This window comes from Gopherus evgoodei, chromosome 10 (assembly GCF_007399415.2).
Source record: "Gopherus evgoodei ecotype Sinaloan lineage chromosome 10, rGopEvg1_v1.p, whole genome shotgun sequence".
Classification (NCBI taxonomy): domain Eukaryota; kingdom Metazoa; phylum Chordata; order Testudines; family Testudinidae; genus Gopherus; species Gopherus evgoodei.
The window spans coordinates 75,391,671-76,502,980 of NC_044331.1; the positions used below are offsets into that span (position 1 = coordinate 75,391,671).

The 1,111,310-nt window shown below is 42.1% G+C and overlaps 6 protein-coding genes across 6 annotated transcripts; 2 read left to right on the top strand and 4 right to left on the bottom strand.

The window, feature by feature from the left end:
* Positions 1–498: 498 nt before the first annotated feature.
* On the bottom strand, positions 499–71,661 carry GNA12 (G protein subunit alpha 12). Its single transcript, XM_030578427.1, has 4 exons — positions 71,295–71,661; positions 52,653–52,868; positions 2,649–2,699; positions 499–1,521 (listed from the first exon to the last, which is right to left on the bottom strand). Exons 1-4 carry the CDS (start codon positions 71,607–71,609, stop codon positions 952–954), a joined length of 1,152 nt encoding a protein of 383 aa, XP_030434287.1. The 5' UTR covers positions 71,610–71,661; the 3' UTR covers positions 499–951.
* A 27,678-nt stretch (positions 71,662–99,339) lies between these two features.
* On the bottom strand, positions 99,340–171,005 carry CARD11 (caspase recruitment domain family member 11). The gene is made up of 24 exons (XM_030578689.1): positions 170,619–171,005; positions 136,844–137,056; positions 136,027–136,164; positions 134,847–135,172; positions 134,176–134,355; positions 132,074–132,226; positions 131,476–131,601; positions 130,768–130,962; positions 129,926–130,105; positions 129,002–129,053; positions 127,727–127,842; positions 125,509–125,612; positions 120,434–120,486; positions 119,294–119,426; positions 118,480–118,681; positions 113,019–113,145; positions 111,798–112,038; positions 111,257–111,353; positions 110,060–110,149; positions 108,332–108,464; positions 107,574–107,753; positions 104,971–105,095; positions 103,981–104,096; positions 99,340–103,453 (listed from the first exon to the last, which is right to left on the bottom strand). The coding sequence occupies exons 1-24, from the start codon at positions 170,629–170,631 to the stop codon at positions 103,249–103,251; spliced, it is 3,498 nt and encodes a 1,165-aa protein (XP_030434549.1). The 5' UTR covers positions 170,632–171,005; the 3' UTR covers positions 99,340–103,248.
* A 109,478-nt stretch (positions 171,006–280,483) lies between these two features.
* Positions 280,484–937,876, top strand: SDK1 (sidekick cell adhesion molecule 1). Its single transcript, XM_030578466.1, is given in 47 exon segments — positions 280,484–280,519; positions 281,041–282,443; positions 520,236–520,298; positions 520,301–520,394; positions 536,875–536,981; positions 541,527–541,674; positions 666,061–666,194; positions 737,107–737,218; positions 738,239–738,429; positions 752,644–752,727; positions 758,260–758,454; positions 759,629–759,745; positions 760,019–760,186; positions 762,662–762,764; positions 764,393–764,569; positions 774,531–774,667; positions 785,406–785,553; positions 786,431–786,571; positions 791,711–791,892; positions 802,995–803,110; positions 804,709–804,901; positions 807,701–807,799; positions 814,132–814,323; positions 815,889–816,010; positions 828,025–828,134; positions 830,992–831,142; positions 833,450–833,687; positions 839,609–839,724; positions 840,566–840,755; positions 843,456–843,554; positions 853,093–853,287; positions 857,478–857,679; positions 862,339–862,442; positions 863,651–863,721; positions 870,605–870,740; positions 872,395–872,454; positions 874,461–874,562; positions 896,457–896,572; positions 898,007–898,193; positions 899,734–899,871; positions 905,044–905,205; positions 906,442–906,567; positions 917,713–917,877; positions 920,387–920,524; positions 922,404–922,524; positions 922,913–923,042; positions 933,525–937,876. Coding segments are annotated over 46 exon segments (6,828 nt in total). The 5' UTR covers positions 280,484–280,519; positions 281,041–281,968; the 3' UTR covers positions 933,798–937,876.
* Positions 937,877–965,510: 27,634 nt separating this feature from the next.
* On the top strand, positions 965,511–998,633 carry LOC115659049 (cytochrome P450 3A24-like). The gene is made up of 13 exons (XM_030578773.1): positions 965,511–965,881; positions 968,970–969,063; positions 971,062–971,114; positions 981,501–981,600; positions 982,146–982,259; positions 984,427–984,515; positions 985,454–985,602; positions 986,217–986,344; positions 987,330–987,417; positions 989,471–989,631; positions 990,305–990,531; positions 992,597–992,759; positions 997,119–998,633. Exons 1-13 carry the CDS (start codon positions 965,811–965,813, stop codon positions 997,212–997,214), a joined length of 1,533 nt encoding a protein of 510 aa, XP_030434633.1. The 5' UTR covers positions 965,511–965,810; the 3' UTR covers positions 997,215–998,633.
* Positions 998,634–1,015,701: 17,068 nt separating this feature from the next.
* LOC115658633 (cytochrome P450 3A9-like) lies at positions 1,015,702–1,035,323 on the bottom strand. The gene is made up of 13 exons (XM_030577872.1): positions 1,035,253–1,035,323; positions 1,030,962–1,031,055; positions 1,029,614–1,029,666; positions 1,027,454–1,027,553; positions 1,026,953–1,027,066; positions 1,026,548–1,026,636; positions 1,025,946–1,026,094; positions 1,023,011–1,023,138; positions 1,022,257–1,022,317; positions 1,020,875–1,021,035; positions 1,019,766–1,019,992; positions 1,017,642–1,017,804; positions 1,015,702–1,016,137 (listed from the first exon to the last, which is right to left on the bottom strand). Exons 1-13 carry the CDS (start codon positions 1,035,321–1,035,323, stop codon positions 1,016,045–1,016,047), a joined length of 1,503 nt encoding a protein of 500 aa, XP_030433732.1. The 3' UTR covers positions 1,015,702–1,016,044.
* A 5,491-nt stretch (positions 1,035,324–1,040,814) lies between these two features.
* LOC115659131 (cytochrome P450 3A9-like) lies at positions 1,040,815–1,061,285 on the bottom strand. Its single transcript, XM_030578965.1, has 13 exons — positions 1,061,128–1,061,285; positions 1,055,302–1,055,395; positions 1,054,748–1,054,800; positions 1,052,564–1,052,663; positions 1,051,870–1,051,983; positions 1,051,474–1,051,562; positions 1,050,346–1,050,494; positions 1,049,401–1,049,528; positions 1,048,524–1,048,611; positions 1,046,676–1,046,836; positions 1,045,291–1,045,517; positions 1,044,057–1,044,219; positions 1,040,815–1,041,707 (listed from the first exon to the last, which is right to left on the bottom strand). Exons 1-13 carry the CDS (start codon positions 1,061,196–1,061,198, stop codon positions 1,041,609–1,041,611), a joined length of 1,536 nt encoding a protein of 511 aa, XP_030434825.1. The 5' UTR covers positions 1,061,199–1,061,285; the 3' UTR covers positions 1,040,815–1,041,608.
* Between the last annotated feature and the right edge of the window lie 50,025 nt (positions 1,061,286–1,111,310).

Here is a 1,111,310-nt window from a genome sequence, read left to right on the forward strand (position 1 = left end):
ACATTTGGAGACAGAAAGCCCTGTTATTTGAGAGACTGGAGCTTCACAAATACTGCCAACTGCAGGTGTGAAAACAGTGACGAATTTCCGTAAATGACACCTCACTAGAGCACCCACTATGTGCAGATATGTGGTCAGATGTTCTAGTACGTGCCTCAAGCTGTATTACTGTGGAAGTCAGTTTCCCATGATGTAAGACACTGTATATGTATATGTAGTGCAAAACAAAATCTTGTCCACATCAGCCAGGCCTTAATTTTCTCCTCCATATGACTTTGGAATGGCAGGACAGATGACTCATATAGCCTGGTGGGTTTCACTTATAGTTCCACTGCATTTCATTTATAGTCCTAGACTTGCGTGTCTCAAGAGACTGATGCAAGACTTCAGACAAGAGTTGTGCATCCACACTGATAAGTGGACTCCAGATCCTTGGCAAACACTGCACATGCAAGCAAGATCTGGTTACATATTTAAAGATTACATGTGGAATTGTGGTTAATATATTGCCATTTATTCTCTAGTACAACTACCAACCTCATTATAATTTACATTAGTTTGACTGGTTAACTCAGCACCTCCAAACTACAGAGAAAGGCAGTCTGTACAGTTACTGTCCTTGCAAAACAACAGTTTTCACTAAAAGTCTTCCTTACATAGTTTGTCATTTAGATTTTTCTAAGATAGGAAGGTGATTGTGTTATTCAACATTTCAAACTAGGCGTCAAACCCTACAACGGCCACTTTTTTCAGTAGTGTTACTCGTCCAAATGATTCAGTAGCTAACATCAATGTTTGACTCCTCCTGCCTCCATGACTGGCTAGTTTCAGCATTCCTGAGCCAAGTGAATAGCATGGGTCCTAAAACCACATGCAAGAGCCAAAAAGATAAAATAAAAGCTTTGACTTATAACCTCGGGTAGATTTCAACACGACAAGGGGTGCTTTTCTTCACTGCAACATAATATCCTTCAGATTCTCTTGAAGGATTGTGTCCTTCACTGCATGAAACACAAAGCGGATATTTTCAGTATCTATGGCAGTTGTGAAATGATGGAAGAGTGGCTTACTGCGGTTCCGCCGCTTTCTGTCAAAACACTGCACCAAGTAACGCTGAACATCATCTAGCCTGTGAGGATCACCCTTGAAGTCTGAGAAATACTTCTTAATGCTGACTGTCTTTACCTTCTCTACAAGGAGATCCATTTTGTTCAGGAAAAGGATGATAGAAACATTAAAGAAGAGCTTGTTATTGACTATTGTCTCAAAGATGTTCATGGACTCCACCAGTCTGTTTGTGCGTCTGTCTTCCATGAGAACCTGGTCGTATTCACTGGAGGAAACCATGAACAAAATAGAAGTTATCCCATCAAAGCACTGGAACCACTTCTGACGCTGAGACCTCTGTCCACCCACATCCACCATCTTGAAAGGGATTTTTTTAATGATGAAATCATGCTCGACGATTCCCTTGGTGGCTTTTCTGGCCAACAAAATATCTTGTTTGCTGGGGAAATAATTCTGTAAGAGAAAGGAGAATAGTGTCAAATTGCCTCACATCTTCCTTTAAAATATGCATCAGCTGGCATTTTAAAAACAAAATGTATCATATCTCAGTGCAATGATAGTTGTGGGGAGCTATGATGTTCCAGTTCTAGGAACTCAAGGTGACATCCGATACTGAGTGACCAAGTGAAGGACTTATTATACCTGATCAAAATTAATGGACTTGTCGACCAATGGATTATACACTGAAAATTTGCTGTTGAAAGATGGAGGAACGTGATGGAGCATGTGAAAGTTTATGTATAGGTCCAGTACTTTCCTTCAAAGTTTCATCCCTTCTATATATTTAAGTTCAGTTCTTCCTTTCCAGGTTGGAAACCACTTTACTATTAGGATATTCTTGCCCATGGAACTATTAATTTGTGTTAATTAATGCAAGTCTCCATAATGCCATTGAAATTATCTTTTAAACCTATTTTTTAAAAAGCTTGGTACATTTACTACTATTACTACTACAACAACATCTTGCAAGCTTTAGTTACTGCATCCTTCCACAGTAGGTATGTGCTGACTGCTACCACAAGTTTAACTTTGTTATAAGTACTAGCAGTCTCACTGCTACCTATGGGTACAACAGTGAAATGGATGAAATTCTTCTCTCTCTTTCTCTGCTCAGGAAGATGAGCAGCACTACATCCCCATCTCATCTTTTCTCTCTCTTTTGCAAGAACTCAAGTTGTTTTCCTCATTACTGTGACCCTTACAGGTGGTAGCAGCTCAATGGACAATTTCTTGTCAAATTCACACTGCTGCACAGGGCAATTGTGAATAGATCAGCACAGGAAGTGGATGTGGTCCAAAAATGGTGAGAGAGAAGAGGAAGATGCGGATTTTGTTTTTGTTCATGCAACTTTTCATTATATTCCTGTTTATTTGTCAATACAAAGGGTTAGTAAAATATTCAGACATATCAAGTTGCATAAGCCAAAGTTTAACACATTTCGGGGGAGGGGGAGCGCGGTTTTCTTGATTATAATATTTGGAACTTATGTTTACTAGTTTTAAATCAGGGATATTAAAGTATCTGCAAGAATGCCCTTCCTAACTTTAACCCCTGTGGACTATAAATAGTTATATCTCACCAGCTGGCCAATCCGATCCAGGTTATCCAGGAAGTATTTCACCGATTCACCCTGTTGAAAAGGAGAGAGATGCTTCTTAAATCTTGTTTCTAGGCTAGCAAATCAAGCAGGTTATTGAATGAAAGCCTTTTTTGCCTATTTGCTTTTACACACACAAAACTGATGTCTGGACTGGATCCTGGTGTTATTAGAGGCTGTAATGAGAAGAGCATTGTATAGTTTACTTTGAAACAAACTGTCGGTAAGAATATTGGAGCAGCTTTAACATAAGCCTAAAACAGTGCAGCACTTCCTGTAGAATGCCTGTGGAAAAAACCAGACCAATGCAAACTACTTGGACAGCAATAAAGAAAGTTTACAGCAATAGGTTTGTGCAGTAAGTGCTCAAAATTCACGCACTGAACATCAGCTGCTGCTAGAGCCAGCTCATGCTTTGTCTTAATGCACTGGGTCCTCTTCTGTATGTAGAATACAGCTTAAATATCACTGGATAACAGCACAGTGGACTACATTTACTGGAAGCCAATGCATTTTTGTCTTAAAACTCATGGCAGAGAACAGAAGCACATCCTACACATCAGTTGGCAATTTTTGAAGTAGCGAAAGGTTTAAGCAATCTGGGACTTGTCTCCTTAGTGAAAATTTCACACTACAAACAGGAGGCCAAAGTTAAGCGCATTGTCACTGGTTATCCCTGATGTTGGACACTGGTTCCGAACAAGACCAGCAAATGCTCACTATCTTTCTGCAAGAAACTCAACTGACTGGTTAGAAGCATGCAGTGCAACAATGAAAGACTCAGCAGCTGAAACAGAGAACACTCGCACCACATTCAAAAAAATCTGCATACATGGCTGATGAATGCCCCGATGCAAATAGGCATCAAATATTAAGTCACTGCCTATGTTATCCTGATGTCAGTGATAGGCCAGGAGATGCATTTCCAGATGTTCAGGCTACAGTAGGTACATTGGCTGCATGTGTGACAACCCCCATCTTAGAATTAAATGCTTGTAAACTGGACTCCAAACAGATGGCACAAGCATTTGATGGAGCTTCAAACTCCTCTGGAAGACATAGTGGGATACAAGCTTTGCTCAGAGAAAAGTGTAACCCTAATCTCTCCTATACACATTGGAGAGGCCATCTTAACTTCAGTACCTGGAAAGATAAGCAATCAATTAGCAAACACCTAGAAGATAAGGTGATAAGAACAAATTGTGTCAAACCAACCTAATAGCTTTCTTTGACTGGGTAACAAGCCTCGTGGGTAGGAGGGGGAGGCGGTAGAGGTGGTATATTTTGACTTTAGTAAGGCTTTTGATACTGTCTCGCATGACCTTCTCTTAAACCAGCGGTGAGCAAACTTTTTGGCCCGAGGGCCACATCGGGGTTGCGCAACTGTATGGAGGCCCGGGTAGGGAAGGCTGTGACTCCCCAAACAGCCTGGACTCCGCCCCCTATCCACTCCCCTCAGAAGCCCCAACCCATCCAACAGCCCCTGCTCCTTGTTCCCTGACCACCCCCTCCTGGGACCCCTACTCTCTATCCAACCCCCTGCTCCCTGTCCCCTGGCTGCCCAACTCCTATCCACACCCCCCACCCTCTGACAGGCCCCTGGGACTCCCGCCCCCTATCCAACCGCCCTCTGCTCCTCGTCACCTGACCACCCCCCCAAAACCCTCTGCCCCTAATTGCCCCCCCAGGATCCCACCCCCTTATTCAACCCCCCCCGCTCTCCATCCCCGACTGCCCTCCCAACCCCTATCCACATCCCCATTCCCTGACAGACCCCCCGGGACTCCCACTCCCAACCTTCCCAATTCTCTATCCCCTGACCGCCCCCCTCAGAACCTCCGCCCCATCCAACCGCCCCATCCTCCCTGACTGCCCCCCTAGAACGCCCGTGCTCCCTGCCCCCTTACCAGCAGCAGCTCACAACCACGACACCCAGCCAGAGCCAGCTGCGCTCCCCATGCTGCCCAGCAGGAGCAGCAGGCCAAAGCTCAGCCTGCACAGTGGCATGGGGGGACAGCGGGGGAGAGGCCGGGGACAAGGCTCCCTGTCCAGGAGCTCAGGGGCCAGGCAGGACGGTCTCGAAGGCTTTATTTTGGCCATGTCTCTGTCCTAAACCAGCTAGGGAAATGCATCCTAGGCCTGGTCTACACTACGCGCTTAAACTGATTTTAGCAGCGTTAAACCGATTTAACGCTGTACCCGTCCACACTACGAGGCCCTTTATATCGATATAAAGGGCTCTTTAAATCGGTTTCTGTACTCCTCCCCAAAGAGAGGAGTAGTGCTAAAATCGGTATTACCATATTGGATTAGGGTTAGTGTGGCCGCAAATCGACGGTATTGGCCTCCGGGCGGTAACCCACAGGTCACCACTGTGACCGCTCTGGACAGCAATCTGAACTCGGATGCAGTGGCCAGGTAAACAGGAAAAGCCCCGCAAACTTTTGAATTACATTTCCTGTTTGCCCAGCATGGAACTCTGATCAGCACGGGTGGCCATGCTGTCCCAAATCCAAAAAGAGCTCCAGCATGGACTGTGCGGGAGATACTGGATCTGATCACTGTATGGGGAGATAAATCTGTTCTATCAGAGCTCCGTTACAGAAGACGAAATGCCAAAGCATTTGAAAAAAATCTCCAGGCTACACAGTGCTGCGTGACAAGCGTAAACAGAAAGCCAAAAAATCAAATGGATGCTCATGGAGCGAGGGAGGGGGTACTGAAGACTCCAGCTATCCCACAGTCCCCAGCAGTCTCCGAAAAGTACTTGCATTTTTGGCTGAGCTCCCAGTGCCTGTAGGTTCAAACACATTGTCCAGCGTGGTTCAGGGTATAGCTCGTCAATTTACTCCCTCCCTTCACCACGTGAAAGAAAAGGGAAAAATCGTTTCTTGACTTTTTTCAGTGTCACCCTATGTCTACTGAATGCTGGTGGTAGACGCGATGCTGCAGAAGTGAAGAGCAGTATCCGCTCCTCTCCCCTCTCTGGTGGCAGACGGCACAATATGACTGCTATTCGTTGTCACCATTATCCCGTGAGTGCTCCTGGCCTGCCTCAGGTGAGGTCGGCCGGGGGCATCTGGGTAAAAATAGGAATGATTCCTGGTCATTCCCAGTAGATGGGACAGAACAGCTGGTAACCGTCCTCATAATAGCAACTGGGGGCTGAGCTCCATCAGCCCCCTCCCTTTCCTGTGTAAAGAGAAGATTCTGTACTGCCTGGACTAGCATAGCAGCGAGATGCTGGGCTCCTCTCCCCCGCACCGCTTAATGTCCTGCCTGGACTGTCATAGCAATGGGAGGCTGCCTCCCCCTCATTTTATCTCACTAACAAGTCACTGTTTCTTATTCCTGCATTCTTTATAACTTCATGACACAAATGGGGGGGACACGGCCACGGTAGCCCAGGAAGTTTCGGGGAGGAGAGAAGCAATGGGTGGGGTTGTTGCAGGGGCACCCCCCGTGAATGACATGTAGCTCATCATTTCTGCAGGATCTGACACGGAGCAGCTGTGCTCTCTGATACACTGGTTCTCTAGCACACTTGCCCCATATTCTAGGCAGGACTGACTATTTTTGGAAACCATAAAGGAGGGATTGACTCGGGGAGTCATTCCCAGTTTTGTCTTTGCGCCCCCAGCCGATCTCAGCCAGGGGCACCCATGATAGCAGCAGACAGTACAGAAGAGGAGATAATCGTCATCTCATTGCCAGTTTACACCAGCAGCAGATGGTACAGAATGACTGATAACCGTCTCTGCTATCATGCAAAAGCAAATGAATGCTGCTGTGTAGCACTGGAGTATCGCCTCTGTCCGCGGCATCCAGTACACATACGGTGACTGTAAAAAAAAAAAAAAAAAAAAAAAAAAAAAAAAAAAAAAAAAAAAAAAAAAAGCTGAACGGGCTCCATGGTTGCTGTGCTATGGCATCTGCCAAGGCAATCCAGGGAAAAAGGGCGCAAAATGATTGTCTGCCGTTGCTTTCCCGGAGGAAGGAATGACTGACGACATTTACCCAGAACCACTCGCGACAATTATTTTTGCCTCATCAGCCACTGGGCTCTCAACCCAGAATTCTAAGGGGCGGGGGAGACTGCGGGAACTATGGGATAACTACAGAATAGCTACCCACAGTGCAACGCTCCGGAAATCGACGCTAGCCTCGGACCATGGACGCACACCGCCGAATTAATGTGTTTAGTGTGGCCGCGTGCACTCGACTTTATACAATCTGTTTTATACAATCTGTTTTATAAAAACGGTTTATGTAAAATCGGAATAATCCCGTAGTGTAGACGTACCCCTAGAGGGAGCTACTATGAGGCAAGTGCATAACTGGTTGGAAACCATTCCCAGAGAGTAGTTATCAGTGGTTCACATACAGGTTGGAAGGGCATATTGAATGGATACTCAAGGGCTTCGTCCTGTATCCAGTTCTGTTAATTAGCTGCATCAATGATTTAGATAATAGCACAGAGAGTGCACTTATAAAGTTTGTGTCAATATCAAACTGGGAGGGGTTGCAAGTGCTTTGGAGGATAGGATTAAAATTCAAAATGATCTGGACAGTGTGCTCTGGTGCCCGGGCGGCGCAGCCACAGCCTGCTCTGCAGCTGCAGCTGCTTTGGAGGCCAAGGGGAGAGCAGTGTGGCCAGAAGTGGAGAGACGCCGGCCCTGCCTCTTCCCTTCTGTCCCTGCTGACTGTGCTGCCTCTCCTTGCTCCCTCGGGGGAGGGAGGGAGAGAGAAGGGCTGTGTCCCATCTCTCCTCGTCTATACCCCTTCATAAGCCAACCCCCGTCTCTGGTGCTTCCTTTTTTTACTAAAAAAATTCGGCTTATGAACGAGTATATATGGTAAATAGGATGAAATTCAATAAGGACAAAGACAAAGTACTCCATTTAGGAAGGAACAATCAGTTACACGCATACAAAATGAGAAATGACTATCTAGGAAGGAGTACTGCATAAAGGTCATCTGGGGGTCAGTGGATCACAAGCTAAATATGAGTCAACAGTGTAATACTGTTGGGGAGAGGGGAAGCAAACATCATTTTGGGATGTATTAGCAGGAGTGTTGTAAGCAACACGTGACAAGTAATTCTTCCATTGTACTCCACACCGATATGGCCTCAACTGGAGTATTGTGTCCAGTTACGGGGCACTACATTTCAGAAAAAAAAGTGAACAAATTGCACAAAGCCGAGAGGGGGAGCAACAAAAAATGATTAGAGGTCTAGAAAACATGACCAATGAGGAAAGATTGAAAAAATTGGGGTTTGTTTAATCTGAAGAAAGGACAGAGGGAACATAACAGTTTTCAAGTACATAAAAGGTTATTACAAGGAGGAGGGAGAAAAACTGTTCTTGTTAACCTCTGAGGACAGGACAAGTAGCAATGGGCCTAAATTGCAGCAAACAGTTCAGGTTGGACAATAGAAAAACCTCCCAGCAGTCAGGGTAGTAAGCATTGGCTAAATTGCCAAGGGAGGTTGTGGAATCTCTGGCAATAGGAGGTTTTTAAGAGCAGGTTAGACAATCACCTGTTGAGGATGGTCTAGAAGGTAATACTTAGTCCTGCCTTGAGTCCCAGGGACTGGACTAGAAGAACTCTCAAGGTCCCTTCCACTCCTACGATTCTATGATCTACTCAACTAGCAGTAGCATGAGTTGCAGAATCTTCAAGAGACATTTAAAAAGCCATACACAATGTCTGTTATATCTTTTCAACAAGAATCCAAAAAGACTGGAAAAAATGGAAGAGGCTCTGGGACTGATGTGCATATTAGTCCAACCTGGGAAAACCCACTGGCTTTCTGATGAGTGATCCTTGGCTGTTATCTTAAAATTACTGCAACTAGTATTACTGGCTTTGGAAAGTATCTACCGAGATGGGATGAATCTAAGTAGCGAGGCTGGTGGGCTACTTTTGCTACCACATGTAGAGAAGACAGTCGCTATTCTCTCTCTTGTAAGCTCTACTGCTGAAACCACTTGGGTCATTAAACAATGCCATTCAGGCATCTGCTACAACAGTAGCAGATCTTCGTCCAGCAATAGAAGCTACCCTTGGATCAGAGATATCCATTGAAAATGTACTGTAAGAAGCTAAGTCTTCAGTCCAGAAGTTGGTTAATGAAGACTCTTCTACTGAATCCTTAAAGTGAAGAAGACAAGCAATGCTTGATAAAGTTAGCTGGAGAAAGAGACAGACTTGAGTCTTACAAATTTACAGTAGCAACTTCTGGAGTCTACTCAACATCTATGTAGCTTTTGCAGATGTCTGTCTTACAAAACACCAACAGTTGAGTGAACTGAGGCTCTACCAGCAATGGGATCAGGACAAAATAGAGAATTTGAACACAAAGTGGAATGTCATGACGAATGAAAGCAGCAAAGAATCCTGTGGCACCTTATAGACTAACAGACGTTTTGGAGCATGAGCTTTCGTGGGTGAATACCCACTTCGTCAGATGCATGTAGTGGAAATTTCCAGGGGCAGGTATATATATGCAGGCAAGCTAGAGATAATGAGGTAGTTCAATCAGGGAGGATGAGGCCCTGTTCTAGCAGTTGAGGTGTGAAAACCAAGCGAGGAGAAACTGGTTTTGTAATTGGCAAGCCATTCACAGTCTTTGTTTAATCCTGAGCTGATAGTGTCAAATTTGCAGATGAACTGAATCTCAGCAGTTTCTCTTTGAAGTCTGGTCCTGAAGTTTTTTTGCTGCAGGATGGCCACCTTAAGGTCTGCTATAGTGTGGCCAGGGAGGTTGAAGTGTTCTCCTACAGGTTTTTGTATATTGCCATTCCGAATATCCGATTTGTGTCCGTTTATCCTTTTCTGCAGTGACTGTCCAGTTTGGCCAATGTACATAGCAGAGGGGCATAGCTGGCATATGATGGCGTATATTACATTGGTGGACATGCAGGTGAATGAACCGGTGATGGTGTGGCTGATCTGGTCCACTGCTATCTGCATACTACACAGACCACAGTGAGAGATTATGCCATACTCTATCAAAGAAACTGAGGAACCACCTGATCAGCATCCTATACAGCAAACAGGAAAACATCAAAAAAGAGCTCTCCAATCTGGAGACTCATTAATAACCAAAATTCCATACAAATGGACTTCACTAAAATAAGACAGGAGATCCACATTACTCACTTCACCTCTCTACAAAGGAAAAAGGACTGTAAGTTGTCTAAACTCCTACTTGCCACATGGGGCCACAACCGTGGTACCCCCAACCCACCCAGCAATATCGTCAATCTATCCAACTACACACTCAGCCCAGAAGAAAAGTCTGTCCTGTCTCGGGGACTCTTTCTGCCCTGCCACCCCCACCAACATGATACAGTTCTGCGGCAATCTGGAAGCCTACTTTCGCCATCTCCGACTCAAAGAATACTTTCAGGACAACACTGAACAGCTCACTGATACATAGGTACCCTCCCACCAACAGCACAAGAAGAACTCCTCCACATGGACTCCTCCTGAGGGTCGAAATGACAGTCTGGACCTATACATTGAATGCTTCCGCCGACGTGCACAGGCAGAAATTGTAGAAAAACAACATTGCTTGCCTCATAACCTAAGTCGTGCAGAATGCAATGCCATCCACAGCCTCAGAAACCACCCAGACATTATCATCAAAGAGGCTGATAAAGGAGGTGTTGTTGTCATCATGAACAGGTCTGACTACGAAAAGGCGGCTGCCAGACAACTCTCCAACACCAAATTCTACAGGCCACTTCCCTCAGATCCCACTGAGGAATACACTAAGAAACTGCAACATCTACTCAGGACACTCCCTACACTAACACCGGAACAAATCAACATACCCTTAGAGCCCCAATCAGGGTTATTCTATCTACTACCCAAGATCCACAAACCCGGAAATCCTGGACGCCCCATCATCTCGGGCATTGGCACTCTCACTGAAGAACTGTCTGGATATATGGACTCTCTACTCAGACCCTATGCCACCAGCACTCCCAGCTATCCTCGTGACACCACTGATTTCCTGAGGAAACTACAATGCATTGGTGATCTTCCAGAAACCACCATCCTAGCCACCATGGATGTAGAGGCTCTCTACACGAACATCCCACACACAGATGGAATACAAGCTGTCAGGAACAGTATCCCTGATGATGCCACAGCACAACTGGCTGCTGAGCTCTGTGCCTTTATCCTCACACACAACTATTTCAAATTTGATGACAATATATATCTCCAGATCAGTGGCACCGCTATGGGCACCCGCATGGCCCCACAATATGCCAATATTTCTATGGCTGACCTGGAACAATGCTTCCTCAGCTCTCGTCCACTCATGCCCCTTCTCTACCTACGCTACATTGATGACATCATCATCATCTGGACCCATGGGAAGGACACTCTGGAAAAATTCCACCACGATTTCAACAGCTTCCACCCCACCATCAACCTCAGTCTGGACCAATCTACATGGGAGGTCCACTTCCTAGACACCACGGTGCAAATAAGTGATGGTCACATTAACACCACCCTATACCGAAAACCTACCGACCGCTATGCTTACCTTCATGCCTCCTGCTTCCATCCCGGGCACATCACACGATCCATTGTCTACAGCCAAGCACTGAGGTATAACCACATCTGCTCTAATCCCTCAAACAGAGACCAACACCTACAAAATCTCCACCAAGCATTCTGAAAACTACAATACCTGCACGAGGAAATAAGGAAACAGATCAACAGAGCCAGACGTGTACCCAGAAGCCTCCTACTGCAAGACAAACCCAAGAAAGAAACCAACAGGACTCCATTGGCCATCACATACAGTCCCCAGCTAAAACCCCTCCAACGCATCATCAGGGATCTACAACCCATCCTGGACAATGATCCCACACTTTCACAAGCCTTGGGTGGCAGGCCAGTCCTCGCCCACAGGCAACCTGCCAACTTGAAACATATTCTCACCAGTAACTGCACACCGCACCATAGTAACTCTAGCTCAGGAACCAATCCATGCAACAAACCTCGATGCCAACTCTGCCCACATATCTACACCAGCAACACCATCACAGGACCTAACCAGATCAGCCACACCATCACCGGTTCATTCACCTGCACGTCCACCAACGTAATATACGCCATCATATGCCAGCAATGTCCCTCTGCTATGTACATCAGCAAACCTGGACACTAGCTGCGAAAAAGGATAAACGGACACAAATCAGATATTCGGAATGGCAATATACAAAAACCCTGTAGGAGAACACTTCAACCTCCCTGGCCACACTATAGCAGACCTTAAGGTGGCCATCCTGCAGCAAAAAAACTTCAGGACCAGACTTCAAAGAGAAACTGCTGAGTTTCAGTTCATCTGCAAATTTGACACTATCAGCTCAGGATTAAACAAAGACTATGAATGGCTTGCCAATTACAGAACCAGTTTTTCCTCCCTTGGTTTTCACACGTCAACTGCTAGAACAGGGCCTCGTCCTCCTTGATTGAACTACCTCATTATCTCTAGCTTGCCTGCATATATATATCAGTTTCCACTACATGCATCTGATGAAGTGGGTATTCACCCACGAAAGCTCATGCTCCAAAACGTCTGTTAGTCTATAAGGTGCCACAGGATTCTTTGCTGCTTTTACAGATCCAGACTAACACGGCTACCCCTCTGATACATGACGAATAAACAAAGATTTGACTTCAACTTTTTTATTTTTTATGACCGCTCGTGGCTTGATCTGATCTTTGTGTTGTGTCCTGGTATAAAAGAACTAGGAATTCATCTCTTGCTACTCCCAGTCACGACAGCTACAGGTGTGCGTTTGTTTTTGTCATTGACTAGAATTGTGTGTTCCAAAAGAAATCACCTTCTGCCTGATCTTGTGAATGAATAATGAGCATATCAATTCAAGGACTGGAAGTACAGGACACATGAGAAGCCACCAAAGATTAACGCACTGCATTCAACAAGCTCATTAACAGAGTTATGCAAAATTACAACAAGATATCAGGAAGGATGTAGATGTAGTTTCACAGAAGGCCTGAATAGCCAACTGTAATTCACATGATGATTTTAAAACATAGTTAAATCTAATAAAATGGTTGTGAAAATTTTTTCAGTTTTTACTATGGTGCCATACAGCCTACCTTCACCCTCACAGTCTCATCCCTCGGCCTTTACCGCACCCCCGTAAATTTGAACACATCCCCTAATTTCAATTCTTGGGGAAAGTAATGCCTGCAAGTGAAAGTTTAGACTGGCAGAGTCTTGAAGAATTTGCTGGGAAGGCAAACAGGCTGATGTGTCAGGAAGCTGACACACAGCTTAGCAGGAGAGCTTTGCTGCTGCTAAGGCAGAGGAGTAATACAGTGGCTCAGAATTCTGGGCATCATGAACAGGACGTCACACTAATGAATGGAGATCATGGAGCTCTGACTCGTCATTTTCCATCTTCAAGTAAAATAGGAAGAGTTTGTTTCATAAGGGATCCAGCGCCTACACACTAAAATGCAAATAGTCACTACTTGTAAGTGATTCTGAAGGATTTATAGATGGATGGTAGGGAGAAACTATTTTTCCAGGACACATTTTCCAAACAATTGCTAAAATAAGAGCTTCTTCCTTGCAGTCATGAATTTTCAGAAGGTGAGTGTAATATCCTGCATTTTCTGGCACTCTTAAAAAGACTGTCTTGTCAAGGCAGGATAGGTTTGTGAAGAAGAAATCTCACAGACTCCAAGAATAAAACTCTTCCTGTACAGCATTAGTCATATGGGGGAGTGGGAAGGGGCACTCAAGAGAGAAAGGTCACTGAACTAAAAGCGTACCTTTCCCCATATCCCTTATCCTTCATGTCTCTAGATGTGGTACAGACTAAAAGTGGGCTGTATCTGACAACTTGTTCTTTTCTTCAATTACTCTGTATGCACATCCTCCCACGCTCAGAACAGGAAACAGCTGTGTGCATGTAAACTGCTGGAATACATAAGTAAGTTTACCTGATTTACTGCTTGTGCCTCCCCATATCCCCTGCCTTACACTGATTATTTTGTTAAGTGTATACTACAGTTTTAAAGTCAAAACAAGGCTGAAGAATAGGGCAGTGTATTTAACAAAGCTTTCTTCAGTGATTTAGTGGAAACAGAATAATCTTTAGCCTTTTTTTTTTTTTTTTTTTAAAACAGAGCTTTTCCAAAGCCCTATAATTAAGAAACGCAATTCATTGCTTTTTAAGGGGGTAAGCAATGATTTTAAGCAAAACATTCTCTATGATAAATCCCAATAAGGAAGGTGGCCACACTAGAGGGTTGAAGCAGATGCAAAGAACACAGAGAGAAATGAACAATCCAACGAGTTCTGAATATTCTCCCCTAGAAAGGAATGGAAAGAAACTAAGTGCTTAGCACAAACTACATGACCTCAAGGTAAAAACACCTCATAGCATTTAAAATGTCCACAAAAACCTAAGAAAGGAGACAGTTTCTACCAGAATAATTTGTCTCATCAGCTTGCCAACAAAATAATTTAAAAAAAAAAAGCTTTCTGCCTAACACACAACAGGACCCAAATAGAAATCTGAACTAACCCCATCAGTTTCACACTCCTGCAATGTAAAGTTACTGCAACATAAAAATGGAGGCCAACAAATGGTCCAGTGTTTCGGGCACTAGCCTGGCACTGAGCAGCATGGGTACAATTCCCTGTTTTATCAGACTTCCTGTGTGACAGGAAGTCAGTGTGTGACAGGAAGTCAGCATGTCACTGAGTCTGTGCCTCAGTTTGCCATCTGTAAAATGGGGACACAGCATTCCCCTACGTCACAGGAGTGTTGTGAGAATAAATGCATTAACATTTTGATGTGTTCAGATACTGTAGTAATTGGGGCCATATAAATACCTTATACAGAAAATTCAAAGCTGTATGTAACAGGTGCCAAAGTAGCTTTTAAGTCTGAAACAGCATCCATTGTACCAAGTTATCTGCTCACCCTATCTTGGAATTAAACTACTTCTCCTGCAGCTATTAGCAGCTATGAAATTTAAAATACAGACAGGAACAAGTGTTCCAAATCATTTCATCATGTATGTCAACAGTCATCTCCTATCAAGAAGAGCTATCCACTTCAGGAAAGACATCTCTTCCAACAATACCTCAACCCTGGGTTCTCTCCAGAGATACCAATACAACAGAGTGTTTGGATATGAAAGAAGGCAATCAAGGTCTCTGAAGGCAAGAGACCAGGTCAGGTATGTTGTGTGCAAAACAAAAAAGATCCAAATCTATATACAGTTAGATATGTTTGGCTGTTATGTGGCTGCACTGTTGGTCCACTTGGTCTGTAACAGGTTCTAACGCATTACCACAGTCCAACCTCCACATATTCTTGACTTTGCATACAGCTTAAGAAATTAAACAATGGACTTCAGCTCTTTATAGCATTAAGGCCATGTTGGATGACCACTCTAAAGCATTAATCTATCCATTCTCTCAAATTCCATTTCACTGAGTGCTAATATGCAACTTTAGAAAAAGCACGTATGTCAGAGCCTCATTGAGTAATTGCTATGAAAAATGCCAGAGAAGCTGAATAGTTGGAGGAAAGAGGGTCAGAAAGGAGTGTTGCAATAAAGAATATGCTCTGTACAATTTTCTTGGCTCCAAGAAAAATCCCACAAACCAGAGGAAAGACAGTAACAATTAGATTAAAAAGTGAGGCCATGCTAAGACAATTTACACTAAAGGCTGCAACCTTCAGAGGTCATTTTTTTAAAAATGTAGCTTCCTAAACATTCTAGAGCAGTGGCTCTCAACCTTTCCAAACTACTGTTCCCCTTTCAGGAGTCTGATTTGTCTTGTGTACCCCCAGGTTTCACTTCACTTAAATACTTGCTTAGAAAAATCGGACAAAAAATGCAAAAAAAGTGACAAGCACACTATTACTGAAAAATTGCCGACTTTCTCATTTTTATCATATAATACTGACACAGGTTGAACCCCCCTCTTGGGGTGCCACCTGATGTGCTGCAGTCCCAGTGAGCCTGCCCTTTCCACTAGACTAGGTTTCCTCACTCTGTTCTTGCTATGCTAGACTCTCAAGCCTTCTCCAGCACACACACAGGCACGGCCACACCTAGCTGCAGGCACAGCCTGAAATCAGCTGTGTGTGGGAGGACTTAGCTAGGGGAATGGCCAGCACTCATATGCACACCTCCTTTGGGTATAAACCCAAAATAATATGGTCTTGCGTTGTATCGAAAGATCTGCACAGCGTAAGCTCATAAAAATTCACCCTCTCCCTCAAAGTGGAGAGAGCTATGCACTGCTTTCTCCCCTGCTCCCTACCAGATATGAATTGCACACACTGGGTTTTGAAATAAATAAGAAATTTAACAACTACAAAAGGTAAATTTTAAAGTGATAAGGAACAGCAAACAGAACAAAGCAGATTACTAAGCAAACACTGTATAACAAAACACGCAATCTAAGCTTAATTCACTAAAGAAACAGGATACAAAATGTAATTTCTCACCCTAAATGTTGTCTTACGCAGGTTGCAGAGTTTCTGCAGCTTACAGTTCCAGTTATTTCTCTTTGCAGACTGGATCTGTGTCTCTGTCTGGACTCAGCCCTTCCCTTTCCCTCAACTTTCGTTCCTTCTTGGACTGGGAGGCAACGAAGAAGAGTCCTGATTGACTTACTTCCCAGCCTTAAACAGAATTTACATAAGCTGGGAAATCTTTTGTTTTCCAGTATGACACCCCCACTTAATGGAAAAACACTGAAAGTCCAGGATGGGGTGTAGTATCATTTGACCCGATCACCTAACTCTGTAGTGTCAAAGCAGCAACCCCTGTATCTTCCAAGTCTTACTGTTCTTCCTAATGGCCCATTGAGGCTGATACCTACCAGACAGTAGGCAATCTTCCAAATACACACATGGTTGTAATGGTTACACAGTCAAAGAAATGATACATGCATACAAATTGTATAAACACATTCAGTAGATTATAACCTTTCCAATGATATCTCACATGACCCATCTTGCATAAAACATATTAGCTATGCCATACTCATATCATAATATTTCTATGAAGAATATGGGGTGCAGCATCACAATAATTATAAAATAAATCAATTGGAATATAAATATTGTTCTTACATTTTAGTGGATAGTATATACAGCAGTATAAACAAGTCATTGTCTGTATGAAATTTTAGTTTGTACTGACTTCGCTAGTGCTTTTTATGTGACCTTTTGTAAAACAAGGCAAATATCTAGATGAGCTGATGTACCCCCAGAAGAACTCTGGGTATTTGCATCCCTGGCTAAGAACCAATTGTTCTAGACTTCCTAATATTTGGGTACATGAAACATTCTGAAACTGCATATGGCAAAACAGACACTGAAATCATTAGCTCACATTTTACTCAAGGTTATACCTAACTGATACCATGGTATCGAACACCTTCAACAACTAATTTTGAAAAAAAAAAAATTGAGATATAGATATATAAAAATATTCTCAAAATAGTTTCCCCTGAAAACAGATGAGACCATACACAAAAGTTTTCCTGCATTGTTTCAGTAACATCAACTGTTCGTAAGGAAAAAGTGATCATGCACTTCTGACTCTTTAGTTAAAATAGGTGAAACGTCTTCAATGTGTTTAACTCCTGAAATACTGCATTACTGATTTAGAATTAAGATCTTAACATTATATTCACAGTAAATAGTTAAATGCTTAACTCTTTTGTTCTACTTTAGCTGGCACTGTAATTGTGGCCTATGGAAGTAACAGCTAGTAGCCTCAGTGAATTAAAGTGCAACTCTAATGCGAATATAGTTTTATAGCAAACCCTGTGCTCCTTTTTCACCAACACATTTAGCATTAATCTGTGTTGCTCGAAAGCTTGTCTTTTTCACCAACAGAAGTTGGTCCAATAAGAGATGTTACCTCACCCACCTTCTCATGTGAAGATCACCACCACAAACATTTAGAACTAGGCAGTTATGTTAATGCTTGTGCAGCTCAAGATTCTTTATCTATGACAACGCTGCTACAAATCAGATAATCCTGGTGAAGAAAAATATGGAGGTAAGTCATACTGTCCAAGTCCTGCCCTGACTCCATTTCATTTATTTAAAATAAAAATCACACCTCAGTTTTTACTTGTTTTGCATTACTAGGCAACTCTTGGTTAATGCTGAAGTGTTGAACATAATGGCTTCTTAGAGTAAGTCTTCCTTAACTCCTACTTTACCACATGAGAGTTATCACAAACACTTGGATGACTCATTCCAGCCCTGCAAATTTCTTCTCCCTTTGCAATGCATATCCTCTAACAGCTTTGCCAACTGGAATCAAGTGAAGGAATAGGAGATGCTGTTCCCATTGTTCAGCAGCACGATGAGTCACTGCACATCTGGGAAATGCAGAAATGCAAAGAGCAGGCCTGAAATGAGCCACAAGTCCAAGTGTTCAACAACACTTCCGGTTTTACAAGTTTGCTCTTTACAGATTTTGTGAACTGTAAGTTTGTGCTGTTTTCTAGAACTGCAGTGAGCTCAAAGGGTGATCTGCAGAAGAAAAGGAAGATGGGCCCAAGTGGCCAAGCCTTTCCACTCCTTCATGATGTAATCAAGGAGTCCGGAAACATCCCTCTCCATCCCCCTAGAAGTTTTTTTAAATTTTAAAACTAAAAATCCCAGGCCAGACAAGACCAGAAGACTCTATGGTAACTGGACAAGTGAAATTACATCACAAGACACTGAAAGCCAAAGAATTTAGAAGGAAAGTTTAAAAAAAGTGAATTTAAACAGGTCATTTCATATTTTGTGAACATCAATTTAAAACCAATGCCAAATGAACACCCCCCCCAAAGAATATTCCAGCAAAACCGTAACACTAGATTTACATCACTGATAGTTCTTAGAGTAGGAGGCAAGAAGAAAACAAACTTGGCAAGACATCCCACAAACTTTTCAGGCCTTCTATATACAGCAAACGTACAACCCATTTTTAAAAGATCCTTTGCAGGTCACTTAACAGTCCCATAAAAGCTTCATACTAAAAAGATTTACTAGAGGAGAAAGATAAAAAGTATTAACTTACCACTTGAAGTCTTGGCCAGAAATTCAAAGTAACGCTGGGTTGCTTAGATCAATTATAACGAAATATCAGAACTGTCTACACTATCTAAAAATATAGGCTCATTTCAACAGCTATTTTTGAAAGACAAAGTCCTACTGAACTCTGCTCTGAACCAAGAGGACTCAAAACGGGACCCTCTGTTCTATATTTTCTGTTTTCCTTTGCTTGTCCCAAGGCCCCTTTGACACAAAATTAATTTAGCCCTTCCTGATAATTCTGTCTCTGTGAAGCCTAGCTGCTAAATTTAGATGGGACAATTTAAGGTAGATCCCTCAGTCTTTGCCTGGCTCAGATAAAAAACATTAAGCCATAGACGTACTGTAAGGAAGATAATAACCGCGACAGACTCCCTCAAATCATAGCAAAATGTTCTTTTCATCATCAATTCTTTCTTGAGACAGGCTGGATGACAGGGAGAGATACACTCTTAGACTTCAGCAATCACTTAAAAGCTCAAGATGGATTAGCAATACAATGATCAGAATATAGTAGTGATGTTTATATCACACCTTCCATTCAGAGGGAACCCAGTGTTTTGTCATATATTAAGGGGAAAGGAAGGACAGAGTCAGCTATCACAGCCAGCACAAATGACGAAAACTAGTACAACTCAAAAACAAATGAGACTCAGCCTCCAAGAAGTGCATAGATTTCTACACATATGTACCAGACTTCATATTTGGCTAAAACGAAGGTGGAAAGAAGCTGCTCTATTAGACCGTTTGGCCGAGCCTTCCTGGGATAATCTGTTACAAGCTGCACAGTATGTGAGGGCCCAGCTTTGGGGAAAGGTGCCATTTGTCTACTGTTTAAGTTTGTTTAAAGAAATTCACTGAGAGAAAAAACAGGTATGTATATATATAAAAAGCAGATAACTGAAATACTAGCATTTCATGAGGTATGAATATTGAGAAGTCCATTCCACCATAATTCCCTGCAATCTCTCTGTTGAAGCTATGAAGATGGATGTTATAAGTGAGATGTGTTATAGAAGCAGGTATCCAACCTGGCCAGGTGGCCCACTCACTATACCACAGTGGAAACACGGGTTGGTAAACAACCATGCGTATGTCTACACAGCAATGTAAGCCTAAGGTTAGTGGGACTTGAGTTAGCTGACCTGTGTCAGGGAACCCTGGGCTTAAGCATTTAAATTGCATTTTAACCAGTTCCCATGCTCGAACCTAGGGCTCTTGTGTCCACATAAGAGTGGACAGACCCGTCAAAGTTACCCTATCCCAGAGTGCCTGGCATGCCCCTCCCCCACGTCAACACTCAGCCCAGTGGTGGGCAACCTGCAGCCCATCAGGGCAATCGGCTGGAAGGCCACCAGACAGTTTGTTTACATTTGCACAGATGTCCGCAGCTCCCAGTGGCTGCAGTTCGCCATTCCAATGGGAGCTGCAGGAAGTGGTGGGGCCACAGGGACATGCTGGCCACTGCTTTCCATAGCTTCCACTGGCCAGGAACAGTGAACCGCAGCCACAGAGAGCTGCAGGTGGCCGTGCAAATGTAAACAAACAGTCTGGCAGCCCGCCAGTGGATTACCCTGATGGGCTACAGGTTGCTCACAACTACTCTAGCCCTACAAGTGTGCTGCACTGTGGGAAAACTCTGCAGCCAACCCTGTTTCCTAACAGTGAAGGTGCTAATGAGGGGATTCAGGTGCCCGTAAGGAGCACAAATACATAAACTACACAATTAGCTCCTTTGGTGGCTGTAGGTTGTGAAAGCTTTATACTGAACTACCATCTAACCTGAGAATTGGGATGTGCATCTCTAGGCTGAGTTACAATGGCACGAAAATGCCCATGTGCACCTGCTCTGAGGTTAATTAGGACATCAGTCTCCAGGGCTGTCAAATTATTAAAATGAAACTTTGCGATTCTTAACTTTTAAAATGGGATGTTCGATGAAAGTGATTTTGCTCATTTGTTTTTATTCATTTTTGGCTGTTTGAAGTTGGACAGTTTCAGAGGAAAAACACCCCACCCTCCTTCACACACCCACACCCAGCCTGGCTGAAGTGCAGCTCCAGGGGTTGGGGTGTAGTGTGCTCCAGCACCCCTCGGGATCCCTTATCCCTGCCCTTGCCACACCCCAGGCGACAGGGATAAGGGATCCCCAAGAGGAACAAGGGACAGGATGGTGTGGGATCAAGCAGTTGCCTTGCAGGGAGGTAGAGGGGCTTTGGGCTGGGGGTCATCCTCCCCAGGCCATGCTAAGCCAGCAGCTTTACTGCTTCCACTCCCTGTAGCGCAGCTGCTCAGTCTCCGCTCTGCTCCCCCAAGGCTACCTATGCAAGGTGCACCAAAATCTGGCACTGCTCTTGTGACCAGGTAGCAGCTCTCTTTGCAAAAAACTTCTTCTAATCAGTCTCCATCAAAAACCCTTGAGGCTCTCTGACAGTGTGCTTGCAGACAAGTGTGCAGATGGCAATGTGTTAACCTTGAACTGAGCTGCTGCCATTTGCAAAGGGAGGTGTGGCTTCCGTCTGCAATAGACTGCACCACAGATTGTTGGCATAGAGGACTAAGGAAATTTCCCCAAGGAACTTTGGGATACATCCTAAAGAATTCCAGAACCCAAGTCAAGCTAGAACTACATGCACATAGGAAAGCACTAGAGTTCAGACCGTAGGTCTCTGCTTAATACAGGCTGGGATCCTCTAGCCCTGCAGGGTCTTGGGATCCTAGTTAACACAACTGGTGTGTGAGCACAAGGGAGTTAGGCTTGAGCCCAGGCTCAATTCCAGGCTTACACTGCTGTGCAGACATACCCAAAGAGACTAGTGCCTACAAACTATGAAGACAGTGCTTGAGTGGGTGGGCCCCTTTAATAGGGAATTGGGATTGACAGCACAACACTGCTCTTCCTACTTCCCTATTTCAGTGACCTAAAATTCAAGGCCTATGCAACACTGCCTGTAGCTTAGCATCCTACCACAATAACCCACTTAGGCTCTGAATGCTAACATGCAGCCATGCCTTCAGCCTGTCCTCTTGAACCACCACCCAACTTAGAGGGGAAAAAATAACCAACTAACAGATGTCAGCAGAAACCCCTCATGAGCAGCAATTGTCAAGCTGCTTTCAACTGAATACGTCATATGGACAGTACCAACCAAAGCAGAACATTTACCATTGTGTAGTCACACTGATAATACTCCTGGGAACTATGAAAAACTTTACTACCAACATTTCACATAAAGCAATAGTATAAATATGGTTTGTTTTGAATGAAAATTAATGGAATCTACATTACCTCTTCCCCTGCAAGATAGCTAAAGTGAAGATGTTTATATATGTTAACAGTTCCCCCAAAAGATGCCAAAGTAACTAAACATGCATCTGAAATGTTTAAGCCCATTCTGTATCTTATGTCTCTGCTTCAGTGCATTCCAACTCCTGTCTGTGCACTGGGATTTATTGGCACTCAGCTTATCAACCAATATATAATTAGGAGGTGCAAATTAACCATTTTGCCTCATTTAAGCCATACAGCATTATAGCTGCATCAGATCTTCCCCAATACCATTTAGATTTCCTCCTTAACTGCCGACTGAGTTATTGGCTCCCATCCACGTCTCCAGTGCTTATCCAAGTTGCTGCTATCTGCACCCTGCAAATACCGATTACAAAAAAGTTTACTAAGAGTTTCCAAATTCTTACCAAAAAAAGGCAGCACACACACCACATCCCCTTTCCACTGTGTAAGGGCCGACAAAGCTACCAAGCTTCAGCACCTGCAAAATCTTAGAAATTCGTCGTCATTTGCCAGCTCGGTACAAACAGGCTATGCAAAATCCTGTTCATGCTAGATAAGCACAAGGGCTCTCTGCAGATTTACCACGGCTGCACCTTAGCAGACTTATCAAATATTTCACAATAGGGTTCAACGTCAGTCACTTTTTAGTTTTGCAGTGTACAGGTTAACTATTGGGGATGTGATGTTTGAGATATTGGCAATAGTGATCAGTTGCAGACAAGACAAGATAGCGCACCAACTGTATTGTGGGGGTCAGTGGGTCATACCATGCCCTATAATTAAGGTCTAGAGCCATAAGTAGCCTTGACAAGAGACTATCCCCACATATATATCACCTCTCAAATGATTTCATACGTTCCACAAAGCTCCTATGAATTGGGGTTTATCTCCCATTTTACCAATGGGTAAACCGAGAAAAGTAAATTAGCTTACCTAGGTCACAGTCTAAGAGTCAAGAAAATAATCTGAAGTCTCATTCCTAATACTCTGTTTTAACTGCTAAACCACAATTTTTTATTCACACTGGAACCCTTCCTACTAGAACAGCCCTTTCCTCAGAAGTAAAAGTGGGAAGAGGTGCCAGTTTTGTGTACTGATGTCTTAACTAATTCAGTCCTACATGGAGACGAAAGCTAGTTCCAGCACAATACCCAGCTGTGAACAACTCTTTCTTCAAACAAGAATGCAAAAGCAACCTCTTACCAAACAGAGGCTGGAAAGTTGGCATTGCTGCAGGAGCAGAATTAACATGTTTTAGATATCTTAACTGTGCATTTACACACATTCACATTTGAGTCCCAAATATAAATCTTACTTCAACATCCTGGGTTTTAATAGTAGTTTGGTAACTACAACTTGGTAGTACAATACTGACAAAGCTAGTGATATGTTCTCTCAACCCTCACTGTAACTTGGAAGTTATGGTTGAAATTCAGTTAATTTTCATTTTCAGTTTTTAGGGCATGAGAAACTAAATGGTTGACTGCTATAGATCATTGCTAGATAGATGATGTGAAGTAATCTGTTTGGTTTAGACTTTATCTAGAGAAAGCATTTTCTGAACAATTAAATATTTCATAATGCTGGTCAAAAGCTGTCAGTGAAGAGGCCATGCTTCAACAAATCCTAGCTGCTCCTATCCTAAATCTTCAAGGAGACTGAGCACCTCTAAGATCACATATTGTAAGGTAGTTACCAACAATGCTATTTAAGCAAACTACATTTGAATTGGATCTTTTCACTAAGAGTTAACAGCAGGAACAGGGTATTGAAACTGGCCAGTCTCCACAGCAGTGGATGACCATGTGTCCGACTATAAAAGCTCCTTTTCAACAGGGGCAGGGCATATTACTAAGCACATAACCCAGTCCATCTGTCTCACAAATATGCAGATTCCTGACTGTGCCTTAAAAGTGCTGCCACCTCCACACACTAAGCCATTTTCTTGCCAGGAGCAAACACCAACAAAATAGCTTTGCCACTATCTCAGCTGCCACTGTCTACAAGCAGGAAATTAAAGGTGCGTGTTTTATTTATAATCAAGAGGGGTGGGGATCCTGGCTACTTAACAGAGTTTAACAAGCCATTTACATTAAGAATTTGGCATATGCAGCTGTCTTTAGGCCATGCAAATTTCACAGTACAGGAAAAAGCTGCTCTAGTACTATTTCGTATAGTCTTTCTGCAACATGAAGTACTCAACTTGAGGGAATCCTTTAGATTTAAAATGTCTAAAAACAAAACAACTCTCACACCAAGTCATTAGTTCAGCTTCAGCGAAGTGACCAAAAATTGTCATCATCCAATGCCTTCCATGAAATGAGTTAATGGCATCAGCCTGCAGGCAGGAGTCTAAATTGGCTTTTTGGAAGTCAGACACAAAAGGAGGAGCATGGACACTCAACAACCCCAGGAAAACCTGAGCTGCTTCCCATGCTGCCTTTCAGCCATGCTTAGAGTGAGGTCTGCATAGCCATTTCCTTTGATGTTCCTGTTTGGAGTTCACTAGGTGAATTCATTCAAGTGGATCAAGTCAGCACATCTTCCCACACTGAGGCCTAGTCTGCACTGGAGGGGAGAGGACGGGGAGAGAAGAGGGGAAAACCGATCTAAGTTATGCAACTTCAGCTACATGAATAACGTAGCTGAAGTTGACGGACTTAGATCTACTTACCATGGTGTCTGCACTGCGGTAACAATCGATGGCTTACGCTCTCTCGTTGACTCCGCCTGCACCTCTCGCCCTGGTGGAGTACAAGCGTCGACAGAAGAGCACTCGGCAGTCAATTTATCACGTCTAGACTAGATGCGATACATTGACTCCTGCTGGATCAATCGCTGCCTGTCGATCCAGCGGGTAATGTAGACAAGCCCTTAATAACCTTAAAAAACTTAGATGAATGTTTAGGACAGGGTGGCCATTAGTTAGAGGAGGAAACTTCATACCAGATGAACAATCTTAATATCCTGTACCCTACTTTAGGTGTGTATCAAAAGAATGGAGGACTCCCACCATTTTCTTAAAAATATACCCTCTGCATGTATGCAAAAAGTAGAATCAGCTTTTTACCATTTGACTCAAAAAAGATTAAAAAAATATTAAGCGGTTCATATGCAGATACAAATGAAAGCAGAAAAATGTTGTTAGAATGCTGGGCTCCTTTACATTAATCATCAATTACCCTCCTCAAGCCATACAAAGAAAAATCCCCAGATGAAAAGCATTTGTCAGAAATATTCATTAGTCTTGAATTTGTGTACACACAAACTGTAACAGATTTAAGTAAACCAGTTACTGGCACAAGATAAACAGATATAATTGGTTTTAAAGAGATAATGTGTCCACACAAGAATTGCACATGTCTAATTAAACTAGTATAAAAAAAATCACACACTAGTAATACTAGTGTAATTGTTTAGAGTGGGCCTTACTTGGTCCATAAGACTGCTCTCTTGAAGGGTCAACTTGAATGTTTTTAATTCATGATTCTAGTATTCTAAAATGTACTAATTCTGATGAGTTCCCACTGAACTGTACATCTTGATGCATTTTCTTTAATCCCCTTTTAGAAACAAAGGTTTTCTGCTCCACTATTTATATTTAGAAAGACTTTTATGCAATCCTGAAACCAACATGACTTCACACCAACATGAGGCCCACTCCTTCTCTGTACATATTGCTGCCTGCTGCCTCTTGAATTTCAGCACTGCTGCTACTGGTTAACACTATTGCTCAGACTGGAAGAAAGGTATGTACCATTAACACATAAAAGGCTATCATATGCACAAAGCAAGCCCATAATGGAGATAAGCTATTTGTAGTCTTTACTCTCTTATTTGCAGAGGTTACATTAAAGAGAAGTACAGTATTTTCAAGTTAATGTGTTCCCTCCTCCCTTCCTTGCTCACAGCAAATAGGAAAAGATGACAGACATCTTGTAAGTATGACAGCAGCACAGGAATTCAGCAACATGTTAATTATTCCAGTTCTAAAATGTTATTTCTGTATTTTGAAATCTCATCCTGCAGCATTCTGCATAACACCAGATTTACTCCATGTGCATTTTTACTCAAACTGCATTTTTACTCAAGCTTGTAGGTAGTTCATCTAGCTACTTATTTTCCCGCATCCCCAAGCCTTCTGTTGACTAGCAGTTAACAAGAATTATTTTAACACCACAGACAGTTTTGGGTGTGAGGAGACTACATATCCGGTGTGTGTGTGGGAGAGGTGAAATTGTTTTGGACACACTAATGCCTCATTACTGTATCCAACATCAGCAGCGCGCCTAGTTCATCCACTCAACCTGGTACAGACTAGAGGCCTAGTCATAAGTATCCCATTAAAAGATTCCTTCCTGTTGCCCTGCCAACTATCTGAGCAAACACATTGTCTGCAATTGCCGTAAGAACCCTTTTTCGGAAGCACTGGAGGTTCTCTGTGGATTTGAGCCGTACATGCCAACCCAACTTTTGATTCTAAATGACCCTGACAAACAGCCAACTAAGCACAGAGAGGGAGCAATTGAAAGCAGCAACTTTGCTGCAGCTAAAATAAAAACACCCCAAATCTGACTCAGAGGGTGTATCCTAGACCTAGGTTAATGATTGGCGAGTAAGTCTGAATTATTCCTAATGGACAGCTGCCAAGCAAAAATGGGCAACTCCACCTACTGCTTCAGAAATTTGTGAAAGCAATTAATTGCTTTCACAGAGTATCAAGAACCATGCATAATAAGGTTATGAAAGGAAACCCGATCCCATACTTTAGGTTCCAGTTTTTAGCCATTGCATACAAAGTCTACACACTTTTGTGCCTCCAGATGAGGGATAGCTCAGTGGTTTGAGCATTGGCCTGCTCAACCCAGGATTGTGAGTTCAATCCTTGAGGGGGCCATTTAAGAATCTGGGGAAAAATCAGTACTCGGTCCTGCTAGTGAAGGCAGGGGGCTTCCAGTTCCCTTTCAAGGTCCCTTCCAGTTCTAGGAGATAGGATATCTCCATTAATAATTATTATTTATTATGATACTCTAAAGATAGATGAATTTAAGATAGAAAAGAGGGTCTTAATATAGACTGCTCTCAACTTGGAGATCAAACAAATCACAGCAACAAAGCTTACTAATCAGTTTCCCTTTCGAACTGTTTCATTAGGCAAAGGGATGTGAAATAAATATCCAGGGTCAACTCTCTTCCTTATGGACTGAGAAACAGTTAACAGCAGCCATGAGAGAAGTTTGAGCTTGGACCTTTCCATGGCAGAAGGCCAGATGGCAAATTAAATGCTTTCAAATTACTTGCAACGTGCACATCCCTGAGTATTTCACACAATCTTATCTAGTCTACCTCTACACCAATGCAATCATATTCCCCCAGTATTTTCTCTTATCCAGTTTTTAAAGAATACCATCAATTTAAAGAAACATGGCTGAATGTTTCACTACATTTATCATTCATGCCTACAGTTACTATAACAAAGACTGGAGAGAAGTCTCTCACTTTGTAGCTATAAGAGCATTTTTTTAAAGCGAGTTTTACTGCATTCCTTGTATATTCCATTTCCCTTGTTTGTATAAGAGAAAAATTCTGTCATTAAAAAGTGATGCTATTGTGAAGCCAAAATCTTAGGGGCAGGTGCACTATCTGAAGCCCATTAGATTTTGAGTTGGACATTCCACTTATATTTTTCTTTGTTAACTGCACTCTTAGTCCTATTTACGCTCAGTTGTACTATCCTAAAGAATTCATCTCCTTCAGTATTTACACCATTCAAATACTTTTTAAAAAGTTTTCAAACATGTCTAAGCCTCATTGACTGTCTGTGAAACTTAGGCACCTAAGTCACTTTTGAAAGTTTTACCCTATATCCCTTCATCCCCCTCAATTAATCACTTGGCCAACCTATACAGAGTTTCATTTTCAATCTTTTCAGATGAAAATCCCTGTGGCACGGTAAGCTTTCGACTGTTCTTCAATCTATTTTGTGTCTATTTGACAATGGTATCTACAGCTAACTACTGTAATCCCAGTAGTGTCTCACTAGTTGTAGAAAGGAACCCCACCTCTCTTTGCATATACAACCCAACTGGTCAGTTTATATTACAAGAGTTGACTTATTTTGAAAACTGCTATCATGCTTGCTTCTCCAATAACTCCTCCAGATATCAGAATTTCACCACATTTGCTAGCCACTATACTTGATACTATGAGATGTACATCACCCAGTCCTGATTTTCATTTATTCCTTACTTATGCTTTGATTAGTATTAAGTCTCAATTTGGTTGGGGGGAGGGGGAGGGGGAGGAAGAGAATGGCTTTACATTTTCCCCCTCAAAAGCCTCAAGTGATTTGAAACAGACTTCTGTGGTTCCCTGTTCACAATTTCTCGTTTTCTTTTTACTGCGATATCTAGGCAGTCCCTTGAAAACCATGTTGTAATCAGTGACACTGATTATGGTGTCCAAGGGCTTAGTCATCCTTCTTCCATTGCACACGATGTTCAAGTTTGTTGCTTTTTAAAAAAAGTTTCCAACACTTGCTTCCTTGAAACTTAATACTATTGATGATTTAAACCATTTCTTTAGTATGCAGAATTCAAGTAACTTGATCAAGCTTTCCTATTTTTTAGTTTGAAAATTATTTCTTCATCATGATTCAGGACTGTTCTTCTACATACACTCACACCCCTGCCCCACCACTCCACAAAATTCATGCACTCAAAACCCTGAAGGGAATTGTTGCTAGGAAAGAAAGTACAGATTATTTACAACTGTTTCAGTTTCAGCCCATCAGGTACTGAAGCAAGTGCTGTAGTAGCACCTTTATGTTCAGGTAGTAAATTAATTCAGACAGTGAATTCTGGTCACAACAGCAAGGGCGTGTCAGATTATTTCAGTTCTATAGTGAACGGACTAATCACTCAAACACACTACCATGAACTCCTGTTCATTAAAAAAGGAATTATGAATGGAACAATATTTACAAATTACATCCAATCAAAAAGCTTCTGTGTTATTTATTCTGAGACTCATTTGCTTTACATGTATCAAACGCTGCAAAAAAGAAAGACTTAGAACAAGATTGGAGAAGGGAACTTTGAGAATAGATGAAATATGAATACAGCCCCATCTGTTTCTTTAACCAAGCTGGTGAAAGTCTTAGCAGTTCACTATTTTAAGCTAGAAATACATCGGAAAAATATATACCATTAAAACTCAATTTATTCAATCTGAGATTTTACTGAATTATTTTCCAAGAAGAATTAAGTGAGTATCATGAAAAGTGAGCGGAATGAAGAGGCTTTGGGGGTGGAATGGGGGAGCAGACGTTCTTAGGACAAACAGCAATGGTTTGTTTGGGAGCGAAGCCAAGTGAAGCACAAGTCCACCACAGTCTGAACTGCAGGAATCTGTGTTGTACACAGAGGAGACATTTGAAAGGTGTCAATAAATTACTTCTCAAAGCAACATGTTTTCCACCTTCTCAAACAGAAAGTCTTGCATGATGTTTCCAAGAGCTTTTTTTCAAAATGCTAAGTAAATAGAGTGACTTAAGTTTACTTCACATAGCCTCTTTTCTTTAAGCATAGCTGAAAAACTAGTAGGAAGCAAAGAAGAGATTTTGCCCCATTTCTACCTTTATACTAGTGAATATTCCCCAAGTTACTTTCTCTCCTTTTTGGGATGTCAACTAATAGCCTGTGGAGTTTAGTATACTCCTTAGAGAATAGTGACATCTTAGCAGTTCTGCTCTCTCCGCTGGGTTTAATAATCATCTGGACAACTTGTAACAGCATGGAAACATCTCAAAATATTTTTGGCAGAAAAATTATACCCATTCTCATCACCATTTTAAAGAGAAAACCCTAACTCTCAAAAAAAATGATGAGATTACAAGCCATCTGCCAAGTTTCCTCTATGTCCAGGAGTTGAGGCAGCGAACCAGTCTGGGACAGCAGGAGTCCAAAACCCCCTTACCATTGAATACCATGAGGCAAGAGCCCTGAACCACAAGCTCCCATGACTCTATTCCAGAAACTTCAGTTTCTCCAAGAGGTAGACTGGGGGGAGTGAAATCAGCAAAGCCTTTACGACTGAGTGCATCCTCACAGTACCGATACAGACACTACCTGAATGTACTGAAATTATGACTTAACTGACAAAGAGACTTCATGGGATAAGTTTCATCGCTGGAATATTGGTATAGCAGGGCATCGCTTGCTGAGGAAGGACAGGCAGAAGAAAAAGGGAGGATTTGTTGCATTATACATTAAGAACAAACATACTGCTGAGGTCCAGTAAGTGGTGAGGCAGACCATGTGGAGTCCAGTAGAGAATATTTGGGTAACAGAAGTGAGTAAAAAATAGGGGATCTCCTACATACCACCAACTCAGGAAGAGGAGATGGAGGCACTTCTAGCACAAACAATAGAAAAACCCAAAAAACAAAAGACCTGCTAGTAACGGGGGGCTAAATACCCAGATATCTGTTGGGAAAATATTATGACAAAACACAAAATAGTTCTTGAAATGTATTAAGACAACTTTTTGTTTCAGAAAGTGGAGGAAGTAATCAGGAGGACATTTTAGACTTGATACTGACCAACAGGGAGAAATTGATAGTGAAACTGAAGTTGGAAGGCAATTTAGATGAAGTGATCATGAACTGACAGATTTCATGATTCTAAGGAGAGAAAAGAGCGAGAGCAGCATGATTGGGACAATGGACTTCAAAAAATAAAGCATCAGATAAGGTCCCGAGGGAAGAAAATCTAAGGGAAAAGTTGCTCAGCCAGGACAGCTGGCAGTTTCTCAAGGAGACAATATTAAAGGAACAACTGCAAACGATCTCCATGTGAAGGAAAAGTAAGAAGAAGAACAAGAGGCTGATATGGCTTCACCAGGAGCTTTTTAGTGACATGAAAGTCAAAAAGGAATCTTACAAAAAGTGGAAACATGGACAAATTGCTGAGGAATACAAAAGAATAGCACAAGCATGTAGGGACAAAATCAGAAAGGCTAAGGCACAAAATGAGCAACGCCTAGCAAGGATCATAAAAGGGGATAAGAGGTTCTTTAAATACATTAGGAACAAGAAACAGATGAAGGAAAGTGTCCTCTACTTAGCAGGGAAGGAGAGCTAATGACTGGGGACATGAAGGCAGCTGAGGTTTTTTAAAACACCAGAAAATATTAATGGAAGTGTTTGAAAGACACAAAAGGTAATGGTCTCTCTCTACTTCACACTGGTGGGGCCTCTGCTGGAATACTATTTTCACATCTGGGTGCTACGCTTTATGAAGATGTGAACAAATTTGAGTCCAGACAGGCAACACCAAAGTGATAAAAAAAAGTTTAGGAAAAATCTGACCTATGAGGAAAAAAATTGGCCATGTTTAGTCTTGAGAAAAGAAAATGATAGGGGACCTGATATGTTAAGGACTGTTACAAAGGGAACGGTGATGAATTGTTCTCCATGTCCACTGAAGGTTGGACAAGTAGTAACACAGCAAGGAGATTTAGGTTAGATATTACGAAAATGTTTCCAACTATAAGGGCAGTTAATAGGCTTCCAAAGGAGGTTGTGGAATCCATATCACTGGAGCTTTTTAAGAACAGATTGGACAAACACCTATTGGGGTGGTCTAGGTTTACTTGGTTCTGCAGGGGACTGGGCATGATGCCCTCTTGAGGTCCCTCTAGCCCTATGATTCGATTAGCTACTTATTTCACCACTGTAATGGGGAGAGGAAGGGATTTGAGAAAAGGTGAGGGCTTGTCTACACTGGCACTTTACAGTACTGCAACTTTCTCGCTTAGAAGTGTGAAAAAAACACCCCCCTGAGCAATGCAAGTTTCAGCACTGTAAAGTGCCAGTGTAGACAGTGCACCAGCGCTGGGAGCTATTCCTCTCAGGGAGGTGGGTTTTTTAAGATCGCTGGGAGAGAGTTCTCCCAGCGCTGCCACAGCAACGCTTTAACGTTGCCAGTGAAGATGTGCCCTGAGAAAAGGGATTTGTGGATGGCAAAGGCAGTAACTGTCTTGAGTGAGATGTGGTGGGGGTATTAAGATGAGGCTGGATTGAATGCTGGGGTGGAGTGGGAGTTATTTCTATCATGCAGCAGAGCATATATATATTCGAGTGTAACAACGGGGGGGGCGGTTAGTGAGAATGATATCGGTAACAGAAATTGTACAGAAAGATCAGTTTGATAGCTGGCAGAAACACAATAGATGAAACTAGGAAAATGATTAACGTTTCACTCCCACTTGCGTAGTGTCTGTAAAGATTATAAACTCTTTAGGACAGGGCCTGTCTTGTGTCTGAAGCACGTAGCACACTTTCAGTGCAGTCAGTCATCACTGACGTTGCCCTGACCCTTTTAAGTGTTTCAAACATCCGTTCTCGTTAGAAAATAAGCATTTACAAACTGATATGCTAGTTAGTAATAAAAACTTAAGTATTTGTATGAGAGATCCTTATTGTTTACGAGTTTGTTTACATCTAACGCTTATTCATTTCGTCTTTCTAGCCTACGTCAGGCTCACCTTTTCAAAGGAGCCCATGCGAGTTCAATACCCAAAACCCATTAAAATTCAGTGGGATTTTGACACCTAGCTCCTTTGAAAACTCCCAGCCTTAACTCAGTCAAGATTATAGCAGAATAGCTCCACTATGATCCTGGTGTACACTAAGGTTTATGTTTAAAGGCTGACTTTTGCATGCTCTGAAGTCCACATGGTTATTCGGATTGCATAGACACTTGCTGTAACTCACGGAGTGGCAGTTAGCGCTAGTGATCAAAATTTGGAGTCATTTTGACCAACGGGTTCCCAAGATACAGTTTTTCTTAAAAGGCTGGAAATTCTGGGATTTTTTTGTGCAGAATTAGTGATCAAACTATAGCTCTGACCCTGGACAAAATGTCTTAATCACTAGATATTTACCTCAGCTAGTGCACGGCACCTGCTAACTTTGGAGGAGAAAAACTGAAAACAGTATTCAAAAATAGTTTAGCTTCAGCCCAAGCCCAAATGCCTATACTGCAATTTTTAGCCCTGCAGCCCAAGTCTCACGAGCCTGAGTCAGCTGACCCAAACTCAGAACCACAGGTATTTTATTGCAGTATAGATTCACCTTAAGAGTCACAGGACCCATGTAGCTTTGAGGGAATGCTATGGCCATCAAATCTAGGCACCAGCCAGGCACTACAAGTTTAAATTGAACTCAGGGGAGAAATCTGAAATTTAAAAAGGAGGCAACTTGCCAGACTGTGCATTTATCATAAGGTTCGTTTTTTTGGGGTGAGGTGGGGGGGAATAAGATTTTATAACAGAAGATTCAGAAGGCATTCAAACTAAACGTGAAAACAACAAATAAATGCAAATGTTTTCTGGGAGGACAGTGAGAATTAGGAAGCAGAGGACATGTGACAATAACAGGAGGAGAGGGGTTTGGGACTGCAATAAGGAGAGGTGGATAAATGCAGGTGGGTGACAGAGGAGGAGAGGGGGTTGAGGTTAAAAGGTAGGTGCAAGGCATGTGGAAAGAATTGGGCTAGGGAACCTGTCAGTCCCACATTCTCTCCTCTCATGTGTATACCATGATCTTGAGAGGAGGGGGCAAAGTCCCTCTCCCTACCCCTTTGTGTGAGCTGGAAATGCCTGTCCCTCTTGAGGGTCTGAGCCCCTCTTGCTGTTACATCTCAGTTAAACCAGGATTTGGGAGGGCATGCCCCTCTAGGGATGTCAACCTCCCAGCCCCATCTTGTGGGATGGGGGTCTTGTCCCACTAGGGAGGGTGTGAGCCCCTCTCCCTACCTCCCTTGTGAGCTAGTATCTGGGGAAACCCTGAATGTCTGGACTGGGAGCTGAGAAAAGATCTTCTGGGAGCAGGCACCAAGCACACATTGCTGAGACTGGCACGAGGAGTTGAGAACGGGCATGCTTTATGCATATTACAGGGTCTCCAGCACTGAAAATGGGAACACCTATTGACATGAATGGAGCAGTTCACACTTCTCAGAGCGATTGTTTCAGGCTGTATTCATCTCCACCAAGGTGATCTCATTCAGCTAGGAACACTGAGATGAATGGACCCCTTCTCACCTCTGAGCCTTCTATACTGCAGATGGACATGCAGAGCCTCTTCACTCCAATATGTCTGTACCCTTCCTAAAAAAAAAGGTCTCCTTTCTAAAAGGCAATTTTCCTAGCACATCATAATCCTGAAACGGCCTGCATGGTGGGGCTCCCTGAGCTGTGGACACAGGAAGCTGGTCCTAGGACTTGCAGGCTTCCAATTCTAGGGCAGGGAACCTGATAGCCCAGAAAGCTCCAACTCCAGCGAGGAGCCTAGCAACCCCAAGAGCACCAGCAGGTTCTTGCCATGGAGCTGTGGACCTGGAACACCTTCAGGTTTCAGTGAAAGTTTAGTGGAATCTGCAATATATAACATACATAAGAACAGCCGTACCGGGTCAGACCAAAGGTCCATCTAGCCCAGTATCTGTCTACCGACAGTGGCCAATGCCAGGTGCCCCAGAGGGAGTGAACCTAACAGGCAATGATCAAGTGATCTCTCTCCTGCCATCCATCTCCATCCTCTGACAAACAGAGTCTAGGGACACCATTCCTTACCCATCATGGCTAATAGCCATTTATGGACTTAACCACCACGAATTTATCCAGTTCCCTTTTAAACGCTATTATAGTCCTAGCCTTCACAACCTCCTCAGGTAAGGAGTTCCACAAGTTGACTGTGCGCTGTGTGAAGAAGAACTTCCTTTTATTTGTTTTAAACCTGCTGCCTATTAATAGATATAGGCAAACATTTTCCCTTAATGAATTGGCATTTTCCAAGGAAACTGTTTGTTAAGAACATTTCTCAACCAACACCCAGTCAAGAATTTCTCTCTGTTTAAAGGTTGACTAAGTGTTCTATAATCTGCATAGTTAGTTACTCAAAATGGGGATATGTTGTAGGGTTAGTGATCCAAATTTTGGGTAATTTGGAGAAAATATTTCCAAGATATGTCTCCCCTACAAAAAACTTTTCCTAAAGTTCACAGATTCTATGAACTTTTGGGAGGCGCACCTGACTTCTAATGGCTTAATGGAACAAGGGGAGAGTGAGCTGCAAGTGGTAGGGCAGGGGTGAGAGTATAGAAAGACACCACGTGCTTGAATTTACTGTCATGACCACATAATAAAACTGTCAACTTTTTGGACTTATACCATGTCTGGATTCTCTCACCAGCCCTATTAGCAACTACACACAGACATTATCCCCGTTCCATGATAACAAAGTTTGTTTGTGGGCAGGGGGCACTTAGGAATCACATATCAACAGTGTTTCATTGTAGAGAAAAAGAGTGGACTGTTACTCAGAAAACCTGGGCTCTATTTGTCACCCAGGTCACCTTGCAGGCCAGTGGCAGAGTCAAGTCACTTCATCTCTTTGTGCTTCAGTTTCTCCAGCTGTACAATGGGGATAATGATGTTTTGCTTCTTGGTAAAAGTCTTTCATACTTACAGATTCAAAGTGCTACAGAAGAGCTAAGTAGCATTCTAGTTACCTGGCCGTTGTTGCATCTCAACTGGAAGCCTACATACATACACCACCTCCATGATACTAACTCCTACTAAAAACAGTTGTCTTACTGCTAAAAAACAAAAACAAAAAATGCATGACAAAAGCCTCCATTAACACAGAATTAAGGTTGCCCAATGGTATTTCATATTATTCCAGAACATCGAGTTTAGCACACTTCAAAAACGTTGGAAAAGCAGGGAATACAGAGTGAACGTATACCACCTTAACTCCACCCCCACGCTCCCACTTGCCTTTGCACTGTCCAAAACAGGAGTTACCTACACCTGTTCTATACTCAGGCAGTTAAGCTACTTCACTGTAAAATTTAGCAGCTGTGGTATTTTTTCCTCTCTCCATCATCCCAATGCGCATGATGCTATCCAACATTACACTTTCATTTACGCTTCATTAAACTTCAGACCACACTCAGCACCCAGCCTAACTGCTGACAATCCCTAAGGTAAGACAACCCAGTGCCCACTACTGTCACAACATGGCCCTGTAAAGAAGTATACTCTCAAGGTACATAATGTACTACTTTCCTTTGATCATACACACAGGGGTCAGGGAGAGGGTCTCTCTCTCACACACACACACACACACACACACACACACACACACACACACACACACACACACACAGCTCAAGGGGTAGTTAAGTTTGAATCTCATGCTTTTCTAAAGTTTAAGGTTTGCTGAACTTGATGTTCCAGACGGGCATGAGATGCCAGTGGGCAACCTTAACTCTGCTAAAGGAATGTGTCAGGGAATACTTTTTTTCCTTCCAAAGCAGCTTTCGGTAGTTTACACTCATAGCACCATCACTCTCTCAGAACAAGAGCTCTTGTGAAGGGATTAAAATTTTAGAAGCTCTTACAAGGGTCTTTGAAATGAAAGGAGGCAGGAGGCTTAGTTTTCAAGCCACTGTAAGCCTCTGTAGCTCCCTCCAACAATTCAGCTTGAAGAAAAAGTAACCTACCACTCAACCCACTCCCTCCCCATAGCTAACAACCAACATCCAGAGCCTGAGCCTTGCCAGTATCACTCCTCTGGCACCCAGATCAGCCTCCCACTGACAGGGCTGAACCTCAAATCCCCATGCTTGACAGCAAGTGACCATTTACAAGAGAATGCGAATTTACCACAGTTAAGTGTATGGAATCAGTGTACAGATGACAAGCCCTCAACTCACAAGCTTGGAACTTTTTGGAATGCAACTGTGGGGCTGGGTTTGACTACAATTCCAGCCACCATTCCGTTCTGTTCACTAAAATCTAGAGCTTTGTCCATATGCTGATAATAGCTACTTCATTCGGTGTATAGCTGATGTACAATCAGTCTTTGAAACTTGCCCACAAATTATATGCAGTCATTCTTCAGTAGCCAAAACAGGTGTTATTCAGGGAAACATGGTACTAAAGTCTTAGAATCCATGAAATGGCAAAAGACCATGTAATTACAAACAAGATTTGGACAATAAAGCCTGCCAAAGAATTAAAACATTTTTGAAGCAGAGATACTCTGTGCTATTTTATGTGCATACAGCAAGATTAATTGAGAGTAGGAATTACTGTAGCAAAACTGACACCACAAAGTTATGTATCCAGTTAAAAATGAATCAGATTAACTGTATAGGCCCTTTGAAAGTTAATCGCAACACAATTACATGAATGGAATAGGAGCACATTAAACAGGAAAATGCTTTTCATAAGTTGGAGTAAATTAGTTTTGTTTGTTTGGTAATCTGAAAGATGAAGGCCAGACAAATGAAGTAATACTTATGTAACTAAAGGAACAGTGAAGGTGAACTGCTTTAAGGGAACTCGTTTCACAAATCAGAGGGTCCTGCAGAACTATATCCGGGAGCACTGAAAATGTTTTGAGAACCCATGAAGTGGAAGCAGCAAAAGATAATGAACTAAAATTGCTAACAGTGCTTCGAGCCTGACATCTTCACCTTGCAGCCTGGTTTATTTGAAAGTAGGGGGGGAGGAAACAACCCCCCCCCCCCCAAACAAACAATACAGCACTGATGAACCATATTCTATAAGTGCCTTTTGATCCTCATGTGAGGATAAGATTAAAATGAGGTGTTTAACAGCCATATCTTTGTATAATGGAGGTGTTACACATGTCTGGATCAAGTTAGTAGTACCTCTGCTCATATTAAACTCTGGGGGAATTCTGCACCACTGCACAATGCAGAATTTTACAGAAATAATTTTGTGCGCACATTATCCTTTTTTCTCCCCCACAAAAATGGACTGCAAAGACGTTGGCTGACACTAGGGGCTGCTGGACCCAGCAGAGTCCAGCTCACAAATAGAAGCCAAGGTCAGGGAGTGGGGGAGGAAACTGGAGGGTTCCCAGCAGCTGCAGTTACTAGCACACCCTGAAGGATGGAGGGGGCAGTGTGCAGGAATCGCCATGCAAGCCCGGGATCCAGCATCAGGCTGTTTCTCCCTCTGGATCCCTGGACAGCATAGGGTGTGAGTGTCTGGGTCGGGGGGAGGCTCACAGCTGGCGTCTGGGGTGGGGTAGGGGATGTAAGTGTCTGTGCTCGGGTTTGTCTGCAGCTGAGCTCTGGGGGTAGAGGGCAGAGAAACAGGTACTGGGTTGTCGTAGGGATTTCTAACTCTTTACTCCCGGGGGAATTTGCGCGTGTGTCTGTACTGTTACAGACATACTAGTTGACAGGTATTTTGAAATAAATTACCTAAATAATTGAAACTGGCGTGATTATATAATGTTATTTTGACAAAATTTGCAGAATTTTAAAATCTTGTGCACAGAATTTAATTTTTTGGCACGGAATTCTCCCAGGACTAATATTAAGCATGTATTGGTACCTCATGTTATCAAGCATGGAGAAATGCCAAAAACTGAGGCAAACAGGAGAAGAAATTCCAACACGACACTAAGCTGCAACACACCTGCATCAATGAAAAGTCTAATCAGGAGCAGATTTAGTGCAACTTCTTTATAATCTTCTGATCTATTTCTGATCAGTAGTAGTTTAAGAGGATATTAAGTTTTAAAAAACAAGACTGAAGTTTCTGCCATAAAGAAAACTCTTGAAAGAATTCAAAATAGAAGATACCTATGAGTTCTGGAAACATTTTCCATTCCTGACACTGAGCGCCAATACTGATGTACTTGTATGCTGTTTTGTGTGTTCACTGATTTTGTTCGCCACAACCATTTCAGCAGCATTTCTATGATTATCACTTCACACGAGAATGATGCAAGAACATAATAGTAACACTTTCATATTAGTGAGCCCAAGTAATTCAGCTTTTTCAGGACACAGATTTCCTGTTGGTGTCTGATCAGCACAGGTCTCTTAACGTGAAAAAAAATAGGATTGTTTAAGCCTCTAACAAGCGCAGTTAATCCCCATGTTGGAATCAAGTGGGAGGTTTACACAAAGTGCCTAGGGATTTAGGCACCAACTTGCACTGAAATTAAATGGGAATTGTACATCCACCTCCCTTAGGCACACAAATCCCATCTTAAAATTTTAAGATACTTTGTTTGACCTCCAGGACAAAAGAATACATTCCTGAAACTGGGGTGTCTCTCAAAATTATTTCAACAAGAGATTTGAAAATGAAGATCTATTTTAATTACTTTCTAAACATGGACACCAAACAGCTTAATCAAGAGCCAGCTGGGTTGGATTTAGATCTGTGCAGATCTGAGTTTTCTTGCACACTAAAGAGAAGATTACACTAGTGGATTTTAGCCACAGTTGGGTAGTGGCTCAGAGAGGCTGTTCACTAAAGTTTCCTCCCTTGTTTCTCACAGCATATGCCAGCATTTCTTGATGGGAATGCAAAGATTAATTACAGCTGGACCTACTCTGAACAAATCCATATACTCAATAAAATCTTGCAAGATTTACGGTAGGACTAATTTATGTTTTTGTCTTAAATACTTAAATTGTTACTGTAGCTTAGTTTTATGCATAATAAAATTAGAGCTTTTTGCTACAATTGGAGAATGTAGTCTCAGGAATTACGATCCCAAGTTAATTCTTCATTCTAAAAAAATCTAAGATTTCATGCCTCAGCAGAAGTGTTTGTTGTAAGGGAATATGCACTGGTAAACGTGAAAGACTGCAGCCACATGAAAAAGAAATAGCAAGGACTGGTTCAGAATCTACGCTAGAAAGCTATACAGGGGTTCAGGTAATTCTGAAAGTCAAATGTCACTCAACATGAGCTGCAAAGGCAAACAAATGAATCCTGGATAAGGACTGGTAATGTACATATGAGTAGGAAGGATCTGATGACAGGAAGTATTTTCAGAGCAAAGTACAGCCATCAGTATGCAAGATGCAAATTATGCTCACAAATTCTGAACATGGAATCAGGATCAAATTACTTTCCACGCTGAACATACCAAACTCAAAATGAATACTCACTTGCATTTGAAGAGCCAGAGGCAGACACTCCTAAAGAATTTATTTAGTGTTATAAATATGATGCTTTTTACTTACCTCCAAGACCATGCTGTTTGAACAGAACCAGACAAGATCTAAACCGGAGCAATTTGGAAGTTGCAAGCAGCAAACATTAATAAAAATGCCTGGAACAGATGTGTTTTGTAGTCCTAAAATATGGTCCCTGCCCTGAGGAGTTTACAATTTAGACAGAATACAGATGAAGGATTGGGGAAGGGAGGGGCAAATACAATATAGAAAACCAAAGCAGTCCATTGGCACAGGTTCTCATACCATATTTTATTTAAACACGAGCTATCCCCAGCACCCTCTCTAGCCTCCTCCACGTCCATACCTGTTCCTTACTAGCAGCTCATGTTTATCATACAGAAACATGTTCCTTTTACTCTTTGCCTCATCCTGCCAAACCCCATGCTAACTGCACTTCATCGAGCTGTTGCTATAAACCTAGACTGGAAGTTCTCTGGGACAAGAAAGATCTTTGTTCACAAAGAACTTAGTACAGTTAGCTTTTAACCCTCAATTAGTTGGAGTGTAATTTAAAACATTGGAGAAAGGACACTGTAACACAACCATTCTCCAATGTCTTAAATTATAGATAGAACAGCCAAGCAGAAGATAACCCTGAAGTAGAGCAAAGGGTAGAAACATGTCACTTTGTCGTCCCTATTCTACCTACCAGAGGAGGCATCTCACAATTGCTCTGTTCGTGGAGCAGCTTTTGTTGTACGTGCTCCAGCTTGGGAGAAGAAAGAAGCCTCCCCCCATGAGGGAAAGATATTGCACCAGTGTTTCGTAATCTACATGGACTTCCAATTGATTTCCAGTAAAAGATTATTTTTCTCTTTGAATACCTAAATGGTTTGAGTCTTACCTACCTTAGAAGCAGGGTTTCTCCTCATGATGTTCCACAGCATTTATGGTCCAGTGAGATGCTCAAGCTAAGAGTTCCTTTGTTTAAATGACAAGGGGATACTAAGCAGAAATTTCTTAAAAGTGGCAAGGGAGTCCTCAACTTTGGAGATCACTCCCTTGCAATCCTGAGCTTGGATTTTGGTGACCTTCAAGACATGTTGCAAGGCCTGTTTAAGGCATTTTTTGAGGTCGTAGAGTAAATGCTGGTAGGGCTTTGGAGTAGGCTACTTGGGGAGGTTTCTGTTGGTGTTGGGTCAGTTTGTTGATCTCATTTAGTGACTTTTAATCCTGTAAATGTACATAGGATTGCACACCATAGTAATACAATGCTAAAACCATGCAAAGTTGATATATATCCAGTAATTTGTACAGAATTTTGCAGTTTTGTTTTGCATGGTGTCAGCCCTCAAGTTTTAAGCTTTCAAAAAGATATTGCAAGTACAATACTTTAGGGGACAGAACACCCAAAACCAGGGTTTTAAGTCTTGGTTCTGTCATTTAATTGCTTGTGGCTTTGCGCATCTCACATTATTCCAGGATCAAGCAGAGAAGAAAAGTATCACTTCTCTCAAGGTCCACCCTCAAGATCCAGTCACCTGTGATGTCAAAGCAAGATGTTATTTAGCTTGTTTGGATCTTAATATGCAAAAGTGGAGGAACTGGAATGTTTTGATCAGCAGTTAAATGGTTAAGTGCTCACATTTAACTTCAACATTAATGCCCCTTCAAATGAACAGGGGCAGTTTACATCATTGAAAACTATTGTTTCAGAGCTGTCTGCATACACTACTATATTATATTAACAGCAGATACACAATCTTAAAATTATTTTTCCAGCCATGTGAGGCAGAGACAAATTGAAGTGCAAGTTTAGGTTCTGGAGCACAAGATGCAACCATCAGCACATAGGGCTGCTAAGAGACACCTTACACAGAACTTTACAAATATTACTAACTGCAAAACATCATGGCCAGTGAGTGACAAGAATGTTTCGGGCTAGTAGCCCTGTGCTCAACCACTAGCTTACGCTGCTTGTAGGGACACCATGGACTTCCACATTGATACTAAAGTGTGGTGTTAGATAGAAATATAAATGATGTTGTGCAAAGCTTCCCCATGATGCTGCAATTTCACAGAAATTTTGCAAACTTGAAAAATCCTGGAAATTTTTAAAATAGTTTTGCAATGAATATTGTGTGAAGAAAAGGTTCTCTCTGGAGCAGGCACCTTGTTTAAATTATGCTCAAGATGAAGTAATAAGTAGTTTTGTTATTTCTTCTGTATATATCTTTATCAGAAGCCTCCAGGGACACAATTGATGTAATATGTAAGAGGGACTGGACTGAAAAGAGGTCAAAGTTACAGAACAAGCAACATTTGCAGCCTCTTATGTAAGTTTATGATTGAGCAGTGGTTTGGAGAACAGCGGTCTACCTGTGACATTTGTTTTATGAACTACTGTACAACAGAGCTAATTTGGAACTTCAATTTCCCGAAGAGCAAATCCACAATAAGTATATAGAGTTGACGTTAGATACACAATTCCTTTTCACCATGATTGTATATTATAGTTATACTATTTCACCTAAGAAGAAGAGAGCAAAATGCTATTTGAGTCATGCGCTTATGTCTAAAATGTAAAACCACTGAGGGTCTGAGATGGAGTTACAGCTTTCAATCCATGTTTCACCTTGAGTACTGGAGAGACTGCTACATCATGTTACACAGAGCATGTCTACACAGCAACAAAATACCCTTGGCAGGCCCATATCAGCTAACGGGGCTCAGAGCTATAAAACAGCAGGGTAGATGTTCGGGTTGGGCTGGAGCCTGAGCCCTGGGGACCTGCGCGCAGTCAAAGCCTGAATAGCCACCCTGCAATTTTATAGCCCCACAGCTTAAATTAACTGACGTCGGCCAGTCATGGGTGTTTTACTTCAGTGCAGACAAACCAATACAATGTTTGTATAAAACAGTGTATACTACTGAGTTTTCAGATACTAAAAAAGCACCATAAAATTCCATTAGCCTTCATGTGAAGATGCTATATATGTGTCTTTTCAGCAAGTAAATGAAGTGAACCCTTTCAGGAGATAGTGTTCCAAACACAGGAGTCCCATACAAAGAAAGGGAATATCAAAGGAACCTATAAAAACAGTTTTTAAGTATTTTCTTGAGCTTCTACCACAAACTCCACCTCCCCCCCCAAAAAAAAAAGACTTCAGGGGTTCTAGATCATTTATAGCTATCTGCACAAGGAACTGCATGGAACACTCCCATCAGTGGTAGTGGAACATGAGCACAGCAAGAAGTTTCCTCCTACCTCTGCAACCCCCACAACCCCTCCATGCATGCCTCTCGTGGATTGCTGCTTCATATAAAAGCTCATATTTGGTGCTCTCTCATAGGTTCCAAGGTCAGAACAGACACTGTAATCATCTAGTCTGCATTCCTGTAGAACTCCCCCAAAATAATTTCTAGAGCATCTCTTCCCAATTTAAAACTTGCCAATAATAGAAAAATTCACCACAATCCTTGATAAATTATTCCAATGGTTAATTACCCTCACTATCAAAAATTTACACCTCCTTTGCAGGCTGAATTGGTCTAGTTTCAACTTCAGCCAGGTTATACCTTTCTCTGCTAGACTGAAGAGCCAAAATGTTTGTTCCCCATGAAGGTACTTACAGATTGTAATCAAGTCACCTCTTAAAACCTTGTTCGTTAAGTTAAATAAACTGAGCTCCTTAAATCTATCAAGGCAGATTTTCTAATCTTTAAAAGGGCTGGGATAAAATTCACATTTATACTGACAAACAGTGGTCTCTCTTCTTTGCTTAACAAGTCCTATTAGGGCACCTGTGTTAAGGACTGTATCCATTGTTATGGAGCAACACCAAAATACAGATAGCTAATTTAGCTGAGCTATGCTCACACATCAATTTTTGTGTGCACCAGTTTTGGGTAAGAAGTCCCCCTCCCAGACACACTAAAGTGAATAGCAAGTGAGTGCACAAGAAATAGCTTTTGCAAATTCTATCCCCTGTTGTATGGGTGCAAGACCTGCTGGATAAAAAAAGAGGAATCTGCTGCCAATCTTACTTTCAGAGAATTGGAGAAAGAGGGTTGAGCCTATGCCATCTCACTGCTGCCAAAGAGAATTGCCATGATTTCCCCCTCTCACACACCGAGTATATCCAGTGTAGGAAGAGGTGAGAGTAAATCTACCACACTTTCTTGCATCCATAGGACAGCTACTATTCTTGCACTGCGTTTCCCTAGGGCCTTTTTGACACAGAATGGAGCCTTCAGCTGGACAGGTGGTCACCAAGAACTCAGTCTGATGGACTTGGGAACCAGTGCTGTTCCAAGAGGGTGCAGTCATGGCTGCAACACCTAAGCCCTACAACCCTGAGATGTTGGTACATATGGTACTCCTGTTTACACAAGAGCACTTGGAATTGCACCCAAGCCTCAGATTCTTTGCTTCCATGTATTAGAGACAAGCAACCAATGATTCTGTAATAACAAGCTCCTTGTGGAAGTAACCATGCAAATCAAGTACTCTGTCTCCACCTGCTGGCAGGGAGGAATGTAATCCAAGTATCTGAGGTAGCACAGAAGACCTCAGAAAGAATAAGAGCTACAGGGTATCTATAATGTAGTGATAAAATGTATTCCTTTCAAAAATACAGACAGAAAATATGGGGGGAGAAGAGAGTCACACACTGATTACAAAAGTATTCTTATTCCTGTAGCTAAAAAAATGAGGACAGCGACCTGACAATGTAACCAAATACACAATGAAGCTTTTGTCCCAAAACTACTCGCTTGCATACAAGGAACAGAGGAACTTGGGAGGGGAAGAGGAAGGGGGGGCGGGATGTGAAGAGAGTGAAATTGGTTAGCCTGATTTAGGAGAGAGACACTGAAGCAAAGAAAATACTGCTATTGTGGAATCCACCCACTCAGTTCTAAGAGGCTCAAATACCCAGACAGGGATTTACAGGCAGCACTTGAATGCATTGTGTATGAAACAGAAAGCGTTGATAAACGCCTAGAGGCAGCTCCCCTGGTCTAAGTGAAGAAAATTTCAGATATTAGGTTATGGTCAAATAGCCATTTTAATTCAACAAGCTTTCCAGTGCTAAACCAATCATTAAGTTTAGCACTACAAAGGAAGGCACCTATAGAGTCGATATTTTTTAGCTATGGGTAGTCAATCCATGCATCACTTTTTTATATTATTATATTATATATACACACAGAGTTCAAAAGCAGAACTACTGCTATAATATGGTTTGGTAGACGGGTACATTGCATAATGACTATACAAAATGTTACTACACCGAGCTTAAGTTTAAAACAAAAGGAGTTTAGTGTTAAATTGATTGGAAGACCACCCTGAAGATATTTTACAGCGTTAAGCAAGCATCCCTAAGGCCTGGTTTATACCCAGTTGTACCAGTTAGGTGTTAAATAGTTAAATTAAACTGGTACAAGAGATTGTACAGGCACTTGTTTCAGTTAAGATTAAAAATCAGGCTTATTTCAGTTTAAATCAGTAATTGGTTTAAAAAGAACTAAGGAGCAAAACTTCTACGTGGATAATTCTATTTAACCAAGTCAGTTTAAAGTCACACTTTTCATAGATTCATAGACTCTAGGACTGGAAGGGACCTTGAGAGGTCATCAAATCCAGTCCCCTGCCCTCATGGCAGGACCAAATACTGTCTAGACCATCCCTGATAGACATTTATCTAACCTACTCTTAAATATCTCCAGAGATGGAGATTCCACAACCTCCCTAGGCAATTTATTCCAGTGTTTAACTACCCTGACAGTTAGGAACTTTTTCCTAATGTCCAACCTAAATCTCCCTTGCTGCAGTTTAAGCCCATTGCTTCTTGTTCTATCATTAGAGGCTAAGGTGAACAAGTTTTCTCCCTCCTCCTGATGACACCCTTTTAGATACCGGAAAACTGCTATCATGTCCCCTCTCAGTCTTCTCTTTTCCAAACTAAATAAACCCAATTCTTTCAGACTTTCATAGGTCATGTTCTCAAGACCTTTAATCATTCTTGTTGCTCTTCTCTGGACCCTCTCCAATTTCTCCACATCTTTCTTGAAATGTGGTGCCCAGAACTGGACACAATACTCCAGCTGAGGCCTAACCAGCGCAGAGTAAAGCGGAAGAATGACTTCTCGTGTCTTGTTTACAACATACCTGTTAATGCATCCCAGAATCACGTTTGCTTTTTTTTTGCAACAGTATCACACTGTTCACTCATATTTAGCTTGTGGTCCACTATGACCCCTAGATCTCTTTCTGCCATACTCCTTCCCAGACAGTCTCTTCTCATTCTGTATGTGTGAAACTGATTGTTCCTCCCTAAGTGGAGCACTTCGCATTTGTCTTTATTGAACTTCATCCGGTTTACCTCAGACCATTTCTCCAATTTGTCCAGATCATTTTGAATTATGACCCTGTCCTCCAAAGCAGTTGCAATCCCTCCCAGTTTGGTATCGTCTGCAAACTTAATAAGCGTACTTTCTACGCCAACATCTAAGTCGTTGATGAAGATATTGAACAGAGCCGGTCCCAAAACAGATCCCTGCGGAACCCCACTTGTTATACCTTTCCAGCAGGATTGGGAGCCATTAATAACTACTCTCCGAGTACGGTTATCCAGCCAGGTATGCACCAACCTTATAGTAGCCCCATCTAAATTGTATTTGCCTAGTTTATCGATAAGGATATCATGCGAGACCATATCAAATGCCTTACTAAAGTCTAGGTATACCACATCCACAGCTTCTCCCTTATCCACAAGACTTGTTATCCTATTAAAGAAAGCTATCAGATTGGTTTGACAGGATTTGTTCTTTACAAATCCATGCTGGCTATTCCCTATCACCTTACCACCTTCTAAGTGTTTGCAGATGATTTCTTTAATTACTTGCTCCATTATCTTCCCTGGCACAGAAGTTAGACTAACTGGTCTGTAGTTTCCTGGGTTGTTTTTATTTCCTTTTTTATAGATGGGCACTATATTTGCCCTTTTCCAGTCTTCTGGAATCTCTCTTGTCTCCCATGACTTTCCAAAGATAATAGCTAGAGGCTCAGATACCTCCTCTATTAACTCCTTGAGTATTCTAGGATGCATTTCATCAGGCCCTGGTGACTTGCAGGCATCTAACTTTTCTCAGTGATTTTTAACTTGCTCTTTTTTTAATTTTATCTTCTAAACCTACCCCCTTCCTATAAGCATTCACTATGTTAGACATTCCTTCAGACTTCTCAGTGAAGACCGAAACAAAGAAGTCATTAAGCATCTCTGCCATTTCCAAGTTTCCTGTTACTGTTTCTCCCTCCTCACTGAGCAATGGGCCTACTCTGTCCTTGGTCTTCCTCTTGCTTCTAATGTATTGATAAAAAGTCTTCTTGTTTCCCTTTATTCCCATAGCTAGTTTGAGCTCATTTTGTGCCTCTGCCTTTCTAATCTTGCCCCTGCATTCCTGTGTTGTTTGCCTATATTCATCCTTTGTAATCTGACCTAGTTTCCATTTTTCATATGACTCCTTTTTATTTTATAGGTTAGGTCATGCAAGATCTCGTGGTTAAGCCAAGGTGGTCTTTTGCCATATTTTCTATCTTTCTTACCCATCGGAATAGCTTGCTTTTGGGCCCTTAAACCAACCTTTAGTTAAACCAATTCAGTTTCTCATATATACACAAGACCTATAAATCAACAGAGACATGTTAAATCTGGTTTACATCTATTTAGACAAGTTTAAGTGCCCACGTAGGGATTTAACCAAACCAGTGCACAGGTGTGAACAAGATCTAAACCAGTATCTACAATATGGGGTTATAAATAAGCCTTCCACTTTATAGCATTTGCTTGTTGAAAAATTGTGGGTGTTCAACATAAAAAAGCCAGACCACAAGCTACTCCCAATCTCCATGACCTCAGCCATCAGCCTTTTGCTACATCGTAATGAGATTAGGCATGGCATGAATAGCCCTAAAAGCCAACAAGAGGTGAAGCAGAACCATTCCATTTATTAAGCAGCAAGATTATTTTTGAAAGGTCTTGTCTAGTAATGTGTCAGTCTGAAAACTAATACCTATGCCCTCAAGAATATTTTAATTCCATGTACCACATATAGTAGAACCCCAGAGTTATGAACACCTCAGGAACAGAAGCTGTTCCTAACTCTGAACAAAATGTTGTGGTTGTTCTTTCAAAAGTTTACAACAGAACATTTACTTAATGCAGCTTTGAAACTTTACTGTGCAAAAGAAAACAAAATGTTGCTATCACCATCTTAATTTAAATGAAACAAGCACAGTAACAGTTTCCTCACCTTGTCAGATCTTTATTTTAAGTATTTTATGTTTAAACACAGCACTGTACTGTATTTGCTTCCCCTCACTCCCTATCTCTGCTGCTGCCTGATTGCATACTACCAGTTCCAAATGAGGTATGTAGTTGACCAGTCAGTTCATAATTCTAAGTTCCTACCGTACACTTATGAAGCTTTAATGCAATAAACTATAATTCTCTTGTATTTAAGGCATCATTCCGATCGTATCTGTGTGCCAGATCATGCATTATACAGTAGTTGATAACTCTGAATTGCTGTCTTCTTTCTTAAATTATGTTATTCACAGCAGGCTGCATTACAAGTAGTATCCTGTACTGCTATAGGTTACATCTATGCCTTTGCATATAAAATATAACCAAGTAATAGTTCTGGGGCCCATAACAGTTCTGTTTCCCTTAGAATCCATATAATCTATTTCTACATAACTAATTTAAGTAATGGTTACATTAGAACAGAGGTTTCCAAACCCCGTGGGGTGCACTGATGAGTTTATTGGAGGACAGAAGGACCTGATAGGTCAGCACTAAAGGGCTGGCAGTCTGGAGGGGGCTCTGTCTGAGCGGTCTTGGCTGAAGAGACAAAGCTCCCTGCCCATCTCTTTCCTCCATTTCTGCAGCCACCAACCAGCAGTCACTCTCCTTTGCTGGGAAGGCCAGAGGGGACTCAGAACTACAGGCCAAAAGCTACACCCCAGGAGTACTGATACTCCTGCCTGACATAGCCCCCTGCTCACCCCAGCCCTTCAGCGTGCAGAGTCCTGTCCCCTTGCTTTTCTGGACAGAGTCTGCACAGGGAAGGCAGACAGGACCACAGTGAAGGACCAGGATCAGGATGGCGCAGCGTCCAGCGGGTGGGGAGGGGGGCAGTACTCCACTCCCCTCTTGACCATAGCCCTGGTAATTTTCCCTGCAAAGGGGGTGGGGAAGGGTAGGGAGGAGGACAGGCAGGGAACCAGGACCCAAGAGCTGAGATCCCTGACCACTGCAGGGAGCAGAGCACTTCCTTAGCTCCCAGCGGTGAATACCCCCATGGAACCTCCTATGGGTACTGGGCACCCCTCCCTCTCCCTTCCCATGCATGGGACATGACTGAACGGAGGAGCTCAGCAAAAAGAGTTTGGGAATCTCTGCATTAGATGTTACAAATACTACTGAATTCAACATAAAGGTGGAAATCTGGCGTCTTTAGCATGCATCTCTGCCTTCCATTTGTTTAAAGCTTGTAGCTGAAGTTCAAAAACACAAATGCAAAAGCAGCCTTAATTTATAGTCTTGGAAAACTTCTTGTATCAAGGAACTAGTCTTTCCAAAATAATATAATTTCATTGCTATTCAGTGATGTGGAGGGAGCATCTGACCTATGTAACAGTTCTCCACTCTGCCACATGCCCCTTCCCCAGCAATATACTTTAGTCACAGTGTAATAGTCAAAGGTTGTTTTTCCTGTAACTAACAGCTTCAGCCACTTACAACGGGTGAGTATCCAACCCCATTATCACAGCTCAAGTGGTCATAAAGCATTTAGATCTAAGCAGTCTCAGTTATTTAGGGTTAGCGAGTATAAGAAAATAATTTACAGAGTTAGGTTGGCAAGCCGGACACCTGCATAAAAGACTTCAATCTGCAAATTAAAGGATGTTTAGGTATGCTGAAAACATACAAGATTAATTCGTAAATTGTTAAAATACTTAGGAAATATTTATCCTAAATAAATTTCCAAAGACTATTAGTTGTGGTGCTGAGGTATATTGGCAAGGGTTTGGTTGTTTGTGTGGGTTATTGTTGTTTTGTTTTAAATAAAACCCCTTGTGGCATTACCACACACAGTGAAATAGAATATACAGCCTTTTCTTTGAGGAATGCAAAAAACTTACTAAATTGAAAAAGCTCTCTAGCTATTTTAAAAGAGTCACTCCTGATCTGAGAATTTTTAAGTCATGTTTCAGCAAAAGCACAATTTTACAGTTAAAGTTAAAATTTCTGGAAAAGGGATATAATATAACTACTGACAATCTTAAATGTAATGGCACAAAAATCAGAGCTTTAACAATCTGGCATGGACCCTTACTACTAAAAGACACAGCTAAACAGAAATGTTTGTTTTAATCTTGTTATAAAATATTCCATTAATTCCAGTTATTCCTTTTAGGGCCAAAAAAGGAAGACACAGCAATGCTGTAATTCCTGCCCTTAAACTTCAAGCACATTCCATTTCAAGAACTTCAGAGTTTATTTATGCAATTAGTTTTCAGAAACGCTTTTCCAGAGTCAGGCAACAATGAGAATATAAAGAATGGCATATTATATTTTAGGAAGTTATTGAAATTAAGCCAAAAACTTGACTCCTTAGAAAAAGAGCAGCCACTTTGCTTCCTTGTATGAAAGTACTAACAAAAACATTGCAGATTGGGCTTCTGTGAGCACAAGAGCATAGTGCAAGGGAAGACAGAATAATTTCTGATATAGGCAAAGAATATGTTTTAGTGTTATGCCTAGTCTAGGTAAATTATTAGTGTTACATTACTGTCAGCTGCATGACATTACAATATCTGTTACTTTTACACGTCAATGCCTAGGATGTAAAAGAACTAAGATTATTTTGGACTGCCTATTTCCTCCTTAACTATGAACTGACAGTGTGGGGGTGGAAATCTGCACAAGTAACAGCTTCCCATTCCAGACCTTAAAAGTACACAAACTAATCTCAAATCTGGAGAATTACAATCCCTACCGGATGGAAGAGAGAGGCTCTTAAAACCTAACATTTTAAGATGTCTCGGATCACAGCAGCACCCAGAAGGGAGTCTTTAGAGAACTTGTTCATTTCCAATTTTTATGTTTGCTTAAATCTAAAACTCTGCACTTGACTTTGCTTCTCTCCCTGTCCTGTCAGCCTCAAACACTATGGTTGCTCAGAGGGGGGAGAAGGGAGATGGAATGGCATTTCTTCTCCTGTCTGAGGAGAGGGGTAATACTGAGAGTGTAATATAGGAAGGGGAGGCCCCAACTTGGAATTCACTGCTACAGAGCTCACCTTTGCATCTGGCAATTCTCACATAAGAAGTTACATTCTCCATCACACAGAATTAAATTCCTTTCTTTGAACACAATGTTATTTATAGCAGCAAAGCAAGCAAAACACTAATTAGAATAAAAGTCCCTCTTTTGCCCAATTTTAGGAAGTCACATCTCTTTTCAATGAAAAAAAGAAGTGTTTTATGTGAAGTTACAGAGCGAGAAACATGGAAGATAACATATAAGCAGAGAAGCTAAGCCACTTCAGTGACTGATCAGATTTTAAATATCATACCACTGTTTGAACCCAAATAGGTAGTCAAATCTTGAGGTTAGCGACAACCAAAAAACCCCAAATCAACCAAAAGACACTATAGTCCCTCAACAGCCACCTCATTATTTGGGGCTGGGAGGGGAAAGGGGAGAAGTGGAGTGGAGAAGACAAGACAGGGGAATAAAGGGTGTCATCAACTGCTCCAACAGGCATAAAATAAATAAATATTATATATAATGTTCATTCATATCGAAGACAAAAATGTTCAATATCAGAAGTGCGTTCTTATCATACCTGCATTTTATATTATGCAATGAGTTTTGTGCTGAACTCTAGAAGTCTGTTTTAAAAGGAAAACGGGAAAAAAGACTTATTTTTAGGCTGACATCCAAATGCTGCCTCAAGTGCAACTTGCAGATATAAAAAAGGAAAGGAAAAAAAAAAATCCAAGAACAGCTTGGAAAGGGATCACATTAACTTCAAAAGATTTGATCTGCAAATAGCAGTAGCCTGCCAGCATCAATATAATACAAGTTGGCAAAACTGGACAAATATAAAAAAAGTGTGCATTAATCAGTGGCCTACTATGATTAGCTCAACTGAGCAACTCAGGTTTTTGGGTTTTTTTTGTTCAATCATTTCCTGCCTTTTTTTAGTTCCTCTTGTTCTCCCAGTCTATCCAGTCTTGTCCACTTATTTCACTTTTTCTCGTAGTTTTTTTCAGTGTGGCTCCACTTACTACTCATTCCTGCTGCTATAGAATGCTCAGATTTATAGCATTGCTACAGCTTGCTTGTAGTATGGCCACACACCAGATTTAGCAATCTGTTCTTAAACTGGATTCAGACTGAACCCCCCCCCCCGTTTACAACTCTTCAATCACCATACAGTTGACTACACTTACCAGCTGATACTCACTCCGACGGCTAAAAGCTTCCTTGATCCCAGAATCCCTCCATAGTCCACTCAGTGCAGGTACATACAACTGGAATGTGGCAGGCTCTATAGACACTCCAGCTTTGTTTTCAAAAGCCATCAAAAACATTCCATGCTTCTCGTTCTCCGTGTACTGCCAAGGAATCCTTAGTTTGTCCCGTGCATCAACGAGAACCTTGCAGCCCTACAGAATGATTCAGATAAAACAGAGTCAGTGATCAAAAAAGGAAAGTATAAAGGAACTCAAACTTAAAAGTACATGAACCTTACAGTGGCACAAGTCAGTAGTCCTGTGGGAGGACAATTCAGAAGGGGATCCAAAATATGCTCCATTGCAAGGAGAAAATGTATGAAGGAACAAAAACTTGCCTTGTTTAAGCAACATAATTGCTATATATCTGGTGGGGGATGGGGAGAAACACTTTTACAATGACATGGTCAGACAGCAAAGTATAAAAATGAAGACCTACATCAAATGTATACTCGAATATTTTCTGTTTAGCAACTTAGAAGCAACTCCCACCCCATCACTGTATTATCCAAACATCTAGTGAAGCAGACACATAGTGTTAAATATTGACATCGCTTTTCACCTGTCCTTAGCAGTTGGATACTGACATCAGTTATGTCACATCCTACCCCTGAGAAAGTTAAACTAACTCAACCCCACAAAAGGCAGTTTTAATGATGATTAATTGAAAGATTTGGTAGGATTGAAAAGCTGAAATAATTTTGGTTGCACACACCTGAAAGTCCTTCAATTCAACAGTGACTCCTATCCCTCAACCCAAATTATTTTTTCCCCTAAAGTACTGCAGAGACCTGCAGGTCTATTGCACTTATTAGCCATGACCTGAAATACACAATGTATTGTAAGAGCTACCAGAAAAGTCTGCTGGAATATGAAACTGGCTTAAAAAGGAGGAGGTGGGAGCACTGTGGAGGTTATTTAATAGATGGAGTGTTTTACAAAGTTTTCTTGATACAGAACCTGGGGGAATACTTAGGTAACTCTGACGGTTGCCATGTAAAATGAAACAGGAAGTTACCAAAACACATCATTGTCAGCTGGGTATGTCAAACATGGAGAGCTGGCCACACTTCCCCTCAAAGCTTAGAAAGGAGTTATTCAGCATGGAAGCCAAAAACTGTTTTAGAAAGGGCATACAGCATATTCTATTGAAGTAAACTAGACTGATTTACAGATCATGGTCTCCATGCCCAAGAACACCTTTTTTTTTTTAATTTGACATAGTGAAGACTCATGGGACATGTCTATGTGTTTACCACATAGCCTTAAAGAACCAGAGCCATTTTGCTCAGTCATGTAGTTGGAGTTCACATTAGAAGTTGGCAATTTTAATTAAATTTTAATTTTAAATTGTCATTGACAATTTTTAGTGGACTCCTAGAGGTGTTCATGTTGCTGTGAAACAGAGCTTTGAAACTAGCAGTGTGGGTTCCAACATAATACCATGCCATTTTCTAGTGAACTTTAAGTTAAATAGCTTAGATCCTATTGTAAATTTGCTCTGTTCTCAAGACACTTTTTCCACCAAGATGGCTGTCTCCGGCCAGTTTGTAGGCAGAACAAGACATTTCAGAGTATTTGTAACAAATATTTCATATTATTCTGTGCATTTTCATACTGCAAGGCTGGGCAAAACAGGCACACTTTGTTCCCTAACAGAAAACTTCCTTTTAACTTGCCACATTCACAGAAAGGGCTTTTTGGTGAGTAAATTGCCACCTTCTGATTTCATTTTTCTAACAATCAGATTTTGGGGGAAGGGAAGGAAGATATCTAGCTCTCTAACCAAATAGTTCTTGACAATACAGACTAGACCAAGTCAATCTTCATGGTTTGAAGTTTTACACAAGGTTTTTATTTCATGCTGAATGCACAATAAAATATATCTTTCGGATTTAAACTTCAACACCCATTAAAGCACATCCATATTCAAGACTTCCATAGACATCTAGTTCTTAAAAGCAGAAGCAATTATCAACTACAAGGTTTGGTTTTATATGAGCTAACTGATTCATTGGTACAACATTTGACATTTGTTGTAGGCCAATTTAAAAATGAAACTGTTTTGTTCAGAGGCTTGAGGGTTTTTTTTTTTTTTTTTTCTTTTAATACACACAGCACTGAAGTCTTTTTTTCAGCAGCTTTCAGCCCAAACTTCTAGACCAAGAGTCTGAAGCTTTTTGTTTAGGACATTTGACAAAACATTTTGTTTAAAACAAACATGCAATCTTGAATTACTTAACAAGTCTGCAATTAATATTAGAATATAGATATAAATACCGCATCTGCGCCAGTCACTTAAAAGCACATAGCAAGGATATTGGTGTTAAAAAAAATTGGAGAAGGACAGAGTTGAGAGTCATTAAACAGCACTGAGTGCCACAGAAAGTACTTCAGAAACCATTACATAGTAATGTTCTTACTAGTGCGACTTCCCAAATAAACAATTAATCTTGAACAATGTTCATTTTAAAACGTAATCCTCCAGACTCTGTTCAAAGAACACGTTTTCCTGACACCAAGCACAGAGTACAATTCACCATTTATGTCCTCAAAATGAGGTACTAAAGATACGCATTTTGGATTTTGATTTTTTGGACTGACCCAAAGCTGAAAAGCCTGTTCTCATTTCCAAATAGTTAATTCACCCCCTCACGGATCCAAGTCTAAATCTGTTACTGTATGTGAAGCTCTCACCATAACTAAGAAGGAAGACAACAGAATATACAAGGCTATCTTTCAGAATTGCACAGACTCCACACGTTCTTTAAAACTCATCTTTACACAAAAGTACCACTCTGGGAGGAATTCAAAGTCACTCCTTTTTTTCCCTCCCCAGAACTGCTTTTGTACTGACCAGTGGAAAACTGCTATTTTTGGACTTAACGTCAAGGTTGTGTTTTATTGCCTATCAATATACAGAGCAATGTTTGGGGGTTGTTTTTGTTTTTTTAAAAGAGGAATGGTTATTTGGGCTGTTCTCCAGGGAAGCTATCCAAAATACAATCACATCATTTGTTGCCATTTCTATCTTCCATGTCTCTTAAGTTTGGTTGCAAATATGCATGCAGTGTTCCAGCCCATACAAGCCAGCTCTGACCTTTCACCGGCTCAGGCTCCAGCTCTCCAGAACCATCTCATTCAGCCATTTACTGTCTAGCTTCGCTAACTTACAATTTTAAAACGGTTTCAGGCTTTACCCATCTCATTGCTTCAGCATTTCCTTAAGACTCTCTCCAATGAATAGCTAAGTGATGTTACAACAGCTGCTTACAAGATAATGGAATTCCCATCAACATCATAACTTTAAAAAAATACTAAATTTTGGATATATGTTTTATTGCCATACAATGGTCAGCTCTGATTTTTCCTGCTTCCACATATACAAAAATACCAAGGGAGTGGAGTTTATTCTTGTTATGTTTCCCCATCTGTTTGGAAAACAACCTGACAGCTGATGTGGAGATGTTTTGCAACTGTCTGCCTATATGAATAACGTAGCTGGAGTCGACATACCTTAGGTCGAGTTACTGCAAGGTCTACACTACAGGGAGGGGGAGGGGGAAGGTGTCTCAATGGGAGAGTTTCTCCCATTGGACTTACCTTACTCTTCTCATCGGGGGTAGAGTATATGGGTCGACTGGAGCATGATCTGCTGTTGATTTGGCAGGTCTTCACTAGACCCGCTAAATCGACCACCGGTGGATTGATCTCAGAGTGTCAATCCTGGCTGTAGTGTAGACATAGCCTTTGTTAGGATAGAAGCTTTACACTGATGGTTATAAACTTGAGCTCATTTTAGATCAAGCAATAGGCTGCTCAGACACTTAATACAAATAGTCAGCCAAGATTATAAGACTACTGTCAAGATGGACAGAGAAGTAACACCTAGTCACTGCAATCCTATCACTTCTACAACTTTTTTCCTCCACAAAGATGGAATTTCAGAAGCAGATATAGGACAAATGCAACATAAGAGAAAAGGCAGATTTTCTCTGTATGGCACAGCAGGCCACGCCCTTTTAAAATATCTTCCCCTTCTCTCCCCAGTTCCAATGTGGTACTAGCATTAGGAGTTGTTCAGAGAACTGCTTGCCTCTAGCTACCTAATCATCTGCCACTGATGAAAAAGGCAGACTAAACTGCAATTAAAATGAACAATTAAATCATATCTTGACCTGGATACTCTCTTTGATCTATATATTCACTCACTATGCAATAAGTGAAGATTAAGATTTAGGACAAAGCAAGATCCCAACAAGAGGGAATCCAATCCCAAGATTTCTCCATCTCCCTAGAGAAACAAGTACGAAGATGGGAGTGAATGGGAAAAGAAGGACTAAGATTTTCCCATCAACTGGAAGTTACTCAAGTAAAGTGATGCCCCAGGTTAAGTCTCATGGAGCACCAGGTGGCCACTTCAGAGAAGTCAAAAATTATAAGTAATATTTTTACCTCTCCTCTCTTAGGACCCTGTTGCTCCTTGAACAATTACAACTGGAAAGTAACCAGTAGTACAAATTTTCACAAAGGATGAAAGCACATTTCCCTCCCATCTCAAGGATTTTAAAAAAGACCCACCAAGAGAAATACTGCAGAACCTTTAGTCCAAAGGTCATAGCAGATGACCACCACATGTAATTTATACCACTTGGTGAAGGAACTTTGTACTTTTACACCCAGGAAGAAGCCATGTGCCTCACTGAGTGAACCCTCCCTGAAATGGGAGATATTTATCAACTGCATATGGGCTTGAACAACTGAGTCATCTGGAAAGAGTGAATATGATTAATTTATACCACTTTAGGTCCCCCATATAATCCTAAAAATGGATAAAATGGATCAAATGATTAATTTTGCCTAACCAGAATCTGAATGCTCAGGCTACACCTAAAGTGCACAACTGTTCCTGAGTATGGAAGGGCTTAGAACATACAGAAGGAAAACAGGCTGACTTACATAAAACCTCCTAATTTTTTGCGAGGCAGAAATACTGGTGCAAGTCAGAGACACACTGCATTTGGACAAAACCTCACATAAGGATCCCACTTGGATCAAGATCCCAAAACTGAACTCTCCTGAACAATCTAATGGCCAACAGAAAAGTTACTTTAATAGGAAATATATATAGGGCTATGTTTTGTCAGGCCACCTCTGACTATCCCATTAAAAATAAAATCAAGCCATTCTTTCCAGACTCCTAATAAAGACTCTTCAGGGAGACAGCTTGAAGAAAACGGGAAGTGCCAGGATGTAGGAAAGGAAAAAGAGGACTAGAAGAAAAAGGCTGCAAAGATTTAACTTGTACCTTCAAGAAGCTAGGCTTTTGACCCAATCAATATCTTGATGGAACTCCAGTGTCTTTCCTGGATGTGAGACAAATGGGATGCTACTACACTCCATCAATGACTCTGAATTGCCAACACAATGCCTGCATATCTTACACTTGAGAACCTCCTGATGTTTCAAAAAAGGCATTTTTCATCTATTTTTATGGCTTAAGTATATTAAAATCAAACGTTTAACAGGTGTGTTTGCATTTCATAAATTGCACAGACTTTTAGATATTGAGATGATATCATTGCCTTGAAGACGCTGCAATCTAACAAAGAACTAAGAATTTCTATTGGATCCAGTCAGTCTGTTTTTCTATAACTTCATTGCTTAGTTTGTTTTACTATTTCCGTACAAAGCCTTGTGAAAGGAGCTACCTTTAGATTTAGTCATTCACAAGGGGATGCAAGAACTCCCAGTTGGTCCCCAAAAGTGTTAGTGAGGAAGTAGCAATTGGCATCCATCCAGTTACATAAATATCTTGCTGGGGGCTTGTACTGGTATACCCATACATCAGAGGAGAATTAGGAGGCAAAAAGATGTTTTCCAGTATCAATGCGGTGGGTCAGCATTACCACAGAAAGTTACAATTCCCTATTTTCAAGCTCAGAAGCAAGCAAGTCACAAAGTTTGTCTTCCCAAATGTAAGGAGAGATCTCATTTATACATTTTTGTTCATTTGACTGCTATGTCTGAGAGAATATAGATTTGCTGTACTCCAAAATACTTATGAGAAGTGGCTTTTTACCAGATTAAAACTCTCAAGATTTTACAACTTACCCAAGTGATAAAGTTTTAAAAATTCTTACATAACCTGGCCCTCTCAACTCAATAAAGTTCAAGATAAGGAACACAGAAAATAAACTATACGAAATCCTCACCACTCTGGAATGCATCAAAATATCATATAACACTGTCCTTTGCCAAGGCAATCATAGCGTGATCCCTTGTCTGTCTTTTCCAGATCTTCAATGGCTGAGCTTTCAAGAGCCCTCCAAGATGCTGATACCTCTGCCATCACCCTCAGCAATAACATTCCACTTCTTTCTTGCTTTGGAGAGTTTAGTTTGTGTTCTTGTCATGGTGCTATCCCTTAAAGCAGAGGTTCTCAACCAGCAGTATACATACCTCTAGGGGTACACAGAGGTCTTCCAGGGGATGTGTCAACTCATCCTAGATATTAACCTAGTTTTACAACAGGCTACACTAGCACTAGCAAAGTCTGCACAAACTAAAATTTCATACAATGACTTGTTTATACTGCTCTATATACTATATCAGCGATTCTCAACCTGGGGCCACAATTTCTTTTATAATTATACGGTAAACATGAGAAAGTAAGCAAGTTTTCAGGCAAGCATAACGTGCTGAGACTTTTGGATTTTTATGTTTGATCCTGTAAGCGAGTAGTTTTTAAGTGAGATGAAATGTAGAGTACACAAGCCAAATCAGCCTCCTCAAAGGGGTACAGTAGTCTGTAAAGGTTGAGAACCACTGCCTTCAAGAAGCCAATAGGCAACTCCAAATAAACAAAGTCTAAAAAATATATATAACTGATTGAATGCATAGACAACTTTTGATCATCTGAACCCTAGTAAACCCAGTTTTTAGTACAGTCAGTGTGAGAAAACATTGCCTTATTAATGCAAATACTGTACTTGAAGAAGTCAGAAGATATGGGATACAGTGAAATAATATTATTTTCAGTCATTTACTTCGAGCCTAATTAGAAATCTTATCGGGAGCTCAACCGCTGAAGTAGAGAAATACTGGTACACCCTTTCGCTCAGTGCCTGTCTACACTTGAAACACTACAGCAGCATAGCTGTGCCACTGCAGTGGTTCAGTGCAGACACTACCTACACTGATTGGAAGAGTTCTCCTGCTGGCACAGGTAATCCCCCCCCTCCCCTCCTGAGAGGCAGTAGCTTGGTCAAAAGAAGAATTAGACTACAACATACAAAATATGAATGCCCTGGAGGCTGCTGCCTATGGGCTTTATTTTAAAAAGCCTTTTTTGGTCATTTGCCATAGATACTACCTTTAACTAGTCCTGTGATATCTAGTTTGATTTTTCCAGCTACAGTACTAACCTGAGCCAAAAAGGCATGTTTTGTAACATTTTAGTTATACTCATAACAGCTAAAATTTCATTATTAGTATTGGTATTACAGTAACACACAGAAGGCCGAAATCAGGACTGTATCTTGCCTATTGTCATGCATAACAGTTCACCTACAAAAATCCAAATTCACATGAGATGGTGCCTGTCCATAAATCATGAAAAAGTTTCATTATTTCGCTATGACAATTAGCATGGAAAAAAGGATTATTTCTACTTGCAAAGCAAGTTCCCTCTCTCAGAACAGATGAGTTTTTTGTAACTGATCACATTTCTTTAGAAAATAGAGCAAAAAATGTTTACTTAAAAAAGTAATTAGTTAATTCGGTAGAAAGGAAAGACAGTTACACTGTTTTCAGATAAACTATTGAAGTGTTTTAGCTAACAGACACCTTCTATATAAAAAGTTAATTCTTAGCTGTAACAGAGGAAAAAAATCTTCGTGTTTAAGACAATTGTGTACTCCACTGGGTGAAGTCTCATTATCCCAAAAGATCACATACCTTGCTGAAGACAGCCCTACAGATAGACTGTGATATTAAAGGTGAGGGAGGCAGAGGTAAGTACTAAAAAGGAAAAAACCATTTTTGGTAACCACCAGCTCATGTCTGTGAAGTCAGCATGGACATGGGAAGAAACCAAACAACGCAAGTACCACCAGCCTGATGGGTCTACTCAAGCACCTAAGTCTACTAACATGAAATATTACTCAGAGTTCTACATAAATGAACATTACTAAAGTTTGCGCTAGCTGACCTAGGAATTGTCTTAAGGAGCCACTTCAAATGCATTTCAGTTCCCTTGTAATTAGCAACATGATTCATGATTCCCTACTTTGCAACGGATAGGCAACAGAATGTAAGCAAGCTACATGTGAAGCAGTGGAGCAATAACCTTTTCCAGGCTTTTAGCCATTAAAAAACATTGTCAGACCTCATACAAAAAACTGTAGATGGCCAATAGTTTATACTACACCATTTAAGAAAGCATATTCTACATTCAGGAACTGATGTGACAGATGAATGAAGTTCTGCCAACTCTTGTGATTTCATTGAGACTCTAGCCATGTTTCTTTTTAAAAAACCTGTCTCATGAAAACACGAAGAAAGGTTGCCAAATCATGAGTTTTCACTCATTCAAAATGGCCAACATCTCCTATTGCTATGAATGGGGCTGAAGCCAGGAAGATGGCTGCCATTTCATTACAGTCCATCTGCATGTGGCAATGAAACTGCCACAACCTACTGTTTTTTCAATGAGACTGAAGTCACGCCCATGTGCAAAATGGCTGCAACTCTATGGTTCAGTGGCCTAGACAGGACACAGGGACTGTGAGAAGCAGCAGAGACACTGTACAAAGTAGACGGGGAGAATGAGGAAGACCAGGAGGCAAATTAAGGGGCTACAGTGGAATGAGGTGTGGAAATGAGTGAAGCGGGGTCCGGAGGAGTGTGGGAGGGTGGGACTGCTACCCATCTTTGGCAGAGAAGATGGAGAGAGGAGGGAAGTAGGGAAGTGTGCCTTCTTACAAAAGACTAAACCAATTCCATAGTCTGTACAGTAATATCACTGATATGACTAAGTGTTTATATGTTTATCTGTAACTCGTCAACCCTAAACGTAATAAGTTTATGTATGAGTCTGAATCATGATGCATTAAGTCAGTGGCTCTCAAACTATTTACCATCCAGCCCTTCTTTTATCAAAGGGAATCAAGTAGGAGGGGAGAGTAACAGGAAATGGACAGCAGTTCCCTTATCTTGGAGTGTGGGGGTGGGTAGGGTGAGCATAAGTGGAGTCTCCATCTGAGCAGTCAGGGAGAGGTGTGTATTTTAGGAGTGACTTTGCAACCTAACACTATCACAAATGCATTGGTAGGGGAGTAGAAGGCAGTTAAAAAGTCAAGACAGACTAAAAAAAAAATTGTTTTTAAAATCTCATTATTTTTGTTCTCTTGATATTGACAATACTGTGACTGTGAGCAACATCATCATCATCATCGTATGCAATGTTGTTGTAGCCATGTTAGTCCCAGGATATTAGACACAAGGCGGGTGAACTAATCACTTTTATTGGACCAACTTCTGTTGACAAACAGAGAGGAGCTTTTGTTCTTGCATAGAGTTGTACTTCTTCAGACCCAAAGAAGAGCTTTAGCTTGAAAGCTTCTCTCTCTCTCTCTCACTAACAGAAGATGGTCCCATAAAAGATATTACCTCACCCACCTTATCTCAGCAAAATCACTCACTGAAACACTGGACCTTACCCACGAAGAACTGCTGTAGTTTTCAGACTAGACTCATTTTCCCCATGCTGTATTATACTGAAAACTAATAAAGTGTTTGCTAAAGAGTATTTTGTAACAAATGAAGAATTTTTGATAATTTAGTGTTCTGAAGCAGTTGCTTGAATTCCTGTATTCACTCAGTTAAAATTCACAAGCTTTTTCCACAGAACACACTAATGGCATGTTTAAAATACAGCCATCTCGTTTAACGGAGTGTTTGAATCAGAAAGGGATAGACAATACCATTAACTTCAATTTTTATATATCTAAAATTTAGCCAAATAGATGTTTTACTCTTGATTGCTTATAGAAAAAGTAGTCGTTTGAGGATGAAGTATTACAGTCTGCTAGAGAATGGAAGTGTTGCTCAGTACAAGAGATATATCCCAAAATGCCAGAAAGATCTTTTGAGTCTTAACTCGCCATCAACATGAAACTTACGTCAAGTACTGTAGCTTATTTGCATGGTGGAACGATATATGTAAATACTTAATCCAGTGCTACCCAGGTGAGAGCAGGGTAAACAGTAAAGATGACTACTCTTCCAGACTGCGAGCCCAAATAAAATATATGAACAAAGGAAAGTGTCATTTACTTAGTCCACAGGAACATAAACATTAAGAAACATTTGGATTAGCTGCGGAATCTCTGTATTTGTAGCAGCAGTGACGTCTTCTTGTCTGCAAACTGTGAAAAGACTTCTGGTCTCCAAAGAAATCCAATGAGATGCAGCAGAACAAAAACTTCATGCCACAAATGAAGCTTGCAACTAGAGTTCAAGGTAGAGTAACCGCTGAACCCAGAGGTGCAGATTGGTACAAACCCTTTGAGAACTTTCAGAATTAAGATAGTAGTTTTTTCGTTTAATTTGGATCTTTACAGATCAAGTGCTATGAACTTATGACTGACCTCTAGCTCATAACTGGCTAATTCAGGGATCCCCAACGCGGTGCCCATGGGGGCATCTAAATGTGCCCGCGTCCTGGCTGGCGATCGAGCATCCACCAAAATGCCGCCAAAATTCGGCAGCATTTCGGCAGTGACACCTCTGGATGATGCTGCTTGCCACCAACAAGCAACATCATCCAGAGGCGTCGCTATGCTCTACCACCACCACAGTCCTTCATCTGGCGCCCGCCAGACGAAAATGTTGGGGACCACCGGGCTAATACGTTGAAAATTGCTGAAGCAGCTTCTAGTGCTCTGAATTTGATGTGTTGATTCTGATCTATGAAGTGGACTCAGACCACCCCTCCCCTCACACTGTACTGGCATAGTTTCAATCAACAGAGGTGGACACAGTGTTACCATCTCTCATGATTTTGTCAAGAGTCTCATAGTTACTGGTTTCTTTTAAATCCCCAGCTCCTGGACTCAAGGGAATGTGTGATGATTCCAGCCTTCATTCTTAAAGAAAAAGTAAGTTTCTAGCTCTGTGGATGTGAAAAAAGCTTCAAAGTGTGACCCTAGTGAACTCTAAAGGCTCAAAAAGCAGAAGGCAAATAAACACACCACATCTATTATTTTTTAGATGATCTAACGATTTTAAAGCCAATCATGATTTTTTTGGTGAGCCTGACTCATGATTTTTGAACATTTTGGGTTGGCAATATTGTCAACCTGAACTCCTCTTGATCTGAAAGGGAGGGGAACTGCTGGTGGAGCCCCCTCAGCTCTAGAACAAAGTCTCTCCTTCCCCCACTCCAAGATAGCCCAGGTCTGTTGACCTTTAGAGCACAATGCCAGGTATTTCTATTTGCATGGAATGATGCAAACATAGGCTCATGAGATGAAACAGATTTGCTAACAAGTAAAAGAGCTGTGGCTCTTTAATTTTGTTTCTGTAATTTACAGAAGGGGTGCTTAAGAGTCTGTATAGACACTCCTTATTTAGACATACAAACCTCCCCTCCCCGAGAAAACCAACAAATGAATTATCCTATGCACAGGAGGCCCCTGGATCTCAAGCTCATACTCACTATGCTAACAGCAGCAACTCCAACCATCACTCAAGCATATTTCAATGACTAGAGAATGTTTGAACTGTAATTGGGTATAGGGGTGATTTCTTCACCTTCTACATTCCCAAGTGGTTTAAAAAAATTATATGTGAGGCTTAGACTGGAAAATGTCAAGGTTTGTGTCTTTACTCTCCAAAGACTAATCATGTTCTGTGAGATTGGTGAACCCATATGAGTTAACTGAATGCTATTTTGGATCAAGAGTGAATATTTATCAAAGAAATAACCATCAATAGTAACTGTTGATGGTATTCATTATCCTGTCAGCCATGATGTAGTCAGTTACATTGACCACTTTCCTTCTGACCCAAACAAGAAACTATCCAGATCTACTTAGGGCTGATGGAATGTGGGATTTATTACAGTAATTTTGCATTGTGCAATTTATTAAGTGTCTTATTGATTCTATTCCAAGTGAATTGCAGAGGGTACCCAGAAACAAATTTCAACAACAATGGCCCTTTACAATTAAGTCAGGAGTAAAGGTGGCAGTGATGCCGGTAGTTTTATTACAAAACAATCTATATCTTGAAGACATATTAAGAATGGACGGAAGGTAACAGTCATTAAGTACCAATTCAATCATACAATGTAAGGTCTAATTAATTACAAAGCCATGTGTATACTTCTAAGGGCTGACATAGTTCTATTACAACACTTATCTACTGAATTTTCTTTAATTACAAAGTCGGCTTTAATGTAAGAAAATTCAATAGATAAGTCTGCTGTAACATAACCACACCAGCTCTTAGAGGTGTGCAGCTGCCATGATCAAGAAGAAAATGATATTGTCCTGTGACAGACTAATGAAGAATCAACCATACTTACTACAAATCAAAAAAACACTAATCAAGAATCAATACCCAGAATATTTTACCTGTACAGTGAAAGACTATTGAAGGTCATGTATTGCTAATCCCTCACAAGTTTCTGAATTCAAATATGCAAACCCAAAACATTGTGGGTCAAGACCAATTTATACAGCAGCTTGTGGAATTCCCAGTAATGACATGACATTTCTCCCTGGATTCTCAAACTAATAGAAGGGTTATGGTTTTTCTGCATTATTATAAAGAGCCAAGTGTGTCCAAGGAGAACAATCAGCTTGCTCACATAAGTGCAATTCACAACTGAATTCAATAGTATTCTCCAACTCCACCCTTTCTATTGCCTCATAAAATGTGTCTGATTCAGACAAACCTCTGATCAAGCACAAACCTTTTCGCTTGTGCAGCCATAATGAGAGTGCACATCTGTACAGCATCCTGGAACTTTTCTATTCAAAGTCCACAACTTAAGTTATGGACTGGAGTGTCTAGCAACAGTTTCTCTGAAGTCCCTACTCAAATATGAACTTTTCAGTCACTCTCAAATAATTCAGGTTGTGAACTAAAAAAAAAAATCACTCAATGCTCCTCACAGTTTTAATTGGTTTAGTCCATTTCAGTATGGACATTAATTTGAAATAGCTCCACAGATTACACTTTACGCTTTTTTTAAAGCTGAATGTAACTGTTAGATTTCTGTTCGAAGTAATCACACATGCTGGCACAGGCACTGCTTTGGTGTTAGTGCGTAATTTTAATTGTTTTCTCATGCAGTGAAGCCTGGCTCATTTCCATTTTTGTGGTGCTCTATTTTAAAAGTAAAAAACAAATAGAAAATAGCAACAAACGTATACAAGGAACATCAGAGTTATGACTCACCAGGTCACAGTACAGCCAGAGGTCCCTAAACCTTCATTAATTGTAGTCAGGAGGAGCAAGAATGGGAGCACTTATTTTATGTTTGAAGAGCAGTTATTCAGTTTGTTCTTTGACACTCAGGCCATGTCTACATCTAAAATTTTGCAGCGCTGGTTGTTACAGCTGTATTAGTACAGCTGTATAGGGCCAGCGCTGCAGAGTGGCCACACTTACAGCAACCAGCGCTGCAAGTGGTGTTAGATGTGGCCACACTGCAGCGCTGTTGGGCGGCTTCAAGGGGGGTTCCAGGACGAGAGAGCAAACCGGGAAAGGAAACCAGCTTCGCCGCGGTTTGCTCTCTCGGTCCCGGAGCCAGCCAGCAAACCGCAGGGAAGGAGACCTGCTTGCTCGGGGTTCCGGGACCGAGAGAGCAAACCGGGAACGCCGCGGTTTGCTCTCTCGGTCCCGGAGCCAGCCAGCAAACCGCAGGGAAGGAGACCTGCTTGCTCGGGGTTCCGGGACCGAGAGAGCAAACCGGGAACGCCGCGGTTTGCTCTCTCGGTCCCGGAGCCAGCCAGCAAACCGCAGGGAAGGAGACCTGCTTGCTCGGGGTTCCGGGACCGAGAGAGCAAACCGCGGCGAAGCTGGTTTCCTTTCCCGATTTGCTCTCTCGGTCCCGGAACCCCGAGCAAGCAGGTCTCCTTCCCTGCGGTTTGCTGGCTGGCTCCGGGACCGAGAGAGCAAACCGCGGCGTTCCCGGTTTGCTCTCTCGGTCCCGGAACCCCGAGCAAGCAGGTCTCCTTCCCTGCGGTTTGCTGGCTGGCTCCGGGACCGAGAGAGCAAACCGCGGCGTTCCCGGTTTGCTCTCTCGGTCCCGGAACCCCGAGCAAGCAGGTCTCCTTCCCTGCGGTTTGCTGGGTGGCTCCGGGACCGAGAGAGCAAACCGCGGCGAAGCTGGTCTCCTTTCCCGGTTTGCTCTCTCGGTCCCGGAACCCCGAGCAAGCAGGTCTCCTTCCCTGCGGTTTGCTGGGTGGCTCCGGGACCGAGAGAGCAAACCGGGAAAGGAAACCAGCTTGATTACCAGAGGCTTCCTCCTTCCACGGAGGTCAAGAAAAGCGCTGGTAACTGTCTACATTGGATTACCAGCGCTGGATCACCAGCGCTGGATCCTCTACACCCGAGACAAAACGGGAGTACGGCCAGCGCTGCAAACAGGGAGTTGCAGCGCTGGTGGTGCCCTGCAGATGTGTACACCTTCAAAGTTGCAGCGCTGTAACTCCCTCACCAGCGCTGCAACTTTCTGATGTAGACAAGCCCTCAGATGGGAAGGCTAACAAACATTTTTACAGAATAGCAGCAACAATTAACCAGATCTGAAACTTGCAACATGCGAAGACTTCCTCTGTCTCTCCATACATTTGAGATTCTTCAAAAAGAGAAAAAACAAAACAAAACACACACACACACCACAGCAGTTACTCCTGTACTATCCATTTTCCACTTCCAGGTGGGTGTGCTGAAGTAATGGAGTCTGTGTATTCAAAAGCAGAACATTAACACTACTGCTTTTCACTTCAATCATCAAAAAGTTTCAAAGTTACTTTGAAACTTAGCCTTGATTAACAAGCAAAACCCTAGTTAACCAGTGATTATTTACTTTAAACCGAAGCAAGACTAATGTATTTGAAGATTGCCCCACAATGCCAGAAAAAGCTAGCAAGGCTCTGAACCATCACCTGTACTATATGGAAAAGTAAATTTTGGATCACAGGTTTACTTATTTCAGCATTTTGTTTTTAAACCGTGACCTCCCACAAGGAGGAGATGTCTAAGAACCATGCATTCATGCTTAATTTGCAACAAGATACAGGAAAAGTAAGAGGCTGTGGAGTCAGAAAGGAAGAAGTGGGAGTTTTAGTAATAAAGGAAAAAAACAGTTGACATCAGAGTCAATATGACAAACTAACTGCACCAACTCAAGCCATTTTATTTAATCCATATACAATGACCAAGTACCACTTCCAGAGGCACCTTAGAAAAAACGCAATGCAAACCATCAAGAGGGCATAATCTATTCTCTATCAGAGAGAAACTTAATCATATTGGGGAATAAAAGGTGACCTTTTAATCCTAGATATTTACACTCCATTTCTAGCAGAGATCCCAAAACTCTAGAAGCTTTAACAGAACTGCTCTTTGATAATGCAGACGAGTAGCGTGGAAAGAGGAGCTAAAATGCAGTTCAACTGTCAGCAATAGGGTCAAGCAGAATTAATTTTTTATAATAATAAAAATGTTTAAATTCTGGAGCACAAGACCCCAGGGATGAGGGGTTCAGGGTGTGGGAGGGGGGCTCAAGGCTGGAGCAGAAGGTTGGGGTTTGTGGGGATGAGGGCTCTGGGGTGGGGCTGCGGATGAGGGGTTCAGGGTACAGGAGGGAGCTCAAGGCTGCGGCAGAGGGTTGGGGTGCAGACTCTAGGGTGGGGCCAGAGCTGAGTGGTTTGGGGTGCAGGCTGCCTACCGGGCTGTACCGGGGAGAGGACTCCCCCAACTACTCTCTCACTGCAGCAGCTCGGGGCTGAGGGAGGGGCACCTCTCCCCACCATAGGAGGTCTGAACTGGGGCTGGCCAGGAAGGGCACCTCTCCCCACTGCAGCCATGAGCCCCTGCGCAGGGCTTAACAGGCAGCTCCATGGCCATGTAGCTTAGAGGGAACTTAGGTTTGAACATATTAGCCACTGAAAATAAGTTTGTTCTACGATACTGTATTTCGACTCCACCTATTAAACCCAGGTTGAAATTACAGGCAGCTCCCCAACATCCATGGAGAAGAATGAACTATTTTGAAAGGCAAGAGTACACCTACTTTTTGTCAGCTGCGATCACTAAAAACTCAGACAGATGCAGTCTACTTGTCGAGGAGAGGGGCAAGATAAAGTTATTATAACCAGGGTTTCTCTCACAGTTCTGTCCCACTTCTTTTTCTCCCCTCACACATTCCACTGCTCTTTACCATCATTTTAATTCAGTTTAAGGTAGCACCAAAATAAACAAACTAATCCAAGATTCACACTGCTCACTTTTGGGTATACTTGAAACCTAGTGATACTCTTCTCTTTCCTCCCTTTTCGCCCATTCTGGAATACCAGGGGGAAAAAGAGAGAAGCAAGTTGTTAAGCTATGGATTTTGTGGCCTGAGCTCTCCTTGTGTATTATATGTGCCCACTTCTTTCTCCTGCAGTGGAATATAAAGCCAACCCACAGCACTTGCCACCACAGGGAACTCCTTTTTTCCTTCCCTTGCTACTACCCATTTTCAGTGACGTGACTCATGCTTCTTAAAAGCAATTCAGGTAGTGGAATTAAGCTACGAATGGTCTTCCCATTCAGTTTGGATGGACGGGGAAGCTTCTGAAGGAGATCCTGACTGCAAGAGTCACTTATTTGACTCGTGCTTAAAGAGAGCGCTGTTATAAAAAGGTTATCCTTGGAAGCACATCTTATGACGTAGAAGCAATTTTCCTTATCTCAGATGGTGCACAGACCCCTTCCTTGATTTCTGCAGGAAATCCCACACCAACTACAAGTTTCCTCACAAGTATGGGTTCATGAAGAAGTGAGGAAAGTCCTATACAGATACATAAAAAAGGTAGGCAGGGACCCTTCCTCAGAGGGGAACAAGCTTTCTTGGTAGCCCTGCATTTGTATGGAGAATATAAGAAACAGCCTCGGTACACACCATGTATCTATTTTTCTGTGCACAAGGGCTCCTTGTATTCCCTTGATGACCAGCTTTTATGCACCTGTAGGATTGTTTTAAAACTGTGGTTCTCTACCAGGAATCTGTGCCTCCCCCCGGGGGGGGAGGGGGCACAAGCAGGTTTCAGGACATCTGCCAACAGGGCTAGTATTAGATTCGTTAGTGCCCAGAGCAGAAAGCTGAAGTCCCACTATGTGGGACTGCAGCCCGGGGCCCTGAACCCTTCCACCTGGGGCTGAAGCCAAAGCCTGAGCAATGTAGTTTTGTGTTGCCCCCTATGCTGTGGGGCCCCAAGCAACTGCCCTCCTTGATACCCCCTAACACCAGCCCAGGTTTTTATATGCAGAAAACAGTTGTGGCACAGTTGGGCCAGGAAATTTTTATAGCATGTTGGGGAAGGCCTCAAAGAAAAAGGTTGAGAACCCCTGTTCTAAAAGATGACTACCACCTGGTTATTATGCAGAGTACCTAAAGCCCCCAGGCAGAAGATGTGGGCAGTCAATTTCCCTAAGCTCTCTACACACTGAGGATGTTCTTGTACATCATGGCCCTGAACTCCAGCAACCATTCTACCCTCTCACCAGGAAGTCATCATGCCATAAGCCCCCAAGCACTAGGGGCTCTGCAATAAAGATGTAAGCTTTGACTGAAGGTCCAACCTCTCTCCCAGTGTCCCAATCGGAGTGCTCTCAATCTTGAGGCTATCACTCAATGGCCTCAACAGATTCTTGGGCAATCTCCTAGATACATCTCCACAAGTCTTTGGCATTAAGATTCTCCCTATTCTCTTTAAAATGTTCCCCAAATTATAGCTTTGAACTCCTGTAATCTATGCACCAATACAGGGGACCTCCCCCTCATCTTCAGGGTCATCCTCTAGGAAAGGATCCTCAACACCCACTCCTCAGGGTGGAGATCCCCTTCTCCTTCACCTTCTTCCAAGTATGGGGTTGCCCAACTCCCCTGAGGGTGTTCTCATCATGGTTTCCCAGAACATACCTATCTCCCCTTCTTCTCTGGGTCTTTGAATTTTCTCCGTGGGTGCCTGGGCCCTTTGAAAACACCCTCTTGGGTGATAATCCAGAAACCCAGGAGGCCCTGTACTCCAACTCACCTTTAGGCGACCCTCGTTCATGGCACGGCACCCCCGTACCGACAGGAGCCCCGAAAGGCTGTGCCTGCTGCCAGATGGCGGCCCAGAGCTCCACCAGCCCAGTAACTCTTTGTCCTGCATGGGGTCCCCTCCAACCTTGTCCCCACCCCCGTGGGGGCGGTTCTCAGGTGGGCCCGAATTCCAGCTGCTGTTGCACCCCGTTTTCCGGGGCAGAGTGAACCCCCCGCCCCGGCTCCAGCCCGAGGCTCGCCCCTACCTTGACCACGTTCTCGTAGATGATGGCCCGGAACTCCAGCAGCGCCTTCTGGTCGAACTCGCGGCCGTGGATGATCCGCATCTGCTTGAGGAAGGTGGACTTGCCGCTCTCGCCGGCGCCCAGCAGCAGGATCTTGACCAGGCGGCGCACGGCCCGCCGCTCCCGGGCCAGCATCGCGTCGATCTCCCGGCTCCGCCGCCGCGCCTCCCGCTCCGAGTCCCGGCTCCGCTCCTTGCCCTCCCGCCGCGGCTCCCCGCGGCTGGTGGCTTCGGCCGGCAGCAGGCAGCGGCTCAGGGTCCGCACCACCCCGGCCATGGCTGCTGGGGAAGGGGACGGGATCGTCGCTCACAGCCCCGGGGACCCCACCAGCGCCCCTAGCACCGGGCGGAGCCGGCCAGACGCTCGGAGCAGCCGCACTGGGGGGGCTACGGGCCGGGACCGCCCATTCCCCCGCTCCGCGAGGCGGCGGGGGGACGCTGCAAGGGGAGGGGTGTGGCCCGGGGAGCCGCCGGCCTGGCGGGCAGGGGGAGCCGGAGGGGCGCGGCCCGGACCGGGGAGGGGCTGGTGCCGCGGCGCCCCTCAGCCCGGGGGAACGGTTCAGAAGTCTGAGGAGAACGAGACGCGGCCCCGCGGCAGCTCGGGGCGGGGAGGGAGCGGGCAGGCCCCTCGGTTACTAGCCTGGCTGGCACCTACAGAGCGCTGTCCGTGACTGCGGGGGCGGGTCTTCAGTCCGCCCATCCTACGCCTCATTGGCCAATGGGGTGTCAATCAACGTAGCCCGCGATCCGACTGGGCGCGCGGCATTAAGGGAGAGTGGGCGGGGGAAGGCAGGAGGAGGGGAAAAGGGGAGGAGCTCCCACGGCGGGGGAGGGGAAGAGGAGGAGCTCCAAGAGGGGAGGCGGGGTAAAGGGCGGAAGCGCCAATAAGAGAGGAGACATTGGGACAAAGGGGCGGAGTCCCTAAGGAGGCGGAGCAAAGAGGCGGAGCCTTAAGAAGGGCGTGGTCGAGGGGAGGTGGAGTTGTTGGCCCAGGGAAAAGGGAGGAGGTGTTAGGGGAGGGGAAAGAAGGCTGGTATTATCCTGTCTGTCCCAGTGTCTGGCTTTCACGGATGTTCTCATCATTGGTGGGGAAAGACTGGTGCTAAAAAATTCCCAGCCAGATATGTTGCTTCTCCCTCCCTGATTCTTGAGCCCGGAGTTGTTGGTTGAGAGCTGGAGTTGCCAATGAGTTTGGAATAAAGTCAAATCAGAGATATAGTTAACACTGCAGTAGAAACTTCCCTTACAAAGATTATTAAGAAAACAGTGTCAGGATGGGTGTACTGAAAGACGCTGGCGAGCTTCTAATTATTGGAACTACCCGAGGGCTTGTTCCTACACAGAGCAGCTGAGGAGTATTGCTAACATATGCACCAGGTATTCAGTGATGAGCTAAGAGGAACTGGACAGTGCATTAGGCCCTGATTTAGCAGCCCTAATGAACAAATTCCTATTGTCTTTAATTCATGCAAGATTAGTCCCTCAATGAGAGAAGGGCTACATCACCGCCAAGTCAAAAGTTATTTGTTTAGTCAAAATGTTGTAATCATTACAGACAACAAATCTTCAGGCAAATTTTTAATAGTTGCATCTTTAAACTGCCACTTAGAATCATAAGCGGGTTCCTGAAACTGCAAATTTGACAAAGTGACCTATACATCAGGAAAAGATAATGCTGTAGAATATATGTTCAACTGTCTGATGATAAACCACTCTGCAAAGTGTAGAGTAGCAGACGCTCATGTACTTTTTATTATTTCTCAGGCTACTCCTCAGGCCCTAATAATGGAAGAAATTCCAATTGAAACAGCATGATTGTGACTTTCTTGTTGTAGTACTAGGGTACGTCTACACTACAGGATAAATTCGAATTAGCTAAAATCGATTTTATAAAACAGATATTATTGTGCGCGTCCACACTAGGCACATTAATTTGGTGGTGTGTGTCCGTGGTCCGAGGCTAGCGTCGATTTCTGGAGCGGTGCATTGTGGGTAGCTACTGTAAAAGAATGAGGCCAATAACATCGATTTGCGTCCACACCCTAAATCGATATAGTAATAACGATTTTAGTGTTACTCCTCTCATTTTGTAGGAGTACAGAAATAGATTTAAAGAGCCCTTTAAATCTATATAAAGAGCAATGTAGTGTGGACTGGTGCAGCGTTAAATCGATTTAACGCTGTTAAAATAGGTTTAACAGCGCAGTGTGGACCAGGCCCTAGTTACAGTTCTTTTATATTTCAAGACAAAGACTCTAAAATAGAGTTAAGGTTAGGAGTACAGAGCAGTAACAATGGTTTAAAAATATATAGTTACATTATAGTTATTTCCAAAAACATGCATTACTAACCCAAGAAATGCAGAGTTAAGGTTACACTTAAAAGAAATTCAAACATGTTAATGTACAGAAATGCACAGGCAAAACACCCAGTGAACACTAAGTGCCCTGTATTGACACCAGGCACTAACCATACAATTATGATTAAAGCATTTTAGTGTTTGTCATCCCAGATTAGAGGAGACAGAGTTTTTTCATCTTTTTTCTCTTCACAGTGCCACTACAGAAGCAGGTTAAGGTTTTTGCTTGCTTTAACTATGAATTTCCATACACGAGTTAAAACAAAACAAATTGTAACCAGCAGTTAAGACCCCAGTGTGACAGACTCAGACCAGTGGGGTACAGCAGTCTGGTAGAGGGCAAATATACTGGTCACTGGGTGAATAGTTTTCTGTTCCCTGAGTGACCAGAGCAGGGGCTGCACTAGAGTAGTCAGGAACTTGCTAGGACCAATTAAGGCAGACAGGTTGATTAGATCACCTGCAGCCAATCAAGGCAGGCTAATCAGGGCACCTGGGTTTAAAAAGGAGCTCACTCCAGTCAGGTGTGGGGAAGCTAGAGGAGAGGAAGTGCGTGTGAGGAGCTGGGAGCAAAAGGCACAAGGAGCTGAGTGAGAGGCTGTGCTGCTGGAGGACTAAGAAGTACAAGCATTATCAGACACCAGGAGGAAGGTCCTGTGGTGACGATAAAGAAGGTGTTTGGAGGAGGCCATGGGGGAATAGCCCAGGGAGTTGTAGCTGTCATGCAGCTGTTACTGAAGGCACTATAGACAGCTGCAATCCACAGGGCCCTGGGCTGGAACCCGGAGTAGAGGGCGGGCCTGGGTTCCCCCCAAACCTCCCAACTCCTGATCAGACGCAGGAGGAGTTGATCCAGACTGTGGGAAAGATCACTGAAGTGAGCAAATCTGCCAATAAATGCAGGACCCACCAAGGTAGAGGAGGAACTTTGTCACAACTGGTGTCAGGAGTGGGATCTGGTGTGCACAGCGTGGCAGAAAGAGGGTTTATTTTTTTCACCACAATAGATGACTTGGTACAGGCACTGATACAAGCTATGGCAGCCCAGCAGGAGGCTACCTGTGTCCACGCAGCTGCCCAACAGGAGGCAGTGCGGCTGCAGCAAGAGACTAATCACCTGCTGATGGACCAGGCTTCTCAAGACCGAGCTATGTTGCGGGAACTGGTAAACCAGGTAAAGACCCTTACAGAGCTGAACCGCGGTCATGATGGGATGCAGATCATATGGGGCAGCCATTGGCTGCAGAAAATGACGCAGGAGGATGATGTAGAGACATACCTTCTGGCCTGTGAGAGGACATTCCTACGGGAGGCCTGGCCTCAAGATCAGTGATCTGGCATCCTTGCCCCATTCCTGTGCAGGGAGGCCCAGAAGGCTTACTATGATCTGCCTGAAAAGGCTGCAGCAGACTACCCCCAGCTGAAAGCAGAGATCCTGGCCAGATCTAGGGTAATGACTACAATGCAGGCCCAGCGGCATCACGAGTGGAGGTACCAGGAAAACAAAACCCCATGGTCCCAATTGTATGACCTCATCCATCTCGCAAGAAAGTGGTTGTGAACGGAGTCCGGAAGAGATACTAGAGGTTCTGGTCATCGACCAATACATGAGGGGACTACTGCCAGACCTTCATGCCTGGGTAAGCCAGAATGAACCCTCCACCTATGATGAGGTTGTTGCACTGGTAGAGAAGCAAAGGATGGCGAGGGAGCTGACCCAACCAGTTAAGGAAGAAGCACCCCGGGTTAAACTAGCAGCACTAAGCCCTAAAGTTCGGGTGACTGGGCCACCAGGAGAGCCCAGGTGGAAAAAGAGAGGGGCTGAAGGCCCACCAGAAGCTTCAAAGAGTCAGAACACTGAGGGGGAAGAAGATTGTGATGTTAGAGTGCTCAAACCAAGAGACCGGGGAATGCCTAGGGCCCCATATAGATATTATGCCTGCGGGGAGTGGGGACATATAGCTGCACAGTGTCCCAATGCAGAGGAGCCTATGCAGTGTAACCTGGGGAACTGGGCAGACCCATGCTCCCTAATCCACCTTGTGGGGGGTCTCACTAACCCCACATATGTACACTAGGCCAGTAAGGCTAAATGGGTTAGAGACCACGGCACTGGTTGATTCGGGGAGTGCTATCACGCTAGTCTCGGGGAAGCTCGTGAAGTGTAGTCAGCTGCTGTGGGCTAAGCATACAGGGATAACATGTTTCCCTGGGACAGTAGGTTATTACCCCACCATCCCAGTAAAAATTGAGATTCAGGGGAACACTACTGAGGTAGCAGCAGGTGTAGTCCCTAAACTCCCATACCCGGTGCTCATAGGAAGGGACTTTCCAGGGTTTGGAGACTTACTCCCAGTAGGAGAATTAGACACAGAGGGGAACTCTGAAGGTAGTGAGGCATCCACAGTAGACTGTCAACCCCCAGTCTTCTCTGAAATATCCCCAGATTTATTTTCCATACCCAGACAGGGTAGAAAGTTGAAAAGGGAAAGGAGGGCAGCTAAGGCCTTAGGAACCCGAATACTGACTCAAAGCCAGAGGGTCGCTCTCGTAGGTAGGTGTACCCGAGCAGCTGAAAAGGAGGCCACCCAGGAGGGAGAAGCACCCAAGTCTGATCCCCACCCTAACGCTTCTGAACCAGTAGAGGCAACAGAGACTGGGCCCCTAGTTCTTGGGCAGATTAGCCCCAGGAGAGGAAATTTTGGATGGGACCAGGCTGAAGACCCAAGATACAACAACATTAGGAAGGAGGTGACTGAAATAGATGGGGTCCCCATGGAAGAGAAAACCCAGGGACCAGGACCCTACTTCATAATGAAGAAAAATCTTATACCGGGTTGCACCAGTACAGGGGCAGAAGGTACAGCAGATCCTAGTACCTCAAAAACACCAGAACATTGTATTAAGTCTTGCTCATAGTCATCTTTTTGGGGGCCATTTGAGGGTAGAGAAGAACCTGGCATGAATCCCACGATGGTTCTTCCGGCCCAGAGTACATGAAGAAGTGTGGAGGTACTGTGTGTCCTGCCCGGAGTGTCAGCTGCACAGTCTCTGTCCCCACCTGAGGGCACCTTTAGTACCCTTTCCCATCATAGAGGTACCCTTTGAGCCAATAGCCATGGACCTAGTGGGACCCCTGGAGAAGATGACTTGGGGCCACCAATATATACTTGTTGTTTTGGACTATGCTACTCGCTACCCAGAAGCCGTCCCCCTGCGGAACACAGCCTCTAAAACGATAGCCCAAGAGCTGGTGGGGATCTCTGCCCGAGTGGGGCTACCAAAGGAGATATTAACAGACCAAGGAACCCCATTTATGTCAAAGCTAATGAAGGACCTCTGTACACTGCTTCATATACATTGCCTGAGAACTTCAGTCTACCATCCGCAGACTGATGGATTGGTAGAAAGATTTAATTGAACCCTCAAGGATATGATACGGAAGGTGGTAAATTGGGACAGGAAGGATTGGGACACCCTACTACCCTATCTTATGTTCACGGAGGTACTTCAGGCCTCAACTGGGTTTTCCCCCTTTGAGTTATTATTCGGGAATCACCCCCGTGGCATACTAGATATCGCCAAAGAGATCTGAGAAGAGGAACCCAATGAGGGGAGAAATATAATAGAACATGTATTACAGATGCGAGACCGGATAGCCCGTGTCACCTCTATTGTACAGGAACATTTGGAAAAGGCACAGGAGGCCCAGAGAACCCATTACAATCACCAGGTAAAAGTCCGACAGTTCCAACCAGGGGATCGGGTGATGGTGTTGGTACCCACGGCAGAAAGCAAGCTTCTGGCCCAATGGCAGGGACCCTATGAGGTGGTTGAACCCGTGGGGGAAGTAACCTACAAGGTGCGGCAGCCAGGACGCTGAAAACAAGAACAGATTTATCACATCAACCTTCTGAAACCCTGGCATGCACAAGAGGCGTGCATAACTGTCAAAAAAAAAACCTAACCCAGGAAAACAAGCCTTCCCAACAGGTAAGAGTGTCTCTCGATTTAACACCAGACCAGAAGAATGAGGTGTCTGAGATGATCTTCCGGAATCAAGATGTGTTCTCAACAAAACCAGGTCAAACAACCGAGACATATCACCACATCGTCATGAACCCTAGAGCCAGAATAACAATGAAGCCCTATTGGGTGCCAGCGGCCAAAAGGGAGGAAATAAAAGCAGAAGTAAAAAAAAGGCTGGAGTTGGGGATCATTGAAGAATCCCACAGTTAATGGTCCAGCCCAATCGTGCTGGTGCCCAAACTTGATGGCACCACAAGGTTTTGCAATGACTTCTGGCAACTAAATGAAGTACCCCAGTTCGACGTGTACCCCATACCTTGCATAGATGAGCTAGTGGACCGTCTGGGTAATGCCCGGTATTTGACTACTCTAGACTTGATAAAAGGGTACTGGCAGATTCCCCTTGCGGAAGACGCAAAGGAAAAGACTGCATTCTCTACACCAGAGAGTCTTTCAATATACTGTCCTCTCTTTTGGACTACATGGGGCCCCAGCTACTTTCCAGCGCCTCATGGACAAGCTTTACGCCCACATAACAGTTATGCTGCTGCCTACTTGGACGATGTGGTCATTCATACCCCAGACTGGGAAGCTCACCTAAAGAAGGTGGAGGCAGTCCTTGATACCTTCAGGCAAGCTGGCCTTACCGCAAATCCTGCCAAGTGCGCTGTAGGGTTCACGGAAGCCAAATATCTTGGCTACATTGTGGGAAAAGGTCTGGTAAAATCCCAAGTGAACAAGTTGGAGGCCATACAAAATTGGCCCCAACCACATCGCAAGAAACAAGTCCGGGCATTCATAGGTGTAGTGTGGTATTACTGATGATTTATCCCCATTTTGCCATAAGGGCAAGCGCCCTGACAGACCTAGTGAAAGCCCATGGACCTGATCTGGTGAGATGGTCTGAAGCAGCAGAGGAAGCATTCACAGACCTACGGACTGCCCTCTGCAGTAACCCTGTACTGATAGCCCCTGATTTCACCAAGGAATTTATCCTGCAGACAGATGCGTCGGAAGTAGGGTTGGGGGCCGTTCTATCACAGATTGTCGGGGAAGAGGAACACCCAATTCTCTGCCTCAGTAGGAAAATCCTTCCGAGGGAAAAAAAATATGCAGTGGTGGAGAGTGCCTCGCAGTAAAATGGGCCATGAAAGCATTGCGCTACTACTTGCTCGGGCGCAGATTTGTCCTAGTGACCGACCATGTCCCTCTTCAATGGATGCAGCGGAACAAGGAGAAGAACACAAGAGTGACCAGGTGGTTCTTATCCCTCCAACCTTTCCAGTTCTGTGTGCAACACAGAGCAGGGAGCCATCACGGTAATGCCGATGGCTTGTCACGTGTCCACTGTCTGGCATCCCAGGCTGCCCAACCCCTTGGTGTGGAGCAGGGGGGAGGGATGTGACAGACCCAAACCAGTGTGGTACAGGAGTCTGGTACAGGGCAAATATACTGGTAACTAGGCGAGTAGTTTTCTGTTCCCTGAGTGACCAGAGCAGGGGCTGCACTAGAGTAATCAGGAACCTACTAGAACCAATTAAGGCAGACAGGCTGATTAGATCACCTGCAGCCAATCAAGGCAGGCTAATCATGGCACCTGGGTTTAAAAAGGAGCTCACTCCAGTCAGGGAGGGAGGAGCTAGAGGAGAGGAAGTGCATGTGAGGAGCTGGGAGCAAGAGGTACAAGGAGCTGAGAGTGAGAGGCTGTGCTGCTGGAGGACTAAGGAGTACAAGCGTTATCAGACACCAGGAGGAAGGTCCTGTGGTGAGGATAAAGAAGGTGTTTGGAGGAGGCCATGGGGAAGTAGCCCAGGGAGTTGTAGCTGTCATGCAGCTGTTACAGGAGGTACTATAGGCAGCTGCAATCCACAGGGCCCTGGGCTGGAACCCGGAGTAGAGGGCGGGCCCGGGTTCCCCCCAAACCTCCCAACTCCTGATCAGACACAGGAGGAGTTGATCCAGACTGTGGGGAAGATCACTGAGGTGAGCAAATCTGCCAGTAAGCGCAGGACCCCCCAAGGTAGAGGAGGAACTTTGTCACACCAGCTATCTCCAACAAGTCAGTCCCCCAAAATCTCCCCTCTTACAGAACCATCAGTCTCTATCAATCACCCTCCTCTACCCAAAATGAGAGCAGAGAAATAGTAGTACCATGATGATCAGCACTTTATTTTGGACTAAGAGAGGAATAGATTGCAAAACAGAGAGCCTCTCTGAAGAATGCTCCACCACTGGTCCCCACTCTTTCAAATCAAGGGGTTCCAGCTCAAACATTTCCTCCAATAGCACCTATGGCAGCATAAAACAAAGAGAGAAGCTATCTCCCAAGTAGGCAGGTCCAAATATGTTTAGAGTTGAGTTGTATAGGTCAAGATCAACAATTTAAATTCCCGTGGAAAGCAGTAATCAGCAAATGGAGATCATGGAGCACTGGTGTCATATTCTCACACCAACAAGCAGACTTCAGTTTAAGTTTTCAGATTGACTTCAGGGGTAGCTCTATGTACAGCACATTGCAGTAATCCAGCACTGAGGTGACAAAGGCATGGATTATACCGGTCTGTCGCATCTTATATGCATTTAACATGTGCGATTTCAGCTTTACATGGTCGGCAAAACAAAAAAAAAGAGAAAAAAATAACAGTTTAAAATACTGTACCTGTAGTGCGGGCGATTCTGCCTGCCATTCAACTCAATGTAATTTTGACTATATGCAGTTTTCGCTTTACGCACTAACTGTGGAACGGAACCCCCGGGAAAGATGAGACTTGCCTGTAGTAGCAAGAGCCACATTTGAACAAATCTGTCACACTCTCCTGGCCAAGCACTGGTGGAAAAAAGCATTCCTGGAACTGTTGCTTGTGATTGCCTGACAACAGCCGGGGATCCAATACCCTCTGGCTGCAAACTCAAGCAATAAACACCCTCAATTCAAGACAGAGAGAGAGATCTCCATATCTTGTTGCTTCTCCCTTGTCTCTTGTCCCCCTCTCAGTTATTGAATGCACAGGTGTACAAGGAACAACTAAAAACGACCTCATCCTTTCTGGACGTGTACTGACTGAACATTAACCATACATCATGCTCATGGACTCATAGACTTTAAGGTCAGAAGGGACAATTATGATCATCTAGTCTGACCTCCTGCACAACGCAGGCCACAGAATGTCACCTACCCACTCCTGTATCAAACTTATGTCTGAGCCACTGAAGTCCTCAAATCATGGTTTAAAGACTTCAAGGTGCAGAGAATCTTCCAGCAAGGGTCTGGAGAGTGCCAGGCAAAAGAGGAACATTGCTGCTCAGACTTGCTTCTCTTTTTGACGAAACGTGGCCCGTTCTCATGGGCAGACTTTCCACTTTGCCCTTTTCCAGGGGTCCCTGGTGTAGAACAGTGTTGGTGTGTGAGGCCAGACAGCACTATGCCTGTGACTGGAAACCAGGTGCAAGACTACAGCAAGGCAACCACTCAGAGAAGAGAGGATTCTCTTTGTTCTACAAGTTTTAGAAGGTTGGGAAGAGCCAGGAGGGAGAGGAATTGCTTAGACTGGCTCATGGTGCAGAAAAAGGAGCAACAATATGGAACTGTGTAGGGCAACATTTAGACAAGCAGGAAAAAATGTCCTAATAGTGGGGTTGGAAGCTGGATGGTTTGAGTCTCCCAGTGAAAGTAGGTGGAAGACCCACTACTTGGGTCATTTAAAACTAGACTTGGACAAAGAGCCTAATACAACAGGGCATTAGGCAGCATTGGCAGGAGCGCCAGCAGCCTTTTTGGCGCCCTAGGCAGCGGAAGGTCCCGTCCCCAAAATGGCGCCCCTGACAGAGGCAGCGGAAGGTCCTGCCCCCGAAATACCACCGACAACCATGGCGGCGGAACATCCAGCCGCCACGGTCACTGCCCCCCAAATGTTACACCCTAGGCGATCACCTAGGTCGCTTAATAGGTTGCGCTGGCCCTGAGCATTGGCAGAGGATGGACTAAATTACCTCAGAAACAAATCTTCTCCATCTCTAATTTCTGTGAGCCAATTTCTGCCTCTGGATCCCTGTGTAACGCCTATTGATTTCAAGGGGAGCACAGTTCAAAACAAACCCTTTAAGCCTTAGTCAGTGCAGTGACTTAGGTACTGAAAGATTCAGGAGCTGCAGAGCATATCAGTTTGTCACAAACTGTCTTCTTCTCACTATTGCAGGACCTAATTTGGGGGTTTTGTCTTCCAGGATCTTTTCTCTTTATAGGGGTTAAGATGCAGCATTGGCTATCTCCAAGGCCTCGACGCCGCTAATATATTACATGTAATTCACCAATTTAGCCACCAGATGTCACCATTGTCCCACAAAGAAACGAGTCAAACGAGTAAGATGGGGGGAAATCCTATGGCCTTTCAGAGCAGCTGAGCACCCAGGTGTCACGCCAGCTGACATCAGTGAGATGTGCAGGTGCCCAGCACTTGTGAAAATCAGGCCTGAAGTGACTATGAAGTGAGCAGCCTGGTACTTTCTCATTAGCTCCAGAACCCTCCTTTAGTATAACACCGACACCACTTCCTCTCTGCACTCCAGGCTACTTCAGGGATTCAAGGAATTGAGAGAGTTCAGACAAGTACCAAGCTTAATTTCCCTGGATACTGTGGTCAGAAAACAAAACAGCAGCTAGAGATCCTCAGCTCCCATTATTGGATCCACATTAAGCACGCTCACTTGCGGGTTGAAGTGGCTTGTCCATTTATCCTTCCATCCAGCAGAAGGAAAAGGTCCACCCCCGCTCAGCACTGTGACTGTTCATCCAATCATCCCTAAGCTAGTCTCTCTGCAGTGCAGAATGAAGTTTGATCACCATTGCAAAGCTGCTACAATACCGCTTCTGTCATCACCATGAGAGGGTGGGAAAGAACCTCGCTATGACTGGGCAGTGCTAGTGTAGCCACCTATTGACACCTTTGCTAATTTTGTGTGTGTGTGCAGCACAATTAAGTGTGAACACCCAAAGAAAACACGTTGTAAGCAACATAGTGTGCTCAGTCTGCCACTACGCCTCAAATACACCACACTCCCCATTTCCTGGACCCCTGCCTATCGCCCCACCCTTGACTCCCTATCATCCCTCTCCCCCATCTTTCCATTGAGGAGACATCAAAACCACAACCAGTTGCATGAGTAAATTAAATACAATGTGGGGACCATAATACTGAGTCTTGTCTATCAATTTCATTCTCTCACTCCCTCTTTGTCTTCCTCCACCCAGGGGCAGCTCCAGGCACCAGGGAGGAAGCATGTACCTGGGGCAGCACATGCTAAGGGGTGGCATTCCAGTCCATCCTTGGGATGGCATAGTCCGGGTGCCCTTTTTATTTTTGTGCTTCGGCAATGTGAGCTTTTTTTTTTGTTTTTTTTGCTTGGGGTGGCAAAAATGGTAGAGCCGGCCCTGCCTCCACTTCCCAGTTTCATCCTTTCTTTATCTCTATTCCATTTCCACTTGTTCCTTCTCTATTTGTTCCTTTAATTATTATTGTTCTTTGTGTCATTTTCCTCCTCCTTCTGGGGTGAAGAGCTAGCTGAGAAGTTGGGCATATTTCTTACCTGCCTGTCTCTCAGTTGCTGGCAGCGTAAGAAAGAGGAAAACATAGAGTGAAAGATGTGTGGGAGAGGAGAAATAGGGGCAAGGTGGAGTAACAGTCTCTCCATTTCCCTCACTGGCTATCAGCAGTTGAATTCTGAACAAAAATATGTTTCTTGGGGAGCTGTTGGGTGATGTTGCAGGGTGGCTTGCCCCTTTAGGGCTGGAGGCCTGGTGCCAGCCAACCCTAAATACTGAAGGAACTGCTCCAGTCCACCTGTGCTGTGCGTGGAGAGGGCCTGATGGAGGATAGCTGATTCCCCTATAAAAGAACATAAAAATGGCCATGCTGCGTCAGACCAATTGTCCATCTAGTTCAGTATCCTGTCTTATGACAGTGACCAATGCCAGAGGATTCAAAGGGAATGAACAGAACAGGGCAATCATCTAGTGATCCATCCACTGTCATCCAATCCCAGCATCTGGCAGTCAGAGCCCTAGGAAATCCCAGAGCGTGGGGTTGCATCCCTGACCATCTTGATGAATGACCATTGAAGACCTGTCCTCCATGAATATATCTAGTTCTTTTTAAAATCCAGTTATAATTTTGGTCCTCACATCTCCTGGCAATGAGTTCGGCATGTTGACTGTGTGCTTTGTGAAAAAGTACTTCCATGCATTTGTTTTAAACCTGCCTATTAAGGCAGCAGGAAGCTTTGAATAGACGGTAGAGAGGATGGAAAGACTCTTGCAGTGAAGACCCTGAAACCAGGGGAAGTTGCCCTACCCAAGAGGACTGGGAGTAGGCTGCTAAGACAGGAGGAACACCCTTCTACCAGAGCCTGAAGGCTGAGGTCAATCCAGGTAAAAACTGAACCTTGGTGAACCAAGACTCTGTGCTTGGAAGAAGGACTGGGAGATCCCTACCAAAGTGGGGGAGGGATATTGAACTGGGAATGCAGCTTGGAGGGCCAATGTGAGTAAAGAATAAATAAACTGGATCCCACAAAGGAAGTGCTCTAATTACCTTCTGAACTGTGCTGTTGATTTATTGCTGCAGAGTGACCTCTGGTCATGAGTGGGTGCTAGGAGGCAGCTGACTCACTACAGGTGGAATGCTGTGGATTGGAGGTTGTGAAGCAGTTGGGAGCTCAGCTGAATGAGGAAGAAGGTAGTAAGCTTGAACCCCAACATCTCTGTTTTACTCTTCCAAGTTGACCCACTGCACCTAGAATGCCCAGAAGAGGACACAGTCTCATTGGAGAGCATAGGCATAAGGTAACTGAAATGAGGAAGGGTGGCACCATGGTCCTGCCTACCTCCAAAGTATCTACCAAGTGGTCCAGACACAGAGGGGGGCAAGTGCTGCAATTCTTGAAAGAAGGCAAAGCTGTCACTTCTGGCTAAGCCAGAATTTCTCATGGGGAACTCCATGGATAGCACAACCCCTCCATACCCATTCTGTCCTCTAGCGTTACAGAATTATCTGGTGGCACCATCACTTCAGTTAAGAGCTTTGTGAACAGAATCAAAATTAGTAAGTGCTACTTTCATCACACATTGGACACTTACCCATGCTGAGGACATTGATTAACAAGAACATGACATTGCGATCACGGTTGTACCTGCCAGGTTTTATAGAACTGGGAATCTTGAGAGGAGGAAATGACAAAATATGTAGTAATGGAATCCCTGTTGATAAATCACCTGAGTTGTTCTTTCTAACCAGTGGGTTAGGCAATTAAACTGAGTCAGATTACCAGGCTACTATTACTTTAGAGCAAAAGCAGTCCTTGTTTCTCTTAGCTTAGTTAAAGATGCCATAGAATTGCTTACTATGCATTTAGATGGCAAAGATGAGATTTGAAGCAGATTTATGATCTGCGCTGCACTCCCTTTACTTCTCTTACACTGTGGTGATCCTGACGATTACTGCCCAGATGAGGAGGTGTTCAGTTTCCAGGTACACTTCAAACATGTAACTAATCTGGTGGATTTGTAATATAAAAAGGCCAGGCTCCTGTTCCAGTTGCCGTGTTGCCAGTGGTTTTTATGTGAATCTCTTGACAGCTCTCTCTCTGTGTATTCTTGATAGCTGAATAAAAAGAAAATGGTTAGACAAATTAAACAATGAAATTTATGAGGAGGAATCAGAAGAAAGTTGTTTAAATAGAGAGGATGCTTTCTAAAGATCTCAGCAATGGGACCAGAGGCTCCCAGTATGGTAATTCAGGCTTCTGGTACTGGAATCTTGGCTGGATAGTCTCCACGTCTGATCATCCCTACCACAACTGGCTTTTTTCTTTCAGGGCCCAGTCCTAGTACCTGTAATCCCCAATGAAATCAATGTAAATTGATGTCATTCAGCATCCCCAGGATATGACTCTTAATTATGAATTTGGCTCCCAGATCCTGCCTTTTTTCCATTTCACTTTACTTTCCCCCATAGTGGAGCCTGGGAATATTCAAACCCCTATCCCACACAATTGGCGGTAATATGGGATCTGAAGTTACCCAAGATGTAATGGGCTGCAGATTCATAATTAAGGACTTCATTGAGCCTTTGGGGGCAGGGGAAGAGACATTTGAAACAGGACTGGACAAAGCACAAGAGAACAGGCAACAATCCTGCATTGGCCACAGTGGACTGGATGGCCAGATAGCCCAAAAGCGCGTTCCATCTCTGTGTGATTTCAGTACATTTCTATGTTTAGTAATTCCTTCTCTCCTCTTTCTTTTGTTACGTTCACAAACACAGAGTCAGTTCTTGCTCTGTGTAATTTATTCCCAGCATGCGTTATGCTGCGGATGGCACACCCACCACTAAACAGCAGAGGAGCTTGAGACAGGCCTGAAGGGACAAAGCAAGTCTGTTTCTTTTATAAAATTTGTAGCAGAGGGATTTTTTGTGTGTGTTCTTTGTAGCACTCATTTTCTGTCCCCTAGGGGATGAAATAGGAATAAAAGAAATATGTAAGTTGTGACTCTTTACCCAATTAATCTTAATTCGCAGACAATTTGGCAGCAGCCTGTTCTTTCGCTGCAGCGCCAGTGTCACTCAATGAACTAGTAAATTTTCAAAACACTAAACCTCCTATCAGTCTCCAAATTATTAGTAGTTGAAAGAAGCTGATATTTTTTAATCGAACTTGTGGTTTTCCCATGGAATTTCTGCAACATGATAGTATTGTGTACACCAGCAAATGTCCTGATGAATATAAGGGTTGGCCTTGAGAGCTCACAAGGCCTAGGTTCTGAGTATAGGGATATCTTGAGAGCATCCAGGGACTGTGACTTGTGGTTCTGAGTGCAGGACTGTGTCTTGAGAGTACAGGGACTGAACCACCAAGCTGTGCCGGGAAGATATGTTGCCTTTGGGGTCCAAGCATGGGCCTCTCTGAATGTGTGGTTATGTCCTGAGGAAACACAGGGACTAGCTCTTATGTTCGGCCTGGGAGGATGGGTCTTGGAAGCAACAGGGACTGCAATCTGAGAACGATCGTATGTCCTGGGAAACACACATAGCGGTGGGCTTGTGGCTTATGAGCATGGGAAGTGCAGCCCTAAGTAGTCCTGTTGGTTCACACTTGTCCATGGGACGTCTACATTATAAAAACAACTGCTCGGTAATAAAATGAGAAATGGGGAGAAAAGCAACATGGAAAAATGACACACACAAGCCAGGGAAAATGGAGCACCCTGAGAACAGGATTCATCACAATCACTGCTAAACTATGCCTGTTTTTTTCTGCAGTGTTTTTTAAAATGACTTATTTAGTGATGCAGAGCCAAATAGCTCTATGGATAATATTGAGCTCCCCAAACCACTAGGAAATTAGCAAGGCTTAATATAATTATGTGCATGACCTGCTAGTGAAGCTCAAATATAAAGGAAAAAACAGATGGTTCTCTTTGGTTATTCTCTCAGATTCAAACAAGAACTCTGGTAGTTGCTTAAAAAAAAGAAGCCTGGTGCTAACTGTAAAAAGGTTACAATGATGTCATTTTCATTAATCTATTGCAGAACTGTCCAGTGACCTCACAAATTCAGGGTCACTCACTTGCATGTCACCTACTTCTTAACACCTACACGTTAGGAAGAATGAAACACTGGCCCCAGTGTTTGCATGAGGTCATTGATGGGCTGGTATGTTGGAGGTCCAGCCTGGGTGTGAAGTTTGGTATTCTGCTCACTCTGCCTGGGTTTGTTTCAGAGAACAGACAGAGCAACTGGAGTATGAAGTTTGGTGGTATTTGAGTTGCCACTGAGTGAGACCCTCTCTGAGAAGAATCTGAGCTCTTTTTCAAGGAACTCCTGGCTCCCCTCCCCTAGTTTATGGTGTGAAATCTGCGCACATAATTTTGCACTGAAAATTGCAAGTGGAGAACCTTCTCTTTCCACGTCTACACAATATTTTAAGGGTATAAAAACAGCAGTACTTACAGTAAGTGTTTGCCACTTGAAAGAACGTGCCACTGCCAGACAGGATGCATGTGTCGATGCATAGGGGTGACCCTCATTTCTTCACTTTATAGATGTGCATCTAACATAGATTTAAAATGCTAGCCACCAGTGCTTGAGAGTCTATTTGCTCCTGTGAAATGTTTATTTGTTGTCTCCTGGATGAGGTGATTACCCACCTCCTCTAGTCTTCTGCAGAGGTTTCTGTGGAAAGGAGACACTTATTAACAGAAAAGTATATTTCTAGAACAAAAGTGCAGTGCTTAGATATTCCTTCAAGTACTGACCTGGCATAATGTTGCTTAGCTGGTGAACAGTTAGGAGGTCACAGACAATCACATGCACACAGACAAGAGACTACCACCTAATTTAGGATTTACTGGTCTCTCATGATGAGGATGTGGGGACTGTGTAATTTAAAGAAATGGTAGTGAATGCTGCAGAAGCTGGCCAGCAAGAAGGCAGAAGAAAGCTGGCAGAAAGTTAACCAGAGCAGTGATCAGCATTTCACTGAGATGATATGTTTGAGTCCACACAGAGGAGATTAAGTATCCCATCCCCTTAATGCAGAAAGGGATAAATAAATCAAGCTTCACTGCAAGCAGGGTGGCAGGGAGTTAGTTAATAACGGAAAAACATATTTAAATTCACAAAGGAAAAGAAATGAGTGAGAAAGTAAACTGGAATAAACAGAAAACGGTTTGAAGAGCATCTGGGGAACAGAGACTGGGAATATGACAGGCACCCTCAAGCTACTCAACAGCAGGGGTCTGCAGCCCCTATGGATTCACAAACCAGGTACTGTGTGATCTAGCCAGCTGAGTTAAGAACAGAAACCCTGTAGCAAAGTGGTATTGCTCTGCATTGCCACACAGAAGCCTAAACTTTTTATGTGCTGTCCAGTTCTCACTCTCACCAGACAAACCGGGTTCTGTTGTAAACTAACAAGATTTTAAAAATAAAAAGTTGCAAATAAAGATTCAATTAAAACTTGGGGATAAACTCGCTCAGTTAAATCTTGACAGGTGCTGAGCACAAAGCTCTGACTTCAATGGCTAGATTGTGCAGAAGCTGACCTCTGGGTTTTACCCACAGGGCAGAATGTGGCTGGTTTTGCTACCAGAACAAACAGGCAAACTAAGAGAATTGATAACTCAGTGTGCACCACTTAGTGGCAGTGTTAGAGGGGCAGCCACAGGTCGGAGTACAGTGGTGAAGCACCTCCCCGAGTCACTCAAGTATGAAAACTAATGAATGAGCTGTCACTGGAGTTATGCTAACTTATGCCAACTGAACATCTGGCCCTGGGTTTATATACATCTGCCCAGTGATACAGAGCACCCTGCATGGGTAAATATTCTTCTGGATGAAATCTGACTTGACTAGCCAAGTGTCTGTTGTTCTACCACCCTCTAGTGTTTGGCCTACAAGGAGACTATACACCCTAATGCTAGTGACAGCTTATTGATGGTGGTTATCTTTTTACCTCAGTGGCTCTCAAGCTTTCCAGAGTACCGTACCCCTTTCAAGAGTCTGATTTGTTTTGTGTACCCCCAAGTTTCACCTCACTTAAAAACAACTTGCTTACAAAATCAGTCATAAAAATACAAAAATGTCACAGCCACACTTTTCAGAGTTGCAGCCGTGTTAGTCTGTATCTGCAAAAAGAACAGGAGTACTTGCGGCACCTTAGAGACTAACAAATTTGAGCATAAACTTTAGTGGATTACAGCTCACTTCAGCCACACTATTACCTAAGAATTGCTGACTTTCCCATTTTTACCATATTATTATAAAAGAAATCAATTGGAATATCAATATTGTACTTACATTTCAGTGTATAGTATATACAGCAGTATAAACAAGTCATTGTCGCTATGAAATTTTAGTTTGTACTGACTTTGCTAGTGCTTTTTATGTAGCCTGTTGTAGAACTAGGCAATATCTAGATAGCCAATGCACCCCCTGGAAGACTTCTGCATACCCCCAGGGGTACATATAGCCCTGGTTAAGAACAACTGTTTTACCTCAAGTGATAAAAGCCTGTGTTTTGGGAGCAGAAAATTGTGAGTACCAGGCCCCGGACAGCGTGTGTGCAGGATAACTGGTCACTGCTGTGTCTCTATGTAGTACTATGTCATCATCCAGTGGCACATGAGCATGAGAGAACAGATCTAGGTTTTCCCTCCCCATCCATTATTACAGGAGCACAGCTGTGCAGCAGCAGAGCAAGAGCACAGCTGTGGGTGGAATGGTGCAAGAGGAAAGTGAGAGTGCTGCCTTGCAGCAACTAACTCAGAGCTCTTATTTATGTTCCAAGTCACTGCTCCTTGATTCCAAAGGCATTTCAGCCTCTGACTGTGAAGCAGAACAATGCACTGTTCCTGTTAACGTCCCCCCCCCCACTCTCCATCCCCGCTGTTGTCAGAATGCAGGGATTAGATGCTGAATAATGCAGTCCCTGCTCAAACCTCCAGCTTTAACTTAATCTCTGGACATTGCTGCTCTGGTGTGCTGGAACAATTTGTATAGTGGGGGTGCTGAGACTCACTGAACCAACCTGTAAGCCCTGTATAGGATGGAAACAACTTCAAGCCTGGGGGTGTGATAGCACCCCCCACCTGCACCCCTAGTTCCAGCACCTATGTTGCTACTGCCATAAATTTGTGAGGAAAGTGCAGTTGATGCCGCTGGAGAATAAGAGCTGGTGAGTCCAATTGAATTACAAGTCTGGGAGGCAGCTGGGATCCCCCTGTGCAGCACTATTAGTGGGCTAGTCAGGGACTGACTTGAATGGAACTGAGGTATCATTATAACTTAGGCTGGAAGAGGAACAGGTGACACAGAGGGGGAGTTGGGTATGGCTGGCAGGACAGGATAGAACAAGGAACTCAAAATAACCCAAACCACAGTGCCTCTGACAGGAGAGAGTAAGATGACAGCGTCTTTGATAAATCTGGAATGTTTTAGCAAATGGCTGCAATGCAGTGAGGATCCAAGGAAATCATTCCACGTAAGGGTCAGATGACAGAGACAAGGCAGATGACACAAGTCACAAGATGGAAGTATTTCCCTTTGATTCACCACAGCCCATTGATAATATTTTCAGGGTATGTCTATACTACCCGCTGGATTGGCGGGCAGCAATCATTCCAGTGGGGGTCAATTTATTGTGTCTAGCCTAGAAGCGATAAATGGACCCCCCGAGTGCTCTCCCGTCGACTCCTGTACTCCACCACTGTGAGAAGCACAGGTGGAGTTGACGGGGGAACGGTAGCAGTCAAGGTGAGTAGGTCTAAGTACGTCGACTTCAGCTATGTTATTCACACAGCTGAAGTTGCATAACTTAGATCGATTCTCCTGCCCCCTCCCCATGTAGACCAGGTCTCAGTCTAATCTGCAACATTGAGATTTTTCTAGGCTGTTGCAAAAGGGGCATAAGACCCTTTGGGGTCACGTGAGGTAGATATGATGCATAAGGGCTGCAACTAAACACTGCCTCTATCACTATGAAAACGTCTGGAGAAATATGATGGTGCTCAGAAGAAGGAGAGGGGCTCAAAGGTCTCCAAAGCCATCATAGTCCATCATTCCGGAATCCAATCACCAGGATGTCATGAATAGATAGTATTGACATTCTCATCCGATAATCATGTTCAGCTTGTTTTATGAGTATCCAGTTTTGGTATTATATGGATATTTACTGGCAGCAAAAAAAATAAAATAAACTAACTAAATAAACAAAAAAGCAGACAGTGCTAAATATCAGTTGAAACAGGGTGAGGTATGGTTTTGTGGCATTCCCAATCTTGGAACATCCCCCCCTTTGGTTCAATATTCTTTGTAATACCACACTAGGGAATAGAGTTGGGCTCACAGTCAGGCCTGTGGTGATTAGGGACAGGGAGATGTGGAGTTCATACCAAAGACATGGAGATGAGAAGATCTAGGGAGCAGTAAAGCGTTGGTTTATAGCCAGGAACACATGATGGATAATTAAGAGGAAGTTACAGTGGTGTTTACCGCAGAGGCTGTCAGAGGTGGGGCTCACAGCTGGACGTCTGCAGCTCAGGGATGATTAGAGTGATATGGGACACACAGCAGAGGGGATGAGACTGGGGACTGGCAGCAGGAGGCACAGGAATCAGACAGAGTTCAGAGGAGGCGGTGAAAAGTGCCTGGCTTCTTGGCTTTACGGACATTTTATACAGAAAGTAAATCAATATTGCCTCACTCTAGTGCACTTGTATCTTATGGCTGTGTTACAAGGTGATCAGGGCTTGAGCATGTCTCATCTGAACTGAAAACAGCTTAACCCAAAGAGATTTTTTTTCTGTAAAACACATGGAGTGTTCTATTACCCCATCACCTCTTGGCATGACCCAATATTTTATCCTACATCGCTGGAGTTAGGAGGGAGAAAAATCATATCCTATGACTAAAATGGGGATTCACTGTCATTCAGGGCATTTTAAAAGGATGTTACTACAACGGGGGCATTAAAATGGGATTTAATATACAACAGCTGGAAATCAAAGATAAGGGGGGTTTCTATGAGACAGAACATTATAAAAATAAACAGCTAACACTAGGGCTTTGACCACTTAGATTTGTCACGCCATTAATTCACATACATATGCACTCCTGTGCACACACGTCTGCATGCCCATTGCTTCTGGAAACTGAAGTTAACCCCTTTCACCACTAGAGGAAGATAGAATTCTTTTAAAAAATCAGTAACATCTTTTGTTGGCATAAATGCTCCAAAGAAAGAAAGGAGAGGAAAAATCTTGAAAACCTTTGCAGATGCTTCTGATCCAAGCTAACTGCAGTACATCCTGGGCCCTAATAACAATAATAATAAAGTATGAATGAACCAGAGCCAAATTTACAAAGATATGCAATGCTTTGACCAATACTGCTCAACTGAATCTTATCCAGACTTCTGTACTTGGTCCTGGTTAAATCTGTTACTAATGTCTAAGTACCTTACCTCCTCCCATCGCTCACAAGCCTGTGCTTGCAAAAATACATTTACGATATCAACTCCTCAAATGCTTGTTTCCTAACCCTGGGAGTGCGACTTCACGTGTGACCAATATTGGCTTGATCGATGGGATCATCTCAGTTTCCACTGACTGTGGCCTGGTGGGCCATTGTGCAATCACTCAATTACCTCTCCTACTGCTCCAGAAAACTGGTGAGAAAACAGTTATTTGCTGTAGCCCAAGGACCTCAGCCACAAGAGGTGAAGGGACCATCATAAAAATTCTGTCACCCCCCTCAGATGCTATGGGACAGCAGACTACTATATGCATGTGGTATTGAGAGGTAGCTAGGGCAGTCCAGCTCAGCATCTCCAGCTTCAAAAAACAAAGGCTTCTGCCAGTGGAGATAAAGGAGCTATCTGCTAGCTGAGCAAGTAGAGGAAGAATGGTTATCTCTGATCAATTCTGCCACACTCTATCAGAAGGTAGTGGTGACACACTCCTTCCCCTCCCCAATCAGTACAAAACAGCATCTGAACAAGATAAAGCATGTGATAAGAAAGAAATTCCTGTCTGAAGGAGACTCACATTTCCAGTAACAGCAAAGAACCACCCATGGAAACTTTCAACACAGCTGAATAGCTGTGGTTTCTGTTATGAACTTTATTAATGAAACGGTGCTAAAGGCCTTTGTGACCTGGCAGCTGCCCCCTCACTCCTGACCTGGGCTAATTATAAAATACAAGTAGAAAAACAACTTTCTCTCTTTCATCTATTTTCATCACCTCCCTCCACAACTGCCTTTCACACCCATGACTGCAACCAACCTTGGGCTTCCTGTTGTATTCCTTGAATAAGGCAATTGCCCAATAAGTGCAACCAGAGGCTCAGATGGTTGAAAATCCCTAGTGTGAAATCCTGATCTCCAGTAAAACCAATGGAAGTTTTGCCGTTGACTTCAGTATGGCCTGGATTTCACCCCTGGTATCTGGGGACCCTAGGTTAACCACTACTTTATTTATGGGGTTGAGATGTCTATTGAGGGCCATTTGTAAGGCCTGTTGCAGCCTCCATCCTCCCTTTATTGATCCAAATATCAACTTCAATGAGAACCTTTCACTGACCACTTCACACCAGCACCAGCTCCAATCTTTTAGATCTGCCCTGCTCTGATAGACTAGACAACAGGGAGGAAATCTGCAAAATTTGCTCCATTCTGGTTTGAAGATCAAAGTCAAATTGCCATGAATGGTGATTTGGGAGATTAATGGAGATCCAGGGAGGAAGAAGATCGAGTGTATTTCATCACCAGCACAGTCTTCATTCTTTCCACTGCAAGACAAAAGCCGCACCATGAAGCTGCCAAACGATCCTTGCCCAGTAAACCAACGCTTTACTGCTACACAAAATGTAACCATGCAAGTCCTACAAATCTCCTCAGTTTATTCCCCCACCTGCTGCAACCCTGTCCAATAGAGACATAACTTCTTGAGTTCTGGTTTTCAGAGCACCCATGGAGCTCATTGATTTCAGCAGGACTTGTAAATACTCAGCAGCTCTGAAAACCAGGACTTCTCTATGTCTCAGTCGAACTCCATTTCTATAACAACTCCACTCTTTCTGTCCCTTAGTAGAGAAGATGTTGAGCCCTGGCTATTGGAGAACTAGCTGTTCTTACTGCCATAGTAGGAATGGCAGGTGCTAAAAATAGGAATTAAAATAGGTGCCCACCACACATTGCAGTTCAATCTGTTTTGAGGCACACAAAGTAAATAATAATAATAAACTATGATGGGAAAATCAATCAGTACAAATGAAGCACCGTCCACGCTGTATTCCAGGCTTCTCTATCTCACTGTTAATGCTTTGATTAATGAACAGCAATCTGACAATGAGGGGAGCAGCTCAGCACCAGCGTGTAGAGAAGCAGCAGTGCTACAATGGCAGAGTTCAGACTAACCAGCATGAGGTTGTCTTTGGAAAAAGGCTCATTTATTCCAGGCGTCTAGACAGAAAAAGACCATGAGCACAGAAGGGCAGGCGCATTCCAGGGCAGAGCTCACCGGGAGCAATGCTGGTAGGAGCCATTTGGTTTTCAGTTATGTGTTATACCTGAATATTTAGAGGCACGTTCTGATCCACCTAAATAGAACTGTGCCCCACTAGCAGCCCCATAGAGGGACCTGAGAACAGGAATCAGAATCTGGCCCTTACTACTGTATTTAATCATAAATTTACATCGGTGTGAAGAACTCAGGCTAGGTCAGAGAAGGGACTCAGCTTAATTTCTTCTGGACCATATTTAAGACCAGTTTGAATGAGGTGCAAATCAATGAAGTTATGTCCACTTGCACCAGGAATGAATTGGGCTCTTTTCTCCTCTTTCTTTTACCTTATTTTGCTTAATTGTGAATTTTTCTTCACTTTTTACAACTTGGCTTTGTTTTCTTCCTTCCCGTACATTCTGGTCTTCTCGGAGCACAGTGTTGGGACTAGGTCTTTGTATGTTCTGGCCTTCTCTGCGCACTGTGCTGGGACTTAGCCCTTGTGCATTCTGGCCGTCTTTGAGTGTCACGCCAGGAACTGGCTTCCTGCACGTGTGGGCCTTTTCTGAATGCCGCACCAGGATAGCAGCCCTGTGAGTTCTGGCTCTACATGGGCTCTGGTGGGACTTACATGTACTTCCGTGGGCATTTCCTCACTGTTTTACTAGAGCCATAATAAGTGAAATTGCTGCGGGCAGTGCTGGCAATTCCTTTTTGTTTCTCTAGACCCCTTTGTTGGCAAAATGAACAGACTTGTAGAGCATGTCTCTCCTGAGAGTGCAGGGAGCAGCGTGCTTAGTGAGGTACTTATAAGAGGAATATTTATGGTGACTTTAGCTCAGAGAGGAAAGAACATTCTCCAGGGGATCAGAGGTACCTGCCCCTTCCCATCAAGAAATGCTTTCACAGTCTACTTGTCAGCTCTGCAGTTAATGACAAGAGAGGCTAATGGGAGAGGGTACAAGACAGACGTCATCCTGGTCCTAGATTGTGGTCTGAATTCTTCCCCTCTCTTGTTCTGCATTTTCCCGTCTCTTCACCTTCTCCTGAAGCTGCTTACCCCGTGCAGATTGAAATAGCAACTTCACATGACGCAGGACACTCCTGACCAAAGCTGACAGGTTTTGGTGCAAAAATGGGAAACTAACTCTTTTAGCCCTTTAGTCTGGGGCCCTGCCCCGTGATGAACTACGTAGGTTGAACTAACCCACACATCCTTCCTGATAACCTCCAACCTGTTGTCTGCTATTTACGTACTAGCTGATTCTGGTGCTGCAGTTACTTTGCTAGCCGGCTTGTCCTGTCTTGTTATTCTGCCCAGGCCTGATCTGCAGCCTAGGATTTTCTATACGAAAGTACCACCTCTCCATCTCTCATGATGTCTGTAGTTTGGAATAAAATCAATACTGCTGTTTGTTGCTAAATTGACAAACGGCTTTTGATGCTAATATCTGATGAAGCAGTCGGGCTGGTATAGATATTTACGCTCAAAACAGTTTTTCTATCACTCATCATTTGTTTTTAAAGGGTCTTTTTTTCCCCAGTGACTAATGGCACATTTAACCCCCAAGAATCTGCTTGTGATCTGAACATCAGAGGGTTGCTGCAGCGGAGGAACAGAAAGAGACAGCGGGGGAGGGAAGGGGAGTGTGTGAAACAGGACTCATGCAGGAGCTTCCTGTTGTTCTAAACTTGGCTTACGGGTAAGGTTTTCAAGTCAAACTAGAAACCTCACCTGATAGGGCTGCTGCCACTCATATGCTAGATACGAGTATCAGAATTGGCCTGTGTCTTCATTCAGAGCCTTGAGCCTATTTCAGTGTATCACTCTATATATCTATGTGACTCAGCATTGTCCTGTGGCTAGGGCACAAGTCTAGCAGTCAAGAGACCTGGGCTCTATTCTTGGCTCTGCCATTGACCTGTTGTTTGACCTTGGGCAAGTCCCTTCACTTTGCTGTACCTCTGTTTTTCCCATCTGTACAATGCGGATAGCAATACCTTCATTTATAAAGCATTTTGAGTTCTACAGAGAGAAATCCTAAGAGCTAAGTGTTATTGTTCATCTTGGAAACTCAGGGGTGGGGGCCTGGGGCCAGAAGAGATTTCCCTAGAAAGACTCAGGGGACAGTCCCTGAGTGCAGAAGAAAGCATCGAGTGGAAGGGTCAAGGATGATCCCTGAAGGCTAACGGTAACTTTGCAGAGAGATTGAGCGCTATCTCCAGAAGCATAGGAAAACTCTGTGTGCCTTGCAGGATTCTATGAGCAGCAGCATTGCAGTGGCTGAATTAGATTATCTGTTCAGGAAAGGGACAGACAGAATGGCCACACTGGTTCCATAGTGTGGGAACTACAGATCTCTGCCAATAGAATTACTATTCCAGACTGAGATGTCTCCACCAGATACTCTGTTAACATGTGGCTAAATGGCCATTTAGCAGCAAGGGCAAAATAACCCGATTTGTTTCACTTGTTGCAAAAATCACACTGGGATTCAGATCTTCCAGCCTGAAAGATCCACAGTAGATTTCCCCACCCACCTTCCCACCTTTCCTTGTGTGGATAAATCTGATAAAGCCAGTTCTCTTCTGTGATTATTGTTGTTGATTACCCCTCCCCCATTTTAATCATTTGGTGTCGCAGATCGTCGCACAGGATAGCTCTACAATGAAGGACCCTAGGGCAATACAAGTGCACTGCAGGCCCTGAATAGATGCATTTATAAATGGGCTGGCCCACAAGAACTTTGATAACTGGACAAGGCAGTTGAAATGGGAAAAACGAACTTGTAAGAGAAGAACCAAGCATTTAGTGGCTGGCAGTTTTCTTGTACATTTTAATTTTGTTCAGTGGGTAGAACAATATAAACAGTGCTACATTAAAACAGAAACTGCAATGCTGCACCTTGTCTTACAGGCCCTGTAACAAGACTGTTCTGATGTGTGTGCACATGTAACTCACCCTCTGATTTACAGGGGGACTAGATGTACAGAGCAGACCCATCGGGGCAATGATCACTGAATAGAAATTGCAAGTGATCTGGGTTCTAAGAATGCTATTTCTCAGAGCTGCAAGTCTCTTAGCACACTTAAAAGGGGGAGTAGTGAACCAGCCATAAATGCAATCAGTAGGTCTAACAGTATGGCTAGATTAAATCCTAGTGCTCCAGCTCATTCAGCATTAAACACAGATGCAAAATCCTAGATTGTTGCTGCCTTGCGGCCCCAGAGTCATCATGAGATAGAGTAATTACTGCTGCTTAAAAACCCCAATTTTACGCAGCCATTTGGCATGTTCTAATCCTCCTGAGAGCACTGGGTTTACACGCAAATTCTGAATCCCACAGCACTGAATTCAGTCTGCCTGGATACAGCATTCTGATTTCAGCACTTGGTCACTGCAAGAGTCCTCCAACCTCAGGCCATGAAAATGGTTCAGCATAAACGAACACAAATATATAAGTGACATACAGACATTTCTATAATAACTGCAGCTGACCTCCATCTAAACTTTGTAGGGAGGAATCTGCTTTGTGTATGCTCTCCCTCCCTGGCAAATTGTGCTACCATTGCTGTCCGCTGCTGCAGAACAATTGACAGGTTAGCCTCCAGCCAGCATGCTGATGCAAAAGAAAATCAAATACTGTGTAATAAAGTTTGCATGAAATTCTTACATGCAACAATTCCCCACTGTGCTGACCTGTATGATACTGACTTATACAATAAAGCATAATTTAAGAGTTGGGCAAAGCAGAATGGAAAGTTGTATTTAGTTTGCTTTTCTTTATTATCATAAATACTGCCCCAATCTGATGACTGTACGCCAGTATTAACGTTACTTTAAAGTTATATAAATAAACTTTAATACCCCACTCATGACTTACTGGTACTTTATCAAAAATATAGTACACAAAGTTTGTTTTACTAGAGCTGTGTGGGAGCCAGAATTTTTGTGTGGGGGAAATTCCATTATTTTTGAGATATGTTTTCAGTCTAAATTGTAGCAAAACATAGAATTTCAAGCAGCAAAGAGTCCTGTGGCACCTTAGAGACTAACATATGTTTGGAGCACGAGCTGCATGTACGTGCATGCATCCGACGAAGTGGGAAAGCTCATGCTCCAAAACGTCTGTTAGTCTATAAGGTGCCACAGGACTCTTTGCTGCTTTTACAGATCCAGACTAACACAGCTACCCCTCTGATACTTGAGAGAATTTCAAAATTTCCTGTGAAATTAAATTTTTGAAAATGTTTTGTTTTGGGTCAATTGAAACATTTCAACTTAAAAAAATGAACATAAAAATGTCAAAACCAAAAATCAAAACATTCCATTCTGAAAATGTCAAAATGGAATGTTTCAACATTATCAAAAGGCTTCATTTTGATGTGATGACATTTCATCAAAATTATCTTCCTTCTGTGGAATGTTTCCATTTTCCACTTCTTGGTGGAAAAACATATCATTGGAAAATTTTCAGCCAGCTCTTCTTATTGCAATTACTTAAGGGTAAAGAAATAGATTTTCCAACAGTTCATTTTTAAAAAAAGATTTTTATTTCCTGGTTCTGTAAGTGTTCTTACAAAATAAATAGCTCATCAAGTGACAAGGCAATTACCTTGGATGTTGGAAATCTCACCTTTTCAACTTAAGATTTTTGAAGAAAATTGAGACATTTTCCAGCTTCCAATTACAAACCTTCAGCAACTTGTATTTTAAGAGTTTGATGTAAACTTTGCTTACTTACTAAAGGTTATACAAATTAGATGCATCTTCAGTAGAGATGGCCTTGAGCCAAATCTCCAGATTCAAACCCTGGATTCCAGTTTGAATGTGGTATTGCAGCTTGAATGTTTCTTTAATGGACCGTTTTATTGATATTATTTACTTGTATTGTGGTAGCACCTAGAAGGCCCAAAATTGGACCAGGACCCCCATTGTGCTAGGGGCTGTACAAATGAAGAATAAAGAGACACTCCTTGAGCTAAAGAGTGAACACCCTGACATTTGGGAAAGCTTGGATTCTAATCTGGATTTCAACCCCCCACACCCAGGAGAGTTCAGACTGGGATTTTTGGCCCATCTTTATTCTACAATAAATTAAACCAATTTCCAATTAGTTGTCTGGTGGGCAATTTGCTTAGTTATTGCTCCTAACCCCTTACAAACTCTGAATAAATGTTGTCTGCAACCCAAGGATGATTAACAGATTGGCTGTGCTCAGAAGAATGTCTGGGTGACTGAGGGAGGTGGGGTTGGTAATTTAAAAAGATACATCACAAATAAGAACTAGGTGAATCAAAAACCTGGAACTGAGCCCCAGCTCCAAAGGTGGATCTCAAATCTATTTTTGGAACAGGCGGAGTCTGAACACAGATGCTGAACACCCTCAAATTTGGAAAAACACATATTTGTTTGCATATGTATAGATACCACAGGTTAGTTTGCCCCATTACAGAGAGGTGACACTTGGATCAGGATCCAGATCCTCAGCTGGTGTATGTTGTCACAGATAACTCCACAGACTTCAATGAGGCTATGGCAATGTACACCAGCTGTGGCTCTGCCCCTTGAGTTCACATCTGGGGATCAGATGGGGAACAAAACTTCCAGCCCATCTCCAATAATTCAGCCTGGAAAAATGGATGAGGATTCCACATACTATACAGATTGCCAGACACCTGTGTAAAGGAATTGGGCATACTAGAACTGGGAGTTCTGCTTGCTGAGCTAGGGATGACTCCACTAGTTCACACCAGCAGACACTCACAATTCCTTACAGTATCAACGGCCTTGGAAATCACAGTAGGTGCGTTAAGATGCATCGCTTCCATGGAGTCACTCCTTTTACAAAAATAATTAGTTCTATCATCTCATCTAACCTCAGTCTCTATTGCCACCTTCCCATTGTCTCTGCATAAAGACGGTTCAACACTAAACCCTGTGGTCTCAGGATATGACAAATACCTGGAAAATGCCACTCTGACATGTAGCCCTCCTAAATGATGTTGCCTTCAGCTCTTGTAAGTGACAAATGCCCTCTAGAGAATCATGCAATGTGCTGAGTACACCAGTTGGTTGTTACTCCCTGCCACAGAATGGTTGCATGTCATTACATATGCATACTATAATCTGTAAAGAACTTTGGGATTACAAACTACTAGTAGTGGTATAATCTCTCTACTCCCCTACACTGCAAAAGAGGGCAGATTCCCAGCATATGGAGTAGGACAGACAACTAACTATTCTCAGAGAAATACTTACTATGAACAGCTTTTCAAACATTAATGATGTGATGGGCACAGTAGAAGGGAATGAGAGGGAAAATAGGCAATGATTTCTATTAGGTACCATAAGAAAAAAATAATAAAGTACACCACTGCATGTGTAGGCACAGTCTGGCAAGCTGACCAGGACAGAAAAAAGTGCATCACCGTGGAGAGGCACCCAGCACACATGAACATCAGAGACACCTCCCAAGGATAATGCAGTCACTCATCTAGCAACTGTGACAGTGCCAGATGTTTTGCTTGGGCTCTGTGTGCCTTTTTATTACCAGCTGCTGCATGCTGGCCTGAAGCACTGAAACCAGGGACTCTGGATGAGCACAGGGGCAACAACAACTTTCAGTGTAGAATCCATCTAAAAAGGGAGGTGAATGGGGAGGCACGGATGACTCAAGGGAAAAGGAATGTACAGCCACAGGTCACTGTTTCATTTATTCCAGGTCAGTAGTGGGGCACATCATTCTTACTGGAAGGCTGCTGTGAAAATTAATTTGGTGGTTTCAATCCAGTGCCTAGTGTACAGGCGTAACATTTTCAGAAGCACATAAGTGACAAAGGAGCTTACGTCCCACTGACTGTCAACAGAAGCAGGGCTTTGAAAATGGGGCCTACGTTCCTAAGTAATGTAGACACTTTTGAAAATTTTACCCCAGATGTCTACAGCCAAGTGTGATACTCATTGGCTTCCATGCTGGCAATCATGGCAGAGGCCAAGGACCAAATTGGTCACTGAAACTGAACTTCCCCTAGAGGAAGAATTTCTCCTAGAGGAAGAATTTTCCCAATCATCCTCTAAAAATGGTCCCTCCTATTCAGAGCGGGCATGTTGGCAGATGGCAGTGCTGGGGAAGCATGTAGGTCTCTGGGGTAAATGCAGACATCCAGTTTCCAGGAGTGTTAGTCCTGCATCAGAATTCTTCTTCTTTCTTGCCACTTCCCTACTGGGAGTCAGCAACTTTTACAGCCTTCTTCCAAAACTCACGACTGTATGCCTGGCTGTCATGCAGATTGCTCTCTCTGAGGTCTAGAGATATTTGGTCTATGTACCAAGTCTTTGGTCTCCCCTTTTGTCCTCTTCTGTCTACAATCATTGCAAGAGCCATTCTACCGATATAGCTCTCAGGTCTCCATACTGACATAACCTAACCTTCCTCAACTTGTCTTCAGTTGCGGCAACCCACATAAGGCCCCTTACAACCTCATTACATTTCCTATCATGGAGCATCCAACCATTTGACAATCTCAACATCTTCATTTCCATGGCGGAGAGCATACTGATTTCCTTTCTTGTGGCTGGCCAAGTCTCTGTTCCATAGATTAAGATGGGTTGAGTTATAGTTTTATATACTCTACTTTTTAACTATATTGGCATCTTTTTGAAATTCAGGATTGAAGTAGTGGGACTAGTAAAATGACAGTAACGGGGATCAACAAAGTGCAGTGTGGGCCCATTTGGAAAGGTTTGATTTGCCATTGGAGAGCTGGGAGTTTGCTTTGTTGAGGGTGCCACAACTAGGCAGGCTCCTGCAAATTGCTAAACAGAAGGGAGGTTTAAAAATAAAGGGAAAATAAATTGTCATTTTCATTAATGTCAGGAACAAGGGTTATTTCCTTTCCTTCCCACATGACTGCACATACATGTACACACGGGGCTGTGTAGCTGCGGAGGGTATCAGTTGCAGTGTTTCTGTTGCTACTGGGCACCTTGCAGCTTCGTTAATGGAACATACTCAGCTTCTCACTTTGGACTGGGCGTGGGGTGCTCCATAGGTTCCATGTCCTTCAGCCTGACCCTGATCCTTTTTCTCCCTATAGATTTCACTACTCTGGTCACATCAGGAGACTAATGAGGTCCATCTTTATACATAATAAATTACCTCAAGCTCTCTCTCGAGATCTTTGGCCTTCTCATGTGTTAAACAGCTGCCGACTCTGAATGGGGGATCCGACACTATGCCGGTAGCAGCGTTCTCATCCATGTCCTAGCTACCTAGCATCTGGGACACTCACTGTTAAACACACAGCTCTGATTTCATTAGACACACAAATTCTGCCAGCAGCAAGAGTCCTCAGCCAGGAAAGATGAAACAGGAGCGGCCGGCACTGCATCAGAGAATTCTGAAAGCCTCAGCTCCACTTTACGGTGTCCTTTCATAGCCACTGAGCTCCATTTTATTTGCTGCTATTTTTATAGCTGATCTTCGTCTATCCAGATGGTTTTACGCTGCTCTTCCCCAATCTTCTCCTTGATTATTCGGATGAGATCCTCAATACTGCTCCACATATCTGCCTCTAGGGGGGCATAAAGGCATGGTAGTGTCTCCAGTTCTTTTTCCTTCTGGCGACACATGCGTAGGAACTCCTCCTCAGTCTCTGGCTTTGGCAACAGCTTCCTGCATCAGATGACCAAGCCGAAAATAAGCAAAAACAGGGTTGTGTTTAAAGTGAATCCCTACAATCTCCCTCTCTCCCAGCAAGAGTTGATGTAAAGGAGGGTGTAGGACAGCTGGAATGTGACAGCTACTCCGGTCATATCCTCTCCCACCAAAACTGACATGGAGAATGGTCAAGGAGTGCTCGTTGTAGGGAGATTATCACTACTCCTGACCCAATCTTTCCCAGTAGGGAATGGCACAGGAGCACTCAGTTTGGAGGAGCGCTCAGATAGTCCAGTCCAATGCCGTCCTCCTGCAACAAACATTGCCGTCAGGAGTGGTGACAGAGTGCTGGATTTGGGGCAACTCATAGATACTCCAGGGGTCATATTTCCGGCGAGGAGCAATGGGAGGAAACAGAGCCATACTGAAGTACTAGATTAGCAAGAAGCAGCTCCCCAGCTCCCATGATAAAGTCATTGGACTATAGTGTTATTCAGTGACAAAGACACAATAGCATATGTTTGAAAGATTTGATATGTTACCTGAACCTTTTGATGTTTTTCTCTGAGACTCTGATAAAGAGAATAATGGGATATATCTTGGCTTTGATTAAATCCTTTGTGCAGCATATTCCAGCTTCCAGCAGACAATGCTTATTCTAAAAACATAAAGTCATAACAGGGTCATGAGGGAACATCCACAGCTAGTATCTTACACTAATATCTTGTGAGACAGACAGACATATCTCAGCAGGGTCAGGTGAATTGCTCTTCATTCATCAGACCTGATGTAAAACCTTTACATCAAATGTACATTTCAGGTCCAAAATCCACAACTAGCCTATCAGACAAAAGCTCATTTTAGTACTCAGTATGAGAGCTCTCCTTTTGCAAAGGTTTAAAAATGAGTGACCCGACCTAAAGGTAATGAACAAGCTAAAATACTATAAACAAAAAATAAAGTCAGACATATATTATATAGTCACATGCATGGGTGTGGTCTTTGATCAAAGAGAACATATACTGTAATTACTTCTGAAAAACAACCAACTACTCACTTTAATCCTTCTTTTTTTCTCCACTGTGTAACAAATACACTGTATTTGAAGCTCTCTCTCTGTCTTACAAATGTTATCTTTATACTGCATATCACTGTCTCTCTCTGTATCCCAGTTTATCCTTTTCCTTGTCTAGCTACCCGTCTCTCTCTTTTGCATTCACACACAGACTAGGGAAGAGTGGGTAGGAAATGAAAGGGTATTTCACTCTATCAAGGTAGGCCATCACAGAGAGAGAGTGCAAATGTAAAAGGATATGGCTAAGGATCAAAAAGAAAGGAAAAATAACTGCACAAAGCTAAAGCTCTTTGGGGAAAGATAAATAGAAATCTGGGAACAGGATGTGAAAGGGAGAAAAAAGAAGCTACTCTGAAAACATAAGCCCTTAATGTGGCAGTTAACTGACCACTTTTTTTATGAAAAGCAACCAGCTCTGTAGACTGCCTAAATACTGGCTACATTCCACAACCCTCACCTTGGCAGTGACGGCCTCAATATTGGCAGGTACAATGCATTCATAGGTGTTTGGATTCTTCTCTCTGGAAAAGATGATAGTCTCCGTCCTTTGCTTCCTTAGGAACTCTTCCTTTGTCATAATATCTGGAGAGGGAAGGGGATGAAAGGAAGGTTAGTAGGTTCACATAATATGTGCACCTAGGAAAATGTCCCGCAGGAATTCAGAGAGGATGCTGACGGTACAGGGAAAGAAGACCATGAGTCTTCCTGAGTGCTGGTCTCATTTCATTCATTTAATTGAACTGAAGCCTCAAATATGGCCTGCGCCAGTGAATTTCTGAGCAATCACCACAACACAATCAATGCACCCAATTACAACAATATGATATAGTAAAAACTATACCAACACCTAAAATCAAAGAGCGACTATGTTCCACAGCACCAAATCACAAGGCTGGATAGTAGCTGAGACAGCATTTCACACAGCATTAGGTTACTATATCACCACATCATTACTGGTGTTGCTAAGGGGTCCCGGCCCATTGTACTAGGTCTTGGACAACCATATAGCAGAGAGATGGTTCCTCCTCTGAAGAGCTTACCCAGCTCTTGTACTCACACTAAATAAACACTGCAAACCAAACTCAACAGCACGGTACAGAGCCTAGGAATCTGAAAATCAATCTGACTAGCAACAGACCAATTTCACTATGCAAGGTGTGTGAAATACAGAATAGTAAACAAACCATACAAATGGCAGAGTAAATTAGACTCTTAAAATTACTGTATTTATATCAGTCTAAGTTGTTCATAATAACAGAGACCAGGGTACTGGAATTTCAGAACAGATGGTTTTTAACTTAAGAGTCTCTCTTCATGAAATAGTTGTGATGATCTGGGAAATCTGTTTGTATAATTTATTATTATTGTGTTGGATTATGAATTCTTTGTTGGTAACTTTACCAAGCTGCAAACTCCATTTTGACTTCTCTGTGACCTCTTTACCTCCGTGTTGGACTGAAATTCGAATGGGTATTGATACAGGGCTGACAACATTGGGTCATTAACTCAGATGGTCTTCTGTTCAAACATAAAGATCCTAGACAACTGACTGGTTCCAAACCAGGAAAATTGGTTTGTCAGGGGAGAGATCACCTGGCAATGAAGTCACCCGATAAGGGTCTGGGGTCATCAGAACAGGCTGATCGAGGAGTCACCTGACTGAAGAACTGAAAAGCTATGAAAGGGCTCACAGGGAGACACACATAAAGTGTGGGCAGGAGAGGGGAAGAGGATGGACTGGCCAGCCAAAGCTGGCATGGGTGTGCAGGGAGAGAAGGCTCCATGTTTCAGAACACAAACCATGCACTGCAATGGAAGGATGCTGGATGGCCTCAAAGGACTCTGACTCCAGCCCACAGAATGCTCCAGAATGGTGGAGAAACTAAGGCAGTGCAATGCACTTAGGGTTTCTTATTTGTGTATAGGGATGCGGGTCTCCTGCTATTAAGAAAGAGCAATAATGTGTTAGAATCCTGTGTGACGTCTTTATGTGCTATGTGCCACACCTTACCATGCGCCTCTCAGAGGAAACCCAGAAGCCTCAAAACTGCAGGTGGAGTTCTGAAAGAGGGTGTGTTTAAGCTATGGCAGGAGTTTGAGGGTGCATTTTGATTAGTTGCTGTGGAGTGCTTGCAACTTAAGCTGTTGCATCCCTGCTGTATTACTCAGAAGCACTTGAGCTTCAGCCCAAGACCCCACCAATGGGCTAGCTAGCCCAAGCCTACAGCACCAATTAATTCAAGCTAGAGATTTGCGTGCGTGGACGGGAATTGAGTTAGTGGTCACAGTCAAGTTATAACCCGAGATAACTGTGCTGTGAAGACACATCCTGAGGGGCCAGCACTGGTTCTAGGGACCGGGCTGTGCAGTCTAAGCTCTCAGGAGGGGTGCCAGATTAAGATCTGTACTCTGAAGGCATGTTAGGGATCCTAAACCAGGGGAGTGACTGTACTCTGTTCATAGTCTGCAGGCTTAAAACAGAAGGGATTCAGCACCTGGATCCTCATAGCTGTCTGGTGAGTAGAAGAGAGGTGGCACTTAATTGGAGCTATGACAATAGTGTATCCCAGAGCAATCACGGTACAGGATATTGCTTTGAGTGGTAAACAGTTAACAAGAAAGAGTTTCACTCAAAAACCCAGTCTTTGGAGAAGATCAAATGCAAGATTTTCATGCCCTGGACTGGAAAGAAACCTATCATTGGTTGGAAGGAAGATATTCATCATTATAGCAACAGCTAGACACAAGCTGATGGAAATGTCCCACTATCTAGAGTTAAACACATTAGTACTGACTAAGAACACTCACAACATGCCAGTCTCTGGAGTGTATCATGGCAACTATAGAACTACACATGTACAATGTTCACAGACACAGCACCTCAGGACCATCGATATCTCAGACACATTTAGAATGTTTTTACAAATTGTCACGTTGCAGGATGCAGAGCTATGCTGTTTGGTGACATGGCAGCAGGAGTCCCCAGCAGCTGGCGTTTGTATGCCTACAGTAAAAAGGCTTGCTAAATTTAATACGTACTGCAATCTTTTACACATTTACCTGGCTTGCACATGTTGAATTCCAAGGCACCTCCAGAATTGAGAAGCTTCTGCACCAAGGTCTTTGCAAGCATAGTGGGAGAGAAGAGGACCGGGCGCCTGCGGTCACAGTGGATTGGTCGCACCAAACTATAGGGGATCAGACTTAGGCTCTTATTGATTTCACTTTCTGAATCCAAATCTGAGTAAAGAGGAGACCATTTACAATCTAGTTTGTTCTTAACCAGTACTAGCAGAAGGATGTAGAAGAATCACATATACATTAGAGAAGGGAATTGCATGTTTGGTCATCTTATCCATCCCTCCACCCAGAGCAGTACTTCCCCTACAGTATATTCTCCAGTGCAATGTCTGGTCTAGTTTTAAATGACTCAAGCAATAGCCCCTCGTCATTGTCCTTGGGAGACTATTTCACAGCTAAATAGACCACTCAGTTTGACATTTTTCCTGATTAACAGCTTAAATTTTCCTTTGTTTAACTCTAATTCATTACTTGGAGTTATATCTCGTTGGAGGAAGAACAGGAGAGAACCTAGGAACAGTTGTCAACAAAATAGGAAGTTTCAGGCCAATGGACTTGTTTTCAAGAGCTATCATCCCCCGGCCTCTCCAGAAAATTCCAAGGACTGAGTCACAGGCACAACATAAAAATTAGATATGGAAAAGGCCTAGGATCTGATTGTGCACTGCCTTCCACTTGTGTAGTCATTTAACCTATGCAAGTGGGTGTAAAATCCTGTTGTGCTGTTATGTCCTTACCTTCCAGTTTATCAGGCAACAGCTTCATTGCTTCAGAAGAGGTCCGGGCCAGACTGGAGGAATAACCAGTGACAATGCGGACTCGCTCACTGCTGTTCATACGTTTGTATTTGTTTTCAGACCTGCTAACAAACTGAAAGAGCAAACAAAGAGGCTTGACCCTCACCCATTCTATGGAATTATATTCTTTATTCTTCCACATATTTGTTTGCTTTCCATTATCTACCAGATTTGAATTACCTCTGTGTCTAGCAAAAACAAGGCTACAGGTTCACCAACTCTTCCACAGAGCTGCTGACTGAATTCCAGAGCTATTTTAAACAACGTAGATCTGACCTTCCGCTTTTGTTATTCCCTTGTGGAATTCTTTTCCTCTTGTTCTCTCTACTTATGAGTCATGTTCAATTTCTTTCTCAAAACCCTCCGGCATCAACAGAGTTACTACAGATGGACTCACTGGGGACAGGAGCGGCGCCAGGGTTTTTGGCGCCCTAGGGGCAGGGCCGGCTAGCCGGTCCCGCGGCTCCCGTGGGCCTCTCACAGGCGTTCCTGCGGATGGTCTGCTGGTCCCGTGGCTCTGGTGGACCTGCCGCAGGCGTGCCTGTGGATGCTCCACCGGAGCCGCGGGACCAGTGGACCCTCCGCAGGCACGCCTGCGGGAGGTCCACCAGAGCAGTCTGCCGCCCTCCCAAATCCTGGTGCCCTAGGCGACCTCCTAGGTCGCCTAAATGGAAGCATCGGCCCTGACTGGGGAGTAGCATGCCCACTACAAATGTTAGCACAGCAGTTCCAGAGACTACCCATTTCTGTACCCTTACCTTATTGCACCCACCAACATTTAGTTTGTCAGCACTCAACATTTTTTTCCTATAGCAGAATTAAACACTCAACAAAATGCTTCTTTCATACACCATCCACCCAAATATTCACTCCCCCACCTGTGCATTCGCTAACCTTCCCAACCACACCCTTGGGGATTTATGTTAATAATGTGCTCTTCAGTCTAGCAGAGAAAGGCGTAACATGGTCCAATGGTTGGAAACTGAAGCTAGATAAATGCAGACTAGAAATAAGGTGCAAATATTTAAGTGAGAGTAATTAACCATTGGAACAATTTACCAAGGGTCATGGTGGAGTCTCCATCACTGACAATTTTTAAATGAAGATTGGATGTTTTTCTAAAAGATCTGCTCTCGGAATTGTCTGGGGGAAGTTCAATGACCTGTGTTATACAGGAGTTCATACTAGATAATGGCAAAGGTCTCATCTTGGAATCTATGAATCATACCATTCACCCACCCATTTGCCATCCTCTTCATGATATCTGGCCCTGCAATTAAAAAAAACTATTCTCTTCTGGGATTTCATTCTCCTAAGTACCAAGAGAGTTAGTCTGGCCAAGATAATTTATTGTCATGCTTCAGATAAGGTCCATTTTAGCCCTTCAGGGCAGGGCTGTATGATATACTCAGATTGTATTAATAATGGAGATGAGAGTATTAAAAGCTAAAGGTCCCGCATGACAGGGACAGTTAGAAAGTATAAATCAATCAGATTTCTCATATGTTAAAGCTCTTTGTGACAATCATAAGCACTTGTACAATGTCTCCAGCATGGGAAGTTAGACTCTGAGCGAACATGATAGCTGAGAATGTCACAAAGAGATGTCTGACTCCAGTGAAAAATCATGCTCTGATGTTTTGTAGAGGAGAATTTTAACTTTATTACCTGTAAAATTTGTCCCAAAAGGAAGCTTGCGCGGGAGAGGCGAGGGCTGGCTTTGGGGTCATTCTGTGGGTCCTCTGGCTGCAGTGTATTCTGATAAGAATTATACAGGAAAAGATCAATCTCAGTAAATCGTAGCATCCAAAAACCAAAACAGGTCTTGAGCAGCTATTCGGCTATTTACAGTTAAGGAGATTGCAACTCGTTAGCATTCATACCCATTACAAAGTTAAGGAGTGTTCTGTGCAAACCACAGACCTAGCACTGCATAGGCTGAGAAACTCTGCTCCTGTTACTACTTCCCCACATGCCACTCTTCAGAGGAAGTTTTGTGACTGTGTCTGCACTAGAGATTTGACCAGAGGCCACCTGTGCAGTGACTAGTTTACTGTGGGATGGCAGGGCTATTTGCATCCAGTCATGCATTTATGCCAGTGATTGCCATCTACCCTGACAATTGATCAGAGGAGACTGGAGGACCATCTGGTGCTTTACCTTGTTTGAAGTCTAATCCAAATGGTGATTGTAGCATCTCTGCATTATTGGAAGCATTCTTATGTGTGGTCCCAAAGCGTGTTAAAAGAGTGCTAGGTGCACACATGGTGGCTAATATAGCAGAAAACTAATGTACTAATGTACAGAATAGGAACTCTTGGGGCTAAAGGAATAGACTTAACCCAGTATCATTGTGAGTAGGGGGGAAAGTCTGAAGACCTGATGCACAGACGGTACAGTAATCCCACTTCTCTACATGGAATATACTTTTGGAGAAGACAGATTCTTTGGGCCCTGGGACAAAGAGAATTCTAAGGGTTAGATGCTTGTTCAAGACAGGAGAGAAAAAATTCTGATTATTAGCTCTAAGGACACAGCTTCTTCCCATGTACGATAGGGAAAGACCTTTGGAAGGTTAGAGGTGTGGAAGACTTAAAGAGAATAGAGGCCAAGTAGAGTGGATATTAAACATGTGGTGACTTCTCCCTGTCAGCATCAGGAGTTAAAATTATACTGGAGCTAGAATTTGAGCAGGGAACACTGTGGGTAAAAGGAATGGAGACACAAGACAGTTACCCACAGAGTGGACCAAAGGAAGCTTCCAGAGAGTGATTCACAACAGGAATGTAAGGTAAAGATGAAGTAGTGAGCAATATAGAGTGCTAGAGCAATTGGTGTGGAAAGACCTGGGCTGTGGAGACCTACCCGGAGTGCTCGAAGAGTGTTGGATGAACTTTCCGTCTCATCCCTGCTGCCTCTGTGCATCAACCGCTGTAGCTTCACCAGAAAGAGTTGTTGGGCTCTGCATGAAACAATGAACATGTGGATCAAGAAGATGCATTTGAGATCATCTAGAGAAAGAGTGGATGCAATCAATGGTCAGTGTTTGGGAAAAGACTAAAGAGAACAGCAATGAGGAATGGATGAATTACACAGTGAAGACACGGAACAAAATAGTCAGCAGGACTGTGGTACACAGCTGACGAAAAGGGGGTCTCCACTGTACATCTTCCGATCCTGCTCTCTGAGAAACCCACAGTCTCCTAATAAAATCTGGGGTCTCCCCCTCAAAACCCTTATGCTCACATGCTTATGCTTATGTTGCAACCAAACACCCATCCTGACCACCAACCCTGAGAGTTGCACCTCCTCCCATTATAGCAGGTACTGATTTACACAACAGTGCTCATATAGTTGCTGCTCACGGTCATGGTCACTGTCCTATTTCAGCCTGCATTATGCTCACCTGCTGTAGCTGGGGATGGTCCCTGTTTCCAGATTCCTGTCAGTGAAAGGGTCAACTCTGGCACACAGCCACTCACACTTCCCCTGGTACATGGTGTCAAGAATATGCACTATCTCATCACACTTCACCGACAGGGAGCAGCAGTCCAGCTGGCTAGAGATGTTCAGATTCAGACGGATGTGAAATGAGTCTCCTGACGTGATCAATCCTTCATCCAGTTCCGAAAGCAGTTTCCTGTAACCTGCAGCAACAAAGGAAGGAGCCAAGCATGGTCAATCTGTGGCCAAATGCTGCTGTATTCCTAGCTTTCTCTGAGTAGGCACTGTTCACTGCACTGAAATCCTAGTTTAAATTGACAGGGCACTTCTGAGAGGAAATTCATCCTGATAGAGTGATAGTTGGAATGGTTTGGGAGCAGCTCACGCTGCAGGTATCACAGTCCATAAGAGATTCCTGTTGTAAGGATACATTGAGGCAACATCATTTCAGGTAGGTTTTATACAAATCATCCATAAAACAGTGAATTTCCCAACAAAGACACAGGCTGAAAAGCTTAAGCTGTTATACTTCATCCTGCAAGTATAACATGAGTTCTACCAGGTGGTCTAATGGCAGGCTATTCGCTTTATTAACAGCTGTAACTGGCACTCCCACAATCTGTAACATGCTTTATCTGCAGCCAAGTGGTGCTCAAAAAAGGGTGATGTTCTTTTCTGCTTAAACATCAAAGGAAAATCAAAGAAATCACTTCCAACATGACCTATACAACTGAATTCCCCTGACTAGGATAAAGAAGGGGGCAACAAAGCTACACAAGTAAAAAATAGGTTTGGGAATGTAATTTTTAATCCAAAATACCAAATTATTGCTACAAGCCATGATCATCAAAACCAAACTCCATTCATCATGCACACTCTTCAGCCATTAAAGATAAGATAAAACTGCAACAGGAATAAATAAGGTAAACTCCAAAGTGTAACTGTTAAATCAGACTTCAGAGGTGCAAAAGAAAATGTAGCACACCATGTTACATCACAGAAAATAGTGCACAAAAATCATCTGGCACACTGTGATTATTGTCTCCAATGACCCATGCAGTAAACTCTCCAGACTCTTGGAATGACAGATGTATGGGCTATGTCTGCTTTCAGTTACACTGGTGTAAATCTTGCCTTTACTAGAATTTCGGCAATCTGTGATGAGCTAAACTTTAGGTCTTACCTTCATGGTTTGGTTTATACTGGAGTGTTACTGGTCCACTGCACCTCTGAATTGTCCAGTGAGCTTCTTCCTTTGTGCAGGTATCCAAGGGAACGCTCTGATTTTCCCCTTTGATGCAGCCTTCCAGCTAGATGAAAGAGATACTCTTAGCTGTGAGCTCAGTGTGTGAGACAATTATGCCATCCATTACATTCTGTAGTTTCTTTCTAGATTAAACAACCTGCCTATTTTTGCTAGCAATGCAATTACATTTAAATGATTTGTCTGTAGCTTCTTTTCTCTCCTCTGGAAATTCTAGAAGTTGACGGAACTGTAACTCCATGATAATCCATGTTTCCCCAGTAGGAGTCACTACTGGGAATGGTATAGGGATGGTGGCTTTAGGGTAAGCCAGCAGCTATTCCTTTCCTGGCTTCTCCTATCAAGAGCAGCAATAGGGAAGGGCGTAGGAATGCTGGTGGTGGGGGGAAGCTCATAGTATGTCCAGTTCCTGCAGGAATCATAGTAGGGAATGGTGCACAAGCCATGGGGCTGAACAAAAACACAGAGCTACCACAATGACAGTTTCTCCAGGCAGAAGTGGCTACTGGGTATAACAGTTTTAAGGATAACAGCTCATAGACTCGTAGACATTAAGGTCAGAAGGGACCATCATGATTATCTAGTCTGACCTGCTGCACATTGCAGGCTGTAGAACCCCACCCACCCACTCCTGATATAGACTCCTAGCCTCTGGTTGAGTTACTGGAAGTCCTCAAATCATGATTTAAAGACTTCAAGTTACAGAGAATTCACCATTTACACTAGTTTAAACCTGCAAGTGATGTGCGCTCCATGCTGCAGAAGTCAGCGAACCCCCCTCACTACTCCCCCCCACCCCAGATCTCTGCCAAGCTGACCTGAGGGAAAATACCTTCCTGACCCATAATACAGTGATCATTTAGAACCTGAGCATGTGAGCAAGACCCACCAGGCAGATACCTGGGAAAGAATTCTCTGTAGTAACTCAGAGCCCTCCCCATCTATTGTCCCATCTCCAGCCATTGGGGATTTTTGCTACTGGCAGTTGCAGATGGGCCGCATACCATTGTAGGCAGGCCCATCATACCATTACCTCCTTATCAAGCTCAGTCTTGAAGCCAGTTAGGTTTTTTACCTCCACTGCTTCCCTTGGTAGGTTTTTCCACAACTTCATTCGTCTGATGGTAAGAAACCTTCACCTAATTTCGAGCCTATACTTGTTGATGGCCATTTTATATCCATTTGTTCTTGTGTTCACATTGGCACTTAACTTAAATAACTCCTCTCCTTCCCTGGCATGTATCCCTCTGATGTATTCCTAGAGAACAATCAGCCTTCTCTTGGTTAGGCTAAACAAGCCAAGCTCTTTGAGTCTCTTCTCATAAGGTAGGTTTTCCATTCCTCAGATCCTCCTAGTAAGCCTGTTCCAGTTTGCATTCATCTTTCTTAAACATGGAATATCAAATGTGATATTCTATACCTTGGGGAAATGTCCTGTAACCTCCATAGTCCTCATTTTTATATGTTTGTGATCTTACATATAAAGCATGCCTTGTAAGGTATCAGGGGAAAGGTTATGATCTGCTGAAAGTCATTTCTCTATCCATATAAGCGTATCATTAATGCATATGAAGTTGTGAGAATTGTGTTGTATGGTTGTCACTAAAACATTCTGTAAGTTAGGGAATCAGCCAGATATTAGCTCCTCAGATGCAACAGCAAGGAAAGTAACCAAACACCCAATCAACTCATCAACAACCATTGTCCAGCAAGGGAGCTACAATTCAATGACTCAACTGCACACCATGGGAATTGCTCAATCTTGCCTAGAGACTCAGTAATGCCCACCAGACATGCCTGGACTTGTCTGTTCCCCCAGCACATGGGACTGAGGTTATAAAACAGAATAGAGCAGGCCCATGCTTTGCCTTTCTCCTGCCCCCAACTATGTTGCCAGCAACCAAGACACTTGGAAGAAGACTGAAGACTCCAGGAGAGGAGACTGGCCCAGATTCAAGGGAAAATCAGTATATTAAGGACTGCAATATCCAGTGGGGAGAGAAAAACTGCTTAGTCTAGTTGTTCCCCAGTCTAACAGGGTAGAGAGTTTAGACTGTGTGCTTATATTTTGTTTCTTTTGGTAACTAACTCTGACTTTTTGCCTATCACTTATAGTCACTTAAAATCTATCTTTTGTGTAACTGTTTATCTTTACCAGTGAGTTTACCAATACATTTACCAGTGAGTTTACCAATACATTTGTTTAACTGTTTATCTTTACCAGTGAGTTTGCCTGAAGTGTGTGGTAAATTTGCTCAGGTTTTATACAAAGGCTAGTGTATATCCACTTTCCATTGATGAAGTGGTGAACCAATTAATACACTTGCACTGCTCATCTTGAGCAGTGCAAAACCATATATTCCTGAGGTACAGTGCTGGGAGCTGGGGGGATTTGACTCCGGTGCCTTTCTCTGTGTGATTCATGAGTGGCTCTGGGAGCATTCATGCAATCTAGCTAGGTGTTGGGTCTCCACATGTGGTTGTGCTGAGTGATGATAGCCCCTGGAGGGATTTGCTGCTGGTCACTAGCAAGGCATTGTGAGAGGCAACCCAGGGCTGGAGAGAGATCAGGGGGAACAGTGGTCCCATGGTCACAAGCTGCACCCCGGGGATCCCATCACATCCAGAATTGCACACAGTATTCCAGATGAGGTTTCACCAGTGCCTGGTGTAATGGTACTGACACTCCCTGTCTCTTCTGGAAATACCTCGCCTGATGCATCCTAGGACAACATTTTTCATGGATGCAACACATTGACAGCTCATAGTCATCCTGTGATCAACCAGTACACCCAGATCTTTCTCCTCCTCTGTCTCTTCCAACTGAAAAGTCCCCAGCTTATAGCAAAAATTCTTGTTCTTAGTCCCTAAACACATGATCTTGCACTTTGCACTATTAAATTGCATCCCATTTCTATTACTCCAGTTTACAAGGTCATCCAGATCTCCTTATATGATATTCCGGTCTTCCTCTGTATTGGCTATGCCTCCTAAATTGGTATCATCTGCAAATTTTATTAGCACACTCTCACTTGTGTCAAGATCAGTAATAAAACTGTTAAGTAAGATTGGTCCCAAGATCGACCTTGAGGAACTCCACTAATAACTTCCCTCCAGCCTGACAGTATGACATGTTGTTGTCTCCCCTTTAACCAGTTCCTTATCCAACTCTCATATTAATCCCCATCTTCTCCAATTTACCTAATAATTTTCCATGTGGAACTGTATCAAATGCTTTATTGAAATCCAGATAGATTAGATCTACTGCATTTCTTTTGTCTAGAAAGTCAGTTATCTTCTCAAAGAAGGAGATCAGGTTGGTCTGGTAAGATCTACATTTTGTAAAACCATGTTGTATTTTATCCTGATTACCATTCACCTCTATAACCTTAACTACTTTCTCTTTCAAAATTTGTTCGAAGACCTTGCATACAATTGAGGTCACACTAACAGGCCTGTAGTTTCCTGGATTACTTCCCCCCGCTTTTTAAAAAAATAGGAATTATATTAGCCATTCCTTTCTCCATTTCTGTGTTCATTCTTACTTGATTTTCCTTCCTCTTAATGTTAAAATCAGACATGGAGATTACATGAGCTTCTCCCAACCAACTCCTCCCGAGTTCCTAGTTTACAGCTCTTTTAATGAGTTGTGCCAACCTCCATCCCAGAAATCTATTTCCCCTCCTACTCAGGTGTAGTCCATCCCATGAGAATGGTCTTCTGTCCAAGAATGACTCCCAATGGTCAAACATCCCAAAGTCCTCCTTACAGCACCACTGCTTGAGCCATCTGTTGATCATCATAACTTTGTCTCGCCTTCATTCTTCTCCTCTAGGGACAGGCAAAATCCCTTTGATCATCACATGAGCCTCCATTTCCTTATATGTTCCAGTGAGAATCTAGCTGTGTCATTTGTTCCCAAATGAAGGATAATCAGTGGATTCTTTTCTGCTTCCATTAGGATCCTCTTTAGCCTGAAATCCACATCCCATATCTCAGCTTCTGGCAGACAGCACACCCTTCTGTCCTCTGGTTCAGCTCTGGTGACGGCCAGTCTGTTCTTTTAAGTAGGGAGTCCCCAAACATGTAGACCTGCCTTTTCCTGGTAATGGTGTGATTCTCCGGTCTTCCTCCTGTTCTTTCTGGCTGCGAGTCTTCTTTTCTTCTATTCTCCCTTACAATCTTCTGCAAGTCATCCTGCATCCTGCTGGGCTCTGAACTCTGGCTATCTCCATTGACTCTTCCCCTCTTCTTGTAGGACTAGCCACTCTTCTCTTCTTCCTTGCCCTCCCTGCTTCAGCGACCACCTGCTGTGCCCCTTCTTCGTTTTCCAACTCAGCAAACCTGTTCCTGAGCTCTATTTCTCCTTCACCAGCCAGTCTTTTCCTCAGCCTGGTTCTTGTGGTCACATGCTTCCACTGATCACTCTCCTCACCCATCAGGCTCTGCTCTGAGTCCTTTCAGTCCAGCTTGCCTCTGCAAGTCTTGACTTTTCCCTTCAGCCTCCTCTTGCCTTTGCTCCATCATCTGCTCAAATCCCCCTCAAAACTCCACCATACTTCACCCACATCTCCATGCTTCAGATCTTCTCTTCCATCAGCTCTATCAAGTGGAACTTCATAGAAACAATTTTTTTTTCAGGTACCCGCTGTAGGATCATGTACATTCCACAGCTTCCACATCTGGTCATCTTCATTGTCTCTTCCATGGCTTGGGTCACTACCACTGCTGCCTCTGTACCTGCCATAGCTTTCCTGCCTACATTCCTGTCAAGGAAAAAACAAACAAACAAACACACACACAAAGACCCAAACACACAAACACCAGATCAAAATCAGAAGACCACACATCCCTACCCTTATACTCCCTTTACAAACTCCCACTCAAACTCCCCTGTTTACAGCTCTGTTTGCTGCACCTGTGCTGCTGGCTGACTGTCTGGCTGCCTAATCAGGGCTCTGTTTCTCTCCCAGCACACTGCCTCCAACCAGCCTCTACAAACTGAACAAGAGAGAACAAACAAACAAGTAAACACACAAGACAGAGGTGACAGGGAAAGCTCACAGCCACTCCTGTGCTAGTCTTTTCCAAGGGGTATCATTATAAGGAAGGGTGTAAAAGGAGGGAGCAGTCACTCCTGTCCCAGCTTCTTCCAGCTGGAGTCATTGTAAGCTGTAAATGTGCAGGTGTCTGGGAAGCCCACAAATACCCCCACTTCCAGACACGCTCAGCAGGATTCCCGATTGGATCTAAAGATGTAGGAATATTGGCTGCAGAGATGCTCATGTTTTGTCATTACTAGATAATTGAAAGAAGAAAAAAGAAATAAAGGGGATTAGTGCAATAAGCACACACTGTTTGTTGTTTGTTTAATGCTCACCAGAAGCAGCTGATGTCCCTCCCGGAGGCCTGCTTTCTCTGCTAGGGATCCCAGCTTGACAGAGCTGATGAAACTTCCTTTGTCATTTCCCCCCAGCAGAGTGATTTCTGAGTTGAGGCTGTCTCCATTCAGTGTGATGCGCTGGATAGTGTGGCAAGAGTTCTTAATGCGACCAACAGATGTCACAGAAGGACGGAAAGGTCTGTGTTCATGAAACAAATCAACAGCTTAGACAATACAGTTCTAGTCTGGGACCAAAATAGAAATTCTCCACTCAGGACAAACGTGGGGAGGGAGCAGGGCATGCAAATGAGAGTTCTACATTTATCAAGCACTAGGATCTAATGACCCCCGAGAAATCTGTCCTTTCTGCTACAATATTACGTAAGTTATACTAGAGAGCAGCATCTGGGCACCTCCTAAATGCTGAAACAAGACTGACCAGCCTCAGATGCGTAATGGCACAGTGTCTAGTAACCAGCAGCAGTGAGACAACAAGGTCACTAGGATGAAGCTGCTTTTTTCAGATCACTTTCCTGATTTTTCTCAGATAGTCATGATAGTCAATCACAGCCTCAGTTTGAAGGATAAATGGTCCCAACATAACATGTCATGTTGCTGCACTGTGACACGAGGGCAAAAGGAAACGAACTGCCCATGCAACATTGTGGTATCACCGGGTCACACGATATCCTATCTGCTGATATTCATGAAGTGATCTAATATCTTGCATTTAAAGATGGCAACCCTGCCCTGGGTAGCCTTTCTACCCCCAGATCAGCCTTGGACAAATAAAACAGCATCCCCAAAATACCTTTCCAGAGAGAACTTCCTAAAAATGGAGCTGACGTGCTCAAGGTCATAGGCTTCCATGCCTTCAGACTGGTGAGAGGATGAGGAGGAGTGCACTGAGGGGGCTCCATGGGAGTATCTGTCATGACTGTCATCTGAAAAAGATCACAAAAATCAGAAAGAATTCCAGATGTCATGAGGAAACAGAGATTGGGGAAAGGTGCAAACGTAGCTGATCCCAGGGCAAGCCTGGGGCAGGGTGATGGGGGAGAGACATATTATTTTGATTGAGAGCAGGGAATGGGATCCACCAGCCCTGGAGGCAGGAATGAAAATCCCCCTCATCCAAAGTCTATTCGGTCACTCTCAGCTTCATATTTCTGTCATGCTGACTATTAAACCTGGAACGGTCACCTAGTCCTCACCAGCCAAATGCCCTCCCTCTCCTCCAAATCAAATCCCTCCCTAACACCACTTCTTCAAGCATTAGCTCCTCCCTCCTTCTAATCATTAATCACCACCTTGCTTTTCCTCTTCTGAACCGCGAACCTGGGCTTTTGCTTGTGCTTCTGTGTCCCATCTTATTTATTAATTTATTACAGTCCCTGGATTTGGCAGAACCCAGCACAGAGCTTCGGCTCATTCCCACTTCTCACCTACTGGGGTCTACTCCATATGAAAAAAAGAAAATCTTGCGTGGATTGATCTGGTCTTAATTGTTACACTTTCCAAAAGGTGTGAGGGTGGGAGTCCTTTATATCCCTGCTGAGGTTCTACCTGCGTTAATGGAGGTCAGTGAATGTGAGGCATTCCTCTCCTATCCCAGTTCTGCCTGTGATAATGGAAAACGAGTGCATATCATGTATCCTCCTTCCTCCAAACCTGTGTAACACCAACATATCCCAGGAGCAAACCTCAGGAGCTAAATGCATGAACCTCTACTGCATGAGCTAAAAGCCACATGGCTGTTAGCTAAGGCTTTAGCAGACTCATTAATCTCTCTCTAAGTGGTCTCGGTGTCATTAGATGGGACAGAACACCACACTCAGGAGGTATTACACCTTTATGTGATCATAGGGGTTTGTGGATAGTATCTGAATCTGGTGAGTTAAGGAAGCATGATCATGGCTCATAGCTAAGGTTACGGACTCCCCTTACTTACCATCTAGTTCCAAAGTATCATAGCAAAAGCTGTCATTTTCCTCCTCAGTCAGGCTGGAATTAAAAAACAAAGAGAGAGAGAAATTTTCACTTTTCAAAATTCAGCAGGTATCGGTAGGCTCTAACAATGACAGAGGGAAGCTCTGTGATGGAGGAAGGTGTTGGAGGTGGCAGGTGAAACAGCAGGACAGCGCCAACAGACCAAGCTTTACAGATGTGGCACAGGGAAGAAACAGGAAGGCTGCATAGGAAACATTATCTAGAGAGGCCTGTGGAGGAGAGAGAGGCGTGGGAAGCAGCAGGAAGTTTCAGAAGGAAGAAGTGTTAACAGAGAGGTAATGAAGGTTCTGACAGGTGGAAGGAAACTGTGGTCTCTGGTGGTCTGAACTGGTTGATCTGCACTTACTATTTCAGTTCTTCTTTTGAACACTTTGATACAGTGCATGCATAATACCTGCTTCAGACTGCAAAGTGCTTTATTCCACACTAGGTCCAAAATGTAAGGGAAGGACTTCAAGTAGAGCAATACAAATGATTTATTTTGGTTATACCTTTGAAGTGCACTTGCAGTATTATCACAGCTGCACAGGTCTTTCTGAGGGACCTTTGACAATGGAATGTCTGGTGAAAACAGAGGAATGTCTGGGTGTACCCGCTATGTGCAGAACCTCCAACTCCACAACCATCGTCCCAATCCAAATCCCGTTGAAATCAGTAAGATACATCGCTTCAGTGGAAGTTGGATCAGGCACCATGACAAAATACTAGCGGATTCAGGTCTTGCTGACATCTTTACTAAAAATAAAAATAAGGGTCCAGGTTGTGATTCCCTTACAGTTACCAAACAGCACCTTCCTCCACAATAGGTGACTTCACAGGGACTTCTGGAGGAGGGAGTAAGATGCTGCTCATCATGAAGAAGATCAGCCAAGATTAAAAACAATGCAGCTTCCGTCTCTGGTGTTGACTCTGACTTGCAGCCTCGCTGCTGGAAAAAACACAGGCCCAGCACATGGTCGTATCAGTCACTCCGAGACCTGGCAAACTGGTACCGGCATTGGGCTATTTAGGGGATTTCATTAGTTGCCGTTTTGGAAATAGGCTGTCCTTATTAGACAGAAGGAAAAGGAGAGGATAGAAAAGAGAAGAAATAAGGTGGGAAAGGAAAAGGACACACAGGAGATGACCAAGTCTCACACCAAGCTTGTATTTGGCATTAGCTGGAGCCAGTGGAGATGGTGATGTTATCTGGTCCCTCTCTGTTGGCCCACTTAAGACATCTTTCAGGATAGGATGATAAAGGTCAAGGGTCTCAGGAAACGGGGGGGAGGTAGCCATGATGGTGAGGCTATCTCCTGTCTTTTAATCAGCGAGCTTTATGGTAGCCAGCTTACCCCGCCACCCCCAAAGTCTCTTAAGGACCCCAAAAGGGAATGATGGGAGGAATAGCCCATCCCCTCATTATTCTATCCACCAATTAGGCCTAATTTCCAACACATCAACTTTGGTTCATTAATTTCCAGTCGTACACTTCTCTTGTTTACCAGGCATGATCTTAACAGTCCTTGAACTATATTAGAAGGCTCTTTTGTTTAGACTAATTCAGTCTGTCTCCCTATTGCATCTTTTCTCCCCAACATTTGTTATTATAGGTTATTGTGACATTTTATGAACTTTCGTTCACTTTTTGCCATTGAACTCACAATTAAGGTAAATGTGTAGGCCCAGTTATTACAACTGTATCCAGCCAGCTGAGTGATCCAATTGGCTAAATATCTAGAGCAGCTTGGTTATGGCAAATGCTGCAGTTAAGACTGCAAATTGGTTTAAATGATAACCCCCCATTCTTGCCTTTGAGGCTGACATTTTCTCCACTAGATCCAAGGTGAAAAGGGAATTTTTGCAGAACGTTTGGGGAAAATCAGTTCAACTCATTTTAAATTATGTGATGCTGCAGGGGCAAACAGACCCAACCATGTTCCCCACTATCATAAATTGCCTCAATTCATTTTCACACAGATAACTCAAAAATAGCTGAATGGTGAAACCTGAAACGTAGCATGTAAATAGTTTTTGAGTATGTCCATGAAATGAACAAGTTTGAAAAAAGCTTGGCAGGCTAATCACAAAGTTGTAAGCTATTGAAAAATTATTTCTGAGCATGCTCCAGGGACATTTATGAAGACTTTTGACTCAGCAGAAAAAGGCTACACCTCTGCTCTGCTGGACACTATGCACATCTGTCTTGCCAGACAGAAACAGGACGTGCTGCTGGAACAGCGTGCATGAAGGAAATGTGAGAGTCTCTCTCTCTCTCTCTCTCTCACACACACACACACACACAGCTCCAAAAAACAAACAAACAAACCAACCAACAAACAGCAGCAAAAAAACCCCCCCAGCACCTTAACATCTGGAACTGGAGACAGTCATGGGTCCAAAGGTTTGCAAACATGGCAATACCATGATTTTTAAGATGGCATTATAGTTTTCACTGCACTCTGCAAATTTTAAGTTTTCATTTGAAAAAACTAAGACAAATTTTCAAAAATGGCCACTGATTGTGGGTGCCCAGGTTGAGATACATTGGTTCTGATTTTAACAGGTGCTGCACCCTCTGCTCCTAGTGACTTCAAATGCACAAGGGCTCTGCTCCTCTGAAAACTAGAGCCAAGCTGTCTCAGCCTGGGTATCCAAAACTGGAGCAGCCCAACGCAGTGGCCTAAACGTCTCTCTTTTTCACATGCTGACACACAGCCAACACTTTGTACACAGATGGACTGCTCTCTCCTCTTAGCTCAGCCATGCTGAAAACGGTCTCAAAGAGATGTGAACTCTGCTTCCTCTTCCACCCCATTTGCCTCAATGAGGTGTGAACTTCAGAACCTCTTTGGGACCATTTCTGTGTTAATGTTACCAAAGCACAGTCTATTGCCTATTCTCTCTCCTTTGCCTTTACAAAAACAGTGATCACATGCAACCCTCTGGCCCCACAACAGCACAACTTAAAGAGGGCACAGTTAAACCAAAGAGAGTCAGGAAATGTGAAAAATTAAGTACCTACGGCAACATGTTGTACATTTTACAGTAAATATGCAATGAAACAACCAAAAATGTAATATACTAGGTCTGAAGAAGAAAAATAGAACTAAAAATGCTACTTTTGTGCAATGTACCAAAGTTAATATTTTAGAAAGAACCTTAACTTCTGTATTTCCCCCTTTTTAAAATTTCCACTGATTTTAGGAGTGCTGGATGAGTTGGGATTACTAGTTAACATGAAGAAATGGATTGCAGTAACTATTTAATAGCCAAAGGAGTTCTTTTGAGAAAATGGAAATCTGCAATTCCTCCCTCACACACAGACTGGCTTAGTGAGCTCTCTGCTACTGCATTAATGGAAAAAATGACTCTGTCTAATAGAAAAGCTTGGAAAAAATTGGTCACACATGAAACTATTGCATTCGTTAGCAGTTCAATAAATATTAGCCCCCAGTACTCACAGGTTATGTTCTCACTTATTTATCTAGATAGTCATTTAAAAATTAATGCCTGCATAACCTCTATGGGTTCAGGTTTGTGTTGGTTGGTTGGTTGGTTTCTCCCAGGTTTTACAAATAATAAACACTGAATTGTGTTATTTATATGGTATTTCCATGTTGTGCATGCATTGATATATGTTTTGTTTCGTTATATGTTTATATTTTATATAAAAATAATAAAAATAAAGTTTAAACAAATTTCCACAGTGTGTCCTGAACACCAGTGTTTTGCATTTCCTCATAAAAGACCAATATTTGATGTGACAAAAATAGTAGCAGTTGGGGTGCTACAATCCAATACAAACACATATCAAGGTCAGATCCCAGGACTTCTGCTTTCTTTTTTTTAAAAGGAAGTTTGAACTTAAACTGCACATCAGCAGTATCTGTACTATTTGTAATGAATATGGTGCAGGCTTCTGTGTGTTTGGTTAGGATGGAGGTACTTCCTATGGAGTTTAATTAAAGGAACCAAGAAGGACTGGTAAAACAATGACACAGATAAGGTTTGTTGGGGAATACCCCCATACCTGGCTCCATCCAGACTGGAATGGATTACTCTTCCCAAGGTTAAAGCCTGGAATCAAGGGGGACCCTCCCCTCAAAGACCTTAGAAAAAGGCAGAGGGTTGGGGGAGCTAGGAGAGGCTGCTCACAGTGTGTCAGTGAAAAGCTATCAGGCTAGCAAACACAGTAGAAACTGCAGCACGGTCAGTCTGTTCCCCACTGCCAGAGATGGAGAGAGCTGGGCTGAGGGGAATTTACAAAGATGTAATGATAACCATGCATAAGCAGGCCATTCGTCTGGTTTTAAACCAGACAGTCCTGCTTTTCTAAGTCGTTGTCCCCCGGCCAGTAGTGAGACTAAATCACACATCATTTTGTCTGGTATCAGACGAGAGAAGCCATAATGAAGAGTGCACTGCTCTGCCTCTGCCAGTGTGATGTCGCATGCACTGTGTCAGAGCAGTCACGCCAGCAGGAGCAGGATGGCACACTTTTCAAAACGGCACCCCCATGCGGTGTGACCTGGCCTGCACCACGCACATGAGGTCACAACAAGAGGGGTACGGTCATGCCAGCGAGAGCAGGCCCGTGCTGTTCCCAGAAATACCAGAATGTCCTCTACTCCAGGAATGTGTGAGTGGCCATCCTACCCATGGCGTGTAGGGGCTTTTTATTGTTTTAATCTTGGGTTCGATGCACTTCGCACCTTTGAAAAAGGAATAAAGAAAGCTTTGTTCTGATGATGCTGTTTCTGTATCACCGCAGACATATGCTTGTCACAGGCTCCCCAAGGGAAATTCTTACAGAGACCAAAACCAAGCTGGGCTTGTGTCACTAACATGGCAGGGAGTCATGCATCCCGTTTGAGTCTGGCTGGACCATGGGGTTCCACCCAGAATGAGGTGTGGGAAGCCAGGCCAGCCACCTGAGGGGTGCCCTTGGGAAGGACTAAAAGGGGTAGGAGGCACAGTTAGTTCTCTAGGCTTAACAGCGTTTTCTATCCATCTTTCACCAACACAGATACCCACCTGCAATGCGGAGCGTCTTCTTTGCACCGTCGGACTATTGAGTCATTTCCTGGAGGTTCTGGAGTGGTGGACATGATACTGTGGTTGCGATTTCTCAGGGTTTGCTTTTATTTTAAAAAGAAAGAAAGAAAATCCATGTTAAGTGTCCTATGCATTTCTCATTTGAAAAGTCATCAGTGTTGGTGCTTTACTGCTAGTCTATATCTAACATGGACTAGGACAAACTCATTCCATGGTCACAGGGTCCCATGCACAGGAGCACATGTCTGTATGTTCCAACTGCTCTCTGTGTGTGTGTGCGCGCACATATTGGGTGTAGACATGATATGGTCTTATGTGACAATGCAAGTGGCTGATTCACTGCAGAGTTTTAGCTTTAACTTTGTTAAGTGGGACATATGTTGCATTGTGAATACATGTACCAGAGGATATAAAAAAAGAAGGAAAATACATGTCTGCTCATTCTAAATAAACTAATAACACCAGTTCATAAAGTATTCTAAACTGCACTGTAATCAAGACAGCGTAATTCATCAGTGCATCTGACTAACAGTCCAAAGGGTATCCCTATAAAGGCAGCCGAGCTTATTATGAGTGGCAGAGGGTCCCGCACTGGCTAGTGTAGGCTATAGTTTTTAATTTCCTGGGGGCAGCATTTCTTACAGTACTCCGGCAAAGGTGTTTTGTTCTTCATCAGATCTTTTATCAACACTCTGCAAAATCATTCTCTCTAACTATCCCTGCTGTGCCAGTGCTCACATTGTGTATAATGGCATGTCTGTCTTGGGAGATTATGGGGCTACTGCAGAAACGGATTGGTTAGTGTGTGCAGAAATTACCAGCTGCTAGCTGTGCCCCTTCTCTGACCCATCGCTGCTTATGGACATGAAGGGCATGAGAAACTCCAATACAATTTCAAATGTTCCACTAAAATCAATTACAAAGCAGTCTTTGAAGAAACGCCTCCACCTCCTACACTGAGGGCTTGTCTACATCAGAAAGTTGCAGCGCTGGTGAGGGAGTTACAGCGCTGCAACTTTGAGAGTGTCCACATCTGCAGGGCATCACCAGCGCTGCAACTCCCTGTTTGCAGCGCTGGCCGTACTCCCGTTTTGTCTCGGGTGTAGAGGATCCAGCGCTGGTGATCCAGCGCTGGTAATGCAATGTAGACACTCACCAGCGCTTTTCTTGACCTCCGTGGAAGGAGGAAGCCTCTGGTAATCAAGCTGGTTTCCTTTCCCGGTTTGCTCTCTCGGTCCCGGAGCCAGCCAGCAAACCGCAGGGAAGGAGACCTGCTTGCTCGGGGTTCCGGGACCGAGAGAGCAAACCGGGAACGCCGCGGTTTGCTCTCTCGGTCCCGGAGCCAGCCAGCAAACCGCGGGGAAGGAGACCTGCTTGCTCGGGGTTCCGGGACCGAGAGAGCAAACCGGGAACGCCGCGGTTTGCTCTCTCGGTCCCGGAGCCAGCCAGCAAACCGCGGGGAAGGAGACCTGCTTGCTCGGGGTTCCGGGACCGAGAGAGCAAACCGCGGCGAAGCTGGTTTCCTTTCCCGGTTTGCTCTCTCGGTCCCGGAACCCCGAGCAAGCAGGTCTCCTTCCCCGCGGTTTGCTGGCTGGCTCCGGGACCGAGAGAGCAAACCGCGGCGTTCCCGGTTTGCTCTCTCGGTCCCGGAACCCCGAGCAAGCAGGTCTCCTTCCCCGCGGTTTGCTGGCTGGCTCCGGGACCGAGAGAGCAAACCGCGGCGTTCCCGGTTTGCTCTCTCGGTCCCGGAACCCCCCTTGAAGCCGCCCAACAGCGCTGCAGTGTGGCCACATCTAACACCACTTGCAGCGCTGGTTGCTGTAAGTGTGGCCACTCTGCAGCGCTGGCCCTATACAGCTGTACTAATACAGCTGTAACAACCAGCGCTGCAAAATTTTAGATGTAGACATGGCCTGAGTGTTAAATGGAGAGATGAGATATGGAGAGGCTGTAAATACCCTGTGAAGTCCTGTTGAAATATATTTAAATAAACATAAGCCAGTTATGTGATTTTGGGAAAGGTTAATAACATGGTTCTAATAAAATGCCGGTAAAAAGGATTAGGGAGCTCGTCACAGGGCCCTGAGTTTGATCGCAGCTGGGCTGCTAGTGCAGAACTAGTGCTGGGTTGTGGGAGCTCTGAATCACATTATAGGGAAGGTCACAGACAAACATGGGGCACCCGAAGGCTCCTTACAATTTTGCCAACTTCACAGCTGCTGACTGAATTATTGATGGAAACAGGATTGGAGGAACTGGTGTCTGTGCGGCTGCTGCTGGCATCAGCCCCATCTTCATCCTGTGCTCTGACTGCTGTGCTCACAAATGACAGAGACAAAGGCAAAGGCAGAGAGGGAGACAGACAGCAGAGATATTTATATTAGATCCTCTTTAGTATAAACTCTTCCTCACATTTCCAACAACATGTAGGATTTTCCACCCATTCGGGTTTATCTTCTGTCTGCCCCTTCGTTCTCTTTACTGAATGGGAGATTGAGGAAGCTCTCCTTTGCCTTCTGATTCCATCACTCTTTCCTGTTGGGAGATGTGCTAAAGCAGGAATGTGCACACTTCTGGGGAGCCCCTCATTCAACTCCCTCTTTAAAACACGTTTCTCCTATGAGATTCATGAACATTAATCCACCAATTAAAGAAATGTCTTATTTATATAAAAACTTGAATGAGCTGGAGCTGGTCATCTGCTCCATGGGAGATTAATCCATCTGCTTATTTAACATACTATGTGTCTGAACTCTACTGATTGTCTGCTTAACATGTAGGCATGGAGCAGTGACAATCTCTTCTTCTACCTTCTACCATTCTACTCAGTACAATGCTGAGCATGCCGCCTGCACATAACAAATAATGCACATATTCTCTGCTCAAACCATTTCTTTTTGTTAAGTGTCTGTTAGTTAAATGCAGGGCACTAGGAAATTTCAGACAGCCAAGATGCACATGATAATTTGGTGAGATTACAGCTAACTGATGGATATGTACAAATAAATATCAACAGGGGATTAGAGTTAAAAATGGACTCCAGCTTGCCAACAGATAAGGGGACTGTTTAGATGACCCAGTAGATTGGGGCCCTTCCTACTCAAAGATTCCATCAATATTCAGAAGCAGGAGAATGGTGTGATGATCTTTAAAGTAGGTCTAATTTTGTCCCTTTAAAAATTATAATCAGATAGCAGATGCCAGTTAAAAGTAGCTAGAAAGCTGAGACCGTCTATGCGACAGGATAAAACAGTCTATAGAGTGACCATGGATGGAAAGAATGATCAGACAGCCTCTCGTCAATTTGAAATGACGATTAACATCATTTAGTGCAAAAGAAGACTGCTGCTTGGGTCTCTCGGGTTTAGTTCTGAGCTCGCCCTGTTGGCGTGTTTGTTAGAACAAATTGACGCAGATGGACTAGGTGAGACAGACCGAGACAGGCAATAGGGATGCTGGTGCTCTCTCTGACCTTGAAAATCTGATGGTTTGCTTGTATTGATGGGGGATTTAGCTCGTGGTAGCTGAAAGAAAGAAGACAGAAATCAAGCCAACTCAGGATATGTGTCACATTCACTGTAAAACAGACACCTCCCTTCCTTCCCCTCTGTCACACTGCAGAGCCTATGTGCCCTCATCAAACAGGGCCTGGAGAAGATTTATTTAAACACCAAATGCACTGCAGTTCCCATATTCTGCAAAGGGAATGACAAAAGCTGAAGTTGGTCTCTTGTGACTGGTTTAAACAGGCTGCTCATACAAGAAGCCTCCCTTTGCCAGGTAAAAAGAAAAAATGGACTTCTACTGCTCCTGGCAATAAAGACAGCTGGGGCTCAGAAAGGTTAGGAAAGGCAAAGAGAATTCAGATGGGGACACAGAGAAAGAGCAGCTCAGACATTCTATACCAATTTCAGATGGTAGGTTTTTACAATTCATGAATGCAATGGCAGCCACAGGCAGCCCAGTAGTCAGGGAAGTCAAGGACCTCAGTCATGCTGCCACTTATATTTGAATGGGTAGGACATGCTTCATGTAATTCTGAATTAGCCAGCTAATTTTGCTCATTTCTTCCGACTGTTCCTTCCAGACGATGCCAGCTTTCCCATCAGAGCTGCATTTTGCATCAGCCATTCCACACATACTGGGCTCAGGGCATTAAACCAATTTTCAAGATGTACTTTTTTCACTACTATTAAGGAGGCCAAGATCCATTTTATTGAAGCCACGGTGAGAATATAAATGAGCAGCACGAGTATGGAGAGCAAAGAGCAGGAGGAAAAGGGGGCAGCAATTATCCCGCGAAACCTGATTGCTTCCCCCCTATCCCCAAAGCCTGACTGTATCTCCTCCATAACCCATCTGAACAACACAATTCTGGCCTCAGATTGGGACACACCTGAATTCCCTTCAGGTTCATTCTTCTCTTAAGTCGAGACTGATCAAGGAGGAAGAATTTATTGTCTTCTGCTGACTCTTCAGAAGTGGAGGAGTCATCTGCTTCCTGACCATTGGCTTTGGGGTCAGGAGTACCAAAGGTCTGGGAAATAATGGTAACTGGCAGATTCCTTGGTAAACTCTAGAGATAAAAGAAAGATTTTAGTGACCTTTTGCTGAAGGCTATTGCCAAAAGCTTAGCACCACTTCTGTGGCCTCCTTCTAGTACATCTGGCGGGGCTGCCTGTGGATCGAGTGAGGCCTGCATTCTCAGTTGTCATGGTGTTCAGGCCACATACCTGTAGTTCAAATGGTTCAGCCGCTGTCTGTTGACCAAATAGATTGTGGTTCAGGTCTCAAACTAGAGACTGAAACGGAAATTCACAGAAATTTCTGTTCATCTTTAGCATTAGTTCATGGCCCATAACCAGTTTACCTATTTGCAAACTTCATTAGAACTCGCTCTTCAGAAAGAGTTGTTAGGAGTTTCCTTCCCCAGTATGCAAGCAATCCATCCTCTACATTTCCTCCTCTTCCATTTAGTGTCAAGGCTTAGCAGAAGTGAACTGCCAGTCTCTGAGAGACTATGTAGGTGGCAGAGACAAGTTCCACCCCTTAGCCCTGGAGGGCTTCTCACACCATTGAAGTTGAATGGAAAAGAAACTTCCCTCATCTGCTTTTTTCAGTCTAGCATTGCTGCTCACAGAGGGAATAAAAATAAAATCCCATCTTCTTCTACGTCATGCTGTAACTGAGACAGAGCCGTGAAGAGAGGAGAGCAGAGCTAGCTCTCCCTGCGCCTACCTGGTCATGACAGTTCTCCTTAGAGAGTCGTCGGAGTTTGCACTCCAGGTTAACAATGCAAGCCTCCTTCCGGACTGCCTCGATCCGAAGTTCATCGTTCTTCTCCTCCAGCTCCCGGATCTGCTTCCTGTACTTGTCCTTCTCAATCAGGCACTGTGAGTACTGAGTCTGTGCCTCATCTCGGGAACGAAATGCCTGCAGAGGAAGGAAAACACTGCTTACCCATGTGCACCACATGGCTTCTCATCATAATTTAGATTGCACAGTCTTTGGGACAGGGACTGTCTCTTAATGGGTGTTTGTACAGCTCCTAGCACAATGTTTGGGACCTCTGTGCACTATAGTATTAATGAAGATGATGATGGCTGACAACTTTTAGTTGGCAGCAAATGTTGCAGAGTGCTAACCAAAAACCTTGACACTAATAAGCAGCCTACTGTGTTGCCATTAAAGAGTCAGCACCCACTGGGAGCTGCCACAGAACCTCAAAGAATCTCCCTATGCTTAGACTAGTAGATAACAGCAGTACTGCAAATGCCACTATCTAGCAAGTGTTTACTTTTTTTATACCAACCATTATATGTAACAAATATAGTGACACTTTGGGTCCAATTACCTTCAATTCCTAGAGGTGGCTTCCAACAGAAACAGAAGAAAGAGAAGATCCAATTTTTTACTGTTACTTCCCCCACTTCAAATGTGACATACCTGGTCTCGCTCCTTCTCCACCTCCTCAAGCTGTATCATCACAGTGGTCATACGGTGCTTGTACATCTCACAGTCTTTCCCCAGAGTTGAGCACTTTAATTCCAGGTCTTCTTTCTCCTCAAGATACTGCAAAGGACACAAAGTAATCAATAAAAGCATACATCAAAGTAATTGGGAGGGCTACCCTGCTGCACGGAAGAGATTCCTGTTCACCTCCAGGGGCGCACTAACCTATTCATTTGCTTACATAAGACGTAGACACATATGGCTAGAGTGTAGCTCCATGCTGAAAAGGCATGGCTGTGAGGAAGCTCAGACTGCTGCAGTCCAAGCTGATGCTGATGGGGCCTTGTAAATTACTCCCACAGCAGTGAATGTTGTCTATATGAAAAATAATTGGTTTGAAGGAATTGCACCTGACCGGTCTGGATGACCCTAGACAGATTCATGTGAACAGTTTAGGATGGGAAGTGAGGACCGAACCAAATTGCTACTGCACTTCTCCATCAGCAATCACCTGCAGGTATCACTGGCCATCGCAATCAGAGATCCCTCAAAGAGATCTGATCCCACTCTTTCAGTCCTGTCTTTCTCTCACCTTGTCTCTCAGATCCTCCACATGACGGATCTCCTCCTGGAGATAAAAAATCTTGTTGACCAGCTCCTGGCGGTCCTCTAGCGCCTCCTTACGGTCATGCTCCAAGATATCCAAGATGGCTTTGTCTGAATCTGGCAAGCTACGTTTGCCAGCCTGAGGGGACAAGGTTTAAAGATATAGCACAGGAGGAGAGAGAAAGAGAGAAACAAAGGGGTGCGGAGAAGAAAGACACAGACAGACAGTAGAAGGAAAAGAAGAGAAAATGAGATTGCAGTCGGACAGTAGGAAAAGGGCGGGATATTTGTTAATGTTTTGAAAGCTGAACAAAGCCCAGCTCACTGTCAGAATGGCTATGGAGAAGGGGTTATTTTTATTGGATCTGATATAATTTGATACATTTTGGATGCAGTAACAATGAGCAGCCGCTCCTTTGCTCCAGGCCCTGCATTCAAAACCTCTCTCTATTAATCAGCCCACTGAGCACAGAGTTTGCCCTTTGCCAAGGAACAGAGGCCAAGAAAACATGCAGAGGAATTTTTAAAGCATGCAAACTTTGCATGACTATGCTTAATGAATATTAGACACATGCCTAGAGCCACCAATGCCCTTGCCTAGAACTAATACTTCATTTTCTACAATGTCCAGAAACTTTCTTTTCCCCTTTAGGAATTAAAATTAACAAGATGACTGTGGGAGAAATAAATTGCATCCAAAAATAACCACAGAAACCAGGAATCAAAGACAAAAAATTTAAGCAAGAAAATGCAAATTTATTTTAAAAATACTTATACTAAGTTGGAAAGTCCACTGACATTTTGATTACTGAATAAAATAAGTATTTCTAAAATAAATTGGCTTTTTGTTATGTTGAGAGAGTTTTGTTCCCGTTTTCAGGTAGCTATTTTTTGGTGATTATTTCATTATTTCCTTAATAATCAGCATGTTAATTTTTTAACAGCATACGGGTCTTCAGATTAGACTATGTCTCAAAGTAAGCTTAGATATTACACCTTTTTTAAGATTTGAGCTTCACCTTGTAGAAAACTAAGACCTGCTCTATACTAGGAAATTAGGTTGGTATAACTACTTCGCTCCCACACCGCTGAGCGACGCAGTTAAACTGACCTAATCCCCTGTGGAAACTGAGCTAGGTCGACGGGAGAATTCTCCCATCGATCTACCTGCTGCCTCCCTGGAAGGTGGAGTGCCTACATAGCATAGGTAGTGTCTTCCATGAAGCACTATAGTGGCATAGTGGTTTATGGGTAGGCAAGCCCTAAAACTTTTTAGGCACTGCCAGAGAGGCTACAGTAGTGCTCTAGCATAAGAATGAGTTGAGAATCTTTACAAGGTGTCATTCGAAAAAGGAAAGTCTGTTCCTGCAAGGCTGCTGCGCACTCTCATGTTGAGATAGATCCTGGGGTCTGGCCAAGCCCTGCTTAGCACATCACCTGAAAAGGGGGGCTAAGGTGGCTGTGCCCTCCTTTATGCCCTTCCCTTACCCCAAACCTGGAGCTGGCCACCCTTGGTGAAGCCCCCAGTGCAAGTTAGAGAAGTTTTCTGCAATAACCTACAAGGAGGTCGTCTCAGTACCTTGTGACTTCTGGAGCGCAGAAACATTCTGACCAGGCCTCCTTTTTCCAGTCAAATCCCTTACTCCAGCCTGGGTGATGACATAGGACTGGCTATGCAGACCCTACACCAGGAGAATCTAGGGGAGCTAGCTAAAGTGGTTTTGCACTGGTGAGCTGGGGCAAAACAATTCCAGCAGAGCCAGGATTTGGCTCATTGATTTCAATAGGAATCGAGAGGGCTCAGCTCTTCATAGCAGACACTCAGCACCTTGCAGGATCCAGCCCTGCATTTGCATCTGGCTTTACTAGATTAAGAATTCTTTTTGCTTGTGCATCTGTTTTATATGGGGTAATCTGTAGAAAGTTGGGGGCTGTACAACCTTTTGGTTTTTGCAAACTTTGTGATTGGGTTCATTGCAATTTTGGGGGCACAGCTTCCCCCCACGTTTCCCTCCAGTATAATGGGGGCGTGTACTGATTTCAAGGCAGAGAGTAAGAGGACAGGGCGTAATTCCTCCTCTGGCTTACCTGAATGATAGATTGTAACTCTTGGATTTTGGTCTTCATGATCTCATTCTCCCGCTCCAATTCCAGAACCTGTTCCTTCTTGGGTCGGTTTTCAATGTCATTCTTCAGCTTCAGTGACTGGTTCCTCTCCAGCTTGCATTCCTCCTCCATCTTATTCAACCGATGCTTCAGCTGGTCAATCTAGGACACCCCAGGAACCAATGAAATGCAGAAAGAGACACAGAAGAAAAAAAGATTATCCAAAATACATCAAGCCCCTGTATATGCTTCTCTAAAGACACCCTCACCTCTAGTTGAGTGCACAAAAAACAGGGACTTCATGCTCTTGGGGTGGTTAATTCCCAACAGCTCAATACAGTGCTAGCATGGTATGCTGGAACCCTTGGATAATCCACCATGAAATCTTAGTGCATACTTGGGTAACTGCTCCAAGATATTATTGATGATGAAAAAAACAATGTTTTTCCTTTCTCCATATGCTGGGAAGTCCCATCCTTCACAGGGAATCTTACACTAATACACATCATCTCAGCATAACATTTCATTATGCTGTGAGGCTCTAACCTGGATAAGCAAAGCAAGTACAAATTCTACATACCTTTAGCATAATTGCCACAGTTCATGCTCCCTCTGTGTTTTATACCCAAACCAATCCAGAGCATCTCTTTTACCTCTAGCTGGAGGTCCCGGCTCCTCATCACAGCCATGTTCTTCTCTTCGCTCAGCTGGGCGTATCTCATGGCCAGGTTGTAGTTCTCATCCTTCACCTTGATCAGCTCGTCATTGTAGTTGTTTCTTTCCTCCTTCATCTTGTTGTATCTCTCCTGGAAGGTCAGCAACTCTATATTGTTCAGTTTCAGCTGCTTCCTGTCATCCTCCAGCTGGCGGGACTTGGCCAAGAGTTCACAGCGCTGCACATCCTTTGTCTTCACCTGCTGCTGTAGCTTAATGATTTCATTCATTAGGAAATGGGTGAGACCCTCATGTCCCTCCTCCACTGAAAAGAATCAAGCGGTCCATCAGCTCCAAGGTCCCTGGCACTGCTCTGGAGCAGGTTAATAATGTGGGTTCAGGCAAAGTTGAGACAGCGCAGGTGGGGAACAAACAAATGCACACACACGCGCACGCACACACACACACACTGAAATATACAGGCACAGTCAAACTCTCTAGCAGACACACAAATACCATACATAGACAGTACAATCATACATATATGCACCCCATCATATATAGAGTCACTATATACAGACACATACGTATACTTATATTCATTCATGTACATGTTCAGAGTACACACAGACAGCATATACAGCTGCATATGTACACTCAAACTCATCTACTCAGTCTTCACACACATTCTCATACACAGGCATATATACTACAATGGTGAATACACACATATTCCTGCACCTGTTTTTGGAGTTGGTGGAGCAGGTTCATGTACACCCACTGGACCTGATTCTGACCTCAGTTACCCTGGTGCAAATCCAGAGTACCTCTGTCTATTTCAACAGAGCTACCCCAGACTCACAGCAGTGTAACTGAGATGAGATTCTGGTCCCTAATGTCTTTCCGTGAGGCATCTTGTAGTGACTGCCATTCTAGAAATGGAGGCAGACTGGGTAGCACTGCTAGTGAAGCTCTTCAGCTTCACTCCAACAACCAGGGGTGTAGCTTTCACCAACAGCTTAGTCAATGCTAGGCTGTACCAGACCAGAGAGTGAGAAGTGGGAATGAGCTACTACCCATCACTACGCCTCATTAACACGTCTCATCTGAAAAAAAAAATCAGTCTTATCTCGTGTCTTGACTCCAGGCCTTATTTCCTCAGGGTCTGATCCTACTCACCGACAATGGTAGAAAATCTCCGTGTGGGCTCCTTCCCTGTCACCAGTTTGTAGAGTTCAGGATAGTAAAACTCCAGGCTCTCTAAGAAAACGACATAGCCCCTTTGCCCCTTGGTATGAAGGATGTCCAGCAGCCGGCCTACAGGCAACCCAAAAATCGTGCAATGAGAGCGGACACAGGACTACTGAGAACAGGATAATCAGATATTGTAACCCTGAAGCCAACCCCGCTTCAGATTTAACAGTCGCTGGCACATAAATACACTGTGGAAAAGCCAATCTTGTCACACAGCACGCAGCTGATCTCATGAAGCTATGCCACGTATTCTCCATGTTTGTGTGGGCTGTTACTCTGAAGGAATGGGGTAGGGAAGGTAGCATTTGGATTTGAGCCTTCAAAAGACAGTGGTATTCAACACAGCCATGCTGTACAGTACTGAAACGCCAGAATTGCAAACCTTTCCACCAAAAGTGATGCTCAGATCAAAGGGGTGCTGATGACCAGCCCCAATTGACAGAGATATCTGGGCACCAGGCGTGAAAGAGCAGTGGTTGCTGCCTATCATAACTGAAATGTACTGGCAAATGTAGGAATAAAAACTTGGTGAGCATCATCCTGTACAACACAGACTTGGCCACAGTCACTATTACCAAACAGCTCTTCATTTTCGTGAACATCCAATTTTTCCCAAAAAGCTAAATTAAAGGGAACAGAGAGCCTTTCATAGATTTTAATTCAATGCTGGGGTCAGGTCAACCCAACCCTGGCAATGCAGCACATAAACTGGTGCAGTCTTGGCTGTTCAGGAAAGAATTACCTGCTCGGTTAATTTTGGAGAGCAGCATATGTGAGTTGAGCACCTCATCCTCATCTTGCTCGTCAATGACTTTACACTGACGCAGATATGGGGTCAACTTGGCTGGATTGATGTACCGGCTCAGCATGTGCCGATTGCACTCTACATTCTCCCACAGGGCTTCCTCCTCATCTTTCAGCATCTCTAGGCAGTCATCCATTTCTGGCTCTGCTCCTTAGCAAGAGAAACAAATCAGCAAATAAATACGAAGCACACCGACTCAGGAGGGTTTCAATCCTGTTTACCATTCTGAGCTGCCCTGTCACATGCGGTGAACTCGGCTGCAGCTCTCAGGAATGTTGATATTGCCCTATATTAAAACTGTTTGTGCTGAAGTGCAACCTGTCTTCAGCTCATCTGAGAAGTGACAGCTTAGAGAGGTTCTAGCTAGACTGTGAATGATTGCTTATTGCTCAAGCGATGATTCTGCAGCCCAGTTAACTCTATGATGGTCCCTAAAAGTCAGAGAATTCCTCTTCTGAATGGTTACTGTGCTGCAGGATGTGTAATGGAAGAAAGGGGTCTGAATTTGCAGTGCTCAGCAGCACAAAGATATGCAGTCACTAAACTACTATAGAGCATTACTCTCTCTCCTCCCACACAGGTTTATCTCAGCTTTACAGATGCGTGGTTTGAGCATTGGCCTACTAAACCTAGGATTATGAGTTCATTCCTTGAGAGGGCCATCTAAGGATCTGGGGCAAAAATCTGCCTGGGGATTGGCCCTGCTTTGAGTAGAGAGTTGGACTAGATGACCTCCTGAGGTCCCTTCCAACCCTGATACTCTATATGAGCATGTACTCTTTCAGGTGTATGTGCAATGTGCAGCTATACGTGTAAGTGAATGCATCTGAATTTCCAAAAGTAGATGTATGCATGTACAGTACATGGTGGATGTCTGTGAATCAATGCCTGGGCATGAACGTAAGTACCTGTGTGCATACTGGTGTCTGTCTGTGTGTGTATGAGTGGGTTTAAATGTGAGGGACACCATCGGAGCATGAAAATATTCTTGACTCATGCAAAATGTGGTCATGTAATATTTGAGCTGTTGCTAAACAGTCTCCTGCCAACTTTTTCTTGGTGACCAGCTCACCCGGGAAGGTTTCAGGGCAGGCAACAATTAGGTGAGAAAACATGTAGCGAAGTAAGTCAACACACAACAAAAGAAATCTCCCAGGCATCAGATAGGAACACTAGGTACACTGAATTTTAAATGTTTCTATAATGCACAATAAGCTTAGCAATCAAGTCAGAGTTAGCTATTCTCGCTGGCTGGACTCAGCCTGTCTTCAAGATGTTTATCAGCAGCCTCCTATTATTATATCACAGTAGTGCCTGGGAGAGCCCAACCTAGACTGCAGACCAGGGGCGGCCCTACTTCAAGCAATCCCCAAAGCACCCTGTCAAGCCCTGAAACTCCACCAGGGACAAAAGGAGGCTAGGGGCTCAACCCAGGAGGCTTCCTTAAGTCAAATATTGAAGCTTTTAAAAGGATGTGATCTAAAAACAATGTGCTGTTCTCCAGGTCTGAGAACAGAGTTCTGCTTTATGAGACTTCTCTTAGTAACTGAGTTTTAATCAGTAACTAATTAGCTCAACAGCAATAAACTATTTTCCTTGGGCCAGAAGAGTTCTCTTCAATGTGTTATGGCTTCCTCAGTCTCCAGTTTCAGCAACTGCAAAACTGCCTGGCAAATACTGGGCTGAGCCAGCCTCTAGATCTATGAAGCCTGGGGCTGAAAACACTTTCAAATTTGGGGGAACTAGAAATTTGATGCCTTGTCTATGTGAGGAAGATTTTTCTGAATATGTTTTACTGCTAGAACTAATGCAGAATAACTATAGTGAAGGAGTCTGTACATTGCTTTGTTGATGCCATCCGTGGTCACTTGGGTGCCTTTGGCAGTTGTTTCAGTGCTGTCCGAGGCCTTCCTCCCCATGCTGGGGTTTGGTGGTGATCTCCCTTGCAAAAATCCAATCCAGCTCCTCATAGCATGAGCAGATAGTGGGGTCATTACCAGAGGTCCTGTTCTTGTCTCTTGCCAGAGCTCCTTTGTTTTGTAGCAGCACTGGCCTGATGTCCCAGAACTACCCTTTCTCCTCCATTTGTTTCTCCTTGCATCTAGCAGCAAAGAATCCTGTGGCACCTTATAGACTAACAGACGTTTTGGAGCATGAGCTTTCGTGGGTGAATACCCACTTCCTCAGATGCATTCCTTGCATCTAGTGATTGCTGTTCAGATGGGCCTGGATGATCTATTCTTGCCAGAGGACAAGGAAGTCCAGACCTGCCAGCTCAGAGCACGAGGAAGCACAGGGCATGGCTGCTATATTGGGTATGAAGCACCAGGTCTGTGAACTCACCCCAGCAGGAATTGCCAAGGAATGCACTTGCCTGAGTGCCGGCATTTAAAAGAAAAGATAACATCCAGTGAAAACGACCCCAAAGCGGTAAAGGGCACGCAAGAGGAGACACAATCCAGATGTGAAGCTATGCAGTTTCGACAGCAGTGGGAGAACTGCCAGAAGCGAAACAGTTCATCCAAAATACAGACATGTCCACAGGAACCTTACACTGAAAAACTCATTCTGTAATAGTGGTAGTTCACTTCCAAAGCAGAATAATAAGTGTGGGATAATAAGTCTGGCATCAGCCAGAGAATTAAAAAAAAAAAAAAGTGTGTGTGTGTGTGTGTGTGTGCACGGTAGTTCCGTCCCCTCCCTCTCCCTCAAAAACCCCGACAGTTATTCTACGCACACAAGGCCTAAGAGTATCTTAGCTTCCATTCTTTTAAAGCTAAATGTCAAACCCTTTTCCTTGAGAGGATGGACCAAATGTGGACCAAAGCTTGGACCTAAAGATCACAGAGAAATTAAAAATCACCCTTATATCCACCTAGGGCTAGTCTTTTGCATCCAAAAGCCTAGTGCCCCAGATCCTTTGATTTTTGATAGGTTCTCAATAAGCTCAGAGCTGGGCCTCAAGGGGAGCAATATAAACTCTCCTCTGGAGTTCACAACACCCCAGAATCTCTTCTAGCCTGCTCTGCGGAATCAGGAACTGTTACATTCTTTGCCAGCGTTCCCTTGGGACATCACTGAGGGATCTCTCCATGAGATGATTCAAAGAGCAGAGTTCAGTCAGCAACACCACTCTATTGCAGAAACATTTTCATAGGAATTTAAAAAAAAAACCCATCAAGATCCCCCACATTTAGGAATATAAGAACTTCATTATAAAACAAGGATTTACTACACAAGCACAAGCCATCAAAAAAATCCTAGAGGAGTGGTCCTCTGTCTCCATTCAAGAGCCTTTTGCCTCTTTCTTTACATCTCTCACCTTTGAAGTCCAGCATGACAAACGCCCTTGACTCCTCTCAGAGCTGCTGTTTGGTCTATTAGAGGGGCTTTAGAGAGTAAAATACAGCACTCTCTTTCCTTCAGGAGCTCAAGGTTTTGCCATTGCGGGATTCCTTGGGTCTGATTCTGTTCTTATTTACAAGAGTGTGAGCCTGGAGTAACTCCATTGTCTTCCATAGAATTACTCCAGCTGTTCACTGGAAAAACTGAAGGTGATTCTATGACAGCACCAAATGTCTATTTTACTTACTGTTTAACCTAATACTCTATAATGAATTAAATACTAGTGAGAGGCTGGAGCCTTGGTGCTCTGGTCAGGAAACAGAGGAGGTCAACTGAGGTCCAGTGAAAACTAACAAATTCACTGCATTAGTGACTAAGCATTTTAAATGGAGAAGAGACTTCCAGCAGCACACACTTCCTGCATGTCTGAAGTGCATTATTCCTTGCCTCTACCCTTCCTTCCTCTGACACCTTTGCAGAAAAGCTGTTTTCACTTAAAATAAAAACCAATTAAAAATGACAGATTTCAATGTGCTTGAAACGTGTAAAAATATGTAACCATTTATTGCATCTGATCTTTCTAAGCATTCTCTAGCATCCGATTCCAGCACGTCTTGAGTTGTAACCTGACACCTTCAGAGACTATTAAGTACCATGGAAACACTTTGGCATCCATCACAAATCACAGGTGCAAATACACAAACTTGGGCTGACTTGAACCGTGATTTGGCCATAAAGAAATAAGACTGCTCACAGCAGTTCAGGAATTGCTCTCCCGCTGTTCCTTTCAGTGTTTAGTATACAAGATATTCTTTAACAGTAGGAAATCTTAATCCAATAATAACCTCCAGCTAGTCCTAACTATTTCAAAGGTCTTCGTGGATTCAGAAGAATAAAAGAGAGAATCTCGGGGACTGGCCTTCTCCTGGCTGTTTCACACAAATGCACCTTCCTATGTATTTGCTATTTTTTTCTTTTTGTTATAATTTTTGACTGAACGAATCACCTCACAGTTAAAGCTCTTTTCTGGTCTCTCTCAGCCTTCATACTTTCATATGCCAGGGACTGCTCTCCACTGATCAAGGGAAAAAACCTCCCAGGCTTCAGAGCTAAGGTTCCATAAAGCACTCATCTCCAGGTCAGATCGAAAGCTTCATTTTTAGACAGATAAAATTCTTGGGGTTTATTATTATTCTAACAACATCCAGTGAACGAGTTTAGCTTTGACTCTTGGGGTCTCTTGGTTAGGTGGAAGTCCAAAGGCAGGACATGCAAGGAGCTTCTCTTAGGAGCAACAAGAACAGCAAGGGAAAAATCCTGGGGATGGAGGAGTTGTTATTCTGCAATTCAAGCGAGCATTGATAAAATGTTGTGGAAAAGCTCCCACAGCCAGACTTCTATTCAACGCCATGATGTTAATCCCTCCAGCCCCTTAACAGTTTCTATTACCCCTTCCTCTGAATTCTTGCCACTCTATCAATCCTGAGATAACCAGAACCAAACCCTGCTCTCTAGAACAGGGTGGGAGCACAGTGTTCAGCAATCTCTGTGGATCACTTGGTTGCTCCTTCGTGAGACATGAAAAAACACAGGGTGCCGTGCAAGTGAGGAGGAAGAGGAGGAGGAGGAGGAAGTTTATTCTGGAAGTGGTGAATTATCTGGGTCCCTTGCACTTCCGCATTTTGTTCACAGATGCTCATAGTGTGGTGGCAGTTAAAAAGAAACCACAACACAGAAAATTCTCATGTTAACTACACGTTAATATTCAAATGGGGGTGGGCTGGGGCGGTGGGCTAGTGTTTGATGCTAAATAGATGAAATAAAAGCAAGGTTTTGAATAATATTTATTCAATAATAAAAAAGAAAAGGGTTACATAAGAAAGATAACATTTTAAAGCTGGAACCTGCAAGCTGTGTGTCTATTATCATCAGCAACGCTTTGAGTGTATGCTGTAGCTCATTCTCTTCCTTTGTATGTTTCTCTAGCACACAAGGGACAGGAAGTGCCTTCCAACCATGTGTTTGTAGAGCACCTAATACAATAAATCATAATTAAGGCTGCAAGTTTGCCATGGAGGTCACAGAAGTCACAGATTCCGTGACTTTCCTCAGGACCTCAGTGACTTCTGCAGCGGCCAGTGTGACTGGCCCGGGGGCTGCCTGAGCAGCTCAGGAAGCTCTTGGGTCAGCCACACTGGCTCCTGCTGGGGCAGTCTCAGGTCAATGTGCCCCCCCCCCAGCAGCAGGAGTTTGGGTGTGGGAGGGGGCTCAGGGCTGGGGGTTGGGGCACAGGAGAGGGTGAGGGATGTGGGTAGCACTTACTTTTGGAGCGGGGGGTCTCCAGAAGCAGCTAGTATGTCCAGCTCCTAGGCAGAGATGTAGCCAGGGGCTCTGGGTGCTGCCTGTGCCTGCAGGCACAACCCCTGCAGCTCCCATTGGCCACCAACACAGCTCACGGCCAATGGGAGCTGCGGAGCTGGAGCTCGGAGTGAATGCAGTGTGAGGAGCTGGCTGGCTGCACCTAGACCTAGGAGCTGAGGGACAAGGATGTCAGTGCTTCTGTGGAGGCATAGAGCCAGGTAGGGAGCCTGCCAACCCCCCAGCACCAGCAGGGTCCTGCACCACGTGCCACTACCCACACCTCCCAGCGCCCATGGCAGCCCCCAGTCCGCCCCACCAGCACCCGTGGCAGCCCCCTGTCTACCCCCCCAGGACCCACAGTGCCCCTAGTCCACCCTCCCCAGCACCCGCAGTGCCCCCCGGTAACCTCCCCCTCGAGTATCCATGGCACCCTCAGTCCTCTCCCCCACCCCCAAGATTTTGTCAGGGGTATATATTACAAGTCATGGACAGGTCACGGGCCATGAATTTTTCTTTATTGCCTGTGACCTGTCCATGATTTTTACTAAAAATACCCTAGACAAAAACATAGCCTTAATCATTAGAATAATGGGAGCAGAGAGCTTTTTTTCATAAGCCCTCTCTTTGGATAGATGCAGCTTTGCAGTATCACAGCAACATGGAACAAAAACAACAACAAAACAAGGAGAAGATTTAGTGCTATTTTTCCTCCTAAAGGAAAATCAGAGTGTGAAGTGTGATAGGGAAATCACTTCTTTTGCTTAAAGAACCAGGAAATGTGGTTTTATTCTTGGCTCTGCCACAAGTTTTTCATAAAGCCTGGGTAGGTCATTGAAGGCCAAATTTTCAAAAGTGGCCTCTGAATTGTGGGTGCTGAACTTTAGACACCCACAGTCTAATTTCAGAGGTGCTGAGCACTGATTCTGGCTGGAGTTCTGGGTGTTCTGCACTACTGAAAATCAGGCCCATGGATTCAGATACCTACCGGTAACTTTGGGAACCACATTTGAAAAGTTTGTCCAGACAGGTGTCTAAATATGGATACTCTAAAGGAGAGAACCCTAAAATCAGAGGCTGCTTTTGAAAATTTGAACCTTAGTCTCTTTGTGTTGCAGTGTCTCCAACTGATAATCAGGATAGCAATAAATACCAACATCACAAGGCAGGATTCATTAGTAACTGCAAAGCTCTTTGAAATCCCAGGATGGTAGGTATTAGGGAAGTATTAATTATTATTACTACTGTCTGGAGTCCGAGATGTCGCCGTTGAAAGCAGGCTCAGCAAAATGCGGTGGGTGGGACATGTGGCCCGACTCAGTGACAACCGATGGACTGCAGCTATATCTGAGTGGTATCCGTGAGAAATGAAATGGTCATGCGGTTGGCCTCCAAAGAGGTGGGATGATTTCCTAACAAGGAGATATGGACAAGCATGAAGAAGGATGGCCAGAGCTAGAGAAGATTGGAAGACGTGTTGTGATCGGCTCAGTCTTAACTGATGAAGGACCAACAGTCTATGCAGTCTACGCATTATTACTTCAGATTCTGAAATCCTCAAAGCATATTTCTAGGAGGCTGAGAGCATTGCTGGATAATCAGGGTTGAAAATAGCTATGTTTCTGCTTTATATAGTTTGGGTGGACACTGAAACAACCATTTCAATCAGCACTCCCTCTCTCTATCTATAAGAGAGTCAACCAGCTTGCAAAATGCCCCAGCATCAGCAAAATGTAGAAGATATAAAATGACAGACCCATAAAAAATAGAATAGAAAGTTTTAAACACAGTATAGTTTTCAATTAGCATAAATATCTTCTATCTGCTTCTTTTACTGAGTCAAATAACTTACAGCGGGAAAGAGACCATTACTAGATTTTCAGGGGATCAGTGAGGTAAAGCTGAGTCCTTGTCATAAGGCATGTCCCCATCCCAATCAGGAGAAGGCTAACGAGCTTCTCTGGGCTCAAATGGTACCAAATTGGCACACCTGCCAAGCGTGCTCCAGCCGAAGGAAGCAAGCTTAAAAAAGAAAGCTTGTCACAGGAAGAAGTAGCAGCCAGGAGGAAAGCTGCTGTGTCTCAGAAGTAGCTGACTCTTGCAACAGAGAAGCTGAGAGGGAAACAGCTGACAAGCCACTGCTGCCTACAGGGACTTACTAGATCCAGGACAACCTGATAACTGCAGGGCAGGGGTGGAAGGTAAACCCTGACCCAGATCCATCTGTGCCAGACTGCCATATACAAATCAGACCTTTTATCAGGGAACTCAGAGGCTGAATGTCCCCTTAAGCAGGAGATCCCCATAGCGCCAGAGAGTTTGGAGTAAAGTTCCGAAATGGGGAAAGGACTCTGGAAGTGGAGGAGACTCAAACTGCCTGAGTGTGACCCAAAGGAGAGACCCAGCCTATCCCAGTCCTCACTGAGGACAGTTGAGAGGCACACTCATACATCACTTGATTTCACTTGCAGTTCACAAGAGTTACCCGTTATTCAGTTTGCCTCTTGGCTCACAAGGAAACCAATTATCATTTTCAGTACACATCAGTGAAGAGAGGCAGAGACAATCCAAACCAAACACCTGAACTGTGGTTCAGAATGCTCTGCCAGCAAACCCAACTCACTTCTGGCAAAAGGAGAGAGAAAGAATTCCTCTTCACTCTTCATACTTATTATCACTTCCTCAAGAGATTCAGACCTAGGAGAATAAAAAGGAGAAATCTACAAAGTTGTCCCTATATTAAAATATTAAAATAGTGGAATAAATCCCTGGAGATTAGTTCCTAGTCAGGAGTTCTAAACAGGAGAGAACAACTGGAATGAACCTCCGAAAGGTTCTACTTTCCCAACTAATAGAACCACATAAAATTCCATTCCACCAAAAGTGAAAGACTCATGCCTGGACGAAGCAAGGATCAATTATTATCATTATTGCGTCGTGCTCAGGAGCGGCTTTGCACCTCACAGTTTAGAAAAGATGACATGCATCCAAGACAGAATGCTGGCAATTGTTCTGCAAGCCAGGAGAATCTTGCTTAATATCTGAACAGTTCACACTCTTGCTTATTCCATTTAGTTTTACTTGAAGTTGCATGGGGATTCCCAGCCCTAGCTTTAATCTATTTTGTGGAAGGGCAAATTGCTCCTTTACTGAGAATGCTGGTTTGTCCTATGAGATGTTGCTGTGGAGGTCATGTGTTCTCCTAATCAGTGCAATAACGTTGCAGTGACTTCAGTCCGGTACAAGATTAAGATCCATGTTTTCTGCAGTTCTCTCCATATGGTAAGATATCTGAGGTGCAGGGCAAACCTACTGTGCATTCCTCAAGTCCATTAGCGTTAGCCCTTCAGAATTCTTATCAAGTTCTTATACAGGAAGGAAAATGACTAATTTTGTCTGAATAACAAAACCCACAACAGATTGTGATAGCCCAGACAGGCAGCATCCAATCAGATTTGCCTGCACAACATCTATTACGAATAATACAAACACAGAAAATGGAAAAAACCCTCCTTCGCAAACAGAGTGGTAGCGACACTTAGGCTTTTTTGCCACCCTTTCTGTGTGTATTCTCTTCTATGCAGATACTTATATCTCGCCCACCACCATAGCACTAGTTGCTAATCATTTTGAAAAGCATCTGTGAGTGACTTAGGAATCTACATCCCATTTTGAATGCTGTGAGGCTATGTCTGCACTTAAAATGCTACACCAGCATAGATGCAGCTGTGCCACTGTAGTGCTTCAGGGTACACACTCACTACAGTGGTGAGAGGGGTTCTCCTATCACTGTAGTTAATCCATGTCCCAGAGAGGTGGCTAGGCTGTAGCTCGCAATAGCTAGGCTGACAGAAGAGTTCTTCCATTGACCTAGTACTGTCTACACCAGGATTAGATCTGTGGATTTTTCACACCCTGAGACACAGCTTTGCCAATGTAAATCTTCAGTGGAGACCAGCCCTAAGACAATGAGACTTGGGCTCCTAAGTGTCTACATCATTTTTGAAAGTGGGATTTAACGTAGGCTCTTCTGAAAGTGTTATCCATGGCATTTCGCAATACATACTAAGAGAAAACGGAATGATTAACACTGTGATCAGGACAGACAACTTGACAAGTGTTACTCCTGGGGGAATTCTGCGCTACTGCACAATGCAGAATTTTGCAGAAATTAATGTGCGCATAGAATTTCCCTTTTTCCCCACAGAAATGGGCTCCAGCGATGTTGGCTGCCATTAGGGCCAGTGCAGAGCCCAGCTCGCAAATAGAAGACAAGGCCTGGGGAACTGGAGGGTTCCCAGCAACTGCAGTTCCCAGCACACCCTGAAGGACGGATGGGGCAGTGCATAGGAATCTCCGTGCAAGCCTGGGACCCAGCATCAGGCAGTTTCTCCCTCTGGCTTCTTGGCCTCTGTGGGGATAGAGGATAAGAGTGTCTGGGCTGGGAGAGGGGGTGTGAGTGTCTGGGGTGGGTCCATGGCTGGGCTGGGGTGTGCATGAGCATTTGGGCTGGGGCTGGGGTGGGGGCATAGCTGGGCTGGGCTGGGAGGGCAGGTAGGTTTGAGCGTCTGGGCTGGGAGAGCCGCTATAGCGGGGAGGGAGTGTGAGTGTCTGGCTCCCCGGTTGGGCTCTGCGGGGAAGGGGACAGAGAAAAAGGAACTGGGTTGTTGTAGGTGTTTCTTTAACTCTCTACTCCTGGGGGAATTTTTGCGTGTGTCTGTATTGTTACAGACATACTTGCTGACAGTATTTTGAAATAAATTACCAAAATAATTGAAACTGGTGTGATTATATATTGAAATTTTGACAAATAAAATTTTCAGAATTTTGCATAATTTTAAAAATTTGTGCCGAATTTTTAAAGTGCAGTATTCCTCCAGGAGTGTCTGAAGACATACATCTGAATTTACAGATGTGGGCATCTTCACAGGGCATCTTAGTGCGTATGTAGCTGCTTTATACACACACATTAGGTGCCAATCTAACATCCAAAATGTAGGATTTCAATGCTTCATTTATACCTCCATTGTTTAAAACGGTGCCTCCAGTGACAGCTCTCCTGTAACAGAAGGACGGGAAACAGGAGGAAAGAGAGATGGAGAAAAACAGAAAAGAGAAAGAGGGATAAAAAAAAGATAGAAAGGAGGAAGAAGGAGGAGGAAAGGTGAGAGAGAGGGGAATGCAGAGAGAAACAAAGAGGAGACACAAGAGAGATGGGGATGAAAGTAAGAAGGGTTGTAGTAAAAATGGTGAGAGGTGAGAAGCAACTGGGGAGACACAGGAAGTGTAAGATTGGGAGGTCCAGAGCCAGATCTTGGCATGCTAAAGATTAGTGTTAGTTCAGAGCATGCAAATCAAGTTAATGGCACAATAATTTTAATAATTTACCACAAGAATTTAGTGCATGCATTTAAAAGGATTTGAGAAGCAGCAAGCAGAGAGATGAAAGCTTGACACTTAGTAAGTACTTTAATTTACAGGTCCTCCACGCTACTGTGCATGATGATGAGGACAATGACAATGAGGGTGATATTGTAATACAAACATGTTTAAAGACTGGACTTTTTTGTTTGAATGCAGCATTTATCTGCTGACACAGACACTCTCTTTACTCATGTGTGGGGAAAGCAGAGGTATAAAAAGAAGCTGTTGTCCTTGGGTAGTACATAGGTCATGAGATACTTGATCTAGGGAATGTTGTTGAGATTACGGAAAGCCCATTGCCAGGCTTCATACTTGTTTTTAGTGGTGATGAACAGTCTGTTTTTACAACTGGCATCAGGATTCCAACTAGGCTAAGAGGAGGAAGAGTTACAAGTGAAGAGGAAGAGGACAACAAGATGCTAGGTACAGGAAGGTCAGGTTGCCAGCCTTTCAACTCAGGAGATCTGGGTTCAAAATTCACTTTGGCCATCAGTGCAAATGAGTCTGGTGATCTTAGCTTAGGTCTTATAGTTAAGGCTAAGATTTTGTCTCACATATTTTTAGTAAAAATCACGGACAGGTCACGGGCAATAAAGAAAAATTCACAGAAGCCTGTCAGATATCTGTGACTTTTACTAAAAATATGCATCACAAAATGTGGAGCTGCAGGGTCCCCACACCATCCCAGAGGTCCCCAGCTTGGAGCTGTGGAGTCACCCCACTGCCCATGGCTCCCAGCTTGGGGAACCCCAGTGGCCTCTGGTGGCTTGAAGATCTGGGGCACCCCCGCCACCCGTGGGGAGCTGCATGGCACCCGCCTGCGGTGGCTGGGAGCTCCCAGGGGCCCCGCTGTCCATGGCAGCCAGGAGCTATGGGGCACCCCCATCACCCATAGTGGCTGGGAGTTGTGGGGCACCCCTGCCCCCCGCAGCAGCTGGGAGTTGCTGGGTACCCCCGCAGTGGTTGGGAGTTGTGGGGCACCCCCACCGTCCACTGCGGCTGGGAGCTGGGCCCGCCACAGTTTCCAACAGCCATGGGCTATGGGGAGGACTCTGCAGCTTCCAGGCGCCACAGGCTCAAGTCCCAGAGGTCTCCATGACAAAATCGTTGCCTTACTTATCATATATATCTCTGTGTGTGTTCGTCTCCATCATAAAACTAGCACATAACTCTGGTACGTGAGCCTTGGCTCATGATAAAGTTGAACTGACAGCTGTGTGGGAACCAAGATTGGGATAGAGGGTCATTCCCACATTAGCAAAAGCTCCCACTGCCCTTGCATGCATTATAGCTGGTTCTCTTTACTGCTATTAGCAGCTCCCTTTTATGAGTACAAATAGATAAATATTAAGAGAGAATGAAATGTAATTGTACCACATAAAATTATCATAGGTGTTATTTACTTAAGTTTTGGCTTATTGTAAACCCATGTGTTACATGGGTTAGAAAATGCGTTCACAAAATTCAAACTTGCAACGTTTCTCTCATCCAGTGAGGTCAATGGGATTCTTGTTGAAAGTACAGTATTCTGTCATTTCCAAACAACCAGTTCATGACACGGAATGTCTCAGAGTCAGGACCAGATTGTCTCATTTACCAGGAAGTGCCCAAATTCAGCAAGAAATGAGCACAAACTCATGTGACATTCCAAGGAGCAGAAAGGCCAAAATTTTCATCTGTTACGTTCATGTCATTCCACTGTCTCCATCTTGGCCCAGATAAATTCACGAATAATACTTTACTCAAAAGACTGTATGAGATCCAATATCACGATACTGTTAGGAATGGACTGTCACACTCCTGCTCACAAATGAGAATACTATACTGTGGCTAGACAAAATACAAGAGATAAGAGATATGAACAAGTCACAAGCTGACTGACAGTTTCAGAAGACAGATGGATCTTAGCAGACCAACTACTCCCAACACATAAGACAATACAAGACACGAAACCTCACCACTAAAATAAAATATCACAATACAACAATTCTGCCTTTCATGGGAATATGACAGCTGTTTCAAGCATCTCAAGTGTACTATACACAGGTATAATGATTTCACACCTAGCTCTCTATATCGAATCAATCATTTGTACGTTTACCAGCTAACTATTTACCACTGAGTTTGTCATCCCAAAACCTGCTCAGCATCTACAGCCAATGATTGTTAACATCTGTGTACCACTTCTTGAACCTCAGATATATAGTATTCCGCTACCTACTTATTCAATTTTGTATCTCCCTATAATTATGCCTTTGAAATGCCAACAGTTGTAATGTAAAGACCACTCTTTGGTGCACCATCCAACTTACTAGTCCAGTTGCTCACACCTTTCTTTCTCAGATCTGCCTGAAGAATGAAGCAAATGTCATACATAATACAGGCATCAGGTGTCTTTCCAAGCCAGAATCAGTGGGTCAAATGATGGGACATGCTACTGCATTACAACTTAGCAGAGGGTGTGCTAGCCTCTGGGGGAACGTACTTACTCAACTGGTGATAGGCTCCATTCTCAGCCATAAAGATCCTTGGAAATGCGCCTGGATGGGCAGTGCCAATGTTCCTAAGACTCCCTTTGTGGTACCCCTAGCTTAAAGCTGGAAGTATAGTGCTGTGAGCTCTTCCCCGCCAGCAGAGCACAAAAACACACGTAGAAATCTGGATGTCACTTGGGAAGGAAAATTACCCAACAGATAAAATGCAACACTGCTGAGGAAGTACAAAGTCCTACTACGAGTGAGAAGCAGCTCCTGGCAGGCTACCTACTGTTCTGCTGGTTAGTAAGCTATGCCTTTCATATAGAAGTGGCTGAACCTTTTAAATAAGTTTCATCTAGTAAATCTGGCTTCCCTTTGTTGCCCCTTCTGATCCCCTCTCCTTCCTCTTGCTCTCTGTCCTGCCTCTTCACTTGCTGCCGCAGCGGGACTGTGTGACATAGCTCCGGAAGCGCACACCCACCATCCTCTCAGAAACGCTGTGTCTATATATAGCAGGGGAAGAGGTGTTGGGGGCTGCCTCACTTCCCCATTTCTTCTGAACAGAGGCTGTGAGTGACTTTAAAACATGACACCTCTGTAGAGGGAAATCGAAGAGGAAGTATCTCATCGCGATAGAGAGCTCTGCTCTGGATGTGATGGGGGAGAGAGGTATTACTTGAAAACAGCCTTCTCTTCCGCAGACATTACAACAGAGGTGCGTCTTCAGCAACATGTGCATCAGTGAAAGGGTGGGGAAAACAAAGACGGAATGCACAAGACCATTCCCAGCCTGGAAGAATGTTCCCCTGAGACAGCCTATTAGGGCAGCAGCATGATGAGCCCCACTGTAATAAATTCCTGACTGCTCAACAGGTGGGACTGTACTTTGTTCCTGTAAGTAACGTTCTCCATGAATCATTATCGCACTGCCAGGGAAAAGGAATAACAACAATATGCAGGACTTCTAGAACAGGTTCTACCATCAAACATTACTGTTTGTGCTGTGCAAACAGTCTTTAGTTAAACAAATACCTTTGCGCTGCTTTACCCTGAAACTGTACCCATTGCTTCAGCTAAGGAGAATAAGATGAGGTACAAACTCCAGTATGGAAAAGTTGTTCCTAGCAGGACTAGCAAAACATGGCATGAGATGGAATTTCACTTTTGCCACAGAAGAGGCCAGTTGGTTCAATTCATCACTGGTGAAGAGTGGAGAAGCCAAGAACTGAACGAGTCAGAAATCTAACCACCATCTTCTTCTAAGAGAAGTGGTCATCATGGGGAGCAGTACGGGGAAACCAAGGATGAAGGAGTACTATTGACTGAATTCCCCTCTTTCAGCATGGGAAAGGAGCAGTTAGGAACTGCCAGATCAGATCAGAACAGTGTTCCATCTAACATGGATATCCTGTTTCTGAAAGTGGCCAGTACCAGTAAAACACTCTTTCTGGACAATACTCTAAAAACATGATGGGGGGGTGGAAGAATCCCAATCCCAGGCATTTAGGGAGACATTTTTTTAAAGGCACAAAGTGCAGACACCTAAATCCCACTGAAAGTCAATGGAAATTAGGTACCAGACAAGAGTATCATTTGGGCCTTTGAAAATTTCCCCTTTTGTATTTGGTTTCTCTCCTGAAATATGAGGAACAACAATCCTTACCCATGTTTCTTCTAGCTAGTGGAACTGCAGGGATTGCGGGTACAAGTTATACACCTTGCTATCTCATATCACCCACTACCAATGGTTGATTATGTTTTATGCAAAAGAGCTATTCACTTTCATTAAACATGTTGCCTTTGAGATCCATCGGTGGTCACCTTTTTCTTGTAATATGAGAATGGGTAAATAATTCCCACACTTGAGGATTGAATTCTTTCAGCTCTCAGCTCTACTCAAGAGCCTTAGAACTAGATTTTTTATTTTCTTTCAACAAGCGCAGAACCCACAATCAAAGTCATATTTTGCAAATAGCTCACCTGCCATGTAAGCAGCAAAACAATGGCTGGAGTGACCTAAGGACCCCTTGGTGTCAATTGGCAGAGGACATCAGGGATGCATAGGAGTTTACAGGGATCGCCTGGGACTGACGTCTACAAAATAGTGCACCAAAGGGTGGGATCTGAGGTCTCTACCAACATCTAGTAACGTACTGGTCGTCTTAATCATTGCAAGATGTATGTATGGATATTTAAGCAGCTACGTGTCTACACTAAAAACAATATTCTTAAAGTATGTGAGTTATAAGACAGCTCCCCAGAAGATGACAAGCAGGTTTGCATCAGGCAAGGGTGAGGCAACCATATGTCCTGTTTTTAAAGGGACAGTCACTTTTTTGGTACTTTTTCTTATATAGACGCCTATTACCTCCCCCATCTATAACGGAACCAAGTTAGGTTCCCATTCCCCTCCCATTTTTTCACAGTTGCTATCTGGTAACCCTAGGCAGAGCATAGTAGATCTTTCTCTCTCTGGCTAATCATTGTGTGACTTACAGTTAAAGTCTTGGCTGGGAAATGCAGCAAATACTTTAGATGGGCTAAACTTCACCAGACAGGAGAGTATATGGGTAATTCAGTCTTGTGTATCATGTTATTTTACATGTAACCTTTTGTTTCCAATACTTCGACTTGCTACTTCTCAAATCTCTAAGCTTTGTTAACTTAACTCTTACTTGTTTTCACTTCAACCATATTTAAGTGCTGTGTGTTAAACAGAGCAGTGATCTGAAGGAAAACTGGTAAACTGGTGCACAATGCTTCTTTGGGAGCAGCTAATCTGTGAATACTGAGAGTGTTCAGTGGAACAGGCGCTGGACACTCCAGGATGGATGCTCAGAGGGCTCAGGGGTTGGAGTGTGCTGATCACTAACCTGCAGGCGGAATGTGGGGCCTGCACATGTCTGGAGGGGAATGCTTGTGCTGCTGGTGGAGTTGGGGAGCTGACTCCTGGTAGGCACAGACAAGAGTTCCTCATGCTAATGGCAGGTGGTGGTGGGGAGTTCCTCACAACCCTAAATGCCTTCAGGAAATATCGCAGCTCGACTTTTGAAAGACCTATCCCCGATGGTGAGAAAATCTGGTCCTATGTGTCACAATGGGAGGGAGCTAATGGGTACTAAGCCCTTCAGAAAATCTGGCCCTTATTTAGATGCCTAAATTGGCTGAGCTCTTTGAAAATCTCGGTTCAGTTACAGATGCTGAGCGCTTGAAAATCTGTCCCTTAAAGCCTTCTTCAGATGTTAGCTTTGCATGAATAGGATGCGGCTATAGAGCACTTCTTGCATACAAAGTTTGCTTGGAGTAGTAGTTTATAGTTCTGGTTTGATGACACTGTATAAACTCTCCATTACTACAGAAAAACTACAAATTCCAAGAGGAAGAGACTTGGTACCATAAATCAATGCTTATGCATGGTAATATTTAATCCTTGGGAACCCAAGAAATAGACATTCTACTGGAGAGTACATGGTGGTAATCACTGTCAATGGACCAGTCTAAAGTGTTTTTCAACATATTATCTCCCATCACAAACAAACCTTTTGAGAGTTAGATTAGTATTTACACCTTGAACCCTTCAAAAAAAAATCAAAAAGGTTCTTTCCCATCTCCTCAGCAACACTGCTTTCTGAGAAGAGCAAACAGAATTGTTTTTCTTATATTCAAAAATGAATATAGAGTAATAACTACATGGGGTTTTAGATTAGACTCTCCTTCCATCATTATTTGTTCTGTTTATCCTCCTTGTGAAAGCTGGGAAGTTTCATCTTTGCAGACTCTCTACTGCTGACTCAGCTGCCTGAGCCAAAATGCAAAAAAAAAAAAAAAAATTGAAATGACTATTTAAAAAAAGGTCCAATGATTTTATTTTCTCATCATAAATATGAAATTTAATTAGCAGCTCACTGCTAATGAAGCCACCATGGAAAATGAGACCGAGGTGACAGGCAAGCATAAAACACAACTGTTATGTAGCAGCCAGTTTAACTCCTGCTTTTCCCTGCCAGAACTTCAGCTCTTTTAAGGCTGTTGTGCCACGTTTTTCTTTGTTGGGAAGGATTCTCTTTCCTTATGGTAGCAATCACTCCAGTGTGAAACAGCAACATACAAAGTGCAAAAGAACAACAGAAGAGGAGCACTGGGGGACTTACCAGAGTTTTGCAAAATATACAGAAACCTACTGTCCCTCACAGGAGTCTTCAGCCCACATCCAGGCATTTGTGGGCTGTGCACCCTTGCCTCTGAGCTTACCATGTTTCTAGCTCCCTTAGCTCCAGAGGGAAAGGAGGTTGTATGAAGAGGTAGGGTTCCAGAACTCGGGCCCCAGCCTGAGCCTGAATGTCTACACTGCGATCGCCTGAGCCAGCTGACATGGGTCGGCTGCAGTGAAGACATACGCTAAGAGCAAGGGGCTTGTTCCTGGGAGTGTGTGGACGTGTGTTATTGCGCCAGCTCCTCTGATGCGGCTTCTGAGCAGCAGGAGACAGAAGTTCTTGCAACTGGGTCTGTGTATCAGTCTGTAAGGGGGAAGGAGTGTGCCAGGTTCCTGCACAACCACATAGCCACAGCTGCCTGAGGTAAGTACAGAGCAAAGATGCACAGGTCCTTTTTGACCTGGCGGAGGATCACAAGTTGCCAAAAAAACCCAAACAATCCTGTACAGAGTCATCGCTGAAAAGCGGGGAAGCACTGTGGGAGAACACTGGGAGAGCTGCCTGAACTAGTGCAACCACAAAACCTGCACTTCCTACCTATTCTAGCAGCAAAATGGTTGGGAATGAATTGGTGAGGATGGCAATGTTCACAGTAGCTGCCCGGGCTAGTGCAAGTGAAACGATTTCTGGACTATTTTGGAAGCATTTGGAGCAATTCTGTGGGTGGGCAAGAGCACTGCTGGTACTTGAACTAGTGCTGTAAATGACAATCTTTTCTCATTGTTGTATGCAATGTTGTTGTAAACATGTTGGTCCCAGGATACGAGAGAGACAAGGTGGGTGAGGTAATATCTTTTACTGGGCTAACTTCTGTTGGTGCAAGAGAGAGTCAAAAGCTTGTCTCTCTCTCACCAACAGAAGCTGGTCCAATCAAAGATATTACCTCATCCACCTTCGTCTCGCTAATATTTTCTAAAGTAGATGGGCCTTAACAGCACTGGCCCTGGTTACTATTTAATTCTTCTGGCTTCATTGCTGAGACTTCAGGGCAGGTCTTAAAATCCTGAAAGATGCCGGCATGAGGTTGCCTACAAACAGTTTGCCTACCAATGTGACATACCCAGAGGCAGTTCTTCTGGTCAGTAATGGAAAACAGTGGCTATGAGCAGCATTCCACCCAGTGTGGAATTGCTACAGAGGTGGCTTGGGGCTGCTGAGGATTTTCCAGATGAAACAGGATCTTCTTGTCCTCAGCATGGCCTAAAGGCAGGGAGTTTACATCTCTGATGTTTGTTTAGAAAAGTAAGAGCTTTGTAATGCTGGCTCAGGAAAGTGCCAGGTGCTGGTACCTGACTGCTGGTAAAGCCTCTCAGATCAAATCAAAGCACTTTACAAACATCATTTAACTCTCACAACACCTCCATGGGGCACATAAGGATCATTATGTGCACTTTACATGTGGGTAGACAGAGGAACACTCTGAATTGGCAACAGAGCCAGGAATGCACCCAGAAATTCTGATGCCCAACTGCCCTGCTCTAATCACTGCACTGCCCTCCATTTCTCAGATTTTTTCCCCAGCTGAGATTGCAGGCCCAGTTTATACCCTGATGAAGAACAGTGAACAACAGCTCAGTTTCTGGGTTCTATTCTCACCCTCCTCCCTGCAGACTGTAGCTGAAGCTGGATCTGAGCAGGTGAAAAATAAAGAAACTACTTACCCTATTTTGGCATCCTGGCTACTTCTATTTCCTATAATTAACCCTGTCTGTTTCTGTAGCCTACCTGTTCAGAATTATTTCTTACCAGCTGTGGACGTTGGGGGAGAGAGGACTGGAAGAGTGATAACACATCAGGAATAATGAAAATGGAGTTAGCAAAGATAGAGGTGACTTTTCAGGTTTCCACTCACCATCGGTGATTAATATGAAGCTTTTTACATGCTAATGTTTCCCTGCCTTCTGCCAGTAATAAATAACCAATATGCTTTAATACCTAGTTATTATTCATCCCTTTCAGATATTTGGATTTTGATTCTTTGCTGCAGCTCAATCACATTGAATTTCTTTAACAGGGACAGCTCCATTAAGGCGCCTCTCCAAGGACATCCTGGCAGGGCTGGTGACAGTAATGGAAAACATGGCGCATAAAAGAGAGGAAAACTACAACACAAAATATTACTAGCCATTGGGAAAATAAGGGGAAACTCAAAGATACACAAAGCTACATTTAAAGTAATGTTAGGGATGTGACACAAGCCAATAAAATGAGAAAATGGACAATTACGCCTGACACTCCATTCTCAACTTCTTCTTTAATGTCTGGGCACTACAACAAATACGTTATGCTACTTAATCAGCATTTGACATCCTTACAATACCTTGATATAATGTGGTGAGTTAAGAATGCAATGGAACTATTAACTATGAATTTCCTTGGGATTTTTTTTAAAACTCATCTGTCACAACTTTAACTTTCGGTTGTTAACTTGTTTTGTCTTTTCAGAGGGGTTTTTTTTTTTTAAGAGGAAACAAAGGGTAAAATTTTCAAAAGCACTTGAGTGACTTAGAAATCTAAATCCCATTTTCAAAATGTTAGTTGCTTAACTCCCATTGGGATTCTTATTAAAATAAACAGGACTTTAGGGTTACCATATTTCAGATCTCCAAAAAGAGGACTCTGCGGGGGAGGGGAGGCAGGGATCTAGAGGAGGGTACATTTGGGGGAGCTGGAGGTGATACCTGCAGCAGGAGTACTCACTGGAGGTGGGGCGGGACAGCGTTGCTCCCTGTCCTGGTGACACAAGTCCAGGATGCAGCAACAGCTGTCAATTAGAGCCTCTCTGTGAGCCCACTCCCCAGGGCTAGGAGCCAGGGCCTGGGTGGGCCGGATTCGACAGCTGTGGCTGCAGAGGAATGGCCCAATCAGCTGTCAATGCAGGGAAGGGACCCATCTGGAAGCAGACCAACTGGGGCTCTTTCTGAGCTGCAGCATCTGGCTCTGAAAAGTCCTGGACACTGCCTGTTATTTGAAAAATCCTCCTAGACAAAGGATGGAGGATCAAAAAAGAGGCAATGTCCAGGAAAAAACAGGCTTATAACTTAGGTGCTTTTGAATTTTTTATCCCAAATAACATTCATAATCATAAAAAAGCTGATCAGAGCACACTCATTTCTAGGATACATGCTCTGCAGTAATTTGCCAACATACCTGTCATAACATTTTTCCCAGATCTGGACCTTAGCGTCCAAAATATGGGTGTTAGCATGAAAACCTCCAAGCTTAGTTACCAGCTTGGACCTGGTAAAGCTGCCACCAGCCAGGGATCTATACAGTGCCCGGCACACTGTGGTCTCCCCAAAACCTTCCCTGGGGGACCCTCAGACTCAGATTCCTTGACTCTCACAACAAAGGGGAATAAATCATTTCCCTTCCTCCCCTCCAGGTGTTCCCTCCCTGGGTTCCTGGAGAGATATACAGAAGCAAGCTCCATGAATCTAAACAGAGGGACTCCACCGTCCCTGTTTCCAGTCCTGGAAACACAAGTACTTCCCCCCTCACCCAGAGGGTATGCAAAGTCAGGTTAGTAAATCTAACACAAAGAGATTTTCCCCCGACTTCTTCCTCCCACCAATTCCCTAGTGAGCTGCAGACTCAATTCCCTGGAGTCCCCACTAAAGAAAAACTCCAACAGGTCTTAAAAAGAAAGCTTTACATAAAAAAGAAAGAAAAGGACATAAAAATGGTCTCTCTGTATTAAGGTGACAAATACAGGGTCATTTGCTTAAAAGAAAAAAATGAATAAACAGCCTTATCCAAAAAAGAATACAAAAAACATTCCAGCAACTACACACATGTAAATACAAAAGAAAACAATATAAACCTTACTGTCTTACTATCTTGTACTTACATCTTGGAAACAGAAGATTAGAAAGCCAGGAGACAGAAAGATCACTCTCAGAGCTGAGAGGGTCAGACCCAAGACAAAGAACAAAGAACTCACATCCAAACTTCCCTCCACCCAGATTTGAAAAAGTCTTGTTTCCTGATTGGTCCTCTGGTCAGGTGTTTCAGGTTACTCCTTTCCAGTTGAAAGAGACATTAACCCTTAGCTATCTGTTTATGACAATACCCCAATCCTAACTGGCAAAACATCCACTATACCAGTGCTGAGGAGACCTTGGGAAAATTCAAATTAAATTTGGCAACTTCAGATATCGATAAGAGTATGCTTATAAAATTTTCAGAGGACACTAAACAGGGAGAGAGGGAGAGGGGAAGGGTTGCAAACACTTTGGAGGACAGGATTAGAATTCAAAATGACCTTGACAAATTTGAGAACTGGTCTGAATTCAACAAGATGAAATTCAGTAAAGACAAGTGCAAAGTGTCTTCTATATGCATGGAAGAAATCAAAAACAATACTATTGATGAAAAAAAGTGATTCAAAAGAAATGAGCAACAACTGTCTGATTACAGTCCTCTCACAAGTGTATAAAGTCTTCACCCGCATCATACTCAATTGGATTAAGCGGGATCTTGAAATGCACAAAAGCAGAGAACAAGCTGGTTTCCGCTCAGGGTATGTGAAAATTGATCACATCCACTCAGTTCAGCAGCTCACTGAAAAATGCAAGGAATACAAAGTACCATTGTGTATTGCATTTGTCAACTATAAAAAGACATTCGACTCAGTAGAGATCAATGCTGTACTCAACGCACTCAATGAAATCGGAATCAACCCGAGATACATCGACCTGCTGGAAGAAATTAACCACAACTGCTTGACAGAAATAACATTATTTAACGTCCCCTGCATTATTACTGTAAGCAGAGAAATCAGACAAGGCGACATAATCTCATTGAAGCTGTTTGCAGCAGTACTGGAGTCACTGTTCAAGAAACTGAACTGGGAAGAAGGAACCAGAACTGATGAACAGTTAATGCATCTCCCCTTTGCCGATAACTGTGTAATACTGGCAAAGGACACAGCAGAAATTACAGCAATGTGACAGGGCACCTTCCCCGCATTGGCCTCAGAGGGTTAAAACCTGGCTAGGGAGGCTGAGCGGCAAACAGCTAATTAGGGCAGTGGCGTTGACTTGCGTTCGTGGAGAGACAGACAAGGACAAGCTGGACAAAGGTGACAAATGCAAACTACTTCACTTAAGAAGGAGAAATCAAAATGCGCAACTACAAAATAGGGAATACTGTTGAAAGGATCTAGGGTTATAGTGGATCACAAGTTGAATAAGAGTCAACAATGTGATACAGGTGTAAGGCTAATATCATTCTGGGATGCATTACCAGTAGTGTCATAGGTAAGAGACGGGAGGTAATTGTCTTGCTCTACTCAGCACTGGTACATAGCTGGAGCACCAGTGCCAAGGCCAGGCACCAGGTGGCCTCAGCTGGAGCACTATGTCCAATACTGGGCACCACACTTCAGGAAAGACGTGGAGAGTCCAGAGGAGAGCAACAAAAATGATAAAAGATTTAGAAAACCTGACCTCTAAGGAACAGTTTAAAAAACTGGGCATTTTTAGTCTTGGGAAAAGATGACGAGAGGCGAGCGAGAAGACGAGGACCTGATAACAGTCTTCCAGTATGTTAAGGGCTGTTAGAAAGAGGATGGTAATCAATTGTTCTCCATGTCCACTAAGGTAGGACAAGAAGTAATGGGCTTAATCTGCAACAAGGGAGATTTAGGTTAAATATTAGGGAAAACTTTGTAACTCTGAAGGTAGTTAAGTTCTGAAATAGGCTTCCAAAGGAGGTTGTGGAATCCCCATCATTGGAGGTTTTTAAACACGAGTTGGACGAACACCTGTCAGGGATGGTCTAGGTTCACTTGGTCCTGCCTCAGCACAGGGGCCTGGACATGATGACTCCTAGCCCTACGTTTCTGTGATTCTATCAGTATTCACAAATTCAACTTTTTCTTCTGCTCATAAATCAATAATGGGCCCATTAAAAACAAAGTTCAGCTATATATGAAATTCAGGCAGGTGGAACCTAGATATCAGAAAAAGAAAGAGAAACAAAGAATGTTTACAATTTGTCAACTTCTATCCAAAATGAAATTCTGCCCCTTGCTTGCCTCCAATAGCCAATGTTTCAAATGTAGGCCCAAGGATGCCATATAGGGCCGGTGACACCTGTAATTTAACAGGCTCAAATGCTATTTTTTCTGATGTTGTCCCTGGTGAAATAGCTTCAGGCTGACACACTATCAGGTTGTGACTTAGCATCAATGTCATGATGATGCAACTTTGAGTCACTGTGGCTTCCACATTATAGGAAAAAGGTCAGAACCTTTCTGACAACTTGCCAGCCCCCAAAGTGATGGTTAAAATTACCAGCATTTCTGCCCAGCCCTTCAGCAACGAATATCATTTTCTGATTGCTTTCTTGAAGCGGAGAGTTCAATCTATCCTCAACAATAATGTATACAAAAGGCCAACATATTCTCACACCTGTGCAACACCCCTGAATTCACTGACATTGCATGTCCATAACTGTCAGCAGCACTTAACCAGGAGGCTCCTACTGTCATTAGCCCCAGTAAGCACAGGGGAGTCATACAAACACCAACATGTACAACAACACTCCACTTGGAGATGTCTCAGAAGTCCCATCCTCCCTTCTGACCATAGAGTTTCAAGTAAAAAGAAACTGATTCAGTGTTTCCAGCCCTACAGGAAACATAAGGCTCCTTCATTTCTTCTAACAATCAAAGTAGAAGAAAAAAAAAAGTACACTCTTTCTGACTTGAGACAGGAGTTTAAATACTTTGCATTTCACATTGCATCAACATCTCTCATAGTAAAGGCTGCAAAAAGAAGCACAACTCTCTCAGGTCACCAGTGAAATGAGTTTGATAATCTCAACAAAGTGGATGTTTGGGTATACTACAAAGCCACTAGAGATTGATGGAACTGCAATTCTTTGTTCAGGAGAAGCCAATAAATAGGAGCTGCAGTGTGGGACCGAGATCTGGAATGGAAGAGTTCGTTCTTGTTCCCGACTAAGGTGCAGTGGTAGAGTTTTGGAAGAACCCATAGAGTGCTGCAAGAAGAAAGTAAATAATCCTATTTAAAACACACCCACACACACACACACACACACACACACACAGAGTAAAGCGACTTCAGGTGTTTTCCCCGTTTACTTATGCTCAGGATTCAGATTGCACAGAGGGAAATATTTTAAGAGTTTCTTCATTGTTATTTTTAATCTTTATGGAAATGGCTCTTCTGTTTAGGTGTAGAAACAATATCCGGAAGCCCATTAAACAAACCCATAGCCATTAACCAATCTAGCATTGCACATACTGATATTTGTTACAATGATCATTATGTAGAAGTATTTTATGTATCGCATATAAATTTTTCAGAATTAGTTTATAAACATATGTCCACATACACACATACTCACAAAACAAAAGGGAAACAATCTGTTAACTGCTAATGGCATCCATGAACATACTACCACCATATAGCCTATTCCGGCATTCACATAGAAAATATCCTATTTTATCCACGTTAATGAGGAAAACTTAATCACCAATGAAGGGATCCAATCCAGCGCCCACGGAGGTCAATGGGAGTCTTCCCACTGACTTCCATGAGATTTGGATCAGGTCCAAAGATTGTTTTTCTAACACTGATAAGGAACCTTCCTGCTTACAGTTGGCATGGCTACTTCCACCTTTTCATGTTCTCTGTATGTATAAATATCTTCTTTCTCTGTGTTCCATTCTATGCATCCAAAGAAGTGGGCTGTAGCCCACAAAAGCTTATGCTCAAATAAATTTGTTAGTCTCTAAGGTGCCACAAGTACTCCTGTTCTTTTTGCTTCATGCTTATGAATTTTCTCACAATTTTACCCAATTTACTTTAAAATGTTACTGTTTAAGAGGGCTCACAGAATAGCATGATATGCGTGCAAAGAGAGAGTATATCTGACTATGCCAAAACAGACTTTAGACATCAGAATCCAAGCATCTGTCATCGCTATACCTATTTACTTTACACAGAGATTCAGTCACTGAAGAAACAAGTACTAAGCCTTCAGTATTTATACAGAACTATGTATATTTACATTTAATTTGGCATTTCTGAGAGACTTCCAGGGATGTTTGACACATTCCTCTTTCCTGTTGAGTTGCTACACAGACTCATCGCAGCTGATAACATTGGAAAGCAATGCCACATACAGCAGTGAAAGCAGATGAGGCCTAGTGGGGCTTTTACAAGAACTATCCCTCTGCTACACTTGCACAGGAACTACATACATTATGCCCAGCTGTTAATAGTGCTATTCGTTCTTTACTTTCATGAGCTTTGCAAAATGTACTAGGGTTTTTTGTATAAAAATGTAAGAGCCCTATCTGCCAGTGATTTTAAATGCAAAACTCCCCACTGATTTCAGTAGATAGTTTTGCATGTGGACTGACGGCAGGATATGGCCTCACTAAATTTAGTCTCTTCTGGAAGCCAAATATTTGGCAGGAGAATGTGGAGGGGAAGAGAGGTCTAGATTTAAAATAAAATCTGAAAACCACTTGTAACTTTAACTGAAGCCATTGTGACAATCCTCCAGAAAGAAGTACTTCACCGACTACATTTAGGACATGTCATATGTGAAATGGGTATCACCCAGTTCTGCCAAAGCTGCAATTTAAATAGACTGACGTTGTTTTCCCTTTTTGTCTGCAAGGGGCAAAAGTGAGGGGGGGCAAGAGGAGAGAAAAAAGTGGCTGAGGAAGCTAGAACAGACACGCTTTTTATTACCTTGTTGGATCTGTGCCACAGATAGCAATCATATAACTCTTACAGCGACCGTTATAACTCCTGAGCCCTTGAACAAATCACAAGCAGAAAGGTTACTCTCCTGAAAATATTCACCTCCATTAAAACTACCGACCCAGCCAGGAGGGTGAAGGCAGCATTTCTGAGGAAATGTTGGGGTGGGGGACATGGAGGCTGTTTGACGTGCACACTTGTAAAAATCCATCTGTACTGAAAATACACTTATTCTTTTTCTTTTTCCCTTTTTTAAAAATACAGGCACTGTACAATAGAGGCACTGTAGCCTCAGCAATGAGGGCAGCATTCTATGAGCCCAAGCCAGCTTCTGCAGAAGTCGGTGGGCAAAGCTCCTAAGGGTGAAATCTTGGCTCCTCCGACATCAATGGCGAAACTCCCACTGACTTCAGTGAGGCCAGGATCTGACTCTTAGTGACTAGAGTGCGAGGTCTTTGGGCGGGGGCTTTTTGTTCTGTGTACGTACAGCACCCAGCACAATGGAGTCCTGCTCCAAGACTGGGGCTCCTAGCAGGGTGGATGGCTGATTTAAGTAACCAAGTGTAAAGCCTTGATTTAAATAACTGATTTCCATTTGCACTTCAGTTATTTTTCAAAAGAAAGGCGCATTCTCATGGGCTGATATAACCATTAAAACATATTGATTTACAACTAATTAGAGCATTTATACTAGATTTGGTACATCTTTTTGCTATCTAGGACAGTACACTATAACTATATATATATTTATTTCAGCAATTATATAGTTTCATATTTTCAGATTCTTATGAACTGTACATTTTTAATATGTTAGAAAATGGTAAATTGTATATTGCTTAATTACTATTATTGTGCCGCATTTATAAAGCTTGACCTCAAAAGTTAGAATTAGAGGGAAAAGATCTTTCTTAATATAGAAAAGCAGCCTTTAAACTCAAAGTTCTTGATAAAGGCTCCTGGATTCAGCATATTTATTTTTTATTTAAATGTTTTAAGAGATTATAATAAATTTAGCCCTTAACATTGTGACAGGGTTGGATCACAGAAAACCCCTTGGGAACTGCCAACTGATGTGCTGGGACTACCCCAAGCCTGTTCTCCTTGCCAGCTTGGGACTCCAGAACCGTGCTTTGTTTGAGCCAGACATGCTTGCCTGCTGCAAACACAGACCCTGGTCTGAAACACGTCCCCCCGACAGCCCCAGGCTTCACTGAAAACAGCTTAAGAAGTGCTCCTGTCTCCAGCACTCAGATCCCCAGCTCCCAATTGGGTCCAACCCCCAAATAAATCCATTTTACCCTGTATAAAGCTTATACAGGGTAAACTCATAAATTGTTTACCCTCTATAACACTGATAGAGAGAGATGCACGGCTGTTTGCTCCCCCAGGTATTAATACATACTCTGGGTTAATTAATAAGTAAAAAGTGATTTTTATTGAATACAAAAAGTAGGATTTAAGTGGTTCCAAGTAATAACAGACAGAACAAAGTGAATTACCAAGCAAAATAAAATAAAACATGCAAATCTATGCCTAACACAGTAAGAAAGCAGAATACAGATAAAATCTCACCCTCAGAGATGTTTCAATAAGCTTCTATCACAGACTGGACGCCTTCCTAGTCTGGACACAATCCTTTCCCCTGGTACAGCCCTTGTTCCAGCTCAGGTGGTAGCTAGGGGATTTATTATGCTTGCAGTCCCCTTTGTTCTGTTCTACCTCCTTACATATCTTTTGCACAAGCCAGGAATCCTTTGTCCCTCTCTGCGTTCCCACCCCCTCCTTCTAAATGGAAAAGCACCAGGTTGGAGATGGATTTCGGTTCAGGTGACATGATCACATGTCACTGTAAAACTCCAAGCCCTCATTCCTCCCAGCCTGACTCACAGGAAGGCCTGCAAATAAACAGAGCCATCCACAGTCAATTGTCCTGGTTGATGGGAGCCATCAAGATTCCAATCTACCATTAGTGGCCCACACTTTGCATAACTACAATAGGACCTCAGAGTTATATTTCATATTTCTAGTTTCTGATAAAAGAGTGATTCATTTATACAAACAGAATAACCACACTCAGCAGATTATAAGCTTTGTAATGATACCTTACAAGAAACCTTTTGCATGAAGCATATTTCAGTTGCACCATATTCACGCTCATTAGCATATTTTCAAGAAATCATATAGAGTACAATGTGACAAATATATTTTGTATTCAATTCATATTTCATTTTAAACAGGTTTATTTTTAAAAGAAAAAATATGTAAATAAGAACCATAAAATGTTTTTAATTTTTTTTAACAGACTATAATCCACCATAACCATAATGCTATAATAATACAAATACTAAATAATAATTTCAGTGGTGAAAGATCAGATCCTATGGTGTTGACTGCAGTGCATCAACATGGATGTTATTTACTAAGAGAGATGTAATGGGTCAACTACCACTCTCATTTATGACCATGCAACCCTAGTGAATGTTGTGGCTCCACCAGGAGTGCCCAAAACCAGAGGGAATGTCCACATTTCACACACCAGTTTGAACCAGAGCAAAAATAGACATGTGGCAGCCTTTATAAATGGGCTTAGTTTTTTCTTGCTCACTCCATTATTTACAAGTTTGTTCAGACTTTTGACAGTCAATGTTTTCCAGTTGGAAAGTGGTCATCTGTGAAGGCTCCTGCATGTATCAAAACAAATGTTTACAACTGGAGTGCAGGGCAAACAACGATGATTGCCAGGGAAAAGTCAAATGGAGAACTTTATTAAAAGCTGACCCGAGTATCTTTCTAGTAACTGTTTGATTTATGGAAACACTTTTTGTCAGTTTCTGATGTGTTTTCATAAATTCATCAAAACTCTTGACATTGGAGCATGGAGCATTAAATTCTGGGGGTGAAATTCTCCTCTCTGTTACACTGTGGCAAGCCTACTTACATTAATAGAGTCGCACAGGCAAAACCATGGAGAATTTGGCCCAAGGTTTATGTTAAAACCAATAAAGGGCTTGATCTTACATTCCTTGCATAAGGAGTCAGGATTGGGCTCAAAATATGCTAAAAGTCTGTTAAAGCAAACATTCAAGACAGATTTTTATTATAAACAGTACACTGGAAATAGCACAGGTTTGCTGTTTTTGCAGCATTGGAGATTGTCTGCAGAGGGGGCTGGCAGACTCTTGAAGCTTTCACATAATGGCTTGGAAGCTCGTCCCATAAAACATGAGGTTCCAAAGGGATGAATTTACACATAATTCAGAGAAAATAAGGTCTGGTCTACACTACAGATCTAAATCAGTATAACTATGTCACCCCAGAGTGTCGTAATAAACGTCTTCTGTCAATACAGCTACCGCATCTCGGGCAGGCAGAGGAACTGTGCCAATGGGCGAGCTCTCTCCCGTCGGCATAGAGTGTCTTCATTCAAGTGCTATCGCAGTGCAGCTGCACTGATGCAGCATGTGAAGTCTAGACCTGCCCTAAGTGTTTAAAAAACTGTTATTGGCTTTTTAACGGGAGTCATAATTTGCCCAAAGAGCAAAATGAAGAATCAGAGAAAAACTGTCTAAAACCCTCATTTTTGTAAGTGGTCCGAATTGCTGCTGCTTTCCCTTGGCTCTAAACAGGCAACAGCTTTTGGTCACTAAAGTTAAATTTGTTGGGAGAGTTTGTTCAATGAAGGGTCCAAATTTAGTTGCTGGAAATCAGAATGGCGATAAATTGACAGAGGTGCATGGATGGAGACTGTACTGTTTCCACACACGTTATAAGGTTCGTTATTCACTTAGTCAGGGCCATCTCTTACTGGAGACAGTGACGTGAAAATGTCTTGGAGTCAAAGACTGATGTCCCGATTCTTCATTCTGGAGTAACTGTTCTCAGTCCAGTGGAAGGGAAGGCAAAGTGGTGTTAACCTTTAGACCTATATTGGAGCAGACTGGGGTAAACCTAGGGGCTATGAACTGAACAGCCAAGACATTGTTGCCCTGGGGGGAAATTTTCAAATGCCAGTTATTATTAGGTGTCCCAGCCTGCAGCTTGGTGCAGTGAGAGGGAAATTGTGAAAAAGAAGGTCTGATTACCTATGGCAATTGTACTGTAGTCCCACAATCCTTGCAGGATGACATAATGAAAAGGTACACGAGACATGCCAGGGCCTCACAAAATGTCAGGTGTGGGGCCCAGCACACAAAAGAACCTACAACACAAGATGGAATCATGCAGAATGACTAAAATGGTGTAACTGAAAGCAAGGGGCAGGGGAGTGCCCTGTGAATGGGACAGTGGAGGGATAAAAGGGGGAGCAAGGGAGCTATTATGACTGGGGAAGGGCAGGGCGCTGGCTCCAGCCTGGGAAGAGGCTTCGTAGTAGTTCCAGTGGCTGTTCCTCTGTGGTTGGTGCCCAGTGCCCCCTGAGCTCCCACACACACTTTTTAGTTACTGGCCCCCTGCCACCCTGCTCAGGTGCTGGTGCCCTGTCCTATCCCCCACCCCAGCATCTGATGCATGTGTTCCTGCCCCTCCCCAACGCTGCACATCTCCACCAGGACAGTGGCTAGTGTCTGAAAGATAGGCCCAGGCTGAGCTGGGGAGTCCTACCTGCTCCCCGGTGGCCAGCCTGATCTTGTGCACCTTGGTGGCCACTCTAGCCCTTCCTTCTGGTCCCCCTCTTGTCTCCATGAGATAGTGTGGGGGTGGAAAACATTGGGGGGCAGAATGATAGAGCCACACCCCAAATATTTTCACTGTAGGGGCACTAATCACCCCCCAGTGCCCCTGACTCAAAGTACTTTTCATGCCCACAAAACTAGCCAACAGACCATGAGAAATAATAACACTAGAGCTGGGGGAAAAAAAGCAATCGACTATCTGGGAGCCTGTGATAATATTCTCGATTTGTAGAAATTCTATTTCTCAATAGGCCCACAAGTTAACAGTGACAGAAAAATTAGAATGCTGCTGTTTCAGCATTCGGGAAGGAATGGTCACTGACAAAAGGCCATAGATGGCCAACTCTTGGGATGCTATCACATTTCAAGCATGCTATTTGCAGGCCTTCCTGCCCCTCCCCCTGCAATCTACAAGGGGAAAGACCATCTGAGAGAGCAGGACAGATTGCTAGAAGAATTCCAGAACACAAAAACCCCTTGTTAGTTGTGCTGGGATACGAGGCAATTCCCTTGCTTTACTAAGAAATCTGAAATCAGAACAACACTGCCAGTCCTGGAAGTAAATCTTCATCTTAAATGGCCCTGATTTAAGGATGTGAGGCTGAGAGATGTCAAATCTAAGTCTCAGACCTTCCTTTCAAGTGTCACAATCCAGTCCAAAATGTATCCAAACTTAAACCAGGACACAATATCACCCTATTACCCCAATATCCTACATGCTTGAGACAGATCAAAATTCTCAGTACAGAAGAAACAGGTAGCCTCTTCAGCTGTTTCTAACCTCTGCTGAATGGTTGTGAGGTTCTGGTAGCAATCACACCATAGTCTTAGTGGAGAGACACACACTTATCAGAGTCTACATCTTTGGGATTTGATAATCCAAGACAATCACCAGGACAACCTGGTCCTGAGCAGAAGCTCTGCAATCAGGCAGAGGGAACAGTGTAATTGTTTTCTCTATTTCAATTAAGTTCCTTGTCCAGTTTTTGAAGCACATATCTTGTTCTGTGATTCTTGATCATTCTCCAAGGACACTTTGGACCAAACTATTCCTTTTCTCTGCCCACCCCCACTCCCACTGCTCTGCTCCTATACCTGCAATGGAAAGGGAAAGCACAGATATGGCAGCACTTCCTCCAAATTTCCTGCAGGCACCACTGGGGGGACGCAAAGGCAGGGAGGCAACAGAGAACTGGATCCCCCAGGTGGGCTCCAGTCCAGTATGGCAAAACTGGGGGAGAAGAGACAATAGGAACATGGGGGGAGCAGGAAGAAACCTGGGACAGACAGGGATACAGGGGGAAGGGCTGGGCCAGAACTTGGGGAGCAATGGGAGGACAGAAAAACTGGGGGGAGGGGTGAGAGAGAAACTGTTGGAAGAGGAGAACACTTGCAGCAGGAGAGAATGGCTCCTTTTCAGAGGAGCCCGTATATATGTGCAAATGTGCATGGAGAGGAAGCTATGTGTTATAAAGGGAGATGCAAGGAGGCTGTGTGTGTGACAGACAGTCAGTGTGGGGAAGGGTGAGGCTGTTCATTGTGTATTAGTGAGAATGATGGAATAAATGTGCATAGGCATGTGTGTGTGTGATTGAGAAAGAGAGATGGGGGATTTTACGGGGATTGGGAATCTTTTGAAACAAATCATCCAAGTGTGGACAGATGCAAAGGGAGACAGCATGTGTATGGAAGGGTAATTCTGAAGTAAAGCAAGAGCAGGCAGCCCGATGTGTGAGAGAGATTTTAGGGAGAGGAAGTGGAGAGAGACTAGAGGAGGGAAGAACAGAGAGATGGGGAAGGGGAACAGGACAGAAAAGAACAAAGTAATGGAGGGAGAAGAGAGAGAAATTAATAACTTGGGGGAAGAGGTGCAGCCCACTGCACAGGCTTAAAAAAGAGGAAGACGATTGAGGAGGATGAAAGGAAAAATAGGAACAGTTGTCATACAATAAAGAAATTATGCTGTATGGAAAATAGATGTTAAAAGATGGCAGAAAAGATAATAGAAGATATATCAGGGTCAAAGAACACAGAGTGGAAGAAATGAGAAGTACAGCTGTAAAGCAAGAAAACATTCAAAGTGGTTTTATTACTTAGAGGAAGCATAAATCCTCAAACGAGTTTTACAGAAAGGGGTGGGATGGACCGTACTGTGGGTGAGAAGAGAAACTTCCCTCGCACCAGCCCTGGTCAATCAATCTCCTTTCCTCTTCCCTGCCCCACAATTCTTCCTCCTGACCCCGAAAATATTTTGGTATGTGCTTGTACCTATGAATGCAACCTGGGCCTCATGTATCTGTGCATGCAAAGTGGAGCTAGACCTGCTGAGGGTGAGAAAGGAGCTAGCAGAAAGACTATCAAAGAAGTCTCCTCGGATGGGGGGAGGCATGAAACTGGAAACTGCAGTGATCAGAACCAAGTGCCATCCCAGCCGACAGTGGTGTGGAGTTGGTCTGGCAGGTGGCTGTTGTTCTTACCTTGGGCGCTCATGAGTGACCAGGCTCACTTGCTGTCCTGCTGCTGGGTGAAATTCACTAGGTCATCTCCATGCACTTGTAAATATCCCTCTGCAGGAGCCCTAGAGAGGTGAACCGTGCTCTGCATCTGCTGGGATGGAAGGGAACGGCAAGGGCCACAGCCCTGCAGGTAGCCAAGAGTCTAGGGAGAAGAGGGATCTGGAATACAGGATGCAAGTGCACCAGTGTCAGAACGAGCAAGTGGCAAGACAGAAAGAAAGAAAAACTGTGTCACAGGCTGGGAGGGGCGGAGAAGGAAAATGCAAAAACCTGACAGGAAACCAGACTCTATTAATCTGCAAAAGGTGAAAAAAAAACCCAACCAAGAGCACCCTCTGCTCCGCAGTACAGGGACTGCTTGCAAAGGCTTCTGGACGCAGGTGGAAGCAGAGCCCGGAGGTGCACACTGCAAGCAAACTTCAGCCTCTAAACCAGAAAGGCATTGGGCAGCCCAGCAGCAGCACAACCACAGACTACAGCGTCGGGTGGAAGTATCAGATTGCCTCCCTGCCTCTTATGAGTCTGCCTGCATCACCAGGGCTCAGAGTCTGCACAATCTGTTCCCCTTTGCTGCCAAGGCAGACATGGCAAACACACGTTACAGTACTGCTCCTTTCCCAGCACAAGGCACTAGCCCTTTCCTGCCCACAGCCCACGCCAGCCAGAGAGGGGAAGGGAGAGGATGAATGGACACTGCAACCTACAGTGAAAAACAAAAAGTTTCAAGAGCAGCAGTTTCAGGCAGAGTTTGGGGGTTTCCAGCCTTTCCAAGTTTCAGAGGCTTCACCAGGAGACATCTGTGTTATTGACTGATTGTTCATTTTGTTGTTTTTAAACAAAGGGAGGAGGGATTTAAATTCTATTATTTTATTTTTAAAATAACATTTTACATGTTTTATCAAGGAGGAGAAAAATCTCGGTTGACTTCACTATGTAGCAGGGCTTTGACTTGCAGAACCTCTGCAGGCTTGATGCTGGGCTGCTGGCTCAGGGCCATACGTGGGCAAATCCCCATATATTGGCATTTCTTCACCTTCCAAAGTGTGGAAAGAGGCCTCTTACCAGCGGCACAGCCATGCGGAGTAAGGGGACATGTCCCCTCCATTTCCCCTCCCTTGCTGCTCTGCTGGCCCAATATTCCCAGCACCACCCTTCCTGCCATTGCTGACATCAACCCCTAGGAATGACCACACACAAGGGCTCACATCTCTCTCCAGCCCTACATCCTCTGGGTCACTGTTATGCAGGGGCCAGCACAGCCTCCAGGGGGAAGAGAATGCAACAGACACTGTACTGCCACAAGCAGGGGGAGCCATAGGGCTGGACCCACCCTGAAGCTTCATCAGGAATAAGCACCAGGAGTTAAGTGGGAGTAAAGAGACAGATGAAGAGGAGACTGAGTGTGTGGTAGGGTGACCGGATGTCCCAATTTTATAGGGACAGTCCCAATTTTTGGGGCTTTTTTTTATATAGGCTCCTCTTACACACACCCACACCCTGTGTCCCGATTTTTTACATTTACTGTCTGGTCACCCTAGTGTGTGGATAAGGGAGCCACCGTGTGTGTGCCTCAGAGTAATTTGGGGCGGGGGTGAAGAGGCATGTGTGTGTGTGTGTGTGTGTGTGTGTGTATTTGCTGGGGAGGAAACAGGAGAGTGTGACAGAAGCTAGACTAGTGGAGAAATTAGAGAGACTGGAAATGGGGAACAGAGAGAGAGAGAGAAGGGAGCGAGGAAGAGAACGCTACACCGGAAAAGAATGAGGAAGGGGAGAGAAGGAAAAAGGAACAGTTGATATGCTATAAAGAAAAATACAGCTGACAGAAAAACAAATGAAAAAAGCCAATGGAAAAATACGGAGAACAGTAAAGGAAGTGAGAGGGCAAAGTGAAAAGAATGAATGCAAGGCAGAAAATGTAAGTCTCAAAAAGTTGTATTACTGAACAGAAAACTTAAATCCCTAATGAAAGTGTTTTTTAAAAAGGAACAGAATGTGCTGTGCTGGCTGAACTACATTTTCTTAGCGAAGCAAAATGGCTAGGACCAGCCTCCCTCACCTCCCCGTCCTTGACTTTAATTCTTCCTCTTGGTTTCCCCACTTTATGTCCACAGGGCCTCTTGCCTTGATGGCTAGGGAGCAATTGCAAAAGCTTCACCAAGGGGAAGGAACCGATGAGGGCTCAAAACTGAAGGGGAATCCAGTTTCCTGTGAAAATGCTGTAATTACTTTAACAAATAGAACAAGAACCCAAAGACCAAAGGTTACTGGAGTTCCTCATTTCCAGAAGAGAGCTGCAGTACGGTACAACACACAGCCCAGTACACCCCTCATTACCTCCTTCTCTTTCAGTTTTTAAATGAGGGCCATCTTTTATCAGACCTCTCACAAAAATTTCCTTTTCGGCCTGTGGTGAAATCTCTGTACTGTGTGTGCGCATTTACAGAGAGGATTGGTGGGAGACCAAGGAATGCTCCTCAGCTCCATGCTTCCTGAGCAGGAAGAAGCCAGTGAAAGAGGACTTTGGGGGCGGAAGCATGAATTGCCCCCGCAATGTTTAGGCACTTGTTCAAAGTTCCAAAGGCCTCAGAGCCGGAGGAGGCCATGACCCAACTATTTTTAAGCAGTGGTCCTGTTCTACATCAGTACAGCTGCTATTGGAGCGGTCCAGAGTGTCGCTCTGGCTGCGTGTCACAACGCCATTGAAGTTGACCCAGCTGCCCTTTCCTACGGACGGAGGGGCAGCCGAGCCTAGTGGTGTTGCATCCCGGTGCATGGGGAATCTGCCAAGAACTTGTCTCCTGGTGGCACTGGCTCATGTGCTGGTGACTGAATTACAGTCAATTAGTACCGACATGGGGAACAAATGCTTTATAATGGACTCTTCAGTCTAGCAGAGAAAGGTACAACATAATGCAATGACTGGAAGTTGAAGCTAGACAAATTCAGACTGGAAACAACATGTAAATTGTTAAAAGTGAGAGTAACTAACCATTGGAACAACTTCCCAAGGGTCATGATGGATGCTCTGTCATTGACAATTTTTTTGGATGTTTTTCTAAGAGAGATGCTAGGAATTATTTTGGGGACATTCTATGGTCTGTGTTCTATAGGACGTCAGACTATATGGTCACAATGGTCCATTCTGGCCATGGAATCTATGAAGGAGGGAGGGGAGGTTTCCTGGCCTAGGGAGAGCTGGCCTCTCACTGGTGGGGGGAATGGGGGGAACTGGGCTTTGCTCTGCCCCCTCCCCAAATATCTGAATTGGTGCTACTGGCAGAAGCGCCATTTAAACACTGCATTATAAGAGGTTCTGCAGCTTTTGGGGAAGTGTGGCCAAAAGGCTGGGGCAAAGGAAGGAAGGAAACAGAAGGATATTTTTGAGAAAACAAGTACAGTACTAAGTTCTGTTTTATGCTTTCTACTCTTTTCACAGAGGAAGCTGATATGCAGATACACCAGGGGAACCATTTGCAGCACAACCACTGCGACTAGCTATGCCTGTAGCTCTCACTTCTACACGTATACAGGCAGATTTCCCAAAGATATTTTACATAAATACCAAGCCACAGTTCCTTTACAACACAGTTCCTTCACAACCCTTCCCCGACTCCCAGAGGGGAAATTGATTGGAAATAGGGCATAAGGGAATTAGGATCTGTTCCTGGTTTGTACACTTGAAACTTCAAAGCGCTGCTTTGAAGTGTGAGCGTGGTCGCAGCGCCAGTGTGTCGCAGCGCCAGTGTGGTCACTGCACATATTCCACATCCTGATGGGGTTTAGCTTGCAGCGCTGGGAGCCATGCTCCCAGCGCTGTGGCACTGTTTACACTGGCGCTTTACAGCGCTGTATCTTGCAGCGCTCAGGAGTGTGTTTTTTTCACACCCCTGAGCGAGAAAGTTGCAGCGCTGTAAAGCGCCAGTGTAGCCAAGGCCTTAAAGAAAGGCCTAGCATTCACTGGGTTAAGAGGGGGTCTTACAGACTGGTTAATTATCTGCTGGGGCTTTAGTAACCCTAAGGACCTGCCACGATTTAAAATTATCCTAATAATAAAATGGAAGCCCCATACACTGAGATTAGCTCGGTATGATCCAGCCCTTAGACACAAGGTCACACTCAGTCCCAATTTCTTTCATAAGAACTTCTTTTTACCATTGATCTCGATTTTCAGTGTAATGGAAAAGGCTCTTGAGCAAGCGGTATTTTCCCCCTGCAACTTCTTGGCCCAGATTCAGTCAGCCTGGTACAGGAAAGTGTAAATTGCATCTCTCTGACGAGAAGGGATCTGGCATTGGAAGAGGAAATTCACCAAAAGGGAATATAGGAGCTGTGTCCACTCCCACTCTTCATCAGGACATCTATAAGGGAGGAGGAGGTCGAGTTTCCTCTGGTGGCTCCATAGAAATCTTGCCAATGGAAGCTGGTGAATGAGTGCATCCTTCAGCTGCCCTGTCCATTACACTCCCGACCAGCTCCACCTACTTTTGGGGCTTTGCTCATGTGCTGCAGTATCCCAGTGTACCTTCCTTCCCTGTAGCACATTATCCATTGGGAGCCTTGTATCTGAGTTTACACCTTCAGAAACCAGCATAACCTGGAGGTGAATCTAGCTCATTTGGTCTACCAGGGTGGCCAAGCAATAGAGTGGATTTAGCACATTAACAGAGTCCTTCTTCGGGTTGCTGGACTTGCTTTGTATGCATCCTTCCCAATAATGCTTCCAAAACATAAACTAGAACTCTTGTGGTCTCTAGGCAACCATCCTCTCTTTGACTAGACCATAGGAGCTGTGCAAAGTCTCTCTCTCCACTGGAGAAACCTCTTTGCACAACTTCCCCTGTTCCTCTCTTTCCATAGCAATTGGATCACTGGCACCCAGGAAGGCATTCTGTAATCCAGCAATAACGCTGCTAGATGTCTTTGGATATTCCCATGCTGGAGAGGCTGACCAGAATCAGCCGTGGGATGCAGAGGAACACTAAACTGTCCAGCTCTTAAATTGTCATTCCTGTGATTCTCTTCCTTCTTCCCAGACAGTAATCCCAGCCCATGCAAAGACTGCCCTTAACTCCTAGAAAATCTTTCCTTATCAGCATAATAGTTCTGAAAGTCCCTGTATACAAGAAATGCATTTCACAAGCTATTGATCTGAGAATTAATATAATGCATTTGTCCTGGAGGCCAAAGCTCTGTGGTACTGTATATGTGGTTTACATAACTCCTTTACAGCATAGAAACAGAACTATTGAATACTTTTTGTGACAGAGATGTCAATTTCCTGCAATACTCTTGAAAGGCCTTTTTGTATTATATTATGTATTATTGTGGGCCAGGACTGTGTGTGTCCTCTTTAGCGGGGATATGTGATAGAGGTGAGACCAAGGAGTTCAAAAGACTATACTGAAATTGTGCCTGAGAAGTATTGACTTTTGCAACAATAAGTGTTAAGTGGATTTCCTGGGAAAATCCCTAGAAAGAGGTTAATAGAAATTCCCCAAATCCAGTTACACAAAACCCAGCCTTTTGAAGCAATGCCTACAGAGGGTAATTGTCTGCTGATGATCTGTTACAGAAGGCCAAGATCAAAGGTATAAAGAATTAGATCTGCCCAGATGTTGTTCTGGATCTAAGACAGATATGAACTTTAACCATGGGGAAAACCCAATTCTGGGTTTTGAATGACTGAAACCTACCAGAGCCCTAGGTTGGAGTTGGGGATGGCCTTTAACAACTTTTCAGCATGTCTGTAGGCTCTTTTATTGTCTTAATATGTTTTATCTGTAATGCTTTTACTGTAAGAATAAATGTGCTTGCTTAGAAGAAGCTGTGTAATAACTTGTAACTGTAGGCAATATACTGGTCATAGTCCTAGGCCTTTTTAGGCTGTCTGGCTTGTGGGGCTATCACAATGTAAGTCAGGGAGCTGGGCATCCTTAAAATCACTGGTCAGGAGGGAGAGAGACATAGGTCTCCACCCTAGAGAGGTGATGGTTGGGAGCCAGAAGTCTAAAGTGGGTGCCCTTGGTAGACCATAGAGAGGGAATCCAGGCATATTTTAATATTATTAGTGTTTTTAATTATCTTAGATCAGTGGTTTTCAACCTGTGGTCCGTGGACTTCTGGGGGGTCTGCAGACTATGTCTAAGATTTCCAAAGGGGTCTGCGCCTCTGTTAGAATTTTTTTTAGGAGTCCACAAATGTAAAAAGGATTAAAACCAACTCTTCAGAACATCCTTCTTAATTAGAGATATTCATAATTTATTATGTCCCTCTGAGGGTTGACTCAGATGTATTTCCCCATCCATTTCACCGCCCTGCAGACAAGTAGCTGTTAAGCCTTCAGCTCTAACATCAGAAATACCCCTTGATCTTAAAAAGCAATGTGCAGGTGGATTTTTGTAACACCTATGGGGATAATGGTTTAAATCCAGCAGGAAAATGTTCCCATCTGTAGGCTTATGATACACATTCAAATAGTGTTTCAATTGCTTGCACTATGAAATATTGTGCTAGTGAGGCATATATCATAGAGGCAACAGATAGTATAAATTTTTCTGTCATATGACTGTGCAGGATTTTATGTATTTTTGCACAAAATTTGTAGCCTTTAGTGACTGGCACAGTATTATTGGGTCTAGTAGTATGTGCCTGTTGTTAGCACATTCACCCTTGTTCTATAAGGTGTTGGGTTCAAATCCCACTCCAGGATTTTGGTGCGTATCTATTAAGACCTCACATTACAGTAATGATGGTTGGCGACTAGCGATGTAAAAGGTTAACTGGTTAACTAGTAAGCATTAGGCTTACCATTAACCAACCTTAACTGTTAACCCCAGTGGCCCTGCACCAGCCAGAGAGACCTCAGCCCTGGCCGCGTTGGGCAGGCGGGAACCCCAGCCACGCGGGATGCCTGGAGTAACCCCAGGCCAACTGAAGCTACCTCGTTTAATGGTTAACCAATATAATTTTAATCATTTAACTGGTTAACTTTTTAAACTGATATTTACATCCCTAGTGGCAATGTATCAGAAGAGCAACTCTCAACTGAAATGGTGAACTTGGATCTATTTTGCCTGCCACGGGGGCTGTATAGGTGAAGATTTAAGATACTATGGCACTCTTTCCAAAAGAATACAGGTTTATTTAATGTCTGACTCTAGGCTTACAGCCCCTCGCTGCTACACAGACATTAGTTACTAATGCTGTCATAAACAGATAGCTAAGGGTTAATGTCTCTTTCACCTGAAGCACCTGACGAGGACCAATCAGGAAACCGAATTTTTTTCAACTCTGGGTGGAGGGAAGTTTGTGTCTGAGTCTTTGTCTGTCTGCCTGCTTTTTCTGAGCTTTGGAGAAGTAGTTTCTGCTTTCTAATCTTCTGTTTCTAAGTGTAAGGACAAAGAGATCAGATAGTAAGTTATATGGTTTCTTTTCTTTGGTATTTGCATGAATATAAGTGCTGGAGTGCTTTGATTTGTATTCTTTTTGAATAAGGCTGTTTATTCAATATTCTTTTAAGCAATTGACCCTGTATTTTGTCACCTTAATACAGAGAGACCATTTGTATGTATTTTTTCTTTCTTTTTTATATAAAGCTTTCTTTTAAGACCTGTTGGAGTTTTCTTTTCTGGGAAATTTCAGAGAAATTGAGTCTGTACTCACCAGGGAATTGGTGGGAGGAAGAAATCAGGGGGAGATCTATGTGTGTTGGATTTGCTAGCCTGATTTTGCATTCCCTCTGGGTGAAGAGGAAAGTGCTTTTGTTTCCAGGACTGGGAACGGAGAGGGGGAGTCACTCTGTTTGGATTCACAGAGCTTGTGTCTGTGTATCTCTCCAGGAGCACCTGGAGGGAGGAAGGGAAAAAGGATTATTTCCCTTTGTTGTGAGACTCAAGGGATTTGGGTCTTGGGGTCCCCAGGGAAGGTTTTTCAGGGGGACCAGAGTGCCCCAAAACACTCTAATTTTTTGGGTGGTGGCAGCAAGTACCAGGTCCAAGCTGGTAACTAAGCTTGGAGGTTTTCATGCTAACCCCCATATTTTGGACGCTAAGGTCCAAATCTGGGACTAAGGTTTGACAAATGCTATTTCTGTGTGGCTGCACTATTGGCTTTAATTATACTTTCTATAGGGCTTCAAATCCACAGATCTTTGTTTTACAGATCAAAAATTTTTCCTCACAGCAACCTTGCGAGATAAGTATCCATATCCCTATTTTACAGATGACTCTACATAGGGAGGTTAGGAGTCTTGCCCACTCACCCAGGAAGTCTGTAGTGAAGGCAGGAGACGGACTTAGGACTCACAGTAAGAATTGATCAAAAATACCAATTTTTTGGTCTTCAAAATTTCCCATGAATATATTTGGTGAAAAATGAAAAAAAAATTAAAACAAAAAACCAAAAAACTTCTGGTTTCCAAAAAAATATTTTTGTTTACCCCCATCCACATACCGGTCTTGTAAACCAAAAATATTGTCCAAAACCTGAAAACATCCAGTTTCCGTTTTTCACTGAAAAACCTGAAAACGTCATTGTTGTTGAAGAGCCATTTGTTGTTGAAAAAATGTTTCCACTAAAGCTCTGGTCAGCTCTATTCCCTGTCCGATGTCTTAAGCACAATGCCATCCTTCTGCCTATGCGGTGACTGCACTGCCAATATGTACTCTACGGGATTAAGCTGGGAAGAATGTTAGGACACCGGGAGTGAGAAGGCCACTCTATCAAAATTAAAACCGAGCAGCACTTGAGCTTGGCAGGCTGCTACTTCTTGTTCCTTTATGTTAAAGTGAAAATTTTGCAATCTTTTTCACAGGTCAACATTTATTTTCATTAGTAATTTGCCTGTATTTTTAATGGAAACAAATTGAAAACACCTGCACAGTCTTAATGATTGTGAGTTATTCTTAGTTTTTGCTCTTTTTAATTCCATAAAGCTTGCATAAAAGGTCAGGAGGAAGCAAATCTTTGCTAAGTGGGATCAGTGCACAGAGGGATCTACTACATCACAGACAGAGTAATAAAATAATAATAATAATAATAATTAACAAATGGTGCAGTGCCTGAAGCAAGGTGAAAATAGTAATTTGAACAGGGCTGGGGGATAAATGTAACAAAAATAGCAGCTTCTCCTAATTTAGGGAGAGGCATGATCACAGTACTGGTAAGAATTCTGCAGCCCTAATCCTGGCTCTCACACTGACTCCCTCAGTGAGTTTGACCAAGTCACTTAATCAATCTGTGGTTTCAGTTTCCTTATCTGTAAAATGGTCATAATATTTACCATAAGTGCTTTGAAGATACATAAAGTTAGAGATGTGCCAAAACCTGAACCTCAAATCCAAACCCCTTCAAGTTCTATAGGGAGGCAGGATTCAGTTTAAAATCCCGGTTCTGAGCTCCCCTCTGCCCCATGGTGTTAGTTCCAGTTTGGGTCTGAAATGAGAAGATACTTGTTTTCTGGGCCCGTTCAGCTGCAAATACAACAGCTGTTTTTATAAGAAATCTCTTGAGATCAGCTGATCTTACAAAATTTCTTATGTCAAATGGCAAAATCCCCAAAGAGCTTGAAAGTTTTCACTTGCTCCTGAATTGGACCCTAGTCGTTTACCTTAATTTAGCCTCCAACCTGAACTATAGTCTAAATCTATTTTGCATTTATAAGCAATAACATTTTTGTAAGATAGGTAGCAGGGAAGTGACTCAGAGATAACTATTAATAGCATACCCAGGTAAAACCTTCTACAAATGCATCTTCAATGCAACTATGTGAGTAAGTTTGGGGAGCAAATGTGACATAACTCTATGGCAAACTGGAAAAAAAATCCTGTTATTCCAAAAGTGGAATGCCATAGGAGTCTACCTAGAAAGCTGAAAATAAGTGCTATCTGAGGAAGACAGGAGCTGATGCAATTGTAAAGTTAAAATACAAGTAGATCCAGCTGGCTATCAATTACTGTTTGAAAAAATAATTGCGTTTCAGGTTTACTTATATCCTGTCAGATTTAGACTCCCCTTGAATATCAACATTGTAAACATGTTTCTCTTTGTCTATAAATACAAGGGCTGAACTTCAGAGTTACAATGCGAAAATATCCCTTGTGGAAAGGAAAACCAATGAAGAGAGGGATATGCAGTAGAAGTTGCATTAAGGTTGTTTGAATTTCCCTCATCAAGGCGGAGGGTGATGCATTCATTTTGGTCACTGATTGAGATATTCTTGGGATGTTCCTGCTACTTTCCTTTTCTATTTGTGGGTGTTTCAAAGCATTAAACTCTTTTTTTCCACCCCAGGAAGTTTGAAGTAAGCACTGTAGCCCCCAGCGTCAGTACACTATGCATCAAGTGGACTGCCAGGCTATTTTCTGAGCCGAACCACCTGTACTCAGTGCTGTAGCCCCAAATGTCACATGTAACTATGTCATATCCCAGGGCAAAGGAAAGCCTTCAGTCTGACTCTTACTGTTATAGCACTGTCATAGGAAATCAGCAGAAAAACAAGACTAATCAAAAATTTGTCACTTAACTTCAAGGGTGAAATATGTAGATCCCTGCTTGTCCAGGACTAAAAACTGCAAAGAGGACCTGAAGGTGAAATTCAATGCCATTGGAAAGAAACTGAATCCCTATAGTGGTCTGTAGTGGCCCCTCCCTGTCAGGCTCAGAGGAAGGCCATTCTGCTTCCTGCATCAGGCAGAAAAACCACTATTAATGACCAGTGTATAGGCCCTGGCCCTCTGGTGGAGGCAAGGCAGACAGCAAACATACTCTGCGGCTCTGACCCTCAGGGTGAGGCAGAACAACAAGCAGCCTTTAGCTTCAGCCTTCTGGCTGTGGCACTCCACCAACAAGGTACAGGCCTTCTAACCTAGGGTAAATAGGCCACCATCCCAGGGATGGGGTTGGTGGCAAGGTCCTGGCCCAGGGCCGTAACAGTGGCAGGTGGTCCCACCAAAACATGCTGACTCATTTCCCGGCAGAACAGCTGGACTAACGTCTGGTTCCCCTGGCCTACTTCCAACTGCCCTCTGTTGGCATGGCTCCGTAGTCTGAGAGTCCTCAGGCTCTTCTGGGTAAATGGTGGACAGCAGTCCCAGCAGCTCCTCTCCGCATTCAGTCCTCTGGGGATAGGGTGCTACAGGGTTCAGCAGCAGGACCACAGTCCTGCACTGGGCTAGAGATGTAGACCTACTTCCCTGGCTTCCATCCAACTGAACTGAAGAGCCTGCCTCTTATACTTCCTGTCCCGCCGCTCTGCTTCCGGTACGGGGGCAAGGCTGGCTTGGCTCCAGCCAAGTGGAACCTCCCTGTCAGGCTCAGAGGGAAACCACTCTGCCTCACTACAGTCCTACAACTAAGGAAATAAATTAGTTGTTTGGAGAAAGTAAAAAACAAAGGAAGGAGAAGCTGGTCTGTGTTTTGTTTAAATCGATCCTACAGCTGACAAAACTCCAAGACACTGAAGTAAAAATGATCCAATATACACAGCTGATGCATGGGAGGCAAGAGCAAAGACAATATTAAAAAACTAAATGGAAGAGCCTGGCTTTGAAAATTCTGGACACAGGATATGAATACAGGAATTAACTTTAAGAAACCCTGTAATGGAGTAACATGCCCATAAACAGAATTTAAATGGTAAAGCAAAGGAAAGATGTTACATGTGCTGAAAACAAGCAGAATCTATTATCTTCCACTTATTAACCCTATTCCTCACTTGTAAAGAAACCATTGCAGGAAGAGGGACTGGAAGCAGCTAGACTGCAGGGCAAATGTAAAGGGAAGATACACTTCGTTTAGAAACTGGAGTCTGCAGAAAAAAATTCGGATGGGTTAGTAACTTGAAGGCAGTTGATGAGAGGTTATCAGGGTCCAGAGACCAGTTTTCAGACCTTTGGACTATGACATGAACATTTTGTTATAACTGTTATTTCTCTTTATGGGCTCATTAAAATACGACACGATTCAGGTAACAAGTTACAGGGTATTCAGAAGCCAGTTTAGATGGAGTATGTTTGATTGTTCTATGACTTGTTGCTTGTGAAAGATTTTATCATATTTGGTTCTATTTGTCCTTTTAAGGCTCTGATGTTCAGTTTTTAACTGTGCGCCCCCCAAGGGAATGAAACTTAACCGTACGTCGGGAGGAAATCTCAAATTGCTTATAAATACCACTTACATTTCACTCACTATTATACTTACATGTGATTAAACATGTCTGTAAAATTATATGGCTGCTATTTATTAACCCATAAATGTAATACCTAGTTTTACTTATGTTCTTTTGTTTTACATTTTTCATAGTCCTCTTTGAAACAATGGTACTGAGAGGTAGAAGGTAGGCTCCCTCTATGCATGACATGTTGATGAAATTAAATAGTTTTGTGTATTTTATATATACATATAATTTCCATCAAGCCTGGTCCCAATGCTTTTTACACACACTACACATTGTGGGCCAGATTCTGATCTCCATTATATACTGTAAATCCATTGTCACTAGGTATGGCCAAGTGGCTAAAGCAATGGACAGGGACTCAGGAGACCTGCCACTGGTTTGCTGGGTGACCTTCGACAACTAACTTCCCTTCCCTGACCCTCAGTTTCTCCATCTGTAAAATGGAGGTGATGATACTGAGATCTTTTGCGAAGTGTTTTGAGATTTAGAGATTACAATAATGAGGCCTGGTTTTTAATCTATGGAGTTACTTCAGATTTACACTGTGTAACAGGTCAGAATATGTAGCACAATACGTAACTGAAATCTAAATGTATACAAAGACTGAGCACATGTGTTTTTTGTGTTCACTATATAACTCCAAGTTCCCATTATGATGATGATTTATTACAGTAGTTCCCAGAGGCCCTTATCAGAGCTGGCTAGGCACTGCACAAATTAAGTCCCCAGTTCAGCAATTTATAATGCACAGGAAGACTGCTGTGCCCCATGTGGCTCCCTGCCGGCACAGTGGTCTGCCTGCACATTGTACATTGCAGGTTTGGGATCAAAAAGGTGGACACTGTCCCTTCACCTACAAGCTTAATTTCAAAAACAGAATTTGTGCCTAAATTTAGGGTAATCTTTAATGAAGCTCAAATGTTCTGTGGAAAACATACAATCGCACAATATAGTTATTTCTGAAAGACAACCATTACACATCTATAATTGTATAGGTCATGTAGCTCTCGGGAGCTGCTCAGCAATCTTCAAGATCAAGTTCCTAATGAGTACAATACAGTGCATCTTGGGAAATTATTTCGTCTTTGTCCAAGATGAAATAGCTTTTTCTCAGTATTTTATTTTAGTGATTACAGCTCTGTTGCATCTTGGTTAGCACTACCCTTGAAGGCCATTCTGAACTAAACTTTAGCATCATGTGGTTGGCCACCTATTTGGTGGTAATACCCTCTGAGAGGATATTCCTTTCCAGCTGCACTGGCTTCCTCTTCTCTTTCAACTGAAATTCAAGATGTTTGAGGAAAAACCTGTGTCGTTTGTATCCTGGCTACTCACGAGACCATCTTTCTACTATACATTGGCCTTAGAGTTGAGGTCATTCAAGGCATGCACAGCTAACTGTTCCAAGAGTGAATCAGCAAATGGTACTGGTGCGATGTTCTCAACAATAAGTTCTGTTCTCTGGAATTTGCTTCTCTGCTTCCCAGAGCCTGAGCACGTTGACCTTTAGACCCAAGGCAACGGGTGTCCCTTGGCACATGCTTTTACTTGTGAACAGTTGTATGGGGGAGTCTTACATTTCTTAGGCTTTTGGCTTTCATTAAAACTGTGTTGAGAAATGAGTGCATTTTATAAATTAAATACATATGTTGAATATGGAAATTCATTTGAAAGAAAGTTAATTACGAGGAATGAACAGGTGGTTGCCTGGGGCAGCTTAATTTAACTGTGTATTTTGAAAGTGGCCGTGGGCCTGGAGGGGACTATATTTTCCAACTGTATTAGGGCAAAAATGTGCTTAAAGCTTGAGAATCCAAGGAGCCCAGGAACTGGTGCTCAGCTCTCTTTCATAGGAACACATAGCTGGAACACTCCATTGGACAAACCATAAAGTCTTCTCATTCTATGACAGTTTGGGCACTGTGAAGACATGGAGAGTGGGAAGGATTTATTTACAAGGAAATAAAAAGGTCTGCATTTTTAATGAGCTGGGAACCATTACATTGATGCCAACTTCAGTCCTGACTGCCAGAGACACGAGTGAGACAGATGGCAAAACTGTGATCAGCTTTGGAAACAAAAACAAACTACCACCCAAATCCTGCAAAGACACCAGTAGATGCCCTCTCACTGGACCCCTAAAACAAACAGTGGTTTAGTTTATGGCTTTATTTGAATCTGGTTTTGTCCGGCAAGATGTTTCTGAACAGCTCTGTAATATGTGACTGAATTTCTTGAACATTTGTAATTTAGTTCAAATTGCTACTCACCAAAGGAGCTCTGCACACTAAAACAAACAAGATTCATACTTATATTCAAGTGTACTGCAATACAAGCAAAAATAACTTAGGTAAATAAGATCCTACTGTCACAGTGAGCATGCAAGCATAAACTATTCTGTACAAAGAAAAATAATCCAGAAACAGCAAGTACCCAGTAATAAAGAGGAAGACTACAGGTTTTATTTTTACTTTCATGCAGCAGAAAAATAAAGAGAGGCAAGGAGGGTGGAGTCATTCTCACTGGGGTACAATTCAATCCAATTTATTTTTGCATCCTTCATACAGACATTTAACAAAATGCATTACAGCTGATCACTTGTACTTGTATGTAGAGACTGTAAAGTATGCAGGTCACCATGTATTATACAGGCAGCATCTGCAGACACAATAGCAGTAATGAACAAGGGTACAAAGGATAAAGCTATGCCTACTCTTAAACCTCTACAGCACTGCTGTAGCTGCAGTGCTTCAGTGTAGCCACTCACGACAGCGATGGGAGGGATTCTCCTGTCACTGTAGTTAATCCACCTCCCCGAGACACGGTAGCTAGGTCAACAGAATAATTCTTCCATTGACGTAGTGCTGTCTACACTGAGGGTTAGGTTGTCCTAACTACGTTGCTCGGGATGTAGATTTTTCGCACCCCTGAGTGACATCGCTAGATCAATTTAACTTTTTGGTGTAGACCTGGCCTTAGTTTAATGGAAAATATCTGAACAAGGGGAAACAAAGAGGCTCCAGAAGCAGTCTGGCTTTGAAGATTTTATCAGAGAGGAATAGGAGCCAGGGGCCATGCAGAAAAGAGAGCACTGGGGATGGAATTAGACAGGAGTCAGAAAGTCAGTAACAAACAAGAACATTCAAGGTGATGAGGGAAGTGTGAGAGAAGAAACCACTGCCCACTGTGTAGAGACAGAGGTGGGGCATGCAAAGAAATCTTGTACATAAAATACCTATGGGTCGGGCTGGAGAACAGGTGGAGATAGAGAGGCATGAGAGGCTGAAGCTCAATTCCTAGAGAACAGTAAGGGGAAGACTTTCCACCAATTGCTAGAAATGGACAAGGAGTTAATATTTCTGAAGATGAGAGTGTGATGCTGTTTCCAGCAACAGGAGATGGGCAATAACCGTAAGTAAGTACTCTGTGCCTCCATTAAGCCTTTGATTTGAGAGTCGCAAAGCATTTTGACTCTAAATAAACTTCACCCTGTGGGGCAGGTAGGTAACAATTATTCTCCTCTCGTCATAGCTGGGTAAAGTGGGGACACTGATAAGAACAAAATTTGCAAAAGGCTGCATGGGAGAAAACTGATCTGGGTTCCAATACAAGGGCACAAGTTGGAAAGGGGCAGGTAGGGAGTTTTCAAAGATTGTGTTAGATCACAGCCAAGTTCCCTGAGCATTCTAGGACTAGTGTTCTCCAGGTGAGTCCTGATTCCCAGCCCCTCCTCTGACCACTAGACAACACTTCTTTGATCTTCTCAGAGAACAGGCCCAAGTTCCAAACTGTTATTGTGTAAGAACACAACGACCCTAACTGAGTCCTTAACATGTGTCATTAACAGATAATTACAGTCATACACAGAAAGAAATGAAGTCAGGAAAAAGAGTTTGACAGAGCAGTGATCAGCCTAGGATTAGATACACAGTAGCATAGGATTAGCTACACAGTGGGGGATCTGGAGGCAAGTAGTTAGCATTGTAGAACTGGGAGATGTCAGAAGCAAACGATATGTCAGAATCAAACTAAACTCCTATGTTAGGTTTCTGGCACTGGGGGCAAATATAGCAGTGGAGGCAGTTTTGCTGGGAGCACATTTATTGCTATTCAGAAGGATTTCAGTTTGGGATGTGTTAAGCCAAATAATCAGAAGATATCAATTGAGGGGCAGGTCCCCAGGAAAAATCCATATGAAAGGTGTCTGGATTAACAACCTAACCCAAAGTGCACTAATTACAAACAGAAAGAGGGGCTGAGATGAAACTCCTGGGATTTCTTTAGGGGCTACATATCTGGGATCAACTAAACCATTCTGGGCTTGGCATATTTATGGAGTGCACACACGAATGCACACACAAGCACTGAACAGCTTGAAATGGGGATCAGCTAGCAAAAAAAAAAAAAGTATAACTATGTGGACAGAGAAATAAAAAACAATGAGGCAGTGATCTCACAATAGGCTTTTTTCCTGATCCTAAAAGCTACCCTAGTCTAGGAACAGACCTGAGACACTGATTTGAGAAAGCCAAGGCCCATGTTCAGGGCTTATCCTGAAGATAACAGATTCTACCTCAGGAAAGAAAGAATTAAATGAATTTCTCTTCATACGCTCGGATGACTGAGCGAGAAAACAGAGAGGACAATGGTTGCCATTTTGTCTCAAAGAAAGCGCCTCAGTGATACTGACCTACGTGTGTAGGAAAATGGGGACATGACACTTTGTGCCGAGAGACATGAAGCACAGGAATACAAAATACAGAGACCGCTCTGCAATGCCCCTATAAGACAAGGCACAGTTGATACCTATTTGCCATATAGTTGTGCCTTGACTTTTCATCAGCAGGGGTGACCACTGCTGACACCCCATCAAGCTCAGAAACAGAACTAGGACTATAGCAAGTAAGTAAAGGATTAGTAATGATGAATTAACAAGGAAAGAGAGTGAGAAGAAAGACTCAGAAGACATTCACAGTGCTTTCGGCTGCAGTTTTCTCTTTGCTGAGTCTAGTCCAAAGTGACAGCCCTGGCCGGAAGCTAAAACAGAAGTGTTCAAAGGGGTGGAGAAGTGGATTTCACTTTTATTTTTTGCTGAATGGAAAAGTGTCACTTTTCATTTTATTTTTATAGTTGCCTGAGACCATTGCAGCTCACCCCATATTGGCTGTCTCTGCCCTGGAGAAAGTGGATGACATCTGAGAATGTAGTAACTGTGAGGTTTACCGGCCCATTACATGGTACCTTATGAAAACTACCACAGGCTTATCTATAACATTTGAGCTTTATGTCAGCTAGATGAATCAGTGAACTGGGGGCGTGGCTACATTTCTTTATATAAATCTCAATAATTTTACAATAAAGAAGCTGGAGTACAATGTCTGCTCTGACGGGTCTAATAGGAAACTCTGATCACCACAGAAGACAGCTGAGGAACTCAGTGCCCTTGAAAAAAGAGGCATGGGAAGAAGAAAGAGGAATCAGGGGTGTAGAGGAGAGCAGACCAACTTTATTGTTGGAGTCCAGAATATACAGTTTTGACAGCTCAGAATGTCTCCATATGCTGGGGGTGGGGTGGGGAGGAGATACAGTAATATAGTAAGAAAGGACTTACTAATTATTTCTGGCAGAACCCCAAGGCAAAGTTGGGGCACTGGAACAGTCAAATAATTCTTTTTGATTGCAGACAGATCTTAGATTGACCCACTGCAGATCATTTGATGGAGGAGACACCTTTGGGGATAATGGCACCTCTCTTCCTCCATTGATTCTCTAGTGCTCCTAGGGGAGAGGAAAGGGGGCAATGCCTGGCCCTACTGCTTGCTAGGTTGTGAGTGAAAGTTAATTAATTCTGTCATGGTGCAAATAAAGAGAAAAGAAAAACAGGAAGAAGTAGTGTTGGCAGCTGCCCTGTGCAAATGAACTTTATCAGGGCTGCATTCACAGAGACTATATGATTAAAGTAGAAGCTAAATCTCTCGCTCTGAAGCTCTCTCTAATTGAGACGAAACAACTGTCCTAGACAGTCACCTGGGGAAAGTACAATTATAGTTAGGATAGTACAAAAACACAATTAACATTTTAGTCCTTGATCCTGCAAAGACTTAGGCAAATGTTTAACTTTTCACACTGTGAACAATCCCAGTGAAGTCAGTGAGCTGCTCAGAGTAGGTGGAGTTAAGGCCAGGCATAAGTCTTTGCAGGACAGGCACCTTAGTTCGGATTTTTAATGCCATGTTACTCCATGAAGGTGGCAGATAGACATGAAGGGCTTTAAAAAACACAAGTTTTTTATAGTCAAGATTCAAGAACCCTCATAAGCCAGGCTGATTAACACTGGTTCCTCCCTGATGACACCTGAAGAGAGGTTAACATTCTTGCTATATGACAGGACTAAAAGCAGTACTGGGAGACAGATCTCTCCGCTGGAAAAAGGGAATGGAGTGTCATGTCTCAAAACAGGAGCATAAGGAACAAGGGCCAAATTCTCAACGTATTTACACAAGTGTAAATCCAGAGTTATTTCACTGGCTTCACTGTAGTTGCTCCATATTCACATTGGTGTTTTTGAGATCAGAACCTGGCCTCAAACAAGCACTCACTCTGCTGTGGATCATTTCCAGCACCAGGCTTCACCTGCGTGAAACAACTCAAGGGCAGCTCAGGACCACGGTTGCCAACTTTCACGCAGTAAATAAGCACCCCGACTTTCACAATAAATCAATCCCATTTCAAAACAAGGCCAAAACTAGCCAATCCTTAAGAACCCCAGCACTCTATGGCAGAGGTTCTCAAACTGTGGTCTGCGGATAGTTCCCTCTAAGGTGCGTGCTGGGCAGCCGCCCATGAGAGAATGAAGGCCCACCCATCTAATTAGTGGAGCCTCGCAGGTGTGGCTCTACTAATTAGGTGCCTGGACCCTGGAAAAGATGTGCAGGTAAGGTGAGGTGGTGGCCTTGGGGGGAATAGGGGGTAGGTGGGAAGGGGCAGTGGGGTGAGAAGGCGGGTTGGGGACATTTGGGATGTGCAGGGCTGCAGTGGCCAGAGAAAGAGGTGACTTTCCCAAGCTCCAGGGCTGTGGCTGCTGGGGAGAGATGGCCCTCCTTCCCAGCCTCAGCTCTGTGGCTGCTCTGGCAGGGGAGATAACCCCCCTCCTTTCCAGCCCCAGCTCGGGGCTGCTGCGGTAGGGGAGATCCCCCCCTCCTTTCCAGCCCCAGCTCGGGGCTGCTGCGGTAGGGGAGATCCCCCCCTCCTTTCCAGCCCCAGCTCGAGGCTGCTGCAGCAGGGGAGAAAGGGCACATCCATTGCATTAGAAAGGTAAGACTACTAATATTAAAATATGAGTTGTGTGCTTTTATTTGTAGAACCAAAAAACATTAATAATTATTAAGGTTTTTTTAATACAGTGCTTTTATCCAAAGCGCTTTACAATAGTTAGCTAATGGTACAAACAACATTTGGGAAGATTATTAAGTGGTCCACTGAGACCCTCAGCAATTTTCAAGTGGTCTGTGAAAAAAACCTTTGATAACCACTGATATTTGTGACTAGATCCCCCAGTGTGCAGTCTGGGACTGTGGTGGGTCTGCTGCGCACCCCTGAGTCTCTCCCCCCATTGTCCCGCTTGCCGGGAGCTGATCAAAAAGAAAGAAAGCAACAAGCTACAAGAAACAAGCCACAAGCCAAAAACTAGCCAACAAGCAACTCATATGCCAATTAAGACAAAAATAAGCCCAATTTCTGTGTTGTTTGTCACGGGTTTGGCATGTCTGCTCAGGACAGAATGAAGGACAAAGAACCTACAGAATGCATTTGTGCAGGTCTGAAATTCCATCTAACAGAGGGTATTGCTATACATACACACACAAATGGCAGCAAGTTATTACCCATGCAACTGATGTAGAAGAAAGGAGATATTTTTTCATGCGGAAAAAATAGGTGAAAAACAAAACTCTTTCATGCTGCGTTTGTAATGGTAGCTCCCTGTTTTGCACTGCCACAAAGTTCTGTTAAAAACAAACAAACAAACAAAAAAACAGCTACCAGGTATCTTACATTATTTCCCCGTGGATGTAGCGCAGATCATTTCAGACATTCGCTTTTTATTCAGCAAGTTAATGATTTCAAATACCTTAACAGCACAAAAAACAAACAGAACAGAAACCTTAGACTGAAAGTTTTAAAAGTCTGATTTAAACTTATACAAATCAGAGTCAGAAGCAAGGCTTTCAGGCTAGAGAGAACTCTAAGATAGTGAAACATACCTGTTCATTTTCCAGCTTTGTTTTAAATGAAATTATTGACTCTTTCACTTTAAAAAAAATAGTTGAGTTTAAACAAAGACTTTCTCCCTATAGGGTGTCTCACCCTCTTATCTGTAGAGTCCTGCAAATCCATGGATATCTACTTTATATCCACAGATACCTGCATCTGCGGATCATTTTTGCAGATCGAATGCAGGCACAAATTCTGTATCTGTGCAGGGCTCTACTTACCTAATCCTGCAATGTGGACAGAGGACCAAGTATTTCAGTTCCCACTTGAAACCACGTGGAAGGGGAGGACTTACCTTTAAAATATCCAAGGTATCCTTAACCTGAAAAGCTTGACATATGCTCCCCTCTGTGAGGCAGAGTTGGTGGTCCAGGACGACAGGGGAGTCACTTGTTCAATACACAGAGCCTGAGAATGTGAGTTATGAAGGTTCAAAACCAAAGACCTTAGGCTACCCACATGCAGTATACAACTGTCTCTGTTCTCTCTCTCCTACTAGTAGCAGGCAGCAAAGCTGTCTTAGAAGGGTGTCTTGGTGGTATTGGTTCCTCCCTACAAGCTGCACCCATGTGACCCTGACTCCTTCTGCATTCCCCAGGTCAATCCCTTTTCTCAGGTGCTTCCTATTACACATGGATGTGGATGGGTAGGGATGGTGACAGCTATATTGTGGGAAGGAAAATTCTGCATGGTCATCTTCCCCACCAGACTGCACAATGGAGGGAAACAAAGTACCCAGATTACTGCATTTGAAACTGCAATATTTCTCCATCACTGGAGATTTTTAAGAGCAGGTTAGACAAGCACCTGTCAGGGATGGTCTAGATAATACATAGCCCTGCCATAAGGGCAGGGGACTGGACTAGATGACCTCTCAAGGTCCCTTCCAGTCCTACAGTTCTATGATTCCCATAGCCACAAGCACAATCAAGCCAGTAGAATTTCACAAACTCTCACTTAACTACTCCAAAAAACCCTATTTATTGTTATAAAAACACCTTGGTCATTTCCCACTTCAGGAAGGATGTGACAGATGAGAGCTCTAGCACGGTCTCTTATGACAATGGCTGTTACTTTTACAAAATATGCTGCAGCACATTTATTAGTGTGCTGTGAAGTATTATAAATAATTAAAACTAAACCAGACTAGTCAGAAATAAACAAATAACGCTCATTTTGCAATGCAGCATCCCTGATCTATTTTTTATTGTGTTCACTTATAGCACTTGCTAATTCACAAAATTCAGTAATCCACGATGGGTCTCCCAGTCATTAGCGAGGTTCTGCTACACAGGATTATGTTTTCACTACAGGCTCAGCTAGGAGAAACAGATGAGGAAAAAAAGCTTTATTCAGAAACATATCTTCAAAAATAAGTATCGGATACCCAAAATTACCAACCAAGTTAATTGCTTCTTGGATAAATGTTCTATTTTCTTTTGCACCATTCTGAAAGCCTCTCATTAAGGATCTTATCTTCTTTTATCTGCGACCATTGTGCTTCTGGGTATTGCAGTACATAAAGGCACATAATATCATGTAGAATCACATTCTAATAATCACACATATTATTAAATACAACCACAGCAATATCTACACTTCGTGGGAATGAGACTGCTTAATCCTGAATATCCTGGCTTCTCCTGATTTTCAATGTATTTGTTTGTGAGAAATATAATTAATGTTGCATCTTTTTAAAGTTTTGTTTCACAGGTTTTTTGTTGTGTCATTGTCTGTTTCACTGATATATTTTGCAAGACAGCTGTGCCCAAGCCTGGGAGAGAATAAATATGCATATTGCTTCTGTGATGTTGCCAGTGATACGGAGTCACGCTGACAGAAAAAACCCTTGCTTTTTCTGCTTTGTTTCATTTTTGTACAAAGCAGATTCTGTTTGGATGCTTAGGCAAATTCAGGGGCAAATTCTCTCATTACCAGTACCTGTGTAACCCTACTGAAATCGATAAGGTTGCACAGGTGTAAGTGAGGTTAAACATTTGGCCCTCAATCCTTTTTAAACAGGAATATACCAAGTACAAATATACTAATTGGAACAAAAGTAAATGTACCATATGTAAATAACTAAGTATGCATGACCAGATGTGGTCCTGGAGTCATTTCAGACCCTTCAAACTCCATTCATAGCGTAGCCAGCACCTTATTGTGGCTCACCCTCTGCCAGAAGTTACACCTTTCATGGGAACAGCTCACTGGGATTCTTTTGCTAGAAAAACACCCAAGCAAACTGGAAAGAGTCTGAAGTCCATGTGTGAAATGTAAAGTGCCAATTTCCTCTCAAGCTTCTTCTGTTTTTCTGCCAAAAGGTTCCAAAGCTGTTGCATGTATTTTTAATGCTGTATATTGAATTAATTCATTTAACTAATTCACACTGTCTAAATATGAATTATCCTACAAGAATTCTCATCTACCCTTAGTGAGATGTCTCAGGCTCATTTATTAAGGGTCAGTAGTTTTACTGCACATAATTTCCACTGATAGCATTTTTTTAAAGCCTTGCTGAACTTTCTCTGAGATGAGCTATTCCTTCATGCCACTCAAACAGGATAAATCCCTTCAGACACTAGGGATGGGAGTGGTCCGGTAACAAGAGCAGGGGAGAGGGAGTCAGGACTCCTGGGTTCCATAGGTGCTGACACCTGTGGGTGCTCCGGGGCTGGAGCACCCAAGGGGAAAAATTAGTGGGTGCTCTCCATCCACCAGCAGCCAAGCTCCCTCCTCTCCCGCCCACCCCACCTTCTCCTCCCCCCGACTGCACCACATCCCTGCGCCTCCACCTACCTCCCAGCGTTTCCTGCCCAACTGCCAAACAGCTGGGGAGGAGCAGGAACATGGCATATTCAGGGGAGGAGGTAGTGAAGAGGCGGGGCTGGGGCGGGTATTTGGTGAAGGAGTTGGAATAGGGACAGGGAGGGGGCGGAGTTGGGCTGGGGACTATAGGGAAGGGGTTGGAGTGAGGGTGGAGAAGGGGTGGAAAGAGGTGGGGCAAGGGCATGGTCTCCTGGAAGGGGTGGAGAGGGGCAGAGCCGGGAGGTCGAGTACCCAGGGAAAAGTGGGGAAGTCGGTGCCTATGCTGGGTTCTAGTTCCAAATCTGCAATTAGCTTGCTATGTGATCTCAAGTCACTCCTCCGGGCCTCAGTTTATCTATCTGTAAAATGACAGTAAACACTTAGGTATATCACAGGCCTTCTATGAGAATTAGTGGTCCCAATCTTGCAATTGTTGTATTGTCATACTCTTACCAAAGTCAGTGGCAGCTTTGCCAGCATTAGGCTGCAGGGCTGGGCACATAGGTCCCACCTGCAAACAAACACTCACTAACCTGCATAGTGTCAAGTATCAGAGGGGTGGCTGTGTTAGTCTGGATCTGTAAAAAGCAACAGAGAGTCCTGTGGCACCTTATAGACTAACAGACGTATTGGAGCATGGGCTTTCGTGGGTGAATACCCACTTCGTCGGATACATGTAGTGGAAATATCCAGAGGCAGGTATAAATATGCAGGCCATAATCAGTCTGGAGATAATGAGGTTAGTTCAATCAGGGAGGTAGTAACCACTACATCCAAGAGTACACATTCAGAGCATCAGGCCTATCATCTGGAAAATATATTGAGATCCTTGGATGAAAAGGCACTGTGGAAGAGATCTAGCCTTCACCTCCGTAACTGCAAAGGCTCCACATAGCGGAACCAGTGTGCTCTGCTGTGCAATGGAAAGTGATAAATGTCGGGGTTGTGCAAAGGAGATGCACTCCCATTATGCAGTATGGAGCTTGGTGATGTGCAGGAGGGAGGGACTGAACACTCATGGGGCTTAGTCAGCAAAATGTAAGCAGAATGGGGGATGTGGATCATCCTGTCCTATCTCACAGTGGGAGACAACAGGCCTACTCCAGCCATTGGGCTAGCAAATTCTTCATGGAATAGCTGACAAGCTGGTCTGCATCTTGCAGGAACAATTCCTTCCTCCCCTCTCCACACCTAGTACCTGATGATCTAGCTCCCACTGATCTCAACAGAAGGAATCCCAATGGCTTCAATAGGAGTAGGAGCACATAGCTAGTACTTGTGGCATGAACTGAGCTCTGGGGTTGAGCCTGTACACAATTATTATTCCAATCTGATCATCTTTATGCAAGTCCGGGATTTATTTTATTCTTATGAGCCATTACTTATCAGAGCAGGCAGTGCAGAAATTAAGGACCAAATACCATTACTGCTGCCCTATAGTGCACGTTCATACGGCTGCAAATGTACAAAATGTCAGCTTATATCAAGTAAATGGAAGATGTTTCCAGGCCTGATGGAGCATTGCAGTTATTTAATTTGTAAAAATGACCTTTCCCAATAATTATGTTTCTGGTGCCGTGCTTTCAGTATTCAACAGTTTGTTTTTCAAACTATTCCTTACAGAGTTTTAAACATCTACAAATAATGAACACCAAACATTTAACACAGCTACAGAGCTCGAGCTCTAAACACAGACAATAGTTTTTAAATGTGCTAGCTTTTTATGCTCAATTTTTACACAACCTCCAGCAGCGAAGGCATCTATTTCTTACAAATGAAACAGCTCTGATATCTATTTCAAGACAATTAATATTAGTGACTCAAATACTGAGACTCAGACCGCTCAAATGTCCTTTATTTTGAGGGATGTCACTCCGTTTTAGTCCCAGAGTTCTCTGCATTCGTTTGTGTGCCCACACTTTTAGTGTTGAAATTTTTTTCCTCAGAAAGAATCATGAAATTAAGATTACATAAAGAGCTATTTACACTAGATGAATGAATCCCAGAATTGTAAGTTTCCTCCACATGTAAATTTTTTGTCTCTCTCACTTTAGAGTCTTTGTCATACACTGTATTCAAGTTGGGAGACTGAGAGGTATGCTGATGTGATGGTCATCTTCTAGACCAAAACACCATGGCTTGAACTGGGAGCATTCCGAACTAAGTACACGAGTCTTCGGAGCTTGAGATAAAGATCTAGGCTCTCTGGGCAAGACTGTGACAGATTCTAATCCTCTGTGCATCAGGCACAGTGAAGAACACATCACATGCATTGAACAGTGGATTACATACTTCCCAGGGACAGACGAAGTCCATCTTGAGGATCTGAGTCCCACTGCAGTGGAAATCCCAGATAAGCATTTATGTGATGACCACCATATTGGCCAACACCATAGACTGAAGCAGGGATCGCTAGAGCTATTTGCATAAATCACTATATCTTGAACTAAAGAACCAGACTCCCAAGCTAAGAGCTGTAATGGACCCATTGGGCACAGAAAAGTGACACATAATACATCCTTTCATGTATTTATACCTGCTCCCGTATTTTCCATTCCATGCATCTGATGAAGTGGGTTTTAGCCCATGAAAGCTTATGCCCAAATAAATGTTAGTCTCTAAGGTGCCACAAGGACTCCTCCTTGTTTTTACTGACTAGTGAGTTAAACTCTGACTTTGGTTCAGTCAGCCATTCTTGTTATCGGAGCTTAACAACCCATACCAGTAATAGCAGTATAGAAACCCACAAATGCATTACAGTGTCCACTCTTCTTTGCTAAAGACACACCGTTTTAACTTTTTTTCACTCTATTCTTCCTAATACTCTGTTAGAATACTAGAAAAAAATCCCACTTACACAGTGGTGAGATTTCCTTTGACAAACAGAAGTGGATCAGATCATCAGAACATGTACGTTCTCATATCTCCATTAAAGTCAATGGACTTCTACAATGGTCAGTTTAAACCCGACGAGAATCTGGCCATAATGAGATTTTTTTCTTATGCATTTGTAATGCTGGTTGAAATTAACACTTTTTTTTCTTTGTTTGCTCATTGCAATAATAAATTAGGACAGCAGAATGTGCACAATGGGCCTTTCATCTATGTCCTAAATAAATATTAGCTTTTCAAAAAAAGTTTCTCTGGATTGTAGTGATTGATTAGAAATCATGGAGCATTTTGGAGCAGATTATCATATTTTAAAAATCAAATATGGGGCCTAATCTGCTAGACAGTGTCTCTAACTCAGAGCCCCTTCACATGTCAGAAGACTTATCAAATTAAAAGTTAAAAGAAAAAGAAAGAAAGAAAGAAAGAAAGAAAGAAAGAAAGAAAGAAAGAAAGAAAGAAAGAAAGAAAGAAAGAAAGAGGGGTCACACATCAGCTGTACAATCACAGCTAAAATAAATCACAGTTAATCTCAAAGTGTTTCAGAGACATCTGCAGGCTCCCTTCCTGGGAGGCCTCAGCAGTATTCTTCAATTATAAAGGATCTCATAACTGGAGGTATTCAGCAAGCTGCTGGGTATAATTTATCCTGTTCTAATTTATTAGATTTGTCTCTATATCACTTTTCTTATTTTAACAAAGAGGTTTTTAAACAAATAGAACTAAAGGTAGATTTAATTTATTTCGCCCAGTAAAAGAATCCTTGAGAAAACCAATTCTCATTTACAAGGATATCCTGGCAGGTTGGAAGCCCCATTATTACACTACTGTACCTTTACATCCAGGTTCATGTGACATATGGCACCATTTTTCCTCCACGATTTCAGAAAACTATGTTTAACCAGCATTAAAGGTCTAACTTAAATTGAAAAAAGTCAGGAAAAACAAAGGTATTGCTGACAGTCTCTTTAACTTGTCCTATTATAGATAGAAAAAGCAAAACGAGTGGGTAAAGAGCAATAACGCAGAATTCCCTAGCTTTTGTCAATTCACATCAAACCCTATATGCTATTTAAACAGAGGGCATTTTCTCTTTCCAGTGAATGGGGATCTATCCATGTACTCTCATGGACTATTAAGTTTCTGGGATGTTAGGTCCAGTCTTGCAGTCTTTACAAAGATAAAACTCTCAGAGACGTTAACAGGCATTTTGCCTGCATGAGAACTAAGGCCCTGATTCAGGAAAGTATCCTTGATTAAGGATGCAGTTAAGCACATGCTTAAGTTCCATTGAAGTTGACAGAATTTAAATATTTGTTTAAAGTTAAGCACGCTTTCCTAAATCTCAATCTAAGGACTGCAGAACAGGGCAGTGGGACTGTCATTACAAACTCACTATCAGTATTGGGTACCATCAAGCGTGTATTTCTGCAGCCATATGATCAGTTAAGTTTATGTTATACCTTGCATCTCCCCACCTGCATTGTCTGCTAATTCATTGCCACTGGCACTATTTCTGAGCAGCTTCCATTTCATTTAACCAAAAGAATCTTCCAAGAAAGGTATTTTCTTCTTTCCTCCCACATGTTTAATTTCCGAACCCAAAATTACACTGATCAAAGATCCAGAATGGGTAATATTTAGCGCTGAACCAGTGACAGATTTAAAATCCCATGAGGGATAGAAATATGTACTTCATTTCAATAGGGAGATGGGAATCCCCATGTTCCAGTGGCATAATGATTTTGTTTTTAAGGGGTTTTAATTGTATTCCAGTTTTTCTATTATTCTGAGGCCTGGTAGATGGTAACTAAGGAAACGTGGCTACACAGGTGTAAGGATATAAAAATAATGCCAGTGTGAGCCAATGCAACTCTAAGAATAATTTAAAATAAACCTCTACAATAAAATGAGGCACAAATAGAACACATGAATCTGACAAAGTGGGTATTCACTAACGAAAGCTCATGCTCCAATACGTCTGTTAGTCTATAAGGTGCCACAGGACTCTTTGCTGCTTATGCTAGTGAATGATGATATAAAAACATTTGGCTGGGTGACCTGGTTGTATTCTGGGGAGGAATCCTACTTCTGTGGTCCAGGTTGTGTCACTACAGTTGATCTCTTGACACTCCTCTGCTACAGTAACTTTGCTTCTGGCCTTTTACCATGCAGCACCAAGGAGCCAGAAATTATGCCCTACAGAGTAGAGGCAGTGGTGGGAAAGTTAGTCTAACACACGGTTTCTCAAACTTAATTGCCCGACGACCCCCTTCGGACAACAAAAAATTACTATACGATCTGAGGAAGAGGGACTGAAGCCTGAGCCCTGCCACCCTGGAGTGGGGCCGAAGCCAAAGCTTGAGGACTTCAGCTGTCACTGGGGGAGCTGTAACCTGAGCTCCGCCGCCCAGGGCTGAAACCGAAACCTGCCACCTGCCACCCAAGGATGAAGCACTCAGGCTTCAGCTTCAGCCCTGGGCTGCAGCAAGTCTAAACAGCAGCCATGGTGACCTCATTAAAGTGGGGTCATGACCCACTTTGGGATCTTGACCCACAGTTTGAGAACTGCTGGTCTAACAAACTAAGTACATTCAGGCTCCAATGCTACCCCCACCTCCATGTCCACTTGATTGTAGATCCTGGACCAGGCTCAACAGGTGTAATGCCCACAGTGGGCTAGGGGGCAGTCCAGAGCAGCAGTCAAGTGTGTGAGGGTGGTCCGATAGCCAGCAGGTCAATCCATATCAGAGGCAGTCCGGGGCAATGATCAGAGTTCTCACAGGGGTCAGTAGCCAGAAGACCCAATCCAAGAAGCTGGGTCAGCAGTTAGAGAGATGAAGTTAGGCGAGGCAGCAAGACAGGGGCAGGTGAGGCAACAGGACAAGGCACTCTAGGCAGCAAGCAATGGGCTGTTGCTCAGACAACTTCCTCTTCCTATTGGGCCCTTTATATAGTGTGAGTACCCAATGAGTGCGCTACCTGTTCATCCAATTAGGGACATGGGGAGTGGCTGCTGTGAATCTGTGGCCTTTAGTGCCAAGGCTATTGGTCAGGGGCAGCATTGCAGGGACAGCAGCTCAGGATGTCTTCCTCCCCAAGTTGTGACTATGGTGCAGTATCACCTATAATAACTCACCGCGTTGACATCTGCCTATGAAAAAGAGAGAGAGACCCGAATAACTCATACGTGGTTCCCTCCACTTGTGAGAAATGCAGCCTTGTGTCAGGTTTTCAGGATTTATTGGGCTTCAGAACTGCCTCCAAACTCAAGCCTTTTGGCACTTGATGCAGCCATGGTGGTTTCAGCCCTAAGGGCAGGGGTTGAGCATGGGCAATGTGACAATGCAGGTGAATCTCTGCCTACCATGTGTACTGCTTAGATGAGCTCCAAGAAGCTGGGGAGAGAAGCCATCAGGGTCTCTGGAACCACAATTACACAGATTCTACTGCAAAGCTGCACTCCAGGCCCCAGGGTTCCATCATATTGACTCCCACGTAGTTCCATACACAAAGACTTTGGGCAAAGTAGAATACAAATGTGTAAAAGTTAATAAAACAACTCAAAACCTCTCAGCCACACTTATCAGTCATGGTACATTTCATTTCAGACTTGTAGCAACTGTTGCTATGAAGGTACATATTTGCCTCTACAGTCACCAGACCTTGACCTTCTAACTAACAAAATAAGGATCCAAACCTGCAATCCCTTACGTGACTGGTTGACTTCAACAGGGCTATTTACATGGGAAAAGGTTTTCCGGGTTGGGCTTAGCTTGACATAAGGCATGGCCCTACTTTCCCCTTGTTTTAAATCTAAATTTGTATTATCTATTTTCACTGGCTTTTAAATTATTTTCAATAATTATTAGCTCTGCTGCCTCAGACAGCTTTTCATTTTAATGTTATTGTAAAGCAGTGGCCTTGGTATGATAAAGCTCTATAAAAGCTTGTTATTTTGGTTAGCAAATAAACCCAAGCATGGAGTGATATTTAATTCTTCTGCTTCTGCTTCATATAATGCTCTGTTGAGAAAACCACTGCAGAAAAGAAAAAATAGCTGTGAGGCATACTATTCAATATAAAAAATACGTGTGCCCGTAATAAATGACCAGCAGCTGTGAATTACGGGGCTATAATTCCATCAAGATGTTCTGATGACATCATAAACCATGGGAGAGAAGTTCAAGTAGATTGTGCAATCAGCAGAACTCAGAGCAGGAATTATAGCCCTCTAATTCACAATTGGTCTGCTTTATATTTTACATAATACACGGATATGAGTCCCTGGGGTCCTGCCTCCCCCAGAGTCCTGGATTATGACATTTCTCCCCGCCCTCGTACTCTTTGATAGCTCCTGCTGAGGCATCCCCAACTATAAACTCCATCCCCAGTTTCTGTTTCTGCCTGCTTTCCACCAAAGTCCCCAATTATTATCACTATCAATTCCCCCATTAAAAAAAATGCAAGCAACCCCTATAGCTGCCCTCCCCCAAAAACATTCGGTTTCTGAGGCTGCCTCTTTCCAAGAGTACCCCTAACCGGGCTATATTCTGCTATCATGACACCAGTGAAAACTTGAGGAACACCACTGAAGTCAGTGGAAATACCCTGGATGTAACTAAAAACAAACTGGTTCACTGCCTCCAAACAAGCCTACCCCATGCCTACGACGGTAATCCTTTTAGTGCCACTTCAACCTACCTCTCATTCAGTGCAATTTATCCTGTCTCTCCAGCATCAGATCCTTGATAGGCACCAGACTGCCTGACCTTGACTGCTCATGGCTCTTCTTCAAACACTGTTGGAGAGTTCTCACAGGTGCGGTTTTGTAATTTATGAGTGCAACACCACACCGATGAATGTTGATTTGAGTGCATGCTGTCACACCCACGATTACGGGGGCTTTTTCCAGGAACTGTAGTGTGCAGAGTACTGCAATCAATATATCATAGTTCATCCACATACCGAATACCCTGCCTCAACCCCCTCCCTCCGACACTATTTTAGAGAACATTATGGTTGCAAAGCTAGACACCCAACAATCAGAAAATTACAAGGTTAAGGATGTCCATGAAACTTTAGCTTAGCCACTCAACTTCCAATAGAGCTTAGTGGGAATTGGGTGGAGAACTTCCTTAGGACTTGTTTATGTGGGGGCACTCAGGAAAGTTAATTCAAATTAACTAAAGATGTGACTTTAATGTAGATGAGTTGAACTGCATTAAATCCCTGTATGGACACACTCAATAAGAATTAAAGTTGCCTTAATTTGGTTTATCTTAATTCATTTAACTTCCAAAGTGAATTAGGAATCCAATTCTTACCTGTGAATTTTCATTCTAGGCTGTTCCATAGCAGACAATTTTCACAGTGGGGCACTCCCCATTTCATGACAATCAGAGACAGTCCAGATCTTTCCTTTGAGCCCGAGTTTAGGATTGCCCCTCAGGAAGAACTCTTCAGAACAATAGCTTCCAATACTAGCTATATAAGGTTTCACAGGTGCTATTCAATTCCAATCACTTACAGCAGAGCCTTGACATGAAATTTAGGGATTCCTCAGAGGAACACCCTCTTCCCTTTCAAACTACTTAACCATCGAGGAGTAGCAAGAAAGAAACAAAAACTGTGAACATAATGCAATCCTCTGAGTGAGGGTCAGAGTGCTTGATGTGGCAGTATCCTGGAATGAAAATTCACAAGTCAGAATCTTCCCTTTCTCAGTCCTCTCCATGCCACGAAATTTCCTTCACACTGGGATGTAGAAAACAGTGTTATTCCTAGGGAGAGAGGATGATTCAGTCTACTCATGTAGAAATGAAAAGGCACCTGATGGTTCCTGGAGAACCCGGTTTCATAACACCTTTCTACCAAATATTGCATCAGCAGCTGTGAAGACATCAGTTCTATAGGGTTTGAGAAAGTACGGAGGAAAGGCCCTCTAGCAGTCTTACAGACCTCCTCATAAGATGCATGTGAGGTCTCTGCTCACAAGACTGCTGCACTTTTCACAGAATGCATTGTACTCAGTGTGTCGTACCTGAGGTTTTGAATGCCTCTGCCATATACACCTTTATTCCTTTGTAGACTGTTTCCATCTAGCTTCAATCCAAATGGCAATAATACCTCTTATTATATGAGAAAGATTGTGGTGACGTTGGAGAGGGAGGCTGGGCTAGTTCACAGAACTACAATGTTTGACAGAATGTGTAACCAAGGTTTCATAAAGAGCATACCAAGTTCCAAGTTTGGCAAGGCGGTGATGAGTAGACAAACTACTTGCAGTGAGAAAAAGACAAGAACTACCAACATTGATGGTGTAAGGTAACTTTATTAGGACTTATGTGGCCCACAGATGTAACTCATGACATGTGTCTGCACATAGGGCCAATGAAAGTGGTAGCTCTTAGTTATGGGTTGTGTGCTAGTGACTAGATGGGTTTCTTATTGTGTAATATGCCTGCAGTCCCTGACCCGTCCTTCCAAAAGTTGATGGCCTTGAGCCCCATGGGTAGGCCATCTTGTAAAAATGCAAAACCGTCCTTTGCTTCAGCAGACTTTGCCTTTATGTGTATCACCAACATCTAGAGAGACTCCATTTGTGAATTTCCTCCAAAATGCTAGGAGGGTGTTTATCACCTTCTTAGAATGAGTGACTATAGTTCCCTCCTCTCAGGTCCCCAGCTGACAACTTAGGCAGCGCTAGATATTGGTGCAGGATAGGTTCCTGTTGTACTATGTTTTGTATGGGTGTATTAGGAGCTTGAGAGGAAGTTCCAATTACATCTGAATAAGGTGCGAGAATCAAGATCTGAGGATTAATGAGAAGATGATTATAGTCATAGTGGCCTGTTCCTTTACAATCCTCTTTACCATATTTATGCTCACTGGTTGCAGGGAGGAAAGCATAAAGGAAATCTTTAGCCCACTGAGTTAAAGATAAAGCTATGTGACAAAGTGACCACAGCATCCACTTTTGAGCATCTCTTCCTCACATAGTGCTTCCTTTGTTTTTTCTAACTGAGTTCTGATGCAAATCGGTCCCATCACTAGGCTTCCGGCCCGGGCAGTGATGCACCGAAAGGCTAGCTGATCAGACTACATTACCTCGGTTCTAAGTATGTCTTGCTGAGCCAGCTCACCCTGACATTACTTCCTGGTGTAGAATCCTGAAGAATAAATAGAGCTTCAGCCTAGGACATGAACAAGGCTACTTTCTCTAAGCAGTGCTGAAGGTTTGCTGCCTTCATAGTAGTTGTATGCACATTATGCTTAAGAATCATCTGCTGAAAACAGAGGAGTGAGTTTGGGGGCCATAGTATGAGACAGGTTATACTACCATCTCCTCCTTGGGTCACAACCTCCTCAGAATCACATCGGACTCCAGATATGTTCCCTCTATATGGGGTCTAGTCCCTGCCCTGATCAAACAACATCAAACAACATTAAGAATGAAGTCACTATTGGATTCTAGTGACTATCTTCTTTACGAGAGAGGCCACAGCAGGCTTAACCTTAGGCAGAATAATGAAGATATTTTAGTACATTTAGGTACAGGAAGTCCTTGATAGTGAATTCCCACTCCAACTTAAAAATCAACCTTCAAAATCCAAGTGAAGAAGAATTACACAGCTCTTCAACTTTTCCTGGTTGGTGGGTTGTACATGCAGCGCTTCATTTTCTGAAAACATAAGATGTCCACTCATGCTTAATTCTGGGAAACTTAGTTGAGAGCCTGAGGTATCTCACTCAGAGCCCCAGCTTGTGAGAGCTCTTGTTCTCTTCAGAGGAGTTAGAGGAAACACTCTCTCATGAGAAGTATTAAGACTTTGTGCTGCTCCTTAAGGAGCTAATTGTGAGCAATATCCTTCACCAGTCCCTGAGCCAAACCCCTGCAAGAAAGGAGAAGGACTCCTGTGACGGTGACAGTGTGCTACTAAACAGATTGAGAGTCTGCAGGCACGCATCCTGTATGTCTCCCTAAAGAAAATAGTAGCCACTTTATGGCCTTCTGTGGGACCCTTAGAGGCTAGAAGGGGAGACGAGGTGGGGCCATCTCCCAGGAAGGGCGATCTGAATCACTTCACCCCATGCTGCCTGCTATGGAGTCTCAACTGAGCAGGGCTCAACCACACAGAATGAGGAATGGACCCAATGGAGACAAAGGATTCATTGGTATCAGCAAGGTTGTAGGAGCTGGCATCTGCTGTAACAGGTGAGGTTTTGCAAGTAGAACAGCTTGTGGGAAGGGGGAATGAAGCCTTCTCAACCATCTCAGATGAGATCTTGCCTACATGCTGGCTTCGAGCAGGAATTTCTTCCTCCTAGTTGCTATGGGACAACCTTGCTTTCCCCTAATAGTAAGTGCAAGAGAAACTTTCCTGCTTCTTCCACAAGCTGTGGAAATTGGGCTCCCATGCTTAGAGGAAAGCTGGGGGGGGGGGGTTGGAAAACTTCTCCCCAGTTCCATGCCACTGATTCTGGCTTTGTCTTGCTCAACAACATCAGTGTGGATCTTGCCCACACACTAGATGGGAGATGGGTCCCAGTGTGTCCAGTTCAACTGTCTCAGGATGGATAGTGCCCATTGTCACACACACAGTGCTCAGTAAAGCACCCTCTTTTGGACACTCACCAGGCTGCTGTGTTGGCTCCCAGTCCACGGAACTCACATGCTTTAAGCTTTCCTGGCTCTCAGCAGGCTACAGCCCTCCTCTTGGCCCCCTGGTACGTTTCCTGGGCACAGGCGCTCTTGTCTGTTACCCTTTCATGGAAATGGAACCACACAGACCAGATGTCCTCAGCTCCCAGGACTAGCGATGGCCCTCCCTATAGATTCCCTTGTAAGTTAAGCACACCCTCTCTCAGAACATTCACTATGAGGGTGCTATGGATTTAAAGTTTAACCCTTCTGGGGCACGTGATAGTGAAAGCAAACATACATTAAAGGCTTGTCTACATGAACATTGAGTTCGTGGCAAGCTGGAGTTTGCAATCTACCCTGCACAACTCTGTCCATGTGCACCCTGCTAATGTGTGCTAACAATTCATGAGTATACTTTAATACACTCCTGTTTCATAGAATCATAGAAGATTAGGGTTGGAAGAGACTTCAGGAGGTCATCTAGTCCAGCCCCCTGCTCAAAGCAGGACCAACCCTAACTAAATCATCCCAGCCAGGGGTTTGTCAAGCCAGGCCTTAAAAACCTCTAAGAATGGAGATTCCACCACCTCCCTAGGTAACCCATTCCAGTGCTTCACCAGCCTCCTAGTGAAATAGTTTTTCCTAATATCCAACCTAGACCTCTCCCACTGCAACTTGAGACCATTGCTCCTTGTTCCGTCACCTGCCACCACTGAGAACAGCCTAGTTCCATCCTCTTTGGAACCCCCCTTCAGGTAGTTGAAAACTATCAAATTCCCCCTCACTCTTCTCTTCTGCAGACTAAATAAGCTCAGTTTCCCCAGTCTCTTCTCATCAATCATGTGCTCCAGCCACCTAGTCATTTTCATTGCCCTCTGCTGGACTCTGTCCACTTTGTCCACATCCTTTGGGGGGCCCAAAACTGGATGCAATACTCCAGATGTAGCCTCAGCAGTGCCGAATAGAGGGGAATAATCACTTCCCTTGATTGCTGGCAATGCTCCTACTAATGCAGCCCAGTATACCGTTAGCCTTCTTGGCAACAAGGGCACACTGCTGACTCATATCCAGCTTCTCATCTACTATAATCCCCAGGTCCTCTTCTGCAGAACTGCTGCTTAGCTAGTCCATTCCCAGCTTGTAGCAGTGCATGGGATTCCTCCATCCTAAGTGCAGGACTCTGCACTTGTCCTTGTCAAACCTCATCAGATTTCTTTTAGCCCAATCTTCCAATTTGTCTAGGTCACTCGGGACCCTCTCCTTACCCTTCAGTGTATCTACCTCTCCCCCGTTTAGTGTCAGACACGAACTTGCTGAGGGTGCAATCCATCCCTTCATCCAGATCACTAATGAAGACGAACAAAAACAGCGCCAGGACAGATCTTTGGGGCACTCTGCTTGAAACTGGCTGCCAAGTAGACATCGAGTCATTGATCACTACCCATTGAGCCCAACGATGTAGCCAGCTTTCTATCCACCTTATAGTACTTATAGTTTCAAAGCAGGGTAGATCAAAGCGCACTAACTAACAGTTAGGGTCCATGAAGACCATTGGTGCATTACAAGCTAGCATGGGGCAGATTCACAATCTAGCTTTCTGTGACCTAAATGTTTGCATAGGCAAGCCCAAATACATTTTTGCATGAGACATGAAAACAAATTCTCTCTTTCTATCTAAGTAAAGAGCACCCAAAATCTAGGCAAAATAATGAATATATCTATATGCATTTACCTGCCTCAGTTTCCTCACCCCCCTGCATCTGACGAAGTGGGTATTCACCCATGAAAGCTCATGCTCCAAAATGTCTGTTAGTCTATAAGGTGCCACAGGACTCTTTGCTGCTTTTACAGGTCCAGACTAACATGGCTACCCCTCTGATACTTCACCCCCCTGGAGCGCTCTTTGGCAGTAGGCTAGAATCCTCAATCCCCCTCTCCTGCCCACAGTTTCTCCTCTGAATCATGGAGTTTCCCTCTAAGTCAACTAGCCTCCCTCTTCTTTGGCTGGTCCCAGAGTTAAACAGAGCACCTCCCTTACAAAAGCATGCCCATCTCTTCCTCTCACCTACCCAATTCTTTCTGTGTCTCTGAGATTCCCTTGAGTTTATATTCCTCCCTACCAAAATCTGGTTTCTTTGCCCTGTGTTTGAGGATTTTCCTCTCTCCCACCCCTCTCCCTGCAGACAAAGTTGGTTGAGCTGATCTCCCAAGCTTTCAGCCAACCCATTGTCCAAGGGTGTGTCCAACTGACTAAGGAATGATTAAGGTTTAATGAACTACCCTCGTAGCTGGTCTGGAAGAGTCATGCTAGAGCTCTGACAGCAGATGGCTGACTCCACGTCCACTGAGGTATTCCATGATTCAATCATTCCATAACATCCACCAGAATTCATAAGCTGTACTTAGACCAGGGGTTCTCAAACTTCATTGTATCACAACCCCCTTCTGACAACAAAAATACTACACAACCCCAGGAGGGGGACCAAAGCCTGAGCCCGCCCGAGTCCTGCCATCCCGAGTCGGAAGGCCTATAACCTGAACCTTGTTATCCAGGGCTGAAGACCTCAGGCTTCGGCCCTGGGCAGTGGGGCTCTCGGTTTGGCTTCAGCCCTGGGTCCAAGCAAGTCTAACACCAGCCCTGGTGACCCCATTAAAAGGGTCACAACCTACTTTGGGGTCCGACCCACAGTTTGAGAACCACTAACTTAGACAGATTACCCAGATTGTCACACCCAGAGACTGGCTGGTAGCTGGTTTCACTGCAGCCTGCTTAGCTGTCTCAGCATGGACATTGCCCCCTGTGTAATAATAATAAAATAACACTAATAATACCTAGCTCTTATATAATGCTTTTCAACCATAGATCTCAAAGTGATTTACCAAGGAGGTCAGTATCACTATCCCCATTTTACAGATGGGGAACCTGAGGCACAGACATGGAAATGACTTTCCAAAGGTCATTCAGCAAGCCAGTGACACAATAAAAATGCCTACGTAGACCTCCTTATAAGCCGTGCTTTTTTATTTGCTGCAGCTAAGTGAGGGGTGCTTAAAAAATAAGTAAGTACTGTTAAGCCTGTAACAATAGTCACTGGAGGCAGTGGATAGTGACCTGGCCATGTGACATGGGGCATTAAACTTTTACCTCTGGTCCACATCAGGTGACTTGGGCCAGGAAATAAAGAGCAGTCTGTTGCCAGCAGACCTGAATACAAAGCCCTATCTCCAGCAGCTCTGGATTGTAACTGGGGGAGGCAAAACATACTGTATCCCTCATACAGAGCCACCAGCCTACGAGTAAATTCCAGCAAACCACTAACTCCACAAGAATCAATGAAAACCAGAGGCCAGGCTGTAGCTATATAAGATCAGAATTTCTTTAGCACTTGTCCTATATACAGACACACACTGTTAATTCCACACCAAAAGCTGTTATCACCCCTCAAGCAGCATGTCAGAAGTGCTAAGCCAGTGAACACCATCTTTTTCTTTGTCTCAGTCATCATCCTTCCCTTCCCCACCTCCAGCCCTTACAGAAAAAGCAGCGACTAGTCCACCCCATGAAACCACACTGAAGGCCTTTTCAGTCACTATTTATGGACCCAGACTGGTCGTTTTTGCATATTTCATCTTTAAAGCCCCCACACCAAATTCTGAATAAAAACCTAAAAAAGACTAATATGCACCAAAGGCAGAACCAAAAAAGGAAATCACTTTCCAACAAAAGGGCCTAGGAAAAAATACGTACACTCTCTCTAAATTCCCTGTCCCCACCACATGCAGGTTTGCTTTGACATCTTTAATCATTTTCTTTATATACTATTCTTTAATGAGTGATGCTCAAGGAAATATAATACCTTTGAGAAAAGCACGTGCAGGATTTTAACAGGAGGGCATAGAAGAATGGGAGGAAAAGGAAGGGCTGCATTTGTGTGTATTTAGGGAAAGATCAAACACTGGGAAGACTCAGTAAAAGGGACTGGGGCATAGGCGGTCTTACCTAGCAGTCACAGCTGGGTGGAGGTCTGCCTACCAGGGACAGAAGTCACTGGGCCAGAGTTAGAGGAATTGTGAGACTTGGTTCCGTAAACAAGAGCCAGAGTTAGAGACCAGAGACAGCATCAGGTTTGAATCAAGAGGCAGGAATTGGGGTCCAAGTCAGGCTGGTGTCAGAAACCAGAGATCAGGGGATGAGGCAAAGTCCAACATACTAACAGGTCAAGGTCTGTATGGTTGCCCAGACAACTTCCGGGGGCAACCCCTGGGGTTAAGTAGGGGCAATGGGCAAATTAGAGGGAGGCAAGATAATGTCATTCTGGGTCTTGCAGGCAGTACTTCCTGCGGTGTCTATTCTCCACAGTGCTCCTCTTGTACCACTAGCCAGTACTTCCCTTACTCCCTAGAAAGCTGCTCTTCTACCGCTAGAACATGTGGCACTTCTGTCACACGTGGACTGCTGAGCCCACGTCTAATTAGGCTTCACTGCTGGCCACTTGTAAAGAGAGAGTTAGGCCCAGAGGGAAAGATTCAAAGCTAAGATGGAGAAGGTTACAGAAGCTTTTACACAAAGTGTGAGAGGATGCCTGACAATACTTAAGGAAAACATCCCTCCAGTTGTCATCATAGGCAGCCTAGAGCCCTTTGAATCCCGGCAGCAGCTGAGATTTAAAGGGCTCTGGGCTCCCCGCCGCTGCGGGCAGCTCAGAGCCCTTTGAATCCTGGCAGTGGCTGAGATTTAAAGGGCTCAGGGCTCCCCATCGCTGCAGGCAGCCCAGAGCCCTTTGAATCCCAGTCACGGCTCTGGCGGCAGGGCTGGGACCAGGATTTAAAGGGCTCAGGGCTCCCCGTGGCTGCAAGCAGCCCAGAGCCCTTTGAATCTCACCCCAGCTCCAAAGGCCGGGCTGGGGCTGGGATTTAAAGGATTTGGGCTCCCCTCAGCGGCAGGAGCTCTGGGCCCTTTAAATCCCTGCCCTAGCCCCACAAAGCTCCGGTTCCCCCAGCTGCCGGAGCCCTGGGCCCTTTAATTTGCCCCTGAGGGCTCCCAGCCACCTCTTCAGCTGGGAGCCCCTGGTTGATTTAAAATAAAGTATCATCTCCCCACTCCCAACCTTCCTTTTTAGCCCACAGCTGTTTTGGTGGGGCGGTGCTGGGGAAAGAGGGTTTGTTTCTGCAGGGCTGGGTGATGCTGGGGTGGGGTGTTTCCACAGGGCCCTGAGGTGTTGTGGGGGGGGCGTCTGCACGGGGCCGGGGGGTTTTGGCCCTCAGCTGTTTTCTTTGGAGTAACGTGGCCCTCGCCGCTTTACGAGTTGTGCAGGCCTGCTTCAAACCCAGTCTTGCTTCCTCTTCCCCTCAGCTCCGTCAGTAGCCTTCAGATCTTACCTTTGTAGTCCCCCTGCTGTTCTAACCATAGTCTCTCAAGCCGTTCTGTCAACACACCAAGGTACTAACCTGCAGGACCTAAGTAATTTCAGCCCTGGGTTAATCCTAAACAATCTAAATCCTGCAGTAATAGTGTATGTGATATAGTTCTGTGAGATCAGGTAATTTCCTCCCTGAGTTTATAATACATTTCAGTGATGTGCTTTACTCTGTCGCAGAGGCTCACAGCAGTAAGGAAAGAGGAGAGGGAGCCAACAAGATGGAAACTTTTGAAATCCAATGACAGCTCTTTTGTGCTTATTGATCCTTCCTTTAGTTAAGCCTGTAACCCTTTCTCCATGTTGTTCACACAGCAGATGGATAAGGCTGAGAAGTCAGATTCCATGTGGTTCCACTGAGAGCAGAAGCATTACAGAGACTATAAACGGGAATTAGGAAAATTATCACTTTCCAGATTGATTTTTATAAAGTATTTTAATATTTTAAAGAATTCCTTCTAAATGTTTTAAGAGCTTTAAATTAGAAGCTGTAACCTGATCATAAATTAAAAACCAACCTTTACCAGTGAAGAGCAGTGCAAAGTTATTTATATGTTTATAATTTATTTCCATTCCCCACCAAGATTTCTCTGGAGACTCTGATTCTCATTTCCAAGAGAATTCTAAAAGAGAATGCAGCATTCATGCTATATCTTCCACTACACCTAATATAAGTACCTGCAACACTCATCATTTGTCCTCATGCACAAACAACCATCCAAAGAACATGAAATTTTAAATACCAATAAATATTCTGATGTCCACACAAGCAGAGCATCTAATTTCCACATCAGAACTCAGATAAGTAGGAATACAGGCATATATTCATATCCAAAAGGAATTTCAGTTGGTGAAACATCTCAAGAGAAGAGCTCTAGGCGGGTGCAGGAGCAGTGTTAATGCAGGTTTCCCTCTACAGCTGCAAATGAAGCTCAGACTCACAGTCGTGCAAACAAGGTAAGATTGAGTTCTGTATTTTTATATCATTTGTATTACATCTCTCATCTGAGTCGGGCACCCATTGTGCTAGTTATAGTACAGACATACAGAAAAAGATTGCTGAACATGGGCAAGACTGGGAGGATGCTGATACGGAATAAAAACAAGCTGATGAACTTGCCTCCTCTTTGATACACCCTACTATTGATGGCACCTTCTCTCAGACTGTTAAATAATTTCACAACCTTGGGATTTGCTTCAGGCTTCTCAATGCTAATAGGTGTCCCTATAGCCATTGCAACAAAACAAACCCACTTCCATCTATGATTGGCTAGAAAACTGAGCCCCATCCAACTGGCCACAGTGTTCCACACATTTCTATTCTGTAAGTCTCATGTCTGTAACTTGTTCTATATAGGAATGAAGACACCCACCCTGAGTAAAGTCCAACTAGTACAAAACATAGCAGCTCACCTACTCGGCAACATAACTCACAATTAACACATCTCCCCAGTACTCTACTCTCTGTGCTGTCTTTCTATTTACTGCAGAGTGCAAGTTAAGATCTCTGTCCCTATATTCAAAGTTCTCCATTGGTTTTGCCTTAGCTATCTGAGAAACCGTTTCCTCTGTAATTATGACCTCTCGTAACAGCTACAGTCCACTGGAACAATGAAACTGTCACTGAACACAAGAAAGCTTGTAAGAACAGGAGGCAGACTTTTCACAGAAGCTAGATCTACACTCTGGAACTCATTGCCACCAGAAATGAGAATGACCATGGAACTCACCACATTCAGAACTAAATGCATTTTTTTTTAAACTTAGCTTCCTCTCAGTTTCTGCACTCACATGAGACACAATACCCCACTCATTCCCGAACTCCAGAAGCAAACACCATTTTATGTAACCCTACTTAATCCCACCAATGCATTTGTATACCTTTTTTTGAGTTCTATAACACAGTTGCTCATAATTAAACTTTCTAATTAGATAATATGATTAGATTAAACAAACATAGTTTATAACACACAACCCTCTCACAAAAAACCTCCACCATGCTAGGTGCTCAGATATTGTGGTGATGGGGCCCATAAAAACAAAGAGTCAGACAGACAGCAGTTAGAATTACTAGAGACATCATTTTGATCATGCCATAAGAGCTGCAAGAAAATTACAGTCATTACTTTGCACACTACAAAATATTTAGAAGGCCTCACATTTAAACATTACTTTATTTCATTAAAAAAAAGTCTCCCTACTTTGTTCCATGTAAATTAAAAGGTAGATGATTCATCAATTATCATCTTGGTTCCACAAGTTATTTCATGGCAGGCCATGGCTGCCAAACCTACAGCTCTAAAGCGCCACCTAATGGCCTTAGAGTCAAGTACATATTTACGACACTCGCATAGCAAATAAAACCTGGAAGGAGACCAGCCACATTGTTTTGGGATTTTCTTGCATTTTTATAAAGGATTTATCCAAACGCCTGGCATGTCATTAGTAATTCTGAAGGTCTGTAGGGGAATAATTCCTCAGTGGCTCCTTAAAACTGTTTGATAAACAAGCATTTTGAGTATGATAATGAGGTTAAAGCCACAGAAGAATTACATTATAATTAGAGCGGTTACAAGCTGCTGAAAACTTTGTTACTCAAGTTGCCTTTGTTTAGTTACAGTCTGACTGCCAATGACTGCAACTTCATATGCTCAGCCCTGCTAAATTAATCTGAGTTATTTCTTTTATTTATTAAGATATTTGCACAAGGCAGGATCAATGTAGCTGATATAATCTACTTAGCAATGTTTTCAAGGTAGGTTTGTGCCTTAAAAAGCATAATGAAAATACATGCATACATACATACTGGAGCCATGGGATAACATTAAAAACTGATATAATTCACAGAAACTACATGAGAAAATAATAATTATATTACAAAAGAAATATCACAGTAGCATACACTAATGCACTTAGCTGTCAAACAAACAGGGTTCTTTAAAATGATTTGAGTATTGAAAAGCACTATAAAGAAATAAGACAGATAAACAGATACACTTTATTTTATGTAACATCTATCATACTGCAGATCACAAACTACTTTATAACCCTTTACAAAAGCAGGTATTACAAATGTGGGGGAAGAGCTACAGGTTAAGTAAATGACTTACATTTCGTTACGTACTTAGTAACCAAACACTGAAATACAAAGGAGGTAGTAGGTCTGGAATTTGCACATACTTTGCAAATCAAGACACCATTGGATCAGTGCCAGTTTACTATCATTTGAGGACCTGGTTACCCTTCAGTAAACAGGTTCAATGGAAGATTCAGAAAATAAAGATGTTTGGGCGGGATTAAATGGATTTTTATCACCAACACATCCCACTATGTGGAATTTGATGGCAAGAGGTTCCCCCCAAACTATATTTATTTCAAATATTACAAAATACACATGTACATAATACTTTCCCTTTGTTTCCAATAACATATCTAAATGTAAGCAAAAGTGGCCCTATACCTACACAATAATGGCAAATGAATACAAAACCATATAGTAATTTTAAGCCTGTTATTTATTTTGAAATAATTAATAGTTGTTTCCCATTTCCTTTCAAACAGCTCTGAGTTCTGTGTTGCTCTTGCTGAGACTTGCTTCATTATCAAGTTTAGGTTGAGCCATTCAGGCTCTGGGTCCTGTCGAGTTAGTACATGCCATCAGAATTGCTTTTTTTTGGCTAGCGTTAACAGTAACAGAACAATTATATCTGTTTTATGGAGTTGCAACACTTCAGTAATATCTATTACTGATATTACTGTTGTGATAACTGAGCCTACAAATTTATTCTAATCATGAGTTCAACTTAAAAAAGTATGTTAAAGTTCATAAGATGTCACACTAGTCTATAAGAACAAATGTTGATGAGAAAAGGTATGAAAAGGTGACAGTAAAACTGAATTAATTTAAAGAAAAAGACCTACTAAGGTAACTCAAGGACTGTGTGAGGTCCAGAAATCAGTGAACCAAAAATGACGTGTAAGAAACGAGGCCTTATTAGTGGACAAAATAATAAAGAGATGGGCTATTCTATCCCTCATTCTCTTTTTAGGCCCTTAAAGAAAGGGACCTGGGGGACGGGGGGAGAGAATAAGAACAGATGGAAGCTACTGAAGCAAGCTCCACTATCGTGGCTGCCACCCCCACCACCTGCTGGGATCCCAGGCCTTTGTCATCTTGGTCCTAAGGGATGTCTTGAGCAGATCCATCCAGAGAGAGGAACCCAGATAACATCATTACCTCTTCCGGTTCCAACTGAATCCCAAACACCAGCTGGGATGAAATGGGATCTGACTTTAACAACAACAGCTCCAGCCCATCTCAACTAACTTCTTCTCTTTTCCCAAAAGAGACAGTTATCATCTCTGATACAATCTAAGGCCTGGTCTACACTGCAGGGGGGATCGATCTAAGTTACGGAACTTCAGAAGTTGACATACCTAGATCGTCTTACCGTGGCGTCTTCGCCGTGGTGAGTTGACTGCTGCCGCTCCCCTGTTGACTCCGCCTGCGCCTCTCACAGTGGCAGAGTACAGGAGTCGTTGGGAGAGCTCTCGGGGATTGATTTATTGCATCTAGACTAGACGCAATAAATCGACCCCTGCTGGATTGTTTGCTGCCCGCTGATCCGGCGGGTAATGTAAACATACCCTAAGAAACTGTCAAACAAGAGGCTTTTCCTTTCTCTGCAGCTAAGGGGAAAGGGTTGTTGTTCAAATGAAAGTTGTATATAATACTTACATTTCAAAATTTTTAGCTGTTTTTACTTCTTTTCTTCATCTTTAATAAAAGGTTAAAGGGATTTTTAATGATGTGTTTGTCACAGTACTAAGCAGCCTGAGGTCTCTGTATACTAAAGCCTGAACCTTGCTTAACATTGTTTAATGGTGGACAGTGTCTGGGTTATGTTAACACCTTTGGCTCATTTATTCCATCTAATTTAATACAACAATTGTGGTATTTTAGAAACACACATTTCTATGGTGAGCATTAGGCTTATATCACTGACACAAACACAGTAACACTGCATGCTTAAGCATTTGCATTCCCACACATGGTAGTGACTTCTGATAGAATGGAACTCCATGTATAGTGAAGTAGGAAGAACATTCTAAATTCCATGCATTTAATTCCAGATCTAGTGACCCTCTTCTGCTTGTTGTGAAGTTCTTTTGTGGAGAAGAAAATGACAATTATAAGAGGTTTCATTTTGCTTGGAAGGAGATAGATGATCTTACTTTGTGCGGCATTTGAAAGAGATGCAAAACCAAACTAAACTGATTCTGTGAACACCTAATGAGATATGGTCCAAGCTCTTTTATTTGCTTAAGGATGCCTGTTAACTCATTACTGATTAATGTTTTATGCCCTTCCATACTGATATTCCAAATGGGAGCCACATAAGCCAGGTCCTCATGTGTGGCTGAGGAATGCATAGAGCAGGGGATACAAAGGTGATTTTAAGCCATGTTCACATTCTCTTTATACTGATCCAGTTGTGCACCAGAAGACTCTCCTATCATAAATCAGAACAGCCTTAAGACTACTCCATCCCCTACATAGGCAACAAGGGATATAGGGGACACTGCTAGCTTTCTACCACTAGAGGATTTACCCTGCACTGGAGTGATAATCTCAGGGACAGCTTTTCTGGGTCTAGGGCGGTACTTTGCCATTATCACAGCAAAAACCAGCCATAATAGGGAAGAATTTAGGCCACATATCTTAGGTTCTGTAGTAGGGCAACTGCCCCACTCCTGGAGAACAGGGCTTAAAAGCAGCCAAGCTAGCCAGACTGGGGAAGCAGCCACGGCTGGGGCCAGCCCAGTCAGGGCCCAGCTAGCCCTGATAAGATGGCTGGAGGGCCAGGGGCCAGAGGAGTCTCACTGCAGCCCTAGAGTGGGAAGAGCTAGCTGCCTGGGAGTAAGGTACCTGAAGCAGAGCAGTGTTGGGGAAAAAGGCAAGGGGAGCTCCAGTCTGGTAAACGCTCCCAGGCTGCAGGCCTTGTTGAAGGCCTACAAAGGTTCTGGGTTTGCAGAGGCTGCAGCCTTGGCTTAGGCAGAGGCAGTTGGACTGACCCCCTTGCCAGTGATGAGTGGCCTTTTACAGACTGCAGTTTGCCCCAGTGAGAGGAGGCTAGATGATGACTGGCAGTAGCCACTGAGGCAAGGTGGGTGTAGAGGGAGGGAATTCCCCTGGGAGGGGGGACCCAGAGTGGGGGTACTGCAGCGGCAGAACTCCAAGGTAAAGGGCACTGGGGTCCGGGAGGGACACAGGGCCAGTGGCAGGCGAGACACCGGCCTGCAGAGGATGCTCCATATGCTGGAAAAGAGCTAATTCCCAGAAGACCAGCAGGAGGCACTGTGCCACTGAGACTCGACTTCACTACATGTTCCTTTACAGAGGATGGGACTGCAGTGTGGTCTCCAACACAGGATCTCTCCTACAAAGTCTTTAAGCACAAGGACCGTGCCACACTAACAGAACTAGAGACGCAAGGATGTAAGCTAACGAAGACTTAATTCCCTTCTTTTGCTGGCTGTTGATCTTTGCCACAAAGACGGAGCTGGCACAATGTGAGTCAAACCATGCTGCAGGCTGCACTAATTGATGGGACCACAGGGATAAGGAAAGAATGAGCTGGTCCAGAACCACAGCCAGATGACAGGGTTGGCCTTAGACAGAGGGAATTCAGCAGAGCATTTGTTGACACTTTGGCTTTGGTGTTTGTTTTCCCCATTTCACCACATTAACACTCTGGAGGTTTTGCACTGATTCACGCTATCCCTTCTCCAACATTAGCATCCAGGGGTTGCAAGGTCCCCTGCCAAGCCAGATAATCACAAGGTCCCCTGGTGCCCCTTGCTGTCTTTGCAGGGGAAGCTTGGGGCCTCACAAATTGTAAGCCAAGCTCTGTTGAAAGACAAATAAGGGTATGTCTCTATCATAAATGGAGCATGTAATTGCAGCACATGTAAACACACTCAAGTTAGCTATGAAGCTATGGCAGCATGGCTTTCAGTGCGAGCTAGCCACCTGAGTCCAAGGGAGGCTTGTACATCCTGCACTAAATCCCATGCTGCTAAATCTTCACTGCTATCAAAGTACCTGAGCTTGGATATGTCCACATATGCTACAATCAGACACCCGACTGCCATACAGATGTATCCTAAAAGGCAGAAAATTCCCAAAAAGGATTGAACAGCTCAAGCTAGATGCGTTTCTGAAGAGATGCAGTATAAAAACCAACAACAAGGTATATGCATATGTATTGTTGCTACCTCATTACCGGTCAGTGCTGGTGCTACAGTCATGTACACTAAGCCTTCAAGTGTCTGCAGTTTATCTAAGTATTATGCTCAACCTGCCTTGTATTGTGTCACTGGTATATTTTGCTAACAAGTGGAAGATGCATTCGTTACACCCCTAATTACAGCAGGAATTGACCAAAATGCTCAATTTTAGTGGAGAGTAATTTCCACTGCAGGTGTCTGAAATTAGCAGAGAATGAATCTATGATGTTTGCAGACCCAACCTTTTGAACTTATTATTTGGAAATAAACCTCCTGAATATACAGCTCCCTCTTAATGTGTGTGTGCAACTTTCCACTGTAATTCTGCATAAATATTTTAAATAAATCAATAATGGTTTCCTCCAGTGACAGAACATAAATGAAATTTGTAGGGAAAAGAAAAAATATTTTTAGTGAAATCTGTTGAAAACTGCATGAGGTTTGCATGGAAAATTCTTCTCACCACTCCCCCTCCTGTTTCCTATAATCATAAATAATTCACCACCAAAATCCCCATCCTGAGCAGGAACTGAACAAATGAAATAAAACACAAGATCTGCAGATATCTATGCACTTTGCAAAAGGCGTAAAAAAAAAATTCTACTTAAACTAGGTTTTCACTTGTTGGGGAAACTTGCATATAGATAGAATTGTGCTTGAGAGGCTGAGATTTGATTCCCTTATCAGGCTTGGTAAGTTGGCCAACATGAAGCAGAGTTTTAGCAGTGAGCTCCTGTATTTCAAACTTGTGGGGAAGGAAAAATAATCGCACGACAGTTCCAATTCCTGGTAAACATATGTTACTAAAACAGGTGAATAATTCAAATATCACATATTTGCCAAGGTAGGAGACTGGACCATGCTTTCTGCTGTCAACTACAAGAAGCTGCTAGAGCTTCCTTGCGTCTGTTTCATCATGCTCCAAAGATCTTGAAGGCAAAGAACATTGTTACTGGATAATCCAGTTTTAGATCAGTGGAATACGATTTGTAATTGTAGGAGGATGTTGTATAATTTCATGCTACTGGTGTCAACATCATTCATCCCCTCCTCCCTCTCTCCCCCGCAGTTCAAACATCATTTCCAGTACAAGGAACTCAGCCATCTAGACAGAGTACTGTTTCAGAACGTGAGCCTGTTGAGGCCGCTGCTCCTGCAGTGACTTCTCTCTGGTCTCTAGGGATTAAGCTGAGAATTACAGTTTGATAGTGGGATAGTGTCTTCTCAAAGCAATAATAAATAATAACAACCATCAAAGTGTGAACTTGTTTAACTCTTTCTAGTTCTCATTACAGGTCGACAATTATAGCACTGGCTGGAAACATGTACTGTGTGACAGGCACCGTCTTGGCCCTGTCACAGCATTGTATTCTCCCCTCACTGAAGCTGGTGTAAATCAGGAATTAAAGTCAATGGAATTACATTAGCGCTGAAGTAACTTGGAGGAGAATCAAGCCCAGAGTTAGGCCAGAGTGCATTAATCCTGACCTGCAGTTGCCTCTTTTAATCTACTAATGGGTGATACTGAAAGGAAAGAGTCAATAGAGATGGATAAGAAAGGAAAGGCAGAAAGAATATGACAATACAAGGAAGGGAAGAGCTGTAGAAAGAGAGAAAGTTAAAGGCGAAGGGCATTTTATCAGAAACAACACCTTTGATTGCTCACATTGAGGGTAATGAATTTAGAGAATCCAACTCAGGCCAGGTGTCTGGAAGTGGGACAAGTGATAAGAACCACCTGAGCTGGAAAATGCATTTGAAAATAATAGATGGAAAGGGCAAAGCATGTTGCATTTCTTGTGGCACAAAAATTCTCCCTGACGGAATCATTTTTCTTCTCAGAAGGATCCATGGATTTAGCCCACAGCCCCAGAATTAGGATTCAAGCCTCGCAGCACATCCATTTGTTCCTCTTCTCCCCACCCTCCACCATTTACCTGTGAATTAACTGCAAAGACAGCATATGCTCAGCAGGCCTTCCCAATGGAACCTGCTCCAACCACTACTTGTCACAGCCCAGACCTCAAGTCCTGGGTTTTAACCACCTTTATTTCAGTTTCCTAATCTAAAACTTCTAAATTACCTCTAAAGCATTGCTACTGCCCCCGATAACCTCTTCTGGTCACTCCATTCCTAACGAGCAACTCCCTTGCTGTTCTACTCTCAGGTCTCTCCTGAGCTATTACTGCCAGGCACACTCAGTACCTTGGGCTAGATTCCCAACTGGTATAAACTGACATAACTCCACTCAAACAATGAAGCTATGTGGATTTACATCAGCAGATGTTGTTTCTGATGTCAAAATGCTTCCCAAGGGCAAATTCATCATCCTGTGACTTAATCCAGACATGAACCTAGGTTGCCATAGATGTATGCATTAAGCCACACCTCCTCTACTCCTAAACACTGGTATAAACTCAAAGATCATTTCCCTCAGCATGTGCATTGTGCTTTGGCATAATTTACCAACAAGTTAGGGAGGAAAAAAAGAACTGGAGTTCAGATCACTAAATTATTCTGCTGTTGACCCTACTTGTCCCAAAACAGCCTGTATGGTGAAGGACTCGTGTGTGTGTATTGTACTGGAGACAGTCTTTATTGATTCATCTACACTTTTGTGGTGCCATGTTTATCATGTGGTTTGGTATTATCTGTACAGAGGACCCCGAATCATACTATATCCATGTTATCCAATTGTGAGACAACTGCATGAAAACTAGGGCTGTAGCAAGGTTCCATCACACAGTTACAACATGGTTTTGTCCCATCTACACAGGCAAGACGAAATCACATTATGACACTATGAGGGGGCTATCATGTTATAATACTGTAGCTGTCCTGCTAAGTGGTTGCAGATGTTGGAGACATGCAGGTTGGTTTCCCATTGCAGAAGAAATCAGTGTCATGGAGTCATTTTTTAAAGCATGACTTGTTTTATTTATATTATATACATCGGTTCTTGAACAGAGGTGGTCACAAATGGTATGCAGAAAACCCATCTTTAAGAAATCTCAGCCCAACATCAATGCCCGGTTTTTAGGGAGCAACTCTTATTAATTATTTGCCATAAAAATTGACTAGCTAGAGAAATGAAGGCACATAACAAACTCTCTTGATATTGGCAACAGCTCCTCCCAAAAGAAACAACAACACAAAACAATCAAGAATATAGCATATCTTCAAAGACTCAACACTACCTGTTAACTATACCATCTGATGAGCAAAAATCCAATTTTTGTGGCGCAACCTGGTCTTTTGTAGGTGATGAGAGGAAAATGATGTCATCAAAGGGGAAATATCTCAGCATTGTGAAAGATTTATATGGGCAAATTCTGCAATTATTAAAGGCACCTCCAGGCAACCCAATTAAATTCAATGGGGTACATGAGTATAACTCAAGATAGAATGTAACCGGCAATTCATAATCTATTCTGTATTCTGCTGGAGTCTGCAGCTGTGTTGTGCTGATATTTAGCTGTTCTATTATGAGCTTCTTACTTTGATATGAATAAATACATTGATGACAGAAAGCCTGGGCAAAGTTAAACTCAGGGGGACTGCAAAAGGGTTTTTTGTTTGTTTATTTTTAAAAATTACCTCAAATCTATTCAGTGGTTTTATTTTGGGGACCAGGATTTTTTTAAGGGATACAGAAGAACTTGCAGAAAATATCAGCTGGCTATCTTACTTTCTGAGTTATTTTTTTCAAGCAGTTTGTTGCAGGATAATTAAATACACCTCAAACTAATTAATTCTGTCTCTGCGGAAGCAGAAGTGAGAGAATTTGCCAGTGAAACAAAATAAAACAATTGTAAAAGAAGATTATGGATGTCATCGGGTTATGTTACAGCACTGATCTTTGGGAGAGAATACCAGTAACCCACCCCTCCATCCCAATGTTTGTAGAGGAGAGGGTACACTGATGACCATCTCCTTAAGTCCTGAGATAGCAGGATCACAGAGTGTAGCAATTCATTCAACACATACACACGCCATCAACTAACTGTATATATGCAGCTTGGGACAGCAAGTCACAACATTCAGCCTCGAACCATGGGTCTATACTGGACCAGGTACGACTGCAGCTGCACTTAATTTACATAGGATATTTTTACTGTTCTAAAAGCCCAGTGCAAAGTGTCCAGTTGACATCAGTGAAAAAATATATGCTAGCATGGTAAAGCCACTATAATGCTTTGGTGTTATTGACTATGGCTGTGTGATATACTGTCAGCAAAATTGAAGGTCTGAATGAACATGGAGACTTGGTGCTCACTGGGTTGCATTTGTAAAGGGGGTGCCTACCCTCAAGTCCATTGACACAGCAATGGATATGCTCCAAAGTCCACTGAAGTCAAAGAAAGACTCTCAATGGGATTTGAACCAGGCCCAGTTTGGGGAAATCCAGGAGGACTAATTCCCTTTTTGCTTCACCAAAAGGTAGCCCTGCCAGGTCGAGTTTAGGATTCAGTTGATGAAGCAGGGTTAGGGGAACTCAGGACCGAATACACATAAGAACTAATTTCTGTTTCATCCCAGGACAAGGTGATCCACCAGATGGGAGCTGGGGTACAAAGATGGAACACTATGGGGGAAAAACAATGCTGAATGCTGGGAGACCGAATGGCCTTCTCATCCTAGGAGTCATATCAGGTGAGTGGTGCAGTGCACTGATAGAGAAGTTTTGTGAAAGCCCTTGGTTGATTTTGCTTGAAAATTCCCTGAACATCTGCTTTCTTCATGTACCCTTGTAAAAGTGATCTTCAGCACAACGACAACAGCGGCTTTTGATACATTGGCATCCTGTTTCTCTTCATCGTTATTGTGAAGCTTTACTGGTGAGGCAGTGCAGTTATTTTCAGTCTTCAGCACTAGGTAAGGTGCGAAGCTCCCCTTTTCTATCCTCTCTCCTTGTTTATCAACAAGCGAGAACCAGCTTGTGCTGGAAATGGCTGATCCAAAGGAGAATTTTCATCTCTCCTAACATTCCAAGCCACTATAGCTAACTTCTCTCAACAATCAGACAGCTCTGTTGCTGCTGTATTGTTTGCATTTAGGGCTCAGTCCTGCAAAATGCTGAGTACTCCCAACTCCCACTCAGCACCATAGAGAAGTATTCAGCACATTGCAAGGTCAAACCCACAGAAAGCAATACAATATAAACTCACCCTGTCCAAGCCCTGAAATCTGACCACAAACCCTGTGTAAAAGAGCCACTGCCCTACCCACCACCTCATATTTCTGCAAACCCTTTGCTGCTTAAACAACAACAATAATCTCATCCCTGAACCTTCTTCTAGCCAAGCCATTGGGCCAAGTGAATATAAAACTTTAAAGATAAAGAAGTAAGCAAGCTCTCATTTGCAATTTTTTCCCAGTCTCCCAAGGAGACTGGAGACAGAGTTACAAATTCTCAGAATATTTAACTGCAATCAAGGGATTACCCTCCATCATCCTATAATGAAGAGAACAGGTTAGTAGCTGTCACTGCCATCTCTAAATAGAATACTATATAATTATGGGTTGTTAATGCACATCCCTACCACGGCGTATCTGTAACCTAACACAATAACAGCAGTTATGTTTCACAAGACACTTTGCTTTCTTGTAGTCCTTACAAGATTTTAGTATCAGAGGGTAGCCGTGTTAGTCTGGATCTGTAAAAGCAGCAAAGAATCCTGTGGCACCTTATAGACTAACAGACGTTTTGGAGCATGAGCTTTCGTGGGTGAATACCCACTTCCTCAGATGAATGTAATGGAAATATCCAGGGGCAGGTATATATATATATGTGTGCTAGCAAGCAAGCTAGAGATAACGAGGTCAGTTCAATCAGGGAGGATGAGGCCCTGTTCTAGCAGTTGAGGTGTGAAAACCAAGAGAGGAGAAACTGGTTCTGTAATTGGCAAGCCATTCACAGTCTTTGTTCAATCCTGAGCTGATGGTGTCAAATTTGCAGATGAACTGAAGCTCAGCAGTTTCTCTTTGAAGTCTGGTCCTGAAGTTTTTTTGCTGCAGGATGGCCACCTTAAGGTCTGCTATAGTGTGGCCAGGGAGGTTGAAGTGCTCTCCTACAGGTTTTTGTATATTGCCATTCCTAATGTCTGATTTGTGTCCATTTATCCTTTTCCGTAGAGACTGTCCAGTTTGGCCGATGTACATAGCAGAGGGGCACTGCTGGCATATGATGGCGTATATTACATTGGTGGATGTGCAGGTGAATGAACCAGTGATGGTGTGGCTGATCTGGTTAGGTCCTGTGATGGTGTCGCTGGTGTAGATATGTGGGCAGAGTTGGCATCGAGGTTTGCTGCATGGATTGGTTCCTGAGCTAGAGTTATTATGGTGTGGTGTGCAGTTACTGGTGAGAATATGTTTCAGGTTGGCAGGTTGTCTGTGGGCAAGGATTGGCCTGCCATCCAAGGCCTGTGAAAGTGTGGGATCATTGTCCAGGATGGGTTGTAGATCCTTGATGATGCGTTGGAGGGGTTTTAGCTGGGGGCTGTATGTGATGGACAGTGGAGTCCTGTTGCTTTCTCTCTTGGGTTTGTCTTGCAGTAGGAGGCTTCTGGGTACACGTCTGGCTCTGTTGATCTGTTTCCTTATTTCCTCATGCGGGTATTGTAGTTTTGAGAATGCTTGGTGGAGATTTTGTAGGTGTTGGTCTCTGTCTGAGGGGTTAGAGCAGATGTGGTTGTACCTCAGTGCTTGGCTGTAGACAATGGATCGTGTGATGTGCCCGGGATGGAAGCTGGAGGCATGAAGGTAGGCATAGCGGTCGGTGGGTTTTCGATATAGGGTGGTGTTAATGTGACCATCACTTATTTGCACCGTGGTGTCAAGAAAGTGGACCTCCCGTGTAGATTGGTCCAGGCTGAGGTTGATGGTGGGGTGGAAGCTGTTGAAATCATGGTGGAATTTTTCCAGAGTCTCCTTCCCATGGGTCCAGATGATGAAGATGTCATCAATGTAGCGTAGATAGAGAAGGGGTGTGAGTGGACGAGAGCTGAGGAAGCGTTGTTCCAAGTCGGCCATGAAGATATTGGCATATTGTGGGGCCATGCGGGTGCCCATAGCAGTGCCACTGATCTGGAGATATATATTGTCATCAAATTTGAAATAGTTGTGTGTAAGCATAAAGGCACAGAGCTCAGCAGCCAGTTGTGTTGTGGCATCATCAGGGATAGTGTTCCTGACAGCTTGTATTCCATCTGTGTGTGGGATGTTTGTGTAGAGAGCCTCTACATCCATGGTGGCTAGGATGGTGTTTTCTGGGAGGTCACCAATGCATTGTAGTTTCCTCAGGAAATCAGCGGTGTCGCGGAGATAGCTGGGAGTGCTGGTGGCATAGGGTCTGAGTAGAGAGTCCATATATCCAGACAGTCCTTCAGTGAGAGTGCCAATGCCCGAGATGATGAGGCGTCCAGGATTTCCGGGTTTGTGGATCTTGGGTAGTAGATAGAATAACCCTGGTCGGATCTTGGGTAGTAGATAGAATAACCCTGGTCGGGATTACTAAAGTCCATTTAGTTCTAAAATGGTTTAGTAATCACAGTATTTATGGGGCGTGGGGGAGGAGGAGGAGGAGGGTAAATCTTTTTCTTCTTTTTTTATTTTTTTTTACCACACAGTTCTCACCACTTTTCTGACATGCAAGAACAGCCTGGGGGAAGCCAGTCTTTAGCAAAGCAGCCAGCAAGCAATTTATTTATGGTAAGAACAGGGGTGTAGTTACCAAAAAAAGGCACATCTCACTTCACGGGCGTGTGCGATTACAAAGAAGTGACAGAATGATGGCCAGGGGCTGGCCTTTAATAACCCTTTTCCCTTCCAAGCACCCTAATCTTTTTCTCCGTATAATACTCTGACCACATACACCTTTCCTTTCCTTTCTTCTTTGCAATGTTAACAAGGGAGAGGTGTCAGCTGACTCTTGTTTATTTGTGCCTTACTCTCTGGCTCCTCTGCAGAAGAACTCCCAACATAAGGGATTTGGGGTGGAAAGGGACATCTGCCATGGTCTGTAACCTGAGGGTTCCCCCACTCAGCCAATGAGATGCCTAGTCAAAGGCCAAATGCTGATCTTGCTTGCCCAGTGCAATCCCAGTGACTTCAATATGGTAGCACAGGCTGCAAGCGAGTGTGATTTTTTGGCCCACAGTGGGAAATAATTGGACATATGTAGGAGTTTCCCATGTTGCATGGACCTAAAACAGCTTGAGCCCAATTGCCCTACAGAGCATAAAAAAGATAATATTCATTATCTTAGGGGCATTCAGTTGAACCCTCCTACCCCCCCCCCAAGTAATGTTCAATAGCCCTTTTCACTGCATGTCCCAGTAATGAGGGATGAGTTGAAGCTGCCGTAAGTTCCTTTCTATTATTACAGTTCTTAAGACAAGAAGAGGCAAGAGCCAGCACTAATGAGATTCCCATAGGGGTCTTTCCATACCAATAAGGCAAAGTGTCCATTGGCTGCAGCAAAATGAACATTGCTGGCACAGCATTTGCACTGGCCTAGGTGGGTAGGGCATGATGCAAGCAACTTGTCATAGGTGACGGCATGGTTTGCCCCACAGTAAAATGGGTGTTAATTACAGAGAGGCAGCATGAGCGAGTAGAGAGTGGCTGCCAGGTCCAGCTGGTCAATTTTTGTAGTTTTTTTTTGGGACAAAACTTGCCCTTTTGTGCAAACTGAAAAGTTTCATGGAAACATATTGTTTTCAACAAAAATGTAAATTAAGGTGATTTTTATAGTCTAGGATGGAGTTTCTGGTCAAAACAAGAGACTGAGACCCCTGAATAGTCATTAGCCAATTGATCGGAGCACTTGCCTAGGATGTGGGGACCCAAGTTCGTGTTGCTGCTCCATACGAGGCAGAGCAGGACTTGAACGTGTGCATGTGTACATATAATTCTTGTCTTCTTTCCAGCCCTAGCACTACAAAGCCAATGATGGAATTGCAGCGCCACTGTGCTACGGCCTACAAGAATACTGCATAATATATCAGAGTCTGGACTACAGTGTTCCCTTTGTTCCTTTTCCCAAGGCCCTCCTCCTGAACCTGACCCATGGAAAGATGAGAAAAACCAGCTGCCCTACACTGTGTGAGCAAGTTAAAACTGCTGGCAGCAGCTTTAACTTGCAGCCTCTGTATGCACTGTTTTACATGTAGTCACAAGCATGGACCCCACACCATGGCATCCTGCTTTCGTTTGGCAGAGTGTCCCCCTTCCTAACCAACTTGTCTCTCATACGTACAAGTTCCAAGAATAGCTGTGGCCTCCCTCACCAGTCCCGGGTTTACAATGTCTCCATAGAGCCTCCATAGAGCCTCCAGTGTCTCCATAGAGCCGGGCCCATGCTCAGAAAGGCCCCCAGCCTGCTCCACTTGCACTGTGCCCCAAGACCCTGCTGGCTCCCCCCGCCCACCACTTGCTCTTCTCGGCCTGCCCGCCTGCTGCCTCTTCGACCCCACCCCCCGCTCCTCCCTGCCCCCTGGCCGGACCCCTGTGCACCTCCGGCTCCAGGCAGTCTCTGCTTCCCGCCACCTGTCTCCCTGGTGCTGAGCCGCCTGAGAGTGGTGAAGAAGTCTGGCCAGTCTCAGCCAAGGTTGGGGTGTGGGGGAAGGGGACAGTGTGAGGGGGGCTTGGCTGGGCCCCTCCAGGGGAAGTGCGTCTTGAGGGAGCCCAGCCGGGGCAGGCCTTGGCCTGGCTGATCACACCACTCCGGAGGGACTGGAGCAATTCCCTGCCCCGGGACCAGCTCTGACTGCACTGCTGGCTCCGCCTGGAAGACACAGTCGCCTCCCAGCAGGACCAGTGAGTGGGGCCGGGATGCAGGGCATGAGGGAGTGGGTTTCTTGCGGCGAGGGTGGGGCGGGAGATGTATATGTTGGGGCACTAAGGAGTGGGGGTTCTGTGGGAGGTTCTGGGCAGTTGTGGCGGGGCTGTGGGCAGGGGAGTGCTGGACAGAGATGGTACTGTCCAGGGCACTATGCATTTGTGTGGAGCAGGCTGGCGGGGGCGCTGGGCTTAGTAGGTCTGGGCGGGGGCTCTGGCCATAGGGAGTCAGGAAGATGTTGGGTGGGCGGGGCTGTGTGGCGTGGCACGGGCCTGCCCCCCGAGGGGAAGGGGCACGCTGGCAGCACAGGGCCGGGCGGGCCACTGTATGTCTGGCAACTGCTGGTTTGTAAACAGTGCCCTCCCACTGGGCTGGATGGAGCTAGGCCACCCCTGCCATACCATGCCTCATTGCCCCTGGCTGGCCCCTCGCTCTGGGGATTGACCTCCATGCACCATGCTCCATTGCCTCCAGTGGAGCCCACAAATAAGTTTGGTGCCGGGCCCACAAAAAGGTTAATCTGACACTGTCCCTCACCCTTCTGCTGAAGGAACAAAGGGTGTATCTTACATACTTGCCTAAATCGGGGGGATCAGCTATAGGTATTCTGTGAGCAGATACCCTGACTTCAATGGGAGATAGACGACTTATGCTAGGGGATGAATGTAGTCCAGAGTTTTATCTGTAGTTTATTTCAAGGGAGGGTCTTCACTGCAAGGAAATGCACTTCCCATATATATTCTCTTTCCTCCCCCAGCTGCCACTCACACTCTACAAACGCTCCTGGCTTCACATGAATCTCTTAGCAGCATACTAATTAAATATTTCAAATGGTTTTATCCATGGTTAAGCAAAGATAAAATTTTAATGATTTAATTAACAAGCTCCAGGAAAAAAATAATAATGAAGAAAGGCGGGTGCAACTGTTCTGGGCTTTCAGGGTCTCTCTTTCATGTTGCATTAGAATTGCAGGAAGATGCAACACTTGACAACCATTCTCCTACTGCGCTCTGCAGCGGAGACCCCAGCCCAGGCCTTTGGGGAGATTGTGTTGTAGTGAGTTATGCCAGCTCTCAGCTGTGTGTCAAGAAGGGCATCTCCTTAGCACAAGGCGGCAATTATCCTGTAGGGGGAAAACAAATCAGCTCTCATTTGGCCCATTAGCCTTGAACTGAAGTGGAAAAGCCTGATGCAATTTTCCAAAGGATAAACTGAAAACAGGTTCTTTTTAACATCTCCTCAAGATTTTTATATTTTTCTTTATGGTTCACTGCTTTACCCTCCCAGGCTTCTGCGTTCAGGGCTTATTAAAGGAAATTCCAGTTGTTCTGTGTTACATGTTTTGGAGGAAAAAACTAATTATCTTGTTTGAATAATTTACTTATTATAATTTGGATATTTTTCTTCTGCTTTCTTCTCCGTCTCAGATTAGTCTCTCTATGAAAATTGCTGCACAGGTATTACTGACACAGATCACGATACAAAGGCTGTCTGAGTCTGCCTCTGGGATACAGCCATTCCAATCAACCCTTTCTGCTTCCCCTCCCCAACCACGGAGAAGTCAGTTATATTTTTCTTCATAACATGCACTGTGCTCTAATATGCATATTGAATACGAAAGGCAGGCTAGGAAGGAGGAGGAGGGGCAGAGAGTCTGGATTGTTCACTCGTTAGAAAGTGTCCCCTGTTCAGAGATGTTAAATATGCCAACAGGCAATCTTACCCCTTGGTAGAAGGACAAATGGTGTGCTTAGCTACTGCCTTAAGAATTAGAGAGGAGACCCGAGCACAAGGAGGGCACAGAGAACATGCATTTTACAGCAATTAGAATTTAGCCCATTGTAATTTATACATTTATTTAATCATTGTTTTAGTTCAGAAAATGTGCAGTTGGCAGAGATCTCATTCTGTCAGATGCCACAAAACCTGCTCTAGAAAGACCAAGGCTTTGTTCACAACTGGTTATTGGAAAAAGTGGTTGCTATGCAGTCAGTCAAAGAAATGTGATATCTATAGCTCATTATAGTCATTCTTGTCAGTCAGACTCCCCAGTAAGAAGGCATAGCTGGTTCTATGGGAGAGAGAGTGGAACATGGTACTCATTTGTTCTACACTGTATTTTACTGAATCCACTCTAGTCTATTCTGGTTCTTATACAATGCTCAGGCATAGTCTACACCTAAAAATTAGACCGACCCAGCTAACACCATTAAGTGGGGTGAAAAATTTTGTACCCTGTGCAACAGTTAGGTTTATCTGACCTGCACTGTGGACACGATTAGGTCAGCGGAAGAACTCTTCCATCAGCCAAGATGCTGCCTCTTGAAGAGATGGATTACCGACACGGATAGAAAAAACCCTTCTACTATGCCACTACAGTTGCACAACTGCAGTGCTCTAGCTGTGCTAGGCCTGGTCTACACTAAGTGTTTAAACCGATTTTAGCAGTGTTAAACCGATTTAACTGCGCACCCGTCCACACTACGAGGCCCTTTATATCGATATAAAGGGCTCTTTAAACCGGTTTTTGTACTCCTCCCCAACGAGAGGAGTAGCGCTAAAATCGCTATTACCATATCGGATTAGGGTTAGTGTGTCCGCAAATTGACGGGATTGGCCTCCGGGCGGTATCCCACGGGGCACCACTGTGACTGCTCTGGACAGCAATCTGAATTCGGATGCACTGGCCAGGTAAACAGGAAAAGCCCCGCAAACTTTTGAATTACATTTCCTGTTTGCCCAGCATGGAGCTCTGATCAGTACGGATGGCCATGCTGTCCCAAATCCAAGAAGAGCTCCAGCATGGACCGTACGGGAGATACTGGATCTGATCGCTGTATGGGGAGACAAATCTGTTCTATCAGAGCTCCATTACTGAAGACGAAATGCCAAAGTGTTTGAAAAAAATCTCCAGGCTACACAGTGCTGCGTGACAAGTGTAACGGAAAGCCAAAGAATCAAATGGACGCTCATGGAGGGAGGGAGGGGGTACTGAGGACTCCAGCTATCCCACAGTCCACAGCAGTCTCCAAAAACTATTTGCATTCTTGGCTGAGTTCCCAGTGCCTGTAGGTTCAAGCACACTGTCCAGCGTGGTTCAGGGTATAGCTCATCAATTTAATCCCTCCCCCACCACGTGAAAGAAGAGGGAAATAAATCGTTTCTTGACTTTTTTCAGTGTCACCCTATGTCTACTGAATGCTGGTGGCAGACGTGATGCTGCAGCAGTGAAGAGCAGTATCCGCTCCTCTCCCCTCCCTGGTGGCAGACGGTACAATATGACTGCTATCCGTCGTCACCATTAGCCCGTGAGTGCTCCTGGCTTGCCTCAGGTGAGGTTGGCCGGGGGCATCTGGGTAAAAATAGGAATGATTCCTCGTCATTCCCAGTAGATGGGACAGAACGGCTGGTAACTGTCCTCATCATAGCAACTGGGGGCTGAGCTCCATCAGCCCCCTCCCTTTCCTGTGTAAAGAGAAGATTCTGTACTGCCTGGACTAGCATAGCAGCGAGATGCTGGGCTCCTCTCCCCCGCACCGCTTAATGTCCTGCCTGGAGTGTCATAGCACGGGGAGGCTGCCTCCCCCTCATTTTATCTCACTAACAAGTCACTGTTTCTTATTCCGGCATTCTTTATAACTTCATGACACAAATGGGGGGGACACTGCCACGGTAGCCGAGGAAGGTTTGGGGAGGAGGGAAGCAACGGGTGGGGTTGTTGCAGGGGCACCCCCCGTGAATGGCATGTAGCTCATCATTTCTGCGGGATCTGACACGGAGCAGCTGTGCTCTCTGATACACTCGTTCTCTAGCACACTTGCCCCATATTCTAGGCAGGACTGACTCTATTTTTAGAAATCATAAAGGAGGGATTGACTCGGGGAGTCATTCCCAGTTTTGCCTTTGCGCCCCCGGCTGACCTCAGCCAGGGGCACCCATGATAGCAGCACACAGTACAGAATGACAGATAACCATCATCTTACTGCTAATTTACAATGGCAGCAGACGGTACAGAACGACTGATAACCATCTTTGCTATCATGCAAAAGCAAAAGAATGCTGCTGTGTAGCTCTGCAGTAACGCCTCTGTTAGCGGCATCCAGTACACATACGGTGACAGTAAAAAAAAGCTGAACGGGCTCCATGGTTGCCGTGCTATGGCATCTGCCAGGGCAATCCAGGGAAAAAGGGCGCGAAATGATTGTCTGCCATTGTTTTCCCGGAGGAAGGAATGACTGACAACATTTACCCAGAACCACCCGCGACAATAATTTTTGTTTGCCCCATTAGGCACTGGGATCTCAACCCAGAATTCCAAGGGGCAGGGGAGACTGTGGGAACTATGGGATAGCTATGGAATAGCTACCCACAGTGCAACACTTCGGAAATCGACGCTAGCCTCGGACCATGGATGCACACCGCCGAATTATTGTGCTTTGTGTGGCCACGTGCACTCGACTTTACACGATCTGTTTTACAAAACCGGTTTATGTAAAATCGGAATAATCCCGTAGTGTAGACGTACCCCTAGTGTAGTGAATGTAGTGTAGACATGGCCTCAGAACCATGATATCTGGGCACCACCTGTGCCTTTAGTCTGCAAGTCCTTTGGAGCAGGGATTCTATTCACCCTACTGTAAACCACCGGATACAATGAATAGTACTATATAAATGATTAACAATAGAACAGTGATAATATGGGTGTGTGAGGAGTCTGGAAAGATGAGAAGAGCACAGGGAGCACCTGTAGAATTTATCTGAATGTAGAGAGAGGTTGGAGGTCAGTACTACAAGTTCTACTTAAAATTCAAGCTTCTGGTTTTTGTCTTCAGAAGCAAACTGGGTGATATGTGTATGTCCTAAAGTTCCTTTTTCCTGCACTTCTTATACTGCTCCCTGTCTATGAACCGCATGCTTTTCAACACCACTCTTTTCCCCTCCAGAGAAATGACAAGAAGAAATAAGGTGCACATATCAAAAGTCTTGCAAACCATATTATTCTGTTCCACTTCAGCTGATATTTTCCAGTTAGTCTGTTTTGTCCAGCCTTCCCCTGCCCAAGAGTCAAAGGTTTTGATGTTCTGGAGTTAATGAAATTATGCTGATTTACACTAGCTGAGTATCTGGCTTGTCATTTTTAAATATTAAGGAAATTAGAATCATTACTTATATTCCCAATATTTAGACTGGATAAGATGACAGAAGATCTTCAGGCCGCACCAGACCCTTGTCGTCCGTTACATTTTTGCTGATCTTTCTCCAATACTTAACAGATCCACAACATCCCTGTCATTCCTAAGGAGCCTCTGTCTTTTCCCCCTACTTTAAATAACAGAAGTCGTGGCTATAATTTTTGCCTGAGAGAGACTAGGTGGGGTTTCCTTTGGAGACCCTCAGTATTAACCCTTAATCATCTGGAAGGCATGTCCTCCCCGACAAAGGATAGGTGCACAATCTCAGCATTGACCCTTACCCCTACTGACCTGGGAACTGCAATACAGGGATGGGGAATCAAAGTATATCTGTCTTCCTAAGGATTTTCTATAGTGCCTATCACTGTAACATCTAATTACTACCACGGAGCATGGTACAGCACTGCCACCTTATTTCATTGATGTTTACAATGGATTGAAGCTTGTGATATAGACAGGCACACACTAGCCATTTGTGGCCTGTTTTTCAGAGGTTCCTAGTGTGACAGATTGACAATTTCCTGCAATATCTCTGAATTAAGTTAAACCTTATTAAATGAGGGTTTATACCTTTGGGTACATTATATAAAAACTGCAATTGTGTATATGTTATTGTGGCATTGTATGTATTTTCTCTAATAGGGATGGGGATGCTAATATATTTCCTCTGTTATCAGCCCTTTGGAGCCACCCCCTGGAAGGTGCACATATCCTTGTTCAAACTGGATTCTCCAGGGACCAATAGACAAAGAAAGGGTTTTGGATAAATATCCTGTTTTTAAACGGGCTCAAGTCCTTCTTCCTGATCCAGAAAATGGACAGGACCCTAGGTCCACAGAGAGCCCCAACCCTTAGGTTAGGGTTGAAAGGACTGGGCATACTGAAGTCCCATACGACTGAGTTCTGAGCTGAATCTAGGATGAAGTGGTAGCCACAAGGAATCTCCCTTGGGTGGGGATTTGAAGGAGCACTCCTGCCAGAATCCATGTTAGGGTTGCGGTTAACTCTAGTAAATGTATTAGCATGTGTGTAGGTTCTTTGATAGTTTCAAATAAGTTTTCTCTGTAATGCTTTTTATCTTAAGAATAAAATAAACTTGAATAGAAAGAACTGTGCAGTACTTAAAACTGTAGCAATTACACATGTTGACCATCTCTGAAGAGAAAGCAAGCATGTGTCCTTGGGCAACTTGTTTGTGCTGCGAATAACACAGTGAAGGTAGGAAACTGTACAGCCTGATAATGCCTTGGTCAGAAGGGAGAGAGATGCATATCTCCACCCCTGAGAGGTTTGGGTGCCCTTGCTGGACCACTGAGGGGAAACACAGGTACAGTAGCTCTGAGACAACTAGCACCCAAAGATCTTACTGAAGCAAATGGGCAGGGGTGGCTCCAGGCATCAGCACACCAAGCGCGTGCCTGGGGCGACAAGCCACAGGGGGTACTCTGCCGGTCAGCAGACTGCCTTCGGCAGCATGCCTGCAGACGGTTCGCTGGTCCTGTGGCTTCGGCAGACCTCCTGCAGGCGTGCCGCTGAATCTGCGGGACCGGGGACCTCCCGCAGCAAGCCGCCGAAGGCAGCCTGCCTGCTGTGCTTGGGGCGGCAAAATACCTAGAGCCACTCCTGCAAATGGGTGTTCTCCGCAGAGGAGTTGATGAACAGAGTTGGCAAGAGAGGAAAGAGGAGCCACAGAGATACAAAATATTTGGGATCTGTGCATTTTCTCTGGCTTTCCATATGAGTTAAAACACTGATTATTTTCAGTCCTTTTGAAAATGAAAAAATCTTAAATGACAGGTGAGATTGACACTAATGAGAACATGGCAAAGGCATGGAAGCTCCACGCTAGAATTACTAACTAATTTGCTGCATAGGCATGGCCTATTTTTAAGAACTAAGCTGGACAGAAGCAAACCATCAAAGTTCAACAATATTCTTAAAAACGTCTAGCAGAGATTCTCAGAATGGTGTTGCTTTAGTAAAACATCTATCGGGATTTCCATTAAAATCCCTGCTTAATTCAACTGTAAAAATTCGCTTGGGACTGAGACTTGTAATTTAAATTCTTAGCCCTGGAGTAAATTTTTACTTTACACATTTTGAATATAAATTTGGCAATGTTTCATTTAGAGGAGAACAAAATGGTCTCCTAGAAGTTTACCTGTTACAGAAGTTGGGAAGAGATGGGGGATTTGCACATTTGAACCGTCAGAAAAATCCCATTACCACCCTGGCTGACTTGTGCACGTGCATGATGCCTGACATGAGGAATGAATCCATAGGTTACTAGATATTCTACAGCTGTGTCAAGAAATATGGAATGAGTAAGAACATTTAATAAGCAAACCCTATGAATAAAACTATATTTGAGCACTTTGATGAGCTCAACTAAGAAATTTTAGAACATTTCCAGTGAATCAAGGTCTTGATCTTTATCTTCAAGGCACTTACTGGTCTGAACATGGGACACTGAAAAGATCACCTAAAATCTCCAGGATGAGGACTGTGGTCAGCAACTCCACTCCTCTGGAACAGTGGAGATTTATGGTGCCAATGTAAAGCTTATTTGTGCAGGACACAGAGCTTTCTCAGGGGCTGGTCTAAGATTGTGACATGAACTCCTGCAGGGAGTAAGAACCGCCATAATCACCACCAATATTTAATTCTAACTGGGCCTTTGCTAATAAAAACACATGACATGTCATACATTAAATTAAAAAAATCAAATATTCAAAAATATTGTTTAGTAAATCCACAAATGATTTTCCCCGAGGCAAGGCTGAGAAAAAGAACGAACAACCGTACCTGACAGAGGGTAGTTATATCAGTTAGTGGACTTTTAGAAGGTGCTTAGATACCGTGATGATGGATGTAGGACAAGAACATTAATAGAAAAGAACCTAGTCATCCCTAACTGATTGGAAAAGCAATACTCTCGTCCCTTATTCTTAGCACTTTTCTGATCTCTCTCTGGGTGAAGTGGTTACAGAGTGAGCTGCACCACTGTCCCGTCTCTGAGGGCAGCCCCCTCTCCCAGCCCCCACACTAGCCCAGGTGACAAGCCCCAAGCTTTCACTTCTCTCAGGGTGGACTCACATGGTTCTCCACTCAGACCCAGTCCTGACTTACAGACCCCTGTGTACTAATGACCACCACCTCAGCATGCCTGACTTAGGTTCAGTACCTATAACTCTGCTCTCCGGGGCTTGTGACCAGCGGCATATACACAGGCTCTTTGATTTTTCATTTTAACCGATAAATACAGATAAAACATGCTAATACATACCCCCTCCTGCACCCCAAACCCCTCATCCCTGGCCCAACTCCAGAGCCCACATCCCGAGCCAGAACCCTCATCCCCCTCCCATACCCCAACTGCCTGCCCTAGCCCAGTGAAAGTGAGTGAGGGGAGGGGAGAGTGAGTGATGGAGGGAGGGGGCATGGAGTGAGCAGGGCGGGGCCTCAGCTAAGGGGCAGGAGCAGGGGCAAGTCATGGTATTTGGTTTTGTGCGATTAGAGAGTTGGCAACCTTACTTTGAGGGTGTCAACAAGGGTGATCCAGTTGGTATAGTATACTCAGATTTTCAGAAAGCCTTTAACAAGGTCCCTCAACAAAGGCTCTTAAGCAAACCAAGCAGTCATGGGATAACAGGGAAGGTCCTCTCATAGACCAGTAACTGGTTAAAAGACAGAAAACAAATGATAGGAATAAATGGTCAAATCTTCACAATGGAGAGAAGTAAACAGTGGGATCCTCTGACGCCAAGGACCTGTACTGGGACCCGTGCTGTTCAACATATTCATTATTTCTTTGGAAAAGGGAGAGAATAATGTAGTGGCGAGGTTTGCAGATGATACAAAATTACTCAAGATAGTTAAATCCAAAGCTGATGGCAAAGAATTATAGATCTCACAAAACTGGGTAACTGGGCAACAAAATGGCAGATGAAATTCAACACTGATAAGTGCAAAGTAATGCACAATGGAAAAAAAAATCCCAAATATACATCTATAGTGATGGGTTCTAAATTACCTGTTACCAATCAAGAAAGAGATCTTGGAGTCATTGGGATAGTTCTCTGAAAACTTCAAGAGTAATAGAATGTTAGGAACTATTAAGAAAGGGATAGAAAATAAGACAGAAAATATCATAATGTCACTATATAAATGCCTGGTGTGCCCACACCTTGAATACTGTGTCCAGTTTAGTCACTCCTTCTCAAAAAGGATATAGTGGAACTGGAGAAAGTTCAGAGAAGGGCAACAAGGAATGATTCAGGTTATGAAATGGCTTGCATATGAGGAGAGGATAAAGAGATTAGGGCTGTTTTGCTTAGAAAAGAGTGTGGTGTGGAGAAACTGAACATAGAAAAGCATTATTTACCCTTTCCCACAATACAAAAAGCAGGGTGAAATTACTAGGCAACACCCAATGAAATTAATAGGCAGCAAGTTTAAATATAAACAAGAAGAAATACTTTTCCACATAATATACAATTAACCTGTAAAACTCATTGCCATGGGATGTTGTGATGGCCAAAAGTATACCTGGATTTAAAAAAATAACTAGATAAGTTCATGGAGGATAGGTCGATTAATGGCTATTAGCTAAAATAGTCAGGGATGCAACACCCTGTGTGGGGCAACCCTAAACATCTGACTGACAGAAGCTGAGAGGGGAAAACAGGGATGGATCCACAGGCACCGACTCCGTGGGTGCTGTGGGGCTGGAGCACCCACGAAGAAACATAGTGTGTGCTGAGCACTCATCGCAGCTTCCCTATTAGCCTCCCCCCCAGCGCCTCCCATGCACTGGCGGGCCCCACCAATCAGCGCCTCCACCTCCTTCCCATGATCAGCTGTTTTGCGGCATGTAGGAGGCTCTGAGGGGTGATGTGGGAGGAGTGGGGACAGGGCAGGCTCGGGGGAGGTGGTAGAATGGGGTGCAATGAGGCAGGGCAGGAAGGGACGGAAAGAGGCGGTGCAGGGGTGTGGCCTTGGGGGAAGGAGTGGAGTCAGGGTGGGACCTGTGGGCAGAGCACATTGGAAAGTTGGTGTGGATCTCTCAAAAACTGCCCTGTTCACTCCCCTGGAAACTCTGGTGCTGGCCACTGCTGGAGACAGGATACTGGGAGAGATGGACCGTTGCTTTGACCCAGTACGGCAGTTCTTATTAATTTCCTCCTTTTTTTTCCCTAATAGCCTCTTTTGACTTAATTCCCTATATTCAGGAAACTTCCTTTACAGCTGTTGGACAATGGTATAACTCATGCAGTTGACTTCATTAACACAGAACAGGCCTATGTCCTCCTCCCCACTCCCTCAATCAATTTTATCTTCATTTCTCTATTGGACTATACTGATTACTTTAGAATTTAAAAATGACAAGATCTAAAAAGAATTTAAAATACAAAATTTAAGGTTGCATGAAGGATAATTGTGTCTGAGTTACCACCTGACTTTTGTCAAATGCTCAACAATTACTCCCATAATATCTGGAAAGTGGTTTACACAGAAGCAGATCAGAAATTGGATACTGGATATCACAATGGCTGAACATATGATTAGCCAATGCTAAATTCAAGATAATTTTTTTCACTTTCTTCTTCTGTAGAAATTGCTTTATTGGAGATTTAGTTAAAACAGATTACAAAAAAAAACGTGTGAAGAGAGAGAATGGAATATTCCTTTGAAAATCCCTTGAGGAAGTCAGAAGGTACCTTTTCATATATACACACTTTTTTCTCTTTCAGTCTGTGTAAGTGGATTTTAATTTTACTGCAGTGACTGTCTATCATTGCTCTCAAAACATTCTGGGAGCAGCATGAGGCAACACAAAACGGGAAATGACATAGTCTTGGATATAAGACAAGTGTATGGTTGCCAGGTGCCTAGTTTTCAACTGGAAAGTCTGATCAAAAAGGGGCCTGCTGGTGTCCAGTCAGATGTACTGACTGGATACCAAAAGTCCAGTTACCGTGGGGCGAGGAGAGGCACCAGTCATTAACTCACACCAGTCCCTGCTCAGCTGGGGCTGCCTCCTACCTGCAGGCAGGCTCCTTGTCAGGCTGCAGCAACTCCTCTCCCAGTCCTGGAGCAGAAGGAACCCATTGAGGTGGAGATGATCCAGAAAGGAACTGGGGGAGAGGAGCAAATAAAGGATGTGGGACCTTGGGAGTGGAAGAGGTGGAGCAGAGGCGGGGCCTTGGGGGAAGAGGTGGGAAAGGGGCAGGGCCTCAGGGGTCCAGTTACCAGCAATTAGGAGGGTGGCAACCGTAAACATGTGGCTGCATAGTGCTGAAGGTGCCAGAATCCTGGATATATGGTATAGGCCCACAAACTTCTGGAAATTTGTTCAGGATGTTAGGCACATATTCACAAGATGCCAGAGACACCATGGTCCTGCATACATAGCATAGGCACACGTTCCAGACATGCCAATATTCATATGTCCACAAAACAAAAATGTGTAATAAATCCTGAATAGCAGCTGTGCCCATTCATCATACAAACAGCATGCATGTGTTTTTCCACCATCCAGGAATCTCATCGATAATCCTACAGACATTGGCTACACTCACACTTTACAGCGCTGCAACTGGGGTGTGAAAAAACACCCCCCCTGAGCGCTGCAAGATACAGCGCTGTAAAGCCTCAGTGTAATCAGGGCAGCAGCGCTGGGAGTGCGGCTCCCAGCGCTGCACACTACACTTGCAAGGGATGTGGTTTACATGCAGCGCTGGGAGAGCTCTCTCCCAGCGCTGCCGCTCTGACTACACTCACACTTCAAAGCGCTGCCGGGGCAGCGCTTTGAAATTCCAAATGTAGCCATACCCACATGTTTTCCATTTCCCCTCCAGTATTATCATTTCTGCCAAGCTGCTCTGTCACCATAGAGCCTAATTGTAAAATGATTAAACAAAGAAGAAAAGGACAAACATGCCAGGCTTGATTTTGACTAGTTCCTATTTCTTATTCAGTGACTTGGTTTTGTAGATTTTAAGTTTGGGATCTCTGAACCATGGTCCTGATAAACTGTTTATTGTAATTACTCCTGTCTTGAAACCTTGCTAACCTTATTAAAAGGAGACATGCTATTTGGTTAATGTGTGGGTTCTTCTTGCCCCAAGTGGGGGAAATTAAGGCAAGGACACAGCTTTTCTGGTGATCCCTCAAGCAACCTCCTCTGAAAAAGCCCTGAAGGTCAATACATTCAGGCTGGAATGGACCCAGAAAAGTGAATTCTATAATTGAGTGTCTTCCATGGAGAAAGTTCTGGCCTCAGCTTCCACAGGAATACATCTAGGGACCATCAATCAATTAATCCATCTCGGACTATTTCAAATGCCAGGGTAAGACATGAGGAAAGAAGTGGTTTCTAAGTTACCAGGACCCACACCATTACAGACATTATACTGTAGATCAGGGGTAGGCAACCTGTGTGAAGGCAGCACATGTGCTGATTTTCAATGGGACTCACACTGCCCGGGTCCTGACCACCAGTCTGGGGGGTTCTGCATTTTAATTTAATTTTAAATGAAGCTTCTTAAACATTTTAAAAACCTTATTTACTTTACATACAACAATAGTTTAGTTATATCTTATAGAAAGAGGCCTTCTAAAAATGTTAAACTGTATTAACTGGCACGCAAAACCTTAAATTAGAGTGAAAAAATGAAGACTCAGCACACCACTTCTGAAAGGTTGCTGACCCCTGCTGCAGATCCAGATCAAGATCTCGAATTGTACCCAAAGATTAAATGGATGCCAGGACAATCTACAGAGAACAGGGATAACTTGGTCCGTTAAGTATCAGGGGGTTGCTGTATCCACAAAAACAACAAGGAGTCCGGTGGCACCTTAAAGACTAACAGATTTATTTGGGCACAAGCTTTCAGGGTAAAAAACCTCACTTCTTCAGATGCATGGAGTGAAAGTTACAGATGCAGGCATTATATAATATAAAGACACATGAAGAGAAGGGAGTACACCTCACAAGTGGAGAACCAGTATTGACAGGGCCTATTTGATCAGAGTGGATGTGGTCCATTCCAAATAATAGATATGTGGAGATATACTTATCTCATAGAGCTGGAAGGGACCCTGAAATGTCATCAAGTCCAGCCCCCTGCCTTCACTAACAGGACCAAGTACTGATTTTTGCCCCAGATCCCTAAGTGGTTCCCTCTAGAATCAAACTCATAACCCTGGGTTTAACAGGCCAATGCTCAAACCACTGAGCTATCCCTTCCCTAGCTGAGGAGATCCATTAGTAAGTAGCAAGTAGCATTCTGTGATCTTCAGGTATAGCCCACTATAAGGTACACTGCAGAAATCCATTCTGCAAGTGATAAAGCTATGATAATTACTGTGAGGTCTCTGGGGACTGTGATTATTGAAAGGTAGAGGAACCAAATGAAATTCAAGGAAAACAGGTAATATTTCAAATTCTGAACACTTAAAGTTTCCTCTGCTTAAATTAGTAAATATTTTACTTAAAGATTTATACAGGAAATTAAATTTTCCTATAAAAAGTTACTGTGCCAAATCTTGGAAGTAAATTAAGTCATTAAAGTGTGAAAGTCTTTTTTACATTAAAATCTCAATGCAGCCTTAACTACAGATTCCCTGCCAATGCCTATAAAATATCTAATGTTACAAAACATTGGCCAAGATTTTCCAAAATGGGTGCCTAAAGTTAGACTCCTAAATCCTTTTTGCCTGAAAGCTAGTAGGCACTCACTTTTGAAATCAGGCCACTTACGTGCCTAAATATAGACTTAGCCATTAAGTAAATAATCATCAAAAGCCTCCCCCCTGCTATCAAGATAAGTATTCATATTATCTGAGGTAGCAATATATCTTAAGCACCTATAAGTTTTGTTTCCAGAGGCCAATATCCCCAGGTGTGTTTGACACTTAATCCATCACTCTGCAAGTGCTGTGAGATGCTTGGATGAGAGGCACTAAAGATGTGTTTCCAGGATCTTTTTCAGAACTCTGCGAATATTTAAAAACCATGGGAGCTAAAAGGAAGGTGGGAGGACCCCTGCAAAGCCCCTTCTTCCTTTATATGATTTACAACACATTCGCTCCAAAGGAAATATAAGCAATTCCTGTTATATACACTGTCAAGCAGAATTCTGCCAACCGGAGCTCTTTTCCCTCTACCTATTCTCTCTTCTATTTTGTTTTTCTCTGCACTCTCTTCCCTTTAATGGTAAGGAAGGCAGATCTACTATAAGATGTGTACTCTTTACAGAAAATAACATACCAGCACCTCACTTCTAGTTTATAGGACTATTTTACTTTATTAGTCATATGCTTGTTTCTTATATAACTATCTTACACTTTTTTTTTTAAGATAGCATATGCTGAAAAAAGAAAGGAAAGTGTATGTTAAGTCTGGGGTAACCAAAATGGGATGAAATAATTAGGCAATCTTCCAGCAAAGTCACAATAAAGGAAGGCACTAGCTTTTGTTGCATATTTGATCTGTCCAGAGCTTTTTTGTATATCATGACATCTGGTTTCAGCGTTGGTGCTCAATTAGTGAATAATGAAGACTGTCTCATTAACTCTATTAAATAAACAAACCAAATGTTCTAGTGACTACAAAGGTTGCAGCTAGAGGGGTTGCTTCTCACTGTAAAAAGCATGGCTGATTTGAAAAGGTCCAGTTAGCAGGTCTCAGGATACTCAGCTTTCAGCATACAATGAAATTGGAGCTGAACTTCTGCATAAACAAAAACTCCAATGCACTGTTGCTCTCATGCTGATGGAAACTTAGTCACTGGAGAAGCAGGAAATAAAATACAGTGGGAGGGGGAAGCAGACAAAAAAAGCTTTTCTCTCCACATATTTTCATTTGCAGATTGACTTTAGAGCCTATTGAGTGGTTTTTTATTTACTTTCAGACAAAACCTTGGCTTCAAGTTTTCCCTCTGCAGCTTTAACTTCACTCACTGAGAATATATATTGCTAATTCTGCATAAAGAAAAAAATGCCTCTTCTGAATTTTGTTTATTTTTAGTTTTTTAAAAAAAACAATGGGGCAGCAGAGAGGCAGAACATTGCAGGGAGACCCAAGTGGAACACATGAAACTGTTCAAGCTTTCATGCCGGAGTCTTGCTTAAGAAGAGGGAGAAGCAGGGAAGCAGGCTGAATTCCTTCATACATTAAAACAGCCCACTGCCAAAAGGAAAGCAAAGAAATTATGCAACACTTAAATGCTGGTATAAATCAGACGAAAATCCTCTGACCTGAATGGAGTTACGCTAGGCAAAAGTGTTGTAGAGACAGCAGAATAATGCCCAACATGTTGCAAAAACAGTTTTCCGCTACAATACACAGAGGCCGAAGCCACCTACACTTCCGTTTTAATATTCACAGTACATACTAACACAAAACCCCTCTCCCAGGTGCACAATGTGGGATGGACAGGAGCAGGAATTCCATTCCACTTGAGATAAAAGGTCTCATTCCTTGTTGGCCAGGTGTTTGATAGTGCAGCGCTTTAAGCTGCAGCTGTATTGCAACACATTAAAGCCACATCCATCCTATTCATCATAGTGATCTCCCTGTCACCAAACTCACCTCCTCTCCTGATGAAGGCAAGAGATCTTTCAAGCAACAGGCCTCTGACAAGCTGTAGTTCGTCCTATTTTATCTTTCCTGTCTCATTTCGGACTGGTCTCTGCTTACCTACACTGACAGAGTTGCCATTTCTCTGAAGGGGTGGAAATAGGACAGAAAAGCCATGTTGGCTTCATATACACACACACCATATAAAGGCACTCAGGCATACATCTAGAAACACACTACGTAAAGAGGATGGTGGGAAGTGAGAGATATGAAATTGACAAAGTCATCATGCAACTGGTCTCCACACCTTTTGTAATGTGGTATAATGGCAATAAACATAACGATCTGCCAATACGTTGCTTCCTGTTCTGTACTGGGTTCCTATAAGACACGGGAGAAGAAATGAGGAAATCTCCAACAGTCCTCCTTAGCACAGAACACATATGGTACCATATAGCTGCACTGTAATAATACAGTCTCCCACCATGATAACCTCTGCCTGTAGCTACTTCTCCAATACTAATATTTCCTAAGATCTCTGAATAGTGGATGATCAAAAACCAATGCTAAAATGGAACTGGAAGGACATATGTAAAGGAAAAATGGCCATGAACAGTAAGTCACAGCTGTTGGCAGGAACATCCATGCTACATAGGACATGAAGGGACACGGGGAATATGTTGGCAGCCCTTAGGAAATGAGGAACACTCACTGTATATGGTACGTTTCCAAGTCAGGTGTCGCTGACTAAGACAGCACTAAATACACGGATCCTCAGATGGAAGGTGCAATAAAGTGCAAAGTATCATTATCACGATTCTGCCAGCTGTGCAAACACAGGGAACCATCTGCCACTGTTATAATATAGTACATAGGAGATCTAGGACAGCAACAGGCTTAAAAACATGATCTTCCTAAGCAGATGAGACTGGCTTGGGTCCTAGCCTCACTGACAATAGATCTGTGGGTTAGGACACATGCTCCTATGTCTTTCCCAACAGAACACCTGCACTTAGGGTCTTAGACTAATGGGTTTTGCGGCTATACCTCTAATGCTCTCAGACACCGCATGCAGTACATGGATCTCTGGGGATGACAACACTCCAACATAGCTTTGCGGTGGATGTTGGCTTTCTTCACAGTTTCCACCATAAAGGAGACTGTGTGCACAACAAGAGAAAAAATAGCAATAGTGTTTTTGTGGCCTAATAGTATCTGACCTAAAAATCTTGTATTGCTTTGTTTCTGTTTTGCTAACACTGCATTGCAATGTACATCATGTCAAACTATATCACATTAAAGTATGCCATACTCTTACAGTACCTAATACACTGTGTCACTTACTATAACAAATGTACATTACTTCAGACTGACGATTCACTATCAGTGCATATGTGAGAGATCAAAACCTCAGCTCATGAGGAATGAATGCAGCTCAGTAACATGCAGAAAACAGGAGCTGGGGTAGTTTCTATTACTTATAGCTATTATTCTGTGTCAGTAATGCTGTCTTGCAGAGGTTATTGCAAACACTCACTATTTATTCTTGTAAACAGACTAACCACTTGTGCAACATATTGGAAACTCTACATTATCAGGAAAGAGAGAATGCTAAACCAAAAAGATTAAATCATACTTTCACATTGTGAATACTTAGCACTGATATGGTGCCTTACATTTCCAAAGCACTGTATAAACATTAATTCTCAAGAATGACTTATTTTTAAAAACAAAAATAGTAACATCTCAGTGATATCTTGTGTCCCAGTATTAAACTGTGGATGCTGCAAATGATGTATTTAAGTACATATATTAATCCATAAAATTGTACAATTATGGAATACAGTCCACTTAAATGCAAATTGCTTATATACATAGCAGGCACCCACTCTAAATCTTTCTCTCATGAGCCACGTTGATTCCCCTCCATAAATTGTGTATAATGTTTATGTAAATAACCCAGTTAAGTGCTTACCTAATTGTGTCATAAGTTGCCTTCCACTATACACTGTATATATATAGGTAGAATGTGAAAATGTAGCACTTGCATGAAAAAAGCATCACATGGACTGTCAATTCATCAGTGTTACTGTGACATATTATGAAAATCAACCTGTGGAACTCATCGCCATAAGAAATCACATGCCAAGAAGTTAGTAGAATTCAAAGAAAGGATCAGACATTTATAAAGGTAAAGAGATCACCCACAATTACATTACATAGGATAAAAATTATAAGGGATATACAGCCTCACGCGTCATGGCATAAACAAACGATTAACTGCTGGGAAGACTTTTTCTTACAAACTATTCCTTAAATGTTTGTTAAGGACTTTCTTGCACCCTCCTCTGAAGTATCTTGCACTGGGAACTGTCAGATATAAGATACTGGTCCAGTTGGACCACTGGTTTTGATTCATTATGGTAAGTCCTATATCCAAAAGAGCAACTATCAATGCTTTTATAACATTCACTGTGAAAGCCAGAATCAATCAAAATCAAGTCCAATACAGTAACAACTTTGATGTTTTTTTAAAACGAATGTACAATAACAATGACAGTGTTAATAGTTTAATTGATTTTTTAATTTGAAATGTTTGTATTAAATGTGACACATGGGTACTGTGGTTTAATTTTTTTTTTAATCTTTGCTTCTTAAAAATTCAGTAACCATGTTACAACAGTGTTGTATTTATTAAGGAGTTATTAAGTGCTTATTAGCATAGTGTATACTTTTGAGCTACATGTATACTTTAACAACAACAACTAAAAATCTATGCCTTTTGGTATCTTTTCAAGCATGAAACTGCCTTATTTAGATGAAGGCATACTTTGCATATGAACAGATTACTATAATGGCTCAAGAACTATGCAGATAAGAGTGCTCTGTATATACACAAGAACAAAAAAGAGTGTTCCTCTTCTCATGTTCATATACTGTATGGCATTTTCCATTAAACTGTATTCTCTTGATGTCTGTCTCTCTCTCGCCTCCCCCCCACAAAAGCACATACATGCATTTTTCAAACTATAAACTTTGTTCACCTGCAATGTCAAGTTATAAGTGATAGCCACTGGAAGCTAACTGCTGAGAATTTCTTTATATGCATTGAAAAAACAACATAGTTTCTTGGCTACATACTAAGGCTTTAATTAAATCATAGGGTTCTGCTGACATTTATAACTTGCTCCAGCTTTTATGATTTCAGCACAGCACCATTTTTGAAAGACAGACTAGTGTTCAACTATAAAACATGTATTATTCTAAACATACAAAAGCTGCACGGTTGTATCCACATGAGCATTAACCCAAAGGAGAGCTGTTCTTTCTGGTGAGAATTACTGATGCTATTCACCAGGATGAAACATGTTTCTTTGGGGGTGAGGGAGGAGGCAAACCTGCCTTATACTTAAAGGAAAAACATAATTGAAACCAGACCAAAAATGTTTCAGATCAAAGGTTACCTTTCTCTTATTACTATTGCAAGATCTTGTACTTTGTACTGTAAGGAAAGGGTGTCTGGGTTCTAATAAGTCTTGTAACATGAGCTAGCAGAACCCTTCCATAGGGCAGTGTTTTCATGTGATATATTTCATTGTCATAAGCAGCATACAATTATAGTTAGAAAAACCATAAGCTTGAAAAAGCTCAGGGAAAGCTTAAAGAAAGCCAATGGAAAAGAATTAGGCCACCAGGGGAAAAAATCTCCGATAATGAAAATTAGAGGAGATAATGACAATAAGGAGAAGAAGAAAGAGATGTTATTTCTTAACTGTGCTTTGGATTTTTTTTCTCTAAGTCCCCAATTATCCTGAGTTTAGCAAGAGAGATGTGATGTGTAATGCATATAACTGCAGCCTCTCTCACAGCGCTATATGTTTCTAGAAGACACACATTTGTTTTTGTTCCTGCTAAGTCGGCAAAAGCCATGATATTTTGGGAGGGAGGGAACAGAGACAAATAACTCGCAATTAAGAGGGAATGGAGGAGAGAGTTCACTTGCATTAATTCACATTCACAACCACCTTAAAGCTTGAGCCAGAATCATTCCTCTCATCTTTATTATTGTTGCTCTTTTTCTGTTGCCAGTGTCCCATTCTGATGCCAACATAGTCCCTCTGACAAATGGCAAAAGGCATTGGAGCCTTGGAGGTCAGCTTCCCCGTGGAGAAGAAATCAGTGATGTAAATTCTGGATATATTATAAGTGTAACTCGCTTTATTTGAACACATATACCAGTCCTGAAATGAAATGGTCAATCAGCAAGCAAGGCTATCCCTCCCAGAAATCTCAGCCCAACACCAATGCCCCGTTTCCAGGGAGCTACTCTCTCATAAGAAGTGACTTTAACAAGATCCTCTTTTCTCAAATTGCCTCGCTACAAAAAATCTTGTGTTACATAACCCAAAAATAAGAGCAACTCAGCATGTCTTCCTAAGGGTCAAAACTTGCTCGGACAGTAAGAAATATAACTTGAGATACTGTGTAACAGGTCCATCTGGGGACACCTACCATTACATTATTTGCATGATGCCTGGCACTGACCACTGTTACTACAGGGCCCTTATGAAAGAAATGGGGTTTAAAGAGAATCTTGAAGGAAGAGAATGGTGGCCCCTGTCACCACCAGTTTCTTTACACTTCATCACAAACGAGTGGAAGATTTTTCCACTGACACCTACCAGGCTATTACCATAATGTTCAATGCTTCCATGAGTAACCTCTAGTGAGAGTTTTTTAAGTTTTTCTTATGTCAACAACTCTGCTTAGTCTTTTAACAGCTTGAGATGAAAAGGATGGCACTTGGCACGGTTCAATAATTTCACTGGTTTTCCTATTTGGGAATTAGCACTGACACCCTACTGCTCTTCAGGGGAATTTTTTCCAGGTCAGTTCCCAAGTAACACTTCAGCGGCAGCAGAATCTCTCTCTCTCACTGGTCTTAGACTATTACAATAGAATTTGTAAGGCCTAGAGAAGAGGGACTCATTGTAGTGGTTGTGGCCACCAATGTTTTTTAGAAAACGTGCTTGCGTGAGAGTTTGATTTTTCATCCGGCTAGTAACCCAAAAGAATGGCAGAGGAGGGATGAATATGGGGATTATTGCAAAGAAACTCCAATAAATAAACTGAAACATAACTAAAAAAGCAGGCTTATTGGATGTGGCTAGGATTGTGAATGGGGCAGTGGGAACCACATCACCATCCTAGAGAAACAATCACAAAGGAGAAAGCACACTGAGCCAAATTCTATACTCAGCCCCCTCCATCTCTGTTGACTTTCAGGGAATTGCACAGTTGTAACAAGAACCATAATTTGACCCTTTGACAGGCAATGGGAATCAGACAATCTAGTTAATTTTTGGAGAGGTATATACTCAGAAAGCCAACATAGGGTCCAGATGTAAACTTTTCTCTGAATCCAAAACCAGCCACAGTACCCCTCCTCCAGCTGAATATTTCACAAAATCTACACAAGTAGAATGAGTTTGTACCTAAGTAAAGACAAATCTGATATTAAATACTTTGAGCCCAATTCTCTAGTGCCTTGCACCTTGTGTAGTCATTTATACCTGTGCCAAGTGGAGGGTAGTGGAGACTCTTATTTTACATCTTGCTCATCTGTAAATAGCATTTCTGAAGTGCCTCTGTCTTCTTTAGAAATCCTTCATTTTATATATGTCCCTGCACCTGTACATAAGATATGCTTTTGTCACTCATTTAAATGAATCCTGTTTTGGAGGAGCAGATTTGGTAGATGAAAGTCCCACCTGTACTTTGCATACTCTGGATCTTAAAGACATAACACTATTGTATGTCACACGTTCATCTTTCTGCACTGAAGCTCTTTCAGCTTTAATCCTAATGCATTATCTCCCCTTTTTGCTTTGCTTTACTATATTTGGTTTTTGTGTAAGCATATGTTTTAACTTTCAGTCAGGCCACCTCAGAAGCAAGTCAAAATGTGCTGCTTATATTCTAACCTAATGCCAGCTGATTTCATGCGGGCTGGCTATTAGCCAGTTTCCTAATGGATTTTTCTGTGTTTTGCATGAACAGAGGTCACAGGCTGAAATCCTGGAGAACCCAGCAACATATTTCCATAAATGCTTGATAATCTAAATCCAAAGTAACTGAACAACTATTTCTCCCTCTGCTTCCCCAAGATAATTAAGATGAGCTGCCTGACCTTGCTTTCCATTCCAAGTTTCCATCTGGAATGGGTCAAAGATAGGATTTCCTCAGTGGAGAGAGCCACCCTATTGCACGCCCTTCCTGGTTATTTGCAGTGCACCACAATTCCTGAGTTACTAACTTCAGATCCACGAAAAAAACTGTTTCCGTCAACTAATCTTTATTGATTTCATCCTTCCTTTTTACCACTTTTTTTTTTAAGTCTTATCTTTTTGTCCATTTTTTTGTTTGCAAGAATGGCTGATCTTTTAGGGGGGGAACCATTGAGTCTGGATTGTATATAAATATTATTTGAGTTTGTACCAGCAATCCTGATGCTACAAAGGGATGTCACAAAATTGATAAATATAAATTCCATCACATAGATGGACTCCAGCCACAGCAAAAAGTGTTATGAAAGAGAAGAATGAGATACCATATATCTTTTATACATCAGTGTAGGAAGATTCATGGTTCTCTCTTCTACAAGGTGTCCAAGCCTAATAGATAACTTGAGACTTCCTACTTTGCAAAGGGCACTAGAATATCAAGAGACTCTTTCAGTGCATGAGAAAACTGGACAATGAGGTCAAAAAGAGGCAACTTGTCAGTCTTTTTGAGCAACTACTCTCCCCATCAACACTATCTACTTGTTTCTCAGATAAATACAGAAAGCCAGATTCTGCCTGAATTGTACAAATGCAAGCCCCATCACATTTTTGTTGTTGGTCGTTTGAAATCTGTGGGATAGCTGAGATAAATGAGATTAGAATTAAGTCCTGAAAAATATTTAACTATGTAATGTACTAGCCCAGTTAACAGTTTCAGGTTTGTTCTTCTACAGTATGGAGTGGTTCCCCCCTACCCACATTTAGCCATTTAAACTCTGAACACTACTTTCCTAGGCTTAGCCCCAACTACAAATCAGCCCTGAGGAACTCCCATCTTGTCAGTTCTAGAGATTGCCACTTTTTCAGTCATCAGATTTCACCACTCCAAAAAAATGGTGGTTGCAAACATCAGATTCTGACCAGAGGAACAAGTGAATCATTTCATTTGAGTTTGATGCCAACATCACTTCTTGCAAGGAGGACTTTGTACAATGAGCAAACACCACTTCTTTTCCCTCTTGCTTCAATTGGACTAGTGGGTGGGAAGAGTGGTATTTGCTCACTGTACAAAAAGCCCAAGTGTGTCATTCCTATGAAATGCCTGAATTTCATCAGTGTGTGCAATGGAAGAATCCTGCATCACAAGGCCAAAGCATTCAATCAGTCAGCATTCTGTTGTTTTCCTATTGATCCTTTTTAAACAGGGAGAAAATGTTCAACCTTAAAGTTCCTGCACATCTTCCCCTATTCCTTTGTAATGAAATCACCCAAAGATATAAATGATTGTTCTAAATAAAGCTCACCTTGCTGTAGCAAGACACGTCTGCTCATGTAGGTGACTGTCAGCCAAAATAAATAAACCACCAATAAAAGTCATTTTAATAAAATTAATTATTCCCATCTCAGCTAAGAGAGACAGGTGCACTGTCACTTTTACTTCGCCCCGACTCGGCAGAGGAGTGTGACAAAAGCTGGGAGTGTTCACCTGTACTGGGAATGACCCTAGCTTGTAATCAGTCCCTCCCATTCATAAGCATCAAATTTACACACGCAAAACAAGTGAAAACAGTTAAGGGATTCTTTAGGTTTATGTACTAGGCAGCCACACCTCTAGGTATCTACTTAGTAGGCAATACAGCAAAGCATACTAATGGAACTTTTAGTGCAGGGTAGCAGGGTCCACAAAGACATGTGTAGTGCATGGCAAGCTGGAGCGCAATGGATTTACACCTTAGCTTGCTGTACACTAGATCTGCATGTCGACAAACCCTTAATAAAGAATTTGAGAAACCAAAGGAGATAATTAAAGCCCCAATCCTGAGATACAATGTCAGAAAGTACAAAATTAAGTTGTCCACAGAAACCTCCAAGGAGCACACCAGCAAAGTCCTCTGACAGCAGTGTGGTCAAAGCTAGAGACCAGTGGCTCACGTGTCACAGGTACTAACAAAAACTGAGTGTCAATATGCTCAAATAGAAAAAGAGGCTTTGGCTGTGCCCGATAGGTGTAAAAAGTTTCATGTCTTTATTTATGGAAGCCTGTGTTAACTGAACCTGACCACAAACCATTTATTGCCATTGCTGGAAGGGACATGGCAAACACCCCCCTCAGAATACAGATTTTTTTTTTCAGCTACAAATGCGTGATTTGCAAATTAAATACAATTCTGGAAGAAAGTTGGTGGTTCCAGACACATGCTCTAGGGCATTTGACGAAAGTGCAATGGAGAAAAGTCCAGAGCTAGATTTTACTCGTCAATCTGATTTTAAAAAATTGTCCAACCTCATCCTACTTGATAGGATATTTTCTAAAGGCACCAGGTTGGAGATTCCTCCTAAAGTGTTACATAAAAATATGACTACTTGAACATTATTTAGTTATAAGTATTTGTAACTGTGATATATTAATGTTGTTGGTTTTTTTAAAGTATTATTAGTATTAAATTTTCAGCCGGAAAGGAAAGATGTGGTATTAGAGACAATGCCTTTAAGGGCTGAGATTCCCATATAAGAACCTAGCTGAGGTGCTGCAGAATTTCATATTGTTGTTATGCAGACATTTGGCATTGATCACAGAATAAAGCAAAGCTCTTGCAAGCATCTTGAACTCCACAGTCAAGTCACATACACACCAATCTTTTCACAGAATGGACAGTGGGATCCTGAGTTGTAGGGCCCTTCAAATCTGCAGATATCCACTTTAAATCTGCAGACCATTTTTGTGATTGCGGCTCAGATGCGGATACAAATTTTGTATCTGTACAGGGGTCTACTGAGTTGAGATCCTGAGGTCTGAACTCCAGTAGTGTTGAGCACTCACAGCTGCAATTGAAGTCTATGGGAGGCTTGCTTTGAACATATAAAGTGCTATATAATGCTAAATACCCTGAAAAATCAGTTTCTGGTCTCAAATTGCGTACATAAAATTAGTGGATACTTTTGATCTCAATCTCTCTGTGTCTCAGTTCCCCACCTGTAAAATGGGAATAACACCTCCTCATTTCACAGAGGTGTGGTAAAAATAAATTCATTAGTATCTGTGAAGCACTCAGCTACTATTATGATGAGCACCACAGAAAAACTCACAAGGAAATTAGTAACCTGTCATCAAAGTGGGGTTTGAATAATGTGCAGTAAATAAGGCATGGGACCACACATCGAACAATGAAAAGAAAAAAGTATATTGAACAGAAGCTTAAGTGAGCATTGTCCATCCTGTGCACTGAATTAGGTTGGGGTCTCATATAAAAAATAGTATGTGATCATGTAATTAAAGACAGTAAAGGCTATATTTTGTAAATCAGTGGGCATATTTACAGTTCTATATATGGATGATTACTAATTATATAGACTCTGGTTAAGATTGAATTTCATTGTACACCTAAAACAGGGATTCAACCTCTTCGCTATGTATGAAAAATAAAGTGTATCCTCCCCAAACTTACAGCACTTACCATGAGTTCAGAATGAATTCTGAGAATTTACAAGTAAAAGTATTAATTATTTTATAAATTAAAACTAATTAAAAACTGAGCCCTATATTAAGACAGAGTTTAGGTTCAGAGTACATATCAGTGACTTAAAGGTAAAACAAACAAAACCACAGGCACATTGTAATTATCTCAAAACCCAACATTACAAATCTTAGCATTAACCACAGTCTAAGAGGTTAAATTTAAAAGAAATCCAAACACGTCAAGGTTTGGAAAAGCATAGTTAAGGCACCCACCTTTCATTCTGCTCTATAGTGACACTCTGAGTTTGAGGGAAGAATGTTAGAAAATAATCAAATGCAATTTAATCTAGGGCTATAAACATGAAAATGTCTCAATCATAATTGTATAGCTGTTGCATGGTGTCACTACACAAGCAAGTTAAGGTTGTTTGGGTACCTTCACTCTGCATTTTCATACCTTAACATATTTGGTTTTCTTTCAAGTGTATCCTTAATCTGAATTTTACAGGTTTGTAATGGTTGGTTTTGGGATAACTACAACGTCACATCTAAAAAAAATAAAATCTTTGATCCTCACTTGCCTCTCCAACTACCACCTCATTTCTCTTTCTCTCTTTTGTTTTTAAGTGCACAGAATGTGCTGATTACAAGTGCCGTCTGGAGTTCCACTCTTCCAGTTCCATCTGTAGACCCTTTCCACTCCAGCTTCTGCCCCTTCCGTTCCTCTGAAGCTGCTCTTGCTGACGTCTCTAATGTACTGTTCCTAGCGAAAGTGCCAAACCAGTACTCCATCCTCAGCTTTCTTGACCTGTGAACTGCCTTTGACAAAGCTGAACATGCTCTTCTTGAAATCTTGCCCTCCCTTGGCTTCCAAGACTATGCTGTCTCCTAGGTCTCCTGCTTCCCCTTCAGTTGCTCCTTCAGTGAGTCCTTTGGAGGAGCCTCCTAATCTGCCCTTCAACTTTCTGTGGGGGCCCCACAGGGCTTTGTCCTTGGTCCCTTTCTCTTCTCCCTCTATACCCTATATCTGGGTAATCTCATCTGCTATTCCAAATTCAGCTACCATCTTTGCTGATGACTCAGAGATCTACCTCTCTCTCTACTCCAGACCTGTCTTCTTCTGTCCAAACAAAAATCTTGACCTGTCCCTCTTACATGTCCTTGTCGATGTCAAGCCACCAACTCAAGCTAAACATGGATACAGCAGAGCCCTTAATCTTCCCCTGCCCCACAAGCCTTTCCACTACCTCCTTTCTGGATCATGGTGGACAACACCACTATCCTGCTTATCACACAGGCCTATAACCTGGGCATCATCTATGACTTGGACTTTTCTTGAGGCATTCCCATCCAGGGTATATCTAAATCTTGCCAATTCTTTTTGCATTACATCTCTAAGATACAGCATTTTCTATTTACCCACACAACTAAAACTCTCCTCTAAGATCTCATCATCTCGATTACTGCAACACCCTTCTCTCTGGCTTTGACAAACGTATTCTTCCTCTGCTCTCCAAATGCTGCTGCAAAGATAACATTCCTAGCTCATCATTTTGACCATGTCATAGCCAAGATGGTGAAGGATGCAATCCCCTGCTCTGGGTGTCCTTAAACCTTCAGCTGCTCAAAGCTGAGACTAGACAACAGGGGATGGATCTCTTGATAAACTGCCCTGTTCTGTTCATTCCCTCTTTACCACCTGGCACCAGCCACTGCCAGAAGACAGGATACTGGGGGGGTAGATGGACCATGGCTCTGACCCAGTATGGCCATTTTTATGTCACTCATCTCTTTGAATCCCTCCACTGGCTCCCCTTTCTCTGTGGCATCAACCTTTAAGCTGTTTGTATTCATTTCAAGCAGAGGTGCACTAGGCAGGACAGCTAGGAATCTAGGCTCCTTCCTTGGTCTCTGACCGCTGCTGGCTGGCTTAATGGTAGAGCCCCTTCCCTGCTGGCGTAAAGCAGGAGCGGCTGGGCTGAATTTGAGTGGTGTGGACCCTGCGCACCAGGTCACAATACTACTGCTACATGGACAGCCAGGCCAAATATGAGTGGTATTGCAACTCGATATACCTGCCTGGCTCTCTCTACTTTTGCAGTCTTTCCAGCGAACATGGACACCAGACACTCCCAGTCCCTAGGGAAAAACAGAACAGGAGGCACCTGGAAACCCTGATCCCTAGGAGGGTGAGAGGACTGGATACAGGCTTTTGGTGCTTCCTGGGGATGCAGAGATGCAGGAGGAGGATGGGGTCTGGGTTCCAGGTTCCCAGAATTGCCTGGCACCTGGTAGGGATGGTGCTCTTCAGCCTTACTACTTTTCTGGGTATGAGCTCAGGGCTGGGTATGGAGTGAGGAGACCAGGGGCGGGGTGTGGGGCAGTGTCAGGGGAAGAGCATAAGGCAGGATGAGGGACAGCAGGAGAGGAATGTGTGTAGAGCTGGATGAATGGGGGAAAATGTGGAACTAGGTGCATGGGCAATGTGGGGGAAGAACCTGGGTCTGGTTGTGGAGGCAGCAGGCAGGAGCGTACGGAGTTAGGTCCAGAGTGGAGAGCATGGGTCTGGGCGCAAAGATAGCGTGAAGTGCTCAGGGCTGGCGAAGGTGGAGTAACAAGGGGAGAGCTTGCGGCCAGATATGGAGGTAGCAGGGGGAACATAAGGGACTGGCTGCATGGCAGTGGAGGGAGAACTCTTGGCCTCCTCCTCAGGAAAATTCTGCTTCTGCCCTTGCTTTCAAGGCCCTTCACAGTTAATCTCTACTCTACCTAGCAACAGTCAGTTGTTACTGTGCTCTCCGTGCTTGCCTCCAATTCAGCAGTCATGCCTAGTGATGAAAGCAAGAGTTCAGCCTCCTGGTTAGAGCTGGGTCCAGGAAACGAGTCACAGGTCAGTACTCAAGGAACAGAAGCCAAATGCCAGAGCTAGAGGAGGTAAATCAGAATCATAAGCCAGAGCTAGGGGACAGAGCCAGAAGTCTGAAGCCAGAAGGGAGCAGGGTCTGGAGCGGAGCAGAGCAGGAGGGGGACTGGAAGCAAGCTGGAGCGGGTACAGGGACTAGAACAAGGGCAAGTGCAGCTGTGGGTATGGTATGCATTGAGCACCCACTGAACTGCTGTGGGGGCCAGGCTTATAAACAGGACTTCTGAACCAGCAGGGCTGTGGCCATTCAGAGTTTTAAGGCAGTGCAGCTGGGCTCATTAGCAGTCTAGCAGCACAGTTATTCGGGGAGCAGGCCAGCAGCTGTCCCTAGTTGGTCCCGTCCCTGAAATCCTAGATGCCAGCCTCCACCGCCCTTGTTACATTTTCAAACTGTTGTGCTTTCTCCCATCTTGCCCCACTTGCATGGCAGATGCTTCCCATAAGCATTCACAAAACCATATCATTATTCACCTTCAAATTCCCCCTCAGAATTCTTCTTTGCCATGATGCCTACCAAAAATTTGACGACAATTAGGCTGCTACTGTGCAGCCTTTCATGTTGACCAATATTTGCCATTGTTTACTTATACTCCGTCTGTCTGTCTATATCCATTTTCTGTCTTATGCTTAGATTGTAATCTACTGGGGGAAAGGACAGTCTTTTTGTTCTGTCTTTGTATAGCACATAGCATAATGGGTCCTGGTATAAAACTAAGGCTTCTAGGGGCAATGATAATAGAAATAATAAAATAAATAACAACCACCATGTTTTTTACCCTTAAGGTTACTGATATGGACTCTCAATCTTAACTTCATTTTAACTTAGTTTTTTGTCTGGAAATATACAGATTTGCTGTGTTATCATAATGGTATATTGAAGGTGACAGCTACATATTAGTGGTGGAGGAGTTTAGCCATACAGCAAGTTATATATGGGTAAGAAAAGAACATAATGCTCTAGACAAGGCTTTGTTGCTGAATAGATTAATCTCCTTCTGCACAAAAGTACAATTTTTTTTAACATCATAACATTCCAAGAGAGAATTGGAGCATATACTATTCGATTTTGCAAAACTGTTGAATTGTGCACTTGAGATGGTAAATATGGACAGCATGATAAACAGACTGTTTTTATTCCAGAAAAATATTTTGTGTTGTTCTTTGTCATACGATGCATATAAATAGCTGCCCTGGGGCAGGACCCCACTGCAATCAAGTTGTCAAGTTTAACACAGATATGCTATAGAAGTATCTTTAATAAATAAATTACGGAGTGTGGCTACTTGCAAAGTAGGATACTTGCTATTTCACAGGCAGTTCAGGGATTTTTTATCTGTGCAATAGCAGGTTGCCATAAGACATTTTCATCACCTGCAGGATAAACAAACCCAAATTCCCCACCCTCAGTCTCTTTCCCATCTATGTTCTCACATTTCAGCACACTAGTGAGGACATGTGCCTTGTCAAATTGTTGGGCTAAAGCACTGGGTTCAAACAGATCTTAGAATACAATTTACGGTTTACTTCATGCTGCTGCCTGTTTTAATATTTGGAGATTTCAGAAAAGCTTGAGGGGAACGAACATCCAACTTAGCATGACATAAAAGTATTATTTCCCTATCTGCTAGCATTTGCTCCCTCTTAATACATTTGCATCACAAAGGATAAACAATAGAATTTAAAGAGAAATACTCTGTTAATTATTTGATGTGCATTATTCTGTTCTGCCTAATCTGATGTGAAGTACTGGGCACATCAGAAGTGCTAGAAGAAATATTTTTGTTCCTTGTTGTAACTTTTGGGCAACAAATATACAGTGGGATTCTATTTGTCTGGATAAACCACAGAAAAATGAAGGTATGATCAACAGTTAAATTGTGTAATATCAGCAAGAAATTCACAACAGTGGGTATTTTGTTCTCATCACTTCTACAGTTGGGGAAACTAGTGACAGTAATTAGCAGTAAGTTTGGATTGCAGAGCAAGGGATGAAGGAAATAATGTCAGCACATCTGTCTTTTTCACAGGTACAAGGAAAGCAGAACAGATGCTCAGCTAGGCTACTTCGTCCAGTTGGCTTCATGGACAGCACTGGTATAGTCTTGACAGAGCTTTCAGTCATTTGGATGTTGTTATGGGAACTGCAAAATTAGAGTCAAATTGGAGGCGCTGATAAAAGAAAAGAAAAAATTGCTGTTTCTCTTCAAACATGTTTTGGTTGCTTACCATATGCTTGAAACAATAAAAATCAATGGGTAGCAGAAATATTAAGAGCATTTAGTCAGTGTCATGGATTATGGTCCAGGTTTTATATTTGATAAGATGGTTGAAAGAAAGAATAATATAACATCTTATTTTCTCTTCTGTGCTAACTTGTGGAAACATGCCATAATTTTGAGTCTGTGCAGAAATTCAGTACTGATCAAATATTCTGCTTTTGCTTTCACTTGTCACTCAAACTAGCATAATATATGTCCAAACCTTATAATTTATTATACCCTAACGATCCTTGCCCACTTTTAATATTTTTTTTCAGAATAGTCCTACTGATTTCAGTAGAACTGGTCAGGAGTAAGGCACCACTCATAATGATAACAGTATCAGAATCATGTCCTTGGGTGGATGGAAGGGAGGAAGGAGAATAAAGAGAAGCTAAGCCTTTTACTTTGCTGTATAGCCCCCTCAAAAACACCAGAAAATCTTATCCTGAAGGCTGCTGCAATCTGTACTATGCAAATGAGTGCCCTACAAAAAGCTAATTACAGAAAGCTATACCAGAAGACAAAGTCAATACACTGTTTAATTTAACAGTTCTCTAATACTGTCATCAACACACCAGAGTTCATGCTTTGTAACTAACTGCTCCAGAACTAAAGAATTATTTACCTAATCATATTCATATTCATCCACTTCTGTGTAAAGTTTTTCAGCTGAAGTTTTATAGTGTGGCATGATTTTAAATGGAAGGAACATAATGGGGTTAACATAGTTGAGTGCCAATACATAACAGCCTTTTAACAGAGACATTTGTAATGAAAGAAAAGTGCAACTGAAGAACAAAAAATCCTATAATTTGGATAGCAGTTAAGAGACTCTTATTGACGTGAAATTCTGCACTAAAATACAGGTAGAAAGCACGTGAACAGAAAACAGCAGTGGAATTTGTCTTTATGGAGAGCAACTTGTATGGAAAATAAATAACTAAGGGCCAGATTGTACCACCCTTACTCAGGATGAGTAATACCTCACTCCACTAAGTGTAACTGATTTCAATGGGACCACTTGCAGGGTGACATACGACTGCATGTGAGCAAGAATAGCAGAATCTGTCCCTAAACACGGTATTGACTGTAAAATATTCTAACACATTGTGACATATTTCCCATGGGATGAAAGCTTTCTGATTTCTGTACGACTGTGGATATGTGTACAAGCTTTACATTTTAGTTAATTTTATGTCTGATTAACACAAAAAAATTACAAAAACATATTTTATAATTAACGTTTTTTGTCATTAGAGGCACCCTGCAAAGAGACTTTGCACACATATCCAATTTCATTTATAAACAGCATATTAAGTAATTTTAAATCATTTGGAAAAAAACCTCAAAAAACGTACAGAATTCAATTACAGAACTTATTCATGCCAATGTTTAAAAAAAACAACCCTAAATAATTCTCCAATAGAAATCACTGACCCATTCTTGAAAAGTAAATCCAAGAAATACAATTTGTCTCTAGGTTTTTGATAAGATTTTAATCATTTAAAACTTTGCTGGTCCCCAGTAAGTAAGGCTCCAAGACAGTTTTGATCCATTGATGAGTTCTATCTAATACGTTCCCTAAGGTACAGTTTCCCTAATCTATTAGACATTTACAGCCTTTCAGAATGTGCTGCCTAGATGCTCTATCACACTAATGTAGTGCTCTCTTTTCACTATATTTGACCTTGAAACTACTAAGTAGTTTACTATAACCTCCCTTAAAGGGCCTTTGTGATGTATTGCCACCAGATATCATACTGGACTTCCAAGACTTGCATATATCCTTCTAAGAAACAATGGGATTTTTCACCCTGGACCAGATCATTGGTCCATCAAAATTCAGTATCTTGCCCCTGACCAATACCTAATGCTTCAGAGAAAGTCAAAACAAAAAATCCCTTCCCATGATACATCTAGCTAATTATGCAACACAACTAATGGAAGGAAAAATATCCCTGCCCATCTGTCTTTTGTTCTATGGTTTCTACATAGTGCCTAATACAGCAAAATCTTAGCATTGACTTCCGTTGTGATCACTTACCACCCGCAGCCATAGATGCAATTTCTCTTCTCCTAACATATATGATTACAAATATTAGTGGTCATAAATTATCCTTCCCTTATTTGTCCCTCAGCAGCTTTCAAAAGAGCACCTACATACAACTTCACTCATGTAAAGAACTGAAATACATTAGGCATCATTGTAAACTCACCTTTCAATGACCTTTGTAAGTTTATGCCTCATAGTAAGCTTCCAGGAATAAGAGTTGTTTGTACATTAATATTCACCCGCATAAACCCTTTGTTCCAAATAATTTAACTATACTTAGCTATGTAGAAAGACATTGAACTGCATTGACCACAAGGAGAGCTTTGCTCTCATCTTTCTTTTTCAGAACTGCTCTCCACTCAAGTGCTTATTAGCCAGCCTGTGCTACCATGACGCCAAAATGCAAATAAGATTAAAAGAATCCATTTCCTCCACCTCTTAACTGTGCTGCTCTTAAGGAAAAAGATTTCAATGTACATAAAAGAAAATCTAAAATTGGAACCATTCAAAATGGTCTTTATTATGAAAATGCTGTATCTGCAGTGTTGAGTAACAACATGGGATGTATTGTTTGGTTGGCTTTCTAGGTGGTTTATGGTCAACTATATTCTAGTAATTTTCCAAGGATGTTTTTAATTATTTGTTACTAAGATAAAGAACCACAAGTGACTGTAAACCTGCACAACTTGTCACAGAGATGATCCAACATATGTGAGTAAAGAACAATGTCTCCTGATATACCACCAAATTCTGCTCTGAATGACATTGGTTTAAATCTCGAGTAACTCCTCTGAAATTAAATCCTGCAGAGATTTACATACATACTTAATTTTAATTTTCTGAGTAGTCCCATTGGACTATATGGGATTCCTCTGGCACTTAAAGTTAAGCATGTGTGTCAAGAGCAGAGCTTTATTCTGGATTTACACCAGTGTAACCAAGTAGAATTTGTCTCAAAATTACTTAGGAATGGCCTAACAGCTCCAAGTATCTACAACTGTTCGATGAAAACTCTTACTGATTACATGCAAGTCTCTGAGACAAACATCCATAACAGGAGTCAGACTTCATCAAAATACTCCAATGTTTAAAGCTATTTGCTTGGGCCAAAAAAAGATGCATTTTATATAAAATTAATTTTGAGTGAATGAAAACTCTCTGAACATATGGTTTTTAGTTTTGCCAACATTCAATGCCAATTTATTTTTTATTAATCTAAGCTTATAAGATGTCTGAGCCACTCCGTGAATCCTCTTCTTTTGAGAGGCTAAAAATGGAGTGTCTCTGGAAACAAAAGTAGGATGGTGTCTTTGATCAGAGGATGCCACATTAGGAATCGCTCTGCAAATCTGCTTTTGTCAAATGTCAGAACTAAAAAAGGAAACTGCAAAATATTTATTTATTTACATTTTTAAAGCTCTACTTGTTTTGGATTTTTCTTAGACAATTTAAATTTAAATTTCTTCCTTCGCCAATTTAGTTCTTACCTTGGCTATTAACATGTTCCCCCACTCCCTACATTTCTGTTGACACTTGGAATTAATATGTCTTTGTTTACTTTGCTTGTTACCCATCTTCACTGCTCTCTGAGCCCAACTGCAGTAGGTGCTGAATGCTGTCTATTCCCATTAACTTCTATGGGAATTGAAGGTACTCAGCATCTGACAGTACTGCGTGAAATTCTGGCCCCAATGATGTCAATGGCAAAACTCCAATTGATAGGGTCACGATTTCACCCCAGGTTAACTAATTGCTCCTTATATGTCTTGATCCTTCCTGTACCAAAGCTTGAAGAGGGAGCATAAACACTATTTTTATGTAGGCCAACATACAAACATTGGATTTTGAAAAATCTCTTTCAGTAGGAAGGAACAGATTATGTTTACACTTTTAATGTATAGAATTTTTATAAACAAACAACAAATTATGATACATTTCACAACTCCCAAAGCATGCACTCTGCATACTTAATTACATATGTAAGTGTGCATCAAGACTGGATTTAGTAAGCAACATAAATAATATCTTGAAGAAAGGGAGTATATCTATAATCTATTTCATAAATTTTAGGTCACTGTTTACTGCTGGGGAAAACAAAAAGAGAGAGGAAAAAAGATGTCTGTGATAAAAATAAACCTGCTTATTACAGGAAGAAAAAACAGATAAACTGAAGTAGGTAAATATTAGCCACAGAAACAAGTCAATGTACCATTAAAAGTCTGACTTTTATAACTTTATTTTCTCCTTTGGTATGGTAACAGAGTCTACCCGGTTTAGTGAACATTCACTAATAATACAAGAGTCAGTAGGCTGTATTCCTTCATTTAAAAACAATATTTTAACTGTTGTACTGCTGCTTTACAAAATACCTGCACATCAGGCAAAGAACAACTCCTGGACTACTTGATGTATTACAGTGAGTATGTCATAAGATTATAATTTGATTAAAGGGAACACTGGAACATCAAGGGAATGCTGCAGGAGTGGGGAAGCAGCAGCAAAACATTTTATGTGATGAGAAATAGCACATATAAGAAAGGAGTATTATATAGAACACAAGCATTATATTTCCACTTTGATTTGGGCTGCTTTTGGGTGCACACAGTTTGTTTCTGCTAGTCTGTACAGCATGGTGAAATCTCTGCATAGACTCTCTTCTCCACATCTCTGTAAAGCAGAAGCAAATATCCCTTGGGGGTATGTGGACATTTAAAACATAATGCAGAGCCTCAGAACCAGCTCTTAGCGGACTGCTGGCTTCATGCTAAGCAGTCCATGATGGGAGTCTCCAACACAAGCATTTCAGCAATGACTTAAGAACAACTGCCCTTTTTCTCCACCACCCACTCTTATTCCTGACTACTCAAATGTATTATAGGTCTTGTTTAAAACACCCAACAAAATAAATGCCCATACATGAATCATGTTGCTATGCCACCACTTTCAGCTAACAGCAGTTTAGAAGTCTGGTCACTGAGTAGCCCAGCCCACACCTCCATACTGTGATTCTCAGGGGATTACTGTGTCCATAAAGTGCTACAGGAGAATCATTTTCATCTTGTACTGGTAGATTTGCTCTTTCTCTGCATCTTTACCATAGATACTCTGTTGTTATGGTTTGTTGCAAGACTGAATATAGACTCATAGATTTTAAGGTGAGAAGGGACCATCACAGAATCATAGGATTGGAATGGACCTCGAGAGATTATCTAGCCCAGTTCCTGGACTCATGGAAGGACTAAGTATTATCTGACCATCCCTGACAGGTATTTGTCTAGTCTTCTATTAAAAATCTTCAATGATGGAGATTCTACAACCTCCCTAGAAAATTTATTCCAGCACTTAACCGCCCTGATACTTAGGAAGTTTTTCCTAATGTCCAACTTAAACTGCTCTTGCTGCAATTTAAGCCCATTGCTTCTTGTCCTAACCTCAGAGGATAAGGAGAACAATTTTTCTCCTTCCTCCTTGAACCAACCTTTTATGTACTTGAAAACTGTTATGTCCTCTCTCAGTCTTCTCTTCTCCAGACTGAACAAACCCAACTTTTTCAATCTTCCCTCATAGGTCATGTTTTCTAGACCTTTAATCATTTTTTTGTTGCTCTTCTCTGGACTCTCTCCAATCTGTTCATGTCTCTCCTGAAATGTGGTACCAGAACTGGACACAACTTTCTAGTTGAGGCCTAATCACTGTGGAGTAATGGAAGAATTACTTCTTGTGTCTTGCTTACAACACTCCTGCTAATACATCCCAGAATGATGTTTGCTTTTTTTTTTTTTTGCCACACGGCAATCATGATTTTATACAATCATGATAATCTAGTCTGACATCCTGCACACTGCAGGCCACAGAACCTCAGCCATCCACTCCTGAAATAGAACCCTAACCTCTGCATGAGTTACTGAAGTCTTCAAATAATGATTTAAAGAATTCAAGTTACAGAGAATCCACCATTTACACTAGATTAAACCTGCAAGTGACCTGTGCCCCATGCTGCTGAGGAAAGAAACCCCGCCCCGCCCCACACAACTGGGAAAGAATTATCGGTAGTAACTCAGAGCCCTCTCTATCCAGTGTCCCATCACCAGCCATTGGAAATATTTGCTACTAGCAGTTCCAGATTGGCTACATGGCATTGTAAGCACTCAGGATACTATTCCCTCCATAAACTTATCAAGCTCAGTCTTGAAGCCAGTCAGTTTTTTAATTTAATTTTAAATCAAAAAGGGACAATTATGATCCTCTAGTCCAGTGGTTTTCAATCTGTGGTCTGTGGGCCCCTGGGGATACACAGAGATCTTCCAGGGGGTACATCAACTTATCTAGATATTTGCTTAGTTTTACAACAGGCTATATAAAAACTACTAGTGAAGTCAGAACAAACAAATTTCATACAATGACTTGTTTATATACTGCACACTAAGATGTAAGTACAATATTTATATTCCAATTGATTTTATTTTATAATTATATGTTAAAAATGAGAAAGTCAGCATTTTTTTCAGTAATAGCGTGGCTGTGACACTTCTGTATTTTTCTGTCTGATTTTGTACGCAAGTAGTTTTTAAGTGAGGTGAAACTTGGGGGTACACAAGACAAACAGACTCCTGAAAGGGGTACAGTAGTTTGGAAAGGTTGAGAGCCACTGGTCTAATGGGTTTGCAAAAGGTTGTTGTTACCATAGAAAAGAGGTTTTCAACCTGTGATTTGTGAACTCTGGAGGTCCGCTGACTATGTCTAAGATTTCCATAGGGGTGTGTACCGCCATTTGAAATATTTTAGGGGTCCACAAAAAAAAACAGGTTGAAAACCACAGATCTAGCCTGGTATGCTGCATCACACAGGTCAAAGAACCTCACCCAATAATTTCTGCATCAAATTCATAATTTCTGTTACAATTATAGCATGTCTTTTAGAAAGGCATGAGGTCTTGATTTAAAGACTTCAGATGATGGAGAATTTGTAAACTGTTCCAATAGTTAATTAACCTCACTGCTAAAAACTTGTACCTTGTTTGTTGTCTGAATTTGTCTAGCTTCAACTTGCAATCATTTTTTCTCATTATATCTTTTCCTACTAGATTAAAGAGCCACTCACTATCACAAATCTCTTCCCTACATATGTGCGTGAATAACACTGAGCTGAGAATGGGTCCCCATGAGACCCCATTAGAAACACCTCCAACGGATGATGATTCACCATTTACGATTACTTTATAAAATGTATCATTCAACCAAATGTATGATTTCATTAAAAATTATTAATTTGTTGGACAAGATAATTTAAAAATTAATAATGTTAATTGGCATTGATTAAGCTACCATCTCTTAATTCTTTACTAATTGCACCCCCATATCAGCCTTTTCATAATTTTTCCTGAATAGATGTTAGGTTAACCAGCCTATGGCTATCTGGGACATTGTAACTTTTTAAAATACTGCTTTCGCATTACCTTTTTTCTAGTCCTCTGGAATTTCTCCTGTCTTCCAAGCTTGTTAAAATTAACATTAATGGTTCATAAAGCTTCTTGGACAATTCTTTTAATATTCTTGGATGTAAATTATCCAGCCCTGCAATTTTAAAAGTGTTTAACTTCCTCCTTAGTTGCTGTAAGGTTTACCTTAATTATGCAGAGTGGTATGTTTTAAATGAGCTTATGTTCATAAAGCAGCAACTGCCAAAAGCTTCATACAGTTATCCCTCCTAATGCAGTTTCTGCTCAGAAAATGCCATGGAGTCTTTCCATGCCATAGTAAGTTAGCTAGACAGAATCGTACTGCCATCCTATTAGATATCAATAGGCAAAACTGCAAGACCTAGGGCCATACTGTACTTCTCAAATGCCTTTCATTACAAACCCATATTTACATTCATCATATGAAAACTGGGCGTTCTCTCATTTTTATTACTGTGAATTACTGACATCAGAAATGTTGACTCATGCAACAGAGGTTACCAAAAAGCTGAGTTATGTGAAAGGAATGAATCTCACATGGTTCCTTGAACTATTATTTTTCTTGCATACTTTATCGGGGTCATCTGTCTTTCACTGTATCCTATATTCAGACTTTGGTATGTTAAAAGAATATGCCTGTCATCTATTTTAAATACAAAATATTGTATTAATTTCAATGGAATACAAGGGCGCAAAGAGTTAAAGGTGTTAACGCAACCCTGTAACTGTCCAACACTAAACAATTTTAAATAAGGTTCAGGGGCTAGTATAGAGAGACCTCAGCCTGCTTAGTACTGTGGCAAACACATCAGTGAAAATCTTTTAAACCTTTTATTAAAGATACAGAAAGAGGGAAGAACAGTTAAGCTTTGAAATATAAAGTATCAGTAGGCTTTTCATTTAACATAGCTTGTTCCTTCCTTTTGGCTGGAGAGAGTTTTAGAAAGACATCCCCACTGTCTGGCAGTCTCTATGGTCTAAAGATGGTAATAACGTCCTTTGGAGGAAAGAGGAAGTCAGTTGAGACTGGCTGGAGCTGTTGTTGTTGCTATTGTTGTTAAATCTGATCCCGTTCTCCAGAAGAGAAACAAGACAATCACTCAAAAAAGTGGGAGAGAAACAGCAAAGATAGAAAGTTGAGCTTCTGTTTTGGGTGTTGACATTCATTTGCAACTTCATGCTGAAGAAACACAGGCATGGCATGCAGTCTATTAGCCACTCCAACACCTAGCAAATATGTACCAGCATACAGCAGTTTAAAATTATCGCTTTAACTGCCTCTTTCTGGTCACAGGCTTACAGCAGCATTGCAAAATATACAGTCATGGCCAGCTAAGCCAGAATCTGATTAAACAGAAGGCAAAGAAGGATAAGAAAAGATAGAAGTAAGCTGGGGAAGGAAAAGAACACATAGGAAGTGGGGGGAGGAAGAGTGTGTGTGTGTGCGCGTGAGACTGAGAGAGAGAGAGAGAGAGAGATATCCTAGATTGTGTTTGGGATTTAACTGAAGCCAGTGGAGGTGACAATGTCATCTGGGTCCTTCTCTCTGGCCAAATCTGGTCAAGACATCTTTTTTGGATCAGCATGATGAAGGGCCAATGGTATTATGGTAGATCCTAGGAGACGGGCCCGGGGGGTAGTGGAGATGATGGCAGCCAAGATGGTGAAGCTCATCCTTCCTGTTCTCCCATATTTCAGTCAACAACTGTTTCTGGCAGACAGCTTCTTCTTATTGATTCCCCCCCCCCCCCCCGCTCCCAAAGAGTAGCTAGAGACATAAAGGGTAACAAGGAAAACATTCTACAAATACATTAGAAGCAAGAGAAAGACAAGGACAGGGTAGGCCCATTACTCAATAAACAGAGAAAGACAATAACAGAAGTGCCAAATGCCTTTTTTGTTTCAGTTTCATCAAAAAAGTTAATAGCTATTGGATGTCTAACATAATGGGGTAGATCTATAGGGAAAGAACAAGTTAAAAATTACTTAGACAAGTCAGATGTTATCAGGTCAGCAGGGGCTGATGAAATACATCCTAGAATGCTCAAGGAGCTGACTGAGAAGATACCTGAGCCACTAGCAATTATCTTTGAAAACTCATGGAAGACAGGAGAGACTCCAGAGGACTGGAAGAGCGCAAATATAGTACCAATCTTTACAAAGGGAAATAAGGACAACCTGGGGAATTACGACCAGTCTCTTAACTTCAATTCTCGGAAAGATAATGGAGTAAATAATCAAGCAATCAATTTGCAATACTTAGAAGATAATAAGGAGATAAGTAACAGTCAACATGGATATGTCAAGAACAAATCATGTCAAATCAACCTAATAGCTTTCTAAGACTTTGACACTGTCTTACATGACCTTCTCATAAGGACACTAGAGAATAGAGGCTAGATGGAGCTACTATAAAGCAGGGTTTAGCTGATCGCCATATTTGGGGTCGGGAAGGAATTTTTCCTCCAGGGCAGATTGGCAGGGGCCCTGGAGGTTTTTCGCCTTCCTCTGCAGCGTGGGGCATGGGTCGCTTGCTGGTGGATTCTCTGCAGTTTGAGGTCTTCAACCAGTTTTGAGGATTTCAGTAACTCAGTCCTGGGTTAGGGGTTGTTATAAAAGTGGATGAGTAGGGTTCTGTGGCCTGCCTTGTGCAGGAAGTCAGACTAGATGATCATATTGGTCCCTTCTGACCTATGAGTCTATGAGGTGCATAACTGAAAAAACGTTCCCAGGGAGTAGTTATCAGTGGTTCACAGAGAAGCTAGAAGGGCATATCAAGTGGGGTCCCATGGTAGAGTTGCCAACTTTCTAACAGCACAAAACCAAATACCCTTGCCCTGCCCCTTCTCTGAGGCCCCTTCTCCGAGGCCCTGCCCTGCACTCACTCCATCCCCTCTCCCTCTGTCGCTTGCTCTCCCCCATCCTCACTCAATTTCACAGGGCTGGGGCAGGAGATTGGGGTGTGGAAGGAGGTGAGGGCTCCAAGGTGGGGCCAGAAATGAGGGATTCAGGGTGCAGTAGGGGGCTCCAGGCTGGGGCAGGGAGTTTAAATGTGGGAGGGGATGTGGGCTCTGGCTGGGGGTGCGGACTCTGGGAGGGAGTTAAGGTGTAGGAGGGGGTTCTGCCTGGGGTAGGGATGTGGGAGAATGTTTTGGGTGCGGGCTCCAGCCAAGTGTTGCATACCTCAGGCGGCTCCCAGAAGTAGCCAGCATGTCTGATACCTAGATGGAAGGGCCAGAGGGCTTTGAATGCTTCCTGCACCCACAGATGCCACACCCATAGCTCCCATTGGCTGGGAACCACGGCCAATGGGAGCTGTGGAGCCGGCACTCGGGAGGGGGCAATGTGTGGAGCCCCCCCGGCTGCCCCTGCATGTAGGAGCTTGACACGCCAGCTGCTTCCGGAGCAGTAGGGAGCCTGCCTTAGCCCTTCTGTGCCACTGACCAGACTTTTAGTGACCTGGTCAGAAACGCTGACTGGAGCTGTCAGGATCCCTTCTTGAACGGGTGTTCCAGTAGAAAGCCGGACATCTGGCAACCCTATCTATGTGGGGATTAGTCTTGGGTCCAGTTCTATTCACAATCTTCATAAGTGATTTAGATAATGGCATAGAGAGTACATTTATGAAGTTTGTGGACAATACCAAGCTCAGAAGGATTGTAAGTGCTTTGGATGACAGGACTAACATTCAAAATGATCTGAACAAACTGGAGAAATGGTTGGAAGCAAATAGGATGAAATTCAATAAGGACAAATACAAAGTATTCCACTTAGGAAGGAATAATCAATTGCACACATCAGAAATGGGAAATGACTGTCTAGGAAGGAGTAGGAAGGCATCTGGCGGCTATCGTGAATCACAAGCTAAATGTGAGTGTAACACTGTTGCAAAAAAAAGCAATCATCATTAGCAAGAAGTTGTAAGCAAGAGAGAAGTAATTCTTCTGTTCTACTCCGCACTGAGAAGGCCTCAGCTGGAGTATTGTGTCCCGTTCTGGGTGCCACATTTCAGGGAAGATGTGAATAACTGGCAAAGTCCAGAAGAGACTTAGGAGGAAATATTGACTGAAAAGAAATGAATAGTGATTAATTGCAGTTTTAGTCGCACTGTTAAACAGTAGAATACCAATTGAAATGTATTAAATATTTTTGGATGTTTTTCTACATGTTCAAATATATTGATTTCAATAGCCACACAGAATACAAAGTGTACAGTGTCACTTTACATTATTTTTATTACAAATATTTGCACTGTAAAAATTACAAAAAAGAAATAGTATTTTTCAATTCACATCATACAAGTACTGTAGTGCGATCTCTTTATTGTGAAAGTGCAACTTACAAATGTGGATTTTTGTTGTTACATATCTGCACTCAAAAACACAACAATGTAAAACTTTAGAGCCTACAAGTACACTCAGTCCTACTTCTGATTCAGCCAATCACTCAAACAAGTTTGTTTACATTTGCAGGCGATAATGCTGCCCTCGTCTTATTTACATTGTCACCTGAAAGTGAGAATGCGTATTGACATGACACTTTTGTATCCGGTATTGCAAGGTATTTATGTGCCAGATATGCTAAACATTTATATGCCACATCGTGCTTCGGCCACCATTCCAAAGAACATGCTTCCATTCTCATGACACTCGTTAAAAAAATAATGTGTTAATTACTTAGTGACTGAACTCCTTGGGGGAGAATAGCATGTTTCCTGCTCTGTTTTACCTGCATTATTCCATCTATTTCATGTTATAGCAGTCTTGGCTGATGAACCAGGATGTTTGTTTTAAGAACACTTTTACTGCAAATTTGACAAAATGCAAAGAAGATACCAATGTGAGATTTCTAAAGACAGCTACAGCACTCCATCCAAAGTTTAAGAATCTGAAGTACCTTCCAAAATCAGAGAGACACGAGGTGTGGAGCATGCTTTCGAAAATCTTAAAAGAGCAACACTCTGATGCAGAAACTACAGAACCCGAACCACCAAAAAAGAACATCAACCTTCTGCAGGTGGCATCTGATTCAGATGATAAAAATGAACATGCATCTGTCTGCACTGCTTTGGATTGCTATCAAACAGAACCTATCATCAGCATGAATGCATGTCCTCTAAAATGATTGAAGTATGAAGGGATATATGAATCTTTAGCACATATGGCATGTAAATATCTTGTCATGCCAGCTACAACAGTGCCATCTGAATGCCTTTTTCTCACTTTCAGGTGACATTGTAAACAAGAAGTGGACAGCATTATCTCCTGCAAATGTAAACAAACTTGTTTGTCTGAATGATTGGCCGAAGAGAAAATAGGACTGAGTGGACTTGTAGGCTCTAAAGTTTTACATTGTTTTATTTTTGAATGCAGTTATTTGTTTGTACATAATTCTACATTTGTAAGCTCAACTTTCATGATAAAGACACTGCACTACAGTATTTGTAATAGGTGAATTGAAAAATACTATTTATTTTGTTTTTTATAGTGCAAATATTTGTACATTTTGTATTGTGTTGTAACTGAAATCAATATATTTGAAAATGTAGAGAACATCCAAAAATATTTAAAGAAATGGTATTCTATTAGTATTTAACAGTGCAATTAATCATGTGATTAATCATGATTAATTTTTTTAATCGCTTGACAGCCCTACTCCCTATCTGTCAGGGTGGTTAAGCACTGGAACAAATTGCCTAGGGAAGTTGTGGAATCTCACTCATTGGACATTTTAAAGAACAGATTAGACAAATACCTGTCAGGAATGGTCTCGTTATAATGTAATCCTACCTTGGGTGCAGGGGACTAGACTGGATGAGTTATTGAGGTCCCTTCCAGTCCTACACTTCTGTGATTCTATTTTCTTTTAAGGACCCTAAAACAGAGTGATGGGTGAAACAGGTTATCTTCCACATTTGTTTGTTTACCAATTATGCCTAATTTCTGGCACACCAATTTTAGCTGACTTATTTCCAGTCCCACACTTTTCTGGTCTATTAGGCATGATCTTAACACAGTCCTTGAATTACATCAGCAGGGTTTCTTTTTGTTTGGATTTATTCAGTCTGTCTCCTTTTTGCCCCTTTACCCCACATTAACATTTACTGTGACAGGTTATTGTGACATTTTATAAACATTCACTCAATTAGGTTAAATTTGTAGGCCCAATTATTACAAGAAAACATTTCAAATTACTTTACTTACTTCTTTAAGGATTCATTTTTATTTTTTTACTGCAATATTCCCTTCCTTTCCTCTGCCTTAGCATTGCTGCAATTGCAACATTCTGCCAGTTGGTTAAGTTAATTACAGTTGAGTATCGCTATGGCTTTTTCAAGGAATATGTATTCCAGATCATGTTTACTACAGAAAGGTGACAGTCTGAATTTGAATCAAATGTGCACTGCCTGATGAACGTTATTACACATTTAAATAAATTTCTACAACTTACCTAAAGAATGTGCAGGAACAGCCCATGGGACCACTTGGAAAATCTTTATAATTAGCTACTTTTAAAAAGATGAAAATGGATACGGACAAGTCAGAATTTCTGTTACTGGGAAATATTCTTCCCTTCCAAAGCACGCAACTGCCTTATTGATCTTGATTTAAAGGCTATACTTATTGATACTCTTGAAATGGGAACCATATAAATGTACAAAGCCTGACTTGCTATTTAAACTACTTTTCTGTATGTACAAGCAGAATACGAATAGCAATAACTAATCAGGTGAGCAAAATTATTTTTAGGGTTCTTCTTACTCTGACCCTGGGCCTAACTTGACTACATTGAAAGATACAGTCTATTTGCTGTTGATCACCTTCAAATGAATAACTCCATGAAGAGGGAAAGAATCATGGGACTCAGAAGAGCAAGGCTTGAAAAGCAGAGGTGCGCTAATTAGATGCCAGATGAATAATGGAGAGTCAGTACAGAGAAGAGGTTGGTTGATGTACATAAGGATGCAGCCAAGGAGAACAGTGGCAACAATTAAATTATTTTGGCTGCTAAGGATAAGAACCTGTTGGTGAAGATCCTCAGCACCAACTGCCTGGAAAAAAATATACTAAATGATTTTAATATTGTGCAGTCACCCCAGAACTTGGAAAAAGCAGCTAGCACACTGGCTTATCTGATTTAATCCTGTCTTCATCTCCCTTGAGTCATGCAATCTAGTTCAGCTTTTGTTTTGGCCACCTAGAGTTATGAGAATTAAGCTTGATGCCTAAACTTGAGCCATCAGTAAATTTGGAAAATTCTTGTATATGCAAGTATATGCACGAACAAAAGATTAGCAACCAATAGAATATCATAAAAAGATAAGCAACACTCTAAATACAGGTAAAAACTCTGCTGAAATCAACATAATGGCAAATTCCATTGGATTTGAATTTTAGTCTAAATCACTACTAATGAATGCCTTTTTATATCCTTCCAAAAGAAAAATAATTTACAGTCAGGTCAGGAAGCCTATACTGTAATCACTATAAACACCTATGTGTGTTTAGAAACTTACGCTCTCATTTCATGATCCATTTATTGTTCAAGTCCTCATAATAATTGTTTTCATCCTTCTCTCTGTTGTATCTTTATTACCTTGTATTAAACTTGATTTTTTTTTAATTATTCCATTATAATCATGTCAACCAATTTTAAAAATGCAGTCTTGTAATAATGGAATCAATGTATTTATTTCTGTGCATTTTTCAACTTAATTATAGTAACTCAAGTATATTCTAAATTTATTTTAAATTATGTTTTCTTTGTATATATTTAATATTTTTTCTTTAAAGAAAAATACTGATAATGTAACCACATATCATCAAAATTCAACAGGTATAGATAAAATACCTATGAACAGAACATATGTATATCATACATTTTGAAACAAGTCTTGTATTTAATAAAAATATTATCATTTGTACCTCTATAGTGCTTTTCAAAACACTTCAGAAACATTAGCTGAGCCCTGACAACACCCTTGCAAGGAAGTTAAGTGATATACAGGGATTATTTCTTCCATCATTAAAATGCAGCCCTCTTTGGGGCAAAATGCAGCACTTAACAGTGCAAATGAACACTCTATAACAGTTTAGGTCAGGAAATTAAGAAAACTATGATCATCTGAAACCGCACTGGAATTAAGGTAGGAAGAATATAATTTCTGAGCTGCATTTCTGCCAGAATACTGAGGTCACCTCTCCTCATATAGAAACTGCCATGAAATCTTTAATTATTACAAGTGGTCGAGACTTCTGTTTGGTGTCTCACCTTAAAGACAGAACCTCCAGCAGTAGCACACTCATAATATTATGCTCAGGCATTGGTTCATTAATGACTCGGGGGGCAGATGTACTGAATCACCAGCACCTCTCCTTGCAGTCCTAGGTGTTCCTTGGAGGTCTCTCATCTGTCATGACCCTGGTTAGGTTGACATATTACTAGAATTCAGTACGAAGTGGTATAACTGCAGGTTTAAATGCAATTTGTTAGCAGCTTTCTCTTTTGTACGTATGTTCAATTTTTACTTGCATTTTAATCTTGATCAATAAGTAGATTCAGAGACTTGCAGGCAGATGCAAAAGGAAGATCAACACTTAAGGAATTTAATATAATGGAAGAGTTATGGTATAAAGGTTTGGTACAACCTATGCATTTTGTCTGTGTCTATAGTACTTATGGACAATCCCAGCCATTGCTCAACTCGCTCAGGTCACCTTTGTCTGGGGCATCCTCTGAATCATGAAAGGTAATCATTGCTGCCCGTTGCTGGATGTCCAGACCGACTGGTGTTTGAAGACTGCAGACTTGTTAAAATAAGATCTCTCTCTACGTTTTATCCAAACTCGTCTGGAGTAAAATCATTACAGCTCCTGTGGTCTTCCTCCTGGAGGCTCCAAGAATGTTTTCAAACATTTACATTTCAAAAACGCAGAACCTGTTGTCTTGATCCTTTGTGTTACTCCGCTAACTCTCTACTCCATAAAACACAGCAGGGAAACGTGGCCAGGTCATTGTAAATTTCTTCTGACAGTAAAATGGGATGGCCTTGTGTTACATTGGCATAATGCAGAAGATGGGGGTAACTCAGAAGCTACATTTACCCTTTTCTAGAGACTGTACAGATACTGTCCAAATCTGCTCATCTGGCTTTTTAATATATTAAACATAGCTATGTTAAGCACTATGAGGACAGGTCTTAAACTCATAAAAGCCATGAAACGTGGAGTTCAGTCAGTCTGCTCACTCTGCCCTTAACTCTTACCGCTGTGTCTTAGTATTGTAGCTCTACTGTTCTCAGATTCCTATATCTTGGCACGATGGTATTACGAAGTAAGTGAAAAACTTTTAACTCTGAAGTTGCTGGCATTTTTGAACTTAAGTTCAAATGCCATCCAGCATCTGAGCCTATCTTCTATGTTTAACTGCTTTTTAGTAAATTAAAACCAAACAGAAAAAAAACACAAGACTGTTACTGTGTTTGTGTAAGAGGCATTATAACTCATATAATATTAAGTTATTTAATCCCTCAGAATTCTATCTGAATTCTTATTGTTATTCCTGAGCTGTCTTCTTTGCAGAAGACACTTCCAGAAGTGTGGTGAGGTCATTGTATAATGCTTCTCATGGGATTCCCAGCTATGTAATGTGATATTTTTTATTCTCCTCCAATCTTTATTATTGAGGTAGGAGCAGATTTACATCATTAAAGCAGAGCAGCTGGCTAGTGACCCTTGGGACTACCCCCTTGTTTAGGAAGATTTCAGACCCTCCAATAGTCTACTATATTCAGACTGATTTATTGGGTTGCAAAGCCATCCTGTTTTTAAAATAAGTTATTTTTCAATCACATATCTGTTGTTTTGTAAAGCTTTGTCTCTCAGGAAGACTATTCATAGTAGTATAAAATCTTTTGGAACAACCATATAGTTAAGTTAATGCAATTGTTTTTCCTAGTGATGAATTTTCACCGTAATTTTAGATTAAAGCAAAATCCAAGTCTAAGAATGAACTCCAGGACTCAGGAAGCTTGGAATTCTTATTGTCACCACTGTACAGACACATGTTGTATACACAGAAGGGTTCTCTACATCAGAAACTTGAATTGCTCTATAGCTTAGCAGTTTATTCAAGATGGAGCAAGGAAGACCTGGATGAAGATCATAGAGCAAGATATGATGCTCAAGTACAAGAGGATAAATAGTGTTCTTGAGAGTCTGAATATTAACACCTATGCTGCTGATGCCACTTCTTTGTTCTATGGTATTACCTGTCAATGTAGAAGTGTCTTTCCTCTTATCTTTCAAAGCTATTGCTGTTTTTTTCTTTACCAACTATATTTTCTGAGCACAGTAAAACATCAAAGAAAACATCTTCGTGGAAAATACTATATGCTGATGTCAATTTAGTAAGAAATGCCTTTTCTGGAAAAATGTATGAAAGACAAAATGACTAAGTTTACTTACAGACTAACACAAGCAACCAAATCAGTGATTTCCTGGCTAGAAAACTAGAATTTGGTGTGATTTCCAACCTTGCAATTCAGTATTATCCATCAGTGAATGGGATAGCTTTAGGAAAGTAAGATAGGGTACATTTGTTGAAAACAAATATAATCAGGCATATTTGAGATACTCCCTCCACAGGAGTCTGACTGGCTGACAAAAGTCACAAGTGTAGCAGTATTCGGTATAATTATATGAGTCACGGCAAATTAACTATTTGTGACAAAATTATAACATTTTTGTTAATGTCAGAACTAAAATTACAACAAATACACCCAACCCATATGAGTAACATAAAGATTCAAGTTGTCAATTTGTTGCATGGCTATTTGTTCCCCTCTTTTCTTTCCTACCAAACCAAGAACTGTGTTGTTTATCTTTAGTTAGTTTCCTCTATAGTGTGGTTTTATGATCCTTCTTTTTTAGCTTAAGAGCTGTCCTCAGAGAGCTGGCATCTCTTGGGGTAGGTGAGTTTTCTACTCCTTCCTCCACCTGTTTTCTGCCCTCTGTTCCTAATGTTTCTCTCTGTTTTCATCACGTATATAAATAAAATGATACAATATTCTACAATGATGTTACAAAATTATATAGCTTACAGTATAATTGGTATCATGTTTGCATTTTAGTTATTTTTAAATTACAGGAACTGCATATTTATCATATTTTCTCCACCATCTGCCTGTCTTTTACACCATTGGCTCCATCTCCTTGTCTTCTATGCTTCCCCCCATCCCCACTGGTTTGCCTTCATAAGTCTCTAATAGTTGTCTTGGTTTTACATGGGAGAGCTGTTCTACTGCCTTTCCTGCCACTGGGTCAGCACTTTGCTCCTCACTCATAATGTACATTAGGGAGAGTGGAGAGCAAGAGTGGAACAGCATCATGGAAACAGCAAAAGCAATATTATCAACATCCAGGCAGCCATCTCACATTGCAACACTTTAAAAAAAAAAACTTCTCCAAAACAACAGAGTTGCATTTTACAGGTCTTGTGTTTAAGGCTCAAAATGGTACAGTATTGTCTTCAATTGTCTTAGCTTAATACAATTTAAAAGCACTTGTTAAGATGCAGGCTAACATCTTTGAAGTCAGGCTGGTGTGTAGTAGCCTAAGTTCCACCCAGCTCAGCTAGCAGGTCTCCAAACATGTTATTCTGTGTCTCAGCAAGCCAGATAAGAGGGTCCTTCAATTGCGTTAAGCTAACATGATTGAAGAAAATACCATTTTTGCCCTTCAGGAGACTAAAGGCACTTTACCAGGTCAAAAAAAAGTAATCAAACACACACTGCCTCCCTACTGAAAATACACAGGGGAATAATTTTAAAGAGGCATTATCAGGTTGAAGAGATTTAAAAAAAAAAGCAGGTGTCTTTATTTGTTACTAAATATTAAAATTAAAATGTTTTAAAACTGATTTACTTTTATTTAGATGGTGTATTTTTTTTTATTTCACTCAACTTCATAGGCTTGGATGATGAAAATTGACTAGTTTAGTTTAATTTTCCTATTTTTATACACCAGCACAATCCTGTGGGTTTGAGACGACTATAAATGAATTTTCCTTGGAATGAAACATGGCTTCAGTGAAAACAAAATAATGGAAACAAACATATTACTGCTAGGTTTTCTATAACTCATCTTTTATAAAGCCTTAATTTGGGGCCTAAACTGCCTGATGATTATTTTAACAACCGCTACTTCTTCAGTACTGATAACCACCTTCAACTTCACTATAACTTAAATAATAGAGTACCTGAGCCTTTCTTCCTACATGCAGGGATGTCATTTCAGGAAAAAAAAAGAATTGGAGTGTGTGGCAAAGTTGCATCAGCATACAAAACATTATATATCATATTATATCCTCCAAAGTCCAGGGGGGGGGGGAACCAAAAAGTGGAGAATATACACCTCTGTCATGGGGCAGCTGCCCTATAGCAAATGACACCCACTGATTTCAAACTGATCTTAAAATCTGAAACTGAACTTCCAAACTTGTCAGGCAGATCTACAGCCATAATACTGCTTTGCGGTAATTAAAAACCCAATTAAGTGTGTTATGCATTTCCAGTTAGAGTAAATTAGACCTCCACCCCACCTTCAAACAACTAGTTTTAAAATAGTTTCTCCCCACTGCAGTGAATTGTTGATAGCTCAACAAAAATTATAAACACAGTTGTACCCCTGAGACCAGTTCTCTACACAGTTTAAAACAGACTTGGCTCAGCTTATAGTATAGTGTACTGAAAACAGACCTTAGGGATGGACGAGTATAAGAGTGGAGTCCTGAGTTCTATAATTATTCACCTGTTTCATAGCAGTGAGGGAAAATGTACTGGGATAGAATGCATCATGCATCTGGTTGTTAATAAGGTTGGGGCTGAAATACAGCTTGTTTTTTGGTTACTAGGGAGAGGTTACAGAGCATTGGGGTAGCCTAGATCTCCTGTTAGGATATGCAACACAGTGGGATATTGATATTAGATACTGAAGTGGAAAGGGTTCATCTGTAGGGGCAGAGACATACTATGCACTAATTCAACGATGGAATCAGAAAAAAACTGGGGAAAAGCTGGGATATATAATGCATCTATTAGATAATAAGGGGAAGAGCAAAAGAATGTGCAGGGCACTGGGTATCATGATATTGACTGGGGGCGTTATAGCCACCCATTAGTTACTGAATAAGTAAAAACGTGCACATGTGACTATTAGATATCAATGAACCTGTTACACATTAGAGAGTGGAAGGGCTACAGATATTTTGCACTTGTTGGATACTATGTGGGAAGGAGATTGCACAGGTGTGGGGCTGACAGATGACATGCTCGTTTGTGAGGTGGGGTAGGAGACTTTCCTTTTTATTATGCAAGAAAACAGGGCAAAGTGGAAGAACTGGCTTAATTTAAATGCCTCTGATTTCTTTGCCAAAGCTTCATGCCCTTCCTTAATACAGAAACATCTTACATTTGACGTGACAGCTTCCTGTGTTCTCCTGGTGAATCCAACGCAACAGCTATCTTGCCACGATATTAAAAAGAAAAGGTTGGGCGCAAACCTAGTTGAAACATTTGCTGGTATATCAAAGAAAACAAAGCTCAAGAACTTTGCAGCGCTGTTAGCCCTTGCAGGCTGAGCTAAAGCACCACACAAAGAGAGAAGGGGGAGGGCGTTAATTTGTACCTCTAGGCTCCCTGGCTTTCGTCAACCCCCTCCTTTTGCTCGCTGCTGCCAAAAATTAATAGCTGCAGGGGATGCACAGAGAGTGATTCTTGGCCCGCAGCTACAGCAGTCGCACCCATTCTTTGCTGGGCGTGCCTGCCCTTCCACCCTTTCTGCTGCAGAGGCTGGCTTGCAAACCTAGGGGGCGCAGCGAGCGCGACGACCAGGGGAGACGTTCCACCGGGCTACCGCGCGCGGCCGTTAAACAACGCCCCACCCCCTCCCCATTCCTTTCCCTCTCCCCCCCCCCCCCACGTCTTCTGTCCAATCAGTCGGCTGGCTGGAGGCGGTGCCTCGGAAAGGGTCGGGGGAGGGAGGGAACAGAACGGGTGGGATGGAAGGTTGGGACGGTGAGCGTTCCATGCGGCTGCTGGCAGCTCCGGCGCTCCTTGCCAACTAGTGTGTGAGGGGGAGGGAGCTGGGCTCCCTCCTCCCCCCCCCCGCGCCTGTACAGAACGGGCGGGCAAACCTGTGTGAATACACCCAACCCCCGCACATCGTCTGCCTCTGACAGCGCCCCCCCCCAGTTCTCTCGCTTGGCCCCGGGAGGGATGTTTCCTCACACAGCCCCAGCCCTGCTAGGTGTAGGTCAGGGGATGAGGGGAATGGGACGGGAGGGCTGTGTGTGAGTCAGACTGGGGAGATGGGGGTATTTATGGTTGGATGGGAGGGGAGGAGAGAGGGGAAGTGAATGTGGATTGAGTAAGGGGTGGGACAGGAGGGAGGCAAGGGGGTAGGGACCAGGAGAGGAGTGTCTGGACTCAGTAAAGTGGGGGTGGGGTTGTGAAGTGTGGGCGATAGGGGTAGGGTTGAATACCAGGTGATACAGAGCGAGAGGTGAGGAAAGTTCAGGCTCAGTCTTGTGGCGGGCAAGGAGGGAGCTGGCAGGATTTTTGTTTGATCCCTTTCCCTCCTTGGTGATTTGTTTTACTTTTGGTTCTGATTCGCTTTTCCCTATTTGTATTTTAACAATCAGGACAAAAACTGAGGAGGAAAAACCTCTAAAAAACTTTCCCCCGCTCTCTTTAAGGGGCGAGGGCACCAATTCCCGCTTTGTTCAAATGTTAAACCTTTAGCGTTTACTTTGTTTTGTTTTATTGTGTAGGGGTTTCTTGCTGCTCCGATAGCGCTTTTCCTCTCGTGTTTGCAGCTTCTCTGAGGGAGAGACACACAGGAAGAACCAGGAGCCCTGGACTGCACAAACAAGGAACGTAGGAGGAGTCCACATAAGCAAAAGGACTGGAAGGATTTCACCTTGTTGCTGCTTGTTTCAGGCGATTTTCCGTCCTCCTCCTTGAAACGCCTCAGCAGAGGGTTTCTTTGTTGCTTTCGCTACCGACCAGAAGCAAATTCTTTGCATGTTTTTGGAGGTGGTTTTTACTGCGGTTCCCTTGCAAGAAACAGAGCAGCACCTTCCTGCTAGGAGGGAAATCTGATCAACTGAGGTTTCCCCCACCTCCGGCTGAGTGTGAGAGTTCGAGTGACACCCCTACTGGCCTGTAGCTGACTTCAAATCTAACTGGAATCACAGCTAGGGCTGCTAAATCTACCTGGTCAAGGACCCTTCAAACCCTCATATTGATGACAGATTTGTAGCCAAAGGAAAATCGGATTAATATAATTGTGGAGCTCTGGGGAGATATCTTGAGCCTACTCTGTCTGCATGGCTAATCTGGCAATCGTCTGAAATAAATCTTTAGTTCAAGGAGTAGTGCGATATTTTCCCTTGGTTTTAGGTTTATTTTCTACTCATACAAGCATTTAACACTTCTGTAGCAGGGGTTTAACGGGGAATGGGACACATACGGAAAACTAACCTGCTCCATAACAATCACAAGTGGGAATAGTTTCCGTCATCTTTGCGGTATGAAAGGTGTTCTCTGGATTGTCTGCTGGTGGCTCTCTAAATGGATCAATCTCTCTCTCTGGTTTTGCTAGCGATGTGATGAAGGATCCAGATTTATTGGAATACTAACGCCAATAAACTTACTCTCTCAGCGTTGAAGGCATTGGATGTGACAGTGCAAAGAAACATGTGTTTCACATTTCTGCCTGGTTGTTTTGGTGCAATCAATACCTCCACAAGATACATTGATTTAGATGGCGATTATAACACAGTCATGCACACGGCGTGCTGCCTTCGGGTTGCATGCAAAGTGAGCACAAATCACCGAGTCCTCCGCTCCTGTAAACCGCGGGTTTCTGTTCCCCCCAGACTTCAGGATGAAGGCAAAGGGCGATGTCCTCAACCCACCAAAGAGAAACCGGCCTCGGGGTGTGGAGTGATCAACGGCCAAAGAGCTGACAAAAGTGTCATCAGGCAGTCGGATCGACTGGGGATCCGTGAAGAAACAATAGTGGGAAGAAAGGTGGATCGAGAAATTATTGCACGAAGGAATAGCTGGAAAGACCGGATGATGATAAAGTTAAACTTCTGTTTCTTCTTCTGTCGCGGATGGTGGGCGTTTCTGTTGATTCAGCTCCACATGTTGCAAGCACTGGCACAAGGTAGGACTCAGACATTTTTGTTCAGAGAAATGCTGCATCTGCCTTTTAAGAGGCAGAAATCCTGTTCGGGCATGGATATAGCCCTTTGCTTTAATCCCATAGAGAACAAACTTCAGAAACCGTAATTAACAATGGATTTAATATATACATAGTATTTTATTTATAAACAGCCCATTCTTTATAGGAACAAGCGTTTACCCCTTTACCTAATTCTCTTAGCTTTCTATCCCGTTTCGACCCCCCTATATAAGTATCAATAGCTATATCGGGACCTCGCTGTTAATCCTCACACAACCTTTCCATTTTATTTAATTGGAGATAAGCATACATTTCTGTTATTCCTTAATTGGAGATAAACCTACATTTCTGTTATTTCTTAGGCAGCAGAAGAGTTAACTTCTGTGTGAGTTTTAAAAAAAAATCATTGTGCACCGACATAAACTGTCAAGAGAAACGGACTCATAAACCCACCGACTAAAACTAAATCAGACATGTAAACACATTTTTTTTAAAAATAGTAGTACCAGTGTATGTGAACTTCGAGTCGAGTCTTGTTCATTCCTTAGATTGTTTAAAAAAAAATAAGTGACACAAAACTGCAATTGATTCGTATCTGAGTATTTTCAGATCAGAGATCCTAGAGGTTAAATGAGTCTCCTGTAAACGAATAGTCACAGTCGACCAATCGATTTCAAATATCAAGTGGCAATCACTTTCCATCCAAATTTATGTCTTAAAAAAATAGCCGAATGCAGGGTAATTCTTAATAATCCTTTGACAGAGTAAACAATAAGTGGTAGGCTATGGCATTATGGTTGACTGAGCAAAATGACATGCTGAACAAATGCAGCTTTCACTTTCTTTGTTGTTTTGTGTTTTATTGCTGAGTGTATTGTGTGTGCTCCACTAGCGTATTCATTTCTATAGTGTGGGATGACGAGCCAGTGATTAAAACTCGGAAATTAATAATCTCATAAAAGGGGGAATGAGTTCTGCAAACAAATCTTTAAAATAAAGTATTCTCTATGTTTTGATTAATCCTGTATTTAATAGATGTTTACCAACTTCATTTTTAAAGTGTAAACCAGTATATCCTGATTTCGTCAACTAGCCTTTTACAAATAAAATCAATGCAGTTTGCTTATCTTTGAACTATTTGTGTGGATGCTCACTAGCTCTTTAGTTTTTGTGCATAGGGGAGAACTCTACAGCTAAAGTTTAATAACTGGATAGTCTGTATGTTGAAGGAGAGGGCTATGAAACCAAGAATGCTGTAATCTGTCTACTCAGCCTTTACTATTGCACCCTTTCAAACATTTTCAGTGGCAAGGTATGGCGTAGTTCTAATCTACTGTTTAATAGTGAACTCCACCCTCATAAATCTGTCTCTTTTTCAAAGTTTTGTTTATGCTGTCATTCCTATTCCCAAACTACTTGTGCTGAGGCCTGCAAACCTTAACAGAGGCTATTGTTATAGTAAAACAGAATGTACTTACATCTAGTTAATGTAATCCTCTGCAAATTATAATTCACATTTCTTCTCTTTTTCTGTATCCTTGATTGGCATCTACCAATGTGACCTTTTATTTTGAAAGGCAAATATTTTAAAATGTCTATTTAAACTGGACTTCTTGAGATTAGCAGTGGAGCCTGTTTTACATGTAGATCCCTGAATCAATTAAATTGACTCATTAAAAAATATTTTCTGTGAATAGTAAAAGTAACCTTCATCTTGCAGTAAAAACTATGCACATATATTTGTGCAACACTTAATATACTGAAACAATATTTCTTTTAGTGCCTATTTCAGAGCTTACTAAGCACATTAAAAATGCATCTTTATTGAATTTGTTTGGGATTTGTACAAAGTCTAGTGTTACAAACTATCCTAAACTTTAAAAAAGTTATAACACAATCAGTTTCTTAAATGCGTAGGCAAAGCAATAATTAAACAAGCAATAGGCCTGCAAGGGGGCAGAAAGATAAACTACTTTCTCCTTCAGTAGAAAAGCACTTGTGCAACTACATGGGGATAGGGTTTAGTAACTATTAGTCAATGAAGTATGACCAATTCATTCAATGAGGTACCAATAAAGGGTGGGCTTCAGGAAGGAACCTGGGCATTGCAATGCTGAGTGTCCAGGCCCCTAATTTTTAGATGCCAAGAAAATAACAACACTACTGTGATCCACAAAGCTGAGTTAGGTGCCTTGGTTCCCTGTACAGTAAAATGGGGAGAGATAAGCACCTTAGAATGCAATCCACAAAAGCCAGCATGCCAGATAGGACCTGCTTAGAGTAGCCAATGGGAGATGGTGGTGAGAGTGGTGTGTGCTAAGTCCCATCCTTCTGTTGGAGATAGGTGCTTGAGGCTGGGCTGCTTAGCAATCCATGAATTGGAATCAGGCTCCTAAGGTGATTCTTGTGAAAATGAGTTAAGCACCAGCCTCACGCCATACAAGATGGCTGGAGGAGGAGGTGCTGCTGGTGCTGCCATCCTTCTTATAACTTGTAGCCCATGGTTAGAGCACTCATCTGGGATGCAGGAGATCTATTTTAAGTTCCTCCCTCTCCGCCAAAGGGGAAGAAAAGATGTGAACCGGGGCCTCATCGCTCAGGAGAGTGCTCTAACCACTGAGCTATGGGATATTCTGATGTAGGGTTCCCTCAGTGTCTCCTGCTAAAGCTGTTTCAGTAGGGATGAATTATGATGCAGGGGAACTGGACCTAGGGTCACCCCCATTCCAGATGAGTGTCCTAATCACTGGAGTACCGAATCCATCTCACATTCTCTTTCTCTCTCTGGCTCAGTGACTGTTGAGGCATTGATTTACAGTGGAACCGTCACTGGGCCAAAGAGAGAGAGTGTGTGAGAATGATTCTATAGTCCAGTGGTTAGGGCACCCATCTGGGTGCTGAGCAACCCTGTGTCTAGTCCCCATGCTCTGATCACTCTTGTTATTTAGCCACAGTGGGACAGCTTGAACTAGAGAGACTGAGGAAGCCCCACATTGGTATATCCCATTGCCCACAGTAGTAGTCCCTTTAAAATATGATGTAATAAAAAACAGTACCAGTCTTAATGCAATGCACTTCAAACAGGTTGCCATAAATGTTAAATTCAGTGACAGGTTGCTGTTCTCAATGCTTTCTGAATTGTATGATATATCCATCATTTTTATATCAAATTGAAAATTCACATTGTAGAAGATATATGTCAGTTTATGATAAAAGCTCATGTATCTTGAAAATGAAAGTTCTGGTACAGCTACACTGGGTTTCTAATGGAATGATGAGTTGGTCATATGGACAAGAGTATTACATCGCACTCTAATCTTTTTATCTGATCAAAATAAAAGACAACATTCTAAATGTGAAGCCTATGGCTGTTAGGTTCTGAAGTCTTCACAAATGACTGTTCCAGCACTTTTAAAATTAAACCAGGTACGTTGAAATGCACTATCAGTTTGGTTCCCAATAAACTGAATGGAAAAGATCGAGACTAAGTATTTAATATTTTCAAATAAACGATAAAGTATTTTTGTGGTTTTAACTAGTTAGAGTACTGGCCACAACTGGATGATCTATATAGAACAAAGGATTCATAGATGAGACATACAAATAGAACATTTTGACAATACACTTTGCTCAAAGTTTTCATTGCAATTTTTTTAGGCTGTGTTAGAGGAGATGTAAGCATTTATATTCATTAGCTGTTCAACCTTCATTGATAGCTAACTGTGATACTGGCTTATTGTGGCGTATTTTTATTTTAAAATGAATCCAGTGCTTATAAAAGATACAAGGACTGAAAGTACTGGAAAGTAAAGTCTTCCCTTCAACTTGCAGTATTAGTGCAAGCCTTCCTTCATTGGTTCACCAATGAGCTTGAATTTGTTTGGTTAGACAAGGATGAGAGGGTAATTTAAAATTTCTGTGCCTATTCAGTCCTTGGTCTTTCTGCTGAGCCTGCCAACCATAATGCTTGTGGTGGTTTTTGACAGGTTTGCCCATTAGGAATGAACTAGTTAGCACCAAATTATCATAGGCCATAAAATAGCCATAAGAAGGTCATTTGTAACCACTGTTAGTCACTGTTTAGGAATTTCAGGTTCAGATTAGCAGATAAATGATGAAAGGCTTCAGATCACATTAACAACCCCCTAAATTAACTAGTGCTCCTGCAGGTAGCTACTGTATTTAAAACAAAGGTCCTGATCCAGCAGATTACTCTCCTTGGGTGGATCCCTGTGACTATGCAGAGCCCCACTGATTGAACAGAGCTCATTACAGGATTTAGCTATTAGAGTTTAATAGTGACATGTCTACTAGAGGATTTGAATTACTGTTTGTTTAAATATGTTGGAGTTGCTAAAGGCTGAGATACATTTTGGGGTGTGACTTTAAATACTAATAACAAATGATCTCACTTTTTATTAAGGATTGAATGAATACTTTTAAAAATTGGACTGTAATTGGGGCAATTTTGAAAAAGATAAAACCACTGCAAAGCTCTAAGCATCTTTTAACAAGAAAAACAGTATCTTAATTTTTAAGGAACGAGAGGCTTATCTGATTCTTAGTTTAACAGAGATGAAAGTGTAATTTTTCATGCCACTTGATCACATTTATAATTTAAAATTGTATAAGAAGCTGAATCCTTATTTAAAGTGGCATTAATATCCATTATGCTTTTGATAGAACCAGTGTAATGGATGGTTGAGGAATGTATTTTCATGGGGTATGGTTTTTGTTAAAGCAGCTTTGTAATCTGGTGGGATTTGTAAACGTGTTAAGTGCAAGAAACTTGTGAAATAAATTGTACACTGCATTTGATACAAAAAGTGGATGAGGAACTTGCAAAGAATACTTAGCAAATTATGTCAAGAGATAAATAGTTGTTGTGTAAGGGGAAAGACAGGCACGCCGATGAGAGGATGAACTTATTGGAGAGCAGAAGGTATGGCAAGTTAAATGTTAGGAGAGGTATTTTTAGTCTTATAACAGCCTTATGCCATTTGTCAGAGGGCCATCAGATCACAATACATTTTCCTTCTGTGTTCCCTTTTCTTAGTATAGCATTTATGTTAGTTTTCAAATGTGTGAATTCCTCTTCCTGTGCATTTAAATAGATTTATTAAAATGGATTCATTTGTATACTTTGCTAAAAAACTTAAATCTAATATTCTAAGCATCATATATATTTGCTAATTTATTCATATTTTGAGTGAAGTGCCGCAGACAAATTAATGAGAGAAGACTTTAACGGTAGTGTGAGAGAGGATGAAGAGAGTGTATGTAAGCCACATGATAGATATTGGTCGTGTTGCACGATGCACCACTGGAAGGCGGATGACATAAGAAACCATATGGAATCGTGTGATAATAGGGGTTTATACTCATGCCATTGTTCCATAAACTGCATTTGTAGGGCCAGGTCATCAACCCCCACTAAAATCAACATGCACTACTGTAGTGGTGCAAAGTGACTGTGAAGATGTCCTAAAGGAGAAGCTGAGGATTCGTACATTTTTAGGATAATTGTCAGATGTCTCTTGTATCATCATCAGTGCAGAGGGCATGGTAGGTCCAGCAAAGGGCTGAGAGAGTAGAGTATGATGCTCTTGACTGCTCTCGGACCACTGGAAAATAGGGGACTGTTCTAGCTGGTGTAAGTTCAAACAGTCTCATGGCCTGATTCACCTCTGTGTTACTGTTTTATGCTGATGTCCCTGGTTTCAGTGAAGTTCAGTTACAGTGGTGTAAAATTGGAGTGATGCAGTATTGAATCAAATTCTTTAGGAAAGTTTGAACCAAATGTATTCAGATGACTTTGTGATAAGAATGTTGAAAAAAAAACCAAATGTTTTTTGCTTTAAAATGCCCTATTTAATGAACTTATCATAAAACTTCAAATTCAACATACAAGAAAATTATTCCTCTTGTTTTCCCTTCCTCACCTATTGATGATATTCAAAGGAAACCAGCAAGGCTTGTGGCTTTTCTTCTTAACCAAACACCTACTGTAAGATTTTGGGAATCGACTGTGAAGTTAGTTTTGGGGGTTCCCCAAACCTTATCACGCAACTGCCTTACAAAGTTGCGATGTCTGTATCTTCATATCATGCCCTTGGTTCAGTGTCTGATGGTTCTGCCTTGTTTTTTTTTTTCTTTCTCTTGTGCATTGAGTAGTTGGGACTGTTGATGGTAGTGGGGGAGGGGGAAAGGTAGAAGGGGAAAGGTGGAGATGTCTCCCCTTGCATCAGATGCATTCATGTGAGTAAAATTCTTCCCTGGTCTTCCCCAAGTTGTGCTGGAAGCTGCTCAACTGAAGAGAAGGAATTTGCAAAAATCCAAACATCCTAACGGTTTTGTTTTTACTGGTATGGCAGATGCACAACATAACTGAGAACCCATGTCCACAGGCTTCTTTGGCTCCATAGGCTAGCCTTTGGAGGTTCTGTTAAGGACTGTGACTAACTCACAAGTTTCAGCAATAATCTGACAAATGTTTGCTTACATTTGAGGATTGGGTGACAAAAAACTCTAGAAACTTAAAAAAAAAATCTAATCTTGTTACAAAACAACGAAAGTGTTCCAAAATTAGGGAAAACTCATGACTTCAAGCTGCTTGAGCTTTTGTGGCTATCAGTTTTTCAAATGTTGCCATTCTTGGGAGTGCATTTCTAGAACACATGTTCTGATCAAATGTGGGAGGACTTCAATGCATTTGGCAGTTTTGTATTTCAGCTATAGCTAAAATATAAACTGACTATATTGTAGTTTTAGGCCCTACTCCTCTAATGACCTTAGTGTCAATGGAGTCCCACTGAAGTTAGAGATTCTATAGGGGCTCTGGTATCTGCCTAGCTAGAGCTCGTTGCAAGAATATGGAAAAATTAACTATTTCAAAATAGTTTAAGGAGCAGATTGATGCTAAGGTTGCCCATAAAACCTTAATTTGCTCCCCTAGTGTTTGCATTTTTGACAGTCTTTAGTTACCTGGTCGCTGTGTTGGGGTCCCTGGGGTGCAACCTGGACTGTGGGACCACTGAGCCCTCTGGCCCATCAACCTGGGCTGCCTCTCACACTGTGATGCTGTTGGCAAGCTACAGATCTCTGGCAGGTACTGCACTTACACAGAAAGAGACACACCCAACTGAGTTACATGAATGATCTCTCTGCCATTCATGAACCAACAATAGAAAGGATCCAGCCAATTGCCCCTTGCTCCCATTCCTTGAATTCCAGAACTGTACCTTCTTGCACTGGTCAGAAACATGGCCCCTATACTATCTTGCACTGGTCAGAAACATGGGCAGTGTAAGTACATTACCGAGTCCACTCCTCCTTGATGTGGAGAGGACACACCAGCCTTTGTAAACTGAGCTGAGATTTGCAAGCACTTCAACCAAAACAAACTGTTTTAGATATAATATAAAATACATTTATTTATATGTAGATAAATATAAAAACAGATTTATTAACTACAGAAAGATTTTAAGTGATAAGTAGCAAGCCTAGAGATCACAGTTGGTTACTTAAGAAATAAAAATAAATCCGCGGTATAAGTTTTACAAACTATATAGGATTTGAATCAAGCAGTGTCTCACCCTGACAGATGGTACAATCAGGTCACAGATCCCCAGTGCATAGGCTGGAGCTGCCTTCCAGCCCAGGATCACCTTCCCCCAGTTCAAAGTCTTTATTCTTCAGACGTGTTTCTTTCCAGGTGTTGAGTTGTGTGGTAAACTGAGGCCAAGGATGATGTCCATTCCTCGCTTTTATAGTTTCTTCCAACTTGTTGGAAAGATCTTTTGCTATGACATGAGTCAAACAGTGTCCATTGTATATGTGCTCCCTCTGAGACATCTTCTTTCTATACAGTTTCTGGGATGGTGGATTCTTTCCTTGATGTGTGTTAATGAGTCATTAACTGCTGTCTGGTTACTCCATTGTTGTACCTAAAAGGCTGATTGTGGGTGTTCTCAACCTCACAACATATTTCAGTAACAAACACATAACAAAACTTCATAACTTCAAATACAATGATAGCACATACAGTCCAACAGAATATTAATGTTCACCATATGAGGACTTTTAAAATGATACCTCACAAGGTATACTTTGTACAAAACATATCATAATTATATGACAGTGGTGAATATGGAGGTTCCAGGATGCTACTTTGAGGTTCAGAGTGTCACAGTCACATAATATTTTTCTTCCAAACAGGACTTCTGTCTCCTTTAGTGCACAGAATGGATGGTGCTCATTTAATGGGAAGCTATTCAATACACTGTTTTCTCCTCAGTGTCCAAGTGTAGCCCTATGTGTTATTTATTGCATTGTACTCAGACAGAATTCTCTCATGGACTTTTCTGCGATACTCTTCACTATAGTATCTGAGTGCTTTACAAATATTTGTTTATTTTCACAACACCCCGGTGAGCTGAGGGAATATTATCTCCATTTTATAGATGAAGAATTGAGGCGGAAAGAGATTGAGGTAAAAATTATCCACTAATTTTGGGTATTCAATTTGAGAACCAGAACCTGCTTTTTCAGACTATTTACCTTTATAGAACACTCCATAGATTCAAAGCGGAGCTCTCATTGACTTCAGTTGTAGGTGCTCTCATCACTTTTGCAAATCAAGCCATAGGGCTTGGCTACACTTGCAGGTGTGCAGCGCTGGGAGTTACAGCTGTCTTCGTAAAGCTGTGTAGGGAAAGCGCTGCAGTGTGGCCACACTGACAGCTACCAGCGCTGCAGTGTGGTCACATTTGCAGCATTTGCAGTGCTGTTGGGAGTGGTGCATTATGGGCAGCTATCCCACAGAGCACCTCGTTCCATTTTGATGCTGTGGGTTGTGGGAAGGGGACGAAAGGGTGCAGGTCATTCTGCTTCCTGTCCCAACGCCCCGTGATGCATCGCTTCACATCCCAGCAGTCCCTGTTTTTCCGTCCACGTTTTGGCGCCATTGTGACTCTCCCAGTGGTTTCTGTGCAGTGCGATTTCTGTGGGAAATGGAGCCCGAACTGCTGAGGAATATGCTGACGAGTCTCGCCAGCACATCACGTTTGGCAGTTGAGTTATTCCTTAAGCTCCACAGTGATGAGGAGTCCGATGATAGCGAGTCGCCTGATGCATACGACACGACATTGCTCGTGGCATTCACAGAAAAGCTCAACACCGTGGAACACCGCTTTTGGGCTCGGGAAACAAGCACTGAGTGGTGGGATCACATCGTCATGGAAGTCTGGGATGATGAGCAGTGGCTGCAGAACTTTCGGATGAGAAAAGCCACTTTCATGGGACTGTGTGCTGAGCTCGCCTCCACCCTGCGGCACAAGGACACGAGATTGAGATCTGCCCTGCTGGTGGAGAAGCGGGTGGCTATTGCAATCTGGAAGCTGGCAACTCCAGACAGCTACTGATCGGTCGGGAACCAGTTTGGAGTGGGAAAGTCGACCGTTGGGATCGTTTTGATGCAAGTTTGCAGGGCCATTAATTGCATCCTGCTAAGAAGAACCATGACTCTGGGGAACGTGCAGGACATTGTGGATGGCTTTGCACAAATGGGTTTCCCTAACTGTGGAGGGGTGATAGATGGGACGCATATTCCTATTCTGGCACCACCCCACCTAGCATCCGAGTACATTAATCGGAAGGAGTATTTCTCTATGGTTCTTCAGGCACTTGTGGATCACCGTGGGCGTTTCATTTACATTAACATAGACTGGCCTGGAAAGGTGCATGATGCACGCATCTTTCGGAACACTGGCCTGTTCCGGAAGCTGCAGGCAGGGACTTTTTTCCCAGATCGGAAGATCACAGTAGGGGACGTTGAAATGCCCATTGTGATCCTTGGAGACCCCGCTTACCCGTTAATGCCTTGGCTCATGAAACTGTATACAGAAAAGCTTGACAGGAGCAAGGACCGGTTCAACTACAGGCTGAGCCGGTGCCGAATGACTGTGGAGTGTGCTTTTGGCCGTTTAAAAGGACGCTGGCGATCTCTGTATGGGAAGCTAGACATGGGGGAAAGCAGCATCCCTGCGGTTATATCCACGTGCTGTACCCTTCATAATATTTGTGAAGGGAAGGGTGAAACATTCAGTCAGCAATGGGCCTCCAAGGTTCAATACTTGTAAGCTGAATTTGCACAGCCAGAGAGCAGGGCTACTAGAGAGGCCCAACACAGGGCTTCAAGGATTAGGGATGCCTTGAGGGAGGAATTTGAGGCTGAAAACCAACAGTAATGTTTGGTGCCTTGCACAAGAGTGAAGTGCAGTGGTACAATGTTAGTACGAATCTGTTTTTCCTAAAATGATTTTCAGTGCCTGTTTCTTTCCTGGGCTACAGTATCTTTGACTTTCTGCAATAATAAAGACTGTTTTCAAAGCCAAGAATTCATTTATTGAAAAGAAAATAACTTTTTTGACAGACACAACATTTTGGGAACCTAAAAGGGCAGGGGGGTGCGGTAGGGAACTGTACAGTCACAGGTTTGAATATGTCCTGTCTGGAGTGCTGTGCAATGACTGCTGCACTTCAGGATGCCTATACTGCATGGTGATGGGGGTTGAGTGGAGAGGGTAAGGGTCGTAGTTCTCAAGGCTGGTTGGTGAATGTACAGGTGTTGGAGGCAGCTAGTGGAGGTAAGAACCTGGATGCTGGGGAAGGGGGTTTGGAGCTGACATTGGGGCACAAGGGAAAGAGGTTTGGGATGGGGGGGGCCGGCGCGGTAGTACTCTGCCTGCATGGCTACGAGCGCCTGGATAGAGTCCGCTTGGCTTATCAGCTGCTTTGTGCCTTTCTTCCTGGCTGCTGCTTTTCTCTGGTGGATCCTGCTTTCCTTTTCTCTCCAGTCCTGCAGTTTTTTATTCTCTCTGCCAGAGTGATCCATAACTGCTTGCAGCAGGTCGTCTTCGCTCTTTCACGGCTTCTTCCACTGGTTTTGGAGTCTTTGAGCTGTTGATAACACGGGCAGCCAAGAAAAAGTCTCTTGTGGAAAGGCAAAAAAGGCAATAGTTAACAGAGGCAGCATTGTTTATATCTCAGACAGTTATTCCCACACAGTGAAGGAGTTTACAGTCTTCACTTTAGCATAATTTTCCCATACCAAAGAGAGCACACATAACCCACAGGAGCCCCGAAATGGTGAGTAAGGGGGACTGATTGCTTCAGGGCTGTGCAGGGGTTTCTGTGCGTTGGGGAAAGCAAACAGCTGCACGGGGCACCTACACTGAACACTCTCCCAACATTTTCCACAGGAGTTGATCCTGGAAGATATCTCGCTACTGCGGGTCACCTGGGAAGAGCGGGAGGGTCTTCTACAGCAATGCTGATTCTGCCCTGGCCCCTATGTAGCTTGCCTGTGTGCAGCAATGGTCCCCCCACCCCTCGCAGCACAGCACAGGTGTTAGCCTGACTGGGACAAGGACCACAGTGGCTCTCCCTATAAACTTGCACAAGTGCATTGCCCACGCTCTGGCTGAAACTTTTGAAGAGATTACTGAGGCCGATTACCGTGACGTGATAGAACACATCAATGGGCTGTTCCACATCTAGGCATGCATGCATGCAGCCCTAACCCTCCCTCCTCTCCTGAAACATTTCCATCCTGAAAATACAAGCTGCTTACTGGGAACCCGCTCCTCTGCTTGTCCTTCACCAAGTACTAGCTGCTGCGACTGGCTACCTTCCTCCTGGCTTGAAAAGAGCTCCTGGCTGCATGCCTCCTGGGACTCCGAGGTGTCTCTCCCCACCCCAGTACCCTCACTCTCGATTTCCTTCTCCCCCCCTCCTCTGTATCCATCGTGGTCCTCAGATTGGCAGTGGGGTCACCCCCAAGTATCACGTCCAGCTCCTTGTAAAAACGGCAGGTCGTGGGGGCAGCGCCGGAGTGACAGTTTCCCTTGCGGGCTTTGCAATAGCCACTCCACAGCTCCTTCACTTTAACCCTGCACTGCACCACGTCCCAGTCATGGCCCCTTTCTAGCATGGCCCTTGATATCTGCCTATAGGTATTGTAATTCCTACAGCTGGAGCGCAGCTGTGACGGCACAGCTTCCTCCCCCCAAACACTTATGAGGTCCAGCAACTCGCCATTGCTCCATGCTGGGGCTCGTTTGACGTGTGGAGGCATGGTCACCTGGAAAGATTCACTGATTGCACTCCACACCTGGCTGAGCAAACAGGAAAGGGATTTTTAAAATTCCTGGGGCATTTAAAGAGCGGGTCACCTGAGGCCAGGGGCAGTAGAGTTCAAACTGATGAGCAGAGTGGCTGAGCAGGCATTCTGGGATACCTCCAAATACCTCTGGAGGCCAATAACAGCGCTTTTGGTGGCCACGCTGGCGGAGCAGCGCTGCATCACCCCAGCACTGCAATCGTTATTCCCCAGGCAGAAGTGGAGTACATGCAGCGCTGTAGTCAGGGAGATACAGCGCTGTATGTGCCTTGCAAGTATGGACGGTGAGTAAGTTGCAGCGCTGTAAAGCCACCACCAGTGCTGCAACTCTCCAGTGTAGCCAAGGCTTCAGAGTGTCAAGTCAGATACCCTAAAAATGAGGAACACAAATAATGACCACTTGTGAAAAGTTTGGTTTAAGTAACTTGATTAGCATAATACAGAAACTCTAAAACACAAGCAGGAATAGAATACAGTTATCCAGGGCAGCATTCATCTGCCTTAACCATGAGACTATCTTTTCTCTTCGTGCAATCCCCTGCTTCATTGACTTTATCCCTTTATAACTTCTGCAACAAATGAAGCAGGAATCTATAGTCTCCTTCACCACGCAGTGTTGATTTATTCCTCAGTGAATGAGGCAGGGCCCTTATGGAAAAATTGGACTGTGATCTTGCAAATAAAGACTGTTATAATGCATATATAAAATGGGGGGTGGGGAATTAGGATTGCACAGGCAACCTTAATTCTGATATATCCTAACTTTTTAAACACTTGATTTTGCAGTCTTAGTAATGTTGTTTTAACTTAGGTTTATGTGTTTAATTTCCTAGGTTTTTAAGAAGGCACACTGAACACTCCCCACCAAAATTCTGTGCCACAGTGCAGGCATGTACACTCTCTTAGGGTCAGCTGTGGTGCATCTGAGGAGACCGGCCTCAGTTTTCCTCCAGCCAGAGTATAAACAAACCTCAAATAAGCGTTCAGGTATTCTAGACCACCTTCCCCACAGAATTTATTTAACAGAAAGTCCAATACAAAGCCTCAACTTCCTGGCTGAGAGATTCAGTAAGACCCAGTCTGTCCCCCAGCTGAGTCCATTACTTACCTCCTCTCTGGATCTTCATCAGGTTTCTCTCCTGATTAGTTCAGGCTCCCTTGCTCTAGGAGTACAGCTTCTACTTAGTTCAAGCTCTCTAGGAGCTCCCCTTCTCAAAAACTTTCTTTCTTCTCATGGGTCTCCTCATAAGCCTTTATTTAATTAGCTTCCTTATTTAATTAAATCAGTCATACATCTTAGCAGTTAACTAGGAGATTAATTGGGTTGGCTGAATCCCCCTTTGAAGGATGTCAGAGGTGGGTTTGGCTTCTGACCCCTTCACAGGACCCTATGTCATTATGTCACGTGACATCATATTGGTAGCCACATGGTTCAGCAGGATTGGAATCTTTAGATCCTCCACACAGACCTGTCACTTGAGCTAATGGAGAAACTGATAGCAGTAGGTCACTGGTGGATTGTCATCTTCAGCATGGATCAGCACTAGCATGGTATGGGACACTTCATCAGTGGATTTCACAGATATTTTCAGATGGCAGAGGAATAGTGAAAGTCAGGAATCTTGGGTTTCATTCCAGGCCCTGGAGTGGAGTATGCTCTGGTACACACAAACTCTTCTACCCATTTCTCCCAAGCATGGTCCCTTTTGCTCCATGTGACTCCAATTTACATATCCAGCAAGTCCCTCGTGACATCTTGTTTCAGTCTCTGTTTCCCCACCTATCTCTGTCCCTGTCTCTTTGCTCAGTTGCTCCTTGTCCTCAGTTTCCTTGCCTAGACTTTCCCAGTCTCATCCTCTCAGCCAGCTCAACATCCAATCTATTTCTCCCCTAGTCTGGCCTCCATTAACCCCTCCCTGCTCACATTCCTCATTCCCATTGGCTCCTTGTCCAATCTCAGTGTCCCATTCCCCTATCCCCTTCTTCCCTGGCTCTTTATTCCAGTCTTCTTCCCCTGCTAGTCCTAGTTCTCCTGCCCTGCAACCTGGCACTTGAAATGCCCATTGTGATCCTTGGAGACCCCGCTTACCCGTTAATGCCTTGGCTCATGAAACTGTATACAGAAAAGCTTGACAGGAGCAAGGACCGGTTCAACTACAGGCTGAGCCGGTGCCGAATGACTGTGGAGTGTGCTTTTGGCCGTTTAAAAGGACGCTGGCGATCTCTGTATGGGAAGCTAGACATGGGGGAAAGCAGCATCCCTGCGGTTATATCCGCGTGCTGTACCCTTCATAATATTTGTGAAGGGAAGGGTGAAACATTCAGTCAGCAATGGGCCTCCAAGGTTCAATACTTGTAAGCTGAATTTGCACAGCTCACCTCAGATCTGATTTTCCTCCTTCCCTCACTTCCTTCCCCCTATTCACTGTCTCTCAGGCCCAGTCTCCTTGCCTAGCAAGTTCCAGTCTGCCTGGCTCCACCTTATCCCCCGTTCCCCTTGTCCCAGTATACTCCCTCAACCATCCACCTCCCCCCACCCCAGTCCAACTCTTGTTCCCTCTACATCTGAATCAGGCAACTTTCTCCTCTATGCTGCCTGGACCCAGCATGGGATCACTGAGCCCCAGCATGATGCTCAATTCAAACCAGGTGGATATTTGCATTCTTCTTTCTGTCTCGCCTGACTTCGCTAGTGCTTTTTATGTAGCCTGTTGATAAACTAGTCAAGTATTTAGATAAGTTGATGTATCCCCTGGAAGATCTCTGCATACCCCCACGGTTAGATATACCCTTGATCGAGAACCATTGTCCTAAGACAGTGTTGCACTGGGGCTATGCTTATCATTTTGTCTAGAGGAGGTATCCAGACATAATGATCCAGACATTATGTGAGGGGGCGTACAGTTCTTTTAGGAACCCTAGAGGGTTCTGTGGCTACAATGTGTTCCAATCCAGCGGTTCTATTAAGGAGAAGACCTTACTAAACCAGAAAATGACATGGTATTTTTTTGAATTAAATTCCAGCATGGATATTCCGAGTCCTACCTTGGAAAGCTTCTCTCATATGAGGTAATTGGGTGAGATGAGAATCTTAGAAAGAAACTGGACTGTTTTAATGCTGGGTGGAGAAAGGGTTTGTTTTCTTGAAGCTGGGGCAGGCTGCTCTGAAAATGGATTTGGCTTGTTTATATTGCATGTGTGTGATGGAGTCTTTTAAAAAAATATGAATATACAGATTTTTACTATAAATTTACATCATATTTCTGAGCACTTCACATATTGTTACCAGAAACTCACAAAGGTGGTTATAAAATAAAGAGATTAAAGAAAAAATGTTTTTACGGCATGTTATGTATAGACAGTTGTATGTTCCCCCATCTAGTGAATTAGTCAGTTTCTCATTGTATGAGTTTTTCACTCAGTAACAGGGGATGGAGACAAACACTTTAAATGCACCACAGTGTGATATTACAACTGCAAAAATGATCAGGAGTAATATCTGGAATTGCTTTTAACTAACTTTTTTTTTAATTGACTAGATTGCCAGCTTGAAATACCCCTTTAATCACTAATAAGGGAAATGTGGCCATTGACTCTTATTGGTTACGTTTATAATTGTACATATTATCCCACATAAAACCCCAGAGAGTACCATGGGACTCTTGCAAAGTTTCTCCTTAGCTTTGCTGAAGCTCTTATCACTAATTAGTTCAAGCAGTTGATTTAATAGTCATTCAGTAGCATAAGATACTTTCCTTCCTATGGTCATAGTGCCCTAGGGCAGTGTCTCTCAACCTTTCCAGACTACTGTAAACCTTTCAGGAGTCTGATTTTTCTTGCGTTCCCCAACTTTCACCTCACTTAAGAATTACTTGCTTACAAAATCAGACATAAAAATTAGGGCTATTGATTAATCACAATTAACTCATGCAATTCACTAAAAACATTAATAGTGATTAAAAAAATTAATCTAAATTAATCACAGTTTTAATCGCACTGTTAAACAATAGAATAACAATTGAAATATATTAAATATTTTTGGATTTTTTTCTACGTTTTCTAATATATTAATGTCAATTACAACACAGAATACAAAGTGTACACTGCTCACTTTATATTATTTTTTATTACAAATATTTGCACTGTAAAAATGATAAAAGAAATAGTGTTTTTCAATTCACCTCATAAAAGTACTGAAGTGTAATCTTGTTATCATGAAAGTGCAACTTACAAATGTCATTTTTGTTACATAACTGTACTCATAAACAAAACAATGCAAAACTTTGGAGCCTACAAGTCTACTCAGTCCTACTTGTTCAGCCAATTGCTCAGACAAACAAGTTTGTTTACATTTATGGGAGATAATACTGTCCACTTCTTATTTATTATGTAACCAGAAAGTGAGAACTGGCGTTTGCATGGGACTTTTGTAGCCAGCATTGCAAGGTGTTTATGTGCCAGATATGCTAAACATATGTATGCCCCTTCATGCTTCGGCCACCATTCCAGAGAACATGCTTCCATGCTGATGACGCTTGTTAAATAAATAACGCGTTAATTAAATTTGTGACTGAACGCTTTGGGGGAGAATTGTATGTCTCCAGCTGATTTACCTGCATTCTGCCATATATTCCATGTTATAGTAGTCTTGGATGATGACTCAGCACCTGTTGTTCATTTTAAGAACACCTTCACTGCAGATTTGACAAAACGCAAAGATACCAATATGAGATTTCTAAAGATAGCTACAGCACTCTACCCCAGGTTTACAAACCTGAAGTGCTTTGAGAGGGACGACGTGTGGAGCATGCTTTCGGAAGTCTTAAAAGAGCAACACTCCAATGCTAAACAACAGAACGCAAACCACCAAAAAAGAAAATCAACCTTCTGCTGGTGGCATCTGACTCAGAGGATGAAAAATGAAGATAGCATCAGTTTGCAATGCTTTGGATTGTTATCAAGCAGAGCCTGTCACCAGCATGGATGCATGTCTTCTAAAATCGTGGTTGAAGCATGAAGGGACAGATGAATCTTTAGCACATCTGGCATGTAAATATCCTTGACACTGGCTACAACAGTGCCATGTGAATGCCTTTTTCTCACTTTCAGGTGACATTGTGAACAAGAAGTGGACAGCATTATCTCCTGCAAATGTAAACAAACTTGTTTTTCTGAGCAATTGGCTGAACAGAAAATAGGACTGAGTGGACTTGTAGGCTCTAAAGTTTTACATTGTTTTATTTTTGAATGCAGTTTTATTTTTTGTACGTTCATGATAAAGAGATTGTACTACAGTACTTGTATTAGGTGAATTGAAAAATACTATTTATTTTGGTTTTTATAGTGCAAATATTTGTAATAAAAATAAATATAAAGTGAGCCCTGTACACTTTGTATTCTGTGTTGTAATTGAAATCAATATATTTGAAAATGTAGAAAACATCCAAAAATATTTAAAGAAATGGTATTCTATTATTGTTTAAAATGCGATTAATTGCACTATTAATTTTTTTAATCGCTCGACAGCCCTAATAAAAATCCTAATGTGACACAGCACACTATTACTGAAAAAATGCTTACTTTCTCATTTTTACCATATTATTATGAAATAAATCAATTGGAATATAAATATTGTACTTTTACATTTCTGTGTATAGTATATAGAGTAGTAGAAACAAGTCATTGCCTATATGAAATTTTAGTTTGTACTGACTTTGCTAGTGATTTGTATGTAGCCTGTTGTAAAACTAGGCAAATGTTTAGATAAGGTGATGTACCCCTAGGAGACCTCTGCATACCCTCAGGAGTAAATGTAGCCTTGGTTGGGAACCACTGCCCTAGGGTGCTGCCAAGCATTTCTTAAGTTGGAGGCTTGAAGTATCTAGCTATGTTTATGTGTAGATACTCTATTGTTAATTAATTGGTTAGCAATGTGTGTTTTATTAAATAGCTGTTACAATAAAATATTTTGTCCTAAATAGAGCTTCCATATTCTTTTGCTGATCTATGGTTTGAGCTGTCAAATGCTCCATTCTTGGAACTCTAATTGACTTCAGTGGGAATTAGTGCACAGAACCTTGCAGGATTGACCCCACTGGGCTATACAGTTGGGAGGGAAAGAGCTTCTCTTTTAGTGTGCTTTTTACCTTTATTTCTCAACCAGTACTTTATTCCATTAAAGCTCCCCTTGCTATTGCAAGACCTCTCTGCATTATTATTTGGCTTCTCACAATGGTGTTGTGTACTGTATTTTATGTATTACTATTCTCATTTCAGAGGCATTATTTTACACTGTTTTGCTATAAAAATAGAAAACACCGTTTAATGTTACTAGGCTATTTTTCATTCCATACTTTGTTGCCAATCCTGTGGCTTACCTGTGTGTTGCCAAACAGGTACAGAAATATATTTTGCCCATGAGATTCAATGTTAACAGCCTGCTCACTAATATTTAAGTATAGGTTTAGGTTTTCAAAAGTGTGCAGTGTTTGTAAAACTCCCATTGACTTCAGTGGGAACAGAGTTAGTCCAACATTGTGCTTCTGAAAATCCCACCTTTTATGTTGCACAAATGATTGTATGTGTTGATATAATGTAGTACCCTTTGGCAGTTCAGCTCTACTGCAATCTTATTTTTCAAAATTAAAATGATTGAAATACAGAGTGAACATTCATAATACATTTGGAAGTTTAAGTGACTAGTTGATCAACTAAATCCTAAAAAAAAAAAAAAGTCTTGAATGGACGTACTTGAATGTACTTTTGTGCATGAGGGTGGAATTCTGTCAACACATGTTCATTTAATTTTCAGCTATGTCTCAGGGCTGCATTTGCCCTTTTGGGGAGATTTTCCTCCTCAGCTCTGCTTCATTTCTGAAGTGTTTGCAATGGTTGGTGCATTTTTCTAGTAAGGACAAGGCCCTAAATTACAAGGTGTAGTGGGGAAAGACCTACCAATCGGGATAGGCTAGCACCTAAAAGCCTTTATGAATTCACCTTTTATTTCCTCAGATGCCAAGTAAGGCTGGTCCATCCAACTTCCACATTTTATTGGTCAATATTTTAAGGCATCCATGACATACATTTGCACTGTGCAAACTTTACTAATATTCAAAATTAAGTTTGTCACCCTGGTTTAAAGTCCCTTCTTCCTGGCTATCAGACATGGAAACAACTCGTTAGGATATTCTGTGCAGATTCCAGTTAGAGAATGACTATCTGTTATCTGAAGCGGGGCTGTTATTGTGCTGGAAGACCAGGTTCACAACAGATAATCGGAAAGATTGTTACATGATGAATTATCCCAGATGGTGTTTTTCAAAAATGTCAGATAATGCTGAGAGGCAAAAGATCAAAAGCAGTAATTTCTGTCCTACACCTTCTATCAAGTCATTTTTAAATAAGTTAGATTTTTTCTTTTTTTAAAAGAGAGTAGTAAGAGTTGCAGTATTTTTTTGTGGCATTATGAATGCATTTCATTGAAACAATAGGCATGCCACACACCTGTTTTTTAGAAGTGGTATATCACAAAATACTGTAATTGTCTCTTACATTGTCTTTTTAAAAAAATATTTCCTAGCACACTCGGTGTATTTAAAATAGTTAGGAAAATGATTGCAGTTTACTTTTATCAAAGGTTCATCCTGAAATCCTGACAGGAAGATTTGATCCTGCTCAGTTTATGGGGCAGTCTTTAAAACTGCCAATCATAAGCTCAGCCTCTGGAAGAACTAATCCATTAATTCACTGTGAGAAGTTCTGCCCATGTAGAATCATTTGAAATTTCTGGTTTGTTTTTTATTACTGTAGTGCCCTTATCCATCTGGTTACCTCCTTTAACACCAGTCTACTTATGGATTTTGTTGGACAGGCCTGGGTTCATCTGGATCCTGACTCCCATGTCGCACCTTCCTTGCAGAGTCACCAGGGCAGGTTGGAAGGAAAATTGTAACCACAGGGTAACCTTCACTTATTTGCCAGATAGTTGGATACTCCCAAGAAATAACACACACACAATATATATATTCAAAAGAGTAATTATATTAAACAGGAAGTAAATATAACATGACAGGGTAAAACACTGCTCTCAAGGTCACCAGTGCTTCAATAGAAGATTCTGCCTGGATAGCCGCTCCCATCTGAGGCCTGGTCTACACTACGCGTTTATACCGAATTTAGCAGCGTTAAACCGATTTAACCCTGCACCCGTCCACACAACGAGGCCTTTTATATCGATATAAAGGGCTCTTTAAACTGGTTTCTGTACTCCTCCCCAACGAGAGAAGTAGCGCTGAAATCGGTATTGCCATGTCGGATTAGGGTTAGTGTGGCTGCAAATCGACGGTATTGGCCTCTGGGCAGTATCCTACAGTGCACCATTGTGACCGCTCTGGAAAGCAATCTGAACTCGGATGCACTGGCCAGGTAGACAGGAAAAGCCCCGCGAACTTTTGAATTTCATTTCCTGTTTGCCCAGCGTGGAGCCCTGATCAGCACGGGTGGCCATGCAGTCCCAAATCCAAAAAAAGCTCCAGCATGGACCGTGCGGGAGATACTGGATCTGATCTCTGTATGGGGAGACAAATCTGTTCTATCAGAGCTCCGTTACAGAAGACGAAATGACAAAGCATTTGAAAAAATCTCCAGGCTATGATAGACAGAGGCCACAGCAGGGACTCAGCACAGTGCTGTGTGACAAGCGTAAAGGAACGCCAAAGAATCAAATGGATGCTCATGGAGGGAGGGAGGGAGGACTGAGGACTCCAGCTGTCCCACAGTCCCCGCAGTCTCCGAAAAGCATTTGCATTCTTGGCTGAGCTCCCAATGCCTGTAGGGTCAAAAACATTGTCCTGGGTGGTTCAGGGTATATCTCGTCAGTTCACCACCCCTTCCCCCCTACCCCCGTGAAAGAAAAGGGAAAAAAATCGTTTCTTGCCATTTTTCAATGTCACTGTATATCTACTGCATGCTGCTGGTAGACGCGGTGCTGCGGCGCTGAACAGCAGCATCCCCTCCCCTTCCTTTCCTGATGGCAGACGGTACAAAATGGTGGAAAACCGTCATCATCCTGTGAGTGCTCCTGGCTGGCCTCGGTGAGGTCGGCCGGGGGCGCCTGGGTAAAAATGGGAATGACTCCCTGTCGTTCCTGGCAGATGATACAAAATGCTGGGTAACCGTCCTCATCATAGCAGCTGGAGCCTTAGCTCCATCAGCCCCCCCCCCCTTTCGTGTCTAAAGAAAAGATTCTGCACTCCCTGGACTATCATAGCAGCTGGAGGCTGCCTCCCCCTCATTTTATCTCGCTAAAAAGTCAGTGTTTCTTATTTCTGCATTCTTTATTACTTCATCACACAAATGGAGGGACACTGCCACGGTAGCCCAGGAGGAGTGTGGGAGGAGGAAAGCAACGGGTGGGGTTGTTGCAGGGGCACCCCCTAGAATGGCATGCAGCTCATCATTTCTGCGGGATCTCTGGCGCTCTGACCCGGAGCGGCTGTGCTTTCTGGCTATCTGGTAGACTTGCCCCATATTCTAGGCAGGACTGACTCTATTTTTAGACAAAACATAAAGAAGGGAATGACCTGGGGAGTCATTCCCATTTTTGTCCATGTGCCCCTGGCCGACCTCAGCGAGGCCAGCCAGGAGCACCCATGACAGCAGCAGACAGTACAAAATGATTGATAACCGTCATCGCCACTTTCCAATTGCAAACGGTACGAAATGATTGATAACCGTCATCTCATCGCCAATTTACAATGGCAGATGGTGCAATAGGGATGGTAACCATCTCTACTACCTTGCAAAGGCAAATGAATGCTGCTGTGTAGCACTGCAGTACGGCCTCTGTCAGCAGCATCCAGTACACATACAGTGACAGTGACAAAAGGCAAAACAGGCTCCATGGTTGCCATGCTATGGCGTCTGCCAGGGCAATCCAGGGAAAAAGGGTGCAAAATGATTGTTTGCCGTTGCTTTCACGGAGGAAGGATTGAGTGACGACATTTACCCAGAATCACCCGCGACACTGTTTTTGCACCATCATGCATTGGGATCTCAACCCAGAATTCCAATGGGTGGGGGAGACTGCGGGAACTATAGGATAGCTGCAGGATAGCTATCCACAATGCAACGCTCCAGAAATCGACGCTAGCCTCGGTACATGGACGCACACCACTGAATTAATGTGCTTAGTGTGGCTGCATGCACTCGACTTTATACAATCTGTTTTACAAAACCGGTTTATGTAAAATCGAAATAATCCCATAGTGTAGACATACCCTTAAGCCTCTTGAGGTTTGGATGCTAGTACTCAGAACTGATCCTGTTTTCATACCAAAGTTTAACTCCAGGTTCTGGAGAGCACAATAAATTGTCCTTCCATTCTTCTTCCTAGCTCCAGTGCAAAGAGAAATTGTGGCATATTTTGCACATCTGCAGAGCTCTCCAAACATATATTCACCATGCAGCTCAGTTCAGAAAGACAAATGTTTTGTTTGTGCTTCTTTATTTGTGTCAAAGGGAAAGAAGTTTTCAAAATCATCCATTTTTAGGTGGCTGAGTTATTGTATGCTTTTCACATATACTTTTTGAATTGTAACTTCATCTTCCAGTATCAGAACTCACTCTCTCAGAACTGTGGCAACTTCATGAGCAGGAAGATCATATGCCTCATATGAGGAAATCTGTAAAGCTGCCATTTAGTCATATGTTCTTCAAATTCAGCTAGCTGGACATCACTCATTGACTGACATTGTCCTCTGTAGATGGGTGATCCTCAATGTAGTAACCCAGTAACTGTCAGGAAAGGGCTGTTGACTTTTGTATCTATACGTAACTGTAGATAGTTGCCCTTCCTCCACTCCAGTGGACTCTGCTGTGAAAATTCCACTGTCATGAATCTGTGGATATTTTTATGAATAAGAATAGGAAAATTTTCTCTGCTTTACTTGAAAATTTACTATTTTAGAGTAACAAGGTCCACAAATCCACCCCACCGTGAATGGGCTGTTACTTGGGGAAAGATGTGGGATTATTAATTGGTACTCAAGAGTTTGTTTTTTCATTCAATTTGTTGCTCTGCAGGAGGATTGTTCTGTTTAGTCATAATTTTTCCTCACCCATATAAAATGAATAGTTTTCCTAAGCTATGGAAATGTCTTAACTGGCAGTTTGTCAGAGGTGGAGCCATACCTCCCCTGTCACTGATTGATAGGTTTAGTCTGCCTCCAAGGCTTTATGGAGTAGAGACCCAATGTATTATTCCAAGAAAGGAAATTCCCAGGTGAGAAATGGATGTTTTCTTAAAGTGTTGTTACCTGACAATTTTATTTTAAGTTCTCCTCTGCTAGTCTTGATACTTACAGGATTTAATATTGATTTTTATTTTATTATAATGAAAGTTATTTAATTGTTCACATATTTATAAATGTACTGTTTTCAAAACCTCAGCTAAGGATTCTATGTCAGGAAGTGCAGAAGGATGTCAAATTCAAAAGTTCAAGTGCTGGGCAGTTTGGTATTAAAGGCACTCTGTGAATATAACATAACAAAGAAAAGGTGGGTTTTCATTCCTATCTCAGCTTCCTTATGAACTTATAAACAGCACCAGCTCCTAGCACAGGTAGTCTTTGAAGGCCTGTCTGCACTCCACTGTCCAGCGTACATGCCGGGGGCTGTCCTTTGTTAGGAACTCTGTCAGGGGGCCGCAACTGAGGCAAAATTGAGGACGAAATGGTGGTAATAGCCTGCTAGCCCTAGAGACTGCTACACCTTTTCTTTGTTGTCAGTGGCAGGTAGGCCGCAGAGCTGGACCTTTCATACTAGGAGGCATACTTGGCCCTACCCTAGGGTGTATCTGAGATAGGTGGTCTCCTGCCACCTGATCCTACACTTCTTAGGATTGGCCATCAGCCCAGTGGTGTTGAGGGCTCTAAGGATGGCTGCAATCTTGTTAAGATGGTCCTCCTAGTGGCTCCTGTCCCAAGCCCCACCCCCACCCATGGCCCTGGCCACAGATCCACCTCTAGCCTGGGCCCCCAGCCATCGCTCTGCTCCCTTTGCTGCAGCCCCGCCTACAGCCTTGTCCCCTAGTTGTGGCTCTACTTCTGGCCCCAACCCTGCCCAAGCTGCAGCCCCAGCCTCGGCCCCCTTACCTCTGTCTGCACCCCCACCCCTGGAGTCGTGGCCCTGCTCCCAGCCCTGGCTCCTGGGGTGGGGGGTGAGGGGCACAAACAAGGGTAAAGGGAGGCGTGATGTGAAAAGTTTGGGTACCACTGGTCTATATACTCTGGCCCTGTGGGCAGGACACAGCAACAAGCAGTCTGTGACCACAGCCTTAGGCCTCAGGTGAGTTGGTCACTGGCCCCAGGTGTGGGCAGCTGGTGAGAGGGTTTAGGAGGTTCTTGCCTCCTGCACCACTTCACTGGGTCCCAGTTGAGGGCTCTAACCAGGGGCGGCTCCAGGCACCAGCGCTCCAAGCACATGCCTGGGGCGGCAAGCCACGGGGGGCGCTCTGCTGGTCTCTGCTAGGGCGGCAGGCAAGGTGCCTTCAGCGGCTTGCCTGCAGAGGGTCCACTGGTCCCGTGGCTTTGGTGGTCCTCCTGCAGGCATGCCTGTGGAGGGTCCGCTGGTCCTGCGGGGCCAGCAGACCCTCCGTGCTTGGGGCGGCAAAATGTCTAGAGCCGCCCCTGGCCCTAACAGTGGCAGGTAGTCCCACCACTGGGTCAGCAGAGGAACAATCAAAACATGATGCCTTGCTTCCCAGCAGCTTAAGTGGATCAGTGTTGGGTTCCTCTGGGCTACTTCCTACAGCGATGTTGCTCCGCTGGCAGCTGTCTCTCTCTCGCTGTTCTGTAGATTGCTGGCATTGGCTCTAGCAACTCCTTGCCGCCCTCAGCCTCCTCTGTTGGCAGGACACTGTGCAGCTTAGCGACTGATCTGGGATCCTGCAGAGGGCTTGAGATGTCCGCCTCCTTCCCTGGCCCAACAGCAGCTGAGCTGTAGGTCCCTCTCTTTATACTTCCTGTCCTGCCCCTGTGCTTCCAGTGTGGGTGGCGGGGTGGGTTTGGCTGTGCCCACGATGAAGGCATGTAATGGTCCCTCCCTCTCTGATCCAGAAGGAGGCCACTCTGCCTCACTACAAAAGGATTGCCAGTCAGTCTGGATTAATACAGTCCAGTCATAAAGGAATTGCTGAGTAATAAATGATCAGGTAAGAAATCATCCTATTTGATACATGCCCTGCAGGTTTTGTAGAATTTAGCCCAAAGCGTTCATTCTGTATATTTGTACTGTACATTTTTTAAATTTCCTAACATTCAAATGAGCAAGTGCATATCTTTTAGGAACTTTTTGTGTTTTTTCAAGCTGTTATTGTCATAGCACTCCCTGAATAAACCAGCTCTTGTATGAATGTGCACTATTGTGGAATAAGCGTTGGCTGTCCTTTGCTTTGTATTAATGGTGTACTTGTGGTGTGTTTACTTGAAAATCATTGCAGCATGAAGTGAATAGGCATCAGTGCTTTGGTAAATTATGGCATACTCCACAATCTTTATTCCCCATCTGTCAGTGAGTGTTGGGGCTGGGTACAGCTAGCCCATTCAGTTATCAGTTGCGTTGAATATTGAGTTAATATAACACCAAAGTCTATACATACAGGAGAACTGTTCTGTGTCACCCATCAATGCATGACAAAGTGGATTAATTCCCAGCTTGCAAAGGCAGTAGGTATTATATCATTAGGGAAAGGAAAAGCAATTTTCTACTTTGCAAAGTGATGTTACTTTTATTATTTTTGTAGACAAATTATTACTTATATGTAAGAGAGAAGCTGTGGATTAACTTATTTTTATAGCTATTTTTGGTCTCTTACATAATTCAGTTTTTGTTTCAAAATGATATTTTAAAATCTCTGACTGGCTTTTTAGTATTCTTGCTACACAGGTTGATTTTTCACATATCTTGAGGGATGTTTCTTGTCATTTGGGGTCAGGTTAAATAATTGTCTCTCTTTTGGCCTTTTTTGTCATCTGGCTGTTCAGAAGGATGGCCTTCAGGGTGCAGTGTAAGATGGGAAATGCTGTTCCAGCAGCAATAGCTTAACATTCATTTCCCCCCAAACACTTGTCACTTGACACAAGTAGAACTGAGAGAAGCAACAGAGGAACTGTCTGAAGCAGTGCTTTGAGCAAGGAAGAAAGAAAATACCCTGAAAGCGGAGTTAAGATGCAGAAAATGGCATTTGTAACCTTCAGATGTGTGCATAGTGTGTTCTCTTAATGCAGGCCTTCTAATATGTCAGTTTTCATAATATTCATTTTGAAGTCCCCCTTTTTCTTCATTTTTACGGTTTGCTTGTTCCCAATTCGTTGTCTGATTTAACTTTTCAGAACTTCCACTGTGTTAAGATCCTTCTGATAGTTACTATGTTGAAACTTCTAACCTCTGCATTGATGATTATTAGTACTTTCTTGAAGGATTGCTTATGCAGTGCTTAATTGGATTCTAGACACATCAAATTTCCAAATATAGTAGATGTTTATTTCAGTCAATCATAATAAACTTGTTTTAAACTGATCTCTCCAAAATTCAGCTATTTCTTTTTTTTCTTTATTAGATGTCCATTTTGTAGAATGTGAAAAATTGCACCGTGGTTTGATAATTTTAGCTTCCCATTTGGACCATAATAACAATTAGTCTAAACATGTGCATATTCCCCCTGCTTCTTTGTTAGGTGTCTGAAACGCAGTGGAAGGAGTGACACTTGAAGTAATCAGCTGAAAAATTGTGACCGTCATAAACAATAAGATGTTACTCAGAAACCAAATGATATATCATAGTTTGGATTATTTTTCATTTTCATTGAAGATAGGTACATTAATGTATTCTTTTGTATTATATGTCATGGAGTAATGTGGGAAAAAGTCAAAACTATTTTTGTAATCTACATTTATGTAGTGCTAGGTTTCATATTCATAAGCATATTTTAAATTTGTTAATGCATCTAAAGGAGGTTTCATTTTAGGTTATTTAGGGCAGAGGCAAAAGCATCGCTGTGCAACTCGTGTTACTAGGTCACAGAAAATAATTAAATAAATTACTTTATCAGAACCAAAGTCCTTTTTTGTATTTAGCCACTAGGAGTTATTCTAGTTGCCATATCTTTAGAATTGAAAGGGATTTTTCTTGTCCTGTTTAAATTCTGGGCTCACTGTTGTGCTTAGACCACAGGTGGATGGATGGCCGTGAACCTCATTCATTGACACATCTCCAGAGGTAACATGTAGAACATTTAAAACAATATGTTACTAAACTCCTTGAATCCAGATTTTAATTATGTGGTCTGACATCATACCACAAGTTATCACTCAAGTTAAAAAAAATTGAAAGCAATGCTATGAACGTTAAAGAGCAGTTATTCTGAGATTCTGCTGCCACTAATCCCAGTGAGTGAATACTCCCTTGTGCTTTGTTGCTGGTCAACATTTCAGCAAATTTTACAGAAAGAGCATAACTTTGCCATCTACAAGTATACATAGAAGCCCTGTGTTGGTGGTCCTCCCTCTTCAGCATATTCATTACTTGTGGAGGATGCTGTAGGAACATGTAGAAATGTGGACCTTTCCGCTTCTACGAGTTGCCATAAAAATAGAACTTCTTTCTTTCTAGGTTCAGTTGGGAAGATTGAAGAGCTAGTGGTCCTTTTATGTTAACAATTGTTTATGTACCATTCCATGTTTTCTCTGAATTGTAGATCAGCTTTATCCATTTTTTGCCTCTGGCGCATCTTTGAATACGAAAGGATGTTACACTTTCAATAAATTAATCTGTTTTTAAAGTTCTATTGCCTTGGGAGGCTGGATCCAATTATTCTGCTTGTGCTTAGAACACCCTTAATATTAACTTTGTAGGTCCAGCCGTGCATCAGCGATGAACTACAATGCTAAAATGAAAACCCAGAAAGATATACTGAATGTTCCCACTAATCAGACACTTTTAACTTTACTTTTATGTTCTTTTTCACTCTTCTGTGAAATCTTTAACACATCAGCACTTCCTGTTTGTTAATGGCAACCTAGCATTCATCCACAGTATCACTGATACCTGATGTATCAAGTAACCTAAGGTAGTCAAGCCTTAAATTTAGCATGCTTGGTCTCAGGGGAGAGCTGAATAATTTAAGAAAGTTTCAGCTTTAAGCACAAATTTTAAAAAGACGTTGCTGTGACGGTTTGGATCACAGAAACCCCCTGGGAGCTGCCACCTGATGTGCTACGACTACCTCTGCTCCTGTTTTCCCTGCCAGCTCAGGACTCCAGCACCCTGTCTTGCTGAGCCAGACACTCCTATCTGTTCCAACAAAGACCCAGGGTCTGAATTATTTGCCCCAAAACTTCAGGTTTACCTGAAAGCAGCTCACAGAAGTGTACTTGTCTTTAACACTCAGATGCCCAATTCCCAATGGGATCTCAACCCAAATCATAGAATAAATCTGTTTTACTCTGTATAAAGCTTATACAGGGTAAACTCATACATTGTTCGCCCTCTATAACACTGATAGAAAGATATGCACGGCTGTTTGCTCCCCCAGGTATGAATACATACTCTGAGTCAATTAATAAGTAAAAGGTGATTTTATTAAATACACAAAGTAGGATTTAAGTGGTTCCAAGTAGTAACAAACAGAACAAAGTAAGTCATCAAGCAAAATAAAATAAAATACGTAAATCTATGTCTAATCAAACTGAATACAGATAATCTCACCCTCAGAGATACTTCAGTAAGTTTTTTCCTCAGACTGGACACCTTCCAGGCCTGGGCACAATTCTTTCCCCTGGTACATCTCTTGTCCCAGCTCAGGTGGTAGCTAGGGGATTCTTCATGGCGGCTCCTCTCCTCTTTGTTCTGTTCCACTCCTTTATATATCTTTTGCATAAGGCGGGAATCCTTTGTCCCTCTCTGGGTTTCCACCCCCTCCTTCTCAATGGAAAGACACCAGGTTAAAGATGGATTCCAGTTCAGGTGACATGATCACATGTCACTGCAAGACTTCATTGCCCACTTGCCAGCACACAGGTATACAGGAAAACTTACAGGTAAAACACACGCATCTGCAGACAGTTGTCCTGGTTAATGGGAGTCATCAAGATTCCAAACCACCACTAATGGCCCACTCTTTGCATAATTACAATAGACCCTCAGAGTTTATTTCATATTTCTAGTTTCAGGTACAAGAGTGGTACATTTATACAAATAGAATGATCACACTCAGTAGGTAATAAGCTTTGAAATGATTCCTTACAAGAGACCTTTTGCCTGAAGCATATTCCAGTTAGATTATATTCACTCATTATCAAATTTTTATAAAATCATATAGACTGCAACATCACAGTTGCATTAATATTATTTGGCATAACATTGCTTTTTCTGCTGAAATACTTCTATAGTTAAAAAGATAGGTGATCAATCATTTTTATTTGATTTCTGCTGATAATTTCTTGTGTGGATCATTAATTCCTGCATCCCCTCCACAAAAAAATAAAAATAAAGCTTAATGGAAAAAATGATACTGAACAGAGAAATAAATAAAATAAATTCACTTTCCTTTCTTTTATAAAAGTAAAATACAAAAATCCCATTCCTGCTTTTTAAAATTATTATTATGAGCAGCAAACATTGTTTTCCTCATTAACAATTTACCTGGCAGTTGGCATTTAAATGCCCAGTGGAGCTACTCATCAAGCCTAAACCTGTCTCAGGTCCCAGCACTGTCATGACAACAGGCTGTGAATCATTGAACATAGGGCTATACCTATACAGCTGATGTTGATTGTGTATTTACACAATTTGCAGTGTCAATAATATGGATTTAGGACTTCCAGTTATTTAAAGGGACATTACAAATTTTTATAAAAAAGGATTATGAGCATTCAGTTTCAGAACAAGTTTGTTGACAAAATAGCATAATTTTAAACAAAGAAAAGGGTGTTCAAAGATTTGAAATAGAGATCTTATGAATTTCTAAATTACTAAACAACAGTTTAGGAAAAAATGGAATAGATTATCTTAGTTTTTTAGCTAAGGACATTGTTTTAAAATAATTGCACAAGACAAAAAGCCTATATCAGGGTTTCTGAAACAGGAGTCACCGTTTCTGTAGGGAAAGCCCCTAGCGGATCGGACCGGTTTGTTTACCTGCCGAGACCACAGGTCTGGCCAATCGCAGTTTCCACTGGCCACGGATTGCTGCTCTAGGCCAATCGGAGCTGCTGGAAGTGGTGCGGGCTGAAGGATGTACGGTCCGTCACTTCCAGCAGCTCCCATTGGCCGGAGCAGCGATCCGTAGCCAGGGCCAGACCTGCGGACTCAACAGGTAAACAAACCATCCCGTCAGGGGCTTTCCCTGTGCAAGCAGTGACTCTCATTTGAGAAACCCTGCTGTACAACATGGCAGTCTGATCTTCCCTAAATATTGACACGAAGTACTACAGACTGGATGCTTTCGCTTCTGCTGATGTGGGTTTAATCCTTCTCAATTTAGTGCATTCCATGCATTTTCTGGTGTCTTAGTTTACTTCCCTTTCTGGGATCGCTATTCAGACCTCCATTAACTTTGAACAACAAGAATACTAAAGATGCAGAAACATTTTACCATGCAGTTGGATTTCTGTATTTGATTATTCCAATTTATTTCAGAACTACTTATCTGAGGATAGGCCAATAATTCATTTTTTAGGATAAGTTAAAATATAAGGCTTAGTTTTCTTAGGCTGAAGTTCAGCTGCATTCTCCTTACTCCTTAGTAGCTAAGCTTAACATTTTTTGTTGTTGAGACTGAAAGTTATTCAAGTTTACAGGCAGGTTATAAAGAGTATATATTCTGCCATATTATAGGATGTAGCTCTGGGAATACCATATTAACTAGTATCAGCAACTCTTCAAAGGAAGGGCCAGCAGAGGACACCAATGCTTTTTTATTGGTTATTTGCTGCTCAGTGCATGGATGAACTCCAAAGTGCAATCTGTCAATTCTGAAATTCAAAAGTCAATTATAAAGTAATATATTAAAAATATAAATGCACCTCCTATCTTTTTTTGACAATGAGGCCTTATAAATTATCTAAATAAATTTATTTGATTTAGTTGAAGTATAATCTTTCTTTTAATAATCTTAGTTGCAGTATAACCTGTCTTTTCATAATACAGAAAGGATGCAGGAGGCCTAGTTTCAGACATTTCAAAGGACCACAGAATCGCTTTACCCTTTACATTGAGTATAGTTTTTAGGTTAATATTTATAGGGTATGCAAAAACTGTACCACGGACATTTTAAAATATTTTTCAGTTTGTAAACATACACAGTAAAGTGCTCGTATCAGGCTGTGGATCTCCTGCCAACACTTAAAATTACAAATCTATAATGCATATCCCAATCAGCTTCACTCCTTTACAAAAATCTAGCATTTTTAAATAAGACAAACCCACATCCCTTCGCATGTGAACCCTAACCCTCCCCAAAAGTCAGATAGACTTTGCAGCATGCCCAAAGGTCAGCAGATAGTGGGGAAATGAATCCCAAACTCAGGCGGTCCTCAAGGAGAATACCCTACCAGCCCCCTCTTATATTATAGTATTGTTTTTTCAGTAATAGCTTGTGTTGATGGACTTTCCAGTTGATGTCAGGAGAGTGTAGGAAGACTTATGCCACAAAACTTCTCACTTTATTGAAAAAAATTCCAACACATTTATTGAACACTAACTTCCTGTTGCCTGTGCTTGGCAAAGGAGAGAATTACTAGTATGCAGTCAAAATCCATAGAGCAAAGATTATATTGTTTTACTGGTGCTTTGCATTTTTTACTTCAAATTCCTATGCATAAGGTTTTTTTGTCTTTTGCATTTTTACTAAATATATTCTGCCACCACTGAAATTGTTTCAGAAGCTTACACAAAGTACAGCTTCTCAGTTGCATACCATGTTCCAATTTCCTATGTCTTTTCCCAGAAGCTCTACTGCTGCAATACCATTGAACAATTTTAAGCAAAATGATAAAATGTATTTTCTTCCAAAATTTGGGAACTCTCATTCTAATTAAGAAATTTTAAAGCAATATACTTATGCATTTCATTAATTAGGAACAATATAGTGTAACTTATGCAGAAAAGTATGAAAAACAAACTTATTTAACATTCAGCATCTATGGATTCAGGATGCCATATGTATACAAATTTCCTCTTTCTTTTTGCAGTATATATTATGTTCATTTTAATAGAAATAAACAGTAGTTTTCTTTTGCTGCAGCCTTCTCACCTGAAGCTGTGTTTTCTCTTTACCTTGAGATTTAGTATTTTTTCTTATAAATTCCCTATGTTTTCTCCACTGGCCTTTTAAAGAAAATATTGATAATATTAAAGAGAAGTACAATGTGTTCTTTCTTTCAGCTGTCAGGCTACTTTATTATACCCAGTTTGAGCACAGCCTGGCATTCTCTAAAGTGAGGAATTCATCTTAAATATCTGAAAGTATGTTGTAATATTTCACTTAGCAACAACACAGTTAAGATTCTGTTGATGTTGCCACCACAATGCCGCCTTTTTGGTGTTAAAGATACTACCTAAGCTGTTATATGTTATTTGAATTTGACCTACAGGATACCAAGTCTACATCTTTAAATTTCCATTTGTTGCAGTGTAAACCCAACTACTACCTGTACACTCCAACGCCAAGGCTGGAAAGTGAACTGACAACAGCATAGTAACAAGCTTTATGACAGAATGTCACGTTAAATTTTGTTGTTTGTTAGCCATATGGTTTTGTAATGAGATATTCATCTCTGTACCTTAAGACTATTTCGGTTCTGACCATTTAAAAATACATTTCACACTGGTGAATAGATATATATTAAAAGGTATACACTGAGATTCAGGTAACTGAAAGAGTTATCATGCTGTTCAGACCAATTAGTGTTTTTCAAAAGCACTTAAATGGTAGTGGCCCCACAATGTTTTCAGTTTCTATCCCACTGAATTCCCTTTTTTGAAAACCTTCTCTGTATTTGACTGACATATTAGGTGATACCATGGTGACAGGTACATTAGAAATACTCAAGATAGATACTGTATATAATTATTGCAAACACCAGTGAGGGCAGATAAAATATAAAAACGGAGATAGCTGAGAAATGGAGTAGAAAATTCACAGATTCCAATGCCAGAAGGGACCATTGCGATCATCTAGTCTGACATCTCGTAAAACACAGGTCAGAGACATTCCCAAAATAATTCCTAGACCATATCTTTTAGAAAGGCATCCAATTTTAATTTAAAAATCCACCATAAATTTTGGTAAATTCTTCCAATGATTAACTACCTTCACTGTCAGAAATTTAAACTTTAATTCCAGTCTGATTTGTCTAGCTTCAACCTACAGCCGTTGGATTGTGTTATACTTTTCTCCACTAGATTGAAGAGCCTATTATTAAATATTTGTTCCTATGTAGATACTTACAGACTGTAATCACGTTATCCCTTAACTTTGTCTTTGTTAAACTAAATAGATTGAACTCTTTGGGTATGTCTACACTGGAATGAAACACCTATGACTGGTCTGTGTCAGCTGACTTGGGCATATGAGACTAGATTGCAGTGCTATAAAATTGCAGTGTAGACGTCTGGGCTCAAGCTGGAGCCTGGGCTCTGGAACCTGCGAGGGGTAGGGTCTTGAGCCTGGATGTCTACCATTGCAGCTTTATAGTCTCACAGCCCAAGTCCTAGTCAGCTGATACAGGCCAGCAGTGGGTGTTTAATTGCAGCATAGACATACTCTTTCAGTCTGTCACTGTGCATATTTTCTAATCCTTTAATTATTCTTATGGATCTTCTCAGAATGCTCTCCAATTTATTAACATTCTTGAATTGTGGGTAACAGAACTGGAAACTGTATTCTAGTAGTCGTCACACCAGTGCCATATGTAGAAGTAAAATAATTCTCTACTCCTCAAGATTCTCCTGGTTATGCATCCCAGGATTGCATTAACCCTTTCGGCCACAGCATCACATTGGGAGCTCATGTTCAGCCTATTATTCATCATGAGCCCTCGTATGAGATTCGGCATGGAAAAATGCAAGCTAATACAGTTGGGCAAAATAGTTTGAAAATTAGATATTTAGTAGCATGGAAGTATTTGGGAACTGTAGATTGCAATAAACTAGCAATATGATAAGGTAGTAAAAATACCCAACCACCCAAAACCCATACACTTTGTCAAAGATCAGGATGTGCTATTCCTTTTCTGTTAAATACTGGTAAGATCACACCTTGAATTCAGTGTACATGTCTGCATCTTACTACCACAAAGATTGACTAACTGGGGGATATTCAGAGAAAAGAAATAAAAATAATTTAAGAGCTGAAGGGACTGATCTATGTGTAACAGAAGAGTTAAATATATTTTAAAGTATTAAAATATATACTGATTAAGGCAGAGGGAGGGATGAGTGAATATAAATACACAGTAATTAGGAGAATGCACAAGTAAAGAGGGACAACAATTCTCTAGGGTGACCTAATGGTTTGTAATGAAAAATATTCAGACAAAACTGAGTAAAGGAAAGTTTAAGTAATCACTTTGTAATAGTGAAGTCTATGTTTCATAGATGTATCATTGTCCCAAGAACAGTAGTGGAAGTCCCTCCCTTGAATAATATAAAACTAGACTGGACAAAGCACTTGAATCTATGGTAGAGAAATATCCTGCATTGGTAGGAAACTGACAAGTTGATTGACTCTCTTCCATCTCTAATAACTATTCACTCATTTAAAATTAAAACTTGTAAATGTATTTTTGTAAGTTTCCAGGTTGCTGCCTCTTTTGCACACACACAAGCCATTTGATAGCTTCTCCCTACTGTTCATTAAAATGTTTCATGTAAACTAATTGTGTAGTTCAAAGAATGTCACCAGACTTTTTGGACTAACGACCTTTCTAATCCATGTGGTGTCCTTGACTAGGGTTCAGATATATAGGCTTAAATCACTTTTACTAAGTAAATTAACCCAAACTAAAATCCTTAGAAAACAGGAGAGAGATTCCCAGAACACTCTGTTTTTGTCTTTCTTGATTGATTGTTTTCTTCCAACCAGTCTGCTTAGATAGCAAAAGGATTCATAGAAAAAAGGATTTATCATCTTATAAATTCTTTTCTGAGAGGCCTATATTACTACAGATGTCTGCCCTACAGTTCAGAGATTTTTTTAATTTTTGTTTTGTTTTTAAGACTGAACTTAAATCTTGATGCATGGAAGATCTCAAATAGAGAGATGGATGATGTGACATTTCTCACTTCCATTTGATCGATCATCAACGGAAAGTGAAAATGGTCACAACTTTCAATCGTAAAGACTGTCTTGAGGGAAGGGTGGATAGTCAGTCTGTAGTTGTGTAATCATATTTCCAGAAAGGATAAAGGAGAGACATATTTTTCTTTACAGACTCACAATTGGACAATATTTACTGTGCTGTCTTAGACTAATTAACATTAGTTAACAGAAAATGTTTACCTGGAGACTGATTGCAAATATAGGGGCTGGAGCACTGATTGATTGCAGCTGACAGAGATATATATCTGACAGAAAGTAGGGAGAAAGTGAGTAGACCGCAAGAGAAGCAGTGTGAGTTTAGCCCTGGGAGGAAGCCAAAATAAAGAGTTTCTTTTTAATAGAGTACTTGCTGTCCTCTGGTGTCCATGCCTCATTGAGGCAGGACAGCTTGTGTGCTTTAACGATCCCCAAAGTCTGTATCGGCGAGGGCTTTTTGCTCTTGGCAGGTTCAACCATGCCAGACTCATCTGTGGGGGAGTGGCCAGACCAAACAGATGCTCTGGTCCTCCAGGTTGGGGGTTTGGCACAGGGCTAACAATCCTATCCCATAAAAAACAAGATATGTAACGGAAACAGTGGTGAAGAACTCAACCATTACTGTTTGTGATGGCCTTCAGCAGATTTATGAGAGCCAGACTGAAAAGGAAATACAATATCACCCTGATTCAATGCTATGCTCTGACAAATGACAGTGATGAATAAGCAAAGGACAAATTCTACCTTACATTACAGATGGAGTTAGAGTATCATGCCACAACCTAACTATCATCATGCCAAGGTCACAGACAACACCAGAGCAATGGGAAGACATAGGTGTGGCACCATGAATGAAAACAGAGAGAGGCTTGTTGATTTCTGCAATATGAACAATCTAGTTATTGGCAAAACCCTATTTCAGCATTGTGAAATTCACAAGCTGACATGGTGTTCTCTAAATGGCAGAGACAAGAACCAGATTGTCCATATGATGATCAATGGCAAATGGTGACGTTCATTGACAGATGTGAAAGTGAGAAGGGGAGCAGATGTTGGCAGTGACCACTGCCTGGTGATAGCCTCCATCAAGCTAAAACTGAGAAGTGAAATAGACATGTTGTTAACAAGCTAAAGTTTCCTGAAATACAGAAAGCCTTTGTTCTGCAGTTAAAGAACAGGTTTCAGGCACTTGAAGACCTTGATGAAAAGGAGGGGAATGCAGATGAGGAGATCAACAAGAAGTGGGACAAAGTAACAACAATCTGTAAACAGAGCAGTGAAGCTTGTCTAGGCTACCAGGAGAAAAGAATAAAGGAGTGGATTACACCCAATACCATAGAAACCAGATGAGCCCTGAAGAAAAAAGTTTTAGATAAAATCCCAGAAGCTAAAAGACAAATACCACGAGCAATGTAGCAAGGCACACTAGGAGGTTAAACACCTTGTGAGAGCATGCCAACAACATTATATTGATAATCTGGCAACACAAGCAGAGGATACAGCTGCTCATGAAGAACAAGGAACCATCTACAAAATGACGTGGTTTATCAGTGGTAAACGGCAGACACAAACAAACACTCTCATCAGAGACAAATAAGGCCATCTACTGACAACAGAAAAAGAACAAGAAATGCACTGGACAGAGCATTTCAAAGAATTGCTGAACAGCGAGCCACCTAAAGAGGAAGCAAACATCCGGAAGGCAGAAGATCTTGATATCAACACAATACCTCAACTAAGGAAGAGATCATTCAAACCGTCAAATCCTTAAAAAATGGGAAAGCTCCTGGCAAGGATAACTTGAATGCAGAATTGTTAAAGATAAATCATGAGTTAGCAGCATCTATCCTGGTCCCTCTATTTACATCAGTCTGGGAAAGGGAAAAGGTGCCAGATGAGTAGACCAATTTGGTAATAGTGAAGATACCAATGAAAGGAACTCTCAGTGTTTGTAATAACTGGTGTGGTATCTGTACCAAGCAAGGTACTGCATAAGATCATAGTCCAGAGTATATCAGAGGCGGTTGATAGTGTTCTCAGAAAAGAGCAAGCTGGCTTTCGGAAAGGGTGTGAATGCACAGACCAGATCTTCACTCTATGAAACATAATAGAATAACGCTTAGAATGGCAATGGCAACTCTACATAAACTTCATAGACTTTGAGAAGGCTTTTGATAACATTCACAGGACCAGCCTATGGTGTATTCTGTGGGCATATGTAATCCCTATCCGTATAATCAACATCATTAAAAGCTTCTATTCCAACTTTACATGCAATGTTGATCACAGTGAGCTCAGGTTTGAAATAAAAACAGGAGTACATCTGCACGTCTGCAGGCCTCTTCAACACTGCCATCAACTGGGTAATGCGACGTACAGGAGAAGACATGCCAAGAGGCATTCAATGAACACCCTTCTGATCCCTTGAAGACCTGGACTTCACAGATGATCTTGCTCTCCTATCACATACCCAACTCCATATACAAGAAAAAACAACTTGACTCAACACATTCGGCCCGCAAATTGGACTGAAAATTAACCGCAATAAGACAGATATCATGACCTTTAATATTGTCTCACCATCACCAGTACAGATAGAGGATCATGTTCTCACGAATGTAGAAACATTCACATACTTGGGTAGCACCATCAGCCAGGATGGTGGAACAAGCCAAGACATCCGGAAATGAATCAATAAAGCCAGAAACACCATCAGGACCTTAAATACAGTCTGGAAATAATCAAAATACAACACCAAAACCAAACTCAAGATTTATCAGAGCTCTGTACTTTCAACATTATTTTATAGTGAAGAATGCTGGGGAATGAGAAGGTATGACATGTCTTCATTCTATACAGCCTGCCTCAGAAAAATCCTCTGTATCTTCTGGCCCAGAAAAATCTCAAACCAAGACCTAGTCACACAGTGCAGCCAAGGAGATATGAGCACCATCATTACCAGAAGGTGCTGGAGATGGATCGGTCATGTGCTTCAGATAGAAACTGATTCCAGCACTGGAATAGTATGAAGAAGGACACCTGAAAGCAAGCAAAAATGAAGCTGCCTGAAAAAAACATGGCGAAGAGCTGTGGAAGCTGAGCTGAAAAACCTGGGGCATGGCTGGGAAACCATTGAAAGATCTGCCAGAAACAGACAGGAGTGGAGGAGCTTTGTTGCTGCCCTAAATACCAGAGGCATAATGGAAACATCATGATGATGATGACTTGCTGAACAAGGAAACTGCATCCTGATGTTTATTTTTACTGTGTTCAAGGAAATAAGACTTTGTGCACATTCTTTGTAAATAAACAGGATTTAACCAAAGAAATAACTGGCTCATTTGTTTCTCCTTCTAATGGAAAAAACCTAGAAAGACCCAGAATATTGGCTCATTACTTGAACCAAAGAACAACACTAAAAAAAGACTCCAACAGAACAAATGTACCTTCCTCACAAGGAAACAGTCTTGGTGTTGCTTTGCAAATATCCTGTTCTCCTCTAGCAGACATTCTGTCTGATGACATGGCTTCTGACTGTGGAAATAGATATAACATAAGTAGATATAACATGTCAGATTCTGTTATAAAGATTTTTCAATCAGTAAGAAAAGACATGACTAGTTCCAATCACTCAAACAAGTGGAAAAGGTTTGCAGTCTTCTGCTGTCCTAAAATTCACAATCTTTGCACGTGACTTCTATTAACTGTCTCATCCATGTTCTTCCAGACTGGTATACAAACACTGGAGCCCATTTGACTGATGTATTACTTTCCATGCAAATACAAATTATTAAGCACTACCTATTGCTAAATTGCACTGAAGTGAGAACAAATCTGATATCCCAGAGTACTGAAGTGGGACCTAGTTTCCACACACCCTTTCAATACCTTGATATCTTATGAACCAAGATTAATGTTTAAAAATTATTTTCTTTCTAGCAGTTATGTAAGCCATGAATGTAGGAGAATTTTATGTTGAAGAATCACTCTCCTCTCTCCACCTCGCTCCAGATGCTGAAGGATGCAGATCTGGAGGGAATACCAGAACTGCGGCCTAAAGTCCTATTTTCACACCTGTGTTGAATTTGTATTCAGAATCAAATATAAAGGAGACCTAATAAGAGTTTTAAGGTTGTTAAGCTTTGGTTTCATGTACATGAGTATAGTGATATTCTTTCAAATCAGAAACAGGAAGTGTGTGTGTGTGTGTGTGTGTGTGTGTGTGTGTGTGTGTGTGTGTGTGTAGATTATTTGAGGGATTTGTCACACAGCAATGTACAATTAAATATATTCTCTTGTTATACTGCTTTTGAAGTTCTCACAACTATTCACCCTGCTATCTGTTTAGGAATTTTGACCAGATTTGATAAATCCAAGTTTTTTAGACCATAATAAAACACTGTATTCATATGCAGTACTATCTACTGCTTTTAAATCATTTTCAGCTACTTTTCTGATTCTGACTGTCAGTTTTGTAGCAAAAGCATCAGTTTCTCAGGTCTATAAATAATGCTAATCTTGACAGGAAGTAATTGATTAAAAAGAAGTTATCCCAGCACAATCAGAACCATGATCCCGATTTGCCACTGTGAAATTCCAGTTTCAGTGGTATAAAACTGGGTTTATGCAGATAAATCAAGGCCTTTGTTATTATAGACATACCCAGCAGAGACTGTAGAACTACTCTGACCTCTCCTGCTAGTGCAAGAATGTGTTCCAGTATTGCAATATCACTTGTCTATAAGGCAGTAGAAAATGGAAAATAACTAGTAATCTTTGTGACTAAAATAACTTAAATAAATAACTACTTGAAGTGAGAAACTTATTTTACAGTTATTTAATTGTGCAGTTAGTAAGAGAAAAAAAGATTGACATCTAAAATATGTCTGAAAGAATTAATTACATAACATGTTTAAAAATTTACCTGAGACTAGAATTTACTGAAAACCATCCCATAATGTATTAATGCTTAAAATATTTCTGGAATAATAATTATACAGTGAATTTTTTATTAAAATATATTTTTATAATTTGTTCTTAGGGAGTAAGTATTGATAGCAATACTGGTTGTGCTAGTTTTTTTTGTTGTATAGTAGCAATTAAGCAAACTGGAACAATGACATTAATCCAGACATTTAAATGCAATTGTTGTTTTTGAAGGAGTTTAATAATTTGACCGGTTTTGAGCTACTGAAAATAGTATGCAACTAGAAATAAAGATAAATTTCAGGGCTTAAAACTGTAACCAAAGTTTTAACATTTTGGCCTGATTTTTAAATTGTCATAAAAGTAAATCTTGAATGTATGGGTACGGTGAGATGTTTATTTTCCAACATGATAATTATCAGGCAAGGACTGTATTCCAGACAACTTGGCAGATGGTGCTCTCTTAAATATGGGTTGAGTCAACAAAGAGACAGCTACACAAACGTTAACCCTTAAGGGATAGAACAAGCTCGGTCTTGCCCCTCCCCCCCCCCCCCCGCCCATTCTCCCCTCCCCCCTCCACTAGCTTGTTTTGAAGAGAATATTGAAATGGTAATTTTGGTCTAATTATTGAAAAATACTGCACTTAAAAATAATTATCAGTGCATTCCTTTCCAAGTTCTCAAAACTCTCTCAAAAAACAGTGTACTTTGGAAGCTAGTATTTAACATGTAGTTGCATAGATGAGATGTGAAAAATGCAGTCTTTGCCTCAGGTCAAGTATATATCAATTGCAACATCATGAAGATGCTGACATACACTTAACAGAAATGGTTCATAACTTGTAGTACAATTTACTTGTGCAGGAGAAGAAAATTAAGTTTACTTAAGAAGTCTTGCTATAATTTTATGTTAGAATTATTTGACTTTTAAATGCGCTATCAGGATCAAAAGCTTTGTCTGTTGCCTAGAAAGCTATTTGTAGTAATGACATAAAAACAAAGTTATCCTTGACTGACAGAGCAAGAAACATCCCACTTTGAGAAGTCTTTGGTCTTTAAGAAATGCTCAGCATACTGAATATTGAATTCTCCAGTGTCCATCTATGCCATCCCTGTCAAGTGAGTTTTGTCATTCTTTTCTCAGTGGGCGAAGACAAGGAAACAGTTTAATATTACTCTCTATTTTGAGGGAGCTTCCTCCTTGCCATACTCCAGTTGTTCTTGTTTCCATATGGTGAAAAAGCTTTCCTGACTTGAGTATCTTAGCTTACTAAGAAAGGTAGATGTACTTTGTTCTGTGTGCGGTTTTTAGCTTTAGATTAATTAACTTAAATTTTGTTTGCTCCTTTAATGGAACTTAAGTAAGCTTTCAAAAGTGCTAGACATTTCACAGAAAAAAGAATATCCACCATTCCTGGTTATAAGCTTACAGTCTAAATTTGACATGACAAAAATACTGGTGATTATAAACAGACAAAAAAGGGAGAATTGGCAGATGGACAAAGGTTTAAATAATAAGATAATACTATTATTTAGTAAGGCATTTATACTTCTCAATGGTTCTGTCTGTTACACCAGTCTGTGAATTCTTTTTACATCCTCTTCATAGGTGACATGGTGTGAGTGAGTTTTTAGTGCTGATTTGATCGAGGTGAGGGAGCTGTCTTGGTGGACCGCATTTGGAAGGGGCTTTAATGCTTGAGGGCAGCATAGAAGAGGCATGACATGGGAATAGGATACAGAAACAGGGCATCATGGTTGGCTTCACTGCTGAAATGGAAAGGACTTGAGTGTCTCTCTCTCTCGCTCTCTTTCTCTTATATAGCATCTGCAGAGCAACATTCTATAGATGCAGTTGTAGGTCCATTTCAAGGCCCCTCTATGATGTTGTAGATATGATCCAATTCACCTTTGAATCCATATTTGGGGCAATGCATTATGATATGTTTGATGGATTGGATGTTCTCACCTTAGTTGCACAAAGGGAAGTCTTTGATTTTTCATGTGTGCATCAAGTAGCTGCATCTTCCATGGTTTGTTCAGATGCAGTTCAATGTGGTGCAAAGTCTGCATGGCAGGTTGAAACTGAGAGAGCAGCTTGTTGAGTCAGTAATAATGTGCTTGTTTGGAATGACAGATGAGGTCCAGACACTTTGCCATTCCCAGGCTGGATGCAGAGGCATGAGGTAGTCACCTGTGGTCCACAGTGGTTTTTCTGATTTGAAGCATTGTTGGGGTATGCTATCCATAACCTGCCAAATGGGAAGTTCAAGAAAGTAGCCTCTAAAGTGAAGGCTCATGTCAACATTAGTCAAAAGTCAGTGGGAACAAGCTGGGGATCAACTGCATGGGTGCTACCAACATGCCTTGGGCCTGATGTACTCAGTTGCAGAGTACTGTGCACGGGTATGGACAAGAAGCTGCCATCCCAGCTTGTGGATAGGGAGAGGAATCAGACCATGCAAATCATCACAGGAATTTTAAAATCAACATCTCTACCATAGCTTTCTGTATTAGCAAACATTGAACCTCTAGCTATCTGCTGAGATATAGCCATAGCACAGGAACTTAAATGTGCCAAAAACTACCACCCATCCATCTCCCTCCACCCCAAACTGGAGCATGGTGCAACAGATAAGAAAACAAGGACAGAGGTACATAGGAGTTCACTAAAAACAGGAGGATCCTGTTTTCTATCATCAGGAAGTGTCTCAACCTTATTTTACATATGTAATGTCCTCATTCTAATCTAGTGTCTCTACTGGTGGGGGTACCCCAGAGATGTCTCACATACTCTGGTCTATGTTATCAGTGGTTTCCTAACTTAATTGGTTTTGCATCATACTATTTTAACATCATGTTATTTATCAGCTAGAATATTTCTTTTTATTCTGATCAAAGAAATAAGTCAGAATCTCTTAGTGTGATGCTTGGACTTTGGTGATAAAGACAGTAATTTCTGGACATGTTACAAGATAACCCTGAGGCTGGAGAAGGGAGTAATGTGTGTGATAGTTGAAGTCCATTGATAAAGGCAGTCATCATATTAAAAATACACCTGTACCCCAGTAGAACGCGACCCAATATAGCATGAATTCGGATATAACACAGTAAAGCAGCGGGAAGCCCCGGGCCCTTTAAAGAGCCACTCGAGCCCTGCTGCTTTACCGCATTATATCTGAATTTGTGTGGAGCCCTGGGCTCTTTAAATCAGCGCCTGAGCCTGGCTGCCAGAGCTCCGTCGGTGATTTAAAGGGCCCGGGGCTCTGGCCGCTGTGTGGAGCTCCAGGCCCTTTAAATCCCTACCTGAGCCCTGCTGCCAGAACTCCAGTGGTGATTTAAAGGGACCAGGGCTCCCCATAGCAGCTGGAGCACTGGGCCCTTTAAATACCTGCCGGGGCTCTGGCAGCCAGGCTTGGGGAGTGATTTAAAGGGCCAGAGGCTCCAGCTGCTGTGGGGAGCCCCGGGCCCTTTAAATCCCTGCCCGAGCCCTGCTGCCAGAGCTCCGGCAGTGATGTAAAGGGCCCAGGGCTTCCTGCAGCGGCTGGAGCATCGGGCCCCTTAAATCACCTCCAGGGAAGCCGGTCCAGTCTGGCATGGCGTACCGGACCAAACCCAATATAATGTGGTCTCACCTATAAGGTGGTGAGATTTTTTGGCTCCTGAGGACCGCGTTATATCAAGGTAGAGGTGTCATACCGTTTCTGATGCTTACGTGTAAGTGTCTTATGGGGGAGACAGCAACTGAGTTTATAAACTGCTTTAATAAGACTGACACAATCTGCAGAAGAGTTTCAGTTTAAAAAAAATAAAATAAAAGTTAAATTTTTCCTTCGTGCAGTTAAACCAGTATTAATAAATGAGTTGGAAACTAGTTAACTTTTTCTTTCATAAGGTTGTCCCACTGCTTGCATAACGAACAGCATTACTTTTTAGCAATAAAGCCTCCTCCAGGACACAGGCCTAGAAATGTCAGTTGTAAAGTTTGTAATTACATTTCACAATTTATTGTTAGTGAAAATGAGATCATCCATTGATCTGTTCTAGATAGGGATTTAACAACACCTTGGGCTGATAGAGAACTGATAAAGAAGAAATTTGTAAAGCAGCAAACAATTTGGATTTTTATTTGTGGAGACACTTGGGAAACTGTACACATTTAAAACAATTAAATGAAATGAGACCCAATGTCCCAGAAAACCAGCTACTCTAATAAAGTAAATAAATAAATAATCCAGCTGTTGCAGCTTTCTGATCAGTTAGGGAAGATAGAGTACCTATCCTAACCTGAAGGTATCAGAAGCATAAGTATAAGAAGGTTGTCACTAGTCATCCTTTCAGTTGGCTATTATAATTTCTTTCTCTGAACTCCCTTCATCTCTTATCTTTCCTCTCCTGCTCTGTCCAAGAATGTAGTGCTGGAATTGCTCTCTGTCCTTGAAGCCCTTCACTGGCTTTCTCTCTTACTGAAGCAAGCTAAAACTCCTCGCCTTGACCTTCAAATCAGTTCATAATTTCTGATTAGGCTTCCACTGCTTCCCTTGGGAGACTATTCTACAGTTTAATTAATAGAGCTAATTATAAGGAAGTTCTCTTGTTGCTTATCTTAACTTTTCCATTTCTTAATTTCATCCCATGAACTCTTATTATTCTACTTCTATCTATTTGGTGTTGTCAGATGCTTGTAGATGGTTATCATATCCTCCCACCCAGTAATAAATTAGCTAAGATTTGCTTATTTAATTCTCTTAATTATAAAACAATCCTCACAATCCCCTCACCATTTTTTGTCACTCTTTTTTGACCTTGCTCAAATTTGTATCTTTGTATCTTTCCCAGATCTGAATGCAATATTGCAGGCCCTGTGCCTTGGTTCGCTCATCTGTAAAATGGAGAATGTAGCAAAGTGAAGATTCACTGGTGCAGCACCTCCTGCTGGTCATCTGGGAATTGGCTCTTGTCCATCCCAGAGCATCCTCTGCAGGCTGGAGCCTCCCTCCTGGACCCCGGTGCCCTTTTACCTCAGGGTTCTACCCCCAGCAGTACCCCCTTACTCTGGGTTTCCCCTCCCAGGGGAACCCCCAACCCTCTAAAACCAGCTTGCCTCAGTGGCTATTGCCAGTCATCATCCAGCCCTCTTTCCCTGGGGCAGACTGCAGTCTGTAATGGCCGCTTGCACTGGCAAGGGGTAGGACCAGCTGCCTCTGCCTATTCCCAGGCTGCACCTCTGTAACCTCAGTACCTTCTTTAGGCCTTGCACAAGGCCTGCAGCCTGGGGAGTTGCCAGGCTGGAGCTCCCCAGCTCCTCTTGCCTTTCCCCCAGCACTGCTCTATCTCTGGTACCCTGCTTCCAGGCAGTTAGGCCCTTCTCTCTCCAGTGCTAGAGAGACTCCTCTGTCCCCTGGCCCCACAGCCCTCTTATCAGGGCCAGCTGGGCCCTGATTGAGCTGGCCACACCTGTGATCAGCCACTCCTCAGCTGCTCTTACTGCTTTCCTCAGCCACAGCCCTCCGCAGGGCTGCTTTTAACCCCTGTTCTGTGGGAGTGGGGCAACCGCCCCACTACAGGGATAATGACAATGATCTCCTTTGTAAAGTGCTTTGAGATATAAAGATGAAAAAGCACTATCTAGGATTATGTATTACTAATGTATTCTAGGTGTGATCCCACCTGAGTCATATACAACAGCAATCGGGAACCTTTGGCACGTGGCCTGCCAGGGTAAGCACCCTGGTGGGCCGGGCCAGTTTGTTTACCTGCAGCGTCCGCAGGTTCAGCTGAGCGCGGCTCCCACTGGCTGCAGTTCGCCACTCCAGGCCAATGGGGGCGGCGGGAAGTGGCTGCCAGCACATCCCTCGGCCCGCACTGCTTCCCGCAGCCCCCAATGGCCTGGGATGGTGAACCGTGGCCAGAGGGAGCCACGATTGGCTGAACCTACGGACACCTCAGGTAAACAAACCGGCCCTGCCCGCCAGGGTGTTTACCCTGGCAGGCCACATGCCAAAGGTTGCCGATCCCTGATATAGAGGAACTTCCCTTAGTACTCTGACATCGTATTTCAGTTCATGCAGCCCGCATGTTTTTTGTTTTGTTCTGTTTTTTGAAGTGCTGTTTTATTTTTCCTATTGACTGTCACCCTCAGGTCACTTTCAACATTTGTACTTCCCAGATTTCTTTCTTCTACTGAACATTTTTGTATTTGGCATTTTCCCCAAATTGTACTAACTTACATTTTGTCAAGATGGATCTCATATGTGCTGCCTATATTTCCAACTTCTCTAAAGCCATGATCCAACAAAGTGCTTAAGCTTGTGCTTAACTTTAAAATACACTAACTTCAAAGGAACTACTCATATGATTAAAAGTGAACTATGTGATTGAGAATATTGTTTGACTGAGGACAAGATCTCTTTGTTTTATTATTATGGAGCAGTACACCACCGCAGTTCAGATTGCATCCATTCTATTATCCATTTTAAAACAGAGGATCAATTTCAAATACCTATTGTACTTTGTGAACTGCTTGTATTTTCTAGGACATTTTGAAGAAAATCCTTTGTTATAAATAGAACTATTTCAAAGAGCACCATATGACCAATTTTTAAAAGAGGCTAATGTTTTTTTCAGACTCTTTTAAAAATGTACTAGAGCTGTATGAGGTATTAAATGCATATAATGTTTTTCTACAAGAAGTTGGGAAGAATGTTTTTTAAAAGATACAACATGTTTTGTATAAATAAATAAGGTTAAAAAGTTATTATTTTGAATATCAACATAACTTGTGTTGACACAATGTGACTGATAACTTAAAAGTATGAGGACCTCATAGGTGTTATGTTGACACAAGGATAGAGGGTTTAGGATGAAACAGTGTATCAGACATACTGTTTGGTATGTTTCGAAAAGACTTCAGAAGATATGATTGTGACCACCATGCAATGATCTGATCCCAACACAGCACCTCCTTGAGGTGTTGCAGAGGATTTGCATGAACTCCCTCGGGTCCAGTTACTCCAGCAGGGGCATTCCCTAGAACTCTGGTAATGATGGATTCTAAGATGTCTGGCCAAGCCCTTCTGGATAATTCTACCCCTTTTAAAATTCCAGGGAAAAAATAAAGTGCTCAGTAGCAGCAACAGTAAATAAACAAAGGAAAAAAACATACCAAGAGTCACAGCCAGGATACTAATTGCCCTTCCTGCAGAGGGGCCATAGTCCACTAGTTCTCTAGCAAAAAAATATAGATTACAGTCTCATCACTTCATCCTAGGAGACCTGCATTCCTTTTAGGCAATGGCATGGTCTCTGCTTGGTACCAGGCTTCTTCCTGGGAGCTGAGAAGCTCAGCAATCTGCTCCCCTCTCAGAGGGACTCTCTACTGAGCTATCTCTCCTCCTTTTAAACTCCTACTCCATTCCTGCATGACTTGCAGGTGCAGTGGGGCAGGACTACTCCATCCCAGAGCAATTCCTTAATTCCTGTACACCCCATCACACCACCCTAACACAGTGTCTCTTTATCCCCCTGTAGGAGTCTGCTTCTGCCTTTAGCTAATGAATCTGGTCCTTTAGCTCATGCCCCAGAGACACATGCTTTTAGATTCAGATGGCCCAGATTAAATCCTTGCAGACGTGTATGGAAATTTTATTTTTTTATGGACCTTGGATATTGGAATGATCTTCCCTTGCTGGCATACTTTGTAAGCATGCAGTAAAGCAATTAGGTTTTTGTGTTGCCACTAGAGTGGGAACAATTTGTAATTATGCCCCCATTCAGGTCTCTAGATTTAAAACCATGAACCTTTATTGTTTGAGCTGAAATACCAGGTCCATTAACTCAAAGACAGTATCAGACTCATAAAACTCAATAGATGATGTAGCTGTTACAGGGGAACAAAGCTAAACTCTGTTAGCATGGATTACACAATATTTTCTGTAGCAAAAGTGGCTCGGGGCATTTTGGAATAACCATTACATTACTATGGTGGAGTACAAAATAGGGTCAATGTATTATTTGTTGACAAAGTTTTGTTCATGTATTAGCAAGCATGATTGGTGTCATTCATTGTTAGTTCTGAGCATCAGGGAGTTTGGTCTCTCCCATTGGAGCCTGTGCCTCCATTCCTCTGTCCCACCTCTGTTTGATTCTCCTCCAAACCCAGATTCCAACCTCTTTCACCCCAAACTCTGCTTCCTCCTGATGTGAACAAAAAGATACCTAGTTTGTGTTAATGTAGTCCTACAGTGCTAAGATAGCAGGCTCTACACAGAACAGTTAGAGAGAAATACTTCAGAGCACTCTACAAATCACACCCCCATAGTCTGGACTGCAGGGCCATGTAGACAAACATAAAAACAGCAAGCACTCATGTGAGTATAAGGTTTTACTGCCTTGGAAAATTCTTCTGAGGAATGCTGCTAAAGTTAAAGGCTGTTTTATGACTGGAATAGTCCAGCTTAAAGTAAGTACTGGAAAAAATGCCACTTCTCATTCCAAGTGTCCGCTAGTCCATGGAAATTAGAACCTTGACCATGATGACTGAAGGGAGTTCTTAGAATTATCAGTGCTGGCCAACTAGGGCCTGCTCTCAACATGCTCTATTTAGAACATTCTGCCTTATTGTGTGGGCAGACAAAGCACTTCATCTGATACCCAGCTTTTCCTTCGAGAGAATTTTCAGATTTCTCTGCTTTCAATTTTCCCCATAATTTCTAACTGTTATTGAGCCACAACACAACACAATCTGTCAGGACAGACTAGAAAAATTAACTGAAAATGAAAATTCCTAAATTGGGCAGATCAAGAAGATTCCACTGTGATAAATGAAGTAAACCCTCATAATGTTGTATAAATAGGCTAAATTCCTAGAGCTCAGATTTACACAGAAGGAAAACTTACAGGAGAGACAGAATTTTCTTACTCTGTCCTGTGTCCTCAAATGTTAATGGTCCAAGTATTGCTGTTTCTGAGCAAGAGTTGACCTCTTAAAAGGCAGCTACTTGAAAAATTTTTCCAGTGAAAATATCTTGCAGAGAAGCTAGACACATCAAAAAACACCCACTGGACTAAGTGAAAATATTAATTCTAATAGCACTTCTATTGCACTTGCATCACGGTCCTTATTACTCCTTTCTGAAGTTTTATACAATGCATCCAACATTCAGCATGAGGAAGAGGACATTGTACTAAGATTTTCCTTGGCTAAACAATCTGTCCTCAAAGAATATGGTCATAATATCCTTTCTTCTGCAATATCATGCTATATTGTCTAAAAATAAAGATATTCAGAAAGCTGCCTCGCCCCGAATAAGGAATCTGAATTCTGAATTTTACATTTTCTACTCTCTTCTGACAAGTCTTTTGGAATCTACTCAATCAGGAACAAGTGGTAAAACTCCATCAAAAAGTAAAAATAGAAATAAAAAGTATTATTTTTTTCTGTTTCTTTGGATATCGGTTTAAATGGAGCATTCAGTACATAGTAATTATGCCCAAACTGCAGTACAGGATAAGTAAACACATAATTAATATCCATGTACACTCTCTTCCCAAAGCGCACAAATATTTTGCGGAAAAAATCAAACAGGCTTTTGAGAAGTTAAATTCAAGAGAGGTATCAGCTCTCATTCTAGAATTTCTTAAGATGGCATGGTTATAGGCTTGAGACATTGCACATATGGCAACACTTAGTATTCTTGGTCAATGAGGAATTCCATCCTCACATTATAAGATTAATTTATGCTGTTAATTTACACTATCTTCATCTAAAACTTCTAGACACCATCAAGCTCTAAAAATAAATACAAGTGGAGAACAGCCCAAAGTAAGGGATATTGTATCCTGGGGGATACAGTACTTGATCAAAAATTCATTAGAGTTTACTTAAACTCTGTTTTAAATGAAAAAAATTAATTGGAGTATGGGACAGTGAGCAGAAGATCAGATTTAAATTGAATCTTTTTTGTATTAAGGTATTTAGTTTTATTTTAGCACTAGTTAAATGAAAATTGAAGTTCTAAAATAGTTTAAAGATACATACAGATCTAATAGGCTGGTCTAATAAAGTGTAATAAACAAATTATGAAATTCACTGTAATACCTAGCAGTTACAGATGCATGGTAATATGAAGCTGTTCAGTTGCAATCCATCTGAAACATATTTTTTATTAAGGGATATATATAAAATATGGGCTTTGTGACTGATTATTTATGCAATTTGTTTCCAAATGAATACACTTTATAAACTACAGCTTATGCAGTACGGAGTATAACTTTACATTGACTCAAGAACCTCGGAGGTAATATTATTCGCTACATTACATTACTATTGATAGTATGTCACATAAAAAGGACCTTTAGGATAGAGCCTAAAGAATGTTTTTAGAACATTTAAATTTTCTTTAAATCCTTAAAACCTTTAAATTTAAAAACAATATTAGTGGCTTTTATGAACTCAAATATTTGTTTTCTCTCATTCTTGATAACTAAATTGTTATATGTTTGTGAACATGAAAATCTTTACTGTGGGTTAAAAATTTTGCTGTGAAGGACTGCTGCTCATGCCCAAAGTATAATCAGTCTTTTAAAGGAAGGACTCCAAATCTGCTTCTGAAGGAATCAATGGATATATTTTTTAAATCAAATTGTTCTTGTTTTTACCATAATTCTGTGGTTAATTAGAGAGAGCATTCACTGTGGGGATAGTTCGCACTCCTTTTGCTTAGCAGTAATCCTGCCTGTTAGCATGTGGGGAAAAAAAAAAACAAAAAAGGAAGTGAAAATCATGGTATTGTAAATATCATTTGCATATGGATTATGCATTTTTGTTGTTAAATGGTTAAAGAGACGAAAAAATGTGAAAGGTAAGTTCTACTTATACATATAAGATAGCTAACAGCAATCAAGACATGAAATGATGTAGGAAAACTGAAAGATTGTAAGGCAAAAACTAAGTTTAGGTTTTAGAGCCCATCAACAAAACACTTCATAGTGTATCTACAGAAAGAGAACGTTCTTGGTTTAATTTGAAGTGTAGTAGGATTATTAGAAATGAACTGTATCATATGAGATCATAAATTTCTTTATGAATTGGTACCATATGTCAGCCTGTCAATTTGCAAATATTTACAGAATGAATATATCTAATAGACACATCTCATTACAGCTTCTATTTTGATTATCAAAAAACCCATGTAACAATAAATGGGTAAGAAACAGAATGATGTAGTTTCAGTTGCAATTGCAACCTAAACAGCCCCAAATCATATTTTTTAAAGCTTTTTATTAATTCTTCATTATATTATGTGAGGTGAAAGAGATGGCAGGTTACATGGAATGAAGGAATAAGAATTCATACAGGAGAAGGATTCTGTCATGAGAGCAAGTGTTGTATATTGGTTTGAAGTGTTATATTGTTCAGTTTAAAATTACGTTTTATTTTTGTGGACCAGGAAAATAGCATTTCTTTGTACTGTACTTTATTTAATATTATCACCAAATCTTACTACTCAAAACAAGATTATACAATCTGAGCTAAATTGTGTAATTTATGCACTGCCCTCCACTGTGAGCAGTAAAGAGCTTCCAGGATGGATTGTGCCTCATAATAACTTCCAATAGTTCCAGCGAATTCAAGGGGGGCAGGCATGCTACATCCACCCTTAGGCTGATGCAACATGCTCCTCTCTCCATGTCTTACTGGAGTAGTTTGCTCCTTCAGAGACACGTAAGAAGGAGCAGTCTCTGGATTCCTCTTATTACGGGGAATGTGATTTCCCCTAGTCCTTGCGCAGCAGGCACAAAGCTGATGGAACCACTACTGTACTTGCATTCCCATCTCAGCACACTTGCATAAGGCTCAGGTATAACCTTAACCCTCAGTGTTTTGGCTTAACAACTGGAGAACGTTCTTTGTCAGAAAGCTCTTCAGATGGAAGCATTGCATCTTAAGTTAGCTTTTTTTAATTGTTTTCATAGTTGGTGCATTAACATTTCCTGATGATTTCCTCCTGTACTTTTACTGCACCAGTTAGGGAAAGCTTTCTATCCCATTGACAGACCAGAAGCCTGCTACAGGCATATGCACAATTAAGGTATTATGTGTTTCTAAAAAATAGAGCTGTCTGGTGGGAGTCCTGGAAAGCTACTGGTGAATCTCTTGGCAAATAACTACCTGAGACACTTAATTGATAAGCAAATAATTTCCCAATAGCAAAATTCTATCTTTTTCATTTATCTTCAGTGAACTAATGTATAAAAATAATCTAATTTCAATAAAAATATAAACAAATGACACAACAAAGAAAAATGTAATGAGTCTGATCCTTGACTGACTTTCACTTTGTGTAGTTATTTACCCCTGTGAAAAGTGAGTTCACTACCCGTGCAAATTAAAGGACAGTTCTTGTCAGTTTTATAGTCATAAGTGTAGGTGACTATGCTAGTTGCAGGGCAATGGAGGATCAGGCCCAGTAAAACTACATTTTTGTTGTTGCTATTTTGTTTCAGCTTGGTACAGCTTAATATGGTTGAAGGACTGAAGTCCAGTTCTCCAAAAGTTAAAGGAGGCTGTCGCATTCCACAGTGCAGTCCAGATCAGTGAGGAGTTGTGTCACCACCTGCCTTGCAAACTTAGGTACCTCACAATGCTTTGCTGTTGTAGCTCCCAACCTGGGTCATTTACAAAGAGCCAAACAGCATGAAGGCCACATCCTGAGTATCTGTATATAGCTGCAGTCCTGGTACAGCAACTCTGACCCCAGCAGCCTATCAGCAATACATCAGCAACTTTCCAGCATCCAGTAGCCTTTGTTACTACTTGCAAACTGACCCTAACACACTCCCAGTCCCAGATTTTCCCCAAATTTGTTCTGAACTGTCCAGCGTTTTGGACAGTTCACATATGATAGGTCTGTTGCCGTGTAAGGGGTCAATATCCAACAGCATTCTCCTTTAAATGGAGTTACCGATTAGCTTACTTTAAACACAAGACAATTAATTTTGATTAAAAAATAAAGCAAACATCATTCTTGGATATATTAGCAGGGATGTTGTAAGCAAGACATGAGAAGTAATTCTTCTGCTCTACTCCATGCTGATTAGGCCTCAACTGGAGTATTGTGTCCAGTTCTAGGCGCCACATTTCAGCAAAGTTGTGGACAAATTGGAGAAAGTCCAGAGAAGAGCAACAAAAATGACTATAAATCTAGAAAACATGACGTATGAGGAAAGACTGAAAAAAATGGATTTGTTTATTCTGGAGAAGAGAAGACTGAGGGGGGACATGATAACAGTTGTCAAGTACATAAAAGATTGTTACAAGGAGAATGGTGAAAAATTGTTCTCCTTATCCTCTGAGGATATGTCAAGAAGCAATGGGCTTAAATTGCAACAAAGGCAGTTTAGGTTGGATATTAGGAAAAACTTCCTTACTGCCAGGGTGGTTAAGCACTGGAATAAATTACCTAGGGAGGTTGTGGAATCTCCATCATTGGAGATTTTTAAGAGCAGGTTAGAAAGTCACCTGTCAGGAATGGTCTAGATCAGGCCTGCACAACTCGTAAAGCGGTGAGTGTCATATTACTCCAAAGAAAAGAGCTGAGGGCCAAAACCCTGTGGCTCCCTCGAACCCCCCGCACCCTGCTGAACCCCCCCCATGCACCACCCAGCTCGCCCCCCGAAACACAACTCCCCTCAGCTCAGCCCGCCTCACAGAAACAAACCCTCCTTCATCAGCACCACCCCACCAAAACAGCAGTATTGAACCTTGGTAATATGTTATAGCGGGCCCCTAAAGTAGTATAATTTAGGTAAAAGAGAAATGTCTTTTTGCTAGAAGTAGAATAAGATCTTCCACCCCCTACTTTGTAATCAATTGCCCTGTTGAATGAATGAGGTGTGAATGAGGAAGGCAGGCACCTCCAAATCCTTGGAGAGGGGATGGGAGCCAGACCAGATCAGTAGAACAAGTTGACTTGCCGTTCGCCGCCTCAGCCCCCTCCCCCACCGCCGGCTCACCTGCCTGCCCCGCCACTGCCTGCACGCTGGCCTCCTCAGTCCCTCCTCCCCCGCCACTGCCCACCTGTTTGTCTTCTCAGCCCCCCCCCCACCTGTCGCTTACCTACTTACCCCCCGTGGGCCGCACAGTGAGCCCACGCGGGCTGCATGCAGCCCCCGGGCCGCATGTTGTGCAGGCCTGGTCTAGATAAATACTTAGTCCTGCCATGAGTGCAGGGGACTGGAGTAGATGACCTCTTGAGGTCCCTTCCAGTCTTATGAATCTATGATTCTGTGTGCTAACATCATACAGGAGGAATACATAACTTTGCATATAACATTGCTACACATATTTCACCATGATATTATTGAATAGTGAGTTGTTAGTTTTCAAATGATACCTCACAAGGCATATTTTGTACACAGGTTATTACAATAGTGTGTAGGGTGTGAATACAGGGGTGCATTCAGTCACAGGGGTTTTTTTTAGCAATTCCAATGGCATGGTTGTCAATTCATCTTGAACCGAATTGTTGGAGGAGCAGTAAAAATTTCTGTCATACACTTTGGGACAGAGAATGTCATTCACTATATGTTTGAGGTCTCTAGGAAGTATGGGAATATAAATGAATAATGATAATGGTAGTCACTTTTTTGTGCGATGTTATACAGAGATAAATACTTAAGATTTTTGAAACTGATAGGAGTGGAAAGAGTGTTTGTTATGCATTCTTTTCTTTGTCCTGACATAAAGACTGTGTATTGGTTTACAGATGGTAACTGGAATAGAGACTGCAAAAATCCAGTCCAGCTACTGAGTTCCTCTAGTGGATATGCATACAATTTGTTGGATTAGTATCATATGGAGTAAATAGACTTATTTTTATTTTTAATCATATAGCTCTTTGTATCTTCAAAATGTTGTACAAATATTAATTAATTAAAGATTAATTTTATGGATTGCTTCAGTACTTTCATATTTATATCTAAATGCTTGAGAAATATAAATATATTTTAGAGGAAAGGCAGATAGTAGAAGATGGTGGGCTTTTCAAATATTTTTCTCATCCTTTTCCCCCAAAATTAATTTAGCACTTTTAATTTCCATCCATGTCATGCTTAATTTCACCACATTCTGACTCCTTCACTCTAATCTCACAGGTTAGATCATTTCTCCAGTAGTCTCCAGAATAGCAATTTTTTGCCTGGATTTAAAAAACAAAAGCCTTTAAGAAATACGTTTTCTGGCACTGTCCCTGCAGAACTCAGAAGTTTTGGAAAGTAAAAAATAATTACTTTTCTTTCCTTACCTTTTTGTAGACCTTTTGGACTTCAATCACAACTAGAGTAGTCATTAGATATTAGCAGGGCTGTGTGTATTGTTATAGCTTGGGATAACCCCAATAAAACTTGGAGGGTGGGTCTAGCTACCACTATTCATTTAACATATTTGTAATAAGCTATTAAGCTCCTTTATGCAAACTTTTTCTCTTGTACCCCCACCCCTTACCAGTAATAGATTATGTCTGCCAAAAGAGTGGGCTGCATTCGGGAGCTAGGAGAGAGGGCTGTGGTCAGCAGACAGGAGAGCGGGCTGCATTCGGGAGCCAGGAGAGAGGGCCGTGAGCAGGAGCCAGGAGCAAGATTGGGTGACACTCCCTCCCTACCCCACAGTTTGAGGACCACTGCCTTTATGGAACCAGGTAGCTGAAACAGTAGGGGCATCCAGCCAAAACACAGGCACATGTGACCAAAACAAAGGCATGTGTGAGTGTCCTCAGGAATTTGAACTACATGGGCACAAAGGCATCCCTGGGGATTGTTTTAGGAGAGGGGGGTTGTCTATAAGAGGAGCAGGAAAAAGACCCATAGTAGAAGAGAAAAAATAAAGCACCAGACACAGAAGCTTTGGTAATGTGACCCTAAGAAAAGCTAAGAGAACTTTTGGTTTAAGTGCTGACTGACAGAGGCTTGGAGCTATGAACAAATAAACTATCTGCTGATGTTTGATTCCTCCTGTGTTCAAGGAAACAGGACTTTGTACATCAAAGAAATAACTGATTCTACCATCAAATCTTCTCATAATGGAAACAATCCACAGGTCCCACATCTTGGCTAACTGCCTTAGTCAAAAATGGGTAGTAGTTTTTTGTAGCACTCTGGACTTAAACACAGTTGAGACACACTCATTTCTGTGATTTAGGGCATGTCTATACTTATGGCTAGATCAGTGCAGCACTGTTGATTTAGTGAGCCTGGTGAAGACCTGCTAAGTCGATGGCAGAGTGCTCTCCTGTTGACTTCTGTACTCCAGCTTTCCGAGAAGAGTAAGGTAAGTCAGCGGGAAAGCTGCTCTCATCGACACAGTGCAGTTTGGTCGGTGTCTAAAGTCATGTTGACTTCAGTTACGTAATTTACAGCTTTAGTGTAGATTAGCCCTTAGTAGTGTTAAATTCTGTGTACATTTTAACTGGTTGCAAAATCATGCCATACTGTGTGATTTAATGAAATAAATCTAATAATGGGCCACATTTTAATATATGTTTAACACTCTCTCAAATATTTGCACTGTGAAGGTGGCAAACACACTAATATTTTCACAGTCTCTTCTAATTTGTAACAGAGAAGTATTACCTGCCATTTATGGGCTGCAAATAGCTACCGTTAGCACTTCACATTCCAGATTTATGGATTTTCAAAAAGCTCAGTTTATCTGTATATTCCTGAAAAAGATAACAATGACCATATACCAGGTGTGAACAAAGGCAGGGGAAAACACACGAAACCGGTTTACCCGATAGGAGAGTGTGTGTGCGTGTGTGTAATATATACACTAGGGGTAGTCACAAAAAAAAAAAAGAAAAGGCAACAATCTTAAAGCAGCAAATAGTACAGGATAAAATACAAATGAATTGACAGGAAATATGTGAAAGAGGAAAACATGACAGGCTAGCATGTTGTAGTGGAAAAGTATGTAATTAGAGTGGGAATCAAGGAAAAGTAAATGTTCCTTTTAAAACACCAAACTTCTTTGAACTTTGAAAAATAGTATGTAATAAAATATAGTTATAAAATTAAATACAAAGAAAAAAATCTATAAAATAGAAACAAATTGCACCCAGAAGTTAAAGGAAATGGCATTTTAAAGTAATATGCCAAGGAATTAAAAAAAAAAAAAAAGGCATTGTGCCCATTTTTGCTGCTTTATGATGTATTAAGGTCGGAAAGGTGTGGTAGGTTAGGATTTATAATTTTACTTTTTCTACATGGTTCTTAAACTTTGAAATAACAGGAATGTTATATATACTTTTTCCCTGATTTTGTTGGTGGACCAGTAGGAGAAACAAGATATGTTTATGACACCTTAACTGATATGCTTAGGCTGTTTATATATTTTACAAAGGCTTCATTGATTCACAGTGATAGTAACTGAAGTTAAAGAGGTACTAATCAAACAAACACGTGGAAACTGACAAAATCACTTCCCCTTTAATCACCTTAATTTTCACTCTTACTTGTGCTCTTATCATGTCATTATATTATCTCTTATCATAATCATAATGTAAAGAAAACTTTTAGACTTTCTTTTATTCATGATGAAAAAGGATCCAAGCTCAGTTTGTTTATTTTAAATTTGTAGGTTACTTTAATAATTAAAGATGTCAAAACTTAAAGGTACTAGTTTTAGTATGGGGATGCTTCCTACGCTCATCTTTTGCTGCAGTAAAAGGAGGTGTGTAGCAAGCATTGCATATGAATTTGTCAGTCAAAAGTTGGGGGGTCTTTGAACTGTTTAATTACAAAGTATAACCCAACATATATCTGTTGACTAGTGGGGAAAGCAGGATATGTAGGAAAGTGAAGAAGCACAAGATGGCAGCACAAGGTGGCCACACTGACTCTGAGCACTAGGCAATACACCCTAGCCGAACCAGGAAGCCATACTGTCTCAGGCCATTAGGTCCCACAGCCCTGTGGGAAGGGGTTGTCACCCTGACTCTGGCCCTTGGGCTCCACAACCTTGGTTGAGAGAATGGCCATAGTGACTTCAACCCCTAGGTCACACTACCCCAAGACAAAGAGTGGTCATAAGGAAGCGACTGTGGGGAAATAATTACCACACCCCGTCCCAAGAGGGGATGGGGAGCACTTGCCGTGTGACAAATTGGTGGAGAATGTGGGCAACATCCAGAGCTGCTGAGAGGTTCACTGGGAGGAAGAGCTGTGACAGCCTCCCTTTTCTTTCTTTTCTGCTGTGGTTGGTTGTGGTTTTTTTTTTTTTTTTTTTTTTTTTTTTTTGGTGATTGTTCCAATGTAACTTAGGAAGACGGAAGCTGAGAGAGTCCTAAAACAGCTGCTGGATAGCCAGCAACATCATTTACAGTTACTACAACAACTGGTGGTTCAGCAACAGCAGCAATTGGCCCAGCAGCAGCAATTGCTGTGGGAGATGTCGGCTTTGCACCAGGCCCAACAAGAGTGCCTGATGCAATGAATGGTGACAGTATTGCAGCCTGCTCCCCTGCTAGACCCCCATGTTGGTGGAGCCAGGAGCAGTCTAATAGGACTCCCCATCCAACTGACTGAGATGTGGCCCGGCGACTGAGATGTGGCCCGGCGATGACCCTGATGCCTTCCTAGTAACATTTGAGACGATTGCCACCTCTGCTAGATGGCTGGGGGAGCAATGGGCCACCTTGCTGGCTCCATATTTGACTGGCTCAGCACAGGTGGCTTACTGCAATATGGACCCCCAGGATGCATTGGAATATCGAAAGGTCAAGATGGCCATCCTCAACCAGACAGGCGTCAACCCTGAGACATACCGACAATGATTTTGGTGGGACTAATACCCCCTGGCTAGGCCAAGGGCTGTGACCCAAAAACTCTGGGATTACTGCTGACGCTGGCTGGAGCCAGAGGAGCTGGTGGGGCCCAGGTGGTGAAGGCAGTGATGTTGGAGCAGTTTATGCAGATTTTCCCCACGAGAGGAAAAGAACGGGTGAAGCAACATCGACAGACAGAAGCAGTCTCCTTCATGGAGGACTACCTGATGCTGAGAGGTCAGAGGCATGAGGGTGAAGGACCAAGAATCCTGAGGACCCAGGCCAACAGCTAGAACAAGTTGTCTGTCGACATGAGCCAGGGAACTGAACTATCAACCTGGTCCATTTAAGGCAGAGAGAACACTGATTAGATGGCAACCAGTCAACCAGCCACCGGATTGGGGGAAGAGTGGCTTGCAGGTAGGAGGCAAATGGGGCTCCAGAGCTGCTGGAGGAAATGGCCCAAGGAAAATGTTTGAGTGTGGACAGGAAGGATATTTCCATTACAACTGCCCATTCATGGACTGCAGTTATGGCTAAGTGCTGATGGTGGGTTCCAGAGCAAGAAGAAAAGGCCCAACCAAGCTACTGGTAACCCTGAAGGTACTCCGGTGGCAGCCATAGTTGACTCAAGCTGTAGCCAGATGTTGGTGCGAGCCAATCTGGTAGAGTCCCCCAAACCTGTAGGGGATCCTATCCTCATGCAATGTGTCCATGGGAATATACGATCGTACCATGCTGCTTGGGTACAGTTGTTGGATGGACACCAAGTGGAGGTGTTCTGGGCTGGGTTGGCCCCAATATTAGCCTACCTGGTGATCTTGGGGTGAGACTGACGAGGGTTCTGCAAGATTGTCCAAGACTGGAGTTGTCGAGCACCAGAGAAAGACAGAACATGTCCAATGAAAAGGGGGCGTGTGGCCCAAGGGAGGTCAGGGAACTTGGAGAGAGACTCTTCTCTTAAACACAGTACCTCCCTACAACCTGCTCCAAAAGCAGGACCAGCAGGAGTGACAGATCCTGACTGCCTAGACAGGAGGGAATTTCATGAGAGAGCAACGAGAGGACCAGACCCTAAACTGTGCCTGGGAACAAGTGGTGGTCCCTGATCCAGATGGGGAGGCCAAACAATGAATGCCACAGGGACCCCAGTTTGAGGTACGCAAGGATTGCCATTACCGCATAATCAGGGAGCCCCACACCCAAGAAGACCTGGGCAGTTGGTAGTCCCACAGAAGTACTGGAGAGGCCTGTTATAGTTAGGCCACTCAGTGCTCTGGGCAGCACTTAGGCAGGGAGAAGACCCTACAGTGGGTGGCACAAGAGTTCTTTTGGCCCAGCACGGAACTTTTGCGAAGCCCGCCTGGACCCCGTTTGTAGCACTCCCTGTGGTTGGGGTTCCATTTGAAAGAATCAGCCTAGATCTCATAGGACCCTTGGAAAAAAGCAGCTCTGGGTGTCAGTATATACAGGTGCTGTTGGATTATGTGACTAGATGTCCAGAGGCTGTCCCACTACGGAATACCATGGCCCCTACCATAGCAGCTGAACTTCTAAAAATCTTCTCCTGGGTGGGGAAACCTATGGAGATTCTGACTAACCAAGGAACCAACATCTCATCCAAACTGATGTCGGAGTTGTGCTGGTTGTTGAATATCTGAGCACTTAAGACTGTATAACACCCGCAGACGAATGGCTTGGTGGAAAGGTTTAATGAAATGTTGAAATCCATGCTAAAGAAATTCATAGAAGATGGCCCGTGACACTGGGACAAGCTACTACCGGCCTTATTGTTCGCTGTCTGGGAGGTTCCCCAGGTCACCACAGGCTTTTCACCTTTCGAGCTGCTTTATGGGAGATGGATCCCTGGGGGGGATCCTCCATCTCCTGAAGGAGATCTGGGAAGAGCCTGGGTCACCTACAACTACACGAATGACTCCAGAAGTTGGAAGCATTTGCCCGAGTGAATCTACTGCAAGTGCAACAGACCTAAACCCACCAATACAACTGAGGGGCAAGGCTGAGCACTTCTGAACCTGGGGATAGTTTCCTGTTCCTGCTACCTTTGGCCAAATCCAAGCTGCTCGCTAAATGGCAGGGCACTTTTGAGGTGGTTCGACAGGTAGGGCTAGTGGATTGTGAGGTGTGCAAGGGTTAACTCTACTCTCTGGGCCAAGGAGGCCACAATCCCACAGTCCTGCAGGGCATGCTGCAGCTGGAGACTAGGTATAAAAGGGAGCAGCCCAGCTCATTCAGACTGATCACTGAAGAGAAAGTATGCACGTTGAAAGCTGCAGCCCAGGAACCACAGAATCCCCAGATGGCAGAAGCCAGGGATGCCGAGACTCCGAAGGACACCCATGGAGGGGTGGAGCTGTTGTGAGCCGCACTGACAGAGGACCGGAGAGACCCTGGAGACGCCAGGACCATGGCATCAGGAACCAGGTAGGAAGTAGCTCGGGGAGACTGGCTGTGGTGCTGAGTGGGGTCTGCATGTTTTGGGCGGATTCCCCGCTGACACAGTGGAGGCCATACTTGCCACTGACAGGGCCCTGAGATGGTACCTGGTGGAGAAGGGAGGGCCTGGGTACCCCTACCTGGCTGCCACCCACCCCAGGGTGACGGGCCACTCCCCTGACAGGCCACAGGGTCACACGCCCCAAGGAAGGGGCAGTTATACTGACTCTGGCCACTAGGCTGTGCAGCCCTGAGAGAGGGCAACCTTATTGACTCTGGCCGCTAGGCCTGAGCAGCCCTGACAGAGGGAAGCCCTCCTGACTTTTGCTACTAGGCCATGCTGCCTTGCTGAGTCAGGTGGCCACAGTGACTCTGACTGCTAGGTGATATACCCTAGCGGAACCGGGAAGCCTTATTGACTCGGGCCATTAGGTCCTACTGGTCTGTGGGGAGGGGCCATCACCCTGACTCTGGCCATTGAGCCACACAACTTTGGGAGAGAGAACTGTCATGTTGACTTTTACCACTAGGCCACACTACCCCAAGACAAAGGGTTGTTTGTAAGGCTGTGACTGTGGGGAAACAATTATCCCACCCTGACCCAAGAGGGGACGGGGCTCACTTTCCCTGTGATACTGCCTTATTAGATATGCACCTGCTAAGTGGAGACTGCAGGAAACCTAGAATACTTCTAATTTAAGGAGCGCATTTTGTCTCTAGAAAATAGGGGCCAGATTGTGTACTGGACTACACTTTTGTAAAACTGGTGTAATTCCATTGAAATCATGAAGTTACACTGGCCTAGAACTCCTGGAAAACAGAGGGGAATGTGGACTTACTTGTCTGTCTCACTCTAGCCAGGGGCGGCTCTAGGGATTTTGCCACCCCAAGCATGGCAGGCAGGCTGCCTTTGATGGCTTGCCTGCGGAGGGTCCGCTGGTTCCGCGGCTTCGGCGGGAGGTCCTGCGGGAGGTCCGCCGAAGCAGCGGGACCAGCGGGCCCTCCGCAGGCAAGCCGCCGGAGGCAGTCTGCCTGCCGCCCTCGCGGCACTGGCAGAGCGCCCCCCTGTGGCTTGCCGCCCCAAGCACGTGCTTGGTGTGCTGGGGCCTGGAGCCGCCCCTGACTCTAGCAATCTGCAATCTAGCAATTTTGCCATTATCGAGAAAGTTTGCTTGGAAGAGGGCAGAGGTACGTCTGACTAGCAGAATGTAGTGTGACAAAGTTCCTCCTCTACCTTGGTGGGTCCTGCACCTATTGGCAGATTTACTCACCTCAGTGATCTTCCCCACAGTCTGGATCAACTCCTCCTGTGTCTGATCAGGAGTTGGGAGGTTTGGGGGGAACCCGGGCTCGCTCTCTACTCCGGGTTCCAGCCCAGGGCCCTGTGGATTGCAGCTGTCTATAGTACCTCTTGTAACAGCTGCATGACAGTTACAACTCCCTGGGCTACTTCCCCATGGCCTCCTCCAAACACCTTCTTTATCCTCACCACAGGACCTTCCTCCTGGTGTCTTGTACTCCGTAGTCCTCCAGCAGCACAGCCTCTCACTCTCAGCTCCTTATGCCTCTTGCTCCCAGCTCCTCACACGCACTTCCTCTCCTCCAGCTCCTCCCTCCCTGACTGGAGTGAGCTCCTTTTTTAAACCCAGGTGCCTTGATTAGCCTGCCTTGATTGGCTGCAGGTGATCTAATCAGTCTATCTGCCTCAGTTGGTTCTAGCAGGTTCCTGATTACTCTAGTGCAGCCCCTGCTCTGGTCACTCAGGGAACAGAAAACTACTCATCCAGTTACCAGTATATTTGCCCTCTACCAGACTCCTGTACCCCACTGGTCTCGGTCTGTCACATATCCCTCCCCCCTGCTCAACACCAAGGGGTTGGGCAGCTTGGGAAGCCAGACAGTGCACACGTGACAAGCCATCTGCATTACCATGATGGCTCCCTGCTCTGTGTTGCACATGGAACTGGAAAGGTTGAATGGATAAGAACCACCTGGTCACCCTCGTGTTCTCCTTGTTCTGCTACATCCATTGAAGAGGAGCATGGTTGGTCACGAGGACAAATCTGCGCCCAAGCAAGTAGTAGCGCAATGCTTCCGTGGCCCATTTTACAGTGAGACAATCTCTCTCCACCACTACATATTTTTGTTCCCTCAGAAGGAGATTCCTACTGAGGTAGAGAATTGGGTGTTCCTCCTCCTCGACCATCTATGATAGAAAGGCCCCAAAGCCTACTTCTGATGCATCTGTCTGCAGGATAAATTCCTTGGTGAAATCAGGGGCTATCAGTACGGGGTTACTGCAGACAGCAGTCCGTAGGTCTGTGAATGCTTCCTCTGCTGCATCAGACCATCTCACCAGATCAAGTCTGCTGTCTTTCACTAGATCTGTCAGGGGACTTGCTCTTGTGGCAAAGTTGGGGATAGATTGTCAGTAATACCCCACTACACCTAGGAATGCCCAAACTTGTTTCTTGCAACGTGGCAGGGGCCAATTTAGAATGGCATCCAACTTGTTCACTTGGGGTTTTACCAGACCTTTTCCCACAATGTAAACAAGATATTTGGCCTCTGTAAACCCTACAGCGCACTTGGCAGGGTTTGCTGTAAGGCCAGCTTGCCTGAAGATATCAAGGATTGCCTCCACCTTCTCTAGGTGGGTTTCCCAATCTGGGTATGAATGATCACATCGTCCAAGTAGGCAGCAGCATAACTGTAATACGGGCATAATAGATGTCCATGAGGCACTGGAAAGTAGCTGGGGCCCCCATGTAGTCCAAAAGGGAGGACACTATATTGAAAAAGTCCCTCTGATATAGAGAACGCAGTTGTTACCTTTGCGTCTCCGTGAGGGGAATCTGCCAATACCCCTTTGTCAATTCTAGAGTAGTCAAATACTGGGCATTATCCAGATGGTCCACTAGCTCATCTATGTGAGGTATAGGGTATGCGTCAAAATGGGATACTTCGTTTAGTCACCGGAAGTCATTGCAAAACCTTGTGGTGCCATCTGGTTTGGACAGCAGCACAATTGGGCTGGACCACTGACTGTGGGATTCTTCAATGATCCCCAACTCCAGAATTTTTTTTTCTGCTTTTATTTCCTCCTTTTGGCCGCTGGCACCTGATAGGGCCTCATGGTTATTCTGACCCCAGGGTTTGTGATGATGTGGTGATATGTCTCAGTTGTTCAGCCCGGTTTTGTTGAGAACACATCTTGGTTCTGGAAGATCATCTCAGATACCTCATTCTTCTGGTCTGATGTTAAATCGGGAGACACTCTAACCTGTTTGGAAGGCTTGTTTTCCTGGGTTAGGTCTATTTGGATAGTTATGCACGCCTCTTGTGCATGCCAGGATTTCAGAAGGTTGATGTGATAAATCTATTTTTGTTTTCAGTGTCCTGGCTGCCGCACCTTGTAGGTTACTTCCCCATGAGTTCAACCATCTCCTAGGGTCCCTGCCATTGGGCCAGAAGCTTGCTTTCTGCTGTGGGTACCAACACCATCACCCGATCCCCTGGTTGGAACTGTTGGACTTTTGCCTGGCGATTGTAATGGGTTCTCTGGGCCTTCTATGCCTTTTCCAAATGTTCCCGTACAATAGGGGTGACACGGGCTATCCGGTCTCGCATCTGTATTACATATTCTATTATATTTCTCCCCTCATTGGGTTCCTCTTCCCAAATCTCTTTGGCGATATCTAGTATGCCACGGGGGTGACGTCCGTATAATAACTTGAATGGGGAAAACCCAGTTGAGGCCTGAGGTACCTCCGGGATAGCAAACATAAGTTAGGGCATTAGGATGTCCCAGTCCTTCCGTCCCGACTTACCGTCCTCCTTATCATGCCTTGAGAGTTCGATTAAACTTTCTACCAACCCATCAGTCTGTGGATGGTAAACTGAAGTTCTCAGAGTATGTATATGGAGCAGTGTACAGAGGTCCTTCATTAGCTTTGACATAAATGGGGTTCCTCGGTCTGTTAATATCTCCTTTGGTAGCCCCACTCGGGCAAAGATCCCCACCAGCTCTTTGGCTATCGTTTTAGAGGCTGTGTTCCGCAGGGGGACAGCTTCTGGGTAGTGAGTAGAATAGTCCAAAACAACAAGTTTATATTGGTGGCCCCGAGCCGTCTTCTCCAGGGGTCCCACTAGGTCCATGGCTATTCACTCAAAGGGGACCTCTACGATGGGAAGGGGTACTAAAGGTGCCCTCAGGTGGGGACGGGGACTGTGCAGCTGACACTCCGGGCAGGATGCACAGTACCTTCGCACTTCTTCATGTACTCTGGGCCAGAAGAACTGTCATAGGATTCATGCCAGAGTCTTCTCTACCCCCAAGTGCCCCCCAAAAAGATGACTACGTGCAAGACTTAATACAGCATTCTGTTGTTTTTGAGGTACTAAGATCTGCTGTACCTTCTGCCCCTGTACTGATGCAACTCGGTACAAGAGATTCTTCTTCATTATGAAGTAGGGTCCTGGTCCCTGTGTTCTCCTTTCCACGGGGACCCCATCTATTTCAGTCACCTCTTTCTAATGTTGTTGTACCTTGGGTCTTCAGCCTGGTCCCGTCCAAGATTTCCTCTTCCGGGGCTAATCTGCCCAAGATCTAGGGGCACCAGTCTCTGTTGCCTCCACTGGTTCAGAAGCGTTAGGGTGGGGGTCAGACTCAGGAGCTTCTCCCTCCTGGGTGGCCTCCTTTTCAGCTGCCCGGGTCCGCCTACCTACGAGAGCCACCCTTTGGCTTTGGGCCAGTATTTGAGTTCCCAAGGCCTTAGCTGCCCTCCTTTCCCTTTTCGACTTTCTACCATGTCTGGGAATGGAAAATAAATCTGGGGATATTTCAGAGAAGACTAGGGGTTGACAATCTACTGTGGATGCCTCACTAACTTCAGGATTCCCCTCTTTCTACAATCCTCCTATTGGGAGTAAGTCTCCAAACCGTGGGAAGTCCCCCCCTATGAGCACCGTGGTATGGGAGTTTAGGGACTACACCTGCTGCTACCTCAGTAGTGTTCCCCTGAATCTCAATTTTTACTGGGATGGTGGTTAATAACCTACTGTCCAATGGACGCATGTTATTCCTGTACGCTTAGCCCACAGCAGCTGACTACACTTCACAAGCTTCCCTGAGACAAGTGTGATAGCACTCCCCGAATCAACTAGTGCTGTGGTCTCTTCCCCATTTAGCTTTACTGGTCTGGTGTACATATGTGGGGTTAGTGAGACCCCACAAGGTGGATTAGGGAGCATGGGTCTGCCCAGTTCCCCAGGTTACACTGCATAGACTCCTCAGCATTTGGGACACTGTGCAGCTATATGTCCCCACTCCCCGCAGGCATAACCATCTCTATGGGGCCTTAGGCATTCCCCGGTCTCTTGGTTTGGGCAGTCTAACCTCTCGATCCTCTTCTCTCTCAGTGCTCTGATTCTTTGTGGCTTCTGGTGAGCCTTCAGCCCCTCTCTTTTTCCACCTGGGCTCTCCTGGTGGCCCAGTCACTCAAGCTCTAGGGCTTAGTGCTGCTAGTTTAACCCAGGGTGCCTCCTCCTTAACTGGTCCGGTCAGCTCCCTCGCCGTCCTTCGCCCTTCTACCAGTGCAACAACCTCATCATAGGTGGAGGGTTCGTTCTGGCTTACCCAGGCACGAAGGTCTGGCGGTAGTCCCCTCAGTATCGGTCAATGACCAGAACCTCTAGTATCTCTTCTGGACTCCAGGGACTCCGTTCGCAACCACTTTCTGTGCGAGATGAGAAGTATTACAATTGGTGACGCGGGGTTTTATTTCCTGGTACCTCCACTTGTGATACCGCTCGGTCCGCACTGCAGTTGTTACCCCAGATCTGGCCAGGATCTCTGCTTCAGCTGGGGGTAGTCTGCTGCAGCCTTTTCAGGCAGATTATAGTAAGCCTTCTGGGCCTCCCCATACAGGAATGGGGCAAGGATGCAGACCACTGATCTTGAGGCCAGCCTCCCGTAGGGCTGTCCTCTCCAAGGCCAGAAGGTATGCTCTACATCATCCTCCTGGGTCATTTCTGCAGCCAATGCATGGCCTATATGATCTGCGTCCTCTCATGGCCGCGGTTCAGCTCTGTAAGAGTCTTTACCTGGTTCACCAGTTCTCGCAACATAGCTCGGTCTTGAGAAGCCTGGTCCATCAGCAGGCGATTAGTCTCTTGCTGCAGCCATACTGCCTCCTGTTGGGCAGCTGCCTGGACACGGGTAGCCTCCTGCTGGGCTGCTGTAGCTTGTATCAATGCCCGTACTAAGTCATCCATTGTGGTGGGGAAAAAAAAACCCTCTACTTTTTCTTTTTTAAATCACCCTCCTTCTTCTGCCGCGCTGTGCACACCAGATACCACTCCTGACACCAGTTGTGACAAAGTTCCTCCTCTACCTTGGTGGGTCCCGTGCTTATTGTCAGATTTGCTCACCTCAGAGATCTTCCGCACAGTCTGGATCAACTCCTCGTGTGTCTGATCAGGAGTTGGGAGGTTTGGGGGGAACTCGGGCTCGCTCTCTACTCCGGGTTCCAGCCCAGGGCCCTGTGGATTGCAGCTGTCTATAGTGCCTCTTGTAACAGTTGCATGATAGTTACAACTCCCTGGGCTACTTCCCCATGGCCTCATCCAAACACCTTCATCATCCTCACCACAGGACCTTCCTCCTGGTGTCTGATAACACTTGTACTCCGTAGTCCTCCAGCAGCACAGCCTCTCACTCCTCAGCTCCTTGTGTCTCTTGCTCCCAGCTCCTCACACGCACTTCCTCTCCTCTAGCTCCTCCCTCCTGACTGGAGTGAGCTTCTTTTTAAACCAGGTGCCCTGATTAGGCTGCCTTGATTGGCTGCAGGTGTTCTAATCAGCCTGTCTGCCTTAATTGGTTCCAGCAGGTTCCTGATTACTCCAGTGCAGCCCCTGCTCTAGTCATCAGGAACAGAAAACTACTCAGCACAGTGACTAGTATATTTGCCCTTGTCCTGGTATAATTCCCCAATCTGAACCTTAGAGTCCAAAAGATGGGGTATCAGCATGAATTCCTCTAAGCTTAATTACCAGCTTAGATTTGATAGGCTGCCACCACCCAAAAAATATAGTGTTTTGGGGCACTCTGGTCCCCCCAAAAACCTTCCCTGGGGACCCCAAGACCCAAATTCCTTGAGTCTTACAACAACGGGGAATAAACCATTTCCCCTCCCCCTCCTTTCTTCCTCCCAGATCTTTTCCACCCTGGGTACACTAGGAGATCACGTGATTCAAGCTCCTTGAATCACAAGACAGAGAAATCAAGTTTCTCTCCGCCTCCCAGGCTTTCCCTCCCTGGGCTATCCTGGAGAGAGAGACAGATTCAAGCTCCGTGAATCTAAAACAAAGGGATTCCACCTTTCCCCCTCCCTTCTCTTTTCCCTGTCTCCTACAACTTTCCCTGGGAGTACAGACTCAATTCCCTTGAGGCCTCAACAAGGGGAAAAAAATCAATCAGGTTTTTAAAAGCAAAACTTTTTAATAAAAGAAGAAAAAGTAAAAGTTGTCTGTAATTTAGATGGTAAATGTTACAGGGTCTTTTAGCTTATAGACACTAGAGAGGAGCCTTCCCCCCAGCACAAATACCTATTAAAATCATTCCAGCAAATACACATTTGCAAATAAAGAAAACAATCAAAAAGACTAAACCGCCCTTCTACTGTTACTTACTATTGAATAGAAAATTAGAGAGCCTGTAGGTACGTCTGGTTACCCTCTCAGAACCCAGAGAGAACAACAGACAAAGAAAGAACATACAAACAAAGACTTCCCTCCACCAAGATTTTAAAGTATCTTGTCTTCCTGATTGGTCCTCTGGTCAGGTGTTCCAGGTTCACTGTTTGTTAACCCTTTACAGGTGAAAGAGACATTAACCCTTCAACTATCTGTTTATGACAGCCCTCTACCTGACTCCCGTACCACACTGGCCTGGGTCTGTCACAGTAAGATTAATTACCTTAACCCTCTAGGTCAACAGTATAAGCAAACAGTATTCAGAATAAGGTCTTTAACCTTTCCATATACATTAGACCATTTAATTTTTTAGAATCAGAAATCAATTATTTAAAAAATGAGTAATTTGAACAATGTTTGATTGCTAAATGTATTATTGCCAAGGGAATTATCTTTTTAATTATGATTTGGAGTTTGGTATTTAACTCCTGATTCATCTGCTTAATGAAAAGTAGTTGTTCTAATTGTGCTGTATTTTTCACATGGTGATGAGAAGGGACCAAGTTCTCAACAAAATATAATAGAAAAAGTAATATCTAATATGTGTTTTGTGGGTTTATGAGAATGCCGAACTGATACTGGTTTTTATTTTGAACATTCTGAAAAAATAATAATCAAATATAATACATGTTATTCTATCGTATATTTTTCTATCTAGTATTTGGCTTCTAATTCAGCTTTGTACGAATGCTACAATTAAACGTTTGGTATGTCTCTGAATTCCCTGAGTAGCTCAAAAATTGGTATTCAGAAAACTGTTGAGTATGCAACTTCATACTTTTTATTCAGAAGATTTGGCTGCCAACAGTTGCACTTTTATTTTTCCTTCAAGCAAAATAAAAATTCCCAATAGTAAATCATTGAACCTTCCTCTAAGATTAGTTGCAAGTCTCTGTATGTAGTTAGTAGTTTAAGTTTAGTGTTAATAAACCCTGTAAAAAAAAAGACCATAAAAGTTTAAATTAATTGCTGCTGGGGTATAAAAAAGGACAATTATTCCAGTGAGATTGCCCCCTCTCCCCTTAGCTCTAACTGAAGGATGTACTCCCAGAAGGTTTAGATTTTATAAGAGTTCTTGAGAAAGCAGCCCCTAAGTATGGGAGGCAGAATCTCCATTTGTTTGTTTAGTGCTGCTGCTGTGGTGTGTGTGTGTTTTGTGTGTGTGTGTGTGTGTGCGCGCGCGCACTCCCTGGTTAAGTTCAGGTGAGGTGGCTGCTGTACTGCAACCTGTTTCTGCTGCCTTCCATCCAGCTGACTGACAATGCCATTTTCACAACATTTCTAGCTTAGACAGCGTGAAACTTGATAAAGTTCAAATCCACTTCTCTTCTTGGTAGCGCATGATAGCTGTTAATTTAGTTTGCCTAAGTAATTCCTGATGTCATAGCCCAGCATGTATGCATGCAACAATTGAACTCAGTCAGGTTTTAGTTTACATTTTTCTCTCCCATTCATCTCATTTTAACAAGTAGTGACATCTTTAACCATTGAATCACCCTTTTTATGTCATAGGAGAAGTCAAAATCTACGTAGCCCTAATCATATTTATCTATTAAATATTGACATATTGTTCTATATGAGGGCCGGCTCCAGCTTTTTTGCTGCCCCAAGTGGTGAAGAGGAGGAAAAAAAAAAGAGCCACGATCAGCGGCTTCATTCTTCTTCGGCAGCAATTTGACAGCCAGTCCTTCCCTCCGAGAGGGACTGAGGGACTTGCCGCCGAAGACCCAGATGTGCTGCCCCTTTCCATTGGCCGCCCCAAGCACCTGCTTCTTGCACTGATGCCTGGAGCGGGCCCTGTTCTTATCAATGTTTTCTGACCGGGGGATCCTGTTCTTCTTTAAAACATAGTTGGAGACAGTACCATTGCTTCCCACTTCTCCTGCAGTTACTACCTCATTCTGTTCAATCACAGACAGTTTTAAAAAATGTTGTTGCCTCTGCTATTTAGAAAAATCTGATCAACTTTTGCACAATTGATCAGGGATCATTTAAGACCAAGGTTTGCTTCTTGGTACACAATCCCAATCTTATATACTCTTCTCCCCCCCCCCCCCCGCGCAATCTGGCTTCGCCTTCTGATTTCTAGTCATTACACTTCACGAGTTAGACATTAAAACTTATTCTAGTATATAGCTCTAGATGCTCAAGAAGGAGAGTAGTAAGAAGGTAGGAGTGTGATGAAGGGAAGGAATATTATAATTCTCTCTCAAGTTCGCTGCCACTGATCCTCAGCTGCTGGGTTGAGCCCTTTCATGGCAATGTCAGGAGGTAAGTATAGCAATTAGTCATCCTGAACCACAGAGTGAAACAGACTGCCTAACACCTGTCTGCTCCACATTTTCTGCTCCCCAGCAGGAGTGCGTAGCACTTCTGTGCTGTTGCTTTTAGAAAAAGAAACTCTCTTTCTACTTTTTTTAATCCATTTTTTAAAAATAAATCTTCTCTTTCTTCACTCCATTCAGCAGCATGCAGAGCTGTCATGTTTTGCAGTATCTTTAAGAGCAGTAAGTTTTCAGAATTGTAGAAAGTAGGGAAAGAACAGCCAGGTGTAAGACATCTCTCTCTCAGTTCTTAAAGTCCAAGAATTCTTCTTGGATTCAACCTAACACTATCTATATCGGGGGATTTTTCACATCCGTCAGAGATGTAACTGTGCTGATGTAACTTTTCAGTGAGACCAGCCCTTAGAAAGTAACAGGATAAAACCATGAGTATTCTACAAATATTCCACTTAGGGCATGTCTCCATGGGGACACTTAGGAAAGTTAAGGCAAATTAACTAAAGGTGTGAAATGAAAATCCATTAGTTAAAGCCCATTAGACCCCTGCATGTTCATTTAGAAGTAAAGTGGCCTTACGCCTGGTCTACACCTAAAGTTTAGGTCAACCTAGCTATATCGCTCAGGGGTGTGAGAAATTCACAACCTTGAGAGATATAGTTAAGCTAACCTAAGCCCCAGTATAGACAGTGCTAGGTCAAAGGAAGAATTCTTCTGTTGACTTAGCTACTGCCACTTGGACAGATGGATTTAGTACAGTGACTGAAGAATCACTCCAATCACTGTATTGCTATAGCTGTGCCACTGCTGCTTTTCTCGTGTAGACATACGCTAAATTCACACTAGCTTAATCCCCTAAACTAAAGCCTCTCTACTTCCACATAAGTGTCCACACTGGAGTTTAATGTGCTTTAACTAATGCACGTTAACGTCACACTTCTAGTTAATTCATTTTAACTTTCCTGAGTGTCTGTCAGACCTGCCCGTAGAAGCTGAATTTTGTATGTCAAGCTGTTACAGCTGAACCATTCAAGCCACTAGTGGACACTGAATATACAGATGAATGGTTAATGTCTTCAGGACTTGGAGTCCATTTACTACCTTAGCTTACCTAAAAGTCAAATCAAATATTAATTTCAAATGTGGCAAAGACTAAATTAAAGAGAGGAAATTTTACTAACTGTTTCTATGAATGTTTGAGGATTTTAATTATGAAAACTCAACTGTGATTGATTGTTGAATGGAAATTACCAGGAAGTTGTTATCAAGCTGTGACAAAAATGCTTTAAAGTCATACACAAAACACAATTACATTCCTCAAATGAAACAATAACATGCATTGTAAAAGCAAAATAATTTGAACTATTTTTAATGCTGAATAATGCATGATGAAATTTGAGTTATTTAAATAAATCAAAATGTGTGTTCTTTCTCTTAATTGAACTTTTTCCCCTCCACTTTGTTTGTTCTTTAAATACAGAAGTTAAAAGTCTCAAAATTTAGAGGTATAGTCACCTCACCAGTTCATAGATTTATGCTAGACCAGGGGTTGGCAACCTTTCAGAAGTGGTGTGCCGAGTCTTCATTTATTCACTCTATTTAAGGTTTCGTGTGCCAGTAAAACATTTTAATGTTTTTAGAAGGTCTCTCTGTAAGTCTATAATATATACAAACTATTGTTGTATGTAAAGAAAATAATTTTTTAAATTGTTTAAGAAGCTTCATTTAAAATTAAATTAAAATGCTGTGCCACCTGGACCAGTGGCCAGGACCTGGGCAGTGTGAGTGCCACTGAAAATCAGCTCGTGTGCTGTCTTGGCACGTGTGCCATATGTTGCTACCCCTGTGCTAGACAGACCTAGAAATTAACAAGTAAATCCATATATAACTTGTTCATTCTTCAGTGAAAATGTTGCTGTTCTTATACCAGTATCTTTGAAACAATTTTAGTTGAGTAACAAGGATTTAAACTACCTAATTGTTTATGGTAGAATGATAAAATGTAATCCATTAATTGTATGCTTTCATATTTTTTTATTTTATTGTTAGTTTTATAAATGCATCTATCAGAGTCCCAGAGTGAGTTTACAAAGAAACTATTTTAAAAAAAACAGCTATTTGTTAAATAAGTGTGACTAGTATTTTTTTTTAAAAAGAACTCTCACAAACATGTCCCTTTTTGTCTATAATAAGACCATGTACTGAAACAGATGTACTCACAGAAAGGAGGGAGTGAAGGATGGGGAAAATAATTTTGGTCATCCTAATTAAACCAAACTGTTTTTTTTCACAATTCAGGAAAGAGGCAACAATCTTATATTAAGCAATGCATGCTGGAAATATTTACACTTTGTCCTGGACAACTATACAGAGCATATTCATAATATAACAGGCATTCCACTTGACTAATTGGAATGAGAGGTGAGAGCATAATGGAGAATATTTATAAGGGTATTTTCCTCTATATAGCTTAAAAAAATCTGACAATTTTGGCAATCTGGTAAATTCCAAAGGAAAAAGATTTTTCTTTTCAGAAGTGGTTTTTATGAAGTAGGGGTAAAGTAATACCTGGGGTAGGGATGATTTAGCAATATTTACAGAGGGGAGAAATCACCCCACCCTCACTTCATTTGGTGTCAGAATCTTTTTCTGGAAGCTCCCATGAACTCCATACCCTGTCGAGCACATCTTTGTACCCACTCACCCCAGCTCAGGAAACAGCCTGAATAAAAAGGCAAGGCTTACATTGTATTACTGAAGAACAGCACATTTGGTCTCTGTCTATGACTTACAAATTTCACAGTTGAAAATGTATCTTCGTTTATATAAATATAAAACCTTATCAGTGAAATGTGTTTTATTTAGATATTTAAAACATGTTTATAGTTACAAATAGAAAACTGAAGGAGCAGCGCAGAGATGTAGTAGGGGATCCCGGGGGACAGGCTTCTGACAGTTTGTAGTAGGGCTAAGCTTCCAACTCATCAAACTGTTTAAGCATGCATATATGTAAGACCATCTTATTAAATAAAAAACTTAAGCATGGGCTGAACTATACACATGTGCTTCAGTCCTATTGAAGTCAGTGGAGCTAAAACACATGGTTGAGAGGTTTGCTTAATAGGGATGGGCTTAAAACACATTCAGTGTTCAGTATTTGCAGAATTGGAGCCCAGGAGAGGAGCTTCAGTCTTTTTTACCTTAAGGAGGTTATGACCCTAATAGCATCCTAGTGCCAAACAGCAAGGGGCTCACTGGTATCTGGTAATGAGTTTCAGCTGGCCTGAACAATTCAGTATGCCCCAATTCACTATGGTTATAATCTGTATTTAAAAGGTGTCATGTCATTGCAAAACTAATAATTCACTGATTATTAATATTCTTGCATGATGTATGTACATAGTATGTATTGAGAATTATGGCTATACACTGGAATTATGACTAAAATATGTTTAAGCCAGCCATGTCAGGGAGTGTTGGTAAATAGGTGTACCCTAGACAAAGAATGTATTTGCTTCTCTGACCAGCTCAATCATCAGGCAGAGTCAATGAAGGTCTATATACATATTAGGTAAACAAAGCTATCAAGCTACCAAGTAGGGGAGCAGACAGCCTGGTGTCTACTCTCCAGCTGGGAAGAGAAACTTTATCTGGGCTATCAAGACAGGAGGCAGAACCTCTAGTAATAAGCAATTGACTCCACTGATTGTATACAATATTACTGTATTATAAAAGTATAACAAGTGAGGTGTTTTATGAAAGACTGACACACTGGTTATGAATATCACCATAAAAATGTGTTAACTTTATATAAATAATTATGGATGCTCATTGATATTAGGCTTTACAGTCTATGTTCAAACAAAGGGAGAAACCAATCTGTTGCAGACAGGAACATCACAGCTGTTTACTTGTTTTCTATGTTATTAACCATGGTGGAACTGAAACAATGGAAGCCCTATTTACATACAGGAGGATGGGAAGCCTGCAGGAAGGGAAAACAAGATGAGAACATCCTGCCTCTTGAAAGAAGTTCATTGAACTTTGAAAGATATAAGACAGAGGCATCCATAACTAGAGATACGAACACCAGAGCTCTTGCAAGCTAAGAAAGATGGAGCCTTCAAACAAATGAAGGATTGAAGGCTCTGGAAACTGAACATAGGTGAGAAACCATCTTTAACAAAGCCTGTACCTTGTTAGATTAAGTTTTAGACTTTAGATGCGTGTTTTCACTTTTATTTTCTTATAATTCTTTCTAACTTTATTCCTTTACATGAGATCATTTAACTTATGTCCTAATTGTTAATCACTTGTTTTATTTTTACTATAAGCCAATTCAGTGCTGTGTTTTGAAGGGAAGGGTGTATTTATCCCAGTTAAGTTAATAAGCTGTAATGTAGTGGTGTCTTTTTAGAGGAGCTATGAACTTAATTATTTATCTGAGTGGTTCAGAAGAGGGCTGTCCATTTCAGGGCACATGTTTTTGGGAAAATTCAGGACTGAGACTGTGTTGGGGTCGCTTTGCTTGTGGTAACCAAAGCTGGTGGAAGCCAGAGTGGGACTGTGGGGCTGCAAACAGGCTGTGGGGGTCAGAGAGGCTGAACCAGGGCTATGTAGCATGGCAGAGAGTATCCCAGGTTGGGAGCTGAAGTAGCAAAAGCATTGTAGGGCACCCTGGGTTGCAGGCAAATGATGACACCACACTTATTGGTCTGTATTGCAGCCAGAATATAACAGAGGTGCATACGAGGGGAATGCTTCTGCTAACGTTAATAAGCTGTTTGGGACAGGAACCATCTTTTTGTTCTGTGCTTCTTAAGTGCCTAACATAATGTAATCCTGGCCCATGGCTCAGAGTTCTAGGAGCAATAGTAATACAAATAATACAAATATTACAAATTACAAATTACAAATTAATACAAATATTAATAAATAACGAGAGAAATTTCTTTCTTGCAGACTTCCGAGGAGCTAGGAGTAAAGTTCTGGTAGTGCGTACTTTCTTGTAGCCCATCCAGTGAAGCATTGAATCATTTAAATACTTGTATTCCAAGGTTTTCCTTTTGAATCACCAAAAAACAATTTATAATTCTTAACTCATAAACCAACAGTTTTTAAAATAAATTCTCAGAAAATTAATTTTTTTCTAAAAGAGTAAGTGACTCTAATGTGAATACTGTTGTTCATATATTATTCAAAAATAAGAAATTGATTTAGATCCTGATTTTCCACTGCTTTGCACCTTTCCACTGCTATTTTTGAAATGTAGAGAATTTTAAGATTTAGTAGATTATAATTAAAAAATAAATTATACTACTTTAAACAGGAATTATTTCAGGATAGTTCTATGGCCTCTATTATACAGGAAGTCAGAGCAGATGTTTGCAATGGTCCCTTCTGGCCTTAGAAACTATTAACTTATACTTTATCCATAGGTTTCTCTTACATAATATCTAAATTGAAATCAACATAGTTGAAAACAACTTTTAAGAGAACATGTTTTGAGCAAATATTATGTTACTTAAAGTTATCCATCAAGCCCAGCAGAAGTTTAACTAAAATTGACTAATAATTTTTGTTATTTAATTAGGCTATACCAGAGGTTGATTACCATTTTTGGGGGTTCTGGGCCAGAGGAAGTGGGGGTCCCCCCACCCCTTCTGCCTGCAATCCCCCCCAAGCCTCCTCCTGGCACTGCTGCCGGGGAAATGGGGTCGGGGTGCAGGAGCTTGCTCTGCTCTGCCCACCCAGCACTCCTGCAGTAGTAAAAAAACGAAAGTAATATATGTGGTAAGATTTTAGTTTTTGTTTATGTTAACAGTATAACCACTGGAACACAAGTAATGAAATATTAAGAGCCTCGCTAGTGATTTTGAAGGTTCGCTGGGCTGGAAGCCAACTCATTCTTGTCAATGTTCTTACATGACTACAGTCAATTACTGCAGCGTTCAACAACTGCAGACCTGGTAAATGGTCCAAATCTGGCCAGTGGTACGTTATGTGATTCTTTTAAATGTTGTTATAATTGGTATTTTAATAAATGTGTTTTGATTGGACAAGAATGTAAAAGCTGTTTTGGAGTATTTTAGAAGACACGAGTTTACTGTGGTTTGACTTCCTAACCTTGTTTTCCAAGAGTAATAAAACTGAGCTTTCAGTGTGTACAGTGAATAAATGTTTAAAAATAACCAAATAAACTTCAAAGAGGTATTGTGTTGTATGTATATTAGAAATAATGGGTGTGCATATTAACTTTAGGCATGTGTTTAAATCCATACCTATTTAGCAAAGCACTTAAGTGCTTTGCTGAATCAAGGCGTTATTTAGGAGAAGTCACAGTGAAGAACAACACACCATAGCATAGAGGTGGTTAATGGGAGTGGGTTCAAAATAATGACTTGGCCTTGCTGAAGCATGTCTTAGGTATGGATGTGGTCAAATATATTAAAGAAACTATCTGATAACAATTCTTACCTCCTGGATCTTTTGGAAGAAATAAAATATACTTTGAAATTTTGTAGCAAGAAATGTTGGACATTATGAATTTTAATTTCTCTAAAAACCAGGCCTAGAACCCTTTGTATTAGTCCTAGGAAATCTTGTTGTTCACAGCATATTCATTATGCAAAATGAAATTTGACTTTTAAACTTCTTACAGAAGGAGGGGGAAAAAAATCACACAGTGTGGTCTGAATTTCAGTGACTAGAATATAGAGAATGGTTGCAAATTGGATGCAGCACCAGAGTGAATCCAAGCCTATGTTCAAATTCATCTGTAACCCACAGAATACTTGGTTTCAGGGGCGGCTCCAGGCACCAGCACGCCAAGCATGTGCTTGGGGCAGCAAACAACTGGGGGCGCTCTGCCAGTCGCCGCGAGGGCAGCAGGCAGGCTGCCTTCGGCGGAGGGTCTGCTGGTCCCGTGGCTTTGGCGGACCTCCCGCAGGATGCTTGGGGTGGCAAAATGCCTAGAGCTGCCCCTGATTGGTTTAATATCTAATGTATTTTTCCTGTTGAATAGACTTTGAACATTAAAATCTCTTTGTTTTAAAATGATCTTGATATTCTTTCCCCCTATTTATTTAGCCACTTTATTTAAAAACAAAAAACAAAAAACTTTGAACAAGTAGTTTTATAGTGATGTTTCCAATCAGTAAAAGTGAAGGTTACAAATATTTTCATTGGTTAACTTAAGGTTTTGAATTACAGCATGATTTCCTCTGTATTTCCCTAGTGTGTTTTTAAGCAACAATATATGTGTTCTTCTCTTCATAGTATTAAAATAATTAATTCCAGGAACTTCTAAAATACATGTTCAATTTACTTCTTCTACCATTGGTTTTGTACGCTCATCTGACTAAGAATTATCCTTTGGAGATGATGTTGGAGGAGCTACTGTTTTGCTGAGATTTGTTCAAATCTTCTGTTCTTCCAAGCAGTCATGACGATATTTAAATTGGTCTGTAATCTTTAAATTACTAAACCACTTTTATCCTGTGTATGAACATATAGACCTTATTGTAAACATTCTGGAAAATAATATAAATCAATCTAATCTGATTTTCCAATATGGGGAGCAAATTCTGTTGCCAAGAGATTTCCATGCTTGTCCCCTCAAGCTCCTAGTAAAAAGGGCAATATAATCTGCAGGAAGAAGAATTAACACCTTTTGAGGAAGGACTAAGAAATTCATCAAGATTTCAATTTTTTTCCAAGGAGCATAGTAGAAATATCATCTTGAAAAGTGTAAGGTATGCGGAAACATACTGTACCAGTATAGACTAGAGATAATAGTTTTCAGTGCAGGTAAGTTGAAGTGTTTTATCAAGAAATGAGAAAAATGCCTGAAATACTAGAGGTGTGAATGACCCCAGATCCTAGTAGAGAGCCCTCTCTCAACCACTCACTGGATTTCTGTGAGGGAACCCAGCTGCAGGGTTGGGGGCATAGGCTACAGAGGAGAGAGAGAGAGAGAGAAAGCAGAGAGAAAGAGAAAGCAGCGCCATGGCCTCACCATTTTTTCACTGGGCTGTACCTGAGTGGTGCTGCAATTCTGTGTACAAGGTTGCAGCACCTCTCACTCAGATGTGTCCTGGCTGCCCCTCCATTGTGACAGATGAAGCTGGGCCAAGCCTGAGTGGCACTAGAACCCCATGCAGTGGATCATAATGCCACTACTCAGATTTGGAGGCAGTGTATATAGGGGCTTATGGGCCATGAAGGCTGGGGGTAGGGAGTCTCAGGCTGCTGGCAGAGGCACCTGAGATGAACAGATGATTAAGCTTTCTTGGTTCTTGTTTGTAGATTTTTCAATATAGCTTATTCAGTCATCTCTCTTATATTTTTGTAAAACAGAGTCTAAGATGAAAGATAGTATTTTCACCTTTGGGTCATCTTTGGATTATGGAAAAAGAAAGCAAGATCAATAATTTTTTTTTACATAGAGTGAAAGAGACCTTCTGATTGAAATACACCTATAATCTTTTAAGTGTGTGAACCAAATAAATAAATAAATAAATAAAAACCAACAGTTTGTTTTCTCATCTGTCACTATTAAATATATTCTGACTTCTGTTAAAAATAGAAACATTCACTGTCTTTAAGAGATAGAAAGTTGTACTGTTTCACTGTAAGTTAAACGGGGTCTAACAGGTTGAGGATATCCCTTCAAAAAGATGTAAATGGAAAACAAATGTGACTTTTTGTATTGAAGTTCCTGAATTAATGTTTGCTGTACTCTGTCCAATTCTGAATTATGGATGGATGGCCACAAGTGTATTTTATATTTGTTTAACTGCAATTTTCTTTAAATGCCCTTTTGGTACCTAGTTATTTATTCTCTATATATTTTTGCATTGCTAGTCTGTCAGTGGGAGGGATTTTTTCCTGTGAAAACATACTTATTATGAATTTGGAATAGGGTAATATTGGACTTAGTACTTAGATCTGTAAGGAGAATTACTGCAAATCTTGTATTATGCTTGTATCTTTATAGATAATATGACAGAAGAAAGATGTTTCTGTGGCATCTGACATTTAGTTTGATTCAAAGACTCCTTTAAAAAAATATAGACTGTATCATTTCAAAATTGTATTTTTTTTTCTTTTATAGTCTGGTCCAGTATTCCTAACGACAAACTACTTTTGTAACCCATCTGCCGCTTGTAAATATCAGGAGCAAAGACCAGGTTCACTCTGATGTTTGAGTCCCTTTTAAAATAGATCAGTGGTTCTGAAACTTCATTGCATCACAACCCCCTTCTGGCAACAAAAATTACTACATGACCCCAGGAGTGGGTACCAAAGCCTCAGCCTGCCTGAGCCCTGCCGCCCTGGGTGGGGGGCCAAAGCCAAAGCTCAAGCCTCACCATCCCATCTGGGACGACGGTGTGGGAGGAATGCAAAGCCAAAGCCCAGGGCTTCAGCCCGTAACCTGAGCCCCACTGTCCAGGTCTGAAGCCGAAACCTGAGCCTTGCAGCCCAGGGCTAAGCCCTTGGGTTTCAACTTTGGGCCCAAGTGGTGGGCCTCGGGCTTCAGCCTCTGGCCCCAGCAAGTCTAACACCAGCCATGGCAACCCCTTTAAAACAGGGTCAATACCCACAGTTTGAGAACCACTGAAATAGATAATATGTCTGGCTTGAGCTTCTCTCTACAGCCCTATTCATACTTCTGGTTCCAGGGAGAAAAAATAAATAGTCACCTTTAACAGTATTTATCTTCCCCTCTTGCAGGCATGCACAGGAGTCTTGGTAATGGGAGGAGAACTAATTTTATTTTGGGAGAGAAAGCAAACTAATTGGTATATGGTCCAGTCCCCCCCCCCCCAAACTCTGTGTCCAAGCAAAAGCTTATCTAGGCTTCACCCACACGTCCTGTCCAACTTAGTCTCAGTCACGTAGGCTTAGGGTTCCATTCAGCTAGTCCCCTAAGTTATAGATTTGCTTCAGCCTGCCATTGTTCAGCTTGGTTTTTTCTGGCACCGAGCTCCCATCTGGTTTGCTATTGCCATTCCATCAGGTTGGCTTGGGTCCATAAGTGCTTGCTCCCACCTGGTATCTGGAAGAGTCCAAAATGCTCAGGCTGAGCCCCTCTTTTCGGAGCCAAGAATGAGACCCTAGAAGGAATCCCATATTCTCTCTCTGTCCACCTTGGGCCTATACCCGATCTAGTCCCCATAATTTCCAGATCAGAAATCCTCATTGAATAATTCCCCATGAATTTATACATTTGCATTCACTTTATTAAACTTGTGCTTACATATCTTATTTAACACAGTTTATGAGGGTAGAATATGGGGAAACTGTGTATGGTACAGACTTGGGCACTTTATGGAACTCCTCTGAAGCACATCTAAATTATATCTATCAACAGTTAGAAAGACTACCCATTTTTCCCTTTTTACCTATTGGGGGAGCCAGAGATCTGACTATACAAATAACCTTGTCAGTTGGTATGAAAACATCATCAATCCTCTCATTTCATTTATAGAGGGAGCCAAAGAGTTGTTTCCACAAGTCTGCCAGCCTTGGTGCTTACACTTTCCTTTGCTGCTTCTGATGCAGAACAGCACAGGAACAGGATTTAGTTCTCTCTCTTTTGAAGAAACTGACAGGACTCTTCTGCCTACAGGGAGTGACACAGACAGTGTGCATATCACTTTCTTTCTACAAGGGACATTCTAAATTTATCTTTTCTGCAATTAAGCCATTTCTCTGTGGGTACACATTAAAAATAAGTAGTTTTCAAAGTGTAGTATGTAAAACATGTATTGGTGGTCTGTGAAGAGCTGGCCAGGCATTTGGTATTAATTCTCTTTGTTTCCATCTTTTAAATTATATACAATTAAAATATTTCCAATATAAGCAATTGTTGTAGTTGCTGCAGGGATAATCTACACTCATGAATAGGAGGGGAAGTAGTCCATGGAAAATCTGTCTATAAGAATCAGAACGTACAAGGAAAAAGTTTGAAAACTCCTGATCTAATTGCTTTTAAGGCTCTATATGTAGGAGGAAATACTCTGCTCCACATCTGTGATGGCCCATCTCTTCCAAAAGCACAAAATGTCAATAAACTGCCTGGAAAGAAACAGGAAGTTCCAGGTGCACCCAGCCAAAGCATAGCGATCTTGAGATCGGAAGCTTTATCTTTTTAATTTTTTTTATTTTGTTTGATCAATATGAGCAGTCCCCTCAAGCACTACCACCTTCTACTCCCATCTCTTCAGACACTACTTAAACAGACAAGGAACCTATGGAAGGTCCTGCAGAAAACTTGAGGCAACCAACACTACAAAAACTTAGAGTTAAGTCATCTCTACTGCAACTTTCAAACAGGCCTCTTTCAAAACTGTCAAAGCTACTGACATCAGAGAAATAACGTATGTCCCCCCATGCCTCCTCTTGTACCTTCATGGTTCTGTGTCAGGCATACCTTTTTTTAGACAGCAGCAGTTTCTTCCCACAGATATATTGCTCCATGAGGAGGCAAACAGGTATCTTTTCAGTGCCTGGCTTTCCACTATCTCCACTTTCCCCTTCAGACTGGAGTGTCATTTCAGAGAACAGTTTTCATGGTATTACCCTTTTGGACCTCCCAGTTTTGAACCCTTTGGACAGCCTCTCCAACCTCCCTGCACCTCCAGAGGATAACCAGGAAACTTTTCAACCTTTCAGAGACCCTTCCAGACCATAAACTCCGACTAACTTACTGCTCAGAGACCTAGACCAAGATCTCTCCTAGTTAAAGGTTAAAAAAAGGTCTTCCTCCTCTTTCTGTCTTCACAAGGTGAAGTAGAAATGGAAGTTGCCTACTGCACAATCTTCCCCATCTTCAGATGGAGAGAATCCAAGTTCTAAGACTGTAATAAGGAAAAAGAAAATTGTCCATATCTGTAGAGGCTTCTGAACTCCATCCTAAATCCAAAAGACAGAAGCTTTACAATATTAGGACACAGGTAGTCCATTTTAGGAAAAAAAGATGTCCATCAAAAATAGAGGAAGTGGAAACAGTGCTCCTATGTTTGTAAAAGTGCATGAGGAGGAAACCAGTTTGTGTAAGATTAGAAGCCACTATAGTAATATATCTCAGTGACTAGATGTGTGCATGCAGCAGGCTGATGGCACAGGAAGTAAATGGCATGCTCAGATGATCACAAATCAGCATTCAGTCGAACTCTTTCTCAACTTTCAAGCATATGAACAGACAATCTAGGGGAACTGATCCTCAATAAATACTACTTTGTTACTCTTCTGATCTTCCAGTATTGGGAAACATAGACGTGATGGGAACTAGTTTCTACTAAGAAGTTCCTAAGTCTGCAACAGGGGTTCAGAATACAAAGCAGAGGGCAATTTGAGAATAAAAAAGTCTTCATCAGAGTATTGCTTGATCCTAAATATGTATGCTGTTGAAGCAAAAATTTGGTCTCGTAAAATGATATAAGGGGAAAATGTTCCTTTGTCCAATTAAATGGAAATTATTATAAATTCTGTTTGAAATGTTAACAGTGGTGTAGTGAACAAAGGAGGGCTTGCAAGGGAAGATGTGAAGTGTCCTATTCCAAAACCAAAATCCTGTTTAATAAAACAAAATCCCATTTAATATACAATTCCTGGATTTAATTATTAATTGAATATTAAATTGTGAGGGATAAAAGTAGAAGAGGCTCTTGTAGTACTTGCCTTATCAAAAGCTTGCAAAATGTGTACATGGGATTGGCCCATTGAACCTGAAAATAAAGTTTTAAACAAAAAGATTTCAAAATGGTTAGCTAGATTAGTATTTACTTTACACTAGTGGTGGGCAACCTGCGGCCCGTCAGGATAATCTGATTGAGACATTTTGCTGACAACCATCTGCAGGCACAGCCCCCTGCATCTTCCAGTGGCTGCGGGTTCACCGTTTCTGGCCAATGGGAGCTGTGGGAATGGCAGGCTGCAGGGACGTGCTGGCCACCATTTCCTAGGGTCAGTCCTAGGGCCATTTTTGTTCAATATCTTCATTAATGATCTGGAAGATGGCATGGACTGCACTCTCAGCAAGTTTGCAGATGACACTAAACTGGGAGGATATGCTGGAGAGTAGGGATAGGATACAGAGGGACCTAGACAAATTAGAGGATTGAGACAAAAGAAACCTGATGAGGTTCAACAAGGACAAGTGCAGAGTCCTGCACTTAGGACGGAAGAATCCCATGCACTGCTACAGACTAGGGACCGAGTGGCTAGGCAGCAGTTCTGCAGAAAAGGACCTAGGGGTTACAGTGGATGAGAAGCTGGATATGAGTTGACAGTATGCCCTTGTTGCCAAGAAGGCTAATGACATTTTGGGATGTATAAGTAGGGGCATTGCTAGCAGATCGAGGGATGTGATCATTCCCCTGTATTTGGCATTGGTGAGGCCTCATCTGGAGTACTGTGTCCAGCTTTGGGCCTCACACTAAAAGAAGGATGTGGAAAAATTGGAAAGAGTCCAGCAGACGTCAACAAAAATGATTAGGGGGCTGGAGCCCATGACTTATGAGGAGAGGCTGAGGGAACTGGGATTATTTATTCTGCAGAAGAGAAGAATGAGGGGGGATTTGATCGCAGCCTTCAACTACCTGAAAGGAGGCTCCACAGAGGATGGATCTAGACTTTTCTCAGTGGTACCAGATGACAGAACAAGGAGTAATGGTCTCAAGTTACAGTAGGGGAGGTTTAGGTTGGCTATTAGGAAAAACATTTTCACTGGGAGGGTGGTGAAGTACTGGAATGGGTTACCTAGGGAGGTGGTGGAATCTCCTTCGTTAGAGGTTTTTAAGGTCAGGCTTGACAAAGCCCTGGCTGGGATGATTTAGTTGGGAATTGGTCCTGCTTTGAGCAGAGGGTTGGACTAGATGACCTCCTGAGGTCCTTTCCAACCCTGATATTCTATGATTCTATGAATGGCGAACCGCAGCCACTGGGAGCTGCGAGGGGCTGTGCCTACGAATGGTCAATGTCAGCAAACTGTCTTGCGGCCTGCAATCAGATTACCCTGATGGGCCACAGGTAGCCCACCACTGCTTTACACACTTTGATGGATTGTTGGGAGCATGGTTCTGGAAGGTTTTACAGCTGAAGTGGTTTCAACACCCTTCTGTTCTGCTTTCTGCATTTTTGTTTAGATCTCATTAGTTCTTTTTAGAGCAGTAAACATTTTCCTGGAGGCAGAGAATAATTCTTATATGGAGAGGTGTTAATGAATCCCTTCTGTGCATGTGTGTGTGTGTGTGTTTGTTTTATTACAAGTTTTGACAGCCTAGTGCTTATCTGGAGTTTTCTCAGTCTGGTAGTTCTGTTGGTTTAAAATAATAGCTTGATTTTGGGATATGTTTTTATCTTTTACACTGCCTATTATGTGGGTTGAGAATGTGCAAGGTTATAGTAAATTATTGTTCATGTTAAGAGAAATACAATGCTATATTTTGTTGTTCATTTCACATAAATAAGTTCATGATGCTATTGTGACTTATAAGCAACTGCCATGGAAAAAACTGACACCGCCAAGACTCATGACAAGTTATCTTTCAAGTACTTTGTTTTCTACCTTTATGTTATTTATTATCCTTACTGAAATAAGAGAATACACCAAGGCTATTTGGTAAATATTGATTTTTCTGACCCCCCCTCAGCCCCTTTAATCTCTTATCTTCACCAATACCTATGTTAATGCACTACTTAGTGAACTGACAGCAGAGCTATAACTAAAGCCTGATTCGTAAGTGATCTGCTGAACACTTGTTATATGTTATCAGAATGTTCTCTTTGTATTGGAACTATTCTTGATCAGCAAACTTGTTGCTCAATAGCCACAACTAAAAAATCAAGTAGAACCTGATTTTCAGAAGTGCTGAGCAATTACAGTTCCAGATAAATTCCATAGAATCTATTGGTACTCACCACCTCTGAAAATCAGACTGTTGGTTTCCAGCATGGCTTCATCCCATCCTAACTTTACCTAGCTGAAGAGTGGTTGGGGAGCTACTTTCTATGGTATCATTGCCCTGTAAATCCATGGGGATTTTCTAGGGTACATTAATGCTGATATTTTTCTATCTAGGGGCATGACTCGAACTTCAGATAGGAAAATATCCTTATTCTATTTAAGCAAATAAAGAAAACATGGAGGTGGGAATATTATCAACACCATAAAAAAAACAACAACCCTGTAAGGAAGATTCTGCCTGGGCAACAAAATTGCAGATGAAATTCAGTGTTGATAAATGCAAAGTAATGCGCATTGGAAAACAACTATACATATAAAGTGATGGGGTCTAAATTAGCTGTTACCACTCAAGAAAGAGATCTTGGAGTCATTGTGGATAGTTCTCTGAAAACATCCACTCAATGTGCAGCAGCAGTTAAAAAAGTGAACAGAATGTCATATTATCTCTGTATAAATCCATGGTATGCCCATCTTGAAAACTGCGGGCAAATGTAGTCATCCCATCTCAAAAAGATATATTGGACTTGGAAAAGGTTCAGAAAAGGGCAACAAAAACGATTAGGAGTATGGAACAGCTTCCATATAAAGAGAGATTAATGACTGGGACTTTTCAGCTTGGAAAATAGCGGAGTAAGGGGAGATATGATAGAGATCTATAAAATCATGACTGGTGTGGAGAAAGTAAATAAGGGAAGTGTTATTTACTCATAACTAGGGCCCTATCAAATTCATGGTCCATTATGGTCAATTTCATGGCCATAGGATTTGAACATTGGTAAATTTCATGTTTTCAGATGTTTAAATCTGAAATTTCAGGGTGTCATAAACATGGGGGTCCTGACCCAAAAAGGGATTGTGAGGAGGGGTGTTGCAAACCTGCTGTGGGGGGGGGGGGGTCATGGGATTGCCACTTCACTTATTTGATGCCTTCAGAGCTGGAGCACAGCATTTCCTGCAGCTGCAGGAGGTTCCCAGAGGTGGAGATGGGTCTGATCTCCTGTCATAAACAGATAGCTAAGGGTTAATGTCTCTTTCACCTATAAAAGGGTTAACAAACAGTGACTTGAAACACCTGACCAGAGGACCAATCAGGAAACAAGACTTTTTCAAATCTGGGTGGAGGGAAGTTTTGGGTGAGAGTCCTTTATTCTTGGTCTGTTCTCTTTCTCGGCTCTGAGAGTGCTCTCTCTATCTCCAGGCTTTCTAATCTTCTGTTTCCCAGTTATAAGTACATGGATAGTAGGACAATAGGTTTATATTGGTTTTTTTGTATTTACATGTGTGTAGTTGCTGGAATGTTTTAAATTGTATTCTTTTTGGATAAGGCTGTTTGTTCATTTTTTCTTTTAAGAAATTGACCCTGTATATTGTCACCTTGATACAGAGACCATTTTATGTCTTTTTCTTTCTTTTTATATAAAGCTTTCTTTTTAAGACCTGTGGATTTTTTTTTTAGTGGGGGCTCAAGGGGATTGAGTCTGCAGCTCACCAGGGAATTGGTGGGAAGAAGAAGACAGAGGGGAAGAGAAAATCTCTTTGTGTTAGATTTACTAAGCCTGAATTTGCATACCCTCTGGGTGAGGGGAGAGAAATATTTGATTTCTCGGTGTGGTGTTTCAAGGACTTGAAGCAGGGAATTTCCTAGAGTACCCAGGGCGGGGAAATCTGGGAGGAGGTAAAGAGGGTGGAATCCCTTTGTTTAGATTCACGGAGCTTGAATCTGTATATCTCTCCAGGAACCCAGGGAGGGAACACCTGGAGGGGAGGAGGGGGAAGGGAAATGTTTTATTCCCTTTTGTTGTGAAACTCAAGAAATCTGAGTCTTGGGGTTCCCCAGGGAAGGGTTTGGGGAGACCAGAGTGACTCAGACACTGGAATTCTCTGACTGGTGGCAGCGATATCAGATCCAAGCTGGTAATTAAGTTTGGAGGTTTCATGCTAGCTTCTCATGTTCTGAACTCTAAGGTTCAGATCTGAGCAGGAAAGTTATAACATCTCCCTCCCATCCCCCTGAGCAGTTGTGCAGGGGATGGACAAGTCTTGTCCCTCCCCAGCCCAGCCAGAGCTAGGAACCCCCTTTGTTCCCAGCAGCACAGGGAAAAACAGACTCAGATCCACAATCTCCTCCAGCTGCTGGAACTTCTGGGGCTGCTGCCAGTCCCAGAGTGTCCTGCAGCAGGAGGAGGCACTTGGAGATGGGTCTGGTCTCCTCCCCTCCATGCCTCCTCCCCCGGAGAGCTGCAAAAGGATCTCTCAAAACTTGACTGGGTGATTGGGCTAAAAAATGACAGATGAAATTCAGTGTTGAAAAATGCAAAGTAATGCACATCGGAAAACACAATACCAGCTATACATATAAAATGATGGGATCTAAATTAGCTGTTACCACTCAAGAAAGAGATGTTGGAGTCATTTTGGATAGTTCTCTGAAAACATCCACTCAATGTGCAGCGGCAGTTAAAAAAGCGAACAGAATGTCATATTGTCTCACAAAATTGGGGTTGGGATGTGGGAGGAGGTGAGGGCTGTGGTTGAGGATGAGGAGTTTGGGGTGTAGGAAGTTGCTCTGGGCTGGGACCAAGGGGTTTGGAGGGCTGGAGGGGGATCAGGGCTGGTGTGCAGGAAAGAGTGTGGGCTCCAGCTGGGGGTGTGGGCTCTGGGGTGGGGCTGGGGATGAGGGGTTTGGGGTGCCAGGAGGATGCTCTGAGCTGGGGTAGGGACACGGGGAGATGCTCAGGGGTGCAGGCTCTGGGCGACACTTACCTCAAGCAGCTCCCGGAAGCAGTGCATGTCCCTTCTTCGGCTCCTACATGGAGGTATGACTAGGGGGCTCTGCACACTGCCCCATCCGAAGGCACTGCACCTGCAGCTCCCATTGGAGAACTGGAGGGGACCATTGGAGTGGGGCCTCTGGAGCTCACAGGAGCCAGAGAGGGGCCATCCCGCTCCTTCCAGGAGCCGCATGGAGTGGCCCTTGACTCTGCTCCCCAGCTGGAGCACCGGAGAGGGGCAAGCCCCAAATCCCGCTCCCCAGCGGGAGCTCGAGGGCCACCTTAAAACGGCTGGCAAGCCGTAGTTTGCCAACCCCTGCTTTAGATAATCACTTAATCTTCTCTTTTTGAATATGTTGAGGAGTCTTCCCTTACTTTCTTTTGGAAATATTTCCCGTTAGCAGTTACATTAGCCAGGAGTCTTAGGGCTTGTCGGTGGATGTGATTTGCAGAGCTCTTTAATTGGTTATGCTCTAACTGCCCCCTTTGGAGCCTACTGGTGTGAACTAAAAGGCATCTAACCTTAACGTGAATTAGGTACCTTTTAGTTTGCCCGAGCAGGGTCTATGCAGTTAGAGTGCAGTACATTAGAGCACTTGATATATTACATGTCTCTAATTTGTTTTGTTAGTGCTGTGTAGACAACACTTCAGTAAGTTTGGGGACTGTATTCACCTGGAATGCTTATGTGCAATTTTTTGGGTGATTTCAGGCCTGAAGCAGAATCTGGTTCATAAATTTGTTTTTTCACTTGAACTAATCTATTTGCTTTCTGTGTATGCCAAGCCCCTCAACAACTAGGAGAATCCGTTGCACACCTTAGATATTGTGTGGTAATTGACATTGTTTGCAGACCATATCCAGGAAGAAAATTGGATACAATTTCAGAAATAGTTGGGTGATCTAAGAAGGGGCACAAGTCATCCATATTCGCTGTTTTCACACAGATAAATTCAGTAGTTTGTCTGGCTTGCAAATTGTTCATAAAATATTGCTCTCCTTCTGCGATGGCTTGCTCAGACAGGCACATGGCTATTTCTTGTGCAGAACAGCACAGTGCTTCATTCCAGTAAATTTGCTCTATGACTATGTGGTCTTCAGTGTATTCTTTTATCCATCACTTTAAAATAGATGCTGGTTTTTTTCTTGATTCAGTTTTCTTGATGCTTTAAATTTCCCTGCCATTTGTAGAGATCATGAAGCAACAGGTTCTCACCAGGGAGTATGATAAAATGTACTTACCTACCCAGCTGTAATTTTTTCTTCTCTGTAGTGGACACCTGGTGTTCCATGAGACCCCGGCCTCACAAAATCTTCCATTAAATGCCTGTTGGAGAGGAAATATCTCTCTTTCCTTTTTCACTCTTTATGGAGCGTTCCTACAGAGAGAAGGAGAACTCTTAGATTTCCCTCATATTGGAACCAGAGTTTGCAAGTCTTCATTTCCATTTTTATATAATAAATGAATAAGTAGATAAAAGATAAAATTTCCTGCCTACATTTGGCTAATTTTTTAACGTTTGCTTATAGAATTTATATAGTTTGTTTTCTTAGCTTGGGTAATTGGTTAGGGAGTTAGAGAGGCAGTCACTTCTCTGAACAGCAGTTGGTAGAGCTAATACATTGTGAAGCTAGAGAGAGAGGTGTTTAAAAAACAAAAACCAACCACTAAACTTCCGCCTCCCCACAATAAGAAGAGCTTCCTTTTGAAAGATGAGGAGGAATAACCCTGTTGTAATGGATGATGGAGTACCAGGTGAGTGCTTCAGAGGAGGAAAAGTTATGGATGGGCAAACAATTGTTATTATTTTTGAATAAGAGATTCTTCAGTGTGTTCTCAATCCTTTTCAGGATGAAGGTTTGTATAACTAAGTAAATACATAAAAACCATATGTAGAGATATATAAAATTATTCCTTTTGGGAAGTAGTAATTTGTGCATGCACAGTTAATTGAAAGTAGAGTTTGATGTATATATCTAATCTGAGGTCAATTATAGTTTGGGTATGGTCTTTTCATTTGGCTCACAGTCATCTCTATAGTTCCTTAATTTGAAAGGACTATTTTTGCATTTATTCATTATTTTATAACCCTCTGTATGTGGTTAGTGGTTGTTAAGGCTGCAAGTCCATGACTTTCTGTGACCTTCATGACTTCTGCAGCGGCTGATGGTGGCTCCGGGGCTGCCTGAGCCAGGCAGCCCCTTGGCCAGCAGCAGCAGTTTGGGTGTGTGGGAGGAGGCTCAGGGCAGGGGAGGTGTTTACCTCGGGGTGGAGGACTCCCCGGCTCCCACTGTCATGGCCCCGCAGCTCCTAGGTGGAGAGGCCAGGGAGTTCTGCTTGCTGCCTGTGCTCGCAAGCCCCAACCGCACAGCTCTCATTGACTGCAGTTCCCAGCCAATGGGAGCTGCCGGTGCTTGTGGCAGGAGCAGCGCTGGAGCCCCCTGGCTCCTCTGCCACCTAGGAGCTGCAGGGACACATGGAGCTGAGTAGGGAGCCCCACCAGCCCTGCCAAACCTCCCCCCAGCACCAGCAGGGGTCCTGGGCCACCTCTGTCAGCATCCGCAGCACCCCACTCAAGCTTTACTTAAGGGTATATAGTAAAAGTCATGGACAGGTCACGGGCCATGAATTTTTGTTTACTGCCTGTGACTTGTCCATGACTTTTACTAAAAAAACCCGTGACTAAAATGTAGCTGTAGTGTTTGTTGATCACTGCTTGCTACTTTGAGTTATGCTTTCTATTTAGAGTAGTGAATCCTTCGTAAGAGAAAAGCAAAGTTTGATTTCATATATGTAATGATCCATTGTTCAAGACAGCCTCTCTCTGAGTTTACCTAGTATTTATTTACTTATTTATATTTATACAACATATTAAAAGGACTCCGCTCCTAGGAATCCCTGCCATAAATTATATATAAAAAAAGTTAAATCATCTGCAGAACACCAAACTCCATTCCCACAAATCTGATTTCCCTCAGAATTCCACCTTGTAGTTTACCCTGAAGATCAATAGATTTGGGGTTTTCAGCTCAAGTGGGGGATCTGTTCTGTAGAGATTTGGCTTAACTGGGATTTCTGTCAAGTCAGGATAAGAGGAAAAGTCAAATGGAGCTAAAAATGTCACAGAATGTCATCAACATAATGCTTATGTTTATTTAATCAGTTTAAATGATAATTGTCCTATTTGTTGCATCTTTTCACCTTTGGAAGTACTCCTCTGAGAGAATCATGGTTGATTGAGCCATCAGGAAGAGCTTTCAGTTCCAGTTTGACACACAAATGAAGGAGGAACTCTGCTTTACCTCCATTTATTTGACTGGACGGACATGCTTTATAATCTCTGTCCAGAGTAGTCGATCCATATTGGGAAAAATGAAAATTACAGGAAAACCCCCCTACCTTTGTCTTTCTAATAATTCACTTTTAATTAAACAAACGGATGGTTTTTAATAGAGTGGGAAGTAGTTGCTAGTTCTTTATTAAGTAGCTCAATAACTTTGTAGTATTTCATCTAAATCAGTGGGTCTCAGGAAACTTTTTTACTGGTGACCCCTTTCACTCAGCAAACCTCTGAGTGCGACCTCCCAAATAAATTAAACACACTTTTTAATATATTTAACACCATTATAAATGTGGGAGGCAAGCAGGGTTTGGGGTGGAGGTTGGCAGCTTGTGACCCCCTGAGGGGTCCCGACCCCCAGTTTGAGAACCCCTGATCTAAATGTTCTTATTTTACATCTAGTATTTGTGTTTCAAAATTCCTAAATTGTTATCTGTCTGCAGTGCCAGATCTTTTATTTTTGTGTTTGAAGTAATAATTACACTTTTTGTGTCTCAGGACCCTTGCTGGATATTGGCATCATTGAATCTGTGGTAGTGTATATCAAAATGCACCTTTTCTTTAATAAGAAACATATTAAGCTTTTTTATTTTAAGAACAATAATTTCTGACTACTCTAATATAACCTGACTGAAAATACATCAAGTGCCATTCAGTCTTTACACCTTGTTTTTACTGAATAATGTAATTACAGAATTTCACTGGAAAATGAAGTTATTTATTTTTATTGTTTTTATACAGGATTTTATGTCTTTCTTTTCATAGTTACTCTAATAGAAAATTGAAAGATAAGTGTCTCTTGGGGTTCTTATTGTGGGATTACCTCTTTTTAAAAATGGATGATCTAAAAATCTTATAACCTGTACACATTTGTGTGACCCCAGAGCAATTCTCAACATTCTGTTGATTGTACTGATAGTCTTATTAGCTGTATTGCTCCTGAATTTTTAAGGGGGTGTGATATTTAGAAAGTTAAGGGAAACTCTGAACTGATTAATAATGTCATCATTCAAATATAAGTTTCAGAATATGGCATGGATTATTACTGGGTAAGTTTAGATGGTGAAGAAAGAGAGGGATTTGTAGCACTAGCTAAAATCAGACATAGTATGCATCTACATTATACTAATTTTGCCTGTATAGTTTTTCTGAAATGTTATAGTACCATTGCTGTCACCTCATTTGCAGTCACACCTAAGTAGGATATTGTGTGATTGCGTTTAGGATCATGGCTAAGCAATTGTATTAGATAATGTGGTGGCTTTGTAATGTGGACAAAGGAATAGCAGGAGATCACTTACACCCTTTCACTTGTTTTAGGATGGAATTTGAATCCAGCTTCTTAGAGGTAAAAAGCAAGTGCATGAAATTGTGCTATCTGTGGTAACATCCTTGAGTCCTGAGCATGATGCAGGGCTCCCTAAAACCTTTCATATGTATCAAGAAATGTCTTCTTTATATAATTTAATAAAAACTAGCTTCCAAAATTCTTGGGTGAAGAGTAGAAATTATCTTTGTATATTTAATCAAATTCATCTTAAAGGTAACCAGAAAATATTGTTTTAAATTACTTTACTGTAGTGTTATGTACTGAACACCAAACAAAAATATGAGGGGCCTTCAGAGCATAGGTTATTATTAAGGAAAATTCTCTGCATCTACAGCATACTGGTTTGGAATGATTTCAAGGGCCTCTCATTAGTTCCTTTTTCTGTAACATTTTGTGTCCCATTGTTCTTCTGCCTGCCACAGTAACACGCTAAACAATCAGCTCTTAGGGAGGAACTTTCTTCAAAATTTAACCAGAAAATAACTGGCTAAAGGAACTGTAAATATGCTTTTATTAATATGCACAGCTAGTGATTAGAGCGCCACTGTCAAGTCTGGCAGACAATTCTAAAACCTTCTTATTTGGTCTTGGCTCTAGAGTTGCAGGTCCACAAACTGGTGGTGTGACACATTCTGGCCTAGCCATCAACGAACTTAAATCATTTATTCTCAAAAGCTGGCTAGATTGTCGGGCTCAATGGGTAGTGATCAATAACTCCATATCTAGTTGGCAGCCGGTATCAAACAGAGTGCCCCAAGGGTCAGTCCTGGGGCCGGTTTTGTTCAATGTCTTTATTAATGATCTGGAGGATGGTGTGGATTGCACCCTCAGCAAGTTTGCAGATGACATTAAACTGGGAGGAGTGGTAGATACGCTGGAGGGTAGGGATCGTGTACAGAGGGACCAAGACAAATTAGAGGATTGGGCCTAAAGGAATCTGATGAGGTTCAGTAAGGACAAGTGCAGAGTCCTGCACTTAGGAAGGAAGAATCCCATGCACTGCTACAGACTAGGGACCAAGTGGCTAGGCAGCAGTTCTGCAGAAAAGGACCTAGGGATTACAGTGGACGAGAAGCTGGATATGGGTCAACAGTGTACCCTTGTTGCCAAGAAGGCTAATGACATTTTGGGATGTATAAGTAGGAGCATTGTCAGCAGATCAAGGGATATGATCATTCCCCTGTATTTGGCATTGGTGAGGCTTCATCTGGAGTACTGTGTGCAGTTTTGGGCCCCACACTACAAGAAGGATGTGGAAAAATTAGGAAGAGTCCAGGAGAGGGCAACAAAAATGATTAGGGGCTGGAGCACATGATGGGATTATTTATTCTGCAGAAGAGAAGAATGAAGGGGGATTGATAGCTGCTTTCAACTACCTGAAAGGGGGTTCCAAAGAGGATCTACACTGTTCTCAGTGGTACCAGATGATAGAACAAGGAGTTATGGTCTCAAGTTACAGTAGAGGAGGTTTAGGTTGGCTATTAGGAAAAACATTTTCACTAGGAGGGTGGTGAAGCACTGGAATGAGTTACCTAGGGAGGTGGTGGAATCTCCTTCTTTAGAAGTCTTTAAGGTCAGGCTTGACAAAGCCCTGGCTGGGATGATTTAGGTTGGATTAGGTCCTGCTTTGAGCAGGGGGTTGGACTAGATGATTCAAAATGTAAGACTTCCTATTTTGAGCCTACTGAGTCATTTGTGTGCATCGTAATAGATAATTCCTCTGTAGCAATCTACAGAGTTTTTTGCAGGGATGAACTCATGCAGCTCCATTGATGGCCTACCAAGCCACTGCAAATATATCTTGGGCCGTGTCTATGCTACAGGGGAAATTTGATCTAAGCTATGCAATTTGAGTTATGTGAATAGTGTAACTCAAATCGATGTAGCTTAGACCTAGTTACCGTATGGTCCACACGACATGATGTTGATGGGAAACGCTCTTCACTAGACCCGCTAAATCAACCACAGATGCATCAATTGCCACTCATCAATCCCCTAGTAAGTGTAGACAAGCCCTTGGTGTATGTGGAGGTAGTGCAGGCTAATAATTCTGTAAGGGAGAATGTTAGACTCTAATTTAGTGGAACGATAAAATGAAAATTATGAAGCCAATTACATCCATGAGTTATCATCAGTGAATTTAAGGTGCGGAACTTAATGCTGGATTTTAAAAAAAAGAGGATCCTTTTATAAAGAAAACAAAAAAGTTAGAGTCACTTTTGTGCTGATAGTTCCTGTTTTATTGTCCCTCTTTGAGATATATAGCACATAACCCTTCCATTATGTAATTAATATAAAACCTAATATATATGAAATTCTTCTTTAAAAGGGCAGTTTTGCTGTGCTTTTTATGTGGAGGGAAAAAGAAACAAAGCCTTGTAATGGTCTATGGCAACTGTTGCTAGGTGCATTTGGAGACTTTACGTGAACCCCAGATCTACAGTATATGTATAATGTACATTTTTAATGTCAAATACTGTTTTCTTCTGAAGATTACTCTCAAATAAAATTGCCTACAAGTAACAAAAACAGCACTTCCTTGGAATCATTTTCTGGGATTAACTGTATATATCACTATATCTTGTGGGATTGTGGAAGTCAGAATTCACCTACTAATTCACAAATGTAGCAAAGCAGTAATGTCAAGCCATTAAGTGCATGGGTTCTGGGCCTCTTTTAGTCTGCAACTCCAGATCTACCTATGTTCTCCCCCCTCACACACACCCCAGTCATCTGATTCCAGTCCATAAATTAGAGTAGCCTCAGTTTATATTTTGAAGATTATTTTTGTAGCTAGGAGTCTAGAAACATTTATTTTTAAATGAAAGCTTTAGAATCTATAGAATATACCTCAACTCTCAGAAGACAATTTTGGATTCACCAGAGGGTTGAGTCACTGATTGGGGCCTGAAATATTTTCTAGCAACTGTAGTCCTTACTACTGTGAATAATCCCTATCTATAGCAACATCAGGTGAGAGTATCTGTAACAGCATAGCACCGACCTCTCATGAGCATCCCTTCTGGTCAGGTATGTCTGCAGTCTTTAAACAGTCCTGAGCCTGTTATCAGGCTATACCCCCAGAGCTTTCTCCCTGGAGGCAATGGTTTGCTCTCTTGGTCTGTTCTGGCTCCAGGTGGGCCTCTTAACAGTTCAATTCCCCTTCCAGGGTTTTATCACTGTTCAATTATAGGCTACTTCGCACAGGGCCTATGGGGGGACCTGAGCCCACCCACTACTCCAGGTCCCAGCCCAGGGACCCTAAGAATAGTAGCCACATGCCACTATGTCCCTTTAACAAAACTGCTTTCAGTTCCCTGAGCCACTTCTCCACATCCCCAGCCTTCACTAATGCTTCACCCTTAGGTCAGGGCTTTTCTGTGTTCAGGCCCAACAGCCTGCCAGGAGCTCTTTTTCATTTCCCAAGTCCCTGCCAGCACTGAGCTGTCCAAGGTGCTGCCATTCCTTTTGGCCAGCTCAGAGCACAAACTGCACCCCTCTAGCTCCAGCAAGGAACTACCTGTCTCTGGTTCTGAAGCTCTTTTTATAAGGCCCTCCTGGGCCCTGATTGGCTGTTCTCTGCAGCCTCTCTGATTCGCTAGCCCTTTGCAGCCTCTCTAGCCTGCTTGGAACTCTTAGCTCCACTGTTCCTTTCCTGGGATGGGTGTGGCAGGACCCCATGGCCTCCAGCAGGGGGCTTCTGGACCTACTCCACCCCATCATAGCATCTTAAATATTCTTCTGGAAATATCTGATTAGTTTTCTGAAAAGAATACTGATAGGAGTTAATCAACTTGTCATGATGGAATAATTCCTTATAAAAATGAACAAAAATTAGACACTAAATAACAGTTGGTACACAACTAGGATGCGCTTCATGTGGAGACATAGCTGCAATCACTATAGACAATTTTTTTTGACAGATAAGCTATGTGCTTAAGAAGTTAAATGTTCTGCTAAGACTTTGGAAAACAAATTGCAATGTGCAGTGCTGCATTCAAATAGAAGACACAAACAACATTAGCTGCACCATATAGGTCTGTTTGCTAAGATTCTTACAGCCATTGTGTAGTATATGCAAAGCTGATTAACTGTATGCCAAACACCCTTGAGTTTTGACACAAACATTAATTTATTTCTTTTAGTGAAAACAGTTCAACTAGTGTTTTAATTTAGAAATTTACATTTCCTTTTCCCCTCTCTTGCATTAAGATGGTCTTCTGTTATCTTTTTCTTCTCACTGACTAAATTGCCAGGCCTGCCCATCATTTGTTTTAAAATAGCAGTAGGAGCTACTTGCTATACTGTCCTCTTATTTTATGATGTCCAAACCGTGAAGCTTTGATGCAGTTATATAGGGTTGTCACTTTTATGCTCAGCAGCATGTGTTTTCAGTAGTAAAAGTCTCCTTTGCACTAACGTGGACAGTAGTGCAGTACATTGAAAATGACAAACTAGAACTTTTAAAATAATAGTTTAATGCCGTATTGCCTCAGGTATATATGACAGGTCATATGACAGAATGATACTGATACAAACAAGAGTTATGGAAGCTTCAAGGTGTATGAATTTGTTCTTGTAATAAGCCATGTCCTTTTATGGTTGAAGCTGGAGAGACTTTATCCTCAGGGCCGTGAGTTGATCCCCCACATGGGACTTAAACCTAGTTCTGTCGAGACTCATGGGTCCTCCCTTTGAACCACTAGCATCGTGCTCCCTTTTGCTTCTCTGTTGGAAGGTCACCTTCTTGGTGGCAGCCAGCTCAGACAGAAGGGTCTCTGAAATTAAGGCCCTTATGTTGGAACTGCCTTACATGGTGTTCTTCAAGGACAAGGTCCAACTGCATCTCTGCCCAGCCTTCCTGTGAAAGGTCGTGTCACAGTTCCATAGCAACCAGTCATGTTTCCGAAGCCTCACAAGAACTCTGAGGAACAGAGTCTTTATTCATTGGATGTTAGGTGTGCCCTCACCTTCTGTATTTAGAGGACTAAACTCTACCACAAATCCACACAACTCTTCATAACAATAGCAGGAAAGATGAGAGGGCTACCTGTGTTAGCCCAGAGGATCTCGTCCTGGAGAACTGCTTGTATTGAGGCTTGCTACAAGCAGGTGAATGTCTCGCCACTAGCCATCTTAACCGTTCACAAGCGCCCAAGCTTTATCAGCAATGTTCCTCACACAGGTTCCAATCCAGGACATCTGCAGGGTTGCAGCCTGATCATCGGTATATATCTTTGCATTTCACTATGCTATCACCTAGCAGGTCTGAGATGACACCAGATTCGGGAGAGTGATGTTACAGTCAGCATGTCCATGAACTCCAAGCCCACTTTCTGGTGTACTGCTTGTGAGTCACCTCACATGGAATGGACATAAGCAAGCACTCGAAGAAGAAAAACAGTTACTACCTTTCATACCTGTTGTTCTTCAAAATGTGTTGCTCATGTCCATTTCATGACCCACCCTCCTACCCCTCTCTTGGAGTTAACTGGCAAGATGGAACTGAGCGGTTGCATGGCCAGTGGCACCCCTTATACCAGTGCATAAGCACTTGGCACCAGAGGGTGCTAAAGCCAGCCTGACAGATACCACTGAGGGAAAATCTCTGGCAGTGGTGCATGCAGAGCACATGCACCTAACATGGAATGGATATGAGCAAAACATCTTGAAGAACAACAGTTACAAAAGGTTAGTAACAATTTTTTTTCATCTGCAACTAGCAGGTGGAGTCAGGAAAATAAATCAGCAATTTCAAAAGGTGTAGAGACACAGTACTGAAACAATTACCATCATTTAGACTAAAGAAGCAAACACAGCCATTTTGTTGATAACACTGACTTTTGAGCTCAATTTAGCATTCTCTCTTGTCCTCACTTGAAGGAAGACAAAATTCCATGCTAAACCACACCTGTTTAGAATACTAGATATGCATAGGGAGGGTCAATTAAGAGCAATAGGTTCATATTAGGAGAATTAAAAATTAAATGTAAGAAAGCTAATCTTGCCATTGTTGTGAAATGATGCACAGATCAAGACAAAAACCGTAACTCATGGAAAGTACCCTGAGGACATGCAGATCTGGACTGTTAGCCCCCACACAAGTGCAGCTGTAGGAATTTTTAACATGTTCCTCCATGTCCTCTGGAAATTGTATAATAACCAGGTAGAGAGCTGTCAGTCCAACACAGAGAGCATTTGAAGTGCTAAGGCCCACCTAGCGCCCTTGGAACATAAGTAAATTATTATAATAGTTGTCTGCTTGGGTCCTTATTAAGAGATTTCCACCCTTTACCTGAAATTGCTTATAGACTTTGGAGCTTCAGGCAGGTTTTGGTGAAGAATTATACTGCCAGTGTTGGTTCAAAAATGCTCTACTACTGATGTAAAACTGTTGCCAACAAAGTACCAGGGCAGCTTGGATAGAAACATGACTCTGATCTTGAGAAAACAAATTCAGGTCCTAAAACTGTTTTGCTGAACCCTCTTGATATGTCCACAATCTGTTGGGCAGCAAAGTAGGGCATAGCTAAGCTTCTGGATACATGAGCAGAGAAGGAGTTGCTGAACAATATTAGTGGGGAGGTAAGAGGAGAAAACCTCTGATGCTAAGAGAATATGTCCCAAGTGCTCTATTCCATTTTAAAAGAAGAATATTTTCTGAACTGGAAAGCGTAAGCAGGAGCCATTTGTTGTTGCTGTTGGTCTGCATAACCACTTCAATCATTAACAGCAGCTGTGGATTTCCAGATGGGTGTGGGCCAAGCTAGAAGAAGAGGAAGAAAATAAGCAGGAATAAATAAAAGGAAACTTGTTTGGCAGGGTAAAAATTCCCTTACAAAAGACAGTCCCACAGGTAGCAGAAGAGGAAACATTTGCCCTTCTCCACAGAGGCAAACACACTGATGAGGACACAATTAGTTCAGCAAATATACTATCAGGAGGAACTTTTTACCTCCAAAAAGGAATTATGCTTCAATTTTGCAAATATTCATAAGTTATAGGTCCAGTCCAGAAAAATGGATCTGTACAGGAGAAAGTTGTTTCCTGGACCCTTCTGTGGTTAAATAATTATGTCTAGTAAATCTAATAATAAACTTTCTTGAACTTCTCAAGCTAAAGTACAGCTGTGCAAGTCCTCTTGCTAGGGAAAGGTTATAGCACTGGATTGACCTGTCAAGTAGAAGAGCAAAATCCATAAATCCAAGTTACTGTAAGAAAATTGCAGAAATCTGATTTACAGGTAGGATTTTTTTTTCTTAATAAAAAAAAAGCCTTTACCGTATTGTGTGTGGGGAGCAAGTGGCATTTTAAAAAAGGTTCTCTTTAATATTTTTTTTTAGCTAAAAATATCATATATGGCTTTTCTAAACCTTGCTCAGCAATCTCCATTCATGTTTGATAACTTAGTAGTGTGAGCTCATAAACTCTGATGCTGGCAAGGAAGCTTCTCATTAATTCAATAGGTATTTTTATTAAGCAAATGAGAACCTTATGAACTGTTTTTCATTTTGTGATGAAGCTTTTCCCTCCGGCAAGTTCTGAGGGTTATTTCTTATACTGAGTTTGCTGCATATGTGTTTTTAAATACTAAGCCTTTGATCGACACAAGTTATGTGGGTGTACAGCTGCCAAAATTAGTGCATTGCCTACCTCTTGCTCCCCTGGCTTATATACTGTCTGCCTTGATAGCACCAAGGAAAGATTCAACTACCAGATAAGCAGGTGAAAAACGACAGTTAAATGTGCTTTGGTTAGTTGAAGGGACACTTGTGATGTATACTCACTGAGTTAGATCTCAGAGAGAAAGAAATATCTTAATGGTTACAGCTACCTGTTGCGTGCTGCATGATATATGTGAGGCAAAGGGAGAAAAGTTGCAACTAGGCTGGAGGACGTAGGTGGAGCAGCTGTCTGCTGAAATTCCAACATGGAGCTTTCAAGCTACAGGAAGTCTTGAAAGACCACTTTTATGGTCAGCTTGTGCTTGTCTGCACTCTGGCCCTGAAGGTTTGTGGGCTGTTAGAAATTGTGTAGTGCTTGCTGTATGTTTATGCATATAACACTATCTTATAATGAACCTATGAACTATTCTATTTTGCTATACATTTATAACTATTGCACTCATTCACTGAAATTATGAATTATGTAGTGCTTACTCTTTATTTACACATATGACAGTATTTTCTTGAACCTATGAGTTCTGTGGTGCTGAACACATAGAAATACTGGATGCATAGAGTACTGCTATACATTCTGCAGTATGTGTGGTGAACTAAGAAAGATGAATTTATTTTCAAAAACTGAATTTTATTGACTGTCAAAAAAGCAGTGAAAAAAACAGTGTACAAATAAAACAGGACAATGCAATACAAACTTCCAATTTAAATGAACTGAACATTCTGTGGATGTGGAGTGGACACCCCTCAAGCTCACAATGGTAGCAACAACAAATAAAACTGACAGATGTATCATTGTATTTACAGTCATAACGGAATGTGAAAAATAAGTATCAAAACTCCCTTCCCCCATTCCCACTACATTTTAAAATAAACCTCTGCACAGCACCACTCTCCAGCCCCAGCCATAGTGAGTATTGCCTGTGAAGGGGTTGGGGGCAGGGGGAGAGAGAGAGAGAGAGGGCATTACAATTTGTAGTTGCATGAAACAATTTGATCCTTATTTTCATGGGTACAAGTATACGGCAATGGCACTGGAAAAATGGCACTATTTTCCACAGGGGGTGGTGATTTTAGCTGATATCTCTCACTCCTGAGGATCCCAAAGGCACAAAGAATGCAGCTGCTGCTGGCCTCCTGAAGCCACCCAGGCTTATGCCACTAGACTGTTTACTGCAATGGTGCCAGCTGAAGTTATCATGAACTGGCATGAGAAAGTGCCCTGCTGCAGAGGAAGTAAGGTGGTAATCCCTAGACATCTTTGGGAGAGGATTGCAGAATACCTCTGTGAAAGTTTATTGAGATCTCTCAGGAAGATACAAGGGACATCCCTATGTATATCAACAAACTGTTCCGCATGTCCCTTCTCCTCTCCTCTCCCCCCTCATACCATAGGGGAATGAAAAACAAATAACATCTCTACCTGTTTTTATAGCACTACCTCTTCTCATACAAATAAAAAAAATGAAAAGTTGATGTATGTGTCTTTGGTGACTTGGAATGAGCCTGGTGCTGTCTTTACATTTAAACATTGCAAGGGAAAGATTCATGCACACACCTGAGGTTCCCTCCCCTGCATCGGGCTTGTCCATTGCTTGGCTGATGGGGCTAGTTAGACTGCAGGAGAGTCTCGAGCAGGTCCTAGCTTGTGACTTAGCTGGATTCCCCTTCCACCCCTTTGCCACATTTTCCTGCTCCTGCTCCACCTTTTCCTCGTATTTATTCATAGCAGGGTTCTGTGTCTTGGTCTCCACTCAGGAATCCACAGTGGTCTGTCGGGTGCTATTGGTATCTCTGCTGAGTATGGTTTGCAGGTCATCGTAAAAACAGCAGGTTTGAAGCTCAGAACCAGATCAACCTGTGGGCCTCCTTGGCCTTGTGGTATGCCTACTGTAGTTCCTTCATTTTCATGCGGCATTGCTGCTCATTCCTGGCCAGAGTGTTCATACATTGGTGTCTAAAATTTGGCACCTAAATCTAGGTGCCTTTGTCTAAGTAAATGACTGGATTTTCAGAGGTGGTGTGCTCCCAAAGCTTGTGTTGTGAAAATCTGAAAAACAGCAGCCTTGCATTACTGCAGCCACTAACACACATGCTTCACTTTGACTTCAGTGGGACTACTGGTATGGGTAAAATAAAGCATACGTGTTTGAAGGATTTGGATTATATTTTATTTTCTAAATATGGATTAAGTTGCCTGACTTCAGGCACCCACATTTGAAAATTTTGGCTGAGCTTCCATCAATCTGTATTATAATTTTGTTGGAGCTGCATTTTCTTTGGCTTAAGATAAAAGGTGCTAATTTAACTGTAAAAAGTCTGGTAATAGACCAGATTGTTGGTAGTTTTACAAATAATTGAATATGGTACCCTCCTCAACTAGCGTTTTATACTATCTGTAGGAAAAATGATAGATCCCCAAAGAGATCCTGCCAGACATTGTGATTCATAGCAGAGGTGTATTCTGCTGTGCTACTTTTCTAATAAAGAATTTTGCCACTGACCATTTGCAGTCTGTAGAGTCATAGCTTGTCATTAATACTTGTAATTTGCAGAGAATACTGAATAAAACCATTAGATTTTAGGAATTTTCTTATACCACATATAAGATTTCTATATAGTCATCATCAGCATTTCTTTTCAATACATAAGTCAGGAAAAGATTAAATCAGTATGCTGAACAGATTGAAGCGATCTGAGAAATTTCACGTGTCATTTCCCTTCAACTTAGCAAACTACATTTATTATCAAATAAAGAGCTCTAATATTACTTTATGTAACTATACAGGAAAAATTGGTTGTCTTAGATTAGTTTCTGTCAAAAAAAGTGTGCACATTTTTGCTTGAGGAAGGAACTATGGGCGTCACATGTGTTTATTAAAAATGAAGATGACTCCTGTGGTGATAGCAAATGACAGACTTAATAACACTACCTTCTTTAAAGTTACCATTTTAACTCTAAATAGCAGAGGCTTTGGAGAAGCGACAAGCTCCAGCTCTTTCCTTGAAGTAATTTTCAAGAGGATGTTTGCTACCTGCAGTTTCATAGTTACAGTTGTTTCTTTCTCACATATATAAGAAACAGATCCGCGTGCTATAAATGCACTCAAGTTTAACTTTTGTTTTCTGTAAACTAACACAGTTGCATTACCTGTTAGAGGAGTAAAATAATTTAATGAATGAAAAAGCTACCATGTTTCCAAAAAATTTCCATATTCAGCTGTTTTGTGGGAGATTCTTCAAAAACATTGGAATCATTTATTAAGCAACTAAATGCTTATTGGGGCAGGAACCTTGTCATTTGATGTTTTCATAAAGCAGTATGCACACCAAAAATACTTCAGGAATAATATTAATCTTTAAAAAATAAATAATTCCTGTGTAAATTAAAAAAACTGAGGATGTTTAATGGTAACATTCTATTGCTAAAAAGCTTAATAATAAGGTAATTCTTCCTGAACGGTGCTAAATAGAATTTTTCAGTAGGTTTTTGAATGTCAGTATATGTCCTATATTTTGTTCTTTCTTTACTAGAAAAGCTTAGTCAAAATGTTAGATAAAATTTTTTTTTTAATTTATTTTCAGTTTTGATTGAAAGGGAATAATACAGTGAGTGACAGGTCGCTGTGTTGTTGGTATTTGCTTTATTTTTATGACCCTAAGCCTATGATACAGACATATAGCCCAAATACTCTAATATATCTTGGTGAATCCCCTTGCTGAGAAGGACTATAACTGCTCTCAAACGGCTTTCAGTAAATGTCTGAGGAAGTGTTTTAATCGAATCTTAGTCACTCTAATTACAATTAATAATAAATCAATTGCTCAAGGAAAGGTAAGGTTTAGCTGACTTGTCAATCATTCCTTTTTAGCATATGTTAATCAGATTACCAACCACTTTTGCAGCAAATAAAAAGTAGTTTATGGTAGGAATGCATTTTATCACCTGCAGAAAGTGTGATGCAGCTGCCTTTCTAAAGCCCAAATCTTTGCCAGAATGTAAAGGAACATGGTTCGTTGAGATGTTTCTACCACTTAAAAGTTCGAACATGAGCATGGTTTTGTCTGCACTTCTGCAATAATTACATATTAACCCTAGTCTGCTCTCTGTAACTTCTTCCTATAAAACTTAAGAGGTATGTCAGTTTCAGTGATCAGGCCCTAATCATAATATATGCTGAAGGGCCTATAAAAATGTAGGGCTCCCCACATTTTGGGATCCAAAACTACAAACTCTCTTTCAACATACCTGAGGAAGCTTGGTGCTGTATATTTCCAAAGAAGACGCCATTGTTGCCATTACATCATTTTCCCTTTAAAGTATATTTTTAAAGCATCTTTCTTTTTGGTAGATCCAAGCCTCATTTAGCTTTAATTCTCTGAGGCTTCCTGTGCTCTTGCTCTTCATTGTGCTCATTTACCAGTTTGGCGTTAGTAGGAAGGACAAGGAAGCTCAGGTCTTCTAGGTCGGGGTCTTCCTATGTTAGTATGTGTTTTATTAGTGTTTATCCTGGGACTGATGAAAAGACACTTTTTTGGGATGGCTCTATTCTCAGCATAGTTTGTAATATTATTTACTGGGAATGAGCTGTGATTTACTGGGAAGTGGGAGTTTAATACTAACTACCTGTTTGAGCAATTTTTAGCCTGCAGAAAACAAATAATTACTTGTTTTAAACCTACCCTCCTCATCCCAAAGGATATGGATCCCTCATGCACATTTGAAAGTGGTTATTTACTGCTGTTATGTTCCTCCGTGGTGAGGAAAACTGATTGGAATCTTGGTGACATTTACAGACTTGAGAGCAATTATTCAGACTTTTATTACTAACAAAAACAAACAAAAAAAAGTTCCTACAAAGAGCACATTACTAGTGTGATCTCAGAATAAAGAATTTATCAAATAAAAATAATTGTAATGTTACTGATTAAAGTTATGCTGGGAGGTAGTTGCTTCTTTTGTACTTACTGTACAATACATCAAAGTTACTTTGTGGTAAATACTTTCCTTGTGAGGAAAAAAGTTCAATATAGCTTTGTATTACAAAGGCATAATTTAATTCTAGTTGTAATCATCAAGTTAAAATCAATACCACTTTTCTAGAGCACTTCATATGTAAGCATATTCTTAAATACAATGGTATAATCAATAATCAAATGGACACTTTGTTTTTAATAATTAACTTTATCTAGTAATTTTTCAAAAGACCCTATACTAGCATATACCATACAATCAAGCTCTTTCAGCTCGTTCTATTTACAGCTGGAGACAAACTTAGACAGGACGAAATTACTTTCTGGATAGATATCTTTTTTCATTCGCCCTCCCTGATTTTAATTGTCATCCTGGGAATGAGTGTTCAAAAGGTTAAGGCCTAGCTACTTTGTAACAATCAAGTCAACAGTATTTTTTTAAAAAATCAACTTGTTAACAGATCTGGAACTTTCAGGTATCATGTAACTGTTCTGGTAAAAATATTGTTTGCAGTGTAGTTGAAGCTATGTTGATTCCAAGATATTAGAAAGATAAGATGAATGAGGTAATATTTTTATTGGACCAACTTCTGTTGGTGAAAGAGACAGAAGATGGTCCAATAAAAGATATTAACTCACCTACCTTCTCTAACTGTTATAAATATAACATTTAATTTAATTTAAACATATAAATAAACAAATAAATTCTCTGGTATTCTACGACAAAACCAGAGAGTGCAGTGGGTATGGAGGACTGCTTCCTTCCACTCCACTCCTTCCCTGTATATCCATTCAGTGACCAGCCCAATCAGTCTAACTACTCTCCAGTTCTAGCAAACACTGGTAGCAGTACTTTTTACTTTCATGTTTACAGAGAAGTAGCTTAATACTCTACAAAGGTAAATAATAGCATCATTAGCGATAATAAAAAGTGGGGGTATGGTGTGCAATGCAAGGCTGTTACATGCTAATTTGTTAGTAGGTAGATTCCTATATTCATACCTGGCCTGGCAAAATAGCTGAGATCTTGAGTCTCTTCCACCATTTTAAAAGGACACAGCGGCAAGGAAGTGACCCCCAGGCTATGGTCAGAATACTTTTCTAAATGCATTCACCTGTGTAAACATAATGATATAAGATATTTCTTTAAATATTTTTCTTTATAAGATCATCACTGGACTTAGCAGATGAGCTTGATTTTAAATGAAACAGACAGGACATATTTATTTATTTGATGCATAGCCTTTTCTGTGACACTTACCACTGTGGACTCTTAGTGCCTCACAACTGTTGATGAATTTATCATTTCATCACCATTGTAGGGTGTGAAAGTATTATTTTCATTTTACAGATGGGGAACTGAGGCACAGTTGGATTAAGTGATTTGCCCAAGGTCACTCAGGAAGTCTGTATCAGATCTGGAAATGGAACCCAAATCTTAAGGAATACTTAAAGGCAACAACGCAGAGTTTTACTTTTCTTTTGAAAACAGAAATAAGTTTTTTCTGTTTCTGAAGAACTGGTTCCTCATATTGACAAGTTTCCTTCAGCAGAGTCAAAACTAAAACCTTATTTCCCTTGCCTTGTTTTCTCTAACAGTATTGTCCAAGTTCAAAGTCTTTAAGTTTAGTAAAAAAACAATTATCTAAAACAAAATTTTTCCCAGAATGATAGCTCTTAGAAATGTCAAGAGAATGGCTGGTGTTGTTTTGTTTCAAAGAAACATTCACTAAGGGCTAAATTCTGCCACCCTGGCTTATGTTGAGTAGCATCTTGCTATGTGAGTAGAGGTGTATTCTATGTATGCTTAGTAATGAATCTGATTTCTTAGCCTCCATTTGAGAGACCTACTGATATAAAATAACCCTATAACCCCACCCACCAAAAGCAACAACAACAACAAAAAAACAAAAAACCCAAAACCATAAACAAAACATGAGACCAGACTTGGTCTTCTTTAAAAGCAAGGAAAACTATATAATCTGATAAAGTGTTGGGAGCCCAGTCTAATTATCTCATTTCCTCTTGTTTCTAAGAAGAGTGGAGGACAAGAGGTATAGCACTCCAGGAGAGCTCGCTGGATGAGATATATGCAGTGAATCTGTTTGCTTCTGCTTTCTTCTCTAGTAGCAGACTTTACTGTTGCCAGAAAAAAAAGATCAGTCAATTTGGCAATCTCTCACACTCACCTCAAACCAGGTTGTAGTGGTCCTTGCAAAAAAGCCCCATTTCCTCTCACCTGCTGATGGCAATGTGCAGAGGAGTAGAGGAGGGGACAGAGACAAGAAGTGGGCCAATGTAAGCAGTAGTATGAGAAATGGAGCTAGCCTGCTGATTTCCTCAGGGCACAACTCCCTCTCATGGTAGTATTAGTGTGAGACGATGATTTTCCTTCGGACACATCCTCGATCCTGGACATGTGTTGGGAAGAGATGGGGCAGAACAGCTACTTCTCACATTCCTTCTCGATCCTTGCTGCTGCCGAAGTTTGAAATAAATACAACTTCCCCTTTGCTTATGCACTGAAGAAGAGGAGAGATGTAGACATGTTTGTGACAATTTGAGGAATGTCTCTGTCCAATTATGAATTCCATTTGTTATTATGAGAACTATTTACGTAGCAAGGAAAGAGAGACCAGAACCAGAAGACTAAGCTGAAGAAGTGGGGAGAGCATGCACAAACCACTGGGAAGGCCTGAGAGGTTCAGCACTGATCTCAGCATTGGGGTCAATTGGACTACAAATTACCATATCCAAAACTGGAAGTCTGGCCTGAGAGCCCAGAACGAGAGAGAGGGTCTGAAGACTACTCAGGCCCAGTTGGTATATAGCAGTGGTAAGTAACCTGTGGTCCACATGCGGCCCATCAGGGTAATCTGATTGTGGGCCACGAGACATTTTGCTGACATTGACCGTCTGCAGCTCCCAGTGGCCGCGGTTCACCGTCCTGGCCAATGGGAGCTGCGGGAAGCGTTCCCAGCCACTGGGAGCTGCAGGGAGCTATGCCTGCAGATAGTCAATGTCAGAAAAATGTCTCGCAGCCCACAATCAGATTACCCTGATGGGCCACATGCGGCCCACTGGCCGCAGATTGCCCACTACTGGTATATAGGATATAGGATTCAAAGATTGGATCCAACACGGTAGACCTGTGACCATCCAGTAGGACTGAATCAGCCAGGGCTATATCAAAGAGTCCTTCCTTTAAAACAAACGAACGAACAAAAAACCCCATACGTACAACACCAGGAAGGCAAATATCAGATATTTTGTAGTGTAAAATTCTGCTGTAGTCTACCATACTGTGTGAAAGCCACTTGAAAAATCTGCTTATCCATATCTATACTTCAGGATGATTTGATAATTGATTTGGAGTTTTATAAACAGAGAGCTTGACTGACAAACCATTCAGTAAGGTTGGGATCAACTTTCCGTGTTTTCAGTGATTCACACTGAGATGGGTAAGACATCAGTGAAAAAAATACCAGTAGCAGTATAACTGTACTTTGGACTCAAAAATTCTGGTTTTATTTTTGTCTGCTTTGAATTCTAACCAGTTTTTCAATACTCTGACTCTGCCAAGTCAAACAAAATATAAAAGAATGACTATCCAAGAAAATATTAATCTCTGAATGGCAGGCTCTAGAGACAACCATCTAGTGCAAACATGCAGGGGAAAACTCTTGCCATTCCAACTTAACAAAGTAAAAAAAAAATCCTTGGGAGTGCTCCTCAGTGCTTAGCTGATAAGCAGATGTGATCATAAATTTTGAGAACAAACTCGACAGCATCATCTTACTTATCAATCACATGTCTGACAGTGTTGTGGATTATGGGAGCAATGTAACTGGCTTTGAATAAGATACCACAGAAGTCTGACATTTCAAAATGTTGCTAGAGTCACTATTAAACAGACCTCCTTTTTAAAAAAAGTAACATTCAGGGTGAGAAAATGACCAAAGTATTTAACTGTTTTAAATTTTAGCTATTTTCAGTCCCTGAAGGATTTTCCCTCTTTTCTCCCTGCTTACAGGAAGATTTGCTGTCTTGCTGCTCATGTGGTTTCTAATGTTATCATCAGGGAGCTGGGCCAGAAGAAGCATTAAGGGGGTAACATACTGCTAATGAAAGAGCAGTCTAAGTAGTACAATGAAGGGTGTCTTGTACCAATGGCATCTAGAGCAAGAACAGTGGGTCCATCTGCTTTTCACTTCACCGAGATACTGTCAGGCAGTAAGCCAGTGTGATAAAGAGAAAATAGGGTAGTGTAATTCTTTACATCTCTATATTTTACTCTCATTAGACCTAGAAATAATTATAATGTTTAGCTAGGTACTTTTCATCTTAATGTCCTTTACAAACATTAAATAATCTAATAGCTATGATTAAACTTTCACTTGATAAAGTTATTCATGTTTGGAAACAAATAACTAATTTCTTATACAGCAAGGAGCTTACCTAATAGAATAGTGATTTGGAAATATCAACTACAAAAAAGTTTGTAAATAAAGATGAAGAACTAGCAGAGGACACCTGAAATCATTCTTGGTTATTGATGGTGATGGTTGTCCTGCAGGCAGTACAAAGAACTGCAACCTATTCATTTTGTGTCTGTACACTAATATCAAGATAAACAATTACTAGGCAAATTTCTATTTCCTATTCAAGAATGCCCCAGGAGATTTGTAAGGGATGCTTAACAGAAGCAGTGCTTTCAGCACAAATTTCTACTCTTCAGACTCTCAGCTGCTCCAGCTGTATTCATGTAAATACTAATTTTGGTCTTTGCATCACTGAGAAAAAGGGGAATATACTTATTTCTTCCTTTTGGTAGCATATTAGTAACATTACAACTTGTAGAGGCCATATTCAGAGCAGTGATATCTTGGTGGTTTCATCCCTTCAAAACTTCGCAGTTTTAAGAAACTTGGACTAGAGTACATTGAATCCTACTCAGACTCTGGTGTATCTGGTATTTACTGATACAGTATATACACTGTAGTGAGAGTATTATATATATCTGAAATCTTGCACTATTTGTCATTTCAAAATGGAAGGGATTCAGTTAGTTTAGTATCTGGACAGCCAGTGGCAGTTAAGTGTTTCTTGACTCCCCTCTTGATCTCCTTGCCTTAGGGAATCAGTTTTCTCCAGGAGTTGTATCTCTCACAGAAAGTAGCTCATAATGAGAAAATGGCTCCAAATTAAGGAACATTTAAGCTGAAAAGTAAAACAAATACTGTACTGAGCACTGTGCAAGAAGACAGCTACTGATCTGGAAAAGAAGCAAGTAAGTCTGTCAGATAAATGTAAAACCTCCATACTTGCCCTTGGGCCTTAAAGATGTGGTTCCACAAACAAGCAAATCAGGGCTGTAAAACTAAAGCCTGTTCTTGGGTTAAGTGGTGTGACTTTAAAAACTAGTGAGTGAAGAATCTAGTGTTAGATGATTTTGGGATACAGTAAATAATTTGTTATCCCTAACCTGTCTGGTCCCAGTGTACCATTTCAAATAATGTTTTTTTTAAAAGATGGTTATACTGCATATTCCACACACAGAAATATGTCCTGGTTGATGGAGAACAGTAAATTATTTAAAGGGGGACTATTAGCCTCTGACTTGACAGGTGTAAATTGTGAAGTGATTTTCATCAACCAAAAAGTGATAATTAATCAGCTGAATATGTAGAGCATCCCTAGAGCCCTATGAAGCCACTAGATGGTTTAAAGCAGAGAGCTAGGTTTGACTGGCAAGATTTTTGGCTAAAGAGTTTTTAATATTTAAACATGATTCATCAAACTCTAAAAAGCTTTCAGAGGCTTTAGTGCTAAAAGAGAACACTGAAATAACTGGTAATAATGCAGTTACGTAAAGCCCTTAATTCAATCTCATTGGGAAAATTTCCCTTCTAGAATATCCAAAATAAATTGTTCAAGGACAAATTTTTCAGTTCTGTGAAAACCCATTTTACCGTTGGCCAGCACATCCTATGGACTGCTGAGCCTATCTAGGATTTCTTCCTTATTATATGCTCCCCCCTCATTATATATAGTTTGGCAATGTATTACTTAAGGGATTACTATGTAGATACCATTTTTTCTAAACTGGCATACAGAGGGTGTAAAATAAAATTTTACTTGTTAACTGACTTGCTGCATTGGCAGTGTGCCATTTCAGAATGACGTTGCTTGTAAAGAATCTCAGTATAGGTATTACATGTTGAGCTAGTTTCTTATAGTACTTACCTCCTTTCTCTGGTGGTTTCCATTACCATGACAAGTTTCAAGTATTGCTAATAGCTTGTTGAAGCTTTTATTGGAGAATGAGAAAAACTCTGGAAGTCTAATCTGAGGAAAATATTCTTTTAGGAGGTTTCTGCTAGAGAATGCTAACTGTCCCCTTTAGTAAACAGGATGCTGTTGCCTGTGCAAATTGAGAATGTACTGCTGTCCATTAGTCCTGAAGGGAGACGTACCTGGAACAGGAACACAATTAACAAAAAAGATCTCCATGAAATGATCAGGACACACAGGCAAATGAATGACAGACTCAGAGATGGATTTAAGTAGCAGGCCACAACTTCATGAATTTAACTCTGGGATGGGGTGTGATATCCCCACCCTTCAATCTTACATACCAGGCATCTGACTGGGTCCACTGTCGAGTGACAGGGCTCCCACCATATTACTAATTATTCAAGTTAGACCCTTCTTGGCCTATCCCATCTCACTTCTGAATCCTCTCACCCTCCCCAAAGGTAGAGGTTGCAACAAGCTAAACAGTCTTACCTTTCCTTATATTAAACTTTCAAGTCCTAGTCTTTTCATTATGATGCAAGGAATGCAAGAACCCTCTGGATCTGAGACAGTTTGGCCCAATGGGAAAAATTCCTTCTTGATCACAAAACTTGTGATCAGTCACTACCACAGCATCCTGAAAAACACATCTCCTGTACTCCCACAAAGGTGAATGAGGGAGAGTGGGGCAGCTAATGGGTCACAATTCTTTTGAAAAGCCCAAGAAGGGTTTAAATAGAAGGATGAGGAGTCAGGGGCCTTTCTGGCCAATGGAAGACTGTGGACCCAAGGAGGAGAAATCCAGCTTCTCTCTCCCAAACCTTGCACTCTCCTCCCTCACACCCTTTCTGGGCACTCTGTCTTATCCCTTCTGACCTGACTAACAACCTTTCCCATTGAGAAGTCAAAACTCCAAGAAAAGTAGATCTAAGAATTCTGGAAAATTGCAATATCCTCATTTGTAATTGAGTCCAAGTCAGTTTGATGAAAGATACCAAAATACTGTCATTACAGGCAGTGACAATAGTTTACTCTCTATTTCATATTCCTGTAATGACAATTCAGATCACTATAATGGGTAGACACATCTGTATGAAGGGAGTGCCGTACCTTTTCAAGTTTTCATAAAGGATTGTGATCTGAATAGATGTCAGCCTGAAGGGACAGAAGGGTTTGTGACCCGCGGTAGAAGGAGAATACTCATGGAAACAATGAAGAACCCCCACTGAGTTCCCAGAGAACAAAAGGCAGAAAGACTGGCTTCCTAAGAATTCACTCATCTCATTGGAGAATAAAATATTATTAAATGGAAACATGGGAGACTTCATTCATAACCAGTCAGAAGAGTAGAAGTATAATTCTGAATCAGGAGATAATTATATTGAGGTGAGCACAAATTAATATGTTATCAGACTTATGAGTTTAAGATATCAGACTGATTATACTCAGTCATTTAATCTAGTTAAAAGGGTGGATACTAGGAAAGTTTGAAAGATCTAGAATAATTGACCTCTCTTAGGTACAGAAGAGGAACCAGAATGTTCAGATGTTAAATGTGTTATCTCAGAACTGGTCCAATTACCTGATTTTTTCACATATTTTTCCCCCAATTAAAAAAACCAAACAACTTCCCTAATAAACGTAGTCCCCAAGTGGCCTCAAAGATCTGGTACTGAAATCTACCATTTAAACAGGAAATTCTGGACTAAGGCACAGTATTTATCCAGACATCATTAAACTGAACCTGGTTATTGATAAAGTCAGCATTCATTTTCCTCAATGGACAACGCCTGCAGCATGATCCATACCCAATTTACCTCGGTGTGACATTGGATAGGTCATTAATGTACTGCAACCACTTGAGGAAGATGGCAGCCGAAGTCAACACTTGGAACAACCTGCTCAGAAAATTGGTTGGTTCAACCTGGGTTGCATATGTGTGGACACTCAGAATATCAGGCCTTGCCCTCTGCTATTCAACAGTAGAGTACTGTGCTCCTGTCTGGTGTCGCTTCTCTCACATGAGGCTGGTCAATGTAGAGCTTAACAATGCTGTGAGTATTGTTACCAGGATTTTACAGGCAACTCCATTGCCACGGCTACCAATACTTAGGGCTAGTCTACACTAGAACTGCTAAATTGCTGCCGTGGCAGTGCTTTAATGTGACTTGTGTGGTTGCGGCACAGTGCTGGGAGAGAACACCTCAATGAGGGGCGTAGCTCCCAGCGCTGGGGCACTGTTTACACTGGCGTTTTACTGTGCTGCAACTTGTTGCACTCGGGGGTGTTTTTTCACACCCGAGCCAGAAAGTTGCAGTGCTGTTAATTGCCAGTGTAGACAAGCCCTTAGTAACATAACACCACCCTATATTCACCGTGAGAAGGCTTCTGTCATGCTTCTGGCCAAGATCCATGAGAATAGCTCTGTCATGCTGCTGGCCAAGATCCATGAGAATAGCGACCTGCCTTTGTATGCAGACCTCTTCAACACTCGCCAGCTCTCCTGTCTTCTAGGTGCCCTTTATGGTCATTTATGCCACCAGAGGACATGACGGTGGAATCTGCTTGGTTCAATCAGCGGTCAGCAGCAACAGTTGTTAATCACTCTCTTGTCACTGACCCAAATATCTGTCCACTGGGTTTTGATCTGCCAGGGCAGCTGTGGTTATCTCTGAACTGGTTTCAAACAGGACAGGGCAATTGTATGGCCAATCTCTTTAAATGGGGTTTTCTAATGACCTGTGATGCAGTTGCAATCAACTTCAAACTATGTCTCATATCCTTGACTGACTTACTTTGAAGCAGCCTCTCCACCTGGCTGATGATGACACCATTAAATGGCTGGGCACATTGCACATACACTGATATATGAGAAAGGATACTGCAATTCTGTTACATTAATGTAAGTAAAACCCTAACTAAAATTATTCTGGAGTCTGCACACTGGGTGGATGTATTGAAAAAGAGATGAATCCAACAAAGCAGAAGATTTCATAGAAATTAGTTTTTACTGAGGATGGACTTACTTCTTAGGGCTTAGTGTTAATCTGTTAGGAGTGCAGTGTGGTGCTTCGGGAGTTCACCCAGACTAGTAAGGGGCTCTGTCACTACCTGCCCTGTAACCCTCACACAATGGCCTCACTTTGACTTCTACCAGCCTGTTTACTCCTTGCAGGGAGACACCAACAGCCCTTCCAGTCCTGAAACTCCCCCAAACAATCTCCCCTGCAGCGTCCAGACTATCTTGCTATATCCTCACAGAAGTAATTGTTTTCTGCCACCAAAGAGACAGAATACATATTAGACCAGTGATTCTCAAAGCCGGTCTTCTGCTTGTTCAGGAAAAGCCCCTAACGGGCCGGGCCAGTTTGTTTACCTGCTGTATCCGCAGGTTTGGAGGATCGTGGCTCCCACTGGCTGTTCACTGCTCCAGGCCAATGGGGGCTGCGGGAAGAGTCGCAGGCCGAGGGATGTTCTGGCTGCTGCTTCCCACAGCCCCCATTGGCCTGGAGTGGCAAACGGCGGCCTGTAGGAGCCACGATTGGCCGAACCTGCAGACACAGCAGGTAAACAAAGTGGCCCAGCCCGCCAGGGGCTTTCCCTGAACAAGCAGCAGACCGGCTTTGAGAACCACTGTACTAGACTGTTCATTTATCTGAAGGCCCACACTTCAGTTTAATACACAGAACTGAGATTTTTTTTAATATAGTTACAAGTAAAACAAAACAAAACAAAACACGGTTTCTAGTGACTAGAACGTCAGCAAGTTACAATCATTGTCTAAGCAGGTTTATCACCTACAGTCAGTTCCCAGAGACTTCAACCCTGTTGCCTGAAGCATTCACCTTTCTCAGTTTACAAGAGCTCTGGTCTGTTGTGTCCCCCAGGTGATGGATGCCAAAATGGCTTTTTGCCTTTGCTTGTATTTCTGCAAAACCTATTTCTTCTGTTTCAAGAACTAGGAAGGCTTTCTGGGAGTGCAAGCTGCATCTGCCATCATAATAATTAAAACTGAAGTTTCTCCCGTCCCGCTTGTCTAGTGTGATGGCTTTATTTACCTTTTATGTAGATGTACTTTTCATTGTCCTCTGAGGTGTTACCTGGCTCACTTAACATGGGATACACGGGAAAATAGGCAAAACAAATTTCCTTTGGCTAGGCTCGATTTATGCACTGCTTGCAAAACACCTTTTAAGACTTTATTTCCAGGGCACCTCTATGATTCATTATACACTGCCTGTACATATATTACACAATAATATTCATGACCAGTGAGTTACTGGATTGCATATGATACCTTACATGATACCTTTTAGATACAGATTATGACAACACTATGTTTGGACAATGAGTGTGCCAGGCCTGATGTGATTTATGGCATGGTGTGCACCCTGCCAATTGGTATTGAGGGTCTTCCTGGGTCACATGCAGGTATCTCTATTGAAAGTATAATTGCACTTGACAATTACATTAGCCATTGATACATCCACATAGTAAAAGATATCTAAAAGCATCAAATGGACTAAAACCCTCACAAATTAGAAAATGTTTAATTTGGGCACTGAATTTGGTTCTTTAGGCTATTATGAGTCAACCCTTTGAACTTTTGAAGTTAATTTGAATATATTTTCCATTTAAATTGCTTTTATTCATTGCAGTAACATCAGGCAGGATAATTTACAGATCAGAGGGGTTGGTTCTTTAGAAGGTCAGTGCTATCTTTTTCAACAGTATAAAATAATTCTAGGACTCTCACCTTAATTTATTCTTAAAATATTTGAAAGAGCACAACAGCTAGTATTGACTTCCTTCTGTCATACTTATGTGAGGAGAAATTATGGCATAGACTAGTTACTAGGGTGGTGAAGGTGCACATCAAAAGGACAACTGAATTTAGAAAGATGTGTGCTCTTTTAGCAACATTTCATCCTAATGTCAAAGGTAATAATGTGTCAAGATCATTTATTTCCAGCTGGAACAGGGATGTATTTTCAAAGCATAAACCTCTAAGGGACTGTCTTCACCCCATGGTAAAAGAATTCAGTCAACTAGAACTATAGCATTATCTTGGGCAGATAACCTTATGTACTTTTAATGTAAATATGCAGAAATACTATTTGATCTAATATTCATACTTGTGATACTTTTAGTAAACTGGATTGGTTCTACAAGCCTCAGTTAATGCAATATTTATAAGAGGTGTTCTACACACTGCAGTAACTCAGTTAAAAGCAATTAAGATGGAGATACTTTATCATGCTTCCTTTTATTTCCTTACTTTCTGTGGTTAGAGGCTCATTATGACTCTCTCCCCATTTAGTTCCAATGACTGTATCACAGAAATGTAGAGAAGTAGTGGCACACAGTAGATATGAATTGGATCCTGCTTGCTGGCAGAATAGAAAAATGTTGCTATCATATCAGCAGTACATTTTCTCCCAGTTTAGAAATAAGAAATAGTGTGCTGCAAAGATAATGACAACTTGAAAAATAGTTTTAGTATAAACTGATTAAATTTTTGTAGCTATTTGGCACCTGTATTTCAAATTCAAGCATAATTTAAGTACAATAGTTGATAGGTGTCATGCATGCTAACAAAATTTTGATACTCTGTATATTTTCTATTTTGTAATTCACTCTACAGAAAATGAGATCTGTTTTTGTCACAAAAAGGGATGATGACTAGTTACACAAAAACTGGTATTAGCTGGATATGAAGTTTAATTTATTTTATAGCTGGCATGTAGAAGTGTTGTACTAGACCAGTACTTACATGCCCTTAATGCCATCATACAACATCGACCAGACGAAAACTAATTTTATTGTGTTGCTCTGGGTAACCTTGAAGATACCAACTTTGTATTTGTCAGTGAATAATTTTACCCTCATTTTAAAGCTCCATTTCATAAAGCTCTTGTACCACTCAGCTAGTGTTAGTCAGAATTATATAAATCCACATAATGAAATGCAAACAAATGACTTCAAATTGCATTAGTACCACAAGAAGTATTAACTATCCATAAGGCTTATAGATAACATTTGTAAACTGAAAAGGATTAGCATCAAAATATGGGCGTAGAGCTGTTGTTCATTAAAATAGCATTAGTTTATAATCTAAGATAAAAAATATCAGGTTGGAAGATATAATTCTATACATAAAAATTAGCTCACATTGGAGTCCTATCAACTGAAAAGTTTACTTCCTGAGAAGTATCAGAGGGTAGCCGTGTTAGTCTGGATCTGTAAAAGCAGCAAAGAATCCTGTGGCACCTTATAGACTAACAGACGTTTTGGAGCATGAGCTTTTGTGGGTGAATACCCACTTCCTCAGATGCATGTAATGGAAATATCCAGGGGCAGGTATATATATGTGTGCTAGCAAGCAAGCTAGAGATAACGAGGTCAGTTCAATCAGGGAGGATGAGGCCCTGTTCTAGCAGTTGAGGTGTGAAAACCAAGAGAGGAGAAACTGGTTCTGTAATTGGCAAGCCATTCACAGTCTTTGTTCAATCCTGAGAAGCTTTACCAATCATACTGTTAGAGTTATGATACCTGTTTCAGACCTCTGAAATCACAAACTTGACTTCTTCATTCAATCTGCCCTCTTGCAAGTCAAAGAATACATCAGTCCTAGAGGGATTCCTTTAATTTTGAGAAAATAAATTTGTAAATATTCTGATCTGTGATAAGTTCTTTGTGATAAAGCTCCTCCTCTACCTTGGTGGTTCCTGCGCTTATTGGTGGATTTTGCTTACCTCAGAGATTCACAGTAGCCCTCAGTTTGGCCACTTATGTGGCTCAAATCTGCTGTTCACTCAGATAACCTTATTACTAGCCAGTTTGGGGAAAAAAGAGTAAGAACAATCCCCGCAGTTTCTGCTGATCCACCATGTGGGTTGGGAAACAGCCCAAAGACCTTCCCCTCTGATGGAACCTCCTGTGTTGGATCAGGAGTTGGGAGGTTTGGGGAGAACCCAGGCCCGCCCTCTACCTCGGGTTCCAACCCTGTGGACGGTAGCTATCTAGAGTGCCTTCTGGAACAGCTGCACAACAGCTACAATTCCCTGGGCTACTTCCCCATGGCTTCCTCCCAACACCTTCTTTGTCCTCACCACAAGACCTTCCTCCTGATGTCTGTTAACACTCGTACTCCTCAGTCCTCCAGCACCATGTCCTCTCACTCCCAGCTCCTTAGCGCACACCTCACTAACTGGAGTGAGAGCCTTTTAAAACCAAGTGTCCTGATTAGTCTTAATTAATTCTAACAGCTTCCCAATTGGCTACTGGTGTCCTAATTAGCCTGCCTGCCTTCCTTAATTAGTTCTAGAAAGTTCCTGAGTGTTCTGGAATAGTCCCTGTTATCCTACCCAGGGAAAAGAGACCTGCTTAATCTGGAACTAATGTATCTACCCTCTGCCACTGTCTTGTAGCCATCTGGCATGACCGTGTCGCATTTTACAATACCGATAGATATAGTCATAGTTTTAATTATTTTGGGTTTTTTTTGGAAAATACGCTAGTCTAAAGAAACTGTACAAAAATTCTTTTTCAGAGTTTTGTATTTTAGTCATATTTGGTCAGAAATTGGATTGGAAGGTAAATTATTCCCAAACTTGCACAGAAACTAAAAACTGATTAGGAACTGCTGTTATCTTCCCATAATTCTTAATAATGAGTCTAAACTTCTCAGCCAGACTAATTAAAAATAAACAATTATGGGAAGCCTGTTGCCAAAGATGGGCTGTTAGGCTCTACTGTGTAGAAAGCCATCACAAGACCTGTGTCCCATTTAAATTCCATATTTTAAAGTCTTAAGTTGTGCATAGGACATGTTGTGTCTTTGCCCAGGAGAAAATTTCAGCCATAGGTCCAAGTTCATAAAGGTACTGAAACACATGCCTAACTTTAAATATATGAGTAGTTTATCCTTACAGTTAGGTATATGATAACTTGATGAATAAGGCCCTTGGTGAGAAACACACTTCAGGAAGACTAACTTAATAAAATACATACATTTTAAATTTGCTTCAGGAGATGAATGCTAGAACTGTTAACTTGTAGGAGATTTGATTTAATCATCATCATGCCAAATCCCAAAGGGATGTGGGCTGTTTGCATATTGAGTGCCACCTGGATTGATCTCTGGTTAGGTCCTAAAGGTGATCTGGCTGGATATCCATTGTATGCTCATCACGAGCATTCTTTATCGTACCACTGAAGCATTCGGCACCCATGTGATCAATGGGCATGTAGTAGCATTCCTTGGTAAATATGCTTTTGAATTCTTTTATCTTCCACTCTGATAATATGTCCATACCAAGAAAGCTGCCAAAACTGAACCCATGCGGATGGAGGTGGTTGCTGAGGTCAGCTTCAAATATCCTTATTTCTGATCCTGTCCTGCCTCTTAATGTGGAACAGCTGATGTAGACCGCGAGAACAGAAACATCAGTCAAGTATTCTTCAGCATTCTTAAGTGCCACATTTAACTTCAATACAATAAAGTTGATATAGTCATAGTTCTACAGATTCATAGCTTTGTGGCAAGCTTGATGTCATGATGTCCCCACAGAGTTTGGTGAAGGACCTTAAAAATGGCAGCAGCTGCTGCTATGTGAATATTCACCTATTTTGAGGATTTTCCAGCACTGTCTGTGATGTTGCCCGAGCATTTGAAAGTTGCTGCCTCTTCAGTGTTCTGTCTGGAGGGGTTAATGCTGAGCTGATTTTAGTTTTGACTTGGAGGATGCTTGATGAAAATGTCCAAGGATTTAGTTTTATCCAGGTTAATAAACAGGCAGTGCATGCTGCTACTTGTCTGACCAGACCAGCCATCAGCTGCAGTGATTCACCAAACTGAGTCAGCAACCCAACATCATCAGTGTATTCCAGATTTTGAAGCAGAATAGTGTTTTGAAGCAGTGTCACGGACAGCTGCCTCCTCAAGCTTATCCATCATACAATCAATGCCATTATTGAACAATGATAGTGACAGAATGCAGCCTGGCTGATCTCCCATGGAGACAGAAAACCTTGCCATGTTTCTGCCATTGATGCAAACACAGCTTTCTCTTCTGGTATAGAGCTCTTCTATCAATAACATTCTCTTCTTAGCGATTCTGAGTTGCCTTATCAGATCCCACAAACGTACTTGCTGTGCTGATCAAAGCCCTGATGGAAGTCTTTAAAAAGTGCTGTGCATGGTTTATTGAATTCAGCTATCTTTTCAAAAAGTTGATGCAAGGTAGAGATCTAGTCAGCAGTGGAACTACCAGATCTAAAGCTGTTCTGATTATCCAGCCAGTGCCATGAAGTCTGCCTGTTGATTCAAGACATTAACAGGGAAGTGAAGACTTTTCCTTGGGGCCGACAACAGTGTAATACCTCTCTAGTTGCTATATTCAGCCTTATCACCAATTTGATTTAGCTGAATGATTAATCTGGCCAACTGTCATAGAAGTTGCCTAAGGAAGAAGAAAGACTAAAAGGAACAGCATGCTGTATCCATAATTTCATTGACTATGCAAAACTGTACAGATAAAAGTCAGTTGTGGAAATAAACTCACTTCAGCCTCAATGAATAACTGAGAATATGAGAATGAGAATAACTAGTTAAATATCATACTGAATTTCTGAGGGCTTGTCTACATGATGGTGGCATAATGTGCATTACAGGGGTGTGATTTCTATAGCACACTAATGTGTCCATGTAGATGTTGCTGCTGTGCACTATGGGTATGTTTACACAGTGAAGAAAAAGCCATGGCTGGCCCATGCCAGCCAACTTGAGCTAGCAGGGCTTGGATTGTGGGCTGTTCCATTGCTGTGTAGACTTCCGAGCTTGGGCTGGAGACTGAGCTCTGGGACTCTCCAATTTCATAGGTTCCTAGAGCCCGGGATCCAGCCTGAGCCTGGAAGTCTACACAGAAATGAAACAGCCCCACAGCCTGAGCCTGTCGAGCCCAAGTCGACTGGCATGGGCCAGCTGCAAGTTTACAGTTGCTGTGTAGACATACCCTAAATGTTCCTAGTGCACTTTAGCGTAGTGCTGCTTGAAACAGTACTTGTTAAAGTGCATTGGGGAACTTTTAGCATGCACCAACAGGGCAATGCATAAAACATTAGGGCTCTTTAGAAATCACATCCCCATCGTGTGCATTACCTCACCACGTAGGCAAGCCCTTAGGAACCACATTTGGAGAAAAAATGTCATTATCATTTGTTTATATGAAAGGGGCTTGGGGGCAGAACTCTGATCTTATTTAAACAATGGATTAAGCTATTATTTGATCCTGGACACTCAGTCTGATACTGTATATAGAGCCCTACCAAATTCACAGTCCATTTTGGTCAATTTCACGGTCATAGGATTTTAAAAATAATACATTTAATGATTTCAGCTATTTAAATCTGAATTTTCACAGTGTTGTAATTGTAGGAGCCCTGACCCAAAAAGGAGTTGTAGGGGGGGTTGCGGTACTGCTACCCTTCCTTCTGCACAACTGCTAAATAACCTTGTGATCCCATTGCAACTCCCTTTTGGGTCAGGACCCCCAATTTAAGAAACACTGGTCTCCCCCATGAAATCTGTATAGTAAAGGGTAAAGGACACACAAGACCAGACTTCATGGTCTGTGATGCATTTTTCATAAATTTGGTAGGGTCCTACCTATATGCCACTATATTGATTAAGTCCTGTATGATTACCCACAGGACCTAGTACAATGTACCAATCAGGGAATTGCAGCAACTGTCTCAGTGAGAATGTCCAGCCTTTAGGACGAGCACCAAGGCATCACCCTTGCAAGCTGCTGTGCATGCAAAATAGCTTGCAGGATCAAGGCTTTGCATATAGTAACAGTGTGGAACTACTAGAGAGTTCACGTACAGTGACTGCTCACTTAAAGTCTTCCCGGTTAACGTTGTTTCGTTGTTACGTTGTTACGTTGCTGATCAATTAGGGAACATGCTCATTTAAAGTTGTGTAATGTTCCCTTCTAATGTCGTTTGGCAGTCGTTTGCTTTGTCTACTGCTTGCAGGATGAGCAGCCCCTTGCAGCTAGCTGGTGGGGGCTTGGAACCAGGGTGGACCGGAAACCCCTCTATCAGCTCCCCCTATCAGCTATCCTCTCCCCTAAGTTCCCAGTGCAGCAGCTGCCCAGCAGGCTAGAAATTGCTGCTGTCCTTCCTCCCACTGCCATGTGCTGCTTCTGCCCCTCTGCCTTGGAGCTGCTCCCCGAGATTCCTGCTTGCTGTGCAGGGGGGAGGGAAGGAAGAGTTGGGCTAATGTCAGGGTGCGCCCCAACCCCTTGCTCCTGCACCCTGGTTATGCCATCTTCCATAGTGCAGGGAGGATACACCAGGGCTCAGGACAGAGGGAGCTTGCAGCAGCTGTGGTCTCAGCAAGCTGATCTAATTAACAAGGCAGTGTACTTAAAGGGGAAATGTGCATATCTCCCTCCATTCCTGCTGCCTTTTAGAAGTGAGAGAGTTAACCCTGGAGGGCTCAGCCAATTGCTAGTTCATCATTTAGCAGTAAGGGAAATATCCCACCCTCTGACTCTTCCACCTCAACCAAGCTTCACAATCATCATTATTAAATTGTTTGTTTAAAACTTATACTGTGTATGTGTGTATAAATATATAAAATATAGTCCTTTGTCTGATGAAAAAAATTTCACTGGAACCTAACCCCCTCATTTACATTAATTCTTATGGGGAAATTGGATTCTCTTAACACTGTTTCACGTAAAGTCGCATTTTTCAGGAATATTACAATGTTAAGTGAGGAGTTACTGTATACAGGATAAAAAATGCTGTTATTTTTGGAGATGGTACCAAAAACATAGATTAAGCAGCTGCTCTTCTATCTTTCTGTAGGCTTTACTGTGTGAAAAAGGAGGCTGTGTTGCTTTTCTAGTGAAAGATGTAGGTGACTGATAAAGAAAACACTTATTTTAAATGTTCAAAGCTGTAGAAACTGGAATAGCTTCTGAGAATTTAACCTCAGAATATGAAAAGTAACTATAATATTTTATAAAGATTACCCTTTCCTTCCTTGCATGACTGTTCATTTAGTTTGATAAAAATTGTTTAAATAAGTTTTGTTGTTAATCTTACTCTGTATATTTTATAGACAATAAAAATGATTGTATATTTTCCTTAATCATTCATTTTATTTCCTCATCAATCATTTTTTTCTGGCAAATTGGTTCAGTGTAATTTAACCAAAGCACAACCAGAAAAATATACAGTACTTATCAGAATAGCTAAAAAAGAATTATTTTTGCACTTTGTGTTGTTATATTTTCCCAGCATAAGCAGCTGGATAAAAGAAACAAAACAATATTTAACCCTAATGTGCTCTCAGTTTCAAACCTCTACTGAAATTTCTAATTTGAATGGGCAAAAATACCTTTGGACCAATGCATTTTAAGAATTATATGGGGTCAACAACATCCAGGATTCTTTGCAACTGTAAGCTGTTTGGATATTTAGGATATATTTTTCCTTAATAAAAACATATTTTAAAATAAGAAGCAAACTCCTCATTGTAAACCTCAACTGTAGTACGAAGCCAGCAACACTAATAACATATTATACTGTAGATGCTTTCTGCTTTATGGATGAGAGTGCCTCTGTGTGCACAGAACAGATTCAAAATAAAGTTAGCTTCAAGTCACAGTTGTGGGAAATAAGATTAGCATGACTGGCTTTCAAATTTCTTCTCAAAATGTTCATAAATGTATGTAAGGAAGACAATCTAGATTGTATTGGGCAGCTGGATGTGATTATAACTTTTATTTAAAAAAACCAGAACAATCAAGAGCATGACTTTTGTTTGACACTAGTCAACATTAATTGTCTAGTGCCTTTCAAGGAAACTCTTCTACATACTTTTTTTCTTCTCTGGAAAGCAACATGTTGTAAAATTTCCCTTTCTCACAGGCTGAAAGTAGGTTTCTCAGGGCTTTATTTAATACTCTAGAATGTGGAACTCAGGGTGGTGCTCTCCAAGTTCAAACAGACTAGATAAAGTCACCTCAGTCAATCCCATGGTTTGATGTCCCCAAGGCCGGCTCCAGTTTTTCTGTCGCCCCAACTGGCAAAAACAAACAAACAAACAAAAACGAGCGGCTGCACTTCGGCAGCAGCTCAACCACACTGCTTCGGTGGCAATTTGGTGGCGGCTCAAAGAGGAAGAGAGGAATGAGGGATATACCGCCAAATTTCTGCAGAACACCCAGATGTGCCACGCCTTTGAATTGGCCACCCTAAGCACCGGCTTGCTAAGCTCGTGCCTGGAGCCGGCCCTGGATGTCCCCTCGATTTCGTGATTTGCAGTGTAGATGTATGTAGTTCCTACTATCTTGTTCCCATTCTTGATCTGCTCAAAGCACTCCCTCTGCCCATCAAACTTCTTTTTGAGCTACTATACTTCATGATATTGTCCTCCAGCCTATTGTGAGTTCATTCCAAAAATATATTCCTGTGTTCAGCTTCACCAGGAGATTACCCCTGATATCTTTTAAATTCAATCATAGGAATCATAAGGGAAAAAAGTCTGCATTACGTAAATGTCAGAAAAGCACTTAGCTTCCTTTGTTGCACAGTCTCTCAATCTATTCAGTCTTTTCTATTTAGTACTCAGGCAAAGTGATTTATAAGTTGAAATATGAGTGGAATACTTCTGAGATGGAATGAGAATGGAAAAGCCCAAAGTCATTTATTTCTCTTGTTTTTATTGAATATAATTTCTTTTTATCTGAGTTCTTCGCTGTGTTAAAACTACAAATACTTAATCATCCAATTATTGCACCTGGGTTGTGTTGCCATTGTTGAAATTTGGCTTTCCAGTGAGCAAGTCATTCAGCAAGGAGAGGGCAACTGAGCAGACCAAGTACTTGGAATGGGTAATGAGATAAAGACAATCATTTGTGGAGTTTATTTTATAGATGGTGTGACAATGAAATAGATTGATTCACAATCTTCTTGGAAATAAACTTTGTGATTCAGCTCCTGGAGTGTATATTGTATATATCAACTAATTTTAATTAGGATATACTGTTAATTTAATGTTTTTCTGTATTCCGCTGTTAGCTCCTAAAGTAATAGAAGATCAAATTAATCATCTGGCTTCATACAGTGAATGTAGAACCAAGTGGGCTTGTTCCTCTCAAAACCTACAGAGTCCATCTTTTACATTTGCCTGTGTTGTAGAGGAGTAGTGTAGTTATCAGGTTTTGCCTAAGAAAAGGCTTAGACAAAAGTCACTGTTTTTCCAGTTCTTCGGTGAGTCTTCTACCAGCATGAGACATAATGGATCCATTTGTCAGGTCTGGAAGATCTGTGCCTGACACAGGACTGGAGAGGAAGAGTGGGGAACATTGCTGTATGACACCTTTGTGCCTCTCTAGTATTGGTGTTACCCAGGAGCTGTTTGGGTCTCCATCACAAATTAGAACAGACTCAGGACTGCTTTAACTTACAGCTGGCTGTAATTGCTTTCCAGGAGCTGGGGTTCAGTGACATTCTGGCCATGTTCCCTTGCCGCACAAGCTACACCTTTGACAATTTAGGACAGTTTTGAGTCTTCTTTGCACTGCTCGAATGGCACAACGCAGATTTAATGAGATGCTATGATATGACTCTGATTGATATTTGGTATGAGTTTAGACTGCCTTCAGATATGGAAGTATTTTAAGGTGCTATTTTTATGTAGTCTGATTTACTGGAACTTACTTCTGATTCCGATCCCAGAGGTGCTTTTAAGGGTAGGATCTGAAACCTAGTTGTAATCAGGTTCAGTAATCATCCCTGATGGACAACACTCTTAGGACACCAGCTGCAGAATTCATGATACTGCTTCTCCAGCCAGTGCAATCGTTATTTTAAGTTCTGCATTGATTAATCTAATTTATCAATACATTTACTATTAATTTTTCCTTTAATTCTAGATTCTCTGTTTTCTCTAATAACTCAGATGGGGAGCAGCAAGACTGCGGTCAGTAAGCTTCCTTTCTGCAAGTGTAAGATAGAATTCAAAAGGTTTAAGGGATAAATTCCTCATTTATAAGGAATGGCGATGTTATACCAGAGAATTGGTGTAGTTATGTTCTCATGATAGTAGAATGCTACAGTTTGGAGCCTAAGTTTCAGAGTTACAGTTGCTGATATCATCCAAGCTACAAATAAGGGATGTTAATATGTAGATTGAAAGAAGTGGACCTGAGAAAATAATATTTTTCACTGGTAGACTTACTAGATAGTGGAAACAAAAAAGTGAGGTGAGAAGGACTGCTTTTCCCTCTTTTTGTCTATATCAGGGGTTCTCAAACTTAATTGCACCATGACCTCCTTCTGATAACAAAAATTATTACATAACCCCAGGAGGGGGGACTGAAGCCTGAGCCTGCCCAAGTCCCACTGCCCCGGGCGGGGGGCCAGAGTCCAAGCGCTTCAGCCCCAGGCAGGTGGCCTGTAACTTGAGCCCCATCACCCAAGGCTGAAGCCTTCAGGCTTCGACACGAGGCGGTTGGGCTCGGTCGGGCTTTGGCTCTAGTGACCTCATTAAAACAGGGTTGCGACGCACTTTGGGGTCCCAACCCGCAGTTTGAGAACCCCTGGTCTATATTATGAAGAGTGGTCTGTCTAAAGGGGAAATGTTGAACAATACTGCTTATTTTCTTTTATGAGTTACTCTTAATTCAAGAATCCTGCCTTTCACCTCATGACTATAATACTGTCCTTACGCAAATAGGATTGGCAGATGCTCTTCTGGTTTTCCTAGTTTGGTAGCTGTGAGAATGAATCACATTTCTGTTGTTTCTGTTAATACTGATACATAGTACACACATATTTTTGTCATTTTTCCAAGGTTGATCATACTTACATAGAATCTCATCTTCTGACTAGTGATTACATATCTTCTCCAAAATTATTTCTTTTGTAGTTCCATTGGAAATTACTTAGGGACTATATAATGTGTCAGAAATCTAGTTGTCCCTTTAGGTTGCTGATTGTTGATGGTATTTTTTTAAATGATCTGTTAACTGATTTTTTAAAGACATTTTACATACCAAAGAAGCTATGTTAGTATGTGTAGAGCAATACAGTATGTTGCTTTCACTAGTAGAAGATAGTAATAAGTTATCATAGTAAACCTGAACTGAAGTGAGTCAAAGTTCACGGCACTTATGAATTGTAAAGAATGCCAGTAACAACAAAAGATGAGCACAAATTGTTAGAAGTTAAAAATAAAAATAAAACTAGTTTATTGTAAGAACTCTCATTTGTCTTAGTGGGTGAAATTTAGGTTTTGTACAGTAAAAAAAAAATCCTTTCAGAAAAGAATCTGGCATGGCAATGAAGTGAAGATGAACCTGTAGACATAGTTGTCAGGACTCTAATATATTATTTCAGCATCTCAATTAAAAATAAATATATACTGAAGCTATATATTCCTGTCCCTGCAGCTCGGGCCAAAGGTTCATGCCCACTTCAAAGCTGTATATAGCTTATTATTGAAATTTTTTGCATAATAAATATTATACTGCTAATAAACAATGACATGGGTCATATGGAAGAACCAAAACTTTGTGAAAGTTCTCATATTTTATAAAATTAAATTTTAGATAATCCTCTGCAAAAACATTATTAAGTGAATGGATAAGAATGACAATATGGAAAAGTGTTTACCAAATTATAATTTGCAGACTGCCAGTGATCTGTGGATCTTTTGCTGGTGCTCTACAGTGAGTTGGCAGGTTATATGGTGCTGACGCTCCTCCTTGTGTGCAGCTGCTAAACAGCATTTTAAAAGCTCAAATAGATTCCTAATATTGTTTACACATTTAAGCAGTTGCTACATTCTTATTTATTTGTATTAAGGTTGTGCATAGTAGCGAGGGCCCCAATGTACAAACATGTAACTAAGAGACAGTCCTTGGTTCCAGTCATAGGAACGTTATTCAGTTGCCAACACAAGGGAAGGTAATGTATAAGGCGCTTGCTCTGTTAAGACAGGATACAAACAGAAAATGCTTGAGGGATAGGATAGGAGAATTCACTCTAGCTAATCATGTGGGATCCATTTTCTGGACCCGAATAGTAGATTTTTCATTCTCTGGTTATCATGGTTTGTTTAGGGCTCTGTGAAGTCCTACAGCACATCATGGAGAGTGAGTGGAAGCAGATAATAGAAAGATCATATGTCTAATCTTAGACCCTATGAACTGTCAAAAATGATAGAAAGATTGGCATGTATTCCCAAAACATAAAAAATATAAGAGCATTAAATTGGGTTACATTTGGATGCAGGGGGGAACTGGCATCCTAGAAAGGATAAATGCCTTTACATTCCAATGAAGGGCAAATAGAGAGTTTCTTAAATATCTGGAATTTTTTTGTGTTAGGGAGTGGTCCAGTTCTCAGTTACAAACTGTATATGCATTTCAAAACAGGGAGCCTCTGAGGGTTTTGTTAGGAATTACAGAAGACAGAAATTGAATCAGCCAGTAAATCTTTCCCTTAAGAAAGGTGATGAAGTGATTTAATACCCAGTTAGTTTAATAAGACTTAATCTGATTCACCTTTATCCCTTGCAGACATCCCCACGAGTGTTGTCATTACTGTATACCAGTTTTATGGTGGTTTTGTTAAATTAGTTTGGTTACAGTTGGGACTTAAAATTTTACATACTATCTGCATCATACGTATAAAAGATTTCACTTCTGAGTATTGTAACTGAGGAACATTTTACTTCCTCCAGATAATTCAGAATGGACAGTGATCATGTCTCTCTCAAATTGTTGTTAGATGTAGAACTCATGCGTCTGGCTCTTCAGCTCTGAAGAAAAGTTAGAGAAAACAGAAAATGAGGGTTTTACAGCAGATACTTCTGTGATGGGTTCCCCCGGGGTGCCACCTGTAACTGGGGTACCACTGAGCTCCCCTGACCTTCCAGCCTGGGTTCCTTTTACACTGTACTGCTGTGACCAGCCTGCACTTTCACCAGCACGCATACAGGTAGGGACACAACCAACTACACCCAGTTACATGCAGACGCTGTGAGCAGCCCTGGATGGGAAGGCTTCAGCTAGGGAACTTCCCAGCTACACAGGCATGCACCCTGTCTGGAGTGTAAACCCAAAATTATATCATCTCACGCTGCACAGGGAACTGTACAGCATAAGCTCATGAAATTTGCCCCTACCTCAATGTGGAGAAGAATACACAACACCTTTCTGCCCCGAGTTATGACTCTCACACACCGGTTTAGACAAAAGTAAAACAAATTAAAACAAATTTATTAATTACAAAAGATGTTTAAGTGATTATAAGGGATAGCAAACAGATCAAAGCAGATTACCTAGCAAATAAACAAAAACACAAAAAAAGCTTAATATATTAAATAGATTGGATATGAATATCAGATCCTCAACCTAAGTGATGATACAAGCAGGCTGCAGATTCTTAAGGGGCAAGCTTCACTTGTCTACAGCTTGGGATCCCCAGGTGTTCCTTTCACAAGCTAAAAATCTCTTTAGCCTGGGTCCAGCACTTACCCCAGTTCAGTCTTTATTCCTCAGATGTTTCCAGGAGTCTCTTTGGGTGGGGAGTCAGTGAAGAACCAAGATGATGTCACTCCCCTGCCTCATATAGCTTTAGCATATGGTGGGTACCCTTTGTTTCAAAGCTTGGTTCCCATGCCAGACAGTGGAAAGATACTGATATCCCAAGATGGAGTCCAGCACCAGGTGACCTGGTCACATGTTCCTGCAGTGTTCCAGCAGCCATGACTCGGAGGCTGTCTGTGTCCTCAGGAAGGCCCCCAGGTGGGAGATAAGCTTCTTCTCAGGCTTGTTGTTTTCTCTAATGGCCCTTCCCCACCCAGCTTTTCAGAATGAAAACATCTTGTCTAGTGGGCATTCCCCAGGTGTAAACACATTTATAATACAGATGCATAGTCAAATATTCCTAACTTCAGATACTAAAATGATATATGCATGCAAATAGGATAATCATATTCAGAAAATCATAACCTTTTCATTGATATCTCACATGATCTATCTTCCATAAAATACTTCATAACTATGTCATAATCATATCATATCATAATGAAGAATATGGGGTGCAGTGTCACAACTTCTGTTACAGATATTTGCTGCACTCTTGGGGCTGATGACATTTCATGAATAGGCAGACAGATTGACAGGTAAAGGGTGTTCACAGCAGTTGGTACTGTAAATACAGTGTATCTGAGTCTTCTGGACAAAGCCTGCTGTGTGCTGCCTACATTGCTTTTGTATGAATTGTTCAGTTAGTGGTTATTTCAAAGTTGGGTGATAATGCTATTTGCAGGACTGGCTCTAGCAGGCACCAGCAAACCAAGCTCCTGCTTGGGGAGGCACAGTCCAGGGGCAGCATTCCGGATGGTTTTTTTTTTTTGCTTCGGCAGTTGCGCTCTTGGAGGTTTATTTATTTATTTATTTATTTATTTTGCTTGGGGCAGCAAAAAACCGAGAGCCTATTTGCATACTCAACAAGTCAGAAATAGGTTAAAATTCACAATCTCCAGATCTGCTAAAACCAAGGAAATAGGAGTGATGGAAAAAATGATAAACTTACTGAATTTTTTTTGGTATTTTTAAGAACAATGGCAGTTTTGGTTCTTCCTATTAAACAATAATGTATGGTTTTGTTGAAAGCTAAGAAAAGTTTTATCTGTGGGAGGACTTTGGAGAGGCAGTTTAGTTTTAAGAAATTCTCATGGGATTTGGTACTGAGAAACGGGAATTCAGAGTAAATACTGAAGTTTGTGTAATAAAAAGCAACTGGAAAGAGTATTTTCAAGCAGCTTTACTATTTTATCTTTAATTCTGCATATTAATGACTTAAGCTCTGTTGATTGGACTTTCACTTCATGGTCTGCAGCAACAGCAGCAGAAGCATATCCCCTAATTTTACAACAAAAATATCTAGCTTTGGGGATAGTTAATGGACCAAATTCTTTATCCCAATAACCCACTGGAAATGCTAGGGATATACAGGCCTAAACGAGGGCAGAATTTGGCCCGGTTTTCATATAGAAGGTAAGGGCTTAAATGTTTCTTGGTGGACACCAATTTATGCCCTTTTTAGTGTTATTAATCAATCTGGCTCTTTTCCTAGGTACTGATATATATATATTATAATTCCAGTTTTGAAGGAGGGTGATAAAATTGAACATTCATGTTATGGACCCATTAGCCTTATTGATGTCCCAACTAAATTCTATGCAAGGTTTTTGCTGACCAAACTATTGCAGTAAGAGGATGAAGTTTGTTATTTTTGTGAAGAACAGATTGGCTTCGGGTTTTCTCATTCTGTTATTGATCAGTGTTTTGTATTGTCTCCCTTGGTCAATAAATATGTAAATATACCGAAATCAAAAGCTGTATGCTGGGTTTGCTCACCTTTGGGCAGCCTTTGATTCCTCACATGTGAATCTTGTTAGCTGCAAGATACTTGAAGCAAGGATTAAAAATGAGTCTGAAGTAAGTTTGAATTTTCTTATAAGAATCCTTCACTTCTCTACTATCTCTCAGGACAGACAATGTAGGGCAGAACTGAGATTTAGCTATCCCTTCTTCTTTGAGTAGCGTCCCAAAGAGTGCTTCACTGTAGGTGTCTCTGCACCCCTGCACCTCTAATTGGAAATTTCAGGTAGCAGTGTCCATTCTGTTGTGCATTTGGTTGTTGTGGTATTAGAATCTTGTTGTGGCTATGGCAGTTGATGTAGATTATTAGGGGATAGCCCAGCCAGTTTTGGCTGGTTTTTGGTTAGTTCAGTATGTGGCAATAAATGGCTGCTTTTAAGGTTTACAGCTCTCTGTGTCTCCAGTGATTTCTTCCTAAAACTTTTGCCCCCAAGGATACAACATCATGGCAACAAGAAGGGAATTCCTGTGCTGCCCCAGCAACAGAAGTAAGTAGAAGTCAAGGAACAACAAAAACCAAAAGTACTTTTTGCTGTTGGAAGGGGGTGAGAACTAACTTGTTTGCAGTAACTGTGCAAACCGAAACTAAAAGCATGGGTACACTTATGGGGCCGCTGGAACCTTCTGAGGAGACTGTAATGCAATGTCACATGTCGGTTGAGCGTTTTGAGCTTTTTGTTATTGCAAATGATATTACAGAAGAGAAGAAGGTGTCAATGATCTTAAGTGTTGTAGGGCCTAAGACTTACTCCCTGCTATGCAGCTTACTATACTCTGTTAAGCCAGAGACCAAACCTTACAGTGGCTTTGTGGAAATCCTGGGGTCCCATTTTTCTCTAAAACCATTGGTAACACTGGTCTACAATTTTTGAGAAGTCATCTGCTTCAGAGATAAAATGTGATATTTATTATGTATTTTGATGTGCTGAATTCAAATACGACAATTAAAACAACTGATTGGCTACTGTTTCTAAGATATTTAAGTTTTTACATTTTATGTCTATGTATATTGTATAGATAGTAGAGTTTTAATCATAAATTGTAAACCCAGGTCTTTTCATGTGTTTATGGTTGCTTTACTTGATAATATTTCACCTGTCCTGTTTATGTAACACTTTAAAAATCAGCAAAAGGGTTATATAAATAAAATTTATTATGAAACAAAAGGCAAAAAACTATTATGTACATAGTTTAGTCCTATTCAGTGTCCACTCGGCGCTTCTTGGCTTGTCTCTTGTATTCATTAAATGGAGCATCTCTTGTCACTGTCCAGCAATAGTCTGCAAGCATTGATGGGCTCCATTTGCCCTGATAGCCTGCCAGGAGATTCCACTGCTGTAATCTGGAGCCCAACAACTCTGCCTTACTCTTGAGTAGTTCCAAATCCCTGACAAGGTCATTCAGTTCGCCTTGTGTTATGAGGTGTGGTTCAGAGGAGGAGGATGGGAGAAAATGTGGGTCCTGTGACATTGATGGTTCAGGACCAGAAGTTTCATCCTCTTCCTCTTCCTTGTCTGACTCAAGTGAGAATGATTCTGGTGCATCAGGAACCGGCAGTCCTTCTCTGTGGGGTACTGGGCGTATAGCTGATGGAATGTTTGGACAATGCACAGTCCACTTTTTCTTCTTTGACACACCTTTCCCAACTGGAGGCAACATGCAGAAGTAACAATTGCTGGTATGATCTGTTGGCTCTCTCCAAATCATTGGCACTGCAAAAGGCATAGATTTCCTTTTCCTGTTCAACCACTGGCAAAGATTTGTTGCACAAGTGTTGCAGCATATGTGTGAGGCCCACCTCTTGTCCTGATCTCCAATTTTGCAGCCAAAATAAAGGTGATAGGCTTTCTTAACCATAATGGTTGTACTGCGCTTTTGTGATGCAAAAGTCACTTCAGCACAAACATAGCAGAAGTTATCTGCACTGTTCACACAAGTATGAGGCATCTCTGCTCACTTTGGCTAAACAGAAATGTTTCCCTTTGCAAAATCAAACACTGACAAATAAGAGAGCACAACACTGTATGATTTCTAGAGCTGATATAGGGCAATTTGTTCAGCAGAGTGATGTAAGCTTCGTTATGATTGCATCATCCATGACTTCTAGGAATAACAAGATGCAATTCATATCATGTATGACACAATACCAGCTTCAGATTGCATCATTCATTGTTTTGCCCAAAAAGCAAGTACTGTCCAAACCCAGTCATAGATTTATTCATAGATCCAGTCAAAGATGTATTTTAGTCATTTCTGGTTTAAATTGAGATCCCTGCCCTTTATAACTCACTTATCCTCCGCCATTCCCAAGTCAAGGGTCATATATACTGACCCAATAGCATATCTTGAAAACTAGAGCCAATCAACAATTTTAAGCATCATTTTCGTTCTCAGTGACCCAGAATTAGTAAAGTTGGACTACATTTATTTCAGAAGCATTTTGGCTGTAGAGCAGTCTAATTGCTGAAAGATATAGGTTCCACAAAAGAGACCAAAAAGAAGACAAAACAGTTGTACAATTTGTAGCAATTCTGAAAAACACCTTGCAGAACACTGTGAATTTAAGGAGTTATTAAATGATGCCTTATGTGACAGGTTAGTGTGTGGCCTGCACAGTGAAGCTATACGGAAGCGCCTGTTGACAGAGGCTCAGCTTACTTTATAGAAGGCTGCTGATGTTGCGGTCTCCATGGAATTGGCTACAAAGGAGGCGCAAAGGAGGTTAGTTCAGTGTGTGGCAATAAATGGCTGCTTTTAAGGTTTACAGCTCTCTGTGTCTCAAGTGATTTCTTCCTAAAACTGTTGCCCCCAACAATACAACACATTCAATCCACACATTTGCTCTCACTTACGCTATACTATCGTGTATTTAGGTGTAACACTCTGAGTACCTTTCCCAGACCCAAATAAGAGCTCTGTGTAGCTGGAAAGCTTGTCTCTCTCTCTCACCAACAGAAGTTGGTCCAATAAAAGTTATTAATTCACCCACCTTGTCTCTCTAATATCTTGGGGCAGGGTGTAGACTGTGAGGCCTCCAGCAGGGAGCCTCAAAGGAGCTGTTACACCCTGTCACAGCTTCTTAGTATATCCATGTAATATTCCCCTACCTGAATGAACAGTTAGATCACAAGGGGTTATTAAATGAAACCAGAAAAGGTAAAACAATGGCCTAAGGTAAAAAGCATTCCCTCAAACAATAGCCAGGTTTATAGCTCTGAAGATGGACTCCTCAGGTTCCAGGGCTGTCTGGTCAAGGCTGAGAAGAGAGAGATCAAAGGACACTGATCTGTTGAAAGGTGCCCTTGGGAGAAAGACAGGAGGAAAGGGTCAGCAGGCAAGCTGACACAGAGACAGCAGGCTGATTGAGAACCAGAGTCTATACTAAGCAGGTTACAACTGGTCCCCAAGATAATGGAGGACAACAAGGCTGTTATGTCCACCTAGGGACTTGAGTAGAATAAAAAGTGTAGATAAGACAATATGTGTATAGGGTTTTTTGTTGTTTTACATTCACTTCACCCTTTGGGCAAAATAAAACATACTTTCTTTTGAAGAAGCTGCTGTGTGACTGTTACTGTCAGCAGGCTCCCAAAGGGAAACTCTTGCAGGCACCAATCCCATAGGGCCTACAAAGTAATATAATATGATTGGCAACCAGAAGGATGTAAGCCGGAGACCCATTGCTACAGTGAATCATAAAATGAGTGTCTATTTAGTTCATGGTTTTTAGTGTCTAGCAGAGATATGAATTTAAATTTCCAAGCTCATCTTCTGAAGGGATTGTGCAGCTTTCTTTTGAGAATGAGGACTGAGAGGTCAGATATGGACCTTCAAAAAGATGAGCGTGGGAATTTAAATTCATAAATCTGTTGTATACTAAAAAACATAGCCTAAACAGAGACACTGGTTTTATGGTTCATTACAACAATTTGTAACAAACTGTACTGCTTGATAACCCTTAACTGCCCACTTCATTTTAATTGATCTTCTACCGAATGTGTGAATCCCTTATGTTTAACAATCTGTCCCGCCTTGTATTTTCTCAAACACTCTGGCTATCTTCCCCAGACCTGAAGAAGAGCCCTATGAAGCTTGAAAGCTTCCCTTCCACCTGCAGAAGTTAATTTAATAAAATATTATCTCACATATCTTCTCTCTCTCAGAGAATTAACTATCAGTCATATTGTTTATTTCTGTCATTTGTCATTTAAAATGTAACAATGCAGTCATGTTGTACATGATGTGTTATAATTGTAGCATAGCAATTAATTCTGTTCCACTTTGTACAGTTCCCCCCCAGCAATTCACACAACTTTTTTTTTTTTTTACATGGGCAATTGTTCTCATACTTACAGCCTGAACTGACTAGAATATTTTTTGTCAAATGTAGTAGGCTCAGGAAGAACACTGTAATGTTTTGATGAGTTTTGCTCACTCATTGTAAGTTCAGAGCTCCAAACTGATTCCTTGAGCTAATCAGCATTGTTCCTTTAAATGGTCATATTGGCCACTTGTAAGGTTCTTTACATCCCTTTTCCAAAGCACTGTTTAAATCAGATGTATCGCAAGATGTATCGCAAGATGACTGCTCCTTTCTAGTTTACCATGTCACTACTTTGTGTTTTCTCTCTAATGTTGTGCATTTTTTGTTCGATTGTAAAAAAATTGTTCTATTTATTGGATACCAAGTAAATTACATTTTTTTTATTATTTGCAGTTCTTCATACAACTTTTTGAGTCAGAAAAAATCATGCTTTTAACACCTAATTTTATTTCTGCTGAGATTATTCAATTTTTAAAATATTTTAAAAAATAAAGTTGAGGAGAGAAGTTGCCAATTCCCCCTTGATGGAAGATGTAAAGTGCACCCAGTCTTACTACAGTTACTCTCAGTGAAGAGGAACTGATCTTCTTACATCCCTTGCAAATGAACGTATGGCCTTCCAAAGACATCTTCCTGCCAATTGCCAGTGTCCCCTGCAAATGCAGAGAGTGAAAAGGAATTCCGTTTCCACTCTTGAGTGAAAGATGTTTATCAAATAGGCCCTTTCCTCTTGTAGTGAAGCTCTGCGAACTCATTTTTTGTTGGAGGGAACTCAAATCTCTCGGTATACTATGAATACTTCTGAAATGTCAGTCTGTGTTTCAAAATTTCACTGTGTACCAGTACTCATTATTTAAAGCACAAGTAGAAGGGATTTTGTTACTGCACCTTTTCCTTCCTCTCTGCCTGTTATAAAGTTTTTTTAAGATGTAGGAGAAGAGAGGCAAGGCTAAACAGATCAGTTTGTTTTTCTCTTTAGGCATTTGCTTACCTCTTGTCCTCTCCTGTGTTAAAAATCACTAAAAAATACTGTTTTTTTTTTAAATTGGTACACTAATATAAAAATGAGCAGCATGCGATTTAGCTGATAAATAAAGCCACCATGGATTAGGTATTGATTTGGGAAACCAATGTTGGAGCTATTCTCAGCATTTGGAACATCACCTAAGTGATTTGGAGGCTTACTCTATTATCTCTATATAGTTATCACTACTGTAGTTATAGTGCTCCAAGTAGAATTTTAAAACAAAATTAACATTTGAAAAACTTTATATATTTTTAATGTTATTGACTGAAAGCTTTGCATGAAATCTTCAAACAAAAATAAAAAATTTCCAGTGTAGACTAGCCCTAGGCTTGTCTTAAACCTCAGATTTATTCTTGAGGGAATATAATTACTTTAGTCAAAAGCCTGGGTTCATTATGTGTAGATATTTCCATGACTTTGGATGGTTGTTTCTTCCCAGTGTCACACTAGTCAGCTAGAATGACAATAGAAAAAAATATTCCCCCATCAAGAATCATAGTTTTTCCATACTTCTTCTGGAAACACAGTCTTGGTGCTTTAATAAAAATGTTTTGCTGCACAGGTGGGTCTCTGGTTCTTTTATGATTTGTAGAGAGACAAGCCTATATAACCAGAGGTCAATAAAGGATATTTTAAAAGATAAACGTGCATCAATTCATAATGGATCCAGAAATCATCACTGCCATTTAAACTGTTTTCTATATGACAAGCTATTTTACCACTTGTCCTACAACTTGTTACCTGAATTGAAGGATATTAGTGTGAAGTCATTTTTTATGTTCAAGCATATCAGTATTAACTACTTTGCTGAAGTTCTTTCAAGTTAAGGTCTCCCTCTCCTAAATCTACTTGGGCGTGTCTAATCAAGTTGTGTTTTTAATGATATCCTCTAAAAGTTCATTGATAGTGTCTTTCTCCACAAATGCTGGTAAGCCAACTAGTCTAACAGTTTGCTGATTTTTTATTTTTAAATATGCTTGCTACTTCCCAGTCTTAAGGCAAGGGGACCATTAGCTCCTGTTACTGAGTCCATTGACCATCAGCCTTTGTGGCCCGCTGTATCATGACAGCTCTCTCACAGGACTAGCACCCCCTTCTATTGGTCACTCTGGATTTGTGGTGGTTTCTCTGCCAGTTAACTCAGCCCTCTAGCTGGGTAACCATTTTAAATCCACCCCTTTCGGGGTCACAATTGTCCAAAGTAAGAAGTCCCCAAAATGTCTTAATACAAAAGATCCTTCTCCCCTCTCTGGGGCTGTTCCTTAGTCTGTCTTTGAGGTTCAGCCTCAATCCTGCTTCACTGGGGACAGTAGCAAAACCCAGTCCCACTCTTAACTCTGGGTTTAAAAGCCCAAGTCCCTGTATAACACAGCTAAGTCAGCTGCTTGACTTGTATCATGGTTTTCCTTGCGCCATTTCCTATCTTGGCTCTTTACTTCCTCTCTGGATCTCCCAGTCTCTTCATTGTTTTGATCAGGGTCTCTCCCAGGCATCCCTGCCCGAAGAGCTTGCCTACCTACTCAGCTTTCTTTCCTGCTCTGACTCTCCTTCCAGCTCTTTCCACAGTTGAACCCTGTCTGTGCTTAAAATCTGGCTCCTTTTATACAGAAATCACCTGATTCCTCACAGGAAGGGCTCATCCTATAATTAGGGCCTGATCAAATTCACAATCATGAAAAGTGCATCAGGGACTGTGAAATCTAGTCCCCCCCCCCCCCGCCCATGAAATCTGGTCTTTTGTGTGCTTTTATTTTATACTATACAGATTTCACAGGGGAGACTAGTGTTTCTCAAACGAGGGGTCCTGACCCACATGAGAGTTGCAGGGGGGTTGCAAGGTTATTTTAGGGAGGTCACGGTATTGCCACCATTACTTCCATGCTGCTTTCAGATCTGGGTAGCCAGAGAGCGGCGTCTGTTGGCCAGGCATATAACTCTAAATGTAGCACTCCGCTAGCAGCAACGCGGAAGCAAGGGTGGCAATACGATACTATGCCATACTTATTTCTGCGCTTCTGCCTTCAGAGCTGGGCAGCCAGAGAGTAGCGACTGTTGACTGAGGGCCCAGGTCTGCCGGCAGCAGCACAGAAGTAAGGATGGCCATACCATCCCATGTCATCCTTACTTCTGTTCTGCCGCTGGTGGCGGCTCTGCCTTCAGAGCTGGGCTCCCAGCCAGCAACCACTGCTCTCCAGCTGCCTAGCTCTGAAGGCAGCGCCGCCACCAGCAGCAGCACAGAAGCAAGGGCAGCAGTACTGCCAGGAGCGGCGCCAGGGTTTCTGGCACCCTAGGCAGAATTCAGGGGGCAGCATTTTGTGCGCTCCCCACAGGGCACGTGGGAGCTTCCGGTTCCGCTCCCATCGGGCCGCCGAAGAAGGACCCTCTGCTGAAATGCTGCAGGCGACAGCGGCAGTCATTGAGCTGCTCAATTGCCTGCCGCTGTTTTCAGCAACACGTCAGCAGAAGGTCCTTCTTTGACGACACGATGGGAGCAGAACTGGAAGCTCCCGCGTGCCCCCTGGGGAGCACACAAAATGCCGCCTCCTGAATCCTGGTGCCCTAGGCTACCGCCTAGGGTTGTCTAATGGAAGCACCGGCCCTGAGTACTGCAACTTTCTCTACAATAACCTTGTGACCCCCACATAACTCCTTTTTGGGTCAAGACCCCTACAATTACAACACTGTGAAATTTCAGATTTAAATAGCTGAAATCATGAAACTGATGATTTTTAAAAGCCTGTGACCATGAAATTGACCAAAATCGACCATGAATTTGGTAGGGCCCGACCTATAATCAGGTTTGGCTTATTCCCAGATTCCCCAGCTATGGGCAAACCACCCTGTTACAGTCCCCAAAAGATACTTCTTATTCCAGTTTCTCAAGAGAATCCTTTATCCCTCAGTAACATCTCTTTGGACAGCCTGTACAACATATGAAAAGGTATTTTGATCTAGAGCATTTTAGGGTTTAGATCAGCTTGTTCCAACTGTAGTGTATATGTGTATTTTCACTCACTTTCTTTCTTCTAAAAATATGGCCAGATCTTGTCCTTCATCTCTTTGTGCATTGTGCCCTTCTCTCTCTTTGTGCACAGGGGGAGGGAGATGTTCATCCACCTTCTCTGCACTGTCTTTCATGCTGTTGGGGTCCAGAAATCTCAACATGGGCTGGGGTAAGGGGCTGCATTTAGTTCCCCCACCAAGCCGTTCGGGAATTTGATTAATAGTTAATGCTTCGTGGAGTTTCTGCCTTTACTTCTCTGAGATCTCCAACTGGTCCAAAATACCAGCCTTCACAGCCTCTGTGGCTACAACTTCATCCAGCACACGGTATGCTGCCTGTGCCCATCCCATCAGAAAAAGGGCCAAACAAATATCCCTGGATTCCTCCCAATAAGATTCAGTAACTACCAACTCAAAAATGATCAGGTAGACAAGTGAGTCATCTTCCTATCCCAGTTTGGGAGGGGCTAGGACTTAATTAAGGCCTGCTTTTGTGTTAATCATCCTGTGAAGCACCTGCTCCTGGAATTGTTAATATTGTTGCTATTGAGTTGTAGCCTGGGTTTATTGCTCCTTCAGAAACTGCAGAACAACATGCTGCTGTGCTTCCATGATTCCATCATCTATTTCAGGATCTTTCCATTTCCCATTCTTTGGACAGAGGATGTTTCATACAACTTCTGGTACCATGTGTAAGCAGGTGCAGTTCCCCCTGTATTCCAGACAGAGTATACAAACCCTGGATGAGATGAAAACTTAGCCCATTTGTGGGATTTTTCTTAATTAACAACAAAATACAACTCCCAGCCTAAGCTTTCTCTTAATATAGGACATCTATAGGGTTTTCTCCTGCAAGATCCCCAGGATTCTGCTCAGAGAGTCCCTCCAAACATTCTTATATACTATATCTTATATCTTTTTAATGGGTTCCTACCATCTGACATTAGGATGACTTAGCAGAAGGGCTCCATGTCCCTTTGTAAATTCCTAAATTCTGGCCCGAGTTAAAATATGTAACAAATCTTTTTATGGAATCATGTCTTTAATGGCTGAATTCATTTTGGAAGGCTATGCAAAAGAAATGTATTTAAGGGAAATCTGAATAAACTCTTGTCCCCAGTTTACTTGGCAGAACCTGGTCAATGTAGTCAAATATTTTTTTTTCTTTCTTTGTCAAAAGAATCCCAAATTTTGTTGATTAAAGTTGCTTGTGGGCATCGTATTACATGGTGAGATATCTCTATTCCTGAGATACAAGATACCAGAAGTCCATAGAATAATTTGAAAGTTGGTCTCTGGCTAGAAAATCTGCCTTGGAATTGGCCCTCTTGAGCGTAAGTGCCAATGACATTTTTGAAATTATTTCTTTGGTTTTGTTAAATTAACACTTGAACATAGACCCCCATGGACATTTACTCTGTCAGTCCAATTGTAGACACTTTTAAGTAAAAGCAAAAAGCATTTTTGAATATAAGCCTCTTGCATATGATCAGACATGCATTTTAAAACAAACCCCTTTCTGTCTCTGAGTGTTCTCGTTAAAGGCACTCATTATCACATCTTGGAAACATTATACATTAGGATTTTTCAAATAGCCTTCAGAATCTAACTTCTTTTAAAGTTTATCTGCCAAGTGTATTAATTAAGCAGTATGTAACCCACCTATTGTGACACTCTGTCTCTCTCTAGTGTTGACTGGATTACATGTAGAGCTTTATGAGCATACTACAGCCTTGGCTTACAGAGCTGACTCGTTTTCAGCTAAAGCAGTAGAGGCTCATGCTTTTAGAACAAGAGGTCCCAATTTCAATCCCCTACTGACATCCCACCCAGCTGTTTGGCGTTACAAGTACATAGTATTCTATACCCATGTTTGAATTAAAAAAATGTAATGCTTATATTTCAAAATAATCCAAGAAGTAAATATTTGAATGTACAAGGAGTTTTTTTTTTCATTGTACATTTACTTTGATCCTGGAAATCATAGTACTGAGAGACCATAATATTTTACTATTTGAGCATTTTAGTTATTGTTACCAATTTTGATTTCAAGGCAGGTGTTACAGGATGAAACCAGTTATCAGACAGAAAATTTTAATAATGGATGTTCAAGCTTGAGTTGAGAAGTTCTGTTAGAAATGAACTACTTTTGCTCACTAACCAAAAAATGTGTTGTAATTTAAGAAAAAAAAAACGGTGGACCTTACTCTACCCTGTCTCTCACCTTGTGTCTCCATTTACACCTATGCAAATTGGATGTAAAATGCTACTATTCTGTTTTGGTGGCATTCTATACCCTCTTTGCCCAGGTTTTAGTCATGGCAAAAGGTACAAGATGGTGAAGAATCAGGCTTGCTTATTTTAAAGGTCCTCTCCTTGCCTTTCAAATATTGTGCGTAGTTGATCCATTACAGGAATTCAGTGACTGATCATTTATTAGGCTTCTGTTTTCCAATTAAAGCTTATATCTAATGTCATTCTGCTATGAGTTACTGTAATTTTGAGTAATTTTCTGAAACTCAAATTGAGATTAGACATCTGGTCACTGGATTTTTTAACACCTTGAATTTTTTTAGTTTGTTTGTTTTTGTTTTTTTTTTGTCTTTAAACATTTGATTAAATGTTACTATTAGGAAACCCATTTATCTGAAAATGAAAGAAGTGCCACTTCTTTGTGTATGTACGGTACTTGTTCTTTACCAGCAGTACTTAACTTTTTTAAAGTGGTTCTCTGCTTAAGAGGAAAAATTGTTAGCATGACTAAATTCCACAGTTAGTGGTTATTTCCAGGTTGGTTTTCCAACAACATTTTTTAGTGAATGCCAAAGTTGTTGTTTTTTTTTAATCCATCGACCTTTTTTAGGTTTTGTACTCTCCATTCTGCTGCCTGATTACTTAAGGATTCACTGAGCAGTTCGCTTGAAGGCTGTTCTTTTTCCTACCCACTGTCTGAGTGAGGCCTCTTTGATCTTCAGAGAGCTTTAACTAAAAGCAGATTACAATGAAAGCTGTCAGGCAATTTTTTTCCTATGAAATTGGAAGTACTTCCTAAGATTTCATGTCAGGTGAGGCTTTCTCTTCTCAAGGAATTAAGATTTGGGAAAGCGATCAGACTGTTTTGACCAGCATTCTAAGATACATAAATGTGTGTGATGTACAGCTTTAGTACTGTGCCAAAAGCCAGTGCAGGGCATCATATAGTCATATGTTAGTTAAAACCCAGAGGGATAATGATCCTGCTAACCCCTGGATAAAGTAGTATTTAAAAACCTCATTAAGAGCCTAGAGTCCAATAAAGTAATTAAAACTGAATCTGTCTCTGAGTAGTCTGAATTTAATTCCTGTACTAAGGTGCTGATTTGCAGATAAATCAAGTCACTCCTTAAAGTACCTAATAGTTTGTTTATAGGATAAGAACTGCAAAAATTTACTCTGCAAATCTTACAGGATGTCTTGAAATCCACTGCAGCAATATGAAATATCCTTTTGTAAATACATGCCAAAAGTGGATTGAAGGAGCCTTAATTAAAAAACCCACATAATTTCATCTTTCTCTTTGTTTTTCTTTTGAACCTGTGTATTGGTAATAAAATTATATAGAATTTGGTCTACTGAATCATACCATTGATCTGCCTGTAGCAGTCAAATATTTTGCCTCCAGTAGTGGCCAATTCCTGGTTCTTCAGAGAGAAGCAAAAGACTCTTAGGGCTTGTCTACACTTACAGTGCTGCAGTGGTGCAGCTATAGTGGTGCAGCTGGGCTACTATAGTGCTTAGTGAAGACATTACCTACAGCTATGTCAACGGGAGTGTTAATTCCAACTGGAGTTTTAAGTTATTCTCCATAATTTTTACTGACTAAAACAATTTAGTATCATTGGCAAATTTCACCAGATTGTTAACCATGAATTTCTATAAATCACGAAGTTATTTAAAACACGGTTTCAATATGGTTCCTGGGGGTAGATACTCCATCACTCCATCACTCCACTTTCCACTTTGAGGAGAACTGTTACGATTTTTCAAGGGGAAGTGATCTGTAAAACAGTAGTATTATAGTATTTTTCTTATGTTCCTTATTTCACTATAAACTGGGGAAATCTGATTATTATTTTATTACACAATATAAGGAGTTTGTGTTGCTTTTAGTGTGATAGTTTTTATTGTCCTTAGTTTTAGTAATTAGCTAACAAAACTATTTTGATTTTTATATACGAGTGCTCATTAATTATTTTATCATGAGAAAAGTGAGTGTGGTCCAAGTGTTCTATTAATGCATTTCAGTCTGGAAATTTTCTTATAATTGGCTTGGCAAATGGAATGAGTGAGATTAGTTGCTAATGAGAAGATAAGTATAGTAATTTTTGCATGATATAAACCTGTGATTGTCAGTAGGTAGAAAAAGGAAGTTAGACTATTTTCCATGAGACCTTGCTGCTTTGTGAGAAATCATTAACATCTTCTGATATTGTAAAGTAGGTTATTTCACACCTGCATTTTTATCACTAACCATTAATGCTCCAGCCACAGATTCTGATGTTTTGCTAATTAGGGAGACATTAATAAGTAAGGGATATGAACAATAATTTATGGCTTGTTCTAGTAATCTAAACAAAAACCTAATTGCATAAATTTATCTTGTACATCCACCCTTTGGCAGGATATTTGTGAAATGCAGCAAGTGTCAACTTTTCACAAGCAACAGGTGTGATCTATATAGATTCACAAGTCTTTTTAATATTAACTTGAGTCATTATATGAAGCGATAGATTAATGGCTTGTCGAAATCCAGTGGCTCCTGTAAGCAGGGATTTTGCATTTATGCTCTGGTTCATTTTACTTGAATTATTTATGTAGCTAGTTTCTGCTAGGTAACTACTGTGTATTATTATTTTGAACTTCTACTGATTGTTCACAGATTTCAACATCATTAGGTTTCTATGTGAACAAAATGAGGCACTTCTTATCTCCTGTTTCAAATTCAAGTTTATTGTCCTCATCCTCAAAGGCCTTCAGAATTCCTGACCCTGCCTAGCTCTCAGCTTTCATCTTCCCCTCCTGTCTTTCCCACTGTTCTCTCTACTCAAACCACCTGGCATGGTACAGTTCCCTGTTTATTGCCTCTTAGTGATTTCTGTATAAAATTTTCTTAATTTAGAAGTACAAATGCGCTTGCGTCCCTGACCATCTTGGCTAATAGCCATTGATGGACCTACCCTCTCACTATTTTTTGAATCGAGTTATACTTTTCATCTTCACACCATCCCTGCCGCAATGAATTTCACAGCTGACTGTGTGTTATATCGAGAAGTATTTCCTTATATTTGTTTTAAGCCTTCTGCCTATTAATTTCATTGAGCGACCCCGGATTCATGTGTTATGTAAAGGGGTAAATAACACTTCTCTATTCACTTTCTCCACATCATTTATAGACCTCTATCCTATCTTCCCTCAGTCATCTGTTTTCCAAGCTGAACAGACTCAGTCTTTTTAATCACTCCTCAGATGGAAACTGTTCCATACCCCTAATAATTTTTGTGGCCCTTTTCCATACTTTTTCCAGTTCTCATATCTTTTTTTTAGATGAGGTGACCAGAATTGCATGCAGTATTCAAGCTGTGGATGTACCATGGATTATATAGTGGCATTATGATATTGACTGTCTTACTATCTAGCTCTTTTCTAATGGGTCCTAACAGTCTGTTGGCTTTTTTGACTGCTGCTGACCGTTGAGAAGATGTTTTCACAGAACTATCCGTGATGACTCCAAGATCTTGCTTCAATGGGAACAGCTTATTTAGACCCCATCATTTTCTATGTATAGGTAGGATTGAATTTCATTCGCCATTTTGTTACCCAGTTTTGTGAGATCTCTCTGTGCAGTCTGCTTTGGACTTAAATATCTTGAGTAATTTTGTATTGTCTGAACATTTTGCCATCTCACTGTTTACTCCTTTTTCAGATCATTTATGAATATGTTGAATAGCAATGATCCCAATATAGATCCTTGGGGGACCCAACTATTTATTTCTCTCAACAGTGAAAACTGGCTGCTTATTCCTTCTTGTTCCTGTCCTTTAACCAGTTACTGGTCTTTGAGAAGACCTTCCCTCTTATCCCATAACTCCTTACTTTGCTTAAGAGCCTTTGTTGAGGGACCTTGTCAGAGGCTTTCTGAAAGGCCAAGTAAACTTTAGCCACTAGATCACCGTTTTCTACATGTTTGTTGACCTCCTCAAAGAAATGCAATAGATTGGTAAGGCATGATTTCCCTTTACAAAAGCTGTGTTGACTCTTCCCCCAAAATATCGTGTTCATCTATGTGTCTGATAATTCTGTTCTTTACTATAGTTTCAAACAGCTTGCTTGGTACCAAAGTTAGGCTTGTAAGTTTGGCCTGTAATTAACAGGATCGCTTCTGGAACCTTTTAAAAATATCGATGTTACATTAGCTATCCTCTAGTCATCTGGTACAGAGGCTGATTTAAGTGACAGGTTACATACCATAGTTAGTAGTTCCACAATTTCATATTTGAGTTCCTTCAGAACTCGTGCGCGAATACCATCTGGTCCTGGTGACTTATTACTGTTTAATTGATCAGTTTGTTCCAAAATCTCTCTATTGACACCTCAGTGTGGGACAGTTCCTCAGATTTGTCACCTAAAAAGAATGGCTTAGGTGTGGAAATCTCCATCACATCCTCTGCAGTGAAGTCTAATGCAAAGAATTCATTTAGCTTCTCCACTGCAGCCTGGTCTGTCTTGAGTGCTCCTTTAGCATCTCGATCATCCAGTCGCCTCACTGATTGTTTGGCAGGCTTCCTGCTTCTGATGTACTTAAAAAATGTTGGTGATTAGTATTTGTCTTTAGCTAGCTGCTTTTTAAAATCTTTTTTTGCTTGCCTAATTATACTTTTACACTTAACTTGCCAGAGTTTATGTCCTTTTTGTTTTCCTCTGTAGAATTTTACTTCCAATTATTAAAGGATATCTTTTTGTCTCTAAACATCTCCTTTTCTCTATTTAGCCATGGTGATGTTTTTGGTCCTCTGTTTTTTTATTTGGGGTATACATGTAGTTTGAAACTCTATTATGGTGTTTTTAAAATGTTTCTGTTCAGTTTACATGCATTTCACTCTTGTGACTGTTCCTTTTAATTTCTCCTCATTTTTGTGTAGTTCCCCTTTTTGAAGTTAAATGATGATGTGGTGGGTTTCCTTGGTATTTTCCCCACGCGAGGATATTATATTGACTAATTTTTAAATTTATGTTACTACCTTTTCATTAATGCCTTTTTAATACATAGAATTTTTGTAGCACTTTATGTCTTCAAAGCATTATTCAAACATAAACTAATGCTTAAAACTGCCTTTTGAAGTAAGTAAGTAACTATATTACTACTATCCCATTTTACTGATTGAGACTGAGGAACAAGGAGACTAAGTTACTTGCCCAGAATGAATCATATGAGTTAGTGAGTAAACATGTTCTTTGCTTATGTTATTGAAGCACGTGCCTGGGGCGGCAAGCCGCGGGGGTGGGGGGCACCCTGCTGGTCCCTGCAAGGGCGGCAGTCAGGCAGCCTTCAGCGGCTTGCCTGCGGGAGGTCTGCCGGTCCCGCGGATTTGGCAGCAATTTGGCGGCAGGTACGCCAAAGCCGTGGGACTGGTGGACGTCCCGCAGGGAAGCCACTGAATCCGAGGGACCAGGGACCTCCCACAGGCAAGCTGCCAAATGCAGCCTGCCTGCCGTGCTTGGGGCTGCCAAAAAGCTAGAGCCACCCCTGATTGTTACTTAACTGAAATATAGAGTATATTATTCAAAATTCTGTTGCCTCTAAACCAATCACTTTCATATGTATACTTATCAAATTATGAAAGAGCTATTTAAAGTTGCTTTCAAAATGATGGAGACAGTATTAAATAGAAAACGAGCAAAATCAGCTAAATTCAAAAGCTGTTGCAGCATGTATCAAAAGCTTAATCTGGAAGTGAAAATGAAACATCAAATACATTTTTGCTGTTTTCAAAGACTACAAACCTTCCCCAGAGGAAACTTTAAAAATGTAGTTAAGCATACAGTGTATGAGGATGCTTTGTAAAATGGATAGAAGATGATTATGTTATTGATGTTAGCTAATAGTTAGTGAGGACAAATTTGTGGCCTGATCCTGTAAACATACACAAGAGTAATTTTATTAATTGGCGCTTGACTAATAAACTAAGGTAATATATTTACAAATAGCATTGGGAAAATCCAAGGAATACTTAGACTTGATTGGAATGTTTTATTTGACAATTTGATTAATGTATGTAGGTATATGGATGCTAATATAGCATCCACCTCCGTCATAATTTTTAAGAGTTATTTACCCCAAGAAGCACTGACTTTTTAAACAGCTTTCTTAAGGTTTAGAATTAATAATACTGAAAAGTAAAATACTAATGCTGGAGCTACTTGATACCTAATTACCTAAAAGAGCATCTTGTTCCCTGTGATGTACTGCCATACTTGGGATCAGCAGAGAAACTTGAGCAGGAGTTCCTTCAATACAGTAGAGACGGAATTATTAGCAGGGCATTCTGTCAAGTGTCCTCCATTTTGAAAATCCCCCCCTCCTCTCCCACCTGGTCTGCCATACCTCAGATTTGTTAACTTTACAGGTCCTCTTTGTCTTAGGATGGTGAGGAAGGTGTTGGGTGAATGGACATTCTTTTATTTATGTTGTGATTTTTAATTTATGAGATAGAGAACCAGAGCACTGGATATGTGCCTGTAGATGTGTTTTAATTATTTGAATAAATAAATAAATTTGTCAGTGCTCACAATGAGAAATTGTATGCCTTCTTTGTCTAGCTTATAAGGTGAGTGTGTGTGTGTAGTATCAGAGGGGTAGCCGTGTTGGTCTGAATCTGGGAAAAGTGACAGAGTCCTGTGGCACCTTATAGACTAAAAGACGTATTAGAGCATAAGCTTTTGTGAGTGAATACCCACTTCGTCAGACGCATATAAACAGGATAAGCATCCTTAGCAAATCATGACTTTTCCATCGACACCTTACATGACATATTGTGTACAAGATTTGTTGCAATTGTATAACAATAATGTATCAATGATATAAATGGTCAGAATTATTTCTACAGCATCACTCATACCCCACTACATTGCCCTGCTAAAAATATTAATGGATAGTCATGCTTTTCATTCATTGTCCGGAAGAATTATAGACATTATGTTGAACTGCCAACATTTAAGTTTCAAAAAATGAAAAAGATGGCCATGTTTATGTTTCTCGCAATCTAAGCTAATTTTTCTGGTTCAATGGATTTAAAGAGAGGGTCGGATTATTTTGTGAAACAAGGGTAGAACGTCAGGAGAGCCAGAAAATATTTAAGTTCTCACAGATTCTGTGTAATATAGTAAAAGACACCAATGATTTTATCTGGCATTGCAAATTCTATGTTATTTTACTAATAGTGCCCTGTCAAAGGTAAACAGGGATAGTGAGCATCAGTATTTCTGAATATGTGAAAAGTTTTCTTTTTGCACTGAACTGCCACAGAATTCAAGGGCTCTGACACTTTATAGTAGAATACATAATGTTTTTTATATAATCTCTTTTCCCCAGACAGTGCAAGCATATTTAAAGAAAATCCTAAATATTAACACTATTTTAGAACTGCTAAGCATTTACTCTGTACTTGAGTATGTGTTTGTCTCTGAAGTTGTGAATATTGGCTATGTATTGGTATCGTACACATGTGTTATATTCCTGGGTAACACCCCCCAGATAGAATTTACATTGCGGTCAGATGGATATATATTGATGGCCCATCAAAGATACTTACATCTCACAATGGGCCATAGAAGAAACTCATCCCACCCAGCAGGTCTTCCTGCAGATGCATCAGACTTCGAGAGGCCAATGCCTACCCCTTGGGAGTCATCAAAACGTGTAAGGACATGTGATATGCTCATGTGTTCCTGGACTCCATCTTGGGCCAGTAACTTTCCACAAACAGAGGCTGTTGGCTTTGTTTGTGACAGTAAAATTCCATACACATGGCAGAGAATATAAAAGGACCCCCGAGATATCTCCATTTTGTCTTAATTTCTACTTCATTTCTCTGGGCTGGATTTCTAACAAGGAAGCTTTGGACAAGGACTGATGAACCCCAGTATGTTTGGGTAAATCCAGAGAAACTTTTGCAAGCTCACAGTTTATTCCATCACTGCTATGTTTCTGATCTATGAACACAGAAAAATCACCTGTATGTATATGATCTATTAACCATTTATAACTCTCTTCTTTTCTTTTATTATTAAACCTTTAGTTTTTAATTACTAAAGGATTGGCATCAGTGTGATTCTTGCATAAGATTTGAGTCACATATTGACCTGGCTAAGGAGACTGCAGTTTTGGCTTCATTTTAACCAGTGTGGTGAGACAGAAGTTCACTTTTGTTATCGGCTTGGTATAATCTAATGATAGAATAACCACCATTCTGGGGTGAGGCTACCACATTTCTCAGCAGTCTGTCCTGAATGTGGTATTCTCAGCTGTGACCCTCTGAGGCACGGTGACAGTATGCTCTAATAAATAAAAGGAGATTTACTCATCCAAGAAGAGAAGATTCTTGTTAACTTTGTTTTAGTAAGCCCTCTATAGATATATTTCGTCAAATATGCCTGTTTCCCCTTATGAGAGAAGAGGGACTATTCCATATTTGCAATGATATAACAAATCACAGGAAAGACTAGACATGCACAAAAAACATTTTTTATTAAAATGGAGGAGACCAGCTGATTATATATCATGATTTAAGCAATATTTCTGATCTCATACTCTCTGAGATTAATAATTATAAGATATAGCCTGATAAAAGCCTTATATTTATTTGCTGTATTCCTAAATTGGTTTGGATATTTATTTTACTTTACAATGGATTTAATATTTACTGAATTTACTGTGTTGTATGTCCTAGTGCTCCTGGGGAAATTCTGAACCATTGCACGTGCACAGAATTCATGTGTCGTGCAGAATTTTTTTCTCACAGAAAATAAATTCTGCCAAAAGGTGCTGTAGTTACTCGTTTTGCCCACCAAGGGCCACTGTGGTGCCAGAACAGAGATCAGCCACTCCGGGGCCAGCCCCAGCTGTGGAAAGGGAGCGAGGAGAGGCTGCCTTCCTCACAGCCCTGCCTGTGGGACCAGGTCAGGAGGCAAGGGATATGGGGGGATGCACGGCATGGGGCTCATGGAGCTACTGGGGTTGTGTGTCACAGACTGGGGTTCAGAAGGGTTAGTGGAGGGGAACGGACTGGGGCGGGGGCTGGATGGGAGTCGGGGCACAAGAGCACATGGGGATAAGGGGGTGGCTGAGTGGGGGTATAGGGACACATGAAAATGGGGGACGGGGTCCAGGGACACATGGGGGAAGGGGGTGGCTGAGTAGGGGTATAGGGACACAAGGGGACAGGGGGTGCCAGGACACATGGGAAAGGGTGCAGATGTGTTTGACTGAATGAGAGAAGCCAGGGATCAGACAGGGTCTGCATGGGAAAGGCTCCCTAACAATTGTTACCCCCCCCCAAACCCTTTTCCATACTTCTCCTACCCACACCCAACAACCCTTCAGGTTCACACCCAAGCTCCTTCCTAGCAATTACTTCCCTCTCCCTCAGCTCCTCTGTTACCCCTCACTCCCTCAAGCCTTTGCACTGCTTCTCAGGGGTGCAGGAAATACATTTCTGTATTCTATTTTAAGCAAATTATTACTCGTAATTCTATAATAATATCCCTAGTAAGGAATCTAGTTGTCAAAAAACATTTCCTGAATCTTTTTTGTTGTCAATATTGTTACAGACATACTTGCTGACAGGTATTTTGAAATAAATTATCAAAATAATTGAAACTAGCATGATTATGTTGTTATTTTGACAAATAAAATATGCAAAATTTTAGAGAATTTTAAAATATTGTGTGCAACATTTAAAAAAAATTTTGGCATAGAATTTTTAATTTTTTGGCATAGAATCCCCCCAGTAGTGGTCAATATAGCTATTTTTACTATTAACAGAATATATAAATCTAAGCTAAATTGCAATATCTGGAGATGAGAGCAATTTTGTACTGAAATTATATGAAATTGATTCAGTGCTATATACCCAGGCTTTGTAATTTTAAAAATACAATTCAATAAACTTCAGCTAATACGCAGAAAGTTGTATGCACATTAGCACATCAGAGACATATGCTATATTTTATTTTTTAATTTGTGCTTTTGGACACAAACACCTAATGAGAAGTGTAGCTCTAATTTCCTTAGTGTATGTTGGGAACATTTTAAAATGTCAGAGCAAATAGTTCTTATTTTTCTGTTTCATTGTTTCATGTAAAACACTTAACACTAATGGAAAAGTTAGTTTCAGTGGGTAATTTGTCACATATAAATTACATGAAAAGTGTTCCATTCAAATGGTGTTTGACTATTTTTGGTGTTTCTAGAATAAAATATTTATTATTACTAAGGCTATTAAACATTTCAGGGCTATGTATTATAACTATAGCTTGGGGGTAAATAGACATACTGTACTACTTATTTTCAGTTGAGTGATATTAGTTCATTTATTTTTACTTTGTTATGCTTTTAGGGAAATAAAATAACATTGTAAGGAAGGTTTTCAGAAAAAAAATGCAGTTTAGGTTTTAATTGATCTGCTGAAGCAGATATCTACAGCCAATGCTGACATTTCAGCAGGATGGAAGTAATCTGGATGGTCACAAAATCTTGAAGACATTGATAAGGACATGCAGGTGAACGACAAACATCTGGAATGGGGTTAAGCAACAGGCCACAGCTATATTTAACACTAAAAGTAAAGGTGTTATGTCAGTTGTGGGCAACCTGCAGTCTGCAGGCTGCACTTGGCCCAGCAGGGTAATCCGCTGGTGGGCTGCCAGACTGTTTGTTTACATTTGCATGGTCACCTGCAGCTCCCAGTGGCTGTGGTTTGCAGTTCCCGGCCAATGGGTGCTGCGAGAAGCGGCATGGGCCTGGCTGCTGCTTCCCGCAGCTCCCATTGGTTGCGAACGGCAAACCATGACCACTGGGAGCTGCGGATGGTCATGCAAATGTAAATAAATGGCCTGGTGGCCCATCAGAAGATTACCCTGATGGTCTGCGTGCAGTCTGCAGGCCACAGGTTGCCCACCTCTGTGTTATGTGCTCATCTCCTACTCTCACATACCAGGCATTTGACTGGTTCCAGTGTGTGGTTACAGGGCTCTCACCATATAACCAATAACTTCCAATAGATCGTCCTTGGGCTACCCTTAGGACTCAGTTCACTTGTGAATCATTCTTTTCCTCCCTACACAGCTGTTACGAAAAGGTCTCCATCTCCTATAGCAGTGGTTCCCAAACTTTTGTAGTGGTGACCCCTTTCACATAGCAAGCCTCTGACTGCGACCCCCCCCCCTTATATATTAAAGCACTTTAAAATATATTTAACACCATTATACATGCTGGAGGCAATGCGGGGTTTGGGGTGGAGGCTGACAGCTCACGACCCCCCTTGTAATAACCTTGTGACTCCCCGAGGGGTCCCGAACCCCTGTTCTATAGGCACAAGATCCACCAGCAAAATCCGGGGTGTCATTTATCTCTGGGAGGTGGATTTTTTAGCCTTTATCCTCACTAGACACAAGTTGCAATGAGCTAAACAGTCTTACCTTTCCTAGTATTAAATTTAGAAGTCCTGTTGCATTGAGCTTGACTGTGTTTCTGTAACTTGACTATGAGGAAGACAAAAGGACCATCTGGACCTCAGCCAATTTGCCCCAACAGGAAAAATTCCTTTCTGATCCTAAAGCAGCCAAATGAGCATACTCAGCCCACGTCCAGACTAACCCGCCGTATCGGCGGGTTAAAATCGATTGCTCGGGGATCGATATATCGCGTCTAGTCTAGACGCGATATATCAATCCCCGAGCGCGCTTACATCGATTCCGGAACTCCATCAACCCGAACGGAGTTCCGGAATCGACACGGACAGCCGCGGACATCGATCCCGCGCCGTCTGGATGGGTGAGTAATTCGATCTTAGATATTCGACTTCAGCCACGTTATTCACGTAGCTGAAGTTGCGTATCTAAGATCGATTTTCCTCCCCTAGTCTGGACGAGGCCTCACAGTATCCTAAAAACACAGCTCTTATACTAGTAAGGCCTCGTCCAGACTAGGGGAGGAAAATCGATCTTAGATACGCAACTTCAGCTACGTGAATAACGTAGCTGAAGTCGAATATCTAAGATCGAACTACTCACCCTTCCAGACGGCGTGGGATCGATGTCCGCGGTTCTCCGTGTCGATTCCGGAACTCCGTTCGGGTTGATGGAGTTCCGGAATCGATGTAAGCGCGCTCGGGGATCGATATATCGCGTCTAGACTAGACGCGATATATCGATCCCCGAGCAATCGATTTTAACCCGCCGATACGGCGGGTTAGTATGGACGTGGGCAATGAGGAAGCAGGGTACTGCAGATAACAGAGGCAAGAGACTTTAAAATGCCCCAGAGAATTTAAAAGACAGGGCTGGGGGCATGCAAGAGCCAGTCAGCCAGTCCAGTCCTCCCCACCCCAGCCAATGGGAAGGTGGAGGATCTGAAGAAGGAAAGGGCCAGCCTTTGTTTTTCCAAGTAAGTGTTCTCACATTCCCCCACACACTCACATTCCCTCCTGTCCAACCAAGATCCCTCTACCATTGAATGTGGGCATGGGGTGGTGGGGTGCTTTTGTTTGTTCGTGTAAGTTAAAATTCTAATAAGTTTAAAAACTTTAAAAGTGTGCTTAGCCTGCTTTGCACTTTTTTAAAATCTCATAATGCTATATGATCTATATCACCATTCATAAGAACTTTGATTGCATAACTATAGATACATCTGCTTTATGATGAAAGGAATGTAGCTTAGTAGTCATTGCTATTCTATAGTGAGTTTCTGAAGCAGCAGGAGAGAGATTATTTTGCAAATTGTAATATAATACCAGATATGATCTAGCCTGAACCTGTAATATCTGTCCCCTCACAGAAATGACATTTAATTATGGTAATATCTTTCCTGATAGTTGATACACAGCACGGTGTATGTTAAAATTATGCAGTTTGTGGTCATATATTTTAGAGCATTGTTTAAAAATATAAAGAATGAAAATGTTAACACTTTGGGGAAAACTCTTAGAAACTTCTATTAACTGTAGGGACAACAGCTTGGGGTTTTGTTTTCTTTCTTTCCCCACAAAGGTAAAATAATTCGACAAACACTGACAAATATGGTAACTCCATCTAATTCCTTCACTGCACATCTTAATCCCTGATGGACTCTTCTCAAATAGATGGGGTTTTAAGGTTAGGGAGTTTTTAGATGTGACGCCTTCGCAGCAGTCTCCAACTGACAGATGCAGTGACCTTATCATACAGGCAGCTCAATCCAGTGTGACAGCCTAGCCATCTGGCTTGTATCGATTATAATTGATTTAAAGAAACTGATCCCCCAAAGCTTGGTGCACTTAAACCCTACAGCTAAACTGACATACATTTTATTTGGAGATTTGAACCTTCAGGGTTTTTTCCTTTCATTACAGACTGATTTGTAAACCACAGCTTTAAAATATATTTAATGGTTGTAAAACAGTCTGCCTTTGTTTTTTCAAACAGTATATTTAAAATTATAGACAGAGGCAGTCCAAACTCCAGGGGGAAGAGACAAGAACTGGAATTCACTACTATTGAAATAGCCCATTTTTAAAAAAAAATGACAGGATCTTTTGTATGCTTCCACAAATTGAGGACAAACGTACTGTTCAGTTCTCCAACACTGTTTACTGCTTCCATGTAAATGTTATGTTACATATGTGTGTGTGTATGTATAGTATGTATATAGCTGTATACAACCTAGCCATGTCTTATGATAATATACTTCATCATATAAAAAAGTGAAAATATATAACAGTTCACACAAATTATATTCAGCAATATACATACTGGCTGTGCCAGTTTTCTCCTTTTAGTTTTAAATCACAGAACCTATCTAGAATAATCTGATCTATAATTTTTAGTTGTATTTTCCTATGCAGTTCAATAGATTGTATTACAATAAAAAATCTGGAATATTTTATTTTAACTTTGAAATCTGTTACTTAACATTTAATGAAAAGAGTAGTATTTCTAATAGTGCAGGACTGTAGTATTAGTTTCTGGTATGAGACCAAGTCCTGGAGAATGTCTGATTAGGGGTGGGAATGTTTGGAGTGAAATGTTAAATGTTACTATATAGTCCCCTCTGTCCTGAAGGATCCCAAAGCACTAAACAGGAAACACTTCACCTAATAGTAGAGTGCTGCCATCTCTGAGCAGGAATGCAGCAGATGTTTAACAGTGTACAGTAATGCTTCACAACAGTTTAAAACAGGTGGTGATGAATGTTATATTTGAAAGAAATTGCAAGGCAGTCAGTGTAGTTCGAGGATTGAATGGACATGGAGTCTAAATTATTCTCTCATTTCTAGAGGTGATCCCTTTGGGAGGTCAGGTTTTAAGTATGTTATCTGTGCAAGCTTGAATAGCTGCTCACTGATGATACCTGTTTTGTGGGTTGAGAGCTTCAGTCTGTGGGGCTGTCAATTCAGCACTTTTCAGAAACTCTGCTGGGGAGATCTTCAGAGGAGAGTTAGGCGCGCGCACACACAAACACACAAATTGGAATTTACCATTGACTACTCCACAGAGAAAAGAGTCCTATGATATTTAATGACCACAAATTGTTAGATGAGATCTACAGTGCCACAGTGCCCATTACATCATCCTTGAGAGAACCACTTTCTTGAGGTCTCAGGACCAATGGAAAGAAATATTAAAATCTACCTATGTGGAAACAGGCTGGGGAATCAAAAAAAGACATCATAATCATGGTGCAGCACAGAATTGTTCTTCTGGAAAATAAGAATGTAAGGAATATGAAGGGGTCATTGTGTTTTCACTAGAGTACTTGCAGAGCTGAAGTTTTTAAAAGATAAAACTCCAAAATCAGTACTGTAAATGGAAAAGGGAAGAGGCGTCCAAACAAATGCACTGTATATTAAGAGTTGCGAGAAAAAGATAAAGAAAAGGAAAACATTGATTAATGATAACTAGATGTATTGGGGGATTAGGAAGAGTTTTTATGCATAGTGAGAAAGGTGCTGTGAAGAAGAGAGTTCTATAATAAATCAAAGGGATAAAATTAATTATAATTCAAAAGTAGCTGAAATACCAATATCCTTTAGAAAATATTATTCAAAGAGAAAAATAAAGCAAGCAATTTAGACAACTAAGAAGTGTGGAAGACCTTACAAAATAGCTATTGATAAAGAGAAATTAAGATATGTGTTTAGGTAACCCTCCCTCCCTCTGAAGAAGGATAGATGTGCCTCCTTGTGGAAGTAGGCAACATTGCCCGTAACATTTGATGAAAGTTACTAGAGTGAAGTGATATTCTCCAGGAGCTTACCATGCTGCCTTTGCTGGTTTCCCAGGTTTTGTGGTCCTGGCAGCTTGGATGGCATTTTGTTTTGGTTACACTAGATTGCCAGATTGACCATCTATAATTAGGTCTTCTAGTGAAAGTGGAAATGGTGTTGGGGGAGGAGGGGAGAAAGCTGCAAATGTTCCTTTTGAAATTCTGCTGTAGTACTGTGGCTCCAGTCGCATCAGCTGTAGAAGGTCAGCTATAGTTTATCTATAAACAGCATTAGATTGAAATCTGTGTTTCGGGAGTATAGTTGCCAGTCTTGATGATGGTCATAGTAGTACAGATTAAAAAAATGTGTAATAAAACTTGATAGTCAAAAATATTTAAGACAAAAAATAGTAAACACTGGTGTTCAGGGAATTTGGCAGCTAACTTTTTGAATTTAGTACAGTAAGCTCAATAGACTTGTAGGAGCAAAAACATTTATGGTAAAGTAATCCACTTTTTGCTCAGCTGTCTTCATTTGCTGTAGCATGGTTAATGTCTTATTTCACTGTGCAAGCTGCATATACTGTACAGCATTGTCCTCTGACCCAGAAAGGCAGCTAGTAGTTGAAATGTCAACAAGCCACCAATTCACTATCTAAAATGCAAAAGAGACTCTGCTTTTACCTCCACACTGTGTGTACCTTGAAAATGTCTTCAGGTTCTTATAGAATCAAAACTTTGGAAAATATAGTTGTTGAAAGGTGAAGTCTTTTAGTGGCTAAGAACATTTCATTTGCAGATCACATCTTTTTATACTGATTGGAACTGCTTGATTGCAAAGTTAATTATTTAAAATAAGATTTTCCCCTTTGGTCTGTTATTACATATTGCTTTATTAATTTAAGAATTGCATCATGTCATTATATTTACAGTTGTGTATGTATTATATTATACTATTAACCACTGACTTTGAGCCAAAAACAAAACCATGGTGAATCAAACTAAAGTAGTTTGTGCCACAAAATGAATTTCTGTCAGACATCCAGCACTATGCATTTCTAAGTACCTTGCAAAACACATTTCTGTCAGACACCCTGAAATCCCAAAAGATTGTATAGGATTCCCCAAACTGCACTGCACTATGAGTGATTAAGGTGAAGATATTGTATACAAGCAGAACCCTCTAGAACAGCTGTGTTTAATTGCTTGACTGCTGCTGAATTTTAAACAGACTATACCTGTCCTTTTGTGCTGCCTTCCTAATATAACAGGTGTGTCTTGTCATTCTGTTGACTAGAGTATCTATGGAAAGCTGCCTCATGGCTATTGAAGTGAAGAACCAGCAACAAAAAGATTAGATTTCTGACAGCTTTTTCACTATAAAATCTTGTTTTTAAGAATTTAGAATTGTATGGCCAGATTTTGTTCCCAGCTAAGTCTTGGGGAAATAGCATACTTTTTGCTTAGCAAATGTGTCTAGGTTTATAACTGCAAAAAGTAGCAGTAATTTTGTGTGTGTGCTCACATCCTTTTAAAAAATGGCTCTATTTAGTGAATTGAAATGTAGGGTAACTATAAACTCCCAACGGTTTTTGTTCTACATAAAGAAAAACAGTTTACTGCGGCTGCATGTTTTCAATAATAAATATTAAATATTCATGGGTAACTTTTGTACGATAATTGCACTCAATGTACTTTTACTTTGATACCAACAATTGGCAAGCATTATCAAATACCTTGGGTGTCTTTTACCTTTCTCAGGAGCTTTGATTTAGGGATCTTCCTGTAGGGTTAGATAGGTATCTCACATATCAAAAATTGGAAATCGAAAGGGGAAAGGAGTAGTGGTAGTCTTCAGTCTCTCTCCTATCATGTTTCCTTTCTAAGGTAAAATAACAATGAGACTATATTGTGATTTTTCTATTTCTGGCAGTATTATGTATAGAAGAATATTAATAAAAATTCTTGTGTTTCTTTTTTGGGTTTATTCTCAATATTTGCGTAATATTAAAACACCTAAAAAAAATTACATGACTGCTAAATTGTATAAAACTTCCTAATGGGAAAGACCCTATAAACACTGGACCTCTTGTTAACCATCCTGTTTGGGGCAACAAAATACCTTGTTAGGTATGGAGTCTCCTCGACTCCAGTAGTTGCACAGCACTGTATTATGCTTAGGACTCTTAGCTCTTATGTTAAACTTGCTATATGAATGCAAATTAAGTACAATCTTAAAACTTGAATATAAAAAGTTATGTATGAAACACATAGTCAATGTATTTATACACATTATCTAATATTCAGTGTTTCCAGTAAACATCATTACAGGTCCTTATTATAAATGTAGCTTATTTAAGTAATTCTAATGTTTTTAGACATGTTAGATATTGGCGCCATTGTTTCGTCTAATGTGTTTTTTTTAATTAAAATTACATAGAATTGTTGGGAAATTTACTGCAGACATATCCTCACTTGCAACTGGTGAATGAGCATAAACTAGAAATATTTAAATTATATATAATTGTGAGGTTCTTGACAACAGTTTAGTAAGCTCTACAGAGAGGAAAAGGGGAAGAAATGTTCATTAAGGCTCAGGGATTCAATACAGGATATTAAAAGGAGTTGGATTATTTGGTTTACAGTGTCCTTAACAGATTCAGTTTCAGCCAGAGATAATTAAGGTCTTGTCAAAGCCGCGTGCATCACGAACAGACACACAGAAAGACATGGCTCCCAAGAGTTCAGTAAAATGATATAGAACAACATGGAGTAGCTGCTCAGAGACTTAACTGGTATTACATAGATTTTATGAGAATTAATATTTTTAGATTTTTTCTTCACTGATGTTTATTCATTATTATTTTTCTTAAAACAAGTTACTTTGAGTGTTTGAACTACAGTAATCCCTCTATGTTTTTGATTATTCTCTAGTACTTCTGTAAACTCTCAACATTTCCCTGTATAATTCTTCATAGCTGTAGGTCTGGATTCGATTTTAAAGCCTTTTTTATGCAATGAACACCACTGCAACTAAAGTCAATCTGGGAATGTTTGGTTTCATTACTTTTTGCAGCTAGACAAAGCTATATTAGCTGGAGAAATTCACTAATCTACCTTTCAGTTCACCATCTCAGTGCAGACTATTGTTACTAATTTCAGCTCACTGATTTGTTGCCTACACCTTATATGTTGCAAATGCCATTGACTGGCAGTACCTCAGTGGCTCTCCTCATTTGCCAGACAAAGATTCTACCACAATATCATAACCAAAGAGGTTCCTTCATGATGCAGCATAGGACAGACTTAGTTCTGTTTTCTACTACGTAAGTCATCTGCTGGAAGTCCAGGTCATCTTTTAAATAAGAGTATGGAAGCTATTTCTTCTTAAGCAGGAAGACAACAGGAACAAAAATCCCCTGAGATAATCAGGAGTTGGTTGAAGTCCATTGAGAGTTTAGAATTGCAGCACCCTTTTAAACTATTTTAACTGCTTTCATGGAAAGGAATTGCTTGTTATAAAAAAAATCACCAACAACAGAAACTTCCAGAAGGAATAGATAGTTCTTTTGGAACTCATACAGAAACTGTAAGAATTTTGAGAGAGACTTGATACAGCAGGAAAAGGTGCTATAAATGAAACAGAGGAGGAGATAGACTTAGACAGGATAATCCTTCCTCCGTCAAGAGCAGTTCCTGTTACAGGAATAACAGAATGACTATGCCAGGCATCTGGAGGGTACCTAAGCTAAGGAAATTACAATTGCATTTTGCCATAGAATGAGAAAAATTATCACCAGGATGGTGGCTATTGGGAGCAGTAAATATGGGGAATTCCTTATAACTTGGGAAGTTTCCAATTCTTCTTGGTAAATACAGTCTTAGGCTTCCAACAGCCCCGAACAAAAGCATATAAAGGAGTTGGTAACAGCCTGTTTTTTGTTAGAACTAGGAGTTATAAAAATCTTAGTCAGAAATTCTTAGTACTATATTCAGTTATCTTCAATGAAATAAATCTTGAGACACATATTACCTCTCAAGAAACTCAGCAGATGCAAAGGACAGTCAACATTCCAAATGGATGCTGCATCCTGCCAGTGATTTATGATTTATACTACCTCTTGGCTTGCAAGGATAGAATATGCTCTTTTGTTATCCAAATCTGTTATATTTAACATATTTAATACATTATTTGAACAAATATGAATTGAGATTCTGAAATCCATAATAACAATCTTTTAGAGTACTTCATAGATTTCTGTGAGATCTGCAGAGGTTATCTACACATTCTTAGAAGGTCAGACAGCCGGAAAGTCCACTGGTTTTATTTTCACAACCATTATCAACATTGAATCCTTTTGTTTGGTTTCTAAACAACACACTGAGTCTTAACAAAGCTCCTAGTGATTGTAGGGCAAAAACTAGAGGAGTTCAAATTTACCCCCCTCAAGGAGTTCATGTTTACCATAATAATTTATTATTGCTCAGGGAACAAGCCAAAGAAGCCACTGCAATTCTGAAGAATCAGAAACTCACCCTAAAATTGTAGAAGTTCCATCTGAAGCTGACTCTTCACCACTTCATTGGACCGGGGTTCATGTACTTATTTCTTCCAGCAGAGGTTTCCTAATGGAGGAGAGGTGTTTTGAGATGATCTAAATACAAGTCTCTGTTAGACTATGAAGTACAAGGTAGAATTAGGCTCAGATTAAAATTTTTCCCACTTGATCTTTACAAATGTTCATGAGTAGCAATTGGTGTTTTCTCGGCATGTCACCACTTATCGCTCTGTTACATGCCCAATGTTCACCAAAAGATGTCTGATGCTATGTGACATTGCTTTCCGAGCTGAAATTTGCAAAAATAAGTCAAATTAAACAATAAATCTACCTTGCTTTTGTCATGTGAACTGTTTGTAAATGGCATAGAACTTTTTCATGTCTTGCTTTAAGGTGAATGGTATATTTACTCAACTAGGAAGAATAAAATTATTATTTGAGTTATATCATTACCTTTTTCCTTTGAAAGGTTGCATCTGCTGGGTTGGTCCACTCTCTTTAGCTGTCAATTCATCCTCACTTAAACATCTTTTTAGCTTTAGGCATTAGAGTAGTTCCATTAACTGCAATAGGACTACTTATGTGCTTTGCTAAATCAGTGCCAAAGAGACACTATGGCATAGGAAGCAGATAATCCTTGACTCACTCGTTGACCTTAGAGAGGTTCTGGTAAGAAGTTCCCTTCCAAACACCACAGAAAATTACTATCTCATCTGAAACAATATGTGAAACTACTCAGCCCTTGCACTGTCTACAGAAAATGAAAAAGACAGCAATATCAGTATCCTAGAGATTTAGGCAGTACAGCTGGTGCTTTTATAATTAGAGTGCCTCCTTGAGAAGAAAACTATTTTGCTAATGTCAAAGTACACCACTATGGTGGTGGACAGGTATAAAAGGGAACTAATGTTCCTGTTTCAGTGAACAAAATAATTCATTTTCAGTGAACGGAAGAACAAATTCTCTTGCTCAAGGCCAGTCATGTAAAATGCACTCTAAATAGGATGGCAAAGATATTCATCTGAAGCATGTCAAGTCCAGGGAACTGGTCACTGAATCCTGCAGTATTATGGTTGAAAATATCCAAATTTCAGACCAGCACACTTTTGCTATGCTTGCAGCGGTAGACAAGTACTAAACTTTGATTAATCAGTAATGGAAAATAGGATCAGTGGATTCACTAATTCAGGAGTGGTAACCTGCTGTCTAAGGTTTACCAGAGCAGTACAGATTATTAAACAGGACAAGGCCAAAGTAATCCTACTTTCCAGTTTCAGCTTCCTGGCACATGAGACAATGGTTCCCTGAACTGACATTCCTCACATCCCAGTGTGACACTGCACCCCATGTTCATCATAGTGATATTAATATGATATGATTATGGCATAATTATGATGATTTTGTGCAAGACTGCACATGTAAGGTGTCATTGGAAAAATATGATTTGCCGAATATGATTATCCTATTTGTATGCATGTATCATTTTTGTATCTGGAGTTATGAATATTGAGTATGTATCTGTATTTCACATGCTTTCACACCTGGGTGACAGCACTAAGCAAAATGCTTTCAGTCTAAATAGCTGGTTGTGAAGGGCCCATTCAGGATAATTAGGGAAAACAATAGGCCTTCCCCCGACTAGTGAGCCTTCCTGTGGACGTTATGGCTAGCCTGTAATTAATGGCTGCTATGACTCTGCAAGGGCATGTGACCAGGCCACATGATTCTGGACTCTATTTTGGGATGTCTTTCCACAAACTGGTCTGGGAACCAAGTTTGAAACAAAGGGTTCCCGCCCTATGCGAAAGCTATATAAGGCAGAGAGTGACATCATCTGTGATTCTTCACTCCCCACACAAGAGGATGCCTAGAAATACCTAAGGAATAAAGACTGAACTGGGGGGAGTGCTGGACCCAGGCTAAAGGGATTTCTAGCCTGTGTATGGAAACCTGGGAAACCTAGGCTCCAAAGCAAATGCAGCTTGTGCCTTAAGAATTGGCACACCTGTCTGTATCATCAGACAGGGTAAGAGACTACTAATTCATATCCAGTCCATCTAGTATGTTAAGATTAGTTTGCGTTTTTGTTTATTTGCTAGGTAATCTGCTTTGATCGGTTTGCTATCCCTTATAATCACTTAAAATATATCATTTGTAGTTAATACACTTGTTTTTGCTTTATCTAAACCAGTGAGTTTAAATGAAGTGCTTGGAAATCTTAGCTCAAGGGGAAAAGGCTGTTGCATTCCTCTCCATATTGAGGGAGAGGCAAACTGGATAATAAATTCATACTGGTCGGGGTTTTGACCAGGGCAGGATGGTACAGGTCTGGGGTACTAGGCTGGGAAGCGGTGGTTATTTTGGCTGTAGCCTCTCTATTGGTTCATGCAGTGGCTGGTCAGCCTGCATGTAACTGCAGCTGCCTGTGTTCCTACCTGTGTGAATGCTGGTGGAAGTGTAGGACTGGGAGTGGGTCTGCAGCTTGTCACAGGAGCACAGTGTGAGAGGGAACCCAGGCTGGTGACTCAGAGGGCTCAGTGGTACCCCAGTTCCAGGTGCCTCCCCGGGGGGGAGTCCATCACACCTAGTTTCTGCTATGACCACAGGGATAGTCTGCTTAGACAGAGAACTTTCATACAGAGGAATCCTGGAAGCCACAGCCTATCTACTGTCTACATAAGGTATTTGTAAGTCACCTATCCTCTTGGTATATTAGCATATGAAATTATGACATTTCTGCCTAGTGTGAGAGAACATACTCCTGGGGGAATTCTGCACCACTGTGCATGTGCAGAATTCATGTCCCCTGCAGATTTTTCCTCCCACAGAAAATACATTCTGTCGGGGAGACACTTCAGTTACATCTTTCACCCACCAGGGGCTGCTGCGTTGGCAGCCAGCTCAGGGGCCAGAGCAGCCAGCCGTGTAAAGGGGAGGAGGGGCAGAGGCTACATTCCTCAAAGTGTCATGCCCACAGGGCCAAGTGAGGAGGCGTAGGATATGAGGGGGATGGACAGAGTGGTACACATGGGACTGCTCGGGGGGGGTCACATAGATTGGGGTTCAGAAGGGCTAGTGAGTGGTGAAAGACTGGAATGGGGACACAGGATCCAGTGGGATGACAGCCCTGGGCTAGGATCTGAATGAGCAGGGGTGCAGGGCCACATGAGGATGTGGGAGGAGGGGTGGCTGAGTGGGGGTGTAGGGAAACATGGGGACAGAGAAGGAGAAGTGTGCAGGGACACATGGGTACGGGGCAGGAGGAGTGACTGAATGGGGGTGCAGGGACACATAGGGATGGATAGATGTATCTGACTAAATGGGAGAGGCTATGGGTCAGCCAGGGTCTGCATGGGGAGGCTCCCCGACACCCTAACAATTACTCTCCTTCCCCACCCAGGAAAAAACCTATTCCATATTTCTTCCACCAACACGCAACAATCCCCCAGGTTCACTCTGAGGCTCCTTCCCAGCCATTAATTCCCTGTCCTTCAGCTCCTCCATTACCCCTGACACCCCCAAGCTTTAGAACTGCTTCTGAGGGTTTCAGAAAATACATTTCTGTATTTTATTTTAAATGAATTATTTCTAAAAGTCATGTATTAATATGCCTAGTAAGGAATCTATTTGTCAAAAAACAATTCCTGAATCTTTTGTTGTTGTCTGTATTGTTACAGACTTACTTGCTGACAGGTACTGTATTTTGAAAAAAAAAATCACCAAAATAATTGAAACTGGCCTGGTTGATTATATTGTGTTATTTTGACAAATACATGCAGAATTTTAAAATGTTGTTTGCAGAATTTTTAATTTTTTGGTGCAGAATTCCTTCAGGAGTAATAACATATCAAGCAGTTTGAGTAGTCATCAAGAGGGAGATGGAAAAGGGATGAAAAACGGGAGATTCTTGGGCAAACTGATACCTAAAAAAAGCTGCTGTTTATATGCCGTATATTGTTTTCCTGACCCAACAGTCTGTAGTGCCTTTATTATAGTCAGTATAGACCACAGCACTTTAACTATCTTTTAATTTCACATTTACACAGTGGTGCATAAAATTACTAAAGAGCCTTTAAAATGTATTCTATTGTCTCATGTATTACAGTCAAGGATTACTTTGTTTTTCTTAACGGGATGGGAAATGTTGCATACCGTTTGACTAGAACTGAATGTACAACTGATTTTTCAATTGCTGGCAGTTCTGGAAAATAATATTAAAAAACAGTTTCATGTCAAACCAAAAAGAATTTTTACATTTTTTTGGTGATTCTAACAGTTAACTAAAATTCAGTTTGGGTTGAACAAAACATTTCATTTCTGTTTCAATCATTTAAAATCATGTTTGATTGTTTTTATATTAAAGAAATGTTTAAGTGAAAAGTCATTTTGAACTGAAAAAATCAAAACATTTTGTTTCAATGTTTTGGAATTTTAAAAAAAAATGTTATTAACTGAAACAATCTGGTGAAATAACATGAATTTGTGGAATGTTTCAATGTTGCCAAATCTGAATTTTTGCCTCCTCCCCAAATTTTTACCCAGATCTGTTTGACTTTAACTTGCAAAAGCAAGGAAATTCACCGTTAAAGCTGGACATCTGGACCAATGCTTCTGCCTTCATTGAACACTGTAGTGGAAATGTTCAAACTTGGGTGCTTAAATTAGGCACTTAAATACATATTTAGCTCCTAAATAAGTTGCCTAATCTTCAGATGATATGAGGACCTATAACTTTTTTTTTTAAATTAATGGGCATTCAGCACCAAACTGCTTTTTTAGATTTCTAACTGTAGGCATCCAAGCCTAAGCATTCTGGCCTGTGTTTTTCATTTTAATAGACTATTCTGAGTTAATGCTTGTAAGGTTGACCAGAATTGTATATTGTATACTTGTACAATATTTATTTAAAAGCACTTTAGTAATTTAATTAGAAGAAAACTTTAATTTATTTTACTGGACTGGAACTTGAACATTGCTTTAGATTTAATTCCATGGCACTTTAAAGAAATGTTTCAACTTTTAAGCTTTGGAAACTGCTTTGTGACCCTTTTAAATAATATTACTTCTCTTCCAACTTCTCTCTCACTTGGGGCTTGATTTTGTGATCTGCAAAATGCTCTGAACTCTGGACTGGGGCTTTGAAGTCATTTATAAATTGGTGTTTATGAACTCCCTATTCATAGGAATGTGATGACTCAAAGAGAAACGGTTGACATCAAGCAAGAAATAAGCAGCAAAGACAGAAGCAATAAAGATCTTGTTTTCACTCACCTGTTCCTAGTCATAAAATGCTTCAGAAGAAGAACACAAAGTATGAAGTGTAACGAGTGTCACTAACATGATTTTCAGTAAGTTGGTAATGGAGAAAAAGAGATCACAGTGCACATGTTTCATAACTGACCAATAGAGTTCCAGATGCACTGCTTCATAACTTATAATATATTTTTTTAAAACATGGTTTGTGGTCTAATAAGATTTGTGTGAATCATGATGTGGTAAATATGTCCTTGGGGACATCTGTAAGAACAATTCACATCAACTAGTGTCTGCCTTTCTATGGTGATCTGATTACTGGGTTGAAATTACAAGCAGCATTTAGACATGGTAACAGTAAAGGTTACAGGCACTGTTTGGATCTAAAACTTCATTTTGGAGCAAGAGGTCCCCAAGGGCTGGTTTCATTTATTTAATTACATTTTACAAGACATGGGTAATAGTTTTAGATCAAAGTATAAAAACCTATTTCCAGGCAAATTTGTAATGTAATTCAAAGTGGTAAATTGCTAAACTCTTTAACAGTTGTTTGACATGACAGATGAAATATAGAGATGTGGATTGAAATGAAATAATAGAGTTCAAGCTTCATATTAAAATAATAAATAATAAGCTGAAAAATACATCTTTAATTTTAACAGCACACCTTTTTGAGAAGATAGAGGTATGAAATAGTTCCTAGAAAGCCTTTTAACTTTACATTTCTTTTTTAGTCCTGCAACCTTAATATTTTGCACAAAGAAGTTGGATTGTTGTGAATCTAGTATCTTTTTAAAAAATAATTTGGTTTCAAATGGGTCTTACTGATTTCAAATGGATCTTACTGATTTCATCAGTTTTACACACTCCCTATTTAGATGAGTATATAGCTATCTTCAGGGCTGGCTCCAGGCACCAGCTTATCAAGCAGGTGCTTGGGGCAGCAACTCCAGAGTGGGGTGGCACTTTCAGGTATTCGGTGGCAATTCGGCGGAGGGTCCCTCACTCCCGCTCGGAGTGAAGGACTTCCCGCTGAATTGCTGCAGATCGCGATTGCAGCATTTTTTTTTTTTTGGCTGCTTGGGGTGGCAAAACCCCTGGAGCCGGCCCTGGCTATCTTTATAATTTTCTTTTTCGTATATAAACCATGGAAAGGATATTATATTGTCTTTCTGCTGGAAAAGAAGTTTCCGTGTCCCAGGGTCTTGGGATTTACTTATATTGGAAGCATAGCACAATTCGTCTGTTAGGTGCCTTTGAGCGTGGAATTTAGATGACTGCAGTTTTTTCCCATATCTATTAGGTATCTTTGAGAAGTCTGCCGTATTATTTACTTAATCTAAAGCTAAAAGTTGCGATTCATCTAAGTTGTTTTCTGTCTTGTGTTCTTCCACCTTCTTAAAATTTATTCCATCTAAATAAAGTACAAATACAGAACTTCTTAATATTCAAACTGTTATTGTTTGGAACTTGAAAAAGAACAAAAATGTATATTTCAGATACTAATTTTTAAATTTACTTGAATTAAAGATAAGGGTTTATTAGATTTAAAAATTACTTTTTAAAATGGAAATAATTCGGTAGCTATTCTTTGATTTACCCTTTATCTTAGGTTTCTCTGTAGTACCTATCAATGTTATAAGTAAGCACTTTGTCATATGGTTATATTTAAATTTTATGGTGGAAGTAATAGATGTATCAGTAAGTCTTTGCAAGGAGGAAGACGAGACTCTCAGGGCCAGATTCGGTATTTAAGCACGTGCTTAACTTTACACATTTGAGTAATACCATTGACTTCAATGAGTAGTTCCTAAGTAGTCACATTGACTTCGAATAAGTTGCTAGTGTATTTTCCCTATTCCATGCTCTTGGGATCTGTTTAATCATTTACTTCAAAAGAACTACTTAAATACTGAAAGGTAGGCAAGTGCTAAAGTACTTTGCTTAGTCTGAGCCTCTGTGAAGAAGGTGCATAGCTGAAGTGTGGTAGTGAGGTTTTTAGGGACTGCTTGTGTTTTCTTTTGAGGGAAAGGGAGATCTGATCTGCTAGAGCTCATTAGAATCTCTGTAAGGGAGTGGTTGGAGGGGCATCTCTGGAACAGAAGTAGTACAGTGTGGTCTCTGATGGGAAGTAAAGAGTGTTTGGGAGTCCCATGTGAGTATAAGAGCTCATGGTTTGTAGAGTTTAAAGGCAAAGAACACAGAATTTAGTGGCATAATCCTCTTCAGATATAACTTGCTATGGATTGAGGGGCTTCTCCTTTACATCCCCTCAGCTCCACTTACTGATCTGTTTTTTAATTTGTCACGAGACAAAGGTTACTTCTTGCCCCTCTATTGGATCCATTTTGAGTGATTCCTTGATTAAGAAAAATGTTGTTGACTACTTCCCTTTCCTTATCTCTTGAGTTACTTCTTTGTGAGTATTTTTACTTCTGGTTTAATCTTTTATTCTTTAAACCTGCAGTTAATCATTTAGGGAGTCTTTTCTTTTGTATCAGTCTGAAGGTCTCAACTGAGAACCCACAGTAAAAATATTTAACTCTATTCTAAAGAGCTCTCACCATATTTAAGCCTTTTTATGTGACTAAGAACTACAGTTGCTCCATTGTAGCCGTCTTTCTCGTTTCTTTATATTATTTGGCATCCTTTGATCACTATTAATAAAAACGAAACCCAACTAGTTATTCATTTATCTGTCAAGAATGGATGGGTACAGTTTGGGAAACTGCAGACTACTTATATGTGGTATTTAGAAGCACAATGGAGTACCAAAAGTCAATGTTTCCAAATGTTTCTTGGCCCAAGCATGAATGGATCCATCTTATCAACTACTCACAGGGCTATTTTACTAGTGGGCAGGACTGTTAGCCTAAGGGCTTAGTCAGTGATTCTCAAACTTTTGTACTGGTGACCACTTTCACATAGCAAGCCTCTGAGTGAGACCCCCTGTGACAGGTTGGGTCACAGAAACCCCCTTTGGACTGTCACCTGATGTGCTGAGACGACCTCTGAACCTGTTTTCTCTGCCAATTTGGGCCTCCAGAACCCTGTCTTGATGAGCCAGATACGCTAATGTGCTGCAACACAGACCCAGGGTCCAAACCGCACCCCCAAACCTCAGACTTAACTGAAAACAGCTTAAGAAGTTCTCCTGTCTCCAGCACCCAGACACCCAGCTCCCAATGGGCTCCAAACCCCAAATAAATCTGTTTTACTCTGTATAAAGCTTATACAGGGTAAACTCATAAATTGTCCACCCTCTGTAACACTGATAGATATGCACAGTTGTTTGCTTCCCCAGGTATTAATTACTTCCTCTGGGTTAATTAATAAGCAAAAGTGATTTTATTAAATATAAAAAGTAGGATTTAAGTTGTTTCAAATAACAACAGACAGAACAAAGTAAGTTACCAAGTAAAATAAAACAAAATATGCAAGTCTAAGCCTAAAACAGTCAGAAACTGAATACAGGTAAATCTCACCCTCAGAGATTCCCAATAAGCTTCTTTCAGAGACTAGACTCCTTCCTAGTCTGGGCCCAATTCTTTTCAGCCAATGTTGTGGCTTATGGCCTGGGTGCAGCAATCGCTCACACCCCCGTAGCTGCAGACCTTTGTTCCAGTTTCTTTCAGGCATCTCTTTGGGGTGGAGAGGCCATCTCTTGAACCAGCTGAAGACAAAATGAAGAGGCTTCCAGAGCCTTTTATATTCTCTCTCTTGTGGATGGAAACCCCTTTGTTCTTCTGTGCAAAGTCACAGCAACAAGATGGAGTTTGTAGCCACCTGGGCAAGTCACATGTCCATGAATGATTCAGCTTTTTGCAGGCCAACACCATTGATTACATGTTAGTTTGAACATTCCCAGGAAAGCTCAGATGTGGATTGGCGTCCCCCAAAGTCCATTGTCAGTCAAGTGTTTCTTGATTGGGCACTTACTGAGAAGAGTCCTTTCTCAAGAAACTGACCAAATGCTTCACTGAGGCTATTTAGAATCAAACACATTGAGATACAAGTACATAGCCAATATTCATATCTTCAAATACAAAAATGATACACACATACAGACAGCATAATCATAATAAGAGGTAGAACAAAGACAGGGTTATAAATCAATTAACTGTACAAGTACAATATACTTATTTGTATATGACTGGAGACACTTGAGTAAACTTTTGCTAAAGATTTCTTGACGCTTACCAATCTGTACTGTATCTATATAGGCATCAATAGGCCATTTGATAATAAAAAATCCTTATCAATGCAAGAAGCATTTTTGATATTTTCATGCATTTTGGCTTGGTGTCATCACAAATAGTATTTACCAAGCTTCTAGGTATTGTACAAGTATTTCAAGCACCTTCTACTTGGATTCTTAAGAATTATGGTTGAACAGTAAATGAAAATATATGTCTTCCATTTTTCTAGGATTGTAACACACTTGATAACCATACTTAATTTAGATAAAGAAAGAAAAATTTAAAACTACAGGCTGCCTCACTGATTATCAAGTAAAGGTTGTAGAATTTCTTGTAAATGGAGAAAACTAGTTCTGAAGGCAGTGTGGTACCACTAGTACCACCTTTATCTAATTCATATATACTTCATCTTTTGAATGGACTAGAAATCTTCTATGAAAATATTCTCCTCCAGCCCTGTCTCACCCTAGCATCCACATCCTCCAGTCCTGCTCTCATGCTGCGGAGTGACTCTGGCAGAAATTCTGTGAGTAAGCTAACATCTTCCACTAAAAAATTGTTCTCTCCTTCTTCAGTTCTGCTATCTTCCTAGCTAAACAATTTTACTTTTCCAACTTAATTGAATCCCACATCCACAATCCGAGCTGCCTTTTCACCATCCTTAACTCCCTCCTCAAACCCTCCGTTCCCCCTGCTTCCACTTTTCTGTCCATACACAATCTTGCTGACTTCTTCAAAGACGAAAACAGAGAAAATATAAACTGGCATTTCCCTTCTTCTCAGCTTGCCTTCCCTTCCCACAACTCTCACCTCCTTCTCCCCTATCACAGACACAGAAGGTGTCTGCTCTCCGACTCTAACTCCTCCACCCTCCCCAGTCACCCCATGTCGTCCTCTGGTCTGCTTCATGCACACGCATCCTCTCCCTTGCCTCTTTCTTTCCTCTTGCTCCGTCGCCTCGCAATACAAACATTTTAGTTTCTTCCACCTTTAGACCCCATCTTTTACCCCATTTAACTCTCCACCTACCAATCAATTTCCCTTCTCCCTTTCATCTTTAAGCCTATTGAACACCCTAGCTACATTTACAGTCTGAAGTTCTTATCCTCCAATTTCATTCTATACGCTCTCTAGTCTGGCTCCCGCTCCTTGCACTCCACTGAAACTACTCTGGCTGAAGTCTCTAATGACCTCTTCATAGCTATAGCTTATAACTGGTACTCCGCCTCCTCATCTTCCATCCACCTTTGACAGTCAACTATGAACTTCTTGTAATCTTGTCCTCCATTGTTTTCCATGACTCTGTCCTTTCCTGGTTTTCCTCTTACCTCTCTAATCAATCCTTCCTCGTGTCATTTTGAGGATCTTCCTCATCTGCCCTCTAACTTTCTGTGGGGTTCCACAGGACTGTCCTTGGTCCCTTTCTCTTCTCTTTCCATACCTTATCTCTGGGTCATCTCATTGTCAAACACAAGTTCAACTATCATCTCGATGCAGATGACTCACACATCTGTGTCTACTCTAGACTTGTCTCCTTCTATCAAAATCAAAATCTTGGCCTGTCTCTGTGACAGCTCCTGGTGGATATGTAAGCCATTAGCGCAAGTTCAGCATGGCTAAAATAGATGCTTCTAGTCTTGCCCTGCACAAGCCCTTCCCACTATCCCTTCCCTAAATCACTGTGGAATATACCACTATCCTGCATGTCATGGCCAGTAATGTAAGTGTCCTCTTACACAGGTTATGTCTAAATCTTGCTGATTCTTTTTGCATAACATCCTTAAGATACAGTGATTCCTATCTATCCACACAACTAAAACTCTCATCCCACCTCTCATAATCTCATCTAAATTACTGCAACATCCTTCTCTCGGACTATGACAAATGTAGTCTTGCTTTGCTTATATCTATTCAGAATGCTGCTGCAAAGATCATTTTCCTAGCCTATCACTTTGACCATGTCATTCCTCTCTTTGCATCCCTCCACCGTCTTCCCGTTTTTTATCACATCAAACATAAACTGACTGTTTTCACTTTCAAGGCCCTTCATGATTGATCCCCACCCTATCATCTCATATTTGCTATTGAGCTGCCAGTGCTCACCTTCAATCAGCCCATGATGCCAGCCTCCATTGCCCACTTGTTAAAATTTTCAAACAAGCATCTTTGTGCTTTCTCCAATGCTGACTTTCACACTTGGGAGATGCTCCCCAGAAACATCCACAAAACTACCTCATTATCCACCATCAAATCCCTCTTCAAAATTCTTCTTTGCTGTGGTACCTATCAAAAACTTGACAAAGATTAGGCTGCTGGTATACTGAGACTACTCCCTATCGTACAGATCATTATTGTCATATTGTTTCCTTATACTCCCCTGTTGGTCTGTATCGATTTGTTATCTCTTGTTTTATACTTAGATTAAAAGCTTCTTGGAGTAGGAACTATCTTTCTATTATGAGCTTGTACAGCGCTAGGACAATGGGGTCTTGATCCATGACTAAAGCTCCTAAGTGCTCTGATAATAAATATCATAAATACCAACAGTGATAATATAATATTTCACAGGGGAAATCTCAGTCAGTAGAATCTTGAATGTTATTTATTTGGGTATCATATAACGTCTAGAGGGGATGTGTAAACTTGGTAAGGCATCATACGTACATACAGAATAATTTGACCATGAAATATGAGAATAATCACAAATATCAGTATTCAACAATTAAATATAGATCTCAGTTAAGACAATGTGCTTGAGCTTCGAGTTATGAAGTTCAATAAGGAAATGACATTTTATCCATTATAGACATATCAAATGGAAAAACTCCATTGGGTTGTTGATTACTAGACTTTAAAGAATATCCCAGGCTATTAAAAGAAAATAATGAATAATAACAAAAATAATGCGTATGAGTTGTCATTTAAGTATTTACATGTTATTAACAAATTTGATGGCAACTTTGTTACGCAAAGATAACTGCATTTTGTACTTATCAAAATAAACAGTCTCCTGATAAAGTAAAATGAAGGAAAATACAATATGCACATAAACAAAAGAATATTTCAGAATAAACCAGATCCCTGTCATCCATCAGTTCTTAAATTAATTGGGTAATAACCTTTTTCAAATAGACAAAGGCACATAAGAATTTTATATTGTATCTCAAATTCATCTTGGATATAAGTTAATGTGCACATCAAAAAGGAAATGAGAATCTAAGCAAACACCTCAGTACTTAAATTCTTGCAAAGAGTGTAATAATATCCCATCAAAGAAATGAATACTGAAAGAGCCTATGAATTTAACCAATATGCATCTACAGCCAAATAACAGATGGATTTTTTTAGGTTTTTAAAAGCAGTATATTCTTTTTTGAAAAAGGAAAAGGTTAAAAGCTAGCAAAATCCGATTGTAAATCTTGCAATATAAATTAATAGGACTGAGATGATGATGGTGATGATAAGGTGTCAGTATTATGTCTATTATAATTTTAGAACTAAGCAAAATTTCAGGGAAATTATATAGAAAATGGAAATTAAAGGGCCTGAAATTGACCCATGGTTATTCAGTGTCGCTATAAAATGAATAAATAATAGTCAGTCCTACTTTGTCTTGTGCTTTTCTCCTGCAGAGCAAATAGAAGAGAGCACAAGTTAATTAGCAAATCTTACTTGCAGATATATTGATTTCATCTGTAATAGTCATGAAACAGTAAGGAAATAAAGGGCATTAAGCCATATTAATTTTAAGGAACACAGCAGTGAATTAATGTTAATTTACGGTAGAAAACTGGAAACATTTTGTGTAGAATAATAAGGATAACTTATTTCAGGGGAGAGCTTTCTTAAGGTATATCTACACTAAATCTGGGAGCAAGCCTCCTAACCCGGGTATACAGACTTAAGCTAGCAGGGCTTGCGCTAGCACTCTAAAAATAGCAATGTGGGTGTTCCAGCTTGGGCTCTCAAGCTCGTCTGAGTTGCAGCCCAAGTTGGAACATTTACATGGCTGTTTTTACTGTGCTAGTTCAAACTCCGCTAGCGTGAGTCTGTCAGATTGGACTGGGAGGCTCACTCCAAGCTGCAGTATAGACAAACCCTTATGGCCTGATTCTACAACCCTTGTCATATTGATTAGTAGTTACCCATGTTGTTCCAGTAGAGTTACTTGCCCACATGCTCAGGGTCTAATTGAATGCCATACTTGGGGTCAGGAAGGAATTTCCCCCTGGGTCAGATTGGCAGAGACCCTGGGGTGGGCGGGTTCGTCTTCTTCTGCGGCATGGGTCACTTGCAGGTTTAAACTAGTGTAAATGGTAGATTCTCGATAACTTGAAGTCTTTAAATCATGATTTGAGGACTTCAGTGACTCAGCCAAAGATTAAGGGTCTATTACAGGAGTGGGTGGGTAAGGTTCTGTGGCCTGCAATGTGAAGGAGATCAGACTAGATGATCTTGAAGTCTGTGAGTCTATGCTACAATGCTACTCAGTGTCAGTGATGGTTTAAGAGAGAGGCGAGGAACCTTTTTTCTATCAGCAACCACTGATGCACAGAAAAAAATCAGTCATGAGCCACACACAGCCCCGCAGGGTGGAGTGGGGAGGCGTGGAGGCTCAGGGCTTCCCCCCACAGCAGGGTGAGCCGGCGCTTGTGTCTCCAGCCCTGTGGGGAGGCGCGGAGGCTTGGGGCTTCCCCTTGGCTGCCAGAAGTCAGGGAGTTCAGAGGCTGCCAGAGGTTTAAGGAGTGGGCTCTGGGAGGGAGTTAGGGTGAAGGAGAGGGTTCCGACCTGGGGCAGGGGGTTGGGGGGTGTGGGCTCTGTCCGGGTGGCGCTTACCTTAGGCGACTCCTGGTCGATGGTGCAGTGGACCTGAGGCAGGCTCCCCTGCGTGCCGTGGCTCTGCACTGCTCCCAGAAGCGGCTGCCATGTCCGTCCCTAGGCGGAGGGGCCTGGGGGCTCTGCACGGTGCATGTGCATCCCCCACAGCTCCCATTGACTGGGAAGAGTGGCCACTGAGAGCTGCAGAGCTGGCACTGGGGGCAGCGCGTGGAGCTTCCCTGATCACCCCTGCTCCGAGGGGCCACAGAGACATGCTGGTCACTGCTGGGAGCTGCGTGGACTTCTGGCAACCTGGTGAGCTTTGGGGTTGCTGAGGCCTAGAGCTTCTGGCCTGCAGTGTGCAGACTTGCCTCAGGCCAGATTAAATGAAGCAATGGGCCGGAGGTTCCCCACCCTTGGTTTAAGAAACATTATCTGAATCTACAGCACTCTGCAATTTTATTATTCAATATGTAGAACATTGTGTATACCACTCTTGACAGTCTTGTATGCCTGGCTTCCCCTCCCAGTCCTGAGTATATGCACAAGAGTAATACCTTTCTGTTTCCATGGGTCTATTTCTTTTTCATTTTCCATCACCTAGAGCACCAGTTTCTTCTCCTGCACCATAACTAGGTGATGTGAAAATGAGCATAGATGCAATTTCATGTATAAAGATTGTATTAGTTGATCTGATTTTATATTATTGATAGATTGATTCAAATTTACCCATAAATTTTCTTCTGTTTCCAAAGAGATTTAATACATAGACTCATACAAGTAATAAGAGGAAAAGACTAATTATATCCACCAGTGCTTTCTCCTGCAAATTCAGAATTTAATCAAGTTTCTTAGCGCCTGTTCAACTGTTGGATACTTTTGCAGTCAGACTAAAGGGATTCTTTCTTTCACCAACAATGATGCAATTTGCATGAAGTCTAATATGTGCATATCTCACATGTATCTGTCCATTTTCCAGCATGTTCCAAGGTGCATTCCCAAGATGGAATGAGTGTCTCTTATTTAGTACTCATGTTTTAGGGATTCATTTACTTTCCAGCTTTTACTTTGTCAAGCCATTTTTCTCCCCTGATTATTCTGGAGATGAAGTTTTTCTGCCCGTATTTTTTTGCCTAGTATGTTTGAAGCTACATTATTTTAGGAAGCCGGGGCAAAATCTCAGAATGCTTCTGCACAATCCTGTGCAGTAGATAATAACTAGTTAGTATGGATCCCATATTTTTCTTGAATTATCAGACGAAACCTATCTTTTACTACCATTTGACTCTCCACCCTGGATTTAACTCATGAATTTAAATATATTTTCTTAAACAGAATTCAGTATGAACCTTATTTTTACAACTCAGATCTTCTACCTAAAAAAGTTCAGCAATATAGTTTTTAACCTATTTTAATTCAGCAATAGGATTTTTACTAGTCCTTCACACTTCTTGTAATCTGTTGTTCCCAGTTTAATTTATCATAATCTTTTACATTATCCATTATTGTAACAAGCACGCTGGCAACTCTGTCTGAACTACATATTATAAAATTAAATTGCATTGCACTGTATATTTAAGTAGAGCTAAACAAAATACCTTTAGTACAATGCTTATTATGATTTTACTTTAATAGCAGCAGAACTTCTCTGAAGAGTGTAAATTACATCGATGATACAATATTCAGTCTCTTACATTTCTACATTCATTGTTTAGTTTACTTCTATAGTTTAGTATAGGCCAAATGCTACTACCACAGAGTTTCAAATGAACTTATAGATGACCAGAAGTGTCTTGACCAGACCTGCCCACCTATTCTTATTAATCCAGAGCATTTGGTGCTCTCCAGGAACTTCCTCCCTCCCCATGCCTTAGCTTTTTCATATACATTATAAGATATGAATGACTGGTATAGATGAGGCCTGAGAAAGAGACATATAAGGGGTTTCCCTTTCTTATTTGTCCACAGTTACATGAGATTGGGTCTCTGCTCCATGCAGCCTTTGAGGCAGACAAAACCTGTCAGTCATTGGCAGGGGAGAGGTGGCTGAATCTCTGACAAATTACTAGTGTTTTGTCTATCTCTTTAGCTGCAGGTTGGCAAACCAGCTCCTCCCTGCTGCAGAGCAGATTTAAAAAAGAAAACTTCAATTGACTTAAGATCTTGATGGGATTGCCCATTTTCCTATAGTTTTTGGGACTCTCCGTACCTCCCCACCCTGCTCACCCAAGCAGAGTACAGCATAGTAGAGAAGAAGAAAGGAAAAGCCAGAAACCGTGTCTTCTGCATCTCTCCACTGATTGTGGCTGGATGGAGATCTGTGCTTGTTGTATCTTCTGCCCTTCTAAGGCCAGGGAAGCGTTTCCTGAAGCCTCCCTCCTCAATTAGGAGAACTCCATGAAAGCAGCCAAATCTCCAAAGTCTGGCACAGTCAGTGGCCCCAGGACCATAACAGTGGCAGTTCCTTTCCCACCCACGCTGTGGAGGGAGCATAGGTTGAAGCACAATATGAAAGGGCCAAGGAAGCTTCCTGCCCATCCCCTGGGAGTCTTTGCTCACAGCCTTGGCTGTTGATTATGCAGCAGCTGTCCAGCCCCTCACGCTGTGGCAGCCAGAAGGTACTAAAATGGACCCAGAGAGATAGAGCCTGGTAAAGAGCCCATGCCATGAATGCCTCCCTCCATTCGACAGCATGCCCCTCTCTGTCAGCTCAGCTGTGTCTGCCAGATCAGCAAGCGGACAAAGGAGAAGGAGGAAAACCTGTCAAATAGGGAAACTAAGACCACTAAGTGACATTACCCCTCTGGTTCAGCTAGAACCTCATTTTCCTTTAACAATAAAATAATAAAGGACGGATGGGAGCTTCCAGGGAAGGCCAAAAGGCTGAAGACAGTGTCAAACTCAGTTTACCTTAGGGCCAGTGCCAGTCCTCAAATCCTCCCAGCAGGCCAGTAATGTCACTCATGCCACCCAGAACCCACACCCCAAAACTCCACCCCCTCAAAACTCCACCCGCCACCTGCCTAAGGCTCTGGAAAGGAATTTGGGTGGGGGAGGAGATCTGAGGTAGAGGATTGGCTTGCAGGATGCAGGCTCTGGGAGGGAGTTTGGGTGCAGAAGGGGTGAGAGGTTGAGCTCTGGGAGATAGTTTGGGTGGGGGAGAGGGTCTGGGGTACAGGCGTTGGGATAGAGTTTGGGTGCTGGGTGTAGGCTCTGGGCTGGGGCAGGGGTGGGGGTGCAGAAGGAGGGGTGGGGTTGCAGGCTCTAGGGGGGAGGGGTGCAGGCTCTGGGAGGGAGTTTGGGGGCAGGAGGGGGTGCAGGCTCTGGGAGGGAGTTTGGGGCCTAGGGATTTGTGTGGGAAGGGGGAGGGGGTGCAGGCTCTGTGAGGGAGTTTGGGGGCGGGAGGAGGTATGTGGGGAGGTGGTCGGAGGGTGCAGGCTCTGGGAGGGGGTCGGAGGATGCGGTGCTTACCTGGGGCTCCAAGGCGGGGCAAGTTGGGGGCTTCCACGCACTGCTGTCCCCAGGCACCACCCCTGCAGCTTCTCATTGGCACAGCTCCGCCCCACCCAGGGGTTGCAGGGAGGGGCTGGCAGCCATGTGGAGTGAGCAGACAGGAAGCCGCTCGGCTCCGCTGCACTTCCAGTGGTGAGCGGGGCCCCGGCCTATTTTAAATTGCCCGAGGGATGTGCGGGGGGCGTGCCAGGAGTCCAGCAGGTGGGGCCAAGGGATAAACCTGGCCCCAAAATTGCTGGAGCCATGCTGGTTGCATTGAGGAGGTTCTTGGGCCACAGATGACCCGTAGGCTGGGAGTGTGAGACCCCTGGGTTAGACAGTACTACACAGTCCACCAATCAAAATCAGATCTGGCCTCCCTCCTTAAAGTTTATGCAGTCCTGTCCTCTCTGGTAAAGAACACAACAATTCCATCAGAGGTGGCTCTGCCACCAGAGGACCTTCCAGATAGGAGGGTTGAATCATCAGGAAAAGCAATTTTTTAAGCTTCTTCAGCTGCCCTTTGAGCTTTGAGATCTACTGATGTAAAGCACTATATCGTTTTGCCAGACTAGCACTGTCTAGCATGGGTTGACAATCTGGTGGATACAGAATCACTAAAATACAGAACAGCCTCAGATCTAGGCCCATCTCTAAAAAAGATATCCTTAGCTGCTGCATTGGTATCTGCTGCCTTCCTGGTTGCGTTCCAATATACTGCAATGGCCATGGGCTACAATGTGGTGGCATGTTGACACACATGGCTCTGGAACTGGAAGTCAGACCCACTGGCTATGCTGCTTTTTGCCGCTTCAAGATTCTCTGAGGGCAGGCTATTCAGTGAACCCATGGATTAGGTGTTAGTGGACTTATCGGAAAAGTCAAAGACCTTAGTCCCCCAACAACCAGTGAGGGAGAGAGATGGGAGAGGCTGAAGAATTTTATCCAAAAAGTCTCTTCTGAGATCAATGGTCTTCTGTGTGGTTATTCTTAGTGATCTCATGCTCTCATGAGGTTGCTATAGAGCTTCCTCTCTTCCCTCCATCAACAATCTTTTATCCACCTCTCAGTGAAGGTCTGTCTCCCCAGGAGGAGTCTCAGGTCATTCAGACGGTGGATGAATCCAAACAATTGCAAATCAGACTTTCCAATAAGTGACACTGTCAGGATATTTATCACCACAGGTGTCCACCTGGGGGGATGAGAGATGCTGATGGAGCCCAAGCCTGATCCAAACAAGAAAGGAATACGTGTAAACCAATGAGACTCAGGGCAATCCCTTATGATCTCTAAGCTCTGTTCTCATATCTGGATTCCTCTCGTTTGCTGATCATGCCACTTGAGCTATGTCATATTTCAGCAGACAAAGGGGAGCAGTATCTACAGTCCTTCAAAGGAAAGCTCACCTGCTGATGACTTGGGCAGAGGAAAATCTGTAGTCACTCTGCTTCCTCGATATCCAAACTCACAGTAGTAAATGCTCCAAGACTGGGTCATAGGTATATAACCTTTATTTTCAACTTTATAGATCAACTTTCCATATAAGAGGGTTATCATTTCATGTATTTGCAGCCATTTTTCTCCTTGCGATGGCTCCAAATGAACCATAATTTGATTATTAAAATTATGTTCAGAGCAATTGGATTAAATATATGCAGTGTGCTGGTATCATTGACCCCTGGCTCTTATATAATTGTGAGTTACTGATCCATAATGATACTTTGCTGGCATGAACCTTGTTTTCTTGTATCTATTAGAGCATTTTATTGCCCTGTCTGAAATTCTGCAGCTTGAAACAGTTCAGCTATTGGTTTTTAACCTTTTTGAGCCAATCTTGAAACTAACAAATGTTGTATAGAGAGTTGAATGTCTTCAAATAACCAAGAGTAATGAATCCTTCAGATTGCTCTCATATATTAGATAGGATCTCTTATAAAGCTAGAAAAAAGATCTTGAGTACTAATTACCTATATTAAATTAGTCCAATGTGCTAATTTGTTTTCAAGATAATCCCTTAATAAAATTAAACCTTGTACTTCAACTTTCATTATAGTGATTGTGTGTTAGGTATGTGTATTTCTCTTTCTTGCAAGAAAAAATAGTGGCAGGAATGGTGGAGAGGGAGGGTGTAGTTTAAAAACTGATGAGCAGCAATGAAGAATATTTTGTTCTTCATGATCCATTGTTGATTCGTGCATCATTCCTAGTTGAACTGTAATTATTTCTTTAAACTGTATCTAAATGAGGCATAGTGTGATGGACTGGGTTTAACTTAAAGAAGAAAAGTGGAAATGACATCTAACAAAATGAGGGGCAGGAGCAACTGGTGGCACTGTAGAAGAGAGCAAAATAAAATGTAACAACAAAACCATGCTGGGGAGTGCTAAGCATCCATCAAAGAAATCTGATTGGAATATAGGCTTGATGCAGAGTGTGTAAACAAAACGTGGAGGAGGGGAGTAAAAACAGTCTGTGCGTCAGAAAGAAGCTGGGAGCCAACATGGAGAGAGTCGGCCTCTTACAGTAGCTGTTAGAATAGGCAAATTCTGAAAAGAAAAAAGCTTTTGGAGAAAATCTGGGAGAAAGACAGAAACTTTTGAGCACCCAAGTCAACAAGCGTTCCAACGGATTCCCAACTTGCCACCAACAGTGCAGAGAAATTCTTCTATAAGAACCCTGTATGCCAGACACTAGCTAGCTGTAGTGTTACTGGAGTATCCTGAGAATTTGAGAGTGGAGTTCCAGGGACAAAACCAATGCAAAGCCAGGATGTATAACTGGTTATGACCAAGGAAGAGAGTATATTATTATAAAATGGGTACCTGGTAATCTACGTATGACAGAGAACCAATAATTGCAAAGCTATGCATAGAGAATGCTGGATAAAGTCCAAGAGATTCTTTGACAGGTACTAAGGATGCTGCAGGCAGTGACCAATGGGAGACTGAAGAGAAAGACATTTGGATTGAAGCTGGGGCAAATAGCAGGAGCAATGCAGTTCTGTTGTTTTATTTGCCTAACAGAAATCTCAGACTCTTCTAGCTGATTCTTACTGCAATCTGAGCAACTTTGTCATGAACTTTGGAAAGCAGCATAACTGTTTACTTTGTAAATCATCCACGTGTTCTCTGAGTAGTGACCAGATGTCCTGTTTTCAAAGGGACAGTCACATATTTAAGCCCTCCAGTGGGTGTCTCAGCTTTTTCTTTAAAATGGGCAAATTGTCGCGTATTTTCTGTCTCCCCCCCATCAGTACTAGCGGGTCCTGCAGCTGGCCAGATCCACGCACTAGCGGTGAGTGGGGGGTCCAGTAGCCAATGATGGGGGTGGGTGTGCAAGGTTAGTGGCAGGGCGAAGAGTGCACAGGGCCAGCTGCTCTCCCTGCTGGTCCTTCAGCGCAGCCCCCGCTGCGTGCTCTTAGCCAGCAGGGCCCCGCCCCCCATCTTGTTTCCGGCTGGCACTGGCTGCACGCTGCAAGCTGTGGTGGTTGGTGTTTTTTGACAGGCACCAAGCAGCAGCCGGTTACATGTCACCTCTGCTGCCCACCCATTGGCCCTTTGTGTTCTTCCCCTCTCGCTGTCTTCTCCCTGCTTTGTCCTTTCATCCCCTGCCCCCCAACCCTGTTGCTCCTCCATATCCCTCCGCAGTGGGGTGCATCCCCCTCCCAGCATTGGGCGGAGAACCAGCCCTTGGTCGGAATGCTCAGCTCCCAAACAGCCTGGCCAGCAGGCTCCTTCCTTCCCCCACTGCCTCTGGCTGGGCCGGTGCCCCAGGAAAGCCCAAGACCCTCTGACTTGGCCAGGAGGAGCTGAGCCCTGCATGTGCCAAAGCCCTGCACAGGGAAGCCTCTCCACCCCTCAACCAAGCTCTGGAGTGGCAGGGGGCAGGGGGAGCGATTTGCAAGCTGTTCACGTCCCCAACCTGCAGGCTCCACAGCAGCCCCTGGGGCAGGAGATTAGCACCCTCTTCGGCCACTCCTCCAGGGTCCTGCCCGCAGGAATTGTGGAACTGCTCCGTCCCCTGGGCACCCTACCCTGCTGAGCCACCTCTCTGGCTGGTTTTCTGAAGTCCCTGCAGTCAGGTTCCCTGGGCCCTGGTGCACAATGCATCTTTAGGACTTAACCGCTTCCTGCCTGCACTCTATCCAGGGGACAGGAGGTGGCTGGGTTATGTCGGTGGCCAGCAGCAGCTTGGAGGTGTTAGCTGCCTTTCGACACTGTACAGGCAGGAAGGGACAAGCTGCTTCCAGCCACATGGGAGTGGGGCGGGGGAAAGGGGAAGAGATGAGCTCTGCAAAGACACAGACCTGGTCATCCCTTTCCCCTTGCTCCTCCTGTGCAGCTGGAAGCAGCTCCCGTCCCTTCCTCCCACAGTGCCGAAAGGCTGCTGCTGGCCACATTTTGATATGAACCCTGGCAGAAATCTTGGGAGTGGGGGCAAGTGGCCCTGCATGCCACCCCCCATGTGTTGTCTCGGTAAGATGCGATGCCAGGTACCAGGAGAGGTGGGTCTGTCCCGGAGTTCCAGCCAGGCATGGAGGGTCAAGAGCACTGGGCAGGGAGGGTCCTGTCAGTCAGTCATCCCCGCTGTGTGAGAGAGTTGTATGGGAGTGTATGTGTCACCACTCCCATGTGTGCATTTGTATGTGGGGGGTAGGGGTATGTGTGTCACGCTTCCCCACGTGAAGCGTGACACACATACCCCTACCCCCCACATACAAGCCTTAAAGATAAGAATGTAAATAAAAAGAATCTAACTACGCAGTATTTCTTTTTTACAGGGGCTCAGTCAACTTGATGTTAATTTGAACATTTGTACGATTGATTGCCATTGAACTCACTTGAATGTGAGTAATTTTACCATGTGTCCTGTATTCAGCATAGGAAATATGGTCACCCTATCTCTGAGGTTACCTTATACCCCAATCTTTGCAATAAACTGAAGCCTTAGCCAACGTGAGTAAGGTACTACCAGTCACTGAGACGGACTGTGACATTTGGCCACTGGCTATATTGATCAGGAGACTCTTTGCTCTCTCTTCCCCATATTCTTTGAGTATCAGTTCTCAGACAGCACACAAACTTGCACATATTGGTAATACTTCTGAAAAGAAATATTGCCTCACAGTAAATGTTTGAACTTAATGAAGCCACTGCTGAAGTCCATACTGGCTGTTTTGAAATGGCACTGGCCAAAAGTTAACTGTATAGAAATAATAGATGCATATTCATAGTAGCTAATGTGGAAGAGCTGTTAATGTTAATAGTTAAACTTTAGATTATTTCAGAAAGTATTGCCAAGTGTTTGAAGCAAATCTAGTGACAGGGGAAATAAATTACTGATTATAAATTGTTAAAATCTTGGGTCTGATTTAAGATAATTTTTGTAATCATATGAAAAACAAAAAGGATAATTACTATGTATTTGTTTAATAGAATAAGGGCACACTCCAACAATTGTTTTGTTGTGTAATAAATACATATTTACTTTACAGAATTTAGTCTTGAGTAACTAATAAGATATAAGAACCATTAGTGGTAATGAGTATTGCAAATTGTCATTTTTGTCTAAAAGAAGAAGAAAAACCTTATTTCTTAAAGTAAATAGTCATTCCTGACTGTTAAAATTGTGCGTGATTTGAATCTTTCTGGAGAGTTATTTTTAAAGGCCTAATCAAAGGATAATCTACAGCTCACAATAAAAACTATGTGCACAGATGCTAGCTGGTCAGGTATCTACTGAAAACACAAACTGAATAAGTAATTAGCACCATACAATTTTGATAAAGTCGCTTTTTAAATTAGTTACCTGTCACTTGAATTGTCAATTTTATCAGAGGTAGGTGACTGCTGCAATACTTCAAAATAATTTACAGTTGTAGTATACAACACTGCAGCTATAGCTCATACATATAAAAAGATAAAATATTTAATAAACTATGCGAAGTGAATGACAACTTTTTAAAATACAAAAAGTTTGTGGGTTTTTTTCTTCTTGAGTGAAATGCTCATGAGTTGTAGCCTGGGTGGCAATATGAAGTCAAAGGTGGCTTTACGCCAGCTTTGTGCTTTCCAAATTATGGGCTTGGCCCCTGATTCGTCCTAGAGCAGTGTTATGGCACCTCACATGGACCCATGTTGGCTGCTCCACAAATCCAGAAAAGCTGGGAGTGTAGTGTGCTCTGGCCATGCTCTCTCCTGTCCTAGGGCATGTCCCTGGTACATCCCACATTGGAAATTGCCTGGGGTAGTGGTGTAAGGTTTACCTGCCAGCCTTATGCCACTGGGAGGACTCCTTTACTTTAAGAGTCAGAATGTGGACCACAATCTGGGCCAGATTACCTTAACACCTTTCCACATTAACGAGTGGTGTTTATTCATGTATAGTTCAGAAGGTCTGGCTTGTATGTTTTGGCTTTATTTTAATTTTTTGCTTTCCAATGCTTTTCATGGTCACGAGATTTACAGGAAGATATTGCCATTGTGGTACTCTGCTGTCTTTAGTTTATATTAGGATTTTTACTTATTTTAATAGATGGAACTCCAGTTACTGAATTTCATATGGGAAATGTAGCCCATAGCTCTTCCCGTCAGCTTGTGCCTGCATTGTTAAAGTTAGAAAAGAGTCAGCAGGAGGAGAGTCTCAGGAGGGATTTGTGAATGACAGCATGACATAAAGCAGCTGCCTGTCGTCCATTATAACAGGAGAGATTGGTTTGTAAACTAGGCTAAACAGGAGGAAACTATTTTACGTCAGGTCAGTTTGCAGTACTGATTTGGATACAATTTACTGTCATTCAGGAAATTATTTACTCAGGACTGGAATTTTGTGTGTGTGCATGGGGAGGAGAGGGCATCATACTTACACTTCTGCCATCTCTTTTTCAACAGCTGCCACAGCTGTGAAAAGAGATTTATCATAACCATCTATACTCCATGATTCAAGCAGTTACTAATACAGTTTCCAGTTCTGTATACATTTGACACAGTCTGCAGCTTTTGTATCATTTAGAATAAAATTATGTAAATACGTAGCTGTGGCTTTGGAATTAGAGAGAGAGACTGGCATGCATGAAATCACTGAAGTTCTGAAAATTAATCAAGAGTGGTTCTGGAGTGAAACCATATTAAATGCTTTTTTTAAAAGAACCATTAATCCAATATAATTGAATTAGAAAATTTTGTTTGTCTTTTGGAATCCTCAAAGTACAAAATCTCAATCTCCTCCATCAAGTGAATATTGCACTGCTTTATATTTTAGGAGAATTTCAGTACAGAGAATTGAAGCTCCTCTGAAAACATTGGGGGCACACCATTAATTTTCAATCAGTGTTCACTGCAGAAGCTCGGAAACCCAATATCTGTCAAATTAAAATAGAAATTTGAAGCCCTCCAATTATTTCCAACTGCTCAGCTTGCATTATATGTTTTTTTTAATATATACACTTCAGTTTGAGGATGAATCAAGGTGCAATCTTGTGTGATGACCTAAAACACCCAGGATGAAAATTTTTTGTTTTGTTTTTTAAGTTCACCTTCATATAAAGATGAAAGGTTGTTTAAAAGTCATGTCTGATTACAAACTCCAACTCCCTCAGGCTCAGATGTGTAAAAGTCTCTTAATATATACTAGGTAATGAGTGAGGATTAACCCAATTTGTTAAGAGAAAAGGTGCTCGCATGTTAAGGTGGTAAAGCTGCCGTTCCTCTGTTGTAAGTAAAAGAGGGAAGGAGTTCTTGAAAATACAAGGTGGCACCTGATAATTGTTACATAACATACTAGTTGGTTCCAGGTGTATCTATATCTTCTTCTTAATGTCATGTTTTAAAATGTACTGTTACAGTAATGGTTAACCACTGCTCTGGTTAATAAGACCTTGTCAGAACTTTCACTGCAAACTGGACTTCTCAGACTATTGAAACTCTGAACTCAGACATAAAATTTGTCTTTGGGCTGTAACTTGACACTCAAGATCTCAACTTGTAATCTTTTTTGTTTTTACAGAATTTTTGTTTAAACAATAAGCTTTATTTTTGTTCTAGTATTAGAATATTTCATAAATGATCAAATAAAAAAGCAATTCACCATTTTTAAGTGACATTTGAAACTGCAAATAAAAAGTGCTTTATTTAAAAAAATTGTGTATATAGGAATATAATTATTTTCAATATTGCAAAACAAATAGAACAGTAATATTGTAATGAAATTGCTGGCTGAAAGGATTGGGTTACTTCTCCACAATCTGGTTGAGCTGGAAGGAAAGTTCCAGCCAGTGGACTATGTTACCCAGTTCAACAGTTAGTCAGAAGAGAGCTCCATAATCACCAGACTAGCTAGACAAGGAAGAATTATCCTGAGATCAGGAGGCTATCAATCTAAGGAGGAACCTGCATGACAGCAGGAATAGTAGGCTAGAGGGAAGTCTGGATAATAGACTGAATGGGAGCTGGAAATGGAAAACTGAGAGTTGGGCTAGTAGTAGTCACAGCAGTAAGATATAAGGCTGTATCCTGTAAGTGGGAGGACAGTATAGAGATATTACAATGAGACGTGCACACTTTTACCCCTTTACTAGACTGTCCCCATGACCTGTGCTAGAAGCTATTGGGTTGATCTTTTATTTTAACTTAATCAGGGACGGCTCTAGACATTTTGCCGCCCCAAGCACGGAGGGTCCGCTGGTCCCGTGGGAGGTCCACCGAAGCCGCGGGACCAGCGGACCCTCCGCAGGCAAGCTGCTGAAGGCATCCTACCTGCTGCCCTAGCGGCGACCGGCAGAGCGCCTTCCGCGGCTTACCGCCCCAGGCACGTGCTTGGAGCTCTGGTGCCTGGAGCCGTCCCTGGACTTAAGCTAACTGTACCTGGGTATTTGTACTGCTTCGATTCCAGCAGCCCAGGTAAAATAATTCTCTGTTACACAAAGTGTGTGAACGTTTATGGACTAGAGATGGGACTACCTAAAGTTTGGAGTGCCTGCATTGTTCCTCTCTGGGAACTTGGTACCCAGAGCTGCCATCCAACATTTAAAGGGAACTGATGTATTGTAACACTCACAGTGACACATTGCAGTATGATTGTTATAAATATCTTCCTCATGTTGCCCAATGTCACATACAATTTTAAAATATTTTAGTTATGATTTTTTATGTATTAAATAGTATCTTCTGCAATATATTCACTGCTACATATATTTTTGGGCATTTAACACAGAATTGTCAGTAGTAGATAGAAGTCCACCCTCTGATCCAGAAGCTGCATGCACCTCGACATGTGAATAATTATATTCATATGAAGTGTTTGTAGGTTGATCCATTAGGGTGGCTGTGGCTATCATCATAGCTGCTTCCAGTGCGCTCGTTTGCTTTCAACAATTTTCTTTACTAAAATCCATTAAATTGAGCTGGTAATGTAAAACGATGATTTTTCCAAAAGAAGTCTTATATCTATCATGAGCATCTCATGGAAGAAACTGATACATTTTGTAAAATGTTAGAACCTTTGTAACAGAAATGTCTAATTCAAGAGTTTGTTTTTTTCACCCAGTACTCAGTGTCTCACAGTGAATATTGTGATACAGCATGGCCAGAGGGCCGCAGGAGAGGGTTAGAAGGGAGCCTTATTCTCTGTAAGGGGAAGAAGGCTTGCTATAGATTAATTAGAGCACCTGAAGCCAGTCACATGATAAAAACCCCTGCTTCAATCAGACAATGTGGGAGTTGGAGCAGAGAGGAATTGGTGTTGGAGCAGAGAACAGTTTGAAGGAGTTGGAACAGAGAGGAATTGGTGTTGGAGCAGAGAACAGTTTGAAGAAGTTGGAACAGAGAGAAATTGGTGTTGGAGCAGAGAACAGGGAAGGGAAGCAGAGGACAGTTTGGAGAAGTTTCTGTGGTGAGCTAAGAAGTCCAAGACCCTAGGTAAAGGGGCACCTGGTTTGTACAGAGGGAGGGCAGGAAGCCCCCCACAAGCTGAAGGGCAGGAGAGGGAAGTAGCCCAGGGGAAGGAAGTGTCAGTTCAAGTGGTTTACCACTATCGTCAGGGCCCCTGGGCTGGGACCTGGAGTAGAGGGTGGGCCTAGGTCCCTCCCTCTCCACTCCCCTCCTCTAGGACACTAGTGGGGCAGTTAACATTCCACTGCAGGGAAATGGTGCCCTGAACCCCCTGCAAAGAAGAGAAAGCGTGAGACCCATCAAAATAGTGCTGGCAATTTGCCACAATATGTACCAAATATCATGACTGTAAATCAAGGGGAATGCAAACATTAATTGTATCACTTCACTTTGTACATGTACCTGTGTCATAGTGATGTTATAGATGGTGCATAGCCACTCACAGATAAATCTGCCTGTTTCCATTTTCAGTTCCATGTAACTTTTTCTTAAATTTCAGGCTGAAACTTTCTGGGTCTGGTCTATGTTTGCGGGTGAATGTTTTTGGAAAGTTTGAACAAGAACTGTTCAAGTATTTGTGAATGTAGAAAGGGGGGTAAAAATAAGGAGTTGTCATTTTAAATTAATTCACAAAATTGTTACAATAGCTTTAGAACCTGTTATTAGACATGAGATTTGGTAGAGAGATAGTCATGTGCCTTTAGTGGTCCTTTGAACATCTGTAGTGATTTGGGTGAATTATAGCAGTTTTTTAACCCATAGGGTTTTTTTTTCACTAATGATCCATCAATATTCTATTAGAAATTTACATGTATAGGTAATTAGTAATTTACATGGAACAAAGGAGAGTTGTGAGGCAGTATTTAATTACACAGTTGCATGCTATGTTTTTCTTCAGTATTAGTCCCTGCTTTGTTAAGGACATAATCCGACGAGAGGCTGAGCACCCCAAACACCCATTGAAATCAGTGAAAGTTAAGGGTGCTCAGCACCTCACAGGAATGTTCATGCACCTTGCAGAATGAAAATCTCAGTATTCAGGTTGGATGATGTTTGGTGAATGAAGCAGGGACTTGTATTGAAAAATAGGTCCTGGGGATCTGTCCCTTATTTTTGGCCAAATTTTACTTGTACTTACTATGATGTAACTATGAATTTACTCCAGTGTGATGGAAAACATATTTGAGCCCTCACTGGCAGCTCACTCATCGAATGGTGAGGATAAAAATGAATATTATACAGCTGCTTTCAAACCTTCAGATACTGTGGTTACATGGAAAAAATAGTGTATGACAGGGGTTCTCAACCTTTTTCCTTCTGAGGCCCCCCCAATATGCTTCAGCTTTGCGTGGTGGGCTCCAATGAGTCTAATGCTGGCCCAGCATGGTGGACACCGTCCTCCCCCCTCCCCCCCCGAAACCTGTTTGCGGATCCCTAGGGGCTGCGGACCTCTCCTTGAGAACTGCTGGTGTATGATATACCAAGGACACTATTAAAATGCATGCACACAAGGGGATGATACCTTAGCTTTGACATTTTCTTACACTCTAGTTACCCGCAGGCTACTTCCCCAAACTGCACTTTCCAAGTTCGTTTGCAGACAAAGAAAGGAAGTTATTGCAGGTTCCTCCATCAGTGGTTTCCAGGCAGATTATTGATCTGGAAACTATTTGGATTAGAGAGGAGAAACATGTAGTTTCCTACATCTTTGCTTATTTCCTCCTAGCTACAGAGCAGCTGCAGTAAGATCTCTATACTCTCTAGGACCAGGGTGGAGCAGATATTGACATTTCTGATAGTGTTCTCCCATACTACTTGTTTGGTACATTTCACATCTATGTGCATTAATAAGTTGGGAACATTTGGTTCTTAGTTTCTAATAAATAGTTTAAGCTTCATTGACTTCAAGGATTCTGATTTTTTCTAAGTTTAAACTGAGTTTCTATCATTTCAACTCTCCTTGATAAAAAGGTGTTCTCTCTTATAAATGCAGTTGACAATGCCTTTAGAGGATCAATTTAATTTTTAAATCTCTCATGAGAGTACTTACAACTTTTAAATTCTCTTGTCTGTATTCCAAAGAAGTCTTCCCCTTAGAAATCCAAGGACCATGTCCATTCATCTTTGCTTTTGAATGGGTTATAGCTGCCAGAATAGATTTAAGTGAAACTTTCTCTGCAATTTGATCTACACTAGAAGACTCATTAGCAGTAACAGTGGGGTAGAAGTGGAAATGATAGCTGCCATGGATTTGTAGTTCCTTCACCCGACACCAAGGTCTAACCTTAAGGCCCAAAGAAAACTACAGCTGGCTTAAGTATTCTAGTGATGTGTGAATGGCTGACACCATCACACAAATATTCAAGAAGAAATACACCAAGGAAATCAATAAGAGATTAAAAAAAAAAAGTCTAGGAACTAACATTTAAAAAAATGAAATCTCAAGCAACTTTCACACAGTGATTACTGTGTTCACTGAACTGCAGTTCAGACAACAGATTCAACATCATGGGCCACCTATTGCATAGTATTTTGACTACTAGGAAAATTAAACCAGGCACACTCTTGGATCTGGCCGATTAACTAAATTAATGTTGATAGGGTTAAAATGTGTTTTCCAAAATGTTTACTGGTTTTTGCACGTACATATTCACACTATAGCCTATATTGCTTCTTCCAAAGGCTATTAGTTTATCTTATGAAGTTCTGTAAAAGTTTGGAAATGCATGTCCATTATATAGCATTGTTGGAAATCAGGACAGACAGAAGTTTTAATGTACATTAGATTGCATTATTTAATGCAGTTTCTGACTCGTGTGGGCTATCACTTTGCCTTTCCACATAAAATTTATGTTGTATTTTAGCTCTTTTCGTAATACGTATTATAACAATATGGTTTATAAAAGAATTTTCCCTATAGAGACTTTCTGTGATAGTTGCTAAATAAGGCCTGAACTGGACAAAGTTTCAGATCAGACTTGTTAGTTTGCTTCTAGCTTTTGGTAGATCTTTCTTTCTTTCTTTCTAAAATAACATAGGCATAACAACATGATAAATTAAAATACTTGTCCTGAAATGGAGTTTTAGAAAGAGCTATGAAAAATATTGGCACTATGTAAATAATTAAATAAATAAAATGGATACATCATCATTACAGGCTGAAGTATCTTCAGCATTGTTTCCTCTCCCACTTTTTAGGGCCAGAGGTTGAGAGTTACGAGTTGCAAAAATGCATGAATCATTAAGAGTGATAATTTTAGAAGTGCTCACTGTTGGGCTAATGCTCCCAGTGAAGCCATTGGAAGCAGAGTTAGACCAACATTGAGTGCTTTTGAAAACTCCTCCATAAAATGTTGTGTTTGGACAAAAATATCAAACCGACGCTGCCATTTTCACAATTTGATGTCGATTAGGTCATGGGAATGTAGATTGCCATCTAAATGTTGGCAAAAGCAAAAACACTTCCAAAGTTGTAAGGTAACTTCTGACATTTAAAAAGTTGATTAACTTAATCCAGAAATATTAATATAGCCAAACTGAACTTAACTGCACAATTTTGAATGTGTTCTGCCTTTTTTCACTACCATCTTTATGTATTACTCTATATTATTGTAGTAGTTCTTCTACTGGGAAACATCAGAAGGTAGTGTATCTCAGTGAGTAGTAGTATTTAGTGTGCTTGTTTTTTCCCCATGTAGTGCTATATATTAGCTTCCACGGCTATGTGAATGTAACTGTTCACAAGTTTATCTTTAGTAACAATTCTATCAGTTGTCATTATGGTAACGTGTAGTTATTCTACACGATAACTTAGCTTTCCAAGCTGATGATATCTGCTGGAAGAAAAGTGTAAACTATTGTTTTGATCTTTCATTTTGTTGATTAAAAGTGAATTTAACAATTGTGTAATTTGTGACAGTGTATGACATCTTTTTACTTTGATAAAATTAATCCTTAGTGTAAACCTTGAGCAAAGCACTTGTAACTGAAGTAATTCTGGTGAAATGCTTTCTGAAATAGGCTTCTGTTAGCAATATTATTTCACACAAGTAAACTTTTGAAACAAATAACTTATTTATCTTGATCTATAGTTTCCCCCTTCCTCCAAGTAAACTCTGGTGCTAAGTTGCTTCTTTGCATCACGCTGTTGGTGTGATCTGGTCCTAGAACCAGCTAAGGAAACAGGATCACCTCAGAGCAAGGGTGTCCCTGTGGTAGTGCTGAGATGATGTAGGGGTTTTTATGCAGTTCTCCCTCCTTGCTGCCAGAGTAGCAGCAAAGAGGTTGCACCGCTGAGATATTGTTGTGTCATGCGTATCCTGGATACACTTTCAGCTCTTTAGGGCTTTTTGCAGGCATTGTAAGTTGTAGCTGCCTGAAGATCGTTCTACCTGGATTCTGGTGGAATAGCCCTGCACACAGCCTGCAGTAGGATCAAGGGAACCCTGGTCCTGTGCTGTGAAGATTAGCCATACTCCAGGATCTGTCCAATTAACTGAATTAATGTTGAGGAGTTGAAATATGTTGTCCATTAAGTTTGAGGCACAAGAATTGTGTGCAAGGAAGTAATATTTTGTGTTGACTCATGGGCTCAATAATGTATCATTCACAAGCTTCCATTCCAACCACTTTTTTTGCATCTTTCAACAGACAACAAAGAACAGATATTATCTACCTTGGAATAATGGCATACTTCCAATTTCACAGTACATGATACAGTGATTTTATTCTGACAGCTGTCTACTCATGGACAAAGAGAGCCGCAGTGTGTCTAATTCTTTTTAATGTTTGCAAAATATAATACTATGAAAATTATCTCTTGTACCAAAGAAAATCAGAATTTTCCCCAAAGCTGACTGCTTCACACCTTACAGCACTCATTGAAAAGTAGATATTACTGCTCTGGTATAAAGACACATCATCAAGCACACAGTGCATGGCACACTGATTTTATAATGGTTGCTTCCTACTGGCTGTGATCAGAGACCCTTTTTGCTTCTGTATAGTCTCTGTGTATGGTTCTTTTTTTTTAATGCTTACAATATGAATGCTACATCACAAAGAAGCTGAATTTTACTTTTACAGAAGAGCTGCTATGGTTCATTACCAAAAGTGTACGATCCTAAAACCAAATAAAAATACTTTTCATACAAGCAAGGAGTACTGTGTGTGTAGCATAAGGAAGGGGTGTATATTATTCTAGCTTTTACCGATTTTCTTCTGCAAGCAAAGCAAACTAAGAAGCAAGGTATGGGAACCATATTCGCAGATGTAATGTTTCCTCAACTCAAAGCTCTGTAAGAAAAGGAGCCATCTGTACAGGGCAGATGTTGGAATCCCAATCTTATAAACACTGTATCAGTGCCAAAGTGAAGCTCACCACACTCTCATTTAAAAATCATTGTCTGATCTAAAGATATTGCATTATGTGTTGTCTTTCAAGTCCATTAAACAATACTACAATTATGATGATAGCACCTCTCCATTCATTCATAGATTCATTCTAGCAGTCCTTAATGCATGTCTACCTAATGAATAGAGCTGACTGAATTATTTACCCAGTACAAATTAAAAAATAACAGACTTATTTTTGTGAGCCAATTCTCCTTTCTGTGAATATATTTATCTGTGTCTGCTGAATAGTTCAGATAAACAATGGGTTCAGCCTATGGATTGATCATAATTGGTTTACTTCAACTGTTTGCTATTTTGTGGTATGTAAATAGTCATCGTGGTCACATGGTATTGTTTTTCCTCCCTGCTTATAGGGCTGAACCATTTTAAACAGAAAACCAAGAATAAATTTGTTCGCATGCACAAACCCATGTATTTTTATGAAGAACCATCATTCATCAAACATTTATGTGAACAAAAAGCTGTCTGAAAAGAGAAAAGAAAAAGGGGCACAAACATAGTAAAACCAAGTACCACTTGAGAAGATTATTTGTTTTTGCAGTATTCAACTAGCTCTGATCCCAAAGACAATGGTGCATGAAGCTGAAGTGTAGCTATATTTTAAAATGTATTAATAGTATGAAAGTAACTTTTTTAGTTTCACCAGCTTAATGGTTGAAATGATTTTAAATAGCAAATAAAACAAAGTCTGCATTTATCAAACTGCACATTTATGCAGGTTTTACCTTTACATTTTAGTCTTTCTTTTGGAATGATTTTTGTCTCTAGCTGTAGTATTCTTGCCTTCAGATGGGTCTGTCTATTTGAAATAGTTTTCAGATGTCAAGAACAAAATTAAAGATGTTGGCACAGGTTGTCACAGATCAGGGTAGGTCTTTTTATTACTAGGTACCACACATCACCCATCATTTTCAGAATGTCTGGTCTTGAATGTTAAATGTTAAATCTCATGTGATTGTTGCCCACAGACAAGTATCTAGAAACAGTATTTAAATGCATAATTGTGTGCCTGTGTAGTGTGAATTATTTTGGTCTCCTGTACCCTTCCTGCTTGACTTATGACCACTAAAAGTGAACTTTCAGAACAAATATAGAACAAGTCCGGCATGGCCCTGTTGTGTTGATAATATCAATTTGACAGATATATTCTGAATGTTGCCTGCAGCTTTTTAAAATGGGAAGCAAAGTCTGAAGTGTTTTATGTGAGTTTTTATTATTATTGCTTGTAGAGGCTAGCATTGCACTCATTTTCTCAAAGAAAAACAGCCTTTCTTGTAATGCACTTGTGGTCCTGTTGACTTCCAGCTGGAATCATGTATTTTAGTGTACCTTCATATAACTTTACTGATTAAGAGTTTACCTGCAATAATGCACAGGGTCCATATTCTTTTACAGTATTATAAACCAGTGGCCAAAAGGCCAGATGGAATAAATGTTATGTTTCTGCTGATTATCAGCAAAATTTGTTGGCTGGAAGCAATAAAGAGGGATTACTAAAGTCACTCCAGAGCCTTGTGTACACAATTTCATTATTTTGGCATCTGAAGGTAAAATCTGCTCTGGTCTTATTTTATTTTGTTCAACATGTAAATCACTTAAGCAAGCTTTTCTCCCCGGCCAATAAAGCTATATTTGATACTTGTAAACTATGGAGTACAGTTATACAAATAGCAGATTGTGGCCAGATGTTGCAAGCTGAGAAGAAATACATGTAGAAAACTATATAATGCAATTTAATGTATGTTGCTTTAATTTAAAACTTACCAATTTTGTTGTTAGCCTCCTGATTTGGCACTTGTCCAATACGTGTTTTCTGTAATCATAGAACATGCCAATTTAATCTCTTTGCACCTGAAACCAATTTCAAAACTGCCACCTGTTTAGTATTGCCTCAGGATGTTAAGCAAACAAAAAAAAGCAACTAATTTACATTCTAGTGAAACAATAATAATGTATTATTATTTCAGTCTATTTTATTTTAGGTCAGGCACAAAGATTTCTGAGTAAGCATGTATTTTCAAAGATCTGTTGTTACAATTAAATACTGATTTTTTGTAGTCAAAGGGAATCTTTTCATAAACTACATGAATATAAGATTAAAGGAGTTGCTTCTCTTGCTGAAAATTATATAAACAGACAATATTCATATAACACTCTACTTTTTTTAAAAAAAGTAGATAAAGATATTTAGAATTTGAAGTAATTTTAAGATGGTTCAATTTTCAGTCTGCAATGCTTGGTTTACTGCAAGCTATTTTTTTCGTCTGTAATTTGAATGCTAAAAATAGTAAGATCAGGTATATCCAATATTTCCTTTCTTTCTTTGTGCCTTAGTTACATTACAAGAGAAGGTGAAGGAAAGCAAGTGTCCCTCACAGAAAGCAGCTCATTGTCTCAGCCTGTCAGTATCACTGTGATACCCCCCTCCCAGGAAATGTGTATCCTGCCTCACCTGTTAGTTCATTTTATAAGCTCCTCTATCTTCACAGTAGGTAATATAGCAGAGTATTATCATAGGATTACAACATCCATTGGTTTACATTACAAAATATACCTTCATATTGTATCTGACTAAAACCTCCAAAATCATTTATTTCTAAATGTACAAAGATCTCTTCTCTCTTGTTACCCAACATATACTGACATTTCCATTGAACTTCCCCTATGATTTTTTTCTTTAATTTTTCTTGTATTTGTATAGGGTATCTTCCTTGTATTGTTTTTTGCTAAATCTTTTTCTATTTCCAAAATTATATTAGCATTCATGCCTGCTTCAGATGAATGTTTTTATTGTATCGGTTTAGGTTAGGCAAACAACTGCTATACATGCATATGGTTTTGTCTTGCAATTGGGTATATGATAAATTGTAGAGGCTAAAGGGAGAGGTGGGCTGCTGTGCAAATCATGAGGCTCAAGAACATACGGACCCGGTTATCTTCCAATTGGCTTAACACCAAATATCCAAAACTTGAAGTCAGAGTTAAGTATTATGGATTGGGGGGGAAGCAGTAGATGTGACATGTCTAGATTTTAGTAAGGCTTTTGATACAGTCCCACATGACACTCTCATAACAAATTAGGAAAATGTGATCATAGATAAAATTATTATAAGATGCATTCACAACTGGTTGAAAGACCATACTCAGAAAGCAGTTACCAGAGGTTCACTGTCAAACTGGGAGGGCATATCTACTGGGGTCCCACATGAGTCAGTCCTGGGTCCAGTACTAGTCAATATTTTCATTAAGGAAGTAGAGAATATGGCCGTAAAATTTGCAAATGACATCATGCTGGGAGGGGTTTCAGGCACTTTGGAGGACAGGATTAAAATTCAAAATTAAAGTTGATGAATTAGTATGACTTCCAGAAGATGAAATTAAATGAAGATAAGTGCAAAGCACTTTATTTAGGAAGGAAAAATCAAAAGCACAACTACAAAAGAGGGAGTAACTGGCTAGTTGGTAGTACTGCTGGAAAGGATCTGAGGGTTATAGTGGATGACAAATTGAATGAGTCAACAATATGATGCAGTTGTGAAAAAGGCTAATATCATTCTGGGTGTATTGACAGGAATGGCGTATGTAAGACACAGAAGTGATGAGGCCTCAGTTGGAATACTGTGTCCACATTACGAAAAATGTGACCAAACTGGAGAGAGTCCAGAGGAGAACAAAAATGATAAAAGGTTTAGAAAACCTATCTTGTGAGGAAAGGTTAATAAAACTGGGCATGTTTACTCTTGAGAAAAGAAGGATGAAGGGGGACCTGATAATTGTCTTTCAAGTATGTTGTGGGTTGCTGTAAATGAGGACTGTGATTGATTGTTCTCCATGTCTACTGAAGGTAGGACAAGAAGAAATAGGCTTGCAGCAAGGGAGATTTTGGTTATATATTAGGAAAAGCTTTCAAATTATAAAGGAAGTTGAGCACTGGAATAGGCACCCAAGAGAGGTTGTGGAATTCTCGTCATTCAAGGTTTTTAAGAACAGGTTGGACACATTTGTCAGGGATGGTTTTAAGTTTACTTGGTCCTGCCTCAGCGCAGAGACTCTGCACTTGATGACTTCTTGAGATCCCTTCTAGCCCTATAATTGTATGATTCTAAGATCATTAGGAAATTGTTATTTTTTCCTCAGGGCAGACTGGAAGATTTAGGGCAGACAATCCCCAAGATTGGTGATTTATTCTATAATTAGATTCACCAAGCCAGTAACAAAATAACTGCTGTAATACCACAGTCGTTAACCAGAAGTCATATACAGTCCCCTTTAGGCACTCCAGCATTTGGCTCACATATAGACAGCCTATAGCGCGGGGTTATCAAAAACCTTATTCACTATACTTAAAGTTCTACTAATCCCAAAGGACCAGACATATTTCCCACCAACTCAATGAATATTTCAGATCTTACCCAAATGCACGCTTTCAGCCAATCATTAATTAAATCTAGGATTTATTAATAAAAAAGAATGAGAGAGAGAGTTATATATGGTTAAGAGACCAATATATACAACTGTGTATAATGTCAGTTTCATAGCAGTAAAAGTTTTTATGGAATCAAGTTAAAAGGTTATAGTCCCATAGGCAGTTCAGGTGTTGAGTCTGTTTCTCCATGAGAATTCCAGGGTAATCCAGATGTCTACCTGGAAACCTTAGTCCTATGGTTTAGGCCTTCCCTGGTCAAGTTTAAGCAGACCTGAGATTAAAAGAATCAGACCCGAAGCTTCCTTTATTGTTGAAGCAAGCTGGACGCTCACAGGTAACTCCACATGGTAGGCTTTGATGAAAGCAAGGTGACAGTTTGATCTCTACTCAACGTGTCCTTTCTCAGACAATACAGTTAGCAATAGCCATTCAAACTATCAAGACAGTTCACTATGTGGAATTACAAGTTTCAAAGAGAAATGAGGACAATAATATCAGTACACCACAAGTCCCATCTAAGTATAACAGTCCGTGTTGATCTCTGAATCAACAGAATAGAGTAATGAGCCGTTATGGGACAAGAACAGGATTTTAGCATCTACAAGCTTGTTAGCTCACTTTGTTAAACTTACAATAAGATGTATATAAACACAGACAAATACATTTAGCATTTACTCTTAATTCTCTAACAATACAGGCAAACATGTTAAAGATACAAGTCTAGTTAACATGGCTTTGATAACTAGCTACAAGGAATGGCCCTGTTTACCATGGCAATACCCTTTTGCTATGTCCTTAAGGGTTGCTTCCAGGTTACTCAGATTGCTGATTGTTTAACCTTCGCTGGTTCAGCGTTACAGTGTCATTGGTTCCAGCTGTGTTGGTTCAGAAGGGAAAAGTTGAGGGAGAAGAAGGCCACTCTTAGCAGTGCCAGATCTGTATGTCATATTCGTCAGATCTATCCAAGTCTGACATGGCCTCTGCATTTCCCACTCTGAAACCTAAAATGGTTCCTGGTTTGACTTCAAAGCCCAGACCTGTGTGGAGCTAAGTCTCATTTTGGATCCACTGCTCTCTAGGTCTATGGGACTGGCACCATCTTTCATTCCTGTGCCAGGGTGTAGCGAGGCGACGACTCACTGGTGCAGCGCCCCCTGCTGGTTGTCCCAGGAATTAGCTTTTCCAGCCTTTGGAGCATCCTCTGCAGCTGGTGTCTCTCCTTTCGCTGGCCTCCATGTCCCTCCTGGACCCCAGTGCCCCTTTATCTTGAGGTGCTGCCCCAGCAGTGTCCCCGCACTTTGGGTCTCCCCTCCCCAGGGAACCCCTAACCCTCTATCCCCACCTCCCCTCAGTGGCTATTGCCAGTCACCATCTAGCCCCCGCTCACTGGGGTGGACTGCAGTCTGTAAACCACTCATCACTGGCAAGAGGGGTTTGGACCTGCTGCCTTTGCGTGCCCTGGGCTGCACCTCTGGAACGCCAGTACCCATTCCAGCCTTTAGCAAGGCCTTCAGCCTGGAGGTTTTCCAGGCAGGAGCTCCCCACCTCCTTCCCCCAGCTCTGCTCCACTCTAGGTACCCTGCTGAGCTACCAGGCAGCCAGGCCCGTCTTTCTCCACAGCTAGATAGAAACTCTATGTGCTCCTGGCCCACAGCCTTTTATAGGGCCAGCTGTGGCCTGATTGGGGCATGGCCCCAGCTGAGGCTGTTTCCCCAATCAGCCTAGGTGTTTTCTCTCAGCCTCAGCCCTCTCCCCGGGCTGGTTGTAACCCTTTCAGGACTGGAGCGGGTGACTACCCTGCTGCACAGGGCCATCCTCAGATCTGAAAAGGACCTTTGCTGTGGTGGCTACTGTTGAATATTCCACTTTGGAGTATTCCTCAGATCTGAGTGAGAAACTAGTGGGGGAGAGGAAGAGAGAGAGGCTTCATTGGTTCCTAGATCTGCATTCCCTTCACCTGAAAAAATGGGAAGGATATTGAGAGACTTTCTCCAGCTCCAAGTTTGCCTTCTGCTTCTAAGACTCCTACAGGATCACCAGGCAGATCCTTCTCTCCAGTGCTGTTGCTATCTCCACTGTGGTCTGTAGTGGATCCAAGGTCATATCTTCAGTGGGAGGAGGCTAGAGGAAGAGTTAAAGGACCTGAACCATACAGATTTATGCTACCTAAGTCTGGGTTTCCTCAGCCTTTTGGACAGTTTGTCACTCCTCCTGTGGGTATGTTTCTGGATCCCAGCTATTGGAAAGACTAGCAGTCCTGGGCTTCATAGCCTTATTGGGTTCCACCACATGAATTCTTAAATCATCTGACTTACGGACTGAGATATGACATCTCATATGATAAGGATCTAGTGGCTGGAGAATCCTTGGATCCAGTTCCACTGGATCTATCTGCAGCCCAGGAAGTAGTGCCTCATACTGTGTCTGAAGAAGAGGCTGAGGAGATAGCTTCTCTTTTTGAACAGGATCAGATGGATACAGACTTTGATCCTGATTTGTCACCTGGTGATCATATGGGTGTTGCTTCCACATTGTCTCTTTCTGAGGATGATTTTCAGTTCTATGATCTAGTGGGTCATATGGCATCCACTTTGAATTTATCCTCAGTTGCTGTGGAGGAAGTGTCACATCTCGTATTTTACTTCGTTGTTGCTCCTTCCAGGAATAGAATGTCTTTATCCTATGCTGGGTGGCCTTTTGCCTCCTGTTTGTGCTACCCCTGCTTCTTGTCATATCTAAGAAAGTGGACAAGATGTATCAGATTCTTCATGGCGGTTTGACTCCAAGTCAAATTCTCTGGTGGCTGCTACAGCCAGTAATAGGCTCAGGTCAAGCCCATTTGATTCCTGAAGACAGAGAAGGGAATAAGATTGATGCCCTTGGGAGGTATTTTTTTTTCTTCCTGTTCTCTTGGATTTAGGGTGGCTAATTACCAGACAGTGATGGCCTATTAATAATTCCCTCTGTGGAAAAAAGATGTTTTTGTTTGTGTAGGATCTCCCAGATTATAAGAGGATATTGGCAAATGTAATATCAATGGAGGGACAAAATGTGTTGAAACATGTTTTTGGGACTTCCTTTGCCTCTGACTTTTCAGCCAGAGCATGGACATCTGCTGTTACTTTAGGAGGCATGCATGACTGCCTTTGTCTTCACTGACGGTGGATATTAAAGTGGAGGACTTCCCTTTTAAAGATGATAGTCTTTTCACTAACAAACTGAATTAACTTTTAGAAAATTGGAAAGAAACTAGATTGACGCTAGAAGGAAACTGCCTATTCCTTTTTGTTATCTGAGGCAGTCTTATTCTCAATCCTCATCTTATTGCTCATCTCAGACATCAGCATCAATATCAACAGACTATGTCTTCTTCACAGTCCTAGAATAAAAAAAATCATTCTGATTGGGAACTGCAATCAGTCAAAGCTATCTGCTCCTTCCTCTTTGACTTTGCTGAATACAAGCCTCATATTTGATGTGAGATTTGGGAGTTGTGGGAGTTGGCAAGTTTTCTGAAGTGTTGTGATAAGCTGTCATTAAAGTCTCTTAAAAACAGCTAACCAGGAACTCTCCTTGTTTTCTCATTTTCCTGGCTTTTACTTTGGTGAGAAGGTTAAGTGTGCAGAAATTCTCTTGTAGATCTCTATTTCCGACCCTTTGGTAGGGTGGTCTGCAGGCCAGCCCTAGACTTTATCAAACTTGTATAACTGAGCTCCACCTAAAGTAGATTTTTCTCTCTTGTCTCAAAGCCTTTTGACAACTTGGAGGTGCATTTTCACTTTGGTCTGGACAATTTTAATCAAAACCATTTTAATCTGTGCTTTCTCCTGGTATTTGCAGTCCCATGAAAGTACTACATTATCTTCCAAGTCTTGCTTTGGCAGACAGACCAAATTATCAGACTTTTTTTTTCTTTTGAGTTTGCAATTTATTAAAAATATACTGTAAATCCTATTTAATCTCAGGCCAATGCTAGTGTGAGAAGATTGCTCAGGGTTGGGTTGTGGTTTGCTTTGTTTTTGTTTTGGCTTCTCCCACAGTCACCGTTCTTTCCTTTATTTGCAGTGATTTCTGTTTGCTATTTCATTACTCTGAATAGGGGATTAGTGGATGATAGTCACTGCTTTCTTCTTCCCATGACCTTTGTCCAGGCAGTGGATCTAACTAAGGAGACCCTGGTTATGCCTAATTTAGTTTTCTGTATGAATTTGATACACCCTGGGATTCTTTCATTTTCAGGTCAAAACAAATTAAGCTGAAATGTCATGTCAACACAACTGTCTGTTTCTTTAACTCTAAATTCTAATTTTTCTTGTGTTGTTTCACTTAACCTTTGCAAATACTATGAGAATGTCATCATTTTAGGAAGCACGTCATAGATTCACAGCATTTAAGGCAGATTGGACCATAGGATAATCTAATATGACCTCCTGTATATCACAGGTGATTAAATTGACAGTGCTGTATTGAGCCCAATAACTTGTTTGACTAAAACATAACTCCCAGAAAGACATTTTGTCTTCATTAGAAGACATCAAGAGACATAGGTGCTGGAACAAGGTGTGCTGGGGTTGTTGGCTTGAAGTGGTTTCTGTGATATACTGGGCTTATAGTTTGGCTCAATGGCTCTCAGCACCTACACTGTACAAATTGTTCCAGCACCTCTGTCAAGAGATGGAGAATATACTATTTCCATTGGTAGTTTGTGTCAATGGTTAATCACACTCACAGTTAAAAATTCTGACTTTTTCTAATTTGAATTTGTCTAGCTTCAACTGTCAGCCATTGGTTCTTGTTATGCCTTTCTTTGCTAGGTTAAAGAGACCTTTAGTACCCAGTATTTTTTCCTTGTGAAAGTACTTATGCATTGTAATCAAGTCACCTCTTAATCACAGTTGCCGGCTTTCATGTGGTAAATAAGTACCCCGACTTTCAAAATAAGCCAAAAGTCAAGCTAATCCCATTTCAAAACAAGGCCAAAACAAGCCAATCCTTAAGAACTCCAACACTCTAGATTCCCCCCAGCGTGCAGTCTGGGACTGTGGTGGGCCTTCTGTGCACCCCTGACTCTCTCCCCCCTTGCCCCTGCTTGCCCTCACCCCCTTACCCCTGCCTGCAGGAAGCTTATAAAAAATAAAAAAGAAGCTGCAACAAGCTACAAAGACAACAAACTACAAGCCAAAAACTAGCCAAAAAGCAACACACAAGTCAATTAAGGCAAAACCAAACCCAATTTCTTCTTTTTTTCACAGGTTTTACATGTCTGCTCTCAATCTTCTTTTCGATAAGATAAACATATTGACTTCTTTAAGCATCTCCACTCTTCAGTTTTTCAATATCCTCTTTTTAAAAAGTGGACACCAGAACTGGATACGTTTCTCTGTCTGTCTAACCAATGCCATATACAGAGGTAGAATCACCTTCCTCCGCCTCCTCCCCTGTTAATTCATCACATTGTCCCTTTTTGCCCAAGAATCCCTTTTGCTTTGGTCCTTATCATTCTTCTTATGGTGGATTTTTATCACTTGTAGGAGTGAGTTGCATCATCAGAACTTTCACAAAGGAGATCCGATCTCCTGGGCTCCGTTTTTCTGTGTTTGGCCAACAGCTGTACCACTGTAATTGAAATTATAATGCTGTGTGCATTAGGCTAATCTGAAATATGGTAGCATCATACACTGACATCAAAAGCAAAAGATCTATGCAAACATTAAAATAAATTGTAACATCTATTTTCAAAATGTGGTTTTAAATTCTCTCTCTGACTAGCTAGAAGTTAACCTTGTCTCATTTTGAATCAAATCTTATTTTTATTTTTCTTGTCATTTGGATGCAAGTATGTCATTTATTGAGGTTAAAAAGAGCAGCAAATGCATTTGTCTATTATTACACTTGGCAAGCTAAATAAGATTTTATGTAAGAAATATTGATTTATAAAATGCAGTACATGTAATTAACATTAGAACTGTCAAAAGTTTAAAACAATATTAAATTATCTTTTGTTTATAATCTGAAGAAACTAAATAATGGACAAGTTTCCACATTAATAAGCTAAAAGCATTTCTGCCTTGAAATATGTCAGGCTGAATTGTGTTTTCAGGTTCCATGAATGTTTCTTCCTATTCCTGACAAATATAAATTAGGTGTTCAGTCAGTATTGGGATTTTTGTTTATAACTCCTTATGAAGGCAAAGTTGCAATAATAATATATTACATATTCAGGATCAGGTTAGTCAAAGAACCTGGATAAAGATTCTGGCTTGCTGGCTGCAGAACCCTCCTGCTGTTTGCTAGAAAGGGTGATCAAATTTCTAAATGCCTATTTTTTTCTGGTGCTTCTCTTGTGTAAATGCTTGGTATGAAAGATCTTCTGTTGCAAGGGGAGTCTATATTTTACTATACCACAATTCATAGGTATATTGCACAGGTTCCAATAATGTGTAGTACAAAATCTAGCTGCTTGACAAATTATTTTTTATTGTTTTCTGTTTAAAACATACGGAGCATGCTGGCGTCCTGAGAAAAAGGGATCTATGAGCCCTCTAATATGAATATGATCTTTACTTCCCAGTTTTAATTTGCTATGGAAAATAATATCTGTGTGTCCACAAGACTTCTCCCTTCAGTCTCCTCTGGAGTACCTTTTAAAACTTAAATTATTCCTGTATTCTCTATTTTTCTGTATCTTCCTGTTTTAATTTTCTTTTTTTTTTTCTTCAGTGATTTGGATTCTTTCATCTAGATTAGCAATCCTGTCAAATTACTCACTTAATCTTATCTCCACATCTGATATTTTCCCACTAATCTAATTTCATTTTTCATATCTTTAACATAAGACTGGAACTCTTCCCTCATTTCCTTATCCATCTTTTTAATTTCTAACAACAGTCCCTTCAGGTCAGTCTTAGTGACTAGTGTTGCTTCACCTGTCTCCATTGTTTGCAGGAGGCAGAATTACACTCTTTTGTGACTTTTTGTTTTAATGAGGACAGATCTTTATGTTGGAGGACTCCTTTCCTTTCCCAGATATCTAGATCTTGGCTTTCCACCTTGCATGTTACACCTCTCTCATGGTGGCTGCCCCAGTCACAATAGTACAATTTTACTTATTTAATTTTAAATCTCATTGCACTCATCCACTGTTTCTTTATAGGATAACAAAGGTTCAGTTCAACATTTGAGTTTGCAGAGCCATTTTTGCTGATGGCACTGGATTCTGTTGCTGAATTTTTATTACTGTAACACTCTGTATCTCAAAGTAACATCCTGGAACCCCCATATTCATCACTGATCTTGATATGTTTTGTACAAAGTATGCCTTGTGAGGTATCATTTTAAGTCTTGATCTGTTGAACATTAATATCCTGTTGGATTGTATGTGCTATCATTACATGTGAAGTTATGAAGTATTGCTGTATGTTTCACTGAAATATGTTGAAGTTGGGAACACCCACAACCAGCCTTTCAGATACAACGATGGTATAGCCATCAGTATTCAGACAGTATTAGTATCTCATTAGCACCGATCAAGAAAAAGAATCCACTATTCTAGAGACTTCTCAAAGGAGGCAGGTACACCATGGGGGTGAACTAACCCAAGTCACAGCAAAGATCCTTCCAGCAAGCTGGAAGAAATATAAAAGACAGTGACCTTGGCCTCTCTTTTCCTCCCCTCCAACTCAACACTTGGAAGAACGACTGGAGGATGAAGACTGAACTGGGGAAGGATGGTCCCAGGCTGGGAAAGAGTCCCGGCCTGTGTATTGAGGATCTGTAACCTGCTTGTACCATCTGTCAGAGTGAGACACTGTTTGATTCAAATCATGTTTAGTTTGTAGAACTTAGATTGTGAATTTATTTTTGTTAAGTAATCAACTTTGATATTTATGCTTGCTACTTATAAGCACTTAATCGATCTGTAGTTAATAAATCTGTTTTATATTTTACCTGTTTTGATTGAAGTGCTTGGGAAATCCCAGCTCAGTTTACCAAGATTGGTGCTTGTCCACTTTCCTTTGAAGAAGTAGCAAACTGGATAATTAACTTACACTGGTCAGACTTCTGAGCAGTGCAGGACAGAACAGTTCTGGGGTGCAAGGCTGGGGGAATTAGCTGGATCTTCCCAATGGATTCATGAATGGCTGGGAGATCATCCATATAATACAGCTGGGTGTGTCCCTGCCTGTGGATATCTGTGTAAGTGTAGTGCGTATCAGAGGTTTTTAGCTTGACATCAGCATCACAGTGTGAGAGGCAATCCAGGTTGGTGACTTTGGAAGGCTCGTGGTTCCACAGTCCAGGTTGTACCCTGGGAACTCTCAATCACCCAGGGGCTGCTCTTTGGGACTAGGATTTGCTAGTTTTCTTCAGCCTCCCTCCCTCCCACAGATCAGTAGATTCAGGTCACCTTGGTTCTTCTTATTATCTTAACCTTTTTCATTTATTCCCTTTCTATTGCAGAGAGCAGGATTAAGCCACTATCTTGTCTGCTGGTTTAGCCACAACCCTCGTTAGTCACTATTGTTAAGAATACATTATCAGAAAATATATATGTGCACGGGGATGAGACTAAAATCTTACGTGGAGAGCTTCCTAAAGGATCTAGTAAAGTTGAGACAAACTTGGTGACAAATTTCCAAGAGTGCTTTGATCTGGCCTTGAATTTTGTGTCTGCACTTTTGTATTGAGGGGGTGGGGGAACAGGTTTGTGCATCCAAATGTGTGCAGCAATATAGGTGTGCAGATGCTTTTTTTTGAGGGCTCAGATGTCTATGTGGCTGTTGTTGTTGGTTACAGGTTCAAATGGAACCAGGGGACCTGAACCAAAGCTTGTTGAAGTTGATGGGAATGTTTCCATTGACCTCAGTGGAGTTTGGATTGTGCTGCTTGTCAACGTTGGTGCCCTAATTCAGCAAATGACTTGTGAATCATCCTATGCCTACTCAGCATAGCACTTAAATCAACTACAATCAAACCACTCTGATGCTTAAAGCTGAGCATGACTTTAAGAGATTTATTGAATCATACCTTCTGTCATAAACAGATAGTTAAGGGTTAATGCCTCTCTTACCTGTAAAGGGTTAAGAAGTTCACCTAGCCTAGCTGACACCTGACCAGAGGAACCAATGGGGGAACAAGATGTTTCAAAAGGAAGGAGAGAAGTTTTCCTTTGTTTAGAGTTTTCAGTTTCAGCCGGAGTGAAAAAGATCAAGGAACCAGCCTCTTATCAGAGTAGTAAGTTTTAGAAAGGGATAAATAGGTTTATGTTTATTTTCTTTGTAACTTGTCTTGGTACCATTAAGGGAATTATCAAATTTGGGTATTCTTGTGTGTGTATTACGATTTTTGCCCAGGGGAACATCCTCTGTGTTTTGAATCTGTTGTCTGTGAGAGTAGCTGGTATGCTAATCTCTCACAGAGGGTTTTCTTTTACCTTTCTTTTCTTTAATTAAAAGCCTTTTTCTTAATAACTGATTGATTTTTCCTTGTTTTTTAGATCCAAGGGGGTGGATCTGGATCCACCAGGAGTTGGTGGGAGAATGGAAGGGGAATGGTTAATTTCTCCTTGTTTTAAGATACAAGGGGTTTGGATCTGTGTTCACCAGGGAATTGGTGAAGTCCCTCAAGACTACCCAGGGAAAAAGGTAGTACTTGGGGGTGATGACAGCAATACCAGATCTAAGCTAGTAATTAAGCTTAGAAGTGTCCATGCAGGTCCCCACATCTATACCCTAAAGTTCAGAGTGGGGAAGTAACCGTGACACCTTCCCATATATAAACATTTTACACACATTTTGCTAGACAAAGACAATTACAAGTTATGTACATAAAATAGCAATAGTAAAGAATGCACATAATTTTATAATAAAAAACTGTTCATAAATCATTTTGCTTTAGCTCCTAAAGATTGTTCCAATAAACCTGTGTTATTTTTCATAAATATTCTCAATTGCTTTGCTATTTGGAAATCAGTATCATGATGACTTTCTCCTCCTAATATGGAATAGGCCTACTTACTTGGTTTCCAGGTCTGGCAGTGCCTCTGCTGTGCCATTGTTTGCTGCCACTGCAATAGGGTTTCTATTCCTGGATTTCCAGAATCGGAGGCTCCATCATCAGCATAAGCTTATGATTTATAGTATGTGATCTAAAATATCCAAATAAAAATGTCTGCTGTTCTGCCAAGGGCAGACTTTTGAAATGAACAGTTGTGTTCTGAATTTTTCCTCTTTTTCAGCTGTATTCAAAGGGGTCATTCGGATCTCTGATAATGCAGTGGAGCGTGTTCAGAACAAGGTCCTTAATGCCCTGTTGGAAAGCAATAGATTACATGGTACGAAGGCTAGCTGCTCTCAAAAGTATTGGTGGAAGTCTTTTTGCAACTAGCTTATTTCCTGTTCAGTCTCTCTGCCTGCTGAGATTTAAACTTTAGCAGTGTATTTCCTTCAGAACTCTTTAAGTCACTGGAAACATCATCAGATATTAAAAAATCAAAACCATGATTTCCTACGAAGTCTGGCCTAAAGTTTTGTAGATTTCTGCTGCTTTTCTTTGTTCCCTCCTCCCTTGATTTAGTAATATTTTAGGACAGAAAGAGGCCATATGATGCCAGGCTCATCCACCTGCTTATGTAACCTTTATACTCTGTTATGCCTTTTTCCTTTAAGTGCATTTCTAACTTTCTTTAAAATATGTTCATGGTTGTAGCTGCCTTCAATACCATTTTTTCACAGATTAGCTACAATCGGCATAAAGAAGTTCTTAGGGCCCAATCCCTTTTTTAGTGTTGGTTCTTATCCTATTGTTTCTGAGCCTGCCACCTTTTTAAACAGTTTAGAAAGATTATGGTGGATGGTTCTGATTAACATAGAATAAATCTAACTTTTCCTAAACTCCACTTACAATTATAACCCCTGAGGTTCTTTATGTATCCCCACTTCTTCCCTCTCCCCCCATATTTTGTCCTATAATACAGAGCTGAACATTGTGAAATCACTCCATAAGTGATCCCACTGGCTCTTAGCAAGGATGCTGCAATGGTCTCTTCAGGTGTGCTTTATTCCCGTGTTTACAAATGTTCAGAATAGAAACAAAACTCTAGCGACTACCAGAGGTTGAGCGCTTATGTTCTCTCAGCCTGCAGAAAACCATAACAGAACTGAATGAGGTTGAACCACATTGTGTTCTTGTATGATACCATGGCAGGCTGATGTACTGAGGCTCTTGCTGGGTCTGCAGTGTTTGGTTAAAATGTCGGTGACTTATACAAACATGAATTTTTACTAAATTGCAGCTGCTGAAGCAGATCTGATTGCATACCTGAAACACTGGATCTTAGTGCCCAACTGTAGCCCAACTGTAGGTACTAAGAGCATTTGTACTGAGTTTCCTTTTGATAATGTTGTAGCATTCAAAGAAGATAATAACCTTGCATTAATTCTGAAAGGGCTATGGGAAGTGTACAGTTTTCATGAGATGATGGATTCTCTTTTTGAGTGCTATATAAGGGACAACTACTAATAATTTATTTTTATTAAGACTAAAATTTTGTGAAAGAGAGAGTAAAATCAGGAGTCTTCCCATTTATTCTCAAGGCAAATACTCAGTGAGTCCTCTTTAGCTTTTTTCCCCCTGTTCATTAGAGGAAAGACTTTTCTGCCAGTGCCTGGCTTTTCTTGCAGCAGATAAACTTGAAGGTTTATTTAAGATGGATAAGAATACTGAAATTATGGATTTTCATAGTAGAATCTGGAGTTTAATTCAGTATGTTTCTGCAAATATAGTGAGAAGATAGCATTGACAAATAGCTGGAGACCAGGGGGCTGGGAATCAAGAGGCTGAAGCCTGCAGTTGCCAGCGGGGACTTTCCTTCAGGCTCACAAGGTGGATTTTAATATCTACTGGAGGGCAGGAAGAGGAGAGCTATAAAATGGAAAAATGTCATTGTAAGACTCAGGAATATTAGCCCCATCCTTTTCGCAGGTGATGATCAGCTGGGAGTTAAATGTCTCTTGCTACCTCACTGTTGTAGCCAGATTGGTCCCATGATATGAGAGAGACAAGGTGTGAGAGGTAATCTTCATTGGACTAACTTCTCTTGGTGAAAGACATAAGCTTTTGAGCTCCACAGAGCTCTTCCTCAAGACTCTTTCACTAACAGAAGTTGGTCCAATAAAAGATTACTTGACTGACTTTGTCTCTCTCTCTCTCTCTCTCTCTGAAAATGGCTTATTACCCCATCCAAATATGAATGGTGGGAGTTGACCTCTCTTGGTTTGAGCAATCAAAGATAAACCCAAGGAGCAGCCAAGTCTAGGGAGAAATATTTGTTTGGTATTTTTTGTGTGTGTCTATATGTGGAGTTTGTGTCTTTGAGAATAAAGTCAAGCCCCAAGAAGTTTTTTTCTTCTCACCTGCTACAATTTATGTGGACTCTGTTTTGGAGCAGGATGGGGAAACCACCTTCTAAGAAACTCTGATAATCTTAAAGTTACATTATTTGATACATTTTCTCTGCCACACCATTAATAAATGTTTAAAAGGCACTCAACAAAGTAAGCCAAGACCCTAGCAACAGTATCCTGAACCTGAATTACTATTAACTGTATACGTTTTTTGTTTTTAAATAATTGTTATTTCAAACTTTTTTTCTCCTTCTCTCTTTGCTTGATAGTTTCTCAGTTTAATCAAATGCCCTTCTTAGGAGGGTGAGAGAAGTCATTTTGAGTTCAGATCCTTGGCTTTTGTTACAGGCTGTTCTTGGCTTATCTTAAGGCAAAACACGCACAAAGAGGAGAAAGAATACTAAAATAGAGCATCTGGTGCTGGGTTACAGTTCTGTTGTTGGAAAAACCACATGCAACTATCATTCAGGGATGCAATTCAGACCGGTGAGAAGTTGTCACAACCTGCTCTGTAACCCTGGATGCCTCACAATGCTTTCCTGCTGTAGCTCTCAACCAGCCTACCAGCATGCAGGTCACACTCTGAATGTCTGTGCATAGCTGCAGCCCAGGTCCAGCAGCCTGCCAGCAACATAGCATTCACACTCTAGTTTCTACCAGCCTTGGTTACAACCAGCCAAGTGACCCCAACACAGTCCTGGTCTCAAATTTGCCCGAAACCATGTGTCTGGAAGTGTCCAGCCCTTTCCTGGATGCTTCAAAGAAATAAGGGTTGTTGCTCTTATAAAGAGACACAACCACATCACAGCTTATTAACTTAACTGGGGTAAGTACACCCTTTCATTTAAACACTGCACTGAGTTGGTATATAGTAAAAAATAAAAAAGAATTATTAACAATAAGACTTGGGTTAAGTGATGCTAAGTAAAAAAGAAATAAAGTTAGAAAGGGTTACAAGCAAATAAAAGTGAAAATATGCATCTAAAAGCCTCAAACTTAATCTAGCAAGATACAGGCTTTGTTAATTCACCAGTCATTTTTCTTCCAAGCCATGGCTGACTTGGGATCTTCCCTAAAAGTACATGGTATTGGGTTCCCTTGTTGTCTTAGATGACAGATCTCTTGCCTACGCAGGTTTCTTGCCTCCAGTCAGTTCCAGAGACTTCAACCTCCCAGTTTGGTTAAAGGACCCATCTTCCTCTGCTTGCAAGTGTTCTGGTCTCTTGTCTAGTGATGGATGCCAAAGGTGGCTTCTTTCCTTGTTTATATCTTCCAAAGTTCAGTGAACTTGTTTCAAGAGGCAGGATGACCTCATACTGTTTTTTCTCTTCCTCTGGGCTTCTCATCCCCCTATATGACATCTATGTAAATAGGTTTTCCATTTTTTTTTATTTCACCATGCTTAGTTTACATTGGAAACTGGTAGATAGCTGTGGTATTCCCTTCTGTCTGGGCACACTGCATAGCCTAATATCAACAAGCATCTACAATTCCCAACATAGTGCCAATACATACATTTCACAATGATATCACCGGTGTTATTAGTTTTCAGAAAAGAACTCACTCTATACACTTTTATAATATTGTATACAATCAGTTGATTCAATTGCTTATCCCTTGAGGGTTAGCCTCTTGTCTTTATAGATCAGTCAACCTTTGAAATGGATTCTCCTGAAAAGAAAATCCCAGACCAAGCTTCTCTTTCATGTTGATGTAGACACCATGCTATCTTCTCCTTCAGTTATGTGTGAAGTTTGCATCCACTCCTTGTTAGCTTGAGGGAGTCTTCCTACTGCTTGTATGTAAAATGAGGTAAACACACATTCCTTTGTTTAGGATAGACCTATTTAACAACTCACCTGAGGTACCTGGTTAACACACCCTTTACTTATAATTCCAGTATAGAGTCATAATTTAATACCTATTGCATGCATACATAAATCACACAAGAATATTAATGATCAGGTGAGATCAGTTTTAAAATCTCACAAGGCATATTTTGTTCAAAGATTACTACAAAAGTGTATAAGGTGTAAATACAGGAGTGCTTAGTGTCACGGAATGGTGTTGCTTTTAGCTTGCCGAAATAATCACAGTAAAATGTGTGATGTTACACTGTCCTGACTGGCAAAATGAGTGTATTACTAGACAGAAGGTGGTAAAAGAGAAACTGAAATGGGAGAGGTGGAAATTGACATGCTATCAGACGAATTTCAGAACCTGAGGTTAACATCTCAGGAATTGCTTAGAACTTAGCCATGAAGATAGTGATGGCAGCTATTTCCCTCGTCTGGTCAAGACATATTTCAGGCTTAAGAAAAAGAAAACCTAATGGTATATTGGCACATCCCTCTCAGTATCTTGTGGTGATAACCAAGATGATGATATCCTTAGTTCTAAACACAATGAAGTTATTGGTCATCCTCGGCCCTTGTGACAGTAACCAGTTCCTATAAACATTCTGTTTTGTACACTTATAAGTCATCCTTCTATTAGTTCATGATTTTATGATTCCAGCAGAATATATCTGTTTAGCTTTTGATTAACGTAGGCTGCAAAAATGCCAAGTCACTAATAACAGGTTCTTTTGCTTAGGTGGCTACTTGAGATGTTATAGGAAATGAGACTGGTGAATGATGTACACAGAAACACTAAGACTTTGCTTAGCACCTACATACAAACAAGTACAATAGCAACCATAGAAAAGATAAGAATAGCAAAATGACCTCTTGCATTGCACATACTCACAGCTTTGTGGAAATCATCAGAAGTGAAGATGGAAAGAATAAGACATGGAGAAGCATTATGTTGAATGAAAATGTCATTCCAGTGTCTCAAGTAGGGGTTGGTCTGACAGCCTTTTATACAGGGTGGATTGATTTGAAACAACACTATTTAACTCATGATGTTAAATCACCAAGTGGAAAGCCTCAATTTAAATAATCAATTTGAATCAACTTTTCTATTTCTACTTCACCTATTTTCAAAAGAAGGGTGCATTCTCTTTGGCAGTTGTAAACATTAAAACATGTTTGATTTACAAGCAAATAGTCTCTCCTCTAGATTTGGTAAATGTTTTTGCTGTGTAGGAGGATACACTAACTAAATACATTTTAAACAATTTATATAGGTTAATATGTACAAATGCTTATTGTACATTTAAATGTGTTAGAAAATGGTAAATTTTAACTTTTCGTTCATGATTTGTCAAGCTGCATTAGAACGGTTACTGGAATTTAATTAAACACGTTTATTAAACAGAACAACCTTAAATGTTTTGGATACTTAAAAGCTTATCAAAACATGTTTCACATTTACATCTAAATGATTTATTAAGAGGAATACAGATATTAACTGTAGTCAATTAAATAAACTGATTTCAAGTCAGCCTGGGAAAATTTTCAAATATAACTAAATGAAAGGCAATTGGAGTTTAAGTTTCTACTTGCCTGAGTCTCTGGAAAATGTGTGTAAGTTGTGTAGACTATCCTTCAAACTTTTTAAAGTAGTAGATCTCATCCTCCCCCTTGTCATTTTTATTCCTAAACTAGAATAGAGAGACAAGTTTTCCTGCTTTTTCAACTCCCAATCAATTTCTCAACATTGAATGAGTTAATCCAAATTCTTTCTGTGCCTGCAAAGGAGGCTACTGCTGTTAAAAGCTGGTTGAGCACTTCAACAAACTCTGGTTACAAGTGCTTAGCTAGTGCCTTCCAACAGTTTAGTGGTATGACTTTCTTTGAAATATCAGTAGGAAATCTGTACTGCTTGAATGGTTCACCTTGGCAGCCTTGACATTTATTATAGTTGACATGATCAATTATATGATTATTAGGTGCCCATGCCATAGCAGCAGCATCTTCAGCAGTTAGGCATTTACCCTGGTACTTTGGGATGAGAATGTTGGCAAGAAAATGAGGTGGAGTATGTGCTTGATCAAGGTATAGTCAAGGGTCAGATTCCAGAGACAGTAAAAAAAATAAAGATTTCAGGGTCCATTCAAAAGCATCTGGTAGTCCAGATTTGGCCCACAGTCCACCTGTTGATTATCTGTTGATCTAGTCTTTTACTAACTAGATATTCTAGAGATACAGAAGTAGTTTTCCCCATGAACCTTTACTTCATCCTGAGATCATGGGCTATCGCCAACCAAATCTTCTTTCCACACTGAAGCTTCTATCAGCCTCAGTTAATACAGAGACCACATGTCAGAAACAGATACTTAAGGGTTAATGTCTCTTTTACCTGTAAAGGGTTAACAAACAGTAAACCAAAAACACCTGACCAGAGGACCAATCAGGAAACAAGATACTTTAAAATCTCGGTGGAGGGAAGCCTTTGTTTGTGTTTTTTGGGTTTTGCTTTGTTCTCTCTGGGTCCTGAAAGGGACTAGATGTGCAACCAGGTTTCTTGCCAATCTCCCTGTTACCATCTCTTATATATTCAGAATAGTGAGTATTAAGTAGAAAGGCGGTTATAGTCTTTTGATTGTTTTCTGTATTTGCAAATGTGTATTTTGCTGGAAGTATTTTAAATTGTATTTTGCTGGGGGGAGGCTTCTCTTTAGTGTCTATAAGCTGAAAGACCCTGTAACTTTTACCATCTAAATTACAGAGACAACTTTTACTTTTTTTCTTTCTTTTTATTAAAAGTTTTGCTTTTTAAGACCTGTTTGATTTTTTCTCCTTGTTGAGGCTCAAGGGAATTGAGTCTGTACTTACCAGGAAATTGGTGAGAGACAGGGAGGGAGAGGGGGAAGGTGTTTAGATTCACGGAGCTTGAATCTGTCTATCTCTCCAGGATAGCCCAGGGAGGGAACGCCTGGAAGGGGGAGAGAAGGGGGGGAAAAACCTGATTTCTCTGTGTTGTGATTCAAGGTGTTTGAATCACGGTGATCTCCTAGTGTACCCAGGACGGGAAAGATCTGGGAGGAAGAAAGGAGAAGGGGGGGAAATGGTTTATTCCCCTTTGTTGTAAGACTCAAGGAATTTGGGTCTTGGGGTCCCCAGGGAAGGTTTTTGAGGGGACCAGAGTGCCCCAAAACACTATAATTTTTTGGGTGGTGGCAGCTTATCAGATCTAAGCTGGTAATTAAGCTTAGAGGAATTCATGCTGGTACCCCATTTTTTAGACTCTAAAGTTCAGATTGCGGACTTATACCATGACACCACAGTACTGATATCTAGTAGCCATCCTCCTGTCTTTGTGTAGTGTGTTACATAGACTCAGCTACTTGAAGATCTAAGGCAGAATCTGAGCAGATTTACACTACTGAAACTGAAGAGTACCCTTAACTTAAATGGAGTTCCTCTGATTTACTCCAGATTAACTGAGGTCCAATATGGGCCTCAGTCTCTAATAAGAATTTAGAGGCACACCCTTTATGGGAAGTTGTGAGTCAGCGTAACGGTATCCCTCCTGGCCAAGTGAGGCATAGCCATGACTCTCTCAGCTCAGCAGTGATGGGTTCACCCTGGGGTGTCACCTGGAACTGCGGTACCACTGAGTCCTCTGACCCACCAGCCTAGGCTCCCTCTCACACTGTGCTGCTGTGGCAAGCTGCAGACCCACTCCTGTTACTACACTTCCTCCAGCATTCATACAGGCTCTCTGACCAGCCACTGCATGAACCAACAATACAGAGGCTACAGCCAAAATAACCATCAGCTTTCCAGCCTAGGACCACAGAGCTGTACCATCCTGCCCTGGTCAAAACCCTGACCAGTATGAATTTATTATCCAGTTCACCTCCCCCTCAATGTGGAGAGGAAATGCAACAACCTTTGTTAAACTGAGTTGAGATTTTTCCCCATACACTTCACTTAAAGGCATGGGGGGTTAGATTAAAACATAAAACAAGTTTATTAACTACAAAAGATTTGTAAGTGATTATAAGGCAGTGGTACTCAAACTTTTGTACTAGTGACCCCTTTTACATTGCAATCCTCTGCATGTGACCCCTCATAAATTAAAAACACTTTTTTATATATTTAACACCATTATAAATGCTGGAGGCAAAGCGGGATTTGGAGTGGAGGCTGACAGCTTGTGACCCTCTATGTAATAAACTTGTGACCCCCTGAGGGGTCCTGACCCCTAGTTTGAGAACCCCTGTTATAAGGGATAGCAAATAGATCAAAGCAGATTACCTAGCAAATAAACAAAAATGCAAACTAATCTTAACATACTAGATGGATTGGATATGAATTAGAATGATGGTACAAGCAGGCTTGCAGATTCTTAAAGCATAAGCTGCCTTTGCTTTGCAGCTTGGGTTTCCCAGGTTTTCATACACAGGCTAGAAATCCCTTTAGCCAGAGTCCAGCACTTCCCCCATTCCAGTCTCTGCTGCCCAGCTGCTTCTAGGAGTCTTCTTGTGTGTGGACTGAAGAACAACAGATGATGTCACTCTCTGCCTTATATAGTTTATGCATATGCCAGGAAGCCCTTGCCCCAAACTCAGTTTGTGGAAAAACATTGACACCGCAAGATGGAGTCCAGAGTCATATGGCCTGGTCATATGAACCTGTGGAGTCATAGCAGCCATTACTTACAGGCTGTCTGGTACATTCTCAGGAAGGCTCAGCAGGTGATGGATAAGCTTCTCCTAGGATTTACTGTTTTCCCTAATGGCTCATTACCCTAAATAGGCCCTTCCCTACCAGCTATCTAGACTGAAAGCATCTTGCCTAGTGGGCATCACCCCAGTGTACTACATTTGAAATACAGATACATAGTCAATATTCATAACACATAACACAATCTATTTCTGGTACCCAGGGATCTGAAAAAACATCTGATATTAGGTCCATCAGGAGAACCCAGGCCTGTCCACTCCTGTCCTTCTATCCTCCCAGCTGCTGTGAGGCTGCCAATCAGCAATGGCTGGCAGTACCTGTATTAGGTAGCTGGGGTACATACACCCCATGACAGAAGCTTTGATCATGTAGTACCATAATAGTATTTTTAAAAATACTATCTTGTATCTTAAGGAAAGTTTCACTGGGTGATTTATCTGTTTTGAAATATACATTTGGAGAATGGCAGTAAAACATTTATTTAATTTAATTGGTCTTTTCAAAGATTTGTCACACTTACAGCCAAAACAAGCTGAATCACAACTAGCCAACATATTGGCTAGAACAGCCTTCTTGCACAGCAGTACTGCTAAGGAGACTCCAATATGCTAATGTACCTTTGACATAGTGGATGGTGATCTTCTACTGTGTCTCAACACGGTATTTTAGAAGTTTGAACTCAAGCACAGGACTAATTTAAAAAAATCTGGGCCCCTGAAACTAAGCCATTCAATTTGGTCCCTGTGCTGTAAGGGCCCAAGATTCAGTGCCTGACCTTCCCCATACTCCTAAGCCATACAAGATAGGCAGGTTCAGTTGTACAAGGGAATAAATCTTGCATCCAGAACTTGTGTGTGTTTGTGGGGTAAGGGGAGTTAAGGGGATAAGAGATGGAAGTTTCCTTTTGAAAAGAAGAAAAGGAGCCTTGGGATGTGCCCAGGGCATGATAAAAAGAGGTCTTGATTCCCCAGGAGGTTCTAGTTCTCAGCTGTCAATCAGTGCAAAGCTGTTTTCACTCCATGCCTTCTGCACTGAAGCATCAGCAGTAAATGTCACACCAGCATTTTAACCCCATTTGACCGGTGTTGCTCTTGTCTGTGGTTAAAGATTTGACGTTGTTGACAGTACTGGCCCTGGAAATGAAAATTTCTGGTATCTCTGTAGCATTATAGGTATGAGAAGTGTAACTTGGTGGAATCAAGGCCATTATCCACAGAAGAAAAAATCCATAAATATTTATGAGTTTAATTTTGATTAATTCCTAAGACTGTGGATATTATTCAGCATCATACTTTCAAAATGTATGTAAAATAATGATGATGAAAATGTTTTCTTTGTCAATTTCATTATTTTGCTTCCTTGCTTTTTATATATTTATATTCCATTTCTTTTTATTGCATTCTTCTTTCAAGCTCACTGAAAAGATTTTTCTTTCTTTCTTTTAGTCTGTAAACCCCATGCTGTTCCACTTCGGTTTTCTTAACCCTTTTTTTTTTAAGTAAGCTTAAAGTAAACTGCTGTAGTTTTGTTTCATCCAGTCAGTCACCTGTGACGAATCACAACCAATCACCAACCAGCCTTTTAGTGCTCTTCTTTCCTTGCTGCTTAAGTCAGCTTGCACACAACCTGCTTCTTCAGCACAACCCTTATCAAGGCCCACTTTACACACTAGAAATAAGATACAGAGGGTCAGATGCTGCCAGACAATTTCTGTACAGAAGAAGTGGAGATAAATTTCCCTGAAAGGAGCTGGTTCCGGTACAAAGTTCCTACTTAAGATCCCTTGAATCTCTAGATCTAAGACACTCCTTTATCTAAGATACTCATAAGGATCCACTTACCACAGTATCTGAGCACCTCATAGTCTTAACTTTTATTTATCCTCACAACAATCCTAAAGTAGGGAATTGCCGTTCTTCCATTTTATAGAAGAAGAATTGAGGTGCAGAAAATCTAAGTGAGTTGCCCAACAGCAAAGTAGAGACTTGAACTCAGATCTCCTGAGTTTCAGGCTAACACCCTTACTACTGGACTATCCTTTCTCTCATTGTAACTACTCAGCCTTTCCTAAATCAGTAGTCTTTAGTTTGGGGGCCCAGCTGTCTTCTTTTAATTTGTTTCTGTCCTCTTAGTACTTCAGTTGGAAAGGTTTCTTTCCAGGAGATCAAGATAACTATAGCCTCTTCTACCTCTTCAGAAAGGGGCTAGACGTTTCAATTTCAGTCAGATTTTGGCACTGAACTATCTTAAATTCCTTTGAAAATCCTAGCCGGCTGGTAATGCTCCAGTCAGGTCAAGAAGCACTGATTACTAGAAAAAGACATATAAAAAGAAGCAAATAATGTGAATGTGTAAGGCTTTGGTGTGCAGGAAAAATATGCTTCTGGGCTATGAACGTATAAATGCTGCTTTTGCTTCTAAATTATACCCTGGCTTTTTGGTGGTGAGGGGGGAAATTAATTGGTTTTATACTGTTAAAATTTATGTATTTTATGAATGTGTTCAACTTTGCTTGTGTAGCACTGTGAATAGAAGGGAGGGTTGAATGGAACATACAAACACAGAAGTACTCACGTGAGAAGCTGAACCAAACTTCAGTGCAGTGAAACTGAAATAATGACTTAAAGGAACTTGTCCTGGGGCTCCTTTACTTCTTTTGAGCTCTGCTGAACCTTGAGTTGACCAGGTCCCTCTTTGGGTTGGGCTTTTCTGTCTATCCAACAATTGAACTAATAAAGAGACTACCTCTGTCATGTTGACTTTTCCAGCTGTGTCCCAACATTCTAACTAGCTTCTGCATCCTTCTTTTCTTCCTGGGTCAGCTTTCCTCATTCTGGCTGAACTTATACTTCCTAGAGTGGTTATTCTGGGTCTGCCATATGGGAGTCACAGTTAACTTCCCTCTAATAGTACAATTTGAAATTTAAATGCCTCCCACTTTAACTGCCTTGATCTAACTCTGTTTAAAACATGCTTTGGGGAAATAAGTATCACTATACTCTATAAGTGAACACCAGTACTGAAAATATGGACTAGTTCTCCATGGCATTGCACTTGGCTTCAAAGAAAACACAGTCATCAAGGCTTTTCTGCTACCTTTTCTTTTAGAAGCTTTGCTCGGTATCTTATTTTCATTTTTTCTTGTAGTGAATTTTTAGTGATCGCTGATTATATAATTGAATTTGACAAACTAATGGTGAATGCTTGATGAGAAAATCAGGAATATAAGATTAGAGGATAAAATTACTTAAAGGGTTTAAGTAAATTTTCTGGAGAATCAGGATAATTTATATCGTGTGCTATATTCTTTTTAAAAACGTTCCAGTAGGTCTATTAAATTTTAGCTTCAAAGAAAATTGGATTGAATTCTGAAGACTACTTTATAACATTTGAAATCTGAAAAAACCTCTTGGTGGGCTGTATCAGCAGTGATGTTTTAAATCTTTGTGGATATGGTGAGGTGCAAAGTTTGACGGCAGTTTTGCTCTGACTTTTATATAAATTGTTTGTTTTTAGAAAAGGAAAATGCTTACATAAGAGTGAAGTAACAGGAGGATTTTTTTTACCAGCATGTCTGCTTCTTAACATGGATGTTGAAAAAAACCACTGAAAAAACAGGAACAAATAGCTTATTGGGGCAATCGTTTATTTTGCTGATGTCCATTTCATTGGAGATTAATCTCACTGGATGGCTCAATAGTCTCACAAGGAAAAAGTAGGACTAATGGTTTTATTCCATTTCTTTACACATCTGTAGTTAGCTTGGTTAAACAAAATCTGCTACTTTAAATATGTAGCAAAACTCCACAAGCATGGATATATGTACTTGAATGCTTTTTATTATTAGACTGAAGTCTTAAAATTTATTTATCCAGTTATCTACAGTAGAACCTCAGAGTTACAAATACCTTGGGAATGGAGACTGTCTGTAACTCTGAAATGTTTGGAACTCTGAACAAAACGTTCTTCTTCGAGTGATTGCTCACATCCATTCCAGTTAGGTGTGCGCGCCGCGCGTGCACGTTCGTCGGAAACTTTTTACCCTAGCAACTCCAGTGGGCCGGCAGGTCGCCCCCTGGAGTGGCGCCGCCATGGTGCCCAATATATATCCCTGCCGGCCCGCCCGCTCCTCAGTTCCTTCTTACCGCCGTGTCGGTCGTTGGAACTGTGGAGCGCGGCATAGCTGTCCTCCACGTCCCTAGCTCTCCTAGTTTCTATCGCTTGTTTATCGCTTATCTCTAGTTCTATATAGTTTAGTAAATAGCTGTTAAGTAGTTTCTTGCCGGGGGCTTAGCCCTTCCCGGCACCGGGCGCCAGGCTCATGCCTGTTTCGCCAGGCTTCAAGCAGTGTGCGGCCTGCAAGAAGCCCATGCCTACCAGCGATCCCCACGAAGCGTGCCTGAAGTGCCTCGGGGAATCGCACAGATCTGACAAGTGCCGCATCTGTAAGGCTTTTAAGCCGAGGACAAAAAAGGAGAGGGATCAGAGGCTCCGAACTCTCCTAATGGAGGCGGCACTTGACCCGTCGACTTCGCAGACCGTGGTTTCGGCACCGGCACCGGATCGCTCCGGCACCGAGAAGACTCCCCGGCACCGACCTTCTCCGGCACCGGAATCAGAGCCTAGGCCGTCGAAGTCTAATACTCCGGCCAGGCAGACCCGGCTTGAGCGCCCGGCCTCAACATCGGCTGCGGCACCGCCGGCACCGTCAGCACCGTTGACTCCGGGCCCGGCGGGTCCGTTGAGTCCGGTGCCGCCGAGCTCCCCCATGAGATCTGGGGTTGAGATAGTGGTCCCGTCCACTCCGGAGACCTTCGCCTCGGCTCGGGACCTTATTACCCTGACTGAGCCCACTCGGCTGCCACCCCCGGTACCTCCGGTGCGGGTTGTGTCCAGAGGCAAGCCCATGCTGTCGGCGCCGCCCAGAGACAGTCGTTCGCCATCCAGGTCCCGACGTCTTGGGCGCTCCAGATCCCGACGCCGCTCGCAGTCCCGGCACCGCTCCCCTCAGCGATACCGGTCGCACTCGCGGCAACGGTCGGCATCGAGACGGTCGCGGTCAGGCTCCAGTCGGCGTCACCGGCACCGCGACTCCAGGAGCAGGTCCCGACGCTACTCACCGCACCGGTCGACCTCCCGGCACCGAGCTGGTGGCAGGTCCCGGTCCCGGTCCCGGTCTCGCTCGACCTCCCGGCACCGGGCTGGTGGCAGGTCCCGGTCCCGGTCGATCTCCCGGCACCGAGCTGGTGGCAGGTCCCGGTCCCGGTCGATCTCCTGGCACCGAGCTGGTAGTAGGTCCCGGCACCGAAGCGGCGCCCGGTACCGAAGCGGCGCCCGGCACCGTGACAAATCCCGGTCCCGGTCCCGATCCCGGCACCGGTATGACTCCCGGCACCGGTCCCCGGCACCGAGACGATCCTCCGTGCCGGCCCGCGCAGACCCGTACCATCCAGGGTCGGCCCCGCCGTGGCCCTCGAGGCAGCCGTCCGTATCCTCCCAGACGGACAGCGGCTATGCGCTGGGCACCGACCGGCAGGCGGCGCTGTTTACTGATCCGCCGCTGCAGGACCAAGGCCCACAACAGTGGGGATTCTGGACACCCTGGGCGTACCATCAGGCCCAGGGCCCCCAGCAGCTCCCTGCTAGGCCGGCGACTGCGGAGCGTAGGGCCCCTGAAGCCTCTTTGTCTCGCCCCCCTCCCTCCCCGGAAGGGGACGAAGGGTCCAAACAGCAGGACTCCGCTGTGGCTCCGGAGACAGAGGCGAGGGCTGAGGAAGACCCTCAGTTGGACACTATTGTGCCTGGGGTCTCATCATCCTCCTCCCCGGATGAGGCGGTGGCGGGTACCTCCTCCAACAGTCCCCCCCCGCTGGATCTCAGGGCGCACCAGGACCTCCTCAGGCGATTGGCTCAAAACCTGAGTCTGCAAGCAGAGGAGGTCTCGGAGATAGAGGACCCAATTGTCACCATCCTCCTCTTCCGATGCTCCCACCAGGGTCGCCCTGCCGTTCATACGGACCATCCAGGCCAATGCCAATACTATCTGGCAGTCCCCGGCCTCCATCCCTCCGACAGCAAAAGGAGTCGAGAGGAAGTACATGGCCCCTTCTAAGGGGTACGAATATTACATGTTCACCCGACTCCCGGTTCACTGGTAGTGCAATCGGTGAACGATAGGGAGCGTCACGGCCAGGAGGCTCCGGCCCCCAAATCCAGAGAAGCCAGGCGGATGGACCTCCTTGGCCGTAAGGTGTATTCGGCTGGGGCGCTGCAGCTCAGGGTCTCTAACCAGCAGGCCCTGCTGAGCAGATACGCCTTTAACTCCTGGGTGGCAGTGGACAAATTTAAGGAGCTGCTGCCACAGGATGCTCGCCAAGAGTTTACGGCCATCCTGGACGAAGGCAAGAAGGTCGCGCGCACGGCCTTACAAGCCTCCTTGGACGCTGCGGACTCGGCGGCCCGTACCCTCGCGTCAGGAGTTACGATGCGTCGCATCTCCTGGCTGCAGGTTTCCGGCCTTCCGCCGGAGCTCCAGCACACGATACAGGACCTTCCTTTCGAAGGCCAGGGCCTGTTTTCCGATAAGACAGACCCCAGACTTAAGAGTTTAAAGGACAACCGGGTCATTGCGCGGTCCCTCGGGATGCACACCCCCGTGACACAGCGTAGACCCTTTAGGCCGCAACAACAGCAGCACCGTCGGCCGTTTTCCCAGTTCCGCCAGCGGCAGGACCTTTACAGGCGCCGCGGCAGGAACGGGAGGCGCAGGCAGTCGGGGAACCAAGGGGGGCAGAACCAAGGCTCCTCAAAACCCCCGCCTGGTCCTAAGCCTTCATTTGAAGGTGCGCTCGAGGGCGCAGTAACAGTTTCCCCTATGGATCCTTCCCCCCCGTTTTCCAACCGCCTTTCGTTTTTCCTCCCGGCGTGGTCCCAAATAACATCGGACCGCTGGGTCTTAAGCGTGGTGCAGACGGGGTACCGCCTGCAGTTTGTTTCGTTTCCTCCTTCCCGCCCTCCTTCCTCGTCCCTCTTCAGGGACCCCTCTCACGAGCAATTCCTTCGGCAGGAGGTGCGGACGCTCCTCAGCAAAGGAGCTATAGAGGCGGTTCCCGAAAACGAGAAAGGCAAGGGGTTTTATTCCCGCTATTTTCTGATCCCCAAGGCCAAGGGGGGCCTCAGGCCTATCCTCGACCTGCGAGAGCTCAACAAATACCTCGTGAAGTTGAAGTTCCGCATGGTATCCCTGGGGACCATCATTCCGTCCCTGGATCCGGGAGACTGGTACGCCGCCCTCGACATGCAGGACGCGTATTTCCACGTTGCCATTTGGCCACGCCACAGACGCTTCCTCCGCTTCGTTGTGGGGGCTCGTCATTATCAATTTGCGGTCCTCCCGTTTGGCCTGTCCACGGCCCCGAGGGTGTTTACAAAATGCATGGCAGTTGTCGTGGCGCATCTTCGGCGCAACCGTGTCCACGTGTTCCCTTATCTGGACGACTGGTTGATTCGGGGCACGTCGGAACAGCAGGTGTACAGCCATGTCCGCGTGATCACCGGCATGTTTGCGAGTCTGGGCCTCTTGATAAACACAGACAAGTCCACCCTGAGGCCCACTCAGAAGGTGGAATTTATCGGGGCCGTCCTGGATGCCACTGTGGGCAGGGCCTCGCTGCCTCGGCAGCGGTTCCAGACCATGGCGGCGATCGTTCAACGCTTGCGGTCAGCCCCGTTGACGTCAGTGAGGACATGTCTAACCCTGTTAGGCCACATGGCGGCGTGCACTTTTGTGACCGACTACGCTCGGCTCCGCATGAGGCCTCTCCAGCTGTGGCTTATCAGTCATTACAGGCCAAGGCAACCGCTAGACATGTTAATCACAGTCCCCCAGAAGGTCTTAGATTCCCTCGGCTGGTGGTTGGACCAGTCCGTATTGTGTGCGGGTCTTCCCTTTCACCCGTCTCAGCCCTCGGTATCCCTGACAACGGATGCCTCAGATCTAGGCTGGGGGGGCCCACCTAGGGACCCTGCGGACGCAGGGCCTATGGTCCCAGGAGGAGGTGGGGCTACACATCAACATGCGGGAGTTGAGAGCGGTCCGCCTTGCTTGCCAAACGTTTTGTCATCAGCTTCAGGGTCGTTGTGTAGCCGTGTTCACGGACAACACGACGACCATGTATTATATCAACAAGCAGGGCGGCACCAGGTCCTCCTCCCTGTGCCTCGAGGCGATACGACTCTGGGACTTTTGCGTAGCCCACTCCATTCACCTCAGGGCTTCCTTCCTTCCCGGAGTGCGGAACACGCTGGCGGATCGATTGAGCAGATCCTTCCTGTCACACGAGTGGTCCCTTCGCCCGGACGTCGCTCTCTCCATTTTCCGGAGGTGGGGTTATCCCCGGGTGGACCTCTTTGCGTCCAAGGGGAACAGGAAGTGCCAAGCGTTCTGCTCCTTTCAGGGCAGGGAGCCGGGGTCGATAGCGGATGCCTTCCTCATCCAGTGGTCGACCCACCTGTACTATGCGTTTCCTCCGTTCCCTCTGGTTCACAAGGTCCTCCTGAAGGTGCGCAGAGACAGGGCTCGTGTGATCATGGTGGCCCCGGCATGGCCCAGACAGCACTGGTACACCATGCTGCTAGACTTGGCCGTAGCCGACCCAGTTCCCTACCCCTTCATCCGGACCTGATTACCCAGGACCACGGGTCTCTCTGTCACCCAGACCTGCAGTCGCTGCACCTAGCGGCGTGGCTCCTGTGTGGCTAACTGGTTCCGAGCTGCGCTGCTCCACGCCTGTGAGAGAGGTGCTCTTGGGCAGCAGGAAACCGTCCACAAGAGCCACATATTCGGCAAAATGGAAACGCTTCTCCTGTTGGTGCGTAGAGAGAAATCTCCGCCCTATGGAAGTTTCGGTATCCGAAATCTTAGACTATGTTTGGTCCCTCAAAGGGCAAGGTCTGGCCTTATCGTCGTTGCGAGTCCATCTGGCAGCTATCTCCACCTTTCACCCGGGTGCGGACGGTCGCTCCGTTTTTTCTCACCCGACGGTGTCGAGATTTCTTAAAGGGCTGGAACGGTTATTCCCTAACGTCCGTCCCCCTGCTCCAACCTGGGATCTTAACCTGGTGTTGTCCCGGCTCATGGGGCCCCCCTTTGAGCCGTTAGCTACTTGCTCCCTGCTTTACCTCTCTTGGAAGGCTGCCTTTCTAGTGGCCATCACCTCGGCTAGACGGGTGTCGGAACTCCGAGCCCTTGTGGTAGACCCCCCATATACGGTCTTCCACAAAGACAAGGTACAGCTTAGACCACACCCTGCCTTTCTACCCAAGGTGGTCTCAGCCTTCCACGTCAACCAAGAGATTTTCCTCCCGGTTTTTTCCCAAAACCTCACTCCTCAGGCAGGGAGCAGCAGCTCCACTCGCTGGATGTCCGTAGAGCTCTCGCGTTCTACATAGAGAGGACCAAACCCTTCCGCAAATCCCCCCCAGCTTTTCGTGGCGGTAGCGGACCGTATGAAAGGGCTTCCTATCTCCTCCCAGAGGTTATCCTCGTGGGTTACGTCCTGCATCAGGACCTGTTATGACTTGGCCCATGTCCCTACGGGCCGTGTGACTGCGCATTCTACCAGGGCGCAGGGGTCGTCGCTAGCTTTCCTCGCCCGTGTGCCCATCCAGGAAATCTGTCGGGCAGCGACCTGGTCATCGGTCCACACCTTTGCTTCCCACTACGCCCTGGTACAGCAGTCGAGAGAGGATGCGGCCTTCGGAACGGCAGTGCTCCGTGCCGCGACTTCTCACTCCGACCCCACCGCCTAGGTATGGCTTGGGAGTCACCTAACTGGAATGGATGTGAGCAATCACTCGAAGAAGAAAAGACGGTTACTCACCTTTGTAACTGTTGTTCTTCGAGATGTGTTGCTCACATCCATTCCACACCCGCCCTCCTTCCCCACTGTCGGAGTAGCCGGCAAGAAGGAACTGAGGAGCGGGCGGGCCGGCAGGGATATATATTGGGCGCCATGGCGGCGCCACTCCAGGGGGCGACCTGCCGGCCCACTGGAGTTGCTAGGGTAAAAAGTTTCCGACGAACGTGCACGCGCGGCGCGCACACCTAACTGGAATGGATGTGAGCAACACATCTCGAAGAACAACAGTTACAAAGGTGAGTAACCGTTTTTTCTGGTGGTTCTTTCAAAAGTTTACAGCTGAACATTGACTTAACATCGCTTTGAAACTTTACTATGAGGGAGAAAAATGCTTCTTTCCTTTCTTTTTTTAAGTACTTTACCTTTAACATAACGCCATACTACATTTCCATTCCCTCCCCCCCCGGCCCTTTTGGCTACTGCTGCCTGATTGTGTACTTCCAGTTCCAAATGAAGTGTGTGGTTGACTGGTCAGTTCTTAACTCTGAGGTTCTACTGTTTTCTTTGTCTTATTATTGATTCTCTGTACTTACAGCTTTCAATACATTCAGAAAAGTTAGAGATATTGGAAAGAAATTTTCTCTTTTGCCTTGAATGAAATTGATGGGATTTGATTCCATATGTCTGACATGTTTTGTACCAAGTATAAGACAAAAACTGGGAATCTTGTTTGCTCTAATCACTGACCCATTTGGAATTATTGAATTGTTGAACATTTTCAAGGAAGTGGGAAAGCATAATTGAAAAACCCAGCAAGGATGATATCATAGAATGCACTATACTATTATTTTAGTAATGGCTGTGTAGCCGGGTTTAATTTATGATAATTATAAAGCAAAATACCTGGAAGTGTGCTATGACTTATTCTGCTAAAGTATTGAAATCTTTCTGCTGTTAAAACTTAGAGAAGTTTCTTTGCAACAATCTGTGGATTTCATAATTTTCGCAGTTTTACTGTTGTACCCAAAACTATCTGCAAATGAAGTTTGGTGGCTATTTACCAAAACAAGGAGAGATCCATAATTTTCATATTGATTGGCTGATCAGATATAACTTTCAGTCCTTCATGCAGTGTGCTGGAGAATGAAAATGTTTGAGTTTGATTATATAATAAGTTTTGAAAGGAAGACTAGCAGTTTTAACCAAAAGGTTAGTCACCCTGGGAAATTCAGCTGTCTAAAAACCGGAGTGCGATTAGTAAAGGTCCTACTCAAGCTGATTGCTTCATTCATGCTGAGATTTCTAATCCTTCCTCAGCTGGACTCTAACCTGATTGATAGCGCTTATTATGATGGCTTAATAAATTTTATTGTCACTTTACAAGAACATTTTAGAGAATTTGTGTGCTAGTGGCACCCCTTGTTTATGGTACAATTGATTCTTCTGGTATCTGGGGGTGGATTATTATTTCTTTTTTTAAAAAAAGGAAAGGAAAATAAAAGAAAAGGGCAGGTTATGAAATAGATTACAGTCATTAGGTCTCTCAGCTCAACTAGTTTATAAAAAAATGGGGGGGAGGGCATCCTTTGATGTCCTATTGTCAGTTTGACAATTAAGATACAAAAAGTATTCAAGTTAATATGGTAAAGTAGATAATGCAAGACATTTACTTTATTAGATCCTTTATGTAGATTATATATTTACATTATTTACAATTTAAAAATATAATTAGATTGATAAATTATTGCTAAATCATTGGCAAAATAGAAGCATATACGGAAGAAAAATATAAGCTCTAAATTTAAGGTACTATAATTAAAACATCTAAATATCTAGGGTAAACATTGCCATTAAAAATATAACTACAACAACAAAAACTCCATGCACTGCTAGAATATAATGTTTCATTGATTCTTAAGTATTGCCACAAATTGGTAACATACTCACAACCAAGATATCTATTCACAAAAAAAAGTGGGGTGGAAGAATGAATAACATCCGAGTTGCTGGTATTTGGGTTTGTTTTTTTTTTAAAGAATTCATATCTGAAAGCATAGAATAAGATACAGAAGCATCATTGTACAACCCAGTCAAGTTAATATTAATCACAATATTATTACTTTTAATTTTAAAAAGTCAAAAAACTTAATAAATACATATTTTTGTCTAGAACAATAACACAGAATTTGGTTGGAAAAAGTACTGAAAGTTTTTAAAATGAAAGGAAACAAAACTTTATAAAATGTAACTGAATTCAAAAATCATCAGGTGTAATTGAGTAGACATTATAAGGTCAAGATAGATATAATTTTCCTCCTTAATAATTTGGAATATCCATGCACTTCTCCATAATTCTCTCTCACACCATTAATGGACATAAAAATCACAATAAAAGTTCTATATTCAAACAGAAGAATTGGATATGGCAGTGGAGTGAATAGAGCTTATTTTTAATAGAGATTTTTAAGTATTAAAAATGATGAGAACGAATCATTCAGAATGTGATATTAATCCTAAAAATGTAACTTATATATCTAATTCTATGAGTTTTTTGGTAATACTAACATATGAATGCTACATACCTTGGTATTGTTTTCCAGGAGCTCAGCTTTATGATATAGAGAAAAGTTATAGAGTAATAAATGGGATGAAATTTAATAGTGCAAAGTGCAAGATCATGCATTGTGGAGCTAACAAAGAGTTTGTTTTAAGCTGGGGCTGTGTTAGTTGGAAGCACAGGGGAGGAGAAAGACCTGGGTGTATTGGCTGATCTCAGGATGACTATGACTGCCAATGTCATATGACTGAAGGCTACTACAGTCCTAGGAAGCATCAGGCGAAGTATTTCCAGCAGCGATAGGGAAATGTTAGTACCATTATGCAAGGCACTGGTGAGGCCTCACCTGGAATAGTGTGTGCCATTCTAGTCTCCCATGTTTAAGAAAGATGAATTCAAACTGGAACAGGTGCAGAGAAGGGCTACCAGGAGGATTAGAAGAAAGGAAAATCTACCTTTGAGAGGAGACTCAAGGAGCTTGGTTTGTTTAACTTAACCAAAAGAAGGCTGGGGGGGAGATATGATAACTCTCCATACATTTATCAGATTGATAAATACCAGGGAGGGAGAGGAGTTATTTAAGTTGAGCGCCAGTGTGGATACAAAAACAAATGAATATAAATTGATCATCAACAAGTGTAGGCTTGAAATTAGGTGAAGGTTTCTAATCCTCAGAAGAATGAAGTTCTGGAACAGCTTTCCAAGGACATTGAGAGTAAAAAACCGAACTGATTTCAAGACTGAGGCTGATGAGACTGCCTACAATGGAACATGGCCCATCTGTGACTGCTAATAGCAAATGTCTGTTACGGTTCCCCTGAGGTGCCACTTGGCACTAGGGTACCACTGAGACCACCTGACCCAGCAGCCTGGGCTCCCCTTCACTCTGTGGTGCTGTGACAAGTTGCAAGCTTTCCAAGCTTGCTCCTTCCCCAGCATGCACACAGATAGGGACACACCCAGCTGCAGCTTCACACACACGTGCCGAGATCAGCTCTGCATGGGAAGGCTCAGCTAAGGCACCTCCCAGTTACTGAGGCACACACTTCCCTTTGGAGTGTAAACCCAAAATTATACCATCTTGTGCTGCACAGAGAACTGTACAGGGTAAGATCATGAAATTCACTCCCTCCTTCATTGTGGAGAGAGAGACGCAACAGCTTTCTGCCCCAAGTATGATTTCCACACTGGTTTTAGACAAAACAAAAACAAATCTATTAACTACAAAGACAGATTTTAAATGATTAAAAGGGATAGAAAACATATCAAAGCAGATTACCTTAGTAAATAACAAAACTGCAAACTGAGTTTAACATACTAGACAGGTAGGATATAATTAGGAAATTCTCACATTGAGTGATAATAATCAGAGTCTTAAGCACAAGTTGCCTTGGCAGGTTTTCATACATAGACTAAAAATCCCTCTAGCCTGGGACCATCACTTCCCACTGTTCAGTCCTTGCCCCTCTGGTGTTTCCAGGTGTGGTGTTGTAGAAAGAGTGAGTTGCCATCATGATGTCATTGTCCCCCTTTTATATCTCCTTCCCACTTGCTGGAAAGCTCTTTTGCTGTGACCTGGGTCAAAGGGTTCCCATTGTGTAGTGCTATTTCTGAGAGGTTTCTATTGCACACAGTTCCTGGGGTAATCCTTGTGCTTGTGTGCATTTCCTCAATAAGTCATTAACATTGTTTGTTCTTTTTACTGTTGTACTTGAAAGGCTGCTTGTGGGTGTTTTCCACCTGACAACATGTTCAGTAACACATACATAGCCAAATGGCATAGCTTGCATACAATGGTAGCACATACAATCCAACAAGAGATTAATGTCTAGCAGATCAAGATTTTTAGAATGATACCTCACAAGGCATACTTTGTACAAAACATATCCTAATTACATGACAGTGTCGAATATTGGGGTGTCGGGGGTGTCACAATATTCTCTGGCTGGAGATGGGACGCCAGATGGGGAGAGCTCTGAGTTACTGCAGATAATTCTTTCCCAGGTGTCTGCCTGGTGGGTCTTGTTGACATGCTCAGGGTCCAACTGATTGCCCTATTTGTGATCGGAAAGGAATTTTTCCCCTCGTCAGATTGGCAGAGACCCTGGGTTTTTTTCATTTTCCTCTGCAGCAAGGGGCACTGATCCACTTGCAAGTTTAAACTAGAAAAAATGGTGGATTCTGTGTAACTTGAAATCATGATTTGAGGACTTCAGTAACTCAGCCAGATGTCATGGGTCTATTACAGGAGTGGGTGGTTGAGGTTCTGTGGCCTGCAATGTGCAGGAGGTCAGACTAGATGATCATGATGGTCCCTTCTGGCCTTAAAACATCTGAGTTATTTTCAATAATATCACCACATCATATCTTTAAGCTACTATAGTACCTTTTGAAGTTCTGCAGTACTGTGTTGCATCAACACATTCTATTTTTAAAAAATCAAAATCAAGAACACTTGAATTACAGAAATTAATATAGGATTCTTTTGAATCAAAATATATTTGCAAAGCCTGAATACCAGTACACACAGTATCCAGAATATCTTAATGATTTAGGTGAAATACTGATGGTCTAGTTTAAAACATTACTTTAGGATGAAGGAAGCACATTGCAGAGTCAGAGATTTTTTTAGAGAGTGCCTTGCTAGCACCTACCTCTCAATGGAACTCTAACATGAGGATCTCCACTCATTTCACCAGCAGCTGTATGTTGGGTTCCTTTCAGGTCTTTGTTTTGTTTTTTTTCTTGAGTACACAGGTGAAATTGCTTTCACACTTGATTAAACCTCTATCTCTTCATATTTTTATGTACTGAAACTCTGTGATCTGGAAAGCAACATACTTGTATTATGCACTATTACACCAGTAGGAGCTGGATTTTGTAGACTTCCTTGTTGAATAACTTGGTCTAATTTAATTGGAATTTGACTAGTGCATAAAACCATCGTTGACTTATATTCTACTGATTTTTCACATTAAAATTTTGTGATCTGGAAAGTAATATTGCTATAGTTTAACAGTGATAGGAACCTAATTTATGGAATTTTTAACTGAATAATCTGCCAGACAAAAAAGTGTCAGTTCCATATTGACTTCTTTTTCTTTAAAGCTCTATCTGGACAGTAAAATGTATTCTATTAATGGGGCTCATTTGTATTCAATATCAGGTCCACGTTTTGTGTAATGTGATAAATGTGAAGATTGGCTTAGTTTTCTATGTTAGAACCATCCTATATGATCAACGGAAATTCTTTTATATTCTAAGGTTTTTAAGTAACTTATACTTTTTAATTTGCCCTCACAACACCGATGTGGGTAAGGGAAGCATTATTACCCCCAAATTACAGATGGAAAATAAGATACAAAGAATGAATTCTCCTGGATTTCATACAGGGAGATTAGGCAGTTTTCACCTGGTGTAAATTGTCATAGCTCCAGGAACTTGAGTGGAGCTACAACAGTTTAAACTAACTGAGGCTCTGCCCCTAAGTGGCTTGCCCCAGGTTACACAGGAAGTCTATAAAACAACCAGGAAGAGAGTCCAGATTCCATGCACAAATAGGCCTTGCATGTTTACTAAACAGGCTCAGTACCATTAATGGGGTATTTTGTCAGTGTAATTCAAATAAAAAGACATATCCAGATTAAGAAAATCTGAACATTCAGCTTTCTTTTGATCTGTCTTTTCAAAATGGTCTATTAGTCATGGTAATGTCTAGTTTCAGGTAATTTGGTAGTTGATGATACACCCCTATCCCAATGTAACGTGACCCGATATAACACGAATTTGGATATAACGTGGTAAAGCAGCGCTCCAGCGGGGCGGGGCTGCACACTCCGGCAGATCAAACCGAGTTCAATATAACGTGGTTTCACCTATAACGCAGTAAGATTTTTTGGCTCCTGAGGACAGCGTTATATCGAGGTAGAGGTGTAGTTTGAACTACTTGACTGGATCCGGGATTAGATTACATAGGCCCACATCCTGCTCTCATGAATGTCAGTGGATGTTTGTTTTGGGCTCAGAATGTTTCATAATCCTATTGAATATTTCCTTCCACGTGAAAGAGGAGCATCTTTTATGTTTGAATTAACAACCCCTAATTTCATCTAATGGAGTATTGTTAGCAATTGTGATTCACAGAAGAATAAGAGTTTGCATGCTACATCTATCTGACCCTTGAACATTATTAAAACACCCTAATTCAAAACCTGTGATTGGTCACAGAAAATATAATTTAAGATACTATAGTTAGAGACAATATTGAAAGACACATTCATCATGCTATTTTGTAAGATGTTTTGTTCTAAACTGATCTTTTGTCAAAATTATACATTTGCCGTGACACTTGTCCTGCTGTGATGATCACTTCCATTCAACCTTTGTTTTCTGATATTTTTTTTTCAAAATGGATTTTTAAAGTTTTGCGTGTAGATTTAGTGTTAATGAAAGTAAGAAACTAATAGCAACGGCTCCTACCAGACACATTACACACAGATGTAGGCACTGTGTAGATTTCTGTTGTATACCTCTGACGAGCAGAGGCTCAAGAATATGTTCCAGGTTGTCCAGTGCTTTTGCCATGAAAATAAACACCTATGAAGAGGAGCCTAGGCTGAGGATTCCCAACTTGTTTTCAACTTGTGAACCAAGCAGCATGTTAACCAGTAGCATGTTTCTAGATACAGAAGGTTGATGCTTAGGAGGTTGATACTTTAGTACTGGACAGCCTAGTCCCCTATTTTATTAAATAATTTAAGAGGAAATTGGCTAAATATGGGTGGCCTAAAATCAAGGATGATATCCATTTTCACAGTCATGAAAACATTTTTTCTCTTATATGTTTCAGATGATGTTGCACCATACTTCAAGACTGAGCCTGGTTTGCCCCAGATCCATCTAGAGGGGAACCGTCTGTACTCACGTGCCTTGCGGAAGGCAGCTGGCCCTTGGAATTTAAGTGGTTACACAATGACACTGAAATCACTGCCTACTCCACTGAATATAAGTAAATAGATTTTTTTTAAAATATTATTTTAATTGCAATAATTTTTTGTGATTGCACTTAGAAGAGATTTGCTATTGGTCACAATATCACAGTGTGGTAATGATGACAGGCAATGCGATGCATCATGAAGAAAATTGGAACAATGGCATTATATAAATAAAATGTGATGTTATATACACTAAATTGAGTGGAACTTTGAAAGTGTCTTGCTGTTTTGCTAAAAGAATGCTTATAACTTGCGACAACTCAGGCCCTCAAATGGGAATGTAGTAGAAGAGAATATCATCGTACAATATCATCTTCAAGGATTTCTTAAATGATGCCTATATAAGTGTATTCACCTTTGAAAATAGGAATTTTCCCTGTACAATAGTGTCTTCTAAAACAACAAAAAACTCTGTTTTAAATTAAACAAAAGGCTTTTCATTTCACTCTCCATTTTTACTTCACTCTAGCTGCTACTCTAGTACCTTGCTTCTCCATTTTGGAGACCAAGTATGGTGGGTTGAAAGCAGAGCTTTTGAGAACTGAGTTTGGAGGAGCTATTGTCCTGGCCAAGCAGGAAGAAAAAACAAGATGCAAGGAATGTGGTTTAATTCAGCCTCACGACCCTAGCAAGAAATTGTACAGTGCAGGTCATCATTCCGTCCTTAATCATTTCCATGTGTTTGGGGAGTGCTGCCATCAGCCCTCCTCCCTCCTATTCTGGCCCCAACTCATTGCTTGGACCCCACAGCCTACCCCTCATATGAGGATTTAAAGGGGCTTTGGAAAGGCAGTTATCTCCCCAATTTACTAGATGTTAGAAGCTCCAGCTTCCCTGAGGGATGACTTCCCATCAATCCAACTCCCTGGTTTATCAGGGAGCTATTCTTTCTTATGGAACAAGTATCTGCACTGGACACCTTCCATCTGATAGACTGCGACAACCCAACCAGGCCCCTGACCTGCTGTGGGGAAGGAAGCCCACTCTGCCCTGGAAAAGCTAGTGAAGGAAAATTCCTTTCCAGCTCTGAAACAAGTAACTAGTGCAATTCCTACAGCAGATGATAAAACCTGTTTATTTTCTGCTTACATAGGAGGGAAGATGGGTGCTGCTGCTTCAGGGTGAAAATGACTCTGTCTGCAGGGAATGGAGTAGAAATACCCCTCCCTCACATGCACATAGGCCAGTGGCCCACCTGAGCTCATTTCAGTCAGTCCCTGACTCAGGTGATGCTCTCCAATCTTCCCTTCTACGGCCCAAAAGTGGGGGATCCCTTAAAGTAGCCAAGACTTTTCTTCTCACTGGCCAGACAAAGCCCCCACTGCATTCAAAGCTATAGAAAGTGCGGAATGAAACCCTTTGTATAAAATCACCACTCTTTTTGTTTCTGCTTCTATGAATGTGAAGCTTAATTTTGAAATAAAAAAAAAGCTGCATCCTTATATTTATATACTCAAGGTAAACAAAAATAGTTCATAGCATTGTATGTGGAAATAATACCAGTGCATACATTCTGATAACTATCAATTTTAGAGTTTTATAAAACTGCCAGTCTCCATAATGTGTGAATGCCTTCCATGTGACATCAATAGCAAAGTCCTTGGACTTCAGCGCATATCTGTCACTTCCCTCTTCCTGGGCTCAGCTATTTATAACTGTTTGTTTATATATTCACTTTGATATCACTGCTTCTATCAAAATTGCTCCTTAAAAATCCCTGCTCACATCATTAATAACTGTTCTTGTAACTCAGTTGCATAAACAGACTAGCCCATAATTCATTTTTGTAGATTTTTCAAAAAATATAATTTACTAATATTCAGCATAATTTTTCGTATTCTCTGCACTTCCAATAACACAGGAACAACAAACTTTTAAAATGTTGAACATTTACATTGGGGAGGAGGAGGAGGTGACATCTTGGCACCTGTACCATAAAAATGCACAAACACGTGCACCATTTTTAAACAGTATTCACAATTGTAAGAATTAATCTGATAATACATCCAATCAAAATTCACCCTACAGCGGTATCCAAGGTAACGAACACATAGTTATTAGAATATAAAACTGCACATGTTGAAAGAAAGCCAAACAAAAAATATGGGTAGCATTTCTTCTTTTTATTCCCCTCCCTCCAAAAAAAAAGATTTTGTATTTTTGTAATTTTATTCAAATTGGTAAACTAGTAATACAATGCAAACTGGTAGACTCTATGACACCAAGCTTCATGTTGGCCACTTGACTACTTTATATGACATATATATTTTCCTAGATTTGGGTTTTTTGAAATTGGGTTTTAGGTCATTTAGAATAAATTAAATGCAATTAATAAAATGAAGTTGGCTAATCTAATATTTGTCACTTTCACCTATTTCCATTTCTCTACTCCCTCCTTTTACTCTTTCTTCATAAAATCATAGAAAGTAGAAATGAGGGAGCCCTGTTAAGTCTTGTTGATCCTTTAGTAACACAGAATTGTTACCTATTGAGTATGCCTCCATCTTTCTTGGATTATTTTTTTGATTTTTTTCTCCATGTCATTATTGTTTTTCTGTTTCCTTTGCACCTTGCAAAGCAAGGAATTTTAGAACACTTATGTAGGCCATACCTCTTTTGCAAACATGTAGTGGAGCAGAAATGTGCATTACAGGGCTCTGCTGGCCACATTGTGGCCACCTTTGCACTATACAAAGTTGCTGGCAGTGGAGTATTATTTTAGAAGACAGTTGCTACCAGAGTAGACATATAGAAGGAAGTGCTACCATTCTCTATTAATCAGATAAGTGACAGTAACTCACAAGGGAACATTTTCTCATCATCTTTCCTTCACCTCTACTCTTGGGAGTATGTTTCTTAGTTCACAACACTGGTTGTTTTTCTGCCTCTTAAGATAGTTGTTCACTGTGGAATGGGTCCATTTTAATTCCATTTATACTTTCAGCTTTGTTTGAAGGGCTGCAGTGCTTTGGTGCTGTTTGTGACAAGACTGGACTGACCATTTCATCACAAAGCGTTCAAGACACACACAAACAGCTGCAGCTGCACCACTTGCAGTAGTAGAATATGGTAAATCTGAATACTGAAGTTAAATCACTTGGCTGTGCTTCCTGCACTGGATAGTCTCTTTGCAGTATCTCATGCCTTCATCACAGCTTCTCTTCTTTCAGACAGTACAGATCCAGCCAAATTACGTACCCAGCTTACTGTGGCATATTTATGGAATAAAGCATGTTCCCTCTACTAAAGATTATAATAACCTAAGTATTAAGTTTCCCTACATTGTCTACTTTATTGACATGAAAAGGGGTCAGTGCTATCCCATATGCCTGTGTTTTGGACCCTTCCAATTTCTCCTCCACAATCACTCAAAAATTCAGTGAATCTGAGGTTCTTCGCAGAAAGAGGTATTTTTGGCTTGTCTTATCTACTTCTTTTAGGACTAGCTCTGTTAACGTCTTCATCCAGATTTATTCTTGTCTAGTATAGAAAGACAAATCAAAATTTCCTTACTGTGTATAAACTTAGATTTATAATTTCTTCTGATTAAGCCCAGGAAAGGGTTTCTTTCTATAACTTTCATTGTTGCCCCCAAGGGATCTTACTGTGGAGGAAAGAAGCTTGCTTTTTTCCCAAACCAGTGATTCTGTACTGCATAGAACATGTGGGTTTGGGTAATAATTTTGGGGCAATAACTAACAGAATTCCCTGTGTCTTCTCTCAATATAGTAAATGCCAGTAATCTGCCTTCTACCCCCAAAGAAGGGAATGCTTATGAAGCCATTCAGTCTCTACTTCCACATCGACTTTACTTCTGTTTGCACTTCCCCTAAACATTAAGGGATACTACTTTATGTGGGACCACTTACAGTTGAACAGTTTCATGAATGCCAGCTATTCAGATATGTCAAAACGTGCTGAACACGGTCCATGGTGTATGTGTGTTAGCTTATAAAATGGAGATTTTAAATATTTTTTTCAGAAGAAAAGTTCTAATAGGATGATTAATCACAGCAGGAAGCATGAGCATCACTGAGGCAATTGTTTTGATTGACAGGAGCAAAGTTGACAGCAGTGTATGAGCAGCAGGGAAGCTGGTAGAAGGATCAGAAAACACTAACTGTCACTTAAAGGGTAAGAAGGAAGAGTGTAGGAGGAGGGCAGGACCTGGGATGTCTCGGGTGGTATCGAAAGGCAGAGAGTAGGACTCAAGAACATTAGAGATGCTAGGGTGCATAAGAAACTTCTTATTTTCTGCTCTTGGAAAAAAATCTGAATAAGAATATGTCTGACACGTGTGAACTGAAACAAAAAGTTCAGATTGCCATGGTATTCAGTATTCAGATTTGCACACATCTGTAATAAATTAAAAATTATCATTTTACCACACACTGGTCTTGTAACAAACTCAGATCAGTGGACTGTAACGTGTGTGTGTGTGTGTGTGTGTGTGTGTGTGTGTGTGTGTGTGTGTGTGTGTGTGAGAGAGAGAGAGAGAGAGAGAGAGAGAGACCACATACCTATTACATACACAGTACCTTGTTTCTTATCTTTATATTCAATTTCAGGCCATGATGTAAGGCATGGCTATTTTATTTAGCATTTAACTATTCTTGTTTTTCATATCTAATTAAAGCACATTTGCTACAGCTAGTGAAATATGAACTATTAATAATTACAATAACTGTTACATAAAATATTAATTTTGCAAGTCTGTTATTAATTTTAATAGCTCTCCATAACCCAAGATAAGCACAAAAGAGTTTGAACTGGTATGCATGGAAAGCTTCTAGATTTGCTGTCTTAATATTCATGTGCTCCCCCAGAAAGGTTTTTGTGCTGTAGGTATGTTGGAATGTATTGCAAGAAAGAGCACATTTTGACATAAAGATTTTGTTTGCAGGATTTAAACTTTGGATGTGATATAATTGGTTCTGATTTCATCTCAGCAGATAAACATCCTGGTTAAATAAGGGTTCTTTTTGATGGGAGCTTGAGAGCTGCAAACTAGTAATACCACTGTCTGCCAGTCCCCACACATCCTTTGGGGGTTGTCTGTTGGTCTTTTTCCACACCTGGAGTTCAATAACTATGGACAAGTGGGACTTAAATATCATCCATTCTGACTATGTGATTGAGTTTACATTGCCCCCTCCAAAACCCTTTGCCGACCCCCTTTCAGGGGCCATCCATATGAGGAGATTCTCAGACAAGAAGAAGAATCTCTTTGAACGAGGTGCATTACAGCTCTGGTACCCCTTCTGCATTAGGGGAAGGACTTTTACTCAACGTACTTCCTAGTACCCAAGAAGAATGGCTGGATACCCATTGTCATTCTCCACTATTTCAACCATTTCATTTCTCATGATGACATGGGCACATACCATCCCTAGAAAAGGACATGTGGGTTGCAGCTCTTGATAGGGCATGTACTTTCAGGTGGACATTCACCCTGCCTCCAAATGTTTACTCAGGTTCATGGTAGGATTCGACCACTTTAAATACAGAATAATTGGAGTCTTTGCACAGTATTGTCTTAACACAAATGATCCTGAATGAGCAACTTACCTTATGCAGGCTAGAAATTCTTTCTTTGTATAATGGTAATTATGTATGCAGAGCATTGTAGTGACTTTGCATACACTAATTCATCTTACATATTTATAGAAGAACCTTATAACTTTGTGGCATGAGATAGACATGTCACAATGAAAAACAAATCAATACTGGCTGATTGAAGTAAGGATGTTGGATAATACACATCAGCATGCATCTAGTCTGAACTAGTAGGTTTGAACTTCAGACATCATTTTTCCTCCTTGGTTTTTTTTTTTAATTTTTGTTAATTAGAACAAGTCTCCTTGGATCCCATCCACGGCCTTTGTCCCAAATTTGGTGATCTTGGAAGTTGAAGCAAATGTTATTTAGCTTTACATAAAAAAGGGTTTTTGAGCAGTAGCATGATCTAGTTTTCTACCTGGCAATCTCAGTATTTTGATGTGTTTTTAATTTTAGGGGGTCAAATTTTAATTTGACTATATATAAAAGAGGCTAAATTGGTAGATTCTTAAGGCTCTGGTAACATATTTTGAATAGACAGTCTTTCCAACAGCTTTTTTTTTAAAAACGAGTATGTTTTTTTCCCCGAATTTGCCTTGTATTGGCATCTTTATGGCCACAGCTATAAAAAGCCTTTCTCCAGTACTTAATTTGTGCCAGGGTTTGCCAGGGCTGAGCCCTGGTACCTCTAGGCTTAGCAGTTTATATCCTGGCACCTCTGGGTATGCCATGTTAGTTATGAAAGTAAAAAATTGCTTGAGACCTGGGACCCAAGTGCTTGAGCTCTGGCCTGTCTTTCATTACAAATTAAGCACTGCCTTTCTCCTGCAGCCACACTGTCTTTTAACTTACATGGTGCATTAGAAAGAAAATGGAAATTGGAAAAAGTCTTCTAATGAACTAAACTTCAACTTGCAGTTCTGCATAGATCTTTGGTCAAGGTTTTGTCCTTGAGTACCAAGATCTCACAATCACTCTGGCTGAGTGAGCCCTTATGTTCTGGAATAGAAGCTTTTTAGGTTTCTTTGATACATGTCACTATCCATCTTGCAATGGAAATCTTCTAGGCAGCTAGTCTCTACTTGGCTGTTCCATTCAAAACAAATAGGCTGTCCATCTTTCTAAATTACTTGCAGAAACTTTAAGTGCCCTACTGGCATCCAGACAATGAAAATTCCTTTTCTCTTGTGGTTTAGAATGCGTACAAAATGAAAGCAAAATAATCTCTTGATCACTGTAAAAATGCTGTTCATTTTTGGGATTGTTATATTTGGATCAACTTTCTGCTTATGAATTTTGAAAGTATTATGTTTCTGTCTCTAGCAGAAAATGCTGAAACTTTGGTAAATGTGGAGAACATAACATAAAATGACCTTTTTTTGACAGCTGAATGGATAATCATGATTTAAAAAAATAAAAATCAGTTTTTTGGATTACAATGTTTTTTAAAATATGTAATCATTTTTATTTATATTTTGATGATTCTCTATGTTCTTCCTATTTCATAGTCTTAAATCACTGCAGTAAGTGTTTTTTAATTGTTTCTTTAGTTCCTTATTTTAGAATTTCAGATTTTATATGGCAGTATTTTTTGCTAAATTTCATACATAAAATGCTTATATCTTCTAAAAAAAAAAGCCTAGGGCTTTATTTGTATCCTTTCTGTGAGAACCACGTAAACTCAAACCCAAAATTGATAAGCAAATATCCCATGCTATATTTTCAGCCTACATGACCTTCTGATATATTGAACTTTCAGAAGTCAAGAAATGTGAAGAGATTCAACCTGGATATGCACCTCTATCAGTATTTGCAGTTTGAAGTCAATGGGACTTGTGCTCCTATGTCACTTCAGTGCTTTTCAAAAACCACTCTCAGGTGTCTAAATATGGGCTAGAGATCCTTACTTTAGGTGTCTTGTGGGGCTGTCAAGCAATTTAAAAATTTAATTGCGATTAATCATGCTGTTAATAATAGAATACCATTTATTTAAATATTTTTGGTTGTTTTCTACTTTTTCAAATATATTTATTTCAATTATAACACAAAATACAAAGTGTACAGTACTCCACTTTATATTTATTTTTGATCACAAAAAACCAAAAGAAATAGTATTTTTCAATTTACCTAATGCAAGTACGGTAGTGCAATCTCTTTATCACGACAGTTGAACTTACAAATGTTGAATTATGTACAGAAAAATAACTGTATTCAAAAATAAAGCAAAGTAAAACTTTAGAGCCTACAAGTCCACTCAGTCCTACTTCAGTCAATCACTCAGACAAACAAGTTTGGTTACAATTTGCTGCCCACTTCTTGTTTACAATGTCACCTGAAAGTGAGAACAGACATTCTCATGGCACTGTTGTAGCCGGCATTGCAAGATATTTACGTCCCAGATGCGTTAAAGATTTATATCTCCCTTCATGCTTCAACCACCATTCCATACGACATGCATCCATGCTGATGACGGGTTCTGCTCGATAACAATCCAAAGCAGAGCGGACCGATGCATGTTCATTTTCATCATCTGACTCAGATGCCACCAGCACAAGGTTGATTTTCTTTTTTGGTGGTTCAGATTCTGTAGTTTCTGCATCTGAGTGTTGCTCTTTAAGACTTCTGAAAGCATGCTCCACATCTCGTCCCTCTCAAATTTGGATGGCACTTCAGATTTTTAAACCTTGGGTGGAGCACTGTAGCTATTTTTAGAAATCTCACACTGGTACCTTCTTTGTGTTTTGTAAATCTGCAGTGAAAGTGTTCTTAAAACGAACATGTGCTGGGTCGTCATCCTAGACTGCTGTAACATGAAATATATGGCAGAATGTGGGTAAAAAAGAAGACATACAATTCTCCTGCAAGGAGTTCAGTCACAAATGTAATTAACACATTATTTTTTTAACGAGCATCATCAGCATGGAAGTATGTCTTCTGGAATGGTGGCCAAAACATGAAGGGGCATACAAATGTTTAGTATATCTGGCACGTAAATACCTTGCAATGCTGGCTACAAAAGTGCCATGTGAATGCCTGTTCTCACTTTCAGGTGACATTGTGAACAAGAAGCGAGCAGCATTATCTCCTGTATTTATAAACAAACGTTTTTTCTTAGTGATTGGCTGAACAAGATGTAGCAGTGAGTGGACTTATTAGCACTAAAGTTTTACTTTGTTTTGTTTTTGAGTGCAGTTATGTAACAAAGAAAATCAATATTTGTAAGTTACACTTTCACAATAAAAAGATTGCACGACAGTACTTTTTGAGGTGAATTGTTTATCATTTTTACAGCACAAATATTTGTAATCAAAATAATATAAAGTGAACACTGTACACTTTATGTTCTGTGTTGTAATAAAAATCAATATATTTGAAAATGTAGAAAAGCATCCAAAATTTAATAAATTTCAATTTGCATTCTATTGTTTAACAATGCAATTAATCGTGATTAATTTTTTTTGAATTAATCATGTGAGTTAACTGCGATTTATTGACAGCCCTAAAACAAGGCCTATTGTGTGTGTGTGTTTAAATTTTTTTAAATATATGTAACCTCATTAATGTATTGGAAGTCTAAATAACTTTTCACTGTTAACGCTGAAGCAATTAGAAGTCTAAATGACTTTTTATTGTTAATGCTGAAGCAATTTTGTTTTGGAATTACAGAGATTTTATACCTCTAAGAGGGAAGTTTTTAATAAAGATGCCATTTTAGCCTCATAATTCTGCAATCACATGTTCATATTTGAAGACCATGAATTATCTCATGTAAGTCAATCGGAATAATCACGAGTGAAGTTACATTCCTGTTTAAGTGTTTACACAATCAGGGACTTAATTTTCAATATAATATTTATTTCCTTTAGCAGTTTCGGAAAATTCAAATACGATTCCCTAGCAGTAGTGGCATTTGAAAACAGTGTTTATAATTTAGTTCCCTATAAATATGCAACAATTTTCAAATTAGACAAACTTCAAACTGATTGAAATCATCTTGATTTCAGTTTCTCCATCATGTTTGATTAAGGGTGTCAATTAGAGATTAAAATGGAGTCTTGTCGATGCTCAAGCATCGACATATTTTTTTTCTGACTGGCCATAAGGTACTTGCTGGTCTCAGAAATGTCAGGTTATCTAGACAGTGGTATGGCATTTGCATGTGTATGGGTATGAATATTTTTGATTTACTGGTAATGCCATTAGTTTCTTGGTGCCAGAGATAAAACAAATGGTATATTTTGTATTAGTAGTGTTCTTTACCCACTCCAAACCTGAGAAAATGAAGGTGAATGGGTCATGTTGGAACATGTTTTTAGACTTCCTCCTAATCCATTGAGACTGCAAACTGTCAAGACTGGACAACTAAGCATCTGCTTTAAAACTTATGATTTAATAGAATTGTAGGACTGGAGGGAATCTCGAGAGGTCATCTAGTTCAGTGTGGTGTACTCATGGCAGGACTAAGTATTATTTAGACCATCCCTGACAGGTGTTTGTCTAACCTGCTCTTTAAAATCTCCAATTATGGAGATTCCATAACCTCCCTAAGCAATTTATTTTAGTGTTTAACCACCTTGTCAGGAAGTTTTTTCTAATGTCCAATGTAAACTGTCCTTGCTGCAGTTTAAGCCCATTGCTTTTTTTCCTTTCCTCAGAGGTTAAGGAGAATATTTTTTTCTCACCTTCTCTTTGTAACCACCCTCTATGTACTTGAAAACTGTTCTCACGCCCCCTCTCAGTCTTTTCTTCTCCAGACTAAACAAATCCATATTTTTTTCAATCTTCCCTCATAGGTCATATTTTCTAGACTGCTAGTCATTTTTATTACTTTTTTCTGGACTTTTTCTGATTTGTCAACATCTTTCTTGAAATGCGGTGCCCAGAACTGGACATAATACACCAGTTGAGGCCTAATCAGCGTGGAGTAAAGCAGAAGAATTGCTTCTCGTGTCTCGCTTACAACATTCCTGCTGATACATCCCAGACTCAGGTTTGCTTTGTTGCAACAGTGTTACACTGCAGACTCATATTTAACTTGTGATCCACTATGGCCTGCAGATCCTTTCTCACCGTATTTCTTGCTAGTCAGTCATTTCTCATTTTGTATGTGTGCAACTTATTGTTCCTTTCTTAATGGAGTACTTTGCATTTGTCCTAATTGAATTTCATCCTATTTTCTCCAGTTTGTCCAGATCATTTTGAATTTTAATCCTACCCCCCAAAGCACTTGCTATCCCTCTCAGCTTGGTATTGTCCACAGACTTTATAAGTGTACTCTCTGTCATTATCTAAATAATTGATCAAGATATTGAATAAAAACAGACCCAGAACTGATCCTTGAGGGACCCCACTCAATATGGTCTTCCAGCTTGACTGTGAACCACTGATAATTACTCTCTGGGAACAGTCTTGCAACCAGTTATGCACCCACTTTATGGTAGCTCCATCTAGGTTGCATTTCCCTAGTTTGTTTTTGAGAAGGTCATGAGAGACAGTATCAAAAGGCTTCCTAAAATCAAAGTATACCACATCTACCACTTCCTCCCTATCTACAAGGATTGTTACCCTGTCAAAGAAAGCCATTAGGTTTCTTTGACATGATTTGTTCTTGACAAATCTGTGCTGATTGTTACTTGTCACCTTATTATCTTCTAGGTGTTTTCATGAAGTAGACTTTCGTTAGATACCAGAACTACCTGGAGTCCTCTCAAGCTTTCTTGGAAATGAGGAAGATTGAATTACACACAGTTATCTCTTTCTTCACAGGGCACCAAACATATATTTAATGCTAGAAAAATCTTTATGGCTGGGGCATTGCTGTCCATATTTCAGCTCTGTTTGAGAGGGTATTCTGTAATGAGGTCTTGACACGGCAGTAAGGAAAATGACTCTGAGCAAATGACCACTGCATAAAAGATAATGCCTGCTAAATTTGGAGGTTGCCGCCAAGGGCCAGCTTGGATTCATGGATCCACAGATATTCAGGAGTACTTAGGGAAGTATAGGAAGAATGACTTCTCTCCTACATCTGTTACCCCTGAGGTTTGGAACTGATGATAACAAAACTTGAATTAATATTCCCTTTGTCTGAGACTTAATAAGTTCTATTCTTATGATGTTTCTGGCAGAAGGTTGTAGAAGAAAAATATTCCTGAGATTAAGAGTCTTTCCAATCCTGAATAGCAGATGCCTTTCATAGGGAGTCTGGTTAGTCATTTTTGTAAACCAAGATCTGAGCAATAAAAGTTGGCAGGCATAAGCACTAGTCTGTGATCAAGAGTCACATCACTGGCTCCCCACGGCACTGTGAATGAAGTTCAAAAATCTTGTCCTTGCTTTTAAGGTTCTACATCATAAAGTTCCTGTCACGAGCTCTTTCCCTGTCTGTTTTAGCATTCTTCCCCTTAACCTCCAGACATGCAGCCAATTCCCCAGTTACACCAACCTGGATTCCTGTTTCATCTGCTTCCATAAAAGGCTTTTTGCCTTCTTTTATGCTGCCACTTGCTCATGAATCACTGTTCCAAAATATTTTGGAGCCTATTACCTCATTCAGATCACTTCTAAAAGCATATTATTGGAGCATTATCTAGAAAAAAGACTCATGTTTACGCTCAAAACACAAACTAACAAAAATATGTTGAACCCACATTACCTATTGTGACAGACCTAGACCGGTGGGGTACAGGAGTCTGACAGAGGGCAAATATACTGGTCACTGGATGAGTAGTTTTCTGTTCCCTGAGTGACCAGAGCAGGGGCTGCACTAGAGTAATCAGGAACCTGCTAGAAACAATTAAGGCAGACAGGCTGATTAGATCATCTGCAGCCAATCAAGGCAGGCTAATTAGGGCACCTAGGTTTAAAAAGGAGCTCACTCCAGTCAGGGAGGGAGGAGCTGGAGGAGAGGAAGTGCATGTGAGGAGCCGGGAGCAAGAGGCACAAGGAGCTGAGAGTGAGAGGGTGTACTGCTGGAGGACTAAGGAGTACAAGTGTTATCAGACACCAGGAGGAGGGTCCTGTGGTGAGGATAAAGAAGGTGTTTGGAGGAGGCCATGGGGAAGTAGCACAGGAAGTTGTACCTGTCATGCAGCTGTTACAGGAGACACTATACACAGCTGCAATCCACAGGGCCCTGGGCTGGAACCCAGAGTAGAGGGCGGACCCGGGTTCCCCCCAAACCTCCCAACTCCTGATCAGACACAGGAGGAGTTGATCCAGACTGTGGGGAAGATCACTGAGGTGAGCAAATCTGCCAATAAGCGCAGGACCCACCAAGATAGAGGAGGAACTTTGTCACACTATGTATACCTAAACCCAAAGACTGTGGAATTGGCTCTCTAATCATCTCCTTCTTAATCTCTCCTTCCCAATGTATGTTACAGCCTCACTTGTCTGATCCATCATCCTGACTGTAATAATTTTGGGACAGGGAAGTGTCTCTCTTTTATTCCTTTGCAGCATATGGGAGTATTTATTATTATTTTATTATCTAACACTTATATTGTGATAGCATCTAAAAGCCACAACCAGGCATTGTATAAACATATAATGAATGACAATCACTGCTCCAAAGAGTTTACAGTCCCAAAAGACAAGACCTAGCAGGTGGATGAGATAAACAAGCAGACTGGGGTGGGGAAAATGAAGTAGCAAATACATATTTATGGATGCAATGAAATAACTAACAATAGTTATGGTATAGTTGTGATGTCAAACAGATGGTATCTGAATTCAAGGGGACAATTTGCCATTTTAAGACTGTGGATGCTTCTGAAACTGAAAACCTGCCTAAATCACAAAGCCACCCTTCCATCCCTTCATGAGGACTTGATGCTGTAGATTCCATTGTTGAAATAGCAGCATCCACCCTTGGAGCTACTGACCAGAACCTGAACTGGGAAATGGGAAAGAGAGAGATATGGACTTTCCCTGAATATAACATCAACAAAATGCATTTACACTGACATGATCAATAACCACAGGATGCAGGTGGACATCACAATTAACGGTCAAGTGTGGAGGCAATAAATTAATTTAATTATGAGAGATCATACATATCCAACCAAGGATGCTGCTCCAAAGAAATCTGAAGACTATATATAGGTTGCTCAGCCATTGCCTCTCTTACAAAAATGTGGAAAAACCATGGCATCTTGAAATTTATGGGGGTTCGACTAATGAAAAGCTTAGTTTTTTCCATAGTGACTTATTGATGTATTTCCTTGGAAACTAATGCTTCTGACAAGAAGAAAATTGAAGTCATTGAGATGCGGTGCTGGTGAGGACTCTTGCATCTCTTTTGGACAGAAAAAGAAAACAAATGCTTTTTAGAAGTATTATTAGAGAGAAATGAACTCTGTTGTTGGAAATCAACAAATGCAGACTAACGTACTTTGGTCACATCAGGCATAGAAATGGAAATAACCTTGAAAGTTATCATGGAAAGCATGGTGATGGGTCATCGTAATAGAGGACAGCCAGCAGAGAGGTGAATAGATGGTTTGCAGCAGATCACTGGGAAGTCAGCTGAGTGTGTGACGTTAGAGATGGATTGAGAATGCTTCCAAAAATTCTACTGTCACTAGTATTCAGACCTAAATAGGCTTTACCCTTAAATTGAAGAGCCTAGAGCTAAAATTTTGGATGTGTTTGAAAATTTGATGTTAGAGGAACTGAGATCTCCTCCTTTTTTAAAAGAAAAGATTTAGTAGGTTTCTAAGACACTTTTAAAATGTGCTCATAATCCGCTAGAGCAAGGGGTCTCAAACTTTTTTACTGGCGACCCCTTTCACATCGCAAGCCTCTGAGTGCGACCCCCCCAAGAAGTTAAACATACCATTTAATATGTTTAACATCATTATAAATGCTGGAGGCAAGCGGGGTTTGGGGTGGAGGTTGACAGTCGCGACCCCCCCCCATGTAATGACCTTGTGACCCCCTGAGGGGTCCCAACCCCCAGTTTGAGAACCCCTGCACTAGAGAGTAACAAAATGGTCCCCCCAAAGTGTGGGAAACTAACTCTCTCTTGTACATCCAGTTGCATTTAGGAGTTCCATTCCTGTGCTGGGTATTTGGTAGGTGAATGGGGTTGGAAAGGAATAAGACCAATGGCTTGAGTCTGCTGCATTGAGTTATAAGTTGTGTAACAATTCCCTGCCATGGTATACTTGCTTCAAGTGTAAGCAGATATCTGCATCATTTTAGACCATATAGTGCAAAGATTTCACGGTAGGTTTGTTCCAGAAAGTGTGTCTCGACTTGCTCTGCTTGATAAATGGTGAGACAGTAGATCCAGAGTTAGAAGCGACCGCTTAGGTGGGTTTAGATGATTTCTTCTTTGTAACCTTTAAAGAGTTTTCTTTCTTCCGGCCAACAATCACACTAGAAGTGTTTTCATTCTGATACACAAATAAATCTGAGAAAAGGACGTCAAAGCAGCACACTTCTAATCCACTCAATCTGTTCTACTGGCAGGAAAACTAGCTCTGCAGTCCTGGCCTGGTGCAGATGAAGACAGGAAAATTGGGTGTTTTAATTTTGACTCCATTTAAAACACAAGTAAAGAAATCAATATTGGCCAAACAGAAAATTACAAAATATTTTAGAAAAAGTAAAATAAATTTTAGCTTGTAAGAGCTATAAACTATGAAGAAAAATAACAATAAAAATGACTTGTCAATGTCCAATTAAGTCAGACTCTGTTTTTTGTGGTTTATAGTATTCAGCTTTAGTCTTCTACTTAGCAAAAGAGAAAAAAAAATTAGTCCCATTTGATCACTGAAACTTGTTGATTTTAATTTATTGATTGTGGGCTACCTTACCTAGAAAGAAATGTGTATTTAGTAGTAATTATGATACCGTAATCATAGCTGGTGACTCAGTTCTATATTAATTTTAAAAAATGACTTTCCCCACCTCCCTTATTTTCATTGCATCTGATTTCTGTCATGGATTTTGTGTGTGTGTGTGTGTGTGTGTGTGTGTGTGTGTGTGTGTGTGTGTGTGTGTGTGTGTGTGTGTGTGTGTGAGAGAGAGAGAGAGAAAATGAACACCTTTTCCTTTAATGGAATAACAATTTAAAGATTAAAATTCAGCAGTATTATTTTTCTTTATCTTTTCATAAAGTGTTTCATTAATCCTGCCATAAGATCTCCAGAGGTGACTGGAGGGAATATGTACTTTGATTAATATTTGTTTAATGCAGGATTATCTATATTACTCAGATGTTTTATTCATATTAAAATTGTGCCTATCAGCTCATTTTCAGGTTGACTAGTCGGATATAGTTGAATGAAGAAGATGAACAATTAGTAGACTAAGTGACTTTTAAAGTGTGCCGAGGAGCAGAACAAATACAATATATAATGCACCTTGTCTGCTCCAGTACTCTTATGAGTTAAGTTGGTCACATAGTATAGTAAAAGAGATGTTTCCATACCTGAATTTTAATGTTGTTGGAAAGCTTTCCCAATGCCATTATTTAGATTTCTGTTTTGTTCTAGCACCTCTGGGAAAAGTATTAGACTTTTCTTGCCTTATGGATGAAGGTAAATTGAGTTGAGGGAGAAACTCAAATCAATACTACTCAGCAAAATGTTGAGTCTAGTTAGTCTTATCATAAATGGATCATAAGACTGAAAGTTTGCTATACAATTCAAATATTTCATTCTTGGATATAGTCCAGGATGTATCATGGGATCATTGATAATTTGAGAAAGTGCAAGTCATTTATCCATTTTTGCTCATGAGAAAGAGGTGCAAGATGCGCATGAGGCAATGTCAAATGTTAGAGTAGGATGCAGAAACTCATCACAAAATTTAAGAGTGGATAGAACACTCTTCTTAATGCATGACCTATTTTTGGAAATAGTAACTTTTTCATCCATAACAGAGGATATGTTATAACTCTGCCTTTCTCTTTGTGTCTCACAGATACATCATCCCAATCTTGCGAAGGTCCCATGCTGGCTTTTATCAATGTGTGGTGCGGAACAGGATGGGGGCACTCTTGCAAAGGAAATCTGAAGTTCAAGTGGCATGTATGTGTTGTCTTGTAACTTATTAACAAACCAATTAAGTTCTTGTGTGCAGGAAGAACAATATAGCAATAATGTTTGTCAATTTATTTAGGTATGTCTTGAGATAAGTCATATGTTTAAAAAGTATTATATTGCAAGAATTTTCACATTGACAGTGGTTGCCATATGGTAGCAAAGTTCAAACTGTTGCCGTGTGAAATATTTGTAGCAAGTATTGAATCACTCAAACCAAGACTGGATTAGAAGCTTGCTATGTTTTATCTTCCAAACCCCATGGGTCTTTTTGCACAACCGATAAGTAGAACTGACTTCCCCTTCACACACAACTGCAGTAGACATAATCAGACCAGGTAAGGCCAGGACCTTCTGGGGAAGGAAAAAGAGGGATCTGAAAAAATAGTTTCAAAGGGGAGACAATATTTGGGGGCTAAACTATGGAGAAATGAACCCTCAAGAAACTAAAATGGCACAAACATGGAAGAATAATGGAGGGAGTCGACAGTTTAAAATCATTTATAGATGAGTTTTTAGTGTGTTGAAAGTAAAGAAAGAAACTTTGACCACCAAGCAAGGAACAAGAATTTAGTGGAAATCCATAAGGATTGTGAAACATGGTGATACCTTGGTGATTATGGTCAGCAAAGACACTACTCTCTGAGAGAGAGGGACAGATTGCCTTCTTAAATGAAGCAAAATGCACAAAAAGGAGCTTTGAACCTGATTTGTCCTGTAGCTAATATAAAGGGCAGGCAAGCACTGATTGTTCTTGCTTTCTGTGTCCTCCAATATTCGCAACAGCTCCTACTTGCAATGCCTTGCTCCTGGAGGGAAATAGGGAGGAAAGATGTGTCCCAATTTAGTTCAGTTTAAACACTCTCTTCTCAAAGGAGTACAGAGAAAGGCCTCCTAAGAATTCATAAAAGTTCAGTGGTACTGTAAGGGCCTTGCAGGAGAAGAAGGAACCCTATATAATTCCCTAGCTAACATGCCAAGCTGAGTGGAGTCCTACCTGCCTCTGGGTTTAGTGTAGGTCCGGCTACATCAGAAGATGGAGGATTTCCATCTGCTGCTGTTTGTGGGGGAAAGGATGTCAGACAAATTTGTAGCCCCAACACGATTCTTTTAGTTGGGAGACAGTGGCCCTACCTGCCAGTCCTCTCTTCCTGATCTCCAACAACAGAAAATGCAAAGAGCAGCCAGTTGTCACACTCTGCTCCTACATCCCTTCAAAGACTCTTGGGAGGGAGACAACTGGAGACAGCAGGAGGATAATAGGAGAACACCATGCCTTTGCCCAAAGACACCAATGATAGAGGCCCTGGAGCATGAAAGAGGCAGGGGCTGTTAGGAAGACAGGTATAGACTACCCAAGGAAGAGAGAGGTGGGATGTTGCCTTGGAGGTTCCAGGTAATCACCCTTGCAATAGAAAATTAATGGGTTTATTCACAGTCAGTACCTCACTAACCAAACTCTGAGGTTCTGTTTCTGAACATGATTGTGAACCAAATCTTGTAGGATGTTCATATCTATCGACTGTAGTTCAGAATACAAAGTCTGTCAAACTTGACCTCTGATTTGATTTTTGACTTTCACTTGGAAATGTTAGTTGATTTTCTCAATCATTGGTGTGAGTTAACTGACTTGACTTGTAAGATATGAAAGATGTCATAATTCAGTCTACTTTTGCTTTTGTTTCTTGCATTAACATCTAGAAAATATAAATCAAATAACTTGTTTGAAACTATTTTTAAAGAATTAAACTGTGATCAATTCATTACTCTTTAAAAAGTATGTTTGAACATATGCCAGCTTTGGACTTAAGTTCAGCTTCTTACTTCCACTCCTCCTTCTTGCACCAAAACAATAGCATTCTTCTGAAGTAAATATTTGAAAATCTATAAGTAAAGTACCATTTGTTTGTAACACTACATGTTAGCTGGCTGATGCTGTTCTTCAGGGTACGTAGCAGGAAGAACAGCAATAATAAAATGGATAATGCTTGATAAATGGAAGTAAGATTAAGTAGATGAGTTGAATTCTTTATTAGTCATAACCATTTTCAAGTAAGTGATTAGACTGAATAACTGTGTCATAAGGGAAAATGCATAGGATTTTCTTTCCTGTACTTTAAAATGAAAAGTGGTAATGAGAATAATACGTTGCACTTATACAATGTTTTACAAAGTTCAAGTAATTTATCCCTTAAAACATCAGAGGGAGATTGACACAGAAGGTTTAAGCGACTTGCCCAACGTCACACAGCAAGTCAATAGCAAAATTGAGATTATGACTCATGGACTGAGCATGGAACTGGGATTTCCCAAGAGCATGCTGCAGTGGCATAGTGATTTTTCAGAACATAAAAGTAGTATCAAATTGTTTTCCAATAAAAAAAAAAGAGAGAAGACAGGAGTAGAGGAGATAAAGCATGCACTATAATAGCACAACTGGAATTGTATTGTAAGGATAAATTTGAGCGTCTCTATTCTGATGGTTATACCCAAATGATCAATAAATGCAATTTCACAAAAAACAGTGAATTCCCGGATCAGACATATCCTTTGAAGCACAACTTCCATCTCAGAAGGACAGAATGAGTCCTGCTCATTTTAGTCTGGTTAGAATTGTCTCTAATAGCAATCTCGCAAGATGTGATGTTCTACCCCCCTATAATCAAATGGTACTCAAGAAAGGTGTGAAAGTCTTTTCTACCTTTGAAAACAGTAAAAATTACAGAAATTATTTCTCATTTGGTCTTCACAACTGAATGTCCCCTGATTAGTATACATGAGGGACAAATATATCAGCTACGGTATAAAATAGTTTTTGAAAAATCACTTTGATCCATTGTTGAATTATGTCTGTAAAATATGATCATTAAAATTGAATTCTATTGTAGTATCAATCTGTCACCATTATATTTCCAGTTTTGGTAACAAGAGCCTGAATTACTGTAAATCAACACAAATCTGGAAACTCAGCGCTGAAGGTTAAGATCTGTTCTATGATATTTTTAGTTATTTTAATCTGTAGGAAGTTTTTAAAAAATGTGTTAAATACCCAAGGGACCGGATTTCTGTACCTAGCAGTGACTGCTGCTATCTTTTGCAAAACTTTAATTTTCAAATCTAAATTGTTTTAAGCAATGTGCATTCAAGAAAGCACCTCAAACTTTGTAGTGTTTTACTGTTCTCACTTTTACAGTATATAAGTCCTCCAATTTTTTTTCAATTCTTGCTCAGAAAAATTAGTTGAGATATAAATGAATGGAAAAAGCTGTTTATAAAAAAAATGCTGACCAGTTCATTTTGGGCTTAAGATGCCTGAATTCTGAAGGCTAGACTAGTCACATGACAGTGAAATTAATTAGAATTACCTATGTGGTTCTTTTCAAGAAGGCCATCTGATTAGTTATAAACAAAAATACATGGAGCAACAGTGCTGATTATATCTGAATAAGTAGCTTGAAAATCACAAAGATGATTACAACCCTTTTAAAAATACTATGTTTTTTTCTTCCTGCTTTTGTTTGTCTTTAGTCTCTTACTTCTATCCTTAGACAGGGCTGCAGGTTCATGCACTTCTGCCCTCCCTACATCCCTTTCTGCTCTTGAGAACTTGAATACCAACCCCTTGGCCTTTGGGAGATGGGAATTCAGTGGGGAAACCAAAACAGTTATTTCTGTACACCAATTTGGTAATTTTAAGAAAAATAAAATGTATACAGGTTTTTAGATGGCAGAAGAGTAGAAACCTGCAGCTCAAAGACAAAGCTCAAAAGACAAAACAAAAGCAGGAAGGAAAAATGCAGAGTGTTTTTAATGGACTCCCCACTCCCTGGTCCTTGCCCATAAAACTATAAGCAACATGAGTGCACTTGTGGGAGGACCCATAGTAGAAGTTTGCATTTTTTAAAAAATGTGAAATATATAGATGGAGTGTTTTTGGTCATGGAAGGAGGCCACAGCTAATAAAGAACCCACAGCTAATGAAATATTGCAGATAACCATGGCCTTGATCCTGCAGTTATATCAAATGGTCACACAATGGTCCATCAGTATGAATCTGAGTGCCTACTGGTATGACTAGACCATGATACAGCTATGCCTGTGGGTGTAAAAATAGACTGAAGGAATATCATGACCAGAAAGACTTGGGAGCAAGAAAACTGTGCTAAAGACTTCATAAAACATTTACACTACTTTTGCATGTACATTACAAACTATTTTATCCAGTGTAAGAATATATTCTAAAATAATTTGTACATTAAAAATGACACTTTCTGGTTTTAAAAAAACGTCAGTTATTACAATAGGGCATGTTAAATCGTGCAGCAGTGCTTGTGTGCTCTGGAGGTACTCTGTTTTGTCTTGTGCCTCACCACGCACCTGAAATCTGCATTAATCAACACTATAGTCATATCTTTTTGCTTAGTTATGGCAATGCCATTGACTCTGTTGTAAAATATAACTTTTTCTCTGATCTCTTTAAAAAAAAAAAGGAGAAGAAACTTCCAGAACTTTGAATATAACTTTTCTCTTCAGATATGGGAAATTTCATGGACACAGACCAGAGAAAAACAGTGTCACAAGGACAAGCTGCAGTTCTAGAATTCCTGTACATCATCAGCTATCCCAGACCACAAGTGACTTGGTTTAGAGATGGCCACAAGATTATTCCAAGCAGCAGAATGTAAGTTGATGTGAAGTTCAAAAAATTAAAGATGTGAAATCTGACTAATTCCATTTGATAACACTTTACATTTTAAGCAGACTAATTAAGGTTTAAAGAAAACGAAGTAGTCTAGCTCATCCCAAGTCTGAGATAAATGGCTATTTCAAGATTGGCTCTGAAATTCTTAAATAATTCAACAAAATAATTCATGTGATCTTAATGGTTGTTGTACAGCAGCAGGCAGTGGTAAGGGAGAATGGCTGCTTTCTCCTCCTTCCATTCATTTTCATGGTGTGCTTCAGAGAAGTAAGTGTTTGTCCTTGGATTGTATTTACTTGAATGCACTAATTTAATGAATGCTGGTATTTACTTATAAGGTTGCATTTTATATTGAGCTCTGCTTGATGCTATTTTCCTTGACAATAAAACTATAATCACTGATTATTTCTCTTTATCTTTTTATCCTACTGGCAGTTTTATTTCCTTTGGTCTAATTAGCAGTTCATCCACTCATGACAAGGTTGTTGCACCGTGATTAGCTAAGCATTATCTCAAGGTATATTAGTTTATCCCTTACCTAAGACATTTAAAATGCCAATGTCTATCATTACACTCATTCATTTATTTAAAGCTTTATAGACTCATAGACTCCAGGACTGGAAGGGACCTCGAGAGGTCATTGAGTCCAGTCCCCTGCCCTCATGGCAGGACCAAATACCATCCCTAATAGACATTTATCTAACCTACTCTTAAATATCTCCAGAGATGGAGATTCCACAACTTCCCTAGGCAATCTATTCCAGTGTTTAACTACCCTGACAGTTAGGAACTTTTTCCTAATGTCCAACCTAAATCTCCCTTGCTGCAGTTTAAGCCCATTGCTTCTTGTTCTATCATTGGAGGCTAAGGTGAACAAGTTTTCTCCCTTCTCCTGATGACACCCTTTTAGATACCTGAAAACTGCTATCATATCCCCTCTCAGTCTTCTCTTTTCCAAACTAAACAAACCCAATTCCTTCAGCCTTCCTTCATAGGTCATGTTCTCAAGACCTTTAATCATTCTTGTTGCTCTTCTCAGGACCCTCTCCAGTTTCTCCACAACTTTCTTGAAATGCAGTGCCCAGAACTGGACACAATACTCCAGCTGAGGCCTGACCAGCGCAGAGTAAAGCGGAAGAATGACTTCTCGTGTCTTGTTTACAACACACCTGTTAATGCATCCCAGAATCATGTTTGCTTTTTTGCAACAGTATCACACTGTTGACTCATATTAAGCTTGTGGTCTACTATGACACCTAGACCTCTTTCTGCCATACTCCTTCCTAGACGGTCACTTCCCATTCTGTATGTGTGAAACTGATTCTTCCTTCCTAAGTGGAGCACTTTGCATTTGTCTTTATTGAACTTCATCCTGTTTACCTCAGACCATTTCTCCCATTTGTCCAGATCATTTTGAATTTTGACCTTGTCCTCCAAAGCAGTTGCAATCCCTCCCAGTTTGGTATCGTCCGCAAACTTAATAAGCGTAATTTCTATGCCAACATCTAAATCGTTGATGAAGATATTGAACAGAATCGGTCCCAAAACAGACCCCTGCGGAACCCCACTTGTTATACCTTTCCAGCAGGATTGGGAGCCATTAACAACTACTCTCTGAGTACGGTTATCCAGCCAGTTATGCACCCACCTTATAGTAGCCCCATCTAAATTGTACTTTCCTAGTTTATCTATAAGAATATCATGCAAGACCGTATCAAATGCCTTACTAAAGTCTAGGTATATCACATCCACCGCTTCTCCCTTATCCACAAGGCTCGTTATCCTATCAAAGAACGCTATCAGATTGGTTTGACACGATTTGTTCTTTACAAATCCATGCTGGCTATTCCCTATCACCTTACCACCTTCCAAGTGTTTGCAGATGATTTCTTTAATTACCTGCTCCATTATCTTCCCTGGCACATAAGTTAAACTAACTGGTCTGTAGTTTCCTGGGTTGTTTTTATTTCCCTTTTTATAGATGGGCACTATATTTGCCCCCTTCCAGTCTTCTGGAATCTCCCCCGTCTCCCATGATTTCCCAAAGATAATAGCTAGAGGCTCAGATACCTCTTCTATTAACTCCTTGAGTATTCTAGGATGCATTCCATCAGGCCCTGGTGACTTGCAGGCATCTAACTTTTCTAAGTGATTTTTTTCTTGCTCTTTTTTTATTTTTTCTTCTAAACCTACCCTCTTCCCGTAAGCATTCACTATATTAGACATTCCTTCAGACTTCTCAGTGAAGACTGAAACAAAGAAGTCATTAAGCATCTCTGCCATTTCCAAGTCTCCCGTTACTGTTTCCCCCTCCTTACTGAGCAGTGGGCCTACCCTGTCCTTGGTCTTCCTCTTGCTTCTAATGTATTGATAAAAAGTTTTCTTGTTTCCCTTTATTCCCATAGCTAGTTTGAGTTCATTTTGTGCCTTTGCCTTTCTAATCTTGCCTCTGCATTCCTGTGTTATTTGCCTATATTCATCCTTTGTAATCTGACCTAGTTTCCATTTTTTATATGACGCCTTTTTATTTTGTAGGTCACGCAAGATCTCATGGTTAAGCTAAGGTGGTCTTTTGCCACATTTTCTATCTTTCCTAACCATCGGAATAACTTGCTTTTGGGCCCTTAATAGCGTCCCTTTGAAAAACTGCCAACTCTCCTCAGTTGTTTTTCCCCTCAGTCTTGATTCCCATGGGACCTTACCTATCAGCTCTCTGAGCTTACCAAAATCCGCCTTCCTGAAATCCATTGTCTCTATTCTGCTGTACTCCCTCCTACCCTTCCTTAGAATTGCAAACTCTATGATTTCATGATCACTTTCACCCAAGCTTCCTTCTACTTTCAAATTCTCAACAAGTTCCTCCCTATTTGTTAAAATCAAGTCTAGAACAGCTTCCCCCCAGTAGCTTTTTCAACTTTCTGAAATAAAAAGTTGTCTGCGATGCAGTCCAGGAACTTATTGGATAGTCTGTGCCCCGCGGTGTTATTTTCCCAACATATATCTGGATAGTTGAAGTCCCCCATCACCACCAAATCTTGGGCTTTGGATGATTTTGTTAGTTGTTTGAAAAAAGCCTCATCCACCTCTTCCGCCTGATTAGGTGGCCTGTAGTAGACTCCCAGCACGACATCACCCGTATTTTTTACCCCTTTTAGCCTAACCCAGAGACTCTCAACACTTCCGTCTCCTATGTCCATCTCCACCTCAATCCAAGTGTGTACATTTTTAATATATAAGGCAACACCTCCTCCCTTTTTCCCCGTCTATCCTTCCTGAGCAAACTATACCCATCCACACCAACATTCCAGTCGTGTGTATTATCCCACAAAGTTTCAGTAATGCCAACAATGTCATAGTTGTATTTATTTATTAGCACTTCCAATTCTTCCTGCTTATTACCCATACTTCTTGCATTTGTATATAGGCATCTAAGATACTGGTTTGATCTTGCCTCCCAGCTTTGCCCTGACCCTCCTTCCTCACTGCCATTATAGCCCATGCTCCCTCCTGTTTCCAACCCATCTCCCAGGTCTTGTTCCCCACTTACCTTTGGGATTTGCTCACCTGTCCCCGTCGAACCTAGTTTAAAGCCCTCCTTACCAGGTTAGCCAGTCTGTGCGCAAATAAGGCCTTTCCCCTCTTCGAAAGGTGAACGCCATCTGTGCCTAGCAGTCCTTCCTCGAATAGCATCCCGTGGTCGAGGAAGCCAAAGCCCTCCTGGCGACACCATCTTCGTAGCCAGGCATTCACCTCCACGATGCATCTGTCTCTGCCCGGGCCCCTACCTTCAACAGGAAGAATCGAAGAGAATACCACCTGCGCTCCAGACTCCTTAACCCGTACTCCTAGAGCCCTGTAGTCACTCTTGATCTGCTAAGTGTCACACCTCGCAGTATCATTTGTGCCCACATGGATGAGTAGCATGGGGTAGTAGTCAGAAGGCCGGATAATCCTCGACAATGCCTCTGTAACATCTCGGATACGGGCCCCTGGCAGGCAGCATACCTCCCGGGATGAACGGTCAGGGCGACAGATGGGTGTCTCCGTCCCCCTCAGCAGAGAGTCTCCAACCACCACTACCCTACGTTTCTTATTATCAGTGGTGGCAGCAGACCTCCCAGCCTTAGGGGTATGTGGTCAGCTGGAGCATTTTAATTTTATTATTTTTTTTTGTCCCTGGCTCCTTGTCAAATTTAATAGAGAATTACTGGGTTATCAAAGTTTTTGGAAAATGAGAATTTCTAAAGGATCCAGTAGCTGACAGCTTGTAGTGAGAGAGATTTTCTGATTTCAGGATGGCTGCTGAGTGCTAAGAGTTCTCAATAGGGAGAAAAGGCTTTTGAATTTGACTTTTAATTTGTAGAGTCATACTGTGTTATAAGATCATAGGATTAGCCATACTGGGTCAGAACAATGGTCCATCTAACCCAGTGTCTCTGACAGTCGCCAGTGCCGGATGTTTTAGAGAGATGAATAGAACCAGGCAATTTCAAGTGTTCCATCCCCTGTCATCCTGTCCCACCTTCTGGCAGATGGAGGTTTAGGGACACCTGGAGAATGAGGTTGTGTCCCTCATCATCTTGGCTAATATTTTACTGCAGTCCATTTATACACTTTTTAAACATGAAAGCTAGTATTCTTTTGAAAGTCAGTTGGAATTAATGTGGGAAAGGATGTGGAGCAGCGCTGTAACGACTTATGACTATATGGCCTGCTAATTGGGGTCATTACTATAGGCCTATATTCTATATATATTGTATATATTCTATACTATATGGCTATATTGGAATGTTTAATGTGTGTATATATATATGTTGGTTTAGTTTAATAGCAGGTTGTTGGGGAGACAAACCGGAAACAGAAACAGTAGTTCCAGATGAAATACCTCCTGGTAAACACTTCAGTGGGGCTTACCTGTGAGGAATGTGCTCATTGACACCAGCCAAGTTACAAAGCTTGTTTTGCCAATGCTGGGAACAAACCGATCAAAAGAGCTACAGGCAGCTGAAAAGTCTCTGTCAAGAAGTCAGGCATTTGTTTGGGAGCTGTTTGCAGGGAACAGATTGACACAAGCAGATACCTGTTTGCATGTCTGAAGAAGCAAAGCTTTCTTAGGCCTTCCAGCACAGGGTGGGAGAGCTTTAAGTAAGATAGATATGCATATAGGCTGGCTGATTATTTTAAAATCCTATATCTCTTATCATATGCTGTTTCCAACTGTTAAGATTAAACGGTACTTTGATTTAAGAAGGCTGTTTTGCATCCCTGTGTTAACCACTGGTCACAAGCTCCTGACAGGAAGAACTGCAGGTGTCGAACCTAGTCAGACCTATTGGGATAAGTGCAGTAGATACGCCGGGTACCAGTCTTAAGAGTAGGAGATCACAGGATTCCACCTTGAGAGACGTGAAGGCATGAAATCTGAGACTTGGGGGTGGGGATGAGGTGTGTGTGTGTGTGCAATCAGAGGCTAGAGAAGATGTCAGAGGTGCAGCTAGCCCTCTAACTATGACAAATGTGTAATACCTCCCTTATGGGGACTGAACTAATTGCCTTGGGGAAAAAATTTTCTGAGCAGCAGCCCTCCAGTTTTAAATAAGGCCTTATATACACACAAGTTGTAGCAATTTAACTGAATCAGTTTAGAAACTGATCTGGTTAGATTTTGTGTGGATGCTCTTAAATTGGTTTGAGTGCCTTATATTCCTAAATCAATACAAATCACTTTATATCCTGAGTGTCCACAGAAGGGGTTTTCACCCCTCTAGCTAAATCAATCAACTTGTCAATGCAGCTACAATATTGTCCCAGTGGTGAAACATTACACTTTATGCAGTGGCTGAAACATTCAGGGCATGTCTACACTGCATTAAAAACCTGTGACTTGCCGGTGCCAGCTGACTTGGCTTGCAGGGCTTGGGCTAGAAGGCTATTTAATTATGGTGTATATGTATGGCTTAGGCTGCAGCCACGCTCTGGACCCTCTCACCTCAGCAGATTTCCTAGAGCCCAGCCTCCAGTCCCAAGCCCAACTTTTACACCGCATTTAAATAGCCCCTTAACCAAGCTCCACGACCTTATCCCTGGCATGGGCCAGCCACAGGTGTCTAATTGTTGTTTAGACATGCCCTCAGTGCACGCACTGGAGAGAGCATAGGTGGATATTCCATGCGGAAACTTCTTATCACCGCCTCAGAGAAAGGTGGCAGTTATTTTTCACTGTAACATCATTGAGAAAACCATTGGATCAAAGGCCTATTGGAACTGCTTCTCATTTACACTAAGGGCCATCCACTGCTTTCTCATGGTAAAGTGGACGTAAAGTAAGCATACTTTAAAGTTACACACCCTTTCAGATCACTTTTATTTCCAGAATGGTGTAATGGTGTGTTCGTGTAAATGAGAACTAGGCCCATTAGGAATACAGGGATACTACCACAATTCAATAGAATTGACATCACTGTAATAGAAATCCAGGTGAGGGTACAGCTTTGTCATGATTGTAAAAACTTAAAAGATCAGCATTAAGAATAGTTATGCAAAGATATGAATTGTTCAGCAGCTGGTAAGAATCTGTCATTTAATTTCCATCATTCATATGCTTTCTTAAACTGATATTTAAAATTTCAGTTTTTTTCCTGCCAGTGTGTTATGTTTCAGTTGAGCCTGTTCAGCACTCCCATCTTTATTTGTTTCTAGGGAACGCAGGTAGCAGAAGATATTATTGCATTGTCGTAATTCTGGCATCACTTTATTATTTTGGAGGTATTTTACAATATATTGAATAGGACTATCCTTTGGTCTTTTTCTTTTCTAATGTCACTTCACATCTTAGCATGGTCTCCAGTTGTAACAATACTTCTCTAATTCAGAATAAGCAAGATAATAGACCAATTTCTTATTCCTCTTACGTAGTCACTAGGGTTAAATTGTCAGTGGGTTAGACTAGAGAAAAAAAACATTGATTCAGTGGATAGATGAGTCTTCGCGTTCTTCCCAAGTGAAAAGTCATGATGATAATCCTGCTGTGCGAGAGGTGCAGAGCTGTGATATTTACTGGGATGGGGCTTCCTTTGAGATACAGACAATTTCTTTCAAACAGAGTGGATTTTAATTAATTTAAAGGCAATGTAACTCTGGTGGAAAGATATTCGACTTTGCAGAGATAACTATATTATTCAGCTGTTAACCAGTATCTTAGCTGCACTGATTAGATAACATGTTCTTAAATTGTGCTAAAGCCAAAGGATATAGATCAGAATAATGACTTAATTTTACAAGTCTTTACAAGATGTAGTTCCTGCTGCATACAGTCACAGGTAAGCTAATGTAAGATAACACAAGCTATGGAGTTTGTCATGTCTAGTAGAGGCCTTTTCCTATAGTCATGAGTTGCTGAGAAAATTCCGGATATAAGATGACTAATATGCCACAGTAAATTTATTCAAGCAAAACAATGAAGTATATTTACAGCATTTCAAGCCCCTGAATTTGTTTTCTTTCGACCCTATTTCAGTGTATTCATGGTGTGGGTGTAATACAACAACCAGTAAAAATTTTGGCTATTGGAAGTTTTCTTTCATCAAAGTCTTATTTTGATAGTTTAAAAGGAATGTTTTGGCATTATCAGAGAAAAGCCATGTTACTTCACCTGCAAGAAAAATTTGTACAGGGCTCTTCTTCATCATTTTCGTCAGAATAAGAAACCTGACAATGTATTCAGATTAATTCATATGGAGGGCCAAAGAAGGGATATTCATGTAAAAACTCCATAAGGATGAAATATTTTGTCCATTATTTCATTATGGAATCCTCATTTAGAAAAGGATTATGAAAATCTTCTTTTTAGTACAGGTGTTCTGCTACCGGATTCACACAGTTTACTGGCTGCATTGTTTCCTCTCCTGTGTCCACTTTTCTCCACCTGTTCATGGGCCATTTGGATTATTGTTATGAAGCAAAATATTTGGGAAGCAAACTTCATTTTGTAGAATGTTGGTCAAATAGTTGCTGTTCAGAATACTTTTCATATGTAGCTAGCGAGTTTGTTTCTACCAGGAAGTGGTAACTTTAGTCAACACTCAAAGTAATTTGAGAAAGTACTGGAAAAATTGTGAAAAATTCATGTGGAAAGACTCCGGTTGACTTCAGGTGACTGTTGGATGAGGGCCTTAAATGTTGTAGCAGAAGACCAACTTGGAGTAGAGCACAAAGGATTGAAGCGATAACCCAGCTATTAATTACTAGTATGCATATAGTGTAGAGTAGGAGTGAGGAAAAAGGGAGGAACAGTGTAAACCTTTGTTTGAGAGGAAGTAGCGGAAAGTGGCACTTGTAGAGGATGGAACCAAAAGTTATCCAGAGAAATATGTTTTCTGTATGGCTAGCTGTCTTTGCTTTGGAAACTTACCGTTTCTCAGGCAATTGGCATTTGGTTTACGTAGTTTACTATAATTCTTCCTTCTTTAATCTTTCTGTTCTGGGAAATCTATTCTCCTGTTAATACACGCATGTGCACGCTCATTAAGTGTGGATTTGAAAACAAGAGTCTGATTTTCAGCTCCTATTGGGTGCATGTTTGCACGGGGTGCATGTTTCTAGCCACAGATGCACAAATCAATTATTTTCACACATCCTCCACATATATACATGCAGAAATATGCATACCGACCTACAGCTGAAAATCACTTTTTGTCCAAAGTCACATCCCAAAAGCAAATAAAAATCTGTAGATGCCTTATGAATATGACTAACTGGATATTAAAAACACTTCCTGCTGTCCTGCACTGGTATTATAACTGAAAATTTAAAAACGAAATGTCACAGTATGAGGCTAAATCATCACTTGAATATCGTTCTGAGCAAGGAGTTTTCATGTAGTTGTGCTGCCCTAAGAGCAGCCTGAGAAGCAGATTGTGACTATGAATGATATCAGAGGTGTGATTGCTTCTCATGGTAGACATACCCGAGCAGGGCTTTGATCTTCCTAGAGTAACAATCACTATAAAGCTGCAGCAGCATGGGTGGTGACTGCTGAAACTATGGTGAGCAGGACTGATCCATGCCCCATCCTTCACTGCTGCTGTTGCACGATCTAACTAGATTGCTAGTTTGGGTAAGTCTGGAGATTCTGCAGTCACACCTCCTGATGCAGTATAGACAAACCTTGAAAGGGAACTGGACATCAGTGGGGACTTAAGCATATACATATAGTTTAAGAACATGCTTAGTGTGCTTCTAAAAGGGATGCTTTCCTAAATTGGAGCCTTTGTGACTTTCATTGTGGAGCCTCAGTTGCATAAATGTTTATTTTTCATTTATAGTGTTTTGCATTCTTGATCCCCGGCCTTTTCTAGATAACAGTAAGTTTTACTCACTAAAATCCACCCTAGCTGTTTCTGAAGCACCACAGTCTGACTATCAGAAAAACCTGACAACTTCATTTGGACCATGGCCAGTAGCTAAGATTGAAGAAGAATCTGGGCTGTGATGTTTGTAGGATGGAGAGGGAGGCTGGAGGCCATAGTAAAGATAAAATTTCACTCATTTGGATGGGAAATAGGAAAGGGGAGTGAGGAGGAATCTGCTCTTTGATACAAACACAATTCAGTGCTCTCCTGGAGGAAATTGTGGTCAAATTTGTTCCCTGATTCATAGATTATAAAGCCAGAAGGGAGCATTGTGATAATCTAGTCTTACCTCCTGTATAACACTGGTAACAGAACGTCCCTGAATTCTTTCCTGTTTGAAGTAGAACGGATATTTTAGTTAAAAAAATCCAATCTCAATTTAAAAATTGCTAGTGATGGAGAATCTATCACAGTCCATGGTAAGTTGTTTCAATGGTTAATTACTCTCATCATTAAAAATTTGAGCCTTATTTCCTGTTTGAATTTTGTCTAGCTTCAACTTCTAGCCATTGGATCTTGTTGTACCTTTTGTCTGCTAAATTGAAGGGCCCCTTATCAAATTTCTGTTTCCCACATATGTACTTACAGACTACGGTCAAGTCACTCCTTAACTTTCTCCTTGTTATGCTAAATAGATAAAGTTCCTTGATTCTGACTATAAAGGGCATGTTTCCAATCTCTTAATCATTCTCATGGCATTTCTCTGAACCCTGTCCAATTATTAACATCCTCCTGAATTGTGGACATCTAATAATTTAGATGGCATATAGGGGCCCAAGATGTTAATATAACCCAGTCCAATACTGAATGTTTTGAAACTAGATTTGGTGTACAGAGACCTCATATCTACTTAGTATCTATGGCAAACTCCCAATTAAAAATCATTTTTAATGTTTATTAAAGAAAGAAGGAAATGGTTATAGCTTTTTTTAAATTATTTTTATTTATTCATTTATTTTTTGCAACATCGCTTGTTCCTTTTCCCTTTAGCTGGGGAGAGTTTTTAGAAGGAAAAAACCTTTGTTTGACATTTTCTTAAAGGGTATTAAAAATGGTAATAATTATCTTTGCGAGGGAAAGAGAAGTTAGGTGAGATGGGCTGGAGTTGTCTTTGCTTTCTGCTGTTAAAGTTTGCTCCCGTTTCCTAGAAGACAAGACAAGACAAGCACACCACACGAAGAGAGAAAAGAACAGCAAAGATCAAACTGCAATCTCTGAGGTTGGCTCTCTCTTTTTTACTGCTGGAGAACAAGCACAGGACATGCTCTGATCAGCCCTCCAAGGACCTAACAAACTTAATACCTGCTTCAGGCTATTAGGGCACTGCTAGTAGTTGCCTCTTTCTCTCTGGTCACAGGCTTACAGCAGTTGTTGCAAATATAGAGTCTGCCCAGATAACTAGACCTCGTATTAGAAAGCAAAAAGAGGAGGACAAGAAAAAGAAATAGGATGGGGAAGGTTAAGGAGATGAGGGGAGACAGTCTCACATCCCCAGTGGTATTCAGCTGGAGATGGAGGTGTGCAGCACGGGCATCATGTATAATAGACCAGGGAAGGCTGTGCCGTCCCTTGTGCTCCCGCTGCCCCACTGCCAGACAACTGGGCCACAGTTGCCTTCCCCTTCCTTGAGAACCCCACTGCTTCCTCCACTCCACCCCTGCCCCAAGGTCCCTGCTCTGCTTCCCCGCATCCCTCTTGCTCAGGACGGGGGAGTGAGGAGCGACATGGAGAGCCAGCGCCGGCGGAGTGAGGGAGCTCAGTCGGGCGCTGCAGTGGCAAGCAGCTCGGTAGGGGGGGTGGGGTCTTCAGGGCCGGGAGGAGCTGGTGCTTGGGGAGGCTGCCAGTGGCTTTCAGCCTGACCGATTCTGGTGGAGGGCAGGGAAGGCCATCCGGGGGGGCGGAGGCAGGGGGCTGGCCCAGGGCTCAGGGAGGCTGCTGGCTCGGTGCCTGGCCTAGTGCTCAGGGGGCCGACAGCTTGGCCCAGAACTTGCGGGGGCTGGTGGCTCAGCCCAGCACTGGATCTAGGGGGCACGCGGTGGGTCTGGGGATCGGCTGGGGTGGGTGGGCCAGGGCTCCTCTGGTTGCGAGGGGCCCTCAAGGCTTTTATAGGGAGGGAGGTGTTGGGGCACCAGCATGCAGGGGGCAGGGCCTTTTACTCACTTTTTACACTTGAGCTCACAGTTAGGGTAAATTTGTAGGCCCATTTATTACCATGCACATCAGAACTGGACACATTTATTCCATCAGCAATTGCACCAGTGCCAATACAGAGGTAATATAATCTCCCTCTTCCTCCTTGATATTCCTGTTTGTACATCCAAGAATTGCTTTAGCCCTTTTGCCATTGCATCACACTGGGAGCCACATGTTAAGCTGACTTTCCACAATGACCCCCAAGTCTTTTTCAGAGTCACTGCTTCCCAGGATAGGACTCTCCCATCCTGTAAGTATGACCTGTGTGCTTTGTTCCTGAATGTATAATCTTACATTTGGTCTTATTAAAATGTATATTATTTGCTTGTGCCCAGATCACTCAGTATCGGTGACCTGTCCTTTGTTATTTACCCCTTCTCCAATTTTTGTGTCGTTTGCAAACTTTGCCAGTCATTTTGTTTTTCTTTCAGGTAATTGATAAACATGTTAATACTATAAAGCCAAGAACTGATTTGTGACTAGAAACACATCTGCTTGATGATGATTCCCTGTTAACAGTTACATTTTGAAACTTGGGAGTTAGCCAATTTTTAATCCATTTAACGTGTTTCAAGTTAATTTTGTATCATTCCAGTTTTTTAATGAAAACGTCTTCTGGTATCAAGTCAAATGCATTACAGAAGTCTAAGTAGATTACATCAACACTAGTCCCTTTATCAAACCAGTCCCTTTATGTAAACTTGTAATCACTTAAAAAAAAAAGATACATTATCGTCTTAATGGGCTAATTGGCTTCTTTCATATTCCAGCAATTGTTGCTTTTACACTGAAAATTGTTACTAAGGATTCCAAACTTAGTTTATGTTCTGAGACCAAAGAATTCAGGCACTGGCATTACAAAGAGCAGGCATACGTTCATTTACCTTGCTCCATTTACTTGCATAACAAAGGAGGGAAAGTCTGAATTATTTGAATTTTTATCTTTACACATTTGTAACTTCTTTTTTCTTCCTTGGAAAATGAAATGTATAGACTGTCAGTCTGGGTTTTTTTGTTCCACTAGGAGTAATTTCTACTGGTGTTTATCAGATTAGTGCAAGAGCATATTTGGTACCATGCTAGGCTCCTGCTTAATTGCAGGTTCTTGTCTTCAAATTGCATCCTGTGGCCTACTTGACAAGAATGTTAGCAGAATCTCCTTTTCTATGTTGTTTTCATTGTGCAGTTTTCCTTGAGATGTGAAGTTTATGGTTTAAACATCTCAAATCTCTTCATTAGCTTTTCAGTAGTGTGCTTTCCTAATAATAATCTTAATTGTTACATCTAAGGGGTAAATTCTATCCCAGGTGATTTAGAAACAATATAATGCATAATTGCACATATTTAAATAGTTCAACATCTATTAACTTATTACCATTTCACTTCAATTACTTTAAGAAAGATTTGTCTAAATTTAGCTTTTGTAATGGAAAGAGCATAGCGATGTCAATGTTTTTCATTTTTACTGGACTTTTTGTGTACACATTTGTTTTTATTGACTTATGTGATAGTGCTTCTATGTTAGTACTTCTGTTAAGTTGTGGCTGTCATTCATCAGCTTCAGTCAAACTGTCTTGATAATTCTGAAAATGGAAGCTTGGGTTAAATATGTAATAAAGTCAACCTGTCACTATACGCATACATATCTAGTGATAATGGCATAGATTGGGCCTTTTAAATATATATTTAAATATTTTAACTTAATTTTATTGAATCTTTATATAGCATAATAAAAGAAACCCTAACATTACAGCAGAAATTACCGGGACTCTCGTAAATATTTAATTATTAAAAGGTAATTTGAAAGGACTATTACAATGCGTTCAGGAATTAAATATTTTAGCTATAAGATCCCAGCCTGGGAATTTTTTTGCAAAATAGCAGACTAGGTTGGGTGGATGATAGTTCATTTTGCTGTGTTTTAAGTTTAAAATGAGTCAACTCATTTTGTATTATAATAAACATATCCATCGCTGCTGTTTTCTAAATTCCAGTATAAAAACATCTTTGTTTCTCAAACTAAAATTTTGTTCAGCAGTAGTTTATAGTGGTCCTGATGCAAAGCCTACTAAAGTCAGTGGTGTCAAGTATCAGAGGGGTAGCCGTGTTAGTCTGGATCTGTAAAAGCAGCAAAATGACATCTTCATCATCTGGACCCATGGGAAGGAGACTCTGAAAAAATTCCACCACGATTTCAACAGCTTCCACCCCACCATCAACCTCAGCCTGGACCAATCTACACGGGAGGTCCACTTCCTAGACACCACAGTGCTAATAAGTGATGGTCACATTACCACCACCCTATACCGAAAGCCTACCGACTGCTATGCCTACCTTCATGCCTCCAGCTTCCATCCCGGGCACATCACACTATCCATTGTCTACAGCCAAGCACTGAGATATAACCGCATCTGCTCTAACCCCTCAGACAGAGACCAACACTTACAAAATCTCCACCAAGCATTCTCAAAACTACAACACTCGCATGAGAAAATAAGGAAACAGATCAACAGAGCCAGACGTGTACCCAGAAGCCTCCTACTACAAGACAAACCCAAGAAAGAAACCAACAGGTCTCCACTGGCTATCACATACAGTCCCCAGCTAAAACTTCTCCAACGCATCATCAGGGATTTACAACCCATCCTGGACAATGATCCCACACTTTCACAGGCCTTGGGTGGCAGGCCAGTCCTCGCCCACAGGCAACCTGCCAACCTGAAGCATATTCTCACTAGTAACTGCACACCGCGCATAGTAACTCTAGCTCAGGAACCAATCCATGCAACAAACCTCGATGCCAATTCTGCCCACATATCTACACCAGCGACACCATCACAGGACCTAACCAGATCAGCCACACCATCACTGGTTCATTCACCTGCACGTCCACCAATGTAATATACGCCATCATATGCCAGCAATGCCCCTCTGCTATGTACATCGGCCAAACTGGACAATCGCTGCGGAAAAGGATAAACGGACACAAATCAGATATTAGGAATGGCAATATACAAAAACCTGTAGGAGAACACTTCAACCTCCCCGGCCACACTATAGCAGACCTTAAGGTGGCCATCCTGCAGCAAAAAAACTTCAGGACCAGACTTCAAAGAGAAACTGCTGAGTTTCAGTTCATCTGCAAATTTGACACCATCAGCTCAGGATTAAACAAAGACTGTGAATGGCTTGCCAATTACAAAACCAGTTTCTCCTCCCTTGGTTTTCACACCTCAACTGCTAGAACAGGGCCTCATCCTCCCTGATTGAACTACCTCATTATCTCTAGCTTGTCTGCATATATATACCTGCCCCTGGAAATTTCTACTACATGCATCTGACGAAGTGGGTATTCACCCACGAAAGCTCATGCTCCAAAACGTCTGTTAGTCTATAAGGTGCCACAGGATTCTTTGCTGCTTTTAAAGTCAGTGGAAGTCTTGCCATTGATTTTCAATGGATCAGACACATTGTGAGCTAGTTAATGTTTATTTCTGAATATTTATTTACATTTAGAAAAATTTAGACACAGGTGTAATATATGCTTGTTTCACATGTTACTGACTGGGATAGTGGCAGCAAGAATGCAAGTACGGTTAGTTCATCTTTTGTTATTTTGCTATAATTATTTTAAAGGCAAAAATAGCTCTTCTTGTGAGGTGACCTCTCTTTGACCTCTAAAGATTTGGTTAAAGTAATTGTGATTTTTTTGTTTCTTCACCGAGATTTTACTGCATTTTACTTAATTTTCTAATGGTTGATGTTTACATTTTTTTATTGTAGCAAATGTCTAGTACTGAATTAACATTCCCTGGTGCTTTTAAGTGTGCCTGTAGTGGGGCGTACTGCCCCACTCCCTGGGAGGATGGGCTGTGGCAGGCCAGGGAGCCTGCGCAGCCCAGGAGCCAATCAGAAAAGGGCTTATGGGGAGCCAATCAAGGCCCAGATTGGAGGGAACCAATCAGGGCCAGGCTCACCCATATATAAAGGCTGCCCAGAGCAGGAGCGGTCAGTTTGTCCCGGGCCTTTGACAGGGGAAGGTCAGTCTCCAAGGGGGAGACTAGCACCGGTGACAGTGCAGTGCTGGGCAGGCTCAGGGAGGCTAGAAGGCTCTAGCCCATAGCCGCCAGGCTGCAGGCCCTGAAGGGAAGGGCCTCGCAGGTGCAAGGAGCCGTAGGGGAAACGGCCCAGGGAATCAGACAGTGGAGGGGAAAGAAAGAGGACAGCAAGGCTGACGCCAGAGGATCCCTGGGCCGGGACCCAGAGTAGAGGGTGGGCCTGAGTCCCCCCCTTCCTCCTTGCAGTACACCCAGCCATTAGCCATAGGGAGTGGCCATTATAGACTATTCCCGATCCCTGACAAGAGGGATTAGACTTTGGGGTGTGTGGCTGCATATGGTGGCTGGAATGTCGGACTGCTGATCCATCGATCCCCAGAAGAGGGTCCAGATGGACTAAGGGACACAGCCGGAGGGCAGTAGCCTCGAAGAGGACACCACCGAGCAGGGAGCAATGCGGGTCCAGCGACAGGAGCAGGGGGCAGAACAATGGACAGGACACCACCAGGAGGGGGTGCTCCACTGGAATTGAGCTAATTCCCAAAATCACCAGCTGGTGAGTCTCAACCCGTTTACAGTGCCCAAAAGATATCACTCATGGCCTGTTGTATTTTTGGGTGATCATGTTTGCTCATAGTTGTAGGAATTGCTTGAGGATTTCCTCAGAAGTTTTCAAGATCTAGTAGACATGAAGAATCTCCTGATGCCTTTCAGTATGAAAGAACCCCTGAGTCAAGTAGATGCCCCACTGGGATAGGATCCTGCTTCAAGATCCTCCTCTTCAAAGAAGCCTCAGCATGCTGTGTCCCTGAATGAAACTTTGAAAGTGCTCCACAAAGAGAGCTTAATCAAAGAGAGAGGGGAGGTGTTAAGGCATTGAAGAGACCTTTTGGAATGATATGCTTCATCCTCTGTATTCTCTTTAGATACATGGTCCTCAGCATTATTTGTTGAAGGGTCTACAAGGTAATTTGGAGACTACTTTTCAAAACCTTATCTTCTTATGAAGATACTCAAGGTACAATATAAGGAAAGTCTTAAAGAAATTTGCTTAAAAAAAAAACCCAAATCCCACAACTAGAAAACTATACAGAGTGGATTTATTTAAGGTTCTTACCAAGAGATCAGGAGAGTTGCAGCATGGAGAGAAGCTAACAGTGAGTTTCTCCAGAGTTTAGTAATTGAGTCAGTTATTCACAACTTGGAATTTGAGGTAGAGGAAATATTGCAGTGCCAACATTGCTGATGACATGTCATTTGTTAATCATGAGTAAGGAGGATTATGAGGAACTCAAGAGCATGTGATAAAACTAGGCAGGGCCAGCTCCAGCGTTTTTGCTGCCCTAAGCGGAGGAAAAAAAAAGCCGCGATCAGCGACATTTGTTGGCAGCTCTACCGCGCCCCTTCATTCTTCGGCGGCAATTCAGCGGCAGGCCCCACCCTCCAAGAGGGAGTGAGGGACACACTGCCGAATTGCCGCCGAAGAGCCGGACATGCAGCCCCTTTCCATTGGCCCCCCCAAGCTACTTGCTGAGCTGGTGCGCCCTGAAACTAGGTAACATGCAACATGATGGCATTTAAAATTCAGTATTCAGATGCACAGTGATGTGCATCAGAAGTAAGAACTTAAAATACTCATGCATCTTGTTAGAGTCCTGGATTATTTGTATCCTCACAAGAAGTTGTAACTAGATATCATTGTGAACAGCTCAGTGAAGACACTTGCTTTAGGCATTGTAGCAGTCAAATACATTTTTGTTCTAAGGCAACTAGATAAGAATATGGACAATATTCTGTTTCCATAATATAAAATAACGGTATATTCTCACATTGAACACTGCCTGCAGGTTTAGTAGCCTCATATGGAAAAAAACACAGTGGCAGAATAGAAAGACCTAGTGATTGATGTATGTCAATTAATCAATGGAACAGAAATGGTTCATCAGATGCTCCTAATGTAAGAAAAAGTTGAAAGTTCAAAGTCACTGACAGAGAAAATTGAGGCAAATAGCTTAGAATATTTTAAAGGATTATACGTTTATATGAATTAGGACAGCACTTGCAGTTGTAATTTTTATCCTGGCTAGTTTAAGGTGATGAATTGATCAGATCATAAATTGATTGTTCAAGAAAAATTCTACATCACTCCCCAATGGTATAGTAATGTATACTTGATTAAGTACAGTTATAGAGGGGCTTACAGTTTCCTCTGTATAGTACATCTGACATTGTCATAGAGCGTAAACTGGACTATAGAGGGTACTGTATAAAAATAATTAATAAACCAGTGGTCTGTTTCAGTGTGGAAATTCCTTTGTTCATGTGCCTGTTGTTGCTATTAAAATCTTTACATATGCCTTTGTTTGTAGTTAAAATTACTGCAGTTCTGTTGTCTCCTTGCTAAGGCAAAACAGTGATTTTTAAGAGCGATCCCTATAACTATAGCTCTAATCAAATACTTCAATGTAGAAGATGACCAGGGTGAAAAAATCTGAAAATTACTTATTAGGCTTTGAATCTAGGTTAGAATGTTTTGCCTTGATGGTTACAGCTCAGTGTGTAATGTTCCATGTACAGATTTTTCATTTGAAAACAAACATCACTTCATTTTACATGAGCAGATTCATTGCCGACAATGCATTTCTCTACAAATATTAGCCTGTTACACAACTTACACTGGTTGCGCATAATTGCATTTCACATGCACCAGATAATACTTTAATTAAAACTGTGATAATTAACATGTATATATAATCAACAATAAATTCCGAGATTGCCAAGTCTTTAGTGAGTTAGCTGAATAATACTTAACTTTTTTAACAGAGCTTCTAAATCTACAATTATGAATTGGAATGGGCAGGCCTTTTGAGCAAGACAGATGATAGTACAGTACTGGAATAATCTGGGCTGTCTCAGTATATATGCAGTTGTATAGACTTCACATACAGTTTAAAAACAACTTCTTTTAGTACTTGGGAGATGGTATTTTCTTTGGGGGGGGAGGGAGGGTCATGGAATTATCTCCTTAAACTCATGAGTATCCCTTTTCTTTACCAAATGCTGCATAGAGTACTTTCCCTTCCAAGGTCCAGCCAGGACTAGAAAACAGCTGATACAAAGTTTTGTTGTTCCTCTAGGGCATCTACTCTGAAAATTATAGGGAAATCTCCCAAATTTTGCTCTAACACAGGTACAGCTTGAGCAGTGCTAGATAGTCAGAAAACTAGCGCAAATGGTTTGCTATTATATGTGGTGGAAGAAGGACACTAATACTTCAGAATAAAAGAAGCTGGGATTATTCTCTCAGGCTGAATTGACAGGATTCCATCTCTCTGTCCTAGGGAATGTAGGTTCATCCCTTTGCTCCTAGTATCTTCTGGAATATGTTCTTCACTGGATATTAAATTTATAGATCAGACATTATTTCATTCCATTACATGGAAGGACTCTGATAGACTACTTTACATTTTGTATTAGAACTAAAAAGTGCAAGTACACTTGCAGAAAAAAAGTGAATTCTTGGGGCATATTTATTTATTGTGATGGACTTCTTAGACCAAACTGTACCTGGAAATCCTTCAGTGCTGTCTTCAGTAGTCACAGATTCCAAGGCCAGAAGGGGCCATTGTGATAATCTAGTTTGACCTGTATAACCGAAGCAATAGAAGAACTTCCTCAAAATAATTCCTAGGGTATATATTAAAAAAAATCCAATCTTGATTTTAAATGGTCAGTGACGCAGAATCCACCATGAACCTTGGTAATTGTTCCAATGGTTAATTGCCCTCTGTGTCAAAAATTAATGCCTTATTTCCAGTCTGAATTTCTCTAGCTTCAACTTCCGGCCATTGGATCATGTTATATCTTTCTCAGCTAGATTGAAGAGCTCCTTATTAACATAGATTGAGCCCCTTGAGTCTATAACTATGAGGCATATTTCCAATCCTGAATGCTGCCAGCAGCTGTGGGCGTCCCATCTCAAAAAGATATTTTGAAATTGGAAAGGATTCAGAAAAGGGCAACTAACATGATTAAGGTTATGGAACAGCTTCCACATGAGGAAAGACTGATAAGACTGGGACTTTTCAGCTTGGAAAAGAGATGACCGGGGCAGGGGATACGATAGTCTTAATATCATGACTGATGTGGAGAAGGTAAATAAGGAAGTGCAATTTACTCCTTCTCAGAACACAAGAACTAGGGGTCATCACATAAAATTAACAGGCAGCAGCTTTAAAAGAAACAAAAGGAAGTATTTTTTCACACAACGCACAGTCAACCTATGGAACTCTTCACCAGAGGATGTTGTGAAGGCCAAGACTATAACAGGGTTCAAATAAGAACTAGATAAATGCATGGAGGCTAGGTCCATTAATGGGATTAGCCAGGATGGGCAGGGATGATGTTCCTAACCTCTGTTTGCCAGAAGCTGGGAATGGGTGACAAAGAATAGGTCACTTGATGATTACCTGTAATGTTCATTCCCTCTGAGGCACCTGGCATTGGCCACTATCAGAAGACAGGATACTGGGCTAGATGGACCTTTGGTCTGACCCAGTATGGCCATTCTTATGTTTTTATGTTCTTAATCATTCTCATGGCTCTTCTCTGAACCTTCTCCAATTTATCAACATCCTTCTTGATTTGTAGACACCAGAACTGGACAGTATTCTAGCAGTGGTCACACCTGTACCAAATATAGAAGTAAAATAACCTCTACTCCTACTCAAGATTCCTGTTTATGCATCTTAGAATCACATTAGTGTTTTTGGCCACAGAGTCACACTGGGATCTTGTGTTCCTGCTGATTATCCACCACAACCCCCAAATCTTATTCAGAGTCACTGCTTCCCAGGACAGACTCCCCCATTCTTTAAGTATGGCTTACATTCTTTGTTCCTAGATGTATACATTTACAGTTGGCCATATTAAAACACACATTGTTCGCTTGCTTTCATTTTTCCAAGCAATCTAGACTGTTCTGAATTACTGACCTGTCCTCTTTGTTATTTACCACTTCCCCAATTTTTGTGTCATCTGCAAATTTTATCTGTGATGATTTTGTGTTTTTCTTCCAGGTTATTAACAAATATATTAAATATCACAGAGCCAAGAATCAATCCCTAAGGGGGCTCCACTGGAAACACACCTGCTCACAATTACATTTTTAGACCTATCAGTTAGCCAGTTTTTAAATCCATTTAATGCATGCTGTTAACTTTATATCCTTAAAAATTAGAATAAAAATGTTATGCACTACCAATCAATTGCCTTACAGAAGTCTAAGTATATTGCATCAACACAATTAAATTTATCAACTAAACCTGTAATCTCATTAAAAAAAGATATCAAGGTAGTTTGACAGGATTCATTTTTAATAAACCTCTGTTGATGCTTTAGAGTATTTCAGTACAGAATACTGAATAGAGATCAGCATTGTGTGTGTGTATTGCCACAGTTTGTTAACCATAGATGTGGAGCTGGTGGAAGTAAGGAGGATGCGAAGCTAATCCTCATTAGACAGAAGCGTTTAGCATTAAAGATGATTCAGTTAACTCTCTTTAGGTTAGGAAGTTGATTTACAAGTTTGTATAGGCTCTTAGAGGCAAATGGATTTTGAGAGTAAATATAAACTGCCAAAAGAGAATGCCTAACAATCTTCTTTCAAAGAGTATCAGTGATACATCTTTTCAAGAAAGATTCTTCAGTTTTTAGGTAGGAAGATTATAGGATTTAAAAACAGAATTTGAGTTTCACTCCCATGATTTATGTTATGAGAATTATTTAAGATTAAGGCAAATAACTACATCACGTAGTTTTTATAAAAGTATTATTTCTTTTAGAGATGATTGGATATCTACATCACCCTCACGTATTGTGCTTTCTGCAAGTGGATTATTCTTATTGTAACCAAAATTTGCTTGGCTGTTTTTGCAACCACCATTTTTGGGAGTTGGTTGTGCAAACAGAAGAGTCTTGGGTTGTGCCTGAAAAGTTGAAATACTCCAGATCTATACGCTTGTGACCACCTCACATAGGTATATTTTTACAGAAATAGATGCAAAGTGCTTGTGACATATCAAATGATACACTAGGTAATGCCTTGTGTTTACCAAGTTTATTTTATTAATTGAAACTGACATGTAAAATGCATCTGTCAATACTGGTTGCTGCAGACTATGATGAGACATTAATTTTGTTCTTGTGCAGACACAAGCAAATTCTGTCTGGTTCAGATACCTAGTAAATATTTTTATGATGTGTAAAGATGAGTAAATTAGTAATAACATGATGTGGATTTTTGTTGAATGAGTTTAGAATCCTGTCAGTTTGGAGAAGATTCCTTTATGTAAAAAATTTTAAGCCTAATTCAGAAAAAACAAACAAACAAACCTTTGAGATATGTTGTGGCTTTTTTGGTCAATTTGCACCAGGTCAACTTTGAACAAAATTCAACTTGAACATTAAGAATTTGGTCCATGGAAGCAAATGTGAAGCAGACCATACATTAATTAAAGCTGGAAAGGAAGGAAGGAGCTGGCAGCCTGCCTGTGGCTTATCTCTGATCGTTAGTTGTGAGTGGAATCTCTAGCTGTTTTGTGTCTGGCGTTCATCTAGCAGATTCAAAATGAATATAAATAAATTGTAACTGCCTTTCTGAGATTTCATGGGTCTGTGTGATCTTTAGGAGTTTGATGGAGCCTAACAATTAAAAGTGAGAAAAACATTGCCCCAAAATACTCATGTAGAAATCCATTGCACTGTTGCAAGTTAAAACTGTCCCCTCTTTTGTGAATGTGTGTGCACATATTTATATATTGCATGAGCTTACTATTTGCCACTTTACAAAAGTCACAAGTTTGATAACATTTCAAAAAATCACAAGGGAGATGGGGTCAAACTGTCTTGAGTGGGCTCAGGAGCGTGCGCACCAACCTCTGGGGAAATTCTTAAGAAGCAGGTTACAAACCCCAAACTAGTTGTGAGTTCTCTGCTTATATTTCACCAACAAAGTATGGAGTGTGAATTCCTCAAGCATTATAACAGCCTTAACATGGAGTCACAGACAGACTGGAGTACCACAGGGGTCTATCTTGCCACCCAGGCAAGAGTAATAGAAGCTGCTGTAATATGAAAGCTCTAGAAGTCCTCTAGGGTTAACCCAGGCCAAACACTGAGAATCCTTTGCTTATGCTTAGAAATCTTGCCCACTCAAAGTCCAAGCAGCACAGAGACACAGTTTCTTCTCATTTTATTCCCTTCCTCCCAGAGTTCAAGCTGATGAGATGAGTTCACTGTGGGTCTGTTCTTCATGGGGTGTCGAGGGGGGGAATGCAATTAACAGAGTCTTTCTCCTTTGATTTTTCATGATGGCTCGTTTGGTTTCCATGGGCTTTCTTATGTGTTGGTCCTAACACCTTCTGGAGGAGCTCTGCCGTTACGTTAATTAATGCTTCTTTCCTGTTTAGTGAGTTACGCAGTTACAGAGACTTACAATGCAAACACTTGATATAACCTGGTAACATGGAGTACATGCTAAGTCAGATTAATATATTCAGTATCCTACAAACATTTCATAAAGCCTGAACACAATTTTATACATCTAATACCTATTTTTATAATACTAACACACAAGTGAGCGAGACTGGTTTCCAGCTTTGCATTCATCAGTGTTCAGCTGGAGCCTAAGGGCCTTGGCATGAGTTGGCACTTGGTCTGCCTGCATCACAATAAGAACAGGAGTACTTGTGGCACCTTAGAGACTAACAAATTTATTTCAGCATGAGCTTTCGTGCGCTACAGCTCCCTTCTTCGGATGCATAGAATGGAACACACAGACAGGAGATATTTATACATACAGAGAACATGAGAAGGTGGAAGTACGCATACCAACAGGAAGAGTCTAATCAATTGAGATGAGCTATCATCAGCAGGAAAAAAAAAACTTTTGAAGTGATAATTAAGATGACTCAGCATCACAATGAGTTCCAGACCTGAGGAGCCTACAATATAAGGCTCTGACTCTGCAAACTCTTATGCATTTGTGTGAAGTTGTATGTGTGTTTGCAGGATTAGGGACTAAATGATAGCCTTGATGGAGACATAAGGATGTGACATACATTAAAAAGCGGGGAGAACGAGGAAGGACATGGGTTACAGATACCTGATTATGTAGATACTCTTTTCAGGCAACTTCCTACCTGTTGTAGGAATACACATTACTGGCTATTACAATTCTCAAGGCAGAGGTGGGGACAGAATGGGAGGGAATGGTTTAAAAGAAGCCTATGTTTGGTGGGCTACTCTCACACACGATTAGGGGGTACCTTACTGAAATCAGTCAAAATATAATAACTTATATACTCTCTCTGAAAGTTCAAATACACACTTTAAAAGATACTGTTTACTAAAGTCTCTTGGTGGTGTTGATGAAACTGCATTTGCAGTTGTCATTCAGCAACCAATGACATTTGCAAGAGTTCTAACAACTTTGTTTCTGGCTTCCAGCTGCCATGTGTTCTTATTCCCACTCCCCTGGGAATACGGGGAGTGCTTTTATAATAGATGCTGGTTCAAAAGACTGATTATTTTAAAGCATCATTTCTCATTTTTGGCAATCCATCACCTGTTTCCATGGGAACCAGAATGGGAGCAAACAGCCACCAGAAGCAGAGTTTATTGGAACACTTGTAAATTTCAGTGACTGCTGGTAGACTGCTGCAAATGATATTTTCCCAGCAGCACCTGCAGACACTAGGACACAACACACTTCCAAAGCCCAGTGTATATTACCTTTGAAAACATTTTACTTAAAAAGAAAAATTTTAAATGAGGAAAACATATACATTTTGCTCTTTATTTTTCCTAACCTAGTATAAGTGTTAAGATCAGGGAAAAAGTGAACTGGCCAATAGTTCCCAACACAGAGAGTTATTACTGGATATTTGTAGTCAGAATCTTTGGAAACTGAACTGAATGCTTCCTTTTATACTGCCCATTAACCAAATACATGTAGTAAATTATTATAGCAGTGTGCATTAAAATGTTGTTTCACTGTGGCTCCTTACTGAGGAATAGAGCATTACAAGAAAGAAAATCAGGCAATTAGTTTTATACAGTATCATCATGCATGTCTACAACTGACCAACAGTTTATCATTTTCTCATCTCCTCTGTAATTAGATTGCCTTAGCCTTTTAATCTCCTGCTATACTGTTGCAAAATAGAGACTGAGTCAGTTGGGATCCCCAGCAAAGCTGTTCTATTATAAGGCATTATACTCGGCAAACTACCTTACCCTCATCTTCCTGACACTGCTTTGTCATGCCAGCCGGATGGGTCCCTGGAGGGGATGAAAGCGGGTGTAATAAGTTGTATACTGATAAGTGTGCTGATAGAGAGAATCAGTGAAATAATGGATGGAGGTTTCTTGTTAAACAGGAAGAGAGAGGAAACTGTGATGTGCCCCCTCTTGGGTGGAGATGCCAGGGAGACTTCTTGATTTCCCTAGGGCCTTAAGTTATCACCACAGAGCTCAGATAGCATGAAGCATCTCATAAAACTAATCAAGAGGGTAGCAAAAAAACAGTCTCTGTCTCCAGCTCCACCTGTCAGTTGCCCGTATCCTGAATCTTTCTTCTCAGTCAAGCTTCAGGCCAGTGCACAATAAATAGACAGCACTTGTTGCTCTGATGGATGACCTGATCCTGCCCTCAGACATGGGAAATACATCCATATTCATTCTGCTGTAGTTCTCCATGGTATTTGATAGCACTGATCAAAAAATATTCATATCCCATTTCCAAGAGGCTACAGAGGTGAATGGAAATGCCCTGAAAAGGTTCAGGTTCTTCCTGTGTGTGCAGGAACAGAATTTTCACTGGAGCTGAACCTAGACTACGGATGTCAATGCCTCGAGATAATAATTACCATTGAATTAACCACTTTCAGAACTAAATGCAAAATCCCCTCACCTCTTTGACTTTGCTTTTCGCCAATAACTTCTTTACTATCCAGCTACATAAACTATAAACAAGTCAAGCTATTTCTCCTTTAGGCTGGGAAGAGGATTGATTATTTTGATTTCTTTTTCAAATACTTGGGTGGCATTCAGGCACTATGGTGATGGGGATACATAAAAGTACTTGGATAAGCAGGTGATACGCCCCACGGAATACAGCACTGGAGCATGAGCAGTGAATGTCATGCTAGCATTTTAATTGTGTGCCAGGGCCTGCATGAATTGCCTTCCCTTCCCCGCCCCCCAGATTTGGCAATACTGTCTAAACTAACTCAGTAGACAAACAATACAGTACTATGATTTTTTTTTTTTGCTAAGATACCATTTTGATTAGAGGAGTGGAAATATGACCTTGTGAATCGTGCCTTCACAATGTGTTGACTATTTAGACTTCCATTAGCAGAGGTAGACTGATACATTATTGATAATTTAATGGGCAAGTAGTTTGCAAAATCTTTTTGTTTAATGGAAGTAAAAAGAAGTGAAGGTTTAATAGTTTAATGCCTGATAAGCTTTTAATCCATAGCTGTCAGTGTTAATTTTATTGAATAAAAAAAGTTCACTGTACTGAGCTTTACTAATCAAGATGTATAAAGGGAGAATTTCACATCACCTTCTTATTGTACATGATAAATCAATTTAATTTAAAAAAATCTCCACATGGGAAAAAAATGCCATTCCATTGAATTAAGAGCTAAAATGTTAACTTCATTTAAAATGTATATAGTTTTCTCTGCTGAAAAATATCTAAGCAACCTCCTGATATATTGGCATTTAAAAAAAAAGTTATGTCATGTGTAGCTCAGGATATTGATTATGCCATGCCTTTTAGAAAAGCAAGGAGTCCAGTGGCACTTTAAAGACTAACAGTCTTTAATCTGTTATTCTTTAAGGTGCCACCGGACTTCCCATTGTTTTTGTGGATACAGATTAACACGGCTACCCTTCTGATCCTTGATGCCTTTTAGAGTTATTTTGTTATTCATTGTCAGGGCTAATGAATTATGGGTCTCTGGGAGTTATATAATAAACCCTGGAACTCACAGTTCCCAATGGGATATTTGCTTCATCTTTTCAAATAAATGACAGTAGTTATTGCTAGGTGCTACATTTTAATCATCATCATAGCAAAATATATGTTCATTAAATATTCCAAATAATTGTTTTCCCTGTTCTGTGAGTAAGTTTGTGTTAGGTAATGACAGGCAGGTTTTTTATGTCAGAGCATAATAGACACCCAAATCATTTTAAACAATTTACCTTATTTTATTTGAGATCCCTTGAGTTATACCAAGAGCATATGCATTAGGTTAGACGAGGAAACAATATGAAAATTGATCTAAAATGTCTAGGTAGATGCAGATTGTTCCGCTAATCATTTAAATCTTGAAGTCCCTAGAGTTTAATTCATGCCTGTGAAATAACATCATAGTAGTGTCTTTCATTGGCACGATTATCAAAGCACTTATAAAAAATCTGGATTTTTTTTCTTTTTACTTCCATGTGTTAGCAAATGGTCATTAATGTTTCACTCTCATGGAAATGCTGAATTTCTCCTCTTAGGCCTGGTCCACACTACAGCGTTAAATCGATTTAAACAGCGTTAAATCGATTTAACGCTGTACCCGTCCACATGACAAGGCACTTAAAATCGATTTTAAGGGGTCTTAAAATCAATTTCTATACTCCAGCTGAAGGAAAGGAGTAACCCTAAAATCGATATTACTAAATCGATTTAGGGTTAGTGTGGACGGAAATCGAAGTTAATGGCCTCCGGGAGGTATCCCACAGTGCACCAGTGGCCGCTCTGGACAGGTAAAGGAACTCTACTGCACTGGCCAGGTATACAGGAAAAGCCCCGGGAACTTTTGAATTGCATTTCCTGTTTGGCCAGCGTGGAGCTCTCAGCAGCACAGGTAACAATGCAGTCTCCTGAGAATAGGAAAAGAGCTCCAGCGTGGAACACACAAGAGTTATTGGATCTGATTGCAATATGGGGAGAAGATTCTGTGCTATCAGAACTGCGTTCCAGTAGATGAAATGAAAAACTTTTGAAAAAATTCTAATGCCATGAGGCAGAGAGGCCATACCAGGGACTCAGTGCAGTGCAGAGTTAAAGTGAAGCAGCTCAGACAAGCGTACCAGAAAACCAAAGCAGCAAATGGCAGATCCGGATCTGGGCCAAAAACATGCCGCTTCTATGCAGAGCTGCATGCAATTTTAGGGGGCTGCGCCACAACAAGCCCCCCCTTGTCTGTGGATTCCGAGATGGGGGTAATAATCTCAGCCATTGCTGAGGATTCTGCGGAGGGGGAAGATGAGGAGGAGGAAGAGGAGGACGAGCTTGCAGAGAGCACACAGCACTCCATTCTCCCCAACAGCCAGGAGCTTTTTCTCACCCAGACAGAATTACCCTCTCAGCCCTCCCAAGCCACTAGCCCAGACAATGAAGCCATGGAAGCGACCTCTGGTGAGTGTACCTTTGTAAATATAAAACATAGTTTAAAAGCAAGTGTTTTTTAATGATTGATTTGCCATGAGGGCTTGCATGCATTAGCTGGCATTAAAGTTACTGGAAAAGTCTGTTAACATGTCTGGGGATGGAGCGGAAATCCTCCAGGGACATCTCTATGAAGCACTCCTGTAGGTACCCCAAAAGCCTTTTCAGAAGGTTTCTGGGTAGGGCAGCCTTATTCCGTCCACCATGGTACGAAACTTTACCACGCCATGCCTGGAGCACGTAATCGGGTATCATTGCATGACAAAGCCTAGCTGCATATGGTCCCGGGGATTGCTGGCATTCAAGAAGCATAATTTCTTTTTCTGTGTCTGTAATCCTCAGGAGAGTGATATCGTTCATGATCACCTTGTAAAAATTAATGTATTTTATTAAGGGGACAGAGATGACCATTCCTACGGTGATGCTTTCCTGCGGCTTAAAAGAAATCCTTCCCTTGCAGTTAGCCATGCGGGGGGAAGGGAAAAAAGCTGCCCATTCCTACGGGGAGGTGTCTCTAATGGCGCTGACCTTTTTAGCATTTGGGCAGCAGGAATTTTCGCTGCTAATTGCCAAGGGAGGGGGTGAAAGGGGAGGGGGTAAGGTTTCAGTGACCTGCCATTACAGCAGACATGCAGAGTGGGGGGGGGGAAACAATTCACAATTTCCTCTAGTGATTAACCTTTCTGATGGCATAAGAAAAAAAGCAAAAGATGTGCTTTTTAGCAGTTTGGCTGCCCAGCATGAATTTTACCTGCTAATAGCCAGCGGTGGGGGGAAAGGTGGAGGTTGTACGGTTAACTGCCATTAGATGTATGCCTTACCATGTCCGCCTGCAAGCTGATTTGTAATCCCCGGACCTGCGTCTGTGTTGATCTGTTACACAACAGCCGCAAGCACTAAATACTAAAAGAATCCAAAAGCGACCTTGTAGTGAAGTGACATGTGCTACGTACAGTGAATAGTGTAGTTCACTGTGAAAGAGTATAACCATTGTTCTGTGAAATGTATCTCTTATGATCCTTCTATCACTCTTTTCCCCCACTCATGCAACTGCACATTTTTCAAGCCTCCCTACTCCAGTCCGAAGGATAGCTCAGATAAGGAGGATGAGGAAGAAGAGGACACGGGATGAGATGTTCACAGAAATCATGGCAGTAACCCGCAGTGAAAGAGCTCATCTGGGGGAGTGTAAAGACATGGTAGCAAAGTACAGGAAAGCTGCCAGTGAACGTGAGGACAGGAGGGACCAACGTGAGGACAGGAGGGACGCTCGAGATGAGATGTGGCGGCAGGAAGATCAGAGGTGTAGGCAGGAAGATCAGCGGTGGCGGGATGCAACGCTGGAGCTGCTGCGCGATCAAACTGACATCCTCTGAAGTCTGGTGGAAGAGCTGCGGGGTCACAGAGTGCCACTCCAGCCCATGTTTAACCTCCCTCAGTACTCACCATGTTCCATATCTTCCACACCCAGACGTGTAAGAACGCGTGGGGGAAGGCTTTCTGCACCTGCCCACTCCACCCCCGTGGACAGTCCAACCAAAAGGCTGTCATTACATTGAAATGTCCTTAATGGCCTTTTTCTTCCCTCCTATACTCCTCCCAAACCACTCCCGGGGTACCTTTTTATTTCTCTTACTCTTCTTATAACTACATGCTATTCAAAGCAAGTGGGAGGGTGGGTTGGTTACAGGGAATGACTTTATTTCCATAAGCAAGCTGTTATGGAAGGGTGGAGGGTAGGTTGCTTGCAGCAGGAGTCAATACAGGGGGGGAGGTTCATGAAGGGGAAAGAAACACAGCAGTCACACCGTACCCTGGCCCATGATGAAACTCGTTTTCAAGGCTTCCTTAATGGCCTTTTTCTTCCCTCCCATCCTCCTCCAAAACCACTACCGGGATACCTTGTTATTTCTCTGTAATCTATTTTTAATTGCATGCTTTTTAAAGCAAGAGGGAGGGTGGGTTGCTTACAGGGACTGACTTTTAATAAAGAATACAAGGTTTTTAAAAGATAGTAACTTTATTTCCACAAGCAAGCTGTTATGGAAGGGTGGAGGGTAGGTTGCTTGCAGCAGGAGTCAATACAGGGGGGGAGGTTCATGAAGGGGAAAGAAACACAGCAGTCATACCATACCCTGGCCCATGATGAAACTCGTTTTCAAGGCTTCTCTGATGCGCACTGCTTCCTGGTGTGATCTTCTAATCGCCCTGGTGTCTGGCTGCGCGTAATCAGCGGCCAGGTGATTTGCCTCAGCCTCCCACCCGCCATAAAGGTCTCCCCCTTACTCTCACAGAGATTGTGGAGCACACAGCAAGCAGCAATAACAAAGGGGACATTGGTTTGGCTGAGGTCTCAGTGAGTAAGTAAAGCTCTCCAGCGACCTTTTAGACGGCCAAATGCACATTCTACCACCATTCTGCACTTGCTCAGCCTGTAGTTAAACAACTCCTGACCACTGTCCAGGCTGCCTGTGTATGGCTTCATGAGCCATGGCATCAAGGGGTAGGCTGGGTCCCCCAGGATAACTACAGGCATTTCAACATCCCCAACTGTAATTTTCTGGTCTGGGAAGTAAGTCCCTTGCTGCAGCCGTTTAAACAGAGTAGTGCTTCTGAAGACATGAGTGTCATGAACCCTTCCTGGCCATCCCACGTGGATGTTGGTGAAACGTCCCTTGTGATCCACCAGTGCTTGCAGCACCATTGAAAAGTACCCCTTGCGGTTTATGTACTGGGTGCCCTGGTGCTCCGGTGCCAAGATAGGGATATGGGTTCCATCTATGGCCCCCCCCCCAGTTAGGGAATCCCATAGCAGCAAAGCCATCCACTATGACCTGCACGTTTCCCAGAGTCACAACCTTTCGTAGCAGCAGCTTAATGATCGCTTTGGCTACTTGCAACACAGCAACCCCCACAGTAGATTTTCCCACTCAAAATTGATTCCCGACTGACTGGTAGCTGTCTGGCATTGCAAGCTTCCAGAGGGCTATTGCCACTCGCTTCTTCACTGTGAGGACTGCTCTCATTCTGGTATTACGGCGTTTCAGGACAGGGGAAAGCAAGTCACAAAGTTCAAAGAAAGTGCTCTTACGCATGCGAAAGTTCCGCAGCCACTGCGAATCGTCCCACACCTGCAAAACTATGTGGTCCCACCAGTCTGTGCTTGTTTCCCGGGCCCAAAATCGGCGAGCCCCCATTACCATCAGGAGCTCCAAAGCGAGGGGGCCCGCGGTTTCGGAGAAATCAGTCTCCAGGTCCTCATCACTCTCGTCGCTGCGCTGCCATAGCTGCCGCCTCCTCTCCTGCGTTTGCAGTTCATGGTTCAGCATAGACAGCACGAGAATGCGTGAACTGTTTACAACGTCCACGATCACGGTACTGATCAGACCAGGGTCCATGCTTGCTGTGCTATGGCGTTTTCTCACTTCACCCAGTAAAAAACGCGTGAAATGGCTGTCTGCTGCTTTCAGGCTGTACCCAGAACCACCCACGACAGTGATTTTTGCCCCATCAGGCACTGGGGTAGTAACCCATAATTCCAAGGGTCAGGGAACACTGCAGGAACTATGGGATAGGTACCCACGGTGCAACGCTCCGGAAATTGATGGACGCCTGGGACCATGGATGCACACCACCGACGTAATGTGCCCTAGTGTGGACGCGTAAAATCGATTTTATAAACCCTGTTTTATAAAATTGATTTTATTAATTTCGATTTTAGTCTGTAGTGTGGACGTGGCCTCAGTAAACAAACAAAAGGGATTTACCAGAACAACATAAAATAATCTGAACTTGTACTTTATAAAACGCTAATGTAAAAATCTAGTCTTAACCATTTTAAAATTTAATTTTGGGGGTCAACCTTTTAAAAAAAAATTCCTCCATTTTGATTCATACTACTTGTTCCAATAGGGTTTCCCGTTCCATTAACAAAGCTATTAGTAGTGGGAAATAACTCTCCTACTCTGTCAGCTCGGCTAAGTTTGCCATGAGGATGGGGTCAGGGCTATGCTCACCCATTCCCCGTCCATATGCACAGGAGGGGAAGTAGTGACCTTGCAAAGGGTAATCTCTTTCTCCCCTATGACCCATGATGTGCAGCAGCAAGATGCCTTTTAGCAGAACAGTGAATAAATAAAGAAATACTCGATATTATTCTTTGGTATTAAAAGGCTGAAAAGCTGTACATTGACCATAATATTAGTTAGAAATTAGAAATTTAACTTGACTTTGAAATAAAAGTATCAGTCTAATTTTGTCTTAGTCTGGTGGTAGCAGTGGCATTTTAACTTATATGAAAGTGAGAGAGTCACAGTGAGAATCAGAGTCAATAAAAAAAGAATAAAATGGGGTTGCACAATAGTTCAAAACAGGACAAGCAGAATGGGGAGAAATAAGTCACTTTAATATTAGTATTCATAATATAATAACTATTACTCCACTAACTACTCCTTTAACACCTAGAAGCCCCAGTCATGGATAATGACTCCATTGTGCTATGTGCTGTACAAACATAAAACAAAAAGATGTTCCACAGTCCAAAGAGCTAACAATCAAAATATAAGGCAAGAGACAGCAGATGGATAAGGCAGACAGGGAATACAAGAAAAACAATGAGCAGTCTGGTGGCACTTTAAAAACTAACAGATTTATTTGGGCATAAGCTTTCATGGGCAAAAATCCACTTCTTCAGATGCCTGTATCTCATTTTCACTCCATGAATCTGAAGAAGTGGGTTTTTTAACCCATGAAACTTATGCTCAAATAAATCTGTTAGTCTTTAAGGTGCCACTGTACTCCTCCTCGTTTTTGTGGATACAAACTAACAAAGCTACCCCTCTGATACTAGGGAGTACAAGGAAACAATGAGACACAACTGGTCAGCATGACAGGCAGTAGTTTCAGCACACCAGTTGTCTAGTCACTGTTAGTTTTGGGGTTTTCTTTGTAGGCATCATGCCAATTAAGCGTTTTAAGGAGGATTTTGAAAGCGGATAATGAGTTAGTTTTGTGGATATTTGTGGGCAGCTCCTCCCAAGCCGGAGTGGCAGCAGAGAAGAAGGTTTAACAAGTGGGCAATGGAGGCTGGCACCACAGGTCAAGTGGAGGCAAGAGTCAACATCTCAATAGCAAATGAGAGATAAGTAGAATGGGGATAGACTATGGAGGACCTTGAAAGGTGAAGACAAGCATGATTGATGCAATAGAGAAAAGAGAGCTAATGGAGGGATGCAAAGAGAGGGGAAACATGGTTAAAGTGAGAGGCAAGGAGGATGATCTTTGCAGCAACATTGGACAAGATTGCACTTGTCAAGGCCAGAGAGAAGGATGCTGCAATAATCAAGATGCTGGGCTATTGCGTGACCTTGGGTAAGACATTTCACCACTCTCTGAGCCTCAGTTCCCTCATCTGTAAAATGGAGATAATGAAGCTCACTTCATAAAGCACTTTGAGATTTACTGATGAGCGACTCTATATGAGAGCTAGGTGGTAGTGTTATTATTTATTCTCTCTACATCTCTTGGCCAGTTTCTGTTACCTGACGGCACTTTGCCTCTTATCCTATGACTACTTAGTTCCTTATATAGCTTTTGGTGAGAGACTGAAAAGTCTTTTTGAAAATCCAAATACATTGTCATCTGGTTCTCCTTTAGCCACTGGTCTGCTGACATTCTTTAAGAATTCAAGTGAAGAGCAAATTAAAGTAGATGATAAAGTATGTGTATGTGTGTCTTTGGAATATATATTATTATATATTCATTTATCATTACTGTGGAAATTCCCATTCCAAAGGCACTTTCATGGTGATTCATTGTGAATTTAACAGAGACTGAATCACCTAAGGAAGAATCCTTAACCCACTTTACATTCTTATACATTAAGGACACAATCCTGTAAAGTGCTGATCCAGCAAAGCACTTAAGCACATGATTAACTTTAAGCATGTGAATAGATCCATTGCATTCACATGCATGCGTATTTGCAGAATCTGGGTTTTAGACTGTAAGATTAGAAAAGTATGCCTGATTAAGTATAATCTAATCAGATCAAACCAGCACAGTTTTTATCAGAGAAGATTATGCAGCGCTTACATAAAGATTATGCAATTCTAATAGTCGATAAACTAGGAGGTAAAATGACTGAATGTATAAAATTTATTAGGATTTTAAAAAAAGAATGTTTGATAATCTCACTCAGAATAGACTACTAGCGGTGAAAGAAAGATTTTTGAAGGAAAAAAAATCCAAACTCCTTGATAAGGTTCCAAACCAGGAAATCAGTGCACTCTATATATTATCCATTGTTTAAAACTGAAACAAGCTTTGTATTTCAATAAAATGCATATAATCACTTCAGTAATAAGAATAAGAATACTTCCCACTTCTTTGGGGCCTTTTGTCTCGAGCTCTCAAAGATTCTGAGAAATCTGAACTGCAGACTTTCCGGTTTCTTTGCCAGGGTAAATGTCGAAATCATAAATACAGTACCATAAGCTTGAGTTTGAAAGAACCATTTAATTTTATATGCCTGTTTTCATTCCCATGCTTTATATTATGGTAATTGTGGTGTCACTTATTGTTTCAGAGAAAACCAGAAAATCTGGTGCTCAGACTTCTGAGGAATTTAAAAAGCAATTTTGTAAAACTACTGTGTTAATTACATTTTTTTTTAAAAAAGCGACAAAGAGTCATGTGTCTGACGAAGTGGGTATTCACCCATGAAAGCTTATGCTCCAGTATGTCTGTTAGTCTATAAGGTGCCACAGGACTCTTTGTTGCTTTTTACAGATCCAGACTAACACGACTACCCCCCTTATTTTTTTTTAAATATTAATTTAATAGATTCTGCTTTTGGAACCTTACAAATATGTTTTTAACTTGGAACTCTTCAGTTTATCTCTAAGGAAAATGTATAACCACAAGACAAGAGAATGAAGTCTTGTTGCAGATTAAAAACTGTCAAGCAATAGGAAACCAAAGTATAGTGGATGGTTGCCCTTCAGAGTGAAGAGAACTTAATAGGATTAGTACTGGGTCCAGTGTTTTAATGTATTCTTTAATTTTTGGGGAAGGAAGGAAGAGGCATCCAGTTGGTGAGATCTGCTGATGACATAAGTTGTTGGTTTTTAATAAAAATATGTAGGACTGAAAAGCTCTAGATGTTTAAACCTGGTTGGTTGGACAGCTTGATGGCTGAAAAAAATTAACTCGAGTAAATGTAATTATTGCACATTGACAAAAAGTAGTATAAACGTTAAAAACACTGATGGGCTTTGAATTTGTGGGATGCCCTGAAGGAAAACTTTGGATAGCTCAATGAATCATTATGGATAGTTCATTGAAGATATCTGCCCAGTGGGTAGTGGCATTACAAAACAAATAGGATGTTTGGGTGCATTAAAATAGGGTTCGGGTTGGTGTAAGGGGTCAGAGGTCAGGACTCAGGTAGCTGGGCTGAGGGTGGTTGGGGGTCAGGTTTCAGGTAGCCGGGCTCAGGGTGGTTGGAGGTCAGAGGTCAGGGCTCGGGTAGCCGGGCTCAGGGCGGTGTCGGGGGTCAGAGGTCAGGGTTCGGGTTGGTGTAAGGGGTCAGAGGTCAGGGTGGTGTTGGGGTCAGAGGTCAGGTCTCGGGTAGCTTAGAACACTTCAGAAAATTTATGAAGATTCCAACTTGCTGGCTCTTCCTGTTGGTCGTCATCATCTTCGTCTTCTGTAGACGATTTTATCACTTCCTCTAACTCTTCGCTAGTCTATGTTTCTCTATGGCTCTCAATTAAATCTTCAATTTCTTCTTCAAGGATGTCGACGAAGCCATCACTACCCACTTGCCTGGCTACCTGAACAATGTGTTTCACTTCTTTGTCAATGGTTGGGAAACCCTTAAAATCATTCACACATTCTTTCCATAGGTTTTACCAATATGCATTGACTGTTTCAGGCTTGATTGCATCTATTGCCTTTTTAATATAAGTGATGCAATTGGCAATGTTGAAGGACTTCCAACACTCCATCAAATTAAGTTTGGGATCAGCATCCATAGTGCTATGCATCTGTGAGAATGTAAGCCTCGTGTACGTGGCCTTGAAACAGCGAATCACACCTTGGTCGAGAGGTTGGAGGATGGAGGTGGTATTGTGGGGGGAGAAAGGTGACTTCAACGTCATTATGTGCAAACCGGAGTGCCTCAGGGTGGCCAGGAGCATTTCTACGACCAGCAACTCTTTAAAGTCAAGTCCTTTCTCTACGAGGTACCACTTGACTTCCAGAATGAAACACTTGTGGAACCAATCCAGAAATTATATTGTCATCACGGAATCCTTTTTATTTGATTGCCAGAACACAGGCAATAGATTTTTGTTCTTGCCTTTTAGGGCACAGGGATTTGCAGCCCTGTAGAAAAAGCCCAGCTTTATTAAATGCCCAGCCGCATTGCCACAAAACAACATAGTCACATGGTCTTTAGCTGTTTTGAAGCTAGGGGCTTGTCTTTCTGATTTTGAAATGTAAGTGTGGTTTGGCATTCTTTTTCCAAAAGAGCCCAGTCTCATCAGCATTAAAAAACTTGTTACAGAAGATAGTCCTTTTCTTCTATGATTTTCTTTAATTGTTCAGGGTAGGCTTTTGCTGCCTCTTCATTGGCAGATGTAGCTTTACCAGCAGTCTGCATGTTTTTGAGGTTGAAATGGTTCTGAAAACTGTTAAGCCAACCTTGGCTGGCTTTGAATTCCTTCTCATCGGAAGGCTGTCCTTCTTTGGCAGGAGGTTTGAACAGTGCATAGAGGCTAAGAGCCTTTTCTCGCAACATGTTGCCATCAATAAGCACATGTTTATGGTTCAGGTCTTCCAGCCATAAATTTAATGCCTTTTCAGTCTTCACTAAAGTCTTATCACACACCTGGCTCATCATCTTAGTAGTTATTGGAGCACTTGATGCCACGGCTTGACGAATTTCTCTCTCTCGAATCTTGATGGCATGGATGCTAGATTCGTTGCGGCCATATTTACACGCCATGTTGGAGACCGACATACCATCTCTCAATAAGTCCAACACAGCCAGTTTTTCTTCCAGCATTGGAACAGATCACTGTTTCTTCAGCTGAGCACCAGATGAAGTATCAGAGGGTAGCCGTGTTAGTCTGGATCTGTAAAAGCAGCAAAGAATCCTGTGGCACCTTATAGACTAACAGACGTTTTGGAGCATGAGCTTTCGTGGGTGAATACCCACTTCCTCAGATGCATGTAATGGAAATATCCAGGGGCAGGTATATATATGTGTGCTAGCAAGCAAGCGAGAGATAACGAGGTCAGTTCAATCAGGGAGGATGAGGCCCTGTTCTAGCAGTTGAGGTGTGAAACCAAGAGAGGAGAAACTGGTTCTGTAATTGGCAAGCCATTCACAGTCTTTGTTCAATCCTGAGCTGATGGTGTCAAATTTGCAGATGAACTGAAGCTCAGCAGTTTCTCTTTGAAGTCTGGTCCTGAAGTTTTTTTGCTGCAGGATGGCCACCTTAAGGTCTGCTATAGTGTGGCCAGGGAGGTTGAAGTGCTCTCCTACAGGTTTTTGTATATTGCCATTCCTAATGTCTGATTTGTGTCCATTTATCCTTTCCGTAGAGACTGTCCAATTTGGCCGATGTACATAGCAGAGGGGCATTGCTGGCATATGATGGCGTATATTACATTGGTGGATGTGCAGGTGAATGAACCAGTGATGGTGTGGCTGATCTGGTTAGGTCTGTGATGGTGTCGCTGGTGTAGATATGTGGGCAGAGTTGGCATCGAGGTTTGTTGCATGGATTGGTTCCTGAGCAAGAGTTATTATGGTGTGGTGTGCAGTTACTGGTGAGAATATGTTTCAGGTTGGCAGGTTGTCTGTGGGCAAGGATTGGCCTGCCACCCAAGGCCTGTGGCAGGGTTGTAGATCCTTGATGATGCGTTGGAGGGGTTTTAGCTGGGGGCTGTATGTGATGGCCAGTGGAGTCCTGTTGGTTTCTCTCTTGGGTTTGTCTTGCAGTAGGAGGCTTCTGGGTACACGTCTGGCTCTGTTGATCTGGATCAACAGATCAACAGAGCCAGACGTGTACCCAGATCAACAGATCAACAGATCAACAGCTTGCAGATCAACAGAGCCAGACGTGTACCCAGAAGCCTCCTACTGCAAGACAAACCCAAGAGAGAAACCAACAGGACTCCACTGGCCATCACATACAGCCCCCAGCTAAAACCCCTTCAATGCATCATCAAGGATCTACAACCCATCCTGGACAATGATCCCACACTTTCACAGGCCTTGGGTGGCAGGCCAATCCTTGCCCACAGACAACCTGCCAACCTGAAACATATTCTCACCAGTAACTGCACACCACACCATAATAACTCTTGCTCAGGAACCAATCCATGCAACAAACCTCGATGCCAACTCTGCCCACATATCTACACCAGCGACACCATCACAGGACCTAACCAGATCAGCCACACCATCACTGGTTCATTCACCTGCAATCCACCAATGTAATATACGCCATCATATGCCAGCAATGCCCCTCTGCTATGTACATCGGCCAAACTGGGACAGTCTCTACGGAAAAGGATATAATGGACACAAATCAGACATTAGGAATGGCAATATACAAAAACCTGTAGGAGAGCACTTCAACCTCCCTGGCCACACTATAGCAGACCTTAAGGTGGCCATCCTGCAGCAAAAAAACTTCAGGACCAGACTTCAAAGAGAAACTGCTGAGCTTCAGTTCATCTGCAAATTTGACACCATCAGCTCAGGATTGAACAAAGACTGTGAATGGCTTGCCAATTACAGAACCAGTTTCTCCTCTCTTGGTTTTCACACCTCAACTGCTAGAACAGGGCCTCATCCTCCCTGATTGAACTGACCTCGTTATCTCTAGCTTGCTTGCTAGCACACATATATATATATACCTGCCCCTGGATATTTCCATTACATGCATCTGAGGAAGTGGGTATTCACCCACGAAAGCCCAGATGAAGTAGTTGACTTATAGACTCATAGACTCTAGGACTGGAAGGGACCTCGAAAGGTCATCGAGTCCCGTCCCCTGCCCTCATGGCAGGACCAAATACTGTCTAGACCATCCCTAATAAACATTTATCTGACCTACTCTTAAATATCTCCAGAGATAGAGATTCCACAACTTCCCTAGGCAATCTATTCCAGTGTTTAACTACCCTGACAGTTAGGAACTTTTTCCTAATGTCCAACCTAAATCTCCCTTGCTGCAGTTTAAGCCCATTGCTTCTTGTTCTATCATTGGAGGCTAAGGTGAACAAGTTTTCTCCCTCCTCCTGATGACACCCTTTTAGATACTTGAAAACTTGTGTTTAGGGGCCATGATATATGAAAAATATGTATCTTTAAACATTAGAATCACTCTCAGCGCGGCGAGATGCTCACACTATGAGACACATGCAGGAACTAAGACTGATTGAGGGAACAGCAGAGTCACATGTTCTATCTCACGCTCACTCCAGGGCATACACTCATTGCGCGCGTATAGTTGAATTCACGTAAGTTAAATGCGCGTATGATGCGACTCCGCCGTATAGTAATGCCATTATACTGAACTAATGGTATGCTTTCATCTAGGGTAATGTATTCTGTTTTGGACATTCCCTTAAATATATATAGCAGGGATTGAGATAGTCCAAAGAATGACAATGCAAACAGTTAAAGATATGGAAAGACTTTTCTCCATAAAGGACATAATCTACTCTGATTTACACTCTGGATCTCTGTTTACTCCAGTGATAACAATAGCTGAATTTGGACTTGTCTGAGAAGATATAAAAAATGCCAGAATTATTCTGTACTGAGGCACAGTATTCAAAATAAAGAGACAATGAAAACTTTAGTCTCTTCTTCTAGTGTGCCAATATATCACAGCAATGGTTTACTCAATAGAATTAGAACAAATAAAAACAAATATTCCTATATTCATGCCCAACCTGTAGAATTCACTGCCACAAAAGGCCTTTGGCTCAATGGTGTAGCTGGATATAAAAACATTATTGGAACTTTTTATGACCTAGTAACATAGGAGGTAAAATAATAATAAAGATAATCAAATCTCATGCTTCAGGGTATATGCTAATACTTACTAACCTACTTCACAGGAGTATTGTGAAGATTAATTAGTAAATGTGCGTAGAGCATTTGGAACATGAATAGTACGGTGCAAGTGTTCAGTGCTGCTACATGCTGATCATCTGAGAGGCACAGGAGGTAATTTGGCCATGTATACAACACTGTACAAATGAAAACATGCATAAGAGTTTTTTTCACCTTTTTCTGATGATGCCGGTATTGGCTACTGCCAGACTATTTAGACCAGTTATACAGTCCCATATAGCATGTGTTACAGTATGTTCCTCTAAGTCATCATATCTGGCAGTTTCTACGTTTTTTGGCACTATGCAACGTGTTTGTGAGCAACAGTCTTCCTATACTGCAAAATTTGTAGCAAAGGCAGGACTTAAAACCCCTCCAATTTTTACATGAATTTTCTGACAAACTGCCTAAAAGGCCAGTTTACAGACAGAGTTACAAAACTGACACAAATTTATGCATAGATGAAGGGAAAGTACAAGGGGGATCCAGTGGACATAGTGTACTTAGATTTCCAGAAAGCCTTTGACAAGGTCCCTCACCAAAGGCTCTTATGTAAATTAAGCTGTCATGGGATAAAAGGGAAGGTCCTTTCATGGATTGAGAACTGGCTAAAAGACAGGGAACAAAGGGTAGGAATTAATGGTAAATTCTCAGAATGGAGAGGGGTAACTAGTGGTGTTCCCCACGGGTCAGTCCTAGGACCAATCCTATTCAATTTATTCATAAATGATCTGGAGAAAGGGGTAAACAGTGAGGTGGCAAAGTTTGCAGATGATACTAAACTACTCAAGATAGTTAAGACCAAAGCAGATTGTGAAGAACTTCAAAAAGATCTCACAAAACTAAGTGATTGGGCAACAAAATGGCAAATGAAATTGAATGTGGATAAATGTAAAGTGATGCATGTTGGAAAAAATAACCCCAACTATACATACAATATGATGGGGGCTAATTTAGCTACAACGAGTCAGGAAAAAGATCTTGGCGTCATCGTGGATAGTTCTCTGAAGATGTCCACGCAGTGTGCAGAGGCAGTCAAAAAAGCAAACAAGATGTTAGGAATCATTAAAAAGGGGATAGAGAATAAGACTGAGAATATATTATTGCCCTTATATAAATCCATGGTACGCCCACATCTCGAATACTCTGTTCAGATGTGGTCTCCTCACCACAAAAAAGATATTCTAGCACTAGAAAAGGTTCAGAAAAGTGCAACTAAAATGATTAGGGGTTTGGAGAGGGTCCCATATGAGGAAAGATTAAAGAGGCTAGGCCTCTTCTGCTTGGAAAAGAGGAGACTAAAAGGGGATATGACAGAGATATATAAAATCATGAGTGATGTTGAGAAAGTGGATAAGGAAAAGTTATTTACTTATTCCCATAATACAAGAGCTAGGGGTCACCAAATGAAATTAATAGGCAGCAGGTTTAAAACAAATAAAAGGAAGTTCTTCACACAGCGCACAGTCAACTTGTGGAACTCCTTACCTGAGGAGGTTGTGAAGGCTGGGACTATAACAATGTTTAAAAGGGAACTGGATAAATTCATGGTGGCTAAGTCCATAAATAGCTATTAGCCAGGCAGGATAAAGAATGGCGTACCTAGCCTCTGTTCATCAGAGAATGGAGATGGATGGCAGGAGAGAGATCACTTGATCATTGCCTGTTAGCTTCACTCCTTCTGGGGCACCTGGGATTGGCCACTGTCGGTAGACAGATACTGGGCTAGATGGACCTTTGGTCTGATCCGGTACGGCCATTCTTATGTATGTTCTTAGTGATAATGCTGGGTATAGAACAGGTTGAAAATTTTCTGCATGGAGTCCTAAAGGTATTGCCTGTCTCTGTCTGAAGCAGACAGTAATATCACCTAAACTACAGTATTTCAATTCAGTAGTAGTGAACAGTGTCTTGTATAAGTACTTTATGGGGTCTGTGTAGTTAGTACTACTTTTGGATGAAAGAGGTATAAGAGTGAGATGTATAAACTCATAGACTTTAAGGTCATAAGGGACCATCATGATCATCTAGTCTGACCACCTGCACATTGCAGGCCACAGAACCTCACCCACCCACTCCTGTAATAAACCCCTAACCTCTGGCTGAGTTACTGAAGACCTCAAATCATGGTTTAAAGACTTCAAGTTACGGAGAATTGACCATATACCCTAGTTTATGTCTGCAAGTGACCTGTGCCCCAGGCTGCAGAGAAAGGCAAAAAAAACACAAGATCTCTGCCAATCTGATCCCAGGGCAAACATTCCTTCCTGAACCTAGATATTTATTATATTTATTATTAATTTTACAGTATTTATTAAATTAACAGCTACTCCTAGACAAAAAAAATCTTAGGTAACATGGAGTTCAGGTTTTACATATGTATCAATTTAAAAAAAATGAGAGGACATTCTAGAAATTGATGAGTAAGGCATAACTGACATTTACAATCAGGATACCCTCCTTGGCAGTTCCACCAGGAAGCTCAGGATCTGAGGATATCATACCAGGTATACTTTGGCATTTTGCCTGTAACTGTGGACACCTTAAACCATATCCATTGATGTTTATACCGCAGACTACCTATATTGCATGAAAAGAGTAGAGGGTTTCAAGATGTGTGCTGCAAATTGTTAAAATGGCTGTAAAATTTTCAAGTGGGAAGTATATTAGGAAGGTGGGATGGGAGCTGAGTAGGTTTGGTGCATATATCGAATATAAAGATGAGATGCTGGCACTGTGGTGTTTTCAAAGTAAGGTAAATCAAAAGATAGTATCTGTTTGAGTAGCTGACATGGTGGCACATATATTCTCTCTCAAGAGTCAGCCAGTTTTCCTCACTCTTTGAGATTATTTGAGGAGGAATGACATTGACTCCCAAAGCACACAGTAAACAAAGGTTAATATAGAGAAAAAAATATTTTTAAATCTTGGTCATAATAATCAGTATTGTACTTACTATAAGAATAGACAAAAACATTTCAGACAGAACTGATTTAAAAAAAATTCTGATTGCATCTCTTTAGCTCCTCACAGAGGCAAACAGGACAAAAATATTTGAGTTTGTAACTTGATATGTTTTTTTCAGATAAGTAAGGGAAAGTTTAAAGACATGAAAACATTCATTTTTTAAACTTCATATCTCTTCAATGCCTTGCCCAGCAATTCCTCTCAAAATATCTAGAAAAACTCTACAGTTGCGTAAGGGCATCCATATTAAATTTCAAGGAGATAAGGGTTGTTTTTTCAAAATTGTTTTTGAATGTGGGAGTGTGTCAGAATTGGGTTTATAATAGAAAGCTGGCTTCAAGCTTAACTATAGAGGGACAGGTCTCTTTTTATAATATTTATTCTCAAAGAGGTTGGGATTGTTGATTCTTGCCTTGAAGAGTTTTTTCACCTTTTTCTGATGATGCCGGTATTGGCTACTGCCAGACTATTTAGACCAGTTATACAGTCCCATATAGCATGTGTTACAGTATGTTCCTCTAAGTCATCATATCTGGCAGTTTCTACGTTTGTTCAGATAGTGATTCATTTGGGTGCTGAGCAAAAACATGGTGTTAGTCATTTACGGAAGTGATGGAAGGAAGACACTACACTGAGTAAGCAGATCAGTTAAATGTATTTCAATGCCAACTTGATTAATTTGATAATCATCTCAATATATTCCCCATGAACTGCAACAATTAGTAGCTATGGCTTTCTTTTTATGATTAGCTTCTGTCCGAGGCTCACATAATCCCCAGACAAAATTCTATGATATGTGGAGGTTTTCAGGAAAATGCTGGAACTACTACATATAATAGCAAGAGAAGCCTGGGACAATATTGGCTATTTGGTCCTGCATTCTGATTAATAGAATTTCACAGAGAAAGGACAATAGTCTATTCCAACAGCATATATCAATAGAAATGCACATCAATCTCTTTCAACAACCCCATATATATTTAGACATTTTTATTTAGATTCCCAGTTTCTTCAATAGTGGAATAAAATGCCATAGGCAGATTAGAATGGTATCAAACTTTAAAATGCTGTTAATAGATACGTCTATGGGGAATTGTTTCCATATCAGCAAGTCTATGGGGGATTGTTTTCATTCTTCAGAGATGATTTCTCCATCATTACTTTGACCCACGAAGATCATATTTATGCGGAGGCCCCACTCTTAGTTTTGGCCATTGCAGGCACTTCTCACAAACCTTCCACATCAGAAGCAATTGTAGGTAACATTAATAAAAGAATAACAAAGACTCATCCCAACAAGTGTTCATATAGAATATGCTACACTCTGTAAATATAGGGCTGTTTTGGTAAGCAGGTATACTATTGTCATAGTTCTCTCTTTTTAGAGAAACAAAACCATCACAAAAAGAAACATTTGATGTAACCATTTTTCTTCATACTGAGATCATGACTCTTGGGGCATGGCCATAGCTGGTATAGCATTTTTTCAAGGAACCCACTAATTTGGAATCTGAGTTGCTTTTCCCCACCATGCAAGATCCATTCAGATTCAGCTCAGGTCAATAGTGTGGTATGTGTGAAAGACAAACAGTTTCTTATCATCCACTCTGCAGAGGTCTGGAAGATTTTGAGGAAGGAAGTGCTCCCTAGAGAGGCAAGCGCCTCCTTTTCCTCAAGAGCAGTCCAGGGACTTGGCCACAGAGGACTTCAGCACTTTTACAAAATAGCAGTTAATTTCAAATTCAGAAAATGATGTTTCCTTTATCCATATGCATCTTGAAATCCATCCTCCCTCCTCAAACTAAGCATTTGGTTAATTGTTCTTTTTACAGCAAGCTCAGGCAATCTTTTAGCTCTTTCCATGGATTATGCTAGGATAATCAAAGATGCTGTGTAAAAAACTGGTTTCAGACCAAATTAACATAAAAATAAGCTGTGGCTGGAAATAAATGTCCTTCAGATATCGTCACAATTTGAATGGGGAAACAATGCAAAAGTAAATGAACCAGAAGTTCTCAAATTGAGAAGATAACGAGAAGAAAGCCAAGTACAAGAACCATACCTGTGAGGTATTACAATATGAAGGAATAAAGAGGATTTCTTGAGCAGAAAGCAAAACAACAGTAGTGGCGAGAAATATGCTACAAGATGGATTTTTCAACACTCTGGAGGAACTTTGATGAACTGTAATTGGAGCAATACGTGGCAAAGAGTTAACAGGAAGACAGAAAACTACTGGAAAAATATTGCGAGAGACAATGAAGGTCAGCAAAATGTTTTCAAGTCTACACAAAGAGTGAGACAGTCATCTCTGACAGATACACAACCCTTCTCCCCTCCCCTCCCAAATACCTTTACTTTTGCAGCAGAATGTTGAAACTAGATTTAAAATTACTTGAGGAAGCATCAAGTACTAACAAAACTAATAAAATAAATGTCCATTAAAAATCTGTCAAAGTGCATAGAGAAATTACAGAAAAGTCTGAAGATAGCTTTCAAAACCTCTCATGTTCCTTATATACAAAGAAGAAAGCCTGAACAATTACATGTATATTTATGCAAGCAGGTTTCATATTGCATAGCTTTTGAAACCAATCCAAAACATTGACATTCACTTCCTTTCTGTCTGGAGATTAAGAGAAGCTTCCATTTCTTTCTATTGATCTAAGCTGTGCTCTTACTTGAAGAGAAAAAGGTGACGGAGGATACATAAGGCCTAAATCCTTAGTATCTGTATTATACTGATTTGAAATTAAGTAGAAGGACTTATTGTACTATATTTTTCAATGAAAATTGATGGAGTAGGGTCTTACAAAGAAAGTTTCCAGGTAAAATTTGCAATTTTAACAGCTGCAGTACAACCACTCTGAAGACATGGAAGGCAAAATAATGAGGTGCAATGGAAGAACCATTGGTGGAAGGGCCTGGGGAGCTAGTGGGCAATAGGGACAATACAGTAGCTGGAGTCGGAATGCTAGCTACATTAAAGATGCTTCTGACAACTGTCAAAGCTATTGTGAAGCTGCATAGGCATCTTTCCTTTCATTCATTCAATGCAGTTGTTCAAGTTCTATTGTTATCTTACTGCTGATTTAACAATTTTAAATGAAATGCTTACATTTACCGTTAAACAAGCTATACCGTATGCATGATAGTGTAGTATAGCATTGGCAGGGCACCATATGTATTGATTCATACCCAGTGCAATACAGTGATGCTGTATTGTACTTGTTATTCCTACCTGGTCATCTCTTTAATTCACTCTTTCTAATACAATAGACAGATTTTCTCTCCCTGTGGTGAGTCAAAGGTTTACATACTACATGAAGTGTCTGGTCTTGTCTGTACTCCCTACTGGTTTCTGTATTCTGTCACTAGCATACTCACTTAATTGTATGACAGACAATAACTGTACTCTAAAGGAGCAAAAACAGCTGTTGAATTCATTTTTAAATTATATCATATTGCTCACTTCTAAGCCTCCTCATTACATAACTGTTGAGATGAGAACTATTGATTTGGTTTTTAAACTTTAAATTTCAGTTAGTTCAGATCATTTTAAATAGTCTTTCAGCAAGAATAAATCAATTTTTATAAGCTATGATGTTCAATTACAGTCTTTGGAGAGAAAACAGTATGTTTCAAGGAGCTTAGAAGTGTGTCAACAAGGAAATTTTACTGTGTATAGTCTGTCAGTGATAATGTCTCATGGACCTTATCGGGGTTTTTTTTACAGGGAAACCCATTCACCCACAACTTCTGTGCATGTGTAAAGAAAGGTATACGATTAATAAAATCTGGAAATATTTAAAGGGTGGTAAGACACAAGAAGCAGTATCCCTGTGTTAAGTGTAATCCAGGGCACATATCATATCACCAATGTCTGATGCCTCTTGGCCATTTCCCTGTAAATCTTAGAAGGAAAAGTTTTGAGCATCAGCATCACGCAATAGCTATAGATGGCACCATGCATGTGTATTAAATGTGCAAAATAGGATGTAGGAATCAAGGGTCAATGGAAGAAAGAAAGGACCACAGGAGCAGAAAGGGAAGAAAGACCTGGAGGAAGTGGAAAAGAGCCAACGAGCTATAGAAAAATGAAGAAAACCAAGGTGGACAAGTGGCAATAAAGGTGCAGGAATTGCCAGACCCTACCTTGTTTGAACACTATAGTCCTTGCTTGTTGCTAAGACTATTTGCTATACTGCAGCAACTGTAGCTACCAGAGACCATTTCTTCCACTTTTGCATGCCTGAAAATTACAGATGTACTATAACTATAAGGTGCCAAACACCTTGGCATCTCAGCTCCTAAGTCACAGTGCACTCTTCCAGGACATCATCTTCAGCCCAGGGAGGCCCAGGAGAATTTCAGAAAAGGAAAAATCATTTTAAAGAGGATAGTTTAAAATACATATTTCTAGATCACTGTCGACTACAGACAGGTTGAGGGCATTCAGCATGTAAATCTGGATATAAAATATAACAGATTTTGATTTAGCTTTGTAGTTCACCTTTGAAGAGACAATAATGAATACATTTTAAACAATGATAATTTTTCCTTCTTTTGGGATCACAGAAACTAATTTAATTTTCAGCAAATCCTTTACAGCAGAGGTTCTCAAATAGTGGACCACCATTGGTCTGTGAGCATTCAGGTGGTCTGCAGATAGTTCCCTCTAAGGTGCGCATCTGGGCAGCTGCACACGAGAGAATGAAGGGATGCCTAACTAATTAGTGGAGCTGCGCAGGCATGGGTCCACTAATTAGGTGCCTGGACCCTAGAGAAGATGCACATGTAAGATGAGGTGGTGGCCTTGGGGAGAATAGGGGGTAGGTGGGAAGGGGCAGTGGGCTGAGAGAGGGAGTGGGGGAATTTGGGACGTGCAGGGCTGCGGTGGACAGAGAAAGAGGTGACTTTCCCCAGCTCCAGCCCTCCTTCCCAGCCTCAACTCTGTGGCTGCTGTGGTGGGGAGAGACCCCCCCATCCTTCCCAGCCACAGCTTGGAGGCTGCTGCATCGGGAGAGAGAGCATATCCATTGTATTAGAAAAGTCAGACTACTGATATTAAAATCTGAGTTGTGTGCTTTTATTTGTAGAACAAAAAAAAGTTAATTATTATTCAGGTGTTTTTTATATAGCACTTTTATTCAATAGTTACAATTTACAATAATTAGCTGACAGTACAAACAACATTTAGAAAGATCATTAAGTGGTCCACCGAGACCCTCAGCAATTTTTGCGGGAAAAAAAAATAGTTTGAGAACCACGGCTTTACAGGACACCTTTGGAGGGGCCAGAAGTTGGGTAGGGAAAATGGAGAGCTGCTTTGGAGATAGAGCGGCCTTACTTGGATGGTGAGATGGAAAACTCCATTAAACATGTGCTCAGAAAGAGCCATATAGTCTCTATCCTTTCTTTGACAATTTTCTTCTTCACTTCTTAACTTTCTTTTCGATTGGAGGAAATGGTTAATGAAAGGGCAATACTTCATGTAGGTCCATCATTTCTTTTGGCATTTAGGTTCAGGAGATCTAATAACTCACGAATGGCATGGACCTTCATCTATTGAGTTAGGAGTTCATCTTTAACTTGGATAAAAAAATCATAAGTCCAGACCTCCCCCCCGTATAGAGTTTTTCTTAAAAAACAAAACAAAACAAAACAAAACAAAAAAACCTCCTTAAAACAAAGCCACATCCACCATGAAAAGCAATGTTACGATGCTATTGATTTGAACTCATTCAGCCATATTAGACATTCTGCAATCCATTAATGCAGATCAAGTTGCTTGTAAATGTCACCACAGCACCAAATTTTTTTTTCTTCAAAGGTATAAAAATATTAAATTGGTGCTTCTCCTATGCACTATACCACAAATTAAAATAAAGTAGAGGAGAGTGCATGGGAGAGAATACCGCTTTCTGATAAGTATACCATGTCGGTAACAACAAATACCACCAACACCAGATGTGCACTTTACAATTTACATCAGACAGTCCACTGTTTCTCTGAATGCATCCTGTCGCTTTTTTATTTATTAACTTGAATTTAGTAATTCTTTTACTATGCCACCATACATTCAGCTCTGGTTGCGCCACAGTTTCAAGCTCAACAGAAAGAAAATCACTTCTGGTACTTTTCTCAAATTTGGAGACTCTAAGAACATACGAAGTCCAAGGATAGTGATCACAATCACAAATACAAAGTCTTATCTGTACTACAAGTTTTATTAAAGTAATAAGTAAAGTTACAATTACATGTGCATATATAAATCTTACAAAAAACGCACACAGTGACTAAGACTGTAGTCGTACTCACATCCTCAGAGATATTCAAGGGTGTGATGGACTGTTCAATAGATGATCACTGATAGAGGGAAGGTTTATGCTGGGGCTTCCTGTGGGATTGTCCCATGAGTCTTCCCACTTCTGTGATGCTTCCTTCCCCTTCAGCTGTTAGCAGCTGGATTACAAAGTACACCGAGAGGAGGGGTGGTGATCCAGGAAAACCCACAAATTTTCCCTAATCCTCTGTTGATGGTGCAGTACAGAGGAGCCTAAGAATTTGGGGAGCTTAAAATTAGGAGATTTTTGGGGAGTTTATTAGTGACGGCTAACCTTCTGATTCATTCTGCCATGCCTGATAGGGTCTTCTACCTGTACATGAGTATCATATGAATTGACCATAACATCACATAATACAATGATAAAATGGATGATAAAATAAACTAATTGGCTACAATCTTGTATAGCAGGAACTGCAAAATCTAGTTACTTCAGTACTATCAGATTACCTTCTAGAGGCACCTTCAAACACAGGCATTTTAAAAGAATTTTCTTTTTTAAACATAGCCACTCTCTTCAAAGAGACTAAGTCTCTTAGCATAAAATTTTTAAAAGTCTCTGATTGGTCCAGTCAGATGCATTGGCAATTACATGTTGGAAATCATTGTGAGACAGGATTTAATATACCCTTTAAAATCCTGCAGGATCGCCTCGAGGAGTGATGTTTCACACTAGCAGGGGGCAGAGCACCAGTCTGGGTGTCAAGACACTGGGTCCTTTTCTTAATTGTCATTGGGTGAAAGAGCCAAAGCAGTGTAAATGGGCCCTAAAAATGCCCTGTATTTGGCTAGGCCAGGATTCCCATGGTGAAGTCACTGTGCCAGACAGCCATATAGTTGCTATCTGAAAATTGCTGAGAGGGACCTAGTGGAGGAGGTGCATTGAGGCAGGACTAGGGGAAGGAGTGCTGGGGCAGCGTTGTGGCCCGTAGATCATCCATGAGAAGCAGCTGTAACTTCAGTTTGCCCCCAGGGTTGTGTAAATTACTCCAGGCACCCCTGCAGCCCCCAGAGAATCTGAAGTTCCAGAGGGCACAAAGATGGCAAAAACCACCTTAATACCCCTTCCTCCTGACAGGCAAGTTTTGTGTTGCCTTGCTAAGAAGCACAACAGAAAATCTCACTTTGCTGTAGACAACACCTTAGAACATTAACTGTGACTTGGAAGAATTATATGATCTTTGCCCTTTAGAGGTGTGCCATTTTTGAAAAACATTGTCTGGCAAAATCCATTGTGGAACAATTTTATTTAGTTATTTATTTATTTTTTTGGCTGTGATCTTAGCCTTTCATTGTAAGCGGAAATGTGCTTTAGTTAACGTTATTCCCAGTTAGGATTATACTCTCCGAAGGTTGAAGTTAAAGAAGCTGTAAGAAGCTAATTTAGTGCTTGACCGCCAGTGCAACCCATGTATATAAACCAACACTACAATGTAAGGCAAGCCCACAAATGAGACTATTAATAGAATTAGTGATGATGTGTTTTGAGCTTTGTGGAACTGGAAGCCTGTGAGTGCCCGCCCATAGCCAGATTGCTTTTGCAAAAAAAAGATTTCCTCATGTTGATTTTTACTGGATAAATATGGTGACAATTACTTTTAAGGGTTGGCTGTGGATAAATGTTTTTCGTATCTGATAGTAAATATTAACCCTCTTAGTCCTTTACTTTCTGTATATTTGATTTATACATTATTCTTTAGCATCTTTAGGATATAAACAAAGAGTGTTGAATTCTAAGGTCCAGAACAATGGTCCTTGAATGATTAAGTAACCTAATTCAAGAATTCTATATGTTAAACTGTATTTAACAATCTTGAGTGCCTCTATATCCATGGAATTCCAGATAGTCTGGGAAACTATTCCTTTTATATATATATGCTTATGTAAGCATATATAAACCTGGGAAACTGATAAGGGATCATTTTTACAACAGAAAAAAAAGAATAGTTATGGGGGAAGAAAGACCCACTGAAATATATTATTTTGTTAGTCCTCTTTGCTGTAAATAATTATGCCTTCACGCATAAATCAGATAAACTGAGAATGTATAGAAATGACATGAATACATTTCTTTTGAGAAAAGAGGTTTTCTTTGTTTGGAAACCCCTATGTAATGACACTAATATGGGAATTTAGTTGGGGAATGAATCTGCTGCATCCCTCCAGTTACAGTGAAGGAGAGACATATAACCAGCTCTTTATCATCAATCATCACCACATCAAAAGGTGATAGTATATCTATTCTTTCAGTATTCTGTATCATTCTTTTGGTGTTCTGTATAGTGTTGTACTAATCTGATTGATAATCTTTGATTACATAATTCCAGTTGAGCCTGTTATTCTATAATCTTGAGCTATAATTAACTCAGACATGCAACAATGTGTCTTTTTACACAGGGATTTTACTAAACTCTGCCTACTTCTGTCCTCAGAATTGAAAACTAAGGAAGATATAACCTCATCTGAATCTAGGATGACTAGATGTTCTTCCTGAGAGGCTACTTTGACATTCGGACTGATTTTTATAGAAATTACATTTTTCTCCCAGCTTCAGCATACTTCCACCAATATTGTAATGTTAAATCCACATTCTCTCTGGAGCAGTCCCATCTCCCAGCAGCACAACCTTCTCCCTTACAGGAACACAAGGCCCTGCTGCCTCCTTCTTGGTCTCTGTTGCATCACGTACTGGCTTCCCTAGTAAAGCATGGGTACATTGGTGCATCTGATGCAACTGCCTTTTTCCTGCCTCATCCAGTTGCTCCAGCCATCCTGCTAACATAGCCATGCCACAGCCTCTAAAACCCTTCTATATATACACCCTCCTTTCTTGACAATATTAAGATTCTCTCATTTTAAAAGAGGCCATTTGAGGAGAAAAAATGAGGATTGACAGAAATACAATACAAAATGTTAATTAATTTCTGATTTATTGGTTCTCTAATTGCCTTGTTAAACAGAATATTGAATTTAGAATGAACATTTAATTGCAAGTAAATTACCAGCAAAAGAGCATTTCAATATTTTAAAAACTTTCAGATATCAGAGCTGTTGAGATGGGGAACAACCTCTGATATTTTAAATGGTGATTTTCTAAAGAAAATATAATTTACAGTCAAACTTCATTTCATCTATTAAATGGCTCTTTTGAATGTAGCTGTATATTTTAAAATTGCTTTGAAGAGCTTGATAAGGAACAGTAACCTCTCTGGTGTTTTTTTTTTTAAGACTGAAAATTAGAATGTGAAAGAGAAATGCTACTTATATTTTTGTTTCCTGAATTTCCTTTCCAATTTCTGTAATGAGACTAGACTGAGTGAGTGAAGTAAAAGTCATCCATTCCCTACCAGCATTCTACACTCCCTTTGGAAAATAATGATAATGATTCTGTGCAAAATTGTGGTTTTTAAATTACTTGTCTGCTACTTATAAGAAAAAGCCAAGATACAGAGATCTGTGTAGTGCTAATTACTTGTGCCTTTCCTGCCCAGTTTAATTTACAGTACTTTTTTTGGAATGTCACTTGCTGCTCTAATGCTTCTGTGTGAGCTTTGTTTCAGACATTCAGATTTCATGTTCAACTAATGAAATAGAGGAATCTGGCAAACATTAGGGCAGGTTTTCCCCTCCTTTTTCCCTGACCCCTGTTGTGTGCTTCTTCCCCCACCTGGTCTGATATGTGGTGCTGCAAATGGAATGCATATTGCCACTGCTGCATATTTCCCACTCGAGCCCTGGCAGTACAGGCTATTGTGTTAGGCCTTGTTTACCCTATTCTTATTCTAAAATCTCCCATTGGCTTAGCTCCAACATAGGGAATGCCAGTGTAAAAGAGGCACCAGTGACCACTACTGCAGTCCCATCAGTTAAGTTAGCAGTGGAACAGTTCTCGTTTATAGACGGGTGCTCAGTGTCAGGGCCCATACTTTTAACCCTTCCTTTCCTTCCAATATATACACCATTCTTCATCAAAATGAATTTTTAAAAGGAAATTGTGTGTAACCTTATGTCATGTAACAAACAAACAAACCAAAACCTGGACAATGTATGGAAACCGCAGGCTTCTTTATTAGTTTAAATTTTCAAAAGGTAGCTTGAGGACTCATTGAATGTGAAATCAATATCTCTTATTGCTCATTATAATCCAAAGTAACTGCATTTATAAGTAACATTCAATTAACATGAGTACTACTAACTGAGTACTCCATTCACAGATGTGCTATAACAGATTGTCCAAACTTGATAGCAGCCAATGACAGTCTTCTAAGCACTCTAACTGGCCTTCAGAAATGAAAAGTGGAGTTTTACTAATTTAACAGTCAAGTCTGTTACAACTCATTATATAGCTTTATATAATCATAAATACACTTTTTGTAAAGAATTAAAAGGTAATATATTAATGCCAATTAACATGGGTTTATGGAAAATAGATCCTTTCAAACTAACTTGATATCTTTTTTGATGAGATTACAAGTTTTGTTGATAAAGGTAGTAGTGTGTCGTCATGTACTTAGACTTCTATAAGGCATTTGACTTGGTAACGCACATTTTTATGTCAAAGCTAGAATATACAAATTTAACATGGCACACATAAAATGGATTAACAACTGGCTAATTTACAGGGCTGAAATTTATAAACAGGAAATCATCATGAAGCGAGTATGTTTCTGGTGGGGGAAGGGGATCAGTTCTGCGCCCTATGACCTAAAAAAAAGGAAATCATAATTGATAAAGTTTGCAGGTGACACAAAAACTGGGTGAATGGTAAATAATGAAGAGGACGGGTCACTAGTACAGAGCAATCTGGATCACTTGGTAAGCTTGGCAGAAGCAAGCAACTTCGATTTTAATATGGCCAAATGTAATCCAGGAACAAAGAAGATATGCCATACTTACAGGATGGGGGATCCTATCCTGGGAAGCAGTGACTGAAAAAACTTGAGGATCCAGGTGGATAATCAGCTCAACGTGAGCTCCCATTAGGATGCTATAGCCAAAAGGGCTAATGCAGTCCTTTAGTACGTGAACAGGGGAATATTGAATAGGGGCAGGGAGGTTATACTATCTGTGTTTGACACTGGTGCAACCACTGCTGGAATACTGTTTCCAGAACTGGCATCCATAATTCAAGAAGGATGTTGATAAATTGGAGAGGATTCAGAAAAGAGCCATGAGAATGATTAAATGATTATAAACATGCCTTATAGTGATAAGCTAAATAGATTGAGATCATTGAGTGTAACAAAGAGAAGGTTAAGAGGTGTATAAATATCTACTCAAGAAACAAAAAGTTGATAATGGACTCTTCAATCTAATCGACAAAGGTATAACAAGATCCAATGGCTGGAAGTTGAAGCTAGACAAATTCAGACTGGAAATAAGGTGCAAGTTTTTAACGGTGAGGGTGATTAGCCATTGGAACAATATATCCAGGGTTGTGGTGGATTCTCCATCACTGGCAAGTTTTAAATCAAGATTGGATATTTTTCCAAAAGAGACACTCCAGTTCAAACAGGAATTTAATTCAGGGAAGTTCTATGGACTATATTATACAGGAGGTCAAACTAGATAATCACAATGATCCCTTCTGGCTTTATAATCCATGAATCTATGAATTATGGCATAAACTGGTCAATATTATGACTTCATGGATAAATATGGATTGTATGAGTATAGTGTACTTACCTAGGGAGTAGAATTGTGTGAATAAAATTTTTTTTGGTTTGTTGGCAACTTCCAAAAGTTGAAAAAAAGTAGTTTGGATTTGAAAGAAACTTCATTTCAACAAAATTTTTTTTTTTTATGATTTTGACCATTTTTAAACTTATTTGAAATTTTAAAAATAAGATATTTTGAAATGAAATTATTTCAAACAACAAATCTACACATTTCATTTTGAAAATTTTCATTGAAATCAACATAAATTTGCCAACGAAAGATAATAGTATATGCACACTGACTAAATCTTACTCTTAAAATTCAGATTGGCTTGGATGGCAGAATCTAAGGGTATGTCTACACTATGAAATTAGATTGAATTTATAGAAGTCATTTTGTAGAAATTGATTTTATACAGTTGATTGTGTGTCCCCACTTAAGATCATTAACTCGGCGGAGTGCGTCAACAGTACCGAGGCTAGCATCGACTTCCGGAGTGTTGCACTGTGGTAGCTATCCTACAGTTCCCACAGTCTCTGCCACCCATTGGAATTCTGGGTTGAGATCCCAATACCTGATGGGTCAAAAACATTGTCACGGGTGGTTCTGGGTACATGTCCTCAGGCCCCCCTCCCTGTGAAAGCAATGGCAGACAATCGTTTTTAGCCTATTTCCTGGGTTACCCCTAAAGAACGGATGTTGTTTGAATGCCAGCAAACACCGGGACCATACTCTGTGTTATGCAATGATTCCAGACTGTGCGCTACTGACCAGGTGTGGTAAAGTGTCCTACCATGGAGGACGGAATAAGGCTACCCTCCCCAGAAACCTTTTGCAAAGGATTTGGGAGTACATCCAGGAGGGCTTTATGGAGATGTCCCTGGAGGATTTCTGCTCCATCCCCAGACACATTTACAGACTTTTCCAGTAGCTGTACTGGCTGCGAATGCCAGGGCAAGTTAATCATTAAACACGCTTGCTTTTAAACCATGTATAATATTTACAAAGGTACACTCACCAGAGGTCCCTTCTCCACCTGGCAGGTCTGGGAGGCAGCCTTGAGTGGGTTCAGGGGGCTCTGACTCCAGGTTCAGGGTGAGAAACAGTTCCTGACAGTCAGGGAAAAGGGTTTCTCCACTTGCTTGCTGTGAGCTATCTTCCTCATCCCCAAAACCCACATCCCTTTTGCGTGCTACTCCATTGATGGAGTCAAAGAACAGGAGTGGGGTAGTTGTAGGGGCACCTCCTAGAATGGCATACAGCTCATCATAGAAGTGGCATGTTGGGGCTCTGACCCTGAGCAGCTGTTTGCCTCTTTTTTTTGGTAGGCTTGCCTCAGCTCCTTAAGTTTCATGCGGCATGCTGCGGGTCCGTGTTATAGCCTCTGTCCTTCATGCCCTTGGAGATTCTCAAATTTTTGGGCATTTCGTTTTTTGGAACTGAGTTCTGATAGCATGGATTTGTCTCCTCATGCAGCGATCAGATCCCATACCTCCCGTTCTGTCCATTCTGGGGCTCTTTTGTGATTCTGGGACTCCATCATGGTCACTTTTACCAGTGAGATCTACACTCACCTGCAGATTGCCACATTGGCCAAACAGGAAATGCGATTCAAAAGTTTGCAGGCTTTTTCTGTCTACCCCGCAGGGTAGCAGTCGTGACGCTCCAGCAGTGATATAAAGGGCCCTGGGCTCCTCATAACAGCCGGAGCCCCAGACCCTTTAAAGCGCTGGCAAGCTCCGCTGCCACAGCCTCGGGGTAGCAGCAGCAGGGCTCCAGTGGGATTTAAAGGGCCTGGGGCTCCCCGCATCAGCCTAAGCCCTGGACCCTTTAAAGCGCTGCTGGAACTCCACTTCTACCCTGCTATCCACGAACCTGTGTTTTATCAAGTCGTGTTATAGTGAGGTAGAGGTATAGCTAGCACCTCTTCTAGGAGAGTTAATGTGCTTACTGTCTTGATGGCCATTCCCCCTACAGGATGGTATACAGAGATAAGTTGTCATGAGGCCTCATGGTAGCTTTATGCCTGTGATGTCTCAGAAGACATCTGGGGGAAACCAATTCATAGTGTCTTTCCCATGGTCTTGAAAGACGTATTGAACACTGCTACTGCTTAGCTAGGAAACCAGTACCTGTGGAGTGTGCCTTCAAACCCATTAAGGTCAAGGCTACTACCATAGCCTTTTTTAAAAAAGCTCCTCAGATTTGCAAAGAAGTCATTAATATGAATGTACAGAGGCAACTCTAAGAATAGTTACTAGTAACATCTTTTTTTTTTATAATATAACTGTATCTACACTAAAAATGGTGTCAAGTATCAGAGGGGTAGCCGTGTTAGTCTGGATCTGTAAAAGCAGCAAAGAATCCTGTGGCACCTTATAGACTAACAGACGTTTTGGAGTATGAGCTTGCGTGGGTGAATACTCACTTCGTCAGATGCATGTAGTGGAAATTTCCAGGGGCAGGTATATATATGCAAGTAAGCTAGAGATAATGAGGTTAGTTCAATCAGGGAGGATGAGGCCCTGTTCTAGCAGTTGAGGTGTGAAAACCAAGGGAGGAGAAACTGGTTCTGTAGTTGGCAAGCCATTCACAGGTCTTTGTTTAATCCTGAGCTGATGGTGTCAAATTTGCAGTTGAACTGAAGCTCAGAAGTTTCTCATTGAAGTCTGGTCCTGAAGTTTTTTTGCAGTAGGATGGCCACCTTAAGGTCTGCTATAGTGTGGGGGGAGGCCAGGGAGGTTGAAGTGTTCTCCTACAGGTTTTTATATATTTTGTAGCTTACAATAGATTTCTCATGTGGAAAGTGAAAATTTTTTTGCTATTTTAACCTACTTTTCCTTTACTCACTGAGATCATGCAATTGCTGGCTGACACTATCCACACCAATGGTAGAAACTGACAGACTGGAACCTCTTCATGTGGGGCAGAGATTGTAAGATCTGAGCTCTGGGGAGCAGTGGTTCAGGTGGAGCCTGTTTTGAATTGTTAAACCTTCCCTTGCATCGATGCCAACTCTGCCCCCATATCTACACCAGCAACACCGTCACAGGACCCAACTAGATCAGCCACATCATCACTGGTTCATTCACCTGCATGTCCACCAATGTAATATACGCCATCATATGCCAGCAATGCCCCTCTTCTATGTACATTGGCCAAACTGGACAGTCTCTACAGAAAAGGATAAATGGACACAAATCAGATATTAGGAATGGCAATATACAAAAACCTGTAGGAGAACACTTCAACCTCCCTGGCCACACTTGCAGACCTTAAGGTGGCCATCCTGCTGCAAAAAAAACTTCAGGACCAGACTTCAAAGAGAAACTGCTGAGCTTCAGTTCATCTGCAAATTTGACACCATCAGCTCAGGATTAAACAAAGACTGTGAATGGCTTGCCAACTACAGAACCAGTTTCTCCTCCCTTGGTTTTCACACCTCAACTGCTAGAACAGGGCCTCATCCTCCCTGATTGAACTACCTCATTCTCTCTAGCTTGCTTGCATACATATACCTGCCCCTGGAAATTTCCACTACATGCATCTGATGAAGTAGATATTCACCCACAAAAGCTCATGCTCCAAAAGTCTGTTAGTCTCTAAGGTGCCACAAGATTCTTTGCTGCTTTTACACTAAAAAATACGTATCATAAAAATCACACCCATAACCAATGTTACTATAACGGTAGAAGTTTTAATTATAGACCTTGCTTCAGATTGTGGTGGCCATTTTAACAAGTGTATAAAGCGAAAACTGATCCTTGGACTCTTACCCCCTGTGCATCTGCGCAATAGTTGTCATTTGTCATTGTCATCATGTTGAAATGCTTGAGGTTGCAGTACTGTGAAGATAGTCCACTCAGCCTCAAGAGAAGTGGGAAGCTAAGCTGTGTGTCATTCCATAGCAACACTTGTTGACTGATCACAAACACTGAATTACAAATGAACAAATAAATAGCAAGGGAAGGTTTAACAATTCAAAGCACGCTCCACCTGAACCACTGCTCCCCAGAGCTCAGATTTCACAATCTTTGCCCCACATGAAGAGGTTCCAATCTATGTCAGTTTCTACCATTGGTGTGGATAGTGTCAGCCAGCAATTGCGTGATCTTAGTGAGTAAAGGAAAAGTAGGTTAAAATAGCAAAATCAATTTTTTCACTTTCCACATGAGAAATCTATTGTAAGCTACAAAAGCCTATAATTTGTCCATGGTGAATCACTACATCCTGGATTAAGAAGAAGGCACACTTATGATTATATTAAATAATTGAAGACATTGTTATACTTGATTTGTTCTTCTGGAATCACCCCTTTTGATCAGATGGTGCTAATGAATGATAGTTTCTCTAAAACCAGAGTTTGTAATTACAGTAAAGTTTGAGATTTCAGAAGTCAAAATCCAATTACATGAAATATTAATTTGATTGTGTATATAATAGTTTTGGGACTCACCACCTGGCACCTCCTACTAGGCAGGTTTGGGAATTAGCTCAGTCCAGTGGAGCACCCCCTCCTGGTGGTGTCCCATCTATCATCTCACCCTTGGTTGGCATGTCTGGACCCCCACTGCTCCCCACTCAGCAGCATCCTCTTCAAGCCACTGCCCTCTGGCAGTGCCACTTAGTCCCTCCATACCTCCTTCTGGGGAAAGGGGGTCAATCAGCTGCCTATCTGTGCCCAGCCAATGTGGCCAACTGCACCCCTAAAGTCACACTCCTCTTGGCAGAGGGTTGGTGCAGCTCTAGAAGACTGCTCCCATCAGCCAGGTGTAAGGCAAGGGGGGGAAAAAAGGGGAACCTAGGCCCACCCACTACTCTGGGTCCCAACCCAGGGACCCTCTAGTGTGAGCCATCCTGCTCTCCTTCTCTCCCTCCATCTGGCCACATCCCTGGGCTGCTTCCCCTTCAGCCCCTTGCACCAGCTAGACCCTTCCTCTCAGGGCCTGCAGCCTAGCAGACACCAGGCTGGACTTTGCTTCCGCTCCCCCAGGCCTGCCCCACACTGCACTGTCCTTGGTCCTAGTCTCCCAGCTTATGAGACAAACCTTTCCCTCTCAAAGGCCTGGGACAGACTGCCTGCTGCTGGTCTGGGCAGCCTTCATATAGGACTGAGCCTGGCCATGATTGGCTCTCTCCAATCTGGGTCCTGATTGGCTCCCAATAAGTCCTTTTCTTATTGGCTGTTGGTCTGTGCAGGCCCTCTGGAAAGCACATATTTTCATAGCTTATTTGGGTTGGAAGGGATCTCAGGAGGTCAGCTAGTGCAACCCCCTGCTCAAAGCAGGACCAATCCCCAAGTGGCCCCCTCAGAGATTGAGCTCACAACCCTGGGTTTAGCAGGCCAATGCTCAAACTACTGAGCTATCCCTCCCCTTCCTGCCTGCTGCAGCCTAAATTCTCAGGGAGTGGGGCAGCTGTCCCACTACAGTACACTACAATGTACTTATACAACTTTAAAAAAAGAGAGTGGAGTGAACTAAAGATTTTGCATTTCCATGCCCCCCCATTATGCTGCAATGACGTTCATTGGTAAAATCACATGAGAAAACCACATAGAGCAACTTTCTGCACTTCACCTGGCTCAGGTAAGTGTCATCAGTCTTTGTACTAGTGAGGGATAACAGCAATGATATGAAGAGGGTGTGAATATGAAGACACAGCATGAGAAAGGATCTAGATCTAGGAATACATTTAGCAAACAGAATTAATAGTGATCAACATATGGAGACAAACATGCTCCTGCAGGAGTATGTAATCTATAAAAGCAAAGAGGATAATAAAATGCAGGCTAGAAAAAAACAATAAGATTAGAAGAGACATTTCAGCTTTGAGCTCTTCTTATGGCTGTAGGAAAATAATTCTATTTTTTTCCCCCACGGCCTGAAATGGCCTGATGGCCTAAGTGTCATGTCTTGTTTTGTTTTCCTTTCCTAGTTTAAATTAACCCTTTGTTCTGTCTTTTGCAATCTGTGCACTGCTAAAAGGTAGATTAACTGTTTCTATTTTTACTATTAACAGTCTTCTTGTTTTCCATCAATCTAACTAGTTCATGAATTCAAAGATAAATAGATTGGTTTATGCCATCCATTTACAAATGCGATCAAGATCAGGAAGAAACATAAGAATAATTTAAAGAGTTGGAGAGGTATATGTTTTATAGCTTCTGTTAACAGGAAATCTTTCCTTCTTTCATAAAACAGAAGTTCTTGCCTCTTTTCCTGTTCCATTGCACAATTTAAAAAAACCCCTAAATACACTTTTATTGGATAATCTTGATTAGAATAAAATTTCACAAACTATTGTATCCCTTCTCTATTCCTTTCCAGGCCTAGCATCATGAAGTTGCTTTAAATGAATTATACTAATGCATTATTTTGTCAGAAATCAGTTTCTCACTTACTATATGATTGAATCAAAGTAATAACTTAAAATAACAACACAGAACTTAATTGTTTTCAGTAAGTCTTGGAGATGCATGTACTTTTTATATGTTTGACCTTTTGTGTTCTGATAAAACTCACTGATCGGTGCTTAAGAAGATTTCTTAGTTTGCAAAGTGAACAGAAGCACTGTTTATTACAAGCTTTACAATCTACCTACCAGCAAAATTGATCATGATAGAGGTGTCTTCTTTTGACTGACATTCCTGGGAATGTGATTTTTAGTCTTTACAAGGGTGGCATGACTGCGATAAGAAACAAGAATGAGTTGTTTACTGTTGTTACAGAGAGACACTGATGTTTCCTGTCACTGAAGTGTATTGATTTTTTTATTTTGGCTTGCATCATAAATAGGGTTTGAAGAAATGGTATCACTCAGTGATTGTTTACGTGACGGAAAGAGAATCAACTTACTTTTAGTTTAAAAGGCAACCTTGTTGCTGCATTGATTTTATCTGACTCCTGTTTGTTTGTGTGTACTGATCTAATGTATAATTAGAATCACAGTCAGTAACTACCACTATATGTTAGCTAACAATAGCAGGAAAGTACAAAGTTTGTTTTCAAAAGCACAGTGTAAAACTTGACTTTACTCTTTTCAACTCACTATTAAAATAGCTAACAATAAAACATCTAGTCACCATGTTATAAGAACGTAAGAATGGCCATGCTGGGTCAGACCAATGGTCCATCTAGCGTAGTAACCTGTCTTCCAATAGTGGCCAGTGCCAGATGCTTCAGAGGGATTGAACAGAGCAGGGCAATTTATTGAGTGATCCATCCGCTTGTCTAGTCCCGGCTTCTAGTAGTTGGAGGGTTAGGGACACCCAGAGCATGAGGTTGCGTCCATGACCATATTGGCTAATAGCTATTGATGGAGATATCCTCCGTGAACTTATCCAATTATACCTTTGGCCTTCACAACATTCCTGGCAACAAGTTTCAGGGGTTGACTGTGTGTTGTGTGAAACACTTCCTTTGGTACATGTGTTATGTGAAGGGGTAAATAGCACTTCCCAATTCACTTTCTCCAAACCATTCATGATTTTATCATAGCCCCCCTCAATAGTCTCCTTTCTAAGCTGAACAGTACCAGTTTTTAAAATCTCTCCTCACATGAAAACTGTTCCGTATTCCTAATCATTTTTGTTGCCCTCCTCTGTACCTTTCTCAGTTCTCATAGTCTTTTCGGAGATGGAGTACTGTAGCGGGGTAGTCACCTCACTCCTTCCTGGAGTATGCAAACGTGGAAAAAACCTCTGAAAGATGTGTGGACTGCCCCATTCACATCAATGGAGTGTGAACATGGAAGACTTGGGATGACAATGTAAATATTAACATTTGTAAACAATATCACCAGTGATCAAAACACACAAGAAAGAAGTGCCTCATTTTTGTTTTTCAGTATATGTCAACATCGCAAATAAATGGTGTGTTCGTAATTCAGATCACTAATCTGTGTTAACTAACTCCACTTAAAATAGCAGTGAAGACGTGACAGTTTGACTTTTAACTTGGGTTAGTTGAATTCAGCTCTAGGCTTCCCTCTAGGCTTTAACTCTAGCTGCTAATCTGAGTTAAAAGATGAGTTGCCATATCTTCACTGCTATTCAATCCAAGTTGGCTAACTTGAGTCAGCTAACCTGAGTTAAGAACACACCTTTTATTTGCAATGTAGACGTACCTTAAAGCTTGTCTACATGGGAAAGTTGTACCAGTATAAGGGTGGGTGTAAATTTAAACCACTTTGGTTGTAACTTGATAAAGTCCCATATGGACAGTTATTCAGGTATAAGAGTACCTTTTCCCATTTTAGCCACTCTTTTTCTGAATATGAACATCCACATGGTATGTGTGGGGAGACGTTTATACCAGCTTACAACTATAGCAGTCTAAGTTTACTGGTATAATTATACTGCTATAGTTGGAAAAATTTCCCATGTAAACCAGCCCTTATTTTGGTGTCATTGCTGAGTGGAATTTGTGAGACTAGCATGACTTTTTTCCCAGTCAGACACCTATTGCTCTGGACCAGACCCTCCTTTAAGTGACTTTACCAGCTGCTGGTGTGACATGCATGAAAAAGAGGAGAATAAAATTGTGTAATATAGGCAGCTACTTCTTCTAGGAACATACCCTCTTTAGAGGACAAGGTAGAATGACTCAGCTCAGATTAAGCTTTATCAGATCCTTAGGGGGATTTTCTGTTTGGAGAATTTCTCTTGTCCATCTTTTGTAGGTTAAAATGGAGCAAAGAAATGAAAAGAAACCACCTTGCAGTTCTCATGCTGGCAAAAATGCTTTTTCTTTGCATAGTGAGTGGGGTGGGGTGGAGGACACAAGTAGATTTAAAAGACAAAGTGGACCACAACAGTGGTCCAGTCAACTGAATTTATCTATAATCTGGGAATTTTGTGACAATTGTATAAACAAATGTTATATTTGTACTTAATGATGAAATTGTTTGATTCGTTGTAATTGCCTGGACCGCATCCTGCAACCCTAACTCATAAGCATGAATACCCTCATTAAAATCTATTGGATCTGCTCTTGTGGGTGAGATACTATTCAACATGAGAGGATGCCGATACCAGAACTGGACAGTAAAAAGTAATAGTAATATAATAGTAATCTAATATGGGGATAATTAGAAAAATCTGTCACTTCTTCAGCTAGCTTTGTAACTCTGATCTTACAAACACTCACTACTGGGTAGCACTTACAACGGTAAACAGTGTGACTTTCTAGTAGTAAATGTTTGCAGTACTGGGTCCAAATATGGTGTGAATAGTCTCTCAGCAGACATTACTTTTACACATGTAGTTTCCAGCAAGAGCAGCAGTGTTATGGAATAGGCCTTAGTTCCTCTTGTAATATATGAGAAACAAAATACTTTCAGAATTAATGCAAGTTTTAAATATTTATTTCAACACGATTACCTTAATCACAATCAGATGTAATGATCAGAGCGACTTTTTATTACACTGTTCCTTTATTGCCAAGCTTGGCTCTTTGGAAAGTATAGTAGTTTCTTTATCATCAACTGAGTCTTAATAGTCACAAATTCATTGTCATTCAGAATAAAGAAAAAAGTTAAAACCAGGTTTCTCACTTGTGTTTTGAATAGAGTAGAAAATAATGGCACTGTTTAACAGCAACTATATAATGTTAAATCTTGTGAAAACATTTTGATTTCAGCATCAGTTTGTTCAATGTCAGCTCAGCTTTAAGGTTAGCACCTAGCAGTTAAATGCTACTGCAGGGCTAGCAGAAATCTGTATCAGTTTGGTACTACAAAAACAGTGGTTGTTAACCTTGGATTAAGACTACAAGCTGTTGAGTGAAATTAACGGGAGTTGAGAGATCTTAGCAGTTTGCAGAATAGTGTCCTTTATTAACTGAGTGGGTGTAATTTAGCCAGGAAAAAGGTAACTATTTAGAAACTAGAGATTGCCAAAATAAGTATTTAGTAGTGAAGACGGATAATGGAAGCGTGTGCTCTACACATCAAACTTTAAATCACTTCAGCTAATATGGCAGCATGTTCAGGGTGTATTAATTTTATACAGCCACAAATACAATGCAATCACTGAGAGCTAGATTGACTGTCGCCCTGCACTGGTGCTTTGTGGGCAGAAGGGTTGTCCTTTCCATCTCCAAATGCCCAGGAACTTGTGCAGGAGTGGTCAAAATCTCAGGACTTGTCTATCTGGGGAAATTGACCAGAATAGCTATTGTGGGATATCTGTGCTACTTTAAATAATTCACACCCTACTTTACTCTAGAATAACTTCCCTGTGTAGTCAAACCCTGAGTATAAGTTGAATTCTGATGGTTGTGATACTCTTCCTAAAGGGAGAGTGATATTGACCTCCCTTTCTCCCGTGCAACAGAGGAGAGCACACACACTGGACCCTTTCAAAGGACATAACAGTGGTCACTTGATATGTACTCTCTAAGATATCTGAGAGCCAGGCACAGTGCCTGTTAGATCACCTGCTAGAGGGCTAGCCTTCCACAGCTTTGCTTTCCATTGCTTTCTGTAGCTTTGCACAACAGTCTATCCCTACATTGCTTGCATATATTCTAGCACTTTCTTTTTCAAGTCAGTTTCCATTCCTTAAATCATTGTCAACATCAGCAAGGAAAATAAGAGTGAATTCTTACTTTTGTTAGCAGGAACCCATAAATAGACTACTCGGCTCACATTCAGTACATGACAAGGATGTTCAAGCCAGAGGCTTTTTTAATGGAGAAAAAGACAGAATAAAAACACTTTCCTATATTGGGAAAAACTTTAAATTGATGGTTTTAGATAGATTTTATAAATCTGCCTGCCTGTTTAAAAAAAAATCTTTTCAATTAAATTTTGATTGTCTGCTACTAGTTGTGAAGTCATGAAAAGATATGCAACATAATCACGGGGAAAGAGAAGATAAAGGGCCAAATTCAGCAGTGTAGAGTAAGATTGTTGTTAGAACCCCTTCTACTAATGGACGCACTTTTATGCTCAGCTAGCCTCTTATGCTAGTCTGTTAATGTATGAGGGGGTATAAGTGGCCATATTGTTTGCAGGAAAAATGTGTAAGCTAAAGTAACCGTAAGTCCTACCATTTTGCCTTTGTATACTTCAAACTCCTCAGATTGTAAGTAATACACAGTTAGACTCCCCCACACGTTGGAGCAGGATTATGTAGGAAATAGGGGATATAATTTATACCACAGTACATACCATTTCTGAATTACGCCCAAATACACTACATTTGTTTTTATAACAGAAAATATGTATCCAGTGGCATAGGGCTCTTACTGAGTTGAAGGTTTAAAAATATTCTATGGACCTTGCAGGGCTTAAAGAAAATCTGAACAGACATAATGAGATATGAATGGAAGCTGAGTTTGTCTTTGGAAAAATCACATACACAAAATATTCATTTCTAAATCAATTCTATAGAGCATAATATGAGACAAAGATAGGTGCTGCTATTCCAACTCACTTACTAAGATTGTGTTGGAAAGTACTAAATTGTGCCTGTAATTTGCTTGGCATTTTTTTTCTCTCTTAGACTTGGAGCTGAAGGAAAGCCTATCAAGTAATAATAAACTTTAGGTATTAAAAAGACATCAGCCAAGCTAGATTGAAGTATGTAGTCCAATATTGTTTCCCTTCCAAAATCAGGGGATATGATCTTTCCTTCTTGAGCAAACATAATAACAGTTAATTAATCAGTAACCCCATTTGTAGTTTTAGACAGTGTTTGCAAATACCAAAGGCTGAGGGCCAAATTATTTTTGAGTTGTATGAGACATTTATACTGATTATTCCTGATGCATCTAAACTACTTCAGTTTATATGGTTGGGTCTTTGGAGAGATAAGAGTTCTGTCATAAAACCTTTACAGGAACAGATGACAGTCATCTGCAGCTATGGTTTGTCAGAGTGAAAAATGCCAAAAGCTATGCATATTCATCTGCACCCAAAATAATCTTTATTTGGTCATTGCTAATAGCAGCATTGAATCAAGTATACTGTGACATCTTAATGGCTTTCCCTCTATTTACTGGTACATATACCAAACGCAAAAATGACTCTTACACCACACCACTTCCTCTGTCCGTATATTTGCATGCATGTGTGTTTGTGTGTGTGTTTATTATGTACTATAGAGGCACCATAGTGGCTCTGTAATTAAGATTGTTTTAAAATTTTAAACTTGCAAATTTCTTACACTATATTATTCCTATCTAAGAATCCTCCTCCAACTTACACCACTTATTCTTTGTGTACTGAATGAATGTTCTGAATATTTACAAGAATGTCTGTTAAAGTAGATGCATTTTAAAAGGTACACCTGTGCAAAGCAAGTGAAAAGTTGCATCATTCTCATTTGTTAGTATGTTGTTCTCACTCTGCAGAAGTAAAAGGTGGTGGAGAATGAGGCCCTGAGATTTTGCCATTTTTATGGTAAGAGCGACAGATATGTTCCATGCATACAGCTGCCATCTGGGTTAGATGCTGAAGCCAGTTCCCCAGTAGAGGCTGCATCAGAAATCCATACAATGGGCTATGCCACCTCTTCCTTTATTTTTAGATGATCCATACTCATTTCAGAGTTTTTGCAGAAAACTGCCTTGATATTTCTCACTAACTCTTACAAAGACTCGAATTTACTCAGCTTGTTAATTTACTCAATCTACTAATTATTTATATCACCATTATTTAATACGTATGTTACCATCTCATCAAGAGACTCCAAGCAAGACTGGGGCGCTATTGTGCTTAGCACTGTACAGACATACAAGTAGATGCAGTCCCTATCCCAGAGACCTAACAATCTAATAATTGACTCAAAAGAACAACATGAATCCTTCAAGACAAGATTTCATGTAGAGACTGTGCAATTCATATGGATCAGAGCTGTGCTTCTCAACAAGTACAAATTACTGGGCTAGATTCACCACTGTGATACTCCTGTTTCATGCCAGTGTAATTCCACTGGAGTCAGACCACCATAAAATTAGAGTAACAGAGCAGTGAATCAGGCCCTCTTGTTCTGTGGTGTTCAGATAAACCTAGTGTATTGTTTTCCTCCCTCTCCACATGACTACTTCCCTGCCATTTAAATTCCTATTCTTGCTGTACTGCAGAAACCTATTGACATCAATGACACTGTGATCCTGTCATGAGATTTATTACTGTGGAAATGAGAGGCAAAACAAAACTTAATGCAAAAGGAAACAAAATGGGTAATGAGAATATTTTATAGACCATAATTTCATTATTCCACACCTCAGAGCTTAATCAGTTGGTCTAATGTAAAACGGTGTTACAGAAGGTCAGATGGGAAGGACACTACTCAGTATCTATAATGAGGACAGCGAAGAGGTCAGAATTTAAAAGGGCAGTTAGATTTTTGCAACTAAGATGATAAATAAAATACCTCTCCCAGCACACATGGTTATTTCATGTATTTAAAATTAAGAATCACCGTGTAGTACAAGTTTTTCTGTGAAAAGTGCTGGGGATTTAGAAAGGTGTGTCAGGCATTTTGAGTGAAGGAAGTGCTGGTAAAAAAAACCCATGAAGGAAACCTTTTGTGCTGTCAAAGATCACAGGCAGGGTTACATAATATTGTTACCACATTCCTGTTTGAAAACATATTTCACAGTATCTTCTTGGGTGCTCACAGCAACCTATACTGCTGGTGGGAAGGGAGATCTGTAGCAATAACAATAAACTGAAATTCAGTCAGTGATTCTGAGAAATATCTCAATCTTTACCAGAGTTGACAGGTTTTTTTTCTTATGATATCAAAGTAGGGGAGAAACCATAACAACTAGGATTGCATGGCTATTTATTTCTTTTCTGTTAAAACTTAAAGTCAAAAGCATAGTTCCGATTTCATGAGTGCTGCTTGGGCCGCTAAAATAGTATAGACATGTGCAAGAAGGGGAGTTAGACTCCAAATACCTTTTCATCTGTAATGTAATTAGTTTATTCACCAAGACGGGTTGTCTCATATTAATTAGCTATGTGGGTATATCCTTTGAAAGCATTGATTAAAGCAATTTCCATGGTCACCATCCGCTTCTGCTTGAATGGTGATGACACCTGCTTCCATGCTACCTGTTGTAGAGTTAAGTGGAATAGGATCAAACCTCCTGTAAGAAGTAAGGCATTGTGAACAAAAACCTGCTTGGATGGTACTGTCCTGACCCACGGGCCTCAAGCCAGCTCCCTTGGGGGTCATGGAGCAGCCATATTGAACCCTTTGCCTAGCAGCCTGCTGATAGTACGTTACCTGGGACCCACAAGCTCCAGTTGGCAGACCCCCAGAGTGGCTGATTGGTCCACTAGCCCTACTTAAGTCAGCAGCAGGAACGGAATGTCGTCTGAACAAGTGAATTCTCTCCTCCTCTGGATTGTGTGCCTTTTACTTCCACTGTGTGGTGTCATGACCTCTGGTTTGTTTCCTGCCTTTGACCTCCTGGTATCCTGACCCAGCCTAACTCTGATTCTTGACTTGTGGTTCTGATCTTCAGTTTGTCTCCTGCTCCTGGGATCCTGACCCAGCTAACTTGACACTCCTATAGAATCATAATCTCTAAGGCCAGAAGGGACCCTCATGATCATCTAGTCTGACCTCCTGAACATTGCTGGCCACAGAACCTCACCCACCCACTCCTGTAATAGATACACAACCTCTGGCTCTGACTACTAGGTCTGGCTGCCCATGATCTGGCTGTCCTAGGTACAAGAGATGAAACAAGCAGCTTTCCCAGAAGCATTAAGAGAGCTGGCATGTTTAAACATTCTTATGAGATAACTGTCAGTATGATAGTCCTCTAACTGATCAGCGGTGGGAGGGGAGGACGATGTGTGCTAGTTACAACCTTTTGTACATTATACTGGTGGAACTCTGATTTTTTTTAAAGCTATTTATAAGGCCTCATCCAAAGCTAATTGAAGTCAATCTGCAGGGATCAAAAGGGAAAAGAGTCCAAATATTGTGGTTCTGCATAGTGTGCAGGAGATTAACATGGAGTGAGCAGGAAAAAGTCACCTTGAAAGAATAACTAAAACATATATTTTGTTCTTTTGAATTAAATACAAACAAACCAGAGATCCATAACAAGAGGCAATTTAGTTAGGTGTCTTGGATTATTGCTTGGAGTATTTAGCATACACAGGAAATTTTTATTTTGCTTGTACAACATTATTGATAGAGTTTATGAAATGGTTTACAAGTACCTCATGGATGAAGGAGTAAAATTGACTTTAGTAACTTGCTTCCCACAAGACTTATTCTGTGTTGTGTAGGGCTGTAAATGTTTACAATCAATTTACTTAATTAATTTAATAGACCTCTTTTTTTTTCCTGTGATGTATTCCTTTAAGGGCTTTAAAATTCTTTTTTTTTTCCTGGATTCCTTTTTGGTTAGCTTTTTTTTTCCTTCCCAAGGCTTTTCATGCCTTTTGCTTTAATATTTACTTTCAAAATATAAGGACTTGAATATATTTTTACTCTGTGGCTTTACTGGATTAAATAAAAAATATGGAGTACATAATACTGTCAGTTGCAATACCTTTGGTATCACCTGGGAAGGTGAAAGCAACAGGAGAGAGGTAAGGATTTGGAGGCAATTTTTTTTTCTTTTACAGTGATGTCCAAAACATGGATCCATGTTCAAAGAATCTAAAAGGCATTGGTGTGGAAAAACACTTTTCTTCTTATATACATTTTATCACTTTTTCCAGAGCTTTGAGATTCTGCCAGTACCTAAAATTCTGCTGTGGAGTTGCACCATTTTTGATATACCTGCTTAGGATTTTAGTTTTCCAATAGTACACCAGCCTCAGGAAAAAATGACTCAGCTGAGCTCCTCTTCATATGCTAGTTCATTGGGTCTACCTTATTGCAAATGCATGTATGATGGCTGAGGGTTTCCCTATATCATTCATATATTACTAGCTTTAAGCACTAAAGATGTGACTTGCATTTGAAACACTCTGTATTTTAATCTGTACTGAGTGGACAGCTAAAGTAAATCATTTGGAAGAAATCTTCTATAGCATGCTACCTGAGAAGCATTTTCTTACAAGCCACAGTGAGTGTCATTGAAATTAGTAAGATGGAATTCACTTTGTATGTCTGAATACTTTGCATTCATTTGAAGAAGCAGTTATTTTGGGAATTCAGTCACACCATTCAGAGTAGCAGCCGTGTTAGTCTGTATCCGCAAAAAGAACAGGAGTACTTGTAGCACCGTAGAGACTAACAAATTTATTTGAGCATAAGCTTTCGTGGGCTGCAGCCCACTTCATCGGACACATAGAATGGAACATATAGTGAGGATATATATATTCACATACAGAGAACATGAAAAGGTGGGAGTTGCCCAACCAGCTCTAAAAGGCTAATTAATTAAGATGAACTGTTGTCAGCAGGAGGAAAAAAACTTTTGTAGTAATAATCAAGATAGCCACAAGTACTCCTGTTCTAGTCACACCATTGTGGCTAGGGAGCAGAACTCTGACATAGTATGTTTTTTCTCATCATCATTACTTTTCTGCTAACAGGTGAGGTCAGGCTTCTGTTTGTCAAACAACCAGTTTCAGAACAAGAACAATACAAGCCTTTGGCATCCCAAAGGAAAACTGAACTTTATAAGTAAAAGTTAAATTATTGATTTGATGAAGAAAAATCAGTTTCCACAAGAATGTTTTCTTGCATGCACCATTCTTTGCACACATTTGAACTTTATGAAAATGTATGGCTGGAGAATTTGCAAGTTGTTTGGGAACGTAGTTTCTGAATAGCCATCTGTGGTATAATGAGAGCTATGAAAAAGGGTCAGAAACAGACTCTTTATTCAATTGAACTGAAACTCTTTTATAAGCAAACTGTTATTTTTAAGCCACTGTCTTGGTTGGTACATGCTGGGGATTTGTGTCATGTTCATAATTGAATATTGAACTTTTTTGTTTCTGAATACCAATATTTATTGCTTTTCCCCCAGCAAATTTTGTTCTTTCTGTCATAATACCTTTAAACCATATCAGATAATTTCGCGTACATTAATAGTTCCCTTTTATTTTAGATAGCTTGGGAGATGCTGTTGTACGTAGTGAGGAAGAAAAGCTTTTAGAAATGCAACTCAAGAATGTTAGCTATTATATGGTGAATCATTTCAACCAGGTGCTGGAAATTTTCCATTATTAATTTAATTTAATGCCTCTGAGATAAGCGGATGGAGCTTCTTTTCCTGGGAAGCTTAGGTAAGGGAACAAAACAATTCTTTCTCTTTACACCCATACCCTCTTCCCCCAGCAAAAAAAATGTTTGGTTATTCATGGTATACTGAATAATATCGGAATGACCTGGTTTCCAGGCAACCAGAAAACCTTGTCAGTGGTAACAATATGCAATGAATAACTCCAAGATGATGAAAGAAAGGGTCTCATTTGACAAGTTAGCACCTGTTTCACTGTAAACAGCCAGTGTTGAAATAATGATGGTGTTAGTCAGGGGAATACAAGAGATTCAAAAGGGTTTTTGTGACTTTGAAAGTGAATTGCAGCACAGGGAGCCATCACTAGTTTCCTCTTTAGAGATCAGTTGTTATGCCTGTTATTTATTTGGTGTCTGTTTTTATGTGGTTTTTTTTTTTCTCCTCCTAATCTCTTTCTGAACTCTTGCTATGGCTGATTGCAAATATGGATTGCAAATATGGATTGCAAATATTTTTGAAAAGTGAATTTATCTAACAATATGAATTGTAATGAGGTATATGAAAGCTCTGATGTGTAATGAGAAAATGATTACGATGTTGGCAGAAATGTTTCAGTTAGTGATTGTTCCCATGTGTGTCATAAACAATACTTCACTGATCCTAGTTAGCTAGTACATTAACTTTTCTCCTGCAGAACTGTCACCCCTTGCAGTTATATACAGGTTAGTAGATTCATAATCTTGTGGAGTGGAAAGATGCAAAAGTAAAGTAAGTGGAATGTGTGATACAGACTGAAATGATCTAAACAGGAATCAAGTGTGAGGGAGAATGAAGGAATAAATGTAGAGAAGCTGCAGAAAACCCAAAAGTAGTGCAAGCACAAGAAGGCAGAAAGATGTGAAAATTACAGAAGCAGCTCAGTAGGGGACCAAAAACTGTAATATTTAAATATTCAGATGATGAAATAATACAGGACTAAGACAATACAGTAGAATGACTTAAAATGTTATCAGGAGGGAACTAGCAGTATAACATTCAGGGACATGACTTAGGGAAATTGGATGGACCAGGAAAGGGTTTTGATGCCTTATGTAACTGGTACCCACAGCAAATCCTTTCATCTCTAGGTCAATTGTTGAGGTCTAATCCAAGTTGCTAGTGACCAAGATTCATGTGCATGTTATGGTGATTTGGTGAGCTATGTGAAATGAGTTTGTGGTACCTGGCTGTCCATCAAATAAGTATCAGATTGTAATGGCTTTTGATCACTGCCAACTGGGGACAGATGTGCAATAATGAAGACGTAAAAAGCCCCATATCTCATTAACAGCACTCTAGTCTATCCAATCACCTTGTGAAATTAAAAAATAGCATGGAAAGAGAAGAGAGGGAAAACAGATGAGATTAAATGAAAAAATTAAACCGTAAATGGGGTTGGAAAAAGCAAACACAAACATAAAGTAAACAGAAGAGTAAGAGAGGGGCATTAATTGTATGTGGAAAGTACATCACTTTCTCCTTGCAGTTTAGCTGACATACCTCTGACTTGAAAAGGAGAAAGGAATTGGAAACTGGTTAGCCTGTGAAGAAGCAAACTTGGAATTGGAAAAATAAGTAAACTGGTTTGTATTTGTACTGAAAAATAAATGGTAAACTGGAATTAGGCATCAAATGGAACATCAGAAACAGGACATAAAAAAAAGGAAAGACTAACATAGCAACACTTCACCCTTCCCTTTGTGCTCTACCACTTTCTTTCCAGTTCCATCTAGCTTCACCTTCTTCTGTTTCTGCTGTTGCCTCCTTCTCCTTCGTAATTTGTTCAATTTTATCTTAGCAGCTCCCCTGCACCACCAGTGTTGGGTACTATGCCTTTTCCACTCTAGCATTGCTTCTTCCCTTTTAGAAATGCAACTCAAGAATGTTAGCTATTATATGGTGAATCATTTCAACCAGGTGCTGGAAATTTTCCATTATTAATTTAATTTAATGCCTCTGAGATAAGCGGATGGAGCTTCTTTTCCTGGGAAGCTTAGGTAAGGGAACAAAACAATTCTTTCTCTTTACACCCATACCCTCTTCCCCCAGCAAAAAAAATGTTTGGTTATTCATGGTATACTGAATAATATCGGAATGACCTGGTTTCCAGGCAACCAGAAAACCTTGTCAGTGGTAACAATATGCAATGAATAACTCCAAGATGATGAAAGAAAGGGTCTCATTTGACAAGTTAGCACCTGTTTCACTGTAAACAGCCAGTGTTGAAATAATGATGGTGTTAGTCAGGGGAATACAAGAGATTCAAAAGGGTTTTTGTGACTTTGAAAGTGAATTGCAGCACAGGGAGCCATCACTAGTTTCCTCTTTAGAGATCAGTTGTTATGCCTGTTATTTATTTGGTGTCTGTTTTTATGTGGTTTTTTTTTTTCTCCTCCTAATCTCTTTCTGAACTCTTGCTATGGCTGATTGCAAATATGGATTGCAAATATGGATTGCAAATATTTTTGAAAAGTGAATTTATCTAACAATATGAATTGTAATGAGGTATATGAAAGCTCTGATGTGTAATGAGAAAATGATTACGATGTTGGCAGAAATGTTTCAGTTAGTGATTGTTCCCATGTGTGTCATAAACAATACTTCACTGATCCTAGTTAGCTAGTACATTAACTTTTCTCCTGCAGAACTGTCACCCCTTGCAGTTATATACAGGTTAGTAGATTCATAATCTTGTGGAGTGGAAAGATGCAAAAGTAAAGTAAGTGGAATGTGTGATACAGACTGAAATGATCTAAACAGGAATCAAGTGTGAGGGAGAATGAAGGAATAAATGTAGAGAAGCTGCAGAAAACCCAAAAGTAGTGCAAGCACAAGAAGGCAGAAAGATGTGAAAATTACAGAAGCAGCTCAGTAGGGGACCAAAAACTGTAATATTTAAATATTCAGATGATGAAATAATACAGGACTAAGACAATACAGTAGAATGACTTAAAATGTTATCAGGAGGGAACTAGCAGTATAACATTCAGGGACATGACTTAGGGAAATTGGATGGACCAGGAAAGGGTTTTGATGCCTTATGTAACTGGTACCCACAGCAAATCCTTTCATCTCTAGGTCAATTGTTGAGGTCTAATCCAAGTTGCTAGTGACCAAGATTCATGTGCATGTTATGGTGATTTGGTGAGCTATGTGAAATGAGTTTGTGGTACCTGGCTGTCCATCAAATAAGTATCAGATTGTAATGGCTTTTGATCACTGCCAACTGGGGACAGATGTGCAATAATGAAGACGTAAAAAGCCCCATATCTCATTAACAGCACTCTAGTCTATCCAATCACCTTGTGAAATTAAAAAATAGCATGGAAAGAGAAGAGAGGGAAAACAGATGAGATTAAATGAAAAAATTAAACCGTAAATGGGGTTGGAAAAAAGCAAACACAAACATAAAGTAAACAGAAGAGTAAGAGAGGGGCATTAATTGTATGTGGAAAGTACATCACTTTCTCCTTGCAGTTTAGCTGACATACCTCTGACTTGAAAAGGAGAAAGGAATTGGAAACTGGTTAGCCTGTGAAGAAGCAAACTTGGAATTGGAAAAATAAGTAAACTGGTTTGTATTTGTACTGAAAAATAAATGGTAAACTGGAATTAGGCATCAAATGGAACATCAGAAACAGGACATAAAAAAAAGGAAAGACTAACATAGCAACACTTCACCCTTCCCTTTGTGCTCTACCACTTTCTTTCCAGTTCCATCTAGCTTCACCTTCTTCTGTTTCTGCTGTTGCCTCCTTCTCCTTCGTAATTTGTTCAATTTTATCTTAGCAGCTCCCCTGCACCACCAGTGTTGGGTACTATGCCTTTTCCACTCTAGCATTGCTTCTTCCCTCACCTGTTCTGTGCAGTCTAGATTGTCTGTCTGTTTTCACCAAACAAGTAATGGAGGTGTGATGTTGAGATGGTCTGAAATTAAAACATTCAAGAGCAGAAAACTAGAAATTGAGAGGGATCAAGAAGGGAAACATTAGAGGCTGGAATGTTTCACAGCTGATATAGTAGGAAACTGAAATGTCTTTGAAATGGAATGATCGAGTGACCACAGATAGGCAAAAATTTCTCTAATTCATCAATTTTAATGCCCAAAATTTGAGGGATTTTTTGAAGTTTTTTTGTGTGAAAGGTACCCAGAACAAATTCCCAAACTTCCATCATAGATTCTGCTTTTCCACAGGGTACTAACTTTGCCTTTTTTCACCAATAAGCACAGCTTCTTATGACCAAATGATAAAACTTCCACCATGGCTTTGCCTCTAGGCAAAAAACATACATGATACTGTAGTGTGAAAAAAATACAATAATAAACTTTATCTTGGGAGGGAGAGAAGGAGATTTGTGTATAACTTTCCACCCTGGAGGGCTTCAGAAAGGACAGTGTAGGTTCTAGGAGAGTTTCTGGGGGTTCAAGGAGTAGTGTGTGCTTGGTGTTTATATAGGAAGGGAGGGGCAGACCTACACATTATATCAGTCCTGAACTTTGTGTAGCTTTTCAATTATAGTGCTAAAATAAAAAGGCTTTCTGATAGCCTTTCTCCAGAAACTAGATAAGAAAATGGACAAATTTGCTTTCCTTAAAGTTGGCTGGAGACTTTCTTTGTAAAGAATTATTTTCATACACTTCAGCCTGCAATTAAATGGAAAAATATTAGAACAATCTTATGCATGTACGTAATGGTACATGGCAAAGTTTTAGGAAAGTCTCCATTTTTAAAAAACTGTTAAAATTCAAATGCAGTTTAATAACTGACTTAAAATACTAAAACTGCTTCGAAGAAAGAAACTGCCAACTGAATGGATATAGTGGTGTTGCTTTTGGACTTACTGATGTGGTAGACCCCATGGGACTGCTCAGTTATACTTCCTGAGGCTCTAGTTAGGTGTGAAGTGGTGATGGGTTCTTAAATTGAGCCTGTCCAATGTCAATTGGAGACTTTTTTTCCTGCTGAGGTTACTTTTGTCTGTTTTCAACCAGCAGTCAAAGAGCGGAGTGTCAGTGTCAAAGAAAGAAAGGGGAAATCCTCCCAGCGTGTACCTGTTTATTCACGTTCAATAGACTCCATTAATACTTGCTTCAGAGTTATTCAGCTTGTCCCTCCCATCCTCAGGAGTGGTTGGAATAGCCTGGACTCTTTCCTGTTCTTCAAATTCACCTATATCCACTTCACATAAAGAAGACAAGGCAAGTGGAACTGTTGCCTACAAAAAAGATGCAACTCCAGCAATTATTTTAAGAACATGAAATAGGTCTTTGTCAAGAAAACAGACGATGTTCAAGACTCTCTAGTAAAACAATTTTCAGAAGATATTGTGGCTATCTATTGGATAGCCACAATATCTGTGGCTATCTATTGGACTAAATTGCAAATGTTGTGGGCAGGTGTAAAAATGCTAATTGAAGATTGAGACAAAGTGGGTGAGATAATCTCTTTTATTGGACCAACGCTGTTGGTGAGAGAGGCAAGCTTTCAAGCTTACACATTATCTCTCACCAACAGAGCTGATCCAATAAAAGATTACCTCACCTATCTTGTCTCTCTCATATCTTGGTACCAACACTGCATGCAACTGAAGATAATGTTTGTTTTCAGAGAAAAGCTCAAAACACTGAACATTATTGAGAATATAGAAACAGAAGTTGGTGGAAAAGTTCTAATAGTTTGTTAAGCTTCCCTGGCAGAGGGAATGATTGGATAATCGCTAATAAATATTAGTAGCGGAACAACTAAATATAGCGAGTACCCTTCAATAGTGTCCTTTTACCTCTTTTTACTGTGCTTATGTTAGCATTGCTCTTCATTCTCAATACATTAAATATCGTAAATACCATAAGTATCTTACCCACTGTTAAAACACTATAAGAAAACTTTCTTTAGGGTATTTGCTGTACACTCAGCATATTTGCAAGAATATCTAAGATTTTTTGAGGGGTCTCCTCCATTTTCTTGTTAAAGTATGTTACTTGCTGATCAAGTGTAAAGTTATTTTCTATTTTGGTCATTGTGAGGGAATGGAAAGTATCTGTCCTGGCAGGACAGACATCAAATCCTTGCATCGGGTAAGCTATCAAGAGGAATGCTATAGTAGCACCTCTGTCAAACAGTAGCAGAGGTCAGGACCTTGCAGGTAAGTTTCCTATTGAAAAAGAAACCTATAATACTTTCTTGAGTGTAACTTGTTTTATTTACACTACATAATGAGTCTCTGAATGACTGAGGGGTCAGCATGCAGGTAGTCAGTCCCCAGCAGTTAGGCAATCCTCTCTTTCAGAAATCTCAGTGAAAACATCTTTGCCAGATTCCCAGGGACCATCTCTGCTCCAAAAATTCTTTCTAATTGGAGAGGTTAAGGCAGAGAGCTCACTTTACTCCGGCTTGTGACAGCTCCTCCTAAAAGAGCCGCATGACAAAACTAACAGCAACACAGCACTTCTTCAAAGACTGAACAGTGCTCACATACTAAGAAAAAGATCTTACAAAACTCTGCATATGTGGTAGTACCATCTGATTTTCACCATAACACTATTAATACCTGTTTTTTCCGCTGGATAGAGACTGAATCTTTGAGCAGTCTCATCTCATAAAATATTTGTCGCTTAAGCAATGCAAACCTCTAGATATTTTTTTCTGGTATAAAACAAAGGGACATGCTGAATTAAGCTCCTGGGCCATATTTGTTTGTTATATGGATGAATTGCTGTCATTCATTAAAGAAAAGAGAAACAAATTTGCCTAGTGGAATCAGCTATTTCTACTGAGTTTGAACTGGATCAATCTCCTGAGATCAGTGTCAATGATCATATGGTGGGTAATTGAATTGGGACACTTTTTTTTTTTTAATCCCTCTCACAAGATGAATTTAATGCTGTTTTCTTTAGGTAGTGTTTGAAATACTATAGTACATTGCAAGATAGTCTTTTCTTTATCAATTTAGTACAAGTATTTTGAAGTGGAGACTGATCTACTTAGTTTCAGCATGGGATTTTGTTTGGTTTGTTTGCTACAGATGTGTGGGTTGGTTTTTTGGGCGGGGTTAGTTTGTTTGTTTTGTTTTTGAGAGAAGCATTTCCAACTTGTTCCTTCAACACTTAGGACCTGATTCACCATTGGAGTCCTCCAACCTTTCAATGTAATACCATGAAACTGGAGTAATACAGCAGTGAATCTGGAGCATGTTCCTTTTACAGAACTGAATCAAGAGATTATCTGTTTTAAGACTGATATATGCACATATAATAAATATGGGAAAGTGGTATAACATTTCCTAAAATAGATAGTTGTTTCATATTAATGTTTGATGCAAAGTATGGGGGTAAAAAAACACTTGGACAAATTCCTTTATTTATTCACATTCTGTAGCCCAAAGAATATTCCCAAATAAAATTAAGAGAATATAATTGTCCTAAAACAGCTTGTGGTTCAAGGGCCTGATCCTGAAAGCTGCTTCCAGCTCCCACATTGTCAGACTATGCCAGAAGGACAGAAGACAGTGGATATGGTTTATTAAGCCTTAACTTTATTAACTGTCTAGGAGTACCTGGCAGAGAAGTGTGCAGTGCAAGTAATTCAGTGACCACTTCAATATATACATGGGGGAGCTTCTGTCAGCCTTCCCTTTTATCATTGTGGTCCCCAGCCAACCTGCTGCTGGGATCTTACCATCCCCCCTTTGAATTAAGGTGGGCTATAAAGGAAGGGGACAGGGGGTTGGTTTCCTGCCATGCCAGTGTTAGGAGCCCTGAAACCCCCTGTTTCTGCTCTTTTAACAATCAATTTATCTGATCACTGTATCCCTTCCCTATGGAGTACCTGCACTGGACATCTACAGCACATCAATATAATGAGTTATGGCATCACAGCCTAACTCTGTTCCATGTTTGCCCCCATATGCCCCTCCCCCCGAACCTGCTGTGGAGAAGCCAAACACCGAAAACCCCACTTCACCAAGGCCAATTGGGCAGTGAGGGAAATGATTCCTTCCCAGACCCGCAATAAAGGAGTGACTAGTGCATTGCCCACAGTGGATTCTGAGCAAACCTGGCATTTTACCACTTCCATGGGTGGATCCTGCTCCCTCTGGTCCACGTAAAAGAGGACTTCTTCTGCCCGGCATGTACTTATATAAGCTCCCTCTCTTCTGGTCACCTGAAGGGATGTGTCAGTGTCCCCAGGCTGATCTCCGCTGCAGCTGGTGCGAGATCACTCCGTGCCTGCTACTTAAATAGGTACACACCTTTCTCCAGCAAGACAAACAGCCCCCCAGCTTAATGGGCATGTGTGGTCATTGACATCAGTAGGAGTTGTGGGTGTTAATTCAGCACCTCTTTGGCTTTGAATGATTGAATCAAATGTACTAACATTAATATATGTTCAGGGATTGACATCACTGACAAACGACCACATTTTTTCAGTGACAGTTCTAACAGTTTATGCCTGAAGATTGGCATCTTATGTAACAAGCTAACCTGGATTTTACATGTTCAGGAAGTATTATCACTATGTAATAAGATCAGATTTGCCATCTCAGTATTTCACATACATTCGTAATGTAAAATATGCAAACTAATTTTCCATCCATCTCCGTCTGAATGCTCTGCAAATTCATGTTTCAGTAATCTGATCCATTTTATACATACAGTCCAAATATCATTATCTTCAAACTGCACGATCTCCCATTTCTTAGATCTGTTTTATTTTAAAGATTTGAGATTAGGGAGTTAGCTGGTACCCTGGAGAACTTTTTTTTTAATTTCAAACAGCTTTTCCCAATGCCGCTGATGAAAGCTTTTTCAGAATAAGATCTATCTGAAAACTGCCTTCCACGGTGCTTCACCTGATTCACAGTGAGAAAGTACTAGCACTGTCTAAATCAGAAGTTTGCAACTGCACTTTCTCCTATGTTTCTTTTATAAGTGGAGTGATCATCTGCCAGGTTTTTACTCTGACAACCAGGATGTTGAACATTGCCTGTGTTTTAAGTGATGGTTCCTCTTGGGTGGCTTAAAAACAACTAAAGATAAAACTCTTTCAGTGTCTGTCTCTCACTATTTTGACACAGTTTGATGTCTGATTTTTTTCTGTGACTTAAACATGTACTCAGCACATCTCAAAGAAGTTAGGGCAGCACAGGGGAGGGAAAGGTCTGCTACAGGAAGTTGATTTTTATTCTCTTTTTTAAAATATTCAGAAGTGAAATGCAGACAAAATGGGGGGGGGAACCCTCTTTATTCTGTTAGTGCTCTGAGGGACAGAATTTGGTGGTGGAATGGGAAAGTACCTACAGTCACACCTATAGTAAACTCCCAAAAGGACTTTCTTAAGATGATTCTTAGCTTCTAGGGGAAAATATGAGAGTAAAGAATTGTGGTTGAATAAGTAGGTAGTTTTACTTTTAATGTTAACTTGTCATTTCATAGATGTCATAGATTACCTTCCATTTTATTAAACCACATGAAACTGTGCAATAGTAGATATGTTGAATTCTCCTGTACTTATCTTCCGTTTCTGTGAACAGTTAAGCTTTGAGATGTATGATCAGTTAGTTAAAAGCCTACATTTCAAAGGCCTCTTAGGTTGAAGGAACAGCTACAGATGGGATCTGAGCTTGTGCTTTTGCAGTCCAAAAGCCATGGCATATTTCCCATTACCCAAGAGAGCTGACAAATTCTTTCTGGAACTCCCAACAACTAACCTTGAGTCTTTTTTCCTTTGATCTGTAAGAGGGTATTGCAGCTGCCTGTTTGAAATAAAAGCTTATTTCTATTTTTTCCTCTTCTCCTAGTTGAAACTGTATTATATAGTAGATACAGCAGCTTTACAAATTCAATTATTATACTTCTGTCGTCATTTCCTAGTCTTAAACTTTTGTCCAACTTGGTATAATATGGACTATCGCCCTAAACCCCATTCCTCATCCTATTAATCATTACTGTATGGAAATTAAATGTTAAGACTTTGGTTTAAGTACACTTGTTATGAATCCTATCTTGTAAGGATGATTAGACACAAGCATTCTCTTCCACTCTTTGAATCAGTTTGAAACCTTCATATCAATACCATTAGAATGAGTGAATGAATTGCCAGCTCTGACTGATACCCCCTTGTAAAATTAAGTTGCACATTACATGAAGAATAGTATGTATTTAATAGGCTTTTCTCCACTGACAAAATATGCAAAGGTGTGTAACAGGGAGCCTGAACGATGTTCTATCAAGTCTACAAATATTTAACTAAAATTAAAAAACAAAAAACAAAAAAAACCCCAAACCGTTAACATTTTCTTTTCCACTTTGAAAACGTTTTCTTACATACAGTGTGGTCTTGAGCAATAGGTTTAATGAGCTGTTGGGTTAATATCTTGTTTGTTCCTTTTACTCTTCTATCTAATCCTGAATGTATTACTTCCCAATGATACTATGAATTGACCAATGTACATACAAATGGCCAAAAAAGGTAGATTGTTTTTTCAGCACTTCTGTAAATGTTGATTTGACCCTCCTAGCTTAACAGACTATTGAGTCTCTCCATCTTCTTTGAAATTTTTCTGCTGTATTTAACCAGTGCATAAATCTCTAAATATACACTATTATTATTCACAAGTAGAAGAACTCTTCTCTGTATAGTGGACGAAACAGACAATGTCTGTAGACATGTTTTGCCCCAGTGAATATTTTCCTTGTTGACTGACTATCTTGCAAGTCATTACCAATGAGATTACTGGAAGTATGTGGATTAAAGGCCGAGGGGAAAAATAAAACTTACAATAGGAAAAAAAAAACACTTTAGAAAATACACCCCACACAGTTGGGAGGCAAGTCAGTTTAACCTTCTGTCACTTTAGTGTTCATGTGTTCAAATCTCAAGTGAGCATTCTCCAGAGATTCAAACTTTGGTGAAGAAACCCCAGTAGGCTGTTAGAAATCATCCGGAGAGCAAGGCTGTTGGAAGAACAGACACAAAATGAAAAGTACTAGAATTTATATTTGATCATTCATTTGTTTTATGTGAGAATGAGACCAGTTAAGGGGCAAAGCACTCAATCACAAATAGCATATATAACTACTTTGTAAATGGAAAAAATGTTCCTTTCTCTGTAACTAGATTTTCTTTTAAAGGAAGAGTATTAACATATAATAAAAGCCATTACAGAAGCAACACTTGCCAACTGTTACCACACAGTTATCGCCTACTCTAAAAATTAGGGGAGAAAAGGTGAAATTTGGTAGTCTCAGAAAATGTCATGTGAACAGCTGGTAAATATTGCCTTCAGTACGATATGTTGGTGCTCAGCACCTTTGAAAATCAGCCACTTATTTCAGTGTGTACAGGTAAATATGTATTTAGGCTCCTGTCATGGGGTCACCCACCACACTGGTGCCTCCTGCTGGCCATTTTAGGAATTAGCTCTTGTCGGCAGGGGTGCCCTCCAGTGGTGGTGGCTCTCCCATCTTTGTCTCCGCCAGCAGACCCAATACAGTTCCAGTCTCACTACCTGTGCTTTGTGGCAGTGGGTGGGGAAGGGGACCCAGGCCTGCCCACTACTCTGGGTCCCAGCCCAAGGACCCTGTAAACAACAGCTTCCCGATGCCCCTCCTTTCTTTCTCCACCAGTCTGTTTTGATCCTCTGGACCACTTCCTCGCAGCCCCAGCACCGTCAGCCCTTGCCTCTCGCTCCTTCACCCTCTTCCCAGAGCCTCACGCCTGCAAGTCCTAGCATCACTGTTCATGGTGCTAGTTCTGCATCCCTCTAGGAAGCCAGTCCCCTCCCTTGAGCTTCCTGCAGCAGACTGCTTTGCTTTGGCCTGCAGCTTCCTTTTATATGGGCCAGCTTGGTCCTCACAGGTTGGTCCAGCCGCTGCCCTAATTGGCTGCAGCCACCACCCTAATTGGCTGTTTCCTTGCAGCCCTTCAGGCTGGGTTTTAACCCTATCAGGGCCAGTATGGGGCAGACACACCCAAGTGTGATGTAAAGCAGGGATTGACAACCTTTCGCACACAGCCCGTCAGGGAAATCTGCTGGTGGGCAGGGATGGTTTGTTTACCTGCAGCGTCCACAGGTTTGGCCGATTGCAGCTCCCACTGGCCCTCGGGCCACACCTCTTCCCACAGCCCCCTTTAGCCTGGAATGGCGAACTGCGGCCAGTGGAAGCTGCAATCGGCTGAATTTGTGGACACTGCAGGTAAACAAACCGTCCCTGCCCACCAGCAGATTTCCCTAATAGGCCACGTGCCAGAGGTTGCCGATCCCTGGTATAAAGGCTCACCAGTCAGAGACTGAACAATGAAGTTTCAGCTATGAGTTCTTATCACATCTTTCAGGACTTGCTTTAGTCCCAAAACACAATCTCAAAACTACTATATACTAAACAGCTGATGCCTTTCCAGCTTCATCCCTTTAGTAGCTCTTCCTGGCTACTGTGGAGATACCCATATTAGGTCTCCCCTAACCATGGATCTCTCCTGTCATCTCTTGCTGCATAATAGGCAGAAAGGCTTACATCTGCCTTCCTGCAGGTCACATGCTTGTTCCTAGTTATGTTCCCTGCAACTAGAGCTCCCAAATTTAAAGGGTTCTGGGTTTGTAACAGGTGCGCTGGGATGTGCAGATGTGTCCCAAGGCCCAGTGTCATTACACCATAACTGAAATTTTTGCCTGAGTTAAAAGCCCAAATATATTCTAATGTCCAACACTTTTCATTCCATTGCAAATTGCATCATGTTGTAATATTCAGTACACAATTCTTCACAACTATGATAACGGAAAACCAACCCTTTAGTTGCAACACTGACTTATAACCAGAAGTGGTGCATTCAGAATAGTTGCAATTTTTACCTTTAACTGTTCAGCCATTATTAAAGTGATTGGAGGCCATCATGTAAAACTGGAGCTTTGATTAATAATACTGTGAGAGGTGAGGATGTGCTTTCTTAATAAGAGACCGCTCATTTCCTCAAAATTGATTTACATGCTTTCTTAAAACACTAGTGTGTCTCAGAAACAGAGTGTGAAAGTCAGGGAGAACTGGAAATGTTGTAGTTTGTCTTCCCCCAGGATATTGGCTATCACAGAGAAGAATGACTCTTCCATGCCAGAGTGATGACAGTAGATTATTGTTCCAGTTCCTCTTTAGCTGATGCTTGTAATTTTATTAGCAATTTTTTCTGGTTGTAAACAACATCCTTGTCAAATCAGCTAGAAGTATGAAAGGAAGCAGAGGAGGCTTAATATCTTCTGGAATCTGAACAGAAAAGCTATTGCTTTGAAACTCTGGAGGATACAGAATAGAATGGAATAACGGGATTACACTGTATTAACTGGAGGGTAGACACACAATGGAAGAGCAGCATTCTAGTGAGTAAATAAAACCGATTCATCATACTGATAAAGTAGTTTATGATCACTGCAAGGGAAAAGTTCTGAGGTGAGCCTAATAGATATCGGTGTAGATACAGATATAGATACTTAGAATAGTTTATTGAGCTACTAGGTCTCTTTCCAGTTTTTTCATTGCCATGCTGTCTACTCATATATTTTGACATCCATTTAAAATGGAAAACAATTCAGAGGAATTGAACTTTATTAAGTATTTTATTATTGTCATTATTATTTATTATGATGGTGCACAGTGTACTAGGAACTGTATAAACATACAGAAATATATAGTCCCTGTCTCAAAGACCTCAGAGTCTGAAAGGAAAAATACAATGAGTAGTAATCACACTAATGGCTAACGTGCAATGTCAGTTTCATGTTTTTGTTTTCAATCTTGAACTATAATCTCTTCCCAGCTGCCTCTCTACTTAATCATAATTAGTTGGCATTTGCCTGTAGAAGTAACAACAATAATGAGTCTTCTTGAGGGATATGAATGAGCTGCATGGAAGGTGGGTTTCTGGAGGATGATATATCTCACACCACCTATGTGGTTATCTGTTTTATGAGCTGGCAAACATACCAATGCACATAAATATTCTTTATCCTACCCTCTCTATGTGGTACTCAATAATAAGTTAAGTCACAATGAGGAAACTTATCTTGAAAAAGGCTAACAGAGTGTGTTTTGGCTCTCTTTTATTTATTGATGCTTAGATACCGCAGTGACAGGTGCCTTAGAAACATCTAAAACAGATTAAAGATCATTCATATTAGCAACTTTGACTGCAGTCTATCACCAAAAAGAAAATAAATGTGATCTCAGTCTTCTGGCAGAGATGACAAGATTAGTATGAAATTTATCTGGTAGGACCCCATTCTACCAACAGGGATTAAAACAATGAGGTCAAGGAATCAAACAAGGTCTTGTTACAATCTTAAGGCTGTATTTACTAGTCCATGTAAATACAGCACCACTGTGGGTTACAAACATCAGATTCATCATCATGGTCTATGCATACATTGGTGGTATCTTACACTGTGACAAAGTATATGTAATACTGATTGTTGCTCAACAGTGAGTTGACATCTACAGGGAACCATTAGTATGTGACTAACCTCTTCAAAATATCTTGAATTTCTTACATACCCTTCATTTTATGCAAATATCTAAAAGTTTCTTCTCAAAATATTCTCTCCCCTCCCATCGGATCAATGCTCTGTGCGTACAGTATATCATATATTTCAAATGGCTCACAATTTTAAAGGTTTTATTAAGAGTCAGATAAATTTGCACTGTATAACTCATGTAAAGATTTATTTGAAATCTGAACTGAATAGATTTTTTTTGGAAGAGGGACACATTTGACACTGTAACTTTACAACAGTGCTTTAAATGTATTTTAATCTGAAAGTTAACTAGTGTAAAAGTGGCACCTTCTTACAACGCAGTTCTGTTCCTTGAACATGTTCAGTCCTGTCTATTTACTTTTTGTCAGAAGTAAGCTTTTAGTGTTTTTATCTTCTGTTAGCAATGTGGCACCAACACCAGTTATTGAAATGTGAGATGGATTCTTTTCTGAGTTTTGCTTAATCAATGGAATTGCTAATTAAGTTTCAAAGTCAAGGTCAAATTCTTCCCTGAGATACCTCTGTACTACTGTAGAGGAGACAACCAGTTATGAAGTGGGTATTCACCCACGAAAGCTCATGCTCCAAAACATCTGTTAGTCTATAAGGTGCCACAGGACTCTTTGCTGATTTTACAGATCCAGACTAACACGGCTACCCCTCTGATATGTAAAATCCTGTGCATTATGCAGGTGCTTTTCAGGACATAATTTGCAGACTATGAGGTTCCACAGGTGCAGCTAAGCAGAATTTGAGCTGCAGAACCTTTATTACTGATGATGATGATGATGATATACAAGAAGAGGGAGAGCCTAACTTGTTTCTCAAATTCATTTGGAGTTTGTAGGCTGGTAACTAGGAAAAAAAATCCTTAGTTCTGAACTGAGAAAATTTAATCAGGATGTAATTAGTAAACAGAAACCTGCTATGCCATATTTGCAGAGTAGAATCACATTTTAAACAGAGAGGATGAGTTCATAATTATCCGACATATGGAATAAGGTTGAAGGGTCCTTTGGGTCCATTACATCAAAGTGCTGCAATGATTGTACTTTTCTAGACAAAATTTTACCAGTAAAACACTATTCAGGTAGGACATTAGATGGCAGAACAACATTTTTACTAAAATAACTTGACCTTAGGTTAGGAGATCTTTAATTTTGTGGATTTATCATCTTTGACAGGTATGTCTACATTGACAACTTCAAAGCACTGCTGCGGAAACGCTCTTGCAGCAGTGCTATGAAGTGAGAGTGGTCGCATGCGAGCGCTGGGAGCTCTCCCAGCATTCCTGGTATCCACCTTCAGGAGGGGAATAGCTCCCCGTGCTGGGAGTGCAGCTCTCAGCGCTTGGAGCCTGTCAATATTACTGCTTTAAAGTGCTCAGACTTGCTGCGCTCAGAGCGGTGATTTTTTTCACACCCCTGAGCCAGCAAGTTAAAGCGCTATAAAATGTAAGTGTAGACAAGCCGATTTGGGATCCCGTTGTAACTGCTGCTTTGTTAGATGGCATTTTAATTGACTGCCTCAGAGTAATATTAAATTAACAAAAAGAATGGTAAATTATTGTTCTCCCCCCCTGAGCAAAGAAATCTGCAGGTTTTCCTTTCTGATGGTACTTTTTCTGTATTGATTGATATGAAATAAACAAACAGACAGTTAGTTTTACAGAGCTATCCAACATCAGTTAGTCAAACACATTCTGAATGGAAAAGGTACAGAGCTGAAGTTTGCAAGCTGCCTTTCTTAGACTGCAGAAATCAATTACAATAGAGCGGCAGTTGTTTAAAAAGGGCCTGCAATAAATCCCTGTTCCTGAGTGGTGTAGGCAAATCTGTCTTCTGTGTCATAGTTTACAGGATTACAAATGATAGTAAAGGGAAGACGTAGAGGGAGGAACAATTGCTTTTGTAGCTATAAAAAATGATGTCTGTTGGTGATTTTGGTGTTATTAGTACAATAGCCTGAAAATTCTTAATCCAAGATTTACATATCCTGCAGGAGTAAACAAAGTTCAGTAATGTAGTTTCAAAGTCATCTGAGAACAGTAGTTCCTGAAGACAGCTTGTTAGTAGCTTTCATTTTGGGGTAGGCATATTAGTGTCACTTGGCAAGAACTTTAGAATTTCACCTTTTAATACAGTACAGTATGGGGGAAAAAATAAACCAGCTAAATTAAATCGCCAAGAAAGTCTATGATGTCTGTGAGCGCAAGAATAATAGTCTTTAGTCTGTGCCAAAAGAATGAGAAGTGTGACATTTGTAGGAGAAAACGTGTAAATAGTAAATAATACATACCAAAAAAGTTTTCCTTACAAAACTTTCTCAGGGTAATATTTTTCAAAGTGAGCCATTTTTCAAACTTATTCAATATATTTTCTACACCATGATATCAAAAGAAAGATGACTCTTTATCACACATCATCAAAACACCTCCTTCTCATGACATCAGTGAGAGCTGTTTCTGGGAATTCAACACAATAAGAGCTTTTTAAATAGAAGGAACTTGATGTCAGAATCCATCTCACTTGCCTCTACTATATCAAGTAATTGGTTTTCCTCTAGCATGTCTAATTTTGTTTCAATGGGTGTGGGGTTTTTTAGTCTTTTTGTTGTTTGTTTCTAAACTGAACATTAGCTGTGGGCATACAAAAATTGAACTAATTAAAGATCTGTTTATCAGCCTATACATCTGTCATTTTGCTGCCTATCTTTTGCTGTATGGAATTGGGATTTATTCAATGCCCATTAAGGGATATTGCTACCATTAGTACACAGGGGAAGGGTTTTTGCAAATTATTAAAAAGCTGTACAAGGTTTACAAAAAGGTCAGTGGAAGGTGGGGGTATATTTCGTGCTCTTACATTACCTTCCCTAAATCTCTGAATCCTTCCCTTGTCTTTTTTCTCCATTAGGACCCATTCGTGCACCGACTCCCCTATTTACAAGTCACATTCTAAAATGATACAAATGTAAATGTTAAGATACAAGATACTTTTAATGGGCTTTTAGTTCCTAAAATTGAAATTAAATTGTACTTGGCTGTATAAGTTGCATTTAAACTACGTTTTTGTGGTGCAGAACAATGAAAGACACTTTGTAGTGAAGGTAAAGTGAAATATTAGCATAATTTATGTTCCCCAATACTGAGGCACAAATGGGAATGACAAAGGATGAAAGGTGGCTCCCTCTGATGTCTAACTACTTCATATTTAAATATGGGCATCGGAGTAAAAAGAAAAATCAATTACATTTGGAACTGAAAATAAAGAGAATGCTACCGTCTTTGAATGTTTAAGAAGAGTTTGAAGTTCAAGTGGCATGTGCTTGTGTAATATGGACTTCTGCTCACTCATTGCAGTTGCAGTAGAAATGAGTCTCCAATAATCAGAGATTGGAAAATGCAGGGCCTGACTCATGTTTTGTAGCCCTAACTTGTACAGTCTCATTGATTTTAATGAGACTATTGGAGAGGTTGCTGAATGTAGCCCCTAATATCTCACCTGTAGCAAGTATCTCCTGTCAGAGACTGAGTCCTGGTCTACACTACAGAGTTAGGTTAATGCAAGGCAGCTTACATTGACCTAACTCTGTAAGCATCTACACTAAAATGTAGCTCCCGCCAGTGTAACTCGCCCAGTACACTGACTTCATAACCCGTGAGAGAGATAGCACTTACGTTGATGTAGTTAGGTCAACGCAATACCAGTATAGACCCACTCCTGCCGTGAGTTATTGACTGTATAGTGGGAGCCTGTAACCCCATGCTACGCCCATTTAAATACCTGGTATGGAAGAGGGGATAGGAATACTTTGCTCCTTTTCTTCATTAATAAAACTGGCCTGTTGCTTAAATCCATTGTCTTTTGTCCATGTGTCCTGGTCAGTCAGTAACCCAGAACTGTCAGAATCTTCTTAGAATCTCTTTACAGAAACTCCCCTCCTTGTCCTACACTTGGCAAACCCTCTACCAGCCCTTTGCAGCCCATGTAGGGACCCTGTATGTTGCCAAAATAGAATACAGACAGGAATGGGAAAGAATCTCTCCCTTGAATGTTAACCTCTTCCCAGAAAGGTTGTTCTGTAGGGTCTGTCTTTTATGCATCAATATGTGACTCCAATTAATCACAAATCTCTAGCCTCTATTATTCACAGGTATATAAAAGTTCTGTGTAAATACTCATACATTAGCTCTTTACTTTTTCTACACATTGGTACCCTATAGTATTGTGTTACCCTTCTGCAAGGTGGAGCCAGCAGCAACCGGGATCACACTCAATATCTAGGGGTTCCTTTTCAACAATGCAACACAAAACTGGCTCAAGCCCCCACCCAGTAAGTTGGGAAAATTACACACCACCTCGGGCACCTCTGAGAGGCAATACTACCCCACTCTCAAGCACAGAGTCTGAGTGCAGAAAGGAAACTTTTAATGAAAGGAGAGAAGTCACCCAACATTAATTAGGAAAAATGCCACAAGCATATGCCACAAATTCCATAAACATAAAACTGTGAGCAGGACACTCACCCCAGAATGCATGAGGCAGAGTCTTCTGCCTCATGTTCTTGATCTACAACCAAGAGTTCCTTTAGCGTGCCCTCCTCTGCTCCCTTACCATACCCCACTCACAGTGGTTATCCTTGGTTAGTGAGGACCCAGGATTCAGAAGTGCATCTGTGTGAGTTCACCTCCCACCCTGGGAAGAAGGCATCTTGCTTGCTCTGCCACCTGAGTGCTTATGCTGGCCACTCTTACCAGTTGCTCCTGCCAGCCGCCTGTTGGCTGCCTGCTCACCACCCATCAGTCACCTTCTGCTGCCACCTGCTTCTCTGCTGTGACCTCTGCAGATCAATCTTAGTGATTTTAGCTCTTAGAAGGCTGGGAGAAACACAGTCCCACTACAACTGATTTTAGCTCTGATTGAGCATTTAAAATAACAAAGAGGCTTCTAGTGAAGCCTGTTTAGCTCTTTCTTTGAACAGTAGGGTGGAACAGGCATAGGCGCTGACTTCTCCTTTGCCCAGTGGGTGCTCAACTCTCCCTTCCTGCCCCTGGCCTCCACCCCTTACTCACCTCTTCCTGCCCCTGTACTGCCTTTGCCCTGCCCCCATTCCATCCCTTCCCCAAACTTCCCCCCCGCCCCGCCTCTTCTCCACCTCCCCCGCCACCCAAGCATGCCACATCCCTGGTCCTCCCAGAAAGTTCAAAGCACCACAGCAGGGCGCCAGAAAGTGCTGGGAGGGAGGGGGAGGAGTGGGGATGCAATGTGCTCGGGGAGGGGAGGGGGCAAGGAGGACTTGGGGGGTGGGAAGGGAGCTTGGCTGCCGGTGGGTGCAGAGCACTTGCTAATTTTTCCCTATGGGTGTTCCAGCCCCAGAGCACCCATAGAGTCAGCACCTATGGGAATAGGTTAAACCAGAACACAGAGTCTTAGGAAGGGTCCATATCTCCTGGCTGGGACACCTATCCCCACCCCCTTACTTTCACAGAGCCTTGGCATTCGAGCCACTGGCTTAATGAGGTCCTTTCAGCTGAGGATGACCCCCTCATTTAGGCTAGGTTAAGCACAGTTCTGCTCCCCTTTATTCGTACAATAATGACAATATTGATAACAGCATTTCACTATCCCTGCATTCAGTACTAAAGTGATTTTGTAACTCAACACCAGCCAAAGTTGATCCCTTTGAGCAGCACACTGCTCTATCTGCTGGATATCTAAGCAGAGTAGGTGTGTTCATGTAAATAGAGTTTGCTCCTAAAGTATCTCCCCCTCCCAGCTAGCTGTCAGGGGAGAATTCATTCAGACCCTGCTTACATGTGCTTTATGCTATATGATATTCATGTTCTCTGTTGTATTTTTAAAATTAACTATTGCAAACTCACTGTAAAAGGAAAACTGCTGGGAGGAGCTCATGTGGAGTGTGAGTATTTGATGTTTCTGGAGACTAATAATGGGATATTGAACCTTTCACATCTATGTCTATGGTACTGACCCACTTGGTGACCCATATGAAATGAACTCATTATGTACTCTTGCAATCTACAGTACTTGCAGCAATTCGTCTAATTGTAAATACTTTCCTACTGGACTGCTAGCTGAACTCTTCTATAAAGGCCAGGGGTTCATAGAAGAGAAAGTAAATCAGACCAACTTCAGCAGCTAATTGGAGGACTCCCAAGAGAGTGGCATGAAGATATTAGGACCTGTCCTGAAGGAATTCATGCCTATGCAGAGGGCCAGCACACAGGCCATTCACTGCTTAAGCTCCACTTTAACCCTGCTCAAACAGTGCATAGGCCCTTTTTGGCCTTCTGCACAGAAGTGACTTTCCCTGTGTGAAGTGCTTGCATATTACTATGGGTTAAGTGAATTGGATTTGGTTTCATCTAGGCGCACCAAAATTTGTCATTAATTACAGCAGGCAGAAAATGTTTTGCTTTTGTTCCTCTTTAAAAAGGATGTACTGAAATTTGGCCGTTTTTACGTCTGACTTTTCTCTGGGGATTTGTATTCTGATGGAGTAAAAGCTGGCAGCAGTATTGCATTGTATTCTGACATTATGAGTAGCTCCAAAGGAATAATAGAGGGTGGAAAACTGGAATCACTCAATCAGATGTTTGTTCACTTTGTGGTTTTGACTAGAAATTGTTAATTTTGAGCTGCATTCCGGGTCAGTTTCGAAAACAAAACTGTTACCCATTGTCAGTGAAATAGGATTTTTTTCCCCCTCTCTCTCCTGCCCATTGCTGCAGCAGAACACTTCTTATTCATTTAACACATATGTGAGCTTTCCCTGTAGCATTTTATAGAAGTGTGTAGATCATTGTTATCTCCCTTCCCCCAGAAAGTTTCCCATGATGGCCCCTTGGTGCATTGGGGAATATAATTTTTCACGGAGGTGTGCAAAAATCCTGTGTCATCTAGTGTTCTGTTGCTTTCTTACTGCAGTTGTTAGCTCTAATAAAAAGTACTATTTCTTTTGGGGAAAAGTTTGCACGGGCATAATTTCACCTTGCATATAGGGCTGCTTCTCCTCTAGTATCATTGTAGTTCCACAGTATTAACCAGTCAAATCTGAACATACCAGGTGATTTATTGTGCAAATTCTAATAATTTTATTGTAACTTTGCATTAATTAATGCCCGTGTATAAAAAAACCTTTTGGAAAACTGCAGTGTTATGTCTCCTATTAAATTCTGCTAGGTCAATTTGGTTATCTGGTTATCTGGTCTCTGAACACTGATCGTCTTTTGCCAGTGTTAACATGGTGTTTCTACATTTCCTAATTCCAATTTCAGGTACAGTATTTACATTCATAATCTGTTAATCTGGTTGCTGCTGTAATAAAAAGAACAACAAAATCAACTATATTGATTGAACTGAGCAGAGTTTCATTTAAAAATACAGACAGAAGAAGCCTACCCATTCTCTGCTTTCAGGGCTGTACTAGAGAATAAACTCTAAACTAATTTCCCATGCTAAGAATCTTTTGGAGCTATCTTTTGAGCAGCCTAGGTGAGAACTCCTTCCAATTATGGAAACTAGAAACAGGACAAGGCTTTATCACATGAGATGTTCTTTGTGGGATGCACATATTTTGCATACATCATTTGGATTTTTGTGTCTCAGATAATTTTATTTAAAATAATAAACTCTTATACAAGCCCTTATTCATGAAAATCTCTATAAGGATGAAGTGGAAGGTCTAAAAAGGGAAGTCTTCATTATGGTACCCACCACAGTCATCCAGCAAAGGTAATAGGTAAGATTACTGTACGCTTATACTACATAGGAGACAATAGTAAACAACAAAATTTTAAAACTACCAACTCTAAGATCAAATGTTAGAAACCAAAATGTGCATCACATGGAGTTTTACAAGTGCACTTCTGTTACGCTGAACTGGCTACTGTGTATTTGTATACCACTGCCCTTTACTGTATAGACTGAACTTCTGGACTGTCATAGAGCTACAAGTTAATGGAGATTCTCCTTTAACTCAAGTGGGAGGAGCCAATGCTTTTGGGAAAGAATTCAGGTTCAAGCTATGCTTCTGCTGTGAAATTGAATGGCCATTGTATGCATCGTAGTGACAAGCAGGACATCTTGGGTTGCCCTAGATTTGTTACACTACAGTGGAGGTCGGGTAGGAATCAGGAGTAGAACACACAGGCTGGAACCTTCAGTTTAAATATAGAAAAAATGTGTTTTGGCAAAAACTGAGTTTTCCATAACAAATGATATCAATGTGCTGTATAATCTGAGACTTTGTTCATTCTTTATATATTCATCTTTGTGAAAATCCTGAGATCAAAGATATTTTTAGAGCACTCTGTTGTAGACTCAATAGATGTTTTCATAGTTCTAAAATAACATTTATGCTATTATAACAGAAAACAAAGGCTTTTTTTTAGAAGATCGACAATGAATAAATGTAATGGAAATTCCTTCCTTCCCCCTCCACCTCTGCCACTACAAGGCAACTATTTTAGCAAGTTTGTGACCTTATTTAGACAAAGGTGCGGTTTTAGAAGGTTCCTTTTCCTCTCTTTCCTTTGCATCAACAAATATACACAAAAATGTAACTTGTGTTCACAAAAGCATAATTATATAAGAATTCCAAAGTGTTTCCAATGTTAATGTTTAAATCTGTTAACTTTTTATAAAAGTAGGCACACGCTGTATGTACTTGATGATACATATTTTGATTATTGAATAATATTCAAAACATTCCACAATTATCTGTAAGCCTACAAATATTGAGCAGTAAAAACATATGTTGTGCTAGCTTCAAACATTACCTCATTGTAAAATCACATTTAAAATACCCTTAAATTATCCCTGTGTAGAAGCTCATCAGTCAAACAAAAAATGCCACCTCTGTACCCTCAAGTTGTGAAGTTGGCTAAGAGAGGGAGAGCACTTTCAAATAAGCTCTCAGACGGACTATTCTCAGTCTTGCTGAATTCCTTCTCCTGTCCCTAATAGATATGAAATTACTTGAATTCCTGATTTGGAAAACCGTTCGGTATAAACACAGGTTAATGGTGAATGGGCTCCTCCCTGATTTGCTTCAACATTACTTTTTAAATAACAAATTAGCATGCGGTGAGAATGGGTGAAGAATCAGAACTGCCCCGATAATCAGTATATAATTTGCCTAGACACTTTTGGGACTGTTCTTGATTCCTATATTTTTCCCTGGCTGACAGCTTACTAACAGTGACCAAGTCACTGTCTTTCATCTTTGTTATGATGATAGAGTGGTGTCCAGCCTCTTCAGCCCGAGAGCCAAACATGCAGCAAGGAAGTGACAGCAACTGCCCAGAGCTGCACTTCCTGCTCAGACCAGATCTGCTCCTGGGGCTGCAGGAGAAGTGGTAGGAGGTATTTGAAGAGATGTCCCATTTCAACAGCACTGATTTAAACACTTCCCTTTACAAAATACAAGGCACAACTCAGGGAACATATTTTCAGTCTATACTCACTTTCTGCAATCTCTCAAGGGTCACAGGTGATCTCTGGGTTGCCACAGGTTAGATACTACTGTTCTAGGGCATTGAATGCTGCCATTAACTTATACAGATCCTAACATGGCTGCCAAGTAGTGTTGCCAACTTTGTAGTATTTAAAAGCCAGACACTTCCAGAAGGAGTGCTGGAACCTCCCATCCTGCCTCTTCCCTCTGAGGTCCTGCCCCATCCCACCTCTTCCCCCAACCCCACCCCCATTTGCTCTTCTTCCCCTCATCCTCCCTCGCTCACTGCGTTTCCCTTCTCTCCCTGTGGTCCACCTTGGGAGAAACTCGGCTGCACGGCTGGGAGCTGCAGCTGTCCAACACAGGTAGAAAGCAGACCCAACTGAGTAGGGGATGGCACAGGTAATGACCTGGTGCCTCCTCACCTGCAGTAACTGGACTTTGAGTGTCAGGTCAGTAGATCCGACTGGACACTGTCAGATCCCATTTTTGACCAAATTTTCCGGTCAAAAACTGGACACCTGGCTACCGTACTGCAAAGGTAACAAAATGTAAATTAGTAGTAATAGAAATCCATAAGAGGCTCACATGATTTGTATGATGCCTTGTGAAAACAAGCAGCCTCCCATTTTGATTATGTGTAAATATCCTTTCCTCTTGCCTAATGCATCTCTTCCTCCATGTCATGATTGTTCCGTTTTGTTTTATTTTGTTTTATACATGTAAGCATTTTGGGTCACAGTTCTATGTAAGCTCAGAAGCTTGTCTCTATCAACAGAAGTAGGTCCAGTAAAAGATATTACCTCACCCACTTTGTCTCTTTATTGAGATTGTAGCTTCTGAAGTGAGATCCCTTGTGTCATGGTTACAGGACAAACTCTGCTTGAGACCCTTTCAGTACCTCTCAAGTGCTCCCCTTTGGGGGGTACACCTTTGTACCTTCACCCCAGCTTGAGAAGAACCATGAAATTCAACCACTCTGGGACTGAATCTCTTGGCAGCAGCTCAGTGTTTCTCAACCATGTTAATGACACAGGCCCAACTAGGTGTGGCACCTGTAAACCCTTTTACTCTGTGGATTTATGACTAGTGAGCGGATTAAAGCAACTAAAAAACAGCATCTTCAAAACAAAGTATTCATTCACCCACAGACACAAACAGTAGGGCAAAGGGATCATTCTTCAGGATAGGTTGTAGACCTTTGATAATGCGCTGGAGAGGTTTGCGTGGACCAATCCACACAAGAGGTCCACTTCCTAGACACTACAGTGCTAATAAGCGGTGGTCACATAAACACCACCCTATACCAGAAACCTACTGACTGCTATACTTACCTGCATGCCTCCAGCTTTCATCCAGACCACATCACATGATCCATTGTCTACAGCCAAGCTCTAAGATACAACTGCATTTGCTCCGATCCCTCAGACAGAGACAAACACCTAAAGAATCTCTATCAAGCGTTTTTAAAACTGCAATACCCACCTGGTGAAGTGAAGAAACAGATTGACAGAGCCAGAAGAGTACCAAGAAGTCACCTACTACAAGACAGCCCCAACAAAGAAAGTAACAGAACGCCACTAGCCGTCACCTACAGCCCCCAACTAAAACCTCTCTAGCACATCATCAAGAATCTACAACCTATCCTGAAGGACGAACCTTCACTCTTAGACCTGAGGAGACAGGCCAGTCCTCGCCTACAGACAGCCCCCCAACTTGAAGCAAATACTCACCGCACAACAAAAACACCAATCCAGGAACCAAACTCTGCTACAAACCCTGGTGCCAACTCTGTCCACATATCTATTCAAGGGACACCATCATAGGACCTAACTACATCAGCCACAGTATCTGGGGCTCATTCACCTGCAAATCTACCACTGTGATATATGCCATCATGTGCCAGCAATGCCCCTCTGCCATATATATTGGCCAAATCAGACAGTCTCTACGCAAAAGAATAAATGGACACAAATCTGACATCAGGAATCATAACATTCAAAAACCAGTCGGAGAACACTTTTATCTCTCTGGTCACTCAATAGCAGACCTAAAAGTGGCAATTCTTCAACAAAAAAACTTCAAAAACAGACTCCAACATGAAGCTGCAGAAATGGAATTAATTTACAAAATCTATACCATCAAATTAGACCTGAATAAAGACTGAGTATGGTTGGGTCATTACAAAACCTAAACTTAATTTCCCCCAATACTAATTTCTGCCTACTGTTACTCACACTTTCTTGTCAACTGTCTGTAATGGACCACTCTCTTACCACTTCAAAAGTTATTTTTCCTTCCTTGATATCTTGCTGTTAATTCATTTATCTCATTAGACTGACCTCACACTTAGTAAAGCAACCCCCATCCTTTCATATATTTATACCTGCTCCTGTATTTTTTCACTTCATGCATCTGATGAAGTGGGTTCTAGCCCACAAAAGCTTATGCCCAAATAAATTTATTAGTCTCTAAGATGCCACAAGGACTCCTTATTGTTTTACTGCCCTGCTTGGTTCCTTTAACAATCTCTTTTGATCTAACTCCATAGCAAAATCTTAGTGAGATAAATAGAAAGAAGCATAAACACTGCCAAATTAAGTGTAAAAATGTTATAAGAAATGCCAAAAGAGTTTGAAGAACAGCTAGCCAAAAACTCAAAGGGCAATAACAAAATTTTTAAGTACATCAGAAGAAGGAAGCGTGCTAAACAACCAGTGGGTCCCCTGGACGATCGAGATGCAAAAGTAGCACTTAAAGATGATAAAGTAGTTGCAGAGAAACTAAACGAATTTTTTGCTTCAGTCTTCATGGCAGAGGATGTTAGGGAGATTCCCAAACCTGAGCCACCCTTTTGTAGGTGACAAATCTGAGGAATGGTCACAGATTGAAGTGTCACTAGAGGAGGTTTTGGAATTAATTGATAAACGTAACAGTAACAAGGCACCGAGACCAGATGGCATTCACCCAAGAGTTCTGAAAGAACTCAAATGTGAAATTGCAGAACTATTAACTATGGTTTGTAACCTGTCCTTTAAATCAGCTTCTGTACCCAATAACTGGAAGATAGCTAATGTGACGTCAATATTTAAAAAGGGCTCTAGAAGTGATTGCGGCAATAACAGACCAGTAAGTCTAACATCGGTACTGGGCAACTAGTTGAAACAATATTAAAGACTAAAATTGTCAGACTCATAGAAGAACATAACTTTTGTTGGGCAAAAGTCAATATGGTTTCTGTAAAGGGAAATCATGCCTTACTAATCTATTAGAGTTCTTTGAAGGGGTCAACAAACGTGGACAAGGGGGATCCAGTGGACATACTGTACTTAGATTCCCAGAAAGGCTTTGACAAGGTTCCTCACCAAAGGCTCTGACGTAAATTAAGTTGTCATGGGATAAGAGGGAAAATCCTTTCATGGACTGAGAACTGGTTAAAAGACAGGGAACAAAGGGTAGGAATAAATGGTAGTTTTTCAGAATGGAGAGGGGTAATTAGTGGTGTTCCCTGAGGATCAGTAATCAGACCAATCCTATTCAACTTATTCATAAATGATCTGGAGAAAGGAGTAAACAGTGAGGTGGCAAAGTTTGCAGATGGTACTAAACTGCTCAAGATAGTTAAGATCAAAGCAGACTGTGAAGAACTTCAAAAAGATCTCACAAAACAAAGTGATTGGGCAGCAAAATGGCAAATGAAATTTAATGCGGATAAATGTAAAGTAATGCACACTGGAAAAAATAACCCCAACTATACATACAATATGATGGGGGGCTAATTTAGCTACAACTAATCAGAAACCAGATCTTGGAGTCATCGTGGATAGTTCTCTGAAGACGTCCATGCAATGTGCAGTGGCAATCCAAAAAGCAAACAAGACGTTAGGAATCATTAAAAAGGGAGTAGAGAATAAGACGGAGAATATCTTATTGCCCTTATATAAATCCATGGTGCACCCACATCTTGAATACCGCATATAGATGTGGTCTCCTCATCTCAAAAAAGATATACTGACATTAGAAAAAGTTCAGAAAAGGGCAACTAAAATGATTAGGGGTTTGGAACAGGTCCCATATGAAGAGAGATTAAAGGCTAGGACTTTTCAGCTTGGAAAAGAAGACTAAGAGGGGATATGATAGAGGTATATAAAATCACGAGTGGTGTGGAGAAAGTGAAAAAGGAAAAGTTATTTACTTATTCCCATAATATAAGAACTAGAGGCCTCCAAATGAAATTAATGGGCAGCAGGTTTAAAACAAATAAAAGGAAGAAGTTCTCCACACAGCGCACAGTCAACCTGTGGAATTCCTTACCTGAGGAGGTTGTGAAGGCTAGGACTATAACAGGTTTTAAAAGAGAACTAGATAAATTCATGGAGATTAAGTCCATTAGAAGTTATTAGCCAGAATGGGTAAGGAATGGTGTCCCTAGCCTCTGTTTGTCAGAGGATGGAGATGGATGGCAGGAGAGAGATCACTAGATCATTGCCTGTTAGATTCACTCCCTCTGGGGCACCTGGCATTGGCCATTGTTGGTAGACAGGATACTGGGCTGGATGGACCTTTGGTCTGACCCAGTATGGCCATTCTTATGAATACCCAGGGCTGGCACTACCGTCTAGGCAACCTAGGCAATCGCCTAGGGCACCAGGATTATTCGGGGGGCGGCATTTTGCCAGGGGAGGCGGCAGGCGGCTCCGGTTGACCTGCCGCAGTCATGCCTGCGGACGGTCGGCTGCTCGCGCAGCTCCGGTGGACCTCCCGCAGGCATGACTGCAGCAGCTCCACCTGAGCCGCGGGATCAGCACGGGGGGTGACGAAAGGGCCGTGCGCCTAGGGCGCGAGAAACCCTAGCGCCGGTCCTGTGAATACCCCATCATAAAGAAACACTGACACATGCACAATATTAATAAGAAATAATACAGAGATTTCCCAGCATGTAACACCTGGAAAGAATTGCCTATAGAGAGTTTTGAATATTAAAAGCAAGCAATCTGTGGAGCTACCATGGACCAGCAGTCAGAGAAACCACTTTCTCTGTTTTCAGAGTGACATGTTTAAAGAAGTCAAGATTTTTTAAAAGTGTGGTGTTTTACTGGTAGTGTTTAAGGCTTGTCAGGAAAGATTCTGAAATAGCTGAAACCATTTTTTTTTTTTACTGACTGAAAACTAAAACAGCTTTACAAATTTCAGCAATTGGTTTGTTTTGTATTAGACAAAATACATACATCCAGCTGTTGTACTTTCTATTCCTGACAGGTAAGAGCATGATGCACAAATTAAAGGAAGTACATTACAAATGCTTACTATATCAAAGCTTGCGTGCACAGTAGCAGAATCTCATTGTGTATATTATCTTTCATAATTATCTTCTAGGTTGTTACACCACAATCATCACTGTGTATGTGGCTTCTGTGCTTCAGTAAACTGCATACCAAAAATCTATTTTCATTGTGCAGTTGCAAGTTTTGTGGCTTCTTGAAAAGTAGCTTAGCAAGAATCTGCTGTATTGCATTATGTGGTCACTTTGTGAGTCAGACTTTCTGATGGCTCTTATTGTAACAAGATTTTTTTTTAAATTTGGTACTATTGAGCAATCTTGTCAAGACATTCCTGTACCTTCTTAGTCTACATTCAGTGGTACACGGTCTATTACAACTGGTACATTTAGAAATATGAAAAGTACTTATCTGTACTTTGTCTTTGAAGGTAGAGTACATGGGTGCAATAGATAGTCACTTAGCCACCCACTGTCCCTAAGAGATAGGGACATAGTTTTGTCTGAGGTATTGTGGTTTATTATTTTGCAAAGAACTGAGGAGTAGCATATAATAGCTATTAGCATGCACAGGTTGCAGACCTTTGAGCTTTGAGATCTGAATCTGCACAAGATTCACAGGGTGGTATCCATTTATTACAACTACAAAACCTCATGGAACAAAACGTATAGGTGAATAACTTGTTAATGTGTCAAAATACTCATTTTAAGACATTAAGAGCTACATAAGAATATAATTATTAAATATGCATAGTACACAGCACTTAATATGTTCGACATTGAATATCACAAAGTATAATGGCCATAGAGTGTAGCTCCAGTAATAATAGTTTTATTGTGGTTTTCTTACTCTTTATACGCATCAATTGATAGGAGCTTTTAAGCAGACCCCTGAATTCTACCCTTTGCAGCTTCTAGGCAGATTGCTGCTGTGTTGATTCTGTAGTCCTTGTCACCTATTCGGCAATCTCATTTTTTCTTTAGTGTTTTGGCAGAGATGAACTGTGTAGTTTTTAACCTTCTGCTCTCTTACCACTTATTTAGCTGTTGGAAGCAAAGCTCGAATAGGAGAGTAGGTTTTGAGGATATTGTTTCCTCCATTGTCATATGCTTTTTCTCTCCCAAGAGCTCTTGAAGCACGGAGATGATTTAAATATATTAAAAGACTAAAGTGAAATCAGAATTTAAATAGTTGCTTTTTAATTAGCATTAACATTGTTAGTTTCCATAACTACCATAGAAATTCTCTCCAGGATGACACTTATTTTACGGATAATCTTTAATTTAGAAGAAATTATAAGATTCTGCAAATATTTGTAGAGGCATTGGGACATATTTATTAATTAATGGCCTGGGCCTGCAAGCACTTAAGCACATGAGTATCTTTATTCATCTGACTAGTCCCACTGAACTCGATGACTTGTTGATGACTGTTTAATATTAGTATTGCAGTAGTGGCTAGAGGTCTCAGGAATCCATTGTGTTAGGCACTGCATACACATATAATGAAAAGATAGTCACTGTGCCAAAGAATTTATAATTTTAGTGTATGACAAGAGACAATAGGTGGATACAAGAAACTGGAGAGAGCACATGATAACAGCGAGTCTTAATATGATCAGCGTAATAAATAGCAGTCACACCATTTTCAGCTGTTTTGTTCACAATTGGTATAGCTGAGATTTGAAGGAGCATAATGTAATGGCTTTGTGCTTTTTTACAGACTTTTCCTCCCCTTCATGGGAGAAAGTGTAAAGGTGCTTTTTGGAAAATTTGAGTAATGGCCTATGAAGGCTGGCACCATTTAGCAGAGCAGAGGTAATCATCAAACAAAGTTAGTCACATGGTTGTGTTGGCAGGAAGTGACACTTAGGCATGCACAGTGTATGCCTACAACTATGTGAGCCTAGGTAATGTGTAGAAATGCTCACTGTGCATACACAAGCCGTGTATCCACACACACACGGCCAATTAAACGTATAACAAGCCATGTATATACACAGGTACACAATTTCTACAAGCATGTTAGGTGTTTGCATGCCTAATTTTGGTGTGTGTTGATTTGGAAAATCTGGTTCAGAATTTTCTAGCACAAAGGGGTGCAGAATAGGAGAGATTGCTTTTCCCAATCAGGTATTAGTTCTCAGCATAGAATAGTACCTTGCATTTTTTTAGAAGTGGTATGGTAGCACAATTACAGTTTTAAAATGAAGCTGCCTTTTTATCAGCTGGCTAGTTTTTACAGTATTTTATCCAATCAGGGTTTAATTCCATTAATCACAAAGTAACAACCATAGTGCATCAGCCTGCATTCCTTGAGCCCCCAGCCAAACACCTTCAGAAGTTAATGGGAATTAGCAATGGGCAAGGAATGTAGGATCAGGCCTATAGTGCAGCAAATCTTTCATATCCCTTTATCTGCAAGCAGGTTATTACAGATGTAAAAACCTCCCTAGGAAACTGCTTAATCTACATTAAATGCATACGGATGTGACTCAAAGCAGCAAAAGAATTGAAATTCACAGCTATGTGGGTTTAAACTGCAGTCTTTGCATACTACCTTAATGCTACCCCAGTGTGCTTCATTGAGCCTGTGTGCAGATGATTTGATCCTAAATTGTGAATTTCCATTCTTATGTGGATGTATGTTTCATCCTTACAATAAGAATTACCACAGAAGACTATTCTGTAAGCTCCTTGGGGCAGGAGAGATTCTGCCTCTCTGTAATAGATTGCTATATTAAAACTTCTAGAATTAAAGGGCTTTTTTAGTTGATGATGTTCCCTTCAGCTACTGAAGCATGGAGTTTCTTCAAGCCACCAGCCCATCTACTTCTGAAGGTAGCACCACTCAGATGGTGTTTGTGTTGCTAGTTCTTGTCACTTTTTTTTGGACTGGTAACAGGCTATATCGTCCTACAGAGTGAAAAACTGAAAGCTTGTTCCAGGGTATGACTCTCTAGTCTCCTCTGCAGTATGTAAATCTATTGCAAAGAGTAAAGATGCAGGGGTGGAGGGGAAGACATTTGTTGTACTCATGATTTCTGAGTGAAGAGTACTACACTGAGCACTCTCAGAATATTGTCTAGGGAGCAATACTTGGCTCTGTTGAAATCTGATTCTCCGATTATACTGGTCCATGTTCTATGCATACACTACTAACCTGTTTGAGGCATGGGGAATTGAATCTAAAACAGCTGCTTCAAAAACTCAGGCCATCCAATGAGCTAAAGGAGCAACTTCAGCACTTCAGTCAGAACTGGGATCTATAAAGTAGCAGAACTGACACTTCTCCCATGGCACATGTATATGTCAGCATGCATATGCATAGTGCACACTCTGACAGTCTTTTAAAAAATTACATGTGGGTTTTTTGTCAGTGATCCCTAAGACTGCGTAGAAAGCTTATTGAGGTAAAAGCTGAATTTAAACATATCAAATGCCCAAAGAGAACCTGCCTCAATACAAGAAATAAAACCCCATCCAACTGCATACCCCTAATTGTCACCTACCACTCCACACTGGAAACTGTTTGGGGTATCATCAAACAACTTGATGGAGACTCCATCCAGAAAGAAATCTTTCCTGAACCCCTTCTTCTGGCCTTCAAACAACCCGCTAACCTCTCAAAGTTCATCAAAAGAAAGCCTCCCAGACCAGGACACACCAACTCAAAGCAGCATCAGGCCCTGCCAGAAAAACAGATTTAATAGCTGCAGACATATCTCCACTACTACAATGATCAACATACCCCACAACACACCTTTCAAGATCCATGGATCCTATACATGCCTGTCACAACATGTGGTGTACCTCATTCAGTGCACTAAATGTCCCAATAACTATGTGGGTGAAACCAGACAATCACTTGTGCTCTCAGATGAACTCCCGTAGGAAAACTATAAACGACAAAAACACCCTATCACCTGTGGGTGAATGCTTTTCACAAAGTGATCACTCTGTAACTGGCCTATCAGTCCTCATCTTGAAAGGAAACCTGCACAACACTTTCAAAAGAGGAGCCTGGGAGCTTAAATTCATAACTTTGCTAGACACTAAAAATCATGGTCTTAAGCCATAATTCCAGTGTCTTTATTATTACAACAATCTGTAACCCACTACTCCCCTTTTTGTCCTATAACTACAAGATGTTAATGGACCATTTCACCTTGAATGGTCCCTTAGCATGTATTCTAAGTACCTCTACCTTGATATAATGCTGTCCTCGGGAGCCAAAAAATCTTACCGTGTTGTAGGTGAAACCGCATTATATCGAACTTGCTTTGATCCACTGGAGTGCACAACCCCGCCCCCCTAGAGCACTGCTTTACCGTGTTATATCGAATTCGTGCTATATTGGGTCGCGTTATATCGGGGTAGAGGTGTACTTATGCTAAACAATCTGTGTGACCTTGTATTAGCTGTGACACTCTGACTACCTTTCCCAGACCTAAAGAAGAGCTGTGTAAAGGTATGTCTATACTACCCGCCAGATTGGCGGGTAGTGGTTCGATGTATCGGGGATTGATTTTTCGTGTCTTGACTGAACGCAATAAATCAATCCACGAATCGACACTCATACTCCACCTCAGCAGGAGGACTAAGCGGAGTCGACGGGGGAGCCGCGGCCGTTGACTCTTCACAGTGAGGATGGCCAGATAAGCTGAACTAAGATACTTCAACTTCAGCTACACAAGTAGCGTAGCTGATGTTGCGTATCTTAGTTCGTACCCCCCGCTAGCCATAGCCCAGGCCTTAGTTCAAATGCTTGTCTCTTTCACTAACGGATGTTGGTCCAGTAAAAGATATTACCTCACTCACCTTATCTTTCTAATATCCTGGGACTGACACTGCTACAACAACAGTCATGGGGGGAGGGATAGCTCAGTGGTTTGAGCATTGGCCTGCTAAACCCGGGGTTGTGAGTTCAATCCTTGAGGGGGCCACTTAGGGATCTGGGGCAAAAATTGGTCCTGCTAGTGAAGGCAGGGGGCTGGACTCAATGACTTTTCAAGGTCCCTTCCAGTTCTAGGAGATTGATAGATCTCCAATTATGAAAAAAACAAAAAACCCCACTTTGTACAGCCCCTCAGGTAGCTAGTTAGATTATTTTTGGGGTTAAATACTAAGCACTTTTACTGTGGGTTGGCCACTTCTATAGGCCATTTTACTTTGTCTCTCATGCACACTTCTCATTAGGAAGACACAGCTTAACTTCTTTACAAAATCCTACTTTCTCACTAATTGGGAACAAGTAATTTTTGCTTTGAAAATAAGTAACAAAGCAGTCTTTCATTTGCATCTTCTGATTTCCACATTGCCCTTCATATTAAGGAATATGTTGTGGTGCTTCCAGTCTCAGGGCTGGTCTACACTGGGGGGAGGGGAAATCAATCTAAGATACGCAACTTCAGCTATGTGAATAGCGTAGCTGAAGTCGAAGTATCTTAAATCAAGTTACCTACCGTCCTCACGGCGCGGGATCAACGTCCATGGCTACCCCTGTCGACTCCGCTACTGCCGTTCGGGTTGTTGGAGTTCCGGAGTCGGCAGGAGCGCATTCGGGGATTGATATATCGCATCTAGATGAGACACGATATATCGATCCCTGAGAAATCGATTGCTACCCGCCGATACAGCTGATAGTGAAGACATACCCTCAATATTCAATAGTGCTATGACAAAGGGGATTGAAGCTATTTGCTCCCCACATATTTGACAGATACTTTTAAAGCAGAAGTTACTCTCATTCTATCCTGCGGCTGGCAAGATTGGCTGAAAAAGCTTTGTTCTTCTAACATAATCAAACTATACTGGTCTAAGAAATTCAAGTATTTGTTACTGTCCTACTGAAGCAAATTTTATGCCATTAACTCACAAGTCAAATAGGCTATAAGTCATATAAACAACCAATCTATTGATTTAATTTAGAAATAAATGGAGTTGATAGATTACCAAACTTTCTGTTCTTGGGAACACAGCCCATCCTGAAATCAAAAATCGTATGATCTGCTGTCTTTTAATCATACATACTCCAAATTTTTTTTGGTTATTGAACTCATCTTATAGGTTATGTACTCAAAGCCTACACGTTGGCTTCAGGTAGAAATACAAATGCACTCTTTATGGGGTACTTCTCAGAATTTCTAAGAGGTTATCTCACAGAACATTCATTTTTAAAAGGCACTGACATAAGTGAAGTTTCATGGATACTAATAGGCATACTATTGCAACTGGCGGGAAGAAGAACTTCTGATCATATTGATATTGAAAACATAAGGCCATTTCATGCTCCCATATCAGTACATTACTCCTAGGGGAATTCTGGGCCAGAAAAATAAAAATTCTGTGCAGAATATTTCAAAATTCTGCAGATTTTATTTGTCAAAATAACACTACATAATCATGCCAGTTTCAATTATTTTGGTAATTTATTTCAAAATACCTGTCAGCAAGTATATCTGTAACAATACAGGCACAGAAAAAAATTTCCTGAGGAGTAGAGAGTTAAAGAAACGTCTATGACAACCCAGTTTCTGTTTCTCTGCCCCCTCCCCCCCCAGAGCCCAGCCAGGGGCTGGACACCCGACTCCCTCCCTCCCACCCCCAGAGCCCAGCCAGGGGCTGGATACCCCCAACCCCTTCCTCTCAGAGCCCAACCATGCCCCTCCAGCCAATTCACCTGCACCCCTTGCCCCCCAGAACCCAGCCACGGCATCCCCCAGCCCAGATATTTGACCCCTTCACCCCCCTGAGCCCAGCTGCAGGTCATCCCCCTTGTCCAGATACCCGCACTCCTCTCTCCCAGAGCCCAGCTGTGGGCTCCACCCTTGCCCAGGTACCCGCACCTCCTTCCCCCCAGAGCCCAGCTGTGTCCCCGCCGCAGCCAGACGCCCACACCCCCTAGTCACAGTCTCCTCCCACACCCAAGCGAAGACACTCACTCCCCTAGCCCTCAATGCCCAGGGATACAGAGGGTGAAACAGACTGATGCTGGGTCCAGGCTTGTGTGGAGTTTCCTGTGCACTACCATCTCCTGCGCTTAGGGCGTGCAGGGAACTGAAGCTGCTGGATACCCTTTAGCTCCCTCTCCCTCCCCCTGGTAGTGTCTTCTATGTGTGAGCTGAGCTGGGCTCTGCTGGGGCCAGTGGCTCCTAGTGGCCGACGGCAGCACTGCCGTCCATTTTTGTGGCGGAAAGGAAACTGCAAAAAACATCCATTTTTGCAAAATTTTGCATTGCGCAGTGGTGCAGAATTCCCCCAGGAATTGTACATGCAGAGAACTCTCTGCCAGCAGGTCCTTCTCTGTTACTATAGGAGGGGGTGACCAGATCTTTTTTTGATACAATTTTACTTTCTCTCTCAAACATTGGTAGGTTTCACCTTATTCTATTCACTTGTTAGGGTTTGGAAACCTTAATCTGTGCTCTTGAAGATTTGATCTCTCATTGGGTAGCATTTCTGCTCATTTTTACATAATCTCAAGTTTATAAAATTCTGCAGCTAGCACGTTATAACACAAACTATGGTGTATCACAGGGGTCGGCAACCTTTCAGAAGTGGTGAGCTGAGTCTTCATTTATACACTCTAATTTAAGGCTTTGCGTGCCAGTAATACATTTTAATGTTTTTTAGAAGGTCTCTCTATAAGTCTATATATTATATAACCAAACTACTGTTATATGTAAAGTAACAAAGGTTTCAAAATGTTTCAGAAGCTTAAGTTAAGAATAAATTAAAATGCAAATTTTATCAGTTTAGTCTGATCCTTGCCCTTGCTTTTCCTTGCTAAGTTTTCCAATGTCTGGCACACATTTGGATACTTTAAGCTTCTGAGTGATCAGTTGTTAGCTGGCTGGCAGGAGGTCAGTGGCTGGAACCCCAGATTGGCAGCTGAGGTGAGTGGAGCTGGCGGCTGGTAAGGCTGAGCAGGGCTGGAAGCCTGGACTCTGTCTGGCAGGGGGCCTATGCTGGAACTCCAACTGGAAGCAAGGTTAGTGGGTCTGCGGCAGGGACCCCGGATGGCAAGGATCCTGCAGCTGGAACCCCAGAGCCGCAACTGAGCAGCTCAGCCTGCCCCGCTCTGGGGTTTCGGCCGCTGGCTCCTGCCAGCTGGGGTCTCAGCCTGCTGCCAGCCTGGGGTTCCTTCACTCAGGCCAGCAGCAGGCACTGAGTGGAACCGGCAGTGGGACCCCAGCGGGCAGGAGCCAGCAGTGGAAACCCCAGAGCGATGGCGAGCTGAGCCGCTCAGCCCTCTGCCGTGTGCCATCAAAAATCGGCTTGCATGACACCTTTGGCACATGTGCCATAGGCTGCCAACCCCTGGTGTATCATGTCATTATACATCCCAATACCAAAAATGCTGTAGAGAGACCAAGTGGGTCAGGCATTATCTTTTATTGGACCAATTTCTGTTGGTGAAAGGAGACAAGCTTACACAGAGCTCTTCTTTATGGGTCCCCGGGCTTTCTATTTGACAAAGACTTGGTTATGAAGTATTACTAATTATATAGAAGTCATTACATAGAATGTCACAGACATCTTAGTGATTTGGTGGTCCTCTCCATTCCCAGAGCTCCCTGTATTCTGCTTCATAATAGACTTTTAAAAACACCATATGGTTGAAAATCACGTTTGCTTGCCATCTTGCTTACTAGATATCCTGCCTGTGTTTGAAATATGGAATTATTAGTTCATTTTAAATCTCTGTTAAAGTCCTATTTGTTTACTCGTCTGTATTTTACCCTTTGTTTTGTAGTTACTGGATTAAAGCACTCTGAGGTGCTTGCTTTGAGGGCACCATTCAAAGTAAAGTGAATGATGGACTGGCTTGAAAACAATAGTACAGAATAGGGACTTTCAGCAGAGAAACAGGGAATTTACAGGGACCAAGATAAATGTATCCATTACTGAATATGTATCTACATTAAATACAAAATTGTTCAATTCAAGAGATAGGGGGATTGTAGTTGGCAAAGTGTTGCAAAACCACTAGTTATTGGAAGACAAGTGTTTGAAATATAAATACACTGTGAGTGGGTGGGTGGGTATAATTAAAAAGATATTAAAGGAATTTTAAAATGAGCAGGCAAAAAAAAGTTGTCTTTAGCCTGCAGTCATAACAAAACTTCTGATAGTCAAACTGAAAGCAGAAGTAAGGAAAATTAAGACTAATAATAACATTTATATAATCCTTTACATCTTTGAAGTGCTATACAGACTAACAATTTCATCCCCAAAATACATTCCTGTGGTAAAGAAGTAATCAACCCCATTTTACTAAGGGCAGAACAAATACACAAAGAGGTTAAATACTTTGCCCAAGGCCATGTATCATTGGCAGTGCAAAAATTAGAACTCTGTCATTTTGGGCTCTGAGTCCTGTGCTCAGTCAATGTTGTGTCACACTAGTATGTATATTGATGGTGGACAAGTAGCAATATTTGTGCAAGCCCCCAGATTTGTACATAAATGATGAACATCAATAAATATTAAACTTTTTATACTCAATGGTTTAACTCAGTGTATTTACAGCAACAGCAGAAGTATTAGTCACAGCAAATTGCAGTTTTTTACAGTGATACCACCAGCTACTATATTGATCTTTAATTTAATGTCATAATAAAAATTTGTTTGAATAAATTGCTCTGTCATCACCCAGTACAACTGTACCTGTCCTACTTCACATCGAGCCCTGAGATTTTTAACACGTGACACTTGTTCCCTTTTAGCATTCTTGTTGTTGGTTTGGTTTTAGACGATATGGAGGAAAACTAGTGAAAATACTGGATTACTGGACTGACTTCCCTGGAGAATAAAGTCCTCGGGTACATCATAGGCTATAGCAGTACATACTTCTCTATGCCACCATATCTATTTGCCCTAATTTTTTTCTTGACCTATAGAGTTGAAGAGTTCCTGTCTTCATTCAGTTCTTCACTTGTTTGTTGAGATAGCCAGGACCAGTGCCAAATTTGGAAGTAGTTTTTGTGAAGTAGACATTTGTCTTCTGAGAGTCGAGGAAGAGTGAGGCTACTAGTTCACTTACTGATACCTTACATATAATAGCACCTTTTTTATCTTGAAGGATTCCAAAATGACATACAAATGACTGGATACTCCTTCTTCAATATGTAGTCACATCAGGAAGTGAGGTCTGCAGGCAGATTAATAAATTCATAGATTATAAAGCCAGAAGAGACCATTATGACCATCTAGTCTGACCTCCTGTATTACATAGGCATAGAATTTCCCTGAATTAACTCCTGTTTGAACTGGATCATATCTTAAAAATTTCCAGTAATCAAGAATCTACCACAACCCTTGATAAATTGAACCAAATGGTTAATTACACTCACTGTTAAAAACTTGCATCTTATTTCCAGTCTGAATTTGTCTAGTTTCAATTTCCAGCCATTGTTATACCTTCGTCTGCTAGACTGAAAAGCTCTCTATTACCAAATTTCAGTTGCCCATGTAGGTACTTATAGACTGTAATCAACTCATCCCTTAACCTTCTCATTTTTAAAATTATACAGACTGACCTCCTTGAATTTGTCACCATAAGGCATGTTTTTCAGTCATGGCAATTTCATCACTCTTTTCTGAACCCTCTCCAGGTTTTCAACATCCTTGTGCTTGAATTCCCCTGTTTATATATCCAGGGATCTCAGTAGCCTTTTGGCAACAGAATTGTATTGAGAGCTCATGTCCAGCTGATTATCCACCACAATACCCAAAGCCTTTTCAGAGTCACTGCTTCCCAGGATAGAGTTGCCCATCCTGTAAGTGTGGACAGTTGGCACAAAACAGTGCCCAACTTGATGTGTGGGTGTTGAGGGAGGAATGGATTTTAGCCAAGAAAATTGGGCAATACCTATTGGAAAGATATAGCTGAATTGTGTCTGTCAGGATTTGAACCTGTGCTTCCAAAAAGTCTGTATGCTTCAAATACGGTGGTACAAATGGTTAAAACCAAACATTCTTGAAAAGCCCTTGGTAAGATTCTGCTTTGAATTACACTGTGAAAACGGAAACCATGTGTTCAGGGGAGAGTTGCAGAAACAAATGTAAAATGGCAGCAACGATGCTAATGGCAGATGCAGAATTAGCAGTAAATAGACGTAGGGGCATCAAGATTAGCAATGTTATGGCACTTCTAAATTTATCTGCTAAATAAATTATTAGGGGGTTGAAGATTCACCTCTGTCATTGTTACTTAATCCATCATCTGTTCATTGTGATGCCCGGGGGCAAGTGGCATGCCATGGCTAATTTGTTTTTGTTCAATACAGTTCATTGTCATGGCTCACTTTTGTAATTATTTTCAAGAATAGCTATCAATGAAATAGTGCTAGAAACATATAAGCAGTGGTGCAAGTAGATTTTAATTCTTACTGCTATGCATAGATGACTCATGGAAGGGACACAAAGGGGGTCAGCAGCTAAAGAGGGGATATGTGACCTCCCCACATGACCCCCCCATGTGACTCCTCCCCACCCCACTCCCAGCCTGGGGCCCCAGTACTCTCCACATCCCTTCCCCATCCCTCTTTACCTGGAAGGGGGCTCTGTCCTGCTGCGCTGGATACCAATTCCTGAACCGCAGGGCTCTCCTGGGAACCACAGCAGTGCCACCAGGTCCTCTGGCGCAGCTGTATTGCCCATGTTCTTCCCTCAGCCTTGTCCTCGAGCAGGGCTGTACAAACCCCAGACAGGAGATGCAGCTGTGTGGAAGGGCTCGGGGCAGGGCTGGGGGTGGTACAGATGCGCCGGAGTAGCTGCTGGTGTTGGGTCACTGGGCGCCCCCATGTAGTGCTCCTTTTGCCAGTGTGGTTCCTGGGAGAGCCCTGCGGTTTTTAAGATATGTCTTTCTGGTACAGCGTACTGGCAATAAATATCTTAATGGTATGGCATGACTAACAATACCTGCTTACTTGCACCACTGCATATAAGACTCTTTCAGCAGGAGCTCTTTAAAACCAAACTACAAACCATAATAACGCTACATTATAGTGACCTCCTGTAGCAGAAAGGAGGTACTGTTTAATGACACCAAAAATATTCCTTTCACAATTGAGGAGGTAAAAAGTCAATGTGAAAAACAAACAGAGAACTCACTTTTATTCAGTACAAGAAAATACTTCATAGTGAGGCAATATTTACTTGTATTTGTATCTTAAAATTGGCCTGCCAAATCCCAAACTAATACAAATAGCCTCTTGCTCATCTTCAATGGAGTCAGTTAGCTTTATAGATCTGTGACCTGTGAATACTTCCCAGCAGCCAGTTTTGTTTAAATAATCCATTTATATTTAAGTATTTCCACTATTCCTCTCTCCAGTGGTTGCTAGGTATGTCCATAGCAACAGATAGTGATGTTTCAAGTGGAGTTCAATAGGTTGATTGTATGATGAACCAGATAGACAGCAGAAAACAGATATTCTGTTCACACACATACCTTGATTAGAGTAACAATTTTATAAAAGAAAAAAGACTTGAAAAGAAAACTGACCTTTTTCCAGAATTTTTGGCTTCCATTCTTGACGGTGTTTTCTAGTTTAGCTTTAAAGTTTGGGATGTGTTCTTATAGTTACACTGTTACAATAGTACATGCAGGAGAACAGTGATCACTGCACTGTGATTCAGTTAGATACCACTTGGGTGCTGTGATTCAGGCATAGCCAGTACAGGTACTGACGTCTGCTGCTCTGAGCTCCTGTTACTAAACAATTAAAATTAACTTAAAATTAACAAAAATTTCTTTTCTGGGGGGAGAGGGATGATTATGTCCCTTTAAAGAAGAACTAAAATCAGTGCAACCTTGAAGATAAAGAATATTTAAACAAAACCTAACTTATGTCGCTTGCCATTTTGTGTATTCATTAGTTTATTATAGAAGACATTTGCTGTGAATAGGAGGTTTCTCTTTCATTGCACAGCATCTCCTTCCCAATTCTGCAATGCTGTCGTCATCCTGTATTTAAGGTATCACTCTGTGATGTCCCTGAGGATGCTGCAGCTTCTTCACCCACTCTGTTTGCAGTGGGAAGGCAGCCCTGCCTCAGTTGTCTATTTCCCCACTTTTTAAAAGGTGGCTACACTCAATTTTATCTTGCCCCTCACTTTGCAAAAAAAAGGGCAGTATCTGGGGCACTAACTAATATAGGCATAACTTTAAAAATATATTTGAAATAAGTATTTTGGGAAGCACCTCCTGAGAACCCCCGTTCTCAAAGAAGAAATGTTGTAGTACCTCACAGAGAACACTTAGGGCTCCTTCCAGGCAGCAGCAGCAGCAGGGAGCAGGGAGAGTCTTTCGTTGTTGCCATCTCTCATGATTTTATCAAAGTCTTGCAATATTTGGTGGCTTTTTTAAAGCCGCAGTGCCTGGAATCATGTGATTACATGAGAATCTCAACTTTCAGGGTTTTTTTTAGAAAACCATCCTGGCTGTGAAGGAAAGCTTGAAAACATCTCCCAAGTGCATGCTAAGAATGTTTTTAAAAAACAAACAAAAAAATCCAACATGTATATTTTTAAGTCAATCCCCTAATGTATGGGGCCTTGTCTCATGTTTTTTGAGTGCTTGGGGTTCATAATACTGGGCTGTCAGTCCAGGAACCCCAGTCTCTAGAAATACTTAATAGGGAGTAGAAGGAAAGGAGCAGAAAGCACTGGAGATATAGGCATGATCAATATACCAAGAAGGCTCTGCTGTTTCACTAGTAACATTCCCTGTAAAACAGTACTGCCATGTGGAGTGGAGCTCATGATGGGTATTGGGGTAAGTGTAAGTCAAAGCAACACCCAGGGCTGTCTCTCTGATCCCCTTTCTGCTGAGGCAGTCAGAGCTGCCCAGCTTGAACTCTGCCTTTGGCAGGTTGGCCCCCTAGGCTAGAAGACAACCAGCTAAAAGGTCTTAAGGCATGTTAGCCTGCACTTCAGTGAGAGTTTTCAATTGTGTTAAACTAACTCAATTTTGCTAACAGGATTGGAAAAAAACACGCTCTTTATGCATCAACCCATCCTTGGGAGCCGAGCTGCAGGCTGGGGAGGGATATGTGCAAGCAGTGCCTCGAAGGAGTTTGTAACTCCCTTTATATCCTGTAGGAGGATAAAGATGAATGGCATAGGAGGGCAGCCAAGTATTGCCTGTCTTCTGTTGCCTTATCTCCTGTATTTTACAGGCTCTGTAAGAACAGAGATCAAACAATAGAACAACCAGTGGACAACCAGCTTCTATTTTCTTCCCAGATTATCTTGGTGGTCCCTAATGTGCACTAGAAAATTTGGGGGGAAAACAAACACTGTAAATGATTGGTATATTGCAGTTAACCCACTAGCTTACAGGTCTCTCTGTCCTCTGCGTGGGAAAGGTCTTAGGTATGCTGCGAAGGTGGAGGGACACAACTGTAAATACACTGCACAGGGTGTTGAACCAGCAAAAGGTCTTCACGTAATTTGTGGACAGAGACAGAGGCAGGACCAAGGCAGCCCTGTTACAGGTTACAGGGGGAAGGGGCTAAGTAGACTGACAAGTCTCCATCTCACTGTGTTTACAGCTAGTCAGTCCCCATTGGCCACTAGTATCCTATCAATGCCCATGCTGCTTTTGGTTCCCTTTCTTTACTGTAGGTCAACTAATTGGTTTTGTTTGGACCCTTTTGACTGAGTCTTGGGAAATGGCTGTTCCACCGTATATGTATGAATTGCATATTTCTTTTGTTAAGTGTGAAAGTAAAAAAGAGGATACGCTCTCTTTAAAAACAAATCTTCATGAAAAATCTTGACTGGCTACAAAAACCTTAGAAATAAAAAACCAGGCTGTCAGCTAATGACTGTCCAGCAGGCCTTTAAGCAGAAGTGTCCAGAAGGTAGAATTTAGTTTATGTTCTGTTTAGCACACTGCACGAATTGAGTTTCACAGTATTCAGTATGTGTTTTTGTGTATGTACTTAAGTACCTGAAATCTGAATATTTTGTTCCACTCAAGAATGAGATCTATCCAGGACCCCACATGCTCTTTTGCTACAGTTATGTTATAATATAGCCAACTTCATAATACTTTAGTCTAGGATTCAGTCCTGATGAAGGTGAGCTCTTAGTTTCATTTAAACATATTTTTTCTGTCATTAATAATTACCAAAAGTGGCAAGGAAATTTTGGAGGAAAACGTGATGAAATTCTTGCTCCACTGAAATTTGAAAAAAAATCCCATTGTCTTCAATGGAGCTAGGATTTATATATATTTATAGCCAGATAATGTATATTTATATATGATATTACTGCATATTTTCTGAGGCCAAAAATCCCTCTGGGAATCCTTTAGTAATTACATCATTATACTATAATCTCTGCATTTCTTAGTAAAATCATTGTTACTGGGGGGTATCAGGCTTTGTGGAGAAGGATCAACTCTGGTTACATGATATAAACAAAAGTTTTAAAAAGAAATACAGATTTTCTGGAATTAATGTCTTGTAAAGAGGGTTTTGATGTTTGCATTAGCTAGATGGTAGCATTAGAAAAGAGGCTTTATCAAAGGCCTTTTTTCTAAAATATTGCATTCTGGAGTTTGAACAGATGGCTGTGTTTTAAGCAGAGGCTGAATCAGGTTATTCTGTGGTTTTCGTTTTATTACTGCAATGATTTAGATTTCTAACATCTGTTTATCCACCAATCTGTTAACTAACAGTCTAACAAAATATGACTTTCTGAAAATTAGTCCCTTATATTAAAAAATACTGTTTCTTTCCAATAGTTTTTCTGTGCAAAGATCCAACAGTTTGGTAATCTGAAGATTTCTTTGGGATATTTGTTAAATATTTCCACCTATGAAAATCAGATAATTTATTTAGGTGCCTGAATGTAGTCTTAGGTGTGCTGATTTAGGTACTCACTGTTGAAAATGCTAGTTTGTATTTCTCAAGGCCTGATCCAAAACCATCAATGGGAGTTAAGCATTTAGGAGCTTTGGAAAATCCCATCAGGCACTTATTTGTGTCTTAAGGTGCCTAAATACCTTTATAAATCTGTCCCATTCTCCTTCTACCCTATGTTGAGCCTTTTGTCCTTCCATTCTGTCAGTCATATCCTTTGGCCAGGCAGTAAGTCAGAGACTCTGGGCTTGACTACATGGTACTTTAGTCTGTACCAGATGGGTGTACTTTTTAGGCCACACTAACATGTCATGCCCTAACTGACCTGTGTGAACTGTACTGGGGCACCGTAAAAGTTCCCTAGTGCATGTTAAAGTAGTTCTGTTTCAAACAGGACAGAAATTGTATTCAGCCAATGTTACACCAGCAATTTAATTGTAATATTTGGTCAGGTGTACCATCTGGGAGAAATGTACATTATTCTCCGTACAGGATCTGTTTCCTTTATCCTTCCACCTAGCTCTAGAGGTGTTTTCCAACTTCCTTTATTAATACATAACATTTCAAATGACCCCTTGATTTTTTTTCCCTACAACTAGTCAACCTCAAGGGTCATAGTGGCAACACCCTAGTTTGCATGTCAGTTGTCCCTTTCTAGAGATGTTAATTGAGTTAAATTCAGTCTCTCTTTCTCTCTCAAACAATAGTTGTATAGTTGCCTTATATAAGCTATGAATTACTAACAGATTAAAGTCCATCTGTAAGAGTTGTCAGCCTCAAATAGACTATTAAACAAACAGCCTGGAATCAGGTTTGTCCTTAGAATATTAATTGTGATGCTGAAATAATTAAAAAGTTGTCATTGAAAATGAAACAAAAAATAATTGTAATACAAATTTTAAGGCAACTTTAGTGTGAAGAGCCACCTCAGTGCAGCCAAAGATCAGGACATATGCTTCAAAGTGATTTAAAAACATTGATTAATGAATCTTCACAGTGTAGCTAATTAAGCCACCCAATGCAGACAGGCAGTTTAGCGCTTTCCAGATCCAGATCTGAACTCCTAAAGCTTGGGAGCTTCAGATCTTGCTATTCCCCTGTAGCCCCTCTCTAACAACTAAAAATTATTCAGTGAATTAAAACTGAACACTTTTACTTAAACATTTTTCAGAAAATAAATCAATAACTCAGCTTAGAATGTTTAAGATTAATTGGACACTTTAATTAAAAAGATATAAAATAATGTCTTCAATCATTTCTTATCTTATCTCCTGTTTTCCAACTCTTTGGGTACTCGTATTTCAATTTTTTCATGTTACTGTGATGATGTAATGCAGAGGTGGCCAACCTGTGGCGCTGGAGTCACATATGGCTCTTAAGAAGTTAATATGCAGCTCCTTGCATAGGCACTGACTCTGGGGCTGGAGCTACAGGTGCCAACTTTCCAATGTGCCGGGAGGTGCTCTACCCCTGGCTTTGCCACAGGCCCTGCCCCCTCCCCTGAGCCTGCAGTGCCCTTGCTCCTATCATAACCTAGTCCCAGATTTTGGACCTTAGCGTCCAAAATATGGGGGTTAGCATGAAAACCTCCAAGCTTAGTTACCAGCTTGGACCTGGTAAAGCTGCCACCACCCAAAAAATTAGAGTGTTTTGGGGCATTCTGGTCCCCCCAAAAACCTTCCTTGGGGACCCCAAGACCCAAATCCCTTGAGTCTCACAACAAAGGGAAATAAACCTTTTCCCTTCCCCCCTCCAGGTGTTCCTGGAGAGATACACAGAAGCAAACTCCGTGAATCTAAACAGAGGGAGTCCACCCTCTCTATTTCCAGTCCTGGAAACACAAGCACTTCCCTCTTCACCCAGAGGGAATGCAAAGTCAGGCTAGTAAATCTAACACACACAGATTTCCCCCTGACTTCTTCCTCCCACCAGTTCCCTGGTGAGCTGCAGACTCAATTCCCTGGAGTTCCCCACTAAAGAAAAACTCCAACAGGTCTTAAAAGAAAGCTTTATATAAAAAAGAAAGAAAAATACATAAAAATGGTCTCTCTGTATTAAGGTGACAAATACAGGGTCATTTGCTTAAAAGAATATTGAATAAACAGCCTTATTCAAAAAGAATACAATTCAAAGCACTCCAGCAACTGTAGACATGTAAATACAAAACAACAAACCATCTTTGTACTCACAGCTTGGAAACAGAAGATTAGAAAGCAGGAATTAGAAAAAATCACTCCTCATAGCCGAGAGAGTACAGGCAGAAGACCCCAGAACAAAGGACTCACACACAAAGTTCCCTCCACCCAGATTTGAAAAAGTCTTGTTTCCTGATTGGTCCTCTGGTCAGGTGTTTCAGATTACTTCTTTCCAAGTGAAAGAGACGTTAACCCTTAGCTATCTGTTTATGACAGCTCCCCCGCCCCAACCAAGCCTCCTGCACGCCACCAAACAGCTGATCAGGAGGTGCAGGGAGGGCGGGAGAAATGCTGATTGGTGGGTCTGCCAGTGAACGGGAGGCGCTGGGAGTGGGGGGTGGAGCTGATGGGGGGCTGCTAATGTGTTACTGCAACTCTTTGGCAATGTACATTGATAAATTCTAGCTCCTTCTCAGGCTCAGGTTGGCCACCCCTGATGTAATGTATAATGCTTGGCTATAGGGTAAGGATACTTTCCTGTACAAATTATATATTTATGTTCATATAGTCTTTTAAAAAGTCTTCTAAATTTCATCCATATATCTAAATTCACATAGACATTCTAATAAAGTTCATTTTGTATATTGCAATTTAGGAAATCCTTCATTTTTTTAAAAGATTCCATAGTAAATTTATCTTAAAATTTCCTTTGCCTTTCATTCCTGAACAGTTGCTATATGCTTTATTGTGCACTATCTTGGGAATTCCCAACTAATCACTTACAATAGTTAAATCAATAACAGCAAGGTAATTAAGCAGCACTCTTTCCAAAAGTGCTGCATCACCTATAAGGCTTTTGGCTACAACTGCAGCTGGTATTGGATCTGCCTGAAATGTATTCCAGCATTTAAAAATAATGTTCCTTATTGCGTATCCTTTTGGAATAACTACAGTAGGAACAAATATAATATGCATCATATTTAAAGATACTATCATTATTTAATAGAAAATTTCTTCTTTATCCTGTTTGCTTTATTAAATGCAGTATTGATTACATTTTAGCTCCTCATTCTGTAAAGCTATGAAACATTTTGATTCAATTTCCAAGCTAATACAGTTCCATTCAACATGGAAAAATTGACCCACAGGGATAATTTAATATATCTTTTTTAAATAAAAACTTTCAAAATGTGATGCTGTGGGCCAATTATGCAGCTGGTGTAGATTGGTGTAACTCAATTGAATGCAATGACATTGCTCCAAGTTACACCAGCTGAGGATCTGGCCTGCTGTCTTTATCAGAAAGGTGAGCTGTCAATCATTATGGGTATCTTTACAGATGTTTACTGTTATTTGTCTTCTGATTATAAAGTCAAAATGTCGTGGATAACATATAACAAACATAGCTCCTATTTAAACAATCTTTCCACAGTTATTTTGTTCCTCATTGTTCAAAATATAGGCTAGCATACAGCAGTTGGGAATACAAGTTCCTTCCATTGCTGTCCCTTTTATGAAGAAGAATATTTCTCCAAAAGTAAAATAATTGTGAGTTAATATTTATGAAACCAGACCATGCAAAAACACTATAAGAGGAAAACTCCCTACTGATCTATTGGAGCGAGAATAACTCAAAACATTCACATGCTATTTGAGTAATGTTAGTATATAAACTTTTCCCATCTAACATAATTAATCACTTACACCTGCAAATGTTCCTTTAACATATATGGAACAGAATGTATGTTTTGCATTTGTTCATAATTTTGTTACATAATCTATTATAAGAAAACTCCAGGTCCCTTGATGGTGCCTCGGATAATATTTCTAAAATGATAGGTTTCCCAAGGGGGTTCACTGAAAACATAATATTTTAGAGAGAACACGTTAGATGATACTGTTGGAAACTCAGCCTTGTATCCTTTAAAGACTTTTTTACGTTCTTGACTTTCTTAGTCAGTGGAACTAGTACCAATATATCAGGTTAAGCACATGCATACATCTCTGCAGATTCAGAGCCTCAGTTGTGCAATCTTTTTCTCTAATAGCATGTATTCGTTATGATAGGTTTCAGTAGTTAGTTCATTAGTGCCTTTGAAATATTGGGCGTGTGTTATGAGATAACCATTGATTAAAAAAACCCCATTCATTAACAATTTTAAAATCCCATTTCATATCTTTAGCAACTGCTCTTTTGCTAACAATTGCAGTATAATTCTCTAATTTATTTAAAGCTCTCTCCTAGAGCCAGTTTGCGTGGAGTGGGGAGGAGGCCACATTCCTCCATCAGCACCTGTATATACAACTTCTCAAAAAATCTGTGAAACTGTTAGTGCTAGGAGGTTTAGATTAAGATTTTTCTCTTAATATTCCCTCTAACTTCCTCAGTCTGTGAACCTTGTGAAGTAGTGAGATAGATATTATTATTCCAATGTTACAAGTGAGGAAATCAAGACACAAAAGGATGAAGTGATTTGGCCAACATAACAAAGGGTTCCATTCTACCACCCTTACTCATGCTGAATTATACCTTACACCGCAATGAGCCCCCATTAATTGAACTAGATTGTGCCTTACTCCCCTGTGCAGCTATGTAGGATAAGACCCTTCCACTCCCACTAAACATACACAACTGTGATGCTGCATAGGACCAGTCCAGATAGCAGTTCTAGCATAGTTGAAAGAGCAGAAGACTTTATGCATGATACTGCTTTACGACCAAGTGGACAGGGAGGATCAGAAAGAGAGCACAAATATGGATCTCCACCCATATGGGCTAGCCGGAACTGTTGGGGCATGCAGTGGGGATCAACAAAATTACTTCCCTCTGAGTCTGGGCAGAAATTGTGCCCCCAACCCATATTCAGGGCTATGATTTAAAGGTACACTTGAGCCTAGTGCAGTATTCAGAGTACTGTGACTATGGGTGGTAGATTTGGGCCCAATGTTAGGAGTTTCTTGCTTCAAGTCCTATATTGAGATCGCTAGATTGTGCATTTATCAAAGTCAGCATGAAAATGACTGCTGCCTGACCCACAACTCTGCCACTATAATGCTGTGGGGTTCCTTTTTAATTTTTATATAATCTTTGAACTTCTCATGTCCTACTGAACACTATCCCAGTGTTTCTCAACCTTTTTGATACCAGGGACCAGCTTGCTGCCTTCCTATAAACTGTGTCAGGGAGATCTCAGGGATTGGCACTGATCCACAGACTGGTCGTTGAGAAACACTGCCCTATCCACACTAGGACCTTATCATGTGGTCTTAATGGTTGCAACCCTGGAAATCCCCCCCAATGACCCAATTCTGAACACAAAGTTTAATCTTCTAGGTGGCAAAATATTGTGCTCCTATTAGATGGTTAAATCAGAGTTCCTCATCTTTTATAATTTGTGAATGTGGCATTCTGAATAGTTAATACTGCTGCCTTGCACCATTAGTGATAGCAGTGCTGGTGTTTGGTCTGTGTTGTCATTACAAGCCAGATAAGGAGAACTTAACTTGTGGAAAGGAACTGATTCAGTGGAGAGACTATATTTATTCCAAGCACTTAAATTTTTACATATTTTCCTAGATTTATATTTTGTCTTATAGAGTCAAAAGACTAAACAGCACATGTAAAATGCAAACAAACTGATCTTACTGCAGTACAAATGATTAGCACTGTCTTACAAGGGAGTGTATGAAGACAACCGTTATGTAGCAGCTCTAAGAAAGAGTAAATTATATTAGACCATGACATTTATTGACTCCCCTAGGACTACGCCACCACCAACTACAGAGTAGTGTTGTGCTTTCATACCTGGTTTAGATTAAATAGTTTTGCTCTTCACTCTCTCTGTATACACGATTCTTCAGCTGAGCATGTTAATTAGTCTCCTGCTCTTTTTGTATCTGTAACTGAAATAATTACACAGGCCATAAATATAGAATATTCTGTCTCCTGAAATTCTATTGCCTCTGATTTTTAACTGAACTGAGTGCTTTCATTCCCAGAGTGCTGATCTTCTCACTTTCTGAGGTTTTCAGTCAAACTGGGTTGGTAGCAAAATGATGTTTGCCAGGAGCATAGAACATGTGACCCGTATAGTTATGGTCAAACTCTTTGTCTCATCATTCTTAAATAACTATTTAACCTCGTTATCTCTAGCTTTGCTTGCTAGCACACATATATATACCTGCCCCTGGATATTTCCATTACATGCATCTGAGGAAGTGGGTATTCACCCACGAAAGCTCATGCTCCAAAACGTCTGTTAGTCTATAAGGTGCCACAGGATTCTTTGCTATTTAATTTTTATATATCATTTATTGTAGTCTTCTGTATGACTGGAAACATCTTAACTTAAAGAAGAGAAAAGGCTCAAACATCACAGACCCAAAAGCTCTTGAATTCTTCCTGTGGTTGTGTTTGAAGATAAAATCCTGCTGTTGAGTTCCACACATCTCTGTTTGAATGACCTTTGAATAGTGTGTAGTCCTGCCAGATTCTGTACAGCTTATCCTTAGTTAATATCATTGCTCCTGTTTTAACATGATCCTTTGTTTTCCTAAACAGAGCTATAACACTGGAGAATCAGTTGGTGATCCTTGCAGCAGAAGCAACAGATGCAGGAGGTTACTATGTCCAAGCAGTCAATGAAAAAAATGGAGAGAACAAGACGAGTCCATTTCTTTATCTGAGTGTAGCGAGTGAGTATTGAAATCTCACCAAATTTGCTTTGGTATTGAGGTCACTGAAAATGTTCCCAAAGATCGGCATGCTGAAAAGCATTTACTAGCAAAGTGATCCTGAAAGGCGCTAAGCTTCTCATGGGAGGTATGGAGCGCACTCAACTCCCAGTCAAGTCAGTGGGAGTCCAACATTAAATGGTTTTAGACAAGATCTGGGGTTTGGTATAGAGAGACCGCAGCCTGCTTGGTACCATGGCAAACACACCATTAATAATCCTTTTTAATGTTTTATTAAAGATTCAGAAAAGAAGAAAAAAGAGTTAAAGCATTTGAAAAATGTTAAGTAAGGCTTTCCTTTTATCAACATCCCTTGTTCGCTTTCCCTTTAGCTAGAGGGATTTTTAGAAGGAAACCCTGTGTTTTTGACAGTCTCTCAAATGGAATTAAAGATAATTACTATCCTTTTAGGGAAAAGAGGAGAAGTTAGTTGAAATGGCTAGACCTGCTGTTGTGTTACTGCTGTTAAAGTCCAATCCCATTTCCTAGAAGACAAACCAAGACATTAAGCCACAAAAGGGGAGAGAGAAGAACAGCAAGGATAGTAAATGCAGCCTTTGTCTTTGGTGTTGACACTCACAGCTGGAGAAACACAGGCATAGAACATGATCATATTAATCACTCTGAGACCTGGCAACTTGTACCAGTATTAGGCTATTTAGGGCATTGCAGTTAGCGGTTTCTTTGTAGCCTGGTGAGGAAATATCTCAGGATTAGGACTAAGAAGGCCTGTGGTCCCAAGAGATGATGGAGGTAGTTGTCAAGCTGTCTGGAGTAACTCAGGAGCATGAGTACCAACTTCAGGTTAGTCCGTTAAGAAGCAGGGCACACCCCCCAAATTGGTTGAGTTCTATACTTAGATTTCATCAACCATCCAGTGTGAACTCCTCAGGCACCACAACAGATTTAACAGGGAGTCACAGACAGTCCCCTTGGGAACTCCAGTTGATCTTACCACCTACATAAACTTGCCTTTGTGAAAAATAGTCCTTTGCATCAAAAATGGTTACTCCCTGTCCCAAAGGACCAGTCACTTACCCTAGGCATGATTTTAACATAGTTCTTGAGTTTTATCAGAAGGGCTTTTTGGTTGGACTAATTCATTCTTTTTGTCTCAACTTTTATACCTTTTCCCCTCAACATTTGTTGTAGGTTTTTGTGACATTTTATGATCTTTGACTCACTTTTCACAGATGAGCTCACAGTTAGGGTAAACTTATAGACCCAGTTATCACAACAGGTCCTTCTGAACAATCAACCAGTCGGTTTTGAACCATGCCGTACTAATCTGGGGATAAAGCTTGACCACTTTCTAGTCTTTCAACAACAATTGAGAAGGTGTATACTACTATCCAGTCATTGGGTCACACTGCTCCACAGGCTTAAGTAATGGGGGGGAGGGGCAAGAACTATCTCTGGCATACTTCTATGGTCTTTTATCTGTCCATCAATATTGCTTGTGTCTTGTCTTGGTTGAGTCTCAACTCACTGTTATCAACATCCTGAGGCTGGCCACACTCTGAAAAGGTTGGCATAGCATCATGTGGATTGGATGAAAAAGAGGAACAGAGCTTCGTGCAATCTGCATCGTGGTGATTGTGCAGCCCAAATTGCCGCACCGTATGCCCTATTTGCTTCACACATGTATTAAACAAAAAGGTGAAAACCAATGAGTAGTTTCACCAGCTGTGGAAATTTAAAGCTCAAGTCAAGTTCAATTTCCTCAGTTATTGTTTTCCCAACTTTGGACACCTGGAAAAAGTGCTGAATACCTACCTGCTGGAAGCTAAAGTGGCAAGTTGACCTCCCAAAAACTGAGGCACACAAAATAGATATAATTAAAAATGTAGCCTAGAGATCCAGTCCAGCTCCCTTTGAAGTCAGTGGAAATATTTCCGTTTTTTTCAAGGGTAATTGATCAGGTCTTAGATGACAAAGAAGCAGTTTATGAGCTCAGTGGTGAGCGCCATGGAAATATCTATAATAAATAAAACAGAAAAGGGAGAGAATTGTGGAAATAATAGAAAACATGCATGCAGGGCTAGTGACTGCTGGTCTTTTTGTTCTGAAGAGGTTTCATAGTCTTCTTATCTCATGAAAGCTAGAGTGAATTATGATTGTGTCCAACAGACAGCACGGTAAGAAAATGTCAATTATATGTCAAATGCAACCTGGACCAAGAAGTCATAGATTATTCATAAATTTAAAATGCCTTATCTTCACCTGAAAAACCTATTTACTGAACTAATAAGTCGTGATTTTTATAAACTATGTATCCCAGCTTCTGTGTAAATCAAGGAATTTTGGCTAGTAAAGCCTGGTAAATAGGAGTTTGAGTTCTGTTACTGTTTCTGTCACTTGACTTGCTGTGTAAGTTTGGGTAGATCATTTAAATGCTGAGAAAGATCTTTAGCTGGTGTAAATTGGTGACTTCAACAGAGCTGTGTGTTGGAGTAAGGGTTTAGCCCCAGTATGCTGCTGTAGCTATATCAGTTTATACCAGCTATGGGGGCACCCCAATTAATATAGCGAGTATAATAACCAGCAGTCTGATGGGCTGTTGTGAGGTGTAATGTTTCTAAAGCACTGAGCTCCTAAAATGGAAACACTATGCTATTTAGAGGGAAGTAGTATTTTCATTATAAAAACTATGGAACCTTGCATATGCGTGACTTCACCAGTGTCACATTTCTGGTCAAGATCCCAAGAAGGACGTCACTAAGCTGCTGTTTGGACCCACACATTGGGCCCATGGGCTTTATTAGCTCCCCTGGGTCTCATTGGGCTCCAGCCACCATCTTTAGCCTATTTGGCACACTTCCTGCACAGAGACTCTGTCTGCTGTCCCTTTTTGGCCCTGTGAACCAGCTGTGCTAGGCCCCCAAGACCAGTGCTGAGCACCCTAAGATTCCCCAGTAACTTAAACATAAGCTTTCCCGGAGCTCTATTCTTGTGGACAGTCTGGTTGATAGTTTACCCCTTCAGGGACATGTGATATTTGAAGCAAATAGACACAAACTTGGCAAAAGGATTTCTAATATTTACTTTTTATTTTAGATGGCACACGAGACAAAAAACCCATCCACCCATCCAGGCAAAATAAGAAATATCTGCACACCGTTGTCTTCATGACTTGAGTTTTCTTTGGATTTTGTAAGACTCCTCTAGGGAGTCCTTCTTCTTCCCATTCTCTTGTAAATAGCTTCTCCTTCAGAACATGAAATCTCCTGTCTGACCATGCAGCCAGCATCCTTCTGGTTAAATTTTCCAGCAATCAAAAAAGCTTCCCTTTTCTTTAGGAAACATGCCCCTTTATTCTTGTCCCCCAAACTTCTCAGCCTCTGTGGTTTTAACCAACATCTTGGTTCCTTTGTTCCCCTCCTGGGGATTTTTTGCTCTTTCTCCTCTAGAGATCTGGAGAGAGCCAGTTTCACCTTGGCAATAAGCCTCCCCATTGTCCCCCAAGGGCCTGGCCCTGGTATATTCATCTGTTGATAGTCCTTAATGACTCTCATTCAAATATAGGCACTCAGTTGCCACTCCCTGCCTCCTTAGCACAAGGAGTATCTCTGGAAAAAACTTAATTTCTTGAGACCATGTAGGAATATAACAGTGACTGGGTAAACTGGGTAAACATAATTTTCATAAAAATAGAGAAATATCTCACATTCTCCAAACCATATTTTCCCACTCCTATCCATATAATGACATATATACCATGTTGTGATATCATCATCAACTGGTTCCAGGTCCTGTTATCTACTCTCTTCCCTCTCACTCACTCTCTTATGTACAGAAATACAGTAATGTTTTTGCACAGATCATCAGATCACTTCCTGAATACTTTGGTTTGTCAGTGGAATTAAATAACATACTTTTGATCTTATCAGACTTGGCGGAATAATTAAAGGGAGAACTGTTCATTAAAGTAAGGCCATCACAAAACTCTGACACTTCCTCCAGGGGCACACACTATGCACCCAAGCATAGTGAAGCTTGAAGCATCTTTCACATGTAACATAAGCCAGCTGGAAGTACAGTGGTAAACAGGAAATTTATCTGCAGTTTCTACCACTTATAGATGAAAGTTATTCAGAACTTATGATGCTGCTTTGTGAAATTACAGGTATTTCTAGAACCCAAGCTTCATGAAAGGCAACTATTAGTAACAAGGTTCACAAGAAGGTGTGATCCCCACATATGTAGTTAACTGAGATTTCTGCTTTCAGTATATAATAAAATGACAATGATAAGGTAGTATATCACTTCAATAAAAAGGTGAGGTTCTGAGAATCCAAGTTATACTGAGAGCTAGCTATTAACCTAAATAGAAAACTATAGATAATAAGAAACCCTACACCAATATAACCCAGTCTAGGAACTTTAGCAATGTGCAGTTATATTGTCAATCTCTCTCCAAATATTTTATGAAAAATAAGAAAGAGCATAGTCCTGGCGTATGAGTGAAAAGGCAAGATTGTAGAAGGTGGGCATATGTAAACTGTTTTGACAGCATGGACACTGCTGGTTGAATTGCTTTTGCAGCACTAATCATCTGGAACTGCAATTCAGGACCTTGCTGCTGGACCTTCTTGTTAAGCTGTGAAATATTGAGGTGCATGTCATTTCAGCAGATATATTAGTAAAGTAGGTATTCTCAAGACCTATTCATACTGCTAGGAAATATAGAGCATTCTGCAGATTTGGACGTCTTTTTCTGATGCAGGCTTTGTAAAAACACAAAACAAGATTGATGAAAATTGTAAAAACCTTGCCAGCTAACATTTCTGAAGAGCCAAAAGATAATAAAGACAATTAACGTTTAATGAAGATAAATTTCCTCCCTGAGCATTGGGAGTGTAAAAAGGATACCACTGTGGAATTCGTAAGATTGGAATAGTTGGGATCTAAAAATTATACTCCTGGTCTGGTTGTATTGTAATTAATTTAAAATACAAGGATGTCATATTATCATGCCTCGCTTCCACTTGCAGTAAGAAGGTGTTTTATTCTGTGGTGGTAGTCACCTATCAGATAAAGCTAAATACACCTAATTGTCCCTGGCTGAAACCCATTTAATTATTCAATTAACTGTTATCAAAACACAAAATATAAAAGAAGAAAAATATTCAACTTCAGAACTGCAGGGTACAGATTTGTCACCAAAATTATTTGAACAATAAAAGAAAAGGATCTTATTACAGTACAAGATGTTTAGGTCACTGTCAGTGTCCATGGAGATCAAATAACTATAAAAGGGGTTTTTACGCAATGAGCATAACATTTTAGAAATTAATTGCAACAAACGGAGGCAAAGGATTCATTTAGTTTTGGGGCCATATCGATATTCTTTTATCACATTCCCATCCACACTTCATGGCACCCCAAACTCATCTTTCCTTATTTTCTTTTAATTTATATAACTAAAATAACCCTCTTACTACTTGTCTTAATTTCTGTGGCAAGAGCTAATTCTACTTAACTTTTAGCAATTCTCATTTTTTTCCATATGCATCTGACGAAGTGGGTATTCACCCACAAAAGCTCATGCTCCAAAACGTCTGTTAGTCTATAAGGTGTCACAGGATTCTTTGCTGCTTTTACAGATCCAGACTAACACGGCTGCCCCTCTGATACTTTTTTCCATATGTTTTCTAAGATCCAGGATGTAGCTTTCTTTGCTGATCAGTTCCTTATTCCATTCCCTGTAGGCATTCTGCTTACTTCTAACAACATTTTTGAGGTTTTTTTTTTCATCCAGCTGGGTCTGGAGCCTTTCCCTACAAGTTTTTTCCCCTTGTTTGGGATGCATTTATTTTTGAAATACTTCCCTTTGTCAGTATTGTTAGGAAGATAAATCATCAGCAGGTCCCGAGTAGATATCTTCCTTTCAGGAAGGAAGAGTTCCTAAACCATAATAACTCTTATTCACTGTCAAAGTTTACTGCAAACTAGAAGAGAGGATTCACTTTGAGGTTTTAATCTGAAGTAAAGTCAGCAGATGTTGAGGGTATGGAGGTGGGCGTTTGAAACATATTGTTGCATGAATTTTTCATAGCTAACTCCAGCAGCTCAGGTGTAGGCAGAAAAAAGGAATTGGCCAGACCCTCCTGAGAACAGACATTTCTATTCTGAGGTCAAACTCGAGCAAGCTCTATGAACTTGTCAAACTGTTTTTAGTCCTTGCCATGGGAATTTTACATTCACTTAGCCTCCATGGTTTAGTTCTGCTGAAATAAAATTAATGCTTCAATAAGATATTTTTGTCCAAAGAAAAGATACATGGGGAGGGAAGCTGAGAGGAGAAAATTACATTTCTGAGCAATGATTGTACTTTATAAGCCATCAGTTCTGATCAGATGCGAGGAAAGTCCAGTATTGCCCAACTCTGGGTGCTCTATCAGCTGTGCCATTTTTATTTCTTTCTTGAAAATAATGACATTTCATTTCCTCTCCTTTTCTTCACAATATTTAAAATTTCTCTTTGTCAAGGAGAATTTCCAGGAGGACTATGATTGTGATTGTTTCATCTTGTCAGGCTGGTAATTATGGACCATTCATTCTGAGAATTGATTGGATATGACTTAAATAAATTTGCGGGGGGAGTGTCATAAACAGATAGCTAAGGGTTAATGTCTCTTTCACCTGGAAAGGAGTAACCTGAAACACCTGACCAGAGGACCAATCAGGAAACAAGACTTTTTCAAATCTGGGTGGAGGGAAGTTTTGGGGTGTGAGTTCTTTGTTCTTTGTCTTGTGTCTATGCCCTCTCGGCTCTGAGAGTGATTTTTCTGTCTCCTGGCTTTCTAATCTTCTGCTTCCAAGTTGTAAGTACAAGGATAGTAAGACAATAAGTTTATATATTTTTTTGTATTTACATGTGTGTAGTTGCTGGAATGTGTTAAATTGTATTCTTTTGAAATAAGGTGTTTATTCACTTTTTTTTTCTTAAGCAATTGACCCTGTAGATTGTCACCTTATACAGAGACTATTTTTAATGTACTTTTCTTTCTTTTTATAAAGCTTTCTTTTTAAGACCTGTTGGAGTTTTTCTTTAGTGGGACTCCAGGGAATTGAGTCTGCAGCTCACCAGGGAATTGGTGGGAGGAAGAAGTCAGGGGGAAAATCTCTTTGTGTTAGATTTACTAAGCCTGACTTTGCATACCTTCTGGGTGAGGGGGAGGGGGAAAGAGATTAGCGCTCTCGGTACTTGTGTTTCCAGGACTGGAAGCAGGGAATCTCCTAGGGCGTCCAGGGAGGGGAGCCTGGGAGGAAGTAACCAGGAAACAAGGGGAGGGGGTTATTTCCCTTTGTTGTAGGACTCAAGGCCTCTGAGCCTGGGGGTCCCCCAGGAAAGGTTTTGGGGAGACCACAGTGAGCTAGGCACTGTATAATTCCTGGCTGGTGGCAGGTTTACCAGGTCCAAGCTGGTAACTAAGCTTGGAGGTTTTCATGCTAACACCCATATTTTGGACGCTAAGGTCCAGATCTGGGAAAAAATGTTATCCATTAAAATGTTAAAGATTTTACTTTTGAATCACAGAAACAAATATTAAAGTCGGATTATAGCTGATCAAAGCTAGGAATTTTAGCTAAGGCTGTTATCACTAATTTAACCCATTATAGCTACCTGGGATAGAATTTGATGTGTTATTGAATACATTAAATTGGAATAATGGTGTGCATTTAGAACATAATGGCAATCTTAAACTCCAAATTTCATGACTCCTTTTAGATTGTCACATCTTTATCTGTAAGGAAAGCCCCCCTGCTTTTTAACAATGGATATATAGAAAATAAATTATATATTACAAAGAATATATCATTAAAATATTGAAATAATAAATTTAGCTAATAATTATCTCTGGAAATTTCATCTCTTTTCTGGCCTTATATCCTTTTAGTTGCCTTCCTTCCTGCAGAATAGAAGGCAAAGTGACTATCTTATGTCCCTCTGTTCCATTGCACTGTTTTGGCAATGCTTCACCTTCCCAGCAGATTGCATTCCACACATTTCACATCTGCTATTCCTCCCTGGCCCAGATTGAAAACATCTCCCCTTCTGATTTGAACTTGAATTCCAGCTGACTTCGCACTTGGATACTGGTATTCAAGGTTCAAACAGCATGAGGGGAAGGTGAGATTGAACATCCAGACCAAGGAATGAGGTAATGAGCAGATACGATCAACTTGTAACTACAGTGTTAATATTTTAAAAGCCAATGTCATTATTTTTGATAGTAGATAATATTTCTGCAGTAAAAAAGGTAGGTGAAATTTCCTTTAAAGTAACAAAACAAAACTCCAAATCTTGAAGTTTGAGAGTTTTCGATTTCTAAATCAGCATAACAAAATATTTAAAAATCAGAAGCTGCATGTCTGTGAAATGTATCATTTTAAATATTATTGCACTGACAAATGTGTATCCAAACTGCAAGTTTTTCAAAATGACTACTCTGTTCTTGAACTGGGTGAGCCACTCCGCACTTCTCACTCCTACTGACTATGATATGGAAAATAAGTAGGTGGAAGAGGGAACAATCCATCCCTTTTCTCCTAGATACAACTAGAACAATCATCATAATAGGGGGCAGAGCCTCTCCTGTTGTACATTTTCATAGCTCCATTGACTTCAGTGGGGCTATGAAAATTTATACCCACTAGAGATCTGCCCCCTAGTGTGTATATTATTACACACATTGCTCAGCCAAAATCACTGGCTTTGTTTTTTTGAAAACCTAGCCCCTATTTTAACATAGGTTTATAATATATATTGAACTTTGTGAATGTAGTTCTATGTATCTAACTATATAATACATATGTATCATATATCTAGGCTGTCACCTAAATCTTTTATTTATATCTGACACATGCAATTAATCTCTCCCTCTCGCTAATCAGTTTTGCTATTACATTCATTGGAATGATTTGTCTCCTATCTTTGCCACTGCTCTGTAAGTGATATGCGAAGATAAGAGATTCTTAGAGGACACAAACAGGGAAAACAGAAAATTGAATTTACCTTGCAATCATTTTATAAAATGTGACATACATCAATTATACATACCAGGTAGGGTAATGCCATGTTGTACAAAGCATGATGATTTCCTGGCAGACCATCATAGCAGTAGTACCAAAAAACTTTCATATACAGAAAAGTTTTATTATGACAGTGAACCTCTACTTTTCAACTTACTGATTCACCTAGAAAAATATTTTAATAACATTCTGCAAATTATGGTGAAAACATACCAAATGCCAAACAAATTAGGCTTGTGTCTACATCTTAAAAAGTACAGGCACTTCCAGTGAGATATCGCATATACATTTTTATGTCAGTCAGGCCTTGAGATATAAGTAAATTCATACTACAGTTGTGGGGTTAATGTTCAAGAAGAAATTAAAAGCATGAAGAACATATGAATGGGTAGAAGAGATGGGTGATTAATAATCCTGAGTGTCTACAGACATGGGATAAATTTCCTGTCAAGTAACCAGATCCAGATAGTCCTGTTCAAAGTACTGTACAACTAGCAAAATCTGTTTACATTTGGTTCTTAAATACTTGGGTTAGGATACAAAAGTTTAGATTCTCAGCTGTGGCTGAGGAGTGCTTGCCATAGTTGAGGAGGGGGCAAAAAGATGGCTTTAAGCAACATTTGGCTCCCTGATCCCGGAGCCCTCTGGTCCCCAACATAAATTAGAGTGGTTTTATTAAAGCCTTTTCCTTGGACAGTCGCCCTGTACCAGTAGCCAGGGTGTGTGCATAGGAGCTACTTGGGCAGCTATATGCCACTCAAAAGTCCCCTTAGTCTGGGGGATATCTTGTGCGTCCTGACTGCTGCATCAGTTTTAGGGCAGCTTGGGATCATTAGAGTGGTGGAGAGCAGCTTGAGAACACTGGAGAACCAGGGCCATTGACCCTTGTAAATCAGTTTTATTTTTCATTCTGATAAAAATTGTTTTCATTTCATTATGCTGACTGGATGTTCAAAAAACCACAGATGCTGAAAATGGTAACAGGAAAAGAATTACCTCCTACATCCAAAGTCACCCATAAATAGTAATAAAAGATGTATCATAACGCCAAGAAACATATTCTGTTCTGGTTTTTACTGTCTTCTGCTCTGGTTAGATATATTTCAGAGTTAAATAGTGCAGTAATAAAGCTATTGACAAATAACTACTTGTCACCTTGCTACATAGGTCCAGCTATACCTCCTTGTAGTGTGAGATCTTACTATAAAGCAGGGTCAAGCCGGGTTATTAGTTGGATAGGAGACTTCCAGAAACTTCTATGTGCTGCAGAAAGTGATAATGATCATTGAATAGGTGGCGCTTTCATGAAGGAAGCAGGTGCTTGAGGTGGCCAATGGAAAGGGGTGACACATGCGGGTCTTCGGTGGCAATTCGGTGGTGGGTCCCTCAGTCCCTCTCGGAGGGAAAGACTGGCTACTGAATTGCCACTGAATGAAGCGGCACAGTAGAGCTTCCGCCGAAGTGCCATCAATCGCAGCTTTATCTTTTCTTTTTTCCCCTGCTTCGCTGCTAGGGGCGGCAAAAAAGCTGGAGCCGGCCCTGACACTAGCATAGCATTAGAGGGCATTGGGCTGCTTGAAGATGGCAACTTTTCGATGGGAAATAAAACGAAGCTTTTATTCAATTCTGATCATTCAAGCTCTCATGCCAATTTTTAGAAATCGGGAGCTAACCTTAATATTCTGGACCAATTCCATCTTAAGTGTATTCTGCCTACCAAAAATCCCTTCTGTAGTTTCAGTTGGCTCCGTCTTTACTTCATTTCCTAAACATTATGTGCTCTTAAAGAGCTGCAATCTTGCATCCCTGAATTGTCTGAATTTTTCCTGTGTAGGAAGTGATAACTATATATACTTCAAATTTTCAAAATACTTTGGGAACTTTGAAAAACTCTTTAAATGCATTAGTAATAATAATAAATTATATATTATTATTATTTCATTTATTAGAGTAGAAGAGCCATTAAAACTGAATAACAATATCCCATGCTGACCATTTCCTGGGACTGTATGACTAACGACAAATAATTTAGAACTGTCAGTTTTTCTCAACAATGTATTCCCACCCAAATGATCAACATAAATAGAATTTTTTTTAACTCCCAAATAAGAGAACTTTATTACACATGCTTTAGAAGCATTTATAAAATGTTTTTAATCAAGATTTTTATATTCTCACCTCTACCAAAGAGAAAAAGATGTTTTGGTGTATGAGCAGCAAAGAATCCTATGGCACCTTACAGACTAACAGACGTTTTGGAGCATGAGCTTTCGTGGGTGAATACCCACTTCCTCAGATGCATGTAATGGAAATTTCCAGGGGCAAGTATATATATGCTAGCAAGCAAGCTAGAGATAACGAGATCAGTTCAATCAGGGAGGATGAGGCCCTGTTCTAGCAGTTGAGGTGTGAAAACCAAGAGAGGAGAAACTGGTTCTGTAGTTGGCAAGCCATTCACAGTCTTTGTTCAGTCCTGAGCTGATGGTGTCAAATTTGCAGATGAACTGAAGCTTAGCAGTTTCTCTTTGAAGTCTGGTCCTGAAGTTTTTTTGCGGCAGGATGGCCACCTTAAGGTCTGCTATAGTGTGGCCAGGGAGGTTGAAGTGCTCTCCTACAAGTTTTTGTATATTGCCATTCCTAATGTCTGGTTTGTGTCCATTTATCCTTTTCAGTAGAGACTGTCCAGTTTGGCCGATGTACATAGCAGAGGGGAATTGCTGGCATATGATGGCATATATTACATTGGTGGACGTGCAGGTGAATGAACCGGTGATGGTGTGGCTGATCTGGTTAGGTCCTGTGATGGTGTCGCTGGTGTAGATATGTGGGCAGAGTTGGCATCGAGGTTTGTTGCATGGATTGGTTCCTGAGCTAGAGTTATTATGGTGCAGTGTGCAGTTACTGGTGAGAATATGTTTCAGGTTGGCAGGTTGTCTGTGGGCAAGGACTGGCCTGCCACCCAAGGCCTGTGAAAGTGTGGGATCATTGTCCAGGATGGGTTGTAGATCCTTGATGATGCTTTGGAGGGGTTTTAGCTGGGGGCTGTATGTGATGGCCAGTGGAGTCCTGTTGGTTTCTTTCTTGGGTTTGTCTTGCAGTAGGAGGCTTCTGGGTACACGTCTGGCTCTGTTGATCTGTTTCCTTATTTCCTCGTGCGGGTATTGTAGTTTTGAGAATGCTTGGTGGAGATTTTGTAAGTGTTGGTCTCTGTCTGAGGTGTTAGAGCAGATGCGGTTGTACCTCAGTGCTTGGCTGTAGACAATGGATCGTATGATGTGTCCGGGATGGAAGCTGGAGGCATGAAGGTAGGCATAGTGGTCGGTAGGTTTTCGATATAGGGTGGTGTTAATGTGACCATCACTTATTTGCACTGTGGTGTATGTTTTTCTAGGTTGTTTGTTTGGTTTTTGTTGGTTTTTTTAATTCTGTGAAGACTAAAAAAGAACAGCTTCTGGAGTCCTACATATCAGTTTATCTTCTTCTTTTTCTTCAATGCTTAGCTGAATGGTCTACCATAGCAATCATTCCCCATTTGGTCTGTTCCTGTGCGGCCGCAAGGGCTTAATGGGTCTGGAGTCCAACATCAGAACAGACTTGATGCACCCATGTGATAGGGGGTCTGCCTCTAGGCTGCCTCTACTGCTTAGTTGGTGGAATTTAATCCCGGATGTTACAAGTTGCCCAGAGAATGGTGGTAGCCAGTACGTCTTGTGATATTCTGGTGACATGTCCAAAAAGCAAAAGACATGGACAATGGCCCCAGTAGTCTGTAGCTACCATAAACGTCTGTGTTATAAATGAAGTCATTCCTCTTTATGCCCAAGATATGACATTGGCGTTTTGAATGGAAAGCCTCCAGTTTTGCCCAGTCTGAGTCCATGTTTCACACCCGTACAGCGGTACAGAGAGGAAAGAGCTCAAATAGATCCTGAGCTTCGTTGTCATGCCGAGATTGTCATGCTACTGATGCTGCGATGCCAATTTGGTGAAGAACTTCTGTATCAGAGTTGGAGGAAACAGGTGAGTATAGAACCCAAATAGCAAAAGCTGGAGACTGCTTCAACAGTTTCATTATTCAAAGAGATTGGAGTTGTGGGATGACCTGACATAGGTTTTTCAGCTTTGTCTTTGACCATGAACCAGGGAGCCCAACCTTGGCCAACTCTGGCCTTGTGAAACCTGTCGGGGTTCTTTACTAGAAGAACAATGTCATCAGCATAGTCAAAGTCTGAGAGCAAGAGATCACTAATCTTAATGCCTATGGATCTAACGGAATGCTGCATTATGAAATCCATTGCCCAACAGAAGAGTCCAGGGCCCTAGACACCAGATACTGATTTAAAAAATGCCAACATTCCAATTCCAGTTTACCCCCTTTGGATATTGCCTTCTGAACTTTTGTATGAGTGTTTCTACTAATCCAACTCATTAGAGTATGTAAGCAGCTAAGATGACTGATTTGAAAAAATTTCTGTGTAAATTACACATTCTTATCATCTAACCTATCTAAATCTGGAATTTCATCTATCTCAGTGGTTCCCAAACTTTAACAACCTGTGAACCCCTTTCACTAAAATGTCAAGTTTTGTGAACTGCCTCCTAAAAATGAATATTTCCAGGGATTTTCTCTTTTACTGAAGTATAAATTGTAAAAGCAGTGATCTTGGAAATATAAAATTTTTTTATGACATGCTTATTACACACTATTTATTATTAATTATTATTTATCATTACAATATTTTATTACATTATGAAATGGCAACACTCTTCCAAGATCTCGCTTTCATAGTTTGTGTCACTTTGAATAAGCCTGTTATAAGACAAGGCTCCTATGTTTCCTCAGGGAGTATCAGATGTGAAACAGCATGAAAGTATTTAAGAAGCCAACTCAAAGAGTTCCTCCTACACAAGCATTCAGGTCTTGAGTAGTCCAGGCAAACAATGCATGTTACAAGAAAGCTTAAATTTGTTCTTCATAATAATTTTTAAAACAATACTAGCTGTCTATTTGATTTTAAAAACACCTCCGTTTCCATTTCTTATAAGGAGTCTTGACGTTTAAATCTCCTCAGTGTGATAGATATGCTTGCTTTGATCTGCTTAACTCTTGGAAGATCAGGGGCTCTGGGCTGCTGGCCCTGTGCTGTCTGGGGTCCCTAGGGACAGATCTGTCTACCATTAGGGAATTTTTTCCTGAGACCCCCCTGTAACATTTCGCGAACCCCAGTTTGGGAACCATTGATAAAGTTGCTGGGAAACAATGGAAGGTGCCTGCACAGTTTCAGATCTCATAGATTCCTAAAGGTACATACCAGGAGCCATATTTGCCTGTAATGTCAAAAATTCTAGAAGCTGTAACTTTTTCTGTGAGATTTTCTGAATGCAGAATTAACTCAGAATAGCTATTTTAAGGAGAGCTAATCACAATTATTTTCTTGTGGTATAAGGCTGCAACAGCTCTACGTGATTTTGTAATAAAATAAGATTATATGCTATCAGTTCTAGGAGTTATAATATGAAACCATATAGGTATCTTGCTCAGCTTCTCAATGATCTTCATGTCAAAATATAATCATCATGTAATTTCTTACAAATGAAAAGATGTAATTTAAAATGACATGTTCCAAGGATATGAACAGGGCTCACATGTTCAGTCATCCAAAGTAAACAGTTTAGGAGATATTTGACAGCAAACAAGTTGAGGTTTTCTTTTTTAACTACCCCTATATCAGAAAAGTTTGCTTATAAGTGTCTCTCTTGTTTTATGCATATTTATTTCTTAGCAGAGTAGCTCAATATAATAAGCAGTCACTTAAAAATTCTGCTGATGGTATGTTTTATATATTGAATAGTTCTCTTAATGAAGATTATGACATAGCTGAGAAACAGTACATTTTAAGCAGCAAAGAGTCCTATGGCACCTTATAGACTAACAGACGTATTGCATCCGACGAAGTGGGTATTCATCCACGAAAGCTCATGCTCCAATATGTCTGTTAGTCATAAGGTGCCACAGGATTCTTTGGTGCTTTTACAGATCCAGACTAACACGGCTACCCCTCTGATACTTGACAGTATATTTTAAAAATCTACTGCTTTCCTCTTGCATTTTTGACAAACATAATCTGAAAAAAATAAATGTGAAAGATCAGGGATTATTATTATAATAAATGTTCATGTTAAAGTATTTCTTTTTAATCTTTTATCGATATAAAACACAGAACTGGAAAATAGAATAAGGCTAGAAGTTCTCTGTGTTCTGATGCCAGTGTTGTTATTCTGTCAGCAGAACTACTTGCTGGGAGTATATTATTATTATTATTTATTTTATTAACCATGATTATTACACTAGTGCTTAAAGGCCAACCAACAGTGGGGCCCCAGTATGCTGAACACTGTACGAGTATATGTACTCAACTTTAAGCTATATATGCAATGACATGCAAAAAGGCCATCTGAACATATTAATGTTGGAAAGTCAAGCATTCAGAAACTAGGAAATGCCAGATTCCAGTTTGCCCATGCAATCTTAATTCTATCATTTGTGCGTATGCATTATGATACCACCTGTAACATGGTCACATCCTATTTTTTTCAGTCGGACCTCTGCTTCATTCAGTTCACAAGACAGACAGTGCTTAATGAATTAGTGAGGATTCTGTAGTGAGTGAAGTTGTTGTCTGTAGGACTCTTAACTGAAGTTGAAAAGTGTACAGTAAATGAGACATGGGACTATAAAGAGAGAATGGATAGTCTTGTGGTTAAAGCATTTGATTGCAACCCAGGAGAAGAATCATAGAAATGTAGGGCTGGAAGTGACCCTCTGAGGTCATTTAGTCCAGCCCCCTGTGCTGAGGCAGGGCCAAATATATGTAGACCATCCCTGAGAAGTGTTCGTCTAACCTATTCTTAAAATCTCTGAAGAGGGGGATTCCACAACCTTCTTAGGTAACCTATTCCAGTGCTTAACTATCCTTATAATTAGAAAGATTTTCCTAATATTTAACCTAAATCTCTTGCTGCAGATTAACCCTTTACTTCTTGTCCTACCTTCAGTGGACATGGAGAAAAATTGATCACCATTCTGTTTCTAACAGCCTTTAACATATTTGAAGACTACTATCAGGTCCCCCTCGAGTCGTCTTTTCTCAAGATGAAACATAACTATTTTTTTTAATCCTTCCTTATAGGTTAAGTTTTCTAAACATTTTATCTTTTTTTTTTTTTTGCTCTCTTCTGACCTTTCTTCAATTTCTCCACATCTTTCCTAAGACACACTTTAGGAAACAGTACTCATGCTGAGGCCTCACCAGGTGAGTAGAACAGAACAATTACCTCCTGTTACGTATCCTGTTACCTCCTGTTACGTACTTTTGTTAATATGCCTCAGATAATGTTAGCCTTTTTTGCAAAAGCACCACATTGTTGACTCGTATTCAATTTGTGGTCCACTATAACCCAGATCCTTTTCTGCAGTACTACTGTCTAGCTCAGAGGTGGGCAAATTTTTTGGCCTGAGGGCCACATTGGGGTTCTGAAACTGTATGGAGGGCCAGGTAGGGAAGACTGTGCCTCCCCAAACAGCCTGGCCCCTGCCCCTGCCCCATCCCACTTCCCACTCCCTGACTTCCCCCCCTCAGAACCCCGACCCATCCAACCCCCCTTCTCCCTGTCCCCTGACTGCCCTGACCCCTATCCAACCCCCCTGCTCCCTGACAAGCCCACTGCGACTCACACACCTATCCAATCCCCACATTCCATGACCACCATCCCCAGAACCTCTGCCCCATCCAACTGTCCCCTGCTCCCTGTCCCCTGACTGCCTTCCAGGACCCTTGCCCCTTATCCAACCCCCCCGCTCACAGCTCCCTTACCTCTCAGAGCACCAGGACTGGCAGCCGTGCCACCTGGCCAGAACCAGCCATGTCGCTGCACAGTCTAGAACACTGAGGCAGGCTGGCGGCTCTCGCAGCCACGCTGCCTGGCAGGAGCTTGCAGCCCCGCCGCTCAGAGTGCTGAGGCTGCAGGGGAGGAGGGACAGCAGGGGAGGGGCCAGGGGCTAGCATCCCTGGCCGGGAACTCAAGGGCCAGGCACGAGAGTCTGACCCGGTGGGCGCAGTTTGCTCACTTCTGGCCTAGCTAGTTATTCTCCATTCTGTAGTGGTGCATTTGCTTTTTTTCCCCCTTCCTAATAGAAGTACTTTGCACTTGTCTTTATTAAATTTAATTTTTGTGAATTCAGACCAATTCTCCAATATATTATGGTTATTTTTAATTCTAATCCTTTCCTCCAGAGTACTTGCAATCCTCCCCTCCCCCCCAGCTTGGTGTCATCCACAAATTTTACAAGCATACACTGCACTTCATAAACCAGTATTTTCATTAATAACTTGAATAGTACTAAACCCATGACAGACCCCTGCAGTCGCCATTTGATAGGTCTTCCCAGCTGGACAGTGAACCATTAATAATTACTCTTTGAAAATGGCCTTTTCTTATATTAAAATTTCATCTCGACCACATTTCCTTAGTTTGCTTATGAGAATGTCATGGGGACTAGCAAAAGTCTTAATAAAATCAAGATATATTATGTCTACAGCTTCCCCCTATTGACTAGGCCAATAACTCTGTCAAAGAAGAGAATTAGTTAGTTTGGCATACTTTGTTCTTGACAAATCCATGTTGGCTATTACTTATCACCCTATTATCCTCGAGGTGTTTACAAATTGATGTTTTAAATAATATGTTCCACAATCTTTCCAGATATTGAAGTTAGGCTGTCTAGTCTGTAATTCCACATGTCCTCTTTGTTCCCCCTTTTAAAAGAAAGGCATTGTTTGCCCTTTTCCAATCCTCTAGAACAACATCTGTCTTCCATGAGTTATCTAAGGTAATCGCTAATTGTTCCAAGATTGCTTCAACTTCTTCCTTATGTATCCTAGGATGAAGTTCATCAGGCTCTGCCAACTTGAATACTTATCTAAATATTCTTTAACCTGTTTTTCCCCCTTGTTGTTCATATTAATTGTGTTAAGTGGTCACAATTAACCCTTCTTTTAGAGAAGATTGATGCAAAATAGGCATTAAACACGTTGGCCTTCATGATGTCAACCATTATTAGCTTTTTTTCCCTGCCAAGTAGTGGACATATACTTTCCTTCATCTTTCTCTTGCTCCTAATGCATTTAAAGAACCTCTCTTTAGAGCCTCTTATGGACCTTGCTAGACATAACTCATTTTGTCCTTTAGCCTTTTTGATCTTGTCCTTGTACATGATTTTGAGGTGCCTCTGACATCACGTATCTAGCCGTGCCTTCACCACTGAGTGGTTTATAATGTATCCCTGTGAGTGATAGTTTCACAGCTATTAAAGAAGGTAATTGGTAGTGAGTGAATAAAGTTGCAGATGGTCTTTTCAAGGTGATTGCAAATATGAAATCAAGTCTTTAACAGATAGGTGAACGGGTTTATGAAACTGAGAAGAGAATATTCTATATTGAAGATAATTGCAAAAAATTGGAATAGTTGCATTTGCAACTTTTCTGGCATGCCACTGGTCATCACAAGCTTGGCAAATTGTAACAACATAAGACAAATGGGCCTACTGTGTCTAAAGAGGTGAAACCAACTACTTATCTGGGTTATTTTTTAGACTGTAAATCCCTCTGGACTGGGATATTTTACTTGTAACAAATCTAGCTATGTGCTTTGGTGTTCATTATCCTATGCTCATCATTAAGACTGAGCATCTACAGATCTGAATAGCCCGATGCACACCTATGGTACTATATAATTAATAACAATCTCAGTTCTCTTCTCCTCTATTTGAATCGTAAGTGATTATGTCAAGTGCTCACTTCTAAATAACCTCTGCTTCTGCGGCACAGCCAAGAATTACTATTGAGTGTATTTTAATTTTAATATGGGAAATCTTGTGTCACAATAAGAAAAGGCTATTTTGACCATTTTATTTTAGCTAGGCATGCACTGCCTTTTTTAGATTTTTAGATTGGAAATTTAGAAGAGACAGAACTGTGATAGAAAGAAGAGAGAGGCTGAAAGGAAATGAATTCCAACATACTGTGTCCTGCACAATTATATAGAAGCTACAATGAGAGTCTGCAAAAGAGGCTTCACAATGTGTTTAATGCAGTTGCTTTTGAAAGTTGAAGCCTTATGGCTTCCTTGTTGTGAATGTCGAGACTATCAAGCAGGTTCTGATTGATGTCCTGCTTTCAGACAAAACGATTTTGCATGGTTGTGTATATTTCAACCATGTATTATTATGGTATTGATCTCATCTTCTTACTGGCTATCTAATCTGTGGCTGAACTGTAAAAAGCCACGGGATTTATTGTGAAGACTCATGTAAGTGTATTGTGTGTTTATCATATATTACCTTTTGTTTGACTGGAAGTAATTGGTTAGTTTAATAATTTAAGATTTCTCTTTTTTAGAGAATTATTCTCATCTAAATTTCGTTGCACATTTTGTGAGTCCATTGTTGTGTCAAAAATCTAAAATGTATTGTTTCTTCAACTAAATGAATATTATTTCATTTATGGAAATATCCCTGGTAAATTTGATCCACAATTCTGTTTTTCTATTCAAATAATATTTATTTCTAGTCACACTGCTTAGAGTTGTGTTGTTTGCATTTGCCCTGTAGTATACAAGTATTTAAAAAGCTGTACTAAAAAAAAAGCAAAAAAACCAAACATTCATTATTAGTCCAGTCCTAGCGAATTGAATGTAACACGCATGTTTTTGAGGAATGGACTGTTTAAACAGATGATCACCACTCCAATTTAGCTGGGAAAAGGCAAACTCCACCTTTCACTGCAAATGGAAAACAGCCACGAAATAACAGAGATTTAAAAGAGAAAGGAGTGAGAATTTGTTTCCCATTAAAAAAAAAAAACTTTATCCACAAAAGCATGCAAAAGCAATATGTTGATCTTTGACAACATTATGTTCCTTTGCTCTGAAGACATCTGGTAAATTTCCAGCTATGAAAATAATTTGAGTAGGATTTTGGAAACTAACCAAACATTTGGTGCCACTCTTTGGATTTAAGATTCTGCTTCTTATGCTCTTCTTTAAAATTAACAACCTGTACCATAAGGTATATAGGAATTGATGTGTATAAATATGTCCTGCAGCTATTTCAAAATAATGTACTATCCCTTATATTAGAATGAGAAGTTTCCAAAATTTCTATCTTCCAATCTCCTTAATTGCTTGAATCAATCTTAATAAAACTGTAGTCCTTCCTAAATATTTACGTAAGTGCATTCCAATTGTTGTTACTAATGAGTTCTGTAAGAAGGTTAGTGACTTACTTACCAGATTGATATGTTATAGGCGATTGCCATGACTCAACAGTACTATATTAATGTTGTCTTAAGATGGGGCATAATTCCTATATTTTCCAACTGTGTAGATCAGGTTTAGTTTTGCAAAATGCAATTCATGGTAAGTAACAGATACATTCAATTTTCCTTTCAGTTGCAGTGGTATAAGCTAATCAATTCAGTGGAGTTCAGTATTGTAACTGAGGTTAGCATTTAACAGTGCCTTCTGTGGGCTCCCTTACTAGTCTCACGGTGTGAAGGACCTAATGATAGTGATGATTTAATTCTCCTTTAAAAAATACATTGAAGTTTTGACATTGTGCTATTGAACAGATGAGCAAAATAGCTATCACCCAGAACAAAATGATGGAATAACTATGCCTCATCAATTTGAAAGAGTTTAAATTCAATATGTGGGCCCAGGAAAGTATTTCCTTTTATAAAATCTTTATTTGAATGGAGGATTTGTCTTTTGATCAATATGGTGGAAAATATAATTTGAGCTACACTCTTTTGAGATTTTTACATTATAGCTATTAGGAGACTGGTTCTGCAAACATTTGTGTGAATAGTTCTTTCTTAGATTAGTGGTTTCTTTGGCTTGGGTGAGACTACAGACCTGGGTAAGAACTACTCATATAAGCGTTTGCAGGACTCCTAACATGTAGTCTGATGGAATACTAATGTGTCTCAAGTCAGACAAAAAGGGGGCTGTTCTCTTTCAGATACAAAAAACATAACTCAGATTGATGCTAACTGAAAATGCACATACTGAGGTGAGAGTACAACCATGAAAAGGTATTAATTGAATGTTTGGGCTGGAAGAAGAGTATCTTCAATTAATAAATTGATAGTGAAAAGCACTTAGTATGAGGGGCCAATCACAACAATGCAATGTGAAAGTTCAGTGGACTCTCTCTGGATGCATGTGGCTTTGCCTTATATTTATGTGGCTTGTTAAAGAAATCCCAATAAAGTGAAATGTGAATTGGTAAATTACAGATTTAAGTTTGTGCATAAAACCTGAACCCCTCATAAATTATATTAAATTCCAAACACTGTAAAGGAGGTATGCTAGAACTTTTGATTATCTGCTATCCACTAGTTTTTGTGAAAAGATATTAAATATTTTCTATTATGTAGTTAAACTGTTACGTTGGAGCGGTGAAGGACTTGGATACTTCAGAAACTAAACTAGGGATATTGTCTGTGTTGTCAACAAAACAAACAGTTGTATTAGACAAGATGAGAGAAGGTCAGAAACACCACCTTTGATTAAACTGTAGATGAGAAATCAGATATTATGTTCCTTGATGGAGAAGGCAATTTGCACTTCACAGGCTAATGCAGAGAAAAATTATGGAATTTGGCAGACCTCTTTGGACTTCATAATGTCTGCTGAATTCCTATTTCAAGTATAATGCAGAATTTATTTTGATAAATTAGTCTGGGACAATTATATATTTTGGTTATAGATTGGAATGTTGCTGATATCCTGCCATCACCTGTGTTGCACATATCGTCGATAAAGCATCTGGGCTATTTATTTCTTCTTGTTTTAAAAATTCCATCTATCAGTGTACATTCATAAATAAATCTTTTCTAAAAGGCTGTTACAAATGCTCTTAAAGGGAGTTTATAATGGAAAAAGTGACAAACCCTTAATTATGGTGGCAATGAGAGGTGTGTGTGTGTGTGTGCGCGCGCGCACGCAGAGAAAGGGAACAGAATAATAGCCTGTTGTAGCAGGGTGCTGGTGCAAAACCACCTAATTAGTCCCTGCCTGGTCAGCTCCAATCAAGGGAAACAGATTGGGGCTGATGGAAAGGCCTGATGCTGGCCTAGGGATTGGCAACACCTACTGGCCTGACAAGCCATGGGCTATAAAGGTTGGGAGGGAATCAAAAGGCAGGGGGCAGTAAGGGAGAAATCAGTCAGGGTGGGAGCTGGAGGCTGCCTAGTTGAAGGCTGACTCTGCCTGTAAAGCTTGTATATAGATGGACACTAGTTGTGGGACAACCTTAAGTAAATAAAGACAGGGGTGTTGCACAACCCTGAAGCCTCATTGGGGAAAGCATGCCCAGGAAAAGGGGCAGGTCGTGAATCCTGTTACACCTGTTTTCACAAGTCTGGAATGACTACATAACTTCCAAGTGGAAGAGTGACCAGAAGCCACAAGTGAATTGTGTTAGGGCATTTCTAGCAAAATGTAGGTAGATTGTATATTTTGCTCTTCACCTTTCTATTGTAAATGCCTGCTAAGAGAGGGAGTGTTTAATTTTGTCAGAATATTTTTAAAACTGGTTGTGTTTAATGAAACTCAAAATACAAAGACTATGAACATGCTGCTATTATGGCCCAGGCAATTCTCTAAATGAACCTTTGCATGCACGGTTTCTTTAGAGTGACTATAATAATTTCTCTACACTATCTTTCAGTACTTTACATCCAGTAAAGATGCTATCTGAAAAGGGGTACTGTGCCTTTAAAACAGAGATGTTTATGAAGTCGAATGACACATCTTTACTGAAGTCTTTAAAAGATAAGATTTTAATTAGGGAGTCATTCTGTGTTAGAGTTTCATATGGAACTGATAATTCATTTCAGTTTCATGTTAATGTTGTAAGCAATCTTGGTGATTTTTGGTCTCTGACTGCAGCATTTATACTAGTTTCATGATCGATCAGTAGGGCTGGAAGTTCAAAACTAATCTCTGTATTACAGTTATAGATATTAGATTTGTCAAAAATGGTTATCTTCAATGGGACAATATTCTGAAAATATTCATCACAAGTGAACTATCATTTAGATCAGTAATGTGTGATGTGAACATTTGCCAATTATATTTTAATAAGAGCATTGCAAACAAAATCAGATTAACTTGCATGAGTTATGTGATTTATAGGGAGGTTTACACAAGTAGAACTTTCTGCATAGACCACCTTTGTGGTGGTGGTGTAGTAGCAGTAGTCTTTGAAAAAACACTGGACTGCAGTCAATCACTTCTACAGTTTTGCTCTGTTTAGCACCTTAGAATGATTTCAGACATGTAGAAGTAGAAAAACTAAGTTTTACAGACTATATATACTATTAAGAATAGTGTATTCTGTGAAACATGGTAGTTTTTGAAAAATCAGATGGGAACTAGGTTTATTTTATTAGAAGAATGACACAGCAATATGTATTACATGGTGTCAGTGCAGACATGGGTACTGAAATATCAGTTTTAGAATGGAAATAGAGTTCAGTTGAATTGCATGATCAGTTCAATTGAATTGCATGATCAGTGCAGAAAGAAGGGAGGCATGTATTAAAGTAGTTGTGTGCTAACTCTGACGTCCACAAATGGAAAGAGTACTTATGTTTAGTTCTGTAGTTACTCACTTTGATGAGCCTTTAAGAATAACAGTGTAAGGCTCTGATGAAGTGGGTATTCACCCACGAAAGCTCATGCTCCAAAACGTCTGTTAGTCTATAAGGTGCCACAGGATTCTTTGCTGCTTTTACAGATCCAGACTAACACGGCTACCTCTCTGATAGTGTAAGGCTCTTCTCCTTTTTATCTTTGATCTCCTTGGGACCTGTATAATCCGTGTTTTAAAAAGGAACCCTAGCCAACTGCCCATGCAGATTTGTAAAGCTGGTCAACACTGCATGATAGAAGACATAAAATACCACTGAAGAATTCAGATCTTGTCTGGAAGTGAGGGGATGGAAATGTGCTGCATCAGAGAAGCACTTATAGCTCTAGCTGCATTGCTGCTATCAGGCACAGCAATTGTAAACATATCAGCTTTATGAGCCTTGCAAAAGATGGAGAGCAGTAACATTTGTTTAAAGAAGACATTGTATGCAGTCCACTCAGAGGCTGTCAATCATTTCAGGAAAGGATGAGAAGCCTTTATAAGGAAGCTGACTTTTAAAGGGGTTATTAGAGATAAGTCTCCTCCTAAATCAATCTGCTCTCATGAACAGGGAGGGTCATTTGGAGTATATTGAATTTTACTCTCGTTTGGTTGAGGTAATTGACTGTTGCAAGGTGTTTTCTGTTTCTTGCATGATCCTCATTTTACCACCTACTGCTGTGATTTCACAAAACTGTAAGTGAATAAGAAATGTGAAAATAATCCTTAAAGAAAGCTAGTGTTATTTCTTTTCACTAAATGACCAGGTTCACGCTTTTCTGGAGAGAACCTGGTCATTTAGCATAAATCCATCCCTGTATAACTTGGTGCTCATTCAACATGTGATTATTATTTATAATTTTTTGTGAATGCTTCTTTGCAAGATGTCATCATGATCCTGAAGTAATTCACAGAGACTGATTTGTCAAACATTCTGAATCAATTAAGGCTTTAATCAGCAAACTTCAGATGGCTTCTGGACTAATTTTACCATTTCCCATCATCATGAACCTAAGCTGAGAAAAGAAAACAATTAAAGGGGATGTAATTATCTGTCCTGATTAGTGAATTAGAAGAGTTTGTGTTTATTCCGTCCCTGTGTGTAAAAGGGGAAATCTGCTTTGAAAAAACAGTTCAAGAGAGCTGCTGAAATGCTAAGGTTTTCAGTGCAAAGTTCAGATGTTTGAGAGGAAGATGCAGTCAATGACTGTAACACAAAATGGAGTACAATATACCTAGTTACCAAGCTTGGGAGAGTCTGGCCTCTCAGCAGGTGCTCTACACGATGCCATGCAAGACCTGGGTTTGTCTTTGGTGCATCTGTGGTGCAGGATAATTGGTGTCATCACACATTTGGGCTTTTGAAGCAGGACTTCAGTAACCATTACTTTTTCAAGCTCTCCTCAGATGAGTCACTTCAAACAGTGATAGTCTCACAGAGACCCACGTGCTTGTATTGAAGGCTGTGCTTAGCAGCGCTGGGTAAGAAATGGTGGGGCAAAATGCATGTCTCAGTGATCAGGTTGGCAACCTGCTGTGACATACCCAGGGTCCTATCTTGACTAGTGAATGCTTATGTAACTCTTGACCTTGGGTGCCCTTTATGCTGCTTTGTCACTGTAGTCTCCAATTCCGGCCTGCTCACAAACAGCCTCTAGCATGCAGGTCACCCTCAGCTTGGTATGTGTGTGAGCTGCAGCCAGCCACACCTAGGATCTTATCTGCTTATACTGCAGGGTGATCTCAACACACCCTTAGTCCCACATTTCCCCTCAGAAATGTGTCTTGTACTGCCCAGCCCTCTCCTGGACAAAACAAGCTTATGGAAAGTCAATCATTTTATTAATAGAAATGATATGCACATATTCTTTTATCTCAAATGGAGTTTCCCAGACACTTCAGTTCAAATACACTGAATTAGATAAAACAATAAAGCAAGTTTATTAACCACAAAAAAAAATTAAGTGAATACAGGTAATGAGGTATAAAAGTCAGAAATGATTACAAGAAAAATAAAGATAAAGTGCAGCTAGTGCCCAACCAACTAAATTAAACTCAAAGCAAAGTATTTTCTCACTGTATGCTATCAACAGTCTTATTGGCCAAACTTCTCGAACCAGGGTTGAATGGCTGCTACCTTGGTTCCTTCTGGTACAGTAAATCAACGGAGAGAGAGAGTGAGAAGGAGGGGTACATGGGCATGTTTTCCCCTTCTTTTTATAGTCTCATCTTCCCTTTGAGAAGTATTTCCATCTAGGAGCATAGCAAAAGGCAGATAGGGGCCAGGAATTCTATGCTGTTTCTTTACTAAGAGGTTGATTTTTTTTTCCCCGTTGCCCCCTTTCCTTCTAAAGAATAGCCACTTCACAGGTACTGGCCCTGTGACTGGTTCCCCTTGGGGTGTCACCTAGAACTGGGGTACCACTGAGTTCCCCTGGCCCACCAGTCAGGGCTCCCTTTTATGCTATACTGCTGTGACAAGCCACCAAGTCCTCTCCAGGCTTCAGTCTACACGTTCACCAGCACACATACAGATAGAGACACACCAAGCTGCAGTTACCTGCAAACACTCTGACCAGCCCCTGTATGGGAAGGCTCCAGCTAGGGCACCTCCCAGTTCCTAAGGCATGCACCCCTTCTGGAGTATAAGCCCAAAATTATACCATCTTGCACTGCACAGGGAACTGTACAGTGTAAGCTCATGAAATTTGCTCCCTCCCTCAATGTGGAGGGGAATATGCAACAGCTTTCTGCCCCGAGTTGTGATTCCCACACACTGATTTTAGATAAAACAAAAACAAGTTTATTAAGTACAAAAGATAGATTTTAAGTGATTATAAGTGATAGCAAACAGATTAAAGCAGCGATTACTTGGAAGGCTCCCTAGGGGAGATAAGCCCCTGAAATTCTTTTCCACACTCACCATAATTCACCACCTGATGTCCGGGTAGAGCTCATCCTGACTCTGCTTACATATTCATGGCAGGAGTTAGGGGAACAGTGTTGGAGATTTCCTTTAAAATAGGAGAAGAAAAATCTGTGATTCTCTGACAGATGCAAATTATCACTCCAGAGCTGCTTGTTAACGTGCTGCAGTTGGTACTTGGCATCACGTGGCACTGGAGCATGAGCAGTAAACATTGCACCAACATTTAATCATATCCCTTCTGAAGTGGCAACATTGTCTGAACTGGCCTCATGCAAGAGATGTAGGTACATTGGTAGGTGGTGGTGTAGAAGTTATGCAAAGGACATTGACCCAGTTATCTACTGTACGAGTCAGTGGATAATCAAGTTGTAGGTATGGTGGAAGAAAGCTTAGGAATCAGGAATATCAGAGCAAATTCATGGTCTGCTACCACCACCAGCAAAATTCCTATGAGTTCAATTGTGGGAGGCAGAAAAAAATGTGAAGATACGTATAAAAAGCATTGCTATTTATTAAAGGGGCCTGTAAACAAACAAGAATTAATAAAGATTTAAGCACTGATATTTACAGTTCATAAGTGAAAATCCACAAAAAAGTTAGCTATGTGTCAAATGAACTGATAAAACTGAGGTAAAGATGATTTCACTTGTGTGTAACTTCTGTTTTGGCCTTTGTAGAATTTTTCTAACAAGTTCAGTTTCAATGAGGACAAAATATAGAAAGATTTCAATATACTGTAAAATTTTCTCATATACCCTAGTGTTTGTTTCTGTACAAAGACTTATACTTCTTTTACTGCTTTTCCATGGCATTAGCAGGGTTTTTGCTTAACTGAGAGATAAGTAATAGTTTGCTAGGAGATGATATTTATCCTTTATATCTTCCCAGAGCTGATTAGAATACACAGATTGTATAAAACCTCTCATAAACCCCCTTTTTACAACTCTAGTGTAATTTCTATTTGAATGTTTAGCAGAATGTTAATCCTGACATATTTAGCTGCCACGATAAAGGATTGCATTCTGTGCAAAGTTCAGAATAAATGCCCAGAAGTCTGGTGAGTTATAGGTCATTTACAGTAATTAGACATAAATGTAATCAAGTAACCTCAGTATTATCCAGCAGGAATGATAACCTTTATTGTTTATTAATGAACAGTAAACAAGCCTGTCAACAATCACTGATTCTGAAAAATTTGCTATATAATTTATTCCAATAAATGGTATCTGTATAGAGAGGATGAGTCCCTTGATAACACTAGGGTTATTAAATATTGTTGAGCAAAATCTTCAGTGTAAGGAGATTAAAACTGTCTACATAAGGAAAACACATTTTATTAAAGAAGAGAGAAAGAGAGAGGACGGCATTATCAGTGTTGACTTTACAGTGTTTGTGACACCCAGGTAATGGCTCACTGTTTTTTTGAGACTTAATTTACATTACTGTTCTATGAATTAAAAACTCAGTAGATGTACAAATACCAAATAATATCCTATCCTCCTACTGGAACACAGCCAGTACAAAGACCCAACAAAGCTCTCATTTATGCAGAATAACACACGTTCAATTTTAATCATATTGTAATTTATGCTGCTTTAATGAATATATTTGGCTTTCAGAACAATAAAACGAGTTATCACATTATTATAAAGGTAATGATCGATGCTGTTGTCTGCTGCATTTCACTTTTCAATTAGGAGGATTCATAATGATACATATATGTGAGAGAAGTGTATATAGATTTCCTAAAGACCTTCAGTTTTGCTATTCACCTAATTCAGCATATTAGCAGCAATTTATGGGTCATGCTTCTTCTGGTAGGATCTGGAGTCCTCTTTGAATACCGCTTCCAATGCAGGAGCAAGAAACAACTGTACCTACATTATTTGCCTCTGTTACCTAATGCAGCAAGATGAAAAAGTAAAGTCTGCAGTGTCAGTGATCTGCAAATAAAAAATAAATTATGCTATCAGGTGCATGTGAGTAGCTGGTAGAAAGGGAAATCTGAAGTCTATTGACTTTTGTCATTAGTGAATAGGATCATGCTAATTGTGACTTGTTCTGTTTCTGGAATTCATGCTGTAGGGAATTTTACGTTTTTAAACAAAGGAAATAGAAAGCAACATATAACGTTGTGGAACAAAGATTTTCCCTGGTTTTCCTCACTGAGAAGCTCAGATGTGTATGGGCATGTAGCAAAGTCTGCCCAAAAGACCATCTCTCTGCTTAAAGAGAGAGATAGTGGTTTACATAAGTTTTCAAGTTAAATTAAAAGCTATCATAGCGCAATGCCTGCTGCATTTTTTTTAGTTCATTTTATTCCTAGTGAGGAGAAAAGTAAACTGCTATTAAAATTGATATTAAAAATGTTAGGCAGGGTTTATTGTCCCCATGATAGTACATTTTCAAAATGTATCTTTTGGATTTGTTTTAGACCATTTAGCAATTGGCTGTCATCCTGTGATGAATGTGATTTTGGATTGTGGACAGTCCTTTCCTAGTATTCTTGTCACTTGCTTTTCCAACCAGGCATAGTTTGTAGAACTGTGCACTCATGCAATAGCTCTGTCACTGTTGAGACTTCATACATGCTCATAAAGCAAGCAAAAGTTATTGGTGAGTCTTTTGGGGAGATTGGGGAAAATGTCATGCTTTCCTTTAGAATGTTTTCTGTGTTTCTTAATGCAGGCATGTTTAGTGTTTGCTGTATGGAGGAATTGCGTTCTAGAGAGGTAAAGCTCAGATTTCTGAAAAATACCCTAAAATGCTGCAATATAAAATCAGAGCCAAGTAGAGGGCGGCATATCTCCCAACATTTAAAGTGGCTAAAGCGGGACACAGTGCCACTCAGGTTTGGCCCACCTGCCCCTCTGTAGATGGAGACAGAGAGGCAGACAGGCCAAATTTAATTGGCATTGCGACCTAGCACACAATGTTGCAATGCCACTCAATTTGGCCCAGCCACTTCTTCATAGATAGAGATGGAGGTGTGGGTGGGTCTAGGAGATCAAAGCAGGACAGTCCTGTGAAACTTGGAATGGTTGGGAGATCTGGAAAGGGGTTAACTTTTTTGTGCAACATTTTACCAGTTAGTTTTGCTCAGTTTTCACTTCCTTGTAGGGTTCCAAGGCTCTGGATGTTTCTCAGATTGGCTTTCAAAATGCACTTCTAACTTGAGATTTCTAAATTTTGTAGTGTTGAGCGTTGGATCTCTTTCCCAGAAGTAACATTGTCACCAATCTTTAGTGATTTTTTGGCTTGTGGAGAGAAAACATGGAAGGGATAACACAACACTTAGACATTTATACCCATATTTATAATCTATTTTATACTATACCAGATACACATGCCAGGTACGACAGGGGCATGAACCAGTTGTGCAATATGCACACTGATTTCTCCTCTACAAGTGATAGGATTAAATGATGATTTCCATATGTCCCAACATTCCTTCAACTCACTGTCCAGCCAGCATGGAGGGCTAACCTGAGGTGTCAACATCATCAAAAAGGGCAGCAGCTGCTGGGAGCAGTCCACAGAAGAGTAAGTTAGTGAGAACACACAAATGCAGCCGCTCCATTTAAAAAAAATGAGTCAAAATTGTTTTTAATAGTCCTCAAAACATGTGGAGTAGGCTAAGACATTCAGGGTAATAGAAATAATGCCCATATGACTTATGAACCAACCAATCTAGTTTGACATTTAAAAAGTAACGTGACAGTTTGCAATCAAATTTTCAGTCATCCTAATATAATATGTGTGTGTGTATGCATGAAATTTACTCATACATTTCTGACATTTAATAAAATTGCTCTAATTGTTTGGCCATTTTACAAACTTGGGGACATGTAAATTAGGATGCAAAAATTTGCTACAAATATTTCTCCAATTAGAAATTGAGCTGATTCTGGAAAAGTAGCCATCTCTCTGGTGTATTTTTTTTCTACTTGGTTTAATGGAGTTTTCAATCAGCCTAAGTAGATCAATGAATAGTTGCTTTACAAATTTAAATAAATAAGGTCCCCTTGTATTTATTTTTTTCTCTTTCTTGAGGTTTATCGCAGTTATGATTACTATCCAGAGCTCTGAGTGCTTTTACAACAGTTAAAACTCAGGGATTAAAATAGTCACCACAGATTATAAAATAATATGCCTATATAATTCCAACTCACCAACCAATAATGAACTTTAGTTTCCTGTTACACCATATACCCTCCCTTCTCCCCAAATGTTTGATTGAAAAGGGGGTCTTTGAAGTGTGTGTGACATTACACTCCATATTCTTTATGAATATATGCTTATGATATGGATATGACATAACTGAGATATACTTTATGCAAGATGGCTCATGTAAGATATCATGGGAAAGGTTATGATTTACTGAATGTGATTATTCAATTCGTATGCCTATATCATTTCTGTAGCTAGAGTTAGGAATATTGACCATGTATCTGTATTTCAAATGTACTACTTTGGGTGTCACCCACAGCTAGTCCTTCAGGTATAGCAATGAAAAAGTCAGACTGGGCTGATGGTGTGTTAGGAAGAAACAACAGGACTCTGAAGATGCTCATCTCTCTCCTTCCTGAGAGTCCCTGGGACTAGCTGTGACTCTACTAGGTCAGGTGGTCCTGCCACCTGGTACAAAACACTATCTTGGACTTCTAGTAATTTTCCACTCACAGGAGGGGGAGGTCAAGTTTGGGAAACAAAAGGCTTCCTGCCTTATGTAAATTCTATTTAAGGCTAGGAGGGAAGGTATTCCAGACTCTCCTCCATGGCCTACCCAAGAAGAAGGACTGCTGAGAGAACCTGAAGGGACAAAGAAACCAACCTGAAGCAAAAGGCAGAGGTGAGTCAAGACTGAGACAGGGCTCCAGTCTCTAAGAAAATAATTGGAACTCTGAGCTGCAGAAACCCTGTATCCTGCCTAAATTCAACATTTAGGGTGAGAAATTACATTTTGTGACCTGTTTCTTTAGTGAATCAAGCTTAGTTTGCATCTTTTGTTTTATTTGCTTAGTAAGCTGCTTTGTTCAGTTTGCTATCTCTTTAAGCACTTAATGTGCCTTTTATAGTTAATAAAATTTGTTTTATTTATTATTAAACCCAGTTTATGTAATTTATAACTGGAGGGGCAAGAAGTTGTGCATCTGTCTTCCAATTGAGGAAGAGGCGAAATTTTATGAGTTTGTGTTGTGCAGATTTTTCTATATAGTGCAAAACCATATACTTTTGGGTTTATCTCCCAAAAGGGGTGGGCATGTGAGTGCTGAGTGTGTGTATGTGGGTGGGGGGGCGCCAAGAGGCCACAGAGCCTAATTCAGTAAAACAGGGAGAGGAAATCCAGGCTGGTGGAGCTGGAGAGGCTCAGTGAAACTCCAGGTGACATCCTGGATTGGGGAGCGGGTCCAGCCCATCGCAGTGTGTCCAAAAGGTTATTGGAGCTGTGTTCTGATGGGGCAGTTGTGGAAATGTTTGAACCACTGCATGAGTTCCAGACCCAGGAGCACTCCCAAAGAACTCCTGACTTGCAGTCTTCCGCAGTTATGGGCAGCATGATGTGGAGGGAAGTTTGACAGGAGTTCTGTTTCTCTTTCTCTGCAGTGCTTGTGGGATGGAGTAGGTGGGGCGTGGTTTCCCTGCTTTGTGTCATATAGTTTAGTAAGCTATATCATGTACCTGTGGTTGGCAAAAAAGGTGTGGAGGGAAATTACAACAGTACTACTACATGTTTACAGTAGTGTCTAAATTCCCCAATCAAAATCACAGTCCCATTGTGCTAGGTGCTGTACAAACACATAATAAGAGACAGCCCCTGCCTCAAAGATCTTACAGTGTAAATAGACTTAGATGTACAAAGGGTGAGAGACAAATCATATTATCCCCATTTTACTGTGACAAAGTGAGGCACCGAGAGATTAAGTGATCTGCTAAGGTCACACAGGGAGTCTGTGGCAGAGCCTTTAATTGAACCTAGATGGATTGCTGGAGTCCCAGGCTAGTGCCTTAAGTACTTGGTCAGAAATGCCCTGCTTTTCCAATCTCAAATTTCATTGTGATGTTGTACCTTTGCTCTCCAGTTGCCGACCCTGGTTATTTAAACTGGATTTCTTATGTGATGTCACCTCATGAAAAGACTGGAATGAACTAGAGAGAGGCTAAAGAGGCAATGTTTGGATCCAGATAAGGTTTAGAGGGGAGTATTGGTTATGAGTCTAGCTCAAAGCTGGCACTCAACTAGATTTCAGTTCAGATTTGATAGTGCTGAAGTCTCTTATAATCTTCTCCTGAGATTTTGCCCCAGTGTGATGGAAATCTTGTGAAATGAAGTTCTGCCACCTTGAATGACAGAATCTTACAAGAAGAGTCATATTAATGAGACTTCAGCAATTTCTGAGACAGAAAACATTTTCCTGTTTTGGATCCAGAGCAGAAACTTAAGACCAAAATGACCAAGGTTTTGTCTTTTAATCCCCCTTCTTCCAATTGTAAAGGGATTCAGATTCAAGGTTCCTGATTTGAATCCTTATCTAGTATTTAATTTCCAGAAAAAGAAAATTGTATGGGGCTCATATATAAAGAAAAAAGCAGAAATAACAGGAATCAAAATGTAGTTTGGTCAGTTATGTAGCAGTATCCACAGTAAGATTTGGAATTGGCAAAAGCAGGAGATTTCAGGCCCAGCAGTACCTTTAAGAATCAAATTAGGTGGATTGAGTGGGTTTTACTGGATGGAGGAAAAGTCCTCCTTTGGAAGGATTACATATTTTGGATATTTGGGTTTATTATGTAATTCTGGAAATTTCCTCACAGATGGATTTAAAAATAAATCAAAAGAAATAAATTCTCTTCACACACGTTTTTATGTTCTCCCGCTGATAGCCAGTTTGATTCTTCAAACCATGAAGAATTGGTAGGATGAAATGAAATAAAAGGAAACAAATTAATGTTTAAGGTTTCTGCTTGCCTGATAAAACAAAGAGAAAGAGCCCGAGTCCACATCACCTATCCTAGCTTGTTTTTTTCTCTTTGCAGTATAGTGCTTATTTAGGGCCAGCTAGTGGTCCTGGAATCCCACTTTGCAATATAAAGATAAAGCATCTTGAAAATTGTATCTTGCAGATGTAGCATCATGCCATTTGCATAGCTATGCTGCATTGTGATGTCAGTGAGCCTTGTGATGAGGATAAATTTGGCCTAGAGAACATACTATTAGAAGTGGCAACACTGCTTTCACACTTCTGTGTTGCATTGTGTATATCAATTGCTGCTAGGGATGCCAGGTGTCCGGTTTTCGACTGGAAAGTCTGTTTGAAAGGAGACCTGTGCAGCATCCGGTCAGTACTGCTGACCAGACACTGAAAGTCTGGTTACCACAGTAATTGCAATAGGACTCTGCTGCTGGGAGGGTGGGAAGAGCAGCTGCTGCTGCCAGATAAGGAGGGATCCTGACAGTGCATGGCGTTTGAGGAGTGGGACTAGCAGCTGGGCTTACCGCCATAATAGCCCATCCTGCCTTTTCAGCCTCTCGGGGCCCCGGCTTTCTCCAGCCCCTTGCTCCAGGGACTGATCCCCCCTCTGCCCTGCCATGCCCCAGTTGGGCAGGCAGGCTCTGCATCAGCACCTCCCAGCCCAGCTCAGCAGGCAGCATGTGAGTCTCAAGGGAGGGGAGCATGAACAACTTTGGGGAGAGGGTGTGTGATGGGGGTGGGGGGAAGTGAGTGACGGGGGGGCATGTAGTGTCTGGTTTTGAAACACTGGAAAGTTGGCAACCCTAGTTCCTGCTGAGAACTCTGGATGCTCCCCTCTCCCTAGCCATCTTGAAGATGTTGTGATTAAATCTGAACAATGCTTCCATTTTTTTCTGGGGGAAACTAATGCAGATTTGTCTCTTCCTTCTGTATTCCAAGAATGGCACTTCCTCCCCTTATCACAGGGATTAACATTCTTTAATAAACAAATACTCCTTATTCCTCACTCCAGGAAAACACCCATAAATGAAAGGTTTGTCTGAATAAGATGTGAGCCAGGAATATCGAATAGGGCCTATAATAATCATAACAGAAGTTTTAAAAAGGAATCCATTGCTCCAATGTCAGATCAGAGGACTCTGACTTTTGTAATATAACAGTTAGTTCTCTCTCTGCTACTATGCAATTATTTCCCTTATTCCCCTTTTACATTGCTGGAACAAGCAGAATTGGAGGTGGAGAGAGGGCTACTGTTTGTAAAACCCCTTGTTAAGAAGGTGCTTTTGTTTCAGATTTTCAGTTAGGGAGCTGCTGTCTGGTTTTAACTCTAAACTGGAGAAAGACTCTAACCTCTTTTTTGATCACCCATGGCTGTCCTGCCTCCATTCACGGACAGAAACCTAGGCTTAGTCTTGTTGTTTAGCTGACGGCTTTCACAGGCTCTTTGTTGTCTGTGGTTAATGTTCCAAATTTCTTTTCCACCCCTCACATCTCCCCCTCCTTAAACAAACATTGCCAGGCTTGAAGTGCTTCTCCTGCTTGTAGAAAAGTTATAGGCTGGGATGGAGCGTAACTGTGCTCTGATTAAAGTGATTAAAACTATATACAGCATGCATAATTAACCTGTGCACTGGCTGTCATGGGGAGCTGATGCATGGAGCTGATACGGTATCTAGCCATGGCAGCAGGCGTATGCTATATGACCATTCTTTTTCCCGGAGAATTTTAATCGCTTGAGATAAAGAGCCAGGAGAGAGAGATCATGGCTGTATTAATCCTCTCAATGGCTTTATAATTTCACCACTATTCTGCTGCTGGTAATCAAGAAAAATAATGCTGCCTTAATCCTGGATGCCAAGGTCAATCATCCCTGAGCATTTTGATAGGAAGGATGTCATTATGAAAAGTTTTTTAATGAACATAATTTCCCATGCATGCTTTGGGGGCAGGGATGCATATGGAGATTTCATACTGGTCGTGCCCTAAAAAACTAATGGAAAGGGTTCCCCTTCATCCCTATTCCTGGTGAAAAAAGTTAAAAAAAAATTGGTCTGTTTTGGAAGTAAATTCTTAACGTCTGGTCAAGGCAGCCACATTAGGCAATGAGCATTTGGAAGGTGCAGTGGGAGGACAACACCAGGCAGTCAGCAGGTGAAGAGAGGCAGCAGGAAGTCTGTTCCAGGTGATCAGCAGGATCACAGTAAAGAGCCAGCAGGAACGTAACACTACTTAACATTAGTTCCCCTTCCTGGAATTCTGTCAAGCTTCTGCACAAACATGCAATGAGACTTTAGAGCCACATGCTCCCTTTTAAGAATGTGCAAGCTAACAATCTTTTGGGTCGCTGCAGCTGGTATGACCTTGCCAGATGGACACACAAACTGGAGAGAGGCTGCTGGGTCTCAGAATCCTGTTGCCTGGCTTGAATCCATTTTGTCACGACTTTGGAATGTAGGAATGTTGCAGAGATCAGGTTCCCGCTGTCTTTATCTGGCACTTTATTCATTTCATTAAGTGCAAAGGTTTTTTTAAATCTGTTTTTCTAAAAGCCTGTATTCTGAATACTCAGGGCCGGCTCCAGGCATCAGCCGGCTCCAGGCACCAGCTCGTGCTTGGGGTGGTGGATTCCAAGGGGTGGCATTCGCTGCTTCGACTGCCCCTGCAGGTTTTTCTTCTTTTTGGTTCGTTGCTCTGGCCGCCCTGTAGGGGGCAGCAGTGTAGAGGAGAGGAGCACCCTGCTGGGAGCAGTGCCAGGTCTGTAGCAAGCATGGCAGGGCAGCCCGTGTCCTTCCCTGCCCACCCACCGGAGCGGCGCAGAGCCTTCCTGGCAGGCAGCATGGTTTGTTCGTCTCCCCCCGCCCGACCCTTCATTGCTGCTGCCGGCCCACAGGTTTGTTTGTTCCACCCCCCTTCACTGCTCCAGCCAGCCTGCAGGTTTGTTTGTGTCCCCCCTCTTCACTGCTCTGGCCGGCCCGCAGGTTTGTTTGTTCCTCTCCCCCTTCGCTGCTCCAGCCGGCCCACAGGTGTTTCTTTGCTTGGGGTGGCAAAAAAGCCAGAGCCAGCCCTGTGAATACTTAAAAAGCCTGCAGTGTAAATTATATTATTTACCATGACATTTAATATAATCCTGCAATAACTTCAAAAATATAAAAGAAAAAAGGAAGTGTCCATCCTTCAGACTGAGTACTCCCATCAATTACAATATCTAAAAAGACAGACATGGGGTTAGTGCTGTAATGATTAGTAATATGGAATGCATGCTTTAAGAAAATAAATCTATTCTCTTGGTTTTGGTTCTGGGTTATTTTTAGGCACAGAATATTCAGTTTGGGAAAAGCTATTTCATCCTTACAGCTCAAATTAATATGAGGCATGATTAGGGTGATTATTCCAGACTCCCATGTCTCACACCATTGATCGAAAAAAAATATTCAAGCCCCACCTCTAGAAATATCTGTTGTCACAGATTGCTAGATCCTGGCCTTCTCTCAATTTCACCAAGGTCCCAGCTTTAAGTCAAAGGGATATTAAAAGAAGAAACATTTAACGTAGAAGGGATCTTCGGATGCAAGTGAGGTAACTTCGCCTCTGGCATCCAAACTTGAATGTATCCTTAACAGTACCAACCTCATTTACTGCTAGTGTGAGCATGAAACAATGCTGATCATTGTAGAAAAATATTAAATGCACTAAAAAATATACCCAAGTAAAAGTAATGTTAAGATTTTGACTTAATCCTACAAAAGCCAGGAATTTCAGAGTAAAGGCTTCTCATTCCTCACCTCTCACTGCTATGTCCATTCTTATTGCAGTCCATATATTGTATCTATGATCATATACTGTTCTCAGACTCTAGCAATACTTGGGCAGACTAGTTAGCTTCCTCGCAATTGTATGAAATCCTTTATCAGGCCTTTAAAATCCAGGCCATTGGGATCCAGGTGGCATCAATTCCTGGAAATACAGGAATTTTGTAATAATTGCCTTTCGTAATTTAGCACTTTCATAGGAGGATGCAGCAAATTCATGATGAAAGAAGCTACTTGGGATTTAGCCATTGGATTTAGGGAAGATGGTGTCACACAACTTAGGTTCTCTAGAGACAATGCACATTGTTTTATCTTGAATGTGGAAGTTGTTGGGCTTTTTATGGCAAGATGAGTTATGCGATCTAAAAACATCATTTTTCCCCTCACAGAGAAATGACAGGGTTTTCTAGGGGCACAGCCAAGAAAGTTTTAATAGCTTTTCTGAGTAATAGTTTTGGTTTGACTAAAACAAATGGCAGCCTCTCCACACAATACTTTTTGAAACCATAATATCCGAGAAGAAGATGGTATATTAAATGAAGCCAATTCTAATCCTTGCTATTCTGTTTACTGAAGTATTTGTAGAATCAGCCTTTCCCTAAAATACAGCCTGTTTTATTTTTTAAATAAGATGCTTCTTGTGTACATATTGCACAGGAAACCAAATACAATCTTTTTGTATGTCCACCTAATTGGATTTGTTTCTTTTAGAATACATTTGAGGATGGTGTAAATGACATGGACATAGACACGGATGTGCACATTAGCACTGTCTAGGATCACATGTAGTGCATATAGCAATTAATGTGCAAAGAAAGACAACAGGTTGTTCCAGTGGAACCCAAAATCGGCTAGGTACTTTCTAAATTTATAGGAAGACACAATACCTGTTCCAGAGAGATTACAGTTTAAAAAAGTGCAAGTAAGTCCCGAGCTGCATCATTCTTGCTACTTGAGTCCTGAGTTTATACTGAACAGAAGTGGTAATGGTGCAGAATTGTGTGGTACCTCTGTTATGTAAGCAAACAGGCTTTTTTATTTTTAACTGAATAACAATTTTTTAAAAATATTTCTTGTTTTTCTTCTAGACGCTTCCTCTTGATCTCGCCTGTAGGAGCACAACTACCACTGAAAATTAGGCCACTTATTTAAGTACCTAACTCTGGAAGAGTTTTGCCTCAGGCCATATATGCCAGTTGCTCACTAATTCCCCAGAAATGCCATGGGCTAAGGTTGTTGTTGCTAATCTAATTCATTTGTTTTGTTATTAAACAAAACAAAAAAGAACTTGTTACCATTTTCCCATGGAGTCCTCATTTCTTTTGAGAACTGCAAGGATAATCAGTCTGAATATAGCACTGCTGTGGTATGAGGATTTTCTAGATAATTAGTATACATTCCAGTGGCCAGTCAGGTTTCCTTTCCTCAGTTCCAACCTGGAATCTGGGTTATAATTAAGAGTTAATGTCATTGGAATAGAACATTGTCACAAGATAATCATCTCCTGCTGCTAGATAAATGTCAAGGCAAAGCAGGAGGTATTTCTGAAATAAAAAACATCTACTGCTATGGCATTATTAAACCAAATAAGTGATATAGCAGGAATTATTTTGTCAGACGAATGCAGATGCAGAATAGTTAGTTATTCATTGTTCCATTACTGACTTGCCTAATTTGGAGTAACTAAAAGAGCCAACTTACTGTATGCTTCAGTAAAGCAGACGGCAGGTGAGCTATACAAAAGTTTTGTTTTTATTTTGTAAAGAGAAATATTACTTTAATAACCAACGTGGTTTCTGACTGTCTGAAGCTTTTTCTTTTAGTTTCTAGCAGTGAATAATTGTTAGGTGTTCAACATTCTGAATGTTTAACACACAGGAAGAAATAATGTGACTTGAGTTGAGTTTCTGGTTGTCCTCTCTGTGCTGTTTGTTATGAAGACAGTGGTGAATCCCTATTCAGAAGAGAATGAGGCCTGTCTAACCCAATATAATGTTTTCCTATTGACACTGCATCTGAAAGTCTGCACTCTGATAGCCCAGATGTTATCTGCAGCAGTCCATACCAAAAGCAAAAAGGGAAACAAAATGAGCCATGCCCTCCAGAGTAGTTATATTGGCTAATTGCACTAATAGATACAGTGGATTTTACAAAGGCTTTTGTGGACCAGAATTCAGGGCACATCACTGAATAAATCAATGGCAATACATTAATAGACTACTGCTCAATTCTTTATTCACTCAATGAAAATACTTGATAATGACATTTTCTTCAGTATATCATTTCAAAACAATAGTCGTTTCACCACAATGGTAATGGCTTTGATAAATTATACATGAATGGGATGCTTGAAGTTAGACTATAGATCTGATTTGGGGATGTCAGTATTCATGGACAGGATGGTTCTATTTGTACTGTATGTTGGTACTAGAGCATGAAAATTTGAGTAAGAGGTTTGCAATTTAAGACCCTCAACAATATACAGTAGTAATTCCAAAAATGACAATGCCAGAGCTACTTTTCAAAGATTTTTATCTTTTTTTTACATTGATATCTTTGTGTATCTACTGTGAGATTAATTGTGCTTAATTTATCTTCTCAGTATACGTGAAAGTAAAGCTGGAGTAGACAAACTCTGTTGTGATCTGAAATCTGAAACAGTTAAAGTTTGCTTTGAACTTTCTTAGCACTTTTCATCCAAGGATCGCAAAGCACTTTACTATTACTAATATTAATAATTATAATAATACTTTGTTCTTATATAGAGATTTTTAGGAGTGCGTCTCAAAGCACTTTACAAAAAAAAGGTACATATCATCATCCCAATTATCCTTATGTTACAAGTGGGGAGATGGAGATACAGAGTGGAGAAATGACTTGCCCGAGGCCATCCAATGACCATCAGTGGCAGAACCAAGATTAGAACTCAGACTTCCTGATTTCCAGTCCCATTCTCTTACCACTAACTAAAACTGACTCCTAAATACAAGGATCTTTATTTTCTAGAGTATCTACTAGCTTGTCCTAAAAATGTAGAGGACCAAGGCAGTGTGAGTGGTGAGAGGGGAGAGCACATACCAGCATTGGTCAGATGAAAGCTCATGGCAAGGATTAGGAAATGGAAATAGAGACAAAACTTAAAGACAAGTTCTACTAACATTGAAATTATTTTTAGTGAAAGATGAACAGGTGCTATCTTAGATCACATGAATTTTGTTCTTTCTTTTCCTCTCCCAACCGGTAGTGGGGTGATCACCCTGCTCCAGCCCTGAAGGGGTTAAAGCAGCCCTGGAGACTGCCGCAGCTGGGCAAAGGTAGGTTGATGGAGAAAGCAGCCGCAGCTGTGGCCAGCTTAATCAGGGCCCCAGCTAGCCCTTATAAGATGGCAGTGGGCCTGAAGCTAAGATTCTCTCTCTAGCTTTTTGAGAGAAAAGGACCAGGCTGCCTGGGAAGCTGAGCAGGGTACCTGAGGTGAAGTAGTGCTGGGGAAGGGCAGAGAGAGCTGGGGAGCTCCAGCCAAGAAAAGCCCCAGGCTGCAGGCCTTGCTTAAAGGGCCAAAAAGGTACTGGGGTGCAGGGGGGTGGCCCAGAGACAGGCAAAGGCAGCAGGTCCTAACCATCCTTGCCAATGATGAGTGGTTTACAGACTGCAGTCTGCCCAAGTGAGTGGGGGCTAGATGGAGACTGAGACTGGCAGTAGCCACTGAGGCAAAGTGGGGATAGAGGGTTGGGGGTTCCCCTGTGTGGGGAGACCTAGATTGTAGGTTATTGCCAGGGGCAGAACCCTGATGTAGAGGGGCACAAAGAAAAATATAAAAAGCTCAGGGAGGCCCCTTTCAAAATACCTTTTGTTATGCCAGCTCTAACCATACTAAACTTTTCCACAGTGCATCAAGAGTTCTTATGGGCATGGTCAACTTTGTGTGTTAATGTCACAGGACCAAATTCCACATTCACTTTCACCTGAACAACTTCATTAATGACCAATTCAAGGAGTAACTGAAGGAAGAATATGGTCACATACTTGACTGCAGGTCTAAAATATTTTATTGTTGGCATTCAGAGGATCCTTGGCCATGTTACAGTCCCTAGTGTCTGCTAGAGCATCAAACAAGAGCACATCACAGACAATGCTAAAGAGAAAAAGTGGAATAGATTTTGCCTTATCTTCCTTAAGATAGCACAAGAAGCAGACAAATCTTAATAACAATCACCTAGCTTTTAGGCTGAGAACAACTATTTTTTTTGTTAATACAGAATCAACCTATTTTAGGTGATTTGTCTGGCAAAGAGAATGTTTATTAAAATCAGCATGTTTTCAGCAGATATTAGCAGCAGTTTATTTTTAATGTATTTTGCATTTTTTTCCAACACTGGATTATTTTGATTAGTTCCCAACAAATGTAGGAGAAACAAATATTACTAGTTCGCCGTGGCACTCAATTTATCTGAAAATGCAGCTAGTGCATAATGAGGCTTTTTTTGGCAGGATCTAAGCAATAAATTGGAATTATATGGAAGATAACATAAAACTGAAGAATAAAATGTTGGAAATTAGGTAATGGGAAAAGAAAGGAGTCAATGCTCAGAGAATTTATGGGTGCAATTCCCAGTAAGGTTAACAGGAACTGTTCACATAAATCTCCTTAACTTAACGATGCCAAGAGGACACCCCAAACAAATTACAGTTGTGAATAAACAACAGGATAGGTACAGAATGTGATGCAGTGTAGGGGAGTATGTTTTCGCTTTGACTTGTAGGGATTTACATGCAGGGTTTCGTGATTATAAAAAATGGTCAGTGAATATAGCACATGCTGGAGCAAGAAACTGATAACCATGGTTTGAGCCATGCATCTTGCAGATAGACATTCTTCCCATACACAGCTCTGCCAATGTCCCTGATTCCTAGCCTGCTGAATCCCTGTTATTCCACTTGTAGGCCATTCTTAAATAGAGAATGTCCATTTTGTCAAATTATCACATGGTTTACTGAATACCCCTTTCACAGGCTTCTTTCTGTTGCACCATAACCCCATATCCATTCCATGGTCACCTGTTAGATGTGGTCAGAAGCCTGTAATGGATAAGCGGGGTTACATCACAGTGGTCCAGCCTGTCACCAATTTAAGAGAGGGGGTTATTTTCATGGGTGGGGCTGCAATCTAATACTTCCCTTTGTACCAGCTAAAGAAGAACAAATTGATCCTCCTGTAGTGAATATGCTTCGCCACTGTGCCTCAAGAGGTGCCTTGAGCAAAGTTCCTGATGAGTATAGTTGTAATGTTTATATACAGGCCAAACATGATAGCAGAAACACCAAAATAAAAAGTGAGAAATGCTGTACTGAAAAATAACTAAAAGGCTTGTGTGAGATAGGCAGGATGCTTCAGGAAGAGGCAACGTGGGTGGAGGCATGTGATGTCATGTGGCCCTCCAGATTTGCTACTTAGTACTGAGCATGCTCAGTAAGACTGGTAAAGCTGGCTGCCCTCACTCTGCCCCCTCCCTATTGGCAGGCATGGGTTGTCTCTGGCTAGAGTTGCCAGGTGTCCAGTTCTGGTCAAAAAGGGACCCTGCCGGCTCCAGTCAGCACCACCAACCAGGCCATTAAAAGTCCAGTTGGGGTGCTGCATGGCTAAGGCAGGCTAGTCCCTACCTCTCCTGCCACTACCTGGAACCAGCCAGCAGCAAGTCCGGCTCCTAGGCAGGGGGAACATTGGGCTCCATGTGCTGCCCTCGCCCTGAGCACCAGCTCTGCATTCCGTTAATGTGAGCTTCAGGCAAGAGCAGCACACAGAGCCTCCTGGCTCTTCCGCCTAGGAGCCGGACCTGCTGGTGGCCGCTTCTGGGGCACAACATGGAACCATTAGAGGCAGGGAGCCTGCCTTAGCCCTCCTGCGCCACTGACTGGGAGCCGCCCAAGGTAAGCACATGCCCCAACCCTGAGCCCCCTAATGCCCCCCAACGCAGAGCCCCCTCATCCCCAGCCCCACCCCAGAGCCCTTACCCCTTGCCTCAACCTGCAGCCCCCTTCCACATTCCAAATCCCTCAACCCCCCACCTGGAGCCCCCTCCTGCACCCCAAGCCCCTCATCCCGAGCCTTAGCCCAGAGCCTGCACCCTGAGCTGGAACCTGCACCCCAACTCCCTGCCCCAGCCTGGAGTCTCCTCCTGCACCCTGAACCCCTCATTTCTGGCCCCACACTGTAGCCCTCACCCCCATTTAGAGCCCTCACCCCTTTCCACCCCCTCACTCACTGTCACTGGGCTGAAGCAGGGGGAATGAGCCACCGAGGGAGGTAGAATGTAGTGAATTAGAGATGGGGTCTCAGGGAAGGGATGGGAAAGGAGGCGGGGCCTCAGGGAAGAGGCGTGGCTAGAGTGTTCGGGTTTTGTGCAAATAGAAAGTTGGCAAACCTATCTCTGGTTTCAGGTATGTCTATACAGCCCATAACAGCAAGCCTCCTAGCCCAAGTCAACACTCAGGCTAGTGGAACTCATACTAGTGCTTCAAAATAAACGTCTAGACAGTGCTTTGAAGTTGTGGCTCAGGCCTGAGCTCATGCTTAAGCTCACTTCCTCCCTAGGCTTCAGAGCCTTAGCTCCCGCCTGAACTGTAACTTTAAAGTGTGGTCTGTGCAGCTATTTTTGGAGCACTAGCATAAGCCTCACTGGCCTGAGTCTATTGACTTAGGCTGAGAGGTTTTGCCCCAGAGCTGTGTGGAAATACCCCTAATGCCTGATTCTCCTATTGTTTACACCAGTCTAACTCAGTAGGTTTCAATGCAGTACAATTCTCATTCAACAGAGAATGCCTTTTAACTAGCAACCGGCTCTTTGCATGTCTGTCGATTGCAGAGAAGTATTGAAATAACTAGAGCCTCCTGGTTCCTAGCTCTACAGATGAGAACCAACACCTGGATGTGAATCCGCTATTTGCTCAGGAGTAAGTATAGCGCACCTGTATAATAATCTTTTGGGTCACTACACTCAGGAAGTGTGCTGGACCAGCTGGAGTTTTCATATAACTGTTTCTTCCAACCCTTCATAGACCAAATTGAATTAAAATAAGCAGGCCCACCAACAGAAATTCCAGGGCCAGGGCCATCCCTAGGGGAAGCGGGGCCTGGGGCAGAAGTGATGAATCTGTCACTTCTGGGACTATTGCGCTGACCAATCGCGCCAGCGCATGGAGTCCGGAGCAGTATAACACACCTAGGAGCCCTGCGGCCCATCCGGGCGATTTAAAAGGACGAGGAGTCCCCGGACTGTTTTAAAACACATGGACCCCTGGACAACTGCCTCCCTCTCCCTCCGCCCGCCCCAGTCATCAGCTTAGAGGAAAGCTCACACCCTCTAAACGAAAATGGTAGGATATTTCTCTGGCTTGTGTATGTGTACGCATGTGTACAGGGAGCAGAAGTGATTAATCCAAGAAGACCCAAAGGCTTTGTGCTGTTCTGTTCACTACAATACAGATACCTTGGATGGTGGGTGTTAGCTTCTGCCACTTCATATAAGTCCTTTCTTTTCCCTAAGCCTCCATCTTCCTCAGGTTTATTTTAAGCTAATTTCCTCCATCCAGGTTCCAAGTTTCCTCTTAAAAATAAAGGGGGGGAGGGGCAAAGCAACAGCATCGACTGTGCTGAGTAAGAAAGAGTTGTGTAGACCTGGGTGTCACCAACATATTGATGGCACTGTAGTCTGTGACACTTCAAAATCTTTGCTAGTGATAGTACAGTGTTTAAAGGCTGAATGCAAGGTTTCCAGTCTCACGAGAAGTAATGGAATACAGCACTTAAAATTATAATAGATCTGTTTTTCTTTGTGTTTGGAGAAGGTTGGTTAGTGTTGTTTAAGATGCTAGGAAGAGGGTACAGAGAGTGAACACCAGAGCAGGGGAAAAGCCACAGGGTGAGAGACAAAGTGATGAGGACTTTAGGAAGCATGTGGGCTAAATAAACCACAGGTCAGAAGTAGAACTGAAGAGCAAAGAACTTTGCTGAATAAAAATCAAGGCAAGACAGAGGTAGAAAAAGACACAGAACTGTGGAAAATATCTGGCTGAAAGGCCTGCACAGATGAGATGAGCTAGATTACAAACCCACAAAGATGTCTGATCATCTATCACCTTCCTTCATCATTCTGGCCAGCAACCCAGGGGAGGATAATTTCCTTCTAGATAATATGGTGATTTGTGCCCTAGATAGATTTTTGGTCAAATTTTTAGAGCTAGGTCACTTTACATGTGAGTGTATATTGTACTTCCCACTGCAGAATGCACAAAAAATCTGTGGCTATTAAACCAAGGTGGTTTCTAAACAAAAATATACAGTATATGTATTTGGACACTTGGGAGAAACAAAATGTTTGGGAATTCTCAAATCAGAAAAGCAAGAAATGAGCCCAAGTCATTGTGTGACAAAACCTACAGATGTCCAGAATCCCAGTTTCAGTGAAATCTCAACGCCGTCATTGGTGAAGATCCTGCTTACAAATTCTTACATTTAAGCCTTGCTATGAACATTCATAGATTAAACTAGACAGCTCCTTTTCTAGTTTCACTTAATCTTTGCTGTGTTTGCTCCTGGGGCCATCAACAGTACATTTTCTAAGATTTAGAGAATGAGTAAAAAATTACAGAACATGAAGCACCACAGAAATAGTCTTTTAAGGTGTTGGTTTTATGAAAAGGAAGAGAGGAGAGATTGAACTTTGGTTCATTATAATTGAAAGCACAGTGTTCTTCAACCTATAAGCTGTTGAATGCCTTTTTCACCAAGAAGTCAAAAATGGTGGGTTTTTGGCAAAGTTCTTGTTGAAACATTTAAAACATTTTAATATTTCTTATCCTAATTAGGTTTTTCTGTATGTGGCAGCTAAAAAAGGGGGGTATAGTGAATTACATTAAAGGCTACCAGATTTATTTGGCATAAACTTTTGTGAGTAAAAAACCCTTTTCATCAGATGCATGGAGTGAAAATTACAGACATCTGAAGAAGTGGGTATTTTACCCACAAAAGCGTATACCCATATTAATCTGTTAGTTTTTAAGGTGCTACCAGACTCCTCATTGTTTTTGTGGATACAGACTAACATGGCTACCCCTCTGATACATAGTGAATTACATTGATGTTAAATGCTGCAGCTAAATGCTCTTTTTTGCAATGATATTTGTCAGCTGTTTAACAGTTCATAGCCAACTTCAGGGGAGTCTAGGGGATGAATTGAAAAAGGATTATATATCCAATAGAACTTATAGGAAGAATTTTAAGTGCATAGAATATAGTTACTGTAACTAGACTGTGGCCAGGATACCAGAGTTAATGTACTCCTGTAAAATGTACAGTGGGATTTAAGTCAGGAGATCTCAGTTTTATATCCCACCTCAAAAATGGGATCTTCTTTACCCTGAAAGTCACTAACACCATTATGGGGCATTAGTTCAGTACAGACTCAGAGGGAAGAGTGCCAAGAATTTCTGACAGACATAATTTTATATTAGCATCAAAAGTCTTTAAAATCATTAATTTATTTATAATTGAAAATTTGGGATTCTGCTTTTTATGACTTGTACTGATATGTGTAGGGTGTGATCAAGCCACATTGAAACATTAAAAGTTTAATGTTTTTCTTGTTAAAATTAAAATAAATTAAGAAAATGGTTAGGATATCTAGGAGTATTTATCTAGCAAAAAAAGTGAAACACTGAATTAATTCTCTTGCACTTTCTTTAACTTGAAACACGCAAAACTAGTAAGCTCAAAAGGCGACCTGTCCACTGTGTTTTGGGCTGAAGATATACATGTGCGGTGTGGCTTGGTGTGAATGAATTCTTTCCTCTAACCCAATGACGTTATTCAAAGTTGTTCCTGCTGTTAGATACTACTGAGCATAAAAATGGGTAAGAATCTACCTCTTCAAAACATTTCAGGGAAGAGTAATCAGTTTCAGAATACTAGCACCTCTGGGGACACCAGGGGACAGTCACAGGAAAAGTGCCACATACAACCCCATGATTGCAGAGAGAAACTGTTGTTGTTTACATATGTGGAGGACCAAGGGGAGTTCAGCTTTGCAACCTCTATTCTGAGAAATGCTACGTGAACATTAAGAGATAATGATTGTTTTGAGGGAGGTCAAATTTTTTTTTTGCCAACTTTAATAGTCTTTTTAACTCAACTTATATCTAAAAAATGCAGGAGTGTAATAAGAGACTATAACATTGCATATCATATGTGCTACTCACTTCTAAGAGATGTTACTATCCAGGACAGTGAATGCCCTAAATACACTGTAGCAATTGCATTAGTTGTGGACATTTTCATGCTCAGTAGTTGAATTGATGCTGTTCCTTATATCCTGGGATCTAACTTTACTTTTTTCTTTTGCCCTTATGTCTTATTTATTGATGGGAGACTGGTACCGCTAGAAGGGTCTGTGATACATGTGGTGTACATATGTTATACGGAAAGCATAAATTTACAAATAAATAAGGGCTAGGTGCACACGAATGAATAAAATGCATTCACAGACAGTGTTAATTTTTCTTGAAAACAGTAATGGAAGAACTATTTCTTTCTTTGCTGTAATGGAATGACAAACTATATGAATGGTTCTTTGGCACTGTGCTGCATCAGCAAACGGTCTTCATTTGATTTTCTGTGTAGTGTGCAGTGCTTTGTGTCTCTGTTCAGCAGCCCATGTGCAGAGTCACAGGGTGTCATAAACAGATAGCTAAAGGTTAATGTTCTTTTACCTGTAAAGGGTTAACACAGGGAACCAAACGCCTGACCAAAGGACCAATCAGGAAACAAGACTTTTTCAAATCTGGGTGGAGGGAAGTTTTGGGTGTGAGTCCTTTGTTCTTGGTCTGTTCCTTTTCTCGTCTCTGAGAGTGATTTTTCTATCTCCAGGCTTTCTAATCTTCTGTTTCCAAGTTGTAAGTACAAGGATAGTAAGACAATAGGTTTATATTGTTTTCTTTTGTATTTACATGTGTGTAGTTGCTGGAATGTTTTAAATTGTATTCTTTTTGGATAAGGCTATTTATTCATTTTTTTCCTTTAAGCAATTGACCCTGTATATTGTCACCTTATTACAGAGACTATTTTTAATGTCCTTTTTCATTCTTTTTATATAAAGCTTTCTTTTTAAGACCTGTTGGAGTTTTTCTTTAGTGGGGACTCCAGGGAATTGAGTCTGCAGCTCACCAGGGGATTGGTGGGAGGAAGAAGTCAGGGGGAAAAATCTCTTTTTGTGTTAGATTTACTAAGCCTGACTTTGCATACCCTCTGGGTGAGGGGGGAGAGAGATTAGCTCTCTCGGTATTTGTGTTTCAAGGACTTGAAACAGGAAGGGTGGAATCCCTTTGTTTAGATTCACGGAGCTTACTTCTGTATCTCTCTCCAGGAACCCAGGGAGGGAACACCTGGAGGGGAGGAGGGGGAAGGGAAATGGTTTATTCCCCTTTGTTGTGAGACTCAAGGAATCTGAGTCTTTGGGTCCCCCAGGGACGGTTTTGAGGAGACCACAGTGAGCTAGGCACTGTATAATTCCTGGCTGGTGGCAGCAATTACCAAGTCCAAGCTGATAACTAAGCTTGGAGGTTTTCATGCTAACACCCATATTTTGGACGCTAAGGTCCAGATCTGGGAAGAAATGTTATGACACAGGGTTATTTTTTTCTTTTTTTTTTTTTTTTAAGACAAACACCAGAATAGACTCTCTTGCTATGCTGTTGCCTTACCCTAGGACAATAGTCTATTCATGGCTGTCTCTTATAAAAAATGTTGTTCAAGCAGAATTAGATGCACCCAAATTGCTGTGTGCCTACAAAGGCATTCTGTATTTACCAGTGAATTTGACTGTGCTAGTAATATATCTGCATGTTATAAAAGCCAGACAGGGTCATTAAAATACAAAGTTATGGAAATAAATGTCTGATTCATGATTTTTTACATAACATAAATGTGTGTATGCCATGTACTGTGTGTACCATGTCACCTTGATCATGTATCACTTTTGATGCCTTGTTCTTCATCATTTTTGCATCCAGTCTGAAATAGCTCTCCTGGTTTTCAGAACTCTCCACAGAGTTGCTCTACTACATCTTTCGGATCTCTTATTCATTTCTCCTCCCAGTTTTTCTGTCTGTGCAACCAGTCATAGAGAAGAGAGTGGAGGGAAAATGCTCAGGAATTTTTCAGAAACCTATGTGCATTAAAAAGCCACTGTTACCCATAGAATTTAGTGGCACCACAACTAGTAATAAAAAATCTTGACCTGGCTTTCTGACATCTCCTAGTGGGTGTCTAATGGTCAGCTGAAGCTCAATGTGGCTGAAACAGAGCTCTTAAACTTTACTCCCAAGCTCCTTTCTCCCCAACTCCTTTCTCGGTCACTTGAGGTTGCTTGGTGATAGTCTCTCAATCTCTATAACTATGGACAACACCAACATCCTGCCTGTCACTGAGGCCTGTAAACTGGGCATCATTTTTTACTTGGTCCTCATATCCAGGTTATGTCTAAATTTTGCAGAATTGGTCTGCATCACATCACATTTCCTATCCATCCACACAGCTAAAATTCTTGTCCAGGTTCTCATAAACTCATGTCTCAATTACTTCAATATCCCTCTCTCTGACCTTAACAAATTCAGTCTTGCCATACTCATATCCACCCATTCAGAATGCTGCTGCAAATGTTTTCCTAGCCCATTGCTTTGATCAAGTCACCCTTCTCTTTGCATCTCTCCACTGGCTTCTCCTTCTCTATAGCTTCAAACTGCTTGTCTTTACTTTCAAGGTCCTTCATGGGCTATCTCAACCCTACCTGTACTGTCATTTGCTGTCAAGATGTCTACTGTCCCCTCTAATTGGCCATGATGCCAGCCTCCATTGCCTGCTTGTTTAATTTTCTAACAAGTGCCTTAATGCTTTCTCTCATGCTGCCCCTCACATTTGGGAGGAGCTCTCTGTAAACATCCACAAACCTAACTCATCATCCTCCTTCAAAACCCTTCTTAAAATTCTCCTGTGCCATCATGCCTACCAAAATTTTGACAATGGTTAGGTTGCTGATATGCTAAGAGCACTGCCATCATGCTGACCAATATTGTGTCACTGTTTCCTTGTACTCCCCTGTCTGTCTATCCATCTGTTGGCTTTTGTCTTATACGTAAATGGGCAGAGGGACCCTCTTTTTGTTCCGCATTTGTACAGCAACTAGTGCACTGGGGTCCTGGCCCATGACAAGGGCTCCTAAAAAATAATTAATAATATTATCTTTGATCAGCTTTCCTCTGTGCCTAGTGTCATGTTTTTCCATATTGGTAGAGGGAGAAACTCCTAATTTATTTATTTATATTTTCATATTGATATCTTTGAGCAAGATAATAGTGGTGAACTAATAATATATGGGTCAAGTTTGCTGGAATATAATGCATCTGAAGATCTGGATATCAGTGGGGGCCTACTTCCTCACAGCTGAAATTTTCTTGGGGAGCCTTAAATATTAGCTTTCTAGAAAATGAAACAAAAATTTATATTCAATTAATTAAATAGTACTAGATTTTAGTACTGATCCAAAAATAATGTAATATCAGTGTAGTAAGCTATAGTGTTTTGGACCATTACTATAGAATAATACCTGAACTATTAACTACTCACAAACTGAGTTACTGACACCAAACGCAAATCTTTGCAAAGAAAAGGAGCGACAGGGGTCTAAAATGATTTGCTATGCCCCATCCATGATGAAGTAATTAGCCCTAATGTTTTGCTGTTTTGTTTTGTTCTTAAGGATGTGCCAAAGGGTTTACTAAAATATAAATATTAAAGTTAACATTTCAAGAAGAGAGTTAACATTCCCAAAAAATAAATAATTGGCTCTTGAGGGTATTGCAAATTGTACATGTTTAGTTCTGAGGCACAGGAAAGCACCTGTATTGAAAAGCTATTTTATTATTATTTATTAAACAATCCAAATTTTGATAAAACTGTCCTGTATCAGCAAAAAAATCTTAAAATATCAACATCTGATCATGTGAAAACTTTGTATCACAACATAGCAACAATCTTGTCCAGAAGACAAAAGCGGTAACCACATTTTGCGTTTATCCATAGTTTTTCAGCAAATATCAAGTTAGTTTAAAAAAAAAAAAGGTGTAAAGCCATTGACTTCCAATTAAGCAAGTGATTGATTAGGCCTAGGGAGACAGATATAGAAGGGGGAGGGATGATGGCAGAAAGGGACAAGGGGAGATATGCAAAGATAAGGTCACAGACAAGGGAAACAGAGAACAGAGGTGGGGACATATAGATGTAATAAATGGTTCCATAGTTTAGGATGCACAGGTGAAACAGGGTGTCCTATGTATATGCAACTCTTTCTCCCTCCCTCTGAATCATAAGTCATTGAGTCACTCATTCTCCACAGATCTCACCTGTAAAGAGTTCTCATTATTTAGGGCTGTGATTTAGACTAAATCTCATCTACCGTTTCCTTCTCATGTTCATATATTCTTCCCTTCACCTCTGAATGTAGTTAGTATCCAAGAGAGCTCATCCGCAGTAGTTAATGCTTTGAATTTATCTTTCTCTTCTACTCCTATCACCTTGTTGTTTTGGCTTGCAGTGTATATACCTATTTCTGTAAAGGGTTTTTACTTTGATCTCTTTCTAAAATATTTTGATGCTTTATATGAAAGAGCCTACATAAAAATAACATGCATTGAATGGAGTGTGTTTATGGACACAAAAACTATGAAGTTGTGACAGAGAGTACCAATAGAAGTATGCCAATTTACGGGAATTTTCATGCTTCTACAACTCACATTTCTTAGGTCTAAAAACTGAAAGGTTTTCAATTGCTCCATAACAGCATCTAATTTCGTTGCTGTTTATAAAAAGGAAAATTAAAAAATAAATTCTGAAGCATAGAAGTTCAAAACCCTGCTGCTGTGAACACTCAGCAACCTTTTACAGCAATGCTGTAATTTCAGAATGATTTTTAGCTTGAGGACGAGCGATGTGCATTTGTAGCACCCAAATTGACACGATAGAGTGTAATGGCTCCAAAAGAGCTATTACAGTCTGTTGGGTAATTAAAAGCTAGATGGAATATTGACAAATGATCCTTGCAATCTGATTGGCTTTTTGAGGATTTAAATCATTTTTGACCATTTTATCATTTTTTTCATGTGGGTCCATGTTGTTTAAACCACCAGGAAATCCTATTCAGACCCAATGTTATGTGAACTAAGCTGTCAAACCTTTTGCTGCTTTTTGTGTATCCTATATGTAATTTTTGCATCTCAAGCCATATGTCACACTTTTTGTGGGCAATGGTAATGTTCCACTGACCTGACAGTGAGAGCATATATTTTATTTAGAACTTTCTAAAAAGTATCACACAGATTCCCCGCCCATTCTGCTCCCTTTGCACTGCTCAGGTAGAGCAAAGGGAGCATAGACAGATTGCATAGACTTTCCCCTAGCATGATGGAGTCCCACAGTCGGCCTCCTATTCCAGTCTTCCCACAGCTCTCAGGGTGTTTCAGAAGAGAGAAGAGGCATGGCTAAAGAACACTGGTCTCCACCTGTCCTCAGGTTGTGAATGATCCCTTGAGGACCATTGCTCTGCTACCCAGGCTCTTCTAGCCAGTATCTGAGGCCATGGCTGGACAGAAAATCAGGGAGCTGTAACTGGCTCCCTGACTGCCCCTTGCTCTTTGCTGTCCTCAGTTTGGCCTAAGTTACTACCTAAAACTGTGTATTACTGAGTTTTAGTGAGGCCTCTGGAGTTCTGTGGCGCTTCAGAACCAATTTCTGTTGCTGCGTTAGTGAGGGTACAGCTGTATTTTATAGATTCTGCTGCATTACTCCTGCAATGAGGAAGTGTGCTTGCACATTCCACTGTTGCAGAGTACAGGAACTGTTTTTAATCTTTTATTTAAATAGCTTAGATGTATGTTTTCAACTTTCTCAACTCTCAGTTAAGCTTTTTAAATAAAAGATGAGAAGACTGAAGAATGCCAGTGTATGGTACTGTGGGCTCCTTAGGGGACATGGGGCTTTTTGGAAGAAAAACGAATGATTTTAAAACATAAAATCTCCTGCTTCTTGCCATACCGTTATTGCTTATTGAAGCATTAGTGAGCATCTCCAAAACAAACAAAAGGAGGGACAGGATGCGGCTATGTATGGAGTGGAATTTAAGTAAGGAGGAAGAATTTGCTCATTGATGCCAGATTTAAAGGCATTTCTGCAGTCATCCATTGATTAGACAGTATTTCCCATGGCCACAGAATTGGGGTACAGTATGGACCCCGAGGTTTTATCTCCTTTTACGTATTATGCTGAACATACTTAAACCTTAAAATAAGCTCTGCAATGCTGTGCACAAATTATTTCTGGTATTATTCTTTCTGTTGCATCCTAAGGGTAATCCTTTGTGCCACAAATACACTCTTACGGATTTCCACCAGCTTTTCCCCTTTGGACTTCTTCTCCCATGAAGCATGCAGTTGTGGCCAAAATTAGCCCAAGGATGACTCCAGTCAAAGAAGATTTTCTTCAAAACCCATCAGACCTGCTCATAAATTGCACATTGAGCAAAGCTCATACATGCCAGGTTTCACTCATTTGGAGGAAAAATCCCTGATTTTGAATTACTATTATTATTTATTGAATACAGTCAGTCTGATTGGAGTTAAATAAAGATTAAGGAATACATGGGACCAGATCTTCTGCTGGAGTGAATTGATTTAGCCCTTTTGAAGTCAAAGAAATTGGGCCTGGCTGAAGATCTGGACCATCAAGTAGTTTGCGGTCTGAAAACCAGATTTTCAAACCTGTGCACTTACATAGATACTGATTTGTGTTTGAGTACAGGAGGTTGCTCTGTATTCCTAGACTAAATTCCCACTGTTAACTATTTTTCTTTCTTTAAGCCCTCTGACTCGTAACTTGATGCATTCTATAGTGTTTCATTCAGAACCATATTGTGAGCGTGGCTCCATCTGAATGGCTGAGTCTATAACTTTGTACAGTAATTAGTAATGATCTTGCACACACGCTGCCATGATATTTTAATTCCAGTAGTTACTTTAATTCCTTCTAAGTGTTTTATTTCCCCCCTCTCTTGTGTATGTGGCAAAGCTTTTTGTTTGGAGGGGAAGCACAGTCTCTCCAATAAATCGCCCTCTTCTCTTGAATTTCAGGCTTTGGAGTCTCACTGTATGTAGCAGTTGTAATTTTAAACATCTGCCTGGTGATGCAAAGAAGCCAACTGCATACACTCAAGTAGGTCAGGACCCACAAGTTCCAGCCTCTTAATCTGACCCTTGATAATGCCTCTGTGGGTTGACAGTCACTGTTTTATTTTTTTTCTTATTGTCTTAATTGCAGTTGCAGTGTAAATCTATCTATTAACACAAAGGGTTGAAGTAAAGAAAAGAAATGCAGCTGTTCCTGGGTGCTTTGGCTCTCAAAGTAGCTTCTCAGCCCTATGGTTGTATGGAATCAATGCCACTGATAACTTTTGGGTCATATGTTGTTATAGTGTTGAGTAGGAGCGCTGAAAATGTTTTAAAAAACAGAAGCTTCAGAACTGTGATAATGCTGACATATCATTAGTATGATTGACATGATAAATAAGTCAGGTCATAAAGAATAATGCAGCAGTAAATCCCTGGCCACATGAACTTCCTGAGGGGAAAAGGAGTCTATTAAATTTTCTGTATAGAAATTGCAGTCAGTGATGTATAAACAGTGTATTCTATAGCAACCTGTTCATTGCTCAAGTTGTTATTGGCAGGAGCTGTCACCTTTCTATAGTGTGGTGGGGAAAGGCCAGATGGCTATAGTAAAGTAGTGAGGAACAGGTATATTAACCCCAGGCTAAACAAATCCGTGGTACCGTGGTAACCAAATGGCAGTTGCTCCAGGTTAATCAAGACACCTGGGGCCAATTAAGATCCTTCTAGAAAGCAGTGGAGATAGCTAGGTTGATTGGGACACCGGAAGCCAATCAAGGGCTGGCTGGAACTAGTTAAAAGCCTCCCAGTTAGTGAAGTGTGTGTGTCAGGAGCTGTAGGAGAAAGCCGTACTGTTGGAGAGACTGAACAGTACAAACCATATCAGGCATAAAGAAGGAGGCCCTGAGGTAAGGGTGAAGTGGATCTTGAGGAAGTGGGGGTTGCTGTGAGGAAGTGGCCCAGGGAATTGTACGTGTCCTGTTTCTAAAAAGTCTGCTACCATAGCCGATACTATTAGGGTCCCTGCGCTGGAGCCTGGAGTAGAGGGTGGGCCTGGGCTCCTCCCTTTGCCTGCGATTAATCACTGAGACTGGGAGACAACAGAGACTGTGCAAGGGAGGGTAGCTCCTCCTCACCTCTCTTGCTGGTTTATGATGAAAATGACTTAGTAGGCTGTGACTCTTGCCTCTAGAGAGAAGGGCTATGTGGAAGGTCACAGTGAACCTCTGAGGCTAGTGAAATCCGCCAGGAAATGCGGGACACACAGAGACAAGGACAGAGGTTTGTCACAATAGAGGAAATCATCCCTATTAATCTGCAGTCTCTAAGTAAACAGGTATAATCCTGAAGCAGGTAACCCAATAATGGGAACATGCAGTAGTGCTTTATTGAATGCATTATTTCATCACTGGATTGCTATTCTAACAATGTGCTAAGGAGGGGCTGTGGATTGTGGCTTTCATTCTTAAATTCAGTAATTTGATAATGTGCATTAAAGAGTCTTCTACCCTAGCATCAGGAAGGTTCATTAAGGACTGGAGTTTTTCTGAGATTCAGTAGCACACACTGTCTGTATGCAGGTAGGCACCTCATTCAGTGGCTCGCCAACATTCAGGACATTGCTCGTTATCTGTCAAGCAGATCAAGGAGACTAAAAAATGCTGTCTAAATGTAAACAGGTGGGAAATCAGTGATGCACATTAGGACGGACTAAAACTGTCAGCCAAGGGCCTGGCTAATAAATAATTCAATGGACAGCAGGGCTCTGTGGCTTAACCCTGGTTGAGGAGAATCTTGACCAGTTTTAGGATAGTATTCCCAGCATTTAATGGAGTTTCAAGGTAGGTTGAATCAAGCCGTCAAAGAGATGTCAGAGCGCCAAATCCTCTCTCTCTCAAATCTAGGGGATTTGAGTCCCACTGAGCCACCCCAGATAAAATACCTCTAGGAGAAGAGGTATATAGTTGATCTTGTTGAGGATCTTCCTTCAAAAGATGCTCCCAGTGTGGACCCCAAGAGGCTCAAAACTATTTCTGACTCACCTACATTCATGATTCCCCTTCCTCTAGAAAGGCTTTGGTTTCTTCTGGGACATAAAGGAATCTGTCACCAAATTCACAGAAGTAACTGAACAGAATTCAGTTTCCTTGATCCCCATTCCCAGGGGGATGCCATCTTCCTTTCCCCAAAATCCCTTCAAGTGCTCCAGGATTTGTTACCATCTCTCACTTAAGCTCCATAAGCACTGTTGTTCCAGGTCCAAACTCAGAGTAGTGGTATCCAAGTGACTAGGGAAAACAGACTGACCCTCAGTCTCAAGAAGCTGAACCAGTGCTATATGTCCTCAAAAGCCATTTCCTGATATAATCTAAAAAATCTTTGTTCATGATCATCCACTCAGAGATATCTTAGTATCAGCTGACCTTTCAGACACATGTGACATCTCTAACCAGCAGTGTTTCTATTTCACCAAAGAAGAATCTCCAGCCCTACCAACCTAAATCACAGCTGCACCATGAGTGCTGACCAAAGGGTTGTTGATAGTGGCAGCATTCAGGAGTGAATGAAAGCAATGGCATTTTATCTGGCTGCTTGAGTTGATTGGTTGATTTGTTATGCCTGTAGACTACTACAAGTTACAATGATCTCTGGGAGCTGAAGCAGCTGGGACATAGATTGGAGAGCTGTCAAGAGAGCAGCTTGGAGTCTGGTCATTTTCTATGCACAAGTCCTAAGCTAGTGTTTAGAAGAGTTGTCACTGAGGGCAAGAGATGTTATTTGTCCTTGGCCATTAATAGCCAAATTGGGCTGCCTTGCTCTCTAAGATGTTACTTTTTTTTTTATTCTCCCATATTGTATTCTATAATCTAAGTTTTCACTTGAGTCTCTAACCCATATAGTTATGAAGGTAACTTTCAAACTAAGTATAAATCAATGCAATGATGTGTGTGAGAGTCTGCAGGCAGCGTGAAATAGCTTTGAAAGGTATAAACCACTTCCTTTATTCTTATTTTGACATCATGTGTGATGTTCTCCCCAAGCTCCAACGTTGACTAATTTTTTTCCAAGCCAATCATTGTTGGCCAGAGACACCATGAGGAACTGTCTGGCTTAGTGCTTTCAGGCAGCATGCAACTGCATTTAATCCAGACTGCCTTGCAGCATTAATAATTCTTTCAACTGAACATTGTGGTAAAAAGGGAATCTGGGGAATGAGAAACAACATAGATGCACGGGGCATCTTCAGAGCCACAAAATCAGTATGGATCTTGGTTATCTGCTGGTATGGGAGGAGGAAACCCCGCTTCTTCCTCCAATGGAAGAATGTGTAAGAAGCTCAGAGAGGGAAACCTCAGTTTTCTATCCCCTACATGCATGCGGCCCATGCAGGGGTTGAGATGACTCAGTAAAGAGGAGAAGACAGACTTCTGTCTGTTGTTGCCTCCTTTACATGTTGCTCACGCTGTATTTTCCAAGAGCACGTTTGACTTCTTATGTTTTCCTCTGGTGATAAATTTTAACTTTCTAATAGTAGGAGCAAAGGTTTTATGCAGAATTAAATTAGCTATTTAAAATGTGTAGCTTCACTTCCTTGCTCCATTTTACATTTTATGTATTCCTACCCATAGATCTAAATATGAAAGAGCAGAAAAATTCTTGGTGTTTGAAATGTTTGTTGTAAAGGATTTTTCATGACAAAGTAGGCTGTGCCAGGTTCCTCTGGGAGCGAAGAGAAATAGGCCTCTTTCAGTGAACAGTGTTTTCTTTTGTCTTTAATATTAGTTACCACTATTAATTGTAAACTTAATATTTTTTGACATTTTGTGGGAAAGAAAAAGGGACACACTGCAATTCTTTGTAAAATGTACAATTTTTAAACTGAGCCTGCCTTTATTAGGTTCAGCCAGCTGTTGTATGGTCCAGTGTCATGTATAGAAGGTTCATAATAATTTCCATCAGGAATGAAGCTAGTGCTACTCTGGCCACTATTCAATTAGTTATGAACCTAAAACTGCTGAAAAACGGGCAGGACCCCATGTGGGAGGAGCAAAGTGACAGATTTGCTTCCCCCCTCCCCAACTGAGAAGGCACTCAAATGAGTGGCACTGTGACCTATTGCACAGAGTCACAAGGAGGAGCAGCCAGGCCAAACCTGAATGGTGCTGCAACCCCATGAACCAGTCCTGGAGTAGGGAGCTGGGCCCAGCCCTGCAGGACAGGAGCTGCCCCTGCAGGGTAAGTATCGGGAGGGGCTCACGCTCCAGTCCAGTCGCCCCCCAATTTTCCTGAGGCCACCCTTCAGTGGTAATTTTTTGGAAGGATGGGGGGGTGGCAGTTTCAGATTTTGTTCAAAGCACCCAGAAACCTCTGTGCACCTCCCAGAATAGGAAACCAAGAGAAATGCTCAAGGCCTTAGTCCTGCAAATACTTGTGCACATAAGTAGTCCAACTAACTTAAAAAATTAAACATGTCACTATTTCCAGGACCAAAGCCTAAGTAGTGAACAAATAAGAACATAAAAAATCAAGTCTACATCAGTACTGGTGAAATAAGGCTCTTTTAGTCATCTGGGAAACCAGTAATATAGAATGAAATAGCACAGGAAGGAGAACCTTATATGTACACCACTATAGGCAACATTGTAAAACCACCATAAAACAGTAGGATGAAATCCCAAGGGTTTTTTTCAAAAATAAGAAGAGAATTCATTGATTTTCATTTTCTTTTAGGATCAACAGTACTTTGGGATTATTTCTTGAAAGAACTATTGAGAAAGCAAAACTTTAACATCAAAAATACTCCAGACAAACAGTCTTAGGCTTCTTTTATATAAGTCTTAGACCTTGTTTTGCTGGATTCTTTTCCCCCCTGGATTGGTTAGTTTCTGTTTTGTTTTGGCATGGGGGGGGGGTTGGATTTTCTGAGGGATTTTTGGCTAAATATATGACACATTTTATTGTCCTAAACCATATGAAAAAATTTTGGGGGATCTTGAATTAACCAAAATCCCCTGGACCCATTTAAAACTCTCCTTAGTAATCACTTTGGTTTTGCCAGCTTCTGATCAACTGCATCTCTCCCTCTGTGGAGTGCTTCTAAGAATCTGTAAAGATGGCCAGTTTTTCATGTGTGTGATCTATTCACTTAGTGTTTCCTTTTGTCACAGACAGTTATGGCTGCTCAGAATTTGTAGAACTAATAGCAAAATCAAAAGAGGACAGAAGTCACAAAGCATACAGGGGAAAACAGCTGTCTGACAGGCCTTCTGATAGAGAATTCTGTTTGCCAATCAGCAGAAACCAATTACCTGTTTATTTCTACTTAGGATTCATTTCAACTACCTGACATAATTTTAATCCATGTCTGAAAGTCATTTTATATGGGTGAAAGTGACCCTCTCTTCTTTCACTAACATGTCTGTCTATCTGTCTTTCTACCTAGAATATGTAAACTTAACAATTTATGGATATAGTGGTGGAGGGGTCTGTTTTGTTTTCGGAAGACCCCTGTTGCACTTTTCTATTTCTCTTGCTGATGTGAGAAGGTTCTGCCCTATTTTTTCTCCCTGGATAGTAAAATTGTAGTGTTGGTATTAATTCTAAAGCAAGTCTAAAGGGGGTTATGTTGACTAAAAGAACAATCTTAGCTGTGTCACAGACTGGCTGACTACAAGACCAGTTAGTTTTAAATAGAAACCTGGGGCCATATCTCAAACTGTCTTGTACTAGCTGAGCGCTGTGTTTCTACAATCTAGGAGCAAATTTATTCCTTTTTAAGATAGCTGGGGTAGACAGGAAAGAAATAAAAACATTTTCACTTTATTTTATCTGTCTTTCACTCCTAAGATTTTCCTATTTATCTGCACCGATGTTGTGACACCCTACAGTCATTGTGATATAACAACTTCAAACAAGAAACAGCACAAAGTAGAGGTTTGCATGGGTGGGTGATGGGTGGGAAGGGAGACACGAATTTTCCACAGCCACAAGCTTCCATTTTCTTCTATTGAAGCAACTGCCATATGCAGGAAGGGGTGTTCACCATTCATATTGCTAAAAACAATTACCCATCTGTTCCCTTGAGAGGAAGAAGCCAATATGGGATCCAAGAGACATTATGCTCCCGAACCCCAGTCTTATCTGGGAGCACCAGATAGAAGATAATCAGTACATTAATGCAAGCAGCCACTGTACTGGGCATCTAACAATTGATTCGTAACAATGCTGACACTTCCCGTATTATAGAAATAATAACAACAAAGAGACCTTAGCAATAACTTCCTCTTAGCTTTCTTTTGACTGTACTTATAATATTCTTGTAGTATGCATTTATATACTGTATATAAATAGATACAAAGCCCCATTCCATCTTTCAAAAGAGAGAGGCTATTTTATTCTGACTTCAGAAAATTAAATGCTTATCCATCTGTGGAATTATTTTTGAATGAATATGTTTGTAGGCTTTGTTTATCTGGCTTATTGTTTACCATTTTGAAATGTTCTGTGTATTCCCAGTTGTTTTGTTCTTGCTGCAGTGGAAATACAGCACACTACATTCTTCTCCTTGCTAAGGTCTGAGGCGACCTTATACTATAAAATATCCAAAAGTTTGGTAATCGCAAAGGCTGCATAGGGAAAGCATCACATTTAGAAGAACTTCTGTGCTTAAATGTGGGGGGTGGGGGCATTTCTTTACATTGGACAAATTATTCTGATCTGTTTATGGTTCTACCCTGCTTTTAGGTTTTACAGTACACTAAATATGTAAATGAAAGATCTCTGTGACCTGCACAACTTATTGTAGATTTTATTTCTTTGTGGAAGAGAAGAAGGAAGTAGACTGGTTTGATGAGGGGAATGGGGAACTTCAAACCATATGGGGTGGACCTCAGGCTCCTAGTAACCTATTTCTTAAAATATTATTCTGACAAGTCATTCCATATGCTTGTTTCAGTTAGTTGTTGGAGAAAGTTGTTGGAGAGAGGCTGTGGGGTAGCTCTTATTTTTCAGTTCTGTTCCCATTATGAAAAGGATCAGAAACAACCTTTGGGAGCAAGGTAGCAATCTGGATCCCAAAAGATGTTTCACATATAAATAGAATACAGCAAACGTTGACCTTGAGCTTAAAATGCTGTACATCCATGCCTTTTGTATTGAACAATGTGGTTTTTTGGCTAACAAACCAGCTATGTTAGTACAATTTTCTAAACATATTTGCATAACCTTTCCCCTCACCCTTTAATAAATGGATTCATGTTCACAGTGTTTGAAGTGGGGTTATGTGACACTTTCATGTATGAAAAGCATTTAGATGTAACTACATTTCTTCAGGGAGCTGAGGTGGGTTTTCTGTGGATGGCTTTGACTGACATATTGCTTATCCAATGACTGATTTTCCTTGGTGAATCACTTATCATGTAAAGTGCAGATGATTTTCAGAAACTTGTAACTAAAGCTGCCTTTTTGTCATCGGAGACGTGACTTCTTTGATTTTTATTTTTTTAAAAGCATTTAGGACTTTTGACATTTTATTCTTTCATCCACTTGTCCATGGACAGAAAAAGTAAACAGTTTCAGTGAGAACCTTAGGAAGCTGCCATGTTAAAATCTGGACTATATGGAAAGATAAAATGAATTATAAACTCTCATAGGCCCTCGTCCTGCAATCAGATCCCCATGGGTGGACCTCTGCACCGGTGCAGAGCCCCACTGATGTCAGCAAATCTTGCCCTGGCTGCTCAGGGAATAATACTAGTATCAAGAATCTTCCTTGCAATGTAATGTGCTAACCATCTATTCACTGAACCATTAAACTAACCAATCAACATTCTCTTGATTTAGTATAATTCGGACAACTGAGGAATTTGTTACTGTTCTGAAAAATTTGGGCAGAAATGGCATGTAGAATGTGATCAGTAATGAGTGCACTCACAGACATCCTGGTGATGTCAGTAGTATAAACAGGTGAAAAGAGTGGACGTCTTTGATATAGTCTGGGTGAGCTCTAATGGGTTTTCTACAGTGCTTAATTTGTAATGAAATAGGTGCCAGGGCTCAAGCAATTTGTTTTACTTTCATAATGGACACGGGAAACCTAGAGGTGCCAGGGCTATGAACTGCCAAGCCTAGAGGTGCTGGGGCTCAGCCCTGGCAAGCTCTGGCAAAAATTAAGCATCGGTTTTCTATAAAACTTGATTCAGGAACAGTGAGATGACTCTCCTTGTAGCACACAAATCTGCTCACTTTACGCATATGGTGAAGTCCCATTAGCTTCAGTAGTACTCAGTGTGAGTGTTGTGAGAAGGATTTGGCCTAAACCTACCATTTAAAAAAATTCCCTGCCTGAGCAGAAATTCCACAGAGTTTTGGGCAGAGAGGCAGGAATCCCCTACAGATTCTTCCTGAATGACCTGCAGATCTCTGTTTCTGCTAGTATCTTTTGATTAGCATGGATTGACATAAACTGTTCAGGTTTTCCAGATTTGCAAAGAAAGTATGCTATGATTTTGCACCATTTATTTTCAGAGCCGAAAATCATCTACATTAAAATGAGTTAATTAGAAAAAAGAATCTTTACATCAGAGAATTGACATTTTGTTACTCATCACCTGGATTCTTCCTTTAGATTGTTGCAGCCTGCCATTCAAATGTTAAACTGTGAATGCACCAAATTTTATAAACCAGAATAGTTCTAACAGTTAAGGCCCTGATCCACCTCCATGAACCTTCACACCCACCTAGATTTCCTTTGATTTCAGTGAAACGCTGCACAAATGTAAGGGTCAGCATGGACCAAACTGAACTAGATACATTTCCTTGGCAGCTGTTGTTTCAACTTTTATACCCAGAAATTAAGCTATTATTTAATCTTATCTGATTTCTTAAGTAATTTTATCTGAAAGTGCTTCCTCACCCCTTAAAATGATCCTTTCAATGTGCAGAGTCAGCAGAGTTGCTTTTCTTTATCCCTGTCATTTTTCTTAGTCCAAGAAATGGCAGTTGAGAACATTTTCCTTGTTACATCTCCTTCATTCGAAATGGAGGTGTGCTCAAATGTGTTACAAATGAGAGGGGAAAGAAACAACTAGACAGTTTGTCAAATTGTCATATTGTATTTATTTTCTCTTGTCAAAGAAGAATCTTGAAGTATATAAAATGAGGTAAAAATGGTTAGAGAAACAAGGTGTGTGACTTCTGTTGGTGAGAGAAGTTTTGAGCTTACACAGAACTTTTCTTCAGGTCTGGGGAATGTACTCAAAGTATCACAGCTAAATACAAGGTAGAATAGACTGTTTAGCAGGTATCTAGTGCACTAAACGCCCCAATAGCTACTATGGATCAGAGACAATTACTATGCTCTCAAATGAACTCTCACAGAAAAATAATAATACACAAACATCCTATCACCTGTGGGTGAACACTTTTCACAAAGCAGTCACTCTATAGCTGGCCTCTTAGTTCTTACCCTCAAAGGAAACCTGCACAACACCTTCAAAAGATGAGCCTAGGATCTTAAATTCATAGTTTAGCGAGATACTAAAAGACTAAATAGAGACACTGTATTTATGGCTTATTACAACAATCTATAACCCCCTTACTTCCACCACCCCCACCCCAGATTTTTCTCTCCATTTCTGTCCTGTGACTGGAGAGAGATTAATCAGTGACGTCACCTTGAATGGTCTCTTGAAGTACTTTTCAACAACATATGCTAAACATTCTGTTCTACCTTGTATTTATCGTGTCACTCATTTCCCAGACCTGAAGAAGAGTTCTGTGTAAGTATGAAAGCTTGTGTCCTCATCAGCAGAAGTTGGTCCAATAAAAGATATTACCTCACCCACCTTGTCTCTCTAATATCCTGGGATCAATATGGCTACAACACCACTTCATATAAAAATGATTGTACATATGAAGATGAAATTGAACACAAAATGTGGCACTATATTCTGTCTCATTTTTCTTCTCTTCCTGCTGTTGGACAGCAAAAAGTAAGAGGTCCCACATCTAGGCTTCCATAAAACCTGTCATTATCTTTGGTAATACAACTGCGCCTGGCACCCAGCCCTCCCTCTTTATTTCTTTCCTCAGCTTTCGTCACTCCAATACTGAACCTCTCTGGCTTGAATTTAATGTGTTAGAACAGATTTTTTTGGTTTTCTCATTATCTATTCATCAGATTAATTGTCAATTCTGGTATGCCTTTGTTTAAATTAGAAATACTAACAGGTAGCACAATAAATTAACTCAAATCCATTGTTGAGAAAGGGGATGATAAATACATGAACTAGGTATATGAAATGCATGGGCTAGAAGAAGAAAATGGGGCCCTGTTCCATCAGAAAGTGACTCTTGATGTTTGCCACAGATGTTCATGTGCAGCAAAGTACCATTTTTATAACTTTTGGAGAGCTGTCTGTGTGAACCTCCCAAGCCTGTGTTTCCTCCTCCTGAGCGTGTGCCTATTTCTCTTATTTTAGAGTATCATAGAAAAATAGAATCTCAATTCCACTGATCAGTTATTTTAAAATTTTTAAACCCAAGCAGTCATATTGCAGATACAAAAAGGTTCTAGTAGACCATGGAGAGGGAATCAAAGTATCCAGCTCCCCCTGCTGGCTATCGGGAACAGGCTGCGATACCTGTTGCTTCTTGTTTGCTTTAAAGAAGACTAAAGCTAACTGATACCATTGCTAGACCATAGCTTTTGTTCCTTTGACTAATGTTGAATAAGATTACACATTACATCCAGTTAGATATTTGATATTAAAGCTATTTGAAGATATAAAAAGCCACCTGAGTGTCCTCTAGATCAAATGTCTTGGGGTATATATTTTCTCGAGTTAAAAGCTCTAATGATGTGTAGGATGATAAGTTTCTTAGCAAAAAGAAACCCCTCACTGTGCATGGGGGAAGGTCAGGTAAGTGACAGAGACTGAACTTCCAAATTGCTCTTTTTGCACATGGAGTTCTAAGAAGGCAAGTTCAGAGTGCAGAACAGAAATTTTGTCTGCTTTTGAGTTCTACCGCTGAGAAATAACAGAGAGCTGTATAACTAAATACAGTCTTAATTTCCTCAACACTACATGGGACAATGTAAAGAATTTATTTCTGGAATGTTCTTAAAATACAAACCTGGTTCATGAACTTGCGCAAGAGCAGAGGAGAAAGCAAAGACCGTCTCCCCTCTTTATACAGGCAGGGAGAGGTCACTCACAAAAGCAGTCCCTGTACTCCCTGCATCTGGAGGACACAAGAACTGTTCACCTCTGCTTTGCTTTTCCTCAGAGCAGGGGCATGAGGAAAAAGAGCTGGGACATGACTCCATGCCCTGTCCTAGCCTGTAGATACAGGGCTGGTGCACTGTGGGGAATGATGAAGCAGAGTGCTTGCTCCCTGAGCGTAAGGAGCAACCTGGAGAGATTGCGCCAGCGTGAGGTCCAGTCACCTTGATGCCTCTCTTGGTGCAGTGTGACCCTGCACCATCCTCCACATGGGGCTCTGGCTTAAAAAGCCAAGATCTTGCCCCAAATGTATTTTCTACAGGTAACTTAAATCTCTGTGGAGTCCCATAAATTGTCTTTTATTACTCCTGAGGATTGAGCCCTAGAGAACTCCCTCAAAGATTTCTGAAACTTCTCAGCTCTGTATTTTAGGCTCTGTCATATGTAATATAATATATAACGTGCTTTGTTGCCAGGGTATCTGAGGCAAGTTTCCTTGTGGCTGGAGTTCAATTCTCCATTATTCTTTCCCTAGGGCTAAAACTAACAGTTCTTTCTGTCTGCTTGAAAGTCTTTACAAAGAAATAAGTACTTTTAAAAATATGTAAGGCTGTTAAGTGTTTAAACACTTGGACATATTTATAATGTGGATTTTAGCTTGTTTCATTTTTTCCTGTTTCTGCTAAGCTCTTGTTAGTCTGTCTATATTGTCTATGTCTTCAAGTTTGTCAGACAATTGAAACAGCTCGCACAAAATATTTTCTTGCATAAGAACTACTGGTTTACATGATTAATATATTTTCTATTTTCGTATAGAAAGCCCTGATCCTGAAAACACTTCTGCTTGTGCTTAACCTCAGGCAGATGAGTATTCCTATTGAATTCAATGGGACTAGTGACATGCCCGAAGTTAAGCACATGCAGAAGTGTTTGAAGGATCAGAGTCTTACAAAATATGTTGTTTTTATGATTTCAGTATTTGAGGGATACTTCACTTTTCATTAAAAATGTGCTTGGTGTACTTTTGTACTATATACTGTATATAACGCACGGTGAAAGAGTGTGATTGTATGGGATGCAATCTGGGTTGCTACTTGTTTGCAGGGTGACCAGATGGCCCGTTTTTAAAGGGACAGTCCCGATTTTGGGGTCTTTTTCTTATATAGGCTCCCATTACTCCCCACCCCCGTCCTGATTTTTCACACTTGCTGTCTGGTCACCCTACTTGTTTGAGGTGACTCCATTTCTCATGAGTAGGCTTGGTGTAGGAGTCTACTTTAATCTATAACTGTCTGCAATTGTACATTTCAGCTGACACTGAAATTGACCAAAAAAAAAAAAAGCAGTTGGTGACAGTGGGCATGCCTGCAGGGGCTGGGTATCACCAGCCCTGCAGCTGTGAAGGGAGACCTCTGCAGCTCTGTTATCTCAGGAGTGAGTGAGCAGATCCCTCACAGCAGAGGGCCCTCTGCGCTGCTTCAGGGCTGGTGACATCTGATCCCTGCAGACACAAGGTGCAGGAGGAGGCAGATATAGAGTGATCACTTTACTACATGACCCCAGAAGGAGGGACTGAGACCTGGGCCTGCCCGAGCCTGCAGGCCCCGGGTAGGGGGCCCAAAGCCAAAGCCTGAGTCTACCACCACGGGTGTTGGCATCAATGCTGAAGCCAAAGGACTTCAATCCCAGGTGTGGGGGCCTGTAACCTGAGCCCCACCATTCAAGGCTGAAGCCCTTGGGCTTTGGCCCCAGCCCTGAGCAGCGGGGCTTGGGTTTGGCCCCAGACCACAGAAACTCTGCCAGCCTTGGTGACACCATTAAAATGGGGTCATGACCCATTTTGGGGACCCAATCCACAGTTTGAGAACTGCTGGAATAAAGACATTGAATTTATGGCTTAGTACAACAATCTGATTTCCCCTCCACCTTTCCTTTCCTCCCTATGACTGGAGGGTTGTTAATGGGTCACTTTACCTCAAATGGTCCCTTGAAATGTGTTAACTACTTATGCTAAACAATCTGTTCCATCCTGTATTTAGTAGTGACACTTTGAGTTAGTTTCCCAGACCCGAAAAAGACCTTTATGTAAGCTCGAAAGGTTGTCTCTCACCACAGAATTTGGTCCAATAAAAGATATTACCTCACCCATCTTCTCGCTATATTATCCTGGGACCAACATGGCCACAACAGCAGTGCATAGAAAACCTGAACAGTTTGTCTTACCTGACTATCTGAAATTGGTGGTCCACTTCTCCCAGATTGCATTGAAAAATGGTTTACAAGCTGTTTCTATGGTATTATTTCATTTCTATCTAAATTGAGATGTTCTGGTACTTTCTGAAATTGTACTTTGTAGGTTTCTACAAAAGGATTTTCCTTAAGGCATGTAATGGGCACATAGGTATCGATTACACAGTTACAGTTGTATTGAGATTAATACTTTCAGAGGGACTTTAGTCTTGCTGCTTCATGTATTGATCACACACAATGAAATGTTATGGATTCTGTCCTGCAAAGGGAACCATGTGGATGCCCCTGCTGAGACCCATTTGCAGGATCAGGGCTATAGTGGATTTCCACAGGTGACTCTTTGGATGTGCAAATGGAACTTTTGACTGTTCTTGAGTATGAACTACAAATATGTATGCTGCCTAGTTAATGTTTATACGGTGCTTGGAAAATTTACTGTTCTATGTATATGCTTATTATTTCTGCAACTGACATTTCTAGGTACAGTACCTAGCAGCCAAGCACCGAGCATTGTGATGAGCTCCATATAATGTGAGAATGCGGCATATTATACTGGATATAGTAACGGGCACATTAGCTTTCCATTAGATAAAAGTTAGAAGAACATTAGCTTTTTATGTCGTGATTCAAAAGAAATATACTAAATCCAGATCTGTGCCTTCTTAACCCCACATGTTCAAAAACCATTATCAGATGGCTAATTCTACTAATAGATTTATTCTAGGACATTGTATGAATATGGCTCAAATTCTATTCATTAGTGTTCTTGTTACAATTAGTAATAAAGAAGAAAATGAAGCCTTGCCTATGTTACTCTTGTTCAAGGAAAATAAAGTGTACTTCTAGCTCTTGTGCTTATCTGTTTATTGCACAAAGAGCCTGTTTCATATGGTGAACTCCTGGACGTCAGCACAAAGCCCACTTCTATTCTTTGGTTGTTGTTGGAGTGCTGTGAGCTGTCCTCCAGAGGTGCTGATAAGGAGTGAACATGGTTTTCCTCTTTTATAGATGGAGATAAGTAGTAATTAATGCAAAATTAGTGCTTTGTTCATTGACCTTTTAGCATTTACTGCTGCCAACTTTCACCTCACACAAAACCAGTGGAGAACAGTTGATTTACCACCTGCTAATAGGCAGCCCAGCATTCCCAGTAATTTTGTGAAAAGAGATCTGAACTGAAACAGAAGTAAAAATCACTAACAATTGAAATATTTAAGGGCTCTTTGGCTACAACAGTTAGTGATTTGCTATGGATGTAAATATATTGAAAAAGAGGAATTACTAAATGCTTGCTTCAGAAAGCATCTCTGCTGAGGACGGCACTTTGGCAAATGCCCAAAGTTGAACACTTGCTTAAGTGCTGTTGTGAATGAGGATGGACTGAAGTACTTCTGGGGCCTGAGGTTGAACTACGTGCTGCTTCTCTCATACTGTGCCTTCCACTGTCAGCTGAGAATGTGCTAAAGAGTCAAAATCTTGTCACTATAAGATTTAGAATATTGGTTTTGCAAAATGCTTCTTTCTTCTCTTCTCACCCATCCACCCCCATTTTAAATGTCTATGAACCCCTCTACTGAAAGCCTGTTCTGTCCGAAATGTGAAGGAAAGAATCAAAGATTTTTGGCAATACTAGATAAACACAGACATTTCTTTCCATTTTCTGCTCTTTGTGGATATATCATTGTAGCAGAGTTTGGTGCCTTTCATTTACCAGTTTCCCATTTTCATTACCCATAATGATGGATTTTGCATTGTTAAGCCTCTTTAGCAAAAAGTGTTTGAGCCAGTTTGGATTTGCCTCAGTTTAGAGGTATTTTCTTTTCTTTTCCCTATAATTCCTTTATTGAATTCTTTATTTTTGGAAATCTTTCATTATTCTCTTATTCGAGTTACCTTCCCCACCCTTCCTTCTCCCTCTAAATGAATAGCTAGAAGCAAGGCAATAACACATTGGCATTTTAATTCACTTATTAAATGAATGTACAGAAAATTTTAAAATGAAACAAGTAAGATACCAGCCTTTTTATCATTTTTCTAGTGTCTACTGACTGTTGCATAAGCTAAATTATTTACAGTTTGATGTCTAACAAAAGAGAAGCAGATTTGGCTTATTTATTTCTCTGATAAGAAAATGGATTGAAATTGCTGTGATATGTTCCTTTGTTAATTTAATATTTGTTCCCTAGTATAAAAAAATCTTTTAAAAGAACTATTGCAAGTACTGGCAGGCTCTTTTGAAATGGTATGGAAGTTGTAAGATTAAACAAAACATGAAAAGGGCTTAAAAATATAAGTCAGCAACGGTTTGATAAAAATAAATGCTCAGCAGTTGAAAACCTCTAGGATGCTTAATTTGTTTGCTCTCTTTCTGGGAGTAGTCCTTGTGAGTTGTGTGTTTTTGAATTATTACAAGCTGGGCATTTTGAAAGTGTTTGTACAGTATAAAGAAAGTAAATGAAAATGACCATACTGAAGATCTCCTTCTAATGAGGAGATTAAGACACATGATAAGGTTGAAGAGTGAAATTTGCAGCTGTGTCATTTGCTGAGATCCTTTCCTGGAATGTTTGTCATTGCTGTTTGCAAATGTACTGTGTTTTCACGAGGTTTTTTTCTGCCCTTTGTAGATGCCAACAACGTATCTGACATCACAGCTCCTATCATTGTAGTCCCTCCGCGCAACACCAGTGTGGTAGCAGGGAGCAGTGAAATCACACTGGAATGTGTGGCCAATGCAAGGTATTGTAAATGTTGTAGTAGTAGTAGTAGTCGTAGTAAGGAACTGTCCTCTGCTTAAAATTGAGTGAGAACCTGTTTTGTTTTTTTTAATTTCATGGTTGTAATAAGCAGAATATAGCATACAGCTTGCTTTGCACGACTAATAAGGAATCCATGTTACTTATTTAACATATAGATTATTTTTGGGAAAATAAGAAACTAGATATAATTACTTTCCCACCTTTACTCGTGCTGGAACAGAGTAAAAAAGAGAAGGCAGAAACGTGACATTCGGCCATCAGCAAACACTCTGTAACAGGAGTCCATAACATTAATAGTTAATCCTATTACTATTAAGTTGGCTGTTGAAATGCAAGATGACTGTTATAGATTAAGATTCTACATTTCCCATTAACTAAATTATGATGGAGATCCTCCTATTTTCCTCACCCCACATAAATAAAATGGACAAGGCAGAGTACTGCAGTTAACTGTTACAGCTGTTCTCAGCTTACAGTTATTACAATTAACTTTTTGTACACACCATAATGTAGAGTGTATATTGGGAATCTCACTAAAGGCTAGAAATTGTTCCTATTAAAGCCAATTGAGGGTAAGAGAGGTAAAGGGCTGAGGCCTTTGGATGATAAGAGGTCCAGCTGGTTTCCTCTCCCCCTGAAGTCAGAGATGTTCTTGATACAGTTAGTGCTACCTCTGTAACTGTGCTATAATGAAAGCCTCTCCCATGTAGCTGAATCTCGTGGTAGTGTTTATTTTTAATGTTTGCTTAGACAAACCAAATCATTAGCGCTTAAGTTCCATAGCTATAATAATTAGCCATCTTTGTTCAATAGTACTTGAGCAGTCTGTACTCTTGATGTGTGATTGTTAAGACATCAGAGTTCTGTCTGAATTTATTTTTAAGTGTCTAATGATCAATCTGCCAGGGATATTGGAAGAGTTATGTGAGTTATATTCTCTGTGTATTATAGGTGATGATATCATTCACTGTAATAATCTGAATGTTTTTTACTCTCTCAGACCTGTTGAGAAACTGAGCATGACCTGGAAGAGAAATGGAATAAAAATAAGCAGTGGGGTTAACAGTTTTGGGAGACGTCTTACTATCACCAATCCAACCACTGCTGACATTGGGATGTACTTTTGTGAGGCAGAGTTGAAAGACAGCACTGTTGAGCCGGCAAGAGCAAAGGCCTTCCTCTCTATAATGGGTAATTCTGAAAGCAGTCTCTTTTATAGTAAAGCAGAGTTTGGACTCGGGTATAACAGGAAATAAAATTGCTATTTTAATATTTCATCAACCTTATATCTGAACCTCTCCTCAGTGAATGGGACAAACAAGGTGAAGTGGAGTTTTCTTCCAGATTAATTCTGCTGTTCATCTCCATGAATATATATAAAACGTACTTTTTTAAAGCATTGATGTGACTCTGAATACCCTTTGAAACTTAAATGTAATCGTGAAGCTGGGGAAACCCAGGAGTAAAATCCTTATCATGCAGCTTCCATGTCATGGCTTTTAGCTACATTAAATCCTGATTAACTCCCAACTTGCTTACTTCTAGCTTTAACATGTCATGTTGCTATTTTTGCAAGAGGATCTTTTAGCAGAGCATTCGTATATTGCCCTTTGCAAATTCTAGTCCTGGGGTGAAGGACGTTTCCAGGCACATGTGCTGGCCAATGTCAAATGAGAGAGAAAGTTGAACTTCAGTGTTACAAGCCATGTCTCCAGTGCTTAATTTGTAATGGAAGAGGTGCTGGGGCTCAAGCAATTTTTGTGCATTCATAACTGATGCAGCAAGCCCAGTGGTGCTGGGGCTATGAGCTACCAATCCTAGAGGGGCCGGGGCTGAGCCCTGGTGCAAATTAAGCGCTGCATGTCTCTGGGCTCTAATATTTAACAGTACATTGTTACATTCAGGCTAAACTATTAAACTATAGCAGCTTACTAAATGCCCATGAATTTATCGTGGACTTTGTTCCTTTCCAGTTTTTGCTAATTAGCAACATATGTGTGTGTAAATTAAGCTTTCTCCAGCTGGGGTTGCCCATGTGGCCGTTGACTAATTAATCATGGCTCAATCTTTGAAGCTTGTCTAGGTGCTAAACTCCCACTTACTCCAGTGGGGGTGCTCATTACCACACAGGAGGGCCTGAATACCTGGGAAGATCAGGCCTCAACAATATCCATTATCCATCACTTTGGAAGATATTGTAAAGGCTCAAACCGAAAGTGGATCCAGACTGCTGGCACTTAACATTAAAAAGGTTGCAGAGCAGCTTTTCAGCTAAGAGATGGGGGAAAGCCAGTTGCAGCAGTGAAGCACGTGGATTGGACAGAGACTTCTCTTAGAGGAGAGTCTATTGATAGAGATTCTCTAGGTTCTAGTCTGGAGGAGAGGATGGAAGAGGATAAAGTGTGGGCCAGATCAGATGAGAAACATTCACATAAAGAATCTGACACATCAGAAAAGGGCAGACGAATAAAAAGTGACAAGTTTTTAAAGTGCTTGTACACAAATGCTAGAAGTATAAATATTAAGATGGGTGAACTAAAGTTCCCTGTGTTAAAGGGGGATAGTGATATAATAGACATCACAGAAACCTGGTGGAGTGGGGACAATCAATGGGACACAATCATGCCAGGATACGAAATATAATGGAGTGGCACTATATATGAAAGAAAACATAGAATCAAATGAAGTAAAAATCTTAAATGGATCCACATGTTCCATAGAATCTCTATGGATAGTAATTCCATGCTCTAATAAGAATATAACAGTAGGGATCTATTACTGAGCACCTGACCAGGACAATGATAGTAACAATGAAATGCTAAGGGAGATTAGAGGGGCCATCAAAATAAAGAACTTGATAATAGTGGGGGATTTCAGTTATCCCCATACTGACTGGGTACACGTCATCTCAGGATGAAATGCAGAGACAAAATTTCTTGATACATTAAATGTCTGCTTCTTGGAGCAGCTGGTACCGGAACCCACAAGAGGAGAGGCAACTTTTAATTTAGTCCTAGTGGAGAACAGGATCTGGTCCAAGAGGTAACAATAACAGGACTGCTTGGAAATAGTGACCATAATATAGTAACATTTAACATTCCTGTGGCAGGAAGAACACCACAACAGCCCAACATTGTTGCATATAATTTCAGAAAGGTGAACTATGCAAAAATGAGAACGTTAGTTAAACAGAATTTAAAAGATACAGTGACTAGAGTGAAATCTCTGCAAGCTGCATGGACACTTTTCAAAGACACCATAATAGAGGCCCAACTTAAATGTATACCCCAAATTAAAAAACACAGTAAAAGAACTAAAGAGCCACCATTGCTTGGCTTAACCATGTAAAAGAAGCAGTGAGAAATAAAAAAGGCATCTTTTAAAAAGTGGAAGTCAAATTCTAGTGATGTAAATAGAAAAGAGCATAAACACTGCAAAATTAAGTAAAAATGTAATAAGAAATGCCAAAAAGGCATTTGAAGAACAGCTAACCAAAAACTCAGAAGGTAATAACAAAATGTTTTTTAAGAACATCAGAAGCAGGAAGCCTGCTAAACAACCAGTGAGGCCCCTGGATGATTAAGATACAAAAGGAGCACTTAAAGATGATAAAGTCATTGCGGAGAAACTGAATGAATTCTTTGCTTCAGTCTTCACGGCTGAGGATGTTAGGGAGATTCCCAAACCTGAGCTGTCCTTTGTAGGTGACAAATCTGAGGAATCGTCACAGATTGAAGTGTCACTAGAGGAGGTTTTGGAATTAATTGAGAAACTTAACAGTAACAAGTCACTGGACCAGATGGTATTCACCCAAGAGTTCTGAAAGAACTCAAATGTGAAATTGCAGAATGATTAACTATGGTTTGTAACCTGTCCTTTAAATCAGCTTCTATATCCAGTGACTGGAAGATAGCTAATGTGACGCCAATATTTAAAAAGGGCTCTAGAGTGATCCTGGCAATTACAGACAGGTAAGTCTAATGTCAGTACTGGGAAAATTAGTTGAAACAATAGTAAAGACTAAAATTGTCAGACACTAGAAGAACAACTTTTGTTGGGCAAAAGTCAACATGGTTTCTGTAAAGGGAAATCATGCCTTACTAATCTGTTAGAGTTCTTTGAAGTGGTCAGCAGACATGTGGACAAGAGGGATCCAGTGGACATAGTGGTACTTAGATTTCCAGAAAGCCTTTGACAAGGTCTCTCACCAAAGGCTCTTATGTAAATTAAGTGGTCATGGGATAAGAGGGAAGATCCTTTCATGGACTGAGAACTGGTTAAAAGACAGGGAACAAAGGGTAGGAATAAATGGTAGTTTTTCAGAATGGAGAGGGGTAACTAGCGGTGTTGCCCAAGGGTCAGTCCTAGGACCAATCCTATTCAATTTATTCATAAATGATCTGGAGAAAGAAAGGTGGCAAAGTTTGCAGATGATACTAAACTGCTCAAGATAGTTAAGACCAAAGCAGACTGTGAAGAACTACAAAAAGATCTCACAAAACAAAGTGATTGGTAAACAAAATGGCAAATGAAATTTAATGTGGATAAATGTAAAGTAATGCACATTGGAAAAAATAACCCCAACTATACATACAATATGATGGGGGCTAATTTAGCTACAACTAATCAGGAACCAGATCTTGGAGTCATTGTGGATAGTTCTCTGAAGATGTCCATGCAGTGTGCAGTGGCGGTCAAAAAAGCAAACAGGATATTAGGAATCATTAAAAAAGGGATAGAGAATAAGACTGAGAATATCTTATTGCCCTTATATAAATCCATGGTATGCCCACATCTCGAATACTGCATATAGATGTGGTCTCCTCATTTCAAAAAAGATAGTGGCATTAGAAAAAGTTCAGAAAAAGGCAGCTAAAATGATCAGGGGTTTGGAATGGGTCTGATGTGAGGATAGATTAGAGACTAGGACTTTTCATCTTAGAAAAGAGAGACTAAGGGGGGATATGATAGAGGTATATAAAATCACGAGTGGTGTGGAGAAAGTGAATAAGGAAAAGTTATTTACTTGTTCCCATAATATAAGAACTAGGGGCCACCAAATGAAATTAATGGGCAGCAGGCTTAAATCAAATAAAAGGAAGAAGTTCTTCACACAGCGCACAGTCAACCTGTGGAACTTCTTACCTGAGGAGGTTGTGAAGGCTATGACTATAACCAGGTTTAAAAGAGAACTAGATAAATTCAAGGAGGTGAAGTCCATTAATGACTATTAGCCAGGATGGGTAAGGAATGGTGTCCCTAGACTCTGTTTGTCAGAGGGTGGAGATGGATGGCAGGAAAGAGATCACTTGATCATTACCTGTTAGGTTCACTCCCTGTGGGGCACCTGGCATTGACCATTGTTGGTAGACAGGATACTGGGCTGGATGGACCTTTGGTGTGACCCCATATGGCTGTTCTTGTGTCCTTATGTTCTTAAGCACTAAACCTGTGGCTTTATTGAATGGATTAGGCAGGAACAGTCTGGTTACAATTCAGAGGAAATAAAAAGATCTTGCAAATGAAGGTGTAGGGATGGAGGAAGCATCTAAAGAAATGCAGAAATGTGTCCTTTAGCTTGATAAGTGAATGCATAGTGTAATAATACACTGGTTTTGCTCCAGTCCTTTAAATATGGAGCTTTTCTAAATGTTGGTGACTAAATGAAAGTCCCTCCTAGCATCAGTTTTTTATGTTGAGCACATTGGACACATTCAAGCTAAAAGAGAAGCTTTTGAATTACAAGCCAGTGCGGATTTCAGACTCTGGATCTAATCTGATTCTTTATCAGATATCAGGACAAATTTACAGCCATACAGGTATCCTAGATAGGTAGATTATTGCTTTGTTAATAACACCCTGGCTGTTGATGTTGATCAGAATTGATACATATAGTACTTGTTGCACATTATAGATTAAATGGAAAATGTTACATTGTAAGACTCTAGCATATAGGCTCCATTCTGTAAAAGTGCTTTAAGGCACTTTATGTAAGATGAGAAACAGCTCGTTTCTCTAGCAAGATGTGTTCCAGTTTCATTTTGTAGCACTCTTTCCCTTTTATATTTAGATCCTACTTGTGTGAACTTTAGTTCCAGCTTCTTTCCTCTGTATTCAATTCTTAGAATTATTACCTTGCAGCCGCTCTTCCTTTAAGGATCAGGGGTACATTTCATTTATTTATGATTTTGATTTAAGCCCTTTTTTATTCATAAGATTTTATTGTGACTAGTTTAATTTTGCTGCTATGCTGTCAGATCCTGCCTAGTGTAGTACTTAAAGCAGCCTCTCAGTGTAAAGGGTACTTAAATATAGTTTAACTAAATCTGAGAAAAAAGTCACTGGGGATTCATAGTAAAATGGTGATGCCACCTTTGATTAGGAGCATGTCTGCTCTCTTCTTGTTAGATGTTTTATTTATTTCTGTCTCGGTATTAGGGAGCCGTCAGTGAATGAAGTTATGAAAAGAGCCATAGACATGAACAAACAGATGAAAGAAAGCAGAAACAAATTGGTTACCAATTACTTTTATTTTGTCCTGATGGAACAAGACACTCTAGTTGCAGGTGCTTACTCAATGTGTCAGCATTGCCTGCTACATTTCTTTATGAGTTTCTTGAACAGCAGGATGGATGTCTAATTCCAAACAGGAAGCAGAGTCAAGAGATTAGTAGTTAATTTATGAAAGAACTGTTCAACCTCAGAGTTCCGAAATGGAACAGAGCCATTGTTTAATTAGCAAGGGAATGGATTCTGGAAGAAACTGGAGACACGACTCAAGCAGCAGAGGCTCCTTCTGCTAATGAGATGCTCTTTCTCTGAGCTTTATTTAGAGGTGTTTCCCAAATCACTTACATAATTAAAATCTGTTTTAGTAGCACTTACAGGGACTCAAGTATGCCTGTCTATTTACATGTATGAAATATTTGTAGAGTGCACAAATTGATACCACATCACATCACATCAAGAGCTTCACTTCTGGGCAGGATAATATGGAATGAATGAGCGATCTCATGCTTACAACAAAAAATTGAGTTAATGGAACAGTTTTTATTTTTTAAGTTATGATATATCAAATGCACTTGCTCAGGCGATGTAGTAGTGAGAGCCGTATAAATACTGGATGGATTCATACCTGGCTAGGTAGACCCTGCAAGTACCATGTTGAACAACAAGGATAAGATATCAAGAACATTAAACCGATTTAAAATAGACAATGTTATAACACACGTGATTCCTTCTATTCCCCAATCAACATGTCATGCAACTAAGAGCCTGTTCCAGAGGTAATGAGCATCTCCAGCTCCTGCCGACTTTTAATAGAAGCCAAAAGAATCCTATGCTGAAGGGCCTATGGTCAATTTAAACCCCTAGTAGAACCTGCAAGAATGTTCTTTTTAAAGTACACTTGTTGTATATTAAAATTACACATAGCATTTGCAAAATCTGAATACACAGTGTATTAGAACAGTGCATTCACAAGTATAAAGCTTGTTAGCCTCTTGCTACACTGCCATTTTCCAATGAAGGTGGAAACGCTCCTTCTGACATCTTCAAATTGTTTCAGCAAAGATAAACTGAGGTGGTTCCAAACTCTGGTTTCATTAGCTGCAGTTGTTAGAAATTTTTTAAAGGGTAACATGTTCCTCAGTTGGCAGAGTAACAATTTGGGGACGTTTTGTTACAGATTAGATAAGAGCACATTTGTTTTACCATTAACCGTTTGAAGATTAAGTTATTGAAAGAATTTGCTCATGACCAAACTCATTTACAAACTGAGCTCTTAAAAAAATCGTTTACTCCAGTTCTTCAAATGCCTTTAACAGTTATTTTTAAACTGACTTTTTCTATGGGAGATTATGAATTCCAGGACTGAGAAAGTGTGGAAAATGAAAATGAAAATGATTGTGCTTTAAAGCAGATAGAGATTGAAAACAAAATCTGAACAAAATGAGAGAGAGAAGCTGCAATACAAAGACATCAGAATGGTCTTTTGGGACAGAGTAGCAGTATAAAATTTTGTGCTAAGTATAAGGGAATTGAAGAAAATATGATGGAACAGAGGAAAATTACATGATCGAAGATTAATCTTTCTTCAGTATTCTTTCTGTAGCTGGAAGCATTGGCCAGCATTTTCTCTCTTTTATTTTTCTTTTTCTTCTTTGTTTTTCCTTGAGAGAGCTTTTGTATGCTAGCTGGGTAAGGTTATTTCCAAGAATAAGATCCTAGGGAGCAATATGGAACAAAAGATGGGAGAGATGTCTAGGCCTTGCCCCTTTTGTGAAGGCTGCATGGAGTTTTATCAGGCACCCAGGGTACAGCATTGCAAGCTCACAGGATTCAGAGGCCAATCCGAAAACAATTATGAAGTTACTACAGAGGGCTGACCTGGTTGGAAGCTGAGATGAACTACAGTTTGGTTGGCAGTCACAGGTAGGTGGCCCATCGTGACTGCCCCTCAAAGTAAGGAGCAAAGACACCCAAACCAAGTCTAGAAACCAGAGGAGAGAATTTTAGTTAAGGATTCTGTTTTTGCATAGGGGAAATAAAAATACAGTACATGACCCTTTCAAGGCAGGGAATTCTGGGAGTTACCTTGAATATAAAAACCACTTGACTTGCCCAGACTTGAGTTCAGGGGCTCAGAGAGGGAAAATCTTTGGGGAGATTACCTGCAGCATCTGGAAAGAGTAGACTTGAGTTGTTCCTAGGCTTCCCAGACTGTTTAGCTGTATTTAGAATCCGTGTGTCATCCTTCTAAGAATCTTTTTTGCTTTCATTGGATTTATTCTGTGATTGGTACCTCTTTCTCCCTTCTTTATTTTAATTTTTTTACAAAGATCTTTCAGATGTGTATTTATTTTATTTATTCGGGTGTATGTCATACATTAAAAATGCAATCACATAAGAAGATATTAGGTTCTCCCCACTCTGGGGACAAAACTGCTAGTTATAACCATGCTAGAAGACAATTGTTGCTAACATGGAAAGGGATTTTTCCTGAGATTCATATTCTTCAAACCAGACCACCTGGAGGTAGTCTGTGTAGGTCTATAACAGTTCTGTGATTGATTTCAGATGAAGAAAAGTCCTGGTTCAAGGAAACTGTTATCAACATTTGTGTATGGACATGGGTGTATGATATGGTTCTACTCCCAAAATGGACAGATTCTTATCCACCTTCGCACTTTGTACTCTAAGTTACTTTAAAGCCGCCAGTCCCATCTGTCTTATAGGATGTTCAGTGACTCATTTAGTTTATATTAATAATGGAGACAGGTTACAAACTTTCCACTCAAATTATGCAGGGCTGAATTTCTGACTGATATGGAATATTGGCTTGTGGTGGAACCCTTGGGGCTTTTTCTGCACTTTCTGACTTCCATGAATGGATCTTGGATTAAGTCACACATCTCTGATGCAGCTTGAAGGGTGTGTAATGGATGTTGACTGTTATCTTTAGAATTTTAAAAATCACTCTCCATGTAACTCTCTATGTGAGAGAGGTTTGAATAGTGTCAGATTTTGCAGGCTCCCAAGGGGATTGTGGGGAGACTGTTTACAGAATAATGTTAACAAAACATAAAAAGCCTCAACAACTATTAAAACTACCTATTTATATTCAGATATCCCTTCTTCCTCTTGCTTGTTCTTGGCTCTTTAGTCAAGAGAGACCCAGTATCTGTACAACTATAGTATCTGAACCCATATAGTATCTGTTCTTCTGGTCTAATATCTGATCTGCCCTTTCTCATTAAACATCACCCGCACTACCAGGAGAGGTGAACTTGATGATTTCACCTCTTACTTCTGATTCTTTAATTAATGTATATCAGACAATTGGCCTGATCCCAAAATATCACTGCCATCCTCTTGAAATCGGTGTTTCTGGGTCTCCTGGTATCACAATGTGTAGTTTGGAGGGCACCATAATTTCACCACACATTTTCCCACCTCACTTTCCCCTAATATGACAAATTGTTCAAATTCACATATTGTGTGATTTAAACCAGTCATTAATCTATACTCTAAATCTGTAATAGATTCATAGAGAAATGCAGGATACTACTGTAGAATATTGTTTGACACAATGAAACGTCATTGTAACTACCCTGGGTACGCTCTCCCTGGTTGAGACTCATCAGGCTGTTGTACTGGAGCCAGACCTTGGGTCCTACATACTCTTAGCTTGCTGGGTCTGGGTAGAGTTCAGGCACTGTTTTACTGGTTCTGGGTGAGATGGGTTGGGTCACAGAAACCCCCCTTGAGACTGCTACATGATGTGCTGGGACTACCTCTAAGCCCTGGCAGCTTGGGACTTCAGAGCCCTCCCTGGTTGTGCCAGACACACTAGCCTGCTACACACACAGACCCAAGTCTGAAGCATGTCCCCCCAAAAGCTGCAGGCTTAACTGAAAATAGCTTAAGAAGTGCTCCTATCTCCAAAACCCAGACACCCAGTACCCAATGGTATCCAAACCCCAAATAAATCCATTTTACTCTGTATAAATCTTATACAGGGTAAACTCATAAATTGTTTGCCCTCTAGAACACTGACAGAGAGATATGCACAACTGTTTGCTCCCCCAGGAATTAAGTGCTTGCTCTGGATTAATTAATAAGTAAAAAGTGATTTTACTAAATATAAAAAGTAGGATTTAAGTGGTTCCAAGTAATAACAGCTGGAACAGAATAAATTACCAAGCAAAATAAAATAAACCACAGAAGTCTAAGCCTAATACAGTAAGAAACTAAATGCAGGTAAAGCTCGCCTTCAGAGATGTTCCACTAAGTTACTTTTACATATTAGACTTCCTCCTAGTCTGGGTCCAGCAATCAGTCACACCCCTGTAGTTACTGTCCTTTGTTCCAGTTTCTTTCAGGCATCCTTTGGGGTGGAGAGGCTATCTTTTGATCCAGCTGAAGACAAAATAGAGGGATTTCCAGGGGTTTATACAGTCTCTCTTGTGGGTGGAAACCCATCTTTCCTCGTGTAGAATCACAGCTACAAGATGGAGTTTTAGAGTTGCATGGGCAAGTCATATGTCCATGCATGACTCATTTCTCTACAGGCCGAGCCATTTCCCACATGTTAGCCTGAATGTTCCCAGGAAAGCTCACCTGTGGATTGGTGTGTATCAAGATCCATTGTTACCCAAGAACTTCCATTTACCTGAATAACCCCTTCACACTTTGTTGACCAAATCTGCCTGAGGTGTTTTCTACAGCAAACACTTTAAATACAAGCATAGAGCCAATGCTCATAACTTCAGATATAAAAATGATACATGCATACGAATTGGATGAATACATGCAGTAGAACATAACCTTTGCAGAGATATGTTACATGGCATATCTAGCATAAAATATATTCCAGTTTTGTCATATTTACACTCACGAGCATATTTTTATAAAGCATTATGGGGTGCAACATCACACTGGGCATCTAGGCACACATTCCAGATGCAGATCCTGTGTCAACACGACTCTTCACTCTGAGGACCCTGTGGTCTAGTTGCCTTGACCCTGAAACTAGAGCCAGCTCCGAAGCCTCCCCAGTGGCTGTTGCATGCTATCAGAGTTCCTCCAAAGCTGTGGATGGACCCTCTAATGTATTATTTTCCTCTTCCATGGTTACATGACTGTATCAACGAGCGATGCCAACTCTTCAAAGGAATTTTTAAACACACCCTTTAATTTTAGGCAGCACAAGAGATATGCTGATATAGGGAAAAACATGAGGTCTGCATGAAAACCCCTGCCTCAGTTTCCTCACCACTCCCAAAAACTTTTGGGATTTGGTCAGAATCTTTTCAGGGTCCTGGAACCCTCCTTTCTTCCTTCATCTTCTGCCCAGCTTTAATCTGCTTTTGTTTCTGGTCTCTCCTCCCAAAATGGCTGGTGAGAGAAAGCCTTTCTTTTATAAAGTTTGTCAGGTATGGGGCACGGGTCACTTGCTGGAGGATTCTCTGCAGCTTGAGGTCTTCAAACCACAATGTGAGGACTTCAGTAACTCAAACATAGGTTAGGGGTTTGTTATAGAAGTGGATGGGTGAGATTCTGTGGCCTGCATTGTGCAGGAGGTCAGACTAGATGATCATAATGGTCCCTTCTGACCTTAAAGTCTATGAGTCTAGGTAACTACCATAATTGACTTCAAGTCCTTCGTTGTATGATTTCACTTGGAAGAAAAGGTTTATCTGGGCAGTAGCTAACTCATTCTCCAAGGGAGCTTCTGTTTGAACAGGACAAGATGGGTCAGGTTAACAATCTGATTACTTTGAATTGCCCTCTCAGTGCCTTTATGAATCCCAGTTCAAGATGGAGGCAAAAAAGATAACAGGGAAAGCACGGTGCAATGTTACAATCAAAATAGTATTCATGAAACAAAATGGAGTTTGTACTTTGCTATAGATACATACAGGTATATACTAATTCATGACACTCAAAAAAGCCCATTTCAGAGGGAAATAGATTTTTTGCCCTTAGGTTACCAGTTTGAATTTGGTTCTAGATCCCTTACTATCTGTTGGCTATTAGTCTCAGTGAACACATTCGTATCACTGAAAAAAACGCAAAACAAAACGCCATCGTGACTGGTTGTCATGTTGGCAATTAGCAGCTGGAACTTGCGTTGCACTGGCAAGGAGGCTAAGGCCCCAATCCAGCAAAGCTACTATGCACCTACTTTACTGTTTCAAAGGATTGGGGCCCAAATTATCATTTTCCATGCTGTACCTGTTCTGTAGATAAGCAGAGTTCACTCTCCAAGGCTGGAAAGCTATAGTACTTTGTATAGTACTAAAAATTCATTGAAGTATGCCTAAAACCACATGTAAATGATTCAGTATGAGTGGATAACAATTGAACTGATATATTATGTAGGGTTTTTGGCTGTTTATTGTGGCTTCAGTTGTCCAAGGTATTAAGCACTCTATCCTTGGTCTCACAAAGCACTTAAAAATGTTTTATTTTAAACATGTGAGTAGTCCCGATTAAGCCAGTAAACTCCTTAAATGTCATGCATCAGACCTGCAGAAATCATCAGATTGACTTTAAAATTATGAAATGTTAACAAATAAATTCTGAGTTCCTTTTATTTGCCTTTTGGGTTTTGAGCCTTCAGACTTTACATTTTCAAGCTTTCCTCCACAACCATGAGGACTAGAAACGTACTCTCTTTCTTTAAGTGAAAGTTGAGATTCTTATGTAATAACTTAAAATTTCAGGAGTTGGGATCAAATGTAACAAAGTTTGCAGAAAATGTCACAAGAGTTTGCAACTTTGCTACCTTTGTGTTTAAAATTAAACATATTCTTTTGCTGGATTGCAAAGAGAGTGCTCAGCGACTTGAATCATGACGTCTATGAGCTGCACTGTGATCCCACAATGAGTTTCAATTTTATGTTCAGCTTTTCAATTTGTGGATTAGAGTAATGAACGAGACTTCATATGCAATATATAACATCTTATTATGTGTGTGATCAGAATTTGTATAGCTGGGCAGTGAGGATCAATAAGATTTACACATTTATATTATTAAAATGTAAGAAATCACTTGGTTAGTTCAGTTTATTGCAGTGGTTCTCAAACTAGGGCCATTGCTTATTCAGGGAAAGCCCCTGGCGGGTTGAGCAGTTTGTTTACCTACCGTGTCCACAAGTTCAGCTGATCGCGGCTTCCACTGGCTGTGGTTCGCCACTCCAGGCCAATGGGGGCTGCGGGAAGGGCGGCGAGCACGTCCCTCGGCCCATGCCACTTCCTGCAGCCCCCATTGGCCTGGAGCTGTGAACCGTGGCAGGTGGGAGCCGGGATTGGCCGAACCTGCAGACGCAGGTAAATGCAGACGCGGCAGGTAAACAAACCGGCCTGGCCTGCCAGGGGCTTTCCCTGAACAAGCAGCAGCCCTAGTTTGAGAACCACTGGATTATTGGTTTTGCCATGTAGATGAGTTTTCTAGACAGTTTCACATCTTGGCCCCCTCATTCTCTGCACAGACTCTGAAGACTGATTTGTTCGACTTTGTTTAAATGGAATATAGAAATGTAACATCTGTAATGGGTTCTTAGAGGGATACCTCTTCTCTACATTGGAGAGAACATTTTCTAGTGATTAGAGCGGAGGAGGAAGATTGGAGTCCTGAATTCTAATCGTGGCTCTTGTACTGACTTGCTGTGTGGGTATGGGCATGTCACTTAACCTCTCTGCAAAATGGGGTAACAACACTTACTATACCACCAGTTATGTGGTGAGGAATAGTGAATTAATATTATAATGTAATATACATTGGGATTGTTGTATGATTTTATTCTGTTTATGAAAATAAGTAATGCCATGTACCAAGTGTACCAAGTGTACCAAGTCTGGACCACGGAATTATTTATATGTTGTTGGGGGTGGGGTTGAGACGTAGATAGCCTAAAGCTACCTTGGGCCATCTTTAACCCACTACACTTTTTCTCAAATATACTTGTATTCTTCAAGAGGAAAATGCACAGCAAATCATATCCCCTTTTCTGTATTTTCCACCCTTTTAAGAGGCAATCAGTGCATAGTGTTTGTGCTTAGTTATGCTATGATACAATTGTAGTTGTAATCAAATAAAATGCTTCTGAAAACAGTACTCAGATGATAATCACATTGAGTAAACTATGACAGTTTTTAGTTACCATGATAATTACTGCAACCTTAATGCCTGTGGGACTTTGACATGATACTCCTGAAATTTTATGCCACATAGATTAAATAGTTACATGACCGTGTGTTCTACAATCCCCCAAGTCTAGTCTTTGTTTAATGCAACCTATAATGTCTTTTATTTAGTCCTAATGATAAACTGTTGGTTTTATTGGTTATTACTGCATGTTCAATTAAAGCATTAAATCTGTTTGCTTTCAACAAATAAAACTGTTAGGGTTTTGGGTTTTTTTTAATATACTGGGCTTACTTTCTGATATAGGGTCACTGACATGGTATGGCACTTTATTTGACATGCTTCATGACTTCATGAGAAGCTGGTGTTTAGCTTAGATACTGAAGCAAACTATTCTATAAAATATTATGCTGTAAATATAAACCTTTATGAACCTCTTGGGATGGTCCTTCTAAACAGAATTAAAACATTCCATGATTCAAACCTATAAAATGAAAAGTAGCCACTGCATTGAGTATTAATTTGCAGTGTGAAACCCTAAATATAAATTGGCATCGGCTCAGCTATCTTTGAAGTTCATATTCATCATAGCAAAAAACAACAAAACACCCTCCCATGATCCCCAAACAGGAGATGAACGAGGCAGTTTGTATTATACTATATTAAATACAGCATTTGTGAGGAAACTATATTAAATTCTTTAAATCAACCTCAGTTTTCATTTTGTTGTTTATTTCCTTTCTATTCTAAAGAGCCACCCTATTTCACTGCTGAGCCTGAGTGTCGAATTTTGGCCGAGGTGGAGAAAACAGTGGACCTCTTATGTCAGGCAATAGGTGAGTGCGAAAGTACATAAAATATATGAAGCTGCTTAAAAGGAGTATGAGCTTGGAAAAAATAAATGCACCCTCTGTTGAACAAAGCCGCACCCAATACCCATTCCTAGACATTTTGGGGTAGATTTCAGTGAGCTATGACCATTTATAACATCTGAGGAGCAGCCCCATCACCTGTAGACAATTGGGCTGTTCTTTTTGTTTTGTTTTGGATGTGTGATACCAGTAAGTGGAATTTTGGTATAAGAGCTGGGTAACATTAATGCTGCTTGTCTGCTCGGCAAAATAGCCCCCACTCCTTCCCTTCCTGTTCCCTGCTTTAGAGAACACTTTCTGCAATTGTAGTTGGCTAAAAAGGATTAGAGTCTTGAGCCAGTAAATTAACTGAAGTAAAACAATGGCTTTGGGACTCATAACTTGGGACGCTGCGAAACAATCAATAATTCCAATAGTTAAACCTCCTTGTTGAAAATGATGGTGCTTTTACACTGAGTAGAAATGTCAGTTGCAGTAATGTTCAAGTGTCGTTACGCTTTTTCTTTCCGTTTTTAATTGGAAGGTGTTCAATGCCATAACAACCTTCAAAATACTTATAACTGGACTTAAAATGAAATGCTTTTTCCCGATACAATTCCAAAGAAGCGGACGCATGCCTTCTAATTAAAAAATAGGACGCATCATAATCTAGTGATTAGAACAGTGAGCTGCAAGTTTATAACCCTGAATATTATGTTTGACTCTGCCACTGAATTGACTTATGACCTTGGCAAGTCATTTAGTCTCTCAGTGCCTCAGATTCCCTACCCATAAATGGGGATAATAGTGTACACCCAGTAAAATGCCTTGAGGTCCTGAAATGAAAGGTGCTGTAAGTGCAAAGTATTGTCATTAAAACAGTTATATACACAAGAGCACTGTGAGAAAACTATAAATCATTAACTATTTCAAATACCGCTTTCCCAACACCAGCTGTTTTTGACAATATGAATGTTCTTTATAGCATGTTGTTGTTTCCATTCCCACTAATCCATCCCACCCCTGCCTGTGCCAAATAAGGTGCTGCGGAGTGCTATAAATTCATATTTTGGTAAATATATTGGGATTTTTCTGTTACTCAGATGAGATTCTCACCCAAGTAGCCGTTCTTTTTTAAATCATACCATTTGCAAAACTGGCTATAATAATATTTTTCTGAGATTTGTCAAGTGTGTGCCAAGCATATAACTTGAGCCTCTGGACTCTCCTGTGCCCAATGGGAGAACTATCTAAAACCCCAACTGCTGGTCAGCTATTAAAAGACAAAATCTGTCCTTGAGAGGTCATGCAGACCTCATGGTGCTTTCTGACTTCTCTTTCAGATCTACTCTTCCTTCCATCTAGCTCCCTGGGGAACTAGTGGGGCATTCCTAAGCAGTCTTACGGCCTGGATCCTGTTTGTGCAGTGGAACCCTCTTATAGTCAAATCAATTAATATACCTTCAATGTGGATACAATCCGTGGACAGTAAGGCAGTTCTTCTGCCAGACTCTTGGTTAGCTGCATAACAAGCATGCAGAGGGACTCCTGGCCACACGCCAGCTCAATATAAATTAGGAAAGAGCAGGGATTAGAGGCATAGGAGTGATTGGGGGGACACTAGGTCTGTGATTACACAGATCAAGCTGCCACACACAAATCCTTAAGAAGAGGTTGCTGCTCCTGTTCCAGCTCGGCTGCCCTATGCCTTGGCCACAGGTATGAAGGTGGATTTGATTTCACCCAGCTCCTGTGGAAGTGTCTGCACAAAGCCCACTTACTCAGCCTTTGCGCACTGTGAGTGTGAGAGACGGATTAATTTCACAGTATAAGTAATGATTAACTATAAATAAAATTGCAACCTGCACAGACTAGTTTTTTACTTCCTCATAAATGGAGTTTCTGTATATCCAATATCTCTCAGCAGCCATTGATGCTTTGCACATTTTCAATGCATGTTTTTTATCCTGTTCCTTATTTACTTATAAAAGTATGGAGCTGCAGGCCGCATGGGTGGTGTCATGGGAGTGCAGTTAATTGGACAACAGTTCTACCTGTGTAGACAAGTAGATGGAAGGATACTTGTGGGACACAACAGCCCACTAGGAATGGTGGTGCTAGAAAAAATAGCAAAAATAATAATTTAAACTTCTCTAGTCTTTAATCCATAATCTCCATGTACAATTGCTAAAACTCAGACCATGGCTATAAGATAGTTAAAGATTGTTGGCCCTGTTTACAGATGGGGAAACTGAGCCACAGTGTGGTTAAGTTACTTGCCCAAAGTCATAAAGTGAGTGGTAAAGCCAGGAATGAAGTTCAACTTCTCTGACTCCCAGTCTCCTCTCTAACCATTAGATTAATTTTCTAATCTTGGTAGAGTGCTTTGGAAAATGTGTGGCACTCTATGAACGCTAAGTATTATGATAATTTTATTTTTTCAATCTTTAGCTCACACTGCATCCCCTCAAACGGCAAGGACCAAGGGTTGGCAAAATGCCTACATGGAGGAATAAAGATTTTTAAAATGTTTCCTTCTCTAGATTTTCCGTTAAGATGGATCAGGGAGAAATAAAGACAAAATTCATAATTGTTTTTGCTATTTTTAAAATTTTCATTGCAAAATGAAAAAAAGGGAATTTTGTACAATTTTAGAAGCAGTTGTCTCTGGGAAGATCACTAAAGCCCAAGTGAATGCTATTGACAGGCTCCTAAATGCTTAGAAAAGATCCTTGTTTATCCATATGAGATAAGATTCATAACGGGGGGGTAGGGGAATGTATCCATGGCTGAAACATAGGAAATAAAGAGATGGTAATATTCATTTTATCAACTGAGTTAGTGATGGAAAGGTGTATTTCACAGTGATTATAGGATTAGGATTTTTTTGCTAATATTGTTAGTGGGAAGGAATTTGAGAAATGACTCTAATGTTAAAGGTAGGGGTCAAAGTACTGAATGCCAGGTTTCATTATCTCAATGCCCATCAAATCTAATGTGTGGGGAAAATGGAGTTGTTATAATTTAAACTTGAAATCATTTCCAGCCTCTTCCATATCAGGAGGACTGTTCCATTCTGTTTCTTCATTGCTCAGTGATCATTTGTATTTGCCCAGGGGATTTTCAAAAGATGACTAACACCCTTGCACTGAGAATTCTGAATATTAGAGTTTATACTCATTTTGTATATGGGCTGTTGTATGAAATTGAAATTGTGCCTGTTGCATGGTGGTACACTGCATCTATTCATATCAACACCACACACTGTGGACAGTGGATTTCTTTCTGAGATGATTATCAGCTTCAGAGGTGATTTTGGCAGTGGGTGCATGTTTGTATAAATAACATTAGGATGAATCAAACATTCTTTTTCTGCGACTTCTTATTTTTTGTACATTTTTATTTTGGTAAATATCACTTTGTCCATACCCAGAGGATGAGTAAAATTGAAAGGAGACACAAATTGATATGTTATATCATATTAGTAACTTTGGGATTTTCAGAATAATGATAATATTGTGCTCTTCTATAGTGCCTCCCATCTGAGGATTTCAAAGTCTGCTAACATTAGGGTGAAATTCACTGCCTGCCCAAGGCTCTGTGCACCCTAAGGGCTTAAATGAGTCAAAGGGCCTTCACTAGAGTGAATTTCACTCACTAAGGAATTAAACTTCACAGCTGACTGGTAATGTAGGTAACTACTATCCTTACTTTACAAATGTGAGGCACAGAGATTGCTCAGCACCTCTGAAAATCAGGCAACTTCCCGTTGACTACTTCAGTTGCCCAGATATTATTGTGATAGGTGCATTAGAGATATATAAGGCAGACAGATGTGTGGAGGAGAGTCTCTCCTGTTTACAAGAAAATAGCCTAATCATACCCCCATGCAGCTGCCAGAGCTAGCAGTAATGGAGGCAGGCACCCATAGTTACTGCCAATAGAGAAAACAAGGCTTGCTATAAAGAGAAGAGTGACGAGCTGGAAGCGGAGGCAGAAAGATCTGAGTGGTGGCAAAGAGGTGACAATGCCATGTCTAAGAAAACAGCCAGGCAATTGCAAGGTCTAAAATTGAAGGATTGATAGACTTAATTGGCAGTGAGGGTCCAGGAACTGACCTGACCAAGAACAAACTAAGGAGGGCCAGTCAGGAAATGCAGAGATCTGTCGAAAGACCACACCGGGAGACAGTGACTCTTACCTAGGGTGACCAGATATCCTGATTTTATAGAGACAGTCCTGATTTTTGGGTCTTTTTCTTATATAGGCTCCTATTACCCCCCCACTCCCTGTCCTGATTTTTCACATTTGCTGCCTGGTCACCTTACTCTTACCTTAGAATCAGTCAGAGGCTCAGATCCTGGGCTGAGTTCCAGCTGTGCCTGTAAGCTCAACGCATCTTGTGGTGGAGACTAGGGGTGGGTCAATGTCGTTTAAGCATTTATGCCCTCCCAATCTTGGGGTCATCCAGTTGCATCATAAAGTAAAGCAACTTTATGGCTGCTTTACTTTAGGCCTTTGGGGGCTGGTTCAGGAAGAGCCAGGGACTGCTGGAGTAGGAGGACAATGCAGGGATCATGATGGGTAGCATAGGTGCTTCTATGGCTACCCTACACTACTGGATAACTCCACTAGGAAGGGAAAATCCTCCACTGGCCCAAACTGCTGAATTTATAGTCATTTTTATGCAGCAGACTGGTGTGAAGTGTCTACAGTGTAAGTGAAAACCTGTATCAGTATTTCTATATATGTGTATGCAAGAAAAGAGTAATACACAGTATGAGGCATTATTTGTAAGGTAGGATTTCTGTTTACATTTTGGTTTGCGTTAATGCTCAAATATGTCAACTACAGCTGAAGTAGAAAATTAATCAAAATACAAATTTTAAAACAGGGTTACTGAATACAATATGCTGCTTGTACATTATCGCTTAAAGATACACTGCCAGTTATCAGGAAAAGGATTGTTAAATTAAGAATTAAAATACCTTATTACAGTCACTTCAGCATTTCATTGCTAATGTGTAATTTGCCATTTTCTTTTAATTATGACAGCTTGACTGTAACGACATATAAGATTTTTGTTCAGGATGAAACTACACTATAGGAATTTCTATGTCACAGTGTTGCTATGGTTTACATTTACAGGATTTTGGTTTTAATCTAAAATTTTGTTTTAAACCATTTTTCCCAAAGTGTGGTATGAAGTATGATTATGAGGAAGAAAACATTATAGGGTTATCTCCACACTCTATCATTATTTGCTGTTTTTGTCATTACACTTTCTACAGTATATTATTGTCGTTGATAACATGATCTGTGTTCACCATTGATCAAACAGTGCTTTTGTTCAAATATCTCTATATTTATATATATATTGGGTGAGGCAAGTTAGGCTACATAGGGCTCAGTTTTGCGCTCAGATATTTGACTGTACCATTGCTGTGTACTTGGATTGTACAGAGTATTCAGTGATCTGCAAAGAATAATAGTGAATTGGTTTTGTTTGATATGTAGGAGTTCCCATTCCCACTCTAGCCTGGTATAAGGACTCTGTTCCTATCAATGAGCTACAGAATCCTCGTTACAAAGTGCTAACGAATGGGGGGCTGCAGATCCAGGGACTGCATCCTGATGACTCCGGAATCTTTCAGTGTTTTGCCAGTAATAAAGCTGGAGAAATACAGACTCACACCTACCTGGATGTAACCAGTGAGTACGGAACTATGGTAATGATTAATGAGAGCAATGTTCCCATTTCAGATAATTGATTGAAGGGCCACAATCATTTTGTATAGTCTTCTGGACAGCTTTGTGGGTGCAGTGGATTGTTTCAGATTGATTGAATTAAATCTATAGAGGCAACACCTGCACTTCCATAACCTTGTAAGTGTTCTAGAGCTAATGCATTCACTTGAGGCCTGATTCATAGCACACTGAAGTCTATGGAAAGACTCTCGTTGATGTCAATGGGCTTTGGATCAGGCCCTTATTCCTACATTTTAAAAATAAAATTGGAGGGGGAAAAATTGGGGTCTATCTCTTCCTTTTAGTTCTATAGCTGAGTTTTCCTTTTCTAATGCTTTATATAATTCATGCTACTGTTTTATGATTGTGTAGGATGACACGTTAGGTAGATTTTGCTTGGGGGGAATAAACACACACAAAGTTAGAAGTTCCAAGTTAAACATATTTGTCAACAGTAAAAATCAAGTTAAATGTTGTAGTTACTGAATCACTCTGCCATCTTCTTTGTTGGAAAAATTCCATGGTTGCCAGTGTAATGGGTTTTTTTTTAAGCTCAAGGACAATATGCAAGTACTGACCAGAATTCTTTGGGCTTTAGAGAACAGATCTGCAACAGTTCGATGTCGATGTGGGAAGCGGCAGTAAAAAAATGTAATAAAGTGCAACTGGGGGAAAATAAGAGAGAAAAAACTTAGACAATGTATTGAATGAGAATCAGATTCTAACTATTTTTGGCTGACATTTAACTTTCAAAGTTAATGTCATTCTCAAGTTGCGTTTCATCTTAAAGAACTCTGTATTGTGAAGATGAAAGCAAATAGTTTTGTTTATCTAGATTTCTGTATTCCCCAAAACAGTAATTTTACACCTTTCCACTTTTATCATTAAGATCTCTTGCTTGTACTTGTACAAGCACTGATAGATTTTATTTTCCGTTTAGGTAATAAACTGTGTTAGATCATTCCTAGGAGATGAATAATGAAAGGTTACAGTCACTGCTGAAAGGTTTTTATTTATTAGTGTCATGTCCTTCTCCATGATCCTCTCTATAAAGGTGGAAGTAAACCACTCCAGGATAGTAGATAAGGGATTGTTTTGATAGGTGAGCCAATGAATTTTTTTACTTTTTTGATTCCAGATATTACACCAACATTTACCCGACCTCCAATGGACACTACTGTTACAGAAGGGATGACTGCAGTATTAAGCTGTGAGGTTACTGGGGCTCCAAAACCTGCCATCACATGGAAAAGGGGTAAACACTTATTCTGGTGTGGAACCATAGTGAATTCCTGCTCTATTCTCCTCTCGAATACTTTGGGAGAGTCCACTCAGCATGTACTTCTCAATTTTCTCTAGTTTGTTCTGTGCAAGAAGAGGATGGTTGTGTGTGTCTGTGTGTTCATGCACGCGAGTGAGTGTTTGAGCACCTTGTGTGGTTTTGTTACTTAATCTTTTGGAATTTCATCGCTTAATTCATGCATTGCAAATAACAAGAGTCATGCTGTTTCCTCTTCCTATGTTTCAGGGAACCAGATCTTAGCCAGTGGCTCTGTTCAGATTCCCAGGTTCATTCTTCTTGAATCTGGTGGGCTCCAGATTATTCCCGTCTTCCTCCAGGATGCTGGCAATTATACCTGCTATGCAGTCAACTCTGAAGGAGCCCTGAATGCTTTCGCTGTCCTGACTGTCTGGAGTAAGGATAATGCTTTGTTTTAAACCTAACATTAATCAAGAATCAATCAGTTTTTGGTGTGCTCTCAGGAAATTGTCAAAGTATTATACAGTTCCACTTAATAGAAAAACTTGTATAAATGAATAGGAATAATGTGTCTATTTAAATAAATCTATCAGATTATCCTTTTTTGTGAAAGGATGAATATACATTTTGTATATTTGGATAGCTATTCAGGATGTTTTTGTGAAAGAAACTAAATTTAATAAAGAATTAGCATGAGTATGAGCTAACTTACACAGGTTTTACACTGGTGTAATTTCATTGGCGCTGATTCTCTGGCAGTGAAAAGCAGCCCTAAACCTGGCAGAGCTGGGCCACCTTAAGGATTCTCCCTACCTAAAAGGAACCTTCTGATGGTATAGAACAACCCTCATAGCTTCTGTGCCACCAACTCCCTGATTGCTGCCACAGGGTGTGTGGCCATAAGGTCATAAGTGATCCCTTGCTTACATAGTTACCTCTGACAGTTGTTAACAGCCAATGCAAAATACATCAGGCTTCAGCTGCTCTAAACTGATTTAGGGATCAGCCTGGTGCCAGTCAGACTCAGGTTTGGCTTGCCCTCCACCATTATGTGGATTCATACTGAGTATCCTCTTAGCTGGTCTACAGAGTCTGACCCACTGACTTTACCTGAGATACTCCTGGTGTGTGGGAGCTGAGATACATTCCCAGTGTGGGAAATCCAAGCTACAAGTTAAAAAAGGGAATGGTTAACATGTTGCCGTTAGCAGAAAAAACAAATCCTGAGTTGAGAATAAAAATCCTTCTAATAAAAAGTAGATTGCTCTCCTCTCCTTCCCTCTCTTGGAAGTGCAGCTTAGGGACTGATTATCCTTGGGGCAGATGGTGCACATTTTACATCTATTCATCCCCAAAAGAATGTAAACATTCCACCTTATGATCTTGAGGGTATCTGGAATATACTGGCAATAAATGTAATGTAAGACACACTTGTCATATGTGGATGTCATATTGATATTACTGGGTATGCATATGGTTTAACTATTAGAATGTGTACTGCTTTGTATTCAGATACATTTAATGGAGCACAGCAGGGGGTCTCCATTATAATTATGTCATAATTCATTTCTAAAGGGATCAAATACCTATAATAGATAGGGTCCCTGTTCATTTTTTCTCTCTTGCCAAACTTTTATGATCGAATATAACCACACACTACATGTACAGCAATAAGAACTCCATTACAGAGCTAACAAGCTTACACAGGTACAGTAGAAATAATACTGACATAGTACATGGTATTAGTAATGTTAGACATAGTGCATAATGATTGTAACGTTGTTGTAGCTGTGTTTGATCTTAGACTATTAGAGAGACAAGGTGGATGACGTGTGTTGGTGAGACAATAGAGCTTACATAGAGTTTTTCTTCTTTGAGTAAGCTCAAAAGCTTGTCTCCTTCACCAACGGAAGTTGGTCCAGTATGAGATATTACCTCACCCACATTGTCTTTAGTAGTACGATATCTCTGCTTGTACAGATCTGATTCAGTTGGTCACCTCTTGTACACCTGCGATTTCTCATTTGTTATGGGTTATCTCCTCTACGGGAATTTGAGATTGCATTCCTTTTATCCACCCATCTTCCACACTTTACTGTCTGCCTGTTTCAGCTGATGATATGAGCTACCACCAACTCTTTGCGGAGCATAATAGAGATCTTTCACATTTGATCTAGTTGGTATAGTTACAAGCAATTATTGTGTTCTGTGTCTCCAGAGGTGTTTGAATGAAGATAGTTTTGCAACATTTGGGCAAATGCCTCTTTCTTATGAGGAACATTTACAGTCCTTGAAACTGCTCTTCTTCCACCCTCATTGCATAGGTTTGATGGGATAAGGTGCCATTTACATTTTCCTGTTTCTGAATAATTTTCAGAGTATCTTCTTCCCTTGCACAGTTTTTGACTCCAAATAGCATGCCTGGGCTCCTGAATAACAATATATTATTGTTGACTTATAGGCACCATAGATGTTGTTGGAACTTTGACTTTTGGGTTGCCAGTAACTAGTTGCAGCAAAGACAACAAATAATATTTAGTACTCCTCTACTGCTTTTCATATTCAAAGCACTGCTCGCAGATTAACTAAAAACTGCTCATGCTGGTGTCCTCTGCTGCTTCTCTAAAGCCTCTTCATCATATACTTAGGACCTCACCTTTACGTAGTTAAATTAGGTTGAGAGGTAAGGAGGGATCCACATAAAGTAGTGGTAAGAGTGTCCTGCCTGTTAGATTTAACTACTGGGCAACCTTCCATATGCCATTCAGAGAGCTTCACGCTCACACTCCCATTGCCAGAGTGAAAGAGAGCTTCTTGCCCTTAGTGACGAATAACTCGTTCATTGCCCTTTGAGAAAGACAAGATAAAAGTCTGCAATTTTACCTGAACACTGGCTTCTGTTCTTTTCAGATCGCACTTTTATTGTTCACTCTCCTGAAGACAGCACTGTTATTAAGGGAACCACAGCCACTCTACAATGTGAAGCAACTCATGACCCTAGAATTTCAGTCAGGTTGGTGGTGTCCATTATTGTTTGTATGGCTTATCTGAACTTAATTTTACAAACTATCAAAGAGTGTCATTAGCTGAGAAGTTTCAAGATCCCAGATTTCAGCATCAAGCCCTTGATTACCTCATCATAAGATTGTAGGCTGCATCATTAATCACATAAATTCCATTTTCTACTTCAGTCTTATGTATTATTTACAATGAGCTATGTTCCACTTCATGGCTTCAATACAGCCTTCCATGATTTTACTGTCGAGGTTAATACACTATCAATAAAACCAACTTGTCAGAAGCTGCTACTTAATGAGAGTAAAGCCCAAAGAGATCAGATAGGACTTCAGAAGTGTTTACACTGGGAGTGCTGAAACTCTAGGAGGGGGTCTGTCCCCACTCTCTGAAACACTTTAATAACTAAGGGATAAATTCTCATTTAATTGAACCCTGCGTAATGGAGAGCAGAACTTACCTCTAAGCTAGTAGATCTGTGCACATGATTCAGAGGTAGCTCACCACTTTTAACAAACTGACAGCATTAAAATATGCACAGTTTAAAGGCAGCATACTTGATTGTAGGGCTATGGGCTGTTTATACACATGTTGTGTAGCTGCATACACGTATCTAAGTCTACACACACAAGCTAGATCCTCTGGCATGGCAGCCACTTTGCATTGTGTTACTGGTGTAATCTGGCAATATACCTGGTGTAACTAGCTCAGGGAGGATCAGTCCATGTAAGTGAGATCCTGAAATCCATACACCAAACAGAGGGGCTTTTAAGCCATATTCCTTCCCTTCTGCTGTCATAAGAGTATGGGGGTGTGGCTGGAGAAAAGGGGAAGTCAAGATAGTTCTATTTTACACTGATATTGGGCTGCATTTTTGGTCCCCTTTGGTTAGAACAATAGGGTGAATGGTCTGCACCAAATATCAGCTGAATCAGGGGAGTGTAAAGGAGAGCTTTAATTAACCTTTGCACATATACCACCTCCTGACTTTCACTTCGTGCATTTTGGCCACACCCAAGGACCTGGCCCATAAACACATATAGTATAAAAATCAGAGTTAGGTAAATACTTGTGGAAATTTTTTGCAGTATTTGCTTAAATTGAAAAAATGCATTCACTTGGGTCATAACTTCCTTGCACCGCTTTTGTATTCACTTTTTGCAAATATTTTTGTTACTGAGTATTTTTTTATGGAATGGGTTAGTGTTTGATATCACAGAGATAATGAAATGAGCCAGATGAAGATTCAGTCACACTGCTTTTACCTAAGAATGTGTATTAAGTTACTTGCAGTACAGTACTTCATAAAGGCTTTACCAGCCCCTGTTAAAGATGGCCTACAAAATTCACTCATAATTTTGCCACTCATGATTAATGTACTCATTCCATAGATATATATTCCATCATCTATACATTGTTTGTTTGTGTGTATCTATTTTTCTTACTGGTCACTAGTCTAAGATCGAGGTCGGAAAAGTTTAAAGGTCCTGAAAATATTTGTAGTGGTCTATCAGTTTAGTGTCATTTTTACTGTAGAATTTTAACAGCTGATATCACCTTGTTGTACAAATCTTTCTGAGCTTTTAGTTGTATTTGTTAACATTTTGAAACATTTGTGACATCCAGGTATGTTTGGAAGAAGGATGGCATTGTAATAAACCCATCTAGCAGTTCCAGAGTTACAGTAGAGAAAGGTGGTACCCTCCATATTAGCCAGACCTGGTCAGGTGACATTGGAGACTATACCTGTGAGGTTATTTCTTTCGGAGGAAATGAATCGAGAAGGGCTCGACTAGAAGTGATGTAAGTATTCTAGCTGTCTGGCTTTTGATGGCACATTGTATTTGGTTTTAATTATCTTGAGCATTTTTGTACTGTTTCTTTCTATTACTTTTTAAAGAAAAAGTTAAGCCAATAGTTCTTGCTAATGACACTGCCTTAAGAGATCCTCAGTTTTGTGTTTGCATGGACTTCCAAATGGCAGAAGCCAGTTAGCCCTCCTGGGAGACTGTGAGCCAACATGTATAGACATGTGTGCATGTTGTAGATGTTTTGAGAAATAGCAATAATAATAGCTCAGCTCCAGGGAATCGCTGTTATAAAAATGCATCTCCCAGTTTTTTTGCTTTCCTCACAATTCAACAGATTTCAGAACTGTTGGTCTCTGAGGCATTTTTTATTCTTCCTGCTTGCTTTGCATTTCTAAATTTCCAAGTAAAATTTTCTCAACCAAATGCATTTCTCTGCTCTTAATGATAGTTTTTAAAGACCTTAAAAGTGCAGTATTCTGCAAAAGGACTGTTTAAAAAAAAAGGCATTGTAGGATTCTGTATTTTCTGTCTCTATCCCTTTAGATCAAATATGATCAGTTTACAAGTAAGATGTCTTTTTCTATCTGCCAGCCCAGCATATTCAGGCTATGATCTGAAAATCAAACTGTTTTCTGGCTTGTGCATCATCAGCAATAATAGATGAATATTTCTGCAGCCAAATTCTGCCTTCAGTTTTAGCAGTAGACCACATTTTGCTTTCACTTACTCTAGATTTAGATCAGTGTAACTTCACTGAAGTCAGTGTAGTGCAAAGCGCAGAATTTAGCCCATTATCTTAATTTAGGACAGAATTTGGCCCTGACATTGGTATTTAATTAACAATACTGATAATGATGTGTGAGCCAGAATAGAACGTCCTTCATTCACCCTTAGCTGTGTTGACTCTGTCTAGCAGGAGTAAAATGCAATAGAATTGTATGACGCAAGTCATAAGCTATGACACTGATGTATGTATGGAGCATATCTGTTGAGTAGGAAGGTAATGTTTTTATATAGTCATTCTTCTGAGTTAAACTGCACTTTAGTGTAACTAAAATAGCATCTGTTTCTTCTGGTCACTCCTGTTCGTCTCTTAGAGAAGATTCTTATGGTTCCTTTTACCGCCTGGCCGTGTAATGTGCTCCCCCTTGAGATTTGCTACATGGAGCTCAGTTTTATATAGCATTACGCACAGTGCCAAGGCTAGATCAGATGCCCAGTTTGAGAGAGCTGTCATACTTTCTCTTGTTAAATAAGCATTCTTCCGCTCTCCTCCTGGAGTACATTTCTGCTGCTGGGTCATCTCCAAGAGTGGGAATTTTTGAGGAGCATTCCAAATATTACCTCCACTCAACCGTCTTCACTTTCCATTTATCCAGACTCCTCTGGAGCCTTTGTGGGCTTTGGCAATGTGTGTAGTATTTTTTTGGAAGGTGGACGGGCGTGAGGGAGGTAAGCTGCCACATCTTTATAACCAAGGCTTTGAAGCCGAGCTACCAATCTGTGTTGATGTGTGTCACGCTCCTGTGTCTTAAGTAATCTGAATAGTTCTCAAGTCTGTTGAGCAAAAGGCAGCCCTTTATGTTATGTTCTGGAGCAGATGCACCAACAGATGTATTCATCCCCAGAGGATGGTAGGTGGTGGTAATGTCACTGCTCACCTCTGGGGGTTTTATCAATTGGGAACAGTGTTACACCCTATAGAACTCCTGCCAGTGGAAGTTACCTGAAAGGGGCACATCTCTCAAGTGTCCTGGGCCTGTTCCTCCCTGTAATCCTGCCCACTTTCTACTCTACTGGCTAGTTTTGGGTCCCCCTGTAGAGTGGAGACCGTTAGCACTCTGTCCTCATTCCTTGAGGATATTCTACTACTGATAGCCTATACCTTGTCATCTGCCACATGAATCCAGGGAATGGATCAGACCCAGTCTGTTTAGAGAATTCCGGTAACTGGCAAGTTACTCAGTTATACTTTTGAATTGTAATATTTTGATCTCACTGAAATAAAGTACTGCAAGAACACAAAGGAATGCTGTTTTTTGACAACTTGCTTTAACATTATTTGGCTCAGTAGCACAAATCCACAAAAAATAGAGACATATATAATACAATAGAAGTGAAACTGAGAAGAAAATACTTAGGAAGGAAATTCTTGAAGTAAAATTTAAATTAAAAACCAGCTGCTGTATGCATGACAAATCTATGCAATTCTCTAGTCTCACAAATAACTCTTTTGTGGAAAATATTAACGAACATTGGATGTAAATTCTCATTTGTGAGCATTCTCATCAATGACTTTGACCAAATGCTCAAAAAGAGGCTCTCAATCAGTGACAGACATATTATATCTTAGTTAATTTTGCAATCTGCCAGAGGAGTTGCTGCCTTCCTTCACCCTGAATACCTGTATCTTTCCTCTACCTCTGGGCAATTGGAGGGATATTTTTTTAAGTGTCAGGCTCCCCAACACAGACTCTCAGGGCCAAGGGACAGAACAGGGGCAAACCTGAGCCTTAGGAGTAGCTGAGGAATTCATAGTCAGGCCAGACTGGGGTTGATATCAAGAGTCCAAGTCAGGTTTCGGGACCTGAGACAAGAGGTGAAGTCCAAAGCAAGCCAAAGTCAAGCCAGGAATCCAAGTCCAAGAAGCAGGAAAAGTCGTCATGACTGCAGAAGATCTGTGCTGTTCCTTGGCAATTCCTGGAACATTCTGTGTAGTGCAGGGAGATAATCAGGCACCATGGGGCTTCTGTAGGTCAAGCCATTAAGTGGAACTTTCCATCATCTGTGTCAACTGTGGGTCATGGAAAGTGGAGCACAAGGTGATTATAGCTGCTGTGGGTGGCAACTTGGAGCTGCGAGTTCCCTGGTAGCTCTATAAGCCTGGGTTCTAGACCCATGGGGCCCTACACTAAGGTGGAAGGAACACAAATGCACTGAATACCCATTAAAAGTCAATCAGTTCAAAGCCCATATTTGCCACAGACTTTGTGTGACCCTGGGTCATTTAATGTTTGTTTGACTCAGTTTTCCCATCTGTAAAAGGGGAATGTTACATAACCATAGTAGACCTCCCTCTGAATGCTCACCAGGTTGCTTTGTTTGGCCTCCACCTCAAAGGACTCCCTGTGCTTTAGCTTCCCTTGATCTGAGTAGGCTGCAGCCCTGTTTCTTTCTTTGGTGTCCTTGGCACATTTCCTACGCACAGGAGCTCTGTCCATTACCCCTTATAGAAATGGGACCATGAGGCCTACCTGCTCTATGCACCAGGACCAAGTCTAACCTCCCATATTTCCTAATAGTATAAGCACATCTTCTCCCAGAATTCCACCCTTGTGGGCACTCTGGAGTTACAGTTCACCTCTTCAAGGACACATGATGAGTTCAGCACATAACATACAGACTTTGCAAAGATTTCTAAATACAATTATTCCTTGCTTTAGCTAGCACAAGAAATAATATAGTTCTAGACAAAACAATAAAACACATGCTTCCCTGCTTCAGCTCTCTGATTACTGTTTTGCATTCTCTGAGCACAGACCAAAATCATCTAAGATTCACCCTACTTTCTGCACGTCTTCTCCTCCTAATCATGAAGTGTGTCTCTCTCTCCTGTCAGAATGTTTCCTTCTCCTCACTTCCAAAATGGCTAGTGAGAGATCCTGCCTTTTATAACCTCCCATCCCCTTTGTCAGATGACCCTCTGCTCAGCCTTATCAGATGATCAGAGTACCTCATCAGGTGATCCCTTGCTTAGTAACTTCTCCCCTGGAATTCAGACCGGAAAACTGGTGTGCCCTGGGTAGTAGCCAACTCTTTGTCCAACGGTGTGCCATTTGAATGAATGATTGTCAAAGTTAAATGTCCTTCTGTTATTAGCCTTGTGCCAGGTGCATGAATTTCTCCTTTTGCAAATTTTGGATTTTAGCTCAATATGGAGACAAAAGATAGCAGACAAGACAACCAAGTTCCACATTCAGAGTGGATTTTGAAGTCTGGTACAGATATACAGAAAATCCCTAATATCAACCACAATTCATAAGCTGCACGTTGACAGATTCCCTGAATCATCACAAGGAATAAAAAAGCGTCCTTCTCCATTCCTTTGTCTGTCTTGTCTATTTAGAATATAAGCTCTTTTAGATAGGAGCTATGTGAATATGTGGTGCCTAGCATAATTGGTCCCCTACTGTGATACAAATAATAGATAACATTAATTAGTGCAGACAGTCTGATTTGACTCTGGCCAAACTTGTAATTTCTCAATACAGCCATGATATAGCCTTTCAAGAAGGCACACTCACCTGACAGTCTGTTCTCTGTAGGGAGCACACTAATCATTCCTGTGTTGGAAGTTGGGTGAAACAAATGGGAAAGCTCTGAACAGAAGACAGGCTCTTCATTTAATGTGTTAGAAACATTTATGACAATGCCATCAAGGCTGTGTGTTTTGTTAGATTTCCTACCTTGACTTCCTGGCAAGTTGTTGGATCCATCAGCTGAGTTCCAGATTTAACTGGTGTATGGTGGATCTGACTTAGGAAATCATTCATGAGTTAGGAGCAAAGCTTTTTTATAAATTAACAAGAAGGCTTGTTTAATTTCAGTCAATATCTCTAATTACTTGCTCTTGGGCCATTCTTCTTAGAAATCTTTCCAACAGCATGGTTTTTAGTTTAGTTTAGAAATCTTTCCAACAGCATGGTTTATGGTTTAGTTCCCATAGCAAGTAGTTTTCTTCTAACTAATTTTATAAGACACAATGTGTGTTTGCTGTGTAAAATTTTTCAGTTGCCCTCTGGCAGTTATGAACAGACTCAAAATATTACAGTATTTGTTTCTAACATGTATCATCTGCAACTCTCTAACATTCTCTAGCCCTATCACCATGACTGCACATTCATTCTTGTTTACATAGCTTCTATTTTAATTGCTTTGTCAGAGTCCCATCAGATGACCTCAGTGGCTCTCTCATTAACCTCAGACATGACAGTACAAGGCAGATACAAAACTATATCAGCATAGAAAGTCATCTTGCGGAAGTTATGGAGAAAAGTGATCACACTTGACTCCTTAGCATGAGAGGTGCATGATCTGAGCTCATGATATTTCTTATGTGAGATCTTCATATATTTCTATTCGTAGCTTAGGAGAGTGAGAAAAAAATCAGTTCTTGAATTAGACTGATGACAACTGTCCTGGGAAAGTTCCATGCCTCACACATCATCATCCCAAGTCTCGCTCTCTTCCTTGGTTTGTTAGAGGCAGAATAGTCCTAGGTGGAAGTTCCTCTCAATCTAAAACACAGTTAAAATTATCATGCAACACACATGACTTTCAGTATGTTTAAACAGCAAGGGAAAGCAATTTCTTAGAAAAGAAAAAAGTGGCACTCTCTTTGGGGGCATGAATATTCATGACAGTGATGGAGGATTCATTTATCATTGCCTTGCATGCTCTCCTCCTCCTTTGCCACCATCTCTTATGTACATACAAAGTGTAAGTGTTTTATAAAGTGGGGAATTAATATTTGTTAATCGCCACTTTTGTGCATTTGAGAGAGAGCAATACACTTCCCCACTCCAATTTCTTTTTAATTTTAAATGTTCATTTCTGGTCAGGTGTGTTTCTTACACACATTCCGTATCCGCCTCCAGGGGCTTAAATCTGTGCACACCATCTGTTGCTAGACAAGGTAGATCCTTAAGATTAAAGGAAATTATACTAGTGGTGCTAGGTATATTGCATGAAAGTTACAGTTCATGGTGTTAGTGCTCTCTGGGAACAGAGCACACCTCCCATTTCCTTCATGCTGCTAACTAATTGTCCTGCATTTAGCATTAGGTGTGAATCTGACAGAATAATCAACTAAACCAAATCCTAAGCAAAAACATGTGTAAACTCAGCTTATGCTTAAAAAGAACATTAGCTCACGTATCACTACTCCAACAAGTCTCTTGACTGCTCCTTAATGGGTCTCTAGACAAGCTTGACAGTCTCCTTTTCAACTGTCAGAAAGCGATTTTAGGTCTCTGGACAAGTTTCAGCACAGAACTGAGAGTGAAAAAGGATATGTCCAGTTTCCTCTGTAAAATCATTCAGTACGTACCCTAAAGGAAAATGCTATCCTGCAAACTCTTCCCCAGTAATATAGCTTCTTATATCTCCAAATGAACTCAAATACAACTTCCTACATTTACAAGAAAACAGGATTAACCAATCAATATAAATACTGGCAACATCCTTAATATGTTCAAATAATTGTTTATGAAGTGCTTAACTGGGTGGAAATTGTTGCAACCTCACCCCCACTCCCCATAACCACTGCTCCTATGCAATGCCCTGTGCTAGTGTCATCTTCTGGAAGAGACTGTGGCTGCAGCACATCTCGGCCCCATTCCCCAAAGGGCCTTGTGATAGATGGAGGAGGTCTGTGACATCGATGAGCGGCTACACAACCAGCCATTTCACTCTCCTCCCTTCAGCAGGTTCCTTTGCCAGCTTAATTGCAAATGTGATTTCTGAACCAAGGTGCACAGGTTGATCTGGGGTTAGGATGAAATACAGCACAGGACCCTTAATATGGTTTAATGTTTAATTTAAAAATAAATAACTCACTTTCTTCCTCCCACAAGAAATCTGAAATTCAGAGCATGGTTTGCACTGCTCTGATTTAAAGATACGGTCTGCATTGGAATCATTTGTATGTTTAGATGTGCAGGCGAAGGAGTTCGTTGCGCTTTTTAGAGAGCGGTAAATATCCAGCAGTTTAATGAATTAAGAAAATAAATGAGTACATTTGCTAATTCAAGAATGTCAAGTACAATTATGGCTTTTTGCTCTGACCGGCATGGGTCAGCAATAATGGATGTTGAGGAAGAATTTACAGTCAGCTCTGACAGTGGGAGGAGAGGTAGATCAGATGGATGATAACCAGCACTCTCTGTTCTTCTGCTTTCCCTGTCTGGGAGATCTTAGCCCTTAGGGACTGAGATAACAAGAAACAGAACTCAGGTTTATAAAATACAAAACAGGGATAGCCATTATATGTGTTGTAGATCAGCATTCAATGAATGCAGCAGAATTTGGTTTCTGCACCTCATTGTATAGTCTCTGTCACTTTCAGCCAATGAATCCAAATGAAGTATTTGTCATGGCACATGTATTTTTAGGAATTGCACTTCTTAATTGAGGTTGTGGGTTTTTTTTTATAATGTTTCATTTCCCATTTCCATGGAGTTTCTGTAGGCATTTTGACTACATTTTCTGCTTGGATACTTCCAAAAATTCCTTTTATATGAGGGAAAGATTTCACTAATGACAGTTAAAAGCTTTCATCCACTGCTAATCAAGCTGTTTTGTAGCCTAAAAATACATATGCTAATTCTGATTACTAACTCTGTTTGGATGGTGTCAATGAATATGAAAAATTCCATGTTAAATAATGTCTCCCATGTGTTTTACTTTTTATATGTTTTACTTCTGTGCATTGCTAGGATATCCTTGGGTTTTTTAAAACAAGAAAAAGAAAAAAAAATGTATTAACCAAGTTGTCTCAATTAAAAAAAAAAGTTTGAATTTGGCTTTTTCCACAGTAAGTTCCAGTTCCATTCGCTGTTGCACTGTCAGCCATAGGAATCTCAGCATAAATTACATTTTAGAAACAGGACAAAAATGTGAATAATTTAGAGATCTATTTTATTTATTTATTTTCCAGTGGCTACTGGTACATATACAACTTTCGAACTGCACGGTCTCAGGGCGTGGGTTTAGATTCATTAGGAACTGGGGAAACTTTAGGGAAAGGAGGAGCCTATATAGGATGGATTGGCTCCACCTAAACCAAAATGGAACCAAATTGCTGCCACTTAAAATTAAAAAGGTCATAAGGCAGTTTTTAAACTAAGTGCTGGGGGAAAGCCGACAGGTGTGGAGGAGCACAGGGTTCGGACACAGACGTTCCTTAGGGGAGGATCTATTAGTGGAGATTCACTATGTCCTAGTAAGGAGGAGAGGGTAGAAGATGATAAAATACAGGTAGGATCTGATGAGAAACAGTTAACTGAAAAAAATCCCATTCAATTACATCATGTAATGGCAGACAGCTAAAAAGAGACAAGTTTTTAAAGTGCTTATATATCAGTGCTAGAAGTCTAAATAATAAGATGCTTGTACCAGAGAACCAAAGAAGTGCCACCATGGCTAAACAGCAAAGTAAAAGGAGCAGCGAGAGGCAAACAGGCATCCTTTTAAAAGTGGAAGTTAAATCCTAGTGAGGAAAATAGAAAGGCGCATGAACTCTGGCAAATGAAGTGTAAAAATATAATTAGGAAGGCCAAAAAAGAATTTGAGGAACAGCTAGCCAAAGACTCCATTTTATTTATTTATTTATTGGCTATAAATTTTTGAGTACATCAGAAGCAGGAAGCCTGCTAAACAACCAGTGGGGCCACTGGATGATCGAGATCAGGGCTGGCTTTAGCAAGTGCGGGGCCCGATTCGAATACCCGGCAGCGGTCCAGGTCTTCGGCGGCACTTTGGCAGTGGGTCGTTCACTCGCTCCTGGTCTTCCGCAGCACTGAAGGACCGACACCAAAAAGCCGTCGAAGACCCAGAGCGAGTAAAGGACTCGCCGCCAAAGTGCCTCCAAAGACCCAGACTGCTGCTAGGTGAGTAAAAATTAAAAGGTTAGGCACTCTTCTTTAGAGTGCGGGGCCCTGTTAGGTGCGGGCTCTGGGCCCGATTCGGGAGAATTGGCCTAAAGCCGCTCTGATTGAGATGCTAAAGGAGCACTAAAGGACAATAAGGCCATTGTGGAGAAACTAAATGAATTATTTGCTTCGGTCTTCACGGCTGAGGATGTGACGGAGATTCCCAACCCTGAGTTATTCTTTTTAGGTGACAAATCTGAGGAACTGTCCCAGATTAAGGTATCATTAGAGGAGGTTTTGGAACAAATTGATAAACTAAGCAGTAATAAATCACCAGGACCAGATGGTTTTCACCCAAGAGTTCTGAAGGAACTCAAATGTGAAATTGCAGAACTATTAACTGTAGTCTGTAACCTATCATTTAAATCAGCTTCTGTGCCAAATGACTGGAGGATAGCTAATGTGACGCCAATTTTTTAAAAGGGCTCCAGAGGTGATCCCAGCAATTACAGGCCAGTCAGCCTGACTTCAGTACCTGGCAAACTGGTTCAAATTATAGTAAAGAACGAAATTGTCAGACACCTAGATGAACATAATTTGTTGGGGAAGAGTAAACATGTTTTTTGTTAAGGGAAAGCTTGCCTCACCAATCTACTAGAATTCTTTGAGGGGGGTCAACAAACATGTGGACTAGGGGGATCCAAGGATATAGTGTATTTGGATTTTCAGAAAGCCTTTGACAAAGGTCTCTCACCAAAGGCTTTTAAACAAAGTAAGCTGTCATGGAATAAGAGGGAAGATCCTCTCATGGATCAATAGCTGGTTAAAAGATAGGAAACAAAGGGTAGGAATGAAAGGTCAGTTTTCAGAATGGAGAGAGATAAATAGTGGTGTTCCCCAGGGGTCTGTACTGGGACTAGTCCTATTCAACATATTCATAAATGATCTGGAAAAAGGGGTAAACAGTGAGGTGGCAATATTTGCAGATGATACAAAACTACTCAAGATAGGATGAGCAGGGATGGTGTCCCTAACTGCTGTTTGCCAGAAGCTGGGAATGGATCACTTGATGATTACAAGTTCTGTTCATTCCCTCTGGGGCACCTGGCATTGGCCACAGTTGGAAGACAGAATACTGAGCTAGATGGACCTTTGGTCTGACCCAGTATGGCCGTTCTTATGTACAAGTCTGATGTTATATGAATGTCTAACCTTCTACAAGCATTAGGTGAAATGAAGTGTAGATTGATTTTTCCGTGGGATTTATCCCTTCATTTTTTCTTTTCTTTTCTTTTTAAATAGAGAGCTGCCTCACTCCCCTCAGAATCTTCTGGCCATCCTGAATTCTTCATACAGCCGCAGCGTGATGCTTTCCTGGGTGCGTCCCTTTGATGGAAACAGCCCTGTTCTCTACTATATAATAGAGTTGTCTGAGAACAGTAAGTGGAGTCAATACATTGCAACCTCTAGTGTTTCTTAACTATTCAGCCTTTGTTTTGGGCTTAGCTTTTACCAGAGCTAGTGACAAAACATTAGTGCTATTTGCATATTCAGAGAGAAGTATGGTTTCTGCACAAGACTGGGAACAAGAACTCTTGAGTTTTAATCTAGATTAACATCACCTCCGAAAGGTTATGAAGAAAAACAGGTAATTAAAGTAATCAGCAAACCCGGACTCCATCCCCAGCTCTGCTGGTGAAGTGCTGTATGATCTCAAGCAAGTCACTTAACCTTTCTATGCCTCAGTTCCCCATCTGTAAAATGGGGATAGCAATACTTTTTCTCTCACCCTCTGTCTGTTTTGTCTATGTATTGGAAAAGGGATTCTCTCTTGCTTGGGGTTCATATGGCTCCTAACATAGTGGGGCCCCAGTCTCAGATGGAGCCATGACAATGTCTAGACACCATGACAATTTTAATAATTATTTTAATGGCTTACCAAAGATGCTGGAAATGGAGGTAACGATGCACTCTGCCTTCAAGACACCCATTCTTAATGCACATGCAGTTTCATATGTTAACTCCTGCTTTCCCTCTTCTGCTATTTTAATACCCTTCTTCTAAGTTGGCGATTGAGACTAGTGCCTAAAAAGATACCTAGCTTCACAGGTTGCAAAGCTGACCATTCTGAACTGTCACTCCTCACAATTCCCTCTTCCTGCCAGGCTGCCACTTCATGGCACTTTGTTTGCAGTGTTATCCAGGGACATAGCTAATTCCTCTTTTAGAATTTGGCTGAGGGGTGAGGTGCACAAAGGACAGTTATTTTGCTCCTCTTTCCCATTGTGGGGATCAGTTACCTTAGCGAGACTTTCTTGTCTCTACTACCCTGAGAATTGGAAAGGCAGGCCCAAAAAATGGATTTCCCATGGCAAAGCAAAAAGCGCTGCCTTTCTACCATCTGGAAGTTAGCTACTGCAAATCTAAAGGTAAATTGTGGTGATTTCAGATCATCTAGTGAATAGCAACTTGTTTTGCTACATGGAGAACCTGGGGTTGGGATCGCTCGTAAGACTCACTTTCTAGGCTGGAGTGTATGGATCTTCAGACTTAAGGTTTCAGAATTGATGATTTTGACATCAACCAGGCAGAGTGCAATTATCCAATCCTAGCACAGCTTTGAAGTGCTACTCATAGCTATTGTCATGGAAGCAACTCCTGAAGATTCTTAATGGCTGATTCGCAGTCTATTTAGTATGGAGCCCCTTAGAACACTCTGGAACAATGTGCAGGTGCAATGTGATGCCTGCTAATTAGGTGGTCAGCCTCCTTCACCAGCTGAAGTTTTGTAGTGGCCTTCAGGTGCAGCCTTGCAGTGTTGCACTCTGGTGGTCTGAAAGGCACCATCAACTAGAAAACACAATAATTCAGCTTATAAAATATGTAAGAAGTTCAGCAAAGGTCTGAGAGAGTTCTGCAGATGTCATGTAACTAATATCTCAGCACTCCACAGGATCCTCTGAACTCTTACACATGGTGAGATAGCACCAATAATTTTTATCTGAAGGCATTTTAATCTACCACTGAGTGAGTCTCATCTGAAATCATAGATATGTGCTTGAGTAAGATAGATAACTGCAAAAAAAACCCCAAACCCCGTGTGTTCTATGAACTGAGTACCTTCTCTTCAGTGAGAATTCTCTCTCTTCCAGGACCATTCTATACTGTACTGTACTTTGAGTTTTCACTGTTTGTTTTATCTACATTGCTTTTATTGTTCTCGCTTCATAATCACTTGTTTACACAGCGCAGAGGGGACTCTGAGTTTCTGAATGTCCGGGCCCTTGTTTCAGTCCTCTCCTTTTATTAATACTCATTTGCTATCAATTCCAAAAGGACCATAAGCAATGTCAGCAGGGAGTTTGGTTTGTATCACTGATTTTAATTAGTGCACAGCTTCACTGTCTCCATTTCATTTCTTTTTTTAAATCTCGGAATGTATTGATTGAGAGTTATTTTCAGCTGATATGTATATGGTTTAGCCTTAGTTGGCACCTATTGATTTCCTGCTTGAAGTAACCTTGGCACCGTGTCTCTTCTGTCTTTTTTCAGCGGTGTTCCTGATCAATGCTGAGTTGTGATACTATATTGTTGACATAGCTTTGTCTCATACATGTTTGTAAACGAATTCTCTCTTCGTTTTTCACGGAACATTTTCTTTACTTTTTTTTCCTGCCTGTTCTTTTTGGGCCACAGATGCCTTTTCATATACAGAAAATATTGGGGATTTTTTGCATACGCTCTCCATGACCTCATTTGCTTGTATCTGTAGCTCTTTTACTATCAGCAGCAGTACAATATGTTAGGTATCCTATTTCCCATTTGTTGTTATATAGATGAAGATTGGTGGGGTTATTACTTTTCGGTTCCCAGTGATGCACAGAAGTCTTCTTTCTTGATTCTGTGCAATTTTAATACATGGATTTCATTTTGCAGTGTTATAGTTGCCAAAATGTGTCCTGGATTTTGCTGATATTTTTTTTGACTGTTGTGGTTTGAATACATTTCTAATAGCTTTAACATCCATTGCATATTTTCAAGTACATACAGTGAGCAAATACATAATAAAGGTATCTGTTATAGAAGACTAGCTGAAGAATGCTCAAAAACGAGTGAAACTTTCAGGGGACTAATTATTAGCTTCACTGAAGAATGGCGTATTGCTCCACCTGGCATGGATTAAAGCTCTTTTCCATTGATATTGATGCAGTAAAAAGATGTAAACAACTGATTTTAATTAAGGGGGGGAAATAGCAGCAGCTTGTATAGATGGATTGCAGGAAAAGCATCCGATTTCATTCACCTTGTTCACCTAATCTTTAAAACAAAGTGTATGTACCTTGCAGGATACAGCAGTTTTCAAACTAATTAGTCACAATAGACCACCACCATGGATGATTTGAGTCATAGGGCCTCGAACATGTTGCATTTGGGGAAAATGTATAACTTGATTCATAAAAATACATTTTCTGGGAGACGGTCCTTAAGCATTCAAACTACATGCATACAAGGGTAAGAACCCACATTCACAATAAACATTCCAAACAAGTGATTGTGTGGCTTACTGTGAATTTGTACTGGCATCATTCTGTATGCCTTCATAACATGGTTATCCACTGCTATGTTGTGCCTAGGAATTCTGTGTTGTATATATCTTTGAAGAGATCCATTCACGTTATTGCCAGGGTGTCAATGTTTGTGGAGTTAATCAAAAGTTACTTCTACATGGTAGCTATCTGAACAAATGTCTATGGAGCTTTGTTGGACACAACTTAGGTGAAAGCCTGTTTCTCTTTTACTGTATTCTTGAATATTTGGGCCTTGAGATATAATAGGATAACCCAGAGCCACTTGATAATGAGGTAAGGACCATATTAAATCCCTGCTCCTAAAAAAAATATGCACACGCTTAACATTAAGTCTGTGTATAGTTCTACTAACTCAGTAGAATTACTCAAATGATTAAAGATAAGTAGTTGCATAAGCCTTTGCAGGATCAGGGCTTAAATATATATGTCTTGAAGGCTATTTGTTATGACCAAGGCTCATTTCTACATAAGGCTTAGAGGATGGTAGTCTGTAAGGCCTTAGAGCAGGGGTGGGCAAACTACAGCTCGTGGGCCAGATCTGGCCTGCCAGCTGTTTTAAGCTGGCCCTCGAGCTCCCACTGGGGAGTGGGGTCTGGGGCCACTCCGTGCAACTCCTGGAAGCCGTGGCATCGCCCTGCTCCGGTGCTCCAGCTGAGGTACAGGGTTGGGATCTGCTCCACATAGCTCCTGGAAGCAGCAGCTTGGCCCCCCCCCTCTGGTTCCTATGCGCTCCCATGGCCCTGTCCGGCACTCCAATGGGAGCTGCAGGGGCAGTGCCTGCAGACAGGGCAGCGTGCAGAGCAGCCTGGCCATGCTTCCACGTAGGAGCTGGAGAAGGGATATGTTGCTGCTTCTGGGAGCTGCTTGAAGTAAGTGCTGCCCGAGCCTCTCCCTGTGTTCCAACTGCCTGCCCCAACCCTGATCCCAGCCTGGAGCACCCTCCTAGACCCCAAACTCCTCATCCTCAGACCCACCCCGGAGCCCTCAACCCCTTCCCCGCACCCCACTCCCCCCCAGCCCAGAGCCCCCTCCTGCACCCTGAACTCCTCACTTCTGGCCCCACCCCAGAGCCCACACCTCCAATTACAGCCCTCATCCCCTTCTACACCCCAACCCCAATTTTTGAGCATTCATGGCCCACTATACAATTTCTACTTCCAGATGTGGCCCTCGGGCCAAAAAGTTTTTCCACCTCTGCCTTAGAGGATGGTGATCTCAGACCAAGTGAAATCCCTAAAATTACATTGGAATAATGGACCCTATTGGATTCCTGCAGACTGTTGGAAGCCTTAAACTTGAATATTTCACATTCTCAAATTGTTATGAACACAAATATATCTGGGGAGACAAGAGAAACTTCATCACTTTTCAGTAGTGCCCGCTATACGATAGCATCTTGGAAAGGGGAGGCATCGGAAATATATTCCAGAGCTATGGAAATCAGCTTTCTGCTAAGAAAACAATGGTTCTATATCAATAAAAAGGAAAGAATAGGACATCCATCTTGAGTTAGGAAGTCTTTCAACTCAATTGATATCCCCTAAGAATAGCAGGCAGACTTCAAATGTGTAGAAGAAATTCCTCTTGGTGAGTCACTTGTCTTAGGAAGGAATGTCACTGGTATCAAATAAGAGCCGCCAAAACAGAAATTCTTTGACAATCAAAACAGAAGTTCTTTACCATTTGATTTCTTGACCTGTCAAGTATAGAGTCACTTTCTTATTTTCATGGAATTTAATTTGAAAAAAGATAAGACAGCACTAATTTAAAATAGCCAGCATGTTTGAGCAGTTTGACAACTAAATGAGAAACTTTTTCAGCCAACAGCAATGAAATTGGAAGACCAAGTGAGCGGAACCCAGAGTATGTTCTGGACAGCTTGAGTTAAATGAAAGATTAGCACTGTCTGCTCAGTATAATGGAGGTTTATTTAATAGATTGACCTGGCAAGTCTTTTGTCATTGTAGAACTTCTCCAAGCTTTCTGGGTCAGGAGACTGACAGTAATCCCTGAAGGAAGGGAAAGTGGGTGTTGAAATTTTTATTGAAGGTTTCCTATGTCAAAATTGTTCTTCTATATGATGAAACAAGTTTCTTTGTAATTCTGTTTTGGTTGTGAATTTAAGCTGGAAGAGCAGCCTTTCAAAGGGTTTAGTTTATTGATTGTCAAGAGAAGCCTTGCTATTTAAATTTTAAAGATACTCTGCAGACCTGCTATATCCGCTGCTCCATGAGCAAGCAAATCCTCCCCAAACCACTTTTCCTGTACAAATCAGAGTGCCCAGGAGATGAATAGGGTTCGTTTATATTAGTTTTCAGTTTAATCTCTCTTCCTGCCAGATCTTTTATCTTCCACCAGGAGAGGAAAAGGAATAAATAAAGTATTCTACAGATGCAGTATATAAACAGAGCAGAGCCCCAAGGTGCTGAGGAGATTAATAGGCCCCGTTGTTGAATCAAACTGTTCACTAGATCGAACTGTTTGGGTTAAGCATTCTCCAGTGGTGTTTACACTAGCAGTAAACAAATGAAACTGAATTGTTCCAGGAAACGGACCAGTGCGGATTAGCTCATTTAAGGGCATTCAGCATTCTTGTTTGTGCGTGCTTTTCCATTGTCTTGATTAAGTGGCTTCAGGGAGCTTACTAAAGTCAGCTGTACCTTAACGCCTGCTTCCCATTAATTTTCATTGTGCACTTGGGTGTAGTGAGGTGAACAGTTGTTTGGCCACGGTCATAGGAGAAGTTCTATGAAAAGCAAAGTAAAGAGTGCAAAGAGAAAACTTAGCTTATGTTTTTCATAGTAAATATGAGTAAGCATATTCTCATAATGTAGATTGCTGTCAAGCTCTTGTAGTCAAGATCACTGTTAGCAAGCCTTTACCAAACAAACACCACCTGCTGTGAAATCTACTGTTCTGCAAGTATCTATCCAGAATTCCTACTACTTGCTGTGTCAGGAATCACATTAAGATGACTTTGCTGTCAGAAAGCTATTACTATAATAAATATATTTTGAATAATTAAAAAATGCAGCCTTTGTAGCCCAACTGGCATCAAGCCTGAGAGGGTTTTAACTTGTTAAAGAACCAGCCAGCAAAGCACTGAATTAGTGATTTGTATGTTGGTGACATTTAACACATTTGTGACATCTCATCTTCATTTGCAGGCAGTGTATGGCTTCATCTAGGTGATCTGTTAGGGACTGCAGTGCAGTTCTGAACCATATGCACAGATATGTTGCCAAAATCTCTGGTTAGTTCCTCAGTTGTTTTCAGAAATGTTTGTAATTTTAAGCGTGGAATGTGAAAACAGCTGGTATTATTAAAAACTGAACAAGTCTTTAAATTTGCTGACAAGAACCAAATGTCACCTCTTCTTGACTTTCCCAGTCATGACTTGGGGGAGAATATATGACACCATGCTATGTAATAGAATGCTAAACAGTATATATGTTCAGCCACTAGGTGGCACTGTAACACATTATTTAAGCTACCCTCAGCCATATCTGGCAGAGTGTTAAAGGAACTTTTAGTGAACAGCTGGTATGTCCCTCTGAGAAGAAAGCTCTGTGGCCTCTTCATATCTAATACAGAAGCATGACCTGCTAGTAGCAGCCCTGCAACCTACCATGTACAGGAAATACATGATGTGGTGTCAGAAGTAAACTAGTGCTAGAGGAAAACAGAAACAGAAGGAACAAAAGCAACAGAGGTTGCAGACGGGAAAAAAGCAACAAAGGATCTCATCAACATGCCACTCTTCAATGCCTCAGAGTTTCAGCTTTGACAAACTTTCACAATGGACAGACGAGAAGCAGAATTTTGCATGATGATCAGTTGCTACAAAACTCTATAAGGAAAATGAAGAATTTATGCTATTGGGAAGCAGGAAGAGCATATCTTTAAATCCTTTGCCTTTACTGAAGACCATCACAAAGATGATTATGAAGCATTCTGGCTATATTTGATGCATATTTTGTCTCAGAAACAAGTGGTTTATGAAGGAGCATGTTTTCATCAAGAGATTTCAAGGACCAGGGGAAAATGTTGAATATTTTTAGGTGCTCTGCATGCATTGGCTGAAAACTGATTTTGGAACTGCAAAACATGAAAATATCAGAGACAGGCTTGTTAGTGGGTTAAAAGATAAAAAATTGTCACAGCGGGTGCTATTTAAAATAGACTTAACTGTACACACAGCTATTCAAATAGCAAAGCTGTCTGAGCTGCTGAGACAGCAAAACCAAGAGCAACTTATCAAACTTGAAAAATAATAAACTATCTTGGATGCTGTTAACAGATGCAGCAGGATTGCTACAAGTCATTACCATAAGAACCCTGAGGCAAGGGAAAAGAACCCCCAGGTTATGAGGGACATATTCTAGTCAAACGCCAAAGCCTTTCATCCAAAATGCATAAAATGTGGAAAGTCATATCCCATGAGATGAGGCATGTCCAGCTAAAGGTGCAAGGTGTAATAAATGTGCAAAATATGGATATTTAGCAGCTGTTTGCCACACTAAAACAATCAAGGAGCTTCATATTACAAACAATGAAGAGCCATTATTTCTGTGGATCTATCATGTGTGATGACTAAAGCTAAGATTTTTGTCATAGATATGACATTGACAGGTCACAGGCAATAAAGAAGAATTCATGGAAGCCAGTGACCTGTCCATGACTTTTACTAAATATATCCATGACAAAATGGGGAGTTCAGCTGTGGGGTCCCCACATGGCCCTACAGTGGCTAGACAGCTGCGGGGACCTGCTCCAAGCTCCAGGGCCCCCCTTCCAGCTGTGGTGGGCTCGGAGTTTGAGGGGGGCGGGGTTTGGACCCTGTACCTCCAAGCTGTTGCAGGTTGAAGACAGAGGTCTGGAAGTCAGATTTTGTGACTTCCGCCACCTCTGAAAAAATCGTAGCTTTAGTGATGACAGAGAGCCTGTTTAGAGAGTGAAACGTAATATTCATGGAAAGACTTTAAAATTGACTCAAGAGCAGATGTCAGAGTTATCTCTGAAGGGACTTACAATAACCTTCAACCCCACCCCACCCTCACCCCTGGAGCTGAAGTTACCTGACAGTTCTGACTTGTCCTGGAGGTATTTTGAATTGCATGGTCAGTTCACCACAGAAACAATATCTTTACATTCAGAGTGCATGTGATCAAAGACTAGAGTTACCATATTTCAGATTCTCAAAAAGAGGACATTGCCGGAAGGGAGGGATGGCATAGGGGGTACAGTTGGAGGTGCTAGAGGGAGAACCTGTGATGGGGGTCCTCACAGGTGTTGCTTCCTATCATGGTGTGAGGGCAGGTGGTGCAAGCAGTGACAGTTGTCAGTCAGCACCTCCCTGTGGGACCTCCTCCCCAGGGCTTGGAGTTGGGACCTGGGTGGGTGAGATTCAGCTGTGGCTTTTGGGAGAATCGACCAATCAGCTCCAAGTGGAGGGGAGCGACCAGTTAGGAAGTGGACCAATCAGGGCTCTTTCTGAGCAGCCGCTTGTCTGCTCTGCAAAAACCCCAGACATTTCCTGATATTTGAAAAGTCACCTGAACAGAGAGAGGCTCAAGAAGAGGCTGCGTCCAGGAAAACTCAGACATATGGTAACCCTGTCAAAGACCAACAACCTTCTTAGCCATGATGGCCCTAGTGCAAAAGGTGGAAGAACTCGACAGAGGAGTTTGAAGATATTGGACTTTTGAAAGGAGATCCAGTACAAATAAACTTGAGAGACAATGCTGAACAATGTAGTGTAGAAACACCTCTACCAGACAGACTTTGGAAGAGACTAGCTCCAGATTTATGCTAATTCAGAAGACATCATTACCTCATCGTACTGGCCTGTTTTCCAAATGCATAGAAATAATTAACTTGAAAGACAAAGCGTGATGCAGTGTTATTAAGCTCAAGTGTACTTTTGCTCACTTTGGTATTCCAGAACAACTAGTGACACAGTGGACTACAATTCAGCGCAGCAGAATTTAAGTCATTCCAAACTAAATATGATTGATCATATTACTAACAGCCCACATTACTCACAAGTGAATGGAGAGACAGAGAGTGGTAAAAACAGTCAAGAAAATCCTACTGCTGGAAGAGCCATTTCTTGTTCCGAGTTACAGATAACAGCAAGAGCAGCTACTGGTTCTAGTTCTACATCACTTCTGCTGGGAAGACCACTCAGCACTGCTGTTCCAACTTGAGAGAGTCTTTTCCAAATGGCCAGACATGAAGAGAGTTGCAAATTGGATAAAAAGGAGGGAAAAAAAGATTATGAACTCTTTTACAACAGTGTCAACTCAGAACTGCCACGTCTAGAATCTGGTGACTGAGTTCATGTCAAATCGGAAAGAAAAACTTCAACTATCATAAAGAAAAAGAATTTGGTGTTCAGAACATGTGATGGAAGCCAACAGTGGAGAGTTCAACAGAAACTGTCAACATCTACAGTTTGTTCAGAACTCAACAATTAGAAAATTCTACAGATGGCAGACATAGAACAAGATGATGATGAGTCAAAGATTCCAAACTGAACATAGCCAATGGTTGCAGCAAATGGACAGCCAGATAACTAAATTGCTATGCATTCAGATCATGTAATTAGAAAACCAGTATGATTCAGTGACACCTAACAGATTAATGTCTTCTGAACTTCAAATCATGATCGTGTGCATTTTATAAATGGCAGGAATGTAGAATTTAAGGGGGAGATATAATGGAATGCTAATCTGTATTGTACTAATCTATCACTAGGTGGCACAGTGTATACCATACTTTATTTAAACTAATCTCAGCCACATCTATTCGCTATAAAGAAGGAACTCTATGGCCACTTCATATCTGGTACAGAAGTGTGACCTGCTAGTAGCAGCCCTGCAACCTACTGTGTACAAGAAATCTGACATGCTAAAGTGAAAAGATGACAGAATATTTAATTTCCAACATATTTCATTTTTCACCTCTCTGAAACTTGGGAATGTAATTCAGATAGCAGAGAAGCTCAGAGTGTGAAGTATGTGAACTGACAGTGGAGGTTTTACACTACTGCTGAAGCAGTTTATTCCAAGGAGCCAACCTAAGAAATTATTAGACTGAATATAAGACAATACATCTGTAGAAAACATCCAGGCATGTAGAAGCCTTCCCAGATCTTGCAGCGAAGAGCTAATTTGGCTGACAGAGTCACTCTTCCACACCTGCTAGAAAGCTGGGTAGAAAAATGTTGCAGACTAGCTGCGAATTTCATTACCGCCCTTCAGTCAGAGACACTCATAGGTGTGGTGTGTAATGGACTGCTAAACAGATGGGTCGCGAAATACACAGCCTATCTGTCTTTATTATGCTCATTTCCTTTTATTAAAATGTTAATGAATACAGTTTTTAGTTATTACAGTGACAAGTGTAGCATCCCTTTCCAGTAGACAGATGTGCAATCTTCCTAATCGTGGGGGTAGATAGGAAGGTTTCTTTGGTTCTTCTGAGGAAAGAAGTTAAAGGAAGCATATTGCAGTCATAGATATTCACTTTAAGGGCTTCTAACAAGCACCTCAATATTATTAACGTTTGTGTGTTCCTCCACCAGACTCTCCCTGGAAAGTGCATCTATCAAATGTTAACCCTAAGATGACCAGTATCACTGTGAGTGGATTAACTCCAGCCCGTACCTACCAATTTAGGATGTGCGCTGTTAACCAGGTGGGCAAGGGCCAGTATAGCACTGAGACCAGCAGGTAAAGTAAAAGTAGATCCCTATGTAAAATGCACAGCATGTGAAGTAATCCCTAATCTGTCAGTTGTTCAGAATTGTTAAAATGAAGTTACCTTTTGTACCACAGCTTGGGGATGTGGGCAGTCAGCAGACAGCCCTGGTTACATGAAGTGCCTAAGAACTTCGTGCAGTATTTAGCCGTACTGGCAGTTAGCACCAGCACCACATTCTGCATGCATTGGGGACAGAGGTGCATCCCTCTTTGCAGAGTAACAATCAAACAGGATCATAGAAGGAGATGAAGTGAATGCATGTAGGGCCAACATATTTTTTCCTGCTGTTTAAGACTCAGTGATTAACTCTGGACTGGGCAGAGCACTCACCCAGTCACAGCATGTCACTTCTATAATTGCTTCAGTTATAGCATAAAAGAATGGCTTCATCAAATTTAGTTTCAGATGCATCCCCCTATCTTTATAAACCAAAGCTTGCTATGAGCATGAATTGTAGAACAGCTGAGGTTTAAATGGCTTTTTCAAAATGTAGATGTTTGATATGAAAAATATTGAAAGAGTCAAAGGAGTCACAGATTCTGATCTGAGCTCTAACTCATTCAGGCTTATAATGTTTTCATGCAGTTGTAGCAGCATGGGAGATTCAGACAGAATGAGGTTACCTCATCTGTCCTCCTTGTTGCTTGCTTAACTGATTTTCTATTATGTTGATTTGTTGCAACTATTTCATGCAAAGTCATCTGTAGTTTGATCAGCATTAAGCTTCTTTCTAATCTTTGGACTTAAGTAAATAAAGCTGGTTCACGTTTAGTGGACACAAAATAAAATGCTAGAGCTTTCTTTTTCTCCCAACGCCCACATCCCATCACATTCTTTTGTGCTTAGATTGATGTTACCTGAAGAACCTCCCAGTGCTCCTCCTAAAAACATAGTAGCGAGTGGACGTACCAATCAGTCTATCATGGTTCAGTGGCAGCCTCCTCCTGAAAGTGAACATAATGGGGTTCTACATGGGTACATCCTAAGGTAAGTGACTTATGCTCTGGCCTAGAGGGATCTTAATATAAAGTCTGGCGTTAAATGTCGTAGTGTGTTAGAGGTGGACATCCTAGCGGTGTGATACAAATAAAAAAGAAAGAATGTTTAAAAGACAATATCTAATTCTGTTCTAATTTATCATTCGATATTATTTGCACAGTGCCATGTGTGCATAGTGCTTTGCGGACAAATAAGACTCCCTACCACAAGGAGCTCATAATTTGTAAGACATGTCACACAAGTGGAACAGTGGCATTCTGGGTTCTGGAGGAACAAGGATACTGCCAATAGAGTAGAGAGGATGTAACAGATCAGGTGAGCCATGGCCAGATCAAGGTTTGGAGTTGAAAATAAATTAAGTAAATAGTCTTTCTGCAGCCCACCTATACTAAATCAACGTAAAGGGACTTCAAATGGGTAACTGAAAACCACTTATTTAATCCGAACTTTCCACTTCTCTATGGAGGGGGTGTGGCTCCTAAAACAGGGTATGATCAGATTTAGAGACTGCCCAGACCACATTCATTTTCTAGTCTCTTTGGGAGTTAGTAACCAGTCCAACTGGACTCAGTGATTGTATGGTTCCTAGGTGGCTCCCTAATTGTCCCTGCAGTGAGAGCAGGCAGCTGTGGCATTCCCTCTGCTCAAGAAGGCCTTGTCTACACTCAGTTTTTTTTCTGGGAAGTCTAAGATTGTACAGCCACTGGTATAGTACCAAGCAAGGTTGGAGCCCCAGTTTAGACGGAATACAGATGTCTGGTGGGATTTTTACTAGTCCTCTAAATCTGCTAAAGGATATGGTGGTAAAAGTGCTAGTGCCCTTTTTGCACTAGTGTTACCACTTAGCTACCATTGATGGAGCTGCTTTGGTGGTATTGCTGAGGGTGGAAATTTCCTGCCAAGTCTAGTGCAGACACAGCTGAAGTATATTAACCATTTCCCTGTCACCCAAGCAGTGAGGTCTGTATGACCAATCAGAGGATACAACAAGGTGGTTTATATAACTCTTGACTATATTCCTGCACCCCAGCCTTCTTACCTGGCAGATTTTCAAATGTCAATTCGTAAAAAAATATTTTTTAAAGTGAAAAGATGTGTACACAACACCATACCGTATTTGGTGAGCTCTCTCTATGGTATGCTTTCTCCACCACTCTTTTTTATTGTCATCTTTTTGTGTGTTATATCCATTTTATAGACTGTCTGCTCCTCTGGGCAGGGATTTGTTTGCAGCAACTATGGTATCATGCACATCTATGGGTTCGTCTATAAATAACAAACGGTAACTGTAGGCAACACTGTTTGCACGCCATCAATCTTGGCCAGTTTACTACATTTCTTGGTGAAAGCCTGTGAATCAAAATTGCAGTATGCCAAAGACTAAAGCTGAAGCTTTGAGTTCAGATGGATTGCTGGGGAAAGCTGCAGGCCCGTAGTCTCTACTGGGCATAGATCTAATGGGGAGCTGGTTGCAGCTCCCTGATTCAGGGCTCTGGTTGTAGTGGAACAGGAGGTGTCCTGCTCTTTGCTTACACTACTGAGGTCCCTAATGGCAGTATAGTGTCCTGTTTGGTGGAACTCAGCTCTGCCCTACTATGTCCCTTCCTCCCCATTTACTTGAGGGTTGGTGAGGGAGGTTATTTTAGAAGATTTCCCCCTACAGAGGAAGATGTCTTCACATGTCTGGTTGGTAAGCAACCTTGGTGGATCAGAGAATCTGTTACCATTTTCTCTGGTGCTGATATACTGTTGAATTAGTGGGATCAAAAGGCATTCTAGTGGGACAGCTAGTCCATTCCTTTGCTTTGTCACAGGGTTGGTTTTGTTATTCCTAAACCAGCCCTAATAGATTGGTAGTTAGTCTGCCCTTAAATACCTCTGGAGATAGCAATTCTGCAGCCTCCCTACCCTTCCTAGCCTGTTCTACTGTCTGACTGTTTCATATAACATGTTGACTAATTTTTAGGTTAAACATTTCCTTCTGCAGCTCATGCAAAATTAGCATAGTTGATCCCTGTCCTCTCTTTAACGTCCCTTTTCATAATAGTAGAGAGTTATCTAGTCCATTGTCATCAGTCTGTACGAGTTTGTTGAAAACATTCTTTAGAGACATTTAAATTATTATGTCTAGGCTCCTGAGTAGGGAAACAAACCATTCAACAGGAATTTAAAATTGTAACAAAACTTTCCCCTGTAATATTTCAGGGTTGTTCTTGGGATTCAAAACGTGAGGGTTACAGGAAGGTATCTGCTGTTGAAGGGATTTTCTGTACTAGTTTCAGCTGAGTTAGACTACAGTAGCTCTGTATTAAAGATGCCTTTTGAAATTAAGGCTGTGAAAGACCCACTATAACATCAGGTCCATTTCTCTGTCTTTGCAGCATAGAATTCCACCATAGAGGATGTATTGGACTTAAACTGACAGAATGCCTGATCTTAAAAGTGAAAGTGCACTGCACAAAGCCTGTGCAATATACATCAAAGTATATATATGGTGAGAAAAATCACTAGGACATAACATTTCTGAACTGGCCTTTCTCCTCTGCTCTTTTTCTCACCAGCAGAGTGTTGTTTTTTATAGGTGTGTCTGTCATAAACAGATAGCTAAGGGTTAATGTCTCTTTCACCTATAAAAGGATTAACAAACAAACAACCTGAAACCTGACCAGAGGACCAATCAGGAAACAAGACCTTTTCAAATCTGGGTGGAGGGAAGTTTTGGGTGTGAGTCCTTTGTTCTTGGTCTGTTCTTTTTCTCTTGGCTCTGAGAGGGATCTCTCTATCTCCTGGCTTTCTAATCTTCTGTTTCCAAGTTGTAAGTACAAGGATAGTAAGACAATAGGTTCATATTGGTTTTTTTGTTTGTATTTACATGTGTGTAGTTGCTGGAATGTTTTAAATTGTATTCTTTTTGGATAAGGCTGTTTATTCATTTTTTTCCTTTAAGCAATTGACCCTGTATATTGTTACCTTAATACAGAGACTATTTTTAATGTCTTTTTCTTTCTTTTTTATATAAAGCTTTCTTTTTAAGACCTGTTGGAGTTTCTTTTTAGTGGGGACTCCAGGGAATTGAGTCTGCAGCTCACCAGGGGATTGGTGGGAGGAAGAAGTCAGGGGGGAAAATCTTTGTGTTAGATTTACTAAGCCTGACTTTTCATACCCTCTGGGTGAGGGGAGAGAGAGAAGATCTCTCAGTACTTGTGTTTCAAGGACTTGAAGCAAGGAGTATCCTAGGGTCCCCAGGGCGGGGAAATCTGGGAGGAGGTAAAGAGGGTGGAATCCCTTTGTGTAGATTCACGGAGCTGGAATCTGTATATCTCTCCAGGAACCCAGGGAGGGAACACCTGGAGGGGAGGAGGGGGAAGGGAAATGGTTTATTCCCCTTTGTTGTGAGACTCAAGGAATCTGAGTCTTGGGGTCCCCCAGGGAAGGTTTTGGGGAGACTAGAGTGAGCCAGACACTCTAATCTTCTGGCTGGTGGCAGCGATATCAGATCTAAGCTGGTAATTAAGCTTTGGAGGTCTCATGCTAGCTTCTCATGTTTTGAACTCTAAGGTTCAGAACTGAGTAGGACAGTTATGACAGTGTCATGCTAAGAGCACGGTAAATTAGACCACAGGAGCATTCTACACTTTGACTGCCATCTATGAGAGAAAACAGAGTGCTGAGCAAAGAATTGACATTGCCAAGATTCATACAACCTTCCTATCATCCCATAAGTGAAGGAAGGGGAGGTCTTGCATTGAATGGAGGCAGAGTGAGCCACCTAATAATCCCAGGGGGAGATCCTGACATTGCTTTGCTATATTTGCCTTGTGATTTTCTGTTAACATTTCATGGAGCTATGCTGCTGTAGTCTCAGTACAAAACATGATCAAGTCAGGAAGCCACACTGCTCTCCCAACTCTTTGGGGTTGTCTGTATCACTGCTATTGGGTGATCAAGAGCTGCACTGAGATCTCTCTAGGAACAACAAAATCTCTGAGAATTAGGCCTTGTCTAAACACAGGGATTGCACTGATTAAACTTATATTGGTTTAAAATCACACCGTAAATGAACCAATGAAACTTTCTCATGTAGATAAGCCTTTAGTTATTGCTAAGCAGGGGCTGACTTAAAACAGCATAAAAATAGTATGATGAATAAAAATCCAAACCTTCCCATAGTTGCCTTTTCACAGAATAGCAGTGCTTCATTTGCAAGTCATAATGCTGTTTGGTCTACTTATTTCTGATATGTTGATAAGCATATTGTACGTATCTACTACACAACTTATTCCTAAAGGGAAAAAAGCAAACAGCCTCACTCAAATTTCCAAGGGTTGTTTGAGAGGAAATGATAATTATAGAAAAGTGGATTCTCAGAATGCAAAAGGACCACACCAAAAAAAGGCTCTAAAATATGCATCCAAATCAATTCTATTTTCCATAACTCCTCCTAGAGGAAAATGTATTCAGTTGCTCCACTTCTTTGGCAGAGGTTCATCACTATATAGATAGAGATATATTACTAATCCTCATTTGGCAAACTGTTTCATCTCCGAATTACCATTCTTCTGATTCCCACTCTCTAGCAAGGTCTTCAGTCCCTAGGGGCAACCCCTGTTTCAGGCCTTGTTATAATCATTCTGTGAAAGTGGATTCCTGTTGCAGGCTTGAGCTGACAGTCCCTTTGACCACAAGGCCTCAACACTACTGAGATCTTCTTGCTTTTCAGGTTGAGGCTGAGGAAGAAAACATTTCTCAAACTGATTTCCATCAGCACCCTGATAAAAATCCTGTCCGTGATATTTTTTATAGTAAATCACAGCTTTTACTAGACAAGCCACATTTAAAAAGCTATAATTTTTCTACAGACATAACAGGATAAAATGCCAGTTTTGTTTAGCCCTGAGCGTGTAATTTCAGTGAAATCAGATTATAAATACTATAGCAGTCAAGCAGGGTATGACCTTATCGGGGTTAGTGTGTTGTTTTGAGGATGTTCTATTAGCCTTTGTATAATTCTGCAGGAAAAGTTTGAATATTGCATCTTCAGAGAGGAAGCGGTTTTGCTAGTCAGTGCATTTGCTATAATTGATGCCTTTTAACTGACTGCATTGAATTTTCCTTTTCTGTATGCAGATATCGCCTGGCAGGCCTCCCTGGGGAGTATCACTATAAGAACATCACCTGCGCAGAGATTAATTACTGTTTGGTGAAAGACCTGATCATCTGGACTCAGTATGAAATCCAGGTGGCATCTTATAATGGAGCCGGGCTGGGAGCATTCAGCAGAGCAGTGACAGAGTACACTTTACAGGGAGGTGAGCTCCACTCTGCAGTCTAAACTGCAAATCCTTTGCAATCACTAATTTTGAGACAGAGTGAACAAATAGTGCAAGTGTTTGTCATATGTTTCCCTTTGTGAAGGGAAACATACTCTAGGGACAGAGGATTCTACAGGAGAGGTTCAAGTGAGATAGAGGCATTTACCAAGAGGAAAAGGGAACAATAAGTCTTATTCTCATTTATACTAAAGCTCCTTTACACCTCTCTGGCAATATACAGGTGCCCTGAAGTGGGTGGAAATTACATCTATAAACAAAAGGATTTGTAATTACTTTTACACCTCCTGAAAGGTGTGTTTACACTACTGGATCAGTCTGAAGAATCCTTAGCATAATTGAGAGTCAGGCCCTTAAGATTTGCATTAATTTCCATGATTACAGGACTAAATTTTGAGCAATAGACAGTCTCATGATCTCTGCTTTAGTAGGTCATAAAAATAATTAAACTATTTGAAAAACTTACACGTTTACAGTGCATGTTAGTTTTTAATCAGGGAAGTATATGTAATGGTTTGCTAATTGTTGATAGGTGTACATTATGATGTGAATACATGTATTGTGAGTGTTAGAGAGATTTTTAAACTAGACTACCCAAGTGCAGGACTAGTCTATCAAGACACTTAAAGAGCAAGAAAACAGTCCAAGTTATATCTCAGAGAATCTAAAGTCTTGCAATATAGAAATAAGTAGACAACCTCCAGCCCTTTAAAAACTTTGTATCGGAGCTGGACATGCATTTCTTAAAGTCTTCTGCTATTAGATAGGAGTAATATTATATATCCCAGTTCTCTACCGTGAATTGGTTTCTAAATGGAAAATCTAAAATCACTTTCGTACATTAGTTTCCATTCTCGTTTAGTTGTACAATTCAAGCTATCACAGCACCTTGACCTTCCCTCTGCTAAGACCCAGGTTTCTGACTTCTGACTCTTTGTTTAACCCTGCAATTGACTCTGATATGATAGCTGCTGTTATCTTTCGTTAGTTTGCTGTCTGTTGTCATTCAGTGTGACTGGTAGAAGTATTTATAATGCAGGACAATCTACAATGCCCTATTCATCTTTATGTAATAGTTACTTAGAACAGATGAAAAAGCTAGGTCTTCCCTTTTTAAGTAATTCACAATAGCAATAAATAGCTCCATAATGGATGTTGCCATCCCCTAATTTTCTTGCGGATATCCTCAGGCTTTCAACCCACTTTAAAAACAGTTTGAATCCTTTTCACATTTGGAGTTGAACAGATGGGAGCTGCACAGCCCCAGTGTATCCTGAAGCAGAGTTAATATCAGGTCTCCATACGTTAAGAAATGTATCATGTCCTGTGCCACTCTTCCTGCAATGGGAGAATGTACAGACACCTGTTTGTGACCATTTCTCACTGCTGACTGTGCCTCCTAAACCAAACCAGCAGGAGATTAGGAACGTAAATCAGACCATGGGTGGAAACTATGTCTTGTACGGGGCCAGCTCCAGGCACCAGAATTCCAAGCTGGTGCTTGGGGCAGCATTCTGCAAGGGGCGGCAGACCCTACGTTTTCGCCGCCCCAGGCAGCGAGCCGAATTGCTGCCACGGGCAGCGGGGGCAGTCCGTGTGCCCTTAGGGGGCAGGCGCGTTTCCGCGGCAGTGGCAATTCTGTGGCAGCTTCTGTGTTTAGTTGTTCAGGGCGGCTTCAGCTAAACATAGAAGCTGCCGCCGAATTGACATCACTGTGAAAAAGTGCCTGCCAACCTAAGAGCGCACAGACTGCCCCCGCTGTCTGGCGGCAATTCGGTGTGCTGCTTGGGGCAGCAAAAACTGTAGAGCCGACCCTGGTCTTGTAATACTTAATATAGTTTAAAGATGAGCCTAAGAAACCTACATCTATGCACCTTGCCCACCTCTCCACACACACACTAGTGATTTGGGTTGCACTGGCAAGAACCTGCCTGTCTGTGGATAGAAAAAAAATACCTGAAATACCTGGCATTAGTTGAATGTGCCATGCAAATGAGTGCTGAGAGCAGACCAACACATTAATATTGAATTCCCCTCCATCTCATTGGCCACATGAGCTGTGGCCTTACCCCTGAATGCATATGATTGGACTTTTGTTAGTCTTTTTGGCATTTGGTAGTGGCAGCCCAAGAACCCATAGTTGACTATCAGCTGCTCAGAGCTCTTTTAAAATAACTTGTGGCCTGTGTCTAAGAGAACGTAACTTGCAAGACGCCTGAAGACCTGAACTCTCACAGAAACTGAGTTATAATGTCAATGAGGTCCTTTGAGAGATATTGGCAAAGCATGCAACATCCTGAGGCTTTGACTGTTTCAAAACCCCAAAAGTCTTTTCAGTGGGATATTCAGTATAACCGTTTGATACTGTATATATATGGCTTTCTTCATCAGGGTTTCTCCAGCTGTTCCTTACTACTTTGATGTTATCTTTGACAGGGATATGTGCCAACTTTCTGCACAGAGTAGCTGTTGCTCATTTGAACAGAGTCCTTCAGGACTTTTCATCACTGTGTGAAAAGTTGAGGCTTTCAAGTATCTCTGCACAGAAGAGTTATTTCATATACAGAAAGTCTTTTGGAGGGTGATGCAAGTAGTCTCCCTTGCTGTGTTTGGTCCAGGAGAGAGACAATTTTTCTTCCCTTCACTGTGGGGTCTAGCACTTCAATCTCATCAATTGTATTGACTTCTGAGATGCTGTCCCTTTGAACAGCTCCTCCCAAAGTTAAATGCCAGTCCATGGATTTACATTAGCCTTCAAGTAGCTTACATAGTAGATAGACATCACATTCCTCGCCCACTTTCATAGTCCTCGAGGGTCACCTTTGTGATGTGTCTGAGAGACTGTGGCTACATACTGAGGAGAACTATACCTGAGTCTCCAGCGCTCAAAAGCTACTTCCAGAACCCAAGGAGAAAGTTATAATTTCAATATTCATCTGTCTGATTTTGTGAGGAAACAGTCTGTAACATTGATCCCATTTCATACCATTTTACTCAAGCTATTTCTCCAACAAGTGTGGTAATGAAAAAGAATTAGAATTATTGTTGCTTTAAATACTTGGGAAGTGCTCAAATGCTATGGTCATAGTCGTAAGGGGGCAAAATAGGTTCCTAGGTGGCCTATTGTACTTAGAATCTGTAATATGGAAAATGCTCTCCAGTTACAATAGGGCAAAACTCAAAACTATAAACACTCAAAACCTTCAGACATTATGGACACGAGCCATACTACCAGGCAAATTGTCTCAAGATGTTCTTTTCAGAGGAGATCAGTGAGATTAGTAAAGACAGAGGGCCAATGATAATGTCAACAGGTTGAAGAACCATGCTTGCCCAGTACAACCCAGAACTACCAAACCCTGCTCTATTTTATTTTCTGCAAGAACTGAAGTACCAAAGGGACCAGGAGAAAAGGCCTCCATCCCAGAAAAAAAAAATGCCTTTATGACTCACTCTCAAAATAAATTTGGGTACGTTACATTGCTTCAGGAAACCAATAGGTCTATTCTAAGCGAGCCAACTGGAAGAAAAGAGAGGTCATTCATACTGGTCCTGAAACCTGAGGTTTAAGTTGTTCTCAGAGAAATTCTTTTTGACTGGAAAGTGTAGCGCAAAAGGAAATGCATCTCTTAGAGTCATAGCATTTAGGCCAGAGGAGACCACCAGATCATCTCGTCTAACTTCCTCTGTATTGCAGGTGGTCAACACCACCCAGCACCTACACACTAAGCCCAACAACCGAAATTAGACGGATGTATTCCATCAACACACCCTTCTCCCATGAGAGGGAAAAAGGAGAGAATGAAACCCACTGGATAGTTCAGCACCCCCCTTAGTATTCATGTTGTATGTGACAATTCAGCCATCTTTCCTCCAACTGATAGCAGGAAAGTTCTGAGGGCCAATCTTGTAGCCCAAAGTTCCAAGACATAGCTACATAGTCTGATCTTTCTTTTTTGCTTTAGAAGCAGTGCAGTTTAGACACATCCTCTATTGGGTGTACCTGTGCCTATCATAAAGGTTAGGAACAGTTAAGTGAATGGTGCTTCTTGAACTCATGAGAGGTTGGAACCACTAGATTAGTGAATCCTTGATAGACATGGTAGGGAGAGGCAGAAGAGCAAGATAAGTATTCTGATGATGTTTCCTCCTTAGCAATATGAAGGGAGTCACAAAGAAAATCTTGTTCCCTTTTCATTGAAAACTTGCCAGCAGGGCTGCCTTCTGTGTGTAGAAAATAGTCCCGAGGAAGAAATGTAGCTGCTATCCTTGAATCAAGAGTATCATCTCCAAGTGTTGGGTTCTTTGTTAGTTAAAAAAAAGATTTCTCCCTGTTATTCCTTTAGTCTAAGTGGCTGAAACAAAGAGCAAGAGACTTGCAGAGGGGAATCTGCTTAGAGCAGCCAGTTGTCTACGGTCAGATTGTGAACTGCTGCTTTATGATTTATCAAGATGGGAGGGAACAAGGAGCTCACTTCCCCATCGTGCCCCTACACAGAAGAGGCACAGAATTAAAGCCCTGGATCTCAGGCCAGGTGCTTAGAGAGAAAATGCTTCATTCCCTAAGGGGGTGTATCAGCAGCTGCACAATAAGAATTGCAACTTTGAGGCAAAATGATTTCCAGAGCTCCCACTGGGGCTCCACAGTTTAGCACCTGAAACCACTGCATTAAAAGAACAACCAAATTCTCAGATAGAGAAAAATCTGTGAGCCAGCCTTATTGAGATGTGAAAGTTGGCATCCTGAAAGTCAGGAGCTTGGGATATTTCTGCATGCCTTTGTTGAAGATTTATATTTAAAACTGGTAGTCTGTCTATCTTAATCGGTGTGAGATTTAAATCCCTATTCACACATAGCTAGAGATATGGACATGTGTTCATCCTTAATTCCTTCTTATTCCCATAATCTTGTTGGCCAACCCCATTTAATGATTTTTGTCTACAGTGCCTCCATGACCTTTTCTGCTAAGAGTAGTTTTAGAACGTTTTACAATTCAAGCAGCTGAGTTCTAATACGTTTTTAGCCAGATTAACTTTAACTGGAGGAATATAAAGGTTGGTTCTCATAGACTCATAGACTCTAGGACTGGAAGGGACCTCGAGAGGTCATCGAGTCCAGTCCCCTGCCCTCATGGCAGGACCAAATACTGTCTAGACCATCCCCGATAGACATTTATCTAACCTACTCTTAAATATCTCTAGCGATGGAGATTCCACAATTTCCCTAGGCAATCTATTCCAGTGTTTGACTACCCTGACAGTTAGGAACTTTTTCCTAATGTCCAGCCTAAATCTCCCTTGCTGCAGTTTAAGGCCATTGCTTCTTGTTCTGTCATTGGAGGCTAAGGTGAACAAGTTTTCTCCCTCCTCCTGATGACACCCTTTTAGATACCTGAAAACTGCTATCATGTCCCATCTCAGTCTTCTCTTTTCCAAACTAAACAAACCCAATTCCTTCAGCCTTCCTTCATAGGTCATGTTCTCAAGACCTTTAATCATTCTTGTTGCTCTTCTCTGGACCCTCTCCAATTTCTCCACATCTTTCCTGAAATGCGGTGCCCAGAACTGGACACAATACTCCAGTTGAGGCCTAACCAGCGCAGAGTAAAGCGGAAGAATGACTTCTCATGTCTTGTTTACAACACACCTGTTAATGCATCCCAGAATCATGTTTGCCTTTTTTGCAACAGTATCACACTGTTCACTCATATTAAGCTTGTGGTCCACTATGACCCCTAGATCTCTTTTTGCCATACTCCTTCCTAGACAGTCTCTTCCCATTCTGTATGTGTGAAACTGATTGTTCCTTCCTAAGTGGAGCACTTTGCATTTATCTTTATTGAACTTCATCCTGTTTACCTCAGACCATTTCTCCAATTTGTCCAGATCGTTTTGAATTTTGACCCTGTCCTCCAGAGCAGTTGCAATCCCTCCCAGTTTGGTATCGTCCGCAAACTTAATAAGCGTACTTTCTATGCCAACATCTAAATCGTTGATGAAGATATTGAACAGAACCGGTCCCAAAACAGACCCCTGCGGAACCCCACTTGTTATACCTTTCCAGCAGGATTGGGAGCCATTAACAACTACTCTCTGAGTACGGTTATCCAGCCAGTTATGCACCCACCTTATAGTAGCCCCATCTAAATTGTACTTTCCTAGCTTATCTATAAGAATATCATGCGAAACTGTATCAAATGCCTTACTAAAGTCTAGGTATAAAGTCTAGGTTCTGTCGTATCAACTTTATGCTCTGAAATTCAGGGACATTTCAAAGGTGTCACACAAAGTTGGAGCTGTACTCCAGTGTGAGATCTTCAGAATAATCACAAACATGACCAAAATTAGATTTAAAAAAATCCAACATGCAATTACATAAGGATTTCTTTGTAAATACTTGTTTAAAGGAATAGTTTTGTGTTCCTTGATAATAAGAAATATATAACATGAGGCACAGATCTGCCTAGCTAAATATTGTGTATAATTAGAGGTACCTTTGTTACCAATTTCGGCTCTTGCTACTTACTGATGATTTAATTTGGAGCATTGTTTGAGAGGTCAGCTATGATGTAAATGTAGCACAGCCCAAGTTCATGTTTTAATACACGCTTGTTCAGATAACCATGGAGGTCAACTTTAACTTCAGCTCATAAAGAGAGAATTTAGCATTATGCTTTGAAGTAAATTCAGGATTATATTGCCACATTTTAACTGATAAAAATTGATTGTATTATGCTTATGCAATTAAAATTAAGCTTATGCCCATTAGCCAGCCTGGTTTTCTCCATTTTTAAAATGAATTAATTAAGATGTAGATGCTGATTTTCTATAAAGAATTCCAAAGATAAATTATACCATAAATCATGATTTCCAGCATACCAAAGATTTTATTTTTTTCTGTTTACGTTTTTTTTTACTCCATCATTTTTCTTCTTGTAATAGGTATTTTTGGACTAGAATGATTTATTCTAGTTTCAGAACATTCATAAAAAGAAATGAAAAAAAATTGGTTATCCACATTTCTAAAACTTTTGTAAACACTCCTAAGTGTTTGCTTGGGTTTCTTAGAAGTTTACTAAAGTGAGAATTATAAATGAAAACCTGTATTTGTAGGGGCCAGGCTCCGTTTCTGTTAGTAAATTCTCAGTGCTGTAGCAAATGATAATTCCCACAAAGCAGATTTCCTAATTCCTGAAAGGCCCTCTGAACTCAGGATGAAATCCTGGCATCACTGAAATCAATGGCACCCAGATTTCACCATTAAAGAAAAAGATGATGTCTAACAAAATCCAAAATAGGAATAAGCTTGCAATGTGGAGGATACAGAAAATGTTTTACAACTTTTATTGTTAGGAATGGCTTGATAGTTAAATATCATGTATCCTGCATAACAATATTCGGTCACTTTTACATATATTCGTTGTACTCTATGAACAATAAACTATTCCTAGTGGTATTCTCTGATTTATATGAATGAGTGTTAGAATTTCATTTTTCTGTAGGCAACCAAAAACATTCAGATTTTACACATATGTATATAAACAGTGTGTGTGTGTGTATGTGTACACACATACATATAAACCAATATAATGCCAATAAGATTGAAGTGTCAAAATTAATTAAGGAGAAGAAGAAGGAAAAAGGGGAGAGGATGATGCTTGATTTACCTCTCATGTCAAAATACGATGCAGGAGGATATTATAATCCGTCAATCAGCTGTTCATAACTTTCTAACATCAAACTAAGGGTAAAAGATGTTTCAAACACTTCTCCTATAATAGGAAATCTCTGACAAATACATTATAAAAATAATAAAGAAATATATACAGGAAGGCAGGAATTTTAATTTTAAAAATAAGCTTTTCTAATGTAGGGTGACCAGATATCCCGATTTTATAGGGACAGTCCCAATATTTGGGCTCCTATTACCCACTACCCCCTGTCCTGATTTTTCACACTTGCTGTCTGGTCAGCCTATTCTAATGTGAGCCATCAAATATGCAAAACACTACACAAGAAAGCTATGAATAGGACTACACACACATCACAGGACTTCAGTGACATGACAGGTTTCATCAGAGTTTTTGATAAGAAGAGGTTTGAGTGTAACAGGGCGGGACTCACCAGCACAGCACCTCCTGCTGGTCATCCTGGGAATTAGCTCTCAGTCCTTCCAGTCCACCTTCAGCTAGTGGTGTCATGCCTGCCATCACTGCTGTCGCCACTCTTTGGACCCACATCGTTCCCCAGACCACAGCGTCATCTTCTGGGCACAGCCCTCCAGCTGTACCCCACTCTGCTTTCTCCCCCCCTTCCAAGGGTGGGCCGACAGTCCTTAGTCCCACCACTTGCCTCAGTGGCCAACTGCACTCCAAGGTCCAGCTCCTCACTTCAGGGGCAAACTGCACTCTGGATACTGGCCACTTTCCTCATTGGCAAGTGGGGTGCAAGGGAAGGGGACCCAGGCCTGCTCGCTACTCTGGGTCCCAACCAGGGAATCTATAGCCAGCAGCCACCTACTGCCCTCCTCCAATCTCCTGCCTATTCTCCCTGGACCACTTCCCCTGTAGCCCTAGCACCCTCTCAGCCCTTGTAGCAAGGCTCCAGCCTGGCAGTGGTCAGCCAGCAGCTCACCCTCTGCTACCCCTGCCCAGCATTGCTCTATCTAGGGTGCTTCTTCAGGTAGCCAGTCCTCTTCCCTTACCTTCCAGAGAGAGACTCCCCTCTGCTCTGCTGAGCAGCCCTTTATATATGGCCCTTGCCTGCCCTGATTGGCTGCTCCAGCAAGGCTTCCCCCTTGAGGTGGGCTCAGTAAGCCCTTTCCTAATTACTGGCTTCTGCTCAGCCTCCCTGGTGCTGCTTTTAACCCCTTCTTCTCCCTGTATGGGGCAGCCGCCCCAGCATAATGAGGGATAATAATTCCTAAGCAATGTATTATACAGCTGTCATGCTATCAAAACATTCTCCTGAATCTCTAAATCAGAGGTGGGCAAACTGCAGCCCGCGAGACACATCCAGCCCATGGGATCCTCCTTCCCGGCCCCTGAGCTCCTGGCCTGAGAGGCTAGCCCCTGGCCTCTCTCCTACTGTCCCCCCTCCTCCGCAGCCTCAGCTCACTGCACCGCTGGCGCAGTGCTCTGGGCTGTGGGCTGCGCTCTCCTACAGCAGCACAGCTGCAGAGCCCGGCCTGACCCGGTGCTCTGTGCTGTGCAGTGGCAACGGGATGGCTGGCTCCAGCCGGGCAGTGCGGCTGTAGCACCACCAGCCACTGGTGTTCCAGGCAGCATGGTAAGGGGGCAGGGAATGGGGAGTTGGATAGAGGCCATTGAAGTTCAAGGGGTGGTCAGGGGGTCAGGTTGGTTGGGGGAGGAGCAGGAGGTTGAATGGGTGAAGGTGCCCCAGAGGGGCAGTCAGGAATGAGAGGAGAGGTTGGATGGGGCGGTGGGGGGGTGCAGTCAGAGGTGGAGGTTTCAGGGGCAGTCAGGAGACAGGGAGTAGGGGGGTGGATAGGGCAGGGGTCCCTGGGGGGGGGCAGATAAGAGGTGGGGGCTGGGCCGTGACCTCCTCCCCTAACCAGCCCTCTGTACAATTTCCTAAACCCAATGCGGCCCTCAGGCCAAAAAGTTTGCCCGCCCCTGCTCTAAACCATAAGAACTTTATATTGGCAAGAGATAACATTGTGAGCCTTATAATGCATACTGGGGATTCTAATATATGGTAGGAATAATGTTCTCCTTTCAGTGGTAATTTAGAGCACCTCTGCATACATTCTGACCCCAAACTTGCTGATTATGTATAATCCATGAGTAATGACATCAGAAGTCAGTTTACGGGTATAGAATTCTGGTGACATACAGTTACAGTGTAGATAGAAGAGTGAAAAAAGGTAGTAAACATGTAACAGAAATTTCAGGTCATATAGTCATCAAGGAATTTCAGTGACATAAGACTAAACAGAAGAGTGATACTTGAGTAATTTTATAATATCATTCCTTAAATGCTTGGTTTATACCCTAATTTTCCTTTGTAGGGCCCATAGTTAGCTGATTGTGAGTTTTAGTAGTTTGGAGTGGGTCAGTTTCCGCTAATGTTTTCTATCTCCACCGAGCGTAGCTTCTGGTGAACAAATAATCGTTTGTGCGTTTTCAAACCACCTGGTGGCTTGTCTTGCTTATGACGTGATTTTGAAAAGCAGGGAGCAACCACAACTCTCATTGGACTTAGTGGGAATTGGGGACATTTCTCAGACTCAGGTTATTAATTTTCACTAGAAAATTCCCATTTGAATGTAATGAAAACAGTACTTTTAAAGCATCAAAAATAGTGGTGGAGAATTCCTCCCTTTATGGAATATAAAAAAACATGGCCACCAATGGATAGGTCTCTGAAAACATCTATTATTTGTGACATATATTATTTTTGCTAACTTTCAATGGGTTTGGGCACATCTTGGTTAAGTATGCATGTATTGTGTGAATAAATACCATAATAGGATGGAAAAAGCAAATGAAAAAAAATTATTTTATTCCAGGGGATAATCTGTATTCCACAGGAGATTTCTTCATCATGTATTTTTCAGAACAGTAAATGATATACAGAGGCAGTCACCGTATTATGATTCCTCAATTAGAATTCCTATATGTTCACATTATTTCTTTGCTTGTCTACTTAGAGAGCTTGTTTGATTTTAAAGGGCTTAGGGAATTTCTTGGTGAAACCATTGATTGCCCTTACAGCCATGGATAATTGAAAGAGATGTATTCACCTATCATCATCTAAGCTTCTGTCTCGAGTCTCTAGGAGAAGCTCATCAGTGGAATAATAAGCCACAAGAACTATTTCATCCCCTCCCTTTACCCATTAAAGGAATCTTCACTAGAAAATGAGAAATAACCCAATTACCTTTCCCTTTAAGTCACTGCTGGGCACCACAATCATAAATCATACATCCCTTTTCTCAGCACTGTTGTTATTTTCTGTGAATCATGAATGGCAACTAAAGGTTTCTAAATTCATCTCTTCTTCTCCTCCCCGTCATTCCACCCCGACCTCAATCTATTTTCCCTGCTAACTTTGAACAGTGCCTACAGCTCCACCACAGAATGTGCAAGCTGAAGCTGTGAACTCCACGACCATTCAGTTCCTATGGAATCCTCCACCACAGCAATTTATCAATGGTATCAATCAGGGATACAAGGTAAACCAACTTTTGGATCAAGGCAGTCTAACTTTTTTGGTATATAACTTTCCTTGGGCCAGATTGGAGAATTCCACATCTCTCCAGAGCCCTGCTGTATATCATCAGAGACAATATCTTACATCAGAAGGAAGCTTACGTTAAACTAAGTAAGCTGTTGTCACAGCTAACATAACGTCTGTTGACTACGTAAGCTCTCACTGAGGACAGGAACATTTGATCGGTTGCAAATCCCAATTCATTTGATGCTGGGGTAGAGATTTTCAAAGGCATAAATGGGAGTAAGGTGCCCAATGACTTGGACAGTCAATGGGAATTGGGAGCATAAATGACCTTTGTGCCTTTGAAAGACAACCCCTATATTTCTATGTACTCTAAGGCAAAATACCCACTGACTTCAGTGGGGACAGGATTTCACCTGAAAATTTTTTTTTTCAGTTTCCCATATTTTAGATTTTCTCTTTTGTTTCAATCAGAAGCACGTAACACACTTAATTCCAACTTTCTGGGCTGGAAAACCTACCTTATGAAAGGAGAGTCAAAGAGCTTGGCTTGTTAAGCTTAACCAAAAGAAGTCTGAGAGGAGATAGGATTGCTTTCTGCAGATATATCAGAAGAATAAATACCTGGGAGGGACAGGGGTTATTTAAGTGCCAATGTGGACACAAGAAAATTGACCATTAACAATTTTAGGCTTGAAATTAGGCAAAGGTTTCTAACCATCAGAGGAGGGAAGCTGAGAAACAGCGTTCCAAGGAGAGCAGTGGGGAAAAAACCTAACTGGCTTCAAGACTGAGCTTGATAAATTTATGGAAGGGATGGTATGATGGGACTACCTATGATGGCATGTGGTCCATCAGTGACTGCTAGTAGCAAAAATCCCCAACTGCCAGAGACAGGACACTAGATGGGGAGGGCTCTGAGTTATTACAGAGAATTCTTTCCCAGGTGTCTGCCTGGTGAGTCTTGCCCGCATGCTCAGCATCTGACTGATCACCATGTTTGGGGTCAGGAAGGAATTTTCCTTTAGGTCAGATTGGCAGAGATACTGGGTGGTTTTCACCTTCCTCTGCAGCATGGCTCACTTGCAGGTTTAAACTAGTGCAAATGGTGAATTCTCTGTAACTTGAAGTCTTTAAACCACAGTTTGAGGACTTCAGAAACTCAGCCAGAGGTTATGAGTCTATTGCAGGAGTTGGTGGGTAAGGTTCTATGGCCTGTAATCTACAGGAGGTCAGATTAGATGATCACGATGGTCCCTTCTGACTTTAAAGTCTATGAGTCTATCAATAGGTTACTTTAAGTGCTTAAATATGGATATAGTAACCTAACTTTTGGCACCCATCTTGGAAAAACTGTGGCTATTTACTTTTAAAATATGCCTTTTATTCTCTCTCAGGAGTTGATAGCAATGTACAAACCCATCCAGTGAACCCAGTAACAGGATTTTCTCAAGTTGCACAATGATAGAGTTTACAATTGTTTTCAGTGTATTGTTTTTTGTAATTGGACTAACAAGGTTTTGGCAATGAAGTGTATTGCGAATAGAAACAACTTTTAATGAATGTTAATCTATATTTAAATTTTCTCTATTCCAGCTCCTGGCATGGCCAGTAGCTGCACCAGAGTCTGTGACTGTGGTCACCATTGCTCCTGATTTTCATGGAGTTCACAGTGGCTGCATTACCAACTTGAAGAAATTCACTGCTTATTACACATCAGTTCTATGTTTCACCACACCAGGGGATGGACCACAAAGCCCACCAGAGCTGCTGTGCACTCATGAAGATAGTGAGTATAGCGAGGTCCACCCAGAAATCACCGGCAGTGCCTGAAAACAGTTCTGCTAAAGGTGATGGCCAAAATTTTCAAATCTTGATTCCTAAGATTAGGCTGCCTAAATCCATATTTATTCACATAAAAGAAAGTGACCTGATTTTCAGAGGTGCTGAGCACCTGTAGCACCCACTGAAATCAATGGGAACTGCAATTGCTTGGCAATTTAGAAAATCGGGCCACTAGAAATTAAAATATTTAAATACCCAAATATGGATTTAGAAGCCTAAATTTAGGCACCGGATGTGAGGTTTTTTTGTCAGTAAGTACATTGAAAATGTAATTACTTTATTTGCATGCTGCAAATGTTTTATACAAATATTTTATCTTCATGTATTTGGAAGGTGAGTTCATTATTCTGATCCTGTCTGCCAAACCAGGCTCAAATCTGTGCCAAGAGATGAAAATGTCTCTGGTAGTTCAGTGCAGAGATTATTTGCTGGGTCTCAAAACCCATACATCTGAGCCCAATTTGGTTTATGCGAAGGTGTCTATTCAAGAGAGGTTTAGGATTAATATGTCTGGAGGGGTGGGGGGGAATTGTTGCAGGTCAAGATTAAATTGCAGTGGCAAAGCTGTGTGAAGGAGGCTTGCACAATTGTCTGTATCACTAATCTTAGCTCTAGGCAGTGCTTTTAATCCTCTTCCCCTCACTGAGCACTGTACTGACAGCCCTAAATTTAAAAGTAAGTTAGAAAAAACTGCTTAATGTATGCAGGTTAGCTAGTGGTTTTAGAAATATTGTTTTGTCTTAATAACTGTTGGTTAGTCATTGTTCCTGCAAAGAAGAGTCTGATCAAGAAGTAAGACTTCAAATGCTGGACCAGTTGTCCATGAGAGAGTGTTGAAAGAACATAAAAGAAACAAGCTATTTATCCAGAGATTTTCTCATTCATAGTCCATCTCCTCCGGGTGCTAGGAAGTGTGATATCTCTGTGCTCAAAGAGCAGATTTCCTGCTGCTAGAACTTAAAAACATTAGCAGATCACTGAAACAGCACTATTACCATCAGGAATCCATGAGCCAATAATTTAACCTCATATGTGTTTATTGAAGCATTAAAGCTGGAAGACAAGGTGGAAAGAACAGTTTTTGTATTTGGCTAATACTGAATAGGTGGTATGACTTTTTAAAGACTCTTCAGAAATTAATTTCCTTGGAGTTGCAATGGTTAAAAGGAGACCTAGTGTTAGGATATTTGTACATATTGTATGGTCTGTGCCTTCAGAGGGGACACCAAATCCTTAATATGGCTCCAGGACTACAGCTTGGTTTATTTATGTGGATTTCATTTCATATTTCACTGGACACACCTGCATGGTGAAGAAAAATGCAGACTTTAAATCTAAAGAGAACATGATCCTTCCAGACCCCTGCTCACAGTTGGGTTACTTTCTGCCTTTCTTTACAATGCTTGGTGATTTTGCAAAAGAATTTATTTGCTGATCAATTGTAGAACAAGCGTGAACTGACATCCAATGAGACATAGCCTTTGGTGGCTTAATGTGACCCATGCTATCTTTTCAGAATTATACAACAAAATTAAAATTGGACTGTAACTGCAGCAGCATATTGGATGGTAACTTTGTGGATAGGGAGATCGAGGCTAGGGATATAGATACCCGCTCCTGAATACTGCATACTTACTATTGTTACATATTCCTGAGATTTGTACCAGAGTAGCAGTTTTTTCTATAATGCTTTGACTGCTGGCTACTGGAGAACAGTCTCAGAGGTTTCCCTCTCTGGGACTGCACAGTTGCAAATGCGGCTATAGCCAGCCTACTAGCAGGCTTTCTTTTTTCATAGCGGGAAGGGAATGAGAAACTGCACAAAAGTGAAGAGGAAATAAAATACAGATTTGTAGCCCAGAAATTGCCAAATAGTGTCAGCAGAGCTGGAGGACAGCATTTTTGGGCAGGAATCCAGATAACAAAAAGCACAGTGAATATAAAGTAAGCCAAAAGCTCCCTTTTCCAGTGCATTGATTGAAGAGAGAACAGCAAGTTGAATCAAAAATCAATCAGGTTGTCTTCCTTGAAGATCAAAATTGAGGGAGGATGGTGTATTCTTGACAGTCATTCCACTTTATAGTCTCATTGCACACCAGGGAACTGAACATTTCAAGAACCCTTGAGCTACACCATAAAAATCCTTTAAAAGTTTCACAAAGTTGTATACACTTTACAGAAGACAGCTACCATTATACTGGAGATTTTTTAGAGCTGTTTTGCAAGAGTTTATCCAAGTGCTGATTGGATAACACAGATCCTGATTTGTGACGTTAAAAGACCCTGCCCAAATGGGAATTCTGCTGATGCTGTTTCTGCAGATACAAGGCCTGAAAACTCAGTCCCTGCAAAGGCACAAGAAAAGGCTATGGTCTGCATGATATTGTTGAGGGAGAACAGCAAACACAGTTGTTTTTCAGGATCCAGCTAGCCTGATTGTTCTAATTAGGTTACACCAAGAAGAGAGACAGAGAACAAGGTGTGTGTAAATCTCCTGCTGCCTCTTTTTAGTTCTCTGCACAGTGAAGATGAGGACTGGATAAAATAATTTGTGTGATGATAGCCAGATTGATTCTTAACACCTTGCATTCCCCCTCTCCCCTGCAGCTCTTACAGATGTCTCCTGCTGGTTTCCCATGGCCCTGGCTCAGTGTTTTATTTCTTCAGTGCTAACCTTGCCGCATGAATCATATCCAAAGTAAATGGGGATCTCCTGTTAACAGATTTCTCTTTCTATTGCCAGAGCCAGGAGCTGTGGGACACCTGAGTTTCACTGAGATTCTGGACACGTCTCTCAAGGTCAGCTGGCAGGAACCTATAGAGAAAAATGGTATAATTACAGGCAAGTATCAGATGTTATCCTTTAAAATAAGGTGTTGGAATGTATTGTTGCAGTGAAAAAAATGGCTGGATAATAGAACATTTAGAGAGAGCTGCCTACCAAGAATGTACGTTTCCCACTTCCTCTTTAGGGTAATTGAAATGTCAACTAGGGCATGTTACAGAAGGCACAGGTCCTGTTATCACCAGTCCATGATTATGGCCACTGAAAATTGTGGGCACTCTGTATTAGAAATCAACTCTCCACAGAGTCTTCAAGCTTGTTAAATCTCCCGCCAGTTCCACCTGTGTTAATAGATTTCTGAAACTCTCTGAGACTCTGTTTGACCCTTGGTGCTAAGGATCAGGACCTCCTGATGCTGAATTTGCAGCTGGGAAATCCTGATTGGGAGTGCTAAGAGGTTACAATTAAGACGAAATAACAAGTTAGAGTCCTTCGCACTCTGATCAAGCAGTCTGGCTATGGGTCCTTTGACAGAAAGACTTGAACATTGTTGCTAAATATAGAATATATTATAACAGCGCAGATTTCATATTCACATGCTACTTCACCCTTTCCTGCAATGTATCCATATACTGTACATCAGTTTGGTTGGGACAGACGCCACTCATTTTTCTGTCAAGGGGAATACATACCTGGGGAAGTTCATGCAACTTATCCACATCGGTAATATTGTCATCAGATGGAAAGCCTTAGAAAACAAAACATGTAGAGGACGGCAGGTCTGTTTCTAAAAGGAGTATGAATTTTCAAAATTTGGCTTCATTCCAATTTTGAAAAAGCCTGAAAATGTCAAAATTCTCCTGTGACAGGGTATATAAACCCTACACTTGCATGGAAGGGGATAAGGCTGCTTTGGGCTGGAGTGGCCCTGCTGCTCCGCATTGGCAAATTATGCCAGGACTGGAGCAGGAGTTAAAAGAAGGGGGCTCCACTCAGAAGGGGGAATCCTGGGAAAGGAACAGGATGTTGAGCTTTTCCAGTCTCAAAAAGAGGGTGGAAAGCCAATAGAGCCTCTGCCCTTTCTGAAGGAGGTATGGATCTCTTGAGCTAACATGGGGGAAAGACTGAGACTTGCATTGACAACCCAGTAAATGCTGAAGGAGATTGTAATGCTCCCAGGACCCTGTGACGTAGGAAAGGCCCATATCCTGAAGGGAGCTGCCTCTGGGGCTTTTCCCTGTTCTTTTCCTTTATACTTCTACTTGACCTTGTTTGCTTACTGCAGGCTGTTTTGTTGTTTCTCCTGAGAGGGGAGGAGACAGCCAAGAGGCTTTGCCTGGCGGGTTGAATGCTGGCCCGCTAAAAGGACATACCTTTCCTGCACCCGCTGGAGTGGGAGTATTTGGACTCTCACCATGTGCTCCCGACAGAGCTCCTAAAAGAGGCACTGTATCATGGACAGATTCATGACATCTCCACAAAAGAATATTTTTTAAAAAAATTGTTTTAGGTCAATGAAACTTTTTGTTTTGACACAATTGGAACATTTCATTTCAATTTCAAGTTTTTTTTATAATTTTGTATTATATTGGGCATGCCTACCACATTCGGATGGCTCTGAACAGAGGCAGCTCTTCTGAAGTGTTGCTCAGAGAAATCATGCCTTGATCTCAGTGATCTTGGGACAAAAACTGATGGTTGCAGAAAGCAGATTTGTATCCATTCGATAAATCTGGCCAAAATCTTCAAACTTGGATGCCTAAAATTAGGCACCTGAATCCAGGGCCTGCGCTACCATTTAGGCAGCCTAGGCAATTGCCTAGGGCTCCAGGATTATTTGGGGGGGTGGCATTTTGCCGGGGGGGTGGCAGGCGGCTCCGTTTGACCTGCCGCAGGCATGCCTGCAGAGGGTCTGTTGGTCCACGGCTCCGGTGGAGCTGCCGCAGTCATGCCTGCGGACGGTCGGCTGCTCGCGCGGCTCTGGTGGACCGCCCACAGGCATGCCTGCGGCAGCTCCACCGGAACCACGGACCAAGAGACCCTCCGCAGGAATGACTGCGGCAGCTCCACCAGAGCCACAGCATCAGCGCGGGGGGCTGCGAAATGGCCATGTGCCTAGGGCGTGAGAAACCCTAGCGCCGGTCCTGCCTGAATCCACATTTAAACACCCAAATAAGTGGCCTGGTATTCAGAGCTGCTAAGCGCAATCAGGTCCCACTGAAGTCAGTGGGGACTGTAGATAGGTTTGACACATGTCGGGTTTTCAACAGAGATACACGGCCAAGAAAAGGACCCTGGCAGTTCCAGTCGGTACTGCTGACAGGGCCGTTAAAAGTCCGGTTGGTGGCAACAGCGGGGGCCTGGGGCAGGATAAACTTTAAAGATAAATATTTTCTCCAGTTACATGTATTCAGTTGTATACATGAATTCAAGTGAAGTATAAAAATTAAATGTGTAATGAAACACATTAGCCATATCATTTTCAACTGTAATCTCCTCACCTCTCATAAGGCTCAGCCACTTTCGCCACTTTGAGTAGCTATGTTCAGTTTATCTAATTGCTCCAGTACTCTGGAGTAGATATGAGATTCTTCTTTAGTTCCTATCATAAATGCTTCTGTAATAGTGGGGATTATTTCAAACAGCTGCCCTATTCTATCCCAAAGGTGAGTGCATTTTGATATTGGGACAGGGGAATGATTCCTGGTTGTATGTTTACTAATCCGATGTAGCCTGTCGTTTATTTTGCTGTCATCACTGTAATATCTAGCATAACATGCTAACTATGTTTAAGTTTATAAAGCATTCTGGGTTCCTTTGAGGTGAAAGGTGCTATACAAATATAAGATAATATTATTATTACTATGAATGGTTTCAGTGTTGCTTTGACAATTCCCTCCAAATTAACATTGCAATTAGCAATCTGCCCTCTGCATAGCAGATCACAATACATTTGCTACTTCAGAACTGCTCTGCTGGAAACAAGCTGCCATCTCCCAGAATGATTTGGAAACCTGATGGAGCGAGATGATGGGCTGTTTTCATATACAGGGTAAATTGTTTTAGAAGAAAAGAACTGAAAAAAAGCACTATTGTTTATGAGGAAATACAGGCAGGAGAAAACATGCCAGTCAAGGTTTATAAGTTCCCCTTTCAGTGGTATACATTATGTTAAGGCTGGGAGAAAGGGATGGCAAAACCATTCATTTCCCTGAATAGCTCAAGGCCTTTTATACAGTGCTGCTTGGAGATGTAAGAGTGCTTAGAAAGCCACTGCTTCATCACTTCTACTCATTGATGTCATTTACTATGATTCCCTTTTAATTATAGTGCATGGAATGAGAGGAAAACACAGGGGGCATTGCAAGGTAGGCAGCCAGCCTGCTCTGCTAAACTGCCCATTGCTCTGACTGTAAATTTCAGTATCTTCCTCTCTCCCTCAGTAAACTCTGATTTATGAGAGCCTGGATGTAGATGGACAGTTTGTGATTGGGTGTACTGGTCTCTTGTAGAGAATTTACTCCAGATCAACAGAAAATTATTTCTGAAACTCCTCTGGTGGTTGTTTTGGTTAGGCAGCAGTTTAGGGAGATGGTGTAGTGCCAAAGCATAAGGAAAACTCTGTGTTACCTTTTGTCTTCTCGCTTACACTCAAACCAGATGAAACAATTGCTGCCCAGACCCATTGGACTCCACTGCCCAAATCCCCGGCATAGATTATGTCTGTAAACCAGAGAGGGCATTTTTTCCAGCCACACGTCCCAAAGTTCTGCCCATCTGTCAGTCACTGGTGCATAAGTGCTATGGCTTTTGGATACTGTATTTGGAGTTCCTTTCCTTCATTGCTGTGTGTTTGTTTTTATCTTGCCTGGTTTCACTAGGCTTTATTTGTGTGTGTGTATGTATTTTGATTTGTGTTTTTATATGGATAGACTCTAATCATTTTATTATTTGAATTGCTGCCTCTGTTTTTGCTCTAGATTGACATTGTAAATGGTACATCTTGGTGTATTTTTCCTGGAGACTCTCTTTTCAGTAAATAAAAGCATCAATTGCACATACCTGATATGCAGCAAAACTGGATCTCTTTCGAAATACAGTATGGCTTTGGAGTAGTGATGGGCAACCCCTAATATGTACAGAGGTGAATCCTCAAAATCTGGTGATTAGCCAAAGCTGCTCCTAAACATACTGCCTCAGCAGAGGAAAGTTCACATTGTTTAACTTAGGACAGGATATTGTCACTTGTCCTTTGGGCACAGATGGATAGGAAAAACATTGCAAATACCTTATTTATCTTTTAGTTTTAAAAAAAAATCTTCAAAAATCTTTTATTTTGTTTGTGCATTATGGGTGAAATTCCCCCTTCCCCACACACAGCCTCAATAATCAGGATGCTAAGCAGGAATGGAGAAAATATCAGCCCTCTCCACAAATCATGGGAAGATTATAGCTCTGCAGTGCAACTCCTGTCTGACCACTACCCCAGCTGTGAACTGCCCTTTGGCAGCTTCTAGGCTAAGAGTGCCCACGTGCAGGCATTTTGAGTCACAAGATCCTGCATAGTTGCAGTTTCCCTGGTTCACCTCCCAACCCCCCCCCATGCCCCATCCCCCATACTGGTCTATTTGGAACAACACAGAGTGCTCTCCTCTGAGGTGTACGAGGGATGAAGAGGTTCCCTGTGAGCTCACACTGCCCATAACCCCAACACTGGGCAGCAAGAGTGGGGAGAGCCTTGCTCTTACTCTGTGGTTGCTGTGACCTTCACCCTTTATTAATCGGTCAATAGACCCCTTGTTCAAAGTCTGCATACTCATAGACTTGAAGGTCAGAAGAGGCCATTGTGATCATCTAGTCTGATCTCCTGCACATTGCCAGCCACAGAACCACACCCACCCACTATGATTTTTTTTTTCAATAACCATCTGTGCTACACAAAGTATGATCTCTCTGGGAAATAATACTGCTCGCTTCATTAACATTAATGAAACCCCACAACACCTCTGAGATATAAGTAGATTATTATCATTCCCATTTTACTGATGTGGGAAACTCAGGCACTGTGTATTTAAATCGCTGATCCAGGATTAGCGTCCAGGAATTCCTGGTTCCTCCTTCAGTGTCTAATTTGCTAGATCATGTTGCTTCTCTGAAGTAAACACTTCTGATTAAAATCACTGCACATTTTGTTATTTCAACTTGTACGTATTCATCACTTATGTTGTTACCACTGAAAACAATGTGAGTTGTCCAAGTTCAGCACTGGAAGATGTTGAGGAAGGCACGTGGTTAGAAGGCCTGCCTTTCCCTTGCCAGTGTGTGCCCAGTACAATCAGAGGGGTTCCTTTCTTATACTCATTTGAATCGCATCCGTTCCCTTTGATTTCAAGAGCTGCATGTATTTTTTTGCCCTGTGCCAAATCACAGGGGCTAACACAGTAAGGTTCAAATGGGCTTAAGGGAGAATAAAATTGTGATAGGTGTAGGAAGGGGCAGAGCAAGCAAAGGGAACAAGGAGGAGAACAAACACATTCAGAGACAAAATTGAACAAATCAGGCTGTAGAAACTTTAGGAAGTTCCTGGAAAGCAAATAGGTATAGAAGAGATAAAAGGAAAATATTTAACAGGCTGGTTCCAATAGAAGAATGAGGTGGAGGGTCAGGCTTTGTAGGGATTAGGATGATAGGTCGGCTACACTAGGTTTTAAAAGACGGGATAATGATTCACCTTGCTAAAAAGTCTCTGCAGCAGGAAGATGTGGGAAGTAGAGGTTTTTCTGTTTCTGTAAGAGTCCCACCGTGTTCCTGCAAGATCATTATCATCTTATTTGTAAGTATTTCTAGCTCTTCAGCCTAGGAAAGGAGTCACCCTGGTAGCTGTGCATAGATTTTTCACTGAATTTTATAACTACTTGCTGGTAAGAAGAGTTTGAGTTTTTCAGTGTCTCTTCCTATTCATTTTTTAGAGTTCATAAATTGAAATCCCGCCCTTCTTAGAAAGACTATTCCTGGGTTACCTCAACCTTTTTATTGCGTATGTGACATACTGATAGAAGGCTCTTCCATGTAAACCACCTCTCTTCTCTTCAATTTCATGGTCACATGATATCCCAGTGACATCCACAATAATTTCTCATGTGGAAAAGTAGTACTGGAAAAGGACTTAAGTATTTTTAATTGGCCTTAATGCATTATGTGTGTTTTCCTTTCTGTAAAAAGGTATCTATGCTGGAGGAGAGCCAGCAACATGACCCCCAGCTATCTCTCCACCGTCCACCAGCAGCAAGTGTTCCACCACAGTTTGTGAACTTTGGATTATCATGCACAGGAAGACAAAGAACACACCATTGTTACAACTCCTTGATTTCTGTGTAATTGTTTTCTAGGCTACCAGATCTCCTGGGAGATGTACAGCAGGAATGAATCTCGTCTGGCTCGCACTCTAGCCAACACAACCCTTGAATACAAAATCACTGGGCTGTCGTCTCTCACGACCTACACTATTGAGGTGGCAGCTATGACTGCAAAAGGCACTGGGTTGGTCACCTCCTCTACCATTTCCTCGGGAGTGCCCCCAGGTTGGTAAAACTAGTATGACCTAAAGTATACTGACTCCTGTGTGCGGCTGCATTCCAGGAAACACTGGTTTCCTGAGTATGGTAATAGTAATGCTTTTATTTCTAACGACGAAGGCACAGTACAACATAATTAAAGAAGAATAGAAGGGATGGAGGAATGAGAGGGAAAGGTAATAAAATAGATACTTATTATAGTATCTTTCTGCATTTATAAAGTAACATCAGATATGGGGCGAGCAGTGACCATTATTAAAAAAATCCAAAAAACCCACAACTTTTGGGGCAAGGGAGTTTAGATGCTTTTTAAAAACAAAGAAAGATTTTTCTATTTGTAAGGATTAGAACTGCAGTGTACTTGGACTGTAATATATTTGTGTGATACAAATAAAAAATATTTATAGAAGTGGGGAGTGCTGGCATGCGAGAGATCTTGTAGAAGTAGTAGTTCCACATCCTGGAGCCAGAGCCGGCTCCAGGCACCAGCTCGGCAAGCAAGCTGCTTAAGCTTGACTGATCATGGGATTTCTCTACAGAGACCTCTTTGTCCTATACCCCCATTTCTGCTGCCTAAAGAGTCACTCCCACCTAACTTATATCCAGCATGTAGTTAACAAACTGGATCTGCCACACTGAGTCAGCAGATACTGGTCAACATTTCTCTGCAGAGTTCCAACACCTGCTAACTAGACAGGTTCTCAGAAATCCTTGCTACCCTATTCAAAGAACCTTCCATCTCATTGACTCGTAGACATTAAGGTCAGAAGGGACCATCATGATCATTTAGTCTGACCTCCTGAACCTTGCAGGCTGCAGAATCTCACCCACCCACTCCTGTAATAGGCCCATTACCTCTGGCTGAGTTACTGAAGTTCTCAAATCTTGATTTAAAGACTTCAAGTTACAGAGAATCTGCCATTTACTCTAGTTCAAACCAGAAAGCATCCCATGTCCCACAGCGCAGAGAAAGACAGATCTTGTGAGTTTTTTCTCTATCTGACCCAGGGGAAAATTCCTTCCTGACCCCAAATATGGTGATCAGTTAGACCCTGAGCATGTGACCAAGACCCAACAGTCAGACACCAGGATATCACTCTCTTACTATCATTTATATATTAAACCTCTATACATTTTGAGGTATTTAAATATTATCTCCATTTTATAGATGGGAAGCTGAAGCATAGAGAGTTTAAGTGATTTCCTTGAGGTCACACAGCAATTCACTAGCAGAGCTGGGAGTGGAGCCCAGATTTCCGGACCACCTTAACCACTAGACCATGCCTCTTTTTCTTATGTAACTTTTGTGGTGCAATGTTAATCTAGATTCTAGAGTCCTCAAGACAGGGATATGTCATTTTATTAGTCTATAAAATGCCATGCATACATATGGTGTAGTGTAAATAATAATATAATTTTATATGTCTGTGCAAAATTGAAGTATTTCCTCTATTATAAGTGATATACTGTACGACTTGCTGAAATATTGAATGTCTACTTAGTAATCTGCCTACTTGTACCCTAAATCCCAAAGTATTTCTACCCTTTTTAATTTGTTTTAATTTCTGCAGAACTCCCCGGTGCCCCATCTAATCTGGTTATTTCTAACATTAGTCCTCGCTCTGCCACGCTTCAGTTCCGGCCCGGATACGATGGGAAAACCTCCATCTCCAAGTGGATAGTAGAGGGGCAGGTACGTACATGACAGAAATCTGTTGAGGTTTCTAATCAGTAATAGATCATCTGAATCTTCCTCTGCTACTCAAATCACATTTTTGATCAGCTTCAGATACGAGGTCTTGAACAAGTGACCACTGGACTGATTGATTGTTTTGGTGATGTTTGGTTTCTTGGGAGAGAAGGTAGAGGTTAAAACCCAACAGAATTCAGAAGGGTTAGCCAAGAAATGGCAATGGAACAACCAGGGAGAGAAAAGGGTCATCTGTATGTTTTAATTTTTGTGCACAATGTGACAAAGTCCTCCTCTACCTTGGTGGGTCCTGCGCTTATTGGCAGATTTGCTCACCTCAGTGATCTTCCCCACAGTCTGGATCAACTCCTCCTGTGTCTGATCAGGAGTTGGGAGGTTTGTGGGGAACCCGGGCCCACCCTCTACTCTGGGTTCCAGCCCAGGGCCCTGTGGATTGCAGCTGTCTATAATGCCTCTTGTAACAGCCGCATAACAGCTACAACTCCCTTGGCTAATTCCCCATGGCCTTCTCCAAACACCTTCTTTATCCTCACCACAGGACCTTCCTCCTGGTGTCTGATAATGCTTGTACGCCTTAGTCCTCCAGCAGTACACCCTCTCACTCTCAGCTCCTTGTGCCTCTTGCTCCCAGCTCCTCACACGCACTTCCTCTCCTCTGGCTCCTCCTCACCTGACTGGAGTGAGCTCCTTTTTAAACCCAGGTGCCCTGATTAGCCTGCCTTGATTGGCTGCAGGTGACCTAATCAGCCTGTCTGCCTTAATTGTTTCTAGCAGGTTCCTGATTACTCTAGTGCAGCCCCTGCTCTGGTCACTCAGGGAACAGAAAGCTACTCATCCAGTGACCAGTGTATTTGCCCTCTACCAGACTCCTGTACCTCACTGGCTTGGGTCTGTCACAACAGGCAGAACAAAAAGATCAACAAAGGAAACTCAGGAGCAAACTGAAAGTTTCTTGTACGGTAAATATGTTAAGACTCACACATAATATATATCTGAGGGGTCTCATTCTTTGAATAATTCAGATGGACCTATGTAAGAAGCTTTTGTCTGTGTTTTCAGGAAAACGTAAGATGAAACGTAAACTAAGCATCAGAGGGGTGTTAGTCTGGATCTATAAAAAGCGACAGCGTCCTGTGGCACCTTATAGACTAACAGAAGTATTGGAGCATGAGCTTTTGTGGGTGAATACCCTCTTCGTCAGATGCAGTGGGTATTCACCAATGAAAGCTTATGCTCCAATACTTCTGTTAGTCTGTAAGGTTCCACGGGACTCTTTGTCGCTAAACTAAGCAAACTCTGTCTGTTTGAAGTCCAACATTTCTGAAAAATTTTAGTAATGGAAACCTGACTTCAGATTCCTTTAGGTGAGTTTACAGACCAAGTACTATACCTTGGGTATTAGTTTATAGGCTACAAAGGGTAAGAACAGGATGAATTGCTTTATATAGCAAATGTCCAAACATTAATGAGGTTGTGTTATCATGTAATGAAATATGTCTGTTTCTCCTATCCAGGTCTTTAGATATGTATAGGGTGAATTCTCTTCCTCATTAGTTTTAAACAATATTCCTCCTGGTTTCTGTCATTATGCCTTGGAGGAAATGTACGTATCTCAGTTCTCCTGACAGATGAGTTGTGCTGCTGCTTTTCTGCCCACGAAACTTTATAAGTAATATAATCTGTTTTTAAAACCAAATGTTGGCTTTCTTCAATCAGCGTCACCACTTTAGATTTGTTGATACAATTCATTCACTTGGTAATGAGATCATTGTGAACTAATTGGTACATTTTGATCCATTGACATACACTTTATTGCATATTACAAAGTGAAATGGTGAAACCTACAATCTGATGGTTTAGCACGTTCTGGAACACCACAAGGATGTTGCTGGGAACTTGTTAATTTGTGAGCTACATTGGATCACAAAACACCATTGAAATAAAATGAATCTCAAAGTATTAAAACAGCTTAACAACAAGGGTAAAACCCTCTCCTCTGCATCCATGGAGGGTCTCAGATGCAACAGAGCTTAGAGGCCTTTTTGTTGTGCCATGTAAGGGGATTCTTGGAACCTCAACAGGAATCCACACAGTATGCGTGCTCTGAAGCCAAGCTTTACATATGCTCCTCCACAAAGAGGGATTTTGTGGCCAGGGGAGATGCAGGACCTAGATGAGGAGTGGGACTAGTATCTGCAAAAACACAGATCCACCAGCCATATCATCCTTTATGGAAAGGGGCTCACCAGTAGTGACTGTGGAGTAGCACTCATACTGCTGTGCAGCGTGGGAGTGAGGAAGGATTCCTTCTACAATTGTTCTCTCAGAATGTCTCATCTGCACCAAACCCAGCTATTTGGACTTGATATGGTGGGAGGACTTTCCCATTAAGGCTTTAAAACTATGTTACAGTCCACAGTAATGATTTATAGTCTTTCTGATCTTTTCCATTCACTGACCTAACTGCATTTTTAATAGCATTATATTTGTGGACAAGGACCCCCTTTAACTGTAGCATTCCATGAAAAAGAACCCAGCTAAATCAGGGATGCTTTGAGCCCAAGATTTATCATTCATGAATTTCTGAAGGAATGTTTCCAGTCACTGGTGCATCTGCTGAAAGCCCCTGATGCCATGACACGGAAACAACTGCGAGTTTAAAAATAGAAATAGCTGGTCTGAGCAGGGCTTTCTTTATGCCTCTGGCAATACAGTGAGCTGAACAGCTTCTTTTGCTTCTCGTGTTGTTATATTTTACCTTTTCAGAGGCTCTGTTTTAGGGTAGTGTTTTTCCTTTGTCATTTCTACTTACATTTGAATGTTACAGTAAAAGCATACATTGAAACAGCTTGTGGTTTTCAAATCTAAAGCTTTTACTGTTTCTATCAACGAGAATCAAATTTAAACATCTGATTTTTACAATATCACAAAACTGCTTTAAACTGTCATCTCTGCAGCAGTCATGATGGTGGTAATAGCTGCTGTACCAATACAATTACATTTCAGTCCTAAAATTAAAATAAAAAACCACTTAATGCTTCTTTGTGCATTATAGCAACTTAATATTTGCTGTGCCCAGAGACTCCAGCTTCCAAATGATTCACCTGTTGTAGGGGGATGCTCAGTGGTTGCCTGTGTAGGGGGCATTGCCAGGGGAAATGGGGTGTGGCTATTGGTAGCTAAAGCAGATTTGAGTAGCCTTTAGGTTGCTCTAATATATGTTTTAGCTCCAGCCTTTGAACAGAATGCTTCATGATCAGAGGATTGCAAAGGCTGCTGTGCTGCCACAGCTGAGGATCTGGTCTTCAACCTGTTATAAATGCAGTATTGTCCCTTAGGTTGTACACTGGTCCTGGATTCCATCACCTCTGGGATGACTGAGAGGACTTGAGGAGTTGCTGCTGATTTACTCTCGTGTAATTTCGATCAGAATCAGAAGTCACTATCCATAATGTGAACAGGAAGGTTTTACTACCTGCCAATACCTGGGTTCAAACTTCTGCATTTCTGCTGCCAGTGGAATCTTTGTCACCTGAGAAGTTGTGGCAGATGGAGTCTCTATGCTGCTTTACATTGATAGTGATGTAATAGTGATAGCTTTTCCAGGAGAAATGCAGAACTCTGAATGGAGGTATGGGCATATAAGCAAGGACGAAATTGATTTTGCAATGCATTGTTTTTTTTGAAACTGTCTCCATTAGTCTGCACATAAACAATGCTAGATTACTGATTAGGGTATCTCTTAAACTTGTTATTTATAATTTTTTGGAAAACATAAAACTCTCCAACACAATTCAAGGACTTAATTCTGCAATCCTTACTTATGGGAGTAATCTTACTCATTATAAAGAGTTTGATGGTCTTTAGTGAGACCACTTGTGTCAGTCAGAATTATTGGACGGGTCCCAGCCATATATCACATCACAATATCTGATATTAAAAAAAAAAAGAAATACAAGCAGTAGACTCTACTAGTAGCTACTTAGTTAAATTTAGGAACTTAAATAATTTTGGGGTTTTTTTTTCATCTTTTTAAAGTCTGTGGAGTTCCCCTTAAGCTTCATACCTGACAAACCTATCTCAGCTGTGTGGGTGTACAGTGTACATACATACCATGGAGTACTATTCCCTGCTGTATATTTGGATCACTAGCTTTCTCTTATGCAATATTAAAAGTGCTCTTTTAAGTTTCCATTTTCAGTGAGGGAGGTCATTGTTTTTATATTCTAATGTAGTGGTTTTCAACCTTGTTTCATTTGTGAACCCCTACAAAATTTCAAATGGAGGTGTGCACCTCTATGGATATCTTGGACATTGTCTGTGGACCTCCACCGGTTGAAAACCACTGTTGTAATGAATGAAACCAGATTGGATGTGTGTAACTCTTATAATCAGGGAAAAGATGTAAAACCAGGGGACTTATGCTAGCTGGTTGTGATTGCTCACATGGATCAAGGTTCAAATATTGAGAATTGCAGTGAACTGTATGCAGCCAAGCTGTGCAATAAAAAGAATGGATGAAAAAAGTACTGATTAATTTAGAATAAAGCGTCAGACTGAGGAAACTGCAATACAGACGCTCCCTGCGTTATGCAAACTCGACTTACAGAAATCCGGACTTACGGAAAACGTTCTGTAAATTCTGTAAGCTTTTTTTTTTTCCTTTCTGGCATAATTGTTGGAGATACATTCCCGACTTATGCAAAATTTGACTTACGCAAGGCTGTTGCTCCGGGGGCAGTACAACAGTGTGGGCTCATGACAAAGCATGACTGAGGTCTCAGCTGACCAAAATATGAACTTGTACTCTCACACTGCATGTGTTCTATGGGAACTTGGTAACCAGGAGATTATTTTCCTTTATTTCTGCTGCTGCAACCATAGAATAAGTTTAATTTACTTTGAACTTTTGAATTCCTCTCCTGCACTTGGCCCACTGTGCCCCTCTCCTGCACTTGGCCCATCTCTACTGGGTCTCCTTCCAATATTCCAAATCTTTGAGCCTCTACAAACAACTTCCATTTGTTGCTTGTAGGGCTGTCAATTAATCACAGTTAATGCATGTGAGTAACCCAAAACAAATTAACTAGATTAAAAAATAGTTGTGATTAATCACACTGTAAAAAGGATAAACAAAAGAAATTGTATTTTTCAGTTCGCCTCATACAAGTTCAGTCCTACTTCTTGTTCAGACAATTGTTAAAACAAACAAGTTTGTTTATATTTACGGGAGATAATGCTGCCTTGTTCTTATTTACAATCTCACCTGAAAGTGAGAACAGGCATTCGCATGGCACTGTTGTAGCCGGCTTTGCAAATTATTTACATGCCAAATATGCTAAACATTTGTATGCACCAGTCTGCTTAAACTTATGGGCTCTAAATTTTTACATTGTTTTGGTTTTGAGTGCAGTTTATATATATATATATATATATATAAAAATCTACATTTGTAAGTTGCACTTTCACAATAAAGAGATTGCACTACAGTACTTGTATGAGGTGAATTGAAAAATACTATTTCTTTTGCTTATCTTTTTACACTGCAAATATTTGTAGTCAAAGAAGATAATATAAAGTGAGCACTGTACACTTCCCATTTTGAGTTATAATTGAAATCAATATATTTGAAAATGTAGAAAACATCCAAAAATTACAATAATTTTAAATTGGTATTGTGTTATTAACAGTATGATTAAAACTATGATTAATTGCAACTGTTTTTATCTCACGATCAATTGTGATTATTTTTTAAATCATTTGACAGCCCTAGTTGTTTGTATATATAACCACACCCTGCCACAAAAATGTTTCCTTCTTTCTTCCCATATATGGTAGGAGGCTGAATCAGGTAGGAGCAGGTGCAGGACATGTTATATTTGATTTTTGGATGAGTGACCTTTTTAATGTCTAATATTGCATAAACTCTTTGAGCTAAAAACACTTGTTTCATAACGTTGGGGAGCTTGGAATCCCAGCTTGCAAGTAGTATGCTGATTCCCTCCTCTTGTCCACTGGTGTATCTCCACTGAGGTCAATGGAGTTACTCCTGGTTTGCACCAAGGAAAGTGAAAGGAGAACCGGGACCTTTAATTCTAACTTTGGCTGGTATTGCGATATCAAACATTAAAATCTCATCACCCTAATTCATAGTAAATCGACATGGCATATTTCTTAAGAGGTTTATTAAAATTTATTAGCAGTAGTTTTCCTCTCTTTTATTTTGTACAGTTAAACCCATAGTACTGAAGCAAACTGGATTTCCAAACCAGAAGTACAAAAAAGTAGTCAGAAGACCATTTAAAAACATTTTAAAAAAAATTTTTTGTGAAACAACCAGCATTGGCAAAGTAGAGAAGAGTGTGGTGTGGGCATGAAGGCTTTATTAACATCTGTTCGGAATAACTGACTTGTGGCTTTGCCACTGATGAGTAATGTGGTCATCGCAAACTCATGTCAATAAATCCTTCATATTGCCACACACCACCATGTATTCCAAGATACATTCAGTGCCTAATATAAAGGGCATGTATGTTACTGATTTTGGGGGGGCAGTTCCCTACGAAAAATATGTTTTGGATCCTGGCTGTTGTTCCTCATTGTTTCACATTTGGATTCTCTCCATGCTGCAGCCTAGTTTCGTCCTGTTTCTCTCTTGCTGGATTTCCTGGGACTCTGACAGGAGTCATGTGTAAATGACACCACAGCGTGAGTGTCTTGCTGGGTGTTTTGCCCATCCTATCAAAAGTTCAGTAGATTATTATTACATTAACAGCTGCCAAGTTTGATTCACCATGGGTATCAATAATGCTGTTGCAAAGTGAGTAGAAGACTTGTGGCAAAGTATGAGGTCCCACTGGAATTAGGTATGGCAGGATGTCATGGTGTAACTGTCCCCTTCAAGGGGAGAAGGGGCTAGCCCCCCTCCCCCAGTCATAAATAATTAGCTGCTTCCCTGGCTGAGGGGATTGGGACTAAGGGGGTCAGGTGATAGGCTAATGAACAGCTGGTCCCCATAAAAGAGCTGAAAGAGCTCAGTTTGGGGAGGAATCACTCCTGCCGAAGTCCTGAGCCAGGATCTGCAGAAAGTTGGGTGCTCCAGAGGAACCAGCCTGGGGGCCAGTGCTCTATCGTGGAGCAGGGAAGGATGCCAGAGCTCAAAAGGGGCTGAGAACAGTACTTCAGGTGAACTAGCCCGGAAGGCTGAATGTTCTATACTGGAGCAGGGAAAGGGTAGAAAGATAGCCCAGAGGAACAGGGGCTCGCGGGTCAAGCTGAAGAAAAGCCCACCAGGGCGGAAGAACCTTTTCGTTTGTTGGGCCTTTTCTTACCCCAGAAGGAGTTACATTTGTTTGTGACTTGGCTGGAGGGCCAAGCTACATCTCCTAACTGACCGATATGTGGAAGGCTAAGGAGACCTACCTCAAGGAAGGAAACTGAGGCAGGAAGCACTGGCTGTGCCGCATTTAAGCAATAGGAGGCTCTATGAGAACACCACAGGGTCTCAAAACTGGGGGAGTACGTGCTGAACGAGAGAGAGCACACACAAAGTATTTCTGCTGGTCTGAGAGAGATTTCCTGTACATATAATAGAGAATACTGTCAGAACTGGAAAACAGATTTTCATCCCAGGAAAATATTTAAGTGCTACTACAATATGGAGCCATAACCTCAGTGAGTTAAGAATGAAGTGGTAACATTAACTGAGAATTACTCTTGTTTCACAGATTAAATCAAAGTCTCAGTGTCAATGGAGCTATTCAGATTCATCCATTGTATAAGGTACTTCTCTTGAGGTCATTTTCACTTTAGAGCTTGGTAAATAAAGTGTTTGGAACTCTGACAGTTTTATACCTTTGCCAATCTTTAAATAAAAAATGGCCGAATCAATTTTAAGTATTCTTTTGTAAGGAAAATATTGCATCTAGGCTGACAACATCTGTACCCAATTTCCTCCAAAAGTGACTTCAAATGCCTGTTTATAAACCTCTGCAATGAAAACTGACATACCATGAACTATAGCTGAACACAAGTTGCCTCTAGAACATATACAGTATGTCTACACTACAGACAGACACCCATGGCTGGCCTGTGCTGGCTGACTCAGGCTCTGGCTAAGGGGCTGTTTAATTGCAGTTCAGATATTTGGGCTCGAGCTGCTGCCTGAGCTCAGGGACTCTCCTACCTCGCAGGGTCCAAGCCTGAATGTCTAGAAAGCAATTAAACAACCCCTTAGCCTGAGTCCCACAAGCACAATCCAGCTGGTACGGGCCAGCCATGGGGTTTTAATTTCAGTGTAGATATACCCATGGAAACATGTTCCATTTACAGCAGTTAGTACTTGATAAGCATTCCCAGGTTTGGAACCATTTCCACTCTTTGTATTAGCATTTCTTGTAAAAGTGAAGAGGCGAACCCCTCTGATTTTTCACTCCAGTATTGAACGATGATTGGTTTGAATTATAAATCTGGTACTGTTCTATATTGTCTGGTTTCTAAAAGCATTACCCTCTCCGTGATAATTCCCTTGGCAAAGGGACTGGATGGCTGAAGAGTTTGGCAACAGAATGGAGCCTTAAGCACTTAGGGCATCAGTCAAAATGCAGCCATGGTTGGAAATGAACAATAGCTATCGTTATGTGATGGCTGTGTTTAGTGGCTTAAAAGGAATGAGTTGATGGGCATTATTATATTTGTAACGCTGTAACACCCGCAAGCCCCAGTCAGGGTTGTGGACCTGTTGGGTTGGGCACTGTTCAGAGGCAAACTACACGACAGTCCCCAGCATGGAAGAGTTTACGTTCAGATAGCAACCGAAAGGTCTGCAAAGGGTATTATAAGCAGGGGGCATTCCCGTGCTGCTTCTGCTGCAGTACACACGTGTATCTGTGCGAGTCTTTTCCAGACTTAATCCTTTCCTAGAGTTGCTTTTATTGTTATCTAGAACAACAACAACAACAAATCATAAGCCTTAACCTATACTTCCTCCTGTTCCTAAGGAATTGTTTTCCCTGAAGGACCCCTCTGTCCCTGCCCTGTTCTCTCTACCGGAGAAAGCTCCTTTTATACTCCTTTGTTTGAAGATGATAGAACACTTCTAAACTGACACCAGAATGATTTAGCAAAAATAACTGCATCTTTGTACAGGGTTGGTCTTAGAACCATGAATCAGGATGAATCACCGAAAAAATTCTGCATCTCTGTGTATGAGACATCAAAACAGTTAAAACAAAAGCCCACCTTTACACATTCTGTTGTAAGCCTGATTCCTAACATTACTGCTAAATTCATAAATTCTTCCCTAATTAGCAGTGGCCTACAACAGTATTTGTCTGTCCAGTCATCCACAACACCCTCCAGTTGTCTTCATTTGGCTCTTATACAGCGGAAGTGCACTCAGAGTCCTACTGTTAACTTCAGTGGAGGTAGGCTGAGGCCCTGTATGTAAAAGTTGCCCTCCTGCTGGTACCAGGATACTGGAAGATGGGTGGAATGTTGGCAGGTTTCCACAAAAGGAGTTCTCTGAGTCTGTATTCTATTTTTCTTCAAAGTTCTACTGAGAGGCCTGAGCATCTCCTGCAGTTGTTTGCTTCTACTACTCCTGCTTTCATCCCCCTCCCTGTTTTTATCTTTCACCAGTGTACAGGTCTAAGCAGGGTTAATAATTACTGTCTGTAAAGCCATTCTGCCCATAGCCTCCAAGGCCCTGAAGCAGGTAATATGCCACCTGTTACCCAGCTGGCTTTCGAGTGAGGAAACTTCCAATGTGCCAGACTGGTCCTGGGTCTGCCCTTTCTCAAAGACTGCACGAGTCATCCTTGTATGATACAGAAAGCTTTGTTCTGATGTGGGGTCTCACTTGGGACATCCTTTCTAAGTCTTGCCAAGATCTTAAACACACAGAACCATCACTGTTATCCAATCAGTGAAAGATCCTTAATGTCTCCAGTTTCACAGCCAGCTGGTAAATGCATACCTGCAATACAGGCAGGGAATTGGACACCTCTCAAGCTTGATTCAGTGTCAATTGTTTACTAAGCCTCATGGGCCTCTGTGGTTGAACCATGTGGTCCTTAATGTGTATTAATGACCTGCCTGCTGCTGCATATGGATTGAAACCTGTGGTGTGCTTTGCTGTGCAATAAATATTCCAAAGGGCTATTATAGTTCTTAAGATTTAAAAAAAAAAGAGACTAAATCACTGCAGAAGACAGAAAAAGAAATTTTGCTGTCTTTGAAACATTGTGGATTGTTACTAAATACTTACTGCGGCACTTTGAGGTGATATCATTAAGAGCCAGGAGCCTTGCAAAAATAACCATTTGCCAAAGATTTCCTACAAAATTAATCAAAAACGCCTTATAGAAAGTATTCTCTGCTTTTGTCCTAAACATTCAGCACCCTCCCCATTTGGAGTTGTTAAAGAAAACTTATTTTTTATCAGATATTTATTCATTGGGCTCAGTCTGGGGCTGCTCATTTTCAGAGTGGAGATATGACTTCCGATGCCTTCTCTATGCTTCTGTGCCCTGGTACTTTGCAAAAATCTTTGTAATGTAAAGAATTGGGATCTTCGCAGAGAGTGTTCAGAATTTCCCAGACTTTATTTTTTCTGTAAGAAGTTTCTAGTTCTTTTCTGTGAAGTTATCATTGACATCCTTGGGACTGGCCCTAGGTATCTGAGAGACCTCCTCTCCATCCGTGACCATGACTCTCCATGAAAGCTGTTGTCTGCCAGAATGATGACAAAACCAACCATTTTCTGAATCAAGTGCTAAACTCATTTCTTCAGTTCAATTTTCTCTCAATTTCTCCATACACAAGATCATAGACACACAATACACCAACTCATACCCAAACAAACAAAAAATCTATAAATTAATCAAGCTACTTCTCCTATAGGAAGAAAGAGAGAATGAGATAGAAATTTATTTATGTTTTAAATAGTTAGCAGTGCTAGATACTACAGTGATGGGGCCACATGATAGACAATGTACACTAGTACACAGTAGCTGTCCAGAGTCTGTTGCCATAAAGAGTGCTCACTTCCCTCGTTTAAAGCGGCACAGAAAGGTAAGTGGAATACAGAGTTACAGTGTGGTGTTAGTGGGTGTAAGACTATATTTGAGGGCTCTATCTGAGACCCTTTCTGCTGCACTCCTGAGTCACCAAGCTAATAACTCATCCTCCTCACTCTCTTTTCCAGCTCCCTCCCAAGATCCTTGCTACTGCTCTATCAGGCCTGGCCTGGTCTTCAGCCTACTGTTGCTGTCAGCTTCTGAGACCCAGTGAAAGACCCTGTCTCCCTTCTTATCTATTAGTGTCTCTCTTTTAAGTCCTGATTGTTCCTACTTCAGTTTTAACCTGGAGATGGCATGTGGAATGTAATGCTTTAAATTCCCATGTCTGTTCTGCCCCTGCTAGCAATACGCTAGCTGAGGGGCTGTGCCGAGCTGGCTCTTGGCCACAGACAGTGGTTAATTAATACAGAGCGCAGCGTATAGAGGAGTGTGGTCTCAGCACAGCACAAAGCTCCTTTGTTCTTTGTCTTCTTTTGTTCCCTGTCTTCATTACTGAGGGGTCCTTGCTTTGCCTCCACTCAGACCTGGTTAATCTGCATCAGTTACTGAAACTTATTCTGATGAAGTCAACTCTTCATTTTTGTTATAACACTAGCCAGCACTTTTAACTTCTAGAGACTAACATGCAGATGAATTAAACATGGCTTTAGCCCTCTTCACTCTGGGTTGTTATGATGTGTCTTTGCAATAGGTCTCACCAATGAATCAAAAGTGAAATCCCAGCAGTAGATAAGGCAGGCTGGAAGTGCCACTGTTTCATATTTACCATTGTTGAGTGCCACAGCACATAAAACAAATGTTGGCTAGTTACTCTTGATTTAAAGGTATCCGCCCTTCCACTGCAGCAATTACACGTTACCAGTGTGGATATTGTGTTGTCTGGTTAACATTTGTTCCTGCACTTCTCAACTATAGGTTGGTGTTCTAGGAGAGGAGGAGGAGTGGGTGAGTCTATATGAGGTGGAGAATGAACCTGATGCCCAGATGCTGGAGATACCAAACCTCATTCCATACACTCATTACAGGTGAGAAGAGCTGGTAATTAAATATGATGTCAATATCCTAGAAAACTGTAGCATGGAGAAGCTTTTCTATTCATAAGCAGCTGACTGTAGTTTGCAAAATGAATGAAAGGCAAAAGTTCACACCCCATAATAGTATACAACGAGTTTCGCGCATTTAAATGTTAACCTATGCATAGTAAAATAACTAATCATGATGCAAAGGGAAATAGACCAACTAAATGGGGCTACTGAGTAACTTCTTAGATCAAGAGGCTGAGGCCTTGTCTATACAGAAAGGATGCACAAGTTTAACTAAAACTGATTACAAATTGGTCTAGTTAAACTGTCACAATCTCCTATCTACACACTAACATCAGTTTAAAGATGTTTCTATAGTTTAAAGGTTTGCTTACAGGAATTCACCAAATTAGGATAAATCAATATATGTATAGTTTAAACCGATTTTAGTGCATCCAATTTAATTAAACTGGTGCAGTTTTCTAGTATAAACAAGGTCTGAGAATGGGGATGCCCAATCCTAATGGAAAATGCCTATATTAAATAGTGTTCAAATGAAAGACTTAGTAATCAAGGACTTCTGGCAGCCAGGGCGAAGCAGTTTGCTACAGACACTGTCTACTTTCACATCACTGAAAGGCCGGTCACTTGGGTCACAGGATACTGTGAATTGCCAAGCAATAAGATACATATGGTAAGAACTTCACCTTGTTTGTAACTAGTTCAGTACCTGTACACTAATTTTCTTAATTTTAGTAAAAAACTACATATTGGACTCTTCCTCCCTAGAAGAGCATATTGCCACTCAGTTCCATCTGTTACATATGGACCTGCAAAGAATTTCTAAAAGCTATTTCCAGATGTGGGTGATTTCTAATAAGGCAATTTTAGGAGAAAAACTGTATTATCAGGATGTCTTTGTAGTCTTTCATGATGACAGTGGATAGTCGTTGGGCCAAAGAAAAAGAGTGAAAAGGATTCCATGGCCTGGTAGTTAAGGCACTCATGTAGGATGTGGGAGGCACAAGTTCATATCCCTGCTCCAATGACTCTTTAATTGTTTATATAAAAGAGGCAGCTTCAAAAGGAGAGACTGAGAAAGCCTCCTACCAAAATTTCCCCATGCCCAGTGGCTAGGCCCCTCTCTGGGAATGGGGGATATCCACGTTCCATTCCTGTCCCTGTGTTAGGTAGAGGGGGGAACTGAGCCCAGGTTTCTCCCATCCCAGTTGAAGGCTAAAGTTAATAAGGGATGCAGCAGTACCACAACCTCCTCCTCTGTGAATCTTGTCCTCCTTTCCTTTCGTCAACATTCCTGAAAAGCTAAACAGAAACTTCCAGGGCTAAGACTTTTCAACATTGCCAAAATGTTTCATGGAAGTTCAACTCAAGCTTTTCAGTTTGCTGAAAAATTTCAAAAAACATCGTTTTCAGTTTGGCCCCAAACCATTTTTTCCCCAGATTGCCTGCAAAGTAAATATTCACTCAGCTCTCTTCATAGGATCATTGAAAGAGATGAATTTCCCAGCTGTCACCAGATCCTTGAGGTTATCAATGGTCAGGAGAGTGCTAGAGCTGCGTAGGGTGGGACCCTCTTGCACTCCTTAGCCTGGTGGTTAGGGTCCTGGCCTGGATGTGGAAGACTTAGATTTAAGTCCCTGCCGTGCCTGAAGCAGAGTGGTCTGGGATAAAAAAAAAACTCTGCTTTGACTAAGACAGAGTAGGGATTTAAATCTGGGTCTCCCACATCCTTGGCCAGTGCCCCACTGCCAGGCTATCTACACACTCACAGTCTCTGTCTCTCTCTGACATTTCAACACAATTCTGTTTTCGTGAAAAAATTTGCAAATTTCAAAACCTCAAAAATTGAGTGCAAAACAGAGTGATCATCCTGCCAGCTCTAGATACAGCATGCTGAAGGGACAAATCATGAGTGCTAATTATCAGTTAGACAGTCTTCGTCAATTGAGCTTCTTTCCTAAACTCTTTGCCAATGTTTGAGTGTGAAATTAAGGATGATGTTTGTTTGATGAATTGCCTTTAATGCACTTCCTAAAGTGATCAAAGCAAATAGATAAGTGGTGCTACATAGTCTAGCTCAACCCTTATCTAAGTCCAATCATTAGAGCCAGATTTCCACAATCTAAGCAAATTGAACAGCTACATGCTAGCCTCAAATATTTGGAACTGCAAGACCCTCCTGTGTTTATGTCACCTGTGGGTATCTGAAGCCTACAGCAAGTCTTAACTTTTTTGTGATTCCTTATGAAGTTGAAAAAGGCTTTCATGCCCTTATAGGGACTCCTACTGTAGAAGAGATCATTTGGAGCAAACAGGATGGCTTTTAAGCTGTGTATCCGTATTAAATGACTTAATCATTCTTGTATAGGAAAGGAGACAAGGCAGTCCACAGAGATAGATCAGCCCTCATTGAATTGACTATTGAAGGGAAATATAACTGATGCATTTCTGATATTTGTAAGAACACTATGATATCCAGATACTGATATTTGTAACACCCTTTCTGAATGTAACACAAAGGCATCTCAAGGGAAAATCAGTTAATGCTGGCATAATCTCCTCAGATTTGGTATAATTACCATAATCTCCTTATGTTGCCCGTCTGTTTCTAATGGACACTAAATTAGTTTAAATTTTGAGGATCTTGCCATTATTGCAGTAGTGGACAAGGCGATGAATTTAATGGGTATTTATGAGCAATGGCATTTATGTCTCAGGTTGATGACGGCCTGGTTTTCTTTCATATTGGTGTAGTCCTGGGCAAGAAATAGCATTTGTTCAGTTTTCAGGTTAGCTTTGCTTTGGAATACGTTTCCATTATGCTTTCTTTATGCTTTAGATTCCGGATGAGACAAGTGAACATTGTCGGCCAAAGCCCACTTAGCCAACCCTCTCGTGTCATCCAGACACTGCAGGCACCACCAGATGTTGCACCAGGGAGTGTTACTGTACGCACTGCCAGTGAGACTAGCTTGTGGATCCGATGGATGGTGAGTTAATGTAAATTGGAGAGTCTGGGGGAGATGTCAACATTTGAAGTGTCAATTTCCTCAGAGAATGTGTCCAAAATTCATGAATTAGTTTTTCATGCATTTGACCCAAAGAGCAACAGCAAAAATATTCCCTTTCCCAAATTGTCTGAAATCTGAGATTTATCTAAGTGCTTTACTAATCACCTCAATTCCCCACTGCCCTCGCTTACAAAGGAAATATACCCCTTGTGTAAAAGGCCAGAGAAGTTAGTGCCTTAGCTTTTGAGGTTCTCCATGTCCTCAGCTTCAGTCGGCACATACAGGCAATATGAATACTTGAGCTCATCTGCTGCTTCTTTCCGCAGAGTTCTTTATTGAGTTCTGATCACTAAAATATAATCATCTTGCAGATACTGATATGAAGAGATGTTAGCTAGGTTGGGAATAGGGTGACCAGACAGCAAATGTGAAAAATCAGGGTGGGGGGGGATAATAGGCTCCTAACTAAGAAAAAGACCCCAAAATAGAGACCGTCCCTATAAAATTGGGACATCTGGTTGCCCTAGTGAGGAGCAGGCCCTTTGAGATCATATTAAAAAAAAAAAAAAGGTTGATCACATGATGGTGAAGAGAAGATGAAAGGAGTTGTCCACAGGAAAAAAACAGAAGTATGTTGTAATGGTAAATTGTTAATGAACTAAAATTGTAGTAAGTTAAATGCTGCTTTGGCATTACACTGGGTATATATCTAGAGTAATGCCCTTTATATTTAGAGAGTTACTCTGGTTTTATGCCAGTGTAACTGAGAGCAGAGTATTTCCATATATACCCACACACCACTTAGGTGGAAACTGTATCCAGGTGATCGATTGCAGAGCTATGTGAGAAATTGTGGAGCCAGATGATTAATTGCAGAGCCATTCACAAATTAATTTATCATGCACCTTTGACTGCCTCAGTTGCCCATGAAAATATCTCACTGGGATTTACTCTAATATTCTAGCTCCCTTCAAATAGTCTCCTTTCTGCATTATAAATCTGACCCCAAAATAGTTCCTCCTGCTGCAGCTCTCCCCTCCCCCACAAATGTGACTAGATAGGAGCAGTAGTTCATTGGAAAGGCGAGATTACAGCTTCCAAGTGGCACCCAGAACTTGTCTAGACCTTGAAGGGCTGAGACGTCAGACTTATAAATGGGACATTAGTATGTATAGAAAAGCTAGTACAGTTAATTTGGTCATTGAGCTGCATAACTCACTTGTGGCTTCACATATGAGTAACATGCTCATCCCTAACCCCTGCAGTCACACTTCAATAGCATATCACACCTTTATATCTGTGGTCTGTACTCTGGTTCATTCAAGAGCATTTTGCGGGATTTTTAAAACCTGTAAAGCGAGACGTCGTATTTACCATGAGACCAACAGTGCAGAGGTCAGAGGGAGCCACAAAACACATCTGAAAATGACCCAGTTTAGCTTTTCTACACAGCATAATGTCAGCATTGTAAAATGTGATATCGCTGCCCTTCAAGGCCGATGAGTGAGTTTTGTGATCCTTTGGGAACTTCTTTCCAACTGAATGAAGTTTACATTTCTAGTCCTACTAGACCTCAGGATAGAATACTTTAAAGCTATAAAATGTTAATATACAACAAAACCTGTTACTGAAACAATTTTGAATCTTGCTCATATTTGAGCTCATACAGATGTAGTTTTAAGGGGAGGAAATCCACACTCGGGTGGAGCAGGTGATGAAATTTCTGGAGCAAGTTAATTTTTCTTTTAAGTGTCTGCTGCTGCTCAGGGAGTTGGAATGTTAGAATAAATCCTAGTTAGATGGATTAATAGGCAGAGGGCCAGTGAAGCAGTCTGATGTGCATGATAAATTTATCACATGGCTCTGCAATTTATCACTAGTTTCCACAATTTATCCCATGGTTCTGCAATATATGGAGCGAGGGGTGTATGTAGGTGTGGGAGGGGCAGAGAGAATATTTGCTGTAAAATATTTAGGTAGGGTGGCATAGAAAAAAAATTAAAAATTACATGCAAAATATATATATATATATATATATATATATATATATATATATATATATATATATATATATATATATATATATATATATAAATAAAAAACTGGTGAACAAAGGTAAACAAAAAATATATAATAAACCCTCAACCTCCCACTCCCCCCCAAATTCTCTCACCTTCTTGCACTATTTATTAAGTATATGAGTACAAAAGGCAATGACGTATGATTTGAAAAGCATAGTCCACCCATTCTGTGCAATAATTTTGTGCTCCTCTTACTAATGGCCAGCCTCTCCTGGATGCTCAATATAATGGCAACCCAGAGTCGGTGGGTTACAGGATAAAATTGTGGCGTGTGGATCTGCAGTCTCCAGTGCTCATGAAGATTATCAGTGACCGGCTGGAGAGGGAATTTACTGTTGAGGATCTGGAGGAGTGGGTAGAATATGAACTGCAGATTCAGGCCTTCAATGCCATCGGGGCAGGACCATGGAGTGAAGTGGTGAGAAGTTGCACACGGGAGTCTGGTAAGTAACAGGAGTATATGTGCTTCTGTGACGAATGGGCTCAGTGCATTTCAGTATGTTCAGCCCTTTCCCTCAACCTCTCTTTCTTGCAGATCTACTGAACCTAAAAGTGCAGGCTACGGATCCGTTGGTGGTAAAACAAAAAAGACACATTTGCTAGCCAGGCAGCTTGTGGGGAAAGATTTTAAATGGAGTAGATAGTGACCAAAGAGGAAACTAATGATCTGAGCTATCAGTGCCAACTTCCGAAATTGTGCCTGTAGATCTGCATAAATATAACCCACATATGCGCATGCTAACAAGCACATAGAAATTGTTCTGTCCACCTGTTCTGAGTATGCAGCTACTATACTAGTGTAGAGACTTCCAGCTGCCAGAAGAAAGCAATCTCTACAATATCAAGGCAGCAGTAAATAACTGGTAACTCTGTAGCAACAGCAGAAGCTAGATCTTGCAAAGCTGTTAGCTAGGGAACTTCAAACAGAGCTTCCTTCTCAGACTCAGCTTGCATGCCTCTGATGTAATTTGATTTTATTGCAGGTGAATAATTAGATGGAGTGACCCTACTTGGATAAAATATTCAATAGTAAAAGCGAATTACTGTTGCATGTGACCTGTATTTAAGCAAGGCTCATGTTTATTTTTCTTCAAAATCATTTAAACTTGAGTGCTCTGAAACTTAATGCCGTACATGCTGTGTGTGTATGCACATCTGCATATATGTAAATATAGACAATGTGCCAAAACTACCAATGGAAGCAACAGATGCTCGGCACCTTGCATGATTTGGTCTACTGGTTCAGGCAACTAATCTTTGAATTAACTAAAGGTAAAAGGCTAAACAAAATCTTTGAGCCCCTTTCTGTTAAAGTGTTGGATTTTTCCTAGTAACTGGAATGTTATTGCTAGAGGTATTTTAAACAAGACATGTTTGCAATGGACTTTGAGATAGTGTGACCCAGCATAAAATAGTTTTGAAGACCTCCGTATCATTATAAGGAGATAATTGCATTTCCTCTTTTCTCTATTGCTGTTCAAACAATTCCTCTGAAAAATAACAGATACTGAGTTTAAGTGATTTCATAAAACCTTGGGATAATAGTGGTCCAGATCGGCCGTTAAAGATCAAAAGTTCCATGTGCATATGTCAGCATTTTCTCTCGCAGTATGAAAAAAAAAATTAATTTGGCAAGAGATTCTAGAGGGGAAAGAATGAAAACTGGAATCAAAATGATGCTGAGCACTGATTTGGGCCATAAGGACTAGTTTGTTTGTTTGTTGTTTTTTCTTTGGTGTCTGTATCTGTTAGAATAAAGCATCTTGGTGCACAGTTAAGGATCATACATTAGGCTGCATCTTTTCAGATTAAGTGGAACAAGAAAACAAATGTTGGTGGAGCAACTTGCTGTGTTGAAAAAAAAACTTCATCAAGGCTGAAATTAACCTGACAGGCCTTGTATTCATGGGCATGGCAGGGCTAAAGTGTGTGTAGCGTACACCTAAAGCGAGAGGGAGGCGGGGCGGTCATTCAAGGCAAACACAAGTCCCATCAGCCACTTCTTTCAGGGAGTGAGCATAATAGTAATATTTTATACAGAGGTGTATATGCTCACAATGCCTTACAAAAATTCTCCCAACACTCCTGTGAGGCTGGTAGAAAGTGGGTAAGAATTGTTATGCTATATTACAGATGGGGAGACATAGGTTGATTTTAACTGGGTGCTCGGCGCTCTTGACAGTCAGGCCAAAGTTGACTCATCCAAGGCCACACAGGGGCAGAGCCAAGATTGGAGCCTCTATTTCTCAACTTCTCCTGCAGAGCTCTAATCACTAGCCTAGGGTGTCAAGTATCAGAGGGGTAGCAGTTGAGGTGCTAGAAGAGGGCCTCATCCTCCCTGATTAAACTAACTTCATTATCTCTAGACTGATTCTTGCCTGCATATTTTTACCTGCCTCTGGAAATTTCCACTTCATGCCTCTGACGAAGTGAGTATTCACCCACGAAAGCTCGTGCTCCAATATGTCTGCTAGTCTATAAGGTGCAACAGGACTCTTTGTCGCTTTCCAGCCCAAGATGGCAGCCTGAGAAGTGAGTTCAGGCACTAAACTCACTCCTGTTATCCTATAGGTCAGTGCAGCTGGATGTGTCCATGATCTTTATTGAAAAGAAAAATTGCATCTGGATGACTGTTTATTCTAAGATGTGTGATTATGTCACTGTTAGCTGAGCACACATGCTAACAATGTTACATATCACTGCAGCTATCTGTCTTAATGCATTTCATTATAAAGAAGGCTAGAGGCAACCAAACAGGCTGAGCATGGAGAAGCAGTACTGGGATAGGTTGGGGGATGGCTTAAGAGTAGACAGCAGGAAGGATGAACATGAAGAGAAGATCCACATCCTGGATACAATAAAAGGTTGTTGAAGAGGGGAGAGAGATGAATTTGGGCTTTTTTATTGATTGATTGATTGATTGATTGATTGATTGATTGATTTTATTGATCCAAAATGTTTTCATCCAAAATGAACTTAAATAATTCAGTTAATTTCACTGTTTAATATAATCATAGAATGACAATTTACAAACCCTTTTTCCACTCATTGTGATGGGAATTGGTTTTCAGGATTACGTGTTTCAACTACAGAAATGCTAACTAGACCTTGATAGTGTTCATGCTATCTTGATTCGAATGTTTCTTTCTTGATCCATAACCTCATGTTTTCATATAATTCATCTCAAATGCACCAATCCATTGCCCTAGTATTTGTGGGCTTCATAGTGCTTCCTGATTATGTGGATGTGCATCGCCACTTGTCTTACAAAATCAGCTGTTGCACAAGCACAGTCACATATCTGTGGGAGAATCAGGCTCTTAGAGTTTCAGACGTGGACCTTCATGAAGCAGTTAAGATGCTGAGATAAAGCATTGCTTTATTGCAGAAATAGGGCCAAATCCTCAGTTGGTGTAAAGAAGCATTGCTTCATCGTAGCTGATAGAGCTATATCAATTTACACTGGCTGAGGATCTGGCCTATAATGTCTAACTCACTTTATAGACAATGGGTTTTATGGTGCAACACTATTATTTTTACCATAGCCATAGGTCGGAAGCATCATCTCTAACTAACATAAGAGGTACAAATTATCAGCTTTATTTTTACTTTCAAAATGTGACTGGTTCAGTTAACTTAAGTGAGCTAATACAAGGAACCAGTGGACCACTCCATGGTGTGGCATCTTTTAAGACAGTTGAACTTTCCTGGTAAAATCCAAAATAGAGACCAATGGATTGTAACGATTGTCACTGACACAGATAAAGAGATGAACTATGAACCTTTGTTGCATTTACAGTATGAGAATGTTTGAGTCAGGACAGGGATGTATGGTCCCACCACAGTGAGGCACTCCAGGTATAATGGACAGAATGAGGCTATGGTGATGGTGAATGTAGCTACAAAACCATGAGCTTCTGCTAAGGTCCAGTGAAAAATACCAGTAGATTCTCTGTAGTTTCCCATGTCTAATCACACAAAGTACCCCATGCAACTGGCATTACTTCTAACTATCTCATGGAGAACAGTAGATTGTCTCAACATTTAGCTTCAACTTTTTGTGTCTTTCACTTTATACTTTTGAGACTTTTCAGCATTGTATTCTGGTTGTGGCACCCGGTGAAAAACAGCCATAAATTCAATCACCTTATCACTAAACACAATACACAAACACACACATTCACATCCCCTGTCTAATGATCATCTTGAATCTGATTCCCCCTTGGAATAGAAACATGACCATCAAAAAAACATTTGCAGTGGAGTTCCAGAACAGACACAAACTAAAGATTTGGTAAGCACTTGACATGTAAAAAGAGTTGCCATTTAGGTATTGCGCTTACATTCCTAAGGTGGTAATTGGGGAAATATTTGCCTTGTCCATTACTGAGAGGTGAGAGAGAGCATCAAGAGGCTGGGCTAGCAAATCTTCAGAAAGCTCAATTTCCTGCATTGTTAGACTCCTGCTAGCAGTAATAAGTGATCATATACACAACCTAAAGATGCATGCATACACTATGAGCACAACTTCAGCTGCAACCTTCTGTGAACTCTGGAGAACTTATGGCAGCTGACCAAAAAGCAAAAGATTATTAGTAAAAATAAAGTCTTCTCTTGTAAAAAGGATAATTCAAAGCAGAGAAAATATGAATAAATGTGGCTGGAAAAGGGCTGCTTTCCTTTACACTTATTCTGGTTCCTTTCCCTCTTCCGCCAAAGTAATTCATGTGGGAGTAGCTCTTTGTGAAGATCTACAGATAAAGTTATGGCAGCGATCCAAAGACATTCATGGCTCCTGGCAATCTGTTTTCCTTTAACATAATTATATCCTTGTGGGGCATAAATCTAGAAGAAGATAAAAAACACTTCAGCATAGAAAGGGGGGAAAAATCTGATTTCAGTCTGCTGCATTGTCTTGTGACGGTGCTGTGTTTCTCATGTCCTAGGTAATTGGTAACAGGGAAATGGTTTCAGAAATGACTGTATATGCGGTTAACCTTCAGTGCACCGGGATGTGGATTGGTGAATTTTTTTTCCAATATATATTCTTGTCTCATACTCATTATACTGTTCTTGCTGCTTGCAGCCTCAGGAGCTAGCCCTCCATAACAGCTTTTCTTCTGCTTTCAGTTTGGACTGCAAAGAGAGTGCTGGCTTTTTCAGGGGCGTTGCGCTTCCTTGATGATGCACTCAAAACCTTATTCAAGCCTTCTTTTCCACGTGTGCTTGTATAAATTATCTTCCTTGGCAAATGAGTGTTCTCTGATGCTTGACAGGTGTATCATGCTTTTAAAAGGATTATGCCCTTCAGACATTAGAAATGCACAGAAAAAAAGACGAAAGGGACAAAATAAAATCTTGTTTGTTGAACCCTTAAAAGCAGCCTCCCAAATTTAATTGCATAACTGCATGGTGTTAAAGTTGCGGTTGTGTGGTTCTTCTGTGATGCCTGGAGAGGTAATATAGTCAGAGGATGCAGAATCCCTCTGCTTTCAGGTCAGTGAGGAGTCAGTAATTTAGTTCCAGTCATATTTCTAGTTTCGTAAGGCCCGATAATCACGTTTTATAATTTAAATGAAATAGGTATGTCTTCCTTTTATACCCTGCTGATCCAAGCTGAGCTCCTCAGTGACAGATTTACAACATTGTTATTTTGTACATTACACCCTAATCAAAAGGCTTGGAGGTTGGAGCAGTCCTCAGTGAATCGGGAGGTCTGGGCTCAATCCAGAGGCTGAAATTATTCCCAATTCTACACAAGATGCTATAATTTCCTTTCAGAGAGCATAGGAAGCAGGACAGATGTAAAACGTCTTGTTGGAACAGATTTGCACCTTCAAATAAATTCCTGATATATAAGGATCTCTGGCTTTCAACACAGGGAAATAAAACGTGTGACAGAGATATTGAGAAAGATGTTTACATTAGTCCAGTGCTAACTTGACTCTAATTATTGCAAAGTATATAGAATGCTAAGCGTTTAAATCCCAATTTCCATCTTTATTATTATTATTATTATTTTATTTTATAAAAATAAAACAAATGAGCACCCAGCAATGGACTATCCATAGTTTAAATCTTTGGTTGTTCACAAATGTCATGGTCTGCAGGAAGAATTAGTGAGAAATTAGGGTAGAAAAACAGGGTGAGATTTAAGAGTGGGAAATATAGGGTGAATATCAGAGAAAAATTGACTTTTATCTGTTTTAGGTTGTGGAGAAGTCTTGCAACGGACTGAAAACTAAACTAAACAAGACAGAAGCAAATGCTCTGTAGGGAACAATCCTGAGCTGGAAGGGTGATGAAGTAGGTGACATAATAGGAAAGACCTGTCTCTAATGTCTGTGATTCCATATGATTGCAGTTCCTTCTGCTCCCCCTGAGAATGTGTCAGCTGAAGCAGTAAGCTCCACCCAGATCCTACTGACATGGACATCAGTACCTGAACCAGAGCAAAATGGACTTATTCTGGGCTACAAGGTACACAATCGAGGTTTTAATACAATTTGCTAGGCTGTTTTTCCATTTGATAGTTATTATCTACCAGATGCATATTAATTTACCCATTTCTCTTTTGAGAAGGGTCAGGAAATATTCTCTTTCTTTGGAGGATGATCTGATTGGTTTAGGGTATGTCTACGCTTGGAGCTGGAGATAGAAACTACACTCGCTCTGGTCAAGCTAGCATGCTAAAAATAGAATGTTGTCATGGTGACATGAACAGCAGGAGTGGGCTAGGTACCCCAACTTCATGCCTAGTGTCTCAGATGGGTTTGTACTTGGGGCGGCTAGCTTCTCCTGTTGCTCATATCGCACATCTACATTCTGTTTAAAGCATGCAAACTCAATCAGACCTAGCATGGGTATGTCTCCTTGAATTGGAATTTACACCTGCCACTCGAAGCAGAGACTACAGAAAGGGATATCAGTCAAGATCCTAGAACAGGCTTGCTCATACTCACCTCATCATCTCAGATCATTGCAGTTCAGTCACCAGAGATGAGGGCAAAGTATCCAGCAGAGTTGTGTTCTTTCTAACAATGCCTTCTGTCTTCTGAAGTCATCATCTCTCAGGTTCAAGCATGCAGCATCACTGATTTCCCTTCACATGTCCAGCAGTTCATAGCTTACCTTCTGAGTTATATACAGCCAGTGCTCAGGTCTATGGGATTACCTGTTTGCTCTGTGCAAAAAAGCCCAGTTGAGTCTGTTGCTTTATATTTTAAGATCAGGAAGAACCCAAAATACATACAATCTTTCTTGTAATCCTTTTGGATAATAATTGATAACCATACTTTTTCTGTTGTGTTTATTCTTGCAGATTCTGTTTAAAGCAAAAGATTTGGACTCTGAACTAAAAACCCAAATAGTGAGAGGTAACCACACACAGAGTGTCCTGCTGGCCAGCTTGAGGAAATACGTTCTTTATGAGATTCAGGTGCTGGCATTCACACGTATTGGAGATGGGGTCCCTAACTTTCCTCCAGTCATAGAGAGAACCAAGGATGATGGTGAGTTTATGGGTCGCTCAAGTGTTCTTCCCATTCATTCTAGCATTTCTTTTTAAAATAAAAGCTTTTTTCATTATGCAAACTTTAAAATATAGCCTAGATTTGCTTGCAATTTTAAACATAAAGAATCTGATCCTTGGCTAGTGTCAATTAGCACAGCATTCAGGGCAAGCTGAGGTTCTGGGCCCAAAAACTGAAAACATTTTCCCCCGTAACTGACAAAAGCAAAAAACTTCATTTCTCTCTCATTCAAACCTCAGAGAGCTAGTTTGACAGCCCAGTTATGAACTTCTACAATACTGCCATCTTAGCACGAAAACAAGAAATGCTGTAATAGGACACAATAAACAAATCTAGTCCTGACTGGGTCTGAAGGCGATATGGAGTTTGGCCTTCCAGTAAGAATGTTCTGCAAAAGAACACCTTGTGCTGCCAGGGAAGGCACTTTGATTGGGCATCAGGGAATGAGAGAAGTCCAAATGCATGCACAGCAGGGAGGGGATTTCCTCCCTTCAATTCTCTGCTTAGCCATTGGCTGAGTAGTGGGGATGGGGACAGTTGACTGGCTGCTGGGTTTCTCTCCCCCACATCCTTCTACCTGGCTCAGCCATGCTGGACGCTGCAGAAGTCACAGAAAGTCACAGAATCTGTGACTTCCTCAACCTCTGTGACAGACATGGAGCCCTACTTATAACACTGTTTAGATTGCTGACTCGTCACAACTTGCAGCTGGTGTCCTGGGGTAAAGGTGAGAAGAGCCAGCTTCCAGAGGTCAGCAAGACCTCCAGGATTGTACAGCTGCACCTTGTTCTCATGAAGCAGAAGAACTTCGAAGTCTTTGAGTACTGAGGTTCCCCTCGCATGCCTTTGTGTCCTCTGACATGCCACCCTGCTTATGCAGAGAACCAGGGGGAAGAGGTTTCACAACTGAACTGAGTGCCTGAGTAGATGAGGAAGGATGTACCTCAAGTTATTTTTTGGTTTGTGGTAAGAGCCCTGGAACCCTCACTGGAACAAATTAATTAAATGCCTCATACATGAGAGCTGGGGCAGGCAATGAAGTGCCCCTCCACAAGGTAAAATTAACAAAGTTGCAACCTTCTGTTTAAACCCAACCCACAAGTCTATCAATCATTCATCTGCTTGTTCTAGTCAATAAGAGGCTGACCTTTGAAAAGTGACCATATAGGCTTACCTTTGTAATCCCCTCCAATGCTTCCTATGAGCTCAGAGATTCCTCTGTGCAGTTTGACATGTTGAAAGGATTAGAGCCACTTCCTGTTTCTGTTTTAACTTATCTGAAGTGTACGTCAACAGTAAAAATATTTTTCAGCTTTAGAGGTGTCGAACACTTAAAGGTGACCATTTTCTCTGCATTTTCAGTAGGGTATAAGCAAGTATAAAGAACGTGGCAGTTGAAAACTCTTTTTTTGTATTCATCCTAATAAAAATAAATAAAAATAAAAATCCCAAATCCTTTCGGATCTAAAGCTCCCAACAGAAATTAATAACTGTTGATTTCCATAAGCAACTTTATAGAAGTAATTACGTTGGACTGAGAACATGTTCAGACCTCTGATTTAGTACAATATTTTCTGCAGTCTCCAGCAAAGCACTAAAGATGTGCCTTGCAGAGAGGAAGAGTGCAATTACCCCCAATCATTGCTTTAGTCATTCTCCTAACACACTAGCTGTGTGGCAACTTAGCCTTTTTCTAAGAGACGAGGCAGAGTGCAGATTATTGTAGCAAAACTCTACAGGGAGATAGTGCGTTCACTGAATTCCATAAACCAAAATGTAATGAGAAACGTTTAAGGTTGTTTGTCAAAGACAAGCTCATTATAACAATTCCCGCCTAAAATATATGTTGGCAGATGACACAAATTGTTCTTCCATCTCCAAACTCCTGACATAAACATGTTGTCTTCTTTCAGTTCAATTTAATTAAAAGTATCACCAGTGAGAGTGCAGGTGAGATTTGTGCTTACGGAGAATTTCAGAGCCTGCATATTTGTGAATTTGCATAAACTCACCTTGTGCACCTGAGATGGACAACCTGGGTGCCAGGCATCTGTGCTTATAATGAGCTTCTGACCTTACAAAGGTTCTCGAGCCTAGACACCCATACAAAATGCATATGTAAAATCAGAAGGGAGTTCAAAGCTAGGGCTGCCAGCAGAGTTAGATGATATTATTCAATTTCAACAGGCATGAAGGGGATTAAGCTGACACATTCTCTCTCTCTATCTTTAAAGAGAGCTCAGTGCCTCGCACCCTAGAATATAATCAGCTATGTAGTGACTTAGATGAAGTATGTAATCTGATTGGCTCACAGGGATTCCCAGCAATGCTGTTATGAGATCATTCTCGCATAGGCCAGAAGTCATTTGTCAAAGCATCCTCGTTACACACTTTTATAGGTGTAGCAAAGCATTCTAGGGTGTGTGGTTGCGGTATTATATTTACTCTTCTGTGGTGCTAGAGGCACCCAGCCTTTCACAGAATTCCTCACAATAAAACCAGTGTGTGCATGTACAGCATCATAAGCTCACAGCCATCTCTGGAGTTCTGGTTAGATGCTGCTTGGCCTGACTTCTGTATAAAGCAGACAGAGAAGTGTTTAAACAAGCAGCTGTCACGGAACTAGCAGTTCCTTTGGTACATAATATCCACTTTTGTGATTTCTGTTCTTCTTTTCAGCCCCAGGACCTCCTGTGAGGCTGGTGTTCCCTGAAGTGAGACTGACATCAGTACGAATTGTGTGGCAACCACCAGAGGAACCCAATGGAATTATTCTGGGTAAGAGAGGCAACATTTAAATTTCCAATCACAATGGTTAGGAAGAGGCAGAGAGAAAACAGAAGGAGAACTGTGAATATATGCTTATTCTTCCTCTTACTTTCAGAACTATAAAGCACATCCAAGCCAGTTCATAGATGAACAAATTAAAATATTACATTGCTGTCAGCTGAGAAGTGTGGTACCCCTGGCTGGGGCTTGGAAGGGTCAGTGAGAGTCTGTATAACTAATGTAACACTCTTTTGATCCCCAGCGTACACATTTGCATGAATCAGATGCACATGTCATCTCATGGAACTATATTTAAAATATCTCTTATTTTTCTGTTTTGTATCCTTTTTGGATGAATATTTGGGGAGTTGCCTACTACTCTGTGGCAGGGGAAGAGTTGTTTTTTTCCTCTTGTGATGCCAGGGCCACCGAAGCTCTTAGTTGTGTGTGTTCTTGTGTTTTGCTTTGTCGCTTTTCTTTGGAGAATACCATCTGTCAGGTCACAAGGAGTTAACTCACAATTAGCTTTTCATCAAGAGCAATAGTAGTAGCTATCTCAATTACAAGAATCTGTGAAACATCTTATCACATTTTCTTTACCCTGACCTATCAAGATGGCTTTCCAATGGACAAACCAGCAGTCACTTTTACAAAAACAATGGTATCTGTATGAAGATGTTTACAATATATTAATCCATTCCTACCTCTAATAATAAAGTATTGAGTAGTTACATAGCACTTTTGTCTTCAAAGCTCTGGACTAATATTAATAATCCTCCCACCAGCCCTGGTAGGTAGGGATGCTAATTCCCATTTTAAAAATGAGGAAATTGAGACCCTGACTTCTCATCTTGTGCTATTCTTTTAGACTCTGCTGCCTCTGTTCTGTCTCTGGTGTTACCTGGCATTGCTGAAGTTTGGTCTTGTATTTAGAATTCTGAGATTATTTCCCATAGCATTAGGAGAATTTTAAGGTAGACCCATAGTTTGGGTTTTACTAGGTTGACAGTGTCGCTTTAAATTACAGGCTGGTTTTTTTTACATTTTGTTCAGATCTTGAGTCAATAGCTGTAGAAAGCGTTCAGGTTCACGGCCTCCAAAAGTACTCAAGTGAGGAAATCCTGGCACCTGAAGGAGCAAGAAAGTCATAAAATGTGATTTGAAGGCAGCTGCTGCAGGGATCTCCTGAACACAAGAAAAAAATTCTTTGCATGAAAGTTGGCATGAGTTAGCTGTCAGAGACAGAATCCTGCAGTTTGAGGTGTTGGGTGTGTGGTTTGTTTGTTTTTTAAATAAAGGAGTACTACCTCCTATGTGCTTATTTACTAGCAAACTAGGATTTGAAGCACAGAATGTGTCTACAGAAAACTCCAACTGATAAAGAATGTTGGGAAAATATTTAAAAAAACACTCTATAAACTGTGCCTCCTCTGTCACACTATGCCTCATTGCTGATCTTTGCCTTATCTGTTTAGACTGTAAGCTCCTTACAGGCAGGGACTATCTCTTATTCTGTGTTTACACAGCATCTACCACACTGCAGCACCATTCTTGATTGACTCATGCACTATCTCAATAAACCTGATAAATAATAACATGAGGATCCAAGGAAGGAAGTAATTAGTTGGCAATGTCAGAATGAAAGGGTAAGAATTACCCACATAGAGTATTTCTGGTCCCTTCTAACAAAAGAAGAGTATCTCAAAAATATGTGAAAAACAGCATAGCCCTGTAACACTACTTCGAAAATGAAGGTTACAATTTACTCTTTTCCTGTATTGTTTTTTCAATCTCCTTACTGCAGTGAACTTTTAGAAAGCAATTGTAACCATCACAGTCAAGTGTACTGAGCTGGAAATGGTGGTGAAAATAGGTTAATACAGTTCTGGAGGGTGCCCTGCAAACTATCAGTGGTGCTGGAAAGAGAAAAGCCCCCCCCCCCCCCCCCCCCAAAGAGCAACATTAGAATCAAAGGCTTAGAATCAATGTTTCTGCTCTGCTAATGTGGCCCTCTGAGCATACAAACACCTTTATAGCTAACATTTTTGTAATCCATATTAAAACATATTCTAGCATTTCAGAGAGGAATTAGCAGCATGTAACACTGGCAGGCACCTAGAGGGAAAAAACACTTGTTTGTTTAAATATTTTACTATGGAGAGCTGCAGATATTTCTAACTCCTCTTTTGGGAGTGTTGAAGTAACTGCCTGGGCCCCTACTCTTCCTCCTTTTCTGCATTCCACCCACTTGCCACAAGACACAGGTCCTTTACATACTATTTAAACAAAGATGCATTACTATGGATATGTGCTCTTCATATCTGTGAGTGATTTACTGAAAATGAGAGCTCATTCAGCACCCTTCCAGTCCCTGGTTAGTATTCCTCATGGAATCCTTGTGTCTAACATTTACCTGAAGTTTATTGCAAAACTGTGTGTAAGAACTCGTCTGAGAATTAGAACAAAATTTGGATGTAATCCATGTTTGCAAATTCACATTTTAATCCTATATTGCATTTGCACACACCCTGGCTCTTAAATAGCGAAAGTGGTAAAATGAACAATCTGGATGGCTTCTGCACCAGGCAGGCTGTAACCTCTCGATATCATTCAGCGTTTCCTGAGTTCTATGACAAATTAGTGAGTGTTTATCATTCTGATGCATCATAGCCCATGTGAGCAGTGCTGTCGGTTCTGAAGGCTTTTGTATGGTGACGAGCTTGAAAGATGCTTTAGTATTCACTGTCTGTAGTCATTCTCCTGCCTGTTTGCTTTGGGGAATCAAGTGGTTGTGTTACAGTGACCTAACATTTAACAGGTAGTTTAAACTGTTGCCTTGTATTCAGTTCAGAAAGCACAGGCATATGAAACTGATTGCAGACATGCAAAAAGTATTTGCAAAAAGATGCTCGTGCAAATGTAAGCACATTTAAAAAAAAAAGAAATTCCTAAAGACTGTATCTACTTTTTTTTATGCACTGTGGGCCTGATCCAAAACCCACTTAAGTCAATGGAAAGGCTCCCCGGCAATGGTAGTGGGTTTAGGATCAGGCTCTGTGTGGGAAAAGAGTAAGGAAAAAGCTAAAACACCTTCAAGTTACAGAGACAGCTTCAGGGCCACTGCATCTGTATTCCTACTCAAGGGTCCTGGCTCCTCAGCCATCACCTCTCTTGGGTAGAGACCTGTGTTCCTCTCCCTTCTGAGAGGCTTTCCAGGCTGCACAGCTCCCTGCCTACACTTGAGATATTTCCAGCAAGCCAGACTACCTGAGCAGGCCAGCATCTGCACTTTGCTTCTCTCCAGAGGCTATGAACAACTGTAATTGCAGTCACAAATTACCACCGCTCTTTGTAGGCACGCACATTTATTCTTAAGGTTAAAACATTCAGAGAAAAATTAACAAAAATGAAGCTAGACACATGCTAAAAAGCTTGCAAGAAGTCACCCCACCTCCAACCTCAGGCTGTGGTAGGTGTCAGTCCTTCAAAACCCACAACTGTTTTTTTTCCGGAGCTACAAGTTCATTACAAAATCAGATTCAGAACCAGAACCACCAGAAATAGTTCAATCTTCCCTTTATACAGCTTTGATCTTGGCCTCACATAACAGGTGATCCAAAGACAATCATCCTCTCCACAGGGCAAAGCTTCAGGAAGCTTGGGGTTTTGCATAACTGGATGTGGGGAATTTTCATTCACCTCTCCCTAGGTATTCGCCCATCAACCTAACTAGTACCTCGTGGGGAAGTGGATTACCTACACTGATGGGAGAAGTTCTCCCATCAACCTGGGTAGTGTCTTCACTGAAGCACTGCAGCATTTTCAGTGTAGATATTGCAGGAAATTGCTGTATCTGTCATGGATGCTGTGATTGGCCATCTGGAATATTGCTCTTCATGAAGAATATCTTCCTGTCCCAGAAGATGTACTTGAGCCACCTCTTAAAGCTTTTACTATTTTTTCCCCCCCGTGACCCTCTGGTGTCTTATATGAAAAAAGCCGTGTAGTCATAACCCTTGTGTAATTTTTTTCATTCTGCATTTAAGTTTTATTCATATTTCCCTGACTCTGTTCAGTAAACTTTCCAGCTCTCCTCTCTGCCAGATATCTGGGACTCCCTTATCCTTTGTTCCTTTCTGAGCTTCCTTGTTCATCTGCAAGAGCTTTTATAGCTCCTTTCGCAATTATTGCTACATTGCTTCTTAATGCCCTGAGGCATGTATTAATTTCACTTTGAACACTTTCCATTTACCTCTATTGATTTGCCTTGTTTGATTTTACCCAACTCTTCCAGCAGTCTTCCATCCTTTTGTTGCTAAAATTCAGCAACCTAATAATGTTACCATTTTAATTTCACTTCAGCTTAACTTAACCAAGCTCAACTGTGGCTTAGACCTCCATGCTTCAGATATTGCTTCTCTAGCACTCAAAACCAAGACAAGAATTGCTCTTCCATGACTGAGTGTCTCCTGGGTACTCTGGGACATCAAAGGATGACACGGGAGAGAGTGACCCAAGAAACCAAAGATGCAGATTCCAACTATCTTTCAGGTGCTTTAGTGATAACAAAAGTGAGTTGGGCTTTAGATGTGGTAGCGTATACACCTTCCGCTCACGGTGATAGCAGGACTGAAGGGAGGGAACACTGGACTTCTGAAGAAACATCTGTGGGAAGAAGGTTGGAGTCTCTGGTTGCATAACCACCAAGAAGGGGAATGCTTTCCCTGACTGCCAGCCAGCAGAGCAAATGTGGGAGAGAATGACGATAGCTTGTATTTTTTCAGATTGCACTGAAGGAATTTGTATAGCTGTCAGAGACAAGTGAGTCTACTTGTTAATCTTCTTAACAGTTAAACTAGCATTAAGGAGTAGTAAGAATTTGTTCTTCTAAAAACTCGGTTATTATAATTCCCTGTATGTCAATCTGTTTCCTTGATTAATTTGTACATCTGTCTATCATTAGTCTTAGCATTTGGTAATACGCATTTTTCTTTGCATTCATGTCTAATACTTATAACTTTATTTTATAGGTCAGAGGGATTAGAACAGGGAGGAAAGTGCCCAACAATAATTTGCCCTTGATAGCATACTTACCCTTTAACAACTAGATAGAGTGAATTTGCTTTTCTCTTAATAGTCCATGTTTTTCCTCCACGCCCTAGTCTTGCTGTTTTACTACTTGTTCTTATCTTCTCTTGTTGTACTTCTTTAGCTGTCTTATCTGCCTCTTCCTTCATTGCTCTTGCTACTGTATAAATTCCGCAATGCATTCTTTCTACTGTTTCCCCCACTCTGGTCACCTGTGTCTGTGCTCTCAATTCTGCTTTCTGTACATGTACAGAAACAGAAGAGATCACAACATATCCCTTCCTCTTCTTCCTACTGATCTGTCTTTCTCTGGACTTTAAATAAGACAGACTGCTCTAGTGTTAAAGATGCTGAAATACCATGGTGATGAGTGCAGGACGGATGGGAGGCTTGGAACTATAGGTCAAAAGGGATAGATTACATATACTTGCCTGAAAAATGTAATGCTGGAAAGTTCAAAGTTGGGTACCTCTGAGACATCACTGGGAGTTGCGAGTGCTCAGGACCTGTGAAAATCAAATCATTTTTTATTTAGGTACCTAGTTTTAGTCACCCAACTGTGAAAATGTTAGTCTAACTTTCCTGTTAGCACTGCAGACCAGTATAGCTTTGGGGGAGCAAGATGGATTGTCTTCTGGCTCATGGGTCATCAACACACTTGTTAACTAAGCCCTAATTGCACCCTCTTTATTAGTGATATAGCAGCCAGAAAGTACATAGTTTGACATTCAGATCATAGGATGAATTTCAGGGCTATAAGCTTGGAAAACCATCTTTATACTCATAGAATGAAAACATTTGATTGGGAAGTCACAGAGAAATGTAACGGGTGCTAGCGAACACCTGGAAGAGATCTATGTGATTACTCCTCTATAGAAAGCAGCCGGAGGTTGCAGCGAAATGGGGAGAGAGCGTGAAATTGTAGAGACTACAGCAGGGGTAGGCAAACTATGGCACGTGTGCCAAAGGCAGCATGCGAGCTGATTTTCAGTGGCATTATCGCTGCCCAGGTCCTGACCACCCATTTTAATTTTAATTTAATTTCAAATGAAGCTTCTTAAACATTTAAAAAACCTTATTTACTTTACATAAAATAGTTTAGTTATATATTATAGACTTATAGAAAGAGACCTTGTAAAAACGTTAAAATGTATTACCGGCATGCGAAACCTTAAATTAGAGTGAATAAATGAAGACTCGGCACACCACTTCTGAAAGGTTGCCGACCCTGGACTATAGTGAGTGTTAAGAGCTTCTGTAGGGGAGACTTGAGATCAAGGGTGTGTCAGAGAGGAGCCCAGATGTCAGGAGGCACCTGTTTGGGTCTCAAAGTTTGGGACCTAGATGCTACTGCCCAAAGGCTAAGCTCCAGCTAGGAAGATCTGAGAGGATGGACTGTGAGAACAGTCTATGACAGAAGAGCAAGCTGTGCCTGTGAGAGAAGGCACCAGCGTGAAGTATAGACTTTTTTAGGGTGATGGTCTTTATTTTGGGACCCTGTGGTCTGTTAAGAACTATTTCTGTTATTAAACTGTGTTAATGACACCCCAGACAAAGAACTGTTTCTGCTACTAAACCCGCCCCTGGCAGGGGTGGGTGGTGTTAACCCAGAGGGAAATCTGTGTGTCATTCTTAAGGGACCCTGAAGAGAGGGAAACAGAGGTAGGATGCTGCAAAGCAAGCTCTGGCCATGAAAGAGTGCTTAGGAGATGGCCAACCCTGTTACTCTATATGAGACAGTACATATAGAGCCTCACTATGTCATATTACAGTCACTGTTCATAGCAGAACAGCACTTTAAACCACACGCTCAGGTTTCTAATCTGTGCTATCGCAGCTGGGCCTATAATGTTTCTGAGGAACTACCCAAGCTCTTACTATTCACCTTATTTTCCAAAGCCAGAAGTTTCAAACTTGAGTGCACAAAATTAAGCACCTAAAATCCATGTTTATGCACCTAAATAAATGGCTACATGTGCAGAGGTACTGCAAATTCAGAGCCCCCAGTGACTTCAATTGGAGCTACAGGTAATCTGAAAAGCAAGCTGGTTATTTAGATGCCTAACTTTATGCACTCAGGTTTGAAAATGTTGGTCTTCCAGTCTGTCATCGGTATATGTCATTATTCTTATATGGGCTGAGACCATTGGCTCCCTCTCTGTTTTTCACGTGCTGTAATTTGAATACCAAGGAAGACTGGTCTCCTACCCTTGTGCTTGTGTAGCCACAGGGTCTGAAACTCTGGGTCACAGCAGCATACAATACTAGCATTCAGATTCCCACTGCTAATAGTTGCCACAGATTTCTTTGTGGCCTCCAAAGAAAAAGACAAGGAAATACAAGGAAGACAAATTCAATCAGTATCAACATGGAATAGGGTGGCCCCACTTGGATCACCCTCCTGCAGCAGGCCATGGCAAGACAGTCTCGTTTGCCTTGGTTTCCCCTTTCAGAATCCCCATAACTGCATGCAAACTTAACCTCTAGTCCATCAACATTACCATTACGAAAACATAGCTCAAATCATCCCCACCAAAAATTCCAAATAGTCTATTTCCCACACCCAGTGTAAATAGTCCTTCAAACCCAAGACATCTTGTCCTTAGCTGCCCCACATACCACAGACTGACACCTTCAATCATGCCTGGACATTGTCAGTCCTCTCTTTTCCTTGTTCCAGGACAGCCACCCCAGCCCTTCCAACTGGAGTGTAGCCCCACTCTTCCCAGCAGGAACCCCATGGCCTCTCTGCTGGGAGCATCTTTCAGTCCCACTAGCACTCTCATGATTACCTTGGGTTCAGCTGTCCAGCCCTGGGGATGTCAGCAGGTAAGCTCCTCTGCCACTCCTCTGTCTTCAACCTTCTCTGGTCCTCGCTCTCCGCCTTGGAGATGCCAGCCAGCAAACCCCTCTTGCTGCTCTCCTTGCCTTCACCTTTTCCCCAGGAAACACCTTCTGCTTCCTTCCAGGACATCCTCGAGTTCCACTGGTCTTTGGCAGCTCTCACCTGCCTTTCCTGACTGAACCAGTCTGCTCTCTTCTCTGGGTCTCCTGACTAATCCAAGCATCCCTCCTAATTGGCCAAATGGGAGCACCTGCTCTGGTACCTGGGAGCTGTACCTACTTCATTTACTGGTGCCAGTCACCCTGTGACACACCATCCCCATCATTACCACTGTCTGCATACACATATAACATCATTTGTATCCCAGGTAAATTCTGTGGTTCACAAGATAATACACATACTCATATACAGAATTCACTCTGAAAAGCACACTAATTCTGTTTGTAGTTGAGAAGATCAGCAAAGGTTTGGCAGAAATCTGTCACAACTGAGTTCAGCTGTTTTGTTTTGTGGGGTTTTTTTGGCCCATTACCCTCTCTCATGTAACTTGATGGAAGCATTTAACAGTTCTGACTTTATTCAGCTTGGACAACAGAGCACTGCACAAGTTCTAGTATGAATTAATTTTGGAACATAGCCGCTGCACTAAAAGTTGCCAATGAGGTCCAGGAGAAAGAGAACCTGGTGCAGTTGCTAATATTTCCAGAATGGGTTTGAACATTTGGTATTTTCTCTTTGGGGGACAGTTGTTGTTTGTGGTGTGTGAGAATCCTGGACACACGAGTTTGCACAGTTGGAACGTTAATAATGTGTGATAAACTGTAAACTCGTAACCATCAGAAAGGCTTGAGAGGAGATTAGAGTCGACAGAGCAGAATGTACTAAACAGATGAAGTGTGGTGTCAGCTTTTCAGCATAAGAGGTATTTTTCAAGCAGGACCTCACAGTCTCTTGATCTTCTGCCATGAAGGAGAAGAGCAGGAACACCAAGTGACTAAAAGAAAGAGGCTTGTACCATCAACTACACCATGAATTCTAGGTCTACACATGGGCAGGAAAGATGAAAAAATAACTCCAAACAGACGTGAGAATTAACTGGGTGTGAGATAGGAATGTTGCACTGCCTAAGCAATCTGAATGCCCATGTTTTAAAAAATTCTCAATTGGCATGCTCTGCTCTGCAGTAAATGTGTATGTGTCCTGGGGAGGGGAACAGTAGGGAGAGATTAGTTTCAGTGAACTGACTTGGCCTGTCAAAGTCAATTATGTGGACTCTATTGGTTCCTGTGGCATTCTCTCAGTGTACCAATATGCTCAGGAAAGATTAAACTGTTTTCATATCCCATTCTGGTGAAGGATGAAAAGTGAAATGCGTTTCATGGCGGATTAATACTCAGAAGGCCCTTCCATTCATCGCAACGTGTGTAATTTCCCTGATAATGTACTGCGTCTGGCTGGGGGAGGAGTTGTTATAAAGCTGAATTACTTTGTATTGCCTTCAAATAAATAAGTAATTAGGATGAACTAATAGTCTTGGCGTTTTTCCCCCACTAAAAGTTTGAAAAACAACCCTAACCTCTCTTCACTCTTCTGCTTTTGTTGCTATGAATTCAGGATATCAAATTGCATACCGCCTGGCAACCAGCAGCCCTCACAGGTTCACCACAGTGGAAGTTGGCTCAACAGTCAGACAGTTCACAGCTACCGATCTCAGCCCTGAGTCTGCATACATCTTCCGGACATCTGCCAAGACCAGACAGGGCTGGGGAGAGCCTCTGGAAGCCACAGTAATCACTACAGAAAAGAGAGGTAATGCCTGGAGTCCTCATGGCTTGTCATCATGCCTGTAGTCATCAGTACAATGAATGTGATGAATTGTTGGAGATTGAACTTTTTCTCATCAAGCAGTGGGTTGACCATGTACAACCCCCTTCTGCAGTCAGATATTTTCTTTCAGGTCTTTGCTGAACTTCTAAATAAAACATTTAGGTGGTAGTCTCAGGAAAAAAGAAAGAGGGTTAAGTGCACTAATTAGGAGAGGCAGCTGTGAGCAGACGCTGTGCAGGCTTCCCCCATACTGCCCTGCCACTGCACCTCAGTTCTGACCTAAGGACTTCCCTGTTATTCCATTCTTTGTCTCTAATGCACACTGCCAGGGCATCCCCAGATTTTAATCTGACTCAGAATTATTAACTACATTCCAAATCCAGAGTCACCTCTGCCCTCAGTTTACACCCATGGAACCTAATTGGCGACAGTGAGGTTTCACAGGTGTAACTGAATCCAGTTAAATACCAAGGAGATGGGTTCCTCAGAAATGTTATAGAAAAAATAAGATATGACAGAATCTGATCTGTAGAATATTTGGTACTGGTGTTTTCACATAAGCAGGAAAGAATCCCCCTTGCCTTGGAGATCCTCAATTTAGTCTGAAGATCTGAGAGAAAAACTTTTACTTTAATTGTAAAATAAGAAAAGTTGATTGACTAAAAAGAAAATAAACATGGAACTCCAACATACCAATTATACAGAATCACTTTTCACAGTGGAACCACATTTCATGAGAAAGCAATAACAAGAAAGCCCCAACATAAGTAAGCCTGATGGTTCAACTGGTAGCCCTCCTGCCGATTGTGGGATCAGCTTGCAAACTTTGGTTCTTACCTAGTTCTGACATGACAGTGCAACACTAAGGGATTTTGCATTTTATTTCTCAGTTCATGAAATATGATTGTCCAACAAGTTCTAGATCTGAACCTGAATCTGAATCCTTCCTGTACCATTGATGTGAGGGGCATGAACAAGGCGGCACCATCCCTGTGTATCTCGCTGTTTTCTGGAATGGCTGCTTTATTGTGTTTCTATAACTTTTTTACAAGCATACCATTGTTGGCCTATTGCTCCACCCCCAACCTGGAAGACCGGTGGGGCTGGGTTTTTTTTGGTCTGGTCCCAACCATTTGACCTGTCCAGCTTGGGTGGCCCTACCAGGAGTTAAAACTTTCACTGGCATAGCTCTCAGGGTCAGTGGAACACACAAGTTTTCCTGTCGCATCAAGGTGCCATCCCCAGAGAAGGAAAATACCTGTAGAAAAATTTTAAAAATACACGTGCCAACAGTCCAGTCCACCTTCCGGACTGATAAGCCCAAGATCTCCTCACCCATAACTGCTGTTGCCCAAGTGGAAGGTTAAAAAAAGCATGGAACTTTCCAATAAAGTGTAGACAAGACCCCAATATCCTGGGAAACATTCTCTTTCTCAAAAATAGCCCTTCTAATTTCCAACGCTGCACATTAGCTGTTGCTGAGCACATAATCGCTCACTGTATAATTCCCACTTTCACTGCAATAACAATGTTCTCCATTATCATCAAGCCTGTAGGGATATCTTGAATGTGAGAGTCATTATATAAAGCAAAACCTTTCCTTCTCTAATAGCTGGCTACGTGTCCCTGCATGTATCCCATAAAGTTGAGACCAGCTGTCTGGTCTGTGTGTCTGGGAGAGAAAGAAAAATGGTGACACTCATATCAATAAGATGAGAGGAAATGCATAAGGTGCAGCTGTTCAGTTAGGAAACAAACTAGAATATGAAAGTCTTTATAGTCTGTGCTTTCATGAATGAATATTCACTTCTCCACTAATAAAATTCACTTAATATCAAATAAAGATGGAAGTTTCAAAGGAGTTTAAAGTAGATAGGCATCCAAGTTTCATTGAAACTCGGTCAGGATTGGACACCTGACTCCTTTAGGCTAGTGGTAGCCCAGCTGGATTAGAACAGCCGATGCTGTGAGCTCAGCATCAGTTTTGAAATGGTTCAGCAATAAACAAACTCCAAATTTGGCTGTCTGCACCTTTCAACTAACAAGTAAGCATAAAAGATAACTATTTTGTTGCAATGTTTTAAGCAAAGGTCTTGATCTGGCCCTGGGGTTCTGGGTTAACACTTAGGAGCTCCTCTCCTGTCCCAGCACTCCCCCATTACAAGAGGTGAGGCAGGCAAGCCTTCTGAACAGGACTGCTAGCTCCTGATTGGTCATTCTCTCCTCTTGGTCCTTTCACACCCCTGGAGGACTAAGGCTTTTTGATTGCCCAGACTGACTGGATTTTCCTTAAGCTGGGGGGCATCAGGCACTGGCATCTCTAGCAGGAGGCAGCAAAGGCATGATAGACCCCCCACTACAAAGATTCCTATTAAAATCCAAGTCTAAAACTTTATATATATGGTGCTTGTTATGACTTAATTATCAAAAGGTGCTTCATGGCAATAGTTATAGCTAGACAGCGTGGTATTTCTTGATCCTTTGGATTTACACTTTAGTATAATGCCCTTCAGGATAGTGACACCTGCTGGTTAGAGCAAAGTTGATGAGCCTTGACATTCTCCATTGTTAAACTTAACAAGAAACTCTTGCCCCTGCCTGTGAAAAAGTTCTGTTGAGTCATATGAACTGGCTTAGTTACTTCTGCAGGAAAGTTAACATTTGAGATTGCTTGTGGCTAAACTCCGGTAATGCGGGACCTCTGTAGGAACAGTTTCCTACAAACAGGGAATTTTTTTGACAAAAAGGAAGATGCCAATGGGTCATCAAGACTTTAACAACAGACTAAAACCCTGTCATGGGAAACTGGATACAAGATGCGATATGCCCAAAATTCAAGCTAGTCAGAGTTTAGCAGATGAGAGTATTAAAACCCCACAAGACTTTACCAGGTACTCACTTCATCTATTAGAGTAACCCCGAACACCTGTCTAGTCCTGCCAGTGCAAGACAGTGATCTTTACGTTTAACTCTGCGATGCACACTACTGGCACTTGCAGACTCTGTATGGCTAATAGCTTACAAATCTTTTGGCATTCATGCATCAGCAAGAGTGTGCTGCAGAGAAATGCCAAACCATAAAGGAAATGTTTTGAGTTGGGGTGGGGGAGAGGGAATGAAGGGCTCTTTATACAAGGCTAGGAGAATAATGCAGTGAGAGGTATGTGTTTATGGAAACAAGTGCTGATTAAATTGAATCATATCCCTTCTTGAAGACAAGTCACTGTGATGTCACCAATCAATTCCTGCTTTATTACATGCCACACATTTTAATCAGAATCAATAAACTTCATGATAAACAATTAAACAATTATTTCTCACTCTATTGAGTTTCTCTATTGAAATCAATGGGGTGAGCAGATACACTGACAAGGGAGAGGAGATCTATATTCAAACCATTAGGTACTGGCTTTTGCAGCACCTGCATTCCCATTCTTCACTTCATATGAAAGATATTAACCATTAATTGCTCTGGAGAGTTCCCCATCTGCGCTGGGACTAGCTGTCTTGCCTCTGCAGGCTCAAGGTCAATAAGTGTGAAGGAAGAAGGCAGGGAGGGTCTGACCAGTGAGCTGAATGAGGCACTTAGGCTCAAATTCTCCACTCCGACAAGCTGTGCTCTGACATCATGGACAACAGTAGCCACAGGAAGATGGATGTGGTATCTAGATCTTCCACCAGCTGGCTCAAGTGAAAGTTAGAGTAACAATATGGCCTCCTTTACTTCTGCTGCTAGCCCAAAAGGGATCAGGCATAGTGAAATTTGACCACCACACTCCGGCGCACCCAGACGCATACCCTCCTCCCATGTATGCTGGGGCAAGGGAGCAGCTCTTTGTCCAAGGAGGTGTGTGTAGAGGGTGCAGGTGTTCTCTGGTCTCTAGAGATATAAAATGTATTGATTACAAGATCTGGCTATCTGAGGGCATGGCCAACCAGCGGTGTCTTTTTTTTTATTTCCTAGAGAGACAAGGATCATTCCTAACACTCCTCTTTGCAACTGAAACTTGAGATATGGTACAGAATGTCTTCTTCATGGTTTCATACAGCAAATTTAAAAGCAGCAACTTAGTAATCTGTTGCATTGCATCTGGGAAGTTCCATGAGCATCTCTACATTTGTTTAGCTTGAGTTTCTTCCCATAGTAATACCCATTGTTTGTGTAATTGCAGAGCGGCCAGCACCTCCCAGAGAGCTGAGGATACCCCAGTCTGAGGTGTCATCACAGAGCCTGCAGTTACAGTGGGTTCCTGGTAGTGATGGATCTTCACCAATACGGTATTTCACTGTGCAAGTGCGGGAACTTCCAAATGGAGAATGGAAAACCTATTCCTCTTCCATCAGTCATGAGGCAACGTCCTGTGTTATTGAGAGGTATTACATAACATCAGAGTGTCATAGAAAGTGCAATACATACCATTCCAAATATTTTATAATTTCAAAGCACTAAGCAAACATTAGATAATGAAACCTCGCAACCCTTCTGCAAGGCTGGTAATGGTCACTATCCCTGCTTTAGAGGTGGCAAAGCTGAGATACACAGGTTTAGTAACTTGCCTAAGGACGTCCCACGAATCTAATTCAGAGTTGATTCAAATCTAATTCAGAGTTAACCATTTCTAGGCTCCTCCCCCAGTGTTTAGTATACTAGACCATAGAATCATAGAATTGTGGGACTGAGAGAGAGACCTTGAGAGTCTATCTAGTCCAGTCTCCTGCACTCGTGGTATAACTAAGTATTAGACAGACTATTCCTGACAGGTGTTTGTCTAACCTGCTCTTAAAAATCTCCAATGATGCAGTTTCCACAATCTCTCTGGGCAATTTATTCCAGTGCTTAACCACCCTGATAGTTACGAAGTTTTTCCTAATGTCCAACCTAAATGGCTGTTGGAACTTGTGGAACTCCTTACCTGAGGAGGTTGTGGAAGCTAGGACTATAACAGCGTTTGAAAGAGAACTGGATACATTCATGGAAGTTAAATCCATTAATGGCTATTAGCCAGGATGGAGTAAGGAATGGTGTCCCTAAACTCTGTCTGTCAAATGGTGGAGATGGATGGCAGGAGAGAGATCACTTGATCATTGCCTGTTAGGTTCACTCCCTCTGGGGAACATGGCAATGGCCACTGTCAGTAGACAGGATACTGGGCTAGATGGACCTTTGGTCTGACCCAGTACGGCCGTTCTCATGTTCTTATGTTCTGTTGCTGCAATTCAAGCTCATTGCTTCTTGTCCTATCCTCAGAGATTAAGGAGGACAATTTTTACCTCAATCCTTGCAACAGCCTTTTATAAATGTGAAAACTGTTATCTTCTCCAGACTAAACAAACCCAGTTTTTTCAATCTTTCCTCATAGATCAAGTTTTCTAGACCTCTAGTCATTTTTGTTGCTCTTCTCTGGACTTTCTCCAATTTGTCCACATCTTTCCTGAAATGTGGTGCAGAACTGGACACAATACTTCAGTTGAGGCTGTATTTGTGTGGTGTACAATGGGAGAATTATTTCTTGTGTCTTGCTTACAACACTCCTGCTAATACATCCCACAATTATGTTTGCCTTTTTTGCAACAGTGTTACACTGTTGACTCATATGTAGCTTGTCATCCACTATGACCCCCAGATCCCTTCCCACAGTATTCCTTCCTAGGCAGTCATATCCCATTTTGTATGTGTGCAACTGACTGTTCCTTCCTAAATGGAGTACTTTGCATTTACTTCAGACCAGTTCTCCAGTTTGTCCAAATCATTTTGAATTTTAATCCTATCCTCCAAAGCACTGGCAACCCCTCCCAGCTTGATATTGTCTGCAAATTTTATAACTATACTCTCTATGCCATTATCTAAATCACTGATGAAGATATTGAGCAGGACTGAATCCAGAACTGATCCCCACGATATGCGCTTCCAGCTTGACTGTGAGCCATTGATAATTACTCTCTGGGAACCCTATAGTAGCTCCATCCAGGTTGTATTTCCTTACTTTGTTTATGAGAAGGTCATAGGATACAGTATTAAAAGACTTACTAAAGTCAAGATATACCACATCTACCACTTCCCCCCATCCACAAGGCTTGTTACCCTGTAAAAGAAAGCTATTAGGTTGCTTTGACACAATTTGTTCTTGACAAATCCTTGCTGATAGTTACTTATCACCTTATTATCTTCTCGGTGTTTGCAAATTGATTGTTTAACTATTTGCTTCATTATCTTTCCAGGTATTGAAGTTAAGATGACTGGTCTGTAATTCCCTGGGTTATCCTTATTTCCTCTTCTATAGATTGGCACTATATTAGCCCTTTTACAGTCCTCTGGAATCTCTCCCACCTTCCATGACCTTTAGAAGGTAATCGCTGTCATGGAAGACGGGAGAGATTCCAGAGGCCTGGAAAAGGGCAAGTATAGTGCCCATCTATACAAAGGGAAATAAGGGGAACCCAGGGAATTACAGACCAGTCAGCTTAACATAATGTTTCTCCTTGTAGGTCATCTTTTCCAGCCCTCTGACTCCAGTGCTCTGGAAAATGCAAATAGTTACAGAACTTTCAATAGAGGCTTATGTTAAAATTCATCTGCAATGTGATTATTTCTGTGGGAACTCTTGTCTTGTTTTCAGAGGAAATGAGGGCCATTTTATCTGTATTTTCCATACTGAAATGAATAGATTACATCAGAGTGTTTAAACTGTGTTATCCAGCCTTAATTAGCTCCTGAGAGATGGTGGGTATCTCTACACTTCAAACTGGGCTGGATTCTCAGCACAAGGGGAGACACTCACACTAGCTTGATCAGGGCTAGTGGGCTAAAAATAGAATGTAGCTGTGGCAGCGCAACCAGTGGGAGGGGCTGGCTACCTGAGTACATGGTTAGTGTCTTGGACAGGCAGGCAATTGGGGTAGCTAGCCCTTCCCTGGCACTCATGCTGATGTGCTGACATTCTATTTTTAGCATTCTATTTCTAGCGTGAATCTGATTCCTCAAGCTGGGAATCACACTCAGAGCTCAAAGTGTTGACATACCTGATATGCTGGAATTAAAGTTCTTTTAAAGTTCTACTGAAATCATTGAGAGCCTATGAGAAGTTATTCATGTTGCAGTCCTATTCCCCCACTGACCTGCCAGTGTAAATAAGGCTGTATCTAAAAGGCCATTGGCGTGCTGAGAATATGGTGTCCAAGAAGTTAAGCTGTAGATTTGTATTGCCTGTGAAAAAAAAAATCAAACAGTGGCTTCTGGTGCATAGCAGGAGTATTTACTTAGTCATGTGCCCAGGGGCATAAACAAATTGTTACTACCCTTTGTCTAATTGTGCAGGAAAAATAAAACTTTAAGATTGTAGGACAAATGCAGACCTGATACATTGTCCTCAGTGGAGTTACATCAGGTCTGAATTATGCCCGGCGTCTTTCCTGAAATCAAGGAGACCAGCTATGTATTTTGGAATTGACATTATCATTATTGAAAACCAAAGATTTGTGTTTCAGAAAAGACCATTTCAGTTGCTGAAGGAGAGTGTCAGTTTTCTAATGGGGTAGAACTAAGGACAACATTTCTTCTCCACCTTGCTAAAAGCATTTTCATGGGGGAATCCAGAAAAGCAATATTTTGTGTGCCACTAGACAATGCCCATCCCTCAATGGTTAATCATCCTGTGAAGGAATGTGCTGCTGCTCTAAAGAAAAGACTGGAACCTACAGCTGGGACAGCCTAGAGTGTAATGAAGGAGGCCCTGCCCTAGGGCTGGACTTTATAAATAAGAAGATGAGGCTCAGATGGGGAGTAGAAGCCATGCAGGCGGCATGAGGGTTTTCTCAGGCTCCAGCAGACCAGCCTTATGAGACTCAGAGGGTTGGTGCTTTGGACTTCAAGTTTTGGGAGCTCTGAATCAGGATCCAGTAGTGAGGACCTTATGAAATTTGTTGTAATTGCTCCCGTCCTGAAGCCTTTTTATAAAAGGGATATGCTCTTTTGTTAATGTGTGTTGGGTTCTCCTTGCCCTGAGGTGATAAAGCAAACCTTTTGCTGCCCAATCGGGAAATTAAGGTGGGACACACCTGCAACACCACACTGGGATGCAAAGGAGTGCAGAGGGACTGCTCACCCCCTTTACACATTCCTTCCCAATTGTTTTTCTGGCTCTGTAGTCACAATTGCATCTGTTGGCTGGTGGACAGATACTTCCAATTAATTAACTAAACTCCCCGTAACTTGTAGCTCTGAAATTGAAGCTCTTGAAGGTGATTCAAAAGAAAAGCTGGAAGAAGCTTTGATAAGGTTATATCAGTTGGAAGTTGCTCTTGCATATCTTAAAGCCATGCATATACAGAAGAGTTGCAGAGAATCTGCAGCCACTATCTGTACCAAATAATTCAGGGAATGGCATTAGCTTGAAATTGAATAGGAATGAAACATGCCAATCTTGCAGCATGATCTAGAGGATTAACTGAGAGACTGGTGGCCTCAGAGTTAATGCCAGCTGTGCTGTTGACTCACTAGGTGGCTCTCGGCAAATCATCTAACCTCTCTTTAGCTCAGTTTCCCTACTTGTAAAATGACAATAATAATCTCTAGCTGCTCCACAGGTGTGTTGTGAGAATATATTAGGTAAAATATGAATAGCACTGTGAAGCTCTGAAACACTAATATAAATGCTGAATTCTATTATTATTATTATTATTTATTATTTATTATTTATTAATATGCCCTCCCTTTTCTAGAACCAAAAGCTGCCATAGATCTGTCTGTGAATCATAGCTATGGCTATTCTGTAGACCATCAAGAGCACAGAATGCCTGTCTTTAAGAGCTCTGTCCAGTCGATATTTGAGAAGGTGATGACAACAGTTGAGAGTTTGAGCAAATCCAGTGCTACTAGGAAGAAGGACAAGGCCACATAGAAAGGGAGGAGTCTTAAAAGGAGATGAACTACTGTAATAATTTCATTTGCCTTTGAGCAGGTTCTTTGTAAGAGGTTTGGTCTCAGACAGCTTGTGAAGAGAATTCATCTCTCATCCTCATTATTATGTTTTACAGGCTGAACCCTTTTACCTCTTATAAGCTGCGCCTGAAAGCAACCAATGATATTGGGGATAGTGACTTCAGTCCTGAGACAGAAGCAGTCACTACTCTGCAGGATGGTAAGAGTCATGGAGCGGGAATATGAGCCTGCCCTTGGCATGGGTTGGGGCCTGGGTAGAGCTCGCTATAACCTCTAAATCACACTTTCCAGTGGATTTAATTCCATTGTATGCCTTAGACAGTGGTACCCACCCAGTTAAACACAGTTCTGTTCACAAACAATTGATATGGGTGGCAAAGAGCTGAATTAATAACAGGCAGCTTTAAGTGTCCTGGTGTGCCCTCTGAAAATGAACCATGTTTTCAATAGTTTCCAACTGGAATTAAACTCTGTTTCGTTGGTTTCCAAACTCTGTGCCAACCATTATCTTTGCAGAAATTGAATAATTTACAAGGGATCATTAAAAATAAATGTGGAGCTGTGCATATATTTGAAGAAATGTCTTCAATTGTTTTCACTCATGATCCACATTGGGCTGCAGTCCGTCCAAATGGCTAAGATGTGTTTAATTTACTTTGAGTTTACTTACAGGGAATCCAGAACAGTTTGGCCTCCTTACAATCAAATGGGTAAAAACTGAAAAAGATTCTCACTTCTTTAGCAAACTGTAATCGTTTATTCTGTTGAGCAAACCTAGTGCATTACACTGTGGAGAGCTGTGAGCTCCTGATAAGCTTTTCCTTCTTTATTCCTGAGCTGACACATACTGGGTGTTAAGAGAGGTAGCCTAGACCAGTGGTTCTCAAACTAGGGCCGCTGCTTGTTCAGGGAAAGCCCCTGGCAGGCCAGGCTGGTTTGTTTACCTGCCGTGTCCACAGGTTTGGTCAATCGTGGCTCCCACTGGCCATGGTTCACCACTCCATGCCAGTGGGGACTGCAGGAAGGACGGCTAGCACATCCCTCAGCCCGCGCCCTTCCTGCAGCCCCCATTGGCCTGGAGCGGTGAACTGCGGCCAGTGGGAGCAGCAATCAGCCGAACCTGCGGGCGCGGCAGGTAAACAAACCGGCTCGGCCCGGCTTGCCAGGGGCTTTCCCTGAACAAACAGCAGCCCTAGTTTGAGAACCACTGGCCTAGACAGAGGGTAGGTATGGGAGGTAACTGCCCATGCATAGGAGTACTCTTGTCCACTCTCTTCCCATTGAGCAACCTAACACTGAAGCTGGGACAGAAAGATCAGTAGTAAAGGAAGAAGGGGTTCATGGAGTAAGTTTTCTGTGTTTTGCCACACTATTATAACCTTTTATTATGTTTTGGGTTTTGTTTAGTTCCAGGTGAACCTCCACGTTCTGTGTCAGTAACTCCCCACACTACCTCCTCTGTCCTCGTTCAGTGGCAGGTAGGTAAAATATAAAAATTACTAGAACATTTCTATAGTGACCTCAGATTGATGAACCTTGTTCGCCTAATGGCACAGTGCAATGAATAACGTCTCTGCAAAGCGAGTATTAAAGCACACTGGAAAGACTGCAGCCTAGTTCCCTGCCTCTGATACAGTTATATGTTATGATGAAAGATGTAAATTTCTGGTTCCTGGCTTTTAGTCTAAGAGGGACTGGGTAGTTACGCACCTTGAGGGAGACAGGAGACATAAAGGGGTTTCTACAGATGCCTGAGAATGTTTCTCTTACAAGTAGTACTGTCATCTTGCTGATATTACTAGGTATCACAGTTTGCCTGTACAATACACAGCAGAGTCATTGTCAGAGTTGGTAAGGATCAAGGAACAAAAATCTCATTCAGTTCAGATTGCATATAATCGCCTTCAGTTGATAAAACAGGCAAATGTGCTGTGACTGAGACGACATTCAGCCCTCCAAGGAATTCCACGTACACTTGGGCTCTTTGTTTTTGAGGTCTAAAGAATGGAAGTTTCTCCAGAATAATGGATGCTGAGAGTAACCAGGCCATATCTGCTTTAGAAATATATGCATTTTCAGTTTCTATTCCTATCTTTTCAGTCTGGCCTGGGGCTATTTAGATTTCCTGAAACTCTTTGTGTGCTATTACCCAAGACTTCCTCTTGCTAGTGAGCATTAATACAGAAAACCCAATGGGTTAACACAAGGTATCTGTGACCTGTTCCAGAAATTCTGTCCCACCCCTAAGCCTAAGAAAGACTTCTGCCCAAATAAGAAGTGCATCTTTGACAGGTTGCATTCTAGCAGAAAACATACTGTTTACAGTGTAGACCGGGCTTCCTGCAGGTTAGAAGAATTTTCTTTTATGTGTGAGGGCCTGTTTATTGCCATGCAATGGTACTTAGAAGGTGTGTCTGGCTATTCAAATAAGTAGCGAGCACATGTTCATGCATCAACACACGTTGTAACTCTCTCACTTTCACTGCATGTTGACAAATGAAAGACATATTGAACAACTTTACCAATGAGGCTATTACAGATATTAATCAATTGCCCCACCTCCAAATCAATGTAGTCCTTTGCAAGGACAAACAGGGAATGTGAAATATAGTGTGCAATAAAAAAAAATTGTCCAATTGACTGATTATGGGGGAAATATGGGGGTAATTAATGTGAAATAGGTGGTTTAGGTAACTGGATGCTTTATTTTTCATGAAAATGAAATGGGATAGTTGTGCCAGAGCCATGTCAAGGGACTTGCAGGTAATTACTTGTCATTACGACATGTCTTATATGGGATCATGGTGATTCAGCCGTACTTTATTTTTCAAATAAATAAAAATCTCAAATCCCACAGTAGCCTACAGCTAACAGGGCATTCTGCATCAGTGTTAAAGAATAATGTAAACCTGAAAACAGTCTAAATGGGGAGGAGGGGAAAGAGACTGTAGAGTCCTAAGCAAAGCTGAATTTTTAACTTTAAATTTTGTTAATAACTCACAAAATAAAATCCAAATGCACTATCTGTATTTGAATCCACTTATAGACTCGTAGACTTTAAGGTCAAAAGGGACCAGTGTGATCATCTGGTCTGACCTCCTGCACACTGCAGGCCACAGAACCTCACTTACCCACTCCTGTAATAGACCCCTAACCTCTGGCTGAGTTACTGAAGTCTTCAAATCATGGTTTAAAGACTTCAAGTTACAGTGAATTCACTATTTACGTTAGTTTAAACCTGCAAGTGACCTGTGCCCTATGCTGCAAAGGAATGTGAAAACCGCCCATTGTCTCTGCCAATCTGACCCTAGGGAAAATTCCTTCCCAACCCCAAATATGGCAGTCAGTTACTCCCTGAGCATGTGGACAAGACCCACCAGGCAGATACCTCGGAAAGAATTCTCTGTAGTAACTCAGAGCTCTCCCCATCTAGTGTCCCATCTCTGGCCATTAGGTATTTTTTCTGCTAGCAGTCGCCGATAGGCCACATACCATCGTAGGCAATCCCATCATACCCTCCCCTCCATATATGTATCAAGTTCAGTCTTGAAGCCAGTTAGGTTTTTTGCCCTCACTGCTCCCTTTGGAAGGCTGTTCCAGAACTTCACTCCTCGGGTGGTTAGAAACCATCGCCGAATTTCAAGCCTAAACTTGTTGGCCTGTTTATATGCATTTGTTCTTGCGTCTACATTGGCACCTAACTTAAATAACTCCTCTCCCTTCCTGGTATTTATGCCTCTGATGCATTTATGGAGAGCAATCATATCCCCCCTGAGCCTTCTCTTGGTTAGGCTAAACAAGCCAAGCACTTTGTGTTTCCTCTCATAAGGTAGGTTTTCCATTCCTTGGATTATCCTACTAGCCCTTCTCTGCACCTGTTCCAGCTTGAATTCATCTTTCTTAGACATGAGAGACCAGAACTGAACACAGTATTCCAGATGAGGTCTCACCAGTGCCTTGTATAATGGTACTGACACTTTTCTGCATCTACTGGAAATACCTCGCCTGATGCATCCTAGAACTGCATTAGCCTTTTTCACAGCCACATCACATTGATGGCTCAAGTCATCCTGTGAGCAACCAATGCACCCTGGTCTTTCTCCTCCTCTTTTGCTTCCAACCAATGAGTCCCTAGTTTGTGGCAAAAATTCTTGTTGTTTATCCCTAAATACATGACCTTGCACTTTGCACTATTCAATTTCATCCCATTTCTATTACTCCAGTTTACAAGGTCATCCAGATCTTCTAGTATGATAATCTGATCCTCCTCTGTATCAGCAATATCTCCAAACTTTGTGTCATCTGCAAATTTTAATTAGCACACACTGACTTTTTCATAGAATCAGAATATCAAGGTTGGAAGGGACCTCAGGAGGTCATCTAGTCCAACCCCCTGCTCAAAGCAGGACTAATCCCCTGTCAGATTTTTACACCCCAGTTCCCTAAATGAACCCCTCAAGGATTGAGCTCACAACCCTGGGTTTAGCAGGCCAATGCTCAAACCACTGAGCTATCCCTCCCCGTCAAGGTCAGGAATAAAACTGTTAAATAAGTTTGGTCCCAAGACTGATCCTTGAGGAACTCCACTAGTAACCTCCCTCCAGTCTTTCAGTATGAACCATTGTAGTCTCCCTTTTAACCAGTTCCTTATCCACTTTTCAGTTCTGATATTAATTCCCATCTTCACCAATTTAACTAATAATTTCCCATGTGGAATTGTATCAAATGCCTTACTGAAATCCAGGTAGATTAGATCAACCGCATTTCTTTGGTCCAGTCAGTCCATTATTTTTAAATGTAACTGGTAGAAAACAAGTGCTTTCCATCAAAAGCTAGTTATAATAATAATCTAAGATTGGTTTTAAAAGTTCTAGATGATGTTACTGTTAAATTCAAGATTGTGTATCACTTTACTTCCATCTTACGGCTTGGCTACACTGGCACTTTACAGCGCTGCAACTTTCTCACTCAGGGGTGTGAAAAAAACACACCCCGAGTGCTGCAAGATCCAACCCTGTAAAGCGCCAGTGTAAACAGTGCCGCAGCGCTGGGAGCAGTTAATCCTGATGAGGAGCTGGAGTGTGTGCGACCGCACTCGCGCGGCAGCGCTTTGAAGTTCCGAGTGTAGCCAAGCCCTTAGACACAAGAGTTTCTGTAACTCACATGATGTAAACAAATTGTTCTTAGTACTGCTGCACACTATCCAGGCAACCACTCATAATCACTTTACCTACCTCAGCAGATCCCTTGGGCCTTTCTCCAGAGAGATAAAAATCCTAAATAATCCATTATATCAAAAGCAGAGGTTTACCTATGAAAGACAGATAGAAGTAGAAAGACCTGACCTTTCAGCAAAGTACCCTTTTCAAGGAAGAATCATCATTTTCATGGCAAAGAGAGAAAAACATCCTGGGCCATTTATCTTCTGAGTATTTGTGCTAGATTTGAAGGAGGAAAGGACTGGGGAAAACATGAAAGCATAAATACAAGTTGGTTGTCAACGGATTCATGTGGAATTAAAGAAATATCCTTTAATTAGATGTATAACATAACGTGGAGCATTAGTGTCCCTCTTGCTCAATAGTGTTTACCCTTTTTTACATTATATAGGAAATGGTACAGTAAAGTATTTGTTCATAAACAAAGTCTTTCATATTATTTGAAGTGCTGTATGACACTTCTCACTAATTAAAATGAAGCTGCATATGTTGGATGTAAGAAATAGCCTTGCTATTCTACTTTGACAGGACTAGCCCCCTCACAAAATTCCCCAGTCTTTCTGTGGCTTATGGGGAGAGAGCTAGGGGACGAGTTGTGTCCGTCTATTCAGATGGATAGACAAGTGCATCAGATCATGTTATAGACTGGCAGGGGCACCTCTTCCTGGCAGAGAATGAGCACATTGGACAAGGGCACAGGCAACATTGGTGACCTCTTTAGTGTGCATGCCCCGCAGAGACATCCGCAGAGCAGTAAGTTGGTCTTTTCTTCATATGTTCACAAAGTGCAAGTGACCAGGGATGATGCTAGGTTTGGCAGGATGCTACTGCAGTCACTCTGCGTGTGAATGCCTTGTACCTGCCTTCAGGAAGTTCTACTGCTTAGGGGTCACCAGCTATGGAATGTGATAAGGACTATCACTCGATACAGAAAATGATTCCTTATCTATTAATTATCTGTACAGTAATGAATCTTCTTCAAGATATGTAGTCCGTATACATATTCCATGACCCACTCTCCACTCGTGCTACTGCAGACTCCACAGGCCAGGGGCTCTGAAAGCTGTGGAAGAACTGATGTAGGGGGGCAGGTCCACCCCTTATACTCTCACGCAGGCACCTGAGGAAATGAAGGATGTATGTGCTGCCCCTCCTGGCACTGCTAACTAGAAAGTTCTTCAACACATGCACACTGGTGTGGTGCAGTCACTAGCTGTGGAATATGTTTGTGGTCTGCACATCTTGAAGAATGTCTGTTACTGCACAGGTAAGCAATTCCCTTTTCCCTTAGCCTTAAGTTATGCACCAAACCCTCCCAAAATACTTTTTGCCCTAATGCAGAGGCATTCTTTTTCTGTAGTACAGTCAGTTCTGGTGGGTGTCTTTTTCTTGGTGATGGTATGGAGCAGGAGGTGTTATGTTCTTTTTTTCTTTTTCTTTTTCTTTTTTTTTTTCATAGCAGTATGCTAGACTGTTGCCAAATTCTTCTTTAAATTTCCCAGTACTTGCCTCTTTCCCTGTTTTAAATGGTTGAATTATTGGTTTTCACTTTCTTCTTCAAAATTACACCGGGTGTTACCTGGTATTGTCACTGCATTTCACCCCAGTAGTTACTGTTTCAGTGATGGACAAAGTTATTTCTGTATAAAGTTTCCAAAGTACATGGAGATCTTCCTGGAATTTAAAAGCAAGATCATTATAGCTACAGGCATTATCATTTACCCTTTCAGTTCCTTGCTACTTAAATTTGAGAGCATGGAGCTTTAGAAAATAATGGCTCAAGGTCACTTTTCTTCTCTGCCACATTAAAACTACAGTAAGCTCTTGAAAAAAAACACTTTTTTTTCCCCAAACCGTCATGACTTCCATATCCTGTCTATATCTAAGTAAGTCACTCAGATAAAAACTCTCCTCTCAGTATAATGGATTTCTTAGCCTTTTTTTATTCTCTAATTGGAGAAGGACCTGAGGGGCTGCAGTAGCATTCCTCTGCTGAGGTATAAGTCCTATTGAGTGGCAGAGTATGTTCTAGAGAAATAACAAGTGTATGGATGGCCAGCCTGGTGGCCCTATGTAATTAGTATATAGCTCTGAACTGTTATTCCAGAGATCCATATTTAGTTCACAAGTTAAATGTCTTGTTCTTCAACTTAGCCCAGTATCCAAAGGGAGTACCTTGCTAATGTGAGAACAGCAATGTTGGGCTCCATTCACTCCTCCTCAACCAGAAAAAAGATTCTTTGAAGCAGGAGTCTTGGAGTGAATAGAAAGAGCAGAATCCTGGGGGTCCCAATTTATTATGTGCAACACTTCTTGGGGAAAAAGAAACATAGTCTGAAGGAGTGTTATAGGTGAGACTTATACTCATGGCACAAAAAGGGAGAGACCGTAACCATCCTTCACTTCCTAAATTGCAGTTATTCTCATGACTTGTGTGTTTCTTTGTTATAGACAGACCCATGTGTCTTGAGGGATGAGTGTTCCTCACTAGCCACATGTAAACAAGTGGCAGTACCTCATATGGAATAAGGCCGTTACTAAAATACCTGTTTTTCACCTAATTAGTTAAAACTACTGATCCTTATTCCGATTCTCATCAGCGACTCCTCATCTCCAACCATGCTGAATCCAGGAAGCTGTCCTCAAGGAGAGCAGCCAGGAGAGAATTGCTCTTTAATAGTAACGCTGTTGCAAAAATTTGAATTCCTCTTCTGCTGCTAAATGTCTGAAAAATTGGCTTCCTTTTCTGCTATTTTTGTGGCAGGCAACATGTAGCCACATCTGTGTTTTTTGCCACGGGTTTGTCCAGACAATTTGTCACACACAGGATCTTGTGCATTCAGGATGTAGGAAGCTCATGTTCTTGTGAATCAAATAATCCGTGGACCACTAAATCCAAAGCATTTCTTAATTACTGTCTCAAGTTAAAATAACAATGATACCTTTAAATGTTGTTTTGTAAATTCCATGAGTGTTTTGCTCTTGTATTGTTGATGGATCTGTTTTCACCAAAGAAGTCTGAGTCCCTGTTGCACAGAACCCAGACTCTGGATGACACTGTCTAAACCAATGTCTTAAACTGTGTGATGTTTGTTGCATTGAACTTCTTACCAAGCACAGTCCTAATGTGAACTTCTTGTAGCCACCAAAGGTTGAGAGTCTGAATGGCTTGCTGTTGGGGTATCGGATTTATTACCGGGAGCTGGAGTATGAAACTGGGCCTGGAACAGAGTCCAAGACTATTAAAATCCCTTCAGCTTTACGAGCTGAGCTTACACGTGAGTAGCCGCACTGCTGTATTACAAGCTGATACTCCACCATTCCATCAGAGCCCGCACTCCTCATTACTCAGTGGAAAGGATGTAAATATGTGCCGCAGGTGCTAAATTATTTAGCACTTAAGTACATAGGGCAGAGATACTCAAAGATCCTATTAACTATGGTCTAATCTGCATTATATTTAATGCTTGAAGTGGCATTCTCTCTTCCTCTTTGTTTCTCCTCCCTCCATGCATACTCTGATTTCATGCTTTCTCCTATTTCCATCTGGTGGTTACTGTGGTACACTATGTTCTGGCTTCATACACAAAAGGTAACAGATGCATTTTGGAAAATGTATTATTTCAATAAAAGGGGTTGGGTTTTTTTTCCAGTCTGACCAAAACAGTTGATGCGAATAGTTGAAGTTTCTAAGTGTTTGTCATTATTTAGGGAAGAAATGGAAAGGAAATAAAATAAATAAATTAAAAAGCAAGAGTCTCATTGGTGTATAGGTTAACAATAGTCAGTAAACATTTTATTGATGGAAAGAATACGGTGAAGGAGAAGAGTAAGAGAAAAATGAAGAGGAGATTTAAACAGAAGAAGGAAAGTAGGAGGAAAGAATAAGGCATAAGAATCAGCTGGGAGAGGAGGACCACATGATGGCTCAGTAGCCTGAAAGATTTGGACTAGCAATAAGATGTCATTGTGGTGGATAAGCTTCTGCCATGATTGAAATCAATGGGATTGCTCTCAGATTAAAATATACTCACTGTGAGTAAGGGTGGCACAATCTGGCCCTGCAGGGTTTCCATGATGTGATAATGTCTTGCAGCATTTCTCAGTACTGGAAGAACCCTGTCTCCTATGGACGCTGTTATGAGGATATCTATAGAGAGTAGATTTTCTTTAAAATAGCTTATGCATCAAATTCTGTCCTCATTTACAATGGGATTGTACATAATGTAAATCAGGGCAGAATGTGACCCTAAAGGTTCGATAGCTGATTTTCTAATAGTGCTGTAGTATAAATCACCTCACTGTGCTTTTTCAGGGAAGTCAGAGAGAGAGAGAGAGATTTTCAAAGAAAATTCCCTCGTCTCTTAAAGCAATACAGTGATATTTGTACCCAGGCATACCGCTCTTCCACAGTGGCCTGCTGTTTTTATACAGTTTATTATTACTGTAAATACCATGAAAATGAAACTTGGGGAAACTTAGTTTATGTTTTAAAGAAATAAATCCCACATCATTTTAAGCGTTAGCTGTTTATGTCCCACATTTGGGGACTTTATCCTGTGATGCTCCACATTTAAGCTTTGGTATGCTGAGAACTAACAATTCAGTGCAGTGTTGGGAGTTTTCCCCATAGAATTTGCCTCCCTTAAACTCATTTGTTCTATTTAATCTAAGGAATCAGTACATTTCCCTGTGCTGTATATTTGTGTGATTCTCTCTGTGGTGATGAAATGCAACAGCCCCTTGTTAGTGAGATGCTTTTGATGTATTACGAGAGAGTGATGGGATTTTATTGCCCTTCAAGGTACAGTCCTAAAGCTCAAACTGTGTATGTGTGTGCTGCATCATTTCCCTCTGTCTCTGCTGTACATCATTTGCAATAACTGTTTCCCTGCACTGTAACAAGCTTTCTGCTTTGCTTACTCCGAATAGCCCAAAGCAGCTTCCAGACAGTGAATAGCCCCTCTGCATTAACGACATATGAATTAACACGTAAGTGCACGCTGCCTTGGCTTTTTGTAATGGTTGGGAATACACTATGGGCAAACTTCTTTGGTTCTCTTCACCGAATCATGCAGAAACCAACTCAGATTAATGACTCTGCTTCCTTTTCTTTAAATGCTTCTTTCCAATACATCAAGACATTGATGATGCAAGTAGGTAACATTTAAAAGTAAGGCTGCTGGGAAAGTGAAGCATTATTGACTCTAACATGTCAGTGTTTCTGATGCTAAATGAATTCTGAGTTTGTTCGCCTCATATTTCACAGTCCGTCTGAGTTTAGCTGAATCACATCATTAGTCCTTTGATTCGAACACTGGGATGCTGAGGCTCTCCCACAAGTAGAAGGCTAATTTAGAAAGGGCCCACAGAATTTCTATGCAGCTAGGAAGTGTGTTCAGTTGGAAATGAATAAAACAGGGTTCAACGGAGTTAAAAGGCAAGTTGCTTTCTGGTGGTGATGGTTCACTAGGCAGGTTTGGCCCCAGGCTTGTAAGTTACAGATTGTTAGAGGGGGGAATAAGTGAAGCTCTAGCCCCAGACGCATTCGGATGCCTGAACTTGCATATGTTCTGTTTTTCTGGCACTGAAACCTTTTTCATGATTTTTTAACAACAAGAGCAATAAAAGTTCCTCTGTGCGAGCTGACAAGTGCTGCAGTTCCTATCAAGATGGCTGTTTCCTACGGTATATCAATGTTTTATTTATAGGCTGGCAAAGCCTTAGTGATGTATCAAAAAAATCATCTACTGTGTATCTGAAACGAGTCTGAGATGCTGGACTCTGACTCGGAGATGTGGGCAGAACACTTGTAAATACTTGTGTGAAGCTGAAATTAGAAGGACCCCTGTGATCAGATTCGTTGAACCTTTACTGAACTGATGGCCTGCCGGGAGTCACAGAGCTAGGGATGTGGTGTGATTCACAGATAACGGGGAAAAGTTATTGACAAGGGGAGAAATTCAGACGCATATATACAAACACACCGGTGTGAATGAACTCAATGCTGATTAAAGTACAGTTTTATTATACTATTGACCTGACTTTCAGTATATGTTTGCTGTGATACTTTTGCCTGTTAGGTGATAAATACTTTACTGTAGAGTAGGTTATTTCATTTTCAGATGCAAATCCTGAAACTCTGGGCAGCTGCAGCCAGCCCTCTGTGAGGGTATTTACATGATTCTAGTCTGCCTCTTGTCTATCCCTTGTCTATTAATTACCCTAATGGCATGGTTTTTGCTAGCTTCTTTTCTCCCTGCTGTCACTCTTTCCCCAGCTGTTAGTGTATTTCCTATGGGTCAGCTGAGAAATGTTTGCCCAGTGGCCAAATGGAGCATAGAAGAAGCTGATCTTAGAAAGGAAGGAGATTTCAATGTTCAAACTGTGATTGCTGCCAGAAAAAGAATTCTGTGCAGCTCTTTGAATAGGACTACAAATTCTGTCCATTAGTCTCCCTCTGCACCCCGCTTCAGCAGCTGCAAACAGTAATGATGCTGCTGTTGATTGTTCCCAAGGTGAAACTCTTTGAGGCTGGGGGAAGGCCTGCAGCTATGACATCTCCCACCAGCAGACATCAGGATGAGTCCAGATCTTGAACTTTTGGTGCACAGTGCAGAGTCCACTCCATGCACATGCTTCCCCCTGAGTAATGGCAGCTGTGGAATAGCCCCGCAATGTTCCCCCCACTCCCTCTAATCACCCACCAGCTATTATCCCTTTTATGGAAGCAGCAAAATGAAGAAGCAATAGGAAAGTCAGGTCCTTTCTTGGGGCAGATGTGGCGCCTTTCATATTTATGTAAGTACAATGATGATGATGTGTGAATTAGAGATGGATCTAGCCAGGTAAATACTAACTTTTCAGTGTCTTACTGTTTCTAACAGTCTAGCACTGCATCAAGTGAGAGACAGAATTCTGGGTATAAAGAGATGAGGGAGTTTTAAGCGGGATGTTAAAAGTGCCCATTTTTTTAATCTGGTGATTTAAATTTCCAGAGCTGAAGAAATACAAGAGATATGAAGTTGTAATAACAGCATATAACATCATTGGGGAGAGCCCTACCAGTGCACCTGTGGAAGTGTTTGTTGGTGAAGCAGGTAAGCAAATGGAAAATGAATTGATTTAAATAGCACCTGAGTTTTTCACACTTTTCCAGGTGGTTGAAACAGGATCTGGGGTATTTGAGAGATTCCCCAGATAGCGATGATTCCTACACAATTTTCTGCAGCACCACCTGCTGGCAGAGGTTGGGACTGGAGTGCCATAGTCATATGCTGTTCAGAAGCCAACACGTCTGCAATACCCAGAATAAAGTAAAATGCCTCGTGAAGAAAGAAGAGAACAAATGCTTTGAGCAATTTCCAAAAGATTAACATCTCTACCAAATTAGCTGGGAAAGGGAAACTGGAAGTGTGAGGAGAGGGTGACTCAATATAAAGAAGTAAAAAGTGGAGATTAGGAAAACTACAAGGGAAAGGAAGGGGGTCATAAAACAGAGACATTGGAAGTAGATCCTTTTTTATTTTACAGCCCTCTTGCATGGCAATGTTTTCTGTGCATGCACCCCCACAAACATACCTTGAATAGTTGAATCCATGGAAGGGATTGTCTCCAGCTTAGTGGTAGCTCTGGAGCTGAAGTTCCCAGTCACCCACAAGACAATGAAGACTCTTTACCTCTGCCTCTAATCTAACCAGCTGCAAACCCTCCCTCAGCACCTTGTTATCTGTCTTGCCATGCACCTTTGCATTACTTTGTATGGATCTAGTACAGAAATGTGCACTGTGCTTTACAAAGTGCAACTTGCCAATCAATTTACAGTCCCTATCCTAAAGGGCTGAGAGTCAAGAGGCACAAGTCATTACAGTGTTCATAACCAAATACTTACCATTTGAATGCTTCATGAAGCAGGGACCCTGTCTCGCACAGTAATTCTTGCTGGGAGAGGATGGGACTGGAGTAACTGTCATCTTCCCCCACAGCCCATGTCACTATTTCATTCTTTACAAGTGACTCTAGCTGGAAGAGGCTGGTACTGGGGTAGCTGTGAGCTTCCTCAGCTATTACTTCTGTACCATTTGCCATAGCAACTTCTCCCATTAGAGGCTCAGGTAAGATGGGATTCCTCCACCACTTGGTCTCTTGCCCAATCAGCTATATGAACCAATCTGATTTCACTTTTACTCTTTTTCTTAAATCTAAGATTTAAAGGTTTGAGTTGGAACTCTAGAGATGGCTTTTTTATTGTTACATTAAATACTAGATTTCTGTGAACTAAGAAAAAAATGATTAACTCTGTTCAATCTTTTTTATTTCAGACATAGTTGTAATGTTCACTGTTATATAAAACTTCATCAATTAATCAGAGGTGGCCCTGCTCTCCAGTTCCAGTTGGAGATACTTACATAGTTGAGATAGTTAGTTATTTTGCTGGAGTTCTGACTTCTTCCTGCAAAAGATGGCAAAGGAAGCTCCAAATGGAGCCAAGTATGTCTGGCTTCAAAACAATTTTCCTTTCATAACTAATAGCTCATCTCTGCAAGGTGTTTATACACGCACACAGAAATACACCAAAAGGGGAACAAAAGGAGGCTGCTACATGTCTTTAAAGCCCTCAATCACATATTGCTCTTAGCAGCCCACATGGGTGGCAGGGGGATGAAGAGCTCATGAATACAGCAAAGCACCTGGAGGGCCTTCTTTCATATGTAGCCACGGCTGGGGTTTCTCAAGCTGCAGCACAGTTCGCTGGGTTTGTTAGGCCTTGTGGAGTTTACTCTAATTAGGGACAATACAGATCCATGCTGTGGAAATTGTGAATTGAGGATCTTCCTGCAGATTTTCCGACCTGTTGTGTGATGTTACAGTGCAGTGTTAAGTGGCTGTCATGGTTCAACCCAGAGGTGGCAGCTTTTCTTTAGGGAGTGATGTGTTCCCTCTATATAGTTTGTATGTTGTTTTAAGTTTTTGAAGTGATTTTGGAATCCTTTAGGATGAGAGGTGCTGTATAAATGTAAATTGTTTTGTTTTACTGGCATTTCTTAGGGCTTCCTAGCTGCAGTAGCAAAGGCAACTAAGCAGGAAGAGATGGGTCTTTGATTTGGTTTTGGCTTTGGAGACCCATTTTAAAAAGATGACACAATAAAAAGTGAGGGTTACCAACACGGGGGGTGGGAGCTCACTAATCCCCTAAAAGATAATGATTATCATACCATCACCAGTGGTGCACACATAGACAAAAGGAGACCGACACCAGTTCAGTGTACCCCAGATAGTCTATTGATGAGTGCTGTTAAATGGCTGCTGCATTCCACCCCACAGATTGCAGTATGTGGTGGGTAAAGTGAGTCCTTTTGTAGTTTATACCGCTCTTCTGGAAGGAAGGTGCCATATAGAGAAAGATGTAAGGTATATATTTGGGGGGAATATGTCATTTCTAAATTTAGAATCCACTATTCTCAGAAAGTTAAGATTTTCTGGCATTGTCTTCATCTTTATGTCTTGTGTAGCATGGAGCACAGTCAGCACCAAATTACCTCTACACACTCATTGATGTGCCATTCAAACAGTCTGCGTTAAGTATTTATCCTTAATTTTTACCCTCTACATATGATGGAACCAACTTACCTGCAGATCTGTCCCTTCCCTCTCTTAGATTTGAATTATTCCTATATGTTTGGATTTTATGTATTACAATAATACAGCTTTTCAGTACTCGGAGCATGCTTGAACATTTTTTTTTTAAATGCCCTAATAAATAGAGATCGGTGGGTTACCCCAGATCAAATCAAACAACCCAGTAACAATACAACTATAACAAGACAAGAAGGAATGCCCAGCACACCAGACTCCTACACCACCACTACTAATCAACGTTACCCAACACCCATCTCCTCACAGGCCAGGGTCCTAGCCATTGGGTACCCATTGTGATGCTCTTGGTGTTCAGGGCAAGAAGGAAGATGACAATATTTCTGTGAGAGTTACATGATTGTTGACAAGACTGGGCAGTACTGGTGACACTCTGTCTCCTGACTTGAAAAGTGAAATAGTAGGGTAGATGCAAGCAGCTTTTTCCTAGGGGACAAGCACACCAACCAGCAGATTCCTCTTCTCGATGGACTAGAAGATGCTTGTAATGGTCTAATGGTGCCTTTTAGATCTAGCCACAGCTCTGCCCTGCTCATTAGGGAACCATATGCAGCTCCTCACAAATGACAGAAAAATGGAAAGCTGCTACTTACAGAAATTAGAAAGGGAGTCACAGCCCCTTCGGCAGGCCCCCTTCTCTCCTTGTTAATTCATTTAACAGTTCAGCTGTCAGGGCTCCAGCTTTGTTGGAAAGCCAGTGAATGTTCAGTGAGAGCCTAGGTACTGATATTAATCTTGGTCCTAAATACAGCTGCTACCAGAGGTGGTGTTCTGCTTGAATGAAATAAAGATTCCTTTATAGCCGCTTCTATGCCAGGAGCATTGGCCTGTTGTCGTTACCTGCTTGTGGGGTGGGATCTGGAGTTTAGGAAGCTTCAAATATGTGCATAATACTTGAATAGAAATCACAGATTTAGGGTAGTCATGCTTCCCCTAATTTAGGGAGGTGAATAAAATGGAAGGCAGCAGTACAAATCCTTTGCTAACAAGCATGCACACACTGGTGCTTCCTCTCATCGAACAGAGCTGCCCTGGATGAAATATAATGGAATTTTTAATTTTTTCTAGCAGCTGCTGCTGGAGGGATGTTTGTGGGGAGGAAAGGGTGAAATATGCCAAGAAATACTTTCCTTTTAAACAGGTGATGAAGGCACTTGTGGGAAGGGGAAGGGGAAAGTGACGTGTGTCATTATAACTGATGGTGACATTGACGACCTTCATGCTTCACGGGAGCTGATGCATCTGATTTTTTTCTTTTTAATTTTTTTAATAATGAGCTCTGACAGCAGACTCGGCATAGGAAGCAAAAAGACGCAGCCAAGGACTCAGAGATGGACATGAGTAAAAGGCTTCTTTGGGCGAGGAGGGGAATAAGGAGTATGTAAGATGTTGATTTTCTGTTTAAATCTGAAGGGGCTGCAGAGCCTTCATGGTGCACAGTGGTACTGGGACATTGCCATTACACAGTAGGGGGTGCTGTTCTCCAGCAGAGACATTAAATCTTTCCCTCAGCTTCTGGAGCAGGGAGAGGTTTCAGCTGACTCCTTTACCCACCCACGCTATGCCACTCTGTTTTGCATAGGGGCCTAGCAACAGCAGCAGTGCATCTGAAACTAACTAACAGTCTGGTTTGTGAAGCTCTGTACTGGGTTTCAGAGTTAAGGATTGCTAGCTAGTTTCCCTGGCATTGCTGCTTGAAAGAACGAAGTGAAAGAGAGGCAGAAAAAGAAAGGAAAAACAGGATGGTGGAAAGAGAAAATGGAGTGAAGGAGAGTGTTCTATCTTGATTGGGGTTTCCAGTCACATACCTTTCTCCAGCCTCTTGTGCCTTACAAGATGCCAATAAAATAATGGCTCTTATATCCAAATGGCATAGCCCTCTGTGTGACCAGCCAATGGTATTGCCTTGTACCAGCATTTCTCTGATGATCCTGTCAGCTTCTGTGACTTTTTTTTATGCTTCCATAGTCTCATTCTGTGCATGGGCATCACTTTGGGTTTGCTTGCAGTAAGCCCAGATGAGACCTCTAATTCACCATTGATACAGCTTCACTTGTGATAACACTGGTGCGGATAGTGCACAGCATCTCTTTGGACCCTGTAAAGTTGATGTAAACACCTGAGCCTTGCCTGTGTTAGAGTTTTCACCACTACACTGAAGATGCATTGATGGTGAATTATGGATATGAATTGTACTAATCAAGACAAGGCTTATCTCTTTTTCCTACTACCGTCACCCACTCAAGCTACTCTGTTAGAGGTAATTTTAGGATCTCACGCTCTTTGTAGGAGATCAGTCAAAGAGGTTTATTTGTTAAACACCCAAACTGAGCTCTGTAGATGTTATAATGGAAAGGAAGAATCTAACCAGGCCAGTGCAAGTCCCTGGAAGAAGTGTCCTAATGTCAATGTGTCGAAAAGATATCCCTGCAGGTTGCTGGGGACTTCAATCCATTGTTAAGATAGAAAGGAAGGAACCAGGAGTCATAATGCTGTCAAAGCATGTTATTCTACCATACAGAAAAAGGAATTTTAAAACAATGCATTGAAAAATCATGTCAGGATTGAGACATAGTTTTGATAGTTTTATCTGACATCTTTAATTCCCCATCAAGAATGCAGAGGCTTACTGAAATCATTTGCTATATTTTCAGGCTGCAAGTAAAAGCAGCTGACTGAGCACCTCATTAACAGCTCATGAAGCTGTTAATATCAGTCATAAGCAGCCCTGGGTACAACAAAATGCTTATACAGTGCAGCAGTTTCTTGTTTAGCTCTGGCTTAATTGCCTCCTTCTATCATGTTGCGATGCAGGAAAGGTGTTAGTGTCCGAGCTAGAGGGATAAGCATTTTTCGATCAACAGAGCTTACCGTCTTTTCCCCTGTTATCATTTACTTATGTCCCATTGTACCATACTTTGCCATGCAACACTTGCCTGGACAATTAACTTACCTCTTACAAACCTGACAGTCCCCTGGCAGCTCTCAGCAATGACCAGCTGAAGACATAGAGTGTAGCTACACTAGCGTTTGTCAGAAAAACTGCCACCATTGCAAGCAATTGTGGGAGCACTAGTGTAAACCAGCTGACAGCATTCATACTGTTGGGTTGCCCTGATAGGAACTAAGTGCAGGGACAGAGGATGCTGTGGTGAAACTATTTGTGCCCAGTAAAGCTGCATCTGCACTAGGTCTCTCTGTTCTGTGTTTGTCCAGGGCCTACCACAGTGGGTTCCTGGTCCATGGCTATGGTCCCTATGTCCTACAGTAATACAGTAATAAACAATGGTAGGAAATGTGCTGGTGGACATGGCTTTAATGAGAAAAGTAGCAAGACTCACTCACTGAAAACAAAGTAATTAATTTCCCTTAAAAAAAACCATGAACAAACACTATTAAAAAAAATGGGCCATATATTGCACAGATAAGGTTGGGGTTGTAACAAAACCATCTCTGCCTTTGGCTTATAACTCATATTCAAGCTGAGATAGCTTTAGAATTTGACTGTGCTTGGCTCAAGGGTTAACGTTGCAATCAGCTTTGTTTCCTCTCACTCTCCTGTCCTGCTCTGCTTGCATACACTCATCCTGGGATAAGTGAGCAAGGTCCTGTGATGTTTCTCTTGCATACCTCAACTCCCTATGGTCCTGCCATCTCACTTTTCCTCCAGTGTGACTGCTGTGAACCTAGGCACAGGGGAATATTGTTGTTTTTGCTTTCAGATTTCAGCATCCCAGCCATTGTCAGGCACTGAACTGAAGGCATTCTCAGCCATTTATCAGGGATTGAAAGTAAAAAGACCTTGATTTTTCTCATGAAAATTTGAATTAGCAACCAACTGAAATTATATGGCCATAGCAAGCACAAATATTCAGTTGAGTGCAAGAATGTTATAGTGAAAAAACTCCAACACCCAGAAAATGCAGAGTTTAGTCTTTCCCCATCTGGACCCCAAACTCCTCCAGTCACATTAGCGTTATTGCAGTCCTGCAGCCTCAAATGAACCATATTTGGCTGCTGAATTCTAAATGAGCCAAAATCTGATTCACTTCTAATTTTGGAGAGAGTCTACCTTAGCTCCTGATCTTCCCTACTAATTTTGAGACTGATATGACTTTTTTTTATGTAGTGTGGTAGCCTTGTTAGTCTTAGGATATTACAGAGACAAGGTGGGCGAGGTAATATCATTTATTGGACCAACTTTTGTTGGTGAGAGAGACAAGTTTTCGAGCTACACAGAGCTCTTCTTCAGGTCTGGGAGCGTGGCTGCTAGATACAAGGTGGAACCGATTGTTTAGCATCAGTGATTAACACATGTTTCAAGGGACTATTCAAGGTGAAGTGGCTTTTTAACACCCCTTCAATCATAGGGAGGAAAGGAAAGGAGGGCGAAGCAGCTGAGGATGTGTGTGGTTGTTAGTGGGTTACAAATTGTTGTAATATGTCATAAATCCAGTGTCTCTATTCAGTCCATGATTTTTAGTATCTAACAAAGTTTTGAAATATTTGTGGGTTTTTGAAATTTGAGTGTAGGGTGGAGTGTGTAAAATCAGACTTATAATGGGATCTCTCGCAAGAACTAAAGACAATCACAAACCTCACTACTTTTCTTTAACCTGGCATTTGCTAGCATAAACACATAGCAACAGGTATAGATATATTAAAAACAACAATCCACCTCCTGCCTACATACACACTCAACCAAACCAGTACATTCTACTGAGCTTCTCCCTCTGGGGAGAAGAGGAGAGAACAAACAACGCTTAACAGATGTTAGTCAGACAGCTGAACTCACTTCTGGAAAGTGCTCAGATACTATGATGTGAAAGAAACAAACTCCACTCTCAGGTTGGAAGCAACAAAATCAGAGACAGCTTTATTCAGGACATGCAATTGCAAGGGAAGAACACAGCTGACAGAGAGCATCTCTGCCTCAGTTTCTCCAAAGTACAAGCCAAATCACACAAGCATTTATACCTCTGTGTGACATCCATTAATTAAAAGCATCTGCATTTTATTTAGGCTATTTGGTATCCCAGTATTTTTCACTTTCTCTTCTCAAACATCGTTATCTCAAGGCTAGGTCATAGTGACTATTCTGCTGTTTTCCACTCGCTCCTGACGTGAGCCCTGCTTCTACAGGTCTTGCGATATTAGGCTAAGACTTAACAGAACAGTTGCTCTATCTTTGACACTTAAATGGCTGCACTTAAACCCTCTCTTTCTTTCCCTGCTTCCACAGTGGTAAGGAGAGTGGCATAAGAACCTACATAGAATGAAATAGAACTCAGCTGCAGCCTTAACAATTTGAGGGGCCAGCAGGATCAAGGTGAGGAGTAGTTTCATTTGCTGTGAGGATGGAGTTTCCATGCAGACTAGGTAGTCATTCTGACTTAAACATGTACCTACATTCTCTCAGTGCAAAGTACCATAAGGTCACGTCACAATGAATAGTCAAGGCAGCACCAGCCAGTTCCCTGTGTGGGAACTGGGATGGGCCTTAATCCCCCTCACCATGATGCCTGTTTCTCTCCATGGGCTCCAGCCCCTGCTCCTCCTCCCCCACCCCCGAGGTCCCGCCCCATGGCCCCATCAGAGGCCAGAAGCCAAAGCCAGGCAGAGTCGCCTTGGCAGGCAGACCCAGTTCTGGGGCTGGCAGAGCCCTCAGTTTCCGGGGCTCTCTACAGTTGCTTTCCTGGACTCTGAGGGCTCTGTCAGCCGCAGAGCTGTGTACCCCCTGCTGAGGTGACTCTTACCGGGGTCCAGGGAGCAGCAGGTGTAGAGAGCCCTGGGTCCTCTACCAGCCCTGGATGGCGTGCCTTGGCGGGTGGGGTCATAGTCCAGGGGCTGCTCTTGGGCATGCCTGCCCAGACTTACTTCTCCACTGCTGCTCCACTGCTCTCTCTACTCTGCCTTCACCCTGCTACGGAATGCAGGGGGATTAAGGCAAATTTTGGAGTGGTTACAACTCCTACCACATCCCCACCAGCAGCGTCCCTGTAAATAGAACCCACAACACAAGAATCATTGGCCAGCAAACTTCCTCCGCTTTCCGCCGTCTTCACACAGCATCCTGTCCAGTCAGCCGCATTGTCAAACCACACTTTCTGTGGGCATCCCCGAGCACCTGACACCAGATCCTGCAAAACTTACTGTGGCAATCTTCCTCTGCTCATCAGACCCAGTGTCTTGCAAACTCAAGTTTTCTTCTTTGGCTTAAATGGAGAAATGCTGTTAGAAGATACTGTGCATTACCATTATGTTGAACATGAAGGGCTTCAGAACCAAACCATAACGATGCTTTCCAAAGCCATGAAGGTGGCTAGTCACCCACTTATTGCTAGATAACATACTATGTTTGTCTGTGAGAACAAAGAACTGTATAGCACACAGTGTCACTGAATAATGTAGTCATTTCGAGTGTTCAGGACGAAAAGTCAATACTCTTTCTCCAGTCTAGAAACCAAAAGGTGCCTGTGGACAGCCCAATACTCTGTTAATAGCACCATATTTGAGACTCTGGTTTGGCCCTTTATTCCTAAGGTGTCAGGAAATGAGACTGCTGTAGACGTAGCCCACAGTGGGTGGTGGGGAAGAGTGTAGCAGTTCTTGGCATGGGCAACTCATGGGAGGACACAAAGGGGGATACCAGCTGAAGGGGGACATGTGACACCAGCACATGACTCCTCCCTGCCCCCTGCCCACGTTCTGCTCCATTCATCACTGTGGTTCCCAGGAGAGCTCTGCGGTTCAGTTCAGTGCTAAACAGAACTGCAGGGCTCTCCTGGGAACCGCAGAAGCGAAAAGAGCAGAACGCAGGCCCACCTGGTGGCCCCAAAGGAGCAGCTTCTTTGGCACAGCTGTACTGGTACCGCCCCCAGCCCTGTCCTTCGGCAGGGCTGCAGACTCCAGGAGATGCAGCTGGGTAGAAGGGCTGGGGGCAGGGGCAGGGCAGTACAGCCCCACCAGAGGAGCTGTCAGTGGCCCCACATTCTGCCCCTTTTGCCGTTGTGGTCCCCTGCTGACTGTGCCCACCCCCACCAGGCATCTGGAGGGGGCATGTGGCCCTATTGACCCTCCCAGGCATTGCCTTTGGGTCTTGGGGTACCCAAGGCTATGTGTCATCTTGTTACCCCCTGCCTCTAGCAAGAGGGAGTCTTGCCTGTGATAGCTGGGTGTTAGCTCCCCAATACCACCAGCCTATGCCAGCCCTGTCTTTGCCTTGCAGGTTAAAATTTTTAAGAGCATGTTAGACAAACACCGGTCAGGAATGATCTCGATAATACCGAGTCCTGCCATGAGTGCAGGGGATTGAACTAGATGACCTCTTGAGGTCTCATCTAGTTCTATGATTCTATGTCCCTGACTCCCCTTAGATCATTCCCCTGTGATATCCAGCTCCTGACACTAGCTCCTCACAGAAATCCTAGATCCTCTGCCCCCAAAGGAACAGTGTCCTCAGTTTACTGGTTTTACTGTAAATCATCACTCCTGTATCACAAACAGGACTTGTGAGCACTTATAGTGAAACAAAAGAAAGTTGATTTAAGAAAGAATAGAGATTCCACTACAGACAAGAGAGAATGATGGAAACAAATGATTATAATGTAAAACAAAATCATAAAACACGGACTAAGGCCTACACGGTTACCTTTCCCATCTAATGAAGTAGGTTTTCCCCTTCTGAGTTCAGCCTGTTGCAGAGCTGGCTTGCTTCTCAGGAACTAGGATCCAGTCATTCATGAAATACCCCTTCTCAACAAGATGTCTCCGCAGTGAAAGAATGCAGTGTCTTTTTCCACCCTGTGACACGTTGAGTGGATCTTTTACCTTTATTCACGGACAGGGCAATCCCCTGTCATAATGTTTCTTTTTACTTTCAAGTCCTGTCAATTGTTTGCAGCTGTCTTTGATGGTTTTCCATGTACTGTTCTAGGATGGAACAAAGGTAGACATCTGAACCTTGCATTAATTACCTCATCTGCTGATCAGGGAGAGATGACATATCCCTCCCACTTGAATGGGTCATCAATGAGACTAACTTTTACCCCAAGCCCATAAGGCATAATTTCAATAAACCTTCAGAGTTACAAACGCCTTGGGAATGGAGGTTGTTTGTAATGGTGAACAAAACACTATGGTCCTTTCAAACATTTACAGCTGAACACAGCCTAATACAGCTTTGAAACTTTACTATGCAGAAGAAAAATGCAGCTTTTAACCATCTTAAATTAAGTGAAACAGACACAGAAACAGTTTACTTACCTTGTCAAATCTTTTTTTAAACTTTCTCTTTATTTTTTAGTAGTTTACAATACAACACTGGGTTAAATGTACAGTATTTGCTTTTTTTTTTCTCTGCTGCCTAATTGTGTTCTTCTAGTTCCAAATGAGTTGTGTGGTTGACCAGTCAGTTCACACTATGTTTCATTGATAAATACCATGAAAGTAATGTATTGGGATAGTGAGTTTGTCAGGTTTGAGGCAGGAGTTGCTTGTAAAGAACAGTGAACCCATTGTCCGTTGGCACCAATGGGTCTCTGCATCACAATGGTTGTTTCATTGTGTTCCTCTACAAGTCGTTCTACAGGTGACTGTGTGTAGGGAACAGTCCGGCTATGGCAGAAATATAAACTGGCTGACGTAACAGTATTTTTCATCTTTAATGTCTGAGATACTGAAGTGGTGCTGACTGATGTGATAGGAACCACATCCATTTTCCTTAGTCCGGGAGACAGCTCTCATGACATAAGGTACTAAGGGGGTAAGAGGAAACTGAGGAAAGTCAGGGGGTTTCTAAGGTTTCTCTTCTACTCCAGCAGGAGTTGGTTTTTATACCAACACTCTTTAGTATTTAATGTATGGTTTTATACTTCATTTTATACTTGCTTTGGTTTGTTAGTTTTATCCTGTAGCCCTAGGCCTCCTAAGCAAGTGTGTCTGGGATGATGAGGTGAAGGAGGGAGCCTTTCATTCAGGAAGATGAAGGGAAAAGAAGAGAAAGGTATTATTTTAAAATGCATATTCTGCTCTGACTGAATGGTGCACATGTATTCTACTTTCCCTTTAATTTTGATAGGAGAAAAGATTACATGTAAAGATTGTAGCTGTTTTAGCTCCCTCTAGTGACACTTTGAGTTGTACTAATCCCTAGCAAATGAAATTTTCAAGGATCAAGGACAGGATGGATTCTGAAGCTTGGATCTGTAATTAACAGTCAGTTAATTGAAAGATATAGCATTCAGTATTGCCATCTGCAAGAAATTGAAAATCATGATTTTGGACCCCCCAAAATCCATGAGATTTAAACAATATATATGTTGTATTTTTGAGTCTTCTGATTTGTGAGCTCCTCCTGCCCATCCCCAGTGCATGTGTGTCTGACAATTAGTGTTGACATGCTCCCAAATACATTAGATAAAGTGATTTTGGTCTCTGTTGTAGGAGCTCTCGCCCCTACATCTACCTATCCCCTACCCAGCAATTGATTCCGCTCTTCAGTCCCCCACCATCAGCTCTGTCCCCCCAGCCTCTCCCTCAGTTCAGCTGCATCCTATCAGTTCAACCCCTCCCACTCCATTACTCCCATCTCCTCATTTCAGACCTTTCCCAGTCACCCCATCAGTTCAGCCCCTCTCAGTTCAGCCTCCCGGCCGTCCTCACCATTGCCCCTCCTGGGTTTCTTCACATACACACACACACACACACCCCAGGCCAGGGGGCTGCTTCAGGGTCCCCTCTCCCATTTCAGGTCTGTGGGGGGCAGCACCAGGGGCTCCTTCCTGTGTGCCCCTTCCCTAGCCAGGAGCTGCAATGAAGAGGAGCAGAGATGACTAGAGAGACTCTGCTGGCTTCCAGCAGGGATGAACTTCAGGAAGAGGCTGGAGCTTCTCACAGCGCTATGAGTCGGCTTTATCTCCCATCACGCTCAGAAAAATGGCAAGGGTTGGCAACACTGATTACTAGGAACATTTCCTGCATTCTTAAATTCTGGCTATTCTCATGCTTTGCTAACTTCCCTGACAGGGTCTCAGATACCCTAACTGTCTCTAGAGGGAGCTAAAACCACCTGTTTTCAATGACATTCTTGAGTAGAGAAATCCATATATTGGCTTACAAGGTAAAGCAGGTCAATACTGGGGAAGCTGGGATCCTTTTCTTGTTGATACAGACAGACCCACACATGGATGGTACAATATGTATTTGGATAACAGCTCTCACATCCCTGTGATACCAAACATACTTGGACACCTATCCTCTTGAAGATCTGGCAAAGCCTCTCCTTAATAGAAATATATATGCACCCCTTATTTACCCATAAGCGTGTGAAAAGTATGTGGACTTGATTCTACTCTCACTCCTACTGGTTAAACACCATTGCAACAGTACTGTCTTCAGCAAGAATATTAGAGAGACAAGGTATATGAGGTAATATCTTTTATTGGACTAACCTCGATGAAAGAGACAAGCTTTCAAGCTTACACCATGCTCTTCAACCTGAAGAAGAGGTCTTTGTAAGTTTGAAAGCTTGTGTCTTTCACCAACAGAAGTTGGTCCAATAAAAGATAATACCTCACTCACCTTGTCTCTCTAATATCCTGGGACCAAATGGGCTATAACAACACTACATTGAGTGGACTGTAACAAGTTTACACTGTTTGCATGAAACACTCCACTCTATTAGCAGATGTTGATCCTGCTCATAAATGGTTGCTGCTGACTCACTGATGTAGGCAACTCATTACCCCATCTAGATATAAAGGTAGTGGGAGTGGCCCTCTACAAAGACAGGAACTAGGATATGGGATGAACAGGGAGAATTGGGGGGGCGGCAAGTCTGAGGGGAAGACTTGAACAGAACTTTAATTTCTTGGTTAATAAAGTCAGACCCTGGGAAGGATGTGAGTTTTGACCCCCCACAAGGATATCTATATATCCTGCATCTGACGAAGTGGGTATTCACCCACGAAAGCTCATGCTCCAAAACATCTGTTAGTCTATAAGGTGCCACAGGATTCTTTGCTGCTCCCACAAGGATAGGCTTTGTTTTAAAGCAGATCAGAAAAGGCACCTTCTCACATGGTGTTATCCTAATTTATACTGGTGTAGAAAGGGAGAGGAGAATCAGGCTAGTATGTTCACACGATATCAAACACCCAGCAGTGTCTTTGCCATATATTCTTGCATACTTGAACAACCTTCAGTACATCCTTGGGGCTGAATTCTGAATTGTGCTGTCAGCGGAGCTGACTGTGCTGTCATTTACACAAGTTTCACACTGGTTTAACTCCATTGACTTTAGAGGAGTTAATCCTAATTTGCATTGATGCAACTGAGAGTGGATTTTGGCCTTTGGGTTTAACCCTGTCTGTTCATTTGTAGATACCTAATGTTTGTAAGACTGTTAGTGTTCCTCCCAAGCATACTGCTAACATCAAAGGAGAAAAACAAAGAGAAAAAGAACAAGATATATTTTATTCTTTTCCTTCCATCCCTTTCCCATCTTCTCTGTGCCAGGTCTGAAGATAGTTTGATTGTTCCATAGGCAGCATTCCTTTTGGTCCGGACTATATGCAGCCTTTTGACTGACAGCCCCTTTGGCCAGTGAGATAATCACTTTTAGTTCTTTATTAAGGAAGTAGAATCACATGTTTCAGCAGCAGCAGAAAAAGGTACACCTGTCTTTGTGGAGTGAAAGTAGTTCCTTGCGAGAATGCATATAAATGTTTGTGATATTTGTGCTCAGTCCTACTATATGAGTCACTCAGGCGTTTGCTCCGGGCATTATAATCATACTGCCTTGTGATTCCCCCAGGCAATAACTGACCCCTTAATATATGTGTTTGCAGATGACTCAGTGGAAAGTGTGACACCCGCTTTAAAAGATCAGCGAGCATTCAGGAGAGAGAACATAGCAGCCCCACCTTAAATGGAAATGGAAGGGATTGAGAGGGGAAGGAGCAAGTGGAAGAAAATTACCTCTGCTTGACTCACCCTCTGTTTTACAAAGGGTCTTAACAAACTAATCATATTTGTTAGATTTTTGTTGAGAAATGATTGCCCCTAAGTCTGGGGCTGTGGGAATGCTATTCCACTTCTAGTCCTGTTTCATCTGTTATCCAAAAGCTTTCTAATATAAACTTGATCTACAGTACAATGAACATGATCTCAATCTCTGTTTCTCTCTCTCTTTCCGTACACATGCTCAGAACATACAGGTTTTTAACTCAAACGCTTCCTGGTACCACTGGAACAGCTGGGGATGTTGTGTTTACTTATTATTTAGAGCAGCTTTTACTTTTCTTTCATGCTGTGTCCTATAAAAGTGCATTAGAAGAACAAAGAATATTTCTGCATTTGCTTCAAGTGCAGAATACAAAGGAGGGGACTGGCTTGGTTACAGGCCAGGATGCTGAAGCTACAGCAGATGCTCTAGGGTCCCAAACACCCTTCTCCCCAGGGTACATTCTCTTCCTCCTCAAACCCTTGCCTAGGAGTCTATGTTGGTGCATCATTTCTATTAAGGTATGACTCTGCTAGCCTTTCTCAGTCTCTAGGTAAGTGTTTAGCATTGTGGGGATGTGAGAGATGTTATCCAAGTTTACGTTGAATCATCCTCCCTTGGGTTTATATAGACTAGGAAAGACTCCCATTTTCCCCAGTATTGATCTACTCTATCAAATAAATCAATATGGTGTTTCTCCACTGAAGAATGTGCCACTAGTAACTGGCTATTTCTGTCTGTTTTAGCTCCTCTTAATAGTAGTTAAAGCTTCTCAGAGATTGTCTGAGGAAGCCATACCATGTGCTGAGATTTCTTTCTCCTAGTCCACAAGGTGATATGACCCTGTTTGAGCTAGTACCTGGCAGATCAATAGCTTTTGAAGCCAAAATCTGATTCCCAAATAAGAAAATAATAATGTACTATTTAGGTCAAATGACCCTATATTTGTTAATTGTACTATTTTTGAGAATTCAAGGATATAGTATATGTGTACTCTGTGTGTATGCATGTCTATATTATTACATATATACAATTAATATTGAACTTATGTACTTAAAGGGACATCGCCACATAATTTAGTTCCAAAATGTGATCTACCTCAAAATGGCTAGAACTAGTTGGAGAACATCCTCTAGATTCTCAACATATGTTTCTAAAGGATCCCATCCTGTCCGTGAAAAACTGCTTCATCTCTGACTGTTTCTATAACACGAACTAACTAATCATCCTACTTGCACAGCTATGGTGATAGTGTCAGTTGTTGCTGGAGGAGACCCAATAAATAGTATGACATACCACACCTTCATTCCACAAAGATGCCAGCTCTGATTGCCCAGTTAAAATTTTTTCCAAGAACTATCTTGGTGCTGTCTCCCCTGCTACCCCTTATGCATGAGAGGAGCTACTGCAACATTTGAAAAGCTGTCTCTTTGTCCTCCTTAAAACCTTCCTCTGTTGTGATGCCGACAAAAACTCCACAATAATTAGGCATCTGGTTTGCTGAGACCACTGCTTATCATTCTGATCTCTCTTAGGGGGGAAGGATAGCTCAGTGATTTCAGCATTGCCTGCTAAATGCAGGGTTTTGAGTTCAATCCTTGAGGGGGCCATTTGGGGAACTGGGGTAAAAATCTGGGGATTAGTCCTGCTTCAAACAAGGGGTTGGACTAAATGACCTCCTGAGGTCCCTTCCAATTCTATCTCATAACTTCCTTGTCATTATTTTTGTCTGGGTTTTTTTAAATCCACCTGTTCTCTACATTCTTATATTGTAAAACCTTTACGAAAGTGGATATCTTTTTATTATATGTTTGTACAATTCATAGTACAATGGGATCCTGACTTCTGGATGTTAGCATAACACAAATAATGATTAGAGGAGAATAAAAGCATCCAGGTTAATTTCAAGCTCTCGTTGAAGAACAGAAAAAAATAAATAATGCTCACTTGATAAAAAAGGATCAGATGTGTTAGCAAAATAGAAACACAGAATTGTTTGAAACTTGTGGACTCAAAGAGAATCATGCTAAATCGCATGCTGCTGTCCATCTTTGTTTCACTGCATCCCTCCCCTTAACTTTTATCTGAGTGTTATCTGTTTAAAAAGCAAGCTCCTGAGGGCAAGGTTTTTGTCCTACACTTGTCTGTAAATTGCGTAGCATAATATTGACATTATATAAACAATAATAAAATCAGTAAAGAGAAATTCTCAGCTACCCACAAGTATCACAGACACAACAGTAGCAGCAGGGTGCATTTCATAAAGAAAGTTATTATGTTTAAACAATAAATCACAAGGATTTGTAACCTATGGAGTGCTACAAAACATCATAGCAACTGTCACTAAGAAAAGAAATGAAAGGCCAACTGCAACATCATATTGGTGAGAAGTTCCACATGCCACACACAACCTTGAAAGGTAACATCCCACACTAACAAGAAGTAATGCTGGGCTACATATGCAGTTATGTTTTGTTATGTTGGTGTGGTGGTTTTTGTTTGTTTTGGGGGGGGTTGTTTTGTTTTTTTTGTAATTCTCCCATCATTCGAGTCGATTGTAAAGCCGGAAGGGACCACTGTGATCATATATCTAGTCTGACATCCTGTATAACACAGGCTATAGGAGTTCTATGAATTAATTGCTGTTTGGATGTTTTTCTAAAAGCTATGCACTAGTTCAATCTTCTTTTGAAAATTGCCACTGATGGAGAATCTACCACAACCCTGGGTAAATTGTTCCAATGGTTAATTGCTTTTATTTATATATTTATTTATTTATTTTTAAACAAAGTGCTCCCCATCTCCGGTCTTAATTTTTCTGACTTTAACTTCTGGTCATTGGATCTTGTTGTACCTTTTTCTACTAGATATAAGAGATTATCAAATTGTTGTTCCTCATGTAGGTACTTTAAACTGTGATCAAGTCATCCCTTAACCTCTTTGATAAGCTAAATAGAGAGACTCAAGGAGCTCAATCATTGCAAGGCATGTTTTCCAATCCTATAATCATTCTCATGGCTCTTCTCTGAACACTGTGCAATTGATCAACTTCCTTCTTGAATGGTGGACACCAGAACTGGACACAGTATTCCGGTAGCATTCGCACTAGTGCTAAATACAGAGGTAATATGACCTCCCTATTTCTAGTCAATAGTCCCCCATTTATTTATGCAAGGATCATATTAGACATTTTGGTCACAGAGTCAAACTAGAAGCTCATGCTGAGCTAAGTATCCACCATGACTCTCAAGTCTTTTTCAGAGTCACTTCTTCCGAAGATGGAGTCCCCCATCCTGTAAGCATGGCCTACATTCCTGGTTCCTAGATGTATAATTTTACATTTGGCCATATTAAAACGCATATTGTTTGCTTGCTTCCAGTTTACGAAATGATCCAGATCTCTCTGGATCAGTGACCTGTCCTCTTAATTATTTACCGCTCCCCTAATTTTTGTGTCATTTGCAAACTTCATTAGTCATTATTTAATGTTTTCTGACAGGCTATTGGTAAAAATGTTAAATAGTATAGAGTCAAGAACTGATCCCTGTGGGACAGCACTGGAAACACACCTGCTCGATGCTTCCCCATTTACAATTACATTTTGAGACCTGTCAGCCACTTTTTAATCCACTTAATATGTGCCATCTTAATTTTATATCAGTCTATTTTTTATTAAAATATAATTCAGTACCAAGTCACGTGCCAAACAGGAGTCTTATTGCATCAACAGTGTTACCTTTATCAACCAAATTGTAATCTCATCAAAAAAGATATCAAGTTAGTTTGCCAGGACCTATTTTCCATAAACCCCTGTTGATTGGCATTAATTATATTACCCACCTTTAATTCTTTATTAATTGAGTCTTGTATTAGCTATTCAGTTATTTTCCCCGGGATTGATGACCAGTCTATTTACCCAGCGTGTCCTGTTTACCCTTTTTAAGCACTGGCACAGCCTTCGCTTTCTTCTAGTTGTCTGGAGCTTCCCCAGTGTTCCAAAAATTACTGAAAATCAATGTTAATGGCCCAGTGCAATTCCATCAGTGCTAACAGTACAGGAAACTCTATTGTAGCCTGGCCACTGGGTATTTTAACCACCACGTTATCTAAAGGTGATTGGCACTTGTAGCTCCCATTGACTTTGCTGTGGGCCAAAAATTAGGCCACTTACATTTTAAGTGTCTAAATATAAATGTGGATGTCAAACTTTAGGCATCCATATTAGTAAATGTTGGCTCTAGCTTTCACCTTTTTGTGTCTCCATGTGGTATTGTTGATTTGCTATCCTTGTGTCATTCTGTTAGCATCATACAAATCCATAATTAGTATTATTATTGTATTAATTAATTATACAATCTGCTCATTCAACTCCTTACTGTGTTTCTGTGTTGCTGAGTGAGTCTTTAAAGGCAGCAGCCTCAAAGGTGAAATGAAATCCTGTTAAAAAAATAAGCACTTGCAAAAAGCTACATGAGATCCCAAAACAGAACACATGCGTAGACTGAGAAATGACAACTAAATATATTTTTCAGAGGAATTGAAATGCTTTTTACTGGCCAAGAGCTGGGTTCTGGCCCTCAGGGTTCTGTGTCTCTCCTGATAAAGTTGATAAGGTCACTAACACCTAAACCAATGTGAGGAAGGCAGTTCCCACTCTGCTTTATGTTTAGTGAGACCAGCAGCTATGAAAAACACAGAGCCCTGAAATCTTGAACTGAATTCCTAAAAGGTAAAAGGCCTTTCAGCTCACCTTTAAAATGTGTTTGCTTGTATCGGTAAAATCTGCCCATGCATTCAGTGAAGGTTTTGGGGTCTCAAACAGGAGTGGTTTTAGGGATGTTTCATTTTTTTTAAAACATCTCACTTCGCCCTTAATGTAATGTGCTGTCTGCAGAGCATCAGGCATGAGCAGCACTATTCTGCTGTCCCTGTTTATTTGTAGGGAGAGCGAAGCATCAGACTTTGAAAGATGGACAGCGAAACAGACTCATATGGCACCAAATCAAACATAATTTGCATGACATCAGGATTCTGGGGCTGTAAATAGGAGAGTCGGGGTGGAATGATCACTGGCATTTTTAAACGTTGTGTTGTCTAGATATGCTTTGAAAAGAATTATATGACATGGTTAAAATGACAGGAGTCTGTGTACGCTAGCTCTCTGGCTGTTGTTTGCACCATTAGAGCTGCACTGGTTTTAGCCCAGCACTGGGAATTTGAAGAAGAATGCTAATATAGACGCAGCCTCAGAGTACAATCTCTCTGTCGGTACAAGACATCCAGTTGTGTCACTACGTAGGACAAAAGGAGATTGTAAAACTGATCTGTTTTTCTCTGTGGTTATGCATATTTCTGTTTTCCTCAATATGTCGTCAACGCCAGACCTCAAAGATGTATTTGCAGGGTTTCTGTTGTATGAGACGCTTGGTTGTGTGCTCTGATGTGTGGTATAAAGCCCTCCGCATCTGAGGGTTTCAGGTCTAAGGTAGCACACTTGAAGTTGAACTGAACATAGCCATCAGGTGAGCTTGCTGCTATGTTCACATCACCAGTGAAATCTGGAAGAGAGGGGTGGGATTGCAGAGCAGCAATTAGATGAGTTCGCTTGACTAAACAAGCCCAGCTTTTGTTTTATTTACACCCATTCTCACCTCGTGCATTTGACACATCCAACTGAAAAAAGAGGCTAAAAAATAACAATAAGCAAACAGTTTTAACTGAACACCAGGATAGTGATCCTGCTCAGTTTTGCCTTTCACATTTTAATTGTACAACAATAATTTTGCAATAGGGTTGCCGATGGCGAACATGCAAAAGACATTAACTGTATTTATGTTCTGGATTATTAATGTGGCTGTTAAAATTCCTCCAGTTAGTTTTCACTGAATTGTTTTTTGTAGGTTTTTTGTGCGATTCTGTCGTTTAATGGAGCGGTAAATAAGAATTTCTGATAATGAGCCCAAGCATCTGTCACAACAACCTGGCGCTGGTTATTAACATTTCCATTAACGGCAGGGTGGGCAGTGATAATATGGAAACCACACAGTTAGAACAAAATAAATAGTTGATGTCAGGCTGAGTGGGTATTAATTACTATTTTATTTTATAACCCTGGAAGGTGGGGATGGGGGTAGAGGGAGAGTCTAACTTATGAAGGTCATTCTCTCTAAAGAAAGAGCTCTCTAGAGGCACAGATAACCAGGGCTATCTTACTTGGGTGGTGAATATTTTATCACATCTGTTTGCAATCTTTAAATGGGCAGGGAGCTCAGACACTGTGGGCAAAGGCTGCAGTACCATCTGCACATGCACAAGGAAGAGAGAGGAGTGGTATTGTTTTTATGCCCTGCTCTCTCCTTCCCATTTTGGGAGTTCAAACAGGACACGTTTTTGACATTTTTTCTGTAACCAGAACATGTGCTGTTTGTTAAGAGCTGCCATAGGCTAAGACAGTGGATCTAGAAAACAGACCATCCATGCCAGTCACTTGGGAAGATGTTCCACTTCCACTGCGCTGGATCACAGCAAAGGGGAAAGATTGTGTGACCCAGGTGCGCACAAAGAGGAGAGATTAGTTTTCTGGTACGGTGCAATGCAAAGAAGGAGAAATGGCAAGTAGGTGAATAAATTACACATTCAGCTAGAAAGAGACAAAATTCCAGTCTGTGTTTATGTTTGAAGATGCAATGAAATCAAAACTAAAAAGTATCAGAATCCATTTACTGCACAGAAAATATGACTTGAATTGGTTTGTTTCTAAAGGGCTCTGGAGATAATTTTAGAGACCCTAGCCACGCTCCTCTTGCTTTTTGTGTTTGCAGCCCCAGTTCTCTGAGCCTCATGGCAGCAAACTCCAGTAGCATAAACAGGACATTATGGTGATTCTTGCTAAGGAGAAAGATTGGGGAAACCTGAGCTACTTCTCTATATGTTTATCTTCACCAATTGGCCATTCAGGAAAGCAAAATCACCGTCGAACATTTGAAGCTTAGATGAACACAAATAAGGAGATTTTTCTCTGCCATTTTCTGCTTAAAGAACTGCCTGCTGGACTGAGTGTACTCAGCTGTTCCGTAGGGGACAGAGAACACAACCACCTCCAAGAGTCAGAACTGATTCTCATTCCACACGCACTGCAAGTGTTTGTCTGAGACTTCTCTGGGGTGGAAGATGGATTTAAAGCTGATTGTGTTTCTTAGCTCACTTGTGGCATAAACAAAGGGACTAACCTGGTCACTCCATAAATGGAAAAGTGCAACTTGGATATCAGTTTAGTTCTGCTTGTCACTATTAATTCTCCTTATTTCCTTATCTAACACACACTCTGTCTCTCTAGCACCAGCAATGGCCCCACAGAATATCCAAGTAAACGCCCTTACTGCGAGCCAGCTAGAGATCACCTGGGACCCACCTCCTGTCGACAGCCAAAATGGGAACATACAAGGCTACAAGGCAATATCTCATTCCTACTGCTTTTGTTATCTTACATGGCTTCAGAATTACCTTTGCTGCGTGAGCCAGGCTAAAGCAATGCTCAGGCTACAGTAATGACCATGGCATCATGTGCCAAAACCAGAGGGAGAGAGTACGAGGCAGAGACAAAGAGAAGGAGGTATTAATGTTCAGTGGAAATTCAGTGCATACAGAGAGTGGGGGAACAGGCAACGTATGTGTTCCAAATACCAAAGGCACAGGAAAAGTCAGGGTGGGAACTGACAGCTGTTATGAGCCATTAGGAAATGGATAACTTTCTCCGAGCTGTAAGAATGAGCCATGTCAGATTTCAGAGACTTTATTTCATTTCCTTAACTTTAACAAAATTAAACAATAGTATTTATTGCACTTAGTTTGCAGAGACACAAGGCACGTGGCAGAACCATCTTGTTTCCTCTCTCCAGATGAGAGAGGACCCTTTGAGAGTGGAGGTGGGCAAGCCTACAAATGCTGGAGGTTGGCTTGAGTTCAGTGTCTGGCTCTGTCTCTCTCCGTTTATCTAGGCCTGCAAGTGAAGGAAAGCTGAGCCAGTGAGAGAGAATAATCTGGCATTACTTCTTGGCAGTAGCAAGCAATGTTATATATCAATTTATGTATTTTCCTTCTTGTATGTGTATAGATAGTTCTAATAGCTTAGCTTATAGAGCCAAGGTAGACTCTTCGCTTGGCCTGACTTTATGCCCTGGCCTGTTTTATAGTTGTCACTTCTAGGCCTATTCACAAGCAGTGTTACCAATGGTTCTGGAGGTAGCCTACTGGAATCCTCATCTCTGGAGTTTAAATTGTATGGCTTCAGGATAAGAATTACATGGGAGAGAGGGATAGCTCAGTGGTTTGAGCATTGGCCTGCTAAACCCAGGGTTGTGAATTCAGTCCTTGAGGGGGCCACTTAGGGATGTGGGGCAAAATCAGTGCTTGGTCCTGCTAGTGAAGGCAGGGGGCTGGACTTGACTTGACTTGACAACCCTTCAGGGTCCCTTCCAGTTCTATGAGATAGATATATCTCCATATAAAATATAATGCCAAAACCAATGGGCAACTCACACCTGAGAATGGTTTGGTACCTGGCCACTTATTGCTGTGTTCTGGAAGGTCTTATTTAATGTCATTAGACCATGTCACATTGTCTGTACTCTATTTTTAAAAGACCTTTCTCAGGAAACTCTCTTTGAACCCAAGGGGAGTTTTCCTTAATAAAAATAAAATAAGGACTTCAGGATTGGGCAAAGAGTGAATAATACTATTATACCCTATAACTGAATGATCCAAAACTAAAACTGCCAACATCTTACTGGTCATGGGGAAACAAGAGTACCTGTTTTACAGCCTGCATCACATTGAGACTGGAATCTGAGTGCAGGATTGACTTCAACATCTCTCTGTTTTTAACAGATTTATTACTGGGAGATGGACATCCAGAATGACACTGAGAAAGTGAAGGTCCTTTTCCTCCCAGAGACAACAGTTCGGCTTAAAAATCTGACCAGCCACACCAAATACATGATCTGCATATCTGCCTTCAATGCAGCAGGGGATGGACCAAGAAGCAGCCCCAGGCAGGGCAGGACACACCAGGCTGGTATGAGATTATTTTCCTTTTCCAAACCACAGTTTAACCTGTTTAGAGATTATGATCATATAACTGTTCATTCTGTGTGTCTAAGGAAACAAAATACAGAGCTATAGAATGGTTGTGTTTTAGATCTGATTGTTGGGTAAATTATTCTATTGTATTGTTATTATGGTTATATTTTGGATCAAATTAGAGTCAACCCTTTTGGAAGGGATTTCAGAATTGATGCTGCGATACGAAGTTGAACAGGCTGGGATAGCAATAGAGTCTCTGTCACAAACTGATCCAACAAAAGGTTATGGACCTGATTCTGATCTTACCACTGGAGTAAATTAGAAGTAACTCAGTTGAAGAGAATGGAGGTACACTGACAAAACCATGCGGGAGAAGAATCCCAGAATATCAGGGTTGGAAGGGATCTCAGAAGGTCATTTAGTCCATGCCCCTGCTCAAAGCAAGACCAATACCCAAGCTCTTTTTATTATTTCTTGGGCCTCTGGCATTATGTGCAACCACAGTAAGTAATATCTGTGCTGGAGATGCTGATCCCAGGGGGACACACATTCTATGGATGTTCCCTAAGTTATTAGGTTCTGTGAGAGAGTGTGAACCAACAGCAGACTCCTTCTTAATGTCTTTTTGCCTCTGCACCTTCACTTTTTGATCACTGGGGAAGACTGTGCAATGCCCTCTGGTTTTCTTTGGGTCTCATTACTAGCCAAGAAACTGATATTCTGCAGTAGGAGTCTACATCCCCATCTGAAACTGAAGATTGTTGCACAGGATTGAGGATGAAATTCAGCCCAGTGCAGAGAGCACACACAAGGCACCATGCACCATTTAAACCCTCAGGGCCGGGCTGGCCTTGCTTCACCATACAGTGGCGAAGGGCTGCAGCAGGCAGCACACAGTAACAGTCCCTATGCTCTGGGATAACAGAAAATGCCATCCATGTGCACAAGATTTGCAGGCCAACAACTCCATGTCAGAAGTTTGGCTGCTAGTCAGACTGAGACCCAAACGTGAAAGCTGATGTATGCACGTAAACTGGGGATTTGCATGCATACATACAAACCGTATACTTGAGTACAGACCTGACCTGCACATGCACTTTGGATATCTTGTGTGTTCAGTTCACATACAGCCACTTAACCACTTGGACCTGAAGCCCTAAACATTTGATGGTTTTCCCTGACTCATTTCTATGTCTTACACTCCCCAAAAAGTTGTAGAAAAGGCATTCACACCATCCTGGTGATGCAGTCATTTGGAAATGAAGCTCTCCACTGTTCTCTTATGTCATTCCTTCTACATCTTTGTCATTTCCTCCTCCTGTCCTGTTTAATTTCAGTTTTGCAGTTTAGTGTCTGCTGACTTTAGAACACCTCGAATTTCCAATCGATTACAGGAAGACCTGATACTGTCGATAAATCCTGTTCTCATCTTACTTCCTTTAGATTCATACTGGGTAATAAATACTGTTTCAAAAGATGTATATCAGGTTAAATATTCCTGCTGCAGTTGAGTGTCTTTGTCATCCTTTCAGCTCCCAGCGCTCCGAGCTTCCTAGCATTCTCAGAAATCACTTGCACGACACTCAATGTGTCTTGGGGAGAGCCGACAGCAGCAAATGGAGTCCTGCAGGGTTATCGAGTGGTGTATGAGCCCTTGGCACCAGTCCAGGGTAAGTAAACCGCCAAAGTCCTATATATTCAGCTAGGGGAGAAAAACACCATCTTGTCTTTTATCTCTGTCCAGCTTCCCATTCTTCTTCATGGAGTGTCTACATGTAGCTGTGACAATTTAGAAAAAGGATGGGTACTCTTTATGAAATCATTGTGAGTTTATGAACTCTCTGTATGTATCTTTACCAAGCTGCAAAATCCATTGTGAATGCAGGGCTAGTTGCCTCTCTGTTGTCTCTTTAGGTATGTCTACACTAGGCAGTAAGCCCAGGCTCTGACTCAGGTTTGAGCCTAAGCACTCCTTTCATCCACACACAAAGCAATCTGGATGTCAAGTCAATCTGGTCAGTGAGCACTGAGGACCTTGATTCTAGGACCTGCTAGGAAGGTGGGTCACAGCCCAAGTCCCTCTGGCTCTTGGTTCTAGTCCCTGTCATTATTAAAGAGCCCTTTTTATTAAAGAAAGAGTAATGCTGTGTTTGGGTCAGATTGGTTCCAGGGACTCAACAGTGGATCTCATGGTCTAAACTCTCAGGAGTTGGTTGTCTTGGTGCCTAGGGACACCAAGACAAAGACAGTGTTCAGAGCTCTGTTCAGACTCCAGAGGCTGAAGACTACAAAGGCTGAAGACACATGGGATCCAGCAGCTGTGTCTCCTCACAGCAGTCTGGTGAGTGGCCATGGGAGGGCAGCTGACTGGAGCTGTGACAGTAGCCATGTGGACATGGGTGTCTGGGGCAACTGTGGGTGTTCCTGCTTTGCTGAAACTGCTCTGTAAGCTATATAAGCGTGGAATACAGCTTTTTTCCATCCTCTCACATTCTCCTGCAAAGATGTATTCAGTGAGTGGCTTGAAAAGCCATTACACTGCCATTGTTACTCTCTGTGGCAGAACAGGAAACTTCAACATATTAGTGTCCTGATTGTCTCTCTGCGCTACATCCCAAAACTGCAGCTTAGGCCTTGCCACAGAATCCCTCTCACTGAGTCCCATTTGTGTTGCTGCTGATGAACTATATCATTTGTATCATAAAACAAAGGTCGTATTGGCATCATGTATGTACGTTTTCAGTGGTACCGTGACCACTTTATAAGAGGAGAATGGCAGAGATTTAGTTGTATCTATGTGTTTATACTGAGTTTTCAAATAGCATTTTTAACCCAGCACGAGATATGATCCCACCTGACGACAATATGACAGTCACAAAGGCGTTATTAATTTACCAAAAGATCAGCAGAGAAGGCACTGGCAATCTCTCTGAAAACAAACGCAAAATCACTCTAAGGATTAATTAGAAAAGATTAAAAAGTTTAGAGGGGGAGTTATTAATAGTTTTTATATTCCTAAAATATTTCCAGTAGTTCAATAGGATGTCTAGCTTTGGCAGAGTAACAGTGGGTCGAGTAATTTCAACCATTGCCAATCCATTTTAAACTTCTTTCAAAAGAAATAAGGATATCAATCACTAGCATTTGTTTCTGCTGTAAGGAATAAAGGATTTCTTTATAGCTGACTTTCCATGTCTTATGCATGGGGAAAGTCGTACTCAGAAATGAAAGCAGGAGAATAAAACCACTTTTATCCTTTGTTGCTAGTAGAGTTACAGCATGAAGAGCTAATGCAGAATGGATGCATAATTCTGACCAGGAAATATGGACAGGGCATAAAGGACATTCAGATACTTTGGAGTTTTCCTGCTTCTTATTCTCTCATACATAAAACTTAAAGAGAATCCATCTTTTATGTGGAAATATTAGTGTTTCAAGTATTCTTGTCTGGTACTGAAATAATCCTTTCGTAAAAGCAGTCGGACTTTCTCAGCAGTCAACCAAATCTCATGCTTCAGAGTATAATCTGATTGCTTGTAGGGTCAGGAAGGAATTTCCCCCTTCCCTGCCCAACATCTACAGATTTGCACAGTTGGCAACTGCATTACATGTGAAGGGATTGCTTTCTTGTGAAGCATCAGATTCTGGCTTCTACTGGACACAGGATATTGGGCTATATGGATAACTGGTATGGCAAAAGCTATGTGTCTGATCAGTTGCTGGTGATGGATGTCAGGGTAAGGGGATATTATGCAGCTACCATTCCTATTTACAGCGAAGAAGCACAAACTTGATGAACCTTCATGAAAAATATACCTGCTGAAAATTTCTGGAGCTATCCAAGTATTTAACCAGTTCAGAGGCCCTTGAATGAGCTGTTCAGAGTTGCCCTCAGGATTCCAGCAAACTGGGATGGGTAAAGTCTAAGCTAAAAGGGACCCACTTCATGTGCAGCTGGATGCTGGAGAGAACAGAAGGAGCTGCAAAGAGGACTTCAGCCTCAAATCTCCTTGATCCACCAGAACCCATTCCTTGTAGACGTGTTGTCCTCCTTTCGCCCACAGTTGGCCAAGAAAGAAAAGTTCATCCTCCAGTGTTGGAGATTCCATTGCTGAAAATTAAAAAAAAATGTGGGATGTGTGAGTCTGGGTACTCTTTTTCACAGTATATCTGTAAAAATACTCTCTGGATTATCCTGAACTTCGGTTTCAGTTATTTGTTGACTTCCCTTTTAACTAGTTGACATGGATGGCAATTACAATGTAGGGGGGACAAGGAAAAATGAGACTCCAGTGTCACCTGCTTGTCTCCATATTTGATAGCAATAAATAATTTTCCCTTCCTCTGTTCAACTTCTCAGATCCCGCTTTCTTCTTGTGCATCTAGTTTAACCCACTCACCCTTATCTTCACCATTTTCTGCTCTTCCCTACCATGTCTGTTTGTGCCCTCTTCCCCTTCTCCGGCTGCCCCACTTGTACTCTGAATGCTACCAAATCTTCCTCCCTACATCTGTTTTCTTTGTCTCCTCTTCCAACTGACAATTTTGTGCCTTTTCTCATAGGATTTGGAACAACCTGTCTCTTACTGTGCTCTAAGCACCATTTAAAACCTTCTTCCTACAGTCTCTTCTCTAGTGCCTCCCCATCATTCACATTTCTAATGTTATGTTTTACCAATCACCGACAACAAAACTACCCTGGAGCCTTTTTTCAGTTTAAGGAGAGGAGGGGTGGAAAAGCTTGTTTGAAATTTCAGAGGTTCTCGCTTTTCAGTGTTTTGTTGGGTTATGTCTCCACATTTGTCACTGAGAAATTAAATAATATACCTAGAGGCGGAGAGAGAAGTTTTGCAGCTTAGAGCTTTTTCTCTTTTAAATAAGAGAGGATTATTTGAATAGGAAGTTGTAACTGGGATGAAATTTTGATCAAAAACCCTTTGGAATTTTTTTTAAAAAGTTTAACTAATGCAACCTCATCTTGAAAATGGATGTTAATTTGCATAAAATTTACATCAAAAACTGGAAATTCTATTCATAATATATTTCTCTGAATAGTGCAAAACTAGTACACTCTTCCTGACAGAGCAACCTGTCTTATTTGTCTGGAAAGGGCTACATACATTTATTTCACTTGCGAATATTAAAAGGACATTGTCAGCTCAGATTAGTCCCCAACATTTTAAAAACAATTTGTACAAAACTTAAGAAACGTTTCCATGTAATTATTTTAGAAAATTCCAGTGAGAACAGTTGTTTTCAGATAATCACTCCTCTGCAGTTTTTGCAACCTAAATAGGGCATCATTGAGAACAGGGCCGGCTCTAGCCATTTCGCTGCCCCAAGCATGGCGGCACGCTGCGGGGGGCGCTCTGCCGCTCGCCGGTCCTGCGGTTCCGGTGGACCTCCCGCATGCGTCCCTGCGGAGGGTCTCTGGTCCCGCAGCTCCGGTGGACCTCCTGCAGGCGTGCCTGCGGATGCTCCACCGGAGCCGCGGAATCAGCGGACCCTCTGCAGGGGCTCCTGTGGGAGGTCCACCGGAGCCACCTGACGTCCTCCCAGCAACCGGCAGAGTGCCCCCCGCAGCATGCCGCCCCAAGCACGCGCTTGGCACTCTGGGGCCTGGAGCCGGCCCTGATTGAGAATGTGACTCTAAAGGTTAGTGAAAGAAACTGAACTGGTTTTCATTGTTCTGCGAGAGAGGAATGAACATGAGAAGGTGTTGTGTAAAGAGTGAAAAATAAATTGAATCCTTTAAATTCTTGCAGGCTTAGTCCAAAGAGATGATGGTAACATAGTTAAAGAAATGTGTGTGTATAGAATAGAGGGGTAAGGCTCTACAAATCACAGCACAGAAATCGCAGCACCGAGGAAAGTGCCACTGAAGTTGTTTTAAGTCACATATGCACCCTCCTGATCCTGGGCTCCTCCAGGAGCAGGAGAAACCCTCAGTGCAACTCAGACAACCTTGAGGATCTGTCTCAGCTATGACAAACGCCCGGGGCTGCCCGGAATCTCTTCAGTGCTGCATGCTACAGCGCCACCCCTGACGCATCACTCCCATGCCCAGTATTGCCCCGAGGTCCACCCCCTATACCATGGCTTATGAGGAGGTCCTTGGAAGACAGCCATATGTTTGTCCCCCGCTGTGCCTCTATTGAGTGAATTCTTCCCAAGACCAAGCCATGACTTTTATGGCCCCTTTATGCTATTTCAACCCTTTTCCCCTGGCCTAAAGGGGCCTGAACAGGGGGGAGGATCTCACCGTCCCGTTAAATAATAAAGCAGTTGATGAGATTCACCACTGAGATGCACCTTGTGTGGTCATTTACTTCAGTGTAAAACCCTACTGAGTCAAAATGGTAACTGTTTACACCCATGGTGCACTCACTTCACACTGGTATAAATGAAAGTACAAGGTGCAGGGCAAAGATGAATCTGGAACAGTGTTTCTTTGCTTGGAATAGTGTTGCAAGGTACATGGCAAAGAGACACCACACGGAGCAGCTCTGGCTTAGGAAGAGCTATGCTGCTTGCAGTCACCTTCATTTACCACCTCCTTTTTTCCCAGTGTAATTAGTGAGCTTGCGTGCAGTCTCATGGTAATTTCCCAGTTGTGTTGTAAGATTTTTTTCTTGTCAGTACCCACTTATCAAGCTTAAACTCTAATTACACTTATCTGTGCTGAAAATTGGCTATTATCACTACTTAAACTCCCACTAATTGTAAGAAATACTTTCTTAGCAAACTGTGAGATAATTTTACTTATCTAGACACAATAAGCTCTGCTCAATTGCTTTTTTGCATTGAGACTCTCTTATTTTTCATCTCAACTGCTACTCCAGGGGTGAGTAAGGTGGTGACTGTGGACATAAAAGGAAATTGGCAGCGCTGGTTAAAGGTCCGAGATCTCACCAAGGGGGTGACCTACCTATTCAGAGTGCAAGCCAGAACCATCACCTATGGACCCGAGCTACAAGCCAACATCACAGCTGGGCCAACAGAGGGTAAGTGGAACCCTAGCAACATACAGGAGACCAGAGCCAATTACATTAATTCAGTCCAACAGCAGGGAGTAATACAGTGTATGTGCAAATACATTTCCAGCCCGAGGAAGAATGGAGTCACAAGGGCTCTAGGCATGATTTAGTGGGTTCATAACATTCCATGAAAAACGTTTTTCCTTTTTTATGAAATCCAAAAAAATGACTGCAAAAACCTGTGCAAATAAATTGAAAGACAAACCAACCAGCCAAGGGAATTCAAAGCCATGCCTTCAGAGCATGCCCTGATCACACTCCTGATCCAGACCTGGATTAAGTTTCCTGGGTGTAAAACTGGTGAGAATTCAGAAACATTCCCTCATATCTTTATGTTTTGGCTTACACACATAAAATATACTCACCATATGCAAGAAGTGGGGAACAGCAGACTTAACTTCAGACTCCCTGACTCGTTGGTTTGTGCACCAAGATTTTTTGTTGATAAACAGATGATTCATTTTAATCATTGCAGTTTGCAGGAAGAAAAATTAGAGGTCTTACAATGATCGCTGGCTGGCTGATAGTCCTTAAAGCATCTGTGCAGTATTCATGCACGATTCTATTTTGTGTCTCCCTGCCCTCTTAATCAAACAGAAACCACCCTCCACCTCTCTCATTGCACCCTTCCCTTGTGATCGAATCTTTCGGAGGTGCTATATGATCATAGATAGCTCTCCTATAATGTGTGTGCAACAGTTATAATGTTCTTGAAATACCTTCTGTACCATGTAAATGCGATGTTGATACACGATGCTGCAGTTTAACTCATCCTGATGCCCACATCACAGACATTATAACTGCTAGTTTAGTTGGATGTGCTAATGACATGATATTGACTGACTGAACAAGCAGCATGTCTTTCTGCTGATCTCTGAGTTTCCAGGGATGGTGCTGGGCTGACTCTGTAGGCAGGAATGTTTGCAAAGATGTAAGTGGTGAAAGTAACAGGTTGAGGTTTTTTTTAGTTTTTTGTCTGCTTAGTTGATGTGAGTATCCCTGTAAAACCCAGCAACTGATATATAATCTGTGGTGCGCGAACCAGGAAAGATTTGAGCCAGCACCCCATTAAACTAGTTTACCCTGTGTATATGGTTAGCTTCTGTGTGTGGTTTTTATGTGCATATTTCTGAAGATGTTAAAAGTATAATGTGATCACTTCTCACACCCCCTGATGTTTGCAATTCTGGTCTCATCCCTTAGGGTCTCCTGGTTCCCCTCAAGAAATTCTGGCTACAAAATCTGCTTCTGGGCTGACTCTGCAGTGGATTGAGGGAGATTCAGGGGACAAACCCACAACTGGCTACATCATAGAGGCACGGCCATCAGGTAGGAGAAACTACTGCTGAGAAAAAAAAATCCAAAAAATGTGAACAGGATTTGGTGGTGGGAACTTGTCCACACCATAGTCCTAGCTACCAGATAAGAAAGACACAGCTTTTCTTTTCTAAATGCCCACCACCAAATAGTTTCTATTTTTGCCTTCTGTAAACATATTACTATGTTAATTGTCATATTTCCTCCTGCTTGGAAATAGTCACAGAAAATTGCCATGAGTACTGTGCCATTTTTCCTCAGATGTCACCAATAAAGCTGCCAGTTAAGGAACTAATGTTATTCATAATTTAAAATAATGTATATGTATGCAGCCCATTTAATGCAGAAGAATCCTCAAGCACTTTGCAAATTGTATGTTTGAATATCAGGGTTAGAAGGGACCTCAGGAGATCATCTAGTCCAACATCCTGCTCAAAGCAGGACCAATCCCCAGACAGATTTTTACCCTAGTTCTTTAGGGGGCCCCCTCAAGGATTGAGCTCATAACCCTGGGTTTAGCCAGCCAGTGCTCAAATCACTGAGCTATCACTCCCCTCTCACAGATCCACCACTGAAATGCACCTCTTCTGGGCAGAATGCAACAGCTATCCTATATCAGTAAGAAAACATGGCTTTTTGCAGTGGGCATACAGCATAACATCTCCAATTCATTCTGCAGGAGGAATGCGATCAAGACAACAAAGTTATTATGTCATGGGATCTTTATTGACTATGGGTACATCTGCACTTGGAGCTGGGGGTGTGATTCCCAGCTTGAGGAGACATCCCTAGAACATGCTAGCCCTAAAGTTAGAACGTAGCCACAACAGCACGACAGGCTAGCCTCCCCAGATACATGCCTAGGGTCTCTGACAGGCATGTATTAGCCATCCCTGTACTCGCAGGGCTACATTTGGTTTTAGTGCGCTAACTCAATGAGAACTCACGTGGGTATGTCTCCTCAAGCCCCGAATTCAAAGATTAGACACACTATATAAGGGGTCAAAGCCTCATTTTTGTATCTGCTCTGACAGATGGCACCTTCATCAGTGTTATCATTTTAACTAATGCTGGACGTTAATTCAGACCTGTGTTAGAAGGAGGAGTGCCGCCAACTGAATTCCAGTATGGTTTTTCGTTGGCACTCTCCCGATACTGATTAGCTATTGAGATCTGACCAGACCATAGACTGAATTATTGTGATCTTCAGCCCTAGGGATATAGGCTTCCCTCATGCCTTTGACAGAATTCCAAGGTTCCACTGTGGTTCCATTACCTTTTTCTAATTTTGAGGACTCAGCCTTGATAATGGTTTTCAAACAAAGCTCATAAAATGTGCACATTCTTCAGGGATTGGAGCTTCAGAGTAACAGCATGTTAGTCTGTATCAGCAAAAAGAACAGGAGTACTTGTGGCACCTTAGGGACTAACAAATTTATTTAAGCATAAGCTTTCATGGGCTACAGCCCACTTCATCGGATGCATAGAATGGAACATACAGTAAGAAGATATTTATACATAAAGAGAACATGAAAAGGTGTTCTCATACCATACCCATACCAACTGTAAGAGGCTAATTAATGAAGAGAAGCTATTATCAGCAGGGGAGAAAAACTTTTGAAGTGATACTCAAGATGGCCCATTTCAGACAGTTGACATGAAGGTTTGAGGATACTTTAACATGGGGAAATAGATTCAATTAGTGTAATGACCAAGCCATTCCCAGTCTCTTTTCAAACCTAAGTTAATGGTATTTAGTTTGCATATTAAATCAAATTCAGCAGCTTCTCCTTGGAGTCTGTTTTTGAAGCTTTTCTGTTGCAAAATTGCCACCTTAACGTCTGTCACTGAGTGATTAGAGAGGTTGAAGTGTTCTCCTACTGGTTTTTGAATGTTATGATTCCTGATGTCAGATTTGTGTCCATTTATTCTTTTGCGTAGAGATTGTCCAGTTTGGCCAATGTACATGGCAGAGGGGCATTGCTGGCACGTGATGGCATATATCACATTGGTAGGTGTGCAGGTGAACGAGCCCCTGATGGCGTGGCTGATGTGATTAGGTCCTATGATGGTGGCACTTGAGTAGATATTTGGACAGAGTTGGTATCGGGCTTTGTTGCAAGGATAGGTTCCTGGGTTAGTGTTTTTGTTGTATGGTGGTGGTTGCTGGTAAGTATTTGCTTCAGGATAGGGGGCTGTCTGTAAGTGAGGACAGGTCTGTCTCCCAAGATCTGTGAGAGTGAGGCATCATCTTTCAGGATAGGTTGCAGATCTTTAATTATGCACTGGAGAGGTTTCAGTTGGGGGCTGAAGGTGACGGCTAGTGGTGTTCTGTTATTTTCTTTTTTGGGCCTGTCCTGTAGTAGGTGACATCTGGGTACTCTTCTGGCTCTGTCAATCTGTTTTTTCACTTCAGCAGGTGGCTATTGTAGTTTGAAAAATGCTTGATAGAGATCTTGTAGGTGTTTGTCTCTCTCTGAGGGATTGGAACAAATGCGGTTGTATCTTAGACCTTGGCTGTAGACAAGGGATCGTGTGGTGTGTCCTGGATGGAAGTTGGAGGCATGTAGGTAAGTATAGCGGTCAGTAGGTTTCTGGTATAGGGCAGGGTTTTGTGACCATCGCTTATTAGAACAGTAGTGTCTATGAAATGGACCGCTTGTGTGGACTGGTCTAGGCTGAGATTGATGGTGGGATGGAAATTGCCTTACATGAACTGGGTTTGGGCCCTGCTGCTGCCTCAGTTTCCCCTTCTTGGACTTCCCAATAACTGCACCCAGACTTCTGTGAGTTGAGCAACAGCCCATCTTGGGTGGGGTGGTCTATTAAAACAGTGCAGTTCAAATGTCATATTAAACTAAAACGAATTACCTCCCCCCCCCTCCATTGTCTCTTCAGCCCCTTACTGGTCTCATCAGTTCTTTCCACAACCCAGTTCCTGCTGCCTAGCATTTCCTCAAGCCAAGCTTTTTAAAGCTGTTGACCCTCTTAAAGTTTTTGTTCCTGATCCCCACTGCAGATAGTTCCAGCCAGGCCTTTTCCTCTGGCTGGTGAGGAGAGCCTCTTTCCTGCTCCTTTCTGACCCTGGTCCCCTCTGGATCCCCACAACAGCCTTCTCGCAGATGTACCTCCCTGGTTACCCTTGTATCAAGACTTCAAATCCCAGCTCTCTCACCTCTCCAGATCACTCAAGGCAAAGGAGCTGTCAGACTTATCCTGGACTCCGGGCTTCTCTGAAGAGACCTTCCTTAGGTCGGTCTTAGTCCCTGGTTTACCTCTGTCTAAGGGAGCAGACCCACTCTTATCAGAAGCCTCATCCCCAGATTGCCATCATCAGATATTCAGTCACCTGACCCAACAACTGGCCCAAGCCCAAACTCATCAGCTAGGACCAGACAAGGCACAGGTGGGGCTAAGTCCAAAACCCTTAAAGGGCCCATCCTGTAACACTCAGACAAAACAGTAACTGAAGCTTGTTAGCCAACGTTTACCAGTCCAGACAAATGGCGCTCAATAAAACAAGACTATTAGGTACATGGGATGTAGGCCTCACTCTCAATCACCTACTAGCAAGAAAATGTTAAGTGCTGTGCTCAGAGGTGTAGCGAGCGCCCTCCGTACCCTCCGACCGGAGGGGGCCCCGCAAGGAAGGAGGCCCCTAAAAGTGGCGAAAAAAATGTAAGGTATAACTAGGTAAGTGACATTTATTGACGCTATTGCACAATCCATGTCGGTTTTACTGACAAAACCATGAAGTCATTATGATACATCATAATGCTATTGGCTACATCAGTTATCTGTCGATCAGTTTCGAATTTTAGTTGGACCCATTCAAAGAATGTGTATTTGCGTTCATAATGGCAGTCGGCGGATAAATGTTATTAATTTAGTTGTTTAGTTTTTTATCGTTTCCAATGCAGAAGTGTGCTTTGTGATGTCTAAGAGAATGTATAAGAGCGGAGCTAATAAACGAAAGGCAGCAAAAGATGCCGAGAAGGAACTTGAGAAAATTCCAAAGTTGTCAACGTATTTTGCGCTGCAATCCAACGTGAAATAGCAGAGCATATGGGTATTGAGCAGATGTTTCCAGAAACCAGGGTGTGACGTAAGAAGAGAATGTTTGATTACGAATGTGCTGATGATTCAAGTCGTCTTTCTGCCGAAGAAAAATTCAAATCGCAGTTCTTTCTTGTTCTCACTGATCAGGCCATATCTTCTATTTTGTCGCGATTTGACCAACTCGTGGAGTGGTATAAGTTGTTTGGATTTCTGTACAACGCTAACAGCCTGAAGCAGTGTCACAGAGAAAATGAACTGGAGAATCACAGCAAAAATTTTGAAAGAAAAATGGGAAACATTGATGCCAACGAACTCATAATGGAATTGAATCGTTTTATTTATGTCATCAAAAAAGAGAGAGGACTTGTCACGGCAAACAATTTTTTAACGTACATATACAAGAACAGCCTTCAGGAGATATATCCTAATCTTTGCATTTGCATCAGAATTCTTCTGACCACACCAGTTACTGTCGCTGGTGCTGAAAGGAGCTTCAGCAGAATGAAACTGATCAAGAATATCCTGCGCTCAACCATGACAGATGACAGGCTTTCTGCGCTTGCAGTTATCTCAATCGAAAACAAGATTGCCAGATCTCTGGACTATGACACATTGATTAACCAATTTGCAGAGAACAAGGCTCGAAAGAAGCGCTTTGCGTAAATACGGAATACATGTACACTGTAGGCCTATGTATACATAATATGAAACCTGTATATTGTATAAAATAAATACCGCATTGCAGTTTCTGCATTGTAAGGGGCCCCGGACATATGTTCGGAGGGGGCCACGTTCTTTGTTGCTACGGCCCTGGCTGTGCTGAACAAACAAGCCTACCTAAACTATAGGAGATCCGTTAGCTTCAACCTTTCTTTAAGATACCATGGTGAAGCCACTGTCACTCACATCTCGCTGAAGGTGGGAAACCCCGAGCTCTAATGTGTTCCCCTAACACTGTGGAAACAAATTACAAGACTTTAGAAGGAGCATTTCCATGTAGCAGATAACACCGCAGTGCAATGGCTACACCACAATTCCCTCGCATTGCCGTGCGTGACTGATCACTTAAGTGAACGTTTTACGTGCACTGCCTACGTATTCATAGAACGCTGTTGCTTTGTGTGGAGAGAATGGTCCTTCCATGGCAGGCCTGAGCCACATTATCTGATCCTGGCCTCACTAGACTGAGCCTGCAAACGAACAGGGGAGAGGTCTCTTAGTGCTCCTGCTCTCAGGACCTGACTCTTAAACCATTTAATTCCTCCTCAGATTATTTTAATCCTGTTCATGCTGCTGTAGCACATGAACTGGCCATTTGTGTGCTAGATTCCTGTTCTTAGTTCTGGTTGAAGCTGTAGAGAGCGTGAAATGTGATCCAAGTGGGGAGGGACTAATTGCAATGTTTGCTTAGTTCGTGCAGGCTTTAGCTTCCTTTAAATATCTCATTCTTCCTCATCTCTGCATGCAGGAATTTGCCATTTGAATTTAGAGCTCAGCAAAAGAAGGGGGCTAATTCCCACTGCCAGTGCTGGTCATTTCAGAAAAACATCTCTTTTAATATAATGGAAAGAAGCTGTTCCTGCCTTCTGGGTTGTTACTGAGCAATGAAACACAGGTTGGAGAGATTTTTTGTTTTTGTTTTTAAACAGTTGCTGTTTCAGAGAAGAGCAGTTGACATGTGCCATTCACATACAAAGCAAGAAAGGGGAGGTCTCCATCTTTCTGTGGCCAAGAACAGAAGTATCTGATAGGCAAATAAAAAGCTTTAGCATGATGTCAGTGTTTAAACACCGTACCATTACCTTAGGGCTTTGGATCTCAGGTGTCATCTATTATAGGCCTCATTACCCAAAACATTAACTGCTGTATCATCTCATTTTTCCTGCTGTAGCTCTGTGCCAGAGCTGCCTTCCACCAGGGAAGGAGAGTGGCTCAGTGTAATAAATGTTGGCCTCTGCTCTGAGTTGCCACTTCATCAGGTTGTTCTTTGTTCTGTTTCGAAGAGGTCCTTCTGTCCTGCTGCTTTTTCTTTTTATATACACAGGTAAGGGTATTTAATCTGCCTCTCTGCTGTTCCCCTGGATCTGTGTCAGGTGACCAACCTGCCTACCTCCTCCACATCTAGCATATCATTCAAACACTGGCACAGAACAGACAAAGCAGCGTTTTTTCATAGATGTCAGGGCAAGTGGGAGAATGTTCAGAAAAGCAGAGATCTCTCCCATCCTGCCTCCATTCTGTGGCATGAGAAATAGATTCCAGCTCAGTTCCTCCTGCATTAAAGTAAATGTCACTGAGAAATCTCTGGCACTCTCGCAGTAATCACCTAGGCTTCGACTAGGCCACTTGTGTAATGTGGATCAGATCATGCCCTCTTTTTTTACGTGCAGAGAACAGGTAGAGAATGGCAAACCTGTCCAAATGGCCCTAATTTTACCACAGGCAAGAGAGTGGAGTTAAGTGGCTTTATCTGCGTTCTGCAACACTGTGGCATCCCGTGTGCTTCCCCTCCATGTGGCTGGAGACCTGGGGCTGGTGAGGAGAGAGGTATGGCCTGGAGAGCACAACTTTGCATAGAGTTGTCCCCCTCCAAGCCCACAGCTTGCAGACTCTTCCCCCCTCCCCACACGCACACACGTCAGTGGCCTCCCACAAGGGGGGATTTCTGCATGGTTCCTCAGGGATCCATGTTGCCACGGATATGTGGAGGAAATGGTACAGAGGCACTGTGCCTGAATGCCTTAATGCCTATGTTGGCCTGCTTCAGATGCCCTGAGATCTGTGGGATTTCCTTGAAGATCATAGAATATCTCCAGGGTAGGCAGGCCATGGATCTGTCTGCTTTGTGGGAAAGACACCACATGCCCAGGACAGGATGATGCAAAGTTTCCTGGCACTGACCTGGTTTTTTCCTGTAGGAGGGCATGGCTTAACTCTATAGTAGGAAAATGCATTTAAACATGCTTCCAGTTGTCATGGTTTCTAACATGGGCCAAATAAGGCCCAAATAGCCATACCACCTATATTTAGGACATAGACAAATCAGGCAAATTTTGTATTTTGTCCTCAAAATTACTCTCCCGAGAGGGCAGACATTTTCAGGAAGAACCGTTCTACTCAGCATGGGGGTTTTCCCTCCCCTAAATGGCTGAGGCACTTAGTTTCCCAGAGCCCTGAGGACTGATCTCTCTCTAGCTCTTCTCTGGTCTCTTGGGTAATGTTCCTTTTTTTTCAGTTTCTATTTATTTTTAAACAAATGAGTAAATTCTGTGTTTAACGTGGACACAAACCAGCAAAATTCAGTAAATTCAAAGTGAAGGGTGCAGCTGCATCTCTGGCTTCTGCCATGAGGCCTTTCATTTGCTCCTGCTCCCGATCTGCGTGCAGTGACAGTTTGTCAGCCTTCACTTTCCATTCTTGTCTTTTTGTGAATTGGCATCATAATCCAAACCTTTCCCTTTACTCAAGAAAGTAACATTTTAATCTTTTCACTGATGAACACAGACCAAGTACAGGAGCCCTAATGATCAGGAGCATCTATTCTTGTAAATCTCCTGACATATGATTACTAGTAAGTTTTACAACCTAGCTCTCCGATTACACAAAAAGAGAAATGCTAGTGCTTCAGAAATGAATAATTGACAGGTTTCCATCTAGCCCCAGCTCCAGCATGGCTGTCATTTGTCACCTCGCCTGTCTTATAAGAACCAGAAGCCTCTGTTACTGACTAACAGTTTTATGCAGCACAGAGACCCTGATTAATTGTCCATGATATCAAGCTTTCATGTTGGTGTGGTGTCTGTTCAAACACCTGCAGTGCACAACATTGCTCACCGCTTTGGAGGAATAAATTGTGTGCGTAGCCCAGGCTCAACATGGTGATAGGTAGGAGTGGTTAGTGTCTTCCAGCGTGATTAGAGCCTTCTCGCCACATGCCTCTCAACTCTGATGGAGAAATCGGAGCTGGAAGATAGAGATCAGATTCTTGTGTCAGCAGGAAATGAGGCTGAGCCTTGATGCGATGTAGCATTTATAAAAACAGGAAGCAAAAAAAGATTTATTTTTCAAAGGAACTCTCCCTTTTGTGTCATATATTTACCCCTCCTGTCAGATTCCGCATACCCAGTGTAAGGTAATATGAACTGAAGGAACGGGCAGATGTTATTAAGGCAAAAGCAATTGAGAGCAATATGACTGCATCCCCATTGCCAGCTGTGCTGAATCTCACAGTACGTTAAACAGGAATTGAGTGGGACCGGCTAGACTTGCATCTGTTTTGGGAGGTGTTAGTCAGTGGTGCAAACTTTGCTTCTCTCACTGGTTTCTCCGCACTGATAAGATATTAGTTTTCGGCATGCAAATCTTTCCTCACCATGACCTGTGTGGGAAATGTTGTGTACAGTATGCTAATGATTTTCCACTTACTACAGAAGCCAATCTCCCCCCACCCACTTAGGTGTCTCACTAATGAATTCTCTCGCAGATGAGCTGCTGACATTGGATAGCAAAGTTTGCCATCAAAATAAGATGTCTTTTTAGCCTGACTGTGCTGTCCATCTACAGGCAGACCCAAGTATTCCTGCCAGGAACAGGACAAAGTCTTGTTGGCCGGGTCTTAGTCTTGCAAATCCAAAGGACTGGATTGTGCCTGGTGTGTGCATGTGTTGTGCAATGGAGAGGGAACAAGGAGCCTTCCTCCACCTCCCTGCCTGCAATGCATGGGTCAGCCCTACTGCAGTCCTTCCTAGCATTGTGTAGTCCTGTGTCGGCTGGTTTCCTATTGGGCACAATCTGGGCCAAACCAAGGGTAGTTGGATTCTGAGTTCCATTTCACACAAGTCCCCGAAGTTTGGAGTAGGGGATATGAAGTAAATGGCTCCATTTTGGCCCAGCTTCAGGAGGCAGTCCCCTTAGGATTGGAGCTAAAGGTGAACCAAAAGTGGTGGTCAGAGCAACTGGAATTCCTCTGTTAAAGTGGTTCTCTGAAGAAACGCCCACCAGCAAACTTCCATGGATAACCTGATATAAACTACAGCTATGTCTTCTCTCCGACACCCTCTCCAGCCTAGCCCCAGGGCAGGACAGAGGCAGAAATGCCACCATCAGTCCTCAGGGGATAATTTCCCCTTGGATCCAGGCTGCACTCGGAGGTTGACTTTACAGCTCCCTGCAGCAGCTTTGCTGAATTTAGCACACTGTCTATACAAATGATTCCATGGACTATTTTAAGAACAACAGAGAGAGAGAGTGGTAGGTTTGTTTCTGTTGAAATTAGTGTTGGAAAAACTGTTATTTATTCTGTTATTTTTTCCCACCCCCTAAGCAATTTGTGGTGCAAATGAATTGCTTTTAAACCAAATCACAGTGGGTTGAAATTCTGTATCAATATTTACAAATGTGTTTATGGAAACTCATTCAGTTCTAGCAATTATGACAATATTTTATAGAATCAGATGCAGGATATAGTGTCAGTGATTGCACCAAACACTCTTTGAAAATGTTTCCACACTCCACCCACTTCAAGTAAAAAACATTCCAACCATTTATATTACATTGTTAGCTTTGCATGGTGAAAACAATCTAGCTTTACACTGCCCTATATATGGGAAGTCAATATTTTATCTTCTGTTTTACACACATTATAAAAAATGTCATTCATAACAATGGTACATTATGATAACTTCATTAAACTCTGAAAATGCTGGTGAATAATGTATTGGTCTGAATTTTAAACATGACAGAAAAATTACCTATTCGTTAGTATTTCTCAAATGTGGACAGAATAATAAAATGTTCAATCTCCTTGTTCAGTCCACTTGGGACTGCCAATCATCTTGATCAGAACAGATGCGGTTTGGGGGACATGCAGCGCATTACAAATTAGTATTTACTTATGGCAAAATTAAAACATTCACATGGAAGTGCACCTACAGCATAAATCATTCAGTTCTGCCCATTATTTCCTGTTGCAAAGGAATAGGCTAAGGGCCAAATTCTGCTTTCACTTACACTGGAGTAACTCTGGAATAACTACAATGACTTCAGTGGACTTGTGCTAGGGTAAATCTAGAGTAAGTGAGAACAGAATCCGCTCCTGACATTGCAGCACCAGAACATGACACCAATGATAATGCTGCTGGCTTTTGCTTTACTATTATACTGGTGGCACCTCTAGTCAGAAGAAATCATGGACGTGATAGACTCTAAGTGCAGAGGACTTTCTTTCAGTGCAAGCATCTCATACACTGTATTTGTGCAGACTTTGTCTTTCTATTTTTATATTGTCATTAAGATATACTGGGGGGAAATGGAAATTAATTACCAAAAATGTTAAAATAAAATTAATAGTCATTGGGCCAGGTCCTTGAAGCCATGCCAGTTTGCATCAGCTGAGGATCTGGCCCGTTGTCCTCAGCACTGCAGCTTGGATGCTCCTGTGGCAATAAGCACTACTCCCATACACACAAATGGTGCCTATATTTCATCAGTGGGAAGTCAATGAAAGCAGTACGTTTGCCAGTCATCTCTGGAAAATAGGCCACTTAGCCTGACGTTAGGGTCCCAAGTTCAAAACCATTGGCCAGAGTTTTTAATCACAGTTGTAATTTTTTATCCTACCACTCTCAGTGACCATCTTGTTGAAAATGACATCTTTTCATTGTGCTTCAAGTAGATATGAGACTTTGTCCTACGTAATAGGAAAACAATGTCATACACGTGCTGGATGGTTATCAATATAAATATTAATATGGCCATTGAATATCTAGATTATCTAATTGTGCACATCTGGGGTATAGAACAGGGAGGATTTCGTCACACTCCAAGTTCTGTCTGTAAGTTTCACCCATGTGAAGGTTTCATGTTTGGATCCTGACATAATGTAAAAGCAGTCACAACCTAGAATGGCTGTGGCTCAATAACCTATCACATTGGTTTGATTTATTTGCTGTGTTGGACAGCAGTAGTTTAGGTAGACATGGAAATTGCCTCATGTTGAAACACATGATTAATAGCAACTCATTTCCATGGAACAAGAGAGAGAGTGCACAGTAATAACGCTAATGATGCTCTTTTTTTGCATGTGTGCTGCTTTGCTAGATGAAGGACTGTGGGATACATTTGTGAAGGACATCCCCCGCAGTGCTACCTCCTACACAGTCAGTCTGGACAAGCTAAAACAGGGGGTGAGCTATGAATTCCGAGTGGTTGCAGTAAATGAGTTTGGCTATGGAGAACCAAGCATCCCATCTGCAGCAGTATCAGGTAATCATGCATTCTGTATTATACTTTCCCCACTAGACTTCCTTTGTGAGGAAAGAGGAGAGAGAAAACCAGAGCCAATAGTTAAAATAAAGCACCGAGGCCCTGCTTAAAAAACTGTGCTATGTTCCTTTATGCCATGAAACCCCATTGAAATCATGCTAAGACCAGAATGAGGCAATGATGAATCAGATACTGATTTTTTTTGTTCAAAAACAGGTGCCTACCACTGTAATATTTGGTGAAGAAACTCCCCCAGGAATTTGCATGTAAATTAGCATGTATTGCAACATGACTATACAGTTTGTGATTTGTTTGCTTTTTCCCTCTCCTCAATTACCTTTCTGTTTCTTCTCTTCACCTGGGTCCATTCCCTCCTCAGTCTCCTGAGGCAAATATTTCTGTGTTATTTTGTATCTATTGCTCTCAAAAATGTACTAGGTGCAATTTACTGACAGAGTAAACTGAATCCTTCCACTGTATCCTTCTGCTGACAAATCAAATTCTCTAAGGGCCCTACCCAAATTGCACTGACCTCAATGGAATGACTTCCATCACAGCATCAGGCCTAAGTCTGTATGGATTGGATTGTTGATGTTCTTCACACACCTTCCTGCCAGCTCTGTTGTGATTATCCCCAGTGTGTAGAGAGATGGCCTGAACACCCTTCAGAAATCTCTTAGAGTTCAAGACTTGCCAGAAGGAGAATGATGGTACTTTGAGAGGCAAACTAGGCTGACGCTTGCTTTGTTCCATTGGTATCCCTGCAGCTGGAGTTTGGTGGCCTGTTGCTGAAGCAGGAGAAACTGCCCTGGTTAAGGCCTTGCACAGGTGTCTTCTTACCCTTGCTTCCTCCTTCCAAGATGCTTTTAGGCAAACTCTTTAAACGGCTTTGTGATTCAAAATTCTGGAGCTTCCTATGGGCCTGGCAGTGCCAGTATCTGAAGCAGGACTTATCTCTTTTCTTCTGGGGTAAAGAACACAAATACCTCTCAAAAGTTGCACAGCAGAAAGGGAAAGTAAATGGTACTATTGCTGTTGCTGTTGTGTTCGTTTTCTTCTTTGTCCCTGTGCAACTAACCACTTAGCCCCTAAGAACTACTCTGGATTTCCGCGTGAACTGTCTCATTGCATTCCTCTCTATGCGCAAGGGAGAAGGGGAACCCACTTCACATATTAGAGTGTTTCTCCATTCTGTATTTTCACACAAAACCTAAAGGGATGTTCTGCAGTTGGAATCATGTCAGCCCTGCCTCCTCTCTTCCCATTAGCAGTTGTTTCCTCAAAGGAACTCAGAGTTTCCCATTTGTCTGTTCTCCACTTGAGCAGAACTATTTAGTTCACTTTCTTTTGATGCTCTAAAGTTTTTCAGGCTACAATTTGATATAGAAAGAAGTTTCTATTGAGCTTCACAGGCTTAAAAGCTGTAAAGCATTACAGGCTACACAGCTGGATGGTCCGTTCAGCCCCCAGCCTGGCCTGCACCACTTGCCTTTGTGGCTTTATTGGTCTGTGCTGACCTCCCAGCAGAGGGGAGATGGCAACCGCTTTTCACTGCTACAGAATTCCCAGCGCCCTGGATGAATCAGGCCCCCCACATCATAAGGCTGAGTTTAGAGCCAGGGAATCTGAGCAGTAAAGTGCTCTTCACAGCCGTAGGAGAGCTAGGAGAGGTGTGCGGCTCAGTGGCTTGAGTTCAACTATGGCTTTGGTCCCAAGTGAAATAGGTCTCCTGAAATCAGCCATTCGAGCAGGTATTTCTCTGTCTCGCTAACTGCAATGTAGTTATGCACAATTGATGATCTATGCCCTAGTGAGAACACTGCCCCTCATGGCTGAGATGCCCTGAGAAAAGGGATGGCTGGAAAGGAATAATAATAATAGTTACCATTTTTAACCAAGGATCTCAAAGCACTTTATAAAGAAGAATAAATGTCATTTACCTATTTTGCAGCTGGGGAAACTGAGGAACAGGTGGAATTAAGATGGGCCACATCGAATGTGTGGGTAGGAATAAAACCCAACTCTCTGAACATGCCGGGGTGCTGCTGGTCAGGATGGTTTAAACTGACAGCGGGTGAGGGGTAGAGCTAGAACAACAGGGATGTTGAGAGTTTGGGTTGAGGTGCATTGGGACTGGAGAGTGCTTGGATGTTACCCACAGGCACCATCTGCATCTCTTGTGAGTGCTATTGGGTGATGTTCTGGGAAGGGCCAGTCCTCCAGGTGAAGTGACATTTGTGGTGAGTCAGCAGGGCTCTTTTTGGATCCAGGACTGGAGTATCAGAGGCCAAGGAGACCTGGGCACTTTGGAATCGCTATGGGGGAGAAATAGGCACAGCACCTTCCTCTGGCACTAATCCAGCTTCTTAACCATGCTCTTTCCTGAGAACTAACAGGGGTACAGATCTCCATGGGAAAAAGGCAGGGAGATGCTAACGGGGCATAGGGGAGGAATGTGTAGGAATTGTTAGGTGGAAGGGTCCTAAACCTTTGTTTATTCTCTCTGTAGCCCAAATGGAAACCCCTTTCTACGAAGAGTGGTGGTTCCTGCTAGTGATGGCTCTATCTAGTCTCATCCTCATCCTGTTAGTGGTGTTTGCGTTGGTCCTACATGGCCAGAGCAAGAAATACAAGAACTGCAGCACAGGTGAGATAGTGGCTCCATTTCAGACCCTCTCATGCTACGGATGTTCTTTTTCCATTTGAACCAGTGACTCTGGCAGCATGAAATCTTTCGCTTTATGTGTTTCTTTGGGTGGAGCAACCAATCAGATCTCTTTGATCTCTAATCTGAGAGAACTGGCTTGTCCTTTTCCATGGGTGCACCCCGTATACATATTTGGGTGGAGGGATGTATTTACGAAGTGTGGCTGGAGTTGGGAGTAGATAATATCCCATCAATGATAGATGGTGTATGTGGGTACTCCGTGTCTAACTTCTGTTCGTTAGTGCTACAGTTGTCATGGTAGTGGGGTTTTATGGCTGACCTGAGTTGCTGGACTTTACGGCACCATAGTATAATCTGAGCCCCATGCCTCTTAATTTGCCTTTCCCACAGAAAACAGGAACAGCTGGTCCATCACTGGGAATGTTTAAATATTCCCCTTTCAAATCCCAGATCTCTGGTTGTGGAGCTTTCAAAATCATTTTTGCCTTTCCCCCATTAGTTACCTGAGTTCTGGCAATGTTATTTGTGTGCATGTTTCTCCATAGCCCAGGAGTGAACTATGTTAATTCTCTGGTGCCAATCAGACTAATCAACAGGAACGGGCAGTGGAAGTCCCAGCTCTCCTGATGCGGAGGGATTAATAGAATACAGGAATATGGAAAGAACCTCTCACTTCCCCTGGCAGTGTTCAGTGGTTCAGCCCAAAGAAAGATTTATTTTTTCTATATAAATTCACTTCTAACAAGTGTTAGTAAATCAGATTTTATCCCTGTGGGATTTAAAATGTATGAATGCCATGGCATTTTACCAAGCTAATACTATCAGATTCCTATGCATGGCACATAGAAAATCTCTCATCTTCCTACTTGTGCTCTACATTTGGAGGACAGACATGAAAAGACAGTTCTGACCTGCACCTTCTGATATCCGTGTTCTCACTGGACCTTAATGTAACACTGTAATTGAAGCTGAGGATAAAATACCTGTCTGCAGCAGACTGGCAATATGACACCAGCCTTTCTGCCCAAGACACCAGCAGAGCTCAGACCTGTGGAATTAGACACTATGAGCGTAGGAAAAAATCTCTTGCTGTGTCTTCCTCTCTTCTTCTCCCCCCCCCCGCCCCCCGTCTTTTGTCTTTGTTCTTTACTTCCATCAAGAGCTCTTTAATTACCTAAAAATCAAAAAGGAATCATACAAAAAGTGGGAACGTGGACAAATTGCTAAGGAGGAGAGCAGAAGAACAGCGCAAGCATGTATGGACAAAATGAGAAAGGCTAAGACCCCAAATGAGTTACAACTAGCAAGGGATGTAAAAGGGAATAAGAAATGGTTCTTTAATACATTAGGAGCTAATAAAAAACGAAGGAAAGCATAGGTCAGGGGTTGGCAACCTTTCAGAAGTGGGGTGCCGAGTCTTCATTTATTCACTCTAATTTAAGGTTTCATGTGCCGGTAATACATTTTAATGTTTTTAGAAGGTCTCTTTCTATAAATCTATAATATAGAACTAAACGGTTGTTGTATGTAAAGTAAATAAGGTTTTAAAAATGTTTAAGAAGCTTCATTTAAAATTAAATTAAAATGCAGAGCCCTCCATACTGGTGGCCAGGACCTGGGCCATGTGAGTGCCACTGAAAATCAGCTCGCATGCTGCCTTCAGCACGCTTATCATAAGTTGCCTACTCCTGGCATAGGTCCTCTACTTAGTGGGGAAGTAGCGCTAATAACTGATGACATCCAGAAGGCTGAAGTGGACAAGGTTTGACTCTTGTTTGTAATGGTTCTTTAGGTTATCACTAGGCATGTAATTGGTGGGGAAATACCTTTGTCTGATTGTTTCATTGTTTGACTCCAGGTAAAAACATCTCAAATGTGGAAGAGTCAGTCACACTGGATAACGGAGGCTTCACATCCCTGGAGCTCAACAGCCGACATCTCAACGTAAAGAGCACTTTCTCCAAGAAGAATGGGACGAGGTAGGATGACGGACCCTCTTTGTCTCAGTGTTGGCCGTAGCATTCAATTATTGCCTAGCTTCAGACCTACCATAGGACAAGCAAAGGGGATTATGGGGTGGAGCTCTGTTTGGAGGATATGGTGAAAACTGTGGGCTAATAGCTAAGCCTCTGCCCAGAATGCAACATCAGCCCCTGATGGTAGGTTCCATGATCAATGATTAAAGAGATCTAGGCCCGGAGCGGGACAGTAAACTTCTCATTTCAGGGCTGAGGTAAGTGACTATGTTTCTGGAGTTCAGAGGAGGGTGGGAACTGGTAGATTTATTGTGTCCAGGTATTGAATTGGAGGACATGTAATGCACCCATTATTTAATGTTCCATACGCTTTCTCCTGATGTCCACCTAGGTCCCCTCCTCGCCCAAGCCCTGGTGGGCTGCACTACTCAGATGAGGATATCTGCAACAAGTACAATGGAGCAGTGCTGACTGAGAGTGTGGCCCTGAATGAGAAGCCTTTGGAAGTGTCAGAATCAGAGGTGAGTACCGTTCCTGTTCCCTTGCCTCTCCTCCCATCAAGCAGTGCCAGGGCCTTGCACAGTCACTACACTCACTCATCTCCTCACTGCATGCAGCAGGTTCTCTGGAATCAGATTTCTATGCCTGCATTATGCTACTTTTGCATCAGTTTTTCATATTCAGGTACTAGTACTTCAGGGCGCTCAAACCTTAGGGTCTCGTGGCCCCTCCCCTCTAGAATAACATCTGTCTTTAAAACTGAAACGCCGTGGTGAAGAATAATGAGCAGGTGTCAACCAGAAAAACTTGGGGTCATGTCAGATATTTCATAATCTCTCAATATTATTAATAAAAGGCAAATGCAAAGCAGTAGGTTAGGCATGAGCTTCCCGCTCTCCCTTCGATGTTATCACCCTGAAGCTCCTGGAAAGAAAGCAGGAAAGAACATGCCATGAGAAGTCCAGCTCTGCGCATCTACCGGCTGAAGTGACATTTAATCAGAAATGAATTTCACATCATGGAACTGACCCAAATGTGGGAGATAGTTTGCAATTTGACAGTGAGTTTCTTTCGCAGCTGATAGGCAATTCCAGACACTACTGAGGTTCCATAGAGTGGGTCCTTTATCTGTAAACATTCTATGTCACCTTCCATTCAAGAATCTCTACCCTTGTGAGTTAGGTTAGTATCCTTGTGTTACGGATGGGGAAACTGAGTCACGAAGGAGTGACTTTCCACAAGATCACATAGCAAGCCATTGTTAGAGCCAGGAGGCAGGTTTTCTGATCCCAGTCCTATGCTCTAATCACAAGGCTACTCTGCCTTCCTTTCTGTTTGCTGGTGGTTTTCAAACTGGGATACACGAGCTCTCTGCAGGGGGTATGCATGAAAATGCCTATAATGGCTGACAGTGCATTTTATATAGTAAGACCTGGCAATCTAATCCTAGATATATTATAACCCTATCTCGGCTGCGGTACGAAGCAGACTGCATTATTTGGAAAGGGGTACGCAGCCTAAAAAGTTTGAAAACCGTGTATTCTGTGAGGAAGATGGTATTGTGTGCTACTGCTAGGTATCTGACAGTCCTCTATTTTCTGTCTCACATTTGCTTTATGAAGCGCTTATAGTCTGAATAAACTCAGCAGGAGCCCTGGCTTAAAAGGCAGGTTTTAGAACTGGCAGTGAGGAATGTGCAGAAAGGTACATTTGTCTCTAAAATGGGGTGCCGTTAGCTGAAATCTTGATGAATCGGAGCTGACAGCACAAGCAGCAAGACGTGGGCCAAAATATTCCAAATCTGACCCTTCCAGCAAGAATAAACCAAAAGCAGCAAGTGGGGAAAGAAGATGACAGTTTTCATCTGCAGCTTCTCTGCACCTGCAGCTACAGCTGGTTTTGTTGTTGTTGTTGTTTTGGAGGGGGTTGTTTTTTGGCTGGTTTCCTGGCTCTGACCTCTTGTTAATTACCCTGGACACCCTGCCATTTTATGTTGCCCTGCGACCAACCCTCCATGCAGTCAGTGTGTTCCTTGTAGCTCAAGCAAGCTGCTCTCTTTGTGATGTACACACATTACCTGCAGATTAAATCCATGATATCTGTGGTCATGTCCCTGTAACAACCCATCATGAAACCTGCCATTAATACGATTTGGTGAGCATGATCATGAATTTAGCACTGGCACTTTCCAACATTAATTTCAATATTCCATGTGTTGTTTTCTATATAGTGCACAAAAACCATCTCACAAGTCATAATTTCTGCCCTATATAACTGGGCCCTGTTTCCTCTGTCTATGCTGTGTAAAGTCAATTTTATCCTTGCAATTTCCTTTGTATTCCTTTCTGTGCATGCTTCTATGCAAACAAAATGTGCCACCCATTTTATCTTGGGGCTTAGATATGCAGCCTTTCTATATAGTGTCTTTGATGCTTGCTTGTTTTTCCGTGGGGAATGCTTTTAGGAATGACATGTTAATGGGTTCCCAGCAGAGAGATCAGTAGGGGATGCTGCCTTTTGATCAGTCTGGAAATGCTGTTTAGTATGCGATTGTTGACCACTTCTATCTTACAGGATTTGAGTATCTTTTCTCTCTCCCTGTTTTGTGTTTTCTGCTCATTTAGTTTCGGTTCTCACAGAGTTTCTTAGGAGACAAATTTATTTTCCCAGGATTTCAGCCTTTCCATCATCTTTAACAGAAAGATGTTCTCCATGATACAGATGTCTCATGTCCATGTGGGCTCTGCAGAGTCTCTGTCCTTTGCAGCAGAATATGTTCTGATGCTGTTTTCCTCTGATGCCTCTTTGTGTGTGTCTTGGATTCCACTTAATACAGTGTGTATTTGGCCAGCTGAGGCCAAAATTGTGCTTTTTGCTTTCAGCCCAGATGTCATCTTGTTGAATTTTTGCTTTAACCTCTTAGCCTGAAGTGCCAAGTTTCGGCATGGCGGAGAGGGAAATCAGCTGCCTCCAAGTCACATGAGGTCACTCAAAGGTGAACAAGGCCATCATAAGAGACTCATGGACTGATTCACCACAGTTAGATCAGAACACAGCTGTTGGGAAGCACTGCCTCTGAGCCTCCCAATGAAGGAAGAGGGCAGGAAAAAAATGGGAGAAGAATATACAGTATTCAAATAGGCATATAAAAATATTAACATACACTCCACGTCCTGGAAGCCAAGTATTTGCAGTGTTACAGAGAGATGTAAATTTTTTTAATTGGCATCTACAGTAGATAGAGCAGGCGAGTAACAAGAGAGTAAGCGCCAAATGACTATTAATGATGAAAAAACAAAGCTCTTAGATACAAGCCAAACAGGTTAGGCTATGAGAGAAGCCATCATTTTGGGGGAGGTCGGAAGGTTGGTTGTTTTTTGTCATTTCCTAAAGAGTTTCTCCATACCTGATGCTTTCACACATTATCTGGCCATGCTGAATGCTAGTGCTTACGATGGTACACTGAATTTCTATGCACTGTAACTGAATTGTGGTTTCTCAGCTCTGTATGAATATAGTCTGTTCACTTATAATTCATTATTGAGAAGGAATTAATTAGTATCCAATAAAATGCTCCCACTGATTTTGATGAAGACGGTACCATGTGGAAGCCAGCTGTAGATGACACATTAATAATAATTAATAATACTTACTTCTCCCAAAGGCTACGTCTACACTACAAGCTACGGGTGTGATTCCCAGCTCACATAGACATACTTGGGCTAACTCTCATCAAGCTACAATGCTAAAATTAGTAGTGTAGCTACGGTAGCGCAGGCCACAGAGGTGTGGGCTAGGTGCCCCATGTGCATATTCACGAGGTTCGGGTGGGTTTGTGCTCCAGGCAGCTAGCTCGTGCCACTACAGCTGCTGCCAGTGCTACTGCTGCTGCACTACTCTCTTTAGCATGCTAGGTCAATAATAGCTTGTGTGCGTATGTCTGTGCGAGCTTGGAATCGCACCTCTAGCTCGTAGTGTGGCTGTACCCTCAGCGAATAGATATCAGTGTCTCCACAAACATCTCTTTGCCTGTCTGTTTCCTTGTCCTCTCTCCCACTCCGTACTCTCAACGTGGCTGTCTCATTTCATTTCACCAATAGGGTGCAGATGGTTCGTGCACTCACAGGGGAAAGTGATGACTGGTCCAGATACCGTCACTCGGCAGTGAGCTGAGCTATTCATAGGGTAGGGAGGAAGAAGTGAAGAGTGAGGGAAAAGTAGATGTCACAGGAAAAAACATCATTGGCTATGCCTGTATTGGTGCAGGGTGCCGGCTGATCTGTTCCTATTTCTACTGCAGTCATTGGCAAGAGCTGCTGTTCTCTGCATTGTTGGTTATAAATGAACATATACGTGAACATTTCATCTCCAGTTGCTTTTTAAGAAATTTGACAACCCAGAACTATTTTCAAATTTCCCATAATACTAACCCACTAGTCCCTCATTTGTCTCCTAAATAGCATTTGTGTCTTTCATCTTACCAATAAAATACTTAAATTGTCAGGCATTTTCTTTATTTGTTGCTTCAGTGGCATGCACGCACCTTTGCTGTCAGATTAGAAACTGACAACCACAGCCAAACAAATTCCAGCCTACCATAGTTTCCTAGGTAACAAACCCATAATCATGGTAAACGGCTGCATACAACAGAGAAAACAAATAATAAAAAAAACAACCCTACAGCATTTCATGTAGTCAGTAGTTCTGAATCATTAAAAATAATATATCCATTCCACAAAATGATCCTGTAAGCAATCTTGGTCACAGTGGGAGACAGTGGGGGAAATATATCTTGATACTCCCTGATTTACCAGCACAGAGACAGACCCAGAACTCGAGCTGGGAGAAAAAAATTGGATAAATAGTTTGTTCAGTGAAAAATGCAGTTTTGGTCAACCTGAAACTGTTCCCAAATTTTACATGAATTCACCAAATGATTTTGGTGAGAGTCTGAGAGCATTGGCACCAGCCCAAACCCAACTGTCTACACTGCAATTTTATAGCCCCGTTGTCCAAGCCCACGAGCCCAAGTCAACTGACACGGGCCAGTGTGGGTGTTTTATTGCAGTGTAGACATACAAGTTTCATAGGGTATCATCTACGTCTGGTCCGGAGGTTGCCAACTTTCCTTTCAGATATGGACTTTGCCATGTGTAAGTAGGGTCTGAATGAACTCTCCCCAACAGCTAGTTGGGAGTGGGAGAGACTTCAGGAGCAAACTGTATTTACATGAACACATCTACTCTGCCAAGCTATCCAGCAGAGAGAGCTGTGTTGCTCAAAGTGATCAACTTTACCTGGTGTTGGGTTACTGTAGCGGGGCAACGACTCATCACTGCGGCGCCTCCTGATAGTCATCCAGGGAATTAGCTCTTTCCACTCAGGAGCACCCTCTGCAAGTCGGTGTCCCACTTGCCGCTGGCCCCAGTGTCCCTCCCGGACCCCGGTGCCCCTTCTCTCGGGGTTCTGCCCCCTGCAGAATCTCCGACCCCCTTTCCCCACCTTGCCTCAGTCTTTGGCTACTGCCAGTCACCATGTAGCCCCTGCTTACTGGGGCAGACTGCAGTATAATTGCCACTCATCATCGGCAAGGAGGGTTTGGACCTGCTGCCTCTGCCTACCCTCGAGCCGCCCTCTGCAACCCCAGTACCTTTTCCAGCCTTTAGCAAGGCCTGCAGCCTGCGGGGTTTCCAGGCCAGAGCTCCCCAGCTCCTCTGGCTTTTCCCCAGCCCTGCTCTAGTCTAGGTACCCGGCTCAGCTCCCAGCAGCCAGGCCCATCCCTCCCAACATCTAGAGAGAGACTCTGGAGTGCTGGCTAGCAGCCCTTTTATAGGGCCAGCTGCGGCCTGATTGGGGTGTGGCCTCATCTGAGGCTGCTTCCCCAATCAGCCTTTCCCCAGCCACAGCCCTCTCCAGGACTGCTTTTAACCCCTCCAGGCAGGAGCAGAGTGAACCCCTGCTACAGTTACAAATCACATTAGTACTGAATGCGGGGTGGTGAAATGTTGTTGTCTTGTATGAATAAAGAGGAGCAGAATTGTGCTTCACCTATCCCAAATGAGGGGTTCACCCTCAGCTGAAAGGATCTCGTTTAGCCTGAGGCTCGAATGCCAGGCTCCTGTGAAAGCAGGAGCGTGAAGACAGGTGTCCTAGCCAGAAGGTTTAGCCTCTCCCTAAGGATTCCAGGTCTGGTTTAATTTGTTCCTCCCCAGTGTTCAAAAATAGAGCTAAATAGGCTTCATTTGGAGCCTTTTATTATTTTAAGTACTCAATACGCTGAAATCACTTGTGGTACGGCAGTGTTTCTGCCCAGCCTGCTGAGAGCAAAAAATCAGTAAGAGACTGACCTGCAGAGGTCACAGCAGAGAGGCAGGTGGCAGCAGAAGGTAACTGATGGGCAACTGGCGATGGTAGGGAGCAGTTGGCCGTCAGGAGCAGCCAGTGAAAGTGGCAAGCAGGCAGCTGGCGGGGCAGCCAGTTGGTGAGCAATTGTGGCTGCCAGGGTTGCCAAGTGGTGAGGAACAGCGGCTGGTGGGGTGGCCACCAGACAGGAACAGTGGCAGGTGGAACAGCCAGCCAGAGCAAGTGCTCAGATGACGGAGCAAGCAAGGTGCCTTCTTCCCTGGGTGGGAGGTGAACACACACAGTTGCACCTCTGAACCCTAGGTCCTCACAGCTGGGAGGGATAGCTCAGTGGTTTGAGCATTGGCCTGCTAAACCCTGGGTTGTGAGTTCAATTCTTCAGGGGGCCATTTAGGGATCTGGGGCAAAAATCTGTCTGGGGGCTGGACTAGATGACCTCTTGAGGTCCCTTCCAACCCTGATATTCTAAGGATAACCATTTTGAGTGGGACGTGGTGTGGGAGCAGAGGGGGACACACTCAAGGAACTTTTGGCTGTAGAACTCAAGAACATGAGGCAGAAGACTCTGTGCCACGCAGTCTGGGGTGGGTGTCCTTCCCACAGTTTTATGTGTATGAATTCTGCTTATGGCATTTTCCCTAATTAATGTCAGGTGACTTCTCTCCTTTCATTAAAGGTTTCTGTTCTACACTTAGACTCTGTGCTTGCGAGTGGGGTAGTATTGCCTCTCAGAGGCATACAAGGGTGGTGTGTAATTTTCCCAGGTTACTGGGTGAGGGCTCGAGCTGTTTCTGTGTTGTATTGTTGAAAAGGAACCTCTAGATATCGAACCCCACCCTGGCTGCTGCCGATTCCACCTAGTAGAAGGATTACACATGCTTTTGTTGCCTCAGGATTAGACTATTGCAATGCGCTGTACATGGAACTACACCTTAAAATCATTCAAAGACTGCCACTGCTGCAGAGTGAGTGGCTTGCATTCTGAGCAGGACATCTTGCTGGCAGTATGTTATACCAATTGTGATGGGTTGCCCCCCACTTCGGGGTGCCACCTGATGTACTGGAGTCCCACTGAGCCTGCCCGTTCCACTAGCCTGGGCTCCCTCCCCCTGTCCTGCAGTGACAGGCCTGCAAGCCTCCTGTAGCACACACACAGGTAGGGACATGCTCAACTGCAGAAAGATGCAGACACTGAAATCAGCGCTGCATGAGAAGAGTCAGCTAGGGGACTGCCCAGCACTCAAGTGCCCACCCACTCTGGAGCGCAAACCCAAAATGGTATTGCCTTGCACTGCACAGAGAACTGTACAGTGAGCGCTCATGAAAATCACCCCCTCCCTTAATGTGGAGGAAGATATGCACAGCTTCCCCCTGCCCACCCCCAGTTATGAGTCACACAAACTCGTTGAGAGAAAACAAAACAGGTTTATTAACTACAAAGGACAGACTTTAAGTGACTGTAAGAGATAACAAACAAAGCGGATTACTGAGCATATAAAACAAACAGGCAACCTAAGCTTAACATATTAAAGAAACTGGTTACAAGCAGTAATTTCTCACCCTAAGTGTTGTTTTAGACATTTCTTTCACAGGCCAGACACCTTATACAGCCCGGGCTCAGCTCTTCTGCCCCCCTCAGTCCTTGTTTCTTAGATGGTCTCAGCAGTCATCCTGGGCAGGGATTCAGTGAAAAATTAACCTGATTAACTCACTTCCCTGTCTTAAATAGGATTTACATATGGCAGGAATCCTTTGTTTCCCAGTTTAATCCCCACCCCCTACTAGTGGAAAAAATACTAGTTGTCCAAGGTGAAATCCAGTACCAGGTGACATGTTCACATGACCCTGCAGTGTCAAAGCAGCCAGGAGTCAAAGATTGTTTGCCGCATCCCAGGAAGCTTCTCAGGAAGGGGAAAGATTAGCATCTTCAAAGTCCTATTGTTCTCCCTAATGGACCATCCAGGCTGATTGAATTCTGTCTGGTCCGCATTCCCCAGGTGTAAACCCACTTGTAATTGTTATATAGTCAATATTCCTAACTTCAGATACAGAAATGATACATGCATACAAATAGGATAATCGTATTCAGTAAATCATAACCTTTCCAATGATACCTCACATGACCCATCTTGCAAAAAACACATCTTAGTTATGCCATAGTCATATCACAACAACGTCCCTATTAAGAATATGGGGCATAGTGTCACACCAATGCTCTGGGATCTGTGCTAGCTGCCTGTTGGTTTCCAGAGAGAGTTTAAGGTGTTGGTTACCTAAATGGCCCAAGGGACCAGCCTGCTTGAGAGATTGCCTCTCTCCCCGTGCAATACTGCCATAGCTGCAGTCAACAGAGATACTGGAGATGGATCCATGTCTTCTAAGACTCTGGAACTCCCCTTAGATCTGATATAGTCCAAATTTGCTGACGTTCCAGGCATGCTGCAAGAGACATCTGTTCAACAGGGTTTTTGGATGAGGTTGAGAGCTCGCTTCTCAGGATGATGACAGGGTGGAAAGGAGCATTTTGTAGTTAACAGGCTGGCTGAGTTCCTTTTGGAGAAATTGTTTAGTGCCACTGAGTTTGGTTTTGTTGTAATTATTAATTATGTGTCAGAATGCCCGGAGCGCTATGTGTCGGCATCTATTTTATTATTCAAAGTGAAATAAATAAGTAATAAAATTACAGTAACTCTGGTAGTGCCAACCCACCGTTCAAAGCAGTAGGATGTTTTTTGCAAAATTTCCCTATTGTAAAAAATGCTACTATGTTATTAAAAAATTGCTCTGCAAAGATGTTCAAAGCACAATGGTTAAAAGGCCTAAGACCTGTCTACACACTGTTGCTGGTAAAATGGGCACTGAATTTACTAGTGTCGATGCAGCTTTACTGACAAAGGAATAGGATGAAGGATGTGACATCCTTTTTTAACAATAGTTTACAGGGCGTCTGATGCTTGTTCTTTGGAGAATATGAAAAGGTGATTAAAGAGGGATTTGAAGGAGGAGAGCATAGTTGTGCAGCATACAGGAGATGAGTGAACATGTGTTTGCTGTGCAGTGTCACAGATTATAATAACATGGAAACTTCCTAAAGATACACCAACACTTTATAATGAATGCCAATAACTATAAACTGCAAACTCTAGTTATCCATATATCTGGTGTATTTCTTAAGCAGCCAGGGCTGCCTGGGGGGGCAAGTAAGGCAATTTGCCCCAGGCCCTGGGCCCTGCGAGCCCTGTCTCAGTGGCGGTCTGGGTCTTCGGTGGCTTTTTGGCATTGGGGGGCACTTCAGTGCTGTCAAAGACATGAAGCGACTGAAGCCCACCCCCTACCCCCCCTGCCACTGAAATGCTACTGAAGACCCGGACCGCCGCTGGGTGAGTACAAGCACCACAGCTCCCCCGCTTTGCTCCAGGTCCCCTGAATTCTCTGGGTGGCCCTGTAAGCAACTACTGCTTTGGTATCTAAAGACTTTCAGAAGCAACCAAACTATCAAAAAAGAGAAAAACCATTTTTGCATGACAAGCCCAAGGATGTTAAGAAAAGACCTATATTATGGAAAATTTTGAGCAAATATTTGTACATTTTACATGATGTCTGTTCTTGGTGGGAATAGAAATATGAGACAAAGGTGCACCTGAAATGCATCCCTCATCCAAGGCTTTGCTTTTTACTCCGTGTTCCGATGGGATCTACAAACCAGTTGAGATTCTATCTGTTGGGTAACAGCAGCATCACTTCAAAAGCAGGGCAGACCTATGAAGCTTGTTTGATTGCACCTAAAGGAGCTTCCAGACTGCAGCTAGCTGGTGGTGGGTGCTCCTTAGCTGGCTAGCCACCTTGCACAATTGGTTGATGGAATAAGAGTTTATCTGAGCACAGGCTAACACATCTCAGGAAAGCAACTCCACCACTTGGGAGATGCTCTTTCAGGCCTGGTGCTCAGTTATATTTCAATATTGCTAGTTTTGTAAAACAAACTCATGAGGGGCAATAAGGGCAATTGTTCTGTGCTTGAAATCCAATGTGATTTTGTTTAATTTCCTTTATAACGACATAGCTAATTTCAAAAATCAGTTGGGCTTGCAGGTGCCTCAGTGATATCACCATAAACATTGGATAGCAAATTTGGCTCAAGCCAGGGAATTTGCATGAATATTTTTTTCCGACATATCGAAATGTGATAGATACAGAGAAACTTTTTCTGTTCAACATTTATTAAGATTTCACTTGTCTTGAAATTGAAACAGTGAGCATTTTGATTAAATGATTGAAGGCTTTTTATTTCACTGGGATATCTATACATTCCCTTGCATCTTTGACTGAAATGGAGCATGTTAGTCTTACAGCAGTGCTCCCAGCCAATCATGACAGATCTCTGTGTCTCCTCCAGCAAGAGTTCCTTGGGCTGGGGGTGGGGGGAATACTCTCTCTCTAACCCAATTCCGCTGTCACAGAGCTGTGCTAAATCAGAGCACAGTACTTTTCTATGTGGGCTACACTTAGACTGCAGACCTGCCTATCCTAAAAATACAGGCTTATGGTTTATGTAGTGATGGTGATTTTGCATAATCTGTATTAGTAAGGAACAGGCTAAGTCATGGATGCTAATGGCTGTTTTCTCTCTAATGCTACAGGCCACTGACTCGGATTACGAAGATGAGTTGCCAAAGCACTCTTTTGTGAACCATTATATGAGTGACCCCACATACTACAATTCTTGGAAGCGTCAGCAGAAGGGTGTGAAGCACCCAACATCCTACAGGTACGAAGAGTGCGCGGCGAGTGAGACAGAACCCTATTTCCAGACTGTCATCACAACACAGAGCACAGGTGGGGTGTACACCCCAACAGGACAGCCTGCTCCCGGCTCACGGACTCCAGTGACAGGGTTCTCCTCCTTTGTCTGACACTGGGAGGAACCTGACAGCACTCCTGTGGAGATGAGAATGACCTATCGTAGTGACTGCGTGTGTGATCGGTGCAGGGAACTGTGGGGAAATTTCTCTATCAGGGTAGAACAGAGGTGAAGGTGAATGAGTCTCTTTTTCTGAAGACAATCAACTCTTAAAACATGGAGCTGAACATGCTAAACTTTTGTTTAAAAAAAATATTCTGAAAAGGTACAATTTTAACCACTTGTGAATAGTAGGGGGGGTTTTTAACCACTTTTGTAACACTGCTTCAGGAAGCAGTTTCCATATTCTTATTTCCTCTTTCCAACCGAGGAGGTGAATTCCTTTGATGCAGTGGGTGGCTTTGATGAAATTTGAGGAGAAAACACAAGAAACCTCCCAAGATCTCCCCTCCTCATCAGGATCAAGTAGGAATATTTGAAGAGAGGGGAATGTTTTTCATGAAAAGCCACAACATTCTTTCCCCTGCTCCTTATCACCATTCTGCCTCCACCTTAGAAACACCAGCTGATTAGTTTACAGTGGTATCACTTCTCTTGCCTGTAGTTTCGCTACGGTTGTTTCTGATAATGAATATCTTAACTGCTTTTCTATCCTACTCAAACAGGGTTTTTGAATTTCTAAAATATTCCCACCCCAGGGCTACTCTAAGAGGAGACAGCTTGGAAGCGCTGTAGACAGTACTGGGTGAAGCAGCTAGGATGCCTTTCTGATGTGGTGTCCGTTTGTTCTTGGTGTGGCTCTAACCCTCCTTTGGTACCATTTCAGTGGCAAATCTGAAAGGAAAAAATAGCAAGAAGAGGAAAATTTGAATGAACGTGACAGTTACAAAATGGGGAACCTGCTAACTGATTGATTGGTTTTCAGTAATCAAAGTTGTCCTTCCTTGTTGATAGAAGCCAAGCGCCTTCTTACCCGCCATGCTGCTCTGACTTGATTCTGCAGCACTGCCCACAGATTTGTAAAAAATACATATTGTTAACGGGGTCGGTTTGTTTTTTATTTAATACAAAGACCATATCACACGAAGGGGGTGCGTTTTGGTGTCCACAGGTGCCTTTTATTGATTGTTGCAGCTTTGTACATGAGAAGAGCGTCAAAATGTCTCCAAATAAAGTTCAACGGGTTTTCAAACGTTAGGGTTGCGAATTACCTCGTGCGCATTTGCAGGCTGGCTCTGTGCACCGAACCTCCAGTCGTTAGAAATGAGAGACCCTTTTTTGTTTGTTTTACATCCATTTTGTACTGCCCCATTTTTGACCCGCAGAGCTGCAGGCTTTTACCCAAGTCTGGTGTGTTTATCAGCAAGTGGTTGTTTTCAAGGGGAAGCTGTCAGTGGTTTAAAGAATCCCAGTCCAGCTTTTGGATTTAGCAACAGTCCTGCGACACCATGAGGTGTTTGAAACAATTAGTGTGGAGTAATCATATCCTTGGCACTGCTGCCATCTGGCAGTTCCTTCCAGATGTGTTTGGGGAACAGCCATGAAAAATTGGCACTGCTGCAACTTCATCAGGCACCTTTGGGGCGGGTGTGGAACAGCCTTGGCATTACTATCATTGCTATTTGTCCGCATCTCTGAGCAGAGCCCTGAAACAGCTTTGGCATTGTCCTGGCTGCTCCCTGCCAATGGCCTTTAGGGCAGGTTTGAAACAGTCATTGCATTATTACTGCTGTTACCTGCCAGTGCCTCTTCAGGGCAGATGAGGAACTGATTGGGCATTGGCACTGCTTCTGGACAGGTGTGGTGCAACCACAACGTCAGCACAACTGCTATCTTTCAGTGCCTGCTCAGAGCAGGCAACTGCTTTATCCTTCAGTACTGCCTCCGGGCACTGCAACTCTCGGTGCATACTCTGTGTAGCCTTGATATGGGATTTATGTTCCTTTCCAAAAGCTTCAGAAAAGAAAGCGATTCCAAACCAAAAACTTCAGAGAGTGCGTTTAACAGTTTTTGAAGTTGAGATAACTATCCGCAGTTCTTGGGATGGCAAGTGTCTTGGAGAGACGTGTGCTTGAGGGAAGAAAGGAGCCTTCCTCTCTTCCAGTACTGCTTGTGCACAGGGGACAATTGGAACTTGCTGTGAAGGTGAATGTAGAAATGGAGAACATGGAAAGAAGCGACTGCCTTTCTGTGCACTTTGACTGTTCTCTTAAGCCATATGGACATTGCTTTAATTAATTAACTGAAAAGAATTTGTTTTGACGCTATTATTTGAATTTTTGTTTTGTTTCTTGGGGAAAATTACATGAGTGAGGGTTTGGGTTTTGCTTTGATTTTTTTAATAGCCTCATTATTTCCTGTGATTTGATTTTTTTTCAGCTTTATTATTTCCTGTGTCTGAGTGTGTATTTTTAGATTTGTTTGGGGTTTTTTTATACAGAATTGTTTCTACAATGTAGCTGCCCTGGCAGTGTGATTGCTGTTGGAATTTTAGCAACTGCACTAATCCAATAGCCTTGAGGGATGATGTTAGTGGAAGCATGTTTCCAGGCCCTTTCTGGTAAGATACGTGGAATGGAAGGGCTTAGATCCAAACCTGGAAAGGCTTAGGTCCAAAGTCAGCCTTGGCTTAAGCAGGTGCACCACCACTGATGACAACACCAGGTCTGAATGTGGCACATGACAGAGCACTTCCTGGAATAGTGTTACCACCGCATTGGTTTGTATCCCAACTTCCATTCTCATTTTGCAAACAGATAGTGAACAGTGCGTGATAAAAGGAAATGAACCTTAATGGCAACCATTCCCCTGTGGCTTGAAGAGGGGAACGGTGAGAACTTGATAGGGTGAGGTGAAGGGAATATTCCCCCTTCCTTAGATCCTTCTGCTAATTAACTGTCAGGAGTTTTGTTGAGTTTGTTGAGGAGCCTACTGAATTGGCTGTATGAGAACTCTCTTTGACTCCCAAATAAGAATGTCAAGAGTAATTCTTTTAGGACCTGTTGACACTAACAGAGTAAGTTCTGCTCAGTTCTATTCTACCAGTCATTTCCACATCTGTTCATTTATTTAGGTTACCCTATCCATTAAGAATGGAAGTGCATGGCATTAGTTACTCTTACCAAATGGGAATATAATGTGCATTACCTCTCCCACTATCATGTATCATAGTTAAACACATGATGAAGTTGAGCCTCCCATCATCTGCTGTTAATATTCTGTAGTTGAAAAAGTATGATTAATAGTTGTGTTTTACTTCTTAGGATTTGAGGGATTTAAGATAAATTGCCATGTCTGGTATGATGCACCCCATCAGTTAGCAAGAAAATCCTGTTTCAAAGCTGTGATCTTTGGGAATCGGATCCTTTAAAAGTTATGTTTCACGTTTGAGGAAAACTCAAGACATCATTCCACATTTTAGCCAATAAGACCTGAGTTGCAAATAAACTAAAGCGCACTATAGGTTGAGATAGCTTATGTCAGAATCCTTCTACCCATCACACCCACCTTCCACCATATCACTGTTCAGAACAATCATTTAATTCAAGGCTTATATTTAAAAAATCTGTTTCGCTCTTTTGCTTCCTCCCTCCCCCCTGGATCTATTTAAAAACAAAAACAGCATAATTAACTAATCCATGCAAGAGCACAGAGGGACATCTCTGATCTGATTTTAATGGAAACATATTTTTCTTGTCGTAGCCTTCAAATATATCAAACCTCACACAGGAAAACAGTGCATAATATTACACACCCATCTCTGGGCTCAGATTTCACTGCAAACCACTCAGTCAATGATGTCATCTTTGATGTAAGCATATAAACTGAATCTCAAGTTATCTGTGTAACAAATCTGACTCTATTGGAAAAACTCACACAGATTAAAAACCCCTCTACAAATCTTTTGCATCATTCTGCATAATTCTAAGTATGGATTTTTCTTAACCTCTGGTTCTGTTTCATAAACAACACTGTCCCCCACCAAGCCTCAATCATTCACTCACTCTTTTGAATGCTCTACAAGATCTTTGTTTAATGTATCCACCGAGAAACAAGGTGGGTTAGGTAATATCTTTTATTGTACCAATTTCTGTGGGTGATAGAGACAAGCTTTCAAGTCACACAGAGCTCTTCTTCAGGTCTGGGAAAGGTACCCCCAGCATCACAGCATGATTTTTAGTGTCTAGCAGAAGGTGTCCTGGTCTGTGGAGAGCTTGTTTCTGGTCTTCAAACTCCTCTGGCCTTTAAACAACACCCCCGCCTTTCCAAGCTCATCACCTAAAGCGGGCTCCCCACAGACCAGGAAACAACAACTCAAAACGGCAACAGATCCTGCCAGAACAATAGATGCAACATCTGCAGACATATATCTGCTGCTACAATGATCAACATCCTCCACAAGAAACTTTTCAAGACCCTTGGATCCACAACATGTGGTGTACCTCATCCAGTGCATAAATGCCTCAATAACAGCTATGGGGTGAAAACAGACGATCACTTGTGCTCTCACATGAATTCACGCAGGAAAATGATAAATTACAAAACACCCTATCATCTGTGGGTGAACACTTTTCACAAAGCGATCACTCTATACCTGACCTCTCAGTCCTCATCCTCATCGGAAACCTGCACAACACTTTCAAAAGAAAGCCTGGGAACTTAAATTCATTACTCTGCTAACCTCTAAAAATCATGAACTGAACAGAGACACTGGATTTGTGGCTAATTACAACAACCTGTAACCCACTAACCCCCTCTTTTTGTCCTATGACTACAGAGGTCTTAATGGGACACTCTACCTTCAAGTCGCTTACAGTATGTGCTAACTATTTACGCTACACAATCTGTTCCACCTTGCACTTTGCAGTGTTGCTTGGAGTACCCATCCCAGACCTGAAGAAGAGCCAGGGCCAGCACTTCCATTTAGGTGGCCTAGGCAATTGCCTAGGGTGCCAGGATTATTGGGGGGCTGCATTTTGCCTGGGGGGGGTAGCAGGCGGCTCCGGTTGTCCGCAGACGGTCCGCTGCTCCCGCGGCTCCGGTGGACCTCCCGCAGGCACGACTGCGGCAGCTCCACTGGAGCCGGGGACCAGGGGACCCTCCACAGGCATGACTGCGGCAGGGCAACCAGAGCGCAGGGCGGCGAAATGGCTGGGCACCTAGGGTGCTAAAAATACTAGCGCCGGTCCTGAGAAGAGCTCTATATAGCTTGAAAGCTTGTCTCTCTCACCAGTAGAAATTGGTTCAATAAAAGATATTACCTTTCCCACCTTGTCTGTCTAATATCCTGGGACCAACACAACTACAACTACACTGCATACAATAATGTTATAAATCCTAATTCCAGACAATTGCTGAAATCGTGTGCTATGCTGCAGTACTAATGAAGAGACAGGAGAGGGCACTGTTTCACTTTAATCAATGACAACCTCTTGCTTTTTTCATCATGGCCTGCAGTTGCCCGGGGACGTGAATGGAAAGTGAAAAGTTTCAACAGCATTTACTAAAATGTTTTTGGAAGTAATTGCTGCCCCTGCAGAGAAGAAGAAATATTTGAAAAGGGGGGCTGGTTATTTACCCAATGGGAAATGTTTTGCCTTTATCTGAGTGCGAAAATACAGGCCTGTGGCATTTTCCAGGTTGGCTGAGGTCTCATTTGAGTCCATACTCCCAGGTCAACATCAGACTGCTGCAGTATTTGGTCAGAGCAAGCATCTGACTTTGGCTCCTCCATGTGAAGATGCACTTACTATCCTTATCATTGCTGCTCTCAAGAAATCAGTGGCTTACACAAAAGGCTCCAAGATGCTTCTCAGAAAGGAAGTAGAGGTAGCTTTTTGTGCACATACAGCACTATTGTCTTCCCCGTTTACTCTTCACAATCCTCATAATCAAAACACATCAGTCTATGATATGTTCACTAATTGCAGAAAATGAAATTATCAGGATATGAAAATAAATTGCTTTGACAGGCCTACTGGAAATCAGCTGAGTCTTGAAAAGTAGGGCTGTACAAGAGAGAGAGCATGGACGTGATTTCAGACACTGCTTTCTGTCTGAGAGCTCCTCCATAAATAGTCAGCAGCAGGGAGTGTGCATTAACGGATGAGCTGTGGAGGAGAAAGGCCATCACAGAACTAGGTGCTAGTAGATGCCTTCTGTTGTGTACAGGCTGGGAGTCAAACCTCAGTGCTTGCCAGTTCCTAGTTAAGTGAGACATAGTAATAAAAGAACCAAAGCTCATTTGGGAATCAGAGTGTGGTTGTTTTGTGTACACAAAAGCCACTGATTAAATTGGCTGAAACGTTCTCACTGCAGAAAGTCATCCCCCAAGTTTGGAGCGGAGTTATTGCAGGGAATGAAAATGATAGAGAGATGGATGGGCCTATGCAGGTGAGTCTGAGAACTTCATCTTTGTAGATAACCCTCCACCCCCAATAGCCAAACAAACTTGCTTTGCTGTCCAGCTACTGGTAGTGGAGTGCCTGCACTGATAAACACATTCACCATGCGTGGGACAGATGAAGGAGAAGTGGATTGGATCAGACAGAATCAGTCAGTGACCTTCCATATACATATCTGGATGAGGGATGTACTTCCATTGTGACGTGAGTTTCAGGATCTGACCCAGGATGATTACCCTCTCAGAGCTGCCACAGGCACCCTTTTAGTAGTGTCTTTTTCCTCGAGGTTAGTCGTGACTTGTTAGGAGAATCATGATTTTCAACCCAGTTAGATTTGATCAATGATCTTGGCGCTTATATCTTTGGATTTGCAGGCCTGAAGCCGGATTTTATAGCAAAGGTATCCTCCGTGCCTGTCTGTTTCTCTGCACTGCACACTAAGCCCAGGCTCTTCCATCCACACACAAATCAATCTGACTCGGATCAGCAGGAAATAAGGACCCAGGTCCTTGGACCCTGCTGCTGGGGATGAGTCAGAGCCCAAGTCCTGCTGTAACTCAGGTCCAAGCCCTTTCATTTTACAGTGTGTATGCAGGTCAAGCCGCAGTCCCAAGGCAGATGGTCTGAGCAGTGTAATATGGACATGTCAGCGTGGCTGTGAGACCTGGGTCCAGCAATTGTAAAACCAGGGATACAGTGCAGTGTAGATGGGCTTGCAAACACTTGTTAGGACTACACAGCCATTAAACACCCCCATGGCTGGCCTGTGTCAGCTGACTCAGGGTCCCAGGGCTCAGGCTGCCCCCATCCTAACAGAGTCCCAGAGCTCGAGCTTCAGCCTGAGCCCAAACATCTACATCACAATTAAACAGCCCCCGTAACGCGACTTCTGTGGGTGTAGTCAGCTGACACGAGCAGTGTAGACATACCCACCAGGTTCACAAGCCCAAGTTCCATCAGCCCAGGCTTAGCGTGCAGAGCAGATATACCTCAAGGCATCTAAGCTACGTCTGGAAACGAGATCTTCCTAGTCATGCGACAGGTGGAGCCTTCCAGGTGGGGGTATGGTATGTTTGCACTAGATCTAGCATACTGTATATGTTAACCCTGTGAATAGCAGGCACTGCTGTGACCTATGTCTGTACAGTGTGAGGTCTCAGGTAGCAGAAAGGTGCAAGAAAACTGTACATTGAGTTTGTAGCCACACACTTGTTACTCTTCAAATGGAGATTTAGTCGTTTGATGTGTCTGCTATCAGCGTAGGAGGTAGAACCAATGTTTCACAGCTCGTTTCAAGAATTAGTCTCTTTTTACTGTACTGTGGTAATTGGGTCCTGCTTTTACTTTGGGTTTATTTTCCTCAGGATTTGACCTGTTTTTTGTTCCACTCCTGTTGTTAGCCTCACTCCCACCACTCCCCTCTTTTATATGAAAAAATTATTTCTTCTTTTGCAAAATTGCTTCTGATTAAAAGAACCTTTTTTTGAACATGAGTGTCCTGCGTACATTTATTTTTGAAAAATATTTGCAAGCTGTCAGTTATTTTTGGGTTGCAGGGGGTCCTCCGTGCCTTGCCAGTGTGCTCTTGGATTAGCAGCTCAGGCCATGAAAATCGGTCATGGGTGAAATCACAAGCTGATAGTTCTAGGTTGTAAAATCTCAGAATCCCCTGCTGCCTTTCAGTTACAATGATACTTCAAGTAGTTTAGACCCAAAATGTGATCAACCTTAAATTGTTGTTGTTACCGCACGATAAATTTCCTCCGGATTCTGAATATTAGGGGTGGGGGAGGACATGCAAAGCCAAACAGCAACCATTTTGTGTGGTTCTGTGCCTTCACGGGCCATGTTTGGCCTCTCCCTGCAAGCTTTCAAACAGCAGTGAATCTGTTCCCTGATGTGTGCTGATATTGATGGGGCCAGATCCTGAGCTGGTGCAAATCAGCCCAGCTCCAGGGATTTCAGTGGCATTATGCTGATTTATACGAGTTGATGAGCTGACAGTAGAAAATCAGTGGAGCTACACCTATTTACACTGCTCAGGATCTGGTCCCAATATCAGTGTTTCCAAATGGAAGAAAAGAGCCAAACCTCTAAGGAAGGCCTTTTATTTTCCAGCTCCTGAAAGGGATATTATAAATAATGCAGCATTGTATAAACACAGCAGCCCTCTGCAGCTGGTAGCTTATCATAATCCAGAAGTATCAATGTGCCCGTTTTGAAGATGAAAATCCTCTCTCTGCAGAACAGTGCGAGCAAGATACTATTCTACAAAATTGCCACAAAATGCAGCCGTGCTTTTCTGAGGTGATTCAGCTCCAAAGCATATAATCCTCCCACTTCCAGCCTTAACTGTTTTCAGCACACGTTTCCCCTCCACATGTTTTTGTGTTTAATAGTAGAGCATGGATATAAACACTGCAGAATGTGGGAATGCTGCCATGGCTTTTGCAGCCTAAACAATCCCACAGAAGAATGGCTTGGCTGCCTGCCCCACTCTGAACAGCACAGGAAATGAATACTATAGGGAGGGATAGCTCAGTGGTTTGATCATTGGCCTGCCAAACCCAAGGTTGTGAGTTCAATCCTTGAGAGAGCCATTTAGGGATCTAAGGCAAAAATCAGTACTTGGTCCTGCTAGTGGAGGCAAGGGGCTGGACTCCATGACCTTTCAGGGTCCCTTCCAGCTCTATGAGATGGGTATATCTCCATATATTTTTTTTTAAATCAATTTAGGGGGAGAGATAGCTCAGTGGTTTGATCATTGGCCCACTAAACCCAGGGTTGTGAATTCAATCCTTGAGGGGGCAATTTAGGGATCTGGGGCAAAAATCTGTCTGGAGATTGGTCCCCCTTTGAGCAGGGGGTTGGACTAGATGACCTCCTGAGGTCCCTTCCAACCCTAATAGTCTATGACTTGACTGAATCAAGAAATCTGTTTTGGTTGCTGACTCTCTTCCTGGTAACTGTCTCATTGTTTCCTCCTCTTCACCATGTTGTCTCCTCTGTGGTTATTTTATTTAGCTCCCTTCTCTTTTAATTTCTCATTTTTTAAACTTTTTCATTGAACTTACCCTTCCGGTTGATTTTCTATATTTTCCTCCTTGCTTAATTCACTCGTTATTTTCATTTCTTGCTCATTTCTTCTTTCCCATCCCGGTCCTTCTACAAAACCAAAAGAAACATTTTTATAAATCCACGTTTATGTTCATTTGGATGCACATGGCTTAGAGAAAAGGAGTTCTCCTTCCTCCTAGCCTTGCCAGGACATTACAAGCCAAGCAGAGCATGAAGGAATGGCTCGTACTGTGAAGCAATCACACGTCCTTAAGTAAAACAAAGTATTTTGGACAGGAGACTTATCCCTTCTATATGGTTCCTAGTCTGCTTCCCACCTCCACCTCTCAAAGTCTCTGCCCAGTATAAACGTATGTTCCTCCCTATGACTGCCACGCTTCCTGTTTGGTGTTTTTCAGGAGTAGTGTGTTGTGCTTCTCCACAAGCAATGATTGTAGCACCCCGTTGCTGTGCATGTGCACACAATGCTGCAAGCATTGGGATGAACTGGAAAGCCCAGGACAACAAAAGTAGGAGCTGAAGCTGCAACTGTCCTATATCGAGACTAGGGCAGAATCCTGTAGTGGGGGTCCACTGGAAAGAGGGAAGAGGCATAAACACATTGGTTCCTAGATGAGACTGGGAAGAGGCATGTTTGTTCAAGACGTGGGACCTCTGCTTTGGAGAAAGGAACTATGTGCATCTTATTTCCATTCATGTAGAAGATCTGTGGGCAGGTGTAAGAGAGAGCTCAAAAAGCAAGGGACATGTTGACTAGAGGCAGATGATCTCTGGCTGGGGATAAATCAGGCCAAACCATATCTGAAGGGTAGAGGGAATGAGCAATGGGGAGGGAACCTGTTTGAGGAATGTCTACTGGGGCAGAGGACATAGGAATGGGGGTTAGAAGATGGTAGGGAGTTTCTGGGTGGGGTGTTGGATAGAACACAATTCAGAGATAAAGACTGGCTGGGCTCTGGGGTGGTAGGTAACCTTGGTGGTGCCGGGCACCCCTTGAAAGGAAAAATAATTGAAAATATGTTTAAAAGAGCAGAGCGTATAAGAGTCTCAGATACAAGACAGGTGCTGGGCATGCAGAAGATTTTGCCCTTACTAAATGAGTGCTTCAGGACCATAACTACCCACAGTAAAAGCAACATTTTTGAAGTTCACGTGACACTGGTGCCTGAAAGGGTTGAGTATCTGAATAGCGGCAAAAAGGTTTAACACAATGGGACAATTTCTGTGCTGGCCTAACTCCACTGCAGCCCGTGAAGTTTCACTAGCAGAGAATCTGGCCCAATAAATGGAGAAGTTAAGAAAGCCACAGTGTATGAGAGCACGATGAGATTAAAAGGTCAGGGCAGAGGAAGCAGCCAGCACAAAGCCTATAATATCATGAAAGGGTGTCTCCCCAAATGGCTTAATACCCTGGTGACTGATGAGGAAACGGCTTCCTGCAGGTTTTACTCAACAGCATGTGATTTCGTGACAAAGCAGAAGGAGATACTGTCTGAGGCAATGGGAATGAAATACATTTGTCCTGCCCTTTATCCTGGTCCTTGAAAAAAAGAAACCATGTGTGAGCAAGACGTTAATTGTGCGCTATCCAAACTGAGAACTCAAGGTCAGGTATAAAGATAGCCATGAAAGGAAGTATATGTAATACTATTGGGTACCTATGAAGCCCTTTCCTTCTAAGGATGTCAGCATGCTTTACAATCAGTCAACATAGTGATTTCATTCATGCTGTACCAAGGGAATGTGTGTGAGAGTTATTTAGGCTTTTATCAGTACAACTCTCTGCTCTTAAATACAAATATTTTCTTTATGTTGGGGTAGTTTTTTAGCCATTCAGGGTCTGGCGGGTGTAAACACCAAGGAGGTGGGTGAGGAATGTTTTCGTTTGATCCTGGGTGGGACTAGGAACAATGGGAAGAAATTGAACTATGGAAAATTTGATGTGAAGTGCAGGATAAATTTCCAGACTGAGCTATTAGCCTGTGAAATGATCTCCCAGGAGACGTGAGGAAAACCCTATCATCCGGGTCATTAAAAACTAAACTGCACAAGACAGCTAAGAATAGGGAGCAATCCTGCATTAGTTGCGGCAGGGACAGGACAGGAGGAGGAAGAACTGGGCACAACAATCCTGCGTATGAATTGGCTAACACCTAGCTGACTGACATATGAGGACGCATTTATTAGTTCATGCAGGTGTTGCCGCATCATGGAAAGAAATTAGCGAGGTAAGAGAAATGTGCTTATTTCTTTCAAAAGTAAGTAAGGGTTAAAACAATCTATTAATACTCAGGTTCAGTTGCTATGGCAAATTCTTCCCCATTGGGATGAGTGAGCAGCTTCCATTCACCCCTGCTGTGCTTCTCCAAAGTAGCATGCCCAGGCATGCCCTGACCTGCAGCAAGCAGCACAGCTTGTTAATGTGATAACTATGCTGAAATAACTGCAGACCTACGAGGTTACGTCACTCACCGATGAGGTCGCTCTTTGATCAATATGCACAGCGCTCTCTACAGAAAGAGATGGCTACTTTAGTCACAGACACTGGAGATAGCAAGGTAAGGTGCAGATTCTACCCTTAGTCAATGGATTTAGATTAGCTAAACTGCGACCAGATTCTGGCCCTAAAACACATTGTTGCCGACTCCTGCAATTTTTATTGGGAGGCTTGTGATATTTGGTGTTTTTAAATCCCCAGCTCCTGAGGTGAAGAGATTATGAGAGAATTTCATCTTCCATTTAAAAAAAAAATGTTTCTAGCCCTCCTGGTTGCAGAAAAAGCTTGTCACTGTGACAAGTCCTTTGTCCGCCCCTCTTCCTGGGGCCCACTGGTTGCCTCAATAAAGCTCAGAGAGGCTTCTATTTTTGCAGCACCCGTGGCTTTATTTACACAGTGTTCTCCCACCACCACTCTTATACTATATACAGAGCTTGCAGTCCTGATAATCTCCTCTTCTAAACAGAGTCTGCCCTCAGCCTGGAGACTGACCTTCCCCTGGCCATTTCCCCCTTCTTCTGGCTGCCAGCCAGCCTTTATAGCCCTTGAACCCTCAGACCCGCAGGTGCAGCCAATTCCAAGGGCCAGGCACCAGACTTCTCTCCAGCCCCAATCTATTTCCCCTGATTGGAGCTGGCAGAGCAGGGGCTAATTAGGTGCCTTTGCACCAGCATCCTGCTACAGACCCAAAGGCGCCTTAATGGCTCAGAAGCCAGAAAACAGCAAACCCAATGTTTGTTTTTTAAATCTCATGAGTTCCTAAGCCAGTTTCATGATTTTTCAAGGCCTGACTCATGATTTCGGAACGTTTGGGGGTTGGCAACACGGAACCCCCCTGACAAAGTATAGGAGAGTGTTTTGCTCCGTGGGTGAGATTGTACGACACAAATTCATCAAAGTGATGTAGTTGCTTTGGCCATGTTTTTTTGAACTGTCTTAGGTGACTGTTAAGGGGAGCCCCAGTATCCTGAGCAGAGCTGTTATTAAAGGATTGCCTTCCTGAGATGTAGTTTCTCTTCGTGGAGGGAGGCAGAGTGTGAGCAGTTAATTTCATAAGAGCTAGTTGCTAAGTACAAAAATTGATGGCCAGGATATCATGATGCAGGATAGCTAGAGAAATACACTTGAATTTCTAAAAATGTATGAGAGGCTGCATTCAGTGAGTGCTCTGGCCCAGGACTATAAAATATTGAAAGCTCTGATCGTAAAAAATCATTTGTTGTGCTTCACCAACCAGCTCGAAAATTTCCAGATAAAAATGCAAAAGTTCCATTCTTACGGAAACCAATTTGCAACCCGGTGTAAGGAGCAAGTGCTATCTAATCTCTGGCTGTCCAGGAATTTATAGCATGCTCATCCTAATGTCTCAGCACTTGTGCTGCTGTCTAGTGCATACACAATGTTTACACAGTAGAAAGAGGATGTTGTTAAACTATGCTTGTTACCTACAGTGCTCGACCATGCAAGAGACTCAGTGTTGATTGCCAACCCTAGCTTCTTGATCCGTGGGAATGGATGTGGGCAGCATTTTGCATTGTCCCATAGCAATTTCCTCTCTGAATCACTGGGAACTGAAGGACATAATTCAGGTGACAGTGTGGAGACAGGGACCTGTTAGACCCCTCCAGAGGCAGATAAAGATTTCCTTAAACTCAGACAATTGTGCACGTACCAGGCTAGAAAAGAAATATCTATCACGATGGTCACTATTTAAGGAGATGCTTCTTCCTCTTCATCGTCCCTCTCTCATCCCTCAATGAGGCTTTGGAAATGCACTCATTATTCTGGAATAAAAGCAATTTTTATTCTGGAATAGATTGTCCACCCAGGCAGCTATTCCAGTTCAATTCTCTAGGTAGGCATACCTAATATCTACCTACACGTGACTTTCCACAGCAGCATAAGTGAGCGTTAGTTTGGAATCCCACCATCTTATCTCCTCAGTCCTCTCCCTTCACCTCCCGGATACTTCACTCACTGGTGGTGTTTGAATCCTCTTTCAGAAGGACTCCCCTTGCTGGGAAGATGCATGGTGCACTATCAAGAAGCTCAGATCTAAACTATGGCTGAAGCACAGATGACACTGTTAATATGTAATTAGTGGCATTACAAATGCGGCATCTCCACCCTGCCCCTGAATGGGTCTCTGGACTGCACTGGGTGCTTTGATTATAGGTGAGGCAAGGTTACCTGCTTGGAGGTTTGAGACGAGGAAGGCACATGTCACTCGGCAGTGCTAAATGCCTTCCAGATAGTCAAGGGACCACAAGGGGTTGGACCCTTATTTCAATTTGCTCCTTTGTAGCAAAATCATTTTCCAGTTATAATTGGGTCAGAAAGAGAACAGCTGGACGACCTGCCCCTGGATGTGGTATTTGATCGCATGGAGAGTGCTCTAGCCTTTCTGTTTTTTATAAATTGCTGTATGCTGTAATTCTTGCTATGAACTATCATTCTCTCTCCTCACTGGGAAATTACAGAGTATAGAGGGGGAAATGCTCTTCTGAGTTGTCAGCGCTTCAGGAGCAGATCGATTACTGATTTAACAGAGAGAGATTCTTGCTCAGGCAGATCAGCCTGTGATATCGCTATGCAGAACTGATGGGAACATGCAGATATGGTGGGCTTGGTCCTGGGGTCCATGAGAGAGAGGTGAGAAGTGAACGCCAACATTCAATCATTCCCTAAGAGTGAAACCTTCAGAGGAAGCTATATATCTCATGCTTGTCCGGGTACTCTCTACAAGTTCAGGAGTGAGCAAGAGGCTCATTGAAAGGTGGGTTAGTGGGAAAGTGCTTCCCCATCTGGAAGGAAAGGAAAGGAGCATCTCACAGAATAGTCAAAGGTAGGGCAATCAACTAAAGTTGCTTCATTATCAAGTCTAAAGTGTTGCTTTCTGCTGTGGGTGATGGTTCTGTGTTGCAATATGATCTTTTCAAAGGGAGAAGGGGAAACATTACTAATGTTCCTCGTAGCTGAAGAGCAATGGGAAAACGGCCTCCAGGGCCTCTCCCACTGGTCATCCTCTAGTCCATCCTCCCCTGGGCAGTGCAGGATTGTTCCCACAAAGCTCTGTTCTCTCTAGTATTCAGTGGCCCGAGTGGCAAGGATCCCATTGCCACAATGTCTGTAGTAGCTCACAAGCAAGATTACCAACCCCAGGATTGATGGTTAAGGAGCAGAGTGCAAACCCCAAACTGCTTGTGAGTTCTGTAATTAGATTTCACCAACCGAGTAACAAAATGTGAACTCCTCAGGCACTATACAGCCTTACCATGGAGTTGCAGATAGGCATCTTGGGCATTCCGATCTATCTTGCCACCCTAGCGAGCTTAACTCTGTGCTAGATGGTCACTTTACACCAAAGCTCACAAAATATTCAGGTTACCCCCCATTCCCAAGGCCCAGTCACTTTCCCCAGGTCCCCAAAGACAAGGCTTATAGCTAATCATGTAATAAACTAACTAAGGGTTTATCAACTAGGAAAAGGAAATGAGAATTATTTACACGGTTAAAGCAAATAAACATACACCCACAATGAGATGTGGTCTTAGGTTTCAGAGGGTGATAGAGCTGCTGAAATATGGCAGTTCTATATGTCATATAGGGCTAACCCAAGTTTGTCCTGGAAATCTCTGGCTTATGTTTAGGAATCTTTTCACCTTTGAGTCCAAACAGCATAAAAAGATCTAATTCCTTCTGGTAGGGGATCTCCCCCCCCGCCCCCTAGAGTTCAAGGTGATGGGACGAGCAGGGCCGGTGCAAGGATATTTTGCGCCCCCCCCCTAAAAAAAATCACATACATTATACACAATACACGGTCATGAAATTGTGCCCCAGACCTTTTTTTTTAATCTGCCATGAGGCTGCATCAACTGTAAATGAAAAAAATTGAAATTTTATTCCTATCGGTCCTTTTTCTTGTTCACTATTAAAAGTAAAGGATAGAGAATGCATGTCACTTACTATAATTAACTATTTGAATTTCATCAACTGTTTGACGTAAATATTGATTACGAGATCAAGATGACTTTCAAGCTTTAGCCTGAGTATTCAAGCCTTGTTAGATTTATGTTGCAACCATTACACTAAACAAAAGCACAGATGTAGGCAGATCTTATCCTACTAGTGTAAAGGCAACTGCTCTGGATAGGATCAAAAAGTTGTTCCATATTAGGGGTTGTCAAGTTTCTCAGAGGCATTGTGGTCCAGGTTTGTTTTAAAGAAATAGACCCCTATCCTGCAATCACTTATGCAGGAGGTATCTGTTAAGATGTTTTGCCTTGTTCTACTTTACCTCACTTGAGATAGGTGCAATTCAAGCATCTGACAAAATAATAGGAGAGCAACCTTCCAAGTTAGTAAGGAAAACATCTGGCTAGTACAACCTAGGATCCCACTATTGTGCTGCTCTGCTAGAAAGAATGATAAAAGATTAAAGTTCACAGAAGGTACAACTCCAAGGTGCTCCGAGCTGTCCAGTAAATCCTTGAATGTTACATTGTAAGAATTCACATGCAAATCCCATTTGCTTGATTGCGAAAGAGGAGGCCATCAATGGGAGAGGCCTGGGAGCTCTAGAGATATTAATAGTTCATGTCTGTTCCAGTATTTAGTATCAAATCAGGGCTTTACCTGTCGGCAAACAACCACCACACCTACTTATTTCTCAGCATCTGCACGTTGTGGCTAGATGGTGATCCTGAGTCACTTGTTACCTTACACAAGAGAAACCTACATTTTAAAGAATTATTTCAAATGGGACAATAAAACAGGAGTAACAAACTTTCTGCTTTTCTGAGGTAATAGCCCCAGAAGTTCTTTATTATTTAACAGAGAGCCTGAGCTGAATGCTGGAACAGGAGGCAATATGATGTTGAAGGGCTTCTGTGAAGGAAGAGGAAGAAGTGGCTCTTGGAGCCTCTGGGCCTGATCTAAAACCCATTGAAATCAGTGGGAAGGGATTGGTCCTGCTTTGAGCGTGGGTTGGACTAGATGACTTCCTGAGGTCCCTTCCAACCCTGATATTCTATGATTCTATGAAGAGGGATCAAGGCCTCTGATAACAAGAGTAACTTTTGTAAACTTCTCATTTCTGGGCAATGAAAATACTTACTGAAATAAGGACATGATTGCTGGGGATGGAAGAGATGTGGAGATATCAGAGGATGAGAGGCTTACAGTCACCTGGGTTGGGGATCTGGGCTAAGGGTGGTTGGTGGTGAAGTAAGATAGGAAATATGTGTAAACGAGCTCTTAAGCTAAGAAGTGTGGGCTTAGTAGGTTTTAACACATGCAATAGCTTAAAACAACACACAAGGGTGTATGGATTGTTTGTAAGGGGTCTGTTTAGTAATGAAACTGAAAATCACTCCAAGTTTAGAAAATGCGGGAACAGTTTAGATACAAACAGGAAAGGGAGTATAAAAAACTGTACAGATTTTGCAGAACATGATTTGAACCTAACAAGTAACTATGTCACCTGATTTTTGTATCCTCCTCTTCCCATTTCCTTATTTTGCTCCCATTGTTTGTCACTATCACTTGGTGTCATTTTTAATTTAGATCACAGGCTCTTTGGGCTAGTGAGTCTCTTTTATTTGTCTGCAGAGATCCTAGAACATTTTTGGACACAGAATACATAAGTAATAATATTCATAACAATAATTGCCAAGTGATATACAAACTTAATTGGGATAGAGCCCAGGGGATCCCCCAGGTCAGCGCGCCGCCATGGCAGCCGGCAACCCAGGGGATCCTCTGGCCCAGGGAAACCCTGGGCTGCCGGCTCCCGCGGCGGCGCACTGACCCGGGGGACCCCCTGGGCTGCCAGCTGCCGCAGCGGCGCCCTGACCCAGGGGGCCCCTGGCCTGCCGGCTGCCGCAGCAGTGCGCACTGACCTAGGGTCAGTGTGCCTCCATGGCAGCCAGCAGCCCGGGGTTTCCCTGGGCCAGGGGATCCCCTGGGCTGCCAGCTGCCGCGGCGGCGCCCTGACCCGGGGGACACCCTGGGCTGCCGGCTGCCGCCGGCAGCTCAGACTCCCTCTCTGTCCCAGCACCAGCGGCCAGTCAACCATTTAAAAAAAAAATTGGGGGGCGCTTTTTGGCACCCCCAAATCACAGCAACCTAGGCAACCGCCTAGTTCGCCTAAATGGTTGCACCGGCCCTGGGGACCAGCACTTCTGTATGGAACCACCTCGTGAGTGTGTGTGTGGGGGGGCAATCAACAAGGTCTTTGTGCCACAATGACCCATTTGGGTTCAATAGGCCTTCCTGATGGGCAGGAGATAACGCTTTCAATAGAAATCCAGCGTTCGGTGACTTTTTTCCCATTTGGTGAGTTACAGAGTTTCAGAAAAAACGTTTGACAGTTATCGAGTACACACTTAAGTATTAAGTGGGATGCAGATATTATAACTAGGATTAATACATGCAGCGTCCTACAAGTCTTCCACAAAGTCTAAACACATTCTTATAACACTAATATGTATTTTAACTGTACTGGTCCACAGGTGAGCCAGATTGGTTCAGAGTTCAGTGACGCCTGGGGCCTAGGCCAGCACCTGGTCTGCTAGTGTCTCACCCACCTTTCCCTGGGGGAGGCTACTCCAGTGTTTGCTAGGGTTGATTTACTGGTTGTATATTTGCTTTTCTCCCTTAGCTGTAGGGCCCTGCCAAATGCGTCACGGACTGTGAAATCTGGTGTCCCCCGTGAAATCTGATCATTTAAGTACTTTTATCCTACTATACAGATTTCACAGGGGAGATCACAGGGGAGATCAGCATTTCTCAAACTGGGGGTCCTAACCCAAAAGAGGGTAGCGGGGAGAGGGATGTCACAAGGTTATTTTAGGAGGTCGTGGTATTGCCACTCTTACTTCTGTGCTATCTTCAGAGCAGGGTGGTCAGAGAGCAGCAGCTGCTGGCTGGGTGCCCAGCTCTGAGGGCAGCACCCTGCCAGCAGCAGCACAGACATAAGGGTGGCAATACTGCGACCCGCCCTACAGTAACCTTGTGACCTTCCCCCCTTTTTGGTCAGTACCCGTACAGTTACACCACCATTTAAATATCTGAAATAATGAAATTTGTGATTTTTAAAACCTAGTGGCAGTGAAATTGACCAAAATAGACCATGATTTTGGTAAGGCCCTGACACCTCCCCAGTTTTGCAGGTTTTCAAAAATAATTGTCAGTCTAGGAAGTTCATTAGCCATTTCTCTTACACTGTAGGATCCATCTCCCTGGGCCCCTGTTCTGCACTGTAATGTTATGGTCACCATAAATAAAACAGTTCATTTAGCGTTCTCTCTGAACCCTTGAAGATCTATTTGGACATGTTCATTGAAGCTGCCTGCTGGGTGTACCTGGATTCTCAGAATGTATCAGCCTGTGCCCCTCGCACAGTGGTTTTTGCATTCACACCTTCCTACCATGCTGCTCATCCATTTCTGAATCAGTGCAATGTGGGAAAATTGGGTCAAATATCCTATAGTGTACCCTGGGGTAGAGCACTCTGAGAAGGACAAAGAGCAGCACCAACCACATATGAGGCAATGCACTCTGGGATGTCCGCGGCACAGAGAAATACGAGAGAGGAAGGAAGACCAGCCAAAATTATTGTAGAGTCATGACTGAATACGGTTTCCTATCCATATTGCAAAATAAGGTGCTGAACTGGCTAACGGCTGAACCATGCACCTGCCAAAGACTCTGGCAGGGGAGAGACACTACTAGCTACCACAGTTATTAACTATGCTGTGTGTAGATGCAGTCAAACCATGCTGCTAACTGTAACAAACATAGGAGTGGTACTGGACCTTCGTCTGGAGTTCTGTCTGAAACCTTGAAGGGTTATTTTGATGCATTAGTGGAAGCTGCCTGCTGGGTTTAACTGGGTTCAGACTGAATCACCCTGTGTCCACAAGCTAGAGAAATAATCCTTTATATCACAGTGCACACCCATCTCGCTATTCACTGGTGTCCCAAGACTTTATTTCTTATTCAATAGGGAGTGTAGTGGCACGCTGTCTGTAAAATTCCAGTAACAATGGCATGGTCAGGAAAGTTAAGAAGCCATTTCTATAACAGCTTATGGAGTCAGGGAAGAAGACTTCTTCTGACTATTCAGGAATCTATAGCATTCTCTATAGCTAGAGACTCTTAACCCCTCAAAGATATGACTTCAGTTGCAAGCCACCTTCTCTAATAGCTAATGGTGCACTTAGACCCCTGAAACAGAGGTTTGTACTAATTTGGTGAGGTTCTCAGTACCCGGTGTGAATGGTTCTCCAAGAGAGCAGGAAGCCAGGGTTCTGTTTGTCCCTGGCCAATATCAAGACCATACATGGTATGTTCCATAAAAGAGTGAAGTCACACCGGGAGCCTGCGGTTTGTTTATTGTAAAACTGCTGAGTCTCACGGCTGTCATCATTGATCTTTGGAACAAAAAAGGAATCAACTTTCTCTCTATTGATATAATGTTACTTCATGAAGGTTTGGTAACACCTCTACCACGTGAGATCAGTGGAAAGTCATGCCAGTGCACTAATTAATCAGTAACGTAGTTCGGGGAGTGCCGTGTTTGCTCTTGGCTTATCGTGGCGATAGCGTGCTGTTGATGTCACTCTTATTGTAGCAGCAGAAGGTAAGTTCTTTGGGCCAGGGACTATCTTCACATGTGTGTGGCAAGTGCCTACTCCATTGTTGATGTTCTATAATACAAACAGGAATACAGCCCTATCCCAGATGGGCTTTCATTCAAAATGCTGATCCTCCCCCTTCCCTCCACATCTGGTCCCTCTCATCAGCAGACGAGGTCCCTACTTCCCTTCATAAATATGGAGCTGGCAAGCCATCTCAGCAAGGCCTTCCCGGAACCAAGGCTCCCTCAGTCTTCCACACACCCTCTAAATATGAAGGGCGATGTTCTGGTCTTTTCTGGTTTACACCTCGTTGATTGCAATGGACTTGCACAGGATGTATGTTAGAACAGGATTCAAAACCTGGCCAGTTTTTTACCTAGGCAAGGGACTGATACACCCCAATAATCTTCTCCTGAGGCACCGAGGACTATTCTATCAAGGCACTGAAACCCTTCTCAAGTCCCCAACACAGATAACCACAGAGTCTGGATAACCTACCCTTATGCTATGAGAAAAAAAATATTTCCCTCTTTAGGTGCCAAATAGCTGGTTTTCTTAATATTTCATGGTATGACCGAGTGAAAAATCTGACCCTTGGTAAAGGGTCAGTCTTTGGATATGGTGCTATGGGAGGGTCTTGGTGGATTCCAAGGGATCTCTTCCCTTTAGTAAGGGGTTTTCTAACACCCACGTTAGATGAAATCCCTCCACCTTGGAAGCTCAGTCTGGTGCCATCTTGTTCCGTCAGTTTTTTTCACTTGAGGTGGCATTTTTGGTCATGATTCTCTGAGCCAGGAAGCTAGGACAAGTCACATGCTTTTTCTGGCAGATTCTCATTCATCGCCAGTCACCCTCCCCATGTAGACTTGAGTGTTGTGCCCAGTTCCATCCCAAAGAAGAATCCTGGCTTTTGCCTTCATCCAGAGAGCACCTCTCCCTTCCTTTTGCCCCAGCCCCCTATGGGAGAAGGAAAGGTCCTACACTCACTCAGTGTGATCCAACCTGGAAATACAAAGGAAAAGACAAACAGCTCTTCCATGAACTGATCACCCTTGTGGCTGTTTTGGAGCAGCATATAAAGTCCCCTTTCTCAGAAGGAAATGAAACTCTGAGAAGGGATCCCTGTGCCCACGATCAGCGAAAGTCCAACAGAGTTGGGGGAGCAGCCACTGGAAGTCCTTTGCTAAGGCCTGGTTCAGGGATCTGGCTTTCCTCTTCTGAATGGGGCTAGGGCAGGGGTTCTCAAACTGGGGGTTGGGAGCTGTCAACCTCTACCCCAAACCCCACTTTGCCTCCAGCATTTATAATGGAGTTAAACATATTTAAAAGTGTTTTTAATTTATAAGGGAGGTTGCACTCCGAGGCTTGCTATGTGAAAGGGGTTGCCAGGATAAAAGTTTGAGAACCACTGTGCTAGACAGAGCCCATTGTTAGGGTTACTGCAGCTAATTGCTGCAGGAAAGAGATTTTCTCCCCAACGGTACAAAGGGTTTCTGTGTGAGCTGCTCCGATGACCTGCCCAGTTGTTGTTATTCTGTATCACTGATGCATGTTAACCATTTCTATTAGTTTGATCACTCTAGAGACGTTGGCTTCCTATGTGTGACAGTAGCAGTGACGCCTTCTGGTGAGAGACTCTTCTGTCTTCTGAGCTGTCCCACAGCCAGTGGACCTGTTAGCATGGATCATTGGAGCTGAAGCCCATTTTGCAGGTAGGGAAACATTTCTTCGTATGGAAGGTGCTACACTGAACTAAATCCTATTTTGTCTGGTGCCCCATCTCTCCTTACCTTCTGTCTGGGCCAGTCCACGCTCCTTCCTTGGGGAAACTGGCTTTGCCATCAGCTGCTCTCCTGTGATTTAGAGAGGAAGGGGATGAAAACTGGAAATATGGGCTGGGTTCCCAGCAGTCATTAGTAGAGGTTATTGGAAAATCAAAGGGTTTGTGTGTAGGAGATGGAGCGCAGCCAGCCCTTATATGGGATATTCACTACTCTTTTACAAACCTGTGCTCTCTCAAATGGCTTGTTCTTCAAAACTGAGCACTGGCTAATCCACCTCCCTACCCATAACTGTGGTCTCGAGTCTCCTTTCTGTATTAAGCTGGATATAATTGCTCTGGGCTTTGGAAGAGGCAGCATTATATGAAAAGTGGGAAGGGTGGCTCTAAAGTTATCACATAATCAGCACTTTTGTGGAGCCTGTGAGACGAGAAAAATAAAAGAACCAGATATCTGAAAGGCGGAAAAGAACGCGTAAAGTTAAAGAGCCAGAGTTTCTGGCCCCAAACACTCACTGCCAGCCCTAATCTTCAGAGAGCTGGAAATTCGCTGCAGCCTCGGGATTTGGAAATCAGCCAAGCTCCCCCAGTAAACCGACTGGCTGATTAGCAAATAAATCACCGTGCACGTAGTGGCAGCGCGAAGCTGTGGCTGCCAGTGATCTTGTCCCACCAGAACCAACATTACTTCATCCCTCTTTTGTGTGGGCTTTAGCTAGAGAGCTTCTGCAGTTTCAAAAAGACTGGCACTGGATGTGTCTGATGGTGTGAAAATAAGAGTTTGGGCACAATACTGTAGCTACCCCCAACATCCCTATTAACTTAGCTCTCTGGGGTAGGTCTACACTGCAGCTGAGATTGTGCGTCCCAGCCAGGGTCGAGAGACTCGTGCTAACAGTGCTGAAGCTGAGACAACAAAAAAGCAAAACAAGGGTGGGTGTGAAGGTCAAAAAGAGAGAACCTAAAGGAGACACTGAGCAGTGAACCCTGGACAGAGCCGGTGTCAAGGAAGCCAGCGGATGGCCCCCAGAGGAACTCCACCCGGATGTGTGAATGGAGGGAGGACCGGAAATAGGCTCCACTGTAGCAGAGGGTGGAAGGCAGATACATCGGCACTAGAATGGTAAAGACCCTGTTCCTTAGGAGCTGAAAAAGGAAACTAGAGAGGCCTGTGGCCAGTTATGTGCTGCCAGTGACCTTTAAAAACCCCTCTTCCATTGTGAGAGGGGAGGGGAGAGACAGGCTAGAGCAGGGGTAGTGGCGGCAGGAAGGACAGGCTTCCCCTGGGTGGAAGGCTGTCTCCCTTCCCTATGGGGAAAGAAAGTGAGATCACAGCTGCTTGGGGAAACCCTAGCAAGTAGGAGCCAGTGTGGGAGGATAATACCCCGGAAGAGGGGCCAGGGGGAAGTATTTCTACTTGCCTTGTGAGTTTGGAGGTTTTGTTCTTTTTCTTTTTTTCCTTGAGAACTTTCTGGGCCAACCCTGAGGCCCACCATGTAAATAAGGGAAAATAAAACCCGAGCAAAGAGAAAAACTTTCTGGCATCATCAGATTGGTTTACTCCAGGCCCCCTACCACCCAAGGGAGAAACGCTGAGGCTGACGAGGCAGAGGAAGTGCCTTGCTATGCTTCACAAGAGAACTAGACCCGCCAGACAAAACAAATTGCCTTCTGCAACCACAGGCCCAGAGTGGATGGGAAGTTGTGACCGTCTCTGGGATACAGGACAGAAACCCAGCTGGAAAGCCCTTTGCTGACAGTGGGAGGCTCTGAACATAAGTGCCACTTGCTAGATTTGCCTAATGGCCTTTTGGGCCTTGTGAGTTTCTTAACATCCAATGAGCTTCCTCTCAGAATCTCACTCTTGTCAGGTCCTCCCAGGGCCCTGGGAAGGAGCAGATAAGTCACCAAAACCATCAGCATCTAAACCATATAGTGGCTTGGAAGAAGCACTGTAGTTATCTGTCCTGGTCAGCATGGTTCCACCTGTCTTACTGGCCTATGCTGTGCTGGAGGGGGCCTGCTCTGCCATGGACAGCACTCTTGTGTTTAAGGTGATAGTCTTGGAAAGTCCATATGCAAACTGGAAAACCAGCTCTGTTCAGAGAGGTTAATTCAACCATGCAAGCAAGAGGGAGTCTGCTCACGGCTATAGAAAGAACTCCCCTTACTCCCCATCTAGGATACTGAGTGAAAGGACAATCAACCACAAGAAAAGAAGCATTATGTCATCAAGATAAACTCCCATAGCCTGGCATGTGATCCTGAAGCGAGGACTCTGTTAAAAATTAGCTCCTGAGACCTGATATAATCTTTGGTGATGTCACCTTCTGGCCCTGAAATAGTTCTCACGAGAGGCCATTACATATCTCCCACGCACTGGAGGATCCCAGTCTGACAGCAGCACACCGGACGGAGATAATCCCTTAGTCCAATTTTTCTTTGCAGAGAGACTGAAACAATAGCTCTGAGGGGTGACCTCCCCTCTTCACTTCAGTGGTCACTAATTCAGGTGCCAATAATGATACTTTCAATGTCAACTATAGCACTGCCTGTCATTATGTATCACTATCACTGCAGGTCGGAAAGGAATGGGAGCATCATACTGAAGAGTTGTCCAGTCTTCTCATTTTGCAGAGGCCTTTCACGTCACATGCTGGGATTGAAGAAGGGTGCAGTTGGTTTCCATTATCTGAAGAGGGAGTTGTAATGAGGGAACTCACCACAGGGCACCTTCTTATGGCTGTGTGTGGGGATTAGTGCCTTCGAGGTCAGGTGCCCCTCCTTTCTGATAGATGCGCACATCGTGACCCTTCTCGCTCCCCATGGCTAACAGTGCTTCCTCTTCAAGCCTTAGCCCTCTGGCAGGTTACTGTTTAGCCCTGCCCTTCCGGAGCATCAAATTCCCATTGGATCGGCTGTCCACATGCTGTTCTAGGGAGTCATCTGGTTCAAGACCAAGTCCTGTGCCACTTTCCCAGTAGCTGGTAGGGGAACCTGGGCCCATGCACTATTCCAGGTTCCAGCCCAGGGACCCTATGTTCAGCAATAGCGGTTTGCTCCCAGACCTTGTTGCTCTTTCCCTGGAGTCCCTCCTATGTCCCTTCTCTATCTTCTGCCCTCTCCTCCTGGGTTTAACAACCCAAACTCCCTCCTCCCAAGGAGTAACTGTAGACTACTTCCCCTGCAGCCCTCTTCCATTCTCAGCTTCATCCCTTTATACAGGCCCAACTTGCTCCTTCCCAGGTGAACTTCCTCTTCCATTAGGCATTATTGCTCTCTGACTCTCCGCCAGATGCAACATACAAGGTTAATTGACATAATTGAACCTGCTTTGCTCGCTGTGGGGGTGGACACCCCATCACAGGGGTTTGGGAGACACTGCCTTAGGCCATGTAGACTACAAAGTTTGGTTGACAGAAGCTACATCTACATGCAGCTGCCGACTTTTGTACATTGCTTGGGCACATGCAGGGACAGCCCTAGGCATTTTGCCATCCCAAGCATGGCAGGTAGGCTGCCTTCAGCCGCTTACCTATGGAGGGTTCCCTGGTCCCGCGACTTTGGGGACCTCCGAAGCCACGGGACCAACAGACCCTCCGCAGGCACGTCTGCGGGAAGTCCTCCAAAGCCGCGGGACCAGCGGACCCTCCGCAGGCAAGTCGCTGAAGGCAGCCTGCCTGTCACCCTCACGGCGCCATCAGAGTGCCCCCTGTGGCTTGCCGCCCCAAGCACATGCTTGGTGTGCTGGAGCCTGGAGCCGCCCCTGGGCACATGCATACTTTGTTTCCTGTGTTGGCACTGTGCGTCCTCACCACAAGTGGTTGTGTTGATGGAAAATGCTGTGCACAATGGGTGGGGATCCCAGTGTGGCCTGTGTCACTATTTGGTGCAGTCACTTGTGGGACATTTTCACAGTGCTCTGTGGCATAACAGAATTCACCCAGCGATTTCTGGGAACTAGGGGTAAAATTCCTACAATGCCACATTCTCCATCCTATAATGCTCATTCCATCTCATAATTCTTGTGCCATTTAAAAAACATCCACAGTCCCTTGCACTGCTTTTGGTCTCTCCACCATCTCTCTGGCAGAAGCATGGACCCTACAGAGCTCAGCGCAATTCTAATGCCTGTTGCTAATACAGGACACACAATTGTACGATATTTATGGAACATCAGTGAATATTGTGTGAGGTTGTGTGAGGAGGAAGGAGAGAAGATGTTCAACAACGATGAGCATAGGACTTTTCCAAAAGCTGAAAACAGGGACATTCTTCCCTGACCAGCACATTCCTATTGGCCATGTTGAAATCCCAGAAGTTGTTATGGGAGACCCAGCCTACCCCTTGCTCGTGAAGCCATACACCAGCCGCCTTGACAGCACCCAGGAAAGATTCAGCTACAGCTCAGCAGGTGCAAGACAACAGTTGGATGTGCTTTTGATAGATTCAAAGGTCACTGGTAATGTTTACTGACTAGATTGGATCTCAGTGAGGCCACTATTCCTGTTGTTAGAGCTGTGTGTTGTGTACTACATAATATCTGTGAGGTAAAGAGGGAAAGGGTACCAGCAGGGGGGAGGTTTGAAGTGGACTGACTATTTGCTGCATTTGAACAGCTGGACACAAGGACTATTAGAAGTGCTAACTGTGGAGCTATAAAGGTCTTTTAACAGTCAGCCAGAGCAGTGCTGTGTGATGCTTTTATGAACTGCTGAGCCTTGGTGTGTAGAGAGCTTACATACGGGTTGGTTGTTGACTCCTGTTATGAATTTTGTAAAGTGGCATTTATGCTTATTGTGAACTAATAAACGAATTCCGAGTTTCCAAAAATATAACTTTATTGTGTGCAAAGAAACGGGAGACAACATTAAAGAGCAAATACACAAGTTAAACCCATTTTAGCAGCACTGTAAGAGGGTGACCCATACTTGGAAAACCCAAATAAATGATAAACATGCATATTAAAAACATATTACAGGGGTTCATTCATGTTACAAAACATGTAGCACACTGTGCTTGGGGCTGATCCTGCGGTTATCACAAGTCACTATGGGTGTGGTTATGGTTCTTCTCTTTTCCCCAGATGTGCAGTGGCCACGAGGGTAAGGGTTCATGTCATGCTGCCACCTGGTATGTTGGGGGTTATAGGGAGCAGCGACCGTGGCATTTCCTTGGAACTGTAAAGGCTGCTGTGCCAGGAGTGTAATGAAGTGGGACTATTCTTAATGTTTCATCTGAATACTGCGTGGGTACCTTAGTTTCTCCTGTGCATTTCTTAAGTCTCTAGGTGGTGGAGTAAAGGCCAGTGTGCATAAATCACTGACACTCTGTCTTCCTGGCAACTAATGGCCAGGCCCTTCCCCCCTTCAAGGTGATAGCTAAAGGTGTGGGAGAACAAAGAGGTCAGGTGACCTCCCGGCCCAGGAAAGGAACTCAGCAGAGAAGGAGGGGTTGGAGGGGGTTTCAGTTTGTGGCTGACTGGGGACAAGGAGTGAGTGCAGACAGGGTGGTCTGCCTCGCTGGGCCCCAGAATGGACTCTGCTAAGGGGTCCCATTCTCTGTACCTACAAGCTCTGTTTTAGACTGTGTTCCTGTTATCTAAGAAACCTCTGTTTTACTGGCTGGCTAAAAGTAACGTCTGACTGCAAAGCAAAGTGGGGGTGCAGGACCCTGTGGCTTCCCCAGGACCCCGCCTGGGCGGACTCACTGTGGGAAGCGCACGGAGGGGCAAAAAATGCTGAATGCTCCAAGGAAAGACCCAGGAGGTGAAGCTGTGTGAGCTTCTTGCCCTAAAGACAGTCTGCTCCAAGGGAGAGGAGGCTCCCCAAAGTCCTGCCTGGCTTTGTGGGGAGCAGTTCCAGAGCATCACCCAGAAACTCCGTGACCAAAGTCGTAATGTCCTGCTGTGCTTCCTGCTGCTCCTCTCTGTCTTTTTGCCTCTCCTCCCATAACAGATTTCTCCATTCCTATCCTGCCCCCTGCTCTCAGCCACTTGCCCCCCTCTAAGCCGTGTGTTCACTATCAGCAGCTGCAGAGGACTGAAGGATCTCGCCGAATGTATCCTTTCTGGTCTGCGTCTTTCTTCTTCTGACCAGGTCAGACGTTCAGCAGGCGTGGAGGGGACACCTTTAAAGGCTACCATGCCACAGGCTGCTGATTAAAACAGACAGATCCAGTATTAGATTTACAGTCACAACAGAAAGGGAAAGATAAGTCTCAACATTTCCTTGCATTATTTCCATAAACGCCTTTCCTAAGAAGTGGTAATTGTAATTTTAGCTTTGGAACACTCTATTACAGCACCATTCTGCAGCACAAGCCATGGTGAGTATGGCCTAGTCGGGAACTGGGGTCGGGGCAAAGGGCTGTTGCATGGAAGGATTAACCGCTGAGTGTCTCTCGGTGTGAGTATAAGGAAAGTGCAGTGAATATTGCTAATATTTTCACAGGCAGTGGTGCTTTGGGCTGATGTCTTACTCCTGAGGGTGACAAAGTCACAGACAACCCAGCTGCTACTGATGTTCCAAAGCTGGCCAGGACCGTTTACTGTAATGGTGTCAGCACAAGTAGTCGCAGAGTGGCATGGGACAGTCTCCTATCACAGGAAAAGAAACAAGGCCCCCCTCCCTAGAAATGTTCGGGAAAGGATTGCAGAGTATATCTCTGAATGTTTCATTGAGACTGCTCAACAGGATAAAAGGGGTATCCCTGTTCACATAAACAAAGTACTCCACTTGGCCCCCGCCTAGCCCAACAAGCCAAAAAATGGAAGAGCTGAAGTTGCCTCCTCCACCTCTTTCTTTTCCCTCTGTCCAAGCACAGGACGCTGATCTTATGCAGACCGTGTAATCTGGACAGCCAGAATAATCTGTATAAATTTATTTTCTAACATTTCACAAGGAAAGTGAGCAATCAAGTCAATGCCTTTGTTCTCTAAACACGCAGAGGGGATGGGTGCCATTTTTAAGTGGGGAAGAAGGGGTAGGGAAGGAGAGAGAGAAGACTTGGGGGCAATGAATAGGTTAAAAAAAACACTTACAAGGAAGAATGCCTGTACACACTTACCTGATCTCCCTTCCCCTTCATCAGCAGGTTCATCTGCACTTGCCTTGTGGGACTGCTTGACTCCGGTGGAGGCTCCTGGCTGGCTTCATGGTTTGTGTCTCCCATCATTTCACCCCACTCCCCCATCCACCTCCTCCTCCTCCTCATTGTGCACTTGCAGGGGTCTCCTGGTCAAGTTCTCCCTAAATGTCCACAGTCAGACGTGGGGTGCTAGTAGGGTACCTAGGCATGTAGTTCACTGGAGAAGTGGCAGATCTGGAGAAGTGGCAGATCTTTGCTTTCACCCTCCACTGCTGTCCATCCCTGTCCTGCCCCAGTTTCAGCATCCCTTGTGCCAGCTGCAGGTAGATAGCTATATTTCTTTGGCTGATCCTTAGCTCCTCACTACAGGATAAGGAGATCCATGAGTTCTCGCCTGCTCCAGGCAGGAGCACATCTAGTAGCTCCATGTGTGGAGCTGGCATAGTCAGATGCTTGCAAAGGTGGGCTAGTAGTTGTGTTCAGGGCTTAAATTAAGCTGGAGCTCGGTAAATATTTTCACCTCTCTGGAGTTTTATTAGTATGTGTGTGTGGGGGGAGCTCTGGGGAAATCTATGAGAATTTAAGCCCTGGTTGTGTTCGTCAAAGTGGGCCCTCAGGAAAAGATATTTCAAAAACAGGCTGGGGGAGGGGAGGATGGAAAAGAGGGAGAGGCAGTTTTTAAGGTCAGGCTTGACAAAGCCCTAGCTGGGATGATTTACTTGGGGATTGGTCCTGCTCTGAGCAGGGGGTTGGACTAGATGACCTCCTGGAGTCCCTTCCAACCCTGATATTCTATGATTCTGTGGCTTCCAATGTCTGTGACCCCTGGCCAGCGCAGTTCAAAATTGTAACTGAAGCAACCACTGTTGCAGGGACAGAGGCATTGTGGGAGAGCTGCTGGAGGGCTATGAGGGTCGATGCTGGTAATGCAGCATTTACACTTGCCATGTGTAGGCTGAAGTAGGTTGACTGTGGCTCTGCCTTGCTCAGGAGGTGGTGTTACTACGTCACTGTAACGGGGAACCTATAGCGGTGGGAGACAAATTTAGGTGCAGTCACATGCAAAAACTAGGTCAAACAAGTCGTCTTAGGTCCACCTAACTCTGTAGTGTAGCCCAGGCCCTAGTCTGTGTCTTTCTGACCAAGGAATCTGAGCTGAACCAGCTGCAGAGACCCATTTATCAGTTCCTCTTCTCAGTGGTTAAGAGTATTACGTTGTCTCAGCAGGTTCTGCACAAGACATCCAGACAACAATCTAAAGCAGTGGCTCTCCGACTTTTGTACTGGTGACCCCTTTCACATAACAAACCTCTGAGTGCGACCCCCCCCCCATTATAAATTAAAAACACTTTTTAATATATTTAATGCCATTATAAATGCTGGAGGCAAAGCAGGGTTTTGGGTGGAGGCTGACAGCCTGTGACCTCCCCATGTAAGAACCTTGCGACCCCCTGAAGGGTCCCAACCCCCAGTTTGAGAACCCCTGGTCTAAAGCAGTGGTTCTAAACCTGCGGCCCGCCGGCGGCCCAGTCAGCACACAGCTGTGGCCCATGTGACATCCTCAGGGCTATATGGGTAGTATACATGTATTGTGCGGATGCAGCCCACGTAACACATACGCAGCTGCACATGCAGCCCACAATGGTAAATAGGTTGAGAACCACAGGTTTAAAGACACAGGGTTGTAGCAAAATAAAACAAGAAAAGAGAGTGCGTATGTCACACGGAGAAAAATAGTCTGTTTCACCCATCAGGCCTGGAATGCTTTGGCTGGGTGCTATTTGGGGAGTTTCTGTATAGCACATCCTCTTGTCCTGTTCTCCTCTGACCCCATTCCAGGCAGCATGTCAGAGAAGTAGCTTTTTGCCTCCGGGTAGCATCCCTTCAAAAGTTGATGCCCAGCACTGTTCTATATCACAGGTGAGTTCAGAGTGCTTGGAACCCTCAAGTCCCCTCCCCCACTCACCTAGGTGTTCCTATCCATGGGGGTAGATGAACAGAAATGACCTTTTGGGTCAGTTCACTGTTGCTGACTGGGTTGCCCTCCCCGTGTAGTCAGCGCAATGAGGTGGCCGGGGGCTGCATTTCAAGACTCCAGCACAGGGCACTTCTCTAGCTTAGGTAGGGTGACCAGATAGCAACTGTGAAAAAATGAGATGGGGGTTTGTAATAGGCGTCTATATAAGAAAAAGTTCTCAAAACGGGACCGTTCCTATAAAAACAGGACATCTGGTCACCCTAAGCTTAGGAAAAAGGGGAGGCAGCATGAAGGACTGACGGGAAGGTTGGCTACAGGCCAATAGGCTTTGCTAAGGCACCTCTGAGCTCAGAGGATACTGAGGGAAGTGATGCAAAAAGAAAGCAGGTACAGTTGTCACAGGCACTCCAGGGAGACATCCATTTGAGAGTTAAAGATTGTGCAACGAGAGTAAATAACAGCCTACTAAGTCATGTGACCAGGAACATCCCTGGCAGAGAAACTGCTGTACTCGGCTGGAAGGCTGAAAAACTTTAAATAGCAGAGAAGCCTCTTTGGAGCTGAGAGTTGTTTGTTTGGAGCAGGCAGGGAGTCGAGATGAATTTCCTTCCGAGTTTATCCCTAGAAACCTGGCTTTTACTCATTGCCTTCGTGAGCCTCTTGATGCTGTAAGTAGAACCCTGCCTCTAACAGGTGATGGGACAGGGGATCTTCCGTGGTGTTTGACCAGTACTGGCAAGGCCTCTGGGAGAACTTAGGGGAGAAGCAGACCAGGAAAATAATGGACATTCAGCAGAGAAGAGGGACTGGCCTTCCTAACAGGGAAGAGCATGGCCTTCACTGCACTTCAGGGAATTCCTTACAGGTGGAGAAAAGAGAAACAGGGGGAGAGGATAATACACAGAGGAAGGGTAGGGTGACCAGATGGCAAATGTGAAAAATCGGGACAGGGAGTAGGGGGTAATAGGATCCTATATAAGAAAAAGAGCCCAAAATTGTGACTGTCCCTATAAAATTGGGACATCTGGTCATCCTAAGGAGGGGAACGCCTTTTGCCAAAGAAACTCGGAAGAAGACGCTCTGGCTTGCATCCTGTTTACTGCGAAGCAGAGCTGGTCTACTTGGTCCCACACTCCTGTGGGCACAGCACCTCCCGCCTTCAACACCGCAGTTTGGGTTGGCCTATAAAGACAGAACCTGACTTTTGGTTTAGAAAAAGATAACGTCTCTCACTCTTTCCACAGGGACCTTAAGGTAGGTCTGGACCCCAATGGCGCCGCTGCAGCGCAGACACTTGCGACAGCAACAGAAGAGGCTTTTCCATCAATTCAGTGAATCCACCCGTTCAAAAGGTGGCAGCTGAAGAATTTTTTCCGCCGTCTACCTTGGGGCTTAGGTTGGTTTAACTATGTCTCTCGGGGGTGTGTGACTTTTTCACACCCCTGAGTGACATAGCTAGGTCGACCTACGTTGTAGGTGTGTAGACCACGCCTTAGAAATGTACCTAATGCACTAGTGGCTTGCAAGCTCCTTGCTAGCCATAGTTCAGCAGGCAGCATGACCTCTAATTACAAAGGGAACAGCCCAAAATATGAGCGGCAGCAAGGTCTAGTGGCGAGGGACCAATCCCAGCTTGGATACTGACTGTCTGGGGCTTCGGTCAAGATATACAGGCCAAAGTGCTCGTGCTAAGGCTGTGTCTACACTGCTATTAGACACCCATGGCTGCCCTGTGCCAGCTGCCTCGGGCTAAGGGACTGGTTAATTGCAGTGTAGATGTTCCGGCATGGGCTGGAGCCTGGGCTCTAGGATCCTGCAAGGTGAGAGGGTCCCAGAGCTTGAGCTGCAGCCTGAGCTCAAATGTCTACACCGCAGTTCAACAGCCCCTTAGCCAGGGCTGGTGCAAGGATGTTTTGAGCCCTAGGCAAAACTTCCATCTTGCACCCTCCCCATGCACCCGCCCTGTGGCACCCCCCTTGTGGCAGCACCCCACCTGCCCCAGCTCACCCCCACCCCGCCTCCTCTCTGAGCATGCCGTGGCCGCCTCACTTCTCCCGCCTTCCATGCTTGCGGCGCCAATCAGCTTAGGCGCCACAAGCCTGGGAGGCAGGAGAAGTGAAGAGGCCACAGTGTGCTTGGGGAGGAGACAGGGCAGGGGTGAGCTGGGGCAGAAAATTCCCCTGCATGCCACTCCCCCTCCTTACTTGCTGCAGGCAGCCCTCCCCGTGCTCCCCTGCCCCAGCTCCATCCGCCTAAATGCCAGTGGTGACTGGGGTGCTGAAGATCCGGCCGTCGCGGTCGCTGCCGAAGAAAATGGCGCCCTCCAAATGCCAGCTCCCTAAGCGACCACCTAGGTCGCCTAAATGGTTGCACCGGCCCTGCCCTTAGCCTGAGTCAGCTGGCACAGGGCAGCTGTGGATTTTTAATTGCAGTGTAGACATACCCTTCGGTGCCTAAAGTAGGTCCCCCAGGAGAGGGGAAGGTTTGGGTGGCTAACCTTACAGCCATGTTTGTAAGTGCTGGCCTCCCCTCCAGGCCTGAGGCCTGGAGCTCCTCTGGCTTCTCTCTTGGCTCTGTTAGGGGAGGGAATGATGGTGTTTCCAAAACAGCAACAACCACCTGTTCTACTGTAATGAAACAAAATCTAAATTATTCTTGCACATAAAGCAATGCCCCATTCAGGTCTTTCATGCTACTTCACTGAGCTAAGGTAGCAAAAGCCCAGGGAACAGAGGTGGGCACATCCACTCACCGGGTTCTCGTGCCCATCAGCACGGTACATCTGGGAGCTTTCCAGCTCACCCTTATCCAACAAGAAGGTGTCATGTCCCAGCACCAGGCACATTGGTGCTGGTTTCCAAATCCTCCGTACCTGCTGGGGATTCCGATTCTGCATCCTTTACACGCTGGCAATGGAACACACTTTGTGCCCTTATAAAAAAGACAAGGGTAGCAGCTCCAAACTGCAGAGTCCCTGCTGGAACTGCTATGCTTTGGGCAGTGACTTTATGCTGTTTTGTCAGAGCCTTCTGACCTCAGTTTGAAACACCCGCGCTACCACATGTAGGAAGCCACGTGGAGTAAGGTGGCAAGGAAGCTAAGGCAGACGATTGGGACCAGCTGGAAGCTGACTCCTTGCTGAGCACTGCAGGTGACAGTCATCTGTGACACAGAGAGCTGCTGCAAGGCTCTCCACACGGTTCAGCTCTTGCATAGAGTAAGCATGTAGGGGCTGGAAGCTGATCTGTGAACAGCTGATAGCTAGAGTAAGAGCCTCTGCATTGGCCCCTTATAGTACCAGTTAGAAAGCCGTGCATAGGCTACTTTACGCTGATCCTGTGGCTACTGCATCCTGCATGACTAGCACCGAAGGGCTGGGAATGCGGCCATGTTCCAGCCCATAGACAGGAACAGCAGCTGTCCCTCACCCTAGCACTAGACTGGGGGTGGATTTCCTCTCCCCTCACACCAGCTGCATGGAGTATGACTCTCTGGGCTTTAGTTGGGTGGAGAGGATTTTGCCATATGGAGAATGGCACAAGAAGGTAAATGCGACTGCAACACGCTTATCCCCTTCCCATTAGACAGCAAAAGAGAGAGACAACTAGACAAATCCCTGCTCCTTCATCCATGCTTTCTCTATCCATTATTTCAGCAGTACCTAAGTGATGGTGACAGCTGTTTAAACCATCAGCACAGGGGCCATTCACGTGTAAATGACCTGTCGCTCATGTATTTGCTCTGTTTGCCTCGCAGTTATGGGATCTGGCCATACCGATTCTTTAAGAAGCTGGGTATTCCTGGGCCAAGGCCTCTGCCTTTCATCGGAACGTTCCACGAATACCGGAATGTGAGTGGTGGGAGTTTGTGCTTTCTGCCCATTCAGAGGATAATGGCTCTTAACTAACCTAGGGTTGTAGGGTCGGGGGTGTCTCTGCCTTGCTCCTGTGCAAAGGTTTCGTAAGGTCTAAACCAGGTGTCTATAGGAGACTCAGGGCATGTCTTCATGGGGACAGTCAGGAAAGTTAAACTGGATTAACTCAAGGCATGAATCTGAAGTTCCTTCCAGGCCACTTTACTCTAAATGAAGAACGTCGACAGAGGGGGTTAATATGTTTTAAATAATGCACTTTAAAGTCACCCCTTTAGGTGACTTTAGGGTAAGTTAATTTATCTTTCCTGAGTGTTCCCATGTAGATGTGCCCTTAGAGAGGAGAATTGTACCCCAACCATGGGAGCAACTTGGCTTCAGAACTTTAGGAGAGGGGAATTGATGTCAAGACTGTATTGTGGTTCCTAATTCACCATTGCTAAACCCTGGTCTATCTGAATAGCTACACCAGTCAGAGGTGTGAAAAATCCGCACCCTCAACTGACCTAGTTACACCTGCCTAACCACCCGTGTAGATGCAGCTGTGTCCAGGGAAGAATGCTTCAGTCAATGTAGTCTGGGAGGTGGCGTTGCTGCCCCAATAGAAAAATGGTATAATTAATCCCCGTGGTATAAGCTGCATCTCTATGACAGGGCTATGCTGGCATAGATATGGGCAATGTTGTGCAGACCTACCCTAAGACAACCATTTGATTGGGGTTATTTTTAAAGAAGAGGAAGCATTATTGAATCCTGGGTTCTTGCGTCTCCACCCGATCCAGATGTGGGCTCTATACTCAGTCATTTCAGATGAAGCCTTAAAACTCTAAGTCCTGCCTGTTCAGCGTGGACATTAAAGGTCTCACGGCCCTTCTTGCAAGCCCAGCAATTAGCCCTGGAGTCCTTGACTAGGATTTCCCCTCCCTTCACTATTTTGCAGCATGCTGTGTGTGGCTCTGGAGGGTCTGCTTTCCAGTGGGGCTTGTAAAGTAATTTGGGATCTTTTGAGAAGATACAGCCTCAGGAGGTGTCAGACACTGCCAGCAGGAGCTGGCTAAGATGAGCGAAGTTGGTGATATGTTTCACCCACCTCTTTATTCTCAGCCACCTGTTTTCCTCCCTAGTTTCTCCTCCCCCACTTTTGGTGCATCCCTGCAGCAGCTAGGGACCTTTGGAAACCAAAAGCTCAAATCCTGTCCACAGTGTTCCCAGCCCTGCTTGTTAAGGGACAAAGCGCTATGGCTCTTCATGAGTCTGGCCTCCTGTGTGGTCGTGGTTTGCCCTAGCTACGGAAGAGAGGCCAGCACCAGTCCCTGCAAAGACCAAGCTTCTCTCAGATACATCTGCATGGCTGCTGGAGGTGTAATTCCAGCTCAGGTAGAAATGAATGCACTAGCTTCAATTGAGCCAGTGTGCTGAAAATAGCAGTGTAGCCACAGCAGCCTGGCCTAATTGCCCAAGTGCTCACCCAAGGTCTTGAGTGAAATTGTACTCGGAACAGCCAGCCTGCCTTGCTGCCCATGTCATTCCAAACGTTACATTGGTAATTACACAATACACCTGAGGGCAGGAGAGATGTTCACTTGGGAGAAAGATGCACCGTATGCCACGGGAAATGGCTTATCCCTAAAATGCCCCTTAAAATAAAGCATTGACCCTTTTTTCATGTGGTTTCCCTTATTTCCATCCAACAAAGATGGTCACTGTAAGTGGTGCCTTTACGCCAGGTGATTGGATTCACACCAAGGGGTTGTCTTCCCTGCAGAAAAAAAGGTGTGTTAGCTAACTCAACTTAAGAACACACCCTTGTTGGCAGTAAAGACGTATCTGCTCTTCAGGGAAGCCCACCTTTCCCTTTTGCCCATCTCACCCATCTCTGCCATTTATTTCTGGTTTGCTGTGGAGAAATCCAGCTGCGGCCCTCCTTTGCTCACTGTTTACCTGCAGACATCTAACCTCTCTCTCTCTCTCTGGCAGGGAATTCTGGATTTCGACAAGAAGTGTTTCCAGAAATATGGTAAAATTTGGGGGTGAGTTTTCCACTGAACAAAATTCCTAATTCATGGTGAGATCTGGGAAGCCCCAAAACATAATGATTACACCCTTTCAAAGGGCAATTGGTCATTGAAACCTCTTTTTCTCCATATAATGCTCTATCTTGGCATTTTAATTCCTGCTGTGGTAGGCTAGATCACAGGGGAAAACTCAGGTTAACTAGTCTCAGTTCCTCTGTGCTGAAAATATGACAGAGATTGCTGGAGCCCACTGAGATCTTCCACTTTGTTTCTCAAAGGCTCTTTGTAATGAGGAGTGCTCATCTCAAGACTTTCCCCTTGTGTCAGGGTGCAATGATGCAGAGGTTTTCATCTTTAGCACCCCTGGCAGGCTGTCTGTCTTTGGGCACCATTCAGCCCCTCCAGCTGAGAAGTGACTAGTCCCAATAATAATAAATATCCAAGTGCAGTCCAAAGTCCCAGAGTCAGCTTGTCCTCTGGGAACTGTGCTCAACCCTTCCCTGGGGTTCCACTGCCTTTCTCCAGCTCTGTCCCACCCAACCTTAGCCTCTCTGAGGCCTCTAACCACTAAGGGTACATCTACACACTGAAGAAAAACCTGGGCCAGCCAACTCGGGGTCATGGGGCTGTTTCATAGCTGTGTAGACGTCCAGGCTCGGGCTGGAGCCCAGACTCTACGACCCTCCAGTGTGGGAGGGTCACAGAGCCAGCCCTGGTCAGCTGGCACGGGCCAGCCGCAGGTTTTTCTTTGCTGTGTAGATGTAGCCTAACAGTGCCCTTTACAGGAGCCTGAACTCTCGCAGCCTGTTTATAAGGCCCAGGTGTCTGTTGAGTAACCATCCCATCCATTTTCAGTCCCGTCCTCTCTGGCTGTCAAGGTAGGAAGTGATTATTGCCCAGGTGGAGTGAATTACCCTCTTCTCTCGCCCTTTGTTTCCAGTTGGGGTTGTAGTGCTCTGATCTTTTGTTTGCACAGCAGCTTAGTAAATAGCCCAGTCCTACCCCCTCTGGGCCAGATTTGACACGGCACTACAGACCCTTGTGCCAGCTAGCCTGTAGGGCAGGCATGAGGCCCCCCAGGAATACCTCCAGCATAGGAAGCCCCTATACGTGGCTGTGACAGCTAGGCAGAGCTGCCCCCCTACAATCACAGGGGCATTCTGGGATATGGGGGGGCACATAGCAAGGGTTGGAGGAGGCGTGGCTGGGTCCGGCCTGCTCCTGGAAGATTCAACTCCTCTGCCAACCCCCATAGAGGTCTTTGTAGTAAGACACAAATTTGAGCAGCCCTCAGGGCTCCTGTAGCCTGTGCTGGGTGTCCCAGGGAGGCACAAACTGCCTCTCTCTGTGCTCTCCCTTGTTCCTCAGCAGCAGCACTTTCAGAGATGCCATTTGTGTCTGGAGTGCTTCCCCATTCACCTAAACCTGAGAGAAACAGGGTCGCTAAAAGCGGGTTCAGGCCCCAATGAAAAAAAATTTTGGGCCCCCCAGCAGACCGTCAGGGCCCCGGTAATTTGTACCGGCTTCCCCTGACTGTTGTCGGCCCTGAGATGGCACCTCCGCTCTGTACGGTCCAGACATTACCCCTGTGCTCCGAATAAGCCTTCCCAGCCAAGGAAGGGAGACCTCCTTTCCCCAGCTTGGAGCCTTTGAAGTTGCCATTCTGTGTGGCCCAGGGTGGCTGCTGCTGCAGGTTTTTATCTTGTTTATCAGCTCCTCCTACAATCAGGGCATGAGCTATCTTTAGTCCTGACTGCCTCTTTCACAATGCAGGTTTTGTGTGGCCAGAAACACAGGAAGCTCTCTCATCGCATTTCCCTTAGGATCCTCTCAAAGGGAAATTGTTGCACAAAACTCTGAAAAGTTTCATGAGCTCAAAACATTTTTAAAAGATAAAAGTGCTTGAGATTTGTGAAATCTGAGACGTATACATGCACTCCCGGCTCTCCTGCCCCTGGGCCCAAGCTTTGGATTTTAATGTTTTTCTACATACTTTGATTAAAAGAGAGACGCAGCAGATGTTTGGGTTTTTCCCTCTGCTTGTCTGAGACGCTGTGCAGAGAAATCCATTTTTCTTCCATTTGGGCTAATCTGGGTGGATTTATTAACCAATGAGGGAATGGTAGTGTTGGGTCTAAACTTTTGGTGAACTTTGGAGCCAAAAAACACCCAGACTGGCCGTCTCTGCATAATCCTTTCTGAACCTTTTTTTGAACAAAGCACTGACCTGCAAACTACTCATGACACCCCCTTCCTCAAGTAGCCATTATCCTTTATCTCTATGCATTTACTTGTTAAACTTGCTCTTCCTGTAAAATCTTGATTGATTATGCATGACCATTATCTTTTATTAATCACTTTGTTTACTTCTGTGTATAAATATTGATGCTCACCCCTAATAAAGGGGCCACACTTATTCTAAAGCTTTTGGGGTAGTGTGAGCCCGTTGATCAACGCATTAGTGTCTGGTCTCTGACAGAATTGTGGGCCCAAATTCCAACTCCGCACGACCTTGGGTGTTGGAGAGGTGAGTGAGGACTTGCTTTATTACCTAACAATTTGGGGGCTCGTCCGGGATTCCTTCTGGTGCGGTACCTCTGTCCAGTGGTCAGACCACTCATATATGAATTGGCAAGGCGCCACAGGAGATTTCTCCTAGCCAATTCAATATTGAGGGGTCGTGTATTGGACAGCAGGGTAAACGCCAGTTGGAGGGCTCCTGTCAGACACCATGGGTCAAGGGACTAGCGTGCCTCTTGAGAGTCCGTTGGGGATTGTAAATAAGTTATGGAACGAAGGGAAACTCCCAGTACAGACAGGAATGTCTAGGAAGAAGTTGTACACACTATGTGTAAGGAATTGGACTGGGTATACCGCGGTATTGGCCGACTCGGAGATGAGGTGGCCTTCGTATGGCTCTTTCGAACAGGCTGCCTTAAGAGGAGTAAAGAGCCAGATCGAAAAAGACCATCCGGGACAGTTATGTTACTGGTTTTGTTGGGACACAGCAGCAGAGCTGTGGAAATCTTTAAAAATTATGGCAGTCAGGTACTCTCCCGAGAGTGAACCCCCTCCAGGTTATTTCGATGAAGGGTGTAGACCACGGCGTGTTTTGACTCGTCAGCTGGTCCCCTCTGCACCTGCCCCTATTCCTCCGCAGGGGAACTCTCTCCTTGTAGCAGAGGGGAATCTGCAGGATCCCAGATTGGAATTTGTGCAGAAGGATGAGGAGGAATTGGACGGGCAAACCTCGGGAGGAGTAGTTACTAGGCTTAGGTCCAAGCAGGTACAGCAGGGTGCATGCCCCCCCCCTGAGGATAGCCCAGAGGATGTCTCCGTCAAATCTCTTGCGAATAATAAAAGTATGGTTATAGAGATGCCTTTACAGGTGCACGATCAACCTTATATGGGCAATGACGGACGATTGCAACATGCTAGTATTGTGGAATATAAAGGATGGCTAGAATGGGATTTGAAAGAGTGGGGACAGTTGTCAGGGTCTTTTGGGGAAAATCCCCGAAAGATCATAGAACTTCTAGAAAGATTGTTTTTAAGTTATAATCCTACTTATACGGATGTGGATCAGTTGTTAAGTAGAGTTTTGACTGGAGAAGAACGTAGTAGATTGTGGATGGCAGAAAGGACATGGGGAGATAGCAATGCAGCTAATGTTACTTGGATGGATAGGCGGGATCTGGCCGCTGGCTGGAATCCCCTAGACTGGACTCAGCTAAGGCTGACTCAGCTGCGAACAGATAGAGAGCGATTGTTAGAGAGACTCAAGGAAATGGCTCGCCGCTCGCCTAATCAGGCTAAGTTCATGCAGATTCGGCAGGAATCTGATGAGCCGCCCAGAAAGTTCTGGTCGAGGCTATTGGAGGGGGCCCGAATGTTCACTCAGATGGATCCTGAGAGAGAAGCAGACCACCCTACTCTTATTTCATTTTTTGTGAATCAGTCGGTGCCCCCTGTAAGGGATTACTTCTTAAAGTTTCGCCCTGGTTGGGGAGGTGAGTCAGTCACTTCAGTGTTGGAAGTAGCTGATTTTGCCTGGGAGAAAGAAAGGGAAAGTAGTAAAAAGAAAGAGAAAAAGGAAGAATATAAGCTGATGGCTTTAGCTTTTCACGGTGGTGTTCGAGGCAAAGGCCGTGGCCGTGGCAGGGGATTCCAGGGTGCCCGGGGAAGAGGGTCCTGGCGACCCCAGCCATCAGGAAATTGTTTTCAGTGCGGACAGCCTGGTCACTTTAAACGTGAATGCCCCTGGGGACGCCCAGAGGGTCTGGCTGCATCCGCAGATGCTTACACAAGTGAGGAATACACCCCTGCACCACCAGCTCAGCCCATCCCCCAGGCCTGGATCAACTACGGGAAACAGCAGCAGCCGCAGCAAACTCAGCCTCCTCAATGACGGTACCCCGGGGGCGAAGGCAAACAATGTGATGGTGTTATTTCCTTAATGTCTTTAGCCGGCTCCTTTCTCACTTTCTGCCCTCCCAGCAAAGAGCCTCGTTTAACCCTTTCAGTCCAGGGACTGCCTGTCTCTTTCCTCATTGATACTGGGGCTACTTTCTCTCTTTTAAATCATGCCCCCTCTCCCTGGCTATCCTCTGAGGTTAAAACTGCGACTGGGGTGGAGGGCAACCCACAGTCTCTGGGACTCACTTTGCCTTTGAATGTTATTTATGCTGATAAATGTTTTTCTCACCGTTTTCTTTTTTCCCCAGCTTGTCCGATCCCTTTGATGGGCCGGGATTTACTCTGTAAGCTTGAGGCTACTTTAACCTGCACTCCTGAAGGGGTAGGATTATTGATGACAGTGTTAGGAGATTCGGCCCCTACTCAGGGTAATTGGGAAACACCCCCCTCTCTCTCCCCTGACCTCACTGACTTGCCTTCAACCCTCTGGGGAATTTCGGACACTGATGTTGGCCTGCTCCTTTCGGCAGAGCCCGTAAGGATTCAGGTAAAGCCTTCCTTAACCCCCCCGTCAGTCCCTCAATACCCCCTGTCGCTGGAAGCCCGGGAGGGCATCCGCCCCATTATCGAGGGATTCATTGCGCAAAAGCTAGTCCGCCCTCAGCGCACACTCCCTGTAACACCCCTATACTGCCTGTCAAAAAGCCTCCTAAAAAGGACGGAGACCCTGTTCGTTGGCGCTTTGTACAGGATCTACGAGTTGTTAATCAGTATGTGGTCCCTCTTCATGCAGTAGTTCCTGACCCAGCTACTATCATCAGCCAAATCCCTTGGGATGCTGAGTGGTTCACTGTTATTGACTTAAAATCAGCTTTTTTCAGCATTCCTGTGCACCCAGACTCTCAGTATCTCTTTGGTTTCACCTGGGAGGGACAAAGTTATGTCTGGCAACGACTTCCTCAAGGCTACAGAGACAGCCCCACGATTTTCAGCCAGTGCCTCCGCCACGACTTGGAAGGTTTCACCAGTCCGCAGGGATCCACATTGGTCCTATACGTAGATGACATCCTATTAGGTAATCGTGAAGAAGCTGCCCTCCGCATCGATGGTAAGGCACTTTTATTATACCTACACACCAGAGGCCACAAGGTAGACCCTAAAAAGATTCAGTGGGTCTCACAGAAGGTCCGATATCTGGGCTTCCTGTTAACCCCAGAAGGAAGACAGATGGACCCAGCCCGCATAAAGACTATTCAAAACTGCCCTCTACCGAACACCAAGAAACAACTTCGAGGTTTCTTAGGATTAATTGGCTTCTGTCGCCCCTGGTTGCCGTCCTGCGGGGAGTTAAGCAAACCGCTCCACCGACTCACTGCTAACCTTGCTCCTGACCCTTTGCAGTGGTCCCCGGACACTATTCAAGCCTTTCAGTTACTCAAGGACAGTGTGGCCTCCTCCATGTCTCTCCGCCCCCCCAATTACAGCAAACCCTTTCACCTTTTTGTCCACGAGAGGGGCGGAATTGCTAGTGGTGTCCTTACCCAGCTGAGCGGGCCCCACCATTTCCCGCTTGCTTTTTACTCTCAGCAAATCGACCCTGTCGCTCAGGGAACCCCATCCTGCACCCGGACTCTGGCAGCAGCTGCCCTGCTGATCACAAAGGCAAAGAGCCTAACCCTGGGTCATTTTACCACGGTTTGGACCTCTCATGCCTTGTCAGCCCTTCTGCGTAGGGGCACAACCCAAGTCTTTTCGGCCCATCGTCAGCAACAGCTAGAGGCCGAACTCTTAGAAGACACTAACCTAATTTTTGAAAGGTGTGGACCCCTTAATCCAGCTACCTTGCTTCCTGACCTGCCAGTCCCCCAGGACCAGCACGACTGTGTGGAAGTAGTTTACAGCATCTTACAGATAAGAGACAACCTGTTTGACGTGCCACTGGACAACCCCGATTGCATCCTCTTCTCGGACGGAAGCTCCTTCTATGTTGATGGCAAGCGTTTCACTGGTTATGCTGTCACCTCTGAATGGGACATTCAAGAGGCCGCCTCACTGCCAGGCAACTGGGGAGCCCAAGCCGCTGAACTCTATGCCCTGGCCCGAGCTTGCCAGTTGGCCGCTGGTAAGACCGTTACCATTTTTACTGATAGCAAATATGCTTTTGGAGTTGTGCATTGTCATATCCACCTCTGGAAGTTTCGAGGTTTCCAGACAGCTGCCGGTAAACCCATTCAGCACCTCCCCCTCATCCACAAGCTTTTGGACGCCCTCCAAAAACCCTCCGTCCTGGCTGTAGTTCACTGCCGGGCCCATACTAAAGATAGCAGCCCCGTTACCCGTGGGAATGCCCTGGCTGACGCCTCCGCCAAGAAGGCTGCCACCTTACCTTAGCCATGCCCACATTGGCTATTGCAACCTCCTCCTTTACTCCACCGCACCCCGTACCAGTACCCGCTGCTGAACTAAAATCATGGGAAAGCCTCGGGGCCACTCTGGTCAAAGGGACCTGGCTTATGCCAGATGGCCGAGCCTGCCTCCCTCGCTCCACATACCCTGTGGCAGTTCGCTGGCACCATGATAAAGGGGGTCACTACGGCACGCACGCCCTCGTGGACACTATCGCTCGCTTTGGTATGCTCCAGGCATTCAACCCTATTGCCTATCAATAGTGAAAGCATGCAGCACATGTCAGCGTAATGGACCTGCTCCACCTCTTAACAAAATTAAGGGTGGAAGACCTCCGCCTGCTGCTCCATTTCAACATCTTCAAATTGATTTTGTAGATATGCCAAAGGCTTTTGGGAAAAAGCACCTCCTTGTTTTGGTTTGCCCTCTGACTTCCTGGGTCGAAGCTTTTCCTACTGCTAATTGTACTGCTGCCACAGTGGCGAAGATTCTCCTTAGAGATATTGTACCCCGTTTTGGCATCCCTCTTGTGCTCGACTCAGATCGCGGACCTCACTTTACTGGTCATGTCCTTGGCCATTTAGAACAAGGACTGGGCATTTCACACTCCTTTCATACACCCTACCACCCCCAGTCTAGCGGAAAAGTTGAGCGTATGAATAGGGAACTTAAGTTTACATTGGCTAAATACTGTCAGGAAACAGGATTAAAGTGGCCTCAGGTACTTCCCTTGGTCCTGTTTCACCTTCGTACTCGCCCAACCCGCGCATTGGGATTATCCCCCTTTGAACTGCTCTATGGACACCCCCCTTTCAAAGGCGGGGCGCTACCACGTGCTGATGTTTCACTATTGGGAGGGGATCATATGACTGCGTGTCAGTTTCTCTCCCTACAGGCTCGCCTCCGTACCCTTTGGAAAGCCTCGCAGTTTTCCCAGACCGTGCCGCTGGAGGAACAAATCCACCCGTTCCAACCAGGGGACTTCGTCTGGGCCAAAAAGTTCGTTCGTGACGACACCCTCCAGCCAAGGTTTACTGGACCCCACCAGGTTCTTTTGACAACCCAGACTGCAGTGTTCCTGGAAGGACGCAAATCTTGGATCCACCACTCCCACGTCAAGCCAGCCGTAGTGGACCACAGTGACGGACCAGCAGCTCTTGTCACCACTGAGGACACTGCCTTCGACCAGTGGACCAGCTTACCTCTCTCAGACATTAGACTTAAATTAACTCGAAAAAAATGAGAGGACCCTTTATTCTGACAACTGTATGTTTTTTATGCTTTTTCAGTTTATTTTCTGCTTATGAAGATAATGCTTTTATTAGATATTCCCACGAGGTTAAAACTCGTATTTTAGGAAATAGAAGTGATTGCTGGGTATGTACTCAATTTCCAGTAAATGCAGCACAGGGACTCCCCTTCACACCCATTCCCCTAACCACTGCTAATATGACTTGGATGCCACCGACTAGAATAAAAGATCCAGTCCAACCCAATCTTACATGGGACAAAACAGAAGTGCCAATTAACAAATATCTCAGGGTAACCAATCAAACAGGATCACTGTGTTTTGTTAAAGAAAAAGGGTCAACTTTTGTGGGAACAAGTAAATGCAACATATATTTTAATGGCACCGCCTTTAGTAAAAATCTTGGCTTCAAGCCTTGCGCATCCCACTTATCCCATATGTGGATCCCTCACCCCGATCCAACCTTTTCAACTTTTTCATGGAGGGGCAGGTTTTCAGAGTCAGTTTTTAAAAAGCCCTGCTCAGATCTCAAAGGTGTCCAACTAATTGTTAAAGGATACACAATTGCCTTCTACAACTGCTCAAGCAGTACTACACTGCCCTTTGAGGACAACACTACCAAATTGTGCCTCTGCAGTTCACACAACGACCCCTCTGCATTACCAGGGGAACAGTGGTACAACGGGTGGTGGGTTACCTCCTACTTTGAGAAATGGAATACCCAAAACGCATTATATGGAACATACTGGGTGTGCGGGCCCAAGGCTTATTATTTTCTCTCCCCTGATTGGGCAGGGTCATGTTATTTGGCATGGCTAGCACCGCCTTCTCGGATCTCCCTCACTCCCCCTCATTTTCCCCACGTTCGTAACATCCGTGAAACTGACAGAGATATTAATCTCCGTGATGGTTTGTCCTGGCAGCGGTGGGCTGGTCACACTAGCTTGAAGGGTGCTATCATCCGTCTACAGGGACTATTAGAATCTTTGACCAATGAAACTGCAACCCTATTTGAGAACCAGGCCGGGGAAATGTCCCAGCTGCGCCAGTTGGCTTTGCAAAACAGAATGGCTTTAGATATGATGTTAGCAGCCCAGGGAGGAACTTGCGCCCTCATAAATGAAGAATGCTGTGTTTTTGTAAATGACACCTACTCTGACACTTTTCAACGTACCAAACACCTAAGGGAAATGGCTAAAAACTACTCCTCTGGCCAGCCACCTTATGATTGGTGGGGAGCCTTATGGAATTGGCTGCCCGGATTTGGGTGGGTTAAAAACCTCTTGGTGGGTGTTGTTGGGGCCATGGTAGTCCTTATAATACTGTGTTGCTGTATTCAGTGTGTCCCCTCCCTCATAAACTCATGTAAGTCAGTTTATTCTTTTCCCACTTCAGCTAAAAGCCTTACTCTCTTCGAATTGGCCCAGGCTGAAATTGCCAAGCGGCCCTTGAGATCTTGAAATAGGGTGTAGCTTTTGATTAATAGTTATCTCAAAGCTACAAATGGAGGAATGTTGGGTCTAAACTTTTGGTGAACTTTGGAGCCAAAAAACACCCAGACTGGCCGTCTCTGCATAATCCTTTCTGAACCTTTTTTTGAACAAAGCACTGACCTGCAAACTACTCATGACACCCCCTTCCTCAAGTAGCCATTAGCCTTTATCTCTATGCATTTACTTGTTAAACTTGCTCTTCCTGTAAAATCTTGATTGATTATGCATGACCATTATCTTTTATTAATCACTTTGTTTACTTCTGTGTATAAATATTGATGCTCACCCCTAATAAAGGGGCCACACTTATTCTAAAGCTTTTGGGGTAGTGTGAGCCCGTTGATCAACGCATTAGTGTCTGGTCTCTGACAGAATTGTGGGCCCAAATTCCAACTCCGCACGACCTTGGGTGTTGGAGAGGTGAGTGAGGACTTGCTTTATTACCTAACAGTAGCAATGAGGGAAACAGAGAGAGATCAGACAGCACAAACACCATGAATCAATGCAGTAATAATCAGCATCCCCCTGCCCAAACACACCCTACTTTGGCAATGCTGTTGGCAGCAGTGCAGATATTTGCTAGAAAAGCTAAATATCAATCCTGAGAACTATTCCTCTACCCTCATTTCTTCTATTTACTGAGTAATAAAACAATTCCAGAATCTTATCCCTTTTGACAGGTTTTAGGGGAGCTTGAGGGAGCGGGATGGGGAGAATTGAGACCCGTTGATATTGGCATTGTAAATTAGTATGGATGATTATTTATTCATAACTAAACCAAAACACTCCTGCTCTGACACAGATAAAGGACTGATTCAGAATTTCTCTTTGGCCTAGATTTTTTGATGGCAGGCAGCCAGTCCTGGCTATTCTGGACCCTGTAATCATCAAAACCATCCTGGTGAAAGAGTGCTATACCCTATTTACCAATCGCCGGGTAGGTATCCAGTGTAGGGCTTTCCTATGCAGACCTAATGCAGCATGTGTGTGGTGGGAAGTCAGGGTTTCTCAGAGCAATGCAACCTTTCAGAAACACAGGCTGCTCCCAGGACAGGCCTGGGAGGCAGGACACCTGTGTTCTATTCCTGGCTCTGCCACTGAGTCACTGTGTGACCATAGGCAAGTCACGTCCCATCTCTGAGCCTCAGTTTCCCCATTTATAAAATAAAGGTAATGATACTGACCTCAGAGGCCTGGTTGATTGATATTTGGAATGCTTCAGTTCAAATATACTGTAGCATTGCATATAATTCATTGCTTCACTCACCAGGCAGGGCAAGGCCTTTGCTTCCATATTGCAGTAGTATGATAATGGGCCTGATCCTAGAGTTTCCTGGTGCAGGCAGCCGGGGTTCCATTGCTAAGGCGTTGTGGGCACAGTCAGAGTTCTGTGTTCAGGACGACCATGTGAAGGTGCTGGTTGAAATCCTACCACAATGCACTGTATAAGCAGGTACCTTTTGCTTTATTCTCCCCTTTTAGAACTTTGGTCTAAGTGGAGATTTGGAGTCTGCCCTTACAATAGCTACAGATGAGCAGTGGAAAAGGATTCGCACTGTGCTCTCTCCGACGTTCACCAGCGGGAAGCTAAAGAAGGTGAAGTCCAGATTACATTAATAGTTCCAGTTTGGGTCAGTGGCTTGAAAACTATTTGGGTTTGGTGCCTGAATACAGACCCACCTGGAAAATCATCTTGCTGTGCCACTTATCCCCTTACCATCCTCATTTGCCAAAAGAGCCTCCGCCTGAAGCACCCATCCTTATGTGCATTTCCACAACATGATGTTTTTTCAGTCAGGGTGAGGGTGGTGGATTTTTCCCCATTCTGCCCCTCGTCATGGCCTTTCATCCTTACTGAGAGTAAGAAACTGACCTCTGGGGAATGAAATGGGTACATTCTCTTTCCAAGATTTTCCATACTAGGGTATCGCAATCTGTTGCCGGGGATCCCACCACTGACCTGAGATTTCTTCTTGCTGATCCCTCTTCACAAAGAGAAAGGCAGCACAATGGGTAGTTCTGCAGTCGGAGCGGTGGGGGGGGGTGATTCTCAGCTTGAGGAGACATATTCCTGCCAGCTGTGATCCCACTAGCATGCTAAAAATAGAGCGTGGCCGTGGGAGCATGGGTGGCAAGACGGGTTAGCCACCCCAAATACGTGCCCATCCGCGATAATAGGTACATATTCTATCAGCCAGCCCCTCCTGTCACTCTCCTCGCTTGTTACCCACACACTGTAAAGCACTCCACCTTTACTCTTCCGTGGGCTCAAGGGGTTAATATAGTCACCCCGCTCTTACCCAGTTCTTAGGCTCAGGGAGTATTCTTCTGCCGGTTTGTGGGGCCTTTTACTTGTGAGAGCCTTACACGGTAATATCCTTAACCTTGATTTATTAACAATTACCAAAACCGAATACGCACACTAATAGGGTGACCAGATAGCAAGTGTCAAAAATCAGGACAGAGAGTGGGGGGATAATCGGTGCCTATATAAGAAAAAGCCCCCAAAATCAGGACCGTCCCTATAAAATCGGGACATCTAGTCACCCTACACACTAAGCATATAATGCTCACCACTCCCAATAAGGCAGATGAATTTTTCCTGCTGGCCAGTCAGGGTCAGGTCCTCTGGGGCTCCAGCTTCTGCACGATATAATTGGCAGGGTGTTGAGATCTGGCAGCTCTGATTTTGGACTGTGTCCTGCAGTTAGGTTCCAAAGAATTTCCTTTTGGACCCCAGTTTATATAGTGAAACTTGAGTTCTACTTAACTGTACCATAACCAATTATTTTGAACTAAATACTACCAAGCAGTATTTTTCACTAATCACAGCCCATTATGAAACAATTCTTTAACCAATCATACCCCACCACTTTAGTTGATTTAAATCTTGCAAAATTAGTTATTCAACAGATGGAAACAATTAAAGAATCAGATACCCTACAGATAAACAATAGAGAAGTAGGGGACCATAAAATAATCCAAAATATAATCCTAAAAAAGTCTAGCCATTTTGTTTTGACATTTTTGAAATGTTTTGATTTTTTTGTTTTAAATGACTTTTCCTTTAAAAGCTTCCTTTACATTTTTTTAAGTTTACAAATGGTGAAAATATAAATGAAACAATATGATTTTGTCAAAATGAAACATTTTGATCAACCCAAAATAAAATATTTTTCAGATGTTTGGTTTGCCAAAAATTAAAAAAATCATTTTCAGTTTGACCCAAAACAGTTTTTTCCCCTCCTCCCGATTTTTGGGAATTGCCCCCAAACCATAAAAAAAAACATTTGCCCAGCACTAGGGGTGGGTGCTTGACCACTGGCGCCAAAGAACATCCGTCTCCCTTTCCACACTGTAGCCAGGAGCTGGACTACATGGGTTTCTCAATCCTTTTCACCTATGCTCTCCCTTCAGGGCAGACAGCTACAGAATCTACCTTTGTCACTGATGGACAGCACTCCATTGGCCTATGCACCATGTGATGCTTTCTGGAGGGGAAGCTGGGTGTGTTGTGGAGGGGGGGAGGACCCCTTTTTAGTTCACACCCAGATGATTCTGTGGACCAACTACAGAGATAATAGCAACCGTGATTTTCCCCCCAACCACGTCTGAGCCCTGGCTGTAATGATGCCCCCCTCAAACCAGAGTGTTGATTATTAGGGGACTGCCAGCAAATAGCAGTGCTGAGATACCTAGTGGTGACCCTGCCTCAGGAACCAGTAGGCGTCTGGAATGCCTCGTGCTTTGGTTTGCATTTCAGATGTTTCCTATCATGAATCGCTATGGAGAGATTTTAGTGAAAAACATCCAGAAGAAAGTGGATAACAACGAGTCCCTGGAAATGAAGAGGTGAGTGGCTTTGTTGGGCTGGCAGGAAAGAGCCTGTGTTCACAAGAGGTGTGGGGAGCAAGTCTTGGAGTTCATAAGGTAGCGCAGCCACAGAGTTTGGTTTGGCTCTAGCTTACCCTAAGCATGCTGCATTTCACCTCTGTGAAGTATAGCTGAGTTGGAGAGGCCATGACAGCCTTCACACAGCATCTTCCACTCAAGAAAATGCCCATCACAGTGTAAAGATGTGTTTAATTTTATTTAAAACGCACACGGATATTCTGATGCTTCCACAATAGGAACCAGGTCCCTAAAGATATTTTCATGTTCCCACTTTTCTCCGCCATGGTTCTTGAGATGTGACATGGAGACAATCTCCATAACAGTCCTGCTCCTGGCACGTTTCTCAGTTGCGAGCTGCCTCTCTCTGCCCAGATCAGACCAGACCAGTGCTAGTCACTACACTTCTGTGGTTTTGTCACTCTACTGCTGTTGTGGAAGGGAGGGAAGGGGCAGAGTCTTGCTGGGGATGGGAGAAATCAGCCCATCCCAGGAGCATGACAAACTGCAGAAGGGGAAAAGGCATTTTAAGGTAATTTTAACAGTCACTTTTACAGATGAGAGGTGCTTGTTCTCAAATGCTGTTGGAATTTAGAGCACGTTCTTTGCTACCCTGTACTGCAGTTCAGCTCCATCCACCTACCGTCCAGTGTGCTGGGCTCAGAGAGAGAGATTGAGGGCAATTTAGTCATAAAGGGAACTGGCAAAAACTGGGGAAATGTGTCCTGTGCATATCCAAACTGGGGCAAGGACTCGATTTTGATAGGACCAAGGTGCCAGGCTTTTGGGCGTATTGAGTCCTTGAGCAGGGAAAGTTCTCTGTGCTGAGGATTCTCCCTGGGAGGATCTCCTAGTCCTGCACAGTTCCTGGCATTCATTTTCTCCACCTCTCTTCTCAGCATCTTCGGCGCCTACAGCTTGGATGTGGTGGCCAGCACTTCATTTAGTGTGAACATAGACTCCATGAACAACCCCAACGACCCCCTTGTCACCTACATCAAGAAGTATCTCTCATTCAATTTCTTTAACCCACTGCTCCTCTCAGTAGGTATGAAGATCTTACACACCTAAATACTCAGATTCCTGGATTAGTACCTTAGGGCCTGTGTACGCTATCTCCCATCATCTCCTTTGGGATTTCAGGGTCCCCTTCACTTTTCAGGTGGTACTCAGACCCTTGTAGGATCAGGCCCCCAAGCAGGTTTGTAAAGATACTTATATAGAGAGATTGTCCCCCATTCTTTTGGCCACCTCAGTCTGCAGTACCCAGGCAAAATAACTGGATGCAGAGGAAAGATGGAGAACTTTTATTACCTGACAGGACAACTACACTGAATGGGGCACCACAGCTGGCTAAGTAGAGGGGTAAAAGTCAATAGATTCTCAAGTGAAATTCCCACCCACCCCACAACCGTGGGCTCCTGTTATCCCTCTTGATGAGGCATCTGAACTAGGTGAAGTAAATTGGGAGTCACCCATTGTCATTAGAGCCAGAAGCACTGGGAAAAAATGTGATTTGGAAGACTAGTTGTTCTTGATGAGTTGCCTAGACCCGGCTCCCTCTCCCTCTGTGCCTTGGAGCTCATGTCTCACTGCAGTCCCTCATTGCTGAGATGCGCCTGTTAACAGCGAGAGGAACTGTTGTGTTTCTTTCCTTTTCAGTGATGTTCCCCTTCCTCGCTCCAGTGCTGAATAAGATGAACGTGAGTCTGTTTCCCTCAGGCTTCCTGGACTTTTTCCTCAACATCATCCAGGGCATCAAGAAGGAGCGGCAGAAGAATGACCACTCGGTCAGTCTGGCCCACCTCGTCTTCCTTATCATGCATGCGCTCACTCTGAGAGTATGACTACGCTGGAGCTGGAGATGTCATTTCCAGGTCCAGAAAACAGACCCATGCCAGCACCAATCGAGCTTGCATGCTAAAATTAGAAGTGTGGCTGCAACAGCACAAGCAGCAGGAAGGGCTAAGCACCCCAAGTAGAATTCTATCCGAGACTCTAGGTACAGTCTCAGGTGGCTAGCCCCTCCCGCTGCTCATGCTGCTGCAACTGTGGTTCTATTTTTAGCACACTAACGTGATTGGAACTAGCGCAAGTATGTCTCCTCCTGCTGGAAATTGCACCTCCAGCTCCAGTGTAGACATACCCTGTGTGGGGAAGGTTTCTGAGCCTGTCCCCAGAGGTGACAGTCCATACTAGCTCTCAGTTTGCCAAATTTGGGTGAGACTGGACAAGTGTCCTGCTCAGGCTTCCATGAGAAGAAAATCATCCCCTTGCTCAAAATGGGTCTCCAGCCTGCACCTTAAGGAGCCTCCTAGCCACCATGCTTTGAAGTCTTCCTCTGATCCTCCTTGTGCTGCTGGACCGACAGAGGAACTAAAGCTGAAACATCAGAGGGGAAGCCTATGCTGAACTAGCCTTTCATTCCACCCATGGCTCCTCTGAGGGTGCATGTGCACAGCACACAAAGGTGTGATTACAGCGCAGGTGAGCACAGCCCACACTAGCTTTAATTTAGTTAGCATGGGTACCTGTAGTGAAGATGTGGCAGCATGGGATTCAGTGCAGGCTAGCGGCCCCAGTGCAAACATGCAGGGAACCCTGGGTATGTACTCAGGGTGCTGGCCTGCACAGAAGTCCATGCCACTGTATCCTTACTACTATTGTTACCTGTGCTAGCTAGATTAAAGCTAGCATGGGCATGCCTACCTCCACGGCAAGCACACCTTCATTTGTGCTGTAGATCTGTCTTGACTCTGTCCTTCCAACCATTAGGTCCGGGTGGATTTCCTGCAGCTAATGGTTGACTCACAGAGCTCAGATGGCAGCTCTGAACCTAATGAGAAGACACACTCCTATAAAGGTAAGGCTGCAGGCCCCTCCTCCTCCCAGCTGCTAGCTGGGATCTTTCATATAGAGTTTTGGAGGGGCAGGGTTTTAGTACATGTCAGTAGGATGACCAGAAATTCCTCCCCTACCACCCCCACCAAAGCAAGTTCTGTGCTTTCCAGAAATGCATGCTGTGATCTGGATCTCTCTCAGAAATAGAGAAAGGGAATTGAACACCAACAGCTGGAGTTTCAGAGATGCTGAGCACCCACAATCCCTACTGAAGCCAATGGGAGTTGTTGATTCTCAGCACTCTTGAGAATCAGGACAGTAAAGATGTGTGCTGCATATGAAATGGAATAGAGTCAAACCTAATGAACTAGGGGTAAATCCCAAGGTACTTTATCAGCCTAACTGGAGATTTATCGGTGTGAAATCTGAGTCAAAGCCAGCAAATGACTTAGGATTTGGCCCTAGGTGTTCCTAGTTGCTATAATTAAAAGATATATATATATATATATATATATCCTTACTTCTCTGCCCTTGTCTCTTGCCACGTCTTCCCATTCTCTGCCAATGACATTAGCCTTGATCACTCACCTGTCTGTCATTCCCATCACTCTTTTCATCCCGTCTTCCTCTGCATATGGAACGCCCTTCCTGGAAAGCCAATAACTACTCTACCTTCCTGTATGCCATTCGTCATGATCCTATATAAGAAACTCAGACAGTAGTGAAATGGAGGCCAAGGGTAATTGTAGTGAGGCAATGACTCGCCGGCACGGCCCACCTGCTGGTCGTCTTGGGAATTAGTTCTTGTCCAGCCCAGAGAGCCCTTTGCAGGCTGGTGTCTCGCCTGCCTTAGGGGCCCTGTGTCCCTCCCAGACCCTGGTGCCCCTTACCCTGAGGTTCTGCCCGCTGCAGTACCCCCATTCTGAGTCTCCACTCCCAGTAGAATCCCCAGCCCTCTACACCCACCTTGCCTCAGTGGCTACTGCCAGTCGTCCTTTAGCCCCCGCTCACTGGGGCAGATTGCAGTCTGTAATGACCACTCATCACTGGCAAGGGGGTAGGACCAACTACCTCTGCCAATCCCCAGGCTCTATCTCTCCTGCCTCAGTACCTCTGTAGGACTTCACTGCTCCAGTTCAGGTACCTTGCTCCCTGGCAGCCAGGCCCATCTCCCTCCAGGGCTGGAGAGAGACTCTTCCAGCTCCCGGCCCCCAGCCCTCTTATCGGGGCCAGCTGAGCCCTAACTGAGCTGGCCACAGCTGTGGCTGCTTCCCCCAGCTTTTCTCACTCTTCTTATTTCAGGAGCCAGGTAACCACCCTGCTACAGTAATCGAAGAGAGTTCAGACGTGGTGGTTCTATTTTAAAACAACAGTGCATAATAAAGTATAAAAATGTGTGTCATAAAAGTAACATTTGTACCTAGTTTTATTTTATCCCTCTCCTTAGTTTGTAAGCTCTTTGAGGCAAGTGTTTGTACAACACCTTGCACGATGGGGCCCCAATCCTGACTGTGGCCTCTGACACTGTTGCAGTAGAATTGTTAAATAATAATTATTGCAGAGCGCTGCCAGCATGCTTAGCACAGTCCAGACCTTCCCTCAGGAGCTGGCAGCTCACCTCAGAGCCTAGGGGAGCGTTTCAGACATCTGCCCCCCATGAATATCTCTAGTATGTTGTTATATTTTCAAACCCACTGTGGAGCAGGAGTGCAGTTCCGCAAACCCTCTCCAGAGCAGGATCTCTCCTACGCCTGCTCTCCAGGCTGCTGTGTTGCAGTGAATAAACTCAATGGGCCTGTTTCCCATCTCACAGACATGGATGGGACTCAGTGGATTTTAATGAAGTTACTCCTGATTTACATCAGGGTGAGAGGGGAGTCAAGTCCACCACTTGCTGCTGTTGCTTGGGTTCTAGAGGGGTTAACCCATGTCAGATGGACCTTTCGCTGTTGTGGTTAAATGATCGGGAAAGAACTGTAGTAAATGGATACCTGGATAGGGCTCTCATCTGAGCTGGGCAGTGTATAGAAGGAAATCTTCACTCTCCCTGTGTGCTTTCATTCCTCTGTTTCCAGCTCTGTCTGACAAGGAGATTATGGCGCAGGCCCTTGTCTTTATCTTAGCTGGTTATGAGACCACCAGCTCCACCCTCAACTTCCTCTCATATAACCTGGCCACTCACCCTGACGTGCAGCAGAGACTGCAGGAGGAGATTGATGCCACTCTTCCCAACAAGGTCAGAGGGGTTTGCAGTGCTCTATGTCCAGCAGACACATTCTGGTCGCTGCTGGGTGGGGGCTGAGGTCAACCTGGGTGGAAGGCAGAGCATCTGTTCTGTGCATAGAAGGTTTCCCCCACCAGGCCTGTCAATCCTACACCATGCACCATTGTGACCCAGGCTTCCTTTGGCCATAGTATCCCAGTCTTTCAATAGCATCTGGGTGAATCTGGGAGCAGAGACGTCTATGGAAGTTCCCTCTTGCAACTACCTATCTGTGCCAGGGGGCACCTGGAATGGCGGGACAGGTCCAAGGATGGGGATTGAGGTCATTCCCTGGTGTCCATCTTAGACAACCTCTGGATTGGATGACACAGGCAGAGGCTACTGAAGGGGAACCTGGATACAGGAGCCTCATTGAGCCCACAAACTGCAAGCCTCAGTTTAACCATTGGCATCCGGATGCTGCAGTATTTAAAGTAGCAGCCCTCTGGGTCAGCACTATACCAGTACCTCAGCCTCATGCTAGAGGGTGCTGTCCTGCTGGAGGTGAACATGACAATTTTCCCCGGGTCCCATCGTCATCCCAATCTGTTTAGCATGGCTATTGTGCTTATACGCAGCCAGGCAAGCCCTCAGATGGCCTTCTCTGTACCTGAAAATCTGTTTCCCTCTCCCATTCCCTCCACAGGCTGCTCCCACCTATGACGCCATCCCGCAGATGGAGTATCTCGACATGGTGGTGAATGAAACCCTCAGACTCTTCCCCGTAGGTGGGCGGATTGAAAGAGTCTGCAAGAAAAGCATTGAGATAAATGGAGTGACCATTCCGAAAGGCACCGTGGCAATGATCCCAGCCTACGTGCTGCATCAGGACCCGGAATACTGGCCAGAGCCAGAAGAGTTCAGGCCCGAGAGGTAAGGGCCAGGGAGGGGGAAGACCTGCTGCTTCCTCCTGATGTCTGGGAGTGAAAATGGCAGCAAAAGTGGGGGAAGCATGACTATAACATTTGAATGAGGCATTTATTAATGTCTGACAGCCAATCCTAGCGTTGCTGCGCGGGGAGTTTTATGATCTACATCCATAAACTGTGCATGGAATTTAATTAACTGTATTGAAGAAAATGACACTGAAACTGGTGCTCAGCAGCTATAACACTGAGGGGTTTATGGCCAGACATTAAAGCAAGAGCAATAGGGTGACTGGCACAGTGCCATGCAGATCAGCAATGGAAGGGCAAAGAGGTATAGAAAATAAAATTTAATTTTCCAGTTCACATTATGAAATGTTCCCTGCTCAGGAATTACTGATGGGTCAGACCTTGAGAAATGAGGCAAGAATCTGATGGAATTAGGTGGCCTAACCCTCACTGGATTGCAAAAGGCCCGGCAGCCATTCTGAGTTGGCACAGAGAGACAGGAATAATTCTCTCTCTCAATAATATTAAGAGCTGACATTTCTATAGCAGTGTTCATGTGAAGATCCCAAACTCTACAAACTATTGCAGACTAATCCCCGGCCATTGAAATGCACCCACCTCTGGGGTGAAACAGAGCTGTTTAACAGTGCGTGGCAGCACCAGGCCAAAGTTTAGGAGATGTGAAGAAAAACACGTCCAGCTGAAACTGCATGAGGCATCTTAGACAGATGAAATGTATTTACCCAACCGGATTTACGAACAGTGACGAGAACTGTGCTAGGTGGCCATTTCTTCTCTAGTATCAGATACATGGCTGGCAAGTGGTACAACTGATGGCAGATAGCACCACTCAGGAGGGGACACCATTAGAGATGAGCATGATCCTTTTCAATTAATAACGTAAAAATGACTAAAGAACTAGAAGTTCCGCGCAAGTTATTCTGAAGTCAACTTAGCCTCTTTGTGATGTGCTCCAAATAGCTCTCCCAAGCTAGGCATGGTAGGGCCATCTCAGCAGTTGGTTGGGCGAGCTCCAAGGAACACCTGACATTGTGTGTGTGTGTGCTCTGGGAAGCAGTGTTGGGAATTAAGTAGGTGGAACACGTTCCTCTGGGTCAGCACTGCGCCTGTACTTCAGACTCAAGCTAGAGTACTGGCCTTCTGGAGGTACTATTGGTTCAGATGAAGTGTAAAACTGACATTTTGTCCACTTGTGGTGATTAATGTTCCCGTGCTGCTTTTCATAAGAGTACGGGTATTCTAGCTAAATTCCAGCCTGGGGTATTATAATCTACCTTGCCTACATTTCCCCATTACAGTTAGAGATAGTATTCTTCTTCACTTCCTAGTCAAACCATTTGTGTAGTGTTGTTGTATGCCATTAAACAACTGCTCCATTCTACCCCAGAGACTCTATTTCAATGGTGATTGTAGTGAGCCTTACCTAGTTTGTAGATCCATTTAAATCTGTGAAGTACTTTTGGAATGGAAAGTGCTATAAAAATATAAATTGTCATTTTGATTTAGGAATATTGAAATGTTTCATTGGTAAAGCTGTTTTGTTTCACTGATCCTGTCCAGTTTGCAGCACAAAGAAAGAATATCTCTTCTCTTCTGAGCAGCATGTCTCAAAAGTTAGCTCTTGTACGGACCAGACAGGGAGAGACCCTTGCTCTGTTTGTCCATGTACTTGTTATAAGAAGAAGATCTAAAGCTGTTTTTTGTAATATGTACTCTGGGTTTAGTTTCTGGGATGAAAAGGATTTCAACTTGAGTTCTGAGAACAGAGTTATTCTGAAATCACTAGTATATTCTAGGACCTCCTGCTCATTTGAAGTCCCTGGAGATATATAGCAAATTTTAGGCACCAGCATGGAAGTGAGGGGGGAGGGTGTTGTATGGTGATGGAGGAACATGGGAAATAGATGAGTTCTGATTGAAATAGGCAAAGCAGGCCTTTGCCTCCTCCCAATCCCTTGAGTATGCTAAATCCAACAAAGAGGACAGGTCTTGAGACAGTAGATTCTCCTAACTCGTTTCTTCATTTCTCTGATTGGAACCAGGTTCAGTAAAGAGAACAGAGAGAGCACTGACCCCTACATTTTCTTGCCCTTTGGAGCTGGTCCCAGGAACTGCATTGGAATGAGGTTTGCTCTTCTCAGCCTGAAAGTGGCCATGATTGTGCTATTGCAAAGATTTTCCTTCAGAACCTGCAAAGACACCTCGGTGAGAATCCAGCCTTGTATCTGTATCATTTGTTTTACTACCTGTAATGGTCTTCGCTCATGAGGAGTGTTGCCTAGTGGTCAGGGCTTAGGCCCTTCGATATTGAGAGATCTTATATAGCTGAGGCAAATTCTTCAAACTACCTCCTTTCTCCTGTCAGTATGTCCTCAGTCTTGCTTGGGCTTTAGATTCGTACAGGTACTGATTGAGCAAAGCACTCCGAAAGTTGCAGATGGTGCTATTTATATTTGACATAAAGTAGGTGCAATTTGCTATTTGAAAGTATATGTCAAATAATCCCTGCTGCAAGATCTTTGTCTGTAACTGCTTTGGGAGAAGTTTGTTCAGTTCCCAGGCTAATAAGCATTATTCTTAGGTTTTCAGGGCAGGTCTTGCAATTTCAATTTCTAAATTTGCTTTCTGTGAATATTCTACAGTGCTCCCGTAAAATGTGCCATTTCCAAGGACGTCATTGTCCACGAGCTTGTTTGCTGAGGGAAGATGAGCCCAATGGCCATGAACATGCTCAAACCAGATCTGTTTTAAAAATCAAACAGATATTTACAGAAGTTTTTCTTGGCTGTGAGTGCTCAGCTCTAAACTCTACTGACCTGAGCAGTAACTGAACTGTTAACTTGGAGGTGAAAGATTGTAGCAGTCCATTAACAATCCACTGACCTACCCGCCTCCCCTGAGTCTAAAGACACTTTTCTAGTCCTGAAATGGATCTGTTTAATTTAATTATAGATTCATAGATTCATAGATTCATAGATTCGTAGACTCTAGGACTGGAATGGACCTCGAGAGGTCATCGAGTCCAGTCCCCTGCCCTCATGGCAGGACCGAATATTGTCTAGACCATCCCTAATAGACATTTATCTAACCTACTCTTAAATATCTCCAGAAATGGAGATTCCACAACTTCCCTAGGCAATCTATTCCAGTGTTTAACTACCCTGACAGTTAGAAACTTTTTCTTAATGTCCAACCTAAATCTCCCTTGCTGCAGTTTAAGACCATTGCTTCTTGTTCTATCATTGGAGGCTAAGGTGAACAAGTTTTCTCCCTCCTCCTGATGACACTCTTTTAGATACCTGAAAACTGCTATCATGTCCCATCTCAGTCTTCTCTTTTCCAAACTAAACAAACCCAATTCCTTCAGCCTTCCTTCATAGGTCATGTTCTCAAGACCTTTAATCATTCTTGTTGCTCTTCTCTAGACCCTCTCCAATTTCTCCACATCTTTCTTGAAATGCGGTGCCCAGAACTGGACACAATACTCCAGCTGAGGCCTGACCAGCGCAGAGTAAAGCGGAAGAATGATTTCTCGTGTCTTGTTTACAACACACCTGTTAATGCATCCCAGAAACACGTTTGCTTTTTTTGCAACAGTATCACACTGTTGACTCATATTAAGCTTGTGGTCTACTATGACCCCTAGATCTCTTTCTGCCATACTCCTTCCTAGACAGTCTCTTCCCATTCTGTATGTGTGAAACTGATTGTTCCTTCCTAAGTGGAGCACTTTGCATTTATCTTTATTGAACTTCATCCTGTTTACCTCAGACCATTTCTCCAATTTGTCCAGATCATTTTGAATTTTGACCCTGTCCTCCAAAGCAGTTGCAATCCCTCCCAGTTTGGTATCGTCCGCAAACTTAATAAGCGTACTTTCTATGCCAACATCTAAATCGTTGATGAAGATATTGAACAGAACTGGTCCCAAAACAGATCCCTGCGGAACCCCACTTGTTATACCTTTCCAGCAGGATTGGGAGCCATTAACAACTACTCTCTGAGTACGGTTATCCAGCCAGTTATGCACCCACCTTATAGTAGCCCCATCTAAATTGTACTTTCCTAGTTTATCTATAAGAATATCATGTGAGATCGTATCAAATGCCTTACTAAAGTCTAGGTATATCACATCCACTGCTTCTCCCTTATCCACAAGGCTCGTTATCCTATCAAAGAACGTTATCAGATTAGTTTGACACGATTTGTTCTTTACAAATCCATGCTGGCTATTCCCTATCACCTTACCATCTTCCAAGTGTTTGCAGATGATTTCTTTAATTACCTGCTCCATTATCTTCCCTGGCACAGAAGTTAAACTAACTGGTCTGTAGTTTCCTGGGTTGTTTTTATTTCCCTTTTTATAGATGGGCACTATATTTGCCTCCTTCCAATCTTCTGGAATATCCCCCGTCTCTCATGATTTCCCAAAGATGATAGCTAGAGGCTCAGATACCTCTTCTATTAACTCCTTGAGTATTCTAGGATGTATTTCATCAGGCCCTGGTGACTTGCAGGCATCTAACTTTTCCAAGTGATTTTTTACTTGCTCTTTTTTTATTTTATCTTCTAAACCTACCCTCTTCCCGTAAGCATTCACTATACTAGACATTCCTTCAGACTTCTCAGTGAAGACCGAAACAAAGAAGTCATTAAGCATCTCTGCCATTTCCAAGTCTCCCGTTACTGTTCCCCCCTCCTCACTGAGCAGTGGGCCTACCCTGTCCTTGGTCTTCCTCTTGCTTCTAATGTATTGATAAAAAGTCTTCTTGTTTCCCTTTATTCCCATAGCTAGTTTGAGTTCATTTTGTGCCTTTGCCTTTCTAATCTTGCCTCTGCATTCCTGTGTTATTTGCCTATATTCATCCTTTGTAATCTGACCTAGTTTCCCTTTTTATATGACACCTTTTTATTTTGTAGGTCACGCAAGATCTCGTGGTTAAGCCAAGGTGGTCTTTTGCCACATTTTCTATCTTTCCTAACCATCGGAATAGCTTGCTTTTGGGCCCTTAATAGTGTTCTTTTGAAAAACTGCCAACTCTCCTCAGTTGTTTTTCCCCTCAGTCTTGATTCCCATGGGACCTTACCTATCAGCTCTCTGAGCTTACCAAAATCCGCCTTCCTGAAATCCATTGTCTCTATTCTGCTGTACTCCCTTCTACCCTTCCTTAGAATTGCAAACTCTATGATTTCATGATCACTTTCACCCAAGCTTCCTTCTACTTTCAAATTCTCAACAAGTTCCTCCCTATTTGTTAAAATCAAGTCTAGAACAGCTTCCCCCCTAGTAGCTTTTTCACAATTAGAGGAAGACTAGTTAAATATGTATCATATCACTAATGCCAGTAGCTTTATGTAGCTCCTCCAGCTTTCCCACCGAAACACCACTCCGAAATATATACTCAAAGAAGCTGCTTTCCCCTTGGGCTCGGTAATGCAGGCTGTCCTGAAAGCCAAACTTAGGCATCAGGAGGTTACTCAGGATTCCTGGCACGAGCCCGTATGGAGCCTGAAGCAACCTGTTGCATTGTTGATGTATTCATGTTGTCTTGTTGGAAAAGAGGATGCTGGGTATCCTGCTTGTACTGGTGAATCACAGCAGCATTAAATTCCCTAAGAGCTAGAGAGGGAAATAGACCATCTCTGCTCATCCTTTGCAAGTGCAAGACTGTTCCCAGCACTACATCCTCTGCTGCTCTATCCAGACTAGTTTTAAAAGTCTCATGGTTAGTGTTTACACTTATCAGCTATTAACAGACTGCTACCATGTCCCTGGTTAGTCATTGCTCAGCCAAGATTTACCTCGTGAAAACTTTCCTTATATGTCCAGCTCCCTCATCAGTTGTGTGGTTCTCCTTTGAGCTCCTCCCAATAAATCAATATCTTGGGGGGCCAGAATTGAAGGCAATATTGGTCCTGCTACTGGAGAACATTGTACCTGTACTGCACTCTTCTCACTGGACCTGTAGCAACATATTCGGCAACAGTGGGCTCATAAAGTAGGTCAGAAAAATGCAAAGCAAAGGGTGTGAGACATGAATGGGTGTAGCGTGACCAGATGTTCTGATTTTATAGGGAGAGTCCTGATATTCGGGGCTTTTTCTTATATAGGCACCTATTACCCCCGCTCCCTGGTCCTGATTTTTTTCTGCTTGCTATCTGGTCACCCTAAATGGGTGCTTCATAGGGTATGTCCACACTTGGAGCTGGCAGATCAAGCTCTCTCTGAGCTAGCATGCTAAAAATAGTGTGTAGCTGCTCTGAGTGCATGTCCATCAGTGACCCTAGGTATGTACTCGGGGCAGTTAGCCCCTCCTGCTGTTCACACTGCCATGGCTGTGTTCTATTTTTTGCATGCTTGCTTGATGACAGCTAGTGCCTGTATGTCTGCTCAAGCTGGGAATCAAAACCCCACACCGATGTGTAGACAACATGCCCTTAGTTGTTCCCAGGGTATTGGGCTTTTGTCAGAAAAGCCTGAGAGGGGTATAATGTCTGCTGTGTCCCTTTATAGATCTCTGCATTCACTGGCTTTCTTTTGATTTTTCTCTACTAATGGTGAAGATCCCTCTGGTGCTGGACACGAAGGGTTTATTGCAACCCAAGAAGCCAATCATTCTGAAGATGGTCCCCAGAACCCATGTCGATCCAGAGGAGTAAAAGAATTTTGCAGCAGATCAGAGGCTGTTGCCAGTTGCTCCTTCCGCCCGACTCGTCTCTCTATAAATCACATGAGAATAGGAATGAGCCGTGTAAAACTGTATAGAGAAAGCAAAAGCAACATCTAGAAAAAGCCCCAGCTGTTGTGAAAGCAGGGCCTTGTGAATATACAGCATACCACATTTTAATAGGAGATTGTGGATGGCTTTTCTAGCAAACAAACCTACACAAAGTACAGGGTGAGCAGAGTTCATTTATAAGCAATAACAGAGACCATGGCCTGTTTCTCATTTATACCAAGACCCCGTTACACTGTTTGGACAGTCTAAAGGGACCTTTAAGAGTATGCACCCGCTTTCAGGCCCCCTTATGCTGCCAGAGCAGGGCTTAGCATAAATGAGAATCAGGCCTCTGGCGTTTAAAACTGTGTCACCTCCCATCTGGCTAAACTCAGTCAAAGTTGAGGTTGTTATGACTGTATAAAAATCACATGCTGCAGGGTATTTTACATTGCCGCATGGGTAGACATACCTGAGCTAGCTTTAATCTCACTAGCAGTGAAACCAGAACCACCCGGGCTGTACAACCACATCCAGGGACACTAGGTATGTACTCAAGCAGCTAGCCTGTGCTGCTGGGGCTTCATTATTTCATTTGAGCTAGTTCAAAGCCAGCTCAGCTATGATTACACGCTTTTGACTACAACGTAGATGTACTCTTAGCCTATGCTATGGACACTACAGTGGCATGGCTGCAACTACACCACTGTAGTATCATAATGTAGACGCTTCTGACATCAGTGGAAAGGGTTTTTCTGTCAATGTAGGAGGTAATCCACCTCCCCGAGAGGGAGTGCGGCTGAAACCTGACATGAGTGATTAATACATGGAGGGTGAAGGCACCATTCTTTGGAAGATAGCATTAGGATGGTAATGAATCATCAGGCTCAAAACAGGACATTTGTGCTAAATAAGATAAGTTAGTAGGTTAAAAAAGACAGAATGTCAGAGCCAGCTAAGAGAAGAGGGAGAACAGGAACTATTTGCTATGAACTAGATAACAAGGGACAAAATAAGTTAGAAATGTAGAAATGAGATAGAGGAAGTCAAAACATATGCAGCATATGGATAGATGCACGTGGTACAGGGATTGGTCCCAGAGGGAGCTAGGTTGATGGAGGAATTCTTCCATCTGCCAAGCCATGTCTACACTGGAGTTTAGGATGGCCTAACCATAGTGCTCAGGGGTGCTCAGGAATTTTTTACACCCCTGAGCTCCGTAGCTAGGTTGATCTACCTTTGAAGTGTAAACCAGGCATCAGATGTCAAGAGCCTACTGCCCTCAATGGCCAGGAGCGGCTCCAGGCACCAGCACGCCAAGCGCGTGCTTGGGGCGGCAAGCCGTGGGGGGCGCTCTGCCAGTCGCTGCAAGGGTGGCAGGCAGACTGCCTTCGGCGGCATGCCTGCGGAGGGTCCACTGGTCCCACGGCTTTGGCGGACCTCCCGCAGGCTGCTGCCGAATTCGCAGGACTGGGGACCTCCCACAGGCAAGCCGCTGAAGGCAGCCTGCCTGCCGTGCTTGTGGCGGCAAAATGCCTAGAGCCACCTCTGTCAATGGCTATGTAATCTGGTGCTACAGCAGCACTGTCTCTGTCAACTGTCAATGCATCAGAGGTCTCTGCTTGGTTTGAAAGACTCATTGGTGCTGTTTCTGATCCTAGTTCAAAGTCACTAACAGTCTTCTGGGCGATCTGATGCTTTAGAAGGAGAGGTCAGGATGATGTTGGGTCAGGTGGGTCTCTCTCTCTTAGCGCCGGTCAGAGTTGTGAGGTTTCCTTCCATACATTCCCCTTACTGAGGCTTTGCTTCTGCTTGGTTGCTTCACACCCGTGTGGCTACACATTGCAACCCCCTCAGAGTAGATGCTGTGCAGTGGTATAAAATAGGGTTTGCACCACTGCAGCTTACCCTGGAACTTGACTGGGATAAGCTGCATTGATGCCAACTCTATTGTGTGGAAGTGCAGTGTGTCCACACTAAGGGTCTGCCCCACTGTAAATACATCAGTGCTACACTGGTGCAAATTACCCTAGTCTAGATGTGCCCTAAGTACCCCTTGTATCATGACCATCACCTTTTTAGCTGAGCACTGGCTTTGAGACACCATCAGCACTGCTAGGTTCAGGTACTTTTGAAAAGCTTTTTGGATATTGGACCCTGCTCTGAAATTTTATTCAGACATTGTCAGTCTCTTCTGGCACTTTAATTGAAATCAAGGGGTAGAGCAAATTGCCCATATGTAACGGGTGCTGCCTATTTTGGTCCCATTCCTATTTCTTGCCAAGTTGGCCCTGTCCGTCTTCTGGTTTTACAACCCCAGGAGGGTGGGGACATCCAGGGCTATTTTCCAGGATCATGTGGTGCTGCAGCATTATGGCTCTGTCAGGTGTTAAAGTGACCACATCCTTGCAGGAAAGAATGCATGTGACTCATTTCTAGAGCTGATTTAGCTTGATTCTGGTATGTTTTTAGGTGACTGTTATTACTAAAGACCTGCAACACGGCTCAGTTTGCAGATAAGCTAACTAGAGCAGCCTAGGTATAAGCAGGTACCATTTATGAGCAGTAATTTGCTAAGTGGGAGTGAAGCCTATTATGTGTTCTTTTTATTTGTTTGCTTATTGTATCCAGTGGTCTCCTGTGAGAATGATTCTTTACACAGATATTAGCCCAGTTATGATTTTTAAACTTTGTTCTCTATTATTCCATTTTGTAACTTTGATTTGAATTGTAGTAATATGGCAAGGTGCAGTGCTGGGAAAGCCCTTGGAGTCCTGGAGGACTTGGGTTTGGAAGAAGGATGTCTCTCTCTGTTGGATACTGAGAGCAGAGGAGACTCACTGGATCTGGTCATTCTTAGATTCCAAATGAGCATAATGCTGAATGCTCTGTATCATATGTGGTGTGATTTCATATTTACTAATCCAAAAAGTACTAATAAAAGGATAATTAAAATAAAAATCAATGTAATTCCTTATCATTTGCACTGAGATGATGCCAACACCTGATTCCACTCCCCGCCCTTTCACACACAAATCAATCCTTTTCTAGGGCATCTGAGCCAGTGTCCATGCAGTTCACAATCTCGTTACATCTCCCAAACTCAGCAGGACTGGGCTTTGTCATTAGCTAGATGGGAGACTTCTAGAGAAATCCCTGGTGATGCAGGAAAGTTACATTAATGACTGAGATGGGGACCCTCTTCCCTCTGAGGCAGGAATGAGCAAATACCCTGGTATGAATCAATGAACTACTGGAGGTGCCATCTTAAATGAAATGTAAAACCAAGCTTTAGACTTTCTGCAATCTGATCCCTTGGCACTTTTCACAAGAGTACAGTGTTCTAATTATTGTATCTTCTCCAACTTGTAAATTAGCTAGTCATATTCTGTGATAAAATATATTTCACATCCTTTTATAAAATTTATGGCACATTATTTCTGTGCACTATTTAACAGCTGCCACGGTTTTCCCTAAAAGTGGCTGCATTTCAGGGTGGGAGAAGTGATTTCTATATATGCTTTTCAACCTGTAACATTTGCGATGCACTTAGGGATTCCTGTGCGATGGAAAATCTTTATTACAATCAATCTTTACTGTAGAACACACAGCATTATAGCATTATGTCAGCAGCAGGAAGAGCCGCTTCTGGCTGCAGCTTAGAAACACAGATCCTAAAATTGGATACTTCTGAATCCTATTAACCAACAGAAATACACCAATCCATCGGAAAAGGCTGTGTAAAGCTCTGGAGACTGTCTAAATGGCTTTTATATCAACCATCAATTTTAGGAGCTTTCTTCTACTATTGCACAGTGGCTGGCTATACAGGAACAGACGTTATTTTCTCTATACTTGTATCTTTGTGGAATTTGGTAGAATGCTACTTTAGGGAAACATAACGTGCTTTCTATACAGGATGACATTCCCAATATAGAGCTTTCCTTACCTAGAGAAGGGAGATGGAGGATTTTTTTTTTCATTTTCGGGGAGCCAGCTATGAACTGGGAGAAAGAACACTGAAAGTGCAGACGTGGATTCTGCCTTCTGAGGTTACTGCTTCCACCTTTTATGTTTCATAAGCTTCAGTGATGCAGCTTCCTGCTGCTGCTTCTACCTGAAAGCAAACAACTTTACTTTATTTTAAGCTTTTTCTCTCCTCTCTCTTAAATATATGGCACATGCAGCTAGACCAGCAAACACTGAGAGGGAGCCCAAGCAAGGCTCTGCCCTCAGAAGGGAGAGCAAAAAGGGGGAATCCACTGACTCTGTGATGCCAAGGCTCAGGAGGTTCTCTGGTTCCTGTCTTGAGAGGTGCTCCAGTCTGTCTGATGGAACAGTATTGCAGTTCAGGAAGCAGAGCTATGAATTAATAACCTAGCTATATTTTGCTGTCTGCTGCACAGAAAGCCATGTCTCAACCAACCATGTTTGGCTACATGTCCAACATCTTTCAAAGGGGCTTTGAGAACAGCAAAAATGCTTTCCACTCACCCCATTGCTATGTTGGGTTAAGTCACATGCATCATAACTAAGCCAAACACACTCTTATGTATGAAGTACAACCTTTCTGATTAGATATTTCAGGGTAGTCAGTTTCTTTCTCTCAAGCAAAGCCTCACAACAATATGGTAATATTAATAATATATAGTTTACTTTTCTGGGAGTGTCAAACGAGTTCTGCCACTCTGATCACCATTCAAAGCTGTGTTCGTACCCTGACAACCTAACTCTGCATTATTACCACTGGTTCAGCTTACAGTTTCCACAGTTTTGTTCATGCAGCACAGCTCTAACACACGGAGAATTGGATGGTGAAACTCACTGTATCTTGGCCACAATGCATTTGCACTGAATTCAAATGATATAATAACAGAAGAAGTGCTGATATCATGTGGGAAGCTTTAGACTGAATTTAACAGGCTTTAAGAATAAAACTGCAATCACAGGATGTTACCCTCTGACAGCTGCTGGGTCTTATATGAAATGACTCTGTGGTTTCATTCAAGTTAGTTCTCAGCAGATGTCTGTTCTTGTCACACAACCAGCAGCAGTCACTTTGCTGAAGGCAAAAGGTGTAACTGTGGCTCAGTGGGTCACAACTGAGAATGCCAAATTCAGGCCAAACTGCTGAGAAAAGGGGCAGGTAAACCCCAAGACTGGTGGTTAATACCCCATAGAATATATCAAACCAGCAATAAATGTAAACGTCTGTTTCCCCACACTGGCTAACAAGAAGTCAGATAGGCAGTTTCCTTAGGTATTCCAGTCCTTGCATCACCACCAAAAACACTGGATTTAAAGTTGAGTGGTTCTTTAAAACCAGTCTCATCAAACAAAAGGTTCTTCTGATCCCAAAGGACTAGCCACACACCCAGGTCAAAATATAACTTAGATCTTGCCCAAAAATCATGCTGATGCCAATCATTTAGTATCTAAAGGTTTATTTATAAAAAGAAAGAAAGATGAGAGTTAAAATTGTTTAAAGGAATCAAATACATACAACAATTGCAAAGTTCTTGGTTCAGGCTTGTAGCAGTGATGAAATAAACTGCTGGCTTAAGTCAGGTCTCTGGTTGCTTCTAAATCATTGGAAGGTCCTCCTTCCCTTGGTTAGAATGCTCTCATTTGTATAAACCCATAGTCCAGAGGCTTGAGCAGCAAAGGGGCAAAATGGAGGTGTTTCCATGGCCTTTTATAGCTTCTGACATGCGGAGGGAAACCCATTGTTTCAAACAAAGCCCTCAGCACAGCTAGTGGAAAATTACAGGTAAAGATGGAGTTTGAGTCACATGGGCGAGTCACATGTCTATGCATGACTTCTCTTAGTTATGGCAGGTGTCATTACCTATACTTCAAAGGTTCACAGGAAAGTCCATTCAGGATAGGTGGGCGTCTTCCATTGTGAGTTAAATGTTCTTTTGATGGGCCACTCAACATAAATAGTCACTCCAAGATGTGCTGGCTAACTACCTTGTGGGTGTTACCCAAGAGCAAACATTTGAAATCCAGGTACAGAGCCAATGCACAGAATTTCAAATACAAAAATGTTACATGCATACAAATAGCATAATCATATTCAGCAAATCATAACCTTTCCACAGACACCTTACTTAACAACCTTTGTACAATATTTGTTGCAATTATATAACTGTGGTAGCAACAATGATCTACGTGGTCATATTTTAATCAGATAACGTCACACAGGGTAAATCTTGAATGAGGCAGAACCTGAATTCCCTTCTCAAGTGATCTGTCCAAGGCAACATTCAGGCAGCATGGGGTAAATTTGCACCTACTGTGCCTATTCTCTAGATAAACAGAAGACTTCCATTTCCAGTGCTGGCACCTGCCACAGACAATAAACTCTTGTCAAACTAACATAAATGATTACAGTTCAAGAATAAATTCCACAAAGTAGATTGTCAGATGGCAACACCAGCAAGAGATGGATATGTTCACTGATAATCTGAGATAAACGGTTGCCATCCCCAAATTGCTCACTTCCTAGGTATGATGGTCTTGGGAATCTTAGCAATGGTCACTAAGTGGTGACATAAAGCAGCATCACCCTAGAAACAAGCATTAGAAGGACCAAAAGCATTTTTGGAGTTCACCAGTAGAGGTGAGACAATGAGTTTAAATTAGTAGGAATAGTGGAAGGGTTTTGTATGGGAAGAACTTGGAATCCCCTACGTCTTCTAGGAAAGGCAATGTGGAGGGACCTTAGGGTGCTTCTATAATCTTATAATAATCACAAGAAAGGCGATGTCTACACTGTGCACCTTAGAACAGCCTATGTCTACAGCCGCACCATTGTAAAGCGCATAGTGTAGCCGCTGTTTATCACCAGGCGCGAGCTTTCCTGACGACAAAATAAAACCACCCCCAAACAAAGGCTGGTAGCTTTGTCAGCAGGAGAGCATTAGAGCTGAAGCACTGTCCACACTGTCGCTTTTTGTCATTACAACTTTTGTCATTCAGGGGGTGGGGGGAGGTGTTTTTTCACACCCCTGACCAACAAAAGTTTTGAGGACAGAAGTGCAGTGTAGACAAGGCCTCACATGCTTCCAGGGACTCACATGATATTCCTGAGTTATTCAAACAGGTTTAGGCCAAAGTATAAGTGTGGAATTAAACTTGGAAATAGGCTGTAAATACATCTGGAGTACGGTGCAGAATATAGGCTGGAATTGCTACTAACGTCCCTAGAGCTAGGATGAGAATCCAGGTCTCCTGATTCCTAGCCCAGTGCTCCCTATTGTGAAATCAATCTCTAACATCCTGGAGTTAGCCCATCCCACATAAACTTCCAATTACTCCTTCCTTGAAGCACATTTATGGTATATGGTTTTCTGGACATTCTGAAGCCCTTGTGTTAAACCTGTAAACATATTTTGATCTTTCATTTCTAAATGACACTATTTAATGCCCTATAGGAATAATGTAAACCTGGCTGACACGTTACAGTGGAATGTACAACATTAAGTAAAATGCAGCTTGTGTAACCACTTTTTTACCATTTACGTAAACATGTAGGTTGAATGTCATATGTCAAAGTTCTACTTCTGATTGAAGGTAAAGACAAATAGCTATATATTTCACCATCACACCCAGCACATACTTGCTTGCAATTAAATTACTGGAAAATCCTAGCATGTCAGGATGGAAAATACCTATTAGATCAGAGCTATCAAATCCCTCTCACACTATAGGGTTGGTCCCGACAATATAATCTCAAATGTTTAATCCCGTCTAGTTTAATATGTACCAGCAATGGGCCTTCCATCTCATGTCTTTGGCGGACTGTTCCATAGGGAGGCACTGCTCTTCCTTATAGGTGGAATGCAGACATTATGAATAAGATTAATGGATGTAGCAACTTACAAACATTTTAGAGAGTTGAAACACTGAATCCATTCTTATAAGACTAATATCTATTTTGAGCAACACTAACACAAAAGTGATCTGGTCTACAGCTATGAGTTTGTCAGTTCTTAGCTAATGCCTGTAGCCTTGGCAAGAGCTGGCACCTGGCCTGTCAGTGTCACATAACTGATAAGTAGTATTCTATAATACTATTAAAGTAATCATTTGACAATATCAAAAGCACATGTAGTTCCTCGCCCGGTTGGGTTTCAATAAGAAAAGGGAGACATAGTAATCCAAAATGAAAAATGGTTCAAAGGCATCAAACGTCTTATCTTTTTAATCTGCTTAACAAAGGTATGACTGGAACTGATCACTGAGTCAGTATCAGAGGGATAGCCATGTTAGTCTGTATCCACAAAAACAACAAGCAGTCTGGTGGCACCTTAAAGACTAGCCCACAGGAGCTTATGCCTAAATAAATCTATTAGTCTTTAAGGTACCACCGGACTCCTCGTTGTTTCACTGTGTCAGTGTTTACAATAAATGAGGTAATAACACCCATAGCCAAACTTTAAGGTCCAAAGGTGCAACGAAGAGAAAGAAAATGGAATAAAGAGTGACGTCTTGCTGGGGTGTTCAAGCTATTTCACCACAGAGAGATGTCTTTGAGAAGCCACAGCTACATGACTCAGTGTCATTCTGCCAACTGTTTTTCTGACTCACAACCATGCAGCCATCATACACATCATGCAGTACACAGGAACTAATCAGCATAGGAGTTCAAAGCTCGTGTGTTAGCTCTTGTAGGCTAGGTTCACTGGAGTTGGAGTGTTGCAGTCAACTACAGAGACAGTGAGATGGTCTCTGCTTTTGAAAGGAATGGCAGTCCAGGGGAGGCTTTGTTCCTCTCTAAAGTACACTGATGCAACAGGAATCTGTCTAAGAAAGAGACAAGAACCCTTCAGCCAGACAGCAGGTATTGTGCCCACTTAACTACATGATTCCAAATAGCTACTCACTCTCTTAATAGTAACACATGCATCTTTTCCCACCGTCTTCTAAACATGTTGCACTAGTACCTCTCCAGAGTGCAGTATGGTGGGAAACATCTGAAATATAATCAAGACACCACCCTGTATTTTGTTTTACAATAGAGAACATGTTATTGAAAAGCATGACCTGGGCAATGTCTTACGGCATCCACCGCCAGACGTCCAAAAACATTCTCAGCAATGAGTCTGAACTCCTTTCTCAGCCAGCACTTTTACCCCATTTCCTACAGCATTCCTCCTGAAAGAGGCCGGAACTGGAATAGTTGTGAGTTACATTAGTGCTCTTACACTGTTCTTTACTTTGACTCTTGCTGGGAGAAGATAGGACTTGTGAAAGTGTTTTCTGGGTTTAAAACCAAACTTTTTCTTAATGTCCATATTTGAAGATTAAAACTGAATGTGTTGGTGATTTGATTTTGACTGGAGAGACCAGTGAATTTTAAATGTCCTGCACAGAGCCATTGGGTTAGTTTGTGACCAATCTTCTAGGTTATTTACCTCTTTTCACTTCCTGCTGGTGAAGCTCAGAGAGAGCGTGGTGTGAATCCTCTTCCATTGCTCATCTGCGACACCTGAAATGGTGAACTCCAGCGCTCCCATAAGACCAAAGTTTTGAGAGAGTGGAGCCAAGGTTGAGTTTGAAAATTAGAGAAGATAAGAGTACAATGAATTGTCCTCATACTTGTTGTCACTGTACAGTAGAAAAAAATATAAACTATTGAAGCATTTGGAGACCAAAGGTAAGTTCTTAATTATACAACTCGAGCAATTTACATGGCAGCTGTGAGATTTGGAATTTGGCAAAAGTCATCTAGAGAGAACAAGACAAATACCTCTTTAATACAATTAGACCACTTTCTCATGGTGTCAGAGAAGTAAGATAGCAAGCATTATTGTACAAGACCTTTGAACAGAGAGGCATGTTAGAGAGGATTGCTAGCACTTAGTAGCCAGTACTACTGTAAACTATGTTAGATCCTGGAAGAAGCTACTTAGGTGAACTTCCAAAGCATGATAGAGAATTACTGAGGACCTAGAAGAATCTTCAAGATCTGACTTCAAAACCATAAGAAGTATGGGATAATATATTACTTTTTATCCAGGTTAAATGTCATTTATTAAAAGGCTGCCCAATTCCCCTCAATAAGGTTAAATTTGTCTAGAGGTTCTCACAATTCTCCATAGTCTTTATTAAATAAAATAACAAAGCTTTATAGCAGCAAACATCACTTTGTCCACTTTGTGACCTAAATCATTAATGAATATATTTAAAAATTAATAAATAAGGTAATGTGGTGACTGGTTGGGTTAATTCTCAAGATTGACTCCTTTTGGATACCTGGGATCCAGCTTTCTAGTTAAAAGTGGCATGTGATAGGGTTTCCCCAGCACTGGCAAAAAAACCCTAACAACAATTAGAGACATGCTCCACACCTGGGGGTTGATTGATTGCCTCCCAGCCAGAGAGAACAGAGATAGGTGATGAGCCATTATTCACTGGGGCCTTATATGAAGTCTGAGGGCGCTGAGTTGGAGAGACATTGCAGAGGGGATAGGACTCTCCTGTAAGGGATGGCCCAGTAATTTGGGCTGGGTTGTGGCTGGAGAGATGAGCCACAGGAGTAGAGTCAGCAACAGGCACCTCTGCAACAGGCTGTGTGTTCTAGGTGCATCCTGGGGCTGATGTTTTGGAAAGGGAAGAGGGAATAGAAGAGACCCACAGGGAACAGGACAGGCTCTTGTGAGAAAGCCCTGAGGTGGGGCCAATAACAACAGGAAACTGAAGAACTAGGAGGGGCTAAGAAACTTTTGTTTATGGTGGGGCTCTGAGTATCCCAGAAGGGGACTGAACTGTGAACTCTTATGTGATGTGGCTGCAGGGCCAGGCCACAGAAGCCCTGGACTGAGGCAGATGGCCTGCAGTAGGCATGTATACTTGCATCATTATGCCCTGACCTTCACGAGGGGGTGCACTGTAACAGGTGGGCAATAAAGTAAATGTTAATTATATATTCTGTCTGACTAGGCTGATTTCCATGCCACCCTAACTCTGAATTTAATGAACTGGGGTATGTCGTGCTGATGTTAGAAAGTGGTACATTGCCTATAAAGTTAATGCTGGGATGGTGATTTAAGTCAGGCATGCACACGACACAGGCCACTCCCAGCCCAGCAGAAGGGACCCTGTGGCTGCTGCAGAATACACATCTGGCACCTTACCCACTGGCTAGTAAAGGTCATATATCAGTCTTTCACCAGCATGGTTTTAATGACTGTAAGCTCCAGGATGGCCAGCATGGGCTGCCTGCCATTGGAAAACTATTTATATATATAAACTACTCCACCAATGCTTTGAGTAGAAGGAGAGGAGTTTAATGACAGTGCTTTACCGGGGGCTATGATTTGTTTTGTTTTTAAATTGGGAGGGATTCTGAATGCATTGGAAGTGTGTGACTCTCTATGAGCCACGGAGCTCTCTCCATTTAGGGCAGCACAGTAACCAGGAGTAAATGTGTGGACTAGGTGAGCCTAAGGTTAGGATTTTGCCATGCTGGGCACACCATGCCATGTATGCTTGCAAAGAGTAAAGTAAATCCTGTGGTTTCATCAGATCGATAGTGTATATGTGTCATGACGCTCATGCATTGCCCCTTCCTTTAGACAACGTTGCTGGAATTGCGTGATCCCACCAAGTCTGCGGATTTCCTTACAGTTCCTCCCCTCAGCCGCTGACTGGAGCCAGGGAGACTGTCTCCCCTTTGTACTCAGAGCTGCCCACAGTGGCATCTTGCCTGTGAGGTGCTGTCGGGGGATAATCGGGCTGAGTAGGCAGAAAGAAGCCATGTGTGCAGGGGCCTTGGAAGAAAACGAGAGGGACAGAGAATTGAGGGGAAGGGGCTGAGGGAGGATTGGAGCCTTGCAGTGGATGGAGGATGGGCAGAGGGGTATTGTGAGGACTGGGGACTCGAGGAGTAGTGGGCTGTATGGGGATGGAGTCCTGTGGGGCAAAAGGCCAGGGGGGTTGGGAGCTCAAGGGAAGCTCCAGGGGAACATGGGAGGAGGAGAGATGGGGACTCAAGGAGGACCAGAGTTGAGGGGACACAAGGGGTCATGAGGAGGAATAGACTGAGAGGGACAGAAACCTGAGGGGGAGCAGGGTCTTGTAGCATGACCTTGTAGCTATACCTGCCATGAGGGCAGGGGACTGGACTCAATGACCTCTCGAGGTCACTTCCAGTCTTAGAATCTGTGGATCTTTTTCCACTTAGACTCTAGGATTTGAGCTGGGGGCAATGCGTGTGTACACTGCACTCCATGAGCTGGGGGGCAGTGCATGTGTACACTGCACACCATGAGCTGGGGGCACTGTGTGCAGCACTGGAAGAGTCAAGTTAGTTTTACTGCGATAGATGATTACTCACCCCAAGATTTTCCCATATTTCTGAAAACATTCCTCACCGAAGTTCACAAGCCCCTGCAAGAAAGTTGGGGAGGGGAACTGGGCTTATGAGCAGGGTTAGCTAACAGACCTGTACCAACAAGGGATGTAATTATTCAGTCAGCACAACGGTTGTGCTGCATTAACTCTGGAAGCCTCATGTAAGTCACTTTACCGGACTCTAGGCACATTTCAAAGGAAGGCAGGGGCCTTAGCCCTGGAAGACCCAATTTCTTGAAGAAAACATATGTCCAGATCCCATACCTGCAAAGAAATGAAGAATTCTGAGCTACAGTATTATAAGGAGTAGAATGTTGTGTGGAACCACCGGATTGCCATATAAACTTGGAAATCTGGAAACCCAGGCTGCATTCCCAGGGAGGGTTTTCCCCTCAGGCAATGCCAGTCCTTTAACAATGTGTGGAATTACCTCAGACCTGGGGGGAGGGGTAATGTAAATGGTATTTTATAGTGCAGGAGAATGTGCAAACCATGTAATCAGTCATTAATCATTGCATAAAGAGCTAAAAAAAGCAGCCCAGTTGATCCAGAGCCACCGGGGGGAGGGGCAAGTGGGGCAATTTACCCTGGGCCCTGCAAGCCCTGGCCGAGAATCCCTTCCCTTCCCTGGCGGGCCTTTTTAATTTTCACTCACCAGGCAGTGCTCCGGGTCTTTGGCGGCACTCCGGTGGCGGGTCCTTCAGTGGCACTGAAGACCCGGAGCAAGTGAAGGACCTGCCACTGAAGTGCCGCCGAAGACCCGGACAGCCGCCGGGTGAGTAAAAGCGCCGCAGCGGGTGGCGCCTTTGCCCCAGCCCCCTGAATCCCCTGGGCGGCCCTGAATTGATCCATGCTCATCTCTCTGGTCTGCTCATGTGTTTCAGGCAGTGTGAAAGGAGTGGCCATTTGACTGGCAGTTGGTTCAGTGCTCTGTTTATGTGCAACTGGCAGCATAGGAGTGATTGGAGGGAGAGGGCGTGGACTGCTAGCAACATTGGAGTTTGGGAAGGAAAAAGAAGGGGAAAACTAGATCAGGTGGGAGGGGGAGAGAAAAATGGGCTGAGTAAAAGAGGAAGCACAGAGAGAAACAACAAGATGTATTAATCTATGGGTGTGGATGGGATTGTAGAAAATGTCAATGGAAAAAATCAAGTTTATACCCCTATAAGTGCAATGTCCAGCATCTCTTTCCCACCCCCACCCCTGGACAAATCTGTCAGAAGTTTTTGCATCAAGAACAAAAGTAAAGCATCAGCAAAGCACATTTTCAGAAGCAATAAGGAAAATTATACTTGATGTGCCAGCAGAGCTAGCAATATAATAAGAATCCAGATTTCTATGGAAGGAAGCTCATTTTCATTCTCTCTGTTATCCTCTCAATCTCTCTTCTTTACTTTTCCTTGACCTCACATGGGTCTGTGGTTAAAATGAAAGGCACGGTGCTTCTTTTTGCTTCCACTCCAATATGTCTCCCTGTCACTCTGTCAACACTTTGCGGACATGTGAAAGGACTTGAGAATGTATATTTTGGAGATAGAGCAGAGTCCAATAGGGTTTTTCTACCACCGTTTGGAGATGTTTAATGATCAATTTCAGAACTTTTTTCCTGAGTGCACAAGTTGCTTTTTCTCAGTAAATCCCCCTACTAATGTTACTTTCTTTCTGCCATGCTGATGTGAGAAAGATCCTGTACTTCCCCAGCAAGCTCCTTCTCATAACAGGCATTAGAATGATTACAACTGTCTATATACAACCTAGGGAGCTTGAAAAGTAAGAAGTATATTTAGAGTAATCTTAAAAATTGTGGTAACTTCAAGTGTTAATGAAATGGATCAAATTACTAGCACTTCAGTCAGTCTTCTGTGTGTCCTCAAATCAAGTAGATATGACCAGAATTAGTACAAGCTGCCTTGCACTGTCCTGACAATGTTCTTCAACCCGGTATCACAAAGACCACCTCTGAATTTGAGAACGGAGTTTATACTCCATTCCATTCAGTCCTCTCCTTCTCTGCTGAGACTGGAACATGTGGCTTGTTTTTGTGATTTGGAATCTTTACTCTAGGAAAAGGACAGAGACAATCATCTAATTTCATCCTGGTCAGTGACTAGGCATAAAAATGTTAGTAATTTGAAGACATCATTGACACGAGTCAGGATTGTACCCGTGAACTTAAGATCAAAGGTTCCATATACGACCTGTACTGTAAGTGTATTATGAACACTTAATCTACATTTAAGTTAATATTTCACCAGTAATAACTATTCTCCAAGATAATGCAAGAACAACAGTAAACATAAACTTCTGCTATTGACACTTACCCTTTTCCATCCTTCTGCAAATGTTGAGAGGCTAGAAGATGACAGGTACCCAGCCTTTACTAGCATTTCTGCAACATCACAAGTCCCTCTCCACTCCACCATTCAGGCCCTCTTCCTTGAAAGTCAATAGAGCTCTCAGATCACGTGTCTAGCCAGGCTTTGGTTGGTTCAGTATGGTGACTCTTGGACTTCTGTGACATCTTCAGTCATGGAAGTGAAGTCTGGAAAGTGTCAGGATATGCAGGAACCAGCCTGAATAGTCAGATTAGTGTTACGCAGTTAAGTCACAGTGGCTCTAATTTTCTTTCTAGGAATCTTGTTAATGTTATCTTGTTACCCCAAAATACATATAGTCCCATGTGCCAGTGGTGGCAGGTTATAATTGACCCTTACCAGGGAATTATTCATATTTTTCATTCTGAAAAGCATGAGCAGCAAATACAGTTACTTCATTTCATTTTTATGAACTCCATGCCTGTGCTGTTCTTACTGTGTTGTGGCTAAATTAACAGTTTCTCATTCTAATTATCATGTTTAGTAGCATAAGTTTTCATCACTAGATGCCATGTGAATCCTCTTCTGAAGCTGCTAACTAGCCCACATGTGGTTTGGAGGGTTGGTTGGTTTGTTTGTTTTTTGCTGGATATGTTTTGCTATTCCTGATCTTTCTTTCCCCTTCATAGTGTCTGGAGTGGCTGTTCTGGTAAAATCTGGCACTCTTCTGAGTGTGTGTGGGGGGGAAACATTCTTCATTTGCTGCTGTTTTATGGGTCACTTCTGACTATTTACTGCCCACTACTTTTGCCTTGCACTGATGTGGTTGGTTTGTGAAATGCTAGAAGAGAGAGGTTCCCTGCTCGTTTAAGAGCTAGAGTCCCTACCCATCACTTTTAGCTGAAGCTATTCTTACTCCTTGCCTAAGATGAATGACAGTTTGAGCAATAGAGTGCTGCCTTTCCGGTATTTCCAAGTATGCTGTTTTGAGTGTGTACTAAGACACAAGCAACAATTTCTCATCAATGAAGTCCTTTTTAATCTTCCCCAGGGGAGTCTTCAGAGGCTCCATTGAACCCTTTACATGTAACACTTTAATTTCTCCCACTTTGGTTCTTTCTTCTATTTGGGGGCATCTCGTTGGCGTTGCCATCCTGGCCAAGAAAGATGATGGTCCTTAATCAAGCAAAGAAGTGGCTGTTGAGTGACACAAAGCATTGCCTCTCCACATGGGCTAAGGGCCCCTGATTCTCCAGCAGTGTTGTTAAAAATATTTCCATGCATTTTGTTTGTAAGCTGCTTTTACCCAGACAGAAAAGATATTCCCTGTAATCAAATAACCAACTGGGGTGAGGAGAGAGAAGAGACAAAAAAATATGTGAAAAAGTTCCTAGAAGAAGAAAAAATACTGTTACCAGGTTAGAAAGAACTTAAACAGATTTTGAAGATATTCTGTTATACAATTCTATTGCACAGTGAGACAGAATAAACTCCTCACCATCCTCCTCCATCATTCATTTTAAGAAAAACCTCTCCAAGTTCTGATTAAAATGGGTAAAGAAATTAGATAGAAGAAACGTGCATGAGTGAGAAATGTTTGAAGTCATTTTGTTTGTTTTTCATAGTACAATTAAACAGCTACAGCCATATATTGTCCTTTATACAAGATACAAAGTCATAAAAAGATAGTGGGGCCTGTTTACAGTAGCTACTAACAATGGTAGAGCATATTCAGGCCCACACACTTAAAAAATTATAATGCAGGAATCATTCTCATTGCTCAACTGCTGTATAGTAATAGTTTTCCTGTGGCAAACAATTGTAACCACAGTCTGGAATCTGTCTGTACATTTCTAGAGCATCCATTACCATGGTATCTGGGCACTGCTGGTCATAGCTAGTTAATACTGATGTTAACAGAAACTAGCATTCCATCGGGTTCCTGTGACTGTTTCTGAAGGTGCCGAAGAGAGGATACCAGTAGACATATTTGTGCTGAAATCCATTTTGGGTGCAGGGGTTGGTGTATAGGTATAGATTGAGGGACAGAAGTGTGAAAGTACAGTACACGAGAAAACACAACAGTCTTGCACCTTGAAGAAAACACTATTTGAAAAGTGATGTGGGAAATACAAGAGTATGGACTATTTTTTCCTTTAGTTTGTGAGGTATTCCAGGGGAAGCTCATCTGTAGAACATCATGAGACCAAAAGGATGTTGACAGAACAGCAACTGATTCACTTGATTAAGGAACAACATCTTCATGAGGTTCTAGCCAGAAATACAGGAAGCATTTCTTGCCCAAAATACAAGTGTAGTGATATATTTTGTGATGACTGTGGTGACTATTGTACCCATTCCCACAACAAGCAAAACAAGAGGTGGTCTTGTGGGAAATGACACATCAAATATGTCTAAAAGGCTTTTCATCATATTTACTTCATTCATTTGACCAAGTGGATTACAAGATAGAAAAGAAATTAGTAGTACAGTGCGTAAGTATCTTATTAGATTAAGTCCATTCCTATCGCTTTGACTGAACTAAGCAATTAATCTTGTCATCCATACAATAATGAAGACTCTTACCACAGATTGTTTAGCACACACATGCCAATGTTCTGAATGTCAGTAACAATGTCTAAACACAAATTTCCACTATAGTTTATCTTGTTTATAGTCTGAATGAAAACCCATAAGACAATTGGTCTTCTGTGTTGATTAAATGGGAACTTCCTATAGCCATTGCTCAAATTATCAAGTATTTGCCTAACGCAATATCATTCATCAAGGTGTGTGGAAGTTGTATTATATGTAAAACAAATGTTTTTGTTTAGATTTTGAGCAAGATAAATGATCAAATTTACCAGAGATTGAATTGAGTTGAAAATACTATATATTAATAATTTCAGCAGTCAAGGCTGTGTATTTCTTTCAAATGACAAGAAGTGATGAACTCATTCATAATATAAAACAGACAAATGAGCTCTGATCAGCATATTTTTATTGATTTCTGTCATCTCTGTAAATTACCACTTTACACAATAGATGCATTACACAAGCCATTAGTTAGCAGCATATAGCTTCACTGCAACCAGTTTATTTGTATAACTGTATCCAAACAAGAACTATTTGCACTATTCTTAAAATATCAATACATCAAAAAGAACCTTGTCATTCACCCATTTTTCATTACCTTTATTCCCACTCAATAATAAAGAATAACTGATTCCTGTTGGTATCAAACAAGTCTCTTCTGCATCTTGAAAGAGATTGTACTTTTCTCCCTTTTGGGAAGGAGTACCGCTAGAAGAGAGTCATACCTGGCCTGATCTGAAGTTTAACAGTGCCTGACTCAGCACAGTTGCCAGAAGTCATGTCTGTCAACAAGGGTTAGGTGTGGTTGACTTTAATTAGCTAACACAATACTGAGCATGGTTTGCCCTTGTCCCCGCTTACTGCTAAATTGTGTTCCAAGCCCATTCAGCTAATGCAATTGCTGACAACTCTGTTCAGACTTGATCAAATTCCTTACTGTAGACCAGGTAGCAGAAGATAACTTTGTGAATGAGGTGTTGCTCTTTAGTGGAAACTTTACTTTGTAAATATATTTTATACAATCAGAATTAGAAAAGCTATTTACTGTTTAATTACTGTCCAATGACTCAGATTACATTTTTGACAAACATGCTTTTTGTATGCAGTGGTGTTGTAGCCATATTGATCCCAGGATATTAGAGAGACAAGGTAGGTGAGGTAATATCTTGTATTGGACCAACTTTTGTTGGTGAAAGATGAGCTTTCCAGCTACATGGAGCTCCTCTCCAGGCCTGGGAAAGGGACTCATGACTGTCACAGCTAACTACAACAGAGAACACATAGTTTAGCATAGTTAGTATATAGTCTAACGGTTCCTTACCTCACCCACTTTGTCTCTCTCTGTCTCTCTAGTCATGCTTTTCTGCAAATATTTAGCAATTTTCTTCTGAATTAAACTCTTCTGTGCTTACATCAGCTTCCCAAAATAACCTGTAAAGTATCTGTTGGTAAAGCAGCCATTGGCCTCTGAAGAGCTGCTATAAAACTCCACTGGATTTTACTCCTTCGATTCTGTGGTTCTGGGGACCAACTTCAGAATGATAGGTTCCATTGGAGTTATGAATCCTTTTGAACTCAGTTTGAGAGGTATCTGCAGTAATTAGAGAAGGTCATTTAGATCCCACTGAATAAAAGACAGATAAAAAGGGGATATAGGACAGAGGCATTTTGTCCTTGGGAATAGGACTGTTTCTGGCCTACTCAGGAACACAAACCCTTGTATATCTGTGTCACAGGTCTTCGGTTTTCCCTGTTTGAAGTTTACAACAAGATTTGTGCTAAACATGGATGTTTCAGTTCACAGTGGCTTCATGTGAATCTCCTGGGGTTCACAGACCTCCGTCTACCACTGGTTTAGTTGACTTGTAGGTTTAAACTAAGCCAAAATCTCTAAATGAAACTCGTATTGAATAGGTTTGCCTGATTTTTGGGTAGAGGTAGGCCTGGACCAAACCATATATCCAAATGGCTTATTTTGCAATTCACAGTATTCCATTAACATTTTGGCTAGGATTTGGTGAAGGTAAAATTGAAACTATCAGCATATATATCACTGCCTTTGGGTAGAATGGTCTCTTTCTGTGTAGTCCTAATGAAAGGAAGTGAGTTGAGTCCTGATGAAACTAAATGAACCAACAGCAAACATTCACTTGCCTTCCTATAACCAATTGTCCAAGAGAATACTTTTGAATGATCATATGGGCACCTACTGAAATGCTATTTGTGGAGATTGATTATTTATGATCATTCTTACAGTCTCTTGCATCCTTTTGCTCCATGACTCGCAACTAAATATTTCTCCATGATGTTCAGGGAAGGAGATAAATGTGCATTTCTGAATAGAAAAGTTCCTAGTTCCAGGGAATGACAGAGAAAGGATTTCATCAAGAGTCTAATATGTCTGTGTCAAAGTATGTCTGTGTTATAGTACTCCTGGTTATGGTTTGTGAAGACCTTTGTGAAGAGGTTGTTTCCTGCTAAAAATGTTTAAAGCCTATGATCTGAATATTTGTCAAAGCAGGTTATAACTTTGTATTGGAAGTCTGGCAATATTTTGACTCGAGCCATTGCTTTCTTAGGGAAATGTTACATAGGCAACTAAGCAAAAGGGATTTGGACTTCAAAGGGGCCACTTTACTAAATAGATGAAGGCTGAGCCATGATTTGCAGAAACCTCACCTTAAGCTGCCTAGGGACTTGAACACAAAAACAAGGACTCATTTATAGTGTAACTAGATATGAGTCAAGCCATTTCATTTCTGTATGGAATACTATATGCTGATGTCAACTAATGTACCTGATTGAGGGTTTCCACTAAAGCTGATTAATCCTTCTCCATCTCCTCTGTCCTCTAAATTTCTCTCTCCTAGACAGTCTCTTTTCCCTTTCAGAATATTCCATTGTAAATTTCAGACTACTTCACATTATGGACATTAAATACGGTGTATAGTCTACCGTGTATTATACCTGTTCATTTTGCATCTTGTGTTGCATATTTATCTTGCACTATATTCCACTGTTCTAGCCAAATAAATTGAGGCAGTTTTATATTAACTGTTTTTGTAAATAACTGCATATAAATCTGGATTTCTCACCGGAGTTTCTTTACAGGGTCTGAATGTAAAATTCTGCAGCAGACTGGCAATAGCAACTTTTATGGAGAGGAGAGCAAATCTCATTCCAATGCAGTTCCTAGGTCCAGCTCCAAAGGGCAGGTACATATAAGGATCCATCGTCTCTTTGTTCTCTTTACTGAACCTGGTTCCAGATACAAGCACATGAGCATTTATGCAGGAACTGAGACACAAATTCTTGCCTGCTGTAACTCTATTGACATCAGCAGAGCTACCCCAGGGGTGACTTCACCAGAAATGTCTTTTTTTTTATAGAGAACATGCTCAGTTTTGAGGTACAGAAACATGATCTGGTTTTAGAAATAACTTGTATTGCCACAGTAATGGTCTAACAATTACCCAGCCCCTTGCCATGTGGGGGAATTTCAGTTCAAGTTCAAAGTTGTATCCTTTCTCCCCATGACTTCATGGGAACGTCATGAAAGCAAAGTCAGAGGTTGCTTCACAGCACCAGAGTCCTTACTGACCTCTACAGAGGATGTCCTGAAGAATGGCTGAACTGCCCTATTTCAGGCAGGAATGCATCTTGGGATGAGTTTGGGTGGGGAAGAGACTGTGTCAAATGGTGTCATAAATATAAAGGGAAGGGTAAGAACCTTTATGTATGCAATAACATCAAATTGCTCCTGGTCAGAGGTACAAAATCACTTATGTGTAAGGGGTTAATCAGTTCCATTAACCTAGTTGGCACCTGACCAAAAGGACCAATGGGGAAAGAAAATACATTCAAATCTGGGTGGGGGGGGAGGTGTTGTTTGCTCTCTCTGTGTGTTCCCTCTTGAGACAAAGAGAGAGACCAAGCAGGTAATCCAGCTCCTACTGAAATGATGCATCTAAAATTACAGAAATTGTAAGTAATAGCAAGGAAATGCGTTAGATTATCTTTTGTTTTCGCTTACGAATTTTCCCTGTACTAAGAGGGAGGTTTATTCCTGTTTTGTAACTTTAAAGGGGAGAATCCTCTGTGTTTTAAGTCTTTTTTATTACCCTGTAAAATTACCTTCCATCCTGATTTTACAGAGGTGCTTCTTTTACTTTTTTTATAATAAAGTTCTTCTTTTAAGAATCTGATTGGGTTTTAGTGTCCTAAAAAAACAAAGGTCTATGGTCACTTTGTTAACTTATTTGGTTGGTATATTCTCAAGCCTCCCCAGGAAAGGGGGTGAAGGGACTATAGGGGCGAGGAATAGGGCTCCAAGTGGCCCCTCCCTGAATGCTTGTTTAAATCACTTGGTGGTGGCAGCAATACCATCCAAAGTAAGGAATTTGTGCCTCCAGAAAGTTTTTAACCTAAACTGGTGAAATATAAGCTTAGGGAGTCTTTCATGTGGGTCCCCACATCTGTACCTCAGTAGAAGCTTGACAAAGTACATAGAAGTGTCAAGTAGTGTCAGAAATGAATTTCAACCTCAGGCTGGACAGGAAAGTGAACAGCAAAAACAAAGAAACTGAGCTGACAATCAGCTCTCATAGGATACAAGGAGCTTTCCTGTGGACATTCAGTTGATAGTCCTTAAAACATCTGAGTGAGAGTTCTAGGCAAAGCTTCTGCAGAGTAATGAAGTCCCATTAATGCTTGTGATTATCAGTTATATTCACCTTCTAGCTGTTAATGATTTTGTCATATAACATTGCATTGCAAGAGTACTACCTCATCATGGCATGGTCTGTCATTGGTTAGGCTACTGTCAAGTGTAAGTGCAGGGCCACAGACATCAGTCAGCTGGACCAGGCAAAATGTTTCTCTCTATCTTCTATGTGTGACTGTTGTAAAAAGGAGTAGCACCTTGGAGACGTGAGCGTTGAGTTCATAAATGAAAGACCGATAGAACTCAGACACAGTTGCTCATATTGGACATATAATCTTGCTCCTGTTGAAGTCGATGGGGATTTTGCAATTGGCTTCAGTGGGAGCAGAAGCAGGTATTTTGATATTCTCTGAAGACTCTCTGCCTGTCTTGTTACAAACAGTTATGAAGGTTAAACATGACAAGGAATTTCTTTGCAAGAGACTGATATTTAAGAATGAATTTAAATATATCAGTACTGTATATTGCTTCTTCCCTATCAATATAGGTTCTATACCTTTCAGGTCTGAACTCCTCTGGTTCTGGCCAGTATTCTGGGATGCGATGCAGAAGGTAGGGTGGGATCATAACCACGGTGCCTTTGGAAATGGTCACTCCATTTATCTCTACGTCTTTCTTGCAGACCCTTTCAATTCGCCCTCCAAAAGGAAAGAGCCTGAGAGTTTCACTCACTGCCATGTCAACATACTCCATCTTCATCAGGGCATCATAAGTGAGAGGTGCCTTTAGTGGAAAACAAAAATGTCTGTCAGGCATGCAGGAGTTTACACATCTAGTTTTAATCTGATCAGTGTTAAAACCATCCTGTCCTCCCCAATTTATCTCTTGTCACAGTACATGTCCTAGGTATACTGGGGGTAAAGCTAGGAGTTAATTTACATTGAGGACAGGAAAATCAAGATGAGCAGGAGTCAGTGCCCATTTTGTTTATACTGAAAGCTTAGATGGAAAGGGACCCCCCTTAAACACACAAACTGCATGAAAACAAGACTTGTAGTCAAAATCAGCATTTCTGAGCCTCTTGCTGTGGCCAAAATATTGGTAAAAAGTGGCTTCAGTGGAGAGAGATTGGTAAAGGAGCCCAGTGTAAGAAATTATAAACAAAAGTTGGTACCAATGAAAAAGCAATAAGTTATCATTTTGCCCTGTTACTGCTCCATGTCTCTCAGCCAATCCCCCCTCAATACGGTGCATATGCTTTCTCTTCTTACATTCGTCCTTTCCCTCCTTCTTTGCCCCTGCCCCATAAATACCTTATTGTTGAATAGCAGGATTAAGAAAACAGAGGTAAATTGTCCCTTTTAATATGCATTATTGAATGGTGGGATTTTGATGAGAGATAAATGACTGAAGCTGGTGGAAGGGGGGAGACATTTAGACACACAGATACAGAAAATTCTTATATGTGGGCTGGTGAAGATTCCTTTTATTGTCTGCTCACTGTATACTTCTGAGCTCCCAAAGGATTGGTGAATCAACACTTAGAATATTTTTTTAATACAACCATTTAATTTCTTTAAAGAACAGTGTTGCTGACTTTGAACTAGAGAAGAGGGATTTCCCATAAAGAGACGCTATATATCACGGAGCATCCAATACTCTTACCTGGTTGGGAAGAACAGAGTCTATCTCCTCCTGCACCTTCTGCTGTACATCGGGGTGAGTAGCTAGACTGTAAACCATGTAGCCAAGAATGGAGCTGGTGGTCTCATAGCCAGCAAAAATAAAGATAATTGCTTGTGCCAGAATCTCGATATCAGTCAGGACTGTGAAAGGAGATTAAAAACAGGCAGAAAAGGTGAAGTCCAAATGCACACTATGTAGACTGTGCTGTTTGTGGCACAGTACATATTGTATTTTATACACATACGCACAGATGAGGACGGTTTATCTTATTGTCCCATGTGCAGGAGCACAGAGTTAAGGTAGGTGAATTAGATGCTAATAATTTATTTGAGTCCCTGATATTGAGAGTTGGCTTATTCAGAAAACACCAGTCAAAACAAGGAAGTCAAGTTTGCTGTTCCTCTTCAGGTATTATAATTATAGTTTGCTATAATAAAAAAATCATGTAACACGTAAAATCCTGCCACAATCCCTATGAAAGTTTCTCCTAATTAAACCAGCAGGGACTAAAGAAATTACTAGCTGTAAATGATGGGTGTACGTATGACCCTGTGGGCTGATGAACCTGTTCAGCAGGAAGTTTGGTGTAAGGTCAGTTTGCTCACTACATCCCTGAAACCTGGAGCGTGATGCGGAGACCTTGGTCTGGAGTTGGTGTAATCATCACATCCTTGTAGCCTGTAGAGCAGGGAAAAGACTACTGAAAGGGTTACAATGAGAATGTCTGTTTGGATCTAAGCTCATCCCTTACCCCAAGGCTTGAGTTCTACAGAGGGAGTAAATTCAGTCCCTGAGAGAAGAGTACTATTTGTGTCCTCTGAAATGACCGTGCTAGCTAATGAATGGTCAACTGCTGGGCTCCAGGGGCAGCTGTGTCTTCTCCCCTTGAGGCAGAGAAGGGGTGTCAGATGTGGGACTTCTTGAGGATAGTGTGAGAAAAGAAAAAAGGGGGGGGGGAAATCTCACAAACCACCTGCTTCCATCCACCCCTGAAAAGAACTGAGAATATTTGCTCATAGTGATAAGAAATACAATGCTGACAAATATTTGGGAGAGTGAGAAGGGTCAGTTTGTCCCTGGGTATATAGGTACATACCACCGCAGTATCTTTCATTGAACAACCCTAATTAATATGCTATAGAAGATGCCATGGAATGCATTTTTTTTAATTGCAGGAAAGGAGGCAAATTACGTATTTTATATAACATTGTTGTGCAAATGTGCACATGAATGAATATAAATCTTCTCTGCAGTTTAACAGGATGAATAATCCTATTCCCCTCAGTCCAGGAGCCTCCAAAGGGACTCAGTTATAAATAATTTCATGGTTTTACCTTTATTTGGGTGACCCAACCCATTGCTTTCGTGACTGATGTTTAAATTCTGGGAGTCAATCATCAGCTGCAGGAAATCCACTCGGTCCTGGGAAGAGAAGTAACATTTAGAAGACAGCTGGTGGCACAGAGAGCAGACTTGGACTTTCATTCTCACAAAGAGCTCTGAGTAGAGGCTGGAACCGCAAAGCTAAACCTCTTTAATGCAGATTACTTGGAACCCTTATACGGCTTTACAATTTCGGGGGAAATAATCAGAGTAAGTGTATTTCAGACCCCTATATGATAGGGTTTAATATTCTCCCTGGGACTGGATTGAGGAAGTCCTGCAAGATAATAAGAGTGATTCTGTCCTCTTATCTTTGGTGTGAAGACCACATCTTTTATGGGGACCATGTTGCTGAATATTGAGTATTTGTAGTCATTACTATATCTACTGCTGAGTAAGCAGTATCTCTCTCTCTTTCTGCTCCAGCCTCCCTAGGCCACAACATGGGTGATCATATCTTCTGCCAATTTGCTGTCAAATCAAAAGCATTGCAAGCCCAAACTGCAATTGCTTTTACCCTGATGTGGCCCGAGGTCACTGCTGCATTCATTCTGTTCTGTGACTCTGCTGGGACTTTAGTTCAAGCAAAATTCTGGGTGTGGTGTTGTGCTGGCTTCTGGTCATTATTTGACGTAAGTTGCATTTTCAATGCTGTCACGTGAAGAATTTTTCAAGTGGGCTAACTAACTGGATAATATTCTTTGGTTCCATCATTGGAGAAGTCTTCCTTACCGTGCGGGTTTCTCTCTTGCGCTTTTCCTTTATTTTGGTGACTGACCGTGTGAAGAATTCCAGGGCATCATTTGGGAAAATGTTCACATTCAGCATATCAAGAAGAGGAATAAGGAATGGAAATACAGCTAGAGCAGAGAGAAACTCATTGTGAGAGTGAGGCAACCTGGGCAAAAAAAATCCATTTCCTTAAGGTATCAATGAAAAAATATAATCAGAACAATAAATTTGACAACATTTAGACCCTTTTCTGAATGACTCAGAATCCAGATTTTACTGGTTGGCTGTTAGGATCCAAATGACATTCTTAGCTGAACCAGGCACTGAGCAAGTACAGTGATTCAAATCCAGCTCCAGATACTAGCAACCTAGTGCCCAATTCAACCCTGGAGCAAATGGGACTTGCTCCCATTTACATAGGCAAATGTGCTGACATGGTGCAGTTTGTGTACTACCCAAAGGCAACAGGGATTTGAGAGGGATAATCCCTCCTCAAACGCAGTTCCTTCTTAAACTGTGCCTGGGGAAATGCAGGTTCACACTACCCCTTACTAAGGTTGCTGCTGCACTGCTACAGTTTAGCCCTGTGTATAAATACCTGCCCCAAGAACATTCCAGTCGGATTAACTCTCCTGTGGGCCTGGGCTATTAGATTTTTGTGGGGACCCGGGTACAAGTCTTTTTCCTAATTTAAAACAAAATAATCACAATTCTGGCATCAAGGCTATTAACACTATATTAAACTTGCCTTTTAATTAATATAAAGCTGTTCTGTGGTTACATTTTAGTGTTAAAAATGTAGAATACAGTTACATTAATTCAAAATAGCCTACTTACCACCTTAGAACAGCTGTTATATTAGTTTCTTTCTGGGAGAGAGTTTGGGTGCAGGAGGAGGCTCCAGGCTGTGGCAGAGTGTTGGGGTGCAGGCTTTGGGAGGGAGTTTGGTGCAGGAAGGGATTCTGACCCGGGGCAGGAGGTTGGAGTGCAGGAGGGCATGCGGGGTCTTGGAGGGAGTTTGGGTGCAAAAGGAGATTCTGACCTGGGGCAGGAAGTTGGGGTGCAGGAGAGGGGTGCGAGGTTCCGGCTCTGGCTGGGAGGCGCTTGCCACAGGTGGCTCCCGGTCAGAGGTGCAGCAAGGCTTCCTGCATGCCATGGCCCCACACCACTCCTGGAAGCGGCCAGCTGCTGACCCATCTGTGTGCACCCTCTGTGGGGAAGGGGACAGTGTTCCCAGCCAATGGGAGCTGCAGGGTTGGTGGTGGGGGCAGGGGTAGCATGCGGAGCCTCCTCCCACCTGCCAGGGGCCGCAGAGATATGCCAGCAGCCAGCCACTTCCGGGAGTGGCATGGGGCCACAGCATGCAGGCAGCCTGCCTGAGCCTGCTGTGCCAGGGTCCCTCTTAGCCCGGGGCCCTGGGCTGCAGCCCCTAAAGCCCCTGCATTAATCCATCCCTGCTCTCAAGCCATGTGTATCTGGTGTTTTTTTGCCATTGAGACTGGGGTTGATCATACTGTGTGAGTGCAAGACATTCCTCCAGCTAGCACTAGCAGTATTCCACAGAAATAGCTTCCCACCCCAAGAAATCTTTGGAAAAAATGAACTAATAACAAAGCCTGGCATACTCAGGATGAAAATATTGTTGCCCTTTTTGTCCTGAGCAGCTCGTCAAGATTTGGGGCTGGAAGTAGAAACTAGTGATAATCAGGCATTTCTTTGAAGCAGTTTTGTTTGTTTACAAAGACTGTACAAAGTCCTGTCTCTCCGAATGCAGAAGGAACCAGGAACAAAAGGAGCAGTTTCTGAGCTAACAGCCCCCAAGCCTCTGTAGCCAACATCAGACCCAAAAGCTCACTTTATCTTTTTCCAGGACCAAATTTGTGCTTACAGGCTCCTGCTTGGCTTTTTCTTGGCTCTTTTCCTCTTCCTCTCTCTGTTCTTGACTGTGACCTCAGTATCTGTGTGTACTCCCACACCTGCTGGTCACAATACCCAGCTTAACCCACTGTCCCTGCGGTGCTAGTTTCTGGGCAGACTGTATTAGGCTTTGGGCTGGTCTACACTGGGGTGGGGGCTCTATTTAAGATACGCAACTTCAGCTATGCTATTTGCATAGTGGAAGTCGAAATATCTTAGTTCGACTTACCCGGCCATCGTCACAGCGGCAAGTCAACTGCCGCAGCTCCCCTGTCGACTCTGCTTACTCCTCCTGCCGAGGTGGAGTACGGGCATCAACTCAGGGATCGATTTATTGCGTCTAGATGAGATGGGATAAACTGATCCCCGATGGATCGATTACTACTCGCCAATCCGGCGGGTAGTGTAGACGTGGCCTCTGTTTTAGATGTGGCCCCTTAAGTGTCTCTCACAATTATCTTAAATGAAAAACACATTCACACTCCAGCTTGAATGAGGTTTTACCTCAACCCATAACAAGGTTTCACCCAGCTCATGATGATATTCTGAAAGCTTTGGGGAGTTTTTCAGTCTGGCTTGAATGTTCTCAAATCCTTTACTGTCCCACACCCTGGGAACCAGATCCAAATCTCCACTGCACTATTGTGACCCTTCCTACCTGCTATATAATAGAATGGACAAATGTTGGTCTTATTTGTGTCAACACAACTCCACTGACTATAGAAAATCTTCTCTCTTTTAGAGATTACCATAGTCATTGGGGTATAAATGAGTATAATTTGACACAGATAAACCATCCTAGTGTAATCATAGAACTGGAAGGGACCTAGGAGGTCATCTAGTCCAGTCTCCTGTACTTATGGTAGGACTAAGCAATCAAGGTGGAGAGTTTAGTTTCCCTAGACGTTAGCTAAGTTTTGGAATGGAGCAGTATGTACTATTGTTGCTTCACTCATCCTTACTGAACATCAGGATCACAGACTTGGCTGGAGTTTTCAATGAGCAGGAGCCAACTTACATATCAAAATAAAAAGTGGGGAAAAGATGTCAAACTTCACTAGTTTCTTAACCTCCTTCACAAATGGGTCTTGGGGGTTGTTCATGGAGTCAATATTCACACCAAACGAAGTGCTAGTGATAACATCCATGCTGTAGGCACCAAACACGCTGAGAAAAGACGGAAAATAGAATACGGATTGTGGACTTAACATTTGAAATAGGTGATTATAACCTTTCACTTGCTTCACATATGACACCTCCTTAAAGAAAACAAACCCCTTAGAAGGAATCCTCTTTCCTTCGCCTGAAAACAAAGAAAGATATGCAATACCAATATTGCATCTGTGAGAAAACAGGCAAATTTCCAAAAAGCCTCATTCAGAACTTGCATAGCCTAGAATCTCGTAATCTTCCTCAGGGTATTATATACTCGTTAGCTCATGTGTAGTGGAGTCTGGTGGAGTTAGACCTGCTCAAGCGTTGTGATTATCTTGTCAGTTAATTGCTGTGGCACCCCAGACAGACACAATCCCTGCCCCAAAGAGCTCACAATCTAAAAATCACACTATATCAACAGCTGTTGTCTGACAAGTCCCAGCCTTGCAGGACAGAATTACTCACTCTTTAACAGCTATCGGCTCATCCTTTTCCACTTGCTTCTGAACATTTCTCACCAAAACCTTCCCATAATGCGCCATGATGGGAAACATCTGAAATATAAATCAGAGCACACAAATAAAAATGTCCTATTTAAGGATAATTAATATAGTAACTTTTCCTATTGTTTAAAACATGGTTTCTAATAGCCTAGGGGAGAATCATAAACATTCACAAACATCATCTCTTTCAGCTTTCTGGGATCTTCAGCTTAATCCTTTTCCTTTTTACATTAGGCGATGCAAACGAAACAAGCTGATTTAGTAATCTGATTCTGACAGAAGAGACCAGACCATTGTGACTATCTTTGCCTCAATGCTGTCTGCACGGCCCAATAGTTTAGTTTGTGACTGCTCTTCTGGGTTTTACCTCCTTTAGCTTCCCACTGGTGAAGGTTGGAGAGAGCACAGTGCGAATCTTCTTCCACTGCTCATCCTCAGCAATGGAGATAGCCGACTTCAGCATTCCTGTTGGACCAAATATCTGGGGAGGGAAAGGCAGAGCACAGAAGGGATCATATTTAGCTCACATTGATTGTTTCAGCTGAGTGGAATTTGTCCTGAGCGTTTTGCATTACCAGTTTCAGTAAACAATCCCAATAGGTTCAACCGCTTTTTAAAGTGCAGTCAAATAGGTTTCTTTGAGAACCAAAGCACTCTATTCCAACCGAGCTTTTCCTCCTTCCTTCTTTAGTGCAGGAGTGGAGGGACATGCAGTGGAAAATGAGCTTAATCCTAGATGCACATTCATTCTCATGTACTAAGAGATGCTAACGCATACCTATACTGTGTGTTTCTAACAGTAATTGAGATTGTTTTCGTTTAAGACTTTATTACGTTTTAATGAAGAAGATTAAAGATTGGAACCTACCCGGCGGTTAGTAAAGGTGGTGTAGCACTCTTTCACCAGTACAGTTTTAATGAGTGTAGAATCCAGGATGGCCAGCACAGGCTGTCTGCCATCGTAAAGCCTATGGAAAAAAGAACACATTGCAAAACCCACCACTATCAATGGAAAATAATGAATTCAATGGAAGCTCCTTCATCAAGTTTTCTATGATGGCCACAATATCTAGTCTTCATGAGCTTTTTATAGTAAAGTCCATGACTGGGTATGAAAAATAGGAATATGTTTTCTGTAATCTTTCATTTATAGTCCTCAAGGTGCTACTGATAACAATAGGTAGAGGATTTGCAGACAGAAGTGTGGTTTTAACTTGATGATGCTCATTTAATTTCATCCCATTCCTCCTAGTTATGTCTTTTTCAAATCCTCTAAATAGCATCACTGCCTTTTTGACGTTTACATCCTTCAAATACATGTAGACCGTTCCCTACAAGTCCTCATTTTGCCAAGCAATACATACTCAGTTCCTTAATCTCTCTTCATAAATCGATCCTTTCATTCCTACTGGAGCTAGAGTAGAATTTGTACTGAAAACATCTTTTCAAAACCAGACAAAGGACACAGTTTTTTCCGTGACACAAGCACCTTGTTCTGTGTCATTAGGGAGCATTTCTACATTATAGAAATAGAATAGACATGGAAAGTTTTTTTGCAAAAAAGAATGTACAGCAGGCAGTCATCTTGACTCATAACACAGTGTGAAAATTAAGACATTTCTTCAAGTTTCTTTGCCAGATTTTAAAGAAAAGATCCAAGTGTACAGGGGACTGAGCACCTACAACACCCACTGCAATCCATGGCAGTTTAAGGTGCTGTGAATCATCAATTGTTAACTCTTGACATTTTAGGCATTTGTGTTAAATTTCTGATGGTATACTGATTTCTGGCAACAAACTCATGAATTTTGCCCTTCTTCAAAATGCCCACCCTTTCCCATTACTTTCAAAGTGTTTGAAGCCTGAGGGTGCCCTTAGTGAAGATGGCTCCCATTTCCCTACTTTGCGTGTAGAAGTGAGGCCGCCTCTAGTAAAGATGTTTGCTCCCTCGCGTTGTTTCCAATGGGCTACCCTCAAGAAACACGACTGTCCTTGGGCTCTGTATTGGGAATTATAAGGAGACAATGGGAGGGAGAGAAGGCAGGAAGATGGCTGGTGCAAACATATGTGGACTGCTGTAGGGAGAATGAGGTGGAAAGCAGAGTAATGTGCGTTGTAGAAGGAGACTAGGGCAGAGGAGGCTATAGGGAGGATGAGGGAACTCAGAGAAATAGGAGTGGCGGAGTGGAAGACCCACTGCCTATCGTGCTGACTGGTATTGTCTCATTGTTTCCTTGTCCTGTTGTCTTTTGTCTTATTCTTGGATTATGAACTCCGCAGCAAAGACTGTCTTTTTGTTCTGTGTTCATACAGCTCCTACCACAATGAGGTCCTGGGCCATGACTGGGGATCCTATGTGCTATAATAATACATAATAACAACTAATGGGTAGGAAAGTTTGTGGGGAAAAGGAGAGAAATTTGTTTGTGTGGGAGGGGCATTTAAAGGTATTTTCCCTAGACTCTGAAACTTTTTGAGAGCTGTTACTGTGAATAGATATATACATTGCTGAAAACAACAAGGTGTGTTCCAGATGTAGAGCCGGAGTTATAATCATAGTGATAAAAGATGAAGCGAACATCCAATGCAGAATAAGAGTGGTGGTAATGCAGATGTATTGCCCTTCATCAGGACAGATGTGACAAGGCAGACCTATCAGTCTATCTTGGGTATTTCTATAGTTCCTATCAGCTACAGTATTATGGCTGTTTCTCAATGGAGTACCTGGGCTATATATACCCTCTGTCACAGGTTTTAAACAAGTAGAATAGAACACCTGAGTTATAAACCCTTCTGGATCCTGCTCCTATTAAAGGCAGTGGGAATTTTGTTATTGTCATCACTGAAAGCAGGATCTAGTCATTTGGATCCAAATTTGAACACCTTTCATCTGACAAGCCAGGTTAAGCTCTCTATAATATGTTAAGCTCGCCTCCTCTGATGGATTTTTTTTTCACCATCTGATTTAGATTTTGGGTGAACTTTAAAGATCCTGAGCTGATGAATACTGTCTAGTAAAAATACTCACCCCCAGATTTTCCCATATTTCTGAAAGCAGTTTTTGTCAAAGTCCACTATACCCTGCAAAAGAAATTTTAAGATGGAATTAGAAGTGGAGCAAGAGTACTCAGGCAGAAATTTCAGCAGCTACATGGCAGAAACAGCCTAGGGACTCGAGGATCTACATTATAAGCAAATATCGCCCTCAGATAGACATGCACATTGACTTTGATGGTTACATCATACATATATCTGTGCACATAGTTCATCCTGATGTTCGTTACTGTGATTCCTTTTTTAAGCCACAAACATAGCTGGGTAGGCTTGATGAGTCTGCCTGTCTGCTGGGCCTGCCTGTTGCTTGATGGGTCTACCTGTCATTCTTGGGATGGGTTTTAGGAAGGGAATATTCTACCACAGGCATAGGCAACCTATAGCATGCGTGCTGAAGGTGGCACGCTAGCTGATTTTCAGCGGCACTGAGACTGTCTGGGTCATGGCCACTGGTCCGAGGGGCTCTGCATTTTAATTTAATTTTAAATGAAGCTTCTTAAACATTTTTAAAACCTTATTTACTTTACATACAACAATAGTTTAGTTATATATTATAGACGTATAGAAAGAGATCTTCTAAAAACATTAAAATATATTACTGGCACGCGAAACCTTAAGTTAGAGTGAATAAATGAAGACTCGGCACACCACTTCTGAAAGGTTGCTGACTCCTGTTCTACCATGTTCGGTTAGGGGCGTTCAGACAATCCAATAGATGCCCAAGTAGTTTAGTAGTTAATAAATAAATACAAATTTTCCTGTTATGCAAATACAATGCAATGGTCAGAAGGGACAGAATGCTGCCCTTTTAAGAAGGAGCCATGTACTTTTCCTTTGCTTGTGCCATACAAGGAGGAAGCAGAAAGCCTGCTGAGATGGGAAAGTGAAGCTAGAGCTGGCAGCTGGGCTGAGAAGACTCCTGTATAGGCTGCTCCTGAGGCCTGTGTGACTTCCAATGACCTTGTGAGCAACAAGACCCTCCTAAGAATATCATTGGATATGTGTGCCCGTATGTCAAACCTGAACTTAAGGCGACTGTAAGTAAACGGTGTACCAAAAAAATGGTGTAAATATAAATGGTGAGTCTGCAAGCTAGCTTGATCTATGTTTGTCTTTTTTGAGTTAGCACCAAGGTCGCATGAGGTCCTTTACTTGAGGTGTACAGAATAGGTGTCATGGTCTACATTACAGAGACTATCTGCTGTCTTGGGTCTCCACATGCGAGCAGAACTGCTTGTGCAGGATATATCTATCAGTGCAGCGTAAATGCTTTGGTAATGTAATATGAGGGATGTGTATTTCTCGAGCCCTCAGACACTTACTTTGCGATACTCCAAGGTGGTCCCAAAGAAAGGCAGGGGCGTTGGCCCGGGAATACCCAGTTTCTTAAATAAACCATATGGCCAGATCCCATATCTGTAAAATAATAAGAATCTGAAGGTCACATAATGGTGACAACAGGCTGTTGGATCTCAAAGCTACCTGGGGGGCAGCGGAGCTGTTGCACTATAACAGGAACTAGGCTGTGGAAAATTTGGTCCAAAAATTAGTATTTTGTAAATCTATTTAATAAACACAGCCAGTGATAAGCTTCACTGCTGTAATAGATCGTCAATGAGCGAGCCCTGAGGTAAAAACAATCATCTCATAAAGGAATAATTGCTCCAGTAGAATGGGTCCTTCAAGCCATTAGCAAAATGCAAAAGAGAAGCCTCTCTGGGCTCATTGCCAGCATAGGGAGAGGAGCCAATAAAGAGAGAACCATGGGGAAAAAAAGCTTACATATGTTTATTACAGACAAACCAAAGCCTAGCCAGACATAATGTCCTGAGCGGAGCTTTTATATGGCTGCACTTTAATTTCATGTATTGTTCTCCCTGTACTTAACCAAATGTTAGTGCAGTGGTGTGTCGGGGAGCCTAGTCTGATGGGTTTCTCTTTGGATTTTGTTGACAGCTTTGCAGATTTCTCTTCTCTGAAGCACCTTTTTTGGAGGTGTAAAGCTATTCCTTCTACCTCAGGGCTCTCTGCTTCTCTATAAAGATCTGGGCTGCAGCATTTTGAAGCTTGTCTTTGGCTATGTTGAAAGAGCTTTTCAAAATATTTGTTACTGGATGGAGGTTACCAACTTCCCTTGGAAGAACTTTATCACTGGGTGAATGTTATAGCTTTGATGTTTAGCAAGGAAACCTTAGCCAGAGGCCTTGTTTAGGCCAGAACAAGGAGGGGGGTTGTGGGGTTTTAAAAAGGGTGAGTATATTGAAAGGTTGACCTCTTGCTGATGCTGTATTTTATTGTGCATCATACTGACACTGGAAATTGTATAAGATGTTTATCAATATTTATAATTCATGCAAAGGATTCCAAAGCAGTTATACATGTGTGGGATGTTTGTGTAGAGAGCCTCTACATCCATGGTGGCTAGGATGGTGTTTTCTGGGAGGTGACCAATGCATTGTAGTTTCCTCATCCTCCCTGATTGAACTGACCTCGTTATCTCTAGCTTGCTTGCTAGCATATATATACCTGCCCCTGGAAATTTACACCACATGCATCTGAAGAAGTGGGTATTCACCCACGAAAGCTAATGCTCCAAAACGTCTGTTAGTCTATAAGGTGCCACAGGAGTCTTTGCTGCTTTTACAGATCCAGACTAACACGGCTACCCCTCTGATACTAGTCACCAAGGTGTATGGCACAGGTCTGTGAGTTAGGAGACACATGCTCTATTTCTGTGTCTGTCACTGACTTGCTGTGTGATATAGGGCACATCCGTTACCGGTTTGTGCCTCTGCTTTCCATTATACAAAACTGGGATGACAGTACTTCTCTTCCTCACACCTTGTCAGGATGGTTCATTCATTGATGTTTGTATAATATTTTAAGATTCCCCAGACAGATGGTAACAAACTCCATGCCCAGCTGAAATCACAGGGGAATTTTAGGATAGCAGAGTAGAATTACCTAATTTGAAATGTTGCCAGAACACTACAGGCTAACAAACACACTTGTAACTGTAATGTGATCTACCCAATCTGTTCCTTTCCACCTTGAGAAAGGGGAATAGTGCTCCAATTTAATCCCTGTAGGTAACTAGGAAGTTTTCATATGAAAACAAAAAGAAAACACTGCATTTTGATTTGTTTGGGATCTAAGCTACCCCAAATCTCAGTGTAAGGGTACAAAAAAATGGATAGTAGAGCTGGGTGAAAAATGTCAGCGTTTGAAATTTCAACAAATTTGTCAAAATTTCAAATGTCAAGAACAAAATGATACAAGATTGTGTGACTATTTGGACCCATTTTTAGTTATCTCTACTGGCTAGTGTGTGGGCAAACCATTGCCCTTCCCTGGGTAGAATCACAACTGTTCAATCTGTGTATTGTCCTATACTTTTAACAGCTAATAAGGATTCTCCTTCAACTGGGCTGTATTTTCAGAGCAGAAGGATTTAGCTTCTGTTACTGTTGTCACAGGGAAGTTCGGAATAGCCATGAGGTGCAGCCAAATGACACCTGGGAAGTCCTAGAGACAAGTTTGTTGAAATATCAGGGTTTGGATCAGCAAAGGATCCAAACTGAAGAGCAGAAGGAGGCATGGGGGGCAGGAGGAAGGGTTTGTCCTTGCACAGCCCACCTCAATCTAAGACATGCGAAGATGTTCAAGAATTAGGTGGTCACAGTTTTGGAAGCTAGATATTACTGAGTTGTAAGAGCTGGATAATTGCCAGTGTAGATCAGATAAATGGACTTTGCTATTGACCACATTAATCATTAGGCTCTGTGCTTAAAAACCTGCAGTCTTTGTCTAGCTCTGTGAAAATCTATGCTGCTTTTCCTCCCTCAAGGAAGGTAGTTGGGAGGAGCAGGCTTAATAAAAAGATCCCTCAGCAACTTCTCAGAAGCAATGAACTTCTAACCTCTACAGAAGTATTTCTCCGAGAACCCCATGCATACCCCAGTCCCCTTCAAGCCATTAAAGGAAGAACAGCATTGGCAAGTGAGAAAACTAAGACACATTGCCACCCTCCAGATTGCCCTCCTGGATGTTGTTTTCCTCTATTGTCTTTCTGCTACTCTTTATTGTTGAAGTGTGTTTGTGTATGTATTTACATATGTAAATGTTTATAGAGCTGCATATGTAAATACTTCTATTTACTGCATATTCTGTCTCTAGAGCAGCTTTAAGATAGTCCTTGCCTCATAGAGTTTACAATCTCTTACTACATGTTTCTACAGTATGTAGCAAAACTGGTCTGTGATCCTGTTTGGCGATTCTAGCTGCTACTGTAATGCAAATAATAGGAAATTATAACCTCCACCAAAACCTTAGTAGACAGCTCTATAACTTGCCTAGCAGATACAGGTATAATAGTTCCAAAGGTTGGAAGCTGAAGCTAGAAAAATTCAGACTAGTAATAAAGCACGAACTTTTAATAGTGAGAAACAACTTACCTAGGTATGTGGTGAATTCTCCAACAGTTGCTGTCTTTAAATCAGGACTGGATAACTTTCTAAGAGATCTGCTATAGTTGAAACTGAAGTTATGACCTTGATGCATAAATATTGGGGGAGATTCTTTGACTTGCGATATGCAGAAGGTCAAGGCTAGATGATCATAATGGTCCCTTCTGGCCTTAAAATACATGAATCAATACAAGTATCCCCCGCTATCACAAGGGGATTGTTATTACCTTCATACTTTGTAACCAGATAATATCAATTCACAAAAATACTCTGTTTACAGATCTCCCTAGATTGGATTAAGGATGGCTGGACCATCCCTTTGTCGATATGTCTTTCGAAAAGGTTTGCTAGCCAGAAAGCAGGGGCGGCTCTAGACATTTCACCTCCTCAAGAACGGCGGCATACCGCGGGGGGCGCTCTGCTGGTCGCCGGGAGGGCAGCAGGCGGCTCCGGTGGACCTCCTGCAGGCGTGCCTGCGGAGGGTCAACTGAACCCCACGACTTTAGTGGACCTCCCGCAGGTCCACCAGAGCTGCCTGCCGCCCTCCTGAAGACCGGCAGAGCGCCCCTCGCAGCATGCTGCCCCAAGCACGTGCTTGGCATGCTGGGGCCTGGAGCTGCCTTTGCCAGAGAGCCCTTTGAGTTCAGAGGCTAAAGATCCTACAGCAGTGGTTCTCAACCAGGGATCCAGGGCCCCCTGGGAGTCTGCAAATAACTTTCAGGGTATCTGCCAAGCAGGGCCAGAGTTAGACTTGCTGGTGCCCAGGGCAGGAAGCCAAAGCCCCACCATGCAGGACTGAAGCCTGGGGCTCTGAAACCTGCCACTTGGGGCTGAAGTCGAAGCCTGAGCAACTTAGCTTTGTGGGGGCCCTTCTGGTGTGGGGCCCTGGGCAATAGCCTTGCTTGCTACCCCCTAACACTGGCTCTGGCTTTTATATGCAGAAAAAAGTTGTTGTGGCACAGCTGGACCATAGGGTTTTTATAACATGTTTGGGGGCCTCAGAAAGAAAAAGGTTGAGAACCCCTGTCCTACAGGACTGAAGCACAGGTTGCATTTCACGAGACCACTGGAATTAAGATATTGACAGTTCTCAAGATCTTGAAGGACATAGCACAAGAAGAGAAGTAATGTATAGAACTGCACTTACAGTATCAGGAGAGCAAGGAAGGTGATCAGAAGACCCCAGGTCTCAATGGAGAAATAGGGAAGGAAGTTCATCTTAGCTCTGTACTCCTCTCTCTGACTAGTCTAACTTTGATTTTCTCTTCTCTGCCCTTGATTAGGTTTGCACACTAGGTAAAATGAGAGAGAGTTTCACAATTTTATCTGTTACTCATGTGACACAGTGGCCTCTAAATGACCCTTGTGACAGGGGAGGGAGGAGTAAATGCCAGTGCGAGTGGAAAGAGGCAAATCCAGAAAGGTTATGTTACCTTAAGATGTAAGAGCATCTGAAACTAATCTCAAGGGTTTTAAATTTCTTCAATACAAATAGTTCAGTCATAAATTGTCAGCAATTCCTAACCTATGTGAGAAATGTTCCTTTATTATGGTGATAATCTCATAGACTTTAAAGCCAGATCATCTAGGCCAGGGATTGGCAACCTTTGGCCTGTGGCTGGCCAAGGTAAGCACCTGGTGGCCCGGTTTACCTGCCTGGTTTGTTTACCTGCCGCGTCCACAGGTTTGGCCAATTGTGGCTCCCACTGGCCGCTCCAGGCCAATGGGGGCTGCAGGAAGTGGTGCGGGCCGAGGAATGTGCTGGCCACCGCTTCCCGTCGCCCTCATTAGCCTGGAGCGGCGAACTGCGGCCAATAGGAGCTGCGATCGGCGGAACCTGCGGACATGGCAGGTAAACAGATACAGGCCGCCAGGGTGCTTACCCTGGCGAGCCACGTGCCAAAGGTTGCCGATCCCTGCTCTAGCCTGTCCTCCTGCATAACACACGTCAAAGAACCTCATCCAATAATATCTATATCAAATACATAACTTCAGTTTGAGCTACAGCATCTCTTTTTAGATTATAATAAGATTGTTTTAAAAATTCAAGGATAATTATGTTCATTTAGTAGCCATCCATATCCAAAAGCCTCTGGTCTCCCTAAGGGAAATAAATATAAATACAGTTACAATTTAAAAAATAAACCCTGTTCCCATTAAAACATTTCCAAAATCAGGAGTAAGAGCTGGCTTGAGCAGGAGTTAGGAGTAGGAGTAACCATACCATCGCATCTCCTGTGGTCCCATCAGTTTAGTCAAAATTTAAAACTTCAATTTAAAAAAAAAAAAGTTGCTAGCCCTACTGAAGAAAACATATCTAATGTGAACCAATGCAGTAATGTCCTCCTGAGTCTGCAGGCAGAGAGACTGAAACAATGGGCATGATTCTCCACTCTCTTACTCCAAGCTAATGCCGGCGACATTGTTCATGATTTATACCAGACTGACAAAGTGATCTTCCCATTTATGAGTGTGGGGGTGTTCACAATTTAAACATCACTGAGTAGAATTTGGACTTGTGAGCAAGACTTGAGGAGAGCCATCCAAGAAACCCTTTCCCACACAACACAAAAGCACCAAACAACCAAAAACATTAAAAGATATCTGTGTTAGGCTCTCCCTGAAGATGGCACAGGTGTTCTCTGGCGTTTATGGAAGGGGCTTCTTATCCATCCAGATTTTCTAGGAAGAGCAACAAGAGTGTCCTTCAGGTAGGCTGGCCCTGTATTATTATTTAGGGCTGTATTAAGAATAGAACATCGATGCAAGTACATTTCTTCATGCTAACTGATTAGAAATGGCCTTTTTTTTAAAAAAAAAGACCTTACTGAATTCTACTACAATATAAGTTATAGTTATTAGGAGAATCAAGCATCTGGGTGTTTCCTAGGTCATTTTGATGATGGGTGGAGTGATGTGTGGATAACACCAGAAAGACCCATGAACCAGCATCTGATCTTATTTCAGGAGGATCTGTATGGCTTTCCACCTTCCCCTGGCCTTTGCTAAGAGCTTTGGAAACAAATCACTCACAGATTAATGCCTATTAATAACAAATGTCTTAAAATTATTACATGTGTTATGTAAAAAAGTTAATGACAGGATTAGGTAAGCATGTGGCAAATTAGTATCCTATTCTCCTTAATGCAGGGAGATTGGACTCTGTGATCCAAAAGGCATTTTCTAATCCTATTATCTATGATTTTTTTTCATGGCTTTCCACAGAAGACAGTTTTTTTATAAAGCGATCAGAAACAAGCTGATACCCCATAGTCCTATTTATTTTGTTTTTAAAGGTCAATCATGTGAGTCCTCAAGTGAGGACAGAGTCCCTTTAGCTTTTATTGATATTGTAGATACCATATCCTGTCAACAAACTGGTGTAATCATAAGGACATGCAAAGTTCATTAACTAAGAGACACTTTCTTCTATCTTATGCAAACAAAGAAGGCCATAAACTGGACTGTCAGCTTTTCTCATTTCCAAACCTAAATCTCCTGTAGAAATTGCTATAGGAGAAGCTCTGGGGGATGGTAAATCCCTTGAAAATCCTCTAACAAGGGATCCTCTGGGTTCCACAGGAACCCTGAGTCTTCTGTGATGAGGCTATGAGCCTCAATACCTGTTATAGGACAGCTAACAGTGCTCCTCAAGTCCCACATAGTGTGATTAGCTTATTTAGCTGGTTCAGTAATAAAGCAGAGATCTCCATTGGTAACAAATGCAATATAACAATATAGCAATTCCCACCTCTGCCACCATGTCATAACATTTCTTCCCAGATCTGGACCTTAGTGTCCAAAATATGGGTGTTAGCATGAAAACCTCCAAGCCTAAGTACCAGCTTGGACCTGGTATTGCTGCCACCAGCTAAGAATTATACAGTGCCTAGCTCACTGTGGTCTCCCCAAAACCTTCCCTGGGGGACCCCCAGACTCAGATGCCTTGAGTCTTACAACAAAGGGAAATAACCCCCTCCCCTTGTTTCCTTGTTACTTCCTCCCAGGCTCCCCTCCCTGGACGACCCTAGGAGATTCCCTGCTTCCAGTCCTGGAAACACAAATACTGAGAGATCTAATCTCTCCCCCTCACCCAGAGGGTATGCAAAGTCAGGCTTAGTAAATCTAACACAAAGAGATTTTCCCCTTGACTTTTTCCTTCCACCAATTCCCTGGTGAGCTGCAGACTCAATTCCCTGGAGTCCCCACTAAAGAAAAACTCCAACAGGTCTTAAAAAGAAAGCTTTATATAAAAAGAAAGAAAAAGACATTAAAAATAGTCTCAGTAATAAGGTACAATATACAGGGTCAATTGCTTAAGAAAAAAAATGAATAAATAGCCTTATCCAAAAAGAATACAATTTAACACATTCCAGCAACTACATACATGTAAATACAAAAGAAAACAATATAAACCTATTGTCTTACTATCCTTGTACTTACAACTTGGAAACAGAAGATTAGAAAGGCAGGAGATAGAAAAATCACTCTCAGAGCCGAGAGGGTCAGACCCAAGACAAAGAACAAAGAACTCACACGCAAAACTTCCCTCCACCCAGATTTGAAAAAGTCTTGTTTCCTGATTGGTCCTCTGGTCAGGCGTTTGGTTCCCTGTGTTAACCCTTTACAGGTAAAAGAACATTAACCTTAGCTATCTGTTTATGACACCCAACAGCTCTCACCCATTCCTAGCACCTCCCACTGGCAGCCCCACTGATCAACACCTTGTCACGGAGTGTGGGGAGTCCAGTCCTGCACCCCTCTTCCTGGGACCCACAGTGACTCTTAGCCAGCCAGTAAAACAGAAGGTTTATTGGACAACAGGAACATAGGTCACAGCAGGGCTTGCAGGCACAGTCAGGACCCCTCCATCGAGTCCTTCTGGGCTTTCCCCTCCCTTACCTAGCTCAGGTTACAAGCCCTGGCATCATCCATCCCCTAAAGTCCTCCCCTGCTCTCCCACTCCCCACACAGACAGTCCCTACTGCATCACATCTCTCCCCCCTTCGAGACTGAACTGAGCAGGGTCACTCTGCCCAGTGACCTGGGGAAGTTCAGGGCCCCCTTTCCAGGACAACGCATCCGCTGTCAGGTTGGCACTTCCCTTCACATGGACCGTGTCCATGTCATAGTCCTGCAGGAGCAGGCTCCACCTCAGGAGCTTGGCGTTGGCTCCTTTCATCTGGTGCAGCCAGGTCAGGGGAGAGTGGTCGGTGTACACGGTGAAGTGTCGCCCAAAGAGATATGGCTCTAGCTTCTTAAGGGCCCACACCATGGCCAGGCATTCCTTCTCGATGGCCGCGTAGCTTTGTTCCCGGGGTAGCAGCTTCTTACTCAGGTACACGATGGGGTGTCTCTCCCCCTTTTCATCCTCCTGCATTAACACCGCCCCCAGTCCCACGTCTGAGGCATCGGTGAACACCATAAAGGGTTTGTCAAAATCTGGGTTTGCCAGAACTGGGCCACTAACCAGAGCCTCCTTCAGCACCCGGAAAGCCTCCTGGCACTGCTCAGTCCAGATCACCTTGTCTGGCTTCCCCTTTTTGCACAGTTCAGTGATGGGGCCGGCTATGGCACTAAAGTGGGGCACGAACCTTCGATAGTACCCCGCCATCCCAATAAAGGCCTGGACCTGCTTTTTGGTTTGGGGAGCAGGCCAGTCTCTGATCACCTCCACCTTGGCTGGTTCCGGCTTCAGGCAGCCACTCCCCACCCGATGGCCCAGGTAAGATACTTCAACCATCCCCACCTTGCACTTCTCAGCCTTTACTGTTAACCCAGCCTTTCGGAGTCGGTCCAGGACTTGTTTAACCTGGGACATGTGGTCCTCCCAGGTCTGGCTGAAGACGCAGATGTCGTCAATATACGCCACGGCAAAACTGTCCATCCCCCTCAGTAGCTGATCCACCAGGCTCTGGAAGGTGGCTGGCGCTCCCTTGAGGCCGAAGGGCAGGGTCAGAAACTCGTAGAGCCCCAGAGGGGTGATAAAGGCCGATTTCAGCCTGGCATCTGCGTCCAGCGGCACTTGCCAGTAGCCTTTGGTAAGATCCATGGTGGTGAGGTACCGAGCACCTCCCAGCTTGTCTAGGAGCTCGTCAGGCCTGGGCATAGGGTAGGCATCAGATACGGTGATGGCATTAAGCTTTTGATAGTCCACACAGAACCAGATTGACCTATCCTTCTTGGGGACCAGCACCACTGGCGAGGCCCAAGGGCTGGAAGACGGCTGGATCACCCCCAAAGCCAGCATGTCCCTGACCTCTCTTTCAAGATCCTGGGCAGTTTTACCAGTGATCCGAAAAGGGGAGCATCTTATAGGGGCATGTGACCCGGTCTCCACCCGGTGGACAGTCAAATTAGTGCGTCCAGGCTGGTTGGAAAACAGCTGTCGGTATAGATGCAGCACCCCCCTGATCTCAGCGTGCTGGCCCGGGGTCAGTTGATCAGAGAGGGGAATCGCCTTCAGGGGGGAACCAGCTTTTGTACCAGGGAATAGATCCACTAAGGGGTCATCTCCCTGCCCCTCCCAATGTCCACACACGGCTCAGGGAAGGGGGCAGGAAGGGGTGGAGTGGGGGCAGGGCCTGTGGCAGAGCCAGAGGCTGAGCAGCGAGCGCCCCCTGGCACATTGGAAAGCTGGCACCTGTAGCTCCAGCCCAGGAGTCGGTGCCTGTACAAGGAGCCGCATATTAACTTCTGAAGAGCCGCATGGGACTCCGGAGCCACAGGTTGGCCATACCTGCATTTAACCAAAATACTAGGTAGGAGTTGTATTATTTGTAATACTCTTTACAGTAGGAAGCTTTGATCAAGTTAAATGAAGGACCAAATTCAGTAAATTAAATGGAAGATGCTATATGTGGATAATTTCAGGGGTCCAGACTGAATATTTTTTCAAGTAAGAAGTGAACAAATTATTCAGAATACACAACAGAGAGCCCTTTCACAAATATTTTGTGCGTTCTGTTCTCTGTATATGTTACATTCTTTTGTTCCATTAACATATGACCCAAGAGAATTTTGTTTTCTAGGATAGTCTCATCACATCCCAGTAAACTCAACAGCCAACAGTTTATACACACTTCTTCAAATATCAGTACAACTCACAAAAATCCTGCCATTCCTTGTCATTCACCCATCCCTGCCCCCAGTAACTCTAGTGATTTCTATTTCAACAACGAAGTTCCCACTGCCTCTTGGATGAGACAGTAATTCTCTCTTCAGGTGGAGGAATCTCACTAAAAAAAGAGTCAGAGAGGCAGAACAGTGCCTCAGTAGAATTTTTTCTTTATATACATTCTCTAAATCTGATGTTATAAAAGCATTTTACAATCACTGCCCAGTGACTCAGTTTACATTTCTGACAGTCATATTTTTCTGTAGATATTTAGTAAATGCCTTTGGAATGAATGGAAGCTCTTCTTCTGTGTCTGTTGCAGAGACCCAATGATGTGTAAAGCCTCTGCTGGTACTCTGGAAAGCTGCTGTGAACTCTGTTGGGTCTTACTCCTCCGAGTGTGAGGTATAAGCTCTGGGGACTAACTTCAGAACAATAGGTTTCTCTGGTATTATGAATCCCGTGGATTTCAGCTTGAGCGGGATCTGCAACATTAGTGAAGAAAAAAACATTTGTAGCCCAGCAAATAAAATATACACAGATTATCAAAGAGACATTATGCCTTTGTTTTCCCTTGTTTGCCCAAAATCCAGTCCAGGTTCATTCAAAACCTGCCCCACAGTTATACTATAAGTTTTACAAACTTGGACATGCTTTTGGTTTTCTATCAAACCCCCAATCCAGGACAGTTTACTCCTTGCTTGGGGTTTTGTTATGGAAGTTTCATCCAGGCCTAATGGGCCCAGACCTGGGAGATGCTGAGTGCCTCCTGGCCTCAATGGAAGCCACGAGTGCTCAGCATTTCTTATGTTCCAGACCTGTGATGGGGTCTACCAAGCCTTCTCAGCCCCCTGCAGGAGGCATCTCCGTCTTGACACACCCTCCAGATGGAAAAGTGCCACCTGGGAAAGAGGGGGCAGTAAATTTAGACATCTGAGCACTACCTAGAGAGGCCAGTCAGGCTCTGGTACTGACAGAACCAACAAGACTTGGTCCTCCAGTGACTAGAAGGAGTAAAAGGAGGCAGTAGCCAATCACGACCCACCAGGTGATATAAGCAGGCTTGCCCCCACCCCATGTGAGGGGGATTGTTGGCTGGAGCTAAGGCAGGAGAGGAGTTTCTCCAATCCTACTCCAAAAGCACTTGAGCCAAGGTCAGGGCCTCACAACCTGACTGCACAGTTAGTTAATGACTGCAACAAACTGTGTTTGCTGTGCAGTTAAAAACCCAGGTGACCATGTTTTAGCTGAATTTCAACTAAATGTTACATAACTAGCAAGCGGTGTGAAGGCGTCTTTGCCATTCTTCACCTCTTCTTTCTTTCATCATTGCTTAATCTCCATGAGCATTACAGTAAAATTTGGTATTCCCCATTATTTGTAGTTTCCAAGGAGGCAGCATGTTCCTTAGGTCAGCATATAGGACTGGGAGACTGGAGACCTGGACTTTTTTCTCAGTTCTGATACACACATTGTGTGTTCTTGTGCAAGTCACTTTGCTGCTTTCTGACTAAGCTTTCTTGTGTGTAAAAATGGAAATAATGACTGCCTTGTAGAGATCTTTGAAATCCATAGAAGAAAAATGCTATGTTAGTGCAAAGTCTCCACTATTATTTCTATGATTGCCATGTCATTTGCCTGCCCAATTGTGTAAAACACAGTGTTAGTGTTTCCGGCTGGGAATTTCTGAATGAAAACAGTGTGCATACCAATGTTCTTTTTAGAGAGAATGATCTCTTTCTGTGTTAGCCCTTTTCAGAGCGGAAAGTGAAGTAGGTCTTTATTAAACTACAGGCACCAATGACAAACACACACTTGCCTTCCTCCTAGGAAATGTCTAAAAGACATCCATCCTTTGTGGATTATACACACCTACTGAAATGCCATTTGTGACCCTTGGTTATTTCTGATCACTCATGTAGACCTCATGATGCACAACTAAATTTACCTCTTTGAGGCTCAGGGAAGGCATTTGCTTTTGTAAGACAGCAAGGTTCCCAGTTCCAGGAAATGACAGATCCTTGGCAAAACCATTTCTACAGCATGTCTGTCACAGTATGTCTGTACGGCAGTATTCCTGCTGGTTTATGATGGCTGTAGCTTTCATAGAAGGCAGAGTTCACCTCAACAAGAGCTTATTTCTTGCTTTAAAAAAAGTGCAATGTTTGTGACCCTAGTATTAGTGAAAGGTGGTTATAATTTTACTTGGAAAGTCTGGTAATGTTTCAACCCTTAATAAGTAGCTTAAAGCCATTCCCTGTCATGCCCCGCATAGGAAAGACTGCACGGGCAACCGGAGAAGAGCAAAAGAGGTTTGGGATTTGTTTGGGACACATACAATAATTAGGTGAAGGACAAGGTCTGACTTCCAGATATCTCACCTTATGCTACTCAGGGACTTGAGCAATGGAAACAAAGATACACATTTATAATCATTACTGGATAGGAGTCAAGCAATTTTATTCCTCTATGGAACATGGTAACCCTGTTGACTAATGTACTTGAATAAAGGCATCACTAAAGCTGATTAACCACTTTCCTCTCCTTTCTGTCCTGTAATGTTTCCTTGGTTGCTATTTTTTCCCTTATAGAATTACTCCCACGGTATATTTTAGAATACTGTATACTACACACAGTGCATGCAATATACAATCTGCTATGTATTACACTTCTATGTTCTCTCATCTGTGTTGCACATTTATTTTGCATTTTTCACCGTGTACTATCTGTTTACCCAAATAAAGTATTTAAAATGGTTTTTAATTAACTGTTTCCAGTAAATAATCATCTGGTTTTCACACCTGAGTTTTCAAATGTAAATCTGGATTTCTCACCTGGGTTTCTTTGCAGGGTCTGAAGGTGAAATTCTGCAGCAGACTGGCGATAGCAACTTTCATGGAGAGGAGAGCAAACCTCATTCCAATGCAGTTTCTGGGTCCAGCTCCAAAGGGCAGGTACACATAAGGATCCATCATCTCTTTGTTCTCTTTACTGAACCTGATTCCAATCACAAATGTAATAAGGAAATTAGAGAAGCAAAGAAAAAGGAGGCCAAGTCTCTCTCTCTCTCTCTCTCTCTCTCTCTCAAAGAACCTCTGATTGTGTATTAGAGAAACTTTGCTTTTAGAACTAGCACATCTTCGGTTATCCCAGCAGTCTAATAGTTACACAGCCCCTCGGATGTTCGGGGTGGGATGTGGAGAGGATCTGAGTTCAAAGCCCAAATTATGTCCTTTGCACCCAGGCTAGCAGCATCATGAGTTCCACTCTTTCAAAATGACCACTACTTCTTTCCTATTGTTTCCTGAGAGAGTGAAGCCAGCAGATATCTTTACTAAGAGCAGCCTGTTGTTGCAGACCTACTGGGAATAATGGGAGATAGAGGCCATTTTGAAAATGACATCTAATTGTGAGCAAGTATGCCCTCAGTCCCACTGAGATCAGTGGGAGATGGTATCAGTTTGAAAGAGGACAGTTCTACGTGGCATTCTCTATAGCCATCCCCTTCTGAAGGAAAAACTTTCAGTGATGAATACTAATGGAAAAAATTACCTTTAATCCTAATGGTTTTCAAATGTAGCTTATATAAAAGATTTCAGTGAGTTCTAACTATATGGGAAGTTTTGATGTATCGGTATTATTCTGTTGTTGAGATGGGAAAAAGAAATAATCTGACAGTGGGTGCTAAATTTCTCAAAAGGACCAATTTTTTAAATGAATTTTAACTCCTAAATTAATCAGCCAACGTACTTGCAAAATCTCAGATAGTTCACTCTGTACTTAGAGAGTAAGTGCTGTACTTCCAAGGAGGATATACTGTATTCTTCATGTGTGACAGAGCTGCTAAATCCCTGCTTTAAGTGCAAAATTCAACTTAGCTTTAACTAGAGAATCATGAGTGGTACGTCTTCATAATGATGAATCCTCTCCAGCTTTTGTATTGGCAAACAGGTGTTAAGATTAAACACAACAAGAATTTGTTTGTAAGAGGCTGATATTTAGGAATGAAGTAATATAGGTAAAAGAGATAATTGTATTGTTCATTTCCTATTGATATAGATTCTGTACCTTTCTGGTCTGAACTCCTCTGGTTCTGGCCAGTATTCTGGGATACGGTGCAGAATAGAGGGTGGTATCATAACCACAGTGTCTTTTGGAATGGTCAGTCCATTTATCTCTACGTCTTTCTTGCAGACCCTTTCAAGTCGTCCTCCAAGAGGAAACAGCCTAAGGATTTCATTCACTGACATGTCAAGATACTCCATCTGCATCAGGGCATTGTAGGTAAGAGGAGCCTTTAGGGGAATGGGAAAAAGATTGTCAGGCATGAGGGACTCTAGATCAGATTTCCGTGTGACCAGTGTGGAAACCATCATGTCTTCCCCTCTCATCTGTCACAGTGCACATTCTACATTCAATGCTGAACTGAATGTTCAATGTGAACTTAAGTGTTCACCTTAATTTTCCTTTCCTAAATAATGTAAGTTTCTGGAAATCTCTGCCCATTTTTGCAAACAAAGTTTGTACTTAAAATCAGCAATTCTCTGAGCCTCCTAGTGTGGCCAATGCATTTTTGAAAAGTGGCATCTCTTGAAACGTGTAGAAGTCCAGTGTAAGAGATCACAAACACCATAATATGAGTACCCATGAATAATGGTATGAATTTCCTGAGTTGTTCCAAGAATACTCCATGTCTCCTACCTAGCATCTCCTTTACATGAGCGTAACTTTCTACTCTTCGTTGTTTAGCAAGTTAAAGTAACCAGAGGTAATTTGGCCCTTGCTAAGTGTGTGAATTCTGATGTGAGAGATAAATAGGTAGAAAAAAGGATAGTATGGGGAAAATACATAGACAAGCAGAGATAAGAAAAACAAGATATGTATGTGTGTCTCTGTGTCTGTGTATGGTGGTATAATATACATATGTGACTCACTAAGGATTTATTTTATTGTCCCATGGCCAGAGTTACTGGTGTTGGTTTGAGACTAGGGATTTAAAAATTGTACTAAAGACTGATTTTTAATCCCTGGTATTGCCACGCTACTGTTATCCATGTTCACCATCCCCTGAGCCTCCCTTCCGCTCATATATCATCTGGAGATTTTGAGAAATGTACAACAGCTTTTATGCATGTAATAGTCATGGTACGGAGTTTGCAAGACAGTCATGGTATATTCCACACATGATACTTTATGTAACATCCCTGAAATGAACAGATGTCATTTTGGAAGCAAGTTATTGGCTCTCCTTTTAGTGAAAGCAGAAATTTCTTAAAAGTGTGCCCATCAGAGCTTCCACAGGATAGCAGAGTCAATATTTATTAAATGGTAGGTTTTTAGCACATGTATTTAATGTCATTAAAGAACAGTCTCATTAACTTGATTTAACTAGAGGGAAGAAACTGGCTTTAAAGAGGTTCTATACAATCACTGAGCAGCCAATGTTCTCTTACCTTGTTTGGTAAAACTGAGTCTATCTCCTCCTGCAGCTTTTGCTGCACATCAGGATGGGTGGCCAGTTTGTAAGCCAGGTAGCAAAGGGAGTTGCTGGTGGGTTCATATCCCGCAAAAATGAAGATAAATGCTTGTGCCAGGATCTCAGCATCAGTCAGGCCTGCAAGAAGAGAGGAAAACAGGTAGAAAAGTTGAGGCCCAAACACTACAGCATATAGGTTGCACTCTTTGTACATAGTATATTTTATAAAAGTATAGATGGGAAACGATTTATTATTATTAAGGCTACAATTTTTTCATGCAGGTTGCAGAAGTAATGGAATCTGGGACTTCTAGCAACCTCCATGAATTCAGCCCTGTCAGCCAGGAGCTGCAGGGTCCCCCCACCGCCCGCTATGGCAAAGGGGACCCAGAGCTCCCCATTGCTGCGGACGGCGGGACCCCCTGCAGCTCCTGGTGGATATGGGCAGCAGGGCCCCCGCAGCTCCCAGCAGAAGTGGGCGCCAGGGCTGCAGCTCCTGGTTGATGCAGGTGGTGGGGCTGCAGCTCCTGGCCACCGGCAGCTCCCAGAGGATGCACACAGCACGGGCCTCCCAGAACTCTGAGCTGCTGTGGGCAGCGAGGACCCCCACACAGCTTCCAGATGAAACAGGCAGTGCGGCCTCCCGGAGCTCCCAGCCACCCCAGGCAGCGGGGCCGAAGCGCCAACCGCCTCGGGCAGTGGGGGTTCCCCCACAGCTCCCAGACACCACAGGCAGTGGGAGGTCCCCCAGCTCCTGGCTGCCGTGGGGGAGGGGAACCAGGCGCTCCAAGCCATTGTAGGCGGCAGGGGTACCCTGGAGCTCTGAGCCACCATGGGCAGCATAGCCCTTGGAGTTCCGTGCCGCCATGGGCACCAAGAGTCCTTCGGAGCTCCCAGCCCCTGTGGGTGACAGGGTTACCTTGGAGCTCTGAGCAGGGGAACCCTGGAGCTCCAAACCCTCACAGGTTGTGGGGGGCCCCCAGAGCTCGAAGCGCCCCCACAGCTGCTCAATCTTTGCAGGTGGTGTGGGGACTCTGCAGCTGGGCTCCCCATTTTGTCAGGGATATTTTTAGTAAAATTCAAGGACTGGCCACGGGCTTCCATAAATTTTTCTTTATTGCCCTGACTTTTACTAAAAGTATCCCTGACAACATCTTAGCCTTAATTATTATTATTATCCCATAGGCATGGCTGATGGGGTCTGATGGGACAATTAAACAGGGACTAATGATTGCTTTGTAACCTCTGGCATTGTTGATTGGTTTATGCAGAACACACAAAGCAAACACACAGACATGGGTTCCTGCCAAGTTTGCTGTGGTTCATTTTCAGGTTATCTAACTCATGTATTCTGTGGTTACATAAATGTCATAGGACACCTGCTATCTCCCCGTCCTGAGAAGAACTCAGGATATTTCTAACCAAGCTGTAATTGAAGCAGTTTTCTTTACATGAATTGTGAATAGTGATGCAATGCAAACAAATAGCTGTGGGGGGGAGGCAAATCTGGCCTTTTGTCAGGTACCAACTCCACATTTTTCATGGCCAAGGCTAATGATTATATGGTAGGAGTTGGCCTGGAATGCATGTCTTCTATTTTACTAGTGGAAAAAGTGTTACATAAACTGGTGATCACTTGTCCCCATCTAACTCTGTGCTGAACAAAAATCTATGTATAGTCCAGGTGAGTCAAGGAGTCCTCTCCCCAGCTGGAGATGGGGGGATGAACTATTTATTTCCTCTCCAGTAGGACACCTATTCCTATTCCCCTCACTCCTGCAGCCCCAAAAGGCACTGACAAGTATGAGTATTTTTATGGTGTTACCTTTATATGTGTGAGTCACTCCATTGCTTTCATGGCTAGCATTAGAGTTCTGGGATTCGATCATCAGCTGCAGGAAATCCACTCGGCCCTGGGAAAAGAAGTAACCATTCAGTGGAGAGCTGATCTGGTGAGAGATCCCCTAGGGTCTCAGAACACAAATGTTGTATTTTAAAGTCCCCAGGAGTGGCCAGAGAGGACCCAGCAGAATGTAAATGCCTTTCTTGTTACATTGGGTCAAAACATGAAACTCTTACGCTTCTGGGAAGGTTCCATCTGCCCAGTCCCAAAGAGAGGTCAGCAAAGACAGCAAACGTGGTCTCTTGCTGTCGCAAGGAATGCTGACTGCAGAGCTAGACTATTTTTGTCCACTTTGCAAAGCACCCTCATTGCTACAGCTGTGCAATTTTAGGGGAAAGTAATAACCACATCTCAGTAAGTGACTTTTACAAGTAGCTACCTTACAACAGGATTACTCTGGGGAGAGGAGGTCTAGCAGGGAGATAAATGTGATTCTGTCATTTTTGGAGAGTGAAGACTGCTTCTTTTGGGGATTGTGCTCCTGAATACTACAATATCCATGACACTGCACTGTGTATTGATGCATAGCTCTACCGCTTGCTCAGTGGAGTCTCTCCCTCTGTCTGCTCTAGCTCTCCAAGTCTACTCCTTAGGGTCGTTTTCTGTAAATCATCATCTGCAGGCCCAAACTGCAATCCAGTTTGCTTGGTTTTTACTCTGATATAGCCTGAGATCACTGATGCACACACGCTATTGTGGTCCTTTGCTAGACTCTAATTCAAGCAAGTAACTGTTTTGCACTTGGGCTAACTGTATAGAGAATGTTCTCTGGCATCATGACTGGGAGAGTCCTGCTTACCCCTTTGGCCTCTTTTTCACGTTCCTCCTTTATTTTGGCGATCGACGTTGTGAAGAATTTTAAGGCATCTTTGGGGAAAAAATTCACATTCATCTTCTTAAGAAGGGGAATGAGGAATGGGCATACAACTAGAAGGGAGACAAAAATAACTGTGATTGAAGCAATGTCCAGGGAATAAAAGACCATTTCACCTAAGATATCTATGGTAAAATATTAATTAGAACTGGAAACATTTATTAGAAAGGTGAGGCTGCATCTAAATGATGGCTCTATTTGTTCACATCTTCTGTGCACTTGGGAGCCCACTGAGGGCCTGTCCACCACCATGTTCCCTGTGGAGCAGATGGGCTCCACCCTGCCTCTACTTAGGTTTCTGCACAAATGATCTAATTTAGCCCTAAATGTAAATGAAAGCAAAAGGAACATTCCACTATTTCACGCCACGTCTGACTGGTGCCACTGTCATTGAGACTGGTGAGTCATATTCTGAGGGCAGGACATTCCTCCAGTTTGCACTAGCAATACTGCAGTGATATTGACCAGAATGAAAATTCTTTGAAATTCTTCCAGTCATTTCAGACTGACCTCAATGTTCTGAGATTCATTAAGCTCTCATGTCCCAGCAAACATCTCCAAACCATCTCCACAGCATTGTGCTCCTTTCCATAATCCATAGACAAAATTCTGATCTTACTAGCACTTGCATATCTCCAGATGATTCTCATCAGTGGGATTGTATGGGTATAAATTAGAGCAGAATTTGTCTAAGATGACCCTTGAGACTTTTATCCTTAGCAGTAAAGTTGCCTAGTCATTGGCTTGTAGGCTAAGGTATAGCCACTTGTATTGTGTAACCAATAGACCACTTGTCTGATTCTGATGCTGAAGTCACAGTTCAAAACGAAACACTTAAATGGAATTTTTCGTCAGCAAGAGCCAACTTACATATCAAAATGAAGAGTGGGTCAAAAAAGTTAAACTTCACTAGCTTCTTGATTTCCTTGACGAAAGGATTTTTGGGGTTATTCATGGAGTCAATGTTCACACCGAAGGAAGTGCTAGTGACAACATCCATGCTATAGGATCCAAAGATGCTGGGAAAAAAATAGAATACAGATAGGGGAGTTAATGTTTGAAATAGGTAATTACAACTTTTCCCTCCCTTCCTATATTGCATTTCCTTAAAGAAAAGAAAACTCTCCTGAGACTTTTCTTTATGCTGTTGAAAACGGTGGGGCAAGGTACTCAACACAATAGAACATCTATAGGGAAAGGGATAGGTTTTCATGACATTTTACCTAGAGCTCTCAGAATGCAGAAGCTGGTAGCCTTGCTCTGGATACTACACAACATAATGTATTGGCCTATGTGTGTGTCCTCTGATGGAATCAGACTATTCAAGGGCCTGTGAATATCTTGTCAGGTGGCTGTGGCCTTCTAAGAGGCTATGAGCCCTAGTTCTGCTGACAGCTGATATTAAATCTGTGTGCTCCAGTGGTAGAATAAACAAGCTGTCAAAAATTAAATAAAAATCAAATAATAATATATTATTATTTATTTATTTATTATTTGTATTCCAGTAGTGCCCAAACATGCTGGGTCAACACAGGCAAAAAGACACAGTCTCTGCCCCCAAAGGATTCACCATCTAAGACCCTTCATGGAAGCACACCTTTACAAAAAAGTTTTATCTGACCAAGTCTCAGCTTTGGTCTTCATGTATTAAATCACAGACTTAGAGATAGTAAAGGTCTGTTAGCCCATCCTCTCAATCTCCCTGCCAGTGCAGGGTTGTTCCCTACACTACATATTCTAGGTTTTTTTCCACTCTAGTTTAAAATGTGCCAAACTTTGGGGCTTCCACCAGTTCACTTGAGAGACTATTCCACAGGTTTCACCCCATGGAGTTTTTCTTGAGATTTAGCATAAATTTTCCCTTTTAAATTTCATCTTAGCCCTGTTTGTCACTTCAGAAGTCTGACTTATCCAAGAACAATCTGCATTGCCAGTAATGAATGAACCAAAGAGTTGCTAATAAGATTTCCTGTTCCTGTTCCTGGCAGAGTTACTCACTCCTTAACGTCCACAGGCTCATCCTTTTCTGCTTTCTTCTGAACATTTCTCACCAAAATCTCCCCGTAATGCTTGATAATGGGAAACATCTAAAAGACACATTACAGGACATGACTTAAACATATCAAATTTTACTTCTTCATTAAGCGTAGCTTGTGAAAAGCAGAGGGGAGGTTCATTAATACTTAGACTTGATCTGTTTCTACTGTTGGGGGCTTTCTGTTTTAATCCTTTTTCCTTTTTTCTTTTTTTTTCCATTAGGAGGCCCAAATGAAATAGGCCAGTTTAATAATTTGAATCAGACTGAAGAGACCAGACCATTATAACTATCTCAGCCTGAACGCCATCTGGGCAGTGACTCAATGGTTAGTTTGTGACTGATCCTCTGGGTTTTACCTCCTTTAGCTTCCCACTGGTGAAGGTTGGGGAGAGCACAGTGCGAATTCTCTTCCACTTCTCATCCTCAGCTAGGGAAACAGCCAACTCCAGCTCTCCCACTAGACCTATATTCTAGGTGACAAAGGAAAGTTTATAACTGTCAAGAGACTATTGCGTTTCTCTAATAAAGATAAGAGTGCACAAAGCAATCCTTTTCCCTCCCCACATACACACACTTCCCCAAATTGGTTACACTTAGGCAGATATACCCGTAAGAAGACACCAACTCCACATGCACGGGGGAAGACCTGTACAACTGTATACACACTAACTCCGATTGGTGCACATGCACTTGTGCGTGCACATACACACACAATCAAATTCAGCTCTCCTTTATACTGGTGTAACCGAGAGCTGACTTTGTCCTAAATACTTTTTTTTTAATAAATAAAAATCAACAATCTAAGCAGTTTTTAAAGTGCAGTCAACCAGTTTTCTTTGAGAGCCAGGGTATCCAGTTCCAGGTGAGGTCCCCCTGCTCCCTTGCTCCTTTAGGGATATGCAGTGGCCACTTAGATTAATCCCAGGTGTGCATTCATTCTGCATCTCCAAAAGAAATCTTGTGTATCCGTACAGTGTTCAACTACCAGTATTTGATGTTCTTACAGCTTTATTGCATCTTTCTGATTAATATTAATGATTACAAGCCTACCCGTCGGTTGGTAAAGGTAGTGAAGCACTCTTTCACCAGCACAGTTTTAATTATTGCTGGATCTGTGACAGCCAGCACAGGTTGCCTGCCATCATAAAACCTATGGGGGAAAAGCAATAAAAATTCATGATTAACTACTATCAGTGAAAGTCAGGAGTTAAACTAAACCTCCTTCCTCTCTGATGTTTCTCTGATAGCTACATGTCCTAGTCTTTATTAGCTTCTACAGCAAAGTGCATTGACTGGAAATACAGAATCATAGAAATTAGAGATGGAAAAGGCCTTTCAGGCCACCATATATTCCTGCCATTTCCAGCCACTGCAGGAATGTTTCCTTTGAGAGACTATGCCTATCTGAAAAATCTCTCTCACGCATACATAAATATCCCCAATATACAGCCTACATGTATCTTTTCTGAAAGGGACCCAGCATCATATTTTAGTCACTTCAAAAAAAGCAAGTTAAATGGAGTTTTAGGTGCAGTACATACCCGTTTCCAGTTCCCCCTGTTATGCTTACAGTACTACAGTTGTATTTTAAATTAGTTTTCTATTTCTTGTAGTTGCATTAAAGACCCACATAAAGAATAGGAGGAACTGAGTATCCAGGGGAAATGGTGAAAATGACTATGTACAAAGTGCTGTCAAATGCACATAGTTAACAAACTGAAGCTACAGAGAGAAATACTGTTTTTTCTCGACTTTCTTTCATTTATAGTCATGTGGGTGCTACTGGTATCTCTAGTAAGTAAAAGATTTCAGGCCAAGGTGTCATTTTTAAATGGATGATGCTCATTTAATTTCATCCCATTCCTCCTAGTTGTACTTCAGTTTGCTGCCCTAAACTCCTCTCCCTCTTTGGTGCTTATGCCTTTCAAATTCACATAGACAGCTCTCTACGGTTCCTCAGTTTCCCAAGTAAAACATTTATTCCTTTCAATCTTTCCTCAAAACAATCCCTTCCCTCTCTCTGGAGCTAGAATAGGATTTTTCCTTTTTGAGATTTGTATTGGAAAATCTTTTCCAAAAACAAATGATCAATAGTACAAAATCTTCTGTGACACAAGCCCCTCACGCGATGTCATGCATAACTTGAATAATAACAAAAGCTTTATCAGGAGCAAATAATGCTCAGCAAGCTGTCACAGTAAGTTATCACACAATGCGAAAACAAAAGGATTGCTTCACATTTTTTTACAAATTTTAAAGAGAGGGTCTAATCCTGTAGAAGGCCAAACACCTTCTAAAATCAATGAGAGATGAAAGGTACTGAACACAGAGCTACTGAATCCTAAAGGTAGTAGGTACCTTCACTTTCACTCTTTGGACTATAGATTTCCAGACTCTTACTGTCTGTCATGATGTTAACAGTAAATTTGTTCCATCCTTTTGATTCACGTACTTGAATCTTTTCAGCTGGTTGCGCTGAAATACACCTGTAGATTGGCTTGAATTCTTGTTTTAAATCATGGTTTTAAGACCAGATTTTTAAAGATTTATTATCCTATAATGGACATAAGTTAAATATGGATTTATATGGGTTTTTGAATGGATGGGAAAATGTTATAAGGGACAGCTGGATAGATTGCAGAAGATACCAGAGCATGTAGCCCAAGTAATAACTGCAGTGGAAATTGCTGTAGGGAATATCCAGTGTCGAATAAGACCAGTGGTAATGTAAATGTGTCACACTTCAGCATGTCCAGGTTAGAGATGGAAACAGAGTTGGTAGAACTGGAATCTATACACAATAACAGCATAGCTGTGTAGTATCTGGAATACATATACCTTCCTTTATAGTTTGCATTCCAGGCGAACTGGACTTCTAAGTTACAAATTTCCTTTTATGTCAATGGTAGTTTTGCCATTAACTTCAGTGAGAGCAGGAGCTGGCAGTGTGCATCTGATAAGGAACTGCTTCCATGTGAGAGTTCAGATTAACATGTACATAGCATGTCTGTGGCCCGGATCCTGCAGTCAGCTCCATGTGAATGGATGCTTGCATCTGGGTGCTGCTCCATCAACCTTTTTGGGGTTCCACATGGAGAACAGGGTCCAGTTACAAAATTCGGGCCTTTGAGCTCTCCTCTTCCAGTGGATTTTTTTTCACCCTCTGATTTGGATTCTGACTATAGGATAATGTGAGGAGACTACCAAACAGTATTGGTTGTTAAACATACTCACCCCCAGATTTTCCCATATTTCTCATAGCACGTAGAGTCAAACGCCAAGAAACCCTGCAGAGAGAGATTTTCAAAATGAATTTAGAAAACAAGCAGGGTTGCCAGGGGAGAGGCTGGGAATGGGGCTGTAGTGGGACTTAAAAGTCTAGAGCTAGCAGCCGGGTCAAGCAGCTCCTGAGACTTGTATGACTCCTAAAGTCTTTGTGAGGGATAGAATCCTGTAAGAACATAGCTGGATCGAGTTATTCTAGGGGCGTATCATGCTTGAGGTTAAGGAGTCTGTAAGTAAACTGTTTGCAAGGAACTCAGTAAATAGTGACTGCAAACCAGCCGCCTATATGTGTTCACATGTTTTGGGCAATCACCCCAGGGCTCATCATGCCCTTCAGATTATAATCTGCATTACAGAAATGTTATCCTGCATTGGATCCTACACAACCTGTGCACTAGAGCCGAGCTTAGCACATGGGAGAACACATCAATGCGGTATACAAATCTGGCGATTGTATGATGGACACATATTTCTGGAGCCAGGAGAAGCCTTCAAACACTCACTTTACGATACTCCAAGGAAGTTCCAAAGAAAGGCAGTGGCTTTGGCCCAGGGATGCCCAATTTCTTGAAAAAACCAAATGGCCAGATCCCATATCTGTAAAAATAACAGCAGAATCTGAAGGCTCCAGGACAGTAATTGCAGTGATGTTGGGGCTGAAAGACCCCAGAGCCTATCCAGAGGAAGTGAAACTGTTGCATTAGCTCAGAAATGAAGCACCCACTCTGGAAGCTAGAAAGTGTGGTCCAAAAAAATTGTGCTTTGTAAAGCTATTTAATAAATATAGCTAGTGATAAACCTCACAGCTGCACCACAAATCTTTGGAGAGTAGCCCTGAGGTAAAAGCAAGCCTCTCATAAAGGAATAGGTGCTCCAGTAAGAACGGAGTCTTCAACCCATTAGCAAAATGCAAAAGAGAAGCTTCTCTAGGCTCGTTGCCAGCTCACAAAGAGGAGCCAGAAAGTAACGAAGAAATGAGAACAAAGCTTTTTTTTTTTTTTTTTTTGCAGAGAAATCAAAATGGAGCCGGAAGTTAGGTCTTGAGCAGGGCTTTTGTGAAGGCTGTACTTTAATTTCATGTATTGTTCTCCCTGTGATTAGCCGAATGTTAGTGCAGTGGTGTATCAGGGGGCCCCGTCTGAGGGGTTTCTGTTTGGATTTTGTTGAAAGATTTGCAGATTTCTCTCCTCTGAAGCACCCTATTTTGGTGTTGTAACATTATTATGCCTACCTCAGGGCTCTCTGCTTCTCTATGAAGATCTGGGCTGCATCATTTTGAAGCTTGTCTTTGGCTGCGTTGAAAGAGCTTTTCAAATACTTTATTTGTTTTCAGATGGAGGTTACCAGCTTCCCAAGTGAGAGCTTTGTCGCCAAATGAATGTTATAGCTCCAGTGTTTGTCAAGGAAACTGTATCAAAGGCCTTGTTTGGCCCAGAACAACAGCTGCCATTCAGCCTGCCTTTCTTCCAGGTGACTTCTCCCTGGGACACCAGGAGCCATGCTGGGGTAGGGAGGTGTAACTTACACCTCTCTTTATTATTACTAGTTAGTATTTGTATGATGGTCATGCTTAGAAATCCCCACTGTGACAGGTGCTGTACAAACACACTGTTGGAGAGTCTTTGTCCCCAAGAGCTTACAGTCCAGACAGCCAAGACAGACAGAGTGAGTAAAAAGGAAACATCATTATCCTCAGTTTGCATGTGGAGAACTCTTGCCAGAGCATTTGCCAGTTTTGATGACTCTGGTCCAAGTGTGCCTTTATCTACAGGGAATACTTGCTCACCACTGTACTACAGCAATCTCTGGGGTTTAGCTTTGCCTAGTGCGCTTAGCATGGACCTGTAAGAAAGGAAATGTGGGCTTTTTCTTCAGAGTTTGTCACTGGCTTGCTGTGACCCTAGCACAAGTCACTGGATCCATTTCCCAATCTTTAAAATTGAGATGATGACCCTTGTCTCCCTCCCAGGGCTGTTAGGCTCAATTCACCATTTGTAACATGCTGTGAGATCCTCAGACAGATGGTGCTACAGAAGTGACAGGTGTTAGTAGGACAGGACAGAAATGTAGCCAGGACAACACAGAATAACACACTTGTTGTAATGTCAGAGTATAACCACTACATTTGCAAACAATGAAAACAAACAGAAGGGTCTTCACCTTAGTTTGTTTGAGATCCAAGCTATCCCAAAATAGCATATTGAACTGGCTTACATAATTTTATTGCACAGGAAGTAAAGCAATGTCCTGGACAGCACCACTGCCCTAGACAGATTCAAAAGTGCTCAGTTGTGAATCATAAGCCGGATGTGACTACTCAGTGTATGTTCTATTTCAGCTCAAATAGCAGAAGCATGTATTTTTGGAGCAGTTCTATCCCTGTTGCCACAACAAAATTCCAAGTAGCTACAGAATGCAGCATGACAACCAAGAAGTCTTAGATGGCCACAGAATTGCTGCAAAATGAAAATTTGGGCCATAGAAGGTGAACAGCTTCTCCCAAATTGAAGATCAGAGTGTACCCCCAGAAGGGTCCTTGAATGGCTCCTCAATCCAAGTAACACAAAGAAGTTCAGGAATAGGGTTAATAGTTTCAGAAGGCAGATGTTATTGAATAGTTACCAGCACAGAGCAAATAAATGGACTGTGCTACTGATCACATTAATCGTTAGGCTCTAGACCTAAAAACGTGCAGTCTTTTTCTAGCTCTGTTCTAGGCTGTATCTGTGCTGCTTTTCCTGCGTCACTGGAAGGAGTTGTGAGGAATAGTCTTAATATGAAGATTCCCTCAGCAACTTCTTAGCGACTTCAAGCTTCCAGCCTGCGAGCCATTAATAGCAGAACAGCATTGGCATGTGAGAAAACCAGGGTCCACTCACTCCCGCCCTGCAAATTGCTCTCATGGATGCTATTTTCTTGCATTGTCTTTCCACTGATCTTGCAGAGCGTGTGTGTTGAATAGCATGAGCTAGTGCCATTTACTGCATATCCTTTCTGTAGGGCAACTTTAGATTGTCAGATCATCAAGGACCATCTCTTACTACATGTTTGCGTAGCACCTAACGCAATGGGGCCCAAACCTAGCTAGGTCCTCTGGCAGCTACTGCTAAATAAATAATTAATAATCCCAAGGGTTTGTTGTTACTTTGTCTTAATAACCAGAACCTAACAATTCATGAGAATATGCCAAATCTCTCTTCCTTGAGTTTAGGATGGGTGGACCATCCCTTTGTCCAGATGTCTTGAAATATACTAACCAGAGAGGCCATGAAGAATTTCAAGGGCTGGGGATCCTATAGAGATGGAATATTTGTTTTCAAACATTCCATATCCTAATATTTCAACCTAATATTTCATGGCTTAATATTTCAACCTAATAGCTTTTTATGACAGGGTAACAAGCTTTGTGGATGGGGGGAAGCAATAGATAGGGTATATCTTGACATTAGTAAGGCTTTTGATATTGTTCTGCATGACTTCCTCATAAACGAACTAGGGAAATATAGACTAGATCAATGGTCTCCAACCTTTTTATGCCAAAGATCACTTTTTGAATTTAAGGGAAACCCAGGATCTACCCTGCCCCTTCCCTGAGGCCCCGCCCCTTCCCCACCCCACTCACTCCATCCCCCGCTCGGTCACTTGCTCTCCCCCCACCTCACTCACTTTCACCGGGCTAGGGTCGAGGGTTGGGGTTCAGGAGTTGGTGCAGGCTCTGGACTGGAACCAAGTGGTTTGCCGTGTGGGACAGGGCTCTGGGCTGAGCCTGGGACAGGGTGATGGGGTGCAGGAGGGGTGAGGGGTGCAAGCTCTGGGAGGGAGTTTGGGTGCAGGAGGGGGCTCTGTGCTGGAGCAGAGTGTTGGGGTGCAGGAGGAGGTGTGGTGTGTGGGCTCTGGGAGGGGGCTTTGGGCTGGGGCAAGGGGTTGAGGTGTAGGAGTGGTAAAGGGTGCTGGCTCTGGGAGGGGGGTCAGGGCTGGGGCAGAGTGTTGGGGTGTGGGGGAATATGTGGTACTAGCTGTGAGAGAGGGATCAGGGCTGGAACTTGGGGTGCAGGAGAGGGTTTGGGGTGCTGGAGGGGATATTGGGTGCTGGCTCTGGGAAGGGGCTCTGGGCTGGGGTTTGGGGTGCGATCTCCCTCTGGGCAGCACTTACTGCTTGCAGCTTCCGGTTGGCGGTGCAGCATGGCTGCCGCTAAGGTAGGCTCCCTGCCTACCGTGGCCCATGCCGCTCCCAGAAGGGACCAACACACCCCTGCAGCCCCTGGGTGGGCAGCAGCACATGACTCCGTGCCCTGCCTCTCTCTGCAGGCACTGCCACCACAGCTCCCATTGGCCACAGCTCTCTGTTCCCAGCCAATGGGAGATGTGGGGTGGTGCTTTTAAGCTGGAGCAGCGTGTGGAGGGAGATGCCTGCTCCCCTGCCCCCGGGGCCACACTGGCCACTTCTGGGAGCAGCGTGGGGCCGGTGCAGGCAGGGAACCTGTCTTAGTGGCAGCCCCTCTGTGCCGCCAAAGATTGCAATTGATTGGGAGATCCTCTACAATCGACCAGTCAAGCACGATCAACCAGTTGGTGACCGCTGGACTAGATGGAGCTATTATAAAGTGGGTGCATAACTGGTTGGAAAACCATTCCCAGAGAGTAGTTATCAGTAGCTCACAGTCAAGCTAAAAGTGCATATTGAGTGGGGTACTGCAAGGATTGGTTCTGGGTCCAGTTCTGTTCAATATCTTCATAGATGATTTAGATAACAGCATAGAGAGTTCACTTATAAAGTTTGCGGACTATACTAAGCTGGGAGGAGTTGTAAGTGCTTTGGAGGATAGGATTAACATTCAAAATGATCTGGACAAACCGGAGAAATGGTCTGAAGTAAATAGAATCAAATTCAGTAAGAACAAATGCAAAGTACTGCACTTAGGAAGGAACAATCAATTGCACACATACAAAATGGGAAATGACTGCCCAGGAAGGAATAGTGTGGGAAGAGATCTGAGGATTATAGTGGATCACAAGCTAAAAATGAGTCAATAGTGTAACACTGTTGCAAAAAAAGTGAACAGCATTCTAGGATGTATCAGCAGGTGTGTTGTAAACAGGACACGAGAAGTAATTCTTCCACTTTACTCTATGCTGATTAGACCTCAGCTGGAGTATTGTGTCCAGTTCTGGGCACCACATTTCAGTAAAATGTGGACATTTTGGAGAAAGTCCTGAGGAGAGCAGTAATAATGATTAAAGGTCTATAAAACATGACCTGTGAGGAAAGATTGAAAAAGAAATCTGTGTTTGTTTAGTCTGGAGAAGAGAAGACTGAGGGGACAGGGTAACAGTTTTCAAGTACATAAAAATGTTATTACAAGGAGGAGGGTGAAAAATTGTTCTCCTTATCGTCTCAGGATAGGACAAAAAGCAATGAGCTCATATTGCAACAAGAGAGGTATAGGTTGGATATTAGGAAACATCCTGTCAGGGTAATAAAGCACTGGAACAAATTGCCTAGGAAGGTTGGGGAATCTGTCATTAGAGCGTAGGTTCCCAAATTGTGGGGTGCACCCCCCTAGGAGGGTGCAGAGGAACATTCGGGGGATGCGGCAGGCTGGGCCAGCTCCCATGGGAGGCGGGGAGGGAACACCATTCAACCCTGCCCCAATCCCAGCTCTGCTCTGGCCCCATCCCCAGTAGTGGTACTAGCTCCCAGCCCCGTGCCTGACTCTGTCCCCAGCCTCAGTGCGGCTCTGCTCCCGGCCCCACCACAGCCTTGGCCCTTGGCCCTGGCTTCATTCTTGGCCCGGGGCCAAGGTTGGGGGCAGGAGCAGTAGTGGAGCCATTGACAGCCCCTGGCGTGGGCCTGGCTGCTGGCCCCACTGCAGCCCAGTTGCAGCTCTGCTCCCACACCCAGCCTCAGCCCCTGGCCCTGTCTCTGGCCCCGGCCCTAACCCTAACTCTAACCCTGTTTCTGACCCTGCCCCAGACCCACCCCCAGCTGCAGCCCCCAACCTTGGCCCTCTTACCCTGGCCACATCCCTTCCCCCCATTTCTGGCCCCAGGAAAGGCGCAGACAGGGCATAACTCTCAAAAGTTTGGGAACCACTGCATTAGAGGTTTTTAAGAGCAGATTGGACAAACACCTGTCAGGAATGGTCTAGTTATTATTTAGTCCTACATTGAATTCAGGGGACTGAACTAGATGACCTGCTGAGGTCCCTTCCAGCCCTACACTTATATGATTCTATGAAACGACCAGTAACATTTAAATTAACAGTGGCTCTTCTTCAAGAATTTGAAACCAGCACAAGCAGAAAAGCAATGTGTAGAATTATACTTACAGTATCAGGAGAAACAGCAGTGCAATCAGGAGAGCCCAGGTCTCAATGGTAAGGCTAGGAAGAAGGTTCATTTTAGCTCGGTACTCTCAGTTTCTTGTTCTCTGTCTGACTTCTCAGTTGTTTTTTTCCTCTTTCTGCTCTGGGCAGCGTTGGGACTAGGGAAAGAACAGTGTCACAACTTTTTATCTGTTTGTCTCTAATCACATGGTTCAGTGACGGAATGAAACTTGAACTGGTCCTTTATGTAATCAAAAGGGTGCAGTGAATGCCAAAGATAGTGAAAATGCCAATCTAGACAGGTAATGTTATCTTTAACAGCTCATGACAAAAGATATAATGTAATCTCTAGGAATACAAAGATCCTCAGTACAAGTTCTTTAATATACACACAGCCAGCTATTCCAGTTTCCTCTTGATAAAGTTCCTCCAGTCTAATATTTAGTTTTAATGAGTAACCACCCAATGGGCTCCTCAACAGAAATAAATAATGTCAAAGTGACAATAAAAAGACAACATACCTATACAGAGTGTGTGATGGGTGCCACCTGGAACTGGGGTACCAATGAGCTCTCTGACCCACTGGTCTAGGCTCTCTTTCACACTGTACTGTTGTGACAAGCTGCAAAGCTCTTCCGCCTGCACTTTCACGAGCATTCACATAGGTAGGGACACATCCAGATGCAGTTACACACAGGGTCTCTAACCACCAGCTTTCCAGCGTAGGACCCCAGAGCAGTACCGTTCTGCCCTGGTCAAATTTGGCCAGCTTATGGGTTTAATACCCGGTCCGCCTCTCCCTCAATGTGAAGAGAACAATACACACTTGTGGTCACCAAGCAGAGATTTTCCCCAAGCTCTCCAGTCAAAGATCACTGGTTTAGATTAAAACAAAAACTAGTTTATTAACTACAAAAGATGGATTTTAAGTGATTATAAGTGACAGCAAACAGATCAAAGCAAACTACCTACCAAATAAACAAAAAAATGCAAACTAAGCTTAATATACTAAATAGATTGGATATGAATTAGCAGATTCTCACCCTGAGAAATGATACAAGCAGGCTGCAGATTCTTAAGGGGCAAGCCACACTTGATTTACAGCTTGGAATTCCCAGGTCTTTCATACACAGGCTAGAAATCCTTTTAGCCTGGGTCCAGCACTTCCCCCAGTTCAGTCTTTGTTCCTCAGGTGTTTCCAGGAGTCTTCTTGTGTGGGGAGTGAAGAACCTCAGATGATGTCACTCCCTACCTTATATAACTTTAGCATATGGCAGGAACTCTTTGTTTCAAAACCTGGGTCCCAGACTGATTTATGGAAAAATACTGACATTCCAAAATGGAGTCCAGAATCATGTGGCCTGGTCACATGTCCTTGTAGAGTTATAGCAGCCATTACTTACAGGCAGTCTGTAGCATTCTCAGGAAGGCTCACCAGCTGGGGGATAAGCTTCTCCTAAGGCCTATTGTTTTTCCTAATGGCCCATTACCCTGAATAGGCCCTTCCCCACCCACTATCTTGCCTACTGGACCTCACCCAGGTGTAACTACATTTGAAATATAGATACATAGTCAATATTCATAACTTCAGATACAAAAGTAATACATGCATACAAATAGGTAATCATATTCAGCAAATTAGAACTTTTTCAATGACACCTCGCATGACTTATCTTGTATAAAATGCATCATAATTACTCTATAATCATATCATATAATAATATCACTATGAAGAATATGGGATGCAGAGCCACAGAGTGATCTCAAGAGAAGGCATGAGAGTTGTATTGAGCAGGAGTCAGAATGTGTATTGGTGCAGTATATGGTAGCATCCCTCTTCTGGTGGCCCAGTTAACTTCTGTAGAATTTAAGGTTTTGTTTTTAAATAATTATGTGTCTAGTCCTGACAGTTCTGAAGAAAATGTATCTACCATGACCTAATACAATACTGTCTGCTTGCATCTGTAGATCGTCTATGACAGAAGCTCTAAGAGAAATCTGAACTGTCCCATTCATCTCAGTAGGAGGCTAACAGTTTTAAAGTCTTCATTTAAGAATAGTTTACACTCTTTGGTTACTGATCATTTTCGCAGAAACATCCTGTTATTCTGGGGCCTGTGTAGGGGTACCATAACCTCCAAAAAAATCTCAGCTCTATCCAGGCACCAGGCACCAGCCCTCTTCCCCCAATAATCCAGCACAAAAGCCATGAAACCAAAACTAAAGATAGATATGTTGTAAATCTTTCCCTGAAGGATGGCTCAAAGATATTCAGGTGCTTACGGAACGGGAATAGCATTGCAGAGACACAGGCACATGGTGTAAGAAGATTATCAAGGTGTGCAGTTCTAATGCAGTTAGTTGTCAGAACAATAAGTAGGGCACCAGAATGTGTCCTTCAGGTAAGTGGGTCCTATGGTATTTAGGACTGTACTAAGAATAAGACTTTAAAGTGAACACACTTCCCTCATATTGACATGTTGTCTTTAAAAGGTCTCTTACTGAATTCCATTGCAGTCTAACTTGTAAGTATTAGGAGCATCAAATGCCTGGGTGTCTCCAAGGACATTGCTGTGGTTGCTGATGGATAGATTGATGTCTGGATAACATCAGAGAGCAGCATGAGTGGCAGAGTCTGACCTTATCTCAAGAAGATCTGTATTTCTCCTCGCCTTCTCCCGGCCTCTGCTCTAACCTCCAGATACCAATCAATCACAGATTAGTGTCTAATAACAGCAATCTCCTTAAAAGTGTGACATGGGTTTTGACAAGGTTAGATAAGCTTGTGGCAAGTTAATGTTGGTCCTCGATGCAGGTTAGACTGCTTGATCTACGAGGCCTTTTCCAAGCTTGTCAGCTAGGATTCTATAACAATAATTATTTTCCTCTGTTTCTCCCCTTGCAAAATTTACCATTTCCTTCCAGTGAATTTAGTGCTGGCTAAAGGTGCCAGAGTCACCATATCAGAAAGAAGTAGATGTTGTTTATCCACAGAATGGAAGTGCTGTTAGCTTTACCACTCCTTCAATCCCCACCCCCGCTTAGACCCAACCATCTCGTAGGAGTAAGAGAAGTTCAGGCTCCATGCTCACTGGGGACTTGGCCTCACTGCTGGGACTGCCAACAAGACTGACAGTGCCAACTTTGAGCATGGGTTATGCACTGGGGACACAAGACCAACTGGACTGTGTCTATTGACTTGTTTCAAACTGGCCTTGAAACAGATGATAGATGATAACTTCTGGTCATATTGATCTGGGCCAGATGAAAGTCAGTGACCTAGAGATGAGTGATTCAGTCTCCCACCTCAAATTCCCTGATTCATCCACTATGGGACATAACTTTACCCAGACAAATTGTGAGGGATGCTTTTCTCTTTGTGTGTCTGTCAACAGCCTACTGCATTTGATTCAATGTGTATCAGTCTAGATGTTCTCATTCCAGACAGGAAGCAAGGCCTGGTCTCCACTAGGCATATTCTCTCAGCTTCTCAATGGTAGAGAAGTAGATTCAGTTGTTCTGCAGTTTGCAAACTTCAGCTATCCAGGCAGTGGTGGGAGAGCAAAACAAGTCACAGGCATTTTAAACCAGCTGGTAGCTACTGAGCAATGTAGCCAGGGAAGCTGACTGGCTCTGAGTTTACATGGGAGATAGGGATGCCACAGATCAGGCACTCAGAGTGGCATTCTCATCATAGGGAAAAGTGCACTGTGGGATGTCTAATGGGACAGAGTTATGGGTGGAGGGAGGATGAGATTTATCTGTTACAGCTGCATGGTTAGGGGGTGCCAGTCCACACAGCAAAACTACCAAGTACCTAACCCACTGGAGGAACTGAACAATGTATCATTCTATGCAACTAATATGGGTGGATAGGATACATTGATTATTGCATGTGCTGTGTGGACACAATCTGTAATTTTAGCCAACTCACTGCCCACCTAGAGGCATGGTAAACTGTCGTATGGACAGAGCTTAAAAAGGGGACAATCATTTTTATCTACACCAGGATGTTGTGAAATTTTATTAATGCTTAGAAAGAATTTGAAGGGTGTTATAGAAATGCCAAGGAATAAACAGCCCAAAGGTACAATTTAAGTTTTTTTCACTGTGTTTAGAGAAAACATGAATATTAGAGCTGTTCAAAAAATTAAAAAAATCAATTTTGTGGGAAATTCTGAAGTGTTCAGTTTGTTTCCATTTTGCAGGGCTTGGGGCAGAACAATTTTTTTTTTTCTAAAATTTTCACCAACTATTTTTCAAACCATTTTGAATTTTGAAATCTCAACATTTCAGAAATTTTGGAATTTCAAATTTTCTGAAGTTTGCAAATTTTCATTTCCCCTCTCTCTTATAACCCTGTTCCCTTCTTTTCTGCTTTGTCATTGAGTGCAATGAAATGAAGAATGTTCAGGCTCTTTTCTCCACACTCCCACACTTTCCTTTTTCTACTCTGTAACTCCTCAAAACTTCCTCAACTTCTGAAATGTTAGAGTGGCAAAATTACCATGTTTTGGTTTTAATTTGCCCACCCTTTCATTTTCCAGAGTTGGGGAAATTTTGAAACTTGCAGCATGGGACAAGGAAAAAAGAAAACTCATAAAGCCCTGGACATCATTCTTTCTGTTGCATTCAGTAGGAATGATGGAAAAGGAAGAAGGGAAAAAACATTTAGAAAATTTATAATTTTCAGTTTTCCAAAACTGAAATAAGCAAAACTTTTGATTTAGTATGAAACATAAAATGTTTTGTTTAAAACTTCCTCACTGAAAAAAAAAGGACAAGTGATATTTTCTAGGAAGGAAAAAATTATTTTCAATAAAACACCATTTTTCAGTGGGAAAATTTGCTGATTGAAAAAATTCTACCAGCTCTAATTACTATAGAATTGTAGCCTTTCCTTGAGGGCTTAAATTGTTTTGAAGGTATGATTAAGTGAGTCCAAAGAAAAGGTCAGAGTCCCTTTAACTTTTATAGATATATCCTTTACTCACGAAAACAGAAGCCTGAGTACCTAAACACACAGTCCTATCTTATGCAAACAGTAAACGGAGATATGGGCATATTAGGAAACAGGAAATGTTAACAACTTCTCTCACTTCCAGACTTAGGGCAGATTACCTCTCCTGTAGAAATACACTGGGGAGGACATTTGGATAGCAGAAAACTCCATGAGTAGGGGCTCCCTGGGATTCACTAGACTCCAGGGCCTATCATTCACAGGCTCTGTGTCCCAACTCCCGGTTCAGCTCTCTGGCACTGAGCTTTCTTTGGAGCCTCACTGTCAGGGCTTCCCCACATTGCTGCTGCCTCTTGGAATCCCCCTTAAAGGGGGCCCCTCAATGCAGAAGGGGATATGGAAGAGCTATTGTAATGTCAGGCTGTGTTAGCTCTCTGTGCCCAGCCAGAGTTCCCCAATCACATAGATGGGGCACCACACAGGCAGAGACTGGGTAAGTGTTGTGAAAATATGACTGCTCACCATGGAAAGTGTGTGTGTGTTGGGTTGGGGGGAGATCTACAAGGAAAGTACACTCTGCCCCTTCCCCTAGCCTAATACTGGCCAGACAATCTGGTCCCTTTTGCCTTATTTCATTGGCAGAGGGACAGTGATCATGAGCAACTTTGTGCATTCATGATAAGACACCTGCCTCGGGTTAGTGGAGGACCAAGAGTCACCATTTTGTTCCCTGAGGTGTAGAGTTCTCCCATGAGAGGGATGCTCTGGGATTTCTTGTTTTCAGACACAGGACTCCAGTTTTTACAGTGCAGAAACTCAGTGATTTACGTTAAGAAAATGAGAGACCAAACTGAAATTTTCACTGCTTCAGCATTTCCCATTTCTCCCCTCATCCCCACAGACTGCCCCTTCATTCTGTTCAGCCACTGCAGGTTGGTCTTTATCTGGCACTTTCAGCACCATTGAGCGTTTTGACACACCCCTCTCTTACCAGACATTTTCAAGCAGGTTGTATCCTGTCAAAGCCCAAGTCTGAAGTGCTTTTAAAAGCCATACTTTACAACAAATTTCTGGAGAGAATCGTGCTGCCTGCCCGTCAGTAATACCTTGAAGCTGCTCAGGCTAATGTGATTGTGTCTTTCAGAAAAGAAAAACAATATAGCATTAAAGTGTCCTGAATGCATCCCAATTCCCAAAGAACTTTCTATATGCTAATTTGTATATGTGTTAAGTTGCTTCCATATGCTCCACTATCTTCCCCTACTTAATTGGTTCTCTCCAGCCAAGCCATAATATGGGGTTTAGTTGCTGCATAGGCAAACGTTGATGGTTGGGAGGGGAAACAATTGATTTTCCCCTGGCCTCTGCAAAGTTTTGGTGAGCCATGGTAAAATATTTCATAATAAAGACTAAATCTTGGTTTAAAGGATAAAAATATACTGCTTCTGGACACAAAAGAAAATAAAGTTGCTGTATATCTGCGGGTCTTTAATGATAATATATGATCTTCTAGCTATAGATAACTCCTTGGGTTTTAAATCCTCCCTGAATATGCAGCAAAATGTAATGAAATCCCCTGGACGCTAAGGACCACATCCTCAGCTTTGGAGTTATGTAGAAAGTAGGACATTTGTCAGATGTTTTGCCAGTTAAAGTCATAACTCTGAAGCTTACCAACCTTTTTTCATTTCCTTAAAATATGTAATTATATTCTCTCTTATTCTTTAAACCATACCGTTCTCTGGATAAATCAGTAACTGTCAGCAGCACATTTTGCTGCCCAATCCAGTACAAATGAGTGTTTCAGAGTCTCCCAGTTTAGCCTAGTAAAATTAACTGAGAGTAAGTAAAAGAAAGAATTTGTCTCCTGCTATCTCTGCATCTGAACACTTAAGGTATGATGCAATAAAATACAAAGTGCTCTCTCAGAAGTGAGCAACTGGAAATATCCTGCACACATGCAAAATAGATGAGATCTCCAACAGGGATGTTAGGTTGATTAAGCAACTGTGGTCATATGTTAGGTTTGTCTAGTCAAAAATGCTCACAAGGCAGGTTTTCTTGTCAGCCACAGAACCTTATGTGAATAAGGCTTGGAAAAGTGTGAACTGTGAGGTTCCCAGAATATTCGTGGAGACTGGTGGTTCTGTGGTACAGCACAGGTCATCCGTTACAACCAGCCTGAGTTTTTCAGGGACGATGGAATACCTCTGTCAAATGCAGCAGCTAACATCTGGCTCTGAAATGTGAGGGACTGGATCAGGCAGGCAGGACTTCTGATACCAGGCAGTGTGGGTGGGGGTGTAACAGAACCAACCACTGGCACCCCCAGTGGACAGTTCCCAGTGTGGTTAAAAGAAGAAAAGGAAAACTTCCCAGAAGTAAAAAACCTGCGATTTACTGATGGGCCTTGTGCCCATGAGATGGGGGAGACCTTGTGACCTTCGTGGACTGAGGTCCCCCTTGTGGGGGATGGTGGTAGGACTCAGATAAGCAAGCTGGTCCCAGGAGTAGGCTAAGGGGAGTCTATCCTGAGTTTTGGATAGGACCCTACCAAATTCACGGTCCATGTTGGTCAATTTCATGGTCATAGGATTTTTAAAATAGTAATTTTCATGATTTCAGCTTTTAAATTGGAAATTCCATGGTGTTGTAATTGTAGGGTTCCTGACACAAAAAGGAGGTTGTTTTTTTTGGGGGGGGGGTGCAAAATTATAGTGAGGGAGAGTTGTGGTACTGCTACACTTACTTCTGCACTGCTGCTGATGGGGGCACTGCCTTCAGAGCTGAGCAGCTGGAAAGCGGCCCCTGCTGGCCAGGTGCCCAGTTCTGAAGGCAGAGCCACCACCACCAGCAGTGTAGAAGTAAGGATGGTGTGGTATGGTATTGCCACTCTTATTTCTGTTTTTCTACCTGCAGAACTGGGCCCTCAGTCAACAGCCACCACTTTCTGGCTGCCCAGCTCTGAAGGCAGCAGCACAGAAGTAAGGGTGGCATAGTATGGTATTGTCACCCTTAATTCTGTACTGCTGCTGGCAGTGTGCTGCCTTCTGGGGTAGCTCAGTGGTTTGAGCATTGGCTTGCTTAAACCCAGAGTTGTGGGCTCAATCCTTGAGGGGGCCATTTGGGGATTGGTCCTGCTTTGAGCAGGGGGTTGGACTAGGTGATCTCCTGAGGTCCCTTCCCACCCTAATAATCTATGATTCAGAGCTGGGCAGCAGCTGCTGCTTTCTGGCCACCCAGCTCTGAAGATGGTGCAAAAGTAAGGGTAGTAATACTTCAACTCTCCTAAAATAACCTCATGACCCCCCCCAAAAAAACCCCTCTCTCTTGGGTCAACACCCCCAATTTGAGAAGTGCTGGTCTCCCGTGTGAAATCTGCATAGTATACTGTGAAAACACTCAAAAGACCAGATTTCATGGAAGGAGACCAGATTTCATCATCCACGCTGTGTTTTTCATGGCCGTGAATTTGGTAGGGCCCTAGGAATGGATTATGTGATAGGCGCCCTGTAATCTCTCTGCTGAAACCACTTAAAATGCATCATATGTGAGAATATGGGTGACAGAGTCGGTACCCCCCTTTAAGTTTAATATAGTTGTGGCTTGCTGCTTAAAATCCATCCCTGCATTTGTCCTCACTCACCACCATGTCCAAATCACGTCTCAGCAGTATTTCCCAATTCCAAGATCTTCATTTTACAGTCAGTGTTTCTAGGCAGTGTCATCATCCTTCCCAGATGGAGAGAGGGTGCCAGCCAGGGCTACACTATTATTCAGATGGCTATTGCTTTGGGGTGTACAGGGCCATAATTTCAGCCGTGGAAGCAATTATGAAAATGTTTTGTTGTCATTACACAAAGCAAACCTCTTCTTGTGTATGTTAGAATCTGGTACAATGGGTGCACTTGAATCATTCAAAATGGTGGATCTTTTAAAGTGTGCCAACTGTAGTTGCTCAAATCAGATAGTTAAGCATGGGATTGCCCAATTTCATCTGCAAAGGGATGTATATTTTGCCCAGAGTATGAATAAGCCAATATCTTCGAGGATCTGGGCACAAATGACTATGCGTTATTATTACTCATTTCGCTACCATAATTCCAGTTTCCCACAGGATGGCTCACCATACTTAACCAGAGGCGAAAGGTTAAATTTCCATTCAATCATGGTCACAGTTCTACTAGATAGTAAGGGTTGTGTGATCTTAAGTCTTTATAATAATAACAAATAAGTCTGGTAATAGCTGTAATAGGTGGGATTTTAGGTTACAGATCACTTTTATATCTAGTTTTGCCAATATTTGTAGTTTCTTTCTGCCTTTTGTAAATGTAATGGCTGTGGGTCACCACTGCCCTCTGCTGGATGAAATCAGACCTGCACAAGGGATTGTAATCATGTCACTCTCTAGCAGATTGCTTGGGGAAACACACACATACAGACACACATACAGACACACACACACACCACTCAGTGGAAAAGGCTTGTTTGGTTTGTTTTTAAAGTGAATGTTCAGAGGTGTATTCTATGCTATTTTGTTCAATTTAGCTAATAGCAACGGTTTAGTTATGCAGAATTTTGCAATCAGTGACCATTTTTTAACAAATTCATGCGCTAGAGAACAAAAATAATTACTTATAAAGTATGCATGCACATGAAGAAAGCCAAGCTGAGAATCCTGGTACTCCTTCCACTTTGGAAACACTACTCTCTACAACCTGGCTAGTTGCAGGGATAGGTCTCATAGCTTCTCTGTGGTCCTGCCACTAATGGGTAACATCACTCACTCATCTGCACAAGGCAGTACATTACATATCCTCCACATATACAAGGAAGATCCAGGTATGCGGGACCCTCTCCAGCAATGAGTGATTCTACATGGCTTAATACACCACCGGAGTTATATATCATCCTCATATGCTTTTGGGGCCCAACCTTGCAAACCCCTTACTGCCAAGAATCATCTCACTGAAGTTGTGGGACCGAGTATGTAGAAAGCGCTTTGCTTAGTAGTACAGGTTTTGTATTGTGTGTCACCATCACAACAGACAAGGTAGGTTCATGTGTTTACTACCTGCCTCCAACTATTTCCTGGTCAGCTACCTAGGTCTGTCCTCACATACAGGTAATGCGTACAGGGTTATTTCGAGGCATTTTCCATCACACACGAATTCATTCTGGCTGATCTTTCCTTTAAATAGTGCTGTTTCTGTGTCTACAGTTCTGTGCAGCTTTAGATCGGATCCTCTTTTTGTAGACAATTTCATTTGGGACTCTAACCTTGCATACGTTTATTTTATGGGAGTTCAGGTGATTCAATCTATGTGAATTGTTATTCAAATAGCCTATAATGGTCCCTTCTATAGCATACATTTATAGTAAGATGGCTATATTGTAGGAAGGAGGCTGCATCTTGCTCATTGCAGTTTATGAATGAGTCTGAAAGTTCAAGTGAGTTTGTGAGTACCTGGACAAGTGACTGCAACTCATTTAACCTCATGGACCCAGTTCATGACGTCTCTGGAGTTTGTTTATTTGAACTTCCAAAGTTTATGTAGTTACTGTGTCCTGTTGGAGATCAAAAGGGCTGATCTGATCTCACTTCTATCAGTAAGCAGATGCCTTGCAGCCTGATGTGTCTAAACAGCCTATTTCTTTGTTTAATATTTAATTGGTAACCAGAATGGTCAACAGTATTACAAAATCATAGGGGGCTGGGGGAGGGAAGATAAAATAGCTTTTGGCTGAACATGCCAAAGGTTTCCAAAAATAGAGATGTCAGAAAAGATGGAAATGTCTACTCGACACATTATAAAAAATGAAAAATCATACTGCTCCAAAACAGTAGCATCGTTTATGGGATCCCTGGATTTAGCATTTCAGGCCTGTTTCTAGATCTATGTCCCTCCTATACTCCCCCACACTATGCCTACCTCTCAGTTTGGTTCCCTGGTAGAACAAGCAGCTCTGTCCAGAGAACATTTGACTGTGGATCTGAAGAAGTCCCCAGTTACTTCTTCCTACCAAAGGAATAAAGTCCACAGATCTTTCGAGCTCTCTGAAGAGTTTATCTCTGTGGTAAGGACTCCTGTGTGGCCCCCAGGTTGAAAGACTTTTATTGCTGTTCTTTTAATTTAAAGAGAAGTGTACTTTAGAAAATTGCTCACTGTGTTCTCACCAGAGAGCTGTGGAGTCTTTGCTGCCTGAGGCTGGAACTATACATTAGCTGGTATTGATGCCTCTGAGGTAAGTTCAGGTGCAAATCTGACAAGACAGGTATAAATGGCAAGAACAGAAATAGAAGTTTTAAAGCAGAATTACTCCCCCAGGTTGACACTTGTGCCTGTGTGCCCAGCAGCGGGTCAGGCTTTCAGGGAAGTGGAGAGGAAGCAAAGTGGGTAATAGTGGCTTCAGCACCATTCTTTGCAGCTTAAGGGCCTGATCCTGTAATCCTCACTCCCATGAGGAGTCCCACTGATGTCAGTGCAGCTGGGTACTTGAATGAGGATTTCGAATGCGGCTCTAATTAGAGAATTCTGAACTCATTCATTACAAACGGTGTCAGATTTTGCACAGTTATCATCCGTTGCCTCAGACAGTTCTAAATTCACATTTTGAGAAGCCTTTTAAAAAAATGTTGAGCTTAGTAGCTCTCATATCTTGAGTCAAAGGTCCATTTTCTTCCTTCCCTATGCAGTCAGACTCTGGAGTGGGCTGTCTCCTGTCACCTACTGTTTTTCAACCAATCAATGAATGTATTAATGCCGAGTTCCATTTCAATTTGGACATTGTTAGGAGAATGGACACTGATTCCTTCCTGTCTCTCGCTGGGCTTTCTCTACAGTCCCAGCAGCAATCCTCTGCCCTGTTCGCTAACTCTCAGCTTCCTGGGGCCAAAATGTATTACAAAGACCTTTATAATCTAGGACATAGACCTGAACTGAAGGTCAATGTGGTAAATAATGGCAGAAGAAGTGTGACATGATGGGCCATTCATTTCTGCAATATAAATTATTTTCTGTGCTTTTCTTTTTGGAATTCATCATTTTACCCTTTCTCAGTGATAAACAGTGAAATATAACATTATCTGTTAAACTCTTATAATGGGACATAAAACTAATGATGCTCTGGACAGCTTACAGTCGGAAGCATAAACACAGTGAAAACAAGACACACTGGAAGACCCAGAGGAGGGACTTAACTTTCAGGCGTTCTGTCTGTCTCTGTAGTTCATACTTCCCAACTGTCCCACATTTTGAGCGACTGAGTCCCAGTCTCAAATTATGTTCCACACAAATTTGGGGTCCCCTCTCTTTTAGGGTGCAAAGTTGTTTCCATCAGAAATGCAGAATCACGTCACTGAGGTTATAGAAAGAGTTATTTGCACTGCAGGAATTAATCCTACAGCATATTTAGTTTCCTGAATGTAATTTTGGGGGGACTCTCATTTTGAACACATTGCAACACACATTTGGGACTCGGCAATGTGAAAGGCATAATTTAGTTACCCAACTGAACTTCACTTCTAAAGATGCAGTAGAAAGAGAATTTGATGTGGGTTAGAGCTCCTGGGCTAACTGGAATCGACAATCCAACTCCAGAATGATATAGATCCCAAAGGAACCATGTGCTGTTGAATCCACTTGAGTGGAATAATATGAAACTCTCGGGAATTGCTGCCTCTGGAAATCCCAGCACTGCATGTCAGGAACAGCAGGCCAAAGTTGATAGAGAAGTGAATAGGTGGCCCCGTTGGGCCTTTCAGGGAAGAAAAAAAAATCTGAATTACACCTTAGAGATTCCATAGAAAACAAGAAATGGGAAGCTGCCCACTGAGACTCAATGTATGATTTTAGAGAGACATACAAGGCTAAATTCTGCCCTGACTTACACCCCCTCATAGCCCACCTGCCTCCTGTCTCATTTACACCAGTTTAACTCCATTTACTCCAGTGAAGTGAGAGAAGAATCAGACTTAGTCTACACTACAAAGTTAGGTCAACGTAAGGCAGCTTACGTTAACCTAATTATGTCAGCGTCTACACGACAGTGCTGCTTCCACTGAAGTAAGTGGCCCACTACATCAATGACATAAGTCCACCTCCACGAGAGGTGTAGTCCTTATGTTGATTTAATTAGGGTGATACAGTGTCCAGGTAGACACAGCATTGCCTTTTGACTGTCAGTCCCCAGAAGAGCTGACAGCTGACGCCATACCCCCTATGCCAGCACTGACAGTCTAGCTGTCAGCCAGGCATGGGGCTCACATCTAAACATCCTCATGTCCCGCCCTGCCTCAGTGCTGACAGCCCGAGAGCTGCTTTCCCACTGTCACAGCACAGTCCTAGCACCCAGGCAGGGATGAAGTCCCCTAACAGTAGATAGGTAGGCTTGGAAGGATTTGGGTTTTATTGGTAAATTTCAATAAACCTTGATTTCACCATACACACAAACCAACAAAAATATTTCCATTGATGATGATCTAAATTTGCAGAGAGCCAAAATAAAAAAAATGCTGCTTGAGATTGTATTAGAGTTTGATTTGAGGCTATTCATTTAGTATATTTTGACGTGATATTGACAATTTACATTTTAACAATTATCAAGCTTTAAGTTTTTGAATCTCAACATTAAATAATTATCTGACCCTACCCCCACCAATTTCATGCAACTGTGAAAATGTAAATCGATAAAAAACTTTCCAAATAAAAATCAATATTATCAATATCTGTCAAAATTATATATCTATAAAGACTAAGATGTTCTGTCAGCAGTAACAACTAATCAGCAAGGCGTAGGAATGCTGTCCTGTAGTACCACACATTGCAGTCTGCAGGGCAGATTCATCCCTGTGCTGCTGTGCAGTAACAGTGAGGAAATTGTTTGCCCCGTCTCTGGTCCGGGGAAGCAGGGAAGCCCTGAGACTCTCCTAAGTTATGCCCCTCTTTGAAAGGGCCTATAATACTTTATGGAGGAGCAGAGTCACTGAGGCATCAACCTGCTCTAGCCATGTCCCCATTTCCTTGCACCTAACACCCCACTGCGACCTCCATCTCGCATCCACTCGGGAGGTGGCACGGAGCTGGGCAGCGGAGCTGGGTCCGCAGGTGGATCTAGAGGACCGTAGCCCTGGGGTAGTGATTGGGGCCTTACTCTTGCCTACCTTGAGCAAATGGCCACAGACCAATCAAGAGTCAGCCCTGAGAGTTTTGCCAGTTATTTAAATGGGAGCTGATTCTGTCCATTAAAGTATATTGCAAAGGCACAATGACGTGTTTCAAACACCCTCGCTCTGTCTGAGATATATAATATCATTGCACAGTGAAGTGCGCTCTGAGTACGAGAGATTTTTCATTAATCAGATCTCTGGAAAAGCTGAATCCACTCACCCTGTAATTTTCCAAGCTGGGAAGTCTCAGGCTGGGGAACTAACTATTCTTAGATTTGCTTGTAACTGTTCAGCTCCATTTTACGGTAACAGCGAGTAGAGGAGAGAGAGAGAGAGTTCTCTATTTTAATAAAATAAAACTTTAGCAAATATTTTAGTGCTTCACAGTTCACTCCATACCACTGCACAGGGCTGCAGTCCTGTAACCTAAGCAGGAAGCTTGGAGCAGGAGCAAATTGAGTCATATTATAAAACAGCTGTGTTAGAACCAAACAATGCTGCAACGTGCTGAGGGACCTCCATGCTTCATTGACCTCAGTGAGAAATGAGGATGCTCACAGCATCTAGAAGGAACTCATGTTGGTGTTTGTTGCCTAGATGAATTAAAGGGATGCAGAGGCAGAGAATATGATTCTCTTCTTATCTCATTTCTAAGTCCAGGTAATAGCTATATTGTTTCAAAACCAAATGATTTTTTTTTAATTAACAGTAGTAGAGTTCTCATTATCACAACCCTACAACTAAAGCACACAGGGGAAGGGTAAACACTGGTGAGAAAACAGACTTCACTTTCAAATTTGCAAGGGTTGATCTTAGGCAGTGAGAAAAAAGAGAGTCTGAAAAATTACCAAACCCTCGCCCACTTTTCCAGCCTCCTCTTAAAGGTCTGGTTCCCACCTGTTGCCCCCCTGCCCCCCCCCAATGTTAAACTGCTGTGAATTTTTTTAAAAGGCAGTCCTCTGAATGTGGAGTAGTATCTTTCAAAACAGGAAGCCAACCGGACCAAACACTTTGGCCTAGATCATCCCACCTACTCCTGTCCACAAGGGCAGTCCAGCTGCTTTGGCAATGCCGTTCCTCTATCAACATAATGGTACTCCTTGGGTCCACGCAGGGGGAGGAGCAGAGGCAGAGTGGGCCCCAGGAGAGAAGTAGATGGGCCATGAAGGATCTACATAATCCCCTCTTGGCCTTGAGAACTGCAATGGAAATAATAATACAGTGTCATCTTTTGCATGTAGCTTCCCACCTCCCCTAGGAATCCAAGGGAGTCCCTGGTAGTGAGGCCCCCAAATAATTAGCAATGTTGACAATTGAATCGACATCATTAGACTTCAGAGTAAACATGCCTTTGAGATGAGTGGAGTAATTTACACCTCTTTTAGGGGCAGATGGTGCTGTCCTTTACCCATTGCATGCAAAGTCTGAGTAAATGGACTTGGGACAGAAACTCAAATTCTTCACTCCATTGCTACCCTGGAACTCCTGGGGGTTTGGACAGGGTAAGACAGCTTTTGTTGTACAATCAGGGCTCTGCTGAAGCCTTCCTCACAAAAGCTTTCAGGGGAATGTGGAAAATTGGTGCATCTCCTACCAGATCAGGACTGGCCAGTCTGTGTGCTGCACAGCTGGCTTCAGGGCTATGGGCATGGTTTGGAAGGACATGGGGGTGGGGGTGCCCTCTCAAATGACAAGCCTCCAGCAGGCATGAAGTTTTCCCCTCACACGCAGCCTCATTGGTCTAACTACGTGAAGTGAGCTGGAGGCCAACTCAATGCAGGCTTGGAGGCAATGGAACTCTATCACAAGAGAAGTGTAATCAATATGCAAGTGTTAGTTTGCACAACACTTCCACGCTGATGGCCTGTTCTCAGAGCTCTGGACTAGGTCTTGAAATGAATGAATATGAGGAACACATATAGTCACAAGAATCTATGTGGCTGGGTTTTTAAAAAAAAAATTAAGAAATGCCTATCTGCCAGGTTGACACCTGGGATCAGTTTCTATTTCTGGTCTCTTCCTCCTCCCAAACAGCCAGGGGCTTTGCACACTGAAGAATCCAGATTTCTTATGCCCTGGAGAGAGGAAAGTTCCTTAGGTTGCTCAACAGCACTCCCTGTAATAAGTGCACAAACTGACTCTGCAAGGACTCCAGTCCTGCTCAGCCAGAAGTTTGGTGGCTGCAGCGTGTAGCCTTGAGGGAGAGAGAAGATTAAAATGGCTTGTGTGGGAAGAATTCCTAGCTCTGACATGCAGAGGGGAAAAACTGGGCTTGTTTTTTGTTTGTCTTGTATTTGCTTTTTGTTTTCTTTTGGGGGAGGGAGGTGGTGTGCTTCTTAATTATATGTGAAGGCAGCCTGAAAGGTTTTTGTCTTCTTCCAAACTAAAAAGCAGATTGGGGTGGGAGGTCTCTGCTATATGTCCAGGGCCCCATGTTGCAGTGGGTTTTGTGCACAGCTTCTGCTGCTGCTCCTTCCTTCTGGCAGCTTTAGGGCCACTACAATCCCACGGTCCTGGCTGCACCAGCTCAATCCAAGGCAAGGTTGTGAATCAGGCCCATGATTTTAACATGTCAATGTCCCTTTAAAATTGGCATAAGTTACCACATGAAGCAGTGAGGTGTTGCCAGTGCTAAACACACCATCACAAAGGGTAACACAGTTCAGAACAGACTCTGCTCTTTCTTATCGCAATGAATCCAGAACAGCTCTGAGTCATAGCTGGTTATGACTTGAATTCTTGACTTCTTGAACAACAACTGGTGATGCGCCATAGTGGCCTCATTAATCTTATCCCCCTGGAATCCTGAAAGGCTCGTGTGAAAGACATCTCTGTGTTTGTGCTCACTCGCTTTTATGAAGGTGACAGTCACGGTGGAAAGGGCCTTACCCTCTGTTACGTTCCATTGGTATTTAAGAGTGAGTTCTATGAAACCCCAATACATTTCTCTAGAAGCCTATTGGTTTAATCCTTATTTCGTGGGATGGGACTTTTCCATGAGAGTGGTTCTAAGTCTGTGCTTCGGGCAGCGCTTCCAGGTGATCAGGAAAAGTGCCGCTATATCTGCATTTGTACAGCACCTAGCACAATAGGCTCTTGGTCCAAGGCTGGGGCTCCTAGATGCTACTCTAGTATAAATTATAAATAATAATAATAATAATAAATAGCAAAGCCTCTTGCATTCTTCAAAGAATTTGACTTTCTGCTACTTGCTGCCTCGTCCTGGATTCTTTAACATTTCTATAGACTTTTTGGATCATTAGCATTTTGGGGTAAAATCAGCCTCAGTCACACTTGGGGAATGACATAAAAAACTGGACTCCTAGCCCCCTTCTCTCATCACTAGCCCATGCTCTGTTCCCTGAGGGGCAAGATGTGGCGATACCTGAGTTTGCAATAACAGTAAGCTGTGGAAATTGTTTTTTTACAGAACCTTTCATCCTCCCCATATCAAAGCCCTTTGTGAAGTCAGGATCTGTGGGGAGTGTGTAGAGAAGCAGCGCCGCTATGATATATCAATAAAAAGTTTTACACATAGACCGGGATGTTAGCAAAAGATGGCTAAAGAGTGTAGCCAAAACAGCCCTTCACATGAAAACAAGATGTTTATTGGTAGTGGAATACCGTGATAAGCTGCAATCAGTGGCCAGGTCATGTAAATTGAAGCTGTTTTAGCTTGGAGTAGGGCGCAGCAGGTTAGGGCTGTGCATAGGATTGGCTGAAATTTCCCCGTCCCAGTGTGAGATCACAGAATGATAAACATGCAGCATCACAAAACCCAAGATTGTTGATACTGGATCTAAGAGTTAGAGCCAATAACATTTTATAGTATCCTGTAATACAGATTCTTCACACCATGAACTAGTTTTCCTGGATTTTTATTGAGGCAATAGACAATAAAAGGAAACTAATGGACAAGAAACCACAGAAGCAAGATAGCTAAGCTCCCTTCCCCCTATTGCATTACAGTCCTCACTGTTTTAGCGCAAAATAGCACCACCACATGAGGCATGACAACAGCAAAGGATGTTCATGGAGAGTAAAGCTCACTAGATTGCAGCTAGATTTTTCGAGACCCATCAGTATGTTTCTCTCTCTTTGCACTAAGGCTCACCACTGAGCTATCCCATGTAATGCAACACCGCTGGGTGACCCATCAGCAGTGGGGATCAGATCTGGGACCTCTTAAAGCATGAGGCTCCACTGTCAGAGCTAAAAGACCCAGCTCCATTAGTCCAGTCTGTAGCAGGATCATCACTCTCTATATGTGGCCAAACCACCACTAGAGGGTGACAGAGAGCCACATAGAGTAGATGTGAATTATGTGGTATTGGGGGCTGTACCTTTGTGGACTCAGCTTGCCAGACAAAAGGGCTGAATGGGGCACTGGCTACGCACAGCAGTTGGAACTGGACATAGACTAGCGCCAAGCTCATACAAGCACCTTAAACACAAACAGATCACTGAAAACCACAGGTTACGCTCAGAGGAGGCTTAGATGATAAGGTGGTTGAAACGCAAGTATCTGGTCTATCTAGTGGTCTCACCACTGCTAGCACCTTTGGAATTGCACTGGTGCTGGAACAATAGTAGGAGAATTCCCATAAGTCCTCACCAAGCTGAGATGCGTCTTACAGAGAAGCCAGTTTCTTATCTGGTGCGGATAGAAGTAGGTTGCATGTAATAAGTTTGCAGCAGTATTTTTCTAATATACCATATAATAATTCCGTAGTATTGTGCTATGATACTCCTTGTGTCTCAGAAGTATCATGAACAGTAATGCAGATTAATAGGCTGATCCTGCAACACTGACACATGAATGAATAATCTGAGTAATTACCCAGTAATTGAATTTGTCCTGGTAAATTAATAACATTCTAGCCAATGTATCAAAGAAATGATATAGCTGTCTGAGGGTCATGCTGGCCATAGGTGAAACCTCAGAACTGTAAATCTAGGGAGAATTACCTTCCAAGACTATTGTGTAGATAGGATGAGTTCAGTCAGAAATGCTTAGGCCATTCTCAATGCTCTAACTATACAGGTAATGACTAGTAAAGCAGCCATTTCACAAACAAATATTTTGCTGGTTTAACAAGTTACTTTCAGGCCCTACCCCTGTTTATTCCTTCCCCAGGCCCATGGGTTCTGGGGGCCTCAAGTTATCTCTTCTAAAGGGTGTTAGATGGGAAAGGTCTGTCCCTGGCTGAAACAGTGTTCCCCCTTCATCCCTACTTCTAGTTCTTAGTAGGTGGTGGACTTATCTCAAGCTTTCCTGTCATCCCTCCTGGGCCTTTGTGAAGACAACTTTTAACATGCAGTGCATAGTGCTGGTTATAGGGCTTTAATACACAGCTTTGGGCATGTTATTCCCCTCTTTAAATCCCTTCACTGGCTTCTCATCCCCTTCTCCATCAAAGCCAAGCTCCTCACTTTCAAAGTTCTTCACAGCTCTGCTCCTCCTGCTTCTTTTCTCACTGCCTGTATCACACTTCCTCTCTGTTTGTCTCTTCCCACCTCCTACGATGCCCCCCTGTGCTTGGGATTTATTTTCCTTGCTTGCTAGGATCCCTCTCGCTCCCCATTCAAATCCCTTCTTAAAACTTGCCTCTGGCTATGTCTTTCTCCATGAAATGAGGAGAAACTATTTCTCCAGCTCATCTCCTGCCTCCTGACTGTGCCCTTATTATGTCAGGTAGGGCAGTTTCAGACCTAAACTTAATTCCTGCTGGTGATGTCTCCGTTTCCTTACTACAGCTTATTGGCCTCAGAAATGTCAAATTAGCAAACCCGGGCCTCTTGCACACAGAATACATTATTTCCACCTCATTTGAAGTTTACTGCTCCACAGATTTTTGCTATGCTCCATAATGATGGGAGTGGTGCCTTGTAATTAGTTTGAGTGAGGGTGCCATTTCCTAGAAAATGAGTTGTTTTGGGAAGGTACTGACCGTTCTTTATTCCTGGGAGATGTTAACCCCTGAATTTTCAAACTAGTGCATGGGGCTTTAGTGGTGCTAATCACAGTAAGAATCAGTGCTTTGAAAATGCATCCCTAAGTCTTATACTCAGGTGCGCCCCAGCATTCTTCTCACAGGCCAATTTATGTTTGATGTTGCAAGTTCTTGTGAGGCACCCAACTGCATACACAAAGCAGTTGTTCTCCCACGAAAGTACGAGTGAAGTCCAAACATGGGTACAAGTTAACGCAGGTGCTAGGCATGATACTGTACGGTAAGCAACAGGGGCAGTTGGGTCAGCCCCTCGAGCCCTTACTCACAAATGTGCAGGGTGAAAAAGGCACAGGGTAGGGACAGGCTGTGTCTGAGCAGATATGGACTTAAATATCAGAGGGGTAGCCGTGTTAGTCTGGATCTGTAAAAGCAGCAAAGAATCCTGTGGCACCTGATAGACTAACAGACGTTCTGGAGCATGAGCTTTCGTGGGTGAATACCCACTTCTTCAGATGCATGTGGTGGAAATTTCCAGGGGCAGGTATATATATGCTAGCAAGCAAGCTAGAGATAACAAGGTCAGTTCAATCAGGGAGGATGAGGCCCTGTTCTAGCAGTTGAAGTGTGAAAACCAAGAGAGGAGAAACTGGTTCTGTAGTTGGCAAGCCATTCACAGTCTTTGTTCAATCCTGAGCTGATGGTGTCAAATTTGCAGATGAACTGAAGCTCAGCAGTTTCTCTTTGAAGTCTGGTCCTGAAGTTTTTTTGCTGCAGGATGGCCACCTTAAGGTCTGCAATAGTGTGGCCAGGGAGGTTGAAGTGCTCTCCTACAGGTTTTTGTATATTGCCATTCCTAATGTCTGATTTGTGTCCATTTATCCTTTTCCGTAGAGACTGTCCAGTTTGGCCGATGTACATAGCAGAGGGGCATTGCTGGCATATGATGGCGTATATTACATTGGTGGATGTGCAGGTGAATGAACCAGTGATGGTGTGGCTGATCTGTTAGGTCCTGTGATGGTGTCGCTGGTGTAGATGTGTGGGCAGAGTTGGCATCGAGGTTTGTTGCATGGATTGGTTCCTGAGCTAGAGTTATTATGGTGCGGTGTGCAGTTACTGGTGAGAATATGTTTCAGGTTGGCAGGTTGTCTGTGGGCAAGGACTGGCCTGCCACCCAAGGCCTGTGAAAGTGTGGGATCATTGTCCAGGATGGGTTGTAGATCCTTGATGATGCGTTGGAGGGGTTTTAGCTGGGGGCTGTATGTGATGGCCAGTGGAGTCCTGTTGGTTTCTTTCTTGGGTTTGTCTTGCAGTAGGAGGCTTCTGGGTACACGTCTGGCTCTGTTGATCTGTTTCCTTATTTCCTCGTGCGGGTATTGTAGTTTTGAGAAGGCTTGGTGGAGATTTTGTAGGTGTTGGTCTCTGTCTGAGGGGTTAGAGCAGATGCGGTTGTACCTCAGTGCTTGGCTGTAGACAATGGATTGTGTGATGTGTCCGGGATGGAAGCTGGAGGCATGAAGGTAGGCATAGCGGTCGGTAGGTTTTTCGATATAGGGTGGTGTTAATGTGACCATCACTTATTTGCACTGTGGTGTCAAGAAAGTGGACCTCCTGTGTAGATTGGTCCAGACTGAGGTTGATGGTGGGGTGGAAGCTGTTGAAATCGTGGTGGAATTTTTCCAGAGCCTCCTTCCCATGGGTCCAGATGATGAAGATGTCATCAATGTAGCGTAGGTAGAGAAGGGGCGTGAGTGGACGAGAGCTGAGGAAGCGTTGTTCCAGGTCGGCCATAAAGATATTGGCATATTGTGGGGCCATGCGGGTGCCCATAGCAGTGCCACTGATCTGGAGATATATATTGTCATCAAATTTGAAATAGTTGTGTGTAAGTATAAAGACACAGAGCTCAGCAGCCAGTTGTGCTGTGGTATCATCAGGGATAGTGTTCCTGACAGCTTGTATTCCATCTGTGTGTGGGATGTTTGTGTAGAGAGCCTCTACATCCATGGTGGCTAGGATGGTGTTTTCTGGGAGGTCACCGATTGTAGTTTCCTCAGGAAATCAGTGGTGTCACGAAGATAGCTGGGAGTGCTGGTGGCATAGCGTCTGAGTAGAGAGTCCATATATCCAGACAGTCCTTCAGTGAGAGTGCCAATGCCCGAGATGATGGGGCGTCCAGGATTTCCGGGTTTGTGGATCTTGGGTAGTAGATAGAATAACCCTGGTCGGGGCTCTAGGGGTATGTTGATTTCTTCTGCTGTTAGTGTACGGAGTGTCCTGAGTAGATGCTGTAGTTTCTTAGTGTATTCCTCAGTGGGATCTGAGGGAAGTGGCCTGTAGAATTTGGTATTGGAGAGTTGTCTGGCGGCCTCCTTTTGGTAGTCAAACCTGTTCAGGATGACAACGGCACCTCCTTTATCAGCCTCTTTGATGATAATGTCAGGGTGGTTTCTGAGGCTGTGGATGGCATTGCGTTCTGCACGACTTAGGTTGTGGGGCAAGCGATGTTGTTGTTCCACGATTTCTGCCTGTGCACGCCGGCGGAAGCATTCAATGTATAGGTCCAGACTGTCATTTCGACCCTCAGGAGGAGTCCATGTGGAGTTCTTCTTCTTGTGCTGTTGGTGGGAGGGCACCTGTGTATCAGTGCACTGTTCAGTGTTGTCCTGGAAGTATTCTTTGAGTCGGAGACGGCGAAAGTAGGCTTCCGGATCACCACAGAACTGTATCATGTTGGTGGGGGTGGCAGGGCAGAAAGAAAGTCCCCGAGATAGGACAGACTTTTCTTCTGGGCTGAGTGTGTAGTTGGATAGATTGACGATATTGCTGGGTGGGTTAGGGGTACCACGGTTGTGGCCCCATGTGGCAGATAGGAGTTTAGACAGCTTACAGTCCTTTTTCCTTTGTAGAGAGGTGAAGTGATGTAATATACGCCAATGTAATATACGCCATCATATGCCAGCAATGCCCCTCTGCTATGTACATCGGCCAAACTGGACAATCTCTACGGAAAAGGATAAATGGACACAAATCAGACATTAGGAATGGCAATATACAAAAACCTGTAGGAGAGCACTTCAACCTCCCTGGCCACACTATTGCAGACCTTAAGGTGGCCATCCTGCAGCAAAAAAACTTCAGGACCAGACTTCAAAGAGAAACTGCTGAGCTTCAGTTCATCTGCAAATTTGACACCATCAGCTCAGGATTGAACAAAGACTGTGAATGGCTTGCCAACTACAGAACCAGTTTCTCCTCTCTTGGTTTTCACACCTCAACTGCTAGAACAGGGCCTCATCCTCCCTGATTGAACTGACCTCGTTATCTCTAGCTTGCTTGCTAGCATATATATACCTGCCCCTGGAAATTTCCACCACATGCATCTGAAGAAGTGGGTATTCACCCACGAAAGCTCATGCTCCAAAACGTCTGTTAGTCTATAAGTTGCCACAGGATTCTTTGCTGCTTTTATGGACTTAAATGTGACCCTCACCGTGCTCACGAGGTGTGTTCTCCCTTCTGCCTCACTCCTGCTGCTAGGTAGGAGTAGCTTGGCAGCTGTGCAGCATTGTTCCCATTAATGAAGGCTCAGGCTCCTCTGCAAGTTTGTCCTGCTCACCACATTTACCTTGTGCTTATCCCCTGCCCTTTACACTGCAAGCCCCTGATGTTGCTCATGATTTCACGCTTTACTAAGCCACAAACGTCCTCACTTCCATAAAGCTCTTTGGGAGCCTTGGAAAAAGGGCACCATGAGAATATAATGTATTATTGACATTTACATTAAGAGTAAGATCATGTCACTTAAAAGTCAGAGGATGCAAAATTAAGGCTGCCTGTGTGATTGAGTTCCACCCCCTTCTGCAAATGCACCTCACTATCATTCTATATATGATCCCATTCTATTTCTCAAACCAAACAATATTTTCCTACAGCCTTAGGGTACATCGATATTGTAATCAAAGGTACGATTGCCACTCAGATAGACATACCCACTCTAGCTTTGATCTACCTATTGAAGATAGCAGCAAAGCCTCACCAGCACAAGCTTCAGTGTAGGCTGTACAAACCCTCCAAGAAGCTCCGGTACATAGTCACGTTCCTAGCCAATGCCAAAGCCCATATTGCCACAGTTTCGCTGCTATTTCTAGCTGGGCTACTCAGACTACCGCTAGCATAGGTATGTCTCCCCAAGATGCAGTCACACTAGAGCCGTAACAGGGGCTAGGTGAGTAAGGCACTTGCCTCGGGTGCATAAAGCCAAGGGGCGCAGAAAGCAGCGGAGGGGAAAAAAAAAAAAGAAAAAAAGCCACGATCAGTGGCACTTCGGCAGCAGCTCTACCACGGCCACTTCATTCATTCTTCGGCAGCAATTTGGCAGCTGGCCCTTCCCTCCGAGAGGGACTGAGGGACCCACTGCCGAATTGCCACCGAAAAGCCGGCACTGGGGGAGGGCACAATTTTATATTCTTGCCTCAGGCGCAAAAATACCTAGTTACAGCTCTGAGTCACACCCCTAATTGCAGTGTAAACATACCTTTGGTACACCTGTGTAGTTTCTTGTAACAGTTAATTCTTGTCAGCTCAGGCTATTTTTATTATAATGATTCCATAATGCCATTGCAGGAAGGTGCACAGGGACTGACACAAGGGCTATACACCTTACAAGGAGGAAGCCTTGCTTCGGTCTCTTGCAAAGTTACTGTGCACTTAGCTTAATCTGTATGGATGCAGGATGGAATTCACCCCTTTGTAGATGATGTAAGGGCCGGTTTGTGTCCTGCCCCGTTTGTCATGTATTTAGAGCTGTGCCATAAGTTCTGCACAATTGGCTGTGCTTTATTTCAAAGTTACATCTATCTAGCAGTAGGGCTTGAGAACAGATGCTAGGGTTTGTTTTTTTTTAAACACTGTAGGAGAAAAACACACTCTTCTTCCAGAATTGGGAGTTCTTTTGACAGCAGAATAGAGTGATGGATATGCCAGGGCATCAATTCATCAGAAAATCAAGGCATGATGCTGCCTAATGCCATTCATTCTTGTCGTTCGAATCCTCTTGATGTGTAAGATCATATTAAAATCCTGTAAAAGAGCGGAACTGCATGTCTTCTTGTCAAAGATGACTACCCTGGTTCATTCATCCAGCTCTGGTACACGGGAGGTGGAGGTGGAGGGGCTGTTAATTGGACAGTTGGTGGCAGTGAGGATGCCTTTCAGTTACCATTGGATTAGTCGTGCATTTTAATGGCATTTATTGTATGCAGTTTCCCCCACCCAGGTCACTATAGAATTTTGTGGCATCTTTCTTCATCTTGGTGATGACAAAATAAATTAGCCTTTCTCTGCCTTTTTGCTGTTTTCTGTTCCTGATTTTTTTTAAATGTATTGAATAGTGAACCCATGGCTAGATTTTTTTAAAAACATATTTAGCTGCCTACATTGCAAGTAGGTGCCTAATGGGATTTTCACAAGTGCCTCATTTCAGTTGAGTATGGTATTTTTCACATCTGTCCCAAGCTGCTGGGCAGTGTTGCTATTACTGTGAAGTAGATTAAATGTTTTACTCCAGAAGCAACTGTTTTTCAGTGTTCAGTTAAATTCTTCCATTATTATTACTATTAATATTACTATTCTAGCACCTAGGAGCTGTACAATCACCGAACAAAAAGACAATTCCGGGCTGTTGTTAATGTTTAAGTCTGTAAAGGCTTTGAGATCCTTGTGGGTAGCCATGGTGTTGGTAGAAGTGGTGCAGGGAAATCCATGCTCCCATTACATCTGTAGAACCCCCAATATAAGTTAAAATGTATCAATATGCATACTCTTGTTACAAGAAAGATATAAATAAATCAGCTACTTGACCCCTTTATGACACTTCTTCTATATTAAACCCCCCAAACTTACCAGTGGATTTAGGTCTTCCATTTATTTTCTTAATATGAATAGTTAATTGTGATGAGAGATTTCTCAGAGGTTTTGGCAGAGTTGAGATTATATGGTTGCTATAAACTACAGTGATTCCACTTTTGTTATGGTTAAAAGTCAAGGTAAAAAATGTGAAAGAAATTTTAGTCAGATCGATCTGAAACTAACCATGTTAGTACAAGGCAAATAGTTCTGCAATTTTCATCCTGTGCTGCCATCTATGGTACACTGCTGAACACAGCAAAATGGTCAAGAACTAAAGCACTACATTGGTGAAAGAGTGCAGAAGACAGAGTGAAATCAACAAACTAACTGCAGCCAGCAAGTTCATTTGTGGTTCCTAAAGATTCCCGAATGTTAGGGATGAAAGTGTCGATTCACCAATTGTTGCTTTAACAACATGATTTAGTTTTTGTTGGACTCAGAAATGCTTGGGATTCACTTGTGGCATTAAGTCATAGGCCGGGAGAGGGGGTGGTGATGTGGAGATGCACTGTCTCTGGGTATGTCTACACTACGGGATTATTCCGATTTTTCATAAACCGGTTTTGTAAAACAGATTATATAAAGTCGAGTGCACGCGGCCACACTAAGCACATTAATTCGGTGGTGTGCGTCCATGTACCGAGGCTAGCGTCGATTTCTGGAGCGTTGCACTGTGGGTAGCTATCCCGTAGCTATCCCATAGTTCCTGCAGTCTCCGCCGCCCATTGGAATTCTGGGTTGAGATCCCAATGCATGATGGTGCAAAAACAGTGTCACGGGTGATTCTGGGTAAATGTTGTCAGTCAATCCTTCTTCCATGAAAGCAATGACAGACAATCATTTCGCGCCCTTTTTCCCTGGATTGCCCTGGCAGATGCCATAGCATGGCTACCATGGAGCCTGTTTTGCCTTTTGTCACTGTCACTGTATGTGTACTGGATGCTACTGACAGAGGCGGTACTGCAGTGCTACACAGCAGCATTCATTTGCCTTTGCAAGGTAGTAGAGATGGTTACCATCCCTATTGCACCATCTGCCATTGTAAATTGGTGACAAGATAACGGTTATCAATCATTTTGTACCGTTTGCAATTGGAAAGTGGCGATGACAGTTATCAATCATTTTGTACCGTCTGCTGCTGTCATGGTGCTCCTGGCTGGCCTTGCTGAGGTCAGCTGAGGGCACATGGACAAAAATGGGAAAGACTCCCCGGGTCATTCCCTTCTTTATGTTTTGTCTAAAAATAGAGTCAGTCCTGCCTAGAATATGGGGCAAGTCTGCTAGAGAGCCAGAGAGCACAGCTGCTCTGGGTCAGAGCCCCAGAGATCCCATAGAAATGATGAGCTGCATGCCATTCTAGGGGGTTCCCTGCAATAACCCCGCCCATTGCTTCCCTCCTCCCACACCCCTCCTGGGCTACCGTGGCAGTGTCCCTCCATTTGTGTGATGAAGTAATAAAGAATGCAGAAATAAGAAACACTGACTTTTCAGTGAGATAAAATGAGGGGGAGGCAGCCTCCAGCTGCTGTGATAGTCCAGGGAGTATAGAATCTTTTCTTTAGACATGGAAGGGGGAAGAGCTGATGGAGCTCAGGCTCCAGCTGCTATGATGAGGACAGTTACCCAGCATTTTGTACCATCTGCCAGGAATGACAGGGAGTCATTCCCATTTTTACCCAGGCCCCCCCGGCCGACCTCACCGAGGCCAGCCAGGAGCACTCACGGGTTGATGACGGTTTTCCACCATTTTGTACCATCTGCCATCAGGAAAGGAAGGGGAGGGGATGCTGCTGTTCAGCGCCACAGCACCGCGTCTACCAGCAGCATGCAGTAGACATACGGTGACATTGAAAAATGGCAAGAAATGATTTTTTTCCCTTTTCTTTCATTGGGGGGGGAGTAAATTGACGAGATATACCCTGAACCATCCTGGACAATGTTTTTGACCCTTCAGGCATTGGGAGCTCAGCCAAGAATACAAATGCTTTTTGGAGACTGCAGGGACTGTGGGATAGCTGGAGTCCTCAGTCCCCCCCCCTCCATGAGCATCCATTTGATTCTTTGGCTTTCCATTACGCTTGTCAAGCAGCACTGTGCTGAGTCCCTGCTGTGGCCTCTGTCTATCATAGCCTGGAGATTTTTTCAAATGCTTTGTCATTTCGTCTTCTGTAACAGAGCTCTGATAGAACAGATTTGTCTTCCCATACAGCGATCAGATCCAGTATCTCCCATACGGTCCATGCTAGAGCTCTTTTTGGATTTGGGCCTGCATGGCCACCTGTGCTGATCAGAGCTCCACGCTGGGCAAACAGGAAATGAAATTCAAAAGTTTGCAGGGCTTTTCCTGTCTACCTGGCCACTGCATCCGAGTTCCGATCGCTTTCCAGAGCGGTCACAATGGTGCACTGTGGGATACCGCCCGGAGGCAAATACCGTCGATTTGCGGCCACACTAACCCTAATCCGACATGGCAATACCGATTTCAGCGCTACTCCTTTCATCGGGGAAGAATACAGAAACCGGTTTAAAGAGCCCTTTATATCGATATAAAGGGCCTCGTTCTGTGAATGGGTGCAGGGTTAAATCGGTTTAAGCTGCTAAATTCGGTTTAAACGCGTAGTGTAGACCAGGCCTCTGTGAGTACTCCAGGATATGCCCAGAACTCCCAAGCATGCAGTGGGGAGCAAGTCTGTGACAAGTCAGCTTTTCCATCTTCTCCCCACTATCCTCACCCTCCCAACTCATTGGGATGCTTGGTGCTGCTAGCCAGGAGCAGTTCTTGATTGCAGTTGAGGGGAAGTGCTCTTGGCACTTCCCTCCTGTTCACACCCAGGCAGGCATGGTCATATTCAGCCCTTTGCTGTTTGATGAGTGCTTCCAGCAGGAAGGAATGTGCTGCAAATATCCTCTACTTGTGCATGATTTTAGGCATCCCTAATTTTACTTTGTAACTTAGTTCTTCCTCGGTAAATCAATAAAGCCATGACCTGCATTCTCCAGGCAGGGCTGTGTATGCGCCACAATGGACGCTATAAACCAAAAGCCATTTTTTGACTCAGATGAGCAAAGGGGGGCAAAAATGGGGATTTTTTTTTAAAACCAGATGTTACTTTCATGCTCTGATAACTCAGAAACAGCTGAATGGGTTTTCTTCAAACTTCTCTCACGCAAAAAATTCACCTTTGGCCTGAGAACAAACATGAGAAATTGCAGCACATCGGGGATTTGTATTTATTTATTTATTTGGTTTGTTTTTAAGTTATAAGGATCCCAAAATAGTCAATTCAATTCTCACTGCTGCCTTAGTGTTAATACCAGCATCGCTGCTCTGACTCTGTAATGATTATTTCTTAAGAGCTTTGGGGACTGTATCTCTCACAGTTCTACCTTCAACTTCTGTTATAATAACTCTATGTGGCTACATTGCGGTCCAGTTTATTTGGTACATGATCTCGGGATAGAGTTGCCAGGTGCCAGTTTTTGACTGGAAAGTACAGTCGAAAAGAGGACCTGGCAGTGTCAGATGTACAGACTGGATACCAAAACGCCGGTTGCCATGGAGTGGGGGAAGGCGCCAGGTCATTATCCTGCACCAGCCCCTGTTCAGCCAGGGCCGCCTCCTACATTCAGGCAGGCTTCTTGTCAGGCTGCAGCAGCTTCTGTTCCAACCCCAAGCAGAGGGAGCCCAGCTGGGGAGAGGGAGGGAGGTGGAGACGATCCAACGAGCTACAGGGGAGGGGAGTGAGCTATGGAGGTCATGGGTGCTAGGTTTGTATAATTTTTGGTGGTGCCCAGAATGGGTCTCAGCCCCGGCCCACCCCACTCTGCCCCGCCAGCTCCCGGCATCGCTCGAGGGAGGGAGCGAAAGCCAGAAAGATGCAGGGCAGGGACTTGGGGGAAAGGATGGAGTGGGGGCGTGGCATGGGCTGAGCAGGGGTGGGAAGAGGCGGGGCGGGGCAGAGCAGAGCAGAATGGGGCAGGCTGGGGCCAGGTCACTTGCTGCTGCCAGCGCCAGGCCCCCCCAGACCCCATGTCTCCCCAAAGTGCGGGGCCCTGGGTCGTTGCCTCAGTCCTTCCTATGGATGAGATGGCTCTGAAAATATAAGCCCAAACATTGGTGGAGCCGGCCCACCTTCTTGAATATTGGTGGAGCACGCCCACCAATATGTTATATGGGCCCATATAACTCGCCACCTATGATGGGGGTGAGGACTTGAGGGGAGAGGCAGAGAAGGGGCGGGGCCTTGGGGAAAGAGGCATGGCCTCCGGGCCCAGTTACCAGGAATTAGAAAGGTGGCAAGCCTATCTCAGGATGGGGCTTTGCTAATGCACCTGAGAGAGTGACATCCTTTGGTGAGCCCAGTTTAAGTGTTGCCAACTTTCTAATTGCACAAAACCAAACAGCCTTGCCCTGCCCCTTCTCCGAGGCCCTGCATCGCTCATTCCATCCCCACTCCCTCCGTTGCTTGCTTTCTCCCACCTTCTCGCACTCACGCATTTTCACCAGGCTGAGAGGGTCACCTGGCAACCCGCTATCTAACCTAGAAAGCAGGCTGGGGGAAGAGGATTGATTTGGGAGATAATCAACTGCTCCTTCTCAAGGAGCTGATATGGCAGCCAGCAATAACCTGGTCATGAGGGAATCCCACGTAGCAGAAGGGCAGTGTCACAGGAACACCGCGACAGTTGTAATCCACTGGATGATCCTCCTGTGGCCAGTAATGTTGACTTTAGGGCCACTTGGTACCAGTGGTTGGTGCAAAGTGGCAGCACATAATCTGGGCCATAATTCTTAGTTTTTGCAATTAAATTAGCACATCACTGTAATGCTTTACAATTCTGGTGAGGAAGGAGAAAGTCCCAGTGCTACTAAACACATATTTGAAGTAGATCTAATGAGATAGAATCCCAAAATTTTATTACTTGTATGGCACCAACATTGCACCGGATACTTTAGCATGACTGTTTGAGACTGATGTGCTTAGCATGCTCCTAAGGATACCGAGGGACACAATAGACAAAACACCCAATTTGCAGACATTTATGGACAAATAAATCTCAGTCTGTTTGATTTCAGGAACTCAAGCAGGCTAGAAGAGATATGAGAGATAAAAGGGGCACCATGTTGCTATGTAGCCAGCATACCTGTCTTCACTTTCTTCTTTATGGGAAAAAAGAACAAGAACGTCAACACCATGGAAATCTCAGGCTTGATCCTTATCCCTCATTCTGAAGCTCCTTCCTCTATTTTCCATTTCAACAGTTCCAGTGAAGAGCAGCTGGCAGGGCTGAAGACCTTTCAATGAGCCTGATCCTAGCACTGATCCTAAAACAGCATGAGTTAAATGAATGCCTCTCCACTCTCCCAGCTGACATACCTGTCTGACTACATTTGTTGTGTATAGAGTGGCTAAATCTGCTGGGCATTTTGTTGCAGTAAAATACCCTCATCTCCAAAGTAAGGGCTCAAATCTGCAAGCCCTTGCTCCTACAAGTAATTCTCACTCATGTCAGTAGCCCCACTGGTCTCAGTCGAACTATTTGCATAAGGCTACTAATGTGAAGAAAGGTGTGACAGCCTGGGCCCTACATTGGGATGGGAAGAGAGTGGGTTAATTACTCAGATAGGCCATGCAAGTCCCAACTGATTTCTGGAGGCCAGGAGCACCAGAGGTTGAAAAAGAGCTGTCCATAACCTTTGCAAATGTTCTGGCAAGAGCAGCCCTTCAGTCCATATAGCGCCGTTGAAGCATTCTTAGTCAGGTTTGCTGTTAGCTGTTTGAATAGAAAATTATGTGCTAAATGAGACACTGGGAAACAAATTGTATAATTTTAGTGACTAGAGTGCCAGGCAGTCATGTTGTAGCAGTACCTGGCCCAGCCAAATGTGCAGTGTGATGCATGCAATAATATTATCACATACCCAGAGGAAAGCACAACAGATTTTTTTAACAGTTTTTTTTAACCAATAACTAGCACAAGCCATTTCCTGGGGATTAAGGTCCAGATGCTCAAAGGTATAGACTCTTAACTTCCAGTGACATAAGTGGAAGTTAGGAGCCTGAATACATTTGTGGATGTAGGCCTGTCATAAACAGATAGCTAAGGGTTAATGTCTCTTTCACCTGAAGCACCTGACCAGAGGACCAATCAGGAAACCGGATTTTTTCAACTCTGGGTGGAGGGAAGTTTGTGTCTGAGTTTTTGTTTTCTGTCTGCCTGCTTTCTCTGAGCTTTGGAGAAGTATTTCTGCTTTCTAATCTTCTGTTTCCAAGTTGTGAGTACCAAAGAGTTTGTTTCTTTTGTATTTACATGAATATAGTCCTGGAGTGCTTGGATTTGTATTCTTTTTGAATAAGGCTGTTTATTCAATATTCTTTTAAGCAATTGACCCTGTATTTGTCACCTTAATGCAGAGAGACTATTTGTATGTATTTTTCTTTCTTTTTTTTATATAAAGCTTTCTTTTTGAGACCTGTTGGAGTTTTCTTTACTGGGAAACTTCAGGGAAATTGAGTCTGTACTCACCAGGGAATTGGTGGGAGGAAGAAGTCAGAGGGAGATCTGTGTGTATTAGATTTACTAGTCTGATTTTGCATTCCCTCTGGGTGAAGAGGAAAGTGCTTTTGTTTCCAGGATTGGAATTACAGAGGGTGGACTCCCTCTGTTTAGATTCACAGAGCTTGTGTCTGTGTATCTCTCCAGGAGCACCTGGAGGGGGGAAGGGAAAAGATTTATTTCCCGTTGTTGTGAGACTCAAGGGTTTGGGTCTTGGGGTCCCCAGGGAAGGGTTTCGGGGGGACCAGAGTGCCCCAAAACACTCTAATTTTTTGGGTGGTGGCAGCAAGTACCAGGTCCAAGCTGGTAACTAAGCTTGGAGGTTTTCATGCTAACCCCCATATTTTGGACGCTAAGGTCCAAATCTGGGACTAAGGTTTGACAAGGCCTAACTGATTAGTGAAGATGAATAGTCTAAGTACCTTTTTGGGAGGTCCCAGTACTCACCAGTTTCATCATGTATGTGTTTGTCTTAATGCACTCCAGAAGTTAAAGGGAACGTGCCAGAGATTGTCATGTAGATCACACACTAGTCACCAAAAGGTGAAGGTTCTCAGGGTTTTCCTGAGGGTGGAAAAGGAACTCATGTAAGCAGTTTGGGTGGAAGCTTTGTTTGGAGTGAAATCAAAGTCTCAGCCTTGTCTGGGGAGTGGGCTGAGGGTCTAAGTGCTTAGTTGGGCCATTCAGAGTGTAAATAGCGAGTTGGGCTATGACTGGTTTGGCTACTAAAGCTACAAGGGAATAGCATCTCCAAGTCTTGAGCTGGAGACTGAAGTAAAAGCAAAACCTGGGTTATGATTTTAGCTAATGATGTTAACTATAAACATTTCCTGTTTACACCTATGGTAATTCCTCTGCTGTTTTTCTCTCAAACCTCCTTCAATTTTCCTTATATATTTGTATATGTATTTGTATACAGCCAATTACTAGTGTTAGACTCTGCAAATAAATTGTGTTGTTTTTGTCTGTTTTGCCTTCTTTACTGAGGCTGCTTTATCTAAAGTAACAGTTGTTAACATACAAAAGAGGTTGGGGTGAGGAAATGGAGGTTAAGGTGATGTATGCTACTTTCAAGCATACCACTTATTCTTACAAGAGGGATCCAGGGAGATGGCCCTTACCCCTGGAAAATGTAAACAGTTAAAATAAGGGTAATTTAGTGGCAGTGAAAAACCTTATTTCATTTGCCTTCTATTGAGAAGATCTAGCCAACTGCATTTGATCCAGCTGATCAGTCTGGGATTAGAGGCAGTCACACCAACTACCACATATGTATGTATTGTTCCATAATAATTATTTCTTCCAAAAGAAAATCAAAATCTAAGTGTAGCTAGAACTAAGAAACAAGAATCCCTGCACCCTGCTTCTCCGTCTGACACTTAGGCTCCTTTCAGTTCCCGGCATTCTTCTTGGTTGCCTAGTAATCTTTTTTATAACATATTTTATGAGACTTTATTTCAGTGGTTCATTTTACTAATACTGAATTTCTGTCAGAAGCTGCAGGGGAAGCACGGACGGGGCCAGAGATAATATCGTAGCAATTCATTACAGTCAGTGGTATGGCAAGAAATATAATAAAACAATCTTGACGGACACTTAACAACAAGGACTTAAATTGGATTCTAGGGAGCCAGCACAGTGCTAGAGATAGTCCCTTTTCCTCAAATCTGCAAAAGCAGCGCCAGCAAATATTTGCTAATACACTGAAGCTCAAAAGCAAACAATTAAAAAAAAACCCACCCCAACTGTCTTGCCCACAGTTGCTACAGGCCCTGTGTTTGTAAGTTGAATATTTTTAAATAAACACCTGAGGAAAAAAAGCAATCACGAGCAAAACTGTTTTTGGTAAATGGGACACAGTGACAAGGGATAGACACTAAGTGACCATTTCAAATCCAGTTTAGGTTGGTAGTAGCCAAAAATTATCATCTCATGCTTGTTTAGTGGCCTGTGCAAATATGCGTACAAGTTTCAGTCAAGTCCCAGTGAACACATGTCCACATCACAAAATACAGCACCAGATGGCTCCTTTTGTGTCAGGCTCAGTGGAAACGCGGAAAGTTGAATAGGGTACAAAGACTGAAAAGCCTTGTCCCTTCATAGGGCTGTGTGACCTGTGTGGGGGAAGCAGGGGCGGCTCTAGCCAGTTCGCTGCCCCAAGCACAGCGGCACCCACAGGGGGTGCTCTGCCGGTCACCAGTCCCGCGGCTCCGGTGGACCTCCGGCGGCTCTGGTGGACCTCCCGCAGATGTGCCTATGGAGGGTCCGCTGGCATGGCAGCTCTGGTGGACCTCCCGCAGGCGTGCCTGCGGATGCTCCACCGAAGCCGCGGGACCAGCGGACCGTCCGCAGGGACGCCTGCGGGAGGTCCACCGGAGCCATGGGACCAGCGGACCCTCCACAGGCATGCCTGTGGGAGGTCCACCAGAGCCACCTGCCACCCTCCCGGCAGAGCGCCCCCCACGGCATGCCGCCCCAAGCACGCGCTTGGCATGCTGGGGCTTGGAGCCGCCCCTGGGGGGAAGCTGTACCTGCAGAGCCAAGCTCTGGCAAGCCAGCAGCTTTCTTCACTTTCTCCTGGCACAGGCAGAGTGGGCTAGGGGTTATTGGGCTGAACTATGCCCCCTCGGGCAACGCTTGCTGTGTTCTCCTTGGTATGAAGTGAGTTCCTATTCCTGTCACTGGGATTTCTGGGTGCCCTCCAGCCCCTCCCATGGGAAAGCTGTGCCCCAGAGTGAAGCCAAGCAACCTATGGAGGTGCAGGGGATGGTATAATCGTGCCTCCTGAGCCAGCCATGGGGCAGCGGTGGTCCCAGCCCCAGAGACACCTGCCAGGAAAAGGAGACTGCCCCTGCAGGAGCTCCCAGAGGGCACTGGTGGTTATCTAAGGACCGAAAGGGAGCAGACGCTCTGCGTCCTCGCCTTGACGGCGGCCTTTCCTCTGGGGCCAGGTGCAAGGAGGCAGACCCGGCGCACCAGCTGGGCAGACGGTGACCAGGCTGACCCCAGACGGCCAAGGTCATGGCCCACCTCGGCCTCGGGCAGCCCCATCCGCATTCAGCCGGGGGCTGCAGGGAATTGGCTTGCAATGGCAGCCTTGGGCCACTAGAGATCGCCGCGGCGCCTGGCCTGCAGGGAAGCAAAGCAGCCGTGAGGACGCCGGTCCCTGCGCGACGCTCCCCCTGCTGGGTCGCAGTGCGGAGGGAGCCGCTCCGAGGGGGAGGAGCCGGGGGAGGGGCCCAGGGCGTGAGCTGCCCCATCCCCCAGCCAGCGAGTCCTCCTCCCTAGTCCCCCTCCCCAGTGAGTCCTTCCCAGCCCCCACACTCCCCCTCAAACAGCCCCCCCGCCCTTCTAGCCCATAAAGGGCTCCCCAGACCCGGGGGGGGGAGCATTGTATTTTGGAACTAGGGGGCTCTTATGGGGGAGGAGTACCCCGTGCCCACCGGGCTGGGGGTGGGTGCCCCATACCACAGGAGGTCGGGAAGGAAGCCAGGTGGCAGTGGAGAAAACTCTGCGCTCCAGGCAGGAAAGGACCAGGGCAGGGCTGAGACCCGGGAATGTGGGCCCTCTGCTGACTCCAGTCCTGGACACGGCCCGTCTGCTTCTCCCACACAGGCTCTGTCTGGCAGGGCAAGTTTCCGGGACTGTGTGCCCTGGGGCTGTGCTGAAGGGCCCCGGTCAGGAAAGGGCTCTGGCTAGTACCCCCGGGGTGCTGCTGGTACAATTTGTAGCATGGGGATGCTGAGAGCCATTGAGCCAAACTGTAAACCCTGTGTATAATGGAAGCCACTTCGAGCCCGGGGGTGCCTCCAGGCTGCCCATACCCTTAGTTCCAGCACCTATGTGGCAGAGTCTCTCTGCCAACATTCCCAGCAGAGGAGCATAACGGCTGGTTGGTGGCTGCTGCATCAGCGGGGGAGCGAGGCGGGCAGGGAGCTTGGTCCTGGCAGCTGAGACCACCTGCAGAGTCCCATCTGCTTCCCCTGTTGGATAGAGCCCCCACCTGACTCCAGCCTTTCAGCCTGGCCCATCAGGGCCTCATGCCCTCTGAATAACCTTGTCACACACCCCTGAGGGAACCTCATCCCATAGTTTGGGAACCTTTGTGCCATAGGGAGATGAGTTCAGTAAATCATGGGACCAATTTTGTATTACTACATTGTCTAATGTTACAAACTTTATAGCATTGGAAGGTAAGGTCATGAGAAAACTGGCTTTGCATAAAGATGATATTTGAATATGTTGAAATACGGCATAAAAGGCGTCCTGTACTGATTTTGTATGGGATAGGCAATTTCTGTTTAAGGGATGCCCCTATAAATATGGGACTATTGACAACCCACCCAGCCCCCCACCCCAAACAGCCCTCCCAGCCCCCAGCATACCCCAGCCAGCCCTCCCCAGCCAGTATACCCTAGACCCCCAGCCCTCAGTCTGATCCACAAATTGCCCTCTAGCTGCCAGTTTCCCCAGACAGCTCTTCAGCCATGAGATTTACACACACACCCCTCCCCAACAGCCTCATTTTCCTCAGGACACCTCCACCTCCTCACCCATCCCTCCATCCCCAGACATCCAGCACCCTGTAACCCAGGACCCTCAATCACCCATCAGCAATGCCACTCCCCTCTCAACACCTTCCCCTCCAAGCACTGTTGAGCACCCACCAATCTACACTCTCCAGAGACCCTCCAGTACCTACCCACTCGTTTACTCTAGTTGCCCCCAGACTCCCTCCCACCTTTCCCAGCCACAGCTGGCCAGTTCTGAGCAGCTCCATGTCTTGCCCATGCCACTGTTTGGGGAAAGATTTGGTCACTTCAGGCTGGTGTTCATGATCATATGCAAATCTATTTCAAATATGCAAAATAGCTCAGTATATACTTTGCATAAAATGTCACACATGGACCCTAACAAAACCTGGCAGTGATGTCTGACCTGTAGTAAAACTTAGCAGGGCTTCTAAGCCTGCCCAGCATTTTCCCTGTTGCTTTCGTTATGGGAGCAGCTTGTTTGATACATGGCCAATAGGTCAGCTTTAAGGGTTTGATTCATGGAGGTGCTGAGTACTCAGTCCCCAGCTGAGCAAAGCACATAAGCAGGTACTTACTTAGTTCAATTGATGTGAGTAGGAGTGCTCGCATTCTGAAAGATAAGGATCTGGGTAAGTGCCTTGGTTGGGGATAGTGTGTTCAGCACCTCTCAGGATCAAGCCAATAGGTAGCTAGAGAGAAAGTAAAACCTGTACACAGGATCATTCTGATTTGGTGCCTTCTGTCTTAAAAGGCCCCCTTGAATGATGAGTCAAGTACTGCTAAACCTTTATTATAATTCACTCACTTCATTGCCGTTAAGTGACTGATTTGTGTCTCTCCATGGAGAGGTAATTTAAGACAAGTTCTGTACATCGATCTAGCTATTTTCCCTTTCCAGTTTTCTGGTTTTCACCAAAATAAATAGGATTCTGGCCATTGAGGCCTAAAATATAGCCTGAAGTTTTGGAACTGATCATATGCAGTATTTAAAAGTGATGGCATTACAGACAAGCAGGAAAATGCCATCAAGCTGAGTATAGGACCTTGCTTTGCTCAGCCAATAAATGCATCTGAAACTTTGGGGATTTTTTTGGATTCTTGAAAACCATTGGCCTACAAAATCATGTTATGGTCCACTACCATATTACTTTTCAGCCTGATATATACAAAGAATAAAGGCATTAAAATACACATAGCTGTTTAAAATAACATTCCCTTTGTGTCCCTCTCCATCCCTATGTGAATGCATGACCTGTTCATGGGATTGGATTGACAGTGTGGGAAGGATGTGGAGTTCCTGATCTTTGTTTAGTTTTGTTAATACAAACTTTTCTGAGACCAAATCATTGTTTTAAATGTAAAAAAGATCTTTACTCTAGTTTTTTTTTAATTTAAAACCTAACTTTACCCAGGATTCTTAAGTAGGAATCTTGTATTAGATTCAGCCTATTTATTAAACTCTTATACAGTGTCTGTCTCAGTGAGGACAGCTGCTAAGCAAGCATGTAAGTTTTTCAAATACAAGTATTTGTTAGAACAACCAATAGAAATGTTTCCCTTGCTTTTTAAAAATTCCAGTGTCATCAGTTGTTTGGGAGCAAACAAGCATTCACATGGCCTGTCTGAAAACCAGCCACTGTAGCGCTAATGACCCTGAAAGTGAAAATGACTATAAACAAAAATGAAACGGAGGTCATTGATTTTTCTTTGTTCAAGGTGAGGGACAAGCAAATTGGGTTTTTAAAATCCTTTCCCATTTAATACTATAAGGTCTTGTTATTAAGGTAGGTAAATAAATGTGTTTACTACATGTGACTTTTAAGTGGACAGTGTGCCTTTAAAGTTATTATAAATCATTACAAGTCCAATGCTGTTTCCCAGCAGTTACAGAAAATGTTCTTCTTGCATTAACTTCTCTAACTAACCAAAATAGTTGAGGAAGAATGGAGAGAGAATGCAGAACGGAAAAAGAAAATGGATCAACCATTAAACTAGGACCGAAGTGGGAGGACTTGTTAGTACTGTAAGTAAAAGCAATGTTTTGGATTGCCCCTCCCATGGAAATGCCCTCTGGAGGAGAACCAGTAGGAAACAGGCGTCTCTCCCCTATGGAACAAAGTCCACACATTGCTAGAATACTCAAGAGGTTCTTCCCCCAGAATCTAGAGATTCCAAGGGATTCTCAGGATGCCTGGGCCCCTTTGGAACAAAGATCTGAATGCTGCCTTTGCTGCTCCCCAATTCAAGAATAAACGGGGGGCATGGGTGGCATGTGAACTGCTGGCTCTGGGAGGCTATCCCCTTCTGCTCGAGACCCCTCCCCTGCCGGAGCCCAGAGGCCCCCCACCACAGCCACTGGGCCTTCCTGCCCCAGCCCCAGGCCACCTGAGTGCCCCCAGCCCGGAGCGCCGGGCGGGTGACCTGGCCTCCAGCCCCGGAGCGCCAGGTGGGCAGCGTGGTCCCAACCAACCCAAAGTCCTGGGCCACAGGCTGGTCCTCCCTAATCCAAGCCCAGCCATAGGGGAAGAATGCCAGTGGGAAGCAGGAGGGAGCCTTGGGGCAGAGGTTGGCTGGGGCCACACAGGGCTGTTTGGGGAGGCTCAGCCCCGCCCAGCCTGCAATGCTCGCCTCCCATGACTGGGGGCCAGTTGAATCTATGGCACAGGTTACAGCAGCCTCAGGCCTCCTCTGACTTACTGACACCCAGCAGCTGAGCTCTAGAGATGCTCCAGCCATACCCCCTTTCCAGCCTGGATCTGTGCCTCTTCTGAGGGCTCTTCATGAGCTTCAGGCCAGGGGGATGCTGCTGCTGCTGCCACCGCCTCCCCAACCATGTGGGACAGGGGAGATGGATAACATGGATAACACCCCCCACATTCTTCCTCTGGGTCATAACCAGGCCCCCAATGTACAGTATACAAAATACAGACTTGTGGGATCCCTGAGCTGGAGAAGGTGGGCTGTGTATAAAATCAGATACTAGTAATACAGACACTCTTTTCTTAACCTATGTATTATATAATTTTAACATTCGCTTTAATAAAGTTGTTAAATTTGTTTCATCTGAAGGGAACGTTGTAAGCCAGCTCTAAGGCGTGTTGCCCCAGTGCTCAACTGAGGCTTCTCTCAACATGACAGCTGAATGGAATCAGCAGAGGAGCAGAGATAAGAAATAGCATGTGTTCATCTTGTGTATAAGGGAAAAGCAGTGGATGTGGTATACGTAGACTTTAGTAAGGCGTTTGATATGGTCTCGCATGATATTCTTATCAATAAACTAGGCAAATACAACTTAGATGGGGCTACTATAAGATGGGTGCATAACTGGCTGGATAACTGTACTCAGAGAGTAGTTATTAATGGTTCCCAATCCTGCTGGAAAGGTATAACAAGTGGGGTTCCACAGGGGTCTGTTTTGGGACTGGCTCTGTTCAATATCTTCATCAACGACTTATACATTGGCATAGAAAATACGCTTATTAAGTTTGCAGATGATACCAAACTGGGAGGGATTGCAACTGCTTTGGAGGATAGGGTCATAATTCAATATGATCTGGACCAATTGGAGAAATGGTCTGAGGTAAACAGGATGAAGTTTAATAAAGACAAATGCAAAGTGCTCCACTTAAAGAGGAACAATCAATTTCACACATAAAGAATGAGAAGAGACTGTCTAGGAAGAAGTATGACAGAAAGGGATCTAGGGGTTATAGTGGACCAAAAGCTAAATATGAGTAAACAGTGTGATGCTGTTGCAAAAAAAGCAAACATGATTCTGGGATGCATTAACAAGTGTGTTTGTGAGCAAGACAGGAGAAGTCACTCTTCTGCTCTACTCTGCACTGGTTAGGCCTCAGCTGGAATATTGTGTCCAGTTCTGGGCACCGCATTTCAAGAAGGATGTGGAGAAATTGGAGAGACTCCAGAGAAGAGCAACAAGACTGATTAAAGGTCTAGAGAACATGAAGGTTGAAAGAATTGGGTTTGTTTAGTTTGGAAAAAAGACAGAGGGGACATGATAGCAGTTTTCAGGTATCAAAAGGGTGTCATAAGGAGGAGAGAGAAAACTTGTTCATCTTAGCCTCTAAGGAGCTTAAACTGCAGCAAAGAAGGTTTAGGTTGGACATTAGAAAAAAGTTCCTAACTGTCAGGGTGGTTAAACATTAGAATAAACTGCCTAGGGAGGTTGCAGAATCTCCATCTCTGGAGATATTTAAGAGTAGGTTAGATAAATGGCTATCAGGAATGGTCTAGACAGTATTTGGTCATGCCATGAGGGCAGGGGACTGGACTTGATGACCTGTTGAGGTCCCTTCCAGCCCTACAATCTATGAATCTATGATCTTCCCTCATGGCCAGTTAGTGGTGGATTCTTCTGCTTTCAGTGTGAGTTCCCCCACATCCACCCTCTGCAGCCCTGCAAGCCTACTTGGTTGTAGAGTCTGCACATCTTACTCATATGGTCACAGGCAAAACATTTCCATATGACGCCAGAAGTGCACATCTATTAGGCAAAGTACACACATAGTGTAGCTGCTGATAATGGGTCAGATCTTGCACCTCTGAAGTCAATGGGAATAGGGCCCGGCCCGGTGTTGACTTTTCATCTTTGTAAAGCATCTTGCTTATCATAGACATGTTGACAGGGGGGCATGGAACATTTCCTGCCAGGCTTATGGCATACAGTCATTGCCTCTGATTTCGAAGCAAGCACTTATAGAAGATGAACAAGATATCTGAGCATATACCCCTGGAGGCACAGGCACTGGCTTCCTCTGGGCCTGGAGGGTGTTCAACCCCCTGCTCTGCTCCAGGCCTCACCCTCACCCCATCCCTTCTCCCAAGTCCCCACCTTGCCCAGCCTCTTCTCACGCAGTTCTGACTCCTCCCCTGAGCATGCCCCATCCCTGCTCTCCCCCTTCCTCTCAGAGCCTCCTGCATGCTGTGAAACTGCTGATTGCCGCAGGCGGTAGGTGCTGGAAGGGGGAGGAGTTGATCGGTGGGGCCACCAGCTGGCAGGAGGCACTGGTGGGGAGGAGGAGAGCTGGCTGCCAGTGGGTGCATAACACCCGCTAATTTTTTTCTGTGGGCACTCCAGCCCTGGAGTTGGCATCTATGCCTGGGGGTACGCAGAGGTATTCGAGGAGGTACATCAGCTCATCTAGATGTTGGCCTAGTTTTACAAAGGCTACATAAAAAGCACTAGCTAAGTCAGTACTAACTAAAATATCATACAATGACATGTTTGTACTACTCTCTATGTATACACTGAATGTAAGCACAATATTTATATTCCAATTGATTTTTTGTAACTATATTGTAAAAATGAGAAAGTGAGCAGTTTTTAAATAATAGTGTGTTGTGGCACTTTTTTGATGTCTCATTTTGGGATCAAGTAGTTTTTAAGTGAGGGGTAACTTGGTGGTACGCAAGACAAATAAGATTCCTGAAAGGAGCATAGTAGTCTGGAAAGGTTGATAGCCACTGCTCTAGAGAAATACCTTGCACTCACATAGCATAGATGTTGCTATGGAAGTAAGACCTGTGAGGAAGGGAAAATGAAAAGAATGGGCATGCAGCTTTCCTTTCTGCTCCCAAACACTTGTACTTTTGACCATAAGAAGAATGGGAAGTTCCTGTTCATCTGCAGTCATAGGCACTGACTCCGTGGGTGCTCCAGGCCCATGGAAAAAAATTAGCAGGTGCTTAGCACCCACTGGCAGCCAGCTCCACCCCCCACAGCACCTCCTGCCTGCCAGCAGCCCTGCTGATCAACTTCTCCCACTCCCTCCCAGCACCTCCGGCCTGCCATGGATCAGCTGTTCCACGTCATGCAGGAGGGACTAGGAGGGAGCGGGATGAGTGGGAATGGGGCATGCTGGGGGGGGAAGGAAGAGGTGGAGAAGAGGCAGGAAAGGGGTGGGGCGGGGTGCAGCCTTGGGGGAAGAGTTGAAGTGAGGGCGGGAAGAGGCGGGGCTTAGTGGAAGGGGTGGAGTGGGGACAGGGCCTGAGGCGGGGTGGGGTCAAGCACTCTCCTGGGTAGAAAGGAAGTTGGCGCTATGTCTGCAGTGATGAAAAGATGAGATCTTTACTAATAAGATGTCATCTGTGGGGTTGCATTTGTTTGTTAAAAGCAATTTTTCTGGAGTGGGAGTTTGCTAAAATAGCACTTGCAGGCATACCACATGTAGACTGTCCATAAAGGAGCTCCAGATTCTGAGAAAATGGAGGTTTGAGGTTGCTAGTCAGAAACTAATGGCTAAAAGATGATACAATAATGAAATATTATTTTTGCTTACATTATCCTGGCTTGGATTATGGGTCTGATTAGAAACTTTGTGTATCATTTACACTTGGAAAAATTAGAGTACCATCAGCAGAAAACACTACCATTCTGATTTCTGTGCTTTACACTCCCTTTACATAGGTCTAAATTACAACTCAAGGTGCAAGGCAGTGAACAATCAGGCTGTGTTTTCATTTCAAGTGTTTTGTAAATATCACATAACAAAGTGTGTAGTTTTACTGGATTCTCTAACTTCTTGGGGGTGTTGTAAGGCAAGAGGCTTAAGATCAGCTGCTCTCAACCATCCAAACAATGCACACAGCTAGTTTACAGTAGCAGATGGGCAGCATATGCCATAGTTGGGTTGAGTTTCAATTTCAATTGTAACTGCCTTTTCCAGTTGTTCCTAATAGCCTCGAAACATATTCCTTTTTGGCTGAGATTTTCCAAGTGTGATCTCAGCCCAAGGGAGAATGTTATTCAATTATTTGTGTTAGTTTGATTCATCCATTTTTCCAGCTCTGTGTTGTAAATAACATGTCATTTCTCCATATGCTCTGATCAGAAATGTGCTCTTATAATTTAAGAATGACTGAAACCGAGAACTTCAAACTGGGCTTGTTGTATTTATCGCACTGAGATCTAAGTTTCAAGCCAACTTTGAAGAAAATTGATTCAGTAGTTTTAAAGCTGCACATGAAAGTGGCTCTATAAATGCTATGAATTATTATAAACACACTTCTTGAACTACTGTTGCTTTTATAATATTATTTTTATAATAAATAGGCTTGTCCAAGACCATCTATCATGGGGTGTGCAATTCATGAGTCTCTGGCACAGGTTCTAGTGACTGGCCAGGGTATCTGCAGTGGAAATGCAAACAACAGATCACATAATATCTTAAGGAGTGGCAAGGTTTGAGCATTGGATTCTTCCAAGTCTTTTTTTCGGTTTCAGAGAACCTACTGTGATAATATATTCTTGATTAGTGTGATTACCACACACACATAGGAACATTTTCAGCATGCCAGATTTTATAGTAAACAGGCTCACAGCGGAACATTTGTAAAATAAATTGCTATGGAAAGAGTAGGCTTTCTGGAGGGGTAAAGTTCTCAGAGAGGAGTTGGAAGACGAAGCATTGCTGTTAGCTTTACAAAGTGTAGAGGATGCTTGGCAGGCACCTTGTAGGAAAGGAAAAGCCCCTCGCAGGAGGACACTGCTACATTTTAAATTATCTTTTTCTTAAAGGTTCTGAGCAAGTCCGTGAAGAACTAACCCCATCTCATGGGACTGGTGACATTGCATCTTTCTGGCATCATACACCAGAGATTGTCTACATTCCTTTCTTTAATTCTGCTACTGACTGTTGATTTTAGCATGACAGGAGGAGGATTACATAGCTACTAGAACAAATGTTTAGCATTTCTTGCAGACTTTGGGAACCCTGGTGCTCCCACCTATAGTTCTTGAATCAGTATCTGCTGTTTGAGCAACATCAAACATTTTTTAACCTCTACTGTTTAAAAGTGGTGGGAAAAGTCAGCGTATTAACATTTCACTCCTTTCATAATGTAGCCTCTGTCACATCTACTATTGGGTTTGCACCTATTTTAGGTCACAAGTGAACTAGTTCTGGTATTGTTATGATTTATTATTTTTATTCTTGTAGTGCTTAGAGGCCCCAAATTAGAGTACAGGGCCCCATTGTGCTAGGCATTGTGTTTTCAATCTACTTTGTATAGGGCATTTGTCCACATCATACAATGAACACACAGGTTGGCACAGTCACATTCTTTGCTCAGGAAAGAGTCCACAGCTGGAATAGTATGGGTTGCTGCAAGTCAGGACTGAGGTGCATTCGCAAAGAATATCAAGGAATTCAGGAGGACTGAATGCATTGGCAGAAAGTCTTGAGGATGCGTGTGTGTTTAATATATTAATAGAGTTGTAGGTGATTCAAAACATAAATAGCAATGATAAGTTGGTTGGTTGCATTTAGTGCTTGCATGTTGTTTATTGTGTATGGATTGCTTGATTAAAAAAAGTATCAACAGATGATTATACGATCAAAATCTTTGCCTTTATTTCAGGGTTGTGTACCTTCACAGATGGATGAGAAAACCCGGAATTAAAGCTCATCCTTCTGGAACTACCTTGGAGTGCTGGATGAGGCTACCTTGGAGAGCAGGTCAATTAGGAAAGTAGCTTCACCAACACAGAGCAGGGTGTTGGTTTTTTACATTTGGTTCAAGTGCATCTGGGCACAAAGCACAAGAGTGTGTTTGAAAACAACTTGGGGATGGAAGAGAAAACGAGAAAGGTAGTCTGCTGTATGTTTAAAGGGGCAGCACTGAACCAGGCAAAAGATTTTTTTTATATTGTATCAGTGTGTTTGAGTGGCAGGCAGTGTTGTTGTAGCCATGTTGGTCTGCGTCTTGCAGTCTCAGCTAAGTCCCTAATAATCTACAGTTGAGCTGCATCACCTAAATCCATCAGAATGGCACTGTGTGCTCAGGAGAGAAGTGGGACTGATCTACCCTGGAGACAGCAGAATCTCTTACACTTGGTAATTGCTTTCTTTCACTATTGTACTCAAGCTCCGTCACTAGGTCAAGGCTGTGCTCATTAGGATAGTTTTCATTGTTAACATCAGTGTGTTGTCTAGCTGTGGGTAAATACATCAAGCAACCCACACCCAGCATGCAGTTCACATCTTTCCTCTCTGTCAAGGCTGCTTTTCAATTCTGTTTTGGTTTGCGGATTGAGCAGGTTTCCTGCGGCACTGAAGCCAGTCATAATTTTTTGCTGAACTGGGACTTGATAAATATGTATTCAGTCCCATACACCAGAACGGCTAGAAACAACTTGGCAAAGAGCTATAGGAACGCACATTTAACCAGTCTGTGCTACTTATCTGGCAGAAATGGAAGTTAGTTTGTTTTTTAAGCAAACATCATACACCCAGATAAATGCAGAAATGGTCTCTTTATCACTGTTCAAAACAGATTTTTATTTGTCCAGCGTGGTGATATCTGGGTGCCTGATGCTAAGTAAACATATCAACACATTACATTCAGTTGTCCACAATAGATAGCACAAAACAGCCACCCCCTGCAATATTCCACCCCATCCAACTATATCAGTGATGATATGTTGTCAGACAAACACCTAACCAGAAAGATGTGCCTTGTACCACTCACTAAACCCAGCATAGTATAGCTCTATTCCAGCCTTCCGTCCTGTTTGTTTTAACCTTTGCTCCTTCCCCACTCAGTCATCCTATCATGCTGACAGTCCCTGTGAAGCTCATCAAATAAGTGTCTGTCTCAAAGTGGCCAGAGGTGTCACTACAAAGCAGCACTGCCTGGTCTGTATTAGAAAAGTTGCACTGAGGTAACTAAATCACTTTAAAGTCAATCCAGAGACACTGAATTAAACTAAGGCTATGTAAGTGAGGCTTAATCCAGTTTAAGTGCATCTGCATTTGGGGCTTGCGCTGATGTAACTAGATTGATTTTATATAGGTTTAGTCACACCAGGACAACTTTTTTAATACGGACAAGCCCTAAGCACTCCTTCCTCCCAAAGGTTTATGGTTGGATCCTGTGGTGGTGAAGATGTGCGTTGTGAGAGAGTGGTGGCGGTGCTGAGGCCAGAAGGGATGCTGAGCATAATGCTTTAGTTACTCACTACCCAGTAAGGTGAGCGGGTGCTACAGGCCCACAGGCCCGGCTGGTAAGAACACCGTGCCCAGCCTCACCATCAGACATTGAGCAGCTGGCTAGGAGAAATACTGTTTTCATTTACCTCCTTGAGCACATTTTGTGTGAGTGCTCTCCCTACTCTTGCCATTCTCACTGAATAAATATATAATTGCACCCCAGACTGCCAGAACATCCTAAAACTAGTCGTTATGCATGTCACTTGTATTCACCGGATAGATATAAACCAGGCCCATACGCGGTCTCCACCCATGTGCACACCTCCCACTCCATTCACCATTTCTCATGTTAGATTGGATGTAGAAGTTTGCTTATTGCTGATGCTGAGCAAAAGCTGAGTGATCAGCACTAGTGCTTTGTCTCTCTGTAGTTCTTACATCAATGCTTAGCAGCTTGCAGAATCAACCCCTTCGTGCTAGGCCCATCCAGCACTCCCATCCCTGGTGCTTCAGGATGGAAAAAGTAAGCTAGAACCCTAGACTAGGATCTCAGATGTGGCAGCATATTGTGCTGTGACTAAACTACTGGCAGGACACATTCATGACTTTTTGGTAATAATCATTTCTAACCTATAATGAATAATGAAAATTCAGAAATATCTATTCAAAAGTCTAACACAAGGGTAGCCCATCTTGGTGCTTGTTCTTGAGAGGCTTTGGGGCCTGACTCTTATCTCACGTACATAAGTGTAAATCAGGAATCACTCAACTGAAAATAATGGAGTTACACTGAGGTAAAACCAGTGGGAGAACAGAATTAGGCCCCTGTAGCCAAATCCTCAGACTCCACCCCAGCAAGTTTGTAGTGCTACAGTGCAAGATGCCAGAAGGTTGCCCTAACAGAGCAGCTGGGGATTCTCCAGCCCGGGGGAATGCCTGGCGGGCACAGAGTGGTTGCAGTTGGTTCTACACCATCCCCTCTTAGTTCTCTTCCCAGGGTTGAGGTTGTGGCAGGAGTCTTTGCACTTCAGCAATCCCCAGGCTGCCAATGGCTGCTAGGGGACAGTTGGTGTAGGTTAGAGCAATCTTAGGGCTCCTCTAAGATGTGCCTTTAGAACTGGGGGAGCACAAAGGTGGTTTAAAGCTACCTTTGCCTACTCCCTTAATTCCTGCACTGAGTTAGGATCAGGGGTTCTCAAAATGGAGGTCGGGACTCCTCAGGGGGTCACAAGGTTATTATATAGGAGGTCGTGAGCTGTCAACCTCCGTCCCAAACCCCAGTTTGCCTCCAGCATTTATAATGGGGTTAAATATATTTAAAAGTGTTTTTAATTTATAAGGGGGGGTCGCACTCAGAGGCTTGCTATGAGAAAGGGTTCACCAGTACAAAAGTTTGAGAACTACTGATTTAGATAATCTGAAAAAAAGAATCTGGCTCTGGTGTTTTGCTACTCAGGTTGGCAAGTCTGGCAGCACTAATGTTTGTGCATTAATTTATTTCCTGTGATAGGGTCCCAAAAGATTAGCAGAACCCCAATTCAATGACAAGGTGACTCTGGGGTGATAAGTGGGCTGTATTTAACTGGGTCTTTAAAATGGGTAGCCTCCCTGGAGGATGGAGAAAAGAGAGGTATACATTCTGCATAGTGGAAAGAGCATGACATTTTCTTATTACATATGGCCTGTAGCTATATTACATTGAGCTGTGGTTCTATCGCATCACATAAACAGGGTTAGGCTTGGTTAGGAGACTACCAAGAAACAGCTCTGTAGCATAGGAAGTGGTGGTGATGATTCAACAGGTGATATTTTTTCTTTTTCTTTCTTTTATTCTTTCAATTGGTACTGAACCAACTACATAGTATTAGGGAGCACTATGCTGCTGAAGGTGGTGTCTAAGACGAGATGTACAATGGAGGTCTTGACTGTTCTGTAGTCATTAAAGATCCCACGGAACATTTTCCAGGAATAGGAGTTTGCTTGCTGTCCTGGCAAAATTCCAACTAAGATAATTACATTCTTTGTATCTGAAATTCACTCTCAACTGGTTATGGGATTTTTCTGCACTTCCTATTCCCTGTTGTGTACTGGTGCTATTAAACAGCTGCTACATTTTCCACACAAATAGGTGACATTATTTCTACCATATTTAGTTTGTAGATCATTTTACCAGATTTTTTAAACCCTTAGGAGTTAGGGCTCTCAAGGTTTCCAAGATCGTTCTGATTTTTATTTTTTTAATACCACAAGCAGTTCTTAGGTCTAGAAATTGCTTTCATGGTCTACAGGTCATCGTCATGACATGTTGTTTAACAGCTTGTCTACATGGGAAAGTTTTACCAGTTATACCAGTATGATTAAACAGATATAATTATATTGGTATAACTCCCTGTGTGGTTCTTATTCTGGAACAAATATCTTTTTTCAGATTAGTATAAACCACTTTCAAAGTGACAAAACTAAACTGAAAAAACAGGACCTCTTATACTAGAAGACTGTCTGCATGTGCATTTATGCCAGTATAACTGTAGCTGTTTAAATGTACACCTTAATTTATATAATAAAATTTCGGGATTGTCACTCTGAAGCCTAGAATGTCAGCTGAGTCAGTTTGAAATGATGAAGACAGTTACAAGCTCGGCTGGGAGCTCTTTTTGTTCAGAATATCGCAGGGTTGAATCATCACTAGGTTTCGCCTTCAGATGCAATGCAATGATATTTCAACGCAACAATTTCTTGATATGATGATATTATGATTTAATGGGATGATGATGCAGCAAAACATCATGTTTCATTGGGATGTAAATGTAAATGAACCTAAAAAGCTCCCTGCCCTATGTGGGAAATATTTTATTATATATATTATGATAATACCTAGAGCTCCCAACCAAGATTGGGACTCATTGTGGCAGACCCTGTACAAATATAGTGTGAGAGACAGTTCCTGCCCAATAGAATTCATACTCTAAAGAGATAATGCAGACAAAGGATGGGGGAAAAGAAGATTATCCCCATTTTACAAATAAGGAAATGAGCTAAAGAAACGTTATGAGTAAAATTTTCAAAAGCACACAGATGGTGCTTGAGACTTAGGCTCTTATGTCACTTTTAAAAATGGCATTTAGATTCCTTAGTCACATAGATATATTT

Bases quoted from the DNA above. Each gene is read 5' to 3' on its own strand.
- GNA12 (XM_030578427.1), bottom strand. From the start codon at position 71,609: ATGGCCGGGGTGGTGCGGACCCTGAGCCGCTGCCTGCTGCCGGCCGAA. The intron at 52,869-71,294 runs GTAGGGGCGAGC...ATCATTCTGTAG, and splicing joins TCTACGAGAACGTGGTCAAG to GGCTGCAAGGTTCTCGTTGA. The intron at 2,700-52,652 runs GTAAGTGTAGTC...CCTTTTCAACAG, and splicing joins GTCGGAGTGAGTATCAGCTG to GGTGAATCGGTGAAATACTT.
- CARD11 (XM_030578689.1), bottom strand. The intron at 136,165-136,843 runs GTAATTCTTTCC...GGTTGCCTGTAG, and splicing joins CTCCAAAATTAACCGAGCAG to GCCGGCTGCTGGACATCCTT. The intron at 130,963-131,475 runs GTATGTCACATT...CTTCCTCTGCAG, and splicing joins TGGAGAAGGAGCGAGACCAG to GCATTTCGTTCCCGAGATGA.
- LOC115659049 (XM_030578773.1), top strand. From the start codon at position 965,811: ATGAATTTCCTTCCGAGTTTATCCCTAGAAACCTGGCTTTTACTCATT. The intron at 965,882-968,969 runs GTAAGTAGAACC...TTTGCCTCGCAG, and splicing joins TTCGTGAGCCTCTTGATGCT to TTATGGGATCTGGCCATACC. The intron at 989,632-990,304 runs GTCAGAGGGGTT...TTCCCTCCACAG, and splicing joins ATGCCACTCTTCCCAACAAG to GCTGCTCCCACCTATGACGC.
- LOC115658633 (XM_030577872.1), bottom strand. From the start codon at position 1,035,323: ATGAACTTCCTTCCCTATTTCTCCATTGAGACCTGGGGTCTTCTGATC. The intron at 1,026,637-1,026,952 runs GTAAAACCCAGA...TTTATATTTCAG, and splicing joins CCAGTGGGAAGCTAAAGGAG to ATGTTTCCCATCATGGCGCA. The intron at 1,021,036-1,022,256 runs GCAATGGGTTGG...CTCCTTTCACAG, and splicing joins TTTAAACATCAGTCACGAAA to TCCTGACTGATATCGAGATT.
- LOC115659131 (XM_030578965.1), bottom strand. From the start codon at position 1,061,198: ATGAACCTTCTTCCTAGCCTTACCATTGAGACCTGGGCTCTCCTGATT. The intron at 1,051,984-1,052,563 runs GTAGGCTTGTAA...TTTGTCACCTAG, and splicing joins CTACCTTTACCAACCGACGG to AATATAGGTCTAGTGGGAGA. The intron at 1,041,708-1,044,056 runs GTGAGAAATCCA...CTAATGTTGCAG, and splicing joins GACCCTGCAAAGAAACCCAG to ATCCCGCTCAAGCTGAAATC.